This window comes from Giraffa tippelskirchi, chromosome 8 (genome assembly GCF_054371585.1).
Source record: "Giraffa tippelskirchi isolate mGirTip1 chromosome 8, T2T-mGirTip1v1.2.pri, whole genome shotgun sequence".
Lineage (NCBI taxonomy): Eukaryota > Metazoa > Chordata > Mammalia > Artiodactyla > Giraffidae > Giraffa > Giraffa tippelskirchi.
In genome coordinates, this window is record NC_137282.1 from 104005453 (window position 1) to 105158885 (window position 1153433).

Here is a 1153433-nt window from a genome sequence, read left to right on the forward strand (position 1 = left end):
AGATCCCCTGAAGAAGGGAACGGCTACCCACTCCAGTATTCTCACCTGGAGAATCCCATGGACAGAGGAGCCTGGCGGGCTACAGTCCATAAGGTTGCAGAGAGTCAGACGTGACTAACACTTCCATTTCACTTTCACTGCAGTATGGTATTGCAAGGGAGAGAGTTCTCCTACCATGAGTTTAATACCAGCTTTTCAGGGAATAGACAACTTCCATCTGAATAATTCTTACAAGCTGAATTTTTATTTTTACTAAATTATCTATGTTAAAAAAAAATCTGTGCCTGGTGTGGAATTTCACTCCATCAAGTGTTACAATGACTTTTTCATTTTCATTACAAGCAGGAGACTGAATGTAGAACAAGTGTTAGGAAACATGGCAATAAATTAGAATATAATTTACAAAGCAAAAAAAAAAAATAAAAAAGTAACAGTGTACCACATTAATACTGAATATAAAATAAGCAACAACTAATCACAATAATACAAAGGTAATTTCATTCTGTGTTATTAAGGATACCTATGTGACATTCACTCAAATAATAAAATTCCTAATGAAATGGACTGTTCAGGGAGTCAGTTGGCTACGCTTACCTTGCCTTTTTTGGTGGGTCTCTATGCGGTGACAGATACTGCTCTCAGTCATGGGGTACCAATTTCCTTAGGCTTCTCTAGGTAGCCTACACAGCTCACTCCTTTTGGAGGGACTGCCAGGGTGGCTCAGCATCCATAGACAATCCTATTGTTAATATTTAGGAATAGGGCATCATGCAGCCACGTGATGGATGAGAGGGCAGCATCAATGTTGTGATGTGATATGGAATATGACTTTCTCAGTCAGGTATAAATTCGAGGCCAATCGAAAGTTTAGTCCTGTTGTATATTCTGTGCTTGGATCTTTCCAGAAAGTAATCTGATGCTGTTTCCAGGTGCTCTCTGCCCCCTGGCCTTGCTGCTGCACACCCCCCAGAGGGACACGGCTACCCTCCTTTCTAGCACCAGTTGGGGTGCTGCACGGGGGTTACGGCCCTCACAATGTTAGTTCCTGGGTGAGGGGCAAAGGAGCCTCTAGTCAGTAATGTAAGAAATCTTCTTGAAATAAAAACATAAGCTGGTATTTACGTTGGAAAAAAGCAGATCCTGATAGCAAACCTATGTCTAAAAGGTGCCACAGAAACCACCTATCCTTTGTTGGTTTATTTTATTTCACCAGGCACGTTAGCACCGAGTTAACTGCTCTTTGCAAGGGACCAAAGGAAGTCAGTGCTTGTGGGCTGCCTGCCCTTCACTGAATGACTGAGGTGGCACTTGGGCTGTCTTCCAAGGCAGCAGAGATAGACGCACTGGCCACTCTCGTCCACTGTCAATAGCTCTCTCTGGAAACTCAGGGATGTGAGCTGTGGTGTTGAGAGAGAAAGCAGGCGAGGAGACACAGATGACCATGACTGAGCATGCAGAGCAACAAACGTCCCAGGCTGACTGTCCACAGCAAACCTGACATCTAGTTTGGTTTTTGAAGAATATGAGTTTCTCTTCCTTTCTAAAAAACCTAATCAACCACTCTTAGATCATGGTGTATGTGATACACCTGACATGTCGTTTCAGAGCACAGTGATGATTTAAGTCAAACACACTCTTTAACTGCAAGTAGTATCTTGCAACGTAGCCATTTGGTTTGAGTTTGAGGTGTTGGTGTCGCATGGTGCATTCGTGTTTTGGACACAAAACACATTCATCAAGATCCTGCTGCAAGTGTTCAAGTACAACATATTCATATAAGCAAGTACCCTCTTTTTGTTTCTCTTCTTAAAATATCTCACTGTCAAATCTTTTTGATGAGCGTGATGTGAAACTTGTGGACAGGGAAAATGTGAGCTAGTCAATTTAATTTAGGTGGATTTGATTCTAGAATTTGAGCTCCCCAAGAAACTGGGTTTCACATTTAATTGCCATTCAGAGTATCCATAAAAAATACAAAATCCTTGGTTAGGTGACTATTAAAATGATGCTTTATGATCTCTAGTCTTCATGAGTTTTTCTTCTTTGGTTATTGTCCCTTGCCTACCTTAGAACTCACAGAAATAGCACATCTATGTGCAAGCACACTCATCTACCCACACACTCAAAAGTGCCCGCACACACACACACACACACACACACACACACACACACACTTGCTCTCATATAAATAAATGCCCTTCTGCCATATCAAAGAAGGGACATCTGGAACCCATCGTAATTGTCAGCAAAAGGGTCTGCCTGGTTGTCACCGAGCCAGTCTGTCTTTTGCATGGTATCATCTCAGCAAGCTCAGCATGCATATGCAACGATCCAACAGGGCAGAAGCCGGTCTGTGGCTGGAGAGGATGTAAACACGAGTGAGTTGGGGTGACTCAAATAAGAACTGAGGCAGCCTGTGTGCTGGCAGCAAAAGGCCTGGTACTTCAGTCTCTACCATACCCCAGGTCTGCTTCTGCATGAAATTGAAATGTTTTTCTCTTAAAGTTTTAATGGAAATCTCAGCTTCACTTGCACAATGGCAAGTTGGCCACAGTCTTTTAGCAGTGAATTTATAGACTTGCACAGCTGCAGTAACTGATGCACTGCTTTAAACTAAGTTCTTCATTGTTGTTCAGTTTAATATAGTTTATATATGGCTCACAGCAGTGTTCAGAACAGGGGGATTATTCCTAAGGAAATTAAGTGGAATGAAGAAAAATAATACAAACTTTCATTACTTCTGATTTATAATTGCTCCTTAAATTACAGTTCAAAGCCCATTTTAGAATTTAAATTGTGGTGCTGTTGTAGTGAGATAAAGTATAGTAAATATTTTTAAAGTATGACTTAAGATTTCTGAATCTTCTTTACTTCCATAGTTGACCAAGTCAAAACAGCTACATTTTAAACAGTTTTAAACACAAATGGATTCAGTGTCATTGCTAAGTCCATAATAAAAATTATCTTAATGGTCCAAGGAGGTAAACAGGCTATTGGATTTACTCAAAAGAACACAAAGGTTCCACAGTAAGCAAGTCTCCCTGTGTTGTTTGGATCTCTCCAATCTGGCATTCCCTCCTACTACCGTGTCCAGCACTTTGGATCAATAAATCCCACTTCACAGAAGTTAAAATAATATTGAAATCCTGTCAGCTAGGGCTGACCAGTGGTTACGTTTTCCACAGGGTAATGCATTTGCAAGGACATCAATCCTCTTCCTCTGGGTGGCTCTCTGTGATGGATACATTTCCACGATGAAATGACAAGGCGCTCTCTCTGGCTTTCCGTGGGTCAGTGTCCTTGGCAGGTCTTACAACACATCTGTCTGAAGTATGCTCGACTACAGAACTTGAACTTCAGCACCAGTGGGCAATAAGCCACTTTGTTCACATCTTTGCACTCTAACCAGTGGGGGAAGAAAAGGGAAAACAATTAGAGGCACATAAACAAGTACATAAACAATAAGCTTGGATGTTCTGCAGAGACCTCACCCCCATCCCACTCGGCTGCCTCCCTGGGCCAATGCACCTTGGCTTTCACATCCATGTGGTTTTTGTTTTCAAGCATACCCTGTCTGGTACACCCTACCAGAAATATTCTTTTGATACATTTTAACACCAATTTAAAAAAAAATGATTTGCAAGGCTTTTCTCCCAGACTTTTATAAGTATGGTGCATGCCCACTGTGTCTTGAAAGAATTACCATTTGTTGGGATAAGTGATCACTTTAGACAGCTTGGAAACATGAGTCATTTTTCTTACAGCGCTTTTATTGCTTCTTTCTCAAGGGTTATTTTATTCAGCAGTGCAAGGTTATCCAAAATCAAACATGAGTTGCATTGTTTGATACCAGAGTACACATGTCTCCAGAGAATCTCTGCATCTGTGGGGTGTGGGGATGGGCCTGGGTGAATGAAAAGGACTGCTGACAGTGGCCTAGATTTAGCAACTACACTAGACAAAGAGGAAAACTTGGAGGGGGTTGGCCTCAAATGGCAGCAGTCTGTGGGTTATGGAAACATGTAGAAATGTCTTTTTTTAATTTGGAAGTGAGACATGGCCTTCTTTTTTCCTATGTGTGTTTTCTCCTCAGTGCTAGAACTGCCACAGTTGAAATCTGCAGTTCTTGCAGCCAGAAGGTGAATAAATGATTCTTTCTCCACTTCCCCTTGAGGCTGGTTGTAGAAGATGGGGCTGAGGGGCCAGTGTAGAAAAATAGACACAGGCTTTTGAGTCTCAGAAACCCCTACCACTCCATATAGCCCCACTACTGCTAATGAGGATATTCTTCTCCAGTCCTCTGGTCAATTTTATCTGGGGGTTTTAAAATACTTTGTAAATCTAGTAATTAAATTTCCATATGCCTCCCAGAATCAAAGTTCCACCCTCATTTTTCCAGGTGGTATACTGAAGCATCCTGGGTAAATTGTTTAAGGTAATTAGAATCAGGCAGAACACTGGGAAACGTTCAGTGTAACAGAACAGAGTTGTTGTTGTTTCTTTATTTGCCTGTTTTTTTCTTTGGCTTCATAAATCCACTAAAGTTCAAGAGATAATATGCATGGTGCATAAGCCATATGATAAACATGGAAAATTAAATGCAAAGAAATGGAAAAATTTCTAGTCATTATTTTTAAAAAGTAAGGTAACAATTTTATTGATCTCACTTTCAAGGCTTTTTCAGTGAAAGACTTAAAATTTTAAACTGTAACCTTTAATATTCTGAAAGCATAAAGCTCTGCCACCATAAAACTCCCTTGAGTTCTGATTTTCAAAGAGAATAATTGTTAGAAATTTGAATAGAAACTTTCTATACTAAGATTCTCAATAAATTTAAGTTTGGCTGAAAAAAGGTAGGAGAGACATTAAAAATTTCTTTAAACTTTGCACTAAAAAATCAGATATTTGGTGAATCAAGTTTGAATTTGAGGTGAAAGTTTCTCCATATATTTTAATTTGGAGGTCACTTGTTATTTTTTTTCTTCTCTGTCATGATCAGTGAGAAGTAACCCAAAAAGTATAGACTAAGAATATTTCTGTGTTGTATATTTTCCATAAAAAAGAATACTTTTGTTTTGTGTTGTATAAAAAAAGTTGTATCAGTGTTACCTAGAGGAATATATTATCCAGATGGTGAAGTAATTAAAATGATGAGAAAGCTAAGCATAAAGGATGAGGCAACCTAGACATCGTATTAAAAAGCAGAGACAAAGCAGAGACATTACTTTGCCAACAAAGGTCCATCTAGTCAAGGCTACGGTTTTTCCAGTAGTCACGTATGAATGTGAGAGTTGGACTATAAAGAAAGCTGAGTGCCAAAGAATTGATGCTTTTGAACTATGGTGTTGGAGAAGACTCTTGAGAGTCCCTTGGACTGCAAGGAGATCCAACCAGTCCATCCTAAAGGAAATGAATCCTGAATATTCATTGGAAGAACTGATGTTGAAGCTGAAACTCCAATACTTTGGCCACCTGATGCGAAGAGCTGACTCATCTGAAAAGACCCTGATGCTGGGAAAGATTGAAGGTGGTAGGAAAAGGGGATGACAGAGGATGAGATGGTTGGATGGCATCACTAACTCAATGGACATGAGTTTGAGTAAACTCCGGGAGTTGGTGATGGACAGGGAGGCCTGGCGTGCTGCAGTCCATGGGGTCACAAAGAGTCGCAAAGAGTGACTGAACTGAACTGAAAGGATGAGGAAAGCTGATACACTATCACTCATCTTTAATTTCAAAACACCATCCTAATGGGGCAGCCCTCCACTGGAGACCATCACTCTCATGCACTATAACAGGGTTTGGTGGGACTGCTTAAAGTTCCAAATAAACTTTGGCTTTCATCTTCTTTGCCAAAATATAAAAATGATTTAGTTGATAAATGGATAGAGGAGGACTGGCTCTTTTAACAGTACAAGGAAATAAAATTAGTAGTCAGACTACTTGGATTTAAGACTAGCTTTCTATTTACAAACTTTATGACTCTGCACAAATTTCCTAACCTCTCTGTGCCTAAGAGGTTAAGCATCCTCACCTGTGAATAGGAAAGATGGCTGTTCCCACTCCCATATGTAGCATGTGTATCCAATGATTCTGCCTAGCACAGTGCATAGAATGGTTATTGGCTCTCAATAAGTGTAAAATATTGAATTACTATTACTACTATTAGTTATCATTACCTTTTACGACCCGATGACAAGTATGTTGTGCTCTGAATTTCTCAACAACGATGCAATACTTAGATTACTACCTAGAAAATGCTGTCCTACAGACACAAGTCAGTTTGAAGACAAAGAAGAATATTTCCTGAGGTGCAACTTTATTGGGAGGTTCATTACTCTATTGTTGAAGAGTTTCTGAACCAGGAAAATTCTGAGATGAGCAAAATACAAGAAAATTTACAGATTTTTCTTTTAGATTTAGACTTTAGAATTTGATTCAATAGTAGATAATGAATAAAACAAAATATTCCTAAATTACTTCTTCCTCCAACCAGGCACACATTCAGGCCATTACAAATAAAATATTCAGGATTCAGCTCCTTAGGTAGGGGCTAGAAATGAGAAGCCTCCTTCACACACAAAGGCCCCAGCATGCCCCTTTGGCCAGAGCAGTGTCTAGTCTGGGGGCAGCCTGGAGGCCCGCTGCCAGGGTGTCCCCCTCTGAACTTCCCAACACCTCTTCTAAGTTAGTTCTGAACTAACTTGATTCCAGGTAACCTGATTGAAAGCAGGAGTTCATTTGGGTCCTAGGAGCAGGATCAAACTTAGGGAGGCAGGGACATCCCAGGACCTGAGAGTATCACTGGTGAGAGTGGCAGATCCAGGGGTGAATTCCGGCACTGTCTCTTCCCAGTATTTGTTTGTCCTTGGCCAAATGACTTCATCTCTCTAAACCTCGGTTTCTTCATCTGTGAAATGAAGCTCATAGGATGTTGTGAAGCTCGTATGAGGTAATATCTACAGCACATGTGTGACTTGGCACAAGAGTGAGCGCTCAGTTTATCAGCTCTCATTACTGACACCAGTAACACATTTGAGAACAACTGTCCTGTATTATTGGAGAAGGCAATGGCAACCCACTCCAGTACTCTTGCCTGGAAAATCCCATGGACAAAGGAGCCTGGTAGGCTGCAGTCCATGGGGTCGCTAAGAGTCGGACACGACTGAGCGACTTCACTTTCACTTTTCACTTTCATGCACTGGAGAAGGCAATGGCAACCCACTCCAGTGTTCTTGCCTGGAGAATCCCAGGGATGGGGGGAGCCTGGTGGGCTGCCGTCTATGGGGTTGCACAGAGTCGGACACGACTGAAGCGACTTAGCAGCAGCAGCAGCAGCAGCAGCAGTTCTGTATTATTTCTCTGGGATCCCTGTCAAAAATATATAGGCTCTTCACTGGCATGAATAAGTAAATTAACAATAAGATTTTAAGAGAGAGCAGGTAAATTATGATGAGGTGAGGAGTGGTCTGGGGTAACTACCAGGGTTGAAGACTACCAAGCAGATAATGGGCCTTGATGAGATATTAAATGGTGATACTTGGGCTATGGAAGGACACTCAGTATTGATGGAGTGCAGGGGGCTCCCATGAAGAAGGGGCCCTGAGGAAGATTCCATTCCTATGTTATGGTTTTACCTTCTAGGGATTGCTTCAGTTCAGCTCAGTCGCTCAGTTGTGTCCAACTCTTTGTGACCCCATGGACTGCAATACATCGTGCTTCCCTGTCTATCACCAACTCCCATAGCTTGCTCAAACTCACATCCATCGAGTCGGTGATACCATCCAACCATCTCATTCTCTATCAGCCCCTTCTCCTCCTGCCTTCAAACTTTCCCAGCATCAGGGTCTTTTCTTGAGTCAGTTCTTCACATCAGGTAGCCTAAGTATTGGAACTACAGCTTCAGCATCAGTCCTTCCAATGAATATTTAGGACTGATTTCCTTTAAGATTGACTGGTTAGAGCTCCTTGCAGTCCAAGGGACTCTCAAGAGGCTTCTCTAACACCACAGTTGAAAAGCATCAATTCTTCAGCACTCAGCTTTCTTTATGGTTCAGCTCTCACATCCATACATGACTACTGGAAAAACCATGGCTTTGACTAGATGGATCTTTGTCAGCAAAGTAATGTCTATGCTTTTTAATATTCTGTCTAGGCTTATTGTAGCTTTTCTTCCAGGAGCAAGCATCTTTTAATTTCATGGGTGCAGTCACCATCTGCAGTGATTTTGAAGCCCAAGAAAATAAAGTCTGTCACTGTTTCCCCATCTATTTGCCATGAAGTGATGGGATGAGATTTGATGATCTTTGTTTTTTGAATGTTGAGTTTTAATCCAGCTTTTTCACTCTCCTCTTTCACTTTCATCAAGAGGCTCTTTAGTTCGTCTTCGCTTTCTGCCATAAGGGTGGTGTCATCTGCATATCTGAGGTTATTGATATTTCTCCCTGCAATCTTAATTCCAGTTTGTGCTTCTTCCAGCCCAGTGTTTCTCATGATGTACTCTGCAAATAAGTTAAATAAGCAGGGTGACAATATACAGCCTTGATGTACTCCTTTCTCAATTTGGAACCAGTCTGTTGTTCCATGTCTGGTTCTAACTGTTGCTTCTTGACCTGCATACAGATTTCTCAAGAGGCAGGTCAGATGGTCTGGTATTCTCAACTCTTTCAGAATTTTCCACAGTTTGTTGTGATCCTAGTCAAAGGCTTTGGTGTAGTCAATAAAGCAGAAGTAGATTTCTTTTTTGGAATTTTCTTGCTTTTTCTGTGATTCAACAGATGTTGGCAATTTGATCTCTGGTTCCTCTGCCTTTTCTAAATCCAGCTTGAACATCTGGAAGTTCTCAGTTCACCTACTGTGAAGCCTTGCTTGGAGAATTTTGAGCATTACTTTACTAGCGTGTGAGATGAGTGCAATTGTGTGGTAGTTTGAGCATTCTTTGGCATTGCCTTTCTTTGGGATTGGAATGAAAACTGACCTTTCCAGTCCTGTGGCCACTGCTGAGTTTTCCAAATTTGCTGGCATATTGCTTGCAGCACTTTCACAGCATCATCTTTTAGCATTTGACATAGCTCAGCTGGAATCCCATCACCTCCACTAGCTTTGTTCGTAGTGATGCCTAGGGACTACCTACACTGGAAGAATTGGTCTTCAGAGAGGTGAAAACCTGCTCATCAAAGATCAACCAATGACCAGTCTTTATTCTTTGTCTTTTAAGTCCGTGAGAGATTAATATCGTAATGATAACATTAAAAATAATTTATCGAGTGCTTCCTTTATGCCAGGCATTGACTTAGGCAGTTTTACGTATTTATATATATTTAATCATTTTAAGTGGGCATCCCTGATGGGTCAGTGGTAAAGAATCCACCTGCCAATGCAGGAGATGTGGGTTCAATCCCTGGGTCGGGAAGATCCCCTGGAGAAAGAAATGGTAATCCACTCCGGGATTCTTGCCTGGCAAATCCCATGTACAGAGGAGCTTGGCGGGCTACAGTCCATGGGGTCACAAAAGGGTGAGACATGACTTAGTGACTAAACAACAACAACAATCATTTTAAGCAAATAAAATGTTAATTTTACACAGATGGAAAATCTGAGGCTCAAAAAGGCTACATACAAAACTCATTCTGTGTCACACAGCTGGTTGGTCTAAGAAGTGGGACCAGAACTCAGGTTTGTCTGATTCCAAAACCACTCTATTTTAGCAGCATTCTTCTCATCTTAATGCAAAAGAGTTTCTGCCTGTCAATACTTATTCTTGGCTGATAACCCTGATAAGTCAGTCTTTGGGGACATCATTATTAGGAGGTCTCCTCTGCCATCCAAGAGAAGGGGTAAATATTTTTAAAAAAACAATGACAGATACGTTTTGACTGGATTTCTGAATGATCCTCAGTTGGCATTGATTTCTAGCTAATATCTAAAATATCTAAAAATTGGTTTCTCTATACCCAAGTAATATATAATCTGCACATAAACAATTATACTAGGAAAGCTACTGAAAGGAATCCTTTTTTTAGGTAGAATATTTTTGTAATATAATCTCTTTATAACTGATCCACTTTGAAGGTCTGGTCTTTACTGTCATGTTTTCTGCATGCAGATACACTTATATCTACTGCTTTTAAAGCAGTGGAATCTGAGCTAGCAGGTCAAAGATTTTAAGATGACAGAGTCTGATATTTTTCTTCTATTCTCTTCATGTACCAGCTGAGCACTCTCTGGGGAGGACAATGAGAAGACACTCTTTCTATCTTTTTCCTTCTGAGGCTATTAGAAGGGTGAGAGGTCCTTATAGTGTGGTTTCTGGGAAATATTTTGTGAACCTGACTAGTCTCTCCTTTTTTTTACATCTCCTCTCACCTCCCTGCCCAAAAATAAAGTTTCATTTTATCCAAGGTGTGAGATTTCTGGAGGGACAATTTATGGACTATTTCTAAATTCTTCTCAGAGAAACTTAGGGATATATCAAGGGCTGAAAGCCAGCTTCTAGGCCTTATGATATGAATTAGACCCACTATTAGAATCTTAAATAATTTTCCAGGTATGCTGGAGTGGGTCTCACTGGTAATCTGGGTTCTGGTAGAGTTGAACAATAAAATTAGACAACCTATTTCATAGGCAACACATGAATTTACTTATCATTGATGTGCCAATGGTTTTTCCCCAGGTACTTTAATCTTTCAAAACTCTGACCTAAAAGATATGATTTTGAACTAGTCACACTGAACATAAGCTTATGAATTTAGGATGCAAATGGATTGAGATTCATTGTGACTTTGATGGCTTGACTTAATCCAAGGAGTATAAGAGCAACTCCTGAAATGCAGTGTTCCTATATTTATTTCATAAAACACTGCCAAGCCTGCCTAAATTAGGCTTAAATTCTATTAATGGAAGAGCTGGGATACATAGGACACATCCTTCCATGACCAGGTTGGACCATTCAGGATTTTTCTCTGGATAATGCATGTTCTCTGTTCCTATAAGTTCTTTATGAAATTCAGAGGGAGAACACAGTAAGCAGAGTTATGACTCTCATCTAAGGGTCTATCCTTTGGATTACAAAAGTAAAACCAGCTGTACTTTTGTCAAAGAGCCCATGGAGATACAGAGCCTGGTGAGAAGAGAGAGGCAAAGGCTATGCATGTACATGTGTGGTGCAGGAGTTAGGGGTAGGGGATGTGAAATTAGCATACTTTTCCTGATGAAACTATACTTGAGTCCTTAGTATTTTACGTATTCAAACTGGAAAAGGATGAAATAACATGTTTTGCTTGGGAATTTGATAGCATTCATTGCAGTGGGAACAGTCCCCTGACTTTTACTAGTGAAGCGAGGTAATATCAACAATGGGACTTCATTTTGAGTCCACCTTACCATGGACTAAGCCATTTCTTTCTCTCTTTACTTTGTTGGTCTCTTCTCACCCAGTCTTATTCTCTGGATGCCACCCACAGTCAACTTGCGGTGCTTTGATCCAATTCAAACCCAGGGTTCCCTCCAAACTATACAGCAGGAATGTGACCCTGAATGCTATGGTGGATTATGAGCTCTTTAAAATGGCAACAAAAATGTCTTGTCTTCCTCACCTGCTTGAACTCAAAGTCCAAATGACCTTCACCATTCATTCCTTTCACTGATTTTAATATATCAGATGCCACCTTAAAACCCAAATTCAGTAGCCGTTTTGTTCCATGGATCTCAAGAGACTGCTGGAGCTGCTTAGGCAGCTCAGAGTCATTTACTTAAGGGAGACTGAGACCCGCCAAAGGCACCATTAGACAGCTTGGTCTGGTAAACCAATGTACACTAACCACACCTTTCCTGCTCACCTTTCCACACCATGAATCATTACCTGGCAGCAATAAATACTAGATGACAGAGTGCTTTGTGCAATTGAGAAGCTGAAAAGACTCACCATATAATCTGCAAGGGAATCTGAAACTGCATAAAGATGAATAAAATGGCATTTGGGATAGAATTTCAGGTGAGCTTGAGTAGGCTAGTCTCAGCTGCCAGATGCACTTTAAAAAAGTACTCTGAGTAGTATTTCAAATGCAGTGATACCCAGTGTGTCTATAATTCACTCTTAGCAGCAATGCAGTGTTACCCTCATCAGTGGCAGTCTGTCAAAATCAGGCCTATAATGCCTTTATTCTTAGCCGAAAGTTTTTAGGAATAAAAAGCTAAAGCAGATGTTAAACGTGGCAAATTGTATCTTCCTTCTTCTTCCTCCTAGCTCCCTCTCACCATTTACTTTTAATTTTTTGATGCTCCACTTCTGATTCTTTCTTTTACTATCCTTTGTTGCCTTAACCTTCCTCCATTTCTTCAATCTCTCTCCATTGTTTATTTTTTAAAACATTATTCAAATTCCATTATTTTATTATGGCTTTGAGGGACTAATGTGCTTAATTTCCATATAGATGCCTAAATTCCTTACCATGATGAATAGTATCCAGTTCCCTAAATCTGACACTTGAGAGTCATATGTAATACTTCCACAACATATTCTCATTCCTATGGCCAATTGTTCATCAGGGTCTTTTTCTTCTCCTTTCTATTTTGTCTTTTTTCTTTTTTCAATTCATTACCCTCTATTCTGCCACTTTTTTAAATTGAAGGATAACTGCTTTACAGAATTTTGTGGTTTTCTGTCATACATCAACAAGAATCAGCCATAGGTACACCCATGTCCCATCCCTCCTGGACCTCCCTCCCATCTCCCTCACCATTCCAGCCTTCTAGATTGTCACCATTGCCCTCTTTTTGATCCTTACCATATCTGCTTGAGTTCAAGCCTTCATCATCTCTAGCATGGACTCTTAGCACAACTTTGTAACTCTTCTCCCACACAAGGCTATCTTCCCTCTGCCCCTTTATACACCTGCCAGTTTAAGTATGTCACTCCCCAATTTCCTTCACTTGTTCCCAGAACTGGTAGACAGAGTCTTACCTCCCTTCCACTGCATCCAGGAACCCCCCAAACCAAGTCCTTGTCTCTTTCTTTGTAGCCTCATCTCCACTGCCCGCTTATCTGCCACCCTCTGCAGCCATACTGAACTATGTTTGACTCCACAGCTCTGTGACTGCACACACTCACCTTCTGCCAGGAATGCCCAGCATCTCAACATCTTCTCGGCCAACTGTTTAACCTTCCAGTGCCCTGCCTAGTAATGCTTCTGCTGATACCCCCTTCCTCTGTGTACTCATGGGAGCTTCTGTCTACCCCTTTTATAGTACTGGCCATATGGTGAAAACTATTTGTTTGCATGTTGTCACCCCTACTAAACTGTGCTTCCTTTGAGGACAGGAATCTTTTGTAGTCTCAGTGGCTGGCACATGGTAGGCATGTTTGCAAATTAAATGAATTTATTGGTTGGATGACTGGAAAGCACATTATTTAAACACCATCACTTTACAAATGGACAGACAGATTTCTATGTGATAAGGCAAGTTCAGTCAAATGTTAATGGTAGAATCTAGATGGTGGATATTCATCATAAACATCTTTCAACTTTGCTGTATGTTTGAAAGTTTTTATTATTTTAAAATAAGATATCAGGAGGGGAACCATCTCCTAAACTTCAGTAGTTGAAATAATAATCAAGATTCTATCAGTGGTTCATGTTATCCATAGACATCCCACTGAAAGATGGTCTTTTAGTTCCCAAGAGATCTTTCTCAGTCCTACTCTGTCTCGCTTGGAGTAGAGATGAACTAACTAGCTTCTCAGGAGCCCCTTTTCTAAGAAACAAGGGAACCTGAATCTGGTAGAAAAAAGCAGTCCTCTTTTACCTCCTGCGTTAACCAGAACTTGACCTGGTTAACCTTCCCCCACAACTGGACCTTCCTCCCAGTTTCCCCTTTGTAAGTGCTACTTCCTCTCTCCTTGATCTGATTTCCAGAAACTGTATCAGGTCACTCTCACATTACTTTCATGTAAGAGCCTTTTCTCTTTTGAAATCCATATTATCTGCCCATTTCATATCTCTGTGGATGACAAGTTATGACTTAAATCAACTGTCTCATCTGTAGTTTTCCAACTACAGATTACAACTGGCTCACAGACCACTTAGTCCATGAAGCTTGCCTTGATCCAAACATTAAAGTCATCAGTCACTTATGTGAGCACTCTTAGCATTTGTGTAAATGGCTCCACATAACACATTCCATCTCGCTTTTTTTTTTTTTAAAGAAGTATCTTCCCTGTAAGACTATGAACTTACAAGCGTATTTGAATTTCCATAATAAATGGCAGAGGCTGGCCACAGCAAGCATTCAATAAGTAGCTTCTGATGGAATGAACAGATACTTTCAGATATTTTAATATACTCAATGTATATGCTATTGGGAAGCTAAGGAGAACACACACAAAAAATTACAAAAGCTATATTATTTCTACTTTAATTCTAATTTTATCCTGTCTTAAATGAGTCAACAGCTTTAGGGAATAACAATTCTAAGACTAGTCATACTTTGCAGGATTAAAAACTTCCTAAAAGTTTCATCCTTTACTGAGAAGGCTAAAAATATTGTCCTAACTGCATACTTCAGATAATGGTGTTCAAAAGGTGATTCGGCCAGACAGAAATGACTATGAAGTATTTTTCCAAATAATCCAAGAAATATCAGATTAAATCTATCCATTTTAAGAGAATCTTTTTAAGGCAGAAATAAGTACAGTTGCAAAAGATATTCTGCTCACTATAAAAACAGCCTTACATTTTCAGCTGCAAAGTTTATGTATGATAATTATCCACTGTATAGAACTGTTTGGAGAAATTACTAAAATGGCCTAAAATAAAGTTATAAATATAACTTCAACATACATTATTGTGGGCATGTCAAAAGCCAGGTCTTTCAACAATTATTAAGCCTTAATCCTTTGACAGTCATGCCAGAAGTCTCCGTACTTCATAATCAGAAGCTCTGTTTTCATGTTAAAATTCTTGATTTTAAGAGTAAATTACAAACAGCATATAAATGTAATTGAAAATGATATGCCCTAGGGCTCTTCCAAATCTATGTTCAAATCCTGGTTCTGCTACATCCTACTCTTGTAATGTGGGTAAGTCACTCTCTCTGTGCCTTAGTTTCCTCATCAGTAATACCAACTCTCAAAAGATTGTTATCATGATTATATAATACACATAGATATTTATGTACATGAGATATATATAATGGATAATAAATATAAAAGGCCTAACATAATACCCAACATACTTGACTATGATACTTATATCCTCTCTCCCACCTTAATATTTGATCTTTCAACTCTGAAAAACAAACTCCCAAACCCACATGAACTGATTTATTGCCAATAATTTATAATAGATGAAGACTTGTTTGCTGCAAGGCTTAAAGAAATCTTTAAATTTTAGATCATTTAAGGAAAATAGTTTTGCTATGAAAAGTACTTCTGTTTGTCATAGATTTTTGAGCCCTTCTCAAGAGAAGGAAAGCTAGATTTATAGAACATCCCTTACCAAAGGGAAAAAAGGAGATGGCATTACAGCCAAAGATTCTGCAAATTAAAATTGTGATTTTGAATTAACATAGGGTAAAGCTATACTTCTTCGAAACAGTAAACTATATAGTAAGTATACTGTATTGAGCCACTAAGGAGGTTCCTAGTGGCTCAGATGGTAAAGAATCTGCCTGCAATGCAGAAGACACAGGTTTGATCCCTGGGTTGGGAAGATCCCCTGGAGAAGGAAATGGCACCCCATTCCAGTATCCTTGCCTAGATAATTCCATGGACAGAGGAGCCTGAAGGGCTACAGTACATGAGGTCACAAAGAGTCGGACACGACTGAGCAACTAACACTTTCACTTTTCATACTGCTCAGAAACGGGCCACTTGCAAAGATGCAAGTTTTGCTCTTCCTAAAGTGAAATTCCTCATGGAAATATTGAAAAATAAGATTAAAAAATATCCCTCAAACTGGATAGATTTTATCAAAAGGTACAATCTCTTTTTAATAGATTACTTACCATATCATTTTCATTTGATAAGTATTAACAAATTATAGTCAGCATAGCTCTTTATCTTTTTTTTTTTAAGTAGAGTCCTATAGCTGGGTTTCTTACATAATTAAAATTCATGGCTTCAGATGTTTATATATGAGAAGGCAGTCTGAGCTTCCTGACTATGCCACAGTTGTCTCTGTACTCTCCAGTTTCTGTGATAGTGCCTTGCACATAGTAGCATTCAGGAGATTTCAAATGGATGCTTGATTGAATAAACAAAGTACATTCATTTAAATATGATATAAGAAAATTCAGAATTTGGATGGGTATCTGCTGTTAATACAGAGACTTCCCCATATGTAACAGAAAATTTTCAGAGTCTGAAGACATTGTCCTCCTATATAAACAGCTATACAATAACATTCTTCTATTTTTCTTCAATGAGAAAATTAGTATTTGAAACCTAAGAAGTTCCAAATATATGCTTTCATTATATGTATAACAAGCATGGATTTTAACCTTTTCAATAGCAGAAATCCATTGTTATAGCCAAAAAGAAACAGAAGTTTTTACTTTCAAGCTTGAAATCATCTCTATCTTTCTAGCACAAGTCAAACATAAAATGCTAGGTTGGACAGAACCTTAGAGATTATCTCCATTCCAGTCTTTCATTGTATAGATAAGTAAACTTAGCTCCAGAAATGTCAAGTGACTTAATAAGGTCATACAGTTAGTGGAAGAGTCTGGAAAAAACAACAACAACTTAGGTTTCCTGATTATATATTCAGTACACGTGTAGCTTTCACAAATGCTCTATGCAAACACACTACAACAGTGGTTTTATGGGGCTCTCTGAAACCTGTAAATCAATACAGTTGAATCACTAGAGATTACAGTCCCCTTACCATCTGTACTGGAGGTACTGGAGAACTTACCTTCAGTACTGGAAATGGGGGTACTGTCACATTTGCTTTCACACTGCTGCATTGATGGAGGTCGACTAGTTTCTGGACAGTCACCTGATGCCTGTCCAGTGTAGGAAAGACATTGCACAGTCCGCATTTGCTGTCCAAGGCCACACTGAGCAGAACACTAAACCAAAAGACAAGGAGAGACAAAATACTGTTCTCAACAATTTTCAGGAGATAAAATAGATACTATGTCATTTCAAATACTATATATATTAACTTTGAAAGCCCATATGTAGCTCATCTTGGAGAGGTATATGATTAAATCATTCTATTACAGCACTGGTTTGGAAACTCAAGGATCATGTCACTACCCTAGAATATAGAAGTAATATAGTTTCCAGACAGAGAAGGCAATGGCACCCCACTCCAGTACTCTTGCCTGGAAAATCCCATGGACAGAGGAGCCTGGGAGGCTTCAGTCCATGGGGTCGCTAAGAGTCAGACACGACTAAGCGACTTCACTTTCACTTTTCACTTTCATGCTTTGGAGAAGGAAATGGCAACCCACTCCAGTGTTCTTGCCTGGAGAATCCCAGGGATGGGGGAGCCTGGTGGGCTGCCATCTATGGGGTCGCACAGAGTCGGACACAACTAAAGCGACTTAGCAGCAGCAGCAGCAGTTTCCAGAAGACAATAGATGGAGATTTCTTGGGCTGTTATTCCAACAGTGCCAAGTAGTGCCAGTGAAGTTAAACAAGAGTATGAGAAAATACCTGTGATGAGGTAAAACAGTCAGAGATTCTAGGGCTGGGACATCACTATTACTCCCTATTTATTAAAGACTTGTGGGAAGACAATTCAGTGGTCTACTGGAGTGCTCTGAATCTGATTAAAATATTAGTTCAGTCTAACAGCAGTGACCACTGTGGGCCCTGGTGATGAGACCAGTTTGAAAAAAAAAAAGACATTAAATAAATACCTTGAGTTTTGTAAGGTATACAAATCTGAGACAAATCTGAGAAGAGGTCTGTAGCTACCCAGTTAGCATATCTCCCTTTCCTTTTTCATCTACTTGGGATTCAATTACTTTAGAACTGAAGTGCTCTCTGAGGGCTTAGGTTTCAGTTGGGCCTGATCAGCTATCCTGGCTGAAGAGTGAAGCTGTGGTCTATTTTCGGGGCCTGCCACTCAGAATACTGGAAAGCCTGTGAGATTTGGGATCAAGGAGATGAGGAGCTACTTGTGCAAAGATAGGTGATGGTGATATTTACAAGGTAAATAGACCGAGGCCCTGTTGAATTAATTTGCAAAAACTCTCAAGGCACTTATAGGACTTGCCAGGATATTCACAGATACTTTTATTTTTAACTTTCTAAATACAGAATGATGAATAAATGCACCATAAAGATGTAATAAAGCATCTTTGAAAGGTATTTTCACTGGTTAATTTCAATTTTAGGAAATTGAATTGAAAGTATAGAGGAGAAGAAAAGGACTTGACAACATTTAAAAGAATAATCTCAAACAGGGAAATTTGGTGAAATTATTAACATGCAAAAACTTCTACATGACCTTTACATAACAGTACATTGCAACAAAGAATATATAAGAAAGGAAATTCCTACCTGATTTAAATAAAAATCATAAGAGTATGTCTGCACTGATTCTTTAATAGCAAAATATCAATTAAAAATTGTGAAACTATCACACTTCTACAGATAAACACTTTACATCCGATTCTTACTTAAGCTTATGATGTATATTCCAGTTGAGCACTTTGTAAATTAAACTAAATATCATTATACAAAAGAAAATTATTAAATATTTGTTAGACAAATGCAAATGTTAATTATTTTATGGTCATACTTTTTTATTTCCCCACAGGGCTGAGCACAAACCAAGAATATTTATTTGCCTTAATGGAGACTGAAAATCTTTGCCCACTCCCCAAAGAGGACTGTAGACACAGCTACACTCTACCAATAATGCATTTTGGCCACAGTTTTGGTAATTCTATGAAATGCCATTCCTACTAAGTAATGGTGGGCCCAGAGCACAGACAAAATCATGCTGGTGTAGTTATATGCCACTATGATTTACTTGGGCTCTCAGGTATTAGAAAATAACTAGCTACAAGGTTAATTGTAAAACCACAGGAAAAGGCCATTGATTCACTAGAAATTTACTTTCTGGAGAATTATTTTTTAATATAACCTAAATAGGTTTCCTTTTCGACTTTTTTTTCCCCCAGTTTTATTTATTTATTCTTTTCGACTTTCAAAAGAATAATACTTAATTTGCCTTCTATCTAAATATATCAATTTGCTTTCAAAGGATTTAAGAGGACCTTTGCAAGATAACATAATTTAAAACTGAGAAAGAAAAAAATAGGAATTGGAAGATAAAATATAAATGAATCCAATCAATATAAAAATACAGGGACTTCCCTGGTAGTACAGTGGATAGGACTCTGCCTGCCAGTACAGAGGACATGGGTTCAATTCCTGGTCCAGGAAGATCTCACATGCTGTGGAGCAACTAAGCTTGTGTGCCACAACTACTGAGCCCGAGTGCTACAACTACCGAAGCCTTCGTGCCTGGAGCCTATGCTCTGCAATGAGAGAAGCCACAGCAGTGAGAAGCCCTTGAGCCAAAACGAAGAGTAGTGCCTGCTCACCCCAACTAAAGGAAGGCTGCTCACAGCAATGAAGACCCAGAGCAGCCATTAAAAAAAAAAAAAGATAAAACCTAATTAAGATCCTTACATGTTTTCTGTGAGGTTAAGAGGATTCATTTTCTTAGTGTGAAAATTAAGAAAATGGTGTTAACTGATTTGTTCTTGAAATAGTTGAGACAGTTGGCAGTAGAAGCCAAAGTTCTGTTAGCTTGTTCAAATCTCTGGTCATCTGGATAATTTCTCTTTAAGTTAAAATGTTAGAATCCAAGAAGTAGGTGAACGTGAGAAGTGTGTAGGGGTGGGAGAAACATGGGTCAGTGTGTCTACATGTGACTGCTGCTGCCTGTGCAGTTTCACATTCACATCTCATACCTAGGTCTGTGTGTTGTCACTCACGTTGTGAGCCCCTATAATGACCCAATCAGGAACCTCAACTGTCTCAAGGCGCTGCTTCAGCCAGGGCCCATAGTCCAACTGCCTTACCTGGCCCCAGTCTCCTGTCACCCAGCGAGGAGGAGGGCAGCGGCCCAAACTGCAGCGGATGCGGACAGGGGGTTTGCTCTCCTCGGAACACTGGGTTGCTGGGAATGTTTTAGAAAGGTCACTGCTCTTGCACAGAACAATCCGATGCTTGAATCCTGGACCACACTTGGGAGTGCACTGTAAATAAAACAAATACTAATGAATAATGATAGTCTAAAGATAGAGAAACATTTGAGGAAAATCTTTCTCCAACTAAATGTGTATTTGAGTAAACAACATACACATGTACTAAATCTTAAGCAAAGTCTTAACAGATATGAAAATTCCTTAAGGTTTTAAATAGAAGAACTTCTATCTTTTGCCCTAAGGTCTTTAAGAGCTAAATTCAGAGTTTGCTTTTCTTGGCAGCTTATCGTCTTTTATTGTGTGTAGGTTTATTCCTTTTGACTCCTCCCTATCCTTGGCCATATTCAGTTGTGCTAAGATGCTGCTGATTTTTGGAATGTGGAATCCTTGGTTTCTTTTGAGAGTCCCTTGGACTGCAAGGAGATCCAACCAGTCCATCCTAAAGGAGATCAGTCCTGAGTGTTCATTGGAAGGAATGATATTGAAGCTGAAACTCCAATACTTTGGCCACCTGATGCGAAGAACTGACTTACTGGAAAAGACCCTGATGCTTGGAAAGACTGAAGGTGGGAGGAGAAGGGGACGACAGAGGATGAGATGGTTGGATGGCATCATCGACTCAATGGACATGAGTTTGGGTTGGTGATGGACACGGAGACCTGGCATGCTGTGGTCCATGGGGTCGCAAAGAGTTGGACACAACTGAGCAACTGAACTGAACTGAGGTGTAGTCTTCTGAAAAAAATTCTTATGGGTACTAGTAGGCCATGAGAAATTACCTTTGTGAAGCAAGCTAAGGTTTGATTTCAATGTGTACTGTTGGCCCTCAGTATCAGCAGGGGACAATTTCAGGACCCTGGAGGACACCAAAAAACCTGCTGATGATCAAGTCCCTTGTATAAAATGACACAGTATTTGCATATAACCTACACACATCCTCCAGTGAACTTTAAATCATCTTTAGATTACTTATGATACCTAATACAACATAAACACTATGCAAATAGGTGCCAGTGCGGCAAATTCACGTTTTACTTTTTGGAACTTTCTGGAATTTTTTTCCCAAATATTTTTGATCTTCGGTTGGTTGAATCTGTGGATGTGGAACCCGGAGATATAGCAGGCCAAATGTACTCTTAGTATGTGGTAGGTAAGAATACATGATCACAGGTAAAGATTTATTGCACAGAGAATCTCTGGATTCTTCCTTGTCCATCAGCTAAACATAATGAATTTGATGATTCTTTAGTTGGACCAGTAAGCTCATCACACTGAGGAAAAGATCCTTCTTCCTGTCACAAAGTCTATTATTTACCTCTTTTTGAAGTTAATTGGAGTGCTCTAGAGTTACCGTTCAGGAGTTACCTACTCAACGTGGTAGCTGACTGAAGTCCTCCAGCTTTCTCCCCTGAACATCTGAGCCTTTCCTTAAAATCTGTACTTCTCAGTGAAGTGAGACCCTTACGCACAATATTTTGAAGCCCTGTTTCTAAATCTTTCATTCAAAAACTACTACTAAATTTCCTACAGGAACTACACTAGACTGTAGTGTAGTGTAGACTGTAGGGGGAGGGGAGACCTAAGAATGAATAAGTCAGTCTGTATCTCAAGGAGCTCATGGTTTTAATGCAGGAGATAGACATGTGAACATAAGATTAAGTAACATTAAAGAGAATGTAAGAATATATCAATTCTTGCGCCCCTAGTCATCATCTGCCTATTTCATGATTATGAATTCATATGTCCTCTCATTCCTATTAGACTATAAGCTTAAAATCATTTCATTTCTGCTTTGTCTTCACACACAACCTCACCCCATCCTCAGGATCCAACAGAGGACTTTGAGAATGCACTCAATAAAGATATTTGGAAATATCTTCAAAATATAAATATATTTGGAAATATGGTTTTTATTTATTTTTAGGTAAATCAAGACCTATAATATAAATATATTTGGAAAGATGATGGTTTTTATTTATTTTTAGGTAAATCAAGACCTACTAGCTGTGGGGTGGGAATGTCTTAAGGAACAATGTACACTCCCCTGAGTGGCTTTGTTAGGGGCAATCTTGAACTGGTGACATGTCATAGAGAGAAAGAAAAATAATACAAATTTTTCTTGTGTAAATCAAGTACCCACGAACACTTTTCATCACAATGAATGTAGTAACAGAGTGCATTTCTTCCAACTTAAAAAACATTTAATTAAGATACAGTTGAAGGAGAATAACATCCAGTTTTTTCCAATATGGTTCCAGAAAAGGCTTTAGTTAGGGATTTAGAGGTCAAGAGAGAAATTCCTGATCCCTGTTATTATGTTTTACAGCCAAGTCAACATCCTTCTTTCTAGCTGCAGCTTCATTCTACCCATATAATCAATCACTAGGTTCTATTAACCGAAGTCCTAAACCTCTCTCACATCTGTTGATTTCTGTCTGTCTCCACTGCCACTAAGCCTACTACCAACAAACATCATTTCTTGCATGTAATATTGCAATGACTTTCTAACAGGTCCCCTGTTTCTTGCTCTTGTCTTCAATCCACTCTCTAAAGCACATATCTGATTATGTTCTATTTTGATTTTTTTAAAAAATCCTACAGTGGTCTTCAAGATAAAAACTCAAGCTCTCTAAATATGCTTACTCTACACTGATAGGAAGGCTCTGCTTACCTTTCCAGATTCACTTCAATAGGCATAAAGCTAATGCTGCTGCTGCTACTACTATGACTCTGTGTGTGTGTGTGTTCAGTTGTGTCTGACTCTTTGTAACCTCATGGACTGTAGCTTGCCAGGCTCTACTGTCCATGGAAGTTTTCAGGCAAGAATACTGGAGTGGGTTACCATTTTCTACTCCAAGGGAATCTTCCTGACCCAGGGGTCAAACCTGAGTCTCCTTCATCTCCTGCATTGGCAGACGGTTTCTTTACCACTGAGCCACCTGGGGAAACTTACTCCTATTATTATCGCTGCTATTAATAACAGTAATTATGGTAGCAGCCCCATTTAATAAATACTATAGATATCAATGGCTTCCCTAGTAGCTCAGCTGGTAAAGAATTTGACTGCAATGCAGGAGACCCTGGTTCAATTCCTGGGTTGGGAAGATCCACTGGAGAAGGGATAGGCATCAAGTGCTGTGCTAAGTGCTGTAATTCACAAAGTTCTCACAAAAATCCTATGAGATGACAATTATGTTTAAAAGGAAGAAACAACCTTAGGGTAAGTGATTGGTACAATGCATGCAGCGATTAAATGGCAGACCTAATGTTACAACACCTATTGAGTGTTTCCTGGATGTCAGACACTACACCATGAACTTTGCATATATTATCTCATTTAATCCTCACCACAACCATGTTACTTTATATTTCAAGAAACTAAGACAAGCAACACTATCTTGCAATCATGCATTCTGTAGAATGAACAGAACCCTGATTTGAGTCTCTTGAGCTTGCCCCACTTGTGTTTGGTCCTCTTGACTTCACACAAGTCTCTTCTACCATTTATCAGTGTTAGAAGACACAGCCTTAGAGAATTTCGGTCACTCTCTTAATGTTTAATATTATTATTGATAATGATAATCCTACTGCTTTATATTCCACTAGAGTTTCACAGTTCACAAAATATGTTCAATACATTATTCTCATATATATTTTTGAGTCTTTTACAGGAAGCTTAAACAACTTAATTGAGGTTAAGCAGATAGCAAATGGTAGAGCTGGAACTAAATTCTAAGGCTTCTGTTCTGATCCATAGTTTAGCTCTTAGCATTCATAGAAACAAAGTCTCATGAATATGTAAGTATTAATTAATATAAAAATAAATGAGGTGAAGTACAAGAGGATAGAGGGGTACTTCAGACTTTAGGGATATGAGCAGAGACATATAGTATGTACAGGGAATTCTGATTAGTATTTAGTATTCAGTATTCAGTTTAGTGTTCAGTCAATATTTTGGGGCTATGATTAATTTTCTATATTGGGAAAACTTACTGAAAAATGCACTCAAGCCTTTCTCTTTCTCGCTTCATATTTTAAAAGCATATGTATGTATATTAAGGCCTCAGATAAAAGAATGTCTATATGGGTATAACTGAGTCACTTTGCTGTATAGCAGAGATCTGTACAACACTGCTCCACTGTTAATCAACAATATTTCAATTACAAAATAAAGTTAATTAAAGCCTGGGACATAAGTCTCTTGTTCATTCTAATATCTTTTTACAGTAGCAAGAAGCTTCTGCTCTATTTGAACACTGTAGTGATATCTAGCAGTCTTTCCTAAGAGCCTGTGCCAAAGTCCTGTTTACAATTAGGGGAAGCAGACAATGCAAAGACAGACCATTCATTCATTTGTGTCTGAGAAATCCCCAGGGAACTAAAGACAAAACAAAACAAATGAGATCGATGACAACAGGGAGAAGAATAAAAAGAGAAAGCAACACTGAAATTTATTAAGTGTTCTAAGCCCTCTGCATATCATAATCTACCTAATCTTCAGAGAAACCTCACAAAGTGCTGTTTTCACACTCATTTTACTAGTGGGAAGCTGAAGTATTGAGTAGTGCAGATAAATTCACATGGCAGTTCTGAAAAAGATAATGATCTGAAAGATAAATGTACAAATCCTCTGTGGGACAATGTGAAGTTATATGCAAAGCTTAACATACAACATCTTCTATTGAGGCAAGAAATAATTTTAGAAAATTATAGCCCAAGCTCCACTAAATAAGCCACAGATATTCTATCCTATAGCACTGGATATAAAGAGATAAACAATTGGATTCTCAAAATAGTGAATGACCGAGAACTACATTAAGATTCAATGAACACAACGACCCCAAGCCCTGAAGATCTAGCCATGAATATCACATGTCTATCGTCAAAGTCTCAACTCTCCTAGAGGGTGATTGTAAAATTAAGTGTTTAAAAATTGCTTGTAAAAAATAATAAAGGCACAGGGGTGTCACTTAGACTAGCTTCGATTTAAGTAGGGCTTCATCCTGCAAATTCTTCTGACCTTATGTCAGCGATGCTCAAGCAGAGACATCCCTCAGCTTTTTATTTTTACTTTGTCCCTCTGCTTTATTTAAACTACACTTCATCTTTGCCTCTCTAGCCTGATGAATAAAGATGTTTATCTATCTGACAGCCTCAATTTTATTTAGTTACCCAAAAAAATAAAAAATCCTAGAAAATCGAGAGTAACCATGATTATGCATATGATTAGTAGGCAGTAAATTAATCATGAATGATTCAGGGCATTTTTTAGAGGCAATATTAGTCTATACTCATGTAAAGGGCATATTTTTGCACATTTTTTCAGTATGCAGTAAAATTCATTAGAAATAAATAGAAACTGAATACTTAGTTCAGTAATAAAGTCATTTTTTAGACTAAAGTCTAGTTATAAATATCAAAATCCATTCAATTCATTCTTATAATAGCTGGGCAGAAGGTAATTCAGTGGAGAATGATTCTTTAGTAAAATTATTTCTCACTATTTCTCCTTAATGCAGATAAAAATCTTTCTTCTTTTATTCATATAATCAGAATCTTACAATTATTTAAAATCTGATCAGACCATTTGTTTTTTGTTCTCATCTCAGTTGGATATAGATGGTGATTTTTACGAGAGATACATTTATACTTCAGTTTAACACTTTACGATTAAGAAGCAAAAACACATCTCGCAGAAAAAAATTTTGAAACCTCACCAGGGAAAATAATTTGGCTCTCACTTATAAAGGATAGAAATATTAACATTTTGGGGTTAGACTGAATTCTCTCTGGATAAGTGGGTTTAATTTACTTAGTTATGGCACCAGAGTAGAACCTAGGTGTAAACACAGTGATAGCACAAGTATCTACTAAAACAAAGAATGACTTGGAGGTAGATTTTCCCCCACCCCCATCCTTCTTAACTAATGCTACCTAAATGTAAATCCCATGAAGTCAATTGAGGATGATGCCAGTCATCCACTTGTCGAAGAATAAGCACAAGAAACAGACCTTTTTCAATAGGTACCCTGTGGGAGTCAAAGAAACCATTCTTATACATCAAAAGAATGGCTAAGGATTGCTGGAGTCCATCCACAGTACACAGCAATGCATTCAGAGTCACATGCCAAGAGAGGGCAAAAACAGAAAGCCATTTAAGTCCAACATAGCATGGGTGATCCCAGGAGTGAGGCTAGATTGTAGGAAATGGGAAAGCCATGGCTTCATTAGTTCCACAAAAGACTGCAGAAAAGTCATTTTCCACGAAGGTAATTTGGCTGAATTTTTTTTTTTTTTTTTTGCCATAAGCATGGGGTGGGATTCACTGATGGGGAAAATGGTTCCTGGCTTTGCAACAATGGAAATTTTATGTGAGAGCAGCCGGCAAAGAAAAGAAAAAGGTCAGAGGGTACATTCCTCTTACTGCAACATGTTTTCACCAGTTGAACCTCACCCTTGTGATTAGCAGAGCTCAGACAGCTGATAGTTGGAAGTGGGAAGGGGGCAGAAAGAGGAGGAAAGTTTTCATGGGCGTGTCAGAAAGATATTGTGTGAAATATCTTTGCAAAAGTAAAGTGAAAGAGCCTGAACACTGCCTGCTCTTCTGCTGGGATCCCCTCTTTTCATTAGTGGGAGATGTTACATTCCTCTGGGAAGATCAGGCTCCTTGTTCTCACTTTGTTCTCCATAGGTACTCAAACATTTTTTCACTTCATGTTATTTACTTTTACTTATTTTTAATTCATCTAGAGAAGAGGTAGATTTTGTGGTAAAGGGAAGTGGAAGAGTGAGAGTACCCTCTCCTTTGGAAAATACACAGGAGAGACTGAATGGGGCAAAAATCACCTCTCCTTCAGAACAAAGGATCAACCTGATGGCATCGATGATGTTCAATTAGAATCTTTGAGATGGTAATGGCAGGATTCCCTGACTCATGCTTACCCCAGAATAGTTTTCCTGCATTGTCTGTACAGAGACAATAGCCCACTAATTTTCTGGGAGGAGGGGGGCGGTGATAGTCCCAACATGTGTACTCCATGCCCTCGGCTCTACTTCTCTCCCCTAAGCTTTGACTCATCTATCTTAAAGAAATAGCAGAAATGTGATTAGAAGTCCCCTTCACTTACATATATTTCTTCAGGCAGCTTCCAGAAGTGCCTAACAGCCTCATAGAACCATTTGAGCAAGTCACTTATAAGACTGGAGAGATGAGAATTGAAATGCTAAGAGTAGGTTAATTACAACCTACATGAGGTTGAATTAGGAAGAAAATCTTAAAATGATATTCGAAATGGAAATATACAGTAGTTTACACAATCTATTTTTTAAGGTGATAATATTTGGTGTTTTATGTTAAAATAAAAATATAATGACACAGAAAAATATAGGTCCAGAGACCAATGTGAAGTGAGTCTGCACATGAGAAGGTTTTGCTGTTTTAGTGATTGTCAGAAGTTTTTTTCTAGTTTTTGTTTTTGAACTTGTCTGTTTTTCTCTACTTTTTGCAGAAGAATGATGTGGTATAAAGTTCTGTATTCAAGCCTTCTTTAACCTATCACTACTTTTCCAATCTTATCTTCTATTTATTCTCAAAACAAATCCTTTCCTCCCATCCTACTTTCACCATATATTCTTTGTGTTTTGCTCAGTTGTTTCTCTTATCAGGAATACTTCTCCAGTTCCTCAGTTCTCTTCCCTACTTCAAATTTTACACTCCTGCAATATTCAGTTCAACTCTTATCAACTAAAAAGCCTTCTGATTCTACTCCAGGCTATTCTGACCTTCTTAGCTCTGAATTTCTGTATCACTTATACAATCCATCATTGTGTTAAACACTGTCTTATGTTATTCTCTAGTTGTTTCATAGATATTCCTTATTTTCCCAAGTTTCTGAGATTCTTTTGAATTCTCCTTAGTCTCTATCCAAATAAGGTTAGAAAGCACCCAATTATACTTATTGAGTTGGCCTAAAACCCTTCAAACACTGCAGCCAATCATCAGGTCTCCCATTATGATTTTCCAGTAACAATGTTGCCATCATTATCAACAACTATTTATGAATTTCTACAAAAGTTTTGGGCACAGACTTGCAAGTAAAACTACTACTAACATGTACAATTCTGTAAAATGTCTCTTCTTTATCAATGGATTTTATCTTCCAAATGAATTTAGGAGTTAATCCGCCCACTGTTGGTAACAGAAGAGTTCATACCTTTTCCATAACCATTGAGTGAATAATACCGGGAATATCTCTACATTTGACTGAAACACAAATAAAAGTTAGGTAGGCAGAATATAATTACTGAAGCTGGACTATGGCCAGGAAACTTGGGAGAACATTCCCAACTTCTCCCAAAGATTCCACAGATAACCACAACTGGTCAGAATCTCCATTTCCACGTACCATCTTAAACACACTCTTTCTTTCAACCCCAGCCCTCTAGCAAAATAAGGCCACTCAAGTAGTAAGATTCACAGGGAGAAAAGTTACATCCATAGGTTCCTAAAGAACAATGTTTAATTATTTTTGTTTATTTTTTGACAAATTTATGAGGTCTACAGGAAATACCTAAAGCAAGTACCACAATGTTTCCAGCAGGAAATGCATCCTGTTTTGCTAACTTAGAAAAATGACCTTTAGTTATATAGCCAGATACTCATCCTTTCTAACACTAAACAACACTTGAGAAAGATTCAGTTCCTCTTTAGGAAAAGTGGAGAATGGTACAATATGTATACGTGTATGTCTCATGCAGAACGAAGAGTCAATTAACTCTACCTCTTACCTCATTTTTCATAAGACCATTTCTCTGAGGCTTTGGGATTATATTTGACTTTTTACATGTATGCCAGAAAAACATTATCTTAGTCAGATCTTCCTCACTGATCATGTAAGTGGAGGTAATGATAAAATCTGAATTTGACTTTTTGATATGTTATAACCCTCAACTCCATATTTCTTCCACAGAAGCAATTAAAATATATATAGATATATAACATGTGATAATAAATTAACAAATTCATATATAAGAGTTATATAGTTAGGCTTGAACATTACTTTGAAATAAAGATAAGCATATCACTCATTTTGAGCCTATAAATGCTGTTCAATAATTGCAAAGAAAAAGAAAAACAAAAGAGAAAAATATACATAAGGTATATATATGTATATATACTCACTATAATAGTCTCTCAAATTCACTTCAGGCTTGTTTTTAATCAAATTGATTACTAGTCTCTCATTGAGTTTCCTGACCCCCAAAACCTTTAGTTCCTGGCAAGCAGCAAAAAAATATAACATGGCCAAATTCAATGTTATGCAGTCCTTACTTGTTAAGTTCTAAGATGCTCACATGCTCAGGTGTCCTTAATATTAAATGCTTTGGTATTGATAGTTAAGACATCTCAAAACATACAGCCTCAGATTTCCTTACTTCTGACCAGTCCAAAGCCACCCACTGAGGTGGACACGACTGGTTGTTGCAGGGCTCTTTTTCAATAGGCCGGTGTGTTAAACAACCACTGTAGTCCAGTGTCTCCTCCTCAGAAGGTCCAATCTTCCTGATGCAGAGTACTGCCCTTGTGCGCATCCCACCATCACAAGTCTTGCTACATTCCAACCAGTCCCCAATGAACCACCTGCAGCAAGAAGTGAAAGAAACACAGAAAAGCATTCCCTCAGTGAAGCCAGAGATTTCAGCAGAGTGAAGGCACTATATCAGTGGACTACCTCCTCTTCCCAGAAGAGCTAGCATTTCAGTGTTGGTTGACGTGACAAATAACAAACAGAAGAACTGCTTCCATATACATAAGGAAAAGATAAACCACTGTTAGCTGCTTTCTAGAGTATAGTGCATGGGCTTTGCAGCAGGCAAATCCAGGTTCAAACATGCAATGCATTATGTGTTTTTAAACTTCTTTTTCTCCTTTTTTTAAATTAATTTTTATATGAGGATAACAATACCAATCATGAGATTTTCATGAGGATTAAGCAAGGTAACATATGAAGCTCCAAGCCACGTGCTGGTAAATGTTAAAAATTGGCTCCTCATGGGAGGGAGAGAGTCCTGATCTATTGCATTTGCCAGTTTTTGTGATATAGATACTTCATTATGGCCAAATTCAAGCTATCACCCTGAACATGACCAAGAGAAGATATGCTAGTCACAGGGTCTCAGGAGCTTCTAACAACATCTGACACACAACAAACAAGAAACAGAAGCCATTTTTATTATTATATTGAGACCGGTTCTCCCTCAATTGAGTGTTTGGTGATAAAACCACCCTGCAGGAGCAAGGGATTTGTTTCCTGATTCCCAGAAATGTACATCACGCTCTGCATAAGACAGAAGTCTTTACTGTCCTAGGGGCAGAGATGGCCCAGGTATCCATTCAGAAGACACGGGAGTGCTGAAAACTGTGCAGTAGGAGTAGAGTCCTGAGCCAGGTCTGTGAAAACATGGAGATCCCTTGCTTTGACCTCCGTTACTCCTAAAAACAGCTTCTACAGAGCTAGTGTGGGAAGAAACAGAAATGTCTTAATAAAAGAATATATCTCATATTTGTAGGTATGCCATGCCTAAAGTCATCAATGAACTTTCATATATGCAATTTCAGGTGTATGTTTGTGTCTGTGTCATATTTCTGCAGGACTCACTTCTTTGGGCACATTAATTGGTCCAAGGGTACGAACCAATCATGATCCCAACCAAACCAAGAAGAATTCAGCTTTAGAATTTTTATATCTAAATGTAAGCAAAAGCAATACTTTTCTTTCTGGTCACAAGGGTGTATAAAGATATAAGAGCTGATGATGGCCATATTCCCTGTCAAGTGGAATTAACTGATCTGAAAGAATGCAGAGGAGGAGCTAGAGTCTTGAAGGTATTTGAGTGCTTGATTCCAGCCATTCCTGAAGCTAGGTCCACTCTCATACTTCCCTTGGCTTTGTTAATATAAACCAATAAATTCTCTTAAGTGTAGAAGCTAGCCAAAGTTGAAGTTGCGCTAGTTTCACCAGAGTCCTGACTGATATTGTATTTAATGTCATGAATATATGCTGAATGCCTACTATGCTCAAGACACTGTGCTTTGTTTTATAGAAGAAAGTAAGACATTGTGTTAGGAAAATAGTTTTCCAAAATCATGATAAGTGAAATGATGGAGCTAGAACTAGATCCCGCATCCACTGTTAGCCACTGAATTTCACTTCTAACAATTCAACATTTCTACGAATTGCTCAGTCACTTCAGTCATGTCCGACTCCTTGCGACCCCACGGACCATGGCCTGCGAGGCTCCTCAGTCCATGGGATTCTCCAGGCAAGAAAACTGGAGTGGGTTGCCAGTTCCTCCTCCAGTGATAAAGTATGAAGTGAGTGAAGTGAGTGGAGTGAAGTCGTTCAGTCGTGCCCGACTCTTTGCAACCCCATGGGCTGTAGCCTACCAGGCTCCTCTGTCCATGGGATTTTCCAGGCAAGAGTACTGGAGTGGGTTGCCATGCACAAACATGAGGTCAAAAGACATTTTCTTCAATCCATGCTTATAAATCATGCATACATCCTAAATGGAGATGCTCATGCTCTTGGGTAGGAGACTAACCAGAGAGAAGAGTATGAAAGTTAAGAACAAATGTCACCTCTTTCCATGAGCTTAATTCATTTGTGCCAATTTTGTATGTGGCAGATAATACCTTAGTGAAGTCAGAGTACTAGTGTCCTAAATTTGAGCCTACACTCAGCCAAATAAGCCACAATGGCCTTTGTTCATTATTATTTTTATTATGTTTACTGACAGAGGGAAACCAGCATTTAGAAATATCATAATTAACCAGTTTCCCAAACTTAAAATATATTTTGTCAAAAATTTATAATTTTTCAATCTAAAATTTACTTAAAGAGTAACAATTTAATCTGGAATTTTAGAAATCTGACATTAACATCTTTTTTCTAAGTCATTTTCCAGAGGAGATTTAAAGTGATTTTCACATTCTTTCCATTTTGTTTTCCACAGATGAATAGGATCCTAAGTTGTTAGCACCATTTTTGGTAAAGAGGAAAATGTGTACTGAGAATAATAACTTGCATGCCAGCCATAGTGACACTCTGATTCAATTCGAAACAATGATTTCATCACCAAGATTAGGGGATAAAACAGTAATGTGTATAACTCAGCCACAAAAAGTTCAGTCATACCACCTCCAGCCATGATCTCATTAGGTCTTATAATGTAAGAGGGATGGAGGCCCTCAAATTAAACACAGGTGCCCAGAGTAACAGCAACGATTCAGGAGGTGTTGCTGTTATTTTTGCTCACAAGGCCAGGGCCACCTCTGCCTTTTTATTCTTCATCCTCTCTTTTATTGCCAACCATCTCTTAGCCTAGATGTGTCACTATAGCATTTAACTCAGAATGTATGAAAGTAAAAACATTATCTACCCTCCTAATTTCCCTTCTGACTTTAACTTTGATTTCAGGCTTCACACTCAGTCCCTCCCTGTTGCATCTTTATTGCTCAGCAAATCATCCCTTCCCATGTCTCTCTAAAGGATTAAATCATCATCCAAATATTTAAGTAGTTTTGCAATTTTACCACTGTATCTACTAGTCCCAATTTCACCACTCTCCTGTCCAGTTTAAGACAGACTGCTTCCTCCATCACTTTCCACGTATTTAACCCTCTGATGACATTCTCCCTATTTCTCTTTTTTCATCCTCTAGATTCAGTTGGTAAAATATGAGCATGAAAATTCTCAGAGATTATCAACTGCTGAATCATTATAATCTGCATAATACTGGAGCTATTTCTTTCTGAGCTGAAGAACCTGCAATAAAATTGTCTTCATTCTCACCAGGATGAAGAAGCTGTACAGTTAGTGGGATTCATTTTTGAGTGTCTGAAATAAGAGTGGTTTGATATAGTCTGTGTAATCCAATCTACAGTATCTGTACATTAAGAGGACAAACAATAATACTGGGCAAAGGGAATGAGATGATGGGAGTTGACATCTAGGATCCCTCCCAGGTCTGACATTTTGGAGTTTTATACAGAAATCTGATGATCTTTTCCTAAACTTATAACAGAGTATAGCTGTACATGGGAGTGAGGTGCAATGACTCAAAATAAAAAGATACTATTAAAGAAAATCTTGCCTCTGGGTAAAAATATCTCTCCAGTCTGACTCCTTTTGCTTATAACTCTTATCATACTTAACATACTTTGCCTTGTACTATAGTTATCTTTATAGGGCTTCCCTGGTGGCTCAGTAAGGAATCCGCCTGCAATGGGAGAGACCTGGGTTTGATCACTGGGTTGGTAAGGTCCCCTGGAGGAAGGCATGGCAACCCATGCCAGTATTCTTGCCTGGAAAATCCCCATGGACAGGGTAGCCTGGCAGGCTACAGTACATGGGGTTGTAAAGAGTCGGACAGGACTAAGCACAGTACAGCACGATGTACTGTATTCTATTGCTTTCACCTCTCTGATTTTCACAAATTTAAAAATCAAAGTTACATACAGGAATTATATTCAGTATTTAAATATTCTTCACAAGAGGTCATATACAAAAATATTTTTGCTATTAAAAGACAGCATAGTCAAAACTGAACTCTTGGCCTTTCTCTTTGGATTCTAACTAAGCATTACTTCCTTTTCCTATGGTGAGGCACCAACTTCCTGTCAGTCATGCTCTTTAATATCAACTCCTCCCTTTTCCTTTTCCTAATGATTTCTGCCTATGTCATGAATCTCACCATTTTCATTCAATGTCTCTAGAATTCTTGTTTTTTTTCTCTCTCCCTAGTCACCTCACCACCTTGACTATTATTCTCATTCTCATAAAAGAGTTGCTCCTCTGACCACATTACTTTTTCCCAGCAAGGCTTCCTTTGGCTTTTTAAAGTCTCTCAAATAAACACGATTACCATTATTTCTTTACCAATGCCTCTTTTGTCTATTCTTCCTAGTCCCTGCCATTTTCTTTACGTAATACAAGGACAAATCTTATTGCCTTTTTTTTCCATTCTCTACTTATAAAGTCTCCAATATGACTAACGGCCATTTAAAATATTTCATTATTTGAAAAGATAATTTCTGATTAAAAAGTACCATTTAGAATTATAAATTAATGGTATTGGGAAAACAGTAATATTTGAAAATAAACATAGATCCTTTCCTCAAAGCAGGCAAATATATTTCAGATAGATTAGAGTTCACATTTTCACATTAAAAAAAAGACTGAAAGCATAAGCATAAAGTGCGTAAGGCCTTCTTACCATTATACCAATGAAAGAAATAAAAGTTAGATAGTTTTCCTATATAGTATTAAAAAACTTTTATAAGTAAAACTAGATCATAACAAACTAGAAAAAAATATTTCCAAAAGAGTTAATATTCTTAATACATTAAGACTTCATACAAAACAATAACAAAATGATAAGCACTTTGATAGAAAAATGGCAAGGCCATGAAGAGGAAAAACAAAAAAGAAATGACCACTGAACATAATTTTTAAGTGTTTAGCTGCATCAGCAATTCTAGAAGTACAAAAAATAAAACAGAAATTAGATATCAAGTTTTTTTTTCCCCCTTTAAATAGTTAAAGATTGTTTTAAAAATAATATTACCAAGTGTTGTTCAGTTAGGGAAACAACAGTCTTATGTACATACTATCAGTGAGAATACACATTTATACATTCTTTCTAGAGCGTAATCTGACAGTGTGTCCCAGAGAGTTAAACATAATTCCGTTTACACCAGAAATTTTAGAAGCAAAAATGGTTAATGCTGTGGAATAGAAAGGGATCAAAAGCTAGGGCCCAGAGAAGATTGTTCTACAGTGGAAAATGAATTCAAATAAACAATGACATATCTACTAAATGTTGTAGACAGTGTTTAATGTTCAGAACAACATAATGTTCAAGAGAACTGACTACAAGACATCATAAATAACTGTTGTTTAGTTGCTAAGTCGTGTCCGACCCTTTTGCAACCTCATGGACTGTAGCCTGCCAGAGTCTTCTGTCCATAGGATTTCTCAGGCAAGAATAGTAGAGTGGGTTGCCGCCTCTTTCTCCAGTGGATCTTCCTGATCCCCGGACTGAACCCACATCTCCTGCATTGGCAGGTGTATTTTTTAACCACTGAGCCACCAAGGAAGCCCCAATAATATAATACCACTTTGTTGCATACATGTGCCAATGTAGACATTGAAAAAGATGAAAAATATTAACCATGATCTTATGAGTATTATTAAGTGTTTTTTTAATTTTCTTCTTTCTATTTATCTGCACTGAAGAAATTTTATGCTTTATGTATTACAAAAACCAAATATGATTGTCACATTGTCATCTGAAAAAACTTCTTTCTTCCACACTCATTTAAAGTCTTTTTGAATTCAGTAGTCTTTCAGTGAGCCTTATCTCTATAATACCAATGTAATGGGAATCTTATTACATATGATAACCATTCTGGATAGTTTATTAAGATTTCCTCTTTCATTCTGTATTGGGGTATAAAAAATAAAAATTCAATTTAAAAAATTCCTTTTTCATAGTCTGAATTCAAAGGAATAAGGAAGAAATTAAAAAGCAACTAACAAGAAAAATTACACTAATAAAGAATATTTTAAATATGTATATTAGCTCTTTTCAGCAAAGAAAACTGTCTGAATTTTCTTTTTCAAATTCCATTCTCTTACCTCCAAACAACAAAAAAGTTAAGAAGTAACTTTTTATTTCAGAACTTCAAAAGAAAGGGAAATACAAAACAATTTTAATTGCTTAGGTTAATTCCAATATGTCAATTATCCTTAAAGTGTTAAAAAAAAAAAACTCCAATGTAATATACAAGCATGTAATATATGGGATGAAATGACCAACCATTGAAATCTCAAAGGATATTTGAATAGCATGCATTTGAACTTAAATGAAAAAGCTGAGGTCCAAATAGAACAAGTGTGCCACGCCCATTCAAATGCCTTAAATGGCTGATCATGACAACCATAATACTTAAAAGTACTGAGTGCTGGGGAAGTAACTTACTAGGTTGAGGCTCACAATTATATCAAAATACACTTAGGTCTTTAGAAATGTCAAAAAATAGCTTGTGCATTTTGAGCATCACTTTGTTTTATATAGCTTTTCAGTTTCTGTTCAGACAAATTTACAAAAATAATTAGCAGAAGAAAGGAAAACACAAAATAATTAAATATCTTGTCTTTGTAATACATACCATAGGTTGTATTCCTATACTTTCCCATGTCTGGATTTTAAGGTGTTAGTTACATAGTAATCACATTTGAAAAAGAAGAGACGTGAAATTTCAAAAATCTTAGAATAAAAACTTCTATCACCCTAGATTCTGTGTGCTCCTTATTTGGCATCCACTAAACTTCTCCAGAGACTAGGGGTGTGTATCTCCCTTAAAGATTAAAACATTCAGGCAGATACTGACTTTGGATATTGAAAGTTCAGAAGGTAATATTATTTTGGAACAAATATCAACAAATACATCTTGATTTAACCATATTTTGTGGCTGTTGTTTAGTCACGCAGTCATGTCTGATTCTTTGCAACCCCATGGACTGCAGCATGCCAGGCTTCGATGTCCTTCTCCCGGAGTTTGCTCAAACTAATGTCCATTGAGTTAGTGGTGCCATCCAACCATCTCATCCTCTGTCATCCCCTTCTCCTCCTGCCTCTGATCTTTCCCAGCATCAGGGTCTTTTCTAATGAGTTGGCTCTTCACATCAGGTGTCCAAAGTATTGGAGCTTCAGCTTCAGCATCAGTCCCTTAAATGAATATTCAGGACTGATTTCCTTTAGGATTGACTGGCTTGATCTCCTTGCAGTCCAAGGGACTCGCAAGAGTCTTTCCAACACCACAGTTCAAAAACATCAATTTTTCGGTGCTCAGCTTTCTTTATGGTCCAACTCTCACATCCATACATGACTACTGGAAAAACCATAGCTCTGACTAGACGGTCCTTTGTTGGCAGAGCAATGTCTCTGCTTTTTAATATGCTGTTCAGGTTTGTCATAGCTTTTCTTCCAAGGAGCAAGCGCCTTTTAATTTCATGACTGCAGTCACCATCTGCAGTGATTTTGGACTCCAAGAAAATAAACTCTGTCACTGTTTCCATTGTTTCTCCATCTATTTACCATGAAGTGATGGGACTAGATGTGATGATTTTCGTTTCTTTAATGTTGAGTTTGTTTCTTTTTTTTTTTTCAAAAAATGAGCAAGTGTGTAGTGTTCTTAAAAACAGATTTTATTTATTTATTTAAAAAATTTTCTATATATTATGTCATAGGTATGGCAAAAACCATGACATGTATGTCATGTCAATGTATGGCAAAACCCACTACAGTATTATAAATAATTAGCCTCCAACTAAAATTAATTAATTAATTAAAAAAACAAATGAAAAAAATAAAATTAAATTAAAAATAAATAAAAAAGGAAACAACATAGAGAAACACTGAATGTTGAGTTTTAAGCCCGCTTTTTCACTCTCCTCTTTCACCTTCATCAAGAGGCTCTTTAGTTCCTCTTTGCTTTCTGTCTATGCCATAGACTTTTTTAAAACCATATTAGGGACCAGAATTCTTTATCCATTTTAAGTCTCTGATTTTTGTGACTCTTACTTTTAGAGAAAGAATTACTTCGTTATAGAATTTTGTTATAGTCTGGAATACATAAATTCCTTTGCCTACTTTCTTTTTTTTTTATCAGTTTCATGTTGGGAATAATTAGCTAACCTTGGGATAATGGTTACTCTGATTTCTCAAACAAGAATGAAATGCCTTCCATACATGTTTTGTCTTCCATACATGATAAGGATTAACTCAGTATCTTTGTCTTTTTGCACATAATTATTCCTTTTTGCTCAATCAAAAAACCTTTCTTTCATATTATAGAGTGTGGCCACTGACAGCATGTATCATATTTTTGAATTTTTTAAAAGTCATCACTAAGATGGATGGGCTGTCTTCTTCTGCCTCCCTTTATAGTGAGTTGTAATTGCTACATTAATCAACGGAAAGGGACTGAAGTATACTTCTATGCCTGTGCTCAACACTTAGAAGACAGGATGCCTTAGGATGACAGAATTTAAAACCGGGTCAGCAAATTAAAGCACTGATATTCCATTACAGAATATTTCTGAATCACTAAAAAAGTCTTTAAGCCTTTAAGATAAATATCTGGAAAAGATAGGACTTCATGCCAATCTTTTATAGTTTACTGAATCTAAGATATTATTTTATATACCATTAAACAAAAATAATGCTGATTATTATTGTAAGACACCATCAATTTCAAAATGAATCTAATCTCAGAGATGCTAAAATGCGAAAGATATGTGCTTTAGAATTAAGGAAATATGACAACTGCCAGCACTATGCCAGGATCAATCTACTGAAGTTTCTGCTCTAAAGGGGTTACTTACTACATTTTGTGAATAAATAGGAATCAAAATCCTACCCTCTGTGATGTTTTACTTGATTTTCTTAGCTTAATTTATTAATATCATATGCATGTATGTTTCCAGATAAGAATATCTAATGTTTTTCTCTTTGCACTTGAAAATATTTCTCACTTCTTTCTCTTACTTACTCAGGTGGGCAGGGCTCAGTGTTGCAGGTTCTTTGATTTTCAGGTGGCTTACTATCAGGGTCACAGTAATTGTTCTGGACAATGGAGTTGTCATCCAACCTTTTACAGACCACCTCCTGTCTTTGGACACCTTGAGAAAAGGAGGACATCATTAATTGAAGAGTAGTTTACCTTCCAGTAAGTTAGGTATGCATAGCTTTCCTCTGTGGGGAATCAACCTCACTGGATCGCTGCTTTCTTATCTGTTCCAGAATACTTGACTGCTTCTCTAAAAAGGAGAGAAGTCCTGGTCATTATATTGCAAATTTAGGCAAAATCACTGTTCTCATATTTAGAAACATAACTGTTTTCAAGTTCAGAAAAGAAACTATTGGTAATTTTAAACAATTGGTATATCCATATGTATATTCTTCTTCATGCTTTCCTTTAAAAAAAGAAACTTTATTTTCCCAAAATATCATCAGATAAAGTGTATGAATATACATTTCAACACAAAACAATGGTTGTAGATCTATTTAAAAACAAAACATTAGGGACAAATTTACATTTTAATATTTTGCAGGACAAATCCAATCAATTTAGTCTTTGTTAGGAACACATAACATTCACACATTTCATTTTTCTCCCTTCCATTTAAAAAAGGCTTATTTCTCTGAAAGTCCACAAAGTCTAGAATTTAAAGACTGCAGTGAGCCTCTTTGGACTGCAACCCATTAAGTAATCTGTTTGCTTTTGTAGAGTTGGCCCTGTTGATCACACCATCATCAAACAGATATACACATATTCCATCAAATATTAACTTACAGAATACTTTTCATTCTTATATATTGGTCTATATAACTTGTTTGCCACAGCTAAAAATATTCTCATAAAAGTTGTAAAATTCTAAATATATGTTTATTATTTTTGCCAAAGATATCCACCACAACTTGCTCACATTTCACAAAATACAAGGACACACACAAACACACTCTTATTTGTAAGCATGCCTGGAAATAGACTTTGTGCAGATTCATTTTCTCTTCAGTGGGGAAGAATCAAAAGAAGCAAAGATAAGGTTTATCAAAGTCTCAGAGAAAAGTCAATCTACAAGACAATGCTATATATTTCATTTCTTATGGGGGTAGTAGCTTACTCCCAGAACTGAAAATAAAAGCACAAACTAAGCTACCCCCACTAACCACCCACCTCATTTCTATAACCAGGTAGGCTAAATTACCCAGAACCATTTGTAAAAACAGCATTAGCAGTATCCAGGAAACTGCAGCTTCATACCAGGCTAAACCCACACAAACCTTCAGCTTTTCTTTTCTTCTCAGTTGCTTTTACAGTGCTCTGAATAAAAGAGTTTGACCCCAGATTAGGGAAATCAGTGTGAAACAGGACCATTCGATGAAGGAAACTGTCACCTCAACAGGTGTGCACTCAGTGCTTCCTCAAGCTCCCTTACGTGCATGAGACCTCTGCAGACGGGAGTGCCACAGCTATCCGGCCTTGCACACTTTTAACTAAGCCCTTCGAATTTGAAGATAGGAAATCTATTTCCCTGATAGGGAAAACCATTAAGTCCCATAGTCTCCATAATGGTGGTGAGCAGTTGAAGAAGATGTGTTTTATCACTTGCAGTGGTATTTACTAATCATCTTCAACAAGTTTCTTGATTTTCCTAAATTTAGAGCTTTAAAGAACAGCCAAACAACTTACTTGCAAAATGTCTCAGAGTATGTGTTGTATTCATTCCTTCCCAATCCATTGAACAGGCCAAATATCTCAGTTTATGCAACAACAGTTTGGAATTTTTTAACTATTAAACTTAAGATTTTTGAGGGAAGAATGATTCACATCAGGCATAACTTTGACCCATTCACAGATGTTCCACAATATTTACCAGATAGCTCCTCATTGTGTCATTCCAGTGGGCAGATAACTAAGTCCATGTGATTCACCTAGACAAAAATCTCTATTATTAGTCATCGGATTCAACTACCAAATGCCACAATGGCTCAGAATATATATCCGCCTGGCTTCAATACTTTGTTCCTATCAGGAAGAGCAGGGAATTGTTTTTATAGGTTAGCATGGTTATTTTTAAAAAGTCATTCAAATATGATTATACTTGAAGTGGGGAGACTCAAAATATCCACTTACACAAAGGACTTACAATTTTAACTAACTTTTATAAATATATTTAATAATTTAAAAAATATGATTATACTTGCAATAAGAAAGTTGTCATTCAATCTAAGTATCTTGGGTGTTTTTCAGAAAAGGATAAGCTTTTAATTTTAATTCAATTTTATGTTTATTGAGGGAGGATAAACATTTTCATCACTATAAAATGGGACTGATATTGCTTTATATCAGTGGTAGAAATATCAATTCAGTTTCTACAGGTTAAGATAAAATTCTACTTCCTTAAAAAAAATCTTAGAAATGTTGTTTGGTTATAATGATATTAGTTTTTGAAAGTAGCCTTAATTATAAAAGCAAGGCTTCTGCAATTTGAATCACAGATGAGATACTAGTTATTAGAATTAAGATTTACATTTGATTTTAAGATAAATTCTATCCAGGTACAATCTTGAAAAAAATTCAGCTACATAACATTAATTGTCAAAAATTTAGAAAATACACAAAACCAGAAAGAGCAAAATAAAAATTATCCACAATTTCATATCTTTGCTTTGGATCTTTATTTTCGAGGCTATTTTATTCTTTGGTGGGATCCAGTAATTAAAATTACATAGTACACAAACTAAAAATGCCAGCTAAATATGGTTGGTGGGTCATTCATTCTTTCACTCATCCATTCATTCATTCAAAAGAGAATAATTACTGAATACAAGGCATTGTACTTCTTATGCGATACTGAGCTAAGTGTGAAGAATTACAAATTGACTTAATTTTCTCATGTCTAGTTTTTTAACAACTAGAATTTAGGATATTTAGGGGTGCATTTCAGTTTCATAACTTCAGAATGCTATTTTTTATGAAGCAAAAATTAAAGTTCTTGAATAAGCAGCTGAAGTAACTGTATTTCACAAAGACACATTTTCCTTGCATTCATCTTTTATTAATTTTCTTCTAAAATGTCACATTAGACAGTGTGGTATTTCACACTCAAGAACTGACTATACCAGTAATCTATTCCAAATCTTCCTAAAATGCTGAACTATCTTCCTTCAACAGCACAAATCTTCCAACTTATACCCCCACACTTGGCAGATTTACAGAGTTTTTTTCTTTTTAAATCAGTAGCAATAGAGTAACTCTCTAAGGCAATGCACTTAATTGAATGGATTTTTCAACACATACTTATGGATTAAGGAAAATGCAGCTTTTGGCTTTAGAAAATTTAAATTAACTGGAAATAATCTAAACTAAGTCAACAAGAGAAATGATCGAGTTTAGAATCTTTTTATGTGATTAACTCTCTTGTACATAGCTTCTTTTAAAGTAATCTGCAAAACATTGCTAAGAAATTGATTTAAACCTTTTTGGGAATAATTACATTCAGTTACACAAAACCACTATGTTTACAAATCTAAAGATGTATAGTTTATAACCCAAAACATAAAATGTCTGTATGACCAGTCAGTATATGCCTAATCAAAAATAAAATTCTGGTGGTTTAGTGCCCATATCCCCTGGAGATATGCAGATATTCAGCAGAATTTAATTCATCAAACTTAAAATTGCACTAATTATATTTTATTCTTAAACACCTGAAGTTACAGGCATGCAAATTCTATACCTGATTCTGTTTTTAAATGCAATTCCTCTTCCATGTTTAAAAAAAAAAATCTTTGCTGCTTTCATACTATAAAATTTAAGTACAAAGATAACACTACCAATATAGATTTACTCTAAACTCTCTAAAATGAGTGTATCCTGTTTAGAGTCTTTTAATTTGTTTATCATTTTTATTAGTAGTAGTAGTGCTAGTTGCTCAGTTGGTGTCCGACTCTGCAGTCACACAGATTGTAGCCCTCTAGGCTCCTCTGTCCATTCTCCAGGCAAGAATACTGGAGTGGATTGCCATTCCCTTCACCAGAGGATCTTCTTGACCCAGGAATCGAACCCGAGTGTCCTGCGTTGCAGGAAGATTCTTTACCATCTGAGCTACAGGGCAGCAAACATGCTTCTTAACACAGAAACATAACCTTTATTTTTAGTTTGGAGGCTTAAATTTGACAGATCTTTTATTTCACTTCTGCCTATGGTTAAAGGTTACAGATGATCTACTTGCCCATCAAAAGTTATCTTGTCCAATGGGAGGAAAGGGTACACAGCTTGAATCACTGTTCAAGGTACACATGAAGAAACGGCATTTAGTATTTTGAAACAGCATATACCATAGGAAAATGAGCAAGAAGTCCTGGATGGAATCCTTCATCTTCTGTGCTTACTCTAGGAAATGGTGATGGTTCAAGAATACAGGGTCTTTTGCTCAGCAGTTGCAGTTATAGGGCCAACCCTGAGTGAAGACTTTAGAGAACATTCCTCCTTTTCATTTCTTGCATCCTTTTCAGTACCTCTTCTATTCCTCTTATAAGCTGCTCAGAGTTCTCATGTCCCATCTCTCTTCTTTCAGATAATTAAATCATTTTATACATACATGTGTAAAAATATTTAGCAATTTATTGCTTTTCTCAGAGCATTTTTTTCAAATGCCATGATCAACAAACTAAGATCTTGGCATTCGGTCCCATCATTTCAAGGCAAATAGATGGGGAAATAATGGCAACAGTGGCAGACTTTATTTTCTTGGGCTCCAAAATCACCATAGATGGTGAGCCAGGCATGAAATTAAAAGACACTTGCTCCTTGAAAGAAAAGCAATGACAAACCTAGACAGCATATTAGAAAGGAGAGACATTACTTTGTCGACAAAGATCTGTCTAGTCAAAAGCTATGGTTTTTTCAGTAGTCACATATGGATGTGAGAGTTGGACCATAAAGAAAGCTAAGTGCTGAAGAATTGACATTTTTGAACTGTGGTGTTGGGAGAAGATTCTTGAGAGTCCCTTGGACTGCAAGGAGATCAAACCAGTCAATTCTAAAGGAAATCAATCCCGAATATTCATTGGAAGAAGTGATGGTGAGGCTAAAGCTCCAATCCTTTGGCTACCTGATGTGAAGAACTGACTCATTGGAAAAGACCCTGATGCTGGGAAAGACTGAAGGCAGGGGAGAAAGGGGTGACAGAGGATGAGATGGTTGGATGTCATCACTGACTTGAAGGACATGAGTTTGAGCAAGCTCTGGGAGTTGGTGACGGACAGGGAAGCCTGGTGTGCTGCAGTCCATGGGGTCGCAAAGAGTCAGACACGACTGAGCTGCTGAACTGAACTGAACAGGACAATTCATCATTTTAAAAGTAGAGAGAAGGCACTTAGTACACAGAAATTACCACTTGAATTTCATTTAAAAAAGTGATGGGAGAGAGGTTAAGGGCAAGAGAAAGATATTTTAGGTCTTCTCAAATCTACTCATAAGAACCAGCATTTCAGTCCTAGACCATTCAACTGGTAAGTGTGTAGTGTATTAACTACATGTGAGTATAAGGGAACGAAAGAGAGGAAAAGTGCAACTTTAGGATTGATGGGCTAATCAACATCTAGATAATTTAATCTAGTGGCAAAGCACATCATATTTACCAAAGTAACAGTTTTCTGAAGAAGAGCGGGAGGTTAGTAAGTCAGAGCTTATAGTAAAAATGTGGTTGGTGGCTAAGGCAACAATATGCTTAACCACAGCATCCAAAGTAGCTAGCAACCAAGACACACTATATAACCACAGTATACAGAACATATGGCCAACAATATTAATTTAATCTAAATCTTTAGTGCAGATAGCATCCAGAGAGCAACAAGTGCCAGGAAAAAAAAATGTCTCTCTGCTCTGCCTTTCATGGCTGGAATCTGGCTGCTGTGCTGTGATTATTGGCCAGACATAAGCATTTGTAGGGCAGAGCAAAGCCCATCTGCCTTGGATCTAACAGCTGGCATCAGGGCACCAATCAGCTCCACCCATTTGCTTTGTTTTTCTGAAGAGCCTCGTGCTAGTTTTTTATCTTCCAAAGGTTTCCTTTCTCTGTCTTCCAGTGTCTTCCCTTCTGTCTTGAGGAAAACTAAACATTCTAAGAAAGCAGGATTAAGAAAAGGAAAATTAGGCTCTAAAAATATTTATTTTTCTAGAGCAACTGTGTTTAGTGATGGTTTGACAGGGTGGAGCATACAAATACTGTGTTTATTGGAAATCACATTATCCTTAGAGGGAATTCCTACTACTCATTACAAATTAACAGGAATCTCTTCCATGGAAAGAGTCTAACTTAACTCATTGAATTCCTACTAAGTCTAAGTCATGGATTTTCTATTATCATAAGGGGGAAAATGAGTGAGACAGACTTGCCTTCAATGAGATTACATTAATAACGAAGGGAGAGGATAAGGCAATTATCATTATATTATGGAAGCTATCTTATCTAATAAGATCATGCCTTTTCAGACCTAATATTGTTAATTTTATAGTCTTCTCATTTTGTTAAGCTGCTATGTGATTTCTTTTTCCTTGATATTCGTGGATCTTAAGAATTCTCATAGTCAAATGTCTGTGTGGTCATCTCCTTTCACTTTATCTTTTTATGATATTTTTTCCTCCAATTTCTGCCATGTTACTTTCCACCTCTTTCTGAGTTCTAGCAGTGTAGGTAAATGATCGAAGGCAAGTTTTCATTCTTCTTTGTAAAATGAGATAAAAAAAATTAGATGATTTCTAATGTTTCTTTCAGATCCAAAATTCTATGAAAGTTGGCTTTTCTTTTCTTCCCCCACAATTCAATTTTTCATTTTTTTCCCCTTCTATGTCTGCTTTTCCCATGTATTCTACAGAATATAAGTCTGGAGAACAGACATTTGATAGATTCCATTTGGTTTTGAGTTGTTTAAATGTCTCAGTTCTTAGCAGTGTGAGGTATGTATCAGAGTCAGACATGTCAAGAGGCAGAACACTAGAAATAAAAGACTTTATGAGAGGCAAGTTTCCTAATATAAAGAATTAACTCATATTATACTAAAAAGGTATTTCCATGAACTTTAGTAGGAGTTTATTTGTTTTGGGTGTTTCATTAAAAATCTTGGAGGAATGATGCTTGAGTACAAGAAGATTTTGAGCTTCTTTTATTTATTACCAAATAAGGAAGCTTTTCTGTAATTATATGTAAAATCCTTTTCTTAGAACCAAAAAGCAAATATTTCAGATTTAAATTATAACAAGGACACAATCAAAAACAAGCTGTACAGTTTTTAAACTAAAATCTTAATTTTGTTTACATAAAAAAATGGGAGGGGTAATATCATAAGATCCTATAAAATTGTGATAATGCTTATCATTATAAGAAGCTTTATTTTTTTCCAAAAGTATTTTATGCATAATACCTTGTAAACATGCATAATGTTGTGACTGTCAAAAATGAGATTTGGGACAAAATTTCTGTGAAGTGAAACACAACCTGTGACACATAGATCATTAATACAACAGGAATGCACTCAACCATCGCTTTCAGCCCTACCCAAGTTTTTCAGTGAGTAAATATATATGCAGGACCTATTTATGTTAAGGAAGAACAGAATCTCTAAAGCAATACAAACAAAATGAAAGAAGAAGGAAAACAGCATTAGAAGGAATATTTTAGGTTAGCAGAGATTTCTTGCCTTCAGTTATAAATCTTAACATTAGAGAAAAACGCAAGCCACAGTATGCAAGGGTAAACAGTAAAAAATGTCAGATTCTCAAACTAAACTTTCATATGCAAGATTTTTTACAAGAAGTTAGAAAGCTTAAATTATATTGAAAATACAGAGTAGAATTCAAAGAATTTTTTAGAATGTATATTCCATAGGGGAAGCCACATAAGGAAAATGATAAATAGAAATAATTAGAGAAATAAAAGAAAAAACATATTAGCTTCCAGAAGTGTGAATCAGCCAAGAGTATGAGTTTACCTAGTGGAATACTCCTCTGAAGGACATGTTACATAAGAACTGAGCTAAGTTCAGTCAATGGCTACATTTGTTGCTCATTTGCTCAGTGGTGTCCAGCTCTTTGAGACCCCATGGACTGCATGCAGCACACCAGGCTTCCCTGTCCACCACCAACTCCCGGAGCTTGCTCAAACTCACGTCCATTGAGTTGGTGATGCCATCCAAAAATCTTGTTCTCTGTCATTCCCTTCTCCCTCTGCCTTCAATCTTTCCCAACATCAGGGTCTTTTCTAATGAGTCAGCTCTTTGCTTCAGGTGGCCTAAGTATTGGAGCTTCAGACTCAGCATCAGTCCCTCCAATGAATATTTAGGATTGATTTCCTTTAGGATTGACTGGTTTGATCTCCTTGCAGTCCAAGGGACTCTCAAGAGTCTTCTCCAACACCACAGTTCAAAAGCATTGATTCTTCAGCGCTCAGCCTTCTTTAGGGTCCAACTCTCACATTCATACATGACTACTGGAAAAACCATAGCTTTGACTAGACGGACCTTTGTCGGCAAAGTGATGTCTCTGCTTTTTAACATGCTGTCTAGGCTTATCATAGCTTTTCTTCCAAGGAGCAAGCATCTTAATTTCATGGCTGCAGTCACTATCTGCAGTGATTTTGGAGCCCAAGAAAATAAACTCTGTCACTGTTTGCATTGTTTCCCCATCTATTTGCCACAAAGTGATGAGGCTGAATGCCATTATCTTCGTTTTTTGAATGCTGAGTTTTAAGCCAGCTTTTTCAGTCTCCTCTACATAGCATAGGCTTTTAGGAGCTGTGATGTTCACAAGTGCCCTGCTATGAGCCTGTTACTACTAACCCCATATGTTAAAATGTACTCTTCCTTCTCAACATTGAAAGTTAATTGAAAGAAGGGGATGATGAGAAAGAGTGACTAGGGGAACACCACAGTCAATACAATGACAGACTATTGTCTAGTCTAACAAATACTTTATTTTTCAAAGAGCAAAGTGAAAATTAGAGAATAATGAACAAAGCTCATGCAAATCTTTAATTCCTTGTAAACTCAAGTTACTTTTTACAAAGGCCTTGTGTCATTAAAAGTATCACAGTGATCTGCTTTATGTCTAACTTTGGTATATACAGGAACCAAATGTAACAGGACCATCATAGTTTCAAACAGAACACAATATAACCTTAAACAGAAAATATCTTTTATAGGGAATTTTTCCTAAAAACTAATTATATAACTATATTTCTTCAAAGGGAAAGAAATGACAATGACTAATAGATTTTTAATTATTCAAACTAAAATTTCCATCTCTTAACTTTTACTTAATTCTGAAAGTAACTTATGGATGGTAATTTCTAAATCAAAGGAAAGAAAACTATTATATGACTTATTAATGTCTTTCACACTTCATTCCAGTCAAGTCTATCTTGAAACTCGAAAATAACTGATTTTTGTTTTCCTCTGTTTCATTTTGGGACCCCATCCACTTTGAGTTTGTTTCCAAATTACAGTATATGTGTCATTTATAAACTGCAATACAAGTGTTAGTCATTATTATCTTTACTAAGTCTATAAAAGTCAGTCTCAAAACCCTTGTTTGTATGAAGCATAGTCTGTTAGTTCACTAATAATGTCAAATGACCATTATTAGTGATGTTAAATATCTTAGGCATATTTAACGTCACTAACAGAATCAGCAAAGAAATTAAAAGGACATCTGTGAATATATAAAGCATTTGCCTCTGTTTTATCTAGTCCTTTGAGAGCTGGTCTCTTTCAGCCAGATATTAGTACTGGCATAAGGACTGCATTATATTTTTCTAATAATTACTTTTCAAAATTGTTATTTTAGAATGGATTTATTTTAAAGTGCACAATTATGGTTGTATTGCATCATTCTTGAAAACAATAAAGTACGTAACATTAAGCACTTCTATAGAAACAAGGTAGAAATATCTAACTTTCTAAAGGGACCAGGTAATCTGCATGAAAGATTTATTAAAACAATCTGAAAAGTCTATTATTAGTAAATAGAATAGTGTATATTATTACATACACTTGTTAGGTAGTAAATTCAAAGAGGAATTTGCTATTAGGGGCTCTTTTAAATATATATATTTTTCCTTTTCCCTTTCTTCCTTTTTTTCTTTTGTTTTAATCACTTGAAACTGAACTAACAGAAACAGAGGAAGGAAACATATTCAGGCAGGGCACATCAGAAGAAATAATACAGATATGAAGGAGAAATTTACATACTACACAAAATCTCTAGTTTCTTAATGAAAGTGCATAAGAGTCTCCATTTTTAAACTCTGAACATCACTAAGACCCTGAATAAGGAGTTTTTATACATTTTTTCCTCTTATGAAATAAAAGTCACCATCTACTGAAAGGAAGTGAGGTGACTAATTTTTGTCCAACTTTACTGATACTCATTTTACTCTAAATCAAGAGTTCTCAAATTTTCTTGGTTCACAGCACCATTAGTGTCCCAGTAATTTTTTCACAGCTCTCCCAGGAAGAAAAAAAAAAAATAAGAGCTTCACTTATTAAATAGTTAGGTCCAAACAATTCAAAAGTAATAATTTGTGTAGTGTATGACCCATGTCATTGTGTTTCCATTGAAAATGTACAATAATCAGCAGTGCCTCTGTGAGTGTGCTGTAGAGTCCTGGGGAAACACAGTGTGGCGTGAAAAATATGACCCTAAATCAGGAAAATACAAACTAGTAACTGGAAACTATGTAAAGCATCTTAAAAATCTTAAAAAGTGGAAACCAGTTCCAATATATACAAGAATCCAGGTGAGCCAGGTAAAACCACAAAGAGTAAAATAAAAAAAAAAATCTGTCTTAGAAAGAGGAAAAACAGAATTTCTTTTTAAAATTTATATGCTATTCACACACACACACACACACACACACACACACAAACACACACACACATACATATTAGGCTTAAGATGATATCCAGGGGGGAAAAAGAATAACAAGTAAAATAAGCATCTATATAAAATTTAGGCATCATACATATAACAAAATTAAACAGACTATGTAAATGTAAAAGAAAAACTGATAACATTTTAAATAGTCAAAGACAATCGATCAGAAACATTCCTTAAACACTCCATTATATAAGAAAAATCTGTGCTCTTTGATCATCAAACAAAATCAAAATTGCCTCTAAAAATAAATCTGTCTCCCTCTTCCAGTCCTCCATCTAAGCATAGATTTAGCTTATCTTTTTCTTTTTTTCCCCTGAGCTGCTAAGTAATGAATGGCTAGCAGAGAGATGCCTTTGTCAGCAGAAACCTGACCAAATTGGTATATAATTTTTATACTTCAATAAAAAGAGAAAGAAAGAAAAGCCTAGAAAGAACAATTTGAAGAAAGTAATCAGCAGTGTCAATAGCCCTGATTGCAGGACAAAGACTGTATATTTAGAGTATAAATGTAAAACTAATACATTAAAATACATATGTATTGTTGACCTTTCTTGGCACAACTAAAGCATCCTTAAGCTTCCTTTTGTAACAGAACAGGTACAACAGTACAGCATCAACTCTGTTAACTGGTTTTGGAATGTTTTGCTTTAAAGTCTTGGTTAGTTTCTCAGTCCTGTCCGACTCTTTGTGACCCACCGACTGTAGACCACTATGCTCCTCTGTCCATGGGATTTCCCAGGCAAGAATACTGGAGCGGGTTGCCATTTCCTCCTCCAGGGGGACTACCGGACCCAGGGATCCAATCCGGGTCTCCTGCATTGCAAGCAGGGAAGCTTTAAAGTCTAAGGGTTGTATTAAATAAGAGGAGGACTTGGGGGGTGGGGTGTAAAGGGACTGGTTTGAAAGTGGAAAATGAGAGTACATCTAGAAAGATAGGGGAGGAAATTATCATGAATACTGCTGCATTTTGCAAAATTTCATTCCCTAACAAAAACAACAATTTCCTAAAACAATAAAAGGCTTTTTCTGATTAGAACTTTTAGTAACAAGAGGAAAAAAAAAGTTTGTTATCAGTTTTTCATAAATGTTAAAACAGGGGCCTCATATGCTGACTTGCGTGTGTCTAAATTAAAGTTGGTTGAGTATATATATCACTTATTCAATTTAGCTCCTTAAGTACCACAGAAACTTGAAATGAGAAGAAAGGGTTTTGGAAAATCTATTTAGTAGATTTTAGTAGATCACTTGATCTTAGCCAAAAGGCCAAAATATGATATTTAACACAATTTCAGTCAGTTTTAAAAGCATTATTCAGATGCTTATAAATGATTTACTAGGTAAAGAAGTAAGCATGTAAATAAACTACAATAAGCTTTCTAAAGACAAGTCCAAGGACAATGACCACACTAAACAAAATTACGAAATTAATTAGTATTCTACCACTCTTTTCATTCCCTTCTCTGATGCCTCTAGCTACTTTTCCACCCCAGATACTTATACCAAAAGCTCATTAACCTTTGCATTCAACTAGTAGCCAATTAATAACAGAGATGTGAGTAATGTTTCCAGAGGTGTTTGCATCTGAATGCAATTTGAAGACTAACTAAACCTTCAATCAGCCTCAAAGGCAGTGCTTAACCATGTACACATTAGACTTAGCAATGGAGCTTTTAAAAATCTGATGCCCAGGCAATATTCCTAAATAATTAGATTGGAATATCTGGGGGCAGGACCTAGTGTCAAAGTTGTTTAAAGCTCCCGAAGTGATTCCAATGAACAGTCAAAGCTGAGAATCACTACTTTAGGAAAAACATTTGAAAAAATGAAATTTCAAGCTAGTAAAGGAGAAATTATTAGTGGGGAATATATCATGTTGCTCTACTGTTGTTTAGTCACTAAGTCACGTCTGACTCTTTGTCACCCCATGGACTGTAGCAGCCAGGCTTTCCTGTCCTTCACTGTCTCCTGGAGTTTGCTCAAACTCATGTCCATTGAGTCAATGAGGCTATCCAACCATCTCATCCTCTGTCACCCCCTTCTCCTCCTGCCCTCAATCTTTCCCAGCATCAGGGTCTTTTCCAATGAGTCAACCTCCAGAACAAAAACCACAATACAGAAAACTAACCAAAATGATCACATGGATCACAGCATTGTCTAACTCAATGAAACTATGAGCCATGCTGTGCAGGGCCACCCAAGACAGACAGGTCATGGTGTAGAGTTCTGACAAAATGTGGTCCACTGGAGGAGGGAATGGCAAATCACTTCAGTATTCTTGTCTGAAGAACCACATGAATAGTATGAAAAGGTGAAAAGATATGACGCTGGAAGACGAGCTCCCCAGGTTGGTACGTATCCAATATGCTACTGGAGAAGAGTGGAGAAATAGCTTCAGAAAGAATGAAGAGGTTGAGCTAAAGTGGAAACAATATCGAGTCTGGTGGTAAAAATAAAGTCCAAAGCTGTAAAGAACAATATTGCATTGGAACTTGGAATGTTAGGTCCATGAAACAAGGTAAATTGAATGTGGTCAAACAGATGGCAAGAATGAACATCGACATTCTAGGAATCAGTGAACTAAAATGGACAGGAATAGGCAAGCTTAATTTGGATGACTATTGTATCTACTACTGTGGACAAGAATCCCTTAGAAGAAATGGAGTAGTCCTCACAGTCAACAAAACAGTCTGAAATGCAGTACTCGGGTGCAGTCTCAAAAATGACAGAATGATCTCTGGTCATTTCCAAGGCAAACCATTCAACATCAGAGTCATCTAAGTCTATGCCCCAACCACTAATGCCAAAGAAGCTGAAGTTGAATGGTTCTATGAAGACCTACAAGACCTTCTAGAAGTAACACCAAAAAAAGATGTCCTTTTCATCATAGGGGCTTGGAATTCAAAAGTAGGAAGTCAAGAGATACCTAGAGTAACAGGAAGTTTGGCCTTGGAGGGCAAAATGAAGCAGGGTAAAAGCTAACAGAGTTTTATCAAGAGAAAACACTGGTCATAGCAAACACCATCTTCCAACAACATGAGAGATGACTCTACACATGGACATCACCAGATGGTCAATGTTGAAATCAGATTGATTACATTCTTTGCAGCTGAAGATGGAGAAGCTCTATTCAGTCAGCAAAAACAAGACTAGGAGCCGATTGTGGCTCAGATCATGAACTCCTTATTGCAAAATTCAGACTTAAATTGAAGAAAGTAGGGAAAACCACTAGGTCATTCAGGTATGACCCAAATCATATTCCTTATGATTATACAGTGGAAGTGGCAAATAGATTCAAGGGATTAGATCTGATAGACAGAGTGCCTGAAGAGCTATGGACAGAGGTTTGTAACATTGTACAAGAGGTGGTGACCAAAACTATCCCCAAGAAAAAGAAATGCAAGAAGGCAAAATGGTTGTCTGAGGAGGCCTTATAAATAGCTGAGAAAAGAGGAAAAGTAAAAGCCAAAGGAGAAGCAAAACATATACTCAACTGAATGCAGAGTTCCAAAGAATAGCAAGGAGAGGTAAGAAAGCCTTATTCAGTGAATAATGCAAAAAAACAGAGGAAAACAATAGAATGGGAAATTAAGAGACACCAAGGGAACATTTCATGCAAAGCTAAGCCTGTTGCTCTACTGATAATGTCAACTGATGAAAAAGCTCCGTTCAAGGTAAAGGACCATTTTTATTATAAGAGAGAATGCTATATTTAGAAAATCACTAGTTTGAAGTCTTGATTTCAGCAAGTTACTTGAGTTTTACCTGTAAAAGAAGAAGAACAATAGCAATGCCTATCTCTTGGTGCTAGTTAGAATGAGCAAATGAAACAGGGCACTAAAAAATGTTTCATAAGCTGTAAAATTTTGTTATTACATAGATGAGCTAGAACCATTTATCATTAAAAAGATTAGTTGTAATGTGATTACAACTGTAATACGGATTATTATCTAAAAGATTTATCAGTTTGTTTTAATAATTTACTTTATAAAATCTAAGCATCTAGCCCAATGTTTCTTGAAGTACGATTTCTTAAAGTATGGTTCACTGATACCAGTGAATGCTGGTATTACCAGCATCAGTTGAAAATTTGTTAGAAATGCAAATTCCTGGAGTCTGCCCCAGACCTACCAAGTCAGAAACTGGAGGCAGAATCTAGCAATCTTGTTTGAACAAGCCTTCCAGGTGACTCTGATGCACGCTATAACTTGAAAACCATACATCTAGCCAAACATCAGTAAAAAGAGAGTATATACAACTAAAACCAAAAGATAAATATATATTATTTATTATGTGTGCTTAGTAGCTCAGTTGTATCTGACTCTTCGTGACCCCATGGACTGCAGCCCACCAGGCTCCTCTCTCTATGGGGATTCTCCAGGCAAGAATACTGGAGTGGGTTGCCATGCCCTGTTCCAGGGATCTTCCTAACCCAGGGATCGAACCCAGGTCTCTTGCATTACAGGCGGATTCTTTACCGTCTGAGCAAATATTTAAATAAGAAATGTTATTTATTATTTAAATGTTTAAAATTCATAGCAAAGGTTTATCATCATAAATTGCTACTTAAAAAACTCCTAAAGTTTTGTATTTTAAAATAGCACAATTCTCACTACCTGGCCAAGCTTTATCAATTAACACATTAATCATGAATACAATAGTAGTATATAAGTTTAGAAGTCAGATTAATTACAGAGTATACAATACTTTGGATAAGGAATTCCCACAATAGTGGGAATAACAATGGTTCAGAAAATAGTCGTTTTAATTCTCTCAGAGAGGAAGAGTCACAACTGTATCTTAAAAATCACATTTATCCTGAAGACAACACCCCACAGCATCTCAATGTTTTTATTCAGGCTAAGGAAGTGTGTCATCACTGACTCAGAGAAAAGACCATTTCTTGGACTGAATCACCAGTAATGTTTCCTGCAGTCTTAGATTTGTCATTGTGTCTGCTAAGCAACAGAAAAACAGTCTCAAAACTTCTTATCTTGAAAGATTTCATAAGAGAAAATACCAACATTGCACCCAAACTCAAAGTCCAAAGGTCTTGCTATTAATTAAACATATGCAGGATAGCATAGGTGAGAACACTGACGAGTCATAAGATTGTAATAGAAAGTTCTTTGAGATCTTTCCTGTTCCTTTGTTTTACATTTCAAAAAGTTTTGGCAGTCTCAAGATACCTAGCACCACCTTGGAAAGATGAGCATAGAGTATCCCAATTAAAAACTCATGTTTAGTATTCATCTTTAGTTTCTGAGTGAAACTGAGAAGAAATGACTTTCCCTGAAAGACTCCTTAACTACAGATGAAGTTCCATTTACCATCACTGAGCATATGACTTTGGCTCCTTCTTTGATCAAGATTCCTGGAGCCCTAAGGAATTTTCCTTCCCTCAATCTTAGGCCTCCAACATTTAAAGAACCTAGGGTTAAAAGTGGGGTTATATGTAGGAAGAATAACTGTAGTAATTGATATTATACTCTATATTCTAGGAAATATTTTCAACCTATTCAAACAAAAGACTATAATCAAAATTATACTGTCTTTCTCTAGCAATTGCTTTGCTCCACCTTACAAGAAAAACAGCAATTCTAAACTCTAATTTCCCCCACTGGAAAGAATAACACAAATATAAAATTGCCAAAAACAATTCACTCCTTTTGCTCATTCACTTACTATAAGCATTTCCTGAGTTCCTAGTATGTTCCAGAAATTGTTTTAGATGCAAAATGAGTCTAGTGAGATGCATAGACTTCAGTGATGAGGATGTGAATTCTATGTGTCTAGAGCGCTAGGTTTCAGATTCTCTGTGAACTAGGACCAGTGGTACTGAAATTTGAGTGAGTATCAGAATCATTTGGAGAACTTGTTAAAACAGAGTTTTGGGTCCCATCCAGAGATATGCTATTTGGTAGGTCTGAGATGGGTCCCAAATTAGCATTTCTAATAATTTCTGAGGTGACACTGATGCTGCTGGTCTGGTGACCACACTTTGCAAACTACTTACCAAGAAATAACAGCTCATCACACTATGCCTGCCAATTTTCAAACACTGTACATCTCTCTTCCAAAGAAGGCAATGGCCTTTTAAAGGCTTGTCACTCTTAACTGAGCAGAATTCTAGTTTCCTGAACCACCTCAAATATCTAGGATGGTAGCTCCACAAGAGAAGAAAGAAGTACAAATAACAAAGAAAATTCTCTTTCCAATGGTTTTGTTTCCTCCTTGTTTGTCTTTTGTTTTATCTCCTAGCACAAGAAGTCTATCTTCTTTTATAATTTCTCAATACTAGGGTCATGGAAAAGAATAACACACATTTAGATTTTTCATACTTCTTTACTTTAATAAAATCATAGTTTCTCTCCTAAATTCAGTCCCCTTTTTTGTTGGACTATCTCCTTTCTGAACAAAAGAATCAGAGTTAGAAGGAACATTGAGAATTTACTTAATCCCTCCTTGGCCTCAGAGAAGACTGTATCTAAACCATCCCCAAATATAGCAATTGTCAGTACAAAGATGAATAGGCACTAAGAATTTCCCATTCAACATTCTGTCACATACTTGAAGAAACTAATATACTTTCCCTCAGCCTTCTCTTCTCTGAGATAATCAACCTTGACATTTAAACTTCATTAGATTTCCTAAACTTAAATTCTTCTGAATCTTCTTTAATAAGTTTATCCCACCTTACCTCAGGGCCTGAATTATGTATTTACTGTTATCATGAAGACTTCTTTTTGGTATGTGAAAAGGGGAAAGTTAACTTATGGATTAAATAAAAAGGAATCTAATTGAAACAAAGAAAGATATATGTATAAATGCCACTATAATATAATGGCATTCACTCGAATGATTCATTTCAAATATTTTTTATTTTATTAAAAGAAGTAGTAATGCCCTATAGTTTTTAAAATTTTATAAATCACCAGCCATTTCACACATAAAACGGATGGGAATTAGAGATCTTTATAAATATGCCACAGATTACACATAACCATGTTTCATGACACTTCACACAGAAGGAAAACATTATTATTATTCATTTTTTTTTCTATAGTGCTTACTACAGAAGTTGGAGTTTATCCGTGATTTAATTCTATATGAGTTTAAAATTACTGAATCTATTATTGTGATTATTCACTTCTATGAAAAATAATTTCTCTGATTCAAGCTTTGAGAATCAGAAGTATTTAGAGATTCAGTGAGTACAGGACTAGTAGGATAAAGTCCATGTAAATCATGTGTTTCTCAGTAGTTTAGAAAGGAAAAATAGGTAATTGGAATATGGGGTAAAATGGGATGATTCACTTTAGTTCCATCTCTCCCATTCTATATATCACTATTCAAAATTTCACCTTTGCTTTTGGAATGGTGAGGTGCTCTAGTCCAGCACAGACCTGAGGGATACGTTTGCTTTCTTGCCTATTAGGATCAAGGTGTACGGTGGAGGCGATGCATTTAGTCTCCAGAGAGAAGGAAGATGCTGCTTGCACAGCACTTCTACTCACCAGTCCATGCAGCAGCAAGGGTGTTGGCTTTGAAGGAAGCCAACTGTCCTGCTCTCCCAGCCAGAGGTAAAGAATTGCATTGGTGGCCACTAGAGGGAGGAGGATTAGGAATAGAGTAAATTGTGGGGAAAAGGCACCCATGAAAAACGCACATGGGACAACCAACACATCACCAACCACCGCCTAGCAGCTACCTCTCTGAGGGACTACCATGGGGTCTGCAAACACCATTAAGCCAGAGACCCAGACCAGTAATTATTGTAGTATCCCAGAATATAGCCCCTTAACTTGGATGGCTGCAGAAGGGAGTTTGAATAGGATCGTGGGAAACACACAAGCACACAAACACAAACATACAAGCACACAGACATACATTCTCATCCCCCATTACAAGACGTTGCATCTGTGCCGTCTGATTCAGGCTCATTTTCTTATTTAAAACTCTTGATGTTCTTTACCAAGAATGTGTTCACGAAAAGCAAACAGCCCACCTTCAAGATAGTCTTGGGAGAAGCACCAGCAGAGACACTCATTGTGCCAAGATGTATTTTACCAACAAATCTGTACAAATTACATGAGGTTAAAAACAAACGGAATATAATGTAATTAAAGCAAACTTTCTTTTGCTAAATTACAGCTTGAAGCAAACCTGCAAGAAATGTTTCCAATTAGCTTCTTTAGCAAACACAAAGCATAGCTCAGAATGTTTTGCTTTCCATCCTGCCCTCTGGGTGGGCTGCCTAGTGGGTGTCTTACCTCCAGCACAAGTAGCCGAGCATTCTGACCAAGGCTGATGATTCCATGTAAAGCCAACTTCATTGTCTCCACTGCCCGTCCGGGTGATGGGAACATTGAATTTATACCTAATTCCCAAATTCTGTTCCTGAAGCAGAACCTGCCATTGAAAACAACTGGTGAAGATAATTAAAATACAATGAGCCTTTATTCAGATATTTATTATTTCTTTTGAAGAAGAAAATGTCATAATCTAAGTCTTAAGGGAAATTTAAGACAACTTTTAGAACACATGTACTTATATTGAACATTCCTCTCCCATTTTCATGGGTAATTTGGAGCCATTTCTCTCATTTGCCTTGTTTGGTTATACAAATACTATTCAAGCAGGCACTGAAAAGATCAGTCACGTGGAAAGAGCACCACAGTCTCAACTTTATACAGATTTTTCTCTCCCTTGGGCATTTTACCATTATTTAATTTCATCACTTTAATTTCAGATAATAAATCCTGCCCCGTCCTACCTCAAAGGACAGATTACAAAGAGGAGAAATGAAGTGGCAAAGGCATATTTACCATGACAATGAGATTTTCCGAGGTGGGACCTAAAGCTTCTAAGGATTCTGGTTCATCAGTTGGTCTCTTATAGTGAAAAGCTGTCCCAGCAACATCAAATTTCCTCGGCCAGTCAATAGTCCAGGCACCATTAATATAGTAATCATCCCCTTCAGATTTTAAAGCTAAAAAAAAAAGAAAACAGTTTAGCTAAAATGTGAAACTTCATTCACTACAATGTAACTGATTAATAACTGCACTGAAGTGTACAATGAATATCCATTTTCATTTAGATATGGGATTTTTGACCATTTTCTTAAGTACAATTTAAAATAGTAATTTTCCACATGAATGTCAAGAAGATATTGAGTACTTATAATATTACTGATAGAAAAGAATGAAAGGCTTATCTGAAAGAATAAAAATATGGAACAAGCAAGGGAAATTATGACTAAAGGATGGGAGTAGGGGTGAGGAGCAGACTTTCCTGTCCAAATGTTAAAACAGTAATTATACAAATACGGGGTGGGGCAACCTGTGGTCTGGCACACAGATGGACAGAAAAATAGAACAAAATGGACAGCTAAGAAATAAACACAAGTACAATAGGGAGTTAATATATAACAAAGGAAGCATACTAAATTAGTAGAGGAAAGATAACAAGAAATGGAACTAAGGCAAAAGACTAATTTTAGGCAAAAAAACAACAACCCCAAAATGCTGAATTTATCTCATTCTTTATATAAGAATAGCTATCACAACTCCATTCCTAGGTATATATCCAAAAGAAATGAAAATTAGTACTCAAATATTTGTATACACATGCTTATAGTAGTACTTCCCAATAGCCAAAGGTGGAAACAATCCAAATGTCCATCAATGAATGACTGGACAAACAAATTGGGGCATATACAAGACAATGGAATAAAATTCAGCCATAGAAAAGAATGAAGTACTATACATGACTCAATGAGGATGAAACTAAAAAAAAAAAAATTACACTAAGTGGAAGAAGCTAGACAGAAAAGATCACCTATTTTACTCTTCTATTTACAAGAAATATCTAGAATAGGTATATCCATAGGGACAAAAAGCAAATTGGTGGCTGCCAGGGGCTAGGGGATGGGAAGTAACTGCTTAATGGACATGGGGTTGTTTCTGGGATGATGAAAATATTTTGGAATGTATTAAATGCCACTATGTTGTTCGTTTTAAAATGTTTGAATTCTATATTATTTGAATCTTACTTCAATAAAAACAAAGTTTAAAGAAAGGGAGAGAAAAGAAAAAATGCCAGATGTGTAATTATTTAAATGTAAAGATAGTTAAGTCATAAAATGCTAGGAGAAAATGTAGGAATATTTAAAAAAAAATAATGTTGGGGCATTGAAAGGCTTTTCTAAGCATGATAAAAACCTCAGAAGGTATAAAGAAAAAGATTAACATCATTTTCTAAACCTCCTTAGGAAAAAAATGTATAAAAAAGTTTTAAAATATGTAATACAAAAATGGTTATCAGCACTACTACATAAAAACTTCTATAAAAAAAGAGTGATAATTTTGATAATAATTATCATGCTTTGACAGTGACAAACATGTCAGCTTAATTTTTCTGTTAGTTTGCTAACTTATTCAAAAACTTTATGAGGCCAGATGATCATGCAGCCCCAAAGGACTAAAAGAGTCATGGTGCAGAGTCTCTGACTCTGGAAATCTACCACTTATCCTTAGGAGTATAGATCATTTTCATTCCCTCACCCCTAACTGCCTGGAAAATATATCTGTACCTTCTTGACTTCAAATATGTTATAAATTCATTTGACTGTCAAAAAAAGTCTAATTAAACTTTGCAGGCAGGAACATGCTAGCTAAAAATTATTTAGTCCTAAATTTGTCTTATATTTAAAATGTTTTTATGTTCAACTGTCACAGTGATTCTGTCTCATTTGAAACAGCAAAATTACCTAGGCTATATAAGGACAAACGGAAGCAGGGCAAAGGCTAACAGAGTTTTATCAAGAAAACACACTGGTCAAAGCAAACACCCTCCTCCAAAAACACAAGAGATGACTCTACACATGGACATCACCAGATGGTCAATGTTGAAATCAGATTGATTACATTCTTTGCAGCTGAAGATGGAGAAGCTCTATACAGTCAGCAAAAACAAGACTGGGAGCTGATTGTGGCTAAGATCATGAACTCCTTATTGCAAAATTCAGACTTAAATTGAAGAAAACAGGGAAAAACACTAGGTCATTCAGGTATGACCTAAATCAAATCCCTTATGATTATATAGTGGAAGTGACAAATAGATTCAAGGGATTAGATCTGATAGATAGAGTGCCTGAAGAACTATGGATGGAGGTTTGTAACAATGTATAAGAGGTGGTGACCAAAACTATCCCCAAGAAAAAGAAATGCAAGAAGGCAAAATGGTTGTCTGAGGAGGCCTTACAAATAGCTGAGAAAAGAAGCAAAAGACAAAAGAGAAAGGGAAACATATACCCAACTGAATGCAGAGTTCCAAAGAATAGCAAGGAGAGATAAAATTTTCTTAAGTGAATAATGCAAAGAAATAGAGGAAAACAATAAAATAGGAAAGGCTAGAGACCTCTTAAAGAAAAGTAAGAGATACCAAGAGAACATTTCATGTAAAGATGGACACAATAAAGGACATAAATTGCATGGATCTAACAAAGCTGAATCACAACAAACTGCTGAAAATTCTGAAAGAGATGGGAATACCAGACCATCTGACCTGCCTCTTGAGAAATCTGTACGCAGGTCAGGAAGCAACAGTTAGAACTGAACATGGAACAACAGACTGGTTCCAAATCGGGAAAGGAGTACATCAAGGCTGTATACTGTCAGAGTACATCATGAGAAATGCTGGGCTGGATGAAGCACAAGCTGGAATCAAGATTTCTGGAAGAAATGTCAATAACCTCAGATATGCAGATGACACCACCCTTATGGCAGAAAGAGAAGAAGATCTAAAGAGCTTCTTGATGAAACTGAAAGAGGAGAGTGAAAAAGTTGGGTTAAAACTCAACATTCAGAAAACGAAGATCATGGGATCTGGTCCCATCACTTCATGGTAAATAGATGGGAAAACAGTGGCAGACTTTATTTTTGGGGGCTCCAAAATCACTGCAGATAGTGACTGCAGCCATGAAATTAAATGATGCTTACTCCTTGGAAGAAAAGGAGTATGACCAACCTAGAAAAGGAGTATGACCAACCTAGACAGCTTTACTTTGCCAACATAGGTCTGTCTAGTCAAAGCTATGGTTTTTCCAGTAGTCATGTATGGATGTGAGAGTTGGACTATAAAGAAAGCTGAGCGCCGAAGTATTGATGCTTTTGAACTGTGGTGTTGGAGAAGACTCTTCAGAGTCCCTTGGACTGCAAAGAGATCCAACCAGTCCATCCTAAAGGAGATCAGTCCTGAATATTCATTGGAAGGACTGATGTTGAAGCTAAAACTCTTATACTTTGGCCACCTGATGCAAAGAACTGACTCATTTGAAAAGACCCTGATGCTGGGAAGGATTGAAGGCGGGAGGAGAAGGGGACAACAGAGGATGAGATGGTTGGATGGCATCACTGACTCAATGGAATGAGCTTGAGAAAACTCTGGGAGTTGGTGATGGATGTGGAAGCCTGGCAGTCCATGGGGTTGCAAAGAGTAAAATGTCCAAAATGTTCAAAATATCAAGAAAATCTAACAATCTTGAATGTCTACACACCTAACAACAAAGTTTGAAAATAAATGAAGCAAAACTTTACAAACTAATGGGAGAAATAAACAAATCCACAATTCCAGTTGGACATTTCAACATGAATCTTTCAGTATTTGCTGAAACAAACAGGCAGAAAATAAATAAAAATGTACAAGACTTCAAGAAAACTATCAACCAGTTTAATCTAATTGAAATTTATGGAATACTAAATCCAATACCACCATAATGCACATTCTTCTCAAATGCACATGGAACATTCACTCAAAGAGACTATGCTCTGGGGCATAAAACAAACCTCAACAAAAGAACTAAAATCATACAAAGTATCTTATCTGTCCGTAATAGAATTAAAATAAAAATCAGTAATGACATCTGGAGCCCCCCCAAATATTTAGAAACTGAATAATACCTTTTAAGCCATGATTTATGGTAAATAACAAAATATTTTAAACTGAGTGTTAATGAGAAAACAACATATCAAAAGTATATGGTATGAAGTTAAAGTAGTGCTTAGAGGGAAATTTATAGTGCAAACTGCTTATTTTAGAGTAGAAAACAGACTTTAAAAATCAATAATCTAAGTTTCTATCTTGAGAAGCGAGAAAAATAACAAATTAAACACAAAGTGAGTCACAAAAAGGAAATAATAAAGAGAAGAATGGGAATCAATATGAAGGAAAATGGAGAAATAATAGGAAAGTCATTTAAACCAAAAGCCAGTTCTTTGAAAAGACAATAAAATTAATAAACAAAAATTACTAATCAATTTAATCTAACTGATATTTACACAATACTAGATGATTTATGGAATACTAAATAATACTGGAATGATTAAGAAAAAGAAGACACCAATCACCAATGTGAAGAATGAGAGAAGAGCCATCACTATGGATCCTACAGGCATTCAAAGAGGATAATTAGGGAATATTACACAAAGCATTATGCCAATAAATTCAACAACTTTATAGCTATTACAAAAACTGATTTTTTCATGAAAAACTTCCCACACAGAAAACACCAGGCTTCACAGTTTATTTATAATTGGAGGATAACTGCTTTACAATGCTGTGTTGGTTTCCGTCATACATCAACATGAATGAATCATATATATACATATGTCCCCTCCTTCTTGAACTTCCCTCCTACCTCCCACCCCATACCACCCCTCTAGGTTGTCAAGGAGCACTGGGTTGAGCTCCTGCATCATACAGCAAATTCCCACTGGCTACCTATTTTACATATGGTAAGGTGTATGTTTCAATGCTACCCTCTCAATTTGTCCCATCCTCTCCTTCCTCCACTGTGTCTACAAGTCTGTTCTCTATGTCTGCGTCTCTATTGTTGCCCTACAAATAGGTTTATCAGTACCAATTTTCTAGATTCTATATATATGCATTAATATATGATATTTGTTTTTCTCTTTCTGACTTATTTCACTCTGTATAACAAGCTTTAAGTTCATCCACCTCACTAGAACTGACTCAAATTCATTTATTATGGTTGAGTAATATTCCATTGTGTATATGTACCACAACTTCTTTATCCATTCATTTGTTGATGGACATCTAGGTTGCTTGCATGTCCTGGCTATTGTAAATAGTGCTGTTATGAACACTGGGCTATATGTGTGGAAGACAATATTTTTAAGATGTCAATTCTCTCCAAATTGATCTATAGATTCCAAATAATCTCATTTTGTAGAAATTAACAAGTTGATTCAAAAAACTATATAGAAATGTAAGGGACCTAGCAAAGCAAAAACAATTTTGAGAAAGAACAAATTTGAAGACCTAATGCTTCTTATTTTCAAGACTTAATGGAAATCTCTATTAATCCATAAAACGTGGTTTTGGTTTAAGGGGAGGGAACATCAACAGACCCATACATTTATGTGAGAAAAATGTCACAAGGTATGCCAAAGGTAGTTGAAGGGGGAAACAATTGTCTTAAATAAATGTGCTATAGCAATTGAATATCTATGTGAAAATAATTGAACCTCAATCCTTACTTCATACCTTACATAAAGATTCAAAACGGACCAAATATCTAAATGTAAAAGCTAAACTCATAATTTATTTAAGACACATTGAAGACAGTCTTTACAATCTTAGGGTAGGAAAAAATTTTAAGGTAAGATGTGAAGGCACAAACCATAAAAAAATTTACACATTATATCTCATAAAAATTAAAAGACACAATTAAGAACAAGCCACAGACTAGGAGAAAATATTCATAAAACATATACTTGAGCAGGGATTTATAACTAGTATTTATAAATAACTTACAACTTTATAAATTAAAAAAAAGTAAATAGGCTAAATTTTTGTTTAGGTACTTCACACACATAAAATATCTCTATGGGTACAGTTAAAATGACTGACAATGCCAAGAATTGATGAGGACGTAGAACAACTGGAACTCTTTTACATTTCTGGTAGGAATATAAATGATATAATCACTTTTAAAACAGTTAATTTAATCAATTTCTTATAAGGTTTTCTTGTTTGTTTGTGTTTAGTCACTAAGTCGTGTCCAACTCTTTTGTGACCTCCTGATAGCCTGCCAGGCTCCTCTGACAATGGGATTTTCCAGGCAAAAATACTAGAGTGGATTGCCATTTCCTTTTCCAGGGGATAGTCCAGATCCAGGGATTGAACTCATGTCTCCTCCATGAGCAGGCAGATTCTTCACTGCCAAGCCACCAGGAAGCCCTCTTAAAAGGTTAAACATATATTTATCACATGACCAGATATTTCACTCTTAGGCTTTTTATCCAGGAGAAATGAAAATATATGTCCATACATAGCTTGTCTGTGAATGTGCAAAGAAGTTTTATTCATAATAGTCGAAAACAGCAAAGACCCAAATATCCATCAACAAATAAGTGGATAAATAAATGTTGGTATATTCATACAATGGAATACTATTTGGCAATAAAAAAGGAATGAACTTCGAACACACTCAGCAATATAGATGAATCTCAAAATCATTTGTTATGAATGAGAAAAGCCAGATGCAAAAGTACATATTGTTATTATCCTATTTATGCAAAATTCCAGAATAAAGAAAGGTAATATAATAATGTCAGAATAAAAATAATACGTCAGAAAAGAGATCAATGTTTTCTGAGGCTAAGGCTGGGGAGACTTGACTGCAAAGGGTAAGGAAAGAATGTTCTGGAGTCATATAAATGTCATACATTTTGGTTGTAGTATTTATACGGATACACAGACACACACACATATAATTGTAACACTCTTTGAACTATACACTTACAAAGAATGTATTTTATTTTATGCAAATTATTTTTAAAAAAATCAAACCACCAGTAAAGAGTAAGGTGTAAACTGCTAATTTTTTGTTTAGTTCTTTCATGTGGAACTTCTTTTTTAACATCAAAGTGTTCCACTCAAAGCAGTATGTCTTTTCCTTCCTGATACTGTGCTGCTTTTCCTTATTAATATTTTAAATCTAGCAAAATATGCTACTTACCAATATAGTTCTTTGACATGGCAACTTCCCTGACTTCAATGTGAACAGAGCCTCTTGGTATCTGCACTACTTCCATGTAGCCTGGAACACAGAAGATTACCAGTAATAAGCAGCATCTGGAGCTTTCATCAGAAAATGAGTGTTTAGTAACCATTCAGCAGTTAAGTTTCCTTATTCTTCCATTCTTTCTATACACTTTATAAATTATAAATAATGAGTAAATTCCCCTTTAGGTTCATGAATACATCTAGAGTATTATTTTTCTCTAAATCATCTCAAGATATCTTTAAAGCCTCAAAACATATAATACTGATTCATGCTTTTTTTTTTTTTCCTCAACACAGGCTCTATGAGAATTCCCATCTTAAAAAAACATTACTAAATGAAGCCAAGTAGAAATGGAATAATATTTCCTTAAAATAACTAATCTGAAGCCACATTTAATGTTCAAAAGATTGAAAGCAATCTGGGGAGAAATCACTGTCTGCTTAAATAAAGAAATTTTTAAAATAAGGGGGAAATCAAGTAATTTGTCTATTTCAAGTACACCAGAGGTGTGAGGAAGAGTTCTTTCTACACACTCACCTCCTCTGGGCAACGAATCATTGAAGAACCCTTCAATGGCATCACAAGTGCTTCCATCCCCTCCACAGACTCGACATCTATCTTCCCTAGCATCGGATCCCAAAATATTATCACAACCTACATGCTGAAAACAGAGAAGAATATTCAGTGTGTCAAAAAGAGGAACTCTTGGACCCGCTAATCAAATGAATATAACTTACTTATCTACTTGCTTTTCCAGTAAAGGAAATCTAAACAGGAAATGTGAACCACTTCTACCTTCATTCTCTGCTAATTCTAGCTAACATTTCTCAACATATAATTTGAAAGAAAAATATTCTGATTCCCCAGGAACGTATACCTACATTTCTAGACTAGATTTCTTCTTCATTTATAGATACCATGCTTCAATTCTTAAAATATTGTAATTTATTGGCAATGGGCTCTTATTCATAACTTCAATTAACTAAGAAAAAATGGCATATGGTCCTATACAACATGGGTGATAACAACAAGAGTCTTTACTGAGCATTATGGTTTGCCCTTTCTAAACCACTGACCCTTTAGGATATCCAATTGTTAGTATTAGTGTCAAAGACTAGTTGTGGAATTGATGCCTGGGTAAATCCTTAAAAAAGTGAATACCTGTTTCCATCAGCTGAATAAAATTATCATAAAGAAAAATGAGATGTAAACATTTAATTTTAGAACCTGAAAGTCTACCTTTCTGTTTTGCATTTAATCATAGAAATACAGTTTGTATCTATATTTTTGGCATATTTTGGCACTTTATTTGTAACTTGTCTTTTAGCCATTAATACTAGGCATGTAGTCTCTGAATATAACCTGTGCCTGAGTCTTTGTTATCTGAAAAACATTTTTATACTATCCCAGAAACAAGTTTTTCTTCAAGTAAATACATAAATACACACACACACACACACACACACACACACACACTGCATCATCTGATACATAAGATACATTTGGAGTCAAGTTAATAAGGACAGAATTTGCAAGAAATTATGAGATTAATTAAAGTAGACAGTGGTTTTTTGTTTGTTTGCTTTTAAGTCTTATCTTTCTCAGTTTCTGGCATTCAATTTATGCTTCTCTTTAAGGTAAAACAAAAGCAGACAAGGAAATAAGAGAACAGTGGCTTTTGTGGCTTTTCTTACTATAAGATTCATACACAGTTCTAGGAAAACACCATGGATTTGCTCCTGTGATTTCCAACTGACTAGTCTGGCTAATTCTCTGAAGTAAACACTTTAAATAGGTAAGACTAATTCTATAATGAAAACCACTATAAATGCTTCAAAAGAAGACAAAATGAGGACAGCATAGCTATTTTACATTTTGAGGAAATATTTTGCTATGAAATACATCAAATAATCTTTCATTGAGAACATATAGTAGCCATACAAATAAGAATTTAATCCTCGGTCCTCTTTTTTGCTATCATCTTGTTTATAAACAGAACATAAGAATAATGAAAATTAAATTCCAAAATATTTTCATAGCTCTAGCAAATCCTGTAAATATAACCAGAACACCAGAATAAATCACATTTGCAAGGTGCTTGTGAATGGATAATTCTACCTTTAACTGTGTACATTTCTTATAGAAAATCAAATGAGTCCAAAATGCAGCTCTCTTTATTAAAAATTAGCATAGTATTAATTAGGAGCTACTCTCTGAGAAAAAATTACAATAGCCTCAAAAACCCCAGCAAAAATGGAGCGAGATTCAAAATCTGAGCAACCTTGCATTCTCCATTGATACAGATATCCAGTGAATCCACATTGCACTGAGTCCCATCAATCACCGCAGGGGAACGTTCAGTGTAGAAATTGTAACCTTCAGCCAAGCAGTTCAATGCACAAGGTTTTACCCCACCTGGAAGAGTAATAAATGGAAAGATAGTAGAAGAAAAGTAAATGGAGTGTTTCTCCTAAGGAACAGTGATTCAATGTTATGCATGGCAAATTTATGATTGATATAGACATCACTTTCTGTTCTATCACCTTCTTTGCTAAAACTTCATGTTTATTTGCATTCCTTATGCAACTTGATGGAGGATCTGCTGAGTAATACTAAGGTTTTAAAATTTCAGGTATTTCCCATATATATTTTCAATATATTTTAGGTCAAAAGGGATCATATTGGAGGTAACTGAATATTGAAAAGAAATGGAGGAAATAAAAGCAATTTTTAAAAACTAAAAAAAAAAGTTTAAGAAGATCTTGAGAATGACCTCGTAAGACAAATATTAATTTATGCAAATGATATCACTTGTTACTGAAGATGATACAAAAATCGGTACTTCAAGCAGAGATACGGTAGTTGTAAAATTAAACTTGCTGCTGCTACTGCTAAGTCGCTTCAGTCGTGTCCGACTCTGTGCGACCCCATAGACAGCAGCCCACCAGGCTCTCCCGTCCCTGGGATTCTCCAGGCAAGAATACTGGAGTGGGTTGCCATTTCCTTCTCCAGTGCATGAAAGTGAAAAGTAAAAGTGAAGTCGCTCAGTTGTCTCCGACTCCTAGCGACCCCATGGACTGCAGCCTACCAGGCTCCTCCGTCCATGGGATTTTCCAGGCAAGAGTACTGGAGTGGGATGCCATTGCCTTCTCCAAATGTGAATGAGAACCTGCTTTAAACATATCAGGGACTTCCCTCACAGCTGGAGGTTAAGACTCCGTGCCTCCACTGCAGGGGGCGTGGGTTAAGTTGGGGGACTAAGATCCCACATGCCACCTGGCGCTGCCAAAAAGTAAAAAACAAAAAAATAAAAATAAATAAATATATTCCATGAATATGGCTTTAGCATGGAGATAAATTCTTATGAGATTAGCAAATCAAAGATAAAAATATATTAAATTTGAATAATTCTATGAGATCAATAAATTGAAGAAATATTGCATAGCATCATATGTATTTTAGCTTAAATAAACTGAATAAAAACTTAAAAAAAATAAACTTTAATTAAAAATCTAATTTTATATTGTGAATAAATGCATATAGTAACTTGAGCATTTTTATTTTGTTACTGAAATTTGTATTTCAATGGTTGTATGTATTTTTCAAGGTTGATGTGAAACAGGTAAAAATATATATAAATAGTAGCAATTTAAAAAATAAGCAGACTGCATAACTTCTCAATATACTGGAAAAGTAGCAATAAATATGAATTTATTTTATTCAAAACTGCACATAAAAAAGCTATTAATAAATACATAATTATTTTAAAATACTTTCTTTTAAACTCTTGCTTTGGTCTTATTATAATGGTCTTATAAAATTTATCTTTGAAATAAAAGAAGACTACTTCTAAACAAGAAAATTAGGCAGGAAGATGATATGCCTAGGTATTAGTGAAGGTGGAATACAGGTCTCTACAGGGTGAAGTAAAAGAAAAGCCAACTGAGTGGTGGAGACAATAAGAGAGAAGAATCCATTAAAGGAGATCACTGTTACAGTTGACCTTTGTCCTGTAAGAAGATGCCCCAATGTTGTCAGACATTCTGTTTTTTCAAGAGAAGATAAAAATCTAGATTTTAAAAATATAAACTCTTTTTGGCAACTCATTTAAAGTTTTCAAAAATACTGTGGAGTTTAAAACATGTATATAAGTAAAAACGGTTCCTGAACTGCTAGTTTAGAACTTCTGGCTGAATTCCATGTTTTCTTCCATTTTTAATGTCTACAGGCTATAGAACTTCTATATAACTTATAATGTTATTATTAGGCTTAGGTTAATGATACATTTTGCTGTACTAAGCACAGAAATAACAAGTAATAAATAAAATAATTTCTTCCTGAACTGATAATCAAGGTATTATATTTATTTTTATGAGATTCTTGTGAATAAAATTGCTCTAAATTTCCACAGATCTTACTGAGATTTTTTTTTTTTTTCATTACTACCCAATATAGTTCTTTCCCCATCTCTTTATTGTAATGCTTTGGAATTTAATTCAGCTTTTATGCATCAAGTTTTAAAAAAAGAACCTGAGTCTTTTATTTATACAATTTTAGTATTACTTATGTAAGGTAGTATTTGACAGGTAGGACATATAAATGCTATGGTATATTCCTTAGCCCACTATGCTATATGATAATAATACAAATAAATTTATTCTTCTTTTATTGTTGAAGATGTGTTCAGCTTCCTCCAGTACAATAGGTTTTTAGAAGAGGTAATGTTACTATTCCAAGAAGGGATTTAAGATGATTGTCTGAATGGAAGGTCACATTATCAGTTACCTTCATTTAAAGCTCATTATAAATTTAGGATTAATTTACTAAGCACACAATTATCAAGATGCTAGTGATTAAATCTGTGAACTATTTCAGAGACTTACTTCTACAGTAAGACAAAACAATCCCAAATGTATATGTACCTAATAAAAGCAATTCAAAATACATGAAGCAAAAACTTCAACCACACATAAAAAGAAAAGCCGTAAAATAAGATTTTAAGACACTTTTCTCAGGAACTAATTAAAAAACCAGAGCAGAAGAAAATCATAAAGATTATATAAAAGACCTGAACAATATTATGTCAGCTTGACATGATGATCATATAGAACACAATATCCAACAATTGGAGAAAATACATCCTTTTCCAATATACATAGAACATTCATCAAACTGGACAAGAAGCTGTATCATAAAACAAATTTCAACTAATTTTCAAAATTTATATCATGTAGACTATTACTGATCATAATATAAATAACTTATAAATCAGTAACCAAAAAATCTAGAAAATTTTAAACTATTTAGAAATAAAAATAATATAGCTTTAAATAATACATGGGCCAAAGGAGAAATCACAATTTAAATAAGCAAATATTTTTAACTGAAGGAAATAAAAATATATAGAATTTTGGGAATGAAAGATAGCAAATAAACCCCTCAACCAAAATAATAATAAGAGCAAAAAACTAATTAGAAAAAAGGATAAAAGCTTTTTTTCTTTGAAAAGAGTAATAAAATTGATAAACTTCAAGCAAGACAGATCAAGAAAAAGAGAGAAGATACATATTATCAACATCAGAAATACAATAGTATATATCACTGCAGATCCTACAGATATTAAGCAGGATAATAGAATGTTATGATAGTTTTCTGCCAATAAATTGGACAACATGGAAGTAATATAAATTTCTTGAAGACAAACTCAAAAACTGATATAAGAATAAAAAATATGAATAACTGTATCTATTAATGGAGCTGAGTTTATAATAAAAAAAAAATCTTTTCACAAAGAAAATACTGAGCCTAGGTGGTTTAATTAGTAAAATCTGTTCTAAGTAGGAAATATTATCAACCCTACGAACTCTTTCAAAGTAAATAAGAATTCTATTTCTGGAAGCCAGATGAACTTTGACACCAAAACTTGTCAAAACCATGAGAAGAAAAAATTTACAAATAAATATTCCTTAGGAAGATAGATGTAAACATCCTTAATAAATATAAGCAATTAAGCCCAATAACATATAAAAAAGATCATCAACACCTGGGGTTTAATGTGAAAAGAAAATGTTGGTTTGACATTATAAAATCTATCAACTAAGTCACTCTATTAACAGAATAAAGAAGAAAACACATATAATTGACACATGCACAAACTGTACTGAAGGGCCAAGTCAGTTAATTAAGGGAAGAAAATAAAATAAAAAGGCACAAAGATTGGAAAAAAAATAGTACCTATCTCCAGATAGCATGACTATTTACCAAGAAAATGCTAAACAATCTACAAAACAACTATTAGAACTAGTAAGGAAATTTAGAAGGGTCACAGAATATGTAAGTTAATATATAAAAATAAATCTTATTTGTATATATTAGAGCAAACTATTGAAAATGAAAATTTTAAAATCTTTATTTACAATATTGTCAAAACCATAAATTGCTCAGGAAAAGATTTAACAGAAGATGTGCATGACCTTAAACTTAAAACTATAAAGCATAGCTGAGAGAACTTAAGAAAAATATGGAGAGATATTCCATGTTCATAAACTGGAAAATTTAATAGTTAGCATAGTAGTTTTCCCTCAATTGATGCATAGATTCAACATGACAACAATCATAAGTCCAACATGTTCTTCTGTAAAAATTAACAACTGACTCTAAAATTTATGTGGAAATGGAAAACACTTAGAATATTCAAAGAGCTCTTGAAAAAAAGACCCAAGTAGGAGGAGCTTATACTACCTATGTCCAAGACTATACAGTTAAAGTAATTAAGTCAGTATGGCACCAGGATAGGACAGACAAATACATCAATGAAACAAAATAGAGTCTGTAAATATACTACAAATACATATCATACCCCCAAATTATTTTTAGAGTGTAGATCTAAAGACCAAAACCATAAGGTTTTTAAAAGAAAACATAAGAAAATATCTTCCTGAGTTAAGGGAGGCAAAGATTTCTAAGACAGGACAGAGAACATAATGACTATAAAATATTTAAAAGCTGAAAAATTAGAAGTCATCAAAATTAAAATCTTATATTCATCCAAAATATCATTTAAAACATAATGAAAAGTAAAGTAAAAGTAAAGAAATATTTTCTCATAGACTATGAGAAAATACTTATAAAATTTATAAATGAACCACTCGAAAATAAAAAGATAAATAACCAATTTAAAAATAAGCAAAGGATTCGAACAAACATTTTATAAAAGAAGATATAGAAATGCTCAATAAGTACATGAAAATGTGCTCAACACATTCAATAATCAGAGAACACAAATTAAAACTTCATTGAGACAACATTATAGACCCACAAGAAGAAGACTGCAAACACCAAATGTTGGCAAGGATGAGGAGCAAACAGAACTCTCATACACTGGTGGTAGGGGTGTGCTTGGTACAATAGTTTGGAAAAACATCTGGAAGTTTCTTTTAAAACTAAACTCACAGCTATCCTATGGCCTAGCAATCCCACCCCTAAGTATTTACCTAAGAAAAATGAAAACTATGTCCATAAAATGACATACACAAATGTTTATAGCAGCTTATTGATAACAGCTGAAAACTAGAAACAATACAGGTTTCCATCAGTAGCAGAAGGGAAAAACAAACTGGTTAGTGCAATGGAATACTGCTCAGCAATAAAAAAGAATGAACTAACTACATTTGCAATGATATGGATGGATCTCAGAAACATCAGGCTTAGAGAAGCCTTATATGAGAGTAAATGAGGCATGATTTTATTTACACAAAGTTCTGTAACAGACAAAACTAATTGATAGGGAAAAAAGGTCAGAACTGGTTGCCTCGTATAAGTAGGTGGAGCCAGTTGCTGAATAAGAAGAAGGATGGGGACTATGAGAATTTTGGAGGCAATGGTACTGTTCTATAACTCAGTAAGGTTTTATAGGTGCATGTGTTTGTCAAAACTCAGGGAAAGTACAGTTAGGTAGGTTAAGATCTGTGTGCTTCATTGTACATAATCTTCCCTCAAAAGAAAAATGAATATTGAACTGCAGTTAATCTTATGCATGCTGAAGTATTTAGAAAGGAAAGTATACTGATGACTACAATTTACTTTGAAATGCACCTGAAAAACAGAATAAATTAATGAATGGATAAAGAGATGACTAGACATGTTATAAAGAAGTTATTAAAATATTAATGATAGAATCTTGGTGGTGGGTATACAGTTGTCACTGAAAAATTATTTTAACATTGCTCTGTGTTGGAAAGTTTTCAGAGTAGGATGTTGAGGGAATTCCCTGGTTGCCTAGTGGTTAGGACTCAGCACTTCCACTGCCGGGGCCTGGGTTCAATCCCTGCTTGAGGAACTAAGATCCCCTAGCTGCATGGTGTAGCCAAGAGAAAAAAAAAAAAGTAAGATGTTGGAAAAACAATAAATAAAAGTTTTTTTTAAGAGTACATTTTATTTTTCTGAGAGAAAATTTGAATAAATTTTAGTTTGTGTTTTGGGAGCATAAGAAAACTTGTGCTTACTGAGCAATTAGCGTCTGATGCTTGCCTAAATTAGAGCAAAAAATGTTTCCCAAAAAAGAACAATAATCACCCGTGGAAAGATCCTTGGCCTTTGGTTAAGAGAGAAACACATTTTCTTAGCTTCTTTTGAGCTGATTTATATGAGAGTGATAATTCCAAATATTCGATAATTATAAATTATTATAGTGTCTATACACCTCAAGGAAGTCTCAAGAATTCATAAATATTTGGATTTACACCCTTTCTAGGAACTCTGCACCTAAATAGAACTAGGTTTTAAAAAATGATTTCGATCATTTGTACTAACATATTAACTTTACTACCAAGAAACTATTAATAAAACAGGAGACCTTTTTAGTACTAGAGCACTTTCCTGCTTTGATTTGTAAACATTACTTTTTACTAGTCTGTCTATGAATGTATGGGTATGTTTGTATGTATTTATATATTCTCTTATATTTGCAAAGCTCTCAAGCATAATGAAAACTCTGCCAGGTTATACATTACCTCCAGTATAGGGTTTCCAGTTATAATACTTTCCACGGAAAGGCATATTGTCAAAGTCTGCACATTGTTTCTCTCGAAAATCTCGGGCCCCCAAAGGACATGGCTAAAATAAAATAAAATAATAAATAGCATGATTGTTGAAAAATACCAAAACCAAGGGACAATGCCCCTAAAATTAAAAATGTCTGAACTCCCAACACATTAGCTCACTCCCTTATTCTTGGGCTAAATTCTGGCATTTGCTTTACTGTTTTACAACCAGTATTCTGACTGAAGTGTCTGAATTGTAATCTTAGCCACAGAAGAAATAACTGAAGTAATTTAAACAAAGTTAAGTGTTAGACAGTTTCCATATAACTTTATACTCAGATGCATGTCATAGTCCACTTTGCAATCAATCCATTAGGTATTTCCTTATAAACAGATGTAAAAACTAGGTGAAGAAACTAAAACACAAAATCCTTTTTGGTAACAGTATTTGAGGTCCAGTTGCCACAACTACTCCTAGCTCTTTATTTTAAGAAATCAAGAGGCAGATTTGTAACATGACATTCAGCACTATTAATTGTGGTTTGGATCCCAACTACTATAGCTGTTTACTGTCTAGTCCTGACAAAAACCATATTTTGAGATGTGGAATGAACTGGGCAAAATCCTAGGCCTCAAGTCTAAACACCTTTAAATCAAGGAATTTGGACTTATTAAGATTTACATTTAATCTATTAACATCACAGAAAATAAAATACTAAATTTTCAAAATATGTACATGTGTTGGTTGTTGGAGAAGAGAAGGATGTTGAGAGAGTGAAGAGAGGATTATTTGTTTTTAAAAGTTTGGAATGCTTTTTCTACCTAAGTTTTTTAGAGAAGAAAATCTTGCCAATCTAGCTAGGTCTAGATTCTAAATTCCACAGGGTCATCCTAAACTTAAAGTTCACAAAGAATTAAAAATATAACTTCTCATAGCGTTGAGGAAATATGACCTAATTTGACTTATCTTTTAGAGTTCTGTACCAGCAGCATCTAAAAAGTTAAGTATTGCTTTTGAAACAGGGATGGAGAAAACATTTCCCTTAAACATGACAGAACAAAACAAGTCATTAGATGAAATTCTCAACTGTGAACAAATATGTTACATTCTCAGAGATCATTTTGAGGACATTTTACTACCCTCCCTTAGATCTCTACATTTACTTGATACACTTTCCTGAGATCAGTACATTGCAAATGTCCTTTGAATCAAGTGCAAAAAATAATAAGGCTACAATGTGCAAACATGTGCAAGGTCATCATTACTTGCTATATACTGAGGTTTGAATTTCCACCATGTCAAGTTTAAAGCCTCAGATTCTGAAAACAGTGGCAGCAGGTCTACATTCTGTTATGAGCCTTGCATTTTAAGATATTTTCTGCACATTAAAATATGACACTGCAATGCTAAATCCAATGGTTTTACTTATCAAATTATCATTCATATTTGCCCTTTAAAAAATGAAAAAGAACTATTCACATAGGCTATGCAATGCATTACACTAGAAAGATGTGCTTCCACCATCTTTTGTTTCATGATGTGCTAATTTTTGGAATAAAGAAATGCTTCCCATTACAAGACATTTTCAGGAAACCCCAGAAAATGACCAAGGTTATCAGTGGCTTTGTATGCAGCAAGACTAGTTTTAAAGAAAATATCCTCAATTTTAAAAAACACAAGTAATTTGAAATACAAGTTTTCACACAATACTTAAGTATTTGTAAAGCACCAACCACCTAAAACTTCATCCAGGCATGTCTTTCAATCTATTTGGAGTAAAATACAAAAATGGAAAAACTACAATCCTATCTGAGGCAACAAGTATATGACAGCACATTATAAGTTGTCTACAGGTGCTGTATATAGGTGAAAGATCGAAGTGTCAAATGAATCAGGGAAATATTTGTTGAGGAAGAAAATCTTGAGTGTATCATAAGAATTATAATAAAAGTATCATACATACTTATTCTTTATAACATTATAAAATATTATAGAAATTGAGCTGGTTAAGAAAGAAAACAGACTTCTATTAAGAATGAAGTCAGGACTTCTCTGTGGTCCAATGGCTAAGACTCCACACTCCCAATGCAGGGGAGCCAGGTTCAGGGAACTAGATCTCATAAACTGCATCAAAAGATCTCGTGTGCCACAACTAAGACCCAGCATAGCCAAATAAATAAATAAAATAAAAATAAATATTAAAAAAAAAGAATTAAGCCAAGTAAAGCCATGGGGAAAGAAAAGAAAAGGTCAATTTCGGGAATAGTTGGATAAAGGCCATCCTGGATGAAAGAAAGGAACTGTATAGAAGTGTACAAGTTAACATTTCATAGATAAGAATTGGTTAAAAAATAAAAAAAAGCCCTGAAGTAATAAACGAAGGCATCTTGAGGGACACTCACTTCAAAAAAAAAAAAAAAAAGAAACAAAAATCCTATTCTCGATCATCTTGTAATTATTATCCTAAACAGCAAAGAAGTAAAAAGTCCAAAAGAATATTACTGCTTAATGACATACTTGGATAACATTTCATAAGATTTCTGATCTATTCTTTTCTTGTGATAACCATTCCCAGGATCAGCATAATAAAAATATTAACAATAACAAACAGATACTTACCTTTTTCTAAGCGTTTAGTAAGTACCTGTTCCATGGCACACTGTTCAGAGGTCTCTAGATCTATTATAAGCTCTCTCACCACTCTTGAGGTGGTTATAATTAATAATCCCAATTTACAACTGAATAAATTATATTTTATCACAGGCTGCTTATTAACAGTTTCAATGGGCAAAGACATTTCCTTCTTCTGAGTGGGGGCTTCCACTGGACTCTGTAAATGCTACAATAACATAGGTTTTTAGCTCTTACAATGTACAAAAACCTAATAGGAGTAACTTGGATTCTAGACCTAGCCTTGTCTTTACCAGCTGCAAGTTTATCTGCTCCAACTACTTTTTTCTTATTTATAAAATGAGAGGGTTAAAGTATGAATTTTAAGACACAAGACAGACAGAATTAGATTTGATTTTAACTGACTTATTTCATTTACACCTTCAGCAATGTACTTAACTTTCCAGGTCTCATCTATAATCTAGGGTAATACTAGTATTTACTCTGTAGGTGAGGATTTATGTAAATTGTTTAGTTCTGTACCTGGCAGTGGTTCAGTTCAGTTCAGTTGCTCAGTCATGTCTGACTCTTTGCAACCCCATGGACTGCAGCACGCCAGGCTTCCCTGTCCATCACCAACTCCTGGAGCTTGCTACCTGATAGTGGTAGCACTCAATAACTATTAGCAGTTGCGTGATCTTTGGTCTAGGCATCCTTAGACTCATTCCTCACCCTCCTCTTGGTCTGCTCTTTACTTCAGGGGAACACATCTGCAGGCTCTATTTCATAGGATTCTATGTCAGTTGACTTGTAGTTGAGTTCAGGCAATGGAAGGCACTAGCGGGAGAAGCCAGGGTATTTCATTTCCTCTCTACCTCCGACAGCATCTTAGGCAGAAGCAGAGTACTTTTGTGGCTCCAATGTCAAACAGCCACCCTTACCCTCTATACATGATTACTGGAAAAACCATAGCTTTGACTATACAGACTTTTGTCAGCAAAGTGATATCTTTGCTTTTTAATACACTGTCTAGGTTTGTCAAAATTTTTCTTCCAAGAAGCAAGCGTCTTTTAAATTCATGGCTGCATTCAGCACTGCAGTGATTTTGGAGCCCAGGAAAATACAATCTGTCACTGTTTCCACTGTTTTCCCCATCTATTTGCCATGAAGTGATGCATGATTTTGAACACTGAGTTTTAAACCAGCTTTTCCACTCTCTTCTTTCACCCTCAACAAGAATCTCTTTACTTCCTCTGTATTATGGGTAATAAAGAGTGAGAAGCAAGTTGAGAACAAAAACTTGGTCCTCTCCCCCCTTCCCTTGATGTTCACGACCCAGATAATCATGATGGTGTGATCACTCACCTAGAGCCAGACATCCTGGAATGTGAAGTCAAGTGGGCCTTAGGAAGCATCATTACGAACAAAGCTAGTGGAGGTGATGGAATTCCAGCTGAGCTATTTCAAATCCTGAAAGATGATGCTGCGAAAGTGCTGCACTCAATATGCCAGCAAGTTTGGAAAACTCAGCAGTGGCCACTGGACTGGAAAAGGTCAGTTTTCATTCCAATCCCAAAGAAAGGCAATACCAAAGAATGCTCAAACTACCACACAATTGCACTCATCTCACACGCTAGTAAAGTAATGCTCAAAATTCTCCAAGCCAGGCTTCAGCAATACGTGAACCGTGAACTTCCAGATGTTTGAGCTGGTTTTAGAAAAGGCAGAGGAACCAGAGATCAAATTGCCAACATCTGCTGGATCATCAAAAAAGCAAGAGAGTTCCAGAAAAACATCTACCTCTGCTATATTGACTATGCCAAAGCCTTTGACTGTGTGGATCACAATAAACTGTGGAAAATTCTTAACGAGATGGGAATACCAGACCACCTGACCTGCCTCTTGAGAAACCTGTATGCAGGTCAGGAAGCAACAGTTAGAACTGGACATGGAACAGACTGGTTCCAAATAGGAAAAGGAGTACGTCAAGGCTGTATATTATCACCCTGCTTATTTAACTTATATGTAGAGTACATCATGAGAAACCCTGGATTGGAAGAAGCACAAGCTGGAATCAAGATTGCCGGGAGAAATATCAATAACCTCAGATATGCAGATGACACCACCCTTATGGCAGAAAGTGAAGAAGAACTAAAGAGCCTCTTGATGAAAGTGAAAGAGGAGAGTGAAAAAGTTGGCTTAAAGCTCAACATTCAGAAAACTAAGATCATGGCATCCAGTCCCATCACTTCAGGGCAGCTAGATGGGGAAACAGTGGAAACAGTGACTGACTTTATTTTTCTGGGCTCCAAAATCACTGCAGATGGTGATTGCAGCCATGAAATTAAAAGACGTTTACTCCTTGGAAGGAAAGTTATGACCAACCTAGACAGTATATTAAAAAGCAGAGACATTACTTTGTCAACCAAGGTCCGTCTAGTCAAGGCTATGGTTTTTGCAGTGGTCATGTATGGATGTGAGAGTTGGAGTATAAAGAAAGCTGAGCGTCGAAGAATTGATGCTTTTGAACTGTGATGCTGGAGAAGACTCTTGAGAGTCCCTTGGACTGCAAGGAGATCCAACCAGTCCATCCTAAAGGAGATCAGTCCTGGGTATTCACTGGAAGGTCTGATGTTGAAGCTGAAACTCTTATACTTTGGCCACCTGATGCGAAGAGCTGACTCATTTGAAAAGACCCTGATGCTGGGTGCAGGAAGATTGAGTGCAGGAGGAGAAGGAGACGACAGAGGATGAGGTGGTTGGATGGCATCATCAACTCGATGGACAAGGGTTTGGGTGGACTCCAGGAGTTGGTGATGGACAGGGAGGCCTGGCATGCTGCGGTTCATGGGGTCGCAAAGAGTCGGACACAACTGAGTGACTGATCTGACTGATCCATCCCTTTCCCTTTTCCTCCTAAAAGAGATGGGAAGTCTAGGAAGATGGAGGATTCCTACAGCCTCAGGAAAAACAGCAAAATTGGCATTTTATTGGCCTTTTCTCTTTTCCACCTTCTGTTTTTTTCTTTCTTACATGCACGCCAAATGCACTTGTATTTTCTTCACTATTACACTAGACCAACTTTATACTTTTCTCAAATTTAATGTTCTTTCTCTCCAGGATAGAAACATATTCTTAGCTACTTATATCTTATTACTTGAAGAAGCACAAGTGGAGGTTGGATTCTGACCCTTGCTTTGCTTAGCGAGGCATGCACTTGACATGGGATTGTGAAAAAGGACATATTTCTGTTCATTCACTCAGACAGGTGTCATATACATAAAGACACCACATGCCTCTCTTATAAGTTCCAAACAAAATTACTGATTTCTTAATTATCAGGAACTATTTTATTATCTCATTAAAAAATTCACAAAAGCATTTCCAAGGTTAGTGTTCAATATATGTAGTGAATCATTTCAACTCCAGTTTTTTTTTAATTTATTTATTTTAATTGGAGGCTAATTACTTTACAATATTGTGGTGGTTTTTGCCACACATTCACATGAATCAGCCATGGATGTACGTTTGTTCCCCATCCTGAACCCCCCTCCCACCTCCCTCTCCATCTCATCCCTCTGGGTCATCCCAGTGTACCAGCCCTGAGCACCCTGTCTCATGCATCGAACCTGGACTGGCGATCTATTTCACATATGATAATATACATGTTTCAATGCTATTCTCTCAAATCACCCCACCCTCGCCTCCTTCCACAGAGTCCAAAAGTCTGTTCTTTACATCTGTGTCTCTTTTGCTGTCTCGCATATAAGGTCATCGTTACCATCTTTCTAAATTCCATATATATGCGTTAGTATACTGTATTGGTGTTTTTCTTTCTGACTTACTTCGCTCTATATAATAGACTCCATCTTCATCCACCTCATTAGAGCTCATTCAAATGCATTCTTTTCAATAGCTGAGTAATATTCCATTGTGTATATGTACCACGTCTTTCTTATCCATTCGTCCACCAATGGACATCTAGGTTGCTTCCATGTCCTGGCTATTGTAAACAGTGCTGCGATGAACATTGGTGTACCAACCCCAGTTTTAATGTAAACTTCTCATCTTTTCTCTCCCAAATAGCTCCTGGTTTTATGGAAGCAATTTCACTATATTTTTACTTTGGAAAAAAACAAAAGTCTGATAATCCTACATTGTCCAGAAAAATTTAAATCTCAATCTCATGTTTGATATTATAGTCTCTTATACAAGTTTTCAAAATTAAAGTTGTTTTTATATGTCTTGTATAGCCTATATTTTATTTAAATGTCTTCTATCCATAGCATGACCCTTTCCTCTAAGCCTGTAAAAATGTTAAGAAACAAACTTTTACTGTGTGATTTTAAAAATGTCTCTTTAAAGAACAAAATAAACAAGCAAGTTTTTTTCTATGCTTAAAGCTAGTCTTTATTTCTCAAAACAAGATACACACTATAAAATTCATACTAACCTAAAGGTTAATGACACTGCTTCTGCTATTTTTTGCCATCTTATATATATATAGATACATATATACATACATATACATGAAACTAAACTTTTATAAGTATATTGAAGTGTACTTATAAGAATAATGTGGTTGATACATATTTGCTTTCTAATTATAACTTGGGACACAGTTATAACACTGTTAGTTAATAGATCAACTGTGTACTTTGTCATCACTTACCCCATACCTTTCCCTGGGGGCAAGGTCTGTGGTTTCATAATTTTCTCAGCTATCTGGTTCTGCTGCAGGTTAAGGTTAGACTGGAAGTAAGACAATGTCAAAGGTGACTAAACTCAGAGCTTACTTTGCCACACCTCCCTCCCAAAGGCTCCATCTTTTTTAAGAAGGCTAGAGCAGCATCCGGAAATTCTATGCCTTATTGAATCCTTTCCACGGCACTAGCCTATTGCTGAGCTTTAGTTCCTCATTTAAAAATATTAAAAAAACAAACAAACAAGGCACTTTTCTGGGCAGTTCAGTGGTTAAGACTGTGCTTCCAATGCAGGGGGCACAGGTTCCCTGGTTGGTGGAACTAAGATCCCACATGCCGTGCAGCAAGGTCAGAAAAACAAAACAAAACAAAAAATCATCCCTGTCTTTCCCTTTATAAAAGTGATTTGATGATTTAATGAGTACTTTTTAAAATATATAAAAGTACTCTGTAATCTCTAAAACATAAATGTATACAGTAATAGCTGCACTGATTGGGTAAAGATTAAGTACTAGGAATAGCACTAGATGTTTTAAAGTGTTTGTGCTCAGTCACATCTGACTCTTTGTGACCCCATGGACTGCAGCCTGCCAGGCTCCTCTATCCATGGAATTTTCCAGGTGAGAATAATGGAGTGGGTTGCTATTTTCTACTCCAGGGGATATTCACAACCCAGGGATCAAACCATCATCTCCTGTGTCTCCTGCATTGGCCGGTGGATTCTTTACCACTGAGCCACCTGGGAAGCCTGATTAAAGTGTTACTTCTTTGAATTCTCAAACAGACCTGCAAGTTTGATATAATTATACTCTATTTATACAGGTGTTCCTTAAAAATTTGGTGAAGTTAGGTATCTTGCCAGGGTGAAATAGCAACAACCTTGTTATAGTCAGAATTAAAGTTAAGTCAATTCTAATCCAAAGTCCATACTTCTTTCACTATAGTCTTACATCCAAATATAGGCTATACTTTTCCTGTGTACCACAACCAAGGCAGTAACACCATTTAACTGACCTTAAGCAAGAATGGAAGTAAAGAACTGCAGACAGCATGCACCTCTAGCAAAGCTGACTGAAGAAACACCCATGTACTACATAACCTATGCTTAAATTTTAGAACAGACCACAGGTGAACTGGAAAATCCTTTGTCTCCATAACTTTTTATAGTTTTGATGCATAAAATAAAGGAGGAAATGAGATGCTTAAGATGTAAAAATAATATGACTTCATCCTAGCCAAGGTTGAGCTTAGGTTTTTCACCAGAAGTTCTATCCTAGTCACATTTTGAAGCAGACAGGCAAATCACAAATAGTATGGAAAAAAAAACTTAAGGATTTTCTGGAAAATAGCTAACAATACCAGAACGCTCTTTTTTAGAAATGTAGAAAAGTTCTTTGTACTGTAGCTAATATTTCTTCTTTAGGCTTTGATATAAAGTTTGGCTTATAACCTTAATATAGGTATATTTTTTACCCATGACAAAAATCAAGTTTGAGTATTTACCACACTGAGGTATAAATTCTTCTACTTAAAATACTATGTACACCAATTTTTACCCTCTTAGAACATTTTACATAACAGTTTTAAGTGACTGCAGTGAAAAGTTTCTCAGGAAAGCAGAAATGCCTGCTTAACAGTCAATATTCTTTTATGCCAATAAAAAGGAGATATACATAATAAAGTACTTTTTGAGCAGTACTTGAGTAAACACTTTTTAGAAGACTGAGTACATATCTGGATCTTTATTTATCATAATGGCACTACTGGACAATCATGTTAGTGCCTCCCTTTGCTCATTTATAAACACTGTCAGGACCTTATCAATCATTTAAGTCCAAAGAGGGCAACTGTCCTCAACCAATGAACCCTCAGCATCACAGCTTCCATAAAGCTCTGCTCTCCAAACCCAAGTTCCATAAGACCATGTCTATTAGATTAGTTTATGATTCCAAATATTCTCTCGAAGTTCCTGTCTATTATCCTGTCTTTAACAGATGCCTTCTAGGGCTTCCCTTGTGGTTCAGCTGGTAAAGAATCCGCCTGCAATGTGGGAGACCTGGGTTTGATCCCTTAGTTTCTCAATAGCTTCAAGGCAAGAAGCATATTCATTGTTCCTGCCACAGCTATTGTCTTTATCTGTTATTCTGTCCTAGAAACCATGATGTTTGTATCATAGAAAGAATCCTTGTCTAGATGCCAGAGGCTCCTAATACAGGGAACATACTACACATTTAATACACCCCGATGCAGATAGCCAGCCTCAGAGTCTATTGTGCGATACCTTTGGCCTCTAGGCTGGTTATGCTGCTGCTGAGAGTGGTTAGACCAATTTTACAGATTGCATTATTTAAAAATCTTAAAGACTGAGATTCTCTCTTAATAAGTTGCTTCTTTCAAGAAACATAAGAGAAGTAAAAGACCTACACAAAATAAACACAAGAAAATTAACAAAATGGTAATAGGCTCATACATATCGATAATTATCTTAAATATAAATGGATTAAAAGCACCAACAAAAGACATAGACTGGCTGGGTGGATGAAACATGCGCATGTATGTACCTCCACTTACCACATCACTCTACTTAAACTCCCAAATTATATGTAATCATTTTATACTGTTAGGTTAATCATGTTTCCATTATAGCTTGCAGCTGTAATTATCTTTTTTTGTCTATTGTGAAAACTGATAAACGTCTTTTACTACTGTGATTATTTAACTATTACCCACTTAATACCACTGTATTATGATTGGTCAACAGAAAATAATAGGATTCTATATCACTAAAACTATCATTTAATAGGAAAACTGGCAATCACTTTTTAAAAATCCAGATGCATATCAGAATTATCTTGAAATTTTTGAAAAATACAAATGTCCAGGTATTGCTTTTTTTCTCTAGAGTTCCAGATTGTTTCTAATGAGCATCCACGTTTAAAAACAACTGGACTATATGATGATTTTTTATTTTTATATAGTTTGTTTCACTTATTCTATTTCATATTCAGTACTCCCATTTCATTTAGTTTATGTTTTCCAATTTTTGAGTCTCTTTTTTGTTGTTCTTTCTCAAGCCTTCATCAAGAGTAGTAGAAAAGCTTTTGTACACACACACACATATATAAATAGTATGTATAATATTATATATATATTAGAAAACTTATGAATTTTTGCCTAGTTAAAAAATTTATGATATTTTGATTCCACTTGTTTGACTTAGTATGAAAAGAATGCTAAATTTCTAATTCATATTCACTCAAAAGTTTGATATAGTTTCATGTATTTTGGCATCTAATATTACTGTTAAAAGACTAGAAAGTTTACTATCTTAGTGATCTTTAAGAGAAAACCTGAATGAGGCTGGAAACTTCTAATCCAGTTCTAAGAATATAAAGAAATACTGTTGTAAAAAAAAAAAAAAAAAACAGGAAATTAACATGATACAGTATTATTAACTAATGTGCAAATGTTGTTCCAGTTTCACAAAATGTTATGGTAGTGGCCATTATTTGTTTTCATACCTTATTCAAGATTCCACGTTGTATTTAGTTGCATTAAGCAGCTTCAGCTGCATGCAACAAATTCTGGTAAATTCTCTTCTCATTTTTATTCCATTACATATATTTTCTAATATTCTTTGCTATATTAATAGCTTCTTAATAGACATACCCACCATTTAAAAGTGGACATTTAATTTTTTAAATACATGTGGCTCTTAAGATATCTTTGATATTAATTTCTCATTTTGATATTAATATCTCATTTAAATGTTTTCTTCTCTGCAACCACCATCTGTGTTTTTTCAGTCTTCTAACTTTATTGTGGCTTTCAATGGCTAAGTCAAAGATCTCTCTTGCTAAATGTCACATTACACTTGAAAATATGTGGGTTATTTTCAAATATCTTTTGATATTGACTTCTAACATAATTCTACAGTGAAATGAAAACAGACTCTGTATGATTTCGATACCTTTAGACAATGAATTTTTTTTTTATGAGCTGCCTGTTTCCTTCCCTAGCTCCCTCTCTCTCTTCCTTTTTTCCTTCCTTTCTTCTATTCTTCTTTATTCTTCCTTCTATTCTATTTTTCCCACTTACTCCTCTCCCTTCTCTTCCCTTCCCTTCCATTTCTTTCTTGTCTTTTCCTTAATACATTTCTTTAGACAATGAAATTTTTGCACCTTATTTTATGTCCCTGGATATGTTCCAGTGTCTCCTAGTTTAGAGTCTATGGGAACCTGAATATAATTTGTATCCTACTGTTGTGTGAAAATTGTATAAATCTTAATTATGTCGAATTGGTTCATGATGTTTTTCAGGTCTACTATGCCCTTCCACTTTTCTGTATATTCATCTTATTAATTTTTGAGAGTTTGATATTGAAACTCCAACTAAAAAAATCTTAATTTATCTACTTAAAAAATAAGTTTGATATATAGTAGAAATATATATAACCTTGTTCTAAATTTTCCAAGTCTCTTACAAATGTGTTATCATACTTTCATCTGCTATTCAGCTGTATAAAGTCAAAATGTATTTTGACTTGAGCTGCTGTATTTCTTAGTGGCACAAAATAAATCACCTATGAACTAATTTATGTCATAGAAACAGGCTTTAAAAAAAGACTATAATACAAGTTTATAGCATAGTTTTTCTAGATTTCTATTGAACAAGTGGAAATTAAAATTATCCTACAAGTCAACTCACCACTGTGGAGTGGTGAGTACAGAAAGAAAATATGGTTAAAATAATAGATCTAGTATGTAGAAAGTGCTCAATAAATGTTAGCAGCAGCTACAACTATTACTACTACTGCTGCTGCTGGTACTATTGTTATTGCTATTAGTACTAGTCCTGTTACTGCTGCTACTACTTTTGTTGCTTAAAGATAGAAATTAAATGAGCTCTGATGCAAACATCTGAGGTATACTCAACATCTATCACTCCCTACTTTCTTGCTTGCTGTTGTTGTTGTTCAGTCACCAAATCGTGTCCGACTCCTTGAGACTCTATGGACTGCAGTGCGCCAAACTTCCCTGTCCTTCACCATCTCCCAGAGTTTGCCCAGGTTCATGTTCATTGAATCGGTGATGCCATCCAACCATCTCATCCTTTGTTGTCCTCTTCTCTTTCTGTCTTCAGTCTTTTGCAGCATCAGGGTCTTTTCTGATGAGTCAGCTCTTTGCATCAGATGGCCAAAGTATTGGAGCTTCAGCTTCACATCAATCCTTCTAATGAGTATTCAGGGTTGATTTCCTTTAATCTTGACTGGTTTGATCTCTTGCTGTTCAAGGGATTCTCAAGACTCTTCTTCAGCACCATAGTTTGAAAGCATCAATTCTTTGTCATTAAAACTTCTTTATGGTCCAACTCTCACATCTGTACATGACTACTGGAAAGACCATTATTGTTTAGCTGCTAAGTCGTGCCTTACTCTTTTGCGATTCCAGGGACTGTACCCCTCCAGGCTCCTCTGTCCATGGGATTTCCCAGGCAAGTATAGTGCCATTTCCTTCTCCAGATCTTCCCAAATCAGGGATCAAACCTGAGTTTCCTGCTTGGCAGACGGATTCTTTACCACTGAGCCACCAGGGAAAGACCATAGCCTTGACTATATGGACTTTCGTTGGCAAAGTGATGTCTTTGCTTTTTAATACACTGTCTAGGTTTGTCAGAGTTTTCCTTCCAAGAAGCAAGCATCTTCTAAGTTCTTGGCTGCAGTCACTATCCACAGTGATTTTAGAGCCCACGAAGAGGAAATCTGTCACTGCTTCCACCTTTTTCCCTTCTATTTGCCATGAAGTGATGGGACCGGATGCCATGATTTTAGTTTTGTTTTTTTTTTTTTTATAAATTTATTTATTTTAGTTGGGGGCTAATTACTTTACAATATTGTAATAGTTTTTGCCATACATTGACATGAATCAGCCATGGGTTTACATGTGTTCCCCTTCCTGGACCCCCTCCCACCTCCCTCCCCATCCCATCCCTCTGGGTCATCCCATTGCCCCGGCCCTGAGCCCTTGTCTCATGCATCGAACATGGAATGGTGTTCTGTTTCACATATGATAATATACATGTTTCAATGCTATTCTCCCAGAACGTCCCACCCTCACCTTCTCCCGCAGAGTCCATAAAATTGTTCTATGCATCTGTGTCTCTTATTCTGTCTCGCATATAGGGTTATCGTTACCATCTTTCAAATTCCATATATATGCATTAGTATACTGTATTGTTGTTTTTCTTTCTGGCTTACTTCACTCTGTATAATGGGCTCCAGTTTCATCCATCTCAGTAGAACCGATTCAAATGTATTTTTTTTAATGGCTGAGTAATATTCCATTGTGTATATGTACCACAGCTTCCTTATCCATTCGTCTGCTGATGGACATCTAGGTTGCTTCCATGTCCTGGCTATTGTAAACAGTGCTGCGATGAACATTGGGGTATAGTTTTTTTAATATTGAGTTTTAAGTCAGCTTTTTCACTCTCCTCTTTCACCCTCATCAAGAGGCTCTTTAGTTTCTCTTCACTTTCTGCCATTAGAGTGGTATCATCTGCATATCTGAGGTTGTTGATATTTTTCCTGGCAATTTTGATTCCAGCTTGTAACTCATCCAGCCTGGCATTTTGCATGATGTGTTCTGCATATAAGTTAAACAGACAGGGTTACAATATGCAGCTTTGTCGTACTCCTTTCTCAATTTTGAACCAGTCAGTTGTTCCATGTTTGGTTCTAAGTGTTGTTCTTGACCCACATACAGGTTTCTCAGGAGACAGGTAAGATGGTCTCATATTACCATCTCTTAAAGAGTTTTCACAGTTTGTTATGGTCTACACAGTCAAAGGCTTTAGCGTAGTCAATGAAGAAGATGCTGATGTTTTTCTGGAATGCCCTTCCTTTCTCTATGATCCTGCGAATGTTCGCAATTTGATCTCTGGTTCCTTTGCCTTTTCTAAACAGAGTTCTAATTTTTGCCCAGGAATCTACTTCTCAGAGAAGATGACCCTAACCCCATTTTAAGGACTTATCTGGATTAGCTGAAATCAGTTATGGTAATAACGTTCCTTTTGCTTGTGACTGGGTTAAGGGTGGGCATGTGGCGTCTTGACCAACAAAACATGAAGGAAGTCTGCTGAGGGAGCAGGCAAGAAGCTTTGGTAAAAACTTTTCATATACTTAAGAAAGACATACGGGGTACTTTATCTCTTCTCTTCCTCTGAATATTGTCAGGGAAAAGTACCTTAGTTGTTCCATTGCTCCCTTTTTGATGGTTTTCAGTTTCCTTTAAAAAAATATGACCTTAGGATATTTTCCTTACTATCTGATCAGCTCTTTGCTGATTTTAAAATGTTAAAAAAAAATCTTATTCAGCAATCTAAAAAAATTTTTCTGTCAGAGTAATGTCATTACCAAAAACAGAAGTTTCACATTTGTTTCTAAAATGAACTAAGTTTGATTTGATTAAAGAATTTTATACATACTATTCATAGTCTTTTTTACTGTTTTTTTTACATTTTATATTTACAATGCTTCAGGTGTACAGAAAAGTGATTCAGTTATATCTATCTTTATATATATTCTTCTTCAGATTCTTTTTCATTATAGGTTATTACAAGATATTGAATATAGTCTTCTGTGCTATACAGTAGTTCCTTTCAAAACAAAAATAGACTCAACAGACGTAGAAAAAAAACTTAAGGTTAGCAAAAGAAGAAGGGAGAAGGATAAATTAGAAATTTGGGATTAACAAATACAATCTTCTTTATAATAATTAGTTCTCTACTGCAAAGCTAGACTAGCTTTGTGCTGTCTAATACAGCTGTCACTAGCCACATGTGGCTATTCAAATTAAATTAATTAAACTTAAAAGATTCTGTTCTTCTGTTGCACTAGATGAATTTCAAGTGCTCAACAGCTAATTTGACTAGGCATTGGACAGTGCATATATAGAATATTTCCATCATTGAGAAACAATCTCTTGGACAGTGCTGGGCTAGATTATGTGTCTAGAAAGTTTAAATTTTCATGTATTAGATTAAATTTTAAAAGGTTCCAGCTTGCACAATTTATGCTCAGATAGCTTTATTAACTTGGATAGCATGAAAATAAATTTTGGTGTGGTAACTTTATTGTCTCAAATTCTGAACTAGTAGAGACAAGATTAATGAGAAAACATAATTATTTGCATATCCATGATATATATATATATACACATATATATGTATGTTAAATATATCTCCTTAACATTTGCTGAAAGCTGAAACAGAAGACAAAGATACTAATAGAAATGTCAAGTGACCAGTAGCAAGCTTTATAAAAAATCTGAGCATATAAAATATGGGTAAAATGAAACAAGCTTGGCATGTGTGTCTGGAGTGTCTTTATCTGCTTTTTTATTACCTACCATACATTATTCATATTATATAGCACTTGTGTTATTAGACCCAAAATGTGGGCCCACCTCTGCAACTATATAACAGAAATAGATGGGGATTGAGAGGTGGGTTTGGCTTTCACACTCCTACCTAATACAGTCTAATATATAGTAGGACTCCCTTCTTCTTCTCATGCATAAAACCTCTATTTTCTGAGATTTATGTTATTCATCCAAATCACTATTTGATTTCATCATTGCTTTTTACTAACCTCATAATGACTGTTTCCCATCATTGATTAAAGAGCTTCATACCTGCTTCACAGTTTCACTATATGCTCCAAGTCCTAATGTCACCCACATGGAAGACTCCCCAAACTCCCTACCTTTAACAGTCCTTGAACTCCTTGACCTCTATTCAACCTTGGGCATGCACTCCCATGACCACAATCCAGATCTGACCTCAATGAGAACAGTCTCACTTCTCACATCTTAAACTCAAATATTAATACATTCCATTCTTGCATCCCCTGACTTGCTATCTCTTTCACCCTGTTTATCCTGCCACCCTGGTTCTTTAATTTTTATGGATTTTTCAAAGTTAGGTATCTAATTTTCTCCTTGCTAGCCCTCTTTATAGACTCCATTGTCATTCCCTAGTGTACAGCGCATGACTCACCAGTATCCTTAAATTCTTCTTGATTTGTTTGCTGTTCTGTTGTAGTCTTACCTTTCTCTAACCCATTTTCATCTAAAGCATAAATCTGAGACTAAATTTTAACCTACACACTTTACACTTAATTTTATTTGTGCCTAGAAAGCTCTCAATGTTTTTTCCTTCTTTTCTTTTCCAATTTGCCCTTCAGGTCTTTAGCTTCCTATGGGAAGAAATCCTTAACTCCATAATTAGGCTATGTGCCAATTCCACATGTTTTTACAGCATTCCATATTTTTTCTGTCATATCACTTGTCACCCTGCCTTGTGATTTTCTGTGACTTCCTTGGAAATTATAAAATCCTTCAAGGCATAGACTCTCTCACTCTAGCACAGTCTGATAAAAGTAGGCACTCAATTATTTATTAATTAATGCTGGAAATTTAATAGAATCATTGTAATTAAAGCTACATGTAATTATTAACTTGAAGCTACATGTATCATTAAAAATAAATTTAATAGAACTAAATATGATAAGCTATAAATAAGAGTATGTTAGCAATAATATGAGGAGAAATAGAGTAGGGTAAGGAAGATTAGGAATCCTAGGGTTGTAGGGAGAAGGGAGGGTTGCAATTTTAAATTCAGTATCAGACTAGGCCTCACTGAGAAGATGATCAGTTGAGTAAAGGTGAGGTAAGGGAGTTAGTGATGTAGATATCTGGGTTGGAAGACTATACAAGGCAAAGAGAATAGCCAGTTCAAAAGCCCTAAGGTGGGAGCATGCCTGGCATGTACAAGGAGGGAGACCGTGTGCCTGCAGCAGGGTGAATAAGGAGGAAAACAGTAAAAGATGAGTTCAGAGAAGTAACAGAAGGCCAGATTGCACAGGCCTTGCAAACCTCTGTATGAGTTTGTATTTAAGTAAAACAGAGAGCCATTGAAAGGTATTGGGTGAAATACACTGAAACTCTGTCTCTTATATTGAGCACTGTAGGGAGCAATAGTAATATCGGGAAATTCACTGAAAAAGCTATTTAGAATAATCCAGGGAAAGATAGGGGACAACTTCCCTGATGGTTCAGCAGTAAAGAATCCACCTGCAATGCAGGAGACACAGGAAACACAGAAGAGCATATGAATGAGGAATAGTATGGGAGTGTGGGTAATAGTCTCATGATATGATAACAAATTAAAAGCTGTGGTTTTTAGATAGCAGAAAGGAAAAACTCTTTGGAAGGAGTAATAAGATATAATGACTGGGTGTGGGCTTCCCTGGTGGCACATTGGGAAAGAATCCACCTGCAGTGCAGGAGATCCAACAGACACAGGTCCAATCCCTGGGTGGGGAAGATCCCCTGGAGCAGGAAATGGAAACTCCCTCCAGTATTCTTGCCTGGAGAATTCCATGGACAGAGGACCCTTGTGGGCTACAGTCCATGAGGTCACAGAGAGTCGGACACGACTGAGTGATTAACACACACTAATAAGATATAAAGAAGATAGTCAACTCACTTCCAGGCCCAGTCATTCATGGGCTACGGGAGAAAACACAAGTCCTTAACTTTAGAGGCCTGCAAAAAGAAGCAGTATCTTCAGAGGAAACCCAGTTTCCATTGCAACAAGAAGGTAAAAGGAAAGAAAATTTGGACACTTCAAGATACAAGGGGTTTTGCTGATGATGAATCACGAGTTTCTGGGGGCACAGAAGAGTTTCAGTGGTTGGGCAGGGATAGGAAACAGCAGGGATATGCAAAGATTTATGGAATTGAATGGAAAGAGACGAGGAATGACGCTGAAGTCTGGGACTTCTTGAAGTGGCAAACGTAAAATGGAATAAAGGCCATAATAAGATTAATCCTTATTTCTTGAACTCAAGAAAGATAATGGTGGCAAGGTTGTGAGTGTTGAGGGGCTAGGAAGTTCAGGGTGTGCGTGTCTGTCTCTTGATTCCTTTTCAGGAGAGCATATTTGCTCCTAGTGCTGGAGCTTCCTCTTGACTCTTGTCGATAGAATTGATGGACCTAAAAGGCTGGTTCCATCCAGTTTCAAAAATTCATGTGACCCTCACACACATGGATTTCTGATCAAACTAGCTCACAGTTTAAAAAATTTCCCTGCTCTAGGGGAAATGTAAGCTAACTTTTCATAGCATGATTTGCTTTTACTTACATCTGTGTTGCAGGAGCGATACCGTTTCCTTTCCCCAAGGCAATATTTTCCACCTCCTGAAGGTCTGAAAACACATTTTGTTTAACATGTGAATATAATATATCTAACCACATAAAGAGTACATAAATTGCTTGATGAAAACATATTGACATTTTATTAGTTACTAAAATAATAATCATGGTGATAGCAATAATGATTACGGTTATTAAACAAAAATTAAGACAATTTGCTATGAGTAATTTTATAAGGCTCTTAATTGTGATGATATATACATTCTTAAGAAAATGTGATTAAATCAATGTATTTTCTAATTAACATAGTAAACAGGTATTCAGTTCAACATAATGAGTTTAAAAATCATTTATAATGAAAAGTCATTTGAATCATATTCAACAAAACACATAATCTGATACTATGTTTATCAAGTAGGAAATGGAAAGTTTGTTTTTACAGACTAGAAATAAGAAGACATTCTCTGGAAATAGCTTCAGAGTATTTAATGAAGAAATAAATTTCTATCTCATTTCAAATATTACATAAAGTTTAAAAGAATTAAATCTAAACATCAGATAGGCTTGTATTATATAGATACTTTATATTACATTCAATTAGGGTGTTAAATATTTGTTTTACATAAATTAGTTTCTGGAGTATTTAACATTAGAGAAAGTCATATGCTATTATTTTGGCAGGTAATATTTGAATGGAAAAAAATAACTTGTTGTTTCAAAAGTGGTCCACATCATTCTTTTAAATATTTGGGTATATTATTTATTACCATAGGGTTTTATACTTTTGGTTATTAAATTACAGTAGCTTGGAGCTGAACTTCATTATTCTGTACTTGTTTTAAAAAGATCAAGTCTCAATTATAATTTTGGTTCACTGGTAAGTATTATAAATTTATTACGTTATCAATTATCTCATTGATATTAATTACAAATGAGATAATTAAAGTTACACTTTAATATATTAAAGTATATATTAACATATTTCGAATGCCAGTGAATGCGGACTTTAAACAAGGGAGAAAAATGGCCCAGCTTGAGCCAGGATGGGAGAAATGGGTTGGTCAGACAAAAATAAGGTAGTGGGAATAGTGGCACTGCTGTTTTATGAGTGGGTGACAGTGAGCTCTGTTTAACAGAATGAAAAAACAGAAGTAATACAAAGGGAAACAATTTCAAACTAAAAAAGAAAAGAGAAGAGACATTTAGAGGGAGGAACCAAAGACAGGGATACTAAGTTAAAATGGGAAAAAATAAAAATAGACCATCTTTTACCCCAGCAGGGGGAAAAAACAGAGGTGATATCATAACATCATTCTGCACCAAATAATTGTCAGCAAAGAGGTCCTTAACCTGAGTTCTAGACAAAAATGGGAGCACTTGACATGAAGCAGCTAAGGAGCAGTTTAGTCTCTGGTAGGACACGACAGACCAACTAGAGAAATCATCCACCTGTAATGGGCACTGGCGGGAGGGAGAAGCAATCCAGCTTAGCGAGGAGTACGGACGGGCTGGCCTCACGCCAGGGGGACTCTGGCTAGAGAAAGCGTGGTGGGAGAGGAGCAGTCTGACCTGCATAAAACAGTCATGAGGAGAAAGTGGTGGCAGTTCCGGAAGATGATTAATGGGGGCATGTGAATGGAAACTATTTTAACACATGGGCAGTATTCTTTTCATTGTGATTTGTGATGCGAATCAAGGCATTTCAACCCTTGAAGTGCTCTCATTGGTCTTTTTAATACTAATGTAGCAGTAATAATTTTATGTGACATGTGAAAAGACCTTAGGTTTCCTGGGAATAATGGTAATGTAGCTAAGACCAGACCTGGTTTCATCCATAATTCAGTAGTTTTTGGAGGAGGAAATCTATCTGATTATTATTAGATTAAAAGTCTGGCTGTACCTGGGATAGATACACAATGCTTTTCTTTTCTTTTTAGTTACATAGTAAGGTGAAAAGAAGAAAAAGAAAGTCTGTCTAACAAGGCTCCTCCACTTTCCTGTGCCTATTGCTTGTTCTGAAGACAAGCACTTGGCTCACTGGTGAAACGTTTTTACAGATAACATGTGAAACCACAGCTTTGAATCATTTCCAACTGTGTCTTTTTGTTGGCTCCGGCTTACTTTAGCTACTTACGCTGGACTGTCACAGTGTCTTAGGGATGAGGAGACGCCTCCCCCGCAGGTCCTGCTGCACTCTCCCCATAGTGACCAGGGACCCCAGCCCCCATCTATGCTCTGGGGCCAAGTGCCAAAAGGAACACAATCTCCCTGATAACACCACTGCAAGATTTCACAGAAAACACAGAATTAGCTTTTAGGCAGGCAGGGCTACCAGGATAGAAATAAATACATAAGGGTCAGGCAATGACCAATTATAGGCATTAGCATTCTCCCAATAATTAACAGACTGAGAGTTCTTTAACTGTGTTTAGACATTGGTAAAGGTGCATGTGATTTGCAAATTATCTTTAGCTAAGCAATGATTTATACATCTCTAACAAACACCAGGAGTCTAAAAAACTTGACTTGACTTCTTTTTTTCCTTCTTTCTCCTCCTCCAGACTTTTGGTGTTTTCTCATTAGAGAGACCTCAAAAGTCTTCTTTAGATATTTTAATATTATAACATTTTTTTCTTTATATTTCACTATTATTAGACTCATGGAATGATAACGCAATATGGAAAGTTCCCCAGTAAGGAATTTTTATGATGGTAATTGCTTTCTCTTTAAAAAAAAAAAAAAAAAAGGCCAATTGAGGCTACAATAGTAAAGGAATGTGTTGTGGCATTTCATCTACATGAGTACTGCAGACATAATAAAAGTAATGCCAAGACACTAGGGACAGGGTACAAAAAAACCCTTATATACACTGACTAGCCATGTGTATAGCCCCTACATGAACATGTGTACCGGAATTCTTCTCAGCTTTACTCTCTGCAATAAACCACACATACTACGCATAAGTAGAAAGCCAGGAATAATTTATCGAGACGCAGACATCGCATAATCAGCTCATAACTCTAACATGATAAATCTTATTTGCAGAATATGGTAAAAATGAAAGCTGTTTTTAAAAAACCAAGCACTATGCAAGGCTTTTATTAGTGCATTTTTCTGAGTTATCAAAATTTGATGAACCATGCTGACGCTTGCAAAAGGAAATGGCAACTCACTCCGGTATTCTTGCCTGGAGAATCCCATGGACAGAGGAGCCTGGTGGGTTACTGTTCATGGGGTCACAAAGGGTCGGACACGACTGAGTGACTAAGCAGCATGCTGATGCTATGAAAATTCTTTGTTTATATGAATAACAATAGTGAACATTATCAGAGTTGAGTAACTGTCAGCAATGTTAGATTGTTAAATATAAATTCAACTTCATATTAAAACATAAAGGGTTTATGACACATGATGTTTTAAAAGTAATCAATTTATTATATTAATTCTATATATCCAGAATTCTTCCACTTTCACCGTTTGTACTGCTATCACTATAAACTAAACTGGCAAATGGAATAGCTTGTTACCTGGTCCCCCTGCCTCACTTTCTTCTATCTATAATCAACCTATTCTCCAGGGAGCTATCAGAGAGCTCTTTTAAAACATACTATGGTATCATGTTACTCTTTTTCTCAAAAGACTGTAATGGTTTCCTCTTCCCCTATGGTCAACAATGACCTTTGTGACCTAGCCCCTGCTTCCCTCTCCAGCCTTATTCTCTTTCTGGTACAGAATGCTCCAGACACACTGGCTTTCTTTCTGTTCCTCAATACACTAAACTTATTCTCTGCTCAGGGTACTTAGATTTGCTGGTCCTCCCAGAAATACTCTATCCTTGACCACTCTTATTATGAAGTGGCTGTACCTCACTACCCCTGCCACCCTCCCCTCCTCCTACTCTAGCATGTACAGAGATTACATCTTCCTGTTTTAGTCCCCTTTACCACTCATTTAAATTACCCATGGCAGAAAATGAGATGGGTTAGATAACATCACTGATTCAATGGACATGAACTTGAGCAAAATCCGGGAGATAGTGAAGGACAGGGAAGCGTGGCACGCTACAGTCCATGGAGTTACAAAGAGTCAGACATGACTTAGCCACTGAACAGCAATAACTTATTTTTCAAATTATTTATTACTTTTATTGCCTCCTCTCTTTAGTATACAAAAGCCTTAAGAGCCACATGTGGCTATTCAAATTTAATTAAAATTGAAAATTGAGTTCCTGAGACCCCTGCTAGGACTCCATAGCCACATGTGTCTAGTGGCTATGATACTTGACAGAGTAGATACAGAACATTTCTATCATCACAGAATGTTCTAATTGAAAATGCTGAATGCCTAAAATAGTGCCCAGAACGTAGTGGATATTTAACAAAACTGTATTGAATGAATGAATACATTAGTTAAATTATTGAATTCTGTGTCCCATTTTGGTTATTATATGTCAAGAAGGAACTGGAGATATTGGAGAGTAAAGAAAGTCAAATTCATCTTTGCGTCCTTGGTAGTTGGCATTCACAGAATGTTTCAGTAGTTGTAACAACATATAGGACTTTTTAAGAAAAGTACAAAGGAATTATCATTTGTCTATAAATTTTATGGACTCTGAGGGAGAAGGTGAGGGTGGGACGTTCTGGGAGAATGGCATTGAGACATGTGTATTGTCATATGTGAAACAGAGCACCATTCCATGTTCGATGCATGTGACAAGGGCTCAGGGCCGGGGCAATGGGATGATCCAGAAGGATGAGAGGGGGAGGGAGGTGGGTGGGGGGTTCGGGAAGGGGAACACATGTAAACCCATGGCTGATTCTTGTCAATGTATGGCAAAAACTATTACAATATTGTAAAGTAATTAGCCCCCAACTAAAATAAATAAATTTATAAAAAAAAAAAAAAAAAAAAAAAAAATTAGGCAAGAGGAAGTTAAAATTTAATTGACTATATAAGGCCAAACATTCCGATCCTAAATCGAAGAAATATTAAAGTAGTGCATTAAAAAAGATAACGTGTTTTGGGCAATTAAAGAGTATTATGAAGAGAAAAAATCATCTGTCTAAAATGATGAAGCAGAGGTAGTTGAATTAATCAATCATGAAGTACCAACTCTGGAAGCAGGACTGCTAATTATGTACATGTGAGAGGGAGAATGTTCAAGGTGCCAGCTTATGATTTACCTAATTGATCTTGGAGACGAACCAGTTTGTATAATGGTATATCAATTGTGTTAGATCTTCATCTATATAAAAATCATAACAGTGAACCAAATATCCTCTGGTTTTACATTTTTGGTATTACAAATGTTATTACAAGTAGCTCCGTGTGAGAATATTTATGCCTCACCTATTTTCCTATGAGAGTAACTGAGTAATGTAGTATTAACCAGTAATTACTGTTCTTCCCCCCTGTGGTTTGGAAGGACTGATGCTGAAGCTGAAACTCCAATACTCTGGCCACCTGATTCGAAGAACTGACTCATTTGAAAAGACCCTGATGCTGGGACTGATTTAAGGCGGGAGGAGAAGGGGATGAAAGAGGATGAGATGGTTGGATGACATCATCGACTCAATGGACCTGAGTTTGAGTAAGCTCCGGGAGTTCGTGATGGATAGGGAAGTCTGGTGTACTGCAGTCCATGGGGCTGCAAAGAGTCGGACACAACAGAGAGACTGAACCGACTGAACACTTAAAAATTCCAAATATTAAAATTTGCATATTTTTTAAGTTGGAAACAGCATTACTGATTTCAAATAAGGATAAAATTTGATTTTACATTTATCTTATATAATCACAGAGCTGCACTTAAAGCTCAAAGAGACTTTAGAATTTATGTGGTCTAAGCACTTCATTTTTTCATATGAGGCAACTAGAATCTTAAGAAGGTTGACTTGCCCAAGATCACTTACTGAGAGAAAAGGATTTGCTGTCCAAATACACATAAAAAAAAGTGGGGAAAAATCAATTGGAGGTGTAGGACTATATATCTGAAGACATTAAAGAATATGCTAATATACTTTATTGAACTGTTTTTACTACATAAAAATAACACTAGAGATTTTTTTAAAATTCAATGAGCTGCAAGTATATATATATATATATATTTATACATGTATATGTTTTTTCATACCTCCTTGAATATTCTTATAATTAGTAGAGGAAAAAATTCCACTTTGTGTAATTTTTAGGGCATGAAATTGTGAAGGCCACACAAACACTGAAAGATGTAGGTTCTAAAGTATTTAATAATATTGTATTACATGTTTTCTAGATGCTCACAGAATACAGCACGGGGTAAGAAATCACATAAATTCTCCTGTTTCCCTCTTAAAATGTATATTTAAGGTACAAGATAAATACAAATATTCAGTTCGTAAAATGTTGCTCAGTTCTTACCATTAATTAATATATACACAGCAGTAGTATTCTGTAAGTGGTTTGCTAAAACCTTTTATTGTGAAAATGCACGCTATTTATTATATCTATTCTACAGAGTCAAAGTATAATAGACAATTATATCATAAAGTTAAATAACATAAATTAATGGGTAAAGAATGAAGAATTCATAATAATAATACAAGTATCAGCCATTTAGCAGTTGACAAGAGACTAGTGTCTAGTTTAATAATTAATTAACAACTTAGTCTTCAGTCAGTGTTTTGTGTTTAGTCACTCAGTCATGTCAGATTCTTTGCCACCCCATGGACTGTAGCCCACCAGGCTCCTCTGTCCAAGGGGATTCTCCATGGCAAGAATACTGGAGTGAGTTGCCATGCCCTCCTCCAGGGGATCTTCACAACCCAGGGATCGAACCCAGGTCTCTCACATTGCAGGTGGATTCTTTACCATCTGAGCGACCAGGGAAGCCCACCAGGGAAGTCTGTGTGTACTCTGTTACAAACTTCAGTTCTCATTTTAGCAACATCCTTCTTTGGTCCAAAGCAAGTCCTTTGTTTCTTTTCTTTAGTTTCCCTAACTACAAAATGGGGACTAATTTCAGTTTTTTATTATAATATGGTTTGGATTAGGATGACCACAGAAATTAGTTCTACACAGACATACCTTCAAAGAAGTTAAAAATCTATCAAATGACTTGTTTAACTTTGCTCTCGGGCAAAATGTTCTTTTGTGCTTGTTTACTTTCCTCTCAACCTTGTGTTTATAGGAAAGGATCTCTGGAATTTTTGCTACCTCTCCTTCTGGTAGTATTATGTATCTTAATGTAGTACATGATTTTAAGAGAAGAAACTCATTTAACTTAATAAGTTTTTTAAGAAACCTATAGGGAACTTCATGTCGATCAAGTTATTTGAGCTAATTTTGTAGATGACCATATTAATCAATCTATACTAAGATTTTAATGTAAGTCATAATTAATATAATTAGATTACACCAAATAAACTTTAAGTATACATATCCTATAAGAACAGTAAAGGTGGGAATTCTGGGTTTTATATTTTCTATTTTTATCCTTTTTTAACCTGAAGATGCCAAAACTATAAAAGTTCTATTTCCACCGGCATAGAATTTTACTTCATTTCTTAAACTAGAAAAGTTAAATATTCAGAGGGAAACTAGTTTTTAATTTTTATTCTCAAGGGTTATATCCAATCTAGTGATTTTGTACTATTTTAAATATCAGTCATATTACTTTAGCCTAAACTATCCAGATAAAGTAGATAAATTTGGCCTTCTTTTTGCTAATTCAGGTGTGTTAAATCAGATTCAGAAAGGTGAAAGAAGTGAAACTATCACATTCCAAACATAAAATCTCGTACTGCTCATTCTTGCTTTTCACATTCTTTCTAAATAAAAGAACTATGCCTTTAAAACTATCTAGAAAGATGATATATTCCAGTGAGGCTTTACAATTTTTCTTAAGAAACACTTATTCATCATTAAACATTTCTGTTAAGCCACCAAATTTTATTAATATTATAAATCAAACAATCTAACTTTGAAAATTTGTCAGAATTCTACAAAGTAAAATTTCAAAATAAGTAAATACACAGTATTTTAAAACAGTTTTTTAAAACTAGGTATATTTTAGGATATAATTATGGTAGATCTTGTACCATAGCCAGCCCTGGGTCTAGCCAGCATCTGGAATAAGATAATTCTAAGGAAATCCTAAGATTTTAAAGGATGTGATATTGGTGATTCAATATAGAACATTCTTCCCAAATCAGAAAAGCTGAGAGTTGGACCACAGTGCTATTAGAAGGCTTATCTTTCGCTGTGCAGGTGTGGGAATGCTAAAGTTTATTTCAGCCTAAATTCTAAATCAGAACTTGTCATCCCATACTATTCAAATTTCTAGAGCAATTGGAAGAGTTATTCTTTCTTCACTTCCTGTGTTTATAGTTTGGTACCCAGTCAAAACATATTAAATTCTACTCTAAGAAATGAAGATCTAAGGCTGCAAATGTCCTATTATATAGCCAGTGCTTTAAAAGGACATGCAATAATTCTATTCTAATCTAGAATTGTGTTTACCACGCAAAAATATTAGGAATCAATGTCATGTATATGTAAGCCTAAATTCTGGACTGTGTCTCTAATTGGGCCTTGTAGAATCATTAAATTAATCTTTTGGCAATAAACCAAGTATATGAAATGTTCTTTGTGGTCACCATCAGAGCTTACAAGAGCTGGGTTTTGATTATCCTTAATATCCTGTTTAGTAACAATGCCAACACTACTATCAGAATTTTTTTAGTGTAGATCTTTGTTTACTATTTCATCAAATATGGCGTCCCTCCGAGTTCTGTCCAAACGGCTATTGCTGATGGCATGTCTAACAAAAACTCGTTTATTGCAAGTTATACTGACTGATTTGTAGGAGTGTGACCCATGGACATACAGTACCAGTGCACTGTCTGGGCTCATCAAATTTCCTCCTTTGGTTAATGCTACTGTCCCAGAGCACATCCATTCAGACCATATGGTTCTTATTCAGCCCTTGAATGGCTTATTCAGGCAAACATCCAATGACTGTAATAGCGATGTCAGACCCCCCAGGACTCACGCAAAGATCAGTTTTTAATTTTTTGGCCATATTTCTTACTCCATCTGCTAAATGTGCATGGAACAGTTCCCATACTCACATGGAACATTTGTGGAACTGCGCCCCCGGGCAAAGATCCCGTATCTTTTGCAGCCAGAGTTTGACGAGATCATTGTGGATCCAGTCCTCTGGATATGTCTATGCTATCACTTGAGCCATATTTCTCCCCTCCCCCAAGCTTTTAAAAAAAAGATTTATTTAAAAAACTATGAGCAGCTTTGGTTTTATCCTGCTGGCTAGACAGGATATAGGTTCTTTCTTGTTCCTTCTGCTGAGAGTAGTTTTGAAATTCAGAATTAAGATCAGAGGTTGTGGATATACCATTCATGCATCTGAGACACACAAACTCATGCTTACAGTCTGTGATGCTCATTACTACCAGTTAAGACAGTCTGGCAAATAATTTTCTGCCCACCACCATCTAAGGTTGGTACATAATAATGAAAACTAATGATGATGTTCTAGTAACATATATTAGCACCATTTCTCTGAGGAAGCCAACAAAAAGCTCACCAAGATAGTATCTCATTCCATTCTCACTCTATCTCTATGAAATATGTAAAAATAGATTTGCTCTCACTTAAAAGTGAGATTCATTATTTTGCCAATTCACTATTTTGCCAACTACCATATATATTTAGCTCAGTGTTCTGTCCAGGGGCCTTTTTATTGTGATTCCAGAGATAACAAACTGTTACAAGTAAATAAATGAAAAATCCACTTAGTAATAAAGGGTAAAACATATTGTTAAACCATTTCAGGCTCAGTGACTCAGCATTCCTCTGACAGTGAAAATTTGCCTTTTATTCCACATAATTTCCCATCTGAAGGTAAAGTATAATCAGAGGCGGTAGAGAGGGACAGTTTTCAACTTTGGAATCAGAAAGACCTAGGTTAGAATCTCAGCTTTATTGTTCAATTGCTATGTAATCTTAGGCTTTCAAGTCTTACTTTCTTCATCTGTAAAATGGAATTAAAACAGTACCCACTGTAGAAGATTTTTGTCAATAGTAAACAGAACAAATATGTGCTTGGCACAGTGTAGGTATAAAACTATTTATTATCACTTATAATCATTATTACTGAAAATGTCAACTATTTATAGATGCCACGAATACAGACTGGTTACACAAAGTTAACTAGACCAACTGAAAACTTTGCTTTAATTTTGTTACTAAGTGTTTGCATAGCTATTTTGGTTTGAATTAAATTCTGGGCTCTTATTTAATATCCAAATGTGTGTGCTTGCCCAGTCGTTTCAGTTGTGTCCAACTCTGCAACCCTATGGACTGCAGCCTGCCAGGCTCCTCTGTCCTTAGGAGCCATTCTCCTAGAGAGAATGGCTAGAGTGGGTTGCTATGCCCTCCTCCAAGGGATCTTTCCAACCCAGGGATTGAATCTTTGTCTCTTATGTCTCCTGCACTGGCAGGTGGGTTCTTTACCTCTAGTGCCATCTGGGAAGCCCTAATACCCAAATAGCTATAGCTTTAAGAGGAAAATCTGCATTTGTTAATAGTACCATGCTTCTCTCTTAAGGAAAAAAGTAGCTTGAGATCAACAACAATAAAAACTCATAAACAGATAACAAAGGAAATGCAGTAAGTGAAAAATAAAATAAATTTAGCTCACATGAATAGTTCTTTGTACTTTTTACCCTTAAAAATGTAAGTTGATCTAGCTTTCAAAGTTTTTTCATAAATTCAAAATTAATGATAGGGATATTTTGAGGATCTTCTCCTAGCACTCTGTCCTTTCTATTTCTAAGAGTTTTTATGTTTATTTGTTTTTTTCATTCATTCATTTAAAAATTTCCTAAGGCTATTCTATCTATAGACCTTCCATGACTTTGGAAGAACGGCCAAGATTTGTTTTACATATTAATTTGAGATGATGAAATCTAAAGTACTGACTTTATGAAACTGCACTCTAATGTTGTGAATATTAATGACCTCTCGGTAGGCAAACTTTGCTACACTCACAAGTTCTTAAATAGACTTTAATGGAGTGAAGTTGTTGTGCCAAAGTCTGCTGGAAGCTGAGAAGATTCTAAGGAGAGGGTAAAGTGGTAGGCAAGGGTTTTTTTTAACCTGAGCATTTCCATTGTTTTCAAATGTATATAATAGAATGCATTTGAACAAAGTATTTAACAATTAAAAAGTTGAAAACCATTAGCCTAGATTAAGAAAGTGAACCTTTAGAAATCAAATACATTTTTGCCCCATTTTATTTACTTTCTCTTATCTGTGCTTATTCTTACTTATACTTAAAAATAATTATATTTCCCTTCTATTTGCTAATCTAAATTTAAATTCAATACTGTTAGCTTTGATACTTAGAACAATTTCTAAGTAGCCTTCAAAACTGTAATGCATATGTAAATGACATCTCTCACAATGATATGCACATAAGCTTTAAAATATGATATTTCAGAGCCCTGCTGTTAAGCACGAATTATGAGATATTAACTGTGTTTACCATAAAGATGACTGAGTTGGGTTCTCAGATAGCCACTACTTGTGGTTTACCTAACTAGAGTGATCATATAATTTACAGATGCTTTCAGGAGAGCTCTTAAGTGTTTAAAAGAATGAGTTCTTCATGCTTTGGGTTAAAAATTAAAGTAAAATAAAAGAGTTATCAGGGCTAGTGATAGTGATTATTATAGGCAAATAGAAACAGTGAGCTGCTGGTGTAGATCACAAGAATAATAATCAATAAATGGCAAATAAAGAAACAGATTCTCACTGTGACTTTCTCTTTACAGTTGTGTATTTCTTCTAAGTACAGATCAATGTAAATTGCTACTTGTCATTGACAAGAATTGTTGGTTCCAGAATAAACCTAGACTGTTGTTTCAAGAAGTGGTTCCTAATATTGCTATTACATCTATGAAAAAACAGAAGGAATTTTTGGTAGTGTGTGAAGGTCTCTGTATTTTTATTGGCTACTTAACAAAAGTTTCAAAAAAAGATTCTTAATCTTTTAAAAATGACCCTATCGATTTATACATTTAGCATAATTTACCAACATTTTCAAACTCAGCATGGAAAAGCCATCAACATGGCACTAGGTCATGGATCCTAAATGAAGCCATCAGCAAGGATTAATACACTGTGACAGCTGCCCAAAAGCTTTCATTCTTTTTATTTAAACATCAGATTGCAAGCTGAAATTCACTATAATCTTTGTTGAAACTAGCCCAACTAACATGGAAGAAGTCAGAACTGAGAACAGATGACAGTATAGTTACTGCTGTAAACTCAGTCCATAGCAATAAATTTTAGAATCACATATATAGCAATTCCTAAAGAATTTCAAGAACAGCCTAAAATATTCTTATCTGTTTAAACAATTCCTAATAATTACAGTTTTTGAAAACTAGGCTGATGATACTAAAAATTATTTAGCAATCATTTCTATGCTCAATAAATTTCTCTTCTACTATTAGACCTTGGTCTCATACTGCAATTTAAAAATGACTCATTAAAAAAAAAAAAAAAAAATGACTCATTAGACTATAGTTATAAAATCTATTTTAAGATCACATAATTTTCTTGGAAATTGTTGCAAAAAAACAGCCATATGACTAAATAGACTCTATTAAATAAGACTGCTGTTGGGCTTTTTTTGTGCAAATACAGCTCAAACGTATACATACAGAAAGATGAAATTGACTCAGAAAATACTCACTATACTTTCCTAAACAATGCATATCTGTAGATATCAAGATAATTCATTAGGCTAGAAAATTACTATCTTCTCAAGCACATTTTAATTAGTATGCATGATTTTCTAGTGGCTTAATAGCAAAACCAGAAATTTGTCAGTTTAGTTTACATGTTAAAAGCTAATGAATCTATTGAGCTTACCCCCTTTTCAATATTCCCAGTTTGACAGAGTGTTCCCTCAGCTGCGGGAATACTGTTGGTGACACAGCGGTTGCTTTTGCTGAGACACCAGAGCTCTCTACACACTTCCTAGGAAAGAAGGCAAAAGCAAGTTGATCAGAAGTAGAGACTAAAATCATATCCACTTGTCCATAAAAAATACCCACAGTATATAAGCCATATTAGGCATTACTTGTCTCTTGCTGGTATTGAAGCATCAGAGATGAGGATTTTAGAGGAGGATCTTTTGGAAGGTAGGTTACCCGTTTCACAGAATAATTTTTAATATTTGTCTTCATAACTCTTTTTTAAATAGATAAAGTATATCTTTGTTTTTAATACTGATCAGACTCTTTTAAAAATAATGTACAGAAATTCCATTAATAGAGAGTAGTGAGAAGGAAAGAATATGTGGAAAGGACGCATATGTTTATTACACCCCAAAACATACAATAGCACAAACTTTCAAACTAATAGAGTTGCCGAGTAGGTAATTTCCTAGACCTATTGAAATATTCTAATAAACAATATTTTTTAAAAAAGAGAACTATGGGAATGTACAGGGAGTGATTTCTAAAATTATTATATGATAAAAGAACAATCTAGCAATGTTATTTGCAGTAGCCCACTTTCATGAAAGGCAAATTTGGTTTTGAACAAATGCTTCTATTTATGTGCCATTTCCATAACTGATATATTTCAGATGTTATTTGGAGCTGTTCTGTCTTCTTGATTATGACTTTTCACTACACCACTTCAGCACAGGAGAATTATAACATTTAACTGTAATGCTGGCAATTTAAAATATCTCATTTTGTTCACACATCCGAGGTGGCTCAGTGGGTAAAGAATCTGTCTGCAATACAGGAGACACAGGAGCTACGGGTTCAATCCTTGGGTCAGGAAAATCTCCTGGAGAAGGGCATGGCAACCCACTCCAGTATTCTTGCGGGCAGAATCCCATGGACAGAGGAGCCTGGCGGGCTACAGTCCATGGAGTTGCAAAGAGTCGGACACAACTGAAGTGACTGAGCATGCATGCACATATTAATCTATCAGATTTTAAAATAAGTTGTCCAACATATACCAAAATAAAGCATTTGAACAGAATGGCCAAAAAAGATTACTTTGTAGAAAATACTGAAAATTTTTAGGTGTTTTTAATATATGCTCACCAACTAGCAGGAGGCAGTGATCAAAAGCATCCCCAAGAAAAGAAATGCAAAAAAGGCAAAATGGTTGCCTAAGCTGCTGCTGCTGCTAAGTCGCATCAGTCGTGTCCGACTCTGTGTGACCCCAGAGATGGCAGCCCACCGGCCTCCTCTATCCCTGGGATTCTCCAGGCAAGAACACTGGAGTGGGTTGCCATTTCCTTCGCCAATGCATGAAAGTGAAAAGTGAAAGTGAAGTCGCTCAGTCGTGTCCGACTCTTGGCGACCCCATGGACTGCAGCCTATGAGGTTGCTCCGTCCATGGGATTTTCCAGGCAAGAGTACTGGAGTGGGTCACCAGTGCCTTCTCTGGGTTGTCTAAGGAGGCCTTACAAATAGCTGAGAAAAGAAGAGAAGCAAAAGGCAAAGGAGAAAGGGAAACATATACCCATCTGAATGCGGAGTTACAGAGAACAGTAAGGAGAGATAAGAAAGCGCTTTTAAGTGAATAATTCAAAGAAATAAAGGAATATAATAGAATGGGAAAGACTAGAGATCTCTTCAAGAAAATTAGAGAAACCAAGGGAACAGTCCATGCAAAGATGGGAACAATGAAGGACAGAGACAGTATGGACCTAACAGAAGTAGAAGATATTAAGAAGAGGGGCAAGAATACACACAGGAACTATACAAAAAAGGTATTAATGACCCAGAAAATAATGATGCTGTGATCACTCACCTAGAACAAGACATCCTGGAGTGTAAAGTCAAGAGGTCCTTAGGAAGCATCATTACAAACAAAGCTAATGAAGGTGATGAAATTCCAGCTGAGCTATTTCAAATCTAAAAGATGATGCTGTTGAAGTGCTGCACTCAATATGCCAGCAAATTTGGAAAACTCAGCAGTGGCCACAGGACTGGAAAAGGTCAGTTTTCATTCCAATCCCAAAGAAGGACAACATGAAAGAATGTTCAAACTATTGCATAATTGCACTCATTTCATACACTAACAAAGTAATGCTCATAATCCTCCACACTAGGCTTCAAAGTACGTGATCCGAGAACTTGCAGACAATCAAGCTGGGTTTACAAAAGGCAGAGGAATCAGAGATCAAATTGCCAACATCTGTTGGATCACAGAAAAAGCTAGAGAATTCCAGAAAAACATCTACTTCTGTTTCATTGATTATGCTAAAGCTTTTGACTTTATAGATCACAACAAACTGTGGAAAATTCTTAAAGAGATGGGAATACCAGACCACCTGATGTGCCTCCCGAGAAACCTGCATGCGGGTCAAGAAGCAACAGAACTGGACATGAACAATGGACTAGTTCCAAATTGGGAAAGGAGTATGTCAAGGCTATATATTGTCACCCTGCTTATTTAACTTATATGCAGAGTAATCATGTGAAATGCCAGGTTGGATGAAGCACAAGCTAGAATCAAGATTGCCAGTAGAAATATCAATAACCTCAGATATGCAGATGACACCACCCTTACGGCAGAAAGCAAAGAGGAACTAAAGAGCCTCTTGATGAAGATGAAAGAGGAGAGTGAAAAAGCTGACTTAAAACTCAACATTGAAAACACGAAGATCATAGCATCTGGTCCCATTATTTCAAGGCAAAATGATGGGGAAACAATGGGAACAGTGGTGGACTTTATATTTTGGACTCCAAAATCACTGTGGATGGTGACTACAGCCATGAAATTGAAAGATGCTTGCTCCTTGGAAGAAAAGCTGTGACAAACCTAGGTAGTGTATTAAAAGGCAAAGACATCAGTTTGCGTATAAAGGTTTGTATAGTCAAAGCTACGGTTTTTCCAGCAGTCATGTACGGATGTGAGAGCTGGACAATAAAAAAGGGAGAGTGCTGAAGAACTGATAGCTTCAAACTGTGGTGTTGGAGAAGACTCTTTAGAGTGCCTTGGACAGCAAGGGGATCAAACCAGTCAATCCTAAGGAAATCAACCCTGAATATTAATTGAAATGGTTGATGCTGAAGCTGAAGCTCCAGTAGTTAGGCCACTTGATGCATAGAGCCAACTCATTGGCAAAGACCCTGATGCTGGGAAATACTCAAGGCAGGAGGAGAATGGACGACAGAAGATCAGATGGTTGGACGGCATTTCTGAATCAACAGACACAAGTTTTAGCAAACTCCGGGAGATGATGAAGGACAGGGAAGCCTAGCGTGCTGCAATCCATGGGGTTGCAAAGAGTTGGACACGACTGAGTGACTGAACAACAACAACAAACTAGCATCATTAATGACATTAAAAGTTTTCAATTTAAACTGGAACCAATATCTATAATATATAAATTTACAGTAAGAACATATTAATCTGGAGTGTAAAGATACATTTATATGCAACATTCAATTCTATTGCTATTATTCCCAACTGCTCTTTTATTCTCAAAGCATAAATGTAAGAACTTATGCCACATACCACAAGAAAAAGAATGTAACTGCTTATGGTGATACATATTAATTATACTTATTGTCATGATAATTTTGCAATATATACAAATATTGAATCATTATGTTGTACACCTGAAACTAATATTATGCTATTTGTCAACGGTATCGTAATTAAAACTTTTTAAAAGTAATTTTTGCCACATAAACACAATTCAGAAATACAGTGGTAACATACTGAATTCACTAGTTAATCATTGCTACAAACAGAGATGCCCCACAGAACATAGCAAAAAGGAAGGATCTTTTGGGGCCTATCTTTAGAGTATTTCACTCCACCAGGCAGAGAAAGAAGAAAAATGTATATTAGACTTTTAAAATACTGTAAAAAATTCATCTATTATACCTAATTTATCTCCTTTAAATCCCACGTGGAGAATTATTGAGCCAGAAGAAAGTTAAAACCCCAGAAAAGAAAAACATGTGCTGTGGATCATAATATAAAGATAAAACTTTCCTGTCCTACAATCCAACATATTACAAATTCTTCTTTCTTTCAAGGTTTCAGTTTCTGTTTAAAGAGAAAGCTATTTGTACTAATTTATTCTTCCTTTTCTACAGGAGATAGTTTTTTTTTTACTATATGTTCCTAAATATATTCTCTTAGTTTATTTAAAAGCAGTAGGATTAATATTTTAAGCTCTTAAAATATTATATCATATATCAAAAATACTCATATTCAAAGAGAAATATATTCACAAAAACAGAAAATCATTGTTAGAATAATGATTGAGAAATTACTAACAATGTTATCCATAATCCTTGACAATACTCTTGATATTTTATTAGTTTTATTAGGTACAAGAGCTTCTCTGGTTGCTCAGACAGTAAAGAATCTTCCTGCAATGCAGAAGACCTGGGTTCAACCCCTGGTTTGGGAAGATCCCTTGGAGAAGGGAATGGCTACCCACTGCAGTATTCTTGCCTGGAGAATTCCATGGAGAGAGGAGTCTGGTGGGCTACAGTCCTTCGGATCACAAAGAGTTGGACACAACTGACTAACATTTTCATTAGGTCTAAATCTTACTTTAGAGAAAAGAAAAGAAGCCTAAAATTTCCTTAGACAGAACTATGCAAAGAAAATCCTATCATTGTAAAGGACAATATTCATAGTATCTATTAGGAAAACACACTGTTTAGTCAAGTTATAGAAACTTTATTGATATTTTCCAAAAGTTTCTTGAAAATCTCTACCCTAAAATGGCAAGTGCTCAAGATATTCTTTCCAAAAATTTAATCTCAAGATTCTACAATAGAGTCCTCTGATAAAGCACTCATATGCTTCAGGGAATAGCACATTTGAAAGTTTGATTCCCACTCTTAAAAAGATTTTATTATGTTAGTGAGCTCCTGGGAATTTGAATATGCTAGGTTATTAACTTCTCACAGATTTCTGTTTAAAGTATGGGACAAGAAATTGATGTATGGAAAACTCTCAAGATGTTAAACTAGTCTTGAAGGAGACTCTGCAGAGTTTTCAAATAGACCTCTCATCTAGAATATCAGCTTGAATAAGAAAGAATTTGAAATCCCAATTAAGAATACCAAGAAAAAATACTGTCTTGGAAGACAAAAAAAAAAAAATTTATTTCTTACTGAGAGAGCAAGAGGTACATTTTCTGAAAGAATTTGAGAACAATTTCACACTTTCAGAAATACCCTTTTTTCTCTAAACTGAATCCTACACTATGGTTGATATATTTGCATACGAATATCAGTTCCAATTGCATATGTATATCAATTGCTGAATAAGCATCAAAAGGTAGGTCCCAACCTCTAATTAAATTAAATGAATACTGAAACATTTTTACTCTTCGAGAAATTGTATAACAATCATAACAGGTGGGTTAATTTCCCTAAATAAAATATATAAGGTGATAGAGTAGAACACGACTGGGTGAATGAACAATGAACAACATAGTACAGTTAGTGTGAGGCACTGATGCCTTTTTTTTGGATTACTCACAATCTTAGCTCTAGAAGAACATAGTTCTCTTTCACATACGCATATTCTTTATAGGAGAAGTTAAGATTTTTTTTAAAGATTAGTTTCACAACCTCTATGAACTAATAAATAATTGCCTATCTGTTATGGCAATCAATTCCCTTCAGTAAACCTACAATTCATTTGAGAAGGCTCTCTAGGAGAAACTTGGGTCTTAATGTTTGCCCTTGAAATTAAGAAAGGAGAGAGAAGTCCTCAACAATCTCCATTAAGGGAAATTTCTGTTACATTACACTGAAAATTGGAAATGATATTTCTAACCTCATGGGATCAACTTTTAACCAGTTAGGAGAACTGCATGGTAAAACAAGTAACAGCTTATTTCCCATTCATTCAAGAATATTTGTTGAGCATTCACTATTCACCTGGTAATACAGTTAGTGTTATGAAAAAATAATACTATCACTTAGAATTTATGAGAAACAGGAGAAGGTAGGAAATAATTAGACATGTAACCAAATTGCCATGAATTGGTAATGCTCTGTGATAAAGTCTTTAATATTCTGGAAAGAAATTAGAAGAATGCTGTCAATAGGGTCAGATTTTTCACTAAACTAATTTTTAATTTTAATGAACTGTCCTTATTTATAAAATTTTACTATTTTTACTTTCTAAATTTCACAAAAGACTGTAAAACTTCTCAGTGCAGGGTATGTGTGCTTATGGCAAACTTTATAATAATGTTCCTATTTGGCAAATGTGAGAATTGGCACCACTATGTTGGTGTGTTAACTTTTGGAGAAAAATTTTCCTAGCATCCAAAAATCTAAGTTTGTGACCCCTGCTCATTAACCAAATGTGTATTTAGATATAGCTCTGTGTTTACCAATGCCTTTAATAACCAACTGCTTCTTATATCCCAACACTATCTTCCGAACTCAACTTCTTTCTTCTAGCATACATTCTTTAGTAGTTACAATAGCAAGGGACTCATTCTTATTTGGCTGAAAATATCTTTATTTTACTTTCATTTCAAAAATAATATTTTAGTCAAATAAAGAGTCCTAGGGGCTGGTCAACAAAAGAGTCTGAAATGCAGTACTTGGATGCAATCTCAAAAATGACAGAATGATCTGTTTGTTTCTAAGCCAAACCATTCAATATCACGGTAATCCAAGTCTATGCCCCGACCAGTAATGCTGAAGAAGCTGAAGTTGAATGGTTCTATGAAGACCTACAAGACCTTTTAGAACTGTCACCCAAAAAAGATGTCCTTTTCATTATAGGGGACTGGAATGCAAAAGTAGGAAGTCAGGAAACACCTGGAGTAACAGGCAAATTTGGCCTTGGAGTACAGAATAAAGCAGGGCAAAGGCTAATAGAGTTTTCCCAAGAGAACGCACTGGTCATAGCAAACACCCTCTTCCAACAACACAAGAGAAGACTCTACATGTGGACATCACCAGACGGCCAACACCGAAATCAGATTGATTATATTCTTTGCAGCCAAAGATGGAGAAGCTCTATACAGTCAGCAAAAACAAGACCAGGAGCTGACTGTGGCTCAGATCATGAATTCCTCATTGCCAAATTCAGACTTAAATTGAAGAAATGGGGAAAACCACTAAACCATTGAGGTATGACCTAAATCAAATCCCTTATGATAATACAGTGGAAGTGACAAATAGATTTAAGGGACTAGATCGGATAGACAGAGTGCCTGATGAACTATGGATGGAGGTTTGGGACATCGTACAGTAGACAGGGATCAAGATCATTCCCAGGAAAAAGAAATGCAAGAAAGCAAAACGGCTGTCTGAGAAGGCCTTACAAATAGCTGTGAAAAGAAGAGAAGTGAAAAGAAGAGAAGCAAAAAGCAAAGGAGAAAAGGAAAGATATACGCATTTGAATGCAGAGTTCCAAAGAATAGCAAGGAGAGATAAGAAAGCCTTCCTCAGCAATCAGTGCAAAGAAATAGAGGAAAACAACAGAATGGGAAAGACTAGAGATCTCTTCAAGAAAATTAGAGATACCACGGGAACATTTCATGCAAAGATGGGCTCAATAAAGGACAGAAATGGTATGGACCTGACAGAAGCAGAAGATATTAAGAAGAGGTGGCAAGAATACACAGAAGAATTGTACAAAAAAAGATCTTCACGACCCAGTTAATCATGATGGTGTGATCACTCACCTAGAGCCAGACATCCTGGAATGTGAAGTCAAGTGGGCCTTAGGAAGCATCACTACGAACAAAGCTAGTGGAAGTGATGGAATTCACTTGAGCTATTTCAAATTCTGAAAGATGATGCTGTGAAAGTGCTGCACTTGATATGCCAGCAAATTTGGAAAACTCAGCAGTGGCCACAGGACTGGAAAAGGTCAGTTTTCATTCCAATCCCAAAGAAAGGAAATGCCAAAGAATGCTCAAACTACCTCACAATTGCACTCATCTCACACGCTAGTAAAGTAATGTTCAAAATTCTTCAAGACAGACTTCAGCAATATGTGAACTGTGAACTTCCAGATGTTCAAGCTAGTTTAATAAAAGGCAGAGGAACCAAAGATCAAATTGCCAATATCCGCTGGATCATCAGAAAAGCAAGAGAGTTCCAGAAAAACATCTACCTCTGCTTTATTGACTATGCCAAAGCCTTTGACTGTGAGGATCACAATAAACTGTGGAAAATTCTGAAAGAGATGGGAATACCAGACCACCTGACCTGTCTCTTGAGAAACCTGTATACAGGTCAGGAAGCAACAGTTAGAACTGGACATGGAACAACAGACTGGTTCAAAATTGGAAAAGGAGTACGTCAAGGCTGTATATTGTCACCCTGCTTATTTAACTTATATGCAGAGTACATCATGAGAAACGCTGGGGTGGAGGAAGCACAAGCTGGAATCAAGATTGCCGGAAGAAATATCAATAACCTCAGATATGCCGATGACACCACCCTTATGGCAGAAAGAGAAGAAGAACTGAAGAGCCTCTTGATGAAAGTGAAAGAGGAAAGTGAAAAAGTTGGCTTAAAGCTCAACATTCAGAAAACTAAGATCATGGCATCTGGTCCCATCACTTAATGGTAAATAGATGGGGAAAGAGCGGAAACAGTGGCTGACTTTATTTTTCTGGGCTCCAAAATCACTGCAGATGGTGATTGCAGCCATGAAATTAAAAGACGCTTACTCCTTGGAAGGAAAGTTATGACCAACCTAGACAGCATATTAAAAAGCAGAGACATTACTTTGCTGACAAAGGTCTGTCTAGTCAAGGCAATGGTTTTTCCAGTAGTCATGTATGGATGTGAGAGTTGGACTGTGAAGAAAGCTGAGAGCTGAAGAATTGATGCTTTGGACCTGTGGTGTTGGAGAAGACTTTTGAGAGTCCCTTGGACTGCAAGGAGATCCAACCAGTCCATCCTAAAGGAGATCAGTCCTGGGTGTTCATTGGAAGGACTGGTGCTGAAGCTGAAACTCCAATACTTTGGCCACCTGATGCGAAGAGCTGACTCATTTGAAAAGACCCTGATGCTGGGTAAGATTGAGGGCAGGAGAAGAGGACGACAGAGGATGAGACAGTTGGATGGCATCACTGACTCAATGGACATGAGTTTGGGTGGGCTCTGGGAGTTGGTGTTCGACATGGAGGCCTGGCGTGCTGCAGCTCATGGGGTTGCAAAGAGTCAGACATGACTGAGCGACTGACCTGAAATGAACTGAGGCACTGTTTATCTTACTTTTGCATTTGAAGATATTGATATCATTGACACCTGGACTATAAAGAGGATGAAAAATCACTTGCCAGTCTAATTGCTGTTTCTCTGTGATAAAGTCTTCCTAGTTGCTTTCAAGAGTTCTCTTTGTCTCTGCTTTAGAGCAGTCTCACCACTGTAACTACATGTTCTTTTTATTTATCTATGCTTTGAGGATTTGTATCTTTCTTTGTTTTGGAAAAATTATTAGGTTAGTCATTAAATCTTTTAATATACCTCTTCTCCATTCTTTCTTCTAGAACTTCCTATTCAACTTACATTGGACCTTCTCATTCTCACTCATGTCTCTTAATGTCTTTCCATATTTTCCACATCAGTTGATCCTTTTTAGGCTTAAACTCTGTGGCTTGTGATACTTCCTTTTTAGCGATGTAGGTCTTTACCTCCAACAGAAATCAGTCTCATAAAAATCAGTAAGTGGCTTCCAGATATAGCTTCTATCAATGTTTTTAAAATAAAACAAATGAATGCATCTTCACAGATTCTTCACTTGCCCTAATGACTTCATTATCTTAGTTTTGTAAATAAAGCAACTAAGCTATCGGTGTCCAGTAAAGAGGCCATTCTATAGGACTTTCAAATGTTTCTAAGAATTTAATGTTACTGCTACAGATTTTTCTCTTTGTAAGAAAACTTGCCTGATAGCTTCATACCACTAATGCACTTAAAAATAATCTAAGTGAAGAAAGAAGATTTATGCATCATTCCACAATGTATCAATTTTACCTGTGTCTCTCATCAGAGAAGTACATGCTGAAGCTAAAAAATGATATTTAATTATATTTTGTTAGTTTTGTGTGCTTGCATGTTAAGTCGTTTCAGTCGTGTCTGATTCTTTACAACCCTATGAATCACAGCCAGTCGCGTGACTCTGTCCATGGGATTCTCCAGGCAAGAATACTCGAGTGGGTTCTCGTGTCCTTCTCCAGGTGGTCTTCCTGACCCAGGGATCAAATCACATCTCAAATTGCATCTACTGCATTGGCAGGCGGGTTGTTTAACCCTAGCGCCACCTGAGAAGCCCTTTGTTAGTTTTACTTATCTACTATTTTATGTTTTTGTACCTGAAGGAGTGATTGTTTACTCTAAATCATGTTTTTGAAACATGACTTAAAAAAAAAAGTTATATACAGGATTGGAGATAAAATATGCATGCTGACTTAGACATCAGTTCAACTAATGGACAAAAGGTAGAGGGTACACAGGAAATTTGTTAAAAGAGTAGATCCTAAGGGACTTTCCTGGTGGTTAAGAATTCAATTTCCAATTCAGGGGGTACAGATTTGATCCTTGTCGAGGAGCTAAGATCCCACATGCCTTACGGGCCCCAAAAGCAGAACATAAACAACAGAAGCAATACTGTTACAAATTCCATAAAGACTTTAAAAATGGTCCACATTAAAAAAAAAAAAACTTAAAAAGAGTAGATTCTAAAAGTTCTCATCACAAGGGAACAATTTTTTTCTTTTCTTTTTATTTTATCTATATGAGATGATTGTTGTTTTAGCCCCTAAGTGGTGTCTGATTCTTTTGTGACCACGTGTACTGAGCCAGCCAGGCTCCCCCGTCCATGGGATTTCCCAGGCAAGAATACTGGAATGGGTTGTCATTTCCTTCTCCAGGGGATTTTTCAAACCCAGGGGTCAAATGCATGTCTCCTGCATTGGCTGGAGGATTCTTTACCAGTGAGCCACCTGGGAAGCCCATATGAGATGATGTGTGCATGCATACTCAAGTCACTTCAGTCACGTCCGACTCTTTGCAACCCTGTGGACTGTAGCCCACTGGGCTCCTCTATCCGTGGGATTCTCCAGGCAAGAATACTGGAGTGGCTTGCCATGCCCTCCTCCAGGGTATCTTCTCGACACAGGAATCAAACCTACATCTCCTCAATCTCCTGCATTGCAGATTCTTTAACACTAAGCCACCGGGGACGCTCATATGAGACGATAGATGCTAGCTAAAGATATTACAGTAATTATTGCACAACATGTGTAAATCAAATCATCATGCTGTACACCTAAACTTATACAGTGATCTATGCCAATTATTTTTTAACAAAACCTGGAAAAAAGGTTTTAAAAAAAAAAGCTGGGGACTATGAAGATCTGTTTAATGTACAGTAAAATCTTCCAAAAGTCAGACCTGAACAATCTTAATTTCCTAATCATTGGAGATACTGTAGCATACACTAAATAACTTCTTAGCAGCAATGTTGTAGCCATGAAAAAAGAAAGAAACTAATACTTTTTCAGGGTATACTGGCAACTACTGTGCTAGGCATCTTCATATCTGTATCTCATTTCATCAGAAAAATCTTTTAGAAAGTGTGAGAAACATAAGCTCAGAAAGACTTAGCAATTGCTTCAATCCTACCTAAACCTAGATTTCAATCAGTTGTCTAATATCAATGCCTAAAATATCTCCACACAATTAATCTACTTTTCAGTTTCTTTTAAGTGTATCAAAACTAAATAAAGTCACTGGTCAATTAAGGCTGATTAGTAAAGGTTTACTTACAACAACAACCACATCACACAAAACCCCACTAAATATTCATAATGTCCTTTATAAACATAATCATACTCCTACACTTCATCTGTATTTTAAATGAAGATATCTCAACTTAATATTATTATGTACTAATTCATAATATATTCACTCAATATATGAGCTTGAGGGCTTCCCTGGTGGCTCAGACGGTAAAGAATCTGCCTGCAATGTGAGAGACCTGGGTTCGATTCCTGGGTTGGGAAGACCCCCTGGAGAAGGGAAGGGCAACCTACCCCAGTATTCTTGCCTGGATAATCCCATGGACAGGAGCTTGGTAGGCTACAGTCTATAGATAGGGTCGCACAGAGTTGGACACAACTGAGTGACTAACATTTTCACTTTCAACGTATGAGCTTAGGCATCAACTTATACATTATTATTATTGGAACTTCTGAATGTGACATCATCATGTACATTAGAATGTACATCTCTAACGTAATTAAAGATACTGTTAACATACTCTTCAACACTTACCTAAAATTTTAATGTCAACTACCAGATTTCTATTCCATTTGATTTTTCAAATGAAGGAAGTTTGCAAACATTAATAACAATAAAAATATTAGCAAGTATAAATCATAATTAAAAATACATAGAGAGTAGAGTTTTAAAGTAATCATCTAATGAAAAATAATTTAGCTGATATCAAGAAAATAACTTTGTAAAAGACTGAACTTGGGCTCCTTTGATCAGAATAGAATAATTGGTTATTTTATACTCAAAGACATTAGAATTATCTTTCTTAGTGTTTCCATCCTTTTCAAGTAACTATAGCTGTTAAATGATGCTAAAAAAAGGGGGAAGAGAGGCCCTTTGATTTACCTGAGAAAATTAAAATTAGCAGCTGACATGGGGGAAAGTGAAAGTGAAAAGTGAAAGTGAAGTTGCTCAGTCGTGCCCAACTCTGTGATCCCATGGATTGTAGCCCACGGAATTTTCCAGGCAAGAGTACTGGGGTGGGTTGCCATTTCCTTCTCCAATAGGGGAAAAGGATATTATAAAAACACAAAACCATTTTGTAATTATTACATCATTAAGAAATTAAAACAGTATAAGAAGAGAAAATGACATTTTTACTGCTAGATGGTTTTTGTTTTTAATTTTTTAAACAACTCTAAAGATCAATTAAGAGACACACAAATTTTCTGCTCTTCTGAAATTCTAACCCTATGACATCTTGGGTCCTTGGTTCTGGATATGAAACATTCTCTTTGTCCTCATTATCCTATTGGTAACATCTCTCAACAGTTGTTTGCAATAAAGGATCCTAATGGCCAAGGGGGAGAGCAGAGCACTAAAGAGGTCAAGAAGGAGCATCAGTGACTAGAAAGGTTCCTTATCATTGTATCAGCCAAAGGAAAATTGAAAACCAACATATGGTGACCCTGTGACATGGCTCCAGGTATTTAGTAGCCATTTGAAAAAAGAGAATAATGCACCCTTATTTCAGGTTTAAATAGATTAATCCTGTTATGTGTGTAATTTAAGTGCAAGAGATCCTAAAAAAGTAAAAAAAAAAAAAAGCCATATATATATATAGTTATATGTGTATTATATATATACATTAACACACACACATATAAACAAAAAACTAGTCTAGAAATTCAGATTAAATAACTATCAATCTAAAGGGATTAAAAATTATTAAATGGTTTAAAAAATACTTCTAAGAAGCAAGTGAAAGTGCTAGTCGCTCAGTCGTGTTTGACTCTTTGAGACCCCATGGACTGTAGCCGGCCACAGTCTCCTGTCCATGGGATTCTCCAGGGAAGAACACTGGAGTGGGTTGCCATTTCCTTCTCCAGGGGATCTTCTCAACCATCAAACCTGGGTCTCCTGCATCGCAGGCAGATTCTTTAGAAAGCCCAGAGTGAGAAGAAGCAAACCCAGAGTAGAAACTACTGATCTCCAAGAATACAAATGATTATAAATCTATGATTTTGGCTTGAAATTTGAGGAAAAATAAAAATTAAATCAACTTCTTGTCAAGTATATGCCTGATAAATACATATGTTTGCACTCCAAAAGAATATTGAGGTGTTAAAACAATTCCATGTCTTTTATTCCCTAGTTCAGTTCAGTTCAGTCGCTCTTTGCGACCCCATGAATCACAGCATGCCAGGCCTCCCTGTCCATCACCAACTCCCGGAGTCTACCCAAACCCATGTCCATTGAGTCGGTGATGCCATCCAGCCATCTCATCCTCTGTCATCCCCTTCTCCTCCTGCACCCAATCCTTCCCAGCATTAGGGTCTTTTCCAATGAGTCAACTCTTCGCACGAGGTGGCCAAAGTATTGGAGTTTCAGCTTCAACATCAGTCCTTCCAGTGAACACCCAGGACTGATCTCCTTTAGGATGGACTGGTTGGATCTCCTTGCAGTCCAAGGGACTCTCTAAGCCCATATCAAACCATATTGTAGAATATCTATGTCACCTTAAAATCCTCAAGGAAAGTGATTCTACAATTTCCCTCAGTACAAAATTCCAGTATTTAATATCTTGAAATTCTTCCTACTACCTAATCAGCAACCTTCCAGCTGTAAAAATTAAGGCAACTGTGCTTTTTTATGCTCTTGGTGGTGAAGGAGAACAATTTGTTACCAGAAATCAAACTATAATAAATGTTTCAAAGCCTGAAAGTGATTTTGAAGCCAACATTTAGCTTTCTTTTTTACAGGCTACTCAAACTCAATTTCTTTAAACTTCCCTTATATGTACTTCTAAGTATTTCACGATTATCCTCTCTCAAGTTATCTGAATTTCTTAAAAAAATTATGGAGGTAGCCAAAAGTACCCAAAAAAGACTAATAAAGTATTTTTAGTGAAATGCTTCTCAATGAGGAAGCAAAAATGACTTGAACCTTAGCTAACTCATACTGGTAAAATAATAAACAAAAGAGAGTAATAAGCATGAAAACATTAAAAAGTGAGTCTAACAGACAAACTAGGTCAGTCTTAAGTACACTCCATGGGGATAATACCTTGATTAAATAACTCAAATATCTTATCTCTAGCAGGTTATCCTTACTGCAAAGAGCCATACAGGTGGACACAGCTTGATGGAAGGCTTCTTAAAAACATTAATTACACAATATTGTAAAGTAATTAGCTTCCAATTAAAATAAATAATTAAAAATATAAAGACACTAATTAACATGTTGATAAAAATAATTTATACTGTCCTATATAAAATTATATTTATTTCCTAAGATAATATGTCTTCAAATTTCGTGATCCTCTGCACATCAATAAGTTCTCCTGGTCTCATTCATTCATTAAAAATCTTTTGTTTTCTATTTCTCTTAAGATAAAAACCTAGAATTCTTAACAAAGCCTGTAAGTCTGATTTGGATCCTACTCTTTTCTTGCCTCATGTACAGGACGGCTGCTTTAAGAGCATCAGTCACACTGGCCTTCTCTCAGCTCTTCAATACACAGCCTCAGGGTCTTCACAACAGTCTTCTCTCCTCTTATCTCTTTACCAGATAATTCTTCTCACTCATTTATTCACCAAATATTTTCTGAGCTCCTATTATGAGGCAGACATTGTGCTATTCACTTTATAAATAGCCATGAACAAATAGGCAGGCAGTAGCAAAAGGAACAAAATATACAGTATGTTAGAAAGTATCAATAACAAATACTAAGGAAGAAAAAAAAAGTCAGGAAAAATGACATGAAGTGTGTTTGTGTGTGTATATGCGGGTGTGTAGTTTCAGATAAGGTTGTTAGGGTAGGCCTTACTTAGAAGATCACGTTTAACTAGCTAACAAGTAATCAAATAAGTAAAATGATTATGGACTGTAGTAAGTGCTATGAAGGAAAAAAAAAGCATAATTTCCTTTATGCTTTAACTGGGAGCATAAATGTAAGTAACTGGGAGAACACTTTCCATATAGACGGATCAGACTGAAGGCCTGTCTGCAGAGAAACTGCATGTGAGCTGAGATTGAAGGATGAAATTTAGTCAAAATGTGACCCTTCAAGTATGTTAACATACTCCCCAAACTACAGATGGCTCAGATTCTCCTAAAGCACTACTAGCATATCAGTTATATAGGATGGCATCATGGATGACATAGATATTCATAAAGGAAAGGGAAATATGTATTGAATGTCTACCATGTGAAAGGTAAATGAAAAGTATGCTTGTCATGCTCTTTAGGTTTTTGAAGTCTTCAAGAACAAGTTAGCTGATGTTCACTGTAAAAAATGGCTGAGTCAAATCTCTTGGTGGTCAATGAACATTTAGGTTGCTTCCACGTCTGAGCTATTTTGAATAATGTTGCAATAAATATGAGAGTACATACCTTCTTGAAGATCTTGATTTCACTTTCTCTGGATATACACACAGGAGTAGGATTCCTAGATCATATGGCGGCTTTATTTTTAATTTTTTGAGAAAGCTCCATATTGTTTTCCACAGCGGCTGCACAAATTTATATTCTCACCAACTGTGTATAAGAATTCTCTTTTTTCCCCATTTTTGTGAACAGTAATTATCATTTTTTTTAATAATAACCATCCTAACACGTGTAAAGTGATATCTCATTACCGTTTTGATTTGCATTTTCCTGATGATTTAGCACCAGTGAGGTTTAGCACCTTTTCATATAATTGTTCATTTGTATGTCTTCTTTTAAGAAATGTCTATTAAGTTCCTTTGTCTATTTTTAAAATGGATTATTTGCTTTCTTTGCTAAAACTATAAGAGTGCCTTATATATTTTGTACATTATCCCTTCATCAGATATGGTTTGCAAATAATTTCTGGAAATTCCATAAACTGGCTTTTCATTTTGTTGACTGATTTGCTTTGTGGAGCTTTTTATATTTACGTAGTCCCACTCATCCAGAGTTACTTTTGTTGCCTGTGCTTTTCACATCAAGAAACCACTGCCAAGACCAAGATCAAGAAGCCTTTCTCCTATATTGTCTTCTAGGAGTTTTATAGTTTCCAGTCTTACATTTCAGTCTTTAGTCCACTTTGAGTTAAATTTTGCAATATGGTATAAGATAAGGGTCCAGTTTTATTCTTCTGAATGTGGCTGTCCAGTTTCTCCAGAGCCTTTTATTGAAGAACATTACTTTACTAGCGTGTGAGATGAGTGCAATTGTGTGATAGTCTGAGCATTCTTTGGCATTGCCTTTCGTTGGGATTGGAATGAAAACTGACCTTTTCCAGTCCTGTGGCCACTGCTGAGTTTTCCAAATTTGCTGGCATATGGAGTGCAGCACTTTCACAGCGTCATCTTTTAGGATTTGAAATAGCTCAACTGGAATTCCATCACCTCCACTAGCTTTGTTCGTAGTGATGCTTCCTAAGGCCCACTTGACTTCACATTCCAGGATGTCTGGCTCTAGGTGAGTGATCACACCATCGTGATTATCTGGGTCGTGAAGATATTTTTTGTATAGTTCTTCTGTGTATTCTTGCCACCTCTTCTTAATATCTTCTGCTTCTGTTAGGTCCATACCATTTCTGTCCTTTATCGAGCCCATCGTTGCATGAAATGTTCCATTGGTATCTCTAATTTTCTTGAAGACATCTCTAGTCTTTCCCAATCTGTTGTTTTCCTCTATTTCTTTGCATTGATCGCTGAGAAAGGCTTTCTTATCTCTCCTTGCTGTTCTTTAGAACTCTGCACTCAAGTGGGATATCTTTCCTTTTCTCCTTTGCTTTTCACTTCTCTTCTTTTCACAGCTATTTGTAAGGCCTCCTCAGACAGCCATTTTGCTTTCATCTCTTTCTTTTACATGGAGATGGTCTTGATCCCTGTCTCCTGTACAATGTCACAAACCTCCGTCCATAGTTCATCAGGCACTCTGTCTATCCGATCTAGTCCCTTAAATCTATTTCTCACTTCCACTGTATAATCATAAGGAATTTGATTTAGGTCATACCTGAATGGTCTAGTGGTTTTCCCTACTTTCTTCAATTTAAGTCTGAATTTGGCAATAAGGAGTTCATGATCCGAGCCACAGTCAGCTCCCGGTCCTGTTTTTGCTGACTGTATAGAGCTTCTCCATCTTTGGCTGCAAAGAATATAATCAATATGATTACAGTGCTGACCATCTGGTGATGTCCATGTGTAGAGTCCCATCTCAAAGAAAGGCAATGCCAAAGAATGCTCAAACTACCACACAATTGCACTCATCTCACATGCTAGTAAAGTAATGCTCAAAATACTCCAAGCCAGGCTTCAGCAATACGTGAACCATGAAATTCCAGATGTTCAAGCTGGTTTTAGAAAAGGCAGAGGAACCAGAGATCAAATTGCCAACATCTGCTGGATCATCGAAAAAACAAGAGAGTTCCAGAAAAACATCTACCTCCGCTATATTGACTATGCCAAAGCCTTTGACTGTGTGGATCACAATAAACTGTGGAAAATTCTGAAAGAGATGGGAATACCAGACCACCTGACCTGTCTCTTGAGAAACCTGTATGCAGGTCAGGAAGCAACAGTTAGAACTGGACATGGAACAACAGACTGGTTCAAAATTGGAAAATGAGTACGTCAAGGCTGTATATTGTCACCATTTATATTGTCACCATGGTATATTGACACTATGTATAGTGTCACCATGTCACTTAAATCTACGTTATTTAACTTATATGCAGAGTACATCATGAGAAATGCAGGGGTGGAAGAAGCACAAGCTGGAATCAAGAATGCCAGGAGAAATATCAATAACCTCAGATATGCAGATGACACCACCCTTCTGGCAGAAAGCGAAGAGGAACTAAAAAGCCTCTTGATCAAAGTGAAAGAGGAGAGTGAAAAAGTTGGCTTAAAGCTCAACATTCAGAAAACTAAGTTCATGGCATCTGGTCCCATCACTTCATGGGAAATGGATGGGGAAACAGTGGAAACAGTATCAGACTTTATTTTTTTTGGCTCCAAAATCACTGCAGATGGTGATTGAAGCCATGAAATTAAAAGACGCTTACTCCTTGGAAGGAAAGTTATGACCAACCTAGATAGCATATTAAAAAGCAGACACATTACTTTGCCAACAAAGGTCTGTCTAGTCAAGGCTATGGTTTTTCCAGTAGTCATGTATGGATGTGAGAGTTGGACTGAGAAGAAAGCTGGCATTTAAGAATTGATGCCTTTGAACTATGGTATTGGAGAAGACTCTTGTGAGTCCCTTGGACTGCAAGGAGATCCAACCAGTCCATCCTAAAGGAGATCAGTCCTGGGTGTTCACTGGACTGATGTTGAAGCTGAAACTATAATACTTTGGCCACCTCATGCGAAGAGTTGACTCATTGGAAAAGACTCTGATGCTCGGAGGGATTGGGGGCAGGAGGAGAAGGGGACGACAGAGGATGAGATGGCTGGATGGCATCACCGACTCGATGGAAATGAGTTGGGTAAACTCCAGGAGTTGGTGATGGACAGGCAGGCCTGACGTCCTGCGATTCATGGGGTCACAAAGAATCGGACACGACTGAGCGAATGAACTGAACTGAACTGAACTTACTGAAGAGACTATTCTTTCTCTTGACTCAGCTCCACCCATCAACAGAAAATTGGATTAAAGATTTACTGAGCATGGCCTTACCCACCAGAACAAGACCCAGTTTCCCCCTCAGCCAGTCTCTCCCATCAGGAAGCTTCCATAAACCTCTTATCCTTCTCCATCAGAGAGCAGACAGACTGAAAACCAGAATCACAGAAAACTAACGAATTTAATCACATGGACCACAGCCTTGTCTAACTCAATGAAACTATGAGCCATGTCATGTAGCGCCACCCAAGACGGACGGGTCATAGTGGAGAGTTCTGACAAAATGTGGTCCACTGGAGAAGGGAATGGCAAACCTCTTCAGTATTCTTGCCTTGAGAAACCCATGAACAGTATGAAAAGGCAAAAGATAGGACACTGAAAGATGAACTCTCCAGGCTGGTAGGTACCCAATATGGTACTGGAGATCAGTGGAGAAATAACTCCAGAAAGAATGAAGAGAGAGCGCCAAAGCAAAAGCAATACCCAGTTGTGGATGCGACTGGTGATGGAAGCAAGGTCTGATGCTGTAAAAAGCAATATTGCTTAGGAACCTGGACTGTTAGGTCCATGAATCAAGGCAAATTGGAGGTGGTCAAACAGGAGATGGCAAGAGTAAACATCGACATTTTAGGAATCAGTGAACTAAAATGGACTGGAATGGGTGAATTTAACTCAGATGACCATTATATCTACTACTGTGGGCGAGAATCCCTTAGAAGAAATGGAGTAGCCATCATGGTCAACAAAAGAGTCCGAATTGCTTTGGCTATTCGAGGTTTCTTATATTTCCATACAAATTGTGAGATGATTTGTTCTAGTTCTGTGAAAAATACCATTGGTAGCTTGATAGGGATTGCATTGAATCTGTAGATTGCTTTGGGTAGAATACTCATTTTCACTATATTAATTCTTCCAATCCATGAACACGGTATATTTCTCCATCTGCTTGTGTCCTCTTTGATTTCTTTCATCAGTGTTTTATAGTTTTCTATATATAAGTCTTTTGTTTCTTTAGGTAGATATATTCCTAAGTATTTTATTCTTTTTGATGCAATGGTGAATGGTATTGTTTCCTTAATTTCTCTTTCTGTTTTCTCATTATTGGAGTATAGGAATGCAAGGGATTTCTGTGTGTTAATTTTATATCCTGCAACTTTACTATATCCATTGATCAACTCTAGTAATTTTCTAGTAGAGTCTTTAGGGTTTTCTATGTAGAGGATCATGTCATCTGCAAACAGTGAGAGTTTTACTTCTTCTTTTCCTATCTGTATTCCTTTTATTTCTTTTTCCGCTCTGATTGCTGTGGCCAAAACTTCCAAAACTATGTTGAATAGTAGTGGTGAAAGTGGGCATCCTTGCCTTGTTCCTGACTTTAGGGGAAATGCTTTCAATTTTTCACCATTGAGGATAATGTTTGCTGTGGGTTTGTCATATATAGCTTTTATTATGTTGAGATATGTTCCTTCTATTCCTGCTTTCTGGAGGGTTTTAATCATAAATGGATGCTGAATTTTGTCAAAGGCTTTTTCTGCATCTATTGAGATAACCATATGGTTTTTTTCTTTCAATTTGTTAATGTGGTGTATTACATTGATTGATTTGCGGATGTTAAAAAAACCTTGCATTCCTGGGATAAAGCCCACTTGGTCATGATGTATGATCTTTTTAATATGATGTTGGATTCTGTTTGCTAGAATTTTATTAAGGATTTTTGCATCTATGTTCATCAGTGATATTGGCCTGTAGTTTTCCTTTTTTGTGACATCTTTGTCTGGTTTTGGAATTAGGGTGATGGTGGCCTCATAGAATGAGTTTGGAAGTTTACCATCTTCTGCAATTTTCTGGAAGAGTTTGAGTAGGATAGGTGTTAGCTCTTCTCTAAATTTTTGGTAGAATTCCGCTGTGAAGCCGTCTGGTCCTGGGCTTTTGTTTGCTGGAAGATTTCTGATTACAGTTTCGATTTCCGTGCTTGTGATGGGTCTGTTAAGATCTTCTATTTCTTCCTGGTTCAGTTTTGGAAAGTTATACTTTTCTAAGAATTTGTCCATTTCTTCCAAGTTGTCCATTTTATTGGCATATAGCTGTTGGTAGTAGTCTCTTATGATCCTTTGTATTTCTGTGGAGTCTGTTGTGATCTCTCCATTTTCATTTCTCAAAGCAATCTTGAGGAAGAAGAATGGAACTGGAGGAATCAACCTGCCTGACTTCAGGCTCTACTACAAAGCCACAGTCATCAAGACAGTATGGTATTGGCACAAAGATAGAAATATAGATCAATGGAACAAAATAGAAAGCCCAGAGATAAACCCACGCACATATGGACACCTTATCTTCGACAAAGGAGGCAAGAATATACAATGGAGAAAAGACAATCTCTTTAACAAGTGGTGCTGGGAAAACTGGTCAACCACTTGTAAAAGAATGAAACTAGAACACTTCCTAACACCGTACACAAAAATAAACTCAAAATGGATTAAAGATCTAAACGTAAGACCAGAAACAATAAAACTCCTAGAGGAAAACATAGGCAAAACACTCTCCGACATAAATCACAGCAGGATCCTCCATGACCCACCTCCCAGAATATTGGAAATAAAAGCAAAAATAAACAAATGGGACCTAATTAAAATTAAAAGCTTTTGCACAACAAAGGAAACTATAAACAAGGTGAAAAGACAGCCTTCAGAATGGGAGAAAATAATAGCAAATGAAGCAACAGACAAACAATTAATCTCAAAAATATACAAGCAACTTCTGCAGCTGAATTCCCAAAAAATAAACGACCCAATCAAAAAATGGGCCAAAGAACTAAACAGACATTTCTCCAAAGAAGACATACAGATGGCTAACAAACACATGAAAAGATGCTCAACATCACTCATTATTAGAGAAATGCAAATCAAAACCTCAATGAGGTATCATTTCACACCAGTCAGAATGGCTGCTATCCAAAAGTCTACAAGCAATAAATGCTGGAGAGGGTGTGGAGAAAAGGGAACCCTCTTACACTGTTGGTGGGAATGCAAACTAGTACAGCCACTATGGAGAACAGTGTGGAGATTCCTTAAAAAACTGGGAATAGAACTGCCATATGACCCAGCAATCCCACTGCTGGGCATATACACCGAGGAGACCAGAATTGAAAGAGACGCGTGTACCCCAATGTTCATCGCAGCACTGTTTACAATAGCCAGGACATGGAAGCAACCTAGATGTCCATCAGCAGACGAATGGATAAGGAAGCTGTGGTACATATACACAATGGAATATTACTCAGCCATTAAAAAAAATACATTTGAATCGGTTCTACTGAGATGGATGAAACTGGAGCCCATTATACAGAGTGAAGTAAGCCAGAAAGAAAAACAACAATACAGTATACTAATGCATATATATGGAATTTGAAAGATGGTAACGATAACCCTATATGCGAGACAGAATAAGAGACACAGATGCATGGAACAATTTTATGGACTCTGAGGGAGAAGGTGAGGGTGGGACGTTCTGGGAGAATGGCATTGAGACATGTGTATTGTCATATGTGAAACAGAGCACCATTCCATGTTCGATGCATGTGACAAGGGCTCAGGGCCGGGGCAATGGGATGATCCAGAAGGATGGGATGGGGAGGGAGGTGGGTGGGGGGTCCGGGAAGGGGAACACATGTAAACCCATGGCTGATTCATGTCAATGTATGGCAAAAACTATTACAATATTGTAAAGTAATTAGCCCCCAACTAAAATAAATAAATTTATTAAAAAATAAAATAAAATAAAAATAAAAATTAAAAAAAAAAAAAAAAAAAAAGAGTCCGAATTGCAGTATTTGGATGCAATCTCAAAAACGACAGAATGATCTCTGTTCGTTTCCAAGCCAAACAATTCAATATCACGGTAATCCAAGTCTATGTCCTGACCAGTATGCTGAAGAAGCTGAAGTTGAATGGTTCTAAAAAGACCTACAAGACCTGCTAGAACTAACACCGAAAAAAGATGTCCTTTTCATTATAGGGGACTGGAATGCAATGGTAGGAAGTCAGGAAACACCTGGAGTACCAGGCAAATTTGGCCTTGGAGTACAGAATGAAGCAGAGCAAAGACTAATAGAGTTTTCCCAAGAGAACTCACTGGTCATAGCAAACACCCTCTTCCAACAACACAAGAGAAGACTCTACACGTGGACATCACCAGATGGTCAACACCGAAATCACTGATTATATTCTCTGCAGCCAAAGGTGGAGAAGCTCTATACAGTCAGCAAAAACAAGACCGAGATCTTACTGTGGCTCAGATCATGAATTCCTTATTGCCAAATTCAGACTTAAATGGAAGAAAGTAGGGAAAATCACTAGACCATTCAGGTATGACCTAAATCAAATCCCTTCTGATTATACAGTGGAAGTGAGAAATAGATTTAAGGGACTAGATCGGATAGACAGAGTGCCTGATGAACTATGGACAGAGGTTCGGGACATTGTACAGGAGACAGGGATCAAGATCATTCCCAGGAAAAAGAAATGCAAGAAAGCAAAATGGCTGTCTGAGGAGGCCTTACAAATAGTTTTGAGAAGAGAAGCAAAAAGCAAAGGAAAAAAGAAAGGATATACTCATTTGGATACAGAGTTCCAAAGAATAGCGAGGAGAGATAAGAAAGCCTTCCTCAGTGATCAGTGCAAATAGAGGAATACAACAGAATGGGAAAGACTAGAGATCTCTTCAAGAAAATTAGAGATACCACGGGAACATTTCATGCAACGATGTGCTCAATAAAGGATAGAAATGGTATGGATCTAACAGAAGCAGAAGATATTAAGAAGAGGTGGTAAGAATACACAGAAGAATAGCACAAAAAAGATTTTCATGACCCAGATAATCACAATGGTGTGATCACTCACCTAGAGCCAGACATCCTGAAATGTGAAGTCAAGTGGGCCTTAGGAAGCATCACTACAAACAAAGCTAGTGGAGGTGATAGAATTCCAGTTGAGCTCTTTCCAATCCTAAAAGATGATGCTGCATCTGCTGATGGGTGGAGTATGTCAAGGCTGTATATTGTCACCCTGCTTATTTAACTTATATGCAGAGTGCATCATGAGAAACGCTGAGCTGGATGAAGCACAAGCTGGAATCAAGATTGCCGGGAGAAATATCAATAACCTCAGATATGCAGATGACACCACCCTTATGGAAGAAAGCGAAGAAGATATAAAGAGCCTCTTGATGAAGGAAAGAGGAGAGTGAAAAAGTTGGCTTAAAACTCAAGATTCAGAAAACTAAGATCATGGCATCCGGTCCTATCACTTTATAGCAAATAGATGGGCAAACAGTGGAAGACTTTATTTTGGGGGTCTCCAAAATCACTGCAGATGGTGACTGCAGCCATGAAATTAAAAGCTTACTCCTTTGAAGAAACGTTATGACCTACCTAGACAGCATATTAAAAAGCAGAGACATCACTTTGCCGACAAAGGTCCATCTAGTCAAGGCTATGGCTTTTTCTGTAGTCATGTATAAATGTGAGAGTTGGACTATAAAGAAAGCTGAGCACCAAAGAATTGATGCTTTTGAACTGTGGTGTTGGAGAAGACTCTTTAAGAGTCCCTTGGATAGCAAGGAGATCCAATCAGTCCATTCTAAAGGAAATCTGTCCTGAATATTCATTGGAAGGACTGATGTTGAAGCTCAAACTCCAATACTTTGGCCACCTGATGCAAAGAACTGAATCATTTGGAAAGACCCTGATGCTGGGAAAGATTGAAGGCGGGAGGAGAAGGGGATGACAGAGGATGAGATGGTTGGATGGCAGCACCAACTCAATTGACATGAGTTTGAGTAAACTCCGTGAGTTGGTGATAGACAGGGAGGTCTGGTGTGCTGCGGTCCATGGGGTCGCAAAGAGTCGGACACAACTGAGTGGTTGAACTGAACTGATCCTGTCTCCAGTGTGTACTCTTGGCAAGTTGACTGAAAATCAGGTGATCATATATGCATGGGTTCATTTCTGCATATCTATTCTGCACCACTGGTAAATTGCCAAAAGTATTTAAAATGTATATTAATCAACCTATTTAGGAAAAATTCAGACAGGATTTTTCATAACTACAGATGTAATTACTGATAATCCCTACAATGACCACATGATGACAAAAATGGATGAGATGGAAAGCTCACCACCGCTGCAGTTCTGGGTCAGTCTGTAGATCTTTGTTTAACATCTTCCCTGACATCATTATAGACCTGCTAGTTGAAAGATTTCTTGATGAAACATTTCTTGATGCTTCAACACCAAAAGCATCTCCTCACAAAAAGGATAGAATGCCTTCTTTGAACCTCCAGTGTTTGTGTTTGGTGTTTATCTCAGGATGCTATACTCAGATAGCCATCTAAATTAGGGCTGGTTTGTTTTTCCCTTTAGCTATCATCTGAAGCATGACTTGCTTACCTGACTGAATTCTCACCTTCAAAGCCATTATTATTTTCTAAAGTAGCACTTAGAATCATTTAAAATCTTAGGGATATCCAGACAAAACACATGTTTTGGTGTGTGTTTATGTGCTATTAATTGTGAAACCCAATTCTTCAAACAAGCTTAAGTGGTTGTAAAGAATCTGTTACACCCCTAAAAACTTTGTTGGTAATATACAGCACTAAATGTAGATTAACTTTTTCACTTGCTAATAAAGAAATGAGAGACCATAGACAAGAATAATCTACCAGAAAACCTATAATATCATTTTGATTATGAATTTCAACCTACTAAGCTACAAGTATATACAAAGATTGTGATTAAAGTTTGGCTTTTTCTGAGAGAAACAGCAACCAAGGGAAAAAAGTAACTAAAACCATAAAGAAACAAGAATAGAAGTAAAGATTCTTTATACAGAGACAAAGTTTTACTGAAGGCTCTAGATCTTTAGATAGTTGTACACAATCTTTAAATCTAGTGCACAAAATGTGCTGCCAAAGCCTCCTAGGAATAATAATATACTTGTCACTCAAAGGATATTTAAAAAATCACTTTCCTTTGTACTGCACCCAAGAAGAATAACTGGTATAGTACAACATGTGTATCATTTAGTCTTAACTACTTTTTATTGTTATTATTTTTTAAAAAGGGATTCTAAACACACTGTTTACAAAAAAAATTGGAACCAAGCCCTTAAACTTACTTTCAGAAATTTTTGACATACAATTCATCATTTAAAACTCCTATTCTTTCATTCAACATGTTTACATTGTGTATCTACTATGAACATCTCCCTGTATCAGACACTGAAATCTTTCTCTATGAAAATTTAAAAAGAATTATTTTTTAACATCTTCTGAGGTAGATCCTGAAACTTTTTTAGACAGAAAGAAGAGTAAACCATGATACCTCCGCTATTTTCCCATAGCAATTTTCCTTGTTTCTCTTTTTAGCCTAATGCCATTTTGTCCCCACTCAGTTACTGTGTTAGAATGTGGGCAACTTGCAATGACTCGATACTAAAAGTACAAGTTAAAAACTCTGAGTCAAAGTGAAAATGCCCTTAACTCAGTTACTACAGTACCAGAAAAGGTGGGAAGTGGGGGAGGTTTCAAAATCATAACATTTTAAAGACAAAAGTTGGCATTATAAACTCAGAACTTAAAAAAGAAATACACTGGAAAATTTTTAAATTCTATATGCATCTCTCTCAAGACATTTGAAATTTATTTAATTAAAGGATTATTCAAACATTTAAAATAAATATTATACAAATGATTTCAGAAAAGGAGCAATGTCAAAGGCCATACTTGTGTTAATACTGATACCAGAGAAATTACATTCATCAAAATTCCATCTTAACAATTGTGTCTTGAAAAAAAAACATATAAATGACTAAACAGAAGGATTAAGACTTCTTACCCCATATTTACATTGGCGAGATGTTGCTCCATACTGGAAACGGCATTGTTCATCGGCATCATACACCTGACCTGGGGCCACAGCTGGATAAAGAAAGTCACGCTTGGGAGGCTCATTATCAAGGCAAGTACCACGGCCTGAACTGTTCAACATAAAGGATCAAAGGAGATTAGGTACACTGTGGACTATTTCAATCTCAGTCATGAAACCATGTGTTGAGTTCTTTATTTTAATAATTGATGCATGAAAAACAATATATTCTACTAATATATAATCATGGCAAAATAGAATAACTTTACTAAAACTTTAATAAGAGCGCCAATAGTTTCTTCCTGAACTAAGACACAATAAAAGCATCTTACAAAACAATTTAAAAATGTCAGGTTGGCCTTTAAACACTGATTTAAACTAATTTCTGGAGGAATCAAAACAATTTCATACTGCTCTAAGCTTCTTGTTTGTTTTCAGTGAAAACATAACCATATCTGGTAGTAGAATCAAAAACAAAATATGAGAAAAAAAACTGGTTGTGATCCTTAAAGACCTAATCTATATACTTCCTCCTTGGGCAGAACAATAGATGGTGTGGTAAAACATGTCCAGAGGTTCTTGAAATATTTTAATAACAAGTGGGCTGAATGACAGATGAGGCCAAGATCCAAAGTTCTCTTCTCAAGTATATTAAAAGTGTTTAGTCTCTCAAAAATTTTGTATTTCATCTAGGATCATCAGAATTGGAAAAGAGAATGTTCTCCTCTCTATAATATCTGCTTTTCAAAGCATGCTCCATTCAAACATAATATTTAATTCAGTGGAACAAATAACATAAAGATCGCCAAAAGTCAGACAGAAGATCTTAAAGGAGCTTTATACTTTGCTAAATATAATTGTTCTTTTTATTTAGTCAGTGTGCATAAAATAGGACAGATGCTTTTTTACTTTCATTTCACATGTGAGTAAGTTAGAATTTTTAAAGAATTCCTATGCCAACATTTAAAAATTTTTTCCAACATTCCTGTCAATTGTGCCAGCACTTGTGTTTTTTTTTCCAAATCTTTTCCATCCACTTTGCCAAAGGAAAATAATTTCACAAGTAGAAGTTCCTCAACTATTATTTAGGACAGTACAAATTTTCATTTATAGGTAAGCAAGAAAAAAACATGCATAATAATAAATTTCATAGTCACTTCAAATTTTATCATTCTTATAATGCGAAAGTAAATGCTATATACTAATACATATTTGATTAGAAGCAAACAAATACCTTTCAAAAACTGAACCATGCTATTCATAAGGTGATAGATTCAAAGACCCCTTTTTCTTTCATTTATGCCTCTTGATTAATTTTTTAATTTTGTTTTGCTTTTTTGATTATTTTTAAACAATAATAATGTTTAGATGGAATAATAAATGTACCAAATAGATGGCTGTTATTATTGGCTATTATAATCATTTCATATGTCATTGCTCTAGGTGTCTAACTAATAGAGGAATTTTTTCACCCAGCTATCCATATTTCATGACAGAATGCTTTTTATTTTCTGTTCACAACACTTTTAGAAATTGACATGTACTAAGAAAGACCATTTCCAGATGAATTTTAAAAATAGTAAGTTCTTTTTATTATATAAAATAGCTTCACATGGGTATGCAAATTTTAGCCAAATAAAATTCTACTAGTAAATTCAAAATTTATATTAAAAGGTTAGTGATAAAGAGGTCAATGTGAAAGTATAACAACAGAAGAATTTATGAGATAATTCCATTAGTATTTTTATTTCCTAATTTTCTTCCTAAAATATAAATTTCATCTCTATCTACAACCAAACTATAATAGTCTCTCTGAAAGGAGCTAAATATGTAATAAAAATAAAATATCAAGCTAAGTTCTATATAAATTAATGGAAAAATTTTAAACACTGACATACTTAAGTACAGGATCCTACAGATATTAAATATTTGCCAATAGCATAACAAAGAAAGTATAAGATATATTCACTTAAGTGGCACCAACTCAAAATCTATTAAAAATTAGTATACATAATTATTTTTAGTACCTAAAATTAACCTAAAAACTTAAGAGGAAGAAGTATATGGACCCCCAAAAGTTTACAAACAGGATAACCTTAGGAAAAAAATAAAACGTGGAAAAAAATTCTTTCCTGATAGCTAACAGAACTGGTTTAACCTAGAAGAAACAACAATAATTACTTCATTTACAGTTCTTGTTCCCAGGTATTAATGGTCTACAAATCATGGTTGGTGGGCTTTCCTAGTAGCTCAGTTGGTAAAGAATCCACCTGCAGAAGACCCTGGTTCAATCCCTGGGTTGGAAAGATCCCCTGGAGAAGGGAAAGGCTACCCACTCAAGTATTCTGACCTGGAGAATTCCATGGACTGTACAGTCCATGGTGTCACAAAGAGTTGGACATGACTGAGTGACTTTCACTTTTTCTTTTCACTTTCAATCCTGGTTGGCATTCTTTAAAAACTACCGAATCAGATGACTATTGCAGGAGCCTCCAGACAATGAAAAATGACATGTACTGTGGTCCCCTGTGGAAAAATCTTTCTGAGAAAGTCTACCCCAGAAGTGATTTGTGTTTCAATTGCTTTGTATTGATGTGGTTTAGTTAGTTATCTAGACACGTGTCATTCTCTTTCCAATATATTTTTTTTTGTAAAAGAAACACCATATGAAATACAAGTGAAAAAAATAACAGACCTTTAAATAATAAACATGTATTTAGGAATACAGCATCAACAAAGACCTTTTAAAATGTATTTGGCTATAGTAGTACAAAATATCAATGCTTGCAAGTCAAGTGTTTTAGCTACTAGTATTGGCTCTAGGATAGCAAGTGTGGGATATCTGCAAGGTTGATTTAAACTGTTTCTACGTTTTGGGTAGAAAATGTACCACATATTTCCTTCTAGTAATGATAAATATTACATACAGTAAAACCTTCACTGAGGTATTTGAGGGGTAAGATAGTCTTCATACTTTAATTTTTAACTGAGGGTTAAGCTACAAAAACAGTTTTGCATGATGTTACTAAAATTTGTCTGTTACTTTTTGGTTATTTTCAAGTAAGTTAAACCTATAAACAGTAAGCATTAATTAACTCTTTAGTGCCTCAAGCTGTGTCTGACTCTTAAGAGACCCTGTAGCCTGCCAGGCTCCTCTGTCCATGAGATTTCACAGGCAAGAATACTGGAGTTGGTTGCCATTTTCTTCTTCCAGGGATCTTTCCCAGGGATTGTGCCCACATCTCTTGCATTGGCAGACAAATTCTTTAGCCCTGAGCCACCAGGGAAGCCCTTAGAAGATAATAATTCTGGATATTTTCATGCCTCTGCGCCATCAATTGCCACTATGAAATATCACAGATATAGGTATAGAAAGAAGATAGAGGGCATGAACCTGAGAGATGTACATTTAACTCTAAGAAGTGTTTTGTTTTTTTATTCCCTTAGAAAATTTCCAAGTGCTCAATCACAACTCTCTTTGTCTCCCAAAGAATTAATGATTTTTTTTCCTGTGTAATTCAAATTTCTAATGCCCACATATTACATTTTCATTCTCCAAATAAATAAAAGTTATAAAATCTGAATCTACAGGGAAGAGGATGCAATTAATGATTTTTAAAATAATTATTTTTGCATGATTTTTAAAATAATAATTTCTTTGGTTTTCTCAGTAATTATTCATCTCTCAATTTATTCATCTGACAGTTCTTGGATTCTACATAAAAGGAGTCATATGGTAGGTTTCCTTTTAAGACTTTATCCTTCTGCTCAATACTATGAATGTGAGACACATCCATGTTGAGGTGTGCAACTGTAAGCTACTCATTTATATTGTTCTTTGATATTCCATTTGAGACTATGCCACTTCTATCAACAAGTGTTTAAATTATTTCTAATTTCTGGAAATTGCAAATTATGCTGATATAAATCATTTTGTATTATCTTCTGGTATACATGATTTTCTTAAAAATATTAGATATGAGTTAATTACATATATTTTATAGTTGTTTCCTTTTAACAAAAAGAAGCTATGAGTAATCTTTATTAATCTAGGGTTCCAATTAATCAATATAATCATATAATTCTTATGATACTGAGCCTAATGTCATTTATACTATTTTAAAATTAATAGTGGTAATATTATATATAAATTTTCTTGAATTTTCTCATAAAATGCCACTTTTAAGCATACCGAGCTTGTGTCCTAGTGTTGTTATATGTGAATTTTTTCACTCAGAAAACATAAACCTCACTCATTAATAAATGAAATGGAGAACATTGTATATTCTATCTATAAGATGTTATTACAACTTACTATTGCTTGGGACAAGATATACCTGTCCTGAGCAAAACTGTATACTCCATAAAAGCAGAACTATGATTAATTCCCTAGCAGCACATATTTCACAACTAAAAGTCTAATCCTGGTTAATATCTATAGCAATATAGGTAATCATTGAACTAATACACTCCACTTTTGTTTATGCTTCTAAGACAAGGCAAAAAATGTATATTAGTTTGAGAACATGCTTTTCCCTTGATTATGAAACTCTTAGTAAATCAAAGTATATTTACATTTCCAGAAATCCTTACAGAATGATAATGAAGTCATAATTTATGTATTCTACTTCTAATTTAGAGAAGTCTTATTTACATAGTTCAAAATTAGCCTTGAAAATAGGAACATGAGCCAGAGTTGTGTCTTCAATTGAAATGTGCAGATTCTTACATAAAATATAGTGTCTTGGCTTTGTTTCCAGAACACATGAAAACATAATTGTAATTTTAGATTTATTTTTCAGTTAATTACACCATAAAGTACAGATCTTCAGCCTATAACAGTGGGTCAATCTAAGAAATAAATCTTTCTATATAACCCTGATTATATCTTAACAGTTTCTTAACAACAACAACAAAAAGTTAACAGATAATATAATATCTAGTTTTTCCTATAAAGTTGTGCTAGCATACGTAAATTAAGCAAAAATGAATTAGGTGTCTCATCTATGGCAAGTCAAGGGTCTTACCTACATTTTCATAAATTGCTCTACCAGTCTTCACAAAACTAACAATACATTACCTTCTAAAATGAATTACTCTAAGTTAGACCTTTATCTCTTGCCCTCTATAGGACTGGGATACTCGAATACAACTGAACTTGAGGCTTCCAATATGCAAACACTATGGTAATCATGTTTACTAAGTTATGCTCTTTTTCTCCATATGTAATTATGACTTGTCAAAGATATTTATGGGTTAGAGTGAAGTCCCCAAAATATGTCAGATAAATGGAAGGAGGAGAAATTTGTTTTCCCAAGCTATTTTTGGCTCCACATAAAAAAGAGGTCTCATCCATAAAAGCTGTTTTCTGTCTAATAGACTATTGATAGTGACCTTCAAAAATAATTGCTCTAGAAGAATTGTTAAGTGTCTTACTTGTCCTGTTCATCTTATATCACTTCCCTTGCAGCTCTACCTTTCTTTCTAGTTCATCTTCAACCATAATACTGCTTCTCTTTTTTTCAGCTTCCATCCTTTCTGTGAAAATATTTAATTTGGAACTGTAGGAAATTTTGCTACAGATCTCTGACAGTTCAAAGAATATAACAGACTTTAAATAGAGCAAGAGTTGATTCACAGAGGCTCCAGGATTTTTGAAGACTATATGAAATTACTCTGTACTACCACTAAGTGGTGGAAAATGTATGAAAAACTGGCCTAAATTACTTCTGGCTGCCTTCTACTGCCTGGTAAATTAGCCCATAGACATCAATGAATGTGAGCCATAATACCAGGTTCATCTTCTCTAGTTTCTAAATAAATAAATAAATAAATAAGTAAATAAATAAGTCCCGCAGGCAGATAGGAAGGACACTACCTGCAAAGCCGTCGTCGAAAACATCAGAAGCTGGCATAACACGTCCATTTTAACGGTAATGGGTTCTTTATTATTTAATCAGGACGGCTTCTGGGCGATTCATGAACCACTTATTGAATCACCGAGTTTAAGAAATCTGAAAAAAAATATTGGGAGTTGGTAAACACCATCTCCTGATTGATCAATAGCACCTAGTGTTTCAGAATGACACGAGAGACTTTTTTACTCTATTGGCATTTAAAGGCCATGGAATTGCTTTCAGTTGAACATAGTGAATAGTGAATCTCTATAAATCATAGAAAGCTTATTGTTAAAATCCACCATCATCTTTGGCCTATATAGTCACTAAGTAGAGAAAAGTATGCATTCTGTTGGCAGGGCTGCAGTTCCTAAACAATTCATCTTTCAAGATTTCTTTTTCTTGAGAAGAGAAACTAAAATAAAATGTTATGAGTCTTTTTGAGCCAACTATAAAACATAAATGTAACCTCAATCCCTAATCAAAATATCACTGGATTTTTTAAAATATCACACAAAGCTGTTAAAGCAATTAAGTCCCCTGCATTAATAAAGAAGAACAAAGAAATTCAAGAAAGTTACTATTATATCTTTGTGCTCCAGTGAACTGACCTTTTTAAAGGGCCATGTGTTTAAAAAATCTTTATTGCTTGGTCAGATTACAATCAGAGTTGTTTAGTTTACTACTAAAGAGGGGGGAAAAGATGCCGACTTATCCCCAAATCCCTACCCATTGTCTTTCACATCTATCTTTTACTAATGGCTTTAATTTTGTGAGCATTCCCATGAGGATGCAACAGAAATATATTTATAAAATACAGGATAATAAACCCACTAGAACCCTGTCAACACTAATTATGCTTACACATAGAAAATGCAAAAAGGCAATAAGGCTTACATAATGCTTTTTGGATTAATTCTTTCAATTAATTCAGTGGAATGATTTATTGCAACTAGTAATAATTTTACATCTCTCACCAAACCAGTGGTGATTTCTTAACTGTATTTTATCAGCAATTTAGGGATTCCCTTTTGGAATGTTTTAACAGCCTTAATACAGTTTTAACTACACAGGGTCTGGCAAGAGATCAAAACCAGTCCTTGTATTTAGTATAAAGAGATATTTCTAGCAAATGGGCTGTACAACAGAAACAAGACAGAGGAAAGAGAAACGGTGTAATTGGGGAAGAAAAAAAAATACGTAAAGGAAAGTCTTCAAAAATGCACAGGAATACTGAGCATTCATACAGTTTGTCTTTCTGAAGATAGATACTAAGATTCCATTATAAAAACATGAGCCAAGTCAAGGGAGAAATTCCAGATCTGGCTTGATTTCTGGGGAGAGTAGATCTTCAACAGTGCTTAAAATTTAGGTTATATGATCTTGTTAAAACATCTCAGAAAATGATATTGCTAGTGCTTTGTGTTAAAAAACTACAAAAAGATGTCAAACAAATCTTCTGTGGTCCTTCACCCAGTTTTGGCACAAGACAAGTATTATAATTTATCTATTACAAAGATTAAAAATTGTTAGGTTATAGTATAGTTATTCAGAAGAGCTACCTTCTAAAAATACTTTCAATTCCTTCAATTTCATTATTACATGAATTCAAAAGAGCCCATTTTAAACACTTGTCTTTTGATCTTTGATTGAGCAAAGCATTGTTCTCAGTAATTTATTCATAAAATCTCTTGTCTGGGGCTTTTAAAAATATGCAATTATAAGTTTTAAGAATATAATCTGGTTCTTAGCAGATATGAACCAAAATCTTAATAAGTAATGTTACCCTACATAGTGTTGGAAAGAAAATGTTGGTCGCTCAGTTGTGTCCGACTCTTTGCAACCCATGGACTGTAGCTTGCCAGGCTCCTCTGTCCATGTAACTTTCCAGGCAAGAATACTGGAGTGGATAGCCATTCCCTTCTCTAGGTGATCTTCCTGACCCAGGGATCAAACCCAGGTCTCCCTCTGAATTGCTAAAGCATTACACTATAATCATGTTAAGGTGAACTTTAAACAAAGACAGTTTTTAAAATGAATTTCTGTTGCTCTCCTGTACTTTATGTATGACCAACTTTTTCAGAATACTTAATATCTCCTCCTCAGAAAAAAATGGCAGAAAACAGTTGAAGGTAATGATAGAGCAATAGTGCTTAAAACCTTGATATTATTTAATATACCATGTAATGAATGTCTATTAAGTGTTTTATATACATTATAGTGTTATACATAATTATTTACATAACAACTTGATGATATGTGTATCATTACCCAAATTTATTCAACAAATGAAGTCACTGAATATTAAAAAGGTTAAGTAACATGACCAAGGTCACACTGTTAGAGAGTGAGACCTAAGTCTAACAGTTTCCAAAGGCTAATCTTAAAGCTCTATGCAGGTGAAATATGGAAAACCATCTGCTTTCCTAAACATAGTTACACCTGAGCTAATTTATAGTCTTCAAATTTAAATAACCAGACTCTTAGAATATACGTTAAAGGACCAGCAAAGAAGTTCTCAAACTGGAGAAAAGATGAGTCACTTTAATATATTTTCAAAGACAAATTTTCATTTTCTTATTTTCATTTCCTGGGTGTTTGGTTTTTTGTTGTTGTTGTTTGTTACTATTAGATACTTTGGCATTTCTACAGAACTCAGTTTTTTTTTTTTTTTTAACAAACAAAATGAAATATGTAATCACTGAAATAAGGCTTGGCTTATGCATTACTAAATTATGTAAATCTAAATTCTTTCTGACATTGCTTCCCATTTATTTAACATTTCTAACTCACATCATCAACCCCTTTTACAATCTTACTCCAGTTCCTTAATCTGTTTGTGTCCCCCTAATTTAGTCTGTATTCTATTTGAGTATGAGGAAAAAATTAAAAATTTGCCACAATGATATATTAAAGTATTTGGGAAACAGTCTGAAGTATCACTGGGATCTATAAAAGTTACTCATTATGCAAAGTTTGAAGTACTACATAGTAGGCTTCTATCAATGGCTTACTTCTGGAGCAATTCATCATCACTCTCCAGAGATTACTTACTCTAGAAAGCTGGTGATATAGTCTCGACTGCAGGCAGACCAGGAAAAGGGATTGGTATTTGCAGTAATGTGAGCTGCCATAAGTTTTGCTGCTTCATGACCTTTTGTCCCACAAGAATTTCCAATTCCATCATGGTTCATACCAAAACTGTTTTGACAAGGAAGAAACATAAGACACATAAAAGAAAAAATAAGAAAAAAATAAAACAAATCCTCAGTATGTTTTATTTCCTTATTGGATCATTTATTAGCCCTATCAACATATGGCTTCTATCAAGATAGACTAGATTCTCTAAGGAAATATAGGATTAATGTAAAGAGATTAAGGAATAATTCAATGATATAATGTGTTTCTAAATCTCTTTAAATTTATAATATACTCTCAAATGTTATCTCATATGACACAGTCTCTCCTTGAACAGACAGGGGATATATAATTGACCCATAAAAATCATACAGTTTTAAGTGTTGAAATTGTTAGTAGAACCTACCTAAAACCTGCTAGAGTTCAAGCTACTTCACAATACTGAATCCAAAACAGAATTATGAAAAGATAGTTATGATCCATAGAGTTCTAGGTTATAGGCCAAACATAAAAACTTTTTATTAATATGTATAAAGGAGAATTCAATACATTATGTAATTTATGTTTGTGTGTGTATGTGCTTTCAAACCACCTCTTGAAAAATCTTTGTACATTTAAGGATTATGAATATAGCCTTTTCTTTAACATGGCCTCTCTGATTTCTTAAAGCTTTTCTTTGTCATTTTTTTCCTGTGTCCTATAGCCATGCTGAGTGCTATGAATGTGATCTAAAAACATATCTCAATGTTAAATCATGAAATTTTTCTGTAAAGGATCACTGCATATGAATAAATTTAAGTCTTTCATCACAAGTAGCCAGAAGTTTAGGTGAAATCACTAAAAAATATCCTTGTGTCCACTGTGACATTCTAGTAAGTGCACCATTATATCTGTTCAAGGAAATAAGTCATTTGTGTGACACAAGTGAAAAACAGATAAGAATAGTTGCTGGAGAAAAATTTGGAAAAGTAGTTGAGAACAGATAGTCTCAAGCTAATAAATGAAAGAAAGTATCAACACTTTTGGAAGTGCACAGACTTTAAAGATTTGTCAGTAAGAGCAACTGATGATTTCTAAGCAGGAGAACCTGGAATTGATCCAAATTTTAGAAAAATTATTATAGTAATTCTGTGGTGGTGACAATGGAGTGGAAAGAGAATGGAGCCAGGGAGCACAGAAAAAAGACGATAACCAATTGAGAAATGATGTAGATCTGAATGAGGGCACGGTATAGAGAAGAGGGATTAGATTTGAGACATGTATGGGAAGGTTAATTCACAAATATAATATAAAAGAGCTATCATTAAGACAGATATGGCAGGGGGAGGGAAGAGGAACTAATTATTCAGGTGTAGGGACTAACACAAGTTGCTGCTGCTGCTGCTAAGTCGCTTCAGTCGTATCTGACTCTGTGCGACCCCATAGACGGCAGCCCACCAGGCTCCCCCGTCCCTGGGATTTTCCAGGCAAGAACATTGGAGTGGGTTGCCATTTCCTTCTCCAATGCATGAAAGTGAAAAGTGAAAGGGAAGTCACTCAGTCGTGTCCGACTCCTAGTGACCCCATGGACTGCAGCCTACCAGGTAACATAAGCAAAAGAAGAGAATTATATGAGAGCCCTAAATGAAACCACCAAATAACCTTCCAAGAATATCAATACTTAGTCTTGGGTTTGACATCAACACATGCAAGTCAACCTCTTCCAGGAACATAATGATGGAATATAATGTTTGTTGAATTAGATATACGTTTTGTCAAAACATATATAAATTTACAGGTATAGATTTACATTAAAAAGTTCCTTACTGTAAATTTATAATTCAATAAACTTAATTGTCTATATTTCTCACAAAGGTTGATGCTACTATGATTTTTTTGAAATAATGACAGCTTTAAAAATATCATTTCTGTTTAGCAACAGTCTCATACAAATCCCTGAGTTATGTTAAGATAGGTGTATGCAGGCACAGATGGCTTAAGAAAATCATTCTTTAAAGATTCCACAATTTCTTATTTACTCTTTTCTATGAAAGTAAAGCTTCTTTTGAAATTATATTTCTCCCACCTTACAAAAGAAAAATTTACCTTTCACTCATACATAATTTTGTAATAGTTCATTGCCTCAGGGTATAAACACATGGGTGTCAAGGAAAGAGACAATTAGAAACGGTGTCAGCACTAAGAAGAATGATTTCAGTGATTGAGTGATGTATGTAGTTTCCTGCTTTCATCAGATTTATAGGATGATATAATCAAATTAACAGCTGATGGGTTGTTAAAAATTTTGATGATAGATCCCCAAGGTTATGTTTTAACAAATAATTCAAAACAAGTTTAAAGAACTGAGTGATATTTCTATAATAAAATCTCTTCATCTCAACTACTTATGTGATCCAATTTTCTCAACATTCACATCTATAGAAAAAAAATAAAGAAAGCTGAACTGGTGATGAAATTCTGTCTTATTCTAACAGTACAGAGATAAATACAGTAACTGAAAATATACATTTAAAAATACACCTTCTATTGCTTCTTGGTCTTTTGGCTAAGATCAAGCCTAATAAAGATATATTTTCTAACATAAACTTTACTTTTATATTTAACTGTTTATTAAAATTCATAATATGTATATATTCTTCTAATCAATTATTAATAATTGTAATGTCATGAACATGTAATCCAGAAAAAAGATTTTTTATGATCACAGGAAATTTTAAAAATGTAATTGCAACTTAAATTTTTTGTTGTAGAGATATTTGATATAATTGAAAGTACTTTAAAGCATAAAAACACGTTTTTAAGAAATATTAAAATACGCATTAGGATTGATATTCTGGAAGGGAAAGGAGCAGCAGATACACTGAGCTAAAGAAGAGGAAAAAAGATGTAAATTTGACTATAAAAGAAGAACCAAATGGATAATGAAGCGGTACACATACACAATGGAATATTTCTTAACCATAAAAAAGAATGACTTTGAGTAAGTTCTACTGAAGTGGATGAATCTAGAGCCTGTTAAATATTTAAGGAGGTTTTTACGTTTTACACAGTAATTTTTTCAGTACTCTAGAAATTCTATCCTTTGCAATTAGTTAGACATAACAAATTTTGGACACCAACTGAAAAATACCCAATAGGGTACACAGTTGTTTTTTTTTTTTTTTTTTTAAAGATTGCATTATTTTGGTTTTATTATTTGATTTTTAATTTGAATATCACCTTCTTCACAGGTTGCTCCACCATGTCCTGGGGGACATTCACAAATGTTAGGCTTAATACGTTTTCCATGGTTTTTGCAGTCAGGATGACATACAGCTCTAAAAAATAAAGCTTGTGGCTTAGAAATATTAATTATCAATTAAATTCATTATGCAAACTAATAAGAGGTATATTTACCAGTTTGGCAGTTAGAACCAGTGTGCTGCTAAGTCACTTCAGTCGTGTCCGACTCTGTGCGACCCCATAGATAGCAGCCCACCAGGCTCCGCCGTCCCTGGGATTCTCCAGGCAAGAATACTGGAGTGGGTTGCCATTTCCTTCTCCAGTGCATGAAAGGGAGAAGTGAAAGTGAAGTCGCTCAGTCGTTTCTGACTCTTAGCGACCCCATGGACTGTAGCCTACTAGGCTCCTCCATCCATGGGATTTTCCAGGCAAGAGTACTGGAGTGGGCTGCCATTGCCTTCTCCGCCAATAGGGTACACAGTTTTTAAAAATTCAGAAGTAAATAAGGGAAAAGATTTGAAAATTGATGAATTCAAGTATCTGAAAAAGTAAATCTTAAATTCTATTTCTACACAATCTTCATAGTTTAAGGGTCAGGTGCAGATATCTGTCTTAAGGATCTTGGTTTCAGTTGTCTAGGAGAATGTATACTTTTGCAAATTATATTTAAAATGTAAGAAATCGAGAAATGATATGACTAATGTCAACTGGTTTACTGACAGTGACACGAAGTGAAATGGGACTTTACAATTGCCATTCATGACATCAGCTTCAAAATATCCCTCTAGAACATTGACCAGGCTGGAGTGTGTGTGTATATATGTGCACGCCTGTGGTGTGTGTATGTGTGTGTGTGTATTACAGAAAAGTTCCTTCCTGAGGAAACTCTATCAGTGAGGTGTTTGGCAAAACAAATGAAACTCACTAGTGATTAGAGAAAATAAATGAGAGCAAACTTTAAACCATTATATTAGCAAAAATGAGAATGTTACCTAGGACTAAATGTTGGCAATGGTATAGAGAAACTGAGATCTTAGTATACAACAGTTAAAGTGTGGTAAGGCAGCTGTTTCATAGGGCAATTCAGCAGTACTTTGATTAAATTAAATAGAAGAAACATTATGACCTAGCAATTCTATTCTTGGAGAGATATTTCAGAAATATTCTTAAAAGGAAGATGTATGGGGATGTTAGTGACAGAATTATTTACGATAGCAAGGAGTTGAAGACAATATAGGTGTTTGTCACTGGGGAATGGATAAGTAAACTTTGGCAGATGCATACTATGGAAAATTAGGCATAAGTTGGAAGTAACAAACAAGATAGATGTCTACACATAAATATAGGTGGATCTTAGAAACACTGAAAAATTGAGAAAAGGAACAATGTCTATAGCAGTATATCATACAAACAAAATTTACATACATATTATCAACATACATATTATCAACAAAGAAAGGCCAAGGAACTGTTCCAGATTAAAGATTGAAGACACATGAGCAAATGCAACATAAACTAGACTGGAGGAGGGAAAGATTAAAAAAAACACTGCTGAGACAATTGAAGAAATTTGAACATGGATTACATATCAGATAATAATAGTGCATCAATGTTAAACTAACTTGATAATCATACTGCGGTTATGTAAGAGATTATTTTTTCTTCTTAGGAAAGAGACACTGAAATATTTAGGGATAGGGGACATGTCTTCAACTTATTTTCAAATAGTACAGGAAACAATACACATGCATATACAAAAAGAAGGAAATGTTGCAAAATATTAACAATTAAAAAAATACGACTCAAGGACATATGGGAACTCTTTCTACTATATCATTTTCTCCATAACTTTGAAAACATTTCAAACTTAAAAAGTTAAAAAATAAACAGACATATATAAAACAATCTGCAATATTTTGCAAGGATACATATGATTTCAAATATGCTAAGTTACTTCAGTCATGTCCGACTCTTTGTGACCCCATGGACCGTAGTCTACCAGGCTCCTCTGTCCATGGGATTCTCCAGACAAGAATACTGGAGTGGGTTGCCATTCCCTTCTCCAGGATATCTTCCCAAACCAGGGATCGAACCCTCATCCTTTATGCTTCCTGCACTGGGAGGTGGGTTCTTTACCACTAGTGCCACCTGGGGAGCCCAAATATAGGTATCAAATTTATTAAAGGAAAGAGGGGAAGAAATGGGAGTAAAAACGGGAATATAGAAATATACATTTACATATATTAAAACAGGGCTTCCCTGGTAGCTCAGCTGGTAAAGAATCTGCCTGCAATGCAGGAGACCCCAGTTTGATTCCTGGGTTGGGAAGTTCCCCTGGAGGAAGGATAGGCTACTCACTCCAGTATTCTTGGGCTTCCTTCGTGGCTCAGATGGTCAAGAATCCATCTGCAACGTGAGAGACATGGGTTCGATCCCCAGGTTGGGAAGATCCCTTGGAGGAGGGCATGGCAACCCACTTCAGTATTCCTGCTTAGAATCTCCATGGACAGAGGAGCCTGGTAGGCTACAGTCCATGGGGTCGCAAAGAGTTGGATACAACTGAGTAACTAAGCACAACACGTATTAAAACAAGAAGGGTTCTTGCTGGGACTGATAATGATGATGTGCCAAGATCTAAGGAAAGATAGATAAATAGATATAAAATAAACTCAGCTCCCTGCTCTTGAGGTAAATAATAATTAAAAAAAAAAAAAAAAAAAAGAACAAAGGAGAGTTGGTGAACCTGGTGCCCACTCCACTGAAAGAATAGTGATAGGAAGAGAACATTATCATGGTTGGTTTTATGTGTTTAATAAAACACTTCAGATTAGGTAATGATTCTCATTTGTTTGACAGAGAGAGATAAAGACACATATAGGTAGAGAGAGAGAGAGAGAAATGGGAGAGACGCTCCTGTGATTTTCCACATTTTGTTGAGTATAAGTCTGCAAGGCTTGCTCTTAACCCGGGCCCCAGGACATTTCTCAGAATAACTTTGAGAAATGAGGTTACATCTCCCTGGACAAACAGCAGGTTTACTTATCACTTGTTACAAAAGTACTGGGCTTCCAGGTGGCGCTAGTGGTAAAGAACCTGTCTGCCAATGCAGGAGACAACAGACGCAGGTTTAATCCCTGGGTTGGGAAGATGCCCTGGAGAAGGAAATGGCAACCTACTCCAGTATTTTCTTGCCTGGAGAATCCCAGGGACAGAGGAGCCTGGCTACAGTCCATAGGGCTGCAAAGAGTTGGACATGACTGAAGCAACGTAGCACACACAGAAGGATTAGATTCCCCAAGCTCACTGTTTCTCAGTTTTGATATAACCCACTACTTGTGTGGCATTTATCTGAGGCCATACTGTGCTGCCCATGTGGGATTTTGGGTTCCTTCCAAAAGGAACCAAAATAAATATGTTAATGCTTATACTACTTGCTGTGCTTAAGTGTCTGATCCAGGAACTCATCCTTTCGCTAGCATCCATGCAACAGTAATAAGCTAATTTATTGGCTTATAAGTAAGGCAAAAACAAATTTCAAATCCAATGACAGAGGTTTGTACTAGATTAGGATAACATCCTTAGGAAACAGCAACCCACTCCAGTTTTCTTGCCTGGGAAATTCCACGGACAGAAGAGGCTGGTGGGCTATAGGCCATAGGGTTCCAAAGAGTCACACGACTTAGTGACTAAATAATAACAAGGATAGCATAGCCAATTATGGAAAGCTAAGTAATTCTGAAACCAAAACACTACAAATTAGTCTTAACTTTTCAGAAAATGAAGTACAAAATCTATTAAAACAAAGTGCGCTTTTTGCTTTCTTTCTTTCCCAGGAAATAAATTGTATGATGAACATTTTCAGCTAATCCTCCCCCAGGCGATACAAATGAAAGACTAGGAATTCCCTTTCTCATATCTTAGTATTTCTGATTGTATCTCGAAAGTTTAAAGGACACTCTTATTTCTTAAAATAAGTTTCTTAAAAAGTTTTCCCTTTTCCTCCAATATATCACTCAAAAGCAATAAAAAAAATGGGAAAAAAAGAAATATAAACTCCACATTTAATGAAAAGTAGAAAACTTGTAAAACCATAAACCACCACGTTATAATGTACATGGAAGTATGACTAAATACAGAAAAATCAAAGAGGAATGAAGAAAGACACACAGAGGGGACAGTAATAACTGATCTAAGCTAAAACGAGTGGAGCATGTTCTCCGAAGTTAAGTGCAACAACCTGAGGGACAGAAGCAACAATACTTTCTTATAAACAACTGGAATAAGGGTGCAAACTGTGGGAATACACACCCTTATTCTAGTTGTCAGAAGAGTAGATGGGGCTAACTGGGGAGTCAAACAAACCATATTTGTAGGAATCAGTCTGTCAGTGAGGAAAGGTGAAAGAGAGATTCTACCCTGCCAGTAGTTATCAAAAAAAAACAAAACAAAATAAAACAGGGTTAAAGAACTTCAGTCATGCAATACTGTATATCACTAATACATTTCTGTTGACAAAGTAGCTCTGGTCCCTATAAAACATAACCTTCTACAAGTAGTTCATCCAGAAAAATCAAACTCATTCAAAGATGTGTGGTTCAAAAGGAAAAAGAAGTGTGTCTATAAATATATTAAATATTTAAAAAGAAAAAAAGAACAGGAAAAAACAAACAGAAGATGAAGGACATCTGGCAGAAAAAAATATTGCTACAGAAAAGATAAAAATTGGACAGGTATGAACCCAAACTTAACAAAGCCATCATTTCAGAAAAACAAGAATTCAATGTAGAGATACAAGTAATCAGGGAAGATATGGTAAGACAAGACATGAAAACATGAACTGTCAGAGGGAATAAATGGAGGAGGGGGAAAATAAAACTATTACAAGAAAAAGGCCACGCTGAGGTAGCAAAAAGAAAAAAAGGCAACTGCTAAAAATATTCCTCACAGAAGTAAAAAGAGCAGAGTTTTTAAGAGGATCAAAGTAAAAGAATCCAATATACGTATCACTATTATTCCCAACAAGAAGAATCAAAATAATAAACACTAAGAAAAGTGATTTAAAAGTACAAGAAAACTTTCAAGTACAAAAAATGGCTCAAATCTCATCAAACGTGAATTATTCTACATCCTAGGAAAAACTGACACAGGTGTATCCACACTGGGTCACATCCTAGTAAAATTACTGGACATGAAAAATAAAATCTATTTGGGGCAACACAGGGCAAAAGAACAAAGTACCTGTAATAGTAAAATAATCAGATTAACCTCAGATTTCTCCACGGTGACATTTAACACAAGTGCACAATAGAGCAGCGCCTAGGAAAAGCCCTGCATCCTGCCAAACTGAGTATAAAGTCGTTTTGAATAAGACCACAAGAAACAGAGGTCTTATGAATCATTCTTATAACAACTGCTTCAAGATAAACTTCACCTTTGTTTAAAAATAATGTAAAAGTGTGATGGTTTATTGATTCTGAGTTTCATAGCAGGCAATATATACAACATATGTGAAATTAGTCACCAGTCACCAGTCCTTTATCATATTTCTTAATCATATTTTCTTGTTTGTTGTTTTGTTTTTCTGGGGAGGTTAATTTTATTCTCTTATGTTCATACTGTATGATGTAAGAGAGAATAAAACATAATTTACATTTTAAAGAAAAATTATAAAGCAAACATCCATGATATCTCCACCAAATTTAAGAAATACACATTTTCAGAATAATAAGAACTTGTCTCCTGTACTCACCTTAACAGTTATATCCTTCTTTTTACCCTGAGAGAGAACCACTATCCTGACTTCTGGGGTAATCATTCCCTATGCAACTCTAAACAATATATGCTAACTCTGCCTGGTTTTGAAATCTATAAAAGTGGAAACACAGTGTACATATTCTTTTATAACTTGTTTCTTTTATTCAGCAGTCTGCTAGAATGCATCATCTCTGCTGAGCTGTCTAGCTATTTACACCATTCATTTTCACTGCTATATAGATTTTCACTGTAAATACACCATTTAATTATCCATTCAATGATGAAGAATTTGCTGTAGTTCCTGATATGGGGCTACTATGGACAATGATGCTATGAGGATTCTTAAATATAACTCCTGGTCACATATGTAAGAATATCTCTACAACAGCTTCTTAAATTTTTGGTATCCTTTACACTCTTAAAAGTATCAATGACCCCAAAGACCTTTTTTTAATGAGGTTGCGTGTAGTGATATTTATCATAATAAAAATTAAAACTGAGAAAATTTTGAAGTTATTAATCCATTTTAATAATTAAATGACTGGATTCATTAATAACTCAACACATGCTAATATAAATAACCACTTTAATTTTAAAAATCTTCTAAAACAGAAGAATGTCATTGAGAATAATAGCATTGTTTAATTATATTTTTGCTACTCTCTTTAGTATTTGGCTTATTAGAAGACAACTGGATTCTCATATTTGATTCTTCATTCAATCTATTGTGGTTTTTTGGTTTGGTGAAGTATATGATGAAAATCTGGCCTTACATTAACATATAGTTGGAAAAGGAAAGAGTATTTTCATTAGTCCTTTCAGATAATGGTAGTTTTTTTTGATTCTACAATAAAACTTGACTGCTAGAAATTTCTTAAAAAGTTCAGCTGCAATGTAGATTCTGAAACCGTTATCAATGATCTCTTTGTATTCTGTTTCATCAATTAGCACCAATCTCACTAGAAAAGTTTTAAGTATTAGGAAGCTGTCAGGCTCACACTGACAAAACTTTTACTAAATTTGAATTTTCACTCAAAAAAGTTCAAATTTTATCATTGGCAATAAACAGGGTTGGTTGTTTTCCTTGAATAGTAAGTTATTTTGTTCATTTTTCAAGTGAATTTCTGCTAACCTCCCATAGTTTCTCATTTGTTCTTTTAAATAAAAATTGTGTTCTGGGAAAAAGCAGCTAGTTCATCTCAAACAACTGCACACGCGCTTTTCATTATAACAACCAACAGACTAAGACATGAAGCAAAAGGAGGTATACATACTTCCCATTTTGTGAAACAGATGATTTGTTAAAAGATATGTACTTAAGGGTCATGATTTAATAAAATTAATAATTCTTCTGCTTCAGCAAAGACATTCTTAAGTGAAACTGAGGTGATGGTGACAAATACAATGACTATTAGTATGGTTGCCTAGATTCAAGCAAAAGTGCCAGTACATACTCAGCACTGTTTTTGTACAATCAGAGGAAACAAAAAAATTAAGTCTTAGTATTATTATGAAAGAAAAAAAGAATACAAAAAAAGAGTGAGTTAGAAGATGTTATTGAAACAATCAAGGGTTGGAAAACTGACCAAGGAAAAGAGGAAAAGAGACAGTGATAAAAAGACATGTTCCTTCAGAAGAGAAGACTATTTTCATTATCAATGTATCCATAATACATTATATATTCGGTAAATATAGCAGCTGCTCAGTAAATCTCTGGAATCAAATAAATTGTACATTAGTGAGAGAGTACATACTGATCAACTGTAAACCATAACAGACATAATTTGTGAAGTAGCATACATTTATATCCCCCTTGATGGTGAATAATATACTGAAAGTATGTACTATCATATAAGCAGTAATAAATGGGCTAGCGGGCAGGTTTCAGGTCAAAATAAATGGCATCATCAGTCAGAGACAAGGTGGTTGCTATATAGAGACCAAGAGATATGCAATAAAGGTTATTCATTAAGTTTCTGTAACTGAGGAGTTTATCATATATATTAATGTATTGTTACACATGCTTTTCTCAAATATAAGTACATAGTTTTCTATGCAAATGACATTTTTTCATTTGAAATTATATTTAACAAAACAAACTTCCCCTTTCTATGATAGTCAGATACAAAGAGATATATCTTAGGAAAGAATGTTTTATGTTTTAAGATATATACAGGCAGCTCATTTGTGATTACATTTTATGTCATTTCACCATATATTATATGACCATTTAATATTGCAAAAGTAATACAGTGTGTGTGTGTGTGTGTGTGTGTGTGTGTGTGTGCGCGCACACGGGTGCGTTCAATCCTGTCTGACTTTTTGGGACCCTACAGACTGTAGCCAACCAGACGACTCTGTCCATGGAATTTTCTAGGCAAGAATACTGGAGCAGGCTGCCATTTCCTACTCCAGGGCATCTTCTCAACACAGGGATCAAACATGCATCTCTTGTAACACAAAATAATAATTTACTTTTGATTCTGGTACACAATTAATACTGGTTCTTTTGGAAGATTTGTAAAAACAAAAAAGCGTAATATAGACTACTGAGTAAAAATTTAATACGCATTGTCAGGATTTCTTCTAAAAATCAAAACAGATGTTTCCAAACCTAACAGAAAATATATATAACTAAGGAAAATCTTAAAATGCTTAATTCAATTTTTTGTCTAAGCAGTCATTTTTGCCATGTTGCTAATATATTAACATCATTGTTCTTTTTAGAAAACCATGGTACTTTAAACTCGGCCTTTCATTTTATTAAACATAAATTCTTCACTAAAATAAGTAGATGACCACTCAGTTCTTCAAAAATATAACACATTTACAATTACAGAAAGAATAGTTTCCTAACATTTTCAATATGATTAAATTTCTCTTCAGAAAGTAATGAAATAATTATAGTCTAAATTGTGACAATTATAAAATCTCAAAACTACGTCTTCGCTTTGTAGCAGAAAAATACAAAGGAACAAAGGGACATCTTTCTTTACAATTATTTTCCATTTATTCTCTTTGATCTGTTCTTAGTCATAACTGATCTTGGCTATGAATCACTTGTTATAAAAAAACAAAGATGAAATTTAAGGGATGTATTCAGAAACTTCTCTACCCACATCTGGCAAACATTTTTAGATTTAACAGTTACCCACTAGGATAGCTATTACCATTTCTTCATGTGTTTTCTAAAACAGAGTTTGGAATTCACTTCTACTTTTGGGCTTTATATACAATTTACTAAACTAAGTGAACTCAAGATTCTGAACTTATTTAGGAAGATACTTAACAAGCAAGGTGCCTAAAAGAATCTAGGACCTAGACTCTTTCCACATGTGTAAAAAGCAATGTTCACATTTAGTATAAACATTTCTGAGTTGAAAGCTAGATTTCTAAAGCCAATGATATCAATATAATCAATTTACATCTTTTCTACTTCACACTTTTTTCCTTTCATCTAACTGCAAAGATGCTAGGGGTCAGAGGAAGCAAGCTATTTGAGACATACTAAGATTTTGGGTGAGGTATGTACATGTACGTGCATTTGTGTGTGTGCATGCGTAGTGAAAAGGTAGGGAAGATAGAAAACCATGGCAAAGATAGGGAAGGTAGCTGAAACAAGGAAACCTTTGTTATTATAATCTTCCATGTACTATGAGCAAAAGGTAACTTAATTCGTTTATGGCAGCTGAAATTTATCTCAACCAATTAGTACATTCGTGTCTGCCTACAAATTCATTCTTCGTTTTTCTTGCAAAATGGAGAGTGGCTTATCAAAGTTCTTAAAGTTGACAGTGACTGAATTCTGTGAAAGTGCTGCACTCAATATGCCAGCAAATATGGAAAACTCAGCAGTGGCCACAGGACTGGAAAAGGTCAGTTTTCATTCCAATCTCAAAGAAAGGAAATGCCAAAGAATGCTCAAACTATCACACAATTGCACTCATCTCACATACTAGTAAAGTAAGTAATGGCTTAAAATTCTCCAAACCAGGCTTCAACAATACATGAACTGTGAACTTCCAGATGTTCAAGCTGGTTTTAGAAAAGGAAGAAGAACCAGAGATCAAATTGCCAACATCCGCTGGATCATCAAAAAAGCAAGAGAGTTCCAGAAAAATATCTACCTCTGCTTTATTGACTATGCCAAAGTCTTTGACTGTGTACATCACAATAAACTTGGCAAATTCTGAAAGAGATGGGAATACCAGACCATCTGACCTGTCTCTTGAGAAACCTGTATGCAGGTCAGGAAGCAACAGTTAGAACTGGACATGGAACAACAGACTGGTTCCAAATAGGAAAAGGAGTACATCAAGGCTGTATATTGTCACCCTGCTTATTTAAATTATATGCAGAGTACATCATGAGAAACGCTGGGCTGGAGGAAGCACAAGCTGGAATCAAGATTGCCGGGAGAAATATCAATAACCTCAGATATGCAGATGACACCAGTCTTATGGCAGAAATCGAAGAAGAACTAAAGAGCCTCGACGAAAGTGAAAGAAGAGACTGAAAAAGTTGGCTTAAAGCTCAACATTCAGAAAACTAAGATTATGGCATCTGGTCCCATCACTTCATGGCAGATAGATGGGGAAACAGTGGAAACAGTGGCTGACCTTATTTTTCTGGGCTCCAAAATCACTGCAGACGGTGACTGCAGCCATGAAATTAAAAGACACTTACTCCTTGGAAGGAAAGTTATGACCAACCTAGACAGCATATTAAAAAGCAGAGACATTACTTTGCCAACAAAGGTCTGTCTAGTCAAGGCTATGGTTTTTCCAGTGGTCATGTATGGATGTGCGAGTTGGACTGTGAAGAAAGCTGAGTGCCGAAGAATTGATGCTTTTGAACTGTGGTGTTGGAGAAGACTCTTGAGAGTTCCTTGGACTGCAAGGAGATCCAACTAGTCCATCCTAAAGGAGATCAGTCCTGGGTGTTCATTGGAAGGACTGATATTGAAGCTGAAACTCCAATACTTTGGCTACCTGATGCGAAGAGCTGACTCACTGCAAAAGACCCTGATGCTGGGAAAGATTGAGGGCAGGAGGAGAAGAGGACGACGGAGGATGAGATGGCTGGATGGCATCATCGACTCAATGGCCATGGTTTTGGGTGGACTCCTGGAGTTGGTGATGGATAGGGAGGGCTGGCATGCTGCGTTTCATGGGGTTGCAAAGAGTCGGACATGACTGAGCGACTGAACTGAACTGAATTCTCCTTCAGTAGGTTTAGCATTTATAACACACACACACACACATGTACTTATTCCGTCCTGTAATTCTAGACATTTAATTCAGTAATTACCTGATTGGTTTTACCTATACTTTTTGTATTACTGCATGTCATAGCAAAGACTTAATCATTGAAATAATTCAATTTGTTAGAATTTATTATAAGAACTTTCTTAAAAAATCTTAATGCTACTATCATTGTTTTAGCTATTATTGGGAGTATGTCTGCATATGTGACAGCCTCTATATTAACGTGCATATTGTATTAATATATATAACATATATATATGTATGTGTACATATGTGCATGTATGTGTATGCAGACAGGCAGGTAACATAATTTTGGCTTCTTCCTAGCCCTGACAGTAATGGAGTAGCAGTTTAATAATAATAGCAATATGTTCTAATTTGAAATACATAAAAATTTTATAGTAGATTCATAAAATCTAATACAAATAGGAGGAAACAAGCATATTATACCATACATGGTATTAGTAGTTTAGATAAATAACAATGGCCCCCTACAGCTCTAAAGCTTAATCAACTGACAGAGTAAAATGTTTGTCATCATCCATTGACAAAAAATATTTTCATATTAGAAAAAAAATAAGCTCATTTGCTTTTCCCAAAGGGTGTAAAACCTTAAAGGAACCACAACATTCATTTTAGAGTTAGACCTTGTTATATGAACATTCATCACTCAACCATTCATTTATTCATTAACAATTATTGACAGAATGCCTACTATCTCACATTAAAGTACTATTTACCTCAGTCCCTATTACCCAATTTACCCAATACATCATGTCTGGCTTTAAATAAACAATGGCAAGACATGCTGAAACACAGTCAAAAGGGAAAAAACAATCATCAAAACTAGACTCAGATATTATACAAATTTTGGAATTAACAGAATGGGAATTAAAGATAATTATAATTAATATTTAAAGGCTCTAATGGAAAAAGTAGCCAATATAGAAGAAAAGATAGGTAACAGGCAGAAAGATGAAAACTCTAAGAAAAAATCAAAAGAAAATCTAGAAACCAAAACCAAAACCAGTATAATAGAAATGCAGAATTCCTTTGATAATCTCATAAGTAGACTAGACTAATTGAGGAAATAATCAGTGAGCCTGATGACAGCTCAACAGAACCTGCCAAAATTGAAATGCAGAGAGAAAAAGAATGAAAAAGATGCCCCCCTAAAACAGAATAAAAATTCCATGAACTCTGCAACAATATCTGAAGGTATTACATGTATGTAATGTAAGTACCAGAAATACAATAAAGAAAGACTACAGTCGAATAAATGTTTGAAGTAATGGCCAAGCATTTTCCAAAATCAACAGATATCAACAACAGACTCAGGAAGTTCAGAGAATATCAAACAGGATAAATACCCCCAAAAATCGATATCTACTTATATTGACTCAAATTGAAGATGACAAAAGACACAAAATCTGAAAAGAAATATCTTCTAGAGGACAAGGATAGGAATAACAGCAAATTCTCATCAGACATCATGCAAATTCTATATCCAGTAAAATTATTCTTCAAAAGCTCTGAAGGATAAATACTTTCTCAAACAAAAACTGAGGAAAGCTATTATCAGTAGACCTGTACTGAAAGAAATGTTAAAAGAAGTGCTTCAGGGAAAAGGAAAATTAAATAAATTAATTAATTATAAATAAATAAATATATAAATAAATTTTATATAAAATTTTTATGCTAAAACTCAAGAGAAATCATTAAAATTTTTAAAAGAGGCATAATTGTTAAGCTATGAGAAGAGAGAAAATGAAACCATGTAAAATGCTCACTTAAAACCAGAGGAGAAAAAGAGAAGAAAAAGAAACAAACTGTAACAAAGAGAAAAGTTACAAAAATAGTAGATATTAATTCAAATATATTAATAATCACTTTAAATATAGATGGTTTAAATACATCAATTAATAGACAGAAACTATCAAGAGTGAATAAAGATATAAGAACCAATTATATACTGAATATAAGAAATCCACTATAAATATAACGATGCAGTGAACCTAAATGGATGGACAGAAACAGATAAACCTTGCTCACATGAATCGAGAGAAAACTGGGGCAGCTATATTAATTTTAGACAAAGAACACTTCAGAAAGGAGAAATTCTCAGGATAAAAATATTAAAAAGTAATTTAGAGGTCACTTCTCTAAGGAGACAAAAAACTTGACAAGAATGTATGCTTTTAACAATAGTGTCAAACATTTGAGTCAAAACTGATACAAAAGTATGGGGAAATACACAAATCCATCACTATAATTGGAAACTTAAACATCCCTTTCCCAATAACTGAGAGATCAAACAGGAAACAAAATCAGTAAGGATACAGTTGACCTGAACAGCACTATCAACTGGATCCAAAGAAGACATACAGAGGGCCAACAAGTACTTGAAAAGATGCTCATATCACTAATCACCTGGGAAAATCAAAACTACAATGAGATATAATTTCATATCTGTTAGAATGGCTAACAAGAGATTACAAGTGCTGGCAAGGATGTGGAGAAAAGGGAACTACTTTGCACTGTTGGTGAGAATGTAAAGTGGTATAGCCACTATGGAAAATAGAATTAAGTTTTCTCAAAAAAAATTGAAAATAGAACTATCATATGATCTAGCCATCCCACTTCTGGATATGTAGTCAGAGGAAATAAAATCTCTATTTCAAATAGATATCTAAACTCTCATCTTCATTGCAGCATTACTCACAACAACCAACATATGAAAGCATACCAGCTATCCACCAATGAATGAATGGATAAAGGAAATGTGATACACATCCCCTCTCACACAGTGGAATATTATTCAGTCATAAAAAGGGGAATTCTGCCATTCCCTTCTATATAGCAAAAGAAACAATCAACAAAATAAAAGGGACTCTATAAAAGGAAGAAAATATTTGCAACACAGATGAAACTTGGGGCATTATGATAAGTGAAATAAGTCAGATAAAGACAATACTGTTTGATCTCACGTATATGTGAAAGCTAAAAAAGCTGAACTCATACAGAGTAGATTGGTGATTGTCAGGGGATTGAGGTCTGGGAGAAATGGGAAGATGTTGTTCAAAGTGTACAAACTTCCAGTTATGAGATGAATAAGTTCTGGGGTCTCAGGAAAGCATGGCTGACTATAGTTAATAATACTGTATTGTATGGGCTTCCCTTGTGGCTCAGCAGTAAAGAATCTGCCTGCAATGCAGGAGATGCAGGAGACACAGGTTTGATCTTTGTGTTGGGAAGATCTCCTGGAGGAGGCATGGCAACCCACTCCAGTATTCTTGCCTGGAGAATCCCATGGACAGAGGAGCCTGGTGGGCTACAGTCCATAGATAGGGTCGCACAGAGTTGGACATGACTGAAGCAACTTAGCACGCATGCAAGCGCTATATTTTATACTTGAAATTTGCTAACAGAATCAATCTTAAATATTCTCACCATACCCACACAAAGAAGCAATTATATGATGTGCTGGATCTGTTAACTAACCTTATCATGGTAATCATTTCGTAATATATACGTATATCAAATCACCACGTTGTACACCTTAAACTTATACAATGTTACATGTCAATTATATCTCAATAAAGCTGGAAAAAAAGGAGAAAACACAAATTACAAATATCAAGAGTAAATGATGAAATGTCATTATTTATATCATAGATATTAAAAAAGACAGTAAGAATATTAAAATAACTGTAAGACAAAATTGGTAATCTTTCTGAAATAGTCAAATATGTTGAAAGACAAAGTTAACCAAAAAAAAAGACTCAAAGATTTAAATAAATATGTTATCGCACATCTAATTTAAAAATTAAATTATTAATAATAGTCCTACAAATGAAATTCCAGGCTCAGATGGCTTCATTGGTAAAGTCTATTAAACATTAAAAATGAAATAATATCAAACTTATGTATACAAACACTTCTAGAAAACAGAACACTTCAATTCAATTTATAAGACTAACTTTATTTTGATACCAAAACTAGTCAAAGAAATTAAAAGAAAACTACAAACCAACAATTTTTTGACAAATTGGACTAAAGTAACTGGATCTTCATATGAGGAAGAAGAGGAACTTCAACCCTTACCTCACATCATACAAAAAAAGTTAACTCAAAGTGCATTATAGATCTTAATAAAAACTAAAAGTATAAAACTGAGACAAAAATATAGGAGAAAATCTTCACAATCTTGAAGTAGACAAAGATTTCTTAGGACACAAAAACACAAACCATACAAAAATTATAAATAAGATTTCATCAAAATTTTAAAATTCTGCTTTTCACAAGACATCATTAAAAAATGAATGACAAGCAAAAGACTTGGAGAAAGTATTCACATTGCATATATATGATAAAGACTTTTATCCAGAATATATTGAGAATTCTTGCAGTTCAATAAGAAACACCTCAGTTTTTTTTTTCAAATGGGAAAAGAATTTGAGTAGACATTTCAGAAGATAATAAATAACAAATATGCACATGAAAAGATGTTTATCATCACTATTTATCAGAAAATAGATAATTAACTAATTAAAGCCACAATGAGATACCACTAAAATGTATAATAATGGGTAAATCAAAGACATAATAATAAATGTCAGCAAGGATCTGAAGTAACTGGAACTCCCATAGATTGCTAGTGGGAACGCAAAATGGTATATAGCCATTTTGAATTAGAGTTTGTTCATTATAAAGTGAAACTAACATATACCATATTACCAGCAGGACTACCCAACAGAAATGAAATCATATGTCCATACAAATTCTTATACATGGATGTTTACACCAAATCTATTTAAAATAGCTCCAGATGAGAAATAACCTAAAATGTGATGTATGCTATTATGATATGGAATACTCTTCACAAAAAAAAGAACGATCAATATACACAACAACAACATGAAATGAATCTCAAAACCTGTGCTGAGGGAAGAAAGCTAGTCACAAAAGGGTACCCACTATATGAGTCTACTTAAAACTACAGGAAACTACAGGAAAGACAAGTTTAATCTGTAAAGATAGAAACTAGATCTGTGGTTGTCTGGGGCCAAGGAAAGGTGTAGGAGTGTGGAGACTGACTGTAAAAGGGAGCAGAGGGACTTTTCTCAGGTAATATTTGTGTTGATATCTTGATTGTGGTGATGGGTACATGGTTATATACATTTGTCAAAATTCATCAGACTGTACACAAAATGGATGCATATGTATTGTATACAAATTGTACCTAACCGTTTTAAAACTTAATCATGGGAAAGCAAACACTTTCAAAAAATAGAATACTTAACTTATTTTATAGGACTAACACTATTTTGATACCAAAATTAGACAAAGGCATTCAAGTGCCAACTACCTTAGTGTATGTTTATTATTAGCTTTCTATCAAGAAAACACAACACTTGTACACACTGCTATATTTAAAATGGATAACCAACAAAGACCTACTGTGTAGCACAGGGAACTGTGCTCATTATGTAACAACCTAAACGGGAAAAGAATCTGAAAAAGAATAGACATATGTATATGTATATGTATAACTGAATCACTTTGCTGTACACCTGAAACTACCATAACATTGTTAATCAACTATACTCCAATATAAAACAAAAAGTAAATATATATATATATGTATATATATATATATATATATATATATATATATATATATAAAGAAAAATAAAGTCTCCATATACACATCCACCAAAAAAGAAAAAAAAAAACACAGCACTGATCAAACATTTAAAGATACTTAGGGGGCTTCCATGGTGGCTCACTGGTAAAGAATCTGCCTGGCAATGCAGGAGACACAGGTTCAATCCCTGGCCAGGGAAGATCTCACATGCCACAGAGCAACTAAGCCCATGCACCACAACTACTGAGCCTGTGTTCTAGAGGCCAGGAGCTGCAACTACTGAGCCTGCATGCCACAACTACTGAAGCCCGTGAGCCCTAAGACTTATGCTCTGCAACAAGAGAAGCCACTGTGATGAGAGGCCCAAGCACAACTAGAGAGTAGCCCTTACTTACCACAACTAGAGAAAAAGCCCGCATGGAGCAACGAAGACCCAGCATAGTCAAAAATAAATAAATAAAATGATAAAAAAATTAAATTAAAGATACGTAGGTATTTGCAGCAGGAGAGGGGAAGTATGTGTGTGGATAAAGAGAACAATAATAATAGCTTCCTAGCAAAAGTAATCTAATTTACAATTTTATCCTGAAGTCTTGCTACATTTCTCCTTCTTTAAAAAAATTCATCTCCTAACCAATCTTCTATAAAAAGTATATCTCTACTGGAGACCAAATATTGATACTGATTTCCAAAAGCAAGACTTATATATCCCTGCAGCTTTCAATACAACTTTCGACAATTCTTCCAAAATTAGAATTATAGTTCACTCAATTGCTATTAATTAATAAGTGAGTTAAGTCAAATCTAAAAGTTCTATGATTGCAAAACCTGTTCATTTTTTGTGAAAAAAAATCAGACATATATAATAGTAGAGTAGCATAATGAACTCTCATCCCTGCCACACATCATCAAGATTACAAAATTCAAAATGTTATTATTTTTGTTTCATCTTTCTCTTTTTTTCTTCTTTCTTTAACAAGCAAATCTCAGATGTCCTGCTACTTGAATCACATATACTTCAACACATATCTCTAAAAATATTGATTTCTTAAAAGATTTCTTTTTAAGATTATCTGTTTTTGTATAGTATAAACATATTATCTAGCTTTCTCAATATATACATGCCTGGTTGAATTCTTGCAAATTCTCTTCAACATCATTTTTTTCAATTTCTAAAGCCTATGGCAGTTACATAATTAATAAAAAAAATCAAAGACGACTCTTTTCTCTAAGGTTTCATTAAGTGTTGATAGCTTATGGCCTGCATTAAAGCCAGACATATTTAAATAAAGCATACAGATCAGTTTTTCATTTGATAAGGAAGTTGATTTCTTGCTTGCATAAGGGAAGAAACATGGTCTAGTCTTAGCTATCCACTGCTGTTTAAAATATACCATCCCCACATAAGTATGTGTGTGTGCTCAGTCATGTCCGACTCTTTGTGACCCCATGGACTGTAGTGTCAACAGGCTCCTCTGTCCATGGGATTTTCCAGGCAAGAATACTGGAGTGGGTTGCCGTTTCCTTTTCCAGGGGATAAGTATACCCTGGGTGCAAAACCATATTCTATTAATACACAACCTAAAAATTAGTACAAAATATTCACAGTCTAGTAACACAGTAGAGGCCCTTCTCACTAATTTATGGTCAAAGATTTTTCATAATCAATTAACATTTATCTTACTAAATGATAAAAATGATGACTTTTGTCTTATACTCTATAGAGTATAGAGCACATTATACTCTAAAAAGTATCTAATATATTTACCATATTACTTTGTTTCAGCACTTTATTTTAATAATGACATGAGTTGTACCAGAGTTGACTTGCTAAATTCCTTAAAGTTCAACCCTACGATCTTAGAAGCAAGTAAAAGAATTTTCATCCATGAAGGCAGTATGTTAAGCACACCCTACCTAGTTGTCTGAAGATAAAGGGATAGGGGGATAGTGATATAGGAATCAACATGAAAAGAAAGCTAATGTCTAGTGTTTCAAATAATGTTTTTGAATTGAAGCATTCTGGGCTTCAATATAAAGCATTTTGTGGATTTTCCCCCCAATTTTCCCTTACATTATCATACAAGAATTAGCTGTGAAATAGTTACTCCAAGGCACATACATCTTAAGAGGTAAATTCTACTTCTCTTTTACATTTTTTTTACATAAGGTACAAACCATTCACCTTAGGAAGAATTACAAGGAATTATCCATAAGGCCAACAAAAAAAATCTAATAAGCTTAGAGTAGCTCAGTTAGAATCTAATAAAAAATACCAAAGAGATAAACCCTCACCTTGCCTATTTAAGTGCATATAAGAATGGGGTTTGTAATGCATATGTTGACATTGACTAACTTGTGGTTGCATGAGGTAATAGTGCCCTCATAGACACATTATTCATCTGCTGCATGTTACTTGTCCTAACCTTTCAATTTAATTGAACCTAAAAGACCCTATTAATTTCAGTCTGGTTGCATAAGATTATGACAGTCATTAATGAGTCAGATTTTTAAGTGAGTTCAAGATAAACTACCTGGTTAAGAGGGATTTTCCCTTTTGTTTCCCTGCTGTTTATTGCAATGGAAACTAGAATACCAATATTTTTAGGACTTCATTAAAAGTCTAATACTGACTTTTCCCTGTGTCTGAATTAAGTCAGGTTTGAAACTTATTGGTTACTTGAATTCACACATAAATCAATACCAATTTGGTAAAATTTAAATTGCAACTTTCAAAGTAATGCAAGAGACTGACCCAATTTTACTCTTCACTTAGGGAAAAAAAAAGAACTACAGATTTATCTCAGGAATGACCTCTGAGGCAAGTATACAATAAACATTCATTTTGTTTGTTCTTTTCCCCCATCCATTTTTCTATCAAAAAAAGCAGACTGTAAAATTTAAGTCATACAAACAACATCAGAAGTTCTTGCAAATAGCCTGTTTTAGTTTAAAATGTTTGACTATCCTTTTAAAGTATTCAAACTTCTCTCCCTCCACATCAGCAAGCTTTTACATTTACTATTGCCTGTTGTTTGAAATAAAGTAAGGGCTTTATTGCAACTGGGTGGTGGATTGGGGGAGGGGAAAGTCATAGGATAGTTTTTGGCACAGATTTATTGAAAACAAATATTAAAAACTCCAGATCCTCCTAAAAAGTAGTGAGAATGATATCTCACTACTCCTGAAATATTAGGATTTTGTTTTTTACTGACACACAAGTACACCTGAAAATGCAAATTGCACAGCAGTAATTACACAAACCTAGAAAAGGCCATGCTCATAGCTGTATGAACAGTGAAAAATCAAAGTACACTTTATGGTAATGACGTCAATAATGATTTTTAAATATATATGTATTGTCACTTAAGGAAATGAAAGATCATTTAAACAATTTGACTGTGAGAAATTGGGTGTTGAGTGGATCATGGTAAAGCTAAATTGTTTCAAATATATATAAAAAAAACTTAAGTGTGGTGCATTCACTACTCTGAGGACACTAATCACTGAGTCAGAGAGACTATTTAACAAGTCTCCAATTCTTAAGACGATTTATCCCAATACCTTAAATGATAACACTCTCTATTGAAATCAGACAAAAAGGCATAAAATATGGCTGAGTACGGGCATTTCACACAGTAGTTATTTATGAATTGCTCAAAAGAGTGGAGCTCTAAAATTTATTTTGATTTTCTTAAACTCACTCACTTGTGACCAATCTCATGTGCAATGGTAAAAGCTGAACCCAGGCCAATGTCTTCATTAATGCTGCAGCTCCTTTCAGGCTCACACATTCCAGCCACAGAGGCCAAGCCTGAATAAACAGAAGGAGACACAAAGGGTCAAGCCAAGGTGTTTCAGTCTTAAAAAGCCCATACTTATAAATGCCTGGATTCTTTTTAATAACCTCCATGCACAGAAGGAGCAGTTGGCAAAAGGTTAACTTTCTAGTCATTTGCAAAATCACTGGGGGGAGTTTCACTTTGCCGGCTAGACATTAATATTTTTTGAACTGCAGTCAGTGCTGGAAAATGTCTAGACTAGGGGTTAGATTTATAAATTTTACTTCTGGTAACTTGGGACCACCTAGTAACTTGAGCCAGAAGAGGGAATTCAAGAAAGCATTTCTATTTTAACATTCTTCAGGCTGTAGAAAGCAAAATATATCCACATTATTTTTCTAAAGAGATCTGTTTAAGTTTAGTGGGTTCATAAAAATATACAAGCAACTTTTTAGTTACCAAAAAAAGGGAATCCCAAATGGTTTTTTAAAATGAAATTTTTATAAAAACATAAATGAATGATTCAAAACAGAAAAAAGAACTGTTAAAGATGGGAGGTTTTTGCATTTTTTTAAATTTTCTGAAATTAGTCCTGCAAGTGATACAACAATTTCTTTAAGTATTTTAATGGACAGAAAGTCATTCACACATTCAGTGTGGTTCTCTCCTCTCTCATTTCCCTAAATGAAGTAGAGTTTTAGTAATAAAGCAAAAACTATGGTGTTAATTCACTGATTCTGGTGAAATGTTTTGTTACTGAAGGCATTCTTCTCTTGGGAATTTTACTATGTAAAAATTTTAATATTTATTTCCAGATGAATACTATGCTCTGTGATTAATCCATAACTTTAAAACAGTGCTAAAAAAAAAAAGAATATTTGTGTGAAAGATAAAATTTCATGTGCTATAAGGAAATAGATGCCAAGTCATACTTAACACACATATGTACTTAAGTTATTTAGAATAAACTGAAGAAAGAGTAAAAAAAATATTTCATATATTAGTAGTCTACTATCATCACCCAAGTATTAATAATTATCTTCCCACAAAAAGTGATTTCAATCTAATTCAATTAATATTTACTGAATGCAATAAAGAATGTTCTGTGCTAGGAACAATATCCCAGTTAAACTAATTTGGAACAGTAAAAACTATCCAATTCATATTCTTACTGACAAGAAAACTCTAGAAATTGCATTTCTATTGTATCCATTAATATGAAATATCAACACTTACTACCATATGGGAACAAAGTTGAGGTTAGTATTGGATTTGCTAATAGACTGTTTGCTTTTCTTACTGTTTTATGTTGGGGGGTAGGCAGGAATTGGGGAAGGAGGTGATTTCTGTCTCACAGAGTTAATAGTGATACTTTTGTTCTGCTCTTCCATTCAACTAGAAGTCTTGGGACTTGAAGAAGAGGAAGTAAAAAGAGAGATTAGTTGGGCAAGATGACTTAATTATTTTTTTTTGGTTAATCAAAAAAATTTAATGAATATTACTTCTAAACTCCTCAGAGAGAAAAAGAGAGGGAGGGAAAATACAAAAAAGTTTGCAGTCCATTATCTTTTTTAAGCTATTCAGTTCAATATGATCCATAATATGGGAAAAATAAAGCCACTCTATTTGAATATTGTTTCCCTTTTGAGCTTTATGAAATCTGGTTTAAAAAATTGCTAATATTTATTGCTAAATTAACATTACTTATATTTCCCAAAATATATTATTCCACATGTTATTTTTTTGTTGTTATTGTTGTTCTTGTTTGGTATGTGCCATATAGCCCTATTTTTAATTGAGAATTCTAAATGACTCCCCAACGTGTATTTGAAAGCACAAATTTACTTCTGCATCTACTATAAAATTGATAGCTCTACTAACAGAACAATCTAAGAAAGAACAGTTCTGGGAAATAACTATTATTTATTGAAAATACAAGGTATATCTTAACTAAAATAAAGAATTTAGATGCTAATATATTTTTTACAACTCCCCACCATTTTTTCTATTCTTGTAAAATTGAAGCTGTCAGTTTTTCTGTGTGATTGTGTTAATAAGGGTTTGATTACCATCGAGTCATTTAGATTCCCTCAGTTTGACGGCCATGGCTAAATCTACTTAGCCATGTCACAATTAGTCACCAGCAGTACTAAGCAAGACAATATCCAAGAATTGGCATAAAACCAGTATGAAAGTTACTAAAAAGACCACTTGAAAAGAAAAAACCTGATCAACTGTGCTTATAATATATTTGCCACATATTAAAATCAACACATGTATATATAATGCAGTTCATTCAGTTTTCAGCATGAGATAGTATAAAAATAATTCATAATAGTTTATAATTTGAAAAATATAATTTATATTATGATTGAAAACACATTGACATGTACCCAAGTATTAATATATTGATTCTGGAAATTAAAAAATAAAATATCCCAAAGCATCAGGCAGTGTTTTCATTTATGTCGCAATGAAGAATGTATCTCAAGTATAAATAAACTGCTTTTAAAAAGAAGAATAGACTATGTATAGATCCTACATATGAATATAGCTATATATATTTATTTCCTTAAAACATACGCTAGAGAATGCAAGCTGTAGCTGGTATCCTCTTTGGGACTTAGTGGATACTGTACCTAAAACTGATTAAGCACTTAATAAAGGCTTAATTTGCATAATAATGGAGGGAATAAGTTAAACAGTATAGATAATTTCTACATTAAATAATACCAGTTCATTTCTACAGTAAACATCTTTATATTTCCTTAAGTGACTTTAACAATATCCTTGCAGCATAAGGGCAGATATTACTCTTAACTTCGTAGATAAGGAAATTGAAGAACAAAGAGCTAAATAAACTGTAAAAGGTAATGCACTAAAACTGTCAAAGCCAGTGGTTGGTTTTTAGCTCAGGTTCCCTTCCTTTGGATTATTATTGGTCTTGTTAACCTAAAAGACTATGAAGAAAACCTTTCTGATGTGAGCTCTCTCAGGAAAAAGAGCTCTTTCTCTGTTATGATTTTAACCGGCAAACTTCTCCACCATAATACTTGTCATTGGCAAGCTGGGATTTCTTCTTTCACGGTAAATCCTGAGGGAAATGGCCTGAGGGCAATGGTGAAGGAGAAGCCTGGGAAGGCAGGTAAAATCATCAAGAGAAATTTTAATTTCTAAAGGGGTATTTCACTGACCTCCTCAGGGAGTGGGGTAATACCTTTTCTCCCACCTCTTCTTTAAATTTGATCTTCTCAAAATTCTCATGAAGTGCATAGGAATAGATTTATAACTATTCCTTTACAGATAAGAAAAGTGAGACCTGTCAGGTAATCTAGAGAATTCACCTTCAGTTGCCTAACTTCCAGGTCTGTAAAAAGTCACTATGACACTGGAAAAAAAAAAGAAAAACATAGAAAAGTCTCCTTTTTTACTTAAAATAATTCTAGTTGCTTAACAACTTAGTTGACTTGAAAGCTATCGTTTTCCCTCATTTGCATTTGCAGTTAACTTTTAACCACTATGAAGTTATGCTCCACAACAATGCGTAATTTTTAAGATTCTATAATACTATAGAACTGCCTTAAAAATGTGATATTTGGGAAGAACAAGGAAGATAATTCTGCTCTCTCTCCAAGTCTGCCTGTAATATTTTACAAAATTGGATTTTTTTCTGTACAGGTAATAAAATTTTCCAATAATATCTTAATTTATGAGGACATAATCTTTCCACCAATTGGACCAAAAGAAGTACTGTTCTTAATGTCTCTGCATGAAGTATCTCCCAAGTTTCTTTTTCCTTTCCTTTCCTGAGATTTGAAGGTGCTTTAATTTGCCCTCAAACTCTCAGAATTTTTGGAAAATACATTACAGAGATGGCTTATATGAAAATGAGTGGTAACTTTTGATTTAGTATTACTGTGTGATGATTTTGAAACACCTTCTAATTTGTTTTTAATCATCATTCTACTTGTTTCCTAGTCAGTGACATATCCACAAAGGTCAGGTTTAATACTTTATAGAAATAATTTCAGATGTGCCAGAAACAAAAATTACCAAATTAATAACGATTAAAAAGTAAAACTATTGGACCAAAAAGACAATCTGAACTATCCTCCCTTTGTAAAAAACTTACCCAGTGTTCCACAGGGCTTATTTTTATAAGTGCAGATATCATATCTATAGAGGAGAAAAAAGAGAAATGAAATTTGTAATCTGATCAAATTTTTTAAATGTTTTGTATATTCATCACATTTCTTTCATGGAGCTCTGGTTGTCAGACCACAATCAGTGCAATTATAAGCAGCCAGCTGGAGTGTCGGCATTCTCAGCACTCTGGGGGACATGCCTGCTGCACTACACTCACAGCCTCTGGCTGCAAGCCAATGGGACACCTGCCAGTAAGAAAGAAAGGTTAAAGTGGATTTCTGTAATTGCAAGTTCCATAAAACCATCTACCATACTGTTTTGAAGCTAGACTAGCTTGTCTGCAGATTGCTACTGCTTCTACAAAAAGCAAACGGGTGGCTTTTTATTCCCAATATCTTTTGGACCTGTTGGAACATTTTTTTTATTATAGCCACAGACTATATTTTATACTTCTGAGCTATAAGCAATATTTGGAATTCCTTCAACTCTAACACAGGTTCTTGTTTTTTTAAAAAAAAATAAGGCAAAACAACAATGGGAATAAAATTGATATCATATAGTTTTCCTAGTTGTATACCAATCATTTAGTGTGGTTAAAACACAAATATTTTACAAATACCTAAAAGAATAGCTCAATAGAAAGCTTTTCTAATGTTGGTTAGATACTTATTCCAATGCAGTACTACGTTAAAACTCAATATAAAAAATGGAATCCATAATATTGCATATTTTAATGTATATTACATTTAGAATGCTATATCAATATTGATGTGGACGTAACTTTATCTTCTGACCATTCACACATTCACACCCTTTCTTTTCCTGAAATTAGTAAACCACAGGATTGCAGTATCTGGTACACTCCTAAATGTAAGATAGATACCAGTATCTAATACACTCTTGAATATAAGAGAGAGGGTACTTGCTGTACTTATCGAAGCACCAAAAAATATATTCTGGGTGTCAAAATCAATGTATCTTGTGATTATATGTGTAATGCCTATGACATTACATAGACACCACCCATACCAGCAGTCTTCAACATAATGTAAACAGACCTCTCACTGGTAATGCAGATACAAACACATTACCTATTCAGTTCAGTTCAGTTCAGTTCAGTCACTCGGTCGTGTCCGACTCTTTGCAACCCCATGAAGCGCAGCACGCCAGCCCTCCCTGACCATCACCAACTCCCGGAGTCCACCCAAACCCATGGCCATTGAGTCGGTGATGCCATCCATCCATCTCATCCTCTGTCATCCCCTTCTCCTCCTGCCATCAACCTTTCCCAGCATCAGGGTCTTTTCAAATGAGTCAGCTCTTCGCATCAGGTGGCTAACGTATTGGAGTTTCAGCTTCAACATCAGTCCTTCCAATGAACACCCAGGACTGATCTCCTTTAGGATGGACTAGTTGGATCTCCTTGCAGTCCAAGGGACTCTCAAGAGTCTTCTCCAACACCACAGTTCAAAAGCATCAATTCTTCAGCGCTCAGCTTTCATTACAGTCCAACTCTTACATCCATACATGACCACTGGAAAAACCATAGCCTTGATGGTTTTTAAAAAACCTAGATGGACCTTTGTTGGCAAAATAATGTCTCTGCTTTTTAATATGCTGTCTAGGTTGGTCATAACTTTCCTTCCAAGGAGTAAGCGTCTTTTAATTTCATGGCTGCAATCACCATCTGCAATGATTTTGGAGCCCAGAAAAATAAAGTCAGCCACCGTTTCCACTGTTTGCCCATCTATTTCCCTTGAAGTGATGAGACCAGATGGCATGATCTTAGTTTTCTGAATGTTGAACTTTAAGCCAACTTTTTCACTCTCCTCTTTCACTTTCATCAAGAGGCTTTTTAGTTCCTCTTCACTTTCTGCCATACGGGTGGTGCCATCTGCATATCTGAGGTTATTGATATTTCTCCCAGTAATCTTGATTCCAGCTTGTGCTTCATCCAGCCCAGTGTTTCTCATTATATGCTTTGCATATAAGTTAAATAAGCAGGGTGACAGTATACAGCCTTGACGTACTCCTTTTCCTATTTGGAACCAGTCTGTTGTTCCATGTCCAGTTCTAACTGTTGCTTCCTGACCAGCATCCAGGAGTCTCAAGAGACAGGTTAGGTGGTCTGGTATTCCCATCTCTTTAAGAATTTTCCACAGTTTATAGTGATCCACACAGTCAAAGGTTTTGGCATAGTCAATAAAGCAGAAAGAGATGTTTTTCTGGGACTCTCTTGCTTTTTCGATGATCCATCGGATGTTGGCAATTTGATCTCAGGTTCCTCTGCCTATTCTATAACCAGCTTGAATATCTGGAAGTTTATGGTACACGTATTGCTGAAGCCTCTCTTGGAGAATTTTGAGCATTACTTTACGAGCATGTGAGATGAGTACAATTGTGCGGTAATTTGAGCATTCTTTGGCAATGCCTTTCTTTGGGATTGGAATGAAAACTGACCTTTTCCAGTCCCGTGGCCACTGCTGAGTTTTCCAAATTTGCTGGGTTATGGAGTGCAGCACTTTCACAGCATCATCTTTTAGGATTTGAAATAGGTCAGCTGGAATTCCATCACCTCCACTAGCTTTGTGTGTAGTGTTGCTTTCCAAGGCCCACTTAACTTCACATTCCAGGAAGTCTGGCTCTAGGTGAGTGATCATACCATCGTGATTATCTGGGTCGTGAAGATATTTTTTGTACAGTTCTTCTGTGTATTCTTGCCATCTCTTCTTAATATCTTCTGCTCCTGTTAGGTCCATACCATTTCTGTCCTTTATCAAGCCCATCTTTGCATGAAATGTTCCCCTGGTATCTCTAATTTTCTTGAAGAGATCTCTAGTCTTTCCCATTCTGTTGTTTTCCTCTATTTCTTTGCATTGATCCCTGAGGAAGGCTTTCTTATCTCTCCTTGCTACTCTTTGGAACTCTGCATTCAAATGGGAATATCTTTCCTTTTCTCCTTTGCTTTTAGATTCTCTTCTTTTCACAGCTATTTGTAAGGCCTCCTCAGACAGCCATTTTGCATTTTTGCATTTCTTTTCCATGGAGATGATCTTGATCCCTATCCTCCGTATGATGTCACAAACCTCTGTCCATAGTTCATCAGGGACTCTGTCTATCAAACGGAGCCTATTTCCAAATCATTAATTTCCATTTGTACTCTTTCTTAAAGTTGATTTGCTGAAGATGAATCTGCAAGTCACCAATATTCTGTCCCTCTTTCACTTTTCACAATTAGCCTATTTCTACTTTACAAAAAAAATGAAAGCATACTTCTCACCCATCCCAAACCTTGTCACCGGTGCATTGTTCCCCTGGGGATAAAAGTCTCCAGAGCATAATGCAAGTGGATAATTCAAGAATGCATTGATCCTAGAGGATAATCCTTTATGTGAAAAGCAAGAAAAACTGAAGGGGATGATGCTTGTTTCATCCTGGGAAGATCCTGTGTCTGTCAGTCTATATGACTGTTTATAAGTAAATCTATATATCTGTTTCATAATTAGAACTCAGAAGTGAGATGGTTGTCATGGAGTGTATTAACAGGCTGATTTGATCTAAAAAAATAAAGACATCAGAGTCTAACTTAGCTAAGTAGTTTGGAAACTAGGAATGATGTAGCCAGTTAGATTTTATGTAGACATTTTTTCATGACAATGAAATAGGCATCTCCAAAGTTTTGAAAAAATTTATTTGAAGCATATACACAATATATGTTTTTAGCTATAGTCTCTGTAGCTACTTAAACTTGCAATTAAAAGTATTTTACATTTAAAATATGGAAAGTGGTATATCATTTCTCAAAATTATTTTAGGGGTCAAATTAAGCAAAAAATTTGAAAAGCACAGACAAACACAACTTATATTTCCACCTCTTAGCAGTGCTTTCTTATCTTCTTTCCTTGTTCTCATTTTGCCTATATCCTTTACATTACACTCATGACGAATATTATTTCATTCTGTCATGACTGCAAAAATACTTACACAAAGGCTAAAGACACCAATAATACAAGCTAAAGCATCCTAGACTAAGATATTTCTATTTGCATTTTCTTCAGCTTTCTCCAATCCTTTAATATATCTATAGAATTTTCTATAAGCCATTCTATAGAGGAAAGACATCATTTCTTATTGGCTTCTTCATTCAATTCACACTCTATCCTTCTCTATTCTGTACTCACAGAGAACAATTATGACCTATGCTTCACCTATTATATCAAGTACTAAAAGCAACATTTTTACATTCATTCTTTTATATACAGATGTACTGAGTACCTATCATGTGCTCAGGTATAGTGCCATATACTTGAACCTAAAGATGAACAAGTAAGTTATAGTCTGTTTAGGAAAAGACACATAAGCAGATAAGTTACAAAATGTGAAAACATAATTAAATAAATGTTAAAAAGCTAAACTTACACATAATAGAGCCAATACTTGCTAGCTATTATAATTAAGATAATTGTCACAGTAAAGTTATAAACAAAATACTGTGGAAATACAGATAAAGGAATGATTCCGTAATAGAAAACTAGGAAACAGATGCATATAGAACATAACATTTGAAATGGATTTCAAAGATCTATCCAGATAAAATAGAAAAGTAAACGCATTCTAGGTAGATAACAAAATAGTCAAAGAAGCAGAGTTTGGAAAGGGTATGGCATATGCAGGTAACCATGAAAAGTTCAGAGAGGCTGAAACACTCAAAGTATAGTGTAAAATATCAGAATACGGATCTGGGGAGTTGTTGTGGGAAGGATACAGTATTAAATACTTTGAATGCCAAACAGATTATTTTTTCTTATAGGCAAAAGAAACTTAGAAATAAGTTTGCACAATAGCAATCATTTTTAAGTATGTTTATATGAATGTGTATACAGATTAAGTTTGCATACAGATAAGTGTGGAAGGTAAATGGTGGGTATCTGAGAGTGGGAGGTGGAAGAGTGGGGAGAATATAATGATTTTCACTCTTTTTACTGTGTGTGTTTTCGTTGCTCAGTCATGTCCAACTTTTTGCTACCCCACGGACTGTAGCCCTGTCCATGGAATTCTCCAGGCAAAAATACTGGAGTGGATTGCCATTCCCTTCTCCAGAGGAACCTCCCAACCCAGGGATCGAACTCTAGTCTTCTGCCTCACAGGCAGATTCTTTACCGTTTGAGCTACAGGGAAGTCTCCTAAAAAAAAAAATATGAGGCTTCAGCACCTGAACAGGGACATGAACCCTGGACCCTCAGATTAAAAGTCTGATGCTCCAATGACTGAACTATCCAGGCTGTATACTCTATTACATCCTCCCTAAGTGTTAGTCGCTCAGTCACATCTGATGCTTTGCGACCCCATGGACTGTAGCCCACCAGGCTCCTCTGTCCATGGAAATTCCAGGCAAGAACAGTGGAGTGGGTTGCCACTCTCTTCTCCAGGAATCTGCCTGACCCAAGGATCGAACCTGGGTATCCCGCATTGCAGGCAGATTTCTTTACTGTCTGAGGCACCAGGGAAGCCTAATAAATTTCTGTTTAGCCAAGATTTCATCAGAAAGCATTTTTGCTATGTGGGCCTCTGATTATCAACACAAGAGATAACTGATAACTAGCCTAATTAATGTTTAATACATGTTATCTGCCTCCTGAGAAACCTGTATGCAGGACAAAAAGTAACAGGTAGAACTGGACATGGAAAAATGAACAGGTTGAAAATTGGGAAAGGAGAATGTCAAGGCTGTATATTGTCATCCTGCTTATTTAACTTACATGCAGAGTACATTGTTTGAAATGCTGGGCTAGATGAATCAGAAGCTGGAATCAAGATTGCCAGGAAAAATATCAATAACCTCAGATATGCAGATGATACCACTTTAATGGCAGAAAGTGAAGAGAAACTAAAAGCCTTTTGATGAAGGTGAAAGAGGAGAGTAAAAAAGCTGGCTTAAAACTCAACATTCAAAAAACTAAGATCATGGCATCCAGTCCTATCACATCATGGCAAATAGATCAGGAAAATGTGGAAACAGTGTCAGATTTCATTTTCTTGGGCTCCAGAATCAATATGGACAGTGACCGCAGCCACGAAATTAAAAGACACTTGCTCCTTGGAAGAATAGCTATGTCAAACCTAGATAGTGGTGAAATGTATGGAGAGAGTAACATGGAAACGTACATTACCACATGCAAAATAGATAGCCAATGGGAATTTGCTGTATGACATAGGGAACTCAAACAGGGGCTTTGTATTAGTGGGATGAAGATGGAAATGGGAGGGAGGTTCCAGAGGGAGGGGGCATATGTATATCTATGGCTGATTGATGTTGATGTTTGATAGAAAACAACAAAATTCTTTAAAGCAATTATCTGTCAATTAAAAAATAATTAAAAAAAAAAAAAAAAGAAACCTGGACAGTGTTTTAAAAAGCAGAGACACCAGAATACAGAAGGGCCACGCCTAACACAGCAATCTAAACAAGATGAAAAGGCAGAGAAATACTCAGCAAGTAAAGGAAAATGAGAAATGCCCACAAAGCCAAACAAAAGAGGAGGAGATAGGGAATCTATCTGAAAAAGAATTTAGAATAAGGATAATAAAAATGATCCAAAATCTTGAAAGCAAAATGGAGTTACAGATAAATAGCCTGGAGACAAAGATTGAGAAGATGCAAGAAATGTTTATCAAGGACTTAGAAGAAATAAAAAGGAATCAATATAGAATGAATAATGAAATAAAGGAGATAAAAGACACTCTGGAGGGAACCAACAGTAGAATAACGGAGGCAGAAGATAGGATAAGTGAGGTAGAAGATAGAATGATGGAAATAAACGAAGCAGAGAGGAAAAAAGAAAAAAGAATCAAAAGAAATGAGGAAAACCTCCGGGACCTCTGGGACAATATGAAACGCCCCAACATTCGAATCATAGGAGTCCCAGAAGAAGAAGATAAAAGGAAAGGCCATGAAAAAATACTCGAGGAGATACTAGTTGAGAATTTCCCTAAATTGAGGAAAGAAATAGTCACAGAAGTCCAAGAAACCCAGAGAGTTCCAAACAGGATAAACCCAAGGCGAAACACCCCAAGACACATATTAATCAAATTAACAAAGATCAAACACAAAGAACAAATATTAAAAGCAGCAAGGGAAAAACAACAAATAACACACAAGGGGATCCCCATAAGGATAACAGCTGATCTTTCAATAGAAACCCTTCAGGCTAGAAGGGAATGGCAGGACATACTTAAAGTAATGAAAGAGAATAATCTACAACCCAGATTACTGTACCCAGCAAGGATCTCATTCAGATATGAAGGAGAATTCAAAAGCTTTACAGACAAGCAAGAGCTGAGGGAATTCAGCACCACCAAACCAGCTCTCCAGCAAATGCTAAAGGATCTTCTCTAAACAGGAAACACAGAAAGGATGTTTCAACACGAACTCAAAACAACAAAGTAAATGGCAACGGGATCATACTTATCAATAATTACCTTAAATGTAAATGGGTTGAATGCCCCAACCAAAAGACAAAGGCTTGCTGAATGGATTCAAAAACAAGACCCCTATATATGCTGTCTACAAGAGACCCACCTCAAAACTAGAGACACACACAGGCTGAAAGTGAAAGGATGGAAAAACATATTCCATGCAAACGGAGACCAAAAGAAAGCAGGAGTTGCAATACTCATTCCAGATAAAATAGACTTTAAAATAAAGGATGTGAAAAGGGACAAAGAAGGACACTACATAAAGATCAAAGGATCAATTCAAGAAGAAGACGTAACAATCATAAATATATATGCACCCAACATAGGAGCACCACAATATATAAGGCAAATACTAACAAGTATGAAAGGGGAAATTAACAATAACACAATAATAGTGGGAGACTTTAATACTCCACTCACGCATATGGATAGATCAACTAAACAGAAAATTAACAAGGAAACACAAACTTTAAATGATACAATAGACAAATTAGATTTAATTGATATTTACAGGACTTTCCACCCCAAAACAATCAATTTTACCTTTTTCTCAAGTGCACATGGAACTTTCTCCAGGATAGATCACATCCTGGGCCATAAATCTAGCCTTGGTAAATTCAAAAAAATTGAAATCATCCCAGCCATCTTCTCTGACCACAATGCAGTAAGATTAGACCTCAATTACAGGAAAAAAACTATTAAAAGTTCCAACATATGGAGGCTAAATAACACGCTTCTGAATAACCAACAAATCACAGAAGAAATCAAAAAAGAAATCAAATTATGCATAGAAACAAATGAAAATGAAAACACAACAACCCAAAACCTATGGGACACTGTAAAAGCAATACTAAGGGGAAGGTTCATAGCAATACAGGCGTACCTCAAGAAACAAGAAAAAAATCAAATAAATCAACTAACTCTACACCTAAAGCAACTAGAGAAGGAAGAAATGAAAAACCCCAGGGTCAGTAGAAGGAAAGAAATCTTAAAAATTAGGGCAGAAATAAATGCAAAAGAAACAAAAGAGACCATAGCAAAAATCAACAAAACTAAAAGCTGGTTTTTCGAGAAGATAAACAAAATTGATAAGCCATTAGCCAGACTCATCAAGAAACAAAGGGAGAAGAATCGGATCAACAAAATTAGAAATGAAAATGGAGAGATCACAACAGACTCCACAGAAATACAAAGGATCATAAGAGACTACTACCAACAGCTATATGCCAATAAAATGGACAACTTGGAAGAAATGGACAAATTCTTAGAAAAGTATAACTTTCCAAAACTGAACCAGGAAGAAATAGAAGATCTTAACAGACCCATCACAAGCACGGAAATCGAAACTGTAATCAGAAATCTTCCAGCAAACAAAAGCCCAGGACCAGACGGCTTCACAGCGGAATTCTACCAAAAATTTAGAGAAGAGCTAACACCTATCCTACTCAAACTCTTCCAGAAAATTGCAGAAGATGGTAAACTTCCAAACTCATTCTATGAGGCCACCATCACCCTAATTCCAAAACCAGACAAAGATGTCACAAAAAAGGAAAACTACAGGCCAATATCACTGATGAACATAGATGCAAAAATCCTTAATAAAATTCTAGCAAACAGAATCCAACATCATATTAAAAAGATCATACATCATGACCAAGTGGGCTTTATCCCAGGAATGCAAGGTTTTTTTAACATCCGCAAATCAATCAATGTAATACACCACATTAACAAATTGAAAGAAAAAAACCATATGGTTATCTCAATAGATGCAGAAAAAGCCTTTGACAAAATTCAGCATCCATTTATGATTAAAACCCTCCAGAAAGCAGGAATAGAAGGAACATATCTCAACATAATAAAAGCTATATATGACAAACCCACAGCAATCATTATCCTCAATGGTGAAAAATTGAAAGCATTTCCCCTAAAGTCAGGAACAAGGCAAGGATGCCCACTTTCACCACTACTATTCAACATAGTTTTGGAAGTTTTGGCCACAGCAATCAGAGCTGAAAAAGAAATAAAAGGAATACAGATAGGAAAAGAAGAAGTAAAACTCTCACTGTTTGCAGATGACATGATCCTCTACATAGAAAACCCTAAAGACTCTACTAGAAAATTACTAGAGTTGATCAATGAATATAGTAAAGTTGCAGGATATAAAATTAACACACAGAAATCCCTTGCATTCCTATACTCCAATATTGAGAAAACAGAAAGAGAAATTAAGGAAACAATACCATTCACCATTGCATCAAAAAGAATAAAATACTTAGGAATATATCTACCTAAAGAAACAAAAGACTTATATATAGAAAACTATAAAACACTGATGAAAGAAATCAAAGAGGACACAAACAGATGGAGAAATATACCGTGTTCATGGATTGGAAGAATTAATATAGTGAAAATGAGTATACTACCCAAAGCAATCTATAGATTCAATGCAATCCCTATCAAGCTACCAATGGTATTTTTCACAGAACTAGAACAAATCATCTCACAATTTGTATGGAAATATAAGAAACCTCGAATAGCCAAAGCAATCTTGAGGAAGAAGAATGGAACTGGAGGAATCAACCTGCCTGACTTCAGGCTCTACTACAAAGCCACAGTCATCAAGACAGTATGGTACTGGCACAAAGATAGAAATATAGATCAATGGAACAAAATAGAAAGCCCAGAGATAAACCCACGCACATATGGACACCTTATCTTCGACAAAGGAGGCAAGAATATACAATGGAGAAAAGACAATCTCTTTAACAAGTGGTGCTGGGAAAACTGGTCAACCACTTGTAAAAGAATGAAACTAGAACACTTCCTAACACCGTACACAAAAATAAACTCAAAATGGATTAAAGATCTAAACGTAAGACCAGAAACAATAAAACTCCTAGAGGAAAACATAGGCAAAACACTCTCCGACATAAATCACAGCAGGATCCTCCATGACCCACCTCCCAGAATATTGGAAATAAAAGCAAAAATAAACAAATGGGACCTAATTAAAATTAAAAGCTTTTGCACAACAAAGGAAACTATAAACAAGGTGAAAAGAGAGCCTTCAGAATGGGAGAAAATAATAGCAAATGAAGCAACAGACAAACAATTAATATCAAAAATATACAAGCAACTTCTGCAGCTGAATTCCAGAAAAATAAACGACCCAATCAAAAAATGGGCCAAAGAACTAAACAGACATTTCTCCAAAGAAGACATACAGATGGCTAACAAACACATGAAAAGATGCTCAACATCACTCATTATTAGAGAAATGCAAATCAAAACCACAATGAGGTATCATTTCACACCAGTCAGAATGGCTGCTATCCAAAAGTCTACAAGCAATAAATGCTGGAGAGGGTGTGGAGAAAAGGGAACACTCTTACACTGTTGGTGGGAATGCAAACTAGTACAGCCACTATGGAGAACAGTGTGGAGATTCCTTAAAAAACTGGGAATAGAACTGCCATATGACCCAGCAATCCCACTGCTGGGCATATACACCGAGGAAACCAGAATTGAAAGAGACGCGTGTACCCCAATGTTCATCGCAGCACTGTTTACAATAGCCAGGACATGGAAGCAACCTAGATGTCCATCAGCAGACGAATGGATAAGGAAGCTGTGGTACATATACACAATGGAATATTACTCAGCCATTAAAAAAAAATACATTTGAATTGGTTCTACTGAGATGGATGAAACTGGAGCCCATTATACAGAGTGAAGTAAGCCAGAAAGAAAAACAACAATACAGTATACTAATGCATATATATGGAATTTGAAAGATGGTAACGATAACCCTATATGCGAGACAGAATAAGAGACACAGATGCATGGAACAATTTTATGGACTCTGAGGGAGAAGGTGAGGGTGGGACGTTCTGGGAGAATAGCATTGAAACATGTATATTATCGTATGTGAAACAGAACACCATTCCATGTTCGATGCATGTGACAAGGGCTCAGGGCCGGGGCAATGGGATGATCCAGAAGGATGGGATGGGGAGGGAGGTGGGTGGGGGGTCCAGGAAGGGGAACACATGTAAACCCATGGCTGATTCATGTCAATGTATGGCAAAAACTATTACAATATTGTAAAGTAATTAACCCCCAACTAAAATAAATAAATGTATAAAAAAAAAAAAAAAAAGCAGAGACATCACTTTGCTGACAAAGATCCATATAGTCAAAGCTATGGTTTTTCCAGTATGGATGTGAGAGTTGGACCATAAAGAAGGCTGAGAGCCAAAGAATTGACGCTTTTGAACTGTGGTGCTGGAGAAGACTCTCGAGGGTCCCTTGGACTGTAAGGAAATCAAACCAGTCAACCCTAAAGGAAATCAACCCTGAATATTCATTGGAAGGACTGATGCTGAAGCTGAAGCTCCAATACTCTGGCCACTTGATGCAAAGAGCTGACTCAGTGGACTAGACCCTGATGCTGGGAAAAACTGAGGGCAAGAGGAGAAAGGGGTGACAGAGGATGAGATGGTTGGATGACATCACTGACTGAATGGACATGAATCTGAGCAAATTCCTGGAGATAGTGATGGAGAGAGAAGCCTGGCATGCTACAGTTCATGAGGTCGCAAAGAGTCGGACATGACTTAGCAACTGAAAAGCAACAACAAATGCTGACAATGTGTTTTTCATCGAAAAAAAAATGAATGAGGCTCCAGATCTGTAGATTGGCTGAAAGATCGCAGAAGTATTCCACTATTCTTCATGAACACTTACAATAATTCAGCAAACTTTGTAGGCTATACACTAGGGTCAAGCTTCTAAGATTTGTCTTGTGTGTCCACTCAGTAGTTTGAGTATTACAGCGCTAACGGACAACTGTAAGAGTAATAGAATTCTGCCCCTAAAATATGTTCATGCACACACGCAATTCATTTTTTCACACAAAGAGCAACAAAACAACAGCTGAAATGTCATCCAACATATAACACAAAGAGTATGAACTATTTTTTGACTCCTGGCTTACTTTATAAATATTTGTATGCTTAATGAAATTTGATCTAAAACTTCCCTTCATTACAGTTGGTACCATACACTCAACAAACCTGATCATATTAGCTCAGGTCAGTCTGACAATAAAAATTCCTGGCTGATGGAAGGAAAAGGTGATACAGTAATACAAAAATAATACTCTCAGCACCCTTATCAATCTCTAATAAATCTTGACCAACCAAAATATGGCAGGAGTCCCCAAACTTGGGCCTTTGTCTAAACTACAGGTTAGGCTAAGAAATACACTGGAGCCCTAAGTAGTGAGAAAAAAGCTGAAATACGATTAGAAAAGGTTTTCCAGATTCCGAATTTAGATACAAAAATAGCACTTTTTCACTATGGTACTTTTTTCTTTGTTTTCTTTTCATGAAAGAATAATAAAGGGCTCAATCAAGGCAGGCGAAAAAGAGCTAAGAAAAGTGATCAAAAGGATTCTAGATAAAGCCAGACACCTAAAGGAAATCAGGGATCTTTTTGAATGAGTAGATGAATGCATACATTGTCATTTCCTTACCCTCAATTCATCAGGTTGAATTGACTGAGCGAGATCAAAACCAGAGTTAGCTAAATATCTGTTACCATAACACTGGTATACTCTTCTTCTGTGGATACTTTAAACTGTTTAATCTCCTAATCACTTTGGCTAGACAGGGCTATTAGAGGAAACTGACCAAAACACATCATGAAGCTCCATTTTAAGGTCTGTAAAATATAGCACTACCTTACAGTGATGTAATACCTGGATGGGTTCTTCAGACCTTTCTTCAAAAACTACATTCCATTCTTATGCAAGTGAAACAATCATTGCAAAGAAGCATTCCTTTCAATGATTTACTTTTGAAAGTGAAGTGAATCAAAATCTAAACCTTGAGTCTCATTTGTTTAACACCAAATCACAGACTAACTTCCAAACAGAATGTCCTATGTACTGTGCTGTCTCATTTTGTTCTTTTAGATGTGGTGGCAAAAGCCAAGTGATGGTGATACAGCACTTTTCAGCTTTCTTTTTATGCACTAAGGCTCATTATAAAAAAAATGACCTCAATTACAAAAAAACAATTGTAATTAAATAATGAGAAAAAATTATTTTAATCTAATATATGTGAGAACCTGGGAATTCCAAGATCAAGGTGGCTGCAGATTAACTGTCTGGTGAGAGCCCACTTTCTAGCTTGTACACTGCTGACTTTTCCTAGTGTGCGCACATGACCTTTCATTGGTGCTTGCTCATGAAGAGACAGAGCTCTGTGCCTCTTCCTCTTCTAATAAGGGCACTAATCCCATCACGAGGACTCTATCCTCATGACCTCAACTAAACCTAATTACTTGACAAAAGCTCCACATTCAAATATCATCATACTGGGGGTTAGGACTTCAACACTGGAATGGGGGGTGTGGTTCAGTCGCTCAGTCATGTCCGACTCTGCAACCCCATGGCCATGGACTACAGCACTCCAGGGGGGACATATATTCAGTCCATAACATTTCACTCCTACCCCCCAAATTTATGTCCTTCTTATGTCCAAATATGTTCATTCTATCACAGCAACCTCAAAAGTCTTAATGCATTCCAGTATCAACTCTAAAGTCCAGAGTCTTACCTAAGTATAGGCTAAATCAGATACAGGTGAGACTCCAGGCATAATTCATCCTGAGGCAAAATTCCTTTTCAGTTCTGAACTTTTGAAATCAGAAAAGTTATGTGTTTCCAAATGGAGGGACAGGCATAGAATAGATGTTCTTATTCCAAAAGGTAGAAATAAGAAGGAAGAAAGGGGTGATGGGTCCCTAGTAAGTCTAAAATGTAGCAAGCAAATTCTATTAGACCTTAAGGCTTGAGGATAATGCTCTCTGATATGATGTTCTCCCTTCTAGAACCACTGGTATCGTCACAGCCATGGTATCATCCCATGGCTTCCTGAGGTGGCTTCACCCCTTCAGCTTGGCAGAGTGTTGCCCACCTGGCTTCACCCACTCAGCTTGCTGTGAGGGCCCTCCCACGCAGCTCTGCAGGGCAAAGCCTTGCCCTCTGAAACCAGGCAGAGGCAGTCTTGCTTCCCAGGCTGCACAGTCTGGGCCTGTGGTGGGAGTAGTAGCCCTGCTGGTCTCTGAACTGTCTTTAGGGTCTTTCCTCCCTTTTCTTGAAGGATAATTCACGTTCACAGCTTTCTTTTGTTCCATCCTATTTTCTGTTTCCTTTTGTCCCAGCTGGCAATGTTTTTCCTAGTATAATCCCATTTCTATTCCTGACTGTTTAGATGGCTGAAGAGGTCTGTAGCTCATAACCACACTACTCTCCTTGTCAAATGGTTCAGTTAGCCACACACTTAGTGTTCTCTTTTGAACACGTTTCCTCACTTTTTGCAATTTGGACAGGATGAGGATTTTCCAAATCTTGAAGTCTAGATTCTTTTCTGTTTAATAATTCCTTCTTCATTTCTCTCTTATATTTTATTTTAAGCAGTCAGGAGGAACTAAGGCACTCCTTCAATGCTTTGCTTAGAAATCTTCTCAGCTAAATATCCAATTTCTTTTCTCACAAGTTCTACCTTCTACAAAACACTAGAACACAAACATAATTTGGCAAGCTTTTTTGCTACTTTATGACAAGGTTCAGTAAGATTCACCTTTTCTCCATTGTCCAATAACCCTCACTTCTGACAGAGACATTGCCAAAATGGTCTTTCTATCCATATTTTTATCAACATTCTGCTCACGATTATTTGTGTATTCTCTAAGAACACTGAAGCTTTTTCTACAACTAATTCTCCTCTTTTTATGAGCTCTCACCAGAATCACCTTTAAAAGCCCCTTCATAGCAGCTTAGCTCCTTCTAGCAGGCACCTTAAACTTTTTCAGTCTTGACACACTGCCCAGTTTTAAACCTGCCCCACTTCTCAGGGTCAGTGGCTGAGTTAGTCAGCTTGGGCTGCGTAACAAAATACCAGAGACTGAGTGGCTTTATCAACAAATATTTATTTCTCATATTTGTAGAGCTAGTAAGTCCAAGATCAAGGTGCTGGCAAATCCTAGTTCTGGTGAAGGTCCTCTTATCAACTAGCAGACAGCCACCTCTTTACTGTATTCTCACATGGCAGAGACAGAAGTGGGGGCTCTGGTACTGCCATCTTATAAGAGCACCAATTTCATCATGAGGGCTCTACCCTCAAAACCTCACCTACTCTAATTACTTCCTAAAGGTCTTACCTCCTAAATCCATAACCCTGGGGGTTAAGATCATGACATATGTATTTTAGGGGACCACATTCCATCCACAACACTACTTTAAAGAGCAAATTTGATTCAATTTATGAACTTCACTTCTCAAGTTATATTTTTTCCCCAAGTTACATGTTTTATAATACTTATCTCTTTATCCAAATGACCTTAATTCCTGGAAAAGTTACTTGCTAATATTTTTGAACCCCTAAAACGCAAGACTAACCATATGTATATTATCTGATAAGGGGACATAATTATTATTATGTGAATACCTTATACATTAGTCCTCAAAGATATGTTAGTTATTTGTTTAATAAATATTAGACATATTTAGCTACTAATTCCTATCTTATGTCAGAGGTTACCCATGTTTTTGCTCATGGGATGAAATAAAGATTTATCTTTAAACTGTAAAACACAACCCTGGTTATTCACATTATAATATGAATTTTCCATTCAGTCTACTAGGATTTTTCTATTGGAAAGTATAAAGATAGTTAGCAAAGAATGATTTTGCAAAACAGTCTCCAAACTATTATAGCAAAATGTTGATCTACCTGACAAGACTGAAACTTTCATATGTAAGTTATAAAAAGCCTACCAACACAGGATTTTCATTACTTTACAATCACCAGTAGCCTCAATTCAAAAGGTTATCATTTTGGTCCTCTGGGCCTATCCTCAATAGCATTTCAATCTTTCTACATCTCCTGGTTAACTAACAAATTTTCTCCTTGATTGTTTTGTCACTAAATCATGATATATTATTTTCCATGAATTAATTGTTTCTATAATTCTACACATTCACAAAAATCAGGATATTGCATTGTTTGCATTCTGTCTGTTAGTTAACAATATATTTTGAGCATCCTTTTATGTTACTAAAGAAATATGCATGTCATTTTAATGACTTTATCAAATTCTACTGTAACAAAATTTATTTAAACAATTTTCTATCGTTGAAAACATAAACGGTTCCTAAGTTTTCGCTGATATAAACTTAACCGCAATGAACATCACTATGTTTTGGCACTTTTATCTGATAATTTTTTTCATATTAAAATCCTAGAAAAGAAACACATTTAAGGATTATCATTCATATTGTAATGATCTCATCCTTGCTAACTTCAATAACCATAGGTCTACCTCTGTCCCCTCTCTACAATCAAGTTGTATTTGTCTTCTTTTGGTTTCCTGAACATATCATATTTCCTCCCATTTCACAAACTCTGATCTTGCTCTTCCATCTATTTGAAACACTTTTCAACCAACCCTACTCTCTTTACTGGGTTACTCTAACTAATCTTTCAAATTCCTAGTCAATGCACTTCCTCAAGGAAGTCTTCCCTGACTAGATGAGGTTTCCCTAATCAATACCTGTGGAACTCCCTAAATTTATACTTCATAACTTTCCATATCTTTTCCTTTCCATCAGATGGGTATTTTAATATGTATGTCTTCCCACTAGATTGCAAATTATTTGAGATTAGAGACTAGACTGCTTGCTCACTACTGTATCCCAGTACCCAGCAAAAGGCCTGGCATATAACAGGTATTTAGTGTTTACAGAATTAATGTCCTCTAGAGAAATATCCCATTTTTGTGAACATGTAGAAATATAGAAACAATTTATTCACAGTAAATAATATATCATGATTTAGAAAGAAAATCAAGGAGAAAATTTATTCATTTGTCAGTTTATGCTTCTGCAAGCATATTTCCCAATGCTCTTGCCACTAGTTAATGAGGAGAAAGTTATTTTAATGTACTAAAACAAAGTTAAATAATGAAGTTCTTGTGTGTTTGTCAGGGAAGCAGAATTTTTTTTTTTTTGTCAGGGAAGCAGAATTTTTTTAAAGGTACATTTAACATAGCAATGCCTAGATAACGGAATAAGTTTGCTTCATTTAAAAAATTATCTACTAAAAGATTCTCTCATATTAATAAATTTAGAAAATTAACTCATTTTTTGAACAAATATTTACTGAAAGTTTACCATGTGTTGGGGTAGGGAAAAACATGGACAAGACTAACATATTTCTCATCTGAAGAAGCTTAAAAGCTTTTCTAAGATCAGTAAAAGATTAATCAGGCATCACCAAAAAGAACAAATCTTTTCACTGTTTTACACCAGTGGAGTACAATTTATTGGACTCAGCTTTAGTCATTTTAGTTATTTTTGTGCCCTACTTTTCCTTTGTTTTTTAACAAGAAGTGGATAACCTTTTCTCAGGTTAGCTATATTCTTCCTTTGAGTTTCAACTCTACTCATAACTCCCTAACTTATATGCTATGTATCTCTTGTTGAGGTGAATGCAAATATCTTTTATTCAACTCTACCTTATAATATTATTATTATTATAATATCTAAAGCTTAGCTCTGCTCATACCATTCTCCCACTCAAAAACTCAATCGTCTCCAAAAAATCTAAACACTTTAGCTTAGAGTTCAAGACCCTCAAAAGTCTCAATTTACCTTTCTACAACTATCTTTTACTTCTCCCTACATACGTATTTTATTTTAGCTAAATTTGACATGATATTCACCACTGTCTAAAAAGTGGTAGGAATGTAAACTGCTATAGCCATTGGGAGAACAATATGGAGGTTTCTTAAAAAACTAAAATTAGAGCTGCCATACGACCCTGAAATCCCACTCCTGGCTATATATCCAGAGAAAAACATGATCCAAGAGGATATATGCACCCCAATGTTCATGGCAGCACTGTTTACAATAGCCAAGACATGGAAACAAGCTAAATGTCCATCCACAGAGGAATGAGTAAAGAAGATGTGGTATATATATACAACGGACTATTAATCAGCCATTAAAAAGAATGAGATAATGCCAACTGCAGCAACATGGATGGACCTAGAGATTTTCATACAGAGTGAAGCAAGTCAGACAGAGAAGGAGAAATATTATATGACATTTCTCATATGTGGAATCTAAAAAGAAATGATACAAATGAACTTACAAAACAGAAAGAGACCTACAGACTTAGAGGATGAACTTATGGTTGCTGGGAGAAGGATGAGGGAAGGGACAGTTAGAGAGTTTGGGATGGACATGTACACACTGCTATATTTAAAATGGATAACCACAAAGACCTACTGCATAGCACATGGAAGTCGGCTCAGTGTTATGTGGCAGCCTGGATAGGACAAGAGTTTGGGGGAGAATGGATAAATATAAACGTATAGCTGAGTCCCTTCACTGTTCATGTGGAACTATCACAATATTGTTAATTGGCTATACTTCACTACAAAATACGTTTTAAAATATTTTTAAAAGGCTCTCAATTTTCCTGTAACCCATACTTTGATGATGACATATTCTCTCCCATTTATATAGTGTAATTCTAGAGATACTTTAAGCTCATTTCAAATATCTCATCCTGCATTATGCCTGATGTGATTTATTCCTTATCTAATTATTACAGCATTCTTATGTTTTACATTGCTGCTTTACACCATAATTACTTATATAAACTTCATTTTCTTCCCAAATACTATCGTCAGTATTTAGGAATTATAATAAAATCTGTCCATCAATGTACCCCTCCAAAAAAAAGAGAGAAAGAGAACAAAAGACAATAATGATGAGAATTTGATGGATTTCTTATCCTTGGGATATTTATATTTATCACTGCAAAATTATTAAATGGTTCTCAGATTATGATTAAGCTTTTCATGTGATTTAGCAACAAAGAGGAAAAATGCTATGTTAACTTGTACAGTTTAGTTCACTGTCAGTCATATTTGTTACTGTAAATTAATAATAAATGGGGCATTTTTATTTCATATAGATCAGTTTCAAAAGTTTGGTTAATTGTGAGTAAATCTTTAAAAGTGGATTTGAATGCTGACAAAAATCAGCTTTTTAAATCTCCAAGGTTAAGCACCAGGTTCTAGAGTATCTAAAGTCATCTAATTAATAAATGCCACCCTGAGACACTTTAGAAAGTAAATACGAATTTCAATATTCTCTTGCAGTTGCATGAACAAACATGTCATTTCTTTTGCTTTTTTTCTTGCTATGTGATATGTGGGATCTTAGTTCCACAACTAGTGACCAAACACACACCCCCAGCAGTAGGAGTGCAGAGTCTTCACCACTGGACCACTTGGGAAGCCCCCACATCATATACTTTCAATATTCAAATATTTAAAATCATTATAGCACCTAGAACAAAAAAGGATAAGATTGTTGAATGAAAAAAAAAAGGTTGGTTTTCTAAAAAACAAAATTTCTCTTTGGTTAGAAAATTAATTAGCTGCTTGTAAAAAAAATTACAGCTTCCTTTAGTACTAGGAAAAAAATTACTTTTGATATCAACATAGAATGAAAATGCTTTATAAACAATGAAAAATCCATCAGTCCATTTTATATTATTTATAATATAAAGACACTTTATACAAATAACTTTACACACTTACTACATCTAAAATGTTTTTTCTTTCTATATTTTTACTATAGCATCTTTTTAGCTTTATGGAACATGGTTGACCACAAGAGCTCTCTGCCTTAAAATAAAGTACATAGCTTATTTTGTCTTTTTCCTCAAAAACCTCAAAACCAAAGAAGCTATTTAAAGCAAAAAAGGAAAAGCATAATATACATGGAAAGCACTGCTCAATAGGGAGAAGAACTTTTCTGTTGTTAGTATGCGGGTCTTTTATAACTAGCCACAAGCAACCAATAGTCTAGTTCTGTCTGTCAGTACTTTAGTAGTTGATTTGCAAAGATAAATAATATTTATTTATGGTCAGCAAACTATTTTACATCATTGATTTTAAAAGTCTGACTGCATTTCAACATATATATGAAAGGGCTACTCAGAAAAAGATACTACCATAGCATTTTATCATTTAAATTAAATAGAAATCTATTTTAAAACTTCAAACTAATCATTTCTCTCTTTTATTGATACTCACAATAAAACCAATGAACAGCTGTCATTTGTCTTCTAAAGCATGGTCTAGTGAAAGAAAGTGGGTGAAGCGGTCATACTGACTATTCTGATTTAATAGAACATTATACTACACTGTTATTAACAGAATTGATAATAACTTGAATTATATTACCTCTATCAAGTCAATTAGAAACATTTTCCAAAAAGACTGATCATAAGTCAGAATTAACTGTCAACGTTCCTTAGGGCAAAAAAACAAAAAACCGAAAAAATGCAGGCTTACCTAATGAGCTACTGTCATCATAAATGCCTCAAATGCCCTTAGAGTAGTCTGATGTAGTCAATAAAGATCTATCATGTTGCAAAAGGTTTCACATATACCACAGTCATTTATTTTATCATTCTATCTGTAAAATTGACCTCATATCTAATCTAAACCCTTCATGACACAGTTTAAATTGATTTCTTGTTTGACCTTCAGTGAAGATTGAGACAATCTGTTCTCCATCCTTAAATGCATAAATTCAATACCTCTAAGTCATCTCTGGAATAATAAAAATCTCTGCTACTTTAAAACTTTTCTTTTAGGTTTCTTTTTCAACCCTTTAATCATCTTTGTGGTCCCCCTCTGAACTTCCTCCAAGTTCTCCATGTCCTTCTTTAGTGGTAGAGCCCAGGACCAGAAACAATGCTCTCAAAACGTTCTGACCATGGCAAGTACAATGGGGAAATAATCTCAAGTTTCCCACATTTTTGATTCTTATTTATATGACCATATAACATGTTTGCTTTAACCACAACATTACATAATGTTAACCAATAATTGTTAACCCATAATAACCTTATTATTTCTTTAATACTGAGGGGCCTTCTAAACTTTACTTAAATTCAGTTACTTATCCTTTGGAGTTCATGATATTTTTCATCCCTAATCACATTGCTTTATATCTGTCCCCTACAATATTTCATTCTCCTAGTTTCTAATCTAGATTCCAATTTACTAAAATATTTTAGTCTAACACTACTTTCTAACTCTGACAGTAAGGTATTGACGTCTCTTGCCATATTTCTCTCCAATTTCAACTTCTAATACTTTATCAAGAATATTAAAAAAAGTAATCATTACATGTCTGTAAGAGGAGATGAGGTGTTCTTAAAAAACAAACAAACAAAAAGGAATGCCAGAATTCATCCTCTCAAAAAGTAGGATCACAGAGATCTTGTCAAATTTGCTCCATCACCTTCAGGTCCCAGCCTCAAATTGTCCATCTCAGGAGCTAGAGGGTAGAATATATGATGGACCAAAATGCTTTCATAATTTCCAAAGGTCTCAAAGAGCTACATTAAAATTTTCCCAATAAACTGACCAGTCCCTTTTGCAGAAAACAATAAAAAGCTTTCAGAATCACAATACATTAGAACTATTTGGGTTTCTTTGCTCTCTACTAGGCAGGCCTTCCATTCTGTCATTAACAGAACAAGATTTGTTTGAATAAGTTTACTAATAAACACACACAAAAAATAAGCACTTTCATAATGACCTTATTACATGTAGAGCTATATCAGATAAAATACCAAGAAAATTAAACTGACCTGGTTTCCACTGGGTAGGAATTTATTATGATGGAAGTATACATAGTCAGATAAAATTCATCAAGTCACCTATTGCTATCACACAGACATGAATTATATATTAAACACTGCTGCTGCTGCTGAGGTTAAGTCACTTCAGTCGTGTCCGACTCTGTCCAACCCCATAGACAAGCAGCCCACCAGGCTCCTCTGTCCCTGGGATTCTCTAGGCAAGAATACTGGAGTGAGTTGCCATTTCCTTCTCCATATTAAATACTGTTGAAGAGTAAATGTACTTAAGAGATGAAAGACAAAGATCAGTACATAAATGCCATGAAGAAAAATAATCATGGTGTTCCATGCTCTATCTGAACAAAGCTGTTCCACACAACTTTTAAAAATATCAAATGAGCACAAATATTGTCTTCTACAAAGTGCAAAAGCAAAAGACATTTAACTTTTCAGTTATAAATAAGAAACAAAAGTTAATCTATTGTTTAAATTTAAAATGATTATATTAGGAAGATGGGAATAAAGTCAGTGGTTTAAATCAGTGAAGTTATTATCCATAAAAGAAGCAAATAAAAGAGAATGTATAAAACTGACAAATCAAAAAGCTATCATAAAAACCACATTTTTTATAGACAGAGCACTAACTCTCAGAAGTAACAGCTGAGAAGGAATCGGACAAGAAACAATTGTTTAGTACCATAGTAATACATTACTTTGGTGTTAAAACTGTTCATCTCTTTATTAAAACTTAATCACAAATTCCAAATTTCACATCAGTAAAAACTCCATAATCTAAAAAAAATAATAACTCTTTTATTGAAGATTATGAAGCAATTAACAACATTTTACTTTCTGCAGATTCCCTCTTAACTGAATTCACAAAGCATCCATTGAAAGATGATATTTATAAAATTATAATGTAACTAATAGCAAGCTAGGAACCACCTTGAAATTTATTCTGAATATTCAACAAGGTTTCCTCGGAAGTTGCCAAACTAAAAAATTATTAGCCCTAATGCAGTTAAGATAAATGAAGTGTCAGGAGAGGTTCTGTGGCAAGTATGAAGGCCTGTTTGGCTGGTAAATTTTTTCTATCTGCCAATTTAAAGAATACTTAAACTTTCTTCCAAAACCACTATTCTTTTAGTCTCGTGAGCACTGTAAAAGTAGTCAGCTTTTTTTTTAGAAGAGGTATAAATCAAATTTGAAATCCCCAAAGTGCTCTTGCTGTTTTTTTGGCCAAATCTAATATATCTTCTAGTTTTTTCCTCTTGTTCTTTGCCCCTTATATTGCTTCCAAGACTAAAAATTTTTCTGAGCACAAGTCCTAATGGCCACTTTTGTGGATTCATCATAACCCAAAGGTGTGTCACAATGTAATGTGGTAATGTTCTGTCACAAAACAATGATACTGATGTGAATATGAATATAACACGAAAATGAATCACTGTGTAAATAGTTAAAAGGTATAATGATAATGTTATGTTAAAACTATACAAAGACAAGGCAATAATCGAAGGTGGGATCATTTTTTAGAGACAAAGAGCAAAATTCTAGAATGCATAATAACCTTCAAAATACCAAGATAGTTAAAAAAATGTGTCTTCACTCAAAGTTTCAACTTCCATTATGAACTTATGCTATATAGGATATGATTCTACTCTCACCAAGGAACCATTATGGCAAAAGGGCAATTGAACTGTGACATTCACATTTGGCATCAACGAACCAAGAAAGAAAGGTTTGACCAAAGTAAAGAGAGTATTTTACTCATTGAAATTAAATGACTTCTCTAAATCCTTCTTTAGCCTGGCACCTAGCCACATAGGTTTAAAATTAATGACCACTTGAGACATAAAACAAAGCCACCTTGGATAAACAGAATTGGGTTTACTCGATCTAAGGGAAATGAGTAAACAAGGAAACCAAACACCCTCTCCAATGCATAGCCACAGGGATATTTTAATAAAACTATCAGCTTCAAATAGGTCTAGGAACATTTTAAGGATATTAACAGTACATACTCTTCAGGTATAAGAGTATTTCATAAATATGTCTGGAGTAATAATTGCTGTCATAACATTAAACTATATACTTTAATTCAGTTTATTTTTTAAAGTTGCTCTCTTCCATCCCCTAATCTCATCATTGCATTTCTCAATCCTAGTTCAAACACACACACATTCATACAACAAAGTGATGCTAAGAAACCATTCATGTAATATGAGATTTTTTTTAATACCATAGCTCCTACTTTTAGTAGACATATTGTTAGCTTACATTTAAATGATTAAAAATGTGTATGCCTTTTTTCAGATTTTGTCAATATATTTCATACTTCCAGTTCATCAATATGATATTTATTTTGCAAGCTTGATAGCCAGAAAAATAAAAGAAATCACAAAAAATTAAAGCAAGGCCCATTTCAATGATAATCCACTGAAATAATCTCAGTTACAAATATTTTATCTTGAAAATAAAACATTTTTGTAGGTCTCTTTGTAACTAGTGTTCTCAAAAAAGCTCTGATCTAGGCAAATAGGAGAACTACATCCTGTTCTTGATTGTGGTGTGTCAGTGACCCTTTCCACAACTATGTCAGATGAAGAGTGCCATTCTTTCCCTCTTGTTTATCTCAAAACCAGAGTTTATAATAATGGAACGCATGCAGTGTGAAAACAAGAGCCAAACAACAGGACCCTACCTCCCAAGATCCAGAGAGCAGCTGGCTAGCCCCAAAGAGCTATGCTTTTCAGTTCTTGTCTGAGAGAATGCATTTTGCACTTATTCCTGTTTAGTATTTAATATCTTTTCTTCATATATTTTTTCATCCCTGCCAAGGATGCCCCCTGTGTATGTCTCTTCTGATTAATCCAAGCCAATGATACCATACAAACATTTATCACTTTGCTCAAATTCTATTTTGCTGGGAAATTGGAATTTAATAGAGATTTTAAGTTCCAACCAAATATTGATGCAGCTGCTCCCTGAAAGTATAAGGATGTGTTAAAATTGTGTGTTTTGGAGAATGAAAAATAAAGGTGTTCAGCTTCCTACCTCTGCTTTCCTTCCATATCTGAACACACTTTTATTTAGCTTTCAGTTTTAAATGAAGATAACATACATTTTTCAGGAACGATAAAATTAATAATGAAATAGCCTCTAGTGTAGATTGGAAGGAATTAACTGGGTTTGGCATGGAGTTTGCTGTTGAGTATGGTAGCAGTGAAAGTAGAGTGTCAGATAATTAAATAATAATTAACAGAATTTATTGCACTCAAAGCTATGTATAAAACTACTCCATGACCTACATAGTTATAGTCAATTAAATTATAATAAAGGAGGCAAGAATATCCAATAGAGAAAAGGCAGTTGCTTCAGTAAGTGATGCTGCAAAACTGGACAGCTACATGCAAATAAGTGAAATTAGAACATTCTCTAACACCAAATATAAAAATAAACTTAAAATGGATTAAAGACCTCTATGTTAGACTGGGAACCATAAAACTCCTAGAGAGAAACACAGGCAGAACACTACTTGACATAAACCGTCACAATATCTTTTTGACCTATCTTCTAAAGCAAAGGAAATAAAATAAAAAATAAGCAAACGGGACCTAATTAAACTTAAAAACTTTTGTATAGCAAAGGAAACCATTGAGAAAACAAAAAGACAACCTACTAACTGGGAGAAAATATTTGCAAATGATATGAATGATAAGGGGTTACTGTCCAATACACATAAACAGCTTAACCAACTCAACATCAAAAAATGAACAACCTGATCAAAAAATGGGCAGAAGATCTGAACAGACATCTTTCCAAAGAGGAAATGGAGATGACAAACAAGTACATGAAAAGATACTCAACATCACTAATCATCAGGAACATGCAAATCAAAAGTATAATGAGATATCACCTCACACCTGTCAGAATGGCTATTGTCATAAAGAACAAAAACAATAAGTCTTGGTGAGGATGTGGAGAAAAAGGAATCCTCATACTCTGTTGGTGGGAATGTAAATTGGTGAAGCCTCTGTAGGAGGTGCAACCTTAGTAGGGAGGTTTCTCAAAAACTAGACAGCTACCATATGACCCAGCAATTTCACTCCTGGATATATATCCAAAATAAGCAAAAATACTAATTTTGAAAAGATATATTCACCTCAACATTCACAGCAGCATTATTTACAATAGCCAAAATATGGAAGTAACCTAAGTGTCCATCAACAGATGAATGGGTGAAGGAGATGTGTTACATAAGTGCTACACACAAACACACACACACACACACAAAATGGAATACTATTCAGCCATAAAAAGAATTAAATGTTGCCATATGCAACAGCATGGAAGGACTTCACGAGTATTATGCTAAGTGAAATAAGTCAGACAGAGAAAGATATACTGTATGGTATTACTTACATGTGGAACCTAAAAATATAACAAACTAGTGAATATCTCAGAAAAAGAAGCAGACTCACAGATACAGGGAACTAGTGATTACCAGTGGGGAAAGGGAAGCGGGGAGGGCAAGGTAGGGGTAGGAGATGAAGCAGTACAAACTATTACACATAAAATAAAGTACAAGAATTATACTATACAACACAGAATATAGCCAATATTTTATAAGTATAAATGGAGTATAACTTTTAAAAATTGTAAATCACTATATTGTACAAATGCAACATACTGTACATCAATTAAACTTAAATTTTAATAAGGCTTGAAAAAAACAAAAAAGCTACTCCATGTGTTATAGCACGTGAGAAGCAATTAGATAAGATGGTCTTGTAAAAAATTAATGAAAGTGTAGATTTTAAGGCGCTATCATATTTGTAATTCAAAACTATTTTCATTATTTCATTCACACATTGAGAAATTACCATAACAATGCACTTTGAATAGTCCTTTGTCCCAGAGACCTAAGAAATACAGTGAATGCTACAGAGAATTAAGAGGCGACAGACAGTATGTCCTCAAAAGAACTCCAAATTTAACTATACAGTCCATGGAGTTCTCTAGGCCAGAATACTGGAGTTGGTAGCATTTCCAGGGAATCTTCCCAACCGAGGGATCGAACCCAGGTATCCTGCATTGCAGGCGGATTCTTTACCAACTGAGCCACAAGGGAAGCCATTTCATCTATAGAAGCTGTTAAGATACAACCTTAATGCTGTGTCTCTTTTATTAAATGTTTCATATTTTTCAGTAGTTAGTCATGCTGGCCTCATATTCCTTTAAAGTAAGCTTTTGGAACATATTGATCATATCTTCTCTCTATGATGTAAGCTCTTCTAAGAACTTAGTGAAAACTATGAATCCTCACAAATGACTTGCAAATAAAGACTATAAAGTATGTAATCAGATAGCATAGCATCAACCTCCTTTGGGACAATCTAGAAGTGATTCATCAGACCCATGAATATGAATCCCATAGTAAAAAGTGGAAGCTAGTCTTAGACACAAAAACTACAGACTAGAGGAAAAAAATTTCAGTAAGAGCAAGATGGCTTAAAATAGTTTATACAAACATGAAACAAGTTTTGTTTGGATTCTAAATTTGCAGTGAATTTATAAGCCACCCTGCTCCAAAATTCCTCTTTATAAGATGTACAATTATGTTGAATGCCTCAGTATTCCAAAGACACTCAAATAGCCACCACTACCATCTACCTTAAAAAAAATTGTTTTAAATATATACACAAATTTAGTACTCAAAGTTCAGTACCAATACCACTTCATAGAACTAGGCACCTCAGTTTCAACCTACAACTCCCAAATTGTTTCCGTTTCTACACCACTGCAACTAACAATCCTGCCAGACTGCACAAAACCATCCAGTGGTTTTGTCTGATGTGGAAAAACATCCATGAGGGACTAGGAGGTGCCACCAAATTCATGCCAGGATAAAGATCTAAGTTGGTTCTGCTAGAAATTGGTGCCTTAACCGAATGCATCACCTTATTTCCATTCTCTATCGTTTTGAGCAAAAATTATTTTTACCATGGTAATTCTGTATTTATCACTCAAAAAACCTGCTTTATATGAACTAATGGTAGTGTACCTGAAGGAATCATTCTGATAGATTTTTGAAAGAGTGCATTTTTATAATGGTAAAAATTTAGAACACAGTGATCAGTTCAGTTCAGTTCAGTCGCTCAGTCGTGTCCAACATAGTGATCAACAGGCTATAAAAAGAGACTGTGATTGGCTAAAGAGAACAAGAAGATAGCCTGTCAGGAGATCTGAGTTCTAGCTCTGGTGCTACCAGCATCTAGTTACATTCCCTTGACAAGTCACCTCGCTGTGCCATAACTCATACTGGCTCTCTCACCTTCACAGTATCCTGCCAGGAGAGCCAGATGAAACGTTCCACATGCACAGAAAAGTACTTAATGAATATAATAAACAAGTGAATCAAAATTAATAAAATAAACTTCATTTTGTTTTTTTAACCCAGAGAGAATTCTGTCAATGGATATTATTTATTCTCCAAAAAATTTTCCAAGACTAAGTACTTTTCTAAGGCTGTTTCTCAAAAGATCAAATTATAAATCTAGAAAAGGAAACACTATTCAAATCATATTGTGTAGACATTTATTATATTAATTCAACAATAGAAAATGGAGCTTGAAGAGTATGCCTGTGATATTACAGGGTAACCCTAGAGTTATGAACCGGAGAAGGCAATGGCAACCCACTCCAGTCCTCTTGCCTGGAAAACCTCATGGATGGAGGAGCCTGGTAGGCTGCAGTCCATGGGGTCGTGAAGAGTCAGACACGACTGAGTGACTTCCCTTTCACTTTTTACTTTCATGCATTGGAGAAGGAAATGGCAACCCACTCCAGTGTTCTTGCCTGGAGAATCCCAGGGACGGAGGAGCCTGGTGGGCTGCCGTCTATGGGGTCGCACAGAGTTGGACACAACTGAAGCAACTTAGCAGCAGCAGCAGCACTGGACTCAATTCTTCGAGTCACATATTTTATTTCTCTCTCACTAACTTTTTCTTGACTTCAGAAGAGATTTCTGCCTTCAGTTGAGGAAGAAACAAGTTGAGGAAGAGACAAACAAAGCCCAGTCTATGAATTTCATTCCAGTCATTCATAAATATGATTTTAAAACCAAAGATAATTATCCTGTTTCAGTAGAAAACTTTTTAAAAAAGGAATATTTTTAATATCACGGAATAAAAATAATTTCTTTCCAAAAATATGACATCACAGAATGCAGAAGGAATACATAACAAATCCCAGTTATCCAAAATCCAACAGGTAAAATTAAAACAACTAGCATTTTCCCATAATTTTGTATAATATCTAAAATTCAAAAAGATACACCCAAGACAATGAAGGAGCCTATCAAGATTTTTGATGCATCATGTATTAAATTATATTCAAAGTAATTCTCATACAAGTATTTATTGTAGCCTGGTTTTATGAATACATATTAATCCATGGATACATGCATGCATGTGTATGTGTTCTGTCTCTCAGTAATGTCCAACTCTTTGCAATTCCATGGACTGTAGTCCACCAGGCTTCTCGGCCCATGGGATTCTACAGGCAAGATACCGGAGTGGGTGCCATTTCCTACTCCAGGAGGTCTTCTTGACCCAGGGATCAAACCTGCATCTCTTGCATCTCCTGCACTAGGAGGAGGATTCTCTACCAACTGTGCCACCTAGGAAGTCCCCAATGCACGGAAAAAAATATAATTCTCATATAAATAAAATACCAATACTCCATCTTTTTGAAGAAAGAAATAGAGAATACTCTAGCATGCTACTGATGTAATAGGTGATTCAAATAGAAGAAGCACTTAAGGTGCTTCAGTTACTGGTTTCCCAGTTTTCCTACTTGTAAGTCAATATAAGATACAAAGATAGTAATCAATGCCAAAAAGGTTGTAGCAAGAGCTTCAACCTCTTTTACAGTAGCAAAATTACATATCCTTTATGCCCAGACAGCAAATAACGCTATTTTGGCAAATTTTAAAGTTAGCATTAGGAAAGCAAAAGAAAATTTTAGCATTAACATCAGTTTCTAACAATTAAATTTTTCCTCCAAAATGATACTTTCTGACATAAGATACAAAGTTTATTGTTAATTCATTTCAGACCAGTATTTATTATTCTTTTGGCAATGCATGTTTCTGCATCTTGAAAATGCATTTAAGTTCACTTTACTATTATTGAATCCATTCATCAAATCTAAATTATCCACTAAATGCAAATAATTTTTGGAAGCATTGATTAGTGCACTTTTATGCTGTGTAACGTATTCAATTAAAGGTAAGAGACTTTTAAATAATCTTTAAGGAGAGCCACCTGCCAAACCACATAGAGTTCCTGGTAAGAAAATTATCTTTGAGATTTATAATTTCAAATCAAAATAAATCATTAACTATTCAAAAAGAATAATTTTCTGTGCCAAATAGAAATGTTAACATCACAAAAAGCTTGTATCTAATTATGAATCATTTAAAAATCATCTCAGGATACTTTAAGTTGATCTAAGCCATAACAAAGTTCTTAGAGTTAACTGAGAGTTACCTTCACAATCTATTTTGAAAAATTGAAGTGCAAACATCACACAAATATATGGTAAAGATTATGGTGTTCTGAACTCTTGTCACTTTGACAAACAGTTCACCATCTAAAAAGTCAACCTCTCTGTGTTTGGAAGGGGCACACATATTCTCAATTTAACTATAGGACATGGTTCTCTCTCTTCAAATATTGATATGAAAGTCTTTTGGCAAAGTACAAGGACTATTTTTCCCTGAAGAAACTGCAGCTGTGAGAGTTGACCTCAGTCTTTTAAGATCAAAGGATTCTGTCTGGGAAAATGATTTACTGAATATCAGAGTTAGCCAGAATAAAAGACCTCAGTCTTCAGAGCATCCTCACCAAATAACTACTGTCTTTTAGTATTCCTAACACATCATGGAGTACTGCCATGTTGCACAACTCTACAGGATAACATTCAAAGAGAATACAATATGAATGAGTATGCCCCTTGGAATTTTGAAACTCAGCCCTGGTATTACCATCATTGTAAAAGCTTTTTTGACTCCCTGCTAAGCTCCTGATTATGAAATCTTGGTTTATTTTGATATAATCTATTTACCTTAGATATGCTACCTAGATTAGACCACCTTATCACTTTATACTTCTTGGGAGCCTCATAAAGACCTACATCTCTTATAACCTACAAAACTAAGATCATGCCATGCAGTCCCATAACTTCATGGGGAAAAAGTAGAAACTGTGAAACATTTTATTACCTTGGGCTCCAAAGTTACTGTGGACAGTGACTACAGCCATGAAATTAAAAAAACGCTTGCTCTTTGGAAGGAAAGCTATGACAAACCTAGACAGCATGTTAAAAAACAGAGACAGCACTGTGCCAACAAAGGTCTGTATAGGCAAAGCTATGGTTTTTCCAGTAGTCATGTATGGATGTGAGAGTTGGATCATAAACAAGGCTGATCACCAAACAATTGATGCTTTTGAATTGTGCTGCTGGAGAAGACTCACGAGAGTCCCTTGGACTGTAAGGAAATCAATCTGTTGATCCTAAAGGAAATCAACCCTGAATATTCATTAGAAGGACTGGTACTGCTGGTGGGATATAAACTGATACAGCCACTATAGAGTATGGATATTTCTTATAAAACTAGGAATAAAAATACCACATGATGCAATCCCACTACTGGGCAAATACCCTGAGAAAGCTATAAATGAAAAAGACACACGTATCCCAATGTTAAATGAAGCATTATTTACAATAGCCAGGACATAGAAGCAACCTAGATATCCATCAAGAAGTGAATGTATAAAGTTGTGGTACATATAAACAATGGAATATCACTCAGCCATTAAAAGGAATGAATTTGAGTCAGTTTTAGTGAGGTGGATATACCTGTTACGCAGAGTGAAGTAAGTGAGAAAAACAAATGTACATTAACTCATATAGATGGAATCTAGAAATAGAGTACTGATGAACCTATTTTCAGAACAGGAATAGAGACTCAGATGTAAAGAACACTTATAGACACAGCAGGGACAAGAAAGGGTGGGACAAACTGAAAGAGTAGCATTGAAACATATACATTGCCATATATAAAACAGATAGCAAATGGGAATTTGCTGTATAACACAGGGAGCTCAACCTGGTGCTCTGTGACAATCTAGAAGGGTGAATGGGTGGGAGGTGAGAGGGAGCTTCAAGAGGGATGGAACATATGCACACTTATGGGTGATTCATGTTGATGTATGGCAGAAACTAACACAATACTGCAAAACAATTATTCTCCAATTAAAAATAAATAATTTTTTAAAAAAGAATGAAACAATGCCATTTGCAGCAACATGAATGCTCCTAGAGATTATATGTAACTGAATCACTTTGCTGTATACCTGAAACTCTCTTGGAAAGAGGAGAGTTAAAAAGGTGGCTTAAAGCTCAACATTCAGAAAACTAAGATCATGGAATCTGGTCCCATCACTTCATGGCAAATAGATGGGGAAACAACGGAAACAGTGACAGACTTTATTTTCTTGGGCTCCAAAATCACTGCAGATGATGACTGCAGCCATGAAATTAATAGACGCTTGCTCCTTGGAAGAAAAGTTATGACCAACCTAGACAACATATTAAAAAGCAGAGACATTACTTTGCCAACAAAGGTCCATCTAGTCAAAGGTATGGTTTTTCCAGTAGTCATGTATGGATGTGAGAGTTGGACTATAAAGAGAGCTGAGAACCGAAGAACTGATGCTTTTGAACTGCGGTGTTGGAGAAGACTCTTGAGAGTCCCTTGGATTGCAAGAAGATCAAACCAGTCAATCCTAAAGGAAATCAGTCTTGAATATTCATTGGAAGGACTAATGCTGAAGCTGAAGCTCCAATCCTTTGGCCACGTGATGCGAAGAACTGACTTCTTGGAAAACACCCTGGTGCTGGGAAAGATTGAAGGTGGGAGGAGAAGGGGACAGAGGATGAGATGGTTGGTGGCATCACCGACTTGATGGACATGAGTTTGAGTAAGCTCCAGGAGTTGTTAATGGACAGGGAAGCCTGGCATGCTGCAGTCCATGGGGTCACAAAGAGTCAGACACAACTGAGCGACTGAACTAAACTGGAACACTGTAAATCAACCATACTTTAAAAAAATTTATAAAGTCTTCTCAATATTATTTGAATATAGCAATGTTAAATAAACTATTTGGAATAGAATTTCCAAGAGTCTGTTTGTTCTAAGTACTGGGGCTTCCCAGATGACTCAATGGTAAAAGAATCTGCCCATTAATGCAGGAGATGTGCGTTTGATACCTGGGTCGAGAAGAACCCTGAAGGAAGATGGCAACCTACTTCAGTATTCTCACATGGGCTTCAGTCCATGGAGTCAAAAAGAGTTGGACAGGACTGAGTGACTGAGCATATATACGCACAGCACATACTGTATTTAGGGTCTCTTAGATGGGTCATTTTTTATGCAAAATTAGCTCAAATGGAATTAAAGAAGCAAGCATTGTCACTCTTTCTACAAGGTAGAATAACAATTACTAGATTATCATACACAACAGTGTTTTTACCTGCTAATTGTTTTACTTATGTACAGACTTTTTTTAGAACTTTAGAGATTTACTGTATCTATAGTATCAGGGAATAAGCATTCCTATATAAGCAAATGTGTAGACAAACATCTAGTTCTGCTTTTGGACTTCACAGTCATCACATGAAATGAAAAACATCTCTTTTGATGCCATAGGCACAAAGTCATCAACTAAACCTGAAAAACCAAAAATCCATTTTCTCCAAGTTTAAACCAGACTATTTATTTCATCAGATTTCCAGAAACTAACCTGAAAAAAGGAACTAACTTCATAAATGCAACCTCCTAAGGAACAAAGGGATACATAACTTTTCATGCTATATAAAGGCAGAAGTTGAGAATTATTATTCAGAGAACCCTACATCAGTTAGTCCAAATTGTTTGCTAATGGTAATAGTAAAAAGTTTGGCAGACCTAAAAAAATAGCATCTCTATAACTTCCATTCTGACTGTGTCTTCAAATTGCCAAAGAGAAAGAAGAAAGAGTGAGAGAAGGAAGAAAAAAATACTTAATAAAGAAAATCAGCCAAAATCTACCAAACTTATTTGAATCCCAGAGTACAAGAAGCACAAAGCCAAAGGAAGCTAAGTAAAATGATGCTTAAATCATTACTGATTTTTTTGGCCTTGTGGATTTACACTTCAAAAAGTGTAACCTTGTTATTTAAGATGTGTAAGACTCTCTTATAACTAGTGTGTCTTGTTATAAAAATCCATGTTCATAAAATTATTATTTTACTGATCCCATGTTCTCACAAACTGGTCATAGACTTAAAGTCCAGGTTATTCTAAGTGTAAAATCGGTGAAATCTAAATTCAATCCATCTTATTGCTGTTCTTGTAGTCAATACAAGATATCCCCACCCTCTACCCCCTACTAGGTTCAGTAGTAAGCTCCTCTGTTCTATAAATACTGCTGCTTCTGGATGATTTTCAGGGAAAGTTCAAAAGAAAATAAATTATAGCAGTTTAACCAAGAGGCAAGGAAGGTACAGATAACAACCAAGACAGATTCTCTCTTTTTTAAGCTTCCATTCCAAGAAAAAGAATGGGAAGCAAGAAGGGATTCTTTTAATACAGGCCAGTTAATTTATGAAGCAGGAAAAGAGAATGATGTCAAGCATAATTCTTAAAAATACTACAGACATAATTATGGAAATGCACTAAAATGAATATTCCCAAGACTAAATTAAATTTAAAACTAAAAAAATTGAAAAACAAGTCACTATTCTTACTTAGTATTCAACATATGCAGAATGATATTACAAATGTGATTTATACAATTAACATTTCTGAAGGCAGGGGAGACTAAAGTGAAGTTCATACTAATCTTAAAAAAAAACCTGTTTATTAGAATAAGTCACTTTTTAAATAGTTCAAGAGCCTTAAATAAAAGTACATATCAGTAAAATTGGCACAACACTGAAAATCAATTCTATCTCAATTTTAAAAAGTACATATATCTGTAGATTTTCCACTTAGCATGGGTAATATTCCTAAAAACTGTAATGTAAAAAAAAAAAAATTTGTAAGTTAAATCTGATTTTCCCATGGTTACAATGTTAAATTAGAAGAATTTATTCTGCAAATGGCTATTAGCACTCAACTGTCAGTCCTCTCCAAGAATTACTCTCAGTTCCACAGATCACTTTGTTCAAGATTACACTACCTCTTGGTGGCAGTTTGCATCAAATGACTTTTCAATGTAGAGGAACAAAGATCCAGCCGGCTTACTTCTCCCTACATCAGCTCTGAACTGCCTTCCTGTAGGTTTGGCTAAGGCTATTGTTCTGATTGAAGCAGCACAGCCCTATTTCCCCTTCAGCCCAATTCTGCTTCCTTCCCTTTACCAATTGGTGTAAATCCCAAAAGTTCTCACTAACAACATCCAGCATATTAATCCTGCTTCCAGGGAACCAACCTGCAAGTACTATAGATAAATCAAACAAGATTACTTATATAAATCAAGCAAGACTACATATATAACCAATCACATAAGATTCTACTTATGACCATACTATATCACATCCTACTGCACAAAATTCTTTTTTCTTAATTCAGGCTTGCTTTTTTTTTTTAAGTAATCACAAGGGTATGGAGTAAGGAGATCTTGAACTTACCTCCTCCCACAGACACACCAAAACTATAACTACATACATGACAACTATTTCTGAGAGCAAACTAAAGACTAACAGAACAGATTTTCCACAAAGAAGGATATAAAGAAATGGCCACATAAAGACAACTAAGAAGGGCAGAGACACTGTCCAGTTAGAATCTACACTCCTAGTGTGGCAACCCACAAGGAAGAGGGATGTCACAACTACAAAAGTTGCCTCTGAGGAGTGAGTGGTCTGAGTTGTACATCAGGCTCCCCAGCCTGGGGGACCTGCATAAGGAAGAGGAGTCCTCATAAACCTGGCTTTGAAACCAGTGGGGCTTATGTCCTGGAGAGTCGGGCTTTGTCCTGTGGGAAACGGAAAATCAACTCTTGAAGGGATCATGCACAAACTCACAGTGCAGGGGCAACAACTTGAAGAGCACATGGTTCATACAAGAAGGAAATTCATTGACTAATTTTAGGACATGTGCCAGAGAGGCAGGGATCTGGTGGAACTCTGTGGATGAAGCACTGGTAGGTAACATTTTTTCTTTTTTCACTCTTCTTCCTCCCAGTTGGTCCTGAGATGGCAGGCATCATTTCTGTCACTATCAACCTAGATAACACAGTGAATATTAGTTAATGCCCCACTCTAGAATTCCAGAATCAGCCCTGCCCAAAACACCAAGCCCAATACCTCTAAAGTTGCCCCTGCTTCATTTTACCTGGTAGGCCACCTCAGCCAGCACTGTCAGTCAGTCAGTTCAGTCTCCCAGTCATGTCTGACTCTTTGCAACTCCACGGACTGCATCACGTCAGGCCTCCCTGTCCATCGCCAACTCCCGGAGTTTGCTCAAACTCATGTCCATTGAGTCGGTGATGCCATCCAACCATCTCATCCTCTGTTGTCCCCTTCTCCTCCCACCTTCAATCTTTCCCAGCACCAGGGTTGTTTCCAAGGAGTCAGTTCTTTGCATCACGTGGCCAAAGGATTGGAGCTTCAGCTTCAGCATCAGTCCTTCCAAAGAAAATTCAGGACTGATCTCCTTTAGGATGGACTGGTTGGATCTCCTTGCAGTCAAAGGGACTCTTAAGAGTCTTCTCCACCATCACATTTCAAAAGCATCAGTTCTTCGGCACTCAGCTTTATTTATAGTCCAACTCTCACATCCATGCATGACTAATGCAAAAACCGTACCTTTGACTAGATGGACCTTTGTTGGCAAAGTAATGTCTCTGCTTTTTAATATGCTGCCTAGGTTGGTCATAACCTTTCTTCCAAGGAGCAAGCATCTATTAATTTCATGGCTGTAGTCACTATCTGCAGTGATTTTGGAGCCCAAGGAAGTAAAGTCTGATACTGTTTCCATTATTTCCCCATCTATTTGCCATGAAGTGATGGGACCAGATGCCATGATCTTAGTTTTCTGAATGTTGAGTTTTAAGCCAACTTTTTCACTCTCCTCTTTCACTTTCATCAAGAGGCTCTTTAGTTCTTCTTCACTTTTTGCCATAAGGGTGGTGTCATCTGCATATATGAAGTTATTGATATTTCTCCCAGTAATCTTGATTCCACCTTGTGATTCATCCAGCCCAGCGTTTCTCATGATGTACTCTGCATATAAGTTAAATAAGCAGGGTGACAATATACAGCCTTGATGTACTCCTTTCCCTATTTGCAACCAGTCTGTTGTTCCATGTCCAGTTCTAACTATTACTTCCTGAATTGCATACAGTTTTCTCAAGAGGCAGGTCAGGTGGTCTGGTATTCCCATCTCGTTAAGAATTTTCCATAGTTTGCTGTGGTCCACATAGTCAAAGGCTTTGGCATAGTCAATAAAGCAGAAGTACATGTTTTTCTGGAACTCTCTTGCTTTTTTGATGATTCAATGGATGTCGGCAATTTGATCTCTGGTTCCTCTGCCTTTTCTAAATCCAGCTTGAACATCTGGAAGTTCACAGTTCACATACTGTTGAAGCCTGGCTTGGAGAATTTTGAGCATTACTTTGCTAGCATATGAGGTGAATGCAATTGTGTGGTAGTTGGAGCATTCTTTGGCATTGCCTTTCTTTGGGATTGGAATGAAAACTGACCTTTTCTAGTCCTGTGGCCACTGCTGAGTTTTCCAAATTTGCTGGCATATTGAGGGCAGCACTTTCACAGCATCATCTTTTAGGATTTCAAATAGTTCAACTGGAATTCCATCACCTCCACTAGCTTTGTGTGTAGTGATGCTTCGTAAGGTCCACTTGACTTTCATTCCAGGATGTCTGGCTCTATTTGAGTGATCACACCATTGTGATTATCTGGGTCATGAAGATCTTTTTTGTATAGTTCTTCTGTGTATTCGTACCACCTCTTCTTAATATCTTCTGATTCTGTTAGGTCCATACCATTTCTGTCCTTTATTGTACCCATCTTTTCATGAAATGTTCCCTTGGTATCTCCAATTTTCTTGAAGAGATCTCTAGACTTTCCCATTCTGTTGTTTTCCTCTATTTCTTTGCATTGATCGCTGAGGGATGCTTTCTTATCTCTCCTTGCTATTCTTTGGAACTCTGCATTCAAATGGGTATATCTTTCCTTTTCTCCTTTGTCTTTAGTTTCTCTTCTATTCACAGCTATTTGTAAGGCCTCCTCAGACAACCATTTTGCCTTTTTGCATTTCTTTTCCTTGGGGATGTTCTTGATCCCTGCCTCCTGTTCAATGTTACAAATCTCCATCCATAGTTCTTCAGGCACTCTGTCTATAGATCTGATAGACAGCCAGCACTGATGCCCCTACAAAATGGCCCCCAAACCACCCCACCCAGTGGGCATCACTGGCCAGCACTGGTACCTCAAAAGCATCTCCCACTTCAAGGGGCCAGTCGCAACCACCAGCCCACTTGCAGCAGTCACAGTCCAATTACAACAGAAGGGGCACCCTGCTCACATAGGGGATATCACTTGAGAGGACCTAGCTCTGGTCACCATGAGGCATTGTGTCACTGGGTCCCAAAGGACATCCACTACATAAAGTCATGAATCGTAGCTAATATACCTGCTACATATAGGAGAACAGTTAGGGAAAATGAGACAAAAGAATACTTTTCAAACAAAAGAGCAAGACAAAACTTCAGAAAAAGAACTAAATGAAATGAAGATAAGCAATTAACCTGAGTTCAAAGATACGGTCATTAAGATATTCAACAAACTTGGGAGAAAGAATGGATGAACTCTGAGTAATTAAAAAAGAGGTAGAAAATATAAAAGAGAAATAATCAGAACTGAAGAATACAATAAGGGAAACGAAAAACAAACAAGAGGGAATCAACAGTAGTTAAGAGGATGCAGAAACATTTGATCAGTGATCCAAAAACTGAGTAATGAACGTCACCCTATGGCAACAGCAAAAGGAAAAAAAAAATTGTTTAATGAAGATCATTTAACGGACCTCTTGTATAACATCAAGCATACCAACATTTGCACCATAGAGGTCCTAGAAGTAGAAGGGAGAGAAAAAAGGACAGAAATCCTACCCAAAACCATAATGGCTGGAACTTCTTCTAACTTAGTAAAGGGAGCAGACATCCAAGTCAAGGAAGTACCGAAAGTGCAAACAAGATGAACTCAAAAACTCACACTAAGACATATTATAACTAAAACACCAAAAGATGGGGACTTCCCTGGTAGTCCAAAAGTGAAGAATCCACCTTGCAATGCAGGGGACATGGGTTTGATCCCTGGTTGGGGAAATAAGATCCCACATGCTGAAGGGCAACTAAGCCCATATGCTGCAAGTGCCTCAAGGATGACTTGATGAAGCCAATCAATCAACACATTTTTTTTTTAAATGCCAAAAGTTAGAGAATCATAAAAGCTGTAGGAAAAAAATAGCTAGTTATATACAAGAGAATCCTGTAAGACTGTTAACTGATTTTTCAGCAAAAATTTTACAGGCATGAAAGGACTAGCAATATATATTCAAAGTACTAAAAGGAAAACACTTAGAAGAAAGAATACTCTACCCAGCAAGGTTACCATACAGAATTTAAGGATAAATAAAGAGCTTCCAGACAAACAAAAGCTAAAGGAGTTTGTCATCACTAAGCCAGCCCATATAAGATAAAGGGACTTCCTTAAATGGAAAAGAAAAGAATGAAATGGAACAGAAACAAGAAAATTATGAAAATTAAAAAAAAGTATTACTGGTAAAGGCAAACATATACTAAAAGCAGGGGATTAACCACTTACAAAGCTAGTATGAAGCTTAAAAGATAAAAATAGCAAAAGTATCTATATCTAAAATAATTACTTAAGTGATACACAAAATAAAAAATGCATAATATGATGTTCAAAACGTAAAATGTTGGGGAGGATTAAAATGTAGTGCTTTTAGAATACACAAACTTAAGGAACCATCAATTTAAACCACTATGTATATAGATTGTTATAGATGAATCTCTCAGTAACCATAAACCAAAAACCTATGCAGATACACAAAAAATTTAAGAAAAAGGAATAAAAACTTAACACTAAAGAAAGTTCTCAAATCACAAGGGAAAAGAACAAAAGAAGAAAGGAATAGAAAACTACAAAAATTTAAAAAACAGAAAACAAATAACAAAATGGCAATAAGTACATTATGTCAAAAATACTTTAAATATAAATGGGCTAAATGCTCCAATCAAAAGATATAAGGTGACTGAGTGGAGGAAGAAAACCAGACCCATTTATATGGTGCCTACAAGAGACTCACTTCACATCTAAACACACACACAGACTCAATGTGAAGGGATAGCAAAAGAAATTCCATGCAAATGGAAATGAAATTGTATATGTAGCAATATAAATATTAGACAAAATAGGCTTTAAAACAAAGATGGTAAAAGAGAGATGGAGAAGAACATTACATAATAATAAAGGGATCAATACAACAAGAAAATATAACACTTGTAAATATCTGTGCACCCAATATGGGGCACCTAAATACGCAAAGCAAATATTAACAGACATAAAAGGAGATATCAGCACTAATACAATAGTATAGCAGTAGGGGACTTCAATATCTTACTTACATTAATGGCTAGATTATTCAGAAAGAAAATTAATCATTGAAACATAGGCTTTAAATGACATGCTGTACCTGATTAACTTAATAAATACATATAGAATATTGCAGTCCAAAATAGCAGAATATAAATATTTTTCAAGAACACAGAACATTCTCCAGGATAGATCACACATTATTCCACAAAACAAGTTTCAGTAAATTTAAGAAGATAGGCCTGACCAACTCCAGGACTTCCAGGACCCTGCAGCTAGGCTCCCTGGAGCCTAATTCCACTCAACTGTAGGCCAGCACTAGTCCCAGGACCAGCCTGCCCCCACCCGTGAGAAGGCATCTGCAGGATGCTCTAGGCCATGGCTCTGCTCATCAGCAGGTTGACACTAATTCCAGACCCCCAGGGGTTGCAGTCAGAGACCTTGGGATTGGCTGCACCTACTAGCGAGACAGGCCACCAGCAGGATAACAACAGTTAGAAGACACATTTAGAGGATATTATGCTAAGTGAGGGCTTCCCAGGTGGCTCAGTGAGTAAAGAATCCACTTGCAATGCAGGAGACATGGGTTTGACCCCCGCATCAGGAAGATCCCTGGAGGAGGGAATAGCAACCCACTTCAGTATTCTTGCCTTGAGAATCTCATGGACAAAGGAGCCTGGTTGGCTATAGTCCACAGGGTCACAGTCAGATACAACTGAAATGACTAAGCACAAACTCACACACACATGCTAAGTGAAATAAGTCAGATAGGAAAAAACAAATAGTTTGTGACTTCACTTTATGTGCAATTTAAAATATAAACAAAGCAAAAAAAAGACTCATACAGAGCACAAACAGGTGGTTGCCAGTGGTGGGGTATATGAAAGAGGTGAAAGGGATCAAGGGGTACAAACTTAAAATAACTAAATCATAAGAATACAATATACAGCTCTGAAAGGAAACATTCAATAAAGATAAGACCTGAAGTCACTTAACTTTTCGAGTTAGTCATAGTATGTCTGTTTTGCCTCTTCCTTCTAATTTCACATTTCCCTGTAGCAAACATGGTTATCAGAAATCAATCTGTCTATGTAAAAGAAAAGAAACTCCTTTTGCTTATTTCAGCCATCATTTCATCTGTAACAATTCTTTTGGTTCCTGATATTATTCAAAGGATATCTGCTTTCAGAATGCAAAGATCAGCTCAATTAGCCTGAAATTTACTAGTCTTGAATGGTTTATCACTAACTGCTTCATGTTGTCACTCAATAGCTATTTCAATGCCTCTTTCCCTTGCATTCCTCTACTGTAGAAGTTAGAAAACAAATACTTTCAGAAATGTAGCACAATTCTAGACAATGAGATGCAGGCAGAAGTCCTATTCTTTGTAGGGAATGACAGGAAGATCTGAATGCTTACACCCTCCGACCCCCGCCAAAAGCCACTAATCACTGCTATGCTTCAGTTTAAAAAAATGAAATAAACACTAAAATTTGAACAAAGCAAGTTTGAACTATGATTACAGCCAACTCAGATTTTATAGAAAATAACTAATACATTAAAAAAATGTAAGTACTCACTTAAATAGCTTTATAACATTTTATTAAGAATGAATATCAAAATATTTCAGTATTTAATTAAATTATTATAGCTGAGTAAGGATATTAAGTACTATATTAGGAATATTATTAACAAGAAAACAAATATGAGCTATCTGGTTACCTTTAAGCATAAATTTTCCACACAGGCATATTTTTCCTTGCCATGTGTGATTAATTCTATAACAAGATAACGATTCAGAAATCATCTGAACCAGCAAAAGTGTATGTCAATCAGATTTCACAGTTGATAACAGAACTGAGGGAAATACTGCTCCTTACCAATATGTTTAATGGGGAAGTTTTGCATGGCAACCAAATGAACAGTGTATACCCACTGGGAAAAGGAACTTATGTTCCAAGGTCAATGAGCACCAAAGTCCACTATATTTTCACTAAAAAAATAAATAAATAAAAAATTGTGGCTTAGGCATGAGGAGTTCCAAAAAAGCAAATGTTCACATACACTTAAAAAGTTTTACTTTCCAAATTACTTCAGTTATTTGGTAGCCTAACTGACCAATCACCAAAATGTAACAAAGAAAATAAAAAGAAGGTATCCCTCCTTGGAAGACATATATATCAGAAACCAAGTCAAAAAAGCAGATCAAGGGGAAAGGGAACAGTGTCTAAAATTAGATACAACCTTTATATCATTTCAGTCATTAAAAAATTGAATTTGTCAGTTAAGACAATAGCACTAATACACAGGACCTCTTCAGAAAAAGTGACAGGGACAAGCATTTACTCCTCTCTCCCTTTTTTTATTACATTAAGTCCCCAAAGCATCTGAGCATATGCCATTACCCATATGCTCTGTGACTCACGCTTTCTTTCCTTATTTTGTGATCCCCATATTCTCCCCACTTCATATGGCTATGCTGCTGCTGCTGCTAAGTCGCTTTAGTCGTGTCCGACTCTGTGCGACCCCATAGATGGCAGCCCACCAGGCTCCCCCGTCCCTGGGATTCTCCAGGCAATAACACTGGAGTGGGTTGCCATTTCCTTCTCCAATGCATGAAAGTGAAAAGTGAAAGTGAAGTCGCTCAGTCATGTCCGACTCTTAGCGACCCCATGGACTGTAGCCTACCAGGCTCCTCCATCCATGGGATTTTTCAGGCAAGAGTACTGGAGTGGGGTGCCATTGCCTTTTCATATGGCTGTATTTCCACTTTATTCTTACATCTGATATTCTTGAAAATGTAGGCAATGGAATTTTAGATTGCCAAATAAGCTAGAAAGACTTATTACCTTTATTCCCTAAAAGCATATGCACATACCCCAATGACGTATCCCTGCACAACCCAACAAGATTACTTGGCGCACATTAAAATCTCATTTAAGAATGATGATATTAAGTGAATAAAATACTAATAAATGAACAGATTATTTTTAAAAGTTAACAAACTGTTCTCTCTAATTTTGACTCCATTTACTTATTTGTGTTTTTGTACATTTTTCCCAAGGAGGAAGTTAGGGGAAAGGAATAGTTAAAAAGAAGAATCAGGGATGACCCTTGTGGTCCAGCAGCTAAGTCTCTGTGGTCCCAGTGCAGGGGGCTGGGTTTAATTCCTGGTCAGGGAACTAGATCCCATGTGCCACAACTAAGACCCAGTGCAGCCAAATAAATTAATTTTAAAAAATCAAAGAATAGCATCAGCATCTGTATTAGTTTCCTGTGGCTGCCATACCAGAGCACTGCAAACTCTGTGGCTTAAGACAACAGAAATTTATTGCCTCATATTTCTGGAGAATAGAAGTTTGAAATCAAAGTGTGAGCAGGGCCATACTCCCTCTGAAATCTACAGGAGAGAATCATTCTTCACCTTTTCTAGCTTCTGGTATTTGTCTGTGATCCATGGGGCTCCTTGGCTTGTATATACCTCACTCCGATATGGCCATTTTCTCCCTGTGTATCTCTATTTCTTTGTCTCTTCTCCTCTTCTTATAAAGACACCAGTCATATTGGATCAAGGGCCCATGTTATTCCCACAAGAATTCATCTTAAGTAATGACATCTGCAATGACCCTATTTCCAAGTAAGGTCATTGGGATACTAGGGGTTAAGACTTAAACATGTCTTTTAAACAATCCAACCCACATAGCATATGACAAATGGATATTGCAAATTAGATATCTAATTATCCCATCAAATATAAAATGCGGTATTTTCTCTTACAAAATTTTTCTATGCTCCCAGACCTCTTTAATTTTTTACTTATTCTTTTCATATCTATCAACCTTTCTTTCAAGATGGCCCTAATTCAGTTTAATCCATCAAGTCAGATTTGTTTCAACAGTCTCTGAATTGGCATCCTCCTACTTTCAAGGTCTCCTCATTCAGACAATCCATTTCAAATATACTGTTTTTTTCACTTCTTACCAACATGTGAATTCTCTTTAAAAACTCCATTAAGTATATATAAAGTGCTTAGCAGGACTAGTTCATAGTATTATTTAGTAAAAAAAAAAAAAAAAAAACTCTATTACTATCATTTTACTGTATTTATTGTTACTCACATTTTTATTATTTCTTATAGTATTTATATTTTATGAATAATTCTTTCCATATCAAGATCAATAATTTCTCAAAACTAATTCTGATTCCCAATAAATTTTAAAAGCATCAGGACAGAAGGATGCTTATTCTTCATATTTACTATGGCATGATATTATACCCAAGTATTGAATATTTTACAAACAAAAGGGCAAATACATCCAGTTCTATACCTGAGAAGGAGTGGTTGTAGGAATTTAAAAATTATCAAAAGGAATAGTGTAGTATGAAAAATATCTCAGAGTATAAGACTTCTCATTTAAGTTTCAATGTGGTCCTTACAATTTACCACTACTCATTTTGGCTGAGCATGGAGGAAGCACTAAGAATTATGGGGCAGTGATGACCTCTATGGTCAAAGAAAAGAGAAGCTGTTTATGGTGACCAGATTTTTTCAGAACTCCTCTAGTCTGATATTTGAGTATTTTCACAATAGAGGCTCTGTAATTTACTAATTAAGCTATAATTTACCAGAGTCATGAGTACTCTACAAAAATTACAGCATTGGTGTTTTGGCTACATCTTTAGATATGTTTCTTCTAATTGAATTTTAACCTATATAATACTAAATTTTGCCTGGGGATTAAAAATATCTCATTTTTTAACAATAGGTAATGAGTACATCTACTCTATTTTTGTGTACATTTGAAATTTTACACTTAAACATCCTCCTTTACTTGATTTTTAAGTTGCATCCAATTTTCTTCTATATAAATAATATGGTAATGAATATCTGTTTTTCACAAATCTTTAATGACGTATCTGCTAACATCCTTAAAAGGGATTCCAAGAAATGCATTTGATGGATCTAAAGATATATAAATGTTAATGCCATTAATTCATATTGATAAAATGCCTTTTGGTAATCTTACACCAATTTATACTATCAAACACAGGGGACATGAGGGCGATTGACACAATACCTTAATGAACATTGCTGTTAGCTTCTTTAATTAACATCTTAACAAGCACTGACTATTACCTTTTAGGTCTTGATGAATATAAAATGATTGGTGAGAAACAAAGATGATTTCATTGGATTTGTTATGGAAGGGAGAACAATATTGCAAGCTGGTTTCTATGTTAGTCATTTGGAAATTGTACAATTTTAAAATTATCTCATGTTGTCCTTCCATGGTACCTGAAGTTCTTCCTTCAGTAGAGTTACTCTTTGGTTCAAAACATGGGGCAGTATGTATGATACCTGACATTTATTGATCTCAGCATAGGTGATCCATTAATTTCAAAAAAAATTATCAGTGCTAAGAAACAACACCTATGCTATTAGTCTGAATTTTAGTGTGAAGCTGTAAAATGAGCTGCATATATATATATATATATATATATATATATATATATATGCAATTACCATAAACCACAAAAAGCATATTCATAGTCACTTCATCTAAAGCATATTCATAATAAGAGATAAAAATGTAACTCATAGATTAGCTAAAGACTTCATTCCTTAGTCATTAAACTATTATGAATAGATGTTCAGTAACACATTTTTCAAACTTTATAATTCTATCTCCAGCACAGGACAAGAATTTTATACTTTATATATGGTGACAGTGTACCTTTTAAATCAAAGGTTTTAAAGTGTCTGACAGGTTGACAGTAAGGTCACCGTAAACTTCAGATCCATGGTTAAGTCAAGCCAACCTGATATCTGAGTTATGGAACAGGGCACTGGACAGCATGAACAAATTTCTTAATTTCCAAGCATGTAATCATCAGCAGTTTTATAGAAGTGATATTTATGATCTCAGAAGGTTATAATGAAGGAGACCATTATTAATACGTTTTTTGACGTGCATCTCATGTGGATTAAACTCATGAGTTACACTGAAAATTTTCATAGTGAGGTTTGTTGGTAAATCGTCTGTCCAAGAAAACAGTATAGTTTACCATACGCTACCATATATAAGACTATTCAGAGAATTGAAGCAATATTTAACACCACATTCTTTTGCCTAAGAATACTTACATAAGGTAGGAGACCAAAGAAGAAAATAAATGGTAGAAATTGTACAATAAATATGTAAGACTGGTATAGTGAGCAAGCATAATATGCAAGTATATACAGTAAGTATAATATGCAATCCAACCCTTATCACTCCTCTAATACCACCCGTCTGTAGTTTGTTGCATCTAAGGGTTCTCCTAAATCTACTTTCTGTGATATGATTTAAAGCAAGTTATTTAACTTCTCTGATCCTCAATCTCATCTATAAAATGGTAAAAAATAATATCAACCTAGGGTTTTAGTAACGATTAAATCTGATAATGTAGGTCTCTCATCCTGGGAGTGCATAAACTACTTCTGGTCATGGATTTACTGATAATTGTTTTTGTTATAGATTTTCATTTTGAGGACAATCTTTTAAAATAATGAATTCAAGTATGATAAAAAATAAACACAAGTATGATTAAAAAATAAAAAATAAGCATGTAAAGTGAATGAACATCTTAAAGTACCAGTATGTAGTGTCAGTTCTGCTTTGGCATTTGTGTTCTGGATCACACTGTCCCCCAAAAGTACTACTTTAATTGTCATAGCTTCAAGTGAAAAAAAAGTCACCTTTAATGACCATCCTTGAAAAATTATCATTAGATATGTATGTCTTTGGTTCAACAAAGAGAACAGGATGTAAGGTATTCAAGGGAACCCTCAAAGCTTAGACTCATACAATTTCTTAGAAGCAGCAGCAATTAGGGCCTAACAAGTTACAAAGTAACTCTAGCCCTTACAATCCTGAAAATAGAAGTAGAAAGTCACTGAAAACAAATGAGTTTTATTCATTTAATTATAACCTCTTTCCATAAAGAATTTGATAAAGCATATTAAAATTAACAAAATCATAGATATGAAAAATTTCATCACAGACCAGGTCTCCAGGTCTAATGCACTGAGATACCACCTGGTGTTGTGATTTGCTTAGTCAAGCATTTTAAAACTGCTTCAGTTGGTCAGAATTCCTTCTGACTAGTTCATAAGAGGAACTTTTATCACTGGGTCAAAGACAAGAGGGGAAAATAAGTAAGGAAGGCATTGATAGAGTAGGCTGCCAGAGATTTCAGTAAGCTGGAGAAAATTATGGTAGATTAGAAAATTAATGAATCTAATTACAGGGCTGCAGAACAGAAGCAAAGGGAGCTTTCAAAGCAAGATATCAGCAAAGGAATGGTTAATATGGTAGCACAGATTGGTAAGCAACTATTTTCACAAGTAACAGCATAAATTCATAGTCATCAGATCACTGAAAATAATACATATTTTTCTCTAATTCTACAGTTCTAGAAGAAAGGATAATAGTTTGAGTGTTTTTTTCTTACTTACACATTTGAATACCTCAAAATAATAGAAAAAATTTAGGACATTACCAATTAGCTCACTTTTTCCTTGATCTTTTCTCACACCTTTGATTATACCAGTTGCCAAAATCACAGAAAGAACCATAGACAGAAGAAAAAATTCCATCATGTTGTTCACTTTGATACCTTCATGACATAATCTCTTCAATATCTTTGAGATATAGTTACAAATGTCTCAAAGTAATGGATAACCTACTAGCTTATTAAATGAAATTATTTAGTTTTGCTTTATTTTATCTTTTAATTCTAACATCAGCTAGGTTTTCTGTTTCCTAAAAAACAAACAAAAACAAATCTTAATTGAAAATATCAAATTTACACAAAGCTGCCAAAACAAAAGGAGCACAATGAACACATATATCCAGACTCCTCTATTGTTAAACCTTTTACCCTATTTGATTTATTATTTGCACCATGTTCTCTATACACATATATAAAATATTGTTTGAAGTATTTAATGGTAATTTACATATACCACAGTCCTTTACCCCTAAAATTTCAGTGGGTATTTTCTAAGAAATCTACTTAAGGATACTCTCTTATCTAACCATAAAATTATAAACTGTGTACATTATATATTGATAAACATACTTGTATCTAATATTTCAATTGTTAGTTGACTTAATAATGCTGTTTATAGTATTTCTTTTTCTCTCCTCCAGTACTAGAAATAGCTTAGGGTTAGATACTATATTTAGTTGTCATGTCTCTTCAATCTCTGAACATTTCCACAGTCTTTGTCTATTTGACATTGACATTTTTAAAGGACACAATGTTCACTCCTTTCTTTAAATAAAACATTCCTCAGTTTGCATTTGTCTGATGTGATTAGGATGAAGTTAAGCATTCTTGACCAGAATGTCATAGCTGGAGACATACCAGGTCTAACTGTCTTTATTCATTCTGTAAATTTTAATCACATGGTCAAGCTGTTACATGATTTCTCCACACATATTATGGATATTTTTCTAATTGCAGCTTACTAAGTAGACTCATACTTGAAGTCAATCAACATCCAGCTTCTCATCAAAATTTTGCCCTAGATTCATCATCCATACATGATCCTTTCCTGATCTCTCTTTATTGTGATGATTTTCAAACTCTTCAAACTCAGATCTTGGTATTTACAATTAGCCCTTAGCATTCTATTATAAGCAAAAGCCTCTCTTTCTCTTCTATTTATGGTAACAAAACTTTACTGTAAACCTGAAAGTTACTAAGAAAGTAGATCTTGAAACTTCTTCACAAAAAGAAAAACAAAAAAGGTAGCTATGTGAAGTGATGGATGTTAGCTAATTTTATTGTGGTAAACATTCTATAATATATACATATCAGATTGTTGCATTGTACACCTTAAACTTACACAGTACTATAGATCACTTATATCACAATAAATCTGGGGCAAGGGAGAAACAGAATAGAGTAGGTATGAGCTTAATTTAGTGTGGGTAAACTACCCAATTAATCTCTGAAACAAAGTGATAATGTTAATTGCTTAGTTGTATCTGATTCTTTGCAATCCCATGGACTATAGCCTTCCAGGTTTCTCCGTCCATGGGATTTTTCAAGCAAGAATACTAGAGTGGGTTGCTGTTTCCTTCTCCAGGGGATCTTCCAGACCCAGGGATCGAACCCAAGTCTCCCACATTGCAGGCAGACTACTGTCTAAACCACCAGGGGGTTTCAAAACCAGAAATGGGCTAATAACTAATGTTCTTTAATACTGAATAACTGTCACTACCTATGGGCACTAGCCACTGGTTGTAGAGGAATCAGGATGTTCATCTCTATCCCGGAAGCTATTCCTGTCAACTCCCTGAAAATATAGATTATCAAATTCAACAAATGTTTATCAAGTACCTACACAGTGATAAATCAGCAACTAGTTTTACTTATAAAGAGATGATAACATATTCTGAAAACGATATGCACATAACTATAACATAGTATAAAATGACAACTATGATAACATGCACAGAGAGTATCAAAGGAAATAGAAATAAACATCATCACTATCTGTCATAGCACAGACTGTTCTCCCCAATAAAAGTGTCTGCAGTTTCAATGCAAGCCAATGGCAATGCATACTTTTGACATGTGCTTTACAAACTAATATTTAGTAGCACACTTTTAATAAATAAATATGACTCCAAATAAAATTGAGGGTTTTTTCCATTAGCGCTCTCAATAATCTTTCCAAAATGATGCTGAATTTAGATTTAAGAGGATTTTAAAAGACTAGTCCTATTACTGTTACTTAGTTTTTGTTTCTTCCTTATTCATAGGTAGCAGGAAATTTGTGTAATTACAAAAAAAAAAAAAAGATGAAACTAAGTCATTCAATATTGTGGTTCCAGAGAAGTCAGGATAACAGGTGGCAAGAGCTATATATGAAATAATAGGATCAATCATCATTCATATGGCAGATTATTCTTTCCAAAGATGGTCATAATAACATCTCTAATGCACCTGTGATTTTGACACACCTCTCAAGAGGTGAGATATGTTTCTTCCTCTGGAATCTCAGCAGGTTTGTGACCTCAGAGGTGAGGTCATAAAAGGCATCACACTTCCTCCTGTTTCGCTCAGGACACTATCTTTTGGATTCTCCTGTGAGCAGGCTGGCTGCCCTAAAGTCAGCATGCTGTGAGAAACTCTCAAGAGATCACAAGGTAAAACTACATGAAGAGACAAAGATGCCCAGTCAGCCTTCAGCTGCATCGACTGCCTTTATCAACTCCGGCCACAGTCTACCTGCAAATGCATTAGAGAACAAGCCACCACTGCCCAGCTGAACACTTCTCCAAATTCTGACCCAGAGAATCCATGAGCAATAATAAAAATGATGGCTGCTTTAAGCTGCTAAGTTTTGGGGTGATGTTACGCAACATTACATGTTAGCATTCCAGACAGTGAATAGTGAGTAACACCATGGACTGGTCTGAAAAGGAATGTCAGGTAAAGAATTAAAGGTATGAAAATCATGCTGAATGTTTAAGTCTCATTCAAGTGTCCACAGGGCTCTCAGTTTTCCTCAAAGTTCATTCAGTAATGTTGATCTAAGCAAAAAAAAAAAAAAATTCATGAACATTAAGTGGTAAAGCTAACTTTGGTCTGCTAGAAAGAGTTAGCAGCAGTATTAAACAGAGTTATGATTCCAATAACTGGATCTATCGCCAAAGTTCCAGAGACTTAGCTTCTGATTTACCTATTCTAATATACTATTATTATATATATACTTTGTAAATAATAATTTACAAAGTGCTTTCATGCACATGATTTCATTTGATCGTATAAATAATCCTGTGAAGTAGTAGAGCCTCATAGTGAGAAAACAGAGAAGATACACAGGTTGGTTAGAATTGAAGAGCTGGGGGGTGGGAGATGTTTTTAATCCAAACAAGTAGAAGACTTGATCTGCTAGCCTGACCTGGGATTCAAGACATAAGTACATGCATGGAGCAACATGATATGTTAGACTCTAATTGTCACTGACCAAGTGGTATATGCTGGAAATGTGCCACTCACCAAAGAACAAAGACTCGGGTGTATATTAAATATTATGCTCTTAAATGTTATACTCTTTTTGCTTTAAGAAACCCTCCCCTAAAAAACTTACTTTTTTTATTATTCTCTGGATAATCATCAAAGGCTATTCGAAGGAATAGTCTCAGGAGCCTTATAATTTTTTAAATGTTAAACAAAGTAGGTGCTATTTCAAAGTCCAAAGTTTTGATTTAATGAATGCCAAGCATCTCAAATCCACAGAAAATTTTTTTAACACAACATTGCTGGAGATCCTCCAAAAAGGAAGGTTAACATATGGACCAAATGGAAATCTCCTAGAACTCCAAGTACTCCTTATCAGGATGGGAGATATTTGTTGCTATCATTGTTTTTGTTCAGTGTACCCAAACATTGATTATTTACAGGAAAAAAACAAAGTTTTTTTATTCTTTGCCCTACTAACCACCCCTCCCTCACCACTGGAATAGTTCCATCTCCTTTTAACAACTTCCCATTAAACCTCATGAACCATATCCTGTACTTAATGGGCTGTTAATATTTTAAAGCTTCTGTAGTTCTACTGTAAATCCCTAGTCCCTTTTGCAACATTGAAAAGATATACCAATAAAATTCCTCCAACTGATGGTACAAAGAAACCACACATCTTACACTTTGATAGTTAAACAATAAGCTGTATTATTACATGAGACACATCACTGGCTGAGACACATCACTGGCTTCAAGTTACATTCTCGTCATGTTAGCCCACAACAGGCCACAATGCACTGGCTTAATCATTAGAATGGCACTTCAGTGCTTACAAAAATAAGTAATAAATACAATCAAGGTAATATGCCAAGAGAGTTTAACCTGATTATTTTCCTCTAGAAAATTTACAGAGAAAAAAAGATAATAAGGTAAACTAGCTATCTCAAGGAAGTAAACTAGACCTCTAAAAACATTTTGTCCCTCCCTCCTTTTTTGGGAAAATACATAAAAACAGTTGAGATGATGTCATTTCTAGTTTCTGTGCCCATTTTTATGCATGCATACAATCTTTTAATAATTCTTGCCAAGAACTGGAATGAGATAAGTTTTATCTAAGTAAAACATTTAAGTTCAGAAAAAGAAACATTATGATAAAATTTACAGGACTTAAAATGCCTTGATTTGAGATAAGGAAGAAAACTACACTACTATCTGATTGGAGCAGATGTTTCCTATCTACGGCCACCCAGTTTATCCCCTGGTCACTCCTGACCTAACCCATCTGGTTCATACTGTCAACCTCTCCTCTGCTTCTATTTTCAGCTTTCCAACTTCCTCTTCAACAATTAGAGATTTCAGAGCAGAAAGCTGTGAATTTTATATAAATAGAATATATCTATGATGAATGGGACATCATTCTTCCTTAAATTCTAATGGATGCTTTTTTTTGATGTACCACAACCATTCTTGAAATTTAACTTTAGTTTTGTTTTGTTGTTTAACTCCTGACAATTTTCTCAAATGTTTAACTACAGTACTATTTTGCCTACTAAAATCAAGACTAGTGTATCTTAACCTTTTCTCTTGGCTATATAAATAAGCCCCTGAGTTAGTTCTTCAAAACTCAAATACTTTGGCCACCTGAAGAACTGACTCATTTGAAAAGACCCTGATGCTGGGAAAGATTGAACATGGGAGGAGAAGGGGATGACAGAGGATGAGATGGTTGGATGCATCACCGACTCAATGGACATGAGTTTGAGTAAACTCTGGGAGTTGGAGATGGACAAGGAGGCCTGGCGTGCTGCAGTCCATGAGGTTGCAAAGAGTTGGACACGACTGAGTGACGGAACTAAACTGATATAAATAAGCATCTTAAAATTAGCAAGACCAAGAACTTTTGTTTTTCCTCTAAAAACCTTCCCCACCTCTTGTGAAAAAAAACAACTCCATTCCATCACTTAGTCAGCCTAAAACTTTGGAGCTGTCATTTACTCCTCTCTTTATCTAATGCCACTGGTCCCTATACAATACACTGGCATAATTCTATTAACTCTGCCTTCTAAGCATATATTTAGAATGTGATTCCATTGCCACAATACTGGTTCAAGCTCCTATCATGTCTTATTGGAAGTGCTGAATAACTTTTAATTGGTAACTTGACTTTCACCCTTTTTCTTTATAGAGCATGTTATCCACCTAGAAGTCAAAATGATTTCTCTCTCACTTAGAGTAAATATTATCTTTACATTGGTCTCCAAATTCATAAGTGATCTAGTCCCTGAATCTCTCTGATCTTACCTTCTACCTCTCCCTATTCCTATCATTTACTCAACTCCTGCCACACTGGTCCCTAGATTTTCCCTTGAATATGTTTAACTTGCTCCTGCCTCAAGGCCTTTATTCTCCCTGTTTCATTTGACCAGGTGCCTTTCTCCTACTATCTCCCAAAATCTATCTGGCTTACTCCATCACTTCAACTGAGCCTCTAAAATTAAATTTCACCTTAAGAGAAGCCTCCTGACCACATTATATAAAATAGCAATTCCTACACACATACATAAACATATACTGTGACTCTCTTGACTCTACTGTCTTCACACATTTAGAACTAGCAATTTATTCTGTATTTCTTTATCTTGCTTGTCACCTATGTCCCCAATTTAAATGCAAGCTCTCCCAAAGACAGGAGGAATTTTGTTTGCTCATCACTGTACTTCAGCTCTTAGAATTCATGGTATATAAGGGCCTGAAAAAAATAAATTCATGAATATTACACTTTAGCCCAATTTAAAATCACTGCTTAAGAATCTTCATCCAGGTTGTCTATGATATCCAGATGTGATATATCAAATCCTAAAAAAATTAGAATAAAGTGTCACATTTTAGTATTGATATTAATTAATGAATTAGGAAACTATATTTGACTCAGTTTTTAATATAAACAAGTAGGTTACCTAAATGCTTTGGCCTGTATGAAAATCACATACTCAAAAAAAAAAAAAAAAGAAAATCACATACTCAAAGAAGAGAAAACATAGTATTTGCAATTTCAGAGGACCGCTTACAACTCCATTTGGTTGAATTTATCATATTATTTCCTAAAAATATACTTATAGTCCCAGGTAACAGTAGGAGCAAGAAAAGAGTAAGAAAGGGCATCAAAAAGAGAAACTTGGGAGTCCCACTGACAAACTTGGCCATGTCATAAGTGCTCAAATCCTGGACAGTGTTGGTAACCAATTAAGAAACATGTTTCTGTTTACTATGAAAAATAACATTTATTCTTATATAAATTATTATTACATACAAATTCAATCATGTAACAGTTTATTGACCCATGCATAATTCATTAAGTCAAATAAATTACGGATACAAGTTAGAGCTAATAATAGTTGCTAGCATTCTTTTTCTTATCTTGTAGATTGAATATTTGTGTCTTCCCCAAAATTTATATGTTGAAGCCCTAATGTCCAATATGATGGTACTTGGAGGTTGAGCCTTAAGAAAGCAATTACATTTAGTTGATGTCATGAGGATGGGTCTCCATGATGAGATCAGTGTCCTCAAAAGAAAAATAAGAGACCACCTCTCTCTCACTCCCTCTTCCTTTTCCCTCATTAGGGCACAGCAGAAAAGTGGCTGTCTGCAAGGCAGAACAAAATCAGGGAAGAGAACTGACTATCACCTTGATCTTGGAACTTCTCAGCCTCCTGTGAGAGATAAATTCCTGCTTTTTAAGCCTCCCAGTCTCTGGTATTTTGTCACTTGCATCTTGAGCTAAAACAACTTAAATGGAAAAAAATATATTTAAAAGCTAAATTTGTATAAATAACTCTAACAGAATTCTACTCTTTCTTTCATAAATATTTCATTCCTATTCCAACTACCTCCTACCTTTTGCTACCAATCCATCCTCCTCACAGTCTATCTAGTCCCTGCTACTTCTCAAATTGGAGTATGAGTAATGAGAGGAGCTTGGCAGGTTGCCATAAAGTAGGCAGTCATAAGCTAAATATGGTGCCTCTTCCTGCTCTTTCAATTTTATTCAAAGATGGGGGTATACTGGGGAAAGAAAAAAACAACTTAAAAGTTAACAGAAAACATTTATTATTAAAATAAACATGGATATTAAAACTTCAGTGCACAGAAACCTTGAAAGATATTATGTATTTCTTGAAGGCTGTCACAAGCTAGAAGTTGTAGCTTCTCCTGTAGACCACATTACTATGCCCTTAAGGGTAAAGAAGTAGGGAATTAGAGCTGCTCTACAATATATTCCATTTGTAAGTCTCCTACTAAGTCAATTAATCTCACTAGGGTGCTAAATATTAATAATAGCTGCCATTTATTGAGTACTAATTTATACCAGGCACTGCTCTAAAATACAAGAATTATTTAATCATCATAATCACTCAATGAGGTAGGTCATTATTACAATCCCTATTTTATAGGTGAGAAAATTAAGCACAAAGAAATAATCTGTCCAAGGACACACAGGAAAGCAAGGGGGAATCTTTAATTAAACAAATGATTATGATGTGATATATATTCTGGGAGAATATATATTGTCTAAGGTGAAAATATGATTATCAAAAGGTAAAAGCTTTTAGAACCAAGAAACTATATTTTAAGAGTAGAATGACAAACACAAATGCAGAGTCTCAATTATCAATAGTTAGTTCTTGATGGAGTGAATTATGATTGTAAAGTCATCTATAAGCATGTTTTTGTGCAAGCACACATACATACATTAACTTTAACCATATACACATAATTTCATATTGTATAATAATGTCCTTTAAATATTTTAAAGCAATAATTTTATTACTCTTACCATGATAGTATGTTGTAACCTATTTACATGTTACAAATTCATAGCACACGTAACCAATAATATATGCCTACACAAGTAAACTTGGAGTAGAGGGTAATTTATATACATCTGCTTTAGCAATAAAGTTATAGATGATTCATATTGAAATATGATAGTTAAATTACTGGAATATTACATATAAAAAACAAAAGAAAAGATTGTTCATGCAAAACATATATTTGGAATCGAATAACAAAATTAAATAAAAATAATGCAATTGAAAACAATAAATTTACTGAAAACTATTCAAAATAACACTGATATAATGTTTTTTGAAAATTCAGCTATATGCAGCTGGAAACTGTTTAATGTTAAAATACAAGTCCCTAATCGTATGTATCTTAGTACTTTCTACTGTATTGCTTACTTTAATGAATACCAAGTTTTCCCAAATCTTTATAACTTGCTTGTGCGTGCTAAGCCACTTCAGTCATGTCTGACTCTTTGCAACCCTATGGATCGTAGTCTGCCAGGCTCCTCTGTCCACGGGAATCTGCAGGCAGGAATACTGAAGTGGGTTGCCATGTCCTCCTCCAGGGGATCTTCCCAACTCAGGGATTGAATCCGCGTCTCTTATATCTCCTGCATTGGTACATGGGTTCTTTACCACTAGCGTCACTTGGGAACCCCTATAAAGTGCTTTGTAGTTTGCTAATAAATAGCCCTAATCTACATATTAAAGATCAAAGTTCACAGAGCTGTATCTACTTCTCTGTAGCACCAAAGGAAGAACTTGTAGTTTTGATCAATTTGTAGCCTCTGAAAATGACCTTATAATATCTAACAACAGGCCCCTATATTTTCTTAAAGAATCACTGGCTGCAAATAAGCAGACTCAGCAGCACATCCTCTCAGACGACAATGGTTTCTCTAAAGAAACTTGACTCCTATATATGCTGTCTACAAGAGACCCACCTCAAACCAAGGAATACATGCAGACTGAAAGTGAAGGCCTGGAAAAAGATATTTCACGCAAATAGTGACCAAAAGAAAGCAGGAGTAGCAATACTCATATCAGATAAAATAGACTTTGAAATAAAGACCATGGAAAGAGACAAAGAAGGGCACTATATAATGATCAAAGGATCAATTCAAGAAGAAGATATAACAATTATAAATACATATGCACCTGACATAGAAGCACCTCAATATAAGGCAAATGCTAACAAGCATGAGAGGGGAAATTAACAGTAACACAATAATAGTGGGAGACTTAAATACCCCAATCACACCTATGGTTAGATCAACCAAACAGAAAATTAGCAAGGAAACACAAGCTTTAAATGATACAATGGACGAGTTAGACCTAACTGATATCTATAGGGCATTTCACCCCAAAACAACGAATTTCACCTATTTCTCAAGTGCACACAGAACATTCTCCAGGATAGATCACATCCTGGGCCACAAATCTAGCCTTGGTAAATTCAAAAAAAATTAAAATCATTTCAAGCATCTTTTCTGATCACAATGTGGTAAGATCAGATGTCAGTTACAGGGAAAAAAAAAAAAACCTGCTAAAAATACAAACATATGGAGGCTAAACAACATACTTCTGAATAACCAACAGATCATGGAAGAAATCAAAAAGGAAATCAAAATATGCACAGAAACAAATGAAAATGAAAACATGACAACCCAAAACCTATGGGATTCAGTAAAGGCAGTGCGAAGAGGAAGGTTCACAGCAATACAAGCTTACCTCAAGAAACAAGAGAAACATCAAATAAATAACCTAACTTTATACCTAAAGCAACTAGAAAAAGAAGAAATGAAGAACCCCAAAGTTAGTAGAAGGAAAAAAATCATAAAAATCAAAGCAGAAACAAATGAAAAAGAAATGAAAGAAACTATAGCAAAAATCAACAAAACTAAAAGCGGGTTCTTTGGGAACGTAAATAAAATAGAAAAACTAGACTCATCAGGACAAAAAGGGAGAAAATCAAATCAATAAAATTAGAAATGAAACTGGAGAAATCACAACAGACAACACAGAAATACAAAGGATCATGCAACTAGTATCAGCAACTACATGCCAATAAAATGGACAACTTGGAAAAAATGGACAAATTCTTAGAAAAGTATAACCTTCCAAAACTGAACCAGGAAGAAGCAGAAAATCTTAACAGACCCATCAGAAGCACAGAAATAGAAACTATAATCAAAAATCTCCCAACAAACAAAAGCCCAGGAACAGATGTGAATTTACTTCACAGGTGAATTCTACCAAAAATTTAGAGAAGAGCTAACACCTATCCTACTCAAACTCTTCCAGAAAATTGTAGAGGACGGTAAACTCCTAAACTCATTCTATGAAGCCACCATCACCTTAATACCAACACCAGACAAAGATGCCACAAAAAAAGAAAACTATAGGCCAATATAACTGATGAACATAGATGCAAAAATCCTCAAGAAAATTCTACTAAACAGAACCCAGCAACATATTAAAAAGATCATACATCATGACCAAGTGGGCTTTATACCAGGGATGCAAGGATTCTTCAATGTTTGCAAATCAATCAATGTGATACACTATATTAACAAATTGGAAGATAAAAACCATATGATTATCTCAATAGATGCAGAGAAAGCCTTGGACAAAATTCAACACCCATTTATGATAAAAACCCTCCAGAAAGCAGGCATAGAAGGAACATACCTCAACATAATAAAAGCCATCTATGACAAGCCTACAGCAAACATTATCCTCAATGGTGAATAATTGAAATCATTTCTCCTAAAATCAGGAACAAGACAAGGGTGCCTACTCTCACCATGACTATTCAACATAGTTTTGGAAGTCCTAACCACAGCAATCAGAGAAGAAAAAGAAACAAAAGGAATTCAGATTGGAAAAGAAGTAAAACTCTCAGTTTGCAGATGACATGATCCTCTACATAGAAAACCCTAAAGACACCATTCAGAAAATTACTAGAGCTAATCAATGAATATGGTAAGTTGCAGGATGTAAAATTAATACAAAGAAATCCCTTGCATTCCTATACATTGACAATGAGAAAACAGAAAGAGAAATTAAGGAAACAATCCCATTCACCACTGCAACGAAAAGAATAAAATATTTAGGAATAAATTTACCTAAAGAAACAGAAGACCTATATACAGAAAACTAGAAACCACTGATGAAAGAAATCAAAGATGACACAGATAGATGGAGAAATATACCATGTTCACAGGTCAGAAGAATCAATATAGTGAAAATGAGTATACCACTCAAAGCAATCTATAGATTCAATGCTATCCCTATCAAGCTACCAATGGTATTCTTCACAGGACTGGAACAAATGATTTCACAATTTATATGGAAACACAAAATACCTTGAATAGCCAAAGCAATCTTGATAAAGAATAATGGGACTGGAGGAATCAACCTACCTGACTTCAGACTATACTACAAAGCTACAGCCATCAAGACAGTATGGTACTGACACAAAGACAGAAATATAAATCAATGGAACAAAAGAGAAAGCCCAGAGATAATTCCACACACCTATGGACACTTTATCTTTGACAAAGGAGGCAAAAATATACAATGGAAAAAAGACAATCTCTTTAACAAGTAGTGCTGGGAAATTGGTCAACCACCTGTAAAAGAATGAAACTAGAACACTTTCTAACATCATAAACAAAAATAAACTCAAAATGGATTAAAGATATAAATGTAAGACCAGAAACTATAAAACTCCTAGAGGAAAACATTGGCAGAACACTCTCTGACATAAATCACAGCAAGATACTCTATGACCCACCTCCCAGAGTAATGGAAATAAAAGCAAAAATAAACAAATGTGATCTAATTAAACTTAAAAGCTTTTGCACAACTAAGGAAACTATAAGCAAAGTGAAAAGGCAGCCTTCAAAATGGGAGAAAATAAAAGCAAACAAAACCACTGACAAAGAATTAATCTCCAAAATATACAAGCAGCTCATGCAGCTCAATACCAGAAAAATAAACGACCCAATAAAAAATGGGCCAAAGAACTAAACAGACATTTCTCCAAAGGAGACATACAGATGGCTAACAAACACATGAAAAGATGCTCAACATCACTCATTATCAGAGAATGCAAACCAAAACCACAATATGGTACCATCTCACGCCAGTCAGAATGGCTGCCATCAAAAAGTCTACTAACAATAAATGCTGGAGAAGGTGTGGAGAAAAGGGAACCCTCTTACACTGTTAGTGGGAATGCAAACTAGTACAGCCACTATGGAGAACACCTTTGAGTAGGTTCTAATGAGGTGGATGAAACTGGAGCTTATGATACAGAGTAAAGTTAGAAAAGAAAATACCAATACAGTATATTAACACATATATATGGAATTTAGAAAGATGGTAATGATGACCCTATATGCAAGACAGCAAAAAAAGACACAGATGTGAAGAACAGACTTTTGGACTCTGTGGGAGAAGGTGAAGGTGGGATGATTTGAGAGAATAGCATTGAAACATGAATATTACCATATGTGAAATAGATGACCAGTCCAGGTTCCATGCATGAGACAAAGTGCTCAGGGCTGGTGCACTGGGACAACCCAGAGGGATGGGATGGGGAGGGAGGTGGGAGGAGGTTTCAGGATGGGGGGACACATGTACACCAGTGGCTGATTCATGTCAATGTATGGCAAAAACTACCATAATACTGTAAAGTAATTAACCTCCACTTAAAATAATTTTTTTTAAAAAGCGTACAACTCTGTCATTTTACTGTATTCACAAAATGGTCCAGAATATTTTCATCATCATAGCAAAAGAAACTTTGTACCCATGAGCAGTCACTCTGCATTTCTTCTTAGCCCTATGCAACACCTAATCTATGATTTGTTTCTGTATTTTCTTTTATTCTGGACATTTCGTATAAATGGAACCATATAATATATATGTATGCATGTATATACATACACACACACGCACACACACACAGCCTTTCTGTTTGACTTCTTTCACATAATATAATGCCTTCAATGTTCATTAATACTGCACCATGAAACATTTCTTCATCCCTTTTTATAACTGAATAATATAACAATGAATGGATATACTACATTGTAGCTTTCATTGATCTGTTGGATTTTGGGATATTGTATCCTCTTTTTGGCTATTATGAATAATGTTGTTATTAGTGATTGTGGACAAGTTTCTGTGTGGGCATTAAATTTTCAATTTTTTTAGATTTATGCCTAGGAATGGAATTACTGAATCATACAGTAATTCTACATTTAACCCTTGAATAATTGCCACATTGTTTTCTTTCCAACAAATTCAAACTGTTTTCCAAAATGACTATACCACTGTGCATTTGTATCAGCAATACATGAGAGTTCCAATTTCTCCACACTATCACCAAAACTTGTTATTCTATCATTTTGATTACAATCATCCTAGTGGGGTGAAGTCCTTTCTAATTGTAGTTTGATTTGCTTTTCCCTAATGACCAAGGATGCTGAACATCTTTTCATGTGCTTGTTGGCCATTTGCATATCTTCTCTGAAGAAATGTCTATTGAATATTTTACCCAATTCTTAATTGAATTCTAGTGTAAAATTTCAATATTATTTAAAGAACAAAAGATTACAGCTGAAGATAATAGTAAGGAAGAATAATTAAAGGATACAATATCAATAGGTTATTATTAAAAAAAAAACAAATTTCCTCTAAATAAGCATCAAAGAAGTCAGATGAGTTAATGAATTAAAGATAAAATCCTGTTTAGGTTCTGCAATTTTCCGAATAGTAATACAGTCAAATTTGGATAAACTCCTACTAAAATGTAGTTATCGGTAACTGGTCTTTAATATTAAAAAGAATTATCTTAGTTTCCTTTGAAAGTGAAGTGAAAGTGTTAGTCACTCAGTTGTGTCCGACTCTTTGTGACCCCATGGACTGTATCTCGCTAGGCTCCTCTGTCCATGGAATTCTCCAGGCAAGAATACTGGAGTGAGCTGCCATTTTCTTCTCCACAGGCTCTTCTGCATGCAGGAATCAAACCCAAGTCTCCTGCATTGCAGTCAGACTCTTTACCATCTGAGCCAAAAGGAAAGCCGTTATTTGCTTTTAATACCTGTAAATTGGCATTTTAGATTTAAATCTTTGATAATCTCTTTTGACTTTTATGTTCTCTTAAACCAAACTCAAAAGAATGTTTTAACCAAGGTTTAATATCAGATATAGAACAGTGGTTACAAATTCATTTTCTATAAGATAAAAAAGCATTTTAGAAATTCATTACCAATCTTTCATCCAATGTAACACTTTCTTTCTGGTCTCCTCACCCTAATATCACCTTCAAGAGTCCATCCATCCAATCAGTCAGTCCCACCAGTCCTCACAAAATTCTTCCACATAAATTTCTCAGGGTCTATGACTTGTCTCCCTCATTATTACCCTCATTCTCCCACAAATGTGATGATACTAAAAACTCATCAATGTAAAACTGTCCAACTGTTCTTTATCTTCCTTTCTATCTTAAGTGCCCTGTGTCTTTTTTAGCCTCTAAATCTTAATCCCACTATATATGGGCCTTGTTCTCTGAGCTCTGTTCCTTAATAATTTCTGAAGCTCCAGCAGAGCCCTCACTAGGATTCAACACATTTACAACGCTGATTTATAAGTAAATCTTTAAAAAGTAATTTAAAAGCCAACATGCAACATTATATGAATTCTCAAAGCGTCTTCTTCATATCAGTGTCCACTCTTTATCATTGCAGTCATAAAATCATTTAAGTAAGTCAAAAGTTTTAAAAGTCACATTTTCCCCATAATATCAGCTAGAATTGGTTCAGAATTTGTTTGGAAGTAGTTGTGATCTGCACAGTAAGCTTAGCTCCATTTTTCCTGACGTTCAGCTCTAACGTTGTGTGATCCTGTCAGGAGAGAAATGGGATGAACTAGCCAAAAACTCAAAGTAGGCTTATAATGAGAATGAGGAAGAGAAAACTTTCCAATATGGCAGAGGAATAGGAGGACATGGAGTTCATTTCCCTACACACACATCAAGAAAACATCTACAAACCAAACAATTCTCACAGAGCACTTTGTGAGAACAATTCTCACTAGCAGAGGGCCTCAGACACTTAAAAGGACTAAAAAGATCCCCACGTAACTGAGTAGAATCAAAGAAAGAAGAAAGGAAAAGGAAGAGGAGAGGAAGTAGCACAGAACCTGCTCCCCTGGCATAGCACTGAAGGTGAGGAAAGGTTCCTGCATCTGGGGAAGTTTCTTAACCAGCAGGGAGATCAGATGGGACAGAAGGGGAACTTCAGGGGCTCAATAGAAAAGAGAGCTTATTGACAGCACAAATATATATTTAGTATACAAAAAAAAAAAAACCCAAAGTTTAAATTAAAAGTATATAGATAGCCAAATACACCTAAGTGGCAGGTATAAGTCAAAATGCCAATATGACTCAGAATAATATTTGAAAACAAATTTTTTTTCTTTAACATAAAGCTATACTCCTAGGGTAAAAATGGTAAGTTTTGAAAATGAGAAAATATAACTAGCCAAAATTCTAGTCACAATTCAGTTAATACATGAATTTTTATTACAAAACTTCTCTTGCTCTAAGAAATTATTTATGAAAAGGGAGGGACTTCCCTGGTGGTCTAGTGGTTAAGAATCTGCCTCCCAATGCAGGGGAAATGGGTTTGACCCCTGGTCTGGGAAGATCCCACTTGCGTGGGGCAACAAAGCTCATGCATCACAACTACTGAAGCTCACGTGCCCTAGAGCCCATGCTCCTCAACAAGAGAAGCCACTGCAATGAGAAACCTGCGCATTGCAACCAAGAGTAGCTCCCACTCAGCACACTAGATAAAGCCCATGAAGCAACGAAGATGCAGAGTCAATAAATAAATAAAATTTAAAGGAAAAAGGAGTTATTTATAACAAGGAATTGTAATATAAAAAGTGTACTTCAGAAGTTCAAAAATCATGATCTGAAAGTCATTTTAATCACTGTCTTTATTCCCAGTGGTCCCAAAGAGTTGGATATGACTGACCGACTATTTCCTATAGACAGTGTCAGTTACAAATTGGCACTTCCCATGGGCACTTGCCGTCCCCCTCTACAAGGATTACATCAAGTGCTGCTGCAGTTGCTGACCTCCACCATTCCCTGAAAGAAGTGCAGGGTAAAAGCAGAAATGAGGCACTCTGTACTTGGGGGTGGGTGAGTATGGGTGGCAAAACAGGTCTTCAGATAATTATATATTTGCAGGAGCAGTTTTATGAGCCCAACTTTTATATGTCCTCATATTTAGAAAAGCACTAAAATCTTTCATGGTGATTACTATTCCTCGTGACTAGCAAAAAATTTCACGAGACTAGCCGAAACTTTTTGTAAAAATGTGTGCTTGATTGCATGTATTCCCATTTCACTAAAATCAAATACATACTGATCTTGCCCCCTGCCTCTTTGAAGCAGGTTCGCAGAGCTATCAGAGGAGCTGTCTTCTAGACTGCAGTCCTAATTTAGCCCCAAATAAAACATAACTCGCAACTCTCACATTGTTCATTTTTTTTAAAGTCGACGAAAAAGGTTCACTAAGCACACAGTAAGTGTTACTATTTTTAGTCATTTTCATTAAATAAACATTCAGCATAAAGAATATAATCATTATTCTTCTACAAACTCTATGGAAAAGTAAAAGTACTTACACGCCAAAGGAAGAAAGCTAGAGAGAAACAAAGGGTTTCAAGGACTACTTGCCCAATAAGCACTGAAATGGCTTATTAATTTACATGCTGTACCCACATTGGGTGAAAGTGAAAGAGGAGAGTGAAAAAGCTGGCTTAAAACTCAACATTCAGAAAACTAAGATCATGGCATCCAGTCACATCACTTAACAGAAAAAAGAAGGGGAAACAATGGAGACAGTGAGAAACTTTATTTTCTTGGGCTCCAAAATCACTGCAGATGGTGACTGCAGCAAAAATTAATAGACGCTTGCTCCTTGGAAGAAAAGCTATGACAAACCTAGACAGTGTATTAAAGAGCAGAGACATTACTTTGCCTACAAAGGTCCATCTAGTCAAAGCTATGGTTTTCAGTAGTCATGTATGGATGTTGGACCATTAAGACAGCTGAGCGCTGAAGAACTGATGCTTTTGAACTGTGGTGTTGGAGAAGACTCTTGGAAGTCCCTTGGACTGCAAGGAGATCCAACCAGTCCATCCTAAAGGAGATCAGTCCTGGGTGTTCATTGGAAGGACTGATGCTGAAGCTGAAGCTCCAAAATTTTGGCTACCTGATGTGAAGAGCTGACTCATTAGAAAAGACCCCAATGCTGGGAAAGATTGAAGGCAGGAGGAAAAGGGGACGACAGAGGATGAGATGGTTGGATGGCATCACCAACTTGATGGACAAGAGTTTGAGCAAGTCCTGGGAGTTGGTGATGGACAGGGAAGCCTGGCTTGCTGCAGTACAAGAGGTCACAAAGAGTGAGACACGACTGATTGAATGAACTGAACAGAATTGAATCTTCATTGTAGATAATGTTACTTGTCATTTTCTGAAAATTATTAACATATTTTACATATTTGAACTTTCCTAAGGACCATGTTACACACCAAAGTACTTTACTAGCAATCCTGATGATTTTCTAGAGTTTACCTGGCAGAAATCCAAAGGAATGCTCTGTCTATACTGAATTGACCTTTGCACAAACAGTAGGAAATCAAAGCTTTCTTTCTAACTAGAGTAGGTATCATAACCAAGTACTTAAGAAAAAAATTGAGGAAGTGAAAAATTGTCATTGGAAGGAATAGAGTCAGTGGGAAATAAAAATAAATTTATTATATACATAATATCATTTACCATCATACCACTGAATGATTAATCAGAATTAACCAACCCTAAGTAATAAGACAAAATTAAAATTAAATCATTAAATTGGATGCGTTTTTTTAAAAAGTCAATAAATGGAAGGCTAGTAATACATCTGACATAGAAAATACACAATAATTCTATTTAAATAATCAAGATTTTATAAACAAAATTGTAAACTACTACATACTATGCACTCCAATCATGTTTGATTTTATAGGCAGTATTTTAAGAAAGTAGACATTTTAATAACTGTTTACTCAATGATAGTTTCTATGAAGTCACAAAACTATACTTAATATTAACTTATCTCAAATTTAACAAATTTTGTCTATTCCATATACTCCGTTATCAATATCACTTGAAGTGAAGTGAAAGTTGCTCAGTCGTGTCTCACTGTTTACAACCCCACGGAATATACAGTCCATGGAATTCTCCAGACCAGAATACTGTAGTGGGTAACTGTTCCCTTCTCCATGGGATCTTTCCAACCCAGGGGTCAAACCCAGGTCTCCCGCATGGCAGGTGGATTCTTTACCAGTGAAGCCACTAGGGAAGCCACTAGCTGAAGCCCTAACTTCAGCTATCGTTATCAACATTTGTTCTGTATTTCTGAAAGATTTAAGTATATTATCTTTGCAAAAAGGAAGTGGAAAATTAAAAATTAACCATGTCTGGGACTTCCTCGATGGTCCAGTGTTTAAGAATCCACCTTGCGATGCAGGGGACATGGGTTCAATCCCCAGTGTGGGAACTAAGATCCCACATGCCTCAGGGCAACTAACCCCTGTGCCACAATGGAGAGCGAGCCTGTGGCAGCTACCAAACAAAACAAACAAAAAAATTAACCACCTCTGAAAGGACTGAGACAAGAGATTGAAAACTGGGATTGGTACAAAAATCTGTACACAAAAAATTAGGTATTTCTACAAGTCTAGAAAATAGCCCTAACCTCCAGTTTTGTTATCTGAAGAAACAAAAATAGAGAGGCTCAGTTTCAAGCATATCTTACTCAGTGGAAGGCAAAGGTAAAGCCTAAGGCTAAAAAAATGAGAATGTACATACATGGAACCTTTCTACACCTTCATCCATCTTGCTTTCAGAACATGTGCAAATGAGCAGGAAACTCTTGGTTATTTTCTGGAGAAAAAGAATGATCTCAGGAAAAAGCCCCCAAAACACTGACACTTTTACTCCCACGCACAAAAAAACTCAAACAACTTGAAATCACCTTAAGGAAGCCCTCCTCAACAAGCCCTACCCAATGTAAATAAGGTTCCCAATTAGCATTTTTTCAATATAAACAGACAGCTAAGGGTGCTCCTAGAAAGAAAAAGCACAAATAAGTGAGAAAAGAGTGAATGTGCTTGTACTTATAGCAAATATCCTCATAGAAGCTAAACTCTTTACCACTTCTTTTACTTGCTAGTGTTTATTATTTGCATGTGCTGTTTCCTTTGCCTAAAACATATATATGCCCTTGTCATTTCCTCCTCTAGTAGGCTTCATCCTTCAGAACTTTTAAATCAAGTCACCTTATTAAAGAGATTTTTCATAGTTTATATTATATATATATATCACACACGCATTTCTTTGTTTACTTATTTATAATCTATTTCCCTCTGTAGAATATAAGCTGTGCCCAGATTTTTATCTCAGTCTCTGTGATCTCAACAATTTACACACAGTAGGCACTCCATAAATGCTGAATATATGTTAATGTTGTAGAATGTCTTAGTGAATGAATAAATGCAGCTTTAAGATATTTCTTAGAAGAGATAACAATTTCTGTAACTTCAAGATTATTTTTAAATTGTTTACTTATTTCTTTTTCCACTGCAGCCCTACAGAGCCCAATAAACATCTCTTCTTAGTTTTTGCTTTCTCAATTACCCTTTGTCATTAGTAAAATGGAAAAAGTTTATTTTTGAAGAAACTTTTGAAAAGTTACTGTATTATTTCAAGTGTTTATTTTAGGCCCCTAAACTCATTTGGAATTTAAACCCAAAACTTCAGAGAAATGGACCAGGTTGGCAGGATCCCCTGAATACATCATTTACCTTTACAGAACCATAATTCATCTTCTTTCATCTTAATAGTGTTTTTAAGTTTGTATGTTTTGCTAATATAGCTCGTGACATACATAAACTATGAGGAGGCAGGAACAAAGATATGAGAGATTAGCAAACAAAAAAATATCAATTTAAAGCAAGGAAATATACTACAATATTGTAATGTAATTAGCCCCCAACTAAAATAAATAAATTTATTTAAAAAAAGAATAAAGCAAGGAAATAGAGGAAAGGCTTGAAAATTCTGTAATTGCTAAATATATATTAATTTCCCAGTATCAAGTTATAATTTCTCAATATTAGTTCCCTAATTGGAACCTCATTCACTTTTAATGACATGAAAAAATACTATTATTGCCATTCAGGGACAACCTGAAATAAGAAAAGCTGCAGAAAGAGCAGGTTTAAAGGAAAGACTGGGAATCTGATTTAGTTTGAGATAACATGAGATGTCAACTATGCAGCTGGATAAAAAAAATACAGAGTTTAGGGGAGGGACCCAGCTGATGATGTATATTTAAATATATTGTGCTTTATTGACTATGCCAAAGCCTTTGACTGTGTGGATCACAATAAACTGTGGAAAATTCTGAAAGAGATGGGAATACCAGACCATCTGACCTGTCTCTTGAGAAACCTGTATGCAGGTCAGGAAGCAACAGTTAGAACTATACATGGAACAACAGACTGGTTCCAAATAGGAAAAGGAGTACGTCACGGCTGTATATTGTCACCCTGCTTATTTAACTTATATGCAGAGTACATCATGAGAAACGCTGGGCTGGAAAAACACAAGCTGGAATCAAGATTGCCAGGAGAAATATCAATAACCTCAGATATGCAGATGACACCACCCTTCTGGCAGAAAGCGAAGAAGAACTAAAGAGCCTCTTGATGAACGTGAAAGAGGAGAGTGAAAAAATTGGCTTAAAGCTCAACGTCCAGAAAAATAAGATCATGGCATCTGGTCCCATCACTTCATGGGAAATAGATGGGGAAACAGTAGAAACAGTGTCAGACTTTATTTTTTTGGGCTCCAAAATCACTGCTGATGGTGATAGCAGCCATGAAATTAAAAGACGCTTACTCCTTGGAAGGAAAGTTATGACCAACCTAGATAGCATATTTAAAAGCAGAGACATTACTTTGCTAACAAAGGTCCGTATAGTCAAGGCTATGGTTTTTGCAGTGGTCATGTATGGATGTGAGAGTTGGATGGTGAAGAAAGCTGAGCGCCAAAGAATTGATGCTTTTGAACTGTGGTGTTGGAGAAGACTCTTGAGAGTCCCTTGGACTGCAAGAAGATCCAACCAGTCCATCCTAAAGGAGATCAGTCCTGGGTGTTCACTGGAAGGACTGATGTTGAAGCTGAAACTCCAATACTTTGGCCACCTCATGCGAAGAGTTGACTCATTGGAAAAGACCTTAATGCTGGGAAGGACTGGGGGCAGGAGGAGAAGGGGATGACAGAGGATGAGATGGTTGGATGGGATTGCCGACTCGATGGACATGGGTTTGGGTAGACTCCAGGAGTTGGTGGTGGACAGGGAGGCCTGGCGTGCTGTGATTCATGGGATCGCAAGGAGTCGGACACGACTGAGCGACTGAACTGAACTGAACTGAAATATATATTTAAATATAAATGGTGCTTAAAACTGTATAGACATACCTAACCCTGTAGATGGTACTTAAAATCATGAAAAAAAAAATCATTAAAAGTAAATGTAAGCTGAGAAGAGATTGTGAGAAAATTGGTAAAAGATGTAAACACTACTTTTTGTTATTCTAGAAAAACTTTTCAGAATTATTTCTACCAATATTTCTTTAACATAAACCTATTATTAGGGTGCTGAGAATTTATGAAATGAGAAAGATATCATTTATAGGGATGCTGATTTTTGATAACTTTTGGGGGAGTGGATAAAAAAGATAACGCCAATTTAGTAATTATTGTCCCCAAAGAATCCAGTGTAAAATTACCAAGAAAGAAGAAGAATCTATTGTAAACTTCAAGTGGAGTTTTCCCCCTTTTTAAGCCCCAAATCTCTTTTTTCTCTCCTTTACCCTTTTACATCACTCATCAAGAAGTCCTCATCTTCCAACACCAAAACTCAAAGATTTTTGCCTGGCATCCAATTCTTCAGGATAACAAGAAAAAGGAAAGTGAAATGCTAATTCAAATGGTTCTAAAAAGCCTTTCCAAACTGGCGAGAAAAGAGGCATTGAATTTTTTTTCTACCCATTTTTCACTGCTTTGCATATATTAGCACTTAAGTCTCTCTCTCTCTCTCTCTCTCTCACACACACACACACACACACACACACACACACACACACAAAATCTATCCTCATACCCCTTCCAGGGACATATTTTGAATTTGCTTATGTCACTTTTCTGCTTAAATTTCTACAGTATCATCCATTATGTAAAGAAAATAGAAGCTAATTCTTTTTCTTCTCAAAACCTGATTGTATCTAACGTACTGTTAGTAACAGCTCCAAATTATTACTATGCCTCCCTACAAGGTACCACCTAGTTAAAAGGATAATATGAAAACATTTCGAAGAATTTTGTCAATACATTCTACAATTTAGATGAAATATATTTCCTGAAAGACTGAAACTACCAAATCACATTGAATAAGATAACCTTAATAGCCCCATTTCTCAGGGACGTCTCTGGTGCTCCAGTGGTTAAGAATCCACCTTCCAATGAAGGGGACAAAGGCTTGATCCTTAGTCAGGGAACTAAGAGCTCATATGCCTTGAAGAAAAGATCCCATGTGCTACAACTAAGACCAGATGCAGCCAAGTAAATAAATAAACAAATATATGTGTATTTTTTTAAAAGTCCCTATATTTCTGAAAGATTTGAATTGGTAGTTAAAAATTACCCCACAGAGAAAATTCCAGGTCCAGAGAGCTTCATTTATGAATTCTATAAAACATTTACAGTAAAACAATATTGATTCTATGTGAGTTATTGTAGAAAGTTGAAAAGGAAACAATGTTCTCTAACTCACACTGTGAGGTCAACATTACCCTCTTAAGACCAAAACCAGATAAAGACATTATTAACAAACACTACAGGACAATATCCCTCAAACATGCGTGTGTGCGTGCTAAGTTGCTTCAGTTGTGTGCAACTCTTTGAGACACTATGGACTATAACCCAGCAGGCTCCTCTGTCCATGGGATTCTCCAGGCAAGAACACTAGAGTGGGTTGCTGTGCCTGCAGCTTCTGCACTGCAGGTGGACTTTTTACCACTGAGCCACTTGGGAAGCCCATCCGTCATACCATGTGGGAAGCTCATTTTGCACATAGATGCAAAAAACTATAAATTGTGGAAAATCTTATCTAATGGTATACTAAAACAATTACATATATCATGACCAAATTGGGCTTATCTCAGAAACTTAAGTTGATATAATGTTCTAAGCCAATCAGTGCAATTCACTGTATTAAGCTAAAGGATGAAAAACCATATATATAATCATCCCAATAGATACAGAAAAGGCATTTGACAAAATCCAACATCCATTCCTGATAAAAACTCTCAGAGAACTAGGTACAGAAGGGAACTTTGCTAGACTGACTGAAGGGCATTTACAATAACCCTACAGCTAACATCACACTTAATAATGAAAGATGATATGCTTTCCCACTAAGATCAAGAAGGAACAAGACAATGTCTGCTTTTGCCACTGTGGGGAGACAGCAAATTAGCCAAGATGGCATGTTTAGGCTCTCACGCTCCACGTTTTGTATATAATGACTATGTAACAGCTGAGATCATTCACAGCACTGAGCATGAGTGTCACAAGGTACTCCCTCGGACACAGGCTACTTCTGTTATATGGGCTCCACCTAAAAAGCGGCAGCATTACTGCTGCATCATGACTGTGTCCATTGGGTCAGCCACGAGAGGAGAGAAGACAGCGTGTCTACCGATATGGCTGCTATGTCAGCCAGGAAAGAACACTGTTATGGCTGCTGTGTCAGCCAGAAGAGAACAAATGTGTCTGCAGTTCCTACAGCTCCTCGAATTTTCTTCGAGTCTCTCAGATCACGCCTTGCCTACCATAGGTTCAGCAAACAGTGCACACAATGAGATACAGCAAGACAACCGGCGCTGCAATACAGCCACCTTTATTCCACATTGTACTAGAGAGTATAGCCAGTGAAACAGGCAAAAAAAAAAATCTTTCATGATTAAAAGAGGAAATTAAAACTATCTCTAATCACAAAAATCATTATCATCTTTGTAGAAAATACCACTGGAATCTTAAGGACAAGAGGTGTGAAAACACTGAAAACCATAGAACATTCCTGAGAAATTAAAGACCTAAAGAAATGGAAAAATATACCCTGGCTGTAGGTAGGAAGAAGTCTCATTATTAAGATATCACGAGGTCCAGGTCAAATCTAAGAGAAGGTGATTGTACAAAGTCATGAACATCAGGAGGCAGAGATAGCTGGGGACCATCTTAGAAGACCGCCTACCACGGGCACCAATATTAGTAAAGTATCTCCATATTAATTTTTGTTGAATACTCTTGTAATTCCCCCAAAAGTACTCTGGAACCAAACTACCTGGTTTACATTCTGGGTCTTCTACCTAATATGTGAGCTTGCCAATCATTTAACTTCTCCATGCCTTAGCTTCCTCATCTATAAAATAGAGATAATGATAGAACCTATCTCATGCAGTTATTGAGAAGTTTAAATGATTAAATATAATTCTGTAAAGCACCAAGTATTTGGCACATAATAAAAAACTGCATAAATACATCCATACAAACTACATAAAAATTTACTTACTATTAAAGTGTTGATTATAACATACCCTTCTTAGATTTAACTATTTAATGATGCCCATTATAAATAAAACACAGTTTTAGGCAAGATGTATACAAAGACAATTTACTAAATTGCATGCTATTTAATCTTCATAGACTGAAGAAAAGGTATCTTATTTCCATTTTGTAACCAAAGTTTAACAAGCAAACATACATAACATCTGGGATGACCATAATCCTGTTTACCTGGTACTAGTTTTGTGCCTATTATTTAGCCAAAACTGTCAATGGTATCATTTTCACGCTTACAGTGTCCCAGATTGCACAAAAATTAGGGTCACACAAGTGTGTCATAATCCTCAAATGGAATGGAAACTGAATCTAGATAAACACATCTACATAAGGGACAAACAAGCCAGGGATAAAGAAAAAAGAAAAAAAAAAACCCACCTGAAAACGGAAGAAGGAAGGTAGACAGCAAGACAGGTAAGAATGGTAGAGCCAGGGTGGTAAGAGAATAATAAATGCTTCAAAATGTCAAAATAAAAAATCAATATACCTACAACCTGAAATCAAGATTCCTTTTTTGCCTGTAAACACAGCATATTCTTAAAAGCTTAACAATACTTCATAAAAAATTTAACTGGCATTTCCTTAAGGATTAAAAAAAATCCATAAATGAATACCAAATAAATATTAAGGTACCATATTTAATTTCCCTTTCCTCTGTTTTTAATATATAATCAAAAAGTCTATATATAATTCTGAAAGTCTTTAAAATTTTTTTTGATTTATTTAAATCTATATGCTACAGGCCAAGTTTTAGCAAGAAACCATTTTTATAGCTATTTTTAATCTCCCACTTGAAAACATTAGTTGACTATGGAAATTCTAATCCCTTTAAAACCCAGCAGCATCAAAGTAAATAGTCATGATCTCTTAAGAGGATAAATATGCTGATTTTAATTAAAGACTAAATTATGTCACTTGGTGTATAATTTTTGCATCTGTACATTGAGTAATATTTATATATCCTGTGCATTTCATTAATGAAAAATTGAAAAGAAAGTATATATTTTGAACAAAAGCTTATTGACAGAGATACTCTTAAAAGAGCTGTACCTTGAATTTTCCAAGAATTTAAGATAATAGGAAAAAAAGTCCTGTTATGTGCTACTATGGGATGAATCTTGAAAACACCATGCAAAGTAAAAGAGTTCTTCAGTCGCTCAGTTGTGTCCCTTTGCAACCCCATGAACTGTAGCCTGCCAGGCTCCTCAGTCCATGTAATTTTCCAGGCAAGAATACTGAAGTGGGTTGCCACTTCCTATTCCAGGGGGTCTTCCCAACCCAAGGATCAAACCTGCGTCTTCTGCTTTGGAAGGTGGATTCCAGTAATTGTGGTTACTTATTTTAAAAAGCAAACATACTGAATGGCATGACTAGGCTTATTATGGTAGTCTAAAAACAGGCCAAGTACTAGCACTGCATTCTCCTCATGCTAACAATGGTCATTTAAAATAGTGACTATTAAACATGTGGGCTCCATACCTAACCCACAGAATCTCCACCCCAAATCCTAATGTTCTGTGTATCAAATATCCACCCTGTGTGTACTATGAAAGTTTTATTTATGCCAGTCACAAAAGACTATATATACACTGTCAGTTCAGTTCAGTCAGTCAGTCGTGTCTGACTCTTTGTGACTCCATGGACTGCAGCACACCTAGCCTCCCTGTCCATCACCAACTCCCAGAGCTTGCTCAAACTCATGTCCATTGAGTCAGTGGTGCCATCCAACCATCTCTTCCTCTGTTGTCCCCTTCTCCTCCTGCTTTCAATCTTTCCCAGCATTAGGGTCTTTTCCAATGAGTCAGTTCTTCTCATCAGGTGGCCAACATATTGAAGTTTCAGCTTCAGCATCAGTCCTTCCAATGAATATTCAGGACTAATTTCCTTTAGGATGGACTGGCTGGATCTCCCTGCAGTTCAAGGGACTCTCAAGAGTCTTCTCCAACACCACAGTTCAAAAGTATCAATTCTTCGGCGCTTAACTTTCCTTATAGTCCAACTCTCACATCCACACATGACTACTGGAAAAACCATAGCTTTGACTAGACAGACCTTTGTTGGCAAAGAAATGTCTCTGCTTTTTAATATGCTGTCTAGGTTGGTCATAACTTTTCTTCCAAGGAGCAAGCATATTTTAATTTCATGGCTGCAGTCACCATCTATACTATACACTGTATGATTCCCTTTATATGAAAAGTTTATAATAAGCAAAGCTAAAGTAAATTACCACTTGCCTAAGGCTAGAGCTGGGGTGGGGAGGATGAAGGGAATGGGGAAAATGTTCTAAAATTATGTGATGGCTGTACAACCCTGTGAATATACTAAGACTACTGAATCATATACTTTAAATGGGTAAACTGTATAGTCTATGAAATACTATTTCAATAAAGCCATCACCAAAAGGGAAGAACTTAGATTATAATACCTATTCAAAATATATACCGTTAAATATATAATATCTTAAACATGCAAAATATGATTCTGATGCATGTTTAGGGGAGAAAACCATGAAATATATGCATTAGTTATGTTAATTTGCTCAAAACAATGTTGCAAGTACACTATATATCTCTAAATTTTCTACTTATTTTCAGACTATAAATAGATTTCTTGAATCTCTTTGACTCAAGATAAATTTAAAAATTGACTTTAAATTTATGGTGGATATTTCCTGACTTCATGTAGAAATATAAATAATTTTAACAAACTTTGTCAAATTGTAGAGTTTTACTCCTAAATAGCATTAATTAACAACTTTTCAATACCAATAATGATCATCTAAAATTTTTGTAGCAAGTGTAACATTTTGAGTGTACACACAGTTCTAAGTTATCTTCTTAAATTGTTTCTAGAATATCAAGTACAAACTATTAATCACTTCTTGAACTAATTATATCATGTCATACTCCATTATTTTGAAAGAGTTAATAAATGTCAGATTGATTTAGATGAGCACTAATAACTGTCAGATAATCCAAACAGATCTAGCCTATAGAAGCAAGCAATGTAAGTTACTACTATTCTAACTAAAAACAGATCACAAAAATGGAAGATAAGTTTCAATAATGCACCATTATTCAAAAAAGCATTACATGGTCATATTTTGACAAATTTACACCTATCTCTGGTATTCAAAACTAAAATGTCAGGTAGTTGATATACCATAGAGAAGTAATCAATGCAAGTATATCAGTTCAGAAAGTGACATGAAGCTGTTCTTTGATGTGGCATAATGTTAAGATTGAATAAAGAAAGGAGAGTTATATCAGCAAGATGGTGAAGTAGGAAATATCAACCTTCATCACCCAACAGACAACAATTAGATAGCAATCCACAAATGAAAATAGTCCTGAAAGGGCTTGAGTCTAATTAAGTCTAATTAAGAAACTACAGTAACATAATACGGCAAAAAATAAAGGGTAACTGCACAAAAGGCGGAGAAGGCAATGGCACCCCACTCCAGTACTCTTGCCTGGAAAATCCCATCGAAGGCGGAGCCTGGTGGGCTGTAGTCTATGGGGTCGCTAACAGTCGGACACGACTGAGCGACTTCACTTTCACTTTTCCCTTTCATGCATTGGACAAGGAAATGGCAACCCACTCCAGTGTTCTTGCCTGGAGAATCCCAGGGGCCAAGAAGCCTGGTGGGCTGCCGTCTATGGGGTCGCGCAGAGTCGGACACGACTGAAGCGACTTAGCAGCAGCAGCAGCAGCACAAAAAGGATCACTGGGGAGATCAGCTTACTGAAGATGTCTAAAGGCAACTAGGAACAAAGAGAAAGGTGGAAACTATCAGCCACAAGACTTAAGAGCCCTCACAACAGCTGCTCCCGAGGAGACTGGCAGTTTTAACCACGCAAGTAATTAAGTTATTGCTGTCACAGATCTTGGGGAAGGAGATGTCACTGTGCTTACCCCAAGAAAGAGCCACTATTATGCTGGCCTGGGAAAAGAACTTCCAGCACACCCCGGCCCTGAGCACATCCCAGACACTACAGTCATTGTTGCTCCCCTTGTTCCCACATGCCAGACCTGGATCTAGGGCCACTTTGTGGCACCCATGCACCAGACTCCAGCTCTGTCACGGGGCCACACATGACCACATCTCAAGACTTGGAGGCACTGTCACTTCCAGCAAGCCAGCACCTGGACCCAGATGCCACCACTGCTCTCTAAGTGCCATGCATCAGACTCCATCTACATGGCTAATTCACACACATCTACAACTCACACATCATTGCTCCTGTAGTACAGCCAGCACACCGACCCCAGAGCCACTGTCACTCTGCAAGCACTAGCATTCCAGTCCCCACTCCATGACTGCTCCACAGGTGCCCACACATCAGACACCAGCACTGGTGTAGGCTCTTCCAAGCCAGACCCAACACCAAGAGGAGTCCCTTGCACAATGATATCCCCTGTGAGAGAAAAAAAGATCAGCTTGTCTCCAGCAGCCTTTGCTGCTGATGGAGGGGTCTTGACCATTGGGGACTCCTGCAATCTTAACCAATGCTAACCTCAACTGATGAAGCTGGATGAAGACTACACCGCTGGGCCTTCTCCAGAACTAGAAATGATTTAGCTTTAAGGATACATATAGACTGAAAGGGAAGGGAGGAAAAAACATATAAAAGATATTTCATGTAAAGAGAAAAGATCAAGTCATATCGGGCAAAACAGACTTTTTAGTCAAAAGCTGAAAAAGAGACAAAGAAAGTCATCATATAATGATAGAGGGATCAATTTATCAAGAGTATTTAACTGAAATATATACATACTCCAAAATCAGAGCACCTTAACATATTAAGCAAATATTGGAAGATCAGAAGGCAGAAATAGGCAGCAATGCAATACTAGCAGGAATTTTAATATCTCACTTTCAACAATGGATATATATCAGTCCAGTTCAGTTCAGTCGCTCAGTCGTGTCCGACTCTTTGCGACCCCAGGAAACGCAGCATGCCAGGCCTCCCTGTCCACCACCAACTCCTGGAGTCTACCCAAACCCATGTCCATTGAGTCGCTGATGCCATCCAGCCATCTCATCCTCTGTCGTCCTCTTCTCCTCCTGCCCTCAATCCTTCCCAGCATTAGGGTCTTTTCCAATGAGTCAACTCTTTGCATGAGGTGGCCAAAGTATTGGAGTTTCAGCTTCAACATCAGTCCTTCCAATGAACACCCAGGACTGACCTCCTTTAGGATGGACTGGTTGGATCTCCTTGCAGTCCAAGGGACTCTCAAGAGTCTTCTCCAACACCGCAGTTCAAAAGCATCAATTCTTCGGCGCTCAGCTTTCTTCACCATCCAACTCTCACATCCATACATGACTACTGGAAAAACCATAGCCTTGACTAGATGGACCTTTGTTGGCAGAGTAATGTCTCTGCGTTTAAATATGCTATCTAGGTTGGGCATAACCTTCCTTCCAAGGAGTAAGTGTCTTTTAATTTCATGGCTGCTATCACCATCAGCAGTGATTTTGGAGCCCAAAAAAATAAAGTCTGACACTGCTTGCACTGTTTCCCCAGCTATTTCCCATGAGGTGATGGGACCAGATGCCATGATCTTAGTTTTCTGAATGTTGAGCTTTAAGCCAACTTTTTCACTCTCCTCTTTCACGTTCATCAAGAGGCTCTTTAGTTCTTCTTCGCTTTCTGCCAGAAGGGTGGTGTCATCTGCATATCTGAGGTTATTGATATTTCTCCTGGCAATCTTGATTCCAGCTTGTGTTTCTTCCAGCCCAGCGTTTCTCATGATATACTCTGCATATAAGTTAAATAGGCAGGGTGACAATATACAGCCGTGACGTACTCCTTTTCCTATTTGGAACCAGTCTGTTGGTCCATGTATAGTTCTAACTGTTGCTTCCTGACCTGCATACAGGTTTCTCAAGAGACAGGTCAGATGGTCTGGTAGTCCCATCTCTTTCAGAATTTTCCACAGTTTATTGTGATCCACACAGTCAAAGGTTTTGGCATAGTCAATAAAGCAGAAATAGATGTTTTTCTGGAACACTCTTGCTTTTTCAATGATCCACATGATGTTGGCAATTTGATTTCTGGTTCCTCTGCCTTTTCTAAAACTAGCTTGAACATGCAGAAATTCATGGTTCACGTATTGTTGAAGACTGGCTTGGAGAATTTTGAGCATTACTTTACTAGCATGTGAGATGAGTGCAATTGTGCAGTAGTTCGAGCATTCTTTGGCATTGCCTTTCTTTGAGATTGGAATGAAAACTGACCTTTTCCAGTCCTGTGGCCACTGCTGAGTTTTCCAAATTTGCTGGCATATGGAGTGCAGCACTTTCACAGCATCATCTTTCAGGATTTGAAATAACTCAATTGGAATTCCATCACCTCCACTAGCTTTGTAGTGATGCTTTCTAAGGCCCACTTGACTTCACATTCCAGGATGTCTGGCTCTAGGTGAGTAATCACATCATCGTGATTATCTAGGTCGTGAAGATATTTTTTGTACAGTTCTTCTGTGTATTCTTGCCACCTCTTCTTAATATCTTCTGCTTTTGTTAGGTCCACACCATTTCTGTCCTTTATCGAGCCCATCTTTGCATAAAATGTTCCCCTGGTATCTCTAATTTTCTTGAAAAGATCTCTAGTCTTTCCCATTCTGTTGTTTTCCTCTATTTCTTTGCATTGATTGTTTCGGAAGGCTTTCTTATCTCTCCTTGCTACTCTTTAGAACTCTGCATTCAGATGGGAATATCTTTCCTTTTCTCCTTTGCTTTTCACAGCTATTTGTAAGGCCTCCTCAGACAGCCATTTTGCTTTTTTGCATTTCTTTTCCATGGGAATGGTCTTGATCCCTGTCTCCTGTACAATGTCACGAACCTCTGTCCATAGCTCATCGGGCATTCTGTCTATCAGATCTAGTCCCTTAAATCTGTTTCTCACTTCCACTGTATAATCAGAAGGGATTTGATTTAGGTCATACCTGAATGGTCTAGTGGTTTTCCCTATTTTCTTCAATTTAAGTCTGAATTTGGCAATAAGGAATTCATGATCTGAGCCACAGTCAGATCTCGGTCTTGTTTTTGCTGACTGTATAGAGCTTCTCCATCTTTGGCTGCAGAGAATATAATCAATCTGATTTCGGTGTTGACCATCTGGTGATGGCCATGTGTAGAGTCTTCTCTTGTGTTGTTGGAAGAGGGTGTTTGTTATGACCAGTGAGTTCTCTTGGCAAAACTCTATTCGCCTTTGCCCTGCTTCATTCTGTACTCCAAGGCCAAATTTGCCTGTTACGCCAGGTGTTTCTTGACTTCCTACTTTTGCATCCAGTCCCCTATAATGAAAAGGGCATCTTTTTTGGGTGTTAGTTCTAATAGGTCTTAGAACTCTGGCGGCTGCAACGGACCGCGCAGAAGCGCGGCTGAGAGGAGCTACCCCACGACCGAGGCCGGGGGCAGCGGCCGAGAGGAGCCACCCCGAGCTGGAGGTCGGGGGCGTCGGCCGAGAGGAGTTACCCCACGTCCAAGGAGCGGCGGCTGGGTAGGCACAGGAGGGCCGAGAGGAGTTACTCCACATTCAAGGTCAAGAGGCGCCGCCGTGGGTAGATAACCCTTGTCCAAGGTAAGGAGCAGCGGCTGCACTTTGCTGGAGCAGCCATGAAGATATACCCCATGTCCAAGGTAAGAGAAACCCAAGTAAGATGGTAGGTGTTGCGAGAGGGCATCAGAGGGCAGACACACTGAAACTACAATCACAGAAAACTAGCCCATCTAATCACACGGACCACAGCCTTGTCTATCTCAATGAAACTAAGCCATGCCGTGTGGGGCCACCCAAGACGGATGGGTCATGATGGAGAGGTCTGACAGAATGTGGTCCACTGGAGAAGGACATGGCAAACCACTTCAGTATTCTTGCCTTGAGAACCCCATGAACAGTATGAAAAGGCAAAAAGATAGGACACTGAAAGATGAACTCCCCAGGTCAGTAGGTGCCCAATATGCTACTGGAGATCACTGGAGAAATAACTCCAGAAAGAATGATGAGATGGAGCCAAAGCAAAAACAGTACCCAGCTGTGGATATGACTGGTGATAGAAGCAAAGTCCGATGCTGTAAAGAGCAATATTGCATAGGAACCTGGAATGTTAGGTCCATGAATCAAGGCAAATTAGAAGTGGTCAAACAGGAGATGGCAACAGTGAACATCGACACTCTAGGAATCAGCAAACTAAGATGGACTGGAATGGGTGAATTTAACTCAGATGACCATTTTATCTACTACTGTGGGCAGGAATCCCTTAGAAGAAATGGAGTAGCCATCATGGTCAACAAAAGAGTCCGAAATACAGTACTTGGATGCAATCTCAAAAACGACAGAATGATCTCTGTTCGTTTCCAAGGCAAACCATTCAGTATCACAGTAATCCAAGTCTATGCCCCGACCAGTAACGCTGAAGAAGCTGAACTTGAACGGTTCTATGAAGACCTACAAGACCTATTAGAACTAACACCCAAAAAAATGAAGAGATATATATATATATATCTCCACAAATATATATATCAGCTCAATGTATATGTATATCAAATCATCACATTGTACACTTTAAATATACGTAATTTTGCTTGTCAATTATACCTCAGTTTTTCTTGTTCATTTTGGACATGCTGCATAGCTTGTAGAATCTTAGTTCTTTCACCAGGGATTGAACCAAGGCCCTCCCAGTGAAAAGACCAAAGCTTAACCACTGGTGCATGCATGCTAAGTTGCTTCAGTCATGTCTGACTCTTTGTGACCTATACATGGGATTCTCTAGGCAAGAATACTGCAGTGGGTTGCCACGCCCTTCTCCAGGGGATCTTCTCAACCCATGGATCAAACTCACATCTCCTGCGTCTCCTACATTGGCAGGCAGGTTCTTTACCACTAGTATTATCTGGGAAGCCCTGCTAACCACTGGACTGCCAAGGAATTCTCAGCTTCAGTTTTTAAGAAAAAATGTTAGCTAAAGCTAGTTGAGGTATAAAAAATTTCACTATATATTATATTTACATATATGCTTACACACACAAAAAAGTATATAAGCATTTTTAAATATAAGTATATATTAATCATTTTTAATACGCTCTTTAGTGTTAATTCAGTATTGTTGATATCAGATAAAACAACAAAATTTCATTTTTTAATTTTCTTTATTTTCTTTCTGTCTACTTATGGTAGTCTGATAGTTTTGTACAGTGGCTTGTTTTAAATTTATATCAATAAAATATCATTTGATAAGAGGAGATAGATAACATTTTGAGTTTTTATACTTTTTTCCAAAGGTAACTATTATACCTATATAACTAGGTTCCAAATGTTTTTCTGATTAAAACATTTAAATCCCTAGAACAAAATTTGGCGTAGTACAGATAAACATATACATCAATTTTTCTCTGGAATTCTCAATGAACACATTATACATTCTCCCATACATTTCGAGCAAGCATAAATCACGATCTTACCTCCAAATGGTTGAATCACAATCCTCAACATGTCAGCAAATGAGTTACATGAAGCAATTTTCAAAGTTAACATAAAATCATCTATGGAAGTATCATAATTATTTTTATTAAAAGTGGCACTATGATATAAACATATATTCAATTTCACAAATCAAAAATATACAAGGGAGAGTCAAGAACTGGTAAAACTTCCAACCAATAAAAAACCTAAATAACAATCAGAAACTCATTTATATAAACCACTCTGTGGCCCTAATAAAGATAATTATAGACTTTTAATTGAGGTGAAAGTTATTTTGAGACTTTAGTAACAAATCAAAATGGCATTCTATGCTGTCCTAAAGGGCATTTTCCTAACCTTCATTATAAAACCAATCTAAAATGATATGATATATGAATTCTTTGTAGTATTGTCCTTTAAGTTCTGAGATCATTTCTAGTGCTTTCTGAACATTAGGAGGAAAATTTTAAAAGAAAATTTTGTGTTCAAATCTCAGAATTCAAACAGGCGCTCAAAGTAGCTTATAGAAGCAAAGAAGAGTTCTGCAGAGGACTGCAAAAATATCTGGGCCAATTCAGAGTAATAAGTCAGACAGTTGAATGCTGTAGCCAGTGTAAAGAAAGGGTGGCTAACTGCCCAGATGTATTTCCCTATTTGAATACTTATAATTTTGCACTCTTAGTATAACTCCTGTCATTTGATGGAAAAGTTAAAAATCTGAGAATTCCTTGGCAGTCCAGTGGTTAGGACTTTGTGCTTTCACTGTGGAGGGGCCAAGGTTCAACCCTCTGGTAGGGGAACTAAGATCCTACAAGCCATGCAGTGTGGCACAGTCAAGTAAATAAATAAATAGGTTTTTAAAAATGTTGAAAATCCAGCACAGATACAATAACAAAAATATGAATCATCAGGAGCCTTTTGGGGAGAGGTAGGGTTTATAAATATAAGTACTATGAGTATAGATGCCAATGCAATTATCTGTGATCATTCTGCTAAACATATATAATAGATATATTTCTCCAGTAATTTCATAGAAACCAATATATCACATACACCTTTATATAAAAGTTTCTATAACTGTTGGTGGGAATGCAAACTAGTACAGCCACTATGGAGAACAGTGTGGAGATTCCTTAAAAAATTGGGAATAGAATTGCCATATGACCCAGCAATCCCACTGCTGGGCATACACACCGAGGAAACCAGAATTGAAAGAGACGCATGTACCCCAATGTTCATCGCAGCACTGTTTACAATAGCCAGGACATGGAAGCAACCTAGATGTCCATCAGCAGACGAGTGGATAAGGAAGCTCTGGTACATATACACAATGGAATATTACTCAGCCATTAAAAAAAATACATTTGAATTGGTTCTATTGAGATGGATGAAACTGGAGCCCATTATACAGAGTGAAGTAAGCCAGAAAGAAAAACACCAATACAGTATACTAATGCGTATATATGGAATTTGAAAGATGGTAACGATAACCCTATATGCGAGACAGAATAAGAGACACAGATGCGTAGAACAGTCTTATGGACTCTGAGGGAGAAGGTGAGGGTGGGACGTTCTGGGAGAATAGCATTGAAACATGTATATTATCATATGTGAAACAGAACACCATTCCATGTTCAATGCATGAGACAAATGCTCAGGGCTGGGGCAATGGGATGATCCAGAGGGATGGGATGGGGAGGGAGGTGGGAGGGGGGTTCAGGATGGGGAACACATGTAAACCCATGGCCGATTCATGTCAATGTATGGCAAAAACTACTACAATGTTGTAAAGTAATTAGCCCCCAACTAAAATAAATAAATTTATTTAAAAAAAAAAAGTTTCTATAAAAAACTTTTTTGGTTTACAATGTGAGGTAGATGAAGTCAATTGTAAGCATAAAAAAACGTGAAATCAGAAACTTGACAACTCTGTTAACAGGAATATTTTTCAAAAAGCTAAAGTCACATTATCATACCGGGCCTCACAGTTCTGATCCTACATACTTCATACCCCGCCCCGCCCCCCCCACCCATAGAGTCTAATGTGGAGTCAGTGGGCATACCACAGATGATATTTATGTTAAACACGGCCTTGCAAATTTAAAAAAAAGTAATCCACTTTCCAAGATAGAATAATGCTTCCATTTTGCTTATTTGTCTATTTGTTATAACTTATTTTGTTTTCATTTTTAAATACTAATAAGAGATCAAAAGAAAAGCATCTTTAGTTGATTTAAGTATGGTTCTAACCAACCATAATCAAAGTATTACAAAACAGACAGACAGCCAAGTATAAACAAAGATAGGATCCTGGACCTGAGCCCTTCTCTTTTACTTACATATTTTGAACTGGTTTCCTCACTTCTTACATGAGAAAAATAATAACAATATCTACTTCACAGAATTTTTGCTGGAGACTAAGGAATAATGTGGATCTGAATATAGTTTTATAAAACTGGAAAGAAATATATGAATTCATTGAGTTATCATCAAGTAATAATTCTGCCTGAAAGACAAGCTAGTCAACATACAGTATAGCAAACATGCCTCTTTATGTATCTCTTAATTAAAATGTTTAATTAAATAAGCATTCATCTAAATATACTGCATAACTATTGATGTCTTCCCTTTTGACAATTTGGAGGTAAGAATAATATATTTTATAAACAAGAGTAATGACCCACTTTTATTTTTAAGACAGATTTTTCTCATACTTTTCAATCTTGCTTTAGCAAGTATTTTGTTCAATTAACAAAATATGTATGTGTTTCCAGTTAAACTTTATGAACAGACCTTAATAGAAGAAACATATTTACTAAATTTCTAAGTCAACTCTAAATCTTTTCTTTTCTCTTATTTGGTTCATTTACAGAGTCGGACACGACTAAAGAGACTTAGCAGCAGCAATGCAAAAACAGTAATAGTGTAATATATTCTTTCTCAGTGGTGAAAAATAAAGTACCATTTTGCTTTCTCTACACTCATTACCCGAATGAGGCTTTAGACAGAACCAAATATAGTTACAATATCAAACACAACAATCAAAGGTAAAATACTTTCAACAAACCATACCTAGTAATAAGAACTGCATTATCGTGGTGGGCAATCCCATTTTCTGGAATGGTGTTTCCATCACTTTGGTGGGAGAGAATGGATTTCTGCCATTTACAGAAGCTATCGAGGGACTTGTCTGCATGGTGGTTTATCTCCAAGTTTGGCTGCAATACAACATGCATACCAGAAATGTTCCAAACAAATTACTAAGGTCAGTTGTTAAAACTTTTGAAGACTAAAGTGGGACTATAATTAGACATAGTGGTTTCTAGGAATAACCTCTTGCCAATTTTCATCTCTGTCATATCTGGCCTAGAATTAATTTAGTGTATTATTGAACAGATATTCTTTCCAGTTTCAACTTTAAACATAATGTGAATATATGTGATTATCAGCCTACAAAACCAACCAAAACCACTGTTATGAGGTCTGCCATGCAAATGCTCATCTTTGTACTGAAACACATAGCTAACACACACATATATACATCTTGTACATAAGAGGTATATTCTTGTAAACTATTTCAAACTTGCTTAAAATATTGAGTGCTTAGAGCTGAAAGTCATATTCAGCTAGAAATTTCTAAGAGTAGCAATAATAAAATATACTTTTTAATATTTCTGCAGTCTGTCTGTTAAGAGTTTAGATTTATAAACTAACTCATTCTTACCTGATCTTCTGTGAGAACAATTAAACGGGCCACTATAATATTCACAACGTTTCCTAGGCTGGAATCACGGTAAAGTTTGGCAACCTGACCTCCAGAAAATAAGAAAAGACACAAAGTCAGACAAAAATCACAAAGTGATTGTTCAATTTTTTTTAGAGTGGTAGAACAATTTTTCATCAAATTAACCACTGCGTGTATAAAAAGGTATTCTTTTATCTCATACCACTTAGAACTCTACCCTCAAGACATCTTAGTAAAAGGTTTGTTATACAAGTCTATTTCAAGAAAAATTTTCTTCTAAAGATGAACTACAACATAGTAATTAAGAGGGTGAGTCAATTTAAATGAACAATAAAGTAACCTTTAAATTTATCTTCTATAGAACTGAAACACTAATAGATCAATTCTAACTTTTGATGAGCTAGTTCTCAAAATTATTTCACAATAAAAACCCATGACCTTAGTCAAAAATCACAACAAATTATTAAGTTAAAAAATTATATAGAGGGATCAAACTTACAATATTCATCACACTCAAAATGTAATGTTCAATGTCTTTGCGGCCATGGTAGCCCACCATCATTTTGTCTGCCACTACTAGTGTCTCCACAAACCGCTCAATGCTTACTGATCTCTTCTGTCTCTGGTGGATACGTGTGCCATTAATTGGTAGTGAAGAAGGAAGAGCAGATGTGTCATTCAACCACCAAGGTTTGCCACTTCTTAGGAGGTCTACAATAAAAACAATTACATAGTTCACATAGGTTAACTAATTTAACCTACTTATTCATAGAGCTTTCATGCAGACATGCTTCTCAAATTCTCTAACATATTAAGATTTTTCAAAGTGAGGGAAGGGGATGAGGAAATGCAGTGGCAAAAAAATTAAACTCTTTCAATTTTTCAAAATAATCTTACCTGAAAAAATTAATAACATTAAACTGTTCATAAAAACAAAATAAATCTAATAGTTAACTTTAAAAAAGGAATTTTCAAATAAGCAGTTCATATTTTTCCAGTGAGTGATTATGTCATAATACTTTTAAATTTAAAATCTATACTTTAAAACATCATTTCAAGTTGTTTAAAAAGCAACTATTAAGCATTAACTTTCTAAACAACCTAAAACAGTTCTGATGAAGAATATTAATATTGCAAAAATCTACTCCTAAAATGCTTTGCAAGCATTTATTTTAAAATAAGATGCTTTTATTAAACTATTTTAATTAGAGCAATTTTGCTCTAGATAAAGACCCTGATTCAATGGACATGAGTTTGAGCAAACTCAGGGACAGGGAAGCCTGGTGTGCTCCAGTTCATGGGGTCACAAAGAGTCAGACATGACTTAGTGACTGAACAACAACAACTGCTCTAGAAATCTCAGTTCTAAAAGGATATGAATTATCTTTTTCATTTAGTTTCAGAGTCTAGAACTCTTTATCTTGACAAAGTACCCAATATATTCCTTTTCCAAACTTTAGAAGTAAATGGGATTAGAATCAGAGTTGAAAGACAATGATTCCAACATGACTCACTTTAAACCAGATTTCAGTGTGGATTGTAGCTTTTCTTTTGATTTTTAGATATTTGGTCCCTCAGCACAGAGGAAACCTTTTAGTACTATGGCATTTGTAAACACTTGCCTAACTTATATTCATCTTCATTTAGTAAACTTGAACAAGTACAGTTCCTTTGTACACATTTTCATTTTTTTTTTTTAAGAGAAGACTTTTAACTATAGATTCATTCTGTTTTTTATTATTTTGGCTGTGCTGGGTCTTCACTGAGGCTTGTAGGTTTAGTTGCCTCACACCATGTGAAATCTTAGTTCCCTGACCAGGGATTAAACCTGTGTCCCCTGCCTTAGAAACGCAGATTCTTAATAACCGGACCACCAGGGAAGTCCCTATATGCCTCACTTTCAGATCCTCAGACTGAACAGGAAATCTTTCTAACCATCACTTATTGAAAAATTTAGTGAGGAAAAATTAGAGTAATCTATATAATCTACTTGATAAAAAGTAGTGGCATTGCTGTTTTCAGCTTTTCCCTTTTAAAAATAACTGAGAGAAGTTATAAATTTTAAGAAATAGAAATAACCACAGGAAGCATCAGTCAAATACTTTGAAACTCAAATAAATGAGTGTCTATTCCTAAAGGTCAAGAAAGACAGAAACATTCTACTTAATTCAACACCATATCCCCAAGACAGTCAGTAAGTATTCCTCTATGTCCATTGTGGCAGATACTCTTAAGGTAGTTCCCATAACCTCCTATGTCCTCATCTCCTCCCTCGAGTATGAGTTGGAACTGTGACTAGCTTCTAACAGAAGACAGGAAAAATGATAAGATGTCCATGATTACATGTATATGCCTACATAGCTATGTTATATAATATTGTAGCATCTCTCTTGCTACAGTTGTTCCCTTGCTGACTTACAGGAAGGAACCAACCAAGTTGGTAAACTGTACATGCTGAGGCACTGCAGGTGGACTCTGGCAGACAACAAGCCAAAACTAAAGCTTTCAGTCATGTAACAGCAAGGAACTGAATGCTGCCAACAACTGTGGGAGTGAGGAAGTGAATTCTTCCCCAGTAAAAACTCTGGATGAGAACCCAGCCCTGGCTGAGGCTAAATAAATAACCTATCCATACACAAACTTCTGGTCCACAGAAAATGCAAGATAATAAAAGTGTATTGCTTAAGCCATTGGGTTTGTGGTAATATCAATATGAGACAGCCAAAATCATTTCTGCATTATTATTACTTCCAATTTCTCTTGCTCAGTCTTTTGTGATCATGAAATCACTCATGCATTCAAATCATGCTTAGTTTTCTTCTTCCTCTGGCTGGACAGCTTAAAGGTCTAAATACAGGACAGAATTTCCATTATTTTTAACATTTTCACTTCTGATTCAATTTCTCCTTATTTTCATTTAAAGTATTATATAAAGAATTAGACACAGTTGGGCAAAATAAACATTAGCAACAGTGTTTCTCATTTCATAGTGTTTAGTATAAAGTAACTGTTGTTATTAGCATTTTCACAGCTTTCAACTTTTAGGATTTTTAAATGTTAGTTTGCTTGGCTACTGCTCCATCAGAAATATATATTCACAATGTCCTCGATGGACATTCATAAATAAAAAAATGTAATCCTTATACTCAAAAGATTTGTAGTCTGATAAATACATGTAATAAACATGCATGTATTCTGAATGAATAAAATTTAAAAGATTAAATTAAAATCTCTCCCATGTGATTAGATCATTATAAAACATTATATACATTTTACAATTGTCAATTGACTGCTTAACATTAAGTTTGCTGCTAAGTCACTTCAGTCGTGTCCGACTCTGTGCGACCCCACAGACGGCAGCCCACCAGGCTCCCCCGTCCCTGGGATTCTCCAGGCAAGAACACTGGAGTGGGTTGCCATTTCCTTCTCCAATGCATGAAAGGGAAAAGTGAAAGTGAAGTCGCTCAGTCGTGTCCAACCCTTAGCGAACCCATGGACTGCAGCCTACCAGGCTCCTCTGTCCATAGGATTTTCCAGGCAAGAGTACTGGAGTGGGTTGCCATTTCCTTCTCCAACATTAAGTTTAATGATCTGTAATTAACATCTTTTTTAGTGTGAAGTAGAATACACAACTGACTTGTTTTGTTTCAAACAGAGATAAGTAGTTTTTCAAATGATACTCATTACAAGTGGCTTGCTCAGTTTAATCCTGGATTGAGTATAGAATGTTAAGGAAAACATTCTTCCACAAACATATATTGTACAATAAAGAACTTTACCTCCAAAGCCAAATACATAGATCTCTTCATCATCTAAATAGAATTTTAAGTTTTTGATCAATATCAAAACATTTTTAATATACACAGCCAAGCAAAATTATCTCATTGATCTGCTTTATTTTTCATTACTCACTACTTCTTGATGGTCGGCCATGTAGTTATCTGTTTATTTAAATGCTTATTTAGTACCTGTCTCTCCTCACTGGGCTTCCCTGGCAGCTCACATGGTAGAGTCTGCCTGGAATGCAGGATACCTAGCTTTGATCCCTGGGTGGGGAAGATCCTCTGGGGAAGGAAATGGCAACCCACTCCAGTATTCTTGCCTGGAGAATTACATGGACAAAGAGCCTGGTGGGTTACAGTCCATGGAGTGGCAAAGAGTCGGACACAACTGAGTAACACTCTACTCACTATTAGATTCCAGGAAGTACGAACTTTTTCTGCTTTATTTGTTGCTGCGTCCCAGCACTGAGAATAGTCTTGTGCATGCATGCCAAATGAATGTATATTTAATAATATATATAAGTAGATAATGCAGGTATAAAGACATATCTGTATGAATAGACTATAAGAACATTCAGTTATCTCTGGGTAGTGGTATAACAGCAACTTCTTTTTTTCTTTTCATCCTGTATTTTCTAAAATTTCTATAAACAGATATTTCTTTCATAAAAAGTTTCCTTTTTAATTTTTAAAAATTTAATACAGTTCAAAGTAGTGTGTGTGGTTCATTTTAGCTCCTTCACTGTCAAACCTAGGGGCAAGGAATGTTTCTTTGCCTTCTCTTTGTCTGCGAAGATAAGGTGTAAAGGTATCTGCTGTATCGAACTTTAAACTTTGCATTATCCTTATTTTTCTTGATCTTGACAGATCTGGTGTCCCTTCACCTGGCTGTAAGCAGAAAGTCCCTGATTTCCTAAATTTGGTGAGGCAGAGTGACAAAGCGCAGGGAGCGGAGCCCGACACGAGAGACTCACTTTGAGCTCCATAAAAAGTTTTTTAATCAACAGCTTAAATCTAACTAGAATGGGAAAATTCATATTTTAATTTGAGATAAATATACCCACTGTCAACAGTTTTTATATATTTTAATATAAACTTGAATTTCTGATAACAGGCAGTGTATACCCATAAATGCACATCTCACTTTACTATACTGAACTATATCATTGAACTAGTATCAAAATTAAAATCAGTAGTTCTTAACCAGACATTTCTCAAACTTATGAAATATAAAATGCTTTTTTCTCCAATAATATCTAGTGACATATCCACAGAATTTAGGGAACTACTACTACTACTATATTCCCATTATTGGGATGCCAGTGAGAAGGTGTGTAAGCCAGAATTAGGAGACAAACCTGACAAAAGACAGAAATGGACAAACCTGGAGATAGGAAGACTAGATAGAAACTCATTACAATGGTCTAAGCAAGCGATAATGAGGGTTCAAACTAAATGGACCAGTGTTAGAGGTAGCAGAAATGGCTAACGGCAAAGTCCATTTAGGAAACAATTTCCATAATCTAGGGAAAGAGATTGTAGAATATAAAAATCTCCCAAGAGGACAGAATTTTATGATGGTGATAAAAATAGAATTGCCTGATTCATGCCTAAACCATTGAAAAATAAGAATCTTCCTGGTAAATACCAATTAGTAGCAAAATAGGCACTGCAAAAGTCGATAATTTGAATCTCAAATAGTTAAGAGATACTTTTCAGAATATGAAATCTTTAAATGTTTTTGCAAAGGTGATCTTGACGTGGAGAATGTCATGTTAAGGAAAAAATGGTGGGAAAATTATATCACAATAAACAGCTAAATATTTGAATCCTGCTTTTTAAAGAATTTATATAAGGTTGTCACTTATGGCCTAAATTTTGTTAACTATAAGATAAATAAACAATTTCCATAGTGTTTAGTTTCATTATTCAATCTAAAAACAAACTTTGATTTCATTATTTACTATGATGTTGTATTTCATCTCTCAGATAGATTCACTTTAAGTGATCTTTTTTAGGACCAATTATTCTTGACCAATAAGAATCTCTCACAATTAAAAGCCTCAGAAATTACTCAAGAAGAGAGTATGAAGAATGAGAACAGTAAGCTGAGGAAAGAATTTCGAAGAAAACTTGTACTTGAAGCAGAAGAAAAAGAGCCTATGAAGGATACAGAGAAGAAACAGAGGGTGATGCATTCACTAACCCACAGGGTAATTCCATTTTTACAAATCTACCTGTTGAACACATTACATATTTTACTAAATTTACTGGTTGGTGAACTCTTCTTTGTATTAAGCTGAAAGCTGTCTTTGAAATACTCTGCTCCTACTTCCAGCTACCAGAACTACATGGAATAAATCTACTCTTTTTTTTAACGTAGTGTCTCAAAGGTCATCCCAGTAATAATGATGGTTGCTGCCACTGGACTGAGTAACTAATGTTTGCTGAGAGGAGTACTCAGAAGGTTGGGTAATTTGTCCACAAATACGCCACAGCCTATGTTCTTTCTGCTATATTATGCTATATCCTCTATTTCTCTAAGTTCCTGATCTTTAGACTAAATAGCCTCTAGTCTTTCTCTTCTGCCCAATTCAGTCTCCATAAGGCTGCAAGAGTAAGCTTTTTAAATCCCAAATCTAATCATCTGATTTTCATTGTGTAAAACCTTTCAGTGGGATAGCAGTACACTAAAGATAAACAAACTCTTCAGCAAAGTTTACAAGCCCTTTGTGACTGGGCCACTTCTTACAGTTTCACCTCTACAACCACTCACCCCAAACCACTATGAATCTCACCCCTTCTCTCCAATCCATATTCTAATATCCAGTTACATCAACTGTCAGTTTCAGGAATGTGATGTTTTCTCTTTTGGTTCAGAACCTTTTATATGGAACACTCTACCCATTACTCCCTCAGCTTAAAATTCACTTCTTCCATGAAGCCTTCTTTTACCACTCAAGTCTAGCTTTGTTGTCTCTCTTATGTATCTCCATAGTACCTGAACTGACACTATCTTTGAATACTGCTTTTAAGACTCTTCCAGTTTTATTCAAGTGTTTAGATTCTTGTATCAGGCAAACCAAATAGCAAAGAGTACTATAGAACACCTGTGCATGAAAGCTGTAACTATTACTTGGATAAAATAAGGTTTCCCCTTCAAATAAACAGGTTTCCCTGGTGGCTCAGATGGTTAAGAATCCACCTGCAATGCAGGAGACCCAGGGTTCAATCCCTGAGTCAGGAAGATCCCCTGGAGAAGGGAATGGCTACTCATTCCAATACTCTTACCTGGAGAATTCCATGGACAGAGAAGCCTGATGGGCTACATACAATCCATGGGGTTGCAAAGAGATGGACATGACTGAGCAACTAACACTTTCAGAGAAAAAAAATACCAACTTTTACACAGACTTGTATTTTACAGGCTTCTTAAAGAGCTTCCAAAATCGACTTGAAATTATTGACAGGTGACATCTTTTAAGTAGACTCTGGATATTATCATTCTAATTACTCAAATTCCTATTTATTTTTTATTATTAATCTTACCATATGTGCCAGAAGAAAGTGGCAATACAAGACTATACTTTCTAAAGCCACACACTCACCCGAAACCCCACAATGAGAGTGATCATATAGATGCCTTTGCTGAAGGGTAGACTTTTTGTAAATGACATGAGGATGGCCATTTTCATAACTAAAATGTTTGGAATCCTCTGTGGTATTCTTTAATGGTTCAATAAAATATTCTTCATCTTCTGTAGCAATAACACCATGCTAAAAGAAAAAGAAGCAAAGAATTTAACAAGAAGAATCATTTTAAATATTAATTACTACTATTGCCAGGAGTCAAAAATAAGGTGATACTCTCCAAAAAGGAGGCTAAAACACATGAATTTTGCTATTCTTTAAAAAGGATGCTTAAATACCTTTACATGCTTTGCCTCGTACTAAGCATAAAACATAAAATTATTTCCTCCAATCTTCCCAATAACAATGTGAGGTAGTAGAGATCTCTGTATGTTCCTGTGGTGCATGCTCAGTCACTCAGTTGTGTCTGACTCTTTGCAACCCCATGGACTATAGCCGGCCAGGCTCCTCTATCCATGGGATTTTCCAGGCAAGAAGACTGGAGTGGGTTGCCATTTCCTTCTCCAGGTCTGTATGTTCACTAAGACTTACTTCCTTTCTAAATTGTGCACACAACTTAACTAAATCATATGTGCTTAGTACAGCTTTATAGTAGAATTGTGACCAATAGAAAATAGGCAGAGCATACATGACTTTCAGGCCAAGCCCCTAAGAGCGTCTCCACTGGAATTCTCCACTCTCTCTGAGAGAAAACCTAGGAAAAGTGGAAGCCAAAAAAGAACTTGGGTTCCTAAGTGACCTCATAGAAAGCTGTCCAGTCTAGACACATGTACGGGAGAAATAAACTTGTATTGTGATAAACTTCTCACATTTAAAGCTCTACGTTACACCAATATATATGTCCTTAATTCATATGTGTGCCATACATCTCCATTTTGCAGATGAAGTACTAGGTTCAGAGGTTAAGAACCTGTCCAATATTAGACAGAGGTAAGTGAAGGAGCTGGCAGTCACACAAAGCCCTGCTCTTATTTGCAATATTATATTGCCTTACATCTGTTTACTTAGCCAAGTCCTACTTAGCTCAGTCATCATTCCTCTTTAAAACTTCTTTGAGCCCAACTGGAGTAGCTTCACTCTCTTCTGAACTCCAAGAGAACTTACTATTGGTATCATTTATGTTTAATTATTCAACATTCCATTGCTACATCTCAAGTCTTGGATCAAATTTTAACTTTTCAACTGCATGTTTTCTTTTCCCAAGCATACTATTTGCTCTCTTAAATAGAGATTGGACCACTTCTTATCTCTCCAGTCCCCATCTCTTAAACTCTGGAAAACGGTTTCTTGTATCAGTTACAGGCAAAGAAAGTGTTCCATATGTAGTATATATAGCAAAAAAAAAAAAAAAAAGCTGATTAAAAGAAATGAGATAGTAAGTTATCTGCATCAGAAATAAGAACTTCCAGCCTTGTCTAACAGTGTTTTCCTAAGAATGGCACATTTAAGGACTGCTCTTAACCCAACTAATTTACCCTGTAACATTGGATAAAACACAAACTCTGAGCATATTTCCTCAGCTGGAAAAATGAAAGGGTTGCTGTAAATTAGTGCTTTTAAAACAGCACTCTAGGGAGCCCTAAGGGTTCCATGGAAGTGCCTTCAGGAGATTGCCACAGACAACAAAGGGAGACCTACATGGCTTGGATTCCTTGGCTTAGGAATCAGCTGCACTTTCATTAATCTATATATTAAGTTTCCACATAACATTTCATTTGAGAAAAGAATTTTGCTGCTTTAAAAAGAGAAAGAAAAAAGCTGAAAACCTCTGGTCCAGATAATCTCTAAGATTCCTTTGAATCTAAACCTCTATGATTCTGTTTAGGGAAATTCATGCTAAGTACCACATGCTTGAAGAGACAAATAAGACATCATCAGAGCTACTCTAATTAATAGATGAAGCTGCCTGTCACCTACATGAAATGAGCTAAAAGAAATGAGTTAAAGAAGAGAAGCAAAAAGCAAGTGAGAAAGGGAAAGATATACCCAACTGAATGCAGAGTTTCAGAGAATAGCAAGGAGAGATAAGAAGGCTTTCTTAAATGAACAATGCAAAGAAACAGAGGAAAACAGAATGAGAAAGACTAGAGATCTCTTCAAAAAACCTGGAGACAACAAGGGAGCATTTCATGCAAGGATGGGCATGATAAAGGACAGAAATGGTAAGGACCTAACAGAAGCAGAAAAGGTTAAGAAGAGGTGGCAAGAATACACAGAATAACTAAACAAAAAAAGGTCTTAATGACCTAGATAATCATGATGGTGTGGTCACTCACCTAGAGCCAGACAACCTGGAGTGTGAAGTTAAGTGGGCCTTAAGGAGCATTACTACAAACAAAGCTAGTAGAGGTGATGGGATTCCAGCTGAGTTATTTCAAATCCTAAAAGATGATGCTGTTAAAATGCTGCACTCAATATGCCAGCAAATCTGGAAAGCTCAGCAGTGGCCACAGGACTACAAAAGGTTAGTTTTCATTCCAGTCCCAAAGAAGGGCAATGACAAAGAATGTTCAAACTATTATACAATTGCACTCATTTTACATGTTAGCAAGGTTATGCTCAAAATCTTTCAATCTAGGCTTCAGGAGCATGTGAACTAAGAACTTCCAGATGTACAAGCTGGGTTTAGAAAAGACAGAGAAACCAAAGATCAAATTGGCAACATTTGTTAGATCATAGAGAACACAAGGGAATTCCAGAAAAACATCTACTTCTGCTTTATTGACTACACTGAAGCTTTTAACTGTGTGGATCACAACAAACTGTGGAAATTCTTAAAGAGATAGGAATACCAGACTATCTTACCTGTTTTCTGAGAAATCTGTAGGCAGATCAAGAAGCAACAGTTAGAACCAGACATGGAGCAATGGACTAGTTCCAAATTGGGAAACGAGTACATCAAGGTTGTATATTGTCACCCAGATTATTTAACTTCTACACAGAGTACAGCATGCCAGACTCACAAGCCGGAATCAAGATTGCCAGGAAAAATATCAACAACATCAGACATGCAGATGATACCACTCTAATGGCGGAGAGTGAAGATGAACTAAAGAGCCTCTCGATGAGGGTGAAAGAGGACAGGCAAGTGAAAAAGCTGGCTTAAAACTTGACATTCAAAAAACTAACATCATGGCATCCAGTCCCATCACTTCATGGCAAATAGAAGGGGAATAGTGGAAACAGTGACAGATTTTATTTTCTTGGGCTCCAAAATCACTGCGGACAGTGACTGCAGTCATGAAATTAAAAGGCACTTATTCCTTGGAAGGAAAGCTATGACAAACGTAAATAGCATATTAAAAACAGAGACATCACTTTGCCAACAAAGGTCCGAAAAGTCAAAGCTATGGTTTTTCCAGTAGTCACATATGGATGTGAGAGTTGGACCATAAGTAAGGTTTAGTGCCAACGATCTGATGTTTTCAAATTGTGCTCGAGAAGACTCTTGAGAGTCCCTGGGACTGTTAGGAGATAAAACCAGTCAATCCTAAAGGAAATCAACCCTGAATATTCATTGGAAGGACTGATGCTGAAGCTGAAGCTCTAATACTTTGGCCACCTGATATGAAGAGCCTACTCACTGGAAAACACCCTGATGTTGGGAAAGACTGAGGGCAGGAGGAGAAGGGGGTGGCAGAGGATGAGATGGTTAGATAGCATCATTGACTCAATGGATAGGAATTTGAGCAAACTTCAAGAAATAGTGAAGGACAGGGGAGCCTGGTATGCTGCAAACCACGGGGGTCACAAAGAGTCAGACAATTTGTGACTGGACAACAGTAACAAAAGAATGCAAAAAAATAAAAAAGCAGCCTAGTCACTTCACATTATTTTCACTATTGTTGGCTTTACTTAAGGATACTAGTCCCTAAATTAAATAGAAATACTGACAGGAATGCTTCCCTGGTGGCTCAGTGGTAAAAAATCTGCCTACCAATGTAAGAGATGTGGGTTCGATCCTTGGGTTGGGAAGAACTCATGAAGAAGGAAATGACAACCAACTCCACTATTCTTACCTGGGAAATCTCATGAATAGAGGAGATTGGCTCTCTATAGTCCACGGGGTTGCAAAAGAGTTGGACACAACTTAGCGAGTAAATAAGAACAACTGATAGGAATAATAGAATAGGCCACTAACAAACTCTAATATCTGATTATGAATTACTTTACCAAGAAGATTAAAAAAGCAATAACAAACTGAGAAAGTCTCCTGAAGAAAAGAGGGAGCATGCAGAAGGGAGGGCTTATATAAGATGTTTTGATAAGCATGAAGCGTAGGAAGCAGGGTCTACGGTAGATGCTGGACTGTGGGCAGATGTCAAAAACAAGAAACTCAGGCTGCTGGAGAAAAACAGTCAGAAATCTGGTAAATAAAACCTCTAATTTCAAGAAGGTAAAGGTCCTGGAAGAAAATCCAGAGATCTGAGGTGTTAGGTAGTCTGTAAAATGTTTATACATATTATCCCATTTAATCTTAATATCTCTATAAAGTAGGTACTACTATTTGGCAGATAAGAAACTTATATTGAGCAAAGTTCAGTAACAAATTCACTCAACTATCTTTGGAGGCTAAACTCTTAGTCACTATATTATAATTCCCTTAGTCTCTGAGGGTTGCTTCTAACTTCATCTATTTATTTAAAAAGTATGCTTTGAGAGCCTATCACATGACAGATACTGTTCTAGGTGGTAGGAGTACAAAAGAGAAAAAAGAGTTTTGGCCCTTTCATGAAGCTAATATTCTTTGGGGAAGAACTAGAAAAAAAGTCATTCATTCATTATATAAATAAATGATCAATCAGGTAGCAAGAAATGTTAAGAACAGAAATAAAGCAGTAAGAGGGCAGAAAGTAATCAGAAGACAGAGAGAATTATACAAACTATTTAGGATGGTCAGGAACACCCTCTATAATAAGGTGGCATTTGAACAGAAACCTGAATAAAGTGAAGGAGTATGCCAGATAACTTAGGAAAGAGCCAATCAGACAGTGGGAATGGCAAATGCAGAGGCAACAGGATAGAAGCATGCACACACTATTTGAGAAGGAGCTCTGTGAATAGAGGGAGGGAAGGGGGAAAGGATCATGCAATTAGAAAAGCGTTGGAGGTCATATGATGGAGTCCTCCTTTCCCTGACAATCCAGCCCCTCCAAAAACCCCAAGACTCATCCCCTGGATTCCATTCCCCATATGGTTAGGTACACCACATTTTGTGATCTCATCTTCTACTTTCCCCTTCACCATTTAAAACACTGCAACTATATCCTCTCAAACTCAAGGTCAATTACATATAATTGATATATACCCTCTGCCTCATCTGTAAATGTTCACTTCATGTTCAGACAAAAGCCTGAATCTCCCTAAATAACATTTTTCCTTCCGTGTAATCTTCTGGAATGGTAGCTACTTTCTCTCCTACATGCCTCCTATTGGGCCTGAAGGAAGGGTTAAGATTTCTTGTACTCAATGCCGTTTCTAAGCAATTATTGCCCTGTTCTCAAAAAAAAAAAAAATTCCATACCCTTCAAATCCCATACCATCACCTTTTCCCTCTGTAATTAGTAGTTGCCAACTACTGACCCAAAGTCACTTTCATCACTCCTCAAAGACCTTAGTTTCTGGATCATTGTCACTCAGTGCAATACCATTCCTGAATAATTGTTGACTTCAATATTTTCTTATATCATTGGTTCTTAATATTTGTATTTGTGTATGTGCCCTGAATCCCTCTGGAGGTCTAGGAGAGAAGCCATTGATAAATTCAATTATTGGTCTTCAGTCTACTCTTATTTTGACACAGCAGCATTTTTCCCCTTTAAATACTTCCCTCTATTAGCTTCTAGGATATTTGCCTGGTTTTTCTTCAGCCTTCTTGCTCCACTGTTCTTAGACGTCCCCTCCACATCTTTCTGATCTCCCTAACCTCTTGGAGCACCCAAAGGCTCAGTCCTTAGACATCTAATTTATTCTATATATACTCTCTCAAAGCAAGTTCATATTACCTCCTGGCTTTAAATGCCATTATATAGATAGATACAGATACAGACATACAGATAGATAGATGACTCCCAAAATAAGTTCACAGCTCACTTCTCTCCCCTGAACTCCAGGCTTGCATATCTAGTGTAGTATCTCTAGTATAGTATCCTATATAGTATCTCAAGTTCAACATGTGAAATTATGATATATAAACCCCCCCAACCTACTACTCCTACAGCTTTTCCATCTCAATTAATGCCTACATCTTTCTCATCTCATTGATGGCTGCTATTAATATATTCTTCTAGTTGCTCAGGCCCCAAGCTTGGAATCATCACTGATTCTTTCCTTACTGTGTTCTCTAAAGCCTAACATCTGTCCCCAGTTCTCTTTCTAACTTCACCTTCCATTACTCTTGCTCTCTCTCACTTAGCTCTAGACATGGTAATCTTCTTGGTGTTCCTCAAACACTCTCAAATCAGACCTTTGTATTTGAAGATTTCCACCTGGAAATTTTATCCCTCAGATGTCATCATTCCTTTTCTTATTCCTTTTAAGGTCTTTACTAAATATTTTTTCTACCTTAGAACTTATCACTATCCAACATATTATGACTCTTATTTACTTAATTGTGCATCTCCTCCACTAGAATGCAAGCTATATGATTACACGGATTCTCGTTTTGTTCACTGTTGTACTCCTATCACCTATAACAGTGCCTCTTATATGATAAGTACTTATAATCATTTGATGAATGAATTAATTAATAATGAAAAATGTAGAGAGGCAATTGTGAACATAACTAAATGAACAGAAAGTCTAATGGGGTTGTTGGTCTTTTCTAACTTTGTGTATAGTATTTAGTATCTTACAGAGATAAAAGAAAATCATTTTTCATGAAGTAAGAACAAAATACGAAGAAAGAAACAATCTGGAAAAGATCTGTTGAAAATAAGAAATATGACTGCTATAATTTTTAAATCAATTAAAGAAAAAGAAAGCAAAAGTGGGAAAATTTCATAGACCTTAGAACAAAAATGAAAAAAAAAAAATGGGGAAAAAAGAAAAGAGGAGAACCAATTACAGAATGGGATGGTGGGGGACAAGGAGAGAAAGTTACTAAGAAATTTTTTTAATATATCTTTCAGTTGAAGGAGAGTCTTTAAATTGAAAGTACTCATCAAATACAAAGTTGGAGTCAGGAAAGAAGACCCACAGCTCACCACATTATTATACAATTCCTGAAACAAAAAGGATAAAAAGAAAAGCATACCATTTTGAAGAAAGAAAAAATTTCAAAGAAAAGAACAATAAGCAGACATTTATCTGCCACCAAAATAAATCAATGCTAATTTTTTTAGACCTTTTTTAGATCTTTTCCTAAGATATAAAACCATAGAGATAAGTTTGATACCCTATATCTCCTTTTTCCAAATTCTACCATCCATGGTCCTAAAGGAAACCTATTTTTGTACCTAGAATTCTATATCTAGCCAAATTATTAACCAAACAAGAGGGCAAGATAAAGTCACTTTGAAATAGGCAAAGACTCAGAAATATTGCTTCTCAGGCACCTTTACTGAGGTAATTACTTAACAATGTTCTCCAACAAAACAAATATGCAAATTCTGTAAACAAAATGAAAATGCGGAACCTAGGAAAAAAGAAACCCAAAGATCTTGAGCTATTACTAGCTCAAGAAATTGATTAACCCATACACTCCAAGAAAAATGCCTCCAAAGAAGAATGGAATATATTCCAAGCAATAGATACAAGGGCTAAGGAAATGGATGAGTGGTATAAGCATTGTAAAATTGAATTATGGGTAAGGAAATATGATTAGAAAGCACCAATGATCCCTACATTGAAAACTATTTTATATAGAACAATTAAAAACAAAATTGGTTTAAAAGGACCTTAGAAAAATGGGATTTTAGAAAAACTTATTTATATATTCCATTTGATTAAAAATGTAACGTGATATAGGGCTTCCCTGCTGGGTCAGATGGTAAAGAATCTGCCTGCAATGCAGGAGACTCAGGTTCAATCTCTGGGTTGGGAAGATCCCCTGGAGAAGAGAATGGCTACCCACTTCAGGATTTTGCCTGGAGAATTCCATGGAAAGAGGAAGCCTGGCAGGGTACAGTCTATGGAGTCACAGAGTTGGACACATTTAAAAAAAAAAAACATGATATGAAATAAGAATAAACGTGAGGATTACTAAAACCGGTAAATAAAAGTATGATGAGGAATAGGATATTTACACAGCATCTGCTCACAAATCCCTTATTGGTTGCCAAAGAGAAATAGAAACTTCAGTTATAAACCTGGTAGACCACCCCTAAATCAAGAAATCAAAGTGTATCAACACCACACAGTTTGAACAGGAAGCAAAGTAAAACAGGTGCTAAAAGTGAAAGTGAAAGTCGCTCAGTCAGGTCCGACTCTTTACGACCCCTACAGTCCATGGAATCCTCCAGGCCAGAACACTGGAGTGGGTATCCTTTCCCTTCTCCAAGGGATCTTCCGAACCCAGGGGTCAAACCCAGGTCTCCCGCATTGCAGGCGGATTCTTTACCAGCTGAGCCACAAGGGAAGCCCAAAACAGGTGCTAATGAATAAGGAAAAAAAGAGAACAAGAGACACAGAAAGTTTCAATGAGGATGAAAAATAGATGAGTGACACTCTGCTATTCCCTTAAGTACAGATTCCATTTATAACCTTCTCACCTTTGCCTTATCAACGTCTTTCACCATTTCATCAGTAGTCACATATCAGCAATTCTCAAATTATTTGTTTCCAGAATAAAATTCTTTTCTAAATTTCAAAGCCCTATTTTCCAAAAGCCAACTAGAATCTTCAACCTTTATTTCTTCAGATTCTTCACATTTACTATATCAAAATCACTATCTTCATCTTCCTTTAAAATCCAGCATTCCACTACCATGACTTTTCCCTATTAGTAAAATTAATAAACAGCCTCGTCCAAAAGTGAAATCTCAATCATCTTCAATTACTTTCTCTCCTCCATTTCACATCCAGTTCAATGATATTTCAATTTTTTAAAATATTATTAAATATCTGCTATGTACTATATGCTAAGGAAGAAAAATCAATAAGACACAAATCCTATAAATTTTCTCACCAAAATGAGGTTCAAATTCATTCTATCTGCTTCATTCCCAGTGCCATAGTCTTGGTATAGACCTTCATTATCTCCTATACGATCTAACTCATCTTCATATCTCCAATCACTCCTCTTCCCTCAACTTTCACAATGGAATTAGCTTTTTTCCTAAATCTCAGATCTGTTCATTTGACCACCGTGTTAAAAATATCAATGGTATAATTAATGTTAATGCCAAATTTAAAGAGCTTGGTCAATGACTAGGAACAGTATTTTTCTATCATATTTAACAGCAAATGTCATAAGTTTTAAAATAGTTATTTTGGATAATTTATTCAAAAAGAGGAATCTGTTTTGTATATAAAAGTTTAAAACTGCTTACAGACAAAAAAACTAGTGATTAATATATTCAATGTGTCTATATTATAGGAACTAACCCAAATATTAAAACCTAAGTAATCATTTTGACTTATTAACATTACAGAAAATTGACATTTGAGTAAATTCTTATATATACCTATAGTGAAAATTTTTCTCCACTATGTGGTTCTTTTTTTTTTTTTCACTATGTGGTTCTTAATACTTCTTTGAAATTTACAACCTATCTAAACTCAACTCCATATACTTTTTTATACAGAAATAAGATTGAGGATATGGATGTGATAGAGTAAGGGAGAAAAACAGCTTCTGAAAATGTGAGTTGAGCATCAAAATGTCTGTACTCTTTTAAACCGATAAAGCTTTAACAGAACATCTACACTAGCCTGAAAAGCAGTAGATGAAGTGTGAAATACAGGAAGTAGAAATGGAAGAATGTGCTTTGTTCTACAACTATTACTATGTGCAACCTTGAACTGTGTATTTACCATTAGACTAGAATGGACTCAAATGCCCAGCATAGAACCTGTACTCTTAAAATCCAGTTTCAGAGTAAAATAAGATTTATTATCAATTATCAGATAAATGTAGGAAAAAAAATATTTTCTAAAGAGACATTGATTGATGTATAAGATTTTGCTTCAAGAACTTATAAACCTAAGTAGGTCATAAGTAACATTAAGTTATGCTGATTACCAGAGAAAGACACAAAAGAAACTTAGAGGTAATCAGTGTCATGGTTTCCGGCATAATACAAACATACATACATACATACACACACACAATACCCTTAAGTTCCTCATCAGTGACTGAATTTTGTTTATGCATTAAGCATATAGTATTCGATCAGAAAAACATAACTCTAAAAGGAAATGAGAGGCTTCATTCACTCCTCTACTAATAATACAGGGTTTTAAAAATTGTTCCTACTTTGAAAGTTCAATGCAAACATTATGAAAAAGATTATCAAAAGCAAAGGCAGTAGAAATAACAAAAAATTTTAGAATGTTTCCCTCCCTAGATAAACCATATAAATATATGTGTGTATATTATTAACCTGAGAAAAGACATTTATATTGTCAATTTATTTCCCCATCAGAAATTTAAAATTATAACATCTACTTACCAACCCAACACAATTGCTTAAAGCCACTTTAGTTGTACTACGTTGATCTTGCAAGTATCCTGTGTAATGACAGTTGTCTAAAAAATCATGCTTCCACTGGGGTCCATCTTTTCCCCAATATTCTACTGTAAAATGTTTGGACACAAAATCTGTGTTGAGAGTCAAGTTTAGGTGAAAGTGCTTGCCATAGGCTGAAAGCTTAAAAAATAACTTAGATACTGCCTGTTGTGGATCGATAGGGTCCATACTCCGTCTTCTCCTGGAGTGTTTATCATTTTTCACAGTAAAGCTGAGAAAAGCTCCATTTTGATCAACTCTTATTGGAATAGTTAGCTGGTAGTGTTCTAGGTAAGTCAGGAATTCCTCTTTGTAATCACAAGGCAGAAAATCCAGAAAAAACACATGGAAGAAAAGAAAATTTAACAGATCAAAGAAGTAGCAGTATAAGCAACTATATTCCTTAAAACTATGCATCATTATATGTGAAGTATGGGAAAACATGTTATATTAAGCAAAAATGAAAGAGCAAAAGTTTAAAATCTCAAGATGAATTATGTTCCAAATATTCCATTCCTTAAACAAGTATTTTAAAGTTTTTTGAAAGGCTATTTTTTTTATTTAATTTTGAAAACAAGAAGTCTAGGAGCTAGATTCTATAGTACATAAGAATATTGGTAAAAGTACACATATGTAAAACAACAGAATTTCATTCAGATAAAGTGTTGTTAAAGTTACTCAAAAGAGTTTATACAGAATCTCTACAGACTTGTTGAACTTTTTTTTTTAATTATCAGTCACAATGTAAAATACAGCAACAACTTTGGAAAACAGTCTGGCAGTTTCTCAAAAAGTTAAACATAGAACTACCATCTGACCCAGCAATTTCACTCTCAAGTATTTTTACAAGAGAAATGAAAACATATCCACACAAAAACTTGCACAAAAATGTTCACAGCAGCATTATTCATAATAACTAAAAGGGGTAAATAACCCAAATGTCCATCAATTGATAAATGAATGAATGGATGAATATGTGATGTATTCATGCAACAAATTATTGTACAATAAAAAGGAATACTGAAACATGTTATGACATGAATGAATCTTCATAACAGCCGTCATAATCAAAGTTCATTATCTAATACTATAGAAACACTACGCTAAATGAAAAGAACCAGTCATATATGATCCATTTATGTAAAATATACAGAACAGCAAACCTCTATGGACAAAAATAGACCAGAGGTTGCCTAGGACTGGGGATAAGGTGGTTTGGAGGGAAGTGGGGAGTGACCGTTAATGAGTTCAGAGTTTCTTTTGGGGTTGATAAAAATGTTCTAAATTTGATTGTGATGATGGTTGTACAACTCTGTGAGTAACTATAAACCAATGAATTGTATACTTTAAATGGGTGATTATATGGTATGTATATTACAGTACACTTGTTTAAAAATTATCAGATGGATAAAAAATTCAGAAGACTATTAAATATATTTTCCTCACTTAGATGTACTAAAAATTACCAATTTACCTTCTTAACCATATCTTCCTTTAGCTAAGTTTATCACTAAGGCAGAACCAAGTATCTGCACACTGCTTCACTGTCTAAATATGAAGTTCATCCACAAATATAAACTCCCATGAAACCATGACCAAATGAAAAAATATTTTAAAATAATACTTATTTCACTTATAAGTAACAGTTTATACTAAATGCTACGGCTTTGTTGATTTGAGCCACATTTTGTACATATGGACTTCTTAGATATATATATCAATCCATAATGGTCCTGAAAATCTGGCTTATCAGGACAAAAAAAAAAAGATCTGTTACTATACATTCATGGGAGGAGAATTCAAAAAGGTATGCTTTCAATAACTCTTTAAGAATTGGACTGGTCTGTGGAAAACAAAATGATCTTCATTCCTAGGACCTCTGGTAACATCTTTTCTATAATAAAAAGTTCAATTTTATGGACTAAAATTATGGGCTTCCCTTGTGGTTCAGTTGGTAAAGAATCCACCCGCAATGCAGGAGACCTGGGTTCGATCCCTGGGTTGGGAAGATCTCCTGGAGAAGGGAAAGGCTACCCACTCCAGTATCCTAGCATAGAGAATTCCATGGACTGTATAGTTCATGGGGTCACAAAGAGTCGGACACAACTGAGCGAATTTCACACATGGATTAGAACTTGACAAGTTGAACTTCTTCTAATTCTTTTATCTAGCTTCTAGTCCTTAGATCAGAATTCTTAAGTTTGGAAACACATTTTTATATTAAGGGTCCACAAGAATCTTATGTTAGGATTTGTCTGGTTTCTTATTCTTCTATAGCAATAACCTTTGGATTCCTTTTGAACATGATCTTTACTGTAAACCCTGACAATGAGTATGTTAGTAAAGTTAAGAATCAGAAGAAGAGGCCAGCGTCTTCTGAGGAAGACCAGTCAACTCTAAAATGCACTAGATGTTAAATACTAGTAGGACAAGTTAAAAGACTATTATAGTCATTAACATTTATGAAACTAGCACTGAATTGACACAGTAGGTCTCCGCTCCTACCATTATACATCTCAAAGAAAACGTTCATTCAAGTAAATATTCAGAATCCTTCCTTGTAAGATTAATGGCAATATTTTTTTCTCAGTTTCAAAAGCAGGAATCCTACCTTGAGAACTGTATGAAAGCCTGTAGTCATTATGAAATTCCGATGAAGCCATGACGAGGCTCAAAATCCAGGTCAACGTCTTCCACAAAATTTCCATAATTTAGAAAACTGGATGATTTTTTAGAGGGCTACCTATGTTCTAGAGAGTCAATACCATACCAAAATCGAAGCATAACAATTTTATTTCTTTACAACTTCTTGCAGATTAGTTATTAGATGTTCCACTATTTAGCAGGTATTTTTTCCCAACATCTCATACTTTCTTCTATATCTGGATTCATTTTCTCAATCCAAAATGAAAAAAATGATGATGGAAATTTTCATAAGCACAGCATTAGGCTGAATAGTCACTAGAGTATCACCATTTTTTAACCTAGAAAAAAAAATTTAAGTTAATTGAAAAATATTCTGAATGGACAGATCTATATTGCAGAATGCTTGCCAAAGGACATATACTACAAAATTACATAATTAAATCAGACCATTGTTGTCCTTCTGCCACCATTATGGCAGAAAGTGAAGAACTAAAGAGCCTCTTGATGAAAGTGAAAGAGGAGAGTGAAAAAGGTGGCTTAAAGCTCAACATTCAGAAAACTAAGATCATGGCATCCCATCCCATCACTTCATGGCAAATAGATGGGGAAACAGTGGAAACAGTGGCTGACTTTATTTTTCTGGGCTCCAAAATCACTGCAGATAGTGATTGTAGCCATGAAATAAAAAGACATTTACTCTTTGGAAGGAAAGTTATGCCAACCTAGACAGCATATTAAAAAGCAGAGACATTACTTTGCCAACAAAGGTCCATCTAGTCAAGGCTATGGTTTTTCCAGTGGTCATGTATGGATGTGAGAGCTGGACTATAGAGAAAGCTGAGCGCCAAAGAATTGATGCTTTTGAACTGTGGTGTTGGAGAAGACTCTTGAGAGTCCCTTGGACTGCAAGGAGATCCAACCAGTCCATCCTAAAGAAGATCAGTCCTGGGTGTTCATTGGTAGGACTGAAGTTGAAGCTGAAACTCCAATACTTTGGGCAACTGATGCAAAGAGCTGACTCGTTTGAAAAGACCCTGATGCTGGGAAAGATTGAGGGCAGGAGGAGAAGGGGATGACAGAGGATGAGATGGTTAGATGGCATCACTGACTCGATGGACATGGGTTTGGATGAACTCCGGGAGTTGGTGATGGACAGGGAGGCCTGGTATGCTGCGGTTCATGGGGTGGCAAAGAGTCGGACACGACTGAGCAACTGAACTGAACTGAACTGTTTTCCTTCATAGAGTAAATAAACATTGACAAGACTAAGTACCAAATAGGAAACCTAAATGTTTAGAAGGAAAATACCAAAGCTACTTAATAATCAAAGAAGGAACCTAAAGAGGATCATAAAAATTCTCTTCTTAAAACTAACAATGTATGGGTATAGTGACTAACCTTTCGATAAAAACCAAGCTGACTTCACAAAGTTAATTTTATGAAAGTGATAAACAGTATGTGACTGTATTCTTTAACATTTAGCACACCTCTATCTAGAGATTGATTTGTTGCCTATCATTTTTTTCTTATAGAGTAGATCTACAAATACACAGTGGTATTAAGCAGCTATTTGTGAAAACTCAAGACAGTAGCATAAATTAAACTTCTGAAAAGCTGAACCATATTTACTGTAACCTTTGACTTTATCTGGAAATCTTTTGACTCATAAAGCAACACATACAAGACAATTTATCTAGAATATAACTATAAGGAAAAGTAATTCGTTTTCTGAAAAGAATTTTTAAAAACTCAGTTCGGGTAACACAACCGACTTCATGTCCTATCTCATGTACTTTTCTTCTGACTTACAACTTCACACAGAGGCCATGATTTCACATTTTATACAGAACTCTGGCGTATTTGGCTACCTCATTTTCCAGCACACAGCACTTTAGAATAAGGAAACAAAAAAAAGGACTAAAAAGTAGCTCAGTAAAGGCAACAAAAGTTAACCAAAAAAAAAGGAAAAACCAAAAAGTAGCTTTAGAAACCCAAAGTAATACACTGAAGGTAGAGACAAATGGCCCTTACATAGCTTAATAGTTCATATTGTGTATATGACTGTGTTATAGCTGAATATCTGATATTCAAAAGGTTAACTGTAAAATTAACTTATTTGGAATACTTCCTTCCCTACAGTGCTAGAAATATTGGTTATTACAATGTATAAGAAACCCACAATCATTTCAAGTTTCTTAAGTCTGTGTCTACAAATTATTAAACTGATAAACCTTGAAAAACTAATTCAACCAATCAACAACTGTTGTCTTACATGTTTCAAAAATGATGCTATAACAACATGGAGATATGAAAAGATTAAGACACAATCTTTGCCGTTTAGGCGATCATAATCTAAGGAAAAAGAAAAAACTCAAGACAGACTGACATATGCCATAATAAATTTACAAAAGGATTTATAAGAGATCAGATGAAGGGGATGACTTCTGAGTCAAAGAAAGATAGGTGAAGTAAAGGTTATGAAAAAAAAGAACATTTGAGATATACCCTGGAAGATGAACAGAATTTGACAAGTCAAGTTTCTGGGGGCAATCATTACAAATTAAAGAAACAGATTCCACAAAGATGGCAAGAAAAAATGGAAAATATTATTAGTAATGATAGTAAGTTTGGTTACTATGCAGAAGACAGGTACTATCCAGAAAGGTAGTTTAAGGTCAGGCTTAAAAACAAAGAGAACTTTAAATATATGTTACTTCTTTTAATATTCATTACAATCTTGTAAGGTAGGTATTATTACCCCTGTGTGAGGAATGGCCCCAGTGATCTTGCCTCCTAATACCCATGCCATTCTATAACCTCCTTCCTTGGAGTAATTTGATCCTAACTAATATAATACCTCAACGGTGAGAGGATGTGACTTCCATGATTAGATTACAAAAGATTCTGGCTTCCATCTTAACGGTAGACTCCCTTACTGGACTTTGACAAAACAAGCTGCCATATGGAGAGGCTCACATGGCAAGGAACTAAGAGCAGACTTCAGACAGCCACTAGCTAGGAAATACAGCCCTCGATGCTATAGCTTGCAAGGAACTAAATCCTGACTATGTGAGCTTATAAGCATATCCTTCTCCACTCAAGTGTTATGTGGTGCCCTTAGTCCTTGCCAACACTTTAACTATAGCCTCTTGAGAGACTCTGAGGCACAAGACAGAGTAAGCCATGCCCAGGCTCCTGACTCACAGATACTGTTAATAAATGTGAGTTCTTTAAGCTGCTAAGTTTATGGTGATAATTTTTGCACCAATGGATAACTAATACAGCCGCTAATTTACAGATAAAGAAGTTGAAGCTCATAGTGGCCACATAATTCGAAAACAGCAGGGCACAAAGTCATATATAAGATTATCTGGTTATAAAGTCTAAATTCTTTCTACTGTATCACATTTCCATTTTAAATTACTCTAACTTAAATTTTCAGTAGAAATTGCATATGACCAGTATCAAACTAAATATTCATAAATGATGTTAATTAACGTGAAATTTTAAGCAACTTGGTACACAATAACTGTTTTATCTCAAAATTTCTTCTACAGTGATTTAGGCAAAACAACAGGTACTATATATTCTTTCTCAGGCAAAAATCTATAAAGATATTAAATCACACCATCATTCAATAACAACACAACTGACCCTTGAATAACGTGTGAGCGGGCAGTACGCAGTTTCTGCAAAAATGTGAATTATAAACTACAGGCGGCTCTCTACATATGCACCTTCTCCATAATAGGTTCAACTAATCAACCATAGTGTAGTACTATAGTATTATTATTGAAAAAAAAGTCTTATATATGTGGACTTGCAGCTCAAACCTGAGTTATGCGAAGTCAACAGTAAAGAAAATAATCCAGTTATCTTGATTCCCAGCCTGTTTATGTTCAGTCTCCAACTGCTTAACTGTTGCTTCATGAACATTTACTCTTCATTGTTGGTTATTTTTTTTTTTCAGATTACTTGAGTGTTGGGCATAAAAATATCTGACATTAAGTGTGACCCTCATATACTTTAACCTACCTTTAAAGAGGAGTATATAATAAACATATTTGAGTTAATTTCTAGTAAGTGATGATAGATTTGTATTGAATCATATTTATCCTTTTTTTCCTATTTTCCTATGCTCTAAAAATGACAAACTTATAATGAGCCAGGTTTAGGAAACAACTGTTTTTTTCCCTTGAGAAATTTCCTGCTCTTCCTGTTCTCCATTCTCATTCCTTCCCCCCTCCTCACATTCTTCAAGCTTCCAGTGACAGTGAAGAAACTTAATAATAAGTAAATGAGTGGGCTCAAGTTCAATTAAAGTCAACAACATCTAATACATCTAACCACTCTTAGTCACCTATACAATAAAAATGAACAGCTGAACTTACTTTCTGACACCTACTGGAGAATTTAATCTGGACATCATAAGCAAATATATATAGGTACTAACTTTTCCAGATATAGTTTCCAAAATTCAGATTAATATTAAAATAGTACATAATTATCCAAAAAGCATAATGTCCTTAACATTGGACAGCAGACACATTATGCTGTGGAAAATACAAAAGGTTGAGTCCTGTTTTGACTGCAAGTTACTTAGCTCTAATAGATGTTTCCTCACCTATAAAAACATGATTATGATAGCTACCTTACAAAGACTTGCTGAGAGATTAGATTATATATGATGTAAAGTGTCCACATGCTTCACTTTAATAGTTAAATATTAGTCCCCTTCTCCTCAATATTTGACTCATCACTTTTGAAAGGCCTTCCTTCAAGGAGTTTCATGTTCCTCCTTCCCTTAAGAATGTGGAACAGTTGGATATGATGATGGAATTAACTAGGTCGTATTATCTATTAGAGCGAACAGTAAAGAATTTAGGTCATGATAACTGGACTTACAACTACTTTAATTTGAAAACAGAATCAAAACTTCCATTTTACATTGATTTTACATAGACTTTTTCCCCTAAGACAAATGCACCAATCAGTAGAGTTAAGGGATCGTTTACCTGCTTCCATCAATCAAAGCGACACTAAGTAGAAATAATTTTAAACAACTTAAACTTTACTGATTTCCTCACCAGTCCACCCTGGTTGAAGGGTACTTACTTGTCTTTTTCCTCTATCATCTGTACTTCCTACTCAAATGATCTAGGAGTAGCCAAGGTAATAATTTCCTCTCGAGAACTATCATTATGGAGCTAAAGAACACATATAACATCCTTCTTGACTTCTTTCATCCATCTTAATTCTGATTATTTTTTTAAAGCTGATTTTATCTTCACAGAGGAAGCAATAATACTACACTTCCTTCAGGTACTTAAATTTTCATATGTGAAAATTAACTTCTCATTTCATTTTCCAATTATTCATTCAACAAATATTTAGCTACCCTGGTGGCTCAATTAGCAAAGAATCCACCTGCAATGTAGGAGACACGGATTTGATCCCTGGGTCAGGATGATCCTTGGCGAAGGAAATGGTGACCCACTCCAGTATTCTTGCCTGGGAAATCCCATGGACAGAGGAGCCTGGTGGGCTGCAGTCCATGGGGTCACAAGAGTCAGACACAACTTAGCAACAAAACCACCACCATTATATGATAAGGCTTGAAATACAAAAGTTTACAGGTCATTTATAAATTTTGTGAGACTGCTTTCCAAGGAAAGGTGTAGTTAAGGAGACTTAAAACTTACCTAACAAGAAAAGCAAACGAGCCAAAAGCAAAGATACACAATATTATTCTATGAAAATCAAGCCCCAAATTACATATAGTGCCCAACTGTTTTTTCCAGATGGCAAGTTAAATATGTTATCTGTATTATAATTTCTCTCCTGAAAAACAGAAACACCTTTTTCTCTTGACATTAGCTCAAAATGTTGATAATCCTTTGGTAGAACCAAGAAAGCTATCCACTTCTTCCACCTTTTACTTTTCTCCCCAGAAATGTTCCAGAGAATGTGCTATCAACTCTCTTAATATGTTAACTCTCTTTATTCTCTCACAAAAGTCACACACAGCATAAGATTTGGCATAGAGGACCATCCCAAAGCACCAGCAGCTACTAATGGTTGCTAAGGAAATGAAGAGGAAGTAGTAAGAATAGACAACAGTAAGAATTAACCTTACATGCAATGGCTCAGACATGAAAAGTATTAAAGTATTTCAAGTCTTGAGGTTAGAGAGTTTTGCCCTTGAGAATCACAAAAATATCAATACCACAACACAGATTTCATTTGCTGCCATTTGTAAGAAATTGAATGAAGTTGATTTGTTTGAAATCAGCTAATTTGCCTCTATAGCTATTCTTCAAAAATCTAAAATACCAATGATCACATATAAACACTAAATTAATATAAACTGGAATTGCAGCTACCACTTCAGTGAAACACAGGAAAACAATTATCTCCAAAATTAATTTTCTCAATTTCCTTTCAACTACATCAGTCTTATGTTAAACATTTATTTTCCTGTCATGAATTTTGTGAGCTGTCATTCACATATCTAAGTTTCAGTCTAATCAACATAACCTAAAAAAGGAAAGAAAAAAATTGTCCAAGAAATTTGAACATAAAAGAGTATGTTGAAAATCACACTCCAGTGTGTTTTTTTAAAGTTCCAAGCAATAGTTCAGTTTCCCCTTTCCTCCCTCATTCTGCACACCTCCCTCATTATTGCCCCCCCACCCCCCACCCCCACCCCACTTCACCCAGACAGAGGGTAACAGTCTGAGCTACCCTGGTTGAGTTGATCCTAAAGTTAACATTCAGCAGCCCATTTCCAGACAGCAGCGCTAAATCTATTTGGATAAAACGCGTGTGACCCAGACAGTTGGCATTTGGCCCAAACGCGTTGCACCGGCAGCTCAAATAAAAACAAGAGTAAGAAACTCACTCTCTTGTTCCCTCTCAGTGCGCTTTCTCACTCTCTCCCTCTCTTTGCTTCCACTACAACAAGGAAAGAAATTACCAAAGACAGGAATTATAGTAAACATTATCTGAAGGAAGCTTTCCAATAACCCCTCCAGCACAATCCCCTCTCCAGTCTCTGAACTTTGATCCCATATACCATATACACGGACATATCCCGATATTCAAGGCTCCAGAGGGTTACGAGCCTACCATGTCCCAAGTGGCCAAAAGTAAATCAAAAACACACGTTTCCATCTCTTTGATTAACCTATTAAGAGCTTAACATATCTAGAATATCGGGACTATAGCTAGCACATTAATTCTGCCCTCTGAGCCCAGGCATAAAAATATGCACTTGTCTGACTACTTAAGACACTGACTTGAAACTGTAAAATGCAGGTCTTTTTTTAAGAACTGAAAATCAGATTAAAATCACATCATTATTACTTTCCCAATTACTATTTGGTGATTAAAGACCACAAAAATCATAATCAAGTCATACTTCACAAAACATGTCTATTTGTATAATAAACATATATTTCTTTTTGCATCATAAAATATTTGCAAGACCCAGAATTCTCCAACCCCCGACTAGTCTGGAGTTAAAAGATTTCTATCTGTAAAATGAGTTCAGTCAAGCTCACTCATTGCCATTAAAAAAAAAAAAAAAAAGAAGAAAAAGAAAAAAAAACACACACAGAAAAAAAGTTTTCTACGCGTTATTCGGAAGACAAGCAAAGCACAAGTTTTAATTTAAAAAAAAAACGGTTTCATTGAATATTGTGAACTCTTCCTTACCGTTTTCATCTTCAAATTCTGATAAAAAGTAAGTTTCAAACAATAGAGATTGCACTGGACGACTCACGTACTCCCTCTCCTCTTTTTTTTCTGCCCCCCTTTGCAAAGCCACAGCAGTGAGTTAGTTATTCTGCAGCCAGAATAAAACCCTATAGTCTGGCTAACCCGGGCTTTAGAGAACGGACTTTCCGATTTGGCAGAAAAAAAGATGCCTTCAATACATCCAGGCTATCATCCTGAGATGCTGCCTTTGCAAACCCCCTTTCTCTCCCGCACCCCCTCCCTCCAAAAAAAAAAAAAAAGGAAAGAAAAAAAAAGAAAGGAAGGAAGGAAAAAAAAAAAAGACTTATTGGGGGTGGAAGTGGTGCCCTCTCTTCCTGGACAGCTTAGTGCCTTTGCTATGCAAATAACATGTGAAGAGCATCAAAAGGTATCAGGAGAAAAGAAGACAAGAAGAGCAGGAAGGGCAGCAAAGTTTTGTTGAAGTAGCCCTAGATCTCACTACCGGCCCCCAGCCAACTTGAATTGCAGCAGTAGAAAATTTTGGCAGCTTTTCCTCAGAGGCAGAGCACACTGACGTCAGTCTGCAGATGTGCCGGGCTGCGTCGGGTGCGCATGTGTCCTGGGTCGTCACGTGGAGGGGGAGGGGAGGTAGAGGTACAATCGGGGTAACCAACTACCAGCCATTCAGAAGGGTTTAGACAATGTCAACTTTTCCACCCTGTGAATGAGAGAAATTCTGGCCCTTCTAACTTCAATCCCCTTCCCCACTCCGCCTCGTTTTCTCTAACCTCTTTTAGAAATTCTAGCTTGGTTTGTGATTAGTAGTTTCTTGGAAAAGGCAAGGGGGAGGGAGGATGAATGGCTTTAGATGAACTAATGTCACTGTTAAGATCTCTGGTACCCTTCTTCGTGTATTTTTTTAAAGTCCACGCAACAATGTTAAAAGTTTCACATAAACAGTGTCTCTGAGGAAACTATAGTAAACATCAATCAGTGGCAGATTTCAAGACTCGGTAGCTACAAGTGCACAAAATGCCTGTGTGGGAGCTTTTCTCCCCCTTAATATACCTCAACAAGCAAAATTGCCAACAAAAGGGAAAGCAGACTAAAATAAACTAAGACCAGCACATTTTCCATCTGATTACTGACTTCAGGTTATGTGGGGCTTTAAAAGAAAAAAAAAAAAAAAAAGAGGTGGGGGAGGAGAGAGAGCGGGGGAAGAGAGAGAAGCTTGCATTATTTCCAGATGAGGGTGAGACTGGATGGTGTTTTAAAGTGCAACCGGGGAAAGCTACAAGCATATATTTTAAAGACAGTATATTGAATGAAACTTCAATGACTGCCCTAACGAAAATAAATCCCAAGTCAGACCTCAGAGTCGGGGGAGGGGGCAGATACCCTCCTGCTATCTCAAGATAAACAAACAAAACCTGAAAACTGGTTCTTCAAGTTTCCCAATCCAACCCCTCCCCCACCAACTCCATACACACCAGCTGCCCGTCCACACTTTAAGGATAAAACAAGGCTACAACGTAGCACTTTCACTTTCATTTGCTGGGGAAAAGCCACTGGCATTAAACTGTGAGTGAAATGCCCAAATATGTTTTCCATGTCCTAAGAAAGCAAACAAAGTCTGGCACACAAATCGGAAACAGGAAAAAATGTGAAAATAGCTCAGGACAAATGTTGCCTTTCAGCGGTGTAATCTGCTGCATCATTTATCTGTCTCTACCGTTGAGAGGAGGGTAGGGAGAGGTTTAAGACTTTCCGGAGGGGGGGTTCGGGGGGGGGGGCCGGCTGGGAATTGACGCCTCGAAATTCCAGTTTGCTGTTAATGCCAAGTCAATTTCCGATGGCCAGAACCAGAAAGGGGAATTGGACCGGAGGGAAGGGGATGGGGAGGAGGGCGTTTCTGAATACCAGCTCTTAAGTTTCAAGCTTCTGTTAACACTATTGCTCATTTGATTTTTTTTTTTTTCTTCCTACACCGGAGGTAGTAGGTGTAATACTTCTGGTGAATACATGAATAGTTGGCTAAAGAAGGCATGAATCAGACAGAACATCCAAGAATACAGTTATTTCTATTCTTCTTTGAGGACGGAAAGGGGAAAGCATCTGTCCACAATCAATAGTTTGCATCTTGACCTTAATCAGTAATATCTGGCTCAATTCCATTTAAAATGTAGAAACATGACCGGAGGTTGGAACTGACAGTTTTAAATAAAGATGATTTATATGGAGATATATAGATATAGATAGATATTTGCATTAAAATATACAAGTTGGCAGTCCATGGGGTCGCAAAGAGTTGGACACGACTGAGTGACTGAACTGAACTGAATACAAATTGGCTAATCTCTTAGCAATAACTGTAAATACTAAAAATAAGAGTGGGCATAGAGCTGGCTTTGCATCAAACCACTTTTGAAATAGTAGTTGAAACTTACCCTTAATTTTTCAAAACCTGGTAGTAGACACAGCCAGCAGAGAAAATTTAAAGTTAAGGTATGGGTAGTAATCACGTCTATAAGCTGACTGAAAAGTTTTTACTCTCACCTAAGACAAACTGCCTTAGGAAACAGCAATACTGTAAAGGAAAGGAGCTTATTCAATGAGAAGTGGACTTTGGCTAATTACTTATTCAAAGAGTGCCATCCTGCGTCTAAACAGAGTAATGAAAAATTTCTAAGTGATTCCTATCCTATCCTCCAAATGACTTAAGAAAAATAGCAAGAATACGGGTAAAAAATTATCAGCATAAGAAATGATGAATTCTCAGTTTAACTCTGTGTGTATGTGTGTACATTTTCACTGTATGATAGAAAATTCAAACACATTCAAAAGCAGAAAAATAGTACAATAAATCCCAATGTATCCATTATCCAGTTTTAACAAGTATCAAATCATGTCCACTTTTCCTATTACTGGTTCCACCCCACTAGATTACCTTACAGCCAAACTCAAATAACATCTCATTTCATTCATTAAATATTTACTGTATTTCTAAAATATAAAATATAAGGACTAAAAAAATAGCCACTACTACATTATTGACTTAAAACAACAATCCCTTAATTTCATTAAGTACTAGATTTTCTCAATTGCAAATAAAGGCTTAAAAAACTTATTGGAATCAGATCTATACATTGCATTACATTGATCTCTTATGTCTCCTTTTTAAAGAACTTTTTAATGAAGCAGAATATTTATAGAGAAAAGTACATAAATATATCTTGATGAAAGTGTTATCCTGATGTATTTTCACAAAAAGAAGCTGCCCATGTAACCATGTAACTCTTTTAATCTATTGGTTCCTCCTCATTTCTTATCAGGCTTCCCTGGTGGCAGGGCTAGTAAAGAATTTCCCTGCAATGCAGGAGACCCAGGTACCATCCCTGGATCAGGAAGATCCCCTGGAGACTGGAATAGCTACCCACTCTAGTATTCTTGCCTGGAGAATCCCATGGCCAGAGGAGCCTGGGAGGCTACAGCCCCTAAGTCCCAAAGAGCTGGACGTGACTAAGCGCACATGCATTCCTCATCTTGCAACGTAAACACTGTATTAATATTTTGCCCTCCAAATACTATACACACCACTTCCATTAGCATGGAAATGCTTTAGTGCACTACCCAGACATTATTTTTTAGTTGAATTATATGTAACAAATTTAAATCAAATCCTGAATGAATTTAAGTTGCAACAGAAATTCTTTAAAATTTTTATAATGAACAATCCTCTACTCTTAGACCCTAAGTTTTTGCTCCAGCTTTCTTTCTCTTTTCGCTGTTTCATTTTAAAATGACGGAGGATGGAAGGGGAAAACATGTACACCGATGGTGGATCCATGTCAATGTATGGCAAAACAAATACAATATTGTAGAGTTAAAAAATAGAAAATAAACTAAAAAAAATAAAAATAAAAAATGTCAGAGGAATCGGGGCAGAGGAGAGATGGAATGGGAATTTGGAGTTTGGCAAATGCAAACTATTATATGTAGAATGGATAAACAATATGGTCATACTACATAGACTGCTACTGCTAAGTCGATTCAGTCGTGTCCGACTCTGCGTGACCCCACAGATGGCAGCCCAACAGGCTCCCCCGTCCCTGGGATTCTCCAGGCAAGAACACTGGAGTGGGTTGCCATTTCCTTCTCCAATGCAAGAAAGTGAAAAGTGAAAGTGAAGTCGCTCAGTCGTATCCGACTCCTAGCGACCCCATGGACTGCAGCCTACCAGGCTCCTCCATCCATGGGGTTTTCCAGGCAAGAGTACTGGAGTGGGGTGCCATTGCCTTCTCCGATACTACATAGAACAGGGAACTAAATTCAATATCCTGTGATAAACCATAGTGGAAAGGAATATAAAAAGAGTGCATACAAAGCACTCACTTCTAAGTGGGAGACACCTTGGCTTTCAAAATAATAGTAAATAATTAATTAAAAAATTAAAAAAAAAAGATTATGGGCAAAGTGGAATTGATAGCAATCTCCCTACCTGAAAATATCTTTGCTAGCAGTTTTAAAAATCTAATTAAATGTAAATGAATGGACACTTGCAGGAAATCAAAGATGAAATGAATGGAAATATGGGAGAGGAAGAAACTTGTGCACACACACATATATAGATACACAGTCCTGCATTCACATGTGTGTACTTATTTCAGAGACTGAAAAAAAAAGGTAGAAGAGATTGAGAGTCACAGAAGAGGGACCAAGGGAATTTTAAGGGTAATAAAAATTGTAAGGTAGTTTATTAATATATTATTAGCATATAAATTAAATTGTTTTAGTTAAAAATCAAGCCATGTCTTAAAGTTACAGTGCTTTCTTGTATTTTCAGAAAAAAATGAGATGAAGAATTCTGATTTTATGCTTGTTTGAAATTACTAAATTGAAGCAGGTGACTATCTCTAAAGATGATGAGTTTTAAATTTACCTCACAGACATTAAAACCAGATTCCATACACATTCTATGCAAAACATTTTATTCTTTCAATAGGACTGGATTTGAATTTGACATAGTTAAAATAAATATCTTCTAATCTTTGAATCTCACACACTAGTAAATTAATGCTCAAAATTCTCCAAGCCAGGCTTCAGCAATACGTGAACCGTGAACTTCCAGATCTTCAAGCTGGTCTTAGAAAAGGCAGAGGAACCAGAGATCAAATTGCCAACATCCAATGGATCATCAAAAAAGCAAGAGAATTCCAGAAAAACATCTACTTCTGCTTTATTGACTATGCCAAAGCCTTTGACTGTATGGATCACAATAAACTGTGGAAAATTTTGAAAGAGATGGGAATACCAGACCACCTGACCTGCCTCTTGAGAAACCTGTATGCAGGTCAGGAAGCAACAGTTAGAACTAGACATGGAACAACAGACTGGTTCCAAATAGGAAAAGGAGTCCGTCAAGGCTGTATATTGTCACCCTGCTTATTTAACTTATATGCAGAGTACATCATGAGAAACACTGGGCTGGAGGAAGCACAAGCTGGAATCAAGATTACTGGGAGAAATATCAATAACCTGATATGCAGATGCTGCTGCTACACCACCCTTATGGCAGAAAGTGAAGAACTAGAGGGCCTCTTGATGAAAGTGAAAGAGGAGAGTGAAAAAGTTGGCTTAAAGCTCAACATTCAGAAAACTAAGATCATGGCATCCCATCCCATCACTTCATGGCAAATAGATGGGGAAACAGTGGAAACAGTGGCTGACTTTATTTTTCTGGGCTCCAAAATCACTGCAGATGGTGATTGCAGCCATGAAATTAAAAGACGCTTACTCCTTGGAAGGAAAGTTATGACCAACCTAGACAGTATATTAAAAAGCAGAGACATTACTTTGCCAACAAAGGTCCATCTAGTCAAGGTTATGGTTTTTCCAGTGGTCATGTATGGATGTGAGAGTTGGACTATAAAGAAAGCTGAGCGCCGAAGAATTGATGCTTTTGAACTGTGGTGTTGTAGAAGTCTCTTGAGAGTTCCTTGGACTGCAAGGAGATCCAACCAGTCCATCCTAAAGGAGATCAGTCCTGGGTGTTCATTGGAAGGACTGATGTTGAAGCTGAAACTCTAATACTTTGGCCACCTGATGCAAAGAGCTGACACATTTGAAAAGACCCTGCTGCTGGGAAAGATTGAGGGCGGGAGGAGAAGGGGACGACAGAGGATGAGATGGTTGGATGGCATCACCGACTCAATGGACATGGGTTTGGATGAACTCCGGGAGTTGGTGATGGACAGGGAGGCCTGGCGTGCTGCGGTTCATGGGGTCGCAAAGAGTCGGACACGACTGAGCAACTGAACTGAACTGAATCTTTGAAAGACTATTATAGGATTTCTTAAGTAATGTGCAAAAGCTCAAACCATAAAGGAAAAAGTAAGTTTAAACCTATTAATGAAAAATTTGAAAACATTAAAAAAGGTATAAACCAGAAAGTGGGAGAAAAACTGTAGCAATATTACTGAAGCATAATAAATATCAAGAATATTGAACGAACTCCCACAAATCTATAAGGGACAGATCAAAAAAAATTTTAAATGGTATAAACAGGAAAGTAGCAGGAGAAAAAACCTGAGGACCAATAAATGGGTAATGAAATGCTCAATCTTGCTAGCAATCATAGAAATGGAAATGTTTCTTTCATCAGAGTGTCAAAAATGTTACAGTTTGATAATATCAAGTGTTTGGGAGGACTGGGCAAACTGGACATGTAATATTTGGGTTTTTTTTCTCTTTTTAAAAAATTATTTATTATTTTTAAAAATGTTTTATTTTATACTGGAGTACAGTTGAGTAACAATGTTGTGTTAGTTTCAGATGATTCAGTTATACGTGTACATGTATCTATTCTTTTTTCAAGTTCTATTCCCATTTAGGTTATCACAGAATATTGAGCAGAGCTCCTAATGCTACACAGTTCATCCTTGTTGGTTACCTGTTTTAAATAGCAGTATATATATGTCAATCCCAAACTCCCAATCTATCCCTCCCCCTTACACTCCCCCTTGATAAACATAAATTCATTCTCTATGTCTGTGAGTCTATTTCTGTTTTATAAATAAGTTCATTTGCATCTCTTTTTTTAGATTCCACATATAAATGATATTGTATGATATTTGTCTTCATCTGTCTAACTTCACTTAGTATAATAATCTCCAAGTCCATCCATGTTACTACAGATGGCATTATTTCATTCTTTTTAATGGTTGAGTAGTATTCCATTGTAGATATGTTTTTTTATACACACACACACACACACACACACCATGTTTTCTTTATCCATTCATCTGTCAATAGACATTTAGGTTGCTTTTGTGTCTTAAATATTGCAAATAATGCTGCAAAAAACGATGGGATGCATGACCTTCTGAATTATAGTTTTCTTCAGATATATGCCCAGGAGTGGGACTGCAGGATGATATGGTAGCTCTATTTTTAGAGTTTTAAGGAACTTCCAGGCTGTTCTCCATAGTGGCTGTACTAATTTACATTCTCACCAACAGTGTAGGAGTGTTCCCTTTTCTCAACACTCTCTAGCATTTATTGTTTGTAGACTTTTTCATGATGGTCATTCTGATTGGTGTGAGGTAACATCTATTGTTGATGGAAGCATAAATTAGGTGCAAACACCACAAAGAGCAAATTTGGCAATATCTAATCCAGAAGATGTGCATTTTTGACCCAGCCATTTCATTTTTAAATACATAACCTTAAGAAATTCTTGCAGATGAGCATCTACATTAATAAGTAAGGGAACATTATTTGTAGCAGTGAATAAATGGAAATAACCAAAACGGCTATCAATAGGGGGAAAAAAAAGCTGTAATCTATTTCTACATTGGAGTATTATATAGCAGTTAAATGATGGACTAAATCCACACACATCAACATGGATAAATTATATAACACTAAGTTGAAATACTGCAATAGGATACATTATGATTCAAATTGGGATAGGATGTAGATATACGACTATATGTATGTAAAGCTTTAATTATAAATATTTTTAACACTAAATATATGCCTCAAACTTACCAAAGTATGCAGAGGAAGAACATAGTTTCTCAGGGATCATACTTACCTAGGAGAGAAAAAGGATGGAATTAAGGAGCACAAAGTGACCATCAACTAAATCTATAAAATTCTGTTTGAAAAGCAAAACAACTTGAATTATCACAAAATGTTAATAGCTACTAATTCAGGGTATTGAGTGTACATGGGTATGTATTAATTTTAATCTCTGTATACTTGAAAAAATTTGCAACTTTATAAAAAAGGAAAAAAGATTACTGTGATTTGTTGTTACCATTTACCTGGCAATTTCAAAAATATTTTAAATTTGTAACCAACAATATAATGATACACTATGGGTGAGCAAAGCTCACTAAAATTCATGTATTGTGTTTTACTTTATAATTTCAGTCCTTATATCCAAAACTTTTTACTATAGATAGTGACAAAAAATAATTTCACTTTAACCTTTCTTTCTTTATTTAACTTATTGAGTATGAGATCAATTGCAGGATTTTTTTTTTTAACTTGCTAAGAAAAGGGTGCGTATAACCAATTACTTTTAACTGTATTATACAAATATCTATCATTCAGAACGGAGAAGAAAAAGTCAAAGAATATCACTGAGCTAACAGCAAAGGCCTTGATTCCGGGAAAGACTGGGGGCAAGAGAAAGGGACGACAGAGGATGAGATGGTTAGATAGCATCACTGACTCAATGGACATGAGTTTGACAAACTCTAGGAGATAGTGAAGGACAGCGAAGCCTGGTGTGCTGCAGTTTATGAGGTCGCAGAGTCCAACATGACTTAGCAACTGAACAACAACAGCAAAGACCCTGATGTGCCAATAACAACTGCCTACTCTTCAGCACTGTGCAGAGAGCGAGAGTACAAAAATAAAAGGCAAGGTTCTTCCCCTCATTAAAGTTACAGATGGACTGCAATAAGTTATGTAATTTAATGAGTAAGTACTTTGGGCTTCAAACAAGAGAACTCAGTGCAGTCTAAATAATGATTTTTTTGGACATGCTGTTGCTGCTGCTGGACATACATGTAGACAAATTTTGTGGTTGATTTTTTAGTTCTCACTTGAATTCCCAACAACTTTCAATTCAGTTGATCGCTCCCAACTTCTGGAAATCCTAAGGCCTGATGCGACTGTATTAGGAGGTGGGGCTTTGGGGAGATGCTTAGGTCATGAGGATAAAACACTCATAAATGGGCTGAGTGTTCTGATAAAAGAAACCATACAGAGACCCCCTCAGCCCTTTTATTTTTGCAAATGAATAATTGCTATTTTTGTCTTTGTAAACTATCTTTTCTCTCTAGTATCTTTGAAAATTCTTTCTCTTTGATATTTTACAGCTTTATTAAACTGTTTCACAGTGTGGTTTATTTTGCACAGTATTCAGTGTACATTTTTCTGAGGCTTTCAGTTCTTCTGCATAAAGTTTTCAGCTATTATCTATTCAAATATTGCTTATCTATCATTCCTGCTATTCTTTCCAACAGGAACTTCTATGTCGAAGTGCCTCAATTTGTTCTCTTTTTAATCTGCTCTTCAAAATTTTTTTTTAATTTTTCTGGATGAATTCTTCAAATTATCTTTCAATTAACTAATTCAATCTTTAACTCTATCCAATCAAGAGTTTATCCTACTTGTAGAATTTGTATTTAACTCATTATATTTAATCATATACAATTAATTCTTATTTATAGCAAATGTCTCATTTGTTCCTATTTTTGTATTACAATGTCTAGCCCTTTTTAAATGGAAAAAATTAATTTCTCCCAGCAACCTCAAAATACCCATTTTAAAGTCTTTGTCAGATTGTTTCATAAAATTAATTTCAGCAAGTTAAAGTTCCATTTGATGGTTTGGTTACATTGGTAGAATGTCTTCAGTTTCAAAAAACAACAAAAAAAATCTGCCTCAGAAGGAAAATGTATTTTCTTGTAAATCATGCTCCCTAGTATGGCAGCTCTATGGTCAATTATCTGGTTAAATAACATCAGGATTTGTTACTTTTTGAGATACTGCCACACTAAATATGCCAGATTTTTCCATGGCAGCTCTCCAAATGGTTACAGAATGGCTAAAGAGTTGTAGATGTTTCATGCGGAGGCAATAACATCCATCAGAACACCACAAACCATTTCTTCATGTTTATTTTTTTAAATCAGTAAGAAAAATTTTTCTCCAATTCCTCAGTTCCCATTACTACCTTTTCCTTTGCCCATAGTTTCCACTATCTTCAACATCTTATATTTGGTGTTACACTTGTTACAACTGATGAATTAATATTGATACATTATTATTAACTGAAGTGCATAATTTACATCAGGATTCATTTTTTGTATTGTATAGTTCTATGGGTTTTAATAAATGCATAATGTTATGTATCCACCAATACAGTTATCATAAAGAATAGTTTCACTCCCCTGAAAAGCCCCTGTAATCCACCTATTCATCCCACCCCTCCTGCCCTACCCACTACCAATTCCCTAAAACCACAATCTATGATCTTTCAACTGTCTTCCTATTTTTGCCTTTTCCAGAATATCATACAGCTGGAATCATACAGTATACAGACTTTTCAGATTGGCTCCTTTCACTTAGGAATATGCATTTAAGTTTCCTTCATCCTTTTTTGTGGCGTGATAGTTCATTTCTTTTCATATCTGAATAATCCATTGTATGGATGTCCCATGATTTGTCCATTCAACTATTGAAGAACATCTGGATTGCTTCCAATTTTTGATAATCATGAAAAAGGCTGCTAAACTCATTGGTGTGCAAGATTTTGTGTGAACGTAAGTTTTCAACTCATTTGGGTAAATACCAAGAAGCATAATTGGTGGATTGTATAGGAAGAGTATGCTTAGTACATTTATTTCCGAATGACTGTATATTGCATCCCCACCAGCAATAAATGAGTTCCTGCTGCTCCACACTGTCAGCATTTGGTCATTTTGATGGGTGTTTAGTGGTATCTCATTGTTTTTCAATTTGCATTTTCTTGATGACATACAACGTGGAAATCTTTTCATCTGCTTACTTGCTATCTGTTTATCTTGTTTGGACAGGTGTCAGTTTAGACATTTTGCCCTTTTTAATTGGGATGCTTGTTCTTACTGTTTTCTATATTTTGGTGAGTTCTTTTATCTTTTTGATATATGTGTTCTGCAAACATTTTTTCCTAATCTGTTTATTTTTTTCCACTTTAAGAGTGTTTTTATTGAACAAAAAGTTTTAACAAAATCCAGCTTGTCAATTTTTTAAGAAGTCTTCACCAAACTCTAAGTCACACTAGATTTTATATTATTTTCTAGAAGTTTTGTAGCTGTGCATTTTATATTTAGGTCTATAATTCATTTTGAGTTAATTTAAAGGTGTAACGACACTATAGCAGTGCCGTTTTCTTTTTTCTTTGCACGTGCACGTACAGTTCTATCACCATTTGTTGAAAAAGACAGAGCTTTCTCCATTGGATTGCCTTTCCTCTGTCAAAGATTAGGTGAGCGCATTTGTATGGGTCTACTTCTGAGCTCTCTATTCTGTTCCAGTGATCCATTATCTGATTTTGCACCAACTTCACAATATTGATTACTACAGATTTATAGTGAAACGGTTGCTGTCAGTTCTTCCACATTGTTCTTCATTATGGCTGATATTCTGGGCCTTTTGTCTTTCCATATAAATTTATTCAACTTCCAGTACAATGCTGAATAGCCCTGGTGAGAGGACATATTCTTCCCTTGTTTCTGATCTTAGAGAAAAAGCATGTGGTTTCTCACCATTGAGCATGATAGCTGTATGTTTTCTGTAATTTTTTTTTAAAGAATAAGCAATAATGTACAAGATTGTGGATGTTCATCAAGCTAAGGAAGTTTCTATTCCTAGCTTGCTGAGGGCTTTCATCATGAATAGGTATTTGATTCTGTCATATAGCTTTTTAAAATCTATTGGTGTCATCATATGATTTTTCTGTTTTCTATTTTGTTAATATGATGGGTTACATTAATTGATATTTGAATGTTGAACCAGTCTTGAATATTTGGAATAAATACCACTTGGCTGTGGTGCATAATTCTTCGTAATATATTGTTGAATTTGATTATTTTGTTGAGGATGTTTGTGCCTATAAAAGATATCTGTAGTTGCCCTTTCTTAAAAAGTCTTTGATTTTAGTATTAGGATAATGTAATGTCTGGTTTTGGTATTAGGGTAATGCCAGCCTCATAGAAAGAATAAGCTTCCATTTTTTGGAACAGATTGTACAGAATTGTCATCATTTTCTTCTCAAATATTTGATAGAATTCACCAGTGAAACCATTTGGGTCTGATGTTTTCTGTTTTGAAAGTTTAATAATTATTGATTCAATTTCTTTAATATATAGGCTTAGGCAAAGTGGCGATTTTTCCTTGTGTGAGTTTTAGTAGGTTGTGTCTTTCATAGAATTGGTCCAGTTCATCTAATTTATTACATTTATGAGAACAGTTATTCATAATACTCATTACCCTCTTAATGTTCCTGGGATCCATAGTGATGGCCCCGACATACAGGTTCTCAAAAACTGAAACATTTTCTCCAACATACTCAAAACCACACACACACACAAAAAGAACAACAACAAAAAAAACTTTCAAGCCTGTAAGCTTAGACGGGGTACAAATCAAGACTAATTCTACTGTAATTTACTTTGTTTATGAACGAGATGAAAAGTGGGCAAAAAACTGTGCTATATAAGAAGGCTGGGTTAGCAAATTAAAAAGTAGGATGCAATCATCAGTCTTCTTTAAAACTTTACACAAGCCCATGCACCCTAGAGCCCATGCTTGGCAAGAAGAGAAGCCATCTCAATGAGAAGCCTGTGCACCACAACTAGAGAGTAGCCCTCACTTGCTGCAACTAGAGAAAAGCCCACACAGCAATGAAGACTCAGTACAGCCAAAAGTAACAAATAAATTAAATTATATATAAAAAAAATTTTACAAAAGATGCTGTAGTAAAAAGATCCAATGTAATAAATGTGAAATCAAGACTTATCAAATAAATCATCAAATTGTTTACTGCTTTTATCTATTTATTTCTGTAATTTGCAACACAGAGAAAGAAGTTCACAGACAAGAGTATTATCTGCTCTGTAGAAATACTGTCAAACTTATACTGCCAGCACCATTTTTCCTTTTTCTAGTAACTTCAAGGAATAGTAAGTTGCTCATTCCTTTGAATCTCAACTAGAGTATTCTAGGAAGGTATTTTTGTATGTCATCTTCCCAAAAAAGAACTTACAAGTTTTCTAAAATATAACAGTATTTGTATTTTCTACAAAAGGGACATGGTATACTTGGAAGTTTTTGCCTGTTTTAAGAGAGATTTAGTATTCAAGGTAAATAAGAAACTTGAATAATACAATGCAGTAGAAATGAATTTCAAAAATAAAAATATACACCAAGTCCACTCTGAAAACTAATGATACAAAAAGTGTTTGGAATTCTCTAGTTTACCTTATATGTATTTTAATTATATTGTCACTTTTCTACCTATGAAAAAGTCTACTTATTAAAATATCATGCCACATCCCCAAAAAAGCTAGAGAATTTTAAATGAGAATTTTATTTACAGAAAAGTCACAGAGAATTAACAAAATTTTATGAACACAATATCGTTAGTAATAATTAACAGAATCAAGAAAGGTTTAATATATATATATCACTTATAATATAATACACATTAAAATAGCTTTCATGCTACCTTTACTCATTATTAATATTCCAATTTTTAACAAACCTAGAAATATTGTAGTATACATGGAACAGATGTATATATACTTAAAAATTATGCTACATTATACATTAAGATACTGTCAGTTTTTTAACCTCCAGCAAATTATGGCCTTTCACCATAATTTATAAATTTAAAGGATGTAACCACCAAATAGAACTCAAAATGCATAAAATTAACTGGCATATATTTTAAAAGAAAAACATTACATTAGGAATATAATTAACAAAGAATTTTCCTAAGAATACTGCAGAAGTAAGGTATATTTTAAAGCATTATAAATGTTTTTTACTTATATTCTTTTCAACTCAGTTGAAAACACAAAAGCATTGACTGACTATGAAACTATCATTTTTAAATGAATAGTAGATGGCAGCGTGAGTCATTTTAAGCATGAAAGGAAAATGGACTATGTTATGTGCTTTGATTAGCAAATAATGTTTTTTATCCAAGTAATATTCAGTGTTTCCATTATCCTTGAATGACAAGATTCTTTATATACTGTGTGAAAAAAACACCATCTTTTTACTGATGGAAGGCTTCTAATCTTATTCGAGTTGGATCTTCTGGATGTCTCAAGGCAATTCCATTACGCAGGAGCAGCTCAATATAAGGTGGCCAAAAAGAATCACTAATTTTGACATACGGGTCATGTGGAACACCAAATAATCTATTTAAAAGAATCTGGGAAAGAACATCATTCAAGATATGTCTTACTTGGAAAAAAAAATTGATACAGATATATTAAAACAGTTTTTTTTTTTTTTACCAAAGAATGTTGATCTCTTTTGTCTTTGAATAATTGTTTAATCATAATTTCTATGTATTAAATAGTTGATTCTCTTTTTAAAGAAGCTACAAATATTACTGAATGGAAATAGCTTTAAAATGAATCTTTGCACCTGAATTTTTAAAACATTTCCTAAAAACTTGTTAAAAAGCATTTATAATTCTCCCACTTCTCTCAAGATTAATAATTGGTTTATGTTAGAAATTTGGTTATAACCATTTCTTCAACTTGAGAAACAAAGTTCGAAAAATTGCATACATGTCTTAATATTTCAGGGAAAGAGAAAACATCAACCTTCCCCCTCCACTCAAAGCCACTTATTCATCTGATAAACCTTCAAAACAAAAATTCTATCATCATTATTTCCTTCAAATTATCTTAAACATCTTTGATCTCTTCACTAAGGATATAGAGAAGTTTTCAATACCTGTAGTAAATTATATAAGACTAACATTTCTTGAACTACATTCCATGAAATTGTTCTCCCTAACAATGCTCTTAGCATGGAGTAACAGGGTCCTGTGGTTAAATAGGCTCAAGAAAGATGCTAATATGCACTGAGAATGACCCATCTTTCTCAGATTCAGGGCATTAGAAAAGTTTTGTACGAAGCACACATTAAATATTTGAACATTAATGTTCTATGAGATTTAATAAAAAATGTTAAATATGTATCAATTATTACTCTACCTCCTCAGCTCCCATAAAGTGCCTTCAAAAATTACAAAACCAGGATTCATAAGCGTTAAAAGGTTCCTCAAGGGGTACATAATTAGTAAAAGATAATGGATTAGAATCTATATCTTTGAACTGCCATGCCAAAGTTTTAACTAAAAGATATTATTTTAAGAAACACAGAAAAGGAAAAATAAAATTTATACCATAGCGGTAAAGAATCTGTGTGCAACGCAGCAGACGTGGGTTCGATCCCTGTGTCGGGAAGATCCCCTGGAGAAGAAAATGGCAACCCACTGCAGTATTCTTGCTGGAAAATCCCATGTACAAAGGAGCCTGGCGGGCTATAGTCCATGGGGTCATATAAGAGTCGGATGTGACTTAAGAGCTAACAACAGTAAAAGTGTCATAGAAATATAATTAAACTATTAAGTTCTCATCTCAACCAGATCTCATGATAATATCAACACCTCAATTCTTGTTTTTTAACATTATTCCAATTCTTAAAGTAAAATTTCACCTGTCATAAATTTTAGCTAATTCTTTTTTTTTTTTTTTGGCTGTGACAGTGCAGAATATCAGTTCCTCAACCAGGGACTGAACATGGACTGTGGCAGTGAAAACCCAGAATGCTAACTAACCACCAGGCCGCCAGGGAATTCCCTAACTTTAGTTATTTCAAGAACCACATCCTGGAGAAAAAAGCTGTTGGCCTCATTTCTTTTAGGTATGATCATAAGAGAATAAGATATTATTCCCATTTTAGAGCATGTTTCCCAATGTGAGCAATTTGCTCACGTTTTAATGTAATTTAAAATCTTACTTTTCATTGCTACATAATATAATATCAATCAAAATCCTAGTAGATGCCAGAAATAATTAAATGTTAAAAATTCTACTTTAAAATGAATATGTATATATTATTTTACTTTTCATTGAATGGCAGTATAAATTTAGTTTACAATTATCATTGATATTATAAGCCTTGGTATGTAATGGTTCCTAAATCTAAACTTTACATGGTATTCCATAGTACACTATTCAAAAATTACACACATATTTCCAAGTTAACTGTCAATATTTGCCACATATGTGACAATCTTTATTTTAAAAAAAGTCAAGTCATCCATGAGAAATGGTAGTTTTAGTTTCAGTATAAATTGAGTCAATTGGAATATGCTGAAAGATTCAAATTACAATATAAAAAATACTTGTATTTTGCTTTTCAAAGTAATAATATTCTTTTTTTTTTTCAAAGTAATAATATTCTATATTAAGATATCCTGAGGTATCAAAGGTACATGCTTTCTCTGCCTGATATTTACTTTTTTGTTGTTGTTACAAATATCTTTGATCCTTAAAAAAAGTTTTTGAACTTTGGCCAAATTATCAACTATATTAAATACTTCAGATCTTGATATGATGACCTATTGCATATTGGGTGAACAGGAAGGTAGAGGTACCAAAACCACTTAGCTAGATAAAGACTTTAGTATTCAAAAACACTTAGCTATATAAAGACTTTAACTAGACAAAGACTTTTCATAAAATCACTATGAAGCAAGTTTTCTGAAATCACTTTATTCTAAACTTATCAATTATTTTAAAAAGCCACATTAATTGTTAAACAACTCTTCACAGACCATCTACCTTCCTGTTCACCCAATTTGCAATAGGTTGTCATATCAAGATCTAAAAAGCCACATTAATTGTTAAACAACTCTTCATAGACCATCTACCTTCCTGTTCACCCAATTTGCAATAGGTTGTCATATCAAGATCTAAAGTATTTAATAAAGTTGATAACTTGGCCAAAGTTCAAAAACCTTTTTTAAGGATCAAAGATATTTGTAAAAAAAAAAAGAGTAAATGTCAGGCAGAGAAAGCATGTATAGATTACATAACAACAAAGGCTAGATACCACATAACATCATAAAAATTTTCTTAAAGTAATAATCTGGAATACGATTAAGGTAAGATTTTAGTTTCATCTTCTCTTAAAAAATATTCTTTATTACTACACAGAAAATAGAAACTAATTTTATACTAAAGATAAATTAATATATATAATAAAATTTGATGTATACCTTAAAAACTAGAGCAGCATTTTTTCTTTTTCAAACCTGAGTATGTGCCTGTACTTAGTCACTCAGTTGCATCCAACTCTTTGCGATCCCCATACACTGTGGCCGGTCAGGCTCCTCTGTCCATTGGAATTTTTCAGGCAAGAATACTGGAGAGGGTTGCCATTTCCTCCTCCAGGCGATCTTCCCTGTTCAGGGATCAAACACTCATCTCCTTCATTGGCAGGTGGATTCTTTACAATTGAGCCACCTGGGAAGCCCCAAGTTTGTGTATATTTGTCCATAAATCACTAATCAAGACAAATCTTCAAGACAAAACAACTACACAAAACACTTACCTCTAACATTTCATGCAGTGTTATCAGCTGTGCAGTTGATTCTTGAATGTTTTTCTTTGAGGGAAGTGTGAATAATAAGGAATTAAAATTTCAGTTCTGACAATGGCAGGCTATTAGACTATTAATTAAAAATTTAAAAAATTTTTTAAATTAATATCTCTCAATTGCAATGATACAAGATATACTAAAACCAAACATTTAAAATGAGATGACTTTAAAAGAATTCTGAAAGAAAACAACCTGTTGTACTAAACATTAAGGTTCATAAAAATACAACTGAAACAATCTCTAAGACAGGGAAATCTTTTGTAATTACTAAAACATACAATTCAGACTATCTACCTACCTATCTATAAATATATAATGGGTAAAGCATATTGCACATATTATATATACTCTTATAAATGAAAATCTAATTTTTGAACCTCCCCAATTGAAATATCCAAGCAAATGACATTTTAGACTGTATTGATACAGTTTCAGGACAGAAAACTCACTTCCTGGGGAGATTTGCTCATCTTTCAAGAGTCCTTGATGGTTCCTAATATTAACTCAACTCACTAGTTCTTTTTTTCCTGGAATGACAGAGAATAGATCTCATTCAAGTTCTATTCTAGAGTTTCATTGTATCTAGCTAAGATATGTCTCCTTTATTCTTTAATGTTTTAAGCCCAAGAAAGATATTCTATGTACCTCCACTAAATACTGTTCTATTTGATTTGGACTATCCTATTTTATCATGGCAATTAAAAAATACAGTTTTAATTTGGTCATCCAATAAATTTACTCTCTAGTCCTCTTCTGTTTCATATCATTTATAAACTTTGACAACTATGTTCTCTACTTCTTTATCCAAATTACTGCTAAAAATGTTCAATAGGATAAGGTTCTACAGGAAATCTTCCAAGATAATATGAAGTGAAATCAGGAGCTTTTGAGTTCAGACATTCAGTTAACTACATTTCCTACTATAGTGAAATCCAGTACTTTCCTGACAACAGTCAGAGATTACCACAGAGTCCTTATAAGGTCTTAAAGAAATACAAATATATAAAAGAAATAGTAAAATAATCCTGACAAAAACAAATGTGATTACTGAGTAAAGATGGTAAAGCTGGAGATCATCATTTCCTGTCCCAATACCTTACTAAATGGAAGAGAGGTAAAAAGCACTATATGATTCACTAGTGATGAAAGCAAACACAATTACCAAACTGATCAAGAAATAAGCAGCAGCTAGGCAGATAGAAATATAAAGGTTTGAGACAATCAAAGAAAATGTAGAGAAAAATTATAATGAAAGCAAACAAAAAATGTTTAAACATCAAGATATGATAAGCATATAATAAAGGACAGAAAAGGCAATATAATTATATAATAAAGGCAATATAACAACATATAATAAAGACAGAAATGGCAAGGACCTAAAGGAAACAGAAGAGATTAAGAAGAGGTGGCAAGAATACACAGAACTTTACAAAAAAGGTCTTAATGACCCAGCTAAGCACAATGGCGTGGTCACTTACCTAGAGCCAGACATCCTGGAGTGTGAAGTCTAGTGAGCCTTAGGAAGCATTACTATGAATAAAGCTAGTGGAGATGATGGGATTCTAGCTGAGCTATTTCAGACCCTAAAAGATGATGCAATGAAAATGCTGCACTCTATATGCCAGCAAATTTGGAAAACTCAGTAGCTGCCACAGGACTGGAAAAGATAAGTTTTCATTTCAATCCCAAAGAATGGCAATGCCAAAGAATGTTCAAATTACATTACAACTGCTCTCATTTCACATACTAGTTAAGACAATGCTCAAAATCCTTCAAGCTAGGCTTCAGCAGAATGTGAACCAAGAACTTCCATATGTTTAAGATGGATTTAGAAAAGATAGAGGAAACAGAGAACAAATTGCAAAGATCTAATGGATCATAGAAAAAGCAAGGAATTAAAAAAAAAAATCTATTTCTGCTTCATTGACTACACTAAAGCCTTTGACTGTGTGGATCACAACAAATTGTAGAAAACTCTTAAAAAGATGGAAATGCCAGATCACCTTAACTGTGTCCTAAGAAACCTGTGTGCAGGACAAGAAGCAACAGTTAGAACTGGACATGGAAGAACGGACTTGTTCAACGTTACTGGGAAAGGAATACGTCAAGGCTGTATACTGTTACCCTGCTTATTTAATTTATATGTAGAGTAAGTACATCATGCTAAATGTCGGGCTGGAAGATTCACAAGCTGGAATCAAGATTGCAGGGAGAGGTATCAACAAACTCAGTTATGCAGAGGATGCCACTTTAATGGCAGAAAGCGAAGACAAACTAAAGAACCTCCTGATGAATGTAAAAGAGGAGAGTGAAAAGGCTGGCTTAAAACCCAACATTCAAAAAATGAAGATCACAGCATCTGGTCCCATCACTTCATGGTATATAAATGGAGGAAAACTGGAAACAGTGACAGATTTCATTTTCTTGGGCTCCAAAATCACTGCAGATGGTGACAGCAGCCATGAAATTAAAAAATGCTTGCGTCTTGGAGGAAAAACTATGACAAACCTAGACAGTATATTAAAAAGCAGAGATATCACTTTGCTGACAAAGATCCATATAGTCAAAGCTACGGTTTTTCTGGTAGCCATGCATGGATGTGAGAGTGGGACCATAAAGAAGTCTGAGCGCCGAAGAATTGATGCTTTCGAACTGTGGTGCTGGAGAAGACCCTTGAGAGTCCCTAGGACAGCAAAGAAATAAAACCAGTCAATCCTAAGGGAAATTAACCCTGAATATGCTTTAGAAGGACTAATGCTGAAGCTGAAGCTCCAATACTTTGGCCATCTGACGTGAAGAGCCAACTCTTTGAGAAAGACATTGATAATGGGAAAGATTGAGAGCAAGAGGAGGAGGTGGTGACAGAGGATGAGATGGTTGGATGGCATCACTGACTCAATAGACATGAGTTTGAGCAAACTCAGGGAGATAGTAAAGGACAGAGAAGATGAGGTCACAGAGTCAGACATTACCTAGCGACTGAACAACAAAAGCAGTATAAAATATAATAAAATTTCCATGAAATGAAATGTGACCTAAATCTGCCCTAAGAAACAATATATCATCAAACCAAACTGATATTGAATGATCAACATGGTGACATGTCCTCATTAAGTTACTGAAGGTCAGACACACAGAATCTTTCAGGCAAGAAGTCATGCCATAAAACAATTGCAGGCTGGCCTCAGCTTCTCCACAGCAAATCTCCATCTAAGAACAGAGAAACCCACCACCAAGTCTTGTGATTTTTTAAAATCTCTGCAAAAGATAAGCCTCTAATTATAAAGCAAACAATGTCAGCAGTTAAAAATTCAAAAATAAAACACCCAGGAATTCTTCCTGAACAAATTACTTGTTAAAGAAACCCATCATATCAAATAATGTATTAAACTTAAAAACTCAAAAATGAAAGGTAAAATATGATAAGAATGGAATCTAACAATGTACAATAAAGACTAAATGCATACATGAATGATGGTATAGAACAAAATATAAATACAATAAAACTGGGAAAGTTAAAAATAAATAATACAATTTACTTATTTTAAATAAACTGATGGCACTTAAGATTTTTGGCCGCCAAAACTGAGAAAATAAATTTCTTTTGTTTAAGCCACCTAATCTTTGGTATTTTGTTATAGCAGCTTGAGCCCACTAATACATCCACTATTCTAGCTTGACAGAGAAAGTAACCTATCATTTTGTAATATGTATCAATACTTCATATACTTCATTTTAAAAAAGTGAGCTTATCCAATATGACTTAATGAATTCATGATAGCTTCTGGTAATAAATGCTTCCTTTTAAGAATATCTCAAATCTCTGGTTCTATTAGTGGAGAACCTTGAGGTTTAAAAAAACCCCAAAAACAGTTAAAAAAAGGGAGAATCAGGAAATAAATCACTGAGTTATTTTTAAGATTATGATCATTAAGACATAAGGGATCCTAAATTAACTGAAATGGTTAACAGAAGGCTGTCAACAATTTCAGAAATGACTAACGGGTATAAATAATAACAGATAGAATCAGAAAAATATTCCGTAGCAAATGTAAAGCCTACTGATAATTACAAAGAAGAAAGAGGATAAATAAAGATTATAAGAAAACAAAACTTCCTCCTTTCCCTAGCATGTGCACAGTCATTCAAGAAATATGAACTCAGAGGTATTACAATAGGTATGAAAGACAGTACAAATACAAATATGAATTAAACAAAGCAAGCAGCTCACAGAGCATGGTAGGTGAAGAGAGAGACATAAATTGCTACTACAAAATCATGTAATAAATGCTAATAAGATGACACCTAAACTTCATTCAATGTCTGATACAAAAGATGATGTTTGAGTTGCTTTAGAAGGAATTTACTATCCTCATCAGATAGGAACTCTTTTGTAACCAGGGGGAATAGCATGTATAAGGCACAAAAAAGTGACAGGTCAAACTGTACATCTGCTCCAATAGCATGGATGAATGGACTCATGCAAGAGATGGATAAAGATGGAAAGAAGGCTACAGAGATAGACAAAGTCCAGAATACAAATTCATTCCTCTAAGGAGTTTACAGACTGCATCCCAGAGGGTGGCATCAAAAGTTTTATGTTGGAAAAAATAAAGTTTTACGTTGAAAAGATTAAAATATGTATATTTTTAAATATATGATTACATATATTATTAAATACGTAAAGTTTTAGAAAGATCATTCTGGAACCAGTTTCAATGCCTATCCTATGCCCACAAGTTCTTATTATTTATACTCTATTTTGCTTTTTAAAAATGAATTAAAGTGCTTGGTTTCCAACATTTTGTCACCAATGAAATATTTATTTGCTTTTGTGAAAAAGGTTTATTTCATCATAACTACTATTAAAAGTCAATAACTTACCTCAGCTATAGGTATCTTCTGATTTTAAGTTATATATGTTTATTACAGAAAATTTGGAAAATAATGAAAATGAAAACAAAAACAAGTCTCACCTACAATCTTAGCCCCAGGCATAAAGCACTATTACATTTTTTGGTACCAATTAGACTTTTTGGTATACAATTTAATCATCTATGCTTTATCCTCTAACAAAAATTTGTGAATATTTCATCAATTCCTTTGACAGCATTCAATACATTATTTTTAAAAGCTCCATTTTCTCTACTATATGAATACAATGTAAAAAAATATATTTATTTCTAGTTTATTGAATAACTAGATTCCTTCTAATTTTTCAATAAATACCATAACGTGATGATGGAATAGTATGTACATGTACCTATTTGTTTATATCTTTGAAAAGAAAAGAAAGAAAGAAAGAAAGAAAATGAAGTCACTCAGTCATGTCCAATTCTTTGCGACCCCATGGACTGTAGCCTACTAGGCTCCTCCACCCATGGGGTTTTCCAGGCAAGAGTCCTGGAGTCGGTTGCCATTTCCTTCTCCAGGGGATCTTCCCAACCCAGGGATCGAACCCAGGTCTCCCACATTGCAGACAGACGCTTTACCGTCTGAGCCACAAGGGATGCAAGCTTATATCTCTGAAGTGCATATTAAACAAGAAAATTCATCAGAAAATTTACATTTGAACCTACTACAACAATTTCATATCTGAATATTTACAATAATGTCTTCTCTACAACTTACCTTTTTCTTTTTAATGTTTCTATCAGGCAGAGGAAAATGGTCTTCGAGAAACTCACCCAAGGTAACCAAGAGTTTCTCCTTATATTCTTTTATATCACGCATTTTTGTTTTCAGCTCATTAAAAATTCTAGAAAGATTTTTTTTTAAAAATTAAGAGAATTAATTTGTTGATAAAATACTTAGGTATAAAGAATTGGTTACTCATAAAATTAATCAAACACTCTGTTCAAACTTCATTGCTCAAATCAAATAACTAGCTCTATGACATAAATAGTCTGTTTAACATAGGAAAACTGAAAGTCAAATTATTAATAAAAGATTATGTAACTTTTAACAATTAGTAAAAGTCAGGGTAAGACAATTTCTGGTAAAATTCTCCTGCTTTTCATCTATGCATTTCATATAACATAAAAAAGAAAATAATTTCTCCTATTTTGAAAACCTAGAACACAAAATCAATACCTTGCTTCAGAAAATGTCACAACCTGCTGTTTCAATTCATTTTGTAGTACATTAAGAGATTCCAATATCTGTTGCTGTTCATTCAACCATTTTTGCTCCCTTTGAACATGAAAAAACAAAACAAACAATAGTCAAATAAAACACTAATGCTAATTCAATATATATAAAAGACTAATGGCAATTAAATAATATAAATATACCTTTCTAAGTCTTCCTTTAATTTTTCATTATTTGACTGAATAGTAGATAGCACCAATTCAAGATCATGTCTCAATTTTTGGAACTAGAACAAAATAATTAAAATTAATTGTTTAATCTTTAATCTTGTAGATAGTTATATGTCTGAACAATAGTGAAATTTACATACTAGGATATACATTCAGAAATCAATGGCAAAAAAAGCTAGCAAAAAAGTCTTTGAAAGGGAAATATACACCAGGTACTAAGTTCTATGTAATATTTCACTGTTAAATTTAAAAATATAAGAGGTTTTGAGCAATAAATTGTAATTTCATACTGAAAGGCAATTCAATGGAAAATTTTCAGTAACCAGGCATATTAGGTCTCTTTTCTAAGGAGACTATACTAAACAGGCACAGATAAGTATCACTCATTTAACAAATATTTTTTTTTTTTTTTTTTAACAAATATTTCTTGATCAATTGTTAACACCAGGTACTGTTGAAGGAGTCAGGGATGCAAAAGTGAACAGAAAAAAGAGGGGAATCCGAAGAAACAAGCTTGAAACTCCAGAGAAGGATAAATACAATATAGCAAAAACAGGTCAAAGCAAGAGTACAGAAGAAATGAGGAGCAGGGATGGCATTTTTAGGTATGATATAAACAATACTGATAGTACATCAAATATGGTCCAATAATGGACTTAAATTAATAATCAAATAATTTATTTGAAAAAATGCAAAAATTTGCATGCTAAAAATACACTTGCAAATAGTCCATGGGTCAAAAACACAATCCTCAGAGAAATAAGAAATTATGATGAACTATTTGAAAATAAAAGCAAGATTAAACTTTCTGGAATAAAGCAAAAGAAGTATTCAGATAAGAATTTACACCACTAAAAGCCTGTATTAGAAAAAAGAAAGCTCTTTAAATCCAGCTTGAAAATCTGGATCATCGAAAAAGCAACAGAGTTCCAGAAAAACATCTACTTCTGTTTTATTGATTATGCCAAAGCCTTTGGCTATGTGGATCACAACAAACTATGGAAAATTCTTAAAGAGGTGGGAACACCAGATCACCTTACCTGCCTCCTGAGAAATCTGTATACAGGTCAAGAAGCAACAGTTAGCACTGGACATGGAACAACAGACTGGTTCCAACTCAGGAAAGGAGTGGTTAAGGCTGTATACTGTCACCCTGCTTATTTAACTTATATGCAGAGTACATCATGAGAAACACCAGGCTGGATGAAGCAGAAGCTGGAATCAAGATTGCCAGGAGAAATATCAATAACCTCAGATATGCAGATGACACCACCCTTACGGCAGAAAGCAAAGAACTAAAGAGCCTCTTGATGAAAGTGAAAGAGGAGAGTGAAAAAGTTGGCTTAACGCTCAACATTCAGAAAAGGAAGATCATGGCATTTGGTCCCATCACTTCATAGAAAATAGATGGGGAAACAATGGAAACAGTGAGAAACTTTATTTTCTTGGGCTCCAAGATCACTGCAGATGGTGACTGCAGCCATGAAATTAAAAGACTCTTGCTCCTTGGAAGCAAAGCTATGACCAATCTAGACAGCATATTAAAAAACAGACATGACTCTCTGCCAACAAAGGTCCGTCTAGCTAAAGCTATGGTTTTTCCAGTAGTCATGTATGGATGTGAGAGTTGGACCATAAAGATGACTGAGCACCGAAGAATTGATGCTTTTGAACTGTGGTGTTGGAGAAGACTCTTGAGAGTCCCTTGGACTGCAAGGCGATCCAACCAGTCCATCCTAAAGGAAATCAGTCCTGAATATTCATTGGAAGGACTGATGCTGAAGCTGAAGCTTCAATACTTTGGCCACCTGGTGCGAAGAACTGACTCATTTGAAAAGATCCTGATGTTGGGAAAGATTGAAGGTGGGAGGAGAAGATGACAGAGAATGAGATGGTTGGATGGCATCACTGAGTCGATGGACATGAGCTCCAGGAGTTGGTGATGGACAAGGAGGTCTGGCGTGCTGTAGTCCATGGGTCACTAAGAGTTGGACATGACTGAGTGACTAAACTGATGAACAATGAGGTGCACGTATCTTTCTGAATTAGTATTTTTGTTTTATTCAGATATACACCCAGGAGTGGAGTTGCTGGGTAATATGGTAGTCTATTTTTAGTTTTTTGAGAAACCGCCATACTGTTTTCCACAGAGGATACACCAATTTATGTTTCCAACAGTGTTGGAGGGTTCCCTTTTCTCCATGTCCTCACCATTTGTTATTTGTATTCTTTTTGACAAGTCATACTGACAAGCATGAGGTATTATCATTTTAATCAGCTTGTTTTTTTGCTTTTTTGGAGGCATTATCATGTGGCATTCAGGATCTTAGTTCCCTGACCAGGGACTGAATTCAGGCCGCCTGCAGTATAAATGCAGAGTCTTAACCACTGGACTGCTAGGGAAATCCTAGCTTTTTTTTTTTTTTTGATGTTGACTTATATAAGTCATTTATATAAGTTTGATATTAATCCCTTATCAGTCATAGCATTTGCTAATGTTTTCTCCCATTCAGTAGGTTGTCTTTTCATTTTGTTGATGTTTTCTTTTGCTGTGCAAAAGCTTTTAAATTTAATAAGGTCCTATTTGTTTACTGTTGCTTTTATTTCCTTTACCTTAGGAGACAAAGCTAAAAAAATACTATGATTTATGTCAGAGTGTTCTACCCATATTTTCCTCTAGGAGACTGATGGTTTCTGGTCTTACTTTTCTGTCTTTAATCTGTTTTGAGTTTACTTTGTATATGGTAATAGAGAATGTTCTAGTTTTATTTTTTTATGTATGGATGTCCAGTTTTCCCAGCACCACTCACTGAAAAGACTGTCTTTTCTCCATTGTAAATCCTTGCCTCCTTTGTTGTAGATTAAATGACCAAAAATGTGTGGGTTTCTTTCTGGACTGTCTTACATGTCTACATTAGTTCCTTGTTAGTGTAGAGAAATGTAATATGTTTCCATTAATTTTGTATCCTGAAACTTAACCAAATATACTGAAGTGTTCTAGTAGTTTTCTAGTAGTGTCTTTAGGATTTTCCATATCATGTCATCTACAGTGATAGTTTTACTTCTTCCTTTCCAATTTGGATTCCTTCTGTTTCTTTTTCTTGACTGATTTCTGAGTCTAGGAGCTCCAATACTATGTTGCATGAAATTTGGTAATTCACATTTAAAGCTCAAAAACAAACTCCATTCATAAATTACTTTTTGATGAACATCCATCCTGCTTTCCACTGGGAACTTCCCTGTATTAATACTTACAGACCTTTTTTTCTAGGGCCATTTATATTTTCCAGAGATTTTTTTAACTCTAGTTTGAGGCTACTTTTATACCATACTGTAGGACCCCTAATGGAAATCAACCCTGAATAGTCATTGGAAGGACTGATGCTGAAGCTGAAGCTACAGTACTTTGGCCACCTGATGTGAAGAGCCAACTCAATGGAAAAGACCCTGATGCTGGGAAAGACTAAGAACGAGAGGAGCAAAGGGCGACAGAGGATGAGACGGTTGGATGGCATCACTGATTCAATGGACATGAGTTTGCGCAAACTCAGGGAGATACTGAAGAACAGGCAAGTCTGGCATGGTACAGTTCATGAGGTTGCAGAGACTGGGACACAACTTGGCAACTTAACAACAACAACAAAGGACCTCTGTAGATAGATCAAGGGAAAGGACTGATACAAAATGTTAACTTGAACTTTCTGACTTTTGACCTCACACCAACCTTATTAAACCTGGTGTGCTGAGGTCAAAGCCTCAATAGTTCAATGTCTCCATATAACATACGTCCAGTTTTCAGGTGTGTGGGTAAAAGTTAGCCTCTTGATTGCAAGAGAGAGAGAGAAGGCCTAGTGGTCTGTTCTTACTTTAAAGAAATCTTATTTTAAGCTCTACAGTTGAACCTGAATTTTCAAGTACCAGGTTCCTTCAAATCCAAAGCCTTTCTTCAGTTCTACTGGGCAGATTCTGTCTCTAAGAATACAGATATTTATCTATTTCAATGCTCTACAACTTTGTTTAAAATTCTTGTCTGCTTCTATCTTATCTCCTAAACTTTGATCTAATAAACTGATGCTTTAAAAAACATCTTTATTGACCTTTATGGTAAGTTTTAAGGACAGATGTATATGTATAATCGTTAAGTTATATTTAAACTTTAAGCATTTATTATGAAGTTTAATCAACAAAAATTAAATACAAGAGTAAAGTTTATATATTTAATTCAAAATTCAAATAATCTGAAGAATCCTATTCAATAAAACGTTAATTAACACGATTTTAAAGTGGTTTCATCTCACTCGCTATGGCATGAACTTATCCAAACACTTCTTGTCATAAGCTATTCCGGGACACTACAAATTCATTCAGTGACTTACCTCTTCTTTTCCTAATGTTACTAGAATTTCTTCATTCAGGGGAATCACTACAGGAACAAAACAAACAAAAATTATACACATGCTTGGTTATCTCTCAAAAATCAAGAATTTCTAAGATACCACTTTCCCTTTTCATTTATATACAATAGAATGTTTATGACATGTGTATAGTTTTTATAAACATTTTTATTTAACACCTTTACATATATAGCCAAATTATATATCACATTAGACAAATGTGATATTTTCACGTTTTGCTTTCAGTGCCTTTTTCTATTATTTTCCCAATCCATCAGAAACAAAATTAATATTCTACAGGGTGTTTCTTAAACATTTCTCTCTGTGGTTAGATGAGTCTATGCATACAAACATAGATTCAATGTATACAGTCTACACATATTTGTACATTTACAAAGGGTTATTAATTTAGTCATTCCCGGTTTTACAATGAGATCATATCATACACATTACTCTTATTTTCACTCAACAAAACCCACATGGAAATCCTGTGTATTCATCTGGAGTCAGCCAAATTCATAATTTTAAATCACTGCATAATATTCCACAGGGTAAATTCATCAAATGTGTTGAGGAATTTCACTAATGACTGAGCACTGAGTTTGTGTCTAGAGTTTAGCCTCAAAAAACAATGATGCAGGAAACATTCTTTTATTTATGTCCTTATACATTGATTCTTTCATTTTTGTGGGATAGACAGATTCCCAGAAAGTGAATTTCAAGAAGAAAATGTGTGTTTTGAATTTTAAAATAGGATGCTAGATTCTTTTTTTTTTTAATTTTCTGGAAGCAATGACTAAGAAACAGTAAAAATATTATAAACTCTTCTAAAAATTCTGCCAGTCTGATGAATATAAATTAACATTTCATTTTATTTTCATATAGCAAAATCAAATCCTTATTTTACAAAATAAGTTCACTTATACTAAATTTATTTTTCCTAATAAAGTGCTACTAAAACTTCTCAAATGATATGCTACTGGAAACTTTCTAAGCTTTCTTCCATGCTAGAGGGTTTTCTAACAGAAAAGAGCTATGTAATTCATAGGCCCTGTAGAATTAAATAGGACTAATTATAGGCAGCTGTGGGATAGCTATACAATGAAAAGGATTCTAAGAATATAAAGTTTAAAAATCTCCCTTTTGACAAGTATGACCAAAAGTGGCACTTCAATATTCAAATAATCATTTCAACCAATATGGCAGGCTCTAAGAATTTAAAGATTTTAAAAATCTTTTCAGTGTGGCAGCCTATGGGATTCACAACCTTAAGCAAGGTGGCTATTTGACCAACAAGTCAGTATGTTCAGTGCAAGCAGTACAAGGTCTGTATGTATGATTATAAGACGTCTGGAAGGTAGAGAGATATACAAGTGTGATGTTACAGAGAAGTCTGCTTTGGATATTCAGACACGAAAGCTATGGGAATTTTGTGTCCTCTCCCTATCCTTCCATCCATTCCCACTGCACCAAAATTCATATTTTGACGTCCTAAGCTCTAGTACCTCAAAACATGACTGTATTGGGGCGGGATCTTAATTAAGTTAAAATGAGGTCAACAGGGTGGACACTACTCCATTATGAACGGCTTTTTATACAAAGAGATTAGAACACAGATGAGTGACCATGTGAAGACACAGGAAGAACATGGTAGGCAGTCTACTAGCCAAGAAGAGAGGCCTCAGAAGAAACCAACCCTGCCAACACCTTGATCTTGGACTTCTATCCTCCAGAATTGTGAGGGGGGGAAAAGCTTCTGTTGTTTAAGCAACTCAGTCATGCTACTTTGTTATGGCAGCACTAACAAACTAATATAGAAGTCATTAATACAGATATAACACATTAAAATAGGAGCAGAGAATATAATGTTGAAATAGCATATAGAGTAAGAAGCAAAAAGCACAGAACACCAACATTTTAATAGCAGAGTATGAGCAGTCTTTGAGATGCCCAATATAATGCTAGAGGAGGCAACAAGATATACAGTTGAATGTAAATTAAAGTCGCAATTGTATATACATACATATCAGAGGTGCTGAAATTAAGAAGACTACCAGGTGGTAGTGAAGACATAAAACAATGGTAGACATTGGCATGGAACATAATATTAGGTTGGTGCAAACATAAATGCAGTTTCAGACCGTGAATTTTAAATAATTATAATTAGGCTCAAACATATCTTTATTAATCAAAATAGGAACCATTACAATCAATACATTTTTGCCAATGAGAAATAAGTTTGTTTATTCCTGTAGTATAAAAATCCGGGCTTTGGGATTTGACAAACTCTTGGAAAGCATTTTCTGCCTCCTGCTGGTTGTGGAAGCATTTTCCCTGCAAAAGTTGTCAAGATGCTTGAAGAAGTGGTAGTCTGTTGGCAAGAAATCAGGTGAATATGGTGGATGCAGCAAAAAACATCATAGCCCAGTCCATTCAACTTTGGAAGCACTGGTTGTGTGCTGTGCAGTCAGGTGTTGTTATGGAGAAGAATTGGGCCCTTTCTGTTGATCAATGCCAGCTGCAGGTGCTGCAGTTTTCAGGGCATCTCATCAATTTGCTGGGCATACTTCTCAGATGTAATGGTTTCACTAGGATTCAGAAAGCTGTAGTGGATAAGACCAGCAGCAGACCACCAGTGACCATGACCTTTTTTCAGGGCAAGTTTGGCTTTGGGAAGTGCTTTGGAGCTTCTTGTTGGTCCAACCACTGAGCTGGTCATCACTGGCTGTCATATAAAATCAACTTTTCATTACATGTCACAATCTGATTGAGAAACAGTTCATTGTTGTTGCGTACAGTAAGAAAAAACTTAAAATGATTTTTAGTCAAAACGATTTTTTTTGACTTCCAGTCAGCTCACAAGGTACTCACTTAATGAGCTTTTTCACCCTTTCAATTTGCTTCAAATACTGAACAACCATAGAATGGCCAACATTGAGTTCTTCCACAACTTCTTGTGTAGTTTTAAGAGGATCAGCTTCAATGATCCTTTTAACTAGTGGTTGTCAACTTCTGATGGCCGGCCACGTGCTCCTCATCTTCAAGGCTCTCATCTCCTTTGCTAAACTTCTTGAACCACCTCTGCACTATACGTTTATTAGCAGTTCCTGAGAAAAATGCATTGTTGATGCTGCAAGTTATCTCTGCTGCTTCATCACCCATTCTGAACTCATATAAGAAAAATCACTCGAATTTCCATTTTGTCTAACGCCATTTCCCTAGTCTAAGATAAATATAAAAAAAACAGCAAGTAATGTCATTAGCAAAAACAACATAAAGCTATAAATGTGCATTAAATGTATAATATAACCACATTTATTTAAGATTATATTCCAATATTAAATGGCAAAGTTCAACACTGCAAAACTGCTATTACTTTTGCATCAACCTAACAGTTTAAAACAAAATGCAGATAAAATTGTTTAGGAAGAGAATGAGAAAAAAAAGAATCGCAATAACTGGAATAAAATGGAAAGGAAACAAAGAAAGAAAGTCAGAAAGGAGACAGAGGAGTAGAAGAAAGCAGAAGGGAGACCTAAACGAAAAAAGAGAGTACAATCCGTATAGAAGATCGAATACAGACATAGATACCACTTAAAGGAATGAAACCTTTAATAACAGAAAAATATCTCCTAGCTGGGTATTATAACCGCAGACTTTTATGTAATTTTCTGTTTCTCAACTAAAGGCAAAAATACAGATGGACAAATCAAAAGGCAACATAAAATTTATGTAGCTTTTAATGCAAGTATCTAAAATAATTTCTCTCTTCCATTATGTAAGTTTCATTCATTAGGAAACAATACAGTTTCTACAAAAAAGTTTGTACAAAAAAGATCTTCCCGACCCAGATAATCACGATGGTGTGATCACTCACCTAGAGCCAGACATCCTGGAATGTGAAGTCAAGTGGGCCTTAGAAAGCATCACTACGAACAAAGCTAGTGGAGGTGACGGAATTCCAGTTGAGCTATTTCAAATCCTGAAAGATGATGCTGTGAAAGTGCTGCACTCAATATGCCAGCAAATCTGGAAAACTCAGCAGTGGCCACAGGACTGGAAAAGTTCAGTTTTCATTCCAATCCCAAAGAAAGGCAATGCCAAAGAATGCTCGAACTACCACACAATTGCACTCATCTCACACGCTAGTAAAGTAATGCTCAAAATTCTCCAAGCCAGGCTTCAGCAATATGTGAACCGTGAAATTCCAGATGTTCAAGCTGGTTTTAGAAAAGGCAGAGGAACCAGAGATCAAATTGCCAACATCCGATGGATCATCGAAAAAGCAAGAGAGTTCCAGAAAAACATCTATTTCTGCTTCATTGACTATGCCAAAGCCTTTGACTGTGTGGATCACAATAAACTCTGGAAAATTCTAAAAGTGATAGGAATACCAGACCATCTGACCTGTCTCTTGAGAAACCTGTATGCAAGTCAGGAAGCAACTGTTAGAACTAGACATGGAACAACAGACTGGTTCCAAATAGGAAAAGGAGTACGTTAAGGCTGTATATTGTCACCCTGCCTATTTAACTTATATGCAGAGTACACCATGAGAAACGCTAGGCTGGAAGAAACACAAGCTGGAATCAAGATGGCTGGGAGAAATATCAATAACCTCAGATATGCAGATGACACCACCCTTATGGCAGAAAGTGAAGAAGAACTAAAGAGCCTCTTGATGAAAGTGAAAGAGGAGAGTGAAAAAGTTGGCTTAAAGCTCAAAATTCAGAAAACTAAGATCATGGCATCTGGTCCCATCACTTCATGGCAAATAGATGGGGAAACAGTGGAAACAGTGTCAGACTTTATTTTTTGGGGCTCCAAAATCACTGCTGATGGTGATTGCAGCCATGAAATTAAAAGACGCTTACTCCTTGGAATGAAAGTTAATGACCAACCTAGATAGCATATTTCGGAGAAGGCAATGGCACCCCACTCCAGTACTCTTGCCTGGGAAACCCCATGGACGGAGGAGCCTGGTAGGCTACAGCCCATGAGGTCGTGAAGAGGCGGACACGACTGAGCAACTTCACTTTCACTTTTCACTTTCATGCACTGGAGGAGGAAATGGCAACCCACTCCAGTATTCTTGCCTGGAAAATCCCAGGGACGGAGGAGCCTGGTGGGCTGCCGTCTATGGGGTCGCACAGAGTCGGACACGGCTGACGCGACTTAGCAGCAGCATCAGCAGATAGCATATTTAAAAGCAGAGACATTACTTTGCCAACAAAGGTCCGTCTAGTCAAGGCCATGGTTTGTCCAGTAGTCATGTAGGGATGTGCAAGTTGGACGGTGAAGAAAGCTGAGCGCCGAAGAATTGATGCTTTTCAACTGTGGTGTTGGAGAAGACTCTTGAGAGTCCCTTGGACTGCAAGGAGATCCAACCAGTCCATCCTAAAGGAGATCAGTCCTGGGTGTTCACTGGAAGGACTGATGTCGAAGCTGAAACTCCAATACTTTGGCCACCTCATGCGAAGAGTTGACTCATTGGAAAAGATCCTAATGCTGGGAAGGATTGGGGGCAGGAGGAGAAGGGGACGACAGAAGATGAGATGGCTGGATGGCATCAGCGACTCGATGGACATGGGTTTGGGTAGACTTCGGGAGTTAGTGATGGACAGGGAGGCCTGGCGTGCTGCGATTCATGGGGTCGCAAAGAGTCGGACACGACTGAGCGACTGAAGTGAACTGAGCAGTTTCTACTGAGCATATAAAATAGTGTCTATGAGGGTAAAGTGATGGCTATAATAAAGTCTCCATAATCAAGACTATATTCTAATGTGAGGCAGACATGCTCATCTTATAATAATAAAGAAGTATGAAATTCTGTGCGTAAAAAAAGAAAAATAAGGTGACTTCCTAATAGCAATGGAATTTAAACCAAGTTCAAGAAAGTTAAATACATCTTGAATTCTTCCTGTGATCATTAAATTAATTCAATTTGTTTATAAAAATATAAATCTAAAAATAAGAATCTTACTTTCAGGAGTTTCTTTTTGCCACTGACTAAGTTCAGCAGTCAAACATTTCACTTGCATAATTAATAATGACAGCTATTAAAAAAAAAAAGAAGAGAATAAAACAAAGTTATTTCCTATGGAATATCCACATCTATTCAGATGAATGTGTAAACAGTCTTAATACTTTATTACAAGTCCCTAAAATAAGTGACTAGTGTAACAGCCATGTAAACTATAAAAAGTTATCACTCCCAACAGACTTTTCCTTTAAATCAAACTAATTATAGCCTATAAATTGCCATTATAGCAGCAACAGTCCTAAAAATGATCACTTCTAATTTCACCATTCAACCTAAAAGAACCTAAGTACATTAAGTTTACTCTCTTAAGTAATATTCTTTTTTAAAAAAAATGCTTTCTTGCCATATTTTGACAAATTTGCTTGAAAGATGCTCTTTTTTCCCCTTTCTACGCACTTTTAGAAAAATTGCAACTAGTTTAACTGAGCAGTTTAAAATAAGTTTAAATACATATATAAAAAACAATTATAAAATGAGACTTATTCCACAAATCACACATACACACAAAGTTTTACTATACTAAAGTTTGTAAATTTTATACCCCTTTAGCCAAAAATAAGTTAGAATAAATGTTTTTGATATTAGGTGATTCCAATAATTTTAATCTTGATAAATTACAAATCTATATGATAAATCTGTTGCCAGATTAGAGCATAAAATTAACATCTACGTATGCTTAAATTTCTGGAGAATGAAATCGCAACCCACTCCAGTATTTTTGCCTGGGAAACCCCATGGACACAGGAGCCTCGTGGACTAAAGTCCATAGGGTTGCAAAGAGTCAGACGCAACTGAGTGACTAACACATGCTTAAATTTCAGAACATTTTTATCTCTTCTACATAATTTTTATAGGTAGTCAAATAGATCAAAAACTTACATTTCAAAAATGCAATAGGGAGGCTTCCCTGGTGGTCCAGTGGTTAAGACTCCGCTTTGCAATGTAGGGAACGCTGGTTCAAACACTGGTGAAGGAAGATCCCACGTGCCACGGAACAACTAAGCCCATGTGTCACAACTATTGAGCCTGTGCTCTAGAGATCTCAAGCCACTACTACTGAAGCCTGTGTGCCTAGAGCCCCATGCTCCACAACAAGAGAAGCCACCAGAACAAGAAGCCCACACATCGCAACTAAAGAGCAGCCCCTGCTCTGAACAACTAGAGAAAAACCCTCACACAGAAGAAGATCCAACACAGTCAAAGATAAAAAAATAAGTAAATATTTTTTTAAATGCAATAAGTATTCCTGTAATAACTATATTAAAAAGTTACCAAGTACTCTTTTTTTTTTAATAATTAAAATTTACATATTTATTTTTGGCTGTGCTTTGTCTTTGCCATGGTGCATGGGCTCTTTGTTGCTGAGCCTGGGCTTTCTCTAGTTGCAGGGACCAGGAACTTCTTTTGTTGCAGAGCACGGGCTCTAGAGTGCACTAACTTCAGTAGCTGCAGTGCGAGGGTCTAGCTGCGCTCCAGCAGGTGGGATTTTAGTTCTGGACCCACAGATCAGACCACAGATCAAATCCATAGCCCCTACATTGTCAGGCAGATTCCAATCACTGCGCCACCAGGTAAGTCCCTCACGTACTCTTGTTTAATCAACTTTTAAAATACAGATCAGGAAGCTTAAAGACTCTCCTCTGGATCATAACATTGGCTGTTGAATAGTCAGAGGGAAAAATCTAGTTTCTTTGAAAGATTTACTTAATTATATGAAAATGCATCTACACGTATTACAAATTTTCACCAAAGAAGAGTTTAACATAATTTTCTTAGAGATAATTAAACAAGAATGTAAAAAAGTTTTTTGAGAACTATAAAGTCACTTATAAATGCTAATTATTATTATTATTATAAAAGGATAACAAATTCTTAAAAAGTAGGATTTAAACTAGGCAAAACTATCAAAATGATAAGGACTCTATATCACTTTTCTTGAACATATTAGATCAAAATACATAAAATTGCTGACACTCATTTTTTTAACCAATTAAAAAATATAATTTAACCTCATATTATACTGATGAAACTCAGCTCTTACCTTTTAAAGCCCAGCTAAGGCAAATACACAAATTACATCTGATACTGCTATAAAATTAAACCCTTTCTAACAAAGAAAAGAGTAGTATTTCTAAAGTGATTTTTTAAAAATTTGAGAAATCCTACCATTTTCCCATTTAAATATTTAATTTCTTGCTTTAGAAAATGGACTGAGCTTTAATATTTAAGTTTTGAAATGAATAGATATGCTGAAAAGAATAAACAAAGCAAGCTTGAAATTATCCTTAAAGGCCTACTTGCAAGGTTGGCCCCTGGCATCTAGGAACCTGGATCTTAAGTAGGTTCCCACCAATCTGACAAGAGTGGCTCTCTGTGCCTGAACTGTGAGAAAATACAATTTATACTGAACACTTGCTTTCTTCCTAAGGGTCTGGTATTTTGATAACTGATAGGCAAAAGGGTGCCTATGTAACTACCTCCCACAAAAAAACTTTGGACTCTGAGTCTCTACTAAGCTTCCCTGGTAGACAATGTTTCACACTCGTCACAACTCACTGGGGTAATTAAGTATGTCTTCTGTGACTCCACTGGGGAAGGGTCCTGAAAGCTCATGCCTGGTTTACTCTGGACTTCAACCCATGCTTCTTTTCCCTTTGCTGATTTTATTCTGTATTTCAACGCAATAAATCTCAGTCATGAATATGATGACTGTAGATTGAGTCCTCTGAATAATTGTAGAGAATCATCAAACCTGAGAGGAATGTTGGAGACCCCCAACATAATAAGAAAAGACATTTTGTAGATTCTTTGGATAATGTTATTATTGACTATCTCAGGATACTGATTATTTACCACTACCTAAGCACTTCCCTCAAAACTGATGTTTGGCTTATTGCCTGAAAATCATTCAAGAAACTTACAGGCTTCATCACTAGTGATTCTGATTCAGTAGGTCTCAACTTCTACAAGAAAATAATCACATTTCCCAAGGAAACCAGATAATTTATTTATTGTACAATGATTTCCCAAATATACTATTCAGCTTTACCCTGTACAAAAGAACATTATTTACTTATTGATGGATACAAACCTTTTTACAAAAGATGACTTAATTTTTTATGACCAGTTTTCAAAGATCTGCTGTAATAGGCACTTTTCAAAGTGACAAATTAGCATTTTCCTTGTCTCTTTCTCACTCATTCTCATTTATCACTGAGGAGCATTATGCTCATAGATTTTAATGTTTTCATATTGTTATAATCAGCTGAAGCCATTATTTTTTTTGATGCTCACATGTTACCAAATATGGACAGCTGAGTGCCTTCAATGGGTTGCAATGTCTTTTGACATGTTCCCAGTATTTCTGGAGAACTTTCATTGGAATTATTTGCACATTTAACTCTGTTCTTAGAATTTTTATTATAAAAACATTCTTAACTTTTTATATGGTCAAATACATCTAAATTTTCTTTTACCATGTCTAGATTTCTATTATTAGCCAAGCCATTTTCTTCTGTCTCTACCAAGACTGCACAGTCTCCAGCTTTTCTTAGGTTTTCATAGCAATTCATCTAGAACTTATGTTTCTATAATAAAAGACAGAAGTCCAATTTTATTTTCTCCAGATGAATATCTAGTTGTACCACTATCACTGATTAACTACTTCATCCCTTTCCCAAAGATTGTGCTGTCATCTCTGTCATACTTTAAATTCTTAACCTGTTGCACTGAACCACTGGTATATTTCTAAACTAATTCCATAGGTCTTTAATTATTCAGATGAATAGTTTAATCCTTTTATGAAGCTTAGGGTAAAATTAGTTAAGATTCCACACAGAAAGTAAATAACTGTGGCTACTGCACCTAATGCAACGTAGGACAGTCTTTGTTCTAATTTTTAACATGGTATCACAATAGCAGCCAATGAGCAATTCACTCCAGATTATTCAAAAAGTTTTTAGAATATTTCTCTTAAATCAGAAAGAGCAGAAAATTTTCCAAATCAGTAAGTATACAGGTAGTAACAAAAATGTTATACTTGGCATAAATACAAACACATTTTGTACCTAAAATACAATGTATTCTACTTTTAGGAAGAACAAAAGGAATCATACCTGAGCATTTGAATCAGTGAGTGTCTCAGTTCCAGTAAGTGATAATTTGTTTTGACACTTGATTTAAAAAGTAAAGAAAAACAAATCACACACTATATACCATAGACAATTTCTTTCCTCTATCCTTTTATACCAATGTAATATTCCCCTAAAACAATATACAAATATCTTATGTATGAGAACAGTCTTTAAAATCCTTACCTCCTAAGCAAGAGGATCAAGAAAGAAGCCAAACAGGTTCCAACATGAACAGAACAGAAGTACAAGTAGACTCTCAACTCAACACAAAATGAAAAAATGAGCATAAGAAAAACAAAAATTAATAAGTAGGGTGAATTAGAAAGTAGATAATGGAAAAATGGGAAATAATAGAACAAGGGGGAAAGCACTACAGAAAGATAACAAAAGAGGTAAGAAGACAGTTAAAATCACATGAAAATAAAATCATCAGGAGACACTGCTACTATGCTATTGAAAAAAGAATTCACAATTGTTAATAATGATTATATCTAAGTAAAAATATGGGCAACTTAAATTTTAATTGTGCTTATTTCTAGTTGCAATACTTTTCCATAAAATTTTTTTGTTATTTTTCAAATTCAAAATTCTATATTCAAAATATTTAAAAAGCAACATGAAGTATCTTAAAAATTCCGTAATCACAGAGTACCAAGGATATATGTTTAAAAAATAATTTTTTAAAAAGAAAGAAAAAAAACCCCATTAACCTGCCTTAATGTAAAATTTTACTGGGAATAAGATGTAAAAAAATGCCTATGGCCTGTATCATATATTACACTATTTTGGGTAAAACAAATTTTTACCAGCATACTATAGTGCATCAGAGTGATTCTATCTCATTAACTCATAAAATGTACATATAATTCAATCATTTTTTCTAAATTAATCATATTTTCACTCAAACCCCATTAAGTATAAAGTGTTCTTACCCTTTACATTCCCTATCTTGGAAAATAAAACCACTAACCATTCAATGGCCCAAGCTAGGAACCTAAAACCATCTGTAATTTCCCATCACCATTTCACAACAATTAACCTCCAGGTCCTCTTAGTCCAATCTTCTTAGTATCTCTTGAATCCATTCTTCTTTTTGCAATGACAAGACTCTGGCTTTAATACTTCTTACAGGACTACTACTAGAGCTTCCTGAATATTCCTTCTTTCTGTAGTCTCACTTTTCTACATTTCGTCTTCTTTAAAACCACCAGAGTTATTTCCTCAAACAAGGTATCTCATAATGCCACTTCATGTTTATAATCCTTTAATAGTTCTCCATAATATTCATTCAACAAAATCCTTCATATGCTTGCCCCTAATTACCTCTCCAGTCTCACTCTACAAATGCTTCTTCTCCTAATTTAAATGTTATACTATTCTACTTAAAGTTCTCTAAATTTTCCCAACATTTATCTATTTTGTTCTTTCTACTTTGTATACCTCTCCCACTTTCACAGGCTAACTCCTACTTATCCTGTTGAAATGAATTCAGTATTATTTCCTCTTTAAGAAAGCTATCTTTGATACCTTCAGGCTAGGCTTAGTACTCCTCTTAAGTATAGTCTTTAAACTTTACCACCATATTATAATTTGTGATTGTCTGCATTAGATGATAATCTCCTTGAGGGAAGGGATTGCCATAATTTTTTCTCTTTCTACAGCTCACCTAGTATAAAATTTCTAAAATGAATGCTTATAAGTCTAAGAAATATGTAAGTATTTATCATATAATATAACGGCTTTCAGGCTTCCCTGGTGGCTCAGCAGTAAAGAATCCTCCTGCCAATACAGAAGATGCAGGAGATGCAGGTTCGATCCTTGGGTCATGAAGATCCCCTGGAGGAGGGCATGGCAACCCACTCCAGTATTCTTGCCTGGAAAATCTCATGGACAGAGGAGTCTGGCAGGTCCACAGGGTCACATATGGCTACAGTCCATAGGGTCACAAAGAGTCGGACACAACTGCACACATGCGTAATTGCTTTCAGAAACCAGTGTAATTCTTTCTTAAGTCTATTACTGAAATGGAACTCAATCTTACAGTAATTAATTAACATATCACTTTTATGTCTTGATACTCACTTCTTCCATATCTTTCCACATTTCTTCACATTTTTTAATAAGTTCTTCTTCAGCATCGGCAACATCTTCCACATCTGTGGTACTATCTGGATCTAGATCTTGCTGATTCATTGACATGTGCCTTATGATTTTTGTTAACCTTGTAAGTAAAACTAAAGTAAAAAATATTCATTTAACAATATTCATTGAATACCCACTACCTGCCAGATCCTCACCTAGAAGCTCAAGATGTAACAGTGAAGAAAACAGGCAAATATTCCCCCAACCAAGGGGCTTACATTTCACTTGAGGAAAACAATACAAACTCAAAAGATTAAAACAAATATAAATAAATATAAACTATAAATAAAATAAAAGATTAACTATACATATGTGTTATATATCGAATAGTTTAAAGTACTATGAAGAAAAGGAAGACAAGGAAGAAACATAGGGAGTGCTCAGACAGGGGCAACATGATTTTTCACAAGGTGGTCATATAAGGTCAATGAGACAACTTACCAAAAATACAAAAGAGAAGGAAGTAAGACACATGGATATTTAGGAGAAGAGGCTCCAGGCAGAGGGAACTGTAAGTACAAAGGCCTTGGGGAAGTAACATGACTGCTGTGTCCTAAAGCAGTCAAGAAGCCACTGTGATTAGAGGAGAGTAAGGCAGAGAAAACAAGATGAGGTCAGAGAGATAATAGGGATGAGATCATGTGGGCTTTACAGGTCATTTTAAGGACATAGGCTGAAATGAGAAACGATCAGAGTTTTGAAAAGAGGAACAACATGATTTGAATTATATTTTAACACTGTAACTCTGGGTAACTACAGCTGGTAAGGAGAGAAGTAGGAAACCAGTTAAAATGCTACTGAAACGATCCAAGGAAGATAGGGACCAGGACAATATTGAGATGGTACAAAATGTCCAATTCTAAATATATTTCCAAGACAGAGCCAAAAGGATTTCCTAACAGTCTGTTTATAGAGTGTCAAAGAAAAAGATGAATCAATTATTATTTTAAAAGTTTGGGCCTAAGCAATTGGAAAGACGGAGTTGCCAGTTACCAAGATGGGGAAGATGATCAAAGAAACAGATTTAGCAAGACATGAGATAATGCTGATTAAGAATCCAGTTTAGGATTTGCTAAATTGAAGGTGTCTCTTAGTGGGGCTACTATTCAGGCAATTGGATATAGATGTTTGCAGTTCATGGGAAAGTTCTGATTTAGAATTTGAGAGTCAACCCCATACAGATATTTAAAGCCATGAGGCTAGGTGAGACCAAAAAACCAAAGAGTGTACAGATAGAAATCAAAAAAGTTCCAGACCTGGAGAGATTGAAGAGGTGAGAAAATCACCTAAATGCGTCTGAGAAGGAGTGACCCATAAAGCAAAAGGAAAAACAAGAGTACGATATTCTGAAATCCAAGATAAGTATTTAAGGAAGGAGTGATGAACTATCAAATACTAATAATAGGTCAAATAAGATAAAAATAGAGAATTGACCATTTACTTGGCAATACGGATAGGGGATTGCATTTTCCAAAAATAGCAATATTTCAGGCTGTCACTCCTCAACTAGAGGCTCTGCTCTCCCCTTGAATTTGAGTATGACTTCCTGACTACTTTTATGAATAGAATACAATAACATCTGACCCTCTCAAAATACTCATGCTTGGAACCCAGCCACCATACTGTAAGCCCAAACTAGCACAAAAGACATGACCACTTGGAAAAGCCCACACAGAAAGAAATTGAGATTCCCAGCTAAAAGCTCACATCAACCGTCAGACGTGCATGTGAACACATTCTCTGATGATTCAGAAAATTTGAGTCTTCTAGACAAGAACCCAGACACTGTGGAGCAGAGACAAGGTGTCCCTGCTATGTCCTGTCTTGAGTTCCTGATGCAGGAATCACTGTGCATAATAAATGGTTGTTTTACATCTCTAGTTGTTACTGAATACAACTCCCTGTACATGACACACAGCGAGGCCAACTAATACCAACATGTCCGAGTATGAAGCAGAACAAGGTTTATTGCAGGGCCATGCAAGGAGACAGGTGGCTCAGTCTTTAAAAAACCTCGAACTCCCTGATAGCTTTTATAGGAAAGGTGAGGGAGGAGCTTGGTTAGCTGTTGATACTTTGAGTCAGGTCCTTTGTTCTTGAGGTGAGGTCACAGGTTGATGGTCCTATAAACAGCCACCAAAACAAATGTTATTCTCTGTTCTGACAAGAGAGGGAAAGGTCCCAAAGCTCAACTTTTGCCCCCCAAGGTCCAGGCCCTGGCTAAGAGTCGGGGGGGGAGGGGGTCTCTACATGGGCAATTTCCCTTGCCTGGGAGCAGCTGTCCAGCACTCAGCCCGGGCCTGGGCCTGGCTAAAGAGACAGCTCTCAGCTGGTAGGGCCCTCAGGGCCAGGTTCCCAGACTTTGCCCAGCCATTATCACTGAGGGAGCAAGGTGCCCAAGACCCAGCCTGCCCTCAGGCCACCCAAATTAGGGCCAGGTCCCATAGACTGTGACCCATGGATACTGCCATGGCCATTAGATCACAGAGGTGGGGATAGGGGAGAAGTTTCCTGCTGCTTCAAGGTGAGGGCTCTAGATCTCTACAGGACACAGCCCTTAGCCTGTACTCTGACCCCTCAGCTCACCCACCGGCCTGAAGCCGGAGGGCCTGGAGAAGCTGGAGAGAAGCCGGAGAGAAGCCCGAGAGCCACTTCACTGCACTTTCTGCTGTGAAGACCACTGAAAGCCTGACCAGTATTGAAGCACAACTTCTAATCGCCGTGCTAATGGCCACGCCCTAACAGTTGTGCACCTGCCCAGCCTTTATTACATAAGTTTTGGAATAATGTGTTACACAATTTCATTGAAGTAAATAACAAAAATGGAGGTCATTGTTAACCTTCCTAAAAGTAGCTTCAGGAGAATCATGGAAGTGAAAGCCTGACTGAAGTAGATTCAAGAGACAGAAGGCAAAGAATTGAACATATCCAGTATATAAAGCACTTTTAAGAATTTTTTCTCTAAAGGGAAGAAATGAGGTCCAGCTGCAGTAAGATACAAGGTCAAGAAAGTTATCGTTTTTTTTAAAGATAGGATGAAATACAGCATCTTCATATGACACAGTAAGAGAAGCAAACATTGCTAATGCAGAAGAGAAAGGAGAGGAAAAAGAAGAATTAGATCTAATACACAAGTAGGGGGATTGGCTTAAGACAGATGTACATGCAGTTCATCCATTTAAATGGAAAGGTAGGCAGAATATTAGGGGCACAGATACAGGCAGATGAATAAATATGTTAGTAGGAGCTTATGTAAGTTCTATCTGGATTGCTCCTCTTTCATTAGTGAAGTAGTAACTAAAGTCATCAGCTATGAAAGAAGATGGGGAAAATGCAGTGGAGATTTAAGAAAGGGAAAAAAATGTATAAAATACATATATAAAAGAGTGGAAGAGGGTGAAACAGTAGGATAACTGGGTGACATTAAAGCCCACTTGAGGTTAGCAGTCATGAATTTAAAGTGAAAGTAGAACATGTTTGTGTGTTTTCCTCTATAGTGTAGCAGCACAGGTAAAGACAGAGACAAAATGAAAGAATGACAAAGTCTAAATAAGCATGACCAGAGGAGTGAGTAGCTAAGATAAGGTGGAGAATATAATCACTGGAGGCAAGGAGGTCAAGAAAAAGGCCAGGTTATTTGGAAGATCATCTATATGGGTATTAAAATCAACAAGAATTATGACAGAATTATAAGAGAGGGTGACAGAGTCAGGAGCTAAAAATCTTCACGGAATGAAGGAGCATGATATAATCCTGCTAGATAACTGCTGCAAGGAAAAATGATTGGTGGTAGAGTCTGATGGCATAAATTCGATGCTGGGTAATTTTAAGTAGGTGGTCAGAGTAATAAAAAACAATGAGGATATCTATCTCACAATACCAAATGCAAACCAGAATAACCCACCCCCCAAAATAGTTCTATTCATATGGAACTTAAATTTTATAATGTTTAATCTATTGTTTATCAACAGAGAGTTTTTAAAGATATGGAAAGTTATGTCACAGATTGGAGGACTCAATATTGTAAGGATGTAAAATTCCTCCCAAGCTGATCTATTCAATATTATTTCAAAATTTCAGAAGTTTTTGTTTCTTTTTGTGGCACCTGACAAACTAATTCTAAAATTTATATGGAAGTACAGATGGCCAAAACAGTCAAGATCCTCACAAAGATTAAGATGGGAAGAATTGCTTTACCAGTTGTCAAATTTATTTTTTAAAAATTATGCTAATTATGATAGTGTTCAGTTAGCACATAGATAGGCAACTGAACAATGGAACACAAAACAAAACCTTTCTAGAGTCACACATTTAGGGACCTATGATATATATTGCTTTTTTTTCCAGATATATTTTGGCCCATACACACTTTCCTCATTCTTTTTAACAAATGCATAATTTTTGTGAGGAAAAATGAGCACAGATATATGCCTCAATCTTTATAGTACTCCTCCATCCCTCAAAAAATCCAAACCATAAAGAACAGGGAGAAAACATTTTTTTAGATCTTAGACTAGAAAAGGCCTTTCTAGACAAAACTAAGTAAAATCACTATATAAAATTTTTAGAATTCTGAGTAGACAAAGACATCATTAAAAAGTTAAAAGTTAAAACCCAAAAACTTAATAAAGAAACTTGTAATATACTTGGCATCCAAGACCTAATTTCTTAATGAATAATGAATGCTGACAAATTAATAGAAAAAAAATCATAAAAGAAAAAATTTTAAAAATGACCACTACAAAAATCAGGATATTAATTACTTTTGGATGGTGAGAGAAAGGAGGTAAAAGGAGATGGGGGGCTGTGATTGAGATGAACCAAATGGAGAGACTTCTGAAATGATTATCAACATTTCATTTCTTGATCTGCATGGTGATAAAGGTATTCATCTTATAATAATTTATAAATATTATATTTATTTTGTGTGAGGTTTTTGTATCTGTATTTATTTTGCAATAAGAAGGCAAACAATAAAAGCATTCAAATAGAAATGAGTAAAGAACACAAATGAGGAATTAAAAAAAAAAGAATTACATTTTAAATATAGAAAAATGCATTACCCTTACCCATGTCATAAAAATGCAAATTAAAATTATTTTTTCATTCAGACTAACAATAATGAAAAATTAATTAAAAAAAACAATATTGTCAAGAGTGTAGAACAAAAGGCATGCATTGTCTGAAGACCAATCCCTTTGCAGAATAATTAGCAATATCCATCAAAACTTTAAATGTATTTATCTTTTGAATCAGAAATTCTACTCCCAGGAATAATCCTACAGATAGGATTTGTGTAAGTCTACATGGGTATGCTTTCTGCGACATTATCAATAAAAACATTCATGAGAGTGAACTCTCCAATTAGACTGTCTCGCTTCAAAATTTACAAGTCGTATGATCTTGAGCAAGTCACTTACATGGCCGATGCTTCAGTTTCCTTATCTGTAAAATGAAGATAGTATTACTTACTCTATAGGATTGTTATGACAATTAACAGAGTTAATATATGCAAAGCTCTTAGAAATGTGCCTGGCATATAAAGAATTATATCAGTATTGGCTATTAACGTTAACAATCTGAATGTTAACTGGTAGCAGGTTGGTTAAATAATTCATGCCATATCCAAATATGTTTACACTAAAAATCTTCCTTGCTACACACAAAAGATATAGTTAAGTTCACAAAGCTATCAACAGTCATTAACAATTTTAGAAAAATTTTAAGCAAAAAATCAAACATTATATGTTTTAAATATACCTTAATTTAGAAATTAAGTGCAAATTGATCCTTTCCCATCTTGCAGAATACTAACCAATAAAATACATTATCAGTGAGAAAAATTAATGCAAAATTTTGCATGCATGTATATGTATAGATATTCAACAAGTTAGCTGAATGTACAACTCAATGTAACAAATAAATAAGAATACTTAAAGATTTAAATTTTGGAGAAGGAAATGGCAATTCACTCTAGTATTCTTGCCTGAGGAATTCCATGGACCCAGGAGCCTGGCGGGCTATAGTCCATGGGTCACAAAGAGTCATACACAACTGAGTGACTAACACAAGGGTTTAAATTTATCCTTTCCCCACAACTTGTATCCTTAAATCTACCTTTCTATAAAGAGAACAAGTCCTCAGATATTTTGAAGTCCTCAGTATTACAATTTGGAGTCACTTACTGAAGAACAGTAGTGCTATATTTAGACTATGCCATACAAACTTAAAAGCTCTAAAACCCAGACTTAATATTAATTAAAGAACCTCATACTATCATTGGAAGAAGAATAATATACATGAAATAAATTAATAGGAAGTACCCATGTAATTCTAAGCTATATTTATTTATCTGACACATAATCTTAATGTGTGCCATTTGTCAGACACTGTGGTTCTAACTGTATAGGTGAAGTCTGTCCTCACGCAGTATTCAATTTCAATGAAGAGACAATGTAAATAAATGGACAACTAAATATCTGAAATTTGTTCAGGTAGTTGCAAGTGCTATAATGTGGTAAATTATACAATAAAGACTGCAAGTGCTTTCAGAATTAACTGTATCGAAGATCAGAGAAATCTACTGGGAAGAACAAATGGCTTAGTACAGTGCTCAGTACACAGTGCTAACTCCCTAGAATGACAACCATTATGAGAAACTGTAAAGATGAAGGTTAGATTTGCTATCGAGATGCTCTCTCAAGGAATTAAAAACAAGATTAGAGCAAGTATGAACATGAAAAATTTGTGAGACACAGAAGAAACTGGTGTGATTAGAGCAGAAGGCAGAGAAGAAATGAGAATTTCTAGGTAGGACATATCAAATAATGGGAGCCTTTAAAATTTTCTGTTGCTGTTGTTTAGTCATTAAGTCCTGTCCAGCTCTTTTGCAACTCCATGGACTGTAGCCCATGAGGCTCCTCTATCTGTGGGATTTCCCAGGCAAGAATACTGGAGTGGGCTGCCATGCCCTCCTCCAGGGGATCTTCTCCCACCCAGGAATCAAACCCATGTCTACTGTGACTTCTTCATTGCAGGTGGATTCTTTACTGCTGAGCTACCAGGAAAGCCCATATGGGGTCTACCACAAAGCAAAAGCAAAGAAGCAATTTATCTGGTTTGAAACAGGCAACCAGATGCCTTCTGAGTGGGCTTCTGGAGGAAGTGTTTTAGGGAGACCATTTGACAAGTTATATTTATTGGATAAAAAAGATTGAGATGGCAAATTTTATACATAGGTCAACAAAACAGAATAAAGAGCCCTGAAATAAACCCACACATATAAGGTCAATTAATTTTATGACAAATGAGCCAAGAATACATGACAGCGAGAGTCTTCTCAATAATGGTGTTGGAAAAACTGGCCAGCCACACACAAAAGAATGAAACTGGACCACTACTTTATACCATACACAAAAACTAACTCAAAATAGTTAAAAGACTTGAATGTAAGACTTAAAACTCTAAGACTCCTAGAAGAAGACATAAGTGGCGACTTCCTTGTCATTAGTCTTGGTGATGATTTTGGGAGTTTGGCAAAAAAGCAAAAATAAACAAGTAGGACTATATTAAACTATAAAGCCTCTGCACAGCAAAGGAAACCATTAACAGAATGAAAAGGCAACTCTCTGAATGGGGGAAAATATTTGCAAATCATATATCTGATATGAGGTTACTACCCGAAATACGTAAAGAACTCAGACAAGTCAATACCAAAAAGTAATGTGACTTAAAAATGAAAATGTCCCAAAGAAGACATACAGATGACCAACAGTTACATGAAAGAGTACTTAACATTATCAAGTAAATGCAAATCAAAACCACAATGAGGTACCACCTCATGCCAGTCAGAATGGCTGCTATCAAAAAGTCTACAAACAATAAATGCTGGAGAGGGTGTGGAGAAAAAGGAACCCTCTTACACTGTTGGTGGGTGGGAATGCAATCTAGTACAGCTACTATGGAGAACAGTGTGGAGATTCCTCAAAAAACTGGAAATAGAACTGCCATATGACCCAGCAATCCCACCGCTGGGTATACACACCGAGAAACCAGAATTGAAAGAGACACGTGTACCCCAGTGTTCATCGCAGCACTGTTTACAACAGCCAGGACGTGGAAGCAACCTAGACGCCCATCAGCAGACAAATGGATAAGCAAGCTGTGGTACATATACACAATGGAATATTACTCAGCCATTAAAAAGAATGCATTGAATCAGTTCTAATGAGGTGGATGAAACTGGAGCCTATTATACAGAGTGAAGTAAGTCAGAAAGAAAAACACCAATATAGTATACTAACGCATATATATGGAATTTAGAAAGATGGTAACGACGACCCTATATGCAAGACAGCAAAAGAGACACAGATGTAAGGAACAAACTTTTGGACTCTGTGGGAGAAGGCGAGAGTGGGATGATTTGAGAGGGTAGCGTTGAAACGTGTATATTATCATATGTGAAGCAGATCGCCGGTCCAGGTTAGATGCATGAGACAGGGTGCTCAGGGCTGGTGCACTCGGATGACCCTGGGGGATGGGATGGGGAGGGAAGAGGGAGGGGGGTTCTGGATGGGGAACTCATGTGCGCCTGTGGCTGATTCATGTTGATGTATGGCAAAAATCACTACAATATTGTAAAGTGATTAGCCTCCAATTAAAATAAATTAATTAATTTTTTAAAAACCCACACAATGAGATGTTAGAGTGGCAATTATGAAGCAAGTGTTGGCCAGGATGTGGAGAAAAAGAAATTCCTTGTTCACTGTTGGTGAAAACATCAATTGGTGTGGCCACTATGGGAAATATTATAAAGGTTCTTCCAAAAGGTAAAGACAGAACAACCATATGATCCAGCAATTCCACTTCTGGGTGTTTATCCAAAGAAAATGAAAACATTAATTTAAAAATATATATGCAGTCTCATGTTCGTGGCAGCATGATTTACAACAGCCAGGACAACCTAAGTGCCTATCAACTGATGAATAAAGAAAATGCAATATAATAGACAAACATACATCAGTAAATTTTATTCAGCCAAAAGAAGAATGAAGTCTCCTCACCTGCAATACCAATGAACCTTGAGAGCCTTATGCTAGGTGAAATAAGTGGGACAGAGAAAGACATACCACATGATCTCACTTATATGTGGTATCTAAAAATAATAAAAAAGACAAATTCACAGATTAAAAAAAAAAAAAAACCAGATTAGTGGTTACCAAAGATGGGCAGGGGGGCCACGCAAATGGGTGGAGAGGGTTGAAAGGTATAAACTTAGTTACAAAATAAGTAAGTCATGGGAATATAATGTATAGCATGGTGACTACAGAAAATAATACTGTATCGCATATATGAAAGTTGCTAAGAGAGTAGACTTAAAAAGTTCTCACCACGGGGGGTAAAAACCATTCTGTAACTATATACAGTAATGGGTGTTAGACTTGCTGCGGTGATCACTTCCCAATACATACAACATACAAATATTAAATCATTATACTGCACACCTGAAACTAATATATGTCAATTATATCTCAATCTTTATGGTAAATTTTGTATATATGTTTTTTACCATAGTCAAAAAGAAATTTCTTTTTAAATAAGAGAGCTTAAGTCCAGAAGTCCACTAAGAGATGGAAACCTAGACCAGAAGGTAAACGGTCCTGCCTGGGCCACTTCGGCGTGACTGGATTTCTGCCCAGTCCCTCCCTCCTCAGCCCCACAATAACAAGCGCTCATTATCTTCTTCAGACTGTGTGTGAAAGAATCAAGAAGCTCAGGAAAAAAGATATTTGTCAAACCTGAAGGGATGCCCGAAAGTTAACTAGTTCTTTCAAATTCCCGACCCCTATGTCTTTCTCTCCTAACAGGTAGGATCCTAAAGCCGGAGAAGAACGGGACTCAGGCCTGGTGGGACGACAGGTATCCAGTTTCTCGGAAGTAAGGGTCCCACCATGGGGGTCTGCAGCTCCATATACTAGGAGTTGTCAACCCCGGGAGTAAGTTTCAACCGTTAAGACGCTCTCCCGGCCAAACGCTTACCTCCTCTGCACCACAGACTTCAGGTCGCCTCAGCCTACTCTAGAACCGGCTTTGCGGCCCAGAACCCGCGCGCGCTGATTGCTGATTGGGTCTGCTTCCACCCACTCCAGCCAATCCTGGAACTTGCTCGGCCGCTGACGAGCAAGCCGCGCCGCTGCTTCAGGATTGGTAGCCGAGCTGTGAGTGTCGCGCATTTTCTGACGATTCGGAGAACATGGCGGCCGAGTGTGGTAGCGATTCACAGCTGAGAAGAAGAAGGCGCCGGGACCCGGAGGAACCGGAAAGAACGGAACTCAGCGCTCGAGAGCTGGTAGTGGCAGTGCCTCAAGAGAACGAAGAAGAAAATGAAGAGCGCTGGGTTGGGCCTTTACCTGTAGAGGCAACATTGGCGAAGAAGAGGAAAGGTAGCTACCGAGACAGGCACAGGGCGAGATGAAATCCTGTGTCCTCCGAGTAGGCGAGTTCAAATCAGACTCCAGAACAGAGAGTGTGTGATTGTAGGGATTTATGTCGTCAGAACAGAGGATCGGTCGTCTTCTCACTTCTGGCCGTTCTCTACTCCGAAATAGTAATTTGGACAGAGTAAAGCATTTTTTTAATAGGATCTAACAATCTCTGGTTTGTTACAATAGAGGCTAAAGCTATCTTGCCATTACTCACGTGTTTGGCACCGCTCATTTAATCCGTACAGCTGCCGTATGAGGTTGGAAGTTTTAACCCCGTTTAGCAGATGTGGAAAAGAAAACTGTTTCTATTTAAGGTTTTTAGTTGAAGACTGTTGGTAGTGTATTTGGCCACCCAGGAAGGTGGTGCCTATTTAGAGTCTTAAAGAATAGATAAGGATAATTTAATTCCTGACTCCACCACCAAAGAGTTTTCTGACAATTACATCAGTTGCCTAGATTTTTCCAAGTTTTTCATCCAGAAACCAAGATCTGTGGTTTTCAAACCATACTCGTGAGACATGGCCTGAAACATTTTGCCACTAGCGTGTAATAGTGACAAAATTTTATCAAATAAAAGGGGTAGTCCAAAAAAGGGGGGAGATGTTGGTGAAAGGGTCACATTAAATTTTCTTATTTTTCAGGTTCTTTGGAATGTTTTCCTTAAACGTATAAGACCATTAAAATGTGGTCTTTGTGAAGGCTCAAATCCTTATGACTCTTCCAACTTAAAAATTTTAAGTGATTTCTCATTATTTTTAAAACAAATGTACAAACTTCCTAATAGAGTATGTAAGGCCCTTGATATGATTCCTCCTTCAGCACATTTCCATTATTTCCTCTCCCAAATCCTTGATCCTCCTTACTCTTTGTCCAAGCCATACTATAACACTAGAGAATGGGGCATGCCCTTTTACAACTGCGAATGTCCACGTGGGTGTCACAAAGTCTACCTGGAATAATTTTCCTCACCCACTTCACTTAACCTTCTGTCCTTCACCCTTTAGCTCAGTTATTACTTTCTCTGGAAAACCTATGACTTTTCCAGTTTGGGCTGTTTCTAAAGCACATTGATCATAAGTATGAGATGTATTTATCAGAGTGAAATTTTTGTGTATCCAAATTTTGAATACAATTTGGATACAGATACAGCAAAATTTTATGTATCGAAATTTTGAATAAACTACTTTTTTGAATATTGTTCCTTAACACCTTTAAAGTGCAGTTACCTTTTTTACTGCTAAGTCTTTTAAGTTAAATGTTTCCATAGCAATTGTTTCCTCATTGCACTTGCTACATTTTTAAATTGTATGTTTATTCATGTGATTGTCTCATGAATGTTTCTCTTCACTGTTAAGACTGTAAGCATATAAAAGCAAAGACCATACCTATTTTGCTCCCGTGCTTGGTACAGTGCTTTCCATATAGAGGGTACTCAGTAAGTATTGAATGAATGAATATTACTATGTGTATGTTCGCAATTATTTTCTTGCACTAGATATCAGGTCCTTTTTTGTGAAAATGAGTGGAAATGGAAAAGTCCAAAAATATCAAAGTGCTGATATTAGCATTAGGAAACAAAGAGCTTATAAACTTAATACAGTTGAGATAGATGCTTATTCAGATTAATCAGTAGTGTATTCAGTTTGAAGAAAAAGTTGAAATTCAAAAGCATGTATGAAATGTTAGAAAAATATCACTGAAGATTTTATCTAGAAGGATAGGGGTTTAAAACTTAGTGGAAATAGAACCATCCCGTTTAACGTGTTCTTTGGACATTGGAATTTTGTACACATTTTCAGAAAGATACTATAAATGGTTATATGGCTCTACCTTACATTATATGGCTCTCTCTCTATATATATATTATATATTATATGGCTCTAACAATGATGGTTTTCTCAGGACGGTGTTAACTCTTCATGTCCATGTCCCTTGGAACCTAGTTTGTTTTCAGTAAATATCTGTTCAACAAGTGAACTAACAGCAAAAGGAATATGCATCAGGATTAAATTTAGCTGTGTATTACAGAAAAATCCAAATGACAATAAATAAAGAAAAAAAATCCAAATTGACAATAAAGATAAAAGTCCTAAAGTAGACAGTCTGGGATTGGTGTGGAGGCTCCAGATTTCCTTCCTAGTTTTCTGCCGCAACATCACTAGGATATGGACCTCATGTTTGTCGTTGGTGGTTATCTCCCAGTTTCAAACTGTCAGTCTGGGGAAAGGAAGAATGGCACAATTCTTGAGGGAGACTTCTTGACTGTTACACAACACTTCCACTTTTATTTCATTGGTACTTAGTCACTCCTAACTGCAGAGAAGGTGAGAAAGATACTATAGCTGGATGTCAGTATTCACATATAAAAATGGAGGTTCTGTTACTGAAAATGAAGAGAGAAGTAATTTGTTGGACACAACTTTGAGCTTGCTAAATAGCAGTTATGAAAAACCATGAAACAATCATGCTTAATTTATGAACTTTTAATGGGCGTGTTTGGCCATCTTTGGATTGTTTCTAGGTACAAGTATGTCATTTTTTTACTAGTAAAATTTTTTATAGCTCATACCATGAAATATTTCCTCAGATTACTACTCTTAAAAATGTTTTGCCCTTGGAAAAAGTTTGAGAAGCACTCAACTGGACATTCTCTAGGATTTTCTCAGCTCCAAAAATCTAAGCATTTATTACGTTTACTCAAACCTAGTATCAGTGACTTCAAAGAGGATCATTGCCTTCAAGATAAACTGAGATGTTCTGGATGGCCTCTAACCTCTTACTACTTATTTAAATTAGCAGTAATAATTGGATCTATGTGGTTGAAAAGTTGGTTGTGATATTTTCATGAAACTTAAGGTTTTTGTCTTTTAATGGAACTTTTATATTAAGCCAGAGCCACTCAATTCTTAAGTTCTGGGACACAGTTAAGCATCCGTATAATACCTGAGAATGTTTCATGACCAAATAAACAACGGTGCTATTCAGTACCATGAAATAATAAGTTACAACTGACATAACAGACACTGGATATTTTTTCATTACGTGTGAATTGAGAGAAATTAAAATCTAAAAGAAAATACAAAATGGGATTTAGTTCCAGTTGTTAAAAATATTTTTCTTTGCTTTTTTCTCTTAGTTCTAGAGTTTGAAAAAGTCTATCTTGATAATCTCCCCAGTGCATCCATGTATGAGCGCAGTTACATGCATAGAGATGTTATCACCCATGTGGTGTGCACCAAGTAAGTCTGTCTATATTTTTTTCTGAGAAGTTTATTGTTTTTTTAAATACTATAGTTTTGAGGTGAATTGTAGAAGTAGCTTTAGGATATTGAGGATTTCTATTTCATTCCATAGGTTTTGAAATTGTTTGTTAAATAAATACCTACATGCTCTTTCCTATATCATACAAAGATGCATTCTCTAAGACCAAATTCCCTAGTTTGTATACATGTCTTTTGGAGACAAATGCCAATAGGGGATAATCCAGGTAGTGTCAGAGCTTCAGTGAAGGAGAGTGTATTAGTTAGTTAATTTGGGAGTAGTTGGTAGCTTGCCTTTTCAGTACAAATGGGAAGAATGATGAGATCCAAGATATTCTGGAAATGTCACAGAACCTTCAAAATAGCTGAATAGGGTTTTGTAGAAGGAATAGTAAACTCTGCTCTTTGTTGAGCTCATATTATGTCTAGGTCCTGTGTCAAGGCTTTTTCATTAATTGTCCCATTTATCTTAACAGTCATACAAGTAGTATCCATCTACATTTTACAGATAAGGAAACAGGTTTAGAGGGGTTAAGTGGCAGTTGAGTGTGGAGAAAAAAGGCAAGAAATCCCAAAGTTTTCTATTTCTTATATGGATTTTGAACCTGACTGGGAGAGTAACATCACATATGTGTATACATGTGTCTATGTGTGTGTGTGTGTAGGAGGCTAATATAGTAATCATAGATGAATTAGGATAGTGGCTGAGATGATATTGGCAGTGAGTATGGAAAGAAGTAGATGATTTACTTTGCTGTTTAGATCAGTTTATTCTTGATCTCTTAGAGACAATTAAAAGATTTAAATTAAATATCTTTATATTCCTTTTATGGGATAATTTTGACCAAATATTAGCTCTTTTCCTAGTAGAAAGTTGTCAGTTAATAAGGCAGCATATAGGACTAGCTTTCTGTCACTCCAGGTTTCTTTGTTTAACCTAAGGCAGCAGACTATAATGGAAAGATTTTTGAAGATTTTATAGAAACCTAGTGTTTTGAAGTTAGGCAAATCCAATATTGAATGCTCTTCTCCACCTACAGACCTGGGACAAATATATTTAACATTTTTAAACTATTTCCTAATTTTTAAAAAGATGGTGAAAAATATTCACCTTATAGAGTTGTTGTGAAGATGGATATAACTAAGATAATGTATATAGAGTACTCGACATATAATAGCTTTCAACAAATGGTTTCTATTTTATATAACTGATGAGAGGCTATACTGTACAAAATTTTGGTACTTAACCAAAATACCTTGGATAATATCTGAAAGAAACTTACATTGAATTTTGCTTTATACATAAGTAGTATGTTGGGATTTAATTATTTATCACCTTCTGAAAGATAGTACATTTTCCCTGTGAAAAGACTGCCTGTACGGTAATTTTAGCATTAAAGGACTCTGTGATCCAGTGATTCCTTGTGAGACTTTTTTAATGTCAAGATTACCTCAGTCCTGATCCTAGCTCTTAGATTTAAAATTAGTGCATCATGGAACTCTCTTTAGTGCTCTGTGGTGACAAAGAGGGGATATATTGAACATGTTTACATATAGCTGATTCACTTTGCTGTACAGCAGAAACTAACACAACATTATAAAGCAATTATACGCCAGTAAAAAAAAATAAATAAGATTAGTGCAGCAGTAGCTGTTATGATATCCAGAAAAGAGCTTCAAATTTTGCAATGTTATATCTACCCAAATACAGTGATATAGTGGTTTGTATAAAGGAAGATTTTTTTTGTAATCTCTTTTTTAAGAGTCCAAGATTCTCAGTAAATGATTGGCTTGGGGGCACAAAGTGATTTTTGCATCTGTTTATGAAAGTAACTTCTACAATTTTATATGCAGGACAGACTTTATTATTACTGCTAGTCACGATGGACATGTGAAATTCTGGAAAAAAATAGAAGAGGGAATTGAATTTGTTAAACATTTTCGTAGTCACCTAGGTAAGAATTTCACTATTTTTTTGGCTGTATTGATTAAAGTTTCCTTTTAAATTTTTTTTTCCTTTTAATTATATCCATTTCTTTGATGTTTACTAGAATGTTTTGATTTGGTTTCTTTAAATAGGAGTTATTGAGAGTATTGCAATTAGCTCTGAGGGAGCTTTATTCTGTTCCGTGGGTGATGATAAAGCAATGAAGGTGTTTGATGTAGTGAACTTTGACATGATCAATATGCTGAAGCTTGGGTGAGTCTTTTAAAGTGCGTGTATATATATATATATATATATATTTTTTTTTTTTCTACTTAATGAAAGAATTCTTGAACTAAACTTCACCATTTCATAGGTATTTCTAAACAGAATATATTACCATTCTATTAAAAAATGTGCCTTTAGATTTTGCTTGGGAAAATTATTATGAATCTTTGTTATGATGTTGTTTGTGGGCTTCTGCTGTGAGTTTTGTCATTAATTACAACAGAAATGTCCAAGTAGCACCATAACAAGGATTAATTATATCCATTTTACACTACTTAATAATTTAATGAGCATCCATCATGTCTTATTTACTGGCATTTAAATTAACTTCCTTATAATGCTTATTTCAGTAATATAGCATTGTGTTTTTATAAGGCTTACGCACATTTTTGGAATTGTTGGTGATTTTAAACTTTAAAGTATATTGATACTCAAACTATGTAGTTAGACTGTGCAGTAACGAAATTAAACAAAAGACCATGGGCTGCGTGGCTTAAGCAACAGAAATATATTTTCTCACACTTCTGGAGGTTCAGTTTAGTTCAGTCGCTCAGTTGTGTCCGACTCTTTGCAACCCCATTGACTGCAGCACGCCAGGCTTCCCTGTCCATCACCAACTCCTGGAGCCCAGTCAAACTCATGTCCATCAAATCAGTAATGCCATCCAGCTATCTCATCCTCTGTCGTCCCCTTCTCCTCCTGCCTTCAATCTTTCCCAGGATCGGGGTCTTTTCCAGTGAGGAGATTGGAAAGTCCAAAACTTCTGAAGGTGGAAAGTCCAAAATCAATGTTCCAGTGGTGTGTGTTTTCTGGCAAGGACTCTTCCGGGTTTCATACTTTGTCCTCATTAAATACAGGGGAAAGAGGGGAATATTTTGCTCTTCCACTTCTTAGAAGGCCAAAGGCCTGTTGGATTAGGGCTCTACCTTTCTGACCTCATTTAATTATCTCTTTAAAACCCTTTCTCCAGATACAGTAACTTTGCGGATGAGGGCTTCACCATGTGAATTGGAGGAAGGTGAGGATTAGAACTACACAGTTCAGTATTTGACAGTACTTTTTGGGAATTTCCTTCAAAACCAGTTTATGAACCACTAAAAGAAGTCAGTCTCATTATTTATGATTAAAAACTTATTTTTTGACTACAAATAGAAATACCTATTGATCATGTGTCATATTCCCAGCTTTGTTTCCCCCAGACTTTAGCTGTTTGTTTGTATATTTTTTGTTTCCCCCAGACTTTAGCTGTTTGTTTATATATTTTCAATCAAATATATGTTGAACATTTGCCACCCTTGAGGGTAGTGAAAGAGAACAGGCATATCTTGTTTTATTGCACTTTGCACACACTGTGTTTTTTTTTTTTTTTTTTTTTTTTTTTACAAATAACAAGTTTGTGGCAACCCTGCATGGAGGAAGTCTGTACTCACCATTTTTTCCAAGGGCATTTGCTCAACTTGTGTCATTATTTCACATTTAGTAATTCTCATAATGTTTCATTTTTTGTTATTACTATACTTGTTATAGTGATCAGTGATCTTTCATGTTACTGTTACAAAAAGATTACAACTTGCTGAAGCCTCATGTGATAATTAACATTTTTTAAGCAATAAAGTATTTTTTAATTAAAATATGTATGCTGCTGCTAAGTCGCTTCAGTCGTGTCTGACTCTGTGCGACCCCATAGACGGCAGCCCACCAGGCTCCGCCATCCCTGGGATTCTCCAGGCAAGAATACTGGAGTGGGTTGCCATTTCCTTCTCCAGTGCATGAAAGGGAAAAGTGAAAGTGAAGTCACTCAGTCGTGTCCGACTCTTAGCGACCCCATGGACTGTAGCCTACGAGGCTCCTCCGTCCATGGGATTTTCCAAGCAAGAGTACTGGAGTGGGGTGCCATTGCCTTCTCCGAAAATATGTATATATACATGTAATTTTTTAGACATAATGTGATTGCAGACTTCGATAGAAATACAGGTAGTGTAAACAAACTTTTATTGTGCACTGGGAAACCAAAGAAAATCCATATGGCTCACAGTATTGCAATTTTCAATTTTTGTGATCTAGAACCAAACCTGCAACATCTCCAAGCTATGCCTGTGTCTTTTAAAATTTGATAGAAATTCTGAGAGTCCTCAAAAAGTATTGAGCACTAGCTCTGGAGTAACTAACTGGAGTAACTGTAACTTCTCAGACTGATGATTTTGAAGGAGACAACACACAATTGAATATATAAGTTTATTATGTTGATTACATCTGTCCAGTTCTTTTACACTTCATCAGGTAACATGTTCAAAGCTCATAGTATTAAGATCTCAAGCTACTGATAATGAGAGAGTGATATCAGAATGTTTTTCTTCTGAGCAAAGCCATGACTAAAATATTTTGACCTTAAATATTTCAAGAATGGATCTGTAAAGTATACTAACATGCTAACCTGTTTAAAAGTAAGGTATACATAGACAGGGGCTTCCCGGGTAGAGCTAATGGTAAAGAACCTGCCTGCCAATGCAAGAGACATAAGAGATCCATGTCTGATCCCTGGGTAGGGAAGATCCCCTGGAGGACCTGGGCATGGCAACCCACTCCAGTATTCTTGCCTGGAGAATCCCATGGACAGAGGAGCCTGGCAGGCTACAGTCCATTGGGTCCCAAACAGTCGGACATGACTGAAGTGACTTAGAATAGCACATACATAGACAGAGACATCGAGATCCAACCAAAAAAAAAAATGCCTCAGAATATTTTAAGAACCAGTTCTGTTTCGGTTTCCTTGTAAATACTTGCTGTATGAGTTCTCTTCTTGTGGTTTGATCGGTCTTCAGAAGTTATCATTCATTTATGAGGTCAGAAACAGAAAAATTAGTAACTTTTCCTATTCTTCCCCATTCTGTATCTCGCTGCTACTTTTTATCAAAGAATCTAAAACTGGCTAAATCGCTGGCGGGGACATTTTTTGGTGATGGGAATGTGTAAGGATGCTTATGACTTGTTTTGGCCTCTTCTTATCCCCCTCAATTCTTTACTGTTTTAGGTATTTCCCTGGACAGTGTGAGTGGATCTATTGCCCGGGGGATGCCATATCTTCAGTTGCTGCTTCTGAGAAAAGTACAGGAAAAATTTTCATTTATGATGGTCGAGGAGATAACCAGCCACTGCATATCTTTGACAAACTCCATACATCACCTCTTACTCAGATACGGCTAAACCCAGTTTATAAAGCAGTAGTGTCTTCTGACAAATCTGGAATGATTGAATACTGGACCGGTCCTCCTTATGAGTATAAATTCCCCAGAAATGTGAACTGGGAATATAAAACTGACACAGATTTATATGAATTTGCCAAGTGCAAGGCTTATCCAACCAGCATATGTTTTTCACCTGATGGGAAGAAAATAGCCACTATTGGTTCTGACAGAAAAGTTAGAATTTTCAGGTTCTTAACTGGAAAACTCATGAGAGTCTTTGATGAATCACTAAGTGTAAGTGCCACATAAATTTAATCAGGTTTTTCTTAAAAGATTTTTTTCTGGACATGGACATTTAGATTGATGATTAAGTTGCTTCTCACATTGAAGATACTGTTTGTCTGCTGTCTTGCATTGTTACTCTTCAACTCTCTTCTCTAGGTTTATGATGTGATATTTTCTGAGCCAGTTTTTCTTACACTTATGTGCTGTTTTTGTAGTTTTGTTGTTTGAAAGCTCATTCTTTTGAGATCCTCAAAACCCATGCGAGGCCTCCTTCTCTTCTCATTCTTTTCACTCCTGCCTTCTATATGACTGCTTAAAAATTTGTTTCTCCAGCTTTCTATTATAAACAGACCTGGCCCTATCCTTTTATTTTATTTATTTATTTTTGCTGTCTTCATGAATGGCACCAGTATGTATCTGCTTGCACAAGCCAGAAATCTGAGTCATCTTTAACTGTTTTTCCTTACCAGTCTATTTAATTCATCATGAGTCCTGTCAATTTTACTTTCTACATATACTTTAAATACATATATTTCCTTTTAGCACAGCTGTGACTACCCTAGCTCATAATCTGTTGCCTGGCCTACTCCCTGTATCTATTCTAGCTTCTTTCTAACCTGTTATCCATGCTCCACCCAAAGGAATCTTTTCAAAACACATTATCTTATCATGTCATCCTTTGAATCTTTCAGTGACTACCTGTTGTTTTTAGGATCAAGACCAAAATCATGGCCTACCATATTGTACCCCTCCCTGCTACTTCAACCTACTGTAATTCACCTCCCTCCCTGCCTCTACTGTACCCAGCCAGGCCTTCTTTCAGTTTCTTGGCTACGTCTCCCACCACAGCGCCTTTACATATGCTGTCCCTCCTAGTTGGAGTGACCCCTAGTCCCATTAATCCTCATTCCTCCCCTTACCTATTGAACTCATCCTTCAGATCTCAAAAAATCATTTCCCCCAGTGATCTTCCACTATTCTTCCAGTCTCAGACTACTTATATTTTTTAATGTGGTAGTGTATCACTATTTATTTTCTTTTAGAGTATTTGGCCTTATTATTTGATTAATGTGTATCAACCCCCTGCAGTAGATTAAACCGTGTGTCATTTATGGTCCTGTATCTGTTTCGCTCGTGATTGAATCTCCAGCTCTAAGAATGATACCCGACACATTATTACTGTTAACAAGAATTTATTGGGACTTTGCTAGTGGTCCAGTGGTTAAGACATAGCACTTCCATTGCAGGGGGCATGGGTTCAATCTCTGGTTGCAGAATGAAGATCCTGAATGCCTCATGGCATAGCCAAAAAACAGAGGGAAGAAAAGAAGTATTTATTAGAGCATGTAGCTGTAGAATGAGTTTTTATCTATGCAAAGATAATTGGTTTTGTGGATATTTGAGTCTTATCACGTTTCCATCTTGTGGTTCTCTAACTGCTATTGGTATGTTGAATTCTCCAAAAGTCTGTGGGTCAAACCTTTGTAACAATAGTGTTTATTGTACAACAGTGTCAATTCTACAGTCTTTGTAGTCACCAGTTTATAATAGATTCCTTGCATTAAGTGCTTCAAAAATGCTGTCACCTTATTAGTGATGCGGTAATAAGTTGGGTTAATTAGATGCCTGAAGGAATATGAATCCAGACAAAAGGGGAGGTTTGTATGCTAGTCAAATTATCCTCATAACTCATTTTCTTATTGGAAGAATATAGCTTTCCATTATGCTTTTGGGAAAAGGAGAAACCTTGTGTTTTTTCTTCTTTAATGGTGGCTTCAACTTAAATGTAATTTTAAAACTCTTCACAATTTGCAACTCTTTCTAGATTCCTTAAGAAAGCAAATCTATTCTCTGGATGTAAACCATTTAACACATATACTCTGAGCTGTTGAATTCACTCTATTTCATTGTTGTCTTTAATATTTGTAGAAATTATAGGATTAGTGTGATAAGATCAGTAGCAAAGTATAGGACAGAAGTTGAGATTCAGGATGAGAGAGTTTGCCAAAAAAAAGAGGGGGTGCAAATGCCAATTAATTTAGTAAGAATGCTAGTGACTAGTTAGTTAATGACTGATATCTCATAGTTCCATGTTAAGGGGTCTAACTAGTTAGAGTCCTAGTTTAATAGACAAATTTAATTGGATGGTGTGAAGTTGTATCTTTTAGTATTTTATTAACCAGGAGTACTGCATATGGCCATACAGAGATGATGAGATGATCAGAGATGCAGCTATTAAAGCTAGACTATTGTAAAAAACACCAATACAGTATATTAATGCATATATATGGAGTTTAGAAAGACAGTAACAACAATCCTATATGCAAGACAGCAAAAAGAGACACAGATGTAAAGAACAGACTTTTGGACTATGTGGGAGAAGGTGAGGGTGGGATGATTTGAGAGAATAGCATTGAAACATGTATATTACCATATGTGAAATAGATGACCAGTGCACGTTTGATGCATGAAGCAAGGCACTCAAAGCTGGTGCTCTGGGACAACCCAGAGGGATGGGATGGGAAGGTGGGAGGGGAGTTCAGGATGGGGGGACACATGTACCCCTGTGCCTGATTGATGTCAACGTATGGCAAAAACCACCACAATATTGTAAAGTAATTATCCTCCAATTAAAATAAATTAATTTTTTTAAAAAGATACTGATGTGCTTAAAAGCTTAAATTAGCATTTATTACTTTTACATGGGCAGATGACCATCTATAAACTTTATTTCTTGAAAATGAATCTTCTTTCTAGCAAAAATAATCAGACTCCCATAATACAAAAATGTAACCTCGCATCCAGGCTATTTCTGGCAAATGAGTAAAGCAATAATATATCAGTTCAGAGACTGGCAACAAGAAACCCTAATGTTTTTCCCTAACACATATACCTCCTTTTGAGTTACGTATATTATTGTTCTTTCCACATCTAGAAAAACCAGAGATTTTGTTAATGCAAGCATGAAAAAAAGTAGTAGATGGGACATAAGCTTGACTGACTTCTTTTCATTTGCAATAGAGAGCCAGTTTTGATTTCTGCAGTTTGATGCCCCAAATGTTGGGAAAACTGAATGTAAAGATCACATCTTTGGGGAGGCTGGTAGTGTGATTGTACATAGTAACTGAGATATGACCCTTATCTTGAAAGTTGTGTATTAAATATCTAAAGAAAAGTAAATCAAATGTCCAAACTGAAGGGCACTCATAAAATCCATCCATCCTAAATCACATTTACCTAATGATAATCTAAATATATAGTGGTGCTCCAAAATAACTTGAAACATTTTCTGCAATATGCTGCTGCAATATGAAATTGTTATAAATTAGTGAAATCATAAAAAATAAAATTGAGTGCTTGTTAAATGGCAGGTCCATGATCCTGGAACAAGGACTCACAGTCCATATCTGCATTGTGCAGCTTAATAACCACTAGCCACATAGGGGTGCTGAACACTTGGCATGTGACTAGTCCAAATTGAGCTGGACTAAAAGTATAAAATACACACTGGACTTCAAAGACTTAATATAAAAAGGAAAAACGATCTCAATTTTTAAATATTGCTTAATATTTTAATGTCTTTATGTTGCTTTTTTGTATTATTGATTTTGCTTAATGTCTTTGATAATTTAGATATATTGGGTTGAATAATAGATTAATTTCATGTTCATTTTTACTTCATTTAACATAGCTACTAAAAAATTTTAAATTACATATATGGTTTATATTGGAAAGTGCTAGTCTGTGGCTTATAAAATGCAGCAGATACATTGTTTCTGCAGAAAAAGCAGTAGTTAACTCTTATTTTTTTTTAATTAGAAGAACCAGTTAGTATAAATACTGATTTTTATGATTGAATTTTCTAATTCAATTCCTGGTTATAGTGTTTGTAGAGTACTCCTTAAGAAGATATATAAGTACATAAACTGTCAGTGGCTATTAATGGACACTCTGCTTTTATTTAAATTCTCCTTCCCTTTATCATGTAACATTATTTTTGTTAATAAACGGTTTGTTTCCTAGATGTTTACTGAACTGCAGCAGATGAGGCAACAGCTACCAGACATGGAATTTGGTCGACGGATGGCTGTAGAACGTGAATTGGAGAAGGTGGATGCAGTAAGATTAATTAATATAGTTTTTGATGAAACTGGACACTTTGTGCTGTATGGAACAATGCTGGGCATTAAAGTTATCAATGTAGAAACAAACCGGTAAGCTTTAATATCACATGTGCTTTTTAAAAATTTACTTCTAAAGGACTGTTTCCTCCTTTGGGGAAACAATGGGAGTTTTGTTTGTTCCAAGACAAGTGGAATGGTCCCAGATGTCTAAACTTAACCAAATGTTTTGACTGGATTTTTATGTGGTCTTTTGGTTGTTTATAATCTTATGTAAAAAGTTTCCACTCATGTTTGTTAAAGAAATGGAAGAAAGATATGCATAGTTTCAGGTTGTTTTTTTTTTAACAAGTTTCAGTCTGTCTTTTGCTTATTGATTTAAATTAGCCTGTTTCATGTTAAATGTTGCCAAATATTTTAACCACAGAATTCAGCATTACATCCTGCTAGACATAAAATCAGAAGTTAAAATGCATGAAACCACAATAAGCCTTTTGTGCAAACAGCACATTTGGTCTTAGAACAAAATTGCTATAATCAGATACTATCACTGAATGTAAATGAAAAGAAGTTAAAGTATATTTAAAGGAAAAAAATCTTGTACATTTTCACATATAAACAAATTTATATTGTAGTTCTTGGCAATACAGAATTTTTGAAGGCTTGAAGAAACATTAAAATGATAGGGATAGGTTAAAACTGTTTAACTGAATGATTATATTTTTTTAATCTGAAAATTATAAACACCTACCAATTTAAAATAACTTTTTGGGGGGAGTGAGAGAGGCAGTATTTAAAAATACTTTTTAAAAACTTTTTACTGGTTATTTTGTACAAAAATAAAAGATAGTTGATTCCTAGCTTTTATCTGTAAAGTTGGTATAATTGGAGTTAATCCTGATAATTTTATTATATGTATTTTCCAGGTGTGTGCGGATCTTAGGCAAGCAAGAAAATATTAGAGTGATGCAGTTGGCTTTGTTCCAGGGAATAGCCAAAAAACATCGTGCTGCAACTACTATAGAAATGAAAGCTTCTGAAAACCCCGTCCTTCAGAATATTCAAGCTGACCCAACAATAGTCTGTACATCCTTCAAAAAGAATAGATTTTATATGGTATGTGGAAGTATCAATACCAAGAGATAGTCTTTAATGTTTCTTCCAGTTTGATTGGAGTTTTATTTTTTTAACTTGTACTTTCAGCTGAAGAGAATGTTGGCCATGATAGCAGACTTAAGTATTTCTGTACTGTTTTACATCCTGTTTTGAACTAGTTTTCAACCTAGTTTCTACAACTATTTGTGTTGTCTAAGACAATAGGAAGTAAGTGGCTGTGGTAATAATTGCATCCAAAATTGATTTTCCTGTGGACTTTTAAAAATTCTTCTGTTTTAGTATTATTCACCTTTTACTCTTCAACATGACTTGCACATTTCCTTCTCTAGATACAAATCTTTTTTTACCTTTTGATTCCATTGTAATGATGCTACTGTGGTGTACATTCCTGAGAGATATTTTTTTTCTGGAAAATTAAAAGTACTTTGCATGTTAGGTAAGATCGGGCTCAAAATCAAACTACTAACCTATCTAAGAGTAACACTGTTCTAATTTTGTTCAGTTGAGCAGAAAAATCAGAAGTGTAGAGACCTCTGCGTCTGTATCTGTCTTTCATGCTTAGAGACTTTCTAAAACCCAGGTGTGATTATTTTTTTGCCTAAAATCCTTAAATGACTCTCCAGCTGTCTGTATTAACCACTCTCCTAGTTTATCTTTCTTCATTTTTAGTTCATTGTGCTATACTGAACTTGATCCCATTTGTAGGACTTGATGTTATTTTTACTTGGTGGTGTTTGCACAGGTTATTCCTTCTGTCAGCCACAAACCTCTCCCCAGTTCCTCTTCATATTTCAGGTCTCAGCTTGGAAGCCTTCTCCTGACATCAAGTCTGGATTAGGTGTGCCTGCTTGTGTACATGTCACACTTTTTGGAATAATTTAGTGATTTTGTGGGGGAGGGAAGGGGTCTCTGACACTGTCCTCTCTTCCTCAAGATAATATAAAATCCATAAATATAGAGCACTATGTTTTCTTCACATACCAAACTCCGCAGAGTTTGGTGAATTGTCTGACCCATTATAGGGTACTCATTCATTCATCGGGCAATTTACAAGCAGCTGTGATGCTCTGAAGGTTACCAGCATTTGGTAAATGTGGGAAATAGCAGTTTATCTACTCCAGCCAAGTTTTTAGCCTAAAATGGATATATACTTTTAAGATAAGAATTCTGCTTATACACTTTCAAATTAACTGCTAAAGATTTAATATATATGTTAAAGAAAAATACTTTTTCTTGTTATTACCTATAATTTAACTTTTTAAGGTAAAAAGAAATCATAAAAGACAGTTCTTAATATACACTAAATTTAATTTTCCATCCACTGTATTTAAAAATTGTCTTTCCCCAGAGTTTATGTTTGTTGATTAAACCACACATGTTCCTTAGAAACTCTGAAGAGATAGAAAAATAAAAAATTAAGTCACTCACTGAGTATTTATACCGCTAACATTTTCATGAATTATTAGATGTATATTCTTAAATAAGACTGAAATGGTATTCATATATACAAATTTTATATCCCTTTTTTCAAATCCAGTACCATGAAATAAAAGTAAAACTGTATAAAATTTGAACTTTAATAGTTCTATATGTGAACTAAATCAAGATAATTTTTAAAAATTCATATAAATAGTGAAACAGACATGTCATTCTTTGGTAACTGGAGAATAATATGTTAAAGCAGTGACATCCTGGCTTAGTTGTTCCTTTATCTGGAATTGATCCAAGTAGACCAAGGACTGACATTAGGCAAAACAGAGTCTGGGCACTAGATTACCTTTCTGGAACTCAGTTAACATCCACCTTTCTTAGGGGGAAAAGATTTCTGCTTACTGAGAGTCAAATAAAAGAAATAGGCCTTTAGAAGTCCAGAATTTTAACAACTGAAAGTTTTTTCCCAATTATCTGTAGACCTTGAGGATCCTGAGATTTCTGCTTCACTCAAAATATACTGTACATCCTTTCTTCCAAGCTTCAAGGCTTAGATAGATCAGATGGGACTCTGTCCAAAAAAAAAAAAGAGGAGGTCAAGGTCCACTATTGATTCATCTTTGAATCCTCATCCTACCAGCACCAGGTCCTGTTCATAGTAATAACAATTATTAATATGTACATATTGCCTTCTGTGTTAGGCATTATTCTCTAAACACTTTGTCAGTTCAGTTCAGTTCAGTTCAGTTGCTCAGTCGTGTTCAACTCTTTGCGACCCCATGAACTGCAGCACGCCGGGCCTCCCTGTCCATCACCAACTCCTGGAGTCTACCCAAACCCATGTCCATCGAGTTGGTGATGCCATCCAGCCATCTCATCCTCTGTCGTCCCCTTCTCCTCCTGCCCCCAATCCTTCCCGGCATCAGGGTCTTTTCCAATGAGTCAACTCTTCGCATGAGGTGACCAAAGTATTGGAGTTTCATCTTCAATATCAGTCCTTCCAGTGAACACCCAGGACTGATCTCCTTTAGGATGTACTGGTTGGATCTTCTTGCAGTCCAAGGGACTCTCAAGAGTCTTCTCCAACACCACAGTTCAAAAGCATCAATTCTTTGGCGCTCAGCTTTCTTCACCGTCCAACTCACATCCTTACATGACTACTGGAAAAACCATAGCCTTGACTAGACGGACCTTTGTTGGCAAAGTAATGTCTCTGCTTTTCAATATGCTATCTAGATTGGTCGTAACTTTCTTTCCAAGGAGTGAGCGTCTTTTAATTTCATGGCTGCAGTCACCATCTGCAGTGATTTTGGAGCCCAAAAAAATAAAGTCTGACACTGTTTCCACTGTTTCCCGATCTATTTGCCATGAAGTGATGGGACCAGATGCCATGATCTTAGTTTTCTGAATGTTGAGCTTTAAGCCAACTTTTTCACTCTCCTCTTTCACTTTCATCAAGAGGCCCTTTAGTTCTTCTTCGCTTTCTGCCATAACACTTTATATCCTTCATTCAATCTTCATATCAGGTGTCATTTTGAGGTAGTTTTTATTATCATCCTCTTTTATGCATAAGGAGATGCAAAGTAATGAATTTACTTCCCCAAAGTCATGTAACTAGTTAAGTGGCAAACTACAATTCAAACCCAGGCAATCTAAATAGTGAAAAGTAAGCAATAGATGGCAGGTTAGGACATACTAGAAGGCAGAAGCAGAGAGCTACCTCAAAACTGCCTATTTCTAAATGGGTACCCAAAAAAATTTTCACCAAAAAGAAATTAAATTCCATTTGAAATCATTCATCTTCATCATACGAATTTTTTCATTAGGCAAATGTAGACATTTATGTGCCTTGCACATCTATGATTGGAAGCAATTCATAAAATGAGCATTTATTCTGATGTAAATTCTTAGTTTCCTCAAATACTTCATTAGAAATGCAATTTTCTTGTTCATAAATTTTAACCAGATGAAAAATTTAATTCATTTACTCACTTTTTATTTTCCTCGAGTTTACTAAACGAGAACCAGAAGATACAAAAAGTGCAGATTCTGACCGAGATGTTTTTAATGAGAAACCTTCTAAAGAAGAAGTCATGGCAGCTACTCAAGCTGAGGGACCTAAACGGGTGTCAGATAGTGCCATTGTCCACACAAGCATGGGAGACATTCACATCAAACTCTTTCCTGTTGAGTATGTACTGTTTCTGTTGTCATAAATAAATACCAGTGTAAATGTGTATATTTGAAGAAACTGCAACTTCGTGTTATTTTGACTGAAGGTATTTTGAAAAATTGAACTGTTAGATAAAGCATCTTTCCTGAGCTCTCTGATAATTGTTACATTAGAAAATGTGAAAATTTTATACATACATACACATATTTCACAGGTTTATTATTATGAGGACAAAATATAGTAGATATGACAGTGCTGAATGTAAACTATAGATTGACATACAAATGTATATTACCGCTACCATCAACTACACATGCCAACTATAGGTTTTGTGGCTCACTTGTTATAACTGGCTTTCCTCTCACATCTTTAAGGGGAGGATAGTTATTTTTCCTTCCTGACATTTTGAGTTTGCAGAATGAACATACAATACCAAATACAATGCAATACGACTGGTTATTCTTGATCCAAAAGAAGACATCTTTTACAATGCCTTGATTTAAAAGTACTTTGTTATTTTGTTCTGAATGTTTTATGTCCAATATTTTATCATATCTTGACACTGAACAAAAAACTAGGCAATTCTAGACACCTGGACTATCTCATTTTAAGTATTCAGAACCCATGCATCCACTAAGCCTATTCCCTGATGTGCTTGGTACAAGATTCTCTTGCTTCTCTCTGCTGTTCTCAGCATTGGGAACTATTATATGATAATATACAGTATTAAATCATCTCATGAGATTAGTCAGAGAAGGCAATGGCACCCCACTCCAGTACTCTTGCCTGGAAAATCCCATGGACGGAGGATTTTCCATCCATGGGGTCACTAAGAGTCGGACACGACTGAGCGACTTCACTTTCCCTTTTCATTTTCATGCACTGGAGAAGGAAATGGCAACCCACTCCAGTGTTCTTGCCTGGAGAACCCCAGGGACAGGGGAGCCTGGTGGGCTTCCGTCTATGGGGTCGCACAGAGTCGGACACGACTGAAGCGACTTAGCAGCAGCAGCATGAGATTAGTTAATATTATTTAGAAAGTGTATCTGAGTGTGTGACTATCATTTAAAGTTTACTAAATTTAGTAGCTATCATAGCAGTGAGTAAGTCCTTGGTCAGGAAATGTCACCATACTATAACATTGTTTTTATAAGAAAATTACCTTCCCCAGGAACTATATACAGTGGGTTATGGTGCTATGATTATATTTTTTAAAAATACTAAATGACTTTGGAACCTAAATACTCTCAAATTCAAGTAAAATAAGCAGTTGCGATCTAAAGATGGTATATTAAACTATAAGAACAGGCTACTGCCTATATGCCCTGTCAACTCTTGCTGCTTCTGAGATCAGAAGAAATTATGAAAAAAAAGACTGTCTTTCTGAAACATTCAGAAGATTCTGAAAATAGCATTGGGAAGCCAAACTATAAAGAAAACTTTCCTAAGATGCTCCATTAAATTTTCATGTTTTTAATATGTCTCACTAGGTGCCCTAAGACAGTGGAAAATTTCTGTGTTCATAGCAGAAATGGTTATTATAATGGACACACATTTCATCGCATAATTAAGGTAAGTTATGCAAATTTTATGATTTAAGGAAAAGTATGTTATTGTATAACAAGAGGTTTAGAACCTAAGGAATCTCATTCATGCTTAGCACTTTATTAGGAATAGGAAAAATGGACTATGGAAGTCAAAAGAACAATGGATGATCATGAAAATCAGATATAAAATCAAGGATAGGAACAGTAGCATGGTAGCCTTTTTAGAAACACTGCAGCAGTCTTGTCAACAGTTAAAGCCAAGGATCAGGTATAATGAGTAAAGGGTCTTGCTGAGATAAAATCGAAGCCAAGGTAACCTGTTTCTAGTGACTAGATAAAGTCTAGATCTAGAAGATTAAGTATTAGAAGAGCCATGTTGCTACTTTATCTGTGAAAACTACCACTAATACCTGATGAACAGAATGAATTCAGTCCAGGATTTTGTTGAACAGCATTCCATGAAATGTATGGAGCAGCGAGGTAGTTCTTGATTACTGGCAGGTCAGAAATGGCAGGAGAAATGTCAGAAGGAAAAATTAGATTTCAGAGTTCTGAAGGAATTAGTGAAGTGACTGACTAGGACATTCAGAGTATCTAGGAAAGGGGAGAAAAAGAGTGGGCCAATTATGTAAGACCTAACACATTAAACAAGATCCTAAAACTTATCTACACTATTAATTGGCTTTAATTAAATTACTGAGTGAGATAGTGCCTGTCTATAAATGGAAAGACCTTTACATATTTGTTTCCATCATTGAGATAAGGTGGCAGTTATGCAATGAAAATACATAATCTAAATTAAAGTATAACCAAGGATTTACTTTAAAATCAGTTTATAGAATGACTTAAGATTTTATTGAATATAAAGCACTGTTGACAAACATAGGACTCCAAAGCATACATATATGTAATATTACTTTGTCTACTTTCTGTTAAGGGCTTCATGATTCAGACAGGAGATCCAACAGGTACTGGCATGGGAGGAGAAAGTATATGGGGAGGAGAATTTGAAGATGAATTTCATTCAACATTACGACATGACAGACCATATACACTCAGCATGGCCAATGCTGGATCGAATACTAATGGATCCCAGTTTTTCATAACAGTAGTACCAACAGTAAGTAGAACGTACGTGTGTGTGTGCTAAGTCGCTTCAGTCATGTCTGACTCTGCAGCTCGATGGACTGTATGTAGCCTGCCAGGCTCCTCTGTCCATGGGATTCTCTAGTCAAGAGTACTGGAGTGGGTTGCCATGCTTCCTCCAGGGGATCATCCCAACTCAGGGATCGAACCCATGTCTCTTATCTCTCCTGCATTGACAGGCAGGTTCTTTTCTACTAGCGCCACCTGGGAGGCATTTTCTGTAAGCCAAAAGATTCATGGGTTTTGATCTAAGAGAGTGAATTCAGTGGAAAAGAAAGCTTTATTTTTCTCTATTATTTATATATGCTAGGATGTAAAAATGAAAACAATTTAGAAAGGAAAATGGAAAATTACTTAACAAATAAGACTTTAAACAGTACTTTTGTAATTCAGGCCATGTGAGTTTAAGTTAACTTTGCACTATTTGTTGGACAATCCAAAGCAAATTATTCTATCTCTGGGCTTGTTTCCTCATCTTTAGAATAGTAGGATTAGAGTGTAAGAATCCCAATTTTAAGACATTTTTTTCCACATTTTTCTATCTCTGAAATCAGAATGCATTTTCCAGCTCCCTTTGATCTAAAGGATGCAGATATTAAACATTAAACTAAGCTTTTTTATTTTTTATTATAACCTGGAACTACTCTTAAAAGTGTCTAAGTGAAAATATATCTTTTTAATTATATTTTAAAATGAAGCCAAAGTTTAATTCTTTTTAATCAATCACACTGTAGCTTTGATGAAATACATGTAAGAATATCTAGCTCTATTGCTATGCAGTTCTACAAAATTACAGACTTTTATTTTTTAGAATTAAAGAAAACAATTTATAACTACTGTCTGCCAGGTACATGATCTCATGTAATATTCACAATACTTCTAGTATCATTATGAAAGTGAAAGTGTTAGTCCCTCAGTCATGTCCAACTCTTTTGCAACCCCATGGTCTGTAGCCCATCAGGCTCCTCTATCCGTGGGATTCTCCAGGCGATAATACTGGAGTGGGTTGCCATTTCCTTCTCCAGGGGATCTTCCCCACCCAGGGATCAAGCCTGGGTCTCCTGCATTGCAGGCAGATTCTTTACCTTCTGAGCCACCAGGGAACAAAGTTTCAAAAAATAGATGAGGAAACAGTGAGACCTGATGATTTGCCAAAAGTCAAGTAAGTAGCAGAGCCTGAGTCTGAACTCCTATCTCTGATGCCAGAGCACATGCTGCCTAAAATATTCCAGGCTGCTGCCGTGTAGGTGAGGTTACTGCAAAGAAACTTACCTCTAGCAAACATCTCCCAGCTCCCTTTGATCTAAAAGATGCAGATATTAAATATTTAACTATGCTTTTTTATTTTTATTATAACATGGAAACTACTCTTAAAAGCTGCTAAGTGAAAATAATCTTTTTAATTAAAATGAAGCCAAAGTTTAATTCTTTTTAATTTGCTCATCCAGTGGGTGTGATTTAAGAATTTAGGGTTTACCAAGATTTTCTATTTGTCCTCCAACACAGCCTTGGCTTGATAATAAGCACACAGTGTTTGGACGAGTGACTAAAGGAATGGAAGTCGTACAAAGGATCTCCAACGTCAAAGTCAATCCCAAAACAGATAAGCCCTATGAGGATGTCAGCATCATAAATATTACTGTCAAGTAAAATAGATTTGTCTCATTGTATAAATAAAAATACACATACATTAAACACAGGATTATTTTACATAAGGAAGCTCAAGATTTGCTGAATGTACAAATCATGTTTCAGGGATTCAGTATTATATGTGTATTTTTCATTAAAGGCTATTTTTTAAAAACTCTGCCTTTGAGTTTTCTTGCAGTATTTCTCATCCTAAGAGGTAATAAACTCAAATGGACTAAAACTCAGGCAAATAGCACTCTTTATACATAGTTTCTCAAGAGTCTTAAAACCATATTAAGTAATGAGAATGGTATGCATTTGTTCCTCAGCTTTTTAAAAATATGCCAAATAGTTTGCCCTCAAATGTTTCTTTAGATCCTACTCAGTAAAGGGCTCTTTGGTGATATACCATTTCCTTTTTTACAAGGTTTGTATTTCACGCCAAATAGTTTTGTCTTTTGAGCACTGTCAGTTCAGTCGCTCAATCGTGTCCGACTCTTTCCAGTCCCATGGACTGCAGCACGCCGGGCTTCCCTGTCCATCACCAACTCCTGGAGCTTGCTCAAACTCACGTCCGTCGAGTCAGTGATACCATCCAGCCATCTCATCCCCTGTCGTCCCCTTCTCTTCCTGCCTCAGTCTTCCCGACATCAGGGTCTTTTCCAATGAGTCAGTTCTTCGCATCAGGTGGCCAAAGTATTGGAGCTTCAGCTTCAGCATCAGTCCTTCCAGTGAATATTCAGGACTGATTTCCTTTAGGACTGACAGGTTTCATCTCCTTGCAGTCCAAGGGACTCTCAAGAGTCTACGTAAGTGGTAAGCAAAACTTCAATAAATAGAAAGTTCTTCTGGTCAAAAGTGTTAAATTCCTGAATAATTATGAAATATTCTTTAAGTAAAAGAATCAGAAGAAATGAATACCTGAGTCCATGGTTTTATATAATAGTTCATTTACTATTTTCACATTGTTTTTCTAATGTAGCTAAACAATTTTTGTCTTCAGGTTATAGTATCTCTTCTTACCTTACAAAATATATCATCAAGAAAACTATATTGAGTAAAAATGTTAATATCTAACAAGGGAGAGATTAGTAGAAATTAGAGCAATATGAGTTCAAGTCTTATACTGATTTCTTCTTCACTCACCCTCATAAATTACTTCATAACTATTCAGAATCACTACTTCTACTTTCCAAACAGACTCTTAAGAACTTACAGGAGGAACATGTTCAACAGACCTGTTTAGGAAATTCACATTCTCATGCTTTATATCTAAGCTTATACTTTTCCTTCTACTGATCAGCAGGATTATTTCCTTTACCCACTTTGTACCACAAACTGATGGAAGAACATGCCTTAACTTTAATATTGTGTCCTCCTTTTAAAAAGAACTAAAATTGGGACACAAAATGACTTTTCACCATGACATTTACCTTTTTTCCCTGATTTTAGGTGTTTAGACTTATCTATCAACTCACTCATAAAAGCTGAGTCCTGAACTCTGGGGATAATAGCCACCCAGTGCTGGTGACACCTCAGCCTCCCCAAATACAGTTATCTTTGCTTTGAGAGAAAATCATGTTTCATTAATGAATTTTTCCATTCCACATCACAAATTTATCATAATCAGTAGACCTAAAAAACATACATTGCCATATATCTATTTTAAAGCATGTTTTAAACTATTAGCAAGATACTGATACTTACTCATTAGTCCTTTTCATTTATTATTCTTTATAGGGAAAAGTATAGCTATTTTCTTCCTTATTACCACCTTGCAAATTGAGAAGTATCTCAGTGTTACATAAAAAGTCTTTCTTTTAGCAATATTAGCTCAGGATATAACTAGGTTTTCCAAGGCCTTTTCTGAAAACAGTTATTTAAAATATGATATTCTGTGTGAAACAGGTTAAAATTTTAAAAGCAACAATTTCACTTTAGTCAGTGCAGAATTTTAGCTTTCCTTTAAAAAACACTACAGTTTTAATACATATTTAAATGTGACTTAAGTTGCAAATAAAGAATAACATTTCTAAATTTTTAATAAACTATCTCAATTTGACACTTAAGTCAATCCCTATCCCATTTTGTTTTGTTTCTCCTAACCACAGCACAAATATGACTTTAATTGGTTACTAGCAATACTACTATATAGATGATTCAGGATGATTCAAGAATTTTTAGAAAGATGATAGGATTTCTTTAAAGTGATCTTAACATTTTATTGCTATCCATACTGATGATTTGTATAATGCAAATAATGGCTTCTGGTGATTATAAAGCATTCCAGAATTACAGACCAAGACTATACACTTGAAAAACCTGCTTTACATAAACTATACAATAGTATTTAGCTTAATACAGAAATTCAGTCCAGGAGGCAAATCCAAATAGACTGTATTTAAAACCTCTCAAGTTTGACATTTCCCAGAGGGAACTAGCACAGTCTTGCTAATAATTAGTGAAAGTACAACCAGAAATAGAAATAAGAGCCTGAAAAAAACTTCTTAAAAAAATAATAAATACTACTACTAGATACATTATAATCAGGTCTAAGCACAATTTTTAAATTGTGTTGTAGAAATATGCTAGGAATGTGATTTAAAAGTCAAGCAAAAATAGTAAAATAAATTTACAGAAGAAAGCAAGTTTACACGTTAGTATTAGACTGTTTTTGAATTACCTAGTAGACAGTTCAAGGGCTCACAGGCAAATGTAACACTTTTTTTATTTTTCAGTTACTGCAATCAAATATTAATTTAATTCAGAAGTATTATATGCACAAACTACACTTGTAACAGCATGACCTTTTACTTGAAAAATAAAGGATGAACTATTACATTTACTTATTTACACACTGCCCATAACTGATGGACTTTTTTTTAATGCTTTGCTTTGTAAAACTTTTGTTGTTTTTAAACGAAATATATTTGAAGAGACTGAACCAAAACAGTGCCACCCAGAAGTCACATCTTGTCATCAGCCATCATAAGGATTTAACTTCATCCTAAAGTATGTGCTCAGTCGTGCCTGAGTCTTTGTGACCCCATGCACAGTAGCCCACCAGGCTCCTATGTCCATGGGATTCTCCAGGCAAGAATACTGGAGTGGGCTGCCATTCCCATCTCCAGGGGATCTTCCCAACCCAGGGACTGAACCAGTGTCTCCTACAATGGCATGCAGATTCTTTATCAAAAAGTCCCCTGGGAAGCATTGCATCTAAAGTATAAAGAGCATTAAAAAAAAAAAACCCTATAAAATCTAATCTAGGTATTCTTAAATATAAAGTTAGACTGCCATAATAAGGGAGTTTCCTTAAAAAATAAAAACAGTGAAGAGCACACACTTTAAATTTTTTACTCAAGACTGTAATAAATGTGATATAAACTTTTTGTACATTTCTTCTTTTCCTTTCATAGACATGTTTCTCTCAAACAACCTCTTAAGGCCTTGTCATGAAAATCCTTGATCACATTTTGTTGTTTAAATATATGCACTTATTTTGGGAAAACATTTTAAGGTAATCATTTCCACTGCTTAAATAACTACTCTTGAGGTAGAGGTAATTTCTACTTAAATCTCTACCTTTTATGTAAGACCAACACTGGTTTCTGTGTGTAACTTACTACATTTTACCTATAGTCATTCTCCTTAAAGATGCAATATTATTTTTAAAAAAACACACTATTAAGTACTTTATATTGAAAAACAGAAGGACAAATTCAGAACTCTGACCCTGGAAATAATACATCCAGGTTCAGCTCTGCAAATCAGTCTTTCATAAGTGAAGATCAACTAGAATATAACTGACTTTCACAGTTTTTTATTAATTGTTCTTCAGTGTAGTACTGATCTGACATCAGGCCTAGTTGGATTACATTTCATTCTAACTCACTGGCTTTAAGAGAGCTTTAATAAAATACTATATCAAATATTAATCTTCTATAGCTTATAGTTGTTAGCATTAAAGATGTTCTGTTATACTGAACATTAAAGTAATCCTATTACCCAAAGATGCAGTTTGGATTTTATTTCATTAAGTCACTGCCTTTTTTGCTACTAAACACTGCCAAAATCCAGTGAAAAGGCAAGTTAAGAAGCCACGCTTCACTTGCTTCATACAGAGGTTCCATTAGACACTTAGTTGGCTATTCTTCCTTTGAATGAATGAACCTTCACCTCCTCTTTCACTGTGACTACTTATTTCCCAATGCTGGCTCGAATACTAATGGATCCCACTTTTTCATAACAGTAGTACCAACAGTAAGTAGAACGTGCATGTGTGTGCGCTAAGTAATCTGTGTGTGCACATGTAATCTGAAAAACTTAACAAATGTATGTTTAAAAAAAATGTATACCCAGTAATTCCCTGCTTAATCCAATTTAATCTGCTCAATCAGCTATTTAAATTTTACTACAGAGTTTTTAAAAGCAATATTGTACTGAATTCCCAATCCAAGATTCCTTTTATATTAATATATACATTGTAAATTAACTATCTTTGAGATGTAGAATTTCTTACATCATATGATGTGCAAAATATCTCTTAACCACAAAACTTTAAACAACTGCTACATTTAAAATCAGGCAACATCCAATACTCCAGCAGCCACAAGCTGGCGTGAGAGCCAGTCCAATCCTTCATACAGTCCCATACCACTTCGAGCATCACAGCCCTGAATATACCAGCTTCGGCCACAGCACAATTTATGGAGACTAAGAAGCTCAGTGATTTCTTCTACTGACAGAGCTCCAGCAACATCCTAAAAGATATATACACATCAAAAAAATTTTTAATAAGTCTATGAAAATCAGCATTTTTGTAATTATTGCTATATACAATTCTGCTGGTATCATTTTAACAGAAGCATAAAGTTAAAACCTAAATTCAACTTTCAGTAATTATTCAGAGATTAATGAGAATAGAAAAAGAATTGTTTTGGTTATAACAGCTTGTAAGAACAGTCTTTAAAAAAAAAATATTTGGCTGCATGAGCTCACAGGATCGTCATTGTGTCATGTGGGATCCTTCGTTGAAGCACATGGACTGTAGTTGTGGCATACGGTTTTAGCTGTAGGGGATCTTAGTTCCCCAACAGCATGGGGGATCTTAGTTCCCCAACCAGGGATCAAACCAGCATCCCCAGCACTGCAAGCCGGATTCTTAACCACTGGACCACTAGGCAACAGTCTTGCAATGAAATCAATGAAGGCTGTGCCCCCTAAATGAAAGATACTGCCCATGTCATTATAAGGCATCTACTTAAAAGGAAATTAATACACATATATCATAAGAAATGGCTCTTATGTAGGGTTTATAAAGAGTATGTTAAACTCTCCCAGGGAATTCTCTGATGGTCCAGTGGTTAGGACTCAATGCTTTCACTGCCGGGGACCCAGGTTCAGTCCCTAGTCACGGAACTAAGATCCTGCAAGCTGTGCAGCAAGGCCAACAACAACAAAAAACTCTCCAAACAGTCCTGAATACCCTTCTTCCAAGAAGCAACCAACAGTAACAATTTCTTTCACATTTTTCCAGAAAACTTCCATGCATACTCATGTAAACGAACAGGACACACTCTATAGTTTTTTTTTTGTTTTCTTTACACATATATTGAAAGTAAAGATACCTTTCCCTTATCAGGACAAGAAGAAAAAATTTTCCACCAGTATTTTTAACTTCTATATTGCATTCCACTGTAGGTGTAACATAATTTTCTTAACCAGTCCTATACTGAATATTTAGATTGAAAATATGTGCTTATGTGCTACTACATATACATACACATGGATGTAAACATTTTTAAGCACATACACTTGCAAAATTATCTCTAAGACAACCTTAGGATATCTGTCTACAGAATACATTACTAGAGAATTACAGGGTAAAAGGGTATATGCATCTAAACCTTTGACAAAGTACTGCCATATTGCCCTCCAAGGAAATGTCTCAAATTAATAACCACACCAGCAATGTATCCATGCCTGAGGATTATCAAACATTTTCATCTTTAACAAGATGATAAGTGGAAAATGGTATTTCACTCTGCCTTATTTGCATATCTTTAATCACAAAGTGAAGTGTATCAGTTCTTAATAGCGTGCTTTTTTAAATTAAGGGGAAAATCCTTACTGTCTATCCAACTTTTCCTTCTTATGACATCTAAGCCACTTTATCGTACTAAAGAAAAGCATTCTTATCCTCCTAGAAGCTGTCTCAAAATCTAAGAATCTTCAGCGGCCACAGTTTGAAAGTATCAGTTCTTCGGCACTCAGCATTCTTTATGGTCCAACTCTCACATCCGTACATGACTACTGAAAAAAATCATAGCTTTCACTATATGGACCTTTGTTAGGAAAGTGCTATCTCTGCTTTTTAATAAGTCGTCTAGGTTTGTCATAGCTTTTCTTCCAAGGAGCAAGCATCTTTTAATTTTGTGGCTGCAGTTATTGTCCACAGTGATTCTGGAGCCCAAGAAAATAAAATTTGTCACTGTTTCCACTTTTCCCCTGTCTATTTGCCATGAAGTGATGATCTTAATTTTTTGAATGTTGAGTTTTAAACCAGCTTTTTCACTCTTTTTCACCCTCATAAAGAAGCTTAGTTCCTCTTTGCTTTCCGCCATTAGAGTGGTGTCATCTGCATATCTGAGGTTGTTGATATTTCTCCCATCAATCTTGATTCCAGTTTGTGAGTCATCCAGCCCAGCATTTCGCATGATGTGACAACATACAGCTTGGCGTACTCCTTTCCCCATCTGGAACCAGTCCGTTGTTCCATGTCTGGTTCTAACTGTTGCTGATTGTCCTGATACAGGTTTCTCTGGAGAAAGGTAAGGTGGTCTGGTATTCCCAGCTCTTTAAGAATTTTCACAGTTTGCTGTGATTCACACAGCAAAGGCTTTAGCATAGTCAGTAAAGCAGAAGTAGATATTTTTCTGGAATTTTTGCTTTTTTCTATGATCCAATGGATGTTGGCAATTTGATCTCTGGTTCCTCTGCCTTTTCTAAATCCTACTTGTACATGCAGAATTTCTCAATTCACGTACTGTTGAAGCCTAGCCTGAAGGATTTTGAGCATTACCTTGCTAGCATGTGAAATGAGTACAACCATACAGTAGTTTGAACATTCTTTGACATAACCTTTCTTTGGGACTGGTATGAAAACTGACCTTTTCCAGTCCTATGGCCACTGCTGAATTTTTCAAATATGCTGGCATATTGGTCTCCCATGATGCTCTCTAAAAATACTCATGTTTTTATTTTTTCTGTCTGTAGTGCTCTTTCCTTCACATACTAACTCAAAGTATTATCTATAATATCAATTCAAATCCTACTTTTTATAGATCTTAGAAAATACAACCTTTAGAACTACTCTCTAATTTTCCATAATACTTTATATTAATATTACTGAAGTCACGTAGCAGTCTTCTTATTAATCTGCACTTAGCAGTATTAGAAATAAACACTTAACATGCAAACCTAAATATATATGAATTTCTGGTGAGTATGAACTACCTTATTTCTTTCTGTATACTCCAAGGTACCAAGTACAGCACTTTCCATGTAGACTACATCCAAAATACAGTGCAGAAACTTTATATCTAGTGAGTTATTTCTCTCAAAATCTTAAGTTACCTTATAATGTGGAATGCTAAAATAAATATTCTGAAATACAAATGTATTACCTGTTTGTTAGCAAAAATCAGGAGTAAAGCATCTCGGAGTTCTTTTTCTGTTAACAACTTTGCAAGTTCACTGTGTGCTTCACTAACTCTGTCTCTATGACTGCTGTCAACAACAAATACAACAGCTATCAAAAAAAGACAAAATATTCATTTAGTCACTTGTTTAATTTCAGTAAGTGGGCTAAATATTTTAATGTTATATTATTGTGAGTCTACCATCATTATTTTCATAGGAAGGCGGCCTATTATAGGAGCACCTAGCAATAATTAATGATATGATCTCAAGCAGTTCACCTAACTTTTGGTCTATTTTTCCCCATCTATAACAGGATTTACAACATCTGCACTACCAAACACATATTGCTTTGCATATCATTTAATGTTTTTCTCTTAATGAATGAAAATGTACCTCTCATGATCTACCTACTGATGCTACTTCTTTGACTACTCTACTTCCTTTACCAAAAGATAGTCTTTTAAAAATAAATAAGTCACCAAATTTATCTCTCCAAGGTATTCTCTTTAGATGCCTAGCACAGCACTTTCCATAAATTGTACTCAAAATACACAGGAGAAACTTCATGAATATCTACTGAATTAACTGTCTTTTGAAATCTTTCCAGCTATCTAATGGCAGCTAAACATCCTAGGCTTTCAGCCATTCCTCATGTTCAAAATTCCATTTCTTCCCCTTAATATTGGCTCATACCAATAATACCAAAAATTTCAAAGTAAAAATTATCTAGTCTTTCTTCTAGGTGGAAAACAGGATGATATATGGAACAGGGAGCATGAACATAAGCTTTATGCTGGGGTACAGGAGGCAAAATGTACAATGCATATATGTGAATAAATGCTAAGTGGTATGTATGTCACATAACACAGTTTGGTTAAACTCAAACCACTATGGGTTCTTCTTCTGATGATAACTAATTGTGAATGGAAATAAAGGAGTGGAGCTATTGAGAGATTATAATGGGATAAATGTTGAGCTGAACTGAATTGAACAGAGCAACAGAACTATACACCACAAATTCTACCCTATACCACAGTATTGCCAATGATTATATTCATATGAAATCTAATAACACTCTTTGTTAAGAATACCAAGAGGAAAGTACCCTTAATTGCTTACATGTATAAGATAAATATTATGTTATAGTTTTTCATGAAATATACCAGAGTACATATCCCAGTCTACCTAGCTTAATTTTCTTAATAGTGTGGGGCATGCTATCAATATGTAATAGTATGGTCATGTATTTAATCAATGCTAAAATATCAGCTTTATTAGCTAAATCAATGCACTGAAAACTGGACATTCTAACAATTTGAAAAATTAAGATGTAATTTTTACACTCTTACCTTGGGTATTAAGGTAATAATGTTTCCACAATGGTCTTAATTTGTGTTTTCCACCTACATCCCAAATGGTGAACTTTAGATTTTTATATTCTACAGTTTCCACATTAAAACCTGTTTTTTTAAAAAAAACTTACTTTAATACTGACTTATTAGTGACATACCAAAAATAGGCAACCCCATTTATAACTGTGACTTACAAATCATCTTCATACAGCACCATCTAACCAACTCCACTTGTAATAAACATACATGGGGGAAATGTATACCTTAAACCAGGGTTAGCCCTCTAATCCAATAGAGCTCTTAAGACCTTGACAGCTGAGTACCAGCTCTGCAACACTCCCACCCCCTCATCCCTAATTTTCAGCCAGAGTCACCAATACTTTATTCCTTTCAACTGTCCCACCAATATTCTGTTCTTTCTTACTATCCCCCCTCAATCCACATTTCAATCCCATAGTCACTGAACCTTGCATTTTTTCCTCTGAAATGCTGATGTCTTCCAGCCAATCTCCACATCAGATGGACATAAAATAAGGCCCTAAGAACTAATCTGTAAGTTAGGGTTTTTTCTTATAAAATATTCATTAAGGTAAAAGCAATACGAATACTTACCAATTGTTGGAATAGGCTGCATGAACTCATCCTGTTTTAATTTAAACAAAATAGTAGTTTTTCCAGCACCATCTAATCCTAATGTAACAACTCGAATTTCCATTTTGGGTCCAATGTGAACTCTATTGTCCTATAATTTTTAAAAAAGGAATCTTTTTATTTTGATATGGAGTTAACAGTATTAGCACTTACATTTTTATTTATAAAATACCTTTGTTGATTGTCTCCTACTCATTCCTCAATTCATTAAAATTAGAGTCCTATTCTCATATTAAAATACCCTGATTCTGATATTTAGAAAGAGGAAATGTATCCTCACTGCTTTGTTAAATTTTGGCTCAGTAAAACTTACTACATACTATGTAAGCTAAAAAATACACACACTTATTTTTCCCAGATTTTCTAGCTCAATTGAATCTTCTTTAAATAAGATTTTTCATGCTGTGCTAAATATATTAATTAAAAATAAAAAGTGATGCTTACTTCCTACAAATATTCACTGTTAACAGTTTCACAAGTATCCCTCCAGACATCTTCCTGTGCATCATACATTGGTTGGCATACACAAAGCTGCTGCTGCTGCTAAGTCGCTTCAGTCGTGTCCCGACTCTGTGCGACCCCATAAACGGCAGCCCACCAGGCTCCTCTGTCCCTGGGATTCTCCAGGCAAGAATACTGGAGTGGGTTGCCATTTCCTTCTCCAATGCACGCACACATGCTAAGTCGCTTCAGTCGTGTCCGACTCTGTGCAACCCCATGGACAGCAGCCCACCAGGCTCCTCTGTCCACAGGATTCTCCAGGCAAGAATACTGGAGTGGGTTGCTATTTTCTTCTCCAATACACAAAGCAGACACACTTCAAAAAAAAAGATACACACTGCAACTAACTTTTTACACTCAATAGTACCTTACAGAATCCTTTCATTTCAAACATATAAAACTACTTTTTTTCTTTCAATTGCTTTATTATATTCCATTTACCATTTAACCAATCCCCAGTGACAAATATTTGGTCATCTCTGATTTTTTTATATTATAAATAATACTGCAATGAACATACTTGTTCAATTGCTAGCTGCATGACTGCTCTGCCTCACTTCTCCCATGTATAAAATGGGCATTAAAATAGACTAAAGTCCTAGAGGGGTGGGATGGGGTGGGAGGGGGTGGGGAGGTGGCAAGGAAGTTCAAGAGGGAGGAGACACATGTATACCTATGAGTATTGATAGTATTCATGTTGATATATGGAAGAAACCAGCACAATATTGCAAAGCAATTATCCTTCAATTAAAAAAAATTTTTTTAAATAGACCAAACTTACATAGGATTTTTGCAAGAATTAATTTTTTTAAAAGACAGGTAATTTGGACTCATGGAGTTGGAAGAGAAAAAAACAATGAAGAAAAGTGAAAAGACCCTAAGAGACACATCAGACTGGGAGTCTCAGAAGGAGAATACAGAAATAAAAGGGCAAAGAGATATTACTTGAAGATATAATGGCTGAAAACTTCCCAATCTGAGAAAAGAAATGGACATAAAAATCCTAGCTCAATGCATTCCAACTAGGATAAATGCAGAGACCCACATTGAGATACATTATAACCCAACTGTCAAAATTCAAAAACAGATAATCTTGAAAGCAACAAGAAAAAATAAGTAATCACAGAAAGGGAGCTTCCATAAGACTATCAACAAATTTCTCAGCAAAAACACTGCAGGCCAGAAGGAATGGGATGATATAGTCAAAGTGCTGACAGAAAAAGGCTTCAATCAGGAATTCTATCTATAGCAAAACTGTCCTTCAAAAATGACAGGAAAAAAATCAAGATTTTCCTAGAAAAACAAAAGCTGAGGAAGTCATTATCACTAGACCTGCTCAATAAGAAAAGCGAAAGGAGTCCTTCAAACTAAAATGAAAGGTTGTCAGCAATATGAAGTCATATGAAAATCTAAAATGGTAACAATAACTACAGGAACAAATAGTAACCTACATTATTGTAATTTGGGTGAATACATTTAATTATTTATGGAAATGAAATAACAAACACATTAAAAGAAACTATAAGCCTGTGCTAATAAGTGTACAGTATATAAAGATATAATTTCTGACATCAATAACATAAAGTACAGGGAGTGGAGCTGTGGAGGAATAGAATTTTTGTATGTAATTGAAGTTAAATTGTTATCAATTTAAAACAGAATGTTACAACTAAGATATTTTATGTAACTGCAATGGTAACCTCTCTCACACACACACACACACAAATCCACAGAATGTAAACAAAAGGAAATGAGAAGGAAACCAAACCATGAAACTATAAAAAAAATCAATAAAACACAAAAGGCATTGAAAGAGGAAAGGTGAAACAAAAAAAAAACTATCAAGTTAGGCAGAAAATGAACAAAATGACAACAGTAAGGCTTTATCTAACAATAATTACCTTAAATATAAGTAGACTTAACTCTCTACTCAAAAGACGTAGTGTGACCTAATGGGTGAAAAACCAAGATCTAAAAATATGCTGTTTACAAAAGAGACTCACTTTATATCTAAGGAAACACACGTTTGAAAGTGAAAGGATGGTAAAGATGCAAATCTCTTTGGGATGCAAATCATACCCAAAAGAAAGCAGGGCTGGCTATCCTAATATCAGACAAAATAGATTTTTAAGTCAGAAACTGTTATAAGAGACAAGTTCATTATATAATGGAAAAATGGGAGATTTATAAAGGATATATAATAATTCTAAATATCTGGATTATAAATAAATAGATTAAAGCCCTAAACATAAGAACCAAAGCTATAAAACTGGTAGAAGAGCAGAAAAGCTTCATGACACTGGATTTGGCAATGATTTTCTTGGATATGACATAAAAAACAATCAACAGAAGCAAAAATAGATAAATGGGACTAGATCAACATTAAAAGCTTTTGTGAATCAGAGGACACAATCAATAGAGTGAAGAAGAAAACTATAGAATGGGAGAAGATACTTACAAATCATGTATCTGATAATGGATTCATATCCGGAATACATAAAGAACTCCTACAACAACAAAAAGTCAGATAGAAATAGAAAAATAGGCAAAAGGACTTGTAAAAAATTCTCCACAGAACTGACCAAGAAGCATATGAAAAGATGCTTAACATCACTGATCATCAGAGAAACACAAATCAATAACACAATAAGATATCACTTTGCACCAATCAGGATGGCTATTATCAAAACCAAAAACAAAACAAACAAAAAGTAATAAGTTAAAATGTGGAGAAATTGGAATCCTTATGTACTTTTGGTGCGATTTATATCATGTGATGTAACCGCTAAGGAAACAGTATGACATTTCCTAGAAAATTAAAAATAAAACTACTGTATGAACCATTAGTCCCATTTCTGGTATTTATCCAAAAGAATTGGAAACAAAGCCTGAAAGAGATGTCTATACAATCATGTTCATGGCAGCACTACTCACAATAACCAAGAGGTAAAGTAACCCAAATATCCACTGATAGATGAATGTATACACAAAATGTGGCATATAGAAACAATGAAATAATATTTAGACTTAAAAGGATGTTGTGTCACATACTACAACATAGGTAAACTCTGAGGACATCATACTAAGTGAAATAAACCAGTCACAAAAAGACAAATACTATGTGACTCCACATATACACTAAATTTACAGTAGTCAAATTCAAAGAAACAGAAAGTAGAACAGTGGTTACCAGGATATAAGGAGAAGCAGGGAATAGAGGAGTGGTCGTTTACAAGGTATAGTTTCAGTTTTTCAAGATGAAAAATTTCTGAAAATGTTTCACACAATGTGAATATACTTAACAATACTGAACTATACACTTAACAAATGGTTAAGATGGTAAAAAATTTTGTGTGTTTTACCATAATAAAAAAAAATGTACATACTCACAATCAAGTACCTTGTAGATGCAAAAGGGAATGGAAAAGGTCACTATATACTGCTATGAAGTGACCTCTAGGATGTACCCTCAAGTTAAAATGCAAGGTGGAGAAGTGAGTACAGTAATCTACCTTTAAATGGGTGGAGAGTACATGCAAACATATTTCTCTATTTTTTTAAATGATGAATAGAACTAAGAAAAGTTCTTAATAGTTTTCTATGGAGAAGGGAAGAAAAGGGTAGAGGGGTCAGGTAGACTTCACTGAATGTACTTTGCTTTGTAGATCTGACTCTGGACCATGTGAATGCTTCACATAATTATAAAACAAGATTAAAAACAATTCTAAAGCCACTCAAAAATAGAAAGCAAAATGAAACACATGTACCTTTTTAAATTAGGGGGAATCCACTTGAGAAGAGACCAAAACATATCAAAAAGGTATGCCAAATACATACCTTGATGGATTCAGTCTCAGACCTAAAAAAATTTATTTAACAATCTAGGAAATCTGAATACTAATTAGATAATGTACAATATTAAAGATATATTTAATTTCTTAGGTGTGATAATGGTATTTTGATCACATTTTAAAAATGATTTGATGTTGGGATGAAATATGTTGAGACTTGTTTCAAAATAACCTGGGATATTGTAGGTAGAAAGAGACTGGGAGAAGGTAGGTGAAATAAAAAGTTTTTAACTGTTCAAGTAGGTAGTGATGAGTACAGGAAGATTCATTACACCGCCTTCTATTTTCCACTGATAAAGTTTTCTTTTTTAGTCCTATGGTTCATTAATTTCTTAGTTGTCTCTTCAAGCTAATTACCATGGAAGGTAAAACAATTATGATTTGTTCAAAAACACACCTAAAAATGAAGTACAGAATGTATTACCTTTGTAATGAAGTAATGAAGTACAGAATGTATTACCTTTGTAAAAGTGACAGGGATGCTGGCATCCAACTGAATGTGATCTGCAACTTCTGTAAACTGCTGCTGCTGCTTTTGCAATGTTTCCAGTAACCTTGTAATTTCTTGTTTTGCCAAGACAACTCTACAATCATCCTAGAGAGGAGAAGATGATATTTCTTATAAATCTTTTAAAGAAACCAGGAAAGAAGAGATATCACTAAAACTCAAGAAAAGCTCATTTAACATTACAGTATTCAAAGTTAGCTGCTGAAGATTCGATGCTTTCAAATTGTGGTGCTGGAGGAGAAGACTCTTTACAGTCCCTTGGACTGAAAGGAGATCAAACCAGTCAATCCTAAATGAAATCAACTCTGAGTACTCACTTGAAAGACTCATGCTGAAGCTGAAGCTGCAATACTTTGGCCACCTGATGTGAAGAGTAACTCACAGGAAAAGGCCCTGATGCTGGGAAAGATTGAAGGCAAAAGCAGAACAGGACGGCAAAGGATGAGATGTTTAGACAGCATCACTGACTCAACAGACACGAATTTGAGCAAACTCCGGGAGACAGTGGAGGACAGAGGATCTTGGCATACTACAGTTCATGGGGTCTCAAGAGTTGGGACATTCAACAACAACAACATTCAAAGTTAACTTATGTGTAAATTTGACTAAGAATAGTCAGACATTAATAAATAATTTAAGAGCCCATCAACATAAGAATAGATAAATTATTTTATATTCACAAATGCAACACTATCATAATAAAAATGAACTATAATTACACTTTGACAAAATGAATTTCACATGAAATAAGAGTAAAAATGACATGAAGATTTCTTATTGTATGATTTCCACTTTTATTAATTACCAAAACAGGCAAAAACAAAGTATACATTAGAAATCAGGATAGTGGTTTATCCTTAGGAAGAAAGGCAGGTAGTTACTAGAAGAGAGTCTGAGGGGCTTCTGGGGTCCTGGTAATGCCCTGTTACTGGATCTGGATGCTGGTTACATAGCAATGTCCGGTCCTAAAATACAGCAAGGTGAACGCATATGCACATATTTCTATGTGTGTGTGTGTATATATATATATATGTATATAAACACACATATATATAGTACTCCTATAAAAGTTTTTCAAAATAATATAAGATATACATGTATTGGTTCCAAAAACAAAGGACTAAAGGTCAAACTGGGATGTCTCTGTCTCACTCTGGAGCCCCAGGCTCTTTCCTTCCAGTTTCTCAAATATTATTCCAAAAATATTCTATACATATGCCAATGTATTCTTCATAAGATATATAGATTTTCCAACAATATATAAGCTCCATGAAAGAAATAACATTGTCAGTTTTTGCTCACTGTTGTATATTCATATGAAAAGAAAGAAAGCGAAAGTCACTCAGTAGTGTCCAACTCTTTGTGACCCCATGGATTATACAGTCCATGGACTTCTCTAGGCCAGAATACTGGAGTGGGTAGACTTTCCCTTCTCCAGGGCATCTTCCCAACCCAGGGATCGCACCCAGGTCTCCTGTATTGCAGGCGGATTCTTTACAGCTGAGCCACAAGGGAAGCCCAAGAATACTGGAGTGGGCAGCCTATCCCTTCTCCAGGGACCTTCCCAACCCAGCAATCAAACTGGGGTCTCCTGCACTGCAGGCGGATTCTTTACCAACTGAGCTCTGAGGGAAGCCATATTCATATGAGGTGACAGCAATCTGGCTGTTCCAATCCCCAGATCAAAAACCCTGAAGTCCTTCTTGTCTTCTCCTTCCTCATTCTCACATGTACTTGTCAACAAATCCTACTAGACATCCAAAATCTGGGTACGTCTAGCCCCTACTATCCAAGCTACTATTCTCTCTCACTTGGAATGCCACAATAGTCCCTAACTATTGAACTCCTTCCTTCTCTTTGCCCTTCTTCACATCAGCCAGATTCTTTTAAGTAAGATTAAATCATTCTTGTGCTCAAAACCTCACAATGGTTTCTCCAATTCAATCAGTAAAAGCTGAAGTCCTTCCAATGGCCACAAGGCTCTCCTTATATATAATTCCCTATTTCCCCTCAGTTCAGCTCCTCTTACTCTCTCCATCGCATATTACTATCTATCTGTTCCAGCCATAGTACCCTCTTTTGCTGTTCCTCAAATACAACAGGCATGTCACCCTAGGGTTTTTGCACTAACCATTTCCTCAACTGAAATCTTCTTCATTAAGGTGTGAGATAGTTCCCTTCACCTTCTTCCCATTTGAGTCTGATTAAATCGCACCTTTTCTCAATGCTGCTAAGTCGCTTCAGTCGTGTCTGACTCTGTGCAACCCCACAGACAGGGGCCCACCAGGCTCCCCCGTCCCTGGGATTCTCCAGGCAAGAACCTGGGGTGGGTTGCCATTTCCTTCTCCTATGCGTGACAGTGAAAAGTGAAAGTGAAGTCGCTCAGGCGTGTCCGACTCTTAGTGACCCTGTGGACTGCAGCCTACCAGGCTCCTCTGTCCAGGCGATTTTCCAGGCAAGAATACTGGAGTGGGTTGCCATTGCCTTCTCCTCTCTCAATGATGTTTACCCTATTTCAAAGTGCAATCTGCTGTACCTTCACACTTTTTCTTTTTCCCTTAGCTCTTATAATTTTTTAACATACTATAAAATTTACTTATTAGAAATGGTTATGGCTTATTGTCTCTCTCTTGCTAAGATGCTAATTCCACAAGATTGTGGCTTTTGGCCTATTTTTGTTATTGACATATTGCATGTACCTAGAATTTACATGGCACATAGCAGGCATACAAAAAAATGTCTGCCTCATAAATAAATCCTAACCAAGCAGCATCATGCCTTGAACTTAAATGATGCATCAGTTGTTTTGGAGAGGAGGGATGATTAAATTTTATCCATCCATTCCTCTGTTCAGGTATCTCTGTGGCTGAGATTAGCGTTCTATGGCCATAAATCAGAATAAAACTAATAAGTCCATATGAAGAATGAATCCAAGACCCCAATTTCATTTGCATTAGCACAGTGAGATAATACCATGTCATTAACATTTATCAGTCACTTTGACAAAATGCTTCAGAAACTCTACAATACTTCTAAATATTTCAGTAGCCATGAGCACACTTTTAAATTAAATAAATATAAAAATATTTTGAAGTAGTCACTTAAGTATGATTTAGGACATGTTCCCTTTGTAATTTGCTGTGTAGCTTGAGCTGAACAAGTATTAAGCTCTTTCTATCCAGATACAAAGAATTTAGAGATACAAAGATGCATTCAGCCAACATTCAGAAGGACAAATGTATCACTAGATTCAAATCAGGAGACAAAAACCCCAACAATCACGTGAACAGAAAAACTAATACAAAGAACTGTTAACTAGGTGTAGTTATTAACTAGGCATCTGAAAGTGTAAAAAGAGCTCAGAGGTCTCATGGAGGAAACAACTGTAAGAAATAGCTACCACTCTCAAGGCTGGGGGAATAAAGGAGAGATGCATTCATAGAATTATTAAAACTTAGACACTTATAGGAGGGATCCCATGGAGCTGAAACTCAGATCTCTAAGGAAAGTGGTCTCCTCGTGTGAGCAGTGACATTCACATGAACCCCAAGAAAACCGGAACCCACAGGAAATCACATCCACCCTTCAGCCTCCCTCTACTGCCCCCTACTGGCAGAGACTAAAATAACATGGAACCAGCTGGCAGAGCAGGTTTTCAGCGTTCCAATCTCAGCATCACAAAGGAGAGGACAGAAGAATAGGACTGGAGCAAGAAGACAACTTAATAAATGGCAAAAACACCAATTATTACAATTCAATGTGACAAGGACTAAAGGACCCAAGACTGATGTGGTTACAGCCTAGCCTATCAGATTTTTAAGAGAAAAAGTTCTACAATGGTAGAAAGTTTAGCTAATGATTTGATATCAACACAATTATCAGCAATATATGAAAAGATGAGAGTGTCTGCAGCATATTAGGATTCCTAGGGCAACAATTAGTCTTAAATTGCACATTTATGAAGGCAGATTCAAAACAGTAATGAGTAAGACTGATATTTTTGTTAGAATAACCTTAAATCTAATTCATTTTAAAAGCATATTATCTGGAAAATGGGTAACAAATTGCTTATGATACCTCATGCATCAAAAAAAACATGGATTTTCTGTGACATCAAAGAACCAATAAATTAGAGCAGAGATGGGTAGTTCGTGCTACAGATGCGCTCCCCACCTCCCCCCACCAAAAACCAATGAACAAAAAAGAGCAAGGAGAAGGAACTTCAAACAACAGTAAACATTTGAAGAAGGATTTTCAATATTAAAAAAGGGAGACATAAGCCCACCAAGCAGAAAGAATAGTATACATTTGGCAAAAAAGGGTTAAAGGGCTTGGGATGAATAAAGAATGACAAGAAGTTAAAGAGGTTCTAGAACCTACAGTTTTATGGTGGGGAGGACACACAAAGAGAGGGCATTGATCTGGCTGACTGGAGCAATTCGAGGTTAGAGATCATGTCCTAAGCACAGCTCACATTAAAGCCCACAATAACAGAGAGTTATAATATAAAAATATTTATTAAATTAATAAAATAGACTACTATGTACTTCTGGTAATGATTTGATTAAGCTTACAAATTCTCCTTCTTAAACTATGTCCTAACCATGTTTTAAACCATGTACCTGTTGCAAAGTCTTTTCACAATGGAGACAAGCTGTTGAAACCTGAGATAACAAAATAGTCATATCTTCTTGTTGCTGTCTGAGCCAAATCAATTTTTCTCGAACATGAGCATCAACGACACTTAGAGCCATTTCTTCTTGACGACACAGAGTTTCATGAAGATCAGAAAAATAAGCTCGGACACACGATCGGGCATTCTCTGCAGTACCTGGTACCTTGAGCAATATAAATAAGTTTTCAACAACTGTAACCTTAAAAAAGATTTTTTATGTGAAATAATGAAAATTTCAATACTATCTATAACCTTAAAAATCCAAAAATGTATATCTCCATACAGGACTTTTCCCCTTAAACACAGCCTTTGGATATCCAACTGTTCAAATGACATTTCAAAAAAACAAGGAATACCTAAACTACAGTCTCTCTCAACCCCAAACCTAGTTTTCTCCATCTCAATAAATGGCAACTACAGATTCCAGGTTGTTCAAGCTAAAAAAACTGGAGTCACTCTAAACACTTCTCTTTTTTATCTCTCAACTAGTTTCTTACTGAATTCTGCTGACTTCAAAATATATTTAGAATCTGATCATGTCTTACCATCTCTACCTCTACCAACCTAATCAAAGCCATTATCATCTCTCACTTGATTATTATAATAGCCTTCTAACTCGGCTCACTAGATCTACCCCTGCTCCCTATAATGTATTATCCATCCAGAAGCCAGGTTGATCATTTTTAAATGTTAAGTCAGACTGTTAATTACTACTTTGCTCAAAACACTCCCATGGTTTCCCACACAGAGTAAATGCCAAAGTCCTTTATATGGGATGTTCAATGACAGAATCCCTGAGAAAGAGACATCTGAGCTAAGACCTGAAGGAGGTAGGAAGAGGGAACCACATGAACATTTTGAAGAAGAGCACTCCTGGAATAAAGTAAAGCAAGTGCCTATAAGGCCCTTTCTGACCTCAATTCCAGCTATGCTTTCCATCAATCATTGTTTTAGCTACACTCAGCCTCCTCGAAGTTTCTTAAGAACATGAGGCACACTCCAACTGCAAGGCCTCTGTACTTGATCTAGAATGTTCCTTCCCCAAATATTAGCATGGTTCCCTTTTCTCAGCTCCTTTAGGTCTTTGCTCAATGCCCCTTCTCAGGAAGCCTGTCCTCAAATACCACCTTTTCTGGATTTTTCTCCAAAGCACCTAATGACATACTTCTGCCATATTATATATTGTCTCTCTTCCCACATTAGAATGCAAACTCCGCATAGGTGGTATTTTTGACTTGTACAGTGGTGTCTCCTTAGCTTGAATAGTGTTTAGCACTTGAGATATGTTCAATAAATATTTACTGAGGGCATAAATATTTCTACCATAGTACAAGGTCCAATAGAATTTTATGTGATGACAGACATGTTCTATATCTGTGCTGACCAATATGGCAGCCACTACCTACACACACATAAAATGTCCTTCAGATGTAGCTAGTGAGACTGAGGAAGTAAATTTTGTATTTTTTGGTACTGATAAATAATTTAAACTTAAATAGCCACATGAGGCTACTGGCTACTAGATTTGACAGAGCATTATTCTAGCAATTATTCCCAATGACTTGACTTTAATTTTGATTACCCCAAAAAAAAAAAACACTATACTTTGTCTGTCCCTGTGTTTTATATTTCTCTCTGAAAATATCCCTTTCTTCTCTATGCACGTGTGCTAGGTCGCTTCAGTCATGTCCGACTCTTTGTGACCCTATGGACTGTAGCTCTCCAGGCTCCTCTGTCCATGGAATTCTCCAGGCAAGAATAATGGAGTGGGTTGCCATGCCCTCTTGCAGGGTATCTTCCTGACCCAAGGATTGAGCCCATGTCTCTTAAGACTCCTGCACTGGCAAGCGGGTTCTTTACCACTAGTGCCACCTGGGAAGCCCAAATGCTTCTCCTCTATAATTCAATTTTTAAAAGCAACTACCATTACTGCCTAAGTCCCTTCCTTCTCTTCACAGCCAAACTCTTAGAAGTTAGACACACTCACCTCCTATATACCCCCTTACTCTTCACCTTACTGTGGGGGGCGGGGGGGTATTTCCATTTATTTCACAGATATAACAAATTCAACATCCAAATTAAACTTACCACCTTGGTCTCATCATCCCCTCCCAAATTCTTCTTCCTCCCCGTTTAGAGGACAACCATCTGCCAGGCTGGGCAAGGTGGAAACCTAGGCATCATGCTTGACCCTGCAAGTTACCTATCAATCAATATTATCAATCAGTCACTATGACCTACCTATTCTACTTCTTTAACATCTCAAAGCCATGTGATTCTCTCCATTCTCAATACTGCAGTATTATGGGCCCCAAACAATTCTCAAGTAGATAATTTCAGCAACCTCACAAGAGGTCTCCTTGCTTCCAATCTTGTTGTTCCTCCAATTCATTTTTTATATTAAACAGCAACCTTTCTTAATGCAAATCTGATTATATTTTTCCTATGACAATTCTTCAATGGCTAATCACTGCCTGTGAGATAAAGTCCAAACTCTTTAACATAGCTAACAAGATGTTGCACGATTTGGCCCTTAATTCTCCAACATCTTTTCTTAGCATGTGCCACCCCAATACTCAAAGCTTCAACCACAGTGAACTTAGTTTCTACAGTATGTCCAATTCTCACTTCCTGGTATTTTAACATATGCTTCCCTCTCTGAAACAACTCTCTCCCCACCTCACTCTTCTCTCTGACTAAATTCCTTCAAATCTTAGTTTAGACATCACATCTTCTTGAGAGCCTTCCAAGACTTACCTAAGTTAATGCTGTTTTTATGCACACTGCCAGGGCATCCTGCATTTCCCCCACAAAGTAAACAGTTACCACACTTGAAACTCTTCCATGATGGATTATAAATTTCCGTAAAGACAGAGACTTTTCAAAAATCTTATTTCCACTGACTAGTGCAGTATTGGTACAATGGAATTGCTCAATAAATCCTACAAGGTGAAAAAGTAAGAAGGAAAAAGGGTAAAGAGGAAAAAAATCCATACATGTTCTGTGTGGGCCATTCCAATTCCATCTTCTACTATTTGTTCTCCTCCTTCAATGTGCTGAACGATTCCAACTAATTTTCTGGAATAATCTGAAATTTCCTCAGTGAAGGTCCGTATGCAATGAGCCATATCTAAAATTGATGCTCGGATCTGGTTAGCTTCTGGTTCCAATACTGAATGCTATAAGATGCAACACAATTATAGAAAAGAACTCATAGTATTGACTAATGATATAAACTGCTACTTAACTGGCTCCTATTATTAAAAAAACAAACCATTAGCTGCAAGTGGGTTTTATAACATATTTAAAAAATCACGGCATGAAGAAATACTAATTTGCCTTCATTCCAAAATTATTTATCCTTCAAAGAAATAATTGAAAATTTGGAATTCCATATACTGCTAAGAAACCAAGAAATCTTCTCTAAAATTTGATCACAAGCATTAGTTCGTCAACAGATATATTATCAACACAATCCAGTGGTTTACAAAAACATGCAGAGAAAGAAAAGAACTTTTTGTTTCCTGCTGGAAAGCCATTTTCAATAAAGAATGAATCATGAGGACTCTGAAATTTTTGATAAGCCATTCAGAAAATAAACCTCTCTTTTCTTTTCATGCTACCAAGCTCAACTCATTTATCATTTAGCTCTTCTTCAGTTTCTACTTTTAGTGTAAAGAACCAAGTCAGTGAAAATAAACAGTAGGCTGGTAAAGCAGGTAAAGTTATCAAGTTTAACTGTATTCATACCTTGTGACCTTGGTGTTTTCCATATTCTTTGCAGACACAACACATGAGAGGGCTAGTTTGACAGCCATCTTCCAAGCAAACAAACTCGATGGCATGCACTTGATGCTGAGAGCACATGGTTTTCTCATGAGGTTTATCAGCTAGAGGCACTCTCCTGTGCTTTGCTAGTGTCTTCGTAGAATGAGTAACTTGGGAACACTCTGAGCACAAGTGAGTTGCACATACAGTGCAATATACAGATGCAACATGAGCTTCATCTTCATCACAACGAATGATGCTCTGATAAACAAAAAAGTAATGTGTTAAAACTGAACCCCTTTACTGAACAGAAACTGACTGAGACACAGAAACCAAACTTACAGTTATCAAAGGAGATACCAAGGGAGACGGAGAAGTAAATTACACACTACTATATATAAAATAGGCAAACAACAAGGACCTACTGTACAGCACAGGAACTATACCCAGTATCTTATAATAATTTATAATGGAAAAGAATCTGAAAAAGAATGTGTGTGTGTGTATAACCAAATCATGTTGATGTATGCTTGAAACTAACATAATATTATAAATTAATTATACTTTGATTAAAATTTTTTTAACTAAAACCCAATCATTATAACATGCCAAATTTTGAAATATAAAAGCCCATAATCTTTTATATATATGAAATAAACTGATAATTAAATACAAAAGTCATTCACTACTCACTTCTATAGGTAAGTGAAAGCTATTTCCAAAATTGATCATCAATATATGCTATGAATTTGAGGCCAAAAATACAACCATTGTTTTAGATTCACTGTCAGTGCAAAAGTATCTACTGCAAAATCCCCTCACTTTACACACAAGAAACGGACAACAGAGGATAGAAGTCTGTTTTTTTTTAAGATTGAAAGAACTGATAGTAAATACTGCCCCCCTGGTTTAAATATATTTGTCAGCATAATGTATAGAAAAAGAGAAGCACAAATTTTATTATTTAGATAACCAAGTGAAGCTTTTCAAAACACAGATGCTTAAACTCCAACCTGAGAAATACTCATTTCTCAATAGGGGTAGATGAAATCCAAGCTGTGTATTTTTTCTAAAGCTCCATAGTTGAGACTACTGCAGTATCCTGGTTGAAAATCATTAATTAAAGAAAAAAATAAAACCCTATGTTACATGTCGGAGAAGGCAATGGCACCCCACTCCAGTACTCTTGCCTGGAAAATCCCATGGACGGAGGAGCCTGGTAGGCTACAGTCCATGGGGTCGCTAAGAGTCAGACACGACTGAGCGACTTCACTTTCACTTTTCCCTTTCATGCACTGGAGAAGGAAATGGCAACCCACTCCAGTATTCTTGCCTGGAGAATCCCAGGGACGGCGGAGCCTGATGGGCTGCCGTCTATGGGGTCACACAGAGTCAGACACGACTGAAGTGACTTAGCAGCAGCAGCAGCAGCATGTTACATGTAACCTTTTAAATGTTTATTATTTTTATGAATTAGTAAAAAGCATTCCAAGCTGTCAATTTTACGTGTCAGATAATCAAGAATGCTTCGAAAACTTTTTCTGAATATTAAAAGGCCATAACTGGAAAGGGAAAGATTTGGTATAAATTTCTGTAGAAATAAAAATTAGAAAATATATCAATGGTATCATTCAGTATCACAGTAAATAAAAAATGAACCCAAAGTTAAACAACTTTGTTTGCAACTATGAGAAATGCATACGTATAAAATTAAAAAGTCATGTCTCCTGCTTTCTAGAGCTGACAAATTTGTAAGATCAACGTTAGATAATCCTCAATGTCTTTCAAAATGAAGGTAAAAGACAAATCATGGGAAAGAACTGCAAAATTTTTAGAAAACAGTGCTTCAGTTTGAGATTACTTTCACTGATTCACTTTATATAGGAAATCATGATCTCATAAAAGACAAGTAAAAAGTCAATCTGACATTTTCCTTAATACTAAACATGTGGTTTTAAAGGTGTTCATCAAAATTATTAACTAATTACTAAATAACTATTCCTATATTCAGAACAGTCTATGAGTTATGTAGACAAATTTTACACTAAAAGTGTATTTTAACTTGTGTTAATGGTCTTCTTTCTAATAATTGGACACTAACCTGCCTGGATAAAGAGAGTACATCTACATACAATTTAACTTTTCATGAAGATATTTAATAGTAATTCCCTCAGGAGCTATGGCTACCTGTAAGGCATTTTGTCTCTACGCTAAAAGGTCCCTTTCATGGAGTTCCTCTTTCTTTCTCTGTGCTTTAACTGTTGAATGATTCACTTTTGCATCCTCTGCTTTAATGTAGGCTACATATCCTCCGTATTCATCCATAATCTTACTCTTTCACTTTACCCTTATGTAGAACTAATGATGATAAGGAAACAAGTTTATGCAAAAAACATAGTTTGCATACAGTATTTTCAGAGAATTCAAGCTTCAGTTTTGCTTTTGTTCAGTTGGGGACTCTGTTGCCTTCAGAACTATAATGTAATGAAAAGTTGTGTATCTGCAGTCCTACTTTATAGGGAAACTGAGGTAATATTGTACATATAATGGCAAATATTTTAAATTAAAAGAAAAAATTCATGGTCATAACAAATATTTCAACAGTTCAATTAATACCTCTCCAGATATCCCAATGGCTTCTTCTGCAGCTCCATACTGAATATGTCCATTCTGTAGTCGTTCCAAAAGCTCCAATAAAGCAAAATTTTTTTTCAATCCCCAGACACCTGAATCTCCTAGAATACAAATATATAAACTAAATATAACAAAATGGAATATTATTTATTTTACCCCATATCCTGATAGTAATTTCAATGTCTCACAGTTCAATCATTAATAATGTTTAAATTTTGAAAATTCAAAATTTCTCCATTTCCTGTTAATGCTATAACAGCAATCTTAATATTCTCTTTAAAACACAGACCCCTTAGCATTCCAAGTAGAAACATTTTTTAAAACTCTTATTCTTTTTCTATAATTTAACTTCAATAAAATTTATAAATCCTACTGCCTCACTGACTTTTACTATATATACTAAAACAAGTGCTTTAAATATTTTTAACAGTAACCTACAGTAAGAAATACATTTTACATTGTAACCCAGTAAAACACAGACACAGACACAGACACACACACACACACACCACTGAAACAGAAGATTTACAAACCAAAATTCACCCTCACAGTGTGCAACACACTGATTGGTTTTATCCTATTTCTTTTTAAATAATCTTATTCACAGACAATTTAACTGATTTTATGACCACAAATATGGTCATAAATATGATGTATGTTTGAAAACCACAGTATGAAAGATACACTTAACCTAAAATAAATCCATCTCTAAACTGGAACTAGAGCAGCTAAAGACATTTTTCCCATATCTCATCCAACCTAGAACCCTAAGAACAATTAATAAATATATCAACTCCTTCTTACACACATACACAGAGTTTCACACTAAAGTCTGACAATACTTCCTTTTAGGTAGGTAAGACTTCAGGGCACATCTGAATAAGGACCAATGCCTCTTTTCCCCAGAAATGACCATAAAAGGCCAGGTGAACATACATATGTGCACGCATATGTGGCCACACACATGAGCACACACAAACATGAACTCTTCCTAAGACTATAAATAAAACATAGATCCTCTGGAAATTAGAAGGAATATTTGTCAGTTACTCTGAGCTTCTATACAAAAAATACCATCTGACACAAAGCTGCCACCTAATTCACTGAAAAAAACAAAAGAATGATGAAGTCATTGGTTACAAGGCTTCCTTCCTTCTTGGGCCCTCTTTTCTAAGGGAGGAAAGGAAAGAAGAAAAAAAGGAAGGAAGAAGGAAAGTTGGAAGAAAAGGTAAGGAAAAAAGCCATTTCTAGTTATGGTTCTCCCAAAAAATTTTTTAAACTAGGCTAAATATCTTTACCCTCCTCTTTGATTTCTGTGACTTCCCTTCCCAAGTATCTTTATGCGGCCTACCCAGCATTTCCCCATCTTGCCACCCTCACAAGGCTTTCTCAACTAATTTAATTTTTCACACATATTCTACCTCAAACTGAGTTCTACCCACTTTGTTTATAAAAGATTAAGAAGTACACTAAGTCCTTTATTTAAAAGTATTATCTTGACAGTATCCAAATACTTTCATTATATATTAAGCACAAACACATAAACTCCTAGTAGTATTTAAATAGTATCTATCTACTGCCTAAGATATCATTTAATTTTTCTGTGACTATCAAAATAAATCTAATATCTCAATGACTTAAAACAACAAAGATTTGCTGTTTGCTCATATAACATCTCAGGAGTTGGTGAAGACAAGAGAGATTCTGTTCTCTACTGTCCATGATCAAGGACACAGGCCACTGAGGCTCCAACCACCTGCATCACCTCACTATAGCAGGGAAAACAATTTACTACAAACTATCATAAATCCATTCTTAACAGCTTCTACCTGGAAGCTGACACTTCACTTCTACTCATAATTTCACTAGTTAAAGGAAAATCACACAGTTCTGCCTACCTAATCATAGAAGAGCAGGGAAGTATGATTTTACCATGAGGAAAGAAGAGAAGAACCATAAATAATGCTGACCAGTACTAATAACTATGATAAACACTTACTGATACTAAAGAATTCTAATTTTGATTCTTTCATATTAACAGCAGTTCATGGGGACTGGGGTGGTAGAAGGGAGGGATGGGTTGGGAGTGTAGGATTAGCAGATGTAAACTATTATACACAGAATGGATAAATGACAAGGTCCTACTGTATAGCACAGGGAACTCTATTCAATATCCTGTAATAAGTCATAATGGGAAAGAAAAAAAAAACAGTAACTTGCTTTTTATAAGCAGGAAATACAAATGATTTTTTTTGTTATACTTTTTAATAGCTTTTCCAAATTTTCTGAAACTCATATATATATAGATATAATTTCTATAATAGATTTTAAACACGAACTAAAAAATAATGACATCAAACTATATCAAGGGTCATTAACACATATTCCATAGGCTCCAATTAGAGTAAAATTCTAAGCTACAAGGTATAGTAATTACTATACATCATGCAAAATGCCAGGCTAGATGAATCACAAGCTGGGATCAAGATTGCTGGGAGAAATATTAACCACCTCAGATATGTGGATGACAACACTCCATCCGGTCCCATCACTTCGTGGCATACAGATGGGAGAAAAAAGTGGAAACAGTGACATATTTTATTTTCTCAGGCTCCAAAATCACTGCAGACAGTGACTGCAGCCATGAAATTAAAAAACAGTGGCTCCTTGGAAGAAAAGCGATGATGAACCTAGACAGTGTATCAAAAAGCAGAGGCATCACTTTGCCAACAAAGGTTCATATAGTCAAAGCTATGGTTTTTCAAGTAGTCATGTACAGATGTAAGAACTGGATCATAAAGAAGGCTGAGCACTGAAGAACTAATGCTTTCGAACTGTGGTGCTGGAGAAGACTCTTGGGAGTCCCTTGGACAGCAAGGAGATCAAACCAGCTAATCCTAAAAGGAAATCAACTCTGAATATTCATTGGAAGGACTGATGCCAAAACCGAAGCCCCAATACTTGGTCCAGCTGAAGTGAATAACCAACTCACCGGAAAAGACCCTGATGCTGGGAAAGACTGAGCGTAGGAGGAGAAGGATGAGATGAGATGATGATGAGGATGAGATGGATCCTCAACAGAGGAGGAGATGGTTGGATGGCATCACCAACTCAATGGGCATGAGTTTGAGCAAACTCCAGGAGATAGTGAAGGACAGGGAAGCCTGGTGTGCTGCAGTCCATGGGGTCACAAAGAACTGGACATGACTTAGTCACTGAACAAGAACATAGAAATTACAACCTATATTCAAGGCGAAGTTATTGGTTTGATTGATTTCAACTAGGATATCACTAACCATTACCTGTCACGAATTCCTAGCTTATCACAGTGAGGGTAGTAATAACCCACACTGTGGTATTTATGTAGAGAAGATACAGTGCCCTTCAAAATGGAGGAAGAAAGGGTCCATCTTACACTTGCAAAGTATTACTACTTCTATACAGTTTTATATAAAGAAGATGGTATGATATATATAAATCACAGAATAAAAAGACAATAAAAACAATGTCAAAATAAAGACATCTCCCCCTTGAACCTTATTATTTCTTCACTAATGGTAAGTTAATGCTATCCATAATAATGCTAACACTGTCTTATATTAGTTTTCTGGCAAATGAGCATACTACTTAGTTAAATCAAAGTCTACCAAAATCTTAAAAAACCCATTCTACCCTATCCTTATAATAAAATATTTTACAACAATGTTTCTCAGCATTTTAAAGCTTTCTGGTCTAAAAATCTGGGTACTCTTGCTTGTTTTCCTGGTGGTTTAATTATTTCAAATGTGTTCCACGCGATATACAGTCTGAACAGTCTTAAACAGTGCTACTGAACTAAAAATAAATGACAACTTTAAACTGCTAATTTTGGAGAAAATTCCACCATTAAAAAGAATAAACATAGAATTTATGGTTGCAAGATAACTGCTCAAATGTTAATAAATGTCATTTCCAAATCTGATATCCTATAGTAATAACTCATTTTGAAAACTATAAAGCAAAGTTTTAAAAGAATGCAAAAAACTGAAAAAAAATCCACCAGACCTTTAAATACATTTTAACAGAGAACAAGAAATAGTTAGTAGCTATCAAATGCTAAAAATACTTCTGTCTCTGATATCAATAAATAACATGTTGAAACTCCAAGTACTTATCTGTATTTTCCTTAATGGCCTATTCATGTCCAAGGTAAACCCTGTTTTACAGGAAAGTGGAAAAGGTTAGCATATCTTTCTCAGGTGTCTTAAAACTATTGATCTTTAAGTACTGAATATAAATATCCCAGAAGAGGAAATACAGTTAGTCCCCAAGGGTAGGCTAGTTGATAGCTTCAGGACTACTGGTTTTAAAAGAAACTGAAACCTCCTTGGAATTTTATGTTTCTTTTTATTTTTTTGGCCACAGCTTGGCATGTTTCCCAATCAGGAAAAGACCCCATTCGCCCTGCAGTAGAAGCACAGAGTCCTAACCTCTGGACTGCCAGGGAACTCCCAGAATTTTATAATTTTTAAAATCAAGCAGAAATTGTCTACTATGACATTTGTATTACATGAAAAATTTTATATATATATTTTTCCTACCTAGGTCTGTTACTTGCCGATCAAAAGGGCAACGGATTGCTCTTCCATGAAGAGGCAGCCGAGTGAGACAGTCATGACAGACTGTATGGCCACAGAGCAGAAGGCGAGGAACTTTGTCTCCTTGCAAAGAAAAGACATCTTCACAAACTCCACATTCCAGCACCTAAGAATTGGAAAGAAGATAGGTGCTCTTTAAATGACTTTAAAGCATAAATATTTTAGGCTAAAAAAAAAGTCTGATCTTATTTAATGAATCAATCTTGTTAAATTATTATTCCACGAAAAAAAACTGTCTAGGTGTAAAATCTTAAATCATCTTTTGTCACTTCATCTGACAGATCTTACCAAAATTACATCACAGTGAAATCTCCTTGGAAGGATAAGTGTCAGGGACCAAACTAATGTTGTAAGTTAATATCTTAAGTTTTGAAAATTATGACATGATTCATTATATGTGAATCCCTAACAGTATATATAACTCTACCGAAGTTGGGTTGTTAAACAATTTCTCTGCAATTAACTAACCCTCAAAAAATCCATTATTAATTTGGACAAAAATAATTTGATAAATGTGCTAGGATGACAACTTACCTTGTAAATGATAAAGTTGTTAAGAAAAGACTATAAGTAATTTTCAAGTATCTTCTAACATACATTTACATCTTACAATGTAAGGGTAAGAATGCAGTTGAGACTTAAATTTCAATTCCTTTTTCTCAAATAATAAATAATGCCCCTGGGTTAGAAAGTATTTTCTTTATCTAGTCCAAACACAGGTACCTGCCTTGTGAAAGTGTATGGAGTCAGTCATAGGAAAGATGACAAATCAACTATACTTCAAGTAAAAAAAAGAAAAAAAGCTATACTTCAATTAAAAAAAAAAAAGGTGACAAGAATTGGCATATTCTACTTCTTCAGCCTATGAGTTTGTTTTATAATCAGTCAACAGACTAAATTTATATCAATGAAGGTTTTTATTTCTTAATATATTTGAAGTTTTTCACAATTTAATAAATTTTTTAAACATACCCACACTGAACTGTTTGATTGTCCCCCAAATTCCAGTACCACCATCTGTGACCTGCTGCAGCATGGCCCCTGTTCTATTGCTTCTCTTCTCTTTCAAATTCTCTTCTCTGCTGCTGCTAAGTCGCTTCAGTCGTGTCCGACTCTGTGCGACCCCGTAGATGGCAGCCCACCAGGCCCTGCCGTCCCTGGGATTCTCCAGGCAAGAATACTGGAGTGGGTTGCCATTTCCTTCTCCAGTGCATGAAAGGGAAAAGTGAAAGTGAAGTCGCTCAGGCGTGTCCGACTCTTAGCGACCCCATGGGCTGTAGCCTACCAGGCTCCTCCGTCCATGGGATTTTCCAGGCAAGAGTACTGGAGTGGGGTGCCATTGCCTTCTCCATTCTCTTCTCAAACTATATCAAATAACTTGCAGCTCACGCCACATACCAAACTGTTTTTGCCTCTTTCTTTATGTTAACACTGAAGAAAACAGCTAAAAAGACATTTTCCTAGGGATTCGTTTTTTACATTAATAAACTAACAAATTCGTAAATGAATACACTATCCTTAGGGTTCCCATGTACCATGGATAAGTGTTGATCTCAATACCCAAAACACGTCTAATATTTTACTTGGCTTTCCAGCCTGTCTTACCCTGTTAGACCAAAGCCCTCAAGAACAGGGTATTCCAAATACCAAGCACCTATGTGCTTAGGTTAATAAAGTCCAACAAAATAAAAATTTTAGAACAGTTCAGCCAGCCACCACCCACAAATACATACTACAAGGTTAAACACACACACACACACACACACACACAGAAAACCCAGAGTGAAAATCAGACTTAATCCATTAAAACTTTAATATTAAAACTCTACAATCAAGTTGGAGTCAGCACATGAAATGCTAATGTTTTTCACTGTAAATAAACTGATAATTCATGACTGGCTTGCATCCCAGTATGGTCCAAAGGAAACTTAAATGTAACATATAGTTCACAGAAAAGGCAATGAAAACAGATCTTTAATTATATGAAAAGATGTCCAATCTCACTCAAAACATTTTGAAATCAGTTGAAGCTATACCAATATACTTTTTTCAGATATTTTAAAAAGCTGATAACTCTTTCTACTGATGAAAGTGTGGGAGAGTAGATAAACTGCTGGTTGCTGTGAACTGTTTCTTGACTGATATAGCCCCCGTGGAAGGCAATTTGACCAAACCTATCAACAGTGTAAATAGCTTAGTAATTCTACTTTCAGGAACTTATCCTACAAGTGTATCATATATGTATAAGAATATCTGTATGTTATTCCTTCAAGCATCTTTTGCATTAGCAAAATATTGGAAACAAAGTAAATATACACATAAAATAAATTAAGCAATATTCATATACTGTGAATACTGCTACACTATGCAGTCTAGTGGGGGGATTCCCGGATGGCTCAGCAGTAAAGAATCCATATGCAATGCAGGAGACGCAGGTTTGATTCCTGGGTTGGAAAGATCCCCTGGAGGAGGAAACAGCAACCCACTCCAGTATTCTTGCCTGGAAAATCCCATGGAGGAGGAGCCTGGCGGGCTACAGTCCATAGGGTCGCAAAGGGTTGGACACGACTGAGCACGCACGCACACATGCAGTCTAGGGAGGAAGAGTTAGGAAACTTTTTATGTATATACAGTATGATTCCATATCAATAAAGCAAAGTGAAAAATGACCATAGAATATTTCACTTTTGCATAATGGAGAAGATATAAAGAAGGCATATATTTTTATATACACTGTTTTGCAAATATACTATCTTTGGGGAGCTAAAGAGAATATATATTTATATATATTGTTTTACAAGCCTACTATCTTTCTGGCATGATACACAGGAAACATTACACTGCAACTGTAGTTCTATTTGAAGAATGGAAACAGCTTGGGAATAACTACACATAAATCATATATATATGTATATTTACACACACATATATACAATATACACACTTCATATTATCTTGCATTTTTTTAAAAAGTCAGTAAAAAAGTATCACTTAAATATCTTTACTTAAAAAAAGAACAAAAGAAAAAATCTTCAATATCAAATTACAGAAAAAATATTCACAATAGAAATTAGATATTACAAAGTAAGTGCAACATTTTAAATAAATGTTCTCACTAGAGTGACACCATAATATATTACAATTATATATGACAATAAACTCCAAAGAACCAAATTAAAATTTTACTTTTTTCATTCATATCTTGTATCTTTAACAGCATCATTACTCATGTTACTACCATAGGTTTTTTTTCAAAAAGCACTAGTAAAATTCCACTAATTAGTAAACCACAGTTACTAGACTATTTTGCATTATCTCAGTAAATAATAGAGTAAGAAATTTTTTTCTTCAGTATTTATGAATAGGAATTGTGGCTAACAGCATAAGAAATTAAGCCCTAGATAGGAAAAAAGCTCTTAGTTTTACAAACTTCCCAATATGCCAAAGAGGGCTTCAAACTTATCACACGTAAATTAAATTTTAATAAAGCAGGCCATATTTTTAAAGGACTAAGAAGGCTCACTATTCTTTTGTGAACATAAATAATTTCATATCCAATTTTTGTCTGTTTTCCTAACAAGAAAACTCTATCAACTTGTTCATTAAGCAGGAAGTCATTTTATATATGCAAACATTAGCATTATATAGCATTATATACTTCAACTTTTACCTTCCAATGAACACTTCTTGCTTTCCTCTATAACAATGGCCATGAGATTTTTTAAAATTTAGTTTGTAATTTATCTTACATATTACAGAATGAGGATCTTACCAAAAAGGACTATCCTATTGCACAACTCAGTCACATTTTACATATAAAAATGAAAATTAACCAAATGAGCCTCTAATTTATCAAACTCTGTGCTTTAATAAACTGGATTTACATCAGGTTTTGGTATATGTTTCAGATTTTAAGGCAAACAAGGTAACAAAAGTAGACACAGCAGTAACATCCATTCCTATTACTTCTTAATTCAAGTTCACAAAATAATCTTCAGGTATTCTCTACTTAGAAAAAACACAATTCAATAAATAAAATCTCAACCATACAAGCCAAATAATGAGGGCATATTCACATCTCAGATATGCTATGTATCTTCAAAATAACTTTATTAATATTTAAAAGATGAAACCACCACCAATACTGATCGATAAAATAGTTGAAAGCAAAAATGTATCATTTGTTGTCATATGAAACATTAGATGAAAACCACAGGTGCCTATTACTCAAGATCTTAAAAGAACTTCAGATATCTCCTCCAATGGTTTTGAACCCTAGTTGCACATTAAAAGCCTTCTGGAAATGCAAAAAAATATACTGATATCAACTTAAGCAGAACTGGGGGATTAAATCGTTTTTGTTTTTTTTTTTAAAGTCCTCAGTAATATGTAGCCAGGAATAAGATTACCAATATCTGAGATTAGAGGATTCTGAAGGTTATTAAGATCAGTTCTCTCTTCTAGATCTATCTATATACGCAAAAGTGAATTCTACGTTATTTCAACTGAATTTTTGGTAAACCCATTTTAGAGCATTTAAATATGGCAGAATTTCACACTTCAAACATAGGGTAATTCATATTCCCGAGCATTAACGGGGCTGTTGACACACCTCCACTACCAAATGAGGAGAGGGCAGGTCAAACAATAACAGAGGTCTGATTACAAAGAAGGTAGTGCAGTAACGAAAGAATACTTTAGAGCAGTCAACTCTGGCTCAGCTACAGTGTTAACCGAAACCTGAGTTTCCTCACTTGTAAAACTAGAATCAACAATTACTTCACAAATAGGTATTACCGAGGTAAAATATCTAAAATAGTATCTGTCAATAATAAAGGATCAATTTCATAAAAATAGGCTTATTAATGCCGGTTGGGCTTAGCTAAAAACAGAGGGCCTGGGGAAAGATCAGCCCAGGTCACTCTCACAGGCCCATCGGCTCCTTTTCACAAAAGTCCCCGTTGGCGACTACAGAGGACTAGAATGACCAGGAGACCAGGTAACCTCAGGCCTGCAGGGATAAAGGTCCGGAGGGGAAGCATAGGCTTGTAAAGCCCAGAGGGACCCGAGTCCGCGCAACCCGCCCCCAAAAAGCCAGATCTCCGGGATGAACCGAAGGGAGGCCGATGGCGGAGAACAGAGCACGCAAGGTCCCTCACCTTCACCACGGCCGTCCCCCGGCTGCCCTGACGACCACTGTCTAGTCCCGCTCCAGGCTTGTTTACAACCAGAGCAGCCATCCTAGGAGGAGCCTCGCAACTGAAGCAGCCGAAAAGGCCTTCACATGAGGGGCGGGGTAAAGACACCCACCCAGAAGCCTCGGCGCTATCCGCTGGCGCACAGGCGCAGTACGACGCCGGGCGCCGCGGAGGCGCCTTCTTCGCACCTCTTCACGCGAGCAGAGCCTTGTGAATGGGAGCTTTGTTACATTTATTGAAGAGTCTGGCGATTTTCAGTCTCCGTCAGACTTCCATCAGATTGATGGGAGGAGTAAAATTAAAGCAAAAAATAAGGGCTAAAACAGAAGTAAGGTTTGGGGGTGAAATTCTTGCTCCAGTAACGACCTTTTCTCCCCAGTTTTAAGATGGACTGGACGAAAGAGGACTGCATTTCCCTGCATGCCATGCGGCTTTTGAACTACAAATCCCAGCATGCCACATCCACAGCATTTACCGGGAGATGTAGGTATTTGCAGGGCCGTGTATTGTCTCCGAGGAGTGATTTCTTGAAGTCGCGGTGTGTGGTTGTGGCTGGAAAATAGGGAAGTCTTTTATGTATAAGTCTCTAAGAGGCAAGAGATGGCTTTGGTAAAAAGAAGCCGTTGAGTCGCTAAATGACGTGGTAAGGAGAGAATTTAAGGCACCACCGGCAGAGAAGAAACTATTGGGAATGTGTTTGATGCCCTGTCTTCCGGAACGTGCGCTTTCTGTTTTCTTCCGCGTTTAGTGAACCTCTTCAGCCTCCGTAGGCAGTGGGTTCAAAGTGCCGGTCAAAATGGAGGTGAATGCCCCCAAACAGGAGCACCTGCTGGCCCTAAAAGGTAAATTTTTGCGGACCCGGCTCCCTCTACACGGTTTTCTCCCCTTTTCTCACTAGTTCTTGCAGCTTTTGGCACGTAGACCTGGTCCCTGGGATGTAGACCTCGTCCTTCTTAAACAGTACTCGCCCTCCTGTTCAGTTTTTTGCCGTAGAAGCGAGAGGAAGCTATTTTCTTCTTCGCTTTTTAGGTTTGAGACACCCTCCCCCCCTCCCTGCGACGGGATGGAATATATGTGCTCAGTCAGCCAGTCATGTCCGACTCTTTGCAACTCCATAGACTATACCCCGCCAGGCTCTTTATCTATGGGATTTTCCAGGCAAGAATACTGAAGTGGGTTGCCATTTCCTACTCCACTTAGAGTGAAATAGATACCTGGTAAATAACTTACCCTATTATATGTTGCTGAAGCCACCCAACAAATTTTAGCAGCAGATACTGAAGTTCCCACCCTACCCGGGGAGAGCCCTGTGTGAACCGAGATGATTAATAGCGTGTATCTAAAGTGGTTTTTCCTCATGTCTCTTGTCTGTTCATTCGGCAGTGACAAATTTACCAGGCTTCAGCTTTACCTGTGAAATTAGTCTAGTATTGTGCCAAGCATTTAGAAATGCTGGGAAGGATTTGGGGCAGGAGGAGAAGGGGACGACAGAGGATGAGATGGCTGGATGGCATCACCGACTCGACAGACATGGGTTTGGGTAGACTCCGGGAGTTGGTGATGGACAGGGAGGCAACCCCATGGACTGAACCCGCCAAGCTCCGTGCTTGGCGTTTCATGGGGTCGCAAAGAGTCGGACACGACTGAGCGACTGAACTGAACTGAGTACTACAACATGTAATTTAGGTTTGTTAAAACTCGCTGCACTTTACTTCCGAGTATCGTGTATGGGAAAATTCGTATCAATTTTCATTTTCTGTAGACAGCATACAGTTTTGAGTAAGTTTGATGATTTGATTGGATTATTATTTAGAGAGAACCAGCAGGGCATCGGAGAAGGCAATGGCATCCCACTCCAGTACTCTTGCCTGGAAAATCCCATGGACGGAGGAGCCTGGTAGACTACAGTCCATGGGGTCGCTAAGAGTCGGATACGACTGAGCGACTTCACTTTCACTTTTCCCTTTCATGCACTGGAGAGGGAAATGGCAACCCACTCCAGTATTCTTGCCTGGAGAATCCCAGGGACGGTGGAGCCTGGTGGGCTGCCGTCTATGGAGTCGCACAGAGTCAGACACGACTGAAGTGACTTAGCAGCAGCAGCAGCAGCAGCAGGGCATACTTTCTCTAAAATTCCTGAGATCTCAGATTGTTTTCTGAGATCTTTTATTTGAAATGCCTCTAGCTTTATTTCTTCTGTTTTCTACGACCACATATGCACTTATTTCTTGGGCACACTGTAGTTACCAATATCTTCTTGGACTGAACTGAGAAGATGCTCAGTAGAAGTGTGAATTCAGCTGAACTGCACTTAAACCTTTCTTGTGGTATCCATTTTGAGGGATTCTTACCCCCTCACTTATGCAGTAAGCATCAGACATTTCAGAAGCTCACCAGTTTCATTTGTACAAAAGGCATGTACTGATAGTTGGGGTTATCAGAACTGTCTCGGACTATGGAACTAAGAATTTGAAATGTTAACTAGTAGCAGTAAGACCTGTGAGCTTAGCCTGAGCAAATGGCCTGGATTAAATGGCTTATTTCTGAAAGAAAGAAGAGAAATTGTCACTTTTTTTTTATATCTCAGTCTTATATCAGATATGTAGAATATATATTGCTTAACTCAGTTAAACTTTTTCCAGATCACAGAGCTAGTAAATGATTAAGGTAGTATTTCAACATAAGGCCTTGATCTTTCCAAGACTCCATGTTGCCTCCAAATGAAGGAAAGAGCATTTTCAGACGTTCTTATTCCCTTAGTATTTTGATGGGAATTTGGAGTTCTGTTAGCTACTAGATGTCATTTTGTACACATTCAAGGATATTATATATAGTTAAATTCCAGGGATGTGGAGGCTAACTGCCATTGTCTTTTTAGGCTGCTACAATAGTCTTTCCCAGGTATTTTTTATTTTCCACAACAGAAGGTTCCTGGGAAGGAGTATTTTGGCAACCTAAAAGGACAAGTTCTTTGAAAGTCACTGTTGGTTTCAGTTTTCTTAAAGTTCTTTGGACCCATTTTCTCCATTGTCCTAATTATCCAAGAATTTTCACAATTTCTAATCGTTGAATGCCAAATATATCAGTTTGCTTTCATGTATATGTAAAATATTAAGGCGTTCTCACAACTTCAGTGTCCCTGAAATACAACACTGAATAAGTTCAGACAACAGTTAAAGAATTCTCAGTGCCATATCTTGAAATGTAAAAATGGAAAGAAGAAAATCTAAAAGCATTATTGAGTCATGAAAGAATATGCTGTCTATATTTAGAACCATGTTAAAAATAGATGTTAAGGATCACAATCGCTTTGAATTTAAGAGCTGTCAAATGTGTTAGTAAACATTAACAGTAGGGAAAAGAATCATTACGAGATTGGTTACTTTTGACTTTTCAGAACATTGGTCAAATGAGTGTTGTGACATCATGACAGGGAGCCTCCACTCACAGTCATTGTGGCAGTGGGAGAACCGTCATCAAGTAGTTCTCTGATAATTTTTGGGAGAAATGATTCAACCTCTTGTTTTTAAAATTTTATTTATTTATGGCTGTGCTAGGGCTTCCCTCATAGCTCAGTCGGTAAAGAGTCTGCCTGCAATGCAAGAAACCCGGGTTCAATTCCTGGGTGGGGAAGATCCCCTGGAGAAGGAAATGGCAACCCACTCCAGTATTTGCTTGGAGAATCCCATGGACAGAAGAGCCTGGCAGGCTACAGTCTGTGGGGTCACAAGAGTCGGACACGACTGAGAGATGAAGCTCGCACACACATGGCTGTGCTGGGTCTTCATTGCTGCTTGGACTTTTCTCTAGTTGCGACGAGAAACTCGTCGGGGGCTACTCTCTAGTTACAGTGCATGGGCTTCTCATTGTGGTGGTTTCTCTTGCTGCAGAGCACAGGCTCAATAGTCGTGCCGTAAGAGCGTAGTTGCTCCACCACACATGGGACCTCCAGATCTGGAATCAAACCCGTGTCTCCTGCATTAGCAGCCAGAGTCTTTACCACTGAGCCACCAGGGAAGTCCCAACTTCTTGTTTTTAACTCCAGAAGCTAGGATTTAAAAGAGCCTGCATTATGACTTATGCAGCTTTGGGCCCAATTAGGAAGTCTTAACTTGCAGATCCAGAGAAGGCTCCATTATTGAACCTGTGTGTTGTGTACTGGCACTTACTTTTGATGACTTAATTTGGTGTAACTTGAAGACTTTTGTGTTCTAAGAGGAAAAAAGTAAGGCTCTAGCCTTCTTGTTCATCCTCCCAATTGGAATTCAGGAGCCATGCTACTAAGGTTTTGACACTACTTAAGTGCCCCAATTATATAGATGAGACTTTGTCACGAAACCAGTTCCTGGTCTGATTAAAATGCAAGGTTAAACCATTTTCATGTTTTCATTTGCATTTCCACTTCAAGTGTTTACTTCTGAGAATGAAATAAAATCATTTAAGTATTCTATTTGGTAGAATTCATGTAATTTTGAAGTATGAGAGAATCCATTTTCCTCAAGGTAGACTAAAAATTACAGTGATTTTCGTTGTCCTCAATTCACATATCAGATTTTTAAGTATTCTTGCATTTTTGTTCATTATCTTCATATGACTCTATTTTAAAAATCTTAATCTACTTTTTGTTTTTGCTATAGTGTTAAGATTATATATTAATATGTTAATAGCACTACTTCCAAATCTGTTACGTCTATTCAGTTAAACATGTTGATTATTAGAAGGTTTAGGCTAAAAGGATGTTAAGGGTATGTAATCCAGATTCCTTATTTTCTTGAGAGAAAAGACTTCCAGTTTTGTGGATTGCATTCACATTTACCAGTAGCACTTTGATAAAATATCATATTAGAATTGGTTTTGCTTTTTTCTTTTTTTCCCTGCCTATCTGTATATAGGCTCTCCCTACCATATCTTATTCTTTGTAATACTTCCACTTTAGGTCCTGTTTCCCTCTGATTTGGAAAGAGAGAGTCTTGTAATTATAAATTACATTCTAGCTCTGAGGAGCTCAGCTAAGAAATTTTCTCTTCATTAAGAATAGAAGGATTACTGCAGAATGACTACAGAAGTAATATTACATTATCGACCATATGAGAGTGATCCCACACAACTGCCAAAAATTGCAGAGAAAGCAATTCAAGACTTTCCTACACGTCCGCTATTGAGATTTATTCCTTGGTTTCCACATGATGGGTTCAGACTTCCACTCAAACCTAAAAGATTGCCACCTGGGATTTCTGACGAGTCAGCTGAAGATGTGAGACAGTACTTAGCCAGTTCAGAACATAGTATTAAATCACAGAGTTATGACTGCACAGTAGATCTGTTGGAGTTTCAACCTAATTTGAAAAGAAAGAAGCACTTAATCCAATCACACACGCTGAATGAACAGACTAACTCGGGAAGTCTGGAGAAACAGGCAGAAAAAGGAAAACGGCACAAGAAGAGGTCTTGGAGTGTTTCATCACTTCCCAGCAGTAATTGTACTGAAAATGTCTTTCCTTTGTCTAAAAAATTGCAAGATAATCTAAAGGCACTAAATTTGCACTCATTTTATAGAGCAAGATGGACAATAGAACACACTATTTGTAACAACCAGACTCTGGAAGACATTTGGGCAAAACTCAATCGAATTATCAGGCACAATGAACTTCCATCTTGTAATGCTACAATTCAGAGACATTTAGGCCAGATATGGGTGTTCTGTGATATTATGTACTGTGAATACGTGGGGAATCTTCTTAAAGGAAGATTAGCTCTTACTGGAGAAATTAATTTATTTGTGCATAAATATGGTGTTATTTTTAGTATGTAATGAATTACAGTGATTGTCAAAAAAAATATTCTGAATAAACTGAGTAGGAACTGAAACAGATGAATAAATTTTTAAGTGTGTGGTTATGTATACAGTTTTTGTCCCAGAAGTAAATATCAGGTGCATTCCTAGGCTTTCCAGTTAAGTCAGGAACTTTCTGGGTTCTACTTTGAGCAGCTTTCTTTTAAATGAATTGTGATGAATTATTATTCAAACTGAATTTAAAGGTTAAATATTCTACTCTTTTTGTTCTGTTACTGCTTTTCCAGTAGTCCAGTTAGATATTCCTGTGAAGTACAGTGAATAGTTTGGATTTTGATAAATCCCCAGAATCGAATTTTACAGGATTTTTTCTTAACTCGCCTAAAGTGCAATGATTTTTTTTTTTTAATAAAACTAAAACCAGTTCTGTTGGGAATGATACTCATGTGGCATAATGTAATTCAAACTGAAATACCAGCCCATATTCTGCTGATTATGGCCAAAGATATGTAATAGACAATAACTGATGTGTTGTTTTGAAACAAAGTACGAAATGTATAATTTGTCTCAGACCGTAATATATCTTTAAGGCAATAAACATTTTTTGAAGTGAAGTATCAAATATGGATAAGAGATTTCTTTGTTTAATATAGATAATTCAGTATAATATTGGTAATGCTAATCACTAGTTCTCCAGTTCTTGGATTCACTGTGGGTTTCCCATAGCAAAATGTTAATGGGTTTACACATCATTTTATAAAAATCTCCAAAGTGGTTATATAATGAAAGTTTTGTTAGAGAGTATATTTATTTAACAAATTTGAATGCCTACCATGAACTAGATGCTAGAGTAAAGTGGAGAAGGGACAAATGTGGACCCTGCCCTCACAGAGCTAACATAGACACTATTATTAATATTTAAACTCTATCCGTAAAAAAATCCAGTAAGACTATGTTCATTAGGAAGGCAAAAACATGCTTGCCTTGTGGCACAGTGCCTGGCAAGGTAAATGTGCCCTTTGGAGGGTTTCTCATAACCCATGCCTCTTGAGGTTCCTTAAAACCTGAGAAGTCGACCAGTTTTTAACTGAAGAGGTTATCTTTTCTAATTAGGTTTCACACTATTCAAACACATTTTTGTTTTCAACTATTAGCACCTTTTTTATTGTCTCAAATGAGACTGCTCTGTAGAAAATAATCATCATGTACATGAATACTTCCAAAAATCTTTAAATGAAAAAAGTCACCAGGTATAGAGGGAGTTTCCAAGATAACGTCTTCAGTAATTACTTCCTCTTTCATTCATTAGTCATCTTTGCAGTCAAAACTGCTGGTGAAAAGTCAGAAATTATTCATTTTTACCAGTGAGCTTTGCAGGTAGCTCAGTGGGAGAGAAACTGCTTGCAATGCAGGAGAACAGGGTTTGATCCCTGGGTCGGGAAGATCCCCTGGAGAAGGAAATGGCAATGCACTCCAGTATTCTTGCCTGGGAAATCCCATGGACAGAGGAGCCTGGTGGGCTACAGTCCATGGAGTCACAAAAGGGTCGGACGTGACTTAGTGACTAAACAGCAGCAACAATGTTATTAGGCAATCATAAACAATTTTGTTGTTGTTGTTGTTCAGGTCTTACACAGCATTAGGTTGTTAATCAAGGGTTAAAAGTTAAGTAATCATAAGACAGGGTCACTGACATAGACCACAGTGTTTCTTTTATAATACATTTTTGTTATTTTAAAATGATGATACACAGAACTGAAAATATTCTTAGGAATATTTTCTTATGAGCTTCTTATGACCAGCTCTTTAATTCAAGAATCCCATTAAAAAGAGTTTCTTCGTCTTCATATGTGGCAGATGTAAATTTCTCTAATTTACTCTATATGAATTGGTTTCTTCCCCTTTGAGAAACAATGAAAAGGTGAATCAGAACTGGGAAAATGAATTTTACTGCAAATAGTGTCATGATCTTAAAGGAAGAAGCAATCATGTCTCATCTTCCTAGACAATACTTAGATAGTAACTAAGAATTGAGAGTCCATTGACACATCTTTGAAGCCTTCTTGAAAGTGTTTAAAACCTTAGGACTGATGATTCTACCACTAATAGTAGGGCTCGGCAATATTTGTAGGTTCCACTGTCAAGTCATCAATGTGAATAAATTGAGGAAACAAAAACATGTACAGGAAGGTGAATCTGAGGGCATTTGGTGAAATGCCAAAGCATTTAGGGCTTCCCTGGTAGCTCAGCTGGTAAAGAATCCGCCTACAGTTCAGGGGACCCTGGTTCGATTCCTTCCTGGGTTGGGAAAATCCCTTAGAGAAGGGAGCGGCTACCCACTCCAGTATTCTGGCCCGGAGAATCCCAAAGCATTTACTTTCTAGGAAAGAGGCAACAATACCATAATTTTATTTTTCTCTGTCAATGTTACAAATGTTAATTCATTCTAAGAAAACAGATGTGAAGGGTATCACATGAATTTAATTCTCAGATGAGTTCCTGCATAATGATTGACTTTAATCTGCTCAAAATATCCCAGATTATTCCAAGGTTCACAAAACTGAATGCCTTCAGGAACTAGATAAGTAAAACTAAATATGGTAAGAACTCTAAGGATTCGACATAATTTTTTCTAATGTTCTGGCCAAGATAAATGTATGTGCAAGTTGAACTAGCCTCATTCATTAATTAATAACTTCAAGCCTACCTTTTTTTTAATATTTTAATTTATTGAAGACTTTAAAATTTTTTTTTTTTTTTACAAAATTTTAGGTGAAATCTGAATTTCATAATCAAGTGTAAATCAAATGCCTGTATCCTCTTCAGGTTTTAATCTGTTTTCCTAGTTAAAAGTAAGAGTGAAAGAGATTTGAAACACTTCCCCATTCACTTCTTTTCCACGTCACTGATGTGCAACTGGTTAATATTCTGAGAGAGAGCTGGACTTTGAATTCCCATGAGATGTTTCTAATAAAGCTTGACATTCCAGGTTTATGACCCTGGGCTTATAATTAATAGGGAAAATTATTTTTGAGCAGAATGAAGTCATCAGAGTCTAGTTCTGGCATCTATCTGCTGTATAATCTTTTATATATAAATTACCTTCTCAAGGCACCATCCTTATCTGTTATAGGAGGGTAATGATAATTTCAACCTTATAGTTTTGAGAATTAAATGTGTCAGTACTTGTATTTATCATAAAGTCTGGCACTAGTAAATGTCCACTAAATAATCAACTACACAAGTGACTTTAGAAATTTTAAGGTTAGCTTTTTTTGACTGTCTCAGCAGCCATCTATTCAATATAACATTGTTTAATGGCCTCAGTTCATGAAAGTTAAATCTTCAAAAACACCACTTACTTGAGGATTAGGATGAGGTTCTAATTCTGCCAAAACCTGTATCAAGTGGCAAGGCTACAAAACTGAACATGATACATAAGAGCTTAAACTACAAGGAGTTTGAATAGGAGTGCTATAAACTAGGAGAAGACAATGGCAACCCACTCCAGTACTCTTGCCTGGAAAATCCCATGGACGGAGGAGCCTGGTAGGCTGCAGTCCATGGGGTCGCGAAGAGTCAGACACGACTGAGCAACTTCACTTTCACTTTTCACTTTCATGCATTGGAGAAGGCAATGGCAACCCACTCCAGTGTTCTTGCCTGGAGAATCCTAGGGACGGGGGAGGCTGGTGGGCTGCCGTCTATGGGATCGCACAGAGTCGGGCACGACTGAAGCGATTTAGCAGCAGTAGCAGCAGCAGCTATAAACTAATAAGTGAATAAACATAGTTCGTGATATATATAAGCTGCTATGAGCGGTGCGCAGAGGCTTCAGTAGTTGCGGCTTCAGATCTCTAGAGCACAGGCTCAATAGTTGTAGCGCATAGGCTTAGTTGCTCCGTGGAATATGGGGTCTTCCCAGATCAGGGATTGAACCGATGTCTTCTGCATTGGCAGGTGAATTCTTTACCACTGAGCCACCAGGGACGCTCCTAGGTCAATAAAGTTTTGGGTTAAAGGTTTGAATGAACATTTTAATAAAAGTTCTAGGATTCATTTTCTGTAATAGAGTTTGTATGATTTTTACTTCTATGTTTTTGTCTTTATTTTGATGTGGTGAAAAGTCAATCTTTGGAAATAATTGAAACAGATTTTTTAATTAGAACGTCCTGTCCTTGCTGGATTAGGTGTAATAAATTTTCACTTTTTCTGGTTCTGTATTACTTAATTTTTGTCTATTATTTGATACATACAGTATTTGATATTTGAAATGTAAACTAAATTTCATTTTTCTCAGATAGTGAGCCAGGTTCCTAATACCTTATAGCGTTGATTGGTTTGGCTTCTTAAAATTTTCTAACATATCTGTATAGTCTTATATTAATAAGCCTATTAGTTGATTATGGACTTACATGTTTTCCTATTATGTCCAGTTTTTTCTCATTGTTTCCTATGAATTTCTATAGCTTATTTTTATTTGTTTTTCTAGATAAACTTCGGATACATTTTGTCATTTTCCACGAACAAATACTAGTTTTGCTTGGAATTCTATAAACCTACACATTTACTTATACTTTCATAATGTTTACAGAGAATTAATATTACTTAAAGGGCTACTTACTGACTTCAGTGATCCATGATTATAACACATGGATAAAGTTTACAAAAATCCTTTTGGCATAAAAGTATTGTTTCATATTCAAAATGGCGCATCCTTTTTTCCCTGTCAGACTAATATTGGTTAATAATAATTTGTTGGTATTGTTTACAGTGAAGTCACTCAGGATATTTTTAAAGTCTTTTCTCCTACTATACCTTAAGTTTTCAAATTCTTTTATTTTCTGCTTTTTGTATAATGAGACATATTGCATTTGCATATGATTTTTATAATTCCTTAGATTGTAAGTAAAAGCAAAATTGTTCTTTGTCGTATATAAAATTCTTCTTGTTACATATTAACACTTTAAGTAAATTATTGCTGTATAGTAATCTTGGGAAATCCTTAATATTATACTAAGTTTAGGTAGTATTTAGATTATATTTTACTGTAGTATAAAATTGGTTAATATCATACATTCAACTTGGGAACACTGGCATAAAATATTAATATTTTCTTTCTTTTTTTCCCTACTTTTCTAATTGACAGTAATGCGGTTGACCAAGCCTACTTTATTCACCAATATTCCAGTAACATGTGAAGAGAAAGACTTACCTGGTATGACACATGCTTTATTCTTCTTGTACCTAGGAAAGAGTTGTATTACCTTGGCAATAAGCCTAGCCTTGCCAATCTTACACTGACTCTTTGCTGTATCCTTCATTGCTTTTTTTTGTACATGTAAATGTGGCTATTTGAGCAGTAAATCTCACTTATAATCTATAAATCAAGATACTATTGATATCCCATGGCAACAGACTTTTAGTTTTAGTAAAAACACATTCCTTGTAATAATGCTATTAAAATTTTGTTTATTCTCACATGTTCCATCAATGTATGTTAGCATTCCCTTTATTTAAAATTATTGGAGCTTCTATATTTTATATCTCATGATCTACATTTTCCTTTGGCCCTAAAGTGTTCATTTTCTGTAGAAACAGAATTTTTTGGCATGCGTTGTTGTAATGAAGATTAGAAATTAGATTTTTTTTAATATAATTTTTGCTGTGAGATTATTTTTTAAAATATCTCTCAAAATTATTTCTTCACATAAATAAAAGTTATTTACAAGGTCAATGTTAGAATTTGATGTTTTTCTCTTTCTATAGGAGATCTCTTTAACCAACTTATGAGAGATGATCCTTCAACTGTAAAGGGTGCAGAAATTTTAATGTTGGGAGAAATGTTGACCTTACCACAGAATTTTGGGTAAGAATCATATGCTTACGTTTAAACCACAATAGCACTCTGAAGCCGTTACAAATCATGTTTTCGAAAGATAACTATAGGATGGAAAAATACTCATGGTACATTTAAGTGGTTGAAAAAAAAGGTTTAACAGAAATTGTACCATGTGATTCTGGTTTGTTTGTTTGTTTAAGTAAATGCGTACCAAAGTATTAATAGTGGTTCCTAGGGTGGTAGAATTTTAACTTTCTTCTTTGGTGGTGGTTTAGTTGCTAAGTCATGTCTAATTCTTTGTGACCCCATGGACTGTGGCTCCAGGCTTCTCTGTCCATGGGATTTTCCAGGCAAAAATATTGGAGTGGGTTGCCATTTCCTTCTCCAGGATATCTTCCCTACCCAGGGATCGAGCCTGGATCTCCTACATTGCAGGCAGATTCTTTACCAACTGAGCCAGCAGACAAGCCTACAGATCTTTTTAAATGCCTGTGTATTCCTTTCATTTTAAAGGATTCAGTCTCAGTGTCTTTCAGATTCAGCTCTTTTGTTCACCTTCACAGCCCTTGACCCACATAAGTTATTGGACTTGTCAGCTTATTAGGAACTCTAAATGTTTTTATTCCTTCTCTTGCTCTTATTCTCTTATTCTAGATTATTACTGAGGTAAAAGCCCCTGGTTCCACTCTGTTTGCAACCAAGATAATTTTTAAAGGTTTATAGAATGTGGTCATTGATTAGTGTCTAGAGATCTTAGAAATATATTCATTTAAAAAATATTCATATTAAAATATTTTTATATAAACCTACATACATTTATATGTTAATATGCATTATATATAATATATACTGAGGCTCCCCTGGTAGCTCAGCTGGTAAAGAATCTGCCTGCAATGCAGGAGACCCCTGTTCAATTCCTGGGTCGGGAAGATCCGCTGGAGAAGGATAGGCTACCCACTCCAGTATTCTTGGGCTTCCCTGGTGGCTCAGCTGGTAAAGAATCCACCTGCAGTGCAGGAGACCTGGGTTTGATCCCTGGATTGGGAAGATCCCCTGGAGAAGGAAATGACTACCCACTCCAGTATTCTGGCCTGGAGAATTCCATGGACTGTATAGCCATGGGGTCGCAGAGAGTCAGACATGACTGAGCCACTACTTATAAAGTAATGCCACTAGTCATTTTAATTAGAATAAGTTAGAAAAATAAAATAAATTGGTAAAAATACTCAGAGATCAATAACTTGATCCCTTCTAGATTCAGGGCATAAATTATTTCAAGTATTGCCTTTTGTAGCCTCCTTATTAACAAATCTTAAGACTTTAATGTGGATCTGATTTCAGTGACTTATTTTTAGAAGGGCTGTTAGTTTTGGCAGTAGTTGAGGGTCAAGATATATAGCATGCTTTATAGATTAAATTTGTATTTTGAATTACACTAGAAAATGAGTGAGCAACCTAGTGTAAACAAAGAAATATTGAAATAGTATTTCACCTGAGTTACAGAAGCCACTCTTTCATAACAAGGCTGTAATCCATCAAGGTATTACTATCCTTTAGTAACTTCTCCATTTGATATTCTCAGTGATGCATAAATAGAATATTTGTGATAAAACTTGAATGGATTTCTGTCTAAAAATTTATTTTATTTCACAGGAATATATTTTTGGGAGAGACCTTTTCCAGTTATATCAGTGTCCATAATGATAGCAATCAAGTTGTAAAAGATATATTGGTTAAAGTAAGTGGCATTCTTTTGGGGGATAATTTTTTTTTTTTTTACTTTTTCATTTCTATTCTTATGTTTTGAGACTTTAAAATACATGTTTGATACTGACTTTTTAATTGTTATTAATAGCAAACATTAATGGAACACCCTAAGTTATAAGATATGCTATGCATAGAATCATTGTTCCTTATCCTCAAAGTTTGTGATAGCTTGTATGAGAAAATATACCAAAGGTAAATAGCACTTAAATTTCTGTTAATGATTTATGATTAACATAATAAAGTTTGAAAGAGGAGAGATCCGTCACTGGGGATTGCATCATTCCAGAAGGGCTATTGAAGGAGAGGGAACACAAGGTCTTGAAAGAATGGCAGAGTTTAGAAGAAAAGACAAAAGAGGGGCATGGTGACTGGGGGCAGAGACATAGGAGTGTGCAATGTGGTCTTGTAGCGGCGAACAGAATTCACCTAGTAAGAGCAAGTAAGGTGGTACAGATAGGTAGTAACCATACAATAAGTGAGCATCTTAAAAGCCAGATGAAGGCTGAGGTTATTTTAAGACAATGTGCAATCAGTGGAGACTTTTGAGCAGAGGTTCCTGTTGGAAGGCTGACATGAAAGCATTGTATGGGATGGTTTGTAGGAAATAAGCCAGTTAGAAGATTCTTACAGTTTTGAGAATCAAGAGCTAGAATATGCTAGCTCAGTTAAACACCTTGGATATATTCACAAAGAGAGCATGAAAAAGAAAAAAATTCATTATCAAATCTGTATTCACGTGACATTTATAATAACAAAAGAGACAATACTAATAAATATCCCACTTTGAGGTCCCTGCATTAAGAAATATTAGGTTAGAATTTACTGCAGAAAGCTTGTTAACTGATTTTTTTTTTTAAACAAAATCTTTTAAAAAGTCTTAGCTCTTGCAGACAAAATCACTGCCACTCCCCATGACTGATTGTGATCTTTGCTTTCTCTGTATTTTTCTTGACATTTGCCTTAAAGTTTTATCATAATTTCATTCATTTCGTTATTTGACAAACATTTATTAATTGCCTACTGTGTGCCAGGCTCTGTGTTATAGTGGTGAAGAAGAGAATACATCCCTTTTTAAATACTGCTCATCCAAAAACCAATTTGGAGCATGAAACCTACCCTGTAATTGTATTCCCCTTCCTCAAGCCAGCTAGCCATTCCTCCTTTACTCTGTATTATCTTCCCAAAACATTTAAATTCCATAGGAACAGAGATTTTGGTCTCTTTCGTTCACTGCTTTATCTCCAACCCTGGAAAAGTCCTGGTGGTAATTAGGAAATAAATGTTAAGTGCAGCAATTATAACATGAAAAAGGAAAAGGGTAAAAGTGTTTAGCTATATGTATAATACATACTGTAGTTATGGTTAATGTTTAACAGATAATACATAGGGAACCAAATTGGACAGAAAGCCCATGGGTTTGACTGTGTTCTTCCCCTCCTCCTTCTCTAATGTCTAAAATGTTAAAGAATTTTGAATTTTAGTTTCATTACTTATTAGTTGTATAACCTATGGGGAGTTGTTCCTTCTGTGTTCTTTCACTTGTATGTAAAACAGGGATGGTACAAGTATCTGCTTCAGGATTTATTCAGTCACTAAGTCGTGTCCCACTGTTTGCGACCCAAGCACTGCAGGAGGCCAGGCTTCCGTGTCCTTCACTACCTCTTGGAATTTGCTCAAACTCATGTCTGTTGATTCAGTGATGCAATCCAAACATCTCATTCTCTGTCGCCACCTTTTCCTCCTGCCTGCGATCTTTCCCAGCATCAGGGTCTTTTCCAGTGAGTAAGCTCTCTGCATCAGGGGGCCAAAGTATTGGTGCTTCAGCTTCAGCCACCAGTTCTTCCTAAATGAATATTCAGGGTTGATTTCCTTAAGGATTGATTGGTTTGATCTTGCTATCAAAGGACTCTCAAGAGTCTTCTCCAGTACCACAGCTTGAAAGCATCAATTCTTCTGCATTCAGCCTTCTTCATGGTCCATCTCTCACATCTGTACGTCCTGTACGTGACTACTGGAAAAACCATAGCTTTGACTGTATGGACCTTTGTCGACAAAGTGATGTCTCTGCTTTTTTAAAACGCTGTCTAGGTTTGTCATAGCTTTTCTTCCAAGAAGTAAGCATCTTTTTAATTTCATGGCTACAGTCACCATCTGCAGTGATTTTGGAGCCCAAGAAAATTAAATCTGCCACTGTTTCCATTTTTTCCCCATCTATTTGCCATGAAGTAATGGGACCAGATGCCATGATCTTAGATTTTAGAATGTTGAGTTTTAAGCCCAGCTTTTTCACTCTCTTCTTTCACTTTAAGCAAGAGGCTCTTTAGTTTCTCTTCACTTTCTGCCATTAGGGTGGTATCATCTGCATATCTGATGTTGTTGATATTTCTCACAGCAGTCTTGATTCCAGCTTGTGATTGCTCTAGCCTGGCATTTCACATGATGTACTCTGCATATAAGTTAAATAAACAGGGTGACAATATACACCCTTGATGTACTCCTTTCCCAATTTTGAACCAGTCTGTTGTTCCATGTCTGGTTCTAACTGTTGCTTCTTGACGTGCATACAGATTTCTCAGGAGGCAGATCAGGTGGTCTGGTATTCCATCTCTTTAGCATTTTCCACAGTTTTTTGTGATCCACATGGTCAAAGGCTTTAGTGTAGTCAATGAAGCAGAAGTAAATGTTTTTCTGGAATTCCCTTGCTTTTTCGATGATCCATCGGATGTTGGCAATTTGATCTCTGTTTCCTCTGTCATTTCTAAATCTAGCTTGTACATCTGAAAGGTCTCAGTTCACATACTGTTGAAGCTTATAGCAGGCATCAAATGAGTAATGTGCTTAGAACAGGGCCTTGCACATGGTAGGAGCCCAATAAATATGAGCTACTACTACTGTTTAGTAACTGAATATAATAACAAAAGAGAGGGAACTAATAAATATCCCACTTTGAAGTGCCTGCATTAAGAATGTTAGGTTAGAATTTACTGCTAAAAACTTAACTGAATTTTTTTTTTTTAATATGGAACACTTCACGAATTTGTGTGTCATCCTTACGCAGGGGCCATGCTAATCTTCTCTGTATCTTTCCAATTTTAGTATATGTGCTGCCGAAGCGAGCACTTAACTGAATTTTTTTAAACAAAATCTTTTTAAAAGTCTTAGCTCTTACAGACAAAACCGCTTCCACTCCCTGTGACTTAATGTGATTTTTGCTTTATCTGTATTTTTCTTGACATTTGCCTTAAAGTTTTATCATAATTTCATTATTTGACAAACATTTATTAATTACCTACTGTGTGCCAGGTACCATGTATAACAGTGAAGAAGAAAAGACAAGAGGTTCCTACCTCAACAGACTTTACATTTTTGGTAGGGGAGATGGAAGGAAACAGGTGGATAAAAAATCATAAGGTAATTATAGATGGTAATAAATGTTACAAAAGAAGCTAGCAGGGAATATGGGAGAAAATAACTTAGTAGGGGCAGGTTGCTTAGTTAAAGAAACTGATTCTTTCATAGTTGATGACTTTAATGTTGATCTCTACTTCTACAAATCAGTTTGTTTCTGACGTCTAATGTTGTTTTGAATGACTATTTACCTTTTAGTGCTATATACTAACACATGTGTACACATCTGTATATGTTTCTGTAATATCCATCTGTATATATATAAATTTTAAAACCATATGTTCACGTGGATGCCCCAAATTCCAGTCCAGTACCAAAGGTTTCATTGTAGCCTTCTCACTCTTCTTATTTGTACTTTTTTCTCTCCAAAAGTCAGAAACCTGTCTCTTGCTACCCATAATGTATATATTTTTTGTTTAATCCTGGTATACACATAGAAATTTTAGAATTGCTAATCTGTACCCCTGCCAAAAAGCAGATGTTCAAGAGTAAAACATTTGTGTGCCATTCTTTTTGTTTGTAGCTTTTGTTTGCCAGACTTAAATTGGTTCTTATTTTTCCTTTACTCTTGATATGGTTGTGTTCATTTGCAGTAGAGTTAGGTTCATTTGATGCTGAATATATTCCATTTTGGATTCCCCCTACTTCATGGCTGATTTTATTTATTTTTAGGTGTGCGTTTGTATGAACCATTACTCTTTTCTAAGCATCAGAGAAATGTGATATCTATACACAGAAATGTGTACAGAGAAGTGTCCCTCTTCTTTCATCCCTACTGCCTTGTTCCTGTTCCCCTATTCCTTCTACCCATACTCACCACAGCCTGTAGGTAACCAAGTTCTCTTGTATTTTATTCTCTCTTTCTTTCAAGGCTGATCTCCAGACAAGTTCTCAGCGTTTGAATCTTTCAGCCTCTAACGCTGCAGTGGCTGAACTTAAACCCGATTGTTGTATTGATGATGTCATACATCATGAAGTAAAGGAAATTGGAACACACATGTAAGAATTAATTTTACTACATGAAATTTTTTCTTTATCTCCACATGTTATCAAGCCTGAAAAACTGCTTCAGAAGGAGTTTTATGTGCCATGTTTACATGTTTGCCAGAAACAGACTTTAAACAAAATATTTATTGTGTAAGGGAAAAAAAAAATCTGCATTTATCTCTAGTTTTATTTTTGCATGTGCAATCTGACTGAAAAATAAAAATCCATGCTGCAAACCTTTAAAACCCAGATGGTACTCTAAAAGTATGTTTATTCTTTTGAAATGCTAACAACTGATGTTAATAACATTTATTTTTAAATTCACAGCTTTTCAGTTCTGAGTTTAACTATATAAATACACTCTATCCTGAGAGTTCAAAAGTAGAGAACCAAAATAAACTATGAGGGAAAAAGAAATGTCAGATTCTGTATCCCTGGCCTGTATAGGTATTTGAACGTGAATGCTCTGTTTTTCTTCGTCTGAGAGGCAAAAATGAACATTTCAGAGCCATCTAAAGTAATTTTAGACTTCTCAATCTGCCTTACCACTTCCACATATAGTTGATTCACAAAGTCCTATTCTTGTTGATTATCTCTCAGTAGCCTCTCTTCATCTCTTCTTACATCACCATTTCTGTTTCTCTTTCTTGTCTTAAAGAAGTACATATAATATTATCTATCATTTAATTGATTTTAGTGACAAGCTCTGTTTAGGCACTTTTTAATGTATATTCTGGGCTTCCGTGGTGGCTCAGACTGTAAAGAGTCTGTCTGCAATGCAGGAGACCCAGGTTCAATTCCTGGGTCTGAAAGATCCTCTGGAGAAGAGAGTGACAACTCACTCCGGTTTTCTTGCCTGGAGAATCCCATGGACAGAGGAGGCAATCCATGGGATCGCATCAAGTTGGACATGACTGAGCAAGTAACACTAATATATATTCTGTGGTTGGTATAAGCTTTGGTGTCATTTTCTGGAATTCAGATGTTAGCTCAATCATTTATTTAACTATGTGATCTTGGATAAGTCACCTAACACTTCAGGGATTCCCATTACCCTTAGGGAATTCTGACTTTATATAGGTTTTGCAGAGCTCTCTGTACCTAATCCTTACCAAATACTCTAGTTCCACCTTTCATCATACTTCGCTCCCACTTTACACTGCAGTTATATTGGACCCTTTTACCTCTGAATTCCTCCACAACTTGAAATGTAGTCTTCTCTTATAAAGGAATGCCTGTGTCATTTTGTTTAGTTTAATTCTACTTCTTCAAATATTTTTCTATGTCTTTTGTACTTGAAATTACTCACTGAGTGCCTGCTGTTCCCATTAAAGTGTGACTTCCACAAAGTTGGCTATATCCTCAAAATTTACCAGAGAAATAATGGTCAGCATTTGTTGAAGTTGAGTTTATTGAAATGATAATAAATGTGTAAAATTCCCATTTTACAGAAAATGAGACCCTTATAGAATTAAATAGCTGGTAAGTAATGGCATGGAGCTCAAATCTAGCTTCAAAATCTGTACTTTGTTTCCAACCGTGAGCACTAGGAGAGCAGATATTGAGTTTTGATCAACTCTAAATCCCTAGCACCTCATTTAGTACTAGGTACAAATATAAAAGAAAAATTAAGTTACCTATAGTGTCACCACCTAGCATAACCACTATTAAAATATTTATATACTTCAGTCTTTTATGTGCATATATAACAGATATATATAAATAATATTTTATAAAATTTTGATAAAATTACCCATGGCTCTATCTTTTTTAATGCACCAAGAATATTTTCCCATTTGAGTCAGTATTCTTTGAAAAGATTCTTAAAATGATTTTATCTACACACTTGGACCATGTACTGTAATTTGTTTACTCTGATGTTAAACTTTCCACTTGTTCACTGTTATAAATAACACAGTGATGAACACCTTAATATTTCCTGTGATAGACTGCTTGAAATGGGTTTACTAAAGGAGCATATAAGCATTTTTAAGACTCTTTTCCTGAAGGATTGTTTTCTCGATTTTTATAACCAGTAGCAGTATAAAGAGAGTCAGTTTCTCTAAACCCTCAACAACCCTGTTATTGCTTGGAAAGAATTTTTGCCAGATCCTAAGATGGGGAAAAATCTTACCTCATTATTGTAATTTGTAATTTGTTTCTTCGACTACTTGTAAGGCTGAACATTTTCACATTTTTGTTAGTAAATCATGGTACTGTGATTTATATATATATATATTCTTTTCTCCTATTTTGAGTGAGATATTAATGTTATGCCTACAAAGCTTGATATTGTTAGAAGCTTTTTATCCCAATATGTTGTCCTTTTTTAAATTTTGTTTTAGCGTCTTTGATTTATCCAGTTTGTAAATTTGTAGAGGTCATCCTTTCCATTGGATTTATATTAAAAAGCCTTTCCTCATCTTGGAATTTTTAAAAAATTTGTATTTTCTTCTAGTTTATGTGAACTTATTTTTAATATTCAACTGTTTAGTTATCCTGGTATTTACTTTGGATCATGCTTCACCTTTTGAAGAAAAAGTTTCTGACTTCCGGCTCTAAAAATGGTGTATCTTATTTTACTAATCATAGCTTTCTTGTTCATGGAATTATATCTATATCTACTGAAACTTTTTTTCCTGCTCTAGGCTCATTTGACTACACTTTCACATCATTGGTATATTTTCCAGATTTGTTGATCAAGTTGAAATGTAGTAGATTAACTATTAAAAAACAAAATTGAAAATGATTCAGAAATCATTAAGACATCTTTCTGTTTCAGCTTGGTGTGTGCAGTGAGTTACACAACTCAGGGTGGAGAAAAAATGTATTTTAGAAAATTCTTCAAGTTTCAGGTATTAAGTCTGATGGTGGTAAATTGTGTTTAAATGCCTTCCCCCTGTCGCCCCCACTCCCAGGAAATGACACCTATTTATCTGCAGTAAAAACAGACTCCAAATAAAGAAAATACCCTAATGTTTTTGAATTTGTCATGTTACTAGCAATCTAAAGTCAGGCTAAAGTAAGTTAAATAAAAACAGAGAAATTATCATTGGCAGTATAATGTTTTTATTAAAAAGAAAAAAATTGTTTGGTTTTCATGCCTTGACAAAACATGCAAGAATCCAGAAGATGGATAAAATGACTGTAAAGTCCAGGCAAAATAAGTGTAAATAATATCAGATTTCTAAAGAAATATTTAAATGAAGGATTATTGATTTGGGTAAAGTGGACCAGGCTTCCTTCAGAGAAATCATGAGTCACTGAAATTGCAGTTAGAAGTTTTTATTTATACACAGTTTTCAAAGTCCATAATCAAAGAATAATTTAAAACCACTGTTTTAACACATCTGTGTGTATGGATAGGGAAATGAGATGACCATATACAGTTATGTAGATCTAGATATGACATTGTATATATTTTTCATTTCTCTGTATGTGGAAGAAAAAGTACTATCGATAGGAAGAAAAAAATTGCTCTTGCTTTGTGGTTATTGCTTTTGTTATCACTCATCTGCTTAAGATTTTGCATGCCTTTTATAAGAAAATAAAAGGTTTGATTGCTTATTTTGATAACTATACTTTGTGAAATATATAGAGAAAAATACACAAACATATATGTGTTCAGTTTAGCCAAATACTGTGAAGTACAAATCCATGTAACTCATGTAATTGTCACCCAGTCAAGAAATTATGGTAGCTTTTTTTTTTAAATACCTTTGGGATTGTTTTTGTTTGTTTTTGTTTTTACAAGAATAGTGCATACCCATTTAAAAGTCTATTACAATTAAAATTGGAAAATGCCGTTGACAAGCTTAAACCCAAGATTTAAAACAAATATAAGCAAAATAAATGGCCAAATGATAATAATCTTCTTTGATTGGTATGCTTTATTCAACTAGGTTCTCAAACCATTGGATGTGAAAACCAAATTTTACAATGCAGAGGTAAGTGTTGAGCACTTAATGGGATTTCATGTTGAACATTAAGATCTTATATGACTAAAATCTCATGTATTATATTTCTTTTCGTATCAGAGTAAATTGCTGATTTGACTACAAATTACTTGTGAAAATAAGCATAAAGTTAAATCACAAGAGATTAATTTCACTGCAGATCTCTTTTAATCTGCTATTTTCAATTTACATGGAATCAATATGCCTTGATTTTTATTCTCATTAACTCTGAGGCTTTCACCTCTTTTCAATAAATGATGACCCTATGCTTCCATTTAATAGTTGTTGTTCCTTCTAAAAACATTAGCAACCTGTTAAATATTTATAAATGTGGTAGTGATATTGTAAAAGTTGAAGTAGTAGATCTAAACCTGCAAAAAATATTTAATATTTATATAGAAAAATATTAAGTAGAACTCAATACATTAAATTCTTTGTCCTGAAAAGTCAGTGTGAGATTGCTAAGTTTAGTGAATGATTTGAACTTCTCTTTAGGAGAAACAAATCTGGCAAAAATATAGAAAAGAGTAACTTTTAGAATAGAAGATTATCTTCTGTTCTAACAAAAGATATAGAATAGAATTTGTCATAAGGAAGAGGTTTTATTGCTTGAATTTCTTTTACAAAATTCTATTTTATCCTGGTATCTAGAATTCTGGAAAAAACAGATTTTCTAATGGGCCTCTTACCCCCCAAAAATCATGTGTTTCAGATCAAAGTGATAAACTCAGAGATACTCAAATACAGCATTTTGAAATGTAAATTATGTCTGTTACTCCAAAACCAGGTGATAAGAAATTTGTAGTCACATGTCAAATTTGATAATATTATTCTTACCATCAGCATCTCAGAGTTTTTATTCACTATAAAGTTTGTGCTACAACTGGGCATACTAAAACATATAAGATGAGGGACCTAACCTTGAAGTAAAAACCTATCAGGAGAAAAGAGAAAAGTGCATAAAATAAAAAAGTTACTAGTATAGTATATAGTGAGACTAGAGAGACTCATACACAAAGATGTGATACAGGAACTCTGGGAATGAGATTTTGGAGTAGTCTAAGAAAGCTTCATGGTAAAGAAAGAGAACTGCCTCAGAGTCCAAAAGGAATAGGTGCTGGAAATGTAGTGTCAGAGCAGTGAAGGCATTCCAAGCAGAGTTGCAAGTGGAACATTGAGTGTGTAGTGAAGAGTATACATATCAGTATTTGATGGAAGGATTCAGTCTCATCAAGGAGATTATTAGATGTTTAAAGAGTTGATGTTTCTTTGTGAGGAGGGATAGGAGAATTGGGATAATACATATTTGTTCTGCCTTTTTTTGTTATTAATAATATATCATTGATTAATTACAGTATAGCTGTGTACTTAAATAGTCTTAATTTATTATTTTGCTGGGAAAGATTTCATTCATAGTATGAGGGGAGATTGGTAACTAGTCTATTAGAAAAAATAGTTTGGAAAATTAAAAACAAATATGTAGGTGGGTTTTTTTTTCCTGTAATTGGCTCCTAGGAAAGCACATACTAAACTATTTTAAGTTTTCTTTGTTGAAATATGGTGGTACATGAGGGTACTTGTCAAGTAGTTTTATCACACCAATATTAAGGGTGAATTGCAAATTTTTTTAAATTGCTAATAATTCCATAAATAACATAAAAGTAACATACTCCCCAAGAAGAAAGGAAGAAACCCACAATTCTGCCACAGCAAAAAGTAATTGGTTCTTCATTAACCAGTTTTCTCTTTCAGTCTTTACTTATTTATATATAATATTCTGTTCTTATAATCATAGTAACAATTTTGCTTTTTCAATTAACATTAAATATAGACATAATCTTTAATGTAGACTTTGCCATCAAACTTCAGCTAAAAAATTTTCATAAAATTCTGAACTTTTGAAAGTGACATTTCTTTAAAAATGAGGAGTGAGCAAATAGCATTTAGGATCTTTCTAATATATTTGGTATTACCTATTAGGCAAACTAATACTGTCCTGCCTGTAGCATATAGCAGATTCTATTAACCCCAACTAGGAAATTTGGGAGTTAGTGAGGCTTCCCTGATGGCTCAGATGGTAAAGCATCTGCCTACAATGTGGGAGACCCGGGTTCAATCCCTGGGTGAGGAAGGTCTCCTAGAAAAGGAAATGGCAACCCACTCCAGTATTCTTGCCTGGAAAATCCCATGGATGGAAAAGCCTGGTAGACTACAGTCCATGGGGTTGCAAAGAGTCAGACACGACTGAGCAACTTCACTTAAGCACACTAGTATCAATAGTTTATTACACTATTCCATAGACCTTACCTGACAACTATTGTTAGCCCCACATTTGTCGCAAACATGTTTTTTTATGCTGCATCTAAAAACTTTAATACTATGTGAATCCCCAAAAGGAAAACAAGTTTTGTGAGAAACTTTGTTGTAGTCTTCTAAAATAAGAAAGCTTTGCTAGGGGAAAAAAAAAATGATGACATAATAAGCTAGGCTTCAAACGTTTGGTCACCTGCTGAGTACAGTGCTCTGTGCCATGTACTGAAGAGAAATAAATATAAACTGAACATCTTCCCTCTCCTCATAGCACTTAGATTTAGTGGAGGAGACGTAACAGTGCTTCCCTGGTGGCTCAGATGGTTAAGAGTCTGCCTGCAGTGCGAGAGACCCAGGTTCAGTCACCTGGGTGGGGAAGATCCCCTAGAGAAGGAAATGGCAACCCACTCCAGTATTCTTGCCTGGAAAATCTCATGGACAGGAGCCTGGTGGGCTACAATCCATGGGGTCACAAAGAGTTGGACACGAACTGAAGTGACTTAGCACTTGATGTGACTTGATACCACAGTGTAAGCACCCCCACCCATGAAGTGTACTTATACTCTGGGAACATAGGTGAAAAATGATTTCCATCTTGATGTTTGATGAAAGAGCTGACATTTGAGATGGCCCTTTGGAAATAAGTAACTTTAGATATATATGTGTGTGTGTGTATATATATATTTGAAAAGAAGACGAACTATGAAATCTGTTAACTCTCAGTTGTTTGAAGTGGTCTAGTTCAGCATTTCCTGAAGTGTAAGATCCCATTATTAGATAAATTTAGAAGAAGCTATATAGTATCTGTCCTGAATGTGGCAGATATTTGTATACCCATCCAAAGTAATCTATGAAGAATTACACAGTGGGTAAGAATTTAAGAATTACAAAGGCATGGGATATGCCTCCCTCCCCCAAGATATTCCCTTGAATATTTGCTCCTGTTTTAAGCGTTCACCTGCAGTGTTCTTCTCTATTCATTTAACCTTAGCAGTTTCACCTTTTTAGAAAAATGATTTGTCATATTTCTTTGTGTTACTTTCTGTTTACGTCCTTGTTTTACTAATGCTGTCTTGTTTAGTAAATTAAAAAAATGCAGAAATGCATTTTATTTTAAAGTTAGTTATTCTTTTCCTTTAACATTTAATCTGATTTTTCTAATTTTTCTTTTTATTTTTCCATTAGAGTGACCTCAGTTCTGTGGTAATTTGATTTTTTATTATAAATTTATATGCTTTTCTTACTTACCACTTTTTGACTCTGCCTAATTAATCTCTCCATACAAAACATAGTGGAAAAACAAAGTTAGTTGTGAATATACTTATGTGACTTTGAAAGTATGTATATAATTTGTACTTTTTATATTATATTGATTGTCTTATTGTATGGGAAAATATACATCAAAGATTAAATTGTCATATTGAAACAATTATATTCTTATTTTAGTGTGTTTTCTGTAGATATTTTTTAAAAGAGGCCTTGTTAGCCTTGTTTAAATAGCCTTCGAATTTTCAACATCTTAACAAAATATCCTGTGATCCTTCAAATCTTTGAATGAACTGTGTAGTTGGAATTCATCTTCAAATGCACAGTGGTTTTAGTCTTAATTCTGGGTCAGGTGAAGATGGCCCTTTAACAGTGAACTGAAGAAAATTAAATTTTCCCAAGTTAAAATCATATTTTCAAATTTCTATTTAATATAAGCAACATTTGCTTATGACATATTATATACACAATAAAAACAACTGCCTTAGCACTGAATTCTTAATTTTTTCAGTGTCAAGTAACTTTATACTAACTGTTCAAACTAACTTAATTTTCCATTATGCTGCTTGTTTTTCCTTTCATTTTATGTAAGCTCTTCTAAACTTACGCAGAAATTGAATTTTTAAATTTGAAATGTGGGTCTATGGTTATTTTTTTTTAAGCAATGGATTGATGGGATATATTTACTTTTTGTTTTTTTGAGAAAAAATAATAAAAGGCCTTTAAATGTGTACCTTCTTTTAAACTGATAAATCATTGTATTTCTATTTTATTAGGGCACATGTACCCAGGAGAAAAGAATCTATTTTGTTTTAGATAATAATACATTAAATTATAACTCCATCATTATATTTTTGCAAATAGTTTCCATTTTCCTGGATTTAGTGTTAAAAAAGCTAAGTGCCAACATTTTTTGGTCATAGTTTGTTTTCTTTCTGTATATATATTACTATGAAACTTTTGAATAAAGTAATTCTAGAATCGGAGAAGGCAATGGCACCCCACTCCAGTACTCTTGCCTGGAAAGTCCCATGGACGGAGGAGCCTGGTGGGCTACAGTCCATGGGGTCGCTGAGAGTCGGACACGACTGAGCAACTTCACTTTCACTTTTCCCTTTCATGCACTGGAGAAGACCATGGCAACCCACTCCAGTATTCTTGCCTGGAGAATCCCAGGGACGGCGGAGCCTGGTGGGCTGCCGTCTATGGGGTCGCACAGAGTCGGACACGACTGAAGCGACTTAGCAGCAGCAGCAGCAGCAGCAATTCTAGAATATCCTTAGTATACCATTTTATATGTAAGTTTGTATCAAAAAAGAGGCAAGTTGTCTGTTATCCTGCAATTATATACCCCCCAAAAATAACAAAATAGCATAAAAGGAAGAATGTTTAGCATAATTAGGGAATTTTTAAAACTATGTAAAAGTACATATGTAAATTACCCCATGACTGAAATACTGATGTATCTGTCAGTAAAACTACAAAGTACCTTTTCTTTGATTTAAAAACTCAAAGATTTCAAGTATAATTCACTTTTTTTTTTTGCCCTAAATATACACTTAACAATGAACTGCGAAATCACTAATGAACACTAAAGTAATTGCTTTATAAAGTTAAATCCTATAAGATTATAAAATGGATTATTCACTATACTAATTTGAAATAATATGAAAATTAAGTTAAATTATGCTGAAATATTATAGCAAAGACCTAATTATCTTAACACATTTCTGAAATTCTAAGTGTACAGGTGTATTCATTATCCTAGATTGCATTTTCACATTTTAATGACTTACCAGAAAATTTAGGATATATGTGAATGAAATTCCAGTTAAACATTTTTTGGATGTCAATACAAAAAAATATTATAGTTATCCCCTATCCATTGTTTGATAACTTACCAGTTGACTAACACTTGACTTTGCCCCTGTTAATTATGTTAGGATAAAGATTTCTTTTCTTACATTAATTATGATAACTTTGATTTGCAGGCATGAACTAATCACATTTATGGTTAATGTTTTTTCTTTATATAAATCAGATGTTATTGTTGAGGTAAATACTTTAAACACCATCATACTTTGGTGGATTTTTTTTTTTCAGACTGATGAAGTATTTCTTGAAGCCCAGATTCAGAATATTACAACCTCACCCATGTTTATGGAGAAAGTTTCACTGGAGCCATCTATAATGTACAATGTAGCAGAATTAAATTCAGTCAACCAAGCTGGAGAATGGTAAATATGAATTGTGAACTATTTGTTTTTATTTTAAAAGACGTGAACTTTTTTATCATTGTTATTCTGGTGTGATTTATGATGTTTTTAATTAATAGACTTTATTTATAAAAGAATTTTTAAATTTACAGAAAAATTTATCAGTAAGTGCAGCATTCTCACATGCCCTCCCCACTTACAGGGTCCCATATTATTCACATTTTAACTTGGTGCATTTTTTACAATCAGTGAATCAATGTTGATACTTACTATTAACTAAAATCCAGTTTACATTCGTGTTCACTTTTTGTGTTGTGCATTGTATGAGTTTTGACAAATGTAATGACATAGCCATCATGACTATACCTTATAAAATAATTTCACTGCCCTTAAAGTCTCTCATGGTCCATCAGGCTCTCCCTTCACATAAAAATAAGATCTTCACCATTTGTATCTGGAACACTTATTCTTTCAATTTTCATAATAACTCAGTGAGATAAATATGGAACATTTCATCCTTGATCCTGCAGTTGATAAAATTGAGACATGGGAAGGAATGATGGAGAAGTTAGAGTGAGCAGTGAGTTTCAAGACAGTGTATTCTCTCAACATCAAAAGGAGCAAGCATAGGAATAGATGATTTAATTTTTTACAAAAATGAAATATACATCTATGAGTAATTTAGAAAAAGAAGAATAAATAAATGTAAGATCGACATTAATATAGATAAGAAGGTAATAGCTGGAGAAAATACCTGATTTTATTAATCAAGAATGGAAATTTTACTTTTATTATGTTAGAATACAGTAAAGTTTGTAGCCTCTCATACCCCCACAGAGGAAAGCAATAATTTTCCCCTCTTTGCCTGATCCTTTTATTCATTTTGAAAATGATTACTTAGTTTAGAATGGTATGTTTCTTTATTTTCTTTCATAATTTTAGAGAAAAGGTGTAGGATACTTAAGGTTCTGATTTCTATTGCATTTTTTAGTTAATTGCTATATGTCCAATACTTTAGGTAATATATTGCATTCTATTATAAAGAATCTGAAGATTTTCCAAATCAACTGAAATAAAATAAGTCCTCTCAGTTCAAGTCCATTTGTGTTGAAACCACTGACCTGTTGTATTCTAGATCTTTGGATGGTAGAACATTCAGGTCCTATCCAAAGGAATAATCACAACTATGGTTTTTCTTTTAAAAGATTCTAGAGAATTTTTTCCATCTCTGTCTTCACCCCTCAGTGTAACTACATTTGGGTCAAGAGCATATTTGCAGCCAATGGATACACGCCAGTACTTATACTGCCTAAAACCCAAGAAGGAGTTTGCAGAAAAAGCAGGCATCATTAAGGGAGTAACAGTAATTGGAAAATTGGATATAGTATGGAAAACAAATCTAGGTGAAAGGGGAAGATTACAGACCAGCCAACTTCAAAGAATGGTGAGTCTAGAAAAAACATTGATGGGGGTTTTCGTATGTTGCGGGTCCAGATAGTTATAACAAGTTAAATTTCCCTAGGTCTGTCACTAAAAATCAGAGCACTATAAAAGGCATTAATATTACCAGAGAATAAAAGACAAATAATTTCACTGATACCTAGGTAGAAAATTGGAATTGATATGAATGGGAAATGTTCAGATGTTAATTTATCCATCATATATGGTTTTCTACCATGTAAAGAACTTTTTTACTTTACCAAACAAAATAACTGCATATCAGTTGTTTCCTCCTATGATAATTCGTGCTCATTGTTATATGACTTCCACTATATTAGAGTTATCTCTTTCTTTTACAATGTCTTGGGAACGCTTGGATTTATACTGCATTTACCTACTCAGTTCATTCCTCTTTTAAAGATGTTTAAAATGTCAGTCATCTGAAACTCATGTGAGTCCCGCTCAAATTATCTTGTAAACACTGGTTGGATATTTTATCTAATTTCTACTCTGAGAGCATGGATAGCGACCAGCCTTCTTTTTCTTGTACTAGTGAAAATATGCTACAGAATCCTCTATTTATACTGAATGTTACCTGCTGAGATACGTTCTAAAATTTACTTTTACTATTTGAGGTAAAAATTGAAAAAAGAGAGAGAGATTACCACTGGGCCTATTTTGAAACATAGCCATTAGCTATCATCCTCCCATGGCATTTTGATTCTACTGTCTGTCCCTGTCAGTGTATCTTGTGAAACAGACATGATTTGCTTCTTCAGTTATTTCAGTGTCTTCCTCTACTTGTTTAGGCAATAAGCTTATGTTTCTATAAGCTACAGTCTCTTTGGAAGCTTCCCCTTAAGATCAGACCCCCTGAAATTGCTTTACTATTTGCCTATGAGACTCATTTCAACTTTACTTAACATGGAGTAATTACAACAAAAACAGTCAGGGTATCTAGTGCTATTTTACAAATAGTAGCAGCAATGGCACCCCACTCCAGTACTCATGCCTGGAAAATCCCATGGACGGAGGAGCCTGGTAGGCTACAGTCCATGGGGTCGCTAAGAGTCGGACATGACTGAGCGACTTCACTTTCACTTTTCCCTTTCATGCACTGGAGAAGGAAATGGCAACCCACTCCAGTGTTCTTGCCTGGAGAATCCCAGGGACGGGGGAGCCTGGTGGGCTGCCATCTATGGGGTCGCACAGAGTCAGACACGACTGAAGCGACTTAGCAGCAGCAGCAAAAGAAGTTAGAGTGTATAACAGTAGGACTGTGGTACTCTCTTAAAATGGAAAGGTTTTTATAATAAATGTATGTTAACTGTATTTCTTTTTCTCATAGGCTCCAGGTTATGGAGATGTTAGGTTGTCTTTGGAGGCAATCCCAGATACTGTAAACCTAGAAGAACCTTTTCATATTACTTGTAAAATAACAAACTGCAGGTAATGCCAATATTTGTGGATGGATATCCTTTCTTTTTTACCTAAGAGAGACTTCTTAAAGCTTTTAAATATGCTATCTTCTTGTAAGTTTCCTCTTGCCATATAGTCTTCTCTGATGTTGCCATTGAATACTATCAAGTTCTTCATCTGGTAGCTAATATTACATATTTTAGAGGTCCTACGGTATTAGGCATTTTTTAATATTTTACTTCCGTACCTGTGAAGTAGGTATTAATTATTCACATTCTTTGCAAGAGCGAGCTAACTCAGAGCTTGTGGGTCATTCAGTCTCAGAGAGCTGGAAAAGATGGGATCAGAATTTGAAACCAGTGTATTTGACTTCAAAGTCTATGTTCATTTCATTGTTTACACTCCTTTCACACTTCAGATTACTAAACATGAACTAGTAGGTTCTTATGGAATAATACATTATAGATTTACTGTAATAAGATAGATTTTTCTGAGCCATATTTATACCTGAGCTGTATCTTTAGTATTAAGAAACTAAAAAGTAGTTATGAATTTAATATAAGGGATAGCCATAGACTAGAAAACAGGACTTTGATAATAGAGTATAATCTAGCTATTGACAAGCAAAGAGCACAGGGCTTTGAGGCCAGAAAAACCTAGGATCAAATCCCAGTGCTATCACTTTGCTGCTCCTTGTAGTAATATTTGGTGCATTCATGCTAAGTCGTTTCAATTGTGTCTGACTCTTTGCAGCCCTATGGACCTTAGCCCGCCAGGCTCTTCTGTCCATGGGATTCTCCAGGCAAGAATACTGGAGTGAGTTGCCATTGGGGCATTTTGATAATATCACAGTAATGAATTCAAATCATCATAGTCTGAATGTATAATCCTCTTTAATTCTATATCCCTTACAGCTTTATGGTATTAGGAAGATAGGAAGTATTTATCCTTCAAAATTACAAAATATCTACTTACCCTGTGAAGCTTCCTAGACCTTCTCACACATAATCATAGCAAATTGTAATATAGTTTTTTTGTGATACTGATATATTCCTATAATTAATCACTAGTCTCTTCTGTATTGGGTTGCAAATAATTTAAGAGAAGAGATCATGTCTTACCAGCATTATAAGTGCAGTGCCTGCCACATCATAGGAGCTCAGTAAACAACACACACAGGATAAAGACCTTGTGCCACACGTACCCTTTATGGGTGTGCTTTTGGATTATTTGTTTTGTGTTTTTTGAGTTATAAAAAATCAGTTATTGACCAAATGACAAGGTGCTGTAATAAATAAATAACAGTGTGAGTTATTCACTTTACCTTTTGGTAATTCAAATAAGTTTTTTTAAAAAAGCACTTATTTCTTAGATCTTCAGTTTCTTCATCTATAAAAATGGTATTACCACCAACCCATAACACACAGACACATACATGCAATCTACTCTTACTGGATTTTTGTGAAATGTAATGAGGAAATTCATGCATCGCACCTAAACTGGTCTGTGGCACACAGTGAACATTTCAAATTTTAGAGGCGAGACAGAGACATATAAAAGCTAAATATCATTAAATCAATACATCTAAAATTCAAGTTTAAATTTAAATTTTAAATGAGTATTTCAAAATGTGGAGCCAACTAAGGAGAGAAAAAGAGCTTGAAGAGTTGAAGGCAAGTTAAGCATGGTGGTAGAGTAGCAGACCATTTTTCATTATGAAACTTTTGGGTTTGTTTTTGTTTTAAAAACAATACACATACTTTCACTAAAAGTGTTTTTTTAACTTAATAAGTTCAATTGAACTGGTGGTATCAATTATAAGAAGTAGTCTTTTTCATGTCAAGTGAATACCTGAATAGTTTTACTTGTAAATCTTGCCAGTCATTTGCTATCTTATCTGCATGGTAAGGGCTTCCCAGGTGACTCAGTGGGTAAAGAATCTGCCTGCAGTGCAGGAGACACGGGTTTGATCCCTATGTTGAGAAGATCTCCTGGAGGAGGGCACAGCAACCCACTCCAATATTTTTGCCTGGAGAATCCCATGGATAGAGAAGCTTGGCGGGCTGCAGTCTATAGGGTCACAAAGAGTCAGACACAGCTCAAGTGACTGAGCACACACTGTATGGTAAAGGAACAGATTAAGTAGAAAAAGCACTGGACCAGCCTCAGTTTTTCACTCTCTTTGGTACAGAGTATCTAACAGAAATAGGAAGGATACATAGCAACAAATTAGACACAGATGTCTGGAAGTCTCCCAGAGAAATGGCAAAACTCTTTAACAGATCAGCATCAGGGAGCCAGTGTTCAATAACAGAACCAGAAGGCCTACATCCAGACAGGCAGATTAGTCTCAGCGCCACTGTAAACTCCAGAACAAAATCATCTCCTTTCATTTTCCTGATTCTGTCCTAAGTGAAATAAAAACGATATGATAGATTTTCATTTCTGTTCCTGGTTTTCAGCTGGATACCATGAAAAGAAATTCACTGGCAATAGTGATTTAGAGACATTGCAGTGTCCCTTTGTGAAAGGAACAAGATTTATTCCTATTTTTCTGATTCCTCCAGCAGTGAAAGAACGATGGATTTTGTTTTGGAAATGTGATTTAGAAATATTGCAGTATCCCTTTGTGAAAGGAACAAGATTTATTCCTATTTTTCTGATTCCTCCAGCAGTGAAAGAACCATGGATCTTGTTTTGGAAATGTGCAATACCAATTCTATCCACTGGTGTGGCATTTCAGGAAGACAACTTGGAAAGCTCCATCCAAGTTCCTCTCTCTGCCTTGCCCTCACACTACTGTCTTCAGTACAAGGACTGCAAGTATGCTCTCTTTTCAGTGACTTCAGTATTTAGGGGCTGTTAATCCATAGTCATTTATTATATCCATTCTTTCTCTGGTCATTACCAATGAATGAAAACTTGGGTCTATATTTTTCTCTCAATAGAGCGTCTCTGGCTTAAGACTAACAGACACATTCTTAAAGAGAACATATGAATATGATGACATCGCACAAGTCTGTGTGGTATCTTCGGCCATTAAAGTGGAAAGTTGAAGAAAATGTCCAATGTTACACTTTTCATTGAGTTGCCCAGAATTTTCTGTATTTTTGTCACCTTGTAAAATGATCAACAGTAAAAAAGTGTATGTTATTTAAATTTCTTTCCTATAAAAGATAAAATATTAAATATTTGTTTTGAAAAGAACTATCTACTGATTTTATCTTGTGAGTTATATTCCAAATGAATATTTGTATATTTTCTATATACATGTGATTTTGTTTCACTTTAAATGACCATTAGACTTTGTTCTCCAAAAGCTCTATATTTGAGGCCATGTGTCCCTAGCAGGTATCCTGAACAACGGTCAGTAAACTTTTCATGAAAAGGGCCAGATACTGCATATTTTAGACCTTGCAGGTCACAAGGTTTCTGTTGAAATTAATCTGCAGTTGTAATACAAAAGCAGCCAGTAGGCTCTAGTGACTCAGACAATAAAGAATCTGCCTGCAATGCAGGAGACCCAGGTTCAGTCCCTGGGTCAGGAAGATCCCCTGGAGAAGGGAATGGCTATCCACTCCCGTATTCTTTGCTGGAGAATTCAGTGGACAGAGGGGCCTAGCAGGCTATACAGTCCATGGGGTCGCAAGGAGTCAGAAATAACTGAGTAACTTTCACTTTAGGCAAAAATTGTACCACAGCATTTACAAAAACAAGCAGCTGGCCAGATTTGACCTGCAGGCCAGTTTGCTGACTTCAATCTAGAAGAAACAGTTGTTTCTTAAAAAGTTAGAATTCTCATCATACTGTATTTAGAAGTATTTTCGTTAACCCCAGCTTTTTTCCTCAGTCAACAAAAAAAGTTTAAAACTGGGGTGGTCTTCATATAATCTTGTATTTGCTAACACAGTATGAATTTTTCTAGTTGTTTTCAAAATTATCATATTGGCATCTGTATTTTTGTGTACATACCAACACACATGTCTAACTTTCAGTTACTAAAAGCAGATCAGAATTGGTTTTATTTCTTAAACTGTCGATTACTCTGATAACTAAGCTAAGAAGCCTGATCATTTTCTAATTCTAAGCCGAGAAAGTCCTGTTTTTTCCCACTGAAAAATAAACCACTTTTTTTTAAAGGCATACTTAAAGGATTTCCAGCTTCTGATACTTGATTTTGAACTCTACATCATGTATTATTATTACAAAACTTTCTGTTTCTGCATGTAATCACATTAATTTACTTACGTCATATACAAAACAGGAAGTTAAGACTGTAAACAACTTTGCAACATGGATGTAATAAAAGTTTCAATATTTTGCAACAAAACAAAAACTAATGCTGTTAAATAAAAACAAGTTGAAATTCAAGCATGTGTATATAACTGCTTAAATGTAAATGCATTAAGTCAAATACAAAAATTGGTTTTTCTTAAATGCATAATTATTTATTGCCATGACAAATTGTTTGGTCCAAAATGAAAGCTGTATTCAGAATGAGATTTGCCCTTAAATTGAAGAGGTAATTAATGAAACGTCCGTGCAAAATAAAGTGCAAGCAGTGTAAAATTGTCTTTGTCCAAAGACAGTCTTTTCTCCAAAATGAGTACAATTGATTAAATGATGAAATAAGACTTTATAGCCCCTGCACTGGATACTTCAGTAGCTTTCAAGGTGTCTTCTCATGACTGAACCTTCTGTTTCACTCCATTCAAATTTTAAAAGTAACATATGATGGTCACTTGGGATTCTGCTATATAATTTGACTTAGTTATAAAGACTCCTTTTTTATAAGCAATAACCTAGACATATTGTTCCTTGTTAAGTAAAGGTTACATAATGTCATCTTAGAAAGGATCTGTTTAAACCATATTATAAAAATTAGATAAACAATTTGGTACATTAAGTAGAAATGTCATTTGCATACAAAGGACATTGTAAATTTTACATTTACAATGGAAAAGACCCTGATGCTGGGAAAGATTGAAGGCAAAAGGCGAAGGGGGCAGCAAAGGATGAGATGGTTAGATAGCATCACCAACTCAATGGAGATGAAGTTGAGCAAACTCCAGGAGATAGTGAAGGACAGAGGAGCCTGGCGTGCTACAGTCCATGGGGTCACAAAGAGTCAGACACGAGTTAGCGACTGAAAAACAATAAAAAATTTTACAGAGCATCATAACAATTACAGCTACCATAATGAAATGTGGTTAATGGAAATCAATCATTCCTAAGTAGAATGTATATAAAGATTTACTTTAATGCCCTCTTGTTTCAGACAAGCAAGATAACGTTTGGAGAATTGTTTATAATTTTAAGAGTAGCTAACAATACAACTACACAAAACCTTCTTGAAATAGCGTGCAATGGAATAATTTCAAAGTGATGAAAGTACTTAAAAAGCAAAAGGGGCTTGAATAGAAGGGAAATCCAGGTAAGTGGATAGATTATCTAGATGTGTTATGGGAGATACATTAGAAAAGAAACAAACTAGAAAAATGAAATGAAGAAATACAACCAATTCACATTACTTCATGTAAAAAGAATGGCTACTTTAACTACAGATATTAGTAAAGACATTGTTTTAAAATATTTTTGCTTATAATGTCTTTGATTTTGGTGTCAAAGTTGGCAAAATGAAGTTGGGAAGTGTTTCCTCTTCTGCTGAAAGAGATTGTGTAGATTTAATATTAAGTGTTTGGTAGAAGTCACCATTGAAATTGGGCCTGTGGTTTTCTTTTCTGGAGGTATCTTATTTCTTCAGGGAGTTATGGTAGTTTGTATCCTATAAAGAATTTTTCCGTTTCATGGACATGGACCTACAGTTGATCACAGTATTTTCTAATTATCTTTTTAATGTCTACATGGTCTGCAGTGATATCCCTTCTTTCACTTCTGATACTGTTGATTCATATTCTCTTTATTTTCCTACTCAGAGGCTTACCACTTTTACCAATTTGAAAGTATCTGTAATGCATTCAAAATAATTGTGCTAAGAACCTTTTCATATGCAACACCAGCAAGAATTGACCTTTTTTTTTTGGCCCACACCGTAGGCTGGCAGAATCTTAATTCCCTAACTAGGGATTGAACCAGCATCCTCTGCATTGGAAGTAAGGCGTCTTAACCACTAGATCACCACCCAAGTTGATTTAAGTGCAATATAGGAGACAATATAGAAGGCTTATCTTAGACTTAAGTCCTACTTTTCTCTGGAAAAGAACTGTAGGTTCATGTAGCTCTTCCTTGTATCCTGAGCCCAGGTATTTAGATATTTGCTGACTTAAAAGAGGAGAAATCTCCAACCTAGTGTTGCTTTAAATTAGAGCCCTTGGGACCTACATCAGAACCACTTGGTGTGCTGTGTGGAATGATGATCCCCAGACCTTATTACAAGACTTGATAAATAAAGTTGAAAAGTGTGCCCCTGAATCTGGATTTTTAATGAATTCCAAGGTGATTCTTATAGTGAAATTATCGAACTCTTCTAATCCAACAAAGGGAAAGAAGGGAAAGTTGGTTTTTAAACTCTAAGATACCAAGTAATTAGCCTTTTGAGATGAAGAGTTATAGTAAGGCCCTGATCATCATCAGTATTACTGATTTAATTTTTTATTACTGTTTCAGTTTTCTTTTGCAACACTTGTGAAATTCATTATGTGTCCACCAGCTTTACCAATTTTATAATTAACAAACCAAAGAAATTCCAGCTGGAATTAGAACAGTCTCATCCATCCCTCTAGTTAAAGCAATTCCAGTACTTAATGCCACTTTTCTTCACTATCTAATATGTATTCTAATTTCAGTACAATGTTTCAAGTCCCCTGTTATGTTTAAGCTGCATCAAATTAAGAAGCATAAAAGTGACATGCCAAGCCAAATTATAGCAGAGGATGAACATGAACAAGAAGTGGGAATGACAGATGCTTTTTGTAACCCATCAAATAATTACGAGTTTAAAAAATCAGTGTCTGCAGGCACATAATTAAATGCCACTTAGGAAATCCTTAAGGGCCAAGCTATTGGCTTATTTAAATGTAGATATAGTTGAAAGTTTCCATGGTAAGGTCACTAGAGAAATTGTGCTAGTGAAATTGAATAGTTATACAACTGACCTAACTAATATTATTAAGGATTTCTAAATGTATTTTATTATGTACTTAGCATAAGTGGCCATGCTAATGTTATCTATGCCAAACTGTAGACAAGATTAGTTAAGAACTATGCAAAAAACCTGAGCACCCTACATTCACTTTCTGTACATTCACAGCAACTATTTTTCCTCTTTTCTAAACAACACCGAATACTGCTTTCCACCAGCTCTTAAGATTTTGTCACCCAACAAAATAAGCAGCATTAAAGACAGTACTGGCCCCTGTCATATCTTCACTACTGATAGCACTATCAAAGCTAAACTCAGTAACGAATTTCTTCTCTCCAAAGATGCTACTCAGAGGCAAGTATATTTCTCCTAAATCAGCATGAGAATCCTTTCCTCTTAGTTATCTCCCCTTTCAAACAGTTTGCTTATGGGAATTGGTGCTAGAGAACTCACCAGTAAACAGCCCTACTGTTCAATAAATACACTCTGCTATTAAGTCTAGTATACAAATACAATGAAGATTTGAAAATGGAGCCGTGTCCAGTTAAGTGCTATACTGGCACTTAACAAGGCTACTGATCACCTGCTTACAAAGGAATCATGTTATGGTCAAGTCAACATAACATAATCATGTTATGTTATCTGTGTGTGATAAACCTATTGTCTAGACAGATTTATTTTTTAGATTTGTTTTTGTTCTGGCCACTACCTACAGCAGACACTTGAGAGCCATCACCACTGCATTCTGGGTGAGGGGCCCCAGTCAAGTCACGAATGTTCTTCAGTACTGCTGCTGAATGACCTGCTGCGGATGTGATTTCTAAGTTGCTCTATGAGTTCAGGATTCTGCTGCTGTATCTGCTGAGCAAACTGCTGTCCCCTGTAGTAAAGAGGCAAAGTAATATGAATTAGGGAATTTCCAATCACACAATACCAACGCAAAAAGAACTGCAAACGATGTGGATACTACCCAAAGGGAACTTTTTCTATAAAAACAAGTTTTAGATTCATGACTTATCTGCAAGTGTACCAGCATCTCCATGTATCATTAATACAGTGCAGTGTTCTTTATGAGAAATGAAACACCCAATCTAACAAGTGAGTTCCTGAATTGAGTGAAATCCACCCCTCCCCCACCCAGTGCTTAAACACAGATAAGCAAAGGGCTAAAAAGAATATGCTTTTTATTATATGTGTGCAAATATAATGCAAGGTATTTGTTCTTGTAATCAAGTCAGTCTCTCATATGGCAGGTGTCTGAAGTCACCTAACAGAACTGAGTTTTTGAAAGGCAGAGATTTAATCCAAACTACTGAGTGTGTACCTCCCAATTGCAAGTGTTAGGCATCACTAAAATCATGCCACTTAAAGATCACTCTAAAAATGCCATATTGCAAGTGGGTTTACACAGTTGTGATCACAAACAAAAAATGATATTTGTCACTTCATATAACATTTCCAGTAACAGCATCACACAGATTCAAAAAGCACAGTAGCCTAAGCAACTTGGATGGAGGTAGAGGTAATGTGTTCAAGTAATGAGAAGATAAAATGAGTTCCTTTAGCAATGACATGCACTGCAAAAGTCTGAATTAAAGTATCTTAAATCCTATGCAATACATGATTTGTAAATACATATGTGTACATAAAACTCATTAAGTAGATATTTGTCATCTGATTTGCTAAAAAAGTTTTTCTTGGATCTAATCTTCTGGACTCAGGCCCTTCAGGCAGAAAATTTCAATTTATGAACCACTTTTAAATTCAATAACTAATGAGCTCACTGATAACTTACAGTAAAAGATAAAAATTTAAAAAGAAAGCCTTGGTCCCCTTACCTTAGAGACAAATAGTAAAACATAAAGTACTCAAACTGTAAAACATAAAATACCTTTTTTTTATTTTAACTATTTCTATTTTAAATAAAACTTACGCTTGGATGAGGCTGGACAGGTCAGTTAGGCCCCCAACACCAGCAGCAGGCCCCCCAATAGCATTTGTCATCATTCCTGACATTCTAGAGTAGGCAAGAGATAAATCAAATTGGCATATATTCTTTTTTAAAATATTTTTAATTGGAGGATAATTGCTTTACAATGTTGTGTTGGTTTCTGCCATACATTAACATGAAACCAGCCACAGGTATACGTATGTCCCCTCCCTCTTGAACCTCCTTCCCATCTCCCACCCCATCCCATCTCTCCAGGTTGTCACAGAGCACCCGAGTTTGAGCTCCTTGCGTCATACAGCACATTCCCACTGGCTATCTTTCCACATATGGTAATGTATATGTTTCCATGCTGTTCCCTCCATTTGTCCCACCCTCTCCTTCTTCCACTGTGTCCACAAGTCTCTTCTCTATGTCTGCCTCTATTGCTACCCTGCAAATAGGTTCATCAGTACCATTTTTCTAGATTCCATATCCATGTGTTAATACATAATATTTGTTTTTTTTTCTTTCTAACTTTACTCTGTATAACACGCTCTAAGTACATCCACATCATTAGAAATGACTCAAATGCATTCCTTTTCATGCCTAATATTCCATTGTATATGTGTACCACAACTTCTTCATCCATTCATATGTCGATGGACATCTTGGTTGCTTCCATGTCCTAGCTATTGTAAATAGTGCTGCAACAGACATTGGGGTACATGTGTCTTTTTCAATGAATTGGCATATATTTTTAACAGGCAGAATACCAGCCAAGGAAAGCAGGTAGATATACCCACATTGGGTAGGCCAAATGAGTGTGACTTTAAGTTCCAATTGACTGACATTTAGGTATCATTTTGGAGCTACTGTGCTCAAATTAGGAGCCTGGCAAGTGGAAGAGAGAAATGTAACATACTCTTTCTGTATACTTACAGCTGCTGAACTTGAGGATTCTGCATTAAACTTGCTGCCTGGAATTGAAAAGTGGTATCTCTCATAAAGGCAGTTAATATTTAGGGATATTTTTTAAAGTTTTCTTTTTCAAGCAGAGAGAAGCTAGATCATGTATATACTAACATTTTACAGAGTTTTGGTGTGTTACACAAAGTGAGTGGGAATGTAAAAAAGAGGAGGTACTAGGAAAAATGGTATTAACAATACATTGCACAATAAAGAGATTACAAACACTATAAAATAAGAATACTGGCAGCAGTTTACTTCCTCCTACTGATCAGACAAATAAAACCAAAAGAGCTTAGGAAACCACAATAGCCAAAATCCTCAGACTTCAAATACTAGATACCTTCCTAGGGTCACTTTCACCTAAGAGGGTAGTTTTTAGCCTTCTGTAGATTTGCAGATCCCTTTGCCAATCTCATGAAAAATATGATTCTCTCCCTAGAAAAATGCACATATCCATATGTATACAAAGTTTAATCTACAGCTCCAAGGAATCCATGGGCTTCCTGAAGTTCACCCATGGCTTTTTCACAAAACAGTACATGAGCAGGTTAAAAAACTCAGTGATAACATCATACCACCACTGCTACCACTGCCATCGCAAAAGCTCTCTTACTTGTTTCTAAAAACTTTGGAACTATAGAGTTCTAATGGGAAATACAGCCAGCAAAGCAGAAAAGGAAATATACTCACCATACTAATGAAGGCTGGATTATTTATTAAGCTAGCCATGTCAAAGCTCAGTCCAGTTCCTGTCTGTAAAACAATTACATCTGAGAATTACTCTAAACATTACAATTTGATAATTGTGAATGATAAACTATTTCACTTATTTGGCATTAGCAACTTACGGGACTAGATACCTCTCTTAACTTCTGTTCTGCTATCTTCAGATTTGATTTATAGGAATCATTTTCAGGGTCAAGATCTAATGCCTTCTGATAACTTGTAACTGCTTCTTCAAATTTATTCATGGCAGTGAGGGCCAGCCTGAAAAGAATACATTTTGAGAGTATAAGCTGTATGACTGAAGAAAATTAGGACACCACAAATGTCATCAAAAGTCTATCTTGGTATTCAGTTTGAATCCAGATTACACTTTATTTATTCACTGTACAGTTGACCCCTGAACAGCATGGATTTGAATAGCAAAAATCCACTTTTACGTGAATTTTTTCCAACAGTAAATACTACAGTACTATACAATCTGAGGTTGGTTAAATCTGCAGACACAGAGGAACCATAGATATGGAGGAACTGTGGATACAATGGTTGACTGTAAGTTACACGCACATTCTTGAACACAGAGGGTCAGTACTCTTAATACCCACATTGTTCAAGGATCAACTATAGTATGGTTCACAGGAGTATCACTTCCTTTTAACTCCAAGATTCTGTAAGTCTGGATTCTCTCCATTCTGCTTGGTCCCAACCTCGGCTGTCCTACATGAATCAAGAACTTAATGATTAGAAAGGGAAAACAAACAAAAAAAAAGTAGAAAAATATGAGGAATTCCCTAGTGGTCCAGTGGTTTCACTGCCGAGGGCCTCAGTTCAATCCCTGGTCACGGAACTAAGACTCTGCAAGCTGTGCGGCATGGCCAAAACAAAAAACCAAAATACAGCAACAACAAAAAATAAACCGTACGTATAACTGAATCACTTTGCTGTACACCTGAAACTAACACAACATTGTAAATCAACTATTGTTTAATTGCTAAGTCATGTCCGACTCAACTATACTTCAATAAAAATAATTATTTTTTTAAAAAGAAATTATTATACAGAGTGACATAAGTCAGAAAGAAAAAAACAAATATATTCACACATATATAAGGAATCTACAAAGATGGTACTTATGAACCTATAATGCAGAGGAGCAATGGAGACACAGACATAGAGAACAGACTTGGAACATGGCAGTGGTGGGGGGAGGAATGGAGAGAGCAGCATGAAAACATACACTACCATATGTAAAGCAGCCAGCCAGTGGGAGTTTGCTGTATGATGCAGGGAACTCAGACCGGGGCTCTGTGACAATCCAGAGGGTGGATGGGTGGGAGATGGGAGGGGACATATGTATACTTATGGCTGATTCATGTTGACGTATGGCAGAAACCAACACAACACTATAAAGCAATCATCCTTCAATTAAAAATAAATTTTTAAAAAACTTAATGGTTAGAAATGAATCTTACATACCCTTCCATTTTGAAGCTTACTATGTGAACTAATTTGCTTTATGAATGATTAAGCTCCATAAAAATGTGAGCTGACTAACAGCTCTGTGGTCATGTAACTCCATGATGCTAAAACTACTTTAAGAACTCCAAACTAAATTTGTCCTTCACTACGGCCCACTTTCTTCCTTCTTACCAGAGACACTGAACCACAATAAATATCACTTTACCATAAAAAGTAAAAAAAGTAAGCTGTGAGGTGTCAGCTAATTACTCTTGAATAAGACATGTTAGTTTTTAAATATATAAAACTGGCAATCCTTGTGCCTCAAATAACACACATTATCCCAGGCACAGGTCAAAGAGTTAATTACTAAATTTAATGTTTTCCTCTACCTAGTTAGGATTTATTTACTGGAAAATTATTTCAGAACTAAAAACTAATGATGTACATGGAGAGAGCATTGAGGGTTTTATTTTTCCTAAGTTTATTTTTAACAAATTACTCCAATTCTTTCTTGACTCACTTACCTCACACACTTCTGACCTAGACAAAATATAATGCCTAATCACAGAGAAAAATCTCAGAACCTAATTAGTTTTCTCCCAATCATGAAAGATACTTTATCACAATCCTCAATTAATTAAGTCAATACATGTTTACTGGAATCGTACTATGTACCAGGCACTATTTTAGATCCCTCAGTGAAAAAGGTAAAGTTCTTGGGTTTAAGAAAATTTTATTCTATCAGGGGAGGAGAAGCAATAAACATGCAAATAAAAAAACATACTATTAAAGAGAATGAATAGGGGCACTAAACAATGAGAAGAAAGCAGTCATAAGCAAATTAGAGGAGAAACATTTTAAATAGAAGCAGCAATGAACACCAAGGCCCTGAGAATGATGCAAGTTTAGTATGCTTAAGGAAAAGGACAAAGGCTGAGTTGGGAGCACAGAAAACAAAGTGTGGGAAGAGATGATGTCAGGGAGTATTATGGGACCATGGTTTGGAGCCTGGATTTTATCCTGGTTGCAACAGAATGACATGATTTGATTTATGCTTTAAAAAGCTCACTCTGGCTTCTCTGCAGAGGATCAACATGGGTGGAAAGAGTAGAGTGAAGGCAGGGAAGTGAGTTAGGAGGCTACGGCAGTAGCCTAGATAAGAGATGGTAATTTGGGCTAGAGTTGTAAACAAGAGAGCAATCAATGCTTGAATTGAAAAAATATGTGGAAACTAGAATTGGTAGGACATCCTGATAGGTTAGATGTGTCAGGTATAATAGGAATGAAGGATGATTCCTAGGCTTTTGAACAAAGCTCTGGGTAGGTAGAATGACAGTATATTTACTGAGAGGAGAAGGATTTAAGGGAACAGGAGTTCTGTTTGGGACATGTTAAGTTTAAATGCTTATTAAAAATCTAAGTGGAGATGAAAAAGAGCTGATTATATGAGTAGGAAGTTTAGACATATAACTTAAGAGATCCATAAACATATACAGTTGATTTTCATTATCTATAGTAATTATGCTCTACAAGGACACCACAAACACTAAATTAGCAAACACTGAACAACTGCTCCTAGGGGAAATATAATGTTATGTTCCTGTGAGCCTCTGGTCACAACATTTTCATCAACCAATCAATACACAACTTGTTTTTATGTGTGTTTCTGTTTAAACAAACCTTATCTAATTGATTCACAGTCAACTGTACTAACGCCATCCCTGAACAAAGCTTGTCTAACTCATGTCTTTTCTTGGTGAGGCACTTTACAGCCTCCTTGCCCACAGAAACACTAGACAACACTTCAGCCTATGTTTGGGCAGCCACTGTAAATAAAAACACAAAATTGCAAAAAGTATAGCACTAAATAGACTGTGAAAAGGACACTCATTTTACAGCATGATAGTTGAAACAAAAAAAGATTGAACACTGCCTTATCTGACCTCAACTGAGATCTTGTACATCAGGTGACTTAAGATTTTCGCCATTCTGGAGATGCCCACAAAGCATACTGAGCACAGATTTGGATCCATTAATACAGAGTATTGACAATAGATGAAATTTAAAAACATGGAACAGGATGAAATCAGAGAGAAAATACAGACAGAGAGAGAGCAGCAGCAGCAGAGGAAAGACCCCTGTAGCATATCATTATGTAGAGGTGGCAGATGAGGAAGAACCAGTATTAGAGACTGAAAAAGAACATCCAGTGAAGTAGAAGGAAAACCAGGAAGCATGGTGTCCCAGAGGCCTAGAGAATGAAGTATTTTAAAAAGAAGTTAATCCTGGGAATTCCCTGGTCAATCAGTGGTTAGGGCTAAACATTTTCACTGCCTTGGCCCGGGTTCAAACCCTGGTGGGGGAACTAAGATCCCATAAGCCATGCAGTGCAGCAAAAAAAAAAAAAGTTAATCATGCCACATACTAAAAGATGGGGTAGGATGAGAAAACAGAACTGAATACTGACCTTGGAAAAATATGGACAACTGGTGACCTTGAATAGAGTTCTCAACAGAGTGATACAGATAAATGTCCTACTGGAGTGAGCTGAAAGAATAAGAGATGATGAAGACCAGACAGCAAGTACAGACAACTATGAGGGGCTCTACAGAGAAAGAGGAACAGAGGAATGATGTAGCTGGGTAAAAGGATGGCTTGAACAGAAAACTTTTTATGATCTTTTCATATACAATCATTATCACTGTTAGAGATGGGAAAACTGGTATTGTAGAAGATTCAGGAGAGGATTACAAGTGTAAAGTCCTCCGTACAAAGGCATGAGATCTAAAGCATGAGTGAATGCATTAGTCTTAGATAAGACCCCTTCCATCTGAATAGGAAAAAAAAGGCTATCTGTGTAAATACACATGTGGGTAAATTGGTGGATTTGCAAGTAAGAAGATTTTTTTTCTAAACGCATCTATTTTATCAGTTTAGTAAAAGGTTGAGAGGACCATGGAAAATGCTGTGGAAATTTGAAAAGAGTATGTGTGAAACAGTCAACTCAGAGAGGGGTAAGGTGAATTTAGAAGTGTAGTAGGATTAGCTGCCAAAATACTGTGTGCTTGAGATTTGTAGCCTTGAATATGAAGTAGGTCTACTCAGTATGGTTGTTAGGATTTTCTCCAACAATCACCCACTCATCATACACTAATCATCTCCCTCCCAAGAGAGAATTGCAGTCATTTCCTCCTTCAATGTTATATTTATCTTATTAGTCCAGAGGGTGCAATATGAAGCAGGAAATTCAAAACCAAGCCATTAAGAACAGCATATCTGATACTACTTGGTAGTACTTTGAACATCCTCCCAAAACTTACCCCATTCTCCCGTAGGCCTTGCTGTACTTTGAATCAATTGCTATTGCTTTTTCACAATCCTTTATTGCATCTGTGTAGTGACCTAATTTACTCTGAGCAGCAGCCCTAAGAGAAAGAGAAGAGATTTTTATTATAAGAAGCATTCAAGGCACTAGTTTAGATTTCCAGGTGCTAATAAAATTTTATTTTCCTTGTCCCAATTTACATATCACTCCCAGTAAATATCTAAATCAAACTAAGATAATTCTATAATCAAGTGAATATTCAGAAGCAAAATTCAGAGAAAATATGTACTTTGCTTTCCCCAGTTTGCTTTGCTATAGAAAAGATAAAATATGAGAACCCTACAACTGGTTTACCTGCTTTCTAATTTGCCCAAACAGAAAACTGAAAACACCAGGACATTTGGGATTACTTGGGAGGCATACAGAGTGATGGCCACTCACTCACAGTGTTGTGTTGTTAAATGATCACATAAGGTTAAGATCATCTACAAGTCAAAGATGAAAAATGAAACTTAACCTATGTGCCTAAATCTGACTGCAAACTGAGTATGGCAATGTATTCAATCTACTTAGCACAGAATCTCAGAGCAATTAAGGACTGCAAGTCCTTCAGACTGAATGGTTCCATAATGTCTCCAGCCCTCCATCCCAACCATTACCCCATACCTTCTCCTCCAGACTAAGTATTTCTACTTTATTCACTCAACTAATCTATCTATTAAGGGCAAGCTAATGCATATCTACTTTTCTAGACATAATGGACAGAACAGTAATCATAATTATATTCTGGTGGGGAAGGGGGGCTGAGGGCTAGCAGACTATAAAAGAAAGGCTGTGCTGAGTTCAGATTTCCATCAACCTTTGTTTACACTGCATGAATCAGACTACTTCTCAAACTAAGATTATAAAATTTGAAAAAATAGAGTCTTCTTTGCTTGAGTTAAAAAATATAAATATGAAAGTAGAGGATTCAACAAACCTGTTTTGATGGTTCATGTAAAAAAGTGGTATGGGTTCATTTGACTGAATACTCACTACAAAACTAACAGGACGACAAGAATGTCCATTAAAAATGACCATTAAGGGCTTCCCTGATGGCTCAGTGGTAAAGAATCTGCCTGGCAATGCAGAAGATGCAAGTTGAATCCCTGATCCAGGAAGATCCCACATGCCACGGGAAACTAAACCCAGGCACCGCAACTTCTGAGCCTGAGCTCTCGAGCCCCAGAGCCACAACGACTGAAGCCTGCATGAGCAGCTCCGGTGTCACAACTGAAAGTTAGCCCCTGCTCTCCCCAGTCAGAGAAAAGCCCTTGCAGGAATGGAGACCCAGCACAGCCTAAAATATATAAATAAAACTTGAAAAAAAATTAAGAGACATAGAATGCTATCACTTCCAAATAATTAGAAAAAATCAAGTAAAATAACGATCAATAGAAAGCAAAAGAAAAAACAGAGTGAAGGAGAGGGAGAACAAAACAAAATATAAGCTAGCAGGAAAAATTCAAATATATAAGTAATGACAAAATTGCCTAGATAAACACCAATTTCTCAAACTGTATACATATCACTTACAAAATAAGCACACACAAGTTGAAGTTAAAGGCATAGAAAAACACAATGAGGTAAACTAAAAACCAAGCAAAAGAAAGCTGTTATAGAAACATTAATAATAGACATAAGGCAAAGGACATTATTAAGGCTACAAAGTCATCATTTATTAACATTCTTTTTTAGTTCAATTTTACAAAAAAATGTTTACATGACTCAGAAGTCAGACATATATTAAAAGCCTCATGCTCATCTTCTAGAGGATGGTTGGCAATGGGGTAGATGGGATAGAAACGAGAATGACACTTCAAAAAGGATGAAAAAGTAAACCTTCAAACAGAATAAAACAGAAGCAAATAACCTTAACTATATATCAAAAGCAAGAATTCAAGTAATTCAAACACAGTATTCTGAGTATACAGCCTTAGTAAGATGCATTCTAAGAACAAAAAGTAAACTGCAAAGAAATTCTGAAGTTTCCTTAGTAAGCCTGCTGGAGCCTGTTGACAGCATGTGTGTGTGCTCAGTCGCTCAGTCATGTCCAGCTCTTTGCAACCCATGGACTGTAGCCCGCCAGGCTCCTCTGTCCATGGGATTTTCTAGGCAAGAACCCTAGAATGGAGCAGGTTGCCATTTCCTCCTCCAGGGGATCTTCCTGACCCAGGGATGGAACCTACGTCTCCTGCATCTCCTGCACTGGCAGGCAAATTCTTTACCATCTGTGAAACCCAATACCAGTTGAAGAATAGAGCTTATCAGTAAGTACACTGGTGCTGTTGGAAAGCAGGGCTCTCTTCTGGAGAGAGATACAAATACAAAATGAGGGAAGGTAAGGAAAATCTCTATGACACTAGATGTGAACTGAGAACATCTGGATAAAATGATGACCTTTCAAAAAAAATTATTTTCTAACCCTGTCCTTTGAAAGGACCTGAAGCAGTAACATTTCAGTAGGAGCTATCAGGCCTTGCAATCAGATCTTGGTTTCTAAATACAATTCTCCACTAAAAGGAGTTCCTTGCAGAAATAGCTGAGCCCGGGTTTAAGGACAGAGAAAGTACAAGGCATATCTGGAATACTTTGTTCTCCGAGAAAGCAAGAAAGTGTTCAAAAACAAATGAAGGTATATAAAAGGACAACCAGTTTAAAAGGCTCCCACTAGACAAATATAGGATAATTTAAGGGTCAAAATGATAAGTAGGTAATTTATTAGAACACATTGAATAGTGGATTCTTTAAAATTCATGAGTCCATATGATACTTTGGGAAGACAAAGGAAGAGAGAAGCTGAAAAAGGTGAAAAGGAAAGAAAACTCTTCTTTATAGAAATATGTGAGGAAACATATGTAAAGGAAAAGACAAAATGAGAAAATTACTGTTTTGTAACCATTTATGTAATAATGATTCAGGGACAGTTCATGAATGGATGACAAAACACGTAGTAAAAGATTGTTGGTGAACAGGATATTAACATGATTTGACCATATAATTTTTTCCTTTTTTTAACTGAAATACAGTTGGTGTACAATGTTATGTTTCAGGTGAACTACATAGTGATTCAACATTTATATTTGTTATGAAACGATCACAATAATTCTAGTATACAACCATCCCTATACAAAGTTATGACAAAATTATATACCATATTCCTTATGCTGTATATTATATCCTCTGGCTTATTTATTTTATAATTGGAAGTTTGCACCTCTTAATTCCCTTCATCTATTTCACCCAACGCATCATTCCACTCCCCTCTGGCAAACACCCATTTGTTCTCCATATCTATGAATCTATTCTCATATCGTTTGCTCATTTTTTTTGATTTTTTGATTCCACATATAAGTGAGATCATAGAATGTTTGTCTTTCTCTCTCTGACTTATTTCACTTATTTGATACCCTCTAGATCTAGCCACATCGTTGCAAATGGCAAGATTTAGGAGTATTTATGGCTGAATAATATTCCATTGTATACATATAAAACCATATCTTCTTTGTCCATTCATCTTTCAATGGACACTTAGGTTACTTTCATATCTTGGGGACTGTATATAATGCTATTACTACAATGAATACTGGGCTTCATTTCTACAAATTACTGTTTTTCTTTTCTTCAGATGAATACCTAGAACTGAAGTTGGTGGACTGTACAGTAGTTCTATTTTTATTTTTTTGAGAAACTTCCATACTGTTTTACAGAGTGGCTACACCAAATTACACACCCACAAACAGTGCATGAGAATTCCCCCTTGCATACATCCTCACCAATACTTGTTATATGCTGTCCTTTTGCTGATAGCCATTCAAAACCATTGTGGTTTTGATTTGCATTTACATGATGATTAGTGATGTTGAGTATCTTTTCATGTGTTTCTTGGCCAACTGTGCCTTCTTCAGAAAAATATTTATTCCAGTCCTCTGCCCACTTGGTTGGTTGTTTTCACGATGTTGAGTTGTATGACTTTTTTGTGTACAGTAAGCAATTATCTGATAAACATATAGTTTGCAACTTTCTTCTTCCATTCAGCAGGCTGCCTCTTCATTTTGCAGTCAGAATTATTCCTAAGTATTTTACTCTTTTTTGCATGCTAAGTCACTTCTGTCATATTCTCTGCTCTTAACAAATGTTTAGTTTAATATGGTCCCATTTGTTTATTTTGCTTTTATCTCCCTAGCATGAAGAGACAAATGCCAAAAAATATTGCTAAGACTGATATCATAGAGTGCACTGCCCATGTTTTCTTTGAGGACTTTCATGATTTCAAGTCTTACATTTAAGTCTTGGATTCATTTTGAGTTTATTTTTGTGTGTAGTATGAAAATTGTTATTTATTCTTGAGTCAGATTTATTAAGCTATAACTTTTAGGAAACGGCCCATTTTGTCCAAGGTTCATAATACTTATATTCACTTAAAGTTTTTAAAAAGTTCTGACTGTATCTGTAGTTCTCCGTTTTACTCCTGATTTCTTCCTCCTCCACCTTCAATCTTGCAAAATCTTTTTTTCTTGCCAATCTTCCTCGCTGCCCCACCCACCCCCAACCTTTTTCTCTGCTATTCATACACTGAAAGAACCAACTCTGGTATTTTTTGCAGATTGTCTCTGTTTTTAAAATTTTCTCCCATTACCTTTTGTTTGGTCATCCTCCTATATATTTGCTCTGTTAGTAGTTCTAATTTTCGTATGCCACTGGGAGGAGGTGAGTTCAGAGTCTTCATTCTCAGCTATCTTGAGGAAGCACCCCTTATCTTTAATTATAAAAGAGTAATAGAGGGACTTCCCTGGTGGTCAAGTGGCTAAGACTCTGCACTTCCAATGCAGGGGACCCACGTTCGATCCCTGGTCAAGGAACTAGATCCCACATGCCACAACTAAGACCTGGCACAGTCAAAATTTAAAAAAAAAAAAGAGTAATAGAAACACATGATAGTCACCACCTTAAGATATCAAACTCAGAATCACTATCAACAGGACTGTTTGAAATTATGGCCCTCCTAATATAATGTAATAAATGGTATACATAATTATTTATGTAGGCTTTATGTCAAAATATGACCTAAATTTAGTCATGAGGAAGCAATCACACATATCGAGTACATGGTACATTCTGTAAGATCATTGGCTTAACTCTTTGAAAAAATCTGTCATGAAACACAATCAAAAAAGACAGGGATACTTTCGAGATTAAAAGAGACTGAGGTGACATTAGAAAAAAAGCAATGCATGATACTTGATTGGATTCTGAATCAAAAACATAGCTATAGATGGTATTTGGGGAACAATTGAAGAAATTTCAATATTAATGCCAATTTTCTTACATGTGAATGACATGATAGTTATACAGAGTATATCTTACTCTTAGGAAATACAACTGAAGAATTTAGGATCAGCAAGAAATTTCTGTGTGTGTACATACCCTATAGAGAAAAAAAGACAAAGAAAGAGAGAGGAAGCAAACATGGCAAAACGTTAGCTACTGTTATCTCCAGGGCAAACATATACAGATGTTCATCAACTAGAAGTAAGTTTAAACTGGTTTAAATTCATTTACTTAAATTAATAAACATAAATTAAAATAGTATATATAATAAATATTATTTATGAATATATATATGCAATATGCTGCCATGTGACTGTCTCACCATTAGAAGTCTTCATCTAGAGGCAATTCTGCCTTCTAAAATTCACTGAATCAATTCAACTCAAAATTTTGTTGAATACCTACAATATGTTCAGTTCAGTTCAGTTTAGTCACTCAGTCGTGTCCGACGCTTTGCGACCCCATGAATCGCAGCACACCAGGCCTCCCTGTTCATCACCAACTCCCGGAGTCTACCCAAACCCATGTCCATCTAGTTGGTGATGCCATCCAGCCATCTCATCCTCTGTCGTCCCCTTCTCCTCCTGCCCCCAATCCTTCCCAGCATCAGGGTCTTTTCCAATGAGTCAATTCTTCGCATGAGGTGGCCAAAGTATTGGAGTTTCAGCTTCGACATCAGTCCTTCCAATGAACACCCAGGACTGCTCTCCTTTAGGATGGACTGGTTGGATCTTCTTGAAGTCCAAGGGACTCTCAAGAGTCTTCTCCAACACCACAGTTCAAAAGCATCAATTCTTTGGCGCTCAGCTTTCTTCACCGTCCAACTCTCACATCCATACATGACTACTAGAAAAACCACAGCCTTGACTAGACGGACCTTTGTTGGCAGAGTAATGTCTCTGCTTTTCAATATGCTATCTATGTTGGTCATAACCTTCCTTCCAAGAAGTAAGCGTCTTTTAATTTCATGGCTGCAATCACCATCAGCAATGATTTTGGAGCCCAAAAAAATAAAGTCTGACACTGTTTGCACAATATGTTAACACAGCTCAAAATCAAATATACAGAAATGGAGAGGATATATCTTTGCCCTCTAACCATTCACTCTCTAATAGGGAAATAGATATGTAAATAAATAAACAATATGGTAAGTGCAACAACAGAAATATCAAAGGAAGAGGTAACATAGGGTAAGGTATGGTTAACCCTATACAGAGCCGTCTAATAGAACTTTCTGTAATAGACAAGTTCTTTCTGTCTAATAGAACTTTCTGTAATAGACAAGTGCTGCCCAATACAGAAGTCCCTAGCCATGTTTGACTAAAGAACATTTGAACATGTTAGTGCAATTGAGGAACTGAATATTTTATTTTACTAATTGTAATTAATTTATATTTGAATAGCCAGATGTGGCTAGGAGCTACCATATTGGACAGCACCACTCCATAGGCCACGGCAGAGAAGGGGAGGTTGAGGAGAGAAGAAATTAAGAGAAGTCTTCCCAAAATATGCAACATCTAACAGGGTCTTGAAGGATGACTAGCATTTGATCAATTAGATAAGGTAGGAAATATTCTATGCAGAGGAAGGAGCACATAAAAGCATGAAGAAATATCCCAACATGGCATTTTTAGGAAGTCAGTAAATTTCACATTACATGTGCATAGAGAGTAAAGAAGAAGAATGGGGTAAGAAAAGTGAGAATAATAAAGTTAAAAGAAAAGAGAGAGCCTATACTATAAAAGATCTGAAGCGTCATTCAGAGAAGCTCAAATTTGATCATGTTGGTAATCTGGAACTAGTGAACACAAAGCAGGAGTTGGATGATTAATTTCATATTTTAGAACAATCCTTTTGGCAGAAGACTGGAGTAGAGAATGGAAATGGGAAGCCAACTGCAGTTACTAGTGTACTAGTTTAGCAAAAGTTAAGAACATGGATGCAAATGAAGGAAGGAGCAAATGAGCTACTTGGGAGGTGTATGATATAGGAAAAAAAAGAGGAAGATTCCCTGATACTCACCTTCAGATACTGGTAACAGGGAATAAAGCACAGAGAATCAGACCCAGAAAGAAAGAATGGGCAGAAAGAAAGAATGTGACTGTATTTCAATCCTGATAGCTTGAGCTTTAGATCACAAACTGCAAGCTGAGATGAAAGATTTGTGCAGCTCACAAAAGAAAGAGGAGAGGCGTCTGAATCTGCAGCTAGGAAAGGAAACAGAAATCAGGCTGTATTTGAATCTTCTGCGAGATGCAGCCAAACACATCAGCGTCTGAACTGAATAACAATGTGGTCTGCTCTCTCTGGACCTGCTGTCTGATTATCAGGGCATAACTAAAGAAACTCCCACAGAACAAAGCAGCTGGCGTCATCGTGTTTTCAGACACCCTCACTTTCATTACCTTGTTAGAGCAAGAGCATGAATATAACTTGTGCTCTTTTATAGGAAAAAAAAAGGCAGAAAAAAATTTACATGTATCTAACACTTCACATACTGTATATTATATATATATATGTATACATATATATATATATTATAGCAAAAACCTATTCTTACAGCTAGGAATTACACTGTTTTTGAAAGAAATATATATACACACATACATATCATTACTCCTCACAACTACTCTATGAAATGGTTAGTATTACCTCTATTTTATAAGTGAGGATATTGAGGCTCAAAACGGTTTAGTAAGGCTTCCCAAGGTCACACAGCTAGTTAGTGGCTTAACTGAGATTCAACTCCAAGTTCAACAAACCATCAAATCCACCTTCAACTCAAATTCCCATCAAGTGAGAGGCCTTCCAGATAAATTTTCTCCACCATGCTCCTTCTCTTTCCTGATATTTTTAATTCCAAGTCCCAGGGAACCTAATGACTACATGCTGCTTATGGAGGTGGAAGAAAACAAAATGTACAACAATGCGGTCTCTCTTTCCATCTTTCTGAGAGCTCATGCTGTCTCTAAGCATTCCTTGGTAGAACAACCTGATGCTTTCTAATTTTCCTGTTAAACTATGCTCTCCAACATAAAATACATTCCCCTCTCCTCTGTTTACCCTAGTTCTACCTGTCCATCAAATCCACCTTTAACCCAAATTCCCATCATGTGAGAGGCCTTCCCAATAAATTTTTTCCATCATGCTCCTTCTCTTTTCCAATATTTTAATTTCATTTATTGCTTCAGTCATTCAACCATGTATCCATCCCAAAAACATGGCATGACTCTGGGTAAGGTAATGTACCTAGCAGTGAGGCTGTACAAACAAAAAGATCTGTAAGAATACAGACGGCCCCTGATTTACGATGGTTTAACTTACAATTTTTGACTTTATAATGGGGCAAAAGCAATACCCATACAGTAGAAACTATACTTCAAATTTTGAATTTTGATCCTTTCCTGGGCTAGTGATATGTGGTATGAAACTCCCTCGTGACCCTGGGCAGTGACAGCGAGCTTCAGTTCCCAGTCAACCCTGTGATCATGTGGGTAAACAGCTAATAAACTTACAACCATTCTGTACCCATGCAACCATTCTGCTTTTCACTTTCAGTACAGTATTCAATAAATTACACAAGACATTCAACACTTTTACTATAAAATAGGCTTTGTGTTAGATGATTCTACCCAACTGTGAGACTGATATAAGTGTTCTGAGCATGTTTAAGGTAGGCCAGGATATTAGGGGTCAGGATATTAGGTGTACTAAATGCATCTTCAACGTATGACATTTCCAAGTTTATTGGGATGTAATGTCACAAGTTGAGAAAGATCTGTACTCTTCAGGGATAGAAAACAGAAAACTAGCCAGTTTCATATGAAATACCATTTCATATTATAAAGTACTTGGAACTGTTTTAGACCTGTAAATCATTTGCTGTTTTATGTATGCAAGTGTTAATCTAAGTGGTCACTTCAACATCACTGGAAATTCCTTATATTTCTTCTACAGTCTTCCATGTTTCCGAAAAAAAACCTGGCTAAAACTCTGGTGAGGCACAGCGCTGAGTACTATAGGGAATATGAATAGATACAAGATACAGTATCTGCCCCTCAGCTGAAGTAAACAAGTATGCATATAATTGGGGTTTCCCTGGTGGCTCAGTGGTAAAGAATCTGCCTGCAATGCAGGAGACACAGGAGATGCTAGTTCAATCCCTGGGTTGGGAAAATCTCTTGGAGGAGGGCAGGACAACTCACACCAGTATTCTTGCCTGGAGAATCCCATGGACAGAGGAGCCTTGTGGGCTAGAGTCCATAGGATCACAAAGAGTAGGACACAACTGAAGCAACTGAACATGCATGCAGGCATATAATGTTCATGCAGGCAGAACACATATGATAAACTTATGTAAGTGTTATACATCATGGTAAGTGCTAGGAACATAGACAAAAAAAGTAAAACTAAATCATAAGTTTTCAAGAAAGGACTCATGTTTTCCTGATCTCCGAGCTGAGCCTTAAGCATCATTCGAATCCTAAAAGGCCCCAAATAGACAATTAAGTCTAGAAAACAAAGACATGCTTAAGAAATATACCAAATGATTGTTTTCTAACATATAAAAAAATCACTTTTATAAAAAGTAAACTTTGGTTCATCCTAGCAAGTTGAACATGTTAACAATATTTTGATCAATAATAAACTGTGAAAATGAATATCAAAAGAAAGATTTAGATCTGCTATTCTGAGCTTCCAACTTTTGGCAGTCAGCTGGCTGAGAAAAATAGCAAGGAGTAGCTGGCAAGACTACAGGCTACTGAGATATTTATAGCCACCAGAGGCTAAAAAAATCCTAAAGCTTTCATATTCGTAATAAAATACAAATAAAGTTTTCTAATTATTTAATATTAAATTTCATACACTATTACTGAACTTCTCAAGGAAGAAGATACTACTCAAATGCAAAAAAGGAGCATAATTATTCATTTCAATTTAACAATAATTAAATGAAATGCAAGATTTGTCAAGAATTGACAAGAATTGTCAATTGTCCGGAATTGTCAAGAATTTCTCCTATTACAGAACTAGTGGACATACGACTATTAACAAATGGTAATCTCATTAAAAATAAATGATTTATTTTGCCTCCAATTCATCATATTTATGGTTGAGAGTATATGCTTTTCTGAGCTCTATAAATAATCTATTTTCCGTTAACATTTATATCTGGTCATAACTTTCTGTGACAGTATTAAATGTATTTCTTTGAAGATTTCATATGCTAAATGAAAACTTGTCCAGTCATCTGATTACAAAGAATGAAATTCAAACATAAAAGCAGAGTTTGGGGAATTAATTCTCCACAAAGTATTTGGATTTTCTATTTTTCTGACCTGAATTATTAGAACAGGTCAGTTAAACAATTTTTTGTGGAGAGAGAAAATGTAGGCTTTCAGTATGGCCAGATGAAATTCCTTATGGATCCAACTCTCCCAAAGGTAACAACTATAAATGCTGGACAATACAAAAACAACAACAACAATTAAAGGTGGCCCAGGTGCCTATGAATAGGAAAATGCATAGACAAACTGTGATGCATTCAAAGAACCAATACTCAGTAGTTAGAACCACGCAACAATGGGACTGAATGCCAAAATCATTATGTTGATCAAAAAAGGTCTCATACATAAGGGTATGTATGGTATGATTCCTTTTTTATGAGATTCTAACAGTGACAAATATTATCTATGGAAAAACAATAGTTTTCTCCAGTGAGTGTTTTAGGCACCCGACTCTGAAGGGCAGGTAGAACTTCCCGGGCTGGTGGTAATTTTCACTATCATGACAGGGGTGTTGAGTTATATAGGTGTATGCACTTGTCAATACTCAGTGAACATATAATTGAGATTTGTGCTTTCTATTGCATGTAAATTTTACCTCAAAAGAAAAGAATTTAAAATACTGAACTCTAGTTAATGATATACATACTAAAACATTTAAGGTGAAATTATACCAATAGCTGCAGTTTACCTTGAAATGCATCAAAAATAAAAGAGGCACAAATAGATAAATAAATGGGATACAGCAAATAAACTAAAATATTAGTGGCAAAATCTTGATGTGGACATATGCATATTCACTATAAACTTTCAATTTCATAAATTTTCACTAAAAATGTTTGAGATCCCCAAAAATGGAAAAAAACCACTAGATTAATTCAGAACAAGTCCTACAAGACTAACATCATTTCTTTTCTATTTTAACAGGATTATTACCAGACTGGTAACTCAGAGAAAAATAACTGACAACATATTTGGATCCCGATAAACTTGGATCTCTCTTCATATTCTGATTAAAGCAAACCCCCAGATTACATAAACAATAATAATAATAGCTATTGCTGTGTACAACACTCTTTATTAGACACTATTCTACCACTTCATATGTACTAACTATTTAATCTCTACAACAATGTGATAAAATAAATACTATTATCCACAGTTCTACCAATGGGGAAACTAAGATGTTAGGGTAATTTGCTCAAGGTCACAGATTGAGGGCAGGAGGAAAAGGGGACGACAGAGGATGAGATGGTTGGATGGCATCACCGACTCAATGGACATGGGTTTGGGTGGACTCCAAGAGTTGGTGATGGACAGGGAGGCCTGGCGTGCTGCAGTCATGGGGTTGCAAAGAGTCAGACACGACTGAGCGACTGAACTGAACTGAACATACATGTAAGTGGAAGAGCCAGAAAGTAGAATTCCAAGAGCGTGGGTCAGAACCCCTGTTCTTAACTACATCCCCATGACTGCTCCCCTAGCTGGCTCTGTAACTTACACAATGTAATATATGGTGCTCTTCTCAAGCTTGTGGATGACGTGAAGCGAGGACCAAAAGCAAATACATTACAAATTATCCCAAACGATTAAGGAATATATAAATAGAAGACTAGAACGAGATAAAATTCCATTGGGATAAAATATAAGATCCTGTATTTGCATCCAAAGAACCAACTTTACCTCCTGAGACAACACTGGTGCACAGCATGTGTTTGGCAAGAACCTGTCAAATGAATATACAGCTGAGTGGCAGGGTAGAGAGAGTGTGTGAAAAAGCACAGGATTCAATCAGCCAAAAGCAAACTATAATTTAATAAAGGATGCTACAAAACACTAATATATAACTACTATCTGGAAGTAGGTTAAATGAGAACCTTAGAAGACTGTTTTACTCAAGCCAATGCCAGATATGCTATGTTAAGTTCTGGGAAGTACGGAGTAATAGATACAGTAAACCAGAAAAGTTCAGAGCAAAAGTGCAAGATTTAAAGCTGAACTATATGAGGTAAAACTGAAGAAGCTGTGAACATTTGATGTGGAGAAAAGAACTCAAATGAGCATAGTAACAAAGTTCAAAAATATAAGGGTACTGTCATGAAAAAGAAGAATCACAGCTATTCTGTAACTGCCATTAGAATAAAAATAAAGCCAATTGAGAGAAGCTACAGGAGCTACAGGGAAAACAAAATCAGCATCAACAAGGAAGAATTTTCTAACAGAAATAACCACAAAAGAAAAGGTGGGGGAGAACAGACATCTCAGAATACTATGAATACCCTAAGTATGATTAAAAAAAAAAAAAAGACACTCAATGAAAGATTGGACCAAATTAACCTAAAGATTGCTTTCAAGTCCAAGTACTTAAATAATAAAAGGTAATTTTTATAAATCTCAGTCATGAAAAGCTTCAGATTGATTCAAATGGTTATACCAGTGACCAAAATAGATTTGGCATATGATCAAATTACAATGTAAAAGAAAAATAAGAAACTAGAAGTTATCTGCCAAGTCTGTAAACAGAGCTGTCCGCCTAAAACCACCGTGATAAAATTCAAAAGAAAAGAAAAACAAATAAGTCTATATAAATATTTAAAACTCTTACATGTGAAAAACATTAAACAGCAAACAATAAGCTGTGCAATTAGGATAAAGAGGTTTTAGCCTTAATACACAGCTATAGTGTCCAATACGGCAGCCACCAGTCACAATGTTGGTGTTGCTGTTATTCAGTCAGTAGGCTGTGTCTGACTCTGCAACCCCATGGACTACGGCATGTCAGGCTTCCCTGACTTTCACTGTTTTCCAGAGTTTGCTCAAATTCATGACCATTAAGTCGGTGATGCTATCTAACCATCTGCTGCCTCCTTCTCCTTTTGCCTCCAATCTTTCCCTGTATCAAGGTCTTGTCCAATGAGTTGGCTCTTCACATCAGGTGGCCAAAGTACTGGAGCTTCAGCTTCAGCATCAGTCCTTCCAATGAATATTTAGGGTTGATTTCCTCTAGGATTGAATGGTTTGATCTTGTTGCTGTCCAAGGGACTCCCGAGAGTCTTCTCCAGCACCACAACTGGAAAGCATCAATTCTTTGGTGTTAGCCTTCTTTATACTCCAATTCTCACATCTGTACGTGACTACTGGAAAAAACAGTAGTTGCTTTGATTATCGAACTTTGGCGGCAAAGTGATGTCTCTGCTTTTTAATACACTGTCTAGGTTTGTCATAGCTTTTCTCCCAAGGAGCAAGTGTCCTTTAATTTCATGGCTGCAGTCACTGTCTGCAGTGATTTTGGAGCCCAAGAAAACAAAATTTGCCACTGTTTTCACTTTTCCCCCATCTATTTGCCATGAAGTGATGGGACCAGATGCCATGATCTTAATTTTTTGAATGTTGAGTTTTAAGCCAGCTTTTTCACACTCATCCTTTACCCTCATCAAGAGATTCTTTAGTTCCTCTCCGCTTTCTGCCATAGAGTGGTGTCATCTGCATATCTGAGGTTATTGATATTTCTCCCAGCAATCTTGATCCCAGCCTGTAATTCATCCAGCCTGGCTTTTCACATGATGTACTCTGCCTTGGACTGCAAGGAGATCCAACCAGTCCATCCTAAAGGAGATCAGTCCTGAATATTCACTGGAAGGACTGATGCTGAAGCTGAAACTCCAATACTTTGGCCACCTGATGCAAAGAGCTGACTCATTTGAAAAGATACTGATGCTGGGAAAGATTGAGGGCAGGAGGAGAAGGGGATGACAAAGGATGAGATGGTTGGATGGCATCACCAACTCAATGGATATGAGTTTGGCTGGACTCCGGGAGTTGGTGATGGATAGGGAGGCCTGGCATGCTGCTGTTCATGGGGTCACAAAGAGTCGGACATGACTGAGCGACTGAACTGAACTGACTCTGCATATAAGTTAAATAAGCAGGGTGACAATATACAGCCTTGACATACTCATTTCCCAGTTTTGAACCAGTCTGTTGTTTCATGTCCAGTCCTAACTGCTGCTTCTTGACCTGCATACAGGTTTCTCAGGAGACAAGTAAGGTAGTCTGCTATTCCCATCTCTTGAAGAATTTTCCACAGTTTGTTGTGATTCACGCAAAAGCTTTAGCGTAGGCAATGAAGCAGATGTTTTTCTGTAATTCCTTTGCTTTTTCTATGTTCCCAGTGATGTTGGCAATTTGATCTCTAGTTTCTCTGCCTTTTCTAAATCCAGCTTGTATATCTGGAAGCTCTTGGTTTACATACTGCGGAAGCCTAGCTTGTAGGATTTTGAGCATAACCTTGCTCAGTTCAGTTCAGTTCAGTCGCTCAGTCATGTCCGACTCTTTGCGACCCCATGAACCTTGCTAGCATGTGAAATAAGTGCAACTGTACAGTAGTTTGAACATTCTTTGGCATTACCCTTCTTTGGGATTAGAATGAAAACTGACCTTTTCCAGTCCTGTGGCCACTGCTGAGTTTTCCAGATTTGCTGGTATACTGAGTGCAACACTTTCACAGCATCATCTTTTAGGATTTGAAATAGCTCAACTGGAATTCCATCATCTCTACTAGCTTTGTTCATAGTAATGCTTGCTAAGGCCCAGTTGACTTCACATTCCAGGATGTCTGGCTCTAGGTGAGTGACCACACCATCGTGATTATCTGGGTCATTAAGAACTTTTTAGTATAGTTCTTCTGTGTATTCTTGCCACCTCTTCTTAATATCTTCTGCTTCTGTTAGGTCCTTGCCATTTCTGTCCTTTATTGTGCCCATCTTTGCATGAAATGTTCCCTTGGTATCTTCAATTTTCTTGACGAGATCGCTAGTCTTTCTCATTGTATTGCTTTCCTCTATTTCTCTGCATTGTTAACTTAACAAGGTTTTCTTATCTCTCCTTGCTATTCTCTGGAACTCTGCTTTCAGTTGGGTATATTTTTCCCTTTCTACTTTTCCTTTCACTTCTTTTCTCAGCTATTTGTAAGGCCTCCTCAAACAGCCACTTTGCCTTCTTGCATTCCTTCTTCTTATGGATGGTTTTGGTCACAGCCTCCTGTACAATGTTATGAACCTCCGTTCATAGTTCTTTAGGCACTCCGTCTTTCGGATATAATCCCTTGAATCTATTTGTCATCTCCACTGTATATTCATAAGGGATTTGATTTAGGTCATACCTGAAAGGCCTAGTGGTTTTCCCTACTACATTCAATTTAAGTCTGAATTTCACAAAAGGAGCTCATGAACTGAGCCACAGTCAGCTCCAGGTCTTGTTTTGGCTGACTGTATAGAGATTCTCCATCTTCGTCTGTAAATATAATCAATCTGATTTGGGTATTGACCATGTATAGACTCGTCTCTTGTGTTTTTGGGAGAGGTTGTTTGCTACGACCAGTGTGTTCTCTTGGCAAAATTTTGTTAGCCTTTGCCCTGCTTCATTTTGTACTCCAAGGCCAAAGTTGCCTATTATTCCAGGTATCTCTTGACTTCTTACTGTTGCACCCCAGCCCCATATGATGAAAGGACGTCTTTTTTTTTTTTGACGTTACTTCTAGAAGGTCTTGTCAGTCTTCATAGAACTGTTCAGCTTCTTCAGCATTAGTGGTTGGGTCATAGACTTGGATTACTTTGATGTTGAATGGTTTGCCTCGGAAATGAACCATGATCATTCTGTTGTTTTTGAGATTGCACCCATGTACTGCATTTTGGACTCTTTTGTTGACTGTGAGGGCTACTCCATTTCTTCTAAAGGATTCTTGCCCACAGTAGTAGATATAATGGTCATCTGAATTAAATTCAGGGTTTGAATTTGGTTTTTCCGCATTGCAGGCAGATTCTTTTACCATCTGAGCCACCAGGGAAGCCCAGACAACATAACACAAACTACCAGTCACATATGCCTATTTAAATTTAAATTAATTTAAACTCATCTTAAATTAATTAATCATTAAAATTTTAGTTTCTACATTGCACTAGCCACATTCCCAGTGCTCAACACATACTGTCATTAGTGGCTACTCTACTGGACAATGCAGATACAGAACATTTCCAACACTGCAGAAAGTTCTTTTGGAATTTTAATATCTAAAACAGAATAATTTAGTGCAGAGAATTCATTACATAGCTAATAGAAAAGCTGAGATACCTAACACGGTGTTGTGCAGGAATCTAGAGATTAGCAATAGCAGGAAGCCACTACAGAACAGAGTCCCTAAGACAGAACAGAGTCCACAGCCCAAAACCCAATGTCAGCTGCCACAAGCTGGGACCATAGCAGATATCTTAGGTGGGAGCTGGAGACAAGGAAGAGAAGCAGCGTCTGCTGGATGAATACCCTGATGGAAAAAGAGGGGAAGAAATACCCAACTTCTCCCTTCCTACTGCCCTCCGTTTCCTGCAAGTACCTCACATGGCTGAATACAGACAAAACCCAGGTGTGAAAGGAGCCTAGGAAATGCAGACCATAGTGGTCAAACCCTCGTGAAAAAGGAAAGAACAGGGAAGGAAAGAAACAAATCTGAGGTCAAACAGCCTGAGGCCTGCCACAGATACAAATAGATAATTTAGAGGGGAAAAAAACCCCACAAATGGCCAACATTTGAAAAATGTCCAACCTCACCAGTAATTAAATGTAAATGACAACACCCTTAAAACAAGAGTATATTAAATTAATAATAATAAATACTAATTCAAATACACAGTACTGATAACGATGTGGTAAAAACAGACACATTCATATATCCTAGGGGAGGAAAAGAATTTTCAAATTTTTTCAAAGAAGCTGAAATAATTTTGAAATTAGCATCAACAAATTTTTTAACCTTTTCCATACTTTTATATATTGTTAGATCAACTGAGTACATTTCCAAGGATAGATCCAATGTCTAGAAAACCTTAAGTCCAGAAAATAATTTTAGAAATAAAGATGTTCATTGCAGCTGTATAGTATTGGAAAAAAATGGACAATTTCAATGTCCATCAGTAGGTCAAGAGTTAAGCAAAGTAAGGTACATTCATCCACTTATTAAAAAATAGTCCTGTTTGTTTGCCAGCCACAATGAAAAGTACTGGAAATATAAAAAAGATTAGGAAGTAATAGCAGACTAATTCATATCTATTTAAATAATGTTTATGAAGGATTTAAATAAACTAAGGACATGTTTGTGATATACCCAGTGAATAAAAGATGAACCTGAAATTGATTACACTTACATCAAACAACATATGCCAAAAGGTTATTAGTAGCAGCAGTTGCCTGTAAGTGGTAAATCTATGAGTTTATTTTCTCCCTTCTTTATATGTTTCTAAACTTTCAAAGTTTTCTAAATAAAAAAACAAATTTTACAGAGCTATTAAAAAACTCCTTCAGAGCTATTAATGTAAATGTTTAAGAACTGTAAACCTGCCACAATCATGCCAGTTTACCTGTTACAATAATAAACTGCATTATTTGGATCCAATTCTATTGCCTGTGTGTAACAATCCACTGCGGCAGCATAGTTTTCTTCTTTCATGTGGTTATTGCCTAAAACAAAGTAATCAACAGGTACAGTAAGTGCAAAATACAGGAAAAAATGTAAAGCCTGGAGGATAAATTTTAATCATAAAAGATTACAGTAATATGAAGGACAATAACATAATTTTTCAGTCACACTGGAGATAAATTTTATATAGTACTGTAGAGCTGATACTCCTTAGCCTTCAGTATGTTTGAATGATTTTGAAGTGCAGAGTCTTTCAAAAATATTAATGTTTGAATATCTTATAAAACCAGACTTTAGTAAGTGAGTAAATGCTACAGTAATGATATCCTTGGCAAAATCTAATCTCTTCTCACTTTCCTTATCTTCATCTCCCTCTTCCCTTTTAGAGCTGCCCAACCCCCTTCCAGGTGGACCAGCCTCTACAATCACTACCTCAGTCTGGACCTGGTCCTCCATTTCTTCCCTGTCAAAACACACACCTGCTAATGAGCCAGCCCTCCGAACATGATGTGGGGGTAAGCTAGAAAAACTAACTGTGTCAATATGTTATTGGCAGATAATGTTTTTTTTATGTGATATCCTTTCCAGAGATAGATTCTTTTTCAAAGAGGATTACGGGAGATTAATTTCTAGAAAGACAGCATTTCAGATACCGCAGTTGGCCCACAGGATACTGATCTTCAGGAAGGGCATCTGCAGATACATCTGGCAACAATTTAGCTACGTTAACAACTGGTCAGCAAAATAAGGGATTTCCTGTGGCGATATTCTGTATTCCATTAAACAGAAAAAAAGCGGCATGCTCACTTATAATAACCAATGCTCAAATGGAAATTTTTAAAACACTGGGATTAGAAGGAAGGATTTATATAATAAAAGCCTCTATTATTCCTTCCAGTTATCTCTAAATTAGAAGCTCTCCTATTAGCCTTTTTTTTTTTAACAGATCATTACATACTTAATGGGAGAAGAATGTAAATTTGCAGAGAACAGGAAGATTAAAGGAAAGACATCTAAAATCATACAAAAGTTACTGCAAATTAAGAAGCAGAAATGGATATAAAGAATGATTGCTAAATGGATATAAAGTGATTTCTACATGATTTCTCTTTGGCATGAGAAAAATGTTCTATAGTTATGGTGATGGCTACACAACTCTGTTAATCTACTGGAAACCAATGAATTCATACATGTCACAGTAGATCATCTGGTATGTTGATTATAGCTCATCAAAGCTTTTCTTTAAAAGTCAAAAAATTAATTTAAATCCCACCTTCCATAAAAAATGAGTATAAAGCCTCTAAGGAAGAGAAAAGGATTATATAGTTTTTATGATTGAGTAAGAAATTAACTACACTAGTACTTTAACTACTTAGTACTTAAATAGATTAGCTTGTTCCATGTAAAAGATTTAAATTTTCTGGGTTATGTGGATTTTCTTTTTGTTGTGTCTTGGCATGACCTATCTTGGGTTGTATTAAAACCTATAGTATGTCTTTTCCCATAAGCCATATCAAGTGTACAGATACTAAAATGTATCCATCTATCTATATAAATAGACAGATAGATAGTGATATTAACGATAAAAAGATTCAAGTCAAAAAATATTCAATATACAAAAACTCAAGACACAGGTATTTGTGAAGATAACTATAACTAGGCACTGCATAGCACACTTAAACATAGTACTCTCCTGTCTCCTTTATTCAAGACAACTCTTTGAGATATGTCTTTACTTCTGTAACAAGGCAGGGAATGACCGCAATGAACACTTACTGGTTTTGTCTGATCTTATTGCAGCTTTTCAGAAGCAAAGCACACAAAAATATTTGAAACCAACCTTCTGGGAAGGTACTAGCTAGCTAGAAACCTTGATTAACACAGGTAAGTATAACATGCAGCCTGGAATAACTATGCTTGACCGTCTACCACAGCCATCTGTTTTCACATGAATAGCAAAATCTGTATGACAGCTGCTTTAACTTTATGGGTAATGTGTCTTAGATGTGACATGACCTAGGGAAAAGCAAAGGATAGGAGCTTTTGGTTAGAGGTGAAAGCAGTTAAGTAATTCAGTCTACCCATGCTGCCACGGTAAATGAGCCTCACTCTGTAGCTCCTTCCAACCCTCAACTTACTAACACTCATTATGTCAAAACAAACTCGAGGAAATGCAGACTCCCAGTGTTCTGCCATGCAGATGGAGTAAATGTGAGGGACAAAAAATAAAACTTCAATTTGCCGTTGAGTACTAGAGCTAAAGCAAGAGAGCTGCAAAAGCAAAATGTTTAGCGACGCATATAATATACATCACTGAGGATTTCACACACTACAAAAGCCTAAGCAGAAGGAAAAAAAATCAGATTAAATTGCTTCAATTAGGATAATATATGAAAATGCATTTGTATATAGATAGTTTAAATTCAGAGTCTTTGGGGAACACTGTAACTCAAACAGCAATGAGGATTTGACTGTTATTTTATTCTACGGCTAATTTATGAAAGTCCTAATTCTAAAATTTTAAGTCACTGTAGTAATAAGATTTCTCAGAGAATAAAAAACTGAAAACTGAACACAGCACTTTCTAATGTAATCCAAAGAAGATAATCACATAATAGTGACAGTAAATATAGACAAAGATACAAAGACAGTGTTACTTAGGATTAAAAAATTATCTGTCTAGGTAAGTAAATCATGGTCTCACAGTATCATGGAACACTATGCAGGCATTAAAAACACTGATATAGTGTAATTTATAGACCTAATAGAGAGAACCATGCTTGAAAAATGGGAAAAGCATATTCTTTTTCATATCTACTTTTTAGACACCAACTGATTTTTTAAATAAAAACTCAACTGTCCTATTCAGAGTATGAACTAAAAAAAAAAAGGGCCAGAAAATAAAAACATTTTTGTACAGCTTCTGAATGTTACAAATTCCCTAATAACTCTCTGCCCATTGGACAGGGTCTTTTCTGATTCTCATTCACTGGTGAAGAGCAGGACTCTGCCCCACAGCTCCTTACTACAAATCTTATAGGCCTGACCTGGCTTGCCTCTATAGCTTAACATAACTGACCATGATGGAAAAATTGAACCCAGATTCTCAATGCTGACTTATTTATAAAAATCAAGTATGTTTCACTAGCTTCCCTCGTGGCTCAGATGGTTAAGAATCTGCCTGCAACATGGGAGACGCAGGTTCAATCCCTGGGTCAGGAAGAACCTCTGGAGAAGGAACTAGCTACCCACTCCAGTATTTTTGCCTGGAGAATTCCATGGACAAAGGAGCCTGGCAGGCTACAATCCATGGGGTTACAAAGAGTCAGACATGACTGAGCAACTAACACTTTCACATTCATGCTTTCTATAGCCACTATTAGAAAATTTAATAACATAGTAATCAAATGTGCTAGCTAATAAACCTTTAAGTGCCATATACATACATTAACACATGCCAAAGAACTCAAAAACACTAAATACAGGAAAGTTAAAAACAATACTGAAAACCATTTTTATGTCTTTTATTTAGCATAAAGAATTTGGGATCCTAGAGTACACATAGCAAACGCAGGTATAAGAATCACCCCATAAGTGATTTGTTTTGCAAGTTTTCCTCACAACAGATCTGCTTCTCTTGAAACAAGCCATCCTTGTATTGTTCACAAGCTATTCTGTATTTCCAGGCTCCCTCCCTATCACATTCATTTCTGTTTCACAAACGCCAAGAGGACTTATGACAATCCAGTCTTGGCAGTATAAACCAGAATCTTACCAGTTCACAGGCACTTTCCCTAGCACTGCAGAAACTTTTACTAAGTAATTTTTCTATGAAATATTTACCTTCATCTTTTAATTGGTCAGCTTTTCCCATATCTTCAGGCACTGAGTTTGAGAGAGGCAGAATGTCATTCTGAAATTAAATAAAATACAATGTACTTCATTTAGCTACATAGAGTCATCCCAGAGAACTATAAGTTACAGTAATAATGACTTAACCATTATTTAGTACATCATCTATAATTTCATGTCATGAAATCTACCATCTAAATAACAGTATTAACAAGAAATAGGGAAAAAGTCCCCTCACATACATTTATTAGAAAAATGAATATGTGGAATTTTTCTAGAAAAAAGTGAACAACTATGAATCAACTTTTTTGCTTGCTTTCACAATATCTAGAAATCCTACTTCATGAATAAAGAATGGAATCAATATACAAAGAATAGTAATTAAAAATATGTTCAAGGGATTGTTTAGTGAAAATTCAGAAATATAGTGCTAATATTCTAAGAGAAAACCTACTAAGTCAAATTCACAGGTACCAAAAAAGCATTTATAATATGATCCTGTTATTTAAATATATACACAAATATTCATACACATGCTGGCTGAAAATTAAAGAATGGTAAGGTACACACAAGAAGTTAACAGTAGGAATATTTGGAAGTAAGGTTTTCAGTCTCTTCTTTATATAATTCCATATTGTTTAAACTTTTTAAAACAATGGTCATAAATTCCTCATAAGATAAAAAACAATATAAGATTCCTGCTTTTAGCACCTACTATCATCCTCAAATCTCTTTTGCAATAATAAAGTTCAAACCAAAGTGCTTATGAAAACTAAATAAAAATTTATAAATGTCTTGAGTGGTAATAGGAACATGATGTATTTTTCTATTTTTGAAAGATTCTTTTTAAATTGTGTTGTTTTTAAACTTGACTCTGAAGTTCATAAATGTTTATATTTTTCAAAAAGTCATAATTTAGAGTCAATATATCTGTGTATCATATTTAAAATATATTCACAATTACCTTTGTTTTGACTAAAATGCCAATAAACTTGATAGCTCTAACACTGGAAATGCACTTTGTTAATTATTCACAAATCTTCACTGGTACAAAATCACTATAAGGTATGTAAGTTGTGCTTATTTTTTTAAATCTTTATCAATCAGTTTTCTAAGCAAAGTATTAGAATAAAAAAGTACAGAATCAAATAGGAACATTAATAAGTAGAGATCACTACTTAAAATTGACTGTTTCAGCTACTCATGATGTAAGTGTGGTTCAAAGATGCATTGCTGCGCTGCAGTACTTGCTTTTAGAGTTCCTTCTATTTCAGATCTCCTAACAAGCCTAGACAGTTTATGTGTGAAAAAGTGACTTTGGGGAGTCAAAAAATGGCGTTATGAAAACTGGGTTTAGTCCATTCTGTCTTCTAAGTTCTTCTGAATGATTTTAATGAAATTGCCACAGTTTCACAACTTTGAAAACTAATTCTCATACTCATGAAAACATTTGAGCAGTCCACAATGTGAGGACAAGTGTTATCTACTTTATATAGAAGGAAAGAATCCATTTAGTATATAAACTTAATTGGGGAGGAAAGCAGTATCCCCAAAATAAATTGTCCAACATAACAACCAAGTACAATTGGAATAGCAGTGATTTCTCTAATTATAGCAGTCTTGCTGCTGCTTCAAACAAGTTCTAGACTTTCTCTGCCATACTCTGCTAACAGACACCTACACAATGAAGTCACACCTGCTAATAGGACTGTGAAAGGACTGATACCACAAATAACCCCATGGAGATATACTATGGAGCCAGTTTTAAGAAACTATATGTTTAAAATAGTAAGCAACAAATTTTTACAAGTAAATCCAATCAGAAATAGTAAAAAAAAAAAAGGAGCTCTATTCAAACAGAGTGTAAAATCAATCTGAGTTTCCTGGGAAGAAAAAAAGTTTTGATCTCTTCAGTACTAGTCAGTGATGACAGGAGCAACAAGAGTGAGCAAATCCAAGCGCTGTCTCAAGCGCAAGCCTCTCCTGCATGTTGGAGTAAAGGTCAGCCCCTGCCGCTCTCACATCCAGCCTCTGAAATAGGGCTCCCAGAGGAGGCCATAAGCCAGACGGTGAAAGAACCACAGAAACCAAAGAGAAGAAAAGCACCACGGAGACATGCCACTATCTCCTTACATATTCTCAGATAACTGGAATTCATCTATTTGATGAATTAATGTATAACTGTATTATCCTTTTTCCAAGTATAAAAGAAGGGAGCAGCTCACTGCCTAATCACCGTTTTCAATGCAACTCGAAGGACCTCTTCCTGATGAATTCTAGAAACAGTTTGTGTGGTATTCTCAGCAATGTCCCTGCCAGGCTGAAGATACCCTGCATGGTTCAGCTCCTCGCCTGAGTTCCTCAATCTGTACTGAAGCTTGAATACACAGTGAGAATACTAAAAGAGAGTCACGTGGCACCAAAATGTAATGAAAAACCACATGGGAGGTCCTGCTGGGGCCCTAAACTCACCAACCTTAAGATTTTTCAATCTTATCATCCATTTTTCCTGAAAAGGTCAGAAACCAGAGACCATGTAAACAGTCCCAGGGAGCAGGGATCAGCATCCTTGGATTTCAGTCTTGATTTTGCACACTGACCGCAGAAACTTTCCCTGTTTAAAGAGCCCCATTAATGGCCAAATTTGAAAAAAATCTGTCTCAAAATGATGATGCCTTTTTTATATAGTTTCTTCCTAAACATTAAGATTTTTATTTTTAATTTGTATTTCACGTTTTAAGGGAACATTAATTCAGATGTCAGAAATTTAAAAACACCCAGATACTACAAAAGACTTAAGAAGTCAACTAAGATATATCATTAACTATAAAAGAAGGTGAGAGGATGAGTAGAGTTACTAATATGAAAATCTAACGCACATTAAAAGTTACATCTTTAGGTCCCAAATCATATCCATGTGGACCAACTATCTTATACCCAGGAAGAAGTTAGTTACCTAAGCCTGGCCCCTCAAATATTAACAATCCAACATAATATTGTAGTCACACTTAGATAATCTCACACTAATGAGAAAAGGATGAGAGCTTACCTTACAGAAGGAATTTGTGAACATTTCTGTCAAAGGCTGTGAAACTGCTAGATGTGTATCTTCTGCACTGATTTTAAAAACTGTCTCCAAGCACTGAATTGCAACTTGAAATAAATTTTAATAGTGAAAAAAAATTAGCAATCTAAAAAAAGAAATAATTTTTTTTTCTGTAGAAATCTGCACTCTGCAATCTGTGGTAATTCAGCATTTTGATCACAGAACATAAGGAAAACTAAATTGTTCAGCTGCATAGAGATTTCTGTTTATAGACCAGCTACTGAGGGAAGACAACTTGGCTTCTTTTTCTTCACTTTAAGAAAAATGTTACCTAGAATATAATTTCTCAATATGTGTATTACATCATATTCTTTTTAAAGCAAGTCATTAACAACATATTCCCCACTACCAATATCTTGAATAAAACTTTAAAAAACTATCTTTTTTTAATGTGAAAAATAGAATTCTCAATCTGATTAAAAATAGTAACAGAAATAGTCTCTGGCATGTAGGAACCACTAAATATTATCCTGATGTACTTACTTAGGTGAAGATAGTTTGGATTTTAAAAATTCATTCAGGTATGCAAATTTACCAAGCACCTACTATGTGCAAGGTGCTCTTATAAGGTGGCAGAGATACAACAGTTAGCACAAAAATCACAATCTACATGATGAAGCTTACCCTTACTAGAAGGAGGCAAACAAACACATTGTTTGTTTTTAAACCACTCTACTGAAGCATGATTGACATGTAAGAAGTGCACATTTTAATGAGCCTCTCCCCTTTACAGGTGTGTGTGTGTGTTAAGAACACTTAACATAAGATCTACCCTCTTATCAAATTTTTAAAATTTATTTCTAATTAGAGGATAATTGGTTTACAATATTGTGTTGGTTTCTGCCATACAGCAACATGAGTCAGGCAAGTATTCACATGTCCCCTCCCTCCTGAACCTCCCTCCCACCCCCGACCCCATCCCACCCCGCTATGTTGTCACAGAGCACCAGGTTGAGCTCCCTGTGTCATACAGCAGCTTTCCACTAGCTGTCTATTTTACATATGGTAATATACATGTTTCAATGCTACTCTCTCAATTCGTTCCACCCTCTCCTTCCTCTGCTGTGTCCACAAGCCTGTTCATGTCTGTGTCTTTATTCCCGCCCTGCAAATAGATTCATCAGTACCATTTTTCTAGGTTCCATATATATATACAACATTTGTTTTCCTCTTTCTGACTTACCTGACTCTGTACAACAGGGTTCATCCATCTCACTAGAACTGACTCAAATCTGTTCCTTTTTATGGCTGACCCTCTTACCAAATTTTAAGTACAATCCAGTTAGCTATAGGCCCTATGCTGAATAGATCTCCAGAACTTATTTATTTAGTATAGCTGAAATGTTGTACCCTTTGACCATTACTTCCCCATTTCCTCTTACCCCAGCACTGGCAACCACCACCGTTCTCTCTGTTTTTATGCATTTGACTGTTTTAGATTCCACATTAAAGTATGCACAGTTGTTTCAATAAGTAAATTTGCTGCCAAAATGTTTAGTGTTCAACACTAACACATATTTAGAGAGACATACAGTTTAGTAAAAAAAAAAAAAAAAAAAGCCACCACAGCCTTGGAACTCAGGACTCTCATTATCATTATTAATCTAGAAAACAAAAATCTAATAACCTGAGTACAACAATTTACCTCACTTTTACCTCAAGATTCTCATTTATGAAACAGGGATTATTACATATGGTCCTCCTTTCAGAAATAAATCATAAAAATCTAGAGAAATTCTATATACAAGTTTGCTCCACTTTTACACCAAACAGTAAGAGTCTGATACTGATGATGATAAGGACAAGCAAAGAAGTCTATTCAATGATACCACATCCCATCTCTAAAGCACCTTATACTAAAGCTTCCATATGCCAAACACCTGCCATCACCAATTCTGATTCTTTTGACACATCTATTAGATGAAGGGGGAAAAGAACTCCACCTATTAGAAATTAAGATACAGACTAACTAGGATGCCCAGGATCACTGGACTTAATTCATCAGTTCAATTCAGCAAATATTTATTGAGCACCTACCATGTGTCAGACCCTTTTTAAGGCCCTTTTTATATATTGGTGAACAGAAAAAAACTCCTGAACTCTCGGGGCTGTCATTCTACTGGGAGATGGAGAAGAAGACTGTAAACAAAAAATGATAAAAAGTAGAACAGGGTGAAAAGGATGGGAATGCAGAAGGCAGGGGAGGGAAGCAGGCTCCAGGTTTAATGGAGTGCTCAGGGAAGGCCTCATTCAGAAAAGAGGACCTGGAGATGGGGATATTACCGTTATCTGGGGGAAGAACATGCCAGGCAGAGCAAACAGATGTAACAAAAGTCTTTATTTATTTACTTTGATATGGACCATTTTAAAGTATTTGTTGAATTAGTTACAACATAGCTCCTGTTTTATGTTTTGGTTTTTTGGCCCCAAGGTATGTGGGATCCCAGCTTCCAAACCAGGGACCAACCCGCATCCCCTGCATTGGAAGGTAAAGTCTTAACCACTGGACTGCCAGAGAAGTCCCTGCAAAAGTCCTTAGGAAAGAGGATTTGGTGCATTCAGAGTGAGAAAGCTAATTTGACTAAAGCCAAGTGAGAAAGAGAAGGAGTCTATGAACTGACATAGATCTGACATAGTCTGTTTTAAAGGATCACTGGTGGCTGCATTAAGAGTCAATGAAGCAGCAAATAGAGAAGCAGAGAGACTAGTTAGAGGCCATCACTGTAAATAAATACTTAGTTCTATCCATAGGTAATATTGGTGGAGGTGGGAAAATGTCAAGATATATTTGGAAGGGACGGCAAACAGGATTTATTGAATAATTAGATGCAGAGTCTAAGATAAAGAGAAGAGTTCACAATGATAAGAAAACTTTTAGCCTAAGCAACTGAAAAGATGGAGTTAGGGAACTAAGTTAGGGAAGTTGTGAAATAGAACAGATTTTGGGTGGGAGGATCAGGAGTTCAGTTTTGGAAATATTCAACTTGAGATGCTTGTTAGACATAAAAATGAAGATAGCTAGTAGGCAGTTGGATGTAGAAGCCTGGAGTTCAGAAGAAAGGTCTGGGCTGAGGGTATACCTTTGACAGATATCAACATATAAAAAAAGGATAGTTAAAGCCAAGAGGCTGAACTATAACACCAGCAAAGTGAGTGCAGATAATGAAGAGAAGGAGATCAAGCACTGGACCCTGGATATATCCAGGGATCAAATCAGGTCTCCCGCATTGCAGGCAGATTCTTTACCAGCTGAGCCACCAGGGAAGCCCAAGAATGGGTAGCCTATTCCCTCTCCAGGGGATCTTCCCAACCCAGGATCAAACCAGGGTCTCCTGCCTTGCAGGCAGATTCTTTACCAGCTGAGCTACCAGTATATTCCTAGTATATTCCAGGTCAGGGAAAAGAAGAGGAATCAGCAAAGGAGACAGAGAAAGAGCAAACAATGAGATCAGAAGAAAACCAAGAAGAGTATGAGGTATCCTGGAAGCCACGTGAATAAAGCATAAGGGGGGGAGAGGGAATGAGGGAGCCATCATCAATTTTATCAGAGACTGCTAATAAGTGCAATGAAGACTGAAAACTGACCATTTGAACTACATAACCACAGAAATCTCTGATGACCTTGATGAGAACAGTATGAGCGGAGAGATGGAGGCAAAGGCCTATCCGAGGTGAGTTTAAGGAAGAAGAGGAGAGGAATTGCAGAAAGCAAGAATAGGCAATTCTTTCAGAAAATTTTCCAGCAAAAGGTAGACAAAAAAAGTAGGCAGTAGTTCAGTGGGGGAAGGGGTGGGTAGTAGTATGGCAAGAGTAATTAGTTACTGGTTTTGATTTTTTAAGAAGGAAGAAAGTTTATATTCTGATGGAAATGATCTAGAAGAGATTGCAAATTTGCTCATGTAAGTCAAGGAGGGTAAACTAACTACAATGAGAGCCTGGAGTAGGGGAGACAGGATGAGATCTAGTCTGTGGGTAGAGGGGTTTCATTTAGAAAGGACAATAGATAGTTCATCTATGGTGTCCTGGGCTTCTATGACAGAATACCACAGACTGGGTGGCTGACAGTTCCGGAGACTGGGAAGTTCACGATCAAGATACCAGGAGATTCAATGTCTGGTGAGGACCTGCTTTCTGGTTCACAGACAGCACCTTCTTACTTTGTCCTTACATGACAGAAGGAGTGAGGGAACTCTTTGGCAGCGCTAATCCCAGTCACCAGGACCCGACTTCCTGATACCATCACACTGGGCATTAGCTCTCAACATATGAATTTTGGGAGGACACAAATATTTAGTCCATAGTATATGGTAATAGGCAGACAGAATATGTGTGTACAGATGCTGGTGGCAGGTAGATGGAGCAGAGGGAGTCTACGGAATTTTCTTATTATTTCAGTTTCTTGATGGAGTAAGAAGCAAGGGTATCAACAAAAAATGAGTACAAGGGAGAAGATTTGGGGTTTTGAGAAGGCATGAAAAAGTGTTAAAGTGATCAGCTAGGAGAACACAAATGTAAATGAACTTGGAACAGAGGGCAGCATTAAAGGTTCACTTGAGGCTTGTGGTCATGAACTCAAAGTAGGACTAGTCAGTAAGGTTGTGAGTCATTCCATCTATACACAGTCACTGAGATATGGGCAGGGAGTAGGTGGGGGGTCAGATTCAAACAAGGTAGGGTTTTGCAAGACAGGGAGCCATGTACACCAGCATGATTATAACGATCAACCACGGACTTTAAGCTGGGGGAGTGAAGTAAGTCAGAAAGAGAAAAACAAATATTGTGTATTAACACATATATATGAAATCTAGAAAAATGTTACTGATGAACCTATTTGCAGGGCAGGAATAGAGACACAGATGTAGAGAATGGACTTGTGACCTGGGGTGGGGAAGGAGAAGGTGGAACCAACTGAGAGAGTAGCAGTGATATATACACACTACCATGTGTAAAATAAATAGCTAGTGAAAACCTACATAGCACAGGAAGCTCAGCTCAGTGCTCTGTGAGGACCTAGATGGGCGGGATGGGGGCGGGTTGGAGAGAGGTTCAAGAGAGAGTGGATATATATATATACACATGGCTGATTCACACTGCTGCACAGCAGAAACTAACGTTTACAACATTGTAAAGCAATTATATTCCAATAAAAAAAGAAAGCAAAAGGAAAGAAGAGGGGTGTGGAAAGGTAAGGGATCAACAGCTTGGAGGTATTGGTAGGGCCAAAGAACTGATGGAGTATGAATTCTATAGGGAGTGAGTTGGAAAAATAGGCAGCAGAAGTGAAATGTTTAAGACAGAGATTATGGAGAATAACAATAACAAGGTCTAGGGAAGAGTTTCTCAACCTCGGCAACTGATATTTTGGACTATACAACTCTTTATTGTTGGGGTCCATCTTTAGCATCTGTAGTATCTTTACTTGTGGCCTCTACCAACTAGACGTCAGTAGTACCAGCCCCACTCCTGTCATAACAATCAAAATATCTCTAGATACTATAAAATCACCCCAAACTGAGAACCACCATTCTAGGTTATGACTAAGCAAGTGAGTGGTGAGATCACTGGAGTAGAGAAGGTCAAGGAACTTAGAGGGAGAGAACTGGAAGCATTATGAATGAATGTATTACAACCATCAAGAATTAAGACAGGATAGTGTTAGAGAGACAGTGAGCAAGGAGCCACGATAGTCAAAACATGAAGCAGATGTCAGGAGATGACAATTAAGAGGAGTGGGTGACATAATCAGATGACAAGGTTCAAAGCTAACGATAATACACTAGCTTCCCTGTAGTGGTAAAGCTAGTATGAGAACTCAGGCTCCTCTCTGAGAGCTTTTTTAAATGTCTAGATGGTGGGCAGACATTACCACATGATTTTATGTTCAATTAAATTAGACTCACTGAGTCAAAAATAGGGGTCGGTCAAAAACAACTGGCGCCATTTCTGACTGCTATATATAACAAACAGCTGAAGGCACATATTTTTGGCTGAATACTATCCTCAAAATAGGACACAACATCTTGGTTTTTAAAAAACTCTCATTTTCTTTCAGGCCCTTAAAAGTATTATACTGCCTTTGATTAGAAAACAAAGATCTTTAATTAAATGACTCCATTATCTGTTTGCTCCAGAGTAACTATAAACAACATTTTCCTTAGATAACCAGTCGCCTTTATCTTCACATGGTCTGACAACCAAGGAGGACAAAGAGACCTTAATGGACTGACTGCAATCTCCAACTGCAAGTCACAAGCTCCTCTCACTGCCACCTGGAGAGATTATCGCACCAGACTGCAAGCAGATTTAGGGCAAATGCTCAATTTTCATCCCCACTTCCTAAAGCATATTCACAGGGGAAGTACTTGTTGAAATTAATAGATGTGCCCCCCTTTACAGGAGAAACAGCTGCAAGATGGAAAATTCAAATTGTACTGTTATGTATTAAATTCTCCCCAATGCACTATCTTATTGAAATAATTAAGTCTTTAGGCCACAAGGAAGCTGGCTCACTGAACCTTCAGGAGCCCAGCTGCAGAATGCTATCTTCTTACAGTTATATTGAATTTAAATTTTCTAATGCATAAACATGAAGCAGAAAAGATGGTGTCAAGGAAACATGTGATGCTATCATCCAAGTCCTGCTCAACTTTACAGATTACCAAATCTAATATTTAAAGCTAACATAAAACAAGGGTGATATCCTCTTATTTCAAGTCCCCCAGTAGGAAGTTGTCAGAGATTAATAGTTATTAGACTTTTGCATAGTGCTTTAATAATGACTAAGGTGTTTTCAGATATTGATTCTAAACTGGATGCTTTTCTATTAAAAGAGAGGATCTTCAGAGTAAGAACCAGGATTTAAATCTCAGCTTTGTCACATATTAGCTGTGTTAGATTACTTAATCTATCAGGTTTCACTTACTTCTCTGTTGAATGGGGATAATAACTAACTTAATAGTTACCATGGAGAAAAATTTCCCTATAATATGAATAGCATAGTTCTGACACATAATAGTTGTTCAATAAATAAACAAAAGTCCTCTTATATCTTGTTGCTAACTGAAAAAAAAAAAAAAAAGCCTCAGAGGATGAAAACATTACAGCCTTACCATAAGGTCTCTCTTCTTGAAAAATCAACAAGATATTCTGATTTTGACACAACAGATCATAAAGTCAGACTTATAGATATTTTAGTCTTTATAATCATAGCACAAATGAACACAGAGAACAGGTGCCTACCTTCCAAACTTTCTTGCTCATCTGAGGTATAAGCATCCATCTGACTTTGTTCCCGTAAGAAACGAATAACTGCATAAACTAGATGCTTGATGGATGACATGTTTAAAGCTCAAGCTTTTCCTTGATAAGAAAAAGGAAAACACTGAACTGAGTAGTTTTAAAGAAGCAGTGAAGAAGATTATAAATCACAAAGGTCATAAATTAAAGGTAAAAAGCAAAAACAAAAGGCTGTAATTACTTTCACTCCTTTCTTTTAAAGAGTCAAGAGAGCACAAAATATTGATATGGTAATGCACGACATTTTCATTTACACCTAGGAATATTAGGTTATGTTAAAACTTGCAAAAGTAAATTTTTTCTCACAACATGTACAACATAAGCTTAGATTTTCACTGAACAGCTTAACAGTTTACATGGTAGGGATCCAGATAAGGATAGGGGTACAGATACAGAAATCCCCAAAAGGCTTTAGTACTATTTTCAGGGAGATTTCATATTGCTGACTCAGAAGATGATCCACGCAGGGCATCTTCCTTTATTTCATGAGATTTTTTTCAAATGTATGCATAATTTACAGTCCACCTACTTTTGTAGGTGGAGACAGTTACGGGATGAGGAAATTTATTAGTGAAAGGTTGTTCAACCATTGAGGGTCATTTTTAATAAAAATGCCATTTCTATTCAATCAACAGACATGTCAGATAATCACTGCCCAAGTCGGTGCATACTACACGCCGACCGATGATCTCTGCAGTAGCTGTGCTCTCGTGGACAGACTGGAAGCTCTGGGTCATGTTCATTCACATGGAATACTATCGCATCCAAACAGTGGCGCAGGGCCAGCCGGCATTAATGGCTTATTTCCACTAAATCGCAACATCCATCTGCTCCCGAGGTTCCCTAATTCAAAGCCAGGGTGTGGTGCCCACCGCGAGGACGTTTATTACTCGAGTGCTTATTTTAAAAGAGAGCCCAACCTATAGGCCACGGGGTTGCAAGTCCTAAATAAGGACCCAGGGCAGAAGGGTGTAAAAAGAATGGGGATGGGGAGAGGGGAAGCGAGGCAAGATGAAGAAGTCCAACCTCCTCCAGGCTTCTCCCCATTCCTCTCCCCGGAGCACATCGACCTCCTTCTCCCTCCCTTCATTACCCGGGCCTCGCCTTAGCCTCAACAGCGTTTGCTGCGGGTGAGCCGTGCAGGCCCGGACCGGGGCGGCGGGAGACGCACCCTTCCCAGACAGAAGCCCCTTACCAGGGAAGAGGATGCGAAACGGTGGCAGCGGCCCGAGGGCGTCCGTGTGTGTCCGCCTGCCTCCTGGTTCTCCGGGCTTGAGCCTGGCTCGGAAGCGCAGCACCGCCAGTGGTGGCCCAAACTTCCCCGGCTCCCAGACCGCCGCCGCCCCTCAGCCCACCCCTCGCTGCGCTTGGCTCCGGGCCGCTGTCTCACCAGAACCGCCCCCGGGGCGGTGCGAGACGCATGGGGCGGGGCCGGGGCGGGGCCGGGGCGGGCCCGGGGCGGGGCTGAAGTGGGCGCCAGCGTGGGGCTGCCGCACGTGGGAGGGTTCAGGCCCGGCTGGCAGCCGCCGCCACGGTTGCCTCCTGCGCTAGGCCACCGCACCGCTTCCCAGCGCCCCGCCGCCCTCATCCCCACCCCCAGACCGGAGGACGTCGCGCCCGCAGCCACCGTCGCCTCCCGGCTCTCCCATGATCGTCCCGTGCCTTTTGGCTGTGCGAGGCCTCCACAGGTACCTCCCGTGCGCGGGTTAACCTTGACCGTGGGCGGGGGTCTTCTGTCTGATCAGCGCCAGGCGCCCCGGGCCCAGCCTTTCCCAACAGCACCCCTACGACGCTCTTGGAATCTTCCCTCCCCACCGCCCTCTTGGTCTACCCCAAGGGACACCTGGCGCGGGAACGTGAGGCCACCTTTCCTTCCTCTGCTCCCTCGGGAGGGCATCCATTCCCTTTGTTTGGGGCTGCCTCGACTGCAAGCAGTCAGACTGGTCACAGGCCCGGCCCGAAGGAGTGCAGAAAGATGATGGGGATAAAATCGTTGGACTTTCGCCCCCAGACGAAAGACCTGTCGGTAAAACTGAGGGCAGCTGTTGACTCATAACAATTCTCATTTACTCCTCATGCGCATCGTTGGCACACAGATTGTTTAACATCCACGCAGAATGGAGTCGCTATGATTTTGCTGCTTATTTCTGTCCATGCTTTCTAATTTCCTTTTCATTTACTTCTTCCGTATAAAACATTCTGCTTCTTGCCGGGGCAAATTGACATGTCCCAAAATGGAGGAAAAGATTGCTTGGACACGGTTTGGGGCAGCTTCAGCGCTGTTTCGGAGAGATTACTTAGCGCCTAACCACACCCCTCTGCAATAGACCAGTAGCAAGATGGTGAGTGAGAGAATGAAATTCTTTTCCCCGCTGCGACGGATGGAGTGGTTTTCAGAAACAATGCGACTATCACCTGCATTCCCAAATCTAGCTTTCAACTGAAAATCCGAATGAAGAACCAAAAAAGGAAAGAAAAAGGGAAATGTGTGTTTCTCGCTAGATCCTTATAAAACCACTTTAGAACATAGAAATCAGCTTGTAAGCTTTTTAAGAGTTTTCTGTTGTACGTTGCCACTCATCTGTGTGCAGATTCGTGCTGCTCAGTCTTTATAGTTTTGGTGCATTGGGAACCGTAAAATAATCATAAAGAGTTCATGTGATGATTTTGGCCATATTTCAAGACATATTTTAGTCTTCAGGCTGTAGGTGGTAGAGCTGTCAAATGAAGCTATACCAGCAAAAGAAGAAATGTAACACAGATGTAAGAAGAAAGAATAAATTTCATATAAGACAGTAGTTCTCAAACTTTTTAGTCTCAGGATCTCTTTACCACTCAAAAATTACTGAGGACCTAAGAACTTCTGTTTATATGGGTTATATCTTTCCATATTTACTGTATTAGAAATGAAACCAGGGAGATTTAAAAGTATTTATTAGGGTTTTTTTTAAGCAGTAATACATTTGTTACATGCCTAAGATTTTTAATGAAAAATAACCATTTTCCAAAATGTTTCCCAAAAAAATCACTGAGAAGGGTGACATTATGGATTTTTTCCCCTTTGGGTTTGTGTGTGTGTGTGTATGTGTGGCAAAATATAGATAAAATTTACCATTTTAATCATTTTTAAGTGCATAATTCAGTGGCATTAAGTGCATTCACATTGTTATGTAACCATCGCCACTATTCATCTCCAGAACTTTTTTATTATTCCAAACTGAAACTCTGCATGGGGATTAAACAATAACTTTTCATTATCCCCTCTTCCAGTCTCTGGTAATCACTATTCTGTCTCTCTTTGAATGTGACTATTTTAGGTTCTTCATACTAGTGGAATCTTAGAATATCTGTTCTTCAGTGACTGGCTTATTTCACTCAGCAATGTGTCTTTAAACTTCATCCATGTTGTAGCATGTGTCAGAATATCCTTCCTTTTTAAGACTGAATATTATTCTGTAGTACAGATATACCACATTTTATTTGTCCAGCTATCCATCCATGGACATTGATTGGGTTGTTTGTACTTTTTGGCTATTTTAAATTGCTGTGATCATTGATGTGGACGTATCTGTTTCAGTGTCTACTTTCAGTTCTCTAGGATATGTGCCTAGAAGGGGGATTGCTAAGTCATATGGTAATTTTATGTTTAATTTTTGAGGAACCAGCATACTCTTTTCCATAGCAGCTATACCATTTGCCTCACTCCTTTGGCAAAGCATAGGAGTTCCAGTTTTTTTGCATCTTCATCAACACTTATTTTTTATTTTGCTTTTTTTTTTAATAAGAACCATCCTAGGAGTGGCACTGTTTTGTACTTTTGAAAAACAAATGTATGACTTAATAGAAGATAGCTGGATTCTTACATCTGCTTCCTTCCACATTTTTTTTGTTGTACTGGGTTGTTTTTTTTTTTTTTGGCCACAACATGCAGCACGTGGGATCTTAGTTCCCTGACCTGGGATTGAACCCGCGTCCCCTGCATTGGAAGCACAGAGTCCTAACCACTGGACCACCAGGGAAGTCCCCTGTTGTACTGGTTTTTTTGGTTTAAGAAAATTGAGAAAATCCCACCCATCATGTGTAGCTGTAAAAAGAGAAGTATTTTAACAGACTTTTTTAGATAATCATGGATATTCTTTGATATCACATCAGAGTTTGACAAGTGGTAGTTTTTGAAGGATGGTTGCAATGTGAAATATGAAACTATCAATGTACTTTTCTTACTGTTATGTTAAAATCCATGTGTCTGTCTTACACTTTGAATGAATCTTTAACCTATGCATGATTTTGTAATATCAGTCACTTATCATTTGGAAAACTGTGGCTCACTGTGTTACACATATCTTTCTAATGTTCTAAGGTGCCTAGAGTTTTATCTGCCATTGCTTTTCACCATCAGTGCAGATGTCAACCAAGTGAAAAACGTAGATAATGTCTTAGTATTTTTATGAAATTCTTTCAACCTCATGTACTCTTTAAAATGGTCTCAAGAACTACTGCCCATATGCTCATTCAGGAATGCAGACCATGTTTTGAGAACCACTGATACATGTTATACAGATTCTTTGTTTATGCATGGAAGGAAATAAACATAAAAAGCCATACAGTTGTTACTTTTTTAGGAGCTAGCAATCTACCATGAATATATCAACGTTTTTGTTACTCAAGGGCATATATTGCAGTTAATCAGTGTACTCTATAACGGTCCCGTAGTCATCAACCCCAGGCTCTTAAGAGTGACTAATAACAGAATCTCTGTTTCAAAATCTGTATCTTCCTTAAAGAGTCAGTACTTGACCACATGGAAGGCCCTCTGTGTACTCCTAATCATTTTCCTGTTCCCTCTGACACTTGGGAATTCATTTTAGTGTTACATGAGTAACTAGGTAACTGGCTTATGATTTCTCTTGGGTTTTCCTGAAGGCAGAGTTACTATCGACCCCCTTCCCAAAGCCAGCATGGCAGCTAGGATTATTGACTGGGGTATTTAGCCAATTTCTTGGGAATAAGTAGACTGGGAATCTGAAGACTGAATTGTAGTTGCTGTTCATCTAACCTTGTGACCTTAATTAAATCACCTAATTTCTCAGATTTCGCTTTGAATTTCTTATTTTGTAAAATGAAAAGGAGTAGTTTAAATGATGTCTGAGATTTCTTTCAGCTCTTGTTGTCATTGCAATTAAACCAGGAGAATTTCCCCTCATGGAGGCCAGATTGCAGACACAGCATGTGAGCTAAGCAAAATCTGATGTATATTATAAGGTAAGGGATGGTTGGGATGGTCAGAGAAATGAGAGAAATGATTCAACAGTGCTTAGTCTAAGTTATAGCTATGATAGCGCTAATTTCATCTTTCCATTAAACAAAGAACCTTGATTTGTAAAATTATGGTAGCAATACATATTCCCTGTAGTAGTTGTTGTTCAGTCACTAAGTCATATCTGACTCTTTGTGACCCCATGAACTGTAGCGCACCAGGCTCCCCTGTCCTTCACCATCTCCTGGAGTTTGCTCAAATTCAGGTCCATTGAGTCAGTGATGCTATCTAACCTAACCATCTATTGATAAGCAAAAGAGAATATACACAATTCACCTATCCAGAAGAACCAGTCATTAATAGCTTCTAAAATATTTTTTGTATAGAGACATACTTTTACAAATATGAGATTATATAATACTTATTATGTAATCTTTCTGTAATATAAACATCATTTCATAATACAAATACCTGTAATGTAGTTCATTTGTGGGAGGTTTGGTAATCCAATAAACCCTACTTTTTGGACATATCAACTATTTCCAACTTTATACTATGAGTAACAGTGCTTAGATCAACATTCTAGCTATCAAATTTTTCTTAAGTCCTTAATTATTTCCATAGCAAGAGTTCTTAATGATGGAATTTGAACATCAAATGGTATGTATATCCTTCAGGCTTTTGGTGCTTGCTACATATTCTCCTCCAAAATATTTCTACCAAAGTATGCTTTTATTAGAAGAATGTGCAATGTTAGTTTCCTATACCTTTCCCGACACTGAGCATTTTAGTATTTTTTATCCTTACCAATTTGATAACTGGAAACTTATTGTAAAAGTTATTTGCTTTCTGATGTGAGAATTTATTCATATGGGAAATCTTATAAAGTCAGACAAATTAAATTACAGCCATCCATAACTTAAACAATATTTATGTATTTGACAATAATTAAATAAAATTGAAGTTCTCCCCCCAAATCCAGTATATATATGCCCCAAATTTTTAGAGCAATGGTGCTAGAAAAAGAAAAATTGACTAATAAAAGGAAAGGTTAGTAGTTAACAATTATCAAAAGCTAGACATGGGAAGGGTTGGCTCATTGGAAAAGACCCTAACGCTGGGTAGGATTGGGGGCGGGAGGAGAAGGGGACGACAGAGGATGAGATGGTTGGATGGCATCACTGACTCGATGGACATGGGTTTGGGTAGAATCCGGGAGTTGGTGATGGACAGAGAGGCCTGGCGTGCTGCAATTCATGGGGTCGCAAAGAGTCAGACACGACTGAGCGACTGAACTGAGACTGAGATTATTTATAAAAATGGATTTTTAAAAGTTGGAAGATTTATTTTGATCTTTGTTGTTTTTGTTCTGTCACCTCTTTGATTAAGACAAAGCACAGAACTTCCCTGGAGAAGGAAATGGCAACCCACTCCAGTATTCCTGCCTGGAGAATCTCATGGACAGAGAAGGCTGCCAGGCTACAATCCATGGGGTTGCAGAGAGTCAGACATGACTGAGCAACTAACACACAACACACAGAACTTCCAAAGGGAGAAGCGCCTAGATTAAAATCTGAAGAACCAAGGAAATTGATGTTTACTGAGGACTTATTGTACAATACATCCAGAAGCCTCTGAATTAGGAATGCCTATGGCCAGGCAGTCTAGACTAGATTACGCAGGCTATAGTAATCTGGAGCCAGTTTGCTTCAATTTGTATGCTGGCTCTGCCACTCACTAGCTCTGTGATCTCAGGCAAAGTTGCTTAACTTCTCTGTGTCTATTTCCTCATCTCTTAATTGGGAATTGATTGGCTGGTTTCTTCACTCACCAAATATTTACTGAGCATCTAATGTGTGCCAGATAGGATTCCAGTCTAAGGATACAGCAATGAACACAGCAGCCAAAATACCTTGTGTTCATGGAGCTTACCTTTGCAGAAGAGATTACTAAGGAAAATATAGAGTGTGTTAGATGGAGAATTGTGCCAAGAACAAGAGTAGGGACTTCCCTGGTGGTCCAGTGGTTGGGAGTCTGCCTGCCAATGCAGAAGACATGGGTTCGATCCCTGGTCCGGAAAGATCCCACGTGCCATGGAGCAACTAAGCCCATCTGCCACAACTGCTGAGCCCACGCCCTAGAGCCTGTGCTCCACAAGAGAAGCCAGAAGCCACTGCAATGAGAAGCCTGCACACTGCAGCAAAGTCTAGCCCTCGCTGGCCACAACTAGGGAAAGCCCGTGTGCAGCAATGAATGAATAAATTAAAAAAAAATTTTTTTTTTTAAAGAGCAAGAGTAAAGCCAGAAACAGGGCACCCCAAAATTACAGAGATGACTGAAAAGGGCTCACTGAGAAGGTGATTCTGTGCCTCAAATACTATGTTTGAAAAAGTAAAGAGGCCATTGTGACTAGAATGGAATACATTTCAGATAGGAGGGTGGGGGATGAGGCAAGAGGGGGAAATTGTCCTCACCTGGACTAGAAGACCTAGTTCTCCCTTCTGCTGAGAGTCTCCTTTACTACTCACACAGAACAGTTCATTCCCAACACTTCTGGTCGCGATGTATGTGGAGGTATTTTACCACAACAAACAACTCTCTTACACCAACTAGGTATCCCGTAATTTAACTCAGTTCTGCCCCTTTCTACCTGGAGATAGCGTCAGATTCCACAGCTCAAGGACTCAGTCCCACAAGACTGCTCCCACCCTCCTCAGAAGGCAGCTGCACGTCCATGTGGTCACCTCTGCTGCTGACCCATGGGCTGTAAATCTGAGGTTCCTGCAACCTTCTCCTTGGGTTTTATTAATCCGCTAGAGCAGTTCACAGAATTCAGGGAAACACATTTACCACTTTATTAAAGGATATTTTCAGGATACAGATGAGCAACCAGAGAAGGATACGCATAGAGCGAGGTCTTCAAGGATCCCAAGTACGAGACGTTCCATCCCCTTGGAGTTGGGGTGTGTTCCCCTCCCAATGTGGGTGTGTTCACTTGTGGAAGCTCTCTGAAGGGGTTTTATGGCATCTTCATCAGGTAGGCATGATCAATCACTAACTCCATTTTGCAGTCCTTCTCCCTTCTCAAGAGAATGGGGGCTGGGGCTGAAAATTCCAAGCTTTAAATCATGGCTTGGTCTTTCTCGTGACCAGCCCTCATCCCGGAGCCCACCCAGAGTCCCCTCATGAGAACAAAAGACTCCAGGGCTTCAGGAGCCTTGTATCAGGAACCAGGGCCGGAGATGGAATATTAGAACAAAAGAAGCTCTTACCAGCTTAGGGATTTACAAGTGTTTTAGGAGCTCTGTGTCAGGAACCAGGGCCAGAGAACAATATGCATCTATTTTCTGTTAACTCACATCACCTTTTTAAATTGAGAGATAATACATGTAGAGCGCTTTGAGCATTGTCCGGCTAAATCCATTACTGGTACCCCAATAATGCATATAACAAATTAAATCTCAGTGGAGTACAAGGATAAATATTTTTTTTGCTGACAAATCCGTATGTTTGTTGGGCAGTTTTTCTGGCCCTGACTGGGCTCATTCCGCACCTCGAGTCAGCCATGGGTTGTGAGGCAGTTCTGCTGATCTTGGCTGAGCTCTCTAACATGTTTGGGGATCTAAGGTGGCCAAAGCTGAGGCCACTTGGCTGTCTTCCACATTATCTCTCATCCTCCAGGAGGCTAACTGGCTTGCTCTCATGGCAGGGCAGGCTTCCATGAGCATAGGATTATATAAAGACCTCCTGAGGCCTAGGCTTAGAACTGGAATTCTGTCAGCTCTGCCACAGTTTGCTGGACTGGCCAAAGCAAGTCATAAGGCCATCTCAGATTCAAGAAATGGGAAAATGGATGCTGACTTTTGATGGGAGGGAACAGCAGATTCAAATTATAGGAAGGCATAAATATGTAGAGGTATAGGGGCCATTTTAGCAATTAGTCTACCACATTGGCACACAAAATCCCAATAAATATTAGATATTATTTTTATATTTGTGAATTGCCTAGTTGTATTTTGGGGGTTTTAAATTAAGATTATTAATTTGTAAGAGCCCTTCCAAATGTCACAGTTTTTTTTGTCTTTGAATTTTGGGGCGGATTGTTATGCTTTTTGCTTTTTTGCCCTATAGAAGTTTACATATTTACTGTAATAAGACATATCCACCTTTTTTCCTTTATGACTTCTGCCTTGGTCTTGTGCCTAGAAAGCCCTGTCCTACCCCAAGACTGTAAGTTTTTTAGATCGCCTACATTTCTTATAGTACTCTCATGTTTCATTTTTCACAGTTAAACCCTTTCTCTGTCATGAAGACTGACAGTTTTTTTGGAAAGACTTTTTCTAATTATTAAGTGAACCAAAAAGGAAATCAACAAAGAAACTGCAGTAAGTAGAAGAGAAAGGCCAGCTTACTAAATATGGTTTTCTGATTTACCATAGCTTACTTTTGAAGACCCTGTCCTTTTCCACTTACTCTATTTTCTATACCTCCTGCTTAGCATTCAAAAGGATGGTCTCATAATTCTCGCCACACGTAGCTGGTATCTTCGATACTTAATCTTATTTGTCATGAAGACCAAGAGAAAATTCTTTTTCTGCCTCACGTTGTAGGCAGAGCTGTGGGGACTGAAATAATCATAGCTTTCAGGTTACACCTGCTTGCCACAATGGATGACATATATACTATAAAGCTACATTGTGAGACCGTATCATTCTAACACCAAAAATTATACATTTATACAGCATTCAGATTCTAATAGAAATTTTTTGCCAAGGCAAAACATAAACTCTTAACTATTTAAGTAAAAGAGAATATGAACGATATTAAATTCTAACTACAAATTGGACAGCTTTTTTGGAGGTCTCATATTCAGTCATTTTTTCATTTTACAAACATTTATTGAGTATCTGTTATGTTATTATTTAATCTCAATGCCACCTTATCGTAAACTATATTTACAACATTCCTATAAATCCTCTCTTTGGCCATTGTCCTCTGTGTCAATGAATGTCACCAGTTACCCAAGTCAAAAGACTTGTTCCTCGCCTTTTTCTTTCTAACTTTTCTATCAACTCCCAAGTCTTCAAATTCTTTCTCTTCTTTATTTGAGGTGCCACCACTATAATCCAAATCTTCATTGTCAGTCTTAGCCACAGTTTTTACTTCCTACTTATATACTTTCCTTATGAAAACCAAGATCTTTATGAAGTGCTAATGTGATGCATCACACTCTTAAAATTCTTCTTTTGATTGCCATGAATCTTAGGATAAAATCAAAACTCATTCATATGGTTTATAAAGCCCTATACAGTAGTCTGACCATGACTTAGCTCTCCTGGCTTCTCTTACTCAGTGTTTTAGCCAGAGAATTCATGGTGTTCCCAGAGTAGTTGCTTAAAAAATATGTTTAGTGATTGGATGGATGAAAATATGTCATCAGTGATAATGACTTAAAATTCAGCATTCATTCCTGATATCTAAGGAATATAGGCCTAGATTTGGCATTTTTATATTGACAATGACAGTTATAACTTCCACTGCTGCTGCTGCTAAGTCGCTTCAGTCGTGTCCAACTCTGTGCGACCCCATAGACGGCAGCCTACCAGGCTCCGCCATCCCTGGGATTCTCCAGGCAAGAACACTGGAGTGGGTTGCCATTTCCTTCTCCAGTGCATGAAAGGGAAAAGTGAAAGTGAAGTCGCTCAGTTGTGTCTGACTCTTAGCAACCCCATGGACTGTAGCCTACCAGGCTCCTCCGTCCATGGGATTTTCCAGGCAAGAGTACTGGAGTGGGGTGCCATTGCCTTCTCCTATAACTGCCACTAGAAAGTAAATATTTCAAACTCTTTATGAAATAGCTCATTGTGAATTTCTTTATGCAAAAAAAAAAAAGTTACCAGAGGAAATTTCTATTATCTAGTTGTGTAATAAAAAATTACAGTGTAGAATAATATGCAGCAGGAAGCTAACCTGACCAACAGACTCATAGTGTATACCATTGAGTGTATACCAGTTGACTATGAGGCAGAAAAGAAGCTGCACATTAAAAGACATGATCATTGTCATATTCCCTTGTCACCACAGGGGACATTCAGTGACTCAGTGCCTTACAAACCCAGTTGGTGGATCTATACAGTAATAGTTTAATTAATGAATACTATATATATTAATACGGGCTTCCCAGGTGGCTCAGTGGTAAAGAATCTGCCTGCCAGTGCAGGAGATGCAGGAGAAACAAGTTTGATCCCTGGGCTGGGAAGATCCCCTGGAGGAAGAAATGGCAACCTACTCCAGTATTCTTTCCTGGAAAATTCCATGAATGGAGGAGCCTGGTGAGCTATAGTTCATAGGATCACAGAGAGTCAGACACCAGTGAGCAACTGAGCACACAATATATGTTAATATACATTAATATATTAATAGCAAAGCTTATTCTACACATGTCAACCTGGGTATGGAAGAAGTTGAAGACAGTACCGGGTTCTGAAGTACTGGGTTAGAAGCAACCCTCCGGAGAAGGAACAGAAAGTGAACGTCTCATGAGTGGGTCTGGACCAGCCCAGGGCAGGGAAGCCAGACTCTCTGGACTTGTGTGACCGGGGAGCTGCTTGGGCCTGGGGAAACTCATGACATCAAGCAGAGCATAATCCTGAGAAAAGCCAAAATACTTACTTGTTGTTCAGACCAAGAAGGTAATAGCATGCAGCTTGCCCTACTTGGTGGAAGAAGTACCCAGAAGAATGCAGAGAAGACATGATGTGGATTCATATCCCGGAACCCATTTCATTCCTGCTCTACTAGATCTAGACCCTGTGCTCTCATTACTGTACTCCCATGACTGCACAGAAGTAGCCGAAGGGAAGTAAGAACAGAATAAACCTTGGAATGGCAAAAAGAACCCAAGGCTACTCAGTAAGGTGTTTAGCAGTTCATCAAAAATGTTTTTAATGACATTGAAAAAGTATAAAGTTACAGAAGAGATACATAGTAGAATGTGGTCGATTGAAACCTATATATAACTTTCAAACTTTCATTCCCTCATGCCACAAATGTTAACTGAATGCAGTTACTATATGCCGGGGACTGTGCTACTTAGGTTGTAGCAGGACTTAGGTTGTATTTGCTTGTTGAAATTTACTCTGTACCCCTCTCTTTATCATACTTAATTCATGATCACTTGCCTAAAAAATACACCTTAAGATTAACAAAGGGAAAAGAATATTAGGCAAAAAAATATTAAACATTAGGATCAGTCTAGTTCTTCTAACTGGGTTCAGAATTGTAATGTGAACTTTCTGGCGATAAAGGCAAAGGGAAAACATATCATTAAAAATGATCAGGAACAGAGTTTTTCCTGGTACTGTTTGTGAGATAAAATTTTCATGTGGTGAAATGTGCATGATATAGGGGAAACTGTGTAAATGTAGTGAATACTTACATAGTAGATGTATAAGTAGATTTTTATGGGCTATTTCTTATTCTGATCTTTCTTAAAAGGCCAAGTTATGATCAACCTAGACAGCATATTAAAAAGCAGAGACATTACTTTGCCAACAAAGGTCTGTCTTGTCAAAGCTATGGTTTTTCCAGTAGTCATGTATGGATGTAAGAGTTGGACTACAAAGAAAGCTGAGCACTGAAGAATTGATGCTTTTGAACTGTGGTGTTGGAGAAGACTCTTGAGAGTCCCTTAGACTGCAAGGAGATCCAACCAGTCCATCCTAAAGGAGATCAGTCCTGGGTGTTCATTGGAAGGACTGATGGTGAAGCTGAAACTTCAAAACTTTGGCCACCTGATATGAAGAACTGACTCATTTGAAAAGACTCTGATGCTGGGAAGGATTGAAGGCAGGAGGAGAAGGGGACAACAGAGGATGAGATGGTCAGATGGCATCAGCGACTCAGTGGACATGAGCTTGAGTAATCTCTGGGAGTTGGTAATGGCCTAGCGTGCTGCATTCCATGGGGTCGCAAAGAGTCGGACATGACTGAGCGACTAAACTGAACTGAACTGAAAAGGCCAAGGCAATACTGGCTAGTAAGGGTGATAAGGCACATACATAAACAATTAGAATCCAAGATAGAGGGTGATAAGTGCCCTGGAGAATAATAAAGAAGTTGATATGGGAGTTCAGGGGAAGGAGAGATTTCTTTCAGGATAAAAGAAAGTGGGAAAGTCATATTTGGTCCTTGAAGGTAGGATCTGGACATAGGAAGACCGGGAGAGGGAGTTCCCTTCCCCTAAGACTATTTGCCAGAATTTAGGAACAAGCACATTGAAGCAAGTTGAGTATCCAAGGCAAACATGCTAAAAACTAATGAAATGACTTCAAGGAAAAGAATGTTGCTACACCTTAAACTTTTACTGTGTTATATGGGAATTACAGCTCAGTAACGCTAGAAAAAGAACAAAGTTCAGTGTGGAGAGATTTACACCCCCCCCAAAAAAAAATAGAAAAGAGAATGTGCAAACAGTATGACTTTGGAGGCAGACCTGGTTTTAGATGCTTGTATAATCTCACAAAGCCTCAGTTTCTTCAACCCTAAAATACAGATAACATTTACTACCTCTCATAATTTTTGTAAGGTGTGCAGGAATTCATGTAGAACTTCTGGCACAGTGGTTGATACCATGGGTACATAGTAACTTATAATTTTTTCCCTGCCATTCAAGGTAGAAAAAAGTAGTTCTAAGGACCCGGATAATTAAGGACTGACTACGATCTTCAACTCATGGCAGGGTCATGTCATGATGAATGCATAATAAGTTGAAAAGTCAGAATGCTTTTAATACACCTAATCTACCAAACATCATCACGTCATCCTAGCCTACCTTAAACATTCTCAGAGCACTTACATTAGCATGAGTCTATTTTATAATAAAGTGTTGAATGTCTCATGTAATTTACTGAATACTATACTGAAGATGAAAAACAAAAATGTGTGGGTATAGAATGATTGTAAGTGTATTGGTTGTTTACCCTTGTGATCACATGGCTGACTGGAGGCTGCACCCTACTGCCCAGCTCCATGACAGAGTATCGTCCCGTGTAGCGCTAGCCTGGGTAAAGGTAAATATTCAGGGTTTGAATAATGGTTTCTATGGAATGCTTTCCACACCATCATAAGTCAAAAAATCGTAAATCTAGCCATTGTAATTCAAGGGCTGTGTATATTCATGGATATTGAAAGTTACAAATGCTTTATCAGTGACCGGGAACAGGATATAAAGACCTACTAGTGAAACCTTAGTAGTGAAAAATTAAAGTTCCTGAAGATCTCAACTCCCTGGGACACGATTCTAAAGAGGAGAGTCTTAATAGTATCCAAGATGAAATCTTATATATAAGCGAAACACATCACTTGTATGAGGGCAGGATGACGTAAGAGCAGCCCATGGGAAAAACTTAGAACCTTGACTTGTTTTTCGGTTTCAGTGTGAATCAGCCGCTTGATGTGGCTGCCGAAGAACAAGAGAGGAAGGAACTGCTAATCAGATGACACACTAAGTCAGGGGTGTTAGTTGCCAAACGCAGTGCAAACTTTTCAGTCCTGCCTTTGCTCAGTCTCCATGCAACATTTTCACTGTTGGCCACACATTCTTTCTTCATTAGCGGAGAAACAAATTCCTAATTTTATTCTGTTATGCTGCTGCTGCTAAGTCGCTTCAGTCGTGTCTGACTCTATGCAACCCCACATACGGCAGCCCATCAGGCTCCCCCGTCCCTGGGATTCTCTAGGCCAAGAACACTGAAGTGAGTTGCCATTTCCTTCTCCAATGCATGAAAGTGAAAAGTGAAAGTAAAGTCGCTCAGTTGGGTCCGATTCTCAGCGACCCCATGGACTGCAGCCTACCAGGCTCCTCCGTCCATAGAATTTTCCAGGCAAGAGTACTGGAGTGGAGTGCCATTGCCTTCTCCAATTCTGTTATGAACATTCCTCAAATTTCTTTCACGCTTTATCCTCCTGACACTTGCCTCTCAAACTCTAGTTTTTCTCTGCTGTAAATCTCTTTTCGGACACCTTTCCTTGAGCAGACATACATGCTGAAGTCTCTCCCACATGCACGTCCATCTGAAACATTCCCTCAGCCCACCAGGTATGCACTTTTCCTTACCTTGCTTTTTCCAGACCTCCCCAGTGTTCTTATCTACATGCTGTCCTGAGAGGCCCCAGTCCATTTGAAGAATTGTGCATCTGAAGACATCTGTAGCTGTGTCTCCCACCGGAAGCCCTCTCCTTGTCTTTAGGTACATATAATCAATTGCCAGATTACCATGCTTTAACACCCTGGCATATCTCATAAGCACTTAAAAATCAACATATCTGAAGCTTACCTGGTAAAGTTTCCCCAAACCTGACCTTGCATTTTCTGTTTTCAAGGGTAAATTTGCTATGTTCATTTGCTACTGTCCCCACCAAACCCACCTAAACTAGAAACCATTTGACATCCTGTCTTTCACAAAGTCCTGCCAGTTTTACCTCTTGGATATTTCTTGAACCCACTGTTTCCTCTTCCACTACTACTACCACTTTAACTTAGTTGTTTATCTGGATTGAAGCCTCCTAACTGGTTCTCCTTTGCCTCCTAAAATGGACCTTTCACAGTTCCCACAGCTGATAGAGTACCTAGCTAAAATACAGGTCTTATACATGCACACCTGTGTTCATAGCAGCACTGTTTAGAATAACCAAGACATGGAAACAACCTGAGTAATAATTCCGTTGTATATATGTAACACATCTTTTTTTATCGATTCATCTCTAAATGTCCATCAACAGATGAATGGATAAAAAAAAGATGTGTTACATATATACAATGGAACATTACTCAGCCATAAAAAGAATGAAATAATGCCATATGCAGCTACATGGATGGACCTAGAGGTCCAACCTTCATACTAAGTGAAGTAAGTCAGAAACAGACAAATACCATATGGTATCACTTATATGTGAAATCTAGACTATGACACAAATGAACTTATCTACAAATCAGAAACAGACTCACAGATGTGGAGAACAGACTTGTGATTGCCAAGAGGGAGGGGCATGGGAGAGAGAAGGAATGGGAGTTTGGGATTAGCAGATGCAAGCTCTTAGATAGAATGGATAACCAACAAGGTCCTGTTGTATAACACAAGGAACTATTAATATCTTCAAAATCTGTAATACACTATAATGAAAAAGAATATATATGCAACTGAATAACATTACTGTATACCAGAAACTAACACATAATTGCAAATCAACTATACTTCAATAAAAAAATTAAAAAAGATCTTACCTTCCCACTCAAGGCTTCCCATTGCCTTTGATACAAAGTTTAAAGTCTCCAGCATGACATAAATAAACCTGTGGAATCTTGCCTATCAAACTCTCCAGTTTCATTTCTAATTCCCATTTCTAACTTCTAAATTGATTGTAATTCTTATAATACACTAAACCAGTGTATAGTCCATGGGGTTGCAAACAGTCGGACACAACTGAGCAACTTTCACTTTTAATATACAGACAGTCTAAGAATTTGAAATCATTTTTATCATCTTGAAGTAACTTAAATACAAGGCATCCTTGCTATTAGAGAAGACTCTACACATGGACATCACCAGATGGTCAACACTGAAATCAGATTGATTATATTCTTTGCAGCCAAAGATGGAGAAGCTCTATACAGTCAGCAAAAACAAGACCGGGAGCTGACTGTGACTCGGATCATGAATTCCTTATTGCCAACTTCAGACTGAAATTGAAGAAAGTGGAGAAAACCACTAGACAATTCAGGTACGACCTAAATCAAATCCCTTATGACTATACAGTAGAAGTGAGAAATAGATTTAAAGGACTAGATCTGATAGACGGAGTGCCTGATGAACTATGGATGGAGGTTTGTGACATTGTACAGAAGATAGGAATCAAGACCATCCCCAAGAAAAAGAAATGCAAAAAAGCAAAATGGCTGTCTGAGGAGCCCTTACAAATAGCTGTGAAAAGACAGGAAGCGAAAAGCAAAGGAGAAAAGGAAAGATATACCCATATGAATGCAGAGTCCCAAAGAATAGCAAGGAGAGATAAGAAAGCCTTCCTCAGCTATCAATGCAAAGAAATAGAGGAAAACAATAGAATGGGAAAGACTAGAGATCTCTTCAAGAAAACAAGAGATATCAAGGAAACATTTCATGCAGCGATGGGCTCAATAAAGGACAGAAATGGTATGGACCTAACAGAAGCAGAAGATATTAAGAAGAGGTGGCAAGAATACACAGAAGAACTATGTATTCAAAAAAGATCTTCATGACCCAGATAATCACAATGGTGTGATCACTCACCTAGAGCCAGACATCCTGGAATGTGAAGTCAAGTGGGCCTTATGAAGCATCACTACGAACAAAGCTAGTGGAGGTGATGGAATTCCAGTTGAGCTATTTCAAATCCTGAAAGATGATGCTATGAAAGTGCTGCACTCAATATGCCAGCTGGAGAAGGCAATGGTAACCCACTCCAGTACTTTTGCCTGGAGAATCCTATGAACAGAAGAGCCTGGTGGGCTGCAGTCCATGGGGTCGCGAAGAGTCGGACATGACTGAGCGACTTCACTTTCACTTTTCCCTTTCATGCATTGGAGAAGAAAATGGCAACCCACTCCAGTGTTCTTGCCTGGAGAATCCCAGGGACAGCGGAGTTTGGTAGGCTGCCGTCTGTGGGGTCGCACAGAGTCAGACACGACTGAAGCGACTTAGCAGCAGCAGCAGCAATATGCCAGCAAATTTGGAAAACTCAGCAGTGGCCACAGGACTGGAAAAGGTCAGTTTTCATTCCAATCCCAAAGAAAGGTAATGCCAAAGAATGCTCAAACTACCACACAATTGCACTCATCTCACACGCTAGTAAAGTAATGCTTAAGATTCTCCAAGCCAGGCTTCAGCAGTACGTGAACCATGAACTTCCAGATGTTCAAGCTGGTTTTAGAAAAGGCAGAGGAACCAGAGATTATGCTGGATCATCGAAAAAGCAAGAGAGTTCCAGAAAAACATCTATTTCTGCTTTATTGACTATGCCAAAGCCTTTGACTGTGTGGTTCACAATAAACTGTGGAAAATTCTGAAAGAGATGGGCATACCAGACCACCTGACCTGCCTCTTGAGAAACCTGTATGCAGGTCAGGAAGCAACAGTTAGAACTGGACATGGAACAACAGACTGGTTCCAAATAGGAAAAGAAGTGCGTCAAGGCTGTATATTGTCACCCTGCTTATTTAACTTATATGCAGAGTACATCATGAGAAACACTGGGCTGGAGGAAGCACAAGCTGGAATCAAGATTGCCGGGAGAAATATCAATAACCTCAGATATGCAGATGACACCACCCTTTCGGCAGAAAGTGAAGAAGAACTAAAGAGCCTCTTGATGAAAGTGAAAGAGGAGAGTGAAAAAGTTGGCTTAAAGCTCAACATTCAGAAAACTAAGATCATGGCATCTGGTCCCATCACTTCATGGCAAATAGATGGGCAAACAGTGGAAACAGTGTCAGACTTTATTTTTCTGGGCTCCAAAATCACTGCAGATGGTGATTGCAGCCATGAAATTAAAAGACGCTTACTCCTTGGAAGGAAAGTTATGACCAACCTAGACAGCATATTTAAAAGCAGAGACATTACTTTGCCACCAAAGGTCCATCTAGTCAAGGCTATGGTTTTTCCAGTGGTTATGTATGGATGTGAGAGTTGGACTATAAAGAAAGCTGAGTGCCGAAGAATTGATGCTTTTGAATTGTGGTGTTGGAGAAGACTCTTGAGAGTCCCTTGAACTGCAAGGAGATCCAACCAGTCCATCCTAAAGGAGATAAGTCCTGAGTGTTCATTGGAAGGACTGATGTTGAAGCTGAAACTCCAATACTTCGGCCAACTGATGCAAAGAGCTGACTCGTTTGAAAAAACCCTGATGCTGGGAAAGATTGAGGGCAGGAGGAGAAGAGGACGACAGAGGATGAGATGGTTGGGTGGCATCATCAACTCGATGAACATGGGTTTGGATGGACTCTGGGATTTGGCGATGGACAGGGAGTCCCGGCGTGCTGCGGTTCGTGGGCTCACAAACAGTCGGATACGACTGAGGACTAAACTGATCCTTGTTATTTTCCTTTCTAATATAGTCTGTCAAGTGTTGGATCCCTGGGTTGGGAAGATCCCCTGGAGAAGGTGAAGGCCACCCACTCCGGTATTCTGGCCTGGAGAATTCCGTGGACTGCATAGTCCATGGGGTCGCAAAGAATCAGACACAACTGAGCGACTTTGACTTTCACAAAAGTAAATGACATTTGAATTCCCCCTAGAAGAAGGACCAGACCAGCAGGATAATTGGAACATTGCATGGGTCAACACAAAGCCACATGGACCATGTCCTCTGATTATGTCTCTGCCTATCTCAATTAGGACATGAGGGAATCAAGAAAAGTAATGGGTGTTAGGTTAATAACTATGGGTAACTTAAAGAGAATGGCTGAATTGCCAGAGTGATTGGTGTGATTGCTGATATGTATTTAACAGCATTGACGCTGGAGTTACCTTGGATGAGTGATCTTAGATAAGTGATTTGACTTCACTGTGCCTCAGTTTCGTTTCTAAAGATGAAGATAATAGAATTTCTGTCACAGTGTTATTCAAAGATTAAATGAGTTTGTATGTGTAAAGCAGTGCCTGCTGTGTAAATGTTTGACATTGTTGTTTTTATTGATGGTAGTGGCCAAACAGCAACTAGAGGCTTATTTATTAACTCTATGATGTAGCAAGCTAGCCATTTAATACTTGTGCTCCAGGTTGTCAGCCTTAAGTTGTAGATACACTAGAAAGCAGTATCATTTTGAAGCTTCTCCAATAATCCATTTATAATGTAACATTCACTATATCTGCAATGATTACTTCTGACTTAATATCACTGAGCTTTGTTCTGAATTCAAGAATTTGAACCAGCTGATTTTTTAGGCCCCTTCCAACTGTGAATTTATGAATCTTCATTTACTGGTCAAATATATTTTGTGCTCTAGTTTCTTCTTATGTGTGTGTATGTGTGGTCACTCAGTCCTGTCTGACTCTCTGTGGTCCCAAGGATAGCCCACCAAGCTCCTCTGTCCATGGAATTTTCCAAGCAAGAATACTGAAGCCAGTTGCCATTTCCTTCTCCAGGGAATCTTCCCCACCCAAGGATTATAGCCACATTTCTTGCATCTCGCACATTGGCAGGCAGATTGTTTACCATTGTGCCACCTGGGAAGTCCCTCTAGTCTCTTCTTATGTGTGCTTTAATTTTCTCTTGGCGTTTACTCCGTTTATTATCCCTTTTAATCTGCTTGTCAGCTTGTGTGGGTTTTTTAATGTTATCATGTTTTTCAAATCACATGTCTAAGTTTAGAATAGCAACTAGAGCTGTTTTTAATTTTTTTTTTTTTACTTTTTAGTGTGTAAATTTTCCGTCGTAACTAAAAGTCATGAAATTAGGATAGCTTTAAAATTGTCAGCTCATTGTATATAGAATCTAAATAGAAAAATGGTAGTGAGGAACCCATCTGCAGGGCAGGAATACAGACACAGACATAGAGAACATACTTGTGGACACAGTGGGGGAAGAAGAGAGGCGGATAAATTGAGAGTGGCTTTGAAATATATATACTACCATGTGTAAAATAGATAGGTACTGGGAAGCTGCTGTATAACACAGGGAACTCAGCTTGGTGTTCTGGGATGACCTGAAGGGGTGGGATAGGGGTGGGAGGGAGGTCTAAGAGGGAGGGGATATATGTACACTTATAGCTGATTCATGTTGTACAGCAGAAACCAACACAACATTGTAAAGCAATTATCCTCCAATTAAAAAAAATTTTTTAATTGTCAGCTCATGGCCAAACTCTTTTCATGTACCTCTTCATCCTCCAATTATTTTGAAACATATGCCCAATATTACTTCAATCATAAGTATTTCATATAGCTCTAAGATCAATTTTTTTCAAAAATATGTAATCACAATACCATTGTCACATGTGAAAATAATTAACATTCATTTGCGGTTGAACCAGTCTTTAAAAAGAAAAGCAAACTAGTTATTACCCAGGCCTAGGAAGAGGATTTAGACATCATTGTTCTCTCAAAACTGACGCATAGATGACCCCAAAAAAGGACTAAGTATTAAGTAATGTTCTGAGGAGAGAAATCTCTCTCCTGAGTAATTTATTAAGGATTTCAGTTCTGAAAAGTATGCCCCAAACACCAATAAAATGTGCCAAAAGCAATTTATTCATCCTCCTAGAGAAAAATAAAAATGGAATGTCTTTTTGAGTTGTGGTTTTCCATGTATGTGGTAGACCCTTTACTAATGAATTATTGAGGAAGTCTTGATTTCATTTGTGACACAGTGCCCTATTCTAGATGCCTCACAGTCTCAGGTGGCTTTTCTTAAGCCAGTTAAAAGATTTAAGAGAAGTCTTTGCATGTCCATTTATAATAATGTTATTTAAAATTTATAATTAGGAGACCACTGTCCTATACACGAAACTAGAAGGAAGTCAATTTGACTATTATTCTGTTCTTTTTCTTATTTTTCAGAATCTGCTACTTTTCTATTTCATCCTATATAACTTAGTGATAGGAACCTTTTCTTAAAGTTCTGTTTATTAAAAGTAGAAATATTACAAACATCTCTAGTATCACAGTGCTCCATAAGACCTTAAGCTGTTTCTTTCAAACAGTTTTTTATTTTTATTCCTGTTTCTTGGAAAAGATGACTTTGAAGAGTCCTTTTTTCCTTTATTTGCAATGACATTTGGAAACAAGAATTTACTTCCATTACATTCCAAAATCTGAAGTAAAATTACCTTTCTTAATTTTTTTTTTAAATGGGTCCCTAACATTTTAAGAAAGAGTTGGAGGTGAATCCTTCGTCCCCAGGGGAGCCTTCATATAATATAATTGGGTCTACTCTTAAGCCTTGTTGATAGAGGAAATTGTACACACTAAGATTATGGTACTATTTCCAAATAGTATGTTTTCACCGTGTAAGACAGAGATTGAACCATTATTGTTTCCCTGGTCCCTTTAGTCATCAGATTTAAGTGCTATGTTTGTGAATATAAAAATGGAATGGCATAGTGAGAGAAAATGGATAATGCTTCTGACTTTATCAGCTACTAGAAGTACTCACAATAAAGACCACTGGAATATCTCCCATGTTTAGGATCATTCTGCTCCGTACTCAGTATGTTAGTAGCTGAGTTCATGGTGTACCTTTTTGTCAATGGCTGTTTATGGGAAGTGTACTGTTACCTTTTCGAGAGTACTTTGAAAGTTCAAACTTTTCATATGGTTTCTTTCTAGAGCTGCTTAACATTTTCTGCCCAATCTAAAAATTACTTTCCTATGCCAGCAGGTGGAAGCAAGAGCAGTTGAATTGTAAGACTGCTTTCTAAGTGTACTGGCATGTCCTGTAGATAATCTGTCCATGACTCAAAGTATCTTTATGATATATCCCTTATTTTAATCACTTTTCTTCAGCAACTTTATTATCCTAGCACTTTCTCTTGATTGCTCTATCACCATATTTACTTAGTGTATGGGGCTGAATTTAATAATCATTCTAAGGCAGGCTAATTTAGATTTTTTATTGCTTTCTTATACTTGATTTAACGGTTGCAACATATATGCTATGTGCCGATAGATTCTTTCGTATTTGCCAAGAAGTAAAAAGATAACTAAGATACAGTCTTCACTCTCAAAGAGCTTACTTTCTAGTGGAATGAGAAGGAGGATGTTTTCTTCATTCTTGGCCTGGCCTGGGAAGAACAGGTCACTTAGCCATCCTAGTGGATCTCCAACTAACCTATGATTCAGTATTCACACAGATTTTAATTCATGCAAGAAATATTTACCAGGTACTAGGTACTATTAAGGAGCTTAATTTATAAACTTGTGCTTTTCTCCTAACAGAACTTAAAAAAAAAGAAAAAAGACCAAAACACTCTTCAGGAGAAGTATCATTTATTTTTAAATTTTTCAATTCAAATTATATAGATGCAGTTGACATGTAGACCCTAAAACATTAAACTTAAGGATTTAGAAGTTATAAGTAACTAACGTGAGTAACATTTCCTAGAATATACTTAGAAGACCTTTCACAAATACTAATCAAAATAAAGCAAAAGTAAGCTATTCTAGAAGTTTCCCCAGAGGCTCAGTGGTAAAGAATCCACTGGCAATGCAGGAGACACTGGTTCGATCCATGGAACGGGAAGATCCCCTGGAGGAAGATATGGCAGCCCACTCCAGTACTCTTGCCTGGAAAATCCCATGGACAGAGGAGCCTGTCAAGCTACAGTCCATGGGATCGCAAAGAGTCAGACACGACTGAAGTAACTGAGCACAAGCTATTCTATGGAAATTCTGTTAGCTGTTTACTGACAGCTAATAATAATAATAATAAAGTATTTTATACAAAGAATATAAAAGAAAGAGGAAAACCAAGTTCTACGGTTGTGTGTGTGCACGCTTAGAAATGTAAGAATCTCCCCAAGGTAGAATTACTTGTTCTGTCTTAGAAATTCCCCGTCACTTTATTCGTATAAAATTTGCTGCCTGATGTTCCCACCTATCTCTGTGTCTCTTCTTCACAAGTCTATAAGCTGAAAGGCAGGAACTGTGATCTTATTCATCTTCATACTCTCAGTATTTACTAAAGAAATGAGCAAATCAACTAATTTACTTCATGGGAAAGCCCTTTGTAACGAGCCCTTTTGGGAGTGGGAGATATAATCTGCAATGGAGGCATAATCACAGAGGATGGTAACAAATCAGTATCTTTACTTGAGAAATCACCAGGGAATAAAGAACTAGCATTCATTGCATAGGATGCCTCAACTGAACCTTGTCCACAAGAAATGTATATTATTGGTTTGCCTGAGTACCTCAAGAAAGCATTTGGAACTTGCTAGGCATACACTTCATCAAGTAGTATACTTGCTTACCTAAGAATAATCAAAGGACTCTGGAAAAAGTGGGCCTGAGTGAAAAGAGTCGCCATCAGCTTGTCTCAGTTTGAGTTGTTTTACTCTTTTTATGCCTTCAAACTGTGGTGTTGGAGGACTCCTGAAACTACCGTAGACAGCAAGGAGATCAAACCAGTCAGTCTTAAGGGTGGTCAACCCCGAATATCCACTGGAAGGACTGATGCTGAAGGTGAAGCTCCAGTATTTTTGTCATCTGATGCAAACAGACAATTCATTGGAAAAGTCCCTGATGCTGGGAAAGGTTGAAAGCAGAAGGAGAAGAGGGCATCAGAGGATGAGAAGGCTGGATGGTATCACCAATGCAATGAACTTGAACTTGGGCAAACTCTGGGAGATGGTGAGGGACAGGGAGACCCGGCATGCTGCAGTCCATGGGGTCACAAAGAGTCTGATGTGACTGGGCAACAGAACAACAACAACAACTCTTTAGACATAGGTAACTAAAAGGTGCTCATGCCTGCTTGGTCTGTTTCTCAGAGCTGGGTGAAAGCTGAAGTGGGGCACCCTTCCACAGTCGCGGCAGCAACCTCAGAGAGTGGTACAGAGAGATCAGACAAGTGCTGTCAGTGTATATGCTTTAGCTACCTACCTTCTTCTCTCCTCATTACAATCAGGGTGGAAAATCAGGGAGATGCAGATGGTGACAAATCTGATGTGTTGGTTTTTTTTTTCTAAGATTCAGGTGCAACATGAATATAGTACAGTAGTTAAGAATATGGGCTTTGTAATTAGGGTTTAAATTCCAGCTCCATACCAGCTGTGTGACCTTGAGCACACTATTTCTTTCTGCCCAGGAAAATTGTATTAATAATGCCTACCTCTTGGCTGGTTGGGAGGATTAAATAAGAAAATGCATGTAAGCTCTTGGTATAGAGCCTGGCATATTAATAGACTTTCAATAAATATTATGAGTGATGATGATACTCATCATTCACATGTGTGACCAGTTTCTAGCTTAGGAGCATAGGTAAACAGTGGTAAACTGGGACTGAGAATTCAGAAGAAAGATCAAGTTTTGAACGTGTTGCATTTGAGATATCTATGGGGCTGGATGGACTCATGGGAAACACCCAACTTTTTTGAATGGTTACAGGAAGAGAAGCCAGCAAAGGAGACTAAGAAGAAATGGTCAGAAAAGTTGAAGGACTAGGAAAGCAGAAAAGCGACATTGCCAGAGCGCTTTTGGCAGAAGAATCAGTGATAAACAAGGCAGTGTAGTCAGTACGTGAGAAAATTAAAGGACTCAAAAGCTGAAGACCATGGGTTAGGGGACACATCTTTCTTTAAAATTCAGAGAAAGAAGGTGGGAATAAGTAGAGATATAAGTACCATTTTTTGTGTTTTAATTATATTTTCTGTAAACTTAAAAACCAAGCCAGAATGGTCTTTCTGGACATTAATTCCACCAAAAAACATCAAAAGAAACAATCTTGGCCAAGAATGTGATTCTCTGTTTGCTGTTGAAGTTGACTTATTCGAAGGCATTTAATTCTAGAACATTCTGTTCATAAAACAGTTTGATCCTAAGTCAAATTAAAAGGTCTGCAAATGAAAAAGCTGGTGTCTGGAACACTAGTGGCTCAAATACCAGATGCTTAACTTTGTGAGGGGCTTCTTGTTGTTCTTGTTGTTCAGTCTCTTAAGTCATGTCTGACTCTTTCCAACCCCATAGACTGTAGCACACCAGGCTTCCCTGTCCTTCACCATCTCCCAGAGTTTGTTCAGACTCATGTCCATTGAGTCGGTGATGCTGTCCAACCATCTCAACCTCTGCTGCCCCCTTCTCGTTTTGTCTTCAATCTTTCCCATCATCAGGGTCTTTTCCAATGAGTCAGCTCTTTGCATCAGGGGGCCAAAGTATTGGAGCTTCAGCATCAGTCCTTCCAATGAATATTCAGGGTTGATTTCTTTGAGGATTGACTTGTTTGATCTTCTTGCTGTCCAAGGGACTCTGAAGAGTTTTCACCAGCACCACAATTTGAAAGCATCAATTCTTGAGCACTCAGCCTTCTTTATGGTCCAACGCTCACATCCATTCGTGACTACTGGAAAAACCATAACTTTGGCTATATAGACCTTTGTTGGCAGAGTGATGTGTCTGCTTTATAATATGCTCTCTAGGTTTGTCATAGCTTTCATTCCAAAGAGCAAGGGTCTCTCATGGCTGCAGTCATTGTCCATAGTGATTTTGGAGCCCAACAAAATAAAATCTGTCACTGCTTCCACTTTTTCCCCTTCTATGAAGTGATGGACCAGATGCCATGATCTTAGTTTGTTGAATGTTGAGTTTCAAGCCAGCTTTTTTACTCTCCTCTTTCACCCTCATCAAGAGGCTCTTTAGTTTGTCTTCACTTTCTGCCATTAGAATGGTATCATCTACATATATGAGGTTGTTGATGTTTCTCCTGGCAATCCTGATGTAAGAATGCAAACTGGGAGGCTCAATAACTAACTAGTGAATACTACTCCTGAATCTGATTCCCCAGTGGCAACAGTTCATTCAGGAGAAAAATTATTAGCAGTATTCAGGATACTTGAGTATCCAATATTTGCCATTCTGTCTAGTCTGCGTGAGTATGTACACACTAAGTTGCTTCAATCGTGTTCAACACTTAGCGACCCCATGAAACTGTAGCCTACCAGGTTCTTCTGTCCATGGGATTCTCCAGGCAAGAATACTGGAGTTGGTTGCCCTGCCCTTCTCCAGAGGATCTTCCCAATCCAGGGATCAAACCTGTGTTTCTTATGTCTCCTGCATTGGCAGGTGGTTCTTTCCCACTCACGCAACCTGGGAAGCCCTTCTATCTGGTCTGTATTCCCTAAATGCAAAAGAGAGATCTGTATAATGCTCCATGAAAGTTAAACACTCTCAGATGGAACTACTTTTATATTAAACAAGTAGATAGAAGGAAAATACTAACCAAATAACTTTAAGAGAAAAATTTGGGGTGAACTTGTCACGGTTAAAATGTACATGTACCACAACTATGATAGATTTGGGTCTACAGATATCACTAAAACCCAGTCTCTGCTCAGAGTCTCTGGACGACAGAGCTGGGTGTGGAGGTGAATAGTCTTCAGTGTGATGAGTGCTTTTGTTCACTGCTGCTGCTGCTAAGTCGCTTCAGTCGTGTCCGACTCTGTGCGACCCCATAGACAGCAGCCTACCAGGCTCCCCCGTCCCTGGGATTCTCCAGGCAAGAACACTGGAGTGGGTTGCCATTTCCGTTCACTGGACATGTAGAATAGATTAAGAGCACAGAGAAAGAATTTCTAAAACAGCTGGAGGTGGTCAAAGAAGTCTTCCTGGAGAAGATGAAGTCTGAACTGAGATCTGAAAGATAAATGAGACATGGAAGAGGCGGTGTTCCTCAGGTAAGGAAGAAGAAAGGTGTTCCAGGCAGAGGGAGAACACTGCAGAGGCCTGAAGAGAGCCTAACGATTGTAGGAGATGTGAAAGTAGTTACTTATGCCTAGAGCAGAGATTTGAGGGCAAAAAGATGGTTGAGAAAGCCATGAAAGGGGGACAGATCCAGGGGGCCTTGTACATTAAGCAGCTTGATCCTGAAGCCTATGAAGTCAGAACTTGATCCTGAACCATGCCACTGAAGGAGCACCATGATCAAACTTACCTTTTACGAAGATTATCTGTAGACAGTCTGGGAAGTAGATCAGAAGACATCTGTAGAGTCTGAGGTTTTGGACATGGGTAACTGAATGCGCACTGGTGATCTTCAATGAGCATACCCCTTTTACAGTTAGGAGTACCAGAGGAAGACAAGTTTGGTTCTGGGACCTAAGAAAGATTGGTCTCTTTAATTTTAGACATACTGGATTCGAGGTGACCATTGACATCCAGGTGGAGTTATCCAGCAGGTATTAGATATATGGGTCTAAGGTCTTCTCCGGTGGCTCAGTGGTAAAGAACCCTCCTGTCAATGCAGAAGACCTGGGTTCAATCCCTGGGTCAAGAAGATCCCCTGGAGAAGGAAATGACAACCTACTCCAGTATTCTTGCCTGGAGAATTCCATGGACAGAGGAGACTGGTGGGCTACAGTCCATGGGATCACAAAGAGTTGGACACAACTGAGTGAGTAACACATACACAAACAATCTTATAGGAAGTGTTTTTTATATTTTAATTATACTGTTGGTGTCTTTTGACCCTGCCTGCTTCTTGTGGAAAGAACTATAAAGTCTTTTACTGCCCTGATGCTCTTGAAAATAGTGCTTCCTCAGATGTATTTCTCAGAATGTTGTTAGGATTAAATAAGTGTTTTTAAACATTGCCTGACACATAGGAATTGAAAGTCACTCAGTTCTGTCCAACTCTTTATGACCCCATGAACTATACAGTCCATGGAATTCTCCAGGCCAGGATACTGAGTGGGTAGCCTTTCCCTTCTCCAGGGGATCTTCCCAACCCAGGGATCAAACCCGGGTCTCCCACATTGCAGGCGGTTTCTTTACCAGCTGAGCCACCAGGGAAGCCCAAATCTGCCTGCAGTGCAGGAGACCTGGGTTCAATCCCTGGGTTGGGAAGATCCCCTGGAGAAGGGAAAGGCTACCCACTCCAGTATTCTGGCCCGGAGAATTTCATGGACTATACAGTCCTCAGTGTCACAAAGAGTCAGACACGTAGAAACTACCTGGTAAGTGACTCCTCCTTTCCTCACTGTCTCTGTTCTTTCTTCCCTCCAAGGAAGACACCAAGGAACTGCTTTGTGAGTTGAAAAGAGAAAGGATACCAGTAGGAGGGTACAGGCATACCTCCCATTCCTGAAAGGAGATCACCTAGCACAGCACTGTCGCTTAGACCTTTCTGCTCTGATGGTAACAGTCTCTGTCTGTACTGTCCAGTATGGCTGCCACTTGCCCTGGTAGCCACTGAGCATTTGAAATGTGCCTAGTGCAACTAAAGAACTGAATTTTTTGTTTTGTTTACTTTAAATAACCACATGTGGCTACTGTGTTAGAAAGGATGGATGTAGGGGGATGAAGTGCACCTTGGCACGAGGCTTCAAGGTAGAAGAACGCTAGGTGCCTAAAGGAACAGGTGAGCCTTGGGGAGTTGCACGGCTGGGATTTGGCACTGATGAAATCCAAAATTAAGGAGTCCCATATGCTCTGCTGAAAGGAGCCTGGACTTGAGCTGTGGCTTCTAAGTTGTAAGGCAAGGGTGATTTAGTTAGATCAATGGCTGAAAAAGACAACTTTGTGACTAGTGGGAATCAAGATTGAAAAGGTTCTGACAAACTAACCAGAGAAGAACCAACTAAAAGAGACACAGAAATTCCAGTTGAGAGGTTGATGAAATGCAGCCCTCATAGCTCGTAGAGAAACATTAGTTCCAAAGTAAATACTGGGAATATTTGCCAAGTATCTTAAAGAATTGGGACAGATTTCAGAAAATGCCATGCAAACTGTAAACTACAACACTATAGGGAAAGGATGGGAGCATGGATTAAATATAAACTCTGGGGAAATGGGAGTTGTGACATTTTACGTAGTGGAGTTTCACACTAGTCCTGGCCCTAATAAAACACACTTTCCTGTATGGATGTTTATTTATGATAATAAAGGGAGATAGTGTTGTGATAATGTTTCAGCCGTGTCAATACCACCTCGTTTCAGACACATAAAGCATCTACTATGTGCTCAGCAATATGCTAGGGTTGTGACACCAGATAAGTACAATGGTTATTGTGCTAGAAAAGTCCTAGTCTGATTTGGCATACAACACAAGCCAATTGAACAAGTGGATGACATTTATTTCAGTGTCTAAAATGGATGCCACAGCTAAAAGGTGATACAAGCTCAGATCTATGTGAACTGATATAGTCAAAGACACCTTGTGGAAGGACGTGGAGGCCTTTATGCTTCAAAAGAAAATGAACCCAGTAAATTAGAATATTTCTTTCTTTATAATATTTATTTGTTTTTGGCTCTGTTGGGTCTTAGTTGCAGCACGCGCAATCTTTCATCACAGTGGATGGACCTTTCTCTCTGGCTGTGGCATGAGGACTAAGGTGCTCTGTGGCACGTGGGATCTTCCTGGACCAGGGATGGGACCCGTGTTCCCATTGACAGGTGGATTCTTAACCACTGGACCACCAGGGAAGTCCCAATCAGAACATTTCTGAAAGTACATTCCATAAAATATTTTGCTAAATTTTTCAGACAATTATTAACTCACAGTAACATTTGTCAAAGCAAAATTCTTTAGCCTGGTAATCTCAATCAAAATCTGTGCTGCTTGCTTTCTTTGCCTAAATATTTGGTTTTGGGACACAGGAGACTAGAGTCCCAGCAAATGCATCTTCCTGTCACTTCTACTATGGTATTTTGTATTATTTCTTGGTTAAAAATTCAGAGCTGTGTGTTGAAAGTGCTTCAAAGACAGAGGAAAAAAATGAAGGTGTGGTTGGGACTGAAATAATAGACAGCCTGGGAGTTTGTGGAGAGGGGGCAGGAAACAGCCTGGGAGTTTGTGGAGAGGGGGCGGGAAAGCTCGAGTTTAATTAGACTATAGGAATCTTGGATTTAATCTAGATTTTCATGTTCACATAACTGCATGTAATAACTCCTGTAGAGAAAGACAAGAGCACGATGTGTTGCCTGCTTTCAAATTTTGTAGCTCTCAGTTGCAAAAAGTCAATAAAAAATCCTCACTAGATCCTCAAGGGTAGAAACACAGTTGCTAGAGTGACTGCGGGTGTACTGGTTTTCCTACCCAAGTGCAGTTCTCTGGGGCTGCAGAGACACTGAGGGGAAGAGATCAGTGTACCAGCACCCAAAGCACCGGATGAGACTGAAATCGTAATAAAGGAGAAAAGAAGGGATACTCAGCAAAAAAGCGGTGGAAGAGAGAAAGCAGAAACAATGAAGGGAGAAAAATTCTCAATAGATCAAAATGTTTTAGTTAGAAGTATTAGGGAATCCTCCTGTCTCCATTCCTTTTTCTCAGTACCAAGAATTATAAATCCTGAATGGAACTACGACAGAATCCCAGACAGTGAGAAAAGAAGGTATAAGATTAAAGTTTTCATGTGTTCTGTTGACCATGAAATCATGATTTCTAACTTCTGTTCCTTTCTTCTTACCACATCTACATTTAGGAAATCATAGTACTTTAAGGTAGCTTCTTGTTAGTTGCCATAGAAACCGTACAGGGGTGATTATGGGTATAGCCATTCAGCCAAGATAGAGCTGCTGACATGTTCATCAGTTTAACCAAGTTAAGATCAGGTGTGCTGTGACCAAACACTCCATCTTTCGATAAATGTTAGGAAATAAATTAAAACCAGTGGAAGTCATCATATCAGTGAGATGTTTGACATAATTTTCTGTTAAAGCTATTTAACATTAATGAAAACATGTCCATAGTAGTTGGTTTGTACCAAGAGGAGTGGTGAAAGGAGCAGGGTATTGGGATGTAGAAATCTTCTGTTTTACTCATCATTGTCCCTCTTACTATTCCTTACCTCAGTGATCCCATGGCCAGCCTCTTCATCTGTCCTGCAACTTCCCTGGAAGTCCAACCAATCAGGGTCATGGCTTACTCCTTCCTCAAGGCCTCAGTTCTGTGTATCCATGAGGGATTGTGGGAATATTGTTTTGGAAGTTTTCAGCCAACACACTGCATCCCACCTCCTATTATTTTAGGCCACCACCAAGCCTGGGAGACCCTCCAGGCTTGGAGGGTCTTGTACTCTGACCTCTGTATGTCTTGTTTTGTTTCTCTGCTCATTTCTTGTTTTCTTTCTCTGCTCATTTCTTTATCAGGTTTCATTCCCTTTTCAGCTAGGATCCTGTTTGAGGCAAATAGGGTAAAACCACATTCAAGCTGGCTTTCAACAATAGACTTGCATAACTGGAAAGTCTAGCCCTAGGTCAGGCTTCAGAATTAGTTGATCTAAGGGATCGATGATGTCAGTAAATATTTGGTTTCCTTCCTTTATTCTTCTAATCGCAGTGTTTATTTCATCGTTTAAGTCAGGTTCCACTCATTCTCTAAGATGGATGCCAGCTGCAGTCAAGGACAGCAGCCTGCTCGGTTATACTCAGGAGGAATGAGACCCCTTTCTCTCACAGCAGTGCTGAGGGTCGGGGATGCATGGGGCCTGGGAAGAAAACGTGTATATGATCAGAGAGGGAAAGAGGTGAATAGCTGGACAAAAAGAACACATGCTTAGCTATTGGTCGTACTTGGACTCATCCTTTGTTATTTCCAGAGCCCTTGCCCCTTGGTAAACAAATTCCTCCATTTTTTCATATTCTCTGGATCCTCTTTTCTCCTCCTAACCTAAGCGAATGGATTTATTGAAATCCATTCAGCTCTGAGGAAAGTATTTCCCCATATCCCTCTTTCTTCCACACCCTATATCACAAAGTAAGGAGGAAAGGTTGATATCTTCTCTGTTCTTGATTCCCTCCTTATCCCCAGCTCTGCTCACAGGCCAGCACCTCTTCACCAGGCATAAAAATGCCTTTGAGGCTCACAGTACCCTGCTCATGATGTCCTCTCCCACCCACCTGGTTGGTCCCCCCCTGTTCTTTGACGATTTTAGTTTCTGGTTCAGTCTTCCTTTCTGCACTCAGGCCCAGCCATCAAACTGCTGACTCCAGCGTTCTTGAAGACCGTCTGTCCAGTACTGGGCTGTTGGTTCTTTGCACTCTTCAACTCATTTATATCAGCCATTCACTTCCGGGAAAATATCCTAGTTCTTGTCAGGGTTAACCCTTGGTTTCTTAAATTCAGACATCTATCGTTTTTACTATAGCCTAACTACTTCCATATTACCTGTTTCACTGATTTTGCTGAGACTACAGTCTCTCTTCCTGTCTCATACAGTTTGCTCTGCCCAGGGACATATGCCACTTCTTCCTACCTCCATTAGGACCTTGCTCCATATGTCCCCTTTCTTTTTGGCCAGCCATGCAGCATGTGGGATCTTAGTTCCCCAACCAGGGGTCAAACCCATGCTCCTTGCAGTGGAAGTACAGTCTTAACCATGGGACCGCCAGGGAAGTTCCACTGCGTATGTCATTTAATAGTGAGTGAGTGAGTGAAAGTCACTCAGTGGTGTCCAACTCTTTGCAACCCCATGGACTGTAGCCCACCAGGCTCCTCTGCCCATGGGATTCTCCAGGCAAGAATACTGGAGTGGGTCGCCGTTCCCTTCTCCAGGGGATCTTCCCAAACCAGCGATCGAAGCCAGGTGTCATTTAATAAGTAATTAAAAAAACTAGTTTCACACAGAATCATTAAAAATGATAAATTGCTCAAATAATATATTCAAACAAAACATAAATGAGTATTTTAAAATATTTTGATGTAAGAGCAAGGCCTTTTTGTTAAATGTGAATCACTTGATCAGCATTCCTCACTGTCCTCGAGTAAATTCTACCAAAAATGCATTATTTTTCATTTCCAGTTTCAGTCTCTTTAAAGTGAAGCAAGAGCACTCCAGACACACATAAGTAGTCTGAGTTAAGAAACCTGCTGAATCTTTGTAATTCTGTTTTAAATCTTCTCTAACAGCAGTTTTTTGGTTGGTTTTTTAGTAACTGTCATGTTTAAAGTATTCCCAAGGTAGTTGACCTAAACAACAGATCATTCTTTTGGCACACATTTAATCAGTTAAATACTTCAGTTACATGAAAATGAGTATAATAAGTATAAACAGTTTTGTAACAAATAAACTTGACTCTTGGTGAATATATAACTCAGCTGGTTGAAGGAGAAATGTGGAAATACATTGGAAAATATTCTGCCAGTCTTGAGTGTAACCATCAACCAGTATGTTTCACATAGGAGACATCGGTCATTAGGAGAGACGGTTAAGGGGGTCAGATGGTTAAGGCTTCTCCTATGTAATAATGTACCTCTCTGTGTCTCAGCCCCTTACACCTACACCCCTCAGGCTCCTTGTTCTCACGGCCAGCTCCATGGAGAGTTGCTGAAGTGCACCCTCTCCAGTTCTTCACCTTCTCTATACCCTCAGTCACAGTAATCTGACTTCTACCCCTGCCACCTGGCTGACACTGCTCTTGGCAGAGTCATCGGTGACATTCCTGTTGCTGAATTCAACAGAGACTTTGTGTCTTCTTGAAATTCATGCATTTCACACTGTCATTCACTCCTCCCTTTTTCAGTGTTCACTTTTCACGATTCCTTGAACCCATCCTACTTCGTTTTCTTTCCTTCTACTTCAATGATTAAACTAGAGTTAGAGTCCGGTTGGTCTGTTCTCCCTCTGCAAATTCCCTTGGGCCAGTTCAGCCACCCATGTCACTCCAATTACATTCAATAGCAGTGAATTTTGCTGACTTGCACCACAGCCGCTTCAGAGTTGGCACATCCAAAACTGAATTTCGCTGTGTCCCACCAGAGAGCCTCCTCCTTTGTCTAAGTTCCCTATTTTAGCAATGGTGCCTCTGTCCGTCCCTCTAGTTCCAAGAGAGAAGGCTAGACACCATCTCACCTCTTCCTAAAATACGTTCAGTACCAAGTCATAGTGAGTCTACTTCCTGAATATCTTCTAAGTCACTCTAGTTCCTCCTGTTTCCTGGTGAGGTATTCCATAATATTATGCTCAGTTCCCATCACAGCTTTCCTCTTGAATGAGCCTTCTTTTCTAAACATTTCAATTCATTATAATTTGAGTGATTTGTTTAAAACACATATCTTTTCTTGTCTCTCACCTGATTAAAACCCTTCAGTGGCTTTGTTGTGACCCTTAGAGTAGGTCTGAACTTTTAAATGATTCCCAAGGCTCTTTGTTCTCTAGTCTGTACTTAAGCTTTTCAGATTTTTCATTCCTTACTGCCTTTACCTTTGGATAATTTCTATACATTGTTCAGATCTTGGCTTGCTCCTTGTTCCTTTTAGAAAATCTAGAAAAGCTCCTTCTGTGATATTTCAGAGTTCTCTCCCTATTTACCATATAAAACTTATCTCAATGTATGTAGTACGATTACCTGTTAATCAGTTTGTCTTCACTATATTATAAATTATATATATTATAAATAGAAGGGTCTCAGTCAATTTGCCTTTTTATCTTTGGTGCCTGTAACAAGGAGTAGACATAGTGCATGCTTATAAGTATTTGTTGAACAAATGACATTAAATCAGTCACATAGCCTTTCTGAGCCTCAATTGCATCATCTGTTAAAGGGGAATATCGTCCTGCCTACATCATAAGGTCGTTTGGGGGTCTTGTAAGATAATAGGGATTAAATTTAGTATTGTGGTTAAGACAGTAGGTTCCGGCTCTCTGATTCTTGGTTTTTAATCCTAGCTCTCACTATATAGCCAGCTGTGTGACCTTGGGCAAGTTACTTAACTTTTCTGTGTTTTAGTGACCGCCTTGGCTAAATAAAAATAACCACAATATCTACCTCATAGGGTTATTGTGCGTTTTAACTGGAAAGCATTCAGTACAGTACGTAAACACAATAAATGTTAGCTATTATAATATTTCTATTTATAAGCTCTAAAATTACATATTATGACTATATATGCAAACATATGGCATCAATTTTTAGTTTCAGTATTTTAAGGGGTTAAAGGATTAGTATAATTTTTAATTTTTTTCCCCTTTATTTTTTAGGATAATACCATAGGTATGCCAGATTTTATTTTTTAAGTCATAAATTCAAATCAACATAGTTGATTTACATGAAATTTTGGTAATACATTTTCTAAATTGTTCAATATAAAAAGAATTTTGAAAATACTTCCTTCCTGAATATCAAAATATTGAGTTTACATACATAGTAGGTGAATAGTAGCACCAGAAAAATGTTTAAATAAGGAAGGCTACTGATTTAATTTATAAGGGACAATCACCAATATTATATCTTTGACACCTAACTTTATTTCTCTCTCTGATTTAATTACAAAAGTAATTCAGTGTTTGGAAGTCCAAATTCCATTAACTCTGTAACTAGTCAAGAAAACAAGTAAATACAAGAGCATTTAGTTTCATGAATATGAAAGAAATTTGCTCAATTTGAGTAAAAAGTTCTTTCTAATTTAAAATTTTATTAAATAATACACATTTATCTGTTGACTTTGGACCAACAAAATGCCTAATTTTTATCCTTTTTCTGATTCTTTTTAGAGTTGGTGGTTCCAGAATTTTATTCAGAATGACTTTAGGAAGAGAAGAGATATCTCCCCTTCAGGCAATGTCTTCCTATATGGCAGCTGGTAGGAATGTTTTAAGATGGGATCTTTCACCAGAGCAAATCAAAACAAGAACTGAGGAGCTCATCTCGCAGACCAAACAGGTGTACGATGCTATTGGAATGCTTGACATTAAGGAGGTAACTTACGAGAACTGTTTGCAGGCACTGGCAGACGTAGAAGTGAAATATATAGGTGAGTAGGATGCAAAAGCATATCAATACTTCATTTTGTGGGCATCATAAACCATTTTATGCTTCCGACTCGACAATTCATTTTCCAATTTTACAAGACATTGATTTTTACCTAATAATTTGTAAGTGCTTAAATGATTAATGATTCATAATTGCTTAGAATTATATTACCTAAGTTAAAAAATTTTATTATGTTGCCTGAGGTGCTATAAAATATACACTGTTGTTACAGCTGCTTTCTGGAGAGCAATATCTATCAAAACTTTTTAAGACATGCAGGCAGATTCTTTACCAGCCGAGCCACAGAGGAAGCTCAAGAATACTGGCGTGGGTAGCCTATCCCTTCTCCAGCGGATCTTCCTGACCCAGGAATTGAACTGGGGTCTCCTGCGTTGCAGGCAGATTCTTTACCAATGAGCTATCAGGGAAGCCCTAAGAAGTGCATACCCTAGCCCAATAATTAATTCCCCATTTAGGTAAAATCTAAGAAATAATCAGATATAGGAAAAATCGTGTATAAATTTATGTATAAACAGGTACTCTATCATAGCAAAAGCTTGGAAACAACTAACTGCTAAGTGTCAACTAGTAGAATAGCTAAATAAACTATGGTACATTCACCCTCTATAACAGTATACAGGTGTTAAAATCATGTTTAGGAGCAATATTTAGTAACATTAAAAGGACAGAGAAAGAAAACAAATTTCAATAATGTCCAATGTCTTGGGTACTAAGTTTATAGTTGATTTTTAATTTGCTCTTTATACTTTTCTCTATTTTCCATATTTCCTACACTTAAAATATATTATTTTTACAATCTAATGTGTGTTCAGTTGCTCAGTCATGTCTGGCTCTCTGCAGCCCCATGGACTGCAGCCTACCAGTCTCCTCTGTCCCTGGAATTTTCCAGGCAAGAATAGTGGAAAAAATTGCCATTACCTGCTCCAGGGGATCTTCTTGACCCAGGGATCGAACTCACCTCTTGCATCTCCTGCATTGCTGGCAGACTCTTTACCACTGCCCAGCCTGGGAAACCCCCAATATAACTATTAGACCCTTTGAATTATAAGGAATAAAGAGTCATGCCAGTTATCTCAAAGAATTTTGTAGGGTAATTATGGCTAAACAATCTTGGCTGTGTGGTAGCTGGGCTTTCTAAGAACATAGGCTATAACTGAATATCATAAACATTTGTATGAATTCTGGAATTTGGAAGGTTGTCCAAAATCTTAAGCAGCCCTAGTGACCAAGTCATCTCTTTACCCATACCAAGAGTTCCCTGCCCTATGTCCTACCATGATATAGGGACTTGACTACTTTCTCTTCCCTCTACATTTCTGTTTCAGTTTCTGCCGCTTACTACCAGCTTCTTTACTCGCGGTTTTGTTCAGTCGTTAAGTCGTGTCTGACTCTTTGTGACCTCATGGACTGCAGCACAACAGACTTCCCTGTTCTTCACTATCTCCCAGAGTTTGCTTGAATTCATATGCATTGAGTTGGTGATGCTATCTAACCATCTCATCTTCTGCCACCCTCTTCTCCCTGGTGGGTCAGATGGTCAAGAATCTGCATGCAATACAGGAGACCCAGGTTCCATCCCTGGGTCAGGAAGATCCCCTGGAGAAGGGAATGGCTACCCACTCCAGTATTCTTGCCTGAATTCCATAGACAGAGGAGTCTGGCGGGCTACAATCCATGGGGTCACACAGAATCATGACCCAGTGACTTTGTTTTTTCACTCTCATTAATGGCCACTAAATTTCGCTGCGAGCCTTGAACTTAAAATCTTCAGTAAAAAAAGATCTGATTGGGCTTGTAGTTAGTCAAAAGAAGGGAGTTGGTCCCCATTCAGCAGAGCTTTCTCAGCAGGCAATTTCATATGCCTCTTCCACCCTGTAAGTGGTTTGTCCTTGGTTCACATACTCACATTTTCAGTCACTTATGGCTATGATGGTGTGCCAGGCTAATAGCTTATGCATTTAAGAAATGTAAAAATAGGTGGAGAAAAACTCTTTTAAAACAGAATAATCTTAAATTCTGCTTTTTCTCCCCAAATCATACATCTTTTAAATATAACTTTAGTTTTGTGATATTTGTTCTCCCTCTCCTGTGAATTTATCTTCATAGGTTAATCATAAAAATGTTTGAATTTTGGAATAGATTTTTTAAAAGTTTCTCTTATCTGTGTATGTTCTCAGCCTCCTGCAATAGCTGTTAAAACCGCATTTTGTCTAGCATCAGGTACTGGGCATCAGCATTGTTCGCATTTTAGAAGTGAAAGCTTAAGTCTGGCTCCAGGTCTTTGTGGGAAAGTAAGGAAGGAAATGGTTTTCAGTATTATTGTTTGTTTAAGAATGTTTCCAGTTTCAGACTCTTCATTTCATTATGCTCATTTAAGTTCTGGAGCAATTTTGATTCCTTCTTAGTATCTTTTTGAGCTAACTTTAAAAAGTATTAAATAAACAAAAATTATAACTCTCTAGTTAATTCACTTAAACAAATGCTCTATGTATTAGTATTAAATGCTGCATCTTATGTTCCATTCTTTCTTCAACCAAGGGACAAAAAATGATATATTCAGTCAAGTCTTAAAATAATAATTATCTATTTTTTTTTAAAAACAGACACTATGAGTTTGTTCAGGTATTTGTGGCATTTTTATAGCTTTCTTTGTAGCCATGTTTTAAGAGGACTGATATGCATAAGGCAGCTTGTTTAACTGGACAATACCTTGGTATGTAAAGGGTAGCTTTGCCATCTACCATATGTCACATGTGTAAATTTTGCCTATTTACAATACCTTCAAAGTGCTAAAGAGTAAAATTAAAATATATTCATTGTCACAGGATAGCCACAACTTCCCTGTAAATCATACTTTTTTTTTTTTTTTTTTGCTGTGGTATGGATTATTTCAAGACATCAGATTTTTGCCTAATTAAAGTCAAAATACCAATGTTTGAAAAATCCAACAACCAAGTTTGATATGTGAAAGTGAGAACAGAAGACGTTACCACTATCATTTATTCAGCTGCTTACTGGATATGTCCACTGAGATTTCTGAGGATCATTTGAAATTATATGCAGCTTTTTATGTTTGTATGAATGCTTGCATTTGGGGGAGGGATTCATGACTTTGGTTAGATTAAGAGTCTATTGTAAAGATTAAGAACTCCTTTTCTAAACAAACCCATCCCTCTAAATCACCTGCTTATTTCTTAAACATGCTTTGCTTTGCCAGTCCCCATGCTTGCGGTCTCTACTTCTCCAGTCCCCAGCTGAGCTCTTCCTCTCGCCCCGCCCATCCCCTAAGGTCCAGCCTTCCCCACGGGTGTGACTTAATGCCTCCGCCCTTGGCATTGCTGTCTTTGAGTTCCTGTCCCGTTCATTTGACAACTACACTGCTCCGTCCTGGTATTGTTGCTCATCTTTTCGTGTACTGTTCCCTACTCCCAACTCCTAGACCATAAAATGCCTCAGTATGAGAACTGTACCTTTTAAATTGGAAGATTGTGATTGATGTATACACCGTACTATATATAAAATAGATACTAGTAAGAGCCTACTGTTTAGCACAGGGAGCTCTACTTAATACTTGGTAATGGCCTATATGAGAAAAGAATCTAAAAAAGAGTGGTTATATATATATGTGTAACTGATTCACTTTTTTGTATTCCTGAAACTAACACAACTTTGTAAGTCAACTATACTCCAATAAATTTTTTCTTTAAAAAGAGCATCTTTTTTTCCCCCTACATTCCCAGTTAATAAATTGCACTCTAACCATACTTGGTTAATTGCTCAGTGCACACCCTTATTGTTCTTAACAATGCCCCTGGAATAGCGAAGTCCTGTTTTAGACACTGTTTCTCAAAAGCCTTAGGAGCCTTTAGAGAAAATATATAATGAAAGGCTTATATTGGGATAATCATTCATCTGTGTATGAGGTATTTTTCTTAATACTGACTTGGTGAATCCTTATGGTTTTTTTCCTCTATTAACAGTGGAACGAACCATGCTAGACTTTCCCCAGCACGTCTCCTCTGACAAAGAAGTACGAGCTGCAAGTACAGAAGCAGACAAAAGACTTTCTCGTTTTGATATTGAGATGAGCATGAGACAAGATATCTTTCTGAGAATTGTTCATTTAAAGGTAAATGATCTTATAATTCCTTTAACAGGAAAAAAACCAACAATAAAGACATAAAAGCCTTTGACCAATGATAAAAAAGTATTTGAATGTGCCTAGATTTTGTTTCTAATTATTATAATAGAGGGCACAGCATAGTGTTATATTATGCCACTTAGGTTTATGTTGAGCTACTAATTACATTCAGTAAAAATTTTTAAGACCAAGTATAATAAAAGAGTGTACATCTATAAATCAAAGACTTTTTACCTTTCATGAACTTTAATAGTTTACTGAAAAAACTTCTTTGAATTTTAAAAAATTTGCAGCTCAAATGGAGTTGAGTTGTCTATAAATAATCGTGTGGTTTTGGCCATAAAACTGATGACTTACTGTTTGATTCTGCATGCTGGAGACATTCCTCTCTGTCATTCTTACATTTCTCAGGACTCACAGAAATTACGGATTATGAAATCTCTAGGTGGGTCTGCCTTGAGTGTTTTAACTCTTTTCATCACCAATGTTGATTTGCTTCCTAGCATTTTCATCATGTCTTTGCTTTGAATTTTTATTTTCATGGTTCTCAGCAGTTTGTTTGGAAAACAACCAAGGTTTTACAATCCTAGGCATTTTTGTTAATTTTGCATGTTGCATATGCAAAATCTCTAAGATTGTTTTCTTTTTAGCAAATTATGACAAGAATTGAAATAAAAAGCCGTTTTATTTCAAATGTTTTATTTGTAACTCACTGTGGCATGTGTAATCAAAAATTTATTTAGACATGTAAGACATATATGCTATTTTTTCATGTCAGACATTTTTCACCCTTAATTTGTGTTTATCTATGATGATTCATAATTGTTCATCTTTGGCACTTTAAAAATAACATAAAATAACTCTATGACTAATTTTTACTAAATTGTTGTCTTTTCAACTTTTGACTCCAGTTGTTATTCTATACAATTTAAATCATGGCCCTTATAGTTTCCTATTTTTATTTGATCCCAGAATAATCTAATTTCTTTTCTATCTGGATATTATATATGTAATACAGAAATTTTCCCTAGTATTTCTAGTTTTCTTTGATTAAGTATTTTTTTACCCTGACTTCTGAGTTCTCATTTGGAATTTTCTAGCCTCAAAAAGGTATTGCAATCTTAATGTTATTGAGTCTACTGTTTTTGTTACTTTGCCACCTTGTCTGATTTCTTATAAATATTATCAAGATCTGGGAGGTTTGTCACTTTAGATTTCTTTGTTAAACTTTTATATTTTGTATGTATTGGCCTCTGATGCCACTAAATTTGGGAACAAATTGTGGCCATAGCCTAGCAACTGCAAGGGACCTCACCAACACCAGTGCATTCATCAGATTTGTTCATCTATTTGAGCTCATTCACTTCAGGGTTTTATTATATAATTTACAGTAGTTTCAGATTAAGTTCCATAATCTTTCCTCTTTCCACAGGAGTTTATTCTCATATGTGTGGATTATTGTGTGAACATTTTTAGGGGCATTTACAATGTTAAGGCTACATCCGAATAATAAAAAAAATAACTGTTGTGCTTGTTTATGTACTGGAGCTTATTTGGTGAATTTAAATACCTACCTTAACAAATAGTAATATTTTTCAGTTGGTATTTTTAAAAATCTAGAACTATCAGTTTCAGTTCTTTGCTAGAGTTGGATGCTTGAATAGATGGTAAATCTCACACCATTCATACCTAACAGAGTTAGATGTATCTAAATCTTCTGTTTATTTTTTCCTTTAACTTTCCTCTAAGTAAAAATAGAGCAACCATGATACAATACATAAAGCCTTCATTAGACTGAGTAATAGGATTTTAAATTTATGTGCAGTCATCAATTTCGGGCTTACTCTACCTGAACGAGGGTGCTCTAAATAATAATCTCAAGGTACCACCAATGTAGCCAATAATCAAATGTATTATCTTAGTTAGGTATAAAACGTTATTTTAGCTCCTGTGTTATTTTTCCCTTAAGATTGATGAATAGAAGCATGAAATTACTTTTTTCCACAGTTCCTAAATGCAAAATCTGAGCCAAGTAAGCATTCTAGTTACCTGTCGATGTACAACATGTAACTTTAAAACTTAGTGACTAAAAATAGTAACAGTCATTTTATCTTCGCTCATAGTTTGTATCGGGCAGGAATTCAGGGAAGTGTCAGCTGAGCAGCCCTGGCTTGGAGTCCTGCGTGTGATTTCAGGCCGTGGTGACTGGAGCAGGTGGACTAGGCAGATATCTCTATCTTCGTGTCCCCGTAGGGCACTTCCATGTAGGGTCTCTGTGTGGGCTCATTTGGACTTCCTCCCAGCATGGCAGCGTCTGCAGTAGGCCTTCTTTTCCTGGAGACAGAGGGCTTCAGCACGGATGTTACAGTGGTCTACACGGAAGCTGCATTGCATTTTATGGCCTGTCTCAGAAGTCACATAGCATCACCTCTGCAACAGCATGTTGACTGACTAGTCATGACAATCTCCCGGATTCAAGGGACCCCACATTACAGTCTAGGGAGTATCATCTGATTCACAGTCTTGTTTCAAAACCTTTAAAATAAGCAATTTGTTGACTAAATGGGTGGATGAAATCATAGCAGGGCATGAGACTAACCAGTGTGCTGTAGTCTTCCTACTTCCTTCCCAAGCGTGGCTAGTAATGCTACTTTACAGTTATATAGCAATATAGTTTATCTAGTTTAACTCTCATACCAATCTTGTGAAGTATCCCTTTTTATAAGTAGAGAAACTAGGGCTCAGAAATGGTAACTTTCCAAGAGTCATGGAAAGAAAGTGAAAGTGTTAGTCTTTCAGTCATGTCCGACTCTTTGCGACCCCATGGACTGTAGCCGACCAGGCTCCTCTTCCATGGGATTTCCCAGGCAAGAATACTGGAATGGATTGCCATTTCTTCTCCAAGTCATGGAAGTGGTTGGTAAATACTTGCCAGAAGTCATGTAGACTTTATGTTAAAGCCCTCAAGGGAAAAAGGTGTCAGATTTGATTTTATTTTGCATCTTTGGCAGAGTGCCTGGTACAAAGTACAGTAAATATTTAGTAATGTTCCTCAATCTAGAGTGAGAAATGGTGACAAATTAAAAAAAGCAGGCCTTCGGTAATTGATGCAAGGACATGGGCTATCCATGTGGGGCAAAAAATACCGTATGGCTTCCTCACAACCAAATGAAAAACAATCCCTAATGGATTAAAGTCTTAAAAAGCTAAACTTTAAAGCTTCTGGTGGTTTATATGGAAATAAACCCTTATGACATCTGAGCCGGGAAGTATTTCTTAAAAAAAGACACCAAAACTGCTAACTATAAGTCTGATAAACATGATTACGTTAAAATAAAGAACTTCTATTAATAAAGTGAAAAGACACTAATACAAAAGAAAACCAAAAACTCAAATACTAAAAAAATTAATTTGCAAAACATGAAACTAGCAAACCATTAGTACCTAGGATATATAAAGTGATACTCTAATCAGTAAAAAAGACACACATCCCAATAGAAAAATGAGCAGATAACATGAAAGGTAGTTCAGATGAAACATAAATGGCAATTAAACATGAAAAAAATGTTTAACCTCATTAAGTTAGGGAAGTTCAAATAAAGACTGCAGTAAGATTCTTCACTGACTAGATTGACAAAAATGAATGTCTGACAATGCCAAGTATCTGTGCAGATAGGAATCAATGGGAATATTTGTGCACTGCTAGTAAGTGTGTAAATTGATTTTTAATAGTAATAACTAATTCAGAAAAAAATCTAATCCTATGAAGTTGGATCGTACATTCTCTGTAACATACCGTACCCTCCCCATCTCCACTTCAGCATTTACCTAAAAATATGTTTGCACTTGTCCACAGGTGAAATTGAACATGTATTCATAACAACATTATCTATAATAACAAAACACTGAAACAACTCAGATTTCCATCAGAAGGAAAATGGGTCAATACACTGTAGTATATTTACAATAGAATGTTTTATAGTAGGTGAAGGAAATAAACTACAGCAACATACATCAGCATGACTAAATCTTCAGTTCAGTTCATTCCAGTTCAATCCCTCAGTTGTATCTGACTCTTTGTGACCCCATGGACTGCAACACGCCAGGCCTCCCTGTCCATCACCAACTCCTGGAGTTTACCCAAACTCTTGTCCATCGAGTCGGTGATGCCATCCAACCATCTCATCCTCTGTCATCCCCCTCTCCTCCTGCCTTCAATCTTTCCCAACATCAGGGTCTTTTCAAATGAGTCAGTTCTTCGAATCAGGTGGCCAAAGTATTGGAGTTTCAGCTTTAGCATCAGTCCTTCCAATGAATATTCAGGACTGATTTCCTTTAGGATGCACTGGTTGAATCTCCTTGCAGTCCAAGGGACTCTCAAGAGTCTTCTCCAACACTACAGTTCAAAAGCATCCATTCTTTAGTGCTCAGCCTTCTTTATAGTCCAACTCGCACATCCATACATGACTACTGGAAAAACCATAGCCTTGGCTAGATGGACCTTTGTTGACAAAGTAATGTCTCTGCTTTTTAATATGCTGTCTAGGTTGGTCATAACTTTTCTTCCAAGAAGCAATCGTCTTAATTTCATGGCTGCAGTCACCATCTGCAGTGATTTTGGAGCCCAAAAAAATAAAGTCTCTCACTGTTTCTACTGTTTCCCCATCTGTTTGCCATGAAGTGATGGGACCAGATGCCATGATCTTAGTTTTCTGAATGTTGAGTTTTAAGCCAACTTTTTCACTCTCCTCTTTCACTTTCATCAAGAGGCTCTTTAGTTCTTCTTTGTTTTCTGCCAAGGGGTGGTGTCATCTGCATATCTGAGGTTATTGATATTTCTCCGGCAATCTTGATTCCAGCTTGTGCTTCCTCCAGCCCAGCGTTTCTCATGATGTATTCTGCATATAAGTTAAATAAGCAGGGTGACAATATACAGCCTTGACGTACTCCTTTTCCTATTTGGAACCAGTCTGTTGTTCCATGTCCAGTTCTAACTGTTGCTTCCTGACCTGCATACAGGTTTCTCAAGAGGCAGGTCAGGTGGTCTGGTATGCCCATCTCTTTCAGAATTTTCCACAGTTTATTGTGATCCACACAGTCAAAGGCTTTGGCATAGTCAATAAAGCAGAAATAGATGTTTTTCTGGAACTCTCTTGCTTTTTCAATGATCCAGCAGATGTTGGCAATTTGATCTCTGGTTCCTCTGCCTTTTCTAGAGGCAGAGGGAAATCTTAATAACAACAAATGAAAAAAAGAAACTATATAACACTGCATACAACAAGATATCATTTTAAAAGGCCAAAAGGAGCAAAAGTAAACAATGTATTTAGTGGGATTTTAGTGTGTAGTCCCTAAGTTGCGACTGATACTTTTGTGACCCCAGGGACTGTAGCCTGCCAGGCTCCTCTGTCCATGGGATTTCCCAGGCACGAATACTGGAGTGGGTTGCCATTTCCTTCTCCAGGGGATCTTCCTGACCTGGGAATCAAACCTAAGTCTCCAGCATTGCAGGAAGATTCTTTACTGCTGAGCCGCTGGGGCAGATCCAAACAATGTAAACATAAGTGGTAAAACTAGAAGAAAGTATTTAACACAAAATTTAAGAGAGTGGTTACCTGTTTCATAGATAAAGGCAGCAGTGTTTTAATATTCTGTTTCATAAGTTTAAGGGTGGATTTAATTTGTTTTAATAATATATATGTAGTTATAATCATTTGTAAATTTCAGATATTACATTGAAATATAACATTTAATGTATCCTTATATCTATCAGAAGAAAAAAATGAACACATTCCTTTAGCTACAAAATGTCCAAATATCAAAAGCCAGTGACTATGGTTTCATGTCTTAGTGTTTCCCTGTCTTGACAAAGGCTTCTCAGCCATTGGCTAAAAAGCCTGCAAAGATCAAAAAAGCCACATTGGAGAGAAAAATGTGCAATGTCTCTAGGCATATAATATTTTATTATAGTGGCCTGCTGAGTAAGAAGTACAGGAAAAGAATTCTTTAGTGAAATTAAGTGAATTATGCAAGCTAAGTTGATAAATGCAATTATCTATTGTAATATTATTTATATTTTTTTCAGAGCTTTGGGCTTGGTCTTGCCAGTTCATTTTAGCCAATTAATGATTTCAACAAGAACGTTTTAATGTTACAGTATAAATGAATAGGTCACAGGATTAAGTATAGATGTTTTAAAGCATTATGTGATCTTCCAGCTGTGGGCACTTGGTTCCAAATTAAAATACAAGAACCAGTATCTTAAAACCATGATTTAAAAAAAAAAAAGAAAAGAGCACACATACAAATAAATGTTTTAAAGAGAAAAAGCTCAGCCCAAAGTTCAACATGGCAATGGTAATTCCCTCTGCTTACCATGCCTTCTTGATTTTGAAATGTACAAGTCTGGGCATTGGTCATAATACTATTGAAACTTGTACCTTTGTCAGACTCTTGAAAGTCAATAGATCCAATATAAAGCATCAACTTCCTTGCCCTAGTTTCCCCATTAGCCCAATGTCCTGTTGTGCTTCCTAAGTACTCACCTCTCTTTTTCACTCACTGCAGATTAACATTGTTTGCTAATGTATCTTTGCTTCCTCTGTGGGACTTAAAGAGCTTCAAGGAGATAGTCTGTCTTGTTGCCCTAGTGCCTGACATTAATTGGAGCTCCATAAATGATGTTCAATAGAACAGAACTAGTCCCAGTTAAAATGTGTCCTCATGTAGTGCGGTTTCTCACTCTGCCTGTGGCCCACACAAAAGCAGACTCTTGTGACAATATATAGGAGTCAGCAAGCAGGCCTTTCTGCAGTCCTCCTGCCCAGAGTTCAGGCAGCTGCCTGAGAATGCCCTCCTCACCATAGAAGGACAAAAACCTGACAGTAAGTATCAGTTCAGTTCAGTTGCTCAGTCCTGTCCGACTCTTTGCAACCCCATGGACTGCAATATGCCAGGCTTCCCTGTCCATCACCAACTCCTAGAGTCTACCCAAACCCATGTCCATTGAGTCACTGATGCCATCCAGCCATCTCATCCTCTGTCGTCCTCTTCTCCTCCTGCCCTCAATCCTTCCCAGCATTAGGGTCTTTTCCAATGAGTCAACTCTTCTCATGAGGTGGCCAAAGCATTGGAGCTTCAGCTTCAGCATCAGTCCTTCCAGTGAACACCCAGGACTGATCTCCTTTAGGATGGACTGGTTGGATCTCCTTACTGTCCAAGGGACTCTCAAGAGTCTTCTCCAACACCACAGTGCAAAAGCAATTCTTTGGCACTCAGCTTTCTTTATGGTTCAACTCTCACATCCATACATGACTACTGGAAAAACCACAGCTTTGACTTTTGACATACAGACCTTTGTTGGCAAAATAATGTCTCTGCTTTTTAATATGCTGTCTAGGTTGGTCATAGCTTCCGTTCCAAGGAGCAAGCATCTTTTAATTTCATGGCTGCAGTCACCATCTGCAGTGATTTTGGAGCCCATATAAATTAAGTCTCTCACTGTTTCCCTTGCTTCCCCAAGACAGCAAGTAAAAGTGATTGAATAAAGAAACCAAAATGAAAAGTAGAAGAAAGGGAAAGATACAGCAAATACAGAAGAATTTATTTCTATCCCCACTTATACAGCTAATCAGCTATGGGATATTGAGGAAATCGTTTAACCTCAGTTTTCTTGTCTGTGAAGTGAGTATTTTATTATTTAGTTAAGTCAAGTCTTATCTGACTCTTTTGCAACCCCATGGACTGTAAGCCCACCCGGCTCCTCTGTCCATGGGATTTCACAGGGATTTCCAGTATTCACAGGAATACTGGAGTGGATTTCCATTTCCTTTTCCAGGGGATCTTCCTGACCAAGGGATCAAACCTGTGTCTCCTACATTGGCAGGCAGATTCTTTACCACTGAGCCACCAAGGAAGCCCAAAAGCATACATGTAAGAGTATGTGTGTTTATGTGCTCATACTTATATATAAAAGTTCTTAGTTACAGGAGGAAGTTGGGGAAAACTAAATCTTGTTACCACAGAGTTTAAAATAAGATCCCCTGAGAATGGATACATGTGTATATATGGCTGACTCCCTTTGCTAACCACCCGAAACTATTACAACATTGTTAATTTGCTATACTCCAATATAAAATTAAAAAAATTTTAAATAATAAAGCAAGATCTCCTGCTGTCAGATTATATAAATTTGAAAATGACTTCAGAGAACTTTAGCCCCTGCCTGCCCACACCAAAGAGGCCTGAGACCTGGTTCAAGTTCAAGGAGATTAAATTCTTTTTCAAGAAGGAAGATACAACTGGATCAGAGCTGTCTAGAAGTGTTGGCTGATTCCCTTTAGAAAATCCTTGGGCAGTAATTCTGACCTTGCCTGGAGATTATAAGGGAGAATATTATTATGATCAGCTTTAGGATAGGAATGTGCTTTCGAAGCACATTTTAGACGTGCTTTACTCCTACCAGAGACGTCTGGAAATTTCCCAGGACCTCAGAGTCTGAAAGGCAAAGGGTGTCTGGTTATAATCGAATCAGACTTTTGTTAAATGTCATTTTTGTGGCAAGCCAAATATTTCAGTACTTGTGGTTTGGTCATTTTTAATTATACCTAATTCAGAACTGATTTTTCGCAAAACATCCTTCTACCTGTTGACTCGTGGGTTACCTATTTGGAAGTAGTTACCTAATTTAGACCTGGAGTTTGAGTTTACTGTACTGAGGGCCCTTCCAGGCTCTCTGAGATAGCACCCTGAAACCACCAGATATGTCCAGTCCAGCCGTCTGAGTGTGAGGGCACCTCCTGATCAAGCACAGGAGGAGAGGAAGAAGTCTGCTTACATCTGCTGGCGAGGCCTGTGATGAGCCTCTGTCCTAAGCTCAGGGCCACCTGTGACCAGGTGAATGCCAGGAACCTGAGAACCCATGTGGCTGCCCAGCTCTGTGTCTTGCTTCTGTCTTGGCCACTGCCCAGATGGGAAGGCCCTCTGCCCCGGATCTCAGCCTGTCCCCTTGGGTTCTTCACAGTGTACCTGGCCCTTGCCAGGCCCTTCTCACCAGGGATTGTTTTTTCCTCTCTCCCACTGCACACAGCTACCGCCTAGATTCTCCCTAGCCTTACAACCCATAGTGTCATCCTGTCTGGGGACTCTTGTTGCCATGCCCCACATCTCAGGACAGACTTCCTGGCGCTGTTAAAGCCAGCTTCAGCCAGCCCACGTTCATCAAAAATCTGTATGAACACTGTAATTTGAACTACTGGCCGTCTCTGAGGGAATCAGCCCCCAGCTCAGCTATCTCCCTAGCCGTTCCAGGTGTCTTGCCCCTGAGCCACCTGCTGCTGGCATCCCAGTGTGTGCCTATACCAGTTGAGAGGGCTCCACCTCCACTCATGCCAACATGCTCAGAAATTCTCCAGGGACACAGAAAGGATTATTGTGGAAAAAGAAATCTAACTGTTCTCTGCCTCCACAGAGAATAAACTCAAAGGAAACTGTGAGTAATGTATGCATAATAAGTACTTTAGTACTGTGGCACAAAGTACTCTTTGGTAGGCAAAGTGAGATACAAATTACTGTATTAAGTATTGGATTGGCCAAGGATTGGATTGGATTGGATTCATACCATCTCACAGGGAAACCCGAACGAACTTTTTGGCCACCCCCAATCGTACCCTCAGTTAAAGTACAGCTCTGTTTACCTGCTGCAACAGAATGTAAAAAATTACAGACATGTTGCAGCAAGAACTCTTTATCAACAGTCTAACACACAGGCTCTAAAGCTGAGCATTTTAAAGACGTGATTAGGTGGGAAAATACAAAGCTTGAGGTGAATAGCCCAAGTCTTTCAGGGAGAGAGAATGCAACCCTCTTTGGTCTCTGAAGCTGAGAGGGTGCTAAGGCTCTACAGACCGAAGGCCCTCATCAGCTCTCAACCACACTGGAGCCTTTGCACCTGCTGAATCTGTCTGGAGCCTCTTTCCTCCCAGGGACCAGAAACTAACCAGCCATCCAGATGTGCCATGTATATTCTGCCGCCTGTTTTAAAGAAACATCTGGTGTGTTTGTTACCTTGCTGTGGCCAGGGGGTTTTCCGCTCTTTCTCAGGGCCCTTGGTCCTTTATAGTGAGTGTTGCGTGCATTGCCGCATATGCAGGTTCACAGGCGTTGTCTAGCTCCCCTCCTCTTTGTGCTATGTTAGCTCATTTTCCCCAGATACTTGTTCATATGCAGCTTGTCGTGGTCCCTTGATCTTTCTTGCCAAATGATAGTGAGGCATTTTTGAAGCGCTGGAAGCCTTTTGCTGGTGTTCTATCCAGCTGTCCCTGTTTGGTATGTTGGCAAAAGAGTCCTACCTTCCATTTGTGCGGAATTTGCCCATTATTTCTATTCTTGCCTCTCAAGTGGAACCAGGTTAGCAAACGATAGAAAATTAAGTCCAGATGCTTTGTGATAAGAAAGATGTTTTGTGAAAAAGACCACTCAGTCATAAAGAACGCTCAGAATGAGATTATGCAAATATTCCTATTATCACATTTTCAAGTGGTACAGCACACTTGATTCTGATGCAAGGCAGGGAAATTCTGGTTAGCTTTTTATTTCATTTTTTCTGTTTTAAATGAGCAGAAGCTCACTAAAGCATAAAAGAACTTAGGTTTTCCAAAAGGGCTGCCTCATAATCACCTGTGTGCTTTCACAGCCCACCAGAGATGATGAATAAATTTTACTCTGGCCTCGTAGTTTATAATTTACCCATGCACTGTTGTAACAGAAATGAAAGAAGTTGTCACACTACTTAATTTCAGGAAACCTGTGATCTGGAAAAGATAAAGCCTGAAGCCAGACGATACTTGGAAAAATCAGTTAAAATGGGAAAAAGGAATGGGCTCCATCTTCCAGAACAAGTACAAAATGTGAGTTTGTTTCTTTTTATTAGAAAACAAAAGAATACATTTTTGAAAATACAACAAAAAGGAAATTGGGAAATACGTGTTTGTAATGTGGGAAATAACTTATAATACAAATCAATTTACAATGTATTTGGTAGCCAATGATTTTCAGTTCCACAACCCCTATTAACCTCGTTTTGACTGTCAAACAGCTGATAACTTAATTGTTCTTTAATTCTTTGTGGATTTTACTGTTTTGTGTGTGCCAGGTTTATCTTCCCCCATTCTGCTGTACATCCTCTGATAGCTAGTTCAGATCTTAATAGTCAACTTGTATTGCCATTCCTTTATGCGTACAGAGATAGGGCACTGGTAATAGAATCCTTATGATGGAAAGTTTTAAAACCAGCATTTTGGAATGAAACCCTCTATGAGTAATATATGCACCTTAAAAATGGAGAGATTAGCTTCTCAAACATTCTCCTTTGTCTAATACCTAGTGAGATCTTCCAGGTTCAGAAGCTCAGCTACAGAATTAACTCCTTCTTCAGGATAGGAGAACACTGCACAGTGTGTGTTAAGCCAGCAGTCTCAAATTTAGTGTGCATCCGAATTAGCCGGAGGGCTTGTTAAAGCTCTGATTATACATGACCCCGCCTCTTGAGAGTTTGTGCTTCAGCAGGTATGGTGTGGGTCTCCAGAGTGGGCATTTCTAACAAGTTCCCAGGTGATGTTGATACTATTGGTGAGAAGCACGCTTTGAGAATTTTGTGGTTTATATAAGTTTTATAATCTAGACTTTTTTTTTTTTTTTTAATATTTATTTGGTTGTGCTGGGCCTTAGTTGTGGCATATGGGAGCTAGTTCCCTGACCAGGAATCGAACCCAGGTCCCCTGCATTGGGAGCTCAGAGTCTTAGCCACTGGACCACCAGGGAAGTCCCCTATAATCTAGAATTTTTAGAAGAGTGGGACGGGTTAATAAATTATCTCATGTGTTTTCTTGTGATTTCCTTCCTATTGCTTTCTTTGATCTCCCACCTAGTACTCCCCCCCACACACACACCTAGTACTTCTTAAGCAAATGTTATGGCCCATAAATCACCTTTATTTGCAAAAGCTGTATGAAACTAAAACATAGCCTGTTTTCCTAAGGAACCATGGAATTAATTACTCGGTTCTTACCGCTTCATTTACTTCAGTACCCAATACTGATTTACTAAATTAAAATTTTGGATTGGAAAAGATTAAAAGTGTTCATTATCAATAAGCTATCAAATTCATTTACTCAGCAGCTACTTACTGTATATGTACCATGTGCCAGACTCTGCTTTCACTATACCTCCTGAATATATTTAGTTCTTACAAATTTATGGCTGATTTCTAACACATTACCAGGATTACCTTCCTGTACATATTACATACAGGTTCTCATGGACACAATGTAGAAAATTGCAGAAAACTGTGTTATCAAGCACATCTCTAAGAAAGTACTTCCTGAGGGCTGGGTACAGAACCTAGTCTTCATATAAAAGTGAAGCTTCCTTGACTGATGAAAGTTGCATTTTATTGTTATCGTCATTGTCCTGTATTTATATCTTTGTTTCAGGAAATTAAAGCAATGAAGAAGAGAATGAGTGAGCTATGTATTGACTTTAACAAAAACCTCAATGAGGATGATACCTTCCTTGTATTTTCCAAGGCTGAACTTGGTAAAACTTTGTTGTTTTTTTAAAATAAGTCTATAATTTAGATAAATAATGTCACCCCACAGTTTACCAAATCAAAGTTAAAAGAATTCTTTAAAAAATGTACCTTCTGCAGAACCCACCACCCCTTGTAGAAAAAGCACAAGCAAACCACACCTAACTTTTAGGCTTACAAAAATATATACTGTTTTTACAGACAGTCTAGAAGAAATTTTATAATCTTGCTTGACAGCTCGTGCTGGTGTTTAACAGCTTTGACAATGTTTTGCCTCACAGTGGCCTCTGCATTGTAACCTAAACTGGTGTTTAGTCACTGAGTCGTGTCTGAGTCTTTTGCAACTCCATGTACTGTAGCCCACCAGGCTGCTTCATCCATAGGATTTTCCAGGCAAGAATACTGGAGTGGGTTGCCATTTCTTTCTCCAGTGGATCTCCCCAACCCAGGAATCAAACCCACATCTCCTGCATTAGCAGGCAGATTCTTTATCATTGAGGCACCAGGAAGCCCCTGTAACTTAAACTAGCCTTTTCTTATTTGTTACGGATTTGTGCGGGGCGGGGGTGGGGGGTGGGGCTTAATTTTGCCTGTTCTTCATCAAAATGCCATCTGTACAAGTGCATTGAGGCCTGTTTATATTTTGAATTACCGTCTCCCAGGCCACCTGACCTCTAACTGCCACTCCATTCCAGTAACATCAAAACAATATTATAAGGATTGTCATTATTTTACTTGAATTTCAATTACTCCACAAAATCCCTGGAGCTTCTTCTAAAGGCACCATGCCAGTGCTAAATAAACCAATCATGAGTGGAAAAATTGATGTGTGAGAAAATGATTTTTTGCAGGTGCTCTTCCTGATGATTTCATTAACAGTTTAGAAAAGACAGATGGTGACAAGTATAAAATTACTTTAAAATATCCACACTATTTTCCTGTCATGAAGAAATGTTGTATACCTGAAACCAGAAGGAAGATGGAAATGGCTTTTAATACAAGATGCAAAGAGGTATTATAAACGTTTGCCTTTCTTTTGTTTTTGCAGAAGATGTTAAGAAAAGGGTTTGCTCTGTTCACCAGTGTTGAAGTTAGCTCAGAAGTGGATTCCGATTTCTCCATGTAAACATGTTTGTGTGAAGGTCATGCCTCCTAAATCCTCAGACTTACAAGACTTAGCTTTTGGCTTGTTTTTTGGCAACCTTCTTGGTGTGGCCATAGGTTCAGCTGTTCTAATACAGACAGAATGGGTTAAAGAAACTAATGGTCGTATTCTTCTTCCAAGTCAGCAGTCCAGGGCTGGTGGAATAACGCTCGTCAATAAGTGACTTCTAAGGCCAGTGTGTCACCATTTTCAAGCCTGTTGGGAAGTGGGAAAGTAAAACACGGAGCAAACATCTTTAAGAAGAAGACCTGAAAATGACATACGTCAACTCTGTTCACATTCCATTGACCTGAATTCCATCATATAACTGTATCCAACTGCAGAGGAGGCCGGGAAATAGAATCTTCAGTTGATAGCCATTTGGTCAGCTAAGGGCACTCTATTACTGAAAGGAAAAAAGGAAGAATTAGAAATGAATTCTAGAGTCAGCTAGCCAGCTCCACCACAGTCTGTCTCTCCGGCTATCCAAATAATCACGAGTTCCCTTTTTTCTTTCCCCCACACAGAAACCATTGACCGTATGTCAGATCCCAACCAATTAACTGCCTTTAGCTCAAAGACCAGAATCTCTGAGCGGCACACAGTCCTCCCCAGTTACAGCTTCTCATGACCTGGCCACCTCTGAAAGGGTGGAACACTTGCCTGGCCTGCTCACCTCCAACACACGCACACACCCAGTGGTTGAATAGGAACAGAAACCCACACTAAAGACTCCCATTTGAAAAAGGAAAGAGTGAGAAACGTAGCAGGCCCATACCAATTCTCAGGAACAGTCTGGCAGAAACTCGAGGGATTCCGAGCTCTGTGAAGTTTCCCGGGATCGCCCGTTGGACTTACTTGGGTCTCCTTTCTAGCAAGAATTCCTTTAGCAGTTGTCTGTGGTGGCCCCTGGTTTTGCCTGCAGGGAATTCTTTCTTGTCCATTATCCCCCATGACCGTATCCTTGGCAGCTACTGGTACACATTCCTACTGGGGCCAGTTTGAAGTCTGAGGGGTATTTTTGTAGGCCAGGCTTACTTATCTTTGGAAATAAAATGCCCTCAGAAACTTAATAGGTTTCTTTTCTGTTTGCTCACAACCAGATTCGTGTTAAAACAACAATATCCAAACCTTCCAGGTGTTTTCTCATATGCAGGCTTCTCTGTGGTGTCCATCCTCTGGTCCTCCCTTTAATGGCGTCTGCTTCAGGGCCCTCTGAAACCGTAGACTTGAGGAGGAAGGCAGCATCCTCAACGCTAATCACAGTTCAATAGTGCCGAGTGCCAGTCTTTTCTACTGGTGTCAGGAGGACAGAGCAATTGTCTTTCCAGTCATCTGACGCCCCAGATCAGGGGCTGCGGGCAGAATTCTCTTAGCAGAACTCTTTTCCCTCTGTCTTTGCAAACTGACCAGTTCTCACTTAAGCTCATCTCTCTTGTGTAATCTTTCCAAAAGCAGCACATACCAACAAACATACACCAACATTGTTAGTTTTCCCAAACAATCCCCTCAGAGCTAAGACTTGGTAGGTGACTGGCTTGCTTTCCAAGTTATGGTGAGCAATAGTTTTTTAACAAATGTTATCTATGGTATACTGAGTATTACCAACTTCCTACTTGACAGCATCTGTGTCCTCACCTTCCGTTCCTGTAGGTTTTTCATTTCTGTTATAGCAGCACTCTCTTCCTATATTTAGTCTCTGTGGGTGTTAGGGTATAGGTTAAACCGATGTACAAAGTCAACCAAAAGCACAGTGACTCAAATAAGATAAAAATTATTTTTCTTCAGAGAGGGTTAGTGGATACCAGGGGCCAGGGAGACTGGGAAATTATTGTTACCAAGTTTCTATTTAGAAATGTTTTAGAAACAGATAGTGGTAATGGTTGCACAACAGTATAAATGTAATTGGTGCCATGAATTGTACACTTAAAAAGTGGCTTAAATGGTATATTTTGTGTTGGGTGTATTTTGCTACACTTTTTTTTTAAGGTTTATATCTCTTGCAACTAACAGTACAGAGGTGAGTGGTCCAGAGCTGGAAGACAGCTCTGCTGTCCTTAGAATGTAGCTTCAAGGTCATTGGTCTCACTTTCAGTCCACAGCTATCAAGACAGAGATCTATAATTACCCAGAAATTTCACTCATCACCTCATTTATATTCTGTTGTTCCATTGTGTATCATGTGGCCACAGCTAGTTTTAAGAGGGGCTGGGAAAGGGAAGCAGGTGACCGTGTACCCAGCAAAAGCTCAGAGAATTCTACTACTAAAAGGAAGAATGGGGGAATAGATATTGGGAAAAAATTGGCAGTCTAAGGAGACTGGAAGAGGCGAAAGACAGATTCAAACTAGTTAACTTTAGAACTTTTGTGTTTCTCGTATCCATATTTCCATTCTAGTTTTAAAATAATAATAATTATAATGCATAATTATGTGGTGTTTGCTCTTGTGCCAGGCATTTTTCTCTGGGCCTTACTTATATTCTCATTTGAATCTTCATGATCACTCTATAATGTAGCTGCTTTTATTATGTACATCTTCCAGATGAGAAAACTGAGGCTTAGGAAGATTGAGTGACTTGCCAATTTTAACAACTGGTAAATGATGGAGCCGGATTTTGGTAGTGTGATCTTCCTTAGAAGCATGTCTATAAATAATTTGATGATTTAATACCAGTTTTTCTTTGACCTCAACATTTATTTCCTTTCTCTGGGAGATTATTGTTTCCTTTATTTTTAAGAAAACAATAAAGCAGTATGACTATTTGCATTTTAATACAAATAAAATAAAATGTGTGTAATAATTTGAGAAAATCCCTAAAACATTTTTAAGCATAGAATTCCGTGGCATCAAGTATATTCATATTGTTGTGCAGCCATCGCCATGTATCTCCAGAACTTTTTCATCTTTCCCGACTGAAACTCTGTACATTGAACACAAACTTCCCTCTCTCCCCACCTACCAAGCCCCTGGCATACATCATTTGATTCCCAGTCTCCATAAATTTAAGTACTCTAGGAACTGCGTATAAGTAGAATCATACAGTAATTATCCTTTTGTGAATAACTTATTTCACATAGCACAATGTCTTCTAGATCTACCCATAATTTGGCATGTGTCAAAATTTCTTTGCCTTTTAAGGCTGAATAATATGTAATATGCACTACATGTTTTTTATCCATTCATCCATTGATGGACATTTAGGATGCCTCTACCATTTGGCTATTATGAATAACGCCACAGTGAGCACACATATACAAATATCTTTTTGAGTCTCTGTTTCCATTTCTTTGGGATGTATACCCAGAAGTGGAATTACTGAATCATATGGGAATTCTTTGTTTAATTTTTTGAAAAATCATAATACTGTTTTTTATAGCAGCTTTACCATTTTACATTTTCCTTAGCAATATACAAAGGTTCCAGATTTTCTACATCATCATCAATGCTTCTTATTTCCCTTTTTTTAAAGGGAAATAAATTTAACAGTAACTAAAATTTTTTTAGGACCCTCATTGCTATCTCCTGAGATTTAAAAAGTCAATTATAATTTCAGAAATAAAACTGGACCATGAATCCAAAAAAGTATATAACACTGAAATGGACTAACTTACTAGTTGAGATGTCTAAAAATATTTGACAGTCTTACCAACCTGAAAGTAATGTAATAGCTCTTCTTTTTAGTGCTTTGGATCCAGTTAATTATTAACCTTTATTTTAGTTTTTATTGTTGTTGTTTATTACTAGGAGAACACTGTAATCCTGCAGCAGCTACTCCCACTGCGAGCCGAAGTAGCCAAACTGCTTGGCTATAGCACACACGCTGACTTTGTCCTTGAGATGAATACTGCCAAGAGTACGAGGCATGTAACAGCCTTTCTCGGTTAGTCTTCTTTCCTTAATTTCTCATATGTTGCTGTTTCTTTTTTTTTTTTAATGACTGTTTTGCTGCGTGGCACCAACTTGACAGAGGGCCTCAAAACCTAACATGCCCTTGAGAATATTATTTTTCATTCATGCAAGAGAAATGTATTGATCACCTGTCATGCATTAGATACTGTACTTAGTTCTAAGGGTTGCTCATCGTTTATATTTCTGTGATAGTCCTTGCCCTTGCTTCATCCTATCTGTATCTTGATGGGGGTTTCTATATTAATTCCTAACAAGATACCTAGAGACCTACAAGATTAGCCTTTGGCTTTGTTCAGCGTCACTAGATGTTTGTTAGTGACAGCGTGGCTGCTTACGAATTTGTGTGAAATAAGCTGACAAAGAGGACAAAAATGAAAAGTAGAACATATGCGAACAAGAATATTTTATGTTCCGGAAGCCACTTGTTAATATATAAAAGAATATAAAATAATAGGCATCAAAACTGTTATTTAATAGCTGTCTTCACATTCATTTAAAATCACTTTTTCACTAGTCTTTTTAAAACCCTAGTTCTTATGTCCTCGCCATTTCATCTCTGGTGCTCTGTCACGCTTGCTCCTCCTAATCTCAGTGTCACTATTCCAGCGGTCACTCTGATTTTCTTTCATTTTAGTGAAAATGGTTGAATAACATAACCATTGCAAAGACACTCATTTTTGTTTTTACCTTCTCTAGTCGGAGTTTACCAGAGTCTGATTTATTTTTTAACTTTCTCATTGACCCCATTCAGGCTTTATTGACTTCTAACTACTAGTGTATAATTTTATTAGCTTAGTTAAGTTGGAGACGATGAATAATGTATCAAGATCAGCATTCAGCCTGAAATTTAGACCTCTGAGTTCTCAATGGCAATACCTTGAATTACTAATGTATATGCTGGCATCATATATAACATGTAGCAGTTGTGCCAAAAATGGTAGCTATTCATTATTATATTATTCATACATGAGACATTTATAAAATAACTGCCCCTAATGGAGTATATGCTACATGGTTGGACAATAGAAAAGACTAAGACGAGGTTCTTTTCTCAATGAATTTTCCACTGAGTGGAAACAATAGAAATGTGAACTGGTAATTGCCATATGTTCTGATGTATTTTATACAAGAAAATGGCTCAGGGAGTTAACAGGTTTGGTGAGAATGTTTCCCTTAGTGGTGACTGTACATACTGAACATTTTCCTTAATAAACTTAATTTTTGAAAGCAGTTTCCCCTCTTTTTAAAATTGGATATTCCTATCTGAATTGTCCTCTTGCTACTGATATTTACCTGTTCTCTCACAGGCCTAATCAGACCGACATCTCTCTGTATCTTCCATGAGTTTCCTCTTCTCACCTCACAGCCCTCCTCAAGCCTCTGCATTCACCTCATTATGCATATGCTTCCCAGACATCCATGTCCCTTACAGAGTCAACATTTTTTACCTTACATACGTAACAAATTGTGGAGAACAAACACATAATAAAAGCATACTCCTTTAGCCAAATACCATGAAATAGTAAAAAACTGACCACAATATTAAATTGCAGTGTCCACCTAAAAAGTATAAATGCTGTGTCCAAATAGACCTTCTTCATAGGGATGGAGTAGTTATTAACTAAATCCATGGCTGTCAAAGGAATTGAGCAGTTTCCAGTAATCCTGATCATGGGTCACATCTGATTTGTCTTCCCAAGCTCTGAGGAGCCTAGCGGCTTTCCCGATGGCTCGGTGGTAAAGAATCTACCAGCAGTGCAGGAGACACAGGAGACTCAGGTTCGATCCCTGGGTCGGGAAGATCCCCTGGAGTAGGACATGGCAGCCCACTTCAATATTCTTTCCTAGAAAATTCCATAGACAGAGGAGCCTTGCAGGCTACAGTCCGTGGGGTCACAGCTGACACAGCTGGGCACATGGAACAGAGCAGAGGAGCCTAAGCTCACTGAAAGATAATCATGTACATGAAGAGTAATTTAGTTTCACTATCGCTTCGTTGAGTTCTGTGAGGTAAATTTCAGCTTTGTTGATGCTGTGAAGAAGTTGTGGCCTGATTTGGGTGGTGCCCAAAAAAAGGGACAGGGAGCCATAAAATAAATTACCCTGAAGAGAACAGCAGTGCTGTCATAATAAAGCCTGCTTTCCTCTCTCCCTCCCTCTTTTTCCCTCTCCTTCCTTCCTCCTGATTTATCTGTATTGAGTGTCACAAAGGAGGAAGCACCATGCTAAACTACTGGTGGTAGGTATGATTATGCTTGCTCCCAAGAGCAATGGATTGCTAACTTTTCCCTCTTCCTCACAGATGATTTAAGCCAGAAATTAAAACCCTTGGGTGAAGCAGAACGAGAGTTCATTTTGAACTTGAAGAAAAAGGAATGTGAAGAGAGAGGTTTTGAATATGATGGGAAGATCAATGCCTGGGATCTCCACTACTACATGACTCAGACAGAAGAACTCAAGTACTCTGTAGACCAGGAGACCCTCAAGGAATACTTCCCAGTTGAAGTGGTCACTGAAGGCTTACTGAACATCTACCAGGAGTTGTTGGGACTTTCGTTTGAGCAAGAGACAGATGCTCACGTTTGGAATAAAAGTGTTACACTTTACACTGTGAAGGATAAAGCTACAGAAGAAGTATTAGGACAGTTCTACTTGGACCTCTATCCAAGGTACTGAGGATCACAGTGGTGAAGGGACCTTAGAGATTCATCTCCTACTCAGATTGAGACTCTTGTCTTTCATAATTCTCATACGTGATTCCTAGTAAAGGGATTAAAAATGGCTCTGAAGCCAGAATGTCTAGCTCCATCACTTACTAGGCAAGTTACTTAATTTTTCTCTGCCTCAGTTTCCTTGCATGTATTACAGGTCCTATGGGAATGGGATGGGAATACCAATCATACCTACTTTGTAACATTGTTGTTAGGACTGAAATGATTAATCACATGCAAAGATTTTAGAAGACTGCTCAGAACACAACAAGTGCTTAATAGGTGTGAGCTACTTCCATCATCACCATCATGATCATCTAGTTTGTGTGCTGCGTTTCTTAACTTACTTATTTATTTTTATAATTAGACTCTGGTTTTTGTTTTTTCACTGTGCCACATGGCTTGCGGGATCTTAGTACTCTGTTCAGTTCAGTTCAGTTCAGTTGCTCAGTTGTGTCTGACTCTTTGCGACCCCATGGACTGCAGCACGCCAGGCTTCGCTGTCCATCACCAACTCCCAGAGCCTACTCAAACTCATGTCCATCGTGTCGGTGATGCCATCCCACCATCTCATCCTCTGTTGTCCCCTTCTCCTCCCACCTTCAATCTTTCCCAGCATCAAGGTCTTTTCAAATGAGTTGGTTCTTCACATCAGGTGGCCAAAGTATTGGAGCTTCAACTTCAGCATCAGTCCTTACAATGAATATTCAGGACTGATTTCCTTTAGAATTGACTGGTTGGATTTCTTTGCAGTCCAAAGGACTTTCAAGAGTCTTCTCCAACACCACAGTTCAAAGCACCAGTTCTTTGGCGCTCAGCTTTCTTTATAGTCCAACTCTCACATCCATACATGACTACTGGAAAATCCATAGCTTTGACTAGACAGACCTTTGTTGACAAAGTATTATCTCTGCTTTTTAATATGCTGTCTAGGTTGGTCATAACTTTTCTTCCAAGGAGCAAGCGTCCTTTAATCTCATGGCTGCAATCACCATCTGCAGTGATTTTGGAGCCCAAGAAAATAAAGTCTCTCACTCTTTCCATTGATTCCCCATCTATTTGCCTTGAAGTGATGGGACAAGTTGCCATGATCTTAGTTTTCTGAATGTTGAGTTTTAAGCCAACTTTTTCACTCTCCTCTTTCACTTTCATCAAGAGGCTCTTTAGTTCTTTGTTTTCTGCCATAAGGGTGGTGTCGTCTGCATATCTGAGGTTATTGATATTTCTCCCAGCAATCTTGATTCCAGCTTGTGCTTCATGATGTACTCTACATGGAAGTTAAATAAGTAGGGTGACAATATATGGCCTTGATGTACTCCTTTCCCAATTTGGGACCAGTCTGTTGTTCCATGTCCACTTCTAACTGTTGCTTCTTGACCTGCATACAGATTTCTCAGGAGGCAGGTCAGGTGGTCTGGTATTCCCATCTCTTGAAGAATTTTCCACAGTTTGTTGTAATCCACACAGTCAAAAGCTTTGGTGTAGTCAGTAAAGCAAAAGCAGATGTTTTCTCTGACCACGAATCAAACCCAGGCTCTCGATATTGGAAGCACAGAGTCCTAATCACTGGACTGACAGGGAAGTCTCTGCATTTCTTAATTTAAAATTGACCTCAGAATGTTTATTATTCATGTACTCTGTCTGCCAATACTCTTAAATCTGTGACCACTCCCTTCAGTCTGGCTGAAAGGCAGCACAGTATTAAGGAATAGCAAAATCTTGGCAATCATTCAAACTTGAGCTGGAATGCTTGAGTGACATAACCTTTGTGGGTCTCTATATCCACCTCTGTAATACAGGAATGATGTTCCCTTTTCAGGATTTTTCTGTACATTAGATTATTCAATCAAGGGTAAGAATTAAAAATATTATTATTATTATCTCTGTAGCATGTAGTAACTATTGGCTCCACAGTATTTCATCAGACATGAAAGGATTTAGGTTACTCTCTGTGGGCTGCTTTCTAAAACAAAAGCCACCCTGTTGAAATTTTACTGACTAGACCAGAGTAAATAATAGCATCTCTTTAGATCAGCAACACATACAAGTTCATAATCTACTGACTTGTGGTGACTTCAAGAAGGGGCTGGATAACTCCCATCAGCCAGATAGGAGGCAGAGCTGTCTTATCCCACTGCTTTATGGACTTTCTTTCACTTCTGGTATGATCTAAAGATAAACCCATGTCAGATGTGGAAAAGTCTGAATGATGAATAATGTCAGGATATAGTTTGAGGCCAAGAATTCTTTCAGGGGAAATCCTTCAACATTGGAGCCTCCTATAACTGTGCCTCGATTCTCTTTCTGTGGTCAAAGATAGCAGTTCTCGCTGCCCCATCCTGCTGTTCCTTTGCCAAGATAAAACTGCTGTCTTCTGTACTCAAGAGATCTGGTTATTGCTACCAGCGCTCGTATGGGGACCAGAGAGTGACATTTCATGAGGGTAATGACCTAGTTAATAGTCACTTTCTGGCACTTGACATGCTTGCTTCTTGTTTTGTCTTCTTGACTCAAAAAGAGGATATTTGCAGTAGGTTAGGAAAGACTAGTTTCCTTTTTTTTAAATTACATATCAATTTTAATTCACCAAACCCTGAGATTCTCAAACAATAGAAGAAACAAAAACTCAAATAGTTCCAACGTAAGATTGCCAGGTAAGGGCATCTTTTTAAATCACCATCCTTTTATAAACAAAATGTAAAGATATAATCTCGGAGTAAGGAAACCTCTGAAATTAAGTAAATCAAGTTTATTTTTTAAAAGGAAGGATTAAAAGCCCCTCAGTGGCACTGATTTTTAAATTAGTAGCAGTCTTTATGGCTTTTCATAATGGACCAAGAGGTATAAAATATACCTGGATAAATACTTTCCAGATTACTTTAGTTCATTTTCCCCTGTTAAAGATAATATTTATAGATCTGTTTACCTGTTTAAGCAATTCAGTCTAACTACATGAAATCATTGTAGAAACACTGATGGGCCATTTGAACATCCAGAGACTGGCTGGCTGAAAATGTTACAATATTCAGTGCACGGTTCCTGGTGTGTATGTCCATGGGTTCTCTTCCTTCCTCTCCCCTTTTCTGTCTGCCTTCCTTTCCCATTGCCCTGCTCACTCCTAGCTCAGGCTTGACCAAGTTCTTTTTGTTGTTGTTGATTTATTTCTACTTATTTATTTCAAATAGGTTTTATCTTTAAGCCCCCTTCTAGATTCACAACAAAACTGACCAGAAAAGACAGACATTTCGCATATATTCCCTGCCCCCACATATATAGTTCCCCCATTATCAACATCCCCCACCAGAGTAGTACATCTGCTAACAACTGATTAACCTACACTGACACATCATTATCACCTAAATTATATTCGGGTTCACTCTTGATGTTATACTTTCTTTGGATTTGAAAAAACATATAATGTCTGTAAACAATTAGAGTATCGTACAGTGTAGTTTCACTGCCCTAAAAATCCTCTATGCTCATCTATCCATTTCTTGCCCTGCCACACTTATCCATTTCTTGCTCTGGAAACTACTGCTCTTTTTACTTTCTCCAAAATTTTGCCTTTTCTGAAATAATGTCATATGTGCTTAGTCACTCAATACTGTCTGATTCTTTGCAAACCCATGGACAGTAGCCCATCAAGCTCCTCTGTCCATGAGATTTTCCAGACAAGAATACTGGAGAGGGTTGCCATTTCCTACTTCAGAAATATCATATAGATGGAATCATATAGCCTTTTCAGATTGGCTTCTTTCATTTAACATGCGTTTAAGGTTCCTCCATGTGTTTCATGACTTAATAGCTCATTTCTTTTCTTTTTAGCACTAAATCATATTTCATTGTCTGGATGTACCACAGTTTATTCATTCATCTACTAAAGGGCATCTTGATTGCTTCCAAGTTTTGGCAATTATGAACGAAGCTGTCATAAGCATCCTTGTGACATAAAGGACATAAGGGGCTTCCCTGGTAGCTCAGTAGGTAAAGAATCCACCTGCAATGCAGGAGACCTCGGTTCGATTCCTGGGTTAGGAAGATCCCCTGGAGAAGGAAACAGCTACCCACTCCAGTATTCTGGCCTGGAGAATCCCATGGACTGTATGGTCCATGGAGTCTCAAAGAGTTGGACGCAACTGAGCAACTTTCTAATTCAAATCTAAGCATCCTTGTGCAGGTTTTTGTGTGGACATAAATTTTCAGTCCCTCTGGGTAAATACCAAAGAGTGCAATTGCTGTATTGTTTGGTAAGAGTATGTTTAGTTTTGTAAGAAACTACCAAACTGTCTGCCAGAATGGATGTACTATTTTGCATTACCACCAGCTATGAGTGAGAGTTTCTATTGTTCTACATCCTGTCAGCATTTGGTGTTGTTGGTTTTCGGGATTTTGGTCATTTTAATAGGTGTATAGTGGTATCTTGTTTTAATTTGCATTTCCCTGATGACATATGATGTGAACAACTTTTCATATACTTCATTACCATCTCTGTATCTCCTTTGATGAGGTGTCTGTTAAGGTCTTTGGTATATTTTTTAATCAGATTGTTTATTTTCTTACTGATGAGTTTTAAGAGTTCTTTGTATATTTTTGATAACAGTCTTTTATCAGATGTCTCTTTTGTAAATATTTCCTCCTAGCCTATGACCTGTCTTATCATTTTCTTGACAGTGTCTTTCTCAGAGCAGAAAATTTTCATTTCAATGAAATCCAGCTTACTAATTTTTTTCTTTCATGGATTGTGCCTTTGGTGCATCTAAAAAGTCATTGCCAAACCCAGGGTCATCTAGATTTCCTTCTGTGTTGTCTTCTAGGAATTTCATAGTTTTGCATTTTACATTTAGGTCTGTGATCCAGTTTTTGAGTTATTTTTTGTGAAGGGTGTAAGGTCTGTGTCTAGACTCATTTTTTGCATGTGGATGTCTAGTTGTTCCAGCACCATTTGTTGAAAAAAATTGTCTGGGCTCTGTTGTATAGCCTTTGCCCTTTTGTCAGAAAGAAGTTGACTATATTTATAGAAGTGTATTTTTAATTTCCAAGTATTTGGATGTTTTCCAGATAGCCTTCTGTTATTTCTAGTTTGGTTCTGTTATTGTTGGAGAATGTACTTTATATCTTTTCAGTTCTTTTAGATTGTTTTGATTTATGTCCAGCATATAATTAGTCTCGGTGAATATTCCACGTGTACTCGAGTATTGTTTTCTGTTGTTGAGTTGAGGGTTCTATAAATGTCAGTTAGGTGAAAGTAACCGATAACATTGTTCAGGTTTTTTGTATATCAGCTGATTTTCTCTCGGCCTGTTCAATTAATTACTGAGAAAGGAATCTTCTAAATGATTTGTCTATTTCTTCTTTCAGTTCTATCAGTTTTCGCTTTGTGTATTTTTTTAAATTGAAGTATAGTTGATTTACAATGTTGTGTTAATTTCTGCTGTGCAACAATGTGATTAAATTTTATATATATATATATATACACACACATTCTTTATATATGTATGTGCATTCTTTCTTTTCTATTATGGTTTATCATGGGATATTGAATTGCTTAGTATATTTGGAAGTTCTGCTTTTAGATATATACATATTTAGAATTGTTATATCTACTTAGAGAACTGTCCCATTTATCATTATATAATGTTCCTTATTATCTTTAGTAATATTCTGAGTTTACAGGTATTTTGGCACTTTAAAGATGGCATTCCACTGTCTTCTGGCTTGCATAGTTTCTGACAAGAGATGGCTGTAACTCTTACCTTTGTCGTACTACATGCAATGTGTTCTTTTCCTCTGACTGCCTTCAAGATTTTCTCTTTGTTCATCATTTTTAGCAGTTTCATACACTTAGGAATATGGGATAATTTTTTTCTGGTTCTCTGTTTTGTGTTTGTCTTCCTTGGTATTCTTTGAACTTATTGGATTTGTGACTTAGTGTCATTAATTTGGAAAATTCTCTGCTATTCTTTTGTTTTGTTTGGATTTTTTGGCCTGCACTGCACAGCTTGCAGGCCGTTAGTTCCCCAGCCAGGAATTGAAGCCAAGCCCTTGGCAGTGAAAGCGTGGAGCGCTAACCACTGAACTGCCAGGAAAAATTCTCAGCTATTCTTCAAATATTTCTTCTGTCCTCTGTTCTCCTTCTGAAATTCCAGTTACATATTTAGTAGGTCATTTGATATTGCCCTGTAAGTCTTGATTCTCTGTTCTTGTGTGTGTGTGTGTGTGTGTGTGTGTGTGTGTTTATGTGTTTGTATGTTAGGTAATTTCTCTTGACCTATCTTTGGGTTCAATGATTCTTTCCTTGGCTGTAAGAAGTCCATCAGTGAGACTATCACAGGCATTCTTCATCCTTATTACTGTGCTTTTCACGTCTAGCATTTTCATTGTATTCTCATAGTTGCCAGCTCTCTACCAAAATTATCCATCTGACTGTGCAGACTGTCTACCTTTTCCTCAAGAATGTTTAACGTTTAACAGTTTATTTTAAATACTCTAATAGCTCCAAGATTTTTGTCATATGAATCTATTTTTCTTGGTCTTTTTGCCTCTTGACATTGTGTTTTTTCCTTGTGTCTTCATATGACTTACAATTTTTTTTAAGTCAGACATCTTATATAAAACAGTGAAGACAGATAGTCCTATACCTAACAGTGGGCACATACTTGCTAGACCTTTAATGTGAGTGCCTGATTCATTCTATTTAGTGCTTGAGCTGGATCTGGGCCTTGTTATTGCTATGATTAACCTCAATGAACCCAAAGCTTCAGCTCAGATTCCTGTATGTGTTTAGGATGAGAGCTTACTTGCCAGAGTTTTTTTTTACTCTCTGTTCCCGCTCAGTGTGAGTTTGTCCATTTGTTCTGTGCTTTAAAGAGATCTTTTTTCATGCTCTTTTTCCTCTCCTTGTATTAGACTGCTATTATATATTACTGGATTCCTGTTGGCCTTGTTAGGGGAGTGTCGTTTCTGTTGTTCAGATTAAAGGTCAGTCTTAGGAAGGCTCTGAGTCCCTGGGTGTTAGGAGTGGGCCTATTCAGTCAGTCTGCCCCATCCTCAGCTGTAGGTCTGGGCCAAGGATGTTTTCCTGCCCTACCTTCAGAGTAGAGTTTTGTTTGTTTGTTTTTCTGTTACCATCCCCCAGTAGCAGTGAGTTCTTACCAGTGCTCTTAAGGCAACAGTGTTTTTTGCCTTTAAGGTCCAGGCTCATGTTCTCTAGGAGAGAGATGAAACAGACCTGGGCAGGTCTCCCTTCCAACAGGCCTGCATCAGCACTGATTCTTTCTCAGGGCTCTCATCCTGCCCCTGACTTTTTTGTGTGTACCCAGTAAGATCTGTGAAGAAGATCTTGCAAATGGATGCAAATTTTCCCTTATCTAATAACTCCTAGTGGTTCCCTACTTTTGCTGGTCCACCATCAATCTTTATCAATTTGTTAAAAATTCTCTTACTGGTGTCTACAGGTTTAAAAAAAACACACACACAAGCCAAAAAAAAAAAAAAAAATGCTTGCTTCCTTTCTCTTTATCCTTGGAGGCATCTGTCTTAGACTGTAGATTGGTTGCCCTTCAACTTTCATTTTATGATGGGTTCAAGAAAAGTTGTGATTTGCAGTTTGCCCATCATGTTGCTGTAAGAATAGGATCAATGCCCTGTTCAGCTTGATTGTTAATCAAGCTGTTTCTTAATGGGAAGCTGTAAAAAGACTAGTTTGTTTTTGTTTTACCTGAATAACTTCAGCAGGAAAAAAACAGTTATGAGTCATCAAGAAAAGATAATACAGAAAAAGATTTACAAATCAAAACATCAAACTAAACTTAAATGTTATTTTAGTGCTCTGAGCAAAGAAAAAAGGAGGAAACCTATTCCTACAATAAAATCTAACAGCCCATAGCTTCTGGAGAGACAATCACAGATATCACATTGTCCTAGCATAGATGACTTTAGAGTATAATTTATGCTTTTTTCCCTAGGCTAACTAAAACCATTCTGTTTTCAAAAAGGCCTGTCTGGTTTATAAAAGGAGCTCATTTAATCATGAGTACTGATTCTCCCCTTATTGAATAAAAGAACAACTTTACTATCTGGATTTTAGTTTGTATCAGTTTTTTTCAATTAATTTTAAGGAAAAAGTGCCTAGTTAGTCAAACTCTGTATCTTTTATCTCATATTTGCCTCAACACTATTTAGCGTTTAATGACTCCATCTTTGAAGACGAAAAGCGGGAGCTTGTTAAAATAAACTGGACGTTCAGCTATACCCTGTTTGAGGTATATATTAATTCTTACATTAAGATTTCAACATAAGAAACCTTGGAAATATACCTCATATCAAGTGATAGTGGGTTGTTGTTTTTTTTTCAATTTTCATTGTTTCATTTTGACAGAATGTTGACCCGCTTCATCAAAGGTGAGTTAAATGTTTCAAAGCATCTTCTGTTATCCAATGGCTGAGAGAGGCCATGCCAGCGTTGTTGCTAGAGAAGAGCATTTGTGCCTCACCAGTTGTGCTTCTGGCCCCCTAGGGAAGGGAAGTACAACCACGCAGCCTGCTTTGGTCTCCAGCCTGGATGCCTCCTGCCTGACGGGAGCCGCATGATGTCCGTGGCTGCCCTTGTGGTGAACTTCTCACAGCCACTCGCAGGTCGTCCCTCTCTCCTGAGACACGATGAGGTGAGGACTTACTTCCATGAATTCGGTCATGTCATGCATCAGATTTGTGCACAGGTGAGTGATTTTTTTTGTTTTAATGGTAAACCTACTAATTGCTCTTCCAAAATTTTTTTTCCCACTGGTGTCAGATTGCTCAACATGTTTCTTAGCATTGTTTTTCTCAGAAGCTAAACTTGTTCAAAAATGTCATAGGCCTTCTACAAAACCACAAAATTTTTCTTATTGTGTCCTCTTTCACAACGTATTTTTACTCCAAGATCAATCCACTGATGAAAGAGCTTCATTGAATACCATCCTATGGTGTGAGTGCATGCCTGCTCAGTCGTGTCTGACTCTTGCGACCCCATGGACTGCAGCCTGCCAGGCTTTGTCAGTGGAATTTTCCAGGCAAGAATACTGGAGTGGGTTGCCATTTCCTTCTCCAGAGGATCTTCCCAACCCAGGGTTCAAACCCTGCATCTCCTGTGTTTCCTGCATTGCCAGGTGGATTCTTTACCACTGAGCCGCCTGGAAGCCCCACCCTACGGAAAAAGAAAGAAAACTCTTGTTAAGGAAGGGTGTCAAATATTTGTTTTTCCCTTTTAAATCTTTTCCTCAGAGGAATTTGGTGTAAGTTTCAGAGATAAACTGTGCTGTAATCTGTCTCTTATGCTTATTAATGCTTTGTTTAGCTCAATGGTTTTCAATCATCTGGACTTTATACTCCTTTTTAAATAATGAATAATTTCTTCTACCATCCTTTACTAGGCATCAATTAAAATCACAGATAACATGGTATAACCATGGGGGGAATTTACCAAGAAAGAGATGTGTTGAATAGATTGCAACTAATTTCTCTTTATTTCTAAAAATGAAATGTGTATTTATTCTCAACTTCATAACACAGTCCAGTAAACTAGGCCCAGACTGTTTTAGGATGAACCATGTGAACTTGCTAATATTTAACCACTATTGACATGAAAACATCTAGTTCAAATGTTTAACCTAACAGTTTTTAAAACTGATACTTACATAAATGGAGGGACAGTTTCCCATATTGGAAATCTCCACCCATCTCTAAAGGTGAACTTTTTGGAAATAACCTCTTTATTGGAATAGTTTTAGATTTATAGAAAAATTGCAAAGACAGTACTCCTCACCTTGTTTCCCATACTGTTAACGTCTTACAGTACATTTGCCAAAACTAGGAAGCTAACTTTGGTATGGTACTTCTAACTAAACTCAACACTTTACTTGGATTTTTCTAGTTTTTCCCAAACGGTCTTTTCTATACAGATTTTTTTTTTTTTTTCAAATCTAGGTAATATCCTCACTAAACATAAACGAAAGCATTTTGCTTATATTTTTCAAATTCTGGGCCCGCTAGGCTCTTCTTTCCATGGGATTTTCAGGCAGAAATGCTGGAGTTGGTTGCCATTTCCTTCTCCAGGGGATCTTCATGACCTGGATCGAACAAGGATCGAACCCTCCTCTCCTGTGTCCTGCATTGCAGGCAGATTCTTTACCCACTGAGCCATCAGGAAAAACCCTTAATATCCTCACTGGACATAAAAGAAAACATTTTGTTTATGTTTTTCAAATCCTAGGCATGGCTGTGTAGTATGACATAATGAAGAATTCAGGTTACATAATAAACCCGAATCTTGCAGCAAAAACTGCAGACTGATACGTAAGTGGTTTTGTCCACTCAAGACCAAGAGTAGTATAGCCACTTGTCTTAGTTCAGAGTGCTATTAATATAACAGAATACCATAGATTGGGTGGCTTATAAATAGGATGTTGTCCTGACATATGCAGTTCAATGCTGGACATCCAGCATCCCATACCTAGAATAGCCCCTAATCATTGTAATAACCAAAAATGTACCCATTCTTTTCCAGAAAACTACTATCACTTTTGTTAAAAGAAAAGAAAAAAAAACTATTTAGTTCTTTCAACATTTTCTCTTTACTTCCTGGTGCTTCCATGTTCTATTTTTAAAAAGCAGAGGGGAATAGGATATGAATCTATTCAGATAAATAAATCCTGGTATACTAATACAGCCATTTCTACTCTCTGTTTAATTCAAAGAAAATAAAGCTTTCAGAATAACATAAATTTTCTTCCTTAGATAATTTTAAAGTCTATTTTCACAGCAATAGGGTTCCTGAAATATTTATTTTCCATCAGTGTCCATTCTATGACTGGTATTTCCTTTAAGTAGAATAAAACTAGATTCCATTTTTCTAAAACATTTTTATGAATAATTTGGAAAAGTCAAATATTTTTCTTAATTTCAGACTTATGTGACTTAGATTATCTAAGATCCAGTTATGTAACTTGTACATAGATAAACAGTAGATCTTCTTTGGATCTGAGAACCTATGAAAATCTTATTTAAGCTATAGAAATCTCTTCGAGAAAAATGGACATAAATTTACACAACCAAATTTTTACATGGAATTTCAAAGGGCTGCTAACCCCCTAAAGCCTAGGTCATACTGAATTCCAAGTTAAGAACTATTTCCTCCTTTGTTTGGATGTTAATTATCAGCTCATGATTTCATGAGGAAGTCATTTGGTGTCTTAATCACATTTATTAAAGTAATACTGATCCTCAAATAGGGTTTTCTGTGCTTTTGATGCTTGTTCTTATTTTGAAACACGACCCTCATTTAACCTTAGTATCGTATGTGTATCATGTATTCACGAAGCAGTTCTCTACTATTCTGTTATTATTTCTTATGTTAATTTTGATCTTTTGAAATACCCACTTTAGTACTGGAAAATAAATTTCTTGGTACTGTTTCATTTTAAAGCTCTGTGACTCATGACTGAAATATATATACACTTATATGAATGAACTATATATGAATGTATAATTATATATGTGACTGAACATGCTTATGAATCAGTATGTATACTGATACTGATGATAGTATATATACTGATGATCAATATATATACTGATGAATGAAATACATGTATGTTTCATATATATGTACATACATATATATGAATGAACTATGTATGCACATATATAATTATATGTGACAACTATCTATATATGAATCGGTGAAGAGCTGACTCATTGGAAAAGACTCTGATGCTGGGAAAGATTGAAGGCAAAAGGAGGAGGGGTCGGCAGAGGATGAAATAGATAGCATCATCGACTCAATGGACATGTATTTGAGCAAACTCTCAGAGGTAGAGGAGGACAGAGGAATCTGGTGTGCTCTGTCCATGGGGTCGCAAAGAGTCAGACACAACTTAGCAACTGAACAACAACAGATATATATGAATCAGTATATAAACTGATATACTGATGATGAATGATATCTCTTGAAACAGTAGACTATATTCAAAGACTTTGCCTAACCTCCTTCATGAACATAAAATGTGTCATACAGATGAATAGTGTATTAGTACAATCCCTTGTTTGGTCATCTCCTAATGAGATTATCTTTGAAAAATCTCTTGTTTGTTAATCCTTTCAAATGTCCTATAATATTTTAAGATCTTTTAAAGTAATGTATTTGAAACCAGTGATCATTGCTTTTGTCTTAAAAATCACAGACAGAGATCCACATATTTGCAGCTTTATAATGATTTTAAAACCTTTTGTACTGACCTAAAGTAGATGGAAATGAAAAAGGAGTATAATAGTTTCTGTGTGCAGTAATACTTCTGACTTATCTGAGAAATATATAGTGAATTTATTAATTTGCCATATATATTCAGTAGATTGGTTTTAAGATATGGCAGCCAAGTGTTTCAGTTCTCCAGGCTGGCAGTTTGCAAGTTTGATGACCAAAAGAGCTTGCTAGAGCTTGTCATAGTAATTTTTAAATAGGTCAGCTGGAACATCCAGTTTTCAAACATGTAGATGGACTAGTTCAAGATGTCTACTATCTCATCATTCAGGAGATGAGTTTCACTCATATCTTTGTGTTTACACTACAGCGTAGATAATTTTGACGATAGCAGTCAGAAGGTGGCCTCTCTAGTATCTGTTCCTGTTTCATGGCTTCATTGTGGTTCGGGCTGTCAGTAATCGCTGGCCTTTTGAACTTCTGTGGAAAAGCAGAGGAATGCTTCTTTACAGCTTCCATTGTGCTGTCTGTATTGGTTGTGCATTAAGAACAATAATGAGTTTTGGACTGTTAGAGATCATTATTTTAAAGCAACACATAAGAATCACAATAAAGCCTTATTAAAGTGAAAGAAAAACTTTGTATTTCAAATAATCTGCCAATTTCATCTAAAAACTAATAGAGTATTTTGTCTGCTTTAAATATTTTGGATTAGACACTATTTTAAATAAACATAGCCTATATCAGTTAGGAAGCACCCTAGTGTTATAAAAAGAGTACTGGATTAAAAAATCATTCATGTATTTGTGGGCCTGGCTGTTTGACTTTTGGCACGTTTTTCAGGCAACCCACTCAAGTATTCTTGGGCTTCCTTTGTGGCTCAGCTGGTAAAGAATCTGCCTGCAATGTGGGAGACCTGCATTTAATCCTTGGCTTGGGAAGATCCGCTGGAGAAGGGAAAGGCTACCCACTCCAAAATTCTGGCCTGGAGAATTCCATGGACTGTATAGTCCATGGGGTGGCAAAGAGTTAGACAAAACTGAGCAATTTTCACTTTCAACCTCCTTGAGCCATCTCTTTTTTTCTTACTCATAAAATGGGAACAACAACAATTCTCATATATACGTCCCTGGAGTGCTGATGTGATTAAATAATGTGTGAAAACGTACTTGGAAAAGAATAAAGTGCCATACATATCTGAAGTGTTCTTGTGTATATGCTTATATATAATTCAACTCTTTTGAAATCGATAAGTAGTGCACAGGTCATAATTTAAGAAGGTTATAAAGATTGCCATGAAGAAAAGCACTGTCGCTTCAGATTTAAGAGAGTTCACAAATGCCTACCCTCCATGGGTATTGGGTGAAGATCTATGGAAGGTGATTGGAAACCATCACATTTGTACTTTTGTTTTGTTTTAATGATTCCTGCCTACTTAGAAGTTTGAAGTCTATCTTCACCATTAACACCAAAGAATAGGTACTTGGAGGAAGCTAAGGAGAGGCTTGGTCCGACCAGCTAAGACTGTTACAGGGCAGGCCAGGAAGAATGATGGCAGCCAAGATTTACTGAGCATTGACCATGTGCCAGGCATTGTAGTCAGTGCCTTACATTCATTCTTTAATTTTATACATACCATATTCTCAGAAATGGGTTGACCAGTCTACTTCTATTACTATACCATTATTGCCCCTATTTTCTTTTTCTTTTTTTTAGTTCTACTAGTTTATTGCTACCAACCCACCTCCCTCCACCCTCTTCATGCATGCGTGCTCAGTCATGTAACCCCATGGATTGCAGTCCATCAGGCTTCTCTGTCCATGGATTTTTCCAGGCAAGAATACTGGAATGGGCTGTATTGCCCCCATTTTTAAGTGGAAAAAACTAAGACTTAGGAAAGTTAAATGTTCACCCAGGATCTAACCACCCTGCTCCTTACCCCTCTATTTTATTGTTTATAACTATTCTTTGCACCCCCATCCTTGTGATGGAGACAGCGTAATGTCATGGGGTCTGAATTTGGGCTCCCAGGTATGTATTCCTGTTGCATGGACTTCTTTCTGAGTTTCTTCTATCGAATTCCCTCTAAATCAGTCTCCTGTAAATGTGTGTGGAATGATGAGGTTATCTAGTTCCACATTTCCCTTTGTGTAAGTTGACCTTTTAGGTCTCCGTCCTGAAGTCCACTGAACACCTATCAACAACCTTGTAGCCTCTGCTCCCTGCTCCCAACCCTGCACCCTGTCATAGTTTCCAGTGTCAGTGTTAGAAGCAATTGCTTTCAGGATCCATTTTGTTATTTGAATATTTGTGTGTTTATACATACACAAGCACATAGACATATGTACATAGAATAAATGCTGAAGTCATGAACCAAATGTGATGCCATACAACATCATTTATTTCTCTTTGGAGACTTTTTTTTTTTTTAATTTCCTTACTCTGTTTTCTGTGTGTGATTTCTGAAAAATAATTAGAAAAATATGTTTAAAAGAGAAATGTTTTATTGACTCCTTAGAAACAGTTATTATCTATTGGGTCTGACATGTACTAGATATGATAGAATGAGGTTCAAAAGATATAGTATCTTGCATGCCTAAAGTGTGAGGATATGAAATGTAACAATTAAAAAATTAAAATCAGAATATTATTAAGTAAAATGATATAAATTATATACTGATTTACTGATTGAGTATTGAAAGAAGACAAAGTAGAGAGGTGATTTTGGGTTGGGAGCTAAGAGGTCAGGTCAAGTATAAGACCAAAAGAAATCTCTTAGAGTTGTTTAAGGTTTGGGCTTCATACAAACATTCTCCTCACACCTTCATTTATTTCACAAAGATTAATTGACCATCTACAACTTTTTCTGAGCATGTGCTGGATTTTGGAGGTACAATTGTTAATAAGAGATTCATATATATAAGGTTGTTCTTAGCATTTGAGTTTGAATGGAGTGGAGTGCTCAGTCGCTCAGTCATGTCTGACTCTTTTGACCCCATGGACTGTGGCTCACCAGACTCCTCTATCCATGGAATTTTCCAAGCAAGAATACTGGAGTGGGTAGCCATTCCCTTCTCCAGAGGTTCATCCCAACCCAGGGATCGAACCCACGTCTCCTCCATTGGCAGGCAGATCCTTTACCACTAGCGCCACCAAAGAAGTACTTTATGTATAAGAAGTAGTAGTCAGGAAGATATAGCCCATTTGAGGGTAAACATGTGAATTTAAGGTGTAGTATTCAGGACTTCTGCAGGGAATTTCCTGGTGGTGCAGTGGTTAGTACTTGGCACTCTTACTGCTGGAACCTGAGTTCTATCCCCAGTCGGGGAACTAAGATCCCACAAACTGCACAGCACAGCCAAAAAAAAAAAAAAAGACTTCTCTAGCTAATGTGTTGTTTTATATGTCTTAAATGATGATGGTAATGCTGACCTGGGGAACTGTAGTGCTGTTGTGAAAGTTAACAACGTGTTATTCGGGTTCTCTTTATTACTATTATTATTACCAATGATTGCTAGGTATATGTGAAGTTAAAAGTATGACCTTTAACCCTCTCTTTATGGCAAAGCCTAGGAGACAGTGGCACTTTTCTTTTTTTAATGCCTTGTTTCTTAAACTTCATCATCCCTGGATTTCGGGTTGGATCAGATAGGTCAGGATGTGGAATGACTGCTAGAAAATCAATAGGGGATCGCCTCAGACACCTCACACAGTCCACTCTCCTGAGCCCTGTTCTTTTCCCTAAACAGAGTACACCTATTGATTTCAGCAACTGCCTTTTCTTTGAGTTGAGATTTGCTCTCATGAAAATAACATTTTAGTTGTAAATGCTAAGAGCAACGTGTGAGTCTCTTAATTAGAATAATAGCCTATATAAGATTTGGTCCTTAATTATAACAAAAGCTCACATAACTTTTTGAGCTTCAGTTTATATCATTTTGCTCCAGGTCTCACTGAGTTATATCCATTGAGAAATGAATATCTGTAGCATCTCATAGTTTTAGACAGCTTTCTTCCTCTCAAAAACTTCTAACCAAACAGGAAACTAAGTTTACCTTGTTTTCTAGGCTTTTATTGTTAAAGTATTTCCTGTAGCAATAACGCTCCTGAGGTCTATATTCAACACCATTGAATTATTCATGTTGAAAACTAGAAAACGCTTCTTGGGCTCTTTGGAACCCGCAGTTGAAAACTGGGGTGGGAGTGGTATTTGTTGGTTGTCAGAGAGTAATATCATTCAAAGCCAGGCTGTTTTTGCTCACCAGGCCCCCGTCAGGCTGCCGGTTCCTAAGACTTACCCATGGTTTCTTTGTGAATGGACACAGTGACTGACTGTGGACGCCTTTCCTTTTCAAATTTAGCTATTTGCGGGGAAATTGAGCTTTTGAATTTTATAAGTTCTTTGTCCTCCTCATTTGAAAAATATTTAAATGATCTTGCCCAAAGGGCACACAGAGAAACAGCATGACTTTCGGGAAGTTAGTAAGCAGTAGAGTTATTTTTAGCTTTTACTCCTAGCAAACATTTCCTTTTGTTCTTGAGAAGACATTGTTGATCTGTTCATTCATGTGCTGTGGTCTTTCTCCAACTACAGGATGGCTTCAGATAGAATAAGCCCTCTCTTCTCTACTCTGCGTGATGGAACTAGTGTTACTTCACTTTAATTTTAACTCATGACTTACTCATTTGCTCATGTTTTTCTACATTCTGGAGCACCACCACTGACACATACATTTTATTGTTGTTTGGGGTGGATTTTCCCTCTCCCCAGCAAATGCTAACCAAAAAATGTTCACACATGCAGGCTGTACAAAATTCATTTATTTATTGGTCAAAATACTGTATAGTAATAGTTGATGGTGTAATTTTGTCCTTATTTTCTCTGTTATTTTGCAGTTATAGATACCATCTTTAGAAAGTTATGCAGTTAGTATTACAGAATCCCAAATCCAGGTTAGATGGTTACAAAGGCTGGCCTTTACACTTCAATGTCATGTTTGATCTTTGAAAAATCTTCTAGTACTTAGAGGAAATCAGGTTTTTAAGCAAGTACACTGACACTTCACTTTTACTCTTCACATAAAGGCAAGTTTGATATAAGACTAGATCCAAAATGATTTCACCATTTTGTAAAATCATAATTTAACTTTTTTTCTTTGATTTTTTTCTGTAAGATAGAAGTATTATAGTATCTGTGATTAAAATTGGGGTTCTGACTCAGACCACCTGGTTTAGTATCCAAGTTCTACCATTAATCTCAGTATGCCTCAATTTCCTCATCTCATAAATGAAGATTGTAATTATTATACAATTGTTTTGGAATTTAAATCAGATAAGCCATGAAAAAGCCTAGCAAAACACCTAACATAGTAAAGTCTCAATAGATGTTGGCTATTATAATTATTGTATACAATTATTCTCTCTGTAGTGTAGGCTGTAGTTATTCTTAGAAGATTATATACAAGAAAGAGGCAAAAATATTCAGTTTTTCTGGAGCCCTTGACTTTTTCCCTGTAAGAATTTTTTATTGGAATGTCCTCAAACAGAGGTTACCCAATTCCATTGCCTAGTGAATTTAGTTTTCCTTGGCCCATCAGTATTTGCAGCTCTTCATATCTAGAATCAGCACAGTTATAATAGGAAGTCAAATAGGAACATTTTTTTACATAAAGAGAGGGAGGCCGAATGTGAGATGGCATTGACATCTGTGCCTCTGCCCTGGGCCAAAAGCAGAATGGCCCATCTGCTGCCTCCTCCGCTGGTGACGCCCCCTCCTCTCCCTTCCTTTGATTTAGAGCCCTGGGGATGATGAAGTCAGGGAGAGAAGACTGGGATGTGAAGCATCTAAAGAGGGAAGCAGGACAGAGGTTCAGGGGAAAATAATAGAATCACCCCCATTCTGCAGCTGACCCAGTTGGGTAAATGCTAAGTATTCCTCTGCCAATAGCAATTTTACGTGAGTTCTGTGGATGATGTGAAGGCTGAAAAACACCAGCCTGTCTAGTGAATTCCCATCTTTCTGGTTAAGAGCTTTCCTGACATCTGATTCAACAATTTACTAAACTTTCCTTTTTTAAATAAAACTTTTTTTTTAATGCTTAGCCCACACCTTCAGAATAAGTCCTTTATTTTTACAAGGGGTACTTTAACTTCTGAGCATATCCTTTGTTTCTCTTTTCTTATAGCTGCATTAAACTCACATCACTTACCAACTATTATACAATGCTAACTCCTACTGTAGAGGCTTCTTGTTTTAAGGTAACATCTTCTACCCAATCTGAGAGGGACAGCTCAGGCTTTCTACAATATGGTTGTTTTAGAAACACTTATTTAAAGCTTAAAGCACAAAACATCATACACCTGAAAGGGATATCAGTCTATAATGTTGTAATTTAACTCTTTAACTGATTTTGGTGAAAACTTGAGTAGTTAAGTAATAGATTGATAAACACTCCTGAAACCCAGGAAGGGGAACACATGTAAACCCATGGCTGATTCATGTCAATGTATGGCAAAAACTATTACAATATTGTAAAGTAATTAGCCCCCAACTAAAATAAATAAATTTATTAAAAAAAAAAAAATACTCCTGAAAGGCATGTACTGCGTAAACAAAACTATGCAAATAGCAAGGAGAACTAGGGAGAGATTGTCTTAGATTATGAATCGCTTCGATTTTAATGGGAAACTCTTTTTTTTCTGGCCACACTGCTCGGCTTGCATAATCTTGGTTTCCCCAACCAGAGATTAAACCTTCACCCTTAGTAGTAAAAGTGCTGAGTCCTAAACCACTGGACCACCAGGGAATCCCTGGGAAATTCTTTTAAAATATTTTTACTTTCAAAGCTTAAGGTTTCTTTTAACTTAAACTAATTTTTTTCAGTTATGATTTCCTGATGATTATTTCTAGTGTGTCTGTGATTCAGAAGAATGAAATATTACTTTAATGTAGATATTTGGGGACTGTTTTTCAGGCTGCTTGGCTACTTGTTTTATTTTCATTTAAATTTGAGGTTATCCTAACCTTCATTCAAAGAGGCAGCTGACTCTGATTCTGACTTAAGTTTTGGTGAGTCGATTATAAGTCATCATATATGTAGTTTTCATTCACTGCTTTTTAAAAAAGATTTTTATGTTTTACTTTCTAGACCGACTTTGCACGATTTAGTGGAACAAACGTGGAAACTGACTTCGTAGAGGTGCCATCACAAATGCTTGAAAACTGGGTGTGGGACGCTGATTCCCTCCGGAGACTGTCTAAGCATTATAAACATGGAAGCCCTATTACAGATGATCTGCTTGAAAAGCTTGTTGCTTCTAGACTGGTCAACACAGGTATGACTTACCATTTTAGAAAATAAATTAGAATTGCTTCATGGAGAATTGGTGGCATCTTTTTTAGGTAAGAAGTGGATTTATTTAGAGAAGTACAGTTTCCATAGACAGAAGGTGGACCATTTCAAAAAGCAAGAGCAGCTCCGGGGCCTGGGGTCATGTCAGAAAGTGAGAACAGCCATGAGAAAAACACACTCCACAGACAGAGTGTAGGCCATCTCAGAAGGCAAGAGGCCTGCTGGCATCTTCTATAGAACTTATTTCCTCTTTTGTAATGATAGCACCCCAGAGTGTTAACATGAGGTGGGAAGGACACTAAGCATATTGGAATACTGAACACTGGAATTATATCCAAGAAAAAAAGATGCATCTCCTTTTAAATCTTAAATAGAATGAGGTATCTTGCTCCAACCTTGTAATGAATACTGTTAGAATCCATTTATGAAATCTCTGATCTTGTGATATTAGAACATGTATTTCTCTCTTCCCAAACATGCCCAAACATTCTTGTGTTATTAGGTCTCCTGACCTTACGCCAGATTGTTTTGAGCAAAGTTGATCAATCTCTCCACACCAACACTGCGCTGGATGCTGCCAGTGAATATGCCAAATACTGCACAGAAATTTTAGGTGTTGCAGCTACTCCAGGTATGTAAATATACTCACTGCAGATTCCTTCTTCCTGGGAAGCACAGGGTATACTTAACACTGCTAGAGAAGGCAGAGTGTGTCAGGCAGATTACCTAATATAATTTATTTCTGATTTCTGAAACCAGGCCATGACTTTCAGATAAGCATACTTTTGTCCTTATGAGTTATCCTGTCTAAATGTGCTTGAAGGGAAGGCGGCTGCAGCTCTGCAGCATTTTAGTGTAATCAGGCGTGAGCAATTGGCCTCCACCCAGAGCAGAGAAAGCCATTCAGTTTGGCAACATGGCCTGGCCCCGCCCTCCCCCGTGTGCCCTGTGACTTCTGTAGGATTTCGGTAAGACACTGGCAGAAGGGACATTTTAGAGAAAGGCACAAACTTCTACCTTGTATCTGATTCTGCTTCCGAGGTCAGTTCAGGCAGTTTAACTTTCTAACCTGATATGATTTATGAGACTCATGTGAGTGGGTGGGAGATGGTCAGACATAGGCATTACATTTATATTTATTTATTTCAAGCAAACATGTAGCTGTGCATGTAAACATAGTTGGAAAGGTGACTTTTTTCGATCAAAGAAACTGTTGTCTAATTGAGGCAGTCACATTTCTAGTGAGAATAAAGGTCACAACAGCGTTGAGTCTATCCAGGCTCCTCACTTGCTTTTGTGATCTAGTACACTGAACAGCAACCTTGGGCCTCAGGCGTCTTTGACAAAATCCTTTCTATAAAGTAGCCCTGGAGGTAGATTGAATTGGTAAGACCTTTTTTTAGCTTTTCAAGTAAAGAGTTCTTTTTCAGCAATTATGAACCTCAAGTAGGTACCATTCTGACCCATTTTAGATATAAATGGGTGTGACAAAGAGAAGGCTCAATATTATTAGAATATTTATAAGACACATATGTGTCTAAGGGACAAGAAAGGACTGAGTTGTCTGTTGGGTGTGGACAAAGCCTCTGAAACTATTGTTAGGCATTCCAGGGCTTGGGGCCGAAACCAGCTCTGAGGTGGAGCTGTCATAGGAGAGCAGTTTGTAAACATCTTGGCCAAAGACACCCATAAACCCTGGGAGTGCTAGAGGTGACTAGATGTAAGGACCTAGCACTGTCTCCTCCCACAGCTAGACTCCCCATAGGGAAGCCTTAGCTAGCTGAGAACCTGATATTTAATATCTGACATCACATTGTTTGAAATGTATCTTTTTTTAAAGGCACAAATATGCCAGCAACTTTTGGACATTTGGCTGGGGGGTATGATGGCCAATATTATGGATATCTTTGGAGTGAAGTATTTTCCATGGACATGTTTTACAGCTGTTTTAAAAAAGAAGGGATAATGAATCCTGAGGTATTGTATTGTTTTTTTTTCCTCCTTTTTTTACTTCTATACTTGCCCTGTCCCCCTTACTGTCTAGTGTAAAATATTTTTAACACCTAGATTTTGAGAGTAAGAGATCTGGTAACAACTTTTAACTTTAAAAGTCTGGCATCTTCTCACATCATCATACATCATACATTTGCTTTTTATAGGTGATTGATTCTGTAAGTTTGAAGAAAAAGCCTACTGCATTTTCTTGCTTATTAGCATTCCATTATATTGCATAATTAAAATTCAAAGCTTTGTTTATGCATCTGTGCATTTATAGCTGCTAGTTTTGACATGTGCCATACAGTGTTTTCGTTTTATAGGTTGGGAAAGAAAGGTAGACTCCTTCCTGATATAAATGATCTGCCTACGTTTTGATACACTCTACACACTTTCATTATACATTTTTCTGTGGAAGTCACCCTTTTTTCTGTGATTGGTATACGCCACCTACAACACAGAGCTAGTAACCTAAATGCCTTTGAGTAATTTAAGCTGCTTCATTAACCTGAGCCGTTCCTTTCCGTGTACAGCGACTTGACTGCCAGGTGGCTGCCAGCCAAACCTTCCTGAGTTACAGTCCTTCCGTCTCCATTCTTGTTGAAGACTCAGCTGTCAGATTATTTCCAGGGCTGATGATTTTCCAGTGCGTTTTTCATTCTGTTTGATGCAGAAATTAGAAGAACAAAGTGTCAAAATCAGATTCTCTGTGTGTATTTCAACCGACTTATTCTCAAAACTTTGTGTTTCTGGATTGCATACTACCTTACACATGAGCACTGAGATAACGGATGTGATGCAGACCACCATCCCTTCTCGCCACCTTTCGCCCCCAAAACACCACCTCCAGGGTACCTACGTTCTATTCACTAGCCTTTCCAATCCCTTCATCTTCCATCCATCCTACCCAGGCTATTAGGTCCCTGCAAGTCTCCTTCCATCCCCTAGCAACCCCACATAAAGAACGATCAACCACTGGCTTGTTCTCATAAATACCCTGACTTCTGCATGACCTTCAGCCAGTGTCCAGCCCTGGATTCCTCTACCATCTCATTTAGAGATGGTACCCTTGGGGTTCAGATTCCCCTTCTGCGGAATATCCTGAGGCTCCATTTGATGCCCCACTGCAGAGTCCGGCTGTCTGGACCCCCAGTGTAACCCCACGGTCCTGCTCACTTCCCTGATTGGGGTCCCCACCACCAGTCTCCCTCTCAGCAGATGCTCTGTCCTGTCTACTAAGGACATTAAGAGCATTGAAGTGAGTACCTTCATCTTCGATATTCAACTTCTTCCCTCCTGTCTCAGAAGACAGGTTTGTAATACTAAGACTCACTGGTTTACCATCTCAGGAAGAAAACTTACCACTGACTGATAATCTCAGTGCTACCACTCAGTCGTTCTTCCTTTCACAACCTACTGTCCTGGTGTAAGAAACAGTTTCTGCACACCTCTGCTTCCTGGCTTTTGCCTCCACCAGCTGAATTGGAAAGTTGTTAGCCTCCCCTCCAGAGTAACCACTGATGATCCAGTCGCCAACTCTCAAAGGCCCTCATCTACCTTTTATCTTATTTTATTCCTGCTTCTCGGTATTCCTCTCTTTGTCACAGCCCTTAGCTAAGCAAACAGATCCCGTCTGTACTTCCCAGAACTCTCAGCCTGGCAGCCAGATTTCTGTGTTCCCTTGGGTCTTTCCTCCTTCACAAATTTATTCATTCTGCCGCTTCCACCTAAAATCTATGCCTTCCTTGTCTGTGCCTCTCCAGAACTCTGCCGTTCATAAAGGCCCTATTCAAATAGCCACTCATTTATGAAGTCTTCCAGATCACTGAAACCAGAAGTGATCTTTCTATCCTCTGAACAGAAGAGTGAACTTGGGCATGGGGTATACGGTTTCAATAAGCTTTTTCTTGTGTCTGGAATGTTTAATATAATTATGTTACAGAATGACAAAATCAGGTTATAAAATATTTTATACCGTAGAACATGAATTCTGATTTTAAAATATGCATTTAGAAAAAAAGTACATCAAAATATTGTCAATTATTGTCTTTGGTCAGTTTATGATTATTCAGTATTTTCCTGTACTTTTTATAGAGCTTTTCCTTATTTTTACGTAGAGCATGGATTATTGTAGAAATCAGAAAACAGTGTTTAAAGAGACACAAGGTCCAGGTGTGTAAGAGTATGCTTGTGACCTGCACCGGCTCTTAAGTCATTGGCGAGGCTTCCTGGCGTAAGGACTGCATCGCCTCTTTCACCTCCTCTACTGCACTCACTTGACCACACCTTCAGGAGCCTGCGCTGTCTCCTCTCTGCTTCCAGCTGTCACAGCAACAGTCAAAGTACTGATTCCAGTGGATCCCAAGGAACTTGCAGTTCCGGCAGGAGGGATCCCTGCCATCATGCTTGTATGTGCCTCCTTTCTTCTCAGGCTTCACTGCTTGGCAGGCAGCCAGACTGCTCTTAATTCAGACAAAGGGCAGGGTTGAACGTGGAGGAAGCAACGTTCAACCTGGAGTTGCCTTGTGGTGTCAAAACCTGCTTTAAGTTTGACTGAAATTCTAGATTCAGCTGTGCAATATATTATTACTCGTCTTATGCCAGGAAGTTCGCTTTAATCCCTTCTTTCCTCCTTCCTGTTAAATGCTCTGGAACATCATGTCATTTCCTGCTCCTCTGCTGGCATAGCAATAGTGAGTCCAGCTCCAGAGGCCAAGAAGAATCCAGTGCACCCACCCCCACACTCTTCAGTTCAAATATCCATTTATTTAAAAACTAACACTTTGGAATAACAATCCTGTTCTACAGAAACTTCTGTCCTTATTACAACTATGTCATGATGAAGGGAAAGAATTTTTGTGGTATGAAGAAGTACTGAATTTGATCTGAAGCTGTGGGAATCAGAGCAGACACAACATATCATACAGTCTTGTTGTCTCAAGACCCCTCACCCTCCCCAGTACATATTTGTGGAGCGTTTTGGGAAAATAGCAGGATGGCCCTTCAAGGAGTCAGTACCTGCTTTTCTTAGTCCCCAAGCTCTAGAGAGGCTGGGGGCTGAAAGATCATGTATTGTTGACATTATTGTTCGTGGTCATTAGTATCCACAGAAGAACACCTCCAGGGCTTACCTCTGTAACCTCTTACCGTCCTGCAAAGCATGGGGTCTGAGAATCATTTTAGATCTCAACAAGCAGAGCCATAGAAAGTGTGCTACTCACTGGGAAAACAATAGTAGGAGGGGTCAAATATAGCCTGCAGTCTTCTGTGCCCTACATGTTAGCAACAAAATATTTTGTAGTACAGTTGTTTGATAGCCTCTATCAAAGGTTTAGGACTGGCTGCTTACCTGAAATAGCCTGAAAGTTTGCTACCTCTGGTTTTATCTCTTAAATTTCTATGATCTTCATAGTAACGAGGTATAACATCTTAACTGTATAGTTTGTTAAATATAACAGTATCTTTAGCTTTTACTTTTTTGACTCATCTCTTAAATAACTATGGAAGGGAGCTACTTGGGAGTAACAGTTTCCCAGCAAACTCCAGGAGCTCTTTCAGGATCCCTTTAAGGTTCCGAAACACGGCTTCAAAATCCAGCAGCTAATCGTAGGGTTGAAAGAATGAGGGCATTTTAACAAGGGCCATTTCTTTTTATAATGCAACTTCATTGTGGGAAAATTTCCTAAAAAGTAATAGACATGTAAATTCAAAGGCAATTATATTGTTAAGCTAGAATTATGTTCCTCCTCTTCTGCATTTAGAGTAATTGCTAAGCTTTGTTTTTTTCCATTAGTGAAGAAGAATTACAGCCAAGTATCACATGCAGAAAGGAAAAAGATACTGAGAAAGTCAAAGATAGTTAAGTATAACTGTCCACAATGCCATAAGGAAGTACCTAGATCTTACATACAATAATGGACGGAGAAACATATAAAGAATCTTGGCTAAACAGGAAGAAGAATTACGTGACAGGGACTTTCCTGATGATCCAGTGGTTAAGACTCCGTGCTTCCACTGCAGGGGGCACAGGTTTGGTCCCTGGTCAGGGAACTAAGATCCCACATGCCGTGTGGTACAGCTAAAAAACTAAAGAGAAAAATTACCTAATAAAGTGTATTATAAAGCTAAGTATTCCAGGGCTCTTCAAACAGAATCCTAGGCCCAATTTCTGCTTAAATGTGTTGCTAAGAGAGAACATGAAATTTCCTCTCCTGATGGGCCTTACAAATGGATTAAATTCTGTTTCAGCTTCTCTGACCTACCACCACAAAGCTAATTTTTCTTACACTTCAGCTTTTTCTAACAGCATTAAATTCTGCCTGATTTAAGGGAAAAAGGAAGGAAATGGGGTTGATGTCCAACCTACTTCTTGAATATTTACAATGCCAGACCTTGAATTCCAACCAGCTGGAAGCAGTTTTTCTTCCTTTTTGTGTTCCTCCAGCCCTTCTTGGTGTTTCTCTGAGAGCTCTAGTAATCTGCCTTGCTAATTGTCTATTTCTTTATCTCACCTCCTGGATCATAAGTCTCTTGTAATAGGAACTGTTTTATTCATCTTGGTGTTCATCCTCTGCATCAAAATACTTATATTGCTGGACCCAACTGGTTGGTAGCTCCCCAACCTGCTTCCTCTCATCTGTTCCCCTAATACACAGGACTGACCAGGCGGCCCTTTTTTCTCCAGATCTCCTCCCTCCCCATAAATATTTACTCGTCCCTCCTCACAAATTGCAACTTCACTTAAGTTTTCCAGAAGACCTCTTTCAGTCAAGGGGAGATTCCTACCCTGTTCTGTCTGACTACCAACACCAGTCTTTCACCTTCTTCCTCCTTTTTGTTTGTCGTCAAAGGTATTCTTTTTCCCACTCACAACCTCCCCACCCTCATTCATAGAAAACAAAGTAAGTGCTGTTGGGAAGAAGTTTTACAGATGAGCTATGGAAGGACAGATTTCAATATCCACTTTAAAAGCGGGCTGGTGAGCCTGTTAGGTGCCTGATTGTCATCGCTTGTCCTTGGGCGGATGCTCTCTGCCCTGATGCCTGTTACACAGAGTAGGAAGGAGGCACCTGGCTCTACTGCCTAGAGTCAGTCACAGGAAGAAGGAGGAAGGGAGGGTTGGAGGCTGGGGGAGCTTGCATGTGCTCCTTCAGAGAAGCCAGAGGAGGCACGAGACCCAGACTGCGTCCCATTTATGTGTTCTCGTTGCTGGTAGATGATGGGTGTCCTTCACTCAGATAATTATGATTGCTCTAATAAAAGGAGAAGGGCATGGCAACCCACTCCAGTATTCTTGCCTGGAGAATCCCACAGACAGAGGAGCCTGGCGGGCTACAGTCCATGGGGCCACAAAGAGTCGGACATGACTGAGCGACTAACACACACATACGGCTTCCATGGTGGCTCAGATGGTAAAGAATCTACCTACAATGAAGGAGAACCGGGTTCCATCCCTGGGTCAGGAAGATCCCCTGGAGAAGGGAATGGCTACCCACTCCAGTATTCTTGCCTGGAGAATTCCGTGCACAGAGGAGCCTAGCAGGCTACAGTCCATGGGGTCACAAAGAGTCAGACACGGCTGAGCAACTAACACAAGATTGTTGGATAAAGTGAGTGCCTTGTCGCTCCTACTTAGTATTCCTGTGTGTGCATGCTCAGTCATGTCTGACTCTTTGCGACCCCATGGACTGTAGCCCACCAAGCTCTTCTGTCCATGGAATTTTTCGAGTAAGAACTGGAATGAATTGCCATTTCCCACTCCAGGGGGCCTTCCCGACCCAAGAATTGAACCCCCTCTCTTGTGTCTCCTGCACTGGCAGGCGAATTCTTTACCACTGCATCACCTGGGAAGTCCACTTAGTGTACTATTGTATACTAAGTATACACTGTAGTATACTAGTATACTTAGTATAATATTTTATACTAATAGTGGAGATGAAGTCTCTTGTGCTTTTTTCTAGCTTTATTAGGAGACAGAACTAATTTTAAGGAAATGCTGAAACAGGAATGCATTTATTTCCCTGACTATATATGAGTAACTGAACTTAGGGACAGTGTGAGAAAGAAAATGAAAGGAGGGATAGATGACGACTCAGGCTTGTTGAATACCACCACATAGCAGGAATGATTCTAGGGAGCCGGCAAGGTACTAAAACCATTGCTCAGATTCCTCATATACTGAGGGAGGTAGGCATATTCCCACCTTACAGATAAGGGAACTAAGGCCCAAGGCCACATAGCTGAGGATGAAGCCAAGATTTTAACCTGGGCCTAACTCCAAAACTCCTGATCTTGCTTTAAAAAAATATCAGTGTTGAGGACTTGCCTGGTGGACCAGTGATTAAGACTCTGTGCTTCTACTGCAGGGGACACAGGTTTGATCCCTGCTTGGGGAACTAATATCCTACATGCTATGGGGAGCAGCCAAAAATAAAGATATCTGAACATATTTTTTAAAAAAAGAAACCAACCATGAGTGTTAGAGAGGATTTACACAGTTGCCAAAAGATACATGTTAACCTTCCAGGAGTAAAAACCACAGAGGTGACGGAGGATGATTTTCCCTTCCCTGAACGACTAACAGGAGCGCTTACTCTGTACAGACCCTCCTGCAGGGTTTTTCGAGCATGGAAGCTTCTAGTGGTTGTCTTAGAGCTTCTCTTCCTGCTTTGCTCACAGTTATGGTTCCTCCATTATATAAACAGAGGAAAACCACTCACACCACAGACTCTGTCCATCTGTAGCATTTGTCTCCCAGACAGCATTCTCTCACCCAGGGAACCGGTACCTTCCTAACACACAAATTCACTTAACTGTTTTTTGTTTTGTTTTGTTTTGTTTTTAAAGAAAAGCAAGATCCTATTACAAAAATGACTCTTAAACTCTTCTCCAAACTTCATTGCCAAGGAAATGAAACTATTAAGAGACCATTGCTCTGTAATTCAGGAAATTGAATCAAGTTGTGTGGAGCTGTAAGCAGGGGAGGACCTGTGCTGTTCTGAGGCACATACTGTGAGACTAAACAGTGCCTGGCTGTACAGTGACTTTAACGGCAAGGGAGATGAGAACCGGCTCTTCACAGCAGAGTGCAGCCTCTCTAAGCCTCGCTGTTCTTCACTGTCCACAGTTACAGTTCTCGGTGCAAAACGAGAATATTCTAGCAGATGTCCACATTCTGGCGATTTTTTTAACATTAAAATTTTCATATTTTTCCTATAATTGTGCAAGGAAATACGCCCTTTTAAAAGACTCTCAGATCTTGAGCATTAAGAATTTCTGCAGGTAAATACAAATAATTGAGGCTGCATGATAGGTTCAAGAGGGTTGACTATACTCTTGTCTCAACTATTAGTATGTATTAAAATATTTCCATAATAAATGGCTTAAATTATTTTTATGTTCAGATCAATTTACTTCACATTTTCTAAGTTCCTATACTGCTTCGCCAGGGAAAACAGCACTTCCTTCCCCCCCTGCCCCCACCCCCACCTACTGATTTGTTGTTTTTCAGTTGCTCAGTTGTGTCTAACGCTTTGTGACCCCATGGACTGCACACCAGGCTTCCCTGTCCTTCACTATCTCCCAGAGTTTGCTCAGACTCACGTCCTTTGAGTCGGTGATGCCATCCAACCAACTCATCCTCTGTCATTCCCTTCTCCTCCTTTCTTCAGTCTTTCCTAGCATCTGGTTCTTTTCCAGTGAGTCAGTTCCTCACATCAAGTGGCCAAAGTTTTGGAGCTTCAGCTTCATCATCAGTCCTTCCAGTGAGTATTCAGGGTTGATTTCCTTTAGGATTGATTGGTTTGATCTCCTTGCTGTCCAGGGGACTCTCAGGAGTCTTCTCTAGTACCACAGTTCAAAGGCATCAATTCTTTGGTGCTCAGCCTTTTTTATTTTTCAGCTCTCACATCCATACATGACTATTGGAGAAACCATAGCTTTGACCATATGGACCTTTATAGGCAAAGTAATGTCTCTCCTTTTTAATACACTGTCTAGGTTTATCATTTCTTTTCTTCCAAGGAGCAAACATCTTTTAATTTCATGATTGCAGTCACCATCTGAAGTGATTTTGGAGCCCAAGAAAATAGTCTGTCACCGTTTGCACTGTTTCCCCATCTATTTGCCATGAAGTGATGGGATCGGATGCCATGATTCTCGTTTTTTGAATGTTGAGTTTTTTTCACTCTCCTATTTCACATTCATCAAGAAGCTCTTTAATTCCTCTTTGCTTTCTTCCATAAGGGTGGTGTCATCTGCATTTCTGAGGTTATTAATATTTCTCCCAGCAATCTTGATTCCAGCTTGCGCTTCATCCAGCCCAGCATTTCTCATGGTGTACTCTGCATATAAGTTAAATAAGCAGGGTGACAATATACAGGCTTGACGTACTCATTTCCAATTTGGAACCAGTCTGTTGTTCCATGTCCAGTTCTAACTGTTACTTCTTGACCTGCATACAGGTTTCACAGGAGGCAGGTAAGGTGGTCTGGTATTCCTATCTCTTTAAGAATTTTCCACAGTTTGTTGTGATCTACACAGTCAAAGGCTTTATCATAGTCGATGAAGAAGAAGTAGATGTTTTTCTGGAATTCACTAGCTTTTTCTTTATCCAACGGATGTTGGCAATTTGATCTCTGGTTCCTCTGCCTTTTCTAAATCCAACTTGTACATCTGAAAGTTATTGGTTCACATACTTTTGATGCCTAGCTTGAAGTATTTTGAACATTACTTTTCTAGCATGTGAAATGAATGCAATTGTGTGATAGTTTAAAGATTCTTTGGCATTGCCCTTGTTTGGGGTTGGAATGAAAACTGACCTTTTCCAGTCTTGTGGCTGCTGCTGAGTTTTCCAAATTTGCTGACATATTGAGTGCAGCACTTTCACAGCATCATCTTTTAGGATTTGAAATAGGTCAGCTGGAATTCCATCACCTCCACTAGATTTGTTTGTACTGATGCTTTCAAGGCCCACTTGACTTCACACCAGGAGATCTGGCTCTAGGTGAGTGATCACACCATCATGGTTATCCAGCTCATTAAGATCTTTTTTGTATAGTTCTTCTGTGTATTTTTCCCACATTTTCTTAATATCTTCTCTTTCTGTTAGGTCCATACCATTTCTGTCCTTTATTTGCATGAAATGTTCCCTTGGTATCTTTCATTTTCTTGAAGAGATCTCTAGTCTTTCCCATTCTATTGTTTTCCTCTATTTCTTTGCTTTGTTCACTTTAAAAGGCTCTCTTATCTCTCCTTGCTATTCTCTGGAGCTCTGCATTCAAATGGGTATATCTTTCCTTTTCTCCTTTGCCTTTTGCTTCTCTTCTTTCCTCAGCTATTTGGAAGTCCTCCTCAGGCAACCATTTTGCCTTTTTGCATTTCTTTTTCTTGGAGATGGTTTTGATCACTGCCTCTTATACAATGTTATGAACCTCCATCTGTAGTTCTTCAGGCACTCTGTTGATCGGATCTAATCCCATGAATCTATTTGTCAGTTCCACTGTATAATCGTAAGGGATTTGGTTTAGGTCATACCTGAATGGCCTAGTGGTTTTCCCTACGTTCTTCAATTTACATCTGAATTTGGCAATAAGGAGTTCATGATCTGAGCCACAGTCAGCTCCTGGTCTTGTTTTAGCTGACTGTATAGAGCTTCTCCATTTTTGGCTACAAAGAACATAACCAGTCTGATTTCGGTGTCGACCATCTGGTGATGTCCGTGTGCAGAGTTGTCTCTTGTGTTGTTGGCTACTCTATAGGTCTGGGGCCTAGAACATAAGATGACTCGTAGAGGAGCTTGTGAGACAATGTTCTAGTATGACACTGAAGAAGTGGTAGCAACCTTCTAGCCTTATTTACAAGTATTGAATAAATCTTAAAAAGGAGCGGCCTGTAATCATTGATAATGGACTTCCTGAAAACCCTGGTAATGACAGTTTCAAAGATATGTCATTTCTTGCTTGGTCTGCAGCAATTAATTACTGTTTTAACAATGGTCTAGAACCTAAAACACAAATGATGGCTATTCTTATTACAGACTTTATTACTCTAAAAAGTAGCAGATCAGACATCTTGAGCCCAAAACAGTTTACCCCTTCCCTTTCTTTCATTGCCCAACGTGTCTAAATTTCACCACTGTTAAATCACTGGATTAGGTAAGATTTAGTTAGTTACACTCATGTTTTAGGTCCTAGATCACTATTAAAACAGTAATTAATTGATCCAGAACAAACAAGAAATGATACATCTTTTTTTTTTTCTTTCTAAGGAAAATTAAACCTAGCTCTAAACTGTCACTACCAGGGTTTTCAGGAAGTCCATTATCAGTGATTACAGGTCCCTCATTTTTAAGAAAATTTACTCAAAACCTGTAAATAAGGCAACAAGGTTGCTACCATTTCTTCAGTGTCATACTAGAACATTGTTTAACAAGCCCCTCTATGGGTCTGTCATCTTCTGTTCTAGGCCTCAGACCTGTAGAGTACCCACAGGTAGCTACTGAGCCCTTGAAATGTGGCCAGTGCTATGGAAGAATTGAGATGTGCTGTAAATGTAAAAAGCACACTAGATTTTGAAGACATATCACAAAAAGTAAATCCCAATAATTGATACACGTTGAAAGGATAATGGGGTCGCAAAGAGTCGGACACAACTGAGCAACTGAACTGAACTGAAAGGATAATATTATAGACCTCCTGGTTTAAATAAAATATTAAAATTAGTTTTACCTATTTTCTTCTTTTTAAATATGATTACTAGAAAATTTTAAGTTATATATGTGGCTCACGTTGTATTTCTACTGGATAGTGCTCTCTAGAGTTTATGGAAAGTAACTTCATTTCACTAATTGTTTACTCCTGATTAAGACTCATCTGTGAGGTTAGTTGTGTGTTTATAGATCATTAATAAGTTTCAGATGATTTCTATTTATAATCAAAACCTGAAAAGTTTGTGTGTGTGTGTGACCCTTGTAGGACTTTAAGTAATTTTGTATCTAACTTGGTAGATTTCCTTCATCAACATTTTATTTTCTTTAACAGTTTGACTAGACATCTCTAATGGTTGTAATAAGCAGAATCATTATCTTAAGTCAAAAATGAGGTTACTTTTGTTTCTGGAAATTCTCAAGCTATTTATATACTCAGGGAGGCTATTAGTAGCTGTTCAAATGATATAATGGATATAAATTTGAGTCTTAACCCTGAACTATTTTATACGTAGATTTAGAATCAAGCTTCATTGAATTGTCTTGCCTTTCAAAAGGACAATGAAAAGGAAGTGAAATTATTGAATAATGCTGATACTGAATTTCAGTTGTTTTCTTTCACTTTATCTGCTTATGTATTTGTGTAAATAAAGCCAGAGGAACTGTTGTATGCTTTAAACTTCTAGACCTTGTCCCCAGCAAATTTACAAAGGTCCTCCTTCCTCGTGTAGAGCCCACAAAACTAAATACCCTCCCCCATGGGACATGGGTTGTAGCCTTACCCCCACCCATAAGGAAGAAGAGTTTTTTTTATGAGCCCTTCATAAAGATATGGCAGAAACTGTTTTGACAGTAGTAGCTGGGCTACTGTTTCCAGGTACACAGAATCCCTGTTTGTAGCCTATTTGAACTCCTGTTTTGCTAACCCTTTCAAAATCGCATTTTAGATGGGGTAGCAAATAGAAGACTGCTCGAGCTTCCATTTGGCTATTTTTTGTTTGTTTGTTTGCTCATATTGTCAGCATGCTGCTGAGGATCTAAGGAGACAAGACAGTAATAAAGGGAAGTGTGGAAGACCGGAGGTCTAAGCTCCAGATCTCTTAGCTACCGAAGTAAATAAATACTACAAAGCTGTAGTCTAGGGGAAGGAGAACATCCAGAGTAAAGCTAAAGTCCCTTTTTTTCCTCTCTTTTGCATCTAGAGATTTGGAAAATTGCTATAACCATGAATTATTAGGCATGCTTTATTTTATTAGGTTGGAATGAAATACAGAAACCTGATCCTGAAACCTGGGGGATCTCTGGACGGCATGGACATGCTCCAAAATTTCTTGACACGTGAGCCAAACCAAAAAGCGTTTCTAATGAGCCGAGGCCTGCCTGCTCCATGAACTGGGGCTCTTTGGGAGCTGTCCATGTCTGGAGGACAAGCCGACATCACCATATGTTACTGGCCTGGAAACTGAAGGGAGTTTTGCAAATGAAAATGTAGATTTCTATTAACTTCCTTTTGTTTTTTAATTTGAAAAATTATACAGATGTAAATGGAATTCTAAATACTGTGACCGAAGAAAAGATGCATTAGAAAATAATTGTACTATAAACTTTCATAAAAATGAATGTGATTTCTTTTTATAAAAGTTTCATATGAATGCAATTTGATTTTTTTACGATTATAACCTAGATAATATAATGTAAGAGGGCTAAGAATTTTTTAATTGAATCATATACATTATCTACTTTGATCCTTCTTATATCTCGAAGTTTTGTACTTGGGATTTCTCGGCTGATAAATGAATCATCACATTCCTCTGATAAATATTTTCTCAGAGCCTCGCACCCACTTTAACTCTCTGTCTCCCAGTAAAATGTAACCTCTTTGCCTGCATGCCTCCGGGCCAGGGGACTATGCCTCAGTAATGCATGTATCTTTGTATTTCAGGCCTCATGATTTCCAACTTTCCGCCACACTTGATTATAGTTCCTCCAATTGGTTTAGTCTTTGCTGTCTGATGTCCAGAGAGTACCAAAAAATGAGTTTTAGCTGAAATGGCTTAATGTATATTACGAGTTTTAATATTTCATGTTAGAGAATTTGAGATCTTGGCTTAGAGGTTCATTTCCACTTCAGCATATAAGATTGTGATATTCACCAATTAGAACACTAAAGCAAATCTAAGATTATTTTTCTCTTCTCTGGTTTCTAATAAACAGCAAGGTCTTTGCCTCCTTTACTGTGCTCCTCACCGGAAGTGGCAGGTAGATTTTCACAAAGGCCTATCTCAAGTGCTGCAGGAAGAGAGCTGAACTGAAGCGTAAAAAGTCCAGAAACCCCAGGAAATGAGTGGATACTGCACAGGAGTCTGAGGACGGCCGCTCTCAGCGGTACGTGCACTTCAACTCAGCCACGGGGAGGAGGCTCCTCCTCTGCTCGTTTCATCTGGTGATTTAAAGTGAGCCTTTGGAGCTCTTTAGCTCTCTTTACTGTGGGCCTAAATTCCAATTTGCAAACCAGGAAACTTACATACTTACTTTTCCTCTAGGAGTCTACTCAATGAGGAAGCCAAAACAGGATAATAAAAAAAATTTTTTAATTAAAAACTAACTCGGAATATATGCATTCTGCATAGGACTTCTAATTGTTTCCCAGTGTGTACTGAGGTATGACTTTGCTGGCCAGGGACAAAATTAGAACCTTTCCATTCTCTAATCCAAATGGACTTTGTGCTAAATAAAAAGATATTATGTTGCATAGTCAAATTATAGACAGCAGGAAAAATCAAGAGCTGTAGTGACCCAGAAGAAAATTCAGATTATTATTGTTGAGCAAAATACCCTAAACATCACAGGAAGTCCCACCCTCCCTTCTGAGACAATGGCCTGGCCCTCTCGCCCCCATATTCATCCCGTCTCATCATCTCCGGTCCTTAAAGCTGGTGTTTTTGTTTTGTTTTTGTTCTTTTTTTTTGGTCTTAGCAACGTATGGTACTTTTCTCATATCTTTTTTTTCCCAGACTGTTCTGTTCTCCAGTTTCAAGCAAAAACTCTCTTCAGCTTTTTCTATTGCCCAGTATGTCTCCTTAACAACAATAACTTTTATCATTTTAAATCTTAACTTATTTCATGTGGAAAAACTAATATTTGGTATTGAAAAATCTACACGCAATAAAATTACATTATTATCCAAGAGAATGAATTCACATTTCTTTTATACTTTAATGTTAAAACTGAAATGCATAAGAAAATGGAAGTACTGTGGTATTCTTTTTATTTAGGATTCATATCCAAGATTTAAAATCTATCAAAGAACATAATGTCTACCAACAGATGAATGGGTAAAGAAGATGTGATACACACACACACACACACATACACACACACACAATGGAATACTATTCAGCCATAAACAAGAAAAAATAATGCCATTTGCATGAGCATGAACGCAGCTAGAGATTATCTTACTAAGCAAAGTAAGTCAGGAAGAGAAAGACAAATACCGAATAATATCAGTTCAGTTCAGTCGCTCAGTCATGTCCGACTCTTCGCAACCCCATGGACCACAGCAAGCCAGGCCTCCCTATCCATCACCAACTCCCAGAGTCTACTCAAACTCATGTCCATTGAGTCAATGATGCCATCCAACCATCTCATCCTCTGTCGTCCCCTTCTCCTGCCCTCAATCTTTCCCAGCATCAGGGTCTTTTCAAATGAGTCAGCTCTTCGCATCAGGTGGCCAAAGTATTGGAGCTTCCACTTCAACATCAGTCCTTCCAGTGAACACTCGGGACTGATCTCCTTTAGGATGGACTGGTTGGATCTCCTTGCAGTCCAAGGGAATAATATCACTTAATCACTTTTAGGTTGTGAAATCTAAAGTATTATGTAAATGAATCTATCTATGAAACAGAAGCATGGATATAGAAAACAGACTGGTGGCTGCCAAGGGGGTGGGAGGATAGAGATTGGTGGGGGGACAGAGTGGGAGAAGGGGGTTAGCAGATGTCAACTCATATAGAATGGATAAACAACAAGGTCCTGCTATACAGCACAGAGAACTATATTCAACATCCTATGATAAACACATTGGAAAGAATATAAAAAAGAATTATGTATAAGTGAATCATTTTATTGTACAGCAGAAATTAACACAAGTAACAAATCACAACAAGTAGTAAATCAACTATACTTGAATAAAAATAAAAAACAAAATTACCAAATAATAGCAATAGAAGCAAACACTCATCAAGAAATATTCTCTAGCATAATTCAAACTAAGGACCTGGTTTTTAAGCCTTTTTGAATGTGGCCAAACATCTGCTTGTTCTTTTTTCTCCCTAGATCTGCACATAGAGTGTTAGTGAGTGTTCTGAATGGTGGAAAACTATAAAAATTGTAATTGACCAACCTACACTTCAGATTTATGGACTAAGACACATATAATAAGGTATCTGTTAGTTATTGAAACAGGAGATTTAGACCTGTTTCAGGTTTTCAGGGAGTCGCTAGTTCACTGAGCAGGTTCTTAAGCATCTCAGGTGGAGTGTGCCTGGTTCCTAAAAGTTTTAAGATGCAACAAAGAAGAGAAAGAGAAGTTCTAATGTGATGCCACTTAATATAGATTTTTTTCCTCTAATACAAATGTTGCATGTTACCTAGATAACTGAAAATTATCTTGAAGAGTAGTTACACCAAAATCTTGCCTTCCTAAACTCCTATAATGAAGGATAGATATCTGTAGCTCTTTACCCTTGACAGACTGCATTGTGTAACAGACCAAAATCTAGAAAATAGCTCTTAAACGTTTTTGATATGATTTTAGATTTGTAGGTAATTGCCTTAATTAGTAAGGAATGACAACTTTCTACTTTACCATTTTACCTTTATCCTTTGGGTATGAACTAAGGTGTATAGGGATCCGGCCTTCCTAGTGAATGTGTTGGTTTGTTGATGACTATTTTTCATGTTTTCCTTTTCTGTCATTCACACAAATGACATTTTTCATGTTTGGAAGAAATTGCATTAAAATACTAATCCCCCATATTGGGTTTTGGCATAGTTACCTGATCCCCAAAAAGTGTTAAAAGAGAAACCCTATTCCATCTGACCAGATGCAATGACCAAGATATCTTTCTTCCCTCAACATGACATTATTACAGTTATGTCTCATCTGAAATTGGATAGCCCTTCAAAACTGAATATGCCTTCTCTTATGAACACTTGATGAGAATAAAAGCAAAAAAGACATACATGCTTTTATTTTCTTTGAAAGATAGTCAATATCCAAAGTTTACTTTTTCAGATTATTTTTTTTCTTTCAATCAACAAATTTTTATTGAGTACCTACTATGTAGCAGCTCTCTTCTAGCTTCCTGGACTATAACAGTATACAGCTTATAGTCTGGTGGGAGTAGGGATGGTTGGGCAGAGACAGTAAATGCAATAGCAAAGTAAATCCCATAGGGAAGGTCTTCCCTGGTGGCTCAGAGGTAAAGAATCCACCTGCAAATGCAGGAGACACAGGTTTGATCCCTGGTCCTATAAGATCCCATATGTCTCAGAGCAACTGAAGGGACCGTCCTGAAAGCCAGGGCCTGGCTCAAGTGGCTCCAAACCTCATGGCTGCCTACCTGGGGCTCGGCCCTCACCTGAAGCTCATATTCTTGGTCTGGAGTGAGATTCTGCAGGGAGATCCATCGCTGGTTTTGCCTGAGCGTCAGCAGCAGGGCATCCTCCCAGCTGTGGTCCATGCACCTTAACCGGACCTTGAACTCCATGTCATTTTGAATGTAGTGGGATACCTGGGAGACGGTCCAGGTTATGTTTCACCTATGGGCCTCTATGTGGACGACTTGGAGAGAGTGGGGCAGAATCAGACGAATGTAATCGAAGGGCTTGATATCCTGGGTCATCATTCTCCACTTCCTGCCTTTGTAGCACATCACCGTCAGTTTCATGACATCCATAGCGGTCAGTTTCTGAGCTTCTGGAAAATATCCTAGGACTAGGTTGCACACTCAGGAGCCCAGCTTCATTGGCTGCAGCTCACAGGTGAGGCTGACGGTTCTGCAAGTAACAGGTGGTGGCCCTTGGGGCCTCATCATGGCTCCAGACACAGCAGACATTGGCTCTAGAGTTATAGAAGCATGTAATGAAAGTAGGGAAAACCACTAGACCATTCAGGTATGACCTAAATCAAACCCCTTAAGATTATACAGTGGAAGTGACAAATAGATTTAAGGGACTAGATCTGATAGAGTGCCTGATGAACTAGGGACAGAGGTTTATGACATTGTACAGGAGACAGGGATCAAGACCACCCCCAAGAAAAAGAAATGCAAAAAGGCAAAATGGCTGTCTGATGAGGCCTTACAAATAGCTGTTTAAGAAGAGAAGTGAAAAGCAAAGAGAAAAGGAAAGATATACCCATTTGAATGCAGAGTTCCAAAGAATAGCAAGGAGAGATAAGAAAGCCTTCCTCAGTGATCAATGCAAAGAAATAGAAGAAAACAATAAAATGGGAAAGACTAGAGATCTCTTCAAGAAAATTAGAGATACCAAGGGAACATTTCATGCAAAGATGGGCTCAATAATGGACAGAAATGTTATGGACCTAACAGAAGCAGAAGATATTAAGAAGAGGTGGCAAAAATACACAGAACTGTACAAAAAAGATCTTTATGACCCAGATAATCATGATAGTGTGATCACTCACCTAGAGGCAGACATCCTGGAATGTAAAGTCAAGTGGGCCTTAGGAAGTATCACTACAAACAAAGCTAGTGGAGGTGATGGAATTCCAGCTGACCTATTTCAAATCCTAAAAGATGATGCTGTGAAAGTGCTGCACTCAATATGTCAGCAAATTTGGAAAACTCAGCAGTGGCCACAGGACTGGAAAAGGTCAGTTTTCATTCCAATCCCAGAGAAAGGTAATGCCAAATAATGATCAAACTACCGCACAATTGCGCTCATCTCACACACTAGTAAAGTAATGCTCAAAATTCTCCAAGCCAGGCTTCAGCAATACATGAACCATGAACTTCCAGATGTTCAAGCTGGTTTTAGAAAAGGCAAAGGAACCAGAGATCAAATTGCCAACATCCGCTGGATCATCGAAAAAACAAGAGAGTTCCAGAAAAACATCTATTTCTGCTTTATTGACTATGCCAAAGCCTTTGACTGTGTAGGTCACAATAAACTGTGGAAAATTCTGAAACAGATGGGAATACCAGACCACCTGACCTGCCTCCTGAAAAATCTGTATGCAGGTCAGGAAGCAACAGTTAGAACTGGACATGGAAAAGCAGACTGGTTCCAAATAGGAAAAGGAGTACGTCAAGGCTGTATATTGTCACCCTGCTTATTTAACTTATATGCAGAGTACATCATGAGAAACGCTGGGCTGGAAGAAACACAAGCTGGAATAAAGATTGCTGGGAGAAATATCAATAACCTCAGATATGCAGATGATACCACCCTTATGGCAGAAAGTGAAGAAGAACTAAAGAGCCTCTTGATGAAAGTGGAAGAGGAGAGTGAAAAAGTTGGCTTAAAACTCAACATTCAGAAAACTAAGATCATGGCATCTGGTCCCATCACTTCATGGGAAATAGATGGGGAAACAGTGGAAACAGTGTCAGACTTTATTTTTGGGGGCTCCCAAATCACTGCAGATGGTGATTGCAGCCATGAAATTAAAAGATGCTTACTCCTTGGAAGGAAAGTTGTGACCAACCTTCACAGCATAATAAAAGGCAGAGACATTACTTTGTCAACAAAGGTCTGTCTAGTCAAGGCTATGTTTTTTTCAGTGGTCATGTATGGATGTGAGAGTTGGACTATAAAGAAAGCTGAGCACCAAAGAATTGATGCTTTTGAACTGTGGTGTTGGAGAGGACTCTTGAGAGTCCCTTGGACTGAAAGGAGATCAAACCAGTCCATCCTAAAGGAAATCAGTCCTGAATATTCATTGGAAGAACCAATGTTGAAGCGGAAACTCCAATACTTTGGCCACCTGATGCAAAGTGCTGACTCCTTTGAAAAGACCCTGATGTTGGGAAAGATTGAAGGCAGGAAGAGGAGGGGACAACAGAGGATGAGATGGTTGGATGGCGTCACTGACTCAATGGACATGAGTTTGAGTAAACTCTGGGAGTTGATGCTGGACAGGGAAGCCTGGCGTGCTGCAGTCCATGGGGTCACAAAGAGTCGGACACGACTGAGCGACTGAACTGAACTGAACTGATGTTGGAAGCATATGGGTTCACTGATGTAGATGCCTGAGGGATGGCTAGGGGCAAGAGGAGGACAAGGAGGGACAGACAGCAAGACAGAGCCAGAGCTGACATCACATCCATGGATGGGGGCTGGGGAAGGGAGCCCTGTGTTTAGGACCTAATGAAGCTCAGCTTCTTGATGTCTCAAGAATGAGTGTAGGCCATCTCAGAAGGCGAGTGATCAGATTATTTTTAAAGGAGAAATTTCCATTAGAAACAAATCCACCTAAGTGATTATCTAGTACTGACTGTATCAGAGTAAAAGTTATATCATCTAAATACCAGGTTAATGTAGCCTTTCCCAACATACCCACAATGGTGGTTTAATCACTCGGTAGTGTCTGACTTTTGTGACCCCATGGTCTGTAGCCCACCCAGGCTCCTCTGTCCATGGGATTTCTCAGATAAGAATGCTAGAGTGGGTTGCCATATCCTTTTCCAGGGGATCTTCTCCCCCCAGGGATTGAACCCAGGTCTTCTGCACTCAGGCAGGTCTCCTGCATTGCAGGCAGATTCTTTGTTAACCAAGCCACAATAATGCTATATTAATGGATACTTTGTAGAAAAACTTTTTTTGAAAAGTTGGGGTAATGAACACAACAGCCCTTCAAACACCCACTCCAATGAATGATTCTTGAGTTTTTATTTCCTACATTTACCTTGTAATTTCCTTTTCGGATAAAATACAGGTCCGATGCATCAGGTCCACTGTGTGTGTACAAGAAAAGGGAAAAGGTGAATATGACAAGCTATTTTGTTCCTGCCAATATGAGTTGACATTCTAGCTGCTTATTTCATAGAGCTTGAAGGCTCACCTAAAATTTTACTGCCATGATAAAATGTCATTAGCATTTGTTGTCAGAGAAACTGTATGGCTTAGAATGTTTTAAAGGTACGTGTTCATTGAATCCACCAAGGCACTTGACACGTTTACTGATATCTTTAAGGCTAAGATGGAGGATATGACAGGATAATTGTTAACCAGGTGGATTCCTAGCTATTGAAACAAACTGAATGAGTTGAATAATAATTTACATTACATTGAGGGAAATCATGGCAAATAGATGGGGAAACAATGGAAACAGTGACAGACTTTATCTTTTTAGGCTCCAAAATCACTGCAAATGGTGACTGCAGCCATGAAATTAAAAGATGCTTGCTCCTTGGAAGGAAAGTTATGACCAACCTAGACAGCATATTAAAAAAAGAGAGACATTACTTTGCCAACAAAGGTCTGTCTAGTCAAGGCCATGGTTTTTCCTGTAGTCATGTATGGATGTGAGAGTTGAACTATAAAGAAAGCTGAGTGCCGAAGAATTGATGCTTTTGAACTGTGGTGTTGGAGAAGACTCTTGAGAGTCACTTGGACTGCAAGGAGATCAAACCAGTCCATCCTAAAGGAAATCAGTCCTGAATATTCATTGGAAGGACTGATGCTAAAGCTGAAACTCCAATACTTTGGCCACCTGATGTGAAGAACTGACTCATTGGAAAAGACCCTGATGCTGGGAAAGATTGAAGGCAGAAGGCGAAGGGGACGACAGAGGATGAGATGGTTGGATGGTATCACTGACTCAATGGATATGAGTTTGAGCAAGCTCCAGAAGTTGGTGATGGACAGGGAGGCCTGGTGTGCTGCAGTCCATGGGGTTGCAAAGAGTCGGACAGAACTGAGTGACTGAGCTGAACTGAACTGAGGGAAATTTTGCGTGAAGACTGAGGAATTCTATAGAAAGTATTCTATATTCTATTGAAAAGTGAAGTTTCTCAGTCGAGTCCAACTCTTTGTGACCCCATGGACTGTAACCTGCCAGGCTCCTCTATCCATGGGATTTTCCAGGCAAGAATACTGGAGTGGGTTGCCATTTCTTTCTCCAGGGGATCTTCCTGACCCAGGGATTGAACCTGAGTATCCTGCACTGCAGGCAGACTCTTTACCATCTGAGCCACCAGGGAAGCTTCTATATTCTATAGAAGGTATTATCAAATCTACAGATCACAGAACTAGAGTGGTTAAATATGATGATATTATTAAGATTTAGAGCTATTTCACTGCTGAGACAAATTTAAGATAAAATTGGGCACATTTCATGCCTATGTCAAACTTGACTTGACAGTGTTATACTCAGGAAAAAAATGTCCTGGAATTTTTATCTGACCAAATTTCAGTATAAGCCCACAGTACTGCACACCTGGGGAGGGACCAGGAGGCGAGAGCTAAAGCTTTGTGGAAGTGTGTCGATGGAAGAATGTGAACAGGTCAAAAAATTAGTTCCACTGGATTCCAATATGTTAAGATCAGTATCGGTTAGAATATCATGTTCCAATCAAGGTGTCTCACCAGATTTGGGGTGCGTATTATAGTGTTTGGAAGGATAAATAACAGGAGGGTGATGATTTGACTTCTCAAGAAGAATACATAAAAGAATTAGGGAAATTCAATCTGGAGTTGAATTCACACATACAAGTGATAACTGTTTTCAAATACTTCAAGGGTATGGAAGAGAGAATAAGGTTACTCTTCATTGCTTCAGAAGCCAAAGCTTTAGAGAACTAGTTGAAAATTTTAATAAGACTTTAGCTCAGTGTGAGGAACAAGTTTCTAATGATTACTATTGACTACAAATACATTATCCTACTGCTGTTAATGAGTGTTCAAACAAATCCTGTGGCTACCAAGAGTGTTAAAGAGAGAATTGCTCCATTGAGTAGATAGTCACGCCAGATCAACTTTGAGGTCTCCTCCTCAAAGTTTAAGATGCAACAAATAATCATCAGAAAAACATCACTCAGATGAAAGAAAAGTTTACAATGCTGGATCTTAGAAATGACATTTAGATAACTGCAGCTCCATTATATTGTAGGGATAGAGTTGAAGCATTGTCTTCCTCCTCATTCATGATCAGCCCATGTTTAACTAGACATGACTATTTCCTGCTGGGTAATCTGTTAATTGAGAATGAGGGGTTAAGAGCCGTGTATGACCATAAGAAAGCCAAAGCCTCTTACAGAATGAATAAAAGTTATTTTTCTTCCTTTACAGAGTTAACAGTTGCTCTCTGTCCATTCCGCCCACTACTGTCTTCATCAAACATACAAAGAGGCAAAAATCTAACTTAAATATTCAGCTTATTATGCATGCACTCCACCTCATTGCCATCTCTTTGGGTCATTGTTTCTATCTCTGTCTTCCACAGTTCTTGATTCATAGGGAATAGTCCATAAACGTTTGTTAAATAAACACATCTTCTTTGAGATTACTTTTTGCTATAAATCCGTATAGCATTTTTTTCTACTATCTAATTTATAAGTTAGATATCTAATTTATAAATTATCTAATTATATCTAGATATGTAAATATAATATCTAATTTATAAACTACTCTAAAATGACATAGATCAATTTTTTTTTGCATCTTCCACAAGAAGAGGCCCTTTTCCATAGATTCCTGAAAAAGTTTCAGGACTTGTGTGAAGTAGATGGAAGAAACCTGCTTTTTGAAAAAAGAAAACAGGGAGTAGAGAATGTTTCTGAAGATTCCTCCACTTCCTTCACTTCAGATTATGTTCTAAACCTCAGAATATCTTAATCTAGAGTCCCCAGTTCACTAGAAGATCTACAAAATGAGCAAGACAACACATGTCCACAATTGGCCTAAAATTATGTTGACATTTTTGTATACATGAAGAAGCACAGACTTTCTGGGGGAAGTGTCCCTACCAGTAATCAGAAAATTTTAAGAACTACTCTCTTAATTTTTTTTTTCAGACTTTTGTTTTTATAAACAAAACAAAACAAAAGTACCCATTATGTATCAGGTGCTGTGCCTGGTACTGAGGATACAGAAATGACAGACAACCTTGAACTCAATCTGCTCACAATGTATGAGGAAGGCAATTAAGTTCATAATACGTTGAGAAATTATAAAAGAAAGGTCTGTTTAAAAAGCTTTTCTGCTGTTTTTCTCCAACTCTGGTTGATTCCATTGTACAGTTAGACCTTTGTGCCACAAAATCCCAGGTGGATCAGTGGTAAAGAACTGCCTGCCAAAGCAGGAGACACAGGTTTGATCCCTGGTGGGGAAAATCCCCTGAAGAAGGAAATGGCAACCATCCAGTATTCTTGCCTGGGAAATCCCATGAACAGAAGTCTGGTGGGCTATAGTATATGGAGTTGCAAAAGAGTTGGTCACGACTTAGCTACTAAACAACAATGCCACCCACCACCAGAAACTTTTTTCTAACATAATGATTGACTTTCTCTTTTCAGCCTGTCACCAGAGGGATTAAATGGTGTTCTCACCTGGGGTAGCTCAGACGGTAAAGAAACTGCCTGCAATGCGGGAGATCCAGGTTTGATCCCTGGGCCAGGAAGATCCCCTGGAGTAGGAAATGGTAACCCATTCCAGTATTCTTACCCGGAGAATTCCATGGACAGAGGAGCCTGGTGGGCTACGGTCCCTGGGGTCACAGAGAGTCAGACACAACTGAGTGACTAACTGTTAAACCCAGGAGTTTTTAAGACTCTGTGTCTAAAGGACTCATAAGCAATAGATGAAAATGTTCACTTTAACTAGTTTTACATATTGTGATCAAACCTCTAGCCATTAGAGGAATGGTGTGGGATTTTTCTTGACCTGATAAATATTATATACCAAAGAGGCAGTGGTACATCCTGTAAATCTAGAAGACAGGCTAAGATGACCTTTGAGCTATTCAGAGAAGGTCCAAAGGTAGTCAAGATTCCTTCCTTCCTTCTTCCATCAGTGTTGTTAATGTTTGTTTAGTACCAATAAAAGCCAAAGGAAAAGCACCCAACTCTTCAGTCCCTCACTGTCAATATTTGTAGCCTCCTTATATGAGGATGACAACTAATTAAGCATTAGATCAATGAATGACTATAAAAGCATCAGAGTTTCAGCTTCATGAGAAGGACTGGAACTGGACTTTCAACTTACACCTCATTTCCTTGTGTAAATGTATATTAATTTATTTAATCATTTCCCTGTCTATGAACTTTTCGGTCATTTTCACTGTTTGGACATTACAAACAATGCTTCCAGGATTATGTCTGTAAATATGTCATTTTCCACATCTGTTAGTTTAGCTCTTAAATTCTTAAAAGTATACTTCCTGGTTAGGAGGGTAGAGACACGTTAAATGTTGAGATATATTGTCAAAGTAGCCATGTTTCTTAAATAATGTTTACAACAATTGTTTAACATTGAGGCAGTCACTAAAGATAAATGAGAAAAAGTGATCAGCAAACAAAGCAAAATATCTGGCGTGACATCATTTATATTGCTTTCTTTCTCCATTGCTGATGAGGACTAAAGGTTACTTCTTTTAGAAAATGGAAGGAGTGAGTCCAGACAGGAATTTTCTTTCTCTACTAATGATTGGGTAGGTCCCCAAAGGAATGTAAGACTTTATCCCAGAACAAAGCCGTCATCAGTCCCTTTGTATTCGGGGCAAAGTAGAGAAAACCAAAAGATCTATTTTGTCATCCCCTGTCTCAGATCAGATGCCTTTCTGTGGTCTTAAATGTTTGTGTGACTGACAAGTGGGACTTCTGTTATAATTCACAATGCAATCACTGTTCTGAACATGCACATGGCCCACTCTGTCTCAGCTTCAATTATAAAATCTTCAGCCAGAGGCTATTATCCTCTGTTTTGTTCTGTCAGCAGCACAGTGAGCCAGTGAATTTCCAACTGGGATCAGGTGGCAAGAGAGAAATTTCTCACACTTCATCAAGCCTTTATGCACCCCAGTATATTTCCTCCTTTGGGGAGTGGGGCCCTGATTGGGGAAGTTCCCTCGATGCCTATACAGAATCTGAGAGCGCATCAAGCTTTGGCTTCTTTCATAACTCATCAACTAAATTTTAAATAAGATTATAAACTTGTTCTAGGAAAGCCAGACAGCTACCTGGTTGACCTTTACCTGCTGAAGGTCGGATGAAGTGGGGGAAGAAAACTGCTAAGCCCTGGTTAAACATTTAAGCACTAGTTTAACTTTTCCCTAGTTAAAAACATCGTGTGTTATAAGAGTGATGTGCAATTGTGTTCAAGTCTATAACGATCTTATTAGTTGCTCTGACTACTTAGTCAGTTTCTCAGCGCCCTATCAGCATCCAGGCAGGGCGTGTCAGTTCAACAACACACTGTTTCCTATGGTGCCAGGAGACAAAATGTCAATATGCCTGCTGCATTCCTCTGGGATAATAGAAATGAAGTCATTACATTAGAAAATGAGTCATGGGTCCAGGTACACGTCTCACCCTGAACACACAGCCTCTCCCAGTTTAAGGTCATTAATCCATCAGCTGGAAGAGTTCTAGTGCCCAGGAGAGAGTGAGACAGAAATGTCACTTAAGGAGCATTGAGGTTTATGATATTTGAGATGGTAATGACAGTGGTTACTGCAGACACTGACGTTTAAATGTGTCTATCAGAAGGTAAACGCTGAGAGGTCACTGCTAGAATGGAGGGCTGAGAACTTGACAGTTCGAAGGGCTGTCTATGAACTGGGGCAAGTTTGGGAAACAAAGGGGGAGACAACTAACATTCAAGAGAAGAAAATGTCTTTCAAGGACCTACTTGATTAACAAATGATTACTTTAATTCAAGAGGTGTAAGGGAATAGTTACTTTTCAAAAACAATATAGGAAATATCTAACCACTTCCAGAATTTTTTCAGGTCTTGCTAAGCTTTCATAATAAAAGGGATGAAATTAGAAGGAAACTCCTAGATACTTCCTTATTACCTGTTATGTAGTCAAAGTTTTGTAGTCATGTTTTAATGGAACATTACCAAAGGTGACCTTTACTGCGCGTGCCAGAGAAACCTAGCTGTCACCTTGAGACTCTAGAGGAAGCATAATAGGAGCTGTTTGGCAAACTTAACAACAGTTTATAACATTCCTAAACAGCCTAATCAATAAATAAAAGAGGAAAAACTGTATTGCTCCATCCTCTCGGAATCTAGAATTAACATACAAAAATTGGAAATTATCATTTTTATCCTGACTTTGATCCTGAACACTTCTTTGCGCCCACAAAACTCACTCTGCACCTCCACCCTCTCATACACTTTCTCACTCACACCACATTCTTTGAGGAAAGAAAATACAGTTTCAGGTTGGGGGTTTCCTTTGATGCTAAGACACTTTAAAGGTAAGTGTAGAGAAATGAGAGAAATAAACGTTTATTCCTTTCCCAACTGGATTTTGCAAAGCAAACTGCAAGAGAAAACAATCCGTTCTCAGTCAGTGTGCATTTGTTCCCTCCTGTCCCTCTCTCATTCTGCTCAGGATTAAATGTTCCCTTTGTGCTTGACCAAAATGGAAATATGACCTGATGTTTGTTTACTGTGTTGCCTATTTCATAGGCCAATACGATGCGGGGTAAATTTTGATTTATTGATGTTACTTCGTCCCCTAAACACGGGGAAACTCTTCAGGGAGCTTGCTGTGAGCGTCTCCAAGAGCAGCTGAATCGCTAAGGTAGACAATGTATAAAATAGAGTGATGCTTTAAGGTGCTAAAGGGACATCATTCAGCAATGTCACTGCCATACTCCAGGTGCAAGGTTGCCAAAGACTAATCAAACTAATTTATTATCAATGCTCTTCTTAAATCTTCTGATCTTGGGATTTCTCCAGTGAGAAAGGGGGCTATTTTCCATTCCCCATATAAAATACAAAAATTCTGATCATATTATACACTTAGTAAAGTGAGCAGGAAATTATCAAGAAAAAATTATCTGTCTCATATAACAGTTTGGAGAGAAAACGACAAGTGTCTGAATATGTGTATTTATTTCTTTTCTCTCACTGTCATTTCTTTATGTCCAATAAGCAATAAAATATATTTCAAAGGACGAAACAGGGTAACTTACGTAACAAAATGAAGAGATTCATAATAGCCTTTGCAATTGCCCATGATAAAGGAAAGAAAACAAAATTCCAATATGAAAAATGGGATTAAATGCTAAAAACTGATGAGTTTCAAATGCATACGAAATACCACAGAAAAAAGAAATTATTATATTTCCATTCACACCATCAGACTGGCAGCAACCTGTCAATATCTATTAAGATTGAAGTTGCACACATTCAGTAATTCCACTCCAACATATGTGCCACTAGAAACTCTCCAGCATGTGTAACATGAGGTGTCTTCTGGAGCATTCACAATAACGTTGTTGGAAATTGTGTAACAGTGAAAATCACCAAAATATCCATCTACATAAGAGTGAATAATGCATTGTGGTATATTTGAACAATGGACTATATTGCATTTAGTGAGTAAACTAAACTATATATATCAATATATATGTAATTCAAGAACAATGTTGAGCAAGAAGTGTCATTGCAGAAGGATATGTTTGGGAGTACTACATATATACATATATATATATATGTAAAACTTTATTTATACACATATTCAAAGCAATACTATGTATCTTGGATCTATTCTTAGTAGTAAAAGCATAAAAACATTCATGTGAGGACTTCCCTAGTTGTCCATTGGTTAAGATTCCTTGCTTCCACTGCAGGGGGTAAGGGTTCAAGCCCTGGTAGGGGAACAAAGAACCACATGCCACATGGCAGGCCAAAATAAAAAAAATTTTAGGTTAAAAAACAAATGTCCACATGAAAATGGAAACCAAATTCAGAATTGTGTTTCCCTATGGTGAAGCATAAAGGAGAAGGGGATCTGTGAAACATATTCAGGGAACTTCAACTGTAACTGCAATTTTTTTCTTAAAAAATCCAGTGCAAATATTGTGTAATATAAGATTTTCAGAGCTTTGTTGTCTATTGCTTGAAATATTTTGTAAATAAAAAATAATAATACTTTCACAGAATTTGTAAGAATGTAGCTTTCAAAGCAAATTTCTGCCAGTCCATCCAACTTCAGTTTTGCAAACTCAGTCATATAGAATTCCCACAGCCAAACTTTTTGTTTAAGAATGTTCCTTGTCTCCATAAAAGCCAAAAATGAGCACCATACTCTAACAAAAATCTGAAACAGTTGAGGTTGTTATATGAAAAGCGTGGAAGTTAGCATGCCTGAGTCCTGCCCTCTTGGCCTCAGTGGTAGCCTTGGCCCCAAGACTTAATTTACAGGAGTTAGGTTAGATCCCTTACTGCTCCTTCCCAGGTTGTAGTGCTTGACCCATATTCATTAGCAGCCACCTTTCTCCATCTTAACACAGCCCAGATTTTCATCAAGTATCTTGATTTATCTAAGGGTTATCACAAGACTCTTGCCAATAACTGATTGGGGATGGTTATATAAATTAATCTGTGCCAATAAAAAGTAAGAACTTTACTAAGGACCTCCAAGGACACTTCCCTACTTCTCAAGATAAAGCTACAGAAAGAAAGGGTCTTTTCCTCTGTCACTGTTGTACATAGATTTGAGACCCAGAACTGAACCAGCCACCTAACTATCAAGCTGAAGTTAACTATCAAGCTAACTACCAACACTGAGTAAAGAACAGAACCAAGAGAGTTAAAGTGAACAGAGTCAGTTCACTTTAACTGTCAACCCTGAAGAATACCTCACCCTGAAGATTATGTCAACCCTGAAGATTATGTCAACCCTGAAGAATACCTCACCCTGAAGATTATGTCAACCCTGAAGAATACCTCACCTCTGGGCATCCAACTAAGCGAGTTAATCTATTTCTGTATTGTGTAAACCAGTTCGAGTTGGGTTTTTGTTACTTGTGGCCAAAGACATTGTTACTGAATGAGGCGCACATACGTGATGCAGCTTCCTCCACTGTGAGCGGGGATATTAATGCCCGCTCTGCCCTCCTACTTCCCTCAGTGGTTTTGGAGATCAAGAGGAGTACGTGAATGTGCTTGGTAAACTATCAGTTATTGTTCAAGGGAAAACTGGTAGTATCAGTAATGATTTTGTTATACATGAAAAAGAATGAAATAATGCCACGTGCAGCTACATGGATGGACCTCGAGATTATCACACTAAGCAAAGTAAGTCAGAAAAGAGAAGATAAATACCATATGATATCACTTATATATGTAATCTAAAGTAAAACAAAATGAATTTATCTACACAACAGAAACAAACTCACAGACATAGAGAACAGACCTGTGGTTGCCAAGGGGGAGGGGAATGGAGGAAAGATGAATTGGGAGTTTGGAATTAGCAGATATACACTGTTGTATGTACAATGGGTAACAGAGTCCTATTGTATACCACAGGGAACTATATTTAATATCCTGTTATAAACCATAATGGAAAAGAAAAAATAACTTTGCTATGAAGTGTGAGGTACAAATTATTTGTTCACTATAGGAATTATGTATGTCTTAGAAGATATAACTATTCAACTTATTTTAAATTGGTAGATACTTCCAGAAACTTTATGAGAATTTACACATCACTCTTTTATATCATATAAAATAGTTACACATTTACAGTATCAGTTGAGAACATCTTCAGCAATGAGTTTTTACACAAGTACAATAGCTATTTATGTTAAAGGATTTAAAAGACATTTGTCTGTAAAATATGGTCTCCTTACTTAAAAACTATGTGATCTTTGTCATAACCTGTCTGTGTCTCAGTATGTATAGTATCTGTAAGGGTTAAGGGAGAAAACCCTTGTGACAAACTTAGATCAGGACCTGCCACATAGCAACAAGCAGAATAATAGCAGCCAATAGTTACTTAGCACTTACTATGTTCCAGACACGTTCCAAGCTCTTCACATTCATCAGTTCATACAGCAGAACTCTATTGCTGCATTGTTGTAGTTTCAATTTTTGAAATAAATTTCCTATTTAAAAAAATTATATTCCTATTAATTTAAAAAATTCCAACAATACAGAAAAGTATAAAAATGTAATAAAAGTCACCCAAAATTGCATCTTATTACTTGGATGCTGGATAAGTTACTAGACACTTCTCTATTTAATATGGCATGTACACATATGTACACATTCATATACAGGAGCATATGTGTGCATATATGTACATGAGTGTGTATGCTTAGTCACTTCAGTCATGTCCAACTCTTTGTGACCCCATGAACTGTAGCCCTCCAGGCTCCTCTGTCTGTGGGATTTTCCAGGCAAGAAGACTGGAGAAGGTTGCCATGCCCTCCTCCAGGGGATCTTCCCAATCCATGGATTTAACTGGAGTCTCTTTCATCTCCTGCATTGGTGGCAGGTTCTTTACCACTGGACTTCCCTGGTGGCTCAGCTGGAAAAGAATCCACCTGCAATGTGAGAGACCTGGGTTCAATCCCTGTGTTGGGAAGATCCCCTGCAGAAGGGAACGGCTACTCACTACAGTATTCTGGCCTGGAGAATTCTGTGGCCTGTATAATATCCCAGTATTCTGGCCTAGAGAATTCCATGGGCTGTATAGTCCATGGGGTCGCAAAGAGTCGGACATGACTGAGTGACTTTCACTGTGTTCCACTGTGTTCTTTACCACTAATGCCACCTGGGAAGCCCGTATATGTACATACACATACATATATGTCATTTACTGCCGGAGTCCAGCTCCAGCAGCCAGGGAAACGCCCTGAAGGGATGAACGGGGTCGGTGAACGAAAATGATGCAGTCTCTCCCTCAAAGCACTGGGCTGCATGTTTATTTTAAGCATCAGGTTTTCCTTTATACTTTTACAAAAGCATTAGGTCAGAGGTATGACATCTTCAGTTTCCCCTCACCCATATTGACTGTCTCCATAAATCATTGTTGTCCTTCAGAGTTTCTTCTTAAGTGTCCTTGTGATAACATTGTAACTCAAGTTTGTCTCTGGCCTGTATATTACATTCCTCAGTTTATTTCTTACCTCTTTAAATCCTGCTATCCCCTAGTAACTTAAGCTCATCATCTCCTAAAAAGGCTTTTAGCTATTAGTATCTCTAAGATACCTAGTTTCCATAATCTATAGTAAAATATGCCAACATTACGACATACCTTAAACTTTTAGCTTCTAATTATTCTTAATTATTCCTAACCCCTAAACTCAGCAAACTTCTTTTGCTATAAACATTCCCCTTACAGGCAGGTTTCAGAGAACAATGTTTCCCATGGTCTCAAGCTGCAGCCTATGTGCTCATCCTGGAGCATTCTTTGTAAAGATCCTTGAACAAATGTCAATAGTTAACTTTATGGATTAGAACATTCTTTCCAGCCAACTCAACTGGAGGAAGGAAAGGACAAGTCAGAATCACAAGACCTAACTCCTTCATCCCGGGACCGTGCCTGCGGGATGAGGAGAGGGGGCTGGGGCCGTGCCTCCATTTTGTCAGTAATGCCTATCGCGGCTCCCGAGAATTTACATATATGTACACTTTTTTTTTCCGAAAGACAGAAAGAAAAAAAATAGCATTACTTTTAAAACTGTATAGTCAGTTCTACATCCTGGGGGATAAAAGAGGTAAGACTTTTTCATATTCTTTGGGATATTGCTTATAAGTGAGTAGAGTCTAGACAGGCAGCAGAAACCTAAATACATCTTTATATATACAGGGCCATGTGTTCTTTTTTTTACTGGTCTTAATTAATTTTACAACTCAGTAAAGTATACTCACATTGTTGTACAATAGATGTACAGAACTTTTTCATCTTGCAAAACTGAAACTCTCTACCCATTAAACAACTACTTTTCATTTTCTCCTTCCGCCATCCCCGGTACCATTCTGCTTTCTATGAATCTGCAGCAATTTTATCTTTCATACCTCAACTTTTATTACTCAGCACCTACTATATTCATACTTGGTGAATAAATGAATGAATCCATATTTGCACTATACAAAAACAAATAAACAAACAAAAAGAGGTCACAGTATCATTTGTACTAGAAAATCAATAACCTCCAAATAGATAAACATTTTTGAACATTTACTAGCTATCAGGTACTTTATGTTCATTATGAACTTCGCCCCTACAGTCAATTCCCAACACAGTAGCCAGAGTGATCTTTTTAAATATATCAAATGATGTCACAACTTTTCTTAAAACTCTGCAGTGGCTCCTTTTTACACTAAGATTAACAGTCAAAGTTTTCACAGTGGACTACAAAACCGTCTCATACCTGGACCCCTTTTCTTCTCATCCTTTCTGTTATCCATCTCTGTCCCTTCATTCCAACCATACTGGATTCTTTGCAGTTTCTCAAACATTCCAACAACACTCACTTCTGGGTCATTGCCCTTGCTGTTCTATCTACCTGGAATATTTTTGTCTTAATATCCACATTACTCATGCCTCACTTCTGTCAGATCATTGTTCCAACACACCTTATGTCCAGTCCATGCTGAAGAAGGATTCTTCCCCTCACAGCGGCCAAGACTGTACAAGCCACGCTCACCCACTGTGCCCTTCTCTGACCTCTCGTGTGTGGAGCATCTTTTCCCTCTAATGTGGGTCCCGGTAACCCACTCTCTGCCTTTCCATCTTAAGGATTCTCACAGTGATTGTTTTTTTGGAAGGGGGAAATTGAGAGAGAGAAAAGAACATTCAAGCCAGTGTATTCACTTATTTATTTTTGTAAGAAGAAAACTAAATCCATCTTAAGCTGAAAAAAAGAAAAGAGCAACATGTGTCCCACCCCACTCTGACGCTCTGCAATTACTTCCCACAATTTCTGTAGAAGTTATCATCATGTGACCTACCATATACTTTTCACGTGCTTAGTTTGCTTTTTGTTTCCCTCTACATAATGGCAGCTATTTTTTCCTGTTTTATTCACTACGGTATCCTAGCACCAACACCTGCACATAATAGGTGCTCAGTAAATATTGTTTGAAATGAATATATTAATAAATAGGGACAGAAAGCAGATCAGTGAGTAGGAGGATTTGATTGGGAAGGAACACAGCAACTTGTTCTATATTATCCATGTAGATTATGCAGGTGTAGAAATATGTATATTTCTACATATGTATATTAGATTTATGGATATGATTATGCAGGTGTAGAAATTTGTTAAAACTCATTGACATATACACTTAAATAGGTACATTACTATTATATGTAAACTGCTGCTGCTGCTGCTGCTAAGTCACTACAGTCGTGTCTGACTCTGTGCGACCCTATAGACGGCAGCCCTCCAGGCTCCGCCGTCCCTGGGATTCTCCAGGCAAGAATACTGGAGTGGGGTGCCATTGCCTTCTCCAGTGCATGAAAGGGAAAAGTGAAAGTGAAGTCGCTCAGTCATGTCAGACTCTTTGCGACCCCATGGACTGTAGCCTACCAGGCTCCTCCGTCCATGGGATTTTCCAGGCAAGAGTACTGGAGTGGGGTGCCATTGCCTTCTCCATTATATGTAAACTATACCTTAACAAAGGGAATTTTTAAAAACTAGCAATTTTTTAAAACCAGTCAATCCTAAAGGAAGTCCTGAATACTCATGGGAAGGACTGATGCTGAAGTTCTAATACTTTGGCCACCTGATGAGAAGAACTGACTCATTGGAAAAGACCTTCATGCTAGGAAAGTTTGAAGGCAGCAGGAGAAGGGGATGACAGAGGATGAGATGGTTGGATGGCATCACCGACTCCATGGACATGAATTTGAGCAAGTTCTAGAAGTTGATGATGGACAGAGAAGACTGGCATGCTGCAGTCCATGGGGTCGCAAAGAGTTGGACACAACTGAGGGACTGAACTGAAAGAAATTTGCTTAAGATCTCAATATTTGAAAAGTAGTAAAGCTATAATTCAAAGTATGTCTGGTGTGTCTGATTCCAAAGTCTGTCATCTTTTTAAGAAATTATGCCACATCCTTTCCTCTCTGCCCTACCTAGTTTCCACAGCTGGCCCCACTGAGTTCTCAACCAGAAAGCTTAGTCTCACTTGTTTTCAGATTTGTACATCTCTGAGGTATGCAATACATCTATGGTTCTTCCTCTCCCACACTTTTAAGATCTTAGGGATATTAATCATATAGATGATTAAAATGTATTTGTTCCCCTCTGGAAGACATAGTATAACACAAAAAAATCCACAGTCATGACCTTTCAGAGGCTCAGAACCAAATCAAAATCAGACAGTTGACAGCTACTTAATGATATTTAACGGGTGTAATGGTCCAATTTTATTTGTCAACTTGGCTAGGCTATGCCTAATTTTTCAATCAAATACTAATCTAGGTGTTGTTATGAAGATATTTTGTAGGTATGATTAACACAAACAATCAGTGGACTTTAAGGAAAGATTATATTCCATAATCTGGGTATACCTGATCCAATCAGTTGAAAGGCCTAAGGACAAAACTGAGGTTTTCTGAATGAGAAGAAATTCTGCTAGTGGACTGAAGTGTCAACTCCTTTCTGAGAGTTTCCAGCCTACCCTTTCTGATGGCCTGCTCTGAGGATTCCAGACTTGCCTACATAGCCCCCCAAGTTACATAAACCAGTTCCTTGCAATAAATCTCTCTTTGCCTGTGTGTGTCTGTGTGTGTGTGTGTGTGTGTGTGAGAGAGAGAGAGAGAGAGAAAGTTTGTGTGTGACTTACGAAAAGCATGCAGGAGTGCTGAAAGAATGTGAATTCTTCCAACTGTTAGTGTTCTAATGATAATTTCCAGGGCTAATTATTCCCTGGGCATTCATAGTGTTAGCTGGACTTAGGGTGTCTACATGAATGATTATGGATATATTACCATCTCTTCCCTCTCCATGGGTATGACAGGTTTTGTATTGATCACTATACCCAAATTATAACAGACTTAAGCCCTTCCCTATCCTTCTAACCCTTTCCACTATTTCACCCTTTAGTCTAAATCCTGAGTAGTGAGTACCATCTGAATTTCCTACTACTGTACCCAGCCTCCTTTATCAGGAAGCCAGTGGTCACCACATCTGGAATTAACAAGACTGTGTCCTTTGGACATGGCATAAGTAGCTTTCCCTGTGCCAGCTGGCTAAGCTTCTGGAGTCAACTTTTGCAGCTAGGTCCATCTTACTCTTCAACCATGACAGGCAGATCTTAAACCTTTCCCACCGTACTAGTTCCATGCAGCCACAGCAAAGCACCAAGCTTCCAATTTTCATGGCATACACTATAAAAGGTGGTTAGAAAGACCAATTTCAGTTAACCATGAATGGCTCGATCATAGAGAATAAGGCCTTTTCCAAAAGCAAATAGGACCCAGTTTTCCAATGATGAGACTGAAAATTCTCGGTATGTGTGCACACCTAACTTTGTGACTTTATTTTCAGAAATTAGATTATTTTTCGACTGGCTATTTTGCTGAATAACCCATAGTACTTAATCATAGAAGCTAATTTTAAGTATATGCTAAATTCTGTAAACTCAAATATTATTGAGAATGGGAGCATTGAAACTGTGGGTAATGATTAGAAAAATTTGTTTCACCTGCTTTCAGTAATCAAGGTCATTTTAAGATTTGCATGTCCTCCTAACATGGCACATAACTTCCTAGGGCATATAACCTAAACAATGAAATATATGAAGTTGCTGTTTTCCAAGAACTTGAAGTCAGCTGTGTCTAGTTTGAGCCAAGCTCAAACTAGATAGAACCACTGATCCTCAAACTTGGTACCATCTGGTAGGATTTTGGTATGTTTGGTAGAAAATATAAAAGGTTACTCTGCCAAGATATTCTATACTTGGGTTAGAGACCCCCGGGCTTTGGTTTGGGGTCTTAATTTTTTTTTTTTTTGGTCTCGTTTGTCTATGTCCATCTATTTCTGATTGTCTTAATTGCTAAGAATGGACTGTTGGTGATTGAACTTCTTGATGTCAGTAGCAAGGACCTATAGAGAGATTGCTTTGCATCAACCACCTGGAAGCAAACCCCTTCAAAATGGGAAAAGTTAATTCAGTTCTCTCCTGCAGCCCTCTAGGTTTCCTTCTCCAGAACTGAATGGCTTTCAGTTACAAGCCCATACAAAAGAAAATGATGGTATTTTTTTGTTAACCCTGCATATCATTTAGACTCCGGAGAAAAATGGCCTGAAAATGGATCCTTAAATTACAGTACAACTTTTGCAACTAGATTTATTTTGTAAAGGGAAGAAAAATGGGATGAAATACATTGTGTACAGTCTTTTATGTTGCTGTGTCAGAATAAACCTGTGCAGAGAAGATTGAAAGTTGTTTTCCTGTTTGCTTGATTCTAGTGAGAAGAAAGAGGACTTGTGGTTCATTCAAACACTCAGACCACTCCTCCTGCACCCCCAGGCGATGGTGATGGTGCTGCTGCTCCATTACCACAGCGCCCAAGCCACAGCCTCAGGCTCACCCCCTACTCCCACCTGAGGATCTGAGGCTCAGAAAAATAGAAATGGTCTCCTTCTGTTATACCCTCCAGGGCACTCCATATGGACCGGGAGTTACCCAAGCTCATGGAGAACAATATCCACTAAGGTAAGTCCCCAGTGGGGGAGTGAATGCTGAGACCGGGCGGCCAAAAGGATTGATCTGGGTCCCACGTGCCCTTTTCAACGTCAGGTTTATTTAATTAGGAGACCACTATGCCAACTTTTAGAGATAATTCAAAGAGAATGAAAAATCTTTTTTCATTGATTTTTGCAAGCCACAACTGGACCTGGGCAGACTTTAAAAATTTATTAAATACCCTCACTTCAGAAGAATGTAGAGTAGTGCTGGATAAAGCCGGGAGGAGGCAGATCAGCTACGTTCAGAAACCCCTGGCAACCCCATGGGAGCTGCAGCAAGCGTAGCTATACCGACAGCTGATCCTCATTGAGATGTGAATGCTGGGGATAGGCCAAAACTTGAACATTATCAAAATTGCGATCTTGCAGGATTGCGAAAATGGATGCCAAAACAAAGAAGCCTTATTAAAGCACAAGAGTATAACAGTAACAGAATGAGGATTCTTCAGAATTTCTAGAAAGGGTTTTTTAAGCCTACAGGATAGGTATAAGCCTATAGGCAACATACAGATATAGATCCTGAGGCTCCAGAGAATTTAAAGGTGGTCAGTATGACTTGTATTGGTCAGAACGCCCCCGACATACAAAATGAAAGTGAAGTCACTCAGTCGTGTCCGACTCTTTGAGACCCCATGGACTGTAGCCTACCAGGCTCCTCAGTCCATGGGATTTTCCAGGCTAGAATACTGGAGTGGGTTGCGTTTTCCTTCTCCAGGAGATCTTCCCAACCCAGGGATTGAACCCGGGTCTCCCTCACTGTAGGCAGACGCTTTACCGTCTGAGCCACCAGGGAAGTACAAAAGAAACCGCAAAAGGTAGAAAGAATTTAGGGATGCCTACATTTCAACCTGAAATTGACTTCTAAGTTCTTAGTGGCAGGGACCGTGTTCAGGAGAAAAGGGGACAAGAAGAATGAACAACAGGCCACTCATCTGGAGGCTGCCTTCACACAGGGAAGAACTGGATCAAATCGAGAACCTCTGAGTCGGACTCAGCAAAAGGTAGGAAGCCCCACGTCAGTTTCTGAGAACTTTAAGAGTTGTAATCACTTACAAGCCAGACTACATCGGGTGGGCTGCAAGAGCTGACATAATTGAAATACATCTCTGCCTGTCATTATCCCACAATCTCTCCTCGTCTTTCAGGTATCTGGTGCAGTCTGGAAAAATAAGGGTCACATATAAATAAACCTAATTGGATTGAGGCAAATAAAGAGGATTAACTCAGTTCCTATTGATTTGGATTACTGTCACATGTCTTCCAGTGTAGGCTAGTGTGAAAGAGAATATGAATTGAAATGAATATATGTTTTCTGTTGTTAAAGTCTATACATACTTTTCTGACGAGTTAGATCTTCCTTAGTCATGATAGAAATAAATACCTCTCTGTAGAAAACAACTTTTTAAAATATTTGTTTATTATTTTTGGCTGCGCTGAATCTTCATTGCTGCATGCGGGCTTTTCTCTAGTTTGAGAAAGCAGGGGCTGCTCTCCAGTGGTGGTGCACGGGCTTATCGCTTTTCTTGTTGTGGTTGTGGGTTTCAGGATGCGGGAGCTTTCAGTAGTTACAGCAAGTGGGCTCAGTAGTTGTGACTTGCAGGCTCCAGAGCACAGGCTCAGTTGCTCTGAGGCATGTGAGATCTTCCGGGACTAGGGATCAAGCTGGTGTTCCCTGCATTATAAGGTGGATTCTCAACCACTGGACCATGGAGGAAGTCCTGGGTTTTTTTCTTTTTTTTTTTTTTGAAGTACGGTTGATTTACAATATCGTGTTTCAGGTATATAGCACAGTGATTCAGTTATGTATATACATATGAATATATATATATATAACTGTATATATGTATGTACATAGAAACCTGTATGCAGGTCAAGAAGCAACATTTAGAACTGGACATGGAACAACGGACGGTTCAAAATTGGGAAAGGAGTACATAAAGGCTGTATATTGTCACCTTGCTTATTTAACTTATATTCAGAGTACATTATGCTAAATGCCAGGCTGGATGAATTCCAAGCTGGAATTAAGATTTCCGGGAGAAATATCAGTAATCTCAGAAATTTGGGTGACACCACTCTAATGGTAGAGAGTGAAGAGGAACTCCTCTTCATCAAGAGAGCATCTTGATGAAGGTGAAAGAGGAGAGTGAAAAACCTGACTTAAAAATTGGCATTCAAAAAACAAAGATCATGACATCCGGTCCCATCACTTCATGGCAAATAGAAGGGGGAAAAATGGAAACAGTGATAGACATTATTTTCTTGGGCTCCAAAATCACTGTAGATGGTGACTACAGCTGTGAAACTGAAAGACACTTGCTCTTTGGAAGAAAAGCTATGACAAACCTGGACAGCATATCAAAAAGCAGAGACATCACTTTGCTGACAAAGGTGCATATAGTCAAAGCTATGGTTTTTCCCGTAGTCATGTATGGATGTGAGAGATAGACTATAAAGAAGGTTGAGCACTGAAGAATTGATGCTTTCAAACTGTGGTGTTGTAGAAAATGCTTCAGAGTCTCTTGGACAGCAAGAAGGTCAAACCAGTCAATCCTAAAGGAAATCAACCCTGAATATTCATTGGAAGGGCTGATGCTGAAGCTGAAACTCCAATACTTTGGCCACATGATGCAAAGAGCTGACCCATTAGAAAAGACCCTGATACTGGGAAAGATTGAGGGGATGAGGAAAAGGGGATGACAGAGGATGAGATGGTTGGATGGCATCTTTGACTCAATGGACACAAGTTTGAGCAAACTCCTGGAGATAGTGAAGGACAGGGAAGCCTACTGTGCTATGGTATGTGTGGTCACAAAGAGTCAGACATGACTGAGCAAATGAACAAGAACAACAATATATATATATATTCTTTTTCAGATTCTTTTCCTTTATAGGTTATTACAAAATATTGAAATAGTTCCCTTCTTTCTTTTTAAATTGTGGCAAAATAATACATAACATAAACTTTAGCATTGGAGCTATTTTAAGTATACAGTTCAATGTGTTTAGTATATTCACATTGTTGTGCAACTGTCACCACTATACAAACTAAACAGCAACTCCTCCTTCTACCCTCCCTCAGCCCCTGGCAGCTACCATCCTACCTCTGACTCTAAGAATTTAACTGCTTTCTATAGCTCATATACGCGAGATCATACAGTATTTATTTTTTAGTGTCTGGCTTATTTTACTTAGCATAATGTCCTCAAATGTCATCCATGTCATAGTATGTATCAGAATTTCCTTCCTTTTTAAGGCTGAATAATATCCCACCATATAAATATACCACATTTCATGTATCCATTCATTTTGTTGATGGACATTTGGGTTGTTTTTACCTTTTATCTATTGTGAATAATACTGCTATGAACTTTAATAGGTGAATATTTGCCCAGGTTCCTGGTTTCATTTCTTTTGGTTATATATCCAGAAGTGCAATCGCTAGATCATGTGTTAATTTTATGTGTCTTTTATTTTTTTAACTGCTATATTGTTTTCCAGAGCAGCATTTCCCATCAGTCATGCAGGACTCCAGCTTCTCCACAGCCTTACCAACACTTGATATTTTGTTTGGTTGTTTATAATGGCCATCTTAATAGGTGTAAAGTGATACCTCACTGTGAGTTTGATTTGCATTTCCCTAATAAGTAGTGATGTTGAGCATCTTTTCATGTACTTATTGTCTGTTTATATACATCTTCTTTGAGGAAATGTCTATTTAGGTTCTTCCCCCAGTTTTAAATTGGGTGATTTGGGGATTTTGTTGTTGTTGTTGAATTGTAGGAGTTTTTAATGTATTGTAGATATTAATTTCTTTTCAGATATGAGTTGCAAATATTTTCTCCTGAAAAACAATTAAGTTGACGTGTTTTAATTTTTTTTCAGGCCAGAACATGTACATTTATGACTAAATAAGTGACGCATGCTCATGGTGTAGTTTCAGAAAACTTCTCAAAAAACCAAAGGAATAAAAAAGTAAAAATTGCTCAAAATCCCACAACTCAGAGATAAAAGCACATTTTGGTGTATATATCCTTCCAGGTTTTATCCTAAGCATGTGGAAATTTTTTTACAACTCAGATTATATACTCTATTGTATAACTTTTCCTTAACAATACACACAGATATTCATATTTTTCTAATGCGCTACAAAGTTCTCCATTGAATAGATGTATCATAAAGTATTTAATCAGTCCACCAGTGAGAAAAGATTTAGGTGGCTCCTGACTCATCATTGTTGTAAACAGTGCTTTATGAAAACCTTTTATGTAGGTCTTGCATCTTTGTCCAGTTTGTTCACTTGGGATAAATTCCCAGAAGATGAATTTCTGGGCCAAAGGATATGCATATTTAAAATTTTGATAGCCTGTACATTGCCAATCTACCTTCCAGAAAGGCTGAACTAGCTGACATTCTGTGTATGAGAATGCCCATTGTTCCACACCCTTGCCAAAGTGGCATACTTTCAACAATGGTAAAAATTTGTTCTTGTCTATTTTTCTCCTATGAATCTTGCCAACGTGCATGATGTGAAACTAAATGAGAGGAATATAAAGCTCACAGATGGGAAGTATGTTGGTCACTATACTGTTTTATCTGAAGCACACCATTTTCCCCTCAAAGCAAATGTGATAGATAAGCCCTCTTCATTTTTTAGTATAAGTTCTAGGAAGTAATTTCCTAAATAGATTGATTCCTTAGAGAATGTCTGAGGATGTAGAAATTACTCAAACCAAATGTGCTTTGGGTTGATAGAGGAGATACATTTTTTCTATGTAACAGTATCCATCTTTCTTTAAAAGATGTGAAGTGTTTTTATACTATCCAAAGTGTCATACTATAGCCTATTCTGAATGTACTCATTTATTTGTTGGAAATTCCTACAGGGGAATTTTCTCCTAACCTTGTTTTATGATTTTAAAAATTTTAAGTTGAGGCATAATTTATACTCAATGTGAATAAATTTTTCTCTTTAAAATCTGATTGTAAACAACTGCAACATTTTAAGATAGCCCTTTCACCACAAATTAAGGAGAGAGGAATATATATTTAAACATGCTCTCTTTGAGAAAGCACACAAAAAAAGAATAGAGCTTTGAATTCAGCTATTTCACATCCTGAATACAAGATCTCAAGTACATAACATGATATGCTATTTCCTCATCTTATAACCTAGAATATGAAATCGATTCAGCCTTCTCCAGAGAGATGTTGAAAAGAGGGGGATGTCCCAGTACTCTAGTGATTTGAATTATACATTTAAATAAATATGTGTCCAGTCAAATATATTGAATTTACTTGTGTCTGACCTTGAAGTTTTGGTGCCCAAGGGAGGGTCTTTTTCAAATGAAAACATACAAGTCAGATGCATGCTTTACTATGTGAAATTGTCCTCTTGTTTTGGCATTAATATCAATTAAAAGCATTTTGAAATTGTTCAGCTTCACTGACAGCATTAATGAATATGACATGATAAAAAGCCAGAAAATAGTTAAGATAATTATCAAATGCAAACTGTACATTAATAATCCCTTTTATTTTTTCCTTTTAAGTCACTTAATAAATTGAGTGTATTAGATAATTAGAAATGTGATACTCTCAGTGTTAGCAAATTACATTTTTTAAAGGGCATACCATGTATACCTATGGCTGATTCATGTTGAGGTTTGACAGGGAACAGCAAAATTCTGTATAGCGATTATCCTTCAATAAAAACTAAATTAATTTTTAAAAAAGGCATACCAATTATACTGTTTTGAGAAAAGAAAAAAGATCACCCCAAATTCTGTTATCATAGTAACAAAACTATAAAAACGTCACAGTTTTGTATATTTCCTCCTAGTCTCTATTCTACTGTTTTTCCTTCATTGTACTGGTTAGGAGTGAATTTGTGTCCCACTCAGACCTATCTGGGCTTCCCTGGCGGCTCAGCTGGTAAAGAATCTGCCTGCAGTGCAGGAGACCTGGGTTCAATCCCTGGGTTGGGAAGATCCCTGGAAGAAGGAAAAGGCTACCCACTCCAGTATTCTGGCCTGGAGAATTCCATGGTCTACAGTCCATGAGGTCACAAAGAGTTTGACACGACTGATCGACTTTCACTTTCAGATTTATCTACTCCCCAAGACAGCTCCTTGGGCATCTCCCACTTTACTCTCTTGCTCCTTGGGAAAAAAACATTTTCTTTGGTAAAACTGAGGGAAGGAATTATTGTGTTACTCAGTCCTTCTTTCTTTCAGAGTGGCCTGTCCTCTAGGACTTTGTGATAAGCTTATTAGAGTAAGCCATGTCCTTTGAAAAGGCCTGACGTTTAAGGAAATTTATTTTAATTCAATTAAGTATTAGTGAGCCCATATAACTGCAGATCTATGCCACATTCTCCGACTAGCTTTATTAGTAATGAAGCTGACTTTAAAAAAAAGTTTATTGTGATAAAAAAGCCCATAACAAAATTTTTCATCTTAACCATTTCTGAGTGAATGATTTAGTAGTTTTAATTATATTTACATTGTTGTGTAATCTCCAGAAATTATTTTGTCTCATAGAACTGAAATCCTCTACCCATTAATCAACAGCTCCTCATTTCCGCCTTCTCCCAGCTCTGACAACCCATCATTATACTTTCTGTTTCTGTTCATTGGGTTACTCTAGAAAGCTCAGATAAGTGGAATCATATAGTATTTGTCCTTTTGTAACTGGCTCATTTCACTCAGCATAATGTCCTCAAGGTTCATCCATACTGTAGCATGTGTTAACTTTACCATCCTTTTTAGGGTTAAATAATAATGGAGAAGGAAATGGCAACCCAGTCATGTCTGCTGCTCTGCGACTCCGTGGACTGTAGCCCACCAGGCTCCTTTGTCCATGAGGTTTTTTCAGGTAACAATACTGGAGTGGGTTGCCATTTCCTCCTCCTCCAGGGGATCTTCCCAACCCAGGGATCAAACCCACATCTCCCATGTCTCCTTGTTTTGTCTGGCCAGTGTCAAATAAAGCACAAGTATGAACTGAGGTAAGGAGAGACTTTATTCAAAAGGATTATTGCAACAAGGGGTGGAGAACTATTGCAGTAGGGAGAGTGCTTGGATCATAGGCTGTAAGGTCTGCAAACATCTCAAAGGTCTCTCTGATCAGTTGTTTTTTTTTTATCGTAGTTGCTTTACTAATGTTGTGTTAGTTTCTTCCGTACAGCAGAGTGAATCAGCTATACCAATACATATATCCCCTCTTTTTTGGATTTCCCTCCCATATAGGTCACCACAGACCACTGGGTGGAGTTCCCTGTGCGTGGGTGGAGCAAATGAGGATGGAAAGAACCAGCTGTGGGAGACTGGGATGGTAGATGGAGTCATCAGACAGTTAGTCGGTCAGGGAATTTCTCCCCAGAGATCAGCTGATTGTCAGAAGGGGCAGTTAAGGAGGGATTATTCCCTGTTCTCATGCTCAATGGTAGGTGGAGTTCTGGGACCAAGTTCAAGGGGAAGGAGATAAATTTGACTAAAGTTTATTCAAGTTGAGTTAGCAGGTATTTTGCCCAGCTTAGCCAGTGGAACTAACAGCCCAGCTAGTCAGTTTGAGACAAAGAATAGGAAGTTAGTGAGTCTATGTCTGGCCTTGTCATAAGTAGACAAGGGGGTCATGAGTCCTGTCTAAGTCACGTGGGTAGGGGTTCTTTGCCATAAAACATTCCCTGCAACACAAAGGTGAGTGGGTGTGTGTATGAGGAGATAGTGTTCCAAGAGCAAGGGTCTTAGGTGATTTCAACATTGTCACAATACCCTTGGCTACTGCATATGGTAACAGAACATCCCTTGTGGTAAATCCACTTCTTCACGTGGTTTGAGTGAAGTGCATCCCACTTGGTCACTTATATGGAAGGGTGTCCAGCCCAGGCTTTGCCCATGCCCTGCCAATTCAAGTATCTTATTTTCTGGGTACTATCAGTGATCCAACAAAGCTAGTGGAGGTGATGGAATTCCAGCTGAGCTATTTCAAATCCTAAAAGATAATGCTGTTGAAATGCTGTAGTCAATATGCCAGCAAATTTGGAAAACTCAGCGTGGCAGCAGGACTGGAAAAGGTCAGTTTTCATTCCAGTTCCTAAGGACAGTGCCAAAGAATGTTCAACTACAGTACAGTTGGGCTCATTTCCCATGGTAGTAAGGTTATGCTCAAAATCCTTCAAGTGAGGGTTTAGCAGTACATGAACCTAGAACTTCGAGATGTACAAGCTGAATTTAGAAAGGGCAGAGGAACAAGAGATCAAATTGTCAACATTCGATGGGTTATAGAGAAAGCAAGAGAATTCCAGAAAAACATTTACTTCTGCTTCATTGACTATGATACAACAAATGATGGAAAATTCCTGAAGAGATGGGAGTACCAGACCACCTTACCTGTCTCCTGCAAAACCTGTATGTGGGTCAAGAAGCAACAGTTAGAATCCAACATGGAAGAACTGACTGGTTCACTATTGGGAAAGAGTACATCCAGGCTGTAATATTGTCACCTTGTTTATTTAACTTATATGCAGAGTACAGCATGCAAAATGCTGAGCTGGATGAATCACAAGCTGGAATCAAGATTGTGGGGAAAAATATCAAAACCTCAGATATGCAGATGATATCACTCTAAAGGCAGAGTGAAGAGGAACTAAAGAGCATCTTCATGAAGGTGGAAGAGGAGAATGAAAAAGCTGGCTTAAAACTCAGCATTCAAAAAACTAAGATCATGACATTCGGTCCCATCACTTCATGGCAAATAGTTGGGGAAAAAATGGAAACAATGACAGACTTTACTTTCTTGGGGTCCAAAAATCACTGCAGACAGTGACTGCAACCATGAAATTAAAAGATACTTGCTCCTTGGAGGGAAAGCTTTGACAAACCTACTTTAGTGCAGTTCAGTCGCTCAGTCATGTCTGACTCTTTGTGACCCCATGGACTGCAGCACACAAGGCCTCCCTGTCCATCACCAATTCCCGGAGTTTATTGAAACCTAGACAAACCTAGAAAGAATATTAAAAAAAAAAAAAAAAACAAAGACATTGCTTTTGCAACAAAGGTCCATATAGTCAAAGCTATGGTTTTTCCAGTAGTCATGTATGGGTGTGAGAGTTGGACCATAAGTAAGCTGAGCACCAAAAAAATTGACACTTTCAAATTGTGGTAGTGGAGAAGACTGTTGAGAGTTCCTTGGACTGCAAGGAGATTTAATCAGTCCATCCTAAAGGAAATCAACCCTGAATATTCATTACAAGGACTTATGCTGAAACTGAAGCTCCATTACTTTGGCCACCTGTTGTGAAGAGAAGACTCACTGGAAAAGACCCTGATGCTGGGAGAGGTTGAAGGTAGGAGAGAGTGACAGAGAATGAGGTGGCTAGATAGCATCACTGACTCAATGGACATAAATTTGAGCAAACTCTGGGAGAGAGTTTAAGGACAGGGAAGCCTGGCATGCTATAGCTCATGGGGTTGCAAAGAGTTGGACAGGACTTAGCAACTGAACAACAACAACATCAATGATCCAGCATAGAGTACATGATCCAAGCAAGACCGTTGGGTCTCCCTAGATTTGATTGCATGGAAGTAGAGAGAACCCTGACGTTGTGAAAGCTCCTGTACTCAGCATCCAGTTTAGTTCCTCCTCCAGACTTCCCAGTTATGTGAACCAATAAAACCCCCTTTTGCCTAACTATGTAGCATTTTTTTCCCCAAAAATAACTGCATTGTAGCCTCTGGAGACCTTGGTTGCCTTGGAATGGTTGAAGTGCCCTGCCTACCTCTTATTATGAAAGATTGCAAGGGTCTCATTTTAATTCCAAGTGAGGGAATGTTGACTACAGAATTCTGGCTACATTTCAAGCTTGAGTAATTCCATCTGCCCTCCCTAAAAACTTTTTCTGCAAGAATATTCAATATTCTTAACTTCCTTTACTAGACTTCTAAGCATCATGGAATCTTCTCCATCATTTTTCCCTGTTCAAAGACAAGTCCTAAATATGAGGGGGGGAGGGTTGGAATATAATATTCCAACTCAAATTTTGGAAAAGAAACCCTGATTTTCAAGAAAAATGCAGCTACAAAGCCCCAAATGTTAAATTGGTTTTTAATAAGTTATGTGGGCAATAGATTAACCTAAGGAACGGAAGGAATTATTTCCATGAGTATTAAGGGAGAGAGCACATTAAGGCATCACAGAAGAAATGCAATGTGATATTAATATGAATAATGAAGTTTTGCTTACATTTTCCTAAGCTTCAAAAGACATTTTCATTTAATAACTGGCTTGTTCTGATAAAGTCATGAAAGAACATGAAAAGGATTTTAACTGCTTTAATAATTAAGGGGGAAAGATAAGTAGCAGCTACTCCTCATAAGTAAATGTGGAAAAAAATACCTAATTCAACAAATATTTCTCGAGTGTGAGGCACCAGGCTACAGCCATGAACAACACAGACAAAAATCTCTGCCCTCACAAAGCTTCAAGTGAGAAAATGCACCAGTAACATAACAGTGACAAAGCTCCAGTAATAAACTCATCTGGGTTCCTAGGGCAGGAGGACCTCCAGTCTGCTCTTTTTTTTGCGTCTCTCTGCCAATTAGAAATTGTCCCACACCGAAATGTTACAGTGATCATCTCTTGAGTAATTTTTGGTTTCTCCTTAAAATTTTTTTGTATTTTCTAAATATACGACAATGAGGCTTTTTAGTTATTGGCTGCACTGGGTCTTGATTGCTGTGCGTGGGCTTTTCTCTAATTGCTGTAAGTGGGGTCTTCTCTTGCATTGTGTTGGCTTCTCATTGCTGGGGAGCACAGGCTGTAGGTGCATGGGCTCCAATAGTGGTGGCTCACAGGCTCTAGAGAGAAGGTTCAGTAGTTGGGCTTAGTTGCTCCAAAGCATGTGGAATCTTCCCAGACCAGGGATTGAACCTGTGTCCCCTGCATTGGCAGGCAGATTCTTATCCACTGTACCACCAGGGAAGTCTGAGACTCTTTTTAATTAAAAAAAAAAAAAAAATCCTTATTAAGAGAGAAAAAAAACCTGACAAATTAGATGTTCAGATTATTAAATATTGAGAGGGGGAGGCTGACCTAAACACCTTCTCTTGGCACCTTACTGCCTCTCCTGAACTGAAAAGGACTCTTTTAAAAAAGCAGCAATATTGCTTTCGCTTTGGGAGACTCTCCCCCTCCCATCTCTTTTTCTTGAGCCCACCTGAAATATTCTAAAGCAGCTTCTTTTACAGCTTCACATACCTTTTAAAATTCCTTTGTAAATATTTAGAATGCCTAGAGACCTGTCTCTTCCTTGCTTCTTTCCCTCTGTCTTATCTACCTGTCTTCTGTCCTTTTACCTACAAAGATCGCCACTGATCCGCCTCTCGGCAGACCAGATAAACCTTATTTACTCAATATTGCTCCTGTCACTTCCATTTCTAGCTTCCACTTTCCCTCAAATTGAACACTTCAGTCTGAGTTACCATGGCGTTTCCTGATAAAATGCCAGTCTAAATTGAATCATATCACTTATATTTATAAAAGCTGCTTAATAAATTTGTAAAAGAACCTTTTGCCCCTGGTGGGCTGAAGCATTCTGTTACAGACTTAGAGGCCATATGGTCATCATAGAAAACTCTGGAGTCTTTTTGTTTGTTTTATAATAGCTTCCCTGGTAGTTCAGCTGGTAAAGAATCAGCCTGCAATTAAGGACACCTGGGTTTGATTCTGTGTTGGGAAGATCCCCTGGAAGAGGGAATGGCAACTCACTCCAGTATTCTTACCTGGAGAATCCCCATGGACAGAGGAGTCTGTGCTGTGCTGTGCTGAGTCCCTCAGTCGTGTCTGACTCTTTGAGACCCCCATGGACTGCAGCCCGCCAAGCTCCTCTGTCCACAGGGATTCTCCAGGCCAGAATACTGGAGTGGGTTGCCATGCTTTCCTCCAGGGGATCTTCCCAACCCAGGGATCGAACCTAGGTCTCCTGCATTTCAGGCTGATTCTCTACTGCCTGAGCCACCAGGGAAGCCACTGGGTTGCAAAGAGTTGGACACGACTGAGGGACTAAGCACAGCACATAATGAAAATTTAATTCTTAAAATCAATAGTTGCTTCAAACTGTTCTCTTTTCTCTTAGTTTAAAGAAATTTTTACTCTTTTTCCTATTCTCTTTTTGTTTAAATTGACTCCAAGAATGGAAGTTGCATTGACTTTTATCAAGGCAAAGGGAGAATTTATTTGACATTTGGGTGAGATTTTTTTTTTTAATTATTTTATCTACTTTTTTCAAATTGGTTATGTATACTTGTTATGCTTTTTTAAAACTTCAAAAATGTTATCAATATACATACAGTATAAAATATGCTAATCTACAGTGTAAAGCTCAATTATTTTTTACCTAGCTCCCCATGCCCCACCTTTGTCTGAGGTAATCGCTTTTCTGGTTTCTATTATAATTGATTAGTTTTGCCTGTCTTTGAACTTGAAATAACTAGAATCATTCATTATTTACTTTTTTATGTTGGATCTTTTAGCTCAACACTCTGTCCCTGATGGATTATATCATAGTTTGTTCTCTTTATTGCTATGTGGTTATTTCACTAAATAAATATATTTTAGCTTATATATGCTTTCTCTCATTGAGGGACTTTTAGGTTGTTTTCAGTTTTTGTCTATTATGAGAAAAGCGGCCATGAGTATCCCTATACATGTTTTTTGGTGGACATATGCATTCATTTCTCTTGGGCATATACGAAGGAGTGGGATTGCTTGGTCACAGAGTGAACTTATCTTCAGCTTTAGTCAAATTGTTGGTGTGTTTAAATAGTAAAAAATTAAAAAGGCACAAAAGATTATCCAGTGAAAATTCTCTCTCCCATCCCTATCTCAGTTTCAAAGTTCTCTTTTCCAGAGGCAACCAATATTGCCAGTTTCTTGTGTATTCCTCCGGAAATACACGTTGTGTATAGAAACATATATATATATATATATATATATATATATAGTCCCGTGTTTACACCAAAACCGCAACACCATACAAACTCTTTGGTCAACAACTGTGAGTTAATCAACCCCAGAAAGAATGGTCAAGGTATTTCAGGCAGTAATTTGTTCAGAGTGGACTGTAAATCTGCAGCTAGATAATTCAGGTAGCTCAGTGGACTGACTGAGGTGAAGTCAGGGAGTGTTCAGGGGCTGCCTACAGGATTCTGAAATGGTAACTATATGCCAGATCCTGAAAGTCTTTGAACACCGTTCTAAGAAGTATGGGTGTTATCCTGAAGAAAATAAGGAACCAGGGAATGATTTTGAGTGGAGGGAGATGGGACAGGAGGGTGGAAGGACTGGATTTGTGATTTTAAAGATCTTCGTGGAGGATTAAAGGGAGGAGGAGGAGACTGCTGACTATGAAACGATAGTCCAAACATCACTCGTCAGATGGTTTAGTCCCTAAGTCCTGTCTGACTCTTGCGACCCCATGGACGGTAGCCCACCAGACTCCTTTATCCCTGGGATTTTCCAGGCAAGAATACTGGAGTGGGGTTGCCTTTTCACAGTATGAGAATGGTGCCAAAAACATTAAGAATTGATTACTAGTAAAGGTAGGTGCTCAGTCCATGGGGTTGCTACGAGTCGGACACGACTGAGTGACTCCACTTTCACTTTTCACTTTCATGCATTGGAGAAGGAAATGGCAACCCACTCCAATGTTCTTGCCTGGATAATCCCAGGGATGGGGGAGCCTAGTGGGCTGCCATCTGTGGGGTCGCACAGAGTCGGACACGGCTGAAGCGACTTAGCAGCAGCAGCAAGGAAGAATTGCGAGATGTGGGTGTATTGAGTATACAACTGTTTTGGAAAAGGGAAAATAAGAAATTCAGCTCAGACATTTTGTGTGTGACTCCCAAATATGATTTTCAGAGATGCTGACTTTAATTTTCCTGAAGTAATGAAAAACCATATTGATATAGTTAATTAAAACTGATTTGGGTAATTTCTAAACCTTCTCTTCAGTGTTCACTGATTTCCTGGGAGCCCTGTTGCACCAACTCTGGCCCAGCCACACTTACACATGGATGCTCATAGGAAAATTCCACCCGGGGTAGACAGATTATTGTCTAATTTGATTCTCGTATCTTTTTCTCCCAGCAGAATTAAAGAGGAGATTAATGGTCAAAATAGAAACAGCTGTAAGAGAGTAAAAAATAATTTGAAGCACACATAATTGACCTTTGAATAATTAGATTATTAGAAAAAATAAGCTTATTTATTTTTGAAATATAATTTTACCCCCAAATGGGAAAATTAAGGCATGAGGGGAATTAAAACCCAGTCACTTCAGTGCAACCACTGTAAACATCATGAAATACTATACTCTATGGATTTCTTTCCTAGCCCCCTTTTCACATAGCTATAAACCATACTGTAATCATTAATAGAATAAAATATATAGTGGTATCCTAGTGGCATAAGATAATATTTTAAAGGCCTTAGAGGAAATTGAATATAGAGTAAATTATCATTGTCCTCTCCTTACCCTGGTATAAAGTGTTACTCTCTTTAAGGAAAGAGAAGAAAATGTGGGTACATCTTGCAGTTACCTAATATATAAACAGGAAGTAGCATAGTCCCTGAGACAGCTTGGCTTATTAGCACTGAAATGGAACCTACAGCTATTTTTTAAGTTAGTAAGAATTTTTTTTAAACGTATATAAGTTATGTGGTATCATAATATGAAAAGAGCATTGGCCTTGGGGTACAGTCCTAGCTTTGGCATTACCTGTGTGGTCTGGGGTTTACTTTAGCCTCTGTATTGAATCAGTTCAGATTCTGACTGTGCTATCCCTGAATGCTCTGGTATCACTCCATTTGTCCACACCTGCTCTGTGCCCACCCCTGGAACTAGGGGTGTGATCTGCCCTCTCCAAACCCAAAGATCACGAGTCAAGGAGGAGTACCAAAGAAGATTCCATGGGGTGGATTATTACCAGAAGGGGAAATCGATTCTGGGCAGACGAAAACACTAGATGTCCATCATATCCAACTGGGGTCTTAGTTTCTTCATCTGAAAAACGATGGGTGTGTGCATGCTTAGGGGTTTGGTGTCAAAGGGTCTATTCCTTCATCTGTCTAGATCAGTCTTCACGGGATTGAAAACACAGTGTTGTTGAGGTTATAGTATGAGAAAAACTGTGCTCCTCTCTTTGACTTCTAATGTGGGGTACCTCTTCCTTGTGACTTTAGGGCAGTTTCATGAGTTTAGACCAGGAGTTTTATAGCAGGTTCCTGAGTGACTTTCCTGTTTTTGTGAGCTGTCTGTGTATACTTCCTGCAAAGAGACTGCTTTATTATTAGCAACACATGCCCTGAAATAACATCCTTCTTTGACCCCATCACCCGTTTTTATCTTCAGAAAAGCTATTAAGTATTACCAGGTGTTAAGAATAGTTTATTCTTCAGAGTGCAGTTGCCAAACTGAATTTATTTCTACTCAAACTGAATAGGGCCTGACTAATACAATGACACCCCCAAATTAAAGTTTTCCACAAACTGTCTTTTAATTTACAACTCTGGGAGAGGGGATAGTATCAAAGGAATGTACAAACATGCTTGAAACATAATTTTACCTCAATGATTATTTTTAATGGGATTGGGTCTAGCAAGATAATTCTGGCAGGACCTTTAAACTATATAATACAGAGAGATAATGTCTCATAAAAAGTTTCCTGCTCTAAAATTCTAACAGCAAATTTGTCTATGTAGTATCTTAATTAACAAACTACAATACTAATAACAATAGTGGCTCCCTATCTCAGAAGTTTTTTGGGTTGAGTAAAATGAGGTTTTGTTGTTGTTTAGTCACTAAGTCATAAATGAGATTGATGTATATAAAATACTTGGCATGATATCTGTCACAGACCAAGTGGTCATAAATGTTAGCTCTTGTGATTATCTGTGAAAGGAATATAATACCTACCACAGAGGGTTGTTCTAAAGTTCAAAAAGGATGGAACATATAAAGTGCTTAACATAGTGCTTGGTACACAGAAAACACTTGGAAATAGTTTCTGCTGATGCTACTAATAAATTTGTTGTTGTTTTCAAGGTATAATAGTGTTGCCCAAATCAGTAGCTAGCAATATTTACCCTGTTTATGAGTGAAAAAATCTTCTGACTAAATATCAGTTTTGATCTATTTATTATAAATAACACAATGAAAAACACACCCTAACTCTACCATGTGGCTGCAAAGAAAATTCTTAATTCAATTTCTTATCTTTAAAAGGGGCTATAATAATGCTCACATTATATACTTAGCATGAAACTATAGTAAAAGATGGTGTAACATTGGGTTAATTAATGAACTTTGCAAAAGGTCAAGAGAATAACTATATAAAAATAATAATTTCTTGGTTACTGTGCATCTACTGAGAAGCCAATGGCACCCCACTCCAGTACTCTTGCCTGGAAAATCCCATGGACGGAGGAGCCTGGTAGGCTACAGTCCATGGGGTCGCTAAGAGTCAGACATGACTAAGCAACTTCACTTTCACTTTTCAGTTTCATGCACTGGAGAAGGAAATGGCAACCCACTCCAGTATTCTTGCCTGGAGAATCCTAGGGACAGTGGAGCCTGGTGGGCTGCCGTCTATGGGGTCGCACAGAGTCGGACACGACTGAAGCGACTTAGCAGCAGCAGCAGCAGCAGTGCATCTACTAAACATTAAACCTATGTTAAGTGCTTCATTTACATTATCTCATTTAATCCTCACAATAATCCCATGAAGTAGTTACTATTTTTATTTTTATTTTACAAATAAGGATGAAAGTTGACAGTTGCCTGCAATGTTGATATGCATAGCTGATGTGTAAAGCCAAGATGTGTTGTTGGTATAAAGTTCTTTGGAATTCTTAGGATACAATAACTTGCTTGGCTGAGCAGTGCATGAAACATGCTGTTGTTTAGTCACTAAGTTGTGTCTGACCCTTTTGTGACTCCACGGACTGTAGCCCACCAGGCTCCTCTATCTATGGGATTTTCCAGGCAAGTATACTGGAGTGGGTTGCCATTTCCTTCTCCAGGGGATCTCCCTGACCTAGGGATGGAACTCATGTCTCCTGCATTGCAGTCAGACTCTTCACCGCTGAGCTACCTGTGGAAGCCCACAAATGTGGGTACTGATTTACAAATTGAGGATGCAAATGAGGGTACAAACTAATATCTTTTCAGACTCCACATTACTCTTAACGTCTCTGCACATGCAAGATATTATTATTATTTTGTATGTTAATAACATAAGTGAGTTTTATGACATGGTGATATAGAAAGAATATCTGTGTAGTTATTTCAAAGTTATTGCTTTACATATTCACTTCTGATATTTTTAAGGGAACAGTACTAAATAAAAATAATGACTACCTCCTACACATGTGTGTATAAAAATGATCATTTTCTAGGAAAACATGGGACTGACTCCTTTTTCAAACAGGAGCCAGGCCAACCAGTGGCTCTTGTTTCTAGTCTAGAAGTCATCCATTTGATGGACATAGGCTTTCACAGGAGAAACAGAAGAGTCCTTTCTCCCAAGGAGATTACAACTCTTATTTGGGTCAAATAAAATGAAGTCTGGAAGAGCTACTCTCTCCTAAATGAGCATTTGAACTTCATGAGAAAAGATGGAGCATGGTCGAGCATGTGGCAACTTTCTCATTACTGCTGAGAAAATTGATTCAGTTATTAAGTTAAATATCTTTTAATTTTCAATCCATCTTATGGTGCTAGCCCAAAATAACTATTTTGGTTTAGACTATAATTCTTTCTTTTTTTTTTCACTTTTTGACCCCACCCCTCAGATGTGGGATCTTTGTTCCCTGACCAGGGATTGAACCAGAACCCCTGCAATGGAAGCACAGAGTCTTAACCACTGGACCAGTAGGGAAGTCCTTAGACTGTAACTCTTATACTCTTGTAAATAAAATGTTCCAAAGTGCTAATGGCTGAGCTTTCACATGGCTAGACCCTTAGAGTCTTTGGAAGTAGATGCTGTGAAACTTGAGATCTAGGTGGGTACTGAGCTTTGCTGCTCGCTGAGGCTGAGTTTTGAACAACAAACAACCTCAAGTCTAATAACTATACTATATTTTAGCTGTCAGTCTATTATTACCCACCAGAAAACCAAGACTGTTGGGTTTTAGTGAGGTAGGACCAGTAGCACACTTGACCAGCTGGAGAAAGACAATTGTTAAATATTCAGCAGTTTGAGTGCTGATTTTTAAAACTTGGTAGCCTAAAATTAGCCACAATGGGAGTATTTACACCACAGAAGTTGGCAAACACTGCAGATTCACCCTCTTACACCTGGTTTCCACCCCAAAGCTCTGGTTTGCCTTCACACCTTGGGTCAAGCCATCCCGTATCCAGTGAAATGTCAGGAAACCAACCCCAGGCCTGACGTTCTGTCACCATTTATTAGCAACCTGCTTTTCATTGTACCTAGAAAATTAGCAGCCCAGGTAAATGTGAAACTCAGAATACCAATATTTAGAGCTCAGTTTTCATCTCTGAAAGGGAGAATTTCACTTTAAAGTGTCAGCTGCTGCTTGGCAGTGATGGGTGACATGGATCACTAAAATATCCCAAGGTCTATGGGAAGTGAATGACTCATTCCCCTGGTCAGCAAAGTGAGGAGACATTCATCCCTCAAAACATTATGGGATTTTCCTTCCAGTATTATTACTCACAATGAGTATGTTTAAAGATTATGTTTTACTAAGATGGGAGAAATTAGACCTCATACAACTGAAATAACTGAAGAACAATTCTCCATTGGACTGGGTTATTTATTATTCTGCTAATACTGCCTTGTGTAAATCCTGCCTTCTCTGTGTATCAACCAGGCCAAAGCTGTTCTAACTTGTACATTTCATCTTCCAGAGAATGTTCTAGGAATGATGTTTATTTTATTTGTTTTCTGCAGACTTACCAGGCCTCTGTTTAATTCACCTGAGGCTTACTTACTGTTTGACTCAAGTCCATGAATACTTATGTTTCTTTGTCTTTGTGGTTTAAGGTATAGAAGTGAAATTAAGCCCTGGAATACAATCCAGTGTCTTTGCCAAGAAAAGAAGTAAAAATTCTTTCAGACTAGTACTATAACACTAGTGAGACATCCCCCAAAGGTAGAATCCATATCATGCTTTCAAGGAGCCTCAGAAAAGCAAGCTACCTCAGGCATCTTTATGAGATGGATGGGCATGGAGTTCAGCAGCTTTTAAAATTAACATTTAAAGCAGGAACTCTTTCTCCTCCACAGTGACACAGGTATTCTTATTTGAGCTAAGTTTTTTCTGTTGGTTTGGTTTGGGTTTGGGGGTTTTGTTTTTGAAATATAGTTGATTTACAATGTTGTGTCAATTTCTGCTATACAGCAAAGTGATTCAGTTATACATATAAATACATACATTTTAAAAAATTCTTTTCCATCATGGTTTATCATAGTATATTTAATATAGTTCTCTGTGCTATACGATAGGACCTTGTTGTTTATCCATTCTCTACATAATGGCTTACATCTCCTAACCCCAAACTCCCAGTCCATCCCTTCCCCAACCATCTCCCCTTAGCAACCACAAGTCTGTTCTCTATCTCTATGAGTCTGTTTCTGATTCATAGTTAGGTTCATTTGTATCATATTTTAGATTCCACATGTAAGTGATATCATATGGTATTTGTCTTTCTCTTTCTGACTTACTTCACTTAGTATGATAATCTCTGGGTCCATCCACGTTGCTGCAGATGGCACTATTTTTTTTTTTTTTTGGCGGAGTAGCATTCCATCATGCATATGTACCACATCTTCTTTATCCATTCATCTGTCAATAACATTCAGGTTGTCTCCTTGTCATGACTATTGTGAGTAGTGCTGCTATGAACATAGGAGTGACTGTATCTTTTTGGATTATAGTTTTGTCCAGATATATTCCCAGGAGTGGGATTGCTGGATCATATGACAAACTTTATTTTTAGTTTTTTGAGGTACCTCCATACTGTTTTCCATAGTGGTTACACTAATTTACATTCCTACCAGTAGTGCAAGAGGGTTCCCTTTTCTCCATATCCTCTCTAGCATTTGTTATTTGCAGAGGAGTTTTTAAAAAATACTTTATTTATTTTTAATTGATGGATAATTGCTTTACAATATTGTGTTGGTTTCTGCCACATCAACATGAATCAGCCATAGGTATACATACATCCCCTCCCTCTTCGCCCTCCCTCCCACCTCCCACCCCATCCCACCAGTGACGGCCATTCTGACCCGTGTGAGGTGGTACCTCATTGTAGTTTTGATTTGCGTTTCTCTAATAACTAGCAATGTTGAGCATCCTTTCATGTGCCTATAGGCCATTTGTATTTCTTTAGAGAAATGTCTATTTAGGTCTTCTGCCCATATTCTGATTGGGTTGTTTTATGTTACTGAGTTGAATGAGCCTTTTGTATATTTTACAGATTATGCCCTTGTCAGTTAAAGCAGGAATTCTTGATCATGGTTCACATTAGAATCACCTATGGGGGCTTTAGAAAAGAAATCTCAGGCTCAGACCAACTAAATGAGAATTTGGGGCATGGGACTCAGACATTGATAGTTATTAAAGCTCTCTAGATGATTTATATGTGCACCAAGGTTTGAGAACTATTGACCTAAAGCAGTAAGATTAGTTTTCTGCCAGGTGAGATTTGCTCTGTTTAGTCACCTTCCTGATACGTTAGAAAGCTTCACTTCCTTAGTGTCGACCCAGTTGTTGGCTTTAAGACTTTAAATAGACAATGAATCATGCATTGCAAAGAATGATCTAGAATAAGCCAGCTACTTCACATACCAGAGCTATGATCATGTCACATTCTCACTCACAAAGTTTCTTTGTTGATAAGATCTGGTATTGGTGAAGGTACAGAGAAAAAAGCATTTAAACACCTTCTTTGAAAGCATAAATTGATACAATTTTCTCAGAGGAAAATTTGAAACCTTATATCAAGTTTTAATATGAGTATATTCAGCAATTCCACTTTTAGGAATTTAGCCTAAAGGAGTAATTTGGCAAGTGTAGGAAGATAATCAAAGATATTTATCACAACATTGGCTATGTTAATGTATATTTTCTAGATTTTTTTTCATTTTACTGCATCCAAGTTTTGAAATGCTTGAGGCTGTACAAAGGTCTTCATGGCATGTATTAACATGCAAAAATGTTCATGATACATTACTCAGTGAAAAAAATCTAGTAACCAAAAAGTATGTATAGTGTACTCCACTAATGTTTAAAAGTAAATCTATATTTTTATTAATTTTTAAAGGTTGGAAGGTAATACCCAAACTATTAACAGTGATTATTTCTGATAAGTAAAATTATGGTCTTGATGCGAGGGAGGAGAACTTTTGCCTCTTATTTCTACACTTCTGTATTGCTTAAATTTGTTTTAATGTACATGTTACTATTATAATTTAAATAATTTAAACGTGTTAAATCATTTATGACTCACCATTTTCTGTAAAATAAGGTCTAAACTCCTTAGCTTTATAAGCACTCAACAATTTGTCTCCAAACCACTTTTGCCAATCTTTAAGAAAGTTTGTGGGTAGAATTGAGTTTTACCTTCACTCTCCTACTTATACTCACTTAAGCCCAAATATTCTCACCAAATTTGCATTCATGTTTTCAACTTTTGGAGTGCTCCTTTCTTTGCTTGGAATGCTCTCTGTCTCTTTCTCTCCATTCACAAAATCCAACTGAACAATGAAGCTCAGATCAAGCAGAACTTGCCCTCCTATGAATTCCTATGTTATGCAATATCTGATACTCGACAAAATTGTTATTGAATGAAGAAATGGATCTTCACAGCCAAGTTCAAGTTTATGTTTAGTTTTCTCATTTGTAACGTGGGGACATACTTCTCATTATATTAGATTATTGTGAGGATTATGATAATTATGAAAAGTACTTAAGACAACACCAGAACATAGTAATTCATAGTTCAAAACTGTCATTATGATTATCTTTTTTTCGTCTACTGACATGTCCTCTCTCCATCTAGATGGTCAAATCCCAGATGGCAGAAACTGCACATCATGTATACTATCATCCTTCTCCAAACTCTGTGTAGTAGAGCTCTATATGATACACACTTCATATTTACTGTTAATAGTGACAGAGAAGATTATGAAATATACATAACCTTCTAACCTTCAAAGAAATAAATCACTTAGTTTGGAAAATACTATGACTTCATGGCACCAAAGAATAACATGGTAACATGGAATTATCATAGTAAAACATTAATGAGATGAAATATACAAATAAAACAATATGTTCTTTCTTCAGTGAAATCACAGAAAATAGGGATAGATCATTCCTTGAATTCTGTTTTCACAAACATAGTCAATACATACAAGATGCTAGATAATACTAGTGAATTATTTACAGAAAATACCAGATGAATTTGGTTTATTTAGTCTCTTGTTGGCAGATAGCACATCGTGCTTCTGCAGAAGGCTCCACGTGTTCTAGAATTTTAACATAATGGGACTTTATACACTGTCATAGAAACAGAATGCTCTAGTGCAGAGACACAGCAGGAATGACCAAGGCTTGCTATGTTTAGTTCCTCACATTGTCCAGTTCAAAATCACTGCTAGATTACAGCCTTCAAATTTCAGTCAAGGTACTGGCAGCTTGATTGGAACAATTTCTGTTCCCACTTAATCCCACCGGACAGATATGATCTGTGTGGTGCGGCACAGTGCCATTGAAACAACTGGAGTCACCTGATACAGTACATTAGCCTAGAGCAAATAAAGTCAGATTGTTATTTTCTCTTTGGAGGCCTAAAAAATATTTTTCTGAGCACGGCTTCTTATTTGGTTTGTGTGTTTGCTCAGTACTTTATAGTTAAACGGACTTTTTCCCTCAGCGGTGTGTAACTCCAATTGTGTCCAGTAATCCAAAAAGTCAATCAAAGTGTGAAAAAAGGATACAAAGATGCCTTAAATACTTTCTTCAAACTTCAGTCTTGGACATGTGTGTGTGTGTGTGTGCTCAGTCGTGTATGACTCTTTGTGACCTCATGGACTGCCGCCTTCCAGGCTTCCCTGTCCATGGAATTTTCCAGGCAACAATACTGGAGTGAGTTACCATTTCCTACTCCAGGGGATCTTCCCAACCCAAGGATCAAACCCACATTTCCTGCATCTTCTATCTTGGCAGGTGGATTCTTTAACTCCAACCAACCAACCAAATAAACAGGAAACCAAAACTCCAGCCAGCATATAGGATTTTTGATCATTTATGTAAAATGTATATATTAGGAAAAAAGGTGGATTTAGGGAAACTCTTAATAGGCAGGTTAAAAAAAAAAATTGCAGATTAATGTTTGTTATAGTCTACTCCAGTAAAGGCCAACAACTCACAGCCCCACCCCTGCCTACTGGTACAGATGGTGAATAAACAAGGAGACAAGCACAGAAGGCTGGAAACCTAGGAAGATGAAGAATATGGAATATGGCAGGGGAGAAGGAAAACAATAAGTTTTTTTTAAAGGTATTTTTGTATTATAATGGGCTTTCCTGATAGAACAGTTGATAAAGAATCCACCTGTGATGCAGGGGACAAGGAGATGTGGGTTCAATCCCTGGGTCAGGTAGATCCCCTGGAGGAGGAAATGGCAACCCACTCCAGTATTCTTGCCTGGAGAATCCTATGGACAGAGGAGCCTTGTGGGCTACAGTGCATGGGGTCGCAAAGAGTCGGACACAACTAACTGAGTGACAAACATGCACTATTATAATGAATTATTATTGAAACATGTTGTTGTCAGTTTGACAATATGGAATAGATAGATTACATTACTAGAATACTAAAAAGAATCTACAAGAAAGTTATCAGAATTAATAAAATAATTTAGTAAGATTGCTAGGGAAAACTCAAATTTTATTGTATTTGTAAACACCCAGCAGCAAGCTGTTGCAAAACACAATTCACAATAGCAGTAAAAATTATAAAATACCTGTACAGAGGTGATTATAAACTTACTGAGTGACATTAAGGAAGATTTCAACATCCAGAGAAATAAACCATCTTCTCAGGTAGAAAGACTCAATATTTTAAGAATATTCTCATAAAATTGATTTGTAGCTACAGGGCAGGAATACTATTATGACAACACGGTGTTGGTAGATAGACAAACAGACCAGTGGAACAGGGTGGAGAGCCTGGAAACAAAACAATACATTATGACAAAATGTCGTAAAACAGCTAAAAAAAAACTTGTCTTGCCCTGAGTTATGTACTTTCCCTGATCAAGTGGGATTATAAAGATCTGGCCCTCTAGTCCAAATGGGTCAACTCTGAAGTGTCTCAGCTTCCCAGTTCCTTGCCTGGTGAGCTGATGCTTTTCTTGAGATTGTATCACAGTCCAGCTTCTCCCTCTATCCTATCCCACCTCATTCCTTTCCCCTCCTAAGAGTACTGCTAAGAGTACCTCCTAAGAGTGTTGCTCCTAAGAGTACTCCCTAAGAAACTTTCCACACAAAATCCTGGTAGAATGTAAATTTACACCAGTATTTTATAAAACAGTTTGAAATTACTTGATAAAGCTGAAGTTGCATATGCTTTACAATTTACTATTCCATTCCTAGGTATATACTCTAGAGAAACTCTTCCACAAAAATTTACTACAGGGTTTTTCTTGGTGGAAAGAGATAGCCATATGGGTTTTCTCAGGTCCTGGAGAAGACTACCTCAAACAAGAACAAAACCCAAAGATTGTTCCCATAAAATGAAGGGTTAACTTGTCTAGGAAGGCTAAGGGCTGAGGGATTTGATGAATTCAATGAACGTTGATTGAATCAAGAATAGTTGCACGTCCTTAGAAGGGGAATCTAGAAGTGGGTTCTGCAGCCTGCTCAGGGGTTGAACAGGTGAGTGAGAAGGAAGCCGAGAGAGTGGTCCAAGTAAGGAAACAGCGCCAGCAAAGGCTTTCTAAACACTGGCCAAAGCAGAAGGACTCAAGGAAGCGGTTAGAGTATTGCTACAGAGAGTAAGGCCAGAAATGGAGTATCCAGAGAAACATTTAAAATGATGCAGATTTGATATGTCAGAAAGAGGAGCCTTGAACAATTGTGAGCAGAGGAGGAACATCCTGGAAGCGGTATTTCAGGAAGGGAAATCCAGCAGCAGTTCCTGTCTCTAGGCGAAGTATTTTCACCTTTATAAACAGGTACTCTTGGACAGGCTGAAAAGAAAAATGCTTCCAATAAATGGCATTGACGAATAAGACCAGTGGGTAGCTTGGGGCAATTTCTAAATTAATTACTGGACTTCTATTTGCTTGCCCAGTTTGGTGCTGGTCTCTGCTGAGTAGTATGGTCTCTGATGCAGCTGTTGTTTCTGACAGCATTGTTCTCTCTGCTTGCTAAAATGGTTAACATTGTCCTTAAATGACTGCATGGAGAGCCACTCTGTCCTTCTGGTTACAATAGCATCTATGTCTGATCTGAGACAAGCCTTGCTTATGTTCTTGGGCCTACCGATTGCAGTGAGGGTCCATCCGGCCCTCCTAGAACGTGCTCTATGCCAGTGACACATGTTTATCTCAAAGCTAAAAGCTATGAAGCTAATGAACAAGGTCGCAGATCCTAAAAAGGTTCAATATTGCTTTTGTTTTGAGTGCCTATTACCTCTTTGGAAGACACTTGATTAAAATACAGTGCTAATGGGTCTAGGGTTTCAGGTTAATCCCTTGGTGAGAGTTAGTTTCCTTTGGTCTCTGTGGCTGCAGATGGTATTTCTAGTGACTACTCTGGATCCTTTCACAAAAATGGGGCCACAGAACAATTCTTAACTGTAGTCTAATTCCACTGCAGATTCTGGGGCTAATCCTGTTTCTAGACCAGGGGAATCACAGAACCTGGCCTATTAGCTTCATGGTATTCCACAAAAATCATTGCTGTTTCTGATCCTTTTTTGTTCTGGCAACTTCCAGGCAGGAAAGAACTCTGGTCTAGCTTTTTGTGGCCAAGTCTCTTTAGTCTCTATAAGTACCTGGTCTTGTCTCTGTAGATAACCCTTTGCTTTTGGGCTCCAGGTATGCCCCTCTCACTCCCAAATTTCAGGAAAAGGAGTTCCATCTGTACCCAGTCCCCTTGTCTGGGACTGTCTTATGTGCTGCTGCATCCCTGGCACCAAACACTGTGGGAATGGCAAGATTGCCCCTCCCTGCACTGTCTCCTGAGGAAGAGGGGCACAGACATAAACTGGCCAGGGTATCTGGGCTATATAACTTGTGTGCTGGGAGTGTACGTGTATGTGTGTATGTATAAAAGAAATGGTGTTAAAAATAAGTAGATTCTTTTTCTACTTCTTTTTGAAATGTCTTATACATAAGGGGCTTCTCTGGTAGCTCAGCTGGTAAAGAATCTGTCTGCAATACAGGAGATCCCAGTTGGATTCCTGGGCCAGGAAGATCCCCTGGAGGAGGGCATAGCAACCCACTCCAGTATTCTTGCTGGGAGAATCCCCATGGACAAGAGGAGCATGGTGGGCTACAGTCCATGGGGTCGCAAAGAGTCGGACATGACTGAGCGACTAAGCACAGCACAACACATACGTAAAGTATGGCACACTGATAAAGAATCCACCTGCCAATGCAGGAGACATAGGTTCGAATCCTAGGTCAGGAAGAACCCCTAGAGAAGGAAATGGCAACCCACTCCAGTATTCCTGCCTGGAGAATCCCATGGACAGAGGAGCCTGGTGGGCTACAGTACATAGGGTCACGAAGAGTCAGACAGGACTGAATGACCAAACACGCATGCATGCATACATAAAGCGCACAAGTTTAAATGCTTGGTTTAATGAATTTTTGCATATTGGAGGTACCCAGGTAATCCCTATGCAGATCAAGATATGGAATGCTTCCCACACCCCAGAAGGATGTCCTGAATTCCTTCCCAGGCAGTTTCTAACACCCCCGCCAGCCTGGACTCAGAGATGACTGCTGTTCTGACTTCTATCACCATATGTTAGTTTTGCTGTTCTTGAACTTGATATAAATGGAATCACACAGTATGCTCTTTTTATATCTGGCTTCTCTTGCTCACTGTATGTCTGCTGAGATCCATGTTGTTAGTCTATGTTCTTTTAATCGGTTAATTTTCCTTGGGCTTTTCTCCTCTTGGCTCATTTCCCCATTGGGGTGGTGAAACCAAGATTCATCTCTGAGACCAGAGGACAGAGCATGCTTTCAGGGTAGACCTTAGGTCAGAGGAGAAGTGGTCTCTGGCTCCCTGCCATTTACTCCGCTGTAGGACTTGTGGTTTCAATGTAGACTTTAGGACCAAAGCTTGATAGTGATTTTCCTGGAGTGTTGGAGGAGGCGCATGGACGGTAAGCACATTTTCCGTCTTGCCTTGATTAGACTATGTTTCACTTATCTTCTGGCATCTTCCCTTATTGCATTCCTCTGAATGTGACACATGCTCAGGGTTCTCCCCAGAGCATGTGATTTTCTGCGAATGTCTAACTATAGATCCTGCTAATTCCTAACCTATTTACTGTTCTCATTCCTGACTAAGAAATCAAAGAGTATAACTGGTTTAGATAAAATCCACTATTATTCATCGAAGAGCAAGTCCTACTGAAGGGGAGTGGTGCATAGCATCCTTATTGTGGACAAAAGGCAGCGCACTAATTTAGCAAAAATTTATTATCTTGATGTCAGCTCTGTACTAGTTTTCCAGAAGATGCATTAGCTTTCTGACACTTTGTTCTTTTTCCATGTGTAAGTAATTAATTCAGATCCTGGTAAAAAGCTTTTTATTCCTCCTATCCTATGCATTTAAACACTGTTAGATAAAACTATTTTGATAGCTTCTCATTTTATAAGAAGGAACTGTGATTCTACTCTTTTCTCTGTCTATCCCCTGATTGCACCTCCCCTTCAAAGTGGAGCAGAGAAGAAAAGAACAGGAGCCTTCTGGCATCCTCCATTCATCCTTTAGTTCATCTCTGGTTCAGTCTTCCTAGAGCTTCTGTTGCACAAATCCCTCATTGTCCCTTCTTCATTGAATTTTTTTCCCAGTAAGTAACCAACCCTTTCTACAACTATTTCTTTTGGAAAGGTTTGTGACTCCTTAGCTACTTACTTATGGAGAAAAATGTATATGCGTTGAGGAGGTGGGGGATGGTTGTGGGTATGTGTGTGTCTCCAGTGGAACTCCAGGTATTGTTGGGTTTTATTATTTCATTTTGAAGAATCCTTCACATTTCACTTTCATTCTGGTACTGATGCTGTCACAGGTGATTTAAGAAGAGCTTGGCTAATCTACACCCAAGCTGTACAATATTTACTCATCTGTCTTCCTCATTAGCCTTCCTAGGATAAGCCTGTCTTTCCTGTCTGACCCCTGACCTAGCCGTGTACTTGGTGAAAAATCAGCATCTCAGTACAAGACAGTTTCTTGTGTCAGCAGAAAGGCAGAGACTTCCAGGACACAGACCGGAGGAGCAGACAGAGCTCATTCACCCTTTACCCTGGCTTGGAAAGTCTATGGCTACTCTGCTGCCAGTAGCCATTTGTCACTTGATTCATACCCAACACGAAGGGAAAATAAATTCAGTATAACTCTCCTTGACACAGAGTCAAATAGAGAGGATGTTCTAATGAAGATTATTTTTTTGTCACTGTTTTATGAAGAGCTTAGGACTCCAAGAAGGAGTGAAATAAAAGCCTTGTGGAAAGATAAGGCTTTTCCCTTCATTCATTACTATTCAGCCATGTTGTCTGAGAGCTGATTATGCACCGGGCACTGGGAAGACAAAAGTTAGTGAGGAAAAGGTCCTTGGTTTCAAGAGGGAGACTGACAGTCTGGAGAGGCAGACTGACACGCTGACATAAGTGACAATTCAGCACGACGCAGTGAGTGCTATAGTGGAAAGAATAAACTCAGAGCTATGGTGACTCAGAGAGGCCAGGGGCCAACTCTGCCTGAGCCATCTATAGGCCTCACGTGGACACAACTAACAAAAGAAGTTGGCAGGGACTTCTCTGGTGGTCCAGTGGCTAAGATTCCGAGCTCCCAATGCAGGGGGCCCAGGTTCGATTCCTGGTCAGGGAACTAGTTTGCATACGCCACAACTAAGACCTGGCACAGTCAAATAAATAAATTAATTAAAAAAAAAAAAGAAGTTGGCAGGGACTTCCCTGGTGGTCCAGTGGCTAAGACTCCACTCTCCCAACGCAGGGGGCTCGGGTTTGATCGCTGGTCAGGGAACTAGATTCTACGTGTTGCACCTAAGAGTTCACATGCCACAACTAAAGATTCTGCATCCTGCAGTGGAAACTGAGATTGTGCATGCTGCAACTAAGACCCAGCACAGCCCAATAAATAAAAATAAATATTTTTTAAAAAGTGAAAACAGGTTTGCAGACTGAGGAAGATTCAAGAAAGCAGGATTCCCTATAACCAGTATTCACAGTTTGGGAACACTGGGAGATGCACTCTGGGACAGAGTTTAGTGTTAGGGATATTCACTAGAGGAGAGAAAGGAGGATTGGGCAGAGAGGGAAGTCAAGCTATGATGCAAGTCTGTCAGCTTTAGCCCATTGCTTGGGGAGCTCTGGAGCAGAAACCATTTCCCCAAGTTGTCCCAGACTGGGCCACATTAGCCAGGCCTTGATCTTCTCACCTCCATCAGTTACTGGATATGGGTACCCCCAGAAGGATGTGACCTGGGGGAAAGTGGATCTCTGCAGCCGATGCAACCCCTACAAGACCTGACAGTTGCATACCCAGACTACCCCTTGTGCTGCTTGGATCCACGGCATCCTGTGTGTCCAGTGGGCCTCTCTCCCTTGAAAGGGGAAAGCTGGTGGAACAAACAATACCCCTTGCTGATAAGACTGGTCTTGGTCCTGCCACTGACATTCTATTTTAACTTCTCCTCCACTAACCTTTGTAGAAAACCCTGGTTCTCAGCTAGCATCTCTGATGGTTTGGGTGACTTTCATGGTGGCATGATCCAATTCTCATTCCTAAGGGGAGCAAGACCCTTATCTCTTTGTCCTTCTCTGGCTAAGGATACTTCTCTCATCTATTTTCATCATAGTTTGGTGAGAGTATGACAAGAGGTGCTCAAGGAGATCACCTAAGCTCCACAATATGTTCCTCCATGCCCTGGTTGTGTAGGAGCAGCCCTGTCTCCTCTTGACCATCAGAGTTAATTGGTGGTTTAGTCACTAAGTTGTCTCCAACTCTTTCGACCCCATGGACAGAGGAGCCTGGCAGGCTACAGTCCATGGGATTCTCCAGGCAAGAATACTGGAGTAGGTTGCCATTTCTTTCTCCAGAGTTCATTACACTTCTTAAATAGGGACTCCTCTTCTTACTTGCTGGTCTCTCTACACAAGGAGCTTGAAATGCTCAGGCACAGCCTCCTTCTGGTTCAGTGGGACTCTCACTGTGTTTCCTAGGGGAACTGTTCCTCCTTTGGGGATCAGAAGCTCTGACCCTGCAGAGCCAAATGTAATGAGAATGAATAGCATGAATTCCTTAGGTGGGTTATTGTGACTGATGGTGACTAGGGTCATTCCTGCTTTGATTCCTTGGTTCCTGGTCCCATGAATTTTCCTAGTAGAGATGTTGAACCCTGGAGGAAAATGCCCCTTTCTTATAAAGTATTGACTCTGAATTACCACTCAAGCATGTCTTTAGCAAACCATTCCAGTTCTGTTTCTGGTCAGCACCTTCTGGTTGGTGTTGTAAGTGATAAGTAGTTTGGAGAATTCCATGGTCATGGGCCTACTCTCATATTTCCTTTGCTGTAAAGTGGGTTCCCCTGATCTCACAACTGTTATGAGGGATCTCATGTTGGTGGAGCAAACACTCCATAAACTCTTGGAGAGTTATGCTGACAGAGGCTGTGTAAGCAGGAAAAGTTAACATATAGCCAGAATATTTGCCTCTTATTAACAGGAAAATATTGAGCAGAAGGGGACCAATGTATTCAACTTCTTACTGAGTGGCTCTTTGGTCTCTTTGGGGATAGTCTTACCCTGGTGACTCTGTTGGTTTCTGTTGCTGACGTGTTGCCCATTTGTCAGTGACACTTGGATCAGCTCTGACAAGTGGCAGCCCATGAGACTGGGTTCATACATAGCCTCCATCTTCCCCCATGACTCTGTGTTCATGTGCCTGTTACATCAGCACTGGTCTGGCAGATGACATAGTCTGACTGACATCAACCAGACAAGTCATTTGATCTATTTGGTTGCTTAGAATCTCTTGCATGGTGAATTGTCCCCAGTGGGCATTAATGTGTGGTACAAAGATCTTTACATTCATACCCATTGTCATCTGTCCATTATGTATGGATGAGAAATACTGTCAAGAAACCCCAAATCAATTATTTCCACTTTAACCTCTGGGAACTCATTATTCAAACTTTCCCAATCTAACTTTTGGATACTTTTGAATTGTGCTTGAGAAGACTCTTGAGAGTCCCTTGGATAGCAGGGACATCAAACCAGTCAATCCTAAAGGAAATCAACCCTGAATATTTATTGGAAGGACTGATGCTAAAGCTCTAATACTTTGACCACCTAATGCAAAGAGTCAACTCATTGGAAAAGCCTCTGATGCTGGGAAAGATTGAAGGCAGGAAGCAGGGATGTGCGTGACAGAGGATGAGATGATTGGATAGTATCACTGACTCAATGAATATGAGTTTGAGCAAACTCCAGGAGATAGTGAAGGACACAGAAGCCTAGAGTGCTGCAGTCCATGGGGTTGCAAAGAATTTGATACGACTTAGTGACTGAACAACAACAACAAACCTTCGGATAACTTTCTCCACAAGGGCTACCACTAACTTGATAGCAGAATTGCATGTCAAGATTCTTTTCAACTGTTTTTAACAAAAAAAAAAACTATTTAAGCCTGTTCTGTATAAAAGGTCAGTAATTTACTACTTCTACTTTGTCTTCAAATATTCTAAAACCTTTGTCCCTAATGTTGTTTATCTTTGAGGAATGTCAAACTGTATTTGATTTTTAGAATGTGTAACGTGGCAGGGCAGACAAAAGTATTACACCTTAGATTAATATACATTACAGGAAGGTGAGTGAAAAACCAAGTGTTCTTGTTCTGAGGGAAGATTTTCAACATGAATTTTCGGGCCATTCAGAAAATACTGTGAATCAACCTTACTTTTTACATTTTTGTAAATATCTCATATTATGTAAATGTCTCTAATGTTAAAACTATTAAAATGTTATAAATTTCATTGCTGAAAATTAGTCTCCCACCTCATTTTGTACTTGAACAAAAGATAAAATTATCTCTGACACCTACAGTAAAAAATATACTCTTGTAGAATAAAAGGTTGTTTATTAGAAAGAAGTTATCCAACCAGTTAGGCCTGCGGTGGTTGCATAAACAGGACCATGTTCCCTTTTAATGTTAGTATCCTACAAACCCTATGGCTCATGGGGAAACCAAAAGTACAATCCACCTTGGCTCATGAATTTATAAGGGTATTCTCCCTAGTGATCTTGTTTTGATGTATAACATGAAAGATTTCACCATTGTCAAAAGTCTTGATGATCAGCATCTCCTCTAAAATGTGAGTAGTAATTTTAGCTACTTTCACCAATTAATTCTATAATTATTAAAGCAAAATACCAATAAAGCTCATTGTATATGCCTTGAACATAGGTATAAAGAACTTTCTGTAGTTGTTTATTTCCTTCAAGAGACCCTGGGTAGTATAGAAGTACTTTCTGAAATGCTTGTTTAATTGTATTTCTTTTTTCTTGGTTTTGGACCATTAATCACAATACTCCCCCTCTTGTTTCCACCTGACTTTTTTTTCTGTTTTTTTCTCCTCTTTGGTTTCTATATCCCATTCATACCCCTAAGTTGAAGAAAGCCCAAGAAAGCAAAAGAAAAGGTTCAGCTTAAATGGTGAAATACTTTGTACTAGAGACAGAGGTCTATGTGCTGTTCCACTGACATCCCCTATTATTCCACCTGCACTATTTTCTTTCACTATTTGCTGTTGTTAGAAATAAAAATTCAGTGCATGAATTTCAGCATCAAGAAAAATCATGAATGCGATTCATTGAAATTTAACCTAATTGGACACCAGTGAATGTATCTAGGATACCAACCCCTTGTCAAATAAAAGAAAAAAATTAAGAATTAATTTTCTTTAACCTAGTAGGCTTAGTTGATGAAGAAAGGTTCTTCTTCACAGAAGAATTTATATTAATAAATGTAGAAGGAATGATAAGAAATAATTATTTTAAACCCATGAATAACTAGTTCAGGCAAAGATCATCTGTGCTTACTACTTTTAGTTGAAAAGCTGATGGAGAACTTTACCATGGAGGAATCAGGCTGTCACTGTATGAACCTTTTAGTAATCTTGGCATTACTAAGAGTGGAACAATCAGACATTGTGGGCCTCCTCGTATGAAGTAATAGAAGAACATGACTCTCCCATGTCGTGTTCTTGCAGCAACTTTTTTTTTAATTGAAGTTGGATATAAACAAGGCTCTACAAGTTAGAAAATATGGGAGACAGAGAAATAAACTGAATAATACCACAAAGAAGCAAACAGATAATTTCAGAATGTGGGATATTCTTCACAGCAACTTACTCATTTCTGAAACTACAGTCTCGTGGTATCTTCAGGGGATTGGTTCACAGACCGCCACAGACACCAAAATTTAAGAAAGCTCAAATCCCTTATATAATATGGTAAATAATTAGCATATAACTAACTTACATCCTCCTGTATAGTTTAATTCATTTCTAGTGCAAGGTAAATACCGAGGCCAAGATAAATGCTATGTGAATAGTTGTAAATGCTATGTAAATAGCTCCCAATGCATGGGAAATTCAAGTTTTGTGTTTCGGAAATTTCTGGATTTTTTTCCTAGATATTCTTGATCAATGGTTGGTTAAATCCAAGAATGCAGAACCCACAGATATGGAGGGTCCACTGTAGTTAATAGCAGTGGATGAAGATAAAGGGGAACAGCTGGAACAATAAACAAATGCCACGTGTTTGGATCCTGATTTGAACAGTCTAGGAATTTTATTAAGGAATGGATTTTAGATAATATGAAGGTTCAATTTTTAAGTTTTTGGTTATGATTATGATTTTAAACTTTTATTTTTAGAGTTTCATAGGTAAAGCACACAGGAGTGAGACTTACTTTTTGAAAGTTTGGCAGACGCAAAAAAGATAAAAAAGTTTTTATAATTATAATTACATATAACTGTAATCAGATTGTAAATGGAGGTTTATTGTACTATATTGCTATCTTAGCTGTGTTTAGAACTTTTTACAATAAAGGTTCAGATGTGGAAGAGAGAGAAAAAGGCAAAGTATGAATATACACTAATATGAAAGAGCATATAAACTTTGAAACCCGAAAACCTAAGCTTAGACAACTCTAATTTTTTTCAGGAGCTCACAAATTCCAAATATCCTATTATGGAAGAAAAACATTCCATGAGAAAATGATACAATGAAATTTGTGTGTATGTGTTTATTTTTATATTTCTAAGTCCTTAAATAGCAGGCAACAAATGCAGTCTTCAGCAAAATGATAACGATCATATAGCCAGATAGGTTCCTAGCAGACAGCCCACATGCAGTATATGAAATAAATATTTTAATCTTACTGCATTTTTTAAGATCCCTCAAATGTAGTCATTTAAAAATAACTCAAAGAGTCATTGCCAATGTAAACACCAAACAAATATAGAGATATACCCTAGAACAGATGTCTTATTATTAGTTCGCTATAATTGTATACATGGAAATGTAAATGTACCAAACCAAAGAAGAACTGGTTGGTCCTTGCCCTACATTACAAAATGCCAGATCTCTGGGAATTAGAAGACCTGAGATTCATCCCTCCCATGCCTCTGACGTATTCTATGACCTTGGGCATATTCATTCATTTCTCTTGGCCTTGTTCCCCCATTTTTGAATGTATGTAACACTTTCCATCTACTTACCTTGGGGAAATGGTGAGGACTAATGAGAAAACACTGGTGAAGTGCTTTGAACTCCTCAGGAAAAAAAATATTTTTTCAGTATATCAGTATATTACATTTTTATTTTGATAGAACCATACAAAGTTTCTGAATTATAGATAACAAACCAAGTTTTATAATCATCAACAAACACTATGTTGATAACATTTCCTAGCAAGGAATGCTGTCCAAATAACTTTAATTCACTAAGATTCAATTCACCTTTAAACCTCACAGTTTCACTAGAAAGGCTGTATAAATTGTAATTAAACAGAGAAGATTTGCAAGATTTCAGCTGTTCACTTAAAGGTCTAGAATGAAAGGTTTTAAAACCTGAATTCTGGTTGGATGTGATTGTTTTAAATTCTGATTTTAATTGTGATAACCACCTGGGAGCAGAATAGGTTAAAATTAGTAATTAACTTTAGTTCTTAAACAAAATTACTTTCTAATCTCCCATTGGATAGGAACGGTGAAAAAATAGAAGTGTGCAGGGAATATTGATTCTTCGGTTAGACTCACTAATGCAGGGGATGTTTTGAAGTTTCCTTCAATTAAGGAAATAAAATGTATAATAAATGCATTTTAATAAGTCAGCAATTCATTGTGAGTATTGAAATGCTGCAAAGCACAGATGTATGGTTTTAGTTTAAGGAAAAGAAGTTAAAAAACTTTTTCTTTTTTTTCACTTTTAACTCCTTCCTCATGCTTTTGAACTGTGGTGTTGGAGAAGACTCTTAAGAGTCCCTTGGACTGCAAGGACATCCAACCAGTCCATTCTAAAGGAGATCAGTCCTGGGTGTTCATTGGAAGGACTGACATTGAAGCTGACATTCCAATACTTTGGTCACCTGATGCGAAGAGCTGACTCATTTGAAAAGACCCTGATGCTGGGAAAGATTGAGGACAGGAGGAGAAGGGGACGACAGAGGATTAGATGGCTGGATGGCATCATCGACTTGATGGACATGGGTTTGGATGGACTCCAGGAGCTGGTGATGGTCAGGGAGGCCTGGTGTGCTGCGGTTCATGGGGTCACAAAGAGTCGGACATGACTGAGCGACTGAACTGAACTGAACCTCAGTCTGTAAGTTTAAGGATATTTAGGCAAAGTCAATTACATGTGAGAACCCTGCATTGTCTTCCCAGGGTGCTGATGATTAAACTCAAGCTCCCTAGCACTGGCCATAGGCCTTACATAACCAGCCCCTGCCACCTCCTTGCTCTCATCTGTACCCATGCCCCCTTGTTCACATTGTTCTTTCTCCTGTCCCTTGAACTTGCGTATTTAGCCTTTGCACTTGCTACTCCTTCCAATAGGGTTATTCTTCCTTCATTTCTTTACATGCCTGTCTCCTTTTCACCATTCAGATCTCAGTTCAGATGTCACCTCTTCAAAGAGGCCTTAGCTGACCCCTTATTGTCAGCAGCCACTTCCCACCCCTACCTTCTAGCACATCGCCCTATTCAGACATCATAGCATCGATCACTTTCTGATTTTATGTTATTGATTCATGTGTTTGTCATCTGACCCTTCTCTTTTATTCAGTAGGGGCATTGTCTCTTCTTCATCTCTGTTTCTGATATGTTCCTGTAAAAATATTCTAACTATTCAATCCATGCATTCAACAAACTGCATTGTTCTCTACCAGTAATCTTTATCTCTTCTGGCCTATCTGCTTTTGTGGAATCTAAGGTTGAAACCATCTAATCCCTAGAAGAATGCTCCAAAGAAGAGAACAATAGGAAACTCACTTTACCTAGTTACTAACCCATTTTAAAGATGAAGTTGCTTCTGTCAGAATCGGGAATTAAGGGCTTTTAAAGTAACATGCTTCAGAATGATAAGGGAACTTAATCTAGATTAGGCCCTCCATCAAAAGTCAGAGTCCTGATTTTCCTCAATCCGGCCTACATCTGAAGGTTTACTTGCTAGTGCAAGTACTCAGAGTAACTCAAGTTTTATTTACAAATGTTCTAGCAGCCAGGGAAACTGTTACTCCTACTTTATTCATTAGTGCAACAAATGTTCAGTTCAGTTCAGTTCAGTCGCTCAGTCGTGTCTGACTCTTTGCAACCCCATGGACTGCAGCACACCAGGCTTCCCTGTCCATCACAAACTCCCGGAGCTTATTCATACTCATGACCATTGAGTCGATGATGCTATCCAACCATCTGATTCTCTGTCGTCCCCTTCTCCTGCCGTCAATCTTTCCGAGCATCAGGGTCTTTCCCAATGAGTCAGTTCTTCACATCAGGTGGCCAAAGTATTGGGAGTTTCTGCTTTAGCATCAGTCCTTGCAATGAATATTCAGAATGGATTGATTTCCTTTAGGGTTGACTGGTTGGAGCTCCTTGGAGTCCAAGGGAATCTCAAGAGTCTTCTCCAACACCACAGTTCAAAAGCAGTTCTTTGGCACTCAGCTTTCTTTATGGTCCAACTCTCACATCCATACATGACTATTGAAAAAACCATAGCTTTGACTAGATGGACCTTTGTCAGTAAAGTAATGTCACCGCTTTTTAATACGCTGTCTAGGTTGGTCATAGCTTTTCTTCCAAGGAGCAAGTGTCTTTTAATTTCATGGCTGCAGTCACCATCTGCAGTGATTTTGGAGCCCAAGAAAATAAAGTGTGTCACTGTTTCCATTGTTTCCCCATCTATTTGCTATGAAGTTATGGGACCAGATGCCATGATCTTTGTTTTTTGAATATAGAGTTCTAAGCCAGCTTTTTCACTCTCCTCTTTCACTTTCATCAAGAGGCTCTTTAGTTCTTCTTCACTTTCTGCCATAAGAGTGGTGTCATCTGCATATCTGAGGTTATTGGTAGTTTTCTCCCGGCAGTCTTGATTCCAGCCTGTGCTTCATCCATCGCAGCATTTCCCTAGATGTACTCTGCATAGACGTTAAATAAACAGTGTGACAATATCCAGCCTTGACGTACTCCTTTCCCAATTTGGAACCAGTCCATTGATCCATGTCCAGTTCTAACGGTTGCTTCTTGACCTGCATACAGATTTCTCAGGAGGCAGGTAAGGTAGTCTGGTATTCCCATCTCTTTAAGATTTTTCCATCTTTTGTTGTGATCCACACAATCACAGGTTTGGCATATTCAACAAAGCAGAAGTAGAGGTTTTTCTGGAACTCTCTTGCTTTTTCTATGATCCAACAGATGTTGGCAATTTGATCTCTGGTTTCTCTGCCTTTTCTAAATCCAGCTTGAACATCTGGAAGTTCTGGGTTCATGTACTGTTAAAGCCTCGCTCAATTTTGAGCATTGCTTTGCTAACATGTGAGATGAGTGCAATTGTACAGTACTTTGAGCATTCTTTGGCATTGCCCTTCTTTGGGATTGGAATGAAAACTGACCTTTTCCAGTCCTGTGGCCACTGCTGAGTTTTCCAAGTTTGGTGGCATATTGAGTGCAATACTTTAACAACAAATGTTAATTGAGAGCCTACTGGTTCCAGAACTTTACTGGTTTCTTTGTAAGACGAGATCACTTTACAAGAGATATAAAAGTAAAAGATACTGTATTTATCCTCAGAGGGCTAAAAATCTAGTAGGGGAACACAGAGAAGTAAAAAAAAAAATTTATATATATATATATATGAGTAAGTATGTAGCGTCAGGAGTAAGAAGGGGCCCCTGACTAAGTCTGGGGGTGGTGGTGTAATAGTAAAAAGGCTTCCCAGGGAACATGGCACTTACACCAAGCTCTGAGACTGACTGTAATTGATAACCACTATTAGGTGATACAGAGAGGCCAGAGTGTTCCAAGTGGCAAGTGTAGTATATACAAGGACCAGGAAATTATAGAGCCAACGAAAAAGAACCTCACTAGCTATAGCAAGACCTGAGAGGAGGGGAGATAAGAAGGGATGAAGCTCAGAAATAAGTGGGGACTGGATTATGAAAATTTTATAAAACTAGGTTCAGGAATTTGGATTTATTTCTGAGGGCAGCAGCTATCTAGTACATTATTTGTAACAGGAGGATGGCATGATTATATGTGTTTTAGATTGATCATTCTAATGTATATATTAGAGCTTCAAGGATAGAGACCAAAGGCAAGGAAATGATTTAGAAGCCTTTTGCAGTAATTGAGGTGAGAAATGTTAGCGGCCTGGACTATTAGAGGCAGTGGTGATGGAAAGAAGTGATTCGGGTTATGTTTAGCAAGTAAAGCTGCAAGACTTGGCATCTGGATATGAGAGATGATGGACAGGGATGGGTCAAAGATGATAGGTGGCTGGCTTGGGAAACTAGTTGATGGTGAGGCCATTTGCCTAGGTAGGAAACTAAAGATGAGAGAAGGGTATGGGAAGAAAATAAGTTTTGAATATATGGTGCATGAGGTGTATTGGCATATCTAAATTGAGATGTCTAGCCAGCAGTTGATCATCTTGGGCTTAGAAGAGAAATCTGAGCAAGAGATGTAGAACAGCAGCCCCTGGCATAGAGATGATGGCTGGAGCCATTGAAGTGGCTAAGAGTTACTGTTCTTCATGGAGGCATGTTAGAAAAAGGAACTGGTTAATTTTTTAAACACCAGTCTCTTTCATGAAAATTGCTAACAATATAAATGTGTTGTCAAAAAGACAACACTGAAACAGTGTACCATTATTGCTATAAGAATTTACAGTCTTTTAAGGCTAAGTGCCCAAGATTCGGCAAGTATAAAATGACCATGTGGCAAGTAGGTGAGAATATTTTCTTGCACAGGGAATATAGCCAATATTTTATAATAACTATAAATGGAGTATAATGTTTAAAAATTATGAATCTCTCTGTTGTACACCTGAAACTTATATAATATTATACATCAATTATACCTCAATAAAAGAAATCAACAAAAGGACACTTCAAAAAGATACACGTGCCACTATGTTCATAGCAGCACTATTTATAATAGCCAAGACATAGAAACAGCCTAAATGTCCATTGACAGGTGAATGGATAAAGAAGATGTGGTGTGTGTATATATATATGTGTGTGTGTGTGTGTGTGTGTGTGTGTATGTGTATATATAAAATGGACATCAAAAAGAATCAAATAATGCCATTTGCATCAACATGGATGGACCTAAAGATTATCATACTAAATGAAGTAAGTCAAGAGAAAGACGAATACCATATTATATCACTTATATGTGGAATCTAAAATATGACACAAATGAACATATGTACAAAACAGAAACAGACTTAAAGACATAGATAACAACCTAGTGGTTGCCAAGGGGGTGGGAAGTGGGGGAGGAAAGGAGTGGCAGTGTGAGATTAGCAGATGCCAACAATTATATATAGAATGGATAAACAACAAAGTCCTTCTGTATAGCACTGGAGGCTATATTCACTATCATGTGACAAACCATAATGGAAAAGAATATGAAAAAGAATAAATATATGTGTATAACTGAGTCACTTTGTTGTATAGAAGAAATTAATATAACATTGTAAATCAACTATACTTCAATAAAATTGTTTAAAAATCATTAAAAAACAAAAAAAAAGTTTTTTCTTTTTGGAGAGCTCTATACTACTAATTGGGGCTTCTCTGGTGGCTCAGATGGTAAAGAATCTGCCTGCAGTGTGGGGGAGTTGAGTTCAATCCCTGGGTCAGGGTGATTCCCTGGAGAAACAAATGGCTACCCACTCCAGTATTCTTGCCTGGAGAATCCTATGGACAGAGGAGCCTGGTGGGCTACAGTGCATGGGGTTGCAAAGAGTTGGACATGACTGAGTGATTCCTCATACATCATATGCTACATTACTAAATGAGAGAGTCCATGTTTCTTCTACTTAATTAGCATTTATAAAAGTGCTTTGATAAGTTCAAGTGTTGATTGTATTGGCTGTTTCTCCCTGAGGTAAAACCTCTGTCCTGTCCCTTCAGGGAATTAAGTGCTCCTATGAACCAGTAAGGCAGCTCTGAGGCAAAACTGTCAAGAACTGAAGTTAATTTTGCTTTACTCAAAATGTTATTTTCCAAGATGCTTGCTTATGTGTTTATAAAGAAAAAGGATCTATAAGATCCGGAAAATGTTGTTTGCACAAGAAATGTTACAGACAAAAGAAACAGAAGGAAAAAACTATTCTTGAGTTGTTTTGTTTTTTCTCGGGCATCATGAGCCTGAGAAGGAAAGAACATTTACTGAACACCCTCTAAGCAAGTTTCCCACCATTAACAAATAAATTTAATTAGTCACCGAATCTAATACCATCTGCCAACTCTTGTAATGTGATTTCTATAATGTCCTATTTGTGTTAGAAAGTGCAGTTATGTCAGAGACACTAATTCATTTTCTGATTATACTAAAACACATAAGAACAGGTGAAAACAAAAGGAATATAGCCTCTATGTTAAAGCTTTCTATGGAATTTCATTTGGAAGGAAGATTGGCAATCTTGTGCAAAGACTAGAAGCAAAGTCATTAATACTAGGCTCAAAGAGATAGAGGATGGGCCCCAAAGTTAAGACAAGAATGTGTGAATGCATTTCATAAATTGAGAACTCAGAGACTGCAAGCATGTAGCAGAGAAGCAGAAAATGTGTTCAATACAGCATACTTTTTTAAAAATTTATTTATTTATGTCTGTGCTAGGTCTTCGTTGCTGCCTCGGTTTTCTCTAGTTGGGAGGGGGGAGATATTTCCTAGTTGCGATGCATGGGCTTCTCATTGTGGTGTCTTCTCTTGTTACGGAGTACCAACTCTAAGTGCACGGGCTTCAGTAATTTAGTGCGTGGGTTCAGAAGTTGCACCTCCAGGGCTCTAGAGCACAGGCTCTGCTGTTGTGGCTCACAGGCTTAGAAACTCCGTGGTATGTGGGATCTTCCTGATCAGGGACCAAACACGTGTCTCCTGCGTTGTCAGGCAGATTCCTAACCATTGAGCTACAAAGGAAGCCCCACAACATACTTACTTTTTAAAGTTTATTAATTTTTGTTGATGATATAAAAAATATAGCCCTCCCTCTTGTAGAAACACTGGGGAAAAGTAAAAGAAGAAAAGAAAAATTAATCATAATTCCACATCCCAGCAATGTTAACATTTTACAGTATTTTCTTTCATCTTTTTCTTCAAACGAATGCATGTTTTTGTGGGTATGCATGTACTTAAGACACAGATTCTTCCATATTATAACGTATCCGAAATTATGATGAGTTTTAAAATTGTTGGCTATTATATTTTCATGTTTGCTTCTGCCTTGTAAAGAAAAAAAAGAATCTTTGTCATCTTAAAATTGAGAAACTAAAAACTTATTATTTTATAGGAACTGAGTTTCAACTATTTTATTCAGAGGTAAAAGTATGTGCTTGTATTAGGACAAAATACGATAAACTGGAAAGAAGTTATTTTAGAGTATTTGGGGGAGAAATAGGAACTATAAGAAAAAGAGTGATGGGCAGGGCTAGACTGGGAGTTTGGGATTGACATGTACACACTGCTAAATTTAAAATAAATAATCAATAAGGACCTACTGTAAAAAAATTTTTTTTCAAAAGAAAGAAAAAGAGTGGTGGAGAGTAAAAGGTAATTTCAGGAAAATTTCATGAAGTTCTAATCAAATACAATTAGATGTCCAGGTATTCTTATACCATAGAATTCTCTAACAGTAGAGCCAGCCTTATTAATACATGTCCTGGACACAAATATATCCTCAGTGGGGAAGAAGCATTCTAATGCTTTCCTTCCAGGAATTCACCGAAGACAATATTCATGAACAAAACTATATTAACACAATTTAATAAATTAAACTGATAAGATCCCTCTTATCTGATGTTCCTGTAAAGCAAGTCTCCGTTACCAAATATGACAATCTTATTTTTCAACACATAAGAAAGAATAGTTCCTCTCTCCTGAATGTTCCTCTAATTGACTTAAGTGTTTATCCATTCTGAGATTTGTTCTAAGGTCTGGGGGTATAACTGTAAGCACAAGCATACAGCCCCTGTCTTCATAGAGGTGACAGTCTTGTGTGGGGAACAAGAAAAGTAAAATAAGTTCAGTGTTATGAAATAATAGACAATGAAAGGAAGTACAGAGGACTCTGGAGATATCTGGGAGGGCTTCTTAGCTCAGAGTTTGGGAGTTGAGAGGCTTTCCAGGGGAGGTGATATCTATAGGAACTCAAGAATTGGAATAAGCCAGGCAAAATGGTATGGTAGACCTTTCCAGGAGTAAGAGAGGGCCAAGGATAGAAAGACTGCAGCATAGAAGTGAGAGCGGCAGGAGATGATGAAGAGGCAAGGAGACACATCCTGAAAGACTTGGGTCTGCACTTCTTCCTAAGGACAATGGTGACATGATTAGATCACTGGCCACAATGTGGAGGATAAATTGGAAAGAAACGAGACTAAAGATAGACCATTGAGGAGACTGCGGAGGTAACCATGAGAGGTTATCTGATACCCCAGGTTAAGGTAGTCGCAATGGGAATGGAGAAAATTGGACACATTGAGAGGTATTCACTTACATTGTTAGTCACTCAGTCGTGCCTGACTCTGCGACCCCACCAGGCTCCTCTGTCCCTGGAAATCTCCAGGCGGGAATTCTGGAGTGGGTACTTCCCTCGTGGTCCAGTGGCTAGGGCTCTGCACTCCCAGTGCAGGGAGCCATGTGTTCAATCACTGGTTGGGGAACTAGATCCCACATGCAACAACTAAAACCCAGCACAGCCAAATAAATGATCTGAAAAAAAAGTTTGTTTTTTTTTTTTTAAATAAGAATAGTGGAGTGGGTTGCCATTCCCTTCTCCAGGAGATCTTCCCAACCCAGGGGTTGAACTACCATCTCCTGCATAACAGGCAGATTCTTTACCATCTGAGGCACCAGGAAAGCCTTGTCAAAAGGAACATGTTAAAACAGGATCCAAATTATGTGGGAAAGGAAGGAAATTAAAACAGTCAGATGGATGGGAAGATGTATATAGAGTCTTTCAAACTTTTGATATTGATTTAAACAGGAATAAAAGATTATTATTTTATTAATAATTTTAAGTTGAATAAGCAATGCATACACATGTTGTAGAATTTCAAGTAGTTTCAAAAGGTATAAAATGAAAATTCTCTTTTCTACCCCAACACCTGCCCTTTAGGTCTCCCTCCTAGGCAATTACTACCAATTTCTTGCATCTTTTTCCAAAGATATGCTATACATAAAAAGGCATATATTATAGCATAGTATCTTGATATTCAGTATTTTCTTTAGAAATTTTAGGTCTATGAATATCCTCATAAAATTTTTGGCAAATTATTCAATGCTATGTGAAATTTTCATAACATATCTGTATATTTTTGAAAACAATATAATTCTTTTCCAGATAAGCAGATCTTATTTTACATTTAAATAAACATTTAGGAACTTTTAGGAGTCTATGATCTAAAATGTTTCAAAAATACCTTGAGAGCTAGAATAAGACTTACTTATCAGTTGTCCTGCCACTGTCTCGAATTTCCTATTCTTTCACTCTTCTGTATACTTCTTGTTCAAGTCTAGTCAAACACAGGGCCCCTCACTACATCCAATATTTTCTTCTCTCAACCCCAGCTGTATTGTGTGAAATATCCTGCCATTTTTTCCCCGAAAATCATCTCTGTTCTTTCCTTCAAAATACTTACAAAATAAACCAACCTCTTTCAAGAAATTGACCCTAAAGTGCTCCAATCTTTGGAGATAATTTAAAGTGACTCATGGATATTGTGGATTCCTTACCTCTGTTGTATTTTTGCTCTGTTTTCTTCTCAAGTCTAAGAACTCTCTGAATTTTTTGAAGAAGAGTACCGTCTCTTCAATGTGTAAACTTGACTGCAATAGATACCTCCCAATGGTTGAGTTCTTCCTCTCAGTAACCCAAAGTGCCCCCTAAAAGTTTCCACCTGTTTGCATTTCTTCCCTACAGAATGAGTAATTCCTTTTTCTGTATAACAGCTGTTCACGTGCAGCCCACAGTCATGCCACACACACATTATTGCCTGTTCAAGTCCAGGTAAAACTCTTCTAGTTTCTTCAACTTTTTCTTGGATAACACATTCTTTTTTAGTCTTTCAGCTAAGATCAGTTGTGTGCAGGTGTTTCTAGATAATTCATTGTCTTGATTATCTTATATCCTTACTTATCAATATCTGTCCTATCAGGACTCCCATAACCAAATACAATGTTCCATCACAGAGTAAATCCCCTTTCCTCACTAGTAGTACCTAGGGCTGGATCCAGGCCAGGATTTTTAGGTTGGCTGTGCAACCCACTCCAGTGTTCTTGCCTGGAGGGTCCCAGGGATGGGAGAGCCTGGTGGGCTGCCGTCTATGGGGTCGCACAGAGTTGGACACGACTGAAGAGACTTAGCAGCAGCAGTGGGAGTGAACCTTGCTGGCTTGTGTATCTGAGTTATAAACAGACATTCAATGGCCACTTTCCATGTAAGTATGAACAGAAGTAAGAGATAATCCAAAATGTTAAGTAGGAGGAATAGTCAGAGGATGAGAATTGGACCTGAAATAAAAGATTAGTAATTCAGAATGCTTAAATGGGAGTTCCTTAATCTGTTCACTTCTTGTTTGTATGAAGTGAACCGTATAGGTTTCCAGTGACAATAAAGCACAAAAACACAGGGACAAGGAGCTGAATCGTTTTTACAACATCCTCTCTAAGACATTGGTCAGGGAGAGAAAAATGAAAGGTGCTGAGCTGTTTTGAACAGGACTTTTGCTACTTCAAGCGAGATATTCTACGTTGATTAATGTAGCCTCAGATGGCGGTCACTTTTTTAGTAGTACATCACACAATGGGCTCAGATGACACTGTGGTCAGCCAAAGCTATCAGGTCTCTTGTATGAACTGTGGCTATCAGCAGTACACAATTCTGCGGTTTTGCAATTTATTTTTCCTCTTAAATTCAGGAAATTATAGTCATCCTTATTTGTATTTCTTTTCTAATCATTCTACCTGGTTTAGAGGTAAAGTGCTTTGAAAGTAGACAGCCTGAGCTCAGAACTCAGCTCATCCATTATCTGGCTCTCTTTCTTAGGCAAAATACTTTACCTTGCTAATATTTCTTAAATAACATTTTTTTCCTACTAATGGTACTGACTTTGTCCCATTTTGCCATCCATCCATTAATTTATTCATCCATTCAACAAATATGTGCTTTCCTTGCACCAGGTACTGTGTTAGATGCACAATAGATGTCCTTTCCAGAGGTCTTCATTAATTCACACTTAAATTCAAGGATCAACCTCTTGATATGGTAAGACATATCTCTTAACCTCAACTTTTTCTCTAGGTAGGTAAGTAGATAGAAATCTGTTACTGAACATGCAAAGAATATGATTGCTGGATCTGATATAAATACAACTCAGTAATCATTTTCCCAGTCCACAGGCACATCTATACAACATTTTGTTAAATGTTTTACACACAACAGAGTTCAGGACCAGTCAGTGTGATTAATGGAAGAACAAGAAGAAATGCATTAACATATGTATTCTCCTAAAGAATGTATATTTTCTAGCCTGTGTTGTGTTCAGAGAATCATTGTTTTTAACAATCCTAAACTTGAAACAAACGAACGGTAGAGAAATTAATTGTGGTATATTAACTCATTGAAATAATACATAGCAATGAAAAGAACAAATTACAGTTACACACAACAACTTGGATGAATTTCACAAAATAATGTTGAGTGAGAGAAGCCAGAGACAAAATGTACGTCCATGCTAAGTCACTTCCGTCATGTCTGACTCCTTGCAACACTATGGGCTGCAGGCAGCCAGGCTCCTCTGTCCATGGGATTCTCCAGCCAAGAATACTGGGGTGGGTTGCCATGCCCTTCTCTAGGGGATCTTCTCAACCCAGGGGTCAAACTCTCACATCTTATGTCTCTTGCATTGGAAGATGGGTTCATTACCACTAGAGCCTCTTGGGAAGCCCCAGACACAAAATAACACCCATTAAATTTTTCCACTCAAAGCATAAAAACAGGCAAAAGTTATCTGTAAGATGGAAATCAGTCTAGTGGTATCCTTGGAGGAGGTCGTGACTGAAAGGAGATGTGGGAGGTTTAGCCTATGTTTTGTAGTACAGGTCTTCAGAGTACTGATTCATATACCATCCTACTTAAGACTTTCAGACGGAGATAAGATTTTTTTCCACAAAATATATTTAAGAAATGTAAAGAAGACTCAACCATATTTTGCCTAAATGAGCCAGCAATACCACCCAATTTATGTTTAAGTTAGAAGTGATTATTACTTCTTTCTTAAAATCCTTTCTCGTCGCCAATCTATCTTCTCAGGCCCAATGTGCTTTTTGAGATTTGATTGCATGACCAAAGCGTCTGGCAGCCTTTCTGCTAGACCAGCTGTCAATGAATGAAAAACAAGCAAGCTCTCATTGCACAATGTGTATCAAGTCATTCTGTTCTATAAGAGGAATACTGATTTGATCTTCAGTGGCTGGGGTCTGGTGGCAGGATGGTGATTGTAACTATGTCTGGTATTTATGTCAACCTTAATCACTCACTGTGTACCAGTTGAGAACCTTGGTTCTAATAAGTTGGTCCCAGCCCTATATTTAATTTCTGTAAATTACTTGTTATCTCCACTGCAAATTAACTGCAATAAATTTTCTTCTTCCTGGGCCAGCTTCTTCTTGTAGTCTCTTAGGTCACTCTCCCTCCCATCTTGCTGGTATGTGCCAGTAGAAATAACACACTAATTTTGATATTGGTGTAAATCAGTGCTTTTTAATTGGGACTGACTTTGTCCCCCTGGGGGACATTTTTGGTTGTCGCAGCTAACATCTGGTGATACAAGCCAGGGATGTTGTTAACATCACATAATGCACAGAGTATCCACAAAGAATTGTCAGTTTCAAAAGGTCAATAGTCTTAAAGCTGAGAAATTCTGGTAAATAAGGATAAAATAGGGAAGTAATGACAATTAACAAATACATGTCAAACTGAAGTATGAGTAACAGGAGTTATCCTCTGTTTTGGATTCTCTATTCCATAGCTTTCCTCTATGAACAAGGAAAATGAATACTTACTATACGTTTATCATTCCTTGTGCACACCTTTCAGTGGGAGATACCCCTTCTTTTCAAGTGAAAATGTATAATGATGGGCATTTGCACAATGGCTGAGGCATATTTATGGGCAGTGGAAATTCACGTGAGCATTTCATAGAGCCTTAACCAAGAGTGTGGAAAATATTCTTAATATTAAGTCTTTTGGACTTCAAAAAGGTCAATTCTTGGATACTTTGGTTTCTGAACATTCACCCAATTTTTATGTGTTCTTTCTATATCCCCAAAGACCTGTTTCAGTCTCCTCTTCTGACTCTGATTAACTGAATTTCTTGCATGCTCAGACTTCAGTTCTGCATGAGTGGACAAATTCCTGGAATGAAACTAACCTTCTCATCCTCCTTCTAAAAGTGTTGTTAATATTGAATAATTGGTAATGACTTTTCACGTTTCTTTCAGAAGTGAGCTTGTAGTGCTCTTAAATTAACACTTATCTCAATAGTTCTAGAAAGAGCATTTCTTCTTTTAAATGAATAAATCAAATTTTATATGGGAAAATTAAGTCAATACAATGTAAAGGTATAAGCAGGCTCCTTGTAGAGACATTTTTTTCATTTGTGGCTGTCTGCACTTCAAACCCTAAGTAGCTTACTGCATTGCAAAGTTGAGTCTTCAGTGTCTGAAGGCCAGTGAAAAGTCCCAAAGAAACGTGCTGCTATTAATAGTCCCCACAGGACTGGTTCAGATTTGACGTTTATAATGGCATCTAAAGGAAGGGACTGGTTCCAGGATCCTTGTGGTGCAGTGTGTGTGCTCAGTCATGTCCATCTCTTTGTGACCACATGGACTGCAGCCCGCCAGGTTCCTCTGTCCATGGGATGTTCCAGGAAAGAATACTGAAGTGGGTAGCCATTTCCTATTCCAGGGGATCTTCCTGACCCATTGAACCCCCATCTCAGGAGCTCTAAGCCATGCCTGGAAAAAAAAAAAAAGAGGGGGCCCAAATTTTACAAACTCTTAACCAGAACTCACATCTGATGATTTTGGAGTATGAGTAAGAAGTAGGGAGTAGGTTTTAGAGCCAGCGTGCTGCCCTGGGAATATACTAACAAACTACAATTTAAGCTTCTAAGTTGGAAGGAGAATATGTGAGTTGACTATGTTTGTTTGTTTGTTTATTCAATTTTATTGATGTATATATAGTTGATTTAAAATGTTTTGTTTAATTTCTGCTGTACAGCAAAGTGACTCAGTTATATATCTGTTAATGTATTTTTTCATATTCTTTTCCATTATGGTTTATCACAGGATATTGTATATAGTTCCATGTGCTAAATAGGACTTTGTTGTTTATCCATCCTATATTTAAAAGTTTGCATCTGCTAATTCCAAACTTCCAGTCCTTCCCTCTCCCATCCCACCTGCCACTTGACAACCACAAATCTCATCTCAATATCTATAAATCTGTTTTTGTTTCATAGATATGTTCATTGGTGTCACAGTTTAGATTCCACATACAAGTGACATCATATGGTATTTATCCCTCTGACTTTCTTTTCTTAGTAATCTCCAGGTCCATCCGCACTATGTTTCTTAAACTTAGGCCTAACCTGAACCCTGGTCCTCTCCCAAGACCCTGGAGACGCAGAAGGTACTGGGTATAGGAAGATAATTATGTGATTTTTTTTTCTCCAGCATTTCTAGAAACCTGCTGACTCCACCTTGGAAAAATGTGTTCAGAATCCTAAACTGTACCTTCATGTTGACATTTTCTCTAACTGAAATAGAGTAAGTGTACCATGATTATCATTATTTGACATGACTATAAAAATAATTATAATCATGGCAATGATTTCCATGAAAGCTCAATTAACCAATTTTAAACATAGCAGAAACACAAAAGCTTAAAAGTAAACGTGGGAGACTTCTTAAGTAAACTTATAGCTGGAAAGTTTTGAAAGACTTTTATAACCACAAAGATGCTGTGTTGTAAGTTCCATATGGCAATGCAGAGCCAGCAGAGTCAAACTGTTATAACCTGGTATCAAGGGCAGTGATTTGGTGTCAAATTTATTTTGGGGGCTCCAAAATCACTGCAGATGGTGACTGCAGCCATGAAATTAAAAGACGCTTACTCCTTGGAAGGAAAGTTATGAACAACCTAGATAACATACTAAAAAGCAGAGACATTACTTTGCCAACAAAGGTCCGTCTAGTCAAGGCTAATGGGTTTTCCAGTGGTCATGGATGGATGTGAGAGTTGGACGGTGAAGAAGGCTGAGCACTGAAGAATTGATGCTTTTGAACTGTTGTGTTGGAGAAGACTCTTGAGAGTCCCTTGGACTGCAAGGAGATCCAGCCAGTCCATCCTAAAGGAGATCAGTCCTGGGTGTTCATTGGAAGGACTGATGTTGAAGCTGAAACTCCAATACTTTGGCCACCTCATGCAAAGAGTTGACTCATTGGAAAAGACCCTGATGTTGAGAGGGATTGAGGGCAGGAGGAGAAGGGGACGACAGAGGATGAGATGGCTGGATGGCATCACCGACTCGATGGACATGCGTTTGGGTAAACTACGGGAGTTGGTGATGGACAGGGAGGACTGGTGTGCTGCAATTCATGGGGTCGCAAAGAGTCGGACACGACTGAGCAACTGAACTGAACTGAACTGAGACCTTGGGTCAAGCCTTGATTTTGTTACTTACTATCTGAGTGATCTTTTATAAATGACTCCAGCTTTCTGAGCCTTAACTTCACATTCAAAATGGAGATAATAATGGTACTTATCTCAGGGACTTTTGAGAATATTAAATGACTTATTGTGTATAAAATTCTATTCAGTCCCTTAGTATTAGTTTATATTTATTTCTCCTAGATACCAAACAAGTAATCATGCTTAGATACCTGTTAACAGAACATAGCTGAAGTATGGCAAGATCATGGTGTTTAGTAAGTTTAATTTAATGACTAGAGATAATCTGGAGTAATTTTTTTAACCCCATTTATTTATTTATTGTAGTAAAATATACATAAAACTTACCATTTAACTATTTTTAAGAATACAATTCACTGACATTAATTACGTTCACAATGTTGTGCAACTATCATCACAATCCATTTATAGAACTTTTTCATCATCCCAAACAAAAATTCTATACCTGTGACAATAATTTGGGGATTCCCTAGTGGCTCAGACAGTAAAGAATCCACCTTCAATGCAAGAAACTCAAATAAGATCCCTGTATCTCAAGGACCCCCTGTAGAAGGGAATGGCTACCCACTCCAGTATTCTTGCCTGGAGAACTCCATGGACAGAGGAGCCTGGTGGGCTACAGTAGTCCATGGGCCACAAAAAGTCAGACACAACTGAGTGACTAACACAACAATGACAATAATTTATGTATTCATTTTAAAGTGATTTTTAAAATATTTTATATAATGGTAATCACATTTTCTTTACTACTGTGTATGTATATCATCACTATAGAAGTTAGGAAATATAGGTAAAAATGAAAATAAATCATTGGAAATTTCACTCTTCACAAAAACATAACATTAATATTGTAGTATATCATATCACAAGTTTTCCTCTTGCAAGCATTATAATGGAATGCTCTTATGAATTCTATTTTCTAACCATTAAAAACCATCTTTTGGCTTGGTAATACACAGCACCTGTGGCAAATGACCACTAAGAAGAGAAGCAGAGAATTACTTTTCCACTTCAAAAAAGACTTTGACAAGGAAGCAATGAGAGAGAGGCAAAAATGATTTGTTTTTATAAAGACTGCTTCATTTGGAGACTAATTCTTCCTCAATCTACAGCTGTTGTGATCCTAAGAATTCCTGTAGTAAATCAGCCTGCAGTCTAATTGCCATCCCTCCTAGTGTCTCAAAGCAAGTAAATAAATGAAAATCTTTTAAAAACATAGCACTCAAACCCAACCTAGTAATGACTGTCTCAAAAAGGAATGAACAGGGTGGTGAGAAAAGAAATGAAATTACTTCTCTGAAAGTATCTTGTTATACAGTTTGGCCATGTAATGTATATAAATATTTCATATATTTGAAAAAGAAAATTTAAATCAATCTATAAAAATTAAAAACAGACTGAAACAAACAAACCAAACTCAAATGAAGTAAATTAATGAATCGAAACAAATAAACTCAATATCAAATCAGTAACACAAAGGGGCACAACTAAAAAGATACAAGAAAAATAATTATTTCAAGGGTATACCTTACCAGAACATGTTCTAAGAACAAATAAAAGTACAAAGAAAACACAAACTGCATTCTGCATCTACTTGTTAGATGCAAAATTGTTATTATTATATTGAAACTATTTAAAATATACTATAGGTTAATGCAAATAAGTAATTATGTTGACATTAGGAACAAAAGTTTCAGTGTAAGAGAAACAAATAGAAAATCAAAGAATCTAAGTTAAAACAAATCCTACAGGATTACATTGTTTTAATGTCATATTTGAATTAGAAATAGCATTACTATCAGTATTTTTTCCTTTTCAAGCATAGATATTTCCTACTATATCTACTGAAAAGGCCTAGAAGCAATGACACCCAGTAGCAATTATGAAATACCTGATTCAGGAAACAATATTATTGAGTGAAACTGTTCATTGAATGCTGGATGGGAACTTTACCATGCAGGATAATGAGGCCATGGGAACATGACTGATCAACCTTTGTTGTTGTTGTTCACTCAGTTGTGTCCAGCTCTTTGCAACCACATGAACTGCAGCACCCCAGGTTTCCTAGTCCTTCACTATCTCCAGGGGTTTGCTGAAACTCATGTCCATTGAGTCAGTGATGCCATCTAACCACCTCATCCTCTGCCACCCCCTTCTGCTTTTGCCTTTAATCTTTCCCAGTTTCAGGGTCTTTTCTAATGAGTCAGCTCTTTGCATCAGGTGGCCAAAATACTGGAGCTTCCGTTTCAGCATCAGTCCTTCCAGTAAATATTCAGGACTGATTTCCTTTAGGACTGACTGGTTTGATCTCCTTGATGCCCAAAGTACTCTCAAGCATCTTCTCCAATACCACATTTTGAAAGCATCAGTTTTTCGGTGCTCAGTCTTCTTTATGATCCAACTCTCACATCCATACATGACTACTAGAAAAACCATAGCTTTGACTATATGGACCTTTACCAGCAAAGCAATGTCTCTACTTTTTAATACACTGTCTAGGTTTGTCAAAGCTTTCCGTCCAAGGAACAAGTATCTTTTAATTTTATGGCTGCAGTCACTGTCCAAGAAAATAAAATCTTCCACTCTTTCCATTTTTTCCCCCATCTATTTGCCATGAAGTGATGGGACTGGATGCCATGATCTTAGTTTTTTCAATATTGAGTTTTAAGCCAGCTTTTTCATTCCTCTTTCACCCTCATCAAGATGCTCTTTAGTTCCTCTTCGCTTTCTGCCATTAGAATGGTATAACCTGCATATCTGAGGTTGCTGATACTTCTCCTAGCAATCTTCATTCCAGCTTGTACTTCATCCAGTACAGCATTTCTCATGATGTACTCTGCATAGAAGTTAAACAAGCAGGGTGACAATATACAGTCTTGTTGTACTCCTTTCTCAATTTTGAACCAATCCATTGTCCCTTGTTCAGTTCTATTACTTCTTGACCTGCATACGGGTTTCTCAGGAGGCAGGTAAGGTGGTCTGGTATTCCCGTCTCTTGAAGAATTTTCCACAGATTGTTGTGATCCACACAGTCAAAGGCTTTAGCAGAGTGAATGAAGCAGAAACAGACGTTTTTTGGAATCCCTTTGCTTTTTCTATGTTCCAACGAATATTGGCAATTTGATCTCTGGTTCCTCTGCCTTTTCTAAATCCAGCTTGTACATCTGGAAGTTCTGGGTTCATGTATTGTTGAAGCCTAGCTTGAAGGATTTTGAGCGTTACCTTGCTAGCAGGTGAAATGAGCACAATTGTACAGTAGTTTGAGCATTCTTTGGCATTGCCCTTCTTTGGGATTGGAAAGAAAACTGACCTTTACCAGGTCTGTGTCCACTGCTGAGTTTTCCAAATTTACTGACATATTGAGTACAGCATTTTAACAGCATCATCTTTTAGGATTTTAAATAGCTCAGCTGGGATCAATCTTAGCATCACTAAAAGTGAAACAACCAGAGAATTCTCTGGTGATCCAGTGGTTAGAATGCTATGCTTCCACTGTAGGAGGCACAGGTTTGATCCCTGATCAGGGAATTACGATTCCATAAGCCTGGTGGCATGGCCAAGAGTAAAAAAAGTGGAACACCAGATATTGCATATCTCCTGACGTGACACAGGAGATTGTATTGTTAGAGGAAGAGCATCCGCAGATTTGATACAATCAATACAATACTTATCAAGTATCCCTGTGGAGGGCAAAAAATTGACTCAGAATCTAATCAGTCCTTTTGATCTAACTTTCATTTACAGGACTACAGGGGATAAAGGAGCCAGTTAAATGACACTGCAAGGAAACAAACATTCCTAAGACTGCTTATCTGGTTTCTGCATCTAGTTAATGGCAGATGGGAAGGCAAAGGAGTGGGAGTGACTGTTTAGACGAAAAGAGGCAAAGAGGCGCAACAACTAAATACTGTGTGTAGACATTATTTGTATTGTTATTCTAAGAAATCATGTAAAGTCATGTTTTTGAGACAATCATCACATTTGATTATGCTCTAGGTTTTAAATGATCCCAGAAAATTATTGTTAATTTTATTAAGTGTGATAATGACATATTGGTTGTGTAAGAAAATGTCTATTTTTAAAGATAGTCATACTGAAGCATCAGGCTTCCCCAATGGCTTGGAGCTAAAAGAATCCACCTGCAATGCAGGAGATGCTGGAGATGCAGGTTTGATCCCTGGGTTGGGAAGATCCCCTGGAGGAGGAAATAACTACCCACTTCAGTATTCTTGTCTGGGAAATCCCATGGACAGCGGAGCCTTGTGGGCCACAGTCCATGGGCCCACAAAGAGTTGGACACAACTGGGTGACTGAACACACGCACACACACTGAAGCATCATATGACACTTGACATGACACAATATCTGTGATAAAGTTTAAAATATTTCAGCAAAGAAAAAAAAGGGGGGAAAGGTGAAGCAAGTGTGGGAAAGTTTTTAACATGTTGAATCTGGGTAATTATATATCAAAGTTCACTATATGACCTCCAGAATGTATTTAAAAATTTTCAATAGCCCCGCCAAAATTTTTAACTAAAAAGTTTTTTATCTGTTTTGGTTACTGTTGCTATGTAATATATCATCCTCTGAGTTGGAAGTTTGGGAAGAGCTGGTCTGGGCAGTCCTGGCTCTCAAAGTGTCTCACGTGTTGATGGCTGGAACTGTACTAGAATCAGGCTGGGAGACAGCGGCAGTGCAGGGCAGAGTGGCAAGAGAGGCTGGAATGGCTAGAGACTGGCCAGGCAGCTCTCTCTCTTTCTCAATCCTTACATGTAACCATAGGGCCTCTCCATGCGGTCTCCCCATGTGGGCGAATTTGACCTTTCTCACACTTAATGGTCTCAGGGCAGATAGAGTATTTACTTGGTAGCTGATGTTTTCAAAAGCCAGTATTTCAGTAAGCAAAGTGGAAGCACACTTCCTTTTATGCCCTCACCTGGGAAGTCTCAGGAATGTCATTTCCTCTGTATTCCAGTGGTTGAAGCAGAAGAAAAAGCCAGCCCATTTTCAAGGAGAAAGTTCATAGATTACATTTTTTTGGTGAGAGGAATGTCAAAGAATTTGTAGACGTATTTAAAAACTGCCACATCATCCCACACATCTGGTGAACAGTCCTCAATGCAAAAGACCACAAAAGAATTGACAGTCTCTTTATCATGGTTATTCATAAGTAGGGACTTTTTCTGATTCCTAAGACCATGGAAAAACTGATTCCTCCTGAAATTGCCATATAGCTTACAGAGTAATCTTAAAACTTCATAACTCAGTATCTTTTAAATTACCTTATGAGGTAGAATATGTGAAATGTTCAGCCCACTATTGGGTCCACAGATGCTGGTGACATCTGATACGTGTTTAAATTACTTGGAAGTTTTTACTGCATTTATTAATGGTGAGCATACCATCAGTAAGTTATAGTTGGGGTGACCTCATGATTCTCTGAAAGGCTTGGCATCCTTACAGTTTGTAGAAGGAATGGAACCTCTTTAGAAACTAAAATTCATTCTAAAATGTGGCAATTGGGTGATAGTTGGAGATAACAAGAAGTGAGTTGTTGCATAGGCCAGAGTGCCTATTTTCTTTTCCATTTTGTTTTTACTTTCTATCAATTTTCTCCTTTCCCTGATTGCCTTTTTAAAAACTTTTCTGAGCAACAGAAAAATAGGAGCATCTCCCTTATGTGAAGAATGAATGTGTCATGCCCACGCTTTTTATAGAATACTAATGATGTTTGGAATGTAATCTGTTTTAAAATATTTCTGAAGATTAAGCAAAACATATGCTAGATTTCTGTGTCTATAAGAAGCTTCAGATTTTCTTTTTAAATTTTAAAAGCCAAAGATGACTTTAAATTATGAGGAAATTCATTCATAATATAAATTAATGTGTAATTTCCCAAACTGATAGAAGCAATACAGATAATTTCTATAGCTATGCAAGGAAAGAAAATCTAATATTCTCTTTCTCTTAAAATTTAATATTTTAATATTCTCATATTTTCTTTCCCCTTGAAGGTCCTTTAAAATTATAAGTCACATAAGCAATGGGCTAATTGTAAGTTATGACTATACATTTATTAAAATACTTTGTTAATTTTCATTTACATTACTGTTTTACCTAACAAAAAATTACATTGTGTGTTCATACTCTTCATTAATATAGACTGCCTATCCTTTCAACCATTATTTAAAATTCAGTGTCTTCACTTTTCCTATTTAGCCAACTTTATTTACCTAGGAATATCTGTGCAATTGATATTTAGTTCCACATACCTTGGTCTAATAAGTTTAAGAACTCCATGCTTCCAATCAATGATATATCATAGGGCATAAAATTTCAGAGGGCCAAAGCCTTCTGACTGAATTCAGTTTTAATTTTTATATTGCGCACAAAACTCTCTCTCTCTATATATATATATGTATATACCTATATGCATGCATGCTAAATCGCTACAGTTGCGTCCAACTGTTTGTGACCCTATGAACTGTAACCCGCCAGGCTCCTCTGTTCATGGGATTCTCCAGGTCAGAATCCTGGAGTGAGTTGCCATGCCCTCCTCCATGCTATCTTTCCGATTCAGGGATTGAACCCCAATCTCCTGCGGCTCCTACGTTGCAAGAGGATTCTTTACCACTGAGCCACCAGGGAAGCCCATGTATATATATACATGTATATATATAATTGCAAGCAGATGAGTTTAGAATGATCTAAAAGTCTCTCCATTCTCTGCAAAATGTCTTATTTACCTTTTAAATCATGTTCTATGAGAAAAATGCATTTTTGTAGATGACATTTTATTGAAATAAAGGGTAGACCTTAAAAAAAAAAGGAGGAGTGCTACATATATTTTCTTTATTACATTCTTTGTAGGATATGTTCTGGCAAAATAGAAAGCATTACGGAAATCATTTAACTGAGGAAGAAATTCTACTCTGCACAAAACGCTCATTGATGTCAGTGGGAGTTCTGTGAATGGAACAAATGTTGAACTTGACCCTGTAATGTTTAAACTGCAATCCTCCCTACTCTTGGCAGAGCCTGGCTTCCCACTGAAAAGCGTTGTAGACTGTGCAGGGATTACACAGCGGGTTAATAGTCTAGTTTTTCTCTTCTTTTGGAACAACAGATGAAACACATAATACCTTCTTTTAGGACTATTACAAACTTTTCAACACAAAAGATTTTAAGTGAAGTGGCATGAGAAAGTAAAAGGTAGAGTCTGTAGATGAAAATTTACATTGATAATGATTTTTAAACTATCTTCTCTACTACTGACTCAGAAGCATCAATGAGTCATATATACAGTAAAGGAAAAGAGAACACCAAGATGCTGGACATCACTTAGCATACCAATATCGAAGCAATGCTTACTCTGTTTTATTCCATTAGACATATGTAAAGAATGATTATCAGTAAGATTCCAATGCAAAAGTTTTTTGGTAAAATGAGATGGAATGATTATAGATGGGGTCAAGAAAAAACACAGTCTGATAAACACATCAAGGTAAATTACTGTAGTATCAAATTGGAATGGCTCATTTTTTATTCAGTCTCACAAATAAAGAATGTGTGACAACTCTAGTTATGGATCTAGCACAATCATTTATTGATGCTACAAAATAATGAGCATTATGTTCTGGAGAAAAGTCTTTGAAATCACCTAGTCTCCTGAGTTATACCCAGGCAGTTGAATAACACCATTATCAGGTTCTTATTTTTAGTAGTTTGTACTTGATAGGATATTTTCTGCTTAGTTTGTATGCTTTTCAGCAATACATACACATTGCCTTTATAAGAGAAAGAAAAAAGAGAAGAAAAGCAAGAGACCAACTTTTGTTTTAAAGGAGCAGAGGAAGAGGAAGACAAAGAAACAGGAAGTATTTCGAGATGAAATTAAAGCTGCTTTTGTTTTTATTTTACAGAAGGTTGTGAATTACAAGAGAAAAAAAAACCCCTGTGACTAAAAGTGAAAATGTTGGCTTTTATATGATGTGGAAAATCTACTGATACAGGTATTAAAAGTACTTACAGTACTGCATGGAACTGAATAGTTGGCACTTAACACTTTAGTCTTAGATTGCAGGGTTCATATTCCAGCTCTACAACTTCCTATCTATGTGATCTTGCAGGAGGTTATCTACTAACTAGATACATAATTTATTATTCTGATAAGGATGTATTCAAGAAGAGGAGGGAGTGGAGAGCTTGGGAGAAGGTTTCAGAGGCCAGGCTGTGCTGCCTGGACCAGCTGTAGGCGTCAGAAATAGTTACCCCTTGGTATCTGCCAGGGGCGGGAGAGGAGGTGGTTGGTGATTAGTTCCAGGCTGGCTGCTGCTGCTGCTGCTGCTAAGTCGCCTCCAGGCTGTCTGCAGATACTCAAATCTCTGGATGCTCAAGTCCCTTATATAAAATGACACAGGAGAGTCGGTTCTCCCTACCCACAGATGTGGAACCACAGATGACACTGTACTTGCTTCCACAAGTAGCTGAGAAGGACACTTGGGAGCCATAAGCTTCCAGGTGTCCCAAGGCAGTTTCAGAGTATCCCTTGGTTCCAGGACTTTTCTACCTGTGGGGCTCCTGGTACGGGCTCCTGGTACGGTAGGACCCCATTTCCTGGGAATATCAGACTCACTCAGAAACTGAATGGTCTCTAGCAGTTTTCTTTCTTTTTTAACCAATTCACAACTGTTGATTGACAGACGGAAAGAGGGATATATTATAGTTTTGTTTTTTTTGTAATTCTTTTGGCCACACTGCTGGATTGCTTGTGGGATCTTATTGCCACTACGAGGGATTGAAGCCCTGCCCTCTGCAGTGGAAGCTCAGAATCCTGGACCGCCAGGGATTCCCTAGACTCTTTATTTTAGTTTATCCACACTCCTCTTACTGTCAGTGTGATTTTTTTTTTAACTCCCCCCCATATACAATATACTGAAATGAATCTGATTTTCTGGCTTTTAGGAGAGTTTAAACAAAAATTTTTTTCTCTACTTGCTCTTCCTAGTGGTTTTTAACTCTCATTTTTCTTCTCCCTTAATCTGTCGTGTTTTATACAAACATTTCAATCTTTTAAAAATATTTTATTTATTCCTGGTATTCATAGTTTTAGGTGTGCATTTGTCTTTTTTAAAAAAATTATCTATTTATTTATGGCTGTGCTGGGTCTTCATTACTGCTTAAGCTTTTCTTTAGTTGCGGCGAGTGGGGGCTACATCTAGTTGCAGTGTGCAGGCTTCTCATTGCAAAGGTTTCTCTTGTGGAGCAGGGGCTATAGGGCACACAGGCTCAGTAGCGGCAGCCCGTGGACTCAGTAGTTACAGCTCCCGGGCTCTAGAACACAGACTCAGTACTTGTGATGTACGGGCTTAGTTGCTCAGCAGCATGTGGGATCTTCCTGGACCAGGGATGGAACCCAAGTCCCCTGCATTGGCAGACAGATTCTTTATCTCTGAGCCACCAGGGAAGCCCTTGCATTAGTCTTTTTTAAGAAATTATTTTAAGCCTACTTTTTTCTCAATTACTCCTACCTGATTCCATATTTTGTCTCTATTACTTGTCTTTATAATTGTTGGCAGGAAGCAAGTTCAAGAAGTGTGAATGGTTGAGTCTCCCTTACAGAGCAGGAGAGAAGATTTTGTTCCTTTCCTCTCTCCTGTGTTATTCCTGCACTTGCATCAGATTCTTCACAGGATTCTCCAGCCCCAACAGAACCTTATTCCAGGGACCTGGAGGAACTGGGGATTAATTTCTTTCAGGGCCTTAAACTCACTACACAAACAGCACTTGAATTTTTTTTTTTTGAAGTATAGTTGATTTACAATATTGTGTCAGTTTCAGATGAACAGCAAAGTAATTCGGATTTGGATATGCACATATATTCTTTTTCCTTTTTCAGATTCTTTTCCATTATAGATTATTATAAGATATTAAGTATAGTTCCTTGTGCTCTGCATTAGGTCCTTGTTGATTATCTGTTTTATACATAGTGGTGTGTATATGTTAATCCCGTGTGTGTATGTGTGTGCTCAGTCATGTCCAACTCTTTGCAACCCTATGGACTGCAGCCTGCCAGGCTCCTCTGTCCATAGATATTTCAGGCAAGGATATTGGAATAGGTTGCCATTTCCTCCTCCAGGGGATCTTCCTGACCCAGCGATCAAACACACATCTCCTGCATTGCAGACAGATTCTTTACCGCTTGAGCCACCTGGGAAGCCTGTTAATCCCAAGCTTCTAATTTATTACCATCCATCCAAACAGCACTTTCAATTTGCTAGGACGATTTGCTACCATCTCACCATGTTCAGCCCGTATTTGCAGAAACTAAAATCTTAAAATCCATGGCTTCCAAAGTATATAATCTTTGAAATTTGGCAAACTGTGGCAGATACATATCCAGAAGTCTGGTGGTCTTGCCTAGGGGAATATGCTGCAAGAGGGGCTTGCGAGTGTGTGCCGAGGCCTGATCCTTTTGGTGTGGTGATGCTGGGCTTCCCTGCACATGTTCATGTACAGGGATGCCAGAAATATTGTATCTAGCTTCTGGGACCATGTTTCAGTGAATTTAATGCCCATTTACTTGTCATTAGATTGGCTCAAGGTCAAGGTCACAAGAGCACCCTTTGATGCATCCAACTGGACTTCCTTTTGCTCACTGAGATTGCTGAAAATGAACTATCACCTCAACTACAATAACAATGGCAAAACCTAGCTAGGGTTTCAGTTATGCTGGTTTTTAATTGGAGTTTCTCTTCACCTGCTTTTTAAGGCCCTTACATGTTTCAAAAGTTTATTCCTTTTTGTATTTTGTGTGTATGTGTGTTGGTGGGTTTATATATTTTGTAAATACTTCCATATTGGATTGTTACTTTCTTCTAGAATTGTAAGAACTCTTTACATATTATGGATGCTAGTTAATCTTTCTTATATATATTTTCTCTCAAACTGTCATTTGTCTTTTAACTTTGTTTATGGTGTCTTTTTTTTTTGATGGTTTCTGGTTGACCCATGTCGCAATTTCTATGTGCTGCCAAAGTGATATACACTAAACATATACTGAACAGGAAGAGAACTGGATTCTAATTATGGTTCTGCTACTAGTCTTCACATCTAATCTCACCTATAAAATGGAGCTGGACTAGATACCAGATGACTTCTAAGGTCTACTTCCTGCATATTCAAACACTACTGAAAATCCTCAGATTCTAAAGTTTTAAAAGCCTATTTTCTTTAAGTAGGCCAAACATTCTCCCTGAAACTATCACTTCTAATTTGCCTAGCAACATTTTCATAGTGTAAAATCTAGCCAGTGTCTAAACTATTAAAACTTCTGAATTTTTGGCGTCTGAATTAATGTCTTAAATTTTTATATAAAATTTGATGAGTTTATATCTACCTCCTCTTATAGAATATAGTCTTTTAAAGAGAATATGTGTTTAGTCGCTCAGTCATGTCTGACTCTTTGTGACCCTTTGTACTGTAGCCTGCCAGGCTCCTCTGTCCATGGGATTTTTCAGGCAAGAACACTGGAGTGGGTTGCCGTTTCCTTCTCCAGGGGATTTTCCTGACCCAAAGATTGAACCTGCATCTCCTGTGTCTCCTGCATTGCAGGTGATTTTTTTATAGAAAATAGACACTGCATTTAATATGCAATCTAAAGTATGCATATCATAGAGCTACTAAGTCAATGGATACTGAATATGGCTTATGATATTTTATTTGATGATAATGATGAAATGTATCACTATTGATGTAAGAGAAAAAATAGCTTCTTTTGTTTATATAGTATGCTTTCATGTCCATCATCTCATTTGGTGCCCACAATAACCCTATGAGATAGATAAGACAGAGCTTTTCCATTTGATAGATCATGAACTATTGCACATGATTAAATGATTTTTCCAAGGTCACCAGCTAGTAAATGCTAATGCCTCTGCCAGAACTTTTCTGAAAGATGACAATATTGACAAGAAAGAATCTATAGTGTAGGTTTCATTACTAAGGAAGACAAAATAGAAATATCAGTTGTCTGTGACGAAGGGTGGCTAGAAATCAGGTAAATGAAAGAAAATGTCAAGAATGAAAAAGAAAAATTACATTGAAAATTGTAAAATATTTGAAGGCTATTTCTCCTCAATATATTTACTTCTTTGTAAAGAAGTGCAAACCTTTTGAAAAGAAATCACATTTTTATTAGTAGTTTGGTATGCGGTATAGCAAAAAATATGAAAAATGTACCATATAAAGTTTTGTATAGGAAAACAAAAACCCTCAAAGGGAGGTTCCCAAGATAGAAGGAAGAGAAATTTAGCATCTGTTTTAAAGGAAAAAATGGAAGAACAAGAAAATTAAAAGTAATTAAAAACTAAGAGAACTATGATCTGACGGTTGACATAAATTTAATGGCATAAAAACAGAGATTGGACAAGGAAAACAGAGAGGAAACATTTTAAAATATGCTATTCAGATCAGCATTTTTGAAGGATATTTGCAGTTAATTCCCAGAAAATAAATGTCTTTCCAAAGGAAGAAAGTATGAGTTAAAGTATATTCAGAATTATTATAGAAAATTCAATTGAGATACATTATTTTCCAAACACTGACTAAGCTAGATTTAGTCGAGATTTATTCAGTATTCTGATTATATGGCCGTCATCAACAAATAGAGATGATATTTTACTTTGATATAGGAATAATTTGCTGCTTAACTAAAAAACAAATGAAAACAAGGTTTTATGAAACACAGTTGGCATTTCAGAGCAGGGCATTTAGCCTTATCCTACATCTCAAGTTATGCTTAATACCCATGTACTGGCTATTTTTTTGGGTTTTTTTGGCATATTTGATGTAAACAGTTTTTTTTTTAAGTGCTGTAGAAAAAAAGGGCTTCCCGGGTGGCTCAGCAGTAAAGAATCTGCCTTCAATGTAGGAGTTGCAGGAGACGCAGCTTTGATTCCTTGGTGGGAAAGATCCCCTGGAGTAGGAAATGGCAACCCACTCCAGTATTCTTGCCTGGAGAATCCTATGGACAGAGGAGCCTGGCAGGCTACAGTCCATGGGGTCGCAAAGAGTCAGACACGACTGAAGCGACTTAGCATGCACACATGCATAGAAAAACATGTGAAGTTATAAGTGGCCTTAAATGAGTAGGAGAACAGCAATTTCATTACCCAGAGAAAATATTATGTGAAAGCCTGCGTGGAAGGACAATAAGCAGCAGTATTTAATCTTTTCTTTTGATGACTTAACACTGTCATCATTTAGAAAGAAGTGTGCATATTGGGATATAATTGAAACAGATTGTGATTCATATCAGGGAAGACCTGAGAGGAGAAGTGTATCAGAATATGGTAATAAAGTTGGAAATTATTAGGGTGACTATTTGCCTCAGTTGGCCCAGGACAGTCCTGGTTTTACATTTCTTGTCCCTATGTAATTATTATTGTGTTTTCACTCCAAAAAGTGTTCTATGTTGGGTGATACACTGTACGGTCACCTTAGAAGTGGGGGCAGTATAGTAAACATTATCAGTGCATTTTAATTGCACTACTAATAACAGCTAACACTTTTGAGTCTGCCTAGCAATTTATGAGCACTGTCTTACATAGTCCTTCCAAGAGTCTATGAGACAGTTAGTATTATAGTCCCCATTCTAGAGATGAGGGAGCTCAAGCTTATGTTTATAGATATTCAGTAACTTGGCCAAGGTTATACAGTAGCCATTCCTAAGTCAAGCAGTCTTGTTTCAGAGGTCACAAGAATAATCACCATGCACCATTTACTTTCTCCATACTTTTAAAAATTTCATAAGACATCTGAAAATTTAACTTAAAAAGGCTACCAAATGTATAAGATAGAAAAAAATTATCAAGCATATATTGAGGGGAATACTTCAAAATCTTTTCATAAGTTGAGGCAGACTTCCTTGTGATTCATAAAATATTATTGAAAATAGGTCTGAAAGAAAGAAATATGCTATGGGAGGGGCGATTCCATTCCCTGTATATTATAAAATTCTTCATTTTGCTTCCTGTATGTACTTCCTCTTTTGAGCCCAAAGTCTCTTTCTCACACACTTGCCACCTTAACCTCTTGCCCTCTCTATCTAGGCACTAAGATGGAAGTGAAAATAGGAAAGTCAGTTCCTACTATAAATACGTGTTTTAATGCATTTTGATCTACTTAATCTAAAGCTTCTAGACATTTTTTTCCCCAAGTATAACACAATTCTAGCTCAAAAATTAATTTTTCCTGAAACTGCTATTATAAAAACTTTGGTTTTTAGGTAACCAATTATTTACACTTGTGGAGAATGGGAGAAAAGAAGAATGAGCACCCTAAACTTTTCCTCACCTTCTGCTAACTTTGTGCCCACGGTGCTTTTGCACAGCTGCTGGGCAGGCATGGGAGAAATGACAGGGGAATTCTTTTTAAAACAGTGTAGGCTCTCTGCTTCTCCCACTTGCCCCCCCCCCCCCATGACGGCTCTGTGCATTCCCTGGAATGTTTAAGGCCTTACAGCTCTCCTTCAGATATGTGGTTTCTCTCTAATAGACCTTTCCTGAGCCCAGGCATTGGGAAGAGGAATCCCTAAGAAGGAATTCCTGCTTTCACAGAGAATTATTTAGACAATCACAATGGGGAAGATTGAGCTATACTATCAACAAATATTTATTAGTTTACTCTCTAAATGGTCCTGGAGTTCAGTTAATTATTACAGAATCAAGGCACTCTTATTTAAAGTGGGGTTTAAGTTCTCCTTTTAATCATAAATTGAAATGTTAAGTCCATCTTAGTTCAACTGTAGTAGGATTTTCAAAACAAACTAATCTGTATAGCACAGAACAGGAATGCCTTGTATAAAAAGAACAAATGGAAGATTTAGCTCTATCTGTATGTGCTGCTCACATGAGTTAGAACGAAGCAGTCATCAATGAATAATAAAGATGAATCGTTATTTTTGATTATTGAGTACCCTGATCATATAGCTGTCTTTTCACCTTTCTGTGTGAATTTCTGGTGAAGAAACTTTGCAAAGGGGCTATTAAAGAAATATGTCAAAATAGGTATTTAAAAAAAAAAAAAATTTGTCTGTACCACATGGTTTGTGGGATCTTAGTTCCCCCACCAGGGATAGAACTCAGATCCATGGAGTAAAAGTGCCAAATCCTAACTACTGCGCTGCTAGGGAACTGCCCCAAATGGGTAACATTGTAAGTGTGTCCTGGCTTCCATTCTGCTAAGGCCAGTGCTTTGGGGCTCATTCTAACAGTATGAGTAAGTGGGACTTATTTAACGATCAGTTGGGAGGGGGGCATTTTATTTTCTCTACCTCTCTACTCTCTGTGGATGGCCCCAAACAATGAAACCACATTTCCCTCTCCTACCTACTCAGCATCAGCATATGCTATTGCTATATTCCCTTCCATCAAAAGCTGCTTTGGGGCAACAATCTGATGAATTGGTATAAATAACTAATAAGGCTTAAAATATTACCTTTCCCTCGGATTAGGGCTTTGTGCTAGAGAAATAAACCACTCAAAGGAATTAAACTCTAGTGGCAAAACTTCAGGTGAATTGGAGGAGGGGTTTTGGGTTATAGGCACTTTTCTAAGCCTACATGGTAGTCACCCAGATAGGTTCAGATTGGAACCTATTGGAACCAGTAGGAGTCTAAGGTTAAAAAAAAAAAGAGGCTGGGGGACAGGGCAGGTTCTAGCCCACAGACTGGTCTGGTCCTATTTATTTAGGCTGAGCATTGGGACGGGAAAGGGGAAGTTAGGTCTACCTGAATCTATGATGCCACATTCAAAGGGGTCTTGAACCAACCTGAGACCAGATGCAACACTGGAATCCCAGAAGCCATCTGGTCTAGCGCTGGTCTGGGAGACTCTCCATCCTGGCTTGCTTTAGGAGAGAGAGCTCTACCAATGAGTCTGGGCAAACTCAAAGCAGTTTTTGAAAGTGGGGTAGGAGATCTTTCTTGTGATGATTAAAATTAGTTTATATAATATGTTAACTTTTATACAATGGCCAAAATGGATACCTAGCTTGGGATTACTAGTATACTCGGCTGCCGTTTCTTTTCCTAACTTCCAGTTTAATGCTCTTACCTTCAGTTCAGCACTGAATAAACCTGAACACTTTGGCACTATCTGTGAACCTTCAACTTCTGCTCTTAGGCTAAGGCCCTAGGTCTGTTAATTCTTGCAGTCCTGAAGTAGTTAATAGCTCCCCACCCTCATAGCACGTCTTGACTGTCTCCGGAGTTATTTCAAGTGTTTGTCACTAGCGTACAACTCACTTTGGTAAATAATTCTTTGATGGACTTTATCAACTCCTTCCTTTGGATCCAAGCCAAAATCATCTGTAGGGCATACAGCTCTTTATTCAAACTTGGTTATAAATAATTATCTCTGGAACACAGAAGGAAGAACTGAGGCAATGACTTCAGGGACACAGAGTTAGACTAATTACCATCCTTGTACGCTGTTAAATACAGCAGAGACTGGGGGCGGGGAATGGTTTGTTTCGTATCGCGTTCTTTCTCGGGGTAAAACAAGGCCGTCTTGTCTGTTAACATATGTAAGGCAGTAACTGCAAAAACTGTGCAATGTTATGGTTGAGGCGTTTTATGCCATATGTGTTGATAGAATGCCTAAGCAGCTCTCTCCGCAATAAACGCAAACGCTGCCAGGCTGAATCACTAGGGCCAGCGAAATTCAACGACTGCACCACCGAAACCTCCAGGGTTGGAAGCCTACGTCGCGTATCGGAGTGTATCCAATGTTTCCTCTAACAAAGGCATTATCTTGAGGCAATTTCGCGGGCCATTTCCCCCCTCCCAGGGCCAGCTTTGTCTCCCCGCTGGTGTGAGGCTGAGACTCGGAGGAGCTGCGTTGCTGAGCGAGCAAGCTCGGAGCAAGGGCCGGCGTGGGAAGCTTCTCCGAGCTGCCGCTGTGGTTTCCTGCAAGCCGAGCGTGCCATTAGAGGAAGTTGGAGTGCTGCAGTTGAAAGAGATACCTGCAGCCTTGAAATCGGGGTTGGACTTGAACCGATCACTGTCGTACAAAGAAACTCAATCCGGCCGGGGTGGCGGAGGCCTGGAGCCTCTCGGTCTCCCAGTCTGGGCACCAGGCAAGCCGGGGTCCACTTCATCGGAGTCCCCCAACTTGGGGAGCCGGGGAGCGGCAGGCAGGCCTCTGCGGCCTGGGCTGCAGCGGGCCTCACCAGCGAACCCCCGGCCGCCCCCGACCCCGCCCCCCGGTCCCCGGCCCCGCCCCCTGGTCCCCGGCCCGCCGCCCCCCGCCGCCGACGTCGGCCCGCGCCGCCCCCGCGCGCGGTGACTGGCTCGCGCCGGCCTCCAGCCCGGCTGTTGGCGGTTGGGGCGAAGCCCGCGGGAGGCCGCCCCGCCCCCGCCGCGGAGCCGCCGCCGCGCGCAGCTCTTCCCCCCACGCCGCCGGGGCGGTGGCGCTGTTGCCGCCGCGGCCTGTGAGGCAGTGACTCCCCTGCGCCCCAGCCCCCTTCCTCCTCCTTTCTCTCCGCTCCCTCCCTCCCCTCCCCGCCCCTCGCAGTCTCTCGCTCGAGTGAAGGTGGCGCGGCGGCGCGGGACGCAGCCTCGGCCCCTGCCGCGGCCCCGCGAGCTCTTGAGACGAAGCCGCCGCCTGCCCTCAGCCTTTGCGCTTCCCGGGGGAGCCACCGCCGCCTCGGAAGAAGAACGAGGAGGGGCGCGAGGGGACGGCGGCGGGAAAACGGGAGGAGGAGGAGAAGAGGGATCGAGGGCGAGGAGGGAAGGCGGGGAGGGACGGACGGAAGGACGGACAGCCCGACGGACGGCCCGGGGAGGGGGCCGCCATCGAGCCAGCCCGGCCCCTCGGCTCCGGCTCGGGGCGGCCGCGGCGGCGGCGGCGCAGGCGAAGGGCGCGGCAGGCTCTATCGAGACAATAACCCTGCCGCCCGGCTCCGGGGGCGGCGGCGAGGAGGAGGTGGCGGCCTAGCGCGACCGCGGCTCTCCCAGCGCCCCGGCGACGTCTTCGCCCCCGCCGGCCGGGTTCGGCCGCCGTCGGGTATCGGGGCGCGCGGGTCGCCCGGAGTCCCAGGCTCGGGGCGGACGCCCCCTCCCCTCCCCCTCCCCGGCGCGCGTGGAGCTGGTTTTCCGGGTTCCCCTGGACCGAGCTGGATCCTGCTGTTCGCCAAGGCAGGAAGTGAGTTTCTCACGGTAATTCCGGGCGGTGTCACGAGTGAAAAGTTTTTTTTTCGGCGGAGATCCTAGTTGGGGCTGGGAAACTCCTGCAAAACTCGAGACCGGGAAACCAGCCCGCGCGTCCCAGCCCCCACCAAAGCCACCTACTCTTCCTACTGCGGGAGGCCACTCCACATCCGCTCTCACCGGAGAGAGAAATTCGGCTGGATCCAAAGTGACTAATGAAGGGAAGGAAATCATGTCAGGCGAAGCCTTGAAAAAGCTGCCTTGAGACACTGCCCGACCGAAAGGTAAATTTCACGAGAAGTGTCTACGAGCCACAAAGCTCCCGGGCCAGAAAAGAGAGGAAACTTTCGTGTTTTTCAGTTTTTTCTCAAGTTCCCCTAAATTCTCCTTTTCTGATGTCGAACGGGATGGTGTTTTAGGTGCTGAATAGTAAGATGTTACTCCCTCTTTGGTTATTTTAGAGAGGTTGTAAGAATGAGGTGGGACGAAAAGTTTTAAGCAATCCGAAGAAAGAGTGCCTTTGTTCGGCACAGGGTCCAGAAGTCTTAGATTCCTGGAACATATACACTATGTATATTTCTGATTCATTAAGTTGCTGAACCTGGCAACTTTTGTTTTGGAAGAAAGTTAGGTCACTGCGGGGAGCGATTTGTTGCTGCTGAGATGGCTGCCACATTTGTTCATACTGTTACCGATTACTTGGCCTTTGCGTTTAATTTTATCTGTATAGATTTGTTTTTAGTAGCAGTCTTTATGGATATATTTCATTGGGTTTTATAAAACAGAAACCTTTGCCATTCTTAGTCGTTTTTCTAGGTGGGTAATAAATAGATTTCTTCAATAACTTGTTCCTTTCAGACATTTAGAACTTGATTATACTTGTTTGGTTAATTAATTGAAAACAACTGTCGGCTAGATTTTTCTTGTTACTGACAGTAGAAGGAAAAAGGAGGGAGTTTAAGTATTATCGATAAAGAGTGTTATAATTAAAAACACACGTAAACACCTGTGAAGTAGTTTGGTTTGTTGGGATTTAGGTGCAGTTCAGAACAGGACACAGGAAGGAAAGTAAAACGCTTACAACAATTTTCATGGGCATCACAGTGATTGTGATAAACATCTGTGCTTCTGGTATAGTACAGTATTTACATTTTTGTGTTGGCCGCCTAAGAGGTGATGAGTATCTACGGTGGGGGCAGGGGTTATTGAAGCTTGGGAGACATTCCACCAGTCAGTCATAAATATAAACACTCCTGAACCAATCGGTAGTCTTCATAGATCAAACCAGTTTTGGTCGCAGCAAACACAAACCGGTTTCTTCAGTGGTGTTTTAATGTGTGTCTTTTTAAGGTTGTTTTTTTCCCTTTGTACTTTTGTGGTAAAGGGATGTGAAAGATTATACTATGCTTTTGAATAAATATTAAATAAGTATGGTATTTAGTTGGTAGGTATATCTTAAATATCAATGGATGTTTAATTGCCCATGCTACCTCAAGAAAGAATAGTTGGCTTTCTTTAGTTCAAAGGAGAGAAAAGTTAGGTCGTAAAGGATTGGATCAAATTATTTCACAAATACATTTCAAAATGGAAATCTTTCACCTCTGTTTTGAATTTTTTCCCTAAAGCTTAATCTCTAGAGCTCCTTCAAAGTTTTTTTTAAATTGTTGCTAAGATTTGTGAACCATCAGGTAATTCCTGTTAAGTCAAAGGAACTTTATCAAGGAATTTAAAGTACCTAACTGATCTACTTTATGATTTTGGAACGTATCATTAGGCAACGAAAGAGGTTATTCTTGGGCATCTGAAAGAGGGGAACAAAATAAATGGCATTGAACTTGAGTCTCCTTATATGGTTTATACTTGGCTTCAGAGCAGCAAAACCTTAATAGAGCAAGTCCTTTATAGAGAGCTATCACTTTGCAAAAATGTTTCTCTACATTAGTAAATTTTACTTATAAAAAGTATTATAGCCCTGGAAGATACCTACTTAAATCCCTGTTTTTAGATATAGTTCTTGATTTTTCTTTTTCCCTTAGGGGAGCAATGGTATGTTTAAACGCAGACTTAGTTTGGTATTGAATTAATGTAAATGAATTTTAAGTTTTAAAGTATTTTCAAACCGTATTTTTCAAAATCTTGTTTAAAAGGTGGCAGTGGCTTAAAAAGATTTTTAAAAAGATGATAATTAAAATATTTTAAAATGGCTTCAAAATTTGGGTATTCTTAATATTCTGAGAGGTTTCTTGGATTAAATTGGCAAATCTAGAGTACTTCCAAGGTGTCTGTACAAAATGCACACTGAATGGCACTGTTGATTGAAGGTACTTAAGAGTTTTCCATGGTGATAAACTTAATCTTTCAGCTAATTGATTCAAATATTATAAAGTCTGCCTGCTGTTTGAGAACAGACTTACAGATTTTTCATGTCTAAAAAGCTTACAGAGGTTAAGATATAGAAAGCAAATTTTTTATTGCATGTTTTTTCTTAATAAAGTGGTAGCTATAGTTAGAGATATTTCATATGTATTGTTGGTGAATCTCTAAAATTCAGCTATTTTAGTGATTGGTATTGAGCTCTTGGTAGAAACAATACCTTACTATAAGAAACACAGGACAATTTCAGAAAATTAGGTGCATATTTGGGCATTTATTTTAAATAATTGCTTATAGATGACACAGTTTAGAGTTTAAGTTGTTTTTGGTTTAGAAATAGTTATGGCAGTGTTATAAAGTATTTGGGCTAATGCAGATTTTAGTAATGTTGGATAGGAAGGTAATTTTTTCTTTTGTAATTGTTACTTATCTAGATTCTCTTTAAGCAGACTTTGTTGCTTGCATTTTTATTTTGACTCTCTTACCCTTGCTCATCCATTTCTCTATCACATGTTGTGTTTTTTTGGGGGGGGGGCGGAATACCTGTGTTATAAATTCCTAAAGATGCCTTTCTCTTTTCTTTTCCTGATAACATATATTGTACCCATGTTTAGTTCTTCATAAGAGATTATTCAGTTTCTGAATGCACACTATTTACCATGAAAAATTATGTGTATGAATTATGCTCTCTAATACCTACTTTGGAATTGTCTAAGGAAATAAGCTTAGAATTTCTGCTTTCCACTTTTTCTGTGATTTTACTCGCTACTATTTTTTATTTCTTTGCGCCTGTAATCACTGGAACGGTAGTGCATCCATTTTTTTTCAGATTTAACTTTTAACTTTTTCTGTCTTGTTTCCTAATTGTAAGGGAGAAATCTAGCTTTACTCAGCATTCTTCTCTAATTCCTTTATCTTCCTATTTTTCTAGTCAGCTTCATTTACTTCCCCTATTCTCTCCATATTCAGCTTCTGTTTTTTAATTATATTTTGCTCTTCTCCCATTTCTGAACTTTACCAGTTTATGCTTACCACTTCAAACATTGTTTCAAAGATGAGTAGAAGACATTTATTTGGTCAGTTCCATTGAACTCTCAACATCCCTTTTCATTCCCACTCAGTTTACATGCCAATATTTAACCTAATACTCATCAGTATATTTTGTTTTAATTTTACTCTGTTTCCTCATTTCTTTTTTCTCTTGAATATCCCTAAAATTACCTCTGTTAAGATAATATCATGTTATTATGTATTCTTATGTTAATTAACCCCCTTTACCTTCTTGCTTTATTATGAACTTTTGGCCTGTTACAGCACTAAAACTTATACTACTGTATCTCCCGTCTCTATTTGTTCCTTTCCTTCTTCTCAGATTAGATGTCTTATTTGTCAGTATCTAAATTTTTGAAATTGCCTTCTTTTATCTTTTTATGAAATAGCATGAAATTCTATCACTTATTTTATTCTTCTCACTTCAAATTTTTCCAGCTACCATTGGATGAAGGCCATTCCAGGCTCTATAATTGACAGTGTATGAGACAATAGAAAAGAATATCTAAAAATTAAGTGAATGAAAGAAGATTCTACTTACCTGGAGATTATTTACCTATAGAATGTAGTATAAAAATCTGAAAATAATAAAGATATTTAAGTGATCAAAATAGATGTAATAAAATCTGGGGGCTTCATTCATAGGGGCATCCTTATTCACAGCATATTTGTTTTTGATTATACTGAGCTGTTTCCTGCCTTTCATGTACTAGAAGAGGTGAGAAAGCACATTGACAACATCATGAAGCTAGGGGCTGTGATACAATGAGAATAGAAAAGGGGAAAAAAGACTAACTTAGAAAACAGTGTAGTCTCACATTGCAAGGAATATAGCCCATGTTTTGTAATAACTAAATGGAAAGTAACCTTTAAAAATTGTATAAAAATAAAAACTTTAAAGAATAGTCTCAGTTTGCTTTAGGGAAAAGGGCTGTATACATTTTATTTGTCATTAGGAGGATTCACTCAATTATAGCATAGTAAAATTACAAGTAATACTAATTATCCCTAAAGCAGCTGTTTTCCAACTTTTTGTTCTTAGGATCCTTTTACTCTTAAAATTTACTGAGAACCCCTCAGAGCTTTAGTTTACATGGGTTATATATATTTTATTTCCTGTATTACAGAGTTTTACAAATTAATTAAATAAACCATTGTGTGTTAGTGTAACACTTTTATTTATTTATTTTTTTTAGTGTAACACTTTTAACAAAAATATAACTGTTTCCCAAAACAAATTTTTAGCAAAGAGTGGCATTATTGTATGTATTTGCAAGGCTGTTGTGTCTGGTTGAATAGAAAACAATTTGATTCTCGTATCTGCTTCAGCGTTCAATCTTGCAGTATATTGTTTTGGTTGAAGTATATGAAGAAAATCCAGTATCATACAGACATACGGTTGGAAAAGGGAGAGATATCTTAGCCAAAACTTGGCAAGTGGTAGTTTTTTAAAGGAGACCTGCAGTGTTGAATCTGAAATCATATCAGTGAATTTCTGTTTCTTATTTCCTGAAAGTCCATGGTGTAGCTTGGACTTGGAATGAATCTTTGACTTGTTTACGATTTTGTAGCACCATGTATTGTTTGTTTGGGAAATACTGGTTCGTTGAGTTTTTTCCCAAAAGCTGACACATTTCATTTTGCAGTAACAAAACCAAAAAAGTTGTTAATGTCACCAGTGATCTCATTAATATGAAGCTATCAAGCTCAGGGTGGCAGATATAAGTTTTCCACAATTCTAGATTTTCACTTGGAAGCTCAAATACTAATCATTGGTAACAAAATACTGTCAGTGTTTTCCCCTTGAAGTTACAGGCTTACTTGGTTTATTTTTGAGAAAATGTCTGCCAAATTCCTAAATCTGTATAACCATAGTTTCTCATTCTCTCTTTAAGGTCAAAATGTTGTTCCATTAAAAAAAAAAAAAAAAGGCTAATTTACTTTATAACTCTAAGTCCTCTCCTCAAGATTGCCAATTCTCCACAGAATATGAAGAAGACATATATTGAAGAGTTGAGATTTATAAAATTATTATTTTTTTGTAGGGGAAATTCTGTGGCAGTCCTGTGGTTAGGACTCCATGCTTTTACTGCCAAGGGTCCAAATTTGATCCATGCCGCATGGTCAAATTTTAAAAAAAGTTATTTTTCACTGCTTCATTAAAAATATCCTTAAGTGTTTGAAAAGAAATCTGTGAGTATATAATGCTTCTATAGTCTAGCTTAATATCGCTGCCTTTGTGCTAAGATACTAGAGATTTTACCTACCATTGCTGTCAATATAGTGGGAAAGCGTAAATGATGTTTTAATATTAGGATGAAATAGTTTAGACCTTGAAAACTCCTTGAAAGTGTCTCAGGACTTCCCTGGCCCATTGCTCACACTTTGAGAACTTAGGTGGATGTTGGGATTGTGGAGCTCTTGTTGTTTGCTTTGATTTTTTTTTTTTTTCCTCCACTCTGGGAGAATCCTCTGGCTTGTTTGTTTAGCTCATTAATTTGGTCTTCAGTTCTTTTTAATTATTTCATTACTCTTGGGAAAGAAAAGTAGAGTTTCTAAGAACTCTTGCTTTTTTTTTTATAGGAATTGATTTTTATTTTTTAGTGTTATTTTTGATCTACATGTATTTGAATCTCTTGCTATGTATATATATTGTGTGTGTGTGTGTGCGCGCGCGCGCACGCTCAATTGTGTCCATCTTTTTGTGACCCCATGGACTATAGCCTGCAAGGCTCCTCTGTCCTTGGAATTTTCCAGGCAAGAGTACTAGAGTGGGTTGCCATTTCCTCCACCAGGGGATCTTCCTGACCTAGGGATCGAACCCATGTCTCCTGTGTCATCTGCATAGGCAGGCAGATTCTTTACCACTGTCCACCTGGAAAGTCAAGATATATATTACTTTTACATTATCTCCTTTTTGCTCTATTAAAAATATAGGAAGTTTGTTCTTACCGTGCTTGGAATTTATATCATGCTTTTGGTTTTTCCTCAGATGTTAGATTTTTCAAAGTTTTATATTACGGTCCAGACTATACCGTGTTGGTCATTTAAGTGTATTTCCCCAGGCCAAGTGAGTCCCTGTTCTTCTGTCTTTGGTCTGTTTAGCCAATGTGTTTCTTCTTAGGGTAGCTTGTCCTCTTACATGTATTTCCTGTCCCTCGGGAGATAATATTCCCCTATTTTCACAGTTAAACTGTCCAAGTGTCATATCTCCCACAGTATAGAGAGAGTTCCATGGCTGGAGGCCTTAGCCGTGCAGCTGTTCTACTATGGTTTTATTACCTGGCTCACTGCCCAGGACACACTTCTCCCAATTCTTCTTGCTAAGAAAACTTACCCTTTTTGGAGATCCCACTTTATGCTTGTTTTGTGTATCTGGCTCTTCAAATGTGTTTGTTGTCTACCCTACCCCCTCCACCAGTCCCACGTCCCAATCCACTTTTGTACAAATTACTTTCTGTTCTTATCTGAAGATGTACCGCTCCTAGGTTTTTTAATACCACTATAGATTTTTTTAGGCTTTTTAAAAATTTTAAACATAATCTTTGTTAATCAAAATAGGAATAATTGCAATCAACACACTTTTGCTAATGAGAAATAAGTTTGTTTATTGCTGTAGCGTAAAAATCCATGCTTTGGGAATTGGCAGACTCTTGGAAAGCATTTTCTTTTTTTTTCCCTCCAAACTTGAAACTTTTTATTTTATATTGGAGTACAGCTGATTACAGTACTACTGTACTGTATTGGAGTACAGTAGTTTCAGGTGAACGAGGAAGGGACTCAGCCATACGTGTACACGTTTCCATTCTCCCTCAAACCACCCTCCTACCCAGGGATTTTTTTTTGTAATTTTTTTCATATTTTAAAATTTGGAACAATGACAGATACACAGAAAAGTTGGAAGCATACTGAAAATAATTTTTTTGTTCCTGTCAACCTGATGCATCATGACTTCTAAATACTTTAATGTTTATTTCCTACAAATAAGGGCATTCTCCTACATAATAACATCATAACTATCAAAATTAGGAAGTTAATAATCCATTACTAACGTCTCAATTTGACAAGTCACTCTAATGTCGTTTAGATTAAAAGTATCCAGTTTAGAATCATACATTACATATAGTTATATTCTTTAGTCTTCTTTAATCCGTAACAATTTAAATTAATCTTTACTTTTAGGGGATTTGATACTTTAAAGATTATAGATCTATTTTTTAAACTAAACCTTAATTTGCATTTTTTCCTGACATTTTAATTAGATTTTGATTAGAGTTTCATGGCAGGATTATCATGGAAGTGATTTTCGATTCTTGTGTCTTATTAGGTGGCAAGCAATTTCAGTTGTCCCATTACTGATAGGAATTGGTTATGTAATTAAGATTGTAACTGCTAGATGTCTCCTATGTCAAGGTACTCCTTCCTCATTTGTAATTACTAAGTATTTTGGGACTGAGTATTGAAACTATGTAAATATTTTGTTCCTCATCAGATTTTTTATTTATTTATTTACATCTATCTTTATGATTACCTGTTATATTCACTGATTTATAATCCATTATCATTTATTGTGATGCTCAAATTGTTGTTGATTTTGCTAGTGAGAACCCCTTCCAGCTGGTTTATTTTTTTTTTGACTTACTTTTACTTTCTTCCTTCTTTGAGCACTTTTTTGTATCTAGCACAATATGCTGTTCCAGACTTACCTTCAAACCTGCTGCTTCAGTTATTTTTAGTGGAAAGTGGTCCTTAGAAGCCAAAATCAGGGCACTTCTGGTACTTGGTGCTCTTGGGGTGTTACTGCTCCTGGCCTTCTTAGTACACAGAACTAGGGAATATTTTTATGTGCGCAGACATACACATTCATATCTATATTTCTGTAAATACAGAATGATTTCACAATGATACTGCCAATTCTAGTCTAGCACCAAAGAGTTCACTCTAGTGTTTTCCCTTTCCATATTTGTAACCTTTCTCTGCTAGTGAGAACTAGTTTTGTTTCTGTACTTTTTTTTTTTTTTTTTGGTGAGGGAGATGAGTTAAGCATTTGATAAGACAGACATTTTTAGCTACAAGTCTCTGTAGTTCGTTAATTTTTGAAGTATTTATAAAGGGATAAAATTCTGAAATGTAGCACATTGTAAAATACACTTGGGTGAAATATTTCATTCCATAGTAATTCCAGGTTACTGTATGAAAGGGGAATGGAATGAATCAGTACTTTTATAGTGTAGATTGGATAGGTTACTTGATAATGTTGGGGCTTGAATTTAGTATAAATGCAATGATTTTGCTGCAACTGTGCTTTCCCATATGAAAGTTTTATTTTTACATAATTCCAAAGTTTGGAATTACCTTACCTTACCTTCTTGATAATTGTGTCCTTGGAATTTCAATCTGTAGACCAGTAGACCAATTCTAGAATCCTGTGGGGTGGGGTGAGATAAAGTTGTGTCATTTGTATTAGGGCTAACACAAGAAACCTGTAATCTCAAAATGAATCTCCTTACCTAGTCTAGAATGAGTTAGTTTGACTTGCCCCATCTTTGAAGATTATGGGAGTGATTTTAGAGGCATGTTGGGATATCTTTTTGTGCCTAGATTTACTCTCAGTCTTCTAGGAAAAGATAAGGATCCTGGCAGCAACAGATGGATTCTTTGGGTGCCCTGTTAATCTCTGAAGACTTCAAAAGATTTAGTTGATTGTCCTGGGGCTAACTGCAGAATATTACCGTGTGTATAGTAGATGCAGTTCGACCTATCAGAGATACCTGATAGCAACATAATGACCTGTCTGCTCTTTCTTTTGAAAACTGTTCCTAAACCAGAAACTGTGGGAGTCTATCTTCTTTATCTCTTTGAACTTGATTACTGAAATGAGTACCATTTCTATCAGTTCTGTCTTTTAGGTATGTGTAGAGTGAAATACTTCAGGGTAGGGCTTCCCTAGTGGCTCAGACGGTAAAGAATCTACCTGCAATGCAGGAGACCCAGGTTTGATCCCTGTGTCGGGAAGATCCCCTGGGGGAGGAAGTGGCAGCCCATTCCAGTATTCATGCCGGGAAAATTCCATGGAGGACCCTAGTGGACTAGGCCGTGAGGTCTCAGAGTCGGACACAACTGAGCAATTAACACTTTCAGGCTTGGAGGGCTGGTCAAGGTACAAGCAGTGAGAGACTTTTGTTAGGCAAAGCACTAAAACAGTTACCTTAATTTTTTAATTGTTTATAAAATACAGAAATTTATAATATAGAAGGTGAAAATTCCCTATACTTCCATCTCCCAGAGATTCTCAGTGTGTTGTGTCTTCTTAAGACTTTTATATGTATTCTAACATGTAAATGTGCATATATGTACATGTCTTAAGTATCTTTAGATAAAAATGGAAGATGAAATATTTCAGTTTAAGAGGTTATAGTAGGTATGTATGTATATATGTTAATTAGCATTAACATTTGTAGGTTGTTACACATGTCGATGAAAAATTAATCAGTAGGTCTAAGAATTGGAAAATTTTATTCAAGCCAAATTTAAGGATTATAACCCAGAAAGAGCACCTCAGAAACCTCTGAGAACTGTCCCGCCCATCAGAAGTCAACACATGTTTTATGTAAGGTTTTTTGAGACAGAGGGCTCTACATTAGTTTACATAATCCAGATTTAAGCACCATCGTGATGGGTCTTGTGACCCTTTATAAGATCAAGAAGGAATATTATGCTTTGAGTTGTCCTGTTGTTGTTGGGAGAATGTTTTTTTTTTGGCTACACTGGGTCTTCATTGCTGTGCAAGGGCTTTCTCCGACTGTGGCGAGTGGAGGCTGCTGTCTGGTTGCAGTGCATAGGCTTCTCGTGGTGGTGGCTTGTCTGGTTGCCAGGCACAGCCTCTCGGGCTTGCAGGCTTCAGTAGTTGCAGCCCATGGGTTTAGTTGCCCCGTGGCATGTGGAATCTTCCTGGACCAGGAATCAAACCAGTGTCCTCCTGCATTGGCAGGCTGATTCTTAACCGCTGGACGTCCAGGAGAATGTTGTTCTTTATGGTTGAGTAGGTATGCCTGTTGATAGGGGAGGTTTGGTCAATGCAAAATGAGGGTACACAATGCTAGAGGAGACTAAAAGATAGAGAAAATTTCTATGTTTAAATTTTTCTTGGCATAAATAAGAATTTCATATTCATGACAGTGCTGTACAGAATATAGGTTTATTCTTATACTCTTTTTAAAAATAATTATTTATTTATTTTTGGCTGTGCTGGGTCTTCATCATTGCACAGGCTTTTCACTAGTTGAGGCAAGCAGGGGCTACTCTCCAGTTGAGGTGCACGGGCTTCTCATTGTGGTGGCTTTCCTTGTTGTGGAGTACAGGCTTCAGGAGTTGCAGTCCGTGGGCTCAGTATTCACCGCTCATGGCCTTCAGACACCGGCTCAGTAGTCATGGTGCATGGGCTTAGTTGTTCCGCAGCATGTGGGATCTTCTCAGATCCGGGATCAAACCCATGTCTCCTGCATTGGCAGGTAGATTCTTTACCCCTGAGCCCTCAGAGAAACCCCCTATTCTTTTACTCCTTGTATGTAAATTTTTACACTGTTACATAGATTTTTTTTTTTGGTGGATAAATACCAAAAGTGCATTTGCTGTATGTGTAGTTGAAATTGATTGATAGATTCTCTCTGAAGAGTTTGTATACATTTATACTTCACCAGTAGTATATGAGAGTACCTCACTATAAGCATTCTTGAACAAATTGGATATTAGCTGTCCTAAAATACTTGTAAAAATCTGAGACAGGCAGTGTAGTATGGCTTATATATAATTTAGGCTTTGGAGTCAGATTGCTGCTAACTGATTGTGACTTTGCCAAGTTAAATGTAAAAATTATTTTAGAAATACTACATATTTGTATGCCTTTTGTGTTCTACATGAATTTAGTTGTTTTGTTGCTTATATACTTTGGTTGTGCTGTTTGCTATATAGAAGTTTAAGTTTTAGTGTAGTCAAGTTTGTCAGTTTTTATGGTTTTTGGATTTAATGGTATTCTAGGAAGGATTAATGCCAGGATTATAAAAATAATAACTTGTTTTCTTACTTTGGCTTAAGGAGTGAAGTAATTATCTAGATTGATTCTCTGCACATTTCTAACCAGATGTAACACCATTTTTTGAATAAATCATCGTTTTACTTCTAAAAACTCTATCTTTATCAATAGTAAATTTCCAAATACACTTAATCTATATCGAGGTTTTCTTTTTCATTTACTTATTTTTTAATATTATGCTATCATGATTCTCCCCTCCCCCATTATAATATTCTTAATATCTGGAAGTGTCAGTTTATTACTCTACTTTTGAAAAAATTTTCCAGGTGAACTTGAATCATTAAGTTCTAAAAAATATTTCTTGTGTGTATGTAGATTGAGAATGCTTGAATTTATAGATTAGTTTAAGAAGTAATTGATACCATTAGAGTAGCATAGCTCTTTCTAGGAAAGTAAATTTTGCATTTATTTAACACTTTATGCTCTTTAGTGGATTTTATGATTTTCTTCTTGTTATATCCAGTGGTTTGTTTTTTTTTTTTTTAGTATGTGTATTTCTTGTTACGGTGAGGAATTACATTGGTTTTTGTTGTTGTTGTTAAGCTTATTTCCAAAAAAATTAATAGAGGGGAAGGTGAGAGTGGCTGTTGCTGTGAATGGGGCTATTTCTTTAATTGTATTCTTATCTGGATACTTAAATAGAAGGAGATTGATTTCTCATGTTTATTACCTACTGCATTCTACTGAAGACTTTAAAAAATCACTAATAGATTTTTAGATTGTATGCTTGGATCGTCTAGGTATATAATTATAAATGAACCAGTAATAGCACTTTAAAAAAAATTGAATAATAAATGATTAAATTGTATATTCTCATATTTCATAATTTAATATGGATACTCACAAGTATTTAATAACCTATCTTTTTAACTGTAAAATTCTTCCTTCGTTTTCTTTCATTGTTGAGATCATCCTCCAAGATTAGGATAGCAGTCTGATTAATCTTCAAAAGGGGGATTTTTATTATTGCCCAGGAGTTTCCATTTAATCATACTACACTTTCTTCCTCTAGCATTGTCTGACTGAGGGAATGGGAAAGGGAACGAGAAAACTTGCTAAACTCTTGAAGTTGATTTAAGTAGAAGTTGGTTCCTTCTATCACTGTTCTGCCCTTTAACTGCCTGTTGACGGTGACTTCAGTGGTATGAGAATGGCTTCTTGAATATTGTTTTTCCTTGACTGCTTTTTGATTTATTTCTGAGAAAAATACTACTACTTATAAACATTTTCCTTGAACTCTTAGTATGCTACTGTGATGCACAGTAGTAATTATGTGTATCTTTTAATGATAGTTGTTTTGGTCCTTTATTTGATTATAATACGAAACTTCAGCTTTGTAGTTTACACAAATAGTAAATGTTTCCCAAGAGATCTTTGCCACTGCTTACTACACCCTAGGGCAGCAGCCCCCAACCTTTTTGGCACCAGGGACCAGTTTTGTGGAACACAATTTTTCTATAGACTGGCAGGCAGGGCAGGGTGGTTTCAAGGTGATTCAAGGCATTACATTTATTGTGCACTTCATTTCTGTTACTGTTATGTTGTGATATATAATGAAATTATTATACAAGTCACCATAAGGCAGAGTCAGTGGGATCCCTGAGGTTGTTTTCCTGCAACTAGACGGTCCCATCTGGGGGTGATGGGAGACAGTGACACAAAAGTGTGTCCAGTTTTTGTCCAGTCTACTCTGTAATCTGGCTTTGGTGGCTGTCACTGCAGAAAACCCTGCTTCACAAAGATAGAATGTTGAAAGTGGAAGCAGGCTTTTCTGTACTTTTGTGGCAATCTAAGGATATTCTGCCTTGACTTTAATCCAGAATGGATGGAGATTTGAAGTCGTCTCATACTTTTAAGGCCACTGTTACTTGCGGTCTCAAGCTGTTGATCCTTTTCTAGCTTGGACAAAGTCAGTTCACCTGGCTCATTCACAAATGGGTTGTGGATCCATTCTTTTCCAGTATCGGGGTTGTTTGTGGTTGAGAAGTAATGCTCAGACTCTTTTGAAAGCTGACATAGGTGATAACACAGCTTGGGAGAAAGAAGGCCCAGGCTCAATCTCTTTCAAAATCTCTACTAATGTTTGAAATGTGAAAAATCCCAATATCCACTCATCACCCCATAATTCCAGTTTGGCTTTGAGTACAGCCACTTTATCTGCCGACTTGAACACAGTTGTTTTCCCCTGAAGTGACAGATTGAGCTCATTGAGCAGGTTGAAAATGTCACACAGGCCAGTTTTGTGACCCATTTTGTGTCACTGAAATGTGCTGCAGTGGTGACCGTTTTTCTAAAAGAAATCTCTGGAGTGGCTCTCATAATTTAGAAACTCTGGCTAGTGATCCACCTTTAGAAAGCCATCTCACTTCTGTGTATAAGAGAAGATGTGTGTGCCCTGCATCCATGTCCTCTCAGAGCTGCATGGACAGACGTGAGTTAAGGGCATATACTTTAAAGTGGTTGACAATTTTAATCACATCTTGCAAAATGTTAAGTTCAGGTGACATTTTTTGGCTAGCCAGCATTTCTCTATGGATGACACAGTGCGTAGACTCTCATTCTGAAGCTACGTCTTTGACCTAAGTAGTGCAACCAGAAAACCGTCTAGTCGTGGCAGCTGGTTAGTCCATGCATATCCCGACACAGAATGACCTATTCAGTTTTCCTGATATCTAATCATTCAAAGACTTGACTTAACTGCACAGTTCTGCAACTGTGGTGTTGGTTGGCAACAAAAGTGCATATAACATATCCTCATGCACATCCTCCTGAAAATATAGCTCACAGAAACAAGTGTTGTTGCCTTGTCAACATTGGTAGACTTGTCAGCCTGGATTGTGTACCACAGTTACTCATTAATCCTCTCTAACAATTGTGCCTCAGTATCCCCTGCTATTTCATCAGTTCATCTAGTTATGGTGCTAGCCAAAAGAGGAATGCATGCCACCTTTTGAATTGCAGACTCTCCTAAAAAGTTCTCTTTGCTAATAGTAAAGGCTTCTTTGCATTAATCAGGCAGTTAGGTTCTAAGAGTGATGCTCAGTGTAGACGCAGCTGATGAAGTGCTAGACTTCCGTAATTGCTGCTGTTCATCATGTTCACGTTTCTTTATTTTGAGAAGTTCTTTGTATTCACATTTTTTACTTTTGAAAAACTCCAAAGGCTTGTCTTTTAATGCAGAGTGCCTGGTCTCCATGTGGCGAAGCAGTTTTGAAGGTTTCATGGCTTACGTTGGATAGCTGGTCACCACGTATTAGTCAAAGGAGCTTGGAGAATGTGAATCACCTGTTGCAGTGAACCCACAATTAAGTAGGACTCTTGGTATTTTCTTTTAAATCCAGCTTTCTTTTTGTTGGCAGTCTTAGAGTCTTTTGCTGTCTCATCATTGGATCTTTCCTTCTTTTCAAAGAAGCTTTGTTTGAGTTTTGCTCATTTTGGCTAGAGTTAGCTTGTGGGCTTACAAAAACTGTGACTGAGATTAAGTATGCAGTGCAGGAGAGAGGCATGGACAGAAATGGTAAATAATTGGCGGGCCATGCATGGACTAAAGTAAGTGTTGAATTCTGACTTAAAGCCTGCCACCAGATGTAGCTGTGTAATCGAAGTACGTCAACTCACTTGCCACTGTAAAGTCTGCCACCAGATGCAGCTCAGTTGTGACTTGCCATTCATGGATAAAATTTTGATAGGTGTCTGCAAGCAATTGATTTATTATGGTCTCTGTGCAGTCAAACCTCTCTGCCGATGATAATCCATATTTGCAGTCGCTCCCCAGAGTGACTCACCTCCACCTCAACTCCACCTCAGATCATCAGGTATTGGATCCTCAAAAGGAGCGTGCAACATAGACCCCTTGAATGCATAGTTCACAGTAGGGTTTGTGGTCCTATGAGAAGCTAATGCTGCCACTGATCTGATAGGAGGCAGAGCTCAGGTGATAATTCGAGTGATGGGGAGCAGCTGTAAATACAGATGAAGTTTTGCTCACTCCTGCTGCTCACCTCCTGTTGTGTGGCCTGATTTCTTAAAGGGCCGCCACCGACCAGTAATGCCCAGGGGTTGGGGACCCCTGCCGTTGGGTTGATTTTTGTTAGTTTTCATGTATCAATGACCTTGATCTAATCCTTTCTTAAAATATGTGTCTAATAGGTAATTTGATGTAAATAAAAGATGTCCCCAGAATGGTGATATTTTCCTCAGATTCAGTGGATTTTATCACTGAAAGTCGCTTAGAAACAGTCTAATCTAGGTAATCATTCTTTTATCTTTAACAGAAGAGGAAACTTTTGGTCCAAAGCAGGGGATGAAATCCTAGAGGTCATGTAGTTTATTACTGACGTAGTGAGATTCAAAAAATAAATCTAGGGAAATCCCTGGCGGTCCAGTGGTGCTTTCACTGTTGTGGGCTCAGGTTCAGCCCTTGGTTAGGAAACTAAGATCCCACAGACCACTTGCCACCAAAAAAAAAAAAAAAAAGAATCCAAGTTCCCTGACTCGGTGGCTTTCCTTTATATCAGAATTTTCCTAGATACGTTCTGAAGTAGTCTCTGTAGAAGAGCACTATTTTTAAAAAATTTGCCAAATGTTTATTTTTGCCTTCTTTCAGTTCTCATCTTCCCTGTCGCTCCCCCAGCTTTACTGAGATGTAATTAACATGTAAACTTTTTGATTTGATACACATATATTGCAATATGACTACCATCTTGGAGTTAACTAACACCTCTATCACCTCATGTGATTACCTTTTCCTTTCTGTGTATTTAAGACCCACTCTCAGCAATTTTCAAGTATATAGTACTTGTCAATTATAATCAATCACAGTGCTGTGCATTAGATTCCCCCAAACTAAATCCTTCCTTCCTACTCACTAACCCCACCCCTTCCTGAGAGATCCTGCTTTCAATTCTTCTGGGTATATACCCAGAAACAGAATTGTTGGAACATATAATAATTTCATTTTTAGTTTTTTGATGAACTGCCATATTTTCCACAGTTGGCTGTACTATTTTACATTTCCGCCAACAGAGTCCAAGTGGTCTAATGAGAGGTTTAATTTCAGTACATCCTTGTCAGCACTTACTTTCTCTTTTGTTTTGTTTTTTGGATAGTAGCCATCCTAATGTGTGTGAAGATGGTATCTCATCGTTTTGATTTACATTTCCTTAATGACAGCAATATTGAACATACTTCCAAGTGCTTATTTATATTTTCTTTGGAGAAATGTCTTGGTCCATTTTTGAATCATGTTGTTCTGTTGTTGAACTTTAGGAGTGCTCTGTATTCTGGATGTTAATCCCTTATCCAGATACATGGTTTGCAGATACTTTGTCTCATTTTGTGGGTTGCCTTTTTTTCTGTTGATAGTGGCTTGAGACATAAACATTTTTTAATTTTTATGAAATCCAGTTGTCTGATTTTTCCTTTATTGCCTCTGCTTTTGGTGTCATGGCCAGTAACTCATTGCCAAATCCAGTGTTGGGAAGTTTTTGCCCCATTTTTTCTTCCAAGAGTGTAGTTTGGATTTGTAACTTTTAAAAAGGGCTTAGCTTAAATAATATGGACTGTTTCGTATTGTTTTCTATTTATTTTTGGATATTTTGGTTTGCTTAACTAAATTTTTTCTTTTTAAAATCAAAGTAAAAATGCTAGCATTCTTCTTTCTTCCCCTAGTTTATAGATACTGCTTTTCAGGGTTCTCTTTGAATTAAGCCTTTTATTTTGAAATAATTGTAAATTCACTTGCAGTTTTACAAAATAATATAGTGAGATTTTCCCCTTGAGGCATATCTTCAAGAATTATACTACGGTATCACAACTAGGATTTTGAAATTGATAGGATACAAAATAGATCCATTGTCACAGGAATCCCTGTTGTTGCCGCCCTTTTATTATTACTATGACTTCCTCCTCCCATACTGCTCCCTCCATTTTTGTCTTTTCAAAACTGTGTAAGTGGAATCATATGTAACTTTTGGGATTGGCTGATTACCTAATTCCCTGGAGAATTCATCAGACTTGTTGCTTATTGCAGTAACTCGTTGATTTTTATTGCTGAGTGGTATTCCACAGTATGGATGCACTATTGTTGATCAGTTGTTTAGTCTTGTACGATTCTTTGTGACCCCATGAACTGTAGCATGCCAGGCTTCCTTGTCCTTCACTATCTCCCAGAGTTTGTTCAAGCTCATGTCCATTGAGTCAGTGATGCCGTCCAAACATCTCATCTTGTGTCATCCGTTTCTCCTCCTGTCCTCAGTCTTTCTCAGCATCAGTGTCTTTTCCAGTGAGTGGGTTCTTCGCATCAGGTGGCCAAAGTATTGAAGCTTCAGCATCAGTCCATCCAATTCAGGGTTGATTTCCTTGCAGTCCAAGGGACTCTCAAGAGTCTTCTCCAGCACCACAGTTTCAAAGCACTACCAGTTTGTTTAACCATTTCACGTTGAAAGACATCTAGGTTGTTTCCAGTTTTGGGCTATTATGAATAAAGTTGCTATGAGTATTCGTATATGGTTTTTTCTGTGAAGATAAGTTCTCATTTTTCTGGGATAAATGTCAAAGAGTGTAATTAATGTGTTGTTTTAATTTTATAAGAGACTGTCAGCGTGTTTTCCAGAGTGACCATACTGGTTTGCGTTATTCTCACCAGCAGTGTATGAGAGATCCAGTTTTTTCCACTTTTTTATTTAATCAATATTTGATGTTGTTACTATTTCTTCCTTTCTTACTATTTTTATCTTAGCCATTCTTTTTTGGTGCATAGTGGTATCTCATCATATCTTACTTTTAGCCTAATAGAAAATGATGTTGAATATCTTCCATGTGATTATTCATCATCTGTGTCTTTCTTCAGTGCAGTGTCTATGTTTTTTGTCCACTTTCTAATTGGGTTTGTTTTTTACTGTTGAATTTTGAGAGTTCTTTATAATTCTAGAACTGATACTTTCTTAATATGTGGGTTGCCAATACTTTTCCCCCCATTCTATAGCTTGTCTTTTCATTTTTTTTTTAACCAAGTCTTTTGTAGAGCAGAAGGTTTTAGTTTCATGAGATCCAATTTATCACTCTTTATGGTTTGTGCTTAATACACTTTGCCTATCCCTATAGTCTGAAAATTTTGTCATGTGTTTTTCTGAAAGTTTTATTATTTTACATTTAAATCTGTAATCCATTTTGACTCACTTTTTTTTTTATAAGGTATGAGATTTAGGTCAAGGATAGTTTTTTTGGCCTCTGGGTGTCTAATTGCTCTAGCACCATCTCTTGAAAAGGTTGTATTCTTCCTCTCTTGAATTGCTTGGGAATATATGTGTGTGACATAAGGAGAGGTACAAAATAGAAAATAAAAATCATATGCAGTTTCACTGCAAAGATAATTACTACTAATATTTTTATGTGTGTGTTTCTAGTCTTTTCTTAAGCCTGTGTATATGTACATAAGATTATATACTTTCCATTTAAAAAAAATTGTTCCTAACTTTGCTCTCTTTTAATTATGAGTAGTTTTCCATTTCTGCATAAAAAGACACCATTTTAATGATTTTGTAATTTTCTTTGATGCATCTCTGGTGTAGTGTATCATTGATTGGATTTTATAGTGTTTCCATCCGTTATTTTCATAGCATAGTATTTAAGACATAATAGATTCTCAGCATATACTTGATAAATTAATTTAGCCCTACTCATCATACCTTAAAAAGACAAAAGAAAGTTCCACTTTTTAAGTTACTATCTTCTGCCATGCATTGGATTATAAACTAGTATTGAGCGCTTTCTTTAGAATAGAGTATTTATTCTTTGAATTATGTACAAGGTGAAAAAGTTTCCAGTGTATCAGTTTATGGAGTACAGTTTTTGTCTGCACTATACTGTTTGTCCTATAGAGTCTGCTCACCATGTAGGAGCAAGGATTTGAGGTGGATTTTTGGTGGATAATATAAAATCTAGATTATATTTTCTTCTAGCTTTAGATATTAGATATAACTACACACAGGAAGGCAATGGCAACCCACTCCAGTACTCTTGCCTGGAAAATCCCATGGACGGAGGAGCCTGGTGGGCTGCAGTCCATGGGGTCGCTAAGAGTCGGACATGACTGAGTGACTTCACTTTCACTTTTCACTTTCATGCACTGGAGAAGGCAACGGCAACCCACTCCAGTATTCTTCCCGGAGAATCCTGTCTATGGGGTCGCACAGAGTCGGACACGACTGAAGCGACTTAGCAGCAGCAGCAGCAACACAAATGAGCATCTACTTTGTGCTAAGAATAAGAACTGTTCTAAGCTCAGGAGAGGACAAAGAACAAATATTTGAGGTCCTACTTTTCTAGTCTATAAGTAGCCCTACCTTTGATCTGGTAAACAAGTGAGCTGAGGCACATGGGCATTCTTTTGCCTGGATTGTTTATGTCATTCAGCTTTTGTACTTAACGCCATTAGTTTTCTTTGTGACTTTCTAGCATTTTGTAGATCTGTTTGGGGATCTTTTCAAATGATAATTCAAGGGCAGCCTTAACGTTTTTTTCTTTTATTTTTTCACCATATGATATAATTATATATTAAGATGCCTGTCTGTTTAGTTTAACCTTTCTTTTCTTTTTCTTTTTTCTACTGTTTCTTCTTAAAAATAAGATTTGAAGTGACTTTTAATAGGATGTGAATACTAGTTAATAGAAATAAAAAATCAGATACAAAGGAGTGAGGAAATATATAACTTTAAGGTAATTTAGCTGTGATAGAACATCAGATTTAGCTAAGCTTCCTGGGAGCCAAGGTTCTCATTATCCTAAATAGAGAAATATTGGATTGGCAAAAAAACTCTTTCGGTGTTTTATGTACAAATGAAAGATACATTGTTCATTTTCATCAGGAACTTTATTGAACAATATATTCAGGGTTTTGTTCTACTACATTCTGCCATTTTTCAGGCAACTTTATAATTCATCTTCCCAAAACTTTTTATCATTTTAAGCAAAGAACTCTTCCAAGTGTCAAATTTTAGTCTTCTGGGAATTGAAATTTATTCCATTAAGAGAATTTTGTAAAGACCAAAATAAATGCATATCTGAAGGTGCAATGTCTGGTGAATATGGCGGATCAATCAGAACTTCCCAGCCAAGGTGTAACAGTTTTTGCCTGGTTGTCAAATCAAAGGTCTTACAGTATCCTGATGGAATATTATGTGTGTTCTGTTGGCTAATCCTGGACGCTTTCATCACATACAGCCTTCAGTTGATCTAATTGAAAACAGTACTTGTTGGAATTAATTGTTTGGTTTTCTAGAAGGAACTCATAATAAAGGACTCCCTTCCAGTCCCACCATGCATCATCTTCTTTGAATGAAAACTGGCCTTTGGTGTGGTTGTTGGTGGTTCATTTCACTTGCCCCATGATCCTTTGGGGTCCATGTTATTGTGCCCACTTTTCATCATCCGTCACAATTTTTTTTAAAAAAATGGAGTTTTCATTACGTTTCACTAGAGAATCGCATGTGGAAACACAATCAAGAAGGTCTTTTTCACTTAACTTACATGGAACCCAACCATCAAAGTGAGTAACATAATCAAGCTGGTGCAAATGATTTTCAGTGCTTGCTTGACATGGATGTTTTGAGTGTGTTGGCTATCTCCCTGCATGGTATAACGTTGATTGTTCTCAGTTAATCTCTCAGTTTGATCACTATCAACTTCAACTGGCCTACCCAACCATGGAGAATTGTCTAGCGAGAAATCTCCAGCAAGAAGCTTGGCAAACCACTTTTGACATGTATGGTCAGTAACAGCACCTTCTCCATACATTTCACAAAAGTTTTTTTTTCATTTCAGTTGTGTTTTTACCTTTCTTGAAATAATAAAGCATAATATGCTAAAGTGTTGCTTTTTCCCCTTCCATCTTCAAAATTAAAATGTCTATACAAAAATTCACCAATTTGATAAGTTTTTAAAGAAATGTACACTGCTCTGACAGCTGTCACAATACAGTCTTAACAGAGTTGTTTTGAATGAAGTTAAAGACAACTAAGCACTACTAGAGCCATCTTATGGAAAAAACCAAAGGCAGCTTTTGGCCAGCCTGTCACAACCCAGTACATCACAAATTATCCAAAGGATTGGAAGATTTTCCTTGCATTAAATTCTAAATGATTTCTAAAATGTGAATTCTCTTATGTAAGAGCTATTGAGCAATGAATGTATTGTTGACAGTAATTTAATAGCACATATTCTATAGCTCTCAGACTCTTTTTTAATATATATATTTTAATAAAAATGGGATGATATACCAAAAAATCTTGGTAAAGATGGATCATATATGAGGGTGGGCTAATATGCTTCAAAATTTTATACATGCATATATACACAGGCACACAAAGCATATACATACATACATATATATATATATACACACACACACATACATATATTTTTCCTACTCTTACTTGATAAGGTCAAAATATACATAGGTGCAGACAGTATTTCTTATACTCCTGTTAGCCATCATTATTCTAATTTGTAGTTTTGCTAGTTGAGTAGCAGACAATTTCAGGATTTTTCTAATGAAAGAATGGCATATCAGAATTCTATATTCTTATTAATGCTCTAGAAATCATTGAGAAAGTGGTATGTTTATTGTCAGATTAAGAAAGTTGATAAGCATTTATATCTAACTGGCCAGCATTCCTTCTTTACAAGGGGTACTTGTAGTTTACTTGTAGTAAAGCTCGTAGTTTCCTCAGGAGGCAGGTTTAGAGCTGTTATTGGCATCTAATGCAGGTGCTTTACTGAAACCACTAAAATACCAAACAATATGGTAAAAATGATTTTGACCAACGGATTTTCAAGATTCTTGAGTATAACCAATCACATGTCCACTGTAAAAAAAAAAAACAACCTTATAGTCTCAGGGAATGCCAGATTTGGGGCAGCATGGTATCTTGTTTGTTTGAGTTTTCTTTAAAAAGACAAATTTTTCAGGTAGTTGAAAGAGGTGACTTAGAGTCAAGTGGCATTACTATGATGGCTTTATTGACTACACCAAAGCCTTTGACTGTGTGGATCACAACAAAGTGTGGAACATTCTTAAAGAGATAGAACCACCTGACCTGCCTCCTGAGAAATCTGTATGCAGGTCAAGAAGCAACAGTTAGAACTGGACATGGAACAACAGACTGTTTCCAAATCAGGAAAGGCATACGTCAAGGCTGTATGTTGTCACCCGCTTATTTAACTTATATGCGGAGTATGTCATGCGAAATCCCGGGCTGGATGAAGCACTAGCTGGAATCAAGATTGCTGGGAGACATCGCTCATTATTAGAGAAATGCAAATCAAAACTACAATGAGGTAACACCTCACAATGGTCAGAATGACCCTCATCAAAAAGTCTACAAACAATAAGTGCTGGAAAGGGTGTGGAGCAAAGGGAACACTCTTGCACTGTTGGTGGGAATCTAAATTGATACAGCCACTATGGAAGACAGTATGGAGACTCCTTAAAAAACTAGGAATAAAACCACCATATGACCCAGCAGTCCTACTCCTAGGCATATATCCTGAAGAAACCAAAATTGAAAGAGACACCTATCTCATTGTTCATTGCAGCACTGTTTACAATAGCTAGAACATGGAAGCAACCTAGATGTCCATCGACAGATGAATGGATCAAGAAGTTGTGGGAAATACACACAATGGAATATCACTCAGCCATAGAAAGGAATGCATTTGAGTTTTAATGAGGTGGATGAACCTAGAACCTATCAGGGAAGTGAGTCAGAAAGAGAAAGATAAATACCGTATCCTAACACATATATATGGAATCTAGAAAAATAGTCCTGAAGAACTTACAGGGCAACAGTGGAGAAACAGACATAGAGAATAGAGTTATGGACATGGGGAGAGGGGAGGAGAGGGTGAGATGTATGGAAAGAGTAACATGGAAACTTACATTACCATATGTAAAATAGATAGCCAATGGGAATTTGCTGTATGGCTCAGGAAACTCAAACAGGGGCTCTGTATCAACCTAGAGGGGTGGGATGGGGAGAGAGGTAGGGAGGTTCAAAAGGGAGAGCATATATGTATATCTATGGCTGATTCACATTGAGGTTTGACAGAAAACAGAAAAACTGTAAAGCAATTATCCTTCAATAAAAAATAAATTGATTAAAAAAGAAAACACTATGGTTAAAAAAAAAAAGATTGCTGGGAGAAATAGCCATAACCTCAGATATGCAGATGACACCACCCTTATGGCAGAAAGCGAAGAAGAATTAAAGGGCCTCTTGATGAAAGTGAAAGAGGAGAGAGGAAAAAATTGGCATAGAACTCAACATTCAGAAAACTAAGATCATGGCATCCAGTCCCATCATGGCAAGTAGATGGGGAAACAATAGAAACAGTGAAAAATTATTTTTTGGAGCTCCAAAATCACTGCAGATGGTGACTGCGGCCATGAAATTAAAAAAGACACTTACTCCTTGGAAGAAAAGTTATGACCAACCTACACAGCATGTTAAAAAGCAGAGACATTACCTTGTTAACAAAGGTCTGTCTAGTCAAGGCTATGGTTTTTTCAGTAGTCATGTATGGATGTGAGAGTTGGACCATAAAGAAAGCTGAGCACCAAAGAATTGATACTTCTGAACTTTGGGAAAGACTCTTGAGAGTCCCTTGGACTGTAAGGAGATCCAACCAGTCCATCCTAAAGGAAATCGGTCCTCAGTATTCATTGGAAGGACTGATGCTGAAGCGGAAACTCCCAATTCTTTGACCAGTTGATACGAAGAACTGACTTATTGGAAAAGACCCTGATGCTGAGAAAGATTGAAGGCGGGAGGAGAAGGGAACAACAAAGGATGAGATGGTTGGATGGCATCACCGACTTGCTTTACATGAGTTTGGGTCAACTCCGGGAGCTGGTAATGGACAGGGAGGCCTGGCGTGCTGCAGTCCATGAGGTCGCAAAGAGTCTGACACGACTGAGCGACTGAACTAAACTGAGAGTCAGGTATTCTTTAAGTGGTTGCATGTTGGAATGAGTACTGCTGACAGAGATTGTAATTGTTCTAGTTAATGTACCTCCATTCTTTTTTCCATAGTAAGTAAAACATCAGGACTAGTTGTTCTTTTTTAAGATAGACTTTTTTTTTTTTTAAGAGCAGTTTTATGTTCACTGCCAAGTTGAGCGTAAGGTACAGAGATTTCCTATATAGTCCATGTTCCCACACTTGCTTAACCTCCCCTATTATCACCATCCTCCACCAGCATGGTCCTTTGTTATGGTTAGTGAACCTACAGTGACAAATAGTTATCATCCACAGTACTTAATTTACATTTGAGTTCACTCTTCATGTATTGTGCATTCTAGGCATTTGGTCAAATGTATAATGGCATATATTCATCATTATGGTACCATGCAGAGTAGTTTCACTGCCCTAAAAAATCCTCTGTGTTCTGCCTTTTCATCCTTCTCCCATGCCCAGACCCTAGAAACCTCTAATCTATTCACTGTCTCCATAGTTATCCCTTTTCTGGAATATCATGTAGTTGGAATCACATGTATATGTATGGTCTTTTCAGACTTCTTTGCAGTATGCCCCTTAAGGTTCCTCCATGGCTTGATAGCACATTTCTTCTTAACCTCTGAATAATCCATTGTCTTTGTGTACTATTCACCTGTTGAGGGACATCTTGGTTGCTTTCAAGTAGTGGCAATTATGAAGAAAGCTGCTATAAGCATCTGTGTGCAGGGTTTTTTTTTTTTTCTTTGTGGTCATAAGTTTCCACTTCCTTTGGATAAATACCAAAGAGCATGATTGCTGGACTGTCTGGTAAGAGTACGTTAAGTTTCATAAGAAACTACCAAACTGTCTTCCACAATGGCTGTACTATTTTGCATTTTCACCAGTATTGAATGAGAGTTTCACATCCTCACCAGCATTTGGTATTGTCAGTGTTCCAGATTTTGTCCATTCTAAATAGGTTTACAGTGGTTTCTCGTTTTAATTTGCATTTCCCTGATGACTTATGATGTGGAGCATCTTTTCATATGCTTGTTTTTCATCTGTATATCTTCTTTGGTGATGTGCGAGTATTAGGATCTTTGGCAATTTTTAATTGGGCTGTTTGTTTTCTCACTGTTCGGTTTTCAGAGTTCTTTGTGTTTTTTGGATGACAGTCCTTTATCAGGTGCGTCTTTTGCAAATACAGTTCTCCCACTCACATATGCGATGGCTTGGTTCCAGAACCCTCCCTTGCCCAAAGATACCAAAATCTGAGGGTGCTCAGGTCGCTTATGTAAAATGGCACAGTATTTGCATGTAACCATGGCATATCCTCCCCGTATACTTGAAAACATCTTGGGTTACTTATAATACCTAATACAATGTAAAAACTGTGTAAATAGTTGTAAGTACAATGTAAATGTTGTGTAAATTGTTGCCATCCTGTGGCAAATTCAGGTTTTGCTTTTTGAAATTTTCTGGACTTTTTTTTTTTTTCTCAAATATCCAAGGTTGGTTGAATCTCCAAGTACAGAAACTGTGAATATGAAGAATTAGCTCTATTTTCTGCCAGTCTGTTGCTTGTCATTCATTCTCTTCACATTGTCTTTTGCAGAGCAGATTTGTAATTTTAAGGAAGTCTACCTTATCAATTATTTCTTTCATGGATTGTGCCTTTGATGTTGTATCGAAAAAAATCATTACCATACCCAAGGTCATAGAGGTTTTCTTCTATGTTATCTTCTAGGAGTTTTATAGTTTCGTATTTTACATTTAGGCCTGTGATCCATTTGGGGTTAATTTCTGTGACAGCTGCGAGGTCTGTGTCGAGGTTCACTCCTTTGCATGTGATTGATTGTTCTGGCACCATTTGTTGAGAAGACTGGTGCCTTTGAATCACCTTAAGGGCTATATTATTTAAATTGCATGCAGGTGATATTTTACGGATTTGTGGTGCCTTGTTTGGAGAAAGCAGTCATTGTGAGCCGTGAGGTTATGAGACTGCTGTCTGCAGTGTCCTTTCCCCCATCACCCATTTTGGTAAAGAATATTTCTATTGAAATTTTAGAATTGTTTCTACTCTTAGGCCATGGGGTTTTATTGCAAAAGACTCCCAAACTCATATGCCTATAAGTGCTTTCTTAAGAATATTGAAAGTGTCATTCTTGTCATGTCTGTCCTTGACAGTTTTGGACCTAAGGTGTCCTTACATTCACTGAGAATCACTGATGAAATGAAACACTATTACACTTGGAGCTTTCAGACTTGCCTCCTATTTGTCCTGTAACCTTTGTTTATATTTAAATGTGTATATATTACCTAATTTGGAGGGATGTCAGAGTTCAATATGTGAATGAACTTGGCACAAAGCACCTGGCAGTCCTTAGCTGTTCTAACAATATTTTCCCACTTTCTTTTCTACAGAAAATTTTAAAGAAGTTTGTTACTTAAAACAGTATTTTCAGGACTTCCCTGGTGGTCCAGTGGCTAAGACTCTGCACTCCCAATGCAGGGTGCCCCAGCTTCGATCCCTTGTCAAGGAAACAGATCCCACATGCCACAGCTAAGACCTGGTACAGCCAAAGAAACAAATAAATATTTAAAAAACAAAACAAAACAGTACTTTCAAAAGTAATGTTTGAAAAACTAAGGCTAATTTCACACCTTATGTATTAGGTAAGCCCAAGAGGATTTAGGTATAAGTAGGACGTTTATTAAGCAGCTTAGAATTTTGTTTTTCTTCTCTTCTTCTCTACATATATGATTCTGTTTAACTTAAAAAATAAATGTCTTCTTCAGCCCTATGGAATTTTGAGAATGACTAAATAAAATTATAAATATACCTAAAATATAAATCTAAATCACTAAAAGTGAAAGTTTATGCGTAAGACTTTGATCAAGTGGTTGTATTTTTAAGCTTGACTTAAAAGTAAGTGTTAACCTGCTAAGTCACTTCAGTCATGTCCAACTCTTTGCAACCCCATGGACTGTAGCTCCTCTGTCTGTGGAATTTTCCAGGCAAGAATACTGGAGTGGGTTGCCATTTCCTCCTTCAGGGGATATTCCCAATCCAGGGATGAAACCCACACTCTTAGGTCTCCTACATTGGCAGGCAGATTCTTTACCACTAGTGCCACCATATTAACAATTAAACTTAAAATCCTCTGTTACAAGGTGTTAAGACTGATCTGATTTTCTTTGGAAGGCTTGTGGTGGTTATAATCATAATCAGGCCAAGTTAAACACATTAGCTTTACAGAAAAATAATGATTTCACACTGGCCTATTGTGTTTATAGGTGTGTGTGTTTGCTGATTTCTATCTTTTTCTGCTTTTTGCTCATGGTTCCTTCTCTAAAGCTTCTTTTCTCTTGAACTTAAGAAAGAATATAAAGGAATTACCTTAAGAAGTTAGGGCCTTGTCTTCACTAAGTAGGTTGCATTCTAATAGAGATTGTTTGGAGAAAGTCCAAAATATAATAAATAACTAATGGAATTTCAAGCACTATGGCACTTGTGTCCAGGATTCACAAATCAGGTCACTCTTTTCAACAGATTTGACTCTGTTTCTAGGGCAGTGTACACATTGCATAAAAACATTTTATTTATAGACAGCTTTATTTAAAACACCACTTAAAGAACCAGAGAAGTAATTAACACAGTGAAGTATTAGGTGGAAAAGAGGAGTCAGTAGTAAGGTAAAAGGCCTCCTCACCTGAGCAAAGCTTTGACTCAGTAAAGTTATAAATTGGAATTCGATTTTGGGGTCGCATAGAAGTAACCTAAGTTTTTAAAGGGAGAAGGAAGGTAGGAAAACAAATTTCTATGGAAAGAAAGATCCCTTCCAGACCCAGGGATCGAACCTAGGTCTCCCACACTGCAGGCAGATTCTTTACTGTCTGAGCCACCAGGGAAGCCCAAATAATAAATGATAAAGTTCACCTGTTTATAAAGTGTACACTCCAGTAATTTTTAGTACATTTGCAAGGCCCTGCAACCATCATCATCTAATTCCAAAAAATCTCATCACCGCCCCAAACCCCATACATGTTAGCAGTCACTCGTGTTTTCCTTTGCCCCTAGACCCTGGAACCACTAGTCTGCTTTCTGTTTCTATTAATGTGCCTGTTTGAAACAGTTCATAAAAATGGAATTATAAAGTATATGGCCTTTTGTATCTGGCTTCTTTACCATGGCATAATGTTTCCAAGGTTCATCCATGTTGTATCATGTATCAGTAGTTCATCTCTTTATATAATAGCTGAATAATACAAATTTCATTGTGTGAATATAAAACATTTTGCTTATCCATTCATTACTTATGTATATTAGATTATTTCCACTTTTTTGTCCACTATGGATAATGCTGTTATGAACATTAGTTACAAGGTTTTCTGAAAGCAGATGTTTTCAGTCCTCTTGATTAAGTACCCAGGAATAGAATTGATGGGTCATATGGTAACTATGTTTAACTTTTTGGAAGAATTGCCAAATTGTTTTTCAGAGGTGACTGCAGTAATTTACATTTACATCAGTGATGTATGGGGGTTTTAATTTCTCCATGCTGGTCCTGATACCTGGTTTTTTTATTAAGCTCTCCCTAGTTGGTGTAAAATTTTAATCTCTTTGTGGTTTTAATTTCTATTTCCCTAATGACTGATGATGTGGATCATCTTTCCACGTGTATATTGGCCATTAACATATCTTTGGAGACATGCTTTTTCAAATCCTTTGCCCATTGTTAAGTTTTGTTGTTTGTATTTTTAGTGAAAGTGAACAACAGTGATTGTGCTGTGGGAGGCCAGCTGGACCAGAGAGCAAGCAAGAGCTAATAGTTTGGCAAAGTTAACGTCCATAGAAGCAGTGCTTAACTAGTAGGAGACAGGAGCAGATGTATAACAGCTTGCCTCTCATCTTATAGACAGACAATTTTGAGACCCCCATGTGCTTCTCAGAGAACTTAAGTAGAATGAACCCCAGTTGTCCTTAGGTTAGGGATGACTTCAATAATATACTGTTTCTTATATTGGCATTTCCTCCCTATCCCATACTCTAACTGCTCTTTAGGTCATTTCTTAGATGGACTATCTGCATTCAAATCCTTATCTTGGCCTTTGTTTTTGAGAGAACCCAAACTAAGACAGGTATCGTTAAAGTGCTTAGTATTGAAAGAGTTGGTAATATTTCAACGTTTGAAACTGGATCATCAACAAGAGTATGAGTATAGATAGAGAAGAGGGCTAATATCTGCATTCTCCATCACTGTAATGTGGTGAGGTTGATATAAAGTGGAGCACTTATTGAAGGAGACTATGGTATGGCCGGTGGTGTAGGAACAAAATCAGGAGGATGTTGTGTCTTGGAAGCTAAGTGAAGAAAATACCTGAAGTAGTGGGAAGTAATGCTACTACTAAGTCAAGTGAGGGATGAGCTTAGAGTTGTCTGTTGGATTTGGCAATAGGTAGGCCATTAATGACCTAGGAAGAACAGTTTCCATTGAAGTGATGGGGACGAAAGTGTGATTCGAGTGAGTTTGAGAAAAGGTGATGAAATAATTGGTTAGAGTGTATATAGACAACTTGTTTGGAATTTTGTTGTAAAGGAGAGCAGAGAAATGGGTTGATAACTGGAGAGAGATCTTCGGGAGAGATCCTTTTTAAGATGAGAGGGAAAATACACCTACTCAGTGTCTCATATTGCTGTGTGTGGTCAAAATCAGTTGATTCTTAGGATATGTTAGAGAATTAAGATTCTCTTTGGTTTGTTTGATCATCTTGTTCTGTATCCGTCAAGGCCTACAAATCATATGTAATGAGTTTGCAAAGGAAAAGAAATTGTTATAAGTCACTAGCAGAATCTAAGAAGATTGGGATTTACTCTGGCATAGAGATGAATACTATGAAGTAAAGAGAAATAAGGGTATACATATAAGGACGTTAGTCCTGCCACAGGATTGTGTTTGGGAATAGTTTAGAATCTGGTCAAGGCTATATGAGAAAGTATTTCTAGGTTTGAAATAATGCCAAGATTTAATTTCTTATCACATTGAGTACAACATCATTGTGAATATGTTTGTGGTGCATATTGCCCCAATGTCTCTGTGCACAGCTTTTATTGACCTGTTGTTGAAAGAACCAACTGTGTGTTATAAAAAGTTGAAATGTGCTCACAGACCTTCAGTATTCCTTTTTTGGCACAGTTTTCACCTTCTCTAAGTTTGGTTCTGAGCCATACTAAACCTCCCTCTGCTTCCTCCCTCTGATTTTAGAATGATCTAATAATGTTAGGTTTTCAGAGTTAAATAAATCAGTTCCGTCTGGGATGTTTGCATTTGTAGTCTTATTTCTAATTGTGGAATGAAGATCTTTCTGTAAGAATAATTAGGCCCTCTTTTTGTTTTGTAAATTGTAATTCCTTCTAAACTGAGATAGAGGAGAATTTTGAAGATTTTTCTTCTACCTTTACCAAATTTGTTTCACAAAAGGGTGAAACAGACTGAATATCTTCCATGGGAGTCTCTTATCTATAAACAGAACTATTTTAGCTACACTGGCCATCTCCTTTTCTGCTTCTAGTTAGCATGTTGTTCAGTCTCTCAGTCTGACTCTTTGCAACCCCACGGAAGTGCATGCGAGTTAGCATATGGGAGCGCACAAAAACTTTCTGGTCCCCTGGTAAGAATAAGAAAAACCTGTAAAGAATAAAAATTTCATTAAAAAAATTAGAGCTAGGAAAAAATCAGTGGAATCAAGGAAGCCTTAGTGAACTGATTTCCAGAAATACCTGAACTTCTCATAGGTGAGTCAAGAGTGTGGCAGTTTCCCAGCCTGGTTTCAGTATAGGATGAAGCAGGACATGCCGTAAATGGAAAGACTGAAGGGCTGAAGATAAATCATCCAATCTTCAAGAGACACTGTGGGCTTTTGGGAAAGGGTTATCTGACAAAGCCCCAAAGCAAAATTAAATCGTTAAGCCTGATAATTTTATCTACCGTGAATTTTACCATGAAGAGGATTACAAGAGGGATTGAAAAACCTAAAGAAATGTATAGTTCTGCAAATTCTAATGGTTCTTGAATTATGGGACACTGCTGGAGTTGAACCTAAAGGTAAACCAAACCAAAAATATGTAGAACCTACAGCCCAATTTCTTCCTATCTCAGATTTTGACAAGATCAAAAAGATATGACTGTGGTTGAGGATGAGAAGTTGGGAGTTGAATTGATCACAGAAAAATTCACTCTTATTGAAGGCGTGAGGAGAAGGGGACGATAGAGGATGGGATGGTTGGATGGCATCACGGACTTGATGGACATGAGTTTGAGTAAGCTCCGGGAGTTGGTGATGGACAGGGAAGCCTGGTGTGCTGCAGTCCATGAGGTTGCAAAGAATCGGACACGACTGAGCAACTGAACTGAACTGAAAGCTGCAGCCAGTTTCAGCTCAGATTGAATATGCTAGTGATCTGAATTATCTGTGACTCATTCTAACTAGGGGCTTCCCATGTAGCTCAGTGGTAAAGAATCTGCCTGCCAATACAGGAGACACAAGAATAGGAAATGGCAACCCACTCTAGCATTCTTGCCTTGAAAATTCCATGGGCAGAAAAGCGTGGCGGGCTGCAGTCCACAGGGTTGCAGAGTCTGACATGACTGAGTGACTGACTGAGCATGCGTGCATCCCTACTGAGAGAAGAGCACAGATTCTCTGAGAAATAAATAAAACTTAACAGAAGAGTTTTACACTCAATTTTCAACCATCATTTTATAAAAAGGATCTAGAATACTATGAAAAATTATGAAACATAAAAAGAAACAGGAAAATATGATTATATAATTAAGAGAAAACAGTTAACAGATTTCTTAGATGACCCAGAGTTAGGAGTCAATGAGTTAGGAGACCGTGATTTTAAAACAGGATAACATATGAGGGATTATTTCAAGAGAGTGATGAAAACTTTGAAAAAATACCAAATGCAAATTCTAGAACTAAAAAATGCAGTATCTTTAAAAAAAAACTGTTCAAATGGACTTGATAGCAAATCTGTAATAAGAAATTGACCATAAGAAATGGTGAATGTGTGAATAAATACGGAAGTCTGTTTTCTGGTCTTTAAATTTATATAAATGACAGTTGAATATGTGTGTGTGTGTGTGCACGCGTGCACACTCAGGTGTTTCTGACTCTTTGTGACCCCATGAACTGCAGCCTGCCAGACTTAACCTGACATGAAATTTTCCAGGCAGCAATACTGGAGTGGGTTGCCATTTCCTACTCTATGTCTCCTGTGTTGGCAGGCACATTCTTTACCACTGCACCACCTGGGGTTTAAAATATATAGAAGTAAAATTTATGACAATAGCATGAAATATGAGAGTAAAGAAATAAATTATACTCTTTTGCATATAAAATTACATATGTAATTAATATAATATTATTTGAAGGTAGACTATGATGAATTCAGAATATGTGCTGTACATTCCTAGAGCAGCCAAAATACATGTGTTGTGTATGTATGACTTAAAAGTCCGCACAGTGAGATTATATAGGAAAAATAACTATATTTGGAGGCAGGAAAACAGGAACAAAGAACGAGTGAAAAATAAATAATAATGCAATAAACTTAAATCACACCAATTAATTATATTAAATACAAATGGTCTAAGCCAAGCATCAAAACATAGAAATTGTCAGGTTGGATAAAATAGCAAGAACCAACTATATGCTTTGTACAAATGGGCAATTGAAAGACAAATTTGGTTAAAAGCAATAGTGGAAAAAGGTATACTAACACTTATCAAAAGAAGGTTCTATAGCAAAATATACTTCAAAACAAGGATTATTAGTAGAGTAAAAGGACATTTTATAATGATGAGAGGATCCATTCATCAAGAAGATATAAGAACCCTAAATGTATATTTACAAGAGATTCAGAATACATGAAATAAAATTTGATAGAAATAAAAGGAGAAATAGACATTTATACTTAGAGATTTCAGTACTTTTCAGTAATTAGTAGAAAAAGAATACCATAAATTAGGAAGGGTATGGAAGATTTGAACACCACTGTCAATCTGTTTCACCTGACTTTTTTTTGAATACTAAGCCCAAGAGATGCAGAATGTGACATTTAAATGTACATGAAACACCAAGGTAGATCTCATGTGAGGATGTCAAAACTTCAACATACTGTGGAAGACTTGAAATTATAATGTTTTCTTTGACTACAGTTAAATTAAGTGAAATCAGTAGCAAATGAGAATTCAGTTCAGTTCAGTCGCTCAGTTGTGTACAATTCTTTGTGACCCCATAGACTGCAGTATGCCAGGACTCCCTGTCCATCACCAACTCCTGGAGCTTACTCAAACTCATGTCCATCGAGTCGGTGATGCCATCCAACCATCTCATCCTCACGTCATCCCCTTCTCCTCACGGCTTCAGTCTTTCTTTCAGGGTCTTTTCCAAGGAGTCGGTTCTTCGCATCAGGTGGCCAAAGTATTGGAGTTTTCAACTTTAGCATCAGTCCTTCCAGTGAATATTCAGGACTAATTTCCTTTAGGATTGACTGGTTGAATCTCCTTGCTGTCCAAGGGACTCGTAAATACCACAGTTCAAAAGCATCAATTCTTTGGCACTCAGCTTTCTTTTTCTTTATAATGCAGCTCTCACATCCATACATGACTGTTGGAAAAACCATAGCGTTGACTTGATGGACCTTTGTTGGCAAAGCGATATCTCTGCTTTTTAATATTCGTTCTAGGTTGGTCGTAGCTTTTCTTCCAAGGAGTAAGCATCTTTTAATTTCATGACTGCAGTCACCATCTGCAGTGATTTTGGAGCCCCCCAAAATTGTCTCTCATTGTTTCCATTGTTTCCCCATCTATTTGCTGTGAGGTGATGGAATTAGGAGATCCCTGAATGGTGTTTTTTGTTGTTGTTTTTAGCCATACCATGAAGCCTGCGGGATCTTAGTTTCCTGACCAAGGATTGAACCCCAGGCACGTGGCAGTGGAAGCTCAGAGTCCTAAGCACTGAACTGTCAGAGAATTCCCAATCTGAATGTTTTAAAATTAAGGTGACTCTGAATAACTCATGGTTAAAAAAATAAATCAAATGGAAAATGAACATTTTAAACAAATGGAAAGACAACATATCAAAATTTACAAAGTGAACTTCAGAATTTATAGCTTCAAATCTTGAAGAAGAATCAATTACTTAGTAAGTTTTAGCCTAAGAGAAAAAGACAAATTCAAAACAAATAAAAAGGCAGAAAATATAGAGAAAACAGAAATGAGCGAAATGAAAAATGTCCCATAAGTAAATGAACAAATTGTAAAATTTTCTCTTTGAAAAAAAATCGGTTAACTTAAGTTTAGAGCAATTTATATAACTCTTGAACTTGTGAATCAGCATGTGGTCTTTTATCCCTGGTTTCTTTATGGCATCATGTCCTCAGGGCTGCATTCAAAGAAGGTAATAGCAGTAGTAGTCAATATTCTTGAGGCAGAGGCACTGTTATTTGCTTAACTTCATCCACATTGAGTTGGTATAAGCAAGCCATTGTTGTTGTTTAGTCACTAAGTCATTTCTAACTCTTTTGTGACCCCATGGGACTGTAGCCTGCCAGGCTTCTCTGTCCATGGGATTTCCCAGGCAGAAATACTGGAGTGGGTTGCCATCTCCTCCTCCAGTCAGCCCAATTTCAAGGAGTGGGGAAATAGACTCTGTATCTCTTAATCTTGGTGATGAAAGACATTGTGGCCAAGTTTCTTAATTCATAGTGGTTAAATCTTAGGTCAAGGGTCTGGGATTTTACCTTACTTACAAGCTACTGTGTTAACTTGCCAGGAAACACAAACCAGAGACAAAGAAAGGGTTTATTACTCCCTGGAAAGCAAGCAGCCACCAGGCAGTACTTGTGTTGGTTACGTCAGATGGGACCTGCACAGGTTGTATTGTGCACTGGAGAAGGGGCACCCTGAATTAGGAACCCTGACCACACGTAGGGCCACGCGTGACCTGTCCTCTCCTTAGGAGAGTGACAGATAGAAACCTTATCTTTACTCTGGAATTTAAACAAATCTTCTCTGGCGGCAGAGGATGAGATGATTAGATACCATCGCCAACTCAGTGAACATGAGTTGGGGCAAACTCTAGGAGATAGTGAAGGACAGGGAAGCCTGGTGTCCTGGTGTGCTGCAGTCCATGGGGTCACGAAGGGTTGGACATGATTTAGCTACTAAACAATGAACAACAACGATCTCTGGAGCGAAGACATTGAACTGCCTCAGCGTTGCTAAGTGTTATTATCTGGAATGTATCCTTATATAAACATCTTAAATTGGCTGTAAATAACATTGCTCAGAGAACCCAGGCTATGCAGAAATGTGAGATGCTCATGGAGAATTATTTTCTTATATAGTGTATCTTCTTGCACAATAATATGCATTCTTTCCATATACAAAATTTTATCACTCTTCTCACTAGAGTGTCACGTCAGACTTGAGTCCAATATCTTTATAATCTAACTGAGGTCCAAATACAGATAAGGCTCTGCTATGCCATTTTGTAATTAGAGAAATGCAAAACAAAAATGCAATGGGATACTGGTCTGCACCTACTACATAGGTTAAAATTAAGAAAGACGGAGAATATCAAGTGTTGGTGAGGATTTAATTGGAACTCTGGGAGTGGCAAGTGACAAAACTACTTTCTAAAATGATTTGTTTATTTTTTAAGAATAAAATTAAACATGCTTATAGGCTCAGTTCAGTTCAGTCACTCAGTTGTGTCCCACTCTTTGCAACCCCATGGACTGTAGCACACCAGGCTTCCCTGTCCATCACCAACTTCTGGAGCTTGCTCAAACTCATGTCCATCGAGTCGGTGATGCCATCCAACCATCTCATCCTCTGTAGTCCCCTGCTATTCCTGCCTTCAATCTTTCCCAGCGTCAGGGTCTTTTCCAGAGTCAGTTCTTCACATCAGGTGGCCAAAGTATTGGAGCTTCAGCATCAGTCCTTCCAATGAATATTCAGGGTTGATTTCTTTTAGGATTGACTGGTTTGATCTCCTTGCAGTCCAAGGGATTCTCAAGAGTCTTCTCCAACACCACAGTTCAAAAACATCAATTCTTTGGTGCTTAGCTTTCTTTATGAACTATGATCTAGCAATTTCACTCCCCTTTATTTACCTGCAAAAACTGAAGCCTACATTCTCATAATACTTGTACGCAAATGTCATAGCACTCTTAGCTAGGACAGGTTGCCTTGGTGAGGGTATTGACTGGAAAGCACATGGGAGTTTTCTTCGGTGAAGGAAAGATTTTATATTTTGATTGCTGTTGGTTATATGGATGTATGCATTTGCAAAACTAGACTCTAAGGGTCTATTTTATTATGTAAATTAGGTAAAAATATAAAAGTGTAAATTTCTGCAAATGTGGGAACTCCTTATAACTTCAATATGTATGTCAACTGCTTTATTTCACATTAAGATTTTTTTAACATATATATGCTAACCATGGTTTGATATAAAAGTTTGTTTGGTTAACGTTGCTGGCTTTGAAGAAACTTTCTACTGAATTAGAATTAGGCTAGCAGGGGTCAGACAGCAATGCTGACCTTGAGAGTGTGACATGTAGCTTTTTCACCAGGCTTCTTTCCTCATTTCTTGCTGTATGTTTTGTAAGGCATAGCACCTTTTATACATACAGTTGTTTTTGTCCTTCAGAATCAAGTGCTCCTTTACAGTATTTGTTTTTTCCATTACATAAGTTTCTTATCTTTTTATTCTTATTCTTTTACATATAATTATTTTCATTGTTTACTAGTCATGTACTTACAGGTAATGGATTAATAATGTCCATAAAGTTCCTCAGAACTAAGCACAGGTTGTATCAAATACAGATTAGCAAATATGACAGCCATGATTAAACTAAAATCTTGCAGAACAACTAAACACCATCTAATAGCTGTGGGCATGCCTGAGGAGCGTTTGTTGTGCATTTTAACTTCTGAACTGTTATTTAAAAAGATCATTCCAATATAAGATTTCTCTTAAATCTAGCCAAGTATAACTTGTGGTCTCTTCAGACCAATAGGGAAGTATACATACTATATTTTTAAAAACTTTTATAATGATTTCACTTTTCAGTTACAAATATTTCCCAAATGAGAGTTTATGGAAAAAGAATGGGGAGGGGAAAAGATGGTAGTTTGAGTATAGATGACTGTGGATTATTGTTGAAACTGTTAAGAAGGAAAAAAATCACATCAGCATTTTCTTTATGATAAAGAATCTTGAGTTATAGCTAATCTTCTAAATCAGAATCTCTAAGGGAGAAGCTACAGTAATCTGTAGTTCTGAAAAATAACCCGAACCTGTATCATGGCACCCAAGGTTTCTTTTGGGTCCATGAGCACCTTTTTTCTTTTAACTGGCTGGAAACTGTTGGGATGGTCTAGGAATGGTTTTCCAAATCTGTTTATAAAAATGTATCTTTCTCATACTAGATTATTCTCTACACATCCACTATTGTGAGTCTTGATTCACCATCTATTCTCACTGCTCCTCTATTTTTCCAGTGTCCTTTATAACTGAACTACCTGGGTTGTCTATATTTGTTATGATGTTACCCTTTTCCTATTTCTTGAATCCCCTACAAACAGTGTTTTGTCTCTACTACTCCTCAGTAAGTTAGTCAGTGACCTTTACTTTATTAAACAGTGGCAATTAAAGTTCTTATTAACATAGTTGATAACTTCCTCCTTGAAATAATCTTTTCCATTTAGCTTTTAGAATATCATACTTTGGGCGAGTGAGGGGTGGTTTCTCTTGACTCACTGACTGCTTCTCTTCAGTGTCCTTTGCTGGTTCTCTTCTTGGTGACCTCTATGTTTATAATATCTCAGGGCTCAACCATTGAATTTGTTTTCTTCCTTCATTCCTTTCTTTTTGAGCCTGCACGCTTCTATCCACATTGATGCCCTTGATTCTTTCATGAAATTTCATCACTTTATTTTTTAATATTTATTTATTTATTAATTTGGCTGTGTCAGGTCTTCGTTGCGGCACTCAGGATCTGTGGGCTCCAGAGCATTTGGGCTTAGTTGCTCAGTGGCATGTGGGATCTTAGTTCCCTGACCAGGGACTGAATCCGCGTCCCCTCCCTTGGAAGGCAGATTCTTAACCACTGGACCACCAGGGAAGTCCCTAATTTCATTCCTTTAAATATCTCTAAACAGATAACTTCCAAATTTATAGTCTCAGTTTGGATTTCTTTCCACATCTCTGAATACTCATGCAACTGTCTACATAGGATCCCACTAGGACAGCTTTCAGGTATTTCAAACTAAAGTCTCTAAACACAAACTTTTCTTCTCTCTAACCTCCTTCTGTAGCCGTATTCCATCTCAGTTCACTGTCAGTTCCATTTTGTCAGACTACCATGTATGTGGGAGTATGTTGAGTGACAAAATAAGTGGCCATCTTTGCTTGATATACACAGAAGGTATTTTTTGTGGTATGTGCTATGTGTAGAATTTGTGGAGAAAGTTAACTCAGAAGTCCTAAACAATTTTTTATAAAGACAAATAGTCTAATATATTTAGAGTGACCCTTTAAAATTCTGAAACACATATTTATTAATATCACTGAGCTTTTAAGTAAAAGATTATTCATGATGTATGTACTTTTAATTAATGCTGCTGTTTTGGGTTTGGGGTGGTCCTGTTTTGGAATGTGTTGGTTTTAGGTACAGAAAACCTAGCAGTGGTTTAAGCAAATAGACGATTTCGTTTTCTTATACATCAAGAAATTAGATACTTCTGTGGTTAGCATTGGCTCAGCTACTCAGCAGTGCTGTTAAGAAACCCCAGCTTGCTTTGTCTTTCTATTTTATCAGCCTTATTGGTAGGCTTTTAATCCTCATGCTTGTTGATTCATAGTCATCATGTTTACACCTGTCCCTAGATAAGGAAGCAGATGTTTTTCCAGAATCCACTACCATTCTACCCCCAAAGTAGACTTCTAAGTATGTGTCATTCAGCTTAACTATGTCATCTGTCACCTGTCCACCCTTCTTGGAAAGCTAAAAGTGGGTATTTAGCTAGGTCCATTACCGCCTTGAATAAAAGAAACTTCTGAAAAGAGGGAAAAGCCTTTGATAAGCAGTTAACAGTGTTTGCCAGAGAGAACCATCAAAAACTACTAAATTTAAATATTGGTGATTGGTGATTAGAGTTTATTTGCTTGGGAAAACTTTTTTATTATTTCTCAGTAAGCTCAAATAAATGAGATTTTAATGGTAGATAGAGTGGTATCTATTATCTGATATAAGTGAGGGTTCTCAGTAGTCTCCAAATGTATTATGAACAATAAATCCAGTGATTATTGAGAAATTAGCAATTTTGTGTGCGTCAGTTTATGTGACTGAATTATAGAGGATTTTAATTTAGATTTTGAGATAAATAGGAAATTGGAAGAGATGTTCCTTAAGTCATAAAGATTATTTTTATTGTTAATTTTGTTTCTGTTTTTGGTTTTCATAGAATGTTGGCTCAATTAAGAACCATCAGGGAGATAAATTCAACCCAGTGGTAAGTAGTTTTAATTTCTTTTGTTAGAAAGGGTTTGCATTATTATTATGCCTTTTATTTGGTTGGCCCCTCTTCCTCCACTGTTTTTGTATCTACCGTTTTAAGCCTGATTTATAAAGTGGGTCTTAAATCACAACACTAAAATTTTAATGAACAGTCCCCATGCGGATCACTTCCTGTTCAGATCAGGCCAGTCTTTCTCCCTGTGGTTTACTTCCTTGCAGTATTGTGTAAGGGAAGATCTCTTTGGATTTGGTTACTCATTTCTCTCTCTTGTGGTGCTTTCCTCCTCTGACCTCAATAATTAAGGTCCCCCTCCTTTCTTATCAATCAGCAGTTTTAGTCTGCTAAGTTAGGATCCATTTTTGTATTTGTTCAAGGACCACTGAATTTATTCTGAGGTCTCAATTGCTCTTTTTACTGCCTCTGTCCATAGGAATTCTATTTTGTTTTTTTAATTGTGAAAGTTTTCATTTGAGATATAAGCTGTTCGCAGTTTCCTAGAGCTAAGTATCTAATCTTTTTTTTCTGAATTCACATTCTTTTCTGAGAAGTTCTGCAGTATGATTAGCACTACAGAAACGTCTTGGAGGTCATATTACTTCCAGTAACAATTATTCTGCCCTGTAAATTGCCTTCTACCTCAAGTGCCCTGCACATATGATTTAAATAATATACTAAACTAAATATGCTCTTCTTTTTTTCTGACCACTCTGTGCAGCACATGAGATCTTAATTTCCAGACCGGGAATTGAACCCATGCTCTCTTTATTAGGAGTGTGGAGTCTTAAGCACTGGACCACCAGGGAAATCCCCACACTCTTAAATCATTGTATTTGATAATAGTGTGTCATGTCCATTATTCTCAGCTGGGAGTTATGCTTTCAAATCCATTATGATTTCTGGAAAATGGATTTTTTTAGGCCATATTTTCCAAATTATTGAATACTATTATATATAAATATAAGCATACAGTAGTTATAATATGAACCAAAGTAGTAGTTTGAAGTATTATATATAATAGTGCTGTCTCTGCAGTAATAGGGAGAAGGCACTGGCGACTCACTCCAGTACTCTTGCCTGGAAAATCCCATGGACAGAGGAGCCTAGTAGGCTGCAGTCCGTGGGATCGCACAGAGTCGGACGAGACTGACGTGACTTAGCAGCAGCAGCAGCTGCAGTAATAGAAATGTTCTTTATCTTCTCTTATTCAATATGGTATCCATTAGCCACCTGTGACTATTGAGCCTTTACAATATAGTCATTGTGAGTGAGAAACTTGGTTTAAAATTTTGTTTGATTTAACTTGAATTTTCAGGTTAAAATGCCACTCTGTCTACCATATTGGACAAAGCAGATAGTTTTTCCCCCTAAGTCATTATCACTTGAAAAAGAAAGTGTAGATTCATTTTTAGAATCTTTTTTTCATTATCTCGTTAAACATACAAGTATAAGCTAAATTCCCCTTTAGTGATTAAATTCTTATTAGATCAATAAAACTGCTTATTCTTAGTAAAATGCACCTTCATATAAACATAGGTTAAGCATATTCAGTAAACTTTATTAACAAAGTAATTTTTTGTTTTTTATTGAGGTATAATTTATATATAACATTATATTAGTTTCAAGTATATGGCATAATGATTAGTATTTGCATATGTTGCAAAATGATCCTTACAGTATGTCTAACAAACATCCATTACCATACATAGAAGCAATTTGTGTGTGTGTGTGAGGAGAGCTTTCAATCTACTCTCTTAGCAACTTTCCAATATGTGAGACAGTGTTATTAGCTGTAGTCACCATGCTGTACATTACATCCCCATGACACAGAGATTTTAGATAGAAATATTTGATGTTTGATATTATTAGTGTAAGGGAGGAGAAATTTTCCCTTCCCCCATTAGGGTTCCTGGCTGGGTCTGAAAATTTAACTGACAGAGACAGATTAACAGGAGAAAAATGTATACATTTGTTTAATGTAAGTTTTAAAGGACACAGGGAGCCTTTCTTTGTAAGGAAAGGAAGACCCAAGGAAACAGTTAAACGAGTATTTTTATGTGATGTTTGATGAAGTAGACTGGTGTGTAGAAGAAATACAATAAGTCAGAGTAAATGTAGTCAACAGGGAGATTTAGCAGGCCCTGTTCATTAGAATTTCTCTCCCTTCGTCTTCAGAGATACCTTCTAGTATAAAGAGGACACCTTAAACAGAAACATTTTTATGACCTGTTTCTGGGGAGAAAGGCAGAGATCAGTGTGACCTTCCTGCTTTTGCTATTTTCTCAAACTTCTTTAGTTTAAAATACTAAGTATTCCTGAGTACCGTATTTTGTCCTGAACTCCATCAGTTGTTTGTCTCTGTAAACCCTAAAGGAGAAGTATGTTGTAAAGACCTATTGATGTTTGAATTCTGAGATGAGCATATCCTAATATATTGAGAAATAGTATAGTGCAGTATGAGTACATAATCAGTTTCTTTATGGAAAAATCGGGATGGTAATAGTACATGCCGTAAGATACATGAGGATGAAATGAGAATAAGCATATAGTTTATATAAAGAATTTAGCACAATGCCTGGTGCACATGGTGATTAAGTAAGAATAGTCAGATTTTTTTTTTTTTTTACTTGCTAAGGAAATACTTAACCTTATTATAAAACACTAAGAATATGATATAATTTGAAGAGGTAGAAGCAGTGCCTTGCAGATTCATGTTGGAGCCTGAGGCAAAAGAGAAAAATTAGTCATACTGATTCTGTCTTTATTTTTAAATTAACCATGGATTAATGGATTATTTTTCCAAGAGTTTGATTTTTTGCAAAAATGTTGCATTAAAATATTTAATTTGATTACTGAAGGGTTTTTCTGTGTCTGAGGCATTTGCCTCCCTGGCTTCAACCTAGTCTTGGCTCTGGGTAGAAGTAATCTAATACTCTAATGGAGTCTTCTGCCTAGGGCAAGAATTTATTATTATTTTGCAAAGAATTGATAACATTAATTAGAAGTCATTCTTATTTTATTGAAGTGGGATTTTTTTTTTAAATAAATTAATGTTAGCCTCCTAGTTAGAATTAACCTCTGTATGTTTGTATGTGTTCTTATAATAAAACTAGCCTTGAAAATTTTCACTAATTCAGAATTGAATCTTTCCCCCAGTTAGATTGAAATAATGAAGTCTGTACTTTATTGAAGCAAGTTTCTTCTCTAGTGTGTAACCTTAAGCAAATATAAAATCTGTAAACTTTAAAAAAATTAAAAGAACAACATTAATTGAAACAAAATATATTTAGCATAGATTGGAATTTTGATGTGGGAGAGTTACAGGAAAGTTAAACGGCTGGTTAGGGAGACCTGAAAATATCTTTGCACTCCCACTTTTCTACTCAGAATTGCATATAGTCGAGTTCTCAATTAAGAAACAGCTCTTAATCAGAAATTAAATAAATATCTTTATTATTAGGGTTTTTCTTGTTGATGAGCAGACTTATAAAGCATAGTTCTTTTCAGTTCAGTTCAGTAGCTCAGTCTTGGCCGACTCTTTGCGATCCCATGGACAGCAGGACTCCAGGCTTCCCTATCCATCACCAACTCCCAGAGCTTCCTTAAACTCATGTCCATCAAGTCAGGGATGCCATCCAACAATCTCATCCTCTGTCATCCCCTTCTCCTGCCTTCAATCTTTCCCAGCAACAGGGTCTTTTCCAATGAGTCAGTTCTTCACATCAGGTGGCCAAAGTATTGGAGTTTCAGCTTCAGCATCAGTCCTTCCAAAGAATATTCAGTGTTGGTTCACTTCAAGATTGACTGGCTTGATCTCCTTGCAGTCCAAGGGACTCTCAAGAGTCTTCTCCAACACCGCAGTTCAAAAGCATCAATTTTTTGGTGCTCAGCTTTCTTTATGGTCCAACTCTCACATCCGTACATGACTACTGGAAAAACCATACCCTTGACTAGACGGACCTTTGTTGGCACAGTAATGTCTCTGCTTTTTAATATGCTGTCTAGGTTGGTCATAACTTTTCTTCCAAGGAGCAAGCATCTTTTAATTTCATGGCTGCAGTCACCATCTGCAGTTATTTTGGAGCCCAAGAAAATTAAGTCTGTCACTGTTTCCATTGTTTTCCTCATCTATGTGCCATGAAGTGATCGGACTGGATGCCATGATCTTAGTTTTTTCGAATGTTGAGTTTTAAGCCAGCTTTTTTACTCTCCTCTTTCACTTTCATCAAGAGGCTCCTCAGTTTTTCTTGGCTTTCTGCCATAAGGGAGGTGTCATTCTAAAATGATTCTTTTAGAAGCATATAAATGGTTACTTTGAACTGTGTTGGAGAAGACTCGTGAGAGTCCTTTGGACAGCACGGAGATCAAACCAGTCAATCCTAAAGGAAATCAGTCCTGAATATTCGTTGGAGGGACTGATGCTGAAACTGAAGCTTCAATACTTTGGCCACCTGATGTGAAGGAGCCGACTCATTAGAAAAGACCCTGATGCTGGGAAGGATTGATGGAGGAGAAAATGACAGAGGATGAGATGGTTAGATGGCATCACCGACTCAATGGACATGAGTTTGAGTAAGCTTTGGGAGGTGGTGATGGACAGGGAGGCCTGGTGTACTGCAGTGCACAGGATCGAAAAGATTTGGACACAACTGAGTGACTGAACAAACAACAACGAATGATTACTTTTAGTATCATTTTGTGAAGTACAAAAGTGCTTGAGTTTATTTTTAAATTCACTATATATAAAATTTGAGTGTGAAGTGAAGTGGGCCTTAAGAAGCATTACTACGAATAAAGATAATGGAGGTGATGGAATTCCAGCTGAGTTATTTCAGATCCTAAAAGATGATGATGTTAAAGTGCTGCACTCAATATGTCAGCAAATTTGGAAAACTCTGCAGTGCCCACCAGACTGGAAAACGTGTTTTCATTCCATTCCCAAACAACATTCAAATTACAACGTAATTGTGCTCATTTCACATGCTAGGAAGATTAAGCTCAAAGTCCTTCAAGCTAGGCCTCAGCAGCAGTACATGAACTAAGAACTTCCAGATGTACAAGCTGGATTTAGAAAAGGCAGAGGAACCAGAGATCAAATTGTCAATATACATTGGATCATAGAGAAAGCAAGGGAATTCCAGAAAAACATCTATTTCTGCTTTATTGGCTATGCTAAAGCCTTTGACAGTGAATCACAACAAACTGGAAAATTCTTAAAGAGATGAAAATACCAGACTACCTTACCTGCCTCCTGAGAAACCTGTATGCCGATCAAGAAGCAACATATAGAACCGGACGGGGAACAACAGACTGGTTCAAAATTGGGAAAGTAGTGTGACAAGACTGTATATTGTTACCCTGCTTATTTAACTTCTATGCAGAGTACATCATTCAAAATGCAGGGCTGGATGAATATCAAGCTAGAATCAACCTAGAATATCAAGCTAGATTGCCAGGAGAAATATCAACAGCCTTAGATATGCAGATGATACCATCATAATGGCAGAATGTGAAGACAAACTAAAGAGCCTCTTGATGAATGTGAAAGAGGAGAGTGAAAAAGCTGGCTTAAAACTCAACCTTAAAAAAGCTAAGATCATGGCATCCGGTCCCATCACTTCATGACAAATAGAAGGGGAAAACGTGGAAACAGTGACAGACTTTTTTTCCTTAAGTTCCAAATTCACTGTGGACAGTGACTGTAGCCATGAAAAAGACGCTTGCTCCTTGGAAGGAAAGCTATGACCAACCTAGACAGCATATTAAAAAGCAGAGACATCACTTTGCCAACAAAGGTGCGGATAGTCAAAGCTATGGTTTTTCCAGTAGTCATATGAGAGTTGGACCATAAAGAAGACTGAGCACCGAAGAATTGATGCTTTCGAACTGTGATGTTGGAGAAGACTCTTGAGAATCTCCTGGACTGCAAGGGGATCAAACCAGTCAATCCTAAAGGAAATCAGCCCTGAATATTCATTGGAAGGACTGATGCTGAAGTTCCAATACTTTGGGCACTTGATGCAAAGAGCCGGCTCATTGGGAAAGACCCTGTTGCTGGGAAAGATTGAGGGCAAAAGGAGAAGGAGGCAGCAGAGGATGAGATAGGCGGATAGCATCACTGACTCAATGGACATGAATGAATCTGAGCAAACTCCAGGAGATGGTGAAGGATAGGAGAGCCTGGCCTCCTGTAGTCCACGGGATTGCAAAGAGTCAGACAGGACTTAGTGACTGAGCAACAACAACAAATATATAAAATTTGATAGGAAAGCAGTGTAAATGCATTCTGTTGATTGTGTTTACAGAAGGGGATATTTATCTGTGATATATAAACTCTGAGAATTGAACTGGAATAGTTTGTTTTGAAAAATTGTTAACAATGCTTTTACTAAACTTATTTTGTTTGCATATTTCAGTGTCTAAAAATGACTACAAAACGAAGTTTATTTGTGCGGTTGGTACCATGTCGTTGTCTACGAGGAGAAGAGGAGACTGTCACTACTCTTGATTATTCTCATTGCAGTTTGGAACAGGTTCCCAAAGAGATTTTTACTTTTGAGAAAACTTTGGAGGAGCTCTACTTAGATGCTAATCAGATTGAAGAGCTTCCAAAGGTATGTTAATCTGGTCTTTCAAGAATTGCCTTTGGTTATTTTTATGCCTAGAAATATGATATTCCCAATGTTGCCATAATACTGATACGTATGTATACATTATTGCCCCTGTTTTGGTCTGATTTCATCTTTAGGATATGTAACACAATTCAGATTTTTTAAATTGAGTTTTTAAGCTTCATCTCTTCAAGTTAATTGTTTAATCTTTTCAGGTTAATTGCTTATTTATGCAAATAATTTAAAATTTCATATTTAACTCCAGGCTTGGTAGAGCCACTAAGGTAGATAATGAAGGGAAGTGAAAGTCACTCAATCGTGTCCAACTCTTGGGTACTTCATGGACTATACAATCCATGAAATTCTCAAGACCAGAATACTGGAGTGGATAGCAGTTCCCTTCTCCAGGGGATCTTCCCAACTCAGGGATCGAACCCAGGTCTCCTGCATTGCAGGCGGATTCTTTACCAAATGAGCCACCAGGGAAGCCCAAGAATACTAGAGTGGGTAACCTATCCCATCTACAGGGGATCTTCCTGACCCAGAAATCGAACTGGAGTTTCCTGCATTGCAGGCGGATTCTTTACCAGCTGAGCTAACAGGGAAGCCCAAGGTAGATAATAAGACTGTACAGTTTCTGCAGCCAACAGATTTAGATAAAGAATTGAAATAATGTTTTCTAGTTTTCATGAGACATTGATCTACATTATAATAACTGAGGATAAATTGTCCTTTTAGTTAACACATCTGAATTTTGTTTTTTTAACAGCTTTGCAGAGGTACTATTCTGTTTTCCCCATTTCAGTTTTGTTTGGAAAGGCTTTTGGAGGACTTAATATTTCTGAAATGTAGGAACAACTAGCAGGAGAAAGTTGGTTTGTTGCCATGAAACATCCTCTCCCATTAACAACTTCCTTGCTAAAATATTTTAGTGGTTACTTCTTTTTTTTCCTTAAATTCTAACCAGACTTCATCTCTTACTCAGTTTCTTATTTTTGCAGAGAAAGTTACAATAGTTTTACCACCCAAACAACAGTGTTTTTTAAGCTGTGAGTGGAGACTCATTAGTGGCTCATAAAAATCAATTTAATATATGGGGCATTTCCAAAAAATAAACTCTTATTTGGACTGGCAGATTTAAAAGACAAAAAATACAAGACATCCAATTAAATTACAATTTTCAAGTAAAGAGTAATTTTTTAGTATAAGTGTGTTTCATGCAGTGTATAGGATATCTCTCTCACTAAAAAAATTATTGTTTATCTGAACTTCAAGTTTAACCAGGCATCCTATATTTTATTTGGTAACCCTAACTATCATAGAGTAGAAAATAGAGAGTGTTGCATGCATCTATTGTAACATAAAATATTTGTTTTAGATTTGTATGTGTGTTTATATACATCCTGGATGCAGCAGAGTTTTGAAAGAGTTCCTCTTTGGGTGGCTAGTATAGTAGTAAAATCATTCTGAAAACCAGCACCATCCAAAATTGTCTTATAAAGAAATCTTTATATACCTATGGATAAAATATTAGAAGTTGTGGGTTGCATGTTCATGAATTTATTCCCTAGGTTGTGATAGGGTGCTTGGTAATTGACTGTTTCCTTGCATGTTATTTTTTTCAGCAGGGAATTTATCTTCCTTAGCTAGCTGGGTCTCCTAGAGAAAATGGAAGACCAAAATTAGTCCCATTTTCTAATCACTGCCAGTGAGGTCTCATTTTGGGGACTGTGTTGAAAAGAGAGAGGGATGCTATCTATGATAGTGCAAATAACTGAATTACTTACCATGCCTAGCAATTTTCCATTTTTGGAAGAATGCTCTCCATAAATAGGATTTATTCAGTGTCATCCTGCAGACAGTTTTGTTTTTTCCTAAAGACTTTACTTTTTAGAGCAATTTTAGATTCACAGCAAAACTAACAGGCAAGTATAGAGATTTACCAAGGCCACATAATGGCTTAGATGGTAACAAATCTGCATGCAGTGCAGGAGACCCAGGTTCGAGCCTTGGGTTGTCGAGAATATCCCCTGGAGAAGGGAATGGCAACCCACCAGTATTCTTGCCTGGAGAATTCCATGGACAGAGGAGCCTGGCCAGCTATAGTCTATGGAGTCACAAAGAGTTAGGCATGACTGGGTGACTAACACACGCACATAGATTTCCCAAATATGTACCCTGTCCCCACACATGGATGGCTTCCACCATTATCAGCATTCCCCCTTTGGTACCAGAGTGGTTAAACCACCACAGTAGTTAGAACTGATGAACCTGTGCCATAATCACCCAAAGTCCCTAGTTTAGATTATGGTTTGCTGTTGGTGTTGTGCATTCTGTGGATAGCACAGTGCATATAATCACATGTATTCATCATTATGCAATCATAGTATTTTCAGTACCCTAAAAATCCTCTATACTCTGCAAAGGTATTTTTTTGGTATGAAGCTTAGAAGTAGCCCACGTACTTACTGCTTTTGGTTGAATATATTTAAGTCATGTTTTCATTATTGTGAGTTCAGCATAACAGTATGTTTGTTCCCTTATTTTTCTCTCTCAAATCAGAGTTCTATATTTTAATTCATTTAAAAGCAATTTTACATATTTGAATTTATATAAATTCAACTTATAAACTTACATTTTGGAATAAGGATGCTTGAAACATAAGATCCAAAGTGAAAGTGAAAGGGTTAGTTGCTCAGCTGTGTCCAACTCTTTGCTATCCCGTGGACTGTAGCCCACCAGGCTCCTCTGTCCATGCACTTCTCCAGTCAAAAATACTGGAATGGGTAGCCATTCCCTTCTCCAGGGGATCTTCCTGACCCAGGGATTGAACCTGGGTCTCCTGAATTGAAAGCAGATTCTTTACCATCTGAGCCATAGGGGCAGCCCTTTTAGTTTACTATATTTAGCAGCTATTTATTTCTTATGGCCCTAACAGAAAATACACCATACGCTAGATTTTGTTAAGTACATTTTGCCCAGGGTAGAAGTGTGAGGATATAAATCATTCTGAGTAGTCCAATTGTATTCAGATCTATAATAGCATAAAATAAGAGGTCTTCTCTGCTATGTGTGTAGATATAATTCATTCAGTTTTAATGACATTAATAATATTTGTCTTTCTAAAGGTTAATAAATGAAATATTTAAGGAAACTGAAGGAATAATCAAAATCCTTCTCTACCTTGTTTCAACAGCAACTTTTTAACTGTCAGTCTCTACACAAACTGAGTTTGCCAGATAATGATTTAACAGCATTACCAGCATCTATTGCAAATCTCATTAATCTCAGGGAACTGGATGTCAGTAAGAATGGTAAGATTCTTTCTCTCTAACTTTTTGTGCTTGGGGACATGTTAAATTAATAGAATTTCTTTTGTATTTTAGCAAATATAAAATAATTAAAAAGTCAGATTGTAGTCTGTTATATTAGGTTTTTTATATATATGTATAAATCTATGAGAATTTAAAGCAAAGTGAAGAATAAGTATAAACATTTTTAAATAGCCTTAATTGAAATGCTGTGGATACGTGCATGTACATATTTACGTGTCCTTTTTTTAAATGTAAATTTATTTATCTTAATTGGAGGCTAATTACTTTACAATATTGTGGTGGTTTTTGCCACACATTGACATGAATCCACCACAGGTGTACCATGTGTTCCCCATCCTGAACCTCCTCCCTCCTTCCTCCCCATCCAGTCCCTCTGGGTCATCCCAGTGCACCAGCCCGGAGCACCCTGTCTCGTGCATCAAATCTGGACTGGCAATTTGTTTCACATATGATAATATACATGTTTCAATGCCATTCTCCGAAATCATCCCACCCTCACCCTCTCCCACAGAGTCCAAAAGACTGTTGTATACATCTGTGTCTCTTTTGCTGTCTCGCATATAGGGTTATCGTTACCATCTTTCTAAATTCCAGTATGCGTTAGTATACTGTATTGGTGTTTTTCTTTCTGGCTTACTTCACTCTGTATAATAGGCTCCAGTTTCATCACCTCATTAGAACTGATTCAAATGCATTCTTTTTAATGGCTGAGTAATATTCCATTGTGTATATGTACCACAGCTTTCTTATCCGTTCATCTGCTGATGGACATCTAGGTTGCTTCGATGTTTTGGCTATTACAGTGCTGAGATGAACATTGGGGTATATGTGTCTCTTTCAATTCTGGTTTCCTCTGTTGCCTAATAATGCCCTTTTTAGCTATTTGTCCAACCTACACCAAGTTAAAGATCACATACAGCTTTCAGTTGTGTCTCTTCGATGTTTTAAAACCAGGAACAGCTTGCCCATCTTTTTGTGACGTTGTTTTTGTAGAGTTCAGATCCGCTGGTTTTTAATAGTTAAGAGTTTTCTTCTCATGATTTTATTTTAGGTTAATTAATTTCCTCAGCTTCTTCAAGGGCAGTTTGAAATTTGTTTCTATTCCTCATGCTTAATATAGTGGCAAGTATTGTGTAAATTCCAAAGTAAATGAACTTGATCCATTACCATTGTAGCTGTACATATACTGACAGTTAAGTAGCATTGTAGAACTTTCGAATTGTGACATTAGAAGTCATTAAGTGTAACCTTCCACTGTGAAGGGCTATCTCTTCTACTTTTTGGTGTTACTGATAAAATTACATGTACCTGGGAAAGGCTAGTAACCAGCGTTATTAGTCTTCACAGTATGAAACTATTCCTTGACTCAATAATGCACATGATTTATTATCCTCCTGAAAATGCGCTAATTCCAGACTTCTCTAAACTGAGAATTGTGCAGTTATGCCCTACAACATCATTCAATCAGTATCTTAGACTTTCAAGCAAAGAATAACGTATTTGAGTTATGACAATCCATTGGACTGTAGTGTTTCTCTCTCTTTTTTTCATCCTAGCTTCAGCAATTCTTTGTGGATTATTGAAAACCTGCTCTGTACAATTCTGTTAGCTTGTGAGTGTTTTTTGAAGAGTTAAGAGATAATTTCTATGTGACCAAAAGATTTAGGATAAGCACTTAAGTATTCTGCTCTGAAAGAGAATGGCATTAGTTATTGTTGTCAATAAAACCTTACAATTTATTTCATTAAAAATTAAGTTGATTACTTTCTATTCTTTTCTTCTCTTTCTATGTGATCTCATCTATTTTTTAAATGGCACAATCAGTCCCTTGCCTTTTATTTGTTTTCTTCTCTTCTTGGTCTTAAACTGATGTCTAAATGCAACTGCATTTCACTGATGGTGGACAAAGTAAGTGAGGAGAGACAGGAAACTATGATTATGTCAGAACCATTACCTTGACTGACGAAAATTCTAGTACTTCTAATTACTAATCTAACAGTCATCATTACAACTGATGTAATTAATCCATTTTACTTTTATAGAGTTGAGAGCATTTTAACTAACTTGTGTAACCCTCAAGTATATGCTTCTACAAGTCTACATTATTATTACTTTTTGGCCGTGCCTCATGGCTTGTGGGATCTCAGTTTCCTGACCAGGGACTGAACCCAGGCCATGGCAGTGAAAGCCCAGAATCCTAACCATTAGGCCACTAGAGAACTCCCAAGTCTACATTATTGAAAACAAGAATATATTATGCATATTATAGAGTGATGTTGTTGATTATGAGAAATTTGAGTTTCATTAGTTGTATATTTTAGTTAACAGCTTGCTTAAAAGAAAGGATAGCACACTAAATGAAAGCAGTGTTTATCAAATTTTGGAATTAATTACATTTAGTATTAAGATGGCTGTTATGTTACAGATGGATGAGTTTCATCTTTTATTTTAAATGAGAAAATTTAATTACCCCTAAATATACCCCTAAATATTTTCTCTATTACAACGTCTCATCATGTTAAAATGTTGCATAAGATGCTTTAATCTTGTATCCAAGTTCTAGTATTCTTCTCCTTTTAGGTGTTTTTATCAGTTCAACCTAATGATATTCTATTATATCTTAATATAACAGGTATTTTTTTCGTGTTTACTATCTATATGCCCCCTGCTTGGAAGGAGGCAGAAAACATTGTGCCATACTTTATTAGTGTTTCAGCAAGCTGTATTTATTTAAAAGCACTTGTTTTAGGATTCTTTACTTTCACAGTTTCTTAGTTTCTGATATTCTGACATTTCTTCCAGTGTTTCTCACTGGCCAAGTAATATGGCTTAGTGATTAAAACATTTATTTAGGAAGAGAAAAATTGAATTGTATTCTGATCATTGCTTCTTTGTTTATTTGCCATGTTGCTATATTTGGAAATTAATCTCATTCTCAGTTAAGACTATACATAATTTCATCAATATTACCACTTCCTGTTCTGCCTCATGAGACTGCTAACCACTTTGTGGACCAGTGTGTATACAGGAAGTATATAAATTTTAGGTGTTGATATTTGTCTTCATTTTGTAAGGAATTCACTTTTTATCATTTATATTTGATGATAAAACTAAAGTCTTAATTTATGAGTCTTAATTTGTTTTTTTTCTTGTCTAAAGTTTTGGTTTATTGTTAGCTTTTTAAAGAGAGGAAAAGCTCACCAAGCTGCTAGGCCAAGCCACTGCAAATAGCAACTGGTGTTAGAGAAATTAACATTTAACATCCATTGTGTTCAAGTGGCTTCTTTTTTTTTTTTTTTTCTTTTTTGCTGTACTATGTAGTATGTGGGAATCTTAGTTCCCTAATCAGGGATTGAACCCTCATCTCCTGCATTGCAAGATGAATTCTTAGCTGCTAGACTGCCAGAGAAGTCCTGGCCTGTTTTCTTGAGCAGACTAATAGGGATGATGATTAAAATAATTTGCAAAAGGGATTGATAGAGAAAGCTGATGGAGAGAGAAAAGAAATGAAGACTATCTAGCTGTCAATTCTCTCTATATAAGCACACTGAATAAAAACTAGGAATTTTAACACAGAGAAACCAGAAAGAGTAGCTCAGATCTGTCTGTCTGATATGGGAATGCTGGAGAGGTTAATTATGCCTTTTTAAAACTGAGTCAAAACATTAAGAAAGAATGGGTTGAAAGTTTATGGGTCACAACAGGAAGCAGTTCCTTGAATCTGAGAAAATCTGATGATTGGGGACAAAATACTGGAAAAGACTCTTCACTTTTAAGTTCAAAGAAGTTATATTGATTACAAGGGAAATTATCGATTGCTGGGGAAGTCACTTATTTTTTTCTGTTTTAAAATTTCTAAAGTTGCTGATTTGCTTAATAGTTAATGTTTAAGTTCAGCTGTTTTAATAAATCAGCTTATTTAAGATAATGAAAGAAGAAAAATCTTGTGTTAAACTGACATGGAACTTAAAAAACATAGTCTGGTGATCACTGGTCACTGCTGAGTGTGTTGTTAATGTAGACCGTAAGTGGGGTGTACAGTCACTGTGCCTTACCATAGCACTTACACAGCACTCACTGTGTTACACCTGATGCTAACCATACATCTGTTATCCCCTAACCAGTATAATCTTTTAAGTTTGCAATTTTCTGGCTCAGACTCTTGACTGGAAATCAGTGTTAGATTCTGTACTATTTGTTACCATAGCCTTTAAAATACAGAAACAGTAAAGAACCACTATTAACTTACATTGTACATTTGAGTCATTGGAGGGATATTGATGCCCTCCAAACAAAGATCCCCAGGATTACCTGTGATTGAGCCATGGGGATGGAAAGGGAGTCGCCGTGGGTGCTAAAAGACTTTATTACAGAATTTCGGCATGTACTTGATGATTGGAAGAGGATTTAAGAATATGAGTGTTTGCTATGGATGGAATGCTGTAAAGAAGTATAATTCTGTCATTGAGAATATTAATAAATGTTATCTTTAGGGAGGGCAAATTAGAGCTAAGCTAAAGCTATAATCAATAAAGCAGCAGCAGTCACACGTTAGAAGAAGGGATGGCTTGGACAAGATTCACATTTTGTCTTTGTTAAGTCGTGATTACAAATACGCTTTTGTCTTGATCTCTTGTGGTTAAAGAATGGCCTCCTTTAATATTGGTATTATGTGAAATTGCTTAGTTCAACAGGGAAATACCAAGGTCTCCCTTTGATTGCATCTTGTTCATAGAAAGACCAAGGGCTAGCTGATAGTACCAGGCCAGTTCTTAGATTAGATTTCAGGAGGTATTTTCTCTTCCTCAGCAGTAAAAAGAACTCTTCTGTATAACCAAAGTAGATTAATCTGAGCAAGATAGCCATGTTTAATAGTATCTTCATTTTATTAAACTTTAGCAACAGAGTCAAATTCTTATGAAAAGAGTATATGACAAAGAGAACACTGTTGAAGTCAAGTGAGAATGAAAAAGGAACAGGTAGTTGAAATTGTTAAAGAATTAAGTAATTCATGGTAAAATTCAGGTTTTGCATACTTTATGTATGAGGATGAAAGAGCCATCTTTGGAGACAAGCTAACACAAGCATTGAGGTTAGGACTCACTGAGAAAGTGAGAACAAGGATTTGGTAGAAGTGAGGAAGTTAGCGATGCAGATATCTAAGGTAAGAATGTACCAGAAAGAAGAAACAGCCAGTGTACAGTTTGTAAGGTGAGAGTGTCCATGGCATGTATGAAAAACAGAAGACTATGGTAGCAAAAACATAGTGAGCAAGATGGGAGTGATAGGAATAGAGGTCAGAAAGGTAGGGATTTGAAGCAAAAAGATAGCGTAGAACCTTGTAGGCATTTGTATGTACTTTGACATTTATTCTCATTCAAGTGGAATCACTTGGAAGGGTTTGAGTCAGGTCATTCAGAGCATGATCTGACTTGCATTTTAAAGGTTGACTGTGGTTATGTATGGATACTCTATGGTACAGGGTGAAAGTAACCAGTGTAGGTGATATTTCAGTGATATAGCTGGTGATAGTGGCAGAAGAAGTGAGATGTAGACAGATTATAGATACTTTTGAAGGTTGAGTCAACAAGATTTTATGATGGTTTGGATGTGAGATAAGCATCAGGGATGATGTCAGTGGCATTGGTCTATGAATGTGGATGGGTAGAGTTGCTGCCATCTGAAATGGGGATATCTGTGGGCATTATAATTTTTAGTAGAAAAAAATCAGGAGCTCTTTGTTGAACATGTTGCCTTTAGGATAACCAAATGTTCATAGAGGTTTGGAGTTCAGTCAAAAAGGAAATGTGCTAGCTATATATATTTGGGGATTGCCAGCGTATTGATGGATATAGAACCTGGGGTTAGATATAGTCAACAAGGGCATGAGTATGAAAGAGGCCTTTCATACTATACGTTGCTAGCAGTTTATAAAAGCAGGAAACCAATGAGTACTTCAAAACTACTTGCTTAGGACACTATTACTACTATGTAGCTGAAATTAGAATTACTGATTTCACAGATACTGATTGGTTAATTTTATAAACCACATGCTATGAAATAAGTAAAATTTGAAAAATATGAAGTACTGTATTTGTGGAAGATGATACAAGCATTACCTTCCATTAAATATTAAAGTTGCAGAAGTCTAATACAGAACTATTAAAATTATCCTTCTCTATATAAAATTTTAGGTCAGTGGAACATGCTGTGAGCTTCCCAGGTGGCGCTAGTGGTAAAGAACCTGCCTGCCAATGCAGAAGACTTTATCACGTGCTAAAAATATTACAGCTCTTGGAATAATACCGTTTATATAGACGTTCAAGATAACATTGTAGACTTTAATAAAAGCCAGTGAAATGAGCTACATTGCTGAGTATTCAAATGAAGTCAAGCTCTGATGAGGACAGTATAGAATGTCTTCCTCCCATCTTCACTCTAGATGTGGAATTTTTTTTTTCAAGTATGTGGTATGAACTGTTCACCACAGCCAAGTGGGACTCATTCTGGGCATTCAAGGCTGGTTTGATATTTGACGTCATCAGTGTTATTCAGTACATCAGTAGGCATTAAATGAACTTGGTAATTCCATTCCTTAGTGTTTACTCAAGAGAAATGAAACACGTCATTTGAAATTAATATAGTGATTTTTTTTTAAAGTTCATAGCACCTTTTTCATAATAATTGAAATCTCCTACATTTTTTGGTACTGTTCTTCTATTCTTCAGTGTTTCCCACATCTGCCACGGAAGCCCTGCTTCTACCACCTATCTCTTAGGCCCCACCACCACCCTCATAAAAAATACATAGCCATTTTAGCAAACAGGTGCTTTTTTAATGTATTTAATAGTAGGAGAGTTATTTTAATGTATCGTGAGTGAAATTATCACTTGAGACAAATTACTTGTAAGTTGAAGAATGATAAGAATTTAACTCCTAAAGTTAGAAGATTCAGCAACAGTAAATATTTTGTATGTGAATAAATGAGAGAAAAGAAGGAAAAAAAATTGGTGCAAAATATGGATGTTATTATTAGTGAGTAAGTCAAATTTAATGAGAGTTGTACAAAAGTACAGTTATACTAAGTATCATTACATGTGTTTAGACTAGAGAATTGAATCAGCCTGTGCTTTGATGGTGGCCATTCTGATCAGTGTGAGGTGATACTTCCTTGTAGTTTTGATTTTCATTTCTCTAATAATTGGCTATGTTGAGCATCTTCTCATGTGCCTTTTGGCTATCTGTATGTCTTCTTTGGAGAAATGTCTGTTTAGATCTTCTGCCCATTTTTTGTTTGGATTGTTTACAGTTTTTAATATTGAGCTGTATGAGCTTTTTGTATGTTTTGAAGATTAATTCCTTGCCAGTCACATCATTTGCAAATATTTTTCTCACATTCTGTGGGTTGTCTTTTTTGTTTTTGTTTTCCTTTCTGTGTAAAAGCTTTTAAGTTGAATTAGTTTCCATTTATTTTTGTTTTTATTTCCATTGCTCTAGGAGATGGATTAAAAAAGATATTACTGTGATTTATGTCAAAGAGTTTTCTGCCTATGTTTTCCTGTAGAAGTGTCACACTATCTGGTTTTACATTTACATTTTTAATCCATCTGGATTTTATTTTTGTTTATGGTGTTAGAGAATGTTCTAATTTCATCATTTTACATGTAGCTGTACAGTTTTCCTGGCACTGTTTATTGAAGAGACTGTCTTTTCTCGATTGTTTATTCTTGCCTCTTTTGCTGTAGATTGATTGATAGTAGGTATGTGGGTTTATTTCTGGACTTTCTGTCCTGTTCCATTGATCTGTATTTGGTTTTTGTGCCAGTACCATACTGTTTTGGTTAGTGTAGCTTTGTAGTATAGTCTGAAGTCAGGGAGATTGATTCCTCCCTGAAGGGGAGAGGGACCAGTTAGGGGCATGAGATTAAGAAATGCAATCTACTATGTGGTGGTGCTAGTGGTAAAGAACCTGCCTGCCATTTCAGGAGACATAAGAGATGTAGGTTCAATCCCTGGGTTAGTAAGATCCCCTGGAGAAAGCCATGGCAACATACTCCAGTATTCTTGCCTGGAGAATCCCATGGACAGAGGAGCTTGGGGTTGTAGTGCATAGGGTTGCAGAGAGTCGGACGTGACTGAAGTGACTTAGCATAGCACACACATGTATAAAACAGATAAGCATCAAGGATATATTTTATATTACAGGGAATTGTAGCCTTTATCTTGTAATAACTTTTAATAGGATATAATCTGTAAAAAATACTGAATCACTATTCTGTATACCTAAGATGTAATATAATAAATCAGCTATAGTTAAATTTAAATAGATCAGTAAACGTGAAAATGTGTTCATCTCTGGGAAATAGCTCAGTTGGCAAAGAATCTGCCTGCAATGCAGGAGACCTTGATTCAATTCCTGGGTTGGGAAGATCCCTTGGAGAAGGGAAAGGGTACCCACTCCAGGATACTGGCCTGGAGAATTCCATGGACTGTATAGTCCATGGGGTCACAAAGAGTCGAACACGACTGAGTGACTTTCACTTTCTAGGAAATATCAGGAAAATATCTAGTTTTAGTTAATATCTCGTTTATGTCTGTGAGGTTCAACCCTCACAGAAAGTATTTATTGGCAAAAAGTAAAGATATCATCAAATGTCGACAAGATGTAAGTAGGTATTATAGTATGAAAATTGATATTGCCACCCTGGTAAAGAATTTGGAAGCTGTTGAGTGACACTGATAACTATGTACCATGTCCTGTTCCAGTAGTGCACAAGAGAGGCAAAGATTCTCCCCTCACAGAACAAGTACTCTTTGTGGTATCTAGTAAGAAACTTCTAAAGACAGATAAATACGTTAATCTGCTTGACACTGTCCCAGGTATCACTGGATTTCTTTACTTTTTGCCCTCTCTGTTTCAGAATGGCTAGTTTCTGTTGCCGTGTCTTCTGTCTCATTGACATTTTCTCCTGCCATGACTAATCTTTAAATCCTATCTGGTGGATTTTTCATTTAGATATATTGTTTTTATCATTTGTAAAGTTTCCATTTCTTACATTTAATCTTTTCCTCCCCATCATTTTGTTCATTTTTTCCCTTTAAGTACCATAGCTGTTTTAAAGTCCTTTTTTAAAAATCTTGTTATCTAAGTAGAGAATAATACAGTAAACCTGGTGTGCCTGTCAACCAGAACTGTAACATACCAATCACTATGTTACATGTATTCCTCATACTTTGCCAAAAACCTCTTTCATACATAAATATTTCAAGATGAAGCCACTTTACTATTACCACAATTTATAAAAAACAGCTAACAGTCATTCCTTAATATCATTAGATATCCATCAGTGTTAACATTTTCCGATTTGAAGCTTTACATGAACTCTGTAAATTCTAGCAAAAGATCTTTAAAATGAATCATCTTGAAACTTTTAGGGAAATTGACTTTTAATAACAACAACGATAAAAACCTTTCCTTAAGGAACCATTGAGCCCAGATTTTTGAAGTTTTTATTGAGATGACTGTAGAGTTACATACATTTTTAAGAAACAGTACAAACTGGTACTCTGGTACTTATCACCTAGTTTCCCCCATTGGTAATAATTGCAGTTATTATAGAACAGTAATGATATTGACATTGATACGGTCTCCCAGTCTTACTCAGATTTTTTCAGTTTATGTGCGTGCATGTATGTGTCTAGTAGTAATAGTAGGTTTGGATATTTACCATAGGCAGTTCTCTTTGGTCTCCTCTTATCTGGGTAGTTATTCACTTTTTCTTTGTCTTTAACTTTTTTAACCTGGGTAGTTTTGATGATTACTGGCCAGTTTTGTAGGATTTCTCTTCATTTGGATTTGTTTGGTATTTGCTATTGATTAAATTCAGGTTGGTGTTTGGGAAAGGACTATGACAGTAGGTATTGCACCCCTTCTCAGTGCATCTTAAGATGAATTGCACTATGATGATAACTGGTAACTGTTAACTTTTAAATAGTTGAACTGGTTGGTGCCTGTGAGAGTTCTTTACTCTTTCCCCTCTTAAAAATTAATACGTGTTTTGGGGGAGAAGCTTTGAAACTATATTGATATACTGTTTTTCTTCATTCTTTTACCCACTAATTTTAGCATCCATTGAAAAGTTTTGACTGATCAGTTATTGCTGTAGTATTTGCCAGTTGATGATTTTGTATCATTTTATTTTTCATCATCTGAAATTGTTTGGTTGGCTCTGTAATAAACTTGCTTAGAATCGTATACTGTTGAAGTTGACAGAGTCTTAAGTGATCCTCCAGTGTCAGCTCTTTTGAATAGTCATGTTATGTTAGTGAAGGAATGCGTCTTATATTAATAGAATTTTGGGAACATTTTTTTAAAGTTATTAATCTGCATTCCTCGAGTCTAGATTACAACAGTACTACTTAAAGTTGATCTGTGGATTGTTGCTAACTCAATTATTGTTGCTATATTTTTGCTGAGATAAGGTAAGATTAAGTGCCTAGAAACTAATACCATAATTTGACTTGTCACGATTGTGTTGTATTTTGCAGAAGTATTGGTGTATAACTGCTTCAGGCATGTCCATTGGCATATCTGATGCATATTCTTTATCAATACCTCTTCTATCTTCAGCTTTGCTTTCAGCTTTGTTACCCTATGTGTATTAGAGGCCAGCTCAGTCTGGAGCCCAGGATTTAAAAAGTAATGCCTCTTTTATACACTACTATATAAAAATTAGATAAATAATAAGGACCTCCTGTATAGCACAAGAAACTCTTCTTAATACTCTGTAATGACCTATATAGGAAAAGAATCTTTAAAAAAATGAATATATATATATATGTATAACTGATTCACTTTTACTGTACAGCAGAAACGAACACAACATTATAAATCAACTATACTCCTATGAAAGTTTTTTTAAAGTAGTGCCTCTTTTTATGTGAAAACACAGAAAGAATGCTGATTATTCTGAATTTTGTATCCCTAACACCACACAGAGAAGGCACTGATTTTCTGATGAACAGCGAGAAGGAAAGGAGGATAAAACTAAACAAGATAGTTTGTCGTTGTTGTTGTTTAGTTTCTTAGTCCTGTTTGATAATTAGCAGTAGTCATAAAGAGGCAAAAGAGAAGAGAGAAATTTTTGTGGAGGTGATTCTGCTTGGTTGACATTGGTGTTGTCAGTTTATCAAGATTCTACTCTGTTGATAAATTTTGAATCTGTAAAGTGTACGTTAATTATTAATATTGTTACGGTTTTCTCCTTTGTAATAGATTCTTACACTTAATGATTAATTATTTGTTCATTTTCTAGGAATACAAGAGTTTCCAGAAAATATAAAAAATTGTAAAGTTTTGACAGTTGTGGAGGCCAGTGTAAATCCTATTTCCAAGTAAGTTCTTCTTTGTTGAATTATAGTTACCTATGTGAGTAAAGCAACTATGATATAGTAGAATACTACTTTCTAAATTTTAATCAACAGTTAATATCAATCTTAAATCTCTACAAAATTTTAGTTTTAGATTAAAAAGGAGCCTTTTTAATACTGTTTCCAATGCTGTATATTACAAAGGTAGATTTGACATCCATACAGATAATGCAAGTGGTGTTCTCCAAGTCCCATGGTTAGTTAATGTCAAAAATGAGACTAGAATCTAGGCCTCCTTAGCTCAGTGTTACTTGTGCAATATAAGAATGTCTTCACCTGCACATCCAATGTGTGGCACACTCAAGCTTTTGAAAATAATAAGAGAAGCTGAAAAGTCAAAAAGCTAAAAACAAAAAAGGAAAAAGCTAGGTGATTGGTTGTATTATATACCAAAGATCACACATATTCTTTTGTGATCATAATGGCTTGAAGCAGAATGCTTTCCTAGTAACGGAGCTGTTAAATTTTGAAAAAATAGAATGACAAAGCAAAAGATGAATATTTTAAAGCATAGCTTAGTATAGCTAAAATGAAAGTTGAAACCACCTTTAACATATTACAGTAAATCCCCTACATATGAACGAGTTGCGTTCTGAGAGCACATTCACAAGGCTAGTTTATTCATAAGTTAGGCTGCTGCTGCTGCTGCTGCTAAGTCGCTTCAGTTGTGTCCGACTCTCTGCAACCCCATAGACGGCAGCCCACCAGGCTCCCCCGTCCCTGGGATTCTCCAGGCAAGAACACTGGAGTGGGTTGCCATTTCCTTCTCCAATGTGTGAAAGTGAAAAGTGAAAGTTGCTCAGTTGTGTCCGACTGGTAGCAACCCCATGGACTGCAGCCTACCAGGCTCCTCCGTCCACAGGATTTTCCAGGCAAGAGTACTGGAGTGGGTTGCCATTGCCTTCTCTGGTAAGTTAGTCTAGATACCCAATTAACGCAATTGGCTCCACAATACTCTACTGTAATAGGTTTATAATACTTTCCACACAAATAATACATAAAAAACAAACAAAATATAAAGATAACATTTTTAATCTTACTGTACATTACCTAGAAAAATACACTACTACCACTTATATCAGTGCTGCTTTTACGCTTCCTTCTACACGTCCTGGGCTTGAAATAAAGATACCATACTGCTTTTGTCAAGTACACAGAAGCACAACCAGGTGTAGAGGACACATGCATATGACATTGTATTCCAGACACATGAACTGTCATGTCTGAACCTGCAGATACATGTTCGCATCTTTGAAAGCTCACAACTTCCAGGCTTGTATGTAAGGGACTTGGTGTACAAATTTAACAGGTTTTTCCAAACATAGACAAATATGTAAAGGCAAACATGTAAAGATGATGTTTTACCTTTACCTGAAAATACTACTCTAGCATCAAGTTCTAGATCTGTAATTTCTTTTGTTAGCCAGAGGAAATAAAAAGAAAGTTAATTATAGGTTCTTATATGACCTTACATGTCATTCAGCTTTTAACATTAGTTCTCATTTGGTCATTATAAAATTATATAATCTTTATTTGATTATTTAGGGACCGAATATTGAAATGGAAAATAATTGGAACCAGTAGTTCTCAAATGGGGACAGTTTTGCTGTTAACAGGTGTTTGGTAAATTCTGGAGACATTTTTTGGTTTACACAACTTATGGTGGTGGGCAGTGCTAGCTTCAAGTGATTTAGAGGCTAAAGTGTTAAACATCCTACAATGCAGAAGACAGCCTCCTGGCAACACAAAATTATCCAGCCCTAAGTCAGCTATTTGACTATGTCAAAGCCTTTGACTGTGTGGATCACGATAAACTGTGGAAAATTCTGAAAGAGATGGGAATACCAGACCACCTGACCTGCCTCTTGAGAAACCTGTATGCAGGTCAGGAAGCCAACAGTTAGAACTGACATGGAACAACAGACTGGTTCCAAATAGGAGAAGGAGTTCGTCAAGGCTGTATATTGTCACCCTGCTTATTTAACTTATATGCAGAGTACATCATGAGAAACGCGGGGCTGGAAGAAGCACAAGCTGGAATCAAGATTGCTGGGAGAAATATCAATAACCTCAGATATGCAGATGACACCACCCTTATGGCAGAAAGCGAAGAGGAACTAAAAAGCCTCTTGATGAAAGTGAAAGAGGAGAGTGAAAAAGTTGTCTTAAATCTCAACACTCAGAAAACTAAGATCATGGCATCTAGTCCCATCACTTCATGGTATGGGGAAACAGTGGAAACAGTGACAGACTTTATTTTTCTGGGCTCCAAAATCACTGCAGATGGTGATTGCAGCCATGAAATTAAAAGACGCTTACTCCTTGGAAGGCAAGTTATGACCAACCTAGATAGCATATTAAAAAGCAGAGACATTACTTTGCCAACAAAGGTCCGTCTAGTCAAGGCTATGGTTTTTCCAGTAGTCATGTATGGATGTGAGAGTTGGACGGTGAAGAAAGCTGAGTGCCGAAGAATTGATGCTTTTGAACTGTGGTGTTGGAGAAGACTCTTGAGAGTCCCTCGGACTGCAAGGAGATCCAACCAGTCCATCTGAAAGGAGATCAGCCCTGGGTGTTCATTGGAAGGACTGATGTTGAAGCTGAAACTCCAGTACTTTGGCCACCTCATGTGAAGAGTTGACTCATTGGAAAAGACCCCGATGCTGGGAAGGATTGGGGGCAGGAAGAGAAGGGGACGACAGAGGATGAGATGGCTGGATGGCATCACTGACTCAATGGACATGAGTTTGGGTGGACTCAGGGAGTTGGTGATGGACAGGGAGGCCTGGCGTGCTGCAATTCGGGGTCGCAAAGAGTCGGACACGACTGAGCGACTGAACTGAACTGACGGGTCAGCTGGTTTGCCAGGCGGCTCAGTGGTAAAGAATTTACCTGCCAATGCAGGAGTTGCAGGTTCAATCCCTGGGTCGGGAACATCCCCTGGAGAAGGAAATGACAGCTCATTCCAGTTTTCTTGCCTGGGAAAATCCCATAGACAGAGGAGCCAGGCGGGCTGCAGTCCATGGGATCACAAGAATTGAACACGACTCTGCAACTAAGCAACAACAACAAAAGTAAATATTGTCAAAGTTTAGGATTCTTTATCTAGGCCTTTCAATTTATGTTAGATAAGGTGAATTTCAAGAGTGCCTGCTGATGTCATAGTCATGTCCTAAATACATTTCTCTGTGTTGAGGTTCATTCATAGTTGACTGTTATGTTCAGATTTTATCTTATTGAGACAAATACTACTTTACTTCCTTTTTACAAAATGATGAAGCTACAAACATTGAAGCTGTAAGTTATTATAAAAGGTAAATCTCAATTTGAGGATCACTCATAAAAGAGGTTGCTGTTATCTGTTAAGAACAGGTGTTGGTTAGACTGTTCCTTATATTTTAATAGGAGACTAAAATTCTGCATATGAATTAAATTTAAATCCTGGTTTATTTTATATAGGCTTCCTGATGGATTTTCTCAGCTGTTAAACTTAACCCAGTTATATCTGAATGATGCTTTCCTTGAGTTCTTGCCAGCTAATTTTGGCAGGTAAGTTATAGTTTCTTCTAAAACCTTCTCTTGTTAGCTCTTAACAAAACTTTTACAAAGTTTACCAAACTACAAGTTGCTTTAGCGATACTGTTAATTACAGTTTCATGGGCTCTTCTTTTGTAATTATTTCCAAGCATTGTTTTTTTATAGTTTCTTCAGCACTTGTTATTTTGACTTGGATTTTATTTTCCCAAATAAAAATAAGCATTGAAAATTTAAAAGAAAAAAGTAATTTAAGAATTGGTTTTAAAGTACATAAAAATATGGAGGTTAAATTGGAATAATTTTTGTATATTTGAGATTCAATGCTTTATTCTCAGCACTTACATATTTTTTAAATGGTGTAATTACTGATTTATCTGTCTTCTTCACTGGAATCAAAGTTCTGGAGAAAAGAAAAATGTGTTTCTGGGGTCCAGCCCATTGCTCCCTCCTTAAATTTGTGCTTCTTGTAGTATTATAGTCCCTGAGTAATTTTTCTAATGAAAAGATGAATCAGTAAATGAACAATAGGTATTAAATTATTACTGTGTTCAAATTAATTACTAGAGAAAGTGCTATCCAAATATGTGTTGATATGGCAATGTTCTTTTTTTTTTCTTAAAGACAGATGTATCATATGGTCTCACTTAAATGTGAAATCTAAAATAACCACCAAAACCCCAACCTCATAGATACAGAGAAAAGACTGGTGTTTGCCAGGAGTGGAGTGGTGGGTAGAGATGTTCAGAATGAGTGAAGGTAGTCAAGTGATACAAACCTCCAGTTATAAAATAAATCATGGGGATGTAAGGTCACGGTGACTATAGTTAACCATACTGTATTGTGTACTTGAAAGTTTCTTCAGAGAATAGATCTTAAAAGTTGTCATCTCAAGAAGAAACTTTTTTTTTAATAATTAAGTAGAGTGACAAATGTTAACTAGACTTGTTTTGGTAACCATTTCACAATGTAGTTGACCCTGGAACAATGCAGGGGGTTAGGGGTGCTGATCTTCCCAACACAGTCGAACTGTGCATATAATTTACAGCTGGCCTTCCATATCCATAGTTCCTTAGTATCCAAGGTTCCAAGTCCATTAGATTCAACCAACCACAGATTATGTGGTACCATAGTATTTACTATTGGGAAAAAAAAAATCTGTATATAAGTGGATTCACACAATTGAAACTCATGTTTTTCAAGGGTCAGCCATGGATTAGCTTTATCTCAAGTGGTTACGCCATCATCTTCTGATGCTTGTTCAACGATCAGATGTATATACAGATATCAAATCATTATGTTGTATACCTGAAACTAACAAAATGTTGTTTGTTAAATTTTACTTCAGTAAAGAAAAAAGAATTTGGGCATTGTTGTAGCCCAGTGACCCGTGGGACCCACATTATAATGCTTTATATTTTTACATACATACACATATATATGGATCTGTGTACACACATATATATACACATACACATGTGTATATGTGTATGTGTATACATACATACATTTCATGTACTTGTTAAATCTCTGTGTCTGGCATTTGGACCACTTTTTTAATTTGAAATATATTTGACATGTAACACTCTGTAAGTTTAAAGTATACACCCTGCTGACTTGATATGTTGTATACTGTAATATGGTTGCCACTTGCAGCATTAGCGAGCACCTCTGGACCAGTTCTTCTGCTCATTTATCCTCTAATTTTATTGGAACGTGCATCACTGAAGTGCCAGAGGATTTCTCCTTTTCCATGTCCTGTTGTGTTTCTTTATTTTTCTCTCTCAGACCTCAACTCTAGACTTAAATTATTGTTCTCTAATTACTAATGACTAATAATTTGGGGGAGGATTTCATTAAAATGCACAAAGTTTATTAGGATTGACATTAGGGGACAATTACTTTGTGCTTTGGATATGTTTCGAAATATTTACTGCAGCTTCTCCCCCATTCTGAGGAGCAAAAATAGTCTTTTCTGTCTTTGTATTTTTGTGTAATTTTGACACTGGATTCTGCACATTGTAATTACACAATAAATATTGGTTACTTTAAAACTTCAGAGGATGACATTAATTCATTAATTAAATTCTTCATCTTTGTCATAGATGCTTGATTTATTTTATTTGTTTTGCAGATTAACTAAACTCCAAATATTAGAACTTAGAGAAAACCAGTTGAAAATGTTGCCAAAGTAAGTAAAAGTGTTATCTTTTCCAAAATTTAGTTCAGCATTTTAAATTCTTAGAGAAATATTAATTTTCTATTATCTAAAATATGAGTACAAATTATTTTAAAAGACTGGCATTTGTGGTCATTGTATTTTAATTAATGGTGTTCAAAATAACAATCTATACATCTCTTAGTATTTATTAGTGATTTCATAGCTTTCTGGAACTCAGTCTTGTGTGAAAAAAGTCAAAATAATAAGTGTATAAAACTCACCTGAGTCCCAAATAAAGGTCCCCATTACTATACTAGAGTTCTTTCTTAGTACTCCTTAGAGAGATCCATAAAGTCTTCCGTGTGAAGTCTGATAACTCTAGTTCTCAGAACTTACATGGTTTTAGTCAGTTGTAAATTAGAAATGGGATGGAAGGCCCCCTACTGGTAAGCTAACATCAGGAGGAGATGACAGTCCAAGAGCAAAAAATAAAATGAAAACAGATATACAGACTCAAAATGCACTGTGTACGTCCTTTATTGAAGATATGTCTTAAAACATCCTGATTCACTACTGCGTTTTTATAGTTTAGGCAGTGGCAAACTACAGACCAGTTAAATTTGGCCCAGTGCCTATTTTTTAAAAAATAAATTTCATTAGAAGCACATTCATTCATTCACTCACATGTTTATAACTGCTTTTGCTCCACAGTGGTAGAGTCAAGTAGTTGTGACAGAGACTGTATGCAGAGCTTAAACTATCTGACCCTTACAGAATACTTCCCAGTCTCCTGTTGCAATTTATTTGTCAAGAGTTGTCACCTCTTGATAGAAGCATCTCCCGTTTTCCAGGAGTTAGTTGTTCTACGTACTCAACTTCTGTAGCATCTTATTTATATCAATTATGGCATTTACCACATTAGTCTAATTTTTAAAATACATTTTGCTCTCTTCCTACCTGGCCAGCATATTCTCATGTGCATATGTACTTGATCCTCCTTCTTCCCCACTCCAAACCATGAGTATAAATCTCTGAGGCCAAGAAGCATATATGATTTTGATTCCCAAAAGACTGGAATGATTACAGTGTATATTGCTGGTTGTTAGTATAAGTTAAAATGGGAATTATCCTTACTAAAATTCAAAACGGTTTGATTTTTTTACAGATTTGGTATTGGCATTGATGAATCCTTAGCTCAGAACTTGACCGTTAAGAGATTTGAATAATCAGGGTGTAAATTGTTTACAGAAATAGCTAAGCGCACAGTTAGTATGGTGTCTCTGATATCATAGGTAATTCACTTATTTTATCTCCTTATATTTTAACTTTAACCTCAGATTGGACTCTCTCATGTATTTGCAAATATAATTCTTGATTGCTTTTTTAAAGACATGATTACAATATTTAAGGCCTCACAAATTAAAAAGAGGCCATGGTTTTATGTGTCAGGAAAGTCATGTGCATTCAGGTTATGTCAGTAGACCTTTTTGTGATCAAAGATTCGAACAGTAAAAAGCTGTTTTAAGTATATAGTTCAGTGAAATTTAATACCATGTTAATACTGGAGGGCCCAGTACCAATAACACAAATGATGTATATTTTCCCTCTGAGACAGGAGAAGAGAAGGTAAAAATGGGTTAAATATGAAGAAAGTTTAGAGATAAGCAGGAAGAAATTTAAGGGATGATTGCTTTTACTTTCTCCTTGAAGGAGGAAGCTGGATCTTAAATGAAGTAGGACCAAATATGCCTGTGTTAGCTACAAGTTGAGATGGAGACGCTTTTAAAATTTTACAATGTATTTCCTCTTTTTTATTGTATATCTGTGTCATTTATGTTTTGCTAAATCAGTCTTAAAACTTAGATTTTTAAGGATATTGTTTGTAATTGAATTTTCCAGTGTAAAATTTTTTATACCATTAAAAAAATAATAATTAACCCTTGTTGATATAAAATGAATTGCTACATGTGAATTTTCTGTGTTATCATTATAACAATATTGAATTAAGAAAAATAAGACCATATTCTTTTTTCAATCTTACTCCCTCCACACAGCCCTCTTTACCTTTCTCACATATCAACCTAGTGTAGTATTATGGACATAGGATTAGTATCTAATCTTTCTTGAGAAAGATCCTGGAAACACCTTTTCACTTTGTAATAAAGCAAATTGGAACTGATTTACAGGTTTTCTGGACAAAGACAGATACGAGTAAAGGAAGTCAAATTTTTATATCTCATAGAACCTGAAAATAGGCACTCAGAGAATCAGTTAAATAAAACAACTTTGAGAAAAATTGGTACTAGGAGATGAATTAAATTAAAGGAATGTTGATAAAATGGCAAATTTAAAATGAAAGGGTTTGGGAAAATTAGCCTTCTGTAATATTAGGTGAGTAACATAATAATTGGGCTTCCCAGGTGGCGCTAGTGGTAAAGAACCTGCCTGCCATGCAGGTAGACATAAGAGACCCAGGTTCGGTCGCTGGGTCAGGAAGATACCCTGAAGAAGGAAATGGCAACCCATTCCAATATTCTTGCCTGGAAAATCCCATGGACAGAGGAGCCTGGTGGGCTGCAGTCCATAGGGTCGCACAAAGTTGGACACGACTGAAGCGACTTAGCATGCATGCACAACATAATAAATTACTTTACAATTATTAAATGGTTTTTTTTTTCACTAAAAAGCCAGAGAGATTTAAGCTGATTTTATCTTTTTATTACTAATTTGTTGAATGTCAAGAGAAGATAGAAATAATCTGTGTTCTTACGTCATAATTTACGGAGTCTGTTGGTTTTTAATGATGTTAATTTCCCAGTTAACACATTGATATATTGATATTATGATGATTATATTTTGCCATATCCTATAGATTTAATATAGTTCCTAAGAAGTTCGCTCGTGTGGTCTGTTGGTTAGGATTAAGCACTTTTACTGCTGTGGCCAGGGTTCAGTCAGTAGTCGAGGAACCTCCTGCAGGCCACCTGGGATGGCATGCCCCCCAGTTTTTTTTTTAATTTAATGTAGTTCCTTATCCGGGTACCTGGTAGCAATCTGTTAAATAATAGGTTTTTCTAAAAATAATAATTTAAGTAGGAGCGTAAATATATTTGAATTAATTAACAGTTCAGTTTAAGAAGTGCCTTTACTGAAGGAATGTATAATACAACTTGGTTTATTTCATCATGAAATCAGTTTGTACATTCAAATTTCTGTAATGGCAGAGAACTGTTGGTATTGAGTTGAAAGTTTAAAAATGGTATATTGTAGCTTTATTTTAAAATAAATGCAAAAAAAAAATAATAAAAAAAATAAATGCAATCTCCTAATTATATTTTTGATTCATGTAAAACTTTGTTGTGAATTGTACTGAATTTAATTTGAAAGTGTGGAGAACAATGTAATATTTACTGTTCTTGGAATTTTCAGTTAATTATCTTGAAGTTTTTTACAAATACACTATCAGTCTTGAAAAATGGTAGTAATTAATATGAAGCTACCAAACAATCTAATCATTAGTTGCTTTATACTATCTGAGAAGTTATTCTGTGAAGAAAACAAAAAATGGAAAGTGAATTACTGATATTCTGGGCTGTGTAATTACTGCAATTACTTCTTAAGAATATAAGTAACCTGAGATTTCCCTGACGGCCCAATGTTTAAGACTCCACATTTCCAAAGCAGGGGGCACAGGCTTAATCCCTGGTTGGGGAACTGAGATCCCACATACTGTGTGGCATGGTCAAAAAGTAAAATAAAAAGAATAGAAATAACCTGAAGAGAAGCCAAAATCAGAGAATAATAACATTTCATTTTTATTTAAAAACTAAATGTGATTTGTTTCTTAGAAAATCATTATTTTTGTCAACATTTGAAAGCCTATATGTTATTAGGTAATACATAAGAATATTTTACAAGTTTCCTTGTAATTGTTATTTTTGTATACTTAATTCTTTATTACTCCATTGTGCATAGAACCATGAATAGACTGACCCAGCTGGAAAGACTGGACTTGGGAAGTAATGAATTCACAGAAGTGGTAAGTTCTCACCAACCTTACTATCTGTAAGTCATTCATTTGATCAAGAAAAAAATGAAAATTAAGGTATTTATTTCTTTGCATTTTTAAAGTATAAAATCAGATAAAGATACACACATATTTTGGAGAGACAAGATATAAAAGTTTTTGACAGGATAATTAAACAGATAACAACATCTGATAGGAGTGAGGGTGAAAATGTAAAATTAATGAGAAGCCGGTGGAAAAGGTAATTAAAAGTTTTTGGCACAGAAAGTAGAAATTCTGAAAGATTACAAGGGAAAAGCTTTCATCAGACTAGAATGCATCAGGAAAAGAACTTGAGTCAAAAATAACTTCATGGGAATATTGCTTAGGAATTTATTCAGTGATAGCATACTTCTCTATAATTTTACTTAATAGCTAAAAGAAAAACATTGAGTGAAACAACTGTTATTTTCGAGTTGATAATGAGACCTCTGTATTATTGCATTTTTGCTTTGTTTCCAAAGTAGTATGATGCTGAACCAAAAAGAAAAGAAGAATGTAAGCAATTTGTTGTCTTCAGTCACTGCTCCAAGAAAACTCAGATAATAAGCTAGATATTTTTGTTTTTGAAGAGAAGCTCGTTAACTTGAAAAATCATCATTAAAATTTTTACATTGTGTTTACAAGTTTGTTATTTTTAATTGTTGTAAGTTTCAAATGCTAGTCTCAAGGACAAGAGTTTCTCAGCACTGTTGCTGCATGATTGTCCTGTGGGAATTTTATTAGCTCACTAAATAGCTTTTCAGCTGAAGTCACTGGAGGAGCATGGTGGTTTTGTGTATCTCATGTTTTTTCTAAAATACTGTCTTTCATAGTCTGTATTTTATTTATTTTTTTTTAAATATTTATTTATTTAGTTTTATTTGGCTGCGCCAGGTCTTATTTGCAGCACACGGGATGTTTGATCTTTTTTGTGGCATACAGGATTTTTAGTTGCAGCATGTGGGATCTAGTTCCCTGACCAGGGATCAAACCTGGGCCGCCTACATTGAGAGTGTTGGAATCTTAGCCACTGGACTACCAGGGAAGTCCCCATAGTCTGTATTTTAATTGAAGCTGGTATATGATGAATTTTACTATGTTTTGTAGATGTTTTTACTCTTTTTAAAAAATGTATATTGTATGCTTTGTAAATTATCTGTTACATATTTTCTCAGTATTTGTCTTTACATGTATTAATCTATTGCCATAGTAACTATTTTAAGTTTCTAACAGCAATTAAATTGCTGTTAATTTTAAAATCAGAGCAGAATTCAAACTCATTAATTTTTGGACCATTTCCTTCTTCCAGCGTTACACATTTTTAAAAAAATTACTATTATAGTTGTAACAGGTAATACACAAAAGGGGCCTCCTAGGTGGCACAGTGGTAAAGAATCTGTCTGCCAGTGCAGGAGACGCAAGTTCAATTCCTGGGTTGGGAACATCCGCTGGAGAAGGAAATGGCAACCCACTGCAGTATTCTTGCCTGGGAAATCCCATGGACGGAGGAACCTGGCGGGCTACAGTCAGTAGGTTCACAAAGAGTCGGACACAACTGAGCATACACACATGCAAAGCACAAAAAGAAATTTTTTTAATCCAAGTTAAACCTAGAGTTCTTACTTATATGTTAACAGTAAATCTGAGTGACATGTCTTGTATGTGTTACTCGTGTTATAGTGATGAGATATGATACACCTCAATGCCATCATACTGTCAATGATTGGACACAGGTTTGTGGGTTAACGGAAATATCTTTAAAGGATTCATTCAGAAGAGCCTCCAAGAGTGAATAACCTAAGGGTAAATTTTGCCTGAATACCAAGTCCACTAAGTTACTTTAATTTTTTGGTCCTCAACATTGTATTATTAACAATATTCTACTATGTAATTACTAGAAGCTTAGAATAACAGTAGGTTTATCGTATGATTATGCCTTGGCTTACTTTTCCCTTATTATTGGGCTTTTTAAGATATAGCTTGCCTTATTTCTTTTTTCCTCCCTCTTAGTCATCAGGGAATAGCTTTTTTTTTAAGATTTCCTAAAAGTCTACATCTTTTTGTGGATAATGATTGAGAGTGTACTTTTATTGTATTCTTGAAAGTAATGAATCTTATTAATTGTGTAAATACTTCAACCTGTTATGTAATCAAAAGCTTAATTTATACAATCTGCTATTATGGAATGTCTTTAGTAATATTTGTGTAATAACTATAACAGTGGAAAGACTTGAGTTTTGGCTCTGCTTTTTTTCCCCTCCTAATTTAAAAAAATGTCTTTAAAACTGAAAGTTATTATTAGAAATACCCAGGGGAGCTTCTTTTGCCAAATAAATATATTTAAGTAAATTAATGTATCTTCCCCTCCACTTCCATCTAAACAGCCTGAAGTACTTGAGCAGCTAAGTGGATTGAAAGAATTTTGGATGGATGGTAACAGATTGACTTTTATTCCAGGGGTATGTATATCGAATTTTAAAGACTTTGCTTATTGCTGTCTGTCCTTTGCATTTTTACGAATTACACATTTTCAGTTACGTTTAATCAGTTTAAAATTATTATTCTTAATACTGTTAGATAGAAGCAAATTACTTTTTTTATTGTCAATAGTTTTTTTTTAAACAATGGTGTGTTTTAGGTGTACAGTAAATGAATCAGTTATACATATTCATATATTCACTCTTTTAGACTCATTTCCCACATAGATCATTACAGAGCGTTGAGTAGAGGTGCCTGTGCTATACAGTAGATCCTTATTAGTTACATGTTTTATATATAGTAGTGTGTATATGTCAGTCCAAATCTCCCAATGTATCCCTTGACCGTTTTCCCCCCGGTAACCATAAGTTTGTTTTCTACATCTGTGACTCTATATCTGTTTTGTAAATAGGCTCATTTGTACCATTTTTTTTTTTTTTAGATTCCACATACGAGTGATATCATATGATATTTGTCTTTCTCTGTCTAACTTACTTCACCACGTTGCTGCAAATGACATTATTTCATTCTTTTTGATTGCTGAGTAATATTCCGTTGTATATACGTACAACATCTTTATCCATTGCTCTGTCGATAGACATTTAGGTTGCTTCTATGTCTTGGCTGTTGTAAATAGTGCAGTAAGTTTGGGGTGCATGTATTTTTTTGAATTGTGGTTTTCTCCAGTTACATGCCCAGGAGTGGGATTGCTGGATCATACTGTAGTTCTATATTTAGTTTTTTAAGGAACCTCCATAGTGTTCTCCATAATGGTTGTACCAATTTACATTTCAGTCAGCAGTGTATGACGGCTCCCTTTCTCGATGCCTTTTCCAGCATTTATTATTTATAGATTTTTTTTAATGATGGCCATTCTGACTGTATGTGAGGTGATACCTCATTGTAATTTTCATTTTCAGTTCTCTGATAATTAGTGATGTCAAACATCTTTTCATATGCCTTTTAACCATCTCTATGACTTCTTTGGAGAAATGTCTATTTAGATCTTCCATACATTTTTCAGTTGGGTTTGTCAACACATTCTTGATTAAAATTTTTATATTTCTATAATAAATTTTTGTAAAACACAATTGACTTGTGTACAACTCAGGGATTAGGGGCACCAACCCTTTACACAGTGAAAAAAAATCTGTGTGTAATTTATAGTCAGCCCTCCCTATTTGAAATTCCTTCATAACAAGGATTCTTCCTCAGGGTCTGAAGTCCTGCATCCACAGATTGAACCAACTACAATAGAGTACTGTAGTATTTACTGTTGAAAAAAATCCATGTGTAAATGGATCTGTGAAGTTCTCTGTTGTTCAAGGGTCAACTTTAAGTCTCTTTCTAATGGCATGGAGTATGTCCTTCCCAGGGGTTGCAGTTGACTTTATATCCTGTTTCATTTTGCCCAGGGAGTTGTTGAAATAGGCTATTTTCCATGTAGTTTCTTAGCAGCTGACATTGTGTTCATTCTCAGACCTAAAGCCATATGAATCCCCATATGTGCTAACTCCCTTGCAACTGATGGGCAGCTAAATTCCCAAAGAAAATTATGTACTTGTCACTCTGCTAGGCTAAAATAGTAGGAGCTCTTAGCTTTTACTGACTATATCACTAATGGCATTAAAAATTATGAATCTTCTTATATAAACATTTAATTATAAATTATAATTTGTCATTAAATTTCTTATCTAAACTTTGCACAAATTGCTGTTGACAGAGTCCTTAGATTTCCTTTTTTTTTTTAACTTACAGTTTATTGGTAGTTTGAAACAGCTCACATATTTGGATATTTCTAAAAATAATATTGAGATGGTTGAAGAAGGAATTTCAGGATGTGAAAACCTTCAAGATCTCTTATTATCAAGCAATTCACTTCAACAACTGCCAGAGACTATTGGTTTGTATTGATTTCTAATTCATGTGATTAAAATTTACTAGTATACAATCTTAGAAACTTATTGCCATTGCTTTATTCAAAGCTTCCATATATCAAATTTTATGTATAAGATAGTTTTACTGTATTCTGCTGTCACAGATCCTATTTGAATTTTTCCTGTTGTGATCAGTTACTCAGTTTACTCTTTTGTTGACATTACTGTTTTTCTTTAAGGAGATTAATTTGCCCAAATTTGCTTTAACTTTGATCATGGCCCTTACCTAGTAACTTTTTCCTATCTTAACTTCATTTTAAACTTACAAGAAGACAGCCAGATGAGCAAAATCCTTTGAAAATTATACGGTTGACCCTTCAGCAATGACGGTGGTTAGGGGGCCAACCTTCTGCAGTGGGAAAATCTCATATAATTTATAGATGTACTTTTGTATTCATATTTATTTCCTCCCTATCCATGGTTCTGCTTCTGTGCATTCAACCAACTATGGGTCATGTAGTACTGTAGTAGTAAGTTGAAAAAAGTTCACATACATGTAAGTGGATCCATACACTTCAAACGTGTGTTGTTCAAGGGTCAACTGTATTTATGTAGTTATTTATCTGGTGGTGCATCAAGGGAATTGAATTATCTTATCAAAACCCAAAAACTTACATATTAGCATCTTCATGATGTTTGAATATAAAAATCAGAAATATTTTTACATATTTTTCAATTGAATTTTGCAAATTCTACTATAGTTTTTCCAACGCTTGTTATTTTAAATTAAACTCTATTTTTATTGTTTTAGTATTTAGTATACTTACAGTATGTAGAATAGCTTGTTATACTCTTAAGAAATCTACCTTTGGACTACCACTTCTTTAATCCTTTGATACCGTAAGTGTGTGCTGTGTATCTTCACTGTGATGTCACAGAATTGTTTCAAGGAGGATGGTTACAACAGTGAGCCAAGGAGACAAAAAGTGCATACTCTTATGAAGCTTACATTTTAGTGAGGCCTAAATGGATAAATACACACTAATGTTAAGAGGTAATATGTATGTGAAAATTGTAAATACAGGGTAAGGGCATGGAGAGATGGTAGTGTTGGGATGGTGTCTCTATTAGATCGCTTGGCTTTTTAAAAGTTCTTTATGATTCATGTCAAATGTAATATGTGCTCACTTGACTGTTGATTGACTTCTAGTTCAAGATAAAAAATTGTATATTATTTCTTCCCTTAATAGGTTCATTGAAGAATGTAACAACTCTTAAAATAGATGAAAATCAGTTGATGTATCTACCAGACTCTATAGGAGGGTAAGATTTTTGTGTATTAAAAGAACTAGAAAATTTTTCTTTCAGTTCAGCATCCCATATAATTTTTCAGATAATTGTTAACATTAATAGGAGATTCTAAAAACATTTAAATAAGCAATTGGCTGCAGGTTGGGTTTATTTAGAAGCAAGATAGCCAGTTTTTCTACAGGTGAACTTTAGCTTAGTAGAAATAGTTTTTTTTCTAGGTTTGTTAAAGTCAGGTTCAAATGGTCATATGTTCTTGAGTTTTGGATTATATACAGGAAATTTTCTGTTAAAATATGTGTTTTCTTTTTAATTAAAGGTTAGTATCAATAGAAGAACTGGATTGTAGCTTCAATGAACTTGAAGCTTTGCCTTCATCTGTTGGGCAGCTTACTAATATAAGAACCTTTGCTGCAGATCATAATTACTTACAACAGTTACCCCCAGAGGTACTGTATTTAAATTTTATTTTGAATTTTTATTTTTTCTAATTATTAATTATAGGTATCCAGTGTGGTTTTCTTTAGTTTCTTTCAGAGATAATTGTGTAACTAAGTTATGTATTTTCTGGATAATAATTAGCTATATTGATTTGCTAATAGCTTTTATTCATATGTGAAAGTTAATAATTGAAAAGGAAAAATGTAATTACTTCTATACATGAGAAGAGTACTTTTATTACTTTTGAAAATGATACTTCACTTACATTTATTAAGCAGTAGGCTAAAATTTTAATCCATTAATTCTCTGTTTCTCTTTCAGATTGGAAGTTGGAAAAATATAACTGTGCTATTTCTCCATTCTAATAAACTTGAGACACTTCCAGAGGAAATGGGTGATATGCAAAAATTAAAAGTCATTAATTTGAGTGACAATAGGTTTGTGACAGTGTAATTCATCATTTGGCTTATAGAAGACATCTATTGGATGAAATTAAAGTTCCATTATATGTGATAGAAAATCTAATACATGTTTTTCTTTGCATATATAGTTTTGAGTTTTGTGTAGAGTTTACATTTGAAAGAATAATTTTACCTGATGTTAATTATCATATGGTGGTGGTTATGGTTTATTTTATGTTGACTTTTGCTGTATAGTCTTAATTATCTTCTTATGATAGCCATTTTTATTCCTAAAGTCAGATTTTTGCTTTAATACAGCTGTTGAACAAAGCAGCTTTTAATCTAACCTACTCCTTGTATTAATCTGGGCAGACATGTGATTAAACACCCACTCAAATAATTTGGACAACATAGCCAAGGTACAAAGGAAATAGATCACTAGGGATGCTAAATTGAAACAATGTTTAAGTTAAGAACAAATGTCTATAATTTTTTCTGGTGTAAAGAGACTAATAGTGGTAAAAGAATATTTGCAGAACATTTTTACGTTTTGTTTTTGTTGTATCTTAAAAGTATTCAAAATAGCCCTAATAATAAAACAGGTATTCCCATTTTATGGAGGGAGAAAACTTAAGACTCAGATTTAAGGTGATTCACATTGCTTGTAAAATAGAGCTTTAGTGTAAACTCGGTTTTCTGACTAGGGTATTCAAACTGTTCACACCTTCCTCCTTTTAAATTGTTAATTATAGCTATGCAGTGTGGTTTCAAATTAAATCCCTTTTAAAATTAAATTCTTTCATCTCATGCTTTATACCCTAAAACTAGAGCCCTAAGTTGCAACACCTTGAGTTTCAGAGACCTAGATTCCCTAGGTTCCTTTGAAATTAGGCATAGAAGAATAAATAAACATAAGATAGAAAGTTTAAGTAGTCATTTTGTTTTAAATACGGTTCTGTTTCAAGTTAGCATTCTACTAAATATCTCTGTTACTTAATTTTCACTCATTATAATGTTAAAATAGTCTTAAGTATGAAAGTGCTGGCTCACAGTGAAATAAAAAGTGCAATATTTATAACATAACAAACTCTTATTAAGAGTGGTTCCTATAACAATTTGTTCTCTCTAAATGCAAATAAAACATCCAAAGCAATTTTATGAAACGTTGTTTAATTTGTCCTTGCCTTTGCATTAAAGTATGGATAGTTGCTAGTTTTTCTTAGCTAAGTTTTTTGAGGTTAGTAAATTATCCAGTTTTTCCCCCAACCAAATTGATTCAATGGAAGATTTGTATTTTTAAAATTAATTCTTATAAAACTGGATAGTATTATGTCTTATGTCCTGTTCAAAGGCCTATAATTGATTTTCTCCTAAATTAAATGTTTTTCTCCTATTTTCATATGCAATAACATAACATTATTTAGAAGACCATTAGATCCAGTTCTCATTTTAACATTTCTCATTTTTAAAGTTTAATTTATGTTTGCATTTTTTTCCACAGATTAAAAAATTTGCCATTTAGCTTTACAAAGCTACAGCAATTGACTGCTATGTGGCTCTCAGATAATCAGGTAGGCATTCTGATTTTGTAAATTGATTATGCATTCTAATTTATTTAGGACTATATAAGAGTAGTTCTAATATGATATACATGTAAAAACATACAGATACAGATCATTTTTGTGAAATATGTGTAGATTCATGAAGTCCTTTTCAGCCTAACTTGTCCTAAATCTGTAAAAAGATAGATTAAGACAAAATCCTCCCTAACTTTTTAATGTTTTTATAGAGACTTTATGTGGCTTATATCTGTATTCATTTGATAATTTAAATTATGTTTCTAGTCAAACACTTCGACAAACCTTAGAGAAGTATTTCTAAGGAATTAAGAGTTGTTCCTTGGACTTTTCTTTGACAGACATTTATTGAAAGCTTATAGTATGACGTGAATGACTCTGGGAGCTGGAGTTATACTGATGAAGCAGATAGAATATTCTTATATTCTCACTGAGTTTACATTCTCATGGGAGACACTTGAGGCAAATTAATAACTAAATAATAATGTTTCAGAACTACAGAGAAAGAGTTTACTAGGCATTGGAACAGTAGCAGGGTTGGAGTAAATATACTATTTTAAATTGAGTGATTTAGGAAATACCTGTCTGAAAAAGAGAACAGTAGAGCAATTTCTCAAATGAAATTAAGAGCGAGCCATGATGTGAGTTGGGTGAGGGGTGCATTTAAAGAATTCTAAGAATAAAGATCCCAATATTGGAATGAGCTCAGTGTGACTGAGGAACAGATGAAAGCCCAGAGGACTGGAATGTAGTGAGCAAGGGAGAAAATGTATATAATCAGATCAGGAGAGGAAAACTGAGACTAGATCACTTAGGACCTTGTCGGCCATACTAATCCCTTGGGGTTTTACTGGAGGTAGAAAGAAATCTGTTGAAGTATTTCATTCCAGGAAATAGATGTGATTTACATTTTTAAAAGATCATTCTGGCTGCTTTGTGAAGAATGGACTGTCCGTGCTGAGGGTGAGGGTGGGATATTCTGTATTGGAAGCAAAAGTTAAATAAGAAAACTGTTGCAGTTAGTTTAGAAGGACATGTTGCTGGATTTCACCTAATGTGATAAGAGTGGAGATTGTGAGGAGAGCTCTGATTTGGTATGCATTTTTAAGAAAGCTGTTGCCAGAGGGGCTTAATGATGGACTAAATGTGGAACTTCAGAGAAAGAACTGAAACAAGTATGACATTTAGGTTTTTAACCTAAGGGAGTATAATATTGGAGTTGCCATTTTCTGAGATAGGAAAGATGGGAGAGGAGTAAATTTGGGGATAAACTTAATAGTTTGATTTTATGAATGTCAAGTCATTAGTTGAGTATAATTGCAACTCAGGTATTGGCTGGAGATAAAATTTGGGAGTCATCATTGTGCAAAGGGAATTTTATACCATGGAAATGCATTCAATTACTAGAGAGAAAAGATAGAGAAGAAGGTCAAACATTGAGCTCAGGAATGAAAGGGATCCCAGAAAGAAAAGAAAAAGCACCAGCCAACAAGAGAATGTGTTATCTAGAGAAACATATGAAGAAAGTGCTTCAGGAAAGATCAACTGAGTCAGATGTTGTTGATGAGTTAGGTATGAGGACTGCTAATTGGCCATTGGGTTTGTATAATCTCTTGTATAATGTCACCGTAATAATGGATTGTAGGTCCTGAACAAAAAAAAAATTACAGACTACCTCATCTGTAATTACGAGGAAACCATTTTTTCTGTATCTGTTCTCAAGTATTTTTTACTAGTAAATATTTTTAAACAAAACAGAATATAAAATTTACTGATCCCTTTAATAAGTTAATAGTGTTTGAGCAATACTTTACAATTTATCTAAAGCTGTGTTTTCCAAGGTTTAGATACACCAGTCTCATATGATAGTCCTAAATTCCATCATCAAATTTGCCTGGGAGACATGTTATATCCCTCTTTTGGATTATGTTAACAACCCTCATGTGTTCTGATAGTAAAGAAACCCTCTTGTCTATATTTCAGAATTCTCTAAACTTCTTAACTAAGAAACCCTTTCCCCCTAACTCTTAATAATATCTTAAAAACATTAAGTTGATACTGCTCCACATTTATGAATCAGTCTGTATATCTATTTGTTCTATGAATTAGAGAAAAATATTAAAATGATGATACTTTTGTTTTCATTAGACCTTGAACACAAGTGATTACTACATCTATTAAATGTGTCAGTTCATGTATATATACGTGTGTATATATATATATATGTATATCTCTCTTACTTGAATATTTACATTTTAAGTCTGATATGAAATTTAGCTGCTGGATTCACAAAACATTTAAACATCTGCTGCGCTCTGGGTCAAGTACCTATTACAACAGTATGAATGAGACATGGCTCTTGGTCTCGAGGACTCTGAACTGTTAGTATATTAGAACTGCTGTGGATAAATCTGTGCCAGAAAATTATGCCAGATGACTTATTAAGGTGAAATTAATAGCATAGTGTGTGTACAGTGTTCTCTCATTCACCTCTCCTTGCACCTCATTTGTAGATTACTTTAAAAATTATGATGATATGGGGCTTTGTTTTCCCTAGTGTAACAAAGTAATAAATAGTAAAACATATGTGATGTGGCTATAGAACCTCCCTTACAGTATGAGGTAGTCATTTCCATGTAAAAGGACAAAATGTAGGGGAGAAAAATATGTGAATGTAATTTGATTATAAATTATGAAAATAAATTGCTTCTGGACATTTCACTGACCATGTAGGAAATAAACCTATAGGCAATACGTGCAGTAACATAATCTTTCAAAACTCTCTAGAAGGTTCAAACAGAACAATTGATCATTCATCCCTCATTCATTTTGTCATTCTTATTCAGGAACCATTTATTGAACAACTACCCTATGCCAGTTAAACTAAGATGGGCCAAATAAGGATATTAAGAAAGTTGTTTTAATACAGTATGGTAAAAGAGTTGATAGTCTTCAGGATCAGAGAAGGGGAGCATCACTTGGCGATATAAAGGCCAGTTTCCCAGAGGAGGAAATGCCTGCTGTGCCTAAAAGAGGAATAAATCTTCTTGAGAGAGTAATAGTATTAAACAACAAAAGAGGAAGAGTGTTCTGGTTGGAAGGAATATCAGCAGGCTAAGCTCTTATTAGTAAAGCAGTGTAATATATTCAGTGTCTCTACAAGTAGTTTTATGACTAGAGCATAACATGGGAGGTGGGAGAGTTGGACATGAGGCCACAGAGGTAGACACAGACCAGGTCATGGAGGATCTTATATGCCATACAGAGGAACTTGCATTATATTTCTAGGATGACAGATAGATTTTTAAAATTTTACATGTCAACTGTGATAAATTACAATTTTTAAAAGGATTCTAAAGCCATATTTAAGCTCAGAGGAAAATTGTTGCGCTTAGGTTGAGTGTAATTTATTGACTTTAATAGGACACTTGATAGTGAAAGGGTCCTCTATGATAATTGTCAGAATGAACACTAAGTGTAGAAATAGGAATGTCCCAGGCAAATTGAATGTTTGGTCATTATAGTCATAATCAATTATTCATATATGTTATCAGTTTAAGAGAAGTGATCCTGGGATACATGCCAGCACTACTATAGGAGATAAGGAACCTGTGTAACGTACAGGCAGGCAAGTGGCATGGTCAGATGGATCTATTAGAAAGGCTTTGGGGTCTGCATTATGCAAGATGGATTTAGCAGGGGTGATGCCAACAGGAAGGCCTATTGAAGGCCATTGCCATACTCAGGGCAACAGAAAATGTTGGCTGAAGTAAATTGGTGATCACAGAGCCAGTGAAAAGACTGTTTTTAGGGCATAACTTTAAACATCACATCAATAGAATGTGTGGAAAATGCATGTATGTGAGAAGAAAAGGAGTAAAGGCAAAGATCAGCCTCAGAGGGTAGCCTGAGTGACTAGGTGGATATTGATTCCATAACTAAGAAAGGGAACCACAAGAGAAGGAAATATGTTTATATAAAGGTGTTAAGTTCCAGTTAGGTTTATTGGGTTTGAAGTACCTTTGGTATATTGAGTAGACACTCAGAGAACACTTCGAGTGACCTTGAACCACTACCACGACCACCACCTGCCACCTTGTTTTAAACTAAGGTTTCTGTGCTCTTGGTTTCTCCATTCTTTTAATTTTTAACCTCCAGGGATTTCTTAAAATTGCTCTTGAAGACCTAATTTCTTTTTTCACAGTAATGCTATATATTTATTCCTTTTATTTGTAAAATTTATAAGACTTGTAGCATAAGAAGAGATATCAGCCCATCATATTAATCACTTTTTCTTGGGAGTGGTTTCATAGCTTTTTATTATTTTCTCAAAAGGGGTTGTTGTCAGATTATTTTTTTAATGTTGTTGCTGCTGCTTCTGCTAAATCGCTTCAGTCGTGTCCAACTCTGTGCAACCTCATAGACAGCAGTCCACCAGGCTCCTCTGTCCCTGGGGTTCTCCAGGCAAGAATACTGGAGTGGGTTGCCATTTCCTTCTCTTTTTAATGTTAGGGATGGATTAATCCTGTGGAATACTAACATTTAAGTGGCAAACAAGTTGCTAGGCTTCGAAGGAGTGGCTATAGAGGTAGAAGGAGAACTATATGACAGTGTTTATTAAGATAAGGATGAAGCAGGTGGCCTGAAGAAAGGAGTTGCAACAGGATAAATGCTAATGAGAAGTTAGTTCAAATGAAGTCTGAAAAACATCAATTATATTTTGGCAAGTCATTTCATACCTATCTTGCCAACTTACCTTGGCTATAGCTAATGCAGTTTTAGAAGTATATGTCAAATACCAGATTGAAGTAGTTTAAGGAATAAATAAATGACTGAATGGAGACCTATGGTTATTGATTAGTCTTTTAAGGTTGGATAAGAAAGAAGAGGAATAGAACAGAAAGAAATTGATAACTAGGGGCAAGATAAGAGAGGATGTTTATAAGTTGTTGGAAAGAGGCTCTATGGAGATTGGGATTAAGGATATTAGAGAGTGATGGATAACTAGAGTGGAAGCTGATGGAATCAAAAGCTCTGGCAGGTATTCTTACATTTTTGAAGGGATCTTGGGTATGAAGTTTGTGAGAGGAAGGGCTAAAAATGTACATGGTAAAACTCTTAGAACGTAACATTTTCCAAACTCTCAGGAGTTCTTGAATCCTGTTTTTATTACAATTTTTCAAAGATACTGTCTTCTTCAAAATTCAATTTAGGAAGTTTGGAAGAATTTTCAAGCAGCATTGGGAGTCTGTTGATTTTTTACCACAACCTTGTTGTTAATATGAATTTGCTCAACTGTGTGATATAGAGAAAGCATGCAATTGGAATAATTCTGGGTTGTACTTTGTCAACCCAGGTGCAAGAGAAGGCCAGTGCAACAAGGAGGTCTTGGTAGTTGGCAGGAAATTGGTTATAAAGAGATAAGGTGAGATATGAAAAGAAAAGCAGACAGAAAAGGATAGTGATAAAGTTGAAAGTTGAAGAGAGTGACAGTCTTAGTGGGATTAATGAGCAAGTATGTAGGAGCAGTGAAGTGAGGAATCTGCATGAAGTTTATGTTACATGCTCTGCTGGTTGTCTTTTGACTGAGTACTCCTTAGTTTCCTTTTCAGGAACTTTTTTCTGCCAGTATCTTATATGTTGAAGCTCCTCATGGTGCTCTCAGTTCAGTTCAGTGGCTCAGTCGTGCCTGACTCTTTGCGACCCCATGAATCACAGCACGCCAGGCCTCCCTGTCCATCACCCACTCCCAGAGTTTACCCAAACTCATGTCCATCGAGTCGGTGATGCCATCCAGCCATTTCATCCTCTGTTGTCCCCTTCTCCTCCTGCCCCCAATCCTTCCCAGCATCAGGGTCTTTTCCAGTGAGTCAACTCTTCGCATGGTGCCCTAGGCTCTGCTTTATTTACTTTCTGTATTCCAGTTACTGACTCTCTGTAGTGTTAGTGATTCTGTCTTGTTCGACTTTGTGATCCCATGGACGGTAGCCTGCCAGGCTTCTCTGTCCATGGGATTCTCCAGGCAAGAATATTGGAGTGGGTAACCATTCCCTTCTCTATAGGATCTTCCCAGCCCAGGGATCGAACCCAGGTCTCCTGCACTGCAGGCAGATTCTTTACCATTTGAGCTACCGGTATCAGTTACTGACTATATCATCATTGTTCTTAATAATTGTCTTCAGCCCAGTTCTCTTTGCTTAACTTCACACTCACTGTCTGCTTAACACTGCACCTTAGATGTCTCAAATTCAACCAACCTAAAGCTGAACATTTCATCTTCTGTTTAAATCTTTTTCTTTTCTAGGGTTCCCTAGGTCAGTAAAAAGTACTTGCTAGAGACAGAGATCTGAGAATGTAATTCTTAACTACTGATTCTCCCTATACTTCAGTGCAGTGAATCACCAGACTCTGTCTCAGATTAGTTCAGTCGCTCAGTCGTGTCCAACTCTTTGCGACCCCATGAATTGCAGCACGCCAGGCCGCTCTGTCCATCACCAACTCCCGGAGTCTACCCAAACCCATGTCCATCGAGTCGGTGATGCCATCCAACCATCTCATCCTCTGTCGTCCCCTTCTCCTCCTGCCCCCAATCCTACCCAGCATTAGGGTCTTTTCCAGTGAGTCAACTCTTCGCATGAGGTGGCCAAAGTATTGGAGTTTCAGCTTCAACATCAGTCCTTCCAATGAACACCCAGGATTGATCTCCTTTAGGATGGATTGATTGGATCTCCTTGCAGTCCAACGGGCTCTCAAGAGTCTTCTCCAACACCACAGTTCAAAAGCATCAATTCTGCAGTGCTCAGCTTTCTTCACCGTCCAACTCTCACATCCATACATGACCACTGGAAAAACCATAGCCTTGGCTAGACGGACTTTTGTTGGCAAAGTAATGTCTCTGCTTTTAAATATGCTATCTAGGTTGGCCATAACCTTCCTTCCGAGGAGTAAGTGTCTTTTAATTTCATGGCTGCAGTCATCATGAGCAGTGATTTTGGAGCCCAAAAAAATAAAGTCTGACACTGTTTCCACTGTTTCCCCATCTATTTGCCATGAAGTGATGGGACCAGAAGCCATGATCTTAGTTTTCTGAACGTTGAACTTTAAGCCAACTTTTTCATGTCCTCTTTCACCTTCATCAAGAAGCTCTTTAGTTCTTCTTCCCTTTCTGCCATAAGGGTGGTATCATCTGCATATCTGAGGTTATTGATATTTCTACCGGCAATCTTGATTCCAGCTTTTGCTTCTTCCAGGCCAGCGTTCGTCATGATGTACTCTGCATATAAGTTAAATAAGCAGGGTGACAATATACAGCCTTGACATACTCCTTTTCCTATTTGGAACCAGTCTGTTGTTCCATGTCCAGTTGTAACTGTTGCTTCCTGACCTGCATACAGGTTTCTCAAGAGACAGGTCAGATGGTCTGGTATTCCCATCTCTTGAAGAATTTTCCACAGTTTATTGTGATTCACACAGTCAAAGGCTTTGGCATAGTCAATAAAGCAGAAATAGATGTTTTTCTGGTACTCTCTAGCTTTTTTGATGATCCATCAGATATTGGCAATTTGATCTCTGGTTCCTCTGCCTCTTCTAAAACCAGCTTGAACATCTGGAAGTTCACGGTTCATGTGTTGCTGAAGCCTGGCTTGGAGAATTTTGAGCATTACTTTACTAGCGTGTGAGATGAGTGCAATTGTGTGGTAGTTTGAGCATTCTTTGTCATTGCCTTTCTTTGGGATTGGAACGAAAACTGACCTTTTCCAGTCCTGTGGCCACTGCTGAGTTTTCCAAATTTGCTGGCATATCGAGAGCAGCGCTTTCACAGCATCACCTTTGAGGATTTGAAATAGCTCAACTGGAATTCCATCACCTCCACTAGCTTTGTTCATAGTGAGGCTTTCTAAGGCCCACTTGACTTCACATTCCAGGATGTCTGGCTCTAGGTGAGTGATCACACCATCGTGATTATCTGGGTCGTGAAGATCTTTTTTGTACAGTTCTTCTGTGTATTCTTGCCACCTCTTCTTAATATCTTCTGCTTCTGTTAGGTCCATACCATTTCTGTCCTTTATCGAGCCTATCTTTGCATGAAATGTTCCTTTGGTATCTCTAATTGTCTTGAAGAGATCTCTAGTCTTTCCCAATCTGTTGTTTTCCTCTATTTCTTTGCATTGATCGCTGAGGAAGGCTTTCTTATCTCTCCTTGCTATTCTTTGGAACTCTGCATTCAGATGGGAATATCTTTCCTTTTCTCCTTTGCTTTTTGCTTCTCTTCTCTTCCCAGCTATCTGTAAGGCCTCCTCAGACAGCCATTTTGCTTTTTTGCATTTCTTTTCCATGGGGATTGTCTTGATCCCTGTCTCCTGTACAATGTCACGAACCTCTGTCCATAGTTCATCAGGCACTCTATCAGATCTAGTCCCTTAAATCTATTTGTCACTTCTACTGTATACTCATAAGGGATTTGATCTAGGTCATACCTGAATGGACTGGTGGTTTTCCCTACTTTCCTCAATTTAAGTATGAATTTGGCAATAAGCAGTTCATGATCTGAGCCACAGTCTGCTCCCGGTCTTGTTTTAGCTGACTGTATAGAGCTTCTCCATCTTTGGCTGCAAAGAATATAATCAATCTGATTTCGGTGTTGACCATCTGGTGATGTCCACATGTAGAGTCTTCTCTTGTGTTGTTGGAAGAGGATGTTTGCTATAACCAGTGCATTCTCTTGGCAAAACTCTATTAGCCTTTGCCCTGCTTCACTCTGTACTCCAAGGCCAAATTTGCCTGTTACGCCAGGTGTTTCCTGACTTCCAACTTTTGCATTCCAGTCCCCTATAATGAAAAGGACATCTTTTTTGGGTGTTAGTTCTAGAAGGTCTTGTAGGTCTTCATAGAGCCGTTCAACTTCAGCTTCTTCGGCGTTACTGGTCGGGGCATAGACTTGGATTACTGTGATATTGAATGGTTTGCCTTGGAAACGAAGAGAGATCATTCTATCGTTTTTGAGATTGCATCCAGGTACTGCGTTTCGGACTCCTGTTGACCATGATGGCTACTCCATTTCCTCTAAGGGATTCTTGCCCACAGTAGTAGATATAATGGTCATCTGAGTTAAATTCACCCATTCCAGTCCATCTTAGTTCGCTGATTCCTAGAATGTCGGCGTTCACTCTTGCCATCTCCTGTTTGACCACTTCCAATTTGCCTTGATTCATGGACCTAGCATTCCAGGTTCCTATGCAATATTGCTCTTTACAGCATCGGACTTTGCATCTATCACCAGTCACATCCACAGCTGGGTATCGTTTTTGCTTTGGCTCCATCTCATCATTCTTTCTGGAGTTATTTCTCCACTGATCTCCAGTAGCATATTGGGCACCTACCGACCTGGAGAGTTCATCTTTCAGTGTCCTATCTTTTTGCCTTTTCATACTGTTCATGGGGTTCTCAAGGCAAGAATACTGAAGTGGTTTGCCATGCCCTTCTCCAGTGGACCACATTCTGTCAGACCTCTCCACCATGACCCATCCATCTTGGGTGGCCCCACACGGCATGGCTCAGTTTCATTGAGATAGACAAGGCTGTCGTCCGTGTGATCAGATTAGCTAGTTTTCTGTAATTTTAGTTTCAGTGTGTCTGCCCTCTGATGCCCTCTCGCAACACTTACTGTCTTACTTGGGTTTCTCTTACCTTGGACGTGGGGTATCTCTTCACGGCTGCTCCAGGAAAGTGCAGCCATTGCTCCTTACCTTGGACAACGGGTATCTACTCACGATGGCCCCTCCTGACCTTGAATGTGGAGTAACTCCTCTCGGCCCTCCTGTGCCCACGCAGCCCCTGCTCCTTGGGCCCGGGGTAACTCCTCTCGCTGCTGCCCCCGGCCCTCGGCCCAGCCTAGCTAAACTCTGTCTAGGCTTAACCATTAAATATTAATTTATCAGATGTTTCTGTGCTTTGCTTTATCCCTGCTCCTCCTTTCCTTAAATACAGTCCACCATCATCTTTCAGTTATACCTGCACTGTCCAAAACAGTAGTCACTGTGACTAGTCCAAATTGAGATGTGCTATCAGTGTAAAATACACACTAAATTTTATACACTTAGTATGAACAAAGATTGTAAAATCAATCAACAATTTTTATTATTGATTACACATTAAAATGACAGTATTTTGAATAAGTTTAAATTAAATATATTGTCAAAGTTAATCTCTTTTTTAGAAACATGTGGCTACCAGAAAATTGTATATTATCTATGGTTCTCATTTTTTATCTCATATTATTTTCTGTTGGGTAGTGTTGACTTAAGATTATTGAGATAGCTTCCTGACAGGTCTCTTCCTCCAGTGTTGCCACAGCCCGTAATCTTCTGTCACCCTAATTCCATTCAGAACCACACTAGAACTCAACTGATCCTTTAATCGTGTTATTGTCCAGTTTTATCTCCTCCCCTCACATCTTTATTCTCATTTCCCCAAATGAGTTCTGTGCTCCTGGAGCATTCTTCCTCCCTCTTCTTATCTGTTAATGTCTACTCATCCTCAACTAGGAGGGCTTTCTTTCAGGAATGCTTTCCTCATCACTCAAGATTTTGGTAAGCAAATACCTCCTTCTTTGTGTTTTCTTAGCGCCCTGTACCCTCTCTACCTAGTTCTTACATTGTATTGTAATTGATTTTGTTGTCTCTGTCCCTCCTCTCATATATTATAAGCTCTACAGAATCATTGAAGATGGTTTGGTCATCACTCTATACCTAGTGACTGTCACAGTGCTTTGCATATAGGAGGCACTTAGAAAATACTTGTTGAACAAGTAATTTTAGGTTTCAGAGAAAGAACATTTAACAGGCTATATTATAGAAATTATGCAAAGGAGTAGAATGAGTATCCAAAATGAAATAGATAATTGGAGTTAAGTATTTAGGGGATGGAGAGGCTCAATAAATACTTCTCAACCTCTTTCTGTCTTTGCTCTCAATAAAAGATGATTAGTTTTCTTACAGCACCTTTATTGAAATCTAAATCACGTACTGTACAGCTCACCTAAAGTGCATAGTTCTGAGGTTTTTAATATATTCATAGAACTGTACAACCATTGCCACAGTTAATTTTGAACTTTTTTAGGAGTGTGATTAGTTTTTTAGAAGCCTCTCAGATAATTTTATTTTACCTTTAAAAAATTATTTATGTATTTATTTAGGCACATGACATAACATGTGTGATCTTAGTTCCCCGACCAAGGATCAAACCCAGAACCCTGACCACTGCACTGCCGGAGAATTCCCCCTCCCAGATAATTTTTTTTAACTTTGTCTTTTATGTAACTAACTGTGTAGTTAAATTTAGTTGTGTTCTTTTTTTTTTTTTTCCCATGCCACACAGCTTGCATGATCTCAGTTCTCCAACCTGGGATTGAACCATAGCAGTGAAAGCCCAACATCCTAACTACATGGCCACCAGGGAAGTCCCTCCCAGATAATTTTGATATGTCCACCTAAGTAGACTTCCTTCCTTCTTCCAACCCACTCCTCATCTACTGAGAAATAACTGGGCTAAAAGTATGGCTGTGTCATTTTTATATCTATGGAATTACCCATTACTATTGAAGGATTTGGCATAAAAGAGTCAGAAGTAGTTGGATACTACTAGAAGGTCATTGTGTATTAGAAAAGGAGCTTGAATGAAGCAGGGCTTAATCTTTCTCAAAAGAAGGGGTGCTTATACTTGAAAGAGGAGTAATGATCTTGTAGCATTTGTAAGCTATCTCCACCTGCAGTGTGGGAGAAGAAGCAACTTGTGTCTGAGAAGGCTTCAGGCAAGTGCTGTCTTTGGGAAGGGAGTAGGTCTACCATTGCTGTTATCTGAGGAGGTCAAGAAAGTTCTCACTGATGATGTTTGAGACACAGGGCAATATCTTTACTGTGTAACAAGGAGAGGGGCACAGAGGAAATGTCTGAATGGGAGTAAGATTATAGGATGACATTAGGTAGTGGCACAGTTTTCACAAGAGTAAATCCAAAGACTTAACTGATGGAGTGGCAGGTTGAGGGGAGAATTGGGTAATTCCTGCTTGTCTGGAGTTAGCCAAGGCTTGGATTGGTAGAATGTTAGGTCAGTAGGCTAGCAAAAGTATTAGTTATTTGAAGAAGTAAATTGAGAGCACTTACTAGCCTAGTTAGGGGGAAAGTTGTAAGGAAAAATGAGATCTGAAATAGTTGGGGTTTCCAGCTCTGGCACTGAGTAACTTGGTGTTGCATTAATGGAGAAAGGAGACACAGGGGATAAGAGAGAAGAGAAAAGGTTACAGCCTAGTGTCTGTTTTCTGCTAAAATAAACCTGCACATAACTAGACCAAACCTCTTAACTTGTTTCTACAAAAGCATCTTCTCAAAGGGGAATGCTGGTAGGGGCAAAATAACATAAAATGAAGAGGCTTAGTTTTTGGTGTTGTTAAAATCACTCTGATAAGTAATTATTGGACTATGGATGTATTTAATATATGAGAACTTTTAAAACTGTACTGATAGTCAGTGATAATTGCAATACAGTATGAGTTTGCTTTGTATTAAAAGCTAAATTTTATTTTTTAGTTTTGTACAAGGTTTCAAATCAATGTTTAAAGTTTTATTATGTATATTAAAATTTTTTGTAACCTACACATTGATACTTAATAGAAAAAGTGGTGAGTACTTATTCAGAAGATTTGCTCTATATGTATTTGCTATAGGATTATTGAAAATTAAACATTTATTTTCTTTTCCTAGTCCAAACCCCTGATACCTCTTCAAAAAGAGACTGATTCCGAGACCCAGAAAATGGTGCTTACTAACTACATGTTCCCTCAGCAGCCAAGAACTGAGGATGGTAGGAATTTTAGAATCTCTTTTCCTTTTAAAAAAACAGATACTGATAAAGTATAGCAAAGATGTGAATTGAATTTTACGTCTCAGAGACTTTTACTGATTTCAAGAAAATTTGAGAATTGGTTAATGAAGTTCTCTGAAAATAGGAAAATAAGGCAGCATCTCAGAGTTATAGATAGTTGAATTTAGAGGTATATCTATACCATGTTATCTTAAATGATTCGTTTGATTTTGTTAGATTCATTTTAGTGTGGGGAGACTTCAACAGAAAAGTATGAGATAAGTTTGTAATATTCTGGGTCCTCTTAGAGTTCATATGTAAAGTATTTCACTGGGTATTATGAGAGCACTGTAACTAGTATACTCACAAGATTCAATCAGAAACTACATTTGGTATGGTCAGGCAGCTGGATTTCTTTTTAACTGCAAGAGAAGCATTTTCCTTTATCACAGTGTTTGAGAAATAAATGAGTCGGAAAACATAATGTACTTAAGGTGGAATTTTTAATACTTTGAGAGTAGACACTTCACATTTAATTCATTCTGTTTTTATTACCACACATGTGCCAGGCATTGTGTTAGATGTAAGTATTTAAGATCCTCGCCCCACCCCTGGCTGCTTCTTGAGGCATGTGGGGTGTTTGTTCCCCAACCAGGTATTGAACTCATGTCCCTTGCATTGCAAGCACAGAGTCTTTTAACGACTGGATCGCCAGGGGAGTCCCAGATCTAAGTATTTAAGATCTTAAATACTTTGCAGAAGCTCATGATGTGAAAAGGGGGATAATGATGGATAAATTTGAAAGATAAGGTGTGGTATCTTGAGCCTAGTTAGAAGAATCAGTCTTAAACAGGAAAAAGGGGAAGAATGGATCTATATAACAATAAATTTATAACTGAAGAAAACAGGATATTGGGGAGCAGTATCAGTCTGAGGGTTTTTATTGTATTTACTTTCTCAGTGAAGTCAAAGAGAAAATTGCCTCTATAGGTTGGGGGAAGGGCACCTGAGGTAAGTGGTGGTGATTTTGTGTGAGAGAGCAGGCTGACTTGGAATGAATTCCTGAGCAGTGTTGAAGATGGAACAAAGCGTAGAGAATACCATAAATTTGTAGTGATACTAAACCACAAGGTTATATCATTTTTCTCTGAATTCCAGGGCAAAGAAGGTAGGTGATAGAAATACCATGTTACAGGATTGATTGGGTAGGTATGACTTAAGGAAAGGGGGAAAAAAGATGAGAGTGGTAGAAGTAGTATGTCATGAAATCTAAGGTGAATAGAGAAGGGAGTAAAAGAATGCTTTTACAGGAAGAAAAGGAAATGAGGTTAAGGAACTCAATACTTACCAGCAATAATAAGTGAATGATTTAGATGGACAAGTGGAGTAGTCAGGTATTACACAAGCTAAGGTCTTGAGGAGTACCATGATTTTGAATCACATGGATGAGATGCAGATGGACATTGAAATTGAGGACATCAAGAAATTATGAAATGTATTGTTGGAGTCATCACACATTGTCATCATTCAGGATTTTGGCAGGTCTTAGGTAGATAGGGCTTCCCTGATAGCTCAGTTGGTAAAGAATCCGCCTGCAATGCAGGAGACCCCGGATCGATTCCTGGGTCAGGAAAATCACTGGAGAAGGGACAGGCTACCCACTGCAGTAATCTTGGACTTCCCTGGTACCTTATTTGGTAAAGAATCTGCCTGCAGTGTGGGAAACCTGGGTTCAATCCCTGGGTTTGGAAGATCCCCTGGAGAAGGGAGAAGCTACCCACTCCAGTATTCTGACCTAGAGAATTCCGTGGACTGTGTATAGTCCATGGGATCACAGAGAGTCAGATACAACTGAGCGACTTTCACATATGACATATAGGTAGAGAGAAACACGCTAGGCAAATGCTAGAATCCCGAATGAATATGCCAATGTGATCAGATCTAGTGGCCTCTAAAATGCAGAAAAAGTAATGTTACTACCTGATGCCCTGAATCTCAAAAGATGTGAGATTTATACTAAAGGATAGAAAGTATAGATGACCAGAAGTTGACAGGAGTGAGAGGAATGGTAAAAGTTACTTTCCTTGGGGTTCTGAAAAAATTCTGATGTAAAATTGCTTTGATATAATCTAAAACTCTTAGAGATCTTTGGGATAGGCTGATAATTGGGAGTCTTAACCCTCATCCCCACCTCTAGTACATAATGAACAGTATTGGAATTAGGAAGACTAGTTCTGAGTGCCAAACCTTGAATGAAATATTTATATAATTACCATGTTACTTTTTGTAGGGAATTGCACAAAGTCACACATCTGTAGTGCTTTATTAGATTCTGAATCCTTCTTGTGACAAAACAATCCCAAGATGGGAGGGGAAATCCTCTCTCTCAGTCCTGGAAGTAGACTTTGTTGGAAACTGCTTGGCTCTGCTTGCCTTTCCAAGCATACCACAGAAAATATGTCAGTAAAGTCTCCCAGGAATTTGAGCCTCGTTGCACAAACAAACACTGTAATTCATTTAATATTAAGCAACAACACAAAGCAAGTAAAAATTTTTGAACTGAATAATTAAAACAAAGAAAAAGGTAAATAAAGCTTTATTCCTGTTGTTAGTATTTGGTTTCATGGTATTCTTCCTGTGGATATGAGCTTAAAGAAGGGTAAGAAGCCCAAAAGAAGGACTAACAATAAATGATAATTATGCTGGTTTTGTGGAAATAATCAAACTGACTGTATTTGGGGTTTCAGTTTTTCTGTTAGCTAAAAAGGTGCTTTTAATCTCTTGTTGTTTTCTTTTAATGGCAGAAAATAAGTTGTGATTTTATTTTTTTTATTGCACAAACTTCTATAAGGTGATATGTAATAGTTAAATGGATTAATTTTTGTTCTGGTTGCCTAATAGGAAGCAAAAAACTTTGACAGCTGTTAAGGCTTTAATATTGTATCAGATAGCAAGATATGTAAGTGTTGAGTTTGTTAAATTTCAAATTTTCCCTAGTTTTGATATAAAGAATATTTTGCAATCACTTTGTTTACATAGTCAAACTATGTATTATGTTTAATGCAAGTAGGGGCCATCAGGGTGGTCATTTTTTTACCAAAATATTTTCTTCTTTCTATGTTAACTCCCCTCCTCTAGTATATAATAAACAATATTGGAATTTATATTTCTGAATGCCAAAACTTGGATGAAATGATTTGTGTGTTACTGTGTTATTTTTTATAGGGAACTACACACAAGTATGTATCTGTAGTGTCTTAATTGTTGTATTCTCTTCAGGAATCTTTCTCATAAAAAAACAAGACAAATGAGCTTTAAAGAAAAAAAAGATGTGTGATTGCTATTGTGAAGAAATGTTAGAAATACAGCCTAGTTGTTAGTGTAGCATTTATAGCTGCTGACACTGACCAGTCTTATTTATTGTAATGAACATATCTCATAAAATTATGAGCAAGTAATAGTTTTTCATAATTATAGTAAAATATAGTGGGGTTTTGTTTGTTTTTGTTTTTCTCTAGTTATGTTTATATCAGATAATGAAAGTTTTAATCCTTCATTGTGGGAGGAGCAGAGGAAACAGCGAGCTCAAGTGGCATTTGAATGTGATGAAGACAAAGATGAAAGGGAGGCACCTCCCAGAGTGAGTCTATTCTTTATTCCTTCAAATTTTAAACAAGTCTCCTGATATTTATTGGGTGCATGTATGCTAAATCACTTCAGTCATGTCTGACTCTGTGACCCCGTGGACCATAAGCTTGCCAGGCTCCTCTGTCCATGGGGTTCTCCAGGCAAGAATACTGGAGTGGGTTGCCATGTCCTCCTCCAGGGGATCCTCTCAACCCCATGTCTCTTACTGTCTCCTGCATTGGCAGGTGGGTTCTTTACCACTACCACCACCTGGGAAGCCTGCATTTATTAGGTACTATATAGCTCATCTGTGCTATTGTCAGGGATACAAAGAAGTATATGTTTCATTCCTTACCCTCAAGGCATTTGAAATTTTATTGATCCAGTACATTTATGATGTGAAAGTATTTGAGAACAATATAAAATTGTGTGAATAAAAACCAAATTTCACAGTGTACATAAATATAAGAGAAAAATAGATTATTGTTTCCCCCTTTCCTTTCTTTAATGATTTCTTTATATATTAAAGGGATGAACAACTCTTTGAGGTGAACATTTTGTTTCTTTATGAGACTGTGTTATAGTAATAGAAGCAGCAAATAAACATTTCCAAGTTAGTTATGGATGTGATTATTTTTCTCTTGTATAATAAAGCTGGCTGAATTCTAGAAAATGATGATTAGGCTGATCTTAGAAGTGTTTGGTTTCTGGCACATAAGTCATCATAATGTAGGAATTTTATGTCTGTTTGCATAATTATCTAGCTGGAAAACATGTATCTGTTTCAAAGCCAAGTGACAGTATTGGCAATATCCATGCCATATATCTCCAAATGGAATATATTTAAGTCTACTAAAAAAAGCTTTTAAAACATTGAAATCTGTAACTGGAGTTTGTTTTTTTTTTTTTTTTTTACTATCAATAAAACCATGCATTTATTGATCTAAAATGCTTTCAAAGGCCTGTCATCTGTCTTCACAGTTACCTTATGAGCTAGATATGTAGTATAATTAAGATGGACTATAGATTAAATTTTGAGATTGATGTTAGAAATATTTATCTGTAGATAACTAATAAGAACCTTCTGTATAGCACAGGAACCTCTACTCAATACTCTGTAATGACCTATATGGAAAATCTAAAAAAGAGTACGTATATGTATAGGTGTAACTGATTCAGTTTGGTCTACAACAGAAAATAACACAACACTGTAAATCAACTATACTCCAATAAAAATTTTTTAAAAAGAAATACCTGTACTTTGAATTGTGAGATAATTTAAAATTATCTCTTATTTTATTTCTTTAGGAGGGAAATTTGAAGAGATATCCAACACCATACCCGGATGAGCTTAAGAATATGGTCAAAACTGTTCAAACCATTGTACATAGATTAAAAGATGAAGAGACTAATGAAGACTCTGGAAAAGATTTGAAACCACATGAAGATCAGCAAGTTGTAAATAATGATGTGGGTGTGAAAGTTAGAAAGCTCAATTTAAAAGCATTGACTAAAGTCTATTTCCAGTTCTTCAAAATTTTTAAATGATAATTGATATAATGATCCTTTTTGTATACACCAAAATACACTCCCAGACTTGGGGAGTATTCTCAGATTGTTATTGTTGTTCAGTTATCTCCGACTCTTTGCAACCCCATGGACGGCAGCACGCCAGGCTTCAGTGTCCTTCACTATCTCTCAGAGTTTGCTCAGACTCATGTCCATTGAGGCAGCGATGCCATCTAACCATCTCATCCTCTACTGCCCCTATCTCCTCCTGCCATCAATCTTTCCCCGCATCAGGGTCTTTTCCAGTGAATCGGTTCTTCACATCAGGTGACCAGAGTTCTCAGATACCTGAACTAAAAGCTGTCATAGTGAGCAAACTCAAATGCTATTATTACCACTTCAGCTGTGGTTACAGACTGTCCAGATGGGCAGGAGAGTGTCAGCATAGCTTTTGAACTAACATTGCCTGAATGAAGAATAAGATAATGAATGTCAGGAAGTTCATGGTTACAGAAATACTTTTTCCCCTGGTAATAGTGATCCATTCTACCCAATTTTAATTTTAAATGTAATTACTGTGACAGATCATTGACATTTCCTTAGGATGTTTCCAAAACCTACACAAATCCCTAAATTGTGTGTTCCTTTAATGAAATTTCCCCTCTGCACCTTGTATCACAGAAACAGAAGTTTTATCCTGTCACCGAAGTTACTATACATTCCACAATGAGCAGGAAAAAATCGAGCCTTCCTGAGTTTGCACATGCCAAGTGACTCACTCATAAATACTAGCTTTGCACCTTCTAGGATGAAACACAGCCTTAGCTAAATTGTAAAGTTTAATGTGGCTCATGGACCTTTGCAACTGCCTGTTCCCACAGTGAGCAGCGTTTTCTGTCTCAGTGCTACAGATTTCCGTGTTTAAAACTTCTTCAGTTTACCCAGAATAGGAAGATGCTGTTAAATTTTTATCTGAACTTTAATATCGTAATAGGTGTAAAGAATGTGAGTTCTTTGTCTTTTCTTTTGCTTAGACTTCTGAAAGTACCACTCCAGTAAGAAGCAAAGCTGATGAAAGAGAAAAGTATATGATAGGAAACTCTATACAGAAGACCAATGAACCTGAAGCTGAGGTCAGTTCTGGAAATCCGCCAGTGACTGCAAATGTGAAAGCCTCTGAGAACTTGAAGCATATTGTTAATCATGATGATGTTTTTGAGGTATGGCTTTATGATTATTCTGGAGTAATGTTAAATGATAAGAATTTAACATTTCATTGTTGCTAACTAAAGGTAGGGGAAGCCTGATACCAATAGCAGAAAATAGCTAATGCAATTTTGCCATTGAGAAATTTCACAATATTTGTTTTACCACTCGTTTATCACTTAAGCTTCAATCCTGGAGTACAGAGGTTATAAAAATTTTTACTATGTAAATTAGATTGTGGCAGTTCTAATTCTGTAAAATTTATAATAGCAATTGCTTTAATCTCGGTAACTTAAAAATGAAAAAGTTGCTGTTGGTTTACCAAATAATAAGTCAGTTATTTGACCTATTTAAGCATTTATCATTGATTATGAAGTATTTTTTTCTTGAATATCTGAGACTTTTTAAAGAGATTTTTCCCTTGGATCAATAAAAACTTTTTTTTTTTAAGCAGCTTTATTGAGGTATAACTCATATACTGTACAACTCACTCATTTAAGTAAAGTGTGCAGTTCGGTGGCTTTTAGTGTACTAAAAGTTGTGCAACCCTCACAAACACTTTTAGAACATTTTTATTACCCTAAAAGAAAGCCCGTACTTCTTAGTTGTCTCCCTACAACTTCTATATCCTTCTCCGCAGTCCTAAGCAACTAGTAGTCTTCGGCCTCTAGATTTGGCTGTTCTTGGCGTTTCATATAAATGTAATCATATAGTATGTGGTCTTTGTAACTGTTTCTTTCATTCAACATAATGTCATCAAGATTATTCATATTGTAGCCCGTATCAGTACTTCATCCGTTTTTTTTTAACGTCTGTGTATTTCATTGTCATTGTCCATTATGAACATTTGAGTTATTTCCACATTTTGTCTCTAATGATGAATGAAGTTCCTTTGAACATTTGTATACAAGTTTTTGTGTGGATATATATTTTGTTTCCTCTTGGGTATAGTTTATACCCAAGAGAAAAGAAAATACATCCTCTTTCCTCTAGAGTTGAATTGCTAAGGTTGTATGGTAGCTCTATGTTTAACTGTTTGAGAAACTGCCAGCTTTCCAAAAGTGATGGAACCATTCTACATTCCCCTCATACATTGCTGGAGGTATTAAGTTTTACAGAAATTTAGAAAGAGGTATTTTTTGGCTATAAAGAACCACAGATGCTTTAAGGTGAAGGAAACGTTTAACTTGAATTTTGAAGTATTTCAGCTAACAGAGATAGGAGAATTGAATGAAATGTGAAAAGAATGATGAGAGCAAAAGAACGGCATTTAGAAAATGTAGGAAAGAGCATTGGTCAGACCATCTGACCAAATATATCAGGAGATATAGTTAATGAAATAAAATTAGTAGAGTTGATTATTTCCTGATAGCTATGCTGAGAAGTCTAGACTTAATGTTCTATACTGTAGTCTTTGGGGAGCCACTGAAGATTTTTTAGCAGAATTATCTACATTAAACATAATCATTGTTAACTTCTCTGGTGGCCCAGTGGTTAAGACTCCATGCTTCTAGTGCAAGGGACACAGGTTTGCTCGTTGGTCGGGGAACTAAGATCCCACATGCTGTGGGGCATGGTCAAAATAAATAAATAAAAATTTTTAATTAAGAAAATAAACATAAGCATTGGAAAAAATGCAGTAGCTGGGGGAAAGAGTAAGAAAAGAAAGAATATGAACAAACTGCAGGAAGATTAATTAACATGAGCAAAGGAAACAGGAACGTGGTAGGAGATTTATGAGACTGTAGTTCACAGAAGCCCAGGTGTAATATGATTTCATGAAGAAGAAAGTCTCGTCAGCAGTTTAAATGCTGCAGATATCAAAAGGCTGAGACAGACCTCCTTGTCCTGTTATCTCATTCTTTGTATTCATTGTACCAGTCAAGTTCTGTTAATAGTAATAAAATTTCTGTCCAGTTCTTTTTTTCTTTTCTGTACTAGCTATTACTGCCATTGCAGGACAGATGTTCAGGACTGTTGCTATACCTAGTTTTCTTTCTGCCAGTCTCTTTCCGTAAACCTTTAATACCAGAGTTGCTATTTTAAAAGATAATCTGCCTTGTGAGTTTCTAGCTTGGCAACTTTCATTAATGACCAGCTTGTAATTGAGTTCAGACTCAGAGCGTAACCTTTTACTATGCAATCCAGTCTGCCTTTTCTGTCTCTCCTGTCCCCTTTCCTAAATTCCAGCTTCATGGAGCTGACTTGCCATACATTTTCTTATTTCCATGTTTTCCTCTACTCAGAATGTTATTTACCTCTTAACTCACCCTTGAAGACTAAACCCAATTTACATTTCTCTCCCTTAACTACTTAACAGTCTAACTCCATTGTAGTACAGTCTGGAACAGGGTTGGCAGACTATGGCCTGTTGCCCCAAGCTGGCCCACTGCCTATTTTTATATGGCTTGCAAGCTAAGAACAGCTTTATATTACTGAACATTGAATAAAGGTCAAAAGAAAAAGCATATTTTGTGAAATATGAAGAATTAGATGACATTTAGTTTCACTGGCACGCAGCCATGGTAGTTTGCTTGCATATTGTCTGTGGCTACTTTTATGCTACAGCAGCAGAATTGGTTGGTTGAAACAGAATGTGTGGCTTTCAAAGTATAAAATATTTACTGTCTGGCCTTTTTATTGAAATAGTTTTCTGATTTCAGTTCATATTTTGTTATGACACTTAAAGCGCTTAGAAATCTTAGTATTTTTAATAGAATACTGTTGTAAGACCTTTTATTTATTTTCATTATATTAGCTAAAAATAATTTAAACTGCAGAAGATCTGATTTTATGTCTGTTATATACAATGTTAAAATCTTTCTATTAATACTTGTTGACAACAGAGTCTCTTTGTGTGTGCTAATAGCACTCGATGGTAAATTGCCTGGGACAATTGCCAAATATCAGAGAAAAAAATCATGGAGAATAATAAAAGATCCTGTCTTCAAATTGGGCAGAAATTGCCATTAACTTATCTTGGTGGAAGAGCATCTCAGTCCTTCTGATCCTTGAAGGAGTGAATTTAAGAATTAAGAATAGACTTTTTGTTAGAGCATCTTCACTAAACTGAGTGTTTCACCGGCAGGGATTGTGCTTTACTCATTTTTGTTTTTCTGGCACTTGATACAGTACCAGGTACATACTAATCATTAATACAGTTGAATTAAGGACTACACAGAAAATTATATCTTAGACACTGTGGTGTAGTGTTAATAATTTCCATGGTTTTATTGCCTTGTCTTGAAAAATTTAAGTCACATATTAGTTTTATTCAGTTACCGTAAAAAGGTTTTATGCCTGTGTCAAGTATTTTCTGTTTGAAGTTCATATAACTTAATATTTATTCATTTAAAGAAACCAAAATTTATTTTTGTGAATATTTTTCTCTTTTTTCTTTAAATTAGGAATCTGAAGAGCTTTCTTCTGATGAAGAGATGAAAATGGCAGAGATGCGACCACCGTTAATTGAAACCTCTATTAACCAGCCCAAAGTGGTAGCACTTAGTAGTAACAAAAAAGGTTAGATGTCGAAAGAAAGCTCACTAAGAATAGAAATGGACTGAATAAAATTTATAAATTTTTTTTTCAAATAAAAAATTTCACTAAATGTTACTATGTTATTTAAAATACTTTTCAGAAGCAGTTTTTAAAATATGTCTTGGTAAAAGGTCTATTCCTTATCTCTCGTTCTTAAACAAAAATCTTAATGGATCTCTTCCTTCATTCATGCAAGTTTACGTACATGACATGGACTTTTTAGGCAGATAAGCCTAGATTACGATTCCATCTCTACCACTTATTTGCTGTATGATCTTTGAGCTCCTTGATTTTGTCCATGTGTATACATCTAACTGGGCTTCCCAGATGGCGCTAGTAGTTAAGAACCCACCTGCCAATGCAGGAGACATAAGAGATGTGGGTTTGATCCCTGGGTTGGGAAGATCCTCTAGAGGAGGACACAGCAACCCACTCCAGTATTTTTGTCTGGGGAATCCCATGGGCAGAGGAGCCTGGCGGGCTACAGTCCATAGGGCTGCAGAGAGTCAGACATGACTGAAGTGACTTAGCACGCATACATCTAACTAGACATACAATGAAGCTAATGAAAGATTTTGAGAATTTCAAATATATTGGGTTAGTGTACTCAGATCTAGCATAGTACCTTATGTATAACAGATGCTTGTTATTTTATCTGTTAAGGAACTTTTTTTTTAACACACCCCTCTCACCCCCACCTAACATAGAATCTCAGACTCTTAGAAATGAAAGACAACTCGAAGAGTAGCTATCCTTTCCTTTTATGCTTCCCTCCCTCTTCTCCACCAAATGTCTGAAAATGTCTACATTATCTCCACCAAAGATTCATCCAGCCTGTACCTTTATGGCACTGATGAAACTTACTGGCAAGGTGGCCCTTTGAAGGATGGCTTGGGGTTTCATAATAATGGTACTGATATTTGTTACTAATTGTTACTTACTATGCTAAATTGTTTACATATTATTATCCAATTGTCACAGTTACCCCATGAGAAGGAAGTAGAATATAAAGAGGAGCAAACTTAAGTGCTGTGTAGGTTAACAGTGTCTTAAAAATTGAGATTCTCAGACCCAAACACCTTAAAGCAGAAGTTACAGAGCCCAATGTGCTACCATGCCTGTAGGGTTGTAAACATACTAAGTTATTATCTTTTTATCACTACTTTTAAAAAATGGTACTTTTTATTACTACCTGCCTATAGTGGAATATGAATATTATCTATTTGTTTATATAGTTGTTGCAAACCCATCTCATGTATTGAGAGTTCACTATTCATATACAGTTCTTTGAAATGATGTTAGAAAGGGGAAAGCTGACCTTGTGAAAATTTCTGGATTTGTTTGGTGTTTCTTTTTTGGTTGACTATGCTGCTCATTTTTATTATCAGAATAGGTGAAAACAATTCCATACATGTATGAAGTCATTTATACCCCATATAATAAGTTTACTGAGGTTATGAACTATAGTATGTATTTCTTACTGTTACAACTTTTTAAAACTAAATTCATGGAAAAGTATATTCACTAAAATGGCCTAAAATGGCCTTAAAAACATTATGTGATAACATTTGTGTCAGTAGTTTAAATCAGATTCTGGGTAACTCTATCATTGTTCATATTAAAAAAAAAAAACTATAGGTATCACTAAAAACTAACTGAAGGTATCACTATTTTTAAATTCTTGAATCTTTGTATGTATTAGGACTGAATTTTCTGATGTGAGCCTCTGGTTATCTTCTATCCATATAAATCCTTATCTTATATATTGAACCAAGACAATATAAATGCTATTTGTCATTACTGGAAATTCAATGTGGCTGTATCAGTAGCTTAATTTTTTTCTTACAGATGATACAAAGGATACAGATTCTTTATCAGATGAAGTTACACACAATAGCAATCAGAATAACAGCAACTGTTCTTCTCCATCTCGGATGTCTGATTCAGTTTCTCTTAATACTGATAGCAGTCAAGATACCTCCCTCTGCTCTCCAGTGAAACAAACTCATATTGGTATTAATTCCAAAATCAGGTTTGTGACCATCTTAACAAGACAATTTATTTGTACAATACATAGAGATGGCAAGGCAAATAAATACGTACTATTTATATTATCTTATTAAATATATATTTATTAAAACATAAAAGACTTTGCAAATTAATATTATAGAAGTGGTTCAGACAGTATATAATTTCTTCCCCAGTTTATTTACTAATTATAATTACTTAGCTTTTATACATTTCCCTGGATTGGGAAGATCCGCTGGCGGAGGGCATGGCAACCCGCTTCAGTAGTCTTGCCTGGAGATTCCCCATGAATTGGACGAACCTGGCAGGCTACAGTCCATGAGGTCACAAAGAGTCGGACACGACTTGAGTGACTAAGCACAGCACATACATTTTCATCTTAGTCTTTTAAATTGGAGAGAAAAGACTTAAAATATATTTTAATTCTCTTCATTAAAAGGTTGAACAGTTTTATAATATTTTTTAATATAGCCTGTTTAGAATAATTCAAGTTAAAGGGTTATGCTTGCTAGAAGGATTTGGATTATTGCTGAATCCAAAGCTTATTGTATGGATATTGTTAACTGATTTTTAGAGTTATATAGTACTTAAATTCTGGGTATATTTAAGTCAAATTTTTCTGTATATTGATTTGCATTACTTTAAAAGGAAGATGAATTTTATGTTTCACATTGAGTTTAACTCTTACGTAGTTGTATTAATACCCTTCCTCTGAATTTGAGGCTAAAATCTAGTGTGGTAAAATATTACTTTTATAACCTCTTGGATGTTAAAATAATGGTTAATTTGTTGAGAAGTAAAATTTGATATAGTTGGCAAGTAGTTCAGTATTTTCTAAATCATGTGTTTTGTAATGAAATAAAGGCTAAGAATGGGATATAGCCATACCTTCTTTGGTTGTATTTCTAATAATATTTCCTGTTATCTAATCAGAAGATCAGTATTAAAAAATATTTGTTGAAATGTAACTTGCATATTTACACAAAAGGACACAAATATGTTTTCATATTATCAAGTAGAAATAAAATATCTTCTATAATTTTGGAATAGCATGTTTTATAAATATTTGCCAAACACAATGTAGTCACTTAAGAGAATAATTAGATTTAGTTTCTCTTTTGATCTTCATACTTTGTAGATCTTTGAGTGATTGTTTAGTTCTTTGTGTAAGTTCCTTATATACATTTATATCTAATAATACCTACTTAATATAATTGATCAATACTGTGAGGTTTTGAATTATTCATAAAAATATTCTGTGCTCTTACTCAGCAATTTGACTTATTGACCTTATCTCCATGTATGTGCCTATCTTTCAAGCATTTCATATTTGAGAACATTCATGAAAAGGTGCAGCAGTAAAAGAGAATTATTTCATTACAAAATATGCACATTTTTCTTCACTGTTTAGCTCTATTAAACTGTATTGTGATACAGTGATTATGATAGTGGCAATAATTAATCTTATCTGTGCATTTTGATTAGTATGTTTTACTTGTCTCCATTTAATATAAATCTGTATTATTCAACTGTTACAATAATATTTTAAAATTACATGCTTGATACTAAATGTCTTTTATCTGTGACTCCCATCAACACTCTTATCTCTGTGTATCTACACAGTAGCTAGTTGTTAATGTTCCCCATGACTAAAAACTGGGCTTTATGATGTTTGTGATAAAAGTATTTTTCTTTTAGGCAAGAAGATGAAAATTTTAACAGTCTTTTACAAAATGGAGATATTTTAAATCATTCAACAGAGGAAAAAATCAAGGTTCCTGATAAAAAAGATTTTAACTTACCTGAGTATGATTTGAATATTGAAGAGAGATTAGTTCTTATTGAAAAAGGTGTTGACTCAACAGCCACATCTGATGAATCTCACAAATTAGACCATATCAATATGAATCTAAATGAACTTGTAACTAATGATACATTTCAACCCGAGATAGTGGAAAGATCAAAGACACAAGATACAGTGCTTGGAATGGGCTTTTTAAGCAGTAATGCTAAAGGAGAAGCTGAGCACTTGGAAAACGGAAACAAGTTTCCTAATGTTGAATGCATAAATAAGGTAAATGGACATTCTGAGGAAACTCCACAGTCTCCTAGGAGGACCGAACCACATGGCACTGATTCTTCTGTTGATGTGGGTCATTCCAAAAGCACTGAAGATCTCTCCCCTCAGAAAAGTGGACCAATTGGATCTGTTGTGAAATCTCATAGCATAACTAATATGGAAACTGGAGGGCTAAAAATCTATGACATTCTGAGTGATAATGGACCTCAGCAGCCAAGTGCCACAGTTAAAGTAACATCTACTATTGATGGAAAAAATATAGTCAGGAGCAAGTCAGCTACGCTTTTATATGATCAACCATTGCAAGTATTTACTGGTTCTTCTTCATCTTCTGATTTAATGTCAGGTGCAAAGGCAGTTTTCAAGTTTGATTCAAATCATAATCCTGAAGAACCAAATACAATAAGAGGCCCCACTACAAGCGGCCCACAGTCTATGCCTCAGATGTATGGTCCTCCGCAGTATAATATTCAGTACAGTAGCAGTGCTGCAGTCAAGGACACTTTGTGGCACTCCAAACAAAATCCCCAAGTAGATCCTGTCAATTTTCCCTCACAGCGCTTTCCTAGGTCAGAGAGTACAGAAAGTCACAATTATGCTAAACATTCTGCCAATATGAATTTCTCTAATCATAACAATGTTCGAGCTAATACTGCGTATCATTTACACCAGAGACTTGGTCCAGGAAGACATGGGGACATGTGGGCCATCTCACCAAATGACCGACTCATTCCAGGAGCGACTCGAACTACAATTCAGCGACAGAGTAGTGTGTCCTCAACAGCCTCTGTAAATCTTGGTGAGCCAGGTTCCACGAGGCGGACCCAAGTTCCTGAAGGAGATTATTTGTCATACAGAGAGTTACATTCAGTGGGACGAACTCCTCCAATGATGTCAGGATCACAGAGACCCCTTTCTGCACGAACCTACAGCGTTGATGGTCCAAATGCCTCAAGGCCTCAGAGTGCTCGACCCTCTGTTAGTGAGATACCAGAGAGAACTATGTCAGTTAGTGATTTCAGTTATTCACGGACTAGCCCTTCAAAAAGACCAAATACAAGGGTTGGTTCCGAGCATTCGTTATTAGATCCTCCAGGAAAAAGTAAAGTTCCTCATGATTGGCGAGAACAAGTACTACGACACATTGAGGCCAAAAAATTAGAAAAGGTAATTAAACATGAATTTTTCGTTTGCCTCTTTATGAATTTACTAATTTTCCTTTAAAATTTTTGGCATACTTTGTTTTTTAAACAAGATGAACTAAGATACTCTGAATTATTGAATACATACGTATTATATTCTAGAAGTTTTTCCTTGGTAGTGAGATTAGAGGTCCAAGTTGAGACTTACCCAGACTCAAAATAGTTGCAATAGTGATATGAACTTCTTTCCTGTTACTCCTTAATGTTTTCTAATGGGCTTACATTCATTTGTGTATCTTAGATTGTGTCACACATACTACAAATAATACATGTATACACATGTTTACCTCTGTTCAGTATTTTCTGACTTCCTGCTCATCTATTAATAATTAATTATGTGAATATGTGTATAAAAACAGCAATTTATTATATAGTTAACTGAATAACAAGAAATGTATTGTAAATATATATCTTTCACCTAAGATTTTTGTCCCAGTTCATGTTGTATAACTAACACTATCACTGACTCAGATGGCTTCTGGCATGGCATTTACTATTGACTCTCCTATATTGCATTTCTGGCCTGTTTGAACTCAGGTGTCTGTGGCTCTAATAATAGTTAGGAGATTGTTGTTAAGTAACTTAAGCTCATGTAGATGAGCTTTTATAACTTGATATGTAGATATTACTTTTTTGAAAGGAGATAAATTTTTAAAAAATTAACCTTAAAACTGATATATTAAGACAGTTCTGTGGCCCAAATATATAAGGCATATTCATTCTGCAAGATTCAGCTTCATGTCTCAGTGAATTTTACCCAAGAATTATTTCAGCTTTGTTTATTGATATAAGATATTTTTAAAGGGAGCTAAGTGTATACAACCTCCATAAATTCTTTAAGTCAGAATGTTTGGAAATCAGTGCCTAAAATAAGGATTAATACATTATATCAATTCACATTGAACCTTTGTTTGTAACAATTAGCTCTTTTAAATTCTGTAGCTTTAAATAGCTGAGCATCTGTAGCATTAGGCAACTTCATTGTCATATATCCATTTTGTTTCAGCTGTAATTCTGTTGAGGCTCTTGAATTTGTGTACTTTATTTGAGGAATTTGGAAGTTTATTAAGTAAAGGAGTAACATAGCTGTTTTATAAATAAACTTCTGGTGATGGTGTGAAACTGGATTTGAGGAGGAAGAAGCTATAGCCATAGCTATAGTTAAGTTGATTGAGTTATGAGACTGTCTGACAGTCCTGAGAATAAATAGAATGAGAAATGTATCAGTGGAGTTGCGACAAAAGAACAAATTCAAGAGGCAGTTCTGAGATAGACTTTATAAGGGTTTACTCTGATGGGAATATTCCTGTAATCATTCATTGAGGAAAATGGATTAAACTTGAGGTTGGTACCTTGAATAATTGTTTTTTGGGGAATGCCATTAACTAGATATTGATGAGGAATAGCAGGTTTGGAGGACGAGATGAGTTTGGTTATCTTGATATTGTTAGTTGACATCTCAGGTGGCTGTTCTCCCCTACTTTCCTGTCTGTCAGAGATTTGCCTGGACTTTAGTAATTAGGAAGCAAGGATTAGCCATCTCATTGTTCATTGTACTTTTCTGCTTTTTATGTTTAGAATTTCCTGTATGATTGCTTGGAGAATACATGGCAGTAGTTTCCCAGTTGTGCCCACTGGTAATTTAGAGATGAGAATTAACTCACTGAAATTAGGAAAAAGCTTTAGAGGACACAGGACAACATAATTTAGACCCCAGACTTAAAAGCATTGGCTGAAAATGGTGGAGGGTGATGGAAGATCTCTATTTGTTCCTCTGCATCTCCCCCTCTCTTCCTTAAGCATAATTCTTATGGCATGGTGGGCATTTGAAAAATTTCCTCAGGGGATTTCACAATGCCTGCCCTACAACTAGAGGAAAAGGTGCTGCTCTGCCCAGCTGGGAGTTTAATAGTAAAACAGAAAGTGATTACTTATTGAAGCTTACTTGGCTTTTTTAAGTAGTAACCCCTCCTTCCCAGCTTCCCCAACAAACTGTACCTGGAACACAAACACAGAAAATTATCTCACCTCAGAAATCTCAAGACTGACTTAATTAAACTTATCAACAGATATTGCAAAGGAATAAAAATTTGTAAAATTATTCCTAATGTCAGCATTTGCCAGTATTCCTTATTATATTAAAAACTGATAAGCACTGTATATGATTAACACAAAATGATAATTTCCATTTTCACTTGCTGTTATACAACTATTAGCATGTAGTAAACAATGTCCAGGACATATGTTCAGCACTTAATTGAACTTTTCACAATGTGTTGATGTGTTTTGATAGGGTTCAGTTTTACGTGGATGTCTCTGTACAGGCCTAAATTCAAAGCAGACCTGTTCCGAAGTTTAGCCTTCTTACTCAGTGAAATATTTACAAAAACCTCATATATGTTCAAAGATGACAGCAAAGACTTTGTTCCAAGATTAACATATTATTAAAAAGAGTCAATCAGACCACTCAAGTTAACATGTAAAACTGTGTTATAATGCATTAATGTGTGTTGTTTACATATTTCTTATGTGTGATTATGTGTATAATTTATTTTTACTTTCTAATCAGATATTTGGGGAACCTATGAATTGCCTCTGCCAAATCCTTATTCTTTGTGAAATGCCTATTCAGCTTTTTCCTTGATCTTGACTTCAGAATTCACAAAATAACTAAATTTGTTTGTTGTAGTTTATAGATTCTTTTCATTCTGAAATGTCATATTGTTTCTTTGTATAAGAGATCAACTTCATAATCTGGAGAAAGTAAATACTTCCTTAGAGTAACACAGAAATGCTTATTATGGCCATAACAAGCATTTGTGTATTTCTTACTAAGAAGCCATGTTCAAAATGAGGTTTCTCTTGGTTTGACCATCAGACCTTCATTGTTTAGGGACATGACTTAAAGCATCCACATGTGAAAGGACAGGAGTGATCTTCGGGAATAACCAAGCAAGAACAGGGAGAATCAGGCAGTGCTTTTATTGAAGTATATTGTTCAGGCAACTCTGGAATTGGCGATCAGGCATTTATGTAAACTCAGTCATAGAAGGTGCCTATCAGTGAAACTTGAAATAGCAGAGCCACTGCTGACTTCTAAAAATACAATCACCTTTAATATCTATTTGAATGGGAAAAGAGTTTTGCATGTATATTTTCTAGATTTATTGGAATTTTTTTCCTGATAATTGCAGAGCAGTAGGAGCCTTTTAAATATTATACCCTAAAAGTCTGTGTGTGTGTTAAACTTTTCTTTAAGACATTTTTTAAGTGTGGAAGGTAATTTTTATTAGAAATTACAAGAGCCAAGTATTTTTTTGCAAATATGCTTTGTGCTATATTGTGTATATTTAAAGTCTCCATTTACTTAATAAGACAATTAATTTCTATAGAATGAGCATTCTCTCTAGAAAACCATTTTGACTTAGAAATAACTGAGTGTTAGTAAAATTTGCCTTTACAAAGAAATTAGTTTGTGTTCTGTGTGTAACCATATACATACGAATACATCTGGATGTAACATCAATTCCTGTTTTCTGATGAACTTCTAATAAGATAGGTTTGGAGTAAAACGTAATAGCCTAAGAGCAGCTGTATGTTTGCACTTTCTTTCTTGGTGTTTAAACATGTAAATGGTTGAGTTTACATATAATTTATGTGTGTATACATATATGTTTTCATGTAAATATATGGTAAATAGTGCCAATTTCTTTCAGTGTCTCTGAAAATTCAGTGTTGCATGGTATTCTTGCGTGATCTGGGGGTTACTTGTATATATGTCTGTGTGTATAACATGTCTTGTGAATTTTGCATGCTACACTAATCTCTGTTAAATCTATCCCCTCTTTATTCAGAGCATGCTGTCAAGGTCCTTTAATTCCAATTTTACTGCTGTAAGCAACTTTCACTATGGCAGCTCTAGGGATCTGCATGGCAGCCAGGGCAGTCTCGCCTTGAGTGTTGCAGACGGAAGAGGTTCTGGTGGGCACACTTTTCGAGTGAGTACCTGCAGTAGATCAGTACTTCAGTACATAGATGAGAAAGAAGCCCACATTTCATGTAACCCAAATGTTATTGACCAGAGTGTTTGAATATCCACTTACATAACAAATCACCTGCCACAGGCATTAGTTTCTGCAAAAATCCCTGGGTCAATAATGTGTTAACAGTTTAGAAGATAAATCTGTACTGTGGGTTAAATACCTTGATTACCTCCCACTTCTTCCATGGCTTAGTTGTAAATCTCTGCAAAGCTGATTTAGGCTTTACCTCTTAAGTTTCTGTGGTCATAACTAAGGATGTTGTCAGCTCTTCTTTATATAAAACAGGGTGAGCAACAGGAGTTGAAGAGGTTTTTAAAAAATTCTTTGTCTTTGCAGTGCTCTCTCTTAAAATTAGCTTGCTTTCCCTAACTCAGAGTTTTAATGCTGTGCCATGCATAATACATAGAGGGGTTGTAGGAAAGAATAATTTTCACTTTAGTGACTGAGAGTTGGCAAATATATACCTGGAACTAAGTTGAATCATAATTTGCAGAATATGATTAAATGTGAGGCTGGAGAAATTGCATTAAGTACCAGTGAAAAGGCAAAACCCAAATCCCTTAACACCCACCTAATAATTTGTGAGAAGAAGGAAGGTTTATTCTTTTAATGAAAGTTAAGGGTAGGAGATAAGAAGGACAGAAAAGGAGAAAGAACAGAACAACTCTGGCCGTTATAAAATTTGTCTTTCCATGACAACTTGAGGTGGTAGCATGACCTCTAAGTAAATATTTCCTCTGCCCTTCTTCCATCCTGAAAACACCTTTCTCCCTTTGTAAAGCTTATTCTCTCCCACATAGTTTTATTTCCATACTGACCCTGCTTCTGGGTCCTTTGCTTTTTACTTGAGTGTCCCCTTTCTCACCACCCCCAATCCCCTACTACTTTTTGATACACTCCTGGCTTTAGTCTGTTGTTTTCTAGAATAGGAGCAGTATCCTGGGTTCACTTTGCTCTGCCTGGACCTCACTCGTCTTCCTGTTCTCTGTCACCTGCTGCCACTCGGTTTCTGTGTTACATGTTAGTGGCAGCAATCATTTTGTAACTTTAGCAGTTTGAAACAGAGAGAGAGGAGGTGATGGCTAGTAAGCCTTGCATTTCTGGTGCTCTTTCCAGCTGAAGCCATGGGGTTATTAACTCAGGGATAATCTTTATAGTCATCTAGAGCAATTGTTTTTTACAAATTCTTGATCAGTAATATCTTTTGCTTGTTATTATTAAAAAAATTCAGAGTCTGAGTCTGTTGCACTTTAACTTTTTCATCCGTAATGTACTTGTTCATTTAAAGATACAGTTGTACATTCACACTTGAGTTTAAACTTCAAGCTGCGAGTTAAGTTGATGATTACACATTTTTGAAAACACATCTCAAAAATGGAAAAGGAAAATAAAGTATTCACTGTATAAATACACAAAATCAGATCAAACTACATCTAAAAATACTAAGCCAGGAATTCCCTGGTGATCCTATGGTTAAGACTCCAGGGAACTAAGATCCACATGCTGTACAGCACGGCCAAAAGAAAAACAAAACACAAACAACCCACCAAGCCATAATTTGAACTAGTAACAACAGACTGCACATGATAGCTTTGTTGCAGATACGGCTCCTAAGACTAAATTACAAACACTTAGATTTGTATGTATCCTGTGGCATATAATAATGAAGTAGATTTCACATTATTTTTCAACATGATGATATATTGAGTTGGCCAGAAAGTTCATTTGGATTTTTACATAACACCTTTTGCAGTAGTTTGCTTTCTCTGTGTTGCCAGCCATAACACTTTTTTGAAGGTAACAATACTGCTATTTATCAGAATCTCTTTAGTTTTCTAAAATATAGCTAGGTGTGTTTAGAACTAAATTAAAGTGAAAAATAGGCACGTAAGACTGTATATTTATTGATATTGCTCATCATTAAGAAGTAAATCCTGGATGATACTATGCTGTTAAAAGAACAGCAGTTAATTTTTTTCTTTTGAACTAAAACTTTTTGCTGTACTCAACAGGAGTACATATATTTTAGTTGCTCTTAAAATTTGGGCCTCTTAATTTGGATTAATAACTAAATTTATTGCTGCAAATGTTAAAAGATAGGTATTACTGTAAATGAAATCATAAAAGCATCATAAAAAAATATCTTAACAATATATATTCAGGTGTACTTTTTACACATTATAAGAATAATTATTTTACCATGTAACCTTGAAAGACTGTTAAAGGTACTAATATTTTTTCTGGTTTTATTGAGATATAACTGACATATAACCTTGTTTTAGTGCAAGGTATACATGATGATGGTTTGATGCATGTTTGTATTGTACAGTGATTACCACAATAAATCTAGTTAACAACCCTTATAAAGGTGCAGTTATGATGGTAAGGTTTGATTTAGTTCTTCATCTTTCCATTGTCTAGCAGTATCTCCTCTTAAGTGTCATCACTGTTTTGGTTTCACATCTTAAAGATCATTATTTGTGTATTTTTTATTTCCCCCTCGTTTGAAGCATCCCCAGACACCTTGTCCAGGAGATCCTTGTCAAGATGATATATTCATTTCAGGACAGCAGAACTGCCCATCAGCTACACTTAGTCACAAAGATGTTCTTCCAGACAGCCTGATGAAAGTAGGTGCTCAGGGAATTAAGTAGTATCTGTGAGCTTACTGTGTTTTACAGCTTTTGAACTAGAAATATGTTTTAACACTGAAAATGCTTCCATGAGGACCTTGCCCTCTTGATTAGTAAGTTGTTTTTTTTTTAATAATTGAGAAATAAGATATAAAATTTCATTCTGCTGTTTCTTAGTTTATTCCATGATTTTGTCCACACTGAAGAATCATTTTGTTAATTTTGAATTTCTGTAGTATCATCTTGTCATTTGAATCAAAGGCTTTTTGGTGTTCCTGATAGTAAACTATTTGGAGAGTTAAAAATGAACCTATCTTAAGTTCGTCATTGGATGATGAAGGCATTTTAACAGATAATACTTCTAATGTAATTGGAAATCACCTTGAAAGACTTTTGTATATGATAAAATAGATGATGGTTGTAGTCTTATTACTTTTATAACTAAAGCATCACTCGTTTAGAGAGTTTACTTTTTCGTCACCAGTGCTGGATACGTAATTCTTTTCTTTAGTATTTTCCTCAGTTGTTCTTTTATCTTAACTAAGCCTGTATCCCTAGTATAATCAGATATAATTGTGAAGCACAGTTATATATTATATAAACTTTTGCATTGTTTCTTGAGAGTAGGAACCCAGCCATTTAAGTTTGTACATATTTATTTATTTTACCCTTTTTTTGTTGCTTTCTTTTAACTGAGCTCTCCTATCCAATTTCTTTTTAATACCCATTTTGTAGTTTCGGTTACTGAGTTTGTTTTATGTGTTTTATTCTCCTGAGTTATCTGCTAATCATAGTTTAGTATATTCCATGGCTATCTGTAACACTGATGTAGAATGTCAAGTATGCCCGAGTTCTATGTGTCAAGGAGTCTTAAGAATGGGTCAGAAGTAGTTATTGTCTGGAGTATTCTCCCTGGGACAAAGGTTTTGAATCTGCCCATAGGAATAAATTGTATTAGAATGGAGAAGAGCAAGTGCTGTCTACAGAGTGTGCAGAAAAAAATAGCTGCAATCTTATGGACAGAGGAGCCTGGCGGGCTGTAGTACGTGAGGTTGCAAAGAGGCAGACACAGCTGAACACACACACAGTATTTAAGTGCTCCTGGACAGATTAACTGCTTCAAGTCTAGTGACCAAGTGGGAAACAACCACAGTTGAAGAGAGAGAGACTATAGCACCTCTTCCTCCTCTCTAACCAATATAAGGTTTGTGATAGAGGCTTATCTTTGTGCCCTGTCATAAAACACCCAGACTTCATATTTTACTAAATTCTCAAGTATAATACAGTGAAAAAGATAACTTTCTGTTTAAGTAAAAATATTCTTCACCAAAACCAAACTTTGTATTCCTCAGCAAGGTGCACGTAAGAAGATAAATAGTTCTGAAATTGTTGTCATAATCTTTTCCCAAACTTTTCTACTTTGGGTAGTTTTAGGGAAAAGGGACTCAAATAATTTCCCTCACAGTTCTTCTGTAATTTCCTTGTGGGTTAATAGTTAACCGTGAAGTTTTAAATGATTGAATAGCTTAAATGTACTTATTTCCTCTTCTACACAAAAATCTCTTTATATGCATATATTTTTAATGTAAATATAACCTTTTATTTTTCAGATAGATTCCTCACACTGACAGAATAAGCTACTATCACTTTTCCCCAAAGGTTATTTTTAAGTCTAAAAGACAAGAATCTTTAAAACAAAGATAATTCTTTAACAGCAACAGAATAATCTGGACTTATTTGTTTAGTCTGTGAAAAGTTAAATGTCAAGGTTTAATTTTTGTGGCTCACGTTCTATGAAATTAGTATTTGGAGAGTTTAAAATCTCGTAACTTGACACACACACACACACACAAAAGGAATAAACCAGTTTTCTACTGCATTGCTGGATTGGCTTTTTAATTCTGGGAAGGAAAGAATAGAGGTAGAAGAATATACTTGGATTATGAAAAAATTCTACTACAAAAAACAGCAAATGCGTCTTTTGAGTATATGTGAGAGACTAAGTATAGGAAAAGATTCCCTTTTAATGGGCTTCTTTAAATTTTAAAATTTTGGCATACTGTTTATCATTTAATGTTGGGCTACAGTTACAGAAAAGCAAATAATTTTAAATGTAGCTGTGATTAATTTGAAGCTTTAAAAGAGTGAATCTATCAGCAAGCATCAGGCAAACTTAGAATTAAGACATTAACAGGGTTTTTCTTTTCCTTTTAAAAGTGTAAAATCAGAAAAAAAAAATGGCATACATGGCATGATAATGTGATTTAGAATGTTAAACTCAAGTGCTTTTGTAATGCTCCAAGAAGAAAATCCAAATATTTGTTATAAGACATTATTATTGGTCATTTTAAGACACTTCATGTTTTTCTTAGATGCCTTTGAGTAATGGACAGATGGGCCAGCCTCTCAGGCCTCAGGCAAATTATAGTCAAATACATCACCCCCTTCCTCAGGCATCTGTGGCAAGGCATCCCTCTGGAGAACAACTAATTGATTACTTGATGCTGAAAGTGGCCCACCAGCCTCCATACACACAGCCCCATTGTTCTCCTAGACAAGGCCATGAACTGGCAAAGCAAGAGGTAAGAATGATCAAGAATATTTGGAATATGAGACTAAGCTTTTAATGTATTTTATAGGTTATTTAATTATAGCAATAAATCCATATAGAATTTTAACATAGTTTTTACCATTTTGTTTAATGGTTTGGTTTCATGTTAAGTTTATAAGGTATTAAACTTTGTGGTTTAACTTGACTGTATGATTCCCCCTCCCATTCTGATAAATTGACATAGGATATAGTGTTGCGGGCATGATTTATTTTCCCTAAGGTGGTTGTTTTTCCAGACTGGTTGATGATGTTCCAATAATCAGACGTTCTTCAGGAATATAAATAGTAGACCTTTAAACTTGAAAGGTGTATTATATCTGCTAATTGTTACTTGATACTTTGTTTCTGAAACTGGGCTATAGTCTCCAAGAGCTTTGAGAATTAAATCTTAGAAAGTACTTTCAAAGTCAACAGTCATATATTCATGTATTTTGACAGTTTATTAATAAAATAATATCATTAGAAACTTAGAGAAATGTATCATTCATTTGGTTTTAGTTTCTGGAGAAAAAGAGTGTTCAACAAAATTTAGCTCTTGCCTCGTTTTCTGTAGCTTGATTGTAAAAACTAATACCAATTGATCATCAATCCTAGCTCCTTTGAAGGGTATAAACAGATTAAGGAAAGAAGTTAGCCTCCCAACAACCACCCAGGGATCTTTTATATGTCTTATGAAACATATTATAGTCAGAAATACTATGTAATTTAGATGTTTGCAAATGGAAATTGATGATAAAGTACATGTTTTGTGTGTATGTTCTATGTCATTAGAGTCTGTGATGTCCAAAATATATAAAGTCAACATTAATTGGTTGCATAATCCTCATAAGATAGGAATAGATTGATTTAGGAGCTATGCTTTATAATCTTAGCTGTGCCTTTAACTCACTAACTCATTAACAAATTATTCACATTGTAGTTTCATTTCATCTGCCCAAATATTTATTTTAGGTGAATTCTTACATATTTATGTTTTCTTGAACTTAATTTACCAATATGAATATCATTGTAACTTCTTCTGATACAGCAATAAGTTTATTTTTGTGTTAACTCAGATTCGAGTGAGAGTTGAAAAGGATCCAGAACTTGGATTTAGTATATCAGGAGGGGTTGGGGGAAGAGGAAACCCATTCAGACCTGATGACGAGGTGAGTTTTGTTTGTACATCCTTGAAACGCCCATTAATTTTTATTCACTAAATTTTGCCTCTTATGCATAAGTAAAAATCTAACAGATATTTATTTAAATCTAGACAGACGTCACCTTATGATTTCCCTGTTCAGCTTTTAGTTTTGAAATGTGATCAGTACAAATTAATTGTTTGAGGAATACAAATTTAACTCCAAAATTTTAATATTCATTATATTGTGAAGTGACATTTTAATTGTTAATACTTTTCTACACATCTATATATGTACTTTTTTTTATCACTTTAATAAAAAAAATCACTGTACTTCTGTAAGAATCACCAGAAGCACAAATAACATAGCATTATCACAGTATTAGAGAAGACAGGGAGAAAACTTGTATCACAATTGAAATATTTGCATACTGTAAAAAAGATTGCTCCTTGGTACTCTTTTATTTTGCACACTTCTTTCCAGTAAATAATTATCTTTTTTGTTGTTATTAAAGGGTATATTTGTAACAAGGGTACAGCCTGAAGGACCAGCATCAAAATTATTACAGCCAGGTGATAAAATTGTTCAGGTAACTTAAGATACATTTTTCATTATTTTCTTTTTCTTTTTTTTTAATAATATCTGATCTCATCAAATGCCAGATTAGAAAGGAAGCATTTTATGAAGTTATCTTGAGATATTTTTGGATGAACAGAGGCATTTCTTATAGGCTACTCTCTAGTGCTTTCATAGCTTAAAATATTTCTACCTTCTACCTTGGAAAATTATAGTAATAATTTTAAATACACCTTAGCATTTTTGAAATATATCTTAGCCTTTGATTAAGTTTGTGAATGTTGTTCAGTTGTGTCCGACTCTGGGAGTGCAGCATGCCAGGCTTCCCTCTCCTTTACCATCTCCCGGAGCTTGCTCAGACTCATGTCCATCGCGTCAGTGACGCCATCCAACCATGAACGGCAAGAACAAGTCGCGCATGTTATGAATGCCTTCAACCTTTCCCAGCATCAGGGTCTTTTCAAATGAGTCAGCTCTTCGCATCAGGTGGCCAAAGTATTGGGTTTCAGCTTCAGCATCAGTCCTTCCAAAGAATATTCAGGACTGATTTCCTTTAGATGGACTGGTTGGATCTCCTTGAGTCCAAGGGACTCTCAAGAGTCTTCTCCAACAACACAGTTCAAAAGCATACGTTCTTCGGCACTCAGATTTCTTTATAGTCCAACTCTCACATCCATACATGACTACTGGAAAAACCATAGCTTTGACTAGATGGACCTTTGTTGGCAAAGTAACGTCTCTGTTTTTTAATATGCTGTCTCAGTTAGTTCAGTCGCTCAGTCATGTCCGACTCTTTGCAACCCCATGAATCACAGCACGCCAGGCCTCCCTGTCCATCACCAACTCCCGGAGTTTACCCAAACTCATGTCCATCAAGTCAGTGATTCCATCCAGCCATCTCATCCTCTGTTGTCCCCTTCTCCTCCTGCCCCCAGTCCTTCCCAGCATCAGGGTCTTTTCCAATGAGTCAGCTCTTCGCATGAGGTGGCCAAAGTATTGGAGTTTCAGCTTCAGCTTCAGTCCTTCCAATGAACACCCAGGGCTGATCTCCTTTAGGATGGACTGGTTGGACCTCCTTGCAGTCCAAGGGACTCTCCAGAGTCTTCTCCAACACCACAGTTCAGAAGCATCAATTCTTTGGTGCTCAGCTTTCTTCACCGTCCAACTCTCAGATCCATACATAACTACTGGAAAAACCATAGCCTTGACTAGACGGACCTTTGTTGGCAAAGTAGTGTCTCTGCTTTTTAATATGCTATCTAGGTTGGTCATAACTTTCTTTCCAAGGAGTAAGTGTCTTTTAATTTCATGGCTGCAGTCACCATCTCAGTGATGGCTGCATCTCCACCATCTGGAGCCCAAAAAAATAGTCTGCCACTGTTTCTGCTGTTTCCCCATCTATTTGCCATGAAGTGATGGGACCAGATGCCATGATCTTAGTTTTCTGAATGTTGAGCTTTAAGCCAACTTTTTCACTCTCCTCTTTCACTTTCATCAAGAGGCTCTTTAGTTCTTCTTCGCTTTCTGCCATAAGGGGGGGGGGTCATCTGCATATCTGAGGTTATTGATATTTCTCCCAGCAATCTTGATTCCAGCTTGTGCTTCCTCCAGCCCAACGTTTCTCATGATGTACTCTGCATATAAGTTAAATAAGCAGGATGACAATATACAGCCTTGACGTACTCCTTTTCCTATTTGGAACCAGTCTGTTGTTCCATGTACAGTTCTAACTGTTGCTTCCTGACCTGTATACAGATATCTTAAGAGGCAGCTCAGGTGGTCTGGTATTCCCATCTCTTTAAGAATTTTCCAGAGTTTGTTGTGGTCCACACAATCAAAGGCTTTGGCATAGTCAATGAAGCAAACATAGATATTTTCCTGTAACTCTCTTGCTTTTTTGATGATCCAGTGGATGTTGGCAATTTGATCTCTGGTTCCTCTGCCTTTTCTAAGTCCACCTTGAACATCTGGAAGTTCACGGTTCATGAACTGTTGAAGCCTGGCTTGGAGAATTTTATGCATTACTTTACTAGCGTGTGAGATGAGTGCTATTGTGTGGTAGTTTGACCATTCTTTGGCATTGCCTTAATTTGGGATTTGAATGAAAAACACCTTTTCCAGTTCTGTGGCCACTGCTGAGTTTTCCAAATTTGCTGGCATATTGCGTGCAACTCTTTCACAGCATCATCTTTTAGGATTTGAAATAGCTCAACTGGAATTCCATCACCTCCACTAGCTTTGTTCGTAGTGATGCTTCCTAAGGCCCACTTGACTTCACATTCCAGAATGTCTGGCTCTAGGTTGGTGATCACACCATTGTGATTGTCTGGGTTGTGAAGATCTTTTTTGTATAGTTCTTCTGTGTATTCTTGCCGCCTCATCTTGATATCTTCTGCTTCTGTTAGGTCCGTACCGTTTCTGTCCTTTATTGTGCCTCTTCTACCACCCTTGTAACTTGGCAACCTCAGTTTCACCGTAGTGTATACACACAACACCATGTCTGACACTGTGTCTTAGACAAGTGCTTCTTAATGTCAGATTGCTACATAAGAATCATCTGAAAAAGTGGACAAGATCCAGCTTCCTAGGTCCTACCTTTAGAGCTTTTATTTCCAGAGAGATGGGGTAGAGCCCAGGAGTGTAGATGTTGTTTTAAATTGCCAAAATGATTCTTATTTTCTGCCAGGTTTGTGGACTACCTGGCAGAAATTTAAATGTGCAAACGCAAATTATTATGAAAAAATTTTTTAAGTATTTTTCTTCTTTCTTCTAGGCTAACGGCTACAGTTTTATCAATATTGAACATGGACAAGCAGTGTCCTTGCTAAAAACTTTCCAGAACACAGTAGAACTCATCATCTTAAGAGAGGTTTCCTCATAAGAGGCATGGACTAAAAAAACGGAGAGACAGCAAGATTTATTGGAAGATACTTGCAGGGGAAATTAATATTTTGACTATTTTTATATATAAAGAAGAACTCAAAAAAATTATGTTCAAATTTGTACATTAATGAAATAATGGAACTTGTGGTTAGAGGGAAAGAACCACTGTACAGTATATGGGGGAGACTATTGAATTCATACCATATAAAACTTCTCGTTAGGTTTTTAAACATAGCAATCAAGGCTACAAAAACAGATGTATGTTGTTTTTGTATAGAGTGTAGGTTTATTTTTGGATTTCATACACATGATTGAACTCTGTGCAAGGCTCTAGTTAGCCTTGATTGTAGCCCAGAGACAGATGGCAGAGCTGTCTATCTCATAGCTTTTATGCCCTTATTTTTATTCAACTGGTATTAATGTTTTTCTGCTGAACCTTTTTTTTTTAATGTGGGCAGGAGATTTGAAGTGTTGGCTTGTGCTATGTGCATATTGAATTGAAGAGTGAGTAAGTGAAGGTGGTGCAGATGGGTTCACTTTCCAAGGCCGGATTGAAACAGTTATTTTCTATAAAAATCTGGAAGCAAAGAATGAAACAACAGTTGTTAATGTGTTCTTATTAATAGAATAATGCAATAAAATGTGATGTCTTTTTAAAGAAATAAAAAAGACAATAATTGTGTTTTATGAGCTCTATAGGATTTGTTCTTGTCATAGCCCTTGACTGTACAGTTGCTACTAGTGAATCAATTTTCAATTTTTTAGTCAAAGGAAATTTTTAACTCGACTGTAGATGCATGTCCATGCATTCTCTTTCTTTTTTTGGTCCATGCATTTTCTGTGATGCAGAAATCCCTTGATTTTTTTTTTTGCAAATGGTGGTACTTGCAATCTGTTTTATAATTAGTACTCCATTTTAAACTTAATTTATAATTTTTATTTTAAGCAACAAATGAAACTAAAATGGCCAGTTTTAAGATTGTGTTGCTGTAACAAAATGTAAGATTTTGGAAGGCCTCTTGATGTTGTTTGGCCTCACATTGCCTTGGTAAAGTAAAAGGAAACAGTGTGCATGGAGCTAGGAAACCAAAGCGAGTCTGTGAAACTGGCATAGTGATAGAGAACTGCTGTGGAGAATTGTGGAGCAAAGGAGTGGGTCCTTGAGTCCTACCAGTGTGTAATGGTGTTCAAAAAAGGGCTGTTCCTACAGGTAACATTAAATGTGAACTCGGCACTTCAGAGTCTTTAAAGGGTTTCTAAGTGTATCAGTGTAATAGTGTTTTACCACCAACTGCCTTTGTTCCTCGTTAGTGTAACAAATATTTGATAGAGATTCATGAATTTTGTTCAGACCATTACTTTTATTTGTTTTTGTTCTGTCTATGTAATCAAGTAAAATTTGAATAACATGCAATGGTGAGAATTAACGCATAGTTATTTGGACCAGAAAAAAGTGCCATAGAAGACCAAGAACTGTTCTTAGTCGAGGCTAGTCTGGAGCCTTTCTTTAGAGCAATATTCAGTTACTACAATTCATTTTTCATTACTAAGAATATAATTTTGGAATTTTTAATCTGTTATGCTTTGTTCTTGAACCTTGTTTGAAGGTTAAGTCTTTTATAGGACTAGCAAAAATAGCAATCTACATTATTTTTGCAAACGTGAGTTGAACTTGTTTGTTTCTTGCTAGTCATCGTACATAGGCAGTACTTTTTAAAAGATGTGAACTCCAATACTGCACTTCTTTCAAGATGTTATCAATTGATTATTGTACTGTATAGTTTTAATAATATTGATTGAAACCCTTTAACAACTCTTTGTAAATTTTAACTCATTTTAGTTGATTTTCAGTACTATTTGCATAGGAATTGATTTTTATGAATATAGTAGAAAAATGTGCTGTATTTTGATAAAATTCATTTATTGTATGTGTGTTGTAATCTCTAAAAAAATGACAAACAGCCTCTTTAAGACAAGCCTCGGTGTCCCCTTTATTCATAGTTTATTTTAAAGTACTAATTTTGGCATTCTAAAATTATTCCCATCTTGTATTGGTTTCAGTCAATTTTTCACAGTCATGTTCTGTTCGCTGGTAACTCAGTTCATAAAGAATCTGCCTGCAATGCAAGAGACCCCGGTTCAATTCCTGGGTCGAGAAGATCTGCTGGAGAAGGGATAGGCTACCCACTCTAGTATTCTTGGACTTCCCTCGTGGCTCAGCTAGTAAAGAATCCAGCAGCAATGTGGTAGACCTGGGTTTGATCCTTGGATTGGAAAGATCCCCTGGAGAAGGGACTGGCTACCCACTCCAGTATTCTGGCCTGAAGAATTCCATGCACTGTATGGTACATGGGGCCACAGAGAGATGGACACGACTGAGCAACTTTCGCTTTTCATAAAAATAATTATGACATTTTTTACTTCTTTACCTTGAATCAGATACACAGACTATGATTTTGGAAAGGGAAATAAGCCACAAAGAACAATTGATTCATCAGTGATCAAACTTAAGTTAGTTGTCTACATATTATATTGAAATACTAGAAGTGCAACAAGTATTATATGCACTAGTATTCTAGTTAATTTAAAAATTTTTTTTAATGTTCTCATAACACAAAGTCAAGCAAGAAAGTTTGTTAACAAAATAAGTAACATGACATATGAAAAACTAAAAATAGTTTTGTACTTAAATGGATAGCCAAAGTTTTCTTCTAAACTACTGGAAAATTAGAATGAAATAATAACACTTCATTAGAATTTTTGTTTCGATAGTGATAAAATCTCAAAATTTGAATAAAAGTAATAATTTAAATCTTCTGAAGAAATAGGATGAGTAATTTGTAGTTAAAGCCCATGGCCATAATTGACATACTTATTTTTAATAAGTATTATGTAGCAAGTCATTAAAAACCAAAGCTATCTTATTTTTAGTAACTGTTTAAAATTGACCACCCTAAAATTTTAAATGATTAAAAATTATATGTCCAGTATAGAATTGTTTACACAAACTACAGTTTTATGCTGATTCATTAAAGAATCATTGGTTCCTCTGAGTCCATGAAATTCTAAAATTCCCTACATACTTATTTTGGAAATATTTTTCTGATCTCTTTGGACTTAAAGTTGTATATATACTTAAAAATTATTTAGACCCAAACATTGCCATGAACAGAAGTAAAGTTTTAAATATTTGCTATGCTCAGAAAATCCTATTAGCATTTGTAAAACATTCTAAATTTTTGTTATACATCTAGATTGTTAGAAATAGCACAGTGAATAGATAAGAAACTAATGCTATTTAAAGTTGTGTGATTTAGAAATTCAGGATGAGAAAAATTGTCATAAAACAGCTATTTCCTTTAACCATTTAATCCCTTGTATTCCTGGGTGTGAAGGAAATACAGGTTTCCCTTACTGTTTTTTACTTCTGAAGGAAGCCATGGGGATAGAAATGTTTTTTACTTAGTTCAAGATTGGTGATCAGTCATATCTATTTGAAAAGATATTTTTTTCATTATTTGAAGTTCTTATCAGCTATCTTTCTTATCTAATGTATAATAAGTAGATTTCTTATGAAAGAGATTGAAGTTAAAGTTAAAATAATTTTGTTTTATCAAAAGCATTAGTAAATACAAATAGTTGATGATGTACAGAGAACAAGAAACTACTTTTAAAAGGTACACTAGATTATATAAACAGCCAGCTCAAACCTTGAGGTAATCCCTTTGTTTCTAAAAGAATTTAGATGAGGTTGACCATCTTAACATCTAAAGGTATAATTTCTTTACCTCTGCAGAACTTTTAAGCCTGGGGGATAGCAAGCACAGTCATTTATAGCTTTGGAAAATGTGTAAGAGAATGCTGTCTTCTTTTTAAGACTTTGCATTCTCTTTGTGAAGCAGTTTGCAAAATTAAAATTTATAATCCCCAAAAATGTTCACTGGTGGCTCAGATGGTAAAGAATCGGCCTGTAATGTGAGAGACCTGCATTTGGTCTCTGGGTTGGGATGATCCCCTGGAGAAGAGAATGGCTATGCACTCCAGTATTCTTGCCTGGAGAATTCCATGGACAGAGGAGCCTAGCATGCTACAGTCCATGGAGTCACAAGAAGTCAGACATGACTGAGTGACTAATGCTTTCACTTTCAAAAATTTAAGCAGAATTCTAAACTGTCAAAGTTTATTTGGGAAAAATAACCTCAGTAGAATCTCCTCAGGTTTTATTTTAGAGAATGATTAAGGTACTCCTGAACCTTCTGTGAGAGAGGGTGAAAAATGATATTACTGATACTATTCCCATTTCAAATATAACAAGGAGGGACAATTACAGTGTCTCATGGGATTTCATTTGGCCAATATAACTTCTAAAACAGTCCTCAGTGTAATTTCAGGATGAAGTATGAGAAGCTCATGTATCACTGGTGAATTAAGAAGTATAAGCTATAAAATTATGCTCTTTTCCCCACCACCTTGTGATTCAGTAGAGCTATTTTTATTTTCTATGAACAACATTGTTGACAAATAGTTTTCCTAACTACCTTCCTTAAATCTATAATCAAACCAATCTTGTTCCTCCGAGGCAGAGCTTTAGAAGGATCTTTTTTTATGTGTTCTTCCCAACTAATTTCCTTGACAGAACACTAAGAAAAATAAACTAAAAATGAAGAAATAAAAAGTAAAGTCAAAGAAAAATTAGTGTGGAGCATGAGTTTTTAGGATGGATGATTGTAGGGCTCGCCTTCTTCATGAAGGGCAAAACCTAAAGCTCAGAACTAATGCCATCCTGAAACGGATATTAAAGCATTTCTTTCACATTAGGATCATCCTTCAGAAGAGCGTTGGTTTCCCCCAGAACCATGTGCAGGTTTGAAATTGTTAAGGTTGCATATTGGCTCCTGCTTCCCCTCTCATCCACACCCTTAGATGTCACAAACATTTAATACTACGATAGGTGAAAGTATTTAAATTTCAAAAGTTTGGGGAAACAGGAGTGCAGTGGATAGATAAACTTTGAAGAGCTGTTGGAAGACCTCGGGCAGAGAGGGACAGAAGACTACCATGGAAGGTGAATTTGACTTCAAGGACACCTCAAAAGTCGAGAGGGACAATGAAGAAAGAGTTCTTGTAACGATTGGGTGCTGCATCATGAGACTCTAGGATAACGACCGTTTTTATGCCAAGCAGTGTGTAGGAGACGTCTGACTCAGGACAGCAGCAGTGAGTGGATGCACAGCTTAGAAAGAAAACGAGCACAGCCATTTTGAAGTGGCACGGCCCACCCAGTTGAATGTCCCCTTCACCCACCATCAGTGCGGGTATTGTGAGAAGGTTATTCACTTATTGCAACCAGATACTATGATGACAACCATAGTTAGCAAACAATTGAAAAAACAACACCATGAAGAAAGTCACCAAAGAAATCAATATTTGAAAGCAGTGTCTTCTGATGGATAAGTGAGAATGCTGAATTTACAAAACAAGCTTAGGAAAATTTAAATATCTTTATTATGTAAATTAGAACTTGCCACAAGTTAGTGCTGAGAAGTAGGAAGTGTACATCTAAAGAGCAGACCACCCCGTCTAGATTTGGATCCCATAGAATATAAGGCAAAATAATTAAATAGTGTGATGTGAGATGAGAAGTCTTCATGTTCCAACTAGGATCCAATAAGAGTTTGAAGGTAAAAGAGAGGCAATAGATACAGAAGGAGGGAAAAAATTCAAAACTTTCCTAGTTCTGAAGCACAACATAGGCCCACAGATCAAATCGGTCCATTCATAACTAAACAAAAACTGTAACTTGCACATACTTCTAAATACATCTTCATGACATTAGGAGCAGGTATAAAGGGCACCATGCAAAGTTCCACAATGTGAAGGAAGTTACTTGCAAATTGAACAAAATCAGATTGACTTTAAAATTTTTCATCAGCATCGTTGGATGCAAGGATACAGTAAAGCAATATATCCAAAACTTTTAAGTTGTTTCAGTCTGAGAACAAAATACAGTTTCAGAAATCCAAGGTTTCAAAATTTACCTCCCATATTTTCCAAAAAGTTACCAGAGGATTGGACTTGCTGGTGGTCTCGTGGTTAGGACTCTGTGCTTCCACTGCAGGGGGCATGGTTTTGATCTCTGGTCATGGAACTAAGGTCCCACGTGCTTCATGGTACAGACGAAAAAAATTTTTTTTAATGTAAACCAAAAAGATGTACTAGGGAATATATTGGAATAAAATGAAAATTTAATCTCAAAAGTAGATTGGGATCCAAGAAATAATGGAACCAAAACCATTTGTAGTAGATCAAAGATAAGTGTACTTAGTATAGATAATAAATAATGTAATAGAATAATGTAATAGATAATAAATAATGAAATAGAAGATTCTAATTTGGAATTCATGTGGTGAATAGTGATAACACAAAGAATAGACATATAGTATTATGCGTGTTTGTGGTTTCTATTTACACAAGTAAATGCAACAGGCTCTTGATTTTTTCTGTCACACATGATGTGTATACATACAGTTTGACTCCACTACCTTTGGCTTATCCGTTTTTGTAGCGAAGGATGCTTCTGATGTCTCCACATCACCTCCCTGCTGCCATAAACACCACAGTGGTGAGTACTGCATTCATTTCATTCTTTTGAAACTTTGAAAATTTGTCTAGAATATATACCTAGGACTACAATTGCTTAGTCATAGATACTGTTAATTTCACAGAATACTGCTAAAACCATCTCCACAAAGTCTGCATCAGTTGATACTCTCACTAGCTAAATATGGATCTCATTTCCCCACATATTTGCAAATAGTATTATATGACTTTCTAACTTTTGCATGTTTGATGAATATAACATTCTATTTGACATTGGTTTAAATTTCATTCCTTTAATTACTTGTGAGTTTGATAAGTACATAGACTTGTTAGCCATTAAGGTTTACCATTAAATAATTATCCTATTCCATTTGCCCATTTTTCTGATGTTTACAAGGCTGATTTGTAGTACTTCCTTGTCTATTCTAAATATTATTCTCCTTTTATTTTAGGCATTGCAAATATCTATTCCCAGTCTAGTTTGTTTAACTTTGTTTATGGTGTGTTTTAGAAAAAAAAGTTTAACACAGATGAAGACAAATTATCATGCTTTATTGTTCTTAAATCTTCCCTGTTGCTGTATCAAAAAGCTATTTTCTCACATTTACTTTGACTAGTTAGCTATTTATTATTAATATTCAGATTTTAGTCCTTTGAAGTCCATCATGGTATATGATCTAATGTTGGGATCAGCCCCCTTGTTTACATCATTTAGTAAACAAGCTTATATCTTTCTACTGATCTGTGTTTCAGTCTTTATTATATATCAGGTATATCTGCATACACAGACTTTCCAAGCTCTCTATAGTATTCTTTTGGTCTCTATAGTTCTTAGACCTACACCTTTTTTTTTTTGTCCAGCAAGTGTAAAAGGTTTTAAGGAACATACATCATCTAGATTTCTCCATTAACATTTTTCTATATTAGCTTTTATGTATTTTATGTACTACATTTGTTTATTAACTATCTATATATATATTAGTTTCAGTCCCTGATAAAACCCAATTAATATTCTTGGATTCTGGGAGTTTCCTCTAGATCCACACTAAAAATCCTCTAATGTTTTCTGAAGCTCATTTCAGTGAGTTTCTGTTTTGTACAACTCAGTGATATGTAAAACTTCCCAAACAAAGGCTCAGAGATGTGGGACATTCAGGGAACAATGGAGTGAAGTTACTGGGTTGTGAAACACCAGAAAATTTAAATGTAGTCATTTACTCGAAAATAAAATCTTTAGTAAGAGCCTGCCTCATGTACTGTTAGCCTTTGTCACATCCTTAGCTGATGAGAGAAGAGACTGACATTAGAACAAGAGTTCCATTTTTAGCTTTAAGAGGGGTCAGAGAACACTTCTATGCCAAGATTTAATATAGGTCCTGGAAGCACTTGAGGTTAGACTAGAGCATCTCTGTAAGTACCCATATCACCAACTAAGCTATGACTGGTGTGGTAGGCAGAAATCTCACAAAGAATCCATGATTCTGACCCCTGACATATGTATTTTTGTGTAATTCTTTCCCCTTGAATGGAGAAGGCAATGGCACCCCACTCCAGTACTCTTGCCTGGAAAATCCCATGGACGGAGGAGCCTGGTAGGCTACAGTCCATGGGGTCGCTAAGAGTCGGACACGACTGAGCGACTTCACTTTCACTTTTCCCTTTCATGCACTGGAGAAGGAAATGGCAACCCACTCCGGTATTCTTGCCTGGAGAATCCCAGGGACGGCGGAGCCTGGTGAGCTGCTGTCTATGGGGTCGCGCAGAGTCGGACACGACTGAAGCGACTTAGCAGTTCCCCTTGAATATGGGTAGAACCTGTGACTTGGCTTCTAGTTAATCGAATATAGCAAATTGTAAAGGTTTTGTGGATGAAATTAAGATACCTAATCAGGTTCCTTTGAAGGAATCAAAAGGTTATGGACCCAGCCTAATCAGATGAGAACTTTAAAAGAGGGCCAAGCTCAGAAGTAATGGGCTTCCCAGGTGGCCCAGTGGTAAAGAATCTGCCTGCCAATGCAGGAGACACAAGAGACATGGCTTTGATCCCTAGGTCAGGACGATCCCCTGGAGGAGGAAATGGCAACCCACTCCAGTATTCTTGCCTGGAAAATCCCATGGACAGAGGAGCCTGGTGGACTACAGTCCATGGGGTCGCACGCACACATGCAAAACCAGAATAATATCAGTAAGGTGGTGGAATAGGAAGCCCTAGACTCTCATCCTTCTGTGGAGACACAACAGTACACAGACCAAATACTTACATGAAAGAGCAGAAAACAAGTTAAAAGGCTCCTGCACCCCAGGCAAGGTACAAAAACAACCATATCAAACCCTGGTATGAAAATCTGGGACACTTATGGCAGGAAGCAAAGAAGAATTAAAGAACCTCTTGATGAAAGTGAAAGAGGAGAGTGAAAAAGTTGGCTTAAAGCTCAACATTCAGAAAACTAAGATCATGGCATCTGGTCCCATCACTTCATGACAAATAGATAGGGAAACAATGGAAACAAAGACTTTATTTTCTTGGGCTCCAAAATCACTACAGATGGTGACTGCAGCCATGAAATTAAAAGATTCTTGCTCCTCGGAAGTGTTGTCTATGACCAACCTAGACAGCACATTAAAAGCAGAGACATTACTTTGCCAATAAAGGTCTGTCTAGTCAAAGCTATGATTTTTCCAGTAGTCATGTGTGGATGTGAAAGTTGGACTATAAAGAAAGCTGAGCACCGAAGAATTGATACTTTTGAACTGTGGTGTTGGAGAAGACTCTTGAGAGTCCCTTGGACTGCAAGGAGATCCAACCAGTCCATCCTAAAAGAGATCAACCCTGGGTGTTCACTGGAAGGACTGATGCTGAATCTGAAACTCCAGTACTTTGGCCACCTGATGCGAAGAGCTGACTCATTTGAAAAGACCCTGATGCTGGGAAGGATTGTGGGCAGGAGGAGAAGGGGACAACAGAGGATGAGATGGCTGGATGGCATCACCGACTCGATGGACACGAGTTTGGGTAAACTCCAGGAGTTGGTGATGGACAGGGAATCCTGGCATGCTGCAGTCCATGGGGTCACAAAGAGTCGGACACGACTGAGCGACTGAACTGAACTCAACTGATTTTGCCAGAGCCCTTCATGCTGTGCAGTGTGATTTGGAGAAAACCGTCAGATCCCATCTACTGCCTGGGGAGAGAAAAGGATAGAACGTACATCTAACATTCTGACTTTTACTAACTTTTTAAAATATTTATTTATTTGGCTGTGCTAGTTCTTAGTTGCTGCATGTGGGATCTTTAGTTGTGGCATGTGAAATCTTAGTTGCAGCATGTGGGATCTAGTTGCCTGACCAGGGACCAAACCTGGGCCCCCTGCATTGGGAGCATGGAGTTTAAGCCATTGGATCACTAGGGAAGTCCCTAACATTCTGACTTTTAGTGGGTGCTGTGTGAGGGACTGATTACTCTCTTACCTGAATCTAAGCACAGGCAGGAACAAGGTGTAAGCTTGTGGGTCTTAGAGAACAATCAGTATACACCAGAGTGTAGTACCACAGACAGACATGTGGAACTGCAATAAGCAGTGATATCACTGCTTACTATAGCACTAGAGAGTCCCTAGTGCACAAATAAGAGAGGACTCCTGAGTAGAAACCAGCTAACTCCTCATTTAGGAGATTACATACATAGATAAGCCCAGAGAAAATGCATCCACAGAAAAGGCTTGACAGGTCTCCAGAACCTCTAATCAGGTTTAGTGGAGAAAATCCTCTCTATACAGAACCAAACTGCAAGTCTAAAAGAGATTGTTGATTTGTCAGATGCCAAAATCCCAGCAAGAAACGTGCAGAGAAACAAAGAAACGTGGCACATTTAATGGAACAAGTGAAGTCTTCACAAAGTGACCTGAAAAAATGGAGATATATGAATCACCAGACAAATAATTCAAAACTGTCATTATAGGGGGGCTCAATGAATTAAGAGAGCAGAGTAGACAGCTAAATAAGAGACAAATGATTCATTAACAAAATGAGAATACTGACAAAGAGAAACAATGAAGAAGACAAAAATTCTGAAACTAACATATGATAACTGAATTAGAAAATTCACTAGAGGGACTCAACAGCAGCTTTGACCAGGCAAAAGAAAGCATCAGCAAATTCATAGATAGGATATTGAAATTATTGTGGCAGAGCAGAAAAAAAAAAGAATAATGAAGAAAAATGAAGAGAGCCTGGGGGACTTATGAAATACCATCAAGCAGAAAAACATGCATTATTGGGAGTGCCAGAAGGAGAAGAAAAAGAAGAGGAGCAGAGAATCTATTTTAAGAATTAGTAGCTCCTAAATTCACAAATCTGACATAGGAATGGATATACAGATTCAAGAAGCTCAAAGAACTCCAACTAGGATAAATTGGAAGACTTACCAAGACACATCACAAACTGTCATAGGACACTGACAAAGAATCTTGAAAGCAGCACAAAAATAGATTCATCACATACAGTTCCTTTAGATTATAAGCAGATTTCCTAACAGAAAACTTGCAGGCTAGAAGGGAGTGGGATAATATATTCAAAAGTACTGAAAGAAAAAAATCTGCAACCAACTACTGTCCTTTAAAACCAATGGAGAAATTAAGACTTTCCCAGATAACCAAAAGGTGAGGGAGTTCGTGGCTATTAGACTGGCCTTATAGAAAATGCTTAAAGTGAAGTGAAAGTTGCTCAGTAGTTTCCAACTCTCTGTGACCCCATGGACTGTAGCCCACGAGGCTCCTCTGTCCATGGAATTCTCCAGGCCAGAATTCTGGAGTAGTAGCTGTTTCCTTCTCCAGGGGATCTTCCTAACCCAGGAATCAAACCCAGGTCCCCCACATTGCAGGAGGATTCTTTACCAGCTGAGCCACCAGGGGAAGCCCAGAAAATGCTTAAATGAGTCCTTTAGGTTGAAGTGAAAGAATGATAAGCAACACCACAAGACCACATGATAATATAAAACTCCTGGTAAAGAAAATACATAGACAAATACGGAATCTGGTAATATTTAATGTAGGTGTGTGAATAACTTTACTATCTGGTAAATACTTAAAAAAAAAAAAATAGCCATTATAAATCCCTGTTAGTGGATGCACAGTATTTTAAAGAAGCTAATTTTGTCATCAATAATATTAAGAAGGGTGACAGAAATATATAGGACTGTGTGTGTGTGTGGTCAGTGGTATATGACTCTCTGACCCCCATGGACTGTAGCCCACCAGTCTCCTCTGTCTATGAAAATTTTCAGGCAAGAATACTGGAACGGGTTGCCATTTCCTACTCCTGAGGATCTTCCTGACCCAAGAATCAAACCCTTGTCTCTTGCATCTCCTGCATTGGCAGATGGATTCTTCATCACTGTGCCATTTGGGAAGCCCAAGTTTTTGTATGCAATTAAAGGTGTTATCAGTTTAGGGACTTCCCTGGTGGTCCAGTGGTTAAGAATCTGCCTTCCAATGCAAGGGACATGGGTTAGAGCCCTGGTTGGAGAATTAAGATCCCACATGCCTCAAGGAACTAAGCCCATATGCCACAACTAAAGGGAAGCCCATGCGTCACAACGAAAGAACCCACATGCTGCAAGTAAGACTGAACACAGCCAATAATAAATAAATGAATGAATATATTTTTAAAAAGAAAGGTGTTATCGTTTAAAATGGATTGTTAAGACTTTTATATTTTATTTTATTACAATAGTGATCACAAAGAAAATATCTAAATAGTATACATACAGAGAAATGAGAAGGGGATCAAAACATAAAAAATTAAAATCACTGTAAAAAATTAAAATGAATCAAACAGAAAAGATAGCAAGTAGAGAAAGGAGGGATAAAGAAGCTATAGGATATATGGGAAACCATTAACAAAATGGCAATAGTAAGTCTTCTGCTAGTAGTTACTTTGAATGTAAATGGATAAAATGCACTGTTAGGGAAATTAAAAAGGAGAAAGTCTTGTCAGGCTTCAGAAGCAGGAGAGTGGGCCTCTGACCTGCTCACCTGCCCAGACACTGCCCATATTCCATGCCTGCCTGCATGCACAGTAAGTCAATCAACACTTTAGATAAGAAAGGGAGTGGTTCTTGGAATTCTTTAGCCCCTAGAGATCTGACCAACCCCCTGGAGTCTAACAAAATCCTATGACTCACAAGGTGAAAGAAACAGCATTGTAAAAAATGTTAAAGTAAAACCAGAGCTGCATTTTTGCTTGCAAGCTGGTAATATTCTACAACCTGGGATTTTAAGCAGGAGCCCCCAAAACAGCAATTTGAAGTCTTACCCATGAGGTGAATGCACCGCCCAGGACTCTTTCTCAACTGGGACTCCAGATTAAGCCAAATAACCATCTATAAAAGTTGAAATTGTCTATGTGTGTAACAAGTGGTTTATTTTGTTGATGAATCCTTCCAACCTAAAACGAAAGTAAAACTTTCAGCAATACATGCACCAGTTAAAAGACATAGATGGGCTTAATGGATAAAAAAGATACAACTACATGCTGTTTACACTTTAGATCTAAGGGCAACACACATAGTTCATTTCAGTCGCTCAGGCGTGTCCGACTCTTTGTGACCCCGTGAATCGCAGCACACCAGGCCTCCCTGTCCATCACCAACTCCCGGAGTCTACCCAAACCCATGTCCATCAAGCCATCCAGCCATCTCATCCTCTGTCGTCCCCTTCTCCTCCTGCCCCCAATCCTTCCCAGCATTAGGGTCTTTTCCAATGAGTCAACTCTTCTCATGAGGTGGCCAAAGTATTGGAGTTTCAGCTTCAACATCAGTCCTTCCAATGAACACCCAGGACTGATGTCCTTTAGGATGGATTGATTGGATCTCTTTGCAGTCCAAGGGACTCTCGAGAGACTTCTCCAACACCACAGTTCAAAAGCATCAATTCTTCGGTGCTCAGCTTTCTTTATAGTCCAAATCTCACATCCATACATGACTACTGGAAAAACCATAGCCTTGACTAGACAGACCTTTGTTGGCAGAGTAATGTCTCTGCTTCTTAATATGCTATCTAGGTTGGTCATAACTTGACTTCCAAGGAATAAGTGTCTTTTAATTTCATGGCTGCAATCACCATCTGCAGTGATTTTGGAGCCCAGAAAAATAAAGTCATCCACTGTTTCCCCATCTATTTGCCATGAAGTGATGGGACCAGATGCCATGATCTTAGTTTTGTGAATGTTGAGCTTTAAGCCAACTTTTTCTCTTTCATCAAGAGGGCCTCTAGTTCTTCACTTTTTGCCATAAGGGAGGTGTCATCTGCATATCAGGTTACTGATATTTCTCCCAGCAATCTTGATTCCAGCTTGTGCTTCCTCCAGCCCAGCGTTTCTCATGATGTACTCTGCATATAAGTTAAATAAGCAGGGTGACAATATACAGCCTTGACGTACTCCTTTTCCTATTTGGAACCAGTCTGTTGTTCCATATCCAGTTCTAACTGTTGCTTCCTGACCTGCATACAGGTTTCTCAAGAGGCAGATCAGGTGGTCTGGTATTCCCATCTCTTGAAGAATTTTCCGCAGTTTATTGTGATCCACACAGTCAAAGGCTTTGGCATAGTCAATAAAGCAGAAATAGATGTTTTTCTGGAACTCTCTTGCTTTTTCGATGATCCATCGGATGTTGGCAATTAGATCTCTGGTTCCTCTGCCTTTTCTAAAACCAGCTTGAACATCTGGAAGTTCACGGTTCATGTGTTGCTGAAGCCTGGCTTGGAGAATTTTGAGCATTACTTTACTAGCGTGTGAGATGAGTGCAATTGTGTGGTAGTTTGAGCATTCTTTGTCATTGCCTTTCTTTGGGATTGGAACGAAAACTGACCTTTTCCAGTCCTGTGGCCACTGCTGAGTTTTCCAAATTTGCTGGCATATCGAGAGCAGCGCTTTCACAGCATCACCTTTGAGGATTTGAAATAGCTCAACTGGAATTCCATCACCTCCACTAGCTTTGTTCATAGTGAGGCTTTCTAAGGCCCACTTGACTTCACATTCCAGGATGTCTGGCTCTAGGTGAGTGATCACACCATCGTGATTATCTGGGTCGTGAAGATCTTTTTTGTACAGTTCTTCTGTGTATTCTTGCCACCTCTTCTTAATATCTTCTGCTTCTGTTAGGTCCATACCATTTCTGTCCTTTATCGAGCCTATCTTTGCATGAAATGTTCCTTTGGTATCTCTAATTGTCTTGAAGAGATCTCTAGTCTTTCCCAATCTGTTGTTTTCCTCTATTTCTTTGCATTGATCGCTGAGGAAGGCTTTCTTATCTCTCCTTGCTATTCTTTGGAACTCTGCATTCAGATGGGAATATCTTTCCTTTTCTCCTTTGCTTTTTGCTTCTCTTCTCTTCCCAGCTATCTGTAAGGCCTCCTCAGACAGCCATTTTGCTTTTTTGCATTTCTTTTCCATGGGGATTGTCTTGATCCCTGTCTCCTGTACAATGTCACGAACCTCTGTCCATAGTTCATCAGGCACTCTATCAGATCTAGTCCCTTAAATCTATTTGTCACTTCTACTGTATACTCATAAGGGATTTGATCTAGGTCATACCTGAATGGACTGGTGGTTTTCCCTACTTTCCTCAATTTAAGTATGAATTTGGCAATAAGCAGTTCATGATCTGAGCCACAGTCTGCTCCCGGTCTTGTTTTAGCTGACTGTATAGAGCTTCTCCATCTTTGGCTGCAAAGAATATAATCAATCTGATTTCGGTGTTGACCATCTGGTGATGTCCACATGTAGAGTCTTCTCTTGTGTTGTTGGAAGAGGATGTTTGCTATAACCAGTGCATTCTCTTGGCAAAACTCTATTAGCCTTTGCCCTGCTTCACTCTGTACTCCAAGGCCAAATTTGCCTGTTACGCCAGGTGTTTCCTGACTTCCAACTTTTGCATTCCAGTCCCCTATAATGAAAAGGACATCTTTTTTGGGTGTTAGTTCTAGAAGGTCTTGTAGGTCTTCATAGAGCCGTTCAACTTCAGCTTCTTCGGCGTTACTGGTCGGGGCATAGACTTGGATTACTGTGATATTGAATGGTTTGCCTTGGAAACGAAGAGAGATCATTCTATCGTTTTTGAGATTGCATCCAGGTACTGCGTTTCGGACTCCTGTTGACCATGATGGCTACTCCATTTCCTCTAAGGGATTCTTGCCCACAGTAGTAGATATAATGGTCATCTGAGTTAAATTCACCCATTCCAGTCCATCTTAGTTCGCTGATTCCTAGAATGTCGGCGTTCACTCTTGCCATCTCCTGTTTGACCACTTCCAATTTGCCTTGATTCATGGACCTAGCATTCCAGGTTCCTATGCAATATTGCTCTTTACAGCATCGGACTTTGCATCTATCACCAGTCACATCCACAGCTGGGTATCGTTTTTGCTTTGGCTCCATCTCATCATTCTTTCTGGAGTTATTTCTCCACTGATCTCCAGTAGCATATTGGGCACCTACCGACCTGGAGAGTTCATCTTTCAGTGTCCTATCTTTTTGCCTTTTCATACTGTTCATGGGGTTCTCAAGGCAAGAATACTGAAGTGGTTTGCCATGCCCTTCTCCAGTGGACCACATTCTGTCAGACCTCTCCACCATGACCCATCCATCTTGGGTGGCCCCACACGGCATGGCTCAGTTTCATTGAGATAGACAAGGCTGTCGTCCGTGTGATCAGATTAGCTAGTTTTCTGTAATTTTAGTTTCAGTGTGTCTGCCCTCTGATGCCCTCTCGCAACACTTACTGTCTTACTTGGGTTTCTCTTACCTTGGACGTGGGGTATCTCTTCACGGCTGCTCCAGGAAAGTGCAGCCATTGCTCCTTACCTTGGACAACGGGTATCTACTCACGATGGCCCCTCCTGACCTTGAATGTGGAGTAACTCCTCTCGGCCCTCCTGTGCCCACGCAGCCCCTGCTCCTTGGGCCCGGGGTAACTCCTCTCGCTGCTGCCCCCGGCCCTCGGCCCAGCCTAGCTAAACTCTGTCTAGGCTTAACCATTAAATATTAATTTATCAGATGTTTCTGTGCTTTGCTTTATCCCTGCTCCTCCTTTCCTTAAATACAGTCCACCATCATCTTTCAGTTATACCTGCACTGTCCAAAACAGTAGTCACTGTGACTAGTCCAAATTGAGATGTGCTATCAGTGTAAAATACACACTAAATTTTATACACTTAGTATGAACAAAGATTGTAAAATCAATCAACAATTTTTATTATTGATTACACATTAAAATGACAGTATTTTGAATAAGTTTAAATTAAATATATTGTCAAAGTTAATCTCTTTTTTAGAAACATGTGGCTACCAGAAAATTGTATATTATCTATGGTTCTCATTTTTTATCTCATATTATTTTCTGTTGGGTAGTGTTGACTTAAGATTATTGAGATAGCTTCCTGACAGGTCTCTTCCTCCAGTGTTGCCACAGCCCGTAATCTTCTGTCACCCTAATTCCATTCAGAACCACACTAGAACTCAACTGATCCTTTAATCGTGTTATTGTCCAGTTTTATCTCCTCCCCTCACATCTTTATTCTCATTTCCCCAAATGAGTTCTGTGCTCCTGGAGCATTCTTCCTCCCTCTTCTTATCTGTTAATGTCTACTCATCCTCAACTAGGAGGGCTTTCTTTCAGGAATGCTTTCCTCATCACTCAAGATTTTGGTAAGCAAATACCTCCTTCTTTGTGTTTTCTTAGCGCCCTGTACCCTCTCTACCTAGTTCTTACATTGTATTGTAATTGATTTTGTTGTCTCTGTCCCTCCTCTCATATATTATAAGCTCTACAGAATCATTGAAGATGGTTTGGTCATCACTCTATACCTAGTGACTGTCACAGTGCTTTGCATATAGGAGGCACTTAGAAAATACTTGTTGAACAAGTAATTTTAGGTTTCAGAGAAAGAACATTTAACAGGCTATATTATAGAAATTATGCAAAGGAGTAGAATGAGTATCCAAAATGAAATAGATAATTGGAGTTAAGTATTTAGGGGATGGAGAGGCTCAATAAATACTTCTCAACCTCTTTCTGTCTTTGCTCTCAATAAAAGATGATTAGTTTTCTTACAGCACCTTTATTGAAATCTAAATCACGTACTGTACAGCTCACCTAAAGTGCATAGTTCTGAGGTTTTTAATATATTCATAGAACTGTACAACCATTGCCACAGTTAATTTTGAACTTTTTTAGGAGTGTGATTAGTTTTTTAGAAGCCTCTCAGATAATTTTATTTTACCTTTAAAAAATTATTTATGTATTTATTTAGGCACATGACATAACATGTGTGATCTTAGTTCCCCGACCAAGGATCAAACCCAGAACCCTGACCACTGCACTGCCGGAGAATTCCCCCTCCCAGATAATTTTTTTTAACTTTGTCTTTTATGTAACTAACTGTGTAGTTAAATTTAGTTGTGTTCTTTTTTTTTTTTTTCCCATGCCACACAGCTTGCATGATCTCAGTTCTCCAACCTGGGATTGAACCATAGCAGTGAAAGCCCAACATCCTAACTACATGGCCACCAGGGAAGTCCCTCCCAGATAATTTTGATATGTCCACCTAAGTAGACTTCCTTCCTTCTTCCAACCCACTCCTCATCTACTGAGAAATAACTGGGCTAAAAGTATGGCTGTGTCATTTTTATATCTATGGAATTACCCATTACTATTGAAGGATTTGGCATAAAAGAGTCAGAAGTAGTTGGATACTACTAGAAGGTCATTGTGTATTAGAAAAGGAGCTTGAATGAAGCAGGGCTTAATCTTTCTCAAAAGAAGGGGTGCTTATACTTGAAAGAGGAGTAATGATCTTGTAGCATTTGTAAGCTATCTCCACCTGCAGTGTGGGAGAAGAAGCAACTTGTGTCTGAGAAGGCTTCAGGCAAGTGCTGTCTTTGGGAAGGGAGTAGGTCTACCATTGCTGTTATCTGAGGAGGTCAAGAAAGTTCTCACTGATGATGTTTGAGACACAGGGCAATATCTTTACTGTGTAACAAGGAGAGGGGCACAGAGGAAATGTCTGAATGGGAGTAAGATTATAGGATGACATTAGGTAGTGGCACAGTTTTCACAAGAGTAAATCCAAAGACTTAACTGATGGAGTGGCAGGTTGAGGGGAGAATTGGGTAATTCCTGCTTGTCTGGAGTTAGCCAAGGCTTGGATTGGTAGAATGTTAGGTCAGTAGGCTAGCAAAAGTATTAGTTATTTGAAGAAGTAAATTGAGAGCACTTACTAGCCTAGTTAGGGGGAAAGTTGTAAGGAAAAATGAGATCTGAAATAGTTGGGGTTTCCAGCTCTGGCACTGAGTAACTTGGTGTTGCATTAATGGAGAAAGGAGACACAGGGGATAAGAGAGAAGAGAAAAGGTTACAGCCTAGTGTCTGTTTTCTGCTAAAATAAACCTGCACATAACTAGACCAAACCTCTTAACTTGTTTCTACAAAAGCATCTTCTCAAAGGGGAATGCTGGTAGGGGCAAAATAACATAAAATGAAGAGGCTTAGTTTTTGGTGTTGTTAAAATCACTCTGATAAGTAATTATTGGACTATGGATGTATTTAATATATGAGAACTTTTAAAACTGTACTGATAGTCAGTGATAATTGCAATACAGTATGAGTTTGCTTTGTATTAAAAGCTAAATTTTATTTTTTAGTTTTGTACAAGGTTTCAAATCAATGTTTAAAGTTTTATTATGTATATTAAAATTTTTTGTAACCTACACATTGATACTTAATAGAAAAAGTGGTGAGTACTTATTCAGAAGATTTGCTCTATATGTATTTGCTATAGGATTATTGAAAATTAAACATTTATTTTCTTTTCCTAGTCCAAACCCCTGATACCTCTTCAAAAAGAGACTGATTCCGAGACCCAGAAAATGGTGCTTACTAACTACATGTTCCCTCAGCAGCCAAGAACTGAGGATGGTAGGAATTTTAGAATCTCTTTTCCTTTTAAAAAAACAGATACTGATAAAGTATAGCAAAGATGTGAATTGAATTTTACGTCTCAGAGACTTTTACTGATTTCAAGAAAATTTGAGAATTGGTTAATGAAGTTCTCTGAAAATAGGAAAATAAGGCAGCATCTCAGAGTTATAGATAGTTGAATTTAGAGGTATATCTATACCATGTTATCTTAAATGATTCGTTTGATTTTGTTAGATTCATTTTAGTGTGGGGAGACTTCAACAGAAAAGTATGAGATAAGTTTGTAATATTCTGGGTCCTCTTAGAGTTCATATGTAAAGTATTTCACTGGGTATTATGAGAGCACTGTAACTAGTATACTCACAAGATTCAATCAGAAACTACATTTGGTATGGTCAGGCAGCTGGATTTCTTTTTAACTGCAAGAGAAGCATTTTCCTTTATCACAGTGTTTGAGAAATAAATGAGTCGGAAAACATAATGTACTTAAGGTGGAATTTTTAATACTTTGAGAGTAGACACTTCACATTTAATTCATTCTGTTTTTATTACCACACATGTGCCAGGCATTGTGTTAGATGTAAGTATTTAAGATCCTCGCCCCACCCCTGGCTGCTTCTTGAGGCATGTGGGGTGTTTGTTCCCCAACCAGGTATTGAACTCATGTCCCTTGCATTGCAAGCACAGAGTCTTTTAACGACTGGATCGCCAGGGGAGTCCCAGATCTAAGTATTTAAGATCTTAAATACTTTGCAGAAGCTCATGATGTGAAAAGGGGGATAATGATGGATAAATTTGAAAGATAAGGTGTGGTATCTTGAGCCTAGTTAGAAGAATCAGTCTTAAACAGGAAAAAGGGGAAGAATGGATCTATATAACAATAAATTTATAACTGAAGAAAACAGGATATTGGGGAGCAGTATCAGTCTGAGGGTTTTTATTGTATTTACTTTCTCAGTGAAGTCAAAGAGAAAATTGCCTCTATAGGTTGGGGGAAGGGCACCTGAGGTAAGTGGTGGTGATTTTGTGTGAGAGAGCAGGCTGACTTGGAATGAATTCCTGAGCAGTGTTGAAGATGGAACAAAGCGTAGAGAATACCATAAATTTGTAGTGATACTAAACCACAAGGTTATATCATTTTTCTCTGAATTCCAGGGCAAAGAAGGTAGGTGATAGAAATACCATGTTACAGGATTGATTGGGTAGGTATGACTTAAGGAAAGGGGGAAAAAAGATGAGAGTGGTAGAAGTAGTATGTCATGAAATCTAAGGTGAATAGAGAAGGGAGTAAAAGAATGCTTTTACAGGAAGAAAAGGAAATGAGGTTAAGGAACTCAATACTTACCAGCAATAATAAGTGAATGATTTAGATGGACAAGTGGAGTAGTCAGGTATTACACAAGCTAAGGTCTTGAGGAGTACCATGATTTTGAATCACATGGATGAGATGCAGATGGACATTGAAATTGAGGACATCAAGAAATTATGAAATGTATTGTTGGAGTCATCACACATTGTCATCATTCAGGATTTTGGCAGGTCTTAGGTAGATAGGGCTTCCCTGATAGCTCAGTTGGTAAAGAATCCGCCTGCAATGCAGGAGACCCCGGATCGATTCCTGGGTCAGGAAAATCACTGGAGAAGGGACAGGCTACCCACTGCAGTAATCTTGGACTTCCCTGGTACCTTATTTGGTAAAGAATCTGCCTGCAGTGTGGGAAACCTGGGTTCAATCCCTGGGTTTGGAAGATCCCCTGGAGAAGGGAGAAGCTACCCACTCCAGTATTCTGACCTAGAGAATTCCGTGGACTGTGTATAGTCCATGGGATCACAGAGAGTCAGATACAACTGAGCGACTTTCACATATGACATATAGGTAGAGAGAAACACGCTAGGCAAATGCTAGAATCCCGAATGAATATGCCAATGTGATCAGATCTAGTGGCCTCTAAAATGCAGAAAAAGTAATGTTACTACCTGATGCCCTGAATCTCAAAAGATGTGAGATTTATACTAAAGGATAGAAAGTATAGATGACCAGAAGTTGACAGGAGTGAGAGGAATGGTAAAAGTTACTTTCCTTGGGGTTCTGAAAAAATTCTGATGTAAAATTGCTTTGATATAATCTAAAACTCTTAGAGATCTTTGGGATAGGCTGATAATTGGGAGTCTTAACCCTCATCCCCACCTCTAGTACATAATGAACAGTATTGGAATTAGGAAGACTAGTTCTGAGTGCCAAACCTTGAATGAAATATTTATATAATTACCATGTTACTTTTTGTAGGGAATTGCACAAAGTCACACATCTGTAGTGCTTTATTAGATTCTGAATCCTTCTTGTGACAAAACAATCCCAAGATGGGAGGGGAAATCCTCTCTCTCAGTCCTGGAAGTAGACTTTGTTGGAAACTGCTTGGCTCTGCTTGCCTTTCCAAGCATACCACAGAAAATATGTCAGTAAAGTCTCCCAGGAATTTGAGCCTCGTTGCACAAACAAACACTGTAATTCATTTAATATTAAGCAACAACACAAAGCAAGTAAAAATTTTTGAACTGAATAATTAAAACAAAGAAAAAGGTAAATAAAGCTTTATTCCTGTTGTTAGTATTTGGTTTCATGGTATTCTTCCTGTGGATATGAGCTTAAAGAAGGGTAAGAAGCCCAAAAGAAGGACTAACAATAAATGATAATTATGCTGGTTTTGTGGAAATAATCAAACTGACTGTATTTGGGGTTTCAGTTTTTCTGTTAGCTAAAAAGGTGCTTTTAATCTCTTGTTGTTTTCTTTTAATGGCAGAAAATAAGTTGTGATTTTATTTTTTTTATTGCACAAACTTCTATAAGGTGATATGTAATAGTTAAATGGATTAATTTTTGTTCTGGTTGCCTAATAGGAAGCAAAAAACTTTGACAGCTGTTAAGGCTTTAATATTGTATCAGATAGCAAGATATGTAAGTGTTGAGTTTGTTAAATTTCAAATTTTCCCTAGTTTTGATATAAAGAATATTTTGCAATCACTTTGTTTACATAGTCAAACTATGTATTATGTTTAATGCAAGTAGGGGCCATCAGGGTGGTCATTTTTTTACCAAAATATTTTCTTCTTTCTATGTTAACTCCCCTCCTCTAGTATATAATAAACAATATTGGAATTTATATTTCTGAATGCCAAAACTTGGATGAAATGATTTGTGTGTTACTGTGTTATTTTTTATAGGGAACTACACACAAGTATGTATCTGTAGTGTCTTAATTGTTGTATTCTCTTCAGGAATCTTTCTCATAAAAAAACAAGACAAATGAGCTTTAAAGAAAAAAAAGATGTGTGATTGCTATTGTGAAGAAATGTTAGAAATACAGCCTAGTTGTTAGTGTAGCATTTATAGCTGCTGACACTGACCAGTCTTATTTATTGTAATGAACATATCTCATAAAATTATGAGCAAGTAATAGTTTTTCATAATTATAGTAAAATATAGTGGGGTTTTGTTTGTTTTTGTTTTTCTCTAGTTATGTTTATATCAGATAATGAAAGTTTTAATCCTTCATTGTGGGAGGAGCAGAGGAAACAGCGAGCTCAAGTGGCATTTGAATGTGATGAAGACAAAGATGAAAGGGAGGCACCTCCCAGAGTGAGTCTATTCTTTATTCCTTCAAATTTTAAACAAGTCTCCTGATATTTATTGGGTGCATGTATGCTAAATCACTTCAGTCATGTCTGACTCTGTGACCCCGTGGACCATAAGCTTGCCAGGCTCCTCTGTCCATGGGGTTCTCCAGGCAAGAATACTGGAGTGGGTTGCCATGTCCTCCTCCAGGGGATCCTCTCAACCCCATGTCTCTTACTGTCTCCTGCATTGGCAGGTGGGTTCTTTACCACTACCACCACCTGGGAAGCCTGCATTTATTAGGTACTATATAGCTCATCTGTGCTATTGTCAGGGATACAAAGAAGTATATGTTTCATTCCTTACCCTCAAGGCATTTGAAATTTTATTGATCCAGTACATTTATGATGTGAAAGTATTTGAGAACAATATAAAATTGTGTGAATAAAAACCAAATTTCACAGTGTACATAAATATAAGAGAAAAATAGATTATTGTTTCCCCCTTTCCTTTCTTTAATGATTTCTTTATATATTAAAGGGATGAACAACTCTTTGAGGTGAACATTTTGTTTCTTTATGAGACTGTGTTATAGTAATAGAAGCAGCAAATAAACATTTCCAAGTTAGTTATGGATGTGATTATTTTTCTCTTGTATAATAAAGCTGGCTGAATTCTAGAAAATGATGATTAGGCTGATCTTAGAAGTGTTTGGTTTCTGGCACATAAGTCATCATAATGTAGGAATTTTATGTCTGTTTGCATAATTATCTAGCTGGAAAACATGTATCTGTTTCAAAGCCAAGTGACAGTATTGGCAATATCCATGCCATATATCTCCAAATGGAATATATTTAAGTCTACTAAAAAAAGCTTTTAAAACATTGAAATCTGTAACTGGAGTTTGTTTTTTTTTTTTTTTTTTACTATCAATAAAACCATGCATTTATTGATCTAAAATGCTTTCAAAGGCCTGTCATCTGTCTTCACAGTTACCTTATGAGCTAGATATGTAGTATAATTAAGATGGACTATAGATTAAATTTTGAGATTGATGTTAGAAATATTTATCTGTAGATAACTAATAAGAACCTTCTGTATAGCACAGGAACCTCTACTCAATACTCTGTAATGACCTATATGGAAAATCTAAAAAAGAGTACGTATATGTATAGGTGTAACTGATTCAGTTTGGTCTACAACAGAAAATAACACAACACTGTAAATCAACTATACTCCAATAAAAATTTTTTAAAAAGAAATACCTGTACTTTGAATTGTGAGATAATTTAAAATTATCTCTTATTTTATTTCTTTAGGAGGGAAATTTGAAGAGATATCCAACACCATACCCGGATGAGCTTAAGAATATGGTCAAAACTGTTCAAACCATTGTACATAGATTAAAAGATGAAGAGACTAATGAAGACTCTGGAAAAGATTTGAAACCACATGAAGATCAGCAAGTTGTAAATAATGATGTGGGTGTGAAAGTTAGAAAGCTCAATTTAAAAGCATTGACTAAAGTCTATTTCCAGTTCTTCAAAATTTTTAAATGATAATTGATATAATGATCCTTTTTGTATACACCAAAATACACTCCCAGACTTGGGGAGTATTCTCAGATTGTTATTGTTGTTCAGTTATCTCCGACTCTTTGCAACCCCATGGACGGCAGCACGCCAGGCTTCAGTGTCCTTCACTATCTCTCAGAGTTTGCTCAGACTCATGTCCATTGAGGCAGCGATGCCATCTAACCATCTCATCCTCTACTGCCCCTATCTCCTCCTGCCATCAATCTTTCCCCGCATCAGGGTCTTTTCCAGTGAATCGGTTCTTCACATCAGGTGACCAGAGTTCTCAGATACCTGAACTAAAAGCTGTCATAGTGAGCAAACTCAAATGCTATTATTACCACTTCAGCTGTGGTTACAGACTGTCCAGATGGGCAGGAGAGTGTCAGCATAGCTTTTGAACTAACATTGCCTGAATGAAGAATAAGATAATGAATGTCAGGAAGTTCATGGTTACAGAAATACTTTTTCCCCTGGTAATAGTGATCCATTCTACCCAATTTTAATTTTAAATGTAATTACTGTGACAGATCATTGACATTTCCTTAGGATGTTTCCAAAACCTACACAAATCCCTAAATTGTGTGTTCCTTTAATGAAATTTCCCCTCTGCACCTTGTATCACAGAAACAGAAGTTTTATCCTGTCACCGAAGTTACTATACATTCCACAATGAGCAGGAAAAAATCGAGCCTTCCTGAGTTTGCACATGCCAAGTGACTCACTCATAAATACTAGCTTTGCACCTTCTAGGATGAAACACAGCCTTAGCTAAATTGTAAAGTTTAATGTGGCTCATGGACCTTTGCAACTGCCTGTTCCCACAGTGAGCAGCGTTTTCTGTCTCAGTGCTACAGATTTCCGTGTTTAAAACTTCTTCAGTTTACCCAGAATAGGAAGATGCTGTTAAATTTTTATCTGAACTTTAATATCGTAATAGGTGTAAAGAATGTGAGTTCTTTGTCTTTTCTTTTGCTTAGACTTCTGAAAGTACCACTCCAGTAAGAAGCAAAGCTGATGAAAGAGAAAAGTATATGATAGGAAACTCTATACAGAAGACCAATGAACCTGAAGCTGAGGTCAGTTCTGGAAATCCGCCAGTGACTGCAAATGTGAAAGCCTCTGAGAACTTGAAGCATATTGTTAATCATGATGATGTTTTTGAGGTATGGCTTTATGATTATTCTGGAGTAATGTTAAATGATAAGAATTTAACATTTCATTGTTGCTAACTAAAGGTAGGGGAAGCCTGATACCAATAGCAGAAAATAGCTAATGCAATTTTGCCATTGAGAAATTTCACAATATTTGTTTTACCACTCGTTTATCACTTAAGCTTCAATCCTGGAGTACAGAGGTTATAAAAATTTTTACTATGTAAATTAGATTGTGGCAGTTCTAATTCTGTAAAATTTATAATAGCAATTGCTTTAATCTCGGTAACTTAAAAATGAAAAAGTTGCTGTTGGTTTACCAAATAATAAGTCAGTTATTTGACCTATTTAAGCATTTATCATTGATTATGAAGTATTTTTTTCTTGAATATCTGAGACTTTTTAAAGAGATTTTTCCCTTGGATCAATAAAAACTTTTTTTTTTTAAGCAGCTTTATTGAGGTATAACTCATATACTGTACAACTCACTCATTTAAGTAAAGTGTGCAGTTCGGTGGCTTTTAGTGTACTAAAAGTTGTGCAACCCTCACAAACACTTTTAGAACATTTTTATTACCCTAAAAGAAAGCCCGTACTTCTTAGTTGTCTCCCTACAACTTCTATATCCTTCTCCGCAGTCCTAAGCAACTAGTAGTCTTCGGCCTCTAGATTTGGCTGTTCTTGGCGTTTCATATAAATGTAATCATATAGTATGTGGTCTTTGTAACTGTTTCTTTCATTCAACATAATGTCATCAAGATTATTCATATTGTAGCCCGTATCAGTACTTCATCCGTTTTTTTTTAACGTCTGTGTATTTCATTGTCATTGTCCATTATGAACATTTGAGTTATTTCCACATTTTGTCTCTAATGATGAATGAAGTTCCTTTGAACATTTGTATACAAGTTTTTGTGTGGATATATATTTTGTTTCCTCTTGGGTATAGTTTATACCCAAGAGAAAAGAAAATACATCCTCTTTCCTCTAGAGTTGAATTGCTAAGGTTGTATGGTAGCTCTATGTTTAACTGTTTGAGAAACTGCCAGCTTTCCAAAAGTGATGGAACCATTCTACATTCCCCTCATACATTGCTGGAGGTATTAAGTTTTACAGAAATTTAGAAAGAGGTATTTTTTGGCTATAAAGAACCACAGATGCTTTAAGGTGAAGGAAACGTTTAACTTGAATTTTGAAGTATTTCAGCTAACAGAGATAGGAGAATTGAATGAAATGTGAAAAGAATGATGAGAGCAAAAGAACGGCATTTAGAAAATGTAGGAAAGAGCATTGGTCAGACCATCTGACCAAATATATCAGGAGATATAGTTAATGAAATAAAATTAGTAGAGTTGATTATTTCCTGATAGCTATGCTGAGAAGTCTAGACTTAATGTTCTATACTGTAGTCTTTGGGGAGCCACTGAAGATTTTTTAGCAGAATTATCTACATTAAACATAATCATTGTTAACTTCTCTGGTGGCCCAGTGGTTAAGACTCCATGCTTCTAGTGCAAGGGACACAGGTTTGCTCGTTGGTCGGGGAACTAAGATCCCACATGCTGTGGGGCATGGTCAAAATAAATAAATAAAAATTTTTAATTAAGAAAATAAACATAAGCATTGGAAAAAATGCAGTAGCTGGGGGAAAGAGTAAGAAAAGAAAGAATATGAACAAACTGCAGGAAGATTAATTAACATGAGCAAAGGAAACAGGAACGTGGTAGGAGATTTATGAGACTGTAGTTCACAGAAGCCCAGGTGTAATATGATTTCATGAAGAAGAAAGTCTCGTCAGCAGTTTAAATGCTGCAGATATCAAAAGGCTGAGACAGACCTCCTTGTCCTGTTATCTCATTCTTTGTATTCATTGTACCAGTCAAGTTCTGTTAATAGTAATAAAATTTCTGTCCAGTTCTTTTTTTCTTTTCTGTACTAGCTATTACTGCCATTGCAGGACAGATGTTCAGGACTGTTGCTATACCTAGTTTTCTTTCTGCCAGTCTCTTTCCGTAAACCTTTAATACCAGAGTTGCTATTTTAAAAGATAATCTGCCTTGTGAGTTTCTAGCTTGGCAACTTTCATTAATGACCAGCTTGTAATTGAGTTCAGACTCAGAGCGTAACCTTTTACTATGCAATCCAGTCTGCCTTTTCTGTCTCTCCTGTCCCCTTTCCTAAATTCCAGCTTCATGGAGCTGACTTGCCATACATTTTCTTATTTCCATGTTTTCCTCTACTCAGAATGTTATTTACCTCTTAACTCACCCTTGAAGACTAAACCCAATTTACATTTCTCTCCCTTAACTACTTAACAGTCTAACTCCATTGTAGTACAGTCTGGAACAGGGTTGGCAGACTATGGCCTGTTGCCCCAAGCTGGCCCACTGCCTATTTTTATATGGCTTGCAAGCTAAGAACAGCTTTATATTACTGAACATTGAATAAAGGTCAAAAGAAAAAGCATATTTTGTGAAATATGAAGAATTAGATGACATTTAGTTTCACTGGCACGCAGCCATGGTAGTTTGCTTGCATATTGTCTGTGGCTACTTTTATGCTACAGCAGCAGAATTGGTTGGTTGAAACAGAATGTGTGGCTTTCAAAGTATAAAATATTTACTGTCTGGCCTTTTTATTGAAATAGTTTTCTGATTTCAGTTCATATTTTGTTATGACACTTAAAGCGCTTAGAAATCTTAGTATTTTTAATAGAATACTGTTGTAAGACCTTTTATTTATTTTCATTATATTAGCTAAAAATAATTTAAACTGCAGAAGATCTGATTTTATGTCTGTTATATACAATGTTAAAATCTTTCTATTAATACTTGTTGACAACAGAGTCTCTTTGTGTGTGCTAATAGCACTCGATGGTAAATTGCCTGGGACAATTGCCAAATATCAGAGAAAAAAATCATGGAGAATAATAAAAGATCCTGTCTTCAAATTGGGCAGAAATTGCCATTAACTTATCTTGGTGGAAGAGCATCTCAGTCCTTCTGATCCTTGAAGGAGTGAATTTAAGAATTAAGAATAGACTTTTTGTTAGAGCATCTTCACTAAACTGAGTGTTTCACCGGCAGGGATTGTGCTTTACTCATTTTTGTTTTTCTGGCACTTGATACAGTACCAGGTACATACTAATCATTAATACAGTTGAATTAAGGACTACACAGAAAATTATATCTTAGACACTGTGGTGTAGTGTTAATAATTTCCATGGTTTTATTGCCTTGTCTTGAAAAATTTAAGTCACATATTAGTTTTATTCAGTTACCGTAAAAAGGTTTTATGCCTGTGTCAAGTATTTTCTGTTTGAAGTTCATATAACTTAATATTTATTCATTTAAAGAAACCAAAATTTATTTTTGTGAATATTTTTCTCTTTTTTCTTTAAATTAGGAATCTGAAGAGCTTTCTTCTGATGAAGAGATGAAAATGGCAGAGATGCGACCACCGTTAATTGAAACCTCTATTAACCAGCCCAAAGTGGTAGCACTTAGTAGTAACAAAAAAGGTTAGATGTCGAAAGAAAGCTCACTAAGAATAGAAATGGACTGAATAAAATTTATAAATTTTTTTTTCAAATAAAAAATTTCACTAAATGTTACTATGTTATTTAAAATACTTTTCAGAAGCAGTTTTTAAAATATGTCTTGGTAAAAGGTCTATTCCTTATCTCTCGTTCTTAAACAAAAATCTTAATGGATCTCTTCCTTCATTCATGCAAGTTTACGTACATGACATGGACTTTTTAGGCAGATAAGCCTAGATTACGATTCCATCTCTACCACTTATTTGCTGTATGATCTTTGAGCTCCTTGATTTTGTCCATGTGTATACATCTAACTGGGCTTCCCAGATGGCGCTAGTAGTTAAGAACCCACCTGCCAATGCAGGAGACATAAGAGATGTGGGTTTGATCCCTGGGTTGGGAAGATCCTCTAGAGGAGGACACAGCAACCCACTCCAGTATTTTTGTCTGGGGAATCCCATGGGCAGAGGAGCCTGGCGGGCTACAGTCCATAGGGCTGCAGAGAGTCAGACATGACTGAAGTGACTTAGCACGCATACATCTAACTAGACATACAATGAAGCTAATGAAAGATTTTGAGAATTTCAAATATATTGGGTTAGTGTACTCAGATCTAGCATAGTACCTTATGTATAACAGATGCTTGTTATTTTATCTGTTAAGGAACTTTTTTTTTAACACACCCCTCTCACCCCCACCTAACATAGAATCTCAGACTCTTAGAAATGAAAGACAACTCGAAGAGTAGCTATCCTTTCCTTTTATGCTTCCCTCCCTCTTCTCCACCAAATGTCTGAAAATGTCTACATTATCTCCACCAAAGATTCATCCAGCCTGTACCTTTATGGCACTGATGAAACTTACTGGCAAGGTGGCCCTTTGAAGGATGGCTTGGGGTTTCATAATAATGGTACTGATATTTGTTACTAATTGTTACTTACTATGCTAAATTGTTTACATATTATTATCCAATTGTCACAGTTACCCCATGAGAAGGAAGTAGAATATAAAGAGGAGCAAACTTAAGTGCTGTGTAGGTTAACAGTGTCTTAAAAATTGAGATTCTCAGACCCAAACACCTTAAAGCAGAAGTTACAGAGCCCAATGTGCTACCATGCCTGTAGGGTTGTAAACATACTAAGTTATTATCTTTTTATCACTACTTTTAAAAAATGGTACTTTTTATTACTACCTGCCTATAGTGGAATATGAATATTATCTATTTGTTTATATAGTTGTTGCAAACCCATCTCATGTATTGAGAGTTCACTATTCATATACAGTTCTTTGAAATGATGTTAGAAAGGGGAAAGCTGACCTTGTGAAAATTTCTGGATTTGTTTGGTGTTTCTTTTTTGGTTGACTATGCTGCTCATTTTTATTATCAGAATAGGTGAAAACAATTCCATACATGTATGAAGTCATTTATACCCCATATAATAAGTTTACTGAGGTTATGAACTATAGTATGTATTTCTTACTGTTACAACTTTTTAAAACTAAATTCATGGAAAAGTATATTCACTAAAATGGCCTAAAATGGCCTTAAAAACATTATGTGATAACATTTGTGTCAGTAGTTTAAATCAGATTCTGGGTAACTCTATCATTGTTCATATTAAAAAAAAAAAACTATAGGTATCACTAAAAACTAACTGAAGGTATCACTATTTTTAAATTCTTGAATCTTTGTATGTATTAGGACTGAATTTTCTGATGTGAGCCTCTGGTTATCTTCTATCCATATAAATCCTTATCTTATATATTGAACCAAGACAATATAAATGCTATTTGTCATTACTGGAAATTCAATGTGGCTGTATCAGTAGCTTAATTTTTTTCTTACAGATGATACAAAGGATACAGATTCTTTATCAGATGAAGTTACACACAATAGCAATCAGAATAACAGCAACTGTTCTTCTCCATCTCGGATGTCTGATTCAGTTTCTCTTAATACTGATAGCAGTCAAGATACCTCCCTCTGCTCTCCAGTGAAACAAACTCATATTGGTATTAATTCCAAAATCAGGTTTGTGACCATCTTAACAAGACAATTTATTTGTACAATACATAGAGATGGCAAGGCAAATAAATACGTACTATTTATATTATCTTATTAAATATATATTTATTAAAACATAAAAGACTTTGCAAATTAATATTATAGAAGTGGTTCAGACAGTATATAATTTCTTCCCCAGTTTATTTACTAATTATAATTACTTAGCTTTTATACATTTCCCTGGATTGGGAAGATCCGCTGGCGGAGGGCATGGCAACCCGCTTCAGTAGTCTTGCCTGGAGATTCCCCATGAATTGGACGAACCTGGCAGGCTACAGTCCATGAGGTCACAAAGAGTCGGACACGACTTGAGTGACTAAGCACAGCACATACATTTTCATCTTAGTCTTTTAAATTGGAGAGAAAAGACTTAAAATATATTTTAATTCTCTTCATTAAAAGGTTGAACAGTTTTATAATATTTTTTAATATAGCCTGTTTAGAATAATTCAAGTTAAAGGGTTATGCTTGCTAGAAGGATTTGGATTATTGCTGAATCCAAAGCTTATTGTATGGATATTGTTAACTGATTTTTAGAGTTATATAGTACTTAAATTCTGGGTATATTTAAGTCAAATTTTTCTGTATATTGATTTGCATTACTTTAAAAGGAAGATGAATTTTATGTTTCACATTGAGTTTAACTCTTACGTAGTTGTATTAATACCCTTCCTCTGAATTTGAGGCTAAAATCTAGTGTGGTAAAATATTACTTTTATAACCTCTTGGATGTTAAAATAATGGTTAATTTGTTGAGAAGTAAAATTTGATATAGTTGGCAAGTAGTTCAGTATTTTCTAAATCATGTGTTTTGTAATGAAATAAAGGCTAAGAATGGGATATAGCCATACCTTCTTTGGTTGTATTTCTAATAATATTTCCTGTTATCTAATCAGAAGATCAGTATTAAAAAATATTTGTTGAAATGTAACTTGCATATTTACACAAAAGGACACAAATATGTTTTCATATTATCAAGTAGAAATAAAATATCTTCTATAATTTTGGAATAGCATGTTTTATAAATATTTGCCAAACACAATGTAGTCACTTAAGAGAATAATTAGATTTAGTTTCTCTTTTGATCTTCATACTTTGTAGATCTTTGAGTGATTGTTTAGTTCTTTGTGTAAGTTCCTTATATACATTTATATCTAATAATACCTACTTAATATAATTGATCAATACTGTGAGGTTTTGAATTATTCATAAAAATATTCTGTGCTCTTACTCAGCAATTTGACTTATTGACCTTATCTCCATGTATGTGCCTATCTTTCAAGCATTTCATATTTGAGAACATTCATGAAAAGGTGCAGCAGTAAAAGAGAATTATTTCATTACAAAATATGCACATTTTTCTTCACTGTTTAGCTCTATTAAACTGTATTGTGATACAGTGATTATGATAGTGGCAATAATTAATCTTATCTGTGCATTTTGATTAGTATGTTTTACTTGTCTCCATTTAATATAAATCTGTATTATTCAACTGTTACAATAATATTTTAAAATTACATGCTTGATACTAAATGTCTTTTATCTGTGACTCCCATCAACACTCTTATCTCTGTGTATCTACACAGTAGCTAGTTGTTAATGTTCCCCATGACTAAAAACTGGGCTTTATGATGTTTGTGATAAAAGTATTTTTCTTTTAGGCAAGAAGATGAAAATTTTAACAGTCTTTTACAAAATGGAGATATTTTAAATCATTCAACAGAGGAAAAAATCAAGGTTCCTGATAAAAAAGATTTTAACTTACCTGAGTATGATTTGAATATTGAAGAGAGATTAGTTCTTATTGAAAAAGGTGTTGACTCAACAGCCACATCTGATGAATCTCACAAATTAGACCATATCAATATGAATCTAAATGAACTTGTAACTAATGATACATTTCAACCCGAGATAGTGGAAAGATCAAAGACACAAGATACAGTGCTTGGAATGGGCTTTTTAAGCAGTAATGCTAAAGGAGAAGCTGAGCACTTGGAAAACGGAAACAAGTTTCCTAATGTTGAATGCATAAATAAGGTAAATGGACATTCTGAGGAAACTCCACAGTCTCCTAGGAGGACCGAACCACATGGCACTGATTCTTCTGTTGATGTGGGTCATTCCAAAAGCACTGAAGATCTCTCCCCTCAGAAAAGTGGACCAATTGGATCTGTTGTGAAATCTCATAGCATAACTAATATGGAAACTGGAGGGCTAAAAATCTATGACATTCTGAGTGATAATGGACCTCAGCAGCCAAGTGCCACAGTTAAAGTAACATCTACTATTGATGGAAAAAATATAGTCAGGAGCAAGTCAGCTACGCTTTTATATGATCAACCATTGCAAGTATTTACTGGTTCTTCTTCATCTTCTGATTTAATGTCAGGTGCAAAGGCAGTTTTCAAGTTTGATTCAAATCATAATCCTGAAGAACCAAATACAATAAGAGGCCCCACTACAAGCGGCCCACAGTCTATGCCTCAGATGTATGGTCCTCCGCAGTATAATATTCAGTACAGTAGCAGTGCTGCAGTCAAGGACACTTTGTGGCACTCCAAACAAAATCCCCAAGTAGATCCTGTCAATTTTCCCTCACAGCGCTTTCCTAGGTCAGAGAGTACAGAAAGTCACAATTATGCTAAACATTCTGCCAATATGAATTTCTCTAATCATAACAATGTTCGAGCTAATACTGCGTATCATTTACACCAGAGACTTGGTCCAGGAAGACATGGGGACATGTGGGCCATCTCACCAAATGACCGACTCATTCCAGGAGCGACTCGAACTACAATTCAGCGACAGAGTAGTGTGTCCTCAACAGCCTCTGTAAATCTTGGTGAGCCAGGTTCCACGAGGCGGACCCAAGTTCCTGAAGGAGATTATTTGTCATACAGAGAGTTACATTCAGTGGGACGAACTCCTCCAATGATGTCAGGATCACAGAGACCCCTTTCTGCACGAACCTACAGCGTTGATGGTCCAAATGCCTCAAGGCCTCAGAGTGCTCGACCCTCTGTTAGTGAGATACCAGAGAGAACTATGTCAGTTAGTGATTTCAGTTATTCACGGACTAGCCCTTCAAAAAGACCAAATACAAGGGTTGGTTCCGAGCATTCGTTATTAGATCCTCCAGGAAAAAGTAAAGTTCCTCATGATTGGCGAGAACAAGTACTACGACACATTGAGGCCAAAAAATTAGAAAAGGTAATTAAACATGAATTTTTCGTTTGCCTCTTTATGAATTTACTAATTTTCCTTTAAAATTTTTGGCATACTTTGTTTTTTAAACAAGATGAACTAAGATACTCTGAATTATTGAATACATACGTATTATATTCTAGAAGTTTTTCCTTGGTAGTGAGATTAGAGGTCCAAGTTGAGACTTACCCAGACTCAAAATAGTTGCAATAGTGATATGAACTTCTTTCCTGTTACTCCTTAATGTTTTCTAATGGGCTTACATTCATTTGTGTATCTTAGATTGTGTCACACATACTACAAATAATACATGTATACACATGTTTACCTCTGTTCAGTATTTTCTGACTTCCTGCTCATCTATTAATAATTAATTATGTGAATATGTGTATAAAAACAGCAATTTATTATATAGTTAACTGAATAACAAGAAATGTATTGTAAATATATATCTTTCACCTAAGATTTTTGTCCCAGTTCATGTTGTATAACTAACACTATCACTGACTCAGATGGCTTCTGGCATGGCATTTACTATTGACTCTCCTATATTGCATTTCTGGCCTGTTTGAACTCAGGTGTCTGTGGCTCTAATAATAGTTAGGAGATTGTTGTTAAGTAACTTAAGCTCATGTAGATGAGCTTTTATAACTTGATATGTAGATATTACTTTTTTGAAAGGAGATAAATTTTTAAAAAATTAACCTTAAAACTGATATATTAAGACAGTTCTGTGGCCCAAATATATAAGGCATATTCATTCTGCAAGATTCAGCTTCATGTCTCAGTGAATTTTACCCAAGAATTATTTCAGCTTTGTTTATTGATATAAGATATTTTTAAAGGGAGCTAAGTGTATACAACCTCCATAAATTCTTTAAGTCAGAATGTTTGGAAATCAGTGCCTAAAATAAGGATTAATACATTATATCAATTCACATTGAACCTTTGTTTGTAACAATTAGCTCTTTTAAATTCTGTAGCTTTAAATAGCTGAGCATCTGTAGCATTAGGCAACTTCATTGTCATATATCCATTTTGTTTCAGCTGTAATTCTGTTGAGGCTCTTGAATTTGTGTACTTTATTTGAGGAATTTGGAAGTTTATTAAGTAAAGGAGTAACATAGCTGTTTTATAAATAAACTTCTGGTGATGGTGTGAAACTGGATTTGAGGAGGAAGAAGCTATAGCCATAGCTATAGTTAAGTTGATTGAGTTATGAGACTGTCTGACAGTCCTGAGAATAAATAGAATGAGAAATGTATCAGTGGAGTTGCGACAAAAGAACAAATTCAAGAGGCAGTTCTGAGATAGACTTTATAAGGGTTTACTCTGATGGGAATATTCCTGTAATCATTCATTGAGGAAAATGGATTAAACTTGAGGTTGGTACCTTGAATAATTGTTTTTTGGGGAATGCCATTAACTAGATATTGATGAGGAATAGCAGGTTTGGAGGACGAGATGAGTTTGGTTATCTTGATATTGTTAGTTGACATCTCAGGTGGCTGTTCTCCCCTACTTTCCTGTCTGTCAGAGATTTGCCTGGACTTTAGTAATTAGGAAGCAAGGATTAGCCATCTCATTGTTCATTGTACTTTTCTGCTTTTTATGTTTAGAATTTCCTGTATGATTGCTTGGAGAATACATGGCAGTAGTTTCCCAGTTGTGCCCACTGGTAATTTAGAGATGAGAATTAACTCACTGAAATTAGGAAAAAGCTTTAGAGGACACAGGACAACATAATTTAGACCCCAGACTTAAAAGCATTGGCTGAAAATGGTGGAGGGTGATGGAAGATCTCTATTTGTTCCTCTGCATCTCCCCCTCTCTTCCTTAAGCATAATTCTTATGGCATGGTGGGCATTTGAAAAATTTCCTCAGGGGATTTCACAATGCCTGCCCTACAACTAGAGGAAAAGGTGCTGCTCTGCCCAGCTGGGAGTTTAATAGTAAAACAGAAAGTGATTACTTATTGAAGCTTACTTGGCTTTTTTAAGTAGTAACCCCTCCTTCCCAGCTTCCCCAACAAACTGTACCTGGAACACAAACACAGAAAATTATCTCACCTCAGAAATCTCAAGACTGACTTAATTAAACTTATCAACAGATATTGCAAAGGAATAAAAATTTGTAAAATTATTCCTAATGTCAGCATTTGCCAGTATTCCTTATTATATTAAAAACTGATAAGCACTGTATATGATTAACACAAAATGATAATTTCCATTTTCACTTGCTGTTATACAACTATTAGCATGTAGTAAACAATGTCCAGGACATATGTTCAGCACTTAATTGAACTTTTCACAATGTGTTGATGTGTTTTGATAGGGTTCAGTTTTACGTGGATGTCTCTGTACAGGCCTAAATTCAAAGCAGACCTGTTCCGAAGTTTAGCCTTCTTACTCAGTGAAATATTTACAAAAACCTCATATATGTTCAAAGATGACAGCAAAGACTTTGTTCCAAGATTAACATATTATTAAAAAGAGTCAATCAGACCACTCAAGTTAACATGTAAAACTGTGTTATAATGCATTAATGTGTGTTGTTTACATATTTCTTATGTGTGATTATGTGTATAATTTATTTTTACTTTCTAATCAGATATTTGGGGAACCTATGAATTGCCTCTGCCAAATCCTTATTCTTTGTGAAATGCCTATTCAGCTTTTTCCTTGATCTTGACTTCAGAATTCACAAAATAACTAAATTTGTTTGTTGTAGTTTATAGATTCTTTTCATTCTGAAATGTCATATTGTTTCTTTGTATAAGAGATCAACTTCATAATCTGGAGAAAGTAAATACTTCCTTAGAGTAACACAGAAATGCTTATTATGGCCATAACAAGCATTTGTGTATTTCTTACTAAGAAGCCATGTTCAAAATGAGGTTTCTCTTGGTTTGACCATCAGACCTTCATTGTTTAGGGACATGACTTAAAGCATCCACATGTGAAAGGACAGGAGTGATCTTCGGGAATAACCAAGCAAGAACAGGGAGAATCAGGCAGTGCTTTTATTGAAGTATATTGTTCAGGCAACTCTGGAATTGGCGATCAGGCATTTATGTAAACTCAGTCATAGAAGGTGCCTATCAGTGAAACTTGAAATAGCAGAGCCACTGCTGACTTCTAAAAATACAATCACCTTTAATATCTATTTGAATGGGAAAAGAGTTTTGCATGTATATTTTCTAGATTTATTGGAATTTTTTTCCTGATAATTGCAGAGCAGTAGGAGCCTTTTAAATATTATACCCTAAAAGTCTGTGTGTGTGTTAAACTTTTCTTTAAGACATTTTTTAAGTGTGGAAGGTAATTTTTATTAGAAATTACAAGAGCCAAGTATTTTTTTGCAAATATGCTTTGTGCTATATTGTGTATATTTAAAGTCTCCATTTACTTAATAAGACAATTAATTTCTATAGAATGAGCATTCTCTCTAGAAAACCATTTTGACTTAGAAATAACTGAGTGTTAGTAAAATTTGCCTTTACAAAGAAATTAGTTTGTGTTCTGTGTGTAACCATATACATACGAATACATCTGGATGTAACATCAATTCCTGTTTTCTGATGAACTTCTAATAAGATAGGTTTGGAGTAAAACGTAATAGCCTAAGAGCAGCTGTATGTTTGCACTTTCTTTCTTGGTGTTTAAACATGTAAATGGTTGAGTTTACATATAATTTATGTGTGTATACATATATGTTTTCATGTAAATATATGGTAAATAGTGCCAATTTCTTTCAGTGTCTCTGAAAATTCAGTGTTGCATGGTATTCTTGCGTGATCTGGGGGTTACTTGTATATATGTCTGTGTGTATAACATGTCTTGTGAATTTTGCATGCTACACTAATCTCTGTTAAATCTATCCCCTCTTTATTCAGAGCATGCTGTCAAGGTCCTTTAATTCCAATTTTACTGCTGTAAGCAACTTTCACTATGGCAGCTCTAGGGATCTGCATGGCAGCCAGGGCAGTCTCGCCTTGAGTGTTGCAGACGGAAGAGGTTCTGGTGGGCACACTTTTCGAGTGAGTACCTGCAGTAGATCAGTACTTCAGTACATAGATGAGAAAGAAGCCCACATTTCATGTAACCCAAATGTTATTGACCAGAGTGTTTGAATATCCACTTACATAACAAATCACCTGCCACAGGCATTAGTTTCTGCAAAAATCCCTGGGTCAATAATGTGTTAACAGTTTAGAAGATAAATCTGTACTGTGGGTTAAATACCTTGATTACCTCCCACTTCTTCCATGGCTTAGTTGTAAATCTCTGCAAAGCTGATTTAGGCTTTACCTCTTAAGTTTCTGTGGTCATAACTAAGGATGTTGTCAGCTCTTCTTTATATAAAACAGGGTGAGCAACAGGAGTTGAAGAGGTTTTTAAAAAATTCTTTGTCTTTGCAGTGCTCTCTCTTAAAATTAGCTTGCTTTCCCTAACTCAGAGTTTTAATGCTGTGCCATGCATAATACATAGAGGGGTTGTAGGAAAGAATAATTTTCACTTTAGTGACTGAGAGTTGGCAAATATATACCTGGAACTAAGTTGAATCATAATTTGCAGAATATGATTAAATGTGAGGCTGGAGAAATTGCATTAAGTACCAGTGAAAAGGCAAAACCCAAATCCCTTAACACCCACCTAATAATTTGTGAGAAGAAGGAAGGTTTATTCTTTTAATGAAAGTTAAGGGTAGGAGATAAGAAGGACAGAAAAGGAGAAAGAACAGAACAACTCTGGCCGTTATAAAATTTGTCTTTCCATGACAACTTGAGGTGGTAGCATGACCTCTAAGTAAATATTTCCTCTGCCCTTCTTCCATCCTGAAAACACCTTTCTCCCTTTGTAAAGCTTATTCTCTCCCACATAGTTTTATTTCCATACTGACCCTGCTTCTGGGTCCTTTGCTTTTTACTTGAGTGTCCCCTTTCTCACCACCCCCAATCCCCTACTACTTTTTGATACACTCCTGGCTTTAGTCTGTTGTTTTCTAGAATAGGAGCAGTATCCTGGGTTCACTTTGCTCTGCCTGGACCTCACTCGTCTTCCTGTTCTCTGTCACCTGCTGCCACTCGGTTTCTGTGTTACATGTTAGTGGCAGCAATCATTTTGTAACTTTAGCAGTTTGAAACAGAGAGAGAGGAGGTGATGGCTAGTAAGCCTTGCATTTCTGGTGCTCTTTCCAGCTGAAGCCATGGGGTTATTAACTCAGGGATAATCTTTATAGTCATCTAGAGCAATTGTTTTTTACAAATTCTTGATCAGTAATATCTTTTGCTTGTTATTATTAAAAAAATTCAGAGTCTGAGTCTGTTGCACTTTAACTTTTTCATCCGTAATGTACTTGTTCATTTAAAGATACAGTTGTACATTCACACTTGAGTTTAAACTTCAAGCTGCGAGTTAAGTTGATGATTACACATTTTTGAAAACACATCTCAAAAATGGAAAAGGAAAATAAAGTATTCACTGTATAAATACACAAAATCAGATCAAACTACATCTAAAAATACTAAGCCAGGAATTCCCTGGTGATCCTATGGTTAAGACTCCAGGGAACTAAGATCCACATGCTGTACAGCACGGCCAAAAGAAAAACAAAACACAAACAACCCACCAAGCCATAATTTGAACTAGTAACAACAGACTGCACATGATAGCTTTGTTGCAGATACGGCTCCTAAGACTAAATTACAAACACTTAGATTTGTATGTATCCTGTGGCATATAATAATGAAGTAGATTTCACATTATTTTTCAACATGATGATATATTGAGTTGGCCAGAAAGTTCATTTGGATTTTTACATAACACCTTTTGCAGTAGTTTGCTTTCTCTGTGTTGCCAGCCATAACACTTTTTTGAAGGTAACAATACTGCTATTTATCAGAATCTCTTTAGTTTTCTAAAATATAGCTAGGTGTGTTTAGAACTAAATTAAAGTGAAAAATAGGCACGTAAGACTGTATATTTATTGATATTGCTCATCATTAAGAAGTAAATCCTGGATGATACTATGCTGTTAAAAGAACAGCAGTTAATTTTTTTCTTTTGAACTAAAACTTTTTGCTGTACTCAACAGGAGTACATATATTTTAGTTGCTCTTAAAATTTGGGCCTCTTAATTTGGATTAATAACTAAATTTATTGCTGCAAATGTTAAAAGATAGGTATTACTGTAAATGAAATCATAAAAGCATCATAAAAAAATATCTTAACAATATATATTCAGGTGTACTTTTTACACATTATAAGAATAATTATTTTACCATGTAACCTTGAAAGACTGTTAAAGGTACTAATATTTTTTCTGGTTTTATTGAGATATAACTGACATATAACCTTGTTTTAGTGCAAGGTATACATGATGATGGTTTGATGCATGTTTGTATTGTACAGTGATTACCACAATAAATCTAGTTAACAACCCTTATAAAGGTGCAGTTATGATGGTAAGGTTTGATTTAGTTCTTCATCTTTCCATTGTCTAGCAGTATCTCCTCTTAAGTGTCATCACTGTTTTGGTTTCACATCTTAAAGATCATTATTTGTGTATTTTTTATTTCCCCCTCGTTTGAAGCATCCCCAGACACCTTGTCCAGGAGATCCTTGTCAAGATGATATATTCATTTCAGGACAGCAGAACTGCCCATCAGCTACACTTAGTCACAAAGATGTTCTTCCAGACAGCCTGATGAAAGTAGGTGCTCAGGGAATTAAGTAGTATCTGTGAGCTTACTGTGTTTTACAGCTTTTGAACTAGAAATATGTTTTAACACTGAAAATGCTTCCATGAGGACCTTGCCCTCTTGATTAGTAAGTTGTTTTTTTTTTAATAATTGAGAAATAAGATATAAAATTTCATTCTGCTGTTTCTTAGTTTATTCCATGATTTTGTCCACACTGAAGAATCATTTTGTTAATTTTGAATTTCTGTAGTATCATCTTGTCATTTGAATCAAAGGCTTTTTGGTGTTCCTGATAGTAAACTATTTGGAGAGTTAAAAATGAACCTATCTTAAGTTCGTCATTGGATGATGAAGGCATTTTAACAGATAATACTTCTAATGTAATTGGAAATCACCTTGAAAGACTTTTGTATATGATAAAATAGATGATGGTTGTAGTCTTATTACTTTTATAACTAAAGCATCACTCGTTTAGAGAGTTTACTTTTTCGTCACCAGTGCTGGATACGTAATTCTTTTCTTTAGTATTTTCCTCAGTTGTTCTTTTATCTTAACTAAGCCTGTATCCCTAGTATAATCAGATATAATTGTGAAGCACAGTTATATATTATATAAACTTTTGCATTGTTTCTTGAGAGTAGGAACCCAGCCATTTAAGTTTGTACATATTTATTTATTTTACCCTTTTTTTGTTGCTTTCTTTTAACTGAGCTCTCCTATCCAATTTCTTTTTAATACCCATTTTGTAGTTTCGGTTACTGAGTTTGTTTTATGTGTTTTATTCTCCTGAGTTATCTGCTAATCATAGTTTAGTATATTCCATGGCTATCTGTAACACTGATGTAGAATGTCAAGTATGCCCGAGTTCTATGTGTCAAGGAGTCTTAAGAATGGGTCAGAAGTAGTTATTGTCTGGAGTATTCTCCCTGGGACAAAGGTTTTGAATCTGCCCATAGGAATAAATTGTATTAGAATGGAGAAGAGCAAGTGCTGTCTACAGAGTGTGCAGAAAAAAATAGCTGCAATCTTATGGACAGAGGAGCCTGGCGGGCTGTAGTACGTGAGGTTGCAAAGAGGCAGACACAGCTGAACACACACACAGTATTTAAGTGCTCCTGGACAGATTAACTGCTTCAAGTCTAGTGACCAAGTGGGAAACAACCACAGTTGAAGAGAGAGAGACTATAGCACCTCTTCCTCCTCTCTAACCAATATAAGGTTTGTGATAGAGGCTTATCTTTGTGCCCTGTCATAAAACACCCAGACTTCATATTTTACTAAATTCTCAAGTATAATACAGTGAAAAAGATAACTTTCTGTTTAAGTAAAAATATTCTTCACCAAAACCAAACTTTGTATTCCTCAGCAAGGTGCACGTAAGAAGATAAATAGTTCTGAAATTGTTGTCATAATCTTTTCCCAAACTTTTCTACTTTGGGTAGTTTTAGGGAAAAGGGACTCAAATAATTTCCCTCACAGTTCTTCTGTAATTTCCTTGTGGGTTAATAGTTAACCGTGAAGTTTTAAATGATTGAATAGCTTAAATGTACTTATTTCCTCTTCTACACAAAAATCTCTTTATATGCATATATTTTTAATGTAAATATAACCTTTTATTTTTCAGATAGATTCCTCACACTGACAGAATAAGCTACTATCACTTTTCCCCAAAGGTTATTTTTAAGTCTAAAAGACAAGAATCTTTAAAACAAAGATAATTCTTTAACAGCAACAGAATAATCTGGACTTATTTGTTTAGTCTGTGAAAAGTTAAATGTCAAGGTTTAATTTTTGTGGCTCACGTTCTATGAAATTAGTATTTGGAGAGTTTAAAATCTCGTAACTTGACACACACACACACACACAAAAGGAATAAACCAGTTTTCTACTGCATTGCTGGATTGGCTTTTTAATTCTGGGAAGGAAAGAATAGAGGTAGAAGAATATACTTGGATTATGAAAAAATTCTACTACAAAAAACAGCAAATGCGTCTTTTGAGTATATGTGAGAGACTAAGTATAGGAAAAGATTCCCTTTTAATGGGCTTCTTTAAATTTTAAAATTTTGGCATACTGTTTATCATTTAATGTTGGGCTACAGTTACAGAAAAGCAAATAATTTTAAATGTAGCTGTGATTAATTTGAAGCTTTAAAAGAGTGAATCTATCAGCAAGCATCAGGCAAACTTAGAATTAAGACATTAACAGGGTTTTTCTTTTCCTTTTAAAAGTGTAAAATCAGAAAAAAAAAATGGCATACATGGCATGATAATGTGATTTAGAATGTTAAACTCAAGTGCTTTTGTAATGCTCCAAGAAGAAAATCCAAATATTTGTTATAAGACATTATTATTGGTCATTTTAAGACACTTCATGTTTTTCTTAGATGCCTTTGAGTAATGGACAGATGGGCCAGCCTCTCAGGCCTCAGGCAAATTATAGTCAAATACATCACCCCCTTCCTCAGGCATCTGTGGCAAGGCATCCCTCTGGAGAACAACTAATTGATTACTTGATGCTGAAAGTGGCCCACCAGCCTCCATACACACAGCCCCATTGTTCTCCTAGACAAGGCCATGAACTGGCAAAGCAAGAGGTAAGAATGATCAAGAATATTTGGAATATGAGACTAAGCTTTTAATGTATTTTATAGGTTATTTAATTATAGCAATAAATCCATATAGAATTTTAACATAGTTTTTACCATTTTGTTTAATGGTTTGGTTTCATGTTAAGTTTATAAGGTATTAAACTTTGTGGTTTAACTTGACTGTATGATTCCCCCTCCCATTCTGATAAATTGACATAGGATATAGTGTTGCGGGCATGATTTATTTTCCCTAAGGTGGTTGTTTTTCCAGACTGGTTGATGATGTTCCAATAATCAGACGTTCTTCAGGAATATAAATAGTAGACCTTTAAACTTGAAAGGTGTATTATATCTGCTAATTGTTACTTGATACTTTGTTTCTGAAACTGGGCTATAGTCTCCAAGAGCTTTGAGAATTAAATCTTAGAAAGTACTTTCAAAGTCAACAGTCATATATTCATGTATTTTGACAGTTTATTAATAAAATAATATCATTAGAAACTTAGAGAAATGTATCATTCATTTGGTTTTAGTTTCTGGAGAAAAAGAGTGTTCAACAAAATTTAGCTCTTGCCTCGTTTTCTGTAGCTTGATTGTAAAAACTAATACCAATTGATCATCAATCCTAGCTCCTTTGAAGGGTATAAACAGATTAAGGAAAGAAGTTAGCCTCCCAACAACCACCCAGGGATCTTTTATATGTCTTATGAAACATATTATAGTCAGAAATACTATGTAATTTAGATGTTTGCAAATGGAAATTGATGATAAAGTACATGTTTTGTGTGTATGTTCTATGTCATTAGAGTCTGTGATGTCCAAAATATATAAAGTCAACATTAATTGGTTGCATAATCCTCATAAGATAGGAATAGATTGATTTAGGAGCTATGCTTTATAATCTTAGCTGTGCCTTTAACTCACTAACTCATTAACAAATTATTCACATTGTAGTTTCATTTCATCTGCCCAAATATTTATTTTAGGTGAATTCTTACATATTTATGTTTTCTTGAACTTAATTTACCAATATGAATATCATTGTAACTTCTTCTGATACAGCAATAAGTTTATTTTTGTGTTAACTCAGATTCGAGTGAGAGTTGAAAAGGATCCAGAACTTGGATTTAGTATATCAGGAGGGGTTGGGGGAAGAGGAAACCCATTCAGACCTGATGACGAGGTGAGTTTTGTTTGTACATCCTTGAAACGCCCATTAATTTTTATTCACTAAATTTTGCCTCTTATGCATAAGTAAAAATCTAACAGATATTTATTTAAATCTAGACAGACGTCACCTTATGATTTCCCTGTTCAGCTTTTAGTTTTGAAATGTGATCAGTACAAATTAATTGTTTGAGGAATACAAATTTAACTCCAAAATTTTAATATTCATTATATTGTGAAGTGACATTTTAATTGTTAATACTTTTCTACACATCTATATATGTACTTTTTTTTATCACTTTAATAAAAAAAATCACTGTACTTCTGTAAGAATCACCAGAAGCACAAATAACATAGCATTATCACAGTATTAGAGAAGACAGGGAGAAAACTTGTATCACAATTGAAATATTTGCATACTGTAAAAAAGATTGCTCCTTGGTACTCTTTTATTTTGCACACTTCTTTCCAGTAAATAATTATCTTTTTTGTTGTTATTAAAGGGTATATTTGTAACAAGGGTACAGCCTGAAGGACCAGCATCAAAATTATTACAGCCAGGTGATAAAATTGTTCAGGTAACTTAAGATACATTTTTCATTATTTTCTTTTTCTTTTTTTTTAATAATATCTGATCTCATCAAATGCCAGATTAGAAAGGAAGCATTTTATGAAGTTATCTTGAGATATTTTTGGATGAACAGAGGCATTTCTTATAGGCTACTCTCTAGTGCTTTCATAGCTTAAAATATTTCTACCTTCTACCTTGGAAAATTATAGTAATAATTTTAAATACACCTTAGCATTTTTGAAATATATCTTAGCCTTTGATTAAGTTTGTGAATGTTGTTCAGTTGTGTCCGACTCTGGGAGTGCAGCATGCCAGGCTTCCCTCTCCTTTACCATCTCCCGGAGCTTGCTCAGACTCATGTCCATCGCGTCAGTGACGCCATCCAACCATGAACGGCAAGAACAAGTCGCGCATGTTATGAATGCCTTCAACCTTTCCCAGCATCAGGGTCTTTTCAAATGAGTCAGCTCTTCGCATCAGGTGGCCAAAGTATTGGGTTTCAGCTTCAGCATCAGTCCTTCCAAAGAATATTCAGGACTGATTTCCTTTAGATGGACTGGTTGGATCTCCTTGAGTCCAAGGGACTCTCAAGAGTCTTCTCCAACAACACAGTTCAAAAGCATACGTTCTTCGGCACTCAGATTTCTTTATAGTCCAACTCTCACATCCATACATGACTACTGGAAAAACCATAGCTTTGACTAGATGGACCTTTGTTGGCAAAGTAACGTCTCTGTTTTTTAATATGCTGTCTCAGTTAGTTCAGTCGCTCAGTCATGTCCGACTCTTTGCAACCCCATGAATCACAGCACGCCAGGCCTCCCTGTCCATCACCAACTCCCGGAGTTTACCCAAACTCATGTCCATCAAGTCAGTGATTCCATCCAGCCATCTCATCCTCTGTTGTCCCCTTCTCCTCCTGCCCCCAGTCCTTCCCAGCATCAGGGTCTTTTCCAATGAGTCAGCTCTTCGCATGAGGTGGCCAAAGTATTGGAGTTTCAGCTTCAGCTTCAGTCCTTCCAATGAACACCCAGGGCTGATCTCCTTTAGGATGGACTGGTTGGACCTCCTTGCAGTCCAAGGGACTCTCCAGAGTCTTCTCCAACACCACAGTTCAGAAGCATCAATTCTTTGGTGCTCAGCTTTCTTCACCGTCCAACTCTCAGATCCATACATAACTACTGGAAAAACCATAGCCTTGACTAGACGGACCTTTGTTGGCAAAGTAGTGTCTCTGCTTTTTAATATGCTATCTAGGTTGGTCATAACTTTCTTTCCAAGGAGTAAGTGTCTTTTAATTTCATGGCTGCAGTCACCATCTCAGTGATGGCTGCATCTCCACCATCTGGAGCCCAAAAAAATAGTCTGCCACTGTTTCTGCTGTTTCCCCATCTATTTGCCATGAAGTGATGGGACCAGATGCCATGATCTTAGTTTTCTGAATGTTGAGCTTTAAGCCAACTTTTTCACTCTCCTCTTTCACTTTCATCAAGAGGCTCTTTAGTTCTTCTTCGCTTTCTGCCATAAGGGGGGGGGGTCATCTGCATATCTGAGGTTATTGATATTTCTCCCAGCAATCTTGATTCCAGCTTGTGCTTCCTCCAGCCCAACGTTTCTCATGATGTACTCTGCATATAAGTTAAATAAGCAGGATGACAATATACAGCCTTGACGTACTCCTTTTCCTATTTGGAACCAGTCTGTTGTTCCATGTACAGTTCTAACTGTTGCTTCCTGACCTGTATACAGATATCTTAAGAGGCAGCTCAGGTGGTCTGGTATTCCCATCTCTTTAAGAATTTTCCAGAGTTTGTTGTGGTCCACACAATCAAAGGCTTTGGCATAGTCAATGAAGCAAACATAGATATTTTCCTGTAACTCTCTTGCTTTTTTGATGATCCAGTGGATGTTGGCAATTTGATCTCTGGTTCCTCTGCCTTTTCTAAGTCCACCTTGAACATCTGGAAGTTCACGGTTCATGAACTGTTGAAGCCTGGCTTGGAGAATTTTATGCATTACTTTACTAGCGTGTGAGATGAGTGCTATTGTGTGGTAGTTTGACCATTCTTTGGCATTGCCTTAATTTGGGATTTGAATGAAAAACACCTTTTCCAGTTCTGTGGCCACTGCTGAGTTTTCCAAATTTGCTGGCATATTGCGTGCAACTCTTTCACAGCATCATCTTTTAGGATTTGAAATAGCTCAACTGGAATTCCATCACCTCCACTAGCTTTGTTCGTAGTGATGCTTCCTAAGGCCCACTTGACTTCACATTCCAGAATGTCTGGCTCTAGGTTGGTGATCACACCATTGTGATTGTCTGGGTTGTGAAGATCTTTTTTGTATAGTTCTTCTGTGTATTCTTGCCGCCTCATCTTGATATCTTCTGCTTCTGTTAGGTCCGTACCGTTTCTGTCCTTTATTGTGCCTCTTCTACCACCCTTGTAACTTGGCAACCTCAGTTTCACCGTAGTGTATACACACAACACCATGTCTGACACTGTGTCTTAGACAAGTGCTTCTTAATGTCAGATTGCTACATAAGAATCATCTGAAAAAGTGGACAAGATCCAGCTTCCTAGGTCCTACCTTTAGAGCTTTTATTTCCAGAGAGATGGGGTAGAGCCCAGGAGTGTAGATGTTGTTTTAAATTGCCAAAATGATTCTTATTTTCTGCCAGGTTTGTGGACTACCTGGCAGAAATTTAAATGTGCAAACGCAAATTATTATGAAAAAATTTTTTAAGTATTTTTCTTCTTTCTTCTAGGCTAACGGCTACAGTTTTATCAATATTGAACATGGACAAGCAGTGTCCTTGCTAAAAACTTTCCAGAACACAGTAGAACTCATCATCTTAAGAGAGGTTTCCTCATAAGAGGCATGGACTAAAAAAACGGAGAGACAGCAAGATTTATTGGAAGATACTTGCAGGGGAAATTAATATTTTGACTATTTTTATATATAAAGAAGAACTCAAAAAAATTATGTTCAAATTTGTACATTAATGAAATAATGGAACTTGTGGTTAGAGGGAAAGAACCACTGTACAGTATATGGGGGAGACTATTGAATTCATACCATATAAAACTTCTCGTTAGGTTTTTAAACATAGCAATCAAGGCTACAAAAACAGATGTATGTTGTTTTTGTATAGAGTGTAGGTTTATTTTTGGATTTCATACACATGATTGAACTCTGTGCAAGGCTCTAGTTAGCCTTGATTGTAGCCCAGAGACAGATGGCAGAGCTGTCTATCTCATAGCTTTTATGCCCTTATTTTTATTCAACTGGTATTAATGTTTTTCTGCTGAACCTTTTTTTTTTAATGTGGGCAGGAGATTTGAAGTGTTGGCTTGTGCTATGTGCATATTGAATTGAAGAGTGAGTAAGTGAAGGTGGTGCAGATGGGTTCACTTTCCAAGGCCGGATTGAAACAGTTATTTTCTATAAAAATCTGGAAGCAAAGAATGAAACAACAGTTGTTAATGTGTTCTTATTAATAGAATAATGCAATAAAATGTGATGTCTTTTTAAAGAAATAAAAAAGACAATAATTGTGTTTTATGAGCTCTATAGGATTTGTTCTTGTCATAGCCCTTGACTGTACAGTTGCTACTAGTGAATCAATTTTCAATTTTTTAGTCAAAGGAAATTTTTAACTCGACTGTAGATGCATGTCCATGCATTCTCTTTCTTTTTTTGGTCCATGCATTTTCTGTGATGCAGAAATCCCTTGATTTTTTTTTTTGCAAATGGTGGTACTTGCAATCTGTTTTATAATTAGTACTCCATTTTAAACTTAATTTATAATTTTTATTTTAAGCAACAAATGAAACTAAAATGGCCAGTTTTAAGATTGTGTTGCTGTAACAAAATGTAAGATTTTGGAAGGCCTCTTGATGTTGTTTGGCCTCACATTGCCTTGGTAAAGTAAAAGGAAACAGTGTGCATGGAGCTAGGAAACCAAAGCGAGTCTGTGAAACTGGCATAGTGATAGAGAACTGCTGTGGAGAATTGTGGAGCAAAGGAGTGGGTCCTTGAGTCCTACCAGTGTGTAATGGTGTTCAAAAAAGGGCTGTTCCTACAGGTAACATTAAATGTGAACTCGGCACTTCAGAGTCTTTAAAGGGTTTCTAAGTGTATCAGTGTAATAGTGTTTTACCACCAACTGCCTTTGTTCCTCGTTAGTGTAACAAATATTTGATAGAGATTCATGAATTTTGTTCAGACCATTACTTTTATTTGTTTTTGTTCTGTCTATGTAATCAAGTAAAATTTGAATAACATGCAATGGTGAGAATTAACGCATAGTTATTTGGACCAGAAAAAAGTGCCATAGAAGACCAAGAACTGTTCTTAGTCGAGGCTAGTCTGGAGCCTTTCTTTAGAGCAATATTCAGTTACTACAATTCATTTTTCATTACTAAGAATATAATTTTGGAATTTTTAATCTGTTATGCTTTGTTCTTGAACCTTGTTTGAAGGTTAAGTCTTTTATAGGACTAGCAAAAATAGCAATCTACATTATTTTTGCAAACGTGAGTTGAACTTGTTTGTTTCTTGCTAGTCATCGTACATAGGCAGTACTTTTTAAAAGATGTGAACTCCAATACTGCACTTCTTTCAAGATGTTATCAATTGATTATTGTACTGTATAGTTTTAATAATATTGATTGAAACCCTTTAACAACTCTTTGTAAATTTTAACTCATTTTAGTTGATTTTCAGTACTATTTGCATAGGAATTGATTTTTATGAATATAGTAGAAAAATGTGCTGTATTTTGATAAAATTCATTTATTGTATGTGTGTTGTAATCTCTAAAAAAATGACAAACAGCCTCTTTAAGACAAGCCTCGGTGTCCCCTTTATTCATAGTTTATTTTAAAGTACTAATTTTGGCATTCTAAAATTATTCCCATCTTGTATTGGTTTCAGTCAATTTTTCACAGTCATGTTCTGTTCGCTGGTAACTCAGTTCATAAAGAATCTGCCTGCAATGCAAGAGACCCCGGTTCAATTCCTGGGTCGAGAAGATCTGCTGGAGAAGGGATAGGCTACCCACTCTAGTATTCTTGGACTTCCCTCGTGGCTCAGCTAGTAAAGAATCCAGCAGCAATGTGGTAGACCTGGGTTTGATCCTTGGATTGGAAAGATCCCCTGGAGAAGGGACTGGCTACCCACTCCAGTATTCTGGCCTGAAGAATTCCATGCACTGTATGGTACATGGGGCCACAGAGAGATGGACACGACTGAGCAACTTTCGCTTTTCATAAAAATAATTATGACATTTTTTACTTCTTTACCTTGAATCAGATACACAGACTATGATTTTGGAAAGGGAAATAAGCCACAAAGAACAATTGATTCATCAGTGATCAAACTTAAGTTAGTTGTCTACATATTATATTGAAATACTAGAAGTGCAACAAGTATTATATGCACTAGTATTCTAGTTAATTTAAAAATTTTTTTTAATGTTCTCATAACACAAAGTCAAGCAAGAAAGTTTGTTAACAAAATAAGTAACATGACATATGAAAAACTAAAAATAGTTTTGTACTTAAATGGATAGCCAAAGTTTTCTTCTAAACTACTGGAAAATTAGAATGAAATAATAACACTTCATTAGAATTTTTGTTTCGATAGTGATAAAATCTCAAAATTTGAATAAAAGTAATAATTTAAATCTTCTGAAGAAATAGGATGAGTAATTTGTAGTTAAAGCCCATGGCCATAATTGACATACTTATTTTTAATAAGTATTATGTAGCAAGTCATTAAAAACCAAAGCTATCTTATTTTTAGTAACTGTTTAAAATTGACCACCCTAAAATTTTAAATGATTAAAAATTATATGTCCAGTATAGAATTGTTTACACAAACTACAGTTTTATGCTGATTCATTAAAGAATCATTGGTTCCTCTGAGTCCATGAAATTCTAAAATTCCCTACATACTTATTTTGGAAATATTTTTCTGATCTCTTTGGACTTAAAGTTGTATATATACTTAAAAATTATTTAGACCCAAACATTGCCATGAACAGAAGTAAAGTTTTAAATATTTGCTATGCTCAGAAAATCCTATTAGCATTTGTAAAACATTCTAAATTTTTGTTATACATCTAGATTGTTAGAAATAGCACAGTGAATAGATAAGAAACTAATGCTATTTAAAGTTGTGTGATTTAGAAATTCAGGATGAGAAAAATTGTCATAAAACAGCTATTTCCTTTAACCATTTAATCCCTTGTATTCCTGGGTGTGAAGGAAATACAGGTTTCCCTTACTGTTTTTTACTTCTGAAGGAAGCCATGGGGATAGAAATGTTTTTTACTTAGTTCAAGATTGGTGATCAGTCATATCTATTTGAAAAGATATTTTTTTCATTATTTGAAGTTCTTATCAGCTATCTTTCTTATCTAATGTATAATAAGTAGATTTCTTATGAAAGAGATTGAAGTTAAAGTTAAAATAATTTTGTTTTATCAAAAGCATTAGTAAATACAAATAGTTGATGATGTACAGAGAACAAGAAACTACTTTTAAAAGGTACACTAGATTATATAAACAGCCAGCTCAAACCTTGAGGTAATCCCTTTGTTTCTAAAAGAATTTAGATGAGGTTGACCATCTTAACATCTAAAGGTATAATTTCTTTACCTCTGCAGAACTTTTAAGCCTGGGGGATAGCAAGCACAGTCATTTATAGCTTTGGAAAATGTGTAAGAGAATGCTGTCTTCTTTTTAAGACTTTGCATTCTCTTTGTGAAGCAGTTTGCAAAATTAAAATTTATAATCCCCAAAAATGTTCACTGGTGGCTCAGATGGTAAAGAATCGGCCTGTAATGTGAGAGACCTGCATTTGGTCTCTGGGTTGGGATGATCCCCTGGAGAAGAGAATGGCTATGCACTCCAGTATTCTTGCCTGGAGAATTCCATGGACAGAGGAGCCTAGCATGCTACAGTCCATGGAGTCACAAGAAGTCAGACATGACTGAGTGACTAATGCTTTCACTTTCAAAAATTTAAGCAGAATTCTAAACTGTCAAAGTTTATTTGGGAAAAATAACCTCAGTAGAATCTCCTCAGGTTTTATTTTAGAGAATGATTAAGGTACTCCTGAACCTTCTGTGAGAGAGGGTGAAAAATGATATTACTGATACTATTCCCATTTCAAATATAACAAGGAGGGACAATTACAGTGTCTCATGGGATTTCATTTGGCCAATATAACTTCTAAAACAGTCCTCAGTGTAATTTCAGGATGAAGTATGAGAAGCTCATGTATCACTGGTGAATTAAGAAGTATAAGCTATAAAATTATGCTCTTTTCCCCACCACCTTGTGATTCAGTAGAGCTATTTTTATTTTCTATGAACAACATTGTTGACAAATAGTTTTCCTAACTACCTTCCTTAAATCTATAATCAAACCAATCTTGTTCCTCCGAGGCAGAGCTTTAGAAGGATCTTTTTTTATGTGTTCTTCCCAACTAATTTCCTTGACAGAACACTAAGAAAAATAAACTAAAAATGAAGAAATAAAAAGTAAAGTCAAAGAAAAATTAGTGTGGAGCATGAGTTTTTAGGATGGATGATTGTAGGGCTCGCCTTCTTCATGAAGGGCAAAACCTAAAGCTCAGAACTAATGCCATCCTGAAACGGATATTAAAGCATTTCTTTCACATTAGGATCATCCTTCAGAAGAGCGTTGGTTTCCCCCAGAACCATGTGCAGGTTTGAAATTGTTAAGGTTGCATATTGGCTCCTGCTTCCCCTCTCATCCACACCCTTAGATGTCACAAACATTTAATACTACGATAGGTGAAAGTATTTAAATTTCAAAAGTTTGGGGAAACAGGAGTGCAGTGGATAGATAAACTTTGAAGAGCTGTTGGAAGACCTCGGGCAGAGAGGGACAGAAGACTACCATGGAAGGTGAATTTGACTTCAAGGACACCTCAAAAGTCGAGAGGGACAATGAAGAAAGAGTTCTTGTAACGATTGGGTGCTGCATCATGAGACTCTAGGATAACGACCGTTTTTATGCCAAGCAGTGTGTAGGAGACGTCTGACTCAGGACAGCAGCAGTGAGTGGATGCACAGCTTAGAAAGAAAACGAGCACAGCCATTTTGAAGTGGCACGGCCCACCCAGTTGAATGTCCCCTTCACCCACCATCAGTGCGGGTATTGTGAGAAGGTTATTCACTTATTGCAACCAGATACTATGATGACAACCATAGTTAGCAAACAATTGAAAAAACAACACCATGAAGAAAGTCACCAAAGAAATCAATATTTGAAAGCAGTGTCTTCTGATGGATAAGTGAGAATGCTGAATTTACAAAACAAGCTTAGGAAAATTTAAATATCTTTATTATGTAAATTAGAACTTGCCACAAGTTAGTGCTGAGAAGTAGGAAGTGTACATCTAAAGAGCAGACCACCCCGTCTAGATTTGGATCCCATAGAATATAAGGCAAAATAATTAAATAGTGTGATGTGAGATGAGAAGTCTTCATGTTCCAACTAGGATCCAATAAGAGTTTGAAGGTAAAAGAGAGGCAATAGATACAGAAGGAGGGAAAAAATTCAAAACTTTCCTAGTTCTGAAGCACAACATAGGCCCACAGATCAAATCGGTCCATTCATAACTAAACAAAAACTGTAACTTGCACATACTTCTAAATACATCTTCATGACATTAGGAGCAGGTATAAAGGGCACCATGCAAAGTTCCACAATGTGAAGGAAGTTACTTGCAAATTGAACAAAATCAGATTGACTTTAAAATTTTTCATCAGCATCGTTGGATGCAAGGATACAGTAAAGCAATATATCCAAAACTTTTAAGTTGTTTCAGTCTGAGAACAAAATACAGTTTCAGAAATCCAAGGTTTCAAAATTTACCTCCCATATTTTCCAAAAAGTTACCAGAGGATTGGACTTGCTGGTGGTCTCGTGGTTAGGACTCTGTGCTTCCACTGCAGGGGGCATGGTTTTGATCTCTGGTCATGGAACTAAGGTCCCACGTGCTTCATGGTACAGACGAAAAAAATTTTTTTTAATGTAAACCAAAAAGATGTACTAGGGAATATATTGGAATAAAATGAAAATTTAATCTCAAAAGTAGATTGGGATCCAAGAAATAATGGAACCAAAACCATTTGTAGTAGATCAAAGATAAGTGTACTTAGTATAGATAATAAATAATGTAATAGAATAATGTAATAGATAATAAATAATGAAATAGAAGATTCTAATTTGGAATTCATGTGGTGAATAGTGATAACACAAAGAATAGACATATAGTATTATGCGTGTTTGTGGTTTCTATTTACACAAGTAAATGCAACAGGCTCTTGATTTTTTCTGTCACACATGATGTGTATACATACAGTTTGACTCCACTACCTTTGGCTTATCCGTTTTTGTAGCGAAGGATGCTTCTGATGTCTCCACATCACCTCCCTGCTGCCATAAACACCACAGTGGTGAGTACTGCATTCATTTCATTCTTTTGAAACTTTGAAAATTTGTCTAGAATATATACCTAGGACTACAATTGCTTAGTCATAGATACTGTTAATTTCACAGAATACTGCTAAAACCATCTCCACAAAGTCTGCATCAGTTGATACTCTCACTAGCTAAATATGGATCTCATTTCCCCACATATTTGCAAATAGTATTATATGACTTTCTAACTTTTGCATGTTTGATGAATATAACATTCTATTTGACATTGGTTTAAATTTCATTCCTTTAATTACTTGTGAGTTTGATAAGTACATAGACTTGTTAGCCATTAAGGTTTACCATTAAATAATTATCCTATTCCATTTGCCCATTTTTCTGATGTTTACAAGGCTGATTTGTAGTACTTCCTTGTCTATTCTAAATATTATTCTCCTTTTATTTTAGGCATTGCAAATATCTATTCCCAGTCTAGTTTGTTTAACTTTGTTTATGGTGTGTTTTAGAAAAAAAAGTTTAACACAGATGAAGACAAATTATCATGCTTTATTGTTCTTAAATCTTCCCTGTTGCTGTATCAAAAAGCTATTTTCTCACATTTACTTTGACTAGTTAGCTATTTATTATTAATATTCAGATTTTAGTCCTTTGAAGTCCATCATGGTATATGATCTAATGTTGGGATCAGCCCCCTTGTTTACATCATTTAGTAAACAAGCTTATATCTTTCTACTGATCTGTGTTTCAGTCTTTATTATATATCAGGTATATCTGCATACACAGACTTTCCAAGCTCTCTATAGTATTCTTTTGGTCTCTATAGTTCTTAGACCTACACCTTTTTTTTTTTGTCCAGCAAGTGTAAAAGGTTTTAAGGAACATACATCATCTAGATTTCTCCATTAACATTTTTCTATATTAGCTTTTATGTATTTTATGTACTACATTTGTTTATTAACTATCTATATATATATTAGTTTCAGTCCCTGATAAAACCCAATTAATATTCTTGGATTCTGGGAGTTTCCTCTAGATCCACACTAAAAATCCTCTAATGTTTTCTGAAGCTCATTTCAGTGAGTTTCTGTTTTGTACAACTCAGTGATATGTAAAACTTCCCAAACAAAGGCTCAGAGATGTGGGACATTCAGGGAACAATGGAGTGAAGTTACTGGGTTGTGAAACACCAGAAAATTTAAATGTAGTCATTTACTCGAAAATAAAATCTTTAGTAAGAGCCTGCCTCATGTACTGTTAGCCTTTGTCACATCCTTAGCTGATGAGAGAAGAGACTGACATTAGAACAAGAGTTCCATTTTTAGCTTTAAGAGGGGTCAGAGAACACTTCTATGCCAAGATTTAATATAGGTCCTGGAAGCACTTGAGGTTAGACTAGAGCATCTCTGTAAGTACCCATATCACCAACTAAGCTATGACTGGTGTGGTAGGCAGAAATCTCACAAAGAATCCATGATTCTGACCCCTGACATATGTATTTTTGTGTAATTCTTTCCCCTTGAATGGAGAAGGCAATGGCACCCCACTCCAGTACTCTTGCCTGGAAAATCCCATGGACGGAGGAGCCTGGTAGGCTACAGTCCATGGGGTCGCTAAGAGTCGGACACGACTGAGCGACTTCACTTTCACTTTTCCCTTTCATGCACTGGAGAAGGAAATGGCAACCCACTCCGGTATTCTTGCCTGGAGAATCCCAGGGACGGCGGAGCCTGGTGAGCTGCTGTCTATGGGGTCGCGCAGAGTCGGACACGACTGAAGCGACTTAGCAGTTCCCCTTGAATATGGGTAGAACCTGTGACTTGGCTTCTAGTTAATCGAATATAGCAAATTGTAAAGGTTTTGTGGATGAAATTAAGATACCTAATCAGGTTCCTTTGAAGGAATCAAAAGGTTATGGACCCAGCCTAATCAGATGAGAACTTTAAAAGAGGGCCAAGCTCAGAAGTAATGGGCTTCCCAGGTGGCCCAGTGGTAAAGAATCTGCCTGCCAATGCAGGAGACACAAGAGACATGGCTTTGATCCCTAGGTCAGGACGATCCCCTGGAGGAGGAAATGGCAACCCACTCCAGTATTCTTGCCTGGAAAATCCCATGGACAGAGGAGCCTGGTGGACTACAGTCCATGGGGTCGCACGCACACATGCAAAACCAGAATAATATCAGTAAGGTGGTGGAATAGGAAGCCCTAGACTCTCATCCTTCTGTGGAGACACAACAGTACACAGACCAAATACTTACATGAAAGAGCAGAAAACAAGTTAAAAGGCTCCTGCACCCCAGGCAAGGTACAAAAACAACCATATCAAACCCTGGTATGAAAATCTGGGACACTTATGGCAGGAAGCAAAGAAGAATTAAAGAACCTCTTGATGAAAGTGAAAGAGGAGAGTGAAAAAGTTGGCTTAAAGCTCAACATTCAGAAAACTAAGATCATGGCATCTGGTCCCATCACTTCATGACAAATAGATAGGGAAACAATGGAAACAAAGACTTTATTTTCTTGGGCTCCAAAATCACTACAGATGGTGACTGCAGCCATGAAATTAAAAGATTCTTGCTCCTCGGAAGTGTTGTCTATGACCAACCTAGACAGCACATTAAAAGCAGAGACATTACTTTGCCAATAAAGGTCTGTCTAGTCAAAGCTATGATTTTTCCAGTAGTCATGTGTGGATGTGAAAGTTGGACTATAAAGAAAGCTGAGCACCGAAGAATTGATACTTTTGAACTGTGGTGTTGGAGAAGACTCTTGAGAGTCCCTTGGACTGCAAGGAGATCCAACCAGTCCATCCTAAAAGAGATCAACCCTGGGTGTTCACTGGAAGGACTGATGCTGAATCTGAAACTCCAGTACTTTGGCCACCTGATGCGAAGAGCTGACTCATTTGAAAAGACCCTGATGCTGGGAAGGATTGTGGGCAGGAGGAGAAGGGGACAACAGAGGATGAGATGGCTGGATGGCATCACCGACTCGATGGACACGAGTTTGGGTAAACTCCAGGAGTTGGTGATGGACAGGGAATCCTGGCATGCTGCAGTCCATGGGGTCACAAAGAGTCGGACACGACTGAGCGACTGAACTGAACTCAACTGATTTTGCCAGAGCCCTTCATGCTGTGCAGTGTGATTTGGAGAAAACCGTCAGATCCCATCTACTGCCTGGGGAGAGAAAAGGATAGAACGTACATCTAACATTCTGACTTTTACTAACTTTTTAAAATATTTATTTATTTGGCTGTGCTAGTTCTTAGTTGCTGCATGTGGGATCTTTAGTTGTGGCATGTGAAATCTTAGTTGCAGCATGTGGGATCTAGTTGCCTGACCAGGGACCAAACCTGGGCCCCCTGCATTGGGAGCATGGAGTTTAAGCCATTGGATCACTAGGGAAGTCCCTAACATTCTGACTTTTAGTGGGTGCTGTGTGAGGGACTGATTACTCTCTTACCTGAATCTAAGCACAGGCAGGAACAAGGTGTAAGCTTGTGGGTCTTAGAGAACAATCAGTATACACCAGAGTGTAGTACCACAGACAGACATGTGGAACTGCAATAAGCAGTGATATCACTGCTTACTATAGCACTAGAGAGTCCCTAGTGCACAAATAAGAGAGGACTCCTGAGTAGAAACCAGCTAACTCCTCATTTAGGAGATTACATACATAGATAAGCCCAGAGAAAATGCATCCACAGAAAAGGCTTGACAGGTCTCCAGAACCTCTAATCAGGTTTAGTGGAGAAAATCCTCTCTATACAGAACCAAACTGCAAGTCTAAAAGAGATTGTTGATTTGTCAGATGCCAAAATCCCAGCAAGAAACGTGCAGAGAAACAAAGAAACGTGGCACATTTAATGGAACAAGTGAAGTCTTCACAAAGTGACCTGAAAAAATGGAGATATATGAATCACCAGACAAATAATTCAAAACTGTCATTATAGGGGGGCTCAATGAATTAAGAGAGCAGAGTAGACAGCTAAATAAGAGACAAATGATTCATTAACAAAATGAGAATACTGACAAAGAGAAACAATGAAGAAGACAAAAATTCTGAAACTAACATATGATAACTGAATTAGAAAATTCACTAGAGGGACTCAACAGCAGCTTTGACCAGGCAAAAGAAAGCATCAGCAAATTCATAGATAGGATATTGAAATTATTGTGGCAGAGCAGAAAAAAAAAAGAATAATGAAGAAAAATGAAGAGAGCCTGGGGGACTTATGAAATACCATCAAGCAGAAAAACATGCATTATTGGGAGTGCCAGAAGGAGAAGAAAAAGAAGAGGAGCAGAGAATCTATTTTAAGAATTAGTAGCTCCTAAATTCACAAATCTGACATAGGAATGGATATACAGATTCAAGAAGCTCAAAGAACTCCAACTAGGATAAATTGGAAGACTTACCAAGACACATCACAAACTGTCATAGGACACTGACAAAGAATCTTGAAAGCAGCACAAAAATAGATTCATCACATACAGTTCCTTTAGATTATAAGCAGATTTCCTAACAGAAAACTTGCAGGCTAGAAGGGAGTGGGATAATATATTCAAAAGTACTGAAAGAAAAAAATCTGCAACCAACTACTGTCCTTTAAAACCAATGGAGAAATTAAGACTTTCCCAGATAACCAAAAGGTGAGGGAGTTCGTGGCTATTAGACTGGCCTTATAGAAAATGCTTAAAGTGAAGTGAAAGTTGCTCAGTAGTTTCCAACTCTCTGTGACCCCATGGACTGTAGCCCACGAGGCTCCTCTGTCCATGGAATTCTCCAGGCCAGAATTCTGGAGTAGTAGCTGTTTCCTTCTCCAGGGGATCTTCCTAACCCAGGAATCAAACCCAGGTCCCCCACATTGCAGGAGGATTCTTTACCAGCTGAGCCACCAGGGGAAGCCCAGAAAATGCTTAAATGAGTCCTTTAGGTTGAAGTGAAAGAATGATAAGCAACACCACAAGACCACATGATAATATAAAACTCCTGGTAAAGAAAATACATAGACAAATACGGAATCTGGTAATATTTAATGTAGGTGTGTGAATAACTTTACTATCTGGTAAATACTTAAAAAAAAAAAAATAGCCATTATAAATCCCTGTTAGTGGATGCACAGTATTTTAAAGAAGCTAATTTTGTCATCAATAATATTAAGAAGGGTGACAGAAATATATAGGACTGTGTGTGTGTGTGGTCAGTGGTATATGACTCTCTGACCCCCATGGACTGTAGCCCACCAGTCTCCTCTGTCTATGAAAATTTTCAGGCAAGAATACTGGAACGGGTTGCCATTTCCTACTCCTGAGGATCTTCCTGACCCAAGAATCAAACCCTTGTCTCTTGCATCTCCTGCATTGGCAGATGGATTCTTCATCACTGTGCCATTTGGGAAGCCCAAGTTTTTGTATGCAATTAAAGGTGTTATCAGTTTAGGGACTTCCCTGGTGGTCCAGTGGTTAAGAATCTGCCTTCCAATGCAAGGGACATGGGTTAGAGCCCTGGTTGGAGAATTAAGATCCCACATGCCTCAAGGAACTAAGCCCATATGCCACAACTAAAGGGAAGCCCATGCGTCACAACGAAAGAACCCACATGCTGCAAGTAAGACTGAACACAGCCAATAATAAATAAATGAATGAATATATTTTTAAAAAGAAAGGTGTTATCGTTTAAAATGGATTGTTAAGACTTTTATATTTTATTTTATTACAATAGTGATCACAAAGAAAATATCTAAATAGTATACATACAGAGAAATGAGAAGGGGATCAAAACATAAAAAATTAAAATCACTGTAAAAAATTAAAATGAATCAAACAGAAAAGATAGCAAGTAGAGAAAGGAGGGATAAAGAAGCTATAGGATATATGGGAAACCATTAACAAAATGGCAATAGTAAGTCTTCTGCTAGTAGTTACTTTGAATGTAAATGGATAAAATGCACTGTTAGGGAAATTAAAAAGGAGAAAGTCTTGTCAGGCTTCAGAAGCAGGAGAGTGGGCCTCTGACCTGCTCACCTGCCCAGACACTGCCCATATTCCATGCCTGCCTGCATGCACAGTAAGTCAATCAACACTTTAGATAAGAAAGGGAGTGGTTCTTGGAATTCTTTAGCCCCTAGAGATCTGACCAACCCCCTGGAGTCTAACAAAATCCTATGACTCACAAGGTGAAAGAAACAGCATTGTAAAAAATGTTAAAGTAAAACCAGAGCTGCATTTTTGCTTGCAAGCTGGTAATATTCTACAACCTGGGATTTTAAGCAGGAGCCCCCAAAACAGCAATTTGAAGTCTTACCCATGAGGTGAATGCACCGCCCAGGACTCTTTCTCAACTGGGACTCCAGATTAAGCCAAATAACCATCTATAAAAGTTGAAATTGTCTATGTGTGTAACAAGTGGTTTATTTTGTTGATGAATCCTTCCAACCTAAAACGAAAGTAAAACTTTCAGCAATACATGCACCAGTTAAAAGACATAGATGGGCTTAATGGATAAAAAAGATACAACTACATGCTGTTTACACTTTAGATCTAAGGGCAACACACATAGTTCATTTCAGTCGCTCAGGCGTGTCCGACTCTTTGTGACCCCGTGAATCGCAGCACACCAGGCCTCCCTGTCCATCACCAACTCCCGGAGTCTACCCAAACCCATGTCCATCAAGCCATCCAGCCATCTCATCCTCTGTCGTCCCCTTCTCCTCCTGCCCCCAATCCTTCCCAGCATTAGGGTCTTTTCCAATGAGTCAACTCTTCTCATGAGGTGGCCAAAGTATTGGAGTTTCAGCTTCAACATCAGTCCTTCCAATGAACACCCAGGACTGATGTCCTTTAGGATGGATTGATTGGATCTCTTTGCAGTCCAAGGGACTCTCGAGAGACTTCTCCAACACCACAGTTCAAAAGCATCAATTCTTCGGTGCTCAGCTTTCTTTATAGTCCAAATCTCACATCCATACATGACTACTGGAAAAACCATAGCCTTGACTAGACAGACCTTTGTTGGCAGAGTAATGTCTCTGCTTCTTAATATGCTATCTAGGTTGGTCATAACTTGACTTCCAAGGAATAAGTGTCTTTTAATTTCATGGCTGCAATCACCATCTGCAGTGATTTTGGAGCCCAGAAAAATAAAGTCATCCACTGTTTCCCCATCTATTTGCCATGAAGTGATGGGACCAGATGCCATGATCTTAGTTTTGTGAATGTTGAGCTTTAAGCCAACTTTTTCTCTTTCATCAAGAGGGCCTCTAGTTCTTCACTTTTTGCCATAAGGGAGGTGTCATCTGCATATCAGGTTACTGATATTTCTCCCAGCAATCTTGATTCCAGCTTGTGCTTCCTCCAGCCCAGCGTTTCTCATGATGTACTCTGCATATAAGTTAAATAAGCAGGGTGACAATATACAGCCTTGACGTACTCCTTTTCCTATTTGGAACCAGTCTGTTGTTCCATATCCAGTTCTAACTGTTGCTTCCTGACCTGCATACAGGTTTCTCAAGAGGCAGATCAGGTGGTCTGGTATTCCCATCTCTTGAAGAATTTTCCGCAGTTTATTGTGATCCACACAGTCAAAGGCTTTGGCATAGTCAATAAAGCAGAAATAGATGTTTTTCTGGAACTCTCTTGCTTTTTCGATGATCCATCGGATGTTGGCAATTAGATCTCTGGTTCCTCTGCCTTTTCTAAAACCAGCTTGAACATCTGGAAGTTCACGGTTCATGTACTGCTGAAGCCTGGCTTGGAGAATTTTGAGCATTACTTTACAAGCATGTGAGATGAGTGCAATTGTGTGGTAGTTCGAGCATTCTTTGGCATTGCCTTTCTTTGGGACTGGAATGAAAACTGACCTTTTCCAGTCCTGTGGCCACTGCTGAGTTTTCCAAATTTGCTGGCATATTGAGAGCAGCACTTTCACAGCATCATCTTTCAGGATTTGAAATAGCTCAACTGGAATTCCATCACTTCCACTAGCTTTGTTCGTAGTGATGCTTTCTAAGGCCTACTTGACTTCACATTCCAGGATGCCTGGCTCTAGGTGAGTGATCACACCATCGAGATTATCTGGGTCATGAAGATCTTTTTTGTACAGTTCTTCTGTGTATTCTTGCCACCTCTTAATATCTTCTGCTTCTGTTAGGTCCATACCATTTCTGTCCTTTATTGAGCCCATCTTTGCATGAAATGTTCCCTTGGTATTTCTAATTTTCTTGAAGGGGTCTCTAGTCTTTCCCATTCTATTGTTTTCCTCTATTTCTTTGCACATAGCCTGGAAGTAAAAGGGTACAAAAAGATATTCCATGCAAATGGGAACCTAAGAACGGGAGTCAGTTCAGTTCAGTCACTCAGCTGTGTCCAACTCTTTGTGACCCCATGGACTCAGGCACACTAGGCTTCCCTGTCCATCACCAACTCCCAGAGCTTGCTCAAACTCACATCCATCAAGTCAGTGATGCCATCCAACCATCTCATCCTCTGTCATCCCGTTCTCCTACTGCCCTCAATCTTTCCCAGCATCAGGGTCTTTTCCAATGAGTCAGCTCTTCACATCAAGTGGCCAAAGTATTGGAGTTTCAGCTTCATCATCAGTTCTTCCAATGAATATTCAGAAATGATTTCCTTTAGGATTGACTGGTTTCAAAGAAGAAGGAAAGCATGAGAATTTTTTTTTTACAGAATGAAAAGGCAAAAAAAAAAAAACCCAAATAACCCAGGAGTGGCAATACCTTTATCAGACAAAATAGACTTTATGACAAAAATAAGTCATGAGAGACAAGGGAGAATTTCATATAACCATAAAAGGGTGTATTCACTAGGAAGCTATAATAATTATAAATAGATAATGCCTCTGTTATTCAAGTTCCCAAACTTTGAAAGGAGAAATAGCAAAACAATAATAGGAGTAGACCTCAGTACCCTGCTTTCATTTATCGATAGAACAAGATCAATAAGGAAACAAGAGTTGAGAACCATCACTATGGAACAGTCAGACCTAAACAGACACAGACAGAAAAATGCAGCTAACAACAACAGAAGACACAATCTTCTCAAGTGCGTGTGGAATAGTCTTCAAAACAGGACACAAGTTAAATGATAAAATAAATCTTAAATCTGAGAAGAAATGTTCAGAAGTCAGGTAAGTACCTTCCCTGATCACAATGGAATCAAGCTAGAAATCAGCAGAAGAAAAACAGGGAAATTCACAAAAATGTGGAAATTAAACAGCAAACATTTAAACAACCAATGAGTCAAAGAAGAAAGCATGAAAAAAATTTAGAAAATATCTGAAGTCAAAACAAAAACACAACATATGCAAATTTACAGGTGCAGTAAAATCAGTACTAAAAGGGAAGTTTATAACAGTTAATGCTTACATTAAAAAAGAAGAAAACTCAAATCAACAACCTAATCTTACACTTCAAGGGTCTAGAAAAAGAACAAACTCAAAGTTAGCAGAAGGAAGCAAATTAGAGCTAAAGTTTAGAGCAGAGACAAATGAAATAGAGAATAGAAAAAAGGAATTAAGGAAAAAGTCAATAAAACCATGAGTTTTTTTTGTTGTTTTTTTTTTTAAAGATCAATGAAAACAGCAAACCTTGACTAAGGAAAAAGAAAAAGAAGATTCAAGTTACTTAAATTAGAAATGTAAGAGGAGACATTACAACTAATGCCATGAAATAAAAAGAATCATAAGATAACTTATCGGGGTTTCCCAGGTTGTGCAATGGTAAAGAATCTGCTTGCCAATGCAGGGGATGCAGGTTCTATCCCTGGGTCAGGAAGATCCCCTGAAGGAGGAAATGGCAACCCACTCCAGTATTCTTGCCTGGAAAATTCCATGGACAGAGGAGCCTGGTGGGCTGCAGTCCATGGGGTCGAAAAGAGTTGGACATGACTGAGTATGCTCACACTTAAGGTAACTATGAACAATTATATACCAACAAATTCAATAACCTAGAAGAAATAGATAAATTCCTAGAAATATACAATTTATCAAGACTGAGTCATGAAGAAGCAAAATCTGAACAGAGCTATAAACAGTAAAGAGATTGAGATTGAATTAGTAATAAAAACCTCCCAGTAAAGTAAAGCCCAGGACCAGATGGTTTTACTGGAGAATGCTAACAAACATTCAAAGAAAAAAAAACACCAGTTCTTCTCAAACTCTCCCAAAGAATTGAAGAGGAGAGCACATACCCAAACTCATTCTATGAGGCCAGAATTATCCTAATACCAAAATCAAAGATACCGGGAGAAAAGAAAACTACAGACCAATCTCCCTGTGAATATTGACACAAAAAAATCTTAACAAAATAGTAGCAAACAAAATTCAACAACATATATAAGGTTTATATACTATGACTAAGTGGGATTTATACCTGGAATGAAGGATGTTTGAACATATGAAAATAATCATTATAATACACATGTAATTTTATAAAACAGGCCAGAACCATTTGATCATCATAATAAATGCAAAAAGAGTATTTAACAAAACTCAACACTCTTTTGTAATTAAAAAAAAAATTTCAACAACCTACAAATAAAGGAAACGACCTCAATATAATAAAAGCCATATATGAAAAGCCCACAGCTAATATCATACTCAATGACTCAAAGCTTTTCATCTAAGTTCAGGAATAAGACAAGGATGCCGATTCTCACTATGACTAATCAACATAGCTCTAGAAGTTCTAGCCAGAGAAATTAGATAGTAAAAATATATAAAAGTCATCCAAATTATAAAACAGAATTACCTCCATTTGCAGATGGCATAATTTTACATTTCAATATCTCTAAAAATCACACACACACACACAATCACAACTAACAATTTCAGTAAAGTGGAATCCAAAAGTCAATCACATTTGCTAAAGTATCAAAGGATAAAATAGGAATAAGTTTTTAACTAAGGAAGTGAAAGACTCATACACTGAAAAGTATAAAGCATGCTGATTTCTTTTGGTATGCTTTCTTTATGGTCCAACTCTCACATCCATACATACAGTTTAGTCGCTCAGTCATGTCTGACTCTTTGTGACCCTGTGGACTGCAGCACGCCAGACCTCCCTGTCCATCACCAACTCCTGGATAAACCATAGCTTTGACTATATGGACCTTTGTCAGCAAAGTGATGTCTCTGCTTTTTAATGTGCTGTCTAGGTTTGTCATAGCTTTTCTTCCAGGGAGCAAGCATCTTTTAAAGTGTAATATTGTTAAAATATTCATACTACCCCCCAAAAATCTACAGACTCAGTGCAGTCCTTATCAAAATCCCAATAGAGTTTTTCACAAAAATAGGAAAAACCATTCTAAAATTCATATGCAACCTCAAGAGGCCTGAATAGTCAAAACAATCTTAGAAGAGAAGAAAAAAGTTGGAGACCTCAGACATTCTGATTTCAAAACATATTACAAAGCATTAGTAATTAAAAGACTGTGGACCAACATAAAGATAGATATAAAAACCAATGGAGGAGAGCAGAGAGCCCAGAAAAAAAAATATTGCATATATGGCTAAATAATACTTGACAAATATATGAAGACTACACACAGGGAAAGGACAACAAACAGTTAAGGAAAAAGTGGACTAAAATCTCGACCAGGGTCTGGGTTACTCCATTCATTAATCCCAAAAAGCTCTCCAGGGATTTTTAGATCTATCCAAGAATCATAAACACATTTTCTCCAGAGGGGGAATCCAGATCTAAAATCTATATTTTCCCAATCTTTTTCTGTAGGTGAATTTTCTGGTGCAGCCTCAATAGGAGACTTGCCACAAAGTGGATATTTGGGTGAATGTGCAATAGGCATCTTATGAGAAGGGTCCAAGTCTCCCAGTAGTCTTAACAATATAGACCAGGCATGGCTTTTATCAGGCTCTCTGGTCTTTACGGGAGAGTCAGTTACAAGCCCTCCTTTAGATATAGGGATACATCCATCTTTGTTAGGAGCCCGTGGGAAGCAATATCCACTAACAGGCTTAGATTCATTTGGGAAAATGCAGGATATAGGATGAAAGGCTGAAAGACCATAAAAAGTAAAATTTGTATTCATCCTAAACTTAAAGGCTGAAAGACCATAAAAAGTAAAATTTGTATTCATCCTAAACTTGTAAGGGTAAGGGCTGCGAGAGCCACTCATTATCTTGGGCATAGTGGTAAAAACTGAAACCTGGTCATTGTCCCAGGTGACTACTTGAAAGAGAGGAGGGTCTGGGAAAGAAGCCCAATAAGAATTCCCTGCTGAACAAACCGGTATTACCTGACAGGCAAGCAATGTAAGCATAACAACAACAAAAGCATAGAAACAGGAAGGAGTGAAGGTTCTGATCCAGGAGAGAAACCGCTTTGCAGTTTCTTCTTGAGTGGTGCTGTGACTTTGTCATCTGGAAGTAATTCCAGAACAGCTCCCAACAGATATTCACATGCAAAAGAAATCAAGTTAGATGGTTTATCTTGTACCATATAAAAATTAACTTGAAGTAAAGACCCAAATATAACACCTAAAACTATAAAACTGCTAGAAGAGAATAAGGGACAGCTTCAGGGTATTAGATTTGGTAATGATTTCTTTGGTATGACTCCAAAAGTACAGTCAACAAAATAAAAAATTGACAAATAGGACCTCATCAAACTTGAAAACTTCTTTACGTTAGAGGAAACAATCAGCAGGATGAAAAGGCATCATGTGGAAGGGAAGAAAATAATTGCAAATCATGAATCTGACAAGAGGTTGATATCCAAAACATATAAGGAGCTTCTACAAACTTAACAACAACAAAAACAAATAACCCAATGAAAAAAATGGACAAAGGGCTTGAATAAACATTCTCCAAAGAAGATATGCAGATGGATACTGAGTGCTTAGCTGAGCTACTCCATGGTATTGCTGCCTCAGCATCCATTTTGTTTAGTCAAGTGGCCTTCAGAGACCACAAATTCTGCTTGCCTATGCATGCAAGCCCATGCCCTAGATTGTGACCACAAAGTCACAAGCAAGTACAAGTCCTAATATGATTTCCCCAACAGCCTATTATTAGGTCTGCTCTGCATCCCAGCGTCTGTATGCTTTATGTGCCCCTTACATACAACCCCTGAGAGGCTTATAAAAACTGCACTCCTTTGGTTTGAATTAATCAATCCATCCTTAGCCCGAGAAACCCAAAGCACTTTACCCAGTTCTTAATAAAGGCATGTGCTGCAAGTTCTGTCTCCCTGCACATGGCCTTGACCTCTGGGGGCATGCAGTGTACTTCCCCCAAAATCTGTAGTAGACTTTTCTATTTGAATTTCTCTTGCTGAACCTTGGCTCAGCATTCTGTGATCTACTTTAAAAATGTTGATTAAACAAAGTTGTAACAATGGCCAATGAGAACATGAAAAGATGTTCAATGTTACTAATCATAATGGAAATGCAAAACAAAAACACAATGAAATACCGCCTAACGTCCATCAAGTAGTCACTGTCAAAAGAACAACAAATGGCAAGTGTTGAAGAGGATGTGGAAAAGTTGGAATTCTGTTTATCTGTTAGTGGTAGTGTAAAATTGAGGAGCCATTATGGAAAACAGCATGTAAGTTTCTAAAAAATTAAAAATAGAATTACCATATGATCCTGCAGTCTGGGGGAGATAGATATATACATATGCGTGTGTGTGTGTGTGTGTGTGTGTGTATCCCTGGATATATATTCTAAGGAATTCAAAGCAGGATTTCCAAGAGATATTTGCATACCCATGTTCATCACAGCATTATTCACTGTAGCCAAAATGTGGAAGCAACCACAATCTCTCTAGACAAATGAATGGATAAGAAATGTAGCATATACAAACAATGGAATATGATGCTGCTTTTAAAAGGAAAGAAACCCTGTAATACCATGGATTAATTTTGAGGACATTAAGCTGAGAGGAATAAGCCAGTCACAAAAGGACTAATACTGTATAATCCTACTCATATGAAGTATCTAAAGTGGTCAAATCATTCAAATCATAGAAACAGAAAATACATTAACAGTTACCAAGGGCCACAGGAAGGGAGGAAGGCTAATTTAGTGCTGAGTGAGTATAGCGTTTAAATGTTACAAGTAAAATTTCGAGAAACCTGTTGTGCAACCATGTAAGTAAACACTACTTAACTGTATACTTAAAAATGGTTATGGTTTAATTTAATCTTTCCACATCCCATTTGAATGCAGAGTTCCAAAGAATAGCAAGGAGAGATAAGAAAGCCTTCCTCAGTGATCAATGCAAAGAAATAGAGGAAAACAATAAAATGGGAAAGCCTAGAGATCTCTTCAAGAAAATTAGAGATACGAAGGGAACATCATCCAAAGATCGGCACAATAAAGGACAGAAATGGTATGGACCTAACAGAAGCAGAAGATAATAAGAAAAGGTGGCAAGAATACACAGAAGAACTGTACAAAAAAGATCTTTATGACTCAGATAACCACAACGGTGTGATCACTCACCTAGAGCCAGACTTCCTGGAATGCAAAGTCAAGTGGGCCTTAGGAAGCATCATTACAAACAAAGCTAGTGGAGGTGATAGAATTCCAGTTGAGCTGTTTCAAATCCTAAAAGATGATGCTATAAAAGAGTTGCACTCAACATGCCAGCAAATTTGGAAAACTCAGCAGTGGCCACAGGACTGGAAAAGGTCAGTTTTCATTCCAATCCCAACGAAAGGTAATGCCAAAGAATGCTCAAACTACCGCTCAAACAATTGCACTCATCTCACATGCTAGTAAAGTAATGCTCAAAATTCTCCAAGCCAGGCTTCAACAGTACGTGAACTATGAAATTCCAGATGTTCAAGCTGGTCTTAGAAAAGGCAGAGGAAGCCAGAGGAAGCAGAGATCAAATTGCCAACATCCATTGGAGCATCAAAAAAGCAAGAGAGTTCCAGAAAAACATCTATTTCTGCTTTATTGACTGTGCCAAAGTCTTTGACTGTGTGGATCACAACAAACTGTGGAAAATTCTTAAAGAGATGGGAATACCAGACAACCTGACCTGCCTCCTGAGAAATCTGTATGCAGGTCAGGAAGCAACAGTTAGAACTGGACATAGAACAATACACTGGTTCCAAATTGGGAAAGGAGTATGTCAAGGTTGTATATTGTCACCTTGCTTATTTAACTTATATGCAGAGTACATCATGAGAAATGCTGGACTGGATGAAGCACCAGCTGGAATCAAGATTGCCAGGAGAAATATCAATAACATTGGATAAGCAGATGACACCACACTTAGGGCAGAAAGCGAAGAACTAAAGACCCTCTTGATGAAAGTGAAAGAGAGTGAAAAAGTTGGCTTAAAACTCAGCATTTAGAAAACTAAGCTCGTAGCATCTGGTCCCATCACTTCATGATAAATAGATGGGGAAACAATGGAAATAGAGACTATTTTGGGGGGCTCCAAAATCACTGCAGATGGTGACTGCAGCCATGAAATTAAAAGATGCTTACTCCTTGGAAGAAAAGTTATGACCAACCTAGACAGCATATTAAAAAGCAGAGACATTACTTTGCCAGCAAAGGTCCATCTAGTTAAAGCTATGGTTTTTCCAGGCCCCAGTCACCGAGCCGTCGCCGAGGACTCAGCAGCCTCCCCCTCGAGCCCCCTCGCTTCCCGACGCTCCGTTCCCCCTGCCCGCCTTCTCCCGCCGCAGCCTTCCGCAGGCTGTTTCCACTGAGGAAAAGGAATCGTATAGTATCCAGAACCTCTACTCTTTCGACCCCTTTGCTGATGCAAGTAAGGGTGATGATCTGCTTCCTGCTGGCACTGAGGATTATATCCATATAAGAGTTCAACAGAGAAACGGCAGGAAGACCCTTACTACTGGTCAAGGGATCGCTGATGATTACGATAAAAAGAAACTAGTGAAGGCGTTTAAGAAGAAATTTGCCTGCAATGGCACTGTAATTGGGCATCCAGAATATGGAGAAGTAATTCAGCTACAGGGTGACCAGCACAAGAACATATGCCAGTTCCTGGTAGAGATTGGACTGGCTAAGGACGACCAGCTGAAGGTTCATGGGTTTTAAGTGCTTTTGGCTCACTGAAGCTTAAGTGAGGATTTCCTTGCAATGAGTAGAATTTCCCTTCTGTCCTTTGTCACAAGTTTAAAAACCTCACAGCTTGTATAATGTAACCATTTGGGGTCTGCTTTTAACTTGGACTAGTGTAACTCCTTCATGCAATAAACTGAAAAGAGCCATAAAAAAAAAAAAAAAGCTATGTTTTTTCCAGTAGTCATGTATGGATGTCAAAGTTGGACTATAAAGAAAGCTGAGTGCTGAAGAACTGATGCTTTTGAACTGTGGTGTTGGAGAAGACTCTTGACAGTCCCTTGAACTGCAAGGAGATCCAACCAGTTCATCCTAAAGGAAATCAGTTCTGAATATTCACTTGAAGGACTGATGCTGAAGCTGAAACTCCAATACTTTGGCCACCTGATGGGAAGAACTGACTCACTGGAAAAAACCCTGATGCTGGGAAAGACTAAAGGCAGGAGGAGAAGGGAACAACAGAGGATGAGATGGTTGGAAGGCATCACTGACTCAATGGATGTGAGTTTGAGTAATCTCCGGGAGTTGGTTGATGGACAGGGAAGCCTAGTGTGCTGCAGTCCATGGGATCTCAAAGAGTCGGACACAACTGAGCTACTGAACTGAACTGAACAATGAAAAAAAGAGGTCAAGTCCCAAGGTAGAACCTTATATTTATTACTATTAAATTTCTCTTGTAAGCTAAGGTTTATCACTTGTACCCATTGAGATCTTTCTGAATCCTTCTTCTTCAAGCCAATGAAGTTGCTATTATTAACCATATCAGGTCCAGCAACTCGCTGCCCTTTTTGCTTTAAAATCAATACCCAAGAGAGAGAAAAATGTTAGGAGAAAGGAAAAGTGAGAGTGAAGTTGCTCAGTTGTGTCCAACTCTTCGCGATCCCATGCACTGTAGCCTACCAGACTCCTCTGTCCATGGAATTTTCCAAGAAGAGTACTGGAGTGGGTTGCCATTTCCTTCTCCAGGGGATCTTCTCGATCTGGGGATCGAACATGGGTCTCCCACATTGCAGGCAGATACTTTACCATCTGAGCCACCAGGAGAAAGGAAAGTTGCTTTTAATCAGAATGCATGAAAGTTTTTAAAGGAAATAAGGGAAGCAATCTCAGAGTCGTCTCTATCCCCCACTGTGTGCAGTCTTGTCAACTTCTGATTTTTCTTTGTATACTATCTTGTTTCACACTGTTTGTTCTCAAGATTACTGAAGGGGAAGCTAGGAAAGCGATCTGGCCATCTGTTAGTTACTTATTTTTCATTTCTACTTCTTTGATCTATAGAAAGAACCAACTTATTAGACAAAGTATTGTGTGATCAAAAGATCTGAAAGATGTGCTGGGGGTGGAGATGAGTAGAGCATGAGGGTACTTGGTTTAAGGTTTAGTGAAAAGACAAAAAGATAGCCTCCTGCAGGGATCTCTTTCCTACAAAGCTCACTTGGCTGCAATGCCTGCTAACAATGCACTCCACAAGGATGATGTACACGCCTTTTTTCCCTCCCTAGGTAATGTGGAAAATGCACTGTTTTGTGCTTCCCTGGTGGTCCAAAGGTTAAGAATCTACCTGCCAATGCAGGGGACGTGGGTTCAATCACTGGTCCAGGAAGATGCCACACGCCATGAGGCAATTAAGCCTGCATGCCTAGAGCCCATGCTCTGCAACAAGAGAAGGCCCACATGCAGGAACAAAGACCCAGCGCAGCCATAAATAAATAAATCTTTTTTAAAATGCACCGTTGTGTGCTTCATAATCTGTCTTTCATTCCAAAAGGTGGGCTTCTAGATCCTTCATTGAACAAGAGCCTCACATTAGATGTGAACTCAATGTCTCTGTCATGTAGATCCTGTTTGAATGGCAAGCACCAGTGAGAGTTAGTCACATTTCAAAGGAAATCCCAGGTTGGCGTTATTACTATCGGTGCCCTCTCTCTTGACACCCACATATCCCTCTATGGAGAAAGTCAACTTCTGTCTCTAGCTACTTCTTCCCAAGCATTCTTGCAGAGTCACTGTGAGTAGGACATAGGTTACCCATTGTCCCCTCTCCAGCTGTCTTGAATTCTAGAGCTACCATTTAGCCAGCACTGGGTGTCTGAACCTAGGGAAGTTCTTTAACATTTCTCTACCTCATTTCCTAGCCTGTGAAATAGGAATAGTAGTAGTTAATGGATGACATGTTATCCAGTCAGTATGTTATCAAGAAAGAAAGGAAAGAAAAATTCTCTTTTCATAATGTATTTTTATAGCTAGTATAAGAGACAAAGAGATAATAAAATGGAAGAGTGACAGAATTGAAGAGATTTGTTAGAGACAGACAGACAGATAGAGTGACAGGCAGGTGGACACCAGGCCTTCTTTGAAAAGAGAGACATGAAGCAAGAGAGATTCTCTCCTGTTGACCTAGAAGTGGCCACATTGTGAACTGCCTATGGAGAGGGACAGCCTCTAGGAGTGGATGGCCTTAGTTCAACAATTGCAAAGAACTGCATTCTGCTAGGAACCTTATTGAGCTTGAAGAGGACACCAAACTTCAGATGAGAAGACAGCCCAGCTGCATTGACTGCAACTGGTGGGACTCCTGACCCATAGGAACTGTGAGATAGTACGTGTGTGATGTTTTAGACTGCTAAGTTTGTGGTCGCCCCAGTAGAAACCTAATACATCTAGCCATAGTTCAGCTTCTATGTTTTCTTTCCAAGACCCCTCTACCTCTACCCAGTAGAGCTGGAGAGGAGCCTGTTTGAGAGCCTAAGCCCTGGCCTTAACTTTGTGCATAGAACCACATTTCCAAAGCCCCCTCCCACCCCTCCCCACTCCATTTGCTTGGATCAGACCCTCTTGATTGATACTAGCCCTAGCAGGCCTTATTATGTGTGTTGATAGGGAAAGCACCCTTCCATCAGACACAAGAGCATCCAGAATATCACCTGGAAAAGATATATAACAAGCAGGACCACTGATGCTATGCAAAAGATTTTATTCTGAGAACAATAGTGAGTGACATAAATGATTTGAACTTGAGAAAGTTTACTTTGCTGTATATAAAATGGATGTAGTAGCAGTGGTAAAGAACCCACCTATCAATGGAAGAGATGTAAGAGACGCAGGTTCGATCCCTGAGTTGGGAAAGATCCCCTGGAGAAGGAAATGGCAACCCACTCCAGTATTCTTGTCTGGAGAATTCCATGGACAGAAGAGCCTGGTGGGCTACAGTCCATGGGGTCCCAAAAAGTCGGACAGGACTAAAGTGACTTAGCACGCTGCAGCAGCTTAGAGTTAGCCACATGGATGGGTGGTTGTTGTAAAACCCAAAACAGAGATGGCACCAGCCAAGATACTGGAAATGGAAGTTAGAGGAAGGGATCTCTATATACAACATACTTAGGCAAGGCCAGGTTAACAAAATGTGGATGGGGAGACAAGGCAGTTAGAAGGCAAAATTAAGGGTGACTTCCAAGTTCTGACTGCAGTTGGAGGATAGGTGGTAAAGCCACTAACTGGAACCAAGAATAATAGATTGTCTTGCACTTGCTTAGTTTGGAGCATTTAGAAATGCCACCTGGTACTCAGGAAAAGTAGTAGGAGAGAGAGAGTGTGTGTTAGAGGCCTCCAGTTTGTTATTGTCATCACAGTGTCTGGACACAGTCCTCATCATGCCTTATCTGAACTCTGACCTTTCCAAGAATTTCGTATTTAAAATTCATATCACATAATTTAGTAACAACTTATTTGTTCTCATATTGTCATGTGTATTATTTAGTCTTGTTTCCAAAACTACTGGAAACTCCTTGATGGAAGAATCTTCTATATCCACTCTGGTATACTGGTTTTGCAGCAGGTATTGCAGCAGGTACTGTGTTTCTACTTCTACACAGTAGAAGAGACTGTTGTTGCTCCACAGTGGATTTTACACTTTCTCCATGCAAGAGAAGAGTCAGAGAGAAAGAGAGAGAAAAGAGGTCAAGAGATCAGATATATATGGGATGTTTGTGTAGGGCCTATTAGGCCATTGTAAAGATGAGTTTGGTTTTTACTGAGGGAGAGAGTATGAAAAGAAAGTGATAAATGCCATGAAGAGTGATGTAGGAGAAAGAGCTATGGGCATTCAACAGAAGCCCCAAGTTGACTTGCAGCATGATCAGTCATGCTTTGAAAACAAAAATTTTGTTATGTACATATTAAAGCACTCCATGTTTCAGTTCAATAAATATTTGTAGAGATGAGTAAATTATGCGGGTGCTGTTCAGATGGTGACTTGGTATCGTACAAATTGCAGCATTTCACATTAGCAACATTTCCAAGCATGAGAATATATTCATGGAAAAACTGACATCAGCCGACTGTCAAAAGTGAATCCAAAATTGGCTGCTGAGCCCCAGAGAGGGTTATAATGAATCTGCTCTTGGCTTTAAGAAAAAGTAGTTAAGATGTCTTCTGACAGGCAGATCCTGGATGGCACTTCTTTAAGTGATTGAGGTATTATCAGCACCACATGCTAGAGCATTAGCCAGCTCCTGCTGCCGACAGTCCGACTTGCCTACCCTTTGCCAAAAATCCCATCTGTTCTCTATCCTCGGTTTCTTTACAACCCAGTAGCATGTTTCATTTTCTTTAGGAACAAAGGCAAAGACTCTCTACTTTAACTGCTATATTCATGATTTAAAAATGAATTGGATTTAACTGATTGCATTTTTCCAGTATTATTTACTGATACAGATGCTAGGGTACAGAATATCAGCTTTTCCACCTCAATAAGGTTTGTGTGTGTGTGTGGGTGGGTGCACTAGGTCTCTGTTTCTTTCTCCAGTTGTGGGCGGGAGCTACTCTAGTTGCCGTGTGCAGGCTTCTCCTTGCACTGGGTTCCCTCTCTTTGTGGAGCATGGGCTCTAAGGTGCACAGACTTCAGTAGCTGCAGCGCGTGGGCTCGGTGGCTGGGGTTCCTGGGCTCTAAAGCACAGGCTTGGTAGTTGTGGTCAACAGATTCAGTTGCCCCAAGACATGTGTGATCTTCCTGGACCAGAGATCCAATTGATGTCCCCTGCATTTCAAGGCAGTCTCTCAACCACTGGACCACCAGGAAATCCCTCTCAATAGTTTTGAAAACTTTCTTGCTACTGTGTTAAGAGAATGTTATAAAGAAGTACGTAATCTTCCATTTCTAAGTATCATTATTTGTGCTATCACTTTGAAGATACTACTAGTAAGCTAAGAATTTCATTTATCAAGCATTTACTATAAAATGCAACCCTGGGTCAGGAAGATCCCCTGGAGGAGGAAATGGAAACCCACTCCAGTATTCTTGCCTGGAGAATTCCATGGACAGAGGAACCTGGCGGGCTATAGTCCATGGGATCACAAAGAATTGGACACATCCAAGCGACTAACACACAATGTATATTGAAACATTTTAAAAGAGGGAAAGATTTCACTGGATTAGTACATTAGAAAAATAAAATAAATATTTAATAAATCCCTGGGCATCTTTTATTTTGGTCAGTAACAATAACAAAATTCTAAATTCTTCCATCATTCTGAAAATCCAGAAAAAGAAGCATTCTGTAATAATAAGAAATAATCTAGATATTATTTATTTCTAGACAATTTTCAAAAACCTTTATTGCCTAATTTGCTTTAAATTCTGCTGAATGTAAAAGAGACAGGTTACAAATTAGCATATTGGCTTTTTACCTGGTTGTTGTCAGACAAAAATGAGAACCATGATGTCGCTGAACCTTACGAAATTCTTTTGATGTTCACGGCAGTACTATATGTAAAGCAAAATACTGTATAATATGAGAATAATTAAATAAACCAAGTACTTGGTCTGTTGCATAAATCACTAAAATGATAATCAGGAAGACAAGAAAACAGCATAGAAAAATAGGAAGACAACATAGATAAACATCATGTTAAGTAGGAAAGACAATTTATAAAATTATATGTATCCCATGATTGCCCACTATAGAAATGTTATATAAAGGTTGGAATGTGGCTTTGTAGAAAGTCCCTCCCCCATTATCATAACTTTTGATAATTGTCTTTCTAAATGTTTCAGGGAAAAAGTCTCGAGTCAGTCATTATCAAACATGATAGCAAATATTTGAGCACCAGTAATTAGCAGAGGAGTTGAAAGCAGGAATTGTAGGCCCAAATGATGATGTAGGAGACTCCATCCACAGGCTCTCTGCCTCCCCCCACCACACCCCCAGAAAGAGAGTGCATGAACAAGGAGAGCCCTGGACTTCACTTCAGAAATTTTAGCAACAGTGGAATAAAAGACCTGAGAATACCCCCATAAGGGGGAGGAAAGACAGCTTCATTTTGCCTGCATCATTCCCTCCGTCAAGCCAGCACAGCTGACCACCAAGAGGGAATTGGCAAGCTCGAAAGAGTTCCTCTCAACAGGCCAGGAAAAAAAAGAATAGGGTGAGTCCCCTGCTCCCCCAGACTTTCTGGACACTGCAGTTCCCTCCTCCAGACTCTATGAACTGACTTGGGAAAGAGAAGAATAATCATATGCCAACAAATTGGGTAACCTAAAATAAATAGATAAACTTCTAGCAACATAGATACTACCATGACTGAATCATGAAGAAACAGAAGATCTCAACAGACCTACAACTAGTAAGGTGATTGACTTAGTAATTCACAGCCTCCCAATACATAAAGCCCAGACCAGATGGTTTCACTGGAGAGTGAAAGTGAAGTCGCTCAATCGTGTCCTACTCTAGTGACCCCATGGACTGCAGCCTACCAGGCTCCTCCGTCCATGGGATTTTGGAAACATTCCTAAATTCATTTTGTAAGGCCAGCAATATGCTGATACCAGAATTAGACAAGGACACTACAAGAAAAAAGAATTACAGACCAATATCCCTGATGAGCATAGATGCAAAAATTTTCAACCAAATATCAGTAAACCAAATTCAGTCCAAATTCAACACATTAAGAGTCTCCTATACTATGATCAAATGGAATTATTCCTGGTATGCAAGGATGGTTCAACAAACATAAATCAAACCCACCACATTACAGAATGAAAGATAAAAATTGTATGACTATCTTGATGCAGAAATAGCATGTGACAAAATGCAACATCCTTTTATGATAAAAACACTCAATAAAATGGGTATAGAAGAAATGTATCTTAACATAATCAAGATCAGGCAGGACAAACCCACAGCCAACATTATACTCAATGATGAAAGGTTGAGAGGTTTTCCTCTAAGACAAGACATGAGTACCCAAATTCGCCACACCTATTCAGCACAGGACTAGAAGTTCTAACTAGCACAATCAGGCAAGAAAAAGAAATAGAAGGTATTCACACTAGAAAGGGAGAAGTGAAATAATTTTTGTTTGCAGATGGTAAAACCTTAAATATGGAAAATTCTAAAGATTCCACCAAAAAACTGTTGGAACTAATTAGTGAATTCAGTATAGTTGCAGCATACAAAATCAACATACAGAAACGAGTTACATTTCTGTCCACCAACAGCCATACATCTTAAAAAGAAATAAAGAGACCAAGCTCACTCACAATATCATCAAAAGCAATAAAATATTAATACTTAGGGATAATTTTAACCAAGGAGATGAGAGATCTCTACACTGAAAAATATAGTACTTTAATGAAAAAAAAGGAAGACACACAAAAAATGGAAAGATTTTTCCAAATATTAGAAAAATTATTTTATTTTAAATAAATATGTAAAATAATACATAAAATATTCTAATATTAAATGTTAGAAAAATTAATACTGTTAAAATGTTCATACCAAAGTCATCTATTGATTTAATGTAAACCCTATAAAAATGTTAATGAAATTTTTTCACAGAAATAGGATAATCCTAAAAATTTGAATTGAATCACAAAAGATTCCAAATAGCCAAAGTAATCCTGAGAAAGAAGAACAAAGTTGGAGCCATCACACTTCCTAATTTCAAACTATACTCAGAGCTATTGTAATAAAAAGTATGATGTTGGTACAAAAATAGACATCTAGGGCACTTCCCCCATGGTCCAATGGTTGGGAATCTGCCCTGCAATGCAGGAGACATGGGTTTGATCCTTGGTTGGGGAAACAGATCCTTCATGCCTTGGGGCAGCTGGGCCCATGTGTCAAAATTACTGAGCCTCCTCACCACAACTGAGACCTGACACAGCTAAATAAAATATTTAAAAAAATAGACACCTAGACCAATGGAACAGTATCAGGAGCCCAGAAACAAATCCTTACATACTCAGTCAGTTAACATTTGAGAAGGGAGCCAAGAATACACAATAGGGAAAGGAAGATCTCGTCAATAAATAGTTTTGGGAAAACTGGATACTCTCATGCAGAAGAATGAAATTGGACCCTTATCTTACACCACTCAAAATTTAACTCAAAGTAGATTAAAGACTTAAACGTAAAACCTGAAATAATAAAACTGCAAGAAGAAAATATAGGAAAAACCTTTTTATATGGGTCATGGCAGTGATTTTTAAAATATGAAACCTAGATCATAAGCAACCAAATAAAAGTAAATATATGAGACTACATAAAATTGAAAAGTTTTTGCATAGAAAAAGAAATGATCAACAAAGTGAAAAGACAACATACAGAATGGGAGAAAATCTTTTCAAATCATATATCTGATAGGGGTTAAAATGTAAAATATATAAGGAATTCATACAACCCAATTACTATATATATACATAAAAGATTAAAAAATGGGCAGAGGAACAGAATAGACATTTTTTCCCATCAAGGCATACAAATGACCAACAGGTACATAAAAAGATGCTTAACATTAGTAATCATCAGGGACATGCAAATCAAAATCATAAGAGGATATGACCTTACACCAAAAAGATAAGAGATAATTAATGTTGGTGAGGATGTGAAGAAAAGGGAATCCTTGTATGCTGTTGGTGGAAATGTGAATTGGCATAGCCACTGTGGAAAACAGTATGGACATTCCTTAAGAAATTATAAATGATCCAGCCATCCCTTTTCTGGGTATTTACCCGAGAGAAATGAAATCAGGATCTTGAAAATGTCTGCACTCCCATGTTCATAGAAGCATTATTCACAACAACCAAGATATGGAAATAACTTAAGTGTCTGTTAATGGATGAATGGATAAGGATGTGAGATACTGTGTGTGTACTGTATGATATCACTTATATGCATAATCTAAAAAGCTGAACATGCAGAAACAGTAGAATGGTGATTACCAGGGGCTGAGGGGGTGGAGGAAATGGGGTGAAAGTCGCTCAGTTGTGTCTGACTCTTTGTGACCCCATGGACTGTAGCCTGCCAGGCTTCTCTGTCCATGGGATTTTCCAAGAATACTGGAGCGGGTTGCCATTTCCTTCTCCAGGGGATCTTCCTGACCCAGGGATTGAACGTAGGTCTTCCACATTGCAAGTGGATTCTTTCCTAGCTGAGCCACCAGGCAGTTTCCCTGAAAATGGGGAGATGCTGGTAAAAGGGTACAGACTTCTAGTTATAAGACAAATAAGTTATGGGAATCTAATGTTCAGGATGGGTTTCCTAGGTGGCTCAGTGGTAAAGAATCTGTCTGCCAAGCAGGAGACACAGAAGACACAGGTTTGATCCCTGGGTCAGGAAGATCTCATGGAGAAGGAAATGGCAATTCATTCCAGTATTCTTGACTGGAAAATCTCATGGACAGAGGAGGCTACAGTCCATGGGGGTGCAAAGAGTTGGACATGACTTAGCAACTACACCATCACCACCAATTTTGCTGTTGTTGTTCAGTTGCTAAGGCATATTCAACTCTTTGCAATCCCATAGACTGCAGTGTGACAGGCTTCCCTGTCCTTCACTATCTCTTGGGGTTTGCTCAAATTCATGTCCATTGAGTCGGTGATGCCATCCAACCATCCCATCCTGCCCTCAATCTTTCCCAGCATCACGGTCTTTTCCAGTGTGTCAGCTGTTCACCTTCCCCAAGTGGCCAAAATACTGGAGCTTCAGCTTCAGCATCAGTCCTTCCACTGAATATTCAGTTGATTTCCTTTAGAATTGACTGGTTTGATCTCCTTGCTATCCAAGGGCCTCTCAAGAGTCTTCTCCAGCACCACAGTTCTAAAGCTTCAATTCTTCAGCACTCAGCCTTCTTTATGGGCCACCTTTCACATCCATACATGACCACTGGAAAAACCATAGCTTTGACTACATGGACCTTTGTTGGCAAAGTGATGTACACCAGTGTACAGCATGGTGATTCTAATTAATAAAACTGTTTCGCATACTTTAAAGTTGCTAATTTTTTTTAATGCTAAGTTCAAATGTGTTTTTTGATAATACAAAAAAGTAATCCTTGAAAATCCAAATACTTACCAGGAAAACACACAATAACTTAAGTATTAAACATCTGTATGAAATAACTGTTGCAAAGCTTAACAAAAAATGTACATTTAGGACATGTGGTTATTTAAAGAAAACAAAAAAAGGAAAAAATATAATAAAGAGGGTCGATCTTAAATGTTCTCACCACAAATAGAAAATATAATTAGGTGATACTATGGAGGTGAGAGCTAATGCTATGGGAGAGAAATTACACAATATATGTGCATCGAATCAATGCTTTGTACACTTTAAATGTATACTATGTTTTATGTCAATTGTAACTCAGTAAAGCTGGGAAAAATGAAAGCAGGCATTGTTAATTCAAAACCAAATATGATATTTAAGGCAATTCTTTTGAAAAGGATTGAAATGTTAACATAATTATGGTTTTGAATTTACTCTACAAGGAAGTTATTTTCCATACACAATGATTTATCTTAATTTCTCCAATGTTCTTTGTCTGTAAGTTAATAAATATATCCATTTCGAAATTCAGTGTGATCATCTTGAATGTTTACGCAAGCACCCTTTGTGACACATAAGGTGACCTTTGGTTTTACTATGGTCTAATTATAAGCTCGAGGGGGCTCTGCCATATGTTATTGGGAAATTGTTTTCCCCTAGACTTTCACTAGATCCCAGATCCTATCTGACCCGATTGTTTGTAGTAAAAGTTTTCCTGAATGTTTCTAAACTTTAAAACATGTAATTTATTTTAACTTAATTGTGCTTCATAAGATTCTAGAACACAGCTAAATACTAAACTGGTATTTTTTTTTTCTTTGGCTGCGTCCCATGGCTGCAGTGAAAGCACAGAGTCTTGACCACTGAACTGCCAGGAAATTCCCTAAATGTGTATTTAAACTCATCTTAAACACTGAATTAAGAGATCTCAGTTTGGACACATGTTTTTAAGCAAATTGGGGATCTATTCCACCTTTGACACAGTGTTTAGTATGTGTGCATGATAAGCATAACTTTCACAGATACCTAAGTTGTCAATTTAATAAACTAATAGTGGAAAAGCATTTCATTGGTAAAACATTTCCTGAGCTCTCCTTACCTTTGCTTGCTTTAGATGATTTTTCAAATTTGTAACAAATTTCTCCTTAGCAAAAAATTTTTTAAAAATTCACTGAAATGAGGATCACAGTAATCATACTCATTTTTCATTTTTTGCTAACAACAAACATAGGCCTGTCATATAAAAAGATAAATTAATGCTGTTAAATTAAATTGTGTCTTTGAGAAAAGATTATCTCCTTGAGATTAGTTTATTGACCAAGACTGTCCTATAGGACTTACTGAAATTATACACATATTTATATATGTGCTCTGCAATATGGTAGCCACAAAGTGGTTATTGAACATTAAAATATGGCTAGTGTGACTGGTGAGCTGAATCTCTTACATGTATTTAATTTTAATTTATTTACATTTAAATAGCAGCAATGATATTGGATCGGTCTAGATCAATGAGAGTTTATTTGTGTTGAGGAACAGCATGAGGTTTTCTCAAATGCTGAGCGCAATTGGGCAAGTTCCCTGTGTTCATTTCTCTGTTTTTTGAAACATGCTGAGGATTTAGCTTGTTTTCCTCTCCTATTTGGGTTTCCCCGATGGCTCAGCAGTAGAGAATCCACCTGCAATGCTGGAGATACAGAAGGTTCGGGTTTGATCCCTGAGTCAGGAAGATCTCCTGGAGTAGGAAATGGCAACCCATTCTAATATTCTTGCCTGGAAAAAATCCCATGGACATAGGAGCCTCATGGGCTACAGTCCGTGAAGTCCCAAAGAGTCGGACACAGCTGAGTAACTAAGCACGAGCAAGCCTCTCCTATTTAAATGGGCCTAGGCTTCCCTGGTAGCTTAGATGGTAAAGAATCTGCCTGCTATGTGGAGAGCTGGGTTCCATCCCTGGGTTGGGAAGATCCCCTGGAGAAGGGAATGACAACCCACTCCAGTATTCTTGCCTGGAGAATCCCATGGACAGAGGAGCCTGGCAGGCTACAGTCCATGGGGTCACAAAGAGTTGGACACAACTGAACAACTAACTCACTTTTTTCACTTTCATACTCAATTCATTCATTCAAAGAGCAAATATTTACTTAACATTAATTATGTGCTATGCACTCTGCTAGATGGTAAGGGGTGAAAAATGAGCAAGACAGGTTCCTGCCCACAAGCAACTTATAGTCTAATAGGGGAAGAAAGATTAGAAAATACATAAATAAATGTGATAGACGTAGCACAGGGCCCAGTGTGGCCACAAAGGAAGGAATTGTTGAAAGTCCCCAGAGAAGATAGATGTTCTTCACAGCAGATGTTCTGAACCATGAAAAATGAGCAGGCATTTCTAGGTGAAGAAATGAGGGAAGGCATTTGTTATGGGTTGAACCACGTGCCTGGTGAATTCATAGGTTGAAATCCTCATCCCTAGTACCTCAAGGTGTGACCTTATTTGCAAATAGGGTCACTGTTGATGTAATTAAAATGAAGTTACACTAGAGGATGAACCCCTAATCCAATATGACTGGTATTCTTTTTCTTTAATATATTTTTTTAATTCTGTAAAATTTTTTTAAGTTTTTAAAAATATTTATTGTAATTAATTGATTTATTTGGCTGTGCTGAGTGTTAGCTGTGTGGAATCTTTAGTTGTGGCATGTGAGATCTAGTTCCTTGAGCAGGGATGGAACCTGGGACCCCTGCTTTGAGAGCATGGAGTCTTAGCCACTGGATCACCAGGAAGTCCTGACTGGTAGTCTTATAAAAAGGAAAACTCGGACACACAGACACACACAAGGAGAATACCATGTAGATTTTGGACTTATGCTGCCAAAAGTCAAGGAGCTACCAGAATCTCGAGGTGGTACTTGAAACAGGTCCCTCCGTAGTGCCTACAGAGGGAGCTTAGGCTGCCTGACATGTTAATCTCAGACTTCTAGCTCCTAGAACTGTAAGATGATACATTACTATTGTCAAAGCCACTTATTCACAGTTTGTAATATGGTTGCCCCCCCTTATCCATGGGGGATACAGTCTGTCTGCAGGAGATGCCTAAAACTGAGGACAATGCTGAACCCTGTATGTACTGTGTTTTTTCCTATATATACACACCAGTTGTAAAGTTTGATTTATAATTAAGCATCATAAGAGATTATCCAAATATCCAGCATCACTAATCTTGCACTTTGGGGCCATTATTAAAGAAAATAAATGTTACTTGAATACAAGCACTGCATTTCTATAATAGTTGATCTGATAACCAACACTGTTACTAGGTGACTAACTGAGTGAGGTATGCTGGACAAAGAGATGATTCATGTTCTGGGTGGGATGGAGCAGGATGGTGTGAGACACCGTCATGTTACTCCAAATGATGTGCAATTTAAAATTTATGAATTGTTTGTTCCTGGAATTTTCCATTAAATAATTTCAGAATGCAATCAACTGTGGATAACTGAAACCACAGATGATGGGGAAACTACTGTGCTTTGCTGTAGCAGGCCCATCAAACTGTTATAGCACTCCTGATTGAGGAAGCAGTATTGTGAAAGCAAAGCAAATAGGCTGTGGAAGATATTTTTTAATGTTCTGTTGTTTGTTTACCTAACTCAGCATTTTAGAAGGAAAACAAGCAAGCAAGCATCAGCCTGAGTATGACTATTTCTTTTATAAATGTTTTCCTACTCTTGGAAAAACAAAAGCTAAGAATGTAATAATGTTTGGGGCAAAACTGGGAGTATGTTTCTGCTAAAACATATCATGAATCAAAAAATGTTTACTGGCCCTCGTAAGTCAGAAGAAAGTTTTTGTTTATTAAAAATTGTCTCCCTACATAAAGTAGTTATACCATTGCTAATGAGACCCCTTCCCCCCAATTTCCTGTGTGTAGATCATATGAAAAAAATACAAGAAAGCAACGTTTTATATTTCTGATGTATCAACTTTGTGAAGAGAGTTCATGAGCAGGAGCTGGGTGGCTGCAGTTAGAACTGTATTAATCTTGGCTGGATGGTGCCCTAAGATCCAATTTCACTCTTCCTATTATCACTGGGATGAGCAAGATTAGGATCTGAGAGACCCGAGTCCAGAAGGCTCAAGTAACATTTTAAACTCCTGGAAGCCACATCCCTTTTGAAGGAAGAATTGTCAGAGCCAAGACTGTCTTCTAGCCAGGATTCAGGAGTGAGAGAATGGGCGACTGAGTGTTTAGGACATCAATCTTTTCCTTTGTGTCCCTGCAGCACTAAATGCCAAGCATTCATTGACTCATCAGAATGTGTCTAGGACAATGAACTGTGAATTGCATTAAGTCATGTATGTGGTGCAATTGTCACTCTGCAACAAGTGTGAATAACAGTAGGATACCTTGGAGGAAACAGGTGTAGCCTAACAAGGCTAAAGCATAACATGCAAGGCAGGTGAGGGTTTGAAGGAATATGTACAAGTAAAGGGCCTTCCCAGGTGGCTCAGACAGTAAGGAATATGCCCACAGTGTGGGAGACTGGGGTTCAGTCCCTGGGTCGGGAAGATACCCTGGAGAAGGGAATGGCTACCCACACCAGTATTCTTGCCTGGAGAATTCCATGGACAGAGGAGCCTGGGGGGTGGGGGGAACCTACAGTCCATGGGTCTTTGCAAAGAGTCGGACATGCCTGAGCAGCTAACTCATGCACATACAAGTAAAGAGATTGAAAAGTACAAAATTACAGCAGGTTTGATATAGGCATCAGTAAATAAAAATGGATCACTTTCAGACATTTTGAGTTTGAACAGTTTTTCGGACTTTCAAGGGGAGATGACCAGAAGGCAGTTACATATACAAATCTTTAGTTAGGGTAGGTGTGATAGTGTGATTTATAATGAGACACATTTATTTGTTTTCTGGCACAGAGCTCCAAAACCATTGGAATTTCTTAAGTGATGAGAGACATAAAAGTATCTTTTTTTTATGTTACTGTGGTGACTTTGAGGAAAGCATCTAGGTAACCTAAAGATGGGGGCTGGTTGCCAGGCAACTCAACCTTAAGATTAGAGGATTGGAACTGTCAGCGCCTGCCCCCAACCCCTTCACTCACCTCTGGGGAGCAGACAGGGGCTGGACCAGTAATTCAATCAATCATGACTATGTAATGAAGCCTCCATAAACCCCCAAAGCCTCCATAAAAACCCAAAAGAATGATTTAACATTTTGCATTCCTTGTACTGAATCCATTTCTAGCAACACTTTACTGGCAGCAGAGTGAAGAGCTTTGGGCATTTCATAGTGGAAAATTCTACTTTGATTTTTTTTATTCTGTTAAGTTTTAAGAAGAAAAGCTAGGTCTAAATAGTCAATCAGGGTAAGACTATAGCATGGCTGCTCTTAAAATTTGCAAATATTCCTATGAATCCCTGTGGGAATAAATTCTATAAGAATGTTTATTACTTGGAGAAGGAAATGGAAACCCACTCCAGTATTCTTGCCTGGAGAATCCCAGGGACGGGGGAGCCTGGTGGGCTGCCGTCTATGGGGTCGCACAGAGTCGGACACGACTGAAGCGACTTAGCTTAGCTGGTGTAATTGTGAGCTTTAAATGAGAAAACTGAAATCTACTGTTGACATACAGAAGGGCATCTAGAGCTTTAACCATTTTAAAACAGAAGATGAAGTATCTACAAGCAAAATAAAAGATGTGTAAGATACAAAAAAAAAAAAAGAATGTTTATTCCTTAAAAGTTTTAATAAATGTTTCTTTGATGTTTCCTCCAAAACTTACTGAAATAGGTCAGGAAAAAATTTTTCTTTAATTTGGTTCATTAGAAGACCACATTCTATACTAAAGGCTAAGAATCTGTCTTGCATGTCAGATTTTATTAATATACAGTGGGAACTACAGTGAGCAGAATTCCCTGGAACACAGGATAGATAGCATGATTGAGAAATAAACATATTGTTTTAATTAAAAAAAAAAAAAACAAACCTCTCTTTATGTTGGTCTTACACTCTTCTGTATACATGTTAGTTTAGTTCAGTCATGGACCGCAACATGCCAGGCCTCCCTGTCCATCACCAACTCTCAGAGTTTACCCAAACTCATGTCCACTGAGTCGGTGATGCCATCCAACCATCTCGTCCTCTGTCGTCCCCTTCTTCTCCTGCCTTCAATCTTTCCCAGCATCAGGGTGTTTTCAAATGAGTCAGCTCTTCGCATCAGGTGGCCAAAGTATTGGAATTTCAGCTTCAACATCAGTCCTTCCAATAAACACCCAGGACTGATCTCCTTTAGGATGGACTGGTTGTATCTCCTTGCAGTCCAAGGGACTCTCAAGAGTCTTCTCCAACACCACAGTTCAAAAGCATCAGTTCTTCGGTGCTCAGCTTTCTTTATAGTCCAACTCACACATCCATGCATGACTACTGGAAAAAACCATAGCCTTGATGTAGTTACTTTGAAATTCTTTTGTTAGGACCTATTAGGCAACTTAACAGCTTCCCTGGTGACTCAGATGTGAAGAATCTGCCTGTCAATGCAGGAGATGCGGATTTGATCACTGTAGGAGGAACCGGCAACCCACTCCAGAATTCTGACCTGGGAATTCCTATGAACAGAAGAGCCTGGCGGGCTGCAATCCACAGTTGCAAAATAGTCGGACACAACTTGGCAACTAAACAACAACAACAATTAGGCACCTAGCTGAGTATCTGACCAAGAGGAATGTTAAATAAACAATGTAATTTATTCTCCTGGTTCATGTAGTTTCTGTCTCAGTAGTCACGTTATCTCTACAGATAGGCACATTTTATTCCTGATTTTGTCCTCCCTGCAGAATTTGACTCTTTTTAATCATTCTTTCCTCCCTTCTCTTCATTTTTTCCCATTAAAACTTTTTCCTCCTTTAACTTTTGTGACTATCCTCCCTTGTAATTTTCCTCCTGGCTTGGTTTTGTTTTTGGCTGTTTGTTGTATTTCTCCTTTTAATGTTACTCAATGCATTTCTCTTGCCTGGCTAACTGTATCTACTTTCAAGTTTAAATCACATACTTGGTAGATCAGACGGTAAAGAGTCTGCCTGCAATGCGGGAGAGCCGGGTTTGATCCCTGGGTCAGGAAGATCCCCTGGAGAAGGAAATGGCAACCCACTCCAGTATTCTTGCCTAGAGAATCCCATGGACAGAGAAGCCTGGCAGGCTACAGTTTATAGGGTCACAAAGAATCGGACACGACTGAGTGACTTCACTTTCACTTTTTCACTTTATCTTTGTCCTAGACATTTTCCTTAAATTTGATTTCACGCACTTGTCCATGATGGATTTCAATATTTTTTCCTTCTTCTCTACAAATCTGCTCTTCCTTTTTATTTCTGGTCCTAAACTATGGCAGTATTACACAGTCCCTCAGGCCAGAAACAAATTCCTCTCTCTGCTTTACCATCAATGGTAGATTACTAAATCTACTAAATGATGTTTTACAATCTTCTAAACCAGTGATGCTCAAAATGGGGTTCTTGGATCACTGGCAGCCCCATCATCCAGGAACCTGTTGAAATAAAAATTTTCAGTACCCCCCCCGCCACCGCATCCCCAGATGTACTGAATCAGAATATCTGGGGATGGCGCCATCAGTCTGTCGTTTTTTTTCTTTTAATATATATTTTTATTTATTTACTTGGCTGAACAGGGTCTTAGTTGTGGCATGTGGGATCTGGTTCCCCAACCAGGGATCAAACTCAGGGCCCCAGCACTGAGAGCTTGGAGTCTTAGCCACTGGACTACTGGGGGGAAGTCCCCATCAGTCTGGTTTAACATGCCCTTCAGGTGATTTTGATGCACATGAAAGTCTGAGGACCAGTGTTCTAAACAAGTGGTAGTTAATCCTGGGATCCCTTGTTGGGCTTAAGGAAGATCAAAAAGCACTTGTAATTGTATCTAAAACCAAGTGTATGTACATATATATTTTTCTGAATCAATGGCTTTTATTCCTTTTATTTTTAAAAGGGTTCAGTGACCCCCCATTTTAGAACTGTTCCTTTTCATTACTACCACCACTTGCCCTTTGAACCCATCCCTTTTATCTCGTTTCCATCTTTTTCAACGTATCTCCATTTCGAAGTGATGGCAATCACTCTAGGACATGACATATTCACTCTCTTGTTCAAACATCTTCAGTGGCTCCCGACAACTAGTGATAAAGTACCCTCTTAGCATGACTAACAGCATCTTTCATGAAGGCTTATTCTTTCATGTGTATCTCTAGTCATTCTTCAGCCTTTGGACTGCAGTACTAAACTCTGAATATTGTGGCCCTTACCCAGGCTCTCATATCTTTCTATTTTGCATATTCTTCAACCTCAGTTTAGAAAGTCCCTCACTGCTCCTCCCTCCCTCCTTGCCTGGCTAATTTCTATTTAGCACTCAAGATTGCACTCAAGATTAAGTGCAAGCAGCATCTCTTCTGGGAAGCCTTCTATTGGCACTAAGTTTAAGCAGCCTTAGTGTATGCTCCCACTTCTCCCTGTGCTTATCCCTCTGGTAGTAGTTCTCAAACATTTTGGTGTTAGGACCCCTTTATACTCTTAAAAATTATTGAAGACCCTAAAAGACTTGTGGGGTATCTGTACATATTTATCATATTAGAAATCTGTAAAACTTAATATTTAAAAACCCACTTAAAAATAATTATAAACCCATTATATACTTATATAAATGATAAATTTTTTAGCCTGCTCCCAAATGGCTGTGGGGCTAAACTATGCATTTTTATGGTAAAGTGGTATTTTCCAAAAAGAATTTTGAGCAGAGTGGCATTGCTTTACATTTTTCAAAGCTCTTTGATGTCTGGCTTAATAGAAGACAGCTGGATTTCCCTATCTGTTTGTGCATTCAATCTGTGTGATATGTTTTGGTTGAAACATATGAAGAAAATCTGGTCTCACACAGATAAGTCATTGGAAAGGGGGAAACTATTTTCATTGTCTCTCTATATGATACGAGATATCTTGTTTGATAACTATTCCGAACTGGACATGTGATTCTCTCTTAGAGTTAAATCACAACGTGGATTGAATCCGAAACCATGTCAATTAACTTTTTGTATTCCACTACAGTAAAATCCATGGGTCCATCTTCCACTTTGATAACTCTTTAATTTTGTAATAGCATGTATTGGTTCTGTTGAAAACTGCTTCATTGACTATACAGATTTTCAAATGGTCAATTATAATCAGTATATAATGTGAAAAAACACATTTGTTAGTATCACTGGTGTTTTTAGCAGAAAAGTTTAAATACTGGAAAGCCGTCAAGTTCAGGATGGTAGGTACAAATTTTTAAAAATTTGCATTTTTGAGTGACAACTCCAACATTCACACAAGAGCATTTTCTGGAGATGTCCATCCTACTTGGGCATGCAGCAGAAGTACTTCCCAATTCTTCACATACTAAAAAGAGGTGGGGACTTCCCTGTCGGTCCAGTGGTTAAGACTCAGGGCTTCCAATGAAGGGGGTAGGTGGGTCTGATTCCTGGTTGGGGAACTAAGATCCTACATGCTGTGCAGTGAGGCCAAAAAAAAACTAAATTGAAAAAAAAAAAAGGTTTTATAAAAAGAAAATAGGTGTATGCTAGAGTGAAGATTTAGTAAAATTAATAATTTCCACTCCTGTTTTTGGCTGCGCTGAGTCTTCATTGCTGTGCGTAGGCTTTCTCTAGTTGTGGCAAACAGGCGCTATTCTCCAGCTTGGGTGCATGAGTTTCACACTGTGGCAGCTTTTCTTGTTGCTGAGCGTGAGCTCTCGGGTGCGCAGCCTCAGCAGTTTTGGCTTTAATGCTTTGTTGCCCCACAGCATGTGGAATCTTCCCCGACCGGGGACCCATGTCCCCTGCATTGGTAGGCGGATTCTTAACCACTGGACCACCAGGTAAGTCTGTCAAGGACATTCTTAGATTAAACTAGCTTATTTTAAAAAATCATATATTGTGTACGCTACGATTGCAAGGTGAATACAAAATACCACTACAGTAAGTCCCCCTATTAAGAACAAGTTCCGTTCCAAGAGGGTTTAATTAAGTCCAATTTGCTTATAAGTCCAGCAAAGTTAGCCTAGGTACCCAAAAAATGCAATTGACTATATAGTACTGTACTGTAAGAGGTTTGTAATACTTTAGGAACAAATAATACACAAAAAACTAATAAACACACAAAAAATAAACATTTCAAATCTTACAGTACAGTACCTTGTAAAGTGCAGTAGTACTGTCAGTATAGCTGGCATACAGGGACACTTGGCATCTTTCCAAGTTTGTACTCAAAAGCTCATATGTAGAGGGACTTGCTGTAGTTGTGCAGTTTGACACCACTGCCTTGATTTCTGCTAAGGTGCTGGCTTTACACCATCAGTGCAATTCTCAACAAAGTCAAGAAAATCAAGTCTTCATACTGTGAAAATGGTTTTGACCTTAACAAATTGACTGAAAAGGCCCCTGAGGGCCTTCTAGGTTTTGCGGATGGCATTTTGGGAACAGCTGCCCTATTTTCACATACTCCTGTTACTTGTGTCTCGTTAGGTTGCAAAGTCTGTGTGTATCTTCTGTAACTGTCCTTAATGTTTTCGTGTCTGTCCGGTACATAACACTCAAATATTAATACCTGCGGAATGAGCTAAAAAATGTTACAAACGACAACTGCATAGCCTTCATCATACTGCCTTCTTCCTTAATTCCGTCTAAATTTACATGTTTCGTAAAATTTTCTAAGTTTTTTCATGAACAGGACGCCGGTCAATTTGTTTTTTTAAATAGCTGGGGCGGAGGAGCTGCGTGAATATAATACTAACACGTTACAGTTCAGCCAAGTATTTATCTGCGATGCTCGAGAGTCATTCCTTCTTAACAGCTTTGCACCAGCAGGCCTCTTGACTACTATAAAGACTGGAAAGAGGTGGGTCTCTTGTGTTTACAGGAGCACAAGAATTTGATGGAGTCGCAGCCGGGGAAGTCCTCAATCAAAATCTTGGCGGGGCTAAGTGCAGCAGGACCAACAGCCTAACACGACCCGGGAGCCCCGCGCTGCAGCCTCGCGAGAGCCGCCGGGTTACCAGGGCGACGCTTCCGGCTGGCGCGCGCAGCCCGGAGAGCAGGGGAGTTGTGAAGTAGGCGGCTAGACCTGCCCGTTGCGGTGAATTCGCCAGCGGGAGCGCGCTCGCGGCCGCGCGATCTCCGCTTTCCCGGCTCCGTCGCTGACGCGTTGTAGACGTTGGGGAGGGAGGCAGCGGCAGCGGGGATCAGGATGAACAGCGCCGGCGGCTTCGGCTTGGGCTTAGGCTTCGGCCTCACCCCTACGGCGGTGATTCAGGTGACAAATCTGTCCTCTGCGGTGACAAGCGAGCAGATGCGGACGCTTTTTTCCTTCCTAGGAGAAATCGAGGAGCTGCGGCTCTACCCGCCGGAGTAAGTGCTGGAGCTCGACTGGGGGAGGGGCGCGGGCCCGAGCGAGACCTGGGGAACCCAGGCATGGGGGAGACGCGGACGGGGGCGCGCTGCCCCCGTCACGTGACCACCGGGTTTACCTTGGTGCCCATGTTTGATTGGGGCACCGCGGCCCCGGCCCCCGGCTTCTCTCTTCCTTGTTACTCGCTTTTCGGGGGTTAATCCTTGCACAGAATCCTTACAAAGGACTTAGAGGGGTTGCCTTTCCGTGCCTCCCGGCCAGTGGTCGTCGCCGAGTCCTCGAATTCGGTGCCCGGCTCCCCCGGTTTTTTTCCCTAACTTAAGATGGCCGCAGGTGGGCCCGGAATAGTCCTCATGGCAAGCGCCTGATAGGGTTTTTGCAATGGAAAATCGCGGAGACTGCGCCTGAGAAACTGTCCGATTCTTCGGGCCTCCGTGTCGGGCCGTTGTTGCTGACAGGGAACCCTGCGGCTGATGACAAAAAGAATTAGGGTTATAGTTGTTCCATAGGCCTGTGTTCACAAATTTAGCATCTTCAGAGGTTGATCTAACCGAGCCCATCCATGTTGTTAAAGATTCATGTCTGCTCACCCTTTTGGCATCGGATTAAAATTTCCTCCTAGAAGGTCACACTGCCCTAAACCTTTCAGAAAAAAAACAGTAGTCTGTGTAGGATTATTCCTGCTGTATACTTCTAGAAGTCCAGATTTGGGATCGCATTCACTGTTCTCAGACACTTCCCAGGTAGTGTACTTTGAAGTAAGATTTCCCTTGTACGGTAGTATCAGCTCACACAATTTGTAAGAGGTTTCAGGGTTGTTTATTTTCTTACAGGCATAAACTTTTAAAAACTAGTGTCCAGAATATGAAAATTTCTCAGTGTTTTGTTCATTTTGTCAAAATCTTTTGCAGAAAGGGATAGTAGTTGCCTAAGATTTCTCTTTTTAAAAAAATCGTGTTTGATTTTTTGGGGTATTTCATAGTGATGCATGTAGATCTATTTTTCTTCAGTTTTCTCTCTGTAACTATACCGCATTGCTACGGCATAGATAGTGATAAAAGCTGGTGTTTGGATTTTTAAATTTTACTTAAGTTTTTCTTCTCATTTTTGTTACAGAGTATTTCATGCATACAGAAATGCTGAAAGAATAACTCCCATGTTCCCTTCATCTGTATTTATAGTTAGCCACAGATTTCTGTCTCCCTCTCCCCACCTCTACAGACACACACACACACACACACACACACGCATCCCTTGACTCTTCACTCCTCAACACTTAAATGTGAATCTCTTACGTATAGCTCCTACTTTACCACAATACTGTTAATGTATCCAAGAAATTTGACATTGACAATATATAACCTCTAAATTTTTTCAGTTAGTCTGACAATGCCTTTTCTCCATTTTCTTTTTCTGATCTAGAAATAATCAGAGATCACTCAGTATGTTTGATTATTTTCTTTAATCTAGGACTACTCCCCCTCTGCCCCCTCATACCCCTTTTTTTTCCCCAATCATCTTTTTAAAAGTTTTTCATGACATTGATATTTTGTCTTGTAGTTTGTGTTGTAAAATGACTCATTTTGGCTATATAAATTGTTTCCACATGAATAGATTCAGTAATACAGTTTTGCCAAAAATAGTTCATAAGTGGGTGCACATACATCTTTGTTGACTTGTCATCACATATATAGCTTTGGCTATCTTATATAACTTTTGAAAGTGCTTTAAGCTTTCTCTTCATTTAGACACTCAGAACATTTTTGAATAATTGAGAACCGTTTGGAGGGTTGCTGTATTCTGAACGAATTGGAATCAAATAGTAAAATATTTTGTACATAAGCCTTTGTAAACCAACCTTGCTTTCAAGGTTGTGATAATGTATCTTATGGGCAGAAGAAATATATCACAGAATATTCTTCATTGCGAACATAACACCACTCACATGGTTCAGAAATGTGTTTGGGTGGCAATATGCTGCCAGTTATCTGACATTTAGTAAAATGGGCTATTTTTTGAAATCGGATGTTAGTTGCTTGGAGTTTAAAAGTGTAAGAGAATAAAAAAGCTGGTTACTTAAACAGTGCGGTTGATACAGAGTTACTATGTTACCAACTGTAATGCATTTTGCAAAATTGTAGCATAAATGTAATACATCTAGGCCAGGCAAAATCTTTGACAAGTTAGTTTGTATTTGCAGCTCCTCTTCCTGGTTTTCACAAGTATTAACATGCTTTTCTAGCGGTGTGTTTTCTGTTTGCTCTGTAGTTAAGTTGTCATAATCTGGTCCTTACATTCTGTTTGCAAATTTGGGCTGAAGTGTATAAATATGCAATAGTAGTAGGTGTTTTGAAGACAGAATTCTTTTTTCAGTGCTGCGGAAACAGTATTTTATGATTAATCTTTGGAAGCTGAGTAGAAATTGATTGGTTTTAAATTTGGAAATATATTTCTTTAATAGAATGTGAGAATAGTTTCTCATTTACATTTTAAGGATGCAGTTGCTAATATGAAAATTCAAATTTTAAATTAAAAAAAATTTTTTTTTGGCATGAGGCCGTAATTCAATTTCTATTTAAACATTTAAGAATTGGAGTAGACATTCATTGTAAATATTAAAAATTCTTTTTCGTGCTGCTAGATGACAAATATCCAGACTTTCTATTTTAGTACAATTTAGTACTGTTTAGTACAAGTGAATCTCGTACATCTTGAAAACCTTTACAGTGGTAAGAAATTTTTGTCTGTTTTTTAGTAAGCTTTTTATAGAGGTATAATGTGTAGAAAAGTGCATGGATAAGGGTATACAGCTTGATGAATTTTCACAAAGTGAACACATCCAGCACGTGGATAGAATTCTCTGTGCCCTAGAAGTTCTCCTGTGCCCTCTCAAGTGCATAATACCTATAGGGTAATCCTAGCCTCATTTCTGCCATCAACCCTGTGTTGATTTTTTTTTTTTTTGGCTTGTGGGTTTTCTTTACTTCTCTGGTCTTCAAAAGCACTGATAAGGTAAAAGCTGTCAACGAGCTAAAAGTATAACCTGTACAGTCACATTATGAAAAATAGAGACAGTGGAACACTGCCAGTGACCCTAGGGCCCTATCAAAGCCTTTCTCCATTTCCATGTGTTTCCCTTCAGTCCTTTTTATATGCATTTATCTTAATATGAATGAGTTGAGTGAAAGTCACTCAGACTTGTCCGACTCTTTGCGACCCCAAGGACTATACAGTCCCAATCCATGGAATTCTCTAGGCCAGAATACTGGAGTGGGTAGCCTTTCCCTCCTCCAGGGGATCTTCACAACCCAGGGATCGAACCCAGGTCTCCCACATTGCAGGTGGATTCTTTACCAGCTGAGCCACCAGGGAAGCCCAAGAAGACTGGAGTGGGTAGCCTATCCCTGCTCCAATGGATCTTCCCAACCCAGGAATTGCATTGCAGGTGGATTCTTTTTTTTTTTTTTTTTTATACAGTCCAGGTCTTTATTTTTACACCCATCAGCCCATGAATTCATAGGGAATGGGCTCCAACAGTTCGGGTTCCTTTCCATTGGTTCTCACGAAGTGTGCTTCTCTGGGTGGAGCAGGCTGGCGCTTCAGCTGAACCCAAGTCCCTTTCTCTTTGGCTTCCTTCTTTTTCTGATCATTTTCCTTCACACGTTTCAGGAAACTATCTCGGCTCTTAGAGTGCTTAATATGCTCAATACGTACATTAATTCTCTTGGCAAGAATCTTGCCCTTTACTTGTTTATTTACAATGATGCCAACAGCATGCTGGGTAACATTGTAGACTCTCCCAGTTTTGCCATGGTAACATTTGTGGGGCATTCCTTTTTGAACAGTACCCATTCCCTTGATATCTACAATATCACCCTTCTTGTAGATTCTCATGTATGTGGCCAAAGGAACAACTCCATGTTTTCTAAAAGGCCTGGAGAACATGTAGCGGGTGCCCCTCCTCTTTCCCTTTGTGTTGGTCATTTTGGTGGATTACTGGAAGATGGCGGTTCCGGCCGAAAAAAGGTGCAGGTGGATTCTTTACCAACTGAGCTATCAGGGAAGCCCTTATCTTAATCTAGTGTAGTCAAAAGAATATATACACTGTTACTGTCACCTTTTTTTACTCAGCCCATAGTAAGCATTTTAGGAGAAGGCAATGGCACCCCACTCCAGTACTCTTGCCTGGAAAATCCCATGGACAGAGGAGCCGGGTAGGCTGCAGTCTATGGGTAGGCTGCAGTCTATGGGTTCGCTAGGAGTCGGACATGACTGAGCGACTTCACTTTCACTTTTCACTTTCATGCATTGGAGAAGGAAATGGCAACCCACTCCAGTATTCTTGCCTGGAGAATCCCAGGGACGGCGGAGCCTGGTGGGCTGCCGTCTATGGGGTTGCACAGAGTTGGACACGACTGAAGCGACTTACCAGTAAGCATTTTTCATATTGCTGTGTTTTATTTATTGTAGTAATATTTAAAGTCTCAAGTGTGTATGTGTGTGTTTGAAATTCTGTCATTGGGTTTTAGCTAGAAGTATTTGAAAATGTGTAGTTTTGATTGTCCACAGTGATTGGAGGACCTCTGGCATTTAGTGGGTGTCAGTAAATCATAAGGAAGTCTTATAGAAAGGAGAAGTATGCCATCCAAAGTAACACTGGAGACTTGTTGAGAAATTGTTATCTATCAGTTAATATTTTCATACATAAAACTACATACTTTGTCCATGCTTTGGATTATATCTTTTTTGATAGATTCTTAGAAGATGTCTAGAAATATAATAAAGTGTTGGAAAATCATAGTGTTACCACATTGAGGTTTTTTTTTAAAGATTGTACAGTGCTATCACTATGTTTAATCAAAAATTAGATAACCAGTTACGTGTGTGCATGCTTAGTCATAATCCGAATCTTTGCCATCCCATGGACTGTTACCTCACCTCTGTCCGTGAAATTTTCCAGGCAAGAATACTGGAGTGTGTTGCCATTTCCTACTCCAGGGCATAATGCTTGACCCAGGGATTGAACCTGAGGCTCCTGCCTTGGCAAGCAGATTTTTTACCACTGTGCCACCTGGGAAGCCCAGATAACCAGTTAGGGTCCAAGAAATTTAACTGATGCTCAAAAAGTTGGTTCTGTGATTTTTCCATTACACTCTCAGTGAAAAATTCTGATTTTTTTTGAAAAGTAATTGTAGAAGGTTTTTATTTAAAAAAACAAAACTTGATTTAACAAATGAGGTCAATATAAAATCTGCCATATTTGAGTACTGTTACTTTCTTTAGAGAAATATATTTAGACCAATAACATATGTAACCCCTTTTAAAAATTAAAAGTGTAGGTCAAGATTACATTTGAAATGATAATCGTGTTTAATTTTTTAAAAAGTAAACCTTACTTACCAGCATAGATATACTAGAGAGGAAGATCTGAATATAAGATTTGGAAATATATTCATTTATAACTATAAATAGTTGTTTGCTGAGATATCTGAATTTAGGCTTGCCACTGTATCATTTTTTGGCTTCCCAGGTGGCTCAGTGGGTAAAGAATCTGCCTGTAATGCAGGTGACACAGAAGACTCAGGTTCGTTCCCTAGGGTCTGGAAGATCCGCAGGGGAGTGCATGGCAACCCACTCCAGTATTCTTGCTAGGAGAATCCCATGGACAGAGGAGGCTGGTGAGCTATGGTCCATGGGGTCACAGAGTCAGACATGACTCAAATGATTGAGCATGTATGCACACTGTATCTTTTTAGCTTATAATATTCAGAGTAAAGTAGTGTTACTACTTCTCTTGAAAAGCTTGTATGTTTACATTTTTATAAAGTAGATACTGACTGTATTGATCTTAGTCTCCATTTAAGGAAGGTAACTGGAGATGGTGAAGAAAATTGCTTTTAGCACTAGGATCCATTCTTTTACGATAGTGCTGTTTATAACAGACTGGCATCTTTTAACCAGGTTTTGGGCTTCTGAAATCTCCATAGCATATGGTTTATTAACCAGTCCCACATTTCTTATTCCTGTGGGTGTTTTAAATTTTAAATGATGTGAGTTTCAAGTAGGGGTATTTGGAAATGTTTGTAGTTTACAACAGTGATGATTTAGGTTTCCATTCTTTTACAGGAGGATCTGTCAATTTAGGAAATGTAGTTTCAATGGTGGCTTGTTAGTTTCTTCAAGTGCTAACAGAGATTATACTTGTTGCAATTGCTAGGGCCTTGTAGCTCCTTGTAATGAGAGACTTGTTTTGGGGAGGGGTGCCAAGGACAGAAGGTGATACTAATCTAGCTCAGGAAGAGACATTGTTAAAAAGATGAAGATTTCCCTAAGTAATAAAATACAGACTAGGCCTCATGGTGGAGAAGGCAATGGCACCCCACTCCAGTACTCTTGCCTGGAAAATCCCATGGACGGAGGAGCCGGGTAGGCTACAGCCCATGGGGTCGCTAAGAGTCGGACGCGACTGAGCGACTTCACTTTCACTTTTCCCTTTCATGCACTGGAGAAGGAAATGGCAACCCACTCCAGTATTCTTGCCTGGAGAATCCCAGGGACGGAGGAGCCTGGTGGGCTGCCGTCTATGGGGTCGCGCAGAGCCGGACACGACTGAAGCGACTTAGCAGCAGCAGCAGGCCTCATGGAAACTGGGACTGGGAACCAGAAAGGTATCAGCATCCAAGGCAACTATCTGCTTATTCCTGTCAGAATTTATTGTCAGCTTGGTTTTTTTCTGTATATCTGCTCAGTTTCTCTGCAGATCTATTCTGTACTCACTCATCTGGCATCTGGCCCAAACCCTCACTCTAAATGACTTTCCAGCCCAAGAGAGAGAACCTGATTGTTCAAGTTCATTTGGTCAGGCCTACCAAATTACAGATTTTGGGTTAGCCAGTGAAATGGACCCTGTGTCATGTGACTAATGAGTTGTGTCTTAAAGCTTGCTAAGTCTGTTTGGGGTTTCACATAAGGGAACTGCTGAAAATATATAGGATGTCTTGGTAGCACATGTAAGAGGGTACTTAGTTACTTTGATATTTTAAAATGACTTTCCAGAAGACTTCGAAACTTGAGCCTTGAAGAAAAGTGAAAGGGGAGTAAGAGCACATCATAGCCAAATGAAGCAACATGTACAAAGATGGCTCTGTTGGTTCAGAATGTGTCCTGGGAACAGCAAGTATTTTTATGCCTGGATTTTTTAAATGATGAGGCAAGAAGAGAAGGATGTCTCTGAGGAAATTTAAGCATGACATGAAGAAATTTAGGGTTTAGAAATATTATTCTGACAGCTTTTGTGGAAGATTGTTAAATTAAGAGTTGAGATTGGAGGCTGTGTGATTGGTTAGGAGCCATTACAGTAATCCCAGTGAGAAATAATAAGGACTTGAATGAAGGCACTGATAATGAGAGGATTGAAAGAATTTGTGGTTTTGTCCCTCAGATGTGTCTGACTCTTTGCAACCCCATGGACTGCAGCACGACAGGCTTCCCTGTCCTTCACTGTCTCCCGGAGTTTGCTCACATTCATGTCTGTTAAGTCTGTGATGCCATCTAACCATCTCATCCTTTGTCGCCCCCCTTTGTCTCCTGCCCTCAGTCTTTCCCAGCATCAGGGTCTTTTCCAATGAGTCGACTCTTCGCATCAGGTGGCCAAAGTGTTGGAACTTCAGCATCAGTCCTTCCAAAGAATATTCAGAGTTAATTTCCTTTAGGATTGACTGGTTTGATCTCCTTGCTGTCCAGGGGACTCTCAAGCATCTTCTCCAGCACCACAGTTCGAAAGCATCAATTCTTCGGCGCTCAGCCTTCTTTATGATGCAACTCTCACATCCGTACGCGACTACTGGAAAAAACCATAGTTTTGACTAGACGAATGTTTGTCGGCAAAGTGATGTCTCTGCTTTTTGATATGCTGTCTAGGTTTGTCAGCTTTTCTTCCAGGAAGCAAGTGTCTTTTAATTTCATGGCTGCAGTCACTGTCCACAGTGATTTTGGAGCCCAAGAAAATAGTCTGTCACTGTTTCTGTTGTTTCCCCATCTATTTGCCAGTAAGTGATGGGACTGGAAGCCATGATCTTAGTTTTTGGAATGTTGAGTTTTAAGAATTAATGTGACAAATATTTGGGAGGCCATTTTCATAGGATATAAAGACCAATTGGATGAAAAAGAAGGAAGAAAGATCAAGGATGGAAACAAGCCATAAATCTCAGTAGTTTAATTAAAACAGAAGATTATTTCTTATACTAAATTGATGGGGTTGGTGATGAAGCTGATATATCAGCCACCCGTCTCTTTAATGTTGCTGTTCACTGTGGCAGAGGGACAGAACAGAGCAATGACCCTTAAAGCTCCTGAATAGGAATACATTTCAGTTCTGCTCATATTTAATTGACCAAATTGCACAGCCATACCTAACTTCAAGGAAAAAGAGAAATCGAATTTTATTATGTAGCCAGAAGGAAATTTGGAAATATTTGGTGAACAGTACTAATGATGGTCACATTAGTAACTCCCAGATTTCTGACTTAGGTGATGGCGTAGTATCCTTAACTGAGATATGAAATTAGGACAAAGTGCTGGATTGGTATAGAAGGAAGATGATGAATTTAAGAATAAGTTCAGTGGTGGGCCCTGTGACGATCACCATGCAGTATTTCAGCAGGCACTTAGATATAGGAATTTAGAGCTCCTAAAAAGGCCTAAATTGGTGATTTGGTAATACAAAGGTGAGTTAAGTCTGGATGCAGATGTATTTGTTGTTGCTATTTACTCGTTAAGTCACATCTGACTCTTCTGTGACCTCATGGACTGTAGCCCAGCATGTTCCTTTGCCCATGGGATTTCCCAGACAAAAATACTGGAGTAGGTTGTCATTTTCTTCTCCAGGTATCTTCCCAACCCAGGGATGCAACCCACATCTCCTGCTTCGGCAGGCAGGTTTTTTACCACTGCACCACCAGGGAAGCCCACAGATGTGTTCATCTCATGGCAAATACATACAGTGCTTCACTTATATGTTGAGTAGGGGGAGGTTGAAAAGGACTGGCTTGAAGCTTGAATTGGATGGCCTTAGGCAGGAAAGAATTGAATTCAGTTGGGTGAAAAAGAGGTAGAGTTTTATTTTTATTTTAGCTGCTTTAATTAGCCTGATTAAGTTATGTTAATAATAATATATCAACATATAGTTTCAAGTTCTAAATGCAGATATATTTTATCTCAGTGTTTGGTTAATATCATAACTACATTTAGCCATTATCAAGGTGGATTTTTTGCTGTGTTTAAGTTTTTAATTTTAAGAAGTGATGGATATTTATGGAGTTACAAATTAGATAGTACATTAAAGTGGCTTTAAAGTTCTTGATTAAATGATTAAGGTTACATGAGATTTGGAATTAGATAATTAGACATTAAATCTCATCTTTGCCTTTTACTAGGTCTAGGATTGTGGGCAACTTCCTGGACCTGTTTTGTCAACTAAAGTAAATTATTGTTATTGCCCAAGTCATATCTGGTATTTTTCAAATGATCTTACTTTTTTAGTGTGACAGATTGAATGTTTTCAAGGATTGTACATATATGTTAAACATTAGCTGTGGATCTAGGTTTGTGCCTTTTTTCACTTGTTAAAGACAATTACAGATTTTAATTGAACACAGTTATGGGTAGGTTGAGAAAATGATTCTTTATGAGGATATAGTGTATTTTAAACTCTAACATAATGGATTCATATTATGGAAAAATATGCTTTCCTCTGTGCTGTGTCTGGCTTCTTTTTAATGTAGTCTTGCCTAGATTAAATCTAGTAGGACTTCTAAGAATCTATTTTCTTTTGCCTATAAAATGTATAAATTTTGTTTATAAAATTGTTTGTCTGGAAAACCACAGTGCTGCCTAGTCTGAAGTAGTCTAGTATATGCAAAATAATTTAATTTTAATTCCAAGTTATGTAATTGTTTTTAGATGTTTGTGAAGTTTTTAGTGATTTAAATGTCAGGAATCACATTAGAGAGGATTGGAAGTAGTTACAAAATTTGTAGTCTTCAGAGTTGGGGCTTTTTTTATGAAAGAGATTTTGCCAATTGAAATTAAGAATGTGTTGTTTCAGATTTTTAACAAACAAGGCTATAGGCCTGTCTAGATTTCTCTTTAGTCTTTGCAGCAAATCACCATCAAAAGACTTAAGTTCTGGTATTTCATGTCTTAGCAACAAAAATTCCTATCTTGATTATGTAAAGATCTAAAAGACTACGTTCTGGTATTTCATGCCTTAGCAGCAAAAATTCCTGTCTTAATTATGTAAGATTATGTAAAGATCTAAAAAAGAAATAGTAAATGAAAATGACAAAACCAACCTAATATTTATTAGTCCAATTGTTTTTCTTTTTATTTTGCAGCAACGCACCTCTTGCTTTTTCTTCCAAAGTATGTTATGTTAAGTTTCGTGATCCATCAAGTGTTGGTGTGGCCCAGCATCTAACTAACACGGTTTTTATTGACAGAGCTCTGATAGTTGTTCCTTGTGCGGAAGGTTGGTATCTCATATGATTATTTAAGTTATTTTAACCTCTGTCCTGTCCATTACTACCACTGGCTTTCCTAGAAATTGGCAAGTAGATATGGTATGTGTGTGTAAGAATGAAATTTGGAGATGGAAAGGATTTTACCTAATAAAATATATTAAAATGGTTACTTTATTATGTATATTTGAGATATTATAGCTAGACATTAAAAATTTTTTAGATTGCTTGCCTTCTTTGGTTTACTTTGCTTTATTGTATTTGTAGGTTTAAAGCAAGCTTTCTAAAATTAAATTGGTAGAGGAAATTATTTAAAATGAGTAAATAAGTGATCCTTTGCCCTTGTGTATACAATATTAATGAAATTTTACAAATAAAAACAGTGTACGTGTTTTGCTAAGTGGGGGTTAGGTGGTAATTATGTTAAAGAAAAATATTCGTATTTTAAGGTTTACAGTATCTTCTTAAGGTAATTTACCTTTTTAATGAAACCATTATTTCTTATTCACTGTAATTGTTTGCTGTGCAGCTGAAATTTTTTTTACTGACTTCTTTTGCTGGTGGGTTGGGGGGTGGAGCTAGGTTTGGGGGTGGTGATGGCAATTAAAGAAAGACAATGAAAAACAATTTTCCAAAGCATCCATCAAGGAAATAGTTGTTTGAAGGGGTGACAAGGCCAAAGGCCTTATAGTAATTCATTAATTTATGACTTAACCTGCTTTAAGAGCTAATTATTATTAATGCTTATTTTTTTTAGTAACTTATGTTTACAGAGCCACTAACATATAATAGGCTGTGCTGAATTTGAAAGTTCTGGTGTGTAATTAACTTTATTCAGAGCACTGATTGTAGCATATGTACATGGATTTTATAATTGGTTATTATAATTTAAATGTCTTTAAAATATATTTTCACTGGTGGCTTGTGGTAACTGTTTTACAACATAAAATTTTTACCTGAAACAGTCTAATGAGTTTTCGTATGTAATATTTTAAAGCCATTTTTAGAAACCAGGCTAACATTAAACTAGTGTATAGTAAACAATCTGCTGCACTTTCAAGTTTTTTTCCATATTTCAAAATGCCTCTTCTGGGATGTCAAAAACATTACAGTCAGATACAGTGATGTTATTTTTGAAGTCCCAGAATAGGACCTTCTGGAGTTTTTCAGATAAATTTGAAAGTGGTTTTCCCATGCCTGGGCATTAGAGTGGGGTAGGGAGAATAAAAATGAACTGAAGTTAATTATTTGCTTAAATCTATTCTTATCTACTAATCTGTAAGCGTACGACGACCCTAAAATTGGAGAACAAGGTGAGAAAAGAGCCGGTAATGGTTTAGTTTGCATACCAAGTTCACACCAATTTCATACGAAGTAAACTGCATGGGAAAAAATAAGTAGAAGGCTTACTAATGGGAACATTAATTGTATCAAAAAATTATGCCACCAGCAGCACAGATCTTGTGTGATTTTAGCTTATTATTGAACTGGAAGGAAGAATTTTGTTAGTGTGGCTCTGCTGGAACCTTTCTGTATTCCCATAGAATTTTTCAAATATTTGAAAAGTGACCATTGTTTGTTATAAATGTTCAAGATTATGGGCATATAGAGGTTCCTTTTTTGTCTGTTTTACTTGATAGAATTAACTGCATATTTATTGCAATGACTTGAATATTTTTAGTATTAACATTTTGAGACAAAATTTCGCTATTTTTGAACATGAAAATTCATATTTTTATTCCAGTTTAGTTGTATTTTAAAACATGAACCTATAAAATAATTGGTATTGGAAAAACATTCAGATACACATTTTTCATTGAACTAGTACAACAGAGATGAATTCGTAGAACCTGAAGAATGTCACAGTGAACTATTAAACGATCTGATTATGCACTGCAAGCAAAGTAATAATGTCTTGTATTAAAAAAGATAGGGAAGTAAATTGGAAGTAAATCAAAGGAAGGAGTTCCAGTGGAGTAAGTTCTGTAAGAGGAGATGTACTGTGGTGCTGTAAGCAGCCTTCTATTTACTTCACTGATTGTATTCTTTCCTTGATATTATAGAAACAGCATTATGAAAGAAGTGAAAGAACCATAGAAAAAAGTTGTAAGACTTTTTTTTCAGTTTCTTTCAATTTGCTGTTTTTTGTTTGTTTGTTTTTTAATTCAGACGGTAGTATTGTGAGAAGATCCTCAGCTGTTTAAGTAATGTTGGATGTGTAATAGTTTCATACATATTAAGCATTAGCTATTGTTAATAAAACATGCCACTTCAAAATAAAATGTTATACCTTCATTATACTCGTCCAGATATGACCTCTTTTTGTTGTTGCGTGCATCTCAGATTTCTTTTTATAAATGTTAACACTTAGAAAAAGATAAGGTCAAAGATAGGGTGTCAACCTAATCATCAGTCATAAGTTTATGTCCACATTTTCTGGTAGATGGATTTTGACTATTAATTTGGTTTTGTATGTTTTCTCTATGTGATATTTGTGCATTATTAGATGACTAGACTGGCCAAGGCAGACCTGTTACACTTGCCTGAGTTAGGCATTGTTTGCCATGCCACTAAACCTGCCGTCAAGTGAAACCTTCATTGGGGAAATGAGATCGGAGTCTGAACCGCAGAAGATGGACGCCCTGTCTCTGTTTTTTATTGTTTTACTTTAATTTCATTTCTTTTTCTTTATTTTGTCCCTTTTTTTTTGTTTTGTTTTGTTTTGTTTTGTTAAATCTCTTTCACTTTTAACTTGTGAGCTGGTTTTCCAGTTCTTTGTAAATGGTATTCCATTAAGAGTTCATAACATTGCGTTGCAAATTATATTGGGAGATGATTAGTAGAACTCATCCTTAACATAAAATTAAGTTTTCACAGTAAATTAGTATACAATTTCATGAAGCTCAGTTTTAGTTTCAATTGGTGTTTATAAACTGATTGGGTACATTATGTTCCCGAAACACTAAAACAGTGGTGAGATTCTTATTTAGGAGCAGGTTTTGATCTCAATGTAACATTTATGCAGTTTTCTCCCAAGTCTGGAGCTCTCATAAAGACCAACTGATAACTTCTAATTTTCATCCTTCTCCCTTAGAATTTTAGACATACACAATCATCAAGGAAAATAAGTAAATTTCTTATAACGTTCTGGGGGTAGAGAACAAGAAGAGACTTTTCACTTTTATGATAGTTATTTATTATAGAAAATAACATTGATTTAAAAACAAAACACTTTAGTTGCCTATGTGGGGAATGGATACTTGAGAAACTGTTGAATATTTACTTGGTGTGTATTTCTTTGCTTGAATATTTGGTTGAAAAATGTTGAGAGATTACTTGTGTCTACATAGATTCTGAGATTAGGATGCATGAGAGACATTGTTTTCCTCTCAGTTGTCTTTGATGAGTACAGTTTGGGAAAAATGCTAAGTACTTAAATTGCTTTATGCTTTATACATTCTGATAGTATTTGGAGGATAAATTTGGTAGAATTTTATCTTGGAAATTAAGCAGTGGGACTTTTAGAGTATCTTTAATGGTAATAAGAATAATAAATATTGTGCTTTTAGTTAGACTTAATATTTAAAATAGTTCATTATGTTGTGAGAGGCAGTGAGAGTCAGATGCCCTACTGACAACTATTTTTAAGCCAAAAGTGAATGACTTTAACCAACTTTTGGCCTAGGTTAAATACCTTTTTTTGTTGGTATAGTCTTTCTGCACTGTTTTGTGTGTATAGTTTTGCTTATTTAATCAACAAGTAATCTTAAATTGGGACATTGCTAAATTGGAATTCCTTGTTTTTTAGGTGCATGAATTAGGGTAGTAAAGCATAGGGTTTGTACCTTAGAACCTCAGTTGATTTATCAAGATGTGTTCAGATTTTACAAATATTTAAAAAAGAATACTTATTTTTAACAGATAAAACAGGTTTGATAGCAATGTAAATAGTATAGTATATATGTGAGTGTACAGATACATATCTTAATGCTAGTAACTAATAAATACAAAGTAAATTATTATTTGATGTCAAGTAAGATCCTCCCACCTTTTAATCTTTATGCATGTTAAAATCTGTGCTTATGCAGAATTTACTGAAATAATAAAATGACTTTGTTTTTGAAATTAGTAAATTAAGGTTATATAGACTTAGAATAAATAGACATTTGCTAAAGCTAAGAAAGCGTAATTTTTCTAATCCTGTGAATAAGGTATAACCACTATTTAAAGCAAATTTTAAAATTCATCTTGAATTCCATTTACGTTTAGAAGTGCATTCAGTAAGTTTTTTTAGAGATTTATCCCTGCACATCTGGTTGTATTAAGTCGAATTTTACCACTGAAACCCAGCGTTGTGCTTTCTTGAAAATTTACTCCATATGCTAGTTGCAATTTGGTGTGACTTTGTACAGTGTTTTAAATTACTTTGAAGAATTCATATTAGAAATGTTTGGTCAAATAACACATAATTATGTATGAGTAGTTCTTCTGAAATTGCTATGTATAGTCAATTTTTCTTAGAAATTTTTTCAAAGGGTTAAGAGAAAGCAGAAAAAAATATGTGAAAGACATAGTCCTTATCAAAGCTGATTGATTAGAATTCAGTAATTAAATGTGGCAAATTGATGGACTTAATTCAGAGTAAATTTTCATTTTTTTACTTGTAGGGATTTCTTCTTAGTGTCTAGGATTATTTTAATGTTGTTGTTATTATTATTATGCACTTAAGCTGCTTATTATAAGGAAGACATTCAGGCATTAACCACCCCTCTTCAGATAAGTATACATAAATTGGTTCTAAAAGTCAGTAATTTAAGAAGTTTCCTGAGACTCAGGAAGTTTTTTTAGTTATTTTCAAAAATGATAGTTTCCCAAGGTGTATATATTCTTTGGAACTGGATTCTTTTGGTCATCTCTGACATGATTGGTGAGATGCCTTGTTAACTGAATGGGTGTAGGCTTCCTTTTCAATTGAAGCTGGTTACATGCAGTAGCTTTTGTTTTTTCTGTCTGCTTGAAATTAAATGGAATCTATTGGAAGATTATCAAAATTGTTTGCATCACAAGTAGGTAGTTTAAATTAACAGGATAGGGACACTCGGGAATAAATTTCAATTCGCACATATTTGTTTTTTTCTTTTTCTTTTTTTTGACTAATTTGGTTATTTGCCATTTCTTGGGGATTAAACTTTAAAAAATGTTCTTCTTTTCTGTATCTGATGTTCTGTGTGCTATTAGTGATGCAGCCAACACGAACGGTTGTCATGTGTAACACAACTTTCGATCACCGCGAAAACACCGTCCTGGAAAAGCGTCCATGCTTGATATCGTTTGGTTCATGAACATTAAGTTTCCAGTACAGGTGACCCATAGCTCAAAGTGTTAAATAATTGTCTACATTATTCAATTTTTAAAATAATGTTCCATTAATGAGATTGTTAGTCTTTGAAATTTTGCTCACTTTTATTTTTCCTAGTAGAGCAGGGTAAAAGGAAAGACTTAAGTTCTTATTTATTTCTTTATATGGATCTGATAGATTCATTTATTATTATTATTTTTTAAGTGCAAGGGTAATTGTAAAATCATAGTGTAAAGTTGTGTGGTGTTTCTGCTTTCTGTAATGTTTGGAACTTGCCTCTGCAGGTAAAATCCCAGAGGAAGCCAAAGCCCTCTCTTTATTGGCTCCTGCTCCAACCATGACAAGTCTGATGCCTGGTGCAGGCTTGCTTCCCATACCAACTCCAAATCCCTTAACTACAGTAAGTATGAGATGATACACCCTCTTCTAAGAGGGGTGAACGTTTAACTGTGTAATCAGCTAAGTAAGGAGCTTAGAAAAAAAATTTTTTTTTTTTTTGTGAAGAGCTTAGAAAACTATTTCTATTTTGTTTTTATTAATTTATTTTTTGGTTGCGTCACCCAGCATGTGGGGTCTTAGTTCCCCAAGCAGGGACTGAACCTGCACTCCCTGCGTTGGGAGTGCAGTCTTAACCACTGGACCACCAGGCAGGTCGCTGTTTGTATTTTAAATACAAGTTTTTTAATGGAGAGGATTTGATTGAAATGTCTGCCTAATTTTTTCCTCATGTTGTCACTGACTTGAAATGCCTTTTGGAATTGCTTATGAAGTAATTGGGGATTCATTTAAATTTGAGAACTGAAGTTTATTCATTAGGAAATCAGTTACTGGAACCCAGCATTGTAGATAGCATGAGGAATTGGAGAATCTAGGTACCTGTATTTCCCAGTTCCGGAGGACTAAATCCATTTGAAAAATATGAAATAATTTACTACCTTGGTAATGGGAAAAAAACATCTCAGAGAAGCTTTTGTCTGATACTGAGAAAATGTAGCATGGTAAACATAGTTTCTCGTTAACTAAGCTTGATTTAATGCCTCCTTTGTGATTTCCAAGTGGTGTTAAAAAAAAAGACTGTGCTGTTACTGAGTTCTTGGTTTATATAAAAGATTCTGGTCATTTATTTTAAAAGAAGTGTCATTTTTCTGCAAAAATAAACCCAAGACAAAATGCAAAACTCACTTTAATTGAAAGTTGTATTTAGCTTTGTGATACTGGGTTATTAAGGAGTAAACTAGTAAACTTTATGATTATAGTTAATTAATTTATCCAAGTTTTAGAAGTGACTTTTGAAACTTGGAAGTGCAAGATTTTAAGATTTTTACGTGACATTGTTCTACTGGAGACCTGTGTTATGATCCATGGGGGGAAAGTGCTTTATGCTTCATCTGATCATTTGAATTGGGCTTTTTAGAAATTTGAGTTTGGGTATGTTTTGGCATATTTTAGGATTAGTTCCTGAATCACCATTTTTTTTTCCCTCCTCCTCAGAAAATATTGTCTTGCTGTTGTGAACATTTTTAGGTTTATTTATCAACAGTATAACGTCTTTATTATTTAATTTGTTGCTTTGACGGGAAATGATTCCTTTTAATTCAGCTGTCGATAGCTACTATTATATAACTTAATTCATGAAGGTATAAAACACGGGAAAGGTGGCCCATTGTGATTTGGCTCCTGGCTACTTCTCTGACCTTTTTTCCTTACTTGTTTTCCCTCTACGTCAGTCGTATTGGCCTTGTTTTTTGGATATACCAAATATATTTCTGCTTTGGAATATTTATCTATTCTCTGCCTAGAATATTTCTTTTCTAGACATTAAAAAGATTCACTCTTTGATAAGAGTGAATGAAACCTTTCATAAGGTTTGTACTTAATAGGGAGATTAAGATTAAGTCTATATAATCTTCAGGTACACTGAGGTTTCTATGTCAGAAGGCAGAAGTTTTATATTGGGAATCCAGATCATCTTTATCCCCTCAAAAACTTAAAGGACACTCTTAAGTATTGGGTTGACCAAATAGTTTGTGTGGGGTTTTCATAACATCTTACGGAAAAACCTGAATGAACTTTTTGGCTGACCCAATATTCAGGTTGTTTGGACCAGGGCCAGAATATAGACTGATCTAAACAAGGGTAGTTTTATTGTTGCAGAGCAGCCATATCCAGTAGATCTTTCTGCTATGATGGAGATGTCTGAATCTGTGCTATCTAGTATAGAAGCCATTAGCAGCATGTGGCTGTTGAACACTTGAAATTTGACTGGTGTGACTGAGGCACTAAATTTTAATTAAAATTCAGATAGCCCTATGTGATTGGTGGTTACCGTGTCAAATGGCACAAGTGTTGAAGAATGGTATAGTGCAAAGAAGAGAGAGACAGAAAAAGTTTCTAAAGAAAAAAAAGACTGAATGATCTTTACATTTGAGAAACAAAGAGGTTGGATTAGATGATTTGGAAAAGCTCATTCCAGATCTATAATTATGACCCAGTGGAGAAATTTCTAAGTGAAAGGGTGGACAGCTAGGAATACCTGGAAAAGTCTGTTTTAAATCCATGCAGAACTGACAAGACTCATATTTGTGATTTAGCTTAGTTGTATATAATAATTCTCTTGCACAGTAGAAAAAAAATTGAAGGTGTGACCCTCAGTCATCTGAATGTTAGACTATCAGAGAGGAGATAGAAGAAAGAGGAGTGTCATTAAGAGGCAACATGCGGAAAGAGGCTAGATCATTCATGGGTTTTCTACAATGTTACGATAACTGGAAATGATGGTAGCAACAAATCTAAGGTCTGTGAGCAGCAAGATACCACAGATTATGTTAATAAAAACTATGAAGGAAAAGACAGTGATGCAGAAGAGAGGAAATGTGGCTCTCCATAAGGTCAGGGAAAACTTGGAGAGGATGACTGACCTGATGGTTGAAGGATTCAGCCAGCAGAAGCTCGGGGAAGAGCTTTTTAGGGTAGATGGAATGCCAGGTAAAAAGCCCTAAGTGAGAAAAACTTGTGTGTTCAAGGAACAGAATGGTTTGGTGGCGGTTTAGGGAGGTAGGGTAGTAGTTGTTTTGAGATTAGAGGGGCAGGTAGGGCACAGATATGTAAGGCTCTTTAGGCCACAGAAAGAAGTTTGAATTTTATTCTAAAAGGTTTTAAGCAGAGATAAAACTTGATTTGATGTTTTAAAAAGATCACACATGGGTTGCTATGACAAGCATAAGTGATACTGATTTCATAAACTAGTAGTTTCGCCTTTAGAAGGTATTGTTAAAATTTTAGTAGTTTTGCAACAGTATAACAGTATAGTTGGTTAACTTAATTCACTTAAATTGCACAGGTGAAAATGAAAGTAGCAGTGTTTTTGTTTCTTAAAAAGTCTTCCCATGAATCTGCAGAATGTTTCACTTTCTAATTCTCAGATCTATCTTTTCAAGTTTAAATTCAGACTAAAGCATGTTTCTTAATGATTGAACTAAAAACTACTGCAAATAGTAAGAATTGACAGGGTTTCCAGTTCAAGATGACAGAGTAAAAGAACGTGCACTCATCTCCTGCAAAAGCACCAAAATCACAACTAGTTGTTGGACAGCCATCCACTGGAGGACCCTGGAACCCACCAAAAAAGATACTGCACGTCCAAAGACAGGAAGCCACAGTAAGACGGTGGGAAGGGCACAATGACGATAAAATCAGATCCCATACCGACCAGGTGGGCAGCCCACAAACTGGAGAACAGTAATAGCGAAGAAGTTCTCCCACTGTTGTGAAGGTTCTGAGTCCCACGTCAGGCTTCCCAGCTAGGGGATCCAACAAAGGGACTAGGAGTCCCCAGGGAATCTGACTTTGAAGGCCAGCGGGATTTGATTACGGGGCTTCACAGCACTGGGGGAAACAGAGACTCCACTCTTAGCAGAAACAAAATCTTGTGTATGCCAAGACCCAGTGGGACGGAGCAGTGACCCCACAGGAGACTGAACCAGATCTACCTGCTAGTGTTGGAGGGTCTGCTGTGGTGGTATGGGTTGGCAGTGGCTTGCCGTGGGGATGAGGAAACAGGCAGCAGCAGTCCTGGAAAGGGCCCTTTGGTGTAAGTCCTCTTGGACGTCACGATTAACCCAACCGTAGCACCCATGTTTGGCTGGGTCATCTCAGGCCAAACAACAAACAGAGAAGGAGTGCAAACACCCCCATCGGTAGATAATTGGATTAAAATTTTACTGAACATGACCCTGCCCACCAGAGCAAGTCCCCGTTTTTCCCGCCACCAGTCCTTCCCATCAGGAAGCTTATACAAGCCTCTTAGCCTCATCCACCAGAGGGCAGACAGAAGAAGCAAGAAGATGATAGATACCTCAGTGGCTAGAACCAAAACCACACCATAGAAAGTTAACCAGGATGAAAAAGCAGAGGGTTTTGTCTCACATGAATGGACAGTGTAGAACTCTAGAAAAACAAGCAAATGAAGTGGAGATAGGCAGCCTTCCAGAAAAAGAATTCAGAATAATGATAGTGAAGATGACCCAGGATCTTGGATAAAGAGTGGAGGAAAGGATTGAGACGATGCAAGAGGTGTTTCCCAAGGAATTAGAAGAACTAAAGTACACACAGAGAGGAACAGTACACTAGAGGGAATTAATAGGATAACTGATGCAGAAGAATGGATAAATGATCTGAAAGACAGAATGGTGGAAATCACTGCCACAGAACAGAATATAGACAAACAAATGAAAATAAATGAAGACAACCTAGGAGACCTCTGGGACAACATTAAATGCACCAACATTCTCATTATGCACCAACATTCTCATTATAGGGGTCCCAGAAGAAGAAAGAGAGAAAAGGACCTGAGAAAATATTTGAAGAAATAATAGCTGAAAAGTTCCCTAAGATGGGAAAGGAAGTAGTCAACTAAGTCCAGGAAGCACAGAGAGTCTCAGGCAGGATAAACCCAAGGAGGAACACACGGAGACACATAGCAATCAAAATGATGAAAATTAAAAATGAAGATAAAACAGTAAAAGAAAGGAAAAATGACAAATAAGATAAAACGGAACTCTCATAAGTTATCAGCTAATTTCTCAACAAGCCAGAAGGGAATGATGTGATACATTTAAAGTGATGAAAGGGAAGAACCTATAACCAAGAATAGTTTACTTAGCAAGACTCTTGTTCAGATTTGATGGAGAAATGAAAAGCTTTCCAGACAAGCAAAAGTTAAAAGAGAATTCACCACCAAACCAGCTTTACAGCAAATACTAAAGGAAATTCTCTAGGCAGGAAACACAAGAGAAAGAAAAGACCTACTAGAATAAATTCAAAACAGTTAAGAATATGCTAAAAAAATGGTAATAGGATCATTGTTGTTCACTTGCCCAGGCCTGTCCGACTCTTTGTGATCCCGTGGACTTCAGCACGCCTGGCCTCCCTATCCCTCACCATCTCCCAGAGTTTGCCCGAGTTCATGGTCATTGCATCGGTGATGCTATCCCGCCATCTCATTCTCTGATGCCCTCTTCTGCTGCCCTTGATCTTTCCCAGCATCAGGGATTTTTCCAGTGAGTCGTCTGTGTGTGTCAGATGACCAAAATACTGTAGCTTCAGCTTCAGCATGGAGGAGGGAATGACAAGCCACCCAGTATACTTGGCATGAGAACCTCATGAACTGTATAAAAGGCCAAATAGGATCATACATAGTGATAATTACCTTACATGTAAATGGATTAAATGCACCAACCAAAAGACAGACTGGCTGGACAGATGAGAACATGTGCATGTACGCATTTCCACTTAGCACATCACTTTACTCAATCCCCCAAGTTGTATGTAATTATTTTATATTGTTAGGTTGATCATGCTTCCATTATGGCTTGCAGTTGTAATTATCTTTAATTTTTTTGTCTGGCTATTGATTGTGAAAACTGATCTTTTACTATTGTGACTATGTAACTATTATTCAGTTAATACCATTGTATCATAATTGGTCAACAGAAAAGAATAGAATTCTCTATCACTAAAACTACCATTTAATAGGAAAAAAATAGTAAGAATTCACTATTTGTTTTTAATGTTAAGTTTAGAATTAAAATACCCAGATAGTTAAGATTTCTTGTACTTCTTGTTACATTGAAAACCACTGTGACCGTACTCTGAATAATTCAGATGTATACCTGGCTTAAATTAGGAGTCCCTAGTCTCTTCCCAGTCTTACTGAATTGATCAATATTCTTCAAGATGAGAGACTGGTAATGTTTGTTTGTTTGTTTGCTTGTTTTGTTTTTTTAATTAACTTTTATTGGAGTGTAGTTTCTTTATAATGTGTTTCTACTGAACAGTAAAATGAATCAGCTATATGTATACATATATCCTCTCTTTGTATTTCTTGAGAATGGTAATTTTTGACACTAACAGAAAATACTTGCTATGTTTTTTTATAGCTGGGCGTTTCCCTTAGCAGTTTGGGAGCTATACCAGCAGCAGCACTAGACCCCAACATTGCAACCCTGGGAGAGATACCACAGCCACCACTTATGGGGAATGTGGATCCTTCTAAAATTGATGAAATTAGGAGAACAGTCTATGTTGGCAATTTGAATTCCCAGGTAACTAATATAAGAAGAACTTGAGTGTTGGGACCTTTTATCTTTTTCCCTTTCTTAAAAATCGTATCAATTGGTAAAGTAATATTTACTAGATTATTTTTTAAGAAGAATATACTTTACTGAAACTGTGACTTTGTTTCTTCAGACAACCACAGCTGATCAGCTACTTGAATTTTTTAAACAAGTTGGAGAAGTGAAGTTTGTTCGGATGGCAGGTGATGAGACTCAGCCAACTCGGTTTGCTTTTGTGGAATTTGCAGACCAAAATTCTGTACCAAGGGCCCTTGCTTTTAATGGAGTTATGTTTGGAGACAGGCCACTGAAGTAAGAAACACTAAACAAAGAAATTTTAATGATTCTGAAAAGTTTTTAAGTGTTTTTTATGTAATTAAGTTTTTTTTTTCTTTTTAATAGTAATTGGCAATTTGTGGAAAGGAAGACTATGTTAAGTATAAATGAAACATATGAGATATTTACCATTTTAGCTTTTAAATTAAAGTCGCATTTGAAGACATGTTGCTTTCTAGTTCATAAGGTCTAGTTTAATATTAGCCTATTTATACTATACATATTGATTGTAGCTCTTTTTCCATAGGCTTTAACAAGTCAGGTTAGTTTTGCATTATTATGCTAGACTAATGGGCAGTCTAACATATGGATTGAATTTACAGTAATATAGAAACAGAATTTTGGTAAATCCAAAATCTCAGAAATGTTTAAAAATTATACATTTTAAGGTTTGCTTGCATTCTTTTTTGCAAAGTGAAAAATTGATAGAGCCTTTTAGATACTCAAGACCAGAAATTCTATTTCATGTAGATTATTGAGGCGACAGTTTTATTTGAATTCTGTAGATAATGATCTTAACTATGCAGTTTGGTCAGGAGTCTGCTATTAGAGGATAAGAAATGATGTTCTTAGTGAATGCTTGGCTTTTCACCATGCTAAAGTGAGACACACCAAATTCATTTATGTGCCTCAGAGAAACAACTCTTAGCCATGAATAATCTAAGAATAGAAATGACTCGTTTTAATACTGGTGTTACCATTTTAATTTATTTTAATTCTAAGCTGCATGGTAAAGCTGTTGTCCTGGTCTGTTCAGGTTGTTAAAGAAGTTAGTGAGGGTTCAGTTTTTCTTTTTATTTTTCCCCTTGCTTTTGTCTTTGTTAGCAAGAGATGATGACAGATGGAAATGAGATGAATCATGGTTTTGAGGTTGGTTTTGGTTATTCTGTATTTAGCTATATTATTCTTCATGTGCTTTGAGATGTCCTCAGATTTGTAAATATGTGTACCTTATAAGCAGTTAATTGTTTCAGATTTTGTAAAATATGGTGTGTATTTGTGATATGCTAATATTTTTAATTTAGAATAAATCACTCCAACAATGCAATAGTAAAACCCCCTGAGATGACACCTCAGGCTGCAGCTAAGGAGTTAGAAGAAGTAATGAAGCGAGTACGAGAGGCTCAGTCCTTTATCTCAGCAGCTATCGAACCAGGTAAGGCCACAGCGTTGTTACATAGGTCATAGTTGATGATCATAGACTCTTAGAACTGGAAGGAATTTTAGAAATTATCTGTTCAGTCCCTTCATTTTACAAACAAGAAGACTGAAACTCAAGAAAGTGTAAGTGACTTAACTAGCATCAAAGGTTGAAGAACAATTTAGCTCAAATGTCTTTTTTCCATGATACTGGATTGAGGTACATTAGCTTGAGTTAAATTAGTTCTTTATATTTTAATAGCAAAGTCAGTGTACATAACTGATTTGGTTAAAGCAAAGTATAAATGTTATTTGTGAAACTAAAGACAAGAATAAATATATTTTAAATGTTACGATTAAGCAGATTTCATTTTTCCTTCAAAGTTTTAATTTTAAAAATAGACAACAGAGACCACAGTTTAGGAAAAATAGAGACTATTTTAGCAAGGTAAAGGAACATCTCTTCAATCTTTTGTGTTGCTAACTATAAAAATCCAACCTAAAAATGTCTAGATGGTTTACATTTGAGCAAATTTTCTAAATTAGCACTCAGAACTTAAACTTCATTCTAGGAAAATAAATGGAAAGAAGGATTTAAAGTCACTGTCATAGGAATTACAGACATGTTATAATCGTACATTATGGCAGCAACAAAATACTACGAACAGCTGTTTATAATCATCTGGTTTATATGTACTGCTGCAGGGTGGCTGCACTCAACGAGTTTATGCAATGACTTTCTTGGATGTTTCTGAAGGATAATTGCACAGGAGGAGGATGTACAGAGAGTAGGCCCCTTGCACTATATGTGGTACATTCCACTTGTGCCTGATTATTAACTGGGATCTTTAATTGTTCTGAGCTTACACTGCAAAGTGGTTTTTTCCTCCCAGAGTCTGGAAAGAGCAATGAAAGAAAAGGCGGTCGATCTCGTTCCCACACTCGTTCAAAATCCAGGTCTAGCTCAAAATCCCGTTCTCGGAGGAAAAGGTCGCAGTCAAAACACAGGTGAGAATTTCTGCTATCATATTTTGAATGTTTTTTGTTTTTGTATTTACCATGGTTAAGATTTTCTTGAGTTTTTGTCTAAGTTTCAGAGTTTAGAAATTTCACTGGTATTCACCAGAAAGTATGGTTACTGTTAGATATTGCTTTAATTATAGCACTGTACTTAAGAATGAAGTTTTATCTAGTAAATACATAGTTTCAACTAATTTTTAGTTTTAGAAGTTGGTTTTTTATCTTAAGGTGTTCTGTTCTTGATTTTTCTAAGAATTAGCTAGTATAAAGAATTGGCAGAAATTTTTCCTTCTTCGCGTTAGGAAAAGGGAACATATGGTGCTGAAAGTACTGGTAAAGTTGCATTTTTGTTTTGTTTCGTTTTTCCTTCCCCTGTTCCCCTCAAGGTCTGCAAAGTGCTACCCCAGATCTAGATTTCAGGTAGCTGCCTCTGTCCAGCACTCTGCATCCAACAAAGGGCTTTGAGTCTTTGTACTCTTGGTGATGAGAGCTGCCTCCACCCACTTTGGGACCTGAAACATAGGAGTAACTTTCAGTTTTAGTTGCAACCACTGTATTGTGCTTAAACTTTGTTTCTATTCTGTTTATCTTATTTTTGAGCATGGCTCTGTCATTTTAATGTTCTTTTAAAAATATGTTGTGTGTGGTGCAAAGGGGATCTCAAAATATAAACTTGGAACACCATCTTGATTGAAAGTAACCTAAGAATCAGGTCCAACATGATAAGTTTTATTGTCTTCTTTAAGATGAGGAGGGAGCTGTTACTGAAATGTGAAAATGGATACAGTGGATCCTAATTGCATGTTATATGTATATACATATTCATACTCTCTGAAGAGAAGAGATAGAGAAAAGTGTGTGTGCATGTTTGTTGGGTGTATTAGAGAAGGAGGATTTCAGGGGAGGGCGAAAAGGACCAGTATGTTCTTTGTTGAACTTCATCAGCAAGCTCAGTTTAGTCTTAATTTCCTGTGCTAATCAAGGAGATTGAGGCAGTGAGATAGGAAAATATGATATTCTTTTTTAAAATTTATTTTTTTTGAAGCGTAGTTGAATTACAGTTTTGTGTTAATTACTTTTGTACAGCTGAAATGACTCAGTTATACGTATATATACATTCTTTTTCATATGGTTTGTCACAGGATGTTGAATATAGTTTCCTATGCTGTATGGTAGGACCTTGTTGTTTATCCATTCTAGACATACCAGTTTGCATCTGCTAATCCTAAACTACCACTCCTGCCCTCTCCCACCCCCTTCCCCTTGGCAACCACCATACTGTTCTCTGTATCCCTGATTTTATTTCCATTTTTCATAGATAGGTTCGTTTTTATCATATTTTTTTAGATTCCACGTGTAAGTGTTATCGTATGGTATTTGTTTTTCTCTTTCTGACTTATCTCACTTAGTATGATAATCTCTAATTGCAGATATTGTTAATTAGACTAGTAAACTATACTTTTAGCTGTACTGGTGTATACTTCCCTATTATTATTAGATTGCAAAACTCCTTTTGGAATATGGTTTAACTCTTCATCCAAGGCTGTACAGTAAGGCAAATTCATGTCTAAGAGAAGGAAATTGTTTCGTGTACGAGGAAGAAGGCAGTGTAGCAGAAACTGAAATTAGAGGAAGAAGTGTATAGACTCAGTGGTACTAGGTTATGGATATTTCTATAGGTCAACAGACGGTAAAAGTAAAGGAGATCAAGAAAGTATAGAAGTGAGTGAAAGAGTAATAACTTTCTGAGGAAGAAAAAGACCAATGACTTGACTCTTAATTTGTGTTAGTAGAGCCATACTCCAAATCCAATATGTTAGTGGTATTTTGTAGCTAGAAGAAAGCAGAACTTAATGATTAATACCGTTATTTTCTTGATAATTTCTGTGAAGCTTTCTCTGTTGGGACATATAATTTATCTATTTTAAGGTTTTTACTCTTATCATTTTAAGTGTATTTGGATATTTTCCCCTTCCAAGTGTTAGTGGAGGATTACAAATTTGTTAATTATTTTTATTCATGGGAGTGGTTTCATGGAAGTCTGTCTAATGATATAGAGTGAGAAAGTAATTGTTCTTGGCTGGCTCACACGCAGGCATACCTCATTTTGTTATACTCGGCTTTGTTGTGCTTTCACAGATATTGTTGTTTTTAACAAATTGAAAGTTTGTGGCAGTACTGCATTGTCAGATGATGATCAGCATTTTGTAGCAATTAGCATTTTTTCTGTAAGATGTTAGGGAAAGACCTGAATGAACTTTTTGGCCAGCCCATTTTAGATTCAAGTGTGTACTTTTTTTTTGTAACACAGTACTGCTGCACACTTAATACACTACACTGTAAATATAACTTGTATATGCACTGGGAAGCCAAAAAGTTCCTTGGACTTGCTTTGTTGTGATGTTCCTTTTGTTGCTGTGGTCTGGAACCTGACCCACAATATCTGTATGCCTGTATACAGGCATACAGGTATGCCTGTAGATCTTTTTTATCAGCATATACTGTTCTTATACAAGAAGCCTTTACTGAAATCCTAAAGAAATGCAAAAGAGGATGAATTTTGTTGAAAAAAAGTTCCTCAACCAAAAACATTTGACTTAAGGAACTCCCTCCCCCTCTCCACTGTAGGAAATGCCAGACATTTCGAGGTTCCCCTCCCCTTCTAGTGGGATTGGATGCCTTCAGCTCTTTCTCTGACCCACTGGACCTAGCCAGGAGTGGAGGTTGCAGCATCCCCTTTCTTGAAGGCCCATATTTTTCTACCTTGTTAGTGTTCTGATACTTCTAGAACCTTCCCCTGATCTTTTCCCTGTTCCCTCCCTTATCTGTAGGAGGGAGGAAGGAGTTATTTGTTATTATCTTGGCTAGAGCTGGGAAGATGTGTTTCCACTCTGTCCAAATTTTTATTGTGTTTTTTTCATAGGGACAGAGTTAGAAAAGGTGGGTGGTACTCTATTGTAAAGTTAAGTAACTTTTACAGACCAGCATAGGAACTGTAAGACATTTTATAATATTTTAATGGGAAGCAACTGACTTACAAATGAACTTTGATGCAACATAATGGTAAGTTGCCGTTTATTTACGATTTAACCTGTAAGTGCAATTTTGTACATTTATGCTAAAATGAGAACTGCTAATGATGGCTCACATCTTTATCTTTGATTGGATTAGTTTTGCTCTTGACTTAATGCTTTTAGCTTTCCTAATCAGAATACTTACAGGCAACTATGGGTGACATAGACATGAAATATTTATTGTCAAAATTAAAATACAATAATTACTCTTGAGCAGTGAGTTTCAAACTCTGAGTACTCACAGTGTAAAGTGGGAAGCCAAGTGGTCATTGCTTTTTTGTGTGTTTTGTTTTGTTTTTGTTTGTTTTTTTGGGTGAGTGCTTTTTTATTATTAACTTTTATTTGTTAGGGCTATGTTTAATTTTTAATAAAAGAGTTTCTTAATTAAGACTGGAAAGCACTATTTGAGGAAAACAAAATTATTATTATTTTTTTTAGCAAAGTTAACAGGACTATTAAGTACATACAAGCAAAGGCCCTTTAAAACATTACCCTTATGTGGATGTCTGTAAATGGACTTAAAAATGTTGTAAGTTTTGCAGTTTTCCCCTAGTAACTACTGTTTGACCCTAGTGTCTCATAGGTTATTAGTGATAAAGATTTCAACAAACTAATAATTATTTTCTTAGATTAAAATGTGGTATGAAGATAAATGAGATGGTTAGATAGCATCACTGACTCAACTGACATGAATTGGAGCAAACTTCAGGAGATGGTGAAGGACAGGGAAGCCTGGGGTGCTTCCCTGTGTCACGAGGAGTTGGACACGACTTAGGGACTGAATAGCTTAAAGATAAAGTTTAATTTTTAAAGCCATGTAATAGATGAATGATCCAGTTGAAAATTAGCTGTTGAAAACAAATTTTAACTAACTGAAAAATGTGTTTTATGAATAAGATTTTGTTATTACTTGAGGATTGTTTGGAGAGTTTTTTGGTTTCATAGCATACTACAAGCATTTAACTATACGTATTTCTTTTATAAACTTGTTTTAACTTAATTCATGAAAATATTACTATCAAGATGAGTTTTGATTATGTAAGGCTTACTTATAGAAGTTCATTTTACCTTCTTGGAATAATTTTTCCTTTATGTTAATTGTTAATGATGATGATGTAGATATTGAGAGTAGGAGTTTTAATCATTTGTTCTGTGCCAGAAACTGTTAGTCAGTTTTCCATAATCATCTGTTTTAATCCTCATGACGGTCATAAGAGGTGTAGGTATGATTTTTACTTCAGTTTTTAGATGAAGAAACTCAGGCTTAGAGAGGTTAAGTGATGAACCAGAGTTCTCTCAGCTATTGTGTGGCAGAACTGAGTGTCAGAGCCAGACTGTTTGTCTCCAAAGCTAGTGAGTCTCATCACTTGTTGTATGCATTCAATTTTGTCATATTTTAATGAATAGTTCCTAGGATAGTTCAGTATGAAAAATGTCACATTATATATGCTATTTAGTTGGGAGAAGAGCCTAGAGAATTTTAGAATTGGAAGAACAGTTTTTTTTCCTCCAAGAATTCTAGTAATAATGGTTTCTTTTAATAGTTCTGTATATGTAATTATAAAATCAAGGCCTTTGCAAATTCAGTATTTGATCACATTTAGCTTTCACTCATGAGTAAGATGTTTTGTCTCCTGTCACACTAGCACCATCATTAGTACTGTGCTTTCTTACACATTCTTCTTAATATGTGTTATGACAACACACGGCTGTTTATAGAAACCATTGAACCATATAACCACCACTCCCTGTCAAGATAAGTTATAACCACAAGCAGTCATATTACATGCAAGTCAAGAGTTAAAGACAATTTATGATATGAAAATATGGACCAAGAGAAATCGTCTGTACTAATTGAAGCATGTAATAGTTGGCAAAGGAAAGTCACACCTGAAACTATCAACTTAAGTCTGACGTAGGAAATAGCTTAAATTCTTTCTCTATTTCTGTCTTTGTATTCTGGGCAATAAACTGGTAAAGTTTCCGATAAAGTATGTCAGATAAGCTATCTGAAGTGTTATGTAAAGAGAGTTTAAAAATACTGATAAATACTGTCAAGTTTGGTTTTAAAATTCTCCCTTTTGAAAGATCTTAAATATTTATAAATTGAAATTCTGAGACTAAGTTTTGATACTCTAACAATTTGTCTTTCTTTAGGAGTAGATCCCACAATAGATCACGTTCAAGACAAAAAGATAGACGTAGATCTAAGAGCCCTCATAAAAAACGCTCTAAATCAAGGGAGAGGCGAAAGTCAAGGAGTCGCTCACGTTCACGGTGAGTTTTTTGAATTTAAGGGTAGTTTTCTCATGACCTCATTTGTTAAAAATCTGTTGTGGTTTAAAATTTAAATGAAAAAAATTGAACTTTTTTCTGATCTTTTAAGTAATAATTTAATGTTGATTGTCATTGATTTGAATCTGATGGTTAGTATGATTCATGAGATTTCCACACTACTTAATTCAGCCTGGTAATTGTTTCATTTAGCTTCATGTACATAGAAATTATGTAGACATTTGTATGTAATGTCTTATAGCTGTTATCAGTTGTTTTGTATTGATAATTGTTGAGGAAACAATGAGGTCCTTTTTGGGGAGTAGAATTATTTTAGTTGTGAAATATTTATTTATTTTTATTTTTAAAGGGACAAAAGAAAAGACACCCGAGAAAAAATCAAGGAAAAGGAAAGAGTGAAAGAAAAAGATAGAGAAAAGGAAAGGGAAAAAGAAAGAGACAGGGAAAAGGAACGTGAAAAAGAAAAGGAACGAGGTAAAAACAAAGATAAAGACCGAGATAAAGAACGGGAAAAGGACCGAGATAAAGACAAGGACAAAGAGAAGGACAAAGAGAGAGAGCGGGACAAAGACCATGAAAAGGAACGAGACAAAGAAAAGGAGAAGGAACAAGAAAAAGAAAAGGAACGAGAAAAGGACAGATCCAAAGAGATAGATGAGAAAAGAAAGAAGGATAAAAAGTCCAGAACACCACCCAGAAGTTACAATGCATCAAGAAGATCTCGTAGTTCCAGCAGGTTTGATAATGCTTCAGCTTTCTACCAAGAGGGTCACTGATGACAGTTTTAAGTGAGAGGGAAAATACTGTTCTACATGGAATCAGTACAATAATCGTAGAACATTTCTCTAGCAGAGGGATTGCTACAGTATTGAATCAGTGAGGAGGAAGAGATAGTATTGTGCGCAGTTATTTGAAACGTTAACTGTCCTTTGCAACCCACTACTTTAACCTGGCAGTGGTGCCAGTGACTGTTGTTGCTGTTGCTTATTATTTTCTTGGAGGGTGGGATGGTGGGGGCAAGCTTTTTATTTTTGATTTGGTTTTATGTGGAAAAGTTGACTGCTTATTAGGCTTCTATGTTTCTTTGGAATGAGTAGTAAATTTAATATGTAAAATTGTTTTTAAGGTTGCAGTATTAGTCCTTTTTGTCATCTAAGTTCATTTTTACTGCTCTATTTTGTTGAATGCGTGATGTTTAAATTTTGGTTTTCATTTATTTGTTAAGGATTTGCTTTTTTCTTAGAAGTCTTTATTAATAGGTGCACTGCCATCAGGGCTTCCCAGGTGGCACTAATGGTAAAGAACCCACCTGCCAATGCAGACGACATAAGAGACATGTGTTTGATCCCTGAGTTGGGAACATCCTCTGGAGGAGAGCATGGCAGCCCCCTCCAGTCTTCTTCCCTGGATAATCCCATGGACAGAGGAGGGTGGCGGGCTGCAGTCCAGAGGGTTGCAAAGAGTCAGATGTGACTGAAGCAACCTAACACACACACACACACACACAAACACACATGCGTGCACACACACAAGTGCACACTGCCAACAGGTGGCAGCAGGTTGCCATAGTAACAGCAGCAAACAAGGACCTTCCTTAATTCAAAATTATTTCAACCTGTTTCCATTGCTCCAGATGATAATTGTGACTATAAACAAATGGAAGTTCCAAAGTTGTGTTAAAAATTGTATCTTAAAAATACCTAAAAACATGTTTTAGCAAGTTTTAAAGATATTTTTTAAAGGTTTTTCATAGAGAATAATTTGAGACTGGCATGTGCTTCCTAGTGTTTTTGCTTTCTGTTTTAATAGCTTATTCTTAATGCTAGTCTTTGGTTACTTAATTGAAAATAATTTCTAGCATTTATTGAGTGCTTTACCATATGCCAGATTTTGTGTCTCACTCAGCGGAGTTTTTCATGACTAATCTTATTTAATCCTCACAGTAAGCCTGTGAGAAGACTGTTATCATGGTTTTAAAACATGAAGAAACCAAAGCTCAGAGGAAATTTTCCATCTGCTCTGCGCTTTAGTTAGAAATGTAGCAGTACAGTAGCTCTTTATCTTCTTTTTAGTGATTGTTTAAATGAAGACTCTAACCAGTACTTGGTACTGGCTTTTTAAAAAACGCCTCAGAAGTATAAAGTTGAAAGCAGCAGTATATGTTAAAATGGAACTTCAAATCAGTAGATCTTTGCTATATTTCAGCACATTGAAACAAAACCTGAATAATGTCACTCATTTGCTGTGGGTATCAGTTAAGCCTTATGGCGTCTTTACTGCAGTTATTTTATTGGTTGTGTTTCACACATTCCTTGATGTTTATGTTTAGACATTGCCTTTCACAACACCAAGTAGTGTCCTGATTCTTTTCAAATTCATTTGAATTTACTTTTTCTGATGACTTCAAAGTGTTTTATTTTTTCATGGGCTATTTTAAGTTGCTTGATATTTAAGAAAGTGTAGATAGTCACATTCAGTTCTTAGATAACCTCTGGGGCCTGGAGAATAAATGCTGACTAATGTTGGTTCCTAAAGGTTCAGTCGTTTGAAATGATTCATGCTTTCAGAAGAGCTTAGTGAAGAGTTAAAATTTCTTTGAGCATTTTTCTTCCTTTCAAGTGCTCTGATTTGTTTAGTGAATAGGAAACCTGTTAACTGCTCAGAAAAATAGTCTACTTGATGTTTTTATTTCCAACATTGTCTTCTGAGCTATGTTTTTTTAAAGAAAAAATTTTGATATTTAAGAACTTTTAATGCTTGAAATTACAGTCAATAAGGATGAGACCAACAAAGGGAAAGAGAAAAAATTTATTGAGCACCTACTGTGCACCAGACATTAGGCTTGGTACTTAACAGATATTATCCTAATCCTCATAACAGTACAGTGAGACTTGAGTTATTATCTCCATTTATCCATTGGAAAAACTAAGACTTAGATTAAGTAATATGACCCCAGTCATGCAGCTGGTTAAGTGTGAAACTAAAATTTAAACGTCAGCCTATTTAACTCCAATTCTGCATACTAGCGCTGATAGCTTCTTTCTCAACTAACTGATACTCCGGGTTGCTGTCTATCAAGCCTGGCTCTCATTACCACTAACCGGTAGTTATTAAATGTCCACCCATACTTAGTGTTCCTGAAATAAAAGCAAAGAGTTACACTGATGAAGATGGAGCCATTTTGTATAAAATAGGATACACTGACATTCTTAAGCTATGAAAAAAGTTACTTCTGGTGTGTGAGGTGGGGGGAGGGGTGCTGCTACAGAATGGTATTGATTGAATGGAATAATGTCATCTAATTTCCACAGTAGGAAGTATAACTTTGAGGTGACTTGGAGATAAAATTAGGTAATGGAGGCAAGAACCTTAGATAGAGCAGAAATTTATTTGTTCTCAAAGTTCCTGAACTCTTTCAGTCTTCACATCTACCATGTATACCACATATAAGCATTGTCTAGTTTTTTATTTTATAGATGAAAAATGTACACAAAATATTTCATTAGCCTAGAATCAACTTACTGACATATAAGGAGAATTTGAAGTCTAGAGGATTTGGTTGTTTCAGTTCTGTGGCCACTTACCAAAGCTTCTTGTGAGATAGATCATTGGCTACGTTAGTCATTTAAGAAATAAATCCTCTTACCTCATCACTTGAATAATAGACATCTGGCAGTTCATTGTTTCTAAGCTGACCACTCTTACAAATGAAGTAATTTGTTAGACAGTATCACCGACTCAGTGGACGTGAGTTGGAGCAAACTCCAGGAGACGCTGAAGGACAGGGAAGTCCCTGGGGCTGCAAAGTGTTAGACACACTGAGGGACTGAACACATGCATAAAATTATTATTAGGAGTATGTGTCATTCAGGAATATGTTATGCAAAATAGTTTTTAATAAAAAAGTTTTTAATAATCTTGTTAATCTATTTGATAATTATTTTTTACTTCATCATGCTTAAATCCCAGTTTTTAAGTAATTTCTTTATATCTAAGTAACTTGTGTGCTTAATTTTAAATGACTAGAACAACAATAATGAAGTGATAGGTGATTGAGGGGGTAAAAGCAGTTTCTCTGTGAAGTAAACTAATGTAAGTACTCTTTAAAGAGGCATTCTGCATACTTGGGTTTAGAAAGTCTGTATGTTGCAAGCCCATTTATCTTTCACTTCTTGAAAAGGGCCTATTAACTTGTTAAAATAATCCACAGTGGGGCAGCAAGGAGCTAGATGGATGACAGAGGATCTGGAAAGCAACATGCTTTAGGTGTTGAGGAAGAAAATAATGTTTAACGTAAGAGAGAATATGAAACATCCATTAATATTTTTTCTGCTCTAGAAATTGCTGTCCAAATAAATCACTTGTAAAGGAGATAATCTTTCTGATATGAAATCTTAGAGATGTTTTCACTGGTCTGTTGAATTTATGGTTCATCATTTGACCTGTACTAAAATTAGATAATAGAATATTTTCATGAAAGACATTAGTTTAAACTGACCTTTAAAGAATACTCTCCACTTGAGAGCACTCCAGACCCTTTTGCTTTTGTGTATTTGAATTGATCTTACTGGAATTACTGGTTTTTAAAATGATATATTTTTGACTTTCAGGGAAAGGCGTAGGAGGAGGAGCAGGAGTTCTTCCAGATCACCAAGAACATCAAAAACCATAAAAAGGAAATCTTCTAGGTCTCCATCCCCCAGGAGGTAGGTTGAAAGCATGTTCTAGAACTGAGGAGGAAGCAGGGGGGAAATTTTCTCTGTTCAGTCTATTTTTATAACTTTATATTTTGGATGAGTTCAGTACAGTCGCTCAGTCGTGTCCGACTCTTTGCAACCCCATGAACCGCAGCATGCCAGGCCTCCCTGTTCATTACCAACTCCCAGAGTCACCCAAACCCATGTCCATTGAGTCGGTGATGCCATCCAGCCATCTCATCCTCTATCGTCCCCTTCTCCTTCTGCCCTCAATCTTTGCCAGCATCAGGGTCTTTTCAAATGAGTCAGCTCTTCGCATCAGGTGGCCAAAGTATTGGAGTTTCAGCCTCAACATCAGTCCTTCCAATAAACACCCAGGACTGATCTCCTTTAGGATGGACTTGTTGGATCTCCTTGCAGTCCAAGGGACTCTCAAGAATCTTCTCCAACACCACAGTTCAAAAACATCAATTCTTCGACACTCAGCTTTCTTCACAGTCCAACTCTCACATCCATACACGACCACTGGAAAAACCATAGCCTTGACTAGACAGACCTTTGTTGGCAAAGTAATGTCTCTGCTTTTTAATATGCTGTCTAGGTTGGTCATAACTTTCCTTCATGTAATATATTAGTTTGGTTTAGAAATCTGGAGAATACAAAAAGTTATAAATAGATCTTAACTTCCACGATGTGTCCATCTATCCTGTCCCCACAAGTAACGACTTTATTAGTTTTTTTGGTATATCCTTCCAGTTTTGTATATAGGAACAGATGAGAATGTATAATGTTTTTTTCATCTTCTACAAAAGGTAGTGCAAAATGTACACTGTTGTACAGTTGCTTTTGTCACTTTACTACCAGAAGGACTTGCTGTATTCATCAGAGTGCTGCTCATCCCTTTTTACAACTGCATGGTCTCCCGTCGTCTGTTATGAAACCAGCCTACAGTATAGGTTCTCCTAATTTTCTTTTTATAAATTATGTAAGTCTGTAATGAATAGCTTTGTATTTACATAATTTTGTAGTGTGCCAGTGTCAGCCTGAAAAAAATGCACAATATGAGAGTTGTGAGTTAAGTTTTGTTTGGGGCAACACGAGGACTGCAGCCTGGGATACAGCACCTCGGATAGCTCTGAGAGACTGCTCCAAAGAGGCGGGGAGGAGGACAGAATATATGTGATTTTGGTAAAGGGAGAGTGCATGTAATCAAGCACGTTTATTTTTATTTTCCTGGTCTTGTGAAACTTCTGCTAGTCACAAGAAACAGTCGTCACCATGAAGGGTTTTAATGCCCTTCTAGATATGAGTAGATATAAGAATTGGGCTCATAAAATGGGCTCCCGAAAATATCTTACTCTGTGAAGATCTGTTGTGTCAGTTTTCCTGGAGCACAGAGTGCCTCATTTCTGCTCTCCACCCTGAGCTTCCTCAGAGGGTGTTGGAGGTCAGCAGCTGCAGCAGCACATGATTTAATCCTTGTTAGAGGTAGATGGCAAGCCCCCATGGCAAATTTGTGGATGACACCAGTATGCAGAGACGTGAGTGTTTTTGTAGTTTTGAGAGATACTTCCTTCTGTATTTTCCTTCATAAAGGTTGGAGGCAGCTTGCACCTTAACCAGCTGCAATTTGAGATGCTTGTTTCCTTATAGCTCCTGCAGATTGTTTCCGAAGTTGTGGATTTTGGTCCATCTGATAGACGAGAAATGGTACCAGTATAAAGTAATTTTCACTGCATTTTTCTTAGGAGTGAGGGTGACCATCTCTTCATATATTTGAAAGCCATTTGTATTTCCTTTTCTGTGAATTGTATACATTGCCCATTTTTTATGGGGTCTGTTTTTATGTTTTCTATTTTCAGGAATTCTTTCAGTATTGCAGAGATTATTCTTCAGTGACTTGGTTTCAAGTATTATTCCTAGTTTGTCATTTCTTAGAAATTGTTTATGAGATTTAATTTTATAGAGATTTTTGATTTATATAGTTTAATTCCTCAAGTTTTTTTCTTTTGTGGCTTTTCCATTTTGAGTTTTACAGGTAGAAAAGACCTTCCTATTCCAAGATTATAGTAAAATTCCTTCATTGCTTCTTTTTTGTACTTTTATACTTTTAATTTTTGCATTTACATCTTTGATCCATTAGGAGTTTATCCTTGTTTGCAATATGGCACATGGATACGATTTTATTTTTCCAAATGCTTCTTTGTTTTCCAATATCATTAAAAACCCAATTTTCCTAACACTTATTCCGTGTTTCCTTTGTCTTGCACTAAATTTCCCTGTTTGTGCTAGAGTCTGTTTCTGGGCCGTACGTGGTATTGGATTGGCTTGACTGATGATTGTGTACAGCAGTGCCCCATGCGTTTAATTTTACGGATTATATAATATTTTTAAATATTTAGTAAGGTCTTTATTTCCCCAGGTGTTACAGTTGGTAAAGAATCCGCCTGCCAATGTAGGAGACATAAGAGATGCGGGTTCCATCCCTGGGTTGGGAAAATCCCTTTGAGTAGGAAATGGCAGCCCGCTCAAATATTCTTGCCTGGAGAATCCCATGGACAGAGGAACCTGGGGGGCTGCCGTCTATGGGGTCACAAAGAGTCGGACACGACTGAGCACACACACACATACTTCTCCATACCTCTCATTTCTCTTTTTTTGAGCTTTTGTCATCATTCTTGTGTGTTTATTTTTCTATTTGAACTTAAGAGTTAGTTTGACTGTGTTCTAGAAGTAAAACCTACTGGTAATTTGTGTTATAGTATGATTAAATTTATTAATGGGGAAATTGATGAATAGATTTATTAATTAATAAAACTTTATGAAAGTGAGTCTTTCTATCCAGGAACATGGCCTGCTTATTCAGGCCATGCCTAGTGTTTTTCATGAACATTTCACTGTTTATTTCAAACAGATTTTATGCATTTTCAAGGTGTAATTTCAGATATATGTTGCTTTTTTGTTTTTGTCTATGAAGTCTTTCATTATGTCATATAATTGGAGATTAGGTTTATACATAGGAAGGTTAGTGATTTCTGTATATATATTTTTTCATCCCACTATCTTCCTAACGGGTCATAGTTTTTCAGTTGGTTTTCTATCTTCCTAATGGGTCATAGTTTTTCAGTTTTCTAGGTAGAGAAAAGAGAAATTTATAAAAAGTTTTGCCCAGGGTAGAAGGAACATGCTTCCCAGCAGAGATCTTTGGTTTATTTATTTGTGGGTTATTATCTTTAGATGAGAATAAAAGGAAGGTGTAGGAGGTGGGGCAAAGTTTTAAAAAATACTTTGCTCATGAAAGTCAAAACTTTTGTCAACTGTAAACTCAAATTAGACAAAAAGATATATTTAGAACATTTCACTTCCTTCCGGATTCCTTCTGCTTTAACATCCACTTTATGTAAGTGATAAATTGTTTTATCCTTCCTTGTGTTTCTTTTTTGCAAAATTAAGCAGATACATGTATTTGAATTTTTCCTTTTCTTCCAAAAGACAGCATTCACTATATATATTGTGTGTGTGTGTGTGTGTGGTCAGTGACTGTACCCAACCCCAGTTCCATTTTGACTTAAAATTTCTTAAATTGAGAAGTAATTCACATAACATAAAATTCACACTTTTAAATGTGCATTTCAGTGATGTTTAGTAATTTTTGTTGCATTTTTCTCAAGAGTTCACAATTTTGTGCAGCCATCACTGCTAGTTCCAGAACATTTTTTTCACTTCATAAGAAAGCTTGTACCCATTAGCAGTTCCTCTCCATGGCTCCAGACAGCCATTAATCTACTTCTTGTCTCTGGATTGCCTATTATGGCCGTTTCATATAGATTCACAGTATGTGTGGTTTTGTATCTGACTTCTTTGACTGACTGTAATGTTTTCAAGGTTCATACATATTATAGCATGAATCAGTACTTCATTCCTTTTTAATGGATGAATAATATTCCAATGAATGGATAAAACCAGGTTTTGTTATTTAACCATTCATTAGTTGATGGACATTTAGTATTATTTCTGGTTTTTTGCTATGTAAACAGTGCTGCTATGAACATTTGTGTACAGGTATTTATTTATTTATGGCTGCACTGGGTCTTCGTTGCTTTGCTTGGGCTTCCTCTAGTTGGAAAGAGTGGGAGTTGCTCTCTAGTTGCGGTGCATGGGCTTCTCATTGTGGTGGCTTCTCCTGCTGTGGGGCACAGGCTCTAGGTATGCAGGCTTCAGTAATTGCAGCATGCAGTCTCAGCAGTTGTGGCACACAGGCTTAGTTGCTTCACAGTGTGTAGAATCTTCCTGGATGAGGGATCAAATCCATATCCCCTGCATTGGCAGGCAAATTCTTACCCTCTGTACCACCAAGAAAAGTTCTGCTTACTGGAGTTTTGTAATAAGTTTTAACATCAGGAACTGTCTTCCAATTTTGTTGTTAAAGATTGTTTTGGCTATTTGATATCCCTGGAGATTCTATATGATTTTTAGGATGGGTTTTTTCTATTTCTGCTAATAATACCGATGCAATTTAGATGGGGGTTGCATTGAATTTGTAGATCACGTTGAATACTATTGTTACCTTAACTCTATTTAAGTCTTCGATTCAAGAACATGGGGTATGTTTCCATTTTATTTATGCATTTATTTCTTTTGGCAAATTTTTTGCCCTTTTGGTTAAATATATTGCTAAGGAATCTCATTCTTTTTGCAGTTGTTTCCTTGACTTTTAAGAGTTAAATATAGAGATAAACATATATACATAAGTATGTTGTAAATATATTTTTCTTGGTTTGTCATTTTTCTTTTGAATATGCTAGCAGTGTTTTTTTTGCTTTGCAAAAGTTTATATGGGCATATGTATGAATCTTTTGTTGTACTTGGAATTTTAGTTATGGTTATGTTTGGGTAGACTCCAGGAGTTGGTGATGGACAGAGAGGCCTGGCGTGCTGCAATTCATGGGGTCGCAAAGAGTCAGACACGACTGAGCAACTGAACTGAACTGAACTAAAAATCTTCCCTTTCATTCAAGTTAGAGAGAAATTCACTCATGTTTTCTTGTAGTACTTGTATTATTTCATTTAAGAAATTTAGGTTTCTAATCCATTTGGATTTATTTATGTGAATGAGATACAGACCCACTTTTATCACTTTCTGAATAATAATCCAATTGTACCCAGGTCTTTTATTTATAAAAGACCATCTTTTCCCCTATTATTTGAGATGCTTTATTGAATTTTCATATGTACGTGGGTCTGTTTCTTAAGTGTTTTTGTTTGTTTGCCTGATCTTTGTGTTTATTTTTAAGCTATTCATAATTAAGACAAATAATTCTATATTAGGGTTAGTTATTTTGAGTTGAAGATGTCTTATGCTTTTGATATGAAGTGCGTCATTTTTTTCCCCTCTAATTTTAAGGATATGTTGTTTTTGCAAATGGAACGTGTTCAGTCCATCTTCTGCTGAACATTTGCTCTTGAATTGGTGGGTGGGGCTTTGTGACAGAGGGGAGGATACGTGGTGTCTTTGGTTATTTGAAGTTCCAGGTTTTTGTAAGTCATGCAGTCGTGCCTGAGAAATCATTCAGCCTTATCTGATTCTTTTATCTTTTTTTATTATTTTCTGGTTATTCATTTTTTGTTTTGAAAAAATGGGTAAAAGTATTATGTATTTGGTTTTGTTTTATCCTAAATATAGTAGATGAATAAACCTTGAATGTTTCAAAACTAAGAAATTGGTAATACAAAATTGTGCCTCTGCAGAAATGACTGTGTGTCTTTAAAAAGTTCACTGGGTGTGGGATTGAGTTGGTGGGTTACTGGACTCATTTATGTTACTTGGTCTACCAGGTTACTGATATGCTTGTTTACAATGCATTAGTATTAGTAAGAATATTTAGTTAACAATATACTGGATGCTTACTTTTTAAGATGTTAACTGACATTATTAATACTCTTATAGCAGAAATAAGAAGGATAAAAAGAGAGAAAAAGAAAGGGACCACATCAGTGAAAGAAGAGAGAGAGAACGTTCAGCTTCTACAAGAAAGAGCTCTAATGACAGAGAAGGGAAGGACAAGGTGGAGAAGAACAATACTTCACTTAAAGTAAGCAAGTCTTTCCATGTTTAGGGTTTAAATAATTAATATGAGATTGTTCTTCTTTATTTCATAGAGGTAACGTTAGACAAAGCTCCTTGAGGGCAACAGTGTTTTTGGTACTACTTATTTAATATTTGTTATATCGGTAGTTTTTTCACCTAGCTTTTGAAGGTAAGAACTAATTAATGTTCATTAGTGTAAACAATTGCCTTCCTTATCTTATTCACAGAATGGCATACAATAAAAATTTTAACAGTGTACAGGAATATTTCTACTTGTTGCCATTTTCCTCACTGTGTTTGTTTTAGCAAATTTGACAGATGATGTTATCATTGGTTTTGTGATAATATACCAATTGTTAGGTTTGTTGAATTAGAATAATTAATGGAAACCAAATCCATCAAATAAGGATTTTTTTGTGGGGGGATAAATATTGTAAATACTTGTGAATTAGGTTATTTTCCTTATACTGGTAAGTAATATTTGTGTTTTATGAGTTCTGGAGCTTTCATCTTACAGTTTTATTTATTTCCATACTGCTAGAAGTTTATCATCATTATCAGTAACATCGATAATATCTCCTGAGCACTTGATACATTCCAGACACTGTTCCACATGTTCTCTTTAATTCTCGGTTGAGGACTGAATTTGGACTGTTCTTGAACAGTCTTTGGTAGGAAGAACAGTGACTTCCTTTTCTATATTCCCTTGTTCTTGCTTATTTGGTATCCAAATTACAAGTCTATCCTGGCCTCTATGGAAACTATTTTACTTTCAGCAGATCTCTTCCACTTTTTCAAGTCAGGCAGCAACATTCGTTGAATTCTTCCATAGAATTTCTATTTACCTATTTTATTCCAACGTAGTCTCCATGGATTGTCCCATCTTAGAAGTGCAAAGGATATATCGATACATGTTTGCATATACTATTTATTGAAAAGGTAAATGGGAGAAAATACCCAGTTTGACTAATTCACAAAAAGTAAAGTTACATATTTTAGCCAGAACTAGATGTAATAGCTGGCAGCTTTTGAGAAAAATATTAAATGTATACCTAAATACTCATTGTAGGAGAAGGAGCACAATAAAGAACCAGATTCAAGCGTGGGCAAAGAAGTAGATGACAAGGATGCACCAAGGACTGAGGAAAACAAAGTACAGCAAAATGGGAATTGTCAGCCCAATGAAGAAAACCTCTCTACCAAAACAGAAGCAGTATAGGACCGACAAATGCACCTCTGAACACACGCTGGAATAGAATCCAAAGCTTTTAATTCTCTCAACAAGATGTTAAACAGTGAAGAAATCCAGTAGAGCCTAAAGATATGCGCTAACGGCTTTTCTAGTTGTTAGGTGACTTTGTGGCCATCTTGTTACTGAGTAAGAAAACAAAGCATGGACATCATGAAAATAACAGGTGTGACCCAAACTCCTCATCTTCTAAAATCTGTGCATTTCCATGGTGGCTGACACAGTTGTCATGTGGTTTGTTAGTGTTTGCCAAGAACCATTACAAATAAATGGGACAGTTAAGATCTAAATTTGTTATACTGTCCGTAAAGACTGGAGATAAGCTTTGGAGGCTCTTTTAAGAAATGCTAGAAACTGATTTTGTATTATTTTACTTTTTTTTTTTAATTTCCATATATACAGATTGATAACGTGCTTGAAATCGGTGCAAATATGTACACACCCTTGTAAGTGCAGAGTTTGTAAGAAGTTTCAACATTTACTTCACAGAATTTATAGTGATTGTGTTAAATTCTCACTATTGTGTTTTCTTTTGCTCACGGTTTAGGACAGTGGTTTTTCTTTAAAATAGTTTTACAGATTAAAGTTGCTTAAATAAGTGGATCACAAACCAACTGACAATGCATGCTACTGTTCTCTTTCAAAAGGAAGAACAGCTGTGTTGAATACTAATGACATATTAGTATTCAGTGTTTAGAATCATTGGGTCTCCCCACATAGTAAGCATTTCTTTTTGAACTTTATTGACATTTCCGAGCTTATTATGAACAATATTGCAGTGTGTGTTGTCAGCTGTAGGTGGTAAAGGTGCCATTTATAAAAAGAAAGCTGGGTTTTCAAAATGGGCTATGGGAGCACAAGCTGAAGCTTTAGTGCCTTCTACAATGTGGTATACTGTTTTCTAGAATTTTATATGAGCTAGTCATTCTCAATTCATACGGAATTTAGATGGGTATTCCATTCCCTCCCATAGAAAAGTGTAAAAGTGGTATGTCAGAAGAGCTTCTTACTTACCTAACATGAGAGGGAAGTCTGTTTTTAAGAATGACTTTAGTGCTTAAAACAACAGTGCAGTTTTGGGACCATCAGTTTTATACTGTGATAATTGAAAATGAAGCAGCATGTTCTTATTTTACTTAAAGCAAGACCCTTTAGTTGTCTACGTTGGATGGCCTTAATTATTACCTCTCAATCATCTTCTCATAAATGATGTGCTGAAGTTGTGCTTAAAGGAGAGTACATGAGGTTATTTGTTTTATGTGTAAAGTATGTTTACTTGAGCTTAAAATATAGGTCATCCTACATTGTTAGGCACACTTTTTGCAGAAAGTATGCAAGTAGTAAAATGACAACATTGCTAATACTTTCCCCCAAACCACAACTGATAGTTTCAGAACTCTTTTCATTGTTATATTTCCAAAAGTTATACCTTTTAATTAGCATGTTATTTAAAAAAAATCAACTATAATTATTTTAATGCAATCTAATACAATCAAATTACTCAGTTGCCTTACCTCATGGGAAGAGTTACTTATGAATTTAGAGAGCTGAGTAACACATCAGTTACTTGGTTTCAACTTAAGTTTTCTTTTAATGTTAATACTATTGAAACTTAAGTATTTGGTGGAGAATGGAAGGAATTGCCCTTACTGCAAGTAATGAAGCCTGGTTTGATTATGAAGCTGCTTAACTACTCGTCATGTGTTCACAATTACTGTGTTGTTTTTTTTTCCTCTTTGTCACTATGTACATTAAAATTTTTGAAAATGCTTTACTATGTAAAGTATAGATGGTCATTTTAATCATTCAACCACATACGGTTGGCTGGTAAACAGCTTATTTTGATACAGGAATGCTTGGGTGCATATGGAAAGATTGTGAGGGAGTGTGTGTCTTGCATCAAAGCTTCTTATTTATGATATGTAAGTAGAATAGAGCAAATGTTGTTTGAATCTTTGTTATTTTTAGTACCATTTCTCTAATAAAGCTAAGTATTTTAGAGGAAAATATTTGTTTATGCATTTCAAAACAGCATCTTAGGTTTATCCTGTTCTTGTTTTAGTTGGCACAGCTATGGAGACTGTTTTGGTATGGAGAGTGCATGTTTGTGTGGTCTATAAAGCGATCATTTAAAGTTTGAGTACTTTCTTGTACTCTGTACCCTATTAAATGTTTGGTAAGTTGGTAATTAACATATGTAATTGATTCCTGATGCCAATTATTTTTCTTGGTGATGATATTTATTCAGCTTTAAGTTAACCATACCAATCTTAAAAGACACTGATTTATAAAAATTGGGCATAAGTAGGAATACAAGAGGCCCAGAGAACATGAAATCATTTTCTTAAACAGGCTTAGGGAAGCAAAACTTTCTAGGGTCTAGAGGTAAGGGAGGGAGGGTGGGAGAGAGAGAGTGTGTGTGTGTTTGTGTGAAAAAGGTTTTCTCTTTGTTCACATATAAGGGCTGGTATGTTTTCATTTGTTTATTTTCTTTTAAGGTATTTCATTATTTTTTTAAAACTGTCTTTTTCGTCCCAGGTAGATGTTGTCAGGAAAACTTGAGGTAAGGCCAAGAAGACAGCCATTTTACACTTGATATCATCTGTAAATTATCTTTTACAGCTTGATTATATAGCGAGTATATTCTGTTCCTTAAATTGTAGTTTCTGTTTATCATTCTAGACAAATTCTGTCGGTCCTTCTGTTTTTGCTCTTCAGCAGTGTACACTTCACTGGTAATAAAAGATGTTCCTTTATCAGCTAGCCAGTTTCATATGAGGAATCAAGTATAAACCCCTAACTTCTGCAGCTCTCTCATTTTCCATTGAGTCTAATTAACATATAGTTACAAATACACTAGTCAGCTTGTGCTTTTCTGTTTAGAATTATTTTCCAAGGTATTCAGTATATGCTACATTGATCTTGAGAAGTATTGGAGACTTAAATTTTGACATGTGTGATTTAAAAGTAATTACTGGCATTTAGAATCCATTTTTTTTTTAATCAGGAAAATAATTTCTTTTGTGATACTAGTCATCCTCAGTATCCTCATTCATTCTTACAGGTTATATAGGTTGCTATCTTTAAAACTTGAATCTGGAGGCAAATTTGGTCCCAACTGAAGATACCATTCAAATTTAACGAGTATAATATGTAACAATAGGCTTTTAAAAGTTTAAAAATCTGGAATAATTGTTGTTCAGTCACTAATCGAGTCTGACTGTTTGCAGCCCCGTGGACTGCAGCACGCCAGGCTCCTCTGTCCTTCACTCTCTCCCAAAGTTTGCTCAGATTCATGTGCATTAAGTCAGTTACGCTGTCTAACCTTCTCATCCTTTGCCACCTCCTTCTCCTTTTGCCTTCAGTCTTTCCCAGCATCAAGGTCTTTTAATATGATTTGATTTAAATGTTTCTTTAGTAGTTGAATTAGCAGTTAAAATGAATTCTTTTGAGCGTTGTATTGAATAACATTTCAATGAGATATTTCTTATATTTTTATTGAAAGGAGTATCTGGTTTTAATTGGGTCACTTATGAAGTAGAGCCATTTCCACAAAGTAATTACATTCCTTAGGTGTTTTAAAGATTTTAAAAGAATTTTTACTACATATATACTTAGTATTTTCTCATGTTTATTCAGTAATGTAATAGTCATTTAAAATTAAATTGTTGATTTTTCAGTTTCAGAGGCTAGTGCTCTCAGAAGGGCTAAGTGATATTTCTGGAAGCAGGAGTCAAGTATAAATGTAATAAAATAATCTTTTAAAAATAAAATTCACTTCCCTACTTAATCTTGGGTTTGTGGGTGAATTTGTTTTTCTTAAATACACTTTTATTGGTGATTCTGCCAAAGATTGGTACATAATTTTTAAAATAAAAGCTAAAACTATTATTACTAGGTGGGATTTAGAAACTAATAACTAGATTTCTTTCTATTTTATTTTAAGGTACTTTTATAGTTTCTAGCAATCAATTTATAACAATTGTTAGTTTACATATAATGCAACATTTCTTAACATACTGTTCTTAGATTTTTAGTCTGTTGTCTGATTTTTACTTTGTAACATTTTAATTTTGAGACTTGCCAACTTTTATAAAACTTCACAAATTTTACCAGTAAGATTTCCTTTCTGAGGATTGGAATAGAAAAATAGTTGCCTTCATTCTTGATTAACTTCTATTTGCTAGGTAGATAATTTCTTAACTATATCTGTAAGTTCAAGTTCATGAAATTCATGCTGAAAGAATTAGAGTTGAAGAGATTGTTCTACCATTTAAGGTTACTGGTAGGCAAAAAACTGTTGGGAAACAGTATAGAATTCTCTTAATTTCCACAGAAGGTTATATTTGGGTGTACTGTGTAGTTATATAGGTAGTTCAATTTAATAGTTAAATATTACTTTTCTCCATCTTAACTAGGTTTAGTACAGTAGTGCTGTTCTTTACATAATGCTATATGGATTATCAAGGGAAAGGTTTAAAATGTAAAAAAAAGGTACTGCATAGGTGGTGTATATTTATGTGAGTAGGACTACTTCCAAATGGTACTAGTAAAGATTTATCAGATGCTGCTGCTGTTGTGTTGCTCTATTTTTAATAAAATGAAAATCTTAAAGTCCCCACTGTTGAGTAGTAATTTCGTCTAAGACATTTAATTACATATTTAGTGTACTTTTATAACTGAAAGCTTGGTAATAGCCTCTTCAGGGTAGAGGTTTTTGATCATTGGGTATTCTTCATGTTATGTGGCGATCTCAAGTCAAAGCTTTGCATCTCTAATGTTTTGGAGTGTTCAGTAAGTGACAGCAGCTCTTTGAATCTCCCTTTTATTTTCAGAATCAACTTTCTTTTTTTTATTGGAGGATAATTGTTTTACAGTGTTGTGTTGGTTTCTGCTGTATAGCAATGGTAATCAGTCATATGTATATATATATATATATATATATATATATATATATATATATATCCCTTCCCTCACAAGCCTCCCTGCCCTCTCCCATCCCACCCCCTAGGTCGTCAGTGAGTGCGAGAGTGGGCTCCCTGTTTTATATAGCAGCTTCTCACTAGTTACCTGTTTTGCACATAATGGTGTATATATGTCAATGCTACTTTCTCAATTCATCCTACCCTCTCCTTCCCCTGATGTGTCCACATGTATGCTTTCTACGTCTTCATCTCCATTTCTTCCCTGTAAATAGGTTAATTAGTACTACTTTTCTGGATTCCATATATGTACCTTAATATACAATGTTTGTTTTTCTGATTTGATGTTGTTCAGTTGCCAAGTTGTATCTGACTTTTAGTGACCCCGTGGACTGCAGCACGCCGGACTTCCTTGTCCCTCACCGTCTCCAGGAGTTTGCTCAAGTTCATGTCCATTGCATCAGTGATGCCATCCAACCATTTCATTCTCTGTCTCCCTCTTCTTCTGCCTTCAGTCTTTCCCAGCATCAGCGTCTTTTCTAGTGAGTCTGCTCTTTGCGTCAGGTGGCCAGAGTATTGGAGCTTCAGCATCAGTCCCTCCAATGAGTATTCAAGATTGATTTCCTTTAAGATTGACTAGTTTGATCTCCTTGCTGTCCAAAGGAGTCTCAAGAGTCTTCTCCAGCACCACAGTTCCAAAGCATCAGTTAATTCTTTGGTGCTCTTTATGGTCCCGAGTGTCACAACCGTATGTGACTACTGGAAAGACCATAGCCTTGACCATACGGACCTTTGTCAGCAAAGCGATGTCTTTGCTTTTTAGCACGCTGTCTAGGATTGTCGTAACCTTCCTGCCAAGAAGCAGTCGTCTTCTAGTTGCATGGCTGCAGTCACCATCTGCAGTGATTTTAGAGCCCAGGAAGGGAAGATCTGCCACTGCTTCCACCGTTCCCCCTTCTATTTCCCATGAAGTGATGGGACCGGAGGCCATGATCTTAGTTTTTTTAATATTTAGTTTTCAGGCGGTTCGTTCACTTTCCTCCTTCACCCTCATCAAGAGATTCTTTACTTCCTCTTTGCTTTCTGCCATTAAAGTGGTATCATCCGCATATCTGAGGTGGTTGATATTTCTCCCAGGAATCTTGATTCCAGGTTGTAACTCATCCAACCCAGCGTTTCACATGATGTGCTCTGCATCTAAGTTAAATAAACAGAGTGACAATAAACAGCCTTGTCGAACTCCTTTCCCAATCCTGAACCGGTCAGTTTTCTGTTGTAACTGTTGCTTCTTGACAAGCATACAGGCTTTTCAGGAGCTAGGTAAGATGGGTTGGTATTCCCATCTCTTTAAGAGTTTTTCACAGTTTGTTATGACTCACACAGTCAAAGGCTTTTAGCATAGTCAGTGAAACAGAGGTGGATGTTTTTCTGGAATTCCTTTGCTTTCTTTATGATCCAGCGAATGTTTGCAATTTGATCTCTGGTTTCTCTGCCTTTTCTGAATCTAGCTTGGACATCTGGAAGTTCTCAGTCCACGTAATGCTGAAGCCTAGCATGCAGAATTTTGAGCATAACCTTACTGGCATGGGAAATGAGTGCAATTGTCTGGTGGTTTGAACGTTCTTTAGTATTGCCCTTCTTGGGAATTGGGATGAGGATCGACCTTTTCCAGTTTTGTGGCCACTGCTGGGTTTTCCAAATTTGCTGACATAACTGAGTACAGCACTTTGATGGCATCATCTTTTAAGATTTTTAAATAGCTCTGCTGGAATTCCATTGCCTCCACTAGTTTTACTGACAGCAGTGCTTCCTAAGGCCCACTTGACTTTGCTCTCAGAATGTCTGGCTCTGGGTGAATGACCACACCATTGTGGTTATCTGGGTCGTTAAGATCTTTTTTTGTACAGTTCTTCTGTGTATTCTTTCCATCTCTTCTTCATCTCTTCTGCTTTTATTAGATCTTTCCTGTTTCTGCCCTTTATTGTACCCATCTTTGAATGAAATGTTCCTTTGATACTTGCAATTTTCTTGAGATCTCTAGTCTTTCCCTTTCTGTTGTTTTCCTCTATTTGCATTTCTTTCTGATTTACTTCACTCTGTATAACAGACTCTGAGAGGTACATCCACCTCACTACAACTGACTCAAATTCATTGCTTTTTTGTGGCTGAGTAATATTCCATCGTATATATGTACCACATTGTCTTTATCTATTCATCTGTTGATGAACTAGTATTTGCACAATGAAAATTGCCACTAATTGTCTTTTAACAGCAAGTGGAATGCCTTCTCCCATATGTCAGAAGTTTAACTCTCCATTTGGTAGAATGAGCTGTGTACTTGCAATGGTCATTTAAGTGAGACAGACTCTTAGGGGTATCTCTTATGTATCTTATCAGATACATAAATTTACAACCCTGTATGACCTGGTGGTTTAACTGGTCCAGAGGTGGTAAGGCTGTACACACAAATTTCTCTGTGTAAGCCTTCTGTCCTTCTGTGGTTAAAAGTCACAAGCTGCTTCAGTTTCCAAATGTTGAACTACATGTGTGAGGATGGGTTGTAGGTGAGAGAGGAGAGACCCTTGCCAGTAGTGAGTTTGAACTTCCCCAAGTGTGACCTTCACATGAGGAATGACACATTTGACCCTTAACTTTTTGACTTCCAGACAAAATGTCTCTTGTATTTTTATTATGAATGATTTCTAAATAGTAATTACTTGAGTATAATGAGAGTATATTTAGTTTTTATAATGCTGATTTTCTTACCTGGGAAAAAATACCCTAAGATTCACTGACAAAAAAGTAAAATCTAGAAAGTATGCTCCTCTATTTAATGTAGTAATAGCTACAGCATGATATCAGAGGTGGTGCATGCTAAGTCGCTTCAGTCTTGTCTGACTCTTTGCAGCCCTGTAGAGGGTAGCCCACCAGACTCCTCTGTCCATAGCAAGAATACTGGAGTGGGTTGCCATGCCTTTCTCCAGGGGATCATCTTGACCCAGGGATTGAACTTGCGGCTCCTGCATTGCAGACAGATTCTTTACCACTGAGCCACCGGGGAAGCCCCATCAGAGGTGGTAAATGGAATCAATTATATAGACATGACTTCTAGTACTGTATTTCTTTCTATTGAGCACCAGTCCAACAACCTTCTGATTGGCACATGACACAAAAGAACCTGTTGACTCTTAGCTCTTAAATACTGGATGTCTTACCAGCACCATAAATTTATTCTGTTCCAAACAAAACATTCCATTTCCAATATCAAATCTATGCCTCTGTTGTTTATTGGTTTCAGCCGAACTGACATTTTTTTAGTTCTGCATTGCCACTGTTCCTTTCTGTCTTGACTTCACGGTCAATCGTATTTGCTAAATCCTTTCAATCTTACTTTTCCTCTGAAATACTTTAAATGTGCCCAGTTTTGATTCCTAGTTACACAAAACAGAATCCACTCTAGCAGAAAGGTAATTATGGTGTTAGAATTAAGTCCCTTCCCCTTTGAGCCTGTTTCTGTAGCTTGCTAATTGGTTTTCAAACCTCAGGCCTTTTTCCAAATTCTTTTAAGCATAACTTGGCTACTGGATTTCTTAATTCCTTTAAATTGGTCTGTAATTTTATAAAAAAAATTTTCTGATTTTAGTGTGTCTATGTGTAATTCTGATTTTGAGTCATGCTGGCCTGACAGAATGAGTTGGATGATGTTCCCTTTGGAGTTCTCTGAAGAAATTTGTGTCATGTTCACTATTTCCTCCATAAATATTAGATAGAATTCCCCAATAAAACCAACTTGAGCCTGGAATTTTCATGCTACAAATCCAACATTAAAAATAGATTTAGGGCTATTCATGTTATTTAATCTTGAGTGAGCGTTAGTGCTGTGTGTCTTCTAAGGAATTTGTTCATTTTATCTAAGTTGTTGAAGTTGTCACCATAAAGGTGTTCATGACATTACCTTCTTAGTATATGTAAGATCTATAGTGAAAGCCTCTCTCATTCCTACTATTGTTAGCTTATGTCTTTTTCACCTGATGAGTTTGCTAGTGATTTATCAATTTTATTTTCTCCAGTAGTCAGATTATTTTCATCATATTTTCTCTGCCTTTTATTTCACTGATTTCTATTCATTATTTCTTGTGCGTATTCTGCTTCTTTTGAGCTTAGTTTGCTCTTTTTTTTTTCCCCCTAAAGTGTGAGCTGGTATCACTGACCTGAGACCTTCGTGTTTTGTTTTTTTTTTTAAGCCATTAAAATGAAATTGAAGTATAGTTAATTTACAGTGTTTTGTTTCAGGTGTACAGCAAAATGATTCTTTATACATATAAACATATATATATATACATACACACATATGTACTCCTTTTTAGATTCTTTTCCATTGTAAGTTATTACAAGATATTGAGAGTCCCTCTTTTCTGAAAGAATTAGCCTGATAGACTGTAGCCCGCCAGGCTCCTCTGTCCATGCAGTTCTCCAGGCAAGAATACTGGAGTGGGTAACCATTCTTTTCTCCAGGGGATCTTCCCAACTCAGGGATCTTCCCGACTCAGGAATCAAACCTGGTCTCCTGCATTGCAGGCAGATTCTTTACCATCTGAACCACCAGAGAAGCCCCAGAAGTACTTTAGTACTATAAATTTCCTTCTAAGCATTGCTTTAGCTGCATTCCAACAAATTTTGATATGTTGTGTCTTCATTTTCATTCAAGATACTTCATAAAGGGGGTTATCAATGAAGGAAACAATAAGATTAAAAGACAGCCCTTAGAATGGGAGAAAATAAATACAAAGCAACTGACAAAGGATTAATCTCCATAATATATAAGCAGCTCATACAACTCAACATCAGGGAAGCAAACAGCCCAATCAAAAAATGGGCAAAAGAACTAAGCACACATATCTCAAAAGAAGACATAACATCTGGCTAATAAACACATGGAAAGATGCTCAACATTGCTCATTAGAGAAATGCAAATCAAAACTATGATGACCACTCAGATTGGTCATCATCAAAAAATCTACAAACAAAAAATGCTGGAGAGGGTGTGGAGAAAAGGAAACCCTCTTGCACTATTGGTGGTAAATTGACAACAGCCACTATGGAGAACAGTATGGAGATTCCTAAAAAAAACTAGAACTAGAACTACATGCTCTGTTTTATTATTTTGATAGGGATCCTAGCAAAGCTGAGACGTTCTCAAGAACCTGAGAATTAGTGCAAAGTTAAGTGGACCTTAGCAATCATCACTACAAACAAGACTGGTGGAGGTGATGGAATTCCAGCTGAGTTATTTCAGATCCTAAAAGATGCTGTGAAAGTGCTGCACTCAATAGGCCAGCAAATTTGGAAAACTCAGCAGTGGACACAGGACTGAAAAGGTCAGTTTTCATTCCAATTTCAAAGCAGGGCAATGCCAAAGAATGTTCAAACTACCACACAATTGCACTAATCTCACATGCTAACAAAGTAATGCTCAAAATTCTCCAAGCTAGGCTTCAACAGTACATGAGCCAAGAACTTCCACATGTTCAAGCTGGATTTAGAAAAGGCAGAAGAACCAGAGATCAAATTGGCAACATCCATTGGATCATAGAAAAAGTAATTCCAGAAAAACATCTACCTCTGCTTCATTGACTACACTAAAGCCTTTGACTGTGTGGACCACAACAAACTGGAAAATTCTTTTTTTTTTTAATGTTTCTTGACTTTTTTTTTTTAATTAGTTTATTTTCTATTTTTTAACTTTACAATATTGTATTTGTTTTGCCATACATTGCAAATTGGGAAATTCTTAAAAGAGATGGGAATACCAGATCACCTTACCTGCCTCCTGTGAAACTTGTATGCAGGTCAAAAAGCAACAGTTAGAACTTGACATGGAACAATGGACTGGTTCACAATTGGAAAGGAGTACGTCAAGGCTTTTTATTATTATTCTGTTTATTTAACTTACAGAGTACCTCATGCGAAATGCTGGGCTGGATGAAGCACAAGCTGGAATCAAGATTGCCGGGAGAAATATCAATAACCTCAGATATGCAGATAATATCATTCTAATGGCAGAATGTGAAGAGCCTCTTGATGAGGGTGAAAGAGTAGAGTGAAAAAGTTGGCTTAAAACTCAGCATTCACAAAAACTAAGATCATGGCATCTGGTCCCATCACTTCATGACAAATAGGTGGGGAAACAATGGAAACAGTGACAGATTTTATTTTCTTGGACTCCAAAATCCCTGCAGATGGTGACTGCAGCCATGAAATTAAGACGCTTGCTCCTTGGAAGAAAAACTATGACAAACCTAGACAGTGTATTAAAAAGCAGAGACATCACTGCTGACAAAGGTCCGTCTAGTCAAAGCTAGGGTTTTTTCTGGTAGTCATTTATGGATGTGAGAATTGGACTGTAAAGAAGGCTGAGTGCCAAAGAACTGATGCTTTTGAACTGTGGTGTTGGAGGAGATGGTTGAGAGTCCCTTGGACTGCAAGGAGATCAAACCAGTCCATCCTAAAGGAAATCAGTCCTGAATATTTATTGGAGGGACTGATGCTGAAGCTGAAGCTATAATACTTTGTCCATCTGATGTGAACAGCCTCACTGGAAGAGACCCTGATGCTGGGAAAGATTAAAGGCAGGAGGACAAGGGGATGTCAGAGGACAAGATGGTTGGATGGCATCACTGACTCAATGGACATGAGTTTGAGCAAGCTCTGGGAGATGGTGAAGGACAGGGAAGCCTGATATGGTGCCATCCATGGGCTTGCAAAGAGTTGGACACTACTGAGTGACTGGACAAAAACATGGCCCAACAATCCCACTATTGGGCATATACCCTGAGAAAACTGTATTTGAAAGAGACACACGTACCCCAGTGTTCATTGCAGCAGTATTTACAATAGCTAGGACATGGAAGCAACCTTGATGTCTATGCATGACAGATGATGGATAAGGAAGTTGTGGTATGTGTATATACAATGGAGTATTACTCAGGCATAAAAAAAACACATTTGAATCAGTCCTAATGAGGTGAGTGAAATTAGAGCCTGTTATACAGAATGAAGTAAGTCAGAAAGAGAAAAATATTATATATTAATACATATGGTGTATTGGTGGCTTGGACAGTCAAGAATCTATCTGCAATGCAAGAGACCTGGGTTCAATCCCTGGGGTGAGAAGATCCCCTGGAGAAGGGAATGGCTACCCGCTCCAGCATTCTTGCCTGGAGAATTCCATGGACAGAGGAGCCTGGCAGGCTATATAGTTCATGGGTTTGCAAAAAGTCATACACGACTGAATGACTAACATGATGGTAAAGGCATATATATGGGATTTAGAAAGGTGGTATTAATGAACCTATTTGCAGGGGAGCAATGGATATGCAGACATAGAGAACAGACTTGTGGACACAGTGGGAGAAGGAGTGGGACAAATTGAGAGTATCATGGAAACATACATTACCATATGTAAAATAGATAGCTAGTGGAAATGTGTTGTATGTCGCAGGGAGCCTAAATCAGGTGTTCTCTGAGAGCCTAGAGGGGTGGGATGGGATGGGAGGTGGGAGGAAGGTTCAAGAGGGAGATGACATACGTATAGCTATGGCTGATTCATGTTGATGTATGGCAGAGACCAACACAATATGGTAAGACAATTATCTTCCAATTAAAAACTTAAAAAAATAGGGTTAATTTGCATATTGACCTTTCTATGATTATTAAATTACTCTTTATACCTGGTAATATTGTTTGCTTTGAAATATTTTTCTTTTATTTATGTTAGTAATCTAGTTAAAATTAAAAAAAAAATTAACATGGTGTTATCTTTCCTCACTCTTGCACTGTTGTTATATTTAAAGAGTACTTCCTGTGGGCCTTGTATAATTTGGTCTTGCTTTTTTAAAATCCAGTGACAACCTCTGCTTTAGTTGGAGTGTTTAAACTAGTTACATTGAATGTGGTTATTGATGTCATTGGGTTTAAATCTGTCATCTGTTTATCCTCTATCTCCTTTGTTTTTGTCCATGTTTTCCTCTTGATCTGCCTTCTTTCGAACTGAGTACTTATTCCATTCCGTCATCTTTGTTGGCTTATTAGCTATGATTCCTTAATTTTTAAATGATTTTAGGGTTTACTGTATGTGCATATTTTCATTCATCACAGTGTATGTGTAAGTTTCACTTCACATATATCACTTCATATTTAGTATAAAAGGGCTTCCCTGGTGGCTCAGTGGTAAAGAATCCATCTGCCAAGCAGGAAACGCGGGTTTGATCCCTGGGTTGGGAAGATCCCCTAGAGAAGGAAATGGCACCCCACTCCAATATTCTTGCCTGGGAAATCCCATGGACAGAGGTGACTGGCAGGCTACAGTCCATGGGGTTGCAGAAGAGTTGGCCACAACTTAGTGACTAAACAGTACAAAAACAACACTATAGAAACCTTGCAGAGGTATTCTTTTGTTCCCACTGTCAGGTTTGTGTTACTTAAAATCCCCACAAGATGGTGTAGTTTTTTTTTCCTTTAAACAATCAATTTAAAAGAGATTTTAAAGAAGAAGAAAAGCCTCTTCAGTTTCCCCACAGATTTACAGTTCATGGTGCTCTTCATTCCTTTCTGTATATTCATATTTCTGCTTGGTACTCTGTTCATTATGATGGAAGACATCCTTTAACATTTCTCATAGTTCAGGTCTGTTGGTGATGGATTCTTTCACCTTTTGCATGCTGAATTTTATTTCAGCTTAATATTTTAAAGGTATTTTTGCTGGATATAGAGTTCTACATTGGCTTTTTTTTTTTTTTTTTACCCCAGTACTTTAAAATTGTGACTCCTCTGTCCTTTGGTTTACTTTGTTTCCATAAAGATGTCTGCAGTCATTTTGATCATTGTTCCTCTACACAGAATGTAGAGGCCTCTCTTGTGGCCACTTTAAGGTTTCCTCTTCATTCACTAGTGTTAATCAATTTGATTATGATGTGCTTTGGTGCTGTTTTATTTTTGTTTTATGTGCTTGTGTTTCCTTGAGCCTGTATGTTTCAAGTTTCTATTAAATTTGGAAAATTGCAACCATTGTTTCTTCAAATATGTTTTCTTTTTCTTTGACACTTTTCCTGTCTTGAATTACATTTATATTGCCACCTGAACTCCCACAGCTCACTGATGCTCTGTTCATTTTTTTTCAACTTTTTTCTTTGTTTCACTTTGGATGGTTCTGTTGCTATATCTGAGTTTGTTAATATTTTCTTCTGTAAAATCTAATCTGTACATTTTATCCAGTATATCTTTTGAAAAGATCTAAGATGTTATTTTTTGCAACTCCGAGTTCAATTTTAGTCATTTTTGTATCTTCCATGTCTCTATTTTACATATTAAAATATAATTTTTACATATAAAATATATTAATCACTTGTGAATTTTACCTTTTTTGGTTCTGAATATTTTTGCATCCTGTTGATTGATATTCTTTAATTTTGTTCTGAGATGCACTTAAGTTACTTGGGAACTGTTAGAAGGACCAAATTAGCCATTTAGGGCTTCCTGGGTGGTGCTAGTGGTAAAGAACCTGCCTGCTAATGAGACGTGGGTTTGACCCCTGAGTCAGGAAGATCCACTGGAGGTGGGGCAACCCACTCCAGTAATCTTGCGTGGAGAATCCCATGGACAGAGGAGCCTAGCGGGCTACAGTCCATAGTGTCACAGAGTTGGACATGACTGAAGTGGCTTAGCACATAGCACACAATGTTACCCCGCTACAGAAGCGATACTCTTTTGAGTACTTGATGCTCTGTGAATTATGCTCCGCTCCAATCCCCACCCAGGCTTATGGGATTTCCAACAGTTTCTAGTCTGCTTAAGCTTTGGGGATTTTCCCCTTTGATCCTTTCTGGTGTTTTTTGTCCTGAGCCTTGGGTAGTTTCTTCACATGTGTATGCTGACCATTACTCAGCTGAAAACACAAACATCCCAGCGTGCAGATCTTCAGAGCTTTTCCTCTGTGCGGCTCTGTAATTGGTCCTCTGCTCTGTGATCTGTGGCTACCTTGTCCTCAGTGCACCCCCAACCTCTCAACTCAGACCGCTGGGCTCTCCCTGGTTTCCCCTTCTTGTGCTTCAGCTTGTAAACTGGGGGCAGTCATAGGGCTCACCTCATTCACTGATCGGAGATCACTGTCCTTCACTGTCTGATGTCCAGTATCTGAAAATCACTGTTATGTATATTTTTTCCAGTGTTTCAAGTGAGATGGTAAACATGTTTCTGTGATTCCAGCTTGGCCAAAAGTGGACATCTTTACTTTTCAACCAACATTTTTTGACCACATAGTTTTTGCTGTAATATATATTATGTTATTCTATACACATAATGACCAGATTTGTTGAAAAGGATTGGGGTAAGTGATGGGTATTGAAGCTTAAGCATTATTATCTTCCTTGGGTCTTACTTAAGTAAAGGACAAGCTTTGGAAGGATGGAGGCTTCAGTCCAGCCGGATCTGACTCTTCCTAAGTGTAATATGGCCAATGACAACCAGTGAAGGAGGTAGTATTTACAAGGGCTGATTTCTTGATAGGTTATAAAAACTCATTTTCTTAAAGATTCACGGAAGCCTCTCAGCCACTAACTTGTATCCAATGGATCCACCTCTGCCTCTAGGGAGCCGTCCATCAAGAGGTTGTCCACCTTCATGAGAGAAATCTCACTTTACAGTATCACATGAGCTAAATCTGTATTGCATACTCTTATCTTTGTTGTCCTAACTTCAAACTTCTACAAATTACACGACGTGAGAGCAAGCTAATATGATATTTGAATAGAGGTTAAACTAATATCCACCCTGGTCAGGAGAATGTGATTCTAGGACAAATTACAAAGCTAACAATTTAAACAGTTTTTCCCAAACTTATTTATTTTTAATTGAAGGAATATTGCTTCACAATATTGTGCTGGCCTGTGCCATACATCAGCATGAGTCAGCTGTAGGTATAAGTGTGTACTTTCTCTCTTTAACCTTCCTCCCACTTCCCACCCCTTCCCACCCCTCTAGCTTGTTACATAACAATTTAAACATTTTAACTGAATCACAACTAGCAACTTAGATTGTTGTCATGTGTAGAGTAGAGTATTATAAGGGCAACTAGGATTAGGAAATTATTTAGCCAGTCTATGGCTCCTTGGGTCTACAGGAATGTAGGCTGTTCATCAGTTCTTAAGAACAGTGATGATAAACAGTAATAAATTAGTAACAGTAATAAAAAGTGAGTATACTCTTTAGCTGCTTTCTCTGAAATAAGGAAGGAAGCTGCAGCCTTTCAAAGAAAGTATGAAAGCCCGGCAGCCTTGAGCCTCTTTGGGGCCTTAGTTGGGGTTAAGAAAATGTGCTATCTCCAGGTGATGCCACCTCATGGCTGCCCTGGACTAGGGTGTCCTTGTGCAATAAACAGACTACACAGTTGTCTGTGGGGCACCAGTGGCAGGAGGTGGCTTCAGCAATTTCCTGACTCCAGCCCTGGCCTCTGGCTGGCCTGAGAGATGGGGAGACATTTATTGTGTTAAAACAGGATGGAAGGCTCACCATGAAATCCTGAGCCCATATAAACATGTTGCAGGGGAATAAGAATAAAATGTCCATGGGCAAGGCTATTTGAGAGCTTGGATGGATTTTGGAAACAATCTAGTTCTTCCCTTCCTACCCTTTAACAGATGAGGACTCACAGGGTTCAAAGGTGACGTAAATAGCCCTAGATCTCACCACTACTAAGGAGCAGAGTCAGAAGAAGGCTTGAATGCCGTGATTCCAGGCTGTGTTCCTTTCATGACCCACTGCCTGGCCGGGAGCAATTTTCTTTCAATATTTAACTGCCATTTTTATAAATTAAAATTTGAATAGTTTTTTCCCTTAAAGTTCTGCTTACAACCCATCTTGAAAATACAGATAAAAAGATGACTTCTATTATTCAATAATTACAAGACTTCCAAGCATCATCATTTATAGCAGTTGAAAAATACAATTTTAATTTCCATGGAATCATGGCTTCTGGCAGTAATAATTTCATTAATCTTGATGAACCAACCGAGACATCCGCAGTAATGTAATTTGTGTTCAAAGATGTCCTAAAAGGCTGATGTAACTTCATTATCAGTACATGACTTTAAAAAGTATTTTATCTAGGAAAACAAACAATGAGCACATCTTCCAACATTAATATGATTTTCTTTTCTTCCAGGTCAGATGGCAAAAGTTTAATGAGCAATTTAATTGCTTGATGAATCAAATCTGTCTCATTTTTGGCTCCAAGGTCTGGGGTAACATTGATTCAGATGAACTATTAGAGTTTTCATTAGGGTATTTCACCTTCAAGGAATAAAATCTACCTGAGAACTCATCTCCGGGGCCTCCAAATCATATATTGTACCTAACTTTGCTCTCATTAATTACTTACCATAAAATCCACCAACTTTAGAGCTAAATTTCATTTTAGAAAGTGTTTATTATCATCTTCTCATCTTACTCAAGTGGCAGATAGCAGGACTACTATATGTATCAAAATACCACAAACTGGGTGACTTAAAACAATAGAAACTCATATTTTCATGAGGACATCAGTTATATTGGATCAAGGCCCCTTCTTACTCCAGTACGACCTCATCTTAACTAATTACATCTGCAATGACCCTATTTCTAACTGAGGTCGTGTTCACAGGTTTCAGGGGTTAAGACTCAGATGTATCTTTTTGGGGACACAGTTCTCACGCTACTACTGTGAATACCAAAACACTTCAGACAGTCATTCATTACCCCACCATTTGGGAGGGCTCTTTGAGTTAGGTAAAAGTGGGGTTCAGGGAATCAGCATTTATGCAGACCATTCTTGTCCTCTCAAAGCTTATAGTCTCATGGAAAAACTGATGATAAGCAAGTCAACTGGTAAGTATTCATTAGAAAAAATGACTATGTGTAGAACATGGTTTACGAAGTGTGGTCAGAGGAGGCCTTTCTGAGGATGTGATATTTATAGAGATTTGAAGGATGACAGTGAGCCAGGCAGGGGAAAGATAAGGAGAAGAATGTTCCAGGTGGAGGGAACAGCAAATATCCCGAGGTGGGAAAGATCTCAACACTTAAGGGAAAAAGAGGGGAAGGTGATGGAAGATGAGATCAAAGACGTGGCAGGGGCCCTGACCTGATGGGGAATAAGTGGCTTGCAAACATGTTTGACTGCAACCCCACAGCTAAGGAAAACAGGTTCAGAGATGCATATATATACACCTGCATGGTGAAAACAGATGGGAGTTGACAGTAGTTAGGTTTCAGTTACAGTTCGGAGGCACCCTCTCAGAATGCTTGCTTGGCATTTTGGCTCGAGCAGTCGGGTTGAAGGTAGTGCCAGAAAGTGCAATGGTGAAGACTGAGGTGGGAAATGGATTCTGTTGGAGAAGGAGGGGCTGAAAATAATTGGGTCAGCGTTTGACATTTTCAGTTTTGGACACCTGCAAGTCATAAGTGGATGTGTCTCCTGGTGGATGTGCCCCTAAAGCTCAGAGACAAGCTCTGGGCCGACAGGATGAATTTGGAAGTTGCTGGCTATAGATAGATGGAATGTAAAACCATGGAAATAGATGAGATTTGAAGAAAAGGACTGGAGGGAGTCTTAAGTAAATGAAAACAAACCATGCCGTCATTTGTGCGTGTTAGTTGCTAGTTTTCTGTGCATAGCACAGTGCATAGCATAGATGTGCTGGGTGAAATGATTTGTCCTACATGTGTCACTTGAGCAAGACATTGAATCTTTCTGAGCTTCTATTTCCACATCAGCAAAATGGGCACAGTAGGGGTTTTAGTACGTGTCAGTTTCCTATTCTTTTTTTCAGGGCATGTGCTTCAGGGCTGGGACCTTGGGGAAGAGGAGAGAGAACAAAAGAAAAAAGATGTTTTAGGACTACCTGAACTTATTTAGTGCTTTACTTAAAAAAAAATTAAATTGTATAGGCATTTAATTTCATACCTGTTTAACTCCTCTGTCGAGGGAATGTATGTTTGCGTCAAGTAGCTGATGGAGCCATATGATTTTTGCATGTTTATTTAAAAGCCACCAGTAATAAAATAGATCACAGTCATTGTTCTTTTTGGCAGGTCTCCACTGAGTTCATATCAGAGAAGGAAGTGCATATAGTAACTGAGTCCCTGCTCAGGTGTAAAACAAAACTCTGATGCACTGAGTCAGAAGCGGAACTGTAGTTGAAATGGAAGGAGGTGGGAACCTGATATTTTAACACCCTTCCCTGGTGATTCTTATGTACATTAGACTTTGAGAAGCATTTCTGTATGCTGGAAAGAGAGTTGTTCATATTAGATCACTAAAACAAGAACGTTTTCAATCCCCTGTTATTACCAAGTGAGTTAGGTGTGTGGAGCATGTTCTACGTGAAGAAAATCTTATGAGGAGATGGCCTGCTTCTGCTCTTTCAACCCTGAGTTCTCTTTCAACCATGGGTTTCTAAAATGTTTTGGATCATGAGAAATTGGTACAAATACATCTCAGGGTATGATAAAATATAGAAATAAAACAGGAATAACAAATCACATTTTCGATCTAAAGACAGAGCTTCTTTAAGAGAAGTCTTTTCACAAAGTAATTTTTTGAAATGTGTGAATTACCCATGAAGGTTTCTGTTTTGTAAAGGCAGAATTGTGTATGTGTATGTGTATGTGTGAGTGTTTTTCTAAGGTTTTCTGGAAGACAGCAAGTCCTGCCTCCATATGAGTCGCTGACATGGCCCACAGGCTCCCCACCGCCTCTTCAGCGTGGTCCCGTGCAGAGGCAGTGACGGGATGTGTTGGGGGCTGCATGACCCTAGGGGGTGCCCCTCGTAGGCCAGTCCATGTAGATTTGACAGTTTTCTGGCGGGGGTCAGGAAAGGGCTGGAGGAAGGAGTGCCCTTTCTGGATCTCGGGCTGGCAGTGGTGCTGCTCCATGGGCCTCTGCCCCCAGAGTCACAAAGCCACTTCCCCTCAAGGATAACCCTGGTCTTAGTGAAGCAGGAACTCGTAGAAACTTCTGTATTGGGGTTTGGCAAGCCCTCTTGGGGGGACTTGGCTCAAATCCCCAGCCTGTTTGTACCCCCTGCTTTCTTATGGCCTCCATGAAGCTCTGACCTTCCTCCTCAGGGTTGCCTGTAATCAGCTTCTCTGCCTGTGTGCTGCCTCAGTATAGGCCCCATTCTAGCCAGTTCACTAGCCTTGTCCTTGTCCCCATTTTAAGAAAGTCCAATTATACTCATGATTTCGTGACTTTAGAAATGTTATTGCAGGTCTAAGGAGTGGGAATTCCCTGGTGGCTCAGTGGTTAGGGCTCAGTGCTTTCACTGCCAGGGCCCAGGTTCAATCCCTGGTTGGGAAACTAAGATTCTGCAAACCACATGGCATGGCCCAAAAAGAGAAAAAAGGGTCTAAGGAGTTATAGTGCCACACTGGTGTGTGCATGCTAAGTTGCTTCAGTCATGCCTGACTCTTTGCGACCCCATGGACTGTAGCCCACCAGGCTCCTCTGTCCAAGGGAATTCTCCAGGCAAGAATACTGGAGTGGGTTGCCATGCCCTCCACAGGGGACCTTCCTGACCCAGGGATCGAACTCATGTCCCCGGGGTTTTTCCTACATCGGCAGGCAGGTTCTCTACCACTAGTGCCACCTGGGAAACCCAGTATCATACATACTGGTACCATAACCATTTAGTACCACACTGGTTTTCCCTCCGCTCTGGCTCCACCGTAGCCCAGAAGGCGACCATGCTGACCTTGTTTGCTTCTTTCACTGGAGTGTGTAGACCACTACTCTACCCCACAAGTGGGCTTCCCTGGTGGCTCGGACGATAAAGAATCTGCCTGCAGTACAGGAGACCCAGGTTTGATCTCTGGGTCTGGAAGATCCCCCTGGGGAAGGAAATGGCAACCCACTTCAGTATTCTTGCCTGGAAAATCCCATGGACGGAGGAGCCTGGCAGGCTACGGTCCATGGGGCCGCAGGGAGACACGACGGAGTGACTCCACTTTCTTTTCTTTTCTACCCCACAAGTACACTTCTGTTAGGCCTACCTTACTTAGTCAACCTTGAAGCTCTGCTGAATGAAAATATTTAAAAAACAGATACGTGTATTTTAAACTGTGATTTCATTACTTCCTTTTGAATAGTAATACATTCATGTGTTTCAGAATTCAAAGGTGACAAAAGCATAGTTTTCCTCAGAGGCAAGCAGCATAATGAGTTTCTTATGTATCTTTCCAGAGACATTTTATTTACATGCAAGTAAATTAATTTACATTCATTTTCTCTTCTTTGAATACCATTAGTAGCTTACCATACACAGAACTCTGAACTTTGTGTTTTTCACTTAACATTGGAGTAAAACATTTCTCCACCCCATTTCTGTCATGGACTGAAGGTGAAAGAATGGTTCCTCATCTAGAGAAACATCACGCAACCTGCAGGGTAGACAATGGGAGTGGTTGGGAGAATGGGGCTGTGCCCTCAGTCAGGAGAGGTGCAAGGGTTCTAAAATCCAAGAAGACTGACTTGGTTTTCAGAAAGTTCCAGGGAGAAGGTGGGACTTGGCTGGGTGGGGTCTTAAAGGAACTGGGGAGAGATCAAGCCTTCCATTGTCTTCCTCCTGGCCCCTAGGTGCTGGAGACCAGGTGGAAGGGAAGATCTTTGATTTTCCCAAGGAGAAGTCCAGCCACTTTTTGGAGATTCAGATTCAGGCATTCTCTGGTGAGCTGTGGGATGAGGGACTTAACATATTTTAGAACTTCAGATTCATTTCTGAGGTTGAAAAATAAAGGTGGGTGGAGAGATGGGATATTTCAGGGATAAGTGGCTAGTGTAAAGTGGGGCAGCATGAGCTGCTTTCTGGGATTTTCTGCTTCTGAGGTTCTCTAGCCAAGAGTAGCTCCTAAAAATCCAACTTGCAGGCCTGGGATGACTGGGCAGCTGGTCCCACCTTAAACCTCTTCACAGGACATGGAACTGGTGAGGTCAAAACCACAGGGATTATTGCCAAAGTAAAAAGGTCCTTTCATGCTATATAGCTCTGAAACTCAGCCTGCCTCTGTCTGCATGAGTGTGTACGTGAGTGTCTGTGTGTGTGTGTCTGTGTGCTGAAGGGCTTTTCTAAGGTAAAGCGCAGTTCATGAGCTGAGACTGTGCTGAGCCGTGCAAATTGGTTTCAGCTGACGGCCCATGTTAGTGGAGGCTACACTCCTGCTATCAGTCTTGTTATTTTTTTTCTCTCTCTCTGAATTCCTTTCTTGAGCTTGGGGCCTCAAAAACAACCAGCTCTTAAAATGACTCCGTGTGCTCTCAGGCTCTGGGGATCCAGCCTCCCCTAGTTCGTGTTCTAAGCAGAGTTTTCAGATCCAGAGGCACAGAGCAGGCAGAGGGAGCCTCAGCTCGGGAAGGAGGGAGAGCAGGGGGGAGGGGAGAGGTGATCAGAGGCCTGGGGAGTGCTCACGCATCCTGCGTGGGCCTGCGAGCTCAGTAGCTCATTGAGTCTGACTCCTTGCAGCCCCATGGACTGCAGCCAGCTGGGCTCCTCTGCCCATGAAATTTTCCAGGCAAGAATTCTGGAGTAGGTTGCATTTCCTTCTCCAGGAGATCTTTCTGACTCAGGGATGGATCCTGTGTTTCTTCCATCTCCTGCATTGCAGGTGGATTCTTTACCAGCAAGCCACCTGGGAAGACCCATGCATCATGGCTGTGTCCTAAAGCGCTCTTGAGTAACCTTCAGCTTGTCCTTGAGTCTGAAATTGCTGAGCAAAGGCCCGTTGGCGATGGATGCCTTCCTTGCTCTGGACGGTGGCCCTGGCGCCTGCAGGAACCCACCGGGCTCTTAGAGGGCCCTGAGCTTGCCGGAGGATTTGTCTTCCCCAAGATCTTTGCCTCCAGAGCAGAAGCAGAGTCACAGCATATGCTGACCGAGTCCCAAGAAGACACAGGTGACCGCAGGACGTGGGGGCCGCGTGTGGATCAATGGTGAGGGTTTGGGGCTGGGAGCAAGTAGGGATGGGACCCAGGGAATTTGTTGATATGAGAGCCATCCTGGCAGAGATGTCCGCGTGGGTCTTGACAGGTGACTGACTTGCTCCCTGAGACAGGAGGAGGGTGTTGGCCAAATGCCTCCTGGCAGAGTGCTGGGCTGGGAGCTCAGGGACCAGGTTGTTAGCACGGGTTTACTCAATGAGGAGGGAGGACCTACCGCCTGGCTGTGCACCGGCGAGAACGGGGCACCTCGCTTCACCCAGGCCCAGAGGAGCACTGGCCAGCAGGGGGCGGGTGTTTTCGAGAAGCTGTGGTTGATCGGGTGGTGTGTTGCCCCCGTTGGGATGATAGAAGCACTGGGTGGATGGCAGCCACAAAGCGGAGGTAACTAACTTAACAGAAGGGGGAGGAGTCAGTGCTGGTTTATAATGACAGAACTTTAGATTTGACCTTAAGAAAGCTCTCCTCCCCGTACAGCCCACCATCCAGGGGCAGCTCGGACCAGTAGCCCTGACCCACTACCACCAGTGCCCTTGCTCTGCTTGTGACAGTTCCTCACCAGTGTGAGAAGCTTCTCCGTCCTGAGGGCAGTGGTTCAGGCCTCCAGCAGGTCTTGTTCAGGTCATTCCAGGAGCCTCCCATCCGGCCCCTCCCACTAACCTTTGCCTATGGTGAACTTCTGAATTCAAAGCTGCTCTTACTACTTCCTGGCATCAGATCTTTCAGTGGCCTCCTATTGCCCTCTGGGCAAACCTGGGGCGTGGCATACAAGTAGGGGCGGGCTGGGGTGGCAGTGGGGAGGTAGGGGCATATTGAGCACCCATTGCACTGGGCCATCAGAGAGCCCCTTCCCCAACCCCACTCCCATCTCCCCTGCTACTGGCCTCGTATTTCCATCTTATGTCTCTTTCTTCTCTGCCTTATTGGTCTGACCAACACTCTGAGCAAAGCTCTTCTTTCAAGTCTCAGCCTGAGCAACATCTTAATGAAATGTTTTTGAGGCCCCAGGGAGAACTAGCTACTTCCCTGTTCTGCACTCCCCTCCAGCTTATCCCCCTTCCCTACTGAAATTGCTGTGCTCCAAGCCACCAGATCAAGGAACAAAAGTTACAATTCCTTCCCTTTGTCATATATATTTCTGCAATGCATATGCAGTGTATATTTTCATTAGGAAGGTAAAACTGTTCTATACAACATCAAAGTGTTCAAGATGCAAAGTGAAAGACCCTCTCTCCTCTTGTAAACCGCTGTTGACTTTTGGATGCATGCTTCTGGATCTTATTTCACACACATGCAAAGGTCATGTAATTATCCTCCAGAGCCCCCATCTGTTGGACTGGGAAAAGCTCATTCCACGTCCCACCCTTTCCCCAATGTTAAGTCTTGTGAGTCTGATGGGGTCACAGGATTGCAAAGAAACCACTGAAACCTGATTGTTTTACTAGGGCTCCTGTTCCCTCTTGCTGGTGTTGGTTCTGGGGTAAAGAGGTGAGAACTGCTCCCTCCCAGTGCTCTGCTCTCCCCTGTTCGTCCATAGGAAGGACCTGTCCTCTGTACCTCCACCAGTACAGACTCAGAGCTGAGCCCTTATAGCTGGATGGACCTGCCCCCTGACTGCTGGCAGTTCACCCTACACACTGCCTCTAGACTCCCCTTTCTAACTCACATCTCTGATTATGCCTTTCACCTTAAAAGCATCCGCTGTCCCTGCCACTGTCTAAAAAATACAGTCTCAACCTGGTTCTCTTTGTGGCCCTGTGGTGGGTTGTGTTAACTGTGCATTTTATATACTGCTTTCCCATCCCCTTTCTCATGATTTTGCACCCTAGTCTATGGCAAGAGGGTGGGCATATAAACCAGGCCTAGCCAACCACTGCACCCCATTTACCAAGGCCCAGTGATTGGCTCAGGAAGAGGCACATGCTTTAGACAGGGCCGTAGATTGACCTGCTGATAGTTGTTTTCCATGACTACCTGGAGGAAGTGGGCCTGCAGAGGGAGTAAGTGAGGCCAATACTCATTTGTGAGCAGCAGAGGGAAGGGGAGAGAGAGAGAAATGAAGGATATTTTTTAGTGCGTGGATCCAGTCATGCTTGAGGCAGTCACCATCTCTAGATGTGCCAGTTATGACAATCAATTAATTCCCTTTTCTTTTTTTGACTCAGCTAATTTGAATTGGGTTTCAGTTACTTCCATTGGAAGAACCCTCCCTAATACAGGCCCCATCTGTCTTTCCAATCTCTGTTCTTTTTTCCTCCTTTGAAAATATATTCTGTGCTCCAGGCAAACTCTGTTCCTCACTAGCTGGCCCCCTTTCCTGCCCTTGCCTTTTCAGCTTGGAATACCATCCTCTCAGTCTCATTTCTACAAGTCCAAATTCCACTTCTCCCCATTGCTCAACACTGGGCCTCCTCCATAAAAAGTTCCCTCTGAGGGACTTCCCTGGTGGTCCAGTCATTAAGACTTCGCTTTCCAATACAGGGAGTACGGGTTTGATCCCTAGTTGGGGAGCTAAGATCACATATGTCTTTTGGCTAAAATACCAAAACATAAAACGGAGGCAATATTGTAACAAATTCAAAAAAGACTTTTAAAATTGTCCCTCTGCAAATTTCCCTCTGATATTATCTTAGTCTATATGGACTGCTATAACAAAATGCTACAGACTAGATAGCTTATTAACAACAGACATTTATTGCTTATAATCCTGGAGTTCCGGAAGTCCAACATCAAGGTGCCAGCATAGTTGGATGAGAGCCTTTGCCCTGGTTCACAACTGGTGCCATTTCACTTTGTCCTCACATGGTGGAAAGGGTGAGGGAGCTCTCTGGGGCTTCTTTTCTAAGGGCACTAATCCCATTCAGGAGCACTCCACCCTCATGACTTAAGCAACCCCCAAAGGCCCTACTTCCTAATACCATCATCTTGGGAAGGGGTAGGATTTCAAGATATGAATTTTGGAGGGACACATGCAGACCAGGGCAGACATTACACTTGAATGGTTAGATGCTATTTCTCTCCCTGCACACTGCAGCTCAGTCCCAAACAGTCTAAGGTAATGAGCACTTTGTAGTGCTCAGGGGGGAGCTGTGGCCTTTCAGGAGGCTGCCCACACAGCCCCGAGTCAAGACAAGCATCACATCATTTATCATAGAAATTGATTTTTCTCCAGCATGTATTACTAAGATATATCCATCTTACTTTGAACTTGGAATGTGCTGCAGCACAAAAATCACAATAAGCATTCAGCACCAAGGTCAGTCGAAGGTATTGATGCTCAGAAACATAAATTGTTTCATTCTGATCTCAGTGAGGATCAAGAATGGCTCTGCAGTTTGCAAGAAACTCCCTCCAACTATCTCAGCCTTGTCTTGCATGTTATTTGGGAGGAGGCTGAAGAGCCATAGTGGAAATCAACCAGTTCACTGACCTTTCATTGGCCTGTCCTTCTTTGGGATTTAATGGGTTGAACTCAATTTCAAACCAAACCAAACCAGCCCAGTGTTATTAGCTGTAGAATTGGAAGATGAAAGTAGGAGCACATTACTAAGGTCATTCCAGCTTGGAGTCTGTGAACCCAGGATGCTCCAGGATCGATATGACTTAGCAAAACCTGGTAAGTGTAACCACTGTAGATAAAACAGACGTGAAAATCACAGTGACACATTGAGGCTGTTTCCTCTTTTGTCAAGTGGGGGATGATATTGTCTACCTCACAGGGTTTTGGGTAAGACTTAGACATAATACTTCTATAGTACTTAGTGCTATAACTGGTAGACAGGAGGTACATAATAGATGGCTGTTGCTGTTATTATTAGCATTACAAGTTATCATTTATTATAAGAACCCTCAGGTAGTTATTATTCCCTGGTGGCTCAGCTGATAAAGAATCTGCCTGCAGTGTGGGCGACTTGGGTTTGATCCCTAGGTTGGGAAGATCCACCAGAGTAGGGAATGGCTGCCCACTCCAGTATTCTGGAGAATTCCATGGACTGTATAGTCCATGGGGTCGCAAAGAGTCAGACACGACTGAGCAACTTCCACTTCACTTCACTTCAACTAGTTATATACCATATGCTAAGGGGGTGCCGTAGAACAGCGGTCCCCAACCATTTTGACACAAGGTACTGGTTTTGTGGAAGAAAATTTTTCCATGGACTGAGGTCAGGGGATGGTTTAGGGATGATTCGAGTGCATTACATTTATTGAGCACTTTATTTCTATTATTAGTACATTGTGATAGATAATGAAATAATTATACAACTAACCACAATGCGGAGTCAGATCATCAGGCATTAGATTCTTATAAGGAAAATGTGACCTAGATCTCTCGCATGCGCAGTTCACAGTAGTGTTTGCGCTCCCGTGAGAATCTAATACTGCTGCTAATCTGACGGGACCGGAGTGATGCGGAGCAGCTGTAAATACAGATGAAGCTTCTCTTGCTCACCCCGACTCACCTCCTGCTGTGAGGCCCAGTTCCTGACAGGCCACAGACCAGTACCAATTCGTGGCCTGGGGACTGTGGACCCCTGTCTTAAAAGGAAGTGAGAAAGAATTCATGAAGACCTCATGTATTTAGAAGGGAGGAAAGATGGATAAAGTTGGGTGTGGTAGGTGAAAGTGGGGACAGACCTTGTGGTCACAGGACATGCTCTGGTCTGGAGAACATTCTCCCTGTTCCCTGTTCATTCCAGGACATGGATGTCTTTCCCATTAATCAAGTTCTTATTCTAACATCACCAGCACAGAGGTCCCTTCACCCTCTTCCGTTTACGTTTTAGTGACCTCACAACATCTACACACCGCGAGAACCCTGTCAGACAGTGCTGTCATTTTTATTTTCAAGAACACAAGAGGGGAATAATAGTCCTTTATATTTACCAGATATTTGCCATTTTGTTTCTCTTCCTTTGTTCCTGAAGATACAAGTTTCCTTCTCATGTTATTTCTCTGCTGCCTGAGGAACATCCTTTAGCACTTCTTTAGAGCAAGTCTACACGAATTCTCGGTTTTTCTTCAGCTGCTTCAGTGAGGTTATTATTTATTTATTTATTTTTGGTTTGAAGTTTCCCACCTGGTTCTTCCTATCTTATATTCTTATAGTCTATCTTACATTCTTCTATCTTGCATCCTTTGCTGACACTTTCTAACTTTCTGTTCATTTCATGAATGTTCACCCTTACTTGGTGGAGAAAGTTTATAATAGCTGCTTTGAAGTCTTTTTTTTCATAATTGAGGTATAATTGATGTATAATATTATATGTTGCAGATGTACAACATAGTGATTCACAATTTTAAAGGTTATATTCCATTTATAGTTATTATAAAATATTGGCTATATTTCCCCGTGCTGTACAATATGTATTTGTAGCTTATTTATTTTACACATGATTGTTGGTACCTCTTAGTTCCCTCTTCATCCCAATCTTCCCTCTTCCCCCTTCTGCCTCCCCACTGGTAACCACTAGTTTGTTCTCTGTAAGTCTGTTTCTTTTTTTGTTATAGTCACTAGTTTGTCTAATTTTTTCAGATTCCACATCCAAGCAATATCATACAATATTTGTCTTTCTCTGTCTGACTTATTTCACTCAGCCTAATACCCTGTGAGTGTCTCTACATTGCTGCAAATGCAACATTTCATTTTTTAAAAAATGGCTGAGTAGCATTCCATTATATATGTTCCACATCTTTTTTGTCCATTCATCTGTTGATGGACACTTAGGTTGTTTCCATATTTTGGCAATTGTAAATAATGCTACTATGAACATAAGGATCCAACTGCTGCCATAAAGTCTTAAACAGATAATTCCAACATCTATGTCATCTCTGAGAACATCTGTTCCTTATCTTTTCCCATGGAAGCTGAGAGTTTCCTAGCTGTTCATCTTCTAAGTGATTTTGGGTTGCATGTTAGACATTTTGACTTTTATGCTATGTGACTTCAGGTGTTGTCTAAGTTCTATGGAGTATGTTGGTACTTTTTTTTTTATATATTATTATTATTATTATTTTTTTTTTTTTGGTACTTTCTTTTAGAAGAGAATTGATCCACTTAGGTTCAGGTCACAAGTCCTTAACCAGCATTTTGTGGGCTCTGGTTTCAATGTCAGTTCTTTTTCAAAGTCTTCACAGTGATATTCAGACCTGTCTCGTGTGTGCCAGCAGGCTGACACTTGGGAGATAGTTTATCTTTTAGTTGAACTCCGAGTTGTTATGCAGGATAGGATTGCGTCTGCTCATGTGTAGCTTGGCAGTGAGCCCAGGGGTTTATCAACAACTTTATGGGACTGATTTTCCAAGCTCCTTTCTCTCTGTGATTTCTTTATATGTTCAGGTCCCTGGGGACTCTTCTTTTCGGTACTTACCCCAGAAAGCTGTGACTTTATTTACCCTGCTCTGCTGTGCTCCCCCACATCTGTGTTTGCTTCAGGACCAAGTGCTAGGAGGACGCAGAGAGAAAAAAACAATGGCTTTTGCCTCTTTCTTTTGGGAATGTAGCTCCTCTGATCAGAGAAGAAAGTTCCTCTCCCTCAGTGTTTCAGGCATTGTAGGCCCCTTACTGTCACTACCAGAGACCTGTTTACTGCCCCTGGAGTCAGAGCTGGAGGGTTTCTCCCAGAGCTTTCTGTCTGCATGGAAGCCTACTTGTGGTTCCTCCCTACCTACTCCCCTGCAAACACCCAAGCACAGGCAAGGGTTCAGTCACTAAGTTGTGTCCGACTTTTGCAACCCAATAAACTGCAGCTCGACAGGCTTCCCTGTCTTTCACTATCTTCTGGAGTTTGCCCCAATTCATGTCCATTGTGTCAATGATGCTACCTAACCATCTCATCCTCTGTTGCCCCCTTTTCCTCCTACCCTCAGTCTTTCCCAGCATCAGGTGGCCAAAGTATTGGAGCTTCAGCTTCAGCATCAGTCCTTCCAAGGAATATTCAGGGTTGATTTCCTTTAGAATTGACTGGTTTGATCTCCTTGGTGTCCAAGTGACTCTCAAGAGTCTTCTCCAGCACCACAGTTTGAAACATCAGTTCTTCAGTGTCCAGCCTTCTTTCACATCCCTACGTGACTATTGGAAAAGACACAGCTTTGACTACATGGACCTTTGTTGGCAAAGTGATGTCTCCACTTTTTAATATGCTGTCTAGGTTTGTCATAGTTTTTCTTCCAAGGGGCAAGCGTCTTTTAATTCTGTGGCTGCAGTCACTGTCTGCAGTGATTTTAGAGCCCAAGAAAGTAAAACCTGCCACTATTTCCACTTTCCCCCCATGTATCTGCCATGAAGTAATGGGATTGGATGCCATGATCTTAGTTTTTTTAAATGTTGAGTTTTAAACCAGCTTTTTCACTCTCTTCCTTCACCCTCATCAAGAGGCAAGGGTACACTGGAGTTTACAAAATGGTATGCTCTCCATTGGCTCAAGGGTACTTCGGATGCTGATCCCCCAAACATCCTGTACTTTATGTTTAGAATGCTTAAATCACTGCTCCTTGCATTCAGTTCAGATTTTATAATTGCATTTAGTTGGAGGAGACATGGGTGGACCTGCTTACGCCACTTTTACTTGGACTGGAATCCTACAACTCAGAAATAAACATTGTTAACATTTTGATGTCTTTTCTTCCAATGTATATATTTTTGTGAACATATACAGAAAACTGGAATCATACCATGTCTACAGATTAGCAGTTTACTTTTTTTAGTATTATTATGAGAATTTCCCCCAATATTATTAGAATATGAGCAAAATATTTAAAACCTGATTTTAAAGTATTATATGTTTATTACTGAAATGTTGTAAAAGGGAAAACCTCATAAACAATAAAACAAAAAAGATGTGTAGTTACACCTTTCAGAAATAACTCAAAATTTTGATGTATACATTTCCAGTTTTCTGAATATTTTATGCATATAAATTACTGTGCATACTACTTTGAAGTTTGTTTTTTTTAACTTGACACAATGAGAATATTTTCCAAACTAATAATCTTCTACAGCACATTTTATTTATTTATTTTTAAAAATTTATTTATTTTAATTGGAGGCTAATTACTTTACAATATTATAGTGGTTTTTGCCATATATTGACATGAATCAGCCATGGGTATAAATGTGTTCCCCATCCTGAACCCCCCTCCCACCTCCCTCCCCATCCCATCCTCAGGGTCATCCCAGTGCACCAGCCCTGAGCACCCTGTCTCATGCATTGAACCTGGACTGGCAATCTATTTCACATATGATAATATACATGTTTCAATGCTATTCTCTTAGATCATCCCACCCTCGCCTTCTCCCACAGAGTCCAAAAGACTGTTCTTTACATCTGTGTCTCTTTTGCTGTCTCACATATAGGGTCATCGTTACCATCTTTCTAAATTCCATATATATGCGTTAGTATACTGTATTGGTGTTTTTCTTTCTGACTTACTTCACTCTGTATAATAGGCTCCGGTTTCATCCACCTCATTAGAACTGATTCAAATACATTCTTTTTAATAGCTGAGTAATATTCCATCGTGTATATGTACCACAGCTTTCTTATCCATTTGTATGCCGATGGACATCTAGGTTGCTTCCATGTCCTGGCTTCTACAGCACATTTTAAAAGGCTACATTATAATCCATCACATGAATGTACCAGGACATATCAAAATGTATTTTAAAAAAAATCAGGAATTGTTGTAACTTTAAGTTGCTCATAATCTTTCTTTTTGCAGGAGAAATCTAATCAACATTTCTAGCATTCATAGAAGTGGAACTTTTGGTACATCTCTACTTTTATTCTTATGATAAATGCTAGCATACAATTGCTGGGACAAAGACATTTTATACTTATTTCAACTTTATACTTGTTGCCTTTGAAAAAGATTGTACCTATTTAGATTGTTAACATATCCCTTAACCCAAATTATGTATCTTTATTGACAATATATATTCTAATTGGATGGACTAAAATAGGTCAGTAAAAATTTCATGTAATTACTCTCTGTGTATATTATTGAAAATATTTTATGATTGACTAATACTTCACAATGTAGATGGAATGCTCCTTTATTGGTGGAAATTTTTTGTGCTTTTTTTCATAATTCTGCCACAGTCTATCTTTGTCTACTGTTATATATCTCTGTGGGTATCTGTGTATCCATGTAACTGTCTATCAATCAATCATTTGTCTGACATAACTTTTCCTACAACTATTTCTTTACTGTAGATTTGTAGGATGGGGTCACTGGGTCAAAGATTATTAACTCTCTTCCTTTTGCATATATATCACTTTTGGGCCACGACTGAAGAAACAGATGTTCTTTCTCCATAATCTTGTCTGCTGGAAGGATGCAACTTCCATGAGACCCTAGGGGATGTGAGGATGGAATGAATCTGGATCCCTTAATCACTGCATGGAGGAGAGCCACCTGTTCACTAGGAATGTTGGGTGATACTCTTACATGGGTAGGATGCACTGTTAGGTTAAGACACTAAAATTTGGTAATTTATTCTTCAGAAACAATCATGGTTAGCATTTTGGTGTATTTTTTCTCAGTTTTTTTTAATCTATGCATTTTTTTCTTTTTAGATCAGGGAATGAATATTTTTTAAGACAATTGGTATAAATTACCACGATGCCTTTCAATAATCTTGCTTTATACTCAAGCAAGCAGTATATGAGAATGGTTTTCTCTGCATTGTTTATTTATAGTTACTGTATTCTTATCAGTATTCTTGTAATGCTGCTGCTGCTGCTAAGTCACTTCAGTCGTGGCTGACTCTGTGCGACCCCACAGATGGAAGCCCACCAGGCTCCCCCGTCCCTGGGATTCTCCAGGCAAGAACACTGGAGTGGGTTGCCATTTCCTTCTCCAATGCATGAAAGTGAAAAGGGAAAGTGAAATCACTCAGGCTTGTCCGACTCTCAGCGACCCCATGGACTGCAGCCTACCAGGCTCCTCCTTCCATGGGATTTTCCAGGCAAGAGTACTGGAGTAGGGTGCCATTGCCTTCTCCGATTCTTGTAATAGCCTACTTTAAAAAACCGTCTAGTCTGTTACAACCTGTTAGGTATCTTATTTCCTTTATCACACTATAAAGGTTTGAGATTTAATGTTTGAATGTCCTTGAGCACTGTAACAGCTTGATAAATATTTAATGACTTCTAAGCCCAATGCTCAGAATATTTACCAAAATTGATTTGAACTTTGACACAATTCGGTTCTGTGTAAGCAAATCTTCCTCGGGTCAGTTTACCTTCAGAACCAGAGATTTCTTTTCTATGCTATGCTATGCTATGCTAAGCTAAGTCGCTTCAGTCGTGTCTGACTCGGTGCAACCCCATAGACGGCAGCTCACCAGGCTCCGCCGTCCCCGGGATTCTCCAGGCAAGAACACTGGAGTGGGTTGCCATTTCCTTCTCCAGTGCATGAAAGGGAAAAGTGAAAGTGAAGTCGCTCAGTCGTGTCTGACTCTTCGCCACCCCATGGACTGTAGCCTACCAGGCTCCTCTGTCCATGGGATTTTCCAGGCAGGAGTACTGGAGTGGGGTGCCATTGCCTTCTCCGAGATTTCTTTTCTGGATCTTTCCAAATCATTGTTCAAGGGCTTGTCATTGATCCCATACTTTTATGACACATCATTTCAGGGTCAAGACTAGTCTGCCATTCTGAGTTCATCTGGCTTCTCAACCTCAGGCTGACCTCTGCTCCAATCCAGTCCCCATTCATTTGTTCATTTAGTCATTCAGCAGATATTTATCCAGCACCTCCTATGTGTCAATACCTACTATGTGCTAATGTTTGGGTTATGGCAGAGAACAAACCAAAGATTCCTTTCCCCATGGATCTTATATTAGTGGAGGAGATAGATATTAAACAATAAAGACGATAAGTAAATTATAGCTATGTTGAAAGATATGGAAAAAAGAGAAAATGAGCGTAAGAAGAATACAAAGTGCCCTGGGAGGTAAGAATACAGTGGTCAGCGTAGGCCTCCTGGAGAGCATGACAATTAGGCAAAGACTTGAAGGAGGTAAGGATGTCTGGGGGATGGATTGTTACAGAAGAGGGAATGGCTGTGAGGAGCCTTGAGGCAGGACTGTGTTGGTGTGTTGAAGGCAGCTGAAGGTTGTGTTGATGGTTATTGAAGGTTGTGTTGAAGGTTGGTGTGTTGGTGTGTTGAAGGTTGTAGGTTGTGTTGTGCTGAAGGCTGGTGTGTTAGGCTGTTGAAGGTTGTGTTAAAGGTTGGTGTGTTGGTGTGTTGAAGGTTGTTGAAAGTTGTGTTGTGTTGAAGGTTGGTATATTGGTATATTGAAGGTTGTGTTGAAGGTTGGTGTGTTGACGGTTGAGGAAGGTTGTGTTGTGTTGAAGGTGGGTGTGTTAGTGTGTTGAAGGTTGTGTTGTGTTGAAGGTTGGTGTGTTCATGTGTTGAAGGTTGTTGAAAGTTGTGTTGTGTTGAAGGTTGGTATGTTGGTATGTTGAAGGTTGTGTTGAAGGTTGGTGTGTTGGTGTGTTGAAGGTTGTTGAAGGTTGTGTTGTGTTGAAGATTGATGTGTCAGTGTGTTGAAGGCAAGGAGCCCACAGTGGCTGCAGCAGGGTAGGTGGGAGTGTAAAGCAAGACTATGGTGAAGAACAGGAGTTAAAAGGGTAAGAAGAGGAGTCATGATCTGATTGAACATTTATAAGGACCATACTGACCACTGTGTGGACTGGCAAGAAGAAAAGCAGAGGACAAGGCACTTCAAATCAAGATGACATTGGCTTGAATCAGAATGGTTGCAGTGATTGCAAGAAGGGAAGTAAGATTTTTTTTTTTTGGCCGTGCCACACAGCCTGCAGCATCTTAGTTCCCTGATTAGGCATTGTATCCTGGCCACAGCAGTGAAAACGAGGAGTCCTATCCGCTGGACCTTCGGGGTATTCCTGGGAGTAACAACTTAGAGACATTTGGAATATTGAGTCCATAGGATTTCCTGATAGACTGGATATGGGGGTGAGTGTTGAGAGAAAGGCTCCATATTGTGAATAGAGGACTTTCTAAGATATAAATGACTTAAACCCTGCGATAGCTCCCCCTCAGTCAGCATGAATAAATATTAAGTGAAATACAACTTTAACAAAAACATACTGGGCTCTCCATGGCTAGTTTCATCTCTCACCCTTTGCATTTTACACGTATAATCAAGCTGTTGACATCTCACCTTCCATCCCCACACCCTCTCTGCACTCAGCTCATGTGTTGTTTTATTTCTTGAAAGTCTTTCCCAGTTCATCATGCATTAGTTTCCTATGCCTGTTGAACACCATATTGTCATAAACCTGGTGGCCCCAAACAACAGAAGCTTATTTTTTCACAGCTGTGGAGGCCAGGGTCCGAGTCAAGGTGTTGGCAGGGCTGTGTTACCTCCGGAGGTTATGAGAGGATCCCTTCCTTGACTTTCCCCGGCTTCTGGTGGCTTGTGGCATTCTTTGGCTTGCGGCTGCCTCTCTGCAGTCGCTGCCTCTGTCTTCACGGCACGTTCCCTTCCACGTGTGTGTGTCACATCTCTCTGTCTTTCTCTTATAAGGAGGCTTTGATCCGATTGTCCAGGCCCACCAGGGTACTCCAGGATAATTTCCGCATGTCAAGATCCTAATCATGTCTGCAAGGACCCTTGTTCTTTATAGGATAACAGGTACCAGGGATTAGGACCTGGCATCTTCAGGTGGACTTTAGCCAGCCTACTGTGCTTTTTAGAGGCCCTGGAAAATGTGTGTTGTAGCACATGGATCAGTCCCATTCGGAGCACTTGTATACTTGCTCAGGCCTTCCCTCTAAACTGAGCTTCTCAAGGCCATGGATTATATCTTATTAATAATTGATCTTCCTTCCCCCATCCTGCCTGAAACCCTGAGCCCCCAGCACAGTTTCATAACTGATGGTCAGGGCACATTGACAGATTGGGTAAATGAATGAAGATTCAAGTAGAGTTTGTAACTGCTATGTGCTATTGGGAGTTAATAATCTTAGGAAAAATTTTAAAAAAATTATTTATTTGACTGTGCTGGGTCTTAGTTGTAGCACATGGGATCTTTAATTTCTGCGTATGAACTCAGTTGCAGTGTGCGAACTCTTAGTTGCAGCATGTGGGAGCTAGTTCCCTGACCAGGGGTCAAACCTGCGCCCCCTGCATTGGGAGTGTGGACTTTTAGCCACTGGACCACCAGGGAAGTCCCAGTCTTAGAAAAATTAAAACAGGATTGGATTCCTCAGACATCTGCACTCTGGCTTTTCTGTCTCATTCCTGTTTTCTTTCAGTGTCCAGCTGTTGTATTAGAATATCTCCATTAAATAAACCCAGTCCCTTTAGATTTGGGCCCAGTTACAGCCCTTGGTAAACATAGGTATAGTTGAACAGAAGAATCACTGTTTTCCTTTAATTGGTATATAACAGCTAGAGTTATGTCTTTGAGATTAGCTGGGTGATAAAGAGATTGATCCTGCTGTCTGTTTGGGACATCGGATCTCTCAGGAAGATGACAGGTGAGGGTAGCAGGACCTCCTAACAATGGTCCTTACTTTGCTATGTGTGGTCATGACATTGATCAGGAGGCAGGTGGGCCAGCCAGCAGGGTACTTAGAAGTTCCTGTGACTTGGGCTTTTAAAAATTTGTGCAATCCCTGTCTACATGGGTTAGGGCTTAGCTGGGGCATTGCTTGGCTTACATGGCCCGAGATGCAATGAGGTTAGAATCACCTCTCAAGATTCTACTTACAAAAGATTTCTGCTTTCACTTACTTTATCCTAGGACTTCATTATGTATGGCTCTAAGAAGAATGGGTCCCTGCGGCTGAAGAGCAGATCAGTGTTGTGCCTCTGCAGTGGGTTGTATCTGCCCAGAAAAGGTACAGTGTTTGATTTTCCATCTTGAAAATGACTGTTTCTCAACATTTTCTCTCTGAGTTCATTTGATTACTGTGATTTTTGCAGACAGTGTGTCCTACTTTGCTGTAGTAAGTAAGTCAAATTTGTTATCAACCTATCTTGGTACAAGCCAGACACACTCAAACATTACACTGATTAAAATCATGCATTTTAAAACCCCTATGGGGGCAAACTGCACATTTTAAAATTCTTGAACAAAGCTTGAATAAATTGGATGACAGATATCCCTCACTGTTATAGAAATGCAGTGATTTGTGTTCATAATCTGCTCAATCCAACTATCTGCTTTGTCTATCCACATCTATAAAAATATAATAGTTCTATATAAACTGTATTTTTATATTTATGTATGTTATACAGTTTAGATGTGTGTGTATGCATGTACTCAATTGTGTCTGACTCTTTGCGACCCCATGGACTGTAGCCCACCAGGCTCCTCTGTCCACGGAATTTTCCAGGCAGGAATACTGGAGTGGGTTGCCATTTCCCTCTCCAGAAGATCTTCCCAACCCAAGGATCGAATTCGTGTCTCTTGGATCTCCTGCACTGACAGCTGAGTTCTTTACCAGGTGAACCATCAGGGAAGCCCATATTTTAGATAGATAAACATAATTTTTAAAAAATATAATTGGGACAACGTAGTATATATACTTGTGACATATCGATTAGAAAAGGGCCCCAGTTCTCCACTTCTCCCTATTTAGAATCTTTACAATATGAGTTTGCAAACCTTCCCACCAAGAAGCAGAGTCCATTACCCCCATGTATGCTGGCCTTGTGACTCGTTTTGGCTAACAGAGTGCAGTGGAAGTGATGGTTTGTCAGATCTTAGCCCAGGCCTCAGGAGGAGGCCTGTTGCCTCCCCTCTTTCTCTCTCTGCCATGGTAACAAGCCTGGCTGTTCTGGTGACTGAGGAAGGCTTAGGAACCTCAGCTGGGAGTGAGTGAGTAGGGCAGTTCTTTCCATGATAATGTAGTCTTTGTTCCTTAAAGGAAAAAATAACCGAATCTGGTAGATGAACATAGTATATTTTAACTTGTATTTCATTGATGACTATTAAAACTGAGCATTAAAATTATACTTACCGGCCATTGCCTGTTGCTGTTCTCCACATGTTTCTCTCTTGAGATAGTCGTCTGTTTGCAGAGTTCTACTGAGTGAGCTCTGTCCTTTTACTTACATCCTTCCTTATACACTGGCAACTTGTCCCGAACATCCATTAGGCAGCCCCAAGCCTCGGGAACACGGATCTCATTTTTATCAGTGAGAAAATCTTTGATGTATTGGCAGTGAGGGATTAGATGGAGAAAATTGAAGTTGAAGAGGGAGAGGGAAGTGGAAGTGAGCCGTGAGAAAAAGCCCTTTCAGCTGGGGACATCTGGGTCGCTCCAAACTTGCTGTCGCCTTCTCCTGACCTTTTTGCAGCCACTCACTAAAATAAGCGTTGTGGATTCTGCTGTGCTAGGTGCTGGTGATTCAAAGGGCCAGGAAGAGCATAAAATAGAGCAGAACAGTGTGCTCAGCCAGAGGGGGTGCGGTGTGGGGAGCAGGGAAGGAAGGAGCTGGGTAACAAAGAGTCACCAGAGCCACAGCCACTGAGGCTGGTTTTGCTGTAAAACAGGCCCTGCTGTGGTGTTCCTCAGTGGCTCAGCGGTAAAGAATCTGCTGCAATGCAGGAGACACAGGAGACGCAATTTCGATTCCTGGGTGGGGAAGATCACCTGGAGGTGGAAATGGCAACTCACTCCAGTATTCTTGCCTGGAAATTTCCATGGACAGAGTGACCTGGTGGACTACAGTCCGTGAGGTTGCAGAGTCAGATACGACTGAAGACATAAGACCTCTTCAGGGCCTGCTGTTTGCACACATATTCACTGGGCATCCAGTCAAGTTGTGATGCTTATTGCAGTCTGCTGAGTGCCTTTGGATCCTGCCCCCCAGAGGCTGGGCCTCTCATACCTGACACTCCTACAGGCTCTTCCCTGGCCTTCAGCTGGCCCCAGCCGATCCCTCTTCTGTGGAGCTCCGTGTTGGGTTCAAATGAAGACTCTACTCAAGAAATATTTGCCTTTTATCTGGGAAAACTTTAAGAAGAAATTGAATTCTTCTTATTTTGTACATATTGTTACTGAAGTGAAACATAGAGACAGCCAAGTGCCAAAGTTTTAGGGACACACCTTGAAGTTGTACAGTGTAGTCACAACCTAGATCAAGACCAATATCAGCAGCACCTCGTGCCGCACTTGGGTCACCCTGTCGTCAAAGGTAACTGCCGTTCTGATCTCTATGATCACAGGGTAGTTTTACACACGTGCAATTACATTGTAAGGTATATACCTTCTTGGGCTCTGGGTGTGTTTGCTCAACATTGTGTCTGTTAGAGTTACCAACTTTGTTGCTAGTAAAAGTATTTGTTCTTTTTCCTTGCTATGTAGTATTCCACTTTGTGAAAAACCTCACATTTTATCCATTCCAATGTTGATGAATATTTTGGTTGATCTTGGCTATCATAAATACACATCTATGAATATTCTTAATCATGTCTTTTTATGTACATATGTGCATTTATTTTGGGTATATACCTAGGAATGGAATTGCTGGGTGATAGAGTGTATGTATGTTCAGTTGAGTAGATATAGACAAATTTCATAGTGGTTCTACCAATTTGCATTCATTCCTACCAGCAATATCTGAGTCCCAGTAATTCCCTATCTCACCACTATGTGGTATTGTCAGTTTTTAAGAATTTGTTTGTTCTAATTTTAGCCATTCTGGTGAGTAGGTAATGGTGTCTCTTTGTAGCTTTAATTTGCATTTAATTTCCATGGTGACTAGGGCTACCGAGGATCTTTTTAGACTCACTGGTCATCTGGGTATTCTCTTTTGTGTGGTACTGTTTTAGTTGAGAGTGTATTTTTATGGCTGGTCTATCTATCTACATGTCACATATATTTATGTATATATATTTTAGATAGATACAATTTTTAAAGCATAATTGGAACAATGCAGTACCTGCTCGTGACAGATTGACTGAAAATGGACCCGATTCTCTAGTTCTTCCTATATTCAGAAACTCTGCAATATGAGTTTACAAATCCTCCCATCAAGAAGCAGAGTCCATCTTCCCCCAAAGCTATGCTGGTCTGGTGACTTGCTTTGGCTAATAAAATGTGGTAAGAGTGATGGTTTGCCAGTTCTGAGTCCAGGCCTCAAGAGGCCTGTGTGTTTGCTCCCTCTGTCTCCCTTTACCCCTCTGTCTGCTGTAGTAACAAAGCCAGGCTGGTCTGATGAAGACTGAGGAGGACTAAGGAACCTCAGCTGGTAGCCAGGTTAATAAGTCAGTGCTTTCCTGATAAGGCAGTCTTTATTCCTTTAAGGAAAAAATAGCCAATTCAAACTTGGTAGATGAACATGGTATTTTAACTTGTACTTCTTTATTAATGTAAAATTAAATATTAAAAATACATTTAATAGCCATTGCTTGTTTGTACTCTTCGCATATTTTTTTCTTGAGGTATTCACCTATTTTCAGAGCTTTTTATATAGAAACAATATTAACTCTCAGTATTGTATGCAGAAAAATTGTTCTCTAGTTTACTGTTTTCCTTTACAGTTTAATAATGGTATTTCTACATTAAAATTTTAACTTTATGTAGTTAAATGCATTAATATTTTCCTTTATAAACCATTTCCTTTTGTGCAATACTAAGAAAAATTGTCCCTTCTCTAAGGTTATACAGTTATTTACCTATTACCTTTAAGAGAACACAAATATTCAAAGGAATAAATCTCTAACTGTGGAACATGGGGACTTGCTTATTAAAGGAGATTATTTGGGCAGGGAACAAATTACATTAGGATGCTTTTGTATATCAGTGAAAAACTCTGCCTCAAACTAGTTAAAAAAATATATTTTATATTATATTACAAGAAATTCAGAAGTATGACAGTTTCAATAATTGGTTAAGTCATCAGCTCAATGGGTTTTTTTCTTATAGACTTGTGCTTTTTCCATCTTGCCATAATGCCGTTGTTGGGCATTGCCTTTGTCTTCATGTGGTTCTCCTCATGATCACGATGTGGCTGCCCGTTAGCCAAAGGGTGATACATTTCCTTGTGCTTTTCAAAGAAAAGACAAGAGTATCTCTCAAGATTGGAATACGTGTGCCTGTCTTTAGTATAATTGCCATCTAAGGTCATATGCCTACCGCTAGGTCAATAACAGTGACTAGGAGAATGCCAATCAAGGATTCTCTTAGTTCAATTGGGATTCTCCTTTGGGAGTTATAAATTGGACAATTACACAACATAACTGAGGTTTGAACAAGAAAGGTGAAAGGGGGAAAGGATGTTGAACAGGTCATCAATGATGGTCACCCCAGGCCCTTCTAGGCACACCTCCAGTTGGATGCCATTTTTCAATTTGTAGTCTCAAAAAAAATCATAGCCATTTCCCATGTATTCTAAAAAAAATTTGGGCTTTGGATTGAATTCAACCTCAATTTGGATCCAGGCTCTGCTCTTTATCACTTGTGGCGTCTCCTGTAGGTTAGGTTATTTAGCCCCTTTAAGCCTCAGTTTCCCCATATGTAAAATGGGAATAATATCTATGTTGTTTGATACATAGAAGATCCTCAATAACTGCTGTTTATTATTATGACCACTCATAAGTCAACTCATAATTTTCATTTCCCTAGCTCTATTTTGTCTCAACAAGACATTTAAGTCAATTTGTGATTTACTGTGCTATATATTATTTGTTGTGCAGCAAGGTTCAAACACAGACCTGGCTTTCCTTTCCATAAACACTCCTATTTGTCTTTCCTCCACCCTTCTATTTCTCTTACATGCTTCTGAGTTTGGGTGTTTGATGCACTTTATACATGAACGGCATTGACTCCCTCACCCCCCATGAATTATATCTGACAAAATATTGAGGGTTAGCATTTATAAAAAGATGATTCCATCTTTGAGAAAGTAGCCAGCTCTCCAATGCATGTTAAATCATCCTTTGGTTTAATAATAAAAACCAACTGCTCGTTCCCATTTGCAACTAACGTAAGCAGAGTTCTTTTAATTTCTATTACCTCATGCTTATCAAGTGAAGCTGAGCTCCTTTCAGGCATTTCAGGCATCACCTGTTTGTGTGTGTGCTTGTGTGTGTCCATTCCCCAGCAGGACACAAGACAATCTGTCATCCTGGCAAAGAGGAATGAGGCTCGGAGACAGGAGGACTGAGAAGCAGGCAGTCTCCTTGTGCCGTCAATCTGGGCTGATGACTTGGGGCCTCTTTACGCATCAAAGCAGTCAGCACTCATGCTTGGGTCATGACCAAATAAAGTGTTTCTTCAGCTGGCGCTGTGATGAGTTGGTCTGGAGGTGAGACATAATTTTGCTTTCCCTGCCAATGATGGGAGTGACTGCTCCCCATTTATCAAAACAATGCGTGAGCCATGTGGGCCTCCTGAACACACCCTCAAACACAACACACTATAGACATATGTAATGATGTTACTTGGAGGTTACCTTGATACAAAGACAAGTTGACCCCTCCAATATTTCCCAAAGCGTTTGGATGTTCATTTCATTATTGTGTTTATTTTTTTTTCATCGGAGGTGCCCCTTAAGACTGGAAGACTGGAAGGCTGTATAGACTAATGATTAAGCATAGAGGCTCAAATTGGCCTACTCAAGTTCCTTGCTGTATGACCTCATGCAAGTTAATTAACGTCTTTAAATTTCAGTGTTCCCATCTGTACAGAAGAGTAAATAGTACCCACGTGGCTATTATAGGAAGCGCTTTGATCTTTGACTCAGCCTCCTGGCATAGGAAGGAAGGACAGAGCTCTTAAAACCCTTTCAATTTCCTAAGGGATAAAGATAATGGAGTGTCTTTTATTCCACTGAAGCAAATTCTTAGTAGTGGTGTGGCAGTTTGAACGCAGGTTGGAAAAGAATTTCCAGACAGAGTATTGCAGAAAGGAGTGAGTTTATTAAGAACAAAGAGCAGAGAGAACGTGGGCACTGTGAGTGCAGCAGGCCAACCTCCTGACAGACCAGGGAAAGTCTACACTTTTCATGGGTTAGTAGACAATTTTTATAGTCTCAAAATTATTGCAGGAAGGTTGGCATTAGGTGATTGGTTAGGGCACTATTGTCTTCCCTGGTGGATCAGATGGTAAGGAATCTTCCTGCAAAGCAGGAGACCCAGGTTCAATCCCTGAGTTGGGAAGATCCTCTGGAGAAGCGAATAGCTACCGACTCCAGTATTCTTGCCTGGAGAATTCCATGGACAGTGGAGCCTGGTGGGCTGCAGTCCTTGGGGTTGCAAAGAGTCAGGCACGACTGAGGGACTAACAGTAGGGTGCTATATGGTGACTGCCAGGGTGGTAATTTTTTGCCTAATTTGGGGTCAGGAAACCTGCTGGTGATGATCGAGGGGGCTTTTGGCAATGGTTACAAAGGGGCTCAGTCAGTTTCACAGGCGACCTTGGTTCTGGGCTCTGCTTCTGTGGCCTTGGTGCAAGGCCTTGTACCTGTGGCCTTGGAGCAGGACTCCACAAATGGATCTGTGGATAGTTCAGGATGGGGTCAGTCTCCAGAAAGAAGAAGGCTTGATTAGAGGCTCAGAAATTTCATCCCCACCACTCAGCCTCTAGGAAGAGGAGTGGGGCTGCCGGTTGAGTTCAGTCATAAAAGGCCAGTGATTTAATCCCGCCTATGTAATCAGACCTCCATTCAGTCTCTAAACAGTGGGGTCCAGAGAGCTTTGGAGTTGGTGAAAACATCTGTGTGTCAGAATGGTGCTGTAGGGACAGAAGCTCCTGTGCTTGGGATCCTTCTGGACCTTTCCCGGTACACCTCGTCATCCGGCTGTTCACTTACATCCTCCAGAATAAACTCACAATACTAAGTGAGTATCCTGTTGAGTTCGGTAAACCCCTTCGTAAATGATCGAACCTGAATGGGGGTGGCTGTGGGAACCCTTGACTTTGTAGCCAAGTCAGACAGAAGTGTGGGTCCCCTGGGCACCCAGGACTTGCAACTGGTCTCTGGTGAGGGCAGCCTTGTGGGACCCAGTCCTTTAAGTCCTGTGTGGTCTGATTTAGTTTCAGAACTGAATTCAATTGTGAGACACCCAGGTGATGTTGGAGGCTTGGAGGACTGGTTGTTGGTGTGAAAAAAGCCCACACGTTTGGTGTCTGAGGTGCTGTGAATCTAAATAGCTCCTCCCATCACAGAGGATTGTTATGAAAATAAATAAGGTAATCCTGAAAAGTCTAGCATGGGACCAACTTTCAGTGAACCTCAACAAGTGGTAGTGTTGAGAAGGTTAGGATTGTTGTTTAACCACATTTAGAACAATACCTGCTTATTTACTTATGTGAAAATTATTGTTTCACTTAATTCCTCCAATTTGAAAGATGACTTTTTTATTCAGATATTCAGTACACCATCCAGTTTTTGACACTGTGGTTTGGAGACCGATCAACGCCAGTCTGTTCCTCTGTGGGAGAGGTTGAGACTTTCCAATGAGTTATGTCAAAACACATCTTTGTAGATTAATAGAGAAAAACAGCCTGTGTAATCAGCTGAAAGCCTTTTTGCTTGTTTGTTCACAGTTCCTGTTTCTCTCCTGGTGTGGCTTCTGGGGAGAGAACTCAGATACGATGTGACTGCGTCCTGTGGGTCGCGGAGAATCCTCCGTATGGGTGCTCCCTGTAGCAGGAAGGGCTCAGAGGCAAGTCTGGGCAGGGGTGGGAGGGCAGCAGATCCTCCCCTCGGAGGCTCCCTGGGCTGCAGGAACCAAGTGTGTTTGTCAGGAGGCTGGTGGGCCTAATAGGATGGTCTTAAATATCTAGACATGGCCAGCTTGACCACCGTAAGGCAGTGAAACTGGGTTTGGCATGTGGCCTGCACAATCTTACTCGACGGGGTGGGGGTGGGGGGCTCCGGGATGAATTAAGTGGTGGAAATCATGCTTGCTTTGTCTCTGAAATGTCCAGAGGGCCTTCTGTTTGGCTGAGTTTTATTCTGCTTGAGCGGTGGCTTTACAGATGGCACATGAGAGGCCCTGACTGCGGGGGGGGGGGGGCGCCTCGGGTGGTCTCCGGCTGTGCTGTGGGGAGGCTCTGGCCAGGGTCCAGCCGCTAGCTCTCTGTGAGCTCAGGAGGATGTAACCCAGCAACACCGTTGAGAAGACAGCTCCACGGGGGCTGTGAAAAGGTGCCCAAGGAGAGAAAGTGTCCCTCCTCTGCGTCCCTGGGAGGCTCAGGTCGAGGCCTCTTCTGTTATAGACGGGCTCTTCCTTCCTCCTATCCTCTGTCCCTGAGGCCACCAAGAGGCCACTGTCCTGTCTCAGCAGTGGAGGGAGCGCTCAGGGAGGGCTTAGTGTTTAGTGGGAGCATCTCAGAGCGTGGGGCCAACGGCTCTGAATGTCTAGAGCAGATTCTCTGGCTGGTCGTGTCTGTGTGAACCCCCACATGGGGATCTTGTTACAGTGCAGCTTCTGCCTCAGGAGGCCTGGGCTCAGACCCAACATTCTGTATTTTTAATAAGCTCCCAGGTGATGCGGCGGCTGGTCTGGGACTATAGTTCCGGTAGTGAGGGTCTAGATCAGAGGGTCTCAGAGTGTGTTCTGCCCATCAGCATCATTAGCACCACTGGGAACAGGCTACAAATGCGCGTTCTTGGGCTTGACCCAGATGTACTGAAACAAAGCTTATGGATGTGTTGAAATCTGTGTCTTAACAAATCTGCTAGGTATTCTGATGTTTGCTCAAGTTTGAGAACCACTGGTCAAGGATACAGACAAACTTGACCATTTTGATATCACCAATTTACATTTTTTTCCAAAATAGAACAAGGAAAACTTTTAGAACATTAAGGTGTCTGTGTAACAGCCAAGTTTGAATAGAAATTCCCTTGAGCAGATCATGTTTAACAACTCTTGACATTAGCTGTCCACACCTGGCTGCTTCCATTTGGCTAACAGCTGTGAAGAAGGAAGAGGCAGAAAGAGAAAAAATTTTAACCTCCAAAGGAAGTCCATGTTAACTTACAGAAAATTCACACAGTATTGAACATTATAACTGAAAAAGTGGGTGTTCCCCTCTTCCCATGATTCTTTCCCATTTTGTGTGGGAAGTAACCACTGCCCACAATTTGGCATTTGTTATCGGATTTCTTTTTTTGCAAAAGGTTTGTACACAAATACCACAGAGAGCCCATTTTTAAGTACAAAAATTAAAATGTCTTGTGTATTGTTTTCCAATTTGTTCATCGCATCTCACCTTCTTCCATAGGTATGTGGAAGTTTCTGAAACCTCAGGGCCATAGTGGGGCCAGCTCTGTGATCACCCCGTGCTGATGTGGGGGTACTGAGCCAAGGCTTTGCCCACAGTGAGCTCCCAGTAGGGAGCAAGGCCTGAAGCTCCCCAGTGCTTTGGCTGGCTGCACTCTGTCTAATACACCTTCTCCCCGTGGATGTTACCGCAGATAAGGGAGGTTAGATGCATGTACCTCAATGCCTGCTTCTTCTCCCTTATTTTGTCCTCCTCCCTGTCCTTCTTCCTACACCCAGCTTGGCTGGAAGGGGCAGGCTTGTCCCTCCTTCGTGTTTAAGGAACCAGTCCGGGGTCATATCTTCAGTGTTTTTTGTATTCTGAAAGACACTTGGTGATTTGGATTGGAGCTGGGCTCTCAATAAAGGAGGGGTATCAGTCTGGGGTGAGCTCCAGCTGGCAGCAATTACTTGTTAGATTTTTTAAATTATTTATTTATTTTTGGCTGCCCCGGGTCTTCATTGCTGTGTGCAGGCTTTCTCTAGTGGTGGTGAGTAGGGTCTATTCTCTAGCTGCAGTGTGCAGACTTCTTATTGCTGTGGCTTCTCTTGTTCTGGAGCATGGGCTCCAGGTGCATGGGCTCCAGTAGTTGCAGCACATGGGTTCAGCATTTGTGGCTCCAGGGCTCTAGAGCACAGGCTCAATAGTTGTGGCACACGGGCTTAGTTGCTCTATAGTTCGTGGGATCTTCCCAGATCAGGGATCGAACCTATGTCTCCTGCCTTGGCAGGTGAATTATTTACCATGGAGCCACCAGGGAAGCCCTTAATTGTTAGTTTTAACACAGGCAGATTGAATACATTGTGTTCAAAGACCAGAGGAGAGGGCTCCAGACTTAGCTTCTGGAAGTGACTCCCAGAACAACACTGCAGAATTAGCCCCTGAAGGATGCTGCTGCCTCTGTCGGGAAATCGGGAAGGGAAACCTCTGTACCCACAGCAGGACTACTACAGCCTCAACCAGCATCCACACCAGCAAAATACGTGCCCTGTGTTCCACTAGCGAAGAAGTCACCTCGCTGAGGATTTGCAGATCTCTTGTGGGGTGTCTGCTTGATGCCAGGTCACAGAGGAGCCTGAGATCTAAGGACATCAGGGAAGCACAGTCTTGTGTTCCTGCCCCTAATGTGTGCAGCAAGGCTACAGGGAGGGGTTGGAATGGAAAATCCTGAGACAATCTGAGAACAAATGTCAACCACAGAACAGCGGAGGACTAGATAACACGTGCATGAAAATGTGTTGGTTTCTTTCCCTCGATGCTGTTATCATAATTCATAGCTTACTAAGTCTATAATCCTCATGGGCATAAACTCTTCCAGAGCTCATTTTTTTTAAAAAAATGTCTACGTTATATCTTGCATTCAGTAGTTTAGCAGGCATTATATAAAATGATGTGTCCTTTCACTTGTCTTTTATAAGATGCTTGGTATCAAAAATCTCCAGCCTAGGACAATGTGCTAAAGGGACCTCAAAACGAAAAGAGAGAGAGACCTGGATTCCAAGGAGAGTTTCAGAGTCTTAACTGAGATGGAAACTAGCAGTTGGAGTAGGTCTGAGCGGACGATTGAGTTTGGTTTTGGATGTACTAAGTTTGAGATAGCCGCAAGACAATGGGGCTATTAAATAGTCGGATAAAGGAGTGAACCTGGAAGTTGCCATTGTTGATAAATGACAAAGTCCAGGGTGTGACTGTGGGAGCCGGTGGCTGAGACAGCATGGAGGATAAGATCTTAAGGACCTGAAAAGACAGAACATTAGTAAGATCATCCATGTGGATATTAAAAGTACCAAGAATTTTGATAAGGGTACTGTTAGAGTAGCAATGAGCCAAGAGCAAAAGTCTTAGAGGAATGAGGGGAGAGATGTGAGGACTAGGGGTTCAGTGGGGGTGATGGCAACAAAGAGGGATGAGGGGAACAGTGTGGTGATGTAAGACGCAAAACTCTGGGGTGCGGATTTGGGAAGAAGAAAGGTCTGCAAAGGTAGTGAGGAGCATCATCCCATCTCCAGTCTGGCTGTTTAAGGAGGGTGAGGGGGGAAAACGGCCACCATTTAAAGGGGCTGCCGGAGAAGCGGTGCCCTCAGATTTAGTTACAGTGACAGGCGAAGGGCATGGTTCTGAGGAGGCTGAGGATAGCAGAGATTTTGCTGAGGATTGATTGTGTGATCCGACAGGTGTAGTAGTGGATTTCAGAAGCTAGGAGTAGGTGTTGGCAGAGGACAAGGGTCAGAAAAGGAGATGTCCACATGGTTTGGGGCCCTGGAGTTTTTTTTGGTAGCTGATCCACAGGAATAAAAGATCTGGTGGTTATGAGGAAGAGGGTGGTGGCTAAGATGTGAGTAGTGGAGGGAGTAGGGGAGGGAGGGCGTGGGGTCTTGCCAGGACAAGCAGTTCTGGGGCTTCGTCTTGATTCCTGCTAGTGGAAGTGCAGAAGCTGGGGGAAATAAGGTCTTCCTGGGGTGTGGAGCTCCCTCTCAGTTCCTCCAGTGGGGCAGGGAGCTCCCTCTTGGCTCCTGTTGTCAAGGGCATGGTGGCCACAGCAAGGAACAGAAAGAACTCAATCTAGCTTAGGAAAAAGAGTGCTTGCTGGAAGGTCTCGCATGGGCTCCAAGGCCTGCCTGGAAATCAGCAGCTCAAGTTCATGGCTCCTCTTTTCGGTCTTTGCTGTTAAGACTCATCAACCAGCTTCATCTCTCTTGCTCTTCACTCAGACTTGAGCTTTTGAATGGCTCAACTGACAGAAAGAGGTGACACAGACATGTTTCCTGGGAGGCCACCTCTCTGGATTGTGGGATGGAGGTAGGGGGAGATTAAAGAGATAGGAAATTGATTATGAACTGGACAGACCCGAGCTGAGATGTCTGATTCACTGAAGATTCTCATGCATTAAATGAGGGATCATTTAATAATATTTACCTCATTCAGTTGAGGTGAAGATGTAATGAGGTCATAGGTAGACAGCTTTTAGTACAGTATATCTTATCCAGTTGGCACCCCCTACATGTTAAATTTTATTTTTATAATCATAGTATCTAGTAATTTTTCATCATGCAGAGGGACACATTTGATTTGTTCCTGTTGCGTGTGAATCCCTGAGCTCATGAGGAAGCTGGGGAGGAGGCATGTGTGTGCTGGCAGCATGGGAGCACTGGGGTCTGGTGGGCTCCCACCGGGACCAGCAATGGGCATTGACATTTCAGTGTGGCTTTATCGTTCTTTACTTTGGTCTGAAGGGACATTGCATTTCTATTTGTATTTTATTGCTTTTTGCTGTGGAATCCTGTCCTATAGAGGTTTGCTTGCATACAGGAACCCCCGACAGGCTGAGGACTCATTCTCAGTTAATGCCAAGGGTCTCGGTGGGTCTCCGTCACTGCCTGCTCCGGCAGCTCCTTCATCTCCTCGACCTTCACAGCTGACCTCCACTGGCTTGCTTTTGTCTGGTTTCTAACTCAGTTTCTATTAGGACAGACCTTGAATGTGAGCAGCCATGCATTCGCCCCTTGGATAAGAATTTTTAGTTAGTCCTTTCATTTAGAATGTATTGACTTATGTGTCTATCTGAGCACTTGTGGATAAACATGGGCACGATGCATAGATGTGCCCTCTATTGTATGTCTTAAAGAGATCATAAATGTATTGATGGAAGCTGTGTGATAAGAAAAATGTGTGTGCTGGAATCATTTTGGTTCCTACTGAGAAGCCCCAAGGACGCCTAAGTGTACTGAGTCAGTAATGTATTATTGAAGAGGAGCCTATTATAATTCAGGTCACAGTGATTTGCAGCTGCTGCAAGGTCACCAAGACCCCTTCTATGATCTCTGGATTGTCCCAGGTAGCAGAAAATGCTAAACTGTGGATATCAGATGCTGATTTTTCTGATTTCTTGCTTTATTGCTGTGGACCTTGCTGTAAAACATGGGCACAGTTTAGGGGAAATAAACTGTTATGGAATTGAGAAACAAAAGCCCCAAGGCATTTTTGACATGAGTCATAAATAACACACAGTTGTAACTTGGGAAATGTATGACTATAGAAACTCTTTGGATATGTTGCCGATGATATTATTTGATCAGTTTCTTCCAATTTATCCTATCAGATGTCTGAAAAAAGTAGATAAGCGACTGAAGACAGGTGTTTTAAGATAGATGATTTAAAAATATTAGAATTTTTATGCCTATCCTCTACTGACAGACCAAGTTTCTGAAGCCAGGTGAGTTTTCTTCATTATTAAAAATGATAAATGATGAACCTACCATAAAAGCTCTTCTCAGGACCCATGTTCCATCACTACTGCTCTTGAAGGGGCATAGAATATACTGGTTCATCCTCTTTAGAATATCACGGTGTTTTTTTACTTCACTCTTTCTTGTTTTAAAGGATTTCATGGCAAAACACATACTTTATTACTTTAGGCAGATTTTAAAGACACTTTGTGAAATATCACATGGTTGTTATTATAAAATGAAGTATGTTGATTCAGTTTCCCAGTTCTTGGAACAGAAAAATTTACAACGTTATCTTAAATTATCAATTTGAATTGCAAAGAGCCATCTTTTTATTATGTAGAGCAATTCACTAGGGGAAACATGATATATGTATTGAACTTTGCGTAGGGGGAAAGATTTTGATTGTTACATACCATAAAATATAGCACCCATAGTCTCCAATTAACTCTAGACTGAAAAATAAAGAGCCAGCCTGCATTGTTCCCTGTTTTCTGGTCCTATGTTGGATCCTGGTTCTCAGTCACGTTGAATCATGGCAATTCAAACACTCCAGGGCCGTAGTAGGGTGACTTACTAGGCAGCTTCTTCACAAGCTGTTAAAAGAGGATGGACAGTGTTGCTGTTATTGTTTTAATTGGAGTATGACTGCTTTATGATGTTGTGTTAGTTGCTGCTGTGCAACAGTGTGAATTAGCTATTAGTATACATATATCCCCTTCCTCTTGAGCCCCCCTACCACTGCATTCTCCATCCCACCCCTCTAGGTCATCACAGAGCACCGAGCTGAGTTCCCTGTGTTATACAGCAGCTTCCCACTAGTATCTGTTTCACACATGGTAGTGTATATATGTCAACGCTACTCTCCCAGTTAGTCCCACCTTCCCCTTCCCCTGCTGCGTCCACAAGTCTGATCTCTATGTCTGTATCTTTATTTCTACCTTGCAAATAGTTTCATCTGTACCATATTTCTAGATTCCATATATATGTGTTAATATATGATATTTGTTTTTCTCTTTCTTACTTCACTCTGTAAAGCAGTCTCTAGGTCCATCCACATCTCTACAGATGATTCATTTTTGTTCCTTTTAAAGGTCAAGTCATATTCAAGAATGGACAGTGTTTATCAATGTATATTTGGTCCATGATCCAATCCTGGAATCAGGATGCCCTGTCATGAGAGGACCAGGCCAGTTTTCATCTTCACTTGTCAAAGCTGGTGCCAGTGTACAGATTAAGGCTGCACTTACCCCTAGGATTCAGCAACCATTTGGCCCCACATGGAGATCCCAGTTCACCTCCAAGATGACAGCATTGACTCCAAGTCTAACTCTGAGCTTCTGCCCCAAGAAACACAGCTGCCATTTGTTTGAGACTTGGCATGCCTTCTCCAAAGCCAAGGGTTAGTTAGTGTCTCCCTGAAGAGCTTTAAGACAATTGCTTTTGTTGCCTCCAGATGACTCTCTCACCTCCATGCCTTTGCGCAGGCTCTTCCCTCTGCCTGGAACACTCCTCACTAGCCCCTCTCCTGCCTAACTTCTATTTGTCTCTCAGAACTTAGCTTGATGTCACTTCCACAGGAGCCCCCAGGTTTGCCTTACGTGCTGCTTGAACACCCACGCTTCTGCTGGGGGAGCCCTTCCCATTCTGCACTGGAAATTTGGTTTGTAGAACTGCCTCGACCAGTGGGCTATAAACTATTTTCTTTGTATTTAAAAAATTATTTCTTTTCCATAGATTTAAATATTTAAATATCTCTAATTCATGTTGACTTTTTGGGTAGAATATGAAGTAAGGATCTCATTTTATTGTCCTAATATTTACAGAAGAATTCTTCCCTTATCTTTTCCTTACCTGCCCTGGGAAGATCATTCTATACTCATCCACTGTTTGTTTGTTGAGGGACTGCTAAGTACCAGCCTTGCTGATGCCAGGAATGAGAAATGAATGATGCTGCTCCTGACCTCAAGAAGCTTGTGTGCATGATGCCTACTAAGTCGCTTCAGTTGTGTCTGACTCTTTGTGACCCTATGGACTGTAGCGCACTCGGCTCTTCTGTCCATGGGATTCTCCAGGCAAGAACACTGGAATGGGTTGCCATGCACTTCTCCAGGGGATTTTCCCGATCCAGGAATTGAACCTGAGTCTCTTAATCTCCTACATCGGCAGGCAGGTTGTTTACTGCTTGTGCCACCTGGGAAGCCCCAAGAAGCTTACTTTCTATCAACTATGCTTCAATTAAAAAAAAAAAAAATAGCAGATGAATGGATAAGGAAGCTGTGGTACATATACATAATGGAATATTACTCAGCCATTAAAAAGAATACATTTGAATCAGTTCTAATGAGGTGGATGAAACTGGAGCCTATTATGCAGAGTGAAGTAAGCCAGAAAGAAAACCACCAATACAGTATACTAACGCATATATATGGAATTTAGTAAGTTGGTAAAGATAACCCTGTATGCGAGACAGCAAAAGAGACACAGATGTATAAAACAGTCTTTTGGACTCTATGGGAGAGGGCGAGGGTGGGATGATATGGGAGAACGGCATTGAAGCATGTAAATTATCATATGTGAAATGAATCGCCAGTCCAGGTTCGATGCATGATACAGGGTGCTCGGGGCTGGTACACCGGGATGACCCGGAGAGATGGGGAGGGGAGGGAGGGGGGAGGGGTGTTCTGGAAGGGGAACACATGTACACCCACGGCGGATTCATGTCAATGTGTGGCAAAACAAATACAATATTGTAAAGTAAAAAAAAAAAAAAAAAGAAATATTGAGCAAATAACCAATATTCATTGTAAAAATAAATAATTAAATAAATAAATGGAGGAAGAAGAAGTTTACATTCTGTTGGAAAAGAGCAAACAAATAATCATTAGATCATATGAAACTGGTGTTTTTGTAGGCCAAGAATGATCAGTATTGGCAATTTCATATAGTTTAATCCAATGCAATACAAAATAAACAGGGTTTTATTTGATTCCAGGGATCAGAAGTAGGTGAGGGACCATGGGAGTAAAACAGGGAAGGAGGAAAGAAGAATACATGGGATGCCTTTGGAGTTGGCCCCTGTTCCGTCCACTGGTGGTCAATCTGCTGGAACTTCTAGGAGCTTTATGAAATGTGAGTCAGAACTGCCTTCACAGGGGACAAAGGGGAAACTTTACCCGTGAGCAGTCTCTGAGGGGTTACTTCTGCGTGTCATCGGACTGGCCCACGGGTGTGTCCAGTGGGTTTCTGTGGATGTTCCAATCTTGGCATCAGAGAAGGCCTGGGCTGGGAAGTGAGAGGCAAGCAGGTAGGCTGAGTAGAGGTGCTGTCATGTCACACGTTTGTGAAGCTGGTTGAAGTGGGGCCTGGGGAGTTGCTGGGGGCGGTGGCTGGAGTAAAAGACTGGACTGAGACACACAATAGATGAGGTACCTCTAAGGAGGTATGGGGGGTTCTGTGGAAGTTTGGCTGGGAGGCAGAAGGGTGCAGTGACTAGGGGAACAGAAGGAGGGAGACTGAGCTGAATCTTCTGGGGCTCATTGGTCCCCCAGGTGGAAGTGGGCAGGGGAGTGGATATTTCAGGTAGACAGAGCAATCTGGGCAGAAGCCCAGAGACATGAACGAACATCGCACATTTGGGGGATTTGAAGCAGATGGATATGGCTGGATTGTAAAGCCTGGGGAGTGGAAGGTAGGATGTGGCTAGAGAGATAGGCCGGAGTCATATCACGAAGCTGACTTGGGAGGTGTATTAGTTTGCTAGGGCTGCTGTAATAAAATACCACACACCAAGGTGGCTTGAACAACAGAATTTTATTGATTCAGAACTCTGGAGGCTGGAAGTCCAAGATTGAGGTATGGGCAGGATTGGTGTCTTCCCAGGGATGAGAAAGAACCTTCCTTGTTCAAGATTCCTTCTATATTTTTGGTGTCATTCACTCTGTAACAACTGCCAACATGACATATTTTAAAGTTTAGTCTGCATTATTAATATTTTTCTATTACTGAAGTATAAACAACCAACAGAACAATAGGTCAAGCCCTGATTTATAGCAGTTGTAGACGTCTGTTTTGTAAGTGCTCCCAGCAAGGAGTTGGGAAGAGGTGTTCAGGAGCGTGTTATTACACAGCATTGCTGCTTTACAGACACAGTAGATGTAAATAACCTCAAGAGCATAAATAATAGTAAAATGCAGTAAAATAATTAGGAAGTGATGAGTTCTGAGTATTTATTTAGATAATACTGCATAGTGCTAAATTATACAGGGCTTCCCAGGTGGCGCTAGTGGCAAAGAACCTGCCTGCCAATGCAGGAGACATCAGAGAGGCAGGTTCGATCCCCGGGTCAGGACGATCCCCTGGAGTAGGAAATGGCACCCACTCCAGTATTCTTGCCTGGAGAATCCCAGGGACAGAGGGGCCTGGTGGGCTACAGTCCATAGGGTTGCAAAGAGTTGGACAAGACTGAAACAAGTTAGCATGTACTCATATATTATACATACAAATTAATTTATAAATACAATATAATTTAGTTAGTTGTAAGCTTGTATAATTTAATTTTTAATAATGGCTGCTTTAGCAGCTGGTAAGTATTATTCCTGAAAAATGTAAGAGCCACTTCTCACGAGACGGTGGGTGCTGGCTTCTGTAGGCCATTGCTTCTCCTTTTCCTCGCCACTGACTCAAACTCAACCCAAGCTTCAAGGTCCAATCAAAACTCCAACTTGCTGCAAAACCTTCCAAGTACATATTACATCTTACTTTCATTAATTCCTTCAATCCTTTCAGTCGATACCAGTCCTTGAATTCTATCTTATACTACTGCTCAGGTTTGTCGTCTGTTTTTAGCTGATCTGTTTCATCAATGATATGGTCAATTCTGTGAGGGCACAGAGCTTGCATAGTCACCTTTGTACTTTCTGACAATATCAGCATCATCTTCACACATGAGGTACTAGATATTATGCTGCTGAGTTTCTTGCTTTTTGGATAAATTAACATATACATTTGTATAATACCCAAGTGTCCCCATCTCATAAAGATGAGCACAGAGATGCAAGTCTGATTCCAGGCAAATGGGAGTTTATTGTGTTTGCATAGCTCAGACTCCACTGATGTTGGGGGTTGCAAAACTCTCTCAGTATGGCCTTGACATACACTGTTCACATCTCCAGGCTCACTTTCTTTGAAAAGATCCTCCTTTAGCCCTCAGAGCTCTGGCAGCCCACATCCAAGCATCATTACTTGTTTTCCCTTAGTCACCTCATCCTTTTCTTATGCAGGGAGTTCTATCTACCTGTTGAATTTTGAATGAAAACCCAATGGACAGAAGCTCTGTACTGAATTCTATATTTTGTTCCTTGCTGAGCTTCCATGAATATAAAACACCAGCACAAAGGGGAGAGTCAGCAGGTAGCGATCAACACTATCCATACTTAATGAGAAGGAAGCCTGAGTTCATAGATGGGAAAATCACATTAGACGAAGACCAAGTTCAATAACTTGCCCAGGCTTACTGAGTAAGCTTCTAGCAAAAAATGAATAAATATCTTATGACCAGCTTTCATGATTTATGCTTTAAAGTATTACCATCATTTTAATCCCTAAGGGGGAAAAAAGAAGCAAGCAAGGAAGGAATTAAATCGTGATTGGTAATTGGGGAATTTCCCTCACCTACAATGGAGTGAAAAAGGAGAGAGGCAGGGACCCATATCCTTCACCAAAGGTCTGACTCTCTGTGAGTGGGCTGGCCCAGATCCCCACCATTCTCTCTCCTCGGAAGACAGCGAAACCCTCATAATCTGCACCCACTACCAAAAAGTCAACGGTTACAGGCGCAGAGGCCTGGAGTCAGAAGCACAGTGGTCTTCCTGCCTGTCTCTGGTTGTGTGACTCCCAGTGTGGAGCCTCAGGCGGCCCTCAGCTCTCCCGATGAAGGGGTGTCCCAGCACAGTTTCTGCCCTGGCCCCCAGTGGCTTCCGACGTCTTTCTGAGGAAATCCTTCATGGCAACATGATCAGTAGCCGTGGCTTCAGTTACAGTACTATTGCTTCCAGAATCCTCTTTGGGTTCCTGGGATCTCTCCTGTGTCTCCAAGTGCTAAGTCTCTCGGTGGCTGGGCAGCCATCCTCACGCTTTCAGTATCAAATATACAGATGAATACATTCTTTTAATAAATGACATCAACAGATAAAACATGGAGTCCCGCCATCAGCCCAGTTCCTATTCACACACACTCCTTTTGCATTGGACACAGAAGCACCAGTGAATCTCTTGTCAGAAAGATCTAGCAAGTCCCAACCCCAAATTCAGTGGGACTGTACATTGCATTCTTGTTCTCACAGCTGCTTGCTCACTTAAATAGTTGTCTCTCTATTCATTCATTCAGTCACCCACCCAATATTTATTGAGCAGCCAGTATGTGCCAGGTACCATGACATGGAGAAGCAGACCAAAGGCTGCTGTTCAAGGTGCTCACAGCCTAATAATAATGATAATAATAATAGTAATAATAGCAGAAATACAGAATGCTTAGTATGTACCATTTCTCAATATCATGAGGTAAATATTTTTTATTATTCCTTACTATACAAGTCAGAAAATAAAGACACGGGGAAGTTTAGTTGCTTGTTTTCACACAGTTAGACAGGTAAATAGACAATTACTGTATCACAGAGTAACCCAGTGATGCGGGGGAGCCTCCTGTTTGGGGGTACACTAAGGAGTCAGGTGGGATTCAAACCTGCCTTGGTTGCATACTCGTGCCCCTGCCTAATTCTAGGATTTTCCAGGCATCATAAAATTTTAAAAAGGATTTTTAAGAGAAACTAATAGGTACTTGGATTACTGTGATGTTGAATGGTTTGCCTTGGAAATGAACTGAGATCATTCTGTCATTTTTGAGAGTGCACCCAAGTACTGCATTTCAGATTCTGTTGACTATGAGGGCTACTCCAACTAACAGGAACACAGTAGCAATAAAACAAAGAAGCGTTTATCCAAAATGGAAAAAAATGTTCAGCTTTAGGGTTTGTGTGTTTTTTTAATATACGTCTTCAGTCTTTCCCGCAAAAATCAACCCTATCCCTGGAGAAATGGTCTAGTGATGAATTAGAAGGGGTTAGAAAGATTTGTGATTACAAAAGAACACCTAGGAAACCTATTCAAAATAGAAAAGACAAGGCATCTGGAGCATGATTCCTCATGTCTGGAAGCAGGGCTTCTGCAGACATAGAAAGAAGAGACTGGAACCAGCAAACCTGTTCTTCACACTGGTATCTGCTCAATTTCACCTCCTACCATTGTGCTAACTCTGGCAGTTCTTTGGATGTGAATTGATGCCAGGTCTCCTTGAGCTGAATTTTGAAGAACTGAGAGAGAGCATACGAACCTGAATCATATGACCAGCAGTTTGAAATTCTTAATAAATGTGCATTCTTGCTACAGCCACATGGTACCAAGTCCCTTATCAGCTCTATCAGTTCAGAGAAGAAACCAGTACAGTGAAAATCCCTGTAGGTTTCATGAGATTGATAAAAGTCCTTAGACTGATGTACTCAGCCATTTGTTTTAATGTCATGTAGAAACAGCCCCTGGTTTGGTTCTGTCTTTGTTGATATTATGCTTTGGTGATCAGCTAAACCATTCACTCTGAGAGCTGAATTCTTCTGGTGGTATTTTTCCACACCAGTATGAGCCATGGCAGGAGTTTTTTTTGTCAGCAAGAACAGAAGATGATGCCAAAAGGAAGTGGCTTAATGAGCTATTGGCAGTGATCCTACACTTATCTCTAAAAGAAAAGGCTCAGGTTCCAATGTAGTTTTTGCAAAGTAATAATTCTTTGCTAACATCTTCCTAAACATACCTTTCCTGATTGTGAAGAAATAGTTACAATTAATCTTTTTTTTTTTTTTTAGGTTAATGCACTTTAATGTTTTGTGTGTGCAGCAGTCATAAATTTATTAAATATAATTCCCATGTAACTTCCCCTTTAAAAAGTCTGAAAAATAGAACATTTCCCAACAACCCTCGGAAATAACCCTCCACCTCCTTATCTTTCCTAATCACTACAAGGTGGGACCAGTTTCCAGGACTGGTCTATGATATTGGTTTACAGATATTTCATTGTAGAATCTGTATCACAATTTACATATCCACTTCTGCTGATGAACATTTGAGCTGTTTCTAGTTTCTAAGCACTAATAGAATCATAGTATAATATAGCACAGCATAGCACCTTTAAAAGTACAGTAGTACAGTACAACAGCCTCTCTGAAAGTTCGTAACTTGAAGGATTGTATGTAGGAGACTTACTGTAGTGAGTTTGTTTCAGGCATGTTTTTAAGGAGTTGCAATACAATTGCAGTTTCTTTAAAACACAACCCTGGGTTGGGAAGATCCCCTGTAGGAGGGCATGGCAGTCCACTCCAGTAATCTTGCTTGGAGAATCCCATGGGCAGAGGAGCTTGGTGGGCTACAGTCCATAGGGTTGCAAAGAGTCGAACACGACTGAAATGACTTAGCACACATGCAAATGAGAAAGCATCAGTACAGTTATTGCCATCTTAAAGACATATTGCATGCCGTCAATAACCTGTTGATAGCAATAGATAGAACTTTTGCACAATGGTATGATGTAGGGAAATATATAAGATGTCATATACAAAGGAAGAAATACTAGTGTAAACATGTAACAGAATATATGAATGAAGGTAATGGCAAAGGAGGTGAACAAAATCTTGATTAATATTCTAGTTTACAAAGAATTAATAGGCCATTCATTGGGTACTTTTTTTTTTTTTTAATAAATTTATTTATTTTAGTTGGGGGCTAATTACTTTACAATATTGTAATAGTTTTTGCCATACATTGACATGAATCAGCCATGGGTTTACATGTGTTCCCCTTCCTGGACCCCCCACCCACCTCCCTCCCCATCCCATCCCTCTGGGCAAATTAATCTTTTTAATTGGGCTTCCCTTGTGGCTCAGCTGATAAAGAATCCTCCTGTAATGCGGGAGACCTGGGTTTGATCCCTGGGTTGGGAAGATCCCCTGGAGAAGGGAAAGGCTACCCAATCCAGTATTCTGGCCTGGAAAATTCCATCGACTGTTTAGTCCATGGGATCACAAAGAGTCAGATGCAACTGAGTGACTTTCACTTTCACTTTCCCTGGTGGCTCAGACAGTAAAGAATCTGCCTGTGATGTGGAAGTCCTGGGTTTGATCCCCCGATTGGGAAGATCCTGTGGAGAAGGAAACAGCAACCCACTCCAGTATTCTTGCCTGGAAAATCCCACAAACAGAGGAGCCTGGTGGGCTACAGTCCATGGGGTCGCAGAGTTGGACAAGACTGAGCTACTAACAGTCCAAATCTTTTTAAGTAACAAAGGGCATTTAATGAAAATATTTTGCTTGATACTAAGAGATTTTGGAGAGATTTACCAATTATTTTTGCCATGATTTCTTTGAATATTCTTTCTTTTCCTTTCTATTTCTTCTTCATTTTGGGACTCCCATTATATGTATATTGGGATGATTGATGGAGTTCAACAGGTTCCTTAGATTCTTTCATTTTCCTTCATTCTTTTTTCTTTTCTGTTTCTCTCATTAGATAATCTCAGCTGACCTATCTTCAGGGTTGCTGGTTCTTTCTTTTGTCTGCTATAATTTGCTGTTGAGCTCCTGTACTAAAATTTTAATTTCACTTATTGTACATTTTAACTCCAGAATTTCTATTTGGTTCCTTTTAATAAATCCTCTCTTTTTTGATATTCTCTTGGTAAGACATTGTTCTCATGATTTCCTTTCATTCTTTAGGCATGATTTCCTTTAGAAATTTGAACATATTTAAAATAGCAGATTCAAAATATTTTTCTAGTATCTCAATGTCTGGGTTACCCCAGGGACATTTTCTATTGATTGTTTCTTTCCTGCTGTGTATGGACCACATTTTCTTGTTTCTTTCCATGCCTCATAATTTTTAAATGAAAACAGCATTTTGAATACTATAATGTGGTGACTCTAGAAATAAGATTCCCTATCTTCCTTCAGGTTTGTTGTTTCTACTTGGTTAGGTTGTTGACTTCCTAGTGACTTTTCTGAACCAGTTTTAAAAAGTGCATCTTTTGGTCATTTGTGACCGCAGAAGTTTCTGTTCTGTTACTGCAGTGGTCAGTTAGTGCTTGGATATGGATTTCCTTAAATGTTTAGGAACAAAGTAGCTCCCCGTTTTTGCACATGGGCTCTCCGTGTTGGGGCGCACTTTCAGTGCTCAGCCAGGCAGTTCACAGCTCTGCCTTAGGTTCATTTCCTGTTTGTGCAGAGTCAAGGTCAGCCAGAGCTGAGAACGTACCGCCTTCTAAGAGGTTTCCTGAGCATGTGCCCAGTCCTGTTTATGTGTAAGACCTTCTAGATGGTCAGGAGTATGTTGGAGCCTTTCAAAGTCCTTATTCCCCAATGTGTATCATTTTCCAGCCTTTCCTCCAAGTTTTTTAGTTAATCTATTGTTTTTTTAATAGCCATTACCCATTGCTGCATACAGTACCTATTAGAATATTTGCCTGTAAATGTATTTGACAAACACCCATGGGTAGTGGTCATAGTTCTGGCTGAGTTCCAGGTGAGAAAAAACATGCCTTTTGAGCTTGTCTTCCATGGAGTCACTGGACAGATCAATCAAGGATAACTCTTCCCAAATAAGGTCTGTTCTGCTCCCTCTGGCATCAGGTCTGTTACTGGGAAAGGGAGCTGTTTCTTTCAAGGCTACTGTTAAGCTGAGCAACAGGTGATGGGACTAAAATGCCACAAAGATCAATGTTCTTACCGAGATTCAGCCCTTTTTGCTGATTTGGTGCTTCCAAAGTTGCAACAAGCTTTTGGTTTGTCTCCAGTGTTCCAAAAAAAAGTTTGATTCTGACAGTTTTTGCCAGAGTTTTAGTTGCTTCTATAGAGGGGTGGTCTTCTGCAGTTTCTTACTCTGACCATTGATATCATCTTGCCTATTTTTTCTTACAGGAATCTTGGGCTTTATTTTTATATTCTTAGAAGTTCTTTATGTGTTAGAGATATTAACACTTTGTGATTAGTTGCAAATTGTTTTGCCCTAGTTCATTATTTGGTATGTTACTTTGTTCATGGAGCTGTGACTTATTCAAATACTTCTGATTGCTATCAAATTTATTAATCTTTTCTCTTACTTCTGGATATTGAGCCATAGTGACAAAAAAATTTCCCTCATTCTAATTTTAGAGCAATTTACCCATATTTTCATATGGTATTTGTAGAACTTTATGTTTTACTGTTTTGGGAAGTTGGAGAATATTTATTTATTTATTGCATGAAAATCACTAATTTAAATTTAAATCCCATTTAATTTAAATTTAAAACCCATTTGGATTTTATATAGTATATGGTGTGAGAAATGGATACAATTTTATTTTTTTCATATACCTAGCCATTTATACTTTCAGCATTTACTATCTTTTCTCACCAATTTGAGAAACCTTCTTTACTGTATACTAAATTTCTGTGTGCAATTGGGTCTATGCCTGAATTTTCTATTCTGTTCCACTGGTTTTCTAGTAATGCGCCAATGCCACAGTGTTTTCAATTATAGTTATTTTATTTTATATAAGCTAGTTCCCTATATTCCTCCATTGTTTTTCTTTTTAAAAGATATTTTCATGGCTATTATTGTTTATTTGTCCTTCCAAATGAAACTTGTTGTAAATTGCTATGTGTCAGAAAAAAAAAAAACTGATGAAATTTTATATTGGGATTGTGTTAAATTTATATATACCTTCATGATAACTGATATGCCAAAACATGATATATCTCTTTTTTCTTTCACATCTACTTTAGAGACTTAAAAAAAAAATGCTTTGTAGTTTTCCTCATATAGTTTTTGGGCATATCTTTTTAAGTTTGTACCTAAGAATTTTATTTTATATTTTGATATCACAAGTGGGGCATTATCTTCCATTCTAATTGGTTTTTGTTTATATGTATAAAACCTACTGCTATACATTAATTGTATAATATACTGTTTTATTATTATCTGTAGTAGTTTTCCCATGGGCTCTTGTGAGTTTTCTAAAGTAATGTCAGCTTCTGGAATATTTTATTTTGGTGGTTTTAGGAAAAACTGTGAAACCACATAATAAGAAATCTTGGACATCAGTATTCAGTAATAAGACCCATAAGCCAAGTTATTCTGTTATATACCTCAGCATTTCTTATGATGTTACTTTGATTTTAGGCCTAAATCAGCCTCTAAAAGAGAATTTTTAAAGTGTCATTAATGATAAGCCTACAGCAAACATTATTCTCAATGGTGAAAAACTGACAGCATTCCCCCTAAGGTCAGGAACAAGACAAGGGTGTCCACTTTCACACTATTATTCAACATAGTTTTGGAAGTCCTAGCTACAGCAATTAGAGAAGAAAAAGAAATAAAAGGAATCCAGATTGGAAAAGAAGAAGTAAAGCTCTCAGTGTTTGCAGATGACATGATACTGTATATAGAAAACCCTAAAGATAGTATCAGAAAATTAATAGAGTTAATCAGTGAATTTAGCAAAGTTGCAGGATACAAAAATCAATACACAGAAGTCATTTGCATTTCTATATACTAACAATAAAAAATCAGAAAGAGAAATTAAAGAATCAATCCCCTTCCCCATTGCAACAAAAAAAGTTAAATATCTAGGAATAAACTTACCTAAGGAGAGATAAGAAAACTTTCCTCAGTGATCAATGCAAAGAAATAGAGGAAAACAATAGAATGGGAAAGACTAGAGATTTCTTCAAGAAAATTAGAGACACCAAGGGAACACTTCATGCAAAGATGGGCTCAGTAAAGGACAGAAATGGTATGGACCTAACCGAAGCAGAAGATATTAAGAAGAGGTGGCAAAAGTACACAGAAGAACTGTACAAAAAAGATCTTCATGACCCAGATAATCATGACGGTGTCATCACTCACTAGAGCCAGACATCCTGGAATGTGAAGTCAAGTGGGCCTTAGGAAGCATCACTATGAACAAAGCTAGTGGATGTGATGGAATGCCAGTTGAGCTATTTCAAATCCTAAAAGATGATGCCGTGAAAGTGCTGCATTTGATATGCCAGCAAATTTGGAAAACTCAGCAGTGGCCACAGGACTGGAAAAGGTCAGTTTTCATTCCAATCCCAAAGAAAGGCAATGACAAAGAATGCTCAAACTACTACACAATTGAACTCATCTCACATGCTAGTAAAGTAATGCTCAAAATTCTCCAAGCCAGGCTTCAATAGTACATGAACTGTGAACTTCCAGATGTTCAAGCTGGCTTTAGAAAAAGCAGAGGAACCAGAGATCAAATTGCCAACATCTGCTGGATCATTGAAACAGCAAGAGAGTTCCAGAAAAACAACTACTTCTGCTTTATTGACTATGCCAAAGTCTTTGATTATGTGGAATACAACAAACTGTGGAAAATTCTTCAAGAGATGGGAATACCAGACCACCTGACCTGCCTCCTGAAAAATCTGTATGCAGGTCAAGAAGCAACAGTTAGAACCGGACATGGAACAACAGACTGATTCCAAATCAGGAAAGGACTATGTCAAGGCTGTATATTGTCACATGCTTATTAACTTACATGCAGAGTACACCATGAGAAATGCTGAACTGGATGGAGTACAAGCTGGAATCAAGATTGTCAGGAGAAATATCAATAACCTCAGATATGCAGATGACACCACGCTTATGGCAGAAAGAGAAGAAGAACTAAAGAGCTTCTTGATGAAAGTGAAAGAGGAGAGTGAAAAAGTTGGCTTAAAACTCAACATTCAGAAAACTAAGATCATGGCATCTGGTCCCATCACTTCATGGCAAATAAATGGGGAAACAGTGGAAACAGTGACAGACTTTAATTTTGGGGGCTCCAAAATCACTGCAGATGGTGACTGCAGCCGTGAAATTAAAAGATGCTTACTCCTTGGAAGAAAAGTTATGACAAACCTAGACAACTCATTAAAAAGCAGAGACATTGCTTTGCCAACAAAGGTCCGTCTAGTCAAGGATATGGTTTTTCCAGTAGTCATGTATGGATGTGAGAATTGGACTATAAAGAAAGCTGAGTGCTGAAGAATTATGCTTTTGAATTGTGGTGTTGGAGAAGACTCTTGAGAGTCCCTTGGACTGCAAGGTGATCCAACCAATCCATTGTAAGGGAAACCAGTCCTGAATATTCATTGGAAGGACTGATGCTGAAACTGAAACTCCAACACTTTGGCCACCTGATGTGAAGAGCTGACTCATTAGAAAAGACCCTGATGCTGGGAAATATTGAAGCCAAGAGAAGAGGATGACAGAGGATGCGATGGTTGGATGGCATCACTGACTCAATGGATATGAGTTTGAGTAAATTCTGGGAGTTGGTGAAGGACAGGGAGGCCTGGTGTGCTGAAGTCCATGGGGTTGCAAAGAGTCAGACATGACTGAGAGACTGAACTGAACTGAAGGAGACAAAAGAACTGTGCACAGAAAATTATAAGACACTAATGAAAGAAATCAAAGATGACATAAACAGATGGAGAGATATTCCATGTTCCTGGGTAGGAAGAATCAATATTGTGAAAATGGCTATACTACCAAATGCAGTCTACAGATTCAATGAGATCCCTAGCAAATTACCAATGGCATTTTTTTTTACAGAACTAGAACAAAAAATTTCACAATTCGTATGGAAACACCAAAGACCCCGAATAGCCAAAGCAGTCTTGAGAAGAAGAATGGAGCTGGAGGAGTCAATCTTCCTGACTTCAGATTATACTACAAAGGTGCAGTCATCAAGAAAATATGGTACTGGTGCAAAAACAGAAATATAGATCAATGAAACGAGACAGAAAGCCCAGAAATAAACCCATGCACCTATGGGTACCTTATTTTTGACAAAGGAGGCAAGAATATACAATGGGGCAAAGACAGCCTCTTCAATAAATGGTGCTGGGAAAACAGGACAGCTACATGTAAAAGAATGAAATTAGAACACTTCCTAACACCATACACAAAGATAAACTCAAAATGGATTAAAGACCTAAATATAAGACCAGAAACTAAAAAACTCTTAGAGGAAAACCTAGGCAGAACACTCGAAATAAATCAAAGCAAGATCCTCTATGACCCACCTCCTAGAGCAATGGAAATAAAAACAAAACTAAACAAGTGGGACCTGAATAAACTTAAAAGCTTTTGCACAGCAAAGGAAACTATAAGCAAGGTGAAAAGACAACCCTCAGAAATGAAGAAAATAACAGCAAATGAAACAACTGACAAAGGATTAATTTCCAAAATATACAAGCAACTCATACAACTCAATGCCAGAAAAACAAACAACCCAATCAAAAAGTGGGAAAAAGACCTAAACAGACATTTCTCCAAAGAAGACATATAGATCACTAACAGACACATGAAAAGATGCTCAACATCACTCATTATTAGAAAAGTGGAAATCAAAACTACAATGAGATATCACCTCACACCAATCAGAATGGCCATCATCCAAAAGTCTACAAACAATAAATGCTGGAAAGGGTGTGGAGAAAAGGGAACACTCGTGCACTGTTGGTGGGAATGTAAGTTGATACAGCCACTATGGAAGATGGTATGGAGACTCCTTAAAAAACTAGGAATAAAACCACCATATGACCCAGCAATCCCACTCCTAGGCATATACCCTGAGGAAACCAAAATTGAAAAAGACACATACATCCCATTGTTCATTGCAGCACTATTTACAATAGCTAGAACGTGGAAGCAACATAGATGTCCGACGACAGAAGAATGGATAAAGAAGTTGTGGGAAATATACACAATGGAATATTACTCAGCATTAAAAAGAAATGCATTTGAATCAGTTCTAATGAGGTGGATGAACCTAGAACCAGAGTGAAGTGAATCAGAAAGAGAAAGATAAATATTGCATTCTAACACATATATACAGAACCTAGAAGAATGGTACTAGAACTTATTAACAGGGCAGCAATGGAGAAACAGACATAGAGAATAGACTTATGGACATGGGCTGAAGGGAGGAGAGGGTGAGATATATGGAAAGAGTAACATGGAAACTTACATTACCATAACTAAAATAGATAGGCAACGGGAATTTGCTGTATGGCTCAGCAAACTCAAACAGGGGCTCTGTATCAACCTAGAGGGGTGGGATGGGGAGGGAGATTGGAGGGAGGTTCAAAAGGAAGGGGATATATGTGTACCTATGGCTGATTCATGTTGAGGTTTGACAGAACACAACAAAATTTTGTAAAGCAATTATCCTTCAATAAAAAAATAAAAAGAAAAAATAAGTGACATTAGCAAGACCTTTTGTGTCTACAAACACACTATGTATACACCCACACACATACATACTCCATCTCTTTTGTTCTTGAGAAATAGACATATTTACAGGGCTGACTAGATTCTACCTGATAAGGTCACCAGGTAAGTTAGTGCAGAACTGGTGAAAAGAACATTAAACCCCTCATCTATTTTTTTGTCGAAGCTGAGATAATTCCTTAGATTTTGCTAACATGCTTTACTTTTTAAAAATTAATTAATTTATTTTAATTGGAGGATAAATGAAGTGAAATGAAAGTCACTCAGTTGTGTCCGACACTTTGCAACCCCATGGACTAAACCGTCGATGGAATTTTCCAGGCCAGAATACTGGATTGGGTAACTTTTCCCTTCTCCAGGGGATCTTCCCAACCCAGGGATCAAACCCAGGTCTCCCGCATTGCAGGCAGATTCCTTACCAGCTGAGTCACAAGGAAAGCCCAGTTGGAGGATAACTACAATATTGTGATGGTTTTTGCCATATATCAACATAAATCAGCCACAGGTACACGCTTCACTTTTACTGTGTAATTTTGTGCATTTAAATGCTCCTCATTGCTTTTTTGTGTGCATGGTAAGTTATTTCAGTGCACCAGGCTCCTCTGTCCATGGGATTCTCCAGACAAGAATACTGGGGTGGGTTGCCATACCCTCTTCCAGGGGATCTTCCCAATCCAAGGATCGAACCCTCATCTCTTTACGTCTCCTGCATTGGCAGGTGGATTCTTTACTACTAGCGCCATTGATGGAGAAGGCAATGGCACCCCACTCCAGTACTCTTGCCTGGAAAGTCCCATGGATGGAGGAGCCTGGTAGGCTGCAGTCCATGGGGTCGCTAAGAGTTGGACACGACTGAGCGACTTCACTTTCCCTTTTCACTTTCATGCATTGGAGAAGGAAATGGCAACCCACTCCAGTGTTCTTGCCTGGAGAATCCCAGGGATGGAGGAGCCTGATGGGCTGCCATCTATGGGGTCGCACAGAGTCAGACACGACTGAAGCGCCTTAGCAGCAGCAGCACCACCATTGATTATTATTAGGTAGGGAGGTGGCTATCCCATTCTAATTTCTCAGAAAGCAGAAGTACCGAGGCTAGTTAACCGGTTAAGAGAGAAAAGGTTTAGAACTCAGATTTTCTGTCTTCATATATATTCTTTCCAACATACTGAAATACTTGCAAAGCCTTTTGCTGCTATTAAAGCCCATTTCTTACCTGTGCTCAGAGGAATCGGGAGCAGCTGCTCAGTATCCCCTATTATAATATCCCTTCATATTTATGAATCCTGTGATTTTGTTCCCTTCAGCTTCCCCTACAGCAGGTTAAATAGCCCAGATTCTGTCCCTCATAGAGTTTATCTCCCACCTCTTTTGTCAGTTTTAACAAGAGGTTGTGACTCTTGGGTTCCAGCTCAACAGAGCTCTTCCTCATTATTTTGTAACCTTTATACCTCCTTCCATGGAGAGTTAAATAAAGCCTGTGGGTTTTTGATATGAATGTCTGGCAGCCTCCCGCTCACACAGAAAGGTTTCCAGCAGGGCTGGCTGATGAAAGCCTCAGTCCGACGACTGAGTCTCATTCATGGCAGATGAAAGGTAGCAGCACCTCTGCTCGTTCCAAAACCCACAAATGGGACTAGTGCCCACGTGAAGGTCCAAATTCCACACCGAGTCCTGTTTTGGCAGGAAGAGATGGGTTATAATGAAGATATTTAGAAACTAGGAACCACTGGCTAATTACCTCAGGTGAACAATTCATTATTTGGAAAGGCACTGTTCTTTTAGCTTGTTAATCATGTGTAAAAATTATCCCTGACCTAGAATCTCATTTATTGCACCTGAGCCAGCCTGAAAATTAGAGAAATGAAATATCATAACATAGAAGTATTAAAAAGGAGAATAAGCCTTGAGCGTTAACAGCAGTATGACATTCTGGATGTTAAAGCATGGAGCACATCCTGCTTGCTTCACTGGTGTCAAAAACGACAACCCTAGCATCACTTCTCTTTCAACATCTTTGGGTTTTCTTCCCAGAACCTTCTCTCTGCACCCACAAAGAGGTGCTAGATTCGGACGATGGGAGGATGCTCTATCCATCAACCAAGTTACTTGCTCTTTCTCTTATCTTGCTCATTCCCATATCTGTGGCTGACATCACTGTCCTTGAGAGAACATTGATATGAGTCAGAAAAATGAGCATATGCTCAATAGGATCAACTGCTCCCTGTTTCTCAATAACATGTCTCTGTAGTTGAGCACCTACCCCTCTCGTGGATTCCCTGGTTATTCTGTCACTAAAGGAAGACTCTCCTTAAGGTTAGCATCATCTCAGGTCAAGATAAGAAAGTGGGAGGAATTTGAGGAAGCCCCTTTATGTGTCCCTCAGCTTAAAGAATGGGCTTCCCAGATGATGCTAGTGGTAAAGAACTTGCCTGCTGGTGCAGGAGGTGTAAGAGATGTGGGTTCGATACCTGGGTTGGGAAGATTCCCTGGAGAAGGACATGGCAACCCACTCCAGTATTCTTGCCTGGAGAAGCCCATGGGCAGAGGAGCCTGGTGGACTACTGTTCATGTGGTCGCAAAGACATGGACATGACTGAGCGACTTAGCATCCACACATCTTAAAGAACTGAAACTGATATTGATTCTTTTTTTTCCAAAAGATTTGATCAGTGAGTGTGGAAAACTTTCCAGGAGGGGGAAATGTAGTGAATAAATGATGAGGCTAAGTGAGCACCAAGATTCAACCTATCCTGGCATAAATCATCTTGATTTGGGTTAAGCAGGGCCTGATTAGAGAGGTCCCCAGAGGCATGAAGAGACAGGTGGGGCATGGTGGCTTCTTGAGCAGGGAAGGGACCTTATAAAAGTGGTATTTTAGAGGAGAGTCTGATGATGCTGAGTGTGGAACATGGTCTGAGGTGTAGCAATGGGAGTTATGGGAGAGAATGATGCCAGCGTCCATTGTGCAGGGAATTTGCTCTGACTTTTGACAAAAGGAAGCTCTGGTATAAGTGGAAAAAACACTGGTCTGAGAATGAAAAGGACTACATTGGAATTCTTGTTCTGCCTTTAATTAGCTGGATAACCTCAAATCTCACTTCTCTTGATCCTTAAATCCAGATTTCATGTTGATTTTGGCTAACATAATGTTTCATTTTCCACAGTCCCCACCGCTCCCTATTGCATCAGACACAACTTGCTTTACATTTTTACATCACCAGCCTGGCCCCTGTAGTTGTGCAATCTCTGCTATAAATCTTGATAAAATAAGTACATTTGTGTTTGCCTCATTTGTTGTTGTTCACTCTAGGTTACAAGTTCTTAGAGTCTGGCAACTAGTTAACTTTTCCCTTGTAAGCAGGATGTTCAGGGCAAATTAGTAATTCATAATTACTAGTTGATAATATTCAAGAATACAAACATAGACCCTCTTCCCTCTCCTTGCTTCTCTACTTTCTGGGAAAACCTACAGCAGTTAGAAAGCATGTTTGGGGAATGTTCATAAGGTTAGATTTGACATTACCTTTACTTTCCCTGCTCAATTTGGACTTTTATATATTTAGAGCCACAAATGCACAAGGACCTGTATTTGGGAAGGAACTGGTTTTAGCCCCTTTGGTTGATTTATGTTAGTGCTTTGGGGAGTATGATGAAGAGAGACTCATTGTAAAAGTAGCATGGGAGAGGATTCTGGAGATAATCAGCTCCAACACCTGTACTTTGTAGAGGAAACAGCTGAGCCCCAGATAGAGCAAGGGACCTTCCTAGCACCCCATATCCAGTACTGGAGTCCAGTACCACCTCTCTTGAGCCCATGGTCTCTCTAGCTTGGTGTTGACATAATGTTTGTAAGAGATCATATTCTGCTTGGGGACTGGCTCAGGACATTCATCTAAAGTTAATTAAATCTCTTAGACTGAATATATCTGCTGAGTTGCTTAAATTGCATTTAAAAAAATGGGGGTAGTGATGTGTTCTTATAGAACTAAAAATCTGCAGTGTAGGTTTATTTTCCCAAAAGATTTAAGAGTCAAGTTACAGAAACCAGATGATTAAAAAATGTCAGATTTATTCAATTATCATAGAATTCCAAATATTTAATCACATTTTGAGATAATCGTTTAGTTACGGCAAATGCTTTTTTCTTTCATTTTCCTTTCTTTGTTTTATTCACTATGAGTTATTTTATTGTTCCCAAGAGGGTATAACTTTAAAATGAGTTGACATGTTACATTACATTTTCCTTTATAACATAAAATTTAATTATATTGCATTTAATTCATGTAAATGTTCATCCAACAACTGGATTTTTAAGTATTTTTTGAGTTACTAGAACTAGAGCCTCTCTTTTTTCCTCCTTTTTCTTTTTTCCTTTCCTTTTGCTCCTTTTTTTTTTCTTTTCCCTCTTTCTTCTCAAATAAATTGCTCAGCACTGTCTCTTGCTTGCAGATGCACACAGCTGAGCCCATTAGAGCTGAAAGATGCTGTAGCCATCCTCCTGCCCATGGGTTTCTGACCTTGGGTTCGCTTGCACAGGTGAAGTCCTAGGTGGGCTATTGTGGGGAGCCCCAAAACCTTGAAATTCTGTGCAAAGCTCTGTGTTCATGTGCACCTGGGAAGAGGGTCTATATCTTCATCAAATTCTCGGAGGGGTCCCTGACCCCAAAGGTTACATAAGTATCACTGATGAGAAAAGCAATGGCCAAGATGTCAAAATAACTCATCCAGGCTCACATAACTGTGTAGCGGCAGAACCAGGAGTAGAAACTAGGTCTCAGGCTTCTAGTACAGGCTTTTTCTGTAACACTAAGAAAGCGGGCTTAGTTTCCATTTTTATGGAGTGGATGATGTAGTGTTACGTCTTCCTAAACCTGTATTCCATGGATGGCTAAGAAATTAGAAATAAATTACTAATTAAAATCAGACTGATTAAAACAACTTATCAGCCAGCCCAAACCAACATACTCTCTGAATTCCAAGTGCTCTAGTTTCTTTCATATGAAATGTCACACACTAGGAGTATGTCTGACATCATATATACCTGAAGGCGAAGTAAAAGAGGGAGGGAGGCAGAGAGAGTGAGAGGAAGTGGGGAGAGGGTAGGTCGTGTATTTCAGGGGAGTAAGGGAGGGAAAGAACAGTGAGAACTTCCAAATGAGCAAGTCATGCCTCCTCCCGCACTTGTAACGGATGATGGGGGCACCCACCCCTGCAGATCCCAGAGTATTTGAAACGTCGTGAGTATCAGCTCTGCAGCTGCCTTCTTCCTGATTGAAGAAAGCATACAGGTAGGGAGAATTTCAACAGCCCCAAGGACTGAGTGTGAAGGCACAGCATGCTGGACTCCATTGCAAGAACCACCATGCCCTAGAGTGCTCTTTCATAAAGCCTGCAGGTATCAACCCACCACATAGACTAAGCTGGAATAAGACAGTGTATCCACAGCACTGCTCATATCCCTTCCTGTGTGACACTCAGCACTGACTCCTAACCCATGACCCCTGCTGTGGGCTGCCTGTCCTCAGAAGGATCTTTTATCTCGGTTCCATGTTTCATTTTAGCTGTTTTGACAGGTGGTAGAGATTTCTATTCCACATTAGGGTAAGCGATCATCTTCTCAGACACAATTATTAACTCTTTCTTAAATTCTCTGTTTGTGGCCAGCTCCTTGATTGTTCATAACGGTGAATGGATTTAAATTTTTTTCTGAGCAGAGGTGCAGTCTTCAGTATGCAAGGAAAGGTTTTTTTTTTCCACCCCAAAGTAATAATGATGATGGTTTAATCTTTTTTTTTTTTTCTCCTCATGCTGTTATATAATAGAGACAAATCATGTCCAGGCAGTTTAATCATACCCATCATAATGGAGGCTGTAATTCTTTGGATTCTTTTTTATTAGCAGTATTTAAAGATATGCCACAACTTAGATTGTTCAGTTGGCCAAATGGCTGGACATCTGTTTCCCTTCCCCACCCCCAAAACTGAATAAAATAAAGGAAAAGAAGGAAGGAAGGAAGGAGAGAAGGAAGGATGATAGAATGAATCATCTGTGACAGAGGCCGGATGAACCACCCGGCCAGGGCGCGTTACTGCTGCTGCTTGAGGAGCAGGCAGGGGCCTGAGGAACCAGAGGAGAGCTGCAGAGGATGTGCTGCTCCTGAGGCTGGGCCACTGAACCTGCACCCTGGAGAGAAGGGCTCATGAGACCTTCAGCGGTTCCTGGGAGGATGTGGAGGATAGGTTGGCTCTGGGGCTTTTGATTAGATTTTTCTTGTTGCTTTCGCCCTCCCCACACTCAGTCCAATGAGCCCACGTGGACCTTAGGGTAATTTGGATCTCCACAGCTGATGGCCTCTCAGCTCACCCCTTCCCTCGGCTATCAGTAGGTCAGATGTGATAGTCCCTGCCCTGGCTTTGCCATCTTTCTCTGGGCTTTCTAGGGCAAGCAGAAGATTTTTGGCAAGATGAAGCCCTCAGCAGCAATCAGAGGCATCTCTTTCAACTGTCTGCATTTTAGCACCACTTACTAAGCATCTGGCTATGGTGGCAAGCATATGATGTCGTGTTCTGGAGCACACAGCATTTGATGGCAGTCTACCATCCTCAAGGGAGGTGTAGGGATGAGTTTTTAATATACCAAGACCATGACTTGGCCTGTGGGAAAGACCATCTGCCAACATCCATATCCTGTGCAGACAGAGGGACCAGAATTGTACATGGAAGGCAAGCTTCAGCCGCTGTATTTCCTTGCCCTGTAGACTGAACTCTAAATTAGGCATCGCCCTGTGAACTTCCCAACATATGGATGGCGGCTGTGATATAGGAATAAGTTTTTTTTTCTATTTTTCCAGTATTTTACCAAAATATGGATATTTTCCATCAAGTGTATTCCTATAACAAAAACCATTCACTGACAAAAACAAAGAAAATCAGGTAAGTTTAGCCAGACTTCATCATTTGGAACTCATTAGTTTCAATAATTTCATGTTCCTTTCCAAACCACTCACAATCCATCTCTTAATATTTTGTTCCTGAATTTGACCAGGAATTGATGTCACATCCATTGAAGTGTTCTTTTTCAGACTACATCTTATTCCCTTTTTTGAAAATTGGTGATTTTCCCATTTCAGTCATCCAGCACCTTTTAAAATTTCTATTTCAATAAAGGGGAAATTTTAACATGTGTTGAGTATTTATTATGTTGCAGGCACTGTCTTAAGTGTTTGTATCTATTAAAATTCAGGTTGGTAATCATGCTTTCCTGTCCTTTCCAACATGAAGGTGATTTCTTTAATGCAAAGGATGGAAGCAAAATAGACATTGAATCATCCTCTTTTCTTTATCAATTAACTGATATAAGAGTAAATTTAGGCACCGGATGGCAGATACTGCTTTAGTGATTTCCAGAGTTTGCTGGTTTCTTTTTTTGGCAGGAGCGTCTTTGATTGATTTCCAGAGATTTTTTGCATCATTGACATCAAAATTAGATGGAAGGGAATCTTAAACAGTTTGGCAGCCATGGTGTGTGTGTTTGTGTGTGTGTGTGTGCTTGTACACGTGTGCTTGCATGAGTGTGTGTGTGAAAAGCCTTGGCTCTTGATGTTGAAAGGAAGACAGCCCCTGACCTTTCAGGACCAGGGGCTAGGGGGAGGTGTATAAATAGTTAGAGAGAATTCTGGTTTATTCCTTACTAAAATATCCACAAAGATCCAGTGTGAGATGACCATTCATATCGCCATCCCAGTGACAATCCGGGATGGACTGACAATAATTGTGAAGCAGATGGAGTTGGACTAGGAGAACTAGTCAAGCTTCAGATTTGCTTTCAAAGCAGACTGCCTGAAAAGTCAGGAGATACTGCACATCCCACCAGCACTTGTCCTCTTAATACAGGAACTCAGGTCCCATATAATTTGAAAATGATCAGTTGGACTTCTTGGGTCCCCCTCTTTGAGGCCAGAACAGTGTATTTTTTTTTTTCCAATTTTCTCCATCTAGGAAGAAACTTTAAATCTCAGAAGTCAACTGGGCATGCGGTGTGTGTGTGTGTGTGTGTGTGTGTGTGTGTGTGTGTGCGTGCATGTGCACACCTGTGTACAATAGCACTATATATTTTGGGAGATGTAGTTTCATGAGTAAAACACTAGTTTAACAGCAGCACATGCTAGGAATTCCAGTCTCTCATGTGCTCCATTGGTTCAAGGGAGAGAGAAAAAGAAAAAAGAGATAGGAAGTAGGTACCTCTGCAGCAAATCAAAGATCATTATGAAAACCTACACAAAACCAGGAATGAATTACCCTGGGAGACTGCATATCACACTCTTTTGTTGACAAACTCTGAGGCTAGCTGGATGCTTCATTCAAAGAAGAATGGGGCATGTGAAAAGATTGTGCAGAGCAAGGGGAAGGAAAGGATCTGGGCAACTCAGAGGGAAAAACATACCTTTAAATATCATCTCCCACAGAACCCAGAAGAAAATTTCACAAGACTTTGACATTCAAGAAGACATGACCTCTATCAGGAGAGAAAGCCAGAAGTGAAAAAGAGCTGAACTGAAAAGGCAGTTGGTTAAGATAAAAAGGAAGTTAAATGAATTGAGAGAGGATTGCTCACAGCAAGAACACAATTGTGGAATTAACAATTACTACATTGAAGCCAGTAAAAGCAGAATTGATGTGAAAAAAGCTGAGTGCAAATGTCCCATGATCCTTCTTAAAGAGAATATGTAATATGAAATTAATAGTAATCTGAATTTTATGAACGAAAAACCTGAGAGTGAACAGAAGAGAAGAAGGAATGTGTTTAATTTCTTATGTCAAATGGGGCAACTAAAAACTGTAATATTCTCTCGGTTCTGACAGGGAAATATAAGCTAAAGTCTTATATCCAGAAGTATTATTTAGCATAATGAAAAGCAAATGAATTTCCAGAACCCTAAAGAAAATAAATCAAAATCACCTAAACAAACATAAAACAGAAAGAATCCACATAGTAAAAAACATAAAATTAAATTATCATCAAGAAAGCATAGAATGCTGTGATAAAACTACAAACAACCAGATCAGTTGCAATAAATATAAAAAGGGATAAAATATCATCCTTATTAAAAGAAGTAGAGTCTCATATGGAGTCAAAAAACAGAATCCAATTTTATGTTGTTGAAAAGGAGTAGACCTAAAACAAAGTGAAGCAAATGCTTAAAGTAAAAGGTGTCGGTATATTAGAAAATGAATAAAAAGGGATAATGTAAATATGAAAAGGTAGAATAAGGAACACATTAAATAAGATTATGGGACCTTTATGTGGATAAAATAAATAATTTTCAAAACTATATAATCATCATAAACTCTTATGAACCAAATAACATTGTTTCAAAATATACAAAGCAAATAATGTCTGAAGTAGAAAGAGAATCTGAACAACATCAGTAATAAAGGTTACTCTGATATCTATATCTAATCTACATCGATGTATCTTTTTTCCAGCCTCCATGGAAATATTATTAAAATGACCTAAAATCTTAAAAGTAAATTTTCCAAAAAGAAACTCCAAAACACCATCGCCACCACCACAACGTGCTTGCGATCTGGTCCTGGTGCAGAACATTTTTGAATTGCATACCTTCTCCAGGTCTCCAGTTTATATGGTCCCACCAGTCCCTGATGGTTTTACTTATTTGTGTTACTTGCCTGGCCCTGTACATTTGAATTTGCAGCCTTTAATAAGGGCCTAAAGTTTAGTAAGAGGTTCTTACTATCTTTGTTTGGGTTAAAATCTATTACACAGGTGTTTATACTCACAGAATCTGTGGGGGGCTGGGATGGGGCAATCTCCCAAAGTGCAAAGTAAGTTCAGTGGAAGCTGCATTGGAAAAGCTGCAGGGGGACTCTGCCAGAATTCTAAGAAAGGTTATCCGTTTGATCTTGAGTTAGAGGCGAGTTAACTACATCTTCCTAAAGCAAAATAAGAGATGGAAAGATGATCAAGCAGTGATTGGTAACAGTTGTAGATTTATTAGAATGGTTTTAATGGGATTTTCTAAAGGCAATGGTATTCTGAAATTTCTAAATATATCTTCTAGGTTTATTTAGTTCCTAGGTATATTAGTATTCATCCTTGCTTCATTCTGAAAAGGACTTGAGGCAGTTACTAAGACTGTGACATCCCAAGGGTGGGAAACTGTCTGCTCCAGAGACAAGCGAAAGAGAGGTTTGAGATCAATAGTAAAACTGGCTAAAAGCCAGTCTGGTTTTTATTAGCATTTACACCAGTATCCTAAACAATATCAGTGATAAAATACTCCTTCTTGCCATGATGGACAAGTCTATCATTTATTTTAAATACAAACAGTGTTTATATCTATTTAAAATAGATGTTTGTATTTATTTTCAATTGTGTTTCAAAATTGCATATCAGAGCCTATAAATTGGAAAACAGTATCAACACTTCATTTGTAATAAAATTTTGTTTTCAGTGAAAAATAAGTGCAATATGTCTATAAAACAATAAGCTGGATTTCTATGGGACTCAGCTTGTGACTTGCTTAGATAAATTGCCTAGGTAAGCTGCCTTTCTCTTCAAACCATTGATCAGCTATTACCACCAGCCTAATCCTAGTTCTAGATATACAAGCTGGATTTATAAAAGGCAGAGGAACCAGAGATCAATTTGTCAACATCTGTTGGATCATAGAAAAAGCAAGGGAATGCCAGAAAAACATCTACTTCTGCTTCATTGACTACACTAAAGTTTTTGACTGTGTGGATCACAGCAAACTGTGGAAAATTCTTAAAGAGATGGGAATACGAGACCACCTGACCTGCCTCTTGAGAAACCTGTATGCAGGTCAGGAAGCAACAGTTAGAACTGGACATGGAACAATGGACTGGTTCCAAATTGGGAAAGCAGTACATCAAGGCTGTATATAGTCTCCCAGCTTTTCTGACTTATATGTGGAGTACATCATTCAAAATGCTGGGTTGGATGAATCACAAGCTGGAATCAAGATTGCTGGGAGAAATATCAACAACCTCAGATACACAGATGATATTACCCTAATGGCAGAAACCATCCTATGTGATATACTAAGACTCATAATAAAATATTTATTGGGTGAGTTTTTCCCTAAAATGATGCATACTTGTCATTTGTCATCTGTATGCATTCAGTCCACTTATAATTAGACCTCAAGCCAATTCCATGTACCTTCTCATCAGTTCTTCTCTGTCTGGGATTTTTACCTTCCCTTGTGGTAGGCACACATCACCTTCCTGTTGATGTGGTATTTGCTGTGTTTCCTTTGTCCTCTCTTTCTATGACAGGAAGGGGAAGCCTACAGACTGAAAACTTTTTCACTCTTAGGCATCTTGTTTTTTTCAAAAGTTAGGAAGCAGACTCTGGGAAGGTAGGTTAACATAGGCACATGGTGTGGAAGTTCTAGGAACCTGCCTACATGACTTTCTTAGGAAGGTGTTAAGCTCCTAATGGTGTCTTCCTTCTTAAGAAAGTCCATTACAGTCCATTACTCAACTTTCAGGCACAAAATAGCCCTCTTCTTCTTGGTGGAGTGCCTGCCTATTCCTGTGGGCAGTGGCATGTCCATGATAAGGTGGGATGGTGAGGAGGGGCACTTGTGCCACAAGGAGAAGACAGAAAGTTTCAGGACTGGACTCAAGACATTGCTGGAGAAGGCAATGGCAACCCACTCCCGTACTCTTGCCTGGAAAATCCCATGGACGGAGGAGCCTGGTAGGCTGCAGTCCATGTGTCTCTAAGAGTCAGACACGACTGAGCGACTTCACTTTCACTTTTCACTTTTCACTTTCATGCATTGGAGGAGATGGCAACCCACTCCAGTGTTCTTACCTGGAGAATCCCAGGGATGGGGTAGCCTGGTGGGCTGCCGTCTATGGGGTCGCACAGAGTCGGACACGACTGAAGCGACTTAGCAGCAGCAGCAAGATGTTGCATCCACCAGCTGTAGAAGACAAAGGGAGATTTGTTCCTTTGCTCTCTATTTCATGTTCTTCTCCTGAGTTGTCCTGTTACTGTCAGGTGATAAAGGGGACCCTCTTGGGTCTAAATTTCTATTTCTAAACTGGAGCACTCAGGGATCTTACGTTTAGCATCATTCCAGCTAGTGTTGCAAGAAAGTGTGAAATTGTTTGCTGTTCTCCAGACTCAAGAGTGTGAGGACCAGACTGACTTTAGCACCGAAGGAGAGCAGGGAGGGCACGGCTGTGCTGGCATTCCTCCTTGCCAGCAGTGGATTTGTCATGCTGGCCACGGGTGAGGAGGGATTTCCACCTCTGAGGCCTACACAAATTGTTCCAAAGAGCTTTGGAAATCTTCAGACAGAAGTGCCATGAGGAGGATGACGCATCTGAGAAAAGAGATAGATGGGGCCACAATCTCTTGTTCTACAGGCTTTCCTGCTTCCTTCCTTATCTTTTAAGAAAGAAAAATTCATAAAAAGCAGCCACTCTGTAGCTTGCAGGGGATTGACTTTGACAAATTTGAAAAGGACCACAAAGGACTGACTTTGGGTTATAGAAATGGCTAATTCTCAGAAGGAGAAACAGGTATAATGGGATACCTGAAGGGATAATTATGAATATGACTTGGTATATCTATTCTATTCTTGCACATATATTCTAATCTACAACAAAGTTTCTTGGGTCATTGCTTCTTTCTTAATGCTCATGTCAGAACCCTTGAAAAGCTGGTTCCCCAGGTTTGTCATATGGCTAATACTCAGGCAAGTGGTACAACAAGGGTTATACTAAAATGACTTAACTGGAAGCACAGGCACTAACCAGTCAACTTGGAGCCCTGATGAATCTATATATATATGCATGACTGGCACAGCTGTGTCAGTGTGTGCTGACTGAAGGTTAGCACTAGGAATATTGAGGGATGAGGTAGGTTTGGGGGTTTCCCAGGTGGCTTAGTGGTAAAGAATCCACCTGCCAGTGCAGGAGACACAAGAGACTCGGATTCGATTGCTGGATCGGGAAGATCCCCTGGAGGAGGAAATGGCTACCCTCTCCAGTATTCTTATTTGGAAAATCCCATGGACAGAGGAGCCTGGCGGGCTAGAGTTCATGGGGTCACAAAGAGTTGGACATGACTGAAGTGACTGAGCATAGACGCGGGTGACTTTGGAAACTTCAGAATGTCTTCATTGGCTATTCCACTCCGAAAGAAAACATGCATTGGGCGTGCATGTGTGCGCACACACACACACTCACAGGAGAGAAATGAGATTTATCAAAAACAGATTAAGGCATGCCAAGGCAACAGTCTATAATTAGCACCAAAACATCACTGGAATAAAAGGGAAATAAACGAGTTAACTCAGGGATCCTAACAGAACTGAAGTGTAAACCCATCACTCTCATTGAAATAAACAGTACCCTTAATAGTGGAAGTATAAGACACTGATCTGCTTAGTAGTTCTGTAGAGGGCAAGATTCATGGTGCAAATGCAGGTGGTGTATTGTTCTGTACCAAACTTGGTAACAAAGGCCACAGAAGTTAGTGATTCCTGATCGTTAGTCATTGGTATACTCAAATGTCACAGTGGGTACCTGTGTTGCTATAAGACTTCATTGGTGCTCAGTTGCTAAGTCGTGTCTGACTCTTTGTGACCCCATGGACTTTAGCCCGCCAGGCTCCTCTGTCCATGGGATTTTCCAAGCAAGAAAAGTGGAGTGGGTTGCCATTTCCTCCTCTAGGAGATCTTTCCGACTCAGGGATCGAACCTGCATCTCCTGTGTCTCCTGCATTGTCAGGTGGATTCTTTACCACTTAGCTACTTGGGAAGCCCAAGACTTTTGTTTCTCTCAACCGTAAGTTGGCGGGGCAGGGCCTGCAGTGGCAGGAGCTCCTGAGCAGCCTCGGGAGGGTAACCCAAGTGGAGCTCAGGCTGCTCTGTGGTCCCCTTGGGGACAACTGTGTTGAGCAAAACCCAGCATGCACGGCCCTAGGCTGCTGCTCTGAGTGAGGTCAGGGAGCTCTTTTCCCCAGAGACCTACTTCAGCAGCCAACTGGAGAGTACACTCTGCCACCTGTGGACGAGGGCCTGTGGAGCTGTTGGAGAAATGTGTGTTTGCTGCCCCAAAAGTAGGTGGTCGGAGGTTGGGAAGGTGCAGAGATTGGCTAGGGTTCCTCGTGGGCCAAGCTCTAAGTACTGACTCTGCATCTGTCTAAGTACGTTAGTTTTCCATTAATATTCCCACAAACTTAGTGGCTTAAAGCAACACAGGTTTATTATCTTACTGTTCTAGAGGTCCGATGTCAGAGATGGGATTCACTGGGTCAAAAGTCAAGATGTTGGCAGGATTGCATTCCTGCTGGAGGCAGTAGGGGAGAATCTTTCTGTTCCTTCACCTTTTCTAACTTTCTGAAGCCACTTGCATTCCTCGACTTGTGACCTCTCCCTCCATCTTCAAAGCCGACAGCGCGGTGTCTTCAAATATCTCCCTGACTCTGCCCTCAGTTTCCGTTGTCACATCTTCTCTGACTCTGACTCGACTGCCTCCTACTTTTTCTTATAAGAACCCTTGGGATCACATTGAGTCCAAATGGGTAATCAGGAGCATCCTCCCATCTCAAGACTCTTTAGCTAACCATTTGCTAGTGAAGTAGCATATTCACAGGTCCCAGGAATCACAGCATAGATATATTCAGCCTCCCACACAGATGATAGCTTCCTTGTCTGTTTTGTAGGTGATTGGCTCTGGAGGGTGACATTCATGCCCTCCAACTTAGATTGTTATTATTTTGAAATGTCTGAGGTAGGTAAAGTTCATTGGAGCAAAAATCTGTTCCCATCATTAAATACACTTTAATATATTGCCACTGAAAAGAAAGAAGAGTGGTTAGATTTTTAAAGTATAATTTTCACTGTTGTGAAATTTTCAATGGTTATTTATTTTCAATGGTTTTAAAATTTTTATTATATGTGTGTGTATGAAATTTCTCATTGATGTGACTCTCACAAATTTCAAGGGTCACCAGTAAAAACTGTTGATCAGGAATTGTGTGTAGCCATTTCAGCCTTAAAATCTGATATAAGAAAGTTATGCTTGTTATCTTCATGGAAGCAAGCTCAAGGTTCTCATTAAAAAATATGAAAACATTTGGGGAAGGTTTTATTTTAGTTAAATATTTAACATATTCCCTATTATCTTTTATTTTTATCATGATTATATAAAAACAAAAAAAATGTAATGTTTTTACACCAAGTTTCAAACAGATATGCTCGAATCTCCCCCAAATGACTTCAGCATGGTATATAAATATTATCATTTTCTATATGTGGATAATATGAAAAAAGATTGAGGAGAATAGATTGGGTGACCCCATCCTTTGTGATTGTGAAGGACCAACTCAAAACAATTTCAAAGGAAATATTACATAATGATAGAAAATTACATTATAAGATCAATTGCAACGTTCAGAACACATAATAAATCTCTTAATTTGACCATAAAGAAAGAAGTATAAAGCTGCTCCTTGTTGTCTATGGAGGACTGGTTCAAAGATTTCCCACAGATATGAAAATGCAAAGATGCTTCAAGTCCCTTATATGAAATGATGTAGTATTTAAATGTAACCTATGCAATCCTTCTGTATACTTGAAATTATCTCTGGATTACTATAGTACCTAATACAATGTAAATGTTATGTTCAGTTCAGTTCAGTTGCTCAGTCATATTCGACTCTTTGTGACCCCATGGACAACAGCACACCAGGCCTCCCTGTCCATTACCAATTCCCGGAGTCTACCCAAACTCAGATCCATTGAGTTGGTGATGCCATCCAACCATCTCATCCTCTGTTGACCCCTTCCCCTCCTGCCCTGAATCTTTCCCAGTATCAGGGTCTTTTCCAATGAGTCAGCTCTTCGCATCAGGTGGCCAAAGTATTGGAGTTTCAGCTTCAACATCAGTCCAATGAACACCCAGGACTGATCTCCTTTAGGATGGACTGGTTGGATCTCCTTGCAGTCCAAGGGACTCTCAAGAGTCTTCTCCAACACCACAGTTCAAAAGTATCAATTCTTTGGCACTCAGCTTTCTTTATAGTCCAACTCTCACATTCATACATGACTACTGGAAAAACCATAGCATTGACTAGACAGACCTTTGTTGGCAAAGTAATGTCTCTGCTTTTTAATAAGCTGTCTAGGTTGGTCATGACTTTCCTTCCAAGGAGTAAGCGTCTGTTAATTTCATGGCTGCAATCACCATCGGCAGTGATTTTGGAGACCCCAAAAATAAAGTCAGCCACTGCTTCCACTGTTTCCCCATCTATTTGCCATGATGTGATGGGACCGGATGCCATGATCTTAGTTTTTTGAGCTTTAAGCCAACTTTTTCACTCTCCTCTTTCACTTTCATCAAGAGGCTCTTTAGTTCTTCACTTTCTGCCATGAGGGTGGTGTCATCTACATATCTGAGGTATTGTTATTTCTCCTGGCAATCTTGATTCCAGCTTGTACTTCATTCAGCCCAGCGTTTCTCATGATGAACTCTGCATATAAGTTAAATTAGCAGGGTGACAATAAACAGCCTTGATGTACTCCTTTTCCTATTTGGAACCAGTCGGTTGTTCCATGTCCAGTTCTAACTGTTGCTTCCTGACCTGCATACAGATTTCTCAGAAGGCAGGTCAGGTGGTCTGGTATGCCCATCTCTTTCAGAATTTTCCACAGTTATTGTGATCCACACAGTCAAAGGCTTTGTCAATAAAGCAGAAGTAGTCATTTTTCTAGAACTCTCTTGCTTTTTCAATGATCCAGTAGATGTTGGCAATTTGATCTCTGGTTCCTCTGCCTTTTCTAAAACCAGCTTGAACATCTGGAAGTTCACGGTTCACATATTTCTGAAGCCTGGCTTGGAGAATTTTGAGCATTACTTTACTAGCGTGTGAGATGAGTGCAATTGTGTGGTAGTTTGAGCATTCTTTGGCATTGCCTTTCTTTGGGATTGGAATGAAAACTGACCTTTTCCAGTCCTGTGGCCACTGCTGAGTTTTCCAAATTTGCTGGCATATTGAGTGCAGCACTTTCACAGCATTATCTTTCAGGATTTGAAAAAGCTCAGCTGGAATTCCATCAGCTCCACTAGCTTTGTTCATAGTGAGGCTTTCTAAGGCCCACTTGACTTCACATTCCAGGATGTCTTGCTCTAGGTGAGTGATCACATCAGTGTGATTATCTGGGTCGTGAAGATCTCTTTTGTACAGCTCTTCTGTGTATTCTTGCCACGTCTTCTTAATATCTTCTGCTTCTTTTAGGTCCATACCTTTTCTGTCCTTTCTTAGCCCATCTTTGCATGAAATTTTCCCTTAGTATCTCTAATTTTCTTGAAGAGGTCTTTAGTCTTTCCCATTCTATTGTTTTCTTCTATTTCTTTGCATTGATCACCGAGGAAGGCTTTCTTATCTCTCCTTGCTATACTTTGGAATTCTGCATTCAAATGGGTATATCTTTCCTTTTCTCCTCTGCTTTTCACTTCTCTTCTTTTCACAGCTATTTGTAAGGCCTCCTCAGAGAGCCCTGTTGCATTTTTGTATTTCTTTTTCTTGGGGATGGTCTTGATCCCTGTCTCCTGTACAGTGTCATGAACCTCTGTCCATAGTTCTTCAGGCACTCCGTCTATCAGATCTAGTCCCTTAAATCTATTTCTCACTTCCACTGTATAATCACAAGGGATTTGATTTAGGTCATACCTGAATGGTCTAGTGGTTTTCCCCACTTTCGTCAATTTAAGTCTGAATTTGGCAATAAGCAGTTCATGATCTGAGCCATAGTCAGCTCCCAGTCTTGTTTTTGCTGACTGTATAGAGCTTCTCCATCTTTGGCTGCAAAGAATAGAAGCAGTCTGATTTCAGTGTTGACCATCTGGTGATGTCCATGTGTAGAGTCTTCTCTTGTGTTGTTGGAATATGGTGTTTGCTATTACCAGTGCGTTCTCTTGGCAAAACTCTATTAGCCTTTGCCCTGCTTCATTCTATATTCCAAGGCCAACTTTACCTGTTACTCCAGGTATTTCTTGACTTCTACTTTTGCATTCCAGTCCCCTATAATGAAAAGGACATCTTTTTTGGGTGTTAGTTCTAAAAGGTCTTGTAGGTCTTCACAGAACAATTCAACTTCAGCTTCCTCAGCATTACTGGTCAGGGCATAGACTTAGATTACTGTGATATTGAATGGTTTGCCTTGGAAATGAAAAGAGATCATTCTGTTGTTTCTGAGATTGCATCCAAGTACTGCATTTCGGACTCTTTTGTTGACTATGATGGCTACTCCTTTTCTTCTAAGGGATTCCTTAGATATAATGGTCATCTGAGTTAAATTCACCCATTCCAGTCCATTTTAGTTCGCTGATTCCTAGAATGTTGGCGTTCACTGTTGCCATCTCCTGTTTGACCACTTCCAATTTGCCGTGATTCATGGACCTGACTTTCCAGGTTCCTATGCAATATTGCTCTTTATAGCATTGGACCTTGCTTCCATCACCAGTCCCATCCACAACTGTGTTTTGTTTTTTCTTTGGCTCCATTCTTTCAGTCTTTCTGGAGTTATTTCTCCACTGATCTCCAGTAGCATATTGGTCACCTAGTAACCCGGGGAGTTCATCTTTCAGTGTCCTATCTTTCTGCCTGTTCATATTGTTCATGGGGTTCTCAAGGCAAGAATACTGAAGTGGTTTTCCATTCCCTTCTCCAGTGGACCACATTTTGTCCACATTTGTCCAAATGCTATGTAAACAGTTGTAAATACAGTGAAAATATGTGTAAATAGCTGCCCTGAAGTTTAGTTTTTGGAATTTTCTGGACTTTCTCCTCTTCCCCTGAATATTTTTCATTGAGGTTGGTTGAATTTGTGGATGTGAATCCTCTAGGATATGGAGGGCTGACTGTCTATAAGTCTGTATGTGTTTATGTATGTAGATATGTGTATCCATGTGTTTATCCATGTAGATATGTGTATCCACGTGTTTATATATGTAGATATGTGTATATATATACTATATATGTGTATGTGTACATGTGTACACACACACACACACCTTTAGAAGGTTTGTATTTCAAGGTCCCAAACTGATCCTTTGCTGGGCTTGCTGGGGCATATCCAGGCCGCCCTCCTGTGGGCCCTTGAATGAGTTAGTTACCTACCTTGAGTCCCGTTTTCTGCCTCACATCTATGGTCTACCTTGTAAAGTTACTGTGAAAGTTAAGGGAGGCAAAAATGCACCAAAGTGTCTGTTACAACCTTAGATACTAATAGTGATGACTCAGTAAAAGTTAACACCCATCTTCTTTGAGCTCTTTGGAAAGAAAATGATTCATGCCTCTAAGTCAAGCCTGGTTTTTTCTTTCTTTCTTTTTTTTTTTAAGTGAAAAAGATCCATTTCATCAATAGGTGAACTGAAATCCTGGAGATACTGATCATTAGGATGATGTGCAGGAGGCCTCCCCACGTTGGCTTGAACGTCCACCCCGCCCAGGGCAGCCGTCAGGTTCACACAGCAGTGAGAGGAGGAAGGCTCCACCTTCTTCTCCTTGTCCGCTCCTACATGTGCCAGGCAGTCAGTTCAAACATGGCATTGTCCAACAAGAAGGGCAGCAAGCCATAATTGCTAAAAAGCCCACGCTGCAGCGTGAGCCCTGTCTTCAGCTTTTCTCACCTCGGAAAGGTTAGGAGTCATGGGGAAGCCCAGCAGGAAGGCCAAGGTTCCCACCTCCTGCAGACCAGGCAGGGCCTCAGCATCCTCCACAGCTATGCAGGCGGCAGCCGACGCCCTTTGTGGCAAATATTTACCAAGCCCCACTCTGCATCTGGTTTCTGGGTCTAATGAATGAGATGGCAGGGGGTTTTAGGTTAAAACGCCTAAAATCCATTTAATGCCTGGGTGGACATCAGAATTAGGTGACAGATGAACCATAAGAAAATCAAGGCAAGAAATGGGCCCTTGCTGGAGTGATGATATACCCTGAGAGACGGCCCTGGGTCATTTTTTTTGTGCTGTATGGTCCCCATGTCTCTGCGGACTCCGTAGGTGCTATCTGGTCAATGCTTGTTAGTTTATGGTGTGAAGCGTTTTGGAATTATATAACCTCTTCTCTGCTCTAGAAACATGCAAAACAAGTTATGGGTAGTGCATGAAGAGGTCTGTGTTCGAAGGCTGGGGAGGAGTTAATAGGATCCAAGGTGGTCGTGCGTGAATGACCCCTGTAGGTGAGGGGCAAGGGCAGCCACTTGCTTCGCTTGCTTGCCCCTCTCCCCGCCGCCCTCCATGACAGAGCCGGCTGTCTCAGGCACTCAGGTGCCTTGACGGCCCCTGGGTGTATCCATGCCTGACGAGGCCAGGATATTTCCTGGCTTCAGTGTGAGCACAACTCAGCAAAAGCACAGAGGCCTGGCTTTGGCATAATTTGCCAAAGGGCTGGTGCCTGTCTGCAGATGTCTAGATTCTCGCATCCCTGGAGGCAGTGAGAAGGGGCGAGGGTGACGGTGCTGCCTCTGTAAGTGTGCTCACCTGAAGCGTGCAAGGGATGGACCGTCCAGCTTGAGCTCTGTGTCCCTTTTCTTCCCCTCCCAGGGCTACTTCCTCCCTTGGTTCTTTCCCATTTATTCATTCAGCAAACATTATCTGGTGCTGGGCGCTATGTGCCACACTACCCAGCGTGGCCAGCAGAGAGTAGGAGAGACAGAAATAAGCAGATGGTTACAAATGGAGGGGTTCATGACATGCAGGCTGAGACCTGAAGGAGCTGAAGATGCTGGGCAAGGGTCTGAGCAGGAGGACTTGGGCGGGGGGGAGAGCATTCCGCAGAGGCCCAGGAGTGAGAGAGCAGGTGGGAGCACGTTCTGGCGGGGCGCAGGGTCCTTCTCTGCTCCACAGACCAGGATAGGGTGTGCTTGAGAGCAGTAAAGAGGCGGAAACAGGCAGAGCCTGGTAGAGAGGCAGAGCTCAGGATCTGGAAGCTGTTGCTAACTATTTTTGAGTGCTTCTTCTCTTTTCCCCGTGCTCTTTCTCTTTTTCTTGGCCTCTTTCAATTCTCTCTCTTATCTCAGGCTGAGCTCTGATCCATGATTTCTGAAAACACACTTCCGTTCTATCTGCCAGCCTCTTCTCCTGAGCCTCCTGTTATTTTTAATGAGAACTGTGACATTTTATGCTTCAAGAATCACCTTGAGTGTTGTAGTAAAGCTCTATAGAAATCGAACCAATAAGATGTGTGTCTGTATTCCACAATTAAGAAGGCTGGCAAGCCCAGAATCTGTAGCATGGGCCAGAGGGCTGGAGAACAGGAGGAAAGGCCATGTTGCTGACGAAGTCGAAAGGTTGTCTGCTGGCAGAATTCCCTCCTGTTGGGAAGAGGTCAGTCTTTTTGTTTTATTCAAGCCTTCCACGGAACAGATAAGGCCCACCCACATGAGGGAGGGCAATCTGCTTTACTCAATGTCTACCCGTTTAAATGTTAAAATCATCCCCTCCCCGCTCAAATACCCTCATAGAAACAGCCAGTGTAATGGTTGACCAAATAGATGGACACTGTGGCCTAGCCAAGTCACATAAAATTAGCAATCACAAGTATGTGGACGGTGCTTTGAAATTAAATGAGAAGCATTTTGGAATTAGAAAGCCCCTTATTCTGAACTCTCCATATTCTAGGCAGCTCTAGCATTCTGCCAGGCTCCAAATGAAGCTCAAGTAATGTTGGCCAAAAGAGTGCTTGAGTAATGAACAAGCTTCAGATCCAGCATGGGGATGGGGCGGGAGTGGGTAAGGTGTCTGTTCTACTACCAGAGTGACGATTTAAATTAAGGTGTTCCTGCTTGGAGGACTTCAACGTGGAGGCTAATTTTGAATTAGATGAAAAATTTGTAAAAATTTTAAAGATAATGGCATTTTTAACTGCATCAGGAAAGCAAGTTATTAACCTTCATGATTTTGACTCTCCTTATTTTCTTTTACTCCATTTATGTTTTTATTCCCTCCTCACTTTGGAAAGAATATAAAATGATAATGAATTGAAAATATATGTGCAGCTGTCCAAGTTTCCCATGGAGACAGATCTTTGTAATTATTACTTTGTGGGTTGTGAGAAGCTGATCTCCAGTATGAAGTATGGAGAGTCTCTGCTCAGTCAACGCATTCATGCCACCAGTCACGGTCAATGGCTCATGATCACTCTCCCTCTGAAGTTCCCACTCCAACCTCATTTCTGCTTCCCCCAAGTGAGAATTCACACACTGTGCCATACAGACAGATTGTGAGGGAATCTGTGAGATATGAGGGTGGCAGAGGATGAGTTGGTTAGATAGCATCACTGACTCAGTGAGCATGAAGCTGAGCAAACTCTGGGAGACAGTGAAGAGCAGGAAAACCTGGCATGTGCAGCCCATGGGCCTGCAAAGAGTCAGACGAGACTGAGCGACTGAATAACAACATAGGCATAGCACCACTGGAGAAGATAAATAAATAAAGGACAAGTGAAAGTGTCAGTTGCTCAGTTGTGGCCAACTCTTTGTGACCTTGTGGACTGTAGCCTGCAGGCTCCCCTGTCCAGGGAATTTTCCAGGCAGGAATACTGAAGTGGGTAGCCATTACCTTCTCCAGGGGATCTTCCCAACACGGGGATTGAACCTACTTCTCCTGCATTGCAAGTAGATTCTTTACCATCTGACCACCAGGGAAGCCATCAGCAGACTTATAATACACAGGACAGAGACTGTGTGATGGTTAATTTTATGTGTCAACTTGTCTAGGTCTTGGTACCCAGATGTTTGGTCAAACATATGTGGATGTTGCTGTGAAGGTATTTCCTGGATGAGGCAGACATTTAAATCAGTACACTTTGAGTAAAGCAAATTACCCTCCATGATGTGGGTGGGCCTCATCCTATCAGTTAAAGAACTTAAGGAAAAGACTACTGTTCCCAGGGACTTCCGAGGTGGTGCTAGTGGTAAAGAACTCACCTGCCAATGCAGGGGACATAAGAGATTCAGGTTCAATCCCTGGGTTGAGAAGACCCCCTGGAGGAGGGCTTGGCAACCCTCTCTAATATTCTTGCCTGGAGAATCCCATTGACAGAGGAGCCCAGTGGGCTACAGTACATAAGGTCGCAAAAATTTGGACACCAATGAGCATTTACAAATGCACTGTTCCCAGAGGAAGAAAGAATTGTGTTCCAGGCTGCCCTGGGATCTGAGCTGCAGCATCAACTCTTCCCTGGGTCTCTAGCCTGCTGATCTACCCTGCAGATTTTGGACTTGAATCTCCATAATTGTGTGAGCCAATTCCTTAAAATTAATCTATCCATCTATCTACCTACCTATTTATCTATCTATAAACCAGTATATCTAAATACTCCCACATCTCCAGTGGGTTCTATTTCTCTGGAGAATCCTTTCTATCACACTGTGGTCAAATGGATGTTTATGTTTATTGGACTACATGACTGGAAGTCCAGAGATAGAGCAGGCTTCAGTGCTGGCTTAATCTAGGGGCTCTCGCCCCATTTCCTGAGATGCTCTTGGCTTTGCTGACCTCTGTGGGTAGGCTTCTTCTTGGGCATGTAGCACTCATCTATGTCTAGAGAAAGATAGCAATAGTTGCGTCTGGAAGCTTGAGAATCTGCCCCCCCCCAAATCGTTTCTTATGTTTCCTAGGTCTGAATTCGGTGATATGCCCTTGTGGAACCAATCACTGGAAAAGGATGGAAATGAGATTACCTTTGGAGCATTGTGAATCTGGGAATGAGATCAAATTTCCCTTATGGGCTACCTGGAGGAGAAAGTATTTCCTTGAAGGAGATCAGAATTCTCTTAGGGAGAAAGGCAAATAGGGAAGAGACACTTGAATAGTGAAGACTTATTGTTGTTCAGCCACTAGGTCATGTCCGACTCTTTCTGACCCCATGGACTGCAGCAAATAGTGAAGACTCTGGGGTAGCAAAGAGGAGAGACAGTTATTAGATGCTCTGGTGCTGAAAAAAGTCTCTCCATGTTGTTGATTTAATTAATGACTTACAATTTTTATTCATTCAACCAATACTTTTTGACCATTAAATCTGTGTCTGGCACTAAGCTAAATGCTGGAGATACAAAGAATAATACAAATAGTGCCCTATCTCTTGAGGATCTCACAGTCTATTGGAGGAGACCTATAGGTGAACAAAACTATTGTGAGAAAAGTACGAGAAAGTTATTGAAGAGATAAAGCATAGTTCTATGATGACTCAAAGGAGGTAACAACTAAATCTATAGGGAAGGAGGCTGAGGAGGAGAGTAGCTACCTGGGAAGATGGGGCATCCTAGTAGAAGGAGCAGCATGTGAAATGGTACAGAGCCATGGAAGGTGGTGGAACGTTCCACTACCTGTGTGTGCATGAAACGGTGTGCATGTCGAGGACAGTGAGGGATGAAGGCTGAAGATTCAGGTCCTGGAGAAACTTGGACGTCTTCCTGGACATGTCAGGACTTAGGAAGTTAAGTAGGTAAGAAGGCCATGGGGGTAAGAGTAGAAAGTCTGTTCTGACTTGGTATGGAGGACAAACTGGAGGAGGAGACCTTGAAGGCAGGGAGGTTCATTTGTTTATTTAATTTTTAAACATTGGAGTATAATTGCTTTACAGTGTTGTGTTAGTTCCTGCTGTACAACAAAGTGAACCAGCTATGTGTATACGTGCATCCCTTCCATCTTGGACCTCTCTCCCACCCCACCCCCATCTCACCCATCTTGCTGATGTTTAGTCACAACAACAACAACTACACTGTTGGTAGGAATATAAATGGATAAGTCACTATGGAGAACAGTATGGAGGTTCCTTAAACTACCATATGACCCAGCAATCCCACTACAGGGTATTTGTTGTTGTTTAGTTGCTAAGTTATGTCCAACACTTGGTGACGCCATGGACTGTAGCCTGCCAGGCTCCTCTGTCCGTATACCCTGAGAAAACCACAATTCAGAAAGATACGTGTATGTCCACTGCAGCACTGTTTACAATAGTCAGGACATAAAAACAGCCTAAATGTCCATTGATACAGGAGTGGATAAAGATGTGATACCTTTATAAAATGAAATAGTACTTAGCCATAAAAGGGAGGTTCTTTCAGTAGCCAAGTGGGAAATAAAAGGCAATAAGAGCCTGAACTAAGAAACGGATGGAGGGTCTGTAGCAGAGAGGACACACCAGAGGGAGATTCAGAAGGAAGAATCATCAGGTCCTGATGGTGGCTTGGATGTGGAGGGGATGGGAGGAGAGGGGGTGGCAATTCCAGTGGCAGCCAGGAATATGAGTAGGAGAGGGCTCCGGCAACAGGCAGAACAGGGTGGTGTATTTGAGATAGATAGTCAGGAAAGGCCATTTTGAGGAGGAAGCATTCAAGCCCATACATGAATGGACTCATGGAGCAAGGCATGTAAATATTTCATACAAGGAGCTGGCCATTTCTTAGGCTGCTTTTCCTAATAGCTATAAGAGCTATGGAGCCCAGTTTGGGAGGAAGATGCTCACTGACAGGTAAAGGCATAATTTCATTTGTCCTCCTGAGGTCTGTGGGTAGCAATCTATCCATCCGTGAGTTTTGGTAAGGCTTCTGGCCCTGATGGTGAGTGTGCTGGAGACTGGCCCTGATCTGAGTGTGCCTCCTGCCACGACTTCTCTTCCCTTCCACCCATGCTCCTGGCACAGAATCTTCCAGGTCTTTCTTAGAGCTTGGCTGTAGTCTGCATCTAGCAGCAAGGAGCTCCACTTGATGCAGATACCGTTTCTGAACACCAGGGGACTCTCTTGAGAACCTGAATCAACCTGGATGACGTCTAGGACAGGGCAACTTCTGAGGTGTCCACATTGAAGCGTGAAGGGTGAAGGGACCGAAGCATTATCCACTTATTCAAGCTCCAATTATATTTTTAATTTGGGATCAAAAGACACCTCATCCAATAATTTCAATGACTAAAACCAAGTCTCATAAAGGTCTCATTTCTCTACTTTACTGATCTTGGTCTTAAATTATTTGTTGAGTGAATAAAAGAATGAATACTTAGGCAAAATTCCAGGAGAATTTTCAAATGGGGGTAAAGATAGGAAGTAAGCAATTGCTATTTTCTTGCACCTGAAGCAAGTCCCATCTGAGTGTTATTCTCTGTCTACTCCATGACCCTTGTTCCTTTCTCTATCCGTTTACTCAGAGATCTTTACTGACTCTTTAATAATAAAAGGCTCCTCAGAAAGAGTGTCTCAGAAGCTGAAGCGTGTGGCCATATGGACACTTGGAGTTTTCGAAGGCACATTGGAAAGGTAGTCTTGCTACTTCACTGTCCAGGAAGACTTGTAAGACAAAGTTTACGCCAGCCAGGTTTGGATGATATAATATAAAAGCACAGTAAGTCCTCGGATAAAAGGGAGACAGGCTACCAGTTTGGGATAAAATCATCTTTTAAAAGTCATTATTTTAAAATGGAATATGCTGTTCATTCTTTGAATGAGGTTATTCTTTGGTGCCACTGTCTCTTTAACATCCGGCCTGTACCAGGCCACATGTCTTAGACTGTTGACCTGCAAATGCCGCGTTTTTGCTGCTGCAGCCGTCTACTGTGTTTTAAGAAAGCAGGTTTATGTTAACACCAGTTTAAATAAAAATGAAAAAATACAATAGGCCTGAAGGCAGTCTGCTCTCCGTGACTCTTGTTATCATATTCTGCCATCGCATGTGATTCTTCAGGTCCCCATTCCCATGGGGAATGGGCAAGTGAATGAGAGTTCACTTAAAACCAGCCCCCAAACTCTATGCGCCAGCCAGTAGGCAAGTTGGTGAATTCATTGTTCTATCATCCTAAAAAGAACACCCATAAAGGCTTTCCTATCGGACGCCACTGGGGGTCGCTAAATATCAAGCTTCTCAGAGCAGTTGAGCTGGAGGATTTACCAACCGTCACTCCCCGCGTCCTATTAATATTTTAAAACTCTATTTGTACTGTATACATTTTTCACATCATTATTTCTTTCTGCATCTTTTACATTTAATGTGACATGCGTTCCCAGGAACACAATTTCATCCTATTTGACAGTAAGCCAGCTTATTCTTCAGATGGAGTTAGCTCCTCCAGCCCATCCTCCGGGTGGCAAATGGGTTCACGTTTCATTTGTTATTAAAATATTATGGTAAAGTGTGCACGGTCCTGTTTTTGACATCAGCAGAGTACTTGTTCTCTGATGCGTTTTGGCTGCTCAAGCACAATGTGAAAAAACCGGAAGCTCGATTGCTTGCGTGTAATTTAGACTGCTCGGGAAGTGTGAGGCTCTCACAGATATCATGGTGTCCCTCTTCGGCCTTCCGACAGGGCCACCGTGGAAGCCATCTGTGGACAGTGAAGAGTCAGTTCTGCCTTAAAGACCCTATAGAAAAGGTCTTCGCTAAAACAAAACCCCTTCCTTTGATGCCTCTTAATCCCTTTATCCTTCTCTAAGCTTCCTTGTCATATTTTCTGTGACAGCTCTCAGGGGACCAAGGCCAGCAGAATTTTCTATGCCTTGGGAATATCTATCCCCATCAGTAATTCAGACAGTAGGAAGGAGAACTTGTGCGTGTCCCCAGGGGACACTTCAGTTGTGCATTTGATGTTGACGGCTCTCTTTGTCGTGAAGAATGGAATCAGGGGTGCATGGATCACACTGTCGAATGATAAAGCTTTGGAGCTATATCAGGCTTTACAATTTCCGGAGCACTTTCACATATATCATCTCACTTTATTCTCACAACCATCTGTTAAGGAAGGCAGGATGGGTGTTTTTATTTGTTTCACGGAAAAGGAAGCAGACACTCAGAGAGGTTAAATGGCTTGCCCAAGGTCGTCCAGATACAAGGCGGAGTTGTAACACTCACTTGTGTTTCCCCCTCCTCCCCCATCCCCTCACACCAAGCTGTTCCCTGCAGTGGAATTGTTAGGGGCAACAAAAGAATGAGATTCTAGCCAGGCTGCTTCCACAAAGCTGGCAAAGAATCAAAAATCAGGTGCTGGAGATTTCAGGGCAAGGGCAGAGTAGTCCTCGTTCTTCTGCTGCCAACTGCCCCCTTCCCGAGGCACCTACCGAAGACACCATTATCTGGCTGATGGCGTGACTGGTACTGCTTGATGAAGCTGCTATTTAAGAGATGTGAAAAAGGTGGAGAATACACAGGAAGCTATTAAAAATGCTTTCATGACTGCAGGGTACTTTGGGGAAAAAAGGGTTCAAGATATGGAGCTTATTTCATTTAGAAAAGCAAAATTGAAAAGAGAAGTTGAACATTGTTTTCAAGTCAAAACCCCAAACTTATCTTCTCCGTGGAGTGTAAGAGGAGGTAGAAAGGATGCAGTAGGTAGAGGTAGTGGAAATGATACCAGGGCCTGTGGGATGAATTTCCAGCTTTCCCAGACCAAGAGGGTCAGGAGCGGGTTTAGGGAGGCTTTGGTAAACTTGTCAGTATCAGGGACTGTATGTGTTAGTCCCTCAGTGGTGTCCAACTCTTTGTGACCCCATGGACTGTAACCGGCCGGGCTCCTCTGTCCATGGAAGTCTCCAGGCAAGGATACTGGAGTGGGTAGCCATTCCCTTCTCCAGGGAATCGTCCTGACCCAGGGATTGAACCAGGAAAAAGCAGTACTGCTTTTTAAAAATTTTTTACAATTATACAATTTTAACTTTTTTACTTTTTAAAAAACTTGTAAAATTTTATATTGGAGTATAGCCAATTAAAGTGTTGAGATAGTTTCAGATGGACAACAAAGAGACTAGGCCATACATACACCTGTATCCATTCTCCCCCAAACTCCCTTCCTATCCAGGCTGCAGGGGCTACTGCTTGACCAAAGTTTATCTATAAGCATTTTGCCAACCCAGTGAAAAATACTAGCTAGAAAAGAATAAAATACTAGAAAATACTAGAATACTAGAATAAAATACTAGAAAAGAAGAAAAGCTAAAGGCAAAGGAGAAAAGGAAAGATATACCCATTTGAATGCAGAGTTCCAAAGAGTAGCAAGGGTAGATAAGAAAGCCTTCCTTGGTGATCAATGCAAAGAAATAGAGGAAAACAATAGAATGGGAAAGACTAGAGATCTCTTCAAGAAAATTAGAGATACCAAGGAAACATTTCATGCAAAGAGGAACACAATAAAGGACAGAAATGGTATGGACCTAACAGAAGCAGAAGATATTAAGAAAAGGTGGCAAGAATACACAGAAGAACTATACAAAAAAGATCTTCATGACCCAGATAATCACAATGGTGTGATCACTCACTTAGAGCCAGACATCCTGGAATGCGAAGTCAAGTGGGCCTTAGGAAGCATCACTATGAACAAAGCTAGTGGATGTGATGGAATGCCAGCTGAACTATTTCAAATCCTAAAAGGTGATGCTGTGAAAGTGCTGCACTCAATATGCCAGCAAATCTGGAAAACTCAGCAGTGGCCACAGGACTGGAAAAGGTCAGTTTTCATTCCAATCCCAAAGAAAGGCAATGACAAAGAATGTTCAAACTACTGCACAGTTGCACTCATCTGACATGCTAGTAAAGTAATGCTCAAAATTCTCCAAGCCAGGCTTCAACAGTACATGAACTGTGAAATTCCAGATGTTCAAGCTGGATTTAGAAAAGGCAGGGGAACCAGAGATCAAATTGCCAACATCTGCTGGATCTTTGAAGAAGTAAGAGAGTTCCAGAAAAACAACTACTTCTGCTTTATTGACTATGCCAAAGCCTTTGACTGTGTGGATCACAACGAACTGTGGAAATTCTTCAAGAGATGGGAATACCAGACCACCTGACCTGCCTTCTGAGAAATCTGTATGTAGGTCAAGAAGCAACAGTTAGAAGTGGACATGGAACAACAGACTGGTTCCAAATCAGGAAAGGAGTACATCAAGGCTGTATATTGTCACATGCTTATTTAACTTATATGCAAAGTACATCATGAGAAGTGCTGGACTGGATGAAGCACAAGCTGGAATCAAGATTGCCGGGAGGAATATCAATAACCTCAGATATGCAGATGACACCACCCTTATGGCAGAAAGCGAAGAAGAACTAAAGAGCCTCTTGATGAAAGTGAAAGAGGAGAGTGAAAAATTTGTCTTACATCTCAACATTCATAAAACTAAGATCATGGCATCTGGTCCCATCACTTCATGGCAAATAGGTGGGGAAACAGTGGAAACAGTGTCAGACTTTAATTTTTTGGGCTCCCAAATCACTGCAAATGGTGACTGCAGCCATGAAATTAAAAGACTCTTGCTCCCTGGAAGAAAAGCTATGAGCAACCTAGACAGCATGTTAAAAAGCAGAGACATTACTTTACCAACAGAGATCTGTCTAGTCAAAGCTATGGTTTTTCTGGTGGTCATGTATGGATGTGAGAGTTGGACTGTAAAGAAAGCTGAGCGCCGAGGAACTGATGCTTTTGAACTGTGGTGTTGGAGAAGACTCTTGAGAATCCCTTGGACTGCGAGGAGATCTAACCCGTCAATCCTAAAGGAACCAGTCCTGAATATTCATTGGAAAGTACTGATGTTGAAGCTGAAACTCCAATACTTTGGCCACCTGATTTGAAGGACTGACTCTGAAAAAGACCCTGATGCTGGGAAAGATTGAAGGCAGGAGGAGAAGGGGACAACAGAGGATGAGATGGTTGGAAGGTGTCACTGATGCGACGGACATGAGTTTGAGCAGGCTCTGGGAGTTGGTGATAGATAGGGAAGCCTGGCGTGCTGAAGTCCATGGGGTCGCAAAGAGTCAGACATTACTTAGCAACTGAACTGACTGAACTGAATCACTAAAATAATCTGTTAATCTGTTGAATGGTGGGATCCCTCTCCTGATGAATAGAGACTTTGAAATATACTGCTTAATCAATGATGACGATTGGGCTAATTTTCAAACGTAGCTAATTGACTGAAGAGTGTAGCTGTAATGTCCTACTTATAAGCCATAGGATGCTGGAACAAAAGGCACTTACCTGGTGTTATTTCAGAGAGAGGTCCTACCTGCAAAATTCATTTGTGAATTCCAAAGCAGCTTGCTTTCAGGGTACATTCTGAAATACTGGCCTTTCCACCAGATACCTAATTATTTCTAAGGTCCAGTGTGAGTGCCGTTTGAAGGCAGCAGTGTTTGCTTTCACTTTCCAAGGCTGGTTTTACAAGACTAGCCCCTCAGTTCTCATTAGAACTGGTGGTTCTTGACCTTGGCACATGAACATTGCTTGGTGAGCTTTTAAAAATTGCTGATGCCTGGGCTCTATCCCTAGATGTTCAGATTTAATTGGTTGAGGTTCAGTCCAGGCACTGGTATTTTTAATAAGTGCCCCAAATGATTGTACTCGGCAGGTGAGGCTGAGAAGCACTGTGTTAGAGCATAGAGGACACTTGTCTCATGGTTGGTAACTGAGAATTCTGGTTAGCATAGCTTTCCATTCTTTTTGTTTGAGTGAAAGGAACTTTGTGCACTAATCACTAAACTAATTTTGTTTATTTAAAAGTTCAATCACATTTAAGTGCTGAATTGAAATATATGTACCAGCTCCTAGTTATAACTTGTTCTGCAATTTAATCTAGTGTTTTCCAAAGGGTTTTCTGGATCATTCACATTACAATATGCTTGTGTGTGTGTGCTCAGTCATATCTTGATCTTTTGCGACTCCAAGGACTGGAGCCCACCAAGCTCCTCTGTCCATGCGGATTCTCCAGGCAAAAATACTGCAGTAGGTAGCCATTTCTTTCTGCAGGGGATCTCCCCTACCCAGGGATCGAAACTGTCTCCTGCACTGGCAGGCGGGTTCTGAGTTGCTGCTGAGTTACCTGGGAAGCCCTGTCAGAATATAGGGTATTTGTTAACATGCAGGTTCCTGGGCTCCATTCCAGACCTACTAAATGGAGCACTCTGGGTGGAAGCCCAGGAATCTGCATCACGGCAGCTGTTCAGGGGTTCCTGGTGAGAGACTGAAGCAATACTTAGCAGGTTGTAATAAATATTAACACTATTTGTCCTGAGGGCATTAGTAAATCTTAGTACTTATAGTGTTTTATTTTGTTTCTGAAATGGCAAGGCTTCTAGCCCTGTAGCCCTTCATCACTTCTCTGTCAGAACCATTATTTATCTGTGTAGGCTATTTGCTGATGAGAAGGGTTGCCTGATTTAACCTTTCTGGCATTCCTGACCAGCTAAAAGATCCCGTGTATCTATGCTCAATTCTGTCACAAAAAAGGAAGAAAAAATGAAGTAGCAGCATGATGTCACTGGTGTGCTTAAAAACCCCATGACTGTCTATTTCCAATTAGCAGCCTCCCTGCTGGCTGGCTCCCAAGTCTTTCCAAGCTCGCCCTGGCGTCAGGTCTCCAGCTGCTTGGTGTTTGTTGATTTATTTGCATCAAATGGTCCCCTAATAACTGCATCTCACAGGATCAAACACTTCTGCTTTTTGGCATGGTTTTCTCTCAAGAGTTTGGAGTTAAACAAAGCCAAGTTCTATCCATGACGTTGCAAATCAGTTTTAGAGAACACAATATAACTGTGAAGTAGCTGTAAAGAGGTGTTTCCATGCAGATGAAATCTTCCATATCCCTGCTTTGCTGTGGCCCCTCTCCAGGTTCTGGTCTTTCTAATGGCAAACAGATCCGAGGCGGGTGCCTTATTCGTCCTCTCCAACTTTTCTCAAATCAAGCTGCCTTGTATCTTATTCCCAGTTACAGTGAAGAATTAATGTGATGAAGTTTGAATCAAAGAGTCAAACTGAACACACGCTAAAGACCCTATTCTGGTATCAAACATATAGAAATGGCCAGAAAAAATTATTCAAAGTCAAAAGAAGCCAAGAAGAAATCTTGAAAATGAGAAACAGTCATTGACCTAAAAAGCTCAACAGATGAGTTATAGGATAATTTAGACTCAGGTAAAGAGAGAATTAGTATTTGGAAGATAGAATTGACATAGTTTTCCCTATGTAGCAGAGAGTGATTGACAGAAGTTGAGAAATGAATGCTAGGATGAGAAACACCAACTTATATCGAATAGGAACTCCATAAAAAAAGAATATGACAATGATGGAAAGCCAAGATTCACAGAAGCAATGGCCAAGTATTTTCTGAATATGAAGATATAACATTTTAGAAAGAAAAAGTCAGAATGCCAAGAAGGACTAAAAAAGAAAAAAATCCTTCTGTAGGTTCCAATTGTAGGAAAATGGCAGAATATAAAATTATAATCTCTACCAGAACTACCTACAAGGCAGTGGCCATCAGACTGACCGAAGACTTCTCATCAGTAGATGCCAGAAGATAATAGCTTTTATTCTGGAACACTCTACCTCAGAATTTCATATCCAGCTGTTGAGAACTCAACTAAGTCTATTCAACTGCTGCTTTATTCTTTTGATAAATTTTGGTGGCTTCCAGTAATTGGGAGTGAGTGAAGTCCCCTTCTGCACAATTTTGCCACCAGGTAGAATGTTATAATGAAAACATGTCTTATATAGAATTCTGCCCCACTCCCAAACATTTTTGGTAAGCAGGCACAAATAGCAATCATTCCTGTTCTTATAAGGTCAAGGAAATTCCAGTATGGCATCCTTTAGGCATTTCTGCCAATGCCTTGCATAAAATATTTCATAGAGGCAGATGTAACATTATTCTAGAAGAAGGATATTCTTGCTGGATCAAATGACAGAGTCCTCCTTTAAATGGTGGAATGCTGGTCAAAAGGGAGCTTCCCACTCTGCAGGGAGGTAAGCGGTTGGGCTGACCCAGTTCTGTACCCTATTTCTACAGGAGCAGAGAAGGCGTCTATTCAATATTTCTAACCAATTCATGTAGCCTGGCCACCAATTATTTCAACAATGAGAAATATTTCTATAAAACTGTGATAATTAACATACTCTCTCTGTGGTTTTGGATAGCAGTCTTTATGAGGCTTGCAGAAGTTGCCTCTGGGGAGTCTTGAATGGAATCTTTTAAATTCAAATTGTAACTAACCACACTTAGAGTGTTTGTTATTAATTAGGGTACTCCCAGCCTTAACCAACCAGACTGTAGATTAAAACTAGCATTCATTTTCATAGACGTATGTCATGCTATCTCTGCTGAAATATTTAAAAGTAAATTATAGAGTACATAACATCAGCCAAATAATATTTCTAAGAGTGAGGGCAAAATTTTTAAACATAAAAGAACTTGAATAGTTTACTACTTACAGATAGAGAGAACTCATAAAGACTGTTCTAGGGGCTTCTCTGGTGGTCCAGTGGTTAAGCATTCACCTTGCAATGCAAGGGACACTGGTTCAGTCTCAGGTCCAGGAAGATCCCACATGCCACAGACTAACTAAGCCTGTGTGCTGCAACTACTGAGCCCATACGCTGCAGATACTGAAGCCTGAGCATGCTAGTGCCCACACATCGCAACAAAGAGTAGCCACCTCTTCTAACATGCTGACTGCAACTAGAGAAAGCCTGTGTGTAGCAATGAAGACCCACCACAGCTAAATAAATAAATCTAAAAAGAAAAAAACATGAACGCAAGTAAACCTGGAAGGAAGGTATGGGATGCGAAAGCAAAGCAATTTACGTACTTGTTTAAAAGCAAAATATAACTAAAACTGTTGGTTATAAAACAACAAAGGTTTGAGACTGGGTAAGTTTGGGAGGGAAGTTAAAGCAAGCAAAGATTTGGAAGGTGGAATGCAGGTATCAAATAACTCTAGATTTAGTTGCAAAAATAGAAAGTTAGGTATGTATATAAAATCTTAAGGGTGACCATTGAAAAATAGAACTGAAAAGTGAGATCAGGAGTGAAAAATAAAGGGTTATGAATGTAAAATCGTGGGAAAAAATGGATGGAAAGGTATCTGCTAAACTTCCTGGTAGTGATTTTCTGGGGATGAAGGCTGGCAGGAGAGTGGAGATGGGGGGATGAGGCATGTGAAAAAAGAAACAGCAAACAAAATGATTAATTCTGCATGGTGGGAATACAGACTTTTTTGGTGTTGTTTAAAAAACTAAGTCTTAAAACAAGAAAATGCATGTTGCAGCTTTGGATCAATTTAAGTGTAGCTGCTGGGAGACAAAGATATGGGTGCAAGGCACATAGACTGAGCACTTCAGGAGCTAGGACCAAGTGTTTTAATCATTGTATCAAGCTCATAGTAGATGCTCAATTAATGCTTATAGGTACAGATTTGTCTCTAAATGCTGACATATTTGATTTCTGGGAATTTCAACCCCCTTGAACCACTTTCTCAGAAGGTCCAACGTTGCTCTTGTCACTCTCTGCTGTACCCTCTCTTCGTCTGCCCTTCCTGGGGTCCCTGCCCCAGCACACCCCACAGTGACTAGAACTTTTAGCTCATCCCACAATATTGGGCCTTCAAGTGTATTCAGGACAATTAAGGAGAGTCTGTTCTCAGACAGTGTAGCTGCAAGGGTCCCCACTGGCCCCTCGCCTGGCCCATCGACACTTGTCACTCCTCTTCTGTTGGGAGGAGGCTTCTGGGAGGTCCTAGGCTGGGTAGGAACCATACAGCTTGAAGGGCCTTAGACTACTTGGGTTTGCATCCCTGTCCTGCTCCTCACCAGCTCAGGATCCCAGGCAAGTTACTTCAGCTCATGCTGTCTCAGTTTCCACATCTGTGAAATGGGGATAATACTGGTGCTACCTCACAGAATTTCTGTGAGAAGAAAATGAATTATTTTACGATGATGGCTAAGAACTACTAAGAATTCCTGGCACAGTGTATACTTGTCAACTATATGGAATGCAGGAATGTGGGGCTCTGAGGAGTGGAGGAATCATAGAGAAGGGTTTCTGATTGTTCTCTGCCATCTACAGGCTCTGTGTCCTTGGAGGAGTTGTTTAGCCTCTTAAAGTCTAAGTTTCTTGTATGTGTCATGGAGAATATAACACCTGTACCAGGTGTTGCTGAGAATTAAAGGAGGTAAAGGAGGTAGAATATCCAGCAGTGTTTGTCATATGTAATAATCTTTCAGCACATGTTATATTTGTAGTAAAATGTCTCAGTGAAGGTTAAGCTTGTGTTCTGTGTGAGAGGTGAAATCCCTGGGGTGAAACTCAGGGGGTAGCTTTGTTCTTTCTGGGGTGAGGATGGGCAGGGGAGGAAAGAAGATGGAGTTGGCACTGGAAGAGGAAGGGGTGAGGAAGGTGGGGGAGGGAACAGAGAAGGAGAGGAAAGGGGAGCTGGCAGAGTAGGGGAGGGCTGAAGGCAATTAGGACAGCCCTCCTTGATTGTTTTGAGATCTACTGAATTTCAAAGGTGAAAAGAAAACTCAGCTTGCCATCAGAGGTCTAGATTCAGGGAGCTGAAAGGGATAGCAGACTCTAGCCACAGGAGTGAATTCTGATAGAGGGCTCCTGAGAACTCTGACATCTGGAGAACAGGTCAGGAGGGAGAGGGGGGCATCAGCTAAGAACTGCTGTCCTGGGAACCCACGTTAGGGTGGGCATCCTTCACTGAACTTGACATTGAAGTCCACTGTTGCTTCTCGGAGGACCAAGGGTACAGGATCAGCACAAGGTGGATGGACAGTCAGACTTCAACAGCCTCTCTGGTGGCAGCAAGAAGCCTGGCGGAAGAGAACCACCAGAGACCGGGGTTCTCCTTGGTCAGTGGGGAAGGCAGGCTGGCCGTGACTTGGAGGGTATAGTGAGAAAAACTATTGGACATGGTGCTGTGTGGTAGGTGGGTGACTGAGCCAGTTCTGGATTTATTTCAGAAAAGAGATTGAGGGGAGGAGGAGAGAAAGAGAGCAAGAGAGAGAAAGGGAGGGAGAGAGGGAAAGAAGGAGAGACGGAGGGAGCTGTTTCCTGAGTCAGTGGGGCAGGTCTTGCCTTTTCTGTCTTTTTGGAGGAAAAATGGGGGAGTCCTTTACTACTGCCAGAGTTGCCTTTTTCCGTGGGCTTAGGTCAGGAAAGGTGACTACTCTGTGACAAGAGTCTGCAAGGTGGACCCGTGCCTCTCCTCACACAGGATACCCACGACAGGAATTTGTACCCACTTTGAGTTTCATCCACGACTTCTGCCACACAATTATCACAACAACCCTGAGAATCAATACTTTGTCCATTTTATCGATGAGAAAACAGAATCCTAGGGAGATGTTGGAACTTGCTCCAGGTCTCACAGGGAGGTGCTGCTTTCTGATATAAAATTCCGCATTGCTTCCACTCCCCCATTCCCTGCCCTGTGCAGTCTGCCTCAGTCCTTGTGTGAGCATAACCCTAATGTTAGAATTAAATACAATGGCAGTTCTATCACATGATTTCATTTTTCTTTATTGTTCTGAGTCTAGGCTTCTTTAAATCCATAAATAATACATAAATTAGTATGTTGAGCTGATTGCCACCTTTTTTCAACAGGCCTTCAGTTCTTCCTGAGATCAATAAAGCTTAAAAGAGAAGAAAAAAGCCAGCTCAGCTTGTGTCTGGATCCTGGACCTTGCTCTGATTCAGATCCCTTTCCTAGCATTTCGGAAGCCATGCTTGACAGCTCAGCTTTCTTGTCACTAATGAGTTGGGATGTGATTGTGCATTCCAAATCTAGTAAGGACGAAGCCAGTGCACTTGGATCTACTACGCTGATTAAACATAGGTGCAAAGAAATTTCTTTTCGAGAGGACATGTAAGAGGAGAGGCAGAGGTTTCTTGTGTGTGCAATTCTTCCTCTGAACCCTGGCTATGCTAGGGGCTGGTCAGCTTTCCACAGGGGACAGCGGAGATCAGATCACATAGACAAAATTAAAGGAAAAAAACCACCAAATACCAGGGGGGAAAGGTTGGGGGGAGGGATAGATTGGGAGTTTGGGATTGACATGTACACATGGCTATATTTAAAATGGATAATCAACATATAGCACAGGCAACTCTACTCAATACTCTATAATACCCTAAATGGGAAAAGAATTTTAAAAAAAGGAGAGATGCATGTATGTGTACAACTGAATCACTTTGCTGTACTCCTGAAACTAACATGACTTTATCCATCAACTATATTCCAATATAAAATAAAAATTTTAAAAAGAAAAATTAAAAAAGAAAGAAGTGGAAAACAGATAACCAAAGAAGAGCAACAATTCAACATGATGAGAAGAAACAACAAACTAACGTGCTCTTTGGCTCAATTCATTCTGCAGAAGAAGCTCCCACTGAGAATCCAGAGAAGCTGCCAGTTCAGATGGCACTTGGTGCCAAGTGGGAAAAGGACCCTCTCTAGGCACACACAGCTCTACATGGGCTGAATTGCAGGTCCACTCACCTCTCATCCAGGCCCCCTTGCGCTGGGGACCCCCCTTGTAGCTGTGCATGGGGCCCTGAGTGTCCATAGGATATCATGTCATATTTCTAGCCTTTCCTTTTGTCAGATTTTTCTTTTTTTTAAAAAAAAGATTCAGGAGCTACTTTATTTTTTTAGGACTGTGAGGCTGAGGCCTCTGACATGATATATAGATAAAAGATGTCACAGGGATAAGAGCTAGAGAAAGCTTTAATGAGAAGAGTTTAGACCATTTTCAAAGCACCACCATGGTACACGGAGAGGCCCCAGAGCTGGTGGAGTGCTGGGTGACAGACCATGGCAGTGGGCTCTTGCTTGTGCAAGGCCTTGCTCTGATAAGCTGGGCAATTGGAGAACTGTTTGAACAGACCAAAGGAAAATATCAAAAGGCAAATTGGAGTCAGGGAGAAAATGAATAGCCCATGATCTCCAAGGGAGATTACAGAAGTAATGACAAAGCAGCCAAGTTTTAAAAGGAGCTGTTATTCGAAGAAAGGTAATTTTGTTGAACTTTTTTTTTTTTAATGGAAAAGAGGATGAAGAGATCAGTACCAGCTAAATCATCACTGTCAGATAAGAGATAAATCTTTCATTAGGAAACATTTCTTTGCGTGCCCTTTTGACACTGAAGAATATATTTGATGTAAGGATTCGTGGCTTTATCAAAACTGTAATATGCTAAAATAAACAAAACCATGATGTGATGTTTTATTGGAGAAGAGCAGCAGTGGGAGAAAAAAAAGGAAGAGAACTTTCAAGATTAATAGTGTATTTTCCCTATAGGGGGAAACTTTTTAATCATTTTTTAAGATCCGTACTCAGGAATGTTTGCACATTCAGCAAACATGGGCTTGGATAACGAGAGTGGCTGCCTTGACCCCTAGAGATTCAGGTACAAAGTCCCATCCAGAGATTTCCACTGCCTGCGGAGTTTGGTTTCCTAAATAGGTTTCTTGCCCCAGATCACTGCTGAGATCTTGCCTCTACAGCGGGTACGTTAACTGCTCAACACCCCTCCCAATTTCCCAATTCACCCACTCCACCCAGACATCTGCAGCCACAGGGTGCCCTTCATTCTGGGACCAATGAGAGAGAGAGTGAAGGTGTTAGTCACTCAGTTGTGTCCGACTCTTTGCGACCCTATGGACTGTAGCCCATCAGGCTTCTCTGTCCATGGAATTTTTCAGGCGAGGATACTGGAGTGGGTTGCCATGTCCTCCTCCAGGGGATTTTCCCAACCCAGGAATTGAACCTGGGTCTGCTGCATTGCAAGCAAGTTCTTTACCATCTGAGCCACCGGGGAAGCCCAGGGGATGAATGAGGAGAAATTAAAGAAACTCTCCCAAGATGTGATCAGCCGCTGGTCCTGTTGGAACCCAGTGCTTCTACATGGTCCTGGCCTTCCCTCTGCCATCACATCTCCCCTTGATCCCCCTTCCATCAGCACAGGGCTGCCCACCCACTGAGTCTCCGTGGGACTTCTGTTGTGCCCACATCATGACCCCTGCCTCTGACTTCCTTAAGGCTGTCTCCAATGCCCCGTATAAACTGTTCCCATCCCCTGACAAGAGCTCTGCCACTGGGCAGGATCCCTCTCATGACCCTGGGCTGTGATTCTGTGGTCACCCCTGTGTCAGTCCCCAGTTTCTCTGCACACCATCTGGTGACTGCTGGGAGTCCTCCTACAGCCTGAGCTGTGCCCAGGCCTCAGTATCTGACCTAGCCTCCTGGACAAATGTGTTCCCAGGTTACCAACCCCCTCAGTTCAGTTCAGTTCAGTCGCTCAGTCATGTCCAACTCTTTGTGACCCCACGAACTGCAGCACGCCAGGCCTCCCTGTCCATCACCAACTCCCGGGGCCCACCCAAACTCATATCCATTGAGTCGGTGATGCCATCCAACCATCTCATCCTCTGTCATCCCTTCTCCTCCTGCCCTCAATCTTTCCCAGCATCAGAGTCTTTTCAAATGAGTCAGCTCTTCGCATCAGGTGACCAAAGTATTGGAGTTTCAGCTTCAACATCAGTCCTTCCAATGAACACCCAGGACTGATCTCCTTTAGGATGGACTGGTTGGATCTCCTTGCAGTCCAAAGGACTCTCAAGAGTCTTCTCCAATACCACAGTTCAAAAGCATCAATTCTTAGGCATTCAGCTTTCTTTATAGTCCAACTGTCACATCCATGCATGACCACTGGAAAAACCATAGACGTGACTAGACAGACCTTTGTTGTCAAAGTGATGTCTCTGCTTTTTAATATGCTGTCTAGGTTGGTCATAACTTTCCTTCCAAGGAGTAAGCGTCTTTTAATTTCATGGCTACAGTCACCATCTACAGTGATTTTGGAGCCCAAAAAATAAAGTCAGCCACTATTTCCACTGTTTCTCCATCTATTTGCCATGAAGTGATGGGACCGGCTGCCATGATCTTAGTTTTCTAAATGTTGAGCTTTAAGACAAATTTTTGACTCTCCTCTTTCACTTTCATCAAGAAGGTCTTTAGTTCTTCTTCCCTTTCTGCCGTAAGAGTGGTGTCATCTGCATATCAGAGGTTATTGATATTTCTCCTGGCAATCTTGATTCTAGCTTGTGCTTCATCCAGTCCAGCATTTCTCATGATGTACTCTGCATATAAGTTAAATAAGCAGGGTGACAATATACAGCCGTGACGTACTCCTTTTCCTATTTGGAACCAGTCTGTTATTCCCTGTCCAGTTCTAACTGTTGCTTCCTGACCTGCATACAGGTTTCTCAAGAGGCAGGTCAGGTGGTCTGGTATTCCCATCTCTTTCAGAATTTTCCACAGTTTCTTGTGATCCACACAGTCAAAGACTTTGGCATAGTCAATAAAGCAGAAATAGATGTTTTTCTGGAACTCTCTTGCTTTTTCGATAATCCAGTGGATGTTGGCAATTTGATCTCTGGTTCCTCTGCCTTTTCTAAACCCAGCTTGAACATCTGGAAGTTCACGGTTCACGTATTTCTGAAGCCTGGCTTGGAGAATTTTGAGCATTACTTTACTAGCATGTGAGATGAGTGCAATTGTGCAGTAGTTTGAGCATTTTTTGGCATTGTCTTTCTTTGGGATTAGAATGAAAACTGACCTTTTCCAGTCCTGTGGCCACTGCTGAGTTTTCCAAATTTGCAGGCATATCGAGTGTAGCACTTTCACAGCATCACCTTTTAGGATTTGAAATAGCTCAACTGAAATTCCATCACATCCACTAGCTTTGTTCATAGTGATGCTTCCTAAGGCCCACTTGACTTCACATTTCAGGATGTCTTGCTCTAGGTGAGTGATCACACCATCGTGATTATCTGGGTCATGAAGATCTTTTTTGTACAGTTTTCTGTGTATTCTTGCCACATCTTCTTAATATCTTCTGCTTCTGTTAGGTCCATACCATTTCTGTCCTTTATTGAGCCCATCTTTGCATGAAATGTTCCCTTAGTATCTCTAATTTTCTTGAAGAGATCTCTAGTCTTTCCCATTCTATTGTTTTCCTCTATTTCTTTGCACTGATCACTGAGGAAGGCTTTCTTATCTCTCCTTGCATTCAAATGGGTATATCTTTCCTTTTCTCCTTTGCTTTTCGCTTCTCTTCTTTTCACAGCTATTTGTAAGGCCTCTTCAGACAGCCATTTTGGTTTCTTGCATTTCTTTTCCATGGGGATGGTCTTGATCCCTGTCTTCTGTACAATGTCCTGAACCTCCGTCCATAGTTCTTCAGGCACTCTGTCTATCAGATCTAGTCCCTTAAATCTATTTCTCATTTCCACTGTATAGTCATGAGGGATTTGATTTAGGTCATACCTGAATGGTCTAGTGGTTTTCCCCATTTTCTTCAATTTAAGTCTGAATTTGGCAATAAGGAGTTCATGATCTGAGCCATAGTCAGCTCCCAGTCTTGTTTTTGATTACCCAGTAGAGCTTCTCCATCTTTGGCTGCAAAGAATATAATCAATCTGATTTCAGTGTTGACCATCTGGTGATGTCCATGTGTAGAGTCTTTTATGTTGTTGGAAGAGGGTGTTTGCTATGACCAGTGTGTTCTCTTGGCAAAACTCTATTAGCCTTTGCCCTGCTTCATTCTGTACTCCAAGGCCAACTTTGCCTGTTACTCTAGGTGTTTCTTGACTTCCTACTTTTGCATTCCAGTCCCCTATAATGAAAAGGACATCTTTTTTGGGCATTAGTTCTAGAAGGTCTTGTAGGTCTTCATAGAATCATTCAACTTCAGCTTCTTCAGTGTTACTGGTCAGGGCATAGACTTGGATTACTGTGACATTGAATGGTTTGCATTGGAAATGAACAGAGATCATTTTGTTGTTTTTGAGATTGCATCCAAGTACTGCATTTTGGACTGTTTTGTTGACTATGATGGCTACTCCATTTCTTCTAAGGGATTCCTGCCCACAGTAGTAGATATAATGGTCATCTGAGTTAAATTCACCCATTCCAGTCCGTCTTAGTTCGCTGATTCCTAGAATGTTAGTGTTCACTCTTTCCATCTCCTGTTTGACCACTTCCAATTTGCCTTGATTCATGGACCTAACGTTCCAAGTTCCTATGCAATATCACTCTTCGAACCTTGCTTCTATCACCAGTCACATCCACAACTGGGTGTTGTTTTTGCTTTGGCTCCATCCCTTCTTTCTTTCTGGAGTTATTTCTCCACTGATCTCCGTTAGCATATTGGGTACCTACTGACCTGGGGAGTTCATCTTTCAGTGTCCTATCTTTTTGCCTTTTCATACTGTTCATGGAGTTCTCAAGGCAAGAATACTGAAGTGGTTTGCCATTCCCTTCTCTAGTGGACCACATGCTGTCAGACCTCTCCACCATGACTCGTCCATATTGAGTGGTCCCACACAGCATGGCTTAGTTTCATTGAGTTAGACAAGGCTGTGGTCCGTGTGATCAGATTGGCTAGTAGTCTGTGATTGTGGTTTCAGTCTGTCTGCTCTCTTATGGCCTCTCTCAATGCCTACAGTCTTACTTGGGTTTCTCTTACCTTGGACATGCGGTATCTCTTCAAGGCTCCTCCAGCAAAGTGCAGCCGCTCTTCCAACCCCCTAGTCTCACCCATAAAACTCTACCCTAGTCGGGGAGTTCATGGCTTTTCCTTTTAGAGTGCTGCCATTAACACAACACAGGCACACCCTCTTGGAACATCTGCTCCAATCTCTTGTGGGTTAGACTTCTCATCCTCCACTTAATATGTGTTCTCTACCAAGTGTCTCCATTACTCACAGTATATGCTCCCTTAGAACTTCAGCTTCTGCAGGGCCCATTTAGCCAGTGTGTCTCCCCACCCCCTCTCTGTGTGTCTCTCTTTCTGTCTCTGTATATCTGTCTCTCCACCTCTATATATCTTTAGATAGAGAGACATATGTAGACATTTACTGATGTATTTATAGAAATAAAAATATGTATTTATACAGATGTTTGATGTAGACATTTCTGTGGTGCTGTAATAGGTACTACCACTGGGCCCTGCCCAGATCCCCATTACTGGGCCACTGGGCCCATGCCCCAGCTGCTCTGAGCATTGCCTGCTAAAGCTTCCATCTGCTCCTTTCCCTGGGGCATTATCTATCCACTACAGATAGGAAGGCAGACCCTACCATCCCAGGGGAGACATGTAGCCAGCTCTCCAGGTCAAGACTAGACTTTTTCTGAGGTCACAGCTTTTCTCAGCACTTTCCTCTTTTCTGTACTGCTTCACTTGCTCCCTCATAGGTTTTTCCTGAAGAACACTCCCTCAATAAACCAGGTGTGCCGGAATCCTTGTCCCAAGCTCTGCTTTTAGGGAACACGATTTAGGCAGGAACTCAGTTTACTTCTTTGCAAAGTGAAGTAGGAAGCTGGATTAATGAGCTCTGAAGTCCCTTCCTCTTCTGATAACCCTTGGTGCTTTTCCTGTGCATTGTCTCACTTCCATTTCCCAAAAAGACAAGGCTTAGAAGAAAACTAGTGGTCAAACAGGAGATGGGAAGAGTGAACATTGACATTTTAGGAATCAGTGAGCTAAGATGGACTGGAATGGATGAATTTAACTCAGATGACCATTATATCTACTACTGCGGGCAAGAATCCCTTAGAAGAAATTGAATAGCCCTCATAGTCAACAAAAGGGTCCAAAATGCAGTATATTTGGATGCAGTCTCAAAAAACGACAGAATGATCTGTGTTTGTTTCCAAGGCAAACCATTCAATATCACGGTAATCCAAGTCCATGCCCCAACCGGTAATGCTGAAGAAGCTGAAGTTGATTGGTTTTATGAAGACTTACAAGACCTTCTAGAACCAACACCAGAAAAAGATGTATTTTTCCACATAGGTGACTGGAATGCAAAAGTAGGAAGTCAAGAGATACCTGGAGTAACAGGCAAATTTGGCCTTGGAATACAGAATGAAGCAGGGCAAAGGCTAATAGAGTTTTGCCAAGAGAACACACTGGTCATTGCAAACACCCTCTTCCAACAACACAAGAGAAGACTCTACACATGGACATCACCAGATGGTCAATACTGAAATCAGACTGATTATATTCTTTGCAGCCAAAGATGGAGAAGCTCTATACAGTCAGCAAAAACAACACCTGGAGCTGACTATGGCTCAGATCATGAACTCCTTATTGCCAAATTCAGACTTAAATTGAAGAAAGTGGGGAAAACTACTTGACCATTCAGGTAGGATCTCAATCAAATCCCTTATGACTCTACAGTGGAAGGGACAGATAGATTTAACGGACTAGATCTGATAGACACAGTGCCTGAAGAACTATGGACAGAGGTTCGTGACATTGTACAGGAGGCAGGGATCAAGATCATCCTTGAGAAAAAGAAAGGCAAAAAGGCAAAATGATTGCCTGATGAGGCCTTAAAAGTAGCTGAGAAAAGAAGGAAGCTAACGGCAAAGAGAAAAGGAAAGATATATCCATTTGAATGCAGAGTTCCAAAGAATGGCAAGAAGAGATAAGAAAGGCTTCCTCGGTGATCAGTGCAAAGAAATAGAGGAAAACAATAGAATGGGGAAAACTAGTGATCTCGTCAAGAAAATTAGAGATACCAAGGAAACATTTCATGCAAAGATGGGCACAATAAAGGACAGAAATGGTATGGACCTAACAGAAGCAGAAGATATTAAGAAGATGTGGCAAGAATACACAGAAGAACTATACAAAAAGTGTCTTCATGACCCATATAATCACGATGGTGTGATCACTCGCCTAGAGCCAAACATCCTGGAATGTGAAGTCAAGTAGGCCTTAGGAAGCATCACTATGAACAAAGCTAGTGGATGTGATGGAATGCCAGCTGAACTATTTCAAATCCTAAAAGATGATGCTGTGAAAGTGCTGCACTCAATATGCCAGCAAATTTGGAAAACTCAGCAGTGGCCACAGGACTGGAAAAGGTCAGTTTTCATTCCAATCCCAAAGAAAGGCAATGACAAAGAATGTTCAAACTACCTCACAATTGTACTCATCTCATATGCTAGCAAAGTAATAATCAAAATTCTTCAAGCCAGGCTTCAGCAGTACATGAACTGTGAACTTCCAGATGTTCAAGCTGGTTTTAGAAAAGGCAGAGGAACCAGAGATCAAATTGCCAACATCCGCTGGATCTTCAAAGAAACAAGAGAGTTCCAGAAAAACATCTATTTCTGCTTTATTGACTATGCCAAAGTCTTTGACTGTGTGGATCACGATGAACTGTGGAAAATTCTGAAAGAGATGGGAATACCAGACCACCTGACCTGCCTCTTGAGAAACCTGTATGCAGGTCAGGAAGCAACAGTTAGAAGTGGACATGGAACAACAGACTGGTTCCAAATCAGGAAAGGAGTATGTCAAGGCTGTATATTGTCACCCTGCTTATTTAACTTATATGCAGAGTACATCATGAGAAATGCTGGACTGGATGAAGCATGAATTAGAATCAAGATTGCCGGGAGAAGTATCAATAACCTCAGATATGCAGATTACAATACCCTTAGGGCAGAATTTGAAGAAGAACTAAAGAGCCTCTTGATGAAAGTGAAAGAGGAGAGTGAAAAATTTGTCTTAAATCTCAACATTCAGAAAACTAAGATCATGGCAACTGGTCCCATCACTTCATGGCAAATAGATGGGGAAACAATGGAAACAGTGAAAGAGTTTATTTTTTGGGCTCCAAAATCACTGCAGATGGTGACTGCAGTCATGAAATTAAAAGACGCTTGCTCCTTGGAAGAAAATCTATAACCAACCTAGATATTAAACCTGCAACCAACCTGCATATTAAAAAGCAGAGACATTACTTTGCTGACAAAGGTCCATCTAGTCTAAGCTATGACTTTTCCAGCAGTCATTTATGGACGTGACAGTTGGACAAAAAAGAAAGCTGAACTCTGATGAATTGATTATTTTTGAACTGTAGTGTTGGACTCTTGAGAGTCCCTTGGACTGCAAGGAGATCCAACCAGTCCATCCTAAAGGAAATCAGTCCTAAATATTCATTGGAAGGACTGATGCTGAAGCTGAAACTCCAATACTTTGGCCACCTGATGCGAAGAGCTGACTGATTTGAAAACACCCTGATGCTGGGAAAGATTGAGGGCAGGAGGAGAAGGGGACGACAGAGGATGAGATGGTTGGATGGCATCACCGACTCAATGGACATGATTTTGAGTAAACTCTGGGAGTTGGTGATGGACAGGGAGACCTGGCTTGCTGCAGCCCATGGGGTCACAAAGAGTCAGACTTGAGTGAGCAACTGAACTGAACTGATTAATAAAACTGGAATGGCTGTGTTTCTGTGTAGCTTGTAAGATAATTGACTTAGGCTAAGGGATATCTTAGCCAATTAGATTGCAGCACTTACTTTGGGCCTCTGGCAACAGGATCTGGAGAAGTTCCGGGGGTGACCACCGTGGAGTATTTTCATAAGCCTGGATGCTATTTTTACATGAAGTTCTCGACTTGCTAAGCCATGCAGACATTTCAGGGTCCCAGGTTCCTGGAATGTAGACCCAGGCAGTCACTGATACCAGCCCAACTTGGTGCCTGGTGACTATGCAGACATTTTAAAGTACCATGTTGTCTCCACATGAGCAATATGTAGATCATTGAGAGAAAAAGGCAGGCTGTGTTCCAAATTGTTTGTGTCTAGAAAATGTTAGTTATGCACAAGGATGTTATCGACTGTTGTCAGTCTTGGCCTGGATCATGGAAAAACTGAAGATGAATTAGATCATCCAAGTTAATAGCACAAACAACCCTGCAAAAGAAAGTATCTTCCCCCAAATTAAAATTCTTACATCATCATTCCTCCTGTGTGGCTGTTCTAACCATACAGTGTCTTGCTTTTATGCACTTTGAAGTTAACAGCGTCTGCCAGAACTGTATCATGTGACTTTTGTCAAGTAGCCATGAGTTGCTTTCATTTAGGGAACCTCATTAAACTTATTTATTAGACATGTGGCTTTTGGCCTGGAACTAAAGACCTGACTGCTCTCTTGTCTACTCACTTCACCTTGTTAGCATAACAGGATACTCAACACTCATGTGGCTGCACGGTCTGAGTCATCAATGGAAGATAATAATTATTCCCAAAAGTTTCTGTGAGAGTTGCTTAGGAAACACTTAGAGGGTGCTTGCCACACCTCCAGTAGGGCTCTAAGCCAGCTCACAGTGTCCCCTGAAACACACATGCCTACCTGGGGTTATAGGAACACTGAATTCAGAAGTAAGTGGTCTTCTGGAGCTAGTTGCTAGATCTGAGTACAGTCTGGGGCAGAGACCTCCTCAGGAGATTGTTTTGCTTTGATCTGTACTTTGAACTCTTCATGGGGGAAGTGGTGGAAGAGGAAAGATTGTGAGAAATTAATATTTTCTTAAGGGCTTTATGTTAATAGCATTGCCTTTTGCCAAAGGGAGCTAAGGAGAAGACTGCAGGCTTCTTTCACCGCTTGCTATGTGGTCTCTGCATTCCTTTTCCTCATTCCCGGAGACTTCAGTCTCCTAGGGTCCAGGACAAGTAGTCTGAAAGGGTTCAGTGGCACTGGGCTCTGGAGGCAGAAGACCAGGCTCTAAAGACCAGTGTGAGCTTGGCCAAGTCAGTGTGCATCCCAGGACATAGATTTCCTCATCTGAATCAGAGGAGATGGAGGGAAAAACATCCCTTTCAATCAGAAAATTTGTGTCCTTTTGGACAAGTTCCAGCTCTAGAAAGTGTTAGTCGCTCAGTTGTGTCTGACTCTTTGCAACCCCATGAACTGTAGCCCACCAGGCTCCTCTGTCCATGGAATTCTCCAGGCGAGAATACTGGAGTGGGTATCCAGTCCCTTCTCCAGGGGATCTTCCCAACCCAGGGATCAAACCCACGTCTCCTATGCTGCAGGCAGATTCTTTCCCACCGAGCCACCAGGGAAGCTCTAAAACCCAAGACCAATTTCCTTACTGATGGATGAAGAAACAGAGCCCTGTCACTTCTCCCAACTCCCAAATCTGTGCTCAGTGCAGCCAGCACCCCTGTGACTACTTACTGAGCCATCGTCCCCATGACGACTTCCTGAGCACCTTCCAGGCTTGGTGGCCCTGGTCAGACTGCCCAGCCTCAGCTTTGACCACGTTGGCAACCCAGAGTCAGTTTCAGGGTTTAGTTTGAAGGTGGACTTTGGACAGTTCCTGGCATCTAATTTGCATGCATTCCTTGTGTCCTGTGTAGGTGGAGTGGAGGTGTAAAGGGGAATTAAAATTTTTTTAGAGTTCCAAGTTTCTTGTATATCAGAGGGGAGGGTAAAGGGTTCAAGACTGCACTACTCAGTGGGGTGGGGGTGGCAGTGGACTCAGATACCCTGGGATGCTTGGCACTGTGCCTGTGCCCTACTCAGATCACAGTGTGGTGGAGGTGGAGAGGGATGGGCAGTGTGACTCCAGCTTGGTGATAGAAGGGTATTCGATCCTTAGTGCACTTCTTGGTGTCATTGACTTTAAAGGGCTGTGGACCACTTCCTTAAAAGTGTCTGGTGGCCTCTAGGCAGGGACATTGATGTGAACTGTCTTCCAGAGATGAGCTGAAAGAACACTTAGCTGGCTTACCAGGATAGAGTTACAGTACAGGGACCTGAGGGAGAAGATTTCCAAAGCACTTGGCAGGAATCTCTCTTGGGTGTGGGTGTGTGGGAAGAGAGGGAGAGAAAAATAGAGAAGCCAAAACCCAGAGACCGAGTTTGAGGAGACATTTCTAAGTGAAGCTTTCCACCATCCCTTTGTTGGTATGGGGGACATACCAACTCTCTTAAGGGACATCCCTTTAAGAGAGAAAGAGGCTAGCACATGTCTGGGGAAATACAGAGTTTTCCACCAATAAACCTGGGAACCTCCTAAATTCTAAGTTGGGAAGTGAATTCTTAGTCAAACCCTTGAATTAAAACTTGATAACACTCTGAGTGGGAATGGGTGGGGTGAGGATTGAGAATGGCTTGGGTGTCTCACCTGAACAAATGAATCATGGAAAAGAGCTTAAATCATCCAGCCCTGCCTCACTTCCACCACAGAAATCCCTCACATGACAGCTCAGTCAGATGAGCATACAACTTCTGTTTCAGTTCTTCCACTGAAAGGAAACTTACTCATCATATCTCTTAACAATGATAGACTTGAATATTCTGTGGTGGGACAGGCTTAATTATTAAAAGCTGCTTCCTTGTGTGAAATTAAATAAGCCTCCCCTCAGTCGTGGTGTTGTCCTCTAGATCTAAATATTCAAGTATATTGACTTTCAGCGTATTTTTGTTGAAATTCCTGAAGAGAGGGTGTTGGCCCTCTGCAGCCACCTTTACTCTTCCCCCATCAAATGGCTGGGGCTTCCCTGGTGGCGCCGCAGTAAAGAATCTGCCTGCCAATGCAGGAGACACGGGTTCAATCCCTGGGTTGGGATGATCTCCTAGAGAATGATATATAGCAACCCACTCCAGTATTCTTGCCTAGAAAATCCCACCCAGAGGACCCTGGCAGGTCTACAGTCCAGTTCAGTTCAGTTCAGTCGCTCAGTCGTGTCCAACTCTTTGCGACCCTGTGGACTTCAGCACTCCAGGCCTCCCTGTCCATCACCAACTCCCAGAGTTTACTCAAAATCATGTCCATTGAGTCGGTGATGCCATCCAACCATCTCATCCTCTGCTGTCCCCTTCTCCTCCTGCCCTCAATCTTTCCCAGCATAAGGGTGTTTTCAAATGAGTCAGTTCTTCACATCAGGTGGCCAAAGTATTGGAGTTTTAGCTTCAGCATCAATCCTTCCAATGAATATTTAGGACTGATCTCCTTTAGGATGGACTGGTTGGATCTCCTTGCAGTCCAAGGGACTCTCAAGAGTCTTCTCCAACACCACAGTTCGAAAGCATCAGTTCTTTGGTGCTCAGCTTTCTTTATAGTCCAGCTCTCATATACATACATGACTATTGGAAAAACCATAGCTTTGACTAGACAGACCTTTGTTGGGCTACAGTCCATGGGTCACAAAAGAGTCAGGTACAACTTAGTGACTAAACAATGACAACCAAGTGGCTGACGACCTTCAGTTCATTCAGTTGTTGATCATATATGACACAGCTCTAGAACCCTTCCTGTTTCACCTCATGTCCTCTGGTTTATCAGTGTGAGCTGTGACCTGCCTCCTTTCTTCTCTCTGCAATCCAGGAGGATCATAACACCAGGCTTTCTTGTGTATGGAGTCTGGGAGTCTTTTGAGCCTCTTCAAGAGATTTTCTGGTGTAGTCTGGCTTGCTCTGTGCCTACTGACCGTGTGTGGCAGCCCAAAGGCAAGGGATTTTGCTCACGTGGGAATACTGAGACCTGGGAAACTGGATGTTCCCAACAAGCATGGAAAAAGTAGGTTGATAAAGACTTGCCTGTTCTCTTTGAGGATCTGCATAAGCCCCAGATTTTTTCTCATTTCCCCCCAGACTATGGTCTCCAAAGCCCAAGGTTCCGGCACAAAATTAACTTTGGCCCTGAAGAAGAATGGATAATGATCTGACATCCCTTACCTCCATCCATCCATCCACTCACATATGTAATCTTTTGTCAGTATATATTGAGCACTATTTCAGGCCATTTACTAGGCTTGGTGATAGCACCTGTGAGATGTGGGTTCCTGCCAACTAATTTTTTTCATCTTCTTGAACCCCACTTCTCTGAGCAGCCAGAGATCCAAAGAAGATTTAAGAAGATCCAAGCAGATTAAAACAGTGCTTCAAAAGGGTCACAATCTCAAATAACTTTAAATTGAGTATTTCCAAATGGGGGACAAAAAAAGTTTCTCAATTAAGGGTGTATTAGAATCTCAGGCAGTGGGGGTGGAAATGGGGGTAGGAAAATTGGAGAGGAGGAGAAGCAGTAAGCTTAGTTCAGAAAGCATATGCTTATATCACCATTATGCCTTTTACTTAATTGAAGTCAATATACTAATTTACTTGAAATTTATACAACTCTAAAAGAGTGTGAGAGGTTTTCATATTTAATACAGTGAAGCCTGGAGTTTAGATAATGCCAAGAGCTCCTGTCTCAGATTTAGAAGGGTGGGCTCTTCCGTTATTTTGTTTTCTCCCTTCCCCCTGAGATGGATATAGCTGTTTTTACTCTCACTGCTTGTGGCTTACAGTTCACTGATTCTGATGAATGGGGAATCTTTTCTTGGCACATCCTATAGATCAACTTCTCGGATCTTCTCTCCCTTGGGTCTCTGGCTGCTCAGAGGCAGGACTCTCACAGAGAAAGAGAAGAGAAGTTAGTCAGCAGGAGCCTGTATCTTGCCTCTGTGCCCTCTACCCACTATCTGGCTGCTTTGCAGACCACTTTCTCCAGGATATCCCAAAATCTTGCTGCCTCTATGGCTGGGGATCTCTGGCTACCCCAACACTTTCCCACAGGGGAAGCTAGTCTAGGTCAAGTGTGACAGATTACTTCCCCGCCAATCTGAGATCCTATAGGATCACACCTAGGGATGCAGAACACCTGACAATAATGCAATTCATAGAGGGCAGGACACCTTTTTTTTTTTAATTGAAGTATAGTTGATTTACAATGCTGTGTTAGTTTCAGGCGTAAAGCAAAGTGATTCAGTTTATATATATGTATACATACATATATATACATACTTTTTCAGATTCTTTTCCATTTTAGGTTATTGTAAGATACTGAATTAGGCAGAACACTTCTTAACAGCAGGCAGGGAAATATGACAGGGTTTATAGCATCTCATCCAAATGCCTCTCCTGGCTGCTGGAGTTGGAGAGAACACTGCCCTACTGCTGGGTTCTCATCCCCATTTCAAAATGTACACTTTCTTCCTGGCAACAGTCTCCAGGTCAAATTGCCCAAAGACATATCTTACTCTAGGTTCTGGACGACATTGTTCCCTTAGCTAAGCACCTGTCCACTGTAGGTGGGATTTGCATGTGGCCAGGAAGACAGGGTTCAGTAGGGCCCAGCTGAGCACTTGGTACATGGTCTGTGCATGCTTAGTCGCTCAGTCATGTCCAACTCTTTGTGACCTCATGGACTGCAGCCCGCCAGGCTCCTCTGTCCATGGGGATTCTCCAGGCAAGAACACTGGAGTGGGTTGCCATGCCCTTCTCCAGGGGATCTTTCCAACCCAGGGATTGAACCCAGGTCTCCTGCATTTGCAGGTGGATTCTTTACCATCTGAGCCACCAGGGAAGCCTGTGATAGGCACTCAATAGAAGTTGGTTGAATGGAAGGCTGCTGGGGCTGGACAAGGGATGGTTTCTGCCAGTTGAAGTCTTGAATTCTGGAAAGGGTTTTCATGGAGGGGAGGGTTTCCTTGTATTTTGAAAGTGATGACCTGGCACAGATTTTTACCCACTCTGTTACCCACAGAGAACCTGGGGTGAGTTATATGGATTAGGAAGTCTGGAGCTAAGAAGGAGAACCTAGCAGACTTGGTGTGCCCACACACTGGGAGACAGAGGGGCGGTGATGTCTGTCCAGCTCTGGAGGCCCTGAGAAGGAGGTGGCCTGCCTCAGAGATGGTCAATTAAAACTCCATCAGTCTCAATCAATAGGAACAGGGCTGGCTATGCAGTTTGCAGGGCCTACCTACAAAGGCAAATTCTTTTGTTCAAAAATTGTTTTGAATATCAAGAAGACGACAGCAGGGCGCTAAACTCAGCAGGAGCTCCTCTAAGTGCAGGGCCCTGTGTGGGCGCCCGTGAGGCCTCCAGGGCTGGGAGGCACTGCTTGATGTTGTTTCAGAAGCAGCTGAGTCAGCTCCTCTGTAATGCGTCCCTGTTCCCTCTTTCCTGGGCCCAGTCACATCAAGTCCACTTTGCTCTTGTTCTGGATCCACTGCATTTGTTCCGTCTTGTTTCTTTGCTCTGTTGTTAGATGCTTACAAGTCTGAGGTTCTCCACAGCTAGTAATGCTGTTGCCATTTAGTAAGGTCACCATGCCTCTGGCAGAAGTGCTTTGTATACATTATCTTTATCTATTCAGAAACACTTGGTGGTAAGTAGTTTTACCCCCTTTAACAGAGACACAAAGTGACTTGGCCAGGGCCACACACTTTACAAAAGACCGAACCAAGATCAGGATGGCTTCAGAAACCCAGGCTCTTTCCTTTTATCACTTGGTCTTGGCACAGTTGTCTCTTGTTAATTTTGTTCATCTTCAGGGCTTTGTGGCTTCCCTGGTGGCTCAACGGTAAAGAATCTGGCTGCCAATGAAAGGGACATGGGTTCTGTCCCTGGGTCGGGAAGATCCCCTGGAGAAGAAAATGGCCACCCACTCCAGTATTCTTGCCTGGGAAATCCCATGGATAGAGGAGCCTGGTGGGCTACAGTCTATGGGGTCGCAAAAGAGTCAGTCACGACTGAGCAACTAAGCAACAACAACAGGGCCTTGTAGCTTGCAGGCCCTGAAAGTTTTGCTTTGTTTTTTGAGTGCCAGGGTATGTGGTAGGAGAAGCAGCCACATGTGAAACTAGAGTGAGACAGTCCTCTGCTTCCCACACCTCCGTGCCATCCTGTCCTGGTCTGAGTGCAATGGAAGAGACTGGACGGTGGAAGAAGCTGCAGTATACTGAGGCCTTCTGGATTCTGAACTCCATTGATGTTAGGGCTTCCCTGACTTGGGCCTGACTTGCACGTCTTTCTGCCTCTCACAGGCACTGAGCCCATACCAGCTGAGTTCATCTTTCTCCTGGGTCATCTGCCTAAACCTTGTCTCTTCTCCAGCAGGGACGTGGGCTGATAATGTGGGAGTTAAGCAGTTCCCCTCGTTTCCCAAAGACTTGGCCAGCATGGGACTGGAACAGCCACCTTTTGCTCTCTTCCCCAGGGCTTCACCCTGATTCCTCTCAACCTTCCAGAGGGCCCTCCAAACAGAAGCCTTCCCGAGCAGAGGACACGCCCAGTCACAATAATTTTTCTAGGAAAGAGAGGAAAGAGCGAATGAACATGTGAGCAAGGAGGTTTTTACTGTGATTCCATTTCCCACCCGAGGCAGGAGGGGCACAGGAGGTGAGTAACATTCCAGACAAGGCCGTTGTGTGTGGCCGAGGCCTCATCTTATGTTTAACCAGCAGTTTCAATTGGAAGGGTGCATTTGGCCAACACTATACTTCTCATGAACAATAAAGCCTTGTTGCCCTCCTGCTTTCTAAAGCAAGACTCATATGCACCCATGACTGTACTCGACACACATACCCACTGTGGACAGGTTGTGTGGCCCGAAGGCCTTTGCTCCGGGACACTGTTGTCACCCCCCTCAGGCCTCATAGCCTGACGCCTCGATAGGCCCGGCTCTTTGTGACTTAGATCTATTCAGTGTCCTGCCTCACTAGGTTCCTCTCACTGAGTTTGCCCACTAAAAGTCTTCATTGTGTTTTCCTCTGGATGGGATTAAGTTGGTGCCTTTGTGTGGCTTGGGATCTCACTTAGCCGAGTTCCTTTCCCCCTGGCTTATAATGAAGAATAAATTGAGAGGACTCCTAGATATGTTCTGCTGATTCTTGCTGTTTGAGGAAAAGGGGATTGTGCTGGCAGATCCCATTTGGAAGCTGTCACTTCTCGGTCTAGAATATTCAGCAGGATGTGTTTTTACATAAGCAATGTGGACAATTGATGATATATACCTGCTGGGCCCTCAGGGATTTCCTCTTTGAAATCGCAGTTTAAGCGATGTGATTCCGAGAAGCTGAGCTCACTGGAGTTTCCATTTGGAAGATCTTGATCTCTGGAGTCTTCCGCGTGAGCTGGTTTGGCTTTCATGCTGTTTCGCTCATCTCTGTTCAGATTTTCCTGCAGTGGAGGAAGACTAAAACCTCTTCTGATGTTTATTTGACTATTGAGGCGAATTGTCCATTTGCTGAAAGGGTCTCTCAAATATTACTCATTGTATGGGGTGAATGGGAGTGTTTTTATGAGGACATGGTTATTCACTTGCTTCTGTGCATTAGAGAATTAGACATGCGCACCAAGCTTAAAATAAAGACAAGAGCATTTTATAAAGAACATTTTCCTTTTTTTCTTCTCCCCGCAGAAGGTGCCGCCTTTCAGCTGTAATTACACCTTCTATTTACCACTGTGAATCAGTTACACAGGTCCGGGCAAACTGTTGCATCGTCATGTTTCTCTTTTGATGTATAATTGTGGTTGAAAGACAAAAGGCATGATTAGATTTCAGGCGGGAGAAGGAAGCTGGAATCTGAGATCACAGCACTCCATAAATATCAGACTGGGGGGAGAGGATTCTGTCTCCTGACTTGGGGTGTGGACCATGCCTCAAAACCCAGGCAGGCATCCGTGGACGCTTAGAAAAACCGTTTCCCTAGAATAGAGAAGACAAGGAGAGGTAGTAAGAGACTGCCCAAGACTCTAGCCACCAGAGACTAATGCTGATGAAAATTGTGCATATCCAAAAGAGCGAATCACTCTTTTTTTTTTTCAGTGATTGCACTGGATTTTGAAATTAAACCCAGCGGGGAGAACATACCTGCCTAAGGTCGGGAGCAGCACGGGGCTTGTGGGCTTGTGAGCTGAAAGCATCTATTTTTCAAGCTCTGGAGCTCTGTGTCTGCCCTGCTGTAGCTGCTATGTGACAATTTCCCCTTTTTAGCCCTGCTTTAGGTGGAGAGAAGCCGATTTTACCATGGGAGCCTGTAAGGGTATGGGGGAGCCATGGGGGAGGGTAAAGCGTGGTGACTCAGGTTGTATGGTGGAGGGGAAGGCGTAGTGACTCAGACCCCAGCCCCTTCTTTTGCTTTCACGTCTGGGAGGCATTTGTTGCATTGCTCAGGCTCCCGCTGGGGGAGGATGTAAACCTTCCAAAGTAAAAAACAGCTCTCAGAAAGCCTTCAACATTTCTGATTCAATTAGAATTTACTCTCTGCTCGACAGACAGAGGTGCTGGGATGTCTCTTTTTTAAGGGAGGTTTGGCTTCCAAAGGCAGTATGGAAGGTGAAAATTGTATATAGTCAGATTTATGCCTGAAGTTCCCCTAACTCACCTGCATGTATGTGGCAAGAAGCTCAGGAGATTTGAAGCTGGGAAAGCAGCCCTGTTGGTGGGAGAGGGTCATGTCGCCCTCTCTCCTGGAGCTCACCTTGTGCTCCCTGAGAGAAGGCAAGGAGGACTTGCAATATTGAAATTGTTCTCCCCTACCTCATCCAGCCAGGTGGGCATTCTTGGATTTTCTTAAGTTAAATCCATGTCGTATGCAGGTTCATGGCACCAATGAGTGGTCCAAAAATATACATTTGCCTGTGTGGAAGAAAAGAAAAGGCAAGTGAAAAGAAGAGAGAGAGAGAGAGACCGGGAACACAGGTGTTAAAAGCCCCAGCCTGAGCTCAGGGACCCTTAGGTTTCACTGTGATGCGTTTATAGGGCCTCTAGCTCTTGAGTCCCTTGGACAGAAAGGAGATCAAATCAGTCTATCCTAAAGAAAATCAACCCTGAATATTCATTGGAAGGACTGATGCTGAAGCTGAAGCTCCAATACTTTGGCCATCTGATTGGAAAAGCCGACTCATTAGAAAAGATCCTGATCCTGGAAAGGATTGAGAGCAGGAGGAGAAGCAGGCAACAGAGAATGAGATGGTTGGATGGCATTATCAACTCAACGGACATGGAGTTTGAGCAAACTCTGGGAGATGGTGAAGGACAGGAAAGCCTGGTGTGCTGCAGCTCATGGGGTCTCAGAGTTGGACACAACTGATCAACTGAACAACAACAACAGCAAGCTAATAAAAATAGCTAATATATTGCACTGAAAAATAGGTAAATAAAATAATCGCTGACATATTGCTAGGCACTGGTCTAAGCACTTTTCATATATTAACTCATTCAATACTCACAATAACTCTAGAAGGAGGAAATTTATCTCATATTTAGATGAGGAAACAAAGTCTTAGAGCCCATTCACAGTTTGTCCCTGAAGTAGCTCAACCTGCAGATGGTGCAGAAGCCTGTGGGCAGAGCCACTGAGAGGAACTGGAACCCCTCTTCTTTCCTGGGATGCAGTGAGGGCGCTGGAGTGGGAGGACCTGCCCTTTTGGGCTCGGTGATGCACGCAGATTCAGCTGCCTTTCGCTCTGTCTCTGGGCTTTAACACGGTCTGTTCATTCCCTCTCCTCCTCCTGCTCACGCCTGCTTGGCTCTGGGAGCTGGAGGAGGGTCCCGCCACCTGCTCCTCCCCCTACTCCCCACTTACTCTGTTGGCTCTCTGACCCCATCCCTGGGCTCTTCAAGACACAGATGCTGGCTCCTTCACTGTTGTGTCCACAGCCCACGACACAGTGCTGGGCTCATAGTACTCAGTCAGTGTTCCCGAATGGGTGTGGAGTAAGAGCAGAGGTACAGGGCATCACTTCCTATCTAGTTTCTAAAATACCGTCTCCTCCCATTTAACACCAGTAATCTGCTTCTAAAAGTCAGATGGTCTACATGAAAAATGCCAATCAGAGCCTATTTCTTATTATTTGAAGTGGGGAAAAATTACACTGTTACATATCAATTCTAAGTCTCCACACAATTTCCTAAAGCATAACAGAAACATAGTAAAACATGCATGCGTGCTAAGTGGCTTCAGTCATGTCCAACTCTGTGTGACCCTATGGACTGTAGCCCGCCAGGCTCATCTGTCCATGGAATTCTCCAGCCAAGAATACTGGAGTGGGTTGCCATGCCCTCCTCCAAGAGATCTTCCCGACCCAGGAATTGAACCCACATCTCTTATGTCTCCTGCACTGGCAGGCACCACTAGTGCCATCTGGGAAGCCCATGGTACAACACCTACATGGAACTAAAAGACTCTCCTATTAGGATGTAAGATGCTTAAAACATTCCTTCCTAATCCCAGGCTATTAGTGTGGTTGTTGACAAGCAGCTTCTCTGTGTGCAGTAAGATTTCCTCTTTCAATGTCAAGGCTTTCCTCTCGTCTCCAAGTTTTTCTTTAATATTTTCTAAGATTTGAGGGGACTTGTTGTATAACACTAAGAAAAAAACAGGGCAGATTACCCAAGGCTTGCAGAAATATGTTCTTGCAAGAATACAACAGGCAGAGAATGGCTCATACTGAGTATGAAATCTTACCAGTTGAATTTGGAATGTTACTCAAGTCTTTCACCACACATTGTTTTGTGGAAAATGATGCACTGAGTTTTGGGGATGTAAATATAATTTTTTCCTCAAATTCATACTCTGTATGAAAAAGATTGGATCTGAGCCAGTGCCTTTTCCCACACAGGATAAAGTCAGTAGAAGAGATTTCCAGAACTAGTTACCAAGAAGTGTGGGAGTTTTCAGATGTTAATTTCCTTATGTTGGCTGGCTTGAACTTTGCTCTTGATAGAATCAGGCCTTGGGGTGAACCAATACTTCTGCACAGTGGCTTCAGCCAAACAGGGGGGAGATAAGCCTCATGCCTTCTGAGCAGCTTGCCTACATCCTTAGCTCTCTGTCCTTGGATTTTTATCTTTTTGTTTAGAAAAAATATCCCAAGGACATGGGGCCTAACAGCATTGATTGTCTTGATGGTTTGTTTATTAAGTCCAAGAGATGCTGGCATCTGCAAATACATCTTATTAGGTGTGATCCGGTAAGTAAATTGTCCCTGCCCTCCAGCATGCTGCAATAATTAACTCTAACACTAATAACCAAAAGGTAATCGCAGCGTGTGCAAAGCTGGGCTCTCTTTTGTCTGCGTGCGAAACCTCTTTCCCACCATGGCTTCCAGGTGTTAGTCCTGAGACTTGAAACAGGTTCTTTGAAAAAGAGACTTTTCTTCCAGTAAAACTGTTCCACATATTATTATTTTAATTTAATTAGGTTTTAAAAAGGTTAACCGTGACATTTTAATAGCTTAAGCTCACATTAATATTCTGAGAACACAGTTTAGCCCAACCACTTGTGATTCAAAAAGGATGTTTTTCCAGAAAAGGAATTGGCTTTTAGGACAATTACTGAAAAATAGCTTTCGTTTGATTCAGACAGGTATCTTGCTATTAAAAGATAGCTATTGAAATAAAATACATATAAGACATTGAAAAATGTTAAAGCCTTGGCATGACACTGTTTATCTAGTAGAAAGGGAATCTGGGCAGTGTGTTCATGGAGATTATCCCAAAGGTGGCTGATGTCCTTCGGCAATGAGCGAATTAGTGAACTGTGCTTGTGATGTGCTGTGTGTTGTCAACCTAATGTTTTATTTATTTGGCTGAGAGCTGCTATCTTCATTAGGGAGTTTAGAGAGCAAAGCAAGATGATATTTATTAGCCTGGCAAACTAATAAGCTCTGCTCGTGTTTCTTCTTTTGCTGTCATAGCTAATTGTGGTGGTGGTTTTTTTTTAATAGCCATTCAGTGTGAGAATGGATCCTGTGGGAACAGGAGTTGACCATCCCTTCCTGTTGAGGGAGGCAGCAAGGAAGGGGCCTTACGTGTGTGGATGGCCACTGTGTGCCAGGCATTGTGCTTGATCTGGGGGTTCAGGGATGGGGAGGCGGGGGCCAGCCCTCCAGATGCTCCCAGTTAGCAGGGAGCTGACACTGATTATACAACTCACTCTAATTATACAGTGGAATAGGTGCTCTTCTCTCCCCAAAGAAGCACAAGGGACAAGTAATTAGTTCAGCTTGGTGGGATTGGAGATGGCTGCAAAAAAGAAGGGAGGAGCTGGGGCTGGAAGGACTGGAGAGATTTTGCTGGGAGAAGGAAGTCCTCTGAGGCAGACTGTTGTTTACCCCAGTGGTTCTTGAAGTGTAACCCCTATCAGCAGCAGCAGCATCACCTAGAACTTATTGGAAATGCACAGTCTTAAGCCTCCCACAGGACCTGCTGAGTCAGAGTGGCTGGAGAGTGTGTGCGTCAGGATGTGTTTTAACCATTTTTCCAGGTGATTCTGATGCTTGTGGAAGCTAAGAATGGTAGTATTCATGGTCCCTCTGGTCCACTGTGAAAAGTTGGACTTGACCAGAGCTCTGAGTTTGATCGGGGCGTGGCATGGAGAGATGGGGTAACAGGCAATGCAGTTGAAAAGGTTAATTGGGATCAACTATGAAGGAAAGAAGGGGAGGATAATAATATTTATATTGGCTATCTTTGTATGTGTATGTGTTCATAATGATGGTTCCAGAGCCAGGTAACAGGACCTAACATGAAATAATTTAAACAAAGGAAATATATTGAAAAGATATCATGCTATCTCATTGCTACACAAGGGAGAATTCAACAACCAGAGGTCAGGAGAGAGATTTTTTTCTCTCTGTATTTCATATTATTTCCTTAGGATAAATTCCCAGATGTAAAATTACTGGTTCAGAGAGTGTGACCATGGCTCCTGATATGTATGGGTACACAGCTTCTAAATGGTGGTAGTAGCAGACGGGGCCACCAGTGTGGAGCATAAACACCAGTTTTACTGCATCCTTATCAACTTCAGTTCTACTGTTTCTAATGAGGGGAATGGCACACCACTGTTGTTGCTGGCAATCAGTTGACTATTACAGAAGTCAACTATTTAAAATTGCTTGTTTACTAATTGTATGTGTTGCTTGAAAGGAGGTTTTTTTCTTATTTTAGCAGGATGGGATTTCCTCTCTAAATTCTGTGCAGAGATTCAGAATAAAAGTCATACTATTGAAATAAAGAGGAAATCATGTTAGTTTTGGTTGCTACAGAGGCAGTCAGCTTACTGCTGACCCACCCTCATAAGTATCCTCACCAGTGACTGAAAGGTCCAGAGGGTCAGGAAACAGTGTCCAAATCCCAGCTCTGCCACTTACCGGCCTTGTGATTTGATGTAAGTTTCTGCACTCCTCCTGTGAATTCCAGTCTCCTCATCTGGAAAATAGGACTAATGTCTCCTCTCTGCCTGTGTGGTATTTTGAAGATCAGAACAAGGTCAGGTCCTGGAAAATGCTTAATAAACTATAAAGCACTGTAAGCATGTAGATATTGCTGTTGTTAACAGTGGCTTCCCTATATGAACATTCTCTCTGAGGTTGTGCCGGCTCAGGACTTTGGCTGTTGACTTTCAAACAAAAGCATCTCTGGTTTAGTGCTAGACTTTCTCACTTTTCACACAAATGGGCCTTAATTCATAGATGCAAGTTCAGGAGAGACCTGGGTGGTGGTTCAGGTATTCTTCCTCCCGCCAGCAGGTAAGAGGTATCACAGACTTGGGGAGGACCCATACCTCTTGGACTCATAGTCTCCTTCCTCCTACCCCTCCTCCCTTCCCGGTCCTGAGCACTGGCAGTAAATAGTGAGAGAGCCACCCAGCCTTCACTCTGAAGGCTTTGATGTATTCATTCACTGCCCTTGATGGGGGTCTTCAGGGCACTGAGCAGGGCTTTGCATTTCTCAGGTATGTTAGAGTGATGCATGTATTAGCCACTCCCATCATGAGACGGGCTCAGAAGCATGATCTTTTGAAGTCTAGGAGGTTAGGTGACTTGATCATGGGGTGGAATAAGCAGTGGGGTCTGGCCCTGTGCTGGAGCCCCGGGTGCCTGGTTGAGCACCTTTCCCTGGCACCACATTCATCAGCCCTTTTCATTCTTGTATTTACAGTGGATTCCATTTAGCTCTGCTTTGATGAGGGAATGGAAATGATGGGATTCCTCCACAGAACCACAGTTCACCCAAGGCCTAGATTGGCTTTTGTTGTGTGAAATGTGGTCCCACATGTGATTAAGAAGAGGAAGCCTGACAGCCAGAAATTAAAAAGCTAAAGGAGAACAAAGTACCATCTGGGAAGTCCCTACTTACCTAAAAAGCCAGGCAGTGGGTCCACTGAGGTCAGGGGGACTGCAGAGTGGAGGAGGGGCTGGGGGGCTCAGCTCTGCTTTCTGATGGAAACCTGTCCCCTCCAGTCAGTGGAATGAGGGGAGATGGCTGTGAAGGATAAAGGGAAGCAAGTGAGCCAGATAGAAAATCTTGCAGAAAATTGAACAAAACCAGCAGAAGATGAGATGGGCCAAAAAAAGCAGCTCAGGGGATCTGAGTAAGAGAAGCCACCTGTGATTCTCAGGCCATCTTCATGTCAAGGGAGGGTAAAGGTGCCGTGATAGCTGGCAGTCTACACTGCCTGTCAGACGGGATGGCCAGGCTGGGAGGGGCAGCATCACCCTCTCTCAAGCCCCTGTGTACCTGGTGGCTATACAGCAGGTGAGTTTCTCACCTGACCATCTCCTCTACTTGGACCTTGGAGAAAGCAGAGTTGCCCACAGCTTTTCCTTCCTGCAGGTAGAAGGGTGACCCTGGAAGGCTCAGGTTAGCAACAGGAGTCATGGGATTGTGCTAGACAAGGCCTGCCCCACTGGTGTTTAAGGTGTTAAGATTTTCAAGCCATTGAGATATTTTCCACACAAATTAAAGATGCTATTACATACCAAATATTCCCTGACCCACATTAGGTAAGCATCTTGGAACTGGACTTGGGAATTATTCTGCAGCATGAATCCCCAGGTGAGTCAGAGAGGTGGGACAATTAATTCAATCCAAGGTGATTTTTAAAAAATCCAAATTTCCGGGAAGTTGCCTCATTCTCTGCTTTAATTTGAAGGAAGAAGAGTTTGACTGTTGGCTCCTCAGTCTGTTATGGGCTGTATCATCTCCATTGAGCAGAAATAGCCAGCTCTCTGGCTCTACCTTCTGACCGCTGAAATAGAAGAAGAAAAGAAGGAACCTCTTTTCTGTGCCTGCCTCCCTCCTCTGGCCTCCCTTTTCCCTCTTCCCCAGTCTTGTTCGTCCTCTCAGCTGAGAACAATAAGACTTTAGAGACCTGTAACCCAGATGCTGTCTGTCTGTCGCTATTCAGTGTTTTGGGGTCACGCTTCCAGTTGGTGGCCCCATAAAGTGACTTGAGCCTCCCTCTCCTTCTTGGGAAGCCCAGTGTTTCCCCATATCTCCAGGAATTGTAGACAGCCCTCTGTTTCATCTCTAGCTCCAAGCTCCTGTTTCTGGTGAATTCTTTCTTGATCTCGTCTCGTCTTTCCTCCTGTACACACTATCCTTTCTGCACATCATCTCCCCCACATGGACACAGCCCTCTTTCTTTCAATCCTCCAGGGCAGCCATGCACATAAGGCCATGATTTTATTGAAAGACCGTAGGTACTGAAGCTGGTTACATTGTCATAACACTTAACAGACGATCTTCACAAAATCAAAAGGAAAAATTGGATATTAGATACCCCTGCTGTTGGAACATCCTCATATTCACTGGCTCTGCTTGCTAGTGTGGTCTTGTTTGGTCTTCTGCATTCTTCTCCCTTCCTGATCTCTCTCTTTTCCCTCTTTCCATTTGCTTTACCTTTGGAAACCTAGCAGATCAGCTTTGGAAACCAACTCCCAGGAAAAAGAAGAGGAGACACTGAGCTGAGTCACCCCGGTTATTCTCCTGAAACTTACCGACCATGGGATGCATTGGGGAAGAGAAACTCCCAAGAGGAGGGATTAGAACCTGGTGGGGAGAGCCCAGGATACAGTCTCATCTTGGAAGTGATCCTAAGCCTGTTGAAACTTGTTAGTTTCTCATTGTCTCTTCTCAGCCTGGCCTGACTAACTTTCATCTCTAAATGTAAAACAATGGCCAAAAAGCACTGTGGTTTTCAGTGCTTCACTGCTTAGAGAACTCAGCATGCATTCTTTCTGCTGTTTAACTGCCACCATCCTTCTTTAGATGCAATGTATCATGTGCTGACCAGAAGACATCTTGAACATTTATGGTTTTTCTTTAATTTATCTTTTCCTGCTTCCTATAATTATCTTTTCTTCTAGCTGTATTAAGATGTAATTGATATATAGCACTATATAAGTTTAAGGTATACTGCATAATGATTTGCCATATATCATGAAATGATCATCATAATGAGATTAGTGAATATTCATCATCCTATACAGATACAAAATTAAAAAAATAGAAAGAAAATTCCCTTGTGATGAGAACTCTTAGAATTTACTTTATTAATAAATTTCACATATGCCATACAGCACTGTTAATTATATTTACCATGTTGTACATTATATCCTTGAAAATGCTAGTCATTCAGTTGTGTCTGACTCTTTGTGACTCCGTGGATTGTAGCCCATCAGATTCCTCTGTCCATGGAATTCTCTAGGCAAGAATACTGGAGCAGATTGCCATGCAGTCCACCAGGGGATCTTCCTGACCCAGGGATTGAACCCAGGTCTCTTGCATTGCCGGCAGATTCTTTACCATCTGAACCATCAGGGAAGCCCTAATATTTATTTATTTGAACTTGTACTGTTGACTTTTGTTTTCCTCTTATTTCATGACATCTGTCATTTAATATCTACATTTATTGAGAGATGGAATATACAAATATAATTAAAACATGCTTCCTGGGGAATTCCCTGGCTATCCAACGGTTAGGACTCTGAGCTTCCACTGCAGGAGGCATGGGTTCAATCCCTGGTTGGAGAACCAAGATCCTACAAGCTGTGTAGCATGGCCAAAAGATAAATAAATAAAAGAAATAATAAAAAAAAAAGACATGCTTCCTGCCTTTAAGGAAATCATGATCTAGTAGAAGATAGTATAGAGTATGCTATTATCTTTCACATGCTTCTGAAAACACTATCTTACAATACCTGTGAGGCAGGGAAGGAGGCTGATGATCTGATGTGAAGAATGATAGAACAACTTGGTGATATGAAGTTCAGACTTGCACAGCTAGTATGTGATAGACCAGAATCGGGCTTTATTTCCTGGTCCTTTCCCCTTCCTCTTTCCCACACCCACGCTGGGTGCATCACTCCCACTTGAAGCACATTCCCAGAAAAAGGAAGTATTCTGAAGATGACTGGATCGGTTCCAGGAATGGAGGAAACTCACTAGGTTGTGGGAAAAAGAATATGTTGTGGTAGGGAGTAGTTTTCCTTTTTCTCTTAAAAGCCAGTGTCCAAATCGATGTCAGTCCCATAAATCATATCAGGGTGATTTTCAGGAGAGCTGTTCTCTAAACAATGGTTAGATTCAGTTTCTTTGGGGCTAGCAAATGTTGCTTGAGAGAGCTGAATAATTGTTGACCCAAAGCTCAATAAATGTTTATTGAATTCACATTAGGCAAATTATGTGATAAAATCTATTTAGGCACAATTTGTTATTTTTAAAAGCTTATGTTGACTCTTCCTGGTAGGAGAAACCCAAAAGGAAGATATGTTCCATGAACATACAAAGCCCTCCGGGTGGTAGAATCCTAGAAACCAGAGGCAGCAGAGCAGACCCTGAGCTGCTTTTCAGCACTTGCCAAACCAGGTGTCAGAGCACAGTTTCACTTCCTGTGTGCAAGGCTTTGTCCATCCCAGAGCAGCTGTCAGCCACGTTGAAGTATATGTGCATGTACTTCTGTGTCCAGAGCCACAAAGCAAAGAAACGGAGAGCATCTTTGTGTCATTATTGAGCTGCTGATCAAACAGTTCCTGAAAACTGCCTGCCTTCTGGTCTTGCTTCCTTATTGTTGGGTCAGATTGGTTTGAGGCTTTTGATTATTTGCATCAAACTCAGAACAAATGAGAGAAAACTTATCTACTGTTTCGGATTGTCTGTTTTTCTGTACTCTCCAATTAGCACAAATAATTGAGAGTTGGCTGGTTCTAGGATTTCTGGTTTGAACAGGGCCAAAGTTCTATAGTGCTATGTAAAAGTTATCAAAGTATGTGGAGGTCCTTTCTCTGCTCTGGTCACATACAAATGTATGAAAGTAGTGTGTGTGTTAGACTGTGACAAAAAAGTCATGGTGGCTGACATAAATTAACCAGCCCCTGGCCTGGTGCCTGGCATGAAAGCTCAATAAATATTTGTCAACTGTCTCACTATAGGTTTAGTAAGTATTTGTTGACTACTAACGTAGATTACATTATCATTTCTTTCTTGAAACTATCACCATGAAATTAAGCACTTATTCTCATATGGCTTAAATATGTCTTGTCATGTTACTTGGTATTATTTGATAAATAATAACATCATTGTTTGAGAATATTAATAATTGTTGCCATTTATTGTTTGCTAAGTGCTAGGATCTCTGTTAAGTGTTACATATGTATTATTTCATTTCATCTTGCTAGAATTCTATAATGTATTATTATCCTCATTTTATCAGTGAGAAAATTGAAGCTGAAACTGTTCTTATATTCTGATGAAAATATTACTAACTTTAAAATATTTAAATTAATTAATCTTTTATTTATAAATAATGTGTCTTCTCTAAGAAATCTTTCCCTATTAGAAGGCCTAAAATATATTCATCTAAATTTTCTTCTATAAGTTTTAAAGCTTTGTTTTTGACATATAAGACTATCTGGAATTGATTTTTACATGTGGGATCATTTAAGGATTCTGTTTTATCTTAGTCCCTATAGAAAATTATTTTATTTTCTATCTCTATGTAGCTGAGTTTCTCTTTTCCCCACTGATATGCCTTACTAAATCTGACATACATGGGTGATCCACATAGGCATTCCCATAATGAGGTGTCACATGGCAGTTTAAAATACGCCACCTATATGCAACAATGTGAATGAATCATTGCAATATGATGGATTAATGATGAGAAGGTGTCATGAACCAAGGATTGGGATGAACTGAATTCTGTCTGTTGGAGGTCCTAGGGAAAAACAAACCAATCAATCCAGGGCTGCTGCTGCTGCTGCTGCTAAGTCGCTGTAGTCGTGTCCAACTTTGTGCAACCCCATAGATGGCAGCCCACCAGGCTCCCCTGTCCCTGGGATTCTCCAGGCAAGAACACTGGAGTGGGTTGCCATTTCCTCCTCTAATGCATGAAAGTGAAAAGTGAAAGTGAAGTCGCTCAGTCGTGTCTGACTCTTTGCAACCCCATGGACTGCAGCCTACCAGGCTCCGCCGTCCATGGGCTTTTCCAGGCACGAGTACTGGAGTGGGGTGCCATTGCCTTCTCCGAACCCAGGGCTAAAAGAAGTTAAATGATTTGCCCAAGCTCACTTGGCTAGAAAAGTGGTAGAACTCGAACTTAAAAATGATTCATCCAATTCCACATGCCAAGGTTTTCCATTAGATGGTGTGGTACAGCCAGTTCACAACCTCTCTAGAAATATATCATTCCTTATGAAGACATCAGCACTTAATCATCGATTATTCCTACTATCTCAGCTCTGGAGACATGGCTGTTATACCTACTGGTAAACAGAATACCAAACACAGTTAGAAGGCTCTAGATCTTGCTCCCTTCCTGAATCCCTGAGGTCCTCAAACCGCTAGCTACCCTCCACTCCCCTGCATCTTCTATCTCTGCCTCTTCTAGGCTCCTTTCCATGAGTGGTTAGGCTTGGATTCTTGAGTTTGCGTGGATATGCTTGCATCTTTGCATCTTGATTGAAGAAGCACAAAAGCCCCTTTGGCCACTGCCATATCCCCTCTCAGCTCTATGTCCTGTGAGTCCTCAGGACTCCCTCTGCCCAGAAAGCCCTGCAGGAGCAAGGTTAGCTGCCTCACTGTTGCACCTGGTGTCTAGTCTGCTGACCAGCACATAGTACGCCCTCAATCAATATTGATCTAAGGAAAGAAGAAAGGTGATATATTAGGTTACCCAAAACATTCGTTAAGACTTTTCCATAAGCTCTTATGGAAGAACCCGAATGAGCATTTTCACAAACCCAATAGTTACATATTTATATTTCATTTCTAGTTTCTGTCTCCCCTTGGCTTTTAGAAGAGTCCTGTTTTAAGATGACAGAATTTAAATGGGCAACTGGCGATTTAATAAGCCAGCATTGTTGACAAGCCCGCTGTGACCATGTTTTCAGTTCTAGCAACTGATTCTTGTTTCATTCCTAGTTGATAAGCTTCTGCCTTTCATTTCAGCTCCAATAAACAGATCCCTGCTCCATTCCTCTGGCAGCTCCAGGGAACACAAACCCTGCAACGAGCCTTGGTCCTTGACTGCTTCCCTGCTGCCCTCACCACATGCCCAAAAGGCAGTTCTGCCCTCAACCCACGGACTTCTCTGTGCAGCCTGAACCCCATCTCCCTGATGCTCTGCCCTCATCCTAGTTGCTGGGGCCTGGCAGAGAGCCACCCTACCCCATGCGTATCCAGCCTCTGAGTCCACTCACTCTTCCCCATGCAAGTGCCTGCTCTCACATATTGCTGAGCCCTGGAGGGACCCAGCCACCATCTAGGATGTCCTTAGAGTCACCGCAGGCAGAACCACTGATGCCCAGATCCTTATGTTCTATGAAGATGGAGGGATAGGAAGGCAGGAGAGAACCAGAGAGGAAAGTCCCAGGAAACTAGCAGGAGCCAGTGTTGCTCTAGGTCCCACACCCTGACTGGAGAGGAGATTCTATCCCAGTGGGAGTGGGTGGCCCGACTATGGAGAGTGTGAGCGTGTGTTGTGGGGGAACATAACTTGTTTGTCTTCTTATCCCCAACACCTGCCGCGGAGCCTGCCATAAACAGGTTATCAGTCAGCAGATGCTATGGAGTGGCATGGACATATACCAGCCCAAGCTGTGTCCCTCACACCCTATGTGGCACTGAATTAGTAGGTTCACCTCTGAGCCTCAATTTTCCCATCTGTTAGATGTGGATCATAGTATTTTCATATTGTTGTTTCAAGGAAAAAGTGATTTAATGCATTTGGGGATGTGACATTAGTAGCTGCCAATCTCTTTTCAGCATGACCTCCTATTCATAGGAAGTTTTAAATATGCATCCTGTTAGATTATATGTATATATAAATGACACACATGTTCTGCTACATATTTACATAATATGTGTTTTTAATGGGTGAAACAAAAAATAGATAGATTTTCTAATATATTCTTCCTATAACCTAATGAATAATCTTATGAAACCTTGGGGTGTGTTTATCTTCTTTGGAGGGCATGACTTTAAAGTCTGACATATATACATTTATCCTTAAGGAGGAAGAGATAAGCTCTTGAACTGCTCTTATTCACAACATTTCTGACGTTAAATGCATGGGATCTTTTTCAATACCACTTCAACCCACTGACACCAGCTGGGTGTCCCACAATTCTATTCCATTTTGAAACTATCTACCTGGAATTGGTGTTAGATCCTAGGAGTTAAGGGTTTAGTCCCACAAGCCTGCCCCCACTTTAGATACCAGTCACAAATCCCAGATTGTCGCTTCTGACCAATCAGCTATAAATTCAAGTGTTCTACAACCCCCTCCTTAGGTTTGATGATTTGTTGAAATGACTCACAGAACTCAGGAAAGTGCTTTATTTACTATTACTGTGTGTGTCTGTGTTAGTTGCTCAGTTGGGTCCGAATCTCTGCGACCCCATGGACTGTAACCCATCAGGATCCTCTGTTCATGGAATTCTCCAGGCAAGCATACTGGAGTGGGCTGCCATTCCCTTCTCCAGGGGATCTTCCCCACCCAAGGATTGAACCTGGGTCTCCTGCATTGCAGGCAGATTCTTTACTGTCTGAGCCTCTAGGGAAGCCCCTTAACTATTACTAGTTGATTATAAAGGATAATTCAAGAATAGCCAAATGGAGGCGCTGCAGAGGCCGAGGTACGGGGAGGGGCCCAGAACGCCCATGCTGTCTTCGGGCATGACACCTTCCTAGCACCTTGATGTGCTCACCAACCTGGGAAATCTCCCAAGTCCATTGTATAGGGGTTTTTAATGGAGGTTTCATTGCATAGGCATGATTTATTGAATCATTGGCCACTGGTGATTAAATTCAGTCTCCAGCCACTTTCTCTCCCCAGAGGTGGTGGGAGACAGGGATGCACAGCAGTTGAAAGTTCCAACCCTCTGATCACATGGTTGGTTCTTTTGGCAACCAGCCCCATCCTGAAGCTATCTAGGGGCCCGTCAAGAGTCACCTAATTATCATAAAACTCTGGTAAGGTTGAAAAGGGCTTGTTATGAATAACAAAAGACACTCCTATTACCTCTACCCCTCAGGAAATTCTGAGGGTTTTAGAAGCTCTCTGTCAGGAACCAGGGGCAAAGACCAAATACGTATTTCTTTTTATGTCACAGACATCTATGAGTCACTGTTCCTATTAGCATTTTAGTGGTTCAAAAGTAATGCCTATTGCCCACTGATATATGTCTGATCAATAAAGTACATCATTGCAGTGGTAAAAATACACACCATTTCTTCCTCCCCATAGGAGTCAGTAAAGTCATTTTCATATTAAATTTTTAAATGCTGATCATAAACATTTGTATTTTTCCTGAGTTGGCTCTCAAGCAGAAAAGGTTGCTCACCACCGGTTTAATGTCACTAGTAACCACATGTGTTTTTTGCCAATGTAAATTCTTAGGCTTGTTAAGGCAAAATGCTCCCTAGGGTACTCTAAACAGATGTTGTGGAGGCATTACCCACATCAACAGAGAAAACTTCACACTCTTCTTCTTGCTCCATCAAAGAAGTTACACGGGCAATAAGCTGGGCTATATTCCTTCATTTAACAAATACTTATTGAGTGCTGGACACTTGGCTAGTATTTGGAAATGAAAGATCACACGCGAGCAATGAAGTTGTTACCTTCATGGAGTTAACATGCTAACTAAAGTGAAAGACAACAATAACAACCAGCAAATGGAACAATTACAGGTAGGATGAGTCTAGGCTAGGAGTTCTCAGTGTTGAGGCAGGAAACTGGGGGATAGGAGAAGGTGTGTGTGTGTGTGTGTGTGTTAGTTGCTCAGTCATGTCCGACTCTTTGCAACCCCATGGACTGTAGATCGCCAGGCTCCTCTGTCCATGGAATTCTCCAGGAAAGAATACTGGAGTGCATTGCCATTCCCTTCTCCGGGGAATCTTCCCGACCCAGGGATCAAACCTGGTCTCCTGCATTGCAGGCAGATTCTTTACCATCTGAGCTATCAGGGAAGCCCAGGAGATGGTAAGGAACCTCATGAGAGTCAACGAGCTTTCTCTAGGACAGACGACAGCCTGTCTTATCAATAAGAAGCCTTAGGGAGAGTGTGTAAGCAGCCACAGAATACAGTGTTGGAAAGCACTTGGTAGGAAAGGGTCTGGCAAATGTGAGAATCGAAAAGATGCTATTGTGGCTGGAGAGTGTTAGCTCAGGAAAGAAGGGGACAAGGCACAGATGGAGCGGGAGACAGAGCCTGGATGATGCAGGAAGGCTGGGACCATGGCCTGGCTGACCTCCTGAAGTCATGGTATGGAACTGGGATTTTATTTTAACTGCAATAAAAGGTCACTGAAGCTGTACACCCAAAACTAACACAACATTGTAAATCAACTATACTTCAATTAAAAAAGAAAATGGTCATAGAAGGGCAGGGGAGGCAGTGTGCCTGGAATATGCTATGAATAGAGTCTCAAGCATGGAATAGGGAGACACTATGCCCATTACTAGCTACAGTGGGTATGGCTGAAACCTCAAACATGCTGTTGCAGAAATGCAGCTTAAAATCTTTTTTTCCTATACAGTTCAGCTTTCAAAGTCCCATTCTTCTAGGTAGTGGAAACTTTTGCCTAGAGTCTAGATTGTCTAGACATTTCAAGATAAACACAGTCACTTCAATGTTTCCTTTGTCATTTTTGGATTCTGCCCCTCCTCCTTCTCCTCCTTTTTCCCCCCGGGGGTGCTCTAAGTTCTGGGGTTGATTTCCATGCCGTCCTGTCCCTGACCAACTGGATTCTGCTCCTTGGGTCTCATCGCCCTCTGTATCCAGTGGCTCTCCTGAGATGAATAGCCCTTCTTGGATTTTACCATCTTTTCACACTCTTGTCAGGTTCTTGCTAATCAAAAACATCTTGGCTATTGAGACTACCAACTCTCTCATGAAATAAAAAAATATCTGCTTAGAAACTCAGTTGAATTCTACCCTCTCCTTTCACTGAGATAGGTGTGAATGTCCACTGGTCAGAGCAGTGAGTGAGTGAGTGCTCTTGGCTCTTTGGGTACCGGGTTTGGAGGACAAAGAAAGGCGTGGGGCAGATCCAATAAGAAAAAGCAGGCTGATAGATCCAAATTTTCTATCTCTCCTTTTTCATCTAGTAAAGCTTTGAATAGCTCCTTATGCCCTTTTGCAGTCACCTCCCCCGACCTCATTGTCTGTAGCAGGGAGCTGGGGCAGAACACTAGAGAAGATATTCTTTTTGTGGATCTGTTCTTTTCAGGAAAATGTGCCTCAGTGGTTTCTGTTGCATCAAGGTGATAAGGACATTATACCAGGAGTGCAAAGAGAAAGAAGTTGCCTAGCTTCCACCGTGGAGTACCAAAAAAGATCCTGCTTATCAAGACAGTGTCAACGTCTAGAGAGAAAAAGATGTTTTGAACATTTATCAGCTAAGATTCTGGACTAACCAAGGGACAAAGAAGATGGGTCAACAAGCTCTCTCTGTTCCCAGAGATGAGATGTTTCTCAGGCTAGAAGAGCAGAGGTGAAGAATGGACTGGTGTCCACTACAGAATATGGTGTCATTAGCTTCCAGAAGAAAGTGAGAGACAGAGTTCAAGAATAAAGCCTAGTTTTCTGTCACAGGAAATGATTCTCTTTGTGTAGCCCTACACTCTGAAGTACCAGGGTGGGGGAGCAAGGACACATTCCAGGGTAAAATGGAAGAGACCAGAATGAAGTTTCAGTTAATTCAAGAGGCAGAGCTACTATTTAGTGACAAGGGTGAGGCTTGGGGAATTTGTTTTTCACAGAATGTGTGTTCTAGGAAAACTTGGGTGTCAGTCCTGTTGAAGGAGATAAGGTTAGGAGAAATGAAGCCTAAAGGTGGTAGATAAGATAATCAGCTAATCACTTGCATCTTGGGTAGGAACCAGGCTACAGAAGAACTGTGAGGTTCAGTGGGTTTGTGTGGCCGTGAGGCTTCCATCTTCAGGAGCTGGAAGGACTCAGGCTTCCTGATGGAGCCCTAACCAGAGAACCAGGGATTCCTACCAGCAGCTTCTTGTGACTAAAGGAACATTTATGAGATTGTGGCCCCCAGAATAAGGACAACGATCACAGGCAGTGCCAAGCTTTGAATCCCTCAGAGTTCAGTTCAGTCGCTCAGTCATGTCTGACTCTTTGCGACCCCATGAACCACAGCATGCCAGACCTCCCTGTCCATCAACAACTCCCAGAGTCCATCCAAACCCATGTCCATCGAGTCGATGATGCCATCCAACCATCTCATCCTCTGTTGTCCCCTTCTCCTCCTGCCCCCAATCTTTCCCAGCATCAGGGTCTTTTCTAATGAGTCAGCTCTTCGCATCAGGTGGCCAAAGTATTGGAGTTTCAGCTTCAACATCAGTCCCTCCGATGAATATTCAGGACTGATCTCCTTTAGGATGGACTGGTTGGATCTCCTTGCAGTCAAAGGGACTCTCAAGAGTCTTCTCCAACACCACAGTTCAAAAGCATCAGTTCTTCTGCACTCAGCTTTCTTTATAGTCCAACTCTCACATCTATCCATGACCTTCTGCTTTATCCAGTCAATACTAGGTACCTAGAAAATGTGTAATTAATAAATAAAAATGTGACTCTGTATTGTTTTGGTTTGCTAGGACTGCCATACTGGGTGGCTTTGTTGTTGCTGTTTAGTCGCTAAGTTGTGTCTGACTCTTTGGTGACCCATGAGCTGGAGGAGTCCAGCAGGGTCCTCTGTCCATGGGATTTCCCAGGCAAGAATACTGAAGTAGGTTCCCATTTCCTTCTCCAGGGGGTCTTCCTGACCTCGGGATCGAACCCATGTCTCCTGCATTGCAGGCGGATTCTTTACTGCTGAGCACTGGGTGGCTTAAATAACAACAGTTTTTCTCATAGTTCTGGAGGCTAGAAGTCCGAGATCAAGGTGTCCATTGGGTGGGCTCCCTATGAGGACTGTGAGGGAGAATCTGTCGTGCACACTTCTCATAGCTCGTGGTGATTTGCCAGCAATGTTTGCTGTTCATTGACTTGTAGGTACGTCACCCAGACCTCTGCCTTCATGTTCAATGTGCTTTTCCTGTGTCTGTCTGCATAAAGTTGTCTTCTTATAAAGATGCTAGTCACACTGGGTACGGGGCCACCCTACACCAGTATGACTTCATCTTACTAATTGCATCTGCTGTAACTCTATTTCCAAGTCAAGTCCCATTCTAAAGTACTGGGGGTTAGGACTTGAGTGTATGAACTTTTGGGGGCCACAGTTCAACTCATAACACCCATCTTTTTGAAATTCAACCCATCGTGGTGTCCCCAAAGTACTGCCTGTGAAATATGACTTCAAGCTACCCACTTCTGCTCTTTAATCCAGGTTGCCATCAACACTCACTCAGACTCCTGCTCTAGCCCAGGGAGTTGGAGTCACACTTCGTATGTGCAGAAATGTAAGTTTTCCTTTAGCTTTACTGAGTTTCTACCTCTAGTCACCATAGTGACTGATGCAGGAAGCTCAATCTAGTCACACCCAGGTCAACTCAGGGAAATTCAGTGATTTCTCAGTTTTCTTGAGTTTATGCTCAATCAGAACAAGTATTTCTCTCTCCCTCCCTCTCCTTGGCAAGGCAAGGCTGTTCCTTTTGGGGGGACATCATAGTGATGTGGCATTAATGGGGCAGGATTTGTGGTCACTCTCAGCTGGTATCCTCATTCAACAGCACTGTCTGGTCTTGACTGTTGGCTCCTGGTGAAGACCCCCACTGGGATGTGCTGCAGCAGCCTGGGCCCACATCATGGACCATACTGCCATCTCTAGCTGCATCTCATCTTCCTGACTGTGGTTCTCATCAAGCTCCTCCCCTGGAACCTGGGAAGATTTGTCTGCTGTCCCTGCAGCTGCTGGGATCTACAGAACTCCAGAAGGTTGACCCCAGTACCAGTGGCCTGGACACCTTGCACTATGATTGGTCATCTGTGGATTCATCTGCATGGTTTTCCAGAACTCCAGGTGGCAAGTCAGCACCAGCCTCTTTTGGATTTCCCGAAACCCGTTTGAGGGTTTGATTGTCTGTTTTCAAGGCATGCACCATCGTTGGAGTCTTATTTCCTTGTGTGTCTTTAGTAGAATAGAAGCCTCCTGTCACCTTTGTATCCCTTGGAATTAGCGCAAGGTCTGACATGGTGTAGATGCTCAGTAAAGTGTCTGCTGGGTGAATGATTCTCCAGCTATCTGATGCCTCTGGTGGATGACACACCTTAGGACTTCCAATGCAATGGGGAAATGGTGGGCTTTGGAGGCAGAGCAGACCCTCCTTCAGATCCCAGCCCTGCCCTTTGCTGCTTGGGCCACCTTGGGCAAGTGACTTTTTCTCTACAAGTCTGAGCTTTCTCAGACATAGATGGGAAACTACTTCACAGGTTGAGATTGGGTGTAAATTAGATAATGTATATTGAAGCACTTAGCCTACCTCCTGCTGCTTAAGTAAGTGCACTATGAATGGCTTTTTATTATCACTGTGCTTTCTTTAGCTCCCGTGAGCCCCTCAGAACTTGCAGTTAGAATGCTTTCTGTGAGCTTTGAAGGTGGGACCCATCCTGCTTAGCCTCAGATCCTTACTTGGCTGAGGGTGGGTTGAGTTTTCAAAGCTCTGGAAAGAAGGATGTGAGAGCAGTCAAGACTGATGCCTCCACTTGCAGCTCTTGCTGAGAGCTATGATCTTCCTGGGTTTGACTCTCGAGTGTCAGCTGGAAGGTTGCAAGACAGTGGTGCTCAGATAGAGGGATGAAATTTACTGCGGTTGAAACATGAAAACCACTTCTTTTGCCTTAGAAGGGACCGGATAATAGATTTGAACTTCGAGTTCCAGAAGCAGGGATGGATCAGGTGATTCCAGACTGGGGGGCAAGAAAGGGATATATTTTCCCGGCCAGAGTTCTTCTTGGGATTTGGCGAAAGCTGCTCCATGAACATTGGTGCTCTCATTGTGGTCATAAAACAGCGGGGTCTTGCTGCTTTCTCTCTGTCTGTTCTTTATTTCACTAGTTGTATTCAGAAGGGTAGGGAAGTGGTGACATCACTGGTTTCTGTCTGTAGGTCCAAGTAGGTGCCAACTTGAAGGCCTGCTCCTGTTTTCCACAATGAGGTCCTTCTTTGTTGGGGAAATTTTCTAATGTGCCATTCTAAATATTTTGAGCCCTGTGCTTTTATTTTTATGGGGGAAACCAAACAAAGTCTAGCGGGTCTGAAATGTAGGTGAGTTGGCCAGAAATACTGGCCTCCTTGTTTCGAAAATGCACCAGGGGAAAATAAAATGACACACAAGTAGTACCTACACACCAAAAATCATTCTAACGTTCAGAGTGGAGTTTAATGGAATAAGCAATGAAACAGAAGCCTGAGTTCCAGATGTGGCTCCAGCAACAACTGGCTGCCTTGGCTCACTTGTTTGTAAAATCGGGACAACAATAGCAAACCCAATGAAATCACTGGCAGTTAACTAAGCTCCTGCTAGTATGAATTGATGGCATTTTTTAGCATGATGTGCTGGGTGCTGTGATGGAGGAAACTGAGGCCAAAGGAAGTCGTGTCTGACTCTTTTCAACCCCATGGACTATAGCCGGCCAGGCTTCTCTGTCCATGGAATTCTCCAGCAAGAATACTGGAGTGGGTTGCCATTCCCTTCTCCAGGAGATCTTCCCCACCCAGGGACTGAACCTGGGCCTCCTGCATTGCAGGCAGATTCTTTACCATCTGAGCCAGCAGAGAAGCCTAGATTACTATTAAGCTCCCATGGTAAGAATTGATGGCATTTTTTTCAGCATGATGTAGGAAACCAAGGCAAAGAGAAGTTCCAAAATTTGCCCAAGTTTGTGCAGCCAGGAAGGGCAGGACCAGGATGGGGACTAAGTGGTCTGACCAAGTCTGTCTGGTCCTATCCATGCTGTCTTATGACCTTGAACATGAAGCCTTTCACAGGCTGCTGGTGAGCAGTACAAGGTGGTCCTTTGCTAGGAGCAAAACGAAGTGATGTAGAAAAGTGCATTTTCTGATAAGGGATGTTTACTCTGTAAGGGTCTAAATCTAATGTTAGCCATTTGATGAAGGCCTTCCACACATATCTCTTTCCTTCTCTTCTGAAACAGAGTGTAGACAAATATTTGCTTATACCCTAATATATTTAGCCCAACCTGCATACTCTGTGCCAAAGCTGTTCCAAGTGCTTTGCCTGCATTATTGAACACCAGCCCCCAACCAACCAGGGAGACTGGCACTGAGAATAATCCCTTTTACCGATAATAAAACTAAATCACAGAGGTTGGGGCTTCCCTGGTAGCTCAGATAGTATAGTATCTGCCTGCAATGGGGAGACCCGGGTTCTGAACCCTGGGTTGGAAAGATCCCCTGGAGAAAGCAATGGCAACCCACTCCAGTATTCCTGCCTGGGGAATTTGATGGACAGAGGAGCCTGGAGGGTTACAGTCCATGGGATCACAAAGAGTCAGACATGACTGAGTGACTAATACTTTGACTTTTCACAGAGAGGTTAAGTGACTGGCCCTGGGCCACAGAGCTAGGGCTGAACCTGGGTTTGAACCTGGGCTCTGGCTCCAGGGCCTGTGCTCTTACTGACCAGAAGTTCTCAGTTACAACCCAGTGGGCTGCGCAGGGCAGCATGAAAGGAACGAGCATGTTTGTGGTTACTTATCCCCGAGTCTGTGCCAAGCACTGTGCCAGGAGCTACACAAGCCTTCACTCATTCAGTGCTTCCCACAAGCCAGAAGTCAGGTGCCACTGTAGCTCCGCCTTGTACCTCAGGGAGTAAAGAGGTAGAGAAGTTGTCAAGTGCCCGTATCATATAGCTCATAAGTGTCAGAGCTGAGGTTCAAATTTATGCTCTGTGGCAGGAGGTCCAAAGTTCTCCAAATGCTCAGTGTGGCCAAGTAAACTGTCAGGCTTGCCAGCGGTGTGTGTATGGGGTGTGTGTTGTATTAGGATTTCATTTGGCTGTAGGCTCTTTGCTCTCATCCACCAGCTTCGTCCAATATGTGAAGTAGCTGATATCATGAGCTGCATCTCTTTGACTCGTGTATATTTCTCAATTGCTTCTAGAATCAGAGGGCAGGGACATAATTTGTTGTTTTCTTTAAGTCCTAACACAGGATAAGCACTATCACAGAAATATGAAGAGGGGGCCGTGAGGCCAAAGAGGCAGGTCTTAACAGGAACACCTTCCCCTAGGAGGTGACTTTGGAGCTGGGACTTGAAGGGAAGGGCATTTGCCTGGTGGAGACCTAGAGGCTCAATGAGCTACATCTGATTGGTCTTTGCCCACCTCCCAGCCTAAGCACAGGGCAGGGCTCCCGGCAGGGGTTCCCTACCTGTCTGGGGGATGCAGAGATGATGAGCCCTGACTCATGACTGACATGCAGGTGAGCTGATGCCTGCCGGTGGCTGGGGAAGTGGAAAAGCAGAGATAAGAGGATACAAAGATGGGGTGTGAGGAAAATCTAGGGAGAGTTTAGAAGTCAAGAAAACTCAGGAGCTTAAAGCAAACAGCCTTTGAAGTTACGTACTTCCTTGGAAGAGAAACCAAGGCAAGCAGTTCAGTTAGGTGAGGGGCAATTCAGACTTTTTCTAATACAGAATGCAAACTTTGCGAGAGGTTTTTTTTTTCCTGTGAATTTATGGTGGGTAAAAGCATTCAGGAACTCTGGGAAAACCCAGTGCACAGGCAGAAAATCAACTCTAGCTGAAAATAAAGGACTGGAAAATTATTATTGAAGAATTGTTTTTCTGTGGTTCATCTTTCCATATCTGAGACAAAGATTTCTTTCATGGACATAATTAGTGACTGCATTTTCTACAGGACATTTTTCATGTCAAGCAGACAATGGTTCCAAAGAAGAGGGCGGGTGGGGCTGCACAGAAAGAGAAACAAGTGGCAGGCTGATGCTGTTGAGGGGGTGCAATTGGATTCAGCAAAGGCACCCTGCTTGCACCATGAGTTACTCTTAAGCATCGGCAAGCCTGAGCTGACTGTTGAAATGCAGTTGAAACCCTGTGATAATGCACCCTCAGGAGCTCCAAGTGATTTGGCTGTGGTGGAGCTTTGCCAGCTCAGTTCAAGTTCACTTCATCTTTCTATCTTGCTCTCTTTCCTTCTCCCTTCTTCCCTCCCCACCTCTCCCTCCCTCCCCAACTGCCCCCCTGTCTCTCTCTCTTTTCCCCTCTACCAGGTATTAGTAATATTCAGATGAGGACTTCCTTGGAGGTCAGGTGGTGAAGATTTTGCCTTCCAAGGCAGGTAGTATATTGGTCTGGGAGCTGAGACCCCATGTGCCTCATGGCCAGAAAACCAAAACATAAAGTGGAAGCAATATTGTAACAGATTCAATAAAGGCTTTAAAATGGTCCACATCAAAAAAAATCTTAAAAAAAATACTCAGATGAAAAAGAGATAGCCTCTGTCCTTATAAGAGAGAGGGGAGTAAGTCGGCAGGACAGTGCAGTGTGGTAAGTGTTGGGAGAGGATTCTCAATGGGACACACCATCTACCCAAGCCTGGAGGAAGGTTGCCAGAGAGACCATACTGTCTGGAATGAGTTAATTACGTGGTTGTGGCTGTTAATGTCTTCCTTGGAGTTAATGCTTCAAATCTGTTCTTTTTATTTCACTCTCTTCTTGGAAACTTCTCTTCTACCCCTTCACTTTTGACCCCTGCCTTCCCTGTCCATTGGAACTACCATCAGTATCCACAGTCTCTTTGGCTCCTACCCGCTTCCTCACCCGCGGGGGTCCAGAGGCTCTAGAGCATGGTTCTGGGGTCTTCAGCATGGTCTCCGTCTCTCATGGGCTGTGACAGTTTCCCAGTTCAGGCAACTCTGTTGTGCAGGATGCTCAGCCTCTCTCATCCCTGAGTTGTCTACTGTCCCTCCTGCTGATGATCTCACCTGCCACTTCTTCCCCGCTGCATCCCCCCTTGCATTTAAGCATCTTCAAGAAACTTCTTCCACAATTTTGGGTTTAGTTGGCAATTTTTTGGGCAGCATCTGTTCTTGGCACAGATATGACAGTGTGTGTGCCAGGAGCGACTCAGTGTCTGTTTTACTTAGAGTAGGGCCTGGGCACGACAGAAATATAAGTCTCCATGGACGGCTGGCATGGGGGTGAATTTCCATTCCTGACCATGCACTTAGACCTAAGCTCCCAAGCATTCTGATCTTAGCTCCAGGGTCTAGCCTGGCACTAGGGTTCCTACAAGAATCTGCCTGGTGCTCCCAATTCTGATCCCACCCCTCACTCTGACATCACAGCATTTTACCTTCTCAAACCATTACTGCTTTAAAACAATGTTGTCAGAGGCTCAAGAGGGAGGCGATATGTGTACAATTATGGCTGATTTGTGTTGTACAACAGAAACCAACACAACATTGTAATTTTCCTCTAATTAAAAAAATAATAAAAAATGAAACAATGTTGTCATGCCTTAAGATGGACCAGGAGGGCTGTTTTTCCGGGTTTATGGAGTGACCATCCTGCTGCAAAGGCTTGCAGTCTGTAGGTACCTGAGCTCAGCTCTGCCTGCTTGGGTGCCCAGGGCACTGACTGGCTGTTTAATTCTTTCTTTTGCCTTAGCAGACTTCCTTTTATTCCTATTGCTCTACTTGTTATAGGTATAGATAATATTCCTTTAAAAAGTGTTTCTTTTGTGTCATATCACCAGTTCTTTTTTAAAATGGAGGACAAGAGCTCCGGTTAAGGATTCAGACCAGGTTCAAACAAGGCAGTCCAATTCCATAAGTGGTCTGATGCCCTGGAGCATCTCCCAGATGACTCGTGGCAAACCTCCGAGGTTGCAAAGCCAGCCCTCCAGAGAAGGTACACAATTCCGCCGCATGCAGTGATGCTCCTTTGGACACTCTGCAGAGCTGAAGAAGGAGGATTCCATCTAGAGAACTATAAATTCAGTCTCAAAATAACCCAGTAGAGCTATTAGATGTTGGTGAGGTTTATAAGATCATGCAGGGTATGTGCTTCTGTGCTGTGCCAGTCGCTTCAGTCATGTCCGACTCCTTGTGACCCCATGCACTGTAGCCCACCAGGCCGCTCTGTCCTTGGGATTCTCCAGGAAAGAATACTGGAGTGGGTTGCCATGCTATCCTCCAGGGGATCTTCCTGACCCGGGGATCAAATCCACATCTCTTACATCTCTGGCATTGGCAGGCAGGTTCTTTACCACTAGCCCCACCTGGGCAGCCCCATTTAGGGAGGGTCTATGTTAGTGTATTTATTGACCTTAATAGGTCTCCCACTTTCTGCTCTTGCCAGATCTGCCAGGGAGCATATATTATGCACTTGGGTGTAGTCAATGTTTATCTAATTTCAGTCTTTTATATACTCATATTCATCATTTTGACTTTGTTACTCAAACTATTAATTTATTTAACTCTTTCTGTAAATCAGCTCAAACAATTAAACATAAATATCTTAATCTTGTCCTAAACAAGTATCTGTGAAATCATATTTTTGGTTATTACTTATATTTTCCTAATTAACATTAAACAAATTCAGTTATTATAAAATATTAGCTTGCATACAAATGAAATCCTTTTATACACCTGCATGGACCCATGTATCACACTTTGTAAAGGACAGGCGTAGAAGGAGCTTTAAGTGACTAGGTCCTTCACATTGGGAGAATCCATTCTACCTAACTCATCCACCTTCTCTCAAGATAGGATTTCCAGAGGATTCTCCTTGATGCAGCTATTCCAGATGCTTTATTATTGTGGAGATCAAGGTCACTTTCACCAGGAACTTTAATTTTTCACAGTGACTAAGGTTCCAAACTCTCTTAATTCAACAAATATTTGAGTCCGCATAGTGCCTGTGAGGCTCTGTGGGTGGGGCACTCCTGGCCCTACATTTAGCAGCTCCCCTTTCCTGTGAAGTTTCAGAGGATGATGGCAAAGGCATGCAGAGTTCCATGGGCTATGACATAATGTGCGAGAAACCCCAGTGAGGAAGTCTGTGGCTTGGGCTGGAGGCCTAAAAGGAAACTCTCCCTCCTCTGAAACCCAGGCCATGTGATCACTCATCAGTCACATCAGAGGACAGAAAATGAAGCAGACGAGAGAGCTTGGGGAAGAAGAAAAGAGAGAGAGCTGGGTGGCCAGACTTCCTTGTGCCCTTTTGTACCTGCCATATGGAGAGAAAACCATTCATGGCCAGCAACTTTGACCACACTGCAACCTCATCCTTTGTAAACAAGATCTAGTCACATCGTGGGATCTTCAGGCCAGCGCCCTCTGTGATCCCTGCATGGGGAACAGGAAGGGAGACCTATGGCATCAAGACAGATCTCCTAAGAGTAGTTGTCTTCAAGTGCGTTTGTAGATTTAAAGTTCCATTTGGGGACAGAAATGTTGGTTCTTTCTGCCATCACTTCTATGGCCAACCTCCATTCTATATTCAAATATGAATTAAATCTGTAACTATCCACTATAGGAAATTATTATGATAGGAATCCCTGGAACCTCCCTGAGGTCCTGGGTCTCTCCAAGAAAACGCCCCTTTGTGAAAGAAACTTTTTTTTGTTGCCAGCCTGTCCTAGAGAGTAGGAAAAGCATATAGCCTTAGGTACGTGCCTTGTTGATGCACATGGATTGGGATACTGCATTTAGAATAGAAGTGTCAGTGCAATGATGGCTGTTTTGCTGTGTGATTGTCTTTTAGTCATGTTTATGTTTTTGTAAGGCCCATGTTTGAAAGCAGCCCTCCACAAGAGGCAGGACCAAACTGGTCCCATTTGAGAAGGAGCCCAGTGTCCCTCCCGTGGGGTCAGCCGAAGGAACAGGAACTGCACTGGGTCCCTGCCACTGCTCTTCCTCCCACCGGGATGCTATAAAACGTTGAGATGGCACCAGTGCCCCTTCCGACCATCAGTATGAGCATAATTCTGCCTAGAGGGGTGAGAAATTATAACCCTGAGCTCCCCACTTTATTCAGGGACCCTTCCTTTTCTTCCTCACTGGATCTGGGGTGAATGGGAGGCAGAAGGAAAGCCATCTTGGGTTTTAGCCATCCTGTGAGTCTGGCTCTCTGTGCAAACTGCTATCAGCATAGAAGAAAAAGAACCTGCTTTATTTCTACCACAGAAATGAGCAAATTAGTTTCTAACAGCTGAATGCAACATCGATTGTGCCACCAGATCACCAGATGTCTAAAGAGAGTGGATGACTCTTTAGACCACAGTAGAAACACATGGCACTTCGTACCCTTGAGAGAGACTCCCCTGGAAGGTATCTGCAACCTAGCAATTGCTAAAGACCACTTGAGACATCTGTCACTTGAAAGACACCGTCTAAGGGACATGCTCTATGTCACCTTCACTCCATCCTCTAAGCACCATCTGTATATTAGTTCAGGTTTCCAGGAAACAGCACACAAATGCTTTTGAGTCCCTTAAAGAAAGGTCTAGCAGGAGAGATGACTGAGTGTTATGCCTTTTTAAGTCCTGAGAGTTGGTACAGCAAAGGATCCTTTTTGCAAGTATTTTTGTATCTTTTGTACATCTCTTTTTGAAAGTGTCACTCATTACACAATTCATGCAACGTTTCCTGAAATTCATTGCTAGGAAAAAGCTTTTTTGACCAGATTAATTTATTAATTCTTCCAACAAACCTTTACTGAATGTCTGTCGTGTGCCAGGCACGGGGATAGGTATTGGAACGTAGATGAAGCAGGATATATTTTCTTGCATTTGATATAAGCACTAAGTCATCCAAGGTGTATTCAGTTTTGCTAGATCTGGCAGGAGCACCAAACTCAACTGAGCTTTCGAAGACATTGACTCCTTCTTTCCAAGTAGAACTCTTTTATACCCTTCTCATTTTTATTATTAATTAAAGCTGTATTATAAAGAGATATATTCTCATTTAATTTTTTCTTATAATACAGAACAGTTCGTAAGTTGTCTGCTCTTCATATCTGCTCTTCAAACATCCTCTAATTCCACTCCTAGGTGTGACCACTATTAACTATGTGTTGTGTGTCATCTGGCTACTAAGCATGCATGTGAAAACACACACATACACACACTGACATTCCAAGAGCAAGGAGATTGGAATGATCCACCCCAGGTGCAGACTGAGGTGCACTGTTAGGAAAGAACTGTAAAAAATAATGAAGACTCCTAAAAGTCAGTCTGTTTTTTATTAGCACCATATACCAGCAATTCTAAACAACGTCAGGGATAAAATACTCCTCCTTATGGGGTGAACTGCTCTCACCAGTTCACCTTCTCCAATGCTGTAACTCCGAACAAACATACACACATAGCAAATGCATATGGATACACCTATGTATGCAGACAGGTGTACAAATATGTACTTGTACAACATATATCTTTTGTAAAATACAAATGGGTTAACAGGCGTTATTCTTATAATATTTTTCTATTAATTTAGTTTGGACTTCTTTCTACATCATTTCTTACACATCCAGTTCTTTCTGCTGTGCTGTTCTTAGTCACTCAATCATGTCTGACTCTTTGCGACCCCATGGACTGAAACCTGCCAGGCTCCTCTGTCCATGGGGATTCTCCAGGCAAGAATACTGGAGTGGGTTGCTGTTCCCTTCTCCAGGGGATCTTCCCAACCCAGGAATTGAACTGGGGTCTCCTGTATTGCAGGCAGATTCTTTACCAACTGAGCTATCAGGGAAGCCCAGTTCTTTCTGAATGATTGCCAAATTTCCTGTGATATGAATGTATCATACATTTTTTAATCCAAGCCTTCATTATTTCACCATTAGCATGATAAGTAGATGAGTTTTACTAATCCAGACTGATAGTCTTTTTCTTTTGTTATGTACAGCTACCTGATTTACATTTATTTTTTTATAACATATATTTATTACACTTAATTTTATTACAATATTTGTTTGGTGATAGTATATCTATATTTTCTGTTTATATTGTAGCAAAATTTATTTTGGTTATTTGTGCTGTGGCTTCTTTGCTTTACTTTGTCTTCCCGTTTTTCATAATAATATTTGAAACTTTGATAGTTAAACCTCTCTTTCTTGTTTTATCAATGTTGGGCAGATTTATACCTCATCATGAAAGAAGAGGAAGATTTATACTTTACACTTCCTCTCAGCTTCTTTCACTCATCTCACTTTTTATTATTATTATTTTTTGTATTACCAAGATTTACAACTTATATAGAACTGAGCTCTGAGAATGTAATTACACACTCAGTGGTCACCAATAGTCCTTTCATCCATGGCTTTCCTGATCATGACGTGACTTCAAACATGTTTTTACTTATCTTTGGGTTGGCTGGATTTGTTGTTGTGTCTTTTTTTTTTTTTAAAGAAGGGCTCATAAGTGCTATGTTATCAGATTCTTTGCGTTATTAAAAACTGTCTTTAGACATAAAACATATAATTCTCGGGTCACATGTTTTTCTCCATCAGAATTCTGTTGGTATTGTTCACCTACTGCTTGCATTGAATGTTGATAGAGAGAAGGCTGAGGTCAGCCATTTTCTCTCTTTGGGAAACATGCTTTATTTAATTTCTGAATGTCCATAGGAATCTTGTTTAATTCATGGTTTCCACTAATATATGGTTCAAACTTGAGACTGTATTTTTCCTTGATCAAAAAGTCTATTTTCTGTAGATTTTAATCAGTGGATTCATATTTTTTTGTTATTTAAGAAAACATTGCTTCCTTGTTATATTGAATATTTGTTCTGTTCTCCATGTTAGGAATATTAGCTATACATACAATGAACCCCCTCACCAATCTGTCACCTTCTCTATACTCTCTTTTATTTTTTTAAATTATTTTTCATTTTTTGTTATACAAATTTCTTAAGGTATACCTCTACCTCTATATGGCTTCCCTAGTGGCTCAGCTGGTAAAGAATCCACCTGCAATGTGGAAGACCTAGGTTCGATCTCTGGGTTGGGAAGATCCCCTGGAGAAGGGAAAGGCTACCCCCTCCAGTATTCTGGATTGGAGAATTCCATGGACTGTATAGTCCATGTAGTTGCAAAGAGTCAGACATGACTGAGTGACTTTCACTTCACTTTCACTACGTCCATATCCCTAGCTGTGTTATCTATTCTTGCTGCTTCTGATGTGACTTTCATTGTTATGCTTTTATTATCTTAAACTTTTTTCAAATGTTGCTTCAGGTTATATTCTATTTCCTTTTGATGTTTCATACTCTAATCTTTGATTGTCTGATTTCTTTTCTATCTCTCCTTAAAGAGCCTAAGTTCTCTTTCTTTAAAAATAGAGAGATGTGTGTGTGTGCTCAGTCATATCTGACTCTGTGATCCCAGGGAGTGTAGTCTGCCAGGCTCCTCTGTCCATGGGATTCTCCAGGCAAGAATACTGGAGTGGGTTGCCATTTCCTTTTCCAGGGGATCTTCCCAACCCAGGGATTGAACTTGCGTCTCTTGGATCTCCTGCATTGGCAGGCAGATTCTTTATACCACTAGTGCCACTTGGGAAGCCTCCAAAATAGAGATAAGTATATGAAAATGTCTTCTCTTTTCTGAAGAAATTCTGTTTCTAAATAGTTTTTTAAAAATCTGCTGTCATTTGGTAGGTTCATTTCTTACTTGTTAGGTACTGTCTTTACATGAGTCTCCTTTTGCTTTCTTTGTGGTAATATGTGAAGGAGAGAAGTCTACACAGGAGGAGAGTAATAGGGAAAGTCATGAATGTCAATCTGGGCAACATCTTCACAGAACTCTTTCCAGATTTCTCTTCTTCTGCCTTGAGGACTCGTCTTGCCTCAGTTTTTTGTTCTTCTCCATTTGGGGAGAGTAGGTCACCCGAATGCGAGGTCACTGTGGCTCCAAGTAGAGCCTCCAGCTCACGGTTGATTGTTCAAACATTCTTTATAAAGAATTCAAACAGTACAACAAGATGTAGGTTGAAAAACAAGTCTTCCCCCACACTTAACCCTTTCCCCTGAGATAACCACTCTTACTGGTTTTCTATGTCTTCTGGACCGAAAGCCTATGTGTATACAACTTGGTAAAATAGTATACACAATGCTTGTGTTTTCTTACTTAATAATAAATGCTGGCAGTTGTTCCATATGGGCAGATATCTTTCAACTTCAGTCTTGTTAATAGCTGCAGTGTTCTTTCAAACTCACACTCAGGGCATACTGAATAATTCAGGCTTTCTCAGCCAGCACATAATTTCTGATAATGATGAGGGAGTATTTTCCTTCCTCTTTGTTTCCTCCATGTGTTCTGCCATCTCATGGGTTGTCTGAGTTGTCAGGATCCCCTGAAGGCCTAGTTAGAACAGGGGACAGAGCCAGGAGGGATCTTGTTGGAGATGAAAGGACGATCATTAATTCCTGCTTATACCTACATCTGCCCAACATGAAAGTACAGGACTAGGAGAAACAAGATGGTTATACAGACATTAAAATAAGAAAGAAAGTTATGTAAGTGAACATGGTATTTGAAAGAATCTTCATTTTCTCAAGGAACAAAAACCCAGAAGATACAAAGTGTGTTTAGTTTTGGCCAGTCAGAAGTTTGGCTTGTACAGCTGTCTTCACTCTATACTTTAAATGTTTTCCCTAAAAACAATATAGTTATATCTGAGATAGGGACAAAGAATAAGTTAACAATATCAGATAGATTAAACAAACAGATTCAAGAAGGGTTGAGATAAACTGCTGGAAGTTTTAACCTCAGTGAGGGAGATTGTTCAAACATGAATTTTGGATCACATCTCCCAACTTGTATTTATTATCCTCCATGAAGACAAATAGGAATTTCTCCAGGGGGTTATTTGGAGTGCTTTCCCTAGTGAGGTAAGACTCTTTCCTGTGGTGCTTTCAACCAGAGGAGAATTCAGCACAAACAGAGTCCCCACATAAACCCTCTCTACAGCCCTTCATATGGCGTATCTGTTGGTTGCAGTGAGACTGGAGAAAGGGAGGGGCACTCTTAGTTAAAAAGATGCTTGAAAAATTTATTATTTGTGCTTATTACATGCCTGGCACCATGCAGAGCATTTTATGGGCATTATCTCATTTAATTTTCACAAACAGCATCATGAAGAAGGTGGGGTCACCTTCCTAGGATCAAATTATGACTCTGCCAGTTCTAATTCTTGGTGAGATCATTTAACTCCTCTGTCTCCCCATTTTTCACAAAATGAATTAAATGAGGTATAATGCAAGGAAAGGTCCAAGCAGGGTGCCAGGGACCCGGTCAGCATTCATTAAATGTCTAATTATGTCCGTACTATTACTCTTAACACTCCCATTTTACACATGAAGAAACTGGGGCCCACAGAGGGGGTGCTTTTGCTCTGTCACCCAGCCAATAACGTGGAGCCAAGATCCAGACCTGGGTCTGTCCCATTGTAGAGACTGGGATTTTAAACATGAAGCTCTCTGGTCTCTTCATCACACCCACATTGAAGCTCAGATGTGGGGCTCAGAGCTCTTTGGGGATGTCAGGTGCTCTAACAAGACAAAATGCCTTTGAACTTCCATATATAATAGGTTTATTCTGAAAAATTATATTCATGTTGAATCCTGTTTTTCCTTGGCTTTCATTACATGAATAATTTTATGATTGTGCCTTTCTTGCTCAATATTTTCACTCGGAGACTCATAAACACATCTGAATCCTAGTTTACTCTCTGGAATCTTTATTATTCTTTTGGAGTTTTCATCCATTTACTATAAAATTCAGCTCCAGCTAGAGTTATTCATAGGACTAGCTCAATAACCCTTTATTGAATGCCATTAGGAATCTCACTAATATGTCCCTTCATCAATGAGTGAGTGCATTCCTAAACTATTCTGCTTAGAACAAAAGATTGTTTCTTGTAAGTCTAGATAGGTACTTATATGTGAGAATTATTTTTGTTATGCTTTTCAGAAGTGTGACATTAAATGTGGAGATAAAAATATAGGTTTTGCTATTTTAAAATCTTTAGAAGATAAAATCGTTTTTTAGAAGCTCAAAAACAAATGGAAGCGCCATTGATTCTAATTATTTGTGCTAATTATTGGGTTGGCTTAAAGCTCGTTTAGAAAACCCAAATGAACTTTTTGGACAACCTGATATATTCTACGAATGAACTTTTTGGACTACTCGATATATTCTATGAATATTTTTTTGTTGCTGCTCGGTTGCCTAGTTGTGTCTGACTCTTTGCGACCCCATGGACTGTAGCACATCAGGCCTCTCTTTCCCTCACCATCTCCCGAAGTTTGCCCAAGTTCATGTCCATTGCATTGGTGATGCCATCCAGCCATCTCATCTTCTGACACCTGCTTCTACTTCTGTCTTCAATCTTTCCCAGCATCAGGAATTTTTTCCAATGAATCAGCTGTTCACATAAGATGACCAAAATACTAGAGTTTCAGCTTCAGCATCAGTCCTTCCAGTGAGTATTCAGGGTTGATTTCCATTAGGATTGACTGGTTTAAACTCCTTGCTGTCCAAGGGACTCTCAGGAGTCTTCTCTGCACCACAGTTTGAAGGTATCAATTCTTTGGTGCTCTGCCTTCTTTACGGTCCAGCTCTCACAACTGTACATGACCACTGGGAAAACCATAGCCTTGACTATACAGACCTTTGTCAGCAGAGTAATGTCTCTGCTTTTCAACACACTGTATAGGTTTGTCATAGCTTTCCTGCCAAGAAGCAAATGTCTTCAAATTTCATGACTGCAGTCACCATCCTCAGTGATTTTAGAGCCCAAGAAGAGGAAATCTGTCATTACTTCCACCTTTTCCCCTCTATTTGGCATGAAGTAATGGGGCTGGGTGCCATGATCTTAGTTTTTTTAATATTTAGTTTTAAGCCAGCTTTTTCACTCTCCTCCTTCACCCTTATCAAGAGGTTCTTTATTTCCTCTTTGCTTTCTGCCAGTAGAGTGGTATCATCCACATATCTGAGGTTGTTTATGTTTTTCCCGGCAATCTTGATTCCAGCTTATAGCTCATCCAGCCCAGCATTTTTCATGATGTACTGAGTGCATAGATTAAACAAACAGGGTGACAGCAGATCACTCTGTCATACTCTTTTCTTAATCTTGAGCCAATCAGTTGTTCCATGTTCCGTACAGGGTTCTGACTATTGCTTCTTGACCGGCATACAGGTTTTTCAGGAGACAGGTAAGATGGTCTAGTATTCCCATCTCTTTAAAAGCTTTCCACAGTTTATTATGGTCCACACAGTTTGTTTACCATATATGCAGAGTACATCAAGTGGAATGCCAGGCTGGATGAAGCACAAGCTGGAACCAAGTTTGCCCAGAGAAATATCAATAACCTCAGATATACAGATGACACCACCCTTATGGCAGAAAGTGAAGAGGAACTAAAGAGCCTCTTGATGAAGGTGAAAGAGGAGAGTAAAAATTCTGGCTTAAAACTCAACATTCAAAACACAAAGATCATGGCATCTGGTCCCATCACTTCATGGCAAATAGATGGGGAAATAATGGAAACAATGATAGACTTTATATTTTTTTGGCTCCAAAATCACTGCAGATGGTGACTGTAGCCATGAAATTAAAAGACGCTTGGAAGAAAAGTTATGACCAACCTAAACAGTGTATTAAAAAGCAGAGACATTACTTTACCAACAGAGATCCATCTAGTCAAAGCTATGATTTTTCCAGTAGTCATGTATGGATGTGTGTGTTGGAGTATAAAGAAGGCTGAGTGCCAAAGAATTGATGCTTTTGAACTATGGGGTTGGAGAAGACTCTTGAGAGTTCCTTGGACTGCAAGGAGATCAAATCAGCCAATCCTAAAGGAAATCAATCCTGAGTATTCATTGGAAGGACTGATACTGAAGCTAAAACTCCAATACTTTGGCCACCTGATACAAAGAGCCGACTCATTAGAAAAGACCCTGATTCTGGGAAAGATTGAAGGCAGGAGAAGGGGATGGCAGAAGGGGACGGTTGGATGGCATCATCAACTCAATGGACATGAGTTTGAGCAAGCTCTGGGAGTTGGTGAAGGACAGGGAAGCCTGGCGTGCTGCAGTCCATGGGGTCACAAAGAGTTGGACAGGACTAGCACAACACCACCACCGTCAAAAGCTTTTGCACAGTCGATGAAACAGAAGTAGATGTTTTTCTGGAATTCCCTAGTTTTCTCTATGATCCAGAGAATGTTGGCAATTTGATCTCTTGTTCCTCTTCCTTTTCTAAATCCCTCTTGGACATCTGGAAGTTCTTGGTTCACATAATGCTGAAGCCTAGCATGCAAAATTTTAAGCATGACCTTGCTGGCATGGGAGATGAGTGCAATTGTCTGATGGTTAGCACATTCTTTAGTATTACCCTTCTTGGGAATGGGGAGGAGGATTGACCTTTTCCAGTCCTGTGGCCACTTCTGGGTCTTCCAGATTTGCTAGCATATTGAAGATAACACCTTGATGGTATCATCTTTTAGGCTTTTGAATAATTCTACTGGAATTCCGTTACATCCACTAGCTTTATTAACAGCAGTGCTTCCTAAGACCCACTTGACTTTGCTCTCTAGAATGTCTGACTCTGGGTGGCTGACCACACCATTGTAGACATCCAGTTCATTTGGATCTTTCTTATAGAGTTCTTCTGTGTATTCTTTCCATCTCTTCTTCATCTTTTCAGCATCTACCAGATCTCTACCATTTATGTCCTTTATTGTGCCCATCTTTGGGCAAAATGTTCCCTTGATATCTCCAGTTTTCCTGAAGAGAGCTCTAGTCTTTCCCCTTCTGTTGTTTTCCTCTGTTTTTATACATTGTTCATTGAAGAAGGTCTTCTTGTCTCTCCTTTTTATTCTTTGCTAATCTGTATTTAGTTGGATATACCTTTCCCTTTCCCCCTTGCTTTTCACTTCTCTTCTATCTTTAGCTATTTGTAAGGCCTCCTCAGATAACCACTTTGCCTTCTTGTTTTTTCCCCCTTTGGGATGGTTTTGCTTGTTTCCTCCTGTACAATATTATAACTTCTGTCCATAGTTCTTCAGGCATACTGTTTACAAGTTCTAACCCCTTGAATCTATTTGTTACTTTCACTGCATATTCATAGGTGAGTTGATTTAAATCATACCTGACCTAGTGGTTTTCCCCACTTTCTTCAGTTTACGCCTGAATTTTGCTATGAGAAGCTGATAATCTGAGCCACAGTCATCTCCAGCTCTTGTTTTTGCTGACTGTATACAGCTTCTCCATCTTTGGCTACAAAGAATGTAATCAGTTTGATTTCGGTATTGGCCATTTGGTGATGTCCATGTGTAAAGTCATTTCTTGTGTTGTTGAAAAAGATTATTTGCTATGATCAATTCATTCTCTTGACAGAATCAGTTAGCCTTTGCCCTGCTTCAGTTTGTTTGCCAAGGCCAAACTTGCCTGTTACTCCAGGTATCTCTTGACTTCCTACTTTTGCATTCCAATCCCCAATGATGAATAGAACATCTTTTTTTTTGGTGTTAGTTCTAGGAGGTTTTCTAGGTCTTCATAGAACTGATCAACTTCACCCTCTTTGGCATCAGTGGTAGAGGCATAGACTTGGATTACTGTGATGTTAAATGGCTAGCCTTGGAAACCAACCAAAATCATTGTGTTGTTTTTGAGATTGCACCCAAGTACTTCATTTTGGACTCTTTTGTTGAGGGCTACTCCATTTCTTCTTAGAGATTCTTGCCCACAGTAGTAGATATAATGATCATCTGAATTAAATCTGCCCATTCCTGTCCATTTTAGTTCACTGATTCCTAAGATGTCGATGTTTATTCTTGCCATCTCCTGCTTGACCACATCCAGTTTACCTTGATTCATGGACCTAACGTTTCAGGTTCCTATGCAATACTGTTCTTTGAAGCATCAGATTTTACTTTCATCACCAGACACATGCACACTGAGCATCATCTCCACTTTGGCCCAGCCGCTTCATTCTTTCTGGGGCTGTTAGGAATTGTCCTCTGCTCCTCCCCAGTAGCACATTGGACACCTTCAGATCTGGGGGAATCATCTTTCGGTGTCAGATCTTTTTGTCCTTTTATATAGTTCATGAGGTTCTCATGGCAAGTATACTGGGGTGGTTTGCCATTCCCTCCTCCAGAATATATTACAAACACTGAATGAGTGAGTATTGACCCATTGCTCATGGGGAAAATGCAGGGTTAGGTTCCTGTGAGTCTCTGGTCAAAACATTTCAGCTTATCAACATATAACTTTGTTTCATGTGTCTGTCTGCTTGAAAACACCTTTTAAAATATATATTGTTGACTCATTAACATTGAACTCATGGTTAACAGTACTGTAACTCATGCCTTGAAGAAAGCTTATATACCATGTTTTTTTTTTTCCTTAAGGTACATCTCAGCCTTCTTGTGCTTGGGAACACCAGATAGCACTTCAACACTGCACTTGGGGGGCATTTTAAACAGTGAAATCACCAATAAAAAGGACAAAAAATGCAAAAATTTTGATATTATGCATACTGTTAAAAGAACACGTGCTTGTAGTATGAGAGCTGAAACAAAAGAGCAGAGCATCTCCTTGTTCAACCTCAGTGCAGGGCACATATAAATTTCCACTGCTCTGTGCACGTGTAGCAATGATTGTCAAAGTGTCCCCAGCTAATGAGGGTGAGGTTAACAAACAAATTTTAGCAAGGAAGCAAATTCTCATATATGGAATCTTCAGATAATGAGGAACAACTGTATTTTGCTTTCAAAATGTCCCTTTTTGCTCCTTTTCAGGTTTTAATTTGGGAACTATGAAAAATTAATTGCATTTATGGCCACCATATTGGTCTCCCAGTATCAGACTGTCTGTCCTGTAACTCTTGGTCCCCTCCTACATTAATTCCAGACTTGGGCATGTGACTTGGCTTGGCCAATGGAATGTTAATAAATCTGGTGCAGCTAAGCTTTAGAGGTACCTGTGCATTTCCTCCTTTCCTTTTGGACCCCTGACACCGACATGAGAACATAGCCTACAAGAAGGGAGTGGGAGATACATGGAGGAGAGCAGAATCGCCTTATACCAGGCCATTTAGACCAGCTTGCCATTGGTTGATCACAGAGACCTGAGAGAGCCCAGCCAGCTAAGATCAGCCAAAGCTGGCTCAGATCAGCCAGTCAACCAACCCAATCCATTGACCATGAGAAATAAACAATAGATTTTCTTTTTAAAAGCCACCATATTTGAGGGTGATTTTTTACACATCACTAACTAACTGATTCAAGGATTTGAGCATCTCCAGTTTTAATTTCGGAGCTTTAGCATTCTAGATCCTCTAGAAGAGCATCAGGCAGCCACTTCAGCTGAAGGTTGATGCCTGCCTGTGTGTCATGTGAAGATGGAAAAGGAGATCAGTCATTTCAACTTAGACCAGGGAAGAGAGAAGGGAGATAATGGTCAACAGGGAAGGTCACTAGACTGGGGTAGAACTCAGAGTATAGTTCTTCACATCTACCTTCCAAGGTCTTAATGAGTATCTTCCAATTATTTTAGTTTAACTTTGGCTTGGCTTGGCTCAAATATGACTGTTGAGCTTTTCTTTCCCCTTTTACAGGTAATAATGGTTTTTAAAATTTATTTTGCACTGAAAGGAGAGAAAAAGAGGCAGCCAGGGAAAAGGAGGGGTAGAGGTGGAGAGAAGGTAGTAAATTATGTACAGAAAATAATTTCTCTAGTTTCAGTCTCAGAACATAAAGGGAAATTCACAAGGGGTACCATACATCAATAACTACACTGTGTTTCTCTAGAAAAGCTACTGGCCCCAAGGCATAATAAAAGTTACACTTAAGAATACCATAAACCTTTTAAAAGTCACTGTTTGAATCAAAATAATTTTCTGATAAAATATTAATTCTCAAAATGAGTTGTAAAATATGAACACAAAACAGCTTAGGCGATTTTTATTTCTGACAATAAAGCTAAAATATCTTGGAGAAAGTGACAGGTACTAGAAGGTAGTTCTCAGAATCAATGAATAAAAATATGAGTCTGAAATTCCCTCAGATTCTATTCCGTCTTTTAGTTCTCAGTTACTGGGAAGGTGCTAGGCTCCATGCTTGGCCGTATATGGGGCTTCAGGCCAGGCTGTCAGAGGGAAATCTCAAAACACAGTTGGAGCTCAAAATGCAACTTTAGGTAACTCGTCACCTTTTGGTTGGTCTGAATTTATTTCCTGGACACTGGCTCTTTAAATGAAAAGATAGATCTTAGCTAAAGACACAAATCAGAGGCAATTATTTTAAAATGCAGAAAAAAGTGAACTCACTTATTGAAGGACAGCTCTGAGTGGAAGTAAAAATTCTGTGAAGTAATTAACTGAAAATTACCTTACGGAAATTTATGCTAATCTAGTACTTTACCACTAATGTTAAAAGGAGTAGTTCCCTTAATTTATAAATTTTACTGTTGGGATTTTTGGTATAGCAAATATTGGTTTTATCACATATTCCTGTGATAACACAGGTCTCTGGAGTCAGACTTCTTGCATTCAGCTCTTAACTTCACCATCTGCAAAAACCTATAATTTTAGGTAAACTTCTTGACCTCTCTGTGCCTCAATTTCTTTATCTATAAAATGGTAATAATAGTATTACTCGCTTCCTTTTTTTTGCTGTGTTAATTAAATGAGGTGATGTGTGTAAGGGGTCATTCTATGTCAGCTAATAATAAATATACATTAGTGTCAGCTAGGAAACCCAAGCCTTCATCTGACATTTCCCCAGTACATTTCCTGACCTGTCCTGAGTGCTGGCTTCAGATCCACCAATCTTCATGCCCTCCTCTGCTTTTCCTCAATGGTGGGTGAATTTCAGATATTACTATGAAAGTCCTTTCCCACCAGGAGCACTGCCCTCCTGTGTAGCGTAAAATCAACATAAGTACTTCCAAATTTGGATAACAACACTTAATTCAGTTTGTTTGTATAGGAGACTAGATGAATCAAGACTCTTCAGCAAACCCATTCCTATGCTGAACCCCTAAAGTCTCTTTCCTGTCCTCCCAAACTCTGCCCATCACCTCCAACCTCAACAGTCCTGCTCATACCGTACAACCTAGAAATTTCCTGGGTTTGAGAAGACTCTGCTGTGTCAGGGCTGGGTCCTGGTGATGACATTTTCTGAGGATAGTTAAAGCATTTGTGGACATTTTTGTTGGATGTTTATATGCAGTCCTTGAACACAACTGAACTATAACTCTTTACAAATTCCCTCATTCATATTTTCCCTACATTAAAACAACCTCCTATTTACAGTTGTAAATCTCTGGGGATTTCCTGCTCCACCTTAGGAAATCCGATGTGCCTGGTGGACTCTGAGGCCCAAATACAATTGAATGTACATCCTTGTTTTCCTGTCAGCCCCTTTTCAAATCTATTTAAATGCAATTCCAGTCCAGAGCCTCTGGCAACTCCCTCCCAGTCTCCCTGAGCCAACCCCCTGATTGACCGTTGATAGATCAATTCTCATCTTGCCTTGTTTAACTCATACGCTCTCTCAACCTGCTGTTACACAAACACAAAGTAGGGGAGGTCAGGGGGGTTAGAAATAATTTAGAGTCCACGACGAGGTGCAGTTTGGAAAGGCCTGACTTCAGCTGACCCAGCCTCCAGCCATAACTCCGCATCGCCATCCACACTGACCTTCATCAATCTTCCCTCTTCCAATTAGCCCCCTTCCCTAAAGAAAGTGACATGCTCACAGTTACAGGGCATCCAGTAACAAAGTTAATTAGGAGTTAGATCTTTAAGTAGTATCGCCTTTCCCTGGGAAAAAATTCCTCCTGTTACCAGAAAATGGAGTTTGAAACCAAGCAAAACAGAGAATGCCATGATTGAGCTCAACGGTGTCTCTGTGAAATGGAGCTGTGCATGGTAGCATGTTTGTTTGGGAGAGAGAAGACAAAGGCAGAGTGTATTGTATTATTTAAATAATAATAATAACAACAATGGCTAACATTTACTAAGCGTATACAATATGCTATGCATCGTGGCAAGATTTCTGTGTTTTATCTCATTTTGATTCCCATGACAGCGTTATTCTTCAGCAGAAGGCCTATATGCTTACCATGTGCTCAATAAATTAAAAAAGAATATAGGTGTGGTAGGGATAATATTTGGAGAAGGAAATGGCAACCCACTCCAGTATTTTTGCCAGGATAATCCCATGGACAGAGGTGCCTGGCGGACTATAATCCATGGAGTTTCAAAAGAGTCAGACACGACTGAGCGACTGAGCACACAGGGATGTATTTTCAAAATATTGAGGCAGTACGTTTAAATTTTTTTCTTGCATAGTGTCTGGTGGCCACTCCCTCCCCTGTAGGATCTGGGAAAGGAAAGCAGTGCTGTGGGATGTGCATTGTGGATATATGGGAAGGTCAAGGATGGAAGGGGAGAGGAAGTAGAAATCCTGTTCCTGGGGTTGTGGGAAGAAGAAGGGGATAAAACACGGGAAGGTGTGCTGGCAGCATGTGGATCCTGGCCTTGCTTGCTCTGGCTGGAGTCCAGGGGGATATGAAACTGTGTGTTTATGGGAGAGGGAGCTCTGTTAGGTGGAGGTACAAGTTGAGAGTAGAAGAGATCTTGGGACTCATGGTGAAAACTGTCTTGCAGAATGAACCACAACCTGGGGCTTCCAGGCTATGAGGCAGAAAGAAAGCCTGGGCAAGAACTCTAGAACCTGAAGGGATGGAATAGATGCACAAGTTCCTGTAGCTCAGCAGTGATGGCTGGCTATTTCCCAAATTTTCACTCATTTGTCTTCTAAAATAAGAGAAGCCTATTTTGAGGACAGAAATGCACCCAACTGAAAGACTACCTTATAGCTAGATATGACTGTAGAACTAAATTATGGACAATGAAATGTAAGCAAAAATTTGAATAGAACTGGAGTGGCTCCTTAAAGGAAGCTGACCCATCAGAGAAACATTCCCTATCCTTCTTGCTATTGCTTGGAAGCTGGACAAAATGGCTGGAGCTTCAGCTGCCATTCTGTAACACAAACACCTTGTAACTAAAATGTCTAGGGTAGGTAAAAAGATGTGTAGAGTGTATATGCAACTCCTCCCAAAGGACTGATACTTTTTACTTGTTAATGGCTAAAGTTTAGTTCTGTAAGCTATTGATAAGATTTATGTTTATGATATACTCTGCTGCTGCTGCTGCTAAGTCGCGTCAGTCGTGTCCGACTCTGTGTGACCCCATAGACGTCAGCCCACCAGGCTCCCCCGTCACTGGGATTCTCCAGGCAAGAACACTGGAGTGGGTTGCCATTTCCTTCTCCAATGCATGAAAGTGAGAAGTGAAAGTGAAGTCGCTCAGTCGTGTCTGACTCTTAGCAATCCCATGGACTGCAGCCTACCAGGCTCCTCCGTCCACAGGATTTTCCAGGCAAGAGTACTGGAGTGGGTCGCCAGTGCCTTCTCCAATGTACTCTACCTAGCTATAAAATAAAGTGTTAGTTGCTCAATGGTGTCTGACTCTTTGTGACCCCATGGCCTGTAGCCCTGCCAGGCTCCTCTGTCCATGGGATTTTCCAGGCAAGAATACTGGAGTAGGTAGCCATTCCCTTCTCCAGGGGAACTTCTTGACTCAGGGATCGAATCTGGGTCTCCTGAATTGCATGCATACAAATGTTAGATAACCATGCCCTTTGATGGAGCAATTCCACTTATAAGAATGTATCCTTATGGATATACTTGCACATGTGCTGAAATATATATACATATTAAGAGTAGCATTGTGTCAAATAACAAAAGCCTGGAAACAACCTAAATAGAGAGGTATATGAAACTGATGGAATAAATTCTAGTATAAAGTGGAATACTCTGCAGCTATGAACAAGACTGGGCCAGAACAGTTGATCTACTTCTATTGATCTTACAGGGGACAATTCTAGCATATATCGTTAAGTAAGAAAATTCAAGGAACAGAAGTATGAATACAATGCTACTATTTCAGTAGTGGCCCAGTGGGTGGAAAAAATTACAGAGGAAACCAGAAATGGAAGAAAACATTTCTTCCTCATAATTACTGAAAAACATGTGCTAAGTGAGAAAGCCTGACGTTGTGCAGTATGCCCTGAGTATGAGTCTAAGGGACAACAGGTTCCTTATAATAATATAGATATTTATGTTCGGCTGAAAAGCTTGATGCTCATGACATGGCTGAGCTAAGCAGGACCTTAGATCAGCAATCAGAGAGGCGGTGGGATGGCCACCATATGCTGGCTTTGCTGTTCCTCAGATGAGGCAGGAAGAGGTCTGGGGAAAGCAGAGAGAGGTTCAAGTTTGGAAACCAAAGTGAGGAAGGGGACAGGGAGGGGCAGTGGAAGTCCAGGAGACAGAGATCCTGGCTCTGGAGGGTAGATGGGGAGCAGCCTTTCTTTCTAACTTCCTTGTCGTTTCTTTCCCTGATATTCTGTCCGTGGGGAAAACTCCCCATGGAGAAGTTCTGCCCCATCACCCACATTGGGGAGGATTTACTGAAGGAAGAGGGGAAGGAGGCTGTAGCCCTGCACCAGAGCTAACTAGGCAGCTTCTCTGAAGGCAGGTCTCCCAGGGGTCTCCATGGTCCCAGCCGTCTCTATGTACTTGACATGAGAAATTCATTAATCATTCAAATGGACAGATTCGTGGTGGGCAAACAGCTCTGTGTCACCATTCCCCTTGGGAATAGCATGTGAAGAGAATTAGATATTTGTAAAAACTGGGGGACAGATGGGCTGTTTGGAACAGTTTCATTTATGGTCATTAAATGGCACCTTTTGAAACAGCATCTGGGATGTTGGTGGTCCCTTTCCAGGAACAAATTGTAAAACCCTCATGATCCAGTGTTCGGTTCCATGTGTTTCCCAGAGTTGCAGTGACTGCACAATGAGGTCCTTGGTCTCCCCTCTCCTGGGGATGAAACCACCACGAACCCTACTGTCTTTCTCTCCTCATCTCAGCACCTTCAGGGACTCACCCCATCCTGCTATGGTCCTTCACCACTGGGAAGCAGTTTTCCATTCCTGGAGAACAGATCCTGGGGGGATATGGCCCTAACACAGCTAGAGGAATGCTTAGCCACCTCTGCCTTAGCCTGGCCCATTCCTGAATCTTCTTTCCTTTCTAATTTTGTTTTAAAAGTAAAAGACTCAAGTGAAAATATTGACCTGTATTTCCTGTTCAGACATTCTCACCAGCCCTCAGGAGGGCTGACGTGTGTTAGGTACCATGGGCCTAGGGATCCTAGATCCAAGGAATGTTGGCATCTCAGAATCTGCTTGTCACACTGTGATGGACCATGGAGGCCCAGCCCCACCCCCTGCACGTTTGGGCCGAGCCCCAGAGTTGTAAAGTGGCTTCCGAGGTGGCACAGCGGGGTGTCCCATCCCCCACAGCTATCCTCGCAGCCTTTGCTCTCGATTCCCATATTACATGGACACAGTGATGTGGTGTGTGAGAGGCTGCTTTTCCAGAGAAAGGGGAGAGGCCCTCCTTTGCAGTTTCTCCCATTCTGAAGCGACTTTAGAGCCCTGGAAGTGTCAGGCCCAAGGAGGTTAAGTCTCTACACACGTTGATGGTGTGGACATTCCGTCACCCTCTGACCCCAGGGTGGTCATTTCCCGGAGACTTCAGCCACTAACAGCCTCCTCCACTCTTGCCCTCACGTGCCCTCATCCCGCCTGAGGTGGAACCTCCCGCTCTCCCAGCAGCCCCTCCAACAACCCCCTCCAGCCTCCACCACTCCCGAGGCACTCTCCACACTCTGACTCAGCAGGTGGGTAGATTTCATGTGTGTGTCCTCTCTCACTGACCTGTTTCATGGAACACACAAGTCATACTTGAAAAGGACAGTGAGGTCTGATGAAGAATCAGTACTGTTAGCCTCACGAGGGCCTTCTGGGGCCAGAAATTTCCTGCTGGATATGCCTTGACCTTCTACCCCATGACATCTGCTTTCCCTCAGGCTCTGGTATTGAAGGGCCCTGTGGAGTAAGTGGGTCAGGCAGCAGAAGTTTCAAGTGGAAGCTTGGGTTAAGACACATTCTTACGAGCTCTTGGAGCAGTGGGGATTGGGGCCAATGCAATAATCCAGAGAGTGAAGGCAGGGGGCATCTCCCAAGGATAGCTGGGTGATGAGGAACTTTGGTGGCTTTGGGTGAGCCGAAGCATGGACCATGGAGCCAGGAATAAGGTCACAGTTCAGAGTTTCTGCCAAATTCCTGCCTTCTTGGCTTCATAGAATCTTACTGTAAGGAAAGACTACGGACAGCAAGACACAATCTCCTACTCAATGTTCCACATCCCTGACCTGCTCACTCAGCACCTGCTTGTATATACCCAGTGACAGATATCTGACTGCTCCAGGAGGAAGTCCATTGTCTATTGGGTCCCTCTAGTGCCATCAGCTGAACTTTATCTCCTTGTCACTTCCGGCTGATTCAAGGTCCACTCCTGACTAACAGAGAACAGTTTATTTTTCAGATAATAACACTTTAAATATTCAAAGGGAGATACCAGTTTCTTCCCTGTCTGCCTCTACTCTGAAGTCTCCTCTAGGCTCTGCGTTTTCAGTGTCTTAGAGGCTCTTGTTTGGACTTACTCCATCCATCAAGAGAGTATCATATAGTGGACAAAGCATAGGCTTTGAGTCAAATGAGGGTTCTAATCTACTGGTACATTAACTTTGGATCAGCATCATCATCTGAAAATGGGGATAAAGTGCTGTAACGGGGGAGTTATTATTGGGCAAGCTCGGGCGTTCTCCACTAGTTCAGATTGTTCCCCACTGGTGCAGGCATGTGTGGGCCCTACCCCACTCCTATGATGTTCAGTGAAACTCAGAAGAAAACCAAGAAAAATCTTGACCACATGCTGTGTGGTCTTCAGTGAAGTGAAGTTCCCATGGAGTCTTTCTCAGGGACTGGTCAGCATAATCTCTGAGGATGGTGATGGATGCTGCTCACTTGAATGGAGGCTCCCACTTGGATCCTCAAGTGGTGCCCATTCATGGTGCTCTGTCCACCTGCTATTTCTGGGTAGAGACACCTCTATCTTCTTGGACAACTTCTCTTTAATTTGCTCCCAGACTTCTGGGTACAAGAGTTCCAGTCAATGGAACTAGTTCACCTTTTCTCAAAGAGTGAGGTGAAGTGGGGCTTAAACTTGTACTACCTAGTGCAGTGAAGAAAAGGAAGAAAAACAAATGTTTGTATTTCTATATTAAAGTAGTCTTAGCAGGTTATTATTATGAGGGTACCAGAAATGCCTGGGGTTCCCTGGTGGCTCAGTGGAAAAGAATCCACCTGCCAATGCAGGAGATGTAGGTTCGATCCCTGGGTCGGGAATATACCCTTGAGAAGGAAATGGCAATGTACTCTGAAATTCTTGCCTTGGAAATCCCATAGACAGAGGAGCCTGGTGGGCTACAGTCCATGGGGTTGCAAAGAATTGAGCACAATTTAGTGACTAAACAACGACAACAACCAGAAATGCCCAGCTCTCGTCCTGGCCTGGCCATGGAGGATGCTCAATGAGTGAGGGTCTTGATCCTCTCTAGTAGTAATCCTGTGAAAGGTAAAGTGTGTGGTCCCCAGTTGGAAGCAACACTTCAGAAGCAGTTTGCCAGGGCAAAGCAATACAGAAGCATTATTTCCCTTAACTGGAGCACCTTTCTTCCACTGAACCATGTTGAAGCTGCTAAATCATTGTTGGGACTTGCATCACTCTGTTAACTCTCACTGGGCTGTTGTAACTAAACTCCTAGTTTTTTTATTGCTTGTGAACCACATATAGTTTAGTCAAATCTCTCCTGTTCTCTACTTCTGCAATTAATTAAAAAACTTGTGGTGTATAATTTCTTATTCAACCTGTATGTCATTTTGTTTTAGACCTGTCTAAAGCTTAGCTTTCTTATCTGAAAACTGAAGGATTTGGTCTTTGTGATCTTGAAGGTTTTGTCCAGCTCTGACAGCCTTGTATTTCATAAGTTGTGTCCCTCCTCAGACTCTTCCAGCAGTTTAACAAATATCTCACATCCAACTTGTTTCTCAGCTCTGCCTTCACCGCAAATCTGGGCCTTCATCCTTGTCTGACAACTTCCAGCCCCAGGACCAAGGACAGAACCTTGCCAGGGTGATGGTTAATTTTATGTGTCAGCTTGATTGGACCATGGGTACCCAGATATTTGGTAAAATGTTATTCTGGGTGTAATTGTCAGGGTGTTTTTGGATGAGACTAAACATTAAAATCTGCAGATTAAGTAAAGCAGATTGTCCTAACCAATGTGAGTGAATGTTATCCAATTAGTTTAAGGTCTGAATAAAAAAAAAAGGCTGACCTCCTCTGAATAAGAAAGAATTCTTTTTGCCTGGTTGTCTTTGGGCTCAGATATTGGAATTTCCGCCCCCCCAGTCTTTGGACCACAATAGGAACATTAGTTCTTCCTGGGTCTCCAGTCTGCCAGCTTTCAGGCTGAAAACCATTGGCTCTTCTGGTTCTTAGGTCTTCAAACTCTGATAGATCTAAATTGACAGTTCTCCTAGGTCACCAGCTTGCTGACACTTTGCAGATCTTGAGACTTGTTTCCATAATCATGTGGGCTAATTCCTTATAATAATTCTCTCTCTAACTTATACATATATAGTGACTCAGACAGTAAACATCTGCCTACAATGGGGGAGCCCCGGGTTCAATCCCTGGGTCAGGAAGATCTCCTAGAGAAGGAAATGGCAACTCACTCCAGTATTCTTGCCTGGAAAATCCCATGGACGGAGGAACCTGGTAGGCTATAGTCCATGCGGTCGCAAAGAGTCGCAGAGTTGGACACGACTGAGTGACTTCATTTTCTTTCTTTCGTTCACTTTCTATGGTTTATACATATATACATTTTGTTTTTCTACATGCATAAATTACATGTTTTTGTACATCTAAATCATATATATATATAAATTCATGTCCAACTCTTTGCAATCCCATGGACTGTAGCCCGCCAGGCTTCTCTGTCCATGGGGATTCTCCATGCAAGAATACTGGAGTGGGTTGCTATGCCCTCCTCAGGGGATCTTCCTAACCCAGGGATTGAACCCAGGTCTCCCACATTGTAGGCAAACTCTTTACCATCTGAGTCACTAGGGAAGTCCAAATTATACATATTTGCACACATATATAAATAATATGTATGTATGTATATATATATATATAAAATTAGATTTATAATTATACCTATGAAATTTATAATAATGTAAGTATAAAAAACATATGCACTATTTGTTACTCTGAAAAAACTTGATTAATACTCCAGGAGAAGTTTCCATCTGTGTTGAGTGAATCTCATCATTCAATCCACTAAGATTAGAGTCAGCAAACTATGGTCTCCATCTGTTTTTGTAAGTTAAGTTTTACTGGAACACAGCCACGCCCACTTGTTTATGTACTGTCCATAGCTGCCTTCACACTACATTGACGGAGGTGAGCAGGTTATGGCAGAGACCATCTGTCCTGCAAAGTGCAAAACACTTGATTTCTAGCTTTTTCAGGAAAATGTTTGCTGACTTCTGCTCTAGGATATAGCTGTTCAGTCGCCTCACCTACTCACACTACTTTTTGTAATTTGCTTCTTTTCTTAATTGTCCACCTCTAAAATGTGGGCCATGTCCATCTCTGAACTTGGAGGCTTTAGCTCCAAGCTGGTTTCTGCCATGCCATCTAGGAATTGCTGCATTTAAGGAGATGGACTGTTTCTAGAGCCATTTGCTGAGTGGTCTAGATTTGGTGCTTCCCTGGTGGCTCAGATGGTAAAGAATCTGCCTTCAGTGCAGGAGACGAGGTTTGATCCCTGGGTGGGGAAGATTGCCTGGGGTAGGGAATGGCAACCCACTCCAGTATTCTTGCCTGGAGAATTCCATGGGCAGAAGATCCTGGCGGGCTATGGTTCATGGGGTTGCAAAGAGTTGGATACCACTGAGCGACTAACGGTTTCACTAGATTTCCAGGTTCTGCCACTATCAACTACAGATGGAAATATTTAGGTGAGATGTAAGAAAGAAATTCTCAGTGATGTTGGTACCTTTGGGCATCAGTACTGTCAGGATTTTGGAAACTTTACCCAGAGAACCTAGAGAATAGGGGTAACCTGATCATTTAACTCAGGTGAGATTCTGTTCTGAGCTGGAAGGATGGATTAGATCTGTGGTTTCTGAAACATGGTATGGTTTGCATCCAGTGAAGAGAATGTAAGATAACTTTAGATGATATGTGGGTCAACATTTCTTATTTTAATATTAATATCCTAATTTTAATGAATTAAATAAACATTCCAACTTTAATGTGTATTTTAAAGAGGTAAAACCAGCACATCTAAGCTCTAGTTTTATGATCACTATTACTTAGGATAGGGCTAAAGAAAAGCAAATCAATGAGTTGATTTAAGGGAAATATTAAATGAATAAAATTACAGGTATTATGCAGCAATGGCAAAAACTGCAAAAGTGGAGCTCAAATGACAGAGATTGGGAAAACACTGACTGGACTCAGTGACAAAGTTACTGCCTTTGTCTCTTGCTGTCATGACCTCTGTAAGAATTTCAACACAATTTAGATCTTTAAGGTCTCTTTCTTCTACCCACTATTGGTGTGATGCAAGAGATTTTTCCGGGCTAACGTGATTTTCAGGTATTTGGTGCAGAGGCCCTGCAGCCTGACCCGGGTAATAGAGTTCATCTCCCCAGCAGCCCAGGCAACTTATCATCTGTGCCTGATGCGTGGCCACTGATGAAGATGGAATGGTCGGGCCAGCAGTGTTATTAACGCCAGTGCCGCATCCGTGAGCATCTGCAAGTGAAACTGAGTGAGATGCCCTTCACTTAAACCCACGAGGACAATGAAAGGCAGTGTGCCGCTTGGCTGGGAGCCAGAAGCCGGCCTGCTGTCAGAGTAAAGAAATTCATTAGAGGGGAGCTTGTAGCAAGGACTGAAGAGAAAAAGGAAGAGGGGGTGGGTGTTGATGGAGCAACGGCAAATTAAAACTTTGTCCCTTGCTCCAATATGCACTTCGGTCCCTGCTTCTTGAGGGGATTTATGATGTAGTGGCCCACGAGAGGGGCTTTCAAATGCCTGTGATCATCCAGCCATACCAAACCCCCTTCCATGCCTGCAGGCCTTGTTTACTTTCTGGAGTCAGAAGAGGGGGCTGCCATGACGCCTTTGTGCAGATGGAAGAATTCTGAATGGGAAGACCTGCTGCCAACAGCTAATGAAGGTCCCTGAAGTCCACAACAGAGGGTAAAATGATAGTCTGTGATCCACTGGTCAGAATTTGCAAATTTAAGGTGTGAGGCTGGTCACATAGCCTGAAGTGGGCCAGGAGCAGGTGGCACTGGGAAGAGGTGGAGACTACAGCAGCCTGGGAGCGTCATGTCCTATTTAAAGGGGGAATCACTTTGGGCACCAGCCTTTGTTTTGATGAGGAAATCCAGGTCCTTGTTTCTAGATGGCTGAAGTCTCTGCACGTATGCATGCTAAGTCACTTCAGTCGTGTTCGACTCTTTGCAACCCCATGGACCGTAGCCCACCAGGCTCCTCTGTCCGTGGGATTCTCCAGGCAAGAATACTAGAGTGGGTTGCCATTTCCTCCTTCAGGGGATCTTCTCGACCCAGGGATCAAACCCGCATCTCTTGTGTCTCCTGCATTGGCAGGTGGTTCTTGACCACTAGCTCCACCTGGAAAGCCCCTGAGGTTTCTAGATGTGGATAGGTTAAAAATACACAAAACCTCTCATCTTAAAAATATTTAACTAAATTTCTAAAAACATTTTTGAAAGAGAAAAGAAAAGGAAAACACTAGACTGATAAAACCCATAGTTTGTGGGTCTCTGGTAAGTAGAATAATCCCCTCAACAAAGATATCTGAGTCTTAATTCCCAGGATCTGTGAATGTGCTTTGTTACATGGCAAATGGGCTTCCCAGGTGGTGCTAGTAGTAAAAAATCTGCCTTTCAATGCAGGAGACACAAGAGACTCAGGTTCAATCCCTGGGCTGGGAAGATAACCTGGAACAGGAAATGGTACTCCACTCCAATATTCTTGGTTGGAAATTTCCATGGGCAGATGAGCCTGGTGGGCTATAGTCTGTGGGGCCACAAGGAATTGGACACAACTGAGCGACTGAGCACCACCACAAATGAGATACAGATGGAATTAATTTGCTAATCAGCTGACTTTAAGATGGGGAGATTAGCTTGAATTATCCTCATGGTCTCAATACAATCACAATTGTCCTTAAAAGTGGACAGAGGAGGCTAAAGAGTCTGTGTCAGAGTGATAAGATATGAGAATGAGTCAGTGCAGTGTTGCTGCTTTGAAGTTGGAAGGGAACCACGAGCCAAGGAGTGTGGGTGGCCGCTGGAAGGTGGAAAGGTCAAGGAAACAGATCCTCTTGTAGATTTTATGGAAAGGGAATCAGTTCTGCTGACCCTTGATTTTAGCCCAATAAGACCCATTTTAGATGCCTCAGCAACAGAAGTGTAAGGTGATAAGTCTGTGTTCTTTTTTTTTTTTAAGTCTGTGTTCTTTAAACCACCAAACTTGTTACAGCAGCAAAAGAAAACTAATACAGCCTCTATTTTCAAACTCCAATAAGGAGAATGAAAGGCAAGTCTAGTCAAAGTGGAGAAATGCTATGGTCCTCTATTTGCCCTTCATCATAATGAGGGAAGGACAGAGAGAATGAATGCTAGGCTTGGTTCCTTGAATTCCTCAGTGACTATTTTGATGAAAAAATACCTGCCTAGTTAAGCAAATGCATTTGATCTTTTAATTCTGAGATACACTGGCCTGTCCTGGGGACAGTTTTGGAGCAGTGATCCACGGGCTTTCTAGGTCAGTACACCTATGCCAAAGCCTTTGACTGTGTGGATCACAATAAACTGTGGAAAATTCTGAAAGAGACGGGAACACCAGACCACCTGATATGCCTCTTAAGACATCTGTATGCAGGTCAGGAAGCAATAGTTAGAACTGGACATGGAACCACAGACTGGTTCCAAATAGGAAAAGGTGTTCGTCACGGCTGTATATCGTCACCCTGCTTATATAACTTATATGCAGAGTACATCATGAGAAATGCTGGGCTGGAGGAAGCAAAGGCTGGAATCAAGATTGCCAGGAGAAATATCAATAACCTCAGATATGCAGATGACACCACCCTTATGGCAGAAAGTGAAGAAGAACTAAAGAGCCTCTTGATGAAAGTGAAAGAGAAGAGTGAAAAGCTGGCTTAAAGCTCAACATTCAGAAAACTAAGATCATGGCATCTGGTCCCATCACTTCATGGGAAATAGATGGGGAAACAGTGGAAACAGTGGTAGACTTTATGGTTTGGTAACTGTAGCCATGAAATTAAAAGATGCTTACTCCTTGAAAGAAAAGTTAGGACCAACCTAGACAGTGTATTAAAAAGCAGAGACATTACTTTGCCAACAAATGTCCATCTATTCAAGGCTATGGATTTTTCAGTAGTCATGTACAGATGTGAGAGTTGGACTATAAAGAAAGCTGATCGCCAAAGAATTGATGCTTTTGAACTGTGGTATTGGAGAAGACCCTTGAGAGTCCCTTGGACTGCAAGGAGATCCAACCAGTCCATCCTAAAGGAAATCAGTACAGAATATTTATCGGAAGGACTGATGTTGAAACTGAAACTCCAATACTTTGACCACTTTATGTGAAGAGCTGACTCATTAGAAAAGACCCTGATACTGGGAAAGATTGAAGGCAGGAGGAGAAGGGGATGACAGAGGATGACATGGTTGGATGGCATCACTGACTCAATGGACATGAGTTTGAGTAAGCTCTGGGAGTTGGTGATGGACAGGGAGGCCTGGCATGCTGCAGTCCATGGGGTTGCAAAGAGTCGGACACGACTGAGCAACTGAACTGAACACCTAGTTTGGAGACTAGGTGGTGGAGACCCTCAGTGCTCCCCAATAAACTGTGAGATTGACTGTTTTTCTCAGTCTCCCTTGAAGTTGGTTCAGGGCTACATGGCCAGTGGGATGTAGACAGAAGTGATATAGGCTACTCCCAGGCCTGACCCTTCAGTGAATCCACAGGATCTCTTTCTCTTTTCCTGTCCATGGTGACCCTGTAGTCCATTTTCCCAGATGATTTAGCTACAATGTGGAGGAGGGCTGTCCCATATATGTTCTGAGCAAGGAATAAACTCTCGTTTTGTTGAATTACTAAGATTTTAGGATTGTCTGTGGCAACATTCGGAGAAGGCAATGGCACCCCACTCCAGTACTCTTGCCTGGAAAATCCCATGGATGAAGGAGCCTGGTAGGCTGCAGTCCATGGGGTCGCTAAGAGTTGGACACAACTGAACGACTTCACTTTCCCTTTTTCCTTTCATGCACTGGAGAAGGAAATGGCAACCCACTCCAGTACTCTTGCCTGGAGAATCCCAGAGATGGCAGAGCCTGGTGGGCTGCCGTCTATGGGGTTGCATAGAGTCGGACATGACTGAAGCGACTTCGCAAGCAAGCAAGCAAGCAAACAAGCATGGCAACATTACTTATCAGTTATTAAATCCAAAGTGGACAAAAAATCTGCTTTGGGGGCATGAATATGGAAAGATAAGTGATAAGTTGGAATCCGGGAGAGAAGATGTGTGATGGTTCAGAGTGGAACCATGTTTTTCCAAGTGTAATCTGTTAACCATTAATGATAACTGAGCATATGTAGATGGTAAACTTTAAAAATTTTAATGGGTAAGTGTTTATTTGACTATGTAGTAGAAAAAATTTTACCCAACATCAATGTCTACCCCGTAATTTCATAATTTTTGCTTAGGAGGCAATTAGAAGTGGACTTATAAAAAATTTAAATAACAAATATACAAGTGGTATATAAGGATGGAATAAAAATATGAAGGTGGAAATAACTAAAATTTAGGGGCCATGAAAATATGCCATAGGAAAATTGAGGAGGCTTGGAATATATCTGAAAAGAATAGAGAGCTGTCATGGCTTTTGCTGTGGGAAGTCATATATTCAGCTAGAAAATTCTAGGAATTAAGGGGGACCTAAAACTATCAGCTCCTTGCTGCCTTTATAATGATGTCCAACTTCCTTGGCCTGGCATTCAAAACTTTCTAGATTTCTAGTGTCTAATAGTAATTTAACTTGTTTGTTTAATTTCTATTGGCTGGAATTTTATTAAGGATTTTTGCATCTATGTTCATCAGTGATATTGGCCTGTAGTTTTCTTTTTTTGTGGCATCTTTGTCTGGTTTTGTAATTAGGGTGATGGTGGCCTCATAGAATGAGTTTGGGAGTTTACCATCTTCTGCAATTTTCTGGAAGAGTTTGAGTAGCAGCCACTATGGAGAACAGTGTGGAGATTCCTTAAAAAACTGGGAATAGAACTGCCATATGACCCAGCAATCCCACTGCTGGGCATACACACCGAGGAAACCAGAATTGAAAAAGACACATGTACCCCAATGTTCATCGCAGCACTGTTTACAATAGCCAGGACATGGAAGCAACCTGGATGTCCATCATCAGACGAATGGATAAGGAAGCTGTGGTACATATACACAATGGAATATTACTCAGCCATTAAAAAGAATACATTTGAATCAGTTCTATTGAGATGGATGAAACTGGAGCCCATTATACAGAGTGAAGTAAGCCAGAAAGAAAAACAACACCAATACAGTATACTAATGCATATATATGGAATTTGAAAGATGGTAACGATAACCCTATATGCGAGACAGAATAAGAGACGCAGATGCATAGAACAGTCTTATGGACTCTGAGGGAGAAGGTGAGGGTGGGACGTTCTGAGAGAATAGCATTGAAACATGTATATTATCCTATGTGGAACAGAACACCATTCCAGGTTCGACGCATGAGACAAATGCTCAGGGCTGGGGCAATGGGATGACCCAGAGGGATGGGATGGGGAGGGAGGTGGGAGGGGAGTTCAGGATGGAGAACACATGTAAACCCATGGCTGATTCATGTCAGTGTATGGCTAAAACCACTACAATATTGTAAAGTAATTAGCCCCCAACTAAAATAAATAAATTTATTAAAAAAAAAATTTCTATTGGCTGTTGTGTATGATTCCACAACTTAATTCCACTCAACTTGTAAGCCGCAGCTCAAATTTCATCCTCCATGAAGCTTTACCTTATTGTCCCTTACCCCAATAAAAGTGATCTCACCCTCTTGAAAAGCCCTAGACCACCTATTCCTGATACTAACCAGACATACAATCCTAAAGTCATTTCTGTGAGCATCTTTTCTTCCCATTTAAATTCTAAGCTCCTGGACAAGACTAATCTTATTCTTACACTATTTCTTTGACTCTTTCATACTTCCTGATAATTTTCAGTAACACACAATCAATATGTTGTAAATTTTGTTGTAAAACATCTGTTTCTCATGCTTCAGAGATTTTCAAAGTATAAGCCAAGAATTGCAAGGTATGATAGAATTGAGCTGTCCTATGGCATGAGGATAATTTAACGAGCTTTCTGTTTGATGAAACTTCTAGGTTCTAAGGAAGGTATCTATTGGGAATTACATGAGGTTTGCTGTTAGCTGGTTTATTATAATGGTCATGTTGTTGAAATGTTTTCAGGCAGGATGTTAAAGTAATGGTAGCTGCTAAAGTAAGTAGGCTTCAAAATTAAATAATAGAATTTGATTTCCCACTTATATAATAGTCAAAGGAAGTCAGCTTTCTTCAACACACGTATCCAGGTTCCTTTCATCATACGGCTCAGCCATTCTGTAAGCCCTGTTGTCATCTGCATCCAACTGGCAGAAGATGAAAGGGAATGTGAAGCAGGTACTACCACTTATTAAAAACTCTGATTAGGAAATGAGATACATGATTCTAACTTGAAGTCCATGGGTGAAAACTGGTCATGTGGTCACATCTAGATGTCAAGGGGCCAGGAAAATGTCATCTCTTTGTGAAATTATGGATTGGAGGGTGTGAACTCTACTTGGATGGTTGACTGTTTCTGGTACACAGCTGGGTCAGCCCGCCAGCTGCCTTCCAAGTTTAGCCACCAATTAATTTGACAAGGAAATGTGGAAATTTGAGAAATAATTGGAACAACAGAGGAAAAATGGTAGAATAAGATGACCCGAAAAATAAGTGAAATGGAAACAAAGCCCATCTGGGTCCCTAAACAACTGTCTTCATCTTTTAGGAGATGGAGAGAAGCTAGCATAGATGCCGGAGAAGGCTATGGCACCCCACTCCAGTATTCTTGCCTGGAAAATCCCATGGATGGAGGAGCCTGGTGGGCTGCCGTCTATGGGGCCGCACAGAGTCGGACACGACTGAAGTGACTTAGCAGCAGCAGCAGCAGCGTAGATGCTGGAATTCAGGTGTGCTGGCTTCTGGAATGGGGAAGTGTGGGTGCAGGGCGACTTTTTTTTTTTTTTTGGCAATGTGAATATGTTTTAAAACCTTTGTGCTTTGTTTTATTTAAAAATTTTTAACCTTTTTATTTTATGTGGAGTAGAGTTGATTAGCAACACTGTGTTAATTTCAGGTGTACAGCAAAATGATACAGTTGTTCACATACCTGTTCTTTTTCAAGTTCTTTTCCCATTTAGGATGTTACATAATCTGTGTGCTTCTAAGAGTTGCTTTGGGATTCTGGCTGAGTGGAGAAGTCACACTGCCAGTCCCTTTCATCTGGACTGCTGGCCAGTTTATGCTTCTTCCCCCTCTACTGGACGTGGGCGAGAACCCACAGCGCTGGCTTTAGGTAGAATGCTTCTTTTTTGTTGTTGTTGGATTTTCACTTGCTCCCCTATTTGAACGTAGAATAATTTGGAATAATAGAGAATATTATCACTTAACAGGCTGGAAAAGTGAGTCATGGAAATGCCCCAAGCTCTCATGAGTGAGTCAGGACTAGACCCTTAATCCTCTAACTCTAGATCCAAGGCCCATTGCATTATAATGCAGTCTCCCCTCTGGGAAACAGTTGGCTTTAGGTAAAGAGGAGAAGGTCAGTTCTGTCCTTCAGTCTTCCAGGTTCATTTTTCTAAGACCTTTTGCCTTCTTGGTTCCTAACGTCAATCCAGACTTGCTCTGATCTCCTTGGTTGTGCTGACTTGTGCCTGTCCTGAAGGTATTGGCATCTTTTTCTAGGTTAAATAGAAAGAGATGTGGCTCTACCAGTGGCACCCTGTGGGAGAATATTGGTGAATATGAGGGCCTGTGGCAGCACCTGGGAAACACGATTAGACAATCACACGCTCCATAAAGCCAGTCCTGGCTTCAGCCAGCATTGCTGTAACCGTCTCCTTTTGCCAGAGCATGAATCACACAGGTCAGATTTTAGAGCTTCAAAGGCTTTTAGAAATCACCCAATCTAGCTATTTATGTTTCGGTAATAAATATATGAGTACCTGAAAAGATGCTTACTCCCACTAGCGAGCAGAGCAGTACAATTAGAGTAAGAAAACAAAGTTTTCCTCTGTCAGGTTGGCAAAAACAGAACCATACCCCGTGTTACCAGAGAGGTGAACAAATTGTCTCTCGCCTACACTGTTGGATGAGTATGGATTGATAACAACTTTTGGGGGGCACTCGAGCACATTTCAAAGCAAAACTTGAAATAATAAAAAATTAAAAAGCAATGTAAAAGGCAAAAAAAAAAAAAGCAAAATATTAAAAGCAAAAATTAAAGGGACATAGTAATTTCAAGTGCAAGAATCCCTATATTTATGGAGGTGCACAAAATTAGATGTTCATAAATGATTAATTGTGATTAATTGTGATTATAAAAGATAAATGGAGAAAACCTGAATGTATTTCAATAGAGGAAATGTTGAATTAATTATGGAAAATCTATGTTGCTATTTTGTGTAATTTTGCATAGCTTTTAAAAAGAATGAATTAGAAATGTGAAATGATACAGCTGTTTTGGGAAGCACTTGGCAGTTCCTCAAAAAGTTAAAGAATTATCATATGGCCCAGCAGGATATAACCAATAATATTGAAAGTCTATGTCCACACAATACTTGTACACAAATGTTTGTAGCAGCATTATTCATAATAGCCAACAAGGTGAAACTGGGCTTCCCAGGTGGCTCAGTGGGTAAAGAATCTGCCTGCGGTACAGGAGATATAGGAAATACGGGTTCGATCCCTGGGTTGGGAAAATCTCCTGGAAGAGAGCATGACAACCCACTCTGGTATTCTTGCCTGGAAAATCCACGGACAAAGAAGCCTGCGGGTTATGGTCCATAGGATCACAAAGAGTCCTACGTGACTGAAGCACCTGAGCATGCAGGCACAAGTGGAAACAACCCAAATGTCCATCAGCTATTGAATGGGTAAGCAAAAGGTGGTATATCCATACAATGGAATGTTGCTCAGGTGTAAACAGAAGTGATGTACTGATTCTTGCTATAATGTGGTTGAGCTTTGGAAACATTACACTAAGTGTAAAAAGCTGGACATACAAGTTCATGGATTGATTATATGATTCTATTCATATCAAATGTCAAATAAGAGGCTATGAAAAATATGTTGATAGTTTCCAGGGACTGGGGAAAGGGAAGTAATAGCTGTTGCTGCTAAGTCGCTTCAGTCGTGTCCGACTCTGTGCGACCCCACAGATGGCAGCCCACCAGGCTCTGCCATCCCTGGGATTCTCCAGGCAAGAACACTGGAGTGGGTTGCCATTTCCTTCTCCAGTGCATGAAAGGGAAAAGTGAAAGTGAAGTTGGTCAGTCATGTCCGACTCTTAGCGACCCCACGGACTGTAGCCTACCAGGCTCCTCCATCCATGGGATTTTCCAGGCAAGAGTACTGGAGTGGGGTGCCATTGCCTTCTCCGAAGTAATAGCAGGTGACTGCTAATGAATACAGATAGGGTTTCTTAGGGCAGTGATGAAAATATTCTAGAATTAGATAGTGGTGATGGTTACACAATGTTGTGAACAATATGTACTGAAACCACTGAGTTGTAAACTTTAAAAGGGTGAATTTTATGGTATGTGAACTGTATCTTTAAAAAAAAGAGAAATTCTGTTTGTCTGAAATAGAGGGGTGTCCCTGATACATTGTAGGTTTCAAGAACAAGTTGTTGAACAATATATAGGTTATTTTTTTTATTGGAATATAGTTGGTTTACAATGTTGTATTAGTTTCAAGTATACAGGGAAATGCTTCAGATATATATCTCTATATATTCTTTTCTAGATTCTTTTCCCTTATAGGTTATTACAAAATATTGAGTATAGTTCCCTGTGCTATACAGTAGGTCCTTGTTATTTATCTATTTTATATATGGTAGTGTGTATGTGTTAATCTCAAACTCCTAATTTATTCTTCCCCCAGTCCCCACTTCTCCTTTGGTAACCATTACTTTGTTTTCTATGTCTGTGGAGCTTTATAGCTTATTTTTATTACAACAAAACACACTCTTATGAGTTTTGGTTCAACCGGAAAAACAAAAAGTCCTATAAATATTTAAAAGCGAGAAAATTTTACACAGGGAATTGATTACAAAGGTGAAAAGCACGCTTACACTGGAGAGGCAGAGTGAGGAGAGTATTCTTGCCAGAGTTACTCATGTACATGGCGAGCCTGTCTCATGGGAGCTGAACCCATGGAGGAGTTGCAGCCGCTATAGAGAAGCCATAGGAAGCAGGATGAGGGGGAGAAATACCCTTTTCTTCTCTCCTCCTCCTGCTGTCCAGTATTCCCCTATCTTAGCCTATTGGTCACATCTACTCAGAAGCCAGGGGAAAGAGAGTCTGAGAAATGTAGTTCCCGGAAGCACAGAACAGAGCAGAAGAGCAACGGGGAGTGTCTATGAAGCAATCAGGCGTGGACCTCCACACTGTATCTCTTTTGCAATCTGGTGTCCATACTCATCTGCCTGACTTGAGACATGTCGTATAAGCCAAAATGTTCTCACCCTCTCAACAAGGGGAGACTTGAAGTCACTTCATTGTCATCACCTGCTTCAAGCACATAGCTTCTGGTTGATAGCATCCTTCCCAAATGTCTGGGTGTGGGTTCTCACAGTCTGGTGGTCTGCTGAGTTAATTGTAAAGTTAAAACTTCTGACACTTGGTGTAAAAAATAAGAGAACAGAAAAAAAAAAAAGAATTGAACGATAGAAATGTAATAAAATATCATAGCTGCTAAAGCCATCATCAGGCTTCCCTGATAACTCAGGGAAAAATCCACCTGCAATGCAGGAGACCCCAATTTGATACCTGGGTCGGGAAGATCCACTGGAGAAGGGATAGGCTACCCACTCCAGTATTCTTGGGCTTCCCTTGTGGCTCAGCTGATAAAGAATCCGCCTGTGAGGCAGGAGACCTGGGTTCGATCCCTGGGTTGGGAAAATCCCCCAGAGAAGGGAAAGGCTACACACTCCAGTATTCTGGCCTGGAGGATTAGGACTGTATAGTCCAAGGGGTCGCAGAGTTGGACATGACTGAGTGACTTTCACTTCACTTCACAAAGCCACCATCTCTGTCACTGGTCATGAGAGCACAGTTGATTTTATATCTTCCTCTTTCTTCCACTCATTCCCTTTTACCTTGCTGTTAGTCAGCACTCCACTTGGTTGGGGTTCTTGACCTGCTGGGGTGACTAAAATCACAATTCCTGGAGGTTCTGAGTCTTTAGTGACTGTGACTTTCGTGGATTTCTCTATTCTTCTATTTGGAAGTAATAAGCAGCATCTAAGATTATCCCTGGGCTCCTGTGATGGCCTCTTTGCCTCCACTGTGTGGAAGCAACCCAATATCCCCCTGATAATTGAAATCAACCCCATTTTCTGTTGATCCAGGAGCATGCAGAAATCCTACTAGCTAGCTGGCAGTCTCCTCGTCCTCTTCCCTGTGGAAGCAATCACTCCTTGGAACACCTCCAAGATTGCAGAGACAGTAAGCAAATCTCTGAGAATGGGTATAATAGTGAATGGAGCCAGTCCTCATCTCTTGGTTCCCAGATCTGTATGTTCTGATTGTAGAAGAAAGAGCAGTGACCATTTATTTCAGTTTAAAGCATATGTTGCATCCTCTGGGACAGTATCCTGCCTCACAGGGTATGGTATCCTATCTGACCCTGTGACTGAGTCTGTAACAACCCATTCTATCAGGCCAGCTTCTTCAGGGCATTTGAGAGATATGTCAAGGCCAGTGAATTTCATGGGTGTGAAGCCACTGCTGCATCCCCTTCACTATAAAATGTATTGCTTGTTCAGAATGTTGTATGAGATACCATCATAATAAATGAGGCATTCTCTAAATCCATGGACTGTGGTACTGACAGAAACATGCAGAGCTCATTATACTAGGGAAGTTTTAGTATCTTGATGTAATTGAATGTAAGCAGTTGAATCCAAGGCTCAGTCAACCAATCAAGAACACTGTTGGAGATATTTCTAGCTGCAGGAGCTAGAACATTATCTGGAATCTTGAATAAGAGTATCCTTATTGACAAATTTGGCCTCATCTAATTTTATTTTCTATTCTTAGGCTGTTAGCCTTAGAATCTGACTGCACAGTTGTTCTCCAGGTTTCTGCTCTTAAGAATTAGCAAGAGTATATAATTCCTTTGGGGTATAGGATGTCTTTCCCAGAGCACACCTTGCAATTCACCCCTTACAGTGGGATCGGATTCTACTTTTGGGTCCAGAGGCAGTAAGAACTAGTAGGAATGGGTCTTGAGAATACTATCCCATTGCAAAAGTTGCTTAAGGTAAGATCATTATTTTACATTATAGTGACTTTAAGCAAGGGAAGGATAGTTTCTAGAGATAAGGGAAGATGGACTGCCTGCAAGGTTCTAAGCATCGTCAAACTATGTAATATTCAAATGTCCTCCTCTCAAGACTCAGGATCTACTCCTTTACAACTAATGTTCTGACATTAATGTATGAGACATGGCTAGGTTTTGTACTCAACCTACAGTGTTATTTTGTGACATGTACTATGTGCTTCAGGACCAAATTTTCAGACAAATCTACCCAGTGAAGAAAGACAATGCCAAAGAATGCTCAAACTACTGCACAATTGCACTCATCTCACATGCTAGTAAAGTAATGCTCAAAATTCTCCAAGCCAGGCTTCAACAATACTTGAACTGCGAAATTCCAGATGTTCAAGCTGGTTTTAGAAAAGGCAGAGGAATCAGAGATCAAATTACCAACATGCTCTGAATCATCAAAAAAGCAAGAAAGTTCCAGAAAAACATCTACTTCTGCTTTATTGACTATGCCAAAGCCTTTGACTGTGTGGATCACAATAAACTGTGGAAAATTCTGAAAGAGATGGGAATACCAGACCACCTGACTTGCCTCTTGAGAAATCTGTATGCAGGTCAGAAGCAACAATTAGAACTGGACACGGAACAACTGACTGGTTTCAAATAGGATAAGGAGTATGTCATGGCTGTGTATCGTCACCCTGCTTATTTAACTTATATGCAGAGTACATCATGAGAAATGCTGGGCTGGATGAAGCACAAGCTGGAATCAAGATTGCCAGGAGAAATATCAATAACCTCAGATATGCGGATGACACCACCCTTATGGCAGAAAGTGAGGAGGAACTAAAGAGCCTCTTGATGAAAGTGAAAGAGGAAAGTGAAAGAGGGCTTAAAGCTCAACATTCAGGAAACTAAGATCATGGCATCTGGTCCCATCACTTCATGGCAAGTAGATGGGAAACAGTGGAAACAGTGGCAGACTTTATTTTTTTGGGCTCTGAAATCACTGCAGATGGTGACTGTAGCCATGATATTAAAAGACGCTTGCTCCTTGGAAGAAAGCTATGACCAACCTAGACAGTGTATTAAAAAGCAGAGACATTTCTTTGCCAACAAAGTTCTGTCTAGTCAAAGCTATGGTTTTTCCAGTAGTCATGTACAATGTGAGAGTTGGACTATAAAGAAAGCTGAGCGCGGAAGAATTGATGCTTTTGAATTGTGGTGTTGGAAAAGACTCTTGAGAGTCCCCGGGACTGCAAGGAGATCCAACCAGTCCATCCTAAAGGAGATCAGTCCTGGGTGTTCATTGGAAGGACTGATGCTGAAGCTGGAACTCCAATACTTTGGTCACCTGATGCAAAGAGCTGACTCATTTGAAAAGACTCTGATGCTGGGAAAGATTGAGGGCGGGAGGAGGAGGGGTCGACAGAGGATGAGATGGTTGGATGGCATCACTGACTCAATAGACATGAGTTTGAGTAAACTCTGGGAGTTGGTGATGGACAGGGAGGCCTGGCGTGCTGCGGTTCATGGGGTCGCAAAGAGTTGGACATGACTGAGCAACTGAACTTAACCCAGTGATTACTAGAAATAAGAGACATTTCTAAAGACGTCAAAGCATCTCAGTGGTTCTGTGCCTGACCTTATAGTTTCCTTTCTGGAAGCTCTCGGCACCTTTAGAAGCAGCTGACCACCTAACAGCTTACACCAGGTGAGTGCAGGGGTCATTTGACTTCCCAAAGCCTTGTCTTAACTGGCACATGATCCCAGGCAATCTTCAGCTGATAATTTAAGTGAAGATGTTGCCACTGCATGCCAGATATGACTTCCATTTCAAGGAGATCATCATTATATTAATGCTATAATAGGTGAACAATCCAAACCAGAATTCTACTTTGAAAACCTGTTTATATATATATATATATATATATATTAAAAAAAAATAATCCAAGAGCTATATCAACCAGGAGAATGAGAAACTTCTCTAGAACTTAAAATATACCAAATCTATAGTATGGTGAATACATTTAATGCTATTGAACTGCACATTCAGAAATGGTTAAGATGGTGTTATGAGTGAATCTAGTACAGCGAATTGGTTTCAGGAGATGGAAGAATGGAGAAGCCAATAGAAGATCTTGAGATCATCCAGGGATGAGCAACAGCAGGAAGCTGCCACCATCGCTCTGCTAGAGGAACAAGGGGAGAAGACAGCTGGACAGGCCTCCAAAATCAGAGTCACACTCTGGAGCCGAACCTGAGGGGCCTGGTCCTCCTGGAGGAGATGCCATAGGGAGCCGAGGAAGGCTTCCTCCTGCCTCCTCCCCTCCAGCCTTCCACCAGGACCTTCCCTGGCAGAGCTGACCGCAGATACAGAAGCAGAGCAGAGGAAGAAGAAACAGGCAGCTGACCTGCACACACGCCTCTTTGCAGTTATATGTAAAGGAAAAAAAAGTCTGGAAATGCACAGTCCAATAACAAAGCAGACTGCATCTCTCAGGAGGGTGCAGCCACTTCCAAACAGCCTTGCCCCTGGAGCAACTCCTGCCTTCGAGGAGAGGCCCCACTGTGTGCCAGGAGCAGAGGCAGCTCTGAGCAGATAGACGCAGTCAGCCCACAGCAAACCGTGAGAGGGTCTGGTCCCTCTAGGCAAATGGTCGTGACACTGTCTTCTGTGATCCTCCTGACACTGTCTTTCAGTCAGGAGGAGCAGGGGCCATGCTGGCAAAGCCCGAAGCAGAAGGGGAAGGCAGATGTGCTGAATGGTGAGTGGCGGTTTTTTGGGAGCACAGGCTGGGAGAAGAACAAGGGCTGGAAGGGGTGGGGAGTGAGCTGGCTGAATACAGACCTGCCCCTGTTAGTGTGTCAAATCCTCAGGAGGAGCCAGACAGCGGGGAGGCGGGGCAGGAGTCTGGAAGCCTCAGAATATTTTGGCTCCCCTTATATTTGACTCTGTCAGTTCCAACACGTTCACCCCAATCTGGCAGTCAATAGTGCTTTTTCCAGTAACACGAATCAAATATTCTATTGGGTCAGTGCAGAGCAGTCAGGAAGGGGCCCTGCTCAGGGAGCTGGGGGCATCACTGTTGTCAAACTGGTGCTTCACTGTCAAGTAGGCACAGGTCTGTCCACAAAGGCTCCGTTATTTAGTGACCCAGACTCGACCGTGAGGACAGCGGCAACTGTGCCCTTGTAATCGCTAGCCTTCGTTCTGCATGGATCAGCACTCTGCCTTCACTGAATTACGTAAATATTCATGTTTTTATATAACGATGAGGCAATTGCTTAAACAGAATACATAGTTTTTTGGTGGCTCTTTGTCTGCTGCCTGTAAGGGGTCAAGGGCATGGCAACCTTCAAGTACTTTGCCATCCTGGGAGTGCCCACGACAGGGCAGGGTCTGAAGAGCAAGAAGGAGTCCCCTCACTCTGACAGGCCCGTGGGATAGCTCCAGCGGCTTCGTCATTAGTATTCTGGCCCAGTGCTCCCCTGTTGCTGGCCAGGAGATGAGGTGAGTGCAGACGGTTGCATGGGCAGGAGGTGTGCCTTCCCATGCCAACCGGAGGTTTGGAGGAGGAGTGGCTGGTCCTCGGGCCCCGGGAAGAACAGGGGAGGCATGGTCCAGACTCTTCCAAGCCCGCAGTGCTGGGCTACCGAGGCTGGCCATTGAGGCCTGCCCATCTGCCACCCCACCTTGGTTTTAATGGAAACTGTCCATGTGCTGCTGCTCATTCCTAATTATCTGCTCCGGCCTGGCTGGCCGATGTGTTTATTTTGCGGCTGCCAGACTGGTGGAGATGGCTCTTTCATAAAGAATCACACCCCTTTCAAGTTGAGTTTCCTTTTTGCCCATCATTTGTTTTTGCAAACATTTCAGGATTAATTGAACACTCTTCCCTCTTCCAACCAAAACACATGGTCGCGTTCCCTGTGCAATATGGCAGTCTTGGCATTTGATCATCTCCGCACGCTTTCATTTCTGACTCCCCAGTGCTGACAAAAGGCGGGTCTCAAGTAACCTCAGACCGCTGACTTGGAGAAAATTGAGTTTCATTTAAGATTAGCCTCTTCAGTTTCTGTCTCTGAAAAGCTCATTTTCTATAAATTTAGGTTTTGGAATCCGCAGGCTCACCTTGAATGTGCAACTGCATATCTTTTGCTCATCTTTTTAATTATAACTATGGGTTTGGAAGCTTCACACAATATGTCATGTTTTGAGTAAGGAAAGAAGGAGGAAAGGGTTCTGGGCAGACTTTAAAAAGTGTCGGGTAAAAATTGTTCTTCCCTAACATGATTTTGCTATTAAGACCCCATTGGAAAAAGAAAAGCTAGGAGTTGAAATGATTGTCTTTCTTATTTCTGCTATTGCACACTTCATTTTAAAAGGCAAAACAAAGATTAAAACTCTATCAATTCCATTATCATTCTCTTCCTCTGTCTAGGGTTGCTTAATCCTGGCTGCTCAGAAGAATCACCGGGGGTTTAATTTCACCCATATATGACGTCAGAATAACCGCCTTCCAGAGATGTCCGTGTCCTAATCCCTAGGACCCATTACCTTCCCTGTGATTAAGTTAAGATCTCATGGTATAGAGTTGTCCTGAATTATCCAGGTAATCATGGGGGTCTTTAAAAGTGGGTAAAGGTCTCAGAAGAAGAGGGTAAGAAGGAGATGCTACTATGGAAGAAACAGAGAGAAGCAACATTGTTGGCTTTGAAAATGGATGAAGGGGGCCTTTAGAAGCTGCAAAAGGTAAGAAAACAGATTTTTCCTGGAGTCTCTAGAAGAAACGGAGCTCTGTTGATACCTTCAGTTTGGTCTGGTGAGACCCTGGAGGACTTCTGACCCACAGAACTGTGAGATATTTGTATTGCTTTAAGCCACTAAGTTTGTGGCCATTTGTTCCAGTAGCAAGATGAAACAAACACGTCGTGTAAATTTGCCTTTGGAGACAGGGCTCTGCAGGTGATTCTTGTACAGTGGGTTTGAGTGCCCATGGGCTGTACTGTGTCCCTTTCCTCACACCTACTTTCCCCCTTGGTCCACTGCAATCTGGCCCCTAATCCAGTAATATCTGGACTCTTCTTACACACCAGCCACCTCTTGTTGACAAATTGAGTGGACACTACGCCCTACTTATGTTACTCCATGTTTGATACCACTGGGCCACTTCCTCATGCCGAAGCAGCTCCTTTTGGCTTCCCAGATACCACTCATCTGTTTTCCCTCTTACCTCCCGACTATCTTTGTGATTCTCTTGGCTACTGCTTTTCTTCAGCCCATTCTTGAGTGTCAGTGCTGTGAGGGTTTGATCCTAGGGTCTGGCCTCTTCTTGCTCTGTATGGTATTCTTGGGATGTTTCATCTATCACTTTGGCTTCTGTACATGGTGATGGGTACCCAAGCTCAATTATCTTCCCTAACTTTCAAAACCATGCATTCAACAATCTACTTCAAACTCAACATGTCCAGCCACCTTAACTTCATTTTCCCACCTTAATTCCCTTTCTCTGTATGTGGCTTTCTTGTCCTTGCCGTAACTGAAGTCAGAATCCTGGGAGTCATCCTGTCTCCTCCTGCCCCCTCACCTCCTCCTCTCCTAGTGCAACTAATCATGTCTCTTTATCTATTCAGTACCATCCTGGTTCTGGCTACTTTGATCTCTCCCTGAGTTATTGTGATGGGAAAAGCCACGTCTCAAAAATAAAAATGTCATAACTCTACATAAAACGCTTTATCATCTCCCTCATCCCCAGGAATAAACTTCAAGCTTCTCACTTGTCTTCTACACGCAGTGTCACTTTGTCCTGTTTTCCTGTCTGACATCATCTTCTCCCATTCTTGGCCTCTTTATCCCCTGCCTACCTCCACCCAACCCTGGGCCCCATCCATTATGAATTACTTGAGTCATCTAAACTCACCACAGCTCCTCTTGTCCCAGGCTTTGCTCATGCTCTTCCTAAACATACGTTTTTCTCACCTGAGATTGGCTAAGTCTTCCCCAGGCCTCAGTCTCTGCTTAGCTGTTGTCATGGACTTGGGTCATTTCTTGGGCTGTGTTCACCCTTCCTTTAGCATCTTGATTGCCTCTGGAGAATTAACCTTTTGTGTATTCTTGGCTAGATGGTAAACTCAAGTGTCTGTGTGTTATCACTGAACCTAAAGCGAGTTAGTTCCTTTCTCTCCTGGCCTTGGTACAATTGGGTAGATGAACTGTGATCTAAACTGATCAATCAGAGGCCTTTTTCTAAAACTTGAATCTTGAATAAACAGTGCCAGGAGGAAAGAAATTGGGATTCCTCCTTGCCAGGGGCAGGGTTCTGACTGGACTGTTCTGGCTCAGAGACCCTGCCTGGGTTCCTATTTTCCAACCTTTCAAATCTGCCGTGATTTCTGTCTTTTTATAAGCCTACTTCTCCATCTATTCTGTTGATTGGACTTGGACCAACATCCTCTCACAGCTTTCTTTATTTCTTCCTGACTGTGTCAGGCCTTAGCTGTGGCACTCATGTTCATTAGCTGTGGTGCGCTGGCTCAGCTGCCCCAATGCATGTGGGGTCTTATTTCCCCAGCCTGGGACAGAACCTGTGTCCCCTGCACTGGAATGGAAGGTGCACTCCCAAGCGCTGGACCACCAGTTCAGTTCAGTTCAGTCACTCAGTCATGTCCGACTCTTTGCAACCCCATGAATCGCAGCACACCAGGCCTCTCTGTCCATCACAAACTCCCGGAGTTCACCCAAACCCATGTCCATTGTGTGCGTGATGCCATCCAACCATCTCATCCTCTGTCATCCCCTTCTCCTCCTGCCCTCAATCTTTCCCAGCATCAGAGTCTTTTTCAAATGAGTCAGCTCTTCACATCAGGTGGCCAAAGTATTGGAGTTTCAGCTTCAACATCAGTCCAATGAACACCCAGGACTGATCTCTTTTAGGATGGACTGGTTGGATCTCCTTGCAGTCCAAGGGACTCTCAAGAGTCTTCTCCAACGCCACAGTTCAAAAGCATCAATTCTTCGGCGCTCAGCTTTCTTCACCCTCCAACTCTCACATCCATACACGACCACTGGAAAAACCATAGCCTTGACTAGATGCACCTTTGTTGGCAATAATGTCTCTGCTTTTAAATATGCTATCTAGGTTGGTCATAACCTTCCTTCCAAGGCGTAAGCGTCTTTTAATTTCATGGCCGCAATCACCATCTGCAGTGATTTTGGAGCCCAGAAAAATAAAGTCAGCCACTGTTTCCACTGTTTCCTCATCTATTTGCCATGAAGTGATGGGACTGGATGCCATGATCTTAGTTTTCTGAATGTTGAGCTTTAAGCCAATTTTTTCACTCTCCTCTTTCACTTTCATCAAGAGGCTCTTCAGTTCTTCTTCACTTTCTGCCATAAGGACCACCAGGGAAATCCCTAAATTTCTTTATTTTTGAGTTAGAAAGAGTTGGTTTCTATGCTTTTTTCATGTATAAAGTATTCCATGGTGCCCTAGCCCTCCTATGTGTTATTGAACCTAAAACAAGTTACGTTAGATGCTTTAATTAAATTAATTTAATGTGATCTAAGTTAAAGTTTACCTAGTTAAAGTGAGTTATTTTTTAAATTTTTAATTAATTTTATTACATTTTAGAGTATAGCTGATTTATAATACAGTGTCAGTTTCAGGTGTATAGCAGAGTGATTCATTTATACATATACATATATTCATTTATACCTATACATATACACATATTCATATATTTTTTCATGTTCTTTCCCCCAAACTCACTTTTCCTTTGCTATTCTCAAGCATGAGTCTGAGCCCATCTGAGGCTTCTAGATTTATATTTCAAGGTTTCCCTTAGCTGCTTTTTATTGATTTGTAGATATCTGAAACCATGAATGCTATACTCAATACTCTTTTATATTGTTTCTTTTTTATAGGAGTATGGTTGCTTTACACTGCTCTGTCAGTTTCTGTAGGACAGCAAAGTAAATCAGCCACACATATACATATATCCTATGGGTATATTCTTATTATGGTAATTACTGCTGTACAGTGTATTAAAATACCGCTTCTCTGTTTCTCCTTTTAGACCATAAACTTCTTGAGAGCAAGGACAATGCTTTGTTCATTATTCCACATCCAGAGTGAAGCACAGTGGCTGGTACACAGAAAACATTCAGTAAGCAATTGAGAAATGTATGAATGCATTTTCATTCTCTGATAAGGTCAGAATAAGTGTGGAAAATAATCACTGATTCTAATGTTTTCAAAACTATTGCCAGTTTATATAAATTATCACCAGAAAGTTTCATTAATGCTTTCTCTGCCCTGTGGCAGAAACACGCATGTAATTGTGCAAAGCCCAAAACAAACTAAAAATACCAAAAGAACTTCTACTTTCAAGGAGATAGAATGGACATACTTGTCCCTTTTCTCTCACATGAGTACAACAAAAATCCCTGGAAAAACATCACTTAGCAAAACCACAATGAGGTGTTATCTCACACTTATTAGAATGGCTATTATCAAAAAGACAAGAAACAACAAGTACAGCGAGGAGGTGGAGAAAAGGGAACCCTTTTCCACTGTTGGTGGGAATGTAAATTGGTACAGTTACCACAGAAACTAGTATAGAGATTCCTCAAAAAATTAAAAATAAAACTACCTTGTGATCTAGTAATTCTACTTCTGGGTATATATCCAAAGGAGATGAAATCACTATCTCAAAGAGATAGCTGTACTTCCATGTTCCTTGCAGCATTATCAACAATGGTCAAGATATGGAAACAAACTTAGTGTCTATCAAAGGATGAACGGATAAAGAAAATGTAGTATTTATGTATACAGTGGAACAGTATTCATCCATAAAAAAAAAAAAGAAATCCGACCATTTGTGACAAAATGGATGGAACTTGAGAGTGTTATGTTAAGTTAAATAAGTCAGAGGAAGACAAATACTCTATGATTTCACTTATATGTAGAATCTAAAAAAATTCATAGAAACAGATCAGATTTGTGGGACGGGGCTGGAGGAATTAGGAGGTGATCAAAAGGTATAAACTTCCAGTAATAACATAAATAAGTTCTGGGATGTGATGTACATGATAGTAATAGTGTTAGTCACTCAGTCATGTCTGACTCTTTGCGACCCCACGGATTATAGCCTGCCAGGGTCCCCTGTCCATGGGATTCTCCAGGCAAGAATACTGGAGTGGGTTGCTACTCTCTTCTCCAGAGGATCTTCCTGATCCAGGGATTGAACCCAGGTCTCCTGTACTACAGGTAGATTCTTTATCATCGGAGCTACAGGGAAATCCTGATGATGTACATGATAACTATAGTTAATCCAACTGTATTGTATATTTAAAAGTTGCTAAGAGAGTAGATCTTAAAAGTGCTCATTTCAAGAAAAAAAATTGTAACTATGAGGTGATGGATGTTAACTACACTTATTGAGTAATCATTTCACAGTATATACACATATAGCAAATCATCACATTTATATACCTTAAAATTATAAAATATTATATAATTTTTAAATTTTATTTGTAATTAATAAAATTTATTTATAAATTAATAAAATAATGTATTTTATTACAAATAAAATTTATTTCAACTTCAATAAAATTAGAAAAAAGAAACTAATAAAAATAACCATAAAATGTAACAGTATACATGAAAAATAATGTGTAATTAGTCATCAAGGAGGGCTTCCCTGGTGGCTCAGATGGCAAAGAACCCACCTGCAATGCGGGAGACCTGGGATCCTTGGGTTGCAGATATCCCCTGGAGGAGGGTGTTGCAACCCACTCCAGTATTCTTGCCTGGAGTATCCCCATGGACAGAGGAGCTTTGGGCTACAGTCCATGGGGTCACAAAGAGTCAAACACAACTGAGTGACTATGGACAGCCATCAAGGAAATACAAAACCAAAATGCAACACCACCACTACACACCCACCAGAATAACCAGAGTGAAAAAGTGTTGATAAGGATGTGGAGGAACTGGGACTCTCATATGTTACTGATGGGAGTATAAATTGGTGTGTGTGTGTGTGTGTTAGTTGCTCAGTTATGTCTGATTCTTTGTGACCCCATGGACTGTAGCCTTCCAGGCTCCTCTGTCCATGGAATTCTCCAGGCAAGAATACTGGAGTGGGTAGCCATTCCCTTCTTCAAGGGTAAATTGGCATACTTACCACTGAAAACAGGCAGTTTCTACTAAAGCTGAACATATACATAACAGTGTGATTCTAAATGGATGGAGAAACATACAATGTTTGTGGATTGGAAGAAACAACATAATAAAGATGTCAGTTCTCCTTAAAATAATTGACAGGTTTTACACAATTCCCATTAAAATCCCAGAAATTTGTTTTATAGATATAGATAAGATTATTCTAAAATTTATGTGGAACGGAAAAGGGACTGGACTAGCTAAAACAATTCTGGGAAAGAATAAAACGGGAGGAATCTGTCTTCATGGTTTCACTATTTATATAACTATAGTAATTAAGATTGTGTGGCTTTGGGGAGGACAGACCCATAAATCAGTGGAACATAATAGAGAACAATATAACCTTTCCAACAAATGGCACTGGAACTTGGACATTCACAGGCAAAAAAAGGAAGAAGTAGAGGGAAGAAGGGAGGAAGGAAGACCCAAATCTCACATATTAATATAAAGCTAAACTCAAAACGGTTCATGGATGTAAATGTAAACTATAAACATTAAAAAAACATGATGTCCAAATAGCCAATAGGTAAATTAAAATGGAATACAAAAATATTGAAATAATCCAAGAGAACAAATAAGAAAATGATAGCTCTAAATCCAGCCATGTCAATAATTAGATAAAGTGTAAGTTATCTAAACACATGAAGAAGGCTGCTTTAAATATAAAGATACAGATAAAAGTATAGAGAAAGCTATGTCATGCAAACAAAAATCAGAAGAGAGCTGGAGTGACTATATTAATATCAGACAAAGCAGACTTAAGAACAAGGACTGTTAACCAGCAGTAAAGAGGCAGTATACAATGATAAAAATACCAATTCACCAGGAAGATATAATAATTCTAATTGTGTATTCAGGATTTGTTGCAGTTTGACAAAATAGTGAGTTGGTTAGTTTTTTGGGGGGATGGGGTGGGGAACAGCCTTGGGAGAGCCTAAAAAATGAGTTTAGTATATATCAGAAATATAAAGTCACATTTATTGTTTCCTGCAGTAGTTTCTAAAATGGATTCTTAGTTGTTTCTCAGTCAATGAAACATCCCTTGGAAGTGTGTATTCTTCTGCCATCCTCAAGGGTAGGAATTCTGAGCAAATATGGCAAATGGCTTCTGACAGGCTGACTCCTGATTTCTGACCCTAAAAGGTATGAATGTTTGAAGCTATAACTCAAGCCTGGAGTGAGCAATCATAAATGACCTCACACTTACTGCCCTCAATCCCAGTTTGCAGCATGCTGCTTTTCAACTTAATGAAAAGCACACATCTGGAAACCAAAGCAATGGCCTTAGAAATTCTCTGAGCTCCTGGTCTCCACAACCTGCTTCTTACTGGCTGCAGGAAGCCCTAGTGGGCGGGTCTTCGTCTGACCTGCCACTAGGAGTGTTTCTAGTTTCCTTCCTTTACTGCGTGGATTGTCGTTACCTGATTCTCATTCATTCTGTATTTCCTCACAAGTTAAGTGAGAGGTTTTAGGCCAGTCTAACTACTGGATTTTGACCCATCTGCCAACTGTTCCTTTTCATCACAGAATAGAATATATGAAGGGAAACAAGTAACCAAAAAGATGTTGATAGATTGCTGCAATAGAATAAAAACAGGAGATGAAATTATCAGGAATAAATATCAAACCTAATATTTATGGTTAAAAGATCAGTTTCACTGTAATTGGCATATAGGAGGTCATTGTAAGGAACCCTGAGGAAACTGATAGCAATGTCACTATCTGCGAGTGAAGCTGGTTAAAATGGATTTAAAATGAATGAGGACAAAGAGTACACATGTACATGCATAAGCCTACAGACCAATTTCACTCATGATAATCAATGCAGAAATCCTAAAGAAAATATATGCAAATAGATAGCATATTAAAAGATTAATATTACATGACCAAAGGAATTTATTCCATAAATGCAAGGATGTTTCAGTATTTGTATATTTATTAATGTGGTTCCCATTAATGGATGTAAATAGAAAAATCATGTGATCATTTCTATGAATGTTGTAAAGGTTTTTGAGAAAATTCAATGCCTATTCTTTATTTTTTGAAAAGTTTTAACAGAATGGAAATCAGATATTATTCTTTTGTGCCAAGCCCAGCATTATACAAAATAGGGAAAGAGTAGCATTCCTATTTAAATCAGAACAAGGAATGGACACACTATCACTATTAATTGTCATGGTCTGGTGGTGTTCTTTAGCACAATTAGAGAAGAATGGTTTAAAAGCTGAAGTAGAGGACATAAAATTCTAATTATTGTCAGATAATATAACTTTTTGCCTCAAAAATTCAAAGGAGAGTAAACTGAAGTACTGTTATAGTCAGGGAATTCATTAAATTCATATATGGAAATCAACATCTTTTGTATATGCGAGCTATAATCAATCAGAGCAAGAGATGCCCAGAATAAATACAAAATGCATGGGATAGTTATAAGTAAACTTAACAAGAAATGTGCAAAGTCTATACAAAGAACACTTTAAATAATAGTGAGGATCACAAAGGGAAATGAACAAATGTATACTGAATTCATAGACGGGTAATTTTATTTTCATCAAGATATTATAATACTTCTCCCTAAGATACACTAAAATTATAATACACTTTCAATAAGCTGCAGACTGAAGTTTTTTGGAAGTATGCAAGCTAATTCTAAAATTTATGTGGAAAAATAAATAACCCAGGAAACCTAGGAAATTTCTAAGAGAATAAAATGAGAAGAGATTGTCTTTACTAGATACAAAAACGTAATATTCAAAACAGTGTTAACACTAAAACTTAAATAGACCAATGAGAAAACAATTGTCTGAAAGCAGACCCTCACACATGGGGAAATTTACTGTGTGGTAAACACGGCTTTTCAAATCATGGGCGGGCTAATTTTTTGTTAGCACTCAGCTCTGATCTTAACCTTCTGCGCTCTCATGTGTTACAAAGGTGCTGGCTGAAAGCCAGTGTGCTGTGCTTCTAGATCCCCTCATCAGCTTGCTTTGGTTAGGTTCTGTGAATGGGAAGGTTTTGTTAGGTTCGGGCTTCCCTGATAGCTCAAATGGTAAAGAATATGCCTGCAATGCAGGAGACCTGGGTTCAATCCCTGGGTTGAGAAGATCCCTTAGAGAAGGGAATGGTTACCCACTCCAGTATTCTTTCCTGGAGAATCCCGTGGACAGAGGAGCCTGGTGGGCTACCGTCCATGGGGTCACAAAGAGTTGGACACGACTGAACAAGCGACTAACTCTTTTGAATGGAAGGCATTGGTTGGGGTTGAAGAGTAAGAAGGAGCCATTTTTATGCCTCCAATGCCTCTTCTTGCAGTAGTAGTAGTAACGGCTGGTAATTTGGGCTCCACTAGCATTAGTGAGAAAGGTAGATGTTTTGAAAGTGAATGTCACTCAGTCGTGCCCGACTCTTTGTGACCCCATGGACTATACAGTCTATGGAATTCTCCAGGCCAGGATACTGGAGTGGGTAGCCTATCCCTTCTCTAGTGGATCATCCTAACCCAGGAATCCAACTGGGGTCTCCTTCATTGCAGGCAGATTCTTTACCAACTGAGCTATCAGAGAAGCCCAGCATCTTTAAAGTTTAAGTTCCTGAATTTCTGTTCAGTGTTTACAGTGAGATTCCAAAAAAAAAACAAACAAAAAAACAACCAGTGGCCATACTGCCAGCAGTTCATCAGTGAGCACCATCTGGCGGCTTCCAGTTAGGGGTACTAGGGGCTTCATGATCACTGAATAATATCACGTTCCCCTTTGTTACTTTGGTTCAATGTCTTTGGCACTAATTGAGATCATTGAATCGCCCTCTGCTTGAAATATTTAGATTGCTTTCACATTTCCTGACAGGACACTAACTAATGTAAGGAGAAAGTAACAGTTATTCAATAAATGATAATTGGTGAAACTAGGTAATTCAGCATGTGGGAGAGTGGAAATAAGGTTTGGTTGTCTTCCTTATACCTTATACCTAAATACATTTTAGATGACTCAAAGGTTTGAATGTAACAGAAATAAACCATAAAAATACAGAAGAAAATATGGTGGATTAAGAAAAAAAATCTCAGGATGTTTCAGATAAGAAACAGAAAAATTTAATTCCATAAAAATGTTGTCATAACAACAAAAAGTCCAGCATGTATAAAATCAACAGGAAAAATATTTACAATGTCTATCTATAGACAAATACCAAAACCCCAACAGAAAAATCAACAAAGATCCCAGACAGAAACTTTACAGAAAGAATATATAAATGATTCTTTTAAAAAATATACTCAGAATTCATTAGTGAAACCATCAGGTCAAGGGCTTTTCTTTGCTGGGAGGTTTTGATTACTGATTGAATCTCCCTACTTGTCAGTCTGTTGAGATTTTCTATTTCTTCATGATTCAGTTTTAGTAAGTTGTATGTATCTAGGAATTTCTTCCTTTCTTCCATGTTATCCAATTTCTTGGCATGTAATTGTTCATAGTAGTCTCCTATGATCCTTTTTATTTCTCTGGTATTAGTTGTCTTCTCTTTCATTTCTGGTTTTGTTAATTTTCTTTTTTCTTAGTTATTCTAGCTAAAGTTTTGTCAATCTTGTTTATCTTGGAATGTGTTGGATATGTCTGTTATCTTGATTGTGGTGATGGTGTCACGAGTATTATACAATTTGTCCAAACTCATCAAGTTTGTGCAAACAAAGATCGCACATACTTAATATACAGTGAAGCTGTTACAAATACTCAGTCTCACTCATAATAAGGAAATGCACATTAAAACCCAATCTACCTACTTACCTATCTACAACTGAGTCACTTTGCTGTACACCTGAAACTAACACAATATTGTAAATCAGCAATACTTCAATTATAAAAAGGGTTCAGTTCAGTTCAGTCGCTCAGTCATGTCCGACTCTTTGCGACCCCATGAGCCGCCACATGCCAGGCCTCCCTGTCCATCGCCAATTCCCGGAGTTTACCCAAACCCATGTCCATTGAGTCGGTGATGCCATCCAACCATCTCATCCTTTGTCGTCCCCTTCTTCTCCTGCCCTCAACCTTTCCCAGCATCAGGGTCTTTTCAAATGAGTCAGCTCTTTGCCTGAGGTGGCCAAAGTATTGGAGTTTCAGCTTCAACATCAGTCCTACCAGTGAACACCAAGGACTGATCTCCCTTAGGATGGACTGGTTGGATCTCTTTGCAGTCCAGGGGACTCTCAAGAGTCTTCTCCAATACCACAGTTCAAAAGCATCAATTCTTTGGCGCTCAGCTTTCTTCACCGTCCAACTCTCACATCCATACACGACCACTGGAAAAACCATAGCCTTGACTAGATGGACCTTTGTTGGCAAAGTAATGTCTCTGCTTTTTAATATGCTGTCTAGGTTGGTCATAACTTTCCTTCCAAGGAGTAAATGTCTTTTAATTTCATGGCTGCAATCACCATCTGCAATGATTTTGGAGCCCAGAAAAAAAAGTCAGCCACTGTTTCCACTGTTTCCCCATCTATTTGCCATGAAGTGATGGGACCAGATGCCATGATCTTAGTTTTCTGAATGTTGAGCTTTAAGCCAACTTTTTCATTCTCCTCTTTCACTTTCATCAAGAGGCTCTTTAGTTCTTCTTTGCTTTCTGCAGTAAGAGTGGTGTCATCTGCATATCTGAGGTTATTGATATTTCTCCTGGCAATCTTGATTCTAGCTTGTGCTTTAGATATCATCAATAATAGAATGCATAAATAAATTATAATATGTTCATACAAATTAGCAATAGATACCATTTCTACTTAACAGACTGGTAAAAAAAAAAAGATCCACAAATTCTTTGACACTTTACCTCCTTAAGAGAGGAAACAATTTTCCTCTGAGTGTGGACTGGACTTCGAGGCTCACTTTTAGTGAATAAAATATAGTAGATGTGATGGTTTGTGACTTCTGAGACTAGGTCAGGAATGATCACAACAGGCACTGCTGTTTCCTGAAGTGAAATGAAGTGAAAATCACTCAGTTGTGTCCAACTCTTAGTGACCCCATGGACTATACAGTCCCTGGAATTCTCCAGGCCAGAATACTGGAGTGGGTAGCTGTTCCCTTCTCCAGGGGATCTTTTCAACACAGAGATCAAACCCAGATCTCCTGCATTGAAGGCCGATTATTTTCCAGCTGAGCCACCAGGGAAGCCCTGCTGTTTCCTACTTGCTCTCTTTTGGATCACTTGCTCTGGAGAAAGCCAATTCCTATGTCATGAATACCCTCAGGGAGCCCTGAGGAGAAATCCATGTGCTGAGAGAAACTGAGCCATTCTGCCAACAGTCAGCAAGGAGCTGAGATCTTCTCCTACTAGTCCTGTGAGTGTGACATTTTGGAAGTGGATCACCCAGCCCCAGGTAAGCCTGCAGATGACTGCTGCATTGGTCAACCAACAGAGACACTGAAGCAGGACTGCCTAGCTATGCTCCTCTTAAATTCCTGTCTTGCAGAAACTGTGAGATAATGCATGTTGTCTTTGGCTATTAAGTGTTGTGATTATTTGTTACATAGCAGTAGATAACTAATGAACCTGCTCTGTGGTAGGTATGTGGGAAGAGGCACCCTCATAAATGGCTGGTTGTGTATACATTGGATCAGTGCCATGGAAACATGTTAGGTGATATCTATTACAGTAAAAATGTAATTCCACATCTATAAATACTTCCAAATATATACTTGCACAACCCTGTTTATTATAGTATTGTTTGTAATGGCAGACTGGCAACAATCTAAATGTGTATTGTTATTGTTGTTCAGTTGCTCAGTTGTGTCTGAATTTTTATGAGCCCATGGACTGCAGCACACCAGGCTTCCCTGTCTTTCACTATCTCCTGGAGTTTGCTCAAGCTCACGTCCATTGAGTCAATGATGCCATCCAACCAGCTCATCTTCTAGTCATCCCCTTCTTTTCCTGCCCTCAGTCTTTCCCAGCATTAGGATCTTTTCCAACGTATCTCTTCACATCAGGTGGCCAAAGGGTTGGAGCTTCAGCTTCAGCATCAGTCCTTCCAATGAATATTCAGGACTGATTTCCTTTAGGATTGACTGGTTGGATCTCCTTGCAGTCCAAAGGACTCTCAAGAGTCTTCTCCAACACCACAGTTCAAAAGCATCAATTCTTCGGCTCTCAGCCTTCTTTATGGTCCATCTCTCACATTCATATGTGACTACTTGAAAAACCATAGCTTTGACTATATGGACCTTTGTTGGCAAAGTGATGTCTCTGGTTTTTAATAACACTGTCTAGGTTTGTCATAGCTTTTCTTCCAAGGAGCAAGTGTCTTTTAATTTCCTGGCTGCAGTCACTGTCTGCAGTGATTTTGGAGCCCAAGAAAATAAAGTCTGTCACTGTTTCCATTCCCCCCTCATCTATTTGCCATGAAATGATGGGACCAGATGGCATGATCTTCATTTTTTGAATGTTGAGTTTTAAGCCAGCTTTTTCACTCTTCCTCTTTCACCATCAATAGGCTCTTTAGTTCCTCTTTGCTTTCTGCCATAAGGGTGGTGTCATCTGAGTATCTGAGATTATTGATATTTCTCCTGGCAATCTTGATTCCAGCTTGTGCTTCAGCCAGCCTGGCATCTCACATATTGTATTCTGTATATAAGTTAAGTTGGGACTAGTTAATTAAATATGATACACCCACACAGTGGAATTCTATACAGTTGTTAACAAATAATATAATTCTATGAACAAGTAACAAAATAATGTGGATAATATACTATCATTGATGTAATGCAAAAGAAAATAATATGTATAGATTATCTTTGGATGAATGAACAAGAGACTGATAACAGATTGGGGATCAGGGGTGGGTGAGAACTTTTTCACTATATATCTTTTTTTTGGATATCTTTTGAAAGAAATTTCTTATACCATGTGCATGCATTACATATTCAAAAATGTCAGTAATTGGGAAGCTAAAATAGATGAAAGGTCATCCATGTTAAGAGATAGTTTCTAAATGTGTAGCTGATAGTGAACTGGAAAACCTTTTACTGTAGTCATGATAGCTACAATGCCTTCATGTTTGGAACATAACTTAAGAAGACTATAACCTAAACCATTGTATTTTCTCCTGTTTAGAAAAAGAATAGCTTTATTGGAGGTGAGTTGTCTGTTTAGAGTCTAGAAAAGAGAAATTAGGTAGTATAGATTTGTTATTATTTACCCAAACCAAGGAAGAAAGGCAGTGGTTAGCAGACATGATGATGAGTACTTTCCTTTTAGGAGGGAATATTTTATGTAACACAAGAGCATTCAGTTCTCTTGGTTTAGATTCTGTACTCAATTCAGCAATTATTAATTGGGCTTCCCTAAGTTTTTACAAGCAATCCCTTTCATATTAAACACATCTATTGTAGTCACTGTAAAACCACAGACCCAATTAGAAATTTTGAAAGGACACTTTAGTTTATATATCAGTCTTTTTGGAGTTAGATTTGCATGACTCAGGTTCAAGAGCTTGAATAGCAGTGACTACTGTGATATGATGAGTTTCTTGGCACAAAAAACCGAGGAGTAGCATCCCATCTCCTTCTGAAGCCAGTGGAGTAGCCAGCCAATCTCTTGTGTGTCCTCTTTTTATTTGTGATAAGCACCAACAAAGCATAAGGGAGAGCCTACTGCAGAGCAGTCTCTATGAAAAAGCCCTGTGTGATCTGATGGTGACCCAGCTAAGAGAAGAAGGCTGACGAAAGCTTAGCTTCCACGATTATTAGAGGGACCAGATAATCATCAGCCCACTGGATTCCTTTAGTCCATTTGGAGTCTTTCACCTTTATAATTTGAGAGGAATCTGATCTCAGAATCTTGCAAACTCCCAGAATTTCTGATGTCACAACAGAATATCATTTGTACTATAAACACATGCATAATAAAAGTCAAATTGGGATTTAGATGCACCAGCTAAGTACCCTCACTAGCTAAATGACTTGACTATCACATCAACCTGGTGGCATCAATTTGGATTTCTTTTTTGCCATAGCCAAATAGCACTAGTATAGGTTGTCTTGGTGGTTGTGAATAGTCAATCATACTGAGTCCAGGTCTAGGAACCTTACTTAGGATTTGTTCACCAACTTGAGAGCATGAGAAGGTTAACCTCCATGTCCACCCCTGCATTAATCTATCTATTCACTTATTTGTTTATTTAATTTAATTCACCAACAGTACGTTTTTGGGATTGTCTGCTATGAGAAAGAGCTGAGGGAACTTCAGCTGTACCACCAAAAAAGAAGATTTAAAGGGGACATGACAGCTGTTTTCAAGGGTATGACGAGGGAGGAGGCTTATCTGTGTTTTTCCAGAGGGCACAAGTAGGGAAAGTGAGTCGATGATAAAGGGTGTCAGACTTGGGCATAAATTACAGAAGAAACTTTTGACTTTGGAATGAGCTGCCCAACAATGGAGTGCACTGCCTTGCAAAACAGTGATCTTCCAGCCAGTCAAGGGAACTGCCAAAGCACAGATAAGGAAGATGGGGCCCAGAAAGATGAAATGACCTGGATAAAAGTGCATAGCCAGTTAGTGGAGGGAGTCTGCTTGGCACCCAGAATTCAAGTCAGCCCAAGCCAGTCAACCCTTGGCATGCAATGATTTAACTTTGTTCTTTCAACCTCAAAGCTCCATGGTTGTCGTAATTTATAATTTTGATGAAACACATGCTCCAAGGCTAGTGTGTGGGAGTGAGTCCCTGAGCTCGCAAGCAAATACATCTCCAACAGACTTTGAAGTTCTCTGCTTGTGGAGGACACAGTCATTCTGGTGATATATTACAACTTCTTTCTCATGATGGAAAGTAGCTAATGGGCAAAGGAGCAAAAAAAAAAAAAAAAAGAGCAAAAATACAGAGATAACCTAGAAAGTGAAGGTTCCTATCAGAAATGAAATTTCAGATAAACTTGAGTGTCCTGGCATGTGAAATTGGGAGGTGACGTGGATCAGAGATGGTGAAATTGTTTCACAGAATGTTCCACGGTTTTGGCAATGTGCCATAGAAGTGTCGGGAAAATGTTCAAGAAGAACAAGGGTATTCTGTACTCATTCCATTATATTCCACAGTCTCCCTTGATCTTTTGCTCTAAATCACTTGAACTACTTTGGTTATGAGGAAGGAGAGAGAGAGGATCCATAATGAATCTTACTATTCAGGCAAGGAATTGCACATTGTCTGTCCTGCGACTTCCAGGCAGGTCGGGGGAGGACCTGGCTCCATGTGACTCAGATGTCCCAGGTTGATGTAACACCAAATACAGTCTCCTAGTACAGCCACCGAGTCGAAGATGTCTATGCCTTCCTCTTTAAGGAATAGTCCTATTCCTGTCAGCTCTGGGCCTGAGAGCATTGTTTCAGAGATAACCACTCTCACCTTTCCCCAGGATATCAATCGATTTGAATCCTGAAGACAGAACAGGACTTTCAGGGAATGCCTCAGCCCCTCAAGTTTTCCTAACATAGGAGTTCTCAAAGTGCAATCTCTGGACCAGCAGCATCTGCATCCCTTGTTAGTACTTACTAGATCTACAGCTGGAACTTATTAGAAATGCAAATTTCCACTCTCCTCCCTGAACCCAGAAGGGCTGAATGGTAAACTCTGGGGGTAGAAGCATGTGTGCATGCCTAACATAGGAGTTCTCAAAGTGCAATCTCTGGACCAGCAGCATCTGCATCCCTTGTTAGTACTTACTAGATCTACAGCTGGAACTTATTAGAAATGCAAATTTCCACTCTCCTCCCTGAACCCAGAAGGGCTGAATGGTAAACTCTGGGGGTAGAAGCATGTGTGCATGCTCAGATGTTTCAGTCATGTCTGACTCTTCGTGACCCTATGGACACACCCAATGGGCCCTATGTGACCCCCCCAGGCTCCTCTGTCCATGGGATTCTCCAGGCAAGAATACTAGAGTGGATTGCCATTTCCTCCTCCAGGGGATCTTCCCGACCCAGGAATTGAACCTGTGTCATCTGTGTCTCCTGCTTTGCAGGCAGATTCTTTACCCACTGAGCCACCTGGGAAACCCTGGGGGTAGGAGGGGTCTTAGCAATTAGTGTTTTAACAAGCCCTGCCAGTGATATTGATGGGTGCTGGAGACTGAGGACCGAGAGAAGACATTCAGGAGCAGAAAGAGTGGCTTGGGTTTAATGGTTGGTTCAAAGTCCAGATTTGACTTCCCAGCCTCCTTCTCCCCTGCAGAGGAGAGAGCTCACGGAAGCCAACACTGACCCATGTCATCTCTGCATCCAGAGTCTACGGGTTTTGCTGGGATTTCCTGGAAGCCAGAGCAGTAAGTAGAAAACGCTTGAGATGCTTTCTGTTTGGCTTTCTGAGGTCTTGCCAAGGTTTAAGTGGCACCCGGATTTTTCATAAATGAAAAATAGAGATGTCAGCACACCCATGAACAGTGAGGCTGTTTGCACAAATCGTGCCGAGACCCCCAAACCAGCTGCTTGCTGCACATTTCTACCTGTGAGGCTGTCAACACAGCACTTTAGCCAGCTCCAGTTTTACTTGAGAAAGCCAAAACCTAGCCATTTGTAGGATTTGTCTTTTAGGACAAGACCTTTACCAAATTAAATGTTTAATAACTAAAGTAACAAATTCTTCGTTTGTGTGTGTGTGTGTTGTTCACCCAGTAAATTCTTCAATCCAGTTATTTCCCTCCCCTGCTTAGTCACTTGGTTCTTGTTTTGCTTCTTTATGGCAGGCTGTGTTTATGTGACAGCTGTTTAACATTGATATAAACATGCACCCCACTCCAAGTGAATCAGTGTCAGGAGAACAGCAGGAAGCCTATGTCTTCCTGTTACATCCTACCCTTGCTGTAAATGTGTGTGCCCACTAATGGCAAGCAACATTTGCAGCATCCACACCTGGAAGCTAAGAGGTTGTCCACATTCCAGCAAGAGCCTCCAGCGTTTGGGAGGCCTGAATGAAAAACCCCAGTGGACCTTCCATGGCAGGGCTTGATCCCACCCACTCTTTATTTAAACTCATAGTGTGTTTATGGGGTTGATAAACAGGGTAAATAAACAAATTGTTGGGAGGAAAGAGTAGGAGAGGAGAAAGATCTGAATTCATGTCAGCAGTCCTGTGTAGCAACATCTCGTAATTGAGTGGATTGTTTGGGAACACATCGCTAACATTTCTGGGTATTACCTGCTTAAAAAACATATAATATCTGTCAGCTCTGAAGGTTCAGATTTCCAGGTGGTGCTCTGGTGAACAGATGGTTAACTGCTTAATGAAGTCTGTTCCTCGTTTCATTGATGCCAGCTGACTTCAGCCATTAACCCTGAAATCTTGGCTCTTTTTCTTGTGGTCTGAAGGAAGGAAAGAGGGAAGGGAAGGGTAAAAAATTTAGGTATTATGACCAGAAATTCTGACCACTAGTTCCTGAAGACATGTCCTTATTGGAAAATTAACTTTAAAAATGTGAGACGTGGTTCCCTCAGGCTGGCAAGCGGTCAGGGAGGCTCCCTTGTACACCCCCACTCTATTTTCCTGGTTGTGGGTGCTGGGGGCCAAATGAAGAACTGGCCCTGGTTCCACTGCTTAATTAAGGCCTGTATAAAGTTATTCGGGGTTCATGGATAGCAGTGGGCCTCTCCTTATAAACCTCTCTCTAATAGTTAAAGAAATGGTGACCTTTTGTGAATAGACCAAGCTGGGTTAGCCTTCAATTTGTTGGCAGCATTCATTCTGAAAGCATGCATGTTTTTATACAAAGCTCTGTGTGCTAAAGGTCAAGGGAACAGTAGGCAGCCAGTTTCATCCCATTATTTCCTTCCCATGTCACCAACCAGTTTAGCCTCCAGACCTTCCTGACAATGCAAGGCTTTGCAGGTGGCTGTGGGTGACAGGCCTGTCCCACTGTTCTGTTTACACTCGTTGTTCTGAATAGCATTCAGGATCCTTGTGGGATCCGGTATGGATGAGATTGTAGCTCAATTGTGGGGCAGGGACCAACTCAAGCTCATGGGGGTCTTGTGCCCCCACAGGCATCCCTGACATGGAAACAAAAATTTGAGAGAGGTGGGGGTTGACAGGAAATTGGTTGGAGGAAAGATCCAACAGGATATATGGGTTATAAAACAGAGCTGTTCTAAAAATGGGGGCCCCAGAACAAATTGATGTGTTCCTCTCCAAATATTTTACCCTGTGCAGTCACACTGAAATCACACTGTCTGTGCAGACAGACTGAAGGTAACATGTATTGGGAGTCCTTGCTATGTGGTGAGCATTGTTCGTAATATATGGTGTGAATTGTCTCTCGTCAACCTTAATGCAATGGATTCTTTCATTTAATCCTCATAATAATCTCTGATGTAGACAGTCTTATTGTCCCTAATTTCACAGATGAGTGAATGGGGGTTAAGGAACACGCCTGGGGTCACACAGATGGTTTGAGTGGAGAATCAAGAGTGCTAATTCAGATGCTATAAATCCAATGTCTATACTGAATCACTGGAAAAATGAGCCTCAAAGTTTAATGAACCTATGAATCATGGAGAGATCTTGTGAGGAGCAGGAACTGATTTCATTGGTCTGAGGTGAGACCTGGAAGTCTGTATTTTTCACGGGCTCCCAGTTGCTGCTGTCACTTGTGAGCTGTTCTGGGCTTATGGCTGCCTCCAGGCAGGAGGCAAACGATTTGACTAAGAGCCCAGGGCTGGGTCTCCCATCTCCAGACAACACGCTTCCCATGGTACACCTGCCCTGGCCACCCTCCTTTCCTTGTTAATCCAGGAAGGAGATGGGGAGGGGATTTCTGGAATTTCCACTGTTACGCTCATCCCTAGGCTGCTGAGAAGGCCTGTGAACTCCCACCCATGCACCCTCCTCCCTCTTGTTTTCAGGGCTCCCAGGAGCAGGGTGTGCAGCAGCGAGAACACGAGCCACGCTATTCCGAGCTGTGGCTTCCCGTCTGTCACCCCTACCCTCGGCTCCGTTCTTGTATTCTGAGCAAGAAAGCCTTGTGCGCATCTCTTGTGTGTATCTAGTGGGATGGAAAACAGCCCTGGACTGGGAGGCAGGAACATGAGTTCCATCCATGGCTTACGTCTTGATCTGCTCAGTGACCGGAAGCTGGAAACTTAACCTTTCTAAGCCTTCCTTTTCTCTATCTGTAAATGGAGCTAATAAAGCTAATCCTCATTCTCTAGTTGAGGAATACTCCAAAGATTAAGAAACTTGTGTGTGTAAAACTATTTGAGCTCCCTCGGAACTAAGTGCTTATTATGGAAATGTATAAATATCATTATGGCCAAAGTCTGTGAATGCCTTCTCTGGCATTCAGCCACTCATGAGGCTTAATGACCAGCTCTCCTCTTTGGTTTTAAAAAGCTCTCTTCATGACAACCTTTCCCTGAAGTAGTCAAAGGAAATGGCCTGCTTGAAATTCACATTCCATTTCACCATCAGTCAAACCCTATTGAAGTGCCAAGATACTGCATTTCTAGAGAGTGAATTCCTTATTTCTGACCCAGGTTGGAGCCATGCATGGCTGGGCTTCTGTACAGAAAGAGTCAAAAATGAGGCAGCTCCAAAGAACATACTCGATACAGACACGCAGATGGGCTACAGTGCAACCCAAACTGTTGCTTTGCTTCCTTAAGAACAGTCAGTCCATTGATGAGTTCGACAAGTTCATATTCCCATCGCCAGTTTGGGGTGGGGGGCAGGGGGGGCTGGATTAGTTGGAACAGCAAGAGAGAATTCTCTCAGCGGGTGTCCAGAGCTTGGGATGGATGGCAGGCTCTGAGAACATGTCTGACAGGCACTTTCAATCCCTTATCCAAAGTGCCACTTTGCACTTCCTCTGCAATATGCAGGGAAATTGTTCTTGTCTCAGGGTGAGATTGCTTTATTCAGAAAGGGGGAAGTTCACCTAGTGTATTGTCTGCTAGGGAATCAGGCAATCACGTCATTGAGATGATGATTTATCTTGTACCTGGGATGTCTTAACAATCTCTCAATCACTTCATTACAAGGTTATGTTTCTGCTTCCCCTGTCTCTCGACAAGCAGCATGGAGTTCTCCTGCCTTTTCCCATTTGATTTTCATTTGTTCTTCCACTGCATGCATTAGGAGGCTAGGGGTTCTCATTGCTGGTGACAAGACTGAGGACTCAGAAATTATTTCTGAGCAGCTGGGACAGGGCTACACAAATCCAAGTGCACTCAGAGACCCAGAGGGTTTGTTTTTGTTTATTTCCTGCCAAATAAATTATCTTTCATTTTCATGTAAAGAGATGAAATGGCAAATGGAGTCCACAGTTCTCCAAGTGCCCCTCATTCTAATTCATTGCCCCTCTCACAAGCTGTGTCCCAAGGCTGGTCTCTCTGGTCCACCTCCCCTGTTGGTAGTTTAAATTATGCTCCCTTCCTCTAGGTCTCCTCTGCTTCCCTTCTCCCCACTTTCCTCTTTTCTCCTTCTTCCAAGTCTTTACTCTGTCTCTGGGACCATGTCCTATTTTCCTTGCCACCTTATGTAAGACTCTGGTTTCCAAATTGTTTTCCTCTAATAAATCTCACCAAGTAAACCTAGATGTAATCCATTCTATAATTGCAGCATAACTACCTCAATTCCCCTCTCCTCTTTAGTTTTCAATTATATCTTTAAATGTCAGAATTGACCATCACCTTTCTGGGTAGGTTTGGATCCATCATAGTGGCAGAAGTATGAAAATCTCCCTCAGATGCTATGGGAATAAAATACCACCCCTCACCCGGTGCCCAAGTATCATCTGTACTCAGGCTGGTTCTGGTTCTGCCTGACTGACCATGGCAATGGGAGTGAAATAATTTAGGTTCTAGGGGGAAATGGTTTATCCCAAATTTCAGGATAGCCCATTCTCCTTTTAATGGAACATCTAGTGCTTTTTATTTAGATCTATGATTTTCTATCTTTTTATTTTAATTGAAAATTTTCATGTTGAAATATAGTTGATTTACAATGTTGTGTTAGTTTCAGGTGTACAACAAAGTGATTCAGTCATGCATATATATATATGTGTGTGTGTGCACACTCAGTTACTCAGTTGCGTCCAACTCTCTGCAGCCCCGTGGACTGTAGCCTGCCAGGTTCCTCTGTCCATGGAATTTTCCAGGCAAGAATACTGGAATGGGTTGCCATTTCCTCCTCCAGGGGAATCTTCCTGACCCAGGGATCGAACCTGAGTCTCTCGTATCTCCTGCATTGTCAGGTGGATTCTTTACCACTAGCGCCACCTGGAAAACCCATACATGTATATATGTATGTAAATACATATGTTCTTTATATTCTCTATTAAAGGTTATTGAGTATACTGAGTATAGTTCCCTGTGCTACGCAGTAGATTATTGTTGTTTATTTTATAGTATTGTGTGTGTATGTTAATCCCAAACTCCTAATTTATCCCTCTCCCCTCTCCCCTTTGGTAATTGTTAGTTTGTTTTCTGTGTCTGTGGGTCTATTTCTGTTTTGTAAATAAGTTCATTTGTATTTTTTTGAGATTCCACATATAAATGATATGATATTTGTCTTTCTCCGTCTGGCTTACTTCACTTAGGATAATAATCTCTATGTACATCTATGTTACAACAAGAAGTGTGCAGGGAAGACAAAGTTCTTCAGAAGTACTTTCACATTATAAATGGAACTCCTTTCCATGCTTTGTAGGTATCTGATGACTAAAGGAATTAACTATCATTTTCATAATATATGCCAGGCTCCATACTAAGTGTTTTGTTTGTTCCAGCCTCATGATCATCCCACGTGGTACATACTATCTCTCCTGTTTCACAGGTGGGGATATGAAGCTCAAGGTCAAACAGCTATTGGGAAGGAGAGCCAGCTAGCGGCGGAACGCGTGCTCCCCTGTGGCAGCCGGTAGCCTGAGAACACCTCACTGAGAGCTCAGCTCTGGCTGCCATCAAGACTGGGCCATTCTGGCTCCTCTAGCGCTCCACTGGTTTAAGACTCGATGCTTCCTCTGCGTGAGTGTGGGCTTAATCCCTGGTCAGAGAAGTTCCACATGCCATGAGGTGTAGCCAAAGGAAAAAAGAAGATTTGGCTATCCTGCCCATCGAGTCTTAAACCAGTGGAGCGCTAGAGGAGCCAGAATGGCCCAGTCTTGATGGCAGCCAGAGCTGAGCTCTCAGTGAGGTGTTCTCAGGCTACCGGCTGCCACAGGGGAGCACGCGTTCCGCCGCTAGCTGGCTCTCCTTCCCAATAGCTGTTTGACCTTGAGCTTCATATCCCCACCTGTGAAACAGGAGAGATAGTATGTACCACGTGGGATGATCATGAGGCTGGAACAAACAAAACACTTAGTATGGAGCCTGGCATATATTATGAAAATGATAGTTAATTCCTTTAGTCATCAGATACCTACAAAGCATGGAAAGGAGTTCCATTTATAATGTGAAAGTACTTCTGAAGAACTTTGTCTTCCCTGCACACTTCTTCCTCACTTTATACTGAACTCTTTGAACCCCGTCAATTTACAAATCAGTTCTCCTTTTCTCAACCTTTATTTTTGGCCCTGAATACTGACATGGCCCAGCCTGGATAGAGGTGAAATCCATTCTATACAACTTAACCCCTAGAAGAAAATACCTTTTTCCTCAGCAGAATTTTTTTCTCCCAGTGAAAAACCATAATAGTTATAATTATTATGTAAACAAATCTCCTTTATGCATTTTGGAGAGGGCTTTATCTATGTGGTTTTAGAAGGCTCTATTTTTACACTTACAATCACAAAGCGTTGATATCAGGCAAACAAAATAGTTCACATTTTCTTCATATAAAGCGACCTTCACTCACTTACCTAATTCAGTGCGTTTGATAAAATATATTTTTGAGACAACTTTTCCAGTAGTGGAGCCAGCTGCTAGATAGTTTATATTTCTTCCTAATAAAAACATCCAGGATACCATGCTGGTCCTCATTTACATGTTCCTTCTGGTAATACGCTTAAGGGGCACCATTTCACTTTCATTTTAAGTGCTTTGGATTTTAAGAAATTGAGTTTTGTTTGAATTTATTTTAGAGGCGTGTGTGTGTGTTACTGCCTGCCAGTATCCCTTGCTCCTTTCCTCCTTTTTATCTGTCTTTTCCTAAGACTTCTTTTCCCAAGCAAATGAATGACAGCTATATGCTTTTCATGTGTAATAGTAAGATTCAGCACTTATTAAGCACTAGAAAATTCTTTTTAGTTATTTAAAGTAAGGATGCAGCGAGTGTGGTCTATGCTGTATGCTTAGTTGCTCAGTTGTGTCCAACTCTTTGCCACCCCATGGACCGTAGCCTGCCAGGTTCCTCTGTCCATGGGGATTCTCCAGGCAAGAATACTGGAGTGGGTTGCCCTCCTCCAGGGGATCTTCCCAACCTAGGGATCAAACCCAGGTCTCCCGCATTGTGGGCAGATTCTTTACGGTCTGAGCCACCAGGCTCTAAATCAGGTGATTCAATTGTCAGTATACTGACTACATGGAGGTCAATTGTCCTTAGTCTTTAAGCCCCTGGTTTGATTTGACTTACCTAGATCGACCATTTTGCCTCAAGAGCCTAACTTTTCTGCAATATACTATATTATTTGTTTTCTATCATTTGTTATTATTATGACTGTGAAACAACCAAGTAGAAAGGAAAATTATGAAAGAGGTGTACCAGGAGGACAACTTTCAACCTCTTTCTAAATTAGAGTTACATTTAGAACAGGTCTAGACTAAGGCTCTGAATGAAATTCTGGGGCTAATCATTTTTTTTAATTGGTTTAGCTGTTTAATTTATTCAAAATTCCTATCAAATTGATCAGGTGTCAATTTGACTGATAACATATCTAGCAAAGTGTTTATACAGCAGCTTATCCAAAATGGTCACTATGGCAACCGCATCCACTCATTCATTTACTCATTCATTCAGCACAAATGCCTGAGCATCCTTCTGTGTTCTCAGAGTTCTGGCAACTGGAAACACAGTGAGGAACAGGACAGTCTAGAAGCAAAATAGACAATAAGCAAGAAAGCATGCAATCTGCTTAAGCAATTGACTTAACGGAAGTGCTCTAAAGAAAATGAAAGCAAGAGTCTGGAGAACAGCAAAGGGGATCATGTGACTGAATGATTTGGGTGAGCCAGCCTGCACAGGCAACATCTGAGTCACCTCCTTTACCTGTGGTGAACCCACTATGTTCTTGTTTCTCTCAGGCTATCCCCACTCTTCTGGGAGGAAGCCTGAAAATTTTCATTTTAAATCAACTTCCCTACAATTCACAAGAAACTACTCCTAAACTGGCCCACCACTGTGGTTTCTCAGAGCTTTTGATTCTGCAGGTTTTTACAAATTGTAGAAATTGGTACTGATGAGCAGATTTTTCCAAAAGCCACAAACATGTCTTTTTCAATTTTTTTCTTTGATTTGTGATTTAAGAGCTCTTTTTATTTTCCCACAAAATAATGGCCACTGTAAACAGAACTTAAGCAAGAACTCTGGCAAAAGTCCATTTCAGCATATAGACATGAAACAGTTGTACCACAGAGTGTCTCTTCCTTCCAAATTCCACTTCGTAAATAGCATTTTAGTCAAAAGTCCCAAACCTTGCTCCAAAAAAGCAAATGCCTTTGAAATTCTTGTAGTTCCAACCATGAAATGTCTGTGGTGAGTTTTTGGTTTCATTTCAACCTTTTTTTTTCTCCCTTACTGATTTCGTCTAACTGAAGTATCTGAAGCAGTTGGGATTTTTTCCCACATTTTGTTTAGTTGTACTGAAGATGCTAACTGAATTTAGGAGTTTGTCCAAGAGGAGATCATGGCTGCATGAATACATCATTGCCCATATGGATTCAACACGTCTGAAAGAGCAAGGCTCAGCTCTGTGGGTTTAGGAAGGCAGATTTCCCCCAAGGCCTAGGTTATTCTTCAGAAATGATACTATCAACTAACATTTTCTAATGCTTTCTACATGCCAGGTGGCCAAACCAGAAATAAAAGCCAGACAGTCTGGATCTGAAGCCCACTCTCTTAACTTCAACCTTACACTGTGCCTCAGTAGTAATCAGTGAGAGTCTTGGGAGGTGCACACTCAGCCACAGGCAGAGGCGAGATCTGTGTGGTTTATGTGCCAGCATCCCTCCTGATTGGTTGAAGGCTCATTATGATTGGTGGGTGCCCATACTGTATTGATTGTTAAAATTTTTGGCTCTATGATGGTTTTAATACATTTCTTCATTCTCTATATAAGGAGGAGAGAAATTTTTCACTATGTGGTATCCAAAGCATCTTCCATCAAAGCATCTGCCAAAGCAATAATGCCAAAATAGTTGATTTCCATGAAACTGTTCTACCTGGTCCTACTGATCTCCCCTCTCTGGTCTTCTTTGTGGCCTCATTTCCTCTCTCTTTCTCTATCTAGATACACACATATACACACACATGTAATATATATGCCTATATCTCTATCTACCTATCAATCTACTGAGAGAGAGAATGTATAATATATTGGTGCTCTCCAGGGGTCCAAGCTCAATCTACTTCCCAAAGAATGCATTCCAATGCATTCTCCTGGTTAACTTTCAACTGACAGTCGCTTCGTTTACCACTGACACATCAATGATCTACATCTATTTCTGGGCCCCTCTTCTCTCCCAAGATACTGACCTTTATTTCAAAGCCTCAGTGGCTCAAGCTCAACATATCCAAAAATAAAACCTGTTATCTTCCCTGAAAATCTATTCTTCTCCTATATTCTTAATCTATCAACCCCATCTTTGTTAACGCCAATGTTGTCAACCTGGCGTCCCAAACACTATGACTCAGGCTCCCTTGCTCACATTCTATTAATTGTTAAGCCCTATTGATTTTTAACGCTGAAGTATCTCAATTGTGACTACTTCTCTCCACTATGACTTTAATTCAGGCTGCCTTATCTCTCTCCTGGATATTTTAAAATCCTGAATTAAAGTATAATATGCATACAGAAGAGTACACGCATCCTAGTGTACAACTGACCACACACAGGTGATCCACACTCAAGTCAAGAAGTACAGTATCACTTGGAGTCTTATCTCCTCCATGACGGGGTCTGAAATTCCCCTGTTGATATTTAATGACTTTAAAGCTCTAATATGTCTCAAAACTCAATATCCACAGTGGTGCAGCATTTTAGGTTATTGTCAGGTATCGCTAAGTGTGTGTGAATGATTTAAGGACACAGTTTGGTAAATGTGGGGAGGAGAGTCAGGGCCACTGGGGAACTGAGAGATAAAAATTGTCTCCGCCAAGGGCTGGAGAGTTCGGAGAGACGTGGCTGGGGATGCCGACCTTGACTACCAAAGACAAGTTGTCTGCCTGATAATTGCTCAAAGGACAGGCTCCTATGTAACTAAATAGGGTAATAAGACTTTCTTGCCCCTAATGTTCTATTCCTTTTATTCAATTACTTTTTGAAAATACAAAAGTTGGGATGAAACTCGTGAGGGCTTCAAAGTTAGAGTAGGTGAGCCCAAAGGATTAAAAATCCACTTATGTGAGTTACCCTAGTTTGTTATATCACATTCATTCTCAACCTCATAATAAATCAAAGTAAAATTCTCTGCATTAAACTGTATTTGAGGAGAGGTCTTGAACAGCACATGCCTTATTCGTAATTAAATCCATGGGAAAAAGCCTCTTGGAGCAAGCCATCTGTAAGGTCCTCATTTCTCTTCTAGAAGGCATCTTTCTCTAACTTTAGAATTGCAGTTTATACCTTCTACTAGATTTACGTTTTTGGCCACTACTGCCACTTATTTCAGAGAAGGCAATGGCACCCCACTCCAGTACTCTTGCCTGGAAACTCCCACGATGGAGGAGCCTGGTAGGCTGCAGTCCATGGGGTCGCGAAGAGTCAGACACGACTGAGCAACTTCACTTTCACGCATTGGAGAAGGAAATGGCAATCCACTCCAGTGTTCTCGCCTGGAGAATCCCAGGGACGGAAGAGCCTGGTGGGCTGCTGTCTAGGGGGTTGCACAGAATCAGACACAACTGAAGTGACTTAGCAGCAGCAGCAGCCACTTATTTAAACAGCTATTTGTTTAGAAAAGCTTTCTCTAGCTTTCTTTATAACCATTAGAAGAACATTCAGATTTATTTTTTGATGACTAAAAATAGATTAATATTATGGGTCAAAAATTGTTTAAAAGGTTCACTCCTAGGGTGGCTTTCATGCAGAGAACAATTGTTACATGTCATGGAACAACTGTTACATGTTACTTGTCATAGAGTTATGTCAAAATAATTTTTAAACCCAATTGAATAGTGAGAAGTTTTCAGATGCAATTGAATTGCTCCCAACTCTATCAGACACTGTTCAGTTGCCCCTGAAGATGTATCAACAAGCAACTCAATTGCATCTGATTTCTTCAGAAACAACTGAATTGCTCCAGAGTAATTCAAATGATTCTCAGCTTCTTGGGCAGAGCTCAGCTGTATAAAAAAGGAAAGACATGTAGTTAAAGGAATTCTCAGTGAATGTCAGCTAAGAATTCACCAGATGCTTTTCTGAGCCAGAAAAGTTGTTAGACTGGAGCAAGGGAAAAAAACATGGAGGTACAGTAACATAGATGTACTAGACATTTATTCTTTCAGCGAACAGTCTACGCTGTGCCAGGCACTGTGTTGGGGGCTCAGGCTATAGAGACTAGGTAGAAAGACTATACTACTCATTTCCCTCCCCAACTCAATTCTTTTTCTGGTTATGGTCTCTGACTTTGGGAATGAGAAATCAACCCTCCATGCTGGATTGATGTAGTCTGGGGGAATTTACCTCCAAAATTCAGAGGCAACATATCATCGTGGTTTAAGCCAGCTACTGGATCGTATTTTCACAACCACAATGATTGATTCAAGAGATGCATGTGACTTAACCTAGTCCAATCAGAGTGAGCCTCAGACTTGTAAGAGAACTTTATGAAAACATTTGCTATTTTGCCCACTTGAGAGGTTTTAGCCACTGTGTGGCTGGCTTTAACTACCACAAAGAGAGGGCTCAAGCTGTCAGGAGTTCATCATGGAGTCTAAGCATTAAACCAGGATAGCAGGAGGCTCTGCCATAGGATGGTGAAAAATAGTCACAATGCATTACTTGATCTCTGAATCTAATTGTACCTGAATCCAGCCCTGTATCCCCATTTCTTATAGCCCCATATCCATTTTTCAGTAACAGATGAGAATGAAATGAATAGTGGGTCTATAGGGAAAAAAACCTGAGCTGAGTGGGTCATCAGTCTGAATTAGCACAGCATCAAGAAAATTGATAGAGGTTTTCATTAGGAAATAGTGAAAGAGGCAGGTACTGGGATATTGTGTGGATAAAGGAAGAACTAAGAAACAGAAAATAAAATAATAGGAAAATTGTTCTTGGGTAGCTTGGGGAATGGGTATCAATATTTGAGAGTCACCTCATTTAAAAGTCAACTTTCTCTAAACTTTGAAAAGAGCTATATAAGTATATAATTCAATTAATACTTTAAAAAAACTAGTAAAACATTGGCACAATGTTGATGATATACATTGCACTCAAGGCAGAATTTCATGGATCCCAAGTGTCTATATTTAAATTTCAGGCTTAATTCCATAGCAGGACATTTAAAAATCCATTTTACAATGTAAAGTAATAATATCATTTGAAAACTGCCATGGAGTAGTTGGGTTAATTGTAGTGGTTCACCATGTATTATTATCATTCTAATTCTCTGTGACATCATGGTGAAAATTTGATTCAATTATGGTGGATAATCTGTTGGGAAGAAGTGCCAATGATGTTTTTAAAAGGAGCTGTGGATACTTTGATTTCAAAGTAATCAATTCCAAGGGGAGCCTTTCTGAGATGAAATAGTGAGATTATTTGGTCATGAGGCCGTTCATGGTCATGAGGCCGTTCATAATCATGAAGGAAAAAGGGAGCACCATTCTTTTATTAAATTGACATTGCGTCAGGAAAATGAGCTAAAAATGATTGATTGCAAATATAATGTAGGGGAGAGAAGCATCTGGTTCAGGCATAAATAACAAAGGCTCTTCAACATATGGCACTAATTTGTGATTATGCTTATATAATCTCACCTTTTCAAATGGATGTGCCTGTCTCAAGATGGGCTGTTCTGGCTACCAGTGGAGAACAGGATAGCACAAGTGAGAATCACTTTTTTCCTGGCCTTTTCTGTAAGAAAGGGTATTCAGTATTAATACAGGGACTTGAGGCAAGTGAATGTTTCTGGTTCTAATCCATCCATAGACATAGCTGCAAACCCCAAAATGGGATGGCATTAAGTCTAAGGGCCTTAATTAGAAATCCCACTCAAGACGTTGAAGGCAGAGCACTTCAAAGGTTTCACTGAGGCTTAAATCCTCCTCATTTCTAATGCAAAACCAAAAACCTAACTTTGGCAAAGCACAAGCAGATAGGATTTTTTAGGCCTGTATCTCCATACCCAAAGGAAGTTTGCTCTGTTTGGCTTTAAGGAAGCCATAGAGCACGAAACATCTCTTTCAAAGTTGGTGGCATCAAATGAACCTTCCTTTCACTGGTGAAGAAGAGGGCCAGCAGCATCTCTTCTCCCTTACACTTTGGTAGTACACTGGTCCCTGCTGTGGCTTTGTTACGTCAGTCATGTCCGACTCAGTAGGCGCCTCTGTCCATGGGATTCTCTAGGCAAGAGTGCTAGACTGGGTTGCCATGCCCGCCTCCAGGGAATCTTCCTGACCCAGGGATCGAACCCAGATCTTCTGCATGGGAGGCAGATTCTTTACCACTGAATCACCAGGGAAGCCCACACTGGTCCTTAGGCATCTTTAGTCCCAGGGCAGCCCTGTAAGCACCAGGTGTTGGACCTCATCACCCTGCTCCTAAGAGCTCACAGAATACAAAACCAAAAGTACACTAGCAGAGAGACCTATTGATATCCAATATACCTCAGATAATAAAGAGTAATATCTCCTGTGGATTTAACTCAGGACAAATGTCCCTCCCTCTGGCCCCTGCTACTTTTCAATCTGCTTTCTCTCAGTTAGATGAAGGGCTCTAACTCCTGGCATGGTCCAGGCTTCTGCTCAGCCTGACCCTGACTCAAGACAGCTCAGTTACTCAGCCCACAGCCAGCTGTGGCTGTGACCTTGAGCATAATTTCAGGTTACCGTCCTTGAGAATAACAAGTCCTGTTCCTATAACAGCTGTTCTGTCTCTTCTTGGAAGAAACTGTTCAACTTTTCACAACTATTTCTCATAAGTCAAATTTTTAAATTCAATTTTTCTTAATAGAAAAGTTGTTGCTCTCTGAGCTGACTGGTTTCCTACTCCCCTCTAGCCAGCTGCCTGTCTCTCCACGGGGCGAAAGCCTCACATGATGTCCTAAGTGTCTAAAGCTAGACAGGAAGTTTTACTAAATCTAAACTTTTAAAATAGATATCTGACTTTTCGTTTTTTATTTAATTGCTGACACATCTGAATTTTTCTGACAATAGAACTTCAAGTCTTATCACTCTGGGACAAGAATCTCTCATGTTCTGATCTAAGGCACCTCAGCAGTTGATTTAATAGAATTTTTGAGACTTCCCTGATGGTCCAGTGGTCAAGACTTGGTACTTCCACTGCAGTGGGCACCGATTTGATCCCTGGTTGGGGAAACTAAGATCCTGCTATGCTGTGTGGCCAAAAATAAAAAAATTTTAAAAATAAAAAAGAAATATTTTTCCTCGGAAATGGCTTAAAGATTGTGTAGATAAAGCATATAGTTCTACTTTTTTCATACTTGAAAAACCTCATTTTGATGCCTAATAAATTTTAAAATACAGATTTCAGCTCAGATTTTCTAATTATGAAACCCATCCTATATTCTAAATTCATCTTCCAAAGATTTATAATGTGCTCAGTAGATCAGCCGTGTTCTTTGCACCCCCATGGACTGTAGCCCACCAGGTTCCTCTGCCCATGGAATTTTCTAGGCAAGAATACTGGAGTTGGGTACCATTTCCTACTCCAGGGAATCTTTCTGACCCAGGATCGAACCGGCATCTCTTGCATCTCCTGCATTGGCAGGGGGATTTTTTTGTACCACTAATGCTACCTGGGAAACCCCACGAAAATCCAACTGAATAGTAGATGAAAATATATTTTGGACTCATAATAGTTCTCTGCTCCAGGGAATACAAACAACAAATTGAAACACAAACAAACAATACCTTTGTACCCAGTTAACTTTTTCCTGTAAGTATGATGGTTGCTGAAGCACTTTGATCTCCAGGAAAGTGCCATTCTCAAAAATCTACACCTAATAGGGTGAGAAGAATGGGAGATGATTTAGAGGACAAAAGATCAATTGAATGTCTATTGGAAAACTCTTTTGTGTGACTAGTCTTACTCTGGAAACTGTATTATATTTACCTAAATTACAAAAAGTAGCTGGTGGCACACACTTCTAGAAAACTTTGGAAACACCAAATTACAGCAGCAAGAACTACCACACTGTAGACTGAAAAAAGTGTCAAGTGTACTGGTAAACATCAAGCTATATATGGTCTCTGTGGCAGCAAAGGCTCTGGAGCAATCTGTGGGGAGGAAGGAGATGAAAGGCTCTGGGCACTTAGTATTTTCTGGGAAGAAGTCGTGGCTCTGCACAGGAGCTTAGAAAGCCAGAAGCAGCTGTCAGCTTGGGCAGAGTAGAAAGTGCATGACATATGCTCAGTCTGAGTCTCTTTCAATATTATGTTTCATCTTGGTGGGTGCTGAGTCTTTAAACCTAATGGAAGGAAGTCTGGTAAAAATAAACCTCCATGTTTTAAGAGTAATTATAAGGGTTATCCATATGAATGGTGGTTATTCATTCATGTAGTATTTTGAGGACTTTACATGTTTACTAGGAGGTGATCAAACACCCCTGATTTTGCAAGCTGATTCATTCTTTTTCCTGTTCTCCTCCTTGCTATTTTGAATAAGAGGCATTGAGCGAGAAGTTAGATAATGCAGCAGCATTAGGCATAGTTTGTATACAGACAGCTGGAAAATATAGGTAATCAAATTAAAACATGACTTATGTCAATACTCAGTAACAGATGAACCCATGGGAGACATCTCTGTTCCCTTCTAAATGAATCTTTTGACCTTCTGCCCCTTTTCCATTCCTCCCAGATTGTCCTTTTCCCCGTCTTTACCTGTTAATATTACATGATATTATTACAGCACAAACACAGGCCTTGAAGGGCCAGACATTATTTCTACCTCTGATCTCTGTAGACTTAATTTCTGTGCAAGGCATTTGACACTTATCTTTCACTGGCTTGCGGTAGAGTTAGCACGACATGTCCTGATTTGACCGCAAGTCCAGATTAACCTCTTTCCTAGCCTCCTTTCTTATGTAGCATTTGCCTCAGATTTTGGGGTTTTGTTTTAAACAAAGTCTTATTATTAACAATGACATTGCAATAACCAGGATGGACTGGATGGACCTCCATTGTGCACTTCTTTCTTCTGCCAACGTTGCATCTAGGAGTGTGCAAGGCACATGTGCACTGAACAAAGTTCTCACTTTAACACGTAAATTAAAGATGAGCAACAGTAACCTGTCTCTTTTCCTGACCTTTTGAAGATATAGTGTCAGCTAATATTTCCATCTCAAGGACAGCAAGCAGGACACTCACTGATAAAAACAAGTGCTGGAAACAGAAGCAGTAAAGGACAGCTTGCTCATGCCAGCCCACAGTGGTGGGGGAAGGGATTGACTCTGTCACTCCAGCTGGATACTGACCATCTAGCCAGTTGTGCCAGGACCTCTAGGAGCATGAAGCAAGGTCTCCAGGCCACTTGGCATGAGGATCAGTGGGAAACTGGGGAAATTATAGGTTGTACCATGGAATATGTCCAGTAAACAAAGGCTGAACAATTCTGCCATAGTGCATACAGAGAAGACTGTTGAAATGCTTTTTTGTTGCAACAGCTCTCTCATTTATCATATGGTGCAAACCCACACTGATTTATTTTATTGCTTGGCAGCACTTTTTATTTTACAAAAAAATTCCTGTCGTCAGCATGAGCTGTATTATTATGGATGAGATTAAATCCACATAGCATAAAATTCACCATTTCAACCAGTATAAAGTGTCTAATTCAGTGGCTTTTAGTATGTTCACAGTGTTGTGCAATCATAACTACTATCAAATTCTAGAACATTTCCAGAATCCCCCCGCCCCCAATCTGTACCTGTTTGCAGCCACTCCCAACTTCCCTCTCCTCCTCTTGTGGCAATTGTCAGTCTGCTTTGTTGTGTGTCCAGGGTTTTCCTATTCTGGATATTTTAAATAGAGTCACAGAATATGAAGGCTTTTGAATCTGGATTCTTTTACTTAGGTTTGTCCACCTTGTAACGTGTAACAGTACTTCATTCCTTTTTATTTTTGAATTATATTCTGTTGTGTAAATAAATATACTACATTTTGTTCTCCATTCATTTAATGGACATTTGTGTTTCCAGTTTTTGGCTACTATGAATAGTGTAGCTATGAATATCTGTGGACATTATGTGGACATAAGTTTTCCATTTTCTTGGATTATATACCTGAGACTGGAATTGTTGGATCATATGGTAATTTTTTAAAAGACTACCAAACTGTTTTCCAGAGTAGCTATATCAGTATGAGAGTTCCAACTTCTCTACTTTCTAACCAGCACTTGTTACTATCTGGTATTTGATTAGAGCCATCCTACTGGCTGTGAGTTGTTCTCTTATTCTGGCCTTAATTTACATTTACCTAATGATGGATGATGTTGAGCATCTTTTCTTGTGTATAGTGGCCATTTACAAATCTTCTATGGAGAAATGTGTATTCAAATTCCTTGCACATTTTTCAGTTGTGTGGTTGTCTTTTTATTATTGAGTTGTAAGGGTTCATTTTATGTCTGGATACTAGCCCAGCAGCAGATACATGGTTTACAAATATTTTCTGCCATTGTGTCAGCTATCTTTGCACTCTCTTGGTAGTGTCCTTTGATGTACAAATGCTTTTAATTTGGATGATGTCTAATTTTATCTGTTTTCTTTTGCTGCTTGTGACTTTGGAGTCTTATTTAAGAAACCACTGCCTATTTTAAGGTTGTGAAGACTTAACTTTATATTTCCTTCTAAGCATTTTCAGTTTTACATTTAGACCTTTTTATCCAGTTTGACTTCATTTTTATATATGGTATGTGGTAAAGATCCATCTTCATTTTTTTGCATGTGGCTATCCAGTTGTCTCCGCACTATTTGTTGAAAATATTCTTTCCCAATGAATGGTCTTGGCATCCTTTTTGAAAAGCAGTTGACCGTGGTTATATGAGTTTATTCTGGACTCTTAGTTGTATTCCATTGTTCTGTATATCTGTCCTTATGCCAGTATCACAGTATTTTGATTGCTGTAGCTTTGTAGTAAGTTTTGAATCAGGAAGTGTGTGTCCTCCAGCTTCGTTCTTCTTTTCATGATTGTTTTAGCTGTTCAAGTTTCCTGAATAGCCTGGCTTAGTGTTCAGCTAATGATTGAATAGGAAATGCCTAGAACCATTACAGAGGGATTTTATGTGTGTATTGGGACATGCCTTCAACACTCAGCCAGGAGACTGACAACCCTGCCTTAACCGTCACTTTCTGCTTCTTCAGAGTCTCAAAGTCAGCCAGAGGTTGAGGTGTAGGGCTTTCTCAGGTCTTTTATGAGCATGAAGACAGCTAAATATGAGCTTGAACTTTGGCATGTCTGTCTAAGTTTCCTGCTCTGAGACTTTCTTCTCAAGCTTTTTGGTTCATCTGCTGTTTTCTCCAAATGTTGTTTATTTCACTGGGTAGCAGGGACTAAAACTATTTGCCTATAAATGCTTTCCACAAAAAGTCTTTGCCCCTATTATCAGCTTTAGCACTCTTAAATGAAAGTTTCTGTCAGTTGAGGTAAAGACAAACCTTTTAAAAACAATAATTTTGTTGAAGTATAATTGATGTACAATTTTGTGTTAACTTCTACTCTATAGTAAAGTGATTCAGTTGTACATAAATATACACCTTCTTTTTCATATTCTTTTCCATTATGGTGTATCACATATAGTTAGTTCCCTGTGTGATACAGTGAGACCCTGTTGTTTACCCATTCTATATGTAATAGTTTGCATCTTCTAATCCCAAGCTCCCAATTCATCTGTCCTCCTGCCCCTTGGCAACTGCAAATCTGTGAATCTGTTTCTGGTTTGTAGATAAGCTCATTTGTGTTACAGTTTAGATTCCACATATAAGTGATATCACGGTATTTGTCTTTCTTTTTCTGACTTATTTCACTTAATGTGATAATCTCCAGGCCCATCCATATTGCTGCAAATGAATGTTTCCTTCTTTTTTATGGCTAAGTAGTATTCCATTGTGTATATGTACCACATCTTCTTTATCCATTAATTTGTCAGTGGACTTTTACATTGTTTCCATGTCTTGGCTATTGTAAATAGTGCTGCAGTGAACACTGGGATGTATGTATCTTCTTGAACTATTGTTTTCTCCAGGTGTATGCCCAGGAGTGGGATTGCTGGATCATAAGGCAACTCTATTTGTAGTTTTTCTGAGGAACCTCCATATGGTATTCCATAGTGGCTGCACCAATTTATATTCCCACAGACTGTAGGAGGGTTCCTTTTTCTCCACATTCTCTTCAGCATTTGTTATTTGTGAACTTTTTAATGATGGCCATTCTGACTGGTGTGAGGCGGTATCTCACTATGGCTTTGACTTGCATTTCTCTAATAATTAGCCATGTTGAACATCTTTTCATGTGTCTGTTGGCCATGTGTATAAAAGACAGCCTTTTGAGAAGCTCCTCCAGAAAGCCAGACAGAACAACTAAGAACAGTTTGCAAAGGTCATCTGTTTTCTCTCCTCTACCAGTAGCAGGAATGCAGGCTGCTATTTTCAAGGCTACTATTGGGCTGGGGGACTGGAATAAATTAAAGTAAGATGTCACAGAGCTCATTGTTCTTACTGAGATTCAGTCGTTTTTCTTGACTAAGTTCTCCCTGGGTTGCTGCACGCTTTTAGTTAGTTTCCAAAGTTCAAAAAGTTGATTTTTTTTAAAATCAGTTTTTTCATTGCTCTTATGGAGGGGCAAGATTTCAGCGTTCCTTATCCTGCTATTTTGAAAAGTTAAGAACTGAATTTTAATTTCTCAAGAAAGTCAATGGTAAATATGAAATCTGAGCAAAATCACTTCCATTTTACATTCACCATTGAGTCAGGAGTGATAGCTCTGACCACTGAAAACAGGGGGTAGAAATTTGCTGAAGAACTATCCTCATTTACTTGAAAAGTTGGTTTTTATTCTAAGAATACTATGTTTAAGATAATTTAACAAGTAAAGCTACAAAAAGTGTTTATGCATCACTCTGTGAAATCACTTTTTTTGAAGGTTGACTCGTGTTCTAAATTCGTCTCATTTTTAATTCTAAATTCTCTTGCACATGTACCAGAAAAAATGAAGTGAGAGCTGTCAATATGTTGTCTCCATTAGTAAAGAAAGAATTTGTAAACAACTGATGCCTGTTTCATATATGTGACATCAAATGCTTCAGACAGAAATCAGTTGGGTTAATACCAATAATGATTCATTTTTTAAAATCAAATCAATAAGTCAGAGTATCTTTTGAAAGCTCATTGTATTGAATTTGAAATATTTGACATTATAGTGAATTTCACTGTGAATACAGTTCAAAAGTTTAACACTGAAGATAAAATAATTTGTTTTTGTAGTCATAATACAAACAAATTTTGGGAAGGCACAGAATCATAGTAATAACAGTGTTCTTACTAAATTAGGAAACTATGGAGCAGAAATATATTTGGAACTGATTGTATGCATATATAATTCACAATTGTGTGCTCAAACAAGCTGTAGTATCCTACCAATAAAAATAAAAATTGTAGTTGTTAAGATTTACAAATATTTTTGTATCTGCATAGAGTAACTGAATCATAAAAATTTTGATGACAAAGCTGATGCTGAATTCATAAAGTTATTTCATCCTAGCCACAATTGTTTTCTACCCTCATTGTTCATTAGCAAATGGAATTCAGAAAATTTTGAATTTTTGAAGAACCATGAATCCACCAAAGTGATCTACAGTGGTATTATATTACTTTTTAAATGAATTCTTTAAGTTTTGGTTGCATTTTATTCAGAAAACAGCATTTAAAGATCAACAGGGACTGAGTATTTGGTAAGTTTTATCCTATAAAATTAGTTATAAAACAAAATTACTTTGAATAGAAGCAAAAAGGTAGTAAGTGTGAAAACACAGTGCTCAAATATCTACACATTTCAATTAAAGAGATCTTACACCTAGGTAAGAAGAATCTTAGAAAACTAAAACAGATAAAATGGAGAGAAAATTATTATCGAAAAAATGCAATAATTCCTAGGACTGAAGGATTAGCATTTCCACACATAAAGACGACATCAAATTTCCTGCCCAAAGAATAATAATAATTTTTAGAAATCCACATGAATGCACATTAAAGAGGGGGAAAAAAAGCTAGTGTCAAATGACAAAGCTAAAACAATTTAGTCACGCGTTTGATATCCTTTAGGGCTTCCCAGGTGGCACAGTGGTAAAGAATCCGCCTGCCAGTGCAGGAGCTGTGGGTTCAATTCCTGGGTTGGGTAGTTTCCCTGGAGTAGGAAATGGCAACCCACTCCAGTATTCCTGTCTGGAAAATTCTACAGAGGAGCCTGATGGGCTACAGTCCATGGGGTCATGAAGAGTCAAACACAACCGAGCTACTAACATACACACAAAATGAGGAAGCGCAGAGCATGGTTGACTGGGAAGTCAGAGGTTTCCTTCTGAGCCAGCAGGTCTTATTTTCTAGGATAAGATGAGCCAGCTGAGGTGGAGGATTCTGATTGGCATTTGGTTTTCTTGTCAGGCATTTCCTATAAGGGCAGGGAGTCTTATGTTTAGATTTGTGACTTGGGCCAGATCACTGTGGAGTCCTCCATTTTGGGGTTTCTGACGTGCAAGTTAACTTTATCTCAGGTCAAACACTACAGACCAGGAATCAGAATGATAGGAGGCTTCTTGCTGGCACCACAGAAAGCTTGAAGGCAATGGAAAAAGGCCTTCAAAATCTGAGTAAAAGTGATTTCTTAACCCAGTTAAATGAGCCACCAAATGTGAGGGTTGAATAATGACATTTTCAGATACTTACATTCTTTCCAAGCGTTGTCTCAAGAAACAACTAGAAGATGTTCTCTAGTAAAATAAGACAGTAGATCCAGACAGGAAAGGACAAGAGTCCAGTTAATGGGTCCCAGAAGGGCCTTGAAAAGAGAAGCCTCGAGAAAACTGACCTGGCAGCCTGGGGCCTTGGGAACAGGTTCCCTGAGGCCTTGGTACAGATATACCCTGTTCCTTTGTGAAAGCCTATCCCTTTAAATGGACAGCAATTTACACTTGAAAAGGATTTCTTAAATTTGTGATGTTTTTACTGCAGCATTCTTTTTATTGTGAGCTCGGGCTTCCCTGGTAGCTCAGCTGGTAAAGAATCCACCTGCAATGCAGGAGACCCCAGTTCAATTCCTGGGTCAGGAAGATCTGCTGGAGAAGGGATAGGCTACCCACTCCAGTATTCTTGGGCTTCCCCAGTGGCTCAGCTGGTAAAGAATCTGCCTGCAATATGGGAGACCTGGGTTTGATCCCTGGGTTGGGGAGATCCCCTGGAGAAAGGAAAGACTACCCACTCCAGTATTCTGGCCTGGAGAATTCCATGGACTGTATAGTCCATGGGGTCGCAAAGAGTTGGACATGACTAAGTGACTTTCACTTCACTTCTGCATTCTTTCCCTATTTGTTTACATACCATTAAGTGATGCATAAAGAGAGGTATCACTGGAATCCTAAATTTCCTCTCCTGTGAGAGAGAGAGAATCCTGTGTCTTTGAACCTTAAATATACTTCACTGTCCCTTCTTTGCTCTATGCTTATGTTCTGGCAGAAGACTAAGTTCCATAAGGCTCGCTGGTTTCCTTGGGGCTCTCTGGGTATGAGTCCTTCTAAGATTGATTCATATGGAGCACTCATGATGGACCCCTGCACTGAGGCATAAGTGAGCCACTTAATTCAGAAATAGGATGGCTGTCCTGCTTCCACTCACCATTGGGAGGCCTGGTTAGGCCTGAAGGTGAATGACCTCCTTATCAAGAATATAGAACATTTGCTGAAAGGGAAAAATTATAGAATAAAACATTAGGCCTCTCCTTTCAGAGAAGGGAATCCAGCATAGTGCTCTGTCCCATAGAACTTTCTGTTACGGTGGAAATATTTTGCGTCATCTAATAATTTAGCTGTGGCTATTAAGTACTTGATAGTGAATGAGACCGAGGAACTGGAATTTTCATTTCATTTAGCTTGACTTCACTTAAATTTATATTTAAATAGCCATTCTTGGCTGGTGGCTACCATATTGGACAATGCAGGTCTAGAAAGAAGTTGTCAGTGTTTCTGGTTCAGTAAGTTATGTTTATAACTTCTTAGTGTTTTCTGAACCCATTATTTCCTCTCCTTTAGGGACAAATAATAACCTAGAACTGCAAGGGTTAGATTAATTATTTCAGGAAGAAGGGAAAGAGGAAAAATAGAGGCTTAGGGAATGAAATAACCTCAAGGGAAGATTGTGGGAGCAGCTAAAAATAAGAAAGGCGGAAGTATTGATATCAACTAGTTTTGGTGGAAGATGGAGGGCAGGAGGAAGGAAGGGAGTTTAGGAAGCCTGTCAGGGACGAATGACTGAGTCTGGGCACTCAGCCGGCTCGTTGCTAGGGGAGCCCAGCCTGTGAGATCACACTGCAAATAGCGTGAACTCACTTCTTTCATTAATTTTTCAAAATTAACTGCTCATTTCTTTTAAATAATATCTTCCAATTTAAATACTTAAAATTACCACGAATAAACAAAATGAGTTTCACTTTGGTTAGCATAATCAAGCAGTGATTCTTTTTAAAATTAATAGATGAAGTCTAATGTGAACATTTACTAACAATTTGAACACCAGGAAGTGCATGATGGCACATGTGTGCACATACACTGCAAATCTTATCTTACATCTTTTCTATAAATGATCTAGGTACTTCCCTAATTTATTGAATGAAAAACATGAGCAGAGATCCAAAGGAATTTCCTGTCACTGCTCTAGAATGCATGATTTCCTTCCCTCAACTTGGCAGTAGGGCCCTGACCTGCATTATATAACTTGCACAAGTCTCTCTTTCATGCACACGCACACACACATACATGTGCTCCTTAATTTTTCATAAACCTGTGGATAAATGAATAACCAGTCTTCTGAGGCTTTACTTTCTCTCAGAAGAAATATCAAGTTTCTCCAGTCCGTATTTGGCCAAATGTCTTCTGTCTTCAGGGAAATATGAACATTTACTCCAAACTGTTGTGGATCTGGAGGACCAGAAAAATACTCTTTGGAAAGTAATAAGTAATAAAAAATTTAAATAACTTAGATTTGATTCAGAACATTCTTACCAGGGTTCATTACCTCAGAAAAAATGTTGAGTATTATAGGAAACTGTGTGAAGATGCTGTATAAAGGTTGATGGAAAAAAATACCAACTCAATGCTATTTATTTACAACAAACACAAATAGCTATAGGAATACTCAAAGTAATATGCTTTAATATATTTAGGACTTTAAATTGGATCTGAAACCCTTCTTTCAAAAGTAAAAAATCTGTTCAAGTCTTTATTTCAAGATCTCAAAAGATTGGCACTTAAGCAAATTTCAGCAGATTAGTGAGGAAAAAAAAAGAATCAGGAAAAGAAAAACAGACATTTTGGATAAAATGTTCTTCAGAGGGGCTAGAAATGCTATCATCTTTTCCTTTCTAGCTCTTTCAGTTCTTGTACCAGAAATTTCCAAGTGTCTAGGAATATGAATAGTCATATACGTTTGTCGGTCAGTGACATTAATTGGGTCTGTCCTCTATGCCAAATGTGAACTGACAGCATAGGGGAGATTCAAAAGAATTGCAAGATCTGATTTTCCTCTCTGAATGTGAGAAACTGCATATGAAAAGCATATTCATGGACTAATATGTAGTGAGCACATATAAATAGATAGTGGAAAATATCTAGGTACATAATTAATGAAGGCTCATTGAGTACAGGAATTAAGAGAATTAGGTCAAGCTAATCAGGAAAAGTTCTTAGGAAGTGATTTTGAAGCCAGATTTGAAAGGTAAGAGAGCGTTTAATGGAATAGTATGAAAAACTACCTCCCTTTTTGCCTGACCATCTCCCTTTGAGGATGGTTATAATTTGGGGCTTGTCTTTCATTGTTGCACTGGTTAATGGTATGGATGAAGCCAGGCCTCATTACACTGCAGATGCTGTTGTGCTGAGCTACAGACAGGCAGGGGATGAGGTAATAGTCTATGATCCCTCTCTTTGAGTGCAAGGTTTCAAGCCAACTTCAGATCAAATGAGGGTACAGATCCTTCTTAAGAAAACAAGAGGCAACTGAGGACAGGAAAACATGCTGTGCTTTTTGAAACAAAAGAGTAGCTTAAGAGCAGAGGCACCTTGGAGTCACCGGGAAAGGAAGGAGGGCCCTTGGAGGAGATGGTCCTCTATGGACCCCTGGGGGCGGGTGGTGAGGGCTTGATAGGGATCTAGTGTTTCCTAGAGGTTTGGTGGAAGGGTGTGGTCATGCTGAATATCTGCTTCTACTGATAAGATGGTCACTTCTGTCAAGGACAGGGAAGGGGTGGAGATGGGGGGGTGGAAAAGTGATGAGTTCAGGCAGCTGGGACGCGGTGGGCAAATGCTACGATTGAAGGGAGTGAGAATGCAGTAGGAATGAAGTGATATCTTTTTTAAAAAAAACATTTATTTTTATTTATTTGGTTGTGCTGGGTCTCAGCTGTGACACCTGGGATCTTAGACTTTTGTTGTAGCATGTGGCATCTTTAATTGCTTCATGTGGGATCTAGTTCCCTGACCAGGGATTGAACCTGGACCCTCTGCATTGGGAGCACAGAGTCTTAGCCACTGGACTTCCAGGGAAGTTTCCCAGTGATATATTCCGCTGAGGGAATGTGTGAAGATGTTACAGTTTTGAGCAACATTGACTCAGGCCCTGAAAACGGAGTCGCTGATTTCAGGTAGAAAAGCAGGGAGGGCACTTCAGATAGTGGGAGAAGCTGGGCAGAAAGCATGGCAGGGCAATGTGTCCAAAGAGGCTGCATCTGCACTAAGGAGGAAAATCCTCTTCCTTTATCAGGGGAGATGCGGGGAATAGGGAGAGGAGGAAATTTTGGTCACCAGGCTTGTTAAAGCCAAGCAATGTAATGACTCCATCTTCTAGTTCAGTGTGCCATTGGCAAAGTCCAGACAATGGCAGACTCTACCCATCCAACTTCCTGAAGTTTTCAACAAATAAACTATAAGGAAAAGAGAAGAATGTGGGCGGGGGGAGGTTTAAGGAGACTTAAAGTACATCTTTATCACTTGAGTGAAAAACTACACAGGAGCATAAGAAAGGCAGCAATGAAAATCAGAGTGGTAGTTACTTCAGGAGGAAGGGAAGAGCTTATGATGGGGGCACATGATGGGAAAATGTTCTGTTTATTGACCTGAATTGTAGGCATAAAAGTGTTTGCCCCAGTCATTTTCTTAAGCTGTACATTTGTTTGGTGAAGTTGTCTGAATTTTTGAAGGAAGATTTTAAAATTAAAGGAACAAGTGACACTTTTCCAAGAGTGAACTGACTTTCACGCAGAGCTGGATATTACATGTAGAAGAGATCTTGCTGACATCCACCCCAGCACCATCCTAAGTGAGGTGAGCTGGAGTATTGATGACAGGGAAGCCCAAACATGCTGACGATGGCAACCATCAGCTTGGCATCACCCTGGCTGTTCAGAGCTTGGGAGCTGAAGGCACAATGTGCTCTAATTTGTGAACCACCAGCTTCCACAACTCGCCTTTCCCAAAGCAGCAGCTTATATAAAAAAACCAATGAATACAACACCCATGACCATAGGTTCCCCTGACCAGAAGGCCTCAGATATTTTCATCCTACTTTGCATGGGTAGAGGCTTCCCTGGTAGTTCAGCTGGTAAAGAATCCACCTGCATGCAGGAGACCCCAGTTTGATTCTTGGGTCGGGAAGATCCCCTGGAGAAGGGATAGACTACCTACTCCAGTATTCTCGGGCTTCCCTGATGTCTCAATTGGTAAAAGAATCTGCCTGCAATGTGGAAGACCTGGGTTCGAACCCTGGGTTGGGAAGATCCCATGGAAGAATTATCCTTTTGGAGAAGGAAATGGCAACCCACTCCAGTATTCTTGCCTGGGAAATCCCACAGAAGAAGGGCCTGGTGGGCTACAGTCCATGGGGTCACAAGAGTTGGATACGACTGAGTGACTAAACCACCACCACTTGCTTGGGTAGCTTAAATTTAGATTGCTTGGCTTAAAGTATATTAGTTAACTCTTCAGTCTGCATTTTAAGATGAGGATCAATGTGGTTCTAGGGCAGAAAAAAAAAAAAGCATGAAAACCCCATGCCTTTCTCTCTTAGCAATAATCTCTGCACTGTGCAGGTTGGGTGTTGAGTTTCAGATCACATCCCCCAGTTCCTCAGTTGCACATGTTTGTTTTGGAGTAAGGAGTTAAACATCTCAAACTGTGGATTCCAGCGCTGAACATACACGAGTACAGGCAGACTTTAAGCTGGAATAATAATAAAGCAATAAGGAGTATGGCTAAACAAATATGTTCCCAATCCCCTTTGTCTTCTTCAAACAGCTAATGCAGATGTCTCTGTCCTTATTAGCCAAGCACTTGGCTTCTCCGCCTGCCCTTCCCCTGGCACCGGTGGAAGCTGCATTTCTTGAACAACGCTTTCCCAAGAAAAAGGCTATCAGACTCTCTTAAATATAAACAAGAGAAAGTGACTAGGGACTATTTTTGTGTGTGCGATGCTTTTGGTACTGGTCCCTGTAGTAACTCTGGCTTGCTCATTGTAATGAGTGAGGTTTGGACCTTGCTGTCCTTGTATGTATATGAACTCTTCACACAAAGGCAGGGAGGATATGGTGTGAATAACAAATAGAGGATCAGATGCTCAGGTCAACAGGGCTTTTACAAATGAACATTGTTCAATGTCATAGCCAAGGTTAACTGAAACTGGAATGTTACTTGGCAGAGGGAAAGAGACTGAGAAAGTGCTTTCACAGTTTGAAGGCGATTAACTATCAAAAGTTAACTAGCAAGTGTTAGCTATATTTATAAAAGAAAGTTCACTTTTGAATAGTTTTCATGGTGATCTCTTGCATGGAATTTGTGGAAGAGTAAAGTCTCAGCTTTCTAGTACCCTTTTGGAATGGGTCATTTTACATAGCCGAGTACTCTTTATAGCCAGAAATTTAATGAGGGTCAGAGAAGGTTGTGAGGACACATTTGGGGAGAATTGCAGCAGCCGGGGACACTCTGGGAGCTGGGCTTGTAGGGGGTGGATGGAGCAGATGAACTCTGTCTCCTCTCTACAGGCTGAGGACACAGTTATCAACCAAGAACAGAGATTGACCCAAGGGAGGAATGGAAGTAGCTAAACAGTGCTTGACATAGATGACTTCCAATCTGGCAACAACTCCGAGTTGCATACAAAGGAGGAAAAAGAGAGAGATAGGTAACTTGCTTGAGCTGGTGAATGGTGCAGGTATATCTGAGTACAGATCCCTTACACTGAGATGTTTCTGGAAAGAATTAGA

At 37.9% G+C, this 1153433-nt stretch overlaps 11 protein-coding genes, 3 long non-coding RNA genes, 3 other non-coding genes and 2 pseudogenes across 105 annotated transcripts; 12 read left to right on the forward strand and 7 right to left on the reverse strand.

Moving 5' to 3' along the window:
- Nucleotides 1–224: 224 nt before the first annotated feature.
- Nucleotides 225–278538, reverse strand: ADAMTS6 (ADAM metallopeptidase with thrombospondin type 1 motif 6). Of its 6 annotated transcripts, none has more exons than XR_014061716.1 (25): nucleotides 278166–278538; nucleotides 275498–275862; nucleotides 264842–265010; nucleotides 257951–258162; nucleotides 257431–257514; nucleotides 256779–256924; nucleotides 170547–170590; nucleotides 166341–166446; nucleotides 142659–142805; nucleotides 133678–133819; nucleotides 106345–106452; nucleotides 95540–95685; nucleotides 93395–93458; nucleotides 74846–74948; nucleotides 68116–68249; nucleotides 66372–66495; nucleotides 65787–65867; nucleotides 58570–58733; nucleotides 58015–58153; nucleotides 57259–57347; nucleotides 38792–38921; nucleotides 29611–29815; nucleotides 20050–20226; nucleotides 16914–17070; nucleotides 225–3401 (listed from the first exon to the last, which is right to left on the reverse strand). XR_014061716.1 is itself a non-coding variant. In XM_081518234.1 (24 exons), exons 1-24 carry the CDS (start codon nucleotides 278260–278262, stop codon nucleotides 3292–3294), a joined length of 3354 nt encoding a protein of 1117 aa, XP_081374360.1. In that variant the 5' UTR covers nucleotides 278263–278538; the 3' UTR covers nucleotides 225–3291. The 6 variants fall into 6 exon arrangements, 3 of the variants coding, with proteins under 3 accessions (XP_081374360.1, XP_081374361.1, XP_081374362.1); XR_014061717.1 differs by having other exon boundaries at nucleotides 29507–29815; XR_014061715.1 differs by lacking the exon at nucleotides 57259–57347 and having other exon boundaries at nucleotides 29507–29815.
- LOC145516756 (uncharacterized) lies at nucleotides 221626–226310 on the forward strand. The gene is made up of 2 exons (XR_014061740.1): nucleotides 221626–222038; nucleotides 226186–226310. It is a non-coding gene; the product is annotated as an uncharacterized LOC145516756 (long non-coding RNA).
- On the reverse strand, nucleotides 278332–336776 carry CENPK (centromere protein K). Of its 22 annotated transcripts, none has more exons than XR_014061738.1 (13): nucleotides 336741–336776; nucleotides 332123–332147; nucleotides 326643–326794; nucleotides 324543–324599; nucleotides 320368–320440; nucleotides 314367–314413; nucleotides 309964–310046; nucleotides 309764–309862; nucleotides 309302–309428; nucleotides 304120–304197; nucleotides 303623–303676; nucleotides 293969–294014; nucleotides 278332–278538 (listed from the first exon to the last, which is right to left on the reverse strand). XR_014061738.1 is itself a non-coding variant. In XM_081518323.1 (13 exons), the coding sequence occupies exons 4-13, from the start codon at nucleotides 326757–326759 to the stop codon at nucleotides 278534–278536; spliced, it is 708 nt and encodes a 235-aa protein (XP_081374449.1). In that variant the 5' UTR covers nucleotides 326760–326794; nucleotides 332123–332147; nucleotides 335765–335856; nucleotides 336741–336776; the 3' UTR covers nucleotides 278332–278533. The 22 variants fall into 22 exon arrangements, 17 of the variants coding, with proteins under 17 accessions (XP_081374449.1, XP_081374448.1, XP_081374454.1 ...); XM_081518323.1 differs by lacking the exon at nucleotides 304120–304197 and adding an exon at nucleotides 335765–335856; XR_014061736.1 differs by lacking the exon at nucleotides 304120–304197 and having other exon boundaries at nucleotides 303623–303740.
- Nucleotides 336777–336939: 163 nt separating this feature from the next.
- On the forward strand, nucleotides 336940–359466 carry PPWD1 (peptidylprolyl isomerase domain and WD repeat containing 1). Its single transcript, XM_081518240.1, has 11 exons — nucleotides 336940–337144; nucleotides 340323–340425; nucleotides 342301–342401; nucleotides 342526–342646; nucleotides 345690–346137; nucleotides 350152–350342; nucleotides 351176–351365; nucleotides 354806–354987; nucleotides 356460–356541; nucleotides 357454–357636; nucleotides 359169–359466. Exons 1-11 carry the CDS (start codon nucleotides 336955–336957, stop codon nucleotides 359310–359312), a joined length of 1935 nt encoding a protein of 644 aa, XP_081374366.1. The 5' UTR covers nucleotides 336940–336954; the 3' UTR covers nucleotides 359313–359466.
- A 2022-nt stretch (nucleotides 359467–361488) lies between these two features.
- Nucleotides 361489–395319, reverse strand: TRIM23 (tripartite motif containing 23). 8 transcript variants are annotated; one of them, XM_081518286.1, is made up of 13 exons: nucleotides 394732–394924; nucleotides 389516–389678; nucleotides 389086–389130; nucleotides 387928–388150; nucleotides 384918–385036; nucleotides 382284–382562; nucleotides 381530–381712; nucleotides 378481–378696; nucleotides 373811–373945; nucleotides 368960–369089; nucleotides 368345–368455; nucleotides 366980–367104; nucleotides 361489–364054 (listed from the first exon to the last, which is right to left on the reverse strand). In XM_081518286.1, exons 6-13 carry the CDS (start codon nucleotides 382398–382400, stop codon nucleotides 363875–363877), a joined length of 1197 nt encoding a protein of 398 aa, XP_081374412.1. In that variant the 5' UTR covers nucleotides 382401–382562; nucleotides 384918–385036; nucleotides 387928–388150; nucleotides 389086–389130; nucleotides 389516–389678; nucleotides 394732–394924; the 3' UTR covers nucleotides 361489–363874. The 8 variants fall into 8 exon arrangements, 7 of the variants coding, with proteins under 7 accessions (XP_081374412.1, XP_081374414.1, XP_081374411.1 ...); XM_081518288.1 differs by lacking the exon at nucleotides 389086–389130 and having other exon boundaries at nucleotides 394883–394924; XM_081518285.1 differs by lacking the exon at nucleotides 389086–389130.
- TRAPPC13 (trafficking protein particle complex subunit 13) lies at nucleotides 394918–429744 on the forward strand. 15 transcript variants are annotated; one of them, XM_081518292.1, is made up of 13 exons: nucleotides 394918–395253; nucleotides 405714–405782; nucleotides 406334–406433; nucleotides 408060–408144; nucleotides 412453–412580; nucleotides 415351–415423; nucleotides 416471–416515; nucleotides 420020–420037; nucleotides 422204–422337; nucleotides 423562–423760; nucleotides 425105–425205; nucleotides 427848–427998; nucleotides 428124–429744. In XM_081518292.1, the coding sequence occupies exons 1-13, from the start codon at nucleotides 395157–395159 to the stop codon at nucleotides 428229–428231; spliced, it is 1308 nt and encodes a 435-aa protein (XP_081374418.1). In that variant the 5' UTR covers nucleotides 394918–395156; the 3' UTR covers nucleotides 428232–429744. The 15 variants fall into 15 exon arrangements, with proteins under 15 accessions (XP_081374418.1, XP_081374419.1, XP_081374417.1 ...); XM_081518293.1 differs by having other exon boundaries at nucleotides 427851–427998; XM_081518301.1 differs by having other exon boundaries at nucleotides 395244–395612.
- On the forward strand, nucleotides 399743–401186 carry SHLD3 (shieldin complex subunit 3). Its single transcript, XM_081518335.1, has one exon. The coding sequence runs from the start codon at nucleotides 399824–399826 to the stop codon at nucleotides 400580–400582; it is 759 nt and encodes a 252-aa protein (XP_081374461.1). The 5' UTR covers nucleotides 399743–399823; the 3' UTR covers nucleotides 400583–401186.
- Nucleotides 411187–411293, reverse strand: LOC145519232 (U6 spliceosomal RNA). Its single transcript, XR_014063649.1, has one exon. It is a non-coding gene; the product is annotated as a U6 spliceosomal RNA (small nuclear RNA).
- SGTB (small glutamine rich tetratricopeptide repeat co-chaperone beta) lies at nucleotides 429602–474450 on the reverse strand. Of its 5 annotated transcripts, none has more exons than XM_081518309.1 (11): nucleotides 474258–474450; nucleotides 473006–473125; nucleotides 465710–465813; nucleotides 462652–462721; nucleotides 458750–458849; nucleotides 440681–440785; nucleotides 436037–436163; nucleotides 435867–435929; nucleotides 435147–435184; nucleotides 434211–434294; nucleotides 429602–433157 (listed from the first exon to the last, which is right to left on the reverse strand). In XM_081518309.1, the coding sequence occupies exons 2-11, from the start codon at nucleotides 473103–473105 to the stop codon at nucleotides 433046–433048; spliced, it is 903 nt and encodes a 300-aa protein (XP_081374435.1). In that variant the 5' UTR covers nucleotides 473106–473125; nucleotides 474258–474450; the 3' UTR covers nucleotides 429602–433045. The 5 variants fall into 5 exon arrangements, with proteins under 5 accessions (XP_081374435.1, XP_081374433.1, XP_081374437.1 ...); XM_081518307.1 differs by having other exon boundaries at nucleotides 436025–436163; XM_081518311.1 differs by having other exon boundaries at nucleotides 436025–436163; nucleotides 465710–465851.
- Nucleotides 445514–445586, forward strand: TRNAG-UCC (transfer RNA glycine (anticodon UCC)). The gene has a single exon. It is a non-coding gene; the product is annotated as a tRNA-Gly (tRNA).
- Nucleotides 474451–474554: 104 nt separating the features above from the next.
- On the forward strand, nucleotides 474555–569739 carry NLN (neurolysin). 3 transcript variants are annotated; one of them, XM_081518237.1, is made up of 14 exons: nucleotides 474555–474750; nucleotides 489969–490100; nucleotides 509494–509753; nucleotides 513754–513902; nucleotides 524714–524821; nucleotides 526406–526508; nucleotides 527352–527512; nucleotides 531390–531525; nucleotides 533857–534223; nucleotides 542781–542982; nucleotides 553649–553835; nucleotides 554355–554483; nucleotides 555693–555829; nucleotides 567809–569739. In XM_081518237.1, the coding sequence occupies exons 1-14, from the start codon at nucleotides 474710–474712 to the stop codon at nucleotides 567941–567943; spliced, it is 2247 nt and encodes a 748-aa protein (XP_081374363.1). In that variant the 5' UTR covers nucleotides 474555–474709; the 3' UTR covers nucleotides 567944–569739. The 3 variants fall into 3 exon arrangements, with proteins under 3 accessions (XP_081374363.1, XP_081374364.1, XP_081374365.1); XM_081518238.1 differs by lacking the exon at nucleotides 489969–490100; XM_081518239.1 differs by lacking the exon at nucleotides 489969–490100 and having other exon boundaries at nucleotides 542781–542928.
- Nucleotides 477009–477081, reverse strand: TRNAG-UCC (transfer RNA glycine (anticodon UCC)). The gene has a single exon. It is a non-coding gene; the product is annotated as a tRNA-Gly (tRNA).
- Nucleotides 569740–660678: 90939 nt separating the features above from the next.
- ERBIN (erbb2 interacting protein) lies at nucleotides 660679–784506 on the forward strand. 15 transcript variants are annotated; one of them, XM_081518359.1, is made up of 27 exons: nucleotides 660679–661587; nucleotides 701362–701409; nucleotides 707829–708026; nucleotides 711220–711337; nucleotides 722674–722752; nucleotides 726248–726337; nucleotides 728457–728513; nucleotides 732459–732522; nucleotides 734916–734990; nucleotides 736768–736912; nucleotides 738137–738209; nucleotides 738514–738643; nucleotides 738957–739072; nucleotides 740538–740607; nucleotides 753372–753471; nucleotides 756990–757111; nucleotides 758407–758580; nucleotides 759642–759827; nucleotides 763221–763335; nucleotides 765202–765385; nucleotides 767080–768628; nucleotides 772518–772661; nucleotides 775217–775336; nucleotides 777712–777921; nucleotides 779006–779098; nucleotides 779586–779660; nucleotides 782421–784506. In XM_081518359.1, the coding sequence occupies exons 3-27, from the start codon at nucleotides 707838–707840 to the stop codon at nucleotides 782526–782528; spliced, it is 4386 nt and encodes a 1461-aa protein (XP_081374485.1). In that variant the 5' UTR covers nucleotides 660679–661587; nucleotides 701362–701409; nucleotides 707829–707837; the 3' UTR covers nucleotides 782529–784506. The 15 variants fall into 15 exon arrangements, with proteins under 15 accessions (XP_081374485.1, XP_081374486.1, XP_081374487.1 ...); XM_081518360.1 differs by having other exon boundaries at nucleotides 758407–758568; XM_081518361.1 differs by having other exon boundaries at nucleotides 758407–758568; nucleotides 777793–777921.
- A 4593-nt stretch (nucleotides 784507–789099) lies between these two features.
- Nucleotides 789100–833138, forward strand: LOC145516763 (erbin-like). 8 transcript variants are annotated; one of them, XM_081518376.1, is made up of 14 exons: nucleotides 789100–789152; nucleotides 802004–802103; nucleotides 805622–805743; nucleotides 807039–807212; nucleotides 808274–808459; nucleotides 811853–811967; nucleotides 813834–814017; nucleotides 815712–817260; nucleotides 821150–821293; nucleotides 823849–823968; nucleotides 826344–826553; nucleotides 827638–827730; nucleotides 828218–828292; nucleotides 831053–833138. In XM_081518376.1, the coding sequence occupies exons 1-14, from the start codon at nucleotides 789102–789104 to the stop codon at nucleotides 831158–831160; spliced, it is 3231 nt and encodes a 1076-aa protein (XP_081374502.1). In that variant the 5' UTR covers nucleotides 789100–789101; the 3' UTR covers nucleotides 831161–833138. The 8 variants fall into 8 exon arrangements, with proteins under 8 accessions (XP_081374502.1, XP_081374503.1, XP_081374504.1 ...); XM_081518377.1 differs by having other exon boundaries at nucleotides 807039–807200; XM_081518378.1 differs by having other exon boundaries at nucleotides 807039–807200; nucleotides 826425–826553.
- Nucleotides 833139–851262: 18124 nt separating this feature from the next.
- On the forward strand, nucleotides 851263–854021 carry LOC145518996 (eukaryotic translation initiation factor 1 pseudogene; annotated as a pseudogene). The gene is made up of 2 exons (XR_014063488.1): nucleotides 851263–851355; nucleotides 853356–854021. The product of XR_014063488.1 is annotated as a eukaryotic translation initiation factor 1 pseudogene (transcript).
- Nucleotides 854022–875323: 21302 nt separating this feature from the next.
- Nucleotides 875324–920046, forward strand: SREK1 (splicing regulatory glutamic acid and lysine rich protein 1). 13 transcript variants are annotated; one of them, XM_081518388.1, is made up of 13 exons: nucleotides 875324–875649; nucleotides 886045–886178; nucleotides 888674–891529; nucleotides 891811–891926; nucleotides 897964–898128; nucleotides 898274–898452; nucleotides 899502–899632; nucleotides 900510–900624; nucleotides 905868–905987; nucleotides 906355–906741; nucleotides 910616–910711; nucleotides 916650–916794; nucleotides 917860–920046. In XM_081518388.1, exons 4-13 carry the CDS (start codon nucleotides 891864–891866, stop codon nucleotides 918007–918009), a joined length of 1551 nt encoding a protein of 516 aa, XP_081374514.1. In that variant the 5' UTR covers nucleotides 875324–875649; nucleotides 886045–886178; nucleotides 888674–891529; nucleotides 891811–891863; the 3' UTR covers nucleotides 918010–920046. The 13 variants fall into 13 exon arrangements, with proteins under 13 accessions (XP_081374514.1, XP_081374517.1, XP_081374513.1 ...); XM_081518391.1 differs by having other exon boundaries at nucleotides 916653–916794; XM_081518387.1 differs by having other exon boundaries at nucleotides 891406–891529.
- Nucleotides 879106–879654, reverse strand: LOC145516766 (large ribosomal subunit protein eL21 pseudogene; annotated as a pseudogene). Its single transcript, XR_014061746.1, has one exon. The product of XR_014061746.1 is annotated as a large ribosomal subunit protein eL21 pseudogene (transcript).
- A 20445-nt stretch (nucleotides 920047–940491) lies between the features above and the next one.
- On the forward strand, nucleotides 940492–1108889 carry LOC145516767 (uncharacterized). Its single transcript, XR_014061747.1, has 3 exons — nucleotides 940492–940940; nucleotides 954760–954856; nucleotides 1105499–1108889. It is a non-coding gene; the product is annotated as an uncharacterized LOC145516767 (long non-coding RNA).
- LOC145516768 (uncharacterized) lies at nucleotides 1046710–1048501 on the forward strand. Its single transcript, XR_014061748.1, has 2 exons — nucleotides 1046710–1048175; nucleotides 1048273–1048501. It is a non-coding gene; the product is annotated as an uncharacterized LOC145516768 (long non-coding RNA).
- Nucleotides 1108890–1153433: the final 44544 nt, after the last annotated feature.

What these genes read in the sequence shown, in the direction of transcription:
- ADAMTS6 (XM_081518234.1), bottom strand. Translation starts at nt 278,262, where the DNA reads ATGGAAATTTTGTGGAAGACGTTGACCTGGATTTTGAGCCTCGTCATG. An exon ending in CTGGGAATATTGAAAAGGGG is followed by an intron (nt 95,686 to 106,344) that starts GTAAGCTCAATA and finishes GAAATCTTGCAG; the next exon opens with TGGTGTTATCAGGGAGATTG. An exon ending in GTATCAATGGAGAATGCAAG is followed by an intron (nt 66,496 to 68,115) that starts GTTGCTCAGATT and finishes CTCTGTTTTCAG; the next exon opens with CATGTAGGTTGTGATAATAT.
- CENPK (XM_081518321.1), bottom strand. Translation starts at nt 326,759, where the DNA reads ATGTCAATGAATCAGCAAGATCTAGATCCAGATAGTACCACAGATGTG. An exon ending in TGTGGAAAGATATGGAAGAA is followed by an intron (nt 324,600 to 326,642) that starts GTGAGTATCAAG and finishes TTTTAAATCAAG; the next exon opens with TGTCAAAACAAATTATCACT. An exon ending in GAAACATTAAAAAGAAAAAG is followed by an intron (nt 303,677 to 309,301) that starts GTAAGTTGTAGA and finishes CTTCCCTCAAAG; the next exon opens with AAAAACATTCAAGAATCAAC.
- PPWD1 (XM_081518240.1), top strand. Translation starts at nt 336,955, where the DNA reads ATGGCGGCCGAGTGTGGTAGCGATTCACAGCTGAGAAGAAGAAGGCGC. An exon ending in AAAAGAATAGATTTTATATG is followed by an intron (nt 351,366 to 354,805) that starts GTATGTGGAAGT and finishes ATTTTCCTCGAG; the next exon opens with TTTACTAAACGAGAACCAGA. An exon ending in CATTTCATCGCATAATTAAG is followed by an intron (nt 356,542 to 357,453) that starts GTAAGTTATGCA and finishes CTTTCTGTTAAG; the next exon opens with GGCTTCATGATTCAGACAGG.
- TRIM23 (XM_081518281.1), bottom strand. Translation starts at nt 394,812, where the DNA reads ATGGCTGCTCTGGTTGTAAACAAGCCTGGAGCGGGACTAGACAGTGGT. An exon ending in TCGGCAAGTAACAGACCTAG is followed by an intron (nt 385,037 to 389,515) that starts GTAGGAAAAATA and finishes TTTGTATTCTAG; the next exon opens with GAGATTCAGGTGTCTGGGGA. An exon ending in TCCCTGTCACTTTTACAAAG is followed by an intron (nt 369,090 to 373,810) that starts GTAATACATTCT and finishes TAAAAATTATAG; the next exon opens with GACAATAGAGTTCACATTGG.
- TRAPPC13 (XM_081518291.1), top strand. Translation starts at nt 395,157, where the DNA reads ATGGACTGGACGAAAGAGGACTGCATTTCCCTGCATGCCATGCGGCTT. An exon ending in TAAAAGATATATTGGTTAAA is followed by an intron (nt 408,145 to 412,452) that starts GTAAGTGGCATT and finishes CTTTCTTTCAAG; the next exon opens with GCTGATCTCCAGACAAGTTC. An exon ending in CCAGCCAACTTCAAAGAATG is followed by an intron (nt 423,761 to 425,104) that starts GTGAGTCTAGAA and finishes TTTTTCTCATAG; the next exon opens with GCTCCAGGTTATGGAGATGT.
- SHLD3 (XM_081518335.1), top strand. Translation starts at nt 399,824, where the DNA reads ATGACTACAGAAGTAATATTACATTATCGACCATATGAGAGTGATCCC.
- SGTB (XM_081518307.1), bottom strand. Translation starts at nt 473,105, where the DNA reads ATGTCATCCATCAAGCATCTAGTTTATGCAGTTATTCGTTTCTTACGG. An exon ending in TCACAAATTCCTTCTGTAAG is followed by an intron (nt 462,722 to 465,709) that starts GTAAGCTCTCAT and finishes ATTTAATTTCAG; the next exon opens with AATGACATTCTGCCTCTCTC. An exon ending in CTGTCCAGCCTCATCCAAGC is followed by an intron (nt 433,158 to 434,210) that starts GTAAGTTTTATT and finishes TCTTTACTACAG; the next exon opens with GGGACAGCAGTTTGCTCAGC.
- NLN (XM_081518237.1), top strand. Translation starts at nt 474,710, where the DNA reads ATGATCGTCCCGTGCCTTTTGGCTGTGCGAGGCCTCCACAG. An exon ending in ATTTTCCAAGGCTGAACTTG is followed by an intron (nt 526,509 to 527,351) that starts GTAAAACTTTGT and finishes GATTTTTTGCAG; the next exon opens with GTGCTCTTCCTGATGATTTC. An exon ending in AGGTGTTGCAGCTACTCCAG is followed by an intron (nt 554,484 to 555,692) that starts GTATGTAAATAT and finishes CTTTTTTTAAAG; the next exon opens with GCACAAATATGCCAGCAACT.
- ERBIN (XM_081518359.1), top strand. Translation starts at nt 707,838, where the DNA reads ATGACTACAAAACGAAGTTTATTTGTGCGGTTGGTACCATGTCGTTGT. An exon ending in ACAACTGCCAGAGACTATTG is followed by an intron (nt 736,913 to 738,136) that starts GTTTGTATTGAT and finishes TTCCCTTAATAG; the next exon opens with GTTCATTGAAGAATGTAACA. An exon ending in AGGCCAAAAAATTAGAAAAG is followed by an intron (nt 768,629 to 772,517) that starts GTAATTAAACAT and finishes CTCTTTATTCAG; the next exon opens with AGCATGCTGTCAAGGTCCTT.
- LOC145516763 (XM_081518376.1), top strand. Translation starts at nt 789,102, where the DNA reads ATGCTTCTGATGTCTCCACATCACCTCCCTGCTGCCATAAACACCACA. An exon ending in TTCCAGACAGCCTGATGAAA is followed by an intron (nt 823,969 to 826,343) that starts GTAGGTGCTCAG and finishes TGTTTTTCTTAG; the next exon opens with ATGCCTTTGAGTAATGGACA. An exon ending in CAGGTGATAAAATTGTTCAG is followed by an intron (nt 828,293 to 831,052) that starts GTAACTTAAGAT and finishes TCTTTCTTCTAG; the next exon opens with GCTAACGGCTACAGTTTTAT.
- SREK1 (XM_081518385.1), top strand. Translation starts at nt 875,489, where the DNA reads ATGAACAGCGCCGGCGGCTTCGGCTTGGGCTTAGGCTTCGGCCTCACC. An exon ending in CTCCAAATCCCTTAACTACA is followed by an intron (nt 891,927 to 897,963) that starts GTAAGTATGAGA and finishes GTTTTTTTATAG; the next exon opens with CTGGGCGTTTCCCTTAGCAG. An exon ending in AGGTCTCCATCCCCCAGGAG is followed by an intron (nt 910,712 to 916,649) that starts GTAGGTTGAAAG and finishes ATACTCTTATAG; the next exon opens with CAGAAATAAGAAGGATAAAA.